Genomic DNA, 1,137,040 nt, shown 5'->3' with positions numbered 1-1,137,040 from the left:
TCTTAAGGGTTTCTTTCACCATTATCCTAGAAATTCCCTTTGCTCCCTTGTTTTTGATCCCCTGTGTCCCGTATCCATTGTCTTTCTCTTTCTTAGTGAGTCTCATTTTGGCGACTGGTACTATTATTTGGTGGAGGTACTAGTACCTAGTATCTCCCTGATAAAGGTTGCATGAGAAGTGTTTTGAGATCTTGCATATCTAAAAATGTCTTTATTCTGCCTACACACTTAATTACAGTTTGACTGTATAAAATTTTGGATTAGAAAACACTTTCTCTGCCTCATTACCTTCTAGTTTCCAATGTTGCTGCTAAGAAATTCAGTGTCTTTTCTGATTCGTTATACTTTTGTTGAAACTCTCTTCTCTCTCTTTCTCCTCTTTCTGAAAGCTTGTAGGATTTTCTCTTTAGTTGTCTAAAGTTTCACAGAGTATTTTTGTATTTTCATCTGTTGTGGTGAGAGTTCAGAGGGCCCTTTCAATCTGGAAACATATTTTCCATCCTGGGATATCTCAATTATTTCTTTGTCGATTTCTTCTTTTTCATGTAGAGAGTAGAGAACAACTCTATTGAAATTTTTTGTTTAGATATTGGACCTCCTGAACTGATCGTGTTTTTGTTTTCTTATTTTTTTTTCTCTATTTTCCATCTCTGCCTTTGGCTCTATTTCTGAGTGATTTCTTCCATTTTAACTTCTTGCCCTTGGGATATTCATCTTGTCAACGCCATTTTTGAGGTTCCTTTTTATATTTTCATAAGCTCTGTTTCCTCCAAGTTGCTGTTTTCTGCTTACTTATTTTGGCCTCTGTCTTTCATTGTAAAGGTTTTCCTCAAATGTCCCAATGAGTCTATGCCCTTTGTATTTGAGTGGTGTCTCCATGGAGTCCATTGGAAACTCTGAGCGTGTTGGGTGTGACGTCAAATGTGGGCTTTACTAGGCTGGACTGGCTGAAGAACTTCTTTGACAAATCTCTCTATGTCAATATCTCTAGGTCATTTGTTTTGGATCTGATTCTGCAAGGAAGGCTCTTCCAGTGTTCCATCTAGAGGGTAAAAGTCTGGCTGACAATGTCTAGGAACTGAGTGTACTATGGTTTAGATATTTGACCCCTACAAACCTCATGCTGAAATTTGATCACCAGTGCTGGAGGTGGAGTCTAATGGGAGATGTTTGGGTCATGAGGGTGGATCTCTCAGGAAGGGATTGGTGTTGTCCTCATGGTAACGAATGAGTTCTTGCTCTGTTAGTTCCTAAGAGAGCTGGTTGTTAAAAACAGCCTGGCACCTTTCCCCCACTCCCTCTTCCTTCCTCTCTGGCCACATGAGCTCTGCATAGACCAGCTCCCGTTTGCCATTTGCCATGATTGGAAGCAGCGTGAGGCTCTCACCAGATGTCCAGTCTTCCAGCCAGCAGAATTGTGAGTCAAATAAGACCCTCCTTTTTTTTTCTTTATACCCAGCCTCAGGTATTCCTTTCTAGCAACACAAACGGACTAAGACAGAGTAAATAAACATAAGCCTGGGGTGCGTGTTGCGGGGGAGTGTCTCAAAATCAGTCTGTAAATCTTCAACAGATTCCTTGCTCATGTTTTTAATATGCTATCCCTACCCTCAGCTGCGCCTAGAATCCTGACATTTTATCCCAATAAGAGAGTAAACATCTAGTCTTCAGCCAAGTGCTGAGGGAATGACGGGCTGGGAGGTATCTAACTGTATCTTAAATAGATTTGAGTCAGACCCCTTATATTTGGACCCCACTTTCATCCCTACTCCTAAAGGTACCTGGGCTGGTTTAGGATTCAGCCTTCTAAGTCAGTGATCCAGCCACTCATCCATCTGCTTTCCAGTTTTCCATTACCATTATAAACCAAAAAGTATCTGACACAGGCCTCCATCAATGTAGAGGTTTATTTTGCCAAGGTTGAAGACATGCCTGGGAAAAGGAGACATAAGCCACGGTAGGATCTGTAGCCTGTACTTTTTCTGAAGAGGATTTGGAGGGCTTCAATATTTAAAGGGGAAAAGTGGGCAAGAGGGGAAAGAACAAAGCAAAAAAAGAAGGTCGCATTCTTGTGAATCCATATGTTACACACGAAAGGAGGGATAGGCCAGATGCGGTGGCTCACGCCTGTAATCCCAGCACTTTGGGAGCCCAGGGTGGGTGAATCATGAGGTCAGGAGATCGAGACTATCCTGGCTAACATGGTGAACCCTGTCTCTACTAAAAATACAAAAATTAGCCGGGCATGGTAGCGCATGCCTATAGTCCTAGCTACTTGGGAGACTGAGGCAGGAGAATCACTTGAACCAGGGAGTCAGAGGTTGCAGTGGCCACAGCCTGATGACAGAGCGAGACTCTGTCTCAAAAAAAAAAAAAAAAAGGAGGGGTAGAGAGAACAGTTAGTTATGTATTCACCTTGTGCTTAATGAATCTGCACTTTACATAAGATAAACATGGAGTAGAGAAAGCAGTCAAATATGCATTCATCTTGGGGTAGGTGGGGACAATCTCTAGTCTCCTCTTGTCCCATACCATGAGGATAAGTTGTTAATTTACATTGTCAGGGTGAGGGAGGCCCCTGGTGGAGACATATGGCCTCTATCTGTGGCTATCAGTTTAGGAACAAAAGAAAATGCAATTGTTTTGTTTGTTTTTTGTGACTTGGCTTCCAAACTTAATTTTTCCTTTTGGCATAGTGAATTTGGGGTCCTGAAATTTTATTTGCCTTTCACACCATGTTGCTCTTGTCTTTGTCCTTTTCACTTTGTTCTGGGGATTTAGACTTTACCCAAGTCTTTTTGTGGTTTTGATGGTTTTTTTGAAGAGATTGAAGGCTGAGTGTGTTGTCTTCCATCTTTAACCAGAACCCTAACATTTCTTGAAGTAAAAAAGGCATCATTGGAGGGAAAGGACTGGAAATAATTGCTTAGTGATTCCTAATCAGTTCTTTTACTTCCTTCTGCCCTTTTGAAAACCTTTTCCTTTCCTGTTTCTTTTTCACAGGTTTCTACTACCTCCTGATTAATCTGATTGTATGTATTGACTAATTGAGTGGTGCAAATAATAATCAGACACATAACAAATTGCTCTGTGCTCTTGAGAATACAATATGAAGAGCCCAAAGCATAGTAGATACCTCCTCATGGGCTCCCTTTAAGAGGAGTAAATTGTGCTTCTTTTGAAAACAGTGCTATTGCATATAGTTGGCATCATGGGAGAAAAAAAAGAATTGTCATTCTTATGATCTCATTATTTTGTTATTGATTGGTTGGCTTTTTAAAGGTGACAGGCATCATTTTTCTTTTCTCGGAAGATGATTTGTTAAGGTAATATTTAGCTCATCTTCTTCGCCAAGGATCTTTGGGGATAACATTTAAGTCACTTATAAACCTAAACTTTGAGAGACAGACTCTTCATATCTAAATTACAGTGGGATAAGGAGGACTCTGGGAAGCCTGGAGAGGAGGTAGCTGCAGCTGCATATCCTGGATGCCTTTTCACATCTCTGGAATCAGACTGGGTGTGCGCGAGGTTGTGACGTTAAGCATTTATCTGTACAGGTGATGGGGGGTGGACATGCACAAAATAGGGGAAGAATCATGATAACAAAAATTGGACAGAGAGGGTGTGGGGAGGGCTGGGGAAGCTGCTGCTTCTTCCTGACAACCTTTGCATTTTCTTTCATAATGTTTACATACAATTCAGCTGTTTGGCTTTGACTTGCTGAGGGCCTGGGGTTCCCTTCATCCTTTCTTTGTGCCTCCTCCAGCTATTCCTGGGTTTATTTATTTCTTTTAACTGCTATTTATAATCCATAAGTAGCCACAAATGGCCAGGCCTTAAAGTGTGTTGGTGTATGAACAGAATTTTAGAGGTAAACATTTTCTTATTATGTGCAGAGACAGATGTGGCTGGGCTCGGCTTTTCTTTTGTAGGGTTGGTCCATGACAAGTATGTGACATAAAGATAGAAAAGAACAGAACGTGTTTTTTTTTTTTTTTTTTTCCTCCCTTATGTAGCTACCAGCTAATTTTTAATCTAAAATAATGGTGATGGATCTTGAAGTGCCTGGGGCGGTAGCCTGTGTGCAATACACCTGGATCAATCACCACAGAATTTCCTTCTTATGTGTACATGTAGTGAAATGGAAGACACTTTATTCACCCAAATTCCTCTTGGAGAGAAGGAGTATGAGTCTGGAAGAAATATTTTGAGAAGCCTGTTGAAATCAGGGTGGGGGACTCCAAGTGGCATATTCAGGAATCAGAAGGTGTTCCAAATGCCTTCTAAAGAGGCTGAGACCTGCCATCTGGAGGACTTTGTTTTTCTGATGGTCAGGTCTATAAGTTTGGAGATTTGGAGCTGCCATGTATCTAAATTGCACTTAATAATAGAGGGGAAAAACCATTTGACTTTGTTGATTCACTTATCTATTCATTATTTCAGATCTCTTTGTTGAGTCCTTTCTCTCCATGGTACTCGGCCATGTTGCTTGAGCGGATGTGTTGCTGGGGCACATAGCATGTGCCGGGGGTTTATAGAAGCTTCAGAATATACATGGACCATCTTCCTGGAGCATTAGTGGACTCCATAAATGGATTATGGAGATAAAACTTTCATGTCTGTTTGTAAAAACATTACATTTTAAAGAAGTTATTCTGGGTCCACTTGAGTCTGTGCTCTAAGATATTTCCTCCTCCTTCATGTTATGTACTTACAGTCCCCAGGCACATGCAAAGTGCTGTAAGAATTCACAGGATGGAGAGAACAGCGGCAATGGACAGAGTCGTGAGTGACCACAGAAAGCTTTCTGGAGGCAGGACTTGAAGTGAGTTTCGAAGGACTGGGAGTGTGTATTAGGGAGCAGTGTGTGAATGTGCGTTTGGAAGGGGGCCATGCCAGGTGAGGGAATGTCCTGAGTCCCAGCTCAATGAGGGAAATATCAACCAGAGTGGACCAGTTTGGCCAAACTATGTGAGAGTGAGGGATAAAATCTGAATTGCATATGGGGGTCAGTGGGTAAGAGGCACCTATCAACTCTCCTGTTCATTATTACGAATTTCTGATGATTTTGGACATCATCAAATAGATAGTTTAGGGAAGATAGCAAGAGGATGGTAAGCTATGGTGGAGGGTGAGTTTAGATACCAAGTTGTTTGGTTTAGTGATACCTAATCAGAGATGCACTTCAGACTTACCTGCAGAACATTTTAAACTAACAATGCTGGGGCCCCTACCATTGGAGACGCTGATTCAGTAGGTCTGTTGCAGAGCCTATGGAGTCTGTAGGTGGAAGAGCTCTTCAGCCAATTTTGTTATATTTGCTGGCTAAAAATCTGTGAAATAGGAGGTGATTGCAATGGCCTACTTTTAATGTAATGGAACTTGGATTTCAGGTGGTGGCAATGGAAATGGATAAGAAGAGCTGAATTTGAAAGACTTTGTAATACAAGAATAAGCAAGACATGAATTGATGTTAGACCAGTCCCTGCTCCAATGTATGTGGTGTTCTGTCCATACCCCTCTTCCTGTCGTATCTTCCAGATTAGCATAGCTAAGTTCTGCAACTCACTCACCACTGCATTAGCCTCACTTATAGCCCTTTCTTTGGAAATAATTTCGCTGACAGCATAGTTCTTTGAGAACTTAGTGGACAACTTTTAAAAAGGATATTTTTGCACATCATTATTGCTGACACTATTATTATTCATGTTTTAAAAGCTACTTATTATAAATCTCAGCTTGATTTTTGTTCAATTCTGCTCTTTAAAAGAAAGTTACAATACACAGAACAAAGGCATTAGAAAGGAGAAATTTTCAAGTTTCTATTGCATAGAGAAGTGTACAGTCCCCATAAACATTCCAGGTCTAATTTGTCCTTGCACATCCTTAGAATAATGAGAGACTTAGAGACAATATTATGCCTGGCAGTATTTAAGATAGCAAGGCACTTCTTGATTGAACAAACTGGATTTAAGTTTTGTTTGGGGACTAGAAAAATAAACAACCAGTTCTATCACAAATCCTTTATGCCAGAGTAGACAATATTTCATTAAAAGACAGAGAAAAAGTGCTGATGTAAATCCTTCCTTTTTGGGAAGCTGATTCTTTTTGTTATGGAGCTAAGACTGGTAAAAATATTCACACTTGGAGTCATCAGGATGACAAAACTTGAATTTGATGCAGAAATGCATTTATCATTTGATATATTTTTTTCTGGCTGCATGATTCAGCATTTTGATTTGCATTGACCATTTTGGAAAAATGAAACATTTCTTGGTTGTGAAATAATTTGTTTCTTTGGAATATTCCAGTTTGTGGCCTAGCTGACTATGTAGTGTTTTCTCCAGACTTAGTGTAAGATAAGAAAATGAGAATATCAGCAATGCCATAGTGGGTTGGCCAGCATTAAGTCTATGAGGATAGGACCAAGGGACATATTTAGGAATGCTCTTGAAGAGCATTCAGTTTTCAGCCTGCATCACCTCTCTCCATTTCCCTCCCATTGAAACCCCAGCTCTGCAGCACATCACTCAAGTCCTTCAGGGTTTGCTGCAACTTACTTTTCCTTACCATTCCTGAGATGTCATTCTTGTTCATGCCTCCACGCCTTTGCACTTGCCCTTTGTTCATAATGCCTGCCTTGCCTGTTTCCCTAGATCAAAATCCTACTCACTTATTTTTCGAGGCCTGTCTTAACGTCTCCTCTACCACAAAGCCCTCCAGACTCCCCAGTCACTCAACACACTTAATGAGCATCTGCCACCAGGCACTGTGCTGATGTTGTGGCTAAAGATGCATAGGACATAGTCTCTTCAAGGGACCACATGTGTGCTTCCGGAGGTATATCCTACATGTGCCCAGTAATATACTGGTGATATTAAACCAAAGCACAGTTTTTAAATTCTTCTTCTTATTTTTTTTTTATTTTTGAGACAGAGCTCTGCTCTATTGCCCAGGCTGGATCGCAGTGGTGCAATCATGGGTCACTGCAGTCTTGAACTCCTGGGCTCAAGCGGTCCTCCTGCCTCAACCTCCCAAGTAGCTAGGACGACAGGCACATCACCACACCTAGATAATTTTAAAACATTTTTTTTTGTAGAGATGGGGGTCTCACTATGTTACCCAGGCTGGTTTTGAACTCCTGGGCTCTAGTGATCCTCCCACTTTGGCCTTTCAAAGTGCTGAGATTACAAACCTAAATGAGCCACCCAGCCCATTCATTTTTTCTTAAAAGTCTCCAGTTCCTGCACATACACATGAATCTGTGGCTCAAAGGAGGATGTAGATAGCACAGGGGTCATGGTTTAGCTTTAAACTCCAAACTAGATTAGATTTTTAAAAATCCATAACCAGCATTAATCTTGAAAGCCAGACTTTATAGAAAGAGAAAAGGACTTTCTAGAGACACACATTTCCCCCTACATGGCAACAGCCATGAGTGAAGAGAGAACTCAGGACATCATGGAGGAAAAAGGAAATACTTCCTTCCCCTAGTACTGCAGAAACAAATGGGACAGAGAAGGGAGTTTTCATGTCAATGATCTGGTTCTTCCCATGAGATCTGAACCTTGAAAAGGGACCTGGTAACAACCAGATGATCTGGGGACTTTGGGAACTTTAGGGCCATGTATTAGCCCGTTTTCATGCTGCTGATAAAGAGATACCCCAGACTGGGCAATTTACAAAATAAAGAGTTTTAATAGACTTACGGTTCCATGTGGCTGGGGAGGCCTCACAGTCATGGTAGAAGGTGAAAGGCGTGTCACACACGGTGGCAGATAAGAGAACAAAGCTTGTCAAGAGAAACCTCCCTTTTTAAAACCATCAGATCAATGAGACTTATTCACTATAGTGAGAACAGCATGGGAAAGACCTGCCCCCATGATTCAATTACCTCCTGCTGGGACCTTCCCACAACATGTGGAAATTCAAGATGAGATTTGGGTGGGGACACAGCCAAACCATATCAGGCCAGTAGTTTGCTTCCCTGGGAGACTCTGAGCCTTAGAGAAAGTCTGGATTTGGCAGGACCATTGTCTCAGCATGATGTGTATAGTAGGTTGAACAGTGTCCCCCAAGTTTGTGTTCATCTGGAACCTCAGAATGTAACCTTATTTGGAAATAGGGTCTTTGCAGATGTAATTAGTTAAGAATCTTGAGATAAAATCATCCTGGATTCAGGGTATGCCCTAAATCCAATGACTGGTGTCCTTATAAGAAGAGGAGAGGACACTCAGAGACTCAGAAAAGAAGGCCATGGGCAGATGGAGGCAGAGATTGGAGTGATGCTGCCACAGGCTAAGGAAACTGGAGAGCTACTAGACATTGGAAGAGGTGAGGAAAGATTCTCTTCTAAAGACTTGGAGGGGAGCATGGCCCTGCTACACCTTGGTTTTAGACTTCCATCCTCCAGAACAATGGGAGGGAGAATAAAGTTCTGTTGTTTGGAGCCACCCAGTTAGTGGTAGTTTGTTGCAACAGCCCTAGCAAGTGAAAATCATGTGGAAGCAGCAGGGCAGTGCTGGAACTTTGGGTCATGTGCCTGGTTGCCCGTACCCATGCGCTCTGCCTTTGGGATTCAGAATTTACACAGGCCTGAGTGAGAATGCAGGTATGCTGAAGGAGCAGGCAATAGTGAAGAGTCAGGGTTCAGGAGGGGAACCAGAGATCCAGGACTTCAGAACTACAGCTTTTGGGGTCAACACAGCATCCCAGAACATCAAGACACCAAGACAGATCAGCTGGACCCTGCAGTAGGATATCAGTGTCCAGATGAGACCAGAAGCAACCCAGTAGAAGCCAGGGGACAGTGTGTGGACCACAGAATTCATGTTTGATGCCATCAAGGTAGAAAGTTGCCACCTGCACCCAGGTACCCTCTTGGGAAGGAAGCAGGTATCTGGCCAGAGTTTCTTTGGGAAGGGAAAGCACATCAGATAGAGAATTTGACCTTGGAAAATGAGTGCATGTTTACCTGAAAGAGGTATTTCTAACCTAGAAGAGCCTGGGCTACTTTTTATTGAAAAATTTAAGATCTATGTGGTGTGTGTATGTGTGTGTTGTCATTAAGGATTGATCACAGGCCAGGCATAGTGGATTACACTACATCTCTACAAAAAAAGTTTTAAAAAAATAGCCAGGCATGGTGGTGTGAGCCTGTAGTCCCAGCTACTCAGGAGGTCAAGGCGGGAGGATTGCTTGAGCCAGGAGGTCAAGGCCATAGTGAGCTGTGATCGCACCATTGCATTTCAGCCTGGGTGACAGCACGAGACCCTGTCTCAATAAAAAAAAAAAAAGAAAAGAAAAAAACACCTAAAAACTAACGAAGAATTCATTGCAAGATACCAGTCATGGAAATGCATTTCTAGTTTTTGCCATTTTAGTTACAGTATCTAAATGTCAACTCCCATCTCACCCCATTCCTAGATATTTGCTATATTCTGTTGTGTTTCCACCCCATCCCCATAGTTGTTCCCTCCCTTGAACTGTTAGCCTCTTGTGGGTAGAGATGACATCAACTATCTTTCAACACATATTTGGATATCTGTGCCTGCAAGACCTAATAGGACAATCCTAATACACAGTGTCATCTCACTGAATATTTGTTGAATGAATGAAAAAATTCAGAGTGTATAAATAATTTTTAAAATTTTCTGTCAATATCTTTCTTTTATACTTTAAAGGCTGTCTGGATTTTCTTAGGGCCTTTGCCTCAGACATGCATACAACAGGAGTGTGAGGTCGATGGAGTGGGCTCAGGTCATGGAGCAAGGAGGATGGCAGGGGCTCCAGTGATGATGTCTGGGTAAGAATTCCCATTTAGGATCTTCCCAAGCACAAGAGTCATGGCCAATGGCAGAGTGTCCTATGCCCACGAAGAAGTCAAGGAGGAAGAGGACGTTTTTGGAAACAGCATAGTTTCTGGTAGGATCTTTGCCACTACTTAAAAAACAAAACAAAACAAAACAAAACAAAAAAAACATTTAAGTTCCCACAGTGTAAATTAATTCAGATGTAAATAACCATTCAGACAACCAGGAATCTGACAAGCAGAGATGTCTGCCAACATGTCCTGAGTAATTAGCTGGATTTTTGCACTTTTTTCATTTTGCTGGCAGCACTAGGCAACACTTACTTATTTCTTAGCTCCGACTTGATGGTGCTGATTCTAGGAGTTAAAAAAAGACTTTGGATAATAAGGGCCAGCTTCTTAGGCTTTGGAACCTGCTGTGGGAGTAAAGGCTGGCCTTCAAAGTTTCTGTTCTTAAGTCTGGAGGTGATTAGCATTAAGCCGTGGTCCAAGCCCCTACCTTCTTCCTGGCTCCCCCCGCTTTTTCTGGGAGCCATTTTACTGAGAATCATGACATCTATCCACTTCCCAGATCCCTGTGAGAATGGATTGAGGAGTCTGAGCTCTGGAGATCAAAGTGGCTAAATGAGCACCGTTATTGCTGTTAAGAAAACCTGTAATGCATGAGTTGAAACTTTCTAAGTTTGGATCTGCTTTTGCCTGACCTCTGCCTGGATAGTAAGGCAGCTGAGTGATTCACAGGCACAGAAATGCACCACATTGCTATTCCCAGACCCTGCCACAAAAGACTGTTGAATTCCCAATGTCTCCATGCTCACTTCCTGTCCTTACCATGAATGTGAGGCACTTTGAAGATTTAACACATTATAGAAACACACAGCATCATTTTTATAATAAGTCTACATTCTGAATCAAAATAATGGTTTAGTCTTCTCAGATGAGAGGGAATGTGGGGCTAAATGAAGGTAAGTCATGCACTTTTCTATGTGCAGGCAAAATTGATTTTGTTCTGGGTGAGTTGCAGCCTGCAGCCTCTTTTCAAAGCTGACTCCTAGGGGTTTTGGCTGGGGCTGCTTTTTGCATGAATTGTTGACATTGGGACACCTTTATCTCTGAAGGCTGCTCTACAGCTTAATGTGATATTTCTGTCCACACTCAACTTTTGATGAGAAGAAAAGATTTCTAATCCAAAATATACACACAACTCCCCAGCCCCAGGGAAAGGACTTCTTTGACTTAGTGAGAGCACTTCTTTGAGTGCTCTTTGGGTCACTCAGTAGCTCACTTGCAGCATGGGATTGAGAAAGGAAAAGTGGAGCCCAGGGCATGCAGGGGGTTCTCCATCTCCTCTAAAGAGGAGGCTTACCAGTGGAATCTTACTGTTTTGCTTGGCGGTTTGAGAGTTACCAGTTCATGAGGATATCCACTTTTTTTTTTTTTTTTTTTTTTGAGATGGAGTTTCACTCTGTCACCCAGGCTGGAGTGCAGTGGCACAACCTTGGCTCACTGCAACCTCTGCCTCTGAGTTCAAGTGATTCTCCTGCCTCAGCCTCCCGAGTAGCTGGGATTACAGGCATTAGCCACCAGGCCTGGCTAATTTTTGTAATTTTAGTAGATACGGGGTTTCACTATGTTGGCCAGGCTGGTCTCAAACTCCTGACCTCATGATCCACCCACCTTGGCATCCCAAAGTGCTGGGATTACAGGTGTGAGCCATTGGACCTGGCTGATATCCACTTTTAAATGCCAGTGCTGTACTTTGCATAAAGTAGACCATGATTAAATGTTTGTTGAATAAGTGAATGAATGATCAAAGCCCAAATTCCACTACATGACCGTATGAGAGATTTTTGGCTTATTGGTTCCTTTGGGTTGTTTTATCTCTATAACTTCCTCCCTTTTTTGTGTAACTGCTCTCCATCTTAACCTGAGCATGGATGTGTATGTGTGCCAGAGAGTCTCCTTTTTCCATGTTATCTTAGTTTGTTTGTGCTGCTATATCAGAATACTTGAGACTGGGTAATTTATAAAGAACAGAAATTTATTATCTCATAGTTCTGGGGGCTAGGAAGTCCCAGAGCATAGCACCAGCATGTGGTGAGGGCCTTCTTGCTGTGTTATCACATGGCAGAAGGTGGACGCTCAAGAGAAGGCAAGTGACCAAACTTGCAGCCTCAAGCCCTTTTTATAATCGGCATTAATCTATTCATGAAGGTGGAGCCCTCGTGACCTAAACACCCCCGCTTAGGTCTCATCTTCCAACACTATTGCATTTGGGATTAAGTTCCTAATATGTGCTTTTTGGTGACACACATTCAAATCATAGCTAATGCCTTTGGTCCTTCTTCCCCACCCCACCCCCTGCCCAAGAGATAGGTCCTGGTTACATTTCTGACCTCTGTGTCCAGAGCTTGGTGGGACTTCTGGGGCTTCATTTATACATTACTTTTTCCTGTAAGACTTACAGGGTTCTTGCCTCAGAAACAGCTCCCACCCCTAAAGTAACATATATGGAAACATGATGTGGGAGGCAGTTGGAAAAGGTAGATCTAAGCTTCTCTTGAACTTGTTTTTATTTAATCCAGGTTAGCATTCAAGGCTACCTGATCTACCTTTCTAATTATATTTCCAGTTTCACTTATTATTCACTCTTGCTAAGCAGATCTGTTCAGTGATCAATGAAAACAACATGCACATTGCCACCCTGCACTGCTTCACATATCTAAATTCTACCTGTTCTTCTAGCTGTGGTTGAATGGTTAGGTCCTCTGTAACATTTCTCCTCTATTCCAGCCACCATTCTTTCAGTACTGGGAAGTCATTTATATTCTGCATTGGCTCCTTTGTGAAGTGCAAAGTTTGAGAACCAGCTCTTCAGTGGGACTCCCTGGGTTTGAATCCTAACCCCACTGTTTACTAGCTGTGTGTCTTTGGCAAAGTTATTCAACTTCTCTATGTACTTCTGGGTCTTACAACTGGCAGCTGAGAAGAGCTTGGTCTCACTGAAGAGATGAGTTTCTTGGAGGCCCATTTACATGATAAAGAGAGACCACAGACTGATCAGGCCCAGCTCTCTTGGCAACTGCTCCTTCCCTAAACACCAAGACACAAAAGTTGGAGAATGATGCCAACTGGAGGACTTGTGGTTTTATAGGTTTCAGATACTATACTGTAAAACAGCCCATTTTTATTCTCAGAGGCTTAAGCTGTCAGGTTCCTTTTACCTCTCTCCAGGACGCCAGCATCCCTAGGCCTCCACCTCTGGGGTACAGGGAGGGAGGTTTAGAACTCAGGCTTTAGAGGCAGATAGATTTGGGCATGACTGCTAGCTGACTCTGCTATTTATTGTATGACATTGGTGCCTGATCTGTCTGAGTTATCGTTTTCTCATTGGTAAAATAGGGATGATAATACCCATGTTGCAGAGTGTGAGAATTAAAAAAGAGTGCAAGGCAAGTGCTTGCACAAGGTCTGATACCAGGAAGCAATCAACATAGATTATTAATAGCCGCTATTTATAAACCGCTTTTGTGGGACACATAAAGAGTGGCTGTTGCTGTGGTAGGGTCATGTTGACATCTGATGCTCATTCAGATGACATAGCCAGGACTTTTTTTTGTCCTGATGTGAAAGCTTCTTCATTCCGTGTGTGTGTGTGTGTGTGTGTGTGTGTATGTGTGTGTGTATGTATGTGTGTGTATATATGTGTGCATATGGTGTGTGTATGTGTATATGTGTGTGTGTGCATACATATATGTGCACAGACAGATCTTTATAACTGTTTTAGGCATCCTTTACATGAACTGAGAAAAATGGAATAATTAAGCACCTCACAGCTTTTAAAAGCTGAGATTCTGGTCGAGCTTAGAGGAGTAAAAGTCAAGAGAGCAGAGCTCAATGAGCAGAGAGGGCACTCTCGGACATATTGAAGGCAGTGCCTAAGAGGTAGAAAAAGGAAGGGAATTCATGCTAAAAACGCTCAATAAATTCGGTATTGATGGAACGTACCTCAAAATAATAAGAGCTATTTATGACAAACCCACAGCCAGTATCATACTGAATGGGCAAAAACTGGAAAAATTCCCTTTGAAAACTGGCACAAGACAGGGATGCCCTCTCTCACCACTCCTATTCAACATAGTGTTGGAAGTTCTGGCTAGGGCAATCAGGCAAGAGAAAGAAATCAAGGGTATTCAGTTAGGAAAAGAAGAAGTCAAATTGTCCCTGTTTGCAGATGACATGATTGTATATTTAGAAAATTCCATTGTCTCAGCCCAAAATCTCCTTAAGCTGATAAGCAACTTCAGCAAAGTCTCAGGATACAAAATTAATGTGCAAAAATCACAAGCATTCGTATACACCAGTAACAGACAAACAGAGAGCCAAATCATGAATGAACTTCCATTCACAATTGCTTCAAAGAGAATAAAATACCTAGGAATCCAACTTACAAGGGATGTAAAGGACCTCTTCAAGGAGAACTACAAACCACTGCTCAGTGAAATAAAAGAGGACACAAACAAATGGAAGAACATACCATGCTCATGGATAGGAAGAATCAATATCGTGAAAATGGCCATACTGCCCAAGGTAATTTACAGATTCAATGCCATCCCCATCAAGCTACCAATGAGTTTCTTCACAGAATTGGAAAAAACTGCTTTAAAGTTCATATGGAACCAAAAAAGAGCCCGCATCTCCAAGACAATCCTAAGTCAAAAGAACAAAGCTGGAGGCATCACGCTACCTGACTTCAAACTATACTACAAGGCTACAGTAACCAAAACAGCATGGTACTGGTACCAAAACAGAGATATAGACCAATGGAACAGAACAGAGCCCTCAGAAATAATACCACACATCTACAGCCATCTGATCTTTGACAAACCTGAGAGAAACAAGAAATGGGGAAAGGATTCCCTATTTAATAAATGGTGCTGGGAAAATTGGCTAGCCATAAGTAGAAAGCTGAAACTGGATCCTTTCCTTACTCCTTATACGAAAATTAATTCAAGATGGATTAGAGACTTAAATGTTAGACCTAATACCATAAAAACCCTAGAGGAAAACCTAGGTAGTACCATTCAGGACATAGGCATGGGCAAAGACTTCACGTCTAAAACACCAAAAGCAATGGCAGCAAAAGCCAAAATTGACAAATGGGATCTCATTAAACTAAAGAGCTTCTGCACAGCAAAAGAAACTACCATCAGAGTGAACAGGCAACCTACAGAATGGGAGAAAATTTTTGCAATCTACTCATCTGACAAAGGGCTAATATCCAGAACCTACAAAGAACTCAAACAAATTTACAAGAAAAAAAACAAACAGCCCCATCAAAAAGTGGGCAAAGGATATGAACAGACATTTCTCAAAAGAAGACATTCATACAGCCAACAGACACATGAAAAAATGCTCATCATCACTGGCCATCAGAGAAATGCAAATCAAAACCACAATGAGATACCATCTCACACCAGTTAGAATGGCAATCATTAAAAAGTCAGGAAACAACAGGTGCTGGAGAGGATGTGGAGAAATAGGAACACTTTTACACTGTTGGTGGGATTGTAAACTAGTTCAACCATTATGGAAAACAGTATGGCAATTCCTCAAGGATCTAGAACTAGATGTACCATATGACCCAGCCATTCCATTACTGGGTATATACCCAAAGGATTATAAATCATGCTGCTATAAAGACACATGCACACGTATGTTTATTGCGGCACTATTCACAATAGCAAAGACTTGGAATCAACCCAAATGTCCATCAGTGACAGACTGGATTAAGAAAATGTGGCACATATACACCATGGAATACTATGCAGCCATAAAAAAGGATGAGTTTGTGTCCTTTGTAGGGACATGGATGCAGCTGGAAACCATCATTCTTAGCAAACTATCACAAGAACAGAAAACCAAACACTGCATGTTCTCACTCACAGGTGGGAACTGAACAATGAGATCACTTGGACTCGGGAAGGGGAACATCACACACCGGGGCCTATCATGGGCGGGGGAGGGGAGGGATTGCATTGGGAGTTATACCTGATGTAAATGACGAGTTGATGGATGCTGACGAGTTGATGGGTGCAGCACAGCAACATGGCACAAGTATACATATGTAACAAACCTGCACATTATGCACATGTACCCTAGAACTTAAAGTATAATAATAATAAAAAAAATTAAAATAAATAAATAAATAAATAAATTAGCTAACTGCCCAGCCACAAGGCAGGTAGCAATTTATGCCAAACAAATCATGAGGCAGGAGGTGCTGAGGAAAGACTGCTTATTTTCTCTTGTGAAGAGGGGAGAAGGTGACAAATGTTTGTGGGTTGGTAAACTGTACTAATTTACAAGCCTGCTGTTATCTTTCTAATGTAACACTCCCTAGAGGCACTCTGAGGAATGATCTAGCTGCAGCTTTCAGCTTCAATCAATAAACTTAGAAGATTATGAAACATGTGCACCTACGTAATACAGTAAAATCCTGCTTTTATACCACTGGGGGAACTACTAGAAGGATTCATGTTATAAGTGATTTTGATGTATATGTGGAAAGAAATTAAAACATGAATTAAAAAAAAAAAGAAAAAAGAAGGGAAATCACAGCAGTAATATGCAGACTGTAATATTAGATTTGACATCAATCTTGTGAGTTGTGTACTTGTTAGCTATAGGGTTCAACTTAGTAGCCTCAGCTTTTCTGCAGGATGCCTGAAACAGTAATGAAAAATGGTACACCCGCTCATGGCTGATGGAAGAGCAGGAATATATTTCATATCTGATGGGAAAGCTCAGGACTTTAACTTTCCTATTGGAATTAGCAAATCAGAAAAAAAAAATGGCATCACAAAGTTATCATGCTCAGCCCTGTCTATTGACTACCTATGCTTTAGAAGGGCAGAGGGCAGAACTGGGGATCTAGTTTTGACAGCTGAATTTGGGAGGATGTGGGCATTTGGCATGCACCAGGAAGCTCCCCTACTCAAGTTCCACAGGTTCTGAGGAGGACGATTCCCCTGAACGATACCTGCTTCTTAAGCAGTACTGTGAAAATAGATGATACATCTCTAGGTGTGGAAGGAGCCAGGGCCCAGAACTAAATGGGGAGTTTCTAACAAAGGCTTATTGTGATCTGTTTACTGTGCCTGTTTAGTGGTGCTAATAATAGGAAAATCACTTAATTTTCATTGGTGGGAAGATGATATTTAGATGAGTGGGAAATGCAAGCAGGAAGCTGCATCCCATTACTCTGTTTCCCTGGCCTGAGGACTCTCTGAAATGGTCAGTTCTGTGGCTAGAAGTTCTCCCCGATTCCCATCCCCAGATCAGCCATGTTACTTCTTCTTTTTTTTTTTAACTTTTTTTTTTTTTTTTTTTGAGACAGGGTCTCATTCTGTTGCCCAGGCTGGAGTGCAGTGGCATGATCTCAGCTCACTGAGATCTCAAGCTCCACCTCCCAGGCTCAAGCTATCCTCGGGGCTCAGCCTCCTGAATAGCTGGGACCACAGGCATGTGCCACCATGCCCAGCTATCCACTCTGTTACTTCTTAGGCAAAGACATGACTTGCTGATTTGCTGCGTCCAGTCCACACAGGCCAAGCTGGCCTATACCTGGTTTTTAGGTCATAACTGCTACACATCTGCAGAGCAAAGAGAAATTAAGTGGCTTGCCTAAAGTCACACAGCTTGAAAGTGGGAAGCTCAAAGCTTCCTAACTAGCTTGTCATCTAATTCAGTTCAGCTAAAAATACCTCCATTGATAATGAATGTTCCTAACACAAAGAAATGATAAATATTTGAGATAATATTTATACTAATTACCTGATCTGATCACTATACATTAGATGTATCAAAACAACATATGTACCCCACAAATGGGTACAATTGTTGTTAATTAAAAAAAAATAAAAATAAGACAATGTCATTACAGGAAGTGAGCAAATTTAGGGAAAAAGTACTTCCATTGAACACACACTCTATCCAGAGCCTTGTGCTGGGTGCATCCACAGACATTTGCTCTGCTCTGTTGCTGTTCTTATCAAGGTAATAGACGACTTCGTGCATCTGTGTTAGATTTCAAGCTCCTTATAGGCAATGATTATGTTCAGTTTATTGTGCCTGCTGAGTAATAAGTGCTCTAAAGTAAATAAATGAAAGGTAGGCACGGTCCCTGTCTACATGTTGCTTATCATCTGGGGAAGACTTGTTTAAAGTCATCTACAAAACCAGTTAGACCTTGATAATTGCATTCACTCATTTATGGAATATTTATTGGATACCTATTTTATGCCAGACACTAGGAGAGGTATTGGGAATTCCAAAGATGAATAAAAAAGTCTCCAATGTCAAGAACCTCCCAGCTTAGAGAGGGAGATAGACAGGTAGAGTTGAATTATATTATAGAGTGCTATTCCATTTACATGGTATCCTATCCATTGTAGTAAAATTCATAGAGATAGAAAGCAAAAGGTTACCAGGTTACCAACGGCTGGGAGAAGGGGGAAATGAGGAATTATTGTTTAGTGGGTACAAAGTTTTAGTCTGAGAAGCTGAAAAAGTTCTGGAGATGGATGATGGTGATGGTTGCACAACAATGTAAGTGTAATTAATGCAACAGAACTAAACACTTAAAATGGTAAATTTTATGTTATATTTATTTTGCCACAATAAAACAAAACAGAAAAGTGCTCTGCGGCCTGAGGACAAGTGAGCCCTAGAGCCCAAGCCTGGCCCAGGTGGCCTGGACACTGCACCTTGACCTGGTCTCCAGAGCCTTTGCACCCTGGCTTGTCTGGAAGGGGCTGGAGCAGATGTGGGAACTGGAGCAAATGGAGGTTTAGGATCTGGAGCAGATCTTAGCTAAGCCATAAGAGCTTCATGATACACATCCCCTTTCCAGAAGCCACGAGTCCTGTCTGTAGTGGGTACTGTTCTATGTTATTTTATGTGATGGTTGGTCAGGTGCAGCCACACGGGGCAGGCTGTGGAAAAGGAAGTTTATTACACTCACAGGTCCTGGAAGCAGGAGTTGTGGCACACAGGGCCACAAGGGAAAGCACCATTGTAGGTCAGGAGGCAGAAAGGGCCAGAGCGAGGGAAAATCTAGGCCATGGCCTTTACTGGGTTTTCCACCGGAAAGGTAAGGCAGAACAGCGTAAACAGTTTTGGATTGGCCAATTTGCATTATAAACGGCAGGCTTTGGGCTCTTTAGAGATGGTCTCTAGTTGCCTGGTACCTGGCTCTGGGATGACTAAGGCGGAGGAATATTGCTTCTTGTAGTGTACGGGTCCCATAGAGGAAATGTGACTAGATAGGCCAGCCGCTGCAGGGGCAGTCTCTCTCTGTCCAGAAAGAGTTTTAAGATAAACATCAAAATATACGGAAAATAAAAATATAAGCACACATTGTTTTACTGCACTTTGCTTCATTGTGCCTTGCAGATATTGTATTTTTTACAAATTGAAGGTTCATGACAACTTTGTGTTGAGAAGTCTGTCAGCACCATTTGTCCAACAGCGTGTGCTTGCCTCATGTCTCTGTGTCACATTTTGGTAATTCTCACAATATTTCAAACTTGCCCCGTTGTCAGGCTGGAGTGCAGGGATGTGATCACAGCTCTCACTGAAGCCTTGAACTCCTGGACTCAAGTGATCCTCCCACCTTAACCTTGCAATTAGCTGGGACTACAGGTGTGCACCACCATACCTGGCTAATTTACAAATTTTTGTAGAGTCGGAGTCTCACTGTGTCACCCAGGCTGGTCTCAAACTCATGGGCTCAAGTGATCCTCCCACCTCGGCCTCCCAGGGTGCTGGGAATACAGGTATGAGCCACCGTGCCTGGTCTATAATCAGTGATCTTTGATGTCACTGTTGTAATCGTTTTGGGGCACCACAAATTGTGCCTAACTAAGATGACAAAGTTGATCAATAAATGTTGTGTGTGTTCTCGCTGCTCCACCAACTAACCATTCTCCTATCTGTCTCCTTCTCCTCGGGCCTTTCTTTTCCCTGAAACACAATAATATTCAATTTAGGCAAATTAATAACCCTACACTAGCCCCTCAGTGGTCAAGTGAAAGAAGAGTCGCATGTCCCTCATTTTAAATCAAAAGCTGGCAATGATTTAGCTTGGTGAGGAAGGCATGTTGAAAGCTGAGATGGGCCAAATAGGCCTCTTGTCAGTTAGCCAAGTTGTGAATGCAAAGGTGAAGTTCTTGAAGGAAAATAAAAGCACTACTCCAGTGAACACACAAATGATAAGAGAAACAACCTTATTGCTGATGTGGAGAACATTAGATGGAAAATCAAACCAGTCACCACATTCCCTTAAGCTAAACCCTAACCCAGAGCAAGGTGCTAACTCTCTTCAATTCTGTGAGGGCTGAGAGAGGTGAGGAAGTTGCAAAAGAAAAGTTTGAAGCTAGCAGCGACTGGTTTACAAGGTTTAAGGAAAGAAGCCATCCCCATAACATACATGGGCAAGGTGAAGCAGCAAGTGCTGATGGAGAAGCTGCAGCAAGTTATCCAGAAGGTCTTGCTAAGATCATTGTTGAAGGTGGCTACACTAAACAACAGATTTTCAATGTAGATCAAATAGCCTTCTCTTGGGAGATGCCATCTAGGCATCTTTCATAGCTAGAGAGGATAAGTCAATGCCTGGCTTCAAAGTCAAGCTCACTCTCTCATTAGGGGCTAATGCAATTGTTGTCTTTAAGTTGAAGCCAATGCTCATTTACAATTCCAAAAAATCATAGAGCCCTTTATAATTATGCTAAATATACTCTGCCTGCGCTCTCTAAGTGGAACAACAAAGCCTGTGTGACAGACATTTGTTTATAGCATGGTTTACTAAGTATGTTAAGCCCACTGTTGAGACCTACTGCCCAGGAAAAAAGATTCCTTTCAAAATATTACTGCTCATTGACAATGTACCTAGTTATCCAAGAGTTCTGATGGAGATGTACCAGGATATGAATATTGTTTTTGTGCCTGCTTGCACACTTCCATTCTGTAGCCCACGGATGGAGGAGTATTTTCAGCTTTCCAGTCTTATTATGTATTACATACGTTTTATAAGGTAATGGCCGCCATAGATAGTGATCCCTCTGATGGATCTGGGCAATGTAAATTGAAAACTGTTTTGTGTATGTTTTTGTCTACGGTTCCTGGCTTATAACTCCTAGAACCCTTGTTATTTCCCAAATGACTAAAGTAAGAAGAATGTATTTTATTAAAGTATTTGGGCTTTTGTCCGTGGGTCCCAAAGCAGCTTTGGAACAGCTCGGAGTGATAAAGATGAGAGACGGTCTTTTGTTATAATGTTGGGGCACTTTAGGCCACAGAAGCAGGCATCAAAACACAGAATCTTCGCCGGGTGTGGTGGCTCACACCTGTAATCCCAGCACTTTGGGAGACCAAGGTGAGTGGATCACCTGAGGTTGGGAGTTCAAGACCGGCCTGGCCAACATGGTGAAACCCCATCTCTGCTAAAAATACAAAATTAGCCAGGTGTGGTGCTGCATGCCTGTAATCCCAGCTACTGGGGAGGCTGAAGCAGGAGAATTGCTTGAACCCAGAGGTGGAGGTTGCAGTGAGCCGAGATCACACCATTGCACTCCAGCCTGGGCGAAAAGGACGAAGCTCCGTCTGAAAAAAAAAAAACAAAAAAAAAAAAAAAAAAAAAAACCCAACCAAACCAAAAAAAACAGAATCTCTATCTGACCTTCTGCTCTCCTTTCACCTGCTCCTTTTTTTCTTCAAAGGAGAGATCTCCCCAACCTTTCTGTCTTGGAGCTGGCCATAAAGAAATTCTCTGACCTACCTTGTCTAATTGTGGATTACGAGACCTCCATTTCAGAAGGGATCCCAGACCCTGGAGGAAGGAATGTTGCTCAGAAAGATCAAGAAGAATCTGGACAGGCCTTGCTAGGTTTCCCTGTTCAGTCTATTAATATGAAATTATCCTCTTTTGCTCCAATCACATTTCTACATGGTTGTCCATGCTTCAGTCATGCCAACCCAAAGAAATCTTTATAAAAGGCCCAAGAGTATGGGAGCAGAGGGTACAGAAAGCTTCCAGACAGCTCAACCTGTGGAGGGTCCTAGAGGGTGATGTGTCCATGGAGGGCATGGAAGCTCCCCATCCCTTCCCCTAAACCTTCCCTGTGCATCTCTTCATCTGTATCCTTTGTCATATCCTTTATAATAAACTGGTAAATACAAATAAGTGTTTCCCTGAGTTCTGTGAGCTGCTCTAGCAAATTAATCTACTCCAAGGAAAGGAGTCATAGGAGCCCTGATTTTTAGCTGGTCAGTCAGAAACACAGGTAAAACGACCTGGGGTTTGTAATTGGCATCAGAAGCGGGGGGTGGGGACTGAGCCCTCAACCTGTGGGATCTGACGCCATATCAGGTACATAGTCTCAGAATTGAATTGAAGGACACCCAGCCAGAGTCCACTGAAGAACTGATTGCTTGCTTGGTATGTGGGGAACCCCCCACCCCCAACATCGTAGTGTGAGAGCAGAAGGAAAAATAGTTTGTTTTTGCCATGCAGAAACTTTCTGGAACGGATTCACCACTCTAAGATGCCATTAAGAACATATGTAATTCATGTGAGGAGGCCGAAATATCCACATTAACAGAAGTTTGGAAGAAGTTTATTGCATCCTTCATGGATGACTTTGAGGGGTTCAAGACTTCAGTGGAGGAATTGACTGCAGATGTGGTGGAAATAGCAAGAGAACTAGAATCAGAAGTGGAGCCTGGAGATGGGAGACAATTGCTGCAATCTCATGATCAAATTTGAATGTTTAAGGAGTTGCTTCTTATGGATGAGCAAAGAAAGTGGTTTCTTGAGATGAAATCTACTCCTGGTGAAGACGCTATGAACATCATTGAACTGACAACAAATATTTACAATATTATATAAACTTAGTTAATAAAGTAGTGGCAGGGTATGAAAGAATTGGCCCCAATTTTGAAAGAAGTTCTACTATGGGCAAAATGCTATCAAACAGCACTGCATGCTACCAAGAGATCTTTCATGAAAGGAAGAGTCAATTGAGGTGGCAAACTTCATTGTTGTCTTATTTTAGGAAACTGACACAGCCACCCCAACCTTCAGCAACCATCACATTGATCAGTCAACAGCCATCAACACGGAGGCAAGACCCACCACCAGCAAAAAGATTAAGACTTGCTGAAGTCTCAGATGACCGTTAGCATTTTTTAGCAATAAAGCATTTTCTTTTTTTTTTTTTTTTTTTTTTTTGAGACGGAGTCTTGCTCTGTAGCCCGGGCTGGAGTGCAGTGGCCGGATCTCAGCTCACTGCAAGCTCCGCCTCCCGGGTTTACGCCATTCTCCTGCCTCAGCCTCCCGAGTAGCTGGGACTACAGGCGCCCGCCACCTCGCCCGGCTAGTTTTTTGTATTTTTAGTAGAGACGGGGTTTCACGGTGTTAGCCAGGATGGTCTCGATCTCCTGACTTCGTGATCCGCCCGTCTCGGCCTCCCAAAGTGCTGGGATTACAGGCTTGAGCCACCGCGCCCGGCCGCAATAAAGCATTTTCAAATTAAGGTTTGTACATTATTATTTTAGACTGAATGCTATTGCACATTGAATGGACCACAGTATAGTATAAACATAACTTATATGCCCTGGGAAACCAAAAAATTTATGTGACTCCACTTTATTGCAGTGATCTGCAACCGATCTTACAGAACATCCTAGGTGTACCTGTATAAACAATACAGGTATCAGATAAAAGGTCACTTGGGGAATAAAGAACTTTTGCAGTTATCTTTTGCTGCACAATAATATTTATTATTAACAAGTGAGACCATAAATCTAGAATGCAATGTATGCTTAATATAGACATTGGTATTTTAATGGCTACTATGCAGCAGTAGATAACTGCAAAAGTTATTTTAGTTGCTCCAATTTTAGTTGTTTAAAACAACCGCCACCCTTTTTTGCTCATAATTCTGCACTATGAAATGGGCTCAGCTGGGCACTTGTCTCTGTTCCAAGTGGTGTTGGCTGCACTTACCTATGGGTTTGTAATCAGTTGGTAGGCTTACTGAGCCAAGATGGCCTTCCTCAAATATGTGGCATCTTGGAAGCAAGACTGGGACAGCTAGGGGCTGGATGGGCCTCTTGTTCCTTATGGAGTACCATATTTAATGAATTAGTTTTTATTAATTTTTGATTACCTTCAATCCATGGAGGTTTGTAAACAGCTTTTGGCAAAGTTGAAGCATTTAATAAATAGAAACAACTTAAAAACTCATTATGCCTTTTACATAATTTATTAGATAATTTAATAATTTGTCATTTAAATTATAATTATATTTATATTATATAGATTTATATAAATAAGTTCATAATTTATTTGATCATTTATTTTGCATGCTTTATTAGATAGTTTAATAACTTTATTAGAATTTATAATTTGCTTTGTTTCAAGTGGCATATTACATTTGTTTCTATAGTTTTTAAATTTATCCTTATATATTTAATAACTTTTATTGATTGTTGAATTAAATTACTGATTTAACAGAAACATTTCTTGTAAAGACAGAGAAAGTATAGCTATCACTATTGGAATATTGTTTCCTAAGGCTAGTTCTCTAAAATATGGTTTAATTTTCCAAATGTTTACTCCCATTTCACAAGTTATGTTAAAATGAATATAAAATTTCTAAACTCTCTTTGCATTACAGCATTACAGGTTTTCTATTGGGACTTCATAGAAAATTAATAAATGACATTTTACTGTGTTGATTCATAACTTCTCAAATAAGTTACTTTCTCATTTTAGTAATGTTTTCCAACAAGTGGGTCTGTAAATCTAGAATGCAATGTATGCTTATGTAGATGTTATTTCTTAATGCCTATTGAATATTTCATGTTTGAAAATGCTACTCTTTCAATATTTAATTTCAATTCCAAGATCATCAGATATGTTATTTAATTCTCATCCATTTTTTTTTTTTAAGACATAGTTTCACTCTTGTTGCCCAGGCTGGAGTGCAATGGCATGATCTTGGCTCACCGCAACTTCTACCTCCCAGGTTCAAGCGATTCTCCTGCCTCAGCCTCCCAAGTAGCTGGGATTATAGGCATGCACCACCATGCCTGGCTAATTTCTTTGTATTTTTTGTAGAGACGGGTTTCTCCATGTTGGTCAGCCTGATTTCCAACTCCTGACCTCAGGTGATTTGTGTACCTTGGCCTCCCAAAGTGCTGGGATTACAGGCGTGAGTCACTGTGCCCGGCCATCTATGGTATTTTTAAAAAGAGATGGAGTCTTGCTCTGTCATCCAGGCTGGAGTGCAGTGCAGTGGCTACTCACAGGCACAATCATAGTGCACTGTAGCCCGGAACTCCTGGCCTCAAGAGATCCCCCCACCTCAGCTTCCTGAGTAGCTGGGACTTGTACAGGTACCTGCCCCTCTGTGCCCCACCCTATTTATGGAAGTTTTTATGGGCTGAATTGTGTTCTCCCAAAATTCATATGTTGAATACCCAACCACCAATGTAACTGTATTTGGAGAAAGTCCCTATAACGAGGCAATAAAGGTTAAATGGGGTCATAAGGGTGCAACCTTAATCTGATAGAACTATCCTTATAGGAAAAGATACTAGAGATCTCTCTTTCTCTCCATGTATGCACAGAAGAAAGGTTATGTGAAGGCACAGAGGGAAGGTGGCCGTTCACCTGCTAGTGTTACAGGCAGCGAATCCAAACCGGTCTGCAGCAACCTCAATTCTTGCCTCCTCAGAAGAGAGAATTTGACTGAGAGGCATAAAGCAGAGTGCGAGATGGAGGCAAGTTTTAGAGCAGGAGTGAAAGTTTATCAAGAAAGTTTTAGGACAGGAACAAAAGTAAAGTACACTTGGAAGAGGGCCAAGCGGACAACTTGAGAGATTCAAGTGAGTTGTTTGACCTTTGGCTTGGGGTTCTATACGCTGGCATGCTTCTGGGGGGTTGTATCCCTTCTCCCCGGAAGCTTCCCTTGGGTTGGGCTCTCGGCATGCTCAGTGGCCTGCCGGCACTTGGAAGGAGCTGCATGCAGACTGTGTTTACTGGAGTTGTACACATGCTCACTAGAGGTGTTTTCTCCTTACCACTCCAGAGTTCCCAGAGGAAGGAACACTGTGTACCAGTGAACTCTCTGTTTTGCCTCTTAGTGCGCGTGCTTGAGCCTATTCACCCAGCTCCTGAGATCTTACTGGGAAGCTGTTGATTGTACCAGTTTCAGGTCTTTTCTATCTGTTGGGAGACTGCCTTTCCCTGGTGCTGGGTGCGACCAATGATTATTTCAGAGAGACAGTGTGACACCTGCCTGACCATCACCTATTGGTCGCCTGACATTCCTAGTGTAGGGGGGTCTCTCCTGCACTGGTCGTGTCTGCCTGACTACCTACCATAACACTAGGAGGAGAGCCCTCACGAGAGACTTAATTTCACATTACCTAGATAGTGGATTTCCAGCCTCTAGAACTATGAGAAAATACATGTCTGTTGTTTAAGCCACCCAGTCTGTTGAGCTTTGTAATGGCAGTGTGAGCAAAATAATATAGTAGTGAATATAATGCTCATGAAGAAAACATTAAAGAGATTTATTGGATTAACATCTTTCATTATATCATCCAGTGGTGATTGAATACACTGACTTAGTGCCAAATTAAAAATATGCAGAAATGTTTCTAAAACTTTGGCTGAAATGCCAGACTTTCTCTGTAGCATACAAGCACTAGCACTAGCTGAACAATGTGCTTCCATGAAAATATTTCTTGCTGGTTTTTCTCCAACATTGACAATATAGCTTGTATATTATTTTGGATATTATTCCTTCCACCTTCATAAGATCAACAAAGTTTTAAATGTCTCATTTAAAATACATTATTAAATGCTTTTATGTGAAACCGTTTCATAGAAAATGAATGACATTTTACTGTCTTGATTTATAATATCTCAAGTAAGTTGCTTTCTCATTTCAGTAATGTTTTCCAACAAGTGGGACCATAAATCTAAAATGCGATGTATGCTTGCATGGATATTATTTTTTAATGGCTATTGAATATTTCATGTTTGAAAATGCTTATGTTTAAGTACATGCTCTATAGCAACATTTCAAAGGTTACTTCTATAATATTTTAAATTGTTTTATCAATATTTTGTCAAATTTACATTTTTTCTTTCAAATGCATTTTTTCTGAAATTGATCTTTTGATTGTTTTTGTCATTGATATTTATAGTTTTAAAAATTAAACTGTGGGCTTTGATAGAACGTGATTGCCATTCTGAAGAATGTGTAAGTTGTCTGGGAAGAATAATAATTTTTCCTTCAACCCTCATAAGTCCTTACTTGGAAGTGACCCCTGTAACAAAAGACAGATTTATATGGGAGACACTGAGGGAATGAGTAGTTCTCAAAGAGGTGGCTTTGAATTTCAGCTTATATAACATCTTCCACAAAAACCAGTATATTTTTAGAGAAGTAACAAGAAAAAGGAAAAGGACTTTGAATCTCTAGAGGTGGCAACTTCGGGAAAGGCAAATTAATGGCAGATAAAAGCTGGTTAGTAAATCTTGTTCATGTAGCTTCCTCGGGTACCGTCTTGGACCAGTAAGGGTCTACAAACCAAAAAGTATCTCAGGCAGATCTCAATAAATTTAGAATTTATTTAGCCAAGGTTAAGGACATGCCTGTGGGGAAAAAAGCAACACACAACCAAAGAGACAATCTGTGATCTATGCTTTTTTCCAAAGAAGATTTTGAGGGCTTCAGTATTTAAAGGGGAAAAGCAGGCTGGAGGGGAAAGAGGGAGAGTGTGGTCACATTACTGAATCCATATGTTGCAAAAGAAAAGAAGGAGGTAGGCAGAGGAATAATCCTTTATGTATTTGTCTTGCATTCAGTAAATCAACATTTTACATGCGACGAACATAGAGTAGCTCCTGTGGAGATACCTGGCCTTTTATCTGCAGTTTATCTGCTTAGGAACAAGGAAAGGCAGTTTCTTGCATGACTCCGTCAGCTTCTGCTTAATTTTTCCCTTTGGCATCATGAATTGGGGTCCCAAGATTTTATTTTTCTTTCACAGGTCCAATGCTATCTTCAGTAATTAACGTTTGTTCTTCCTGGTAGAAGACGGGCCAGGATACCTCTTATCTTTATCGATCTTTGTCCCTCTTTTAGGCAAATAGAGGGAGGGCAGAGAGCTTTTCCTGGATCTGCTGCTTCTTGATCACCTTCAGCTTGGCAATCCATATTTTGGGGTGGCATATGTTGGTCTCCCACAAAGCTTTTAACAATGAACTCTGAGTGCCATTTGCATCTAATATTTACATCAGTAGCACCGGTGAGACACATTTTTTGTATGGTTTTTGTCAGTGTGCAAGAGACACTTGTATTTTTGTTAAAATAATAAAATTATTTTGTATTGAAGAAATAAAAAGCATTGTGCTATTTTGTACTGATGCTTGCACGGTGTAAAGGATGTCTGGGGTGGTTTGGATGATACTCTAGGCTGTGGTTCTTTATTACTATCACTGCTTGTACTCTGTACAATCAGAAGATTGAGGTATATGATCTTTAATGGAACATTAATACGTGTATCCACAGTTGGTTGTCTCTTTATTCTGATAGTTCATTTTTAATATTTTATTCGTAAACTCTTAAACGCATACATTTTGAAATACTGCCTTTACAACTTACACAAGAATTACAATGCACAGACAATATAAATAGTGTAACAACTATGTAGAACCAGTGGCAACCACATGATTTCAGTAGAGTGATAAAAATGTGATGTGTATACGCAATGCTTTGTGATTAATAAGCAGACGGGAGGCCCATTTATCAGTGGTTCTTGTGACATCCTATGACAATTAGCCTGAATTAATGAATTTAATTTTGAATTTAATTATTAATAAATTCTACTAATTACTGCAATAGCCATTATACTATTTGCCAATCAGAACAGAAATCTTTCAATAGTATAGGAATCACTGCTGTTATATTAATGAATATTGGCTGAATAAATCATGAGGTGGAAAGTAGAGCTTTAAAGACAAAGATTCTTTCTCGTTTGGCAAAAGGTTTAGCTTTTTGAAGAGATTCTGTCTCTGATGGGGAGGGGTGGGAGAGGACAGAGAATGCCTTTGCCAACAATCAGAGGGAAGGGTAAAGTAGCTTCCTGTGGACTGGACAGAGGCTGAGGCGGAGGCTCTGAAGAAGAGGGGACCCCTACGCTGGTTTGTGCCAGTGACTCGTGGAAGAGACAAGTCCTCAGAGATGTGGCTACATGGTGCCAGGGAGGCTGGAGCCAGGGATGGGGCTCCCAGACTGTTTAGCTAGAGGAGAGCAGAAGGCTAGAGGTGAAAGGAACAAGGACTAGTCCAGCTGGTGAAACTGGTGTAGGAATTTTCTTCTCGGTCACTTTGCAAGCCAGAGACCCTTTCCGGTGACACCTGGCCCCGGCCTCACTTGGCCAGGCTGGCATGCCCCAGCTCACCTGTGTTACAGCTTGTACCCACATTCGGTGGTTCCTGAGTTCCTATACTGTGGCCAGAAAGAATGAGGATACACTGGACATTGAACAGTAAGGAGGGTGGAGAAGAGTTTTATTGAGTGATGAAAATGGCTTTCAGAGGAGAGGGGACATGGGGTTGGTCCGCCTACCTGAAAGCAGGAAAGTTCCCTGTGTGGTTGGGTCCAGGGCCTTTTATGGATTCAGAATGGGGAGTGTGTGTGACCGGCTTGTGAGTATGCAAAAAAGGTTAAAGCAAAGACACCACTCAAAGGTGGGCATGACAGTGTAGAAAACCAATTAGGAAAAGGTAGGTATATGTAAAATAGGTGAAGGGTGGGGATCAATCAGAGGAAAGTGCAGCAAACAGGAAGACAAGTTCTAAATCTTGTCTGAGAATTTAACTTGCAGCTTGGCCTTCAGGCTTTAAATTGTCTTTGGCTTGGAGGTGGGGTTTCACCAGGGACCCAGCCCTATCTGCCTCAGTATTTGGCTGCCTCCTGTTGCTATCACAACTGCCTTTCCAAAAGTATGACAGTAAGAGAAATCTGACATGCCTGACTCCATCTTGCTTCTAGCCCCACAGGCTGGCTGTCTTTGCTCATTCCTGGGGTGGGCCAAGCTAACTTTGGGAGAAATGTAGTTTATAGTTTAAATAATAGCCCTTCCCCCAAACTAAACTGTCCTTATAAAACTAATGAAAGGCCATCAAGTTAGGAGGATGAGAGAGGCCTGAATTATACATAATTCCCAGCCATTATTCCAGAGGTCATAAGATTTGCAACTTCCCCAATTAATCTTGCAGATAATAGCATTACTACAGAACCTAAGATGGTCTTTTGAGTTTTTTTTTCAGGTTTTTGCATTTCTGACAACTAGATGGCCCCACTGGGACCTGTGACTCAACCAGTCCTGCAGCCTCCACTCAGAAGGGGACTCAGTGCACGAGGGCTGTTTTCCACATCCCCTATGATCGCCTCGCCTACCAATCAGCATTTTCCCTACCCTAGCCCCCTGCCCACCAAACTATCTTTGAAAAACCCCTAACCTCTAAGACTTCAGCGAGATTGATTTGAGTAATAACTCTGTCTCCTCTGTGGCTGGCTGGCCTTGCATCAATTAAATGCTTTCTTTACTGCAATGCCAATGAGACAGGATAGTTCCCTTGACTACTTTGCAGGACTCACAAAGGGGGTGACTCATTTACTCAGCCCCCAGCTCTCAAAGCCTCACAGAAAGGGGAACATGTAGGTGAGTGGGTGCTGGGGCTTCTGGGTGCTGGCAGGAGTAGAACACTGTGTGGCCTCAGGGCAGTGTCTGGGGATGGGTACTTGTGACCCGCCAGATCCCCACAGAGCATGTGTTACAGTGTGCTCTTGTAGTTTTTCCATCCATGAATGGCTTAAATGTTTAACAGCTCAGTGGAGGGTCAGGGTGACTGCCTTTGTACATGCCCTCTTGGTACCTGAGTTCTTGTCTGGCATCCAGGAAGAATCAGGGTGAATGAACTGAAGGGTAGCGAACGTGGAGGATTTTATTGAGTGGTGGAAGTGGCTCTTAGTGGGATGGGGATCTAGAAAGGGGATGGAGTGGGAAGATGGTCTTCCCCTGGAGTTTGGCTGCTCCCAGTCGAACTCCTCTCCAACCATAGTCTCCCATGTCCAGCTGCATCTTCTCCTCTTGACATTCAGACACTTCTTCTCTTCTCTCCTTCTCTGCTGCACCTCTACCAGTGGAGCTTGGAGTTTTTATAAATACAGGATGGGGGGAGGGTGGGCCAGGCTGGTTTTGGAAAAGGCAGCATTCAGGTGAGAAAACATAAGTACGTGTTCTCACTTTGGGCTACAGGTCCTGGCTTGAGGGTGTCGCCCTTGCTGGGGATTGCACTCTTCTTTTTTTTTTTTTTTTTGAGATGGAGTCTTGCTCTGTCACCCAGGCTGGATTGCAGTGGCGCAATCTCGGCTCACCACAACCTCCGCCTCCTGGGTTCACGCCATTCTCCTGCCTCAGCCTCCCGAGTAGCTGGGACTATAGGCGCTCGCCACTATGCCCGCCTAATTTTTTGTTTTCTTTAGTACAGATGGGGTTTCACTGTGTTAGCCAGGATGGTCTCTATCTCCTGACCTTGTAATCCACCCGCCTCGGCCTCCTAAAGTGCTGGGATTACAGATATGAGCCACTGTGCCCAGCCTGGACTGCACTCTTCTACCTGGTATTTCCTGTCCTCCTATCCATGGTGGCTCCATCCCACTAAGAGCCATTTCCATCACTAATAAAATCCTCCACATTCGCCACCCTTCAGTTCATTTACACAACCTGATTCTTCCTGGATGCCAGACAAGAACTCAGGTAACAAGAGGGTGCGTACAAAGGCTGTCACCCTGACCCTCCACTGAGCTGTTAAACACTTAAGCCATGGTCTCAGTGAGTTGATTTTGTTTGTGCAGTGGGCAGGAGGAACCTGTTGGGTGGTTACACTGGGATGTCTCAGGAGGAACCAGTGTGGACCCAGGACCAATGGCAGAGGGAGGTGCAGCCAGGTGCTTTGGTGCTATGAAAGCCTCCCAGAAGTTTTTCCCAATTTTGTGGGGAGCCCTAGTGAAGGCTGATACTGAATTTCCTGCCAGTCAAGCAGAAAGGGGGCTCAAAGTTAGATTTTAGTTATTTTAAAGAAAAAGGTGATTTAGCCAGTACACACAAATCTGCAATTCATAGCTTCCCACACATGTGAATGTGTGCCAAGCAAGTTAAATAAACACAATCCTAAGCCAGACAGTGCCAACTTAGGTATACAGGGGCATGCAGAGCAACAGACATTGGCTGGCAGTGAATTAAGTCCCTGTGCCTCCACACAGCTGGACTGGCCCTCGGTCCTTTCCAATGGTACGCACTATAATTAAAAGAAAATGGTGGGAGGAAAGTCTCAGCCATTTTTAGAAGTTGATTTTGCCAAGGTTAAGGACACACCCAGGAAAAAGGGACACATAACCACTGGAACATCTGTGGTCCTTGCTTTTCCCAGAGGGTCTGGGGGCTTCAATATTTAAAGGGAAAAGAGCAGGCAGCAGGGGGAAGAAGAAGAAGAAAAAAGGGAGGTAGATAAGAGGCAAGCGGTTGCATTCCTTTGAGCCTTTTGATTAGCTTTACTGAATCCACATTTTTCATTTGAAAGGAGTGGTAGGGAAAGAGTCAATTATGCATTCCTCTGGTGCTCAGTGGAATCTGCATTTTTACATAAGATAAAATAATCACAGAGTGCAGGAAGCAATCAGATATGCATTTGTCTCAGGCGAATGAAGGGATGACTTTTAGGTCTGTTCATGGTCCCTTACCTGTAAAAGTAAGTGGTTAATTTGCATTGTCAAGGTGAAATTTAACAGAACTGCTTTAGGGTAAAAGTCTTGGGGCCTACAAGGAGTTTCCTCTTGAGCAAAAGGTGAGGGAGGTATGTAGCTATCTATTCAGGAAGAAAATGGGAGATTGGTGTGTGTGACCCAGTTCCTAGCTTGCCCTTCATCCTTTGTGTGACCCAGTTCCCACTACGTCCTTCAGCTTAGTGAGTTTCTGGTCCTGAGATTTTATTTTCCTTTCACAGCACTCAAAAATTTTAAAAAGTTATTGTGCAAGATAATTGTGCAAATAAAATTTTATTGTGCAAATAAAAGTTATTGTGCATGATAATAAATTACATGCAAGAAAAGGGTTAACATGTCCTGGTGTTAGCAGTTAGGGAATGTATCCAAGTCAGGCGGCACCAAAGTATAGGTCTGCAGCAAGCTCAATTCTTGCCTCCTCAGAAGAAATAATTTAACCAAGGGGCATAAGGCAGAAGGAGATACTGAGGCAGGCTTCAGTGCAGGAGTGAACGTTCATTAAAAAGCTTTAGAGCAGAAAGAGGGCCAAGCTGACGACTTGAGCCAGTCAAGGGTACAGTTTGACCTTTGATTTGGGGTTTTGTATGTTGGCATATTTCTTGGGAGTTGCATCCCTTCTCCCCTTGTAGCAGGATAAGCCGCAGACAAAACCCCTCGGACACCGAGTTAAACAAGGAAGGGCTTTATTTGGCTGGGAGCGTCAGCAAGACTCATGTCTCAAAAACCGAGCTCCCAGAGTGAGCAATTCTTGTCCCTTTTAAGGGCTCACAACTCTAAGGGGGTCCACATGAGAGGGTCGTGATCAATTGAGCAAGCAGGGGGTACGTGACTGGGGGCTGCATGCACCTGTAATCAGAACGGAACAGAACAGGACAGGGATTTTCACAATGCTTTTCTATATAATGTCTGGAATCTACAGATAACATAACCAGTTAGGTCAGGGGTCGATCTTTAACCATGCCCAGGGTGCGGCACTGGGCTGTCTGCGTGTGGATTTCATTTCTGACTTTTAGTTTTTACTTCTTCTTTCTTTGGAAGCAGAAATTGGGCATAAGACAATATGAGGGGTGGTCTCTTCCCTTACCCTGATGCTTCCCTTGGGGTGGGCTGTCTGCATGCACAGTGACCTGCCAGCACTTGGGAGGGGCTGCATGCACAGTGTGTTTACTGTGTGCTCACTTGAGGAATTCTTCCTTTACCAAGTGTTCATACACCATTTAAACTCTGCCATTTTGCCTCTTAGTGCACATGTTTGAGCCTACTCGCCCAGCTCCTGAGATCTTATTGGGAAGCTGCTGATTACCAGTTTCAGGTGCTTCTATCTGTTGGGAGACTGCCTTTCTCTGGCACTGGGCCACAAAGAATTATTATTTTAGAGAGACAGTTAACAATCACCTGACCCTGACCTGTGGTTGCCTGGCATTGCCTGTTGTTGGGGGGAGGACCTCTCCTGCTCTGCTCATCTCTGCCTGCCTAGCTACTGTCACACTGGGGGGTGAGAAAATCTTTAGATCCTGGTTTGCACAAATCAGCTGTAAAATACAATTTTGAAACAACTCAAAGCACAAAAATGCTAACAGTTGCTGAATCCAGATAGGTAGATGAATGTTCACTGAACTCTCTATTCTTCTATGTCTTTTAAAATTTTATAATAAACACTCAAAGAACCCTAATTCTCAGGACATTCCAAACATCCAAACCCCACCAAGAGAGAAACAGTATTAGGGGTGGTTGCTTAGCCAGGGCAGAGTATCTTTGTGGTGGGGACTGCAGGGAGTGTTTGGACGGGGGTGTTGAGAGGTGGGAGTGAGAACTTGGTGAGCTGGATTTAAGCTGGAGGATGGGGAAAGCTTTCTGGGATTTCAACAGGGCTTGGCTGGGAAGCAAGAGAGTAACTTGATATATCATACCAGTTATTTATGGCACTGAAAAGTTTACAGAGTTCATTTATGGGGGAAGATACCGGTTAGGAGATACTCTCAAATTTTGTGCTAAATGAAGCATCTGGTCAGATTTTCCTGTGGGCAGAATGGGATGAGTGATGGGGCAGGAGGAGGCTCACAGCCCACTTAACTGAGCTTGCCATGAATCCAAAGGCATTCCTCTTTATGCTTTGACCATTTATCTGGTGGATGCTTGAGGGTAGGGTGGAGACAGGACTGTAAGGGGAGAGCAGATAGGAGATAGGGTTGGAAAAAGCTTCATGATAAACCAGGTCTTGAGTTGTGTGTGTACACTTTACAGATAGTCCCCGACTTATGACTGTTCATCTTAAGATTTTTCAACTTCAACTTCACAATGGTGCCAAAGCAATACACATTCAATAGATATTATATTTCAAATACCCATAAAATCATTCTGTTTTTCACTTTTGGTGCAGCATTTAATAAATGACATGAGATATTCAATACTTTGTTATAAAATAGGCTTTGTGTTAGATGATTTTGCCCAATTGTAGGCTAATGTAAGTGTTCGGAGCACATTTAAGGTAGGTTAGGCTAAGTTTTAACGTGTGATAGGTTCGATGTATTAAATGCATTTTGATGTACACTATTTTCAATTTACAAAGGGTTTATTGGGATGTAACCCTATCATTAGGAGCATCTGCGATACGGTTTGGTTCTGTGTTCCCACCCAGATCTCATCTTGAATTGTAATCTCCACATGTCGAGGGATGAATCTGGTGAGAGATGACTGGATCATGGGGGTGGTTCTCCCCCTGCTATTCTCCTTGTGAGTTCTCACAAGATCTGATGGTTTAAAAGTGTTCGGCAACTCCCCCCTCATTCTCTCTCTCTTTCTCTCTCCTGCTGCCATGCAAGATGTGCCTTGCTTCCCCGTTGCCTTCTGCTGTGATTGTAAGTTTCCTGAGGCCTCCCCAGCCATGCTGAACTGTGAGTCAATGAATTCTCTTTCCTTTATAAATAACCCAGTCTCAGGTAGTGTCTTTATAGCAGTGTGAAAACAGACTAATACAAACTGTATTTGCCTTCACCTTCAATAAACAGAGGTATTGCTATATATTAGGAAAAGGCAGAAAATCAAAACTAATTTATGTATAACAACTCAGGAGGAGCAGGAATAGGTTAAGAATAGGTCAGGAAAACATGGAACATTCAGGCTTACTTACAAGCAGAGAAAAAGTGTGATGTAATTTGCCTTAGGTTGCCACTTTGTCTATGAACTTTCCCTGATCATACTAACCCCAAAGCACTGTCTCTCTTATACACCAAGTTGTCAGCACAACTTGGGGCCCCTGGAAATTGTATTAGGCTGTTGGTAACAGAAAACCTGACTATAGCAATATAGGAAAAATGTGAACTGGCTGTTCAAAAGCTGCTCAAACCCCGCTTCCTTTGCCTTTCTATTTTATAAAGGCTGAAATGAGAAAACATTCACCTTTTCAGATTCACTTGCAACTAGGTAGTGGTGGCCAAATGTCAGAGTTCTGGCCGATGAGATGTAGCAGATCTCTGGAGAGGGCTTCCTTTACTCTTCCCCAAAAGTTATGCCTTCAGACTGGGAGAACAAAATCCACATACTGAGGCTAGCAAGTCAGGAAGGCAAAAGAGCTTGAGACATTAATAGTGTCTTGGCGCTGCTACACTGGCCATAAACTGATTATCTCAATTTCCTGTCACACCAGGATCCCTACCCCCATTAAACCATGGCATCAGTTAAGAATTGTGTTCACCCATAAGTAACAGAATGCCTTACTTCTATAGGTTAAAAAAAATGATAAGTTTTATTGTTTCTTTCAACAAGAAGTCAGGGAATAGGAAGGTAAGGCCTGGTAGAGTGGCTTGATCATGTTGTCAGTGACCCTTGCCCTCTGTATCTTCTTAGCTTTCCCTTCTTAATGTGCTGGTGTCCTCCTTATGGTCACAGGATGGCTCTGTACCTCCAGGTATCAGATCTGCGTTTCAGGCAAAAAGAAATATTATCTAAAGAGTTCAAACTGTGTCATATGGCCTCTCCTGGCTGCATGACGGGTGGGGAAAAAAATCAGGTAATTGGCTTTTCAATGTCTACAGTAGAGAAAACAATGTAGGTTGGTCACTCCACTCAACATCCATTCCCAATCACCTTCTCCCTTGCCTTCCTCTACTGTGTCACTAGTACTTTTTGATTTTTTAAACACTGCCTTGTGAAGGAATTACTGCCTCACCAATTAGACTAGAAACCTTGTGGATCCCTGACAGTGCCCAGAACTATGGACACTAAAATGTTTTGAAATAACGAGCAGTAACTGCCTGGGGTTCTTATTTTCTGAAGTTTTGCAGTCACCTTGGCCAATATATCGTTCTGTAACTAATAAAACAAGGCAAAGCAGGACCCGGTAAATGGCAAGAAAAGCAGTGGCTGAAAGTCACAGTAGTAGGATAATGGATTCCATTTTTAAATTTGAAATTTTATTTTGATGTAGAGACTCTCAGATGCTGCGCTACAGAATTCAGACCAGTTCTCCCACTGAGCACAACTTACAAAGCTGAATGAAATATAAAAACATCTTCTTGAAAGCATCAAAGACCTAATAAGAGAGTAAGGAATTATTGGGGTCAAAATCTGAGAGTGATTCAGAATCTAGAGGGGTTGGTTTAGCTCTTGGGGCCACTTTTTTTTCTCGGGGCATTTCTTACTCTTGAGGAGGTGGCTGAGAGACTGAGTTATGCCTTTAGTATTCTGTGGGGTTAGGGGCAAAAGTCAGAATCCAAGGACCATCAAGGGTTGGGACTTGATAAGCCCTGTGTTTTGACTTGAGATCCAGAAGGACTGTTCCATGTGAGTAAGGCTGAACCAGAAATAAAGCAGCCCTCACACAGACCACAGTTATCTTGGTCATCCTGGAAAATCTCAAATGCTGAATTTGGATTAAGGTAATCCTGGAGCACTAGGCTCCCCTAGACACCTGGCAAAAGAAGTTGAAAATCCCCCCTAGAGAAAGATAACATCATTTTAGGCCTCAAATGCCTGTAAGAAAATTTTTCAAAACAAGGTTGGCACAGTAAAAATCTAGTAGATGGATAAGAAGCGAGGACTTCATAAACAAGAACCAGCAGAAACAAAAGATCAGATCGGTCCCAAAGGGACTCAAAATTCTTGAATTCTTAAATTTTCCTTTGATATTATATCATTGTTTTCATGTCATGAAATTTTATACAGTATAGTTACAACAATGAAAAGAAATGAGCTATATAAAATAAAAAGCAAAAAAAAAAAAAAAAAAAAAAAAAAAAAAAAAAAAGCTAGAAAGAAATATACCAGGATCGTGTTGGTGGTATCTGACAGCAGCAAACTGTGGTGTTTATCTTTTTCATTTTTATATTTTCCAAATTATTTTATATTTTGGAGACAGGATCTTGCTTTGTCACCCAAGCTGGGGTGCAGTGGCATGATCACAGCTCACTGTGCCTCGACCTCTTGGGCTCAAGCAATCCTCTGGCCTCAGCCTCCCGAGTAGCTGAGACTACAGGTGTGCACCACCATGCCTGGCTAATTTTATTTTAATTTTTGTAGAGACAGGGTCTTAATTATGTTGCCCAAGCTGATCGTGAACTCCTGACCTCAAGGAATCCACCCGCCTCAGCCTCCCAAAGTGCTGAGATTACAGGTGTAAGCCACGGTGCCTGGCCTCCAAATTTTCTTTAATGACAATTTATACTAGAAGAAATACTTATGTAAAAGAGAAAGCAACATAGGGTATAACCCAGAGCAGGGCTAGATTTGTAGGCATTCAACTTCTACAGCTGTCCAGGGTCTTGTGCTCAGAAGGGCCTCATGCTTGGCTTAATGCTCTGCTGTTGCTGTCTTGAAATTCTTAATTTTTAAACAAGAAGCTTGATATAGTTTGGGTATTTGTCCCTGCCCAAATCTCATGTTGAAATGTAATCTCCAGTGTTGGAGGTGGGGCCTGGGGGGAGGTGTCTGGGTCATGGGGGTGGATCCCTCATGGTTTCCTGCTGTCCTTGCAATAAAGAGAGTGTTCTTGCAACATCTGGTTATTTAGATGTGTGTGGCACTTCCCCACAACCCTCTCTTGCTCTTGCTTTTGCCATGTGACATGCCTGCTCCTGCTTCACCTTCCACCATGAATATAAGCACCCCTGAGGCCTTCCCCAAAGCCGAGCAGATACTGGTGCCATGCAGAACCGTGAGCGAGTTCAACTTGTTTTCTTTATAAAGTACTCGGCCTCTGCTTTTTTTTTTTTTTTTTTAGACAGGATCTGACTCTGTTGCCTAGGCTGGAGTACAGTGGCATGAACACAGCTCACTGCACCCTTGACCTCCTGGGCTCAAGCAATACTCTCACTTCAGCCCTGCAAGAAGCTGGGACTACAGGTGCATGCCACCACACCTGGCTAATTTTTATATTTTTTGTAGAGATGGGGTTTCTGCCATGTTGCCCAGGCTGGTCTCAAATACCTAAGCTCAGGTGATCTGCCCATCTTGCCCTCCCCAAGTACTGGGATTACAGGCGTGAGCCACCACGCCTGGCCAGGTATTTCTTTACAGCAATGCGAGAATGGCCTAATACAAAGTCCCACATTTTCATTTGCACTTGGCCCTCCAAAGTATGTAGCCAGTCCTGACCCAGAGGCAATAAAATGTTGATCAATTCATTGATCTGGTCAACAGTCTCTGGATTTGCTCTAGTTTCTCCACTTCTCACTGAAAGGCATCTAGTTTCCAAACTGGAGGGAGATATGAGGCCAGGCACTGTGGTGCACACCTATAATCCCAGCGCTTTGGGAGGCCAAGGCTGGAGGATTGCTTGAGGTCAGGAGTTTGGGACCAGCCTGGCCATATATTGAGACCTATGTCTGCAAACAAAACAAAACAAAAATTATCTGGGTTTGGTGGTGCATGCCTGTAGTCCTAGCCAGGAGTTTGAGGCTGCAGTGAGCTATGATAGCACCACTGCACTCCAGCCTGAGCAACACAGCAAGACTCTGTCTTCAAAAAAATAAAATAAAATAAATTGAAGGGTGGGGCATGGTGGCTCACGCCTGTAATACCAGCACTTTGGGAGGCCGAGGTGGGTAGATCACGAGGTCAAGAGATCGAGACCATCCTGGCCAACATGGTGAAACCCTGTCTTTACTAAAAATACAAAGATTAGCTGGGCGTGGTGGTGAGCGCCTGTAGTCCCAGCTACTCGGGAGGCCGAGGCAGGAGAATCGCTTGAACCCGGGAGGCAGAGGTTGCAGTGAGCCGAGATCATGCCACTGCACTCCAGCCTGGCGACAAAGTGAAACTCCATCTCATAAATAAATAAATAAATAAATAAATAAATAAATTGAAGATGTGGCCAAACAGCTGCAGGAATGTTGGGGCACAGTAGAAAGAACCCAGGATTAGCAGTCTGCAGACAGGATTCCAGTTCTGTCACTAGAAAGCTGTATCTCTAGCTTGCTGGAATTCATCCCTTCCAGCTCTCAAGGCATCGGAATCACAGCTGTGAACAGGAAAGCTAGCACACCAGAGTCAGAATCAAGCAATAGTTATTTATCTAGTTCCCACCCTGTGCAAGGTACCGGGTGCTCTAAGATTCACTCCAATCCATGAGGTGCGTCTAGTCTTTCACCGAGATTTGCCAGTGGTCTTTCAGGGTATTTCTCCTTGCTTTCTGGATCTGATGACTTATCTGAAACTGAAGTTCTATCTGGAATGACTGGACCTCTGTCACTGCAGTGTCAGAAATCTCTTGCAAAGTAAGCATGGTGAACTTCAAGATGCTGGGCCACTAGGGGAAAGGGTGCAATTAATAATCCCTACCACTTATTGGATGTATACCAAGTGCCAGGCTGTGTGCTAGGTTTTTTGCTTGTGTTCCCTTTTAATCCTTTGAAATGGCTTGACTCTACTCTTATTTATGTTTTTCTGATAAGGAAACTAGGGATTAAAGAGGTTAGGTACCGAGGAGCCGGAAAACGGTCTACTTCCCAAAGCATCCTCTTGACAATTCCACTAGACTACCACCAATACCACCGAGCCCTCGTTGCTTCCTCTTCAGCTCAGAATAGTCCACCAAGTCCACGTTTCCCTAATCCCAAGGTCGGATGGCTGGGTAGGATAGAGAATGCAACGGAAGGACGCTAATGGAGAATTTTGCAGGGTCTGGGAGCAGAGCAGTAAACGCTGCCCTAAGCACTGAGTATGCTACAGTTTGGTAAAATCCACCCAAGCAGCTTTGGGATCCAAGGCTTGTACTGTATCCCCAACCAACACTAGGCAACGCCCCAAGTCCTCACACTTCCCACTCCGATAGGCGAAACTGCAAGAACCGGGAGGGGCGGCTGCCGCGTTTAGGCGCGAGGCACACACCATACCCTTCCGCAGCTTCCCACCTCCTCCAGACGCACGTGTTTAAAGAGTCCCTGCTCCAACCGGTCCCGCCCCACCTCCGCTCGGCCTCCAGCCCTGCCAGTACTGCTGGCTTCAAGTTTCCTCCAAGAGGCGGGCGCGCACAGCTGCAGTGGCGGCGGCAGCGGCCACCAAGCGTCCGGCCGCGCTTCGCCACCCACCTTTCCTTAGCTCCCGGCACTGCAGTCTCCGCCCGCCGAGGAGGGCGCGCTCAGTGGAGCAGGAGTCCAGGGTGGGGCGCCGAGAGGAGGGAATCCCGGGTCACACCGCTACAGTTCTCGCAGTGGCAGAGGCGGCGGTGGCGGCAGCGGCAGCAGCAGCAGCAGCAGGTGGAGCGAGCTACAGTGCTTGGCCTGAAACCCGCCGCTACAGCCACCCGGGCGGGAGCTGGCCCACTGAGTGGAGCCAGTGCTCACCCCGGCCCGACCCCCGGTTTCCGGGACACTTGGGTTGCCGAGGCCGGCTGGCCAGAGTCGCGGTTGGCGACTGGCGCGCCCGGGAGCGCACGGCTGAGCAGGAAGCCGCGTCTGGGGCGCAGGACCAACTGAGCCTACCTCCTCCCGGCTACCTAAAGACCCCTTCTCTCGGGAAAGAGCGCTGCCGGCGGTGGGATTTGGGAGGAGCTTGGAGGCCGCCCGGGCACCTCGCTGGACACTATCCGTTTGCGCCCCCGTGGCGCTGGAGGGTCCGGAGAGGAGCGCTCGTCTCTCTTCTGCGGTTTAGTGGCGGAAAGCAGAGAGCTCTTCCTGGGGCGGACGGGACCTCCTCCCTCGGTCCTCCGTGGAGTCCTTGCATCGCTTGTCGTATTGGTCTCGAGGGGCTTACAGCTTGACACTAATTTGCAGGTGTTCGCTGCTGATTTGGTTTCGTCTTCGATTTGGGGACAGTTCCCGCCAACGACACTCGACACACGTTTCCCTGTCTTCGTCGGAGGGCCGGGTCTGGGGTCGCCGGAGCCTGCGGGAATCCAGCGCCTATTCGCTGACCCTCGAGTCGCTCCGCTAGCTGTGCGCCCTCCTGGGCATTAGCCTGGAGAGGAGCGTGCAGACGCGGCCCCTTTGAGGCAGTGCGGTCCTCGAGGGAGGCATTGAGCTCCTAGGGGCTTCTTGGCGTGTGCAGTGGGATTGGGGTCAGCCGGCCATGGCCTTCACTTTCGCTGCGTTCTGCTACATGCTGTCTCTGGTGCTGTGCGCTGCGCTCATCTTCTTCGCCATCTGGCACGTGAGTAACCCGCTTTGGTCTCTCTTCTTTTGCCCCAATTTCGCTAAATTTCCCCTATTTCACCCCACTTTTTTCCACCTTGCGGGCGTGGGCGGACCGGGATGGTGGACTTTCTGCCGCTCCTCTGTCCCGGGGCAGGAGGCAGTTCGCTGCATCCCGCCGGGCGCGCCTTCGGTGCCCTCGCTGGAGTCGGGGGGCCGCTGGTGCCCGGGTGGGACACCCTCTGCAGGGCCCGACCGGGCGTCCCGGGTCCCGGGCCCCGGGGAGTGGCGGCTATAACCACATCTAACTCCTTCCTCTCCCGCTCCCTCCTCTCCTGCGGCAGGAGGCTAAGGAGAAGGGCCGCCGTCGGTCTCGGCAATTAGTCAAGTAGCTATAATAACTAAATATTTAAAATGTCAGCATCTGTGGTGGGTTGCATTTAGACATAATTGGAGACAAAGTGGAAACACGACGGGAGCGCCTTGTAAGAGGTAGGGAGAGGCCGAGCCCGCGGAAAGGAGGGAGACTGGGCGATGGGGGTCGAAGTGGAAGGCGGTGGGGGAAAGGCAAGGAAAAGAAGAGCAAGGAGACGAGGGAGACTGGGGAAGGGTAGGCATCATTAAGGCCGTGGAGGAAAGTCACAAAGAGAGACCGTGGAGAGCGACGACGGTGTCCTCCTCTGCCCTCTTGGCGTCTGAACGTCCGACTCCTGAAGACCCCCTGCAGGTGGCGAACCTCCGCTACGCCCCCAGAGTCCCCAGCCCGCACAAGCTTCATGTCACCCTTTCCGGGGCTATGCCAGGTGGAGGGCAGCCTTGGATCCCAGGTCTTTAGGTGTGGGTGGGAATAGAGGAGCGAAAGCTTCTGAATAGGGGAAGAGAAGTACTGAGAGCGCAAGAGTGCATACGCTGGTCCTCTCAAAGACAATACAGCATTTAGCGAGTGCAGGCAACTCTCAAGGCTTTCTTCACTGAAGTTGTTTAAGCCCCTTATCCTCACCCTCAGAGGGCTGGTGGGAAGAATGGCCAAGGCCAAATGTTTAGAAGGAGCATCCCAGTGCATAATTTCCCACCTTTAACAGCTTTGCCCTGCCCAGAGTCTAGGTGACAGGGAAGAACCCTGAGACGAATTCCTGGAGGCATGGTTCTGGTGAGCATCAGAGACTCTCATACAGTGGGGATGCCCCAAAATGAAGACGTGAAGAAAATTGCAGGGTGCATGAGATGCCCATGTTTTGTGTAAGTGGTTTGCGGAGTGAGAGTTTGTCTTAGAATAGAACTAAGCAGCTAGAGCAGCTCCGGCTACAGGGCTCTGACAGAGAGGAGAGGGGAAACTCGGGGAGGAAGGCGGCTTCCGACCGTGTAACCTTAGGAAAGACCCTTGCTGGCTTCCTTCCACAGCTCTAAAGTGAGAAAATTGACCTGGATGATCGCTAAGCTTTCCTCCATTTTTCAGATTGTGTAAAACCGTGCATCAGTAGACTTAGGAATCGGGGGGTGACAGGGAATTCAAACATAGATATTTGGAGGATGATTTAAAAAAATCTGCTGTTTATAAGTACTGGGATTTTAAACCCTCCCTTCTCTGCTCTGCCAGGCTGGGTCTAATCTGTGGTAGGAAATTGAGACTTGAAGTTGCTGACAGTTCTTAAGGGAAAAGGAAACTTACCTGATTGAGAATAGAAGGAGTACAGATTAGACCCTGCCCAAGCAGTGCAGCAAACCTCTGCTAATGTGCTTTAAAGGAACTTCCTCAGCTTCTTTGGATTTGGGGAGTTACTTGCATTCTAGAAGGCCAACTGCTCCCTTTTTTTCTGCAATACCTCATTTGCTGTTTTCTGTTTTTGCCTTGGCCAGAGGGTGTCAGGTACCAGAGAGCTCCCTCAAACTCAGTCTGGCTTGGAGTTCTCTGAACTGGTCCCTGAAGCAGAGCAAGTAACCAGAAAGAATAATTTCCTCTCGTTCAGGGGAAGATGATTAATAATTCAAGAACAGCTTAACTGAGTGGTTTGTGCAGCTAGTTGACATTTGAATGAAAATCAGGTGTTCCCTCATCCAGCATTGGTCTCTGCCCTCCAGTTTCTCAATGCTCACCCCCTTGTCTAGGGGTGGTTGAAATGCAGTCAAATCCCAACTCAGGTTTTATCCAGATTCCTCATGGAAGTGGCAAGATTCTTGTTTCTAATGATGAAAAGAATTTGTGCGTTTTGATTTCACATTACAGTAATAATTTTATAGTCTCAGTCCCTCCTTTCCTAGTCTTTTCCTTCTCTATCTCTTTCCCTCTCTCCAAATCAAACAACCCAAACCCCATCACACTGATTTGGTTCCTGAACATTGAACTGGGAAACCAGAGACACCCTGATTTCTGGGCACGGTTTGTATGTCTGGGTGTTAGTTACATGGTAGTAATTATTTCGACCAAAATTGAGGAGCCTTGGTTTTACGTTAGACTGTTTGCCTTCTTTCCAGCTTCTTACGTTCCTTATGTACTTCTTGATCGGACAAGGCATATTGATTGTGTGGTATGTATCAATACCCCCCAAAATGAATTGGGCACTTAACAACGTATAGCAGTGAAAATGCCTGCCACGCTGCCGTGTCTAGGCTGAAGATATGAAGATGGCATGCTTTTCTTATTGAATTGTACTTACCTACTTAGGGGTAAGGATGGTAGCTACTATGTGTTGGGTGTCTGCTGTAGGACAAATTTTAGGTACTTTACAGAGGATCTCTCAGTCCAGTCGTTTTCCTCCCCTTTCTTCCCACCGGCTGTCTGGGAGCAAGGATGGATGTGGCCAGCCTTTCTTTCAAGTCTTGTTTTTTACTTAGAAAATTTATCTGCATTTGTTTTCCATTGAAAATATTTCAAGTTACCCATTTATTTTATATCAACTACTATTTCTGAGTACATTTATCACATTTGGAAGAAGCAGAAGAAAACTGAGTTTTTCTGTGGCTTTGCATACCCTCAGGCACCTGGCCTCTTACTGCCCAGGCAGCCCTTTAGTCCTCATAACTGACATTTCCCAGATGAGGAAACTGGATCGGAGAGGTCACAAGGTTGCCTAGGGTTGCACAGCTGGTATGTATTGGAGCTGGTATTCATGGACTTGAGCTAGGTCTGTGAGACTCTTAAGCCTAAGCCCTTTCTCTAACTGTAGTCACTATTTTTGGATTCATAACTTAGATAATAATTTATATCCAAAGGATTACCTTTCTCTGTATAAATGAAATTTTAGAGTTGGAATTTCTGATTGTAGTTTTAACAGCAACAGCAACCAGACTCAAGACATACTATATATCCTTAAAGAGGAAGATTCTGTTTATTTGGACTTTCGCTTATAAAATGATACAGGTTCCTTGTCCAAAATTTTGAAAATACAATGATTTGTAATTAAATAAAATAATCACTAATCTTATCTAGAAAAGATTATCTCTTGTGTATTTTAAAAAATTGCATATGGCCTGGCTCAGTGGCTCATGCTTGTAATTCCAGCACTTTGGGAGGTTGAGGCAAGAGGATCATTGAGCCCAGGAGTTTGAGAGCAGCCTAGGCAACATAGTGAGACCCCGTTTCTAAGAAAAAGAATTGCATGTGGATGTTTAGAAGGAAAAAAAGTGTTCTAAAGGGTTTTTGATGTGAAGTGATGTGTATTTGCAGCCAGTATGAAATGAATGGTGTTTACTCACAAGAGCCTTCCCAGCTCTGCCTTGATTAAGCCTGTTTGCAGCATGTCTCATTTATATAAACCCAGACGAAGCTATTCTTTGAAAAAATCAAAGATTCACTACTGGATTTCAGGTTTTTAGCTTTTGAAGTTTTTATATTTGGAGTCACTGTAAGTTTTGACAATATACAAGTAAAATTAATTCCCAATAAAATTCCCTAGAAAGATCCGATGTACCATCTCATGTTGAAATTTCTTTGGATTCACAGCAGCATTTGCTGTGTGAGGGTTTAAATGGCCCCGGACAGGGATGACATACATATGTACTGAGAGGCAGTGTTTCTAGGGAAGATGTCTTCATGGTGGAGCCTTTTGCGGTTCTACCCTGTCACAGACTCAGCCTCTGGAAATCTAGTAAATATCTCAGTTTCTCAGAGTACCCATCGGGAAACAAAAAATGGGTTTATGTGAAATGGTAGGATGCTTGGGGTTGATAATAAATAGCCTATATTTTTATGACCCTGCCTTGGCCTACTTAGATGAGGGTACTGCACTCATTGCCAGGTCTTACGTGGTCTCCACTTTTTGTTCTACTTGTGATGCCCCTGTCCTTTCTGGCATCTCACTTTCAGGTGGGATGTCCACAGCTCCAGCCTGCTCCATCCCCCTCTTATCTCCTCCCTCCATCACTGCCCATTGCCCCACAGCCAGAGTGGAAGGAAGCTCCATGAGAGCAGGGACGTTTTCTCCTTTACCATTGTTTCTCCAGAGCCCAGAACAGTGCCTGACACACAGAGACTGTTTGGTATAAATACTCGTAGGACAAATTCTTGTTTCCTTCTGGCTTGACTCATTTCCAGTTGATATAGTGATATGTTTTGGCTGTGTTCACACCCAAATCTCATCTTGAATTGTAGCTCTCATAATTGCCACATGTTGTGGGAAGGATCTGGTGGAAAGTAATTGAATCATGGGGGATGGTTTTTTTCTATGCTGTTCTCATGATAGTGAATAAGTCTCATGAGATCTAATGGTTTTATAAAGGGCAGTTCTCCTGCACATGCTCTTTTGCCTGCCACCATGTAAGACATGCCTTTGCTCCTCCTTCACCTTCTGCCATCCTCTTGAGGCCTCCTCACAGCCATGCTGAACTGTGAGTCCATTAAACTTCTTTTCTTTGTAAATTACCCAGTCTCGGGTATGTCTTTATTAGCAGTGGGAGAACAGATTAATGGTAACTCCTTTCTGATTTGACTTCTGGCCGCTTCTTAAGGACTGCTTTCTAAGTAGTTTGGACAATGTGCATTTTCCCCCATGCCCTGGCACTTTGAAACTTTGGAAGCTAATTATTGCAAAGAAGACTGGCAATTGCCATGGGGTACGGGGCCCTTCTTGATAATAGTGGAGCTGGTTCTCTTTCAGAAGAGTAGGTTGGGAGAAGCACTGGCTGTCCCTGGGGAGAACACCTTCTGGAAAGTGTAATGTCTGGGTTGATGCATGGCACCTTATCCTTGTTTGCACTGCATGCTGCCTTATCCTTGTTTGCATTGCAATAACACCCCCGAAAAAGAAAGCTTACGTCATCATTGTATTTCCACTGCAGTCATGTTAGAGAGGAGACGAGAGGAGAGAAGTATGCAGAATTCGCAGGTCACCTAAAACAATCAGGCACCAGCTCCAATCCCAACTGTTTGGTGAGGTTTCAAGGCCTCACGGGTTGGATATTAGAGACACTAAAGTAACTTGTCTTTGACTTTAGAGTTACTGAACAAACATTAAAGGCAGTGAGTGTTGTGAGGCTCTTGCCAGGCAATTGGAGCTCCCACCTATAGTGGCCCTGAAGCTGTGCCCGGGCCCTTGCCTCACTCTAGCCCCTCTGGCTACCTGGTGCCCTTCCCTTCTGTATATCCACATGGCTCTGCGCTTTGCTCTCTGGACTTGTTTTCTGCTGTGGCTCTCTCTCCCAGTAAGTCTGCAAACAGGTTCCTCTGGGGCATCATTCTTCTGTAGCCATGCTATCTGGATAGTGCCCTTGCCACCTCCTTGTCACCGTCATCTGACTCACTCCTATGGGCCCCTCCACTGGGCACCATTGAGGACTTGGCTCCTGGCCAGTGTCCTGCCCTTGCTGTCCTGCAAGGCGCTGGGTACTGTTGGTTATCTGACCTCCCCTTTGGTGACCACTTCCGTCTTTGTGGTCCCTGGGCCCCCTGACCTGCCTTGGACCTGCCTCTGCAGTGTGAGCTCCCTGTTCTCTACTCCCGTACTCTGCTGCCCCAGGGGTTCTTGGGCCTCCTTTGAGTGTGGCTTTTCCTTCTTCTCTCAACGCATCGCTCCTCTAGGATTTCATTCCTCCTCTGTGTCATCACCCCTCATCATCTACCACTTAGCTCCTGCTGCTGCTCTCCACTGCTGCATCCTCTGTTTCCTGTCGCTCCTGTAGTGGATGCCTCAGTCTCCCAGGAATCCACTCTCTTCCCTCTCTTCTCTCACCCCAGGTACCCGGGAGCTGCTGGGACCCACGTGGATGCATGGTTTGACCTTAGCTGGTCTCAGTATTGCCTCCTAACTCTTCAGTGGGATGTGAGTCAGTTCCTTCAGCTTCCACAACACTGTTCTAGATTGTTGTCATTTTCTCAGAGCCCCCTGGAGCTCCCCAAACTGTCCCCCACCCCCGACCTCCTCTGAGCAGGTGACTTTACTTCCAGCTCACAGACAAGATAGAGATGATCAGACAGGGATGCCTCAGGACCCTGCCCCTCCCCAGACTTCTGATTAATGATTTATCTTTCCTTCTGGGACTCAGAACAGCAAAGTCTGTCCTCATCTGAGGCCACTTCCTCCCCTCCTAGTTATCTGTGGACATTGCTCCACCACTTTTCCCCACCTGTCTGTGTCTTCAGCCACTGCCCTTTGCAGGTCCACCCATCCCCACCCCTGGCAGATTCAAAGGCTGTGGTGCCTCTGAGCTGCAGACAAGCCTTTGGTCCCCAGGCCTTCTAGATGCTGCTCAACCTCTCTTCCTTTGCAGAGCGGTTTTGTCTCACCACATCCTGCCTGCCATCGCCTCTTTGGATTCTTACATCAGACACTCAGAAACCGCGGAGACTAATAAAACAAAGCCCTCTGCATCCACCACTCAGAATTGGCAAGTGTCAGCATTTTGCTATTTGTGTATCTTTTCTCTTTTCCAAAGACACTTGTTTCCTTTCTGGCTACCTGGCTTGTGCCCCCGCCCCTTCTCAGCCCAGCACTTGATGAGGACACCCGTGGTCTCCTGTGGCAATCTCTGGGCACCATTTAGTGCTTATCTTGGCCTCTCCATGGCTTTGAGACTGCTGTCCGCATCTTCTTTGCAACTGTTTTCAAATGTTGTTTTTCTGGGACCCTGTTTCTCCTCCATCTCCCCTGTGGGTTCTTCTTTCTGCACCTTCCTTTTCAAGTTGGTAGTTTCCTGCCCTCCCAGACCTGTCCCCTGACACTGACCCGGGTGTCCATGGGGCCACCTGCCCCATGCCCCACAGTTGGATCCCATCTGAACTTGTCTTCATGCCCTCCTCACTCCTCACAGACCCAGTGGGTTTAGTCTCCACCCAGGGACCCTCTCTATCCCATCTGCTCCTTCTGTAGTCACCAGCCATGTCTGTCCCCTCCCTTCCATGCCTCCCATCCTTGCCTTGGTTCAGGCCCCCATTTGCTGTTTCTCAGAGCATCGTGGTTCCTTCCAAGCTGGCCTCCTTGGTTATCATCTCCCCTGGACTAATTCTCCCTACACATGGCTACCAAGAGTGATCTAATACCTGAAAGGATCCTTCCATGTTATTCCCAGACTAAAGCTTTTACTGGTTTCTCTCGTTTTCAAAGTTTAGAGGGCTGGGAGGACCAGGTCCCAGTTAACTGTTTAGCCACATTTTGCATTTTCTGTGTTCCAGATATCCTCACCTTCTTGCAGTTCCCAAATGGGCTGTTCTGTCTCCCTGGAATGCTGTTGCCCACTTCATTCTTCACCTGACTGGCTCTGCTGCAGCCTTTGTCCTCTAGGAAGCCCCATTCTCCCTGGCGATCTGAGTCCACTTGTCCTTTGCACCTGTCCCCAGGTCTTGAGTTCCACTGTTGTATTTGTCTCTGTGCTTGGATTATAAGCTTCTAGGGGGCAGAAACTGCTGCCCTCACTTGTGGCCTCAGTGTCCAGCCTGGGGCAGTATGGTGGGAACTCAGTGATTTCCGTTAAATAAGTTAAGAATCTGGATAATTTATTACAGCCAGATTAAGCTTGACAGACTCTCCTTGACAGACAGAAAGAAATGAATACTTTCCCAGACTTACCTGGTTATGACAATCATCTGGATGCTTATTACAAATGCATATTTTTGGCTGTGCGTGGTGGCTCATGCCTGTAATCCCAGCACTTTGGGAGGCCAAGGCAGGTGGATCACGAGGTCAGGAGATAGACACTGTCATGGCTAATACGGTGAAACCCCGTCTCTACTAAAAATACAAAAAACAAAACAAAACAAAAAAATAAAATTAGCTGGGTGTGGTGGTGGGTACCTGTAGTCCCAGCTACTTGGGATGCTGAGGCAGGAGAATGGCGTGAACCCGGGAGATAGAGCTTGCAGTGAGCCAAGATTGCACCACTGCACTCCAGCCTGGGCTACAGAGCGAGACTCTCAAAAAAATAAAAAAGCACATTTTTGGGCTTTGCTGAAGGCCCATGGAATCCTAGGCTTGGTGGCTGTCTCTGTGTGAGGGAGGCTCACTGAGCTTCAGTCCAGAATTAGATGGAGGGGAGATGGTAGATGGCTCCCTTAACTTAAAAAAAATTTGTTGTAAAATACATGTATGACATTTACTTTTTTAAAACCATTTTTAAGTATACAGCTTAATGGCACTAAGTACATTCACATTGTTGTGTAACCATCACTACCGTCCATCTCCAGAACTTTTTCCCTTCCCAAACAGAAACTCGGTGCCCATTAAACAGTAACTCCCCATTCTCTCCTCCCCAAGCCCCTGGCCACCACCATTCTACCTTGTCTCTCTAAACTGATCTACTTCTAGATACCACGTATAAGTGGAATCATACAGTATTTGTCCTCCTGTGATTGGCTTATTTTACTCAGCATAATGTCTTCCAGGTTCATCATATTGTAGCCTGTGTCAGCATTTCTCTCCTTTTTAAGGTTAAGTAATATTCTGTAAACCAAAAATAAAACTCAAAGTCCCCCCTAACCATCTGAATGGGCTCCCTCCTTGGCCAGGGCACTCGAAAGTTAACCTGAAGTTTTAGGCCATGAGGGGACGGGAGGGTGGGACATGTGTCATTATGCCCTCCTCCCTTTTGGAATTCAGGGAACACCAACTAGCATTTAGCATCAACACAGACCTTAAGTCTGTTAAGCAATATTTACAGTCTGTTCTCTCTGAAGCCTGCTACCTGTCAATCAGAAAAAATTTAACTCTACCCAGAACCTGGAAATCGCCCCAATCACCTGCTGCCACCACTTTGAGTTGTCAAAGGCAACTTTGAGTTGCCTTTCTGGACTGAAGCAATGTGTATATATTTTTTTCTTTTCCTATCAAGACAGAGTCTTGCTCTATCACCCAGGCTGGAGTGCAGTGGCGTGATCTTGGCTCACTGTAACCTCTGCCTCCTGGGTTCAAGCAATTTTCCTGTCTCAGCCTCCTGAGTAGCTGGGATTACAGGTGCCTGCCACCACACCTGGCTAATTTTTTTGTATGTTTAATAGAGACGGGGTTTACCATGTTGGCCAGGGTGGTCTTGAACTCCTGAACCCATGATCTGCCTGCCTCAGCCTCCCAAAGTGCTGGGATTACACGCCTGTGCCACCACGCCCGGCTGCAATGTATGTCTTAAATGTATTTGATTGATACCTCATGTCTCCCTAAAATATGTAAAACCAAGTTGCACCCTGACCACCTTAGGCACGTGTTCTCAGGATCTCCTGAGGGCTGTGTCATGGGCCATGGCACTCATATTTGGCTCAGAATAAATCTCTTCAAATATTTTACAGAATTGGACTCTTTCTGTTGACAGTTCCGTTGTATGGATAGACTACATTTTGTTCACCCCTTTGTCGATAAACACCGGGTTGCTTCTGCCTTTTGGCTGTAGTGGATAATGCTTCTGTGAATGTGGGTGTACGAGTATCCAGGGGCTTGAGTCCCTGCCTCCAGTTCTTTTGTGTATGTATTCAGAGGTGCAATTGCTGGATTGAGTGCTCAATATTTAATTTTTTGTGGCTCCTGTGATCTCACAGGCAGAAACTCTTGGTCCTCAGTCTTTGCTGCACAGACTCTCTGCTCTTTCTTGACCCTCTGGCCTGTGATGGTTGCTGTCTCTTTGCTATCCTCTCTAGACTAGAGCAACACCCGGACCTAGGTTCATGCATTTGTTTAAATATCTGGTCTGTTTTACTACATTTCTTAGAACCTTCACGTCTTATAAGTAAAAACAAAATAGTTATAAAATCTCTATTTAAGTTTTTGCATTAAGCTGTAGTTGTGAGAAGTTATAAATGGTCCTTAAACAGAGATTTTGTTGAAGACAACTCTTGGTCTTTGCCAGGGAGCTTGCCTCATGATTACAGTTGTTTCTTCCAGAGGATTTCACCAGGAAGGGAGCAGCGGTGTTTCCCATGATTTTAGGGCTGTGAATGTTTTTGGCTTTGCGAGAACTGAGGAATGCACCTGCCATTAAGCACAAAGGGCATCTTGCCAAGAATTTTGTAGTACTTTATTAAAACCTTATTTGTATTTCTGCTCTCAAATCAGTGCAAAGGGTTAGCACTTCCATGGTTGAGGAGGAGAGAGTGTGGACCAGGCGGCCTTACCAGTGCTGCAGAGGAGCTGAAGTCTTACGCTTCCATATTTGCCCCTAACCTGGGGGCTGTTGGGGGTATGGAAATGAAGTAGGTTGTTAGCTCACTGGGAGACAATTTTGGGGGATGATTTATTTTTTAATGTTTTTCAGCTTCCTTGAGTCACAAAAGTGATTTAATAAACAACCAGATTTCTAAAAAGGTAGTTTCTCTCTCACACATGTACACAATTACCACCACAACAAAAAATTCCATAGCAATGCACATCCCACACTTACCTGGCCATATATTTTGTGGGGGATAGGATTTGCTTTTCTTTTTCCTCCTGGGGTAAGGGTGGGAGTTGGAGAATGCTTATGGGCTCATTTGCAGTTAGCACTCTTTGGGCTGAATGCCTTAATGGGAACAATTAATCACACATTTATTCAACCATCATTTGCTTCTGACCATCCCAAGCCTTCTGGCCAAGGGCTCCCAACTCTGTTTTCGTGGTTGCTTGGGAGTGTAATTAACACCCGAAATTGCCTTCAGGTGAGTGAGGTGGGTGGTTTCTGCCCTTGAGATATGCTGTCTGGCCAGAATGGAACTGTAATTTCTGATCCTTTGCGGTGTCTGTAAAAACCAAGGTGCAGGGCAGGCGCGGTGGCTCACACCTGTAATCCCAGCACTTTGGGAGGCTGAGGCGGGTGGATCATGAGGTCAAGAGATTGAGACCAGCCTGGCCAACATAGTGAATCCCCATCTCTACTAAAAATACAAAAATTAGCCAGTCATGGTGGTGGGTGCCCATAATCCCAGCTACTTGGGAGGCTGAGGCGGGAGAATCACTTGAACCCAGGAGGCGGAGGTTGGTTGCAGTGAGCCGAGATCGCGCCACTGCACTCTAGCCTGGGTGACAGAGCAACACTCTGTCTCAAAACAACAACAACAAAACCAAAGGTGCGTGCCCAGGACATGGGGATGACAGAATGACCCACTGATTCCCTTTTCACTGGATCCTTTCATCCTAGCAAGGGAGGAATGGCAGGCCATGCCACCGTGAATCCACCTAGTGTTCCTCTCCATTCATTAGCTTTCCCGTTCATATTCTTTCAAGGTTTTGGTTTCCCATTTGAACTCAGCTCCCACCACTGCTCAGTGGCTTCTCTGGGCTGTCTGGCTGGTTCAGAAGTCTGTGGTTGTTGGTGAGTCCCTGGCATTAGGGATTTCCCAGGCCTTGCTTATTCTTTCTTTCTTTTCTTTCATTTCCTTTTCCCTCTTCTTCATCTTCCCTTCTTTCTCCCTCTTTCTCTTTTGCCCTCCTTTTATTTCTTCTCTTGTGCATACATCTTAGATCTGTGGAGGCGACACAATATTACTTAGCCTAGCTGGTGGCCCTAGGACTGGGAAGTAAGCTGACACCACCTCCCACCTCCACAGCGTCTTGAACAGTGGGCTGACATTTCCAGAGCATCAGTCTTAGGTATATTTTCTGGTTTTGTGTTCGCATGGTCCATTTTGACTCTGGGATGCAGCTCTCCTGCTGGGGAAAAATGCAGGGGAGGAAAGCGGTGTCTTGGCACTAACTACTTTTTTTTTCTTATTGGCAACTGATTCATGAACTCTAAAAAAAGAGTTGATAGCAACATAGCCAGCTAACTGTAGCAGCCCAGATGGTCCCCTATATAATAGAGACATTTGTATCTTGGATTAAAAAAAATTTAACTGTGTTCTGTGAACCTTTTTAAGAAAAAGGAGTTAGTAACTGCATTCCAGAGTTGTGGCTGTGGAAATAGCCAAATGATTAGGTAGTTCCCTGGCATGCAAAGAGTAGGAAATAGGACTTGGGAGGTCCAGGGCCAGGAAATAAGGGGAGACATATTGCAAGGGCACTGCCCTGCATTGTCCATAGGTCTGAGATAACCCACTCGCGAGTGGGGCACAGGGAGAGAGGTCCTGTTTGAACACATGTGCATGTGGATGTGGATGAGGAGCTACATATCCGGGCTTCTGTGTGTCCCCACGGCTACTGCAAACTGGGAGCCTTTAGAGCAGGTATAGGCAGACCGGGGTGGAAGAGAACACATTGTGTCAATAGCTTCTAAATTCTACACTGAACAGATACATAGGTTATTCTGCTTCCTTTCTCTGTGGTCATTGGGAAATGGTGCAGGCCACATTCTGCTACAGTGAATCCCATATCTAGCAGAATCTCATTGTTATTGTCTTATGTCATCAGCACACCTTTGGTTGGAGCTCGGACGTCCTTGTCCGATGGGGTTCTAATTGCGGTGGTCATTTCACAAGAGGATTGAGTAGGAGGGTAGGTCTGGGAAGGGATTTAGAGGAGCCACTGGGTTGCAATGTGTGAGGGCGGGGTGGGGTGGTGATGAGAGGTGGTCTCCCAGATCGTGTGAAATCATCTGGAGCTGGGAACTGGACCAGATGCTATGGGATTTCAAGCCTCTCAGTCATTACGAGACCATGACTTATCCTGGAATAATTTTTTTGCAGGTTTTGGAGAGTGATGGGGAATTGAGCCGAGGCCAGCCAAGCATATGTGCTGACTGGAGGAAAATGTGTTCAGTTTTGACATCCTTTCCTCTTATTGGCTGGTAGTTTTAGTACCAAAAGTCATGCCCTAGAAAGGGGCTGGCAGCGAATGGGACTGGTGGTGCTGCTGAGGGGCACTCCTTAGCAAACCTCTCTGTCTTAGCAAATCTCCCTGCATCCCCCTGGACCTTTTGTTTCCTTGTGTGTGAAATGAAGGAGCTGGATGAAGTGATCTCTAAGATCCTACCAGTCCCCAACTGCTGTGGTTCTCTACTGCTTGCTCCCTGCCCCTTATTCTTTTGTCTTTCTCCTGTTGTAGTTTGTCTCTTGATAGGTTTCCTGGGTATGAGGTGTCAGGTTTCTCAGTAAGGAATATATCAGTTAAGATTCTTTTTTTTTTTTTTTTTTTTTTGAGAGAAGGTTTCGCTCTGTCGCCCAGGCTGGAATGCAGTGGCGTGATCTCTGTTCACTGCAACTTCTGCCTCCTGGGTTCAAGTGATTCTCCCATCTCAGCCTGCCAAGTAACTGGGACCACAGGTGCCCACCACCACGCCCAGCAAATTTTTGTATTTTTTGTAGAGATGGGGTTTTGCCATGTTGCCCAGGCTGATCTTGAATTCCTGGGCTCAAGAGATCTGCCTGCCTCAGCCTCCCAAAGTGCTCCCAAAGCCCTCCCAAAGGGCTTACAGGCATGAGCCACCAGGACTGGCAGTTAAGATTCTTAGAAATCAGTTCTGGTCATAGTAACCAAAAAGGGGATTTATGGGAAGGGAATTGGAGTCCTCATAAAATGGATGGAAAGTCCAGAAAACAAGGCTTGAAACAATAGAATAGCCAGATTTAGATCCCCGTCTTTGAATCACTCTGAACTTCTAAGGCTGAGCTGGGTGAGTGCTGCCTGTTGGCTGTACACAGTGGGAACTAGAAGTATGGCAGGGTGTCCAGGCATCCTTTTAATCTCTCCAGTGGAAGTACGGGCCCCTGGATTATCCCCTCATCAGGACTGCACTCAGTGGGAGAATTCTCCAGAGGAAGTCAGACTGGTGTAGAAGTGTGGCATAAATGTGGGTGACCAAAAAATGCCAGATAATCACTGCCTGGGTTCTTTGGTTTAATTTTTTTTAGCTTGTCACCTTGCCTGTATTCAGGGAAAGCAAGATTTTCTCTAAAGTCAAGATTAACTTCTTGGTACCACAGACTCTTTGATGTGTTATCCATGTGAGCTGCAGAAAAACATCTTATTTCTCGCCCTTCTCAGCTTGATGAGGAGCAGCTGTGGTCTGGCAGGGAGGATGGATTTACTGGATTTGTGGCCCTGAACATGTTTCCCTGCAAGGGGATGACTAGCCACCGCCCCTTAGGAAACTCTCCACTTCTCATGAAGACATCCCATGGCCGTGGAGGCAGAGCAACATGCTTCCATGCACGTGTTTGTCCTTCTGAGTCTGCAGCTTTCACAGAGTCCTCTTGGATGAGGGCTTCGCAGGACTTTAGCAGAGCATGTGCTCACTTGGAAGGAACAACGGTTGTGTGAATTAAGAATAAGGAAAAAGGGGCTGGGCGTGGTGGCTCACACCTGTAATCCCAGCACTTTGGGAGGTCAAGGCAGGTGGATCATGAGGTCAAGAGTTTGAGACCAGCCTGGCCAACATAGTGAAACCCTGTCTCTACTACAAATACAAAAATTAGCTGGGCGTGGTGGCACATACCTGTAGTCCCAGCTACTCGGGAGGCTGAGGCAGGAGAATTGCTTGAACCTGGGAGGCGGAAGTTGCAGTGAGCCGAGGTTGCGCCACTGCACTCCAGCCTGGGCAACAGATTGAGACTCTGTCTCAAAAGAAAAAAGATAAAAAAAGAATAAGAAAAAAAAAAAAGGTTTTTTTTTTTTTTTTTTTTTTTTTTTTTTTTGCTAGCTTGATGTCTCCCAGTCAGTGCAGGCCCAAATTCTAGAGGATAAATGGTAAAGTGAAACCTAGCTCTTCCTTTCCTTTTCTTCTTACTGTCCCCCATGGTGCATAAGCTCCCTGCCTCCCAAATCCCTCCTCTTCCTGAGAAATGCGCCCCTGCCCAGTTACCCTGCATCTAGTCTGTGTTGAGCCGAAGTGCTCAATTTCACATCCCCACTTCACACCAAGCCAGGGTGGAGGCCCCTCTTCGGCCTTACCTGCACCACTTAATGTGCCCTGCTGCATCCCCACCAGGAGATGCTCACTCATAATTAGCAAAGTTGGCAGCTTCCAGCACTCTTTGGAGAATAAGTTGTTTTGCTCCATAAATGGGAAGCAGCATCCATGGTCTCACGAGAGTTGTGTGAGTCCGTTTTCACACTGCTATAAAGAACTACCTGAGACTGGGTAATTTATAAAGAACAGGTTTAATTGGCTTACAGTTCCGCATGGCTGGAGAGGCCTCAGGAATCTTATAATCATGGCAGAAGGTGAAGGGGAAGCAAGGCACATCTTCCATGGTGGTAGGACGAAAGAGAGTGAGGAGGGGAACTGCCCTAAACACTTTTAAACCATGAGATCTTGTGAGAACTCACTCACTATCATGAGAACAGCGTGGGGGAATCTGAGCCCATGATCCAATCACCTCCCACCAGGCCCCTCCCACGACACGTGGGGATTACTATTTGAGATGAGATTTGGGTGGGGACACAGAGCCAAACCCTATCAAGGGGAGAGGTGATATGGCTCAGAGCTATGCTGTGTGCTGGCACCTCTGTTAAAATGAGTTTCTTAAAGGAGCCAAATAAAGTTTGGTGTGGTAAGATTATTAAAATCAACAGAGAAATGACTGTAGGAATAGCAAGCATTTTCAAGAAGTGAGTCCTGCTGAGCAACAGGGAGGAAAATAAAGTGCCGGGGGCTGTGCTGGGACAGGGATGCTGACTCAGACCTCACAGCACAGCTGAGCCGGCCTTGGCCTTGGACATGAGCAGTCAGCCCACAGTGTGAAGAAGTTTGGTTGTTTCTGAGACCTACTTCTTAGCTTAGTCCATATATTCGTTCAGTTTTTCCTTCCTTTCTTCCTTTGTTAGAGACAGGGTCTTGCTTTGTTGCCTGGGCTAGAGAGCAGTGGTGTAATCATAGCTCGCTGTCACCTTGAACTCCTGGGCTCAACTGGGCTCAAGCATTCCTCCTGCCTCAGCCTCCTGAGTAGCTGGGATTGAGGAGAGAAACCGTTTCTCTTACTGTCTCCTGTCTCTGAAGAGGAGAAGAAAGTAAAAGGTGACAAACAACAGGAATGAAGTCAGTAGCAAGACCAGCCGGTGCCACTGATGACCAGGTCTGAGGTGAAAAGATTAACCCCCGACTCTAACCACATGTGCTCTCAATCTATCACGACCCTTTCACGTGGAACCCCTTAGAGTTGTAAGCCCTTAAAAGGGCCAGGAACTCTGTCTTCGGGGAGCTCGGCTCTTAAGACGCAAGTCTGCCGATGCTCCCAGCCAAATAAAAACCTCTTCCTTCTTTAATCCGGTGTCTGAGAAGTTTTGTCTGTGGCTCATCCTGCTACAGGATTACAGGTATGTGCCACCACACCCAGCTAATTTTTTTTTCTTTCTTTCTAGAGATGGGGGGGCGGGTCTCACTCCATTGCCCAGGCTGGTCTTGAACTCCTGGCTTCAAGCAATCCTCCTGCCTTGGCCTCCCAAAGCACTGGGATTACGGGCATGAACCCTCTTTTTTATATCAAAATACCAAGTGGAATGTTTCATTCAAGAAAACAAAAATCAACAATACAATGAGCCAAAACCCAAGACAGTAAAACTACGTCTGGGGTCAAGGGCTTAACCAGGAGCAGCTGTGGCACCCCGTTGTTAGAAGCGTTGATTGCTCTGTGTTGCCACACCAGGTCTTAGCTGATGGCATCATCCTGGTAATGGGGTTGGGTTGGGGGGGTTCGGTTTACCATTTGCAGATTTATTTTCTTTTAATTTGACTACATTGATGAAACAGGATAGAGTCATATAATCACATAGTCCTAGAATCCTGACACCTAAAGGGACCTATGATCCCCTGGTTCTGTCGTCTCATTTGGAAATGAGGATACTTTAACACAGAGAGGTAAAGTGACTTGGCCGAGATCATGGCCTATTCAGGACGAAGCCCAGAGGGGAATTCTGTTTCCTAGTTACCAGACCGGTGTCCAATCCCAGGAGCTTTCATTAGACAAGCTAGTGTCCTTTATAGCAACATAAATAAACAAAAACTTGATCTTTTTGAGCTATGCTGTGTGCTGGCATCTCTGTTAAAATGAGTTCCTTAAAGGAGCCAAATAAAGTATGATGTGGCAAAATTGTTAAAGGAGTCAAATAAAGTTTGGTGTAGTTACTTGGTCTTTACAGCTGTGTGTACTTAGTGTTCCTACTTCCTCCACAACGCATAATTGGATTTTGTGGCATTGGTTGTTTTCTGGATGGGCTGAAGGAGAAAGACATTGATTGAATTAAAAAAAGGTACACATATAATATTCAGCCAATCTCCATGTTTAAGATATTGCTTAGCCCTGAGGAAGATGTGAATTAGAGGTTTGCTTTAAGATTTTTATTTATCTATTATCTATTTACAGTATCTAATATCTCTCATCTATCTGTTTTTGAGAGATGCATTCTTTTGCTTTTTCTTTTTTTGAGACGGAGTCTTGTGTGGTCGCCTGGGCTGGAGTGCAATGGTGTGATCTCGGCTCATTGCAACCTCGGCCTCCCGGGTTCAAGCGATTCTCCTGCCTCAGCCTCCCGACTAGCTGGGATTACAGGCACACGCTACTATGCCTGGCTAATTTGTTTTTTGTAGTTTTAGTAGAGACAGGGTTTTTACTACGTTGTCCAGGCTGGTCTCGAACTCCTGACCTCATGATCCACCCACCTCAGCCTCCCAAAGTGCTGGGATTACAGGCATGAACCACCACACCCAGCAAGAGATTCTTTACTTGTGAGCAGATGTTTCTGTCTGAGAGGTCCCCGCACACACATGCAGCCCTAATTCAGAGTTGTGAGACAGGCAATGTGCTGCACCTTGATGCCAGTCTCCAACCCCCCAACCCCACAGGTCAGTTCTCCTGTCTCTGGGTTGCATTCTTGAACTGTCAAACAAGGGGCAAAACAGTTGCTTCAGCCTCCCGATGTTCTGAGTTGGCAGGGTCACCCTCTCTCCTGCCTCAACATAGCAAGATGAAGGTCGTGCATTTTCTTTTTTTTTTTTTTTGAGACGGAGTCTCGCTCTGTCGCCCAGGCTGGAGTGCAGTGGCGCGATCTGGGCTCACTGCAAGCTCCGCCTCCCGGGTTCACGCCATTCTCCTGCCTCAGCCTCCCGAGTAGCTGGGACTACAGGCGCCCACAACCGCGCCCGGCTAATTTTTTGTATTTTTAGTAGAGACGGGGTTTCACCGTGGTCTCGATCTCCTGACCTTGTGATCCGCCCGCCTCGGCCTCCCAAAGTGCTGGGATTAGAGGCGTGAGCCACCGCGCCTGGCCAGGTCGTGCATTTTCAGGAGCTGTTTAGCACTGGCCTCCTGACTTGCCTTCAGAAGATCTTTGTTAACCAACAAAACCATACCCTTTCTCCCTTTGTCATAGTGTTGTCTGGCTCAGTACAGTCTCACAGGAATGGGTCATGAGCAAGGGAATGGCTGTCTTATTACTAAGTGGCCAGTTGAGGTCTTGTTGCTCACAGGGTTAGAATGTTACGAATATCACCAGCCACTCAGCTGGGTAGAGGCAGAGCACTGTGGTACTGTCTCTTTGGGTGACCTCTCGAGGCCCTTTCTATCCTCTCAGTGATCCCTTGGCCAGTCAACATCTTCTATCTGCACCTCACACCCCCAGACCCCCTGTCTGGCACTCCCTCTCTGCCAGTGGCACCTGTGACCCTTGCCTTGCGGAAGACAGATTTGCTGTGGCTTCAATACTTTTAAAATTGATGAATAAGAAAAGTAAAATTAAGCAAATGGGCATTTCCTGTTTATAATGTCTCCAATATAGAAAGCCTGCTTTTGAGTGTAACTGAAATATTTCCTGCCCTAACAACAAAAGAAAGAAAAGGCCCATGCAGCGAGATAGAAGAATGCCTTGTGGCCGTGCCTGTGAGCAGGTGCCAACATCCTAGAGGCTGGGCAGGGTTAGCCTGCATCTTCCACTCCAGATTCCTTAGTGGCTGACCCGGCCCTTGGATGGCTTTACAGCCTGCCCACCCAGGGAGAGGCCGGGCAGTGTCAACAGAGGATGCAGGTGAAGAGTTGAACACCATGGGGAGATTCCCAAGGGACAAGGGATGTTGACAGGGTTTTGGCCCAGCCCCTGCCTCCAGAATCAGCCTTTTTCAGGGGCCTCCAGAAGGCTCTGTGGATACCCCTGAGTCCGTCACACCAGGATGCGCATCCTGACAGGTGGATTCTCTTGTGGTTCATTCTTCCCCATGCCATGTCAGACCTGAGCTTCTGAATTTGGGCTCTAGAACTCTCCTCTGGTTTGCCTTTCCTGACTTTACCAGCAGTGCCATAACATTCTGGGCGCCAGTTTCCTGCTCTGTAAAAGGAAAGGTGGCAGGGTTAGTGGTTCCCATAGCTGGCACATCCCTGGATATTATCTCTCAGGAAGCCTTATGTGGGTTCAGGACTCTGAATTTTTAGCTCCCAAGTGATTAGAACATGCAGGTAGCATTAGGAAGCTTCAGGAAGCATTGGCCACGGGATCTCTCCAACATTGCATGATACTCTGTCTTATCCTCTCATGATCCTGCTCTAGGACCTCGCATTAAATGAAGTTCATCACCTTGTCAATACTTTATACTTGATGTCACCTCTGTACCTGTAACATGCCATTATTTATTTGCAGTTCTACTTTTTACCAATCCATATTTCCAATTTCCTTCCTCCTCCAGGAAGTTTCTCATGATTTGCTTCTTACCTGCCAGTTTCCCTTTTGTCTGGGGTCTCCTGTACATCCTCTAGGTAGTGTGTATCTCTCACTGTGGAAAATGAGCCTTACTGTTTTGCTCAGAAAGTGTATTCTTATGGTTGTTTGGTCTGCAAATTCTCTTTCCATGATAGGAAGGTAAATTCCTGAGTAGCCTTCTCCCCTCCCGGCAAGGAGCCCAGGGTCATGGGAGGCTCAGTGCATACTATTGACCTTTGAGCTCTCTCTTCCATAGGAAATCGACAGACACAGCCTAGCATTCTCTTCAAGTGGATTTTCAGATACAAGAAGCCCCATTACCTGATGATGATGTGATTCAGACCTGGATGGGGTCCTCATGTCCCTCTCCTCCTTCAGGCCTTAAAGGAGATATGGCTGAAAAGGAGCAACCCCGTGTCTGTCTTGTGAGCCCTCTTAGGGGCCTGCTGGCCCCACCCCCACAAGCTTGAAAATAATGGAAAATCTTGAGTTCCTTCAAGGAAAATTCCAAGTACCTAGCTAGCCTTGAAAAGTAAAGGAACAGCCTGATAAGCAAGAAGGTGATAATAACTTAAAACAATAGCCAAGGAAATTAGAGCCAGAACCTGTTTGGTTCCCTATAGAAACTAAAGATAACATCTTAACATATGTGCCTGAGTTGTTTTTCAGAAACCTGGACCCCTACCAGATGGAAAATGCCATCCGCTGGCAGGTAGACCTCAGATAAGGGGGAACTGAGGACTGAACTCTGTCATTCTGTGTTCTAAATTTCCTGAGGGCCTGGAGGGAAGTCCTGCCTACAGACCAGAGCTTAACATTCCTTTCTGCTGACCCCAAGATTATAGACAAAGCCTTGCTTCCTTAACCCGATTGTAGATCAGAGAATCTTTAAATCCACTCATGACCCATAAGGCTCCAAGATATCCCACCTTTTGAGGCTGAAATGATGTATCACCTCCATGTATTGAGTTATGATTTTGCCTGTAACTTCTGTTTTCCTGACATGTACCCCTGCCTTTAAAAACCCTTACCTGTAAACTATAGAGGAGACCAGGTCTTGAGCGTGAGCTGCCCAGTTTTCCTTGCTTGGTGCCTTGCAAATGAATGCCCTCCTTTCTCCCACTGCAAAACCTTGGTGTGGATGTGAGGTTTTACTGTGCTGGGCAAGTGGACCCCAGTTCAGTAACACCTTTCCATTTCCTCTCACTGTACATGTGTGTGTATGTGTAAACATGACAGGACACCCTCTGCTCTGTGACAGTGAGTGTGTGCTCCTTTGCCAGCCTCCCTTGCCTCTCTGAGCGGCACTTTTCTCATCTGGGTGGCTGGGCAGGTGACAGAACAGCCCCTTTCAGCTCTTGTGCTGTCGAGACACCAAGACACCGTGACTCCTTCGTCATTCCTCACTACTCCTAGCCCTTCAACAACAGTTGCCCTGAGAGGCAATTTGAAGCATGATGCTTAGAAAAGCCCTTTCTTGGCCGGGCGCGGTGGCTCAAGCCTGTAATCCCAGCACTTTGGGAGGCCGAGGCGGGCGGATCATGAGGTCAGGAGATCGAGACCATCCTGGCGAACACGGTGAAACCCCGTCTCTACTAAAAAATACAAAAAAAAAAAAACTAGCCGGGCGAGGTGGTGGGCGCCTGTAGTCCCAGCTACTCGGGAGGCCGAGGCAGGAGAATGGCGTAAACCCGGGAGGCAGAGCTTGCAGTGAGCTGAGATCCGGCCACTGCACTCCAGCCTGGGCGACAGAGCAAGACTCCGTCTCAAAAAAAAAAAAAAAAAAAAAAAAAAAAAGAAAAGCCCTTTCTTTGCAAAGGAGATTGGTGTCAAGTTTGGAGAACGCACATGCAATCTTGGGTGATTCAGAGCTTAGCAGACTCTCAGACCCCTTTGTGTCTCTCCTTTTCTGTGATCTGAATAATTTATTTACTCCTCAGCATCCCCACTTCCTCTTCTAGCTATTCTCTGCTCATTAGTGTCTGTGCCCAGAGCAGGCAGGGGCTGGAGGAGCAAGTGAAGTGAAGAGCCCTTCACTGGCTCCCTGCTGCTGTGTTGTGAATTGGTTGGGGGGTCGTGGCAGAGCTGAACCCAGAGATAAGATGTTTGGAGATAACAAGGGATCTCTGCCACCATCTGCCAAGATTCCCTTTGTGTGTCACCCCTGAGCCATGGCTGAGTGGTCGTTAAGGTGCAGGGGCTGTTTGGGGCAGGCTGCAAGCCAGCTGCTTGATGTGTTCTAAGCAGCAGATCTAAAGGTGAGGGAAGAAGGAGCACTTGATCTTGAGCAAGTGTGGAGGTGATATGTTTCCGGGAAAGAGTTGACATTCAGCAAAGATTACACCATATTCTTTTACTTTGCATGTGCTATATTTGTGTCTCTGATCAGGCAAGTGCAATTCCTCAGGGGCTCTGAGGTTCATTTTCAGTATAATTGGGATGTGAAGACGCTGTGATTGGAGTCTTTGCCATGGTAGTAGAGGGACCCAGGGGAGATGCCTGGGCTAAGCCTCCTCGGCATATATTGGCACTACCCTTCCACTACTCTAAGCTGCAACACCTGCTGTACAACAAGAGGTTTAGCCCCACCTGCAGGGGAGGTGAAGCGAAGTTTCCCCTCTGAGGGAATACTTCTCCTCGTCCACCAGTCAATTCCCGGGGAACAACGCCCAAGCTTGACATGTATGACTGGGCTGGGAACCCTTGCCTCCATCCTTCCCCACCTGGCCTCTTTGGATTCCCCACTTTTATTCATTGATGCCCTCTTCATCCCAGGTACCCAGGTGCAACACCCTGGGGTCATCTCCAGAGAACTCTTCTAGAGAATCAGGGTCTGGTCTGTACCTTCTGGCCATTGCTTCCCATTCCAGCCACCAGCCCAGCTCAGACCCTGAAGGAAGCCAGGAGCCACCAGCCCTGGAACAAATCAACATCCTGGTGTCTGATTGGAAAATGTTGCTGAGAGCACAAATGCTGCAGGTGTGGCCTCTGCTTAGGCAGCTCTAGCTGGATTCCAGGGTCTATTCTGGGCGCTGGTGCACTTCTTAAAGGAAGATTGGCTAACTCTTAGAGGATGCAGCCTCTACCCACAACACACTTCCTTTTTTCTTTGTCATGTTCTAATTCCTTAGCGACCATGTCTAAAATTTTCCTGATGCTCCCAGGCCCCCACCTTGGAAACTCGAGTTGTGTTTGTAAAACTAGTGAAAACCATTGGTTTGTTCCTCATGCATTCAGGGTATTCCTTGACCAGAAATTTGCATACATCAGCATGTGCATGTGAGTCACCAAAAAACATCTCCAAAATTCAGATTGTAATTCCTGCCCTTAGGATTCTGGTTTGGGAGGGCTGGTTATGCTCAGGTTGGACATAACAAGATTTGTTACATAGTATTTTACTTACATTGCTATTTTGTTTGAGGATGTTAAGGATGGGGCCACCGTAGTAACAACTGATACTGATTGCATATTTGCTGTGTCAGGCGCTGCTCTAACTGCAACAACTCCTTTAATTTCCCCACTGCTCTATTATGCAGATACTGTTTTTTTTTTTCCTTGAGGTAGGGTCTTGCTCTGTCTCCCAGGCTAGAATGCAGTGGTACAATTATGGCTCACTGCAGCCTCAAAGCCCTGGGCTCAAGTGATTCTTCTGCCTCGGCCTCCTGAATAGCTGGGACTATAGGCATATAGCCACCATATCCAGCTAATTTTTTGTTTTTTGTAAAGACAGGAATCTCCCTATGTTACCCAGGCTGTTCTCGATCTCCTGAGCTCAAACAGTCCACCTGCTTTGGCCTGTCGAAGTGCGGGGATTGTCGGTGTGAGCCACTGTACCTGGCTGTAGCTACTATGATGGTGTCTGTTTTTCAGATTAGGAAGTGGAGGGACAGGTAGTAAATGGCTGAGCCCGGACTGATTCCAGGCAGTCTGACTCCAGAGCATGGCTCCTTACCACTGTGCTCCTCCACCTTTCTGCTCTACATTCTGGGTGACTCTTTCATGCTCTCTGTGCTCCATAGGTAGAGATTTTATTTTATTTAAGAGAATGCTTTGCGTTTCTGATTCCTCATTGTCTTAGAACTGCACATGTATCAGAGAGGCTGTTATGAAAGAAAACCCAAAGATGTCTGGGTCTTGTGTCTCTGCTTTGAAAGCCTGGCCTTGTGAAGTAAGATGCTAGAGAGCTAGGCAGGGGGAACAGTTGGGACACTGTGAACCGTTGGTGCTCTGAGCTGTAAACTTTCCGGAGAGCTCTAAAGGAGAGCGCATTGTATCTGATCATGCAGGCCAAGGTGTGGTTCTCCTCTGAGATTCCTAAAGGGTCCTCCATTTCTGCCTGTGTCAACGAGCTAAGATCTGCAGCCTTTCTGTGGCCTCGTTGATGGTCAAGGTGTGTGTTTGGAATGTATGCACTTGTGTATTCACTTTGTATTCCTGTCCTCAAATGCATCTGCTTATTTCACAACTATCAAATACCTGCCAAGGATCCTGGGCCCTGAGAATAGAGGGAGAAACAAAACAAGGCCTGCACTGAAGGAGATGGTAGTCAACTAGAGAAAACAAATGTAGTATGAGAAATTACACTGCAGTATGGTGGTTTCTGTGTCTGCAGTGCATTTTATTTGCAGCATCTTTTGGACATTGGTTCCAGTCACATCTACATGAGGCTCAACTAGATTTAAGGAAACTAGGGAAAATGCAGTGAGGTGTTCAGTGTAACCACACTGGCCTGCTTTGGGCCCTGCAGGCCAGTCGACTTGGCTGGAGAGACCCAGGTGGGACAGTGAGTGAGTCATGAGGGCAAGGCCTGATGTGGTGGGTCTGGTGTGTGAGGAGAGAGCCTGCCTTAATGGAGGCTGGGCAGCCTCCCTCCCGTTGTGGGACTTTTCCTTAGTTCAGCTAAAGATGGAGTCCTTGTCACACAGCCACAAAAGATTATACTCGCAGACAATTTGAAGGGTGAGAATAATGGGATTTATTGGGTAAAAAGGAAAAAAAAAAAAGGGGGAATAGGGATTCAGCAGAACGAGAATCCTTCCAGTATAGGCTTCCTGCCTCATGGATTAAATCCCAGGTCCTACCCAGGAAGGGAGGGGGGCGGGCCCCTTCCTGCTGCAAATGGTGGGAACTTCTGAGGCTCCACCCCAGGGTGCATTACTCCCAGTGCGCAGGTCGGCTGGAGTTTCTCTGAGGACCCCTTCCTACCTGCCTGTCTCAGTGCTGTGGCTCAGACCAGTTGAGGCCATCCTGGTGTCTCTGAGACTGGAAGTTGGAGGTTGGCAGCAACCCTGGTAGATCTAGTGGGGTATTAGAATTGTAGTAGAGGCCAAGTGACCTTGGGGACCTCTTAGACCGAAAGCGTCATGAAGGCAGGGCCTGAGTGGGGCTTGTTTGTAGCCATTGCTCCAGCACCTTAGCAGGGCCTGCACATTCAGCGCGCGCTTGGTGACCGAATGTGTGGAAAGGGCTGTAAAGATCTCTAGTGGATGATTCCCCATACAAGGTGGCAGCTATGGAGCTAGACTACAGGATATCGGGGAGTGTGGGGTTGGACTGGACCAAGTGATGTCCGAGGCGATGTCTGGCTCTAGCATTCTGCCTGGCCTGCAGCAGGATGTATTTGTTGAATTAAACAAATTCTACAATTCAAGGGAACAAAGAAGCATCCCTATGACCCTTATACCTTTAGCTTTGTTTTCATCCATTTCTAAATTTCTCCTGCCTCAAGCAGATGACTGTCCTTGATCCCACAGATACCTGACCGCTGTATGCCAATTTTTTTCTTCCACCAAGCTGTAATGCTCAACCATTGCCACTAGAGGGCTGAGGTTTTGCACAGCGATGGCGCTGAGGACTCCTCTAAGTTCAAATGTCTTCTGAGAGATACCCAGAGAGGCTCAGGCAAATGCCAGTGCTGGAAACTTGCTTAAGCATAAGCAGCCAAGTGCATGCACCTCTGAGCTGGGGGCACTGGAGAAGGACAGAGGCTTTTGTACTGCTGACAGACCCCGTGCAGGTAGTGGCTGAGATCTCTGTGTGGCCAACTAGGGACAGTGGAAGCATTTCAGACCCTGGGTGAGGATGGTTGTGGAAGGCAATGGAGGCTGCCTCACCACTGGGAGCAGCAAACAGTGTGAAACTCTGCTCACTTTCTCTATGAGTGCTCGGCATCTTTTATTTCAGTTTTAAAGATGCAGAAATACACAGGAGGGAGTGAGGTCTCTACCAAGCAAAAACTGTATGCTTACCTTGTGCCTCTCCCCACCATGTTTGATCTGTTCTCTCTCCTCCCACTACCTCCCCACAGCCCTGCTCGGCCCCCTCTCTCCTATGTTACTTTCTTGGGTCTTGCCCTGTTTGATGTCTGGCCATTGCTTGGTGCTGCAGAGGAGACTCAGCCCCCAAGAGGTGGTACACTCACCTCTTGAAGGGCAATCCGCAAAGAAGTGGCAGAGAGACCTGGCTTGGCCTCCTTTCCCCTGGGCCTCTGTTCGGCGTTGTACTGGATTGCATGCCTGTTACAGAGCGTGCTGTGGAAGATGCTGAGCCAGCGGTGCCGAGCGTTTCCACGCTCTGAAGGCAGGGCTGCGCAGCTCCCGTCACGTGGTGACACTCCCTCTGTGCTCCTGATGTGCTTATTTCCAAAATATGGTGAGTGGTAAGTTTTAGGGCCTGGTCCAATTCGGGGTAATATGTAGAGCAGGCTCAGCCTGGGAGGCTGTGCTGTGGCAGCAGGTGCAGCACTCATTGTGACCAGTGGATGTTCACATCTGTTGGAGCCTAGAAACCTAAAGAAAAGCACATCCAAGCTCCGGTCATGTCCACCACTCCCTACTGCCACTCCCCACCCCACAACATGGAGGAATTTATGTTCTAGTACATTCTCTTTCTCTGGCCATCTTGCTCCAAGGGAATTAATAAGGACCAAAATGGCCAAAGGGCAGGAATCAGTGAGGAGATGCAGTAGAGAAGCATGGGCCATGTTTAATTTATAGATCGGATCATCTCTTCCCCTTGACAGTATGCAGGCTATTTTGGGCATTGTGCTAGGTAGCCCTTTAGGGAATCCAGTTGCTTTTAATTACATTCATACTCATTGAGCACCCATTGATCAGTCACAGCAAGCACATAATTATATGGGATATAAAGAGTTAGATAAAGGCCCAGTCCTCAGGGTCTCATGGTCTAAGATAGTAACTCTAACATAAGACAGCAGAGGTTTGCGGTGGAGGCTCAGTTCAAGGTCACGTTTGATTGGGGACATCACAGAGAAGTGGCACTTATATGGACCTAAGAGCATTTTGACAGATGAAGAGAAAGAGGGATTAGTTCTGCCAACCTAAAGAAAGAACTGAGGCAATGTTAATACAGTTTATCTGAGCCAAGGCTGAGGACAGCTGCCCGGGACACACTTCCAAGTTGCCTTGGGGAGTGCTCCTTTTGGCCTTTGTTACAAGCATGTTGTTTGTTTGTTTTTGTTTTCAGACGGTGTCTCACTCTGTCTTCCAGGCTGGAGTGCAGTAGCACAGTCATGGCTCACTGCAGCCTCGACCTCCTGGACTTCAGCAATCCTCCTACCTTAACCTCCCAAGCAGATGGGACTACAGGGCTGTGCCTCCACGCCCAGCTAATTTTTGTATTTTTTGTAGAGACAGGGTCTTGCTCTGTTACCCAGGCTGGTCTCCAGCTCCTGAACTCAAGCAACCCTCCTGCCTCGGCGTCCTAGAGTCCTGGGATTACAAGCATGAGCCACCATGTCCAGCCTATTACAAGCAGGGTTTTAAAGGCAAAAGGGGACAAGCCTGGGCCGATACGAAGTTGTTTGACAGGAGTTCTCACCGATTTACAGAAATAACATTTGTTAGTGATTGGCCCTTCACTGGTGAACTATAGAGTATGAGTGCTGGTGTCCAGTGTGTGACATTTTATGACAATCTGGTGTCAGTTAGCCTAGAACCCATATAGCATGTGGCCTCAAGAGGAAATGATTTAGCTCAAGAGGGGAATGAGACATGGCTGCTGTCACACATGGCCCCGTCACTTTTTTTTTTTTTTTTGAGACAGGATCTTACTCTGTCACGCAGGCCGGGGTGCAGTGGTGCAACCTCCACCTCCTGGGTTCAAGTGATTCTCCTGCTTCAGCCTACTGAGTGGCTGGGGTTACAGGTGCCCGTCACCACATCCAGCTCACTTCTGTATTTTTAGTAGAGACGGGGTTTTACGATGTTGGCCAGGCTGGTCTTGAACTCCTGGCCTCAAGTGATCTGTTTGCCTCGGCCTCCCAAAGTGCTGTAATTCTAGGCGTGAGCCACTGTGCCCATCCTACAGTCACATTTCAGTGCCTCTCTGGGCTTGATAGTTAAAGGGGGCTTGAATTCCTCCGATAAAAAATTTCTTCCTCAGACCAAATAGAGTATCTTGTGGAAAACCCTTAAGTAGTCTGGCTTGCTTGTCCATGGAGGTGGAACAAGAGTGTCTGACCACCCCCCTGCCTGGGCCTGTGTGTCAGGGTGGCGACTGGGCAGAAGCTGGGACAGCAGTCACTGCCAGGGACTGGGGTCTGTGTGGCCAAGGCTGTGGCAGGAGATTCTTACCTGAGACCAAATGTTCGTGATGAGAACCAAAGCTGTGAACTGGGTTAGGGCCCTGTGGAGAAAGTGAAGCCTGGAAACTTGGGAGAATGTGTTAACCCTGCTTCTGGAGAGGACAGAGGCTGGGACAGAGCCAAGGATGTGTGGCTGGGCAGCACAGGGGAGAAGAGAAGGTGGGCTTGGAGCTAGCAGGGCAGAGGGGAGGGAAGGACAGCAGCTGTGGTTCCCAAATCGGCGTAAGGAGCCTGTAGGCACAGGGGCTGGGTGGGCCAGGTGGCTGGACAGATAGTGGCAGGTGGGTGAGAACAGAGTTAAAACTCAGCCAGGCTTTGAAACTGTTCTACCTTAGAGTAGAGTTTGGGCAGGAATTTTTGGAGACGTATACTCATGAATTCTGTTTTGGGCATGTTGAGGTTCTGGAGGAACCTGGGATGGAAACTGGATCTGGAGCTGGGGAGAGGGTGGAGAACCAGCCGTGTCCAGGTAGGAGTGAAGCAGGCTAGAAAACGTAGTGGGCGGCTGGCGCAGTGGCTCACGCCTGTAATTCCAACACTTTGGGATTCTTACCAAGACCCTGAGGCAGGCGGATCACCTGAGGTCAGGAGTTTGAGACCAGCCTGGCCAACATGGTGAAACCCTGTCTCTATTAAAATACAAAAATTAGCTGGGTGTGGTGACAGGTGCCTGTAATCCCAGCTACTCAGGAGGCTGAGGCAGGAGAAACGCTAGAAGCTGGTAGGCAGAGGTTGCAGTGAGCCAAGATCATGCCACGGCACTCCAGCCTGGGTGACAGAGCCAGACTCCGTCTCAGAAAAGAAAAGAAAAAAAGAAAAAAAATGGTAATGGGACCTGTGGGAAGGGATGAGTTTACCAAAGAAAAGAGCACAAAAGGAGAATATTTTCCACTCATTTACTCATACATTAAATGTTTCGTATCAGGTACTGTAATAGGTAGTCTTCATTCTTCAGAGTCATTTAGGAGCAAACTACACTTTTTGGGCTTGGGGAGTTTGCATATTGAGGCGATATTAGAGAAGGATATTGGAATACTGATTTTGGCCCAATTACTTCCCCCAATGATGCTTCTGAAGATGGCTTAGACATAAGGAGCAGCCTGTAAGGCCTTATGAATATCTTGGTGCACAGTGACCCTGCCCATTTAGTAAGCAAGATCTAGTCTGGTTCTGCAGTCAGATTGTAGCTGTTCCTTCCTGTTGGGACAAGAGCAAGGAGGTTCTCAGCCCTGCTACAAGCATGAGCTCCAACTACCACTACAAAACCCCCTTTAGCAGTGAGGGAAATAGAAGACCCAGAAGGTATGATTTATCCTGAGTTGTGAAGAATCTACCACCATTTGTTCCTAGAATTTCTTCCTCTCTCAATCCCTGGCTTCTTCAGCCAGCCCATCAGTGGTGGCTCTTTCCTTATTTGTGAAGCTCACCAGTTGCACTAGGCAGACTGAGGGACCCCCAAAGATGTTCATGTCCTAATCCTTGGAACCTGTAACTATTACATCTGCGAAGTCCCTTCTGCCATATAAGGTGATTGAGTCAAGGGTCTCAGGATGGGGAGATTGTCCTGGATCATCTGGGTATGGCCGGTGTAATCACGGAGGTCTTTATAGGTGACAGAGGGAGGCAGGAAGACAGAGGAAGAGATGTGACATCAGAAGCAGAGGTCAGGAAGTGCCGGTGGTCTCTGAGAGCCGGAAAAGGCAAGGAAACAGCTCCTCCCCTAGGGCTTCCAGAAGGAAGTAAGCCCTGCTGACACCTTGATTTTAGCTCTCCAAGACCCATTTTGGACTTCTGGCCTCTAGAACTGTAGGATAATAAACCGTGTTGCTTTAAATTACTAAATTTGTCATAATTTATTGTAGCAGCAGTAGGAACTAATACACCTAATTTCCAGCACAGAGCCTGTTATGCAATAGGTGCTCAGTTTAATTTATTAGATGAATTATGAATCCCATATTTAACTCTAAGCCCCAAGTAGGGCTGTCTACAGTGATTTTTGAAATCTACTTGGCTTCATTTGGATAGCTAGAAACTTGGGGAAAACTTTGCCCAAGCAAAGAAATCCAGCGGTTCCTCCTCTGTACATTGCAAAATGATCCATTCTCCAGTCCAGTTCACCAAATGCAGAGTCTGCCTGGGCAAGTCCACCAAATGCAGGGTCTACCTGGGCAGTATTCACACCTGTGAGGGCTGACTTTATTGCTTTGTGTCTAGCTTGCCCTTCACTGCTTGTATAATCTCTCTATTGTAAATCCAAATCGAGGAGAATGCGTGCAGGCTTAAACAGCCAGGCAGAAAGACAACTGCACTAAATTGTTCTTAACAGAATCTTAGAGGTCTTTGAAATAGCAGGAATTTTGAAATAGCAAGCTGTGGTTTCTGCCTTCAAGGGTGGTAGGTGTTATGCACAATTATCTACAAAAATGCTCTTCCTCAGGTGCGAAGTGTTGTGTGTCAAGTGCAGGAGCTGAAGTTCTGCATTACACGCGGCCTAAGGGTGGTAACAGTGACTGATTCTCCAACAGCAGGCCTCTGGCCACACTGGCCACACCCTTAACTAGCTTTTGAGGCTGGGGAGCATCTTCAGGGTTGGCTTAGGAGACTGAATAACCTATTGCAGGCTGAGGATGGAATCTCCACTGTGAAGACTGAGGAGTATGGGGCCAGGCCACTCTGCCTAAGTAGCATTTTTCCCCGGGATAGAAGTTTCTCTGGACTCGATCAAGCAGGAGGGGTGAGTACATTCTTCCTGGAGGTTGCACAAATGAACCAATTTGATTTTAAATATTGATACTTGGAGTAAAGCTTATGGAGGCCAACATGCAAATTTATGTAAAAGAATGTGCAAATAAACACCAGAGCCAAGTGCCTGGCTCTGTTCCCTCACACAGGATAGCAGCCCCTGACCTGGCTGACCTTGTGTTTAGTTCTGTTCTTGGCTCTGGGACTTTGGGGCTGTTGTGTTGGCAAAACTTGGTGGGGGCGGAGGGGTGGGCAGTGGAGTGAAGGACTGCTCCAATTTAAATATCCGCAACAACAAAAGTTGTTTTAGCAAATTGGCATGCTGTTCATAAATGGCTTTCTGTGTGCATGAGGATTTAGAGGCTTTACAAACTCTCTTTCTGGGAGTAAAAATCAGGAAAGATTCATCAGAACCCAGCTCCTGAGAGGATGACAGGGGAGAAGGCTCCTTGGCTCTCTGTGAGCCCCTGTTGTTGCTGCTGGAATTCAGGCAAAGCTCCTCACAAGCCTGGTTAAGGGGAGGCTCAGTTTCCAGTAGATGGTGGGCTGGAGTGAAAGTCAGAGACGGAAAGAGGGACACGGACACGCACACACCCCCGAGCCCCAGTGAACATCCAGCCCAGTGCAGTGGGCAGCTGTTTCTATGATGTGGTTAATTTAGTGAGAAGTAGAGAGTTTGTAGTAACCATAGAGTTAGAAAAGCAGGGAAATGAAAAAGAAAACAATGGCAAAATAGTGTGGGGAGTATTTTCCTGATTATAGGGGAAAAAATCACTTGTGAAAATGCAAACAGTACAGGACTAAGGAAACTACGTAGTGGTAACCTCTGTTAGTGTTCTGGTAACTGTACTTTCATGTGTCTTTTTACGGGCGCACATGCGTAATTTTACATAATCAATATGGGATTACATCACACATTCTGGTTTTCTTTATCATCACTTTAAAAAAGTTGTAGTTTTTGTTGCTGTCATTGCTTAACTCTTTCCTCCAACCACCGTCCCCTTCATCCTCAGGGTTGCTGGTATTAGCAGCCTGGTGTATATCCCTCGTTTGTTTCTTTGTGTTCATGTAATCTTACATAAACACTAATGCTTTTTAGAGTGTGTCTTGATTTTGGTTTTGCACCTCTGCATCTTGCTTTTCTCACTGAATAACGGCTCAGGGAGTCCCTCTGGGTTAATTGGTAAAGGTCTAACTCAGAGCTGCGTAATATTCCAGATTTAGATGTGTCACTGTTTATTCAATCATGCTTTCATTGATTGGACTTTATGTGTTTCTAGTTTTTTGTGATCTCAGACAGTACCTGGGCATATGTTCTTACCTAGTGGTGTCTATTTCAATGGGGTAAATCCTCAGTGAATTGCCAAGTGAAGGATATATGTATTTTCATTAATAATATATATTATTAGATTACTTTCCAAAGACTTTATCAGTTCACATTTTCACCAGCCATGGCTGGGGGCTCCTTTTCCCCTGCTTCCTCAACAGTAACTTATCACAAAACTTTTTCCAATCTGTTAGGTATAAAAGGATATGTCCTTGTCACCCTTGTCACACATCCTAGCCAACAGTGAGGGTGAGAAACTTTCATAACATTATTGACCTGTTGGATATTCTTGCAAAGCAGGAATATTGGCCTGGGATTTTGACCTGGGATTTCTGGGTTTTAAGGGATGGCAGGTAACGGGCCTTGTGACCTCACCCAGACCCTTCTTCCCTGTGTGCTGCCTCTGGCCAGAGGCATGACCAGGTGGGAGCAAGCAGATCTATATGGTGGACTGGGGTAACTTTAACATTCCTGGACTGGGACTGGCCATAAGGTCGGGGAGTGTAACCTGGCTGCATTCCAAAGAGGCTACGGAGTGGTCTGTGCACAAGAGCTAACAGGTTTGATAAGTTTAGCAGGCAGGACTCAGACCTGGCAGTAGGGAAGTACTATTGAAAGTTTGGTTGGCAGAAGTGTCCGTTCCAAGCAGTCAGTCAGCTTGCTGTCAGCTGGACTCTAACCAGTTGATTAGTGTAGGAAGAAAGGGAGTGAGGTAAGAAGAGGGGACGTAAGGCCCCTCAAGAGGGGGGTAGGCAAGAGCTAAGTGGAGCGTTGGGCCCCCGATAGGTGTTCCAGATATGGCGAGCTAGTCCTCTACTGGGTGGGCGGCTGGGGATGGAGCCTGGCTGCACATACCACATAAACGTAGAAGGAGTAGGAAGGACAGCAAGGGGGCTCCACAGATGCCAGGGCTCATTTCTGGACTTCCAGAAACCAAGCCCACGGAAGCAAAACTAAATCCAGGTTGCACAGATTGGTGGGGCTCAGGCTGCTAATTTGTTTTCTGTCTCTGGTGAGGGTTGGCACAGCACACGTGGGCTGCCTCTCTCTGCCTAGGCCCACATGTGAGGGTCTCAGCAACTCTAGCTGCACAGGTGTTCAGAGGGTGAAGGTATTGGGAATGCGGCAGGAGCACAACTCACCGGAAATTCCCAGCTGGTGGAAGGCCACTGGAAGGCCAGCTGGAGGAAGGGGGCACATTTTGTGCCAGCCCAGGTGTGTCACTAGCTGAGGTTTGATAACTAAACTAAATTATTGATTAGGCTACATATTGCTTGTCAACCATTTTTTGGCTCTCATTTTTCAAACTGGGAGGACCTCATCATTAAAAGACTGTAGTGGCTCATGCCTGTAATCCCAGCACTTTGGGAGGCTGAGGCGGGCGGATCACTTGAGGTTAGGAGTTTGAGACCAGCCTAACCGACATGGTGAAACCCCGTCTCTACTAAAAATACAAAATTAGCCTGGTGTGGTGGCGCACGCCTGTAATCCCAGCTACTTGGGAGACTGAGGTAGGAGAATCACTTGAACCCAGGAGGCAAAGGTTGCAGTGAGCCAAGATCGCGCCATTGCACTCCAGCCTGGGCAACAAGAGGGAAACTCCGCCCCCCCCCCAAAAAAAAAGCAACTGTAGTTTATTAGACATTTCATCTAAATTTTATGTTTTTCTTCCTTAAATTTTGGAATCTGTGTTTCTCAGTCTGGTGTTTTAGATGAGGGGCAATGGGGTTTCAGGTATTTCTGTATTTTTATTGATCATTTTTTACATACTTCTCCTGTGAAGAAATCTATTAAGGAAAATACAAGACTTTGCAGTCTCTCTTTAGTATTCACTCTGTGAACTGGTGAAGCTGTACAAACTCAATATAAACTCTCAGTTATTATTGCTTTTTAAAACTACCTCAAGAGTCAGTATGGCCTCCTATATCCCTTTTGAACAAAGGAAGGCAGCTGGGCCTTAGCCTGTCTTCCTTTAAAGAGTTTAAGGCCAGGCATAGTGGTACATACCTGTAATCCTGGCACTTTGGTAGGCCAAAGCAGGCTGATTGCTTGAGCTGGGAGTTTGAGACCAGCCTGGGCAATATGGTGAAACCCCGTCTCTACTAAAAAATGAAAAAAATTAGGTGGGACTGCAGGCATGCACTACCACACCCAGCTACTTGGGAGGCTGAGGCAAGAGGATCACATGAGCCTGAGAGGTCGAGGTTGCATTGAGCTGTGATTGTGCCTCTGTGCTCCAGCCTGGATGACAGAGTGAGACCCTGTCTCAAAAAAAAAAAAAAAAAAAAAAAAAAAAGATTTGGCTGGATGCAGTGGCTTATGTCTGTAATCCCAACACTTTGGGAGGTCAAGGTGGGTGGATCACCTGAGGTCAGGAGTTCGAGACCAGTCTGGCCAACATGGCAAAACCCTGTCTCTACTAAAAATACAAAAATGAGCCAGTTGTGGTGGCGCACACCTGTAATCCCAGGTGCTTGGAAGGCTGAGGCAGGAGATCACTTGAACTCAGTGGGTGGAGGTTGCAGTGAGCCAAGATCACACCACTGCACTCCAGCCTATATGACAGAGCAAGACTCCATCTTAACAACAAAAAAAGATTTTAAGTTGCTTTTGAATAGCCCAGATGCATGCCTCCTTGCTGTAGAGTTGGGTTTTTTTTGTTTCTTTAATAAAGAAGATATTCTGTATGCTGATATACAACTTTTTCTTCCTTTCTTTGGTCATAAACTAGGTGTGACCTCAGTAGACACTGATTTTAGCCACCGTTGATGCCTATTTCTAAAGACTGAATCAGCAAATGCCTTGCAGAATTTAATTGGCTATACACAATAACTCCATACAGCAGGTCACTTCCTTTAGTTACTTAGGGACATACTTCGCAAATAATTCATTCTGGAGAATTCATTAAGAAGCTGTGTTGCTCAAAGCCAGATACTGTACAGGAGCATTACCGAGATTTTTAATAAAAAATACCTCTGCTTAATAACTAATAATGAGTAGTACCTGCTTTGAAACTTTTCTAGGCCAAACTAATTCCAATCCCTGTGGTGTAGAATGTTGAAAACTTTGATCGGCCATCCCTTTACATGCTGGAATATATCCAGAGTATTTAGGAAATGCAACTTGACCTAACCTTCAGGTCTCTCGTTGGCTCATGTATCTGTTAGGGTCCTGTTAGAAAATAGATCGCACATGCAAAGGGGGCAGTTGAGGAAAGTTTAATGAAGGGACTATTTAGAGAGGAGGTACAGGGTTAAGAAATCAACAGGGATGATGTGGCACCAGGATCTAGCAACCCTTGAAGCTGTTACCACTTCTAGGTGTGAAGGGGTGAGGGGAGGAGGCTGTTACTAGAACTTCTTGGGAGCTGCAGTGGGTGAGGCTGTCTTCTGAAGGAGCTAGGGCCTCATGTGGAGAGGTAGAGACACTGTGAAGCCACAGTAGCGGGAAGGGAACTGAGCAATAGGTGCCCTAATAAGATCCTTGTGTCTTCAGCTGATGCATCCTGTTGGCCTAATGTAATGGGAAGCAAGAGGGCAAGGAAGGCCAGATGATGCATTCTTCAGAGTCTACCAGGGCTGTAGGCAGGGTGGAGAAGGGTGAAGAGGGATTTGGAAAGGTAAATGGAGGCTTTTCAGCACAGTTAACTTTTGGGCTGAAGGAAAATGGACATGCAAGTAGGAGGGAGAATCCTAGTTAGACTCCTCGGTTTTCACAAGTCATTGTCAATGTCACTGTCAGTGTAGTGGGCCTTCAAGCTACAGGGAGCCACTCCTAATGAGCAATACAGAACACTATAGTCTAGGCCTTTTCTGGAGAACCTCACCTCCACTTGTTTGTTCTCCAACTTTCCAAACACCTAGTGTTAGCAAAACACCCAGGGGTCCATTGCTCGCTGCATGGAAAGCCAATTACTGAGACAATAAGTTATTGCCAAGGAAGAAGCCTTTTTATTAGGGTGACATCAATCAGAAAGATGAGAGATCAGTTCCAAACCCATCTGTCTCAGCTGACTAACATTGGAGGTTTGTATAGTGGGGAAGGAGTGTAGCTATGTATGGGAAAGCATGAATTAGGGAGGTATAGTATGGAAGCAAACATGAAGGACATGGGGACTGCCATCTCATTGGATGTGGTGATTTTTGTGAGTTTCAGCTTCTTGTCTGATGGTCAGCTTCCTAAGGAAGGAACTCAGATAAGACAAATGTAAATTTCACATTTTAAGACCCAGGAATGTCAATTTCCATGTTTATTAAAAAAACCAGAAGCCTCATTTCTATTGAACAGTTGGGGCAGTTTCAGCCCCTCCCCTTTCTATTGATCAATTCCTCAATCATGGGGAATCTGACCATCAATCCTGGATGCTTTCTGCTGAGGAAGGTGGTTGTGGGATCATGAGAAGGAATGAAAGCATTGCACTTATAATGGGAAATACTCAAAGTACCTGGTTGGCATCTGGCGCATTGGAAGACTATGATCTGTGTACTTTTATTTTGCTTTTTGACCAACATTTGAGGCCACATTGAACTAAAGTGATTAATAGCATAGATAAACCAAATTTTAAAATACCAGAGAATATGGAGTGGGTCCACTGCGGAATCCAAGAGAACAATCCTAAGCCTACCAAAAACGTCTTCCTGATTCATTATATCCCACATGCAAAAAGCTAGGCTCTGGGGGAGAACAATGACCTGAAAAGTGCATGTTCCCTTTATGATTTCTTATCTAGGATCTTTGGCTGGGTGTAAGGGTGGCGGGGGGTGGGGTAGGGTCGGGGGCTGTGTTCACAAGACCATGACTGTTTACTCCAGAGGGATCCCAGAGAGACTGACTGGTTTTACCCAATCTGTACTGGCTAACTTGACAGATGAGTGGGTGGTCAGCAGCGTTTCAAAAGGCCTGACTTATTGTGCTTGTGGCGGGTCTTCAGCCTAGTGAGATTTCCAGGTCTTCAACCGGACTTGATCCTCCAGTTTCAAAGAGTGGAGAGGCACATCTGTAGGGAACTGGAGCTTGTTGGAAGCAAGCTCAGATACAGTAGTTAATATATTTCTTAATTATTTTATATATGATCTAGAGTCCAGGAGTTGGAGAAATGGTCTTCCATACATTTCGAAGGGACTAAGAGCCAGCCCAGTTCTGGGAGCTACTTGTATCTTCAGCAGGGCAAGAGGCAAGACCTTTTCCTAGACAAGATTTGTCTCTTGGCAACTGGAGTCCCCTTGGTTACAAGTTGGTTCATTCAGTTGATGGGGGGCTTAGGACTTTGTTTTTACTTTGGTCTCTTTTGGTGTCGATATGCCAGAGGCAACATTGATGGCCAAGCTTTTATTTTGTCCCATATCATTGCCAGGGTGGTATGGCTACCGGCCCTGGGCCCATCCTGTCCTTCATTAGGACATCTATGGCCAAGACTTATAGCCAATTAAACGTTCTAGGCCAGACAGGAATGGAGGTGAGCACACACTCCTTAGACCTTAAATCAATGTAAGAGCCAAAACCCCAAAGCCAAAAAATAAGGTTAATATGCCTGTCATCATAAAGCCAGTCCCCTATGGTTTGCATACAAAGCATATATTAAGCCATAAAGTCAGAACACTACAAGTAGTTTTCAAATTCTGGAGAAATAGGGTAGAGAGAGAGAGAGAGAAATATGCTTCAAATTTTATTGATAAGAGTTCATTTTACTCAATTGTTAAAGGCTACAAATAGCTCAAAAGAAAAAGTGTTCTTGACTCTGAAAACCAAAACCAAAACAATCAGAAATATTTCAAATAAAAGACATAATAAAAAGTTATTTCAGTCCTCTACTAGTTCAGTCCATGCAATTAGTCCTGTTCTGCTTGATATTGGGCCAGTAATCCTCAAGAACTCATCGCCCTCCAACAAGAGTCCTGGAAGTTTTCTCTCTAATCCAGTGGCACAATCTCCAAAGTTATCAGAAATCTGCATTCAAGAGTCCTTTTCATGAACTCCCCTAAAGAAGCAAGTTTTTGACTGTAGCTGATTATAAACTGGTTTTTGAGAAGAATCAAAGTAAAACAATTGTGGACGACAAAAGTCTTAGGACAGTCATGGTTGAAGACACAATTGACAAGGAAGATTGGTTATTTCTGTGGCATGCAGCAGTTTAAGATAATCATAGTTATTACTGGTAACATATACTAAGATCAGAAATTTGGGAATCTCACATGATTTTGGAATATACAATAATAATACATTTATATAAATATAACCCAAAGAAAGTTAAACATTTAGTATATGACAATGCTTTGTATGTAATTTTAACATACCAAATAAGCCTAATATGTCTGTCTTGGAATTCAAGGGACCCTAATAGCTAAAAAATTAGTTTGTGGTCAAAAAGACTGAATTTATTTATTTATTTGTTTATTTTTGAGATCAGGTCTTGCCCTGTCGCCCAGGCTGGTGTGCAGTGGCACAGTCATGGCTCACTGCAACCTCAATCTCCCTGGCTCAAGCAGTCCTCCAACCTTAGCCTCTCAAGTAGCTGGGACTACAGGTGTGTGTCACCATGCCCAGCTAATTTTTGTATTTTTTTTGTGGAGGTGAGGTTTTGCCATGTTGCCCAGCTGGTCTTGAACTGGGCTCAAGCAATCAGCCTGCCTTTGCCTCCCAGAGTGCTGGAATTACAGGTGTGAGCCCCTGTGCCTGGCCAAAAAGACTGAATTTAAAACTTGAAATTTTGCTTTTGGAAAATTTGTCAAATATCAAAGGTTTAATATACCTGATTTCACAGAATAGGGTCACAGTCACTATAGAATAGTCATTCATTTAGCCAGAAGGATAGTTCAAATATTAAAAAAAAAACCCAAACCCTGACCTTTACTTTTTGATAGGAAATCCACTTTCCCAAATAATAAGACAACAAAGACAGTGCGGGGCCAACAAACCTGTCTCTCTCTCCTGTCTTTTTTTTTTTTTTCCTGCAGCTAACTCAAAAGGTAAACAGAAATCTTCTACTATCTCCTATTAATATTATGCATTTTGTTCAAAAGAGAAAATCGAATTTACCTCTATATAGTGTATTATTAATGTTAAAGCTAAGTTCAATAAAACCTTATAAACAATTTTATCTAATTTTAATCAATTTGACATTTACATAAACCTTTTATAACCTTTTATAATTTTCTATTAGAGCAGATCAATGCTTCAAGAAAATCTTTTTATTCTGACACAGAGGCCCAGATGCTGGTCTTGCATCAGTGTGCTTTTGATATTAATGTTTAGTTTTTAGAAAGACAACTAATTTTACTCCTCAAAATTGGCCTTGTCATCTCACGTGCCCACCTCTTCTGCTATAGTCCCTGGGCCTAGAGGGATTGAATAGTTTTAATTTCTGGCCCTGTGTCTCATGAAAGCAGTTTGTTTTGTCACCCTCTCCTGGGTCTGAAGACGAGGCTTTGACAGGTGTCAGTGTTTAGGATGTAGCAGAAGTTGGTGCCTTTTTCAGACCCAGGAGTCAATGCCCTGTAACTTAATAGCACAAGGACTTTAAAATCAATACGGAAAGTTACATGGATGTAAAAACCTTAATTCTTTTAAATTTTGATTTTCCTAATTAATCAAAAACTTAATAATGATGAGATAGAAATTCTCTTAGTAAAATGTAAAATCTGCTTCTCAGGTCAGTTACCAAAAGGCAAAGAAAGACCTTCTGCAGCGTGATTGCTTCTCCTTATGGGAAGCTCACTTAGATAACCTGAAAGCCAAACCTGATGAGAAAAGAGTACTTGAATTAATCAGACACGGGAAGAGTATGTCCAGGGTCATGAGTGAACCTTATAAAGGCAACAAGAAACCGGGAAACTAGTACTTTGAGCAGGGGAACAGCATGAGAAGTTTGCCAGTTACATGGAACAATTCAGACATAATCAAGAAAAGCCAAGAGTACAGAATCAAGTTATACTGGAAGAAAACATCGCTTTTCTAGACCTTACAGATAAACATTTCAGCATCGGGCCACTACAGTAGTTAGAACTAGAGGAAAAAAGTTAAAAGAGCTAGCAAAAAAGTTGAAGCAGAGAGTTAGCATCTCAGGCCTTTTCATGGGGAGAAAAAAGCTGAAAGCAGCAAGACACATTCTGAGACATGAACGTGAGAAGTTTTCAAAAAGAAACAGTATAGAATCAAAATCAAAACCTGTTGTGATTTTATTAAGAGCCAATTGATATTTTAAGGAAAATTTTTTCTAACTTAGCAGACCAATCTTAACTTTTTCACCTCTCTCCCCTACTGACTGGTTCCTTTCTACCTTGTTTCATAAATAACCTTTCCAAGTCCATAATTTAACCTTTAGATAATGTATTAACCTGTTTTCACACTGCTGATAAAGACATACCTGAGATCCGGCAATTTACAAAGGAAAGAGGTTTAACTGGACCTACAGTTCCACATGGCTGGGGAAGCCTTACAATCATGGTGGAAGACAAGGAGGAGCCAGTCACATCTTACATAGATGACAGCAGGCAAAGAGAGAATGAGGAAGACAAAAGGCAAAAGTGGAAACCACTAATTAGATCTCATGAGACTTATTCAATACCACGAGAACAATGTGGTGGAAATCACCCCCATAATTCAATGATCTCCCACTGGGTCCCTCCCACAACACATGGGAATTATGGGAGTATAATTCAAGATGAGATTTGGGTGGGGACACAGCCAAACCATATCAGATAACTTCCGAATTAAACAAAGTTATTATTTTTCTCAATAAGAATACATCTTCTTTGGCACATTTTACATACAATTTTTTTTTCAATAAAGAATGCACTGAACACACTTGCATTTCTTTGTTTTAAAGCAAATGACAAAGACCCAGCTTACCAACTTTACTTTTTTAAAACCCAGGCTTAACATTGCATGTTTAAACAATTGTCAAGACCTACTAAATTGCCAGCATTTATGCACAAGTAGAAAACATCTTTAATTTATATTAAGCCAGAAGTATATTACCATTAATGCATTAATATCTTTAACTACTAAACACTGAAAAAAAAAATGAAATTGTTCCTATAGAAGGCTTGTCCTGGCAATGTTAATGTCATAGCAGGCTGACACTGCTTGACTCACATTTCCAGACATGATGGAAAAGCAGATCCGTGCTGGTGTTAGTGTACACTCTTGTCTTACCACCTTGGAGTATGTTTAATAAGAAAGCAAAGTGCATACAGAGATTTACATCAATTTTTAAAACAAAAAGTCCTATTTTGTGGTCCCAACAATAAACTCAAAAGTCTATGACAAATAGGAGCTCTAAGAAGCTCTTTATAAATACTTTAGGTACAATTATACTGAAAGTTGAGTTCATTGGATATCTTCAAAAGCTGTTTTTGTTAATCCTTAAATGGTGCTTGTTATAGTTTAACATTTCTGTTAAGTGCGTGCATTGAATTCCTGGTTATCCAAGCGCAGCTGCTGCTCCTCACCGTGTATCGTTAAGGACTTTAACTGGCCCTCTTCTTCAACTTCTGCTCTTTCTTGACCGTTGTTGACAATCCTTTTTGAGTAATTTTTCTGCTGTTAATGATTTCAGTAGAAGTTGATACACATTTGAAGTTACCTATCCTACTACCATCAAATGATGTGGAAGAGAATGAAATAAGTCCCCCGTGACCTAGTGACCAGAATAAAGTAAATCCTGTATCAAAAGAAGAAAATCCACTTCCAAAATACGGAAATCTGAATGCTGAGAAAAACAACCCATCCCTCAGTTTCTGCTCTCTTGGGGACCCCTTTGATTGCCAAGAAAGTCCTCAAATAAGTTTTCAAAGTAGTTGAATGAAAATGGGTCCCTTCCACCAAAAAATTCCCTGAAGACATCATCTAGGTTATGAAATGTGATGCCAAACTCAAATGACTGTCAAAATGACTTCCGCCGCCTCTTCTACCATTTAATCCTCCTTCTGGTTTAATATAAATTAAACTGTCTTATTTTCTAGCGTCTGATACCACCTCACATGTCTCAGCTACTTGTTTGAATTTTTTCTCTGCTGCTGCTTTTTTTTTTTTTTTTTTGAGACAGAGTCTCGCTCTGTCACCCAGGCTGGAGTGCAGTGGCGCGATCTCAGCTCACTGCAAGCTCTGCCTCCCGGGTTCACGCCATTCTCCTGCCTCAGCCTCCTGATTAGCTGGGACTACAGGAGCCCACCACCTTGCCCGGCTAGTTTATTTTGTATTTTTAGTAGAGATGGGGTTTCACTGAGTTAGCCAGGATGATCTCGATCTCCTGACCTTGTGATCCGCCCGGCTCGGCCTCCCAAAGTGCTGGGATTACAGGCGTGAGCCATTGCGCCCGGCCTTCTCTGGTGCTGCTTTATTCTCAGGATTTTTATCTCGGTGCCACTTCAGTGCCAGTTTCCAATATGTCATTTTAATATCCTCCGGTAAGGCTTGTCTACACGTCTAGAACTTCATAGTAATCCACCACGTTTTATCAGATTGTTGGAACAGGTCAGAGGTCGTGGGCAACTGGCGGGAAGCAGGGTAGGTGGGGCAGCAGCATGGCTGTGTTGGTGGCTGTGGCCTAAAATTATATATTAGCTAGAATTCCTATTCTTGGTCACCTTAAATTTGGGTGACAATCTAGGAAGCAAGTAATTCTGAACTGTCTATCAGATGTTAGATTTTATAGGTAAGAACATTCCATAATTTTTTACAAAAACATGTTTTGCCTATATTATAACCCTTTCTTAATTGGAAATGACTCATACATCTAGTGAGCATCCAAAATAATTTCAAGATTTTAAATTACGTAGAAAGTTCACCTATAGCAATTATCCCATTTACATTTCACTCCTTTTTAGCAGTTTATCTAGATTACGTATGAGAGCTGAGATATTAGACAGAGCTAGTCATTATTTCCTTGTTAATTATTTTTATAACCTGTGCATATTAAGTGCTCACTCAAGAACCTTAAATACTTGGGCATTTTCACCAATAACTCAGAAGATTCAGCTCTTTCTATTAAACTAATGATATTAGTCTTACTTATCAAAAAATCACACAAAGGTCATTTTGTTTTGTCTGGGTTTATAGTTGTAAAACTCTGACACTTTAAAATATCTAGCAGAGACAAATATAAAACCCAGAAAAAAATATGTTGACAATGCTGAAGACATTTCTATTTTAATCTTACCAATAATTTTAAAGCCAGCTTATTTAGAATTTACTTAAGTCACCTGAACTTGAAAAAGTCTTAGACTTATTAGCTTAATTTATGAGTTCCTTTTTATTTATAAACCAATTTGGTACCATGTAAAGACAACACATGATAACCAGACACATATGTACACATATAAACAAAGATCCAGTAGCTTTTACCTTAGAATTCTAGCCATGAGATAGCAGTGCAAACTCACCGGTTTATGAACATGTTCATGTGGCTGAATTTTGCCCTGGTAGGTAATCCAGTGAAGGCTGTGAGCCAAAATTTTGGGTTAAGCAATTTCCATGGCAGTTTGATTTTTAAAGGCCAAACCTACCCAGACTCCAAAGAACACTGGGGCCAAACAGCACCACAGAAGAACATCATGTATGAGGTTGGCGCAAAAATAATTGTGCTTTCAGATGGCAAAAACCACAATTACTTTTGCACCAACTTAATACTAATGAGTCCTGACCGTTTTTAGATGAGCAACATACAAGCCTGGATACAAAGGAACTCTGACCCAGTTTCCCATTTAACAGTAAAATGAATCCAATTGTAAGACAGCCCTACGATTCAAAGACCTTCCAAGATGAGATGAGATCAGCAGGTTGGGGTGGTATGGGTATGGCTGTAGACTTTCCCTTGCTCTCTTGGCCCACAACTACATTCATACCAACCTAAAGAATGCATCCAAGCAGGCTGCATTGTGGGATTGAACCTCGACCTCCTACAGCTATGTCAACATGCACACAATCACCAATACACAATCCAACTGCAGCAGCACCCATCATGCCCCCAGAGTGTCCAAACCGAAATAATTGGGGTGCTTTCCTCTCTTGGTTGGGCTTGTTCAACCTGCAAATGGAAATTTCTTCAGAATTCCCAAAATTGAGAGAAGCAGTTGCCACTGTTTGGACCCACAAAACATACTTGTCCAGACACAGATGTTTATACACACCAACAATTACTAACAAGTCCCAAGAGTGTCCAAACAAATAGTTGGAGGGCTTGCCTCTCTGTTGGTTACACTTGTTCAACCTGCAAATGGAAATTTCTTTGGAATTCCCAAAATTGAGCCATTCCCCTCGTTTGGTACCCACAAAAGACACTCACTTATCCAGATGCAGATGGCAAATTTCAAAGGCTGTTCTTCGTAGGCAATCAGAAATGCAATAGAGGCCACAGTGACAGAGTCAAAAAGAGACTGAAATCCACCTCCAGCCAAAAAAGGGCCAGGCAGCTGCTTAGGAGGGCTTCTGAAACTCTCCTGGCCCACGGCTGCAGAGCCATGAACAAGGCCTTCTGGTCAAGGAACCAAAATCTGTTTCTGAAATGCCAGGGGTTTGATCTAGTTCTGTTGCTTGCTGCATAGAAAACCAATTACTGAGACAATGACTATTGCCAGAGATGAAAGCTTTATTTGGGTGATGTCAGCCAGAGTGATGGGAAATTGCCTTAAATCAATTCCTCTCAGCCAACTAAAATTGGGAGTTTATATAATGGGGAAGGAATGCAACCACGTGCAGGAAAATGGGAATTAGGGAGAGGTATGGAAGCAATCATGATGGGTGAGGGATCTGGCATCTCACTAGATGTGGTGGTCTAGTGAGTTTCAGTTCCTTCCTTGAGGATCAGTTTTCTGAGGAAGGAACTCAGATAACACAAATGTAAGTTTCCAGTTGTAAGACAAGGGAGGGTCATTTCCATGTGTATTCAAAAAGCCATCAGCATAAGTTCTATGGGCAGTTGGACTGGTTTCACTAGTTGTGAAATAGATTGATGGAAGATGACTGAAGCACATTCAAAATTTGGACCACATTGCCTTGTCTTGCCTCCTCCATCATATATTTTTGCTGGGTCATATTTTGTATTCAGTTCTTAGTCATTATTGAGGGATGCTACAACAAACAGTTTAATGCCTATTGCTGTGTGTGCTATGGGGGTGCAGTATTCTCCATTGTAGTTAAAATATGTACAGAAAATAAATAACTTTTAAATATGAGTTTGGGGAATAGTTTGTTTCCCCTGAGGAACTGGTATCCTTTTTCTTTATGGACATGGGCAGCTAAGTAACTGATTTCTCTTTCCACTTCAGCTTCTGGGAAACTTATTTTTAATTTTAATTTTGTTTTAGAGACAAGGTCTCACTCTGTCCCCCAAGCTGGAGTGCAGTGGTGCAATAATAGCTCACTGCAGCCTTGAACTCCTGGGATCAAGTGATCCTCCTGCCTCAGCCTCTTGAGTAGCTAGGACTACAGGTATGCACCACCACACCTGGATTCTGGGAAACTTAGATCCAAATTTTCAAGCCAATGAATTTGGCTCTTCGGGGGCCCTGTGGTCTTGGTATCTCTCTCTGTCCTACCTCTGTATCTTCCTGGGTCTAATTTTTATTTTCAATTATTTTTCCCTATTTTGTGTGTTTCTGATAAACCACCTGAAATAATTTTTTATAAGGTAGAGTATTACACACTCTTGAATATGTATGCATTCAGTTAGTTAATTAGTAGGTCTTGGACAGCATGGTCTGGATGGAGATTCTGAGTCCTGGGACCTGCTGTGTGATGGATAAACATGTGACTGGGCTTCAGAACTGCCCTCTTGTACACTGGATACTCCCAGGCTTTATCTTTAGTGAAGAGATAATTTGCCCTTAAGCACACTAGGAAGACAGTCTGGGGTAGAGAAGGAGCTAACCTACTTTATCTAAATGAAGAACTGGGTGAGTTGCTGTGATCAGCTAATGAAGGATTTATGAAAGCATTTTGAAAAGTTTAAAACATTTTATATTTGCTCATTTAACATTTATTGCAAGCACTGGGCCAAGGATATGAAGATGGGTAAACTCATTCATTCATTCTTTCAATAGATACTTATTGAGTAACCACTGTGTGCCTTGCCCTGATCCAGGTGCTTGGAATGCAGCAATGAGCAAAACAGTGTCTACTTACCTGGAGCAGTACCTCCTGCAATCCTTGAGGCACTTGTAACCTAGTGGGATTCTTTGTATGTGTTCTTTGCATTCTTTGCATCTACTCATATGTGGTGGGACTCACTTATGAGATCAAAGCTGTGTTTTATATTTAGGGCTTATGGACCTAAGTTATGGCATGGAAGATGTTTGTATTTGCAAAGAGATTTATAGTTCCTCCCTCCCCGCTCCCTTTTTCCCAGTACTGTGGAATGATATAGGTAGGAGTCAGTAGATTTAATGATAAGCCCAAGGATTCTGTCTGTAGGTTCCTGAGGAGCCTAGTGTGCTAGGGATGCTTCAGGTGATATGCAAACAATCCCCAAGCCACATGTAACCAGTCAGGTAGCTCTCAACTGGCCTGGGCAAGCCACCCTCTGGTTTTGGTTTAGCAGGTACTTTGTATTTTGGCAACTTTCCCAAGGAGTTCTGAAATGTTTCCCACCCCTGTTCCATGTTCAGACATACTGATGCAATGCAATGTGCTAATTTTGCACATGAGGACACTGAGACATAGGGGATAAAGGGATTGTTCAAAATCACACAGTTAAAAGCAAAGCCAGAACCCAAACTCAGGTTCCTGGCTTCCCCACGATGCCCTTTCCACCAGCCCAGGTGATGGACCTTTCTCTGAGCATGCAGACTGCTGGTACTGTGAGGTGTTGATGGGCTGTGAAATAATCCATCCTGCTTTCTGACTGACCTTGGCTCAGGTCTGGTAAGGGTTCCAGCAGGGTCATGTCCTGTATGCTCTGGTTGTACTCTGAGTTGATACTGTGGTTGCTATTTTTCCATTGAAGTATTTTAATAAATTTGTAATGTCTGGCTCTTAAAATTTCCCTAAGTGGATAGTGCTATTTAGAAGAATCTTAATTAAGTACATAGATATCCTCCTGGTTGGGGTGAGCTTTTCTGCAGGTGATCATTAGAGTGGGCATTTGTCTTAGGAGCCCATGGAGGTTTTTACAAAGAGCCATAGCTCAGCCCTCAATTGCCGGTTCTGGGTTTCTGCATGTTTGGAGGAAACGGCTGCCAAAAATTGTCTTTACACAGAAGGGGTCTGTCCGTTGGGTACAACATGGAGCCTGAGCCACTGCATTTTAGAAGTTTCTTCTTAGTAGTTGATTCCACATTTGGTTTTGAGAACTTTAGGCTTTATCATACAAGTCCTAGTATAATTCTTCTAGACTAGGAAAGGAATTCTAGATCCCCCAGCGATAGTCTTCTCCACTCTTGGGCTACCCCAGATGTTTGCATGGTTGCATGTCACGTGCATATAGTTGACATATGCCTGCTGAGATTGTGGTCTCTCCCTCCTGGGCAGTTTGCAAATTGAAATTTCATTCCTTCTGTAGCAGGACGAGCCGTGGACAAAACCCCGCAGACACCAAGATAGTGAAGGAAGTAGCTTTTAATCAACTGGAAGCATCGGCAGACTAGTGTCTTAAAATCCAAGCTTGTCGAGTGCACAATATCTGTCCCTTTTAAGGGCTCACAACACTAAAGATTTTACATGAAAGGGCCGTGATTGATTGAGCAATCTAGGGGGTATGTAATAGGGGCTGCATGCACCAGTAATCAGAATGAAACAGAATGAGAAGTTTCACAGTGTCCTTCCATACAATGTCTGGAATCTATGGACAACATCAATTGCGAGGTCATTGGTTGAATTTTAACTGTGAGGCTAAGGTCAGGCAGGCCTAGGCCTGGTTGTGGGTCTGGTTTTGGGTCTGGTGCCTGGTGCTGGGCTGCCTGCCTTTGGTTTCACTTCCTTGTTTCTTCTTAAAACTGGTACTGAGTATAAAACAATATAGAACAATATGGGGGGTCTCTTTCTCTCCTCTCTCATTTCCCCCCCCTTGAGACTCTCACTCATTTTATTAGTGGGAGTTCTCACTTTCATTCTCACTACTTATGTCTTCCTGTGCAATAGATTGATAGTGATTCATATAGTAGACTTGTGCTGAAGCATTCTGGTGAACTAAGGCAGCAATGAAGCTTTTTATCATTTGAAGAAGTACAGGTAGCAAACAAAGGAGTAGTAAGCAAGTTCCTATTACTATTATAACTCCTGTTATAAGAGTTTTAAATCCTCCTATTGCTGGGAACCAATTTCCAAACATGGCCCCAGGATCAAATCCGTGCCACACTTGCAGGGGTACATGTGCCAGTTTTGTTGTATCTTTAACTATGTCTTCAACTAGTTCATCTAGTTCATGATCCCTTGATCATCTATGTGTAGACAGCAATTAGTAAGGTTAAATTTTCCACAAACTCCTCCTTCAGCTGCTAGCAAGTAGTCGAGAGCTAGTCTGTTTTGGTAGTCTGTTTGGCATTCCTCATCTGAGTCTCTTGCCAGGCAAGAACAGTCAATGCTTGACCGGTTTTGTTAGTAATAATTTCTAAAACAGCTTGCAACCATATGATTCAGTTGAGCATGTAGATGGGGGTCCGATATCCCCATGAGCCATCTTGTGCCCAAGTAGCAGACCCATAGTATTGTTAATTCTTTCAGGGGGTCATTCATCATCTTTCCAGTTACCTATGGCTATGCTTTGTTTTTCACGGGAAGCATAGACAGGGAGTCCTAGGAGTTCACCTGTTTTTATGGGCAGTAGGAAGAAAGATGGTTTAATAGTGCCAATTACACAGCTACCTGTCCACTGATCAGGTAGCTTAGCATAGGCTCTATGTCCACATATCCTGTATAGCCCAGTGGGGGCCATCCAGTCCCGGTGGAATTCTGGGTGGGCCCAAACAGTCTGCAATTTTGGAAATGTACTGAATGGATTTTTTTGCTGTGTAATTGGAACTCCACCATGTAACTGTTTTGGTGGTACCATTGTACAGTTTTTGTCCAAGACAACTAAGTCATCCTACAGGATGAGTGAATTCTTTTCCTCCTCTAGCTATGCAATATTGTCCGATAATTGAGGCTTTTGGAACCCAGAAATTGTCAGGGTGGTTCTTTTGGGCCAGGAATTCATCAGGAACTGGGTCTGTAGGAACTAATTCTCGGGCTTCCATGGCCGTTGATCTCCTGTTACAGTTCCTCCACAAACATAACATGAAGTGACTTTTAGAGACTGGGCTACATGCTCGGCTAATTGCAAAAACAAATTTCTAGTTTTTCCTGGAATTTCAGGTACTGGCACATTTAGTTCATCATAGAAAGTCTGAAATACTGGCTCTGGAGAGTGTTTTCAAATCTCTCCTTTTATTAAAATGTTTACCTTAGGGTCTAGTCCTTTTCCATCAATGCCTAGAGATACATATTCTCCTTTTTTCCATTTTGCGTCTGAGGGGTTTGTGATTACTAATTCTAAAGGGTTGCAGCTTCCACTTGTACAGTAGGGGCTTCCTTTCCCTTTTTGGAACCAAACAGGATCTTTTTCATCCTTTTTCCAAGTAATGACGCAAGACCAGTACCCACATTCTTTTCCACACAATCCTAATTCCTGACAGATGTACTTATTTTTGGTCATGCAGCTTTTATCCCAATTAAAAGAGCCACATCCTGCTCCTAACTTATTGCTGTTAATGACAGCACAAGCATCAAATTTTAAGAGTATGCATTTGGGCACCCCTTTTTCTTCTGTTCTGGCTAATACTTTACTTGTATCATTTATAAGTCCCCACCAGTCTTCAGTCCTTAATCTTATTTCAAAAACTGGAAATGGGAGGTTCAGAGGGGTCATAGCACACATCGGGCTGGTCACTTCCTGGATTATAGACTTTGTAATGAGTGTTATTATACAGACATGTTCCTTTTGGAATTCCTAGGCACTCATAATAACTATAGAACAAAAAGATTGTCTTAACTTGTTGTCCTACCTCAGTGACCTGATGTGTGCACTGAAAGCAGTCCCCTGCGTGGGAAGAAGCAGTGGAAGCTTTTACCACACAAGTCCATGTTATAAGGAAAATAAGTCCCATAACGATTTTCCTCATGCTTTGGCCGTGTGTAGACCAGTCAGCTTCCGGGTGTGACTGGAGCAGGGCTTGTCGTCCCCCTCAGGGTTACTTTGCAGGGATTGTCTAGGCTTGGTTTGGCCTCCCAGGTTCCAGTGGCTGCGGGCTTTATGCGGCTGTGGTGAATCCAGGCCGGAATTCTTTCTCTCTTCACAGCCGTGGGAGTGGTCAAGATAACAGTCTGGAGTCCCTTCCACCATGGCCATAATAAGGGAGCTACGTTCCAGTCCTTGATCCACACATGGTCACCTGGAGAAAAAGGGTAAACTGGGGAGAATAAGCTGACTGGGCACCTCTCATTTACCTAAGTTAAGATTGTCTGGGTAATTTTTCCCCAAGGCCTGTAACTGTTGCTGCAATTCAGTTTCACCCAACTCTTGGGGAGTACCCGGAAGTCCTCACGGTATAGGAGGAGGCCTATGATATAATATTTCATAAGGGGAGTATCCTGTTTTCTTAGAGGGGGTGCACCTAATTTTGAACAATACCATAGGAAGGACACGTATCCATTTTAATCCTGTCTCTTGACATACTTTCCCTAAACTGTTTTTGACAGTCTGATTCACTCACTCCACCTTTCCAGAACTCTGAGGTCAGTAGGTGGCATGTAGCTTCCAAGTGATTCCCAATACCTTTGCCGTCCTCTGTACTAAGTCAGCCACAAATGCCGGCCCATTATCTGAGCCAATCCATAGAGGCAGTCCAAACCTAGGGATGAGATCTTGAAGAAGCACATGGGTTACTTCATAAGCTTTTTCAGTTTGTGTTGGATAAGCCTGTACCCACCTAGAGTAAATACACACTAGAACCAGTAAATACTTGTTACCTCCACATTTGAGCACCTCTGTGAAGTCCACTCGAAGATCTTCAAAGGGAGCTGCTCCACAGGCTTATATGCCGGGAGGAACAGAGGGGCCTTGCTTTGCATTGTGCTGTCGACAGGTAATGCATCGCTGCACTACTGTTTTAGCAAGAGCTTCACTAAGTTCTAGGGCCCGAGTTAAGGCAGTGAGCTTTGCTTTCTGGGCTGAAGTGCTCTGAGGCAATGGTCTGGCTTCAGTAACATCATCCAAGGTTACCACCGCATGTCCTGTGCATCTTTCTCCTCGTGGATTGATGAAGCTGCTCCTGTCCACATATAACTCCCAGTCCACTGATGCCCATGGCTGGTCTCAAAGATTGGGTCTGCTAGAATAGACTGAGTCCACACAGTTATGTTTGACAGGGTTGTCTGATACTGGGAGTAAGGTGGCAGGATTCAGAGTGTTACAGACTTCAATGATTATGCAGGGGTTTTCACATAACAAGCTTTGGTACTAGGTTAATCTAGCATTTGTTAGCCAATGGTGTCCTTTGGTATTCATTAAAGTTACCACCTCATGGGGGGCCTTTATGCTTAAGTTTTGCTCAAGGGTTAGCTTGTCTGCTTCTTGCGCTAACAGGGCTGTAGCTGCCAGGGCTCTTAGATATGGAGGCCAGCCTTTTGAAACTCCATCTATCTGTTTTGAGAGGTAGGCCACTGGTCTTGGCCAGGGCCCCACAGTTTGGGTTAAAACTCCAACTGCCATTTTTTCTTTTCTTTTTTTTTTTTTGAGACAGAGTCTCGCTCTGTCACCCAGCCTAGAGTGCAGTGGTGCCATCTTGGCTCACTGCCAGTTTCACCTCCCGGGTTCACACCATTCTCCTGCCTCAGCCTCCCAAGTAGCTGGGACCACAGGTGCCCGCCACCACGCCCAGCTAATTTTTTTTTTTTATTTTTTAGTAGAGACGGGGTTCACTGTGTTAGCCAGGATGGTCTCGATCTCCTGACCTCGTGATCCGCCCACCTTGGCCTCCCAAAGTGCTGGGATTACAGGCATGAGCCACTGCATGCGGCCCATTTTTTCTCTTTCTGACACATAGAGTGTAAAGGGCTTTGTCAAATCTGGTAGTCGAAAGGCTGGGGCTGACATAAGTTTTTCCTTTAACTTGCAAAGGCTTGCTGTTGCAGAGGTCCCCATTCAAAAGGCTCCCAGTCACCCGCCTTTGTAACCCCTACAATGGTTTGGCTAGCACCGCAAAGTTTGGAATCCATAATCTGCAGAACCCCACAGCTCCTAGAAATTCCCTTACTTGCCTTCTGGTTTTAGGTTCTGGTAAGCTGCAGATGACCTGCTTTCTTTCTGACCCCAGGCTGCGCTCCCCTTTCTGAATAGTGAATCCCAGGTAGTGTACCTGCTGTCTGCAGATCTGAGCTTTCTTTTTGGACACCTTATATCCACAGTCCTCCAGGTGTCGAAGCAGGGCATCCGTCCCTTTTGCACACCTGTCTGTTGTGGAATGTCCTGGCAGAAGATCGTCCACGTACTGGAGCAAGATGCAGCCTAGGTCTTTAGCAGGAAACTTCTGGAGGTCTCGAGCCAATGCCTCCCCGAAGATGGTGGGGGAATTTTTAAACCCTTGGGGAAGCCAAGTCCAAGTGTACTGAGTAGTGACACCTGACCCCAGATCTTCCCACTGAAAGGCAAACAGCTTTTGGCTCTAAGGAGCTAGTCTGATGGTAAAGAAGGCATGCTTCAAGTCCAGACAAGTGAACCAGCTGTCCTCAGCCGGCAGCAATCCTAACAGTGTGTAAGGCTTAGGAACTGTTGGGTGCAGAGTCACTGTAGCTTGGTTAGCCAAGCATAAGTCCTCTATGGGTCAATAGTCCCTGGTCCCTGGCTTGCAGACAGGTAGGAGGGGGTGTTCCATGGAGACTGGCAAGGAACTTTAATTACAAAAGCTTTCAAGCATTTAAGATGAACTTGTATTCCTTCAAGAACTTCTCTAGGAACAAGATACTGCTTTTGTCTAATTGGCTGGGCCCTAGGCTTAACTTCTGTGAGTACGGGGGCTTGATTGATCGCCAGCCCTGGAGGATTGTCCTTTGCCCATACTCAGGGCCATTGCTCAACTAGAACCGGTTTTATCTCCTGACCTGGCTTGGTTAGAAAAAGTCTCCATTCTTCTTCTCGGGGGACTGTAAAGGCCATGATAACTCCTGTTCTCGGTAACTTCAGCTTTAAAGATCCCTGTTTTGTAAAGGAAATGGTGGCTCTCAGCTTACTAAGCAAGGGGCAGTCAGGCCTATACAGAAATTGATGAGTCACTTTATGTCCTCCCACCAAGCAGGTCCATGGTAGGCAGAAAACCTGCTTGGTGGAGACTCCCGTTGCTCCGATTATATCAATGTTTTTCTTAGATAAGGGGGACACTGGGGTACCTTGCCCCCTATTGTCATCCTGACCATGGGCTCCTTGGGGGCATTTGAGCCCAGTCCCCTTCAGTCTAGTAGCTCTTCGGCCAGACTGAACAAAATCCCTTTGTCTTTATCTGTGGTCTTTTGCTCCGCATCACCTTGCTTCTCCTTTAGTTGGGGATACTTACCTTTCCAATGTTCTATTTCTTTATAGTAGGCACATTGGTTATGCTGCAGACATGAGCGATTGGACTGGGCATTCCTCCCGGAACCCCCCTTTCCCTGCCCTTTGCGGGGATCCCTCTAATTGCTGCAGCCAGAAAATCAGCATTCTGCCTGGCCTGGCGTTCACCTTCCTTATGGCTTTCTCGGTGGCTTGTTGCATCTCTATTTACAAATACTCTATTAGCTATCTCCAGTAACTGCAAGGTATTCATCCCTGCAAAACCAGCCTGTTTTTGCAATTTCCTCTGGATATCTTCTGCGCTTTGACTAACTAAGGCCATGTTAATCATACGCTGATTTTCAGGACTATCTGGATCGAAAGGAGTGTACATACGATAGGCCTCACACAATCTTTCATAGAATTGGGCTGGGCTTTCCTCCTTTCCTTGGATAACTTCAGAAACTTTATTTACACTTGTGGCCTTTTGAGCCCCTTTTTTCACCCCTTCAATTAATGCCTTCTGGTATCGTCTTAACCTCTCCATATTGGGTCCTTCATTCACATCCCATTGAGGGTCTGCTCCTGGCAGCTGAATTCTTATGTATTCCTGGGGATTTTGGTATTTGGCTGGGATGTGCTCCTCTAGCCATTTAGTTGCCGCCTGTAGCACCCTTCACCTTTCATCTGTGTTAAAGAGGTACATGAGTAACTGGTGGCAATCAGCCCAAGTAGGACTATGAGTCTGTATAATAGTTTGGAGCAAGTCAATTAGAGCTTGAGGCTTTTCAGTGTAAGATGGGGTATTATTTTTTCAATTGAGGAGCTCAGCAGAGGTGAAAGGGTGATATATGAAGGCATGCCTTTCCACCATGTGTCCATCCTCATCTACCCTAGTATGTCACTGCACTCTCAGGGGCATTTGGATTCCAGTCTTGGGCTGTAAATGGGCTGCCAAGGGAGGAGTTTCTCCTGCAGGTTCGCTTCCTTCCTTTCTACTCTGGGTGGTCTCGGGGCTGTGGGCTCAGAAGTAGGGGGCCTCTCCGCTTGGTAAGGAGCGGCACTGTTGGTGCCATCTCCTGCCATGAGTCTTTGGGCTCCGGGTCAGACAGAACTTTAAGGGCTGGCTTCCCTTGGCAGGTAGAGTGAGAACCTTCCTTAACTAACTGTCCCTTTGCTACTAGTACTGCTACTGCCTGTCCCCTTAACCACTGTGGGGGATCTAAAACTAGCTGTAACCAGAAATCTATATATGGGAACTGATCTGGGTGTCCTGGCTTGCCAGTTACTTTGTGCCATACCTTTGAAACAAGAGACCTGTCCAGGCTTCCTTCGGATGGCCAACCTACCTCTAATTCTGGCCAATCTATTTCACACAAAGTTCTCAGTTTTCCTGGAGTCATAGTGACTCCATAGTCTCCTTTGAATCCTTTCTTGAAATGCTTTAACATAGTTCCCAATGGGGTGGGCTTACTTTGTGCCTGGCCCATGTTTTCTCGAGACAAAATATCATGCTCACACCACACACTCACCACAAAACAAAGAATGGGTAAAGAGGGCACACACACACCTTTGTCATTTATATCAAACCAAAATCAGAGTACCAAGAAATTCAAGCCAAGTCAAAACCAAAGTATCAAGCAATTCAAGTCAAGTCAAAACCAGAACAAAAGTACTGATACAGGCGTGCTGTGGGTGATCAGGCCATGCTTCCACTCAAATGGAGTGGGCAAGTTTCAAAGATTAGTCTTACCAAGTTTCAGATGTCTGGACTCCAAGTGCCAGTTCCTTCCTGGTGTTCAGCCACTGCGTTGATCCTCCCCGGGGGCCTGCCATGCACTGCTCTGGTGAGGCGTTCCACTGGGGCAGTTGCCTACCTGGGAGCACTCTTTGGATTGCGTCACTCAGGCGGGCCGGAGTTCCCTGCAGGGATGCTCCACAGGGCAGGCTTAAGCTGCCTAAGGGGCTGCCTTGGCCATCCATCAGTCACCTCGATTCCCTGTCAGGGAACCAAGAAATGTAGCAGGACAAGCTGTGGACAAAACCCCATAGACACTGAGATGGTGAAGGAAGTAGCTTTTAATCAGCTGGAAGCATCGGCGGACTAGCATCTTAAAATCCGAGCTTGTTGCGTGCACAATGTCTGTCCCTTTTAAGGGCTCACAACACTAAAGATTTTACATGAAAGGGCCGTGATTGATTGAGCAATCTAGGGAGTATGTGACAAGGGCTGCGTGCACCGGTAATCAGAGTGAAACAGAACAGAACGAGAAGTTTCACAATGTCGTTCCATACAATGTCTGGAATCTATGGATAACATCGATTGCTAGGTCATGGGTTGAATATTAACTATCAGGCTAACGTCAGGCAGGCCCAGACCTGGTTTTGGGTCTGGTGCCTGGCGCCAGGTTGCCTGCCTTTGGTTTCACTTCCTTGTTTCTTCTTAAAGCAGGTACTGAATATAAAACAATATAGAACAATATGGGGGGTCTCTTTCTCTCTTCTGTCACTTCTACTTGAGGTTGCCCTTTCCTGACCCCTCTCTTCTGTCACATGGAGTTCCTAGTCCACTTCTGTCATCCCATCCAGGGGCTATGCCTTGTCTTCTGTCTGCAGCTCCCAGCACAGTGCCTCGTACACAGTAAGTGCTCATTAAATATTCAGTGAATGAAGTAACTCTGACTCTTGAGTTGACCTGGCACAGTCCCAGATACTGGCATCTGACGACAGAAGAGGACTAATTAGAATCCTTGAATTTCATAAGGAAAATATAAAATAATGTAAGAGTTTATCTTTGTGTCTTAGGGGCAAGGAAGAACTTCTTAAATAAAACTTGAGAAAGTATACAATATGAGGCAAAAATGAGTGAAACTGATTTTCATTCAGTGAAGGACACCATAGCCACAGTTAATTAATCAACAGGTGACTGATGAGAGAAGGTGTTTAAAGTGTCTAAAATTGAAAGAGGAGTCACATCTACAACATACCAGCAACCAGTACAAATCAAAAAGAGAAAAAGGCAGCAATCTTGTTGAAAAATGGTCAGAGCATCTAAGCAGACAGTGAACAGAAAGGAAACCCCAAAGGCTAACACTTTATATAAAGAGTTCCTCCAACTCATCTCTGGAGAGATGCAAATTAAAACGAGAGAGACTGCACTTTACCTATTAGACTGCAAACTCTAGAAAGCTGGGTTCAGCCAGGTGTCTGAGGGGATGTGGGACAGAGAATCTGTAGCTCTGCTGGGGGAATGTAACCACTTTGAAGGACAGTCAAGGAGGGCAGTCAGTCCAATTAAAAAAGAAACAAAAAACCCATGGCCCTACCGTTCCACTCCTAGGTATAAATCCCAAAGAAATTGGCATACCAATCCCTAAGGTGACATGCATTAGGGTTTTGTGACATTATTTGAGGTTACATGGTCAAGTCTGTGTTTCTCACTGGTAGCGTGGATAGACAAAGTATAGTGGCCGCTCCCATGGAGCCCTGGAGCTACATTCCTGAGGGCAAAAGGTAAGAAAGAATGGGATACAAGTTAGGTAAATTTAAAATCTATGCATACATACAGAATACACATTTTGTAAGAACACAAGGAACAGAAAGATACACATGAAACATAAACCAGTAATTGCCAAGAATGGAGCAAAAGGGCTAATGGGATAAAAGGAAATGAATGAAGGAATAAATGATCAATTATAAATGTAAGAGAGGGCCTTGCTCAGATCAATGATGATATCTCAAACTACAAGCAACCGGTCACCTACAACTTTTAAAAACTTAAGTTCTGACCTAGAGCTGGCATTACTGCATTCCTTTATACATATTCTGTCTTCAGTTTGATTAAAATAATCCATATTCAGGTGAGCAATTGATGCCTTGCTCAATAGGCTACCATGCCCAAAAGCCATTGCGTTTTCAGAGTCAACACAAAATGAATGGCAACTGGTAGAGGCCAGCTCCTGTCTGCCTTGCTTTTTGTTGTATCTCCAGCTCCTACCACAGTGCCTGGCAAATGGTAGATGCTTAGTAAGTATTTTTAGGAATGAGTAATGATGGATCTTCCTGGAAGATACTTTGGGGAACCTTTCTGATGCACATCCACACTCACTCTTGGGTGCATGCTCCCCCAGAGCTGGGCTAGGCTGGTCATGGACCCTTGAGGCCTAGGTGTTGGAGAAGCACCCAAGGAGTAGAGGACACTGGACCAGAAGAAGGAGGGAGGCTGAAAACAAGGATCCCAAAAGGGTGTGTGGAAGGTCACCAAACATTTGAGCCAGAAATTGCTCCTGCATTCTTTTGTTTGAGAACCAAGGATGCCGGAGGACACACAAGTTTGGTGAGAGGAGGGGGAACCTGGGGCTGGGGGCGGCTACCTCGGGTAGGCTCTGTGGCCCCAGTGTGCTTCATGTGCAGGGCCAGATGTAGTGCTGGTGGGCTGGCTGAGTTAGGGGGCTGGTGAAGTGGGGCGATTCTGGCCTGACTGCCCCAGGGAAGGTCCCAGCACACTGCAGGCTGCCCCCACTTCTTCCCAACCCCTCTCTTACTGCTTGAGCTATTCAGAGTGGCTGCCCGGCTTATGCCTATGACAAGTCAGCAGAAAAGGGCCTTCTCATTCCCTTCTCCTCTCTGGATTTCACCCTGACCCAGATGGCTGCTGGCTGGAGTTGAGGACGGCTGTGCTGTCAGCTGAAGCAAGTCAGCTGGGGCTAGGTCTGCCTGGTATCCTGCTCACTTGGCTTTAGTCCTAGAATTGCACAGCTCTGGGGTGTCTTTGTTTCCTGTTAACTAGACGGGGACCAGGGAAGCTATGTCAGAACCTGCTGTGTCTGCAGATTCTGGCACACCAATGGCAAATAAGCCAATGTGTCCTGTGTTTCCCAATCTGTACTCATCATTCAGGTCTAGGGACTCTTCCAGGGGCAGCCGATGCCTTCCTCCTCAGCTCACCTGCTGGTCTCCAGCTTCTGTCCTGGCAACCCCGAGCTCAGGTTTCCACCTGTAACAGGATGGAACATGCTGGCTTTATCACCCACCTGAGTCCTCAGAGGGGCTGTGCCATGGCTCTTACCTACACCCTCTACCCCAGCTGTCCCCTGCAGTGACTGGATTCTCCTGATTCAGAGGGTGTGTTGCTAATGATCATGCTCAAGGCCAGAAAGGGGAAGAGAGCCCTGAGACCAGAGGGTGGAGCCTGAACATCTGCATGGTAATAATTATGGAAATAAAATTATAATATTAATGTTTTAACTTTACATGCTGAGCATTGTGCCCACTGCTTCTTGTACATTATTTCCTTTAATCCTCAAAGTATCAATATGAAGTAGGAACCACTACTGTCTCTTTTTTGTACTTGAGGACACCGGGGCTTGGAGGGGTTAAACACTTTGCCCATCGTCACACAAACAAATGAGGTAGAATTTGGATTTGAACCGACTCTCTTGGTATGCGTAACAATGACACTGTTGTGCCTTTTACACAATGGCATTCCCCCTCACTGTCCCACCCCAGCATCCAACAGCCTTTATTTCTGTCTATCCTGGTGCTGTAGTCTGTATCACCCCATTTTGAACTGATAGCAGCCAGTTGAGGTAGAGATTATTCTCATCTTATGATATGGAAGCCATGGCCTGGAGGAGTGAAGTGACAAGCTCCGGGTCACAGAGCTGGGAACTGGCAGGGTCAGGATGCAAGTGAGACCTCTTTCAGATCAGGACTCTTCACTCTAAAGGAGGCAGCACCTGTTAAGGAGAGAGAGATGTGGAGTCAGGGGCAGTCCATTTTTGTGATGGTGTGAGGAAGGGATGTAGCTATGCAAGGACTTAGAAGATGGTGGCACAGGAAGATCTGGACACTCGGGGCTGCTGCCCAGGCATGGAGGGCATGGTGGCAGAAGGGCTGGGTCTCATTTTCCTGACCAGTGGCTTTCCTCCTACAGAGTAAGGGGCTCTTTATCCTTAAGGCTCAGCTTTGGAATTGGCCCAACCCCATCCTTTTGTGGAGCCTGTTATGGGTAGCCCACAGCACAGACAGTCCCCACTCATGATGAGGGTGGACACTGCTCTTGAGACAATGATAAGCTACCTTGTGCAGGCTCTGAGGGTGAGAGTGCCAGGACAGGTCCCCTTCTTCTCTGGTCCTGAGGCTCCTCATCCTTAAGTGGAGGAGGCTGGGTCACACACTTTTCCCTACTTATTGTAAGGCAGCTTCCTTCCTAAGATGAGTGTGTGCCAAGATGCTGGATGCCATGACGCATGATGATTTCTCACACATGAAAAGGACCCATTGGTCATCACTCTGCCATCTTCCAACCAAGCCCTACTGGCCAGGGCCCAGCACACTGCCTAGAGCCTGTGACAGTCCCTAGTATTGGGGGCTTGTGGTGGTTAACATTGTGTGTCAGTATGACTTGGCTATGATGTCTATATATGTGGCCAAACATTATTCTGGATGTTTCTGTGAGGGTGTTTTTGGATGAGATTAATATTTAAATTGGTAAAGCAGATTGCCCTCCCTAACGTAGGTGGGCCTCATCCAATCAGCTGAAGGTCCAGATAAAATGAAAGACTGACTTCGTCCGAGCAAGAAGGAATTCTGTCAGCAGACGGCCTTTGGACTTGAACCGCAGCACTGGCTCCTTCCTAGGTCTCCAGTCTGCTGGCTGACTCTGCAGAATTGGGACTTCTTAGCCTCCATCATTGCATAAGCCAATTCCTTAAAACAGATCTTTTTCTGTACATATATCTACATACATCTTGTTGATTATGTCTCTCTAGGGAACCCTGACCAATTCAGTGGTGAAATGGGGTAGAGTTAGGGCAAGCCTCTGACCCTCTCCAACCAGAGCCTCTGTGCTGGTTGGAAGTTTAACTTCCTCTCAGACTCTTGGTCATATGGGGATAAGCAGACCATTCATTTGATTGGGAGCCCTTAAAAGGCAGGACTCTAGTGCTAAACCTGCTGTGTCCTGCCCTGCATGGCACCCCATGTGAATGGAAGCATTAGTAAAGGTTCCTCACTCCCCCTTACAGAAGAGGGTGAGACTGCATGGCCCAATGGAGGAAGCACACGGAAGAGAAATGGGGAAGGTGAGGACTGGCCCCAGCTCTGCCCTCTTTAACCAGGTAGCCCTGGACATTCCTAAGGACCTCTCATTCTTCTTGATTCTTCATTCGCAAAGTGGATGTCATATCATTTGGGATATTATATACAAGAACATAAAATCAAGCAAAACATGTGAAAACACTTTGGAAAGCTTCAACTACCCCATGACATCTGGTATTGCACTTTTTAGAAAAGGGAGTGGGCAGTGGGTTGAGAGACCCTGAATCTTTTTCTAGACCACTTGGTGATGGGAGCTGAGCAAGGACTTGAACAGGTGGGTGGTACCCATGTAGAGTCCCCAAGAGGCCTTTGAGTTTGGAGCCAGTGCTGCTTGCGTCTTGGGGGCTCAGAGATGACTAAGCAAACACTTGCCTGTAGCAGTTTAGAATCAGTGCACAGAGAGACTTTAGGACTCAAGGCTGTACTAGTTTCAGGCATAAAACTAGGACTAGATATAAGATGTATGTTGTAACCAATAAAATCACTCTCATCTCTAATTTTTTTCCTCTCCAATGGAGCTCTTTGTGCTTTAACAGGACCCTTAGAAAGGGCCCCTAAAACTTGGGCTGTGGTTTGAAGACATTGTTCTTTTGGGGACAAGATAAAGGAAGTAAAAAGCAGAATTCACTCTAAATTAGAATTGTATTCTGAGCGTGGGTTTGGGGGACTTACAGGAAGGTTTGGGGTGAGTATAAAAGCCTGCTTCCCTGGGGAGGTGTATATTTTGGGTCAGAAATGCTCCTGTTTGCATCTTTCATGCTGACATTCTCAGGTAGCACCAAAAGCCATTCCTTCCAGATCTTTTTTTTTTTTTAAATTATACTTTAAGTTCTAGGGTACATGTGCACAACGTGCGGGTTTGTTACATATGTATACATATGTGCCATGTTGGTGTGCTGCACCCATCAACTCGTCAGCACCCATCAACTCGTCATTTACATCAGTTATAACTCCCAATGCCATCCCTCCCCCCTCCCCCCTCCCCATAATAGGCCCCGGTGTGTGATGTTCCCCTTCCCATGTCCAAGTGACCTCATTGTTCAATTCCCACCTATGAGTGAGAACATGCGGTGTTTGGTTTTCTGTTCTTGCGAAAGTTTGCTGAGAATGATGGTTTCCAAGGAGGAGCTGGTACCATTCCTTCCTTCCAGATCTTAGATGACAGCAGAAATAGTTTCAGGTATTTTGCAAATGGAGTGTATTTGTTTCCTAGGGCAGCCTTAACAAATTACCACCCAGGGGGTGGCTTAAAACAATAGGAATTTATTCTCTCAAAGTTCTGAAGGCTAGAAGTCGGAAGACAGATGGGCCATGTTCCCTCCAAAGGCTCTAAGGAAGAATCCTTACTCACCTCTTCCCAGCTAATGGTGGCTCCTGACAGCCCTTGATGTTCCTCGGCTGATAGCTGTGTCCCTCCAATTGCAGCCTCTGTTTTCACATGGCCTTCACTGTGTGACTTTTTTTTTAACTCATAAAGATGATGTCATCTTTTCTAATTACACCTGCAAAGACCCTATTTCTAAATAAGGTCACCTTCTGAGGTTTCAGGTGCATGTGAATTTTGGGGGTCACTATTCAACACACAACATGGAGAAATCAAGAGAGAAAGGTCTGTTCAAAGTGTCCCTAATGCAAATAGGAGTATGAGCACAGAACTGGGTGAGGGAGCTGTCCCTATTCACAGTTGGGCCTGTAGTCAGAGTTTTGGAAGGTTTGGGGCATGTGCCCATTCATTAGAAAACTGTGCAGCTTTTCCCAGTGCCCAGATGCTCTCTGAGATGGGTTAACCCAAATCTGTCCTCCGAGTCCCTGGGTATGACTTGCTAGGATTCATGATCTCTTTAAATATTGCCCCTGAACATTGAGTTTTCATTTGGGTGAATTTGCTACTGCTCAGAACGGACTTGAAAACTGCCAGGCCAATACCTGTTCCTCAGTCTGCCCAACTGACACTGGTTTCACACTGATCAACCTGTATCAGCAGTGGCCTCCTCGGTTACGTCCATGCAACTCCTTTTGTTAGAATGAGAGACCACAAGCAGCAAACACAGTCATGCAAGTCACATAAGGGCCACATCACCAATAGAGTAGATGGGCTAAATGGCTTCATGCCACACCATGTGTTTTGGGGAGTTGCAGTTGGATGAATCCCACACAGGTGGGATCCTGACCAGCCCTGAGCCTCGACCTCCCCTCCCCCTGCTGTCTGTCTGACTTTCTGGCTTCCCCTGTGCAGGCCTTTCCGTGCCTCACACCTGCCAAGCTTATTTCCTGCTTCTGGCATCTGCAGCATAATTTCCGTCTCTGGAAATTTCTTCCCAGACCTTTCCATATTTGGCTCCTGGTCATTCAGACCTCTCAGCTTAAAAGATACCTCGTCAGAGAGCCTTCCTTGATCACTTCCCTCTCTACTGCCAGTTCTGTTTCTTCCTATCAGCTGTTTTATTTTCTTCACACGGTCTGTCATTTTCTGATGCTTTTCTTACCTATTTGTTAATTATCTCTTCTGCCCTTACCCTTGATTTTAACTTCTGTGATGACAGGGACCTTCTTTTCTTTCTCAGTCCTGTACTAGAGAGGCAGACATGGTGCCAGGTACATCGTGGGTATCTAGTCAATATTTTTTGGGCCTCTTCAGCAACCCAACACTTTGTTTTCACCCGTTCAAGTCAGAGAGGGGCAGCACAGTGTGCTGGATGGAACACTAACCAGTCAAAGACTCCGAGACCTGGGTCCAGTGTGGGTTGTCCCTCACTCATCACGCAAGGTAAAGTACATCTTTCAAACACTGTGACTGGGTCTCGGTCTCCTGAACTGTATGCTAGGGGGAGATTCCTATCCAGTTCACAGAGTTCTTATGCAGATCAAGTTATGTCAATAAGATAGTGCAGTACACATGCAAGGTAGCGAGGTCTCAACCATTTAAGAGCTTTCAGAAATAAGAGGAGCAAATGCAGGGAAGAGAAAGTCCCAGAGAAAACCAGCCTCTCCTAATGCTAAGCTCTGATGGGGCAGTCCTGGGGACTCATTAGCTAATACATGTTGACATTTCAATCGTTTCTTCATCTTCCAGGAAGGTTTTTTTTTTTCAGGCCATAGTACAGCATGGTTATTTTTAGCAAAATAATGATTTCAGACAAGTGAGATAACTTTTAATCTCCTGATTATAAATTCTGTGGACCCAAAGAAGGAAGCATGAGATGCTTTATGGAGTGTTTCTATAGTTTCCCACCTCTTGAGGTGGGTCCACCCTGCTTTCCTGCTGGTGTTCAGGCTGCATGGAATCCCGGTGGTCTAGACTTAGGGCAGGCCCAAGCAGGACTGACCTTGCTGTGGTTCTTGGTGAGGCTCTGCACAGTGAGATTCCATGGATCATTGCTTCATGGTCCTGTGGTTGGGGGAACAGGGAGAGGCAATAGGGTGGAAGGTTGGGGCAGCGCCTTTTGGGCTGAACTTGCCTATGCCTAGTGGTGGTAGGATAGGGTTCAGTGTTCATAGGAACAGCTTCACTTCTAGCGTGTTCTCTGTTTGTAGCTGCCTTCCTTTCTGGACTTCTTGGTGGTTTCCTCTGGCTCTGCCTCTCCTGAAGCCTCCGTCCAAGCTAGTACTTCACTAAGTTCTGATGTCTGCCCATGTATATTGCATTATCTTACTGATATAACTAGATCCTTCTCTTTCCCTCTGGTGCTGCATCTCCTGCAAGACCTCCAATTTTCTACCCCAGAGCCTCACCCTTGCCCCACTTTTTCAGGCAGGGCCTGGCCCCAGGCAGCGTAGAGGCAGTCTGGCTTTCAAGGACCTCAGTTATGCGGCTTGGGGAAGAATGATAGCTCTTGCTTTGTTTCCACTGCTTTGCTGCCAACTTTTCTTACGTTTTCTGTGATCACTTAAACCTCCATCTCAAAAGACTGATGAGAAAAAAAGCAGGGGAGATGCCTGATGAGGGAGGATGAAATACAAAAATAGGGGTGGCTCTGAATATAAATCTGCGGATTTGACAACTTTGATGAAATGGGCCAATTCCTTGAAATCACAAACTGTCAAAGCTCATGTCATAGGAAATAGATAACTGGAATAGTCCTAAATCTATTAAATAAATTGAATTTGTAGTTTAAGCCTTCCTACAGAGAAAACTCAAGTTTTAGAAAAAAATTTAAGTGAAAACCTCTGTGATCTTAGAAGTTCTTAGATCCAAAGAGTTCATAGGTTGAATACCAAAATATGATCCATAAAAGAAAAACTGATAAATGGGATAAACTGCGTTAAAATAAAAAACTTTTGCTCTGAGAAGCATACTGTCAAAAATGAAATGACAAGTCACAGCATAGAAGACAATATTTGCAAATTACATATTTGACAAGGGACTCCTATCCAAAATATATAAAGAATGCTCAAAGATCATCAATAACAAAACAACCAGCTATTTTTGTTTTAAAAGAGAAAATGATTTGGACACACATTTCATCAAAAAAGATGTACAGATGACAGCTAAGCCCATGAAAAATGCTCAGCATCATTAGTCACTGGAGGAATGCAAATTACAGCTGCAGCGATGCCTCGACACACCTACTGAAATGACTCAAAACCAAAACCGGGCCAAAAGAAACCCAAAAACTAAACTGACAGTACTGAGTTCTGGCTAGGGTGTGGAGTAATTGGAACACTCATGTTGCAACTCATGTTGCAACTCATGTGGGAATGCAAACTAGTGCAGCCACTTTGGAAAACAGTTTTGTCAGTTTCTTAGAAATTAAATTGACACTTACCACATGGACCAGCAATCCCCTTATTTGTCCAAGGAAATCGAAGACTTATGTTTAGATACAAGCCCTTGTGTAGATGTTTATAGAAGCTTTATTCATAATTGTCAAAATCTGGAAACAACCCTAAGGTCCTTTAACAGGTAGATAAATAAACCGTAGTTGATTTATACAATGAAATACTACTGGGCAGTAAAAAGGAATAAACCATTGATATAGGCAACGTGTGGCTTAAACTGTTAAAACGTATGTAAACATATATATTTACATAGGCTTACAAAAGAAAGCAGACTCAGAAGCCTACATACTGCATGATTCCATTTTTGTGACTTTCTGGAGAAGGCAAAACTAGAGGGATGGAGAACAGATTAGTGGTTGCTGGGCGGGGGGACAGGGGTGAGACATGGCGGGGGCGTGTTGCAGGAGGGAATTTTGGGGGTGATAGAACTGTTCTGTGTCTTGATTTTGGAGATGATCGCATAACTGCATTTGTCGAAATTCACAGAACTTTTCACCAAAAAGAATGAATTTTACTGCATTAAATATAAAACTGATTTCTAAAACAGGGGTGAGATATGAAATGATCTTATCGTTGGATTAGCAGTTAAAGTTCACCTACAGTTCAGCAGTTAAACCTGTACTGTCAGTTGCTGGGCTGAAGGGTGCAATGGAGCCTTGTAGGACACACACAGAGGCTGGTCTGTGCATTCAGCTGAATTAAACTGTGCCGACCATTCATCTGCCCATCCTTACATCATTGTGCTTATCATACTTGCAGTCCATTGCTGATGCTAAGGCTTAGCTCTAGACAGAAGTCTGCCACATGCAAAGGATGATACTACACTGTAGGGCCCGTAACTTCTATCCTCAGACAAGTCAGGAGGCTGAGACTGGGAATCTGTTTATGAATTAGTACTAAGTGGGGGGTAGCCTAACCCCTGCTTCCTCAGGGAAGCTTTGCTTTGGTTCCATGGGGACAGCTGTTAATTCTTCTGTCTGTCTGCTGACTCCTTGTTTACTTTTCTCGGTATTTGGAGACAGAATAATGTAATGGTAACCCTCAGGTTTTAGTGTTAGGCCTTGGTTTGGATCCTGGCACCAAAGAGTGATGTTGGGCAAGTAACTTAACTACTTTGGGCCTCAGTTTCTTCTTCTCTGAAATGGGACCAGTAATAGTGAGGTATGTACTATTATTGGTCCCATTTAATCCTTTGGGTGGTCAAAGGATTACATGATAAAAGGCATGTGCAGCATATAGCCCAGCAGCTGACATGGTGAGCAGGCTATACATGAGAGCAGTTATTACAATCATCTTGATAGCCCTCATCACACTGTAGCACAGTGGCATGTCTACATGGGGGTCTCCTCCTCCAGACTAGGAACTTGGTGAAGACAGGCACTGATCTTGTTGATTTTTGTGTCTCCACTGGTTAGCCCATTGCCTGTACATAAAGGATGCTGGCTGAATGTTAGGTGAATGGATAGATACATTGGCAAGTAGATATTGGGGGCAGGGAGTCTGAAAGCCTTTGTCCTCATGGGTGCATTGTCATCACATCATCAGAAAGCACCCGTGAAGGACCTCTGATCTCATGGAGCTCAAAGGCATAAGCCACACTTCAGGCCTCCTTCCTCTGGACCATCCTGCAGGTGAGGCGCTGAGCTGGGCCGAGGTAGGGGTCGCCGGCTCTCAGCCTGGCTGAACTGCCCCAGATCCCCATTGGCTCCTCTCTCCTGCTTCAAGCTCCAGCTACCTTTGCTCTATTCAGTCTAGACCCACCTCCCTGCACTCAGACAGGGACATGGGCCCTAGAGCAAGACTGGGGATGAGGATTGTTCACAATGTGGGGGCTTGGCTCCCTTTCCTCCATGGGTGCCCATTCTCCTTGTGGGGCCCTATATGTGGAGCCCTAACAGTTGTGGAGTTCTGCAGCTATCCAGATACTTGCTTTCAGTGACTGGATCCAAATACAGTGAACCGTCTTTATAACTGGATAGATAATAGGTGTCAGGAAAACCGATGTCAGCCTCACAGGAGCTAGGAATGGTGCGCTCAGAGCTCTGGCCTTGGTCCTGCTCGGTTTACATTTATATCAGGGTGAATGTGGATGTGGGTATTGACGATACTGTGTTTATTAGGATTTATATAATAGTTGGGAGATAGGTCATGTCTCAAAAGATCAGACCAGCAGACCAGATTGAATAGGGAGGAATTAATCAGGATAAAGATTAGTTCCTGCTCTTAGGCCTCCAAATCCAACAATGCTTGTGCAGAATGAGGTGGACTGAGTTTAACTGAAGCACATGAAAAAGACCTAGGGCTTTTAGGTAATGCAAATTCAGTATAAAGCCAGGAAAGTGATATGGCCACAAAAAAACTAATGACATCAGGCTGCATTAAAAGAAGCATAGACTATAGAACAGAGAAGGTGAGTGACATCTCTACTGTCCGTGCCTGCCACCCTCACCTTGAATCTAGTGTTTAGTACTGACTGTCACACTTTAGAATGGACATTTACAACCTGAAACATCTGTGGTGGACAATCAGGATGATGAGGCAGCTTAGTGGTAGTTTGTGTAAACAATGGTTGGAGAGATTTAGCTTGAAGAAGAAAGATTTGCTGAGGTCCCTGTAGCTGACAGTACTTAAAGGGGTTCTTTGTGGAGGAGCTATTTGACCATCCTATGTGCCTCTAAAGCAGTGCTGTCTGATAGCACTTTCTGTGGTGATGGGGATGTTTTATATCTGTGCCGTGTAATAGCTACTAGATAGACAGGGTTGTTGAACAACTAAAATGTATCTATGAACTGAATTTTTAATTTAATTTTCATTAATTAAAAGTTTAAGCTTTAATAAGCTACATGTGGCTAGAGGCTACCGTATTGGAGAGGATAGCTCTAGAGGGCAAATAAAAGAATAGGCTGGGGTCAGCAGATCTTTTCTATAAAAGGCAAAAGAGTAAATATTTTGAGTTTTGTGAGCCTTACAGCCTGTAACTACTACTCAATCATCCTGTTGCGCAAAAGCAGTATAGATAAAAGAATAAATGCTACTATATTCCAGTAAACCTTTATGGATACTGAAATTTGAATTTTAATATAAGCTTCACATGCCACAAAATATTCTCCTTTTGGTTTCTTTCAATTATTTTTAAAAAGTGTTAAAAATGTGAAACCCCATCTCCACTAAAAATACAAAAATTAGCCAGGCATAGTGGCACACGCCTGTACCCAGCTACTCGGGAGGCTGAGGCAGGAGAATTGCTTGAGCCCGGGAGATGAAGGTTGCAGTGAGCCGAGATTGCACCACGGCATTCCAGCCTGGCCAACAGAGTGAGATTCTGTCTCAAACAAAAACAAAAATGCAAACTAAAAAACAAAAAAAATAAAACATTCTTAGCTGACAGGTTGAACAAAAATGGGTAGCAGGCTGGAATTTGGCCTTCAGGCTGTAGTTTGCTGACCCTGGCTTAGGCTATGGGTGGAGGCTTCAGGGAGTCATATATTAGTTTAATAAGGAAAGCAATGATTAATTAGAGGTAGCCAGAAATGGAATGAGCATCCTCAGTAAGTGGTGAGTTTCTTGTTCCTGAAGCGTTTAAGTACAGGCTAGATAATTATCTGGCAAGGGATGATATAGAAATGTGTTGGTTTAATACAAGTTATACTGGAATTTTCTTCAAATTCTGTAGGAGGATTGAAATCAGGATGACATATGACTGCTTTAAAATTCTACTTGCTTTGTAGAGGGAAGTTATTTTCTCTTACTTAGTGCTTACTCCCAGCCCCATGTTGCTGGATTGGGGACATATGGGGGTGGGAAGCTGGTTTCCTTGCTTCAGCAATTCTGCCAAGTGTTCAGGGACCCCTGGTATGTGCCTTCCTGGGGAGTTGATTATGTCTGTTTATTTTATTTTTTTCCTCCTGCCTCAGCTTCCCAAGTAGCTGAGATTACAGGTGTATGCCACTACACCCAGTTAATTTTTGTATTTTTAGTAGAGACAGGGTTTCACCATGTTGACCAGGTTGGTCTAAAATTCCTGACTTCAGGTGATCTGCCTGCCTCGGCCTCTGAAAGTGCTGGGATTACAGGTGACCATGTCTGTTTATTTTCAAAAGGAGAGATTTTATTGGGAGCACCCAAGTCTTCCACACCCTAAGAAAGGACACTCCCCTGGCCAGATCCCACCGTGTTCTATTATTTATTCCTTCTGTAGCAGACAAGGGAGCTGTGGTGAGGATGTGGGCTTGCAAACCTTCACCTGTCAGTTAGGTACTTCCATGGGGGGCCATGCCTCATTCTGTGACTGGAGAAGGTCCTCTCCAGCATTCTTTCCTCCAGGCATATCGGGAAACTGTTGTTCTCTGGGGAGTTCTGAGTCTTCGTCCAAAATGAACTGTAGGACCGGAGTCCAAAGGACTGTACTTTGAAATGCTGACTGCCCGGGAGCCAACCATCCAGGCTTGTGGACTTCTAGAGATTTGATTATTTCTATTACTGTCAACTCTACTGCCTTGTTTTTCTCTTTTGCCTCTCACCTGACTTCTGTCTGTTTCACTTCCAATCACCTTTTCTGCCCCAATACACACAAATAAAAAATAAATAGCCGCTTCCTGGAAGGAAGGGAGCTAAAAGTAGTGGTTTGAAGTTTTAAATTTTTTGTGCTTTCTTCTAAATCCCAACCTGCCGTCAGCACAGTAGACTTTCTCTGCATCTTTATAAAGCACAGAATACTTAAAAAAAACTTACTGGGGAAAATTTTAAGCATGCACAGTAGACAGAAGAACGTAAGCAACCCCATGTGCTTATTGCCAGCTTCAACAGTGGCCAGGTGCTGGCCCATCTCATGCCATCTACAGCCTCTTCCTTTATCTTGTGTTATTTGGATGCAAATCCACAGAAGCTTTGGACATGGTGTGTTGACTCAGGTGTGCACTAACACCTCAAATCTCTGTATTCTGTTTCAGATAATTGCCTTTGATGAGTTAAGGACGGATTTTAAGAGCCCCATAGACCAGTGCAACCCTGTTCATGCGGTAAGTAGCGGGTGCTGGTGAGAGGAAGGTGCTGTCACCCCAGGCTACCCAGGGCCTAGGAAGGAGGGTGAGAATGTGAATGATTTGTGTAAAGAACATGCTCGCCCTCACTGTGCCTCTCTACCTGGCTCAAGGTTGTGGAGGAGCCTTCTCATTCTTGAAGTGTGCTGAGGTCTTGAGATATGTTGCAAATCAGGTGTGACTGTCCCCGTAACCCAGGGGAATAGTCTACTGTGCTGTGGCCCTTGAGTCCTCAAAGCCTGGTGCTCATGTGTTTTGGTTACTCATCCTTAAACAAGGACAGAGGCTCCATGTTGGCCAACATGCTTGCAGGCACGTGAGCACCATGAGTGGATGTCCGTGCTGCACTCTCCACTTGGGCACCAGGTTTCTCAGGTGGAGATGTGGAGGGTGGGTTAATGCACAAAGTCCCTAGCACCATATCCATCACCCAGAAAGCATTCATCTCAGGTGGTTCTGTGGGTCTGTGGTCAGCTCACCTCTGCCTGGAGAATTTGGTGCAATCTGAGTGTCCTGGTCTGGGTTCGAGATGTGAAAGGCCGCCTGCCCCAGCATGCGTGGCTCCTGGCATCTTCCTGCTTGTCTGGCTTGGCAGGCCCTACATGCTGCCCTTCCCCTGTGCCCTGGCTGTGCCTCCGACTGGGAGCTTCTGCATGGATGCTGGGTGGCAATGGGTGTTTTGGCTGTTTGTTTCCCTGGTCAGTGCAGTCCATGTCCCAGAGCCAGGGACCAACCCTGTATGTGGACAGAGCCTTTTCCAAACTTACTCCAGACCTGCTCTTCTGAGTTCAAAGGGTGGTGCACACACAGTTCATTCGAGTGTGTTTCTCAATCCAAATTCACTGGTCCTCTGTTTAGTTGAAGTTCCTTCCAGGCCATGGTTTCCAGCACTAAGGCAACTTTTTGCCTCTTGGAGTAGCTTTGTTGACCTTTTCAGCCAGAAGTTGTAGAGAGAACAACAGGCTCTGCTAGCATGATACCATCTTAGCCTGGAATGTTTATGGCGTCATTCAGCAGGGACAAAGAGGTCTCTTATCCTTAGCTGCAGGCCCCATGAAGAAGGATATGCTTTTAGGGAGGTACCACAATACCATATGGAAGAACCAGGATTCAGTGTCCCCTTCTATAAAGTAGAGAGTTATTACTGGATTTGTTGTTGTATTTTGAGTTTTTACTTTGTGCTAGGAACTTTATATACATAATCTGTAATCCTCACAATAATGCTGCGAGACAAACATCATTAACCCAATTTATAAACCACTAAATGGACTCTTTTGTACAGGGATTTATAGGTCATGAGTGCTGGAGCTAGGACTTGAACCCAGGCTTACCTGTCTCCAAAGTCTGCCATCCTACCATCTACCGTGTGTTGCCTCTTTTAAGAGACCTGATTTTATAATATCTGAGGCCCACTTTGGCATCAAATTTTTTGATTCCATGAAATAGAGCCGAACTCTTTCAAAGCAAATTTTGATGCAAGTTTAAAGAACCTGCAAGATCCACTTTAAAACTTACTGTATTTCATGAACTTATAACTATTAAAATCCATTTTGTTTCCATCTGCCAGCCTCACCATGCATCTGGGATAATTTGGATCTGCCAGGCCTGAAAGGTTTCACTCTGGGTCTCATGTCTTTCTGGATGTTTTTGTGTTTGGCACCGACATTACATGCCTGGTCTGTCAGTATCTACCAGGTGCAGTGAGCGACTCTAGTCTGAGAGACCTTCATTTAGGAATGCCAGGGAAGACAAGAGCCTACTTTCCTTCCTTCTAATTGTTTGGGCTCAAATTAATAGGCAGCTCACTTAGAACACCCAAAGTTTTCTTGTCTGATTCCAGGGCAAATGCTAGGGAAGGAATTTGTCCTACCGCTCAGTTCCATCATGCAGATTCCATGCTGGGTTGCAGGTGATTGGTGAAACCACAAAATATTTTTGTGGAACCCTTTCCATCTCACCATGGCAAAGAATAAGGAAATTTAGACAGAATAAAGAAAATCAGGACTAGTATATGCTCTCCAGGGAGCTTCTGTGAAAGGCCAGTGCAGGAATATAGTTTGCACATAGTAGGTGCTCCATAGCTATTTGTCGATTAAACGGTGGATGAATATTGAAGTGGTGGCATAGAAGTTAAATCTCAATTCACTTTTTTTACTCCTATTATTAAAGGCACACTTCTAATTAGTTAACTGATTAATTAAGGAGCCTGGGCCCTATGAAGTTCATGAACAGAATAAGACTCTAGATGCCCCATGGGGAAAACTCTTGTCTCGGATTGAAAACAAAAACAAAAACAAATAAAAACCCTAAATGGAAGACTGCTAGACACATTTTCCCAGTTCTTATGTTGTTACTCCCTGGCAGGAAGTTAAATGCTTCAGATGCCTCTTTTAATTCTTCTGCGAGCTCTTAGACCTCTATAGAGCCCCCAAAGCAGCATTTCAGACTCAGGTGGCTTAAAAAAGCTACTTCACTGATTGGTGACTCCAGCCCTGGAAGGACTTGTGTGTCACAAATAATTGCTGATCCGTATGATGCGTCTCTCAATGAGGGCATGAGGCCCATTTGGATTTAAGATGCCCTGAAGCTCCCAATATTGTTGGGCCCTATGGGATGGAAAGGAGGAGGAATGCTCTGTTTTACTCCTCGTTTCTCATGTTTTCCCTTCCTTTTACCAGCAGGGCATTCATTACTTTAAAGTAATGGTAGATGTTGTCCTTCAGTGGCTCTGGCTTGCTGGAAAAGGAGCTAGTGTGTGTCTTGTAGCATTACATTTCATGCGTATGTGCACATAAGTGTGTGTGCTTGCATGTGCACATGTGTGAGGAGGATGCAGTGTGTCTTTCTAGCCATGTGGACACTAATTTGTCCAGATGTGGGCTCCTTCCTCTGGGCTTAAAGGATGCACAGGAATCACTATATTTACTATATTTATGATTTAATTAGGGAAATGAAGTGTCCCAGCCACCTGTCCTTTCCAGATCCACGAGGAATCTCATTACCATTCCATCTATGGCAACCAAATTGCCTCAGTAATGAAGCACCGGGAGACGCCACAGCTGTGTTCAGTGTGGCTTTGGAAATCATTAAAGTCATTGAAGGAAAAGGGAGGCAATAGCATTTAGTGCATGAAGTGGGCATCATCACCTGCTCAGCCACAGGCCATCATCTCATCTTCCCTTGGCAGTGAGCCAGGCCTTGATAGACTCGAACTTCTTAAAAAGCCTTAGCCTGGGGGCATCACTGGTGTCTAATTTAGTAGGGAGATTGCTTCCGCCAAGTAGACTCACTTTAGAAAAATGAAACCAGCAGGCAGAGAACTTGTCTACCTTAGATACTAATGAGGGCACATACACTCTTCGAGACCCAAGTGGGAAGGCCTCCTGGGAGGGCCGGCTGCAGGCTTTAGGATGTTCCGTGAGCACGAGGTACCATTCGGCAGTTTGACCACCTTATGTGTACATGGAGGCTGAGAGAGACTTTGTAGATAGAAGAACAGAAATCCATGCTGAACTGAGAGGGAAGGTGAGCCCATGCTGTTTGCTGGGAGAGTTCTGTTAAGAGCAAATGACCATGACAAGGTACAGGGAAGAAAGTCAGAAACTCTTAGAAAAAGCCATTGGGTGGGAGAATGCTGGCCATGTGCCCATGAGGGCTCTCTGGTGGGTTCTGCCTCCGCTTTTGGGGCTGATTGTAGGGCCTTCTCATGCTGTTTTAGCAGAACCCCTAACCTCCCCTCTCGTTTCTTTCTTGTGCATCTTGATAGAGGGAACGGCTGAGGAACATCGAGCGCATCTGCTTCCTTCTGCGAAAGGTCAGTGTGGCAGCTTCCTGCTGGAGGATGGAGGATCACACGGTGGTGGGTAGGCACACAGTGAAAGAGGCTGGTGAGGCCGAGTGCCTGCTCCAGTCCTGTCCACCAGGAAGGCAAATGGTGGCAGGGAAAGGGGGAGGTGGGAGCAAGTGATCAGTTCTTTGGAAACCTCCAGAGACAAGAGGAGCTAATTAAAGGAGGTGGCCATCAATCAAAGTGTCAGGACAGCACTGGATATTTGCGAGTGCCCTCTGATTGGAGTTAGAAGCTCTTTATCTTTGCATGATGATGGATGGCATTTCCAGCTGCTATTACCACAGAGCCTTTGTTCCTGTCTGGGGCTGGTCTCAGGAACACTCCCTGCCGACCTTGGGAAGTTTTTAACTAGATGCTGGGTTTCCTTTGAGGTTGCAGCCTGTCACTCAGCTTTGCAATTTGATTGTCAGCATCACTGGGAATGCTGAATGGGTGGGATGAGGGGGTGTTATTAAAGGCAGAGTCACGTGGTTCAGAGAGTTGCTCTGAATGGATGGGTAGTACATTACAGCTTCCCCAGACTCATTCAGGAAGCGCATGTGGGCACACACAGTTAAAGCTTGGTATTTAGCATAGCTCTGTGCCATAGCTGGGGGCCCCTGTGTCTCTTTCCCAGGCAAGTGTGCTTTTTGCAGCAAAATGTGGAGAACGGCAACTTGCCGGTAAAATAACCAAAGGACGTCCCTAACCTCTCTGTACAGAGTGGATGAACTACAGGCCATAAGAAAGCCACCTGTCAGCCCAAAAGGAGTTTTTGAGCCTTATATGAATAGGACAGAAATAAAATGTTATGCCAACGTTGATAGAAGGGGAAAATACTTTGCAAGGTTTTAAAGGTTTTTTTCTGTATTTTAGTAATGATACCTTTCATTGAGAGAGAGCTTAAAGAAGCAGCCAATTATTTTTCTAGCTAATTACTTGTCCTTTAGTATCTTCTAAGAGAGTCAGTGCATTAGAATCTCATATCTTGTATGATACAGCAGGGAAATGTGCTTGGATAAAGCCTATATATGAAAATATTTGTGATCCAAGGAATAAAGAATGATTAGGAAAATAACAATATGAATTCATAAATTTATAAATTATTTTTCCAGATAATATCTTGGATACCCATAACCTGCTCCAGCCGGTACTTCTATAGTCTCTGGTTTGTTCTTTAACACTTGACAGCTAAGTGACATAGAATGGATCAAGACAAAATCAAAGTTTTGCCTTTCAGACTCCAAGTTGCCACTTTCTCTCCCATCCTCAATATATTGTCCTGTATTCTCTGACAGAACAATGTTCCATATCCATCACCTTTTAGCCTTGCTTATTCTTTTATACTGCTTGACCCACTGACTCTGGCCAGGTAGCAGGCAATGGCCAAGGTCCTGTGGCCCACAGACTTGCAGCCCTGGACGTTTTAAAGGTCAGAGCCAAGGGTATGAAAGTAAGCACACTATGCAAGAATTAGTGTTACTTTTTGCAAATTTGCATATTGTTTGCATAAGTTTCTTTAAACAATAAACTGAGGCATTTTACTCCAAGAAACTCTGTACTCTACCTTTTCCTGCCTTTTGCCCCTTTCATTTGTACATGCTCCTTTCTTCCATGCCTCTGCCTCTGCTGCAGCTTCTGGGAGGTCAAGTGCAGTTGTTGTTCATGGTCATGCAAAATACTAGGGAGAAAAGGTAGACATCAGAGGACATGAGCCAGTGACTTCAAGACTTTAGGTGTTGTGACTGCGTGATCACACCTTCTGCAGCCTGACAGTTTTCTTGCTTCCACGGGGAGTGGCACTGGAGTGGCCAGCACCTCTGCACTAACTCAACACAGAAATAAGCCATGTACCTACAAGTTTATTTATTTATTTGAGACAGGGTCTTGCTCTGCCACCCAGGCTGGAGTGCAGGGGTGCAATCATAACTCACTGCAGCCTTGAATTCCTGGGCTCAAGTGACTTTCCCACCTCGGCCTCCTGAGTAGCTGGAACTGCAGGCATGCACCACCATACCTGGCCGACTTTTTTATTTTTTGTAGAGATTGGTTATTCCTTTGTTGTCCAGGCTGGTCTCAAACTCCTGGCTTCAAGTGATCCTCCCATCTTGGCCTCTCGAAATGACAGAATTACAGGGATGAGCCACCATGCCCAGCCCAGCTTGCTTGCTTTCTTTGTGGAATCTCCCTCCTCCTCCAGTCCTCTTGCCCTAAGCACATCTACTTTTAACAACTGGTTGTTAGTTCTTCTGTGTGCCCTGGATACCTGAGGTTGTTTTCAGTGATGTCATCATTGTTACAGGACCACCAGCTTCATACCAGGACCACCAGCTTTGCACCCTTGCACAGTAACAGACCAATACACTGAGACGATGGGAGTTGTAGCAGAGAAAGAGCTTAATAATTGTATGGCAGCCAAATGAGGCATGAGGGAGTCTCAAATCCCCCTCCTCCAGAAGTTTTGGGCTGGAATTTTAGAGGGAATTTTGGTGGATAGTGGGCTGAAGAACAGGGGGTTGCTGATTGATTAGGGCATGGGAGATGAAATCATAAGGAAGTAGAAACTTCATTCTTGTCCTAAGTCAGTTCCTTGGAGGGAGTCCACAGATGGCTGGTGTCAGTGGGCCTGATGGAATCAGGATCTAGAAAATATCTCAAATGGGAAACTTGAGGTTTTTGAGGACTTTAATGTTAAAGATGTTATGTATAGATGTTAGGACCTCGTGACAGAGGCGATGGGACTTTCAAGCAGTACGCGGCTATAAGGAGGTGGGCTGCAGGGCAAGCTGGTTAATGCTTAGTTATGCTTCTGTTTAAAGCTTATGCTTTTGTTAAAAGTTGAGCAATTTTGTTTTATTAATTTAATGAGGATCATTTCAACATAATTTCTTTCTGAATGTAATTTCAAATTATAGGTACTTCTGTCTGTCTGGCCCTTGAGGTCTGGCTGTGGCTCATGTGTTGTTTAGCTTAAGTTGGTAACACTATTCTCCCAAAGGCATTTAGGTCCTGGGCATGCAGGTCTGTCTTCTCTCACTGCAATGCCAGTTCTGGGTGGTCAGCAATTTTGTTTCATTCACCATCATAGGTTGTGACATAGAATGTAGAGCAACGCACAGCCCATTGAAGGTGCTTAGCGAGTATTGACTAAGTAAGTGAATGAATGAGTGCCAACTTTCTGGCACTTCTGTCATCTAAATCCTTCTTCTTGGAAACACTGGCTTAGTCAATAATCTTTCCATTTCTTCATTTTAGTACTGTCCATGACATAGTACAAAATTCACATATTTTACTACATTTATTCCTTATATAAGATTTATAGGCCAGGCATGGCGGCTCACACCTGTAATCCCAGCACTTTGGGAGGCCGAGGTGGGCAGATCACCTGAGGTCAGTGACCAGCCTGGCCAACATGGTGAAACCCCCACAAATTAGCTGGGCATGGTGGTGGGCGCCTATAATCCCAGCTACTCGGGAGGCTAAGGCAGGAGAATTACTTGAACCCGGGAGGTGGAGGTTGCAGTGAGCCGAGATCACGCCATTGCACTCCAGCCTGGGCAACAACAGCGAAACTGTCTCTCAAAAAAAAAATAAAAAAAGATTTGTATTTAAAAATTGAAATTAACTCAATATTACATTCATTATTGACACAGAAGATCTCTGACCTACAGTGTCTTCTGTCTGATTTTCTTCCATAATGCTTATACCCTCTGCCCCCTTGTAGTCTGTATTTCAACCATCCTAATATCTGCTCTCAGCCAATTCTGGGACCTTTATATCTGGAAGGTTTTGGTGAAGTGCGCAAACTTCTACTGCTTCCAAATCCTGCCTCTCTCCTTATTATCCTTGTAACTCACAGCGTGTGCCTCAGTGTGACTGTAAACTAGGGGTGAAAATAACAGGACCGTGCTCATACAGGTGTGTGAGAATTAAATGAGATAATATGGTACATCTGGCTCATAAGTGTACAATGCATATTAAATGTTATTATTATCATCCTGACCCTTAGATTCTACCTAAAACCCTTTATAACATCACTAAGCACACACTTGGCCAGCCGAGATAATCCTTGGCTGGTTGCACCGCCCCTTAGCATCCCCTCCCGTTTTCTTAGGTAAGTGCCATTTGGTGTTTGAGCAGCATCACAAGGTGGGCCGGCCTAGGTCTCCTCCCTCCTGTCTCTCTCATTTCGAATGGGCTTCTGAGTTCTGATTCCCAAGCTGTGAGCATGTGTTGGGGATGGCGGGGAGGGTTAATGGGTCTAGTTAGCAGCACCACCTTCTGGGAACTGCACCTTCCAAGAATTTCTTGGAACTAGCCTCCTAAACACCCTAGAATGTGATGCATCTCAGCAGCTGATTGTTGTTAAACCACCTCCTCAGCTTTCTTGGGAGAAAGGAAGGGATTTTCAAAGTGGATCCATTTTTAGCTCTGTAATTATCAGAAAATGTGTTCTTTGGGTAATTGTCTGAACTGCAGGATTCTTGTGTTGACTTGTGCTCATGATTCATTTTTCTTGTGGCAAGAGCCACTTGCCTCTTGAGCAACTCTCCCCACCAGGGCACATCATAAGCTCTGTGGGGCCCCTACAAAGTGCAGGTTTGGGAGCAGGAAGCATCCTGGAAGGCAGAGGTTGGTGTGATTGCTGCTTTCGGGCATATAAAGGATTCTCATGGGGAGGGGCTGACTCCTGTTGCATCTGCAAGTTTAGCTAGTGGTTCGAGGAAATTATCTTAAATGTGAGCTCAAATGATTGGTATGAGAATAAGGAGAAACGTGCTTCATCAGTGGTAGTCATCAAACTTTGGGACTGGTTGTGAAATGTTCACATCCCTTAGACCAAGTTACGTTTTTTTATTTTTATTTTTCATTTTTTGAGACAGAGTCTCACTTTGTCATCCAGGCTAAAGTACAGTGGCACGATCTCGGTTCACTGCAACCTCTGCCTCCCTGGTTCATGTGATTCTCCTGCCTCGGCCTCCTGAATACCTGGGACTACAGGCATGTGCCACGACGCCCGGCTGATTTTTGTATTTTTAGTAGAGGTGAGGTTACACCATGTTGGCCAGGCTGGTCTCAAACTCCTGACCTCAGGTGATCCACCCACCTTGGCCTCCCAAAGTGCTGGGATTACAGGAGTGAGCAACCGCACCCAGGCCCTTAGATCAAATTAGACAAGTTTGTACCTGAGATGATTTTGAGTTAGACTGAGCCTGCCCAATGTCAGGGGTATTTAGTTGTATAGTTTGGGATGGCCCTTCTGGCTTGACAATTCTGTGATTCTCCAGTTCATGTCCCAATTTCCCCAAGAATTTGTCTGTTCCCACTGCAGGTTTTCCCTGACATTTGTGGATGTAAAAAGCTGTCGTGGGGGGATTATTTTCATTCTCTCATTGGGCATTCTCATCACCACATGGAGGAGAAGGGCATGTGGGTAGGATTTGGGGATGAGTGGGCCGTTGAGTTCACTGGGGAGCCTGGTGGGAAGGGGCAGGTGCTCCAGGTTTAGTATTGGAAATGCAGTGGTGATATGACCATAGGTGTTCCCACTAACGGGCACCAGTGTCTGTTCCTTGTTAAAGCTTCCCAGAGCCACAGCTCTGTCTTACGGAGGAGTTATGATGTGAAGTGAGGCTGCCAGTAGCAGCCTGAACCCACTGCAGAAATTCCATGATGTGGTTCTGAAAGCAGGGGTTGGAGGAGATGGGGAGTGGATATGACACTTTCGCAGTGAAAAGTCAGTCTTGTTAAATGAGGAGATTGCATTATTATTAATGCTTCCTTACCTTCCCCTCTCTCCAGGACTGTCTACATAATTGGCAGGGCCTTGTGAAAAATGGCAATGTGAGGCTCCATGTCGGAAGCTGATGCCAAACATTCAACCAAAGGTGGGGCTCTTCCCAGCGCAGGGCCTTGTGCAGCTGCACAGGTCACAGGCCCCTGAAGCAACTGAGCCTGGTCTCCGTGACCTTTGCATTATGATTTTGCTGTTCTTCCTCCTATAAGCCGAGTATATTTCCTCTCCCCACTGATACTTGGCTCCGTCGGGTGACAGGATTTGTCCACTGCAAAGTGGGCAGGCGTGGGAGTGTGTGTCAAGGCTGTGAGAGTCATTGGACATTTCTGTCCTCCCTTCTGAAATTCTGTCATTGACAAGACCAATCCACTAGTTCAAGGAGGATGAGAGGCATGGGGAACCTACCTGAGCCCACCTGTATCTCAAGGCCAAGCCTGCTAGAGCCAGTGACTGCCAACCATCCTTTAGATGTGTGAGCGAGTATAAATGGTTATTGTTTTAAGGCACTGTATTTTGGAATGATTTGTTACATGACATTCTTATGGCAACATTCCTGACATGCGTGGATATAAAAAGCTGTAGTGGACGGATTATTTTCATTCTCTCATTGGGCAGAGTATCTTAGCTCCTGGTATCTCATTGATACCATAAGCATGTGGCACTTCTATAAGGGGAAAACTTTTTTCTTAAAGTGATGTTATTCTTTGCCAGAGTTCAGCCATTTGTTCACTCTACACATTTACACATAGATGGTTCAAGCTTTGTTCAAATTTCTTTGACCTAAGTGGGGGCTACTAAGTACATTTATAAACCAGAACTTAGGGAAAGACCCATGTTGCTTTGGTGCACAGTATTTGTCATGTGCTAACAACCAGGAAGGGCTGGGTGCAGTGGCTCTTGCCTGTAATCCCAGCGCTTTGGGAAGCAGGAGGATTGCTTGAGCCCAGGAGGTTGTGATCAGTGTGGGTAACATAGTGAGACCCCCATCTCTACAAAAAATAAATAAATAAAAATAAAATAAAATTTAGCCAGGCGTGGTGGTGCATACCTGTAGTCCCAGCTGCTCAGGAGTGGGAGGGGGAGGTGGGAGGATCACTTGAGTCCAGGAGGTTCAGACTGCAGTGAGCCAAGGTCGTGCCACTGCACTCCAGCCTGGGTCAGTGTGAGACCCTGTCTCTAAATAAACAACAACTGGGAGGAATGGAGAAGATGTTGCCTTTTTTTTTTTTTCCTAATTACTGGCACTCCTCGCCACAAGGGATTGATTGGATTTCAGTTCTTTTTAGCTGTCAATATGGTTCTTCCTACAGGGCTCTGGAGGGAATGGCATATTTTAATTGAGGGACATGATACGGTGAAAAGGGACACATAAACTCAGAGGCAGTTGTGTGGAGTGCCTTAGAGAGACCATCGTTGACGTAGAAGTTTTCCAGATCAGAATTCTCCGTTTCTTGGGGGGATTTCTAAAGCATGGAAATAGTGATGCCGACTACTCTATGCCTTTAAAAGTGTTAACTCCTTTAATCTCACAACAACCCTATGAAGTAGTCATTATTAAGAGCCACACTTAACAGAAAAGGAAATTGAGGCTTAGAGAGATTAAGTATATATCCGAGAGTCTCCTGTTTCTTAAGTGGTAGAGCTGGGATTTGAAGGCAAGCCCATGTGACCAGAGTCCACATTTCTAATCACCACATTATAGGGGAGATTGTTGCTTCTTTTCAAAACATGCCCCTTAAGGACCACCGCTACAGTAACATGGCTCAGCTATTTTAAAGGGAAGCTATGGATACTGAAACCACATAGTGCCTCAGAGAGCCTATAAGATGCTTGGCTCACTATCGATGGGTCCGAGTGGATTCTTTTAAGGCTCTTTTTCTAATTTCATTTAACTTCTTTGTAGGGTAGTTCACCCCTGGAGGGAATATTTGAAGAAAAGTAAAAATATCCTGGAACAAAAGTTGTAACTAGTTCAGAAACCCATGTCTCATGCATAATTTATATTCAGACACTTTCCGTGGCAAACTCCTTGTTAGTCAGAGGGAAAGAAGGAACATTTTCCTTGATGTGTAAACAGTGGTGCTATGCTGAACCAGAAGTTGGAGGGGACATGTCCTCACCTCACTCCTCCCGTAGGGCCGCAGCAGGCAAACTGAAGGACTTTACAAACAAATCCCTAACACATGGGCACTGGCTTTTCACTGGGGATCTGGGTAGCTGGTTGGCCCTATCCTTATTAGTTCTCTATTGTCCTGATAATAAGGTATCGAACCAGTTTACAGCAAACACCATTTATTTCTCATGAGTCCATGGGTCATGTGGTCAGTTCTGTTGATCCTGGCTGCACTTGGGCACAGGGGATGTTCTTCTGGTCTTGGCTGGACCTCATTCTTGTATCTGGTGGGCTGCAGGCCATTAGCTCATCTCAGTCAGCCTCAGCCACATCTCATCCTCCAGTGACCACCTGAGGCTTGTTCTCCTGGTGTCATAGAGAAGCAAGAGAAGTGGAAATGTGCAAGCACCTTTTCAAGCTTTGGTCAGCGTGGAGGCACTACAAAGTTAAGGGCAAAGGATGTGGATATTCTTCAGTGAGACCTTGCTGCCTTGATTGTGAAAATTCCTATGCTAGGATCATATCAGGTAGTAGCAAATGTTAGAGTCTGCTGGTCTCCAGTATTCGTCATTAATGGAACTGATGGTTTCTCATTTTTTTTTTTTGCTTATCAAGAGCACCTCTGGAGATGTTTCAACATATATCTGCTTAAGAATCACTTCTAGAAGTTCTGCTCTGGGAGTCCTTGGGAGGGTCCAGTCATCTGTATTTTGAAAATGCCCCGTGGAGGGGCCACGGTAGAGAAACACTGTGGGAAATATTTGGTGACTTGAGTATTTGGTAGATGTTCTGGTGATTCCTAAGCAGTGCCAGGATGGCTCCCCAGGGTCTGGAGAACTGGATCTGTGGAGGAGGAGAGGGGAGGGAGAAGAGCTTCCACGCAGAGAAGTTGACAGCAGACAGATGTTACAAGCTGCCAGCTCCTTTGCAAACAGCCCAGGATGAGCTGAGCCCTGGACTTGAGGAGCATTTCCACAACTTGCTATGTCCTGGCTGTGTGTGGAAAGAACACCTTCCTCGCCTGAGACACAACAGAAGGTTGCTTTTGAGATGAATGTGGAGCTGTCACAACCAGTTTCAAAAAGTAAAGAAGTCCAGCAGCTCTCATGGCAGCAGGAGGAGAAACCCTAAAATCATCAGGGACCTTAGGATGCGTCACTTGAGAGGGTCCCTAAACCTGGCTGTGCCTCACATTGAATCTGGATCGATGATTAAACATACGACTCTGAAAGGCAGGTTCCTATCCACCCAGGATAGTTAGTTTTATCTGTCACCTTGGCTAGGTCATGGTGCCCAGATATGTGATCTAACATTGTTCTGGTTGTTTCTGTGAGGGTGTATTTTTTGGATGAGATTAACATTTAAATCAGACTTTCATTATATGAAAAAGACACATGCACACACGTTTATAGCAGCATAATTTGTAATTACAGAATTATGGAACCAACCTAAATGCCCATCAGCCAATGAGTGGAAAGAAAATGTGGCATGTATGCACCATGGAATACTACTCAGCCATGAAACGGAATGAAATAATGGCCTTTGCGGCAACTTGGCTGGAACTGGAGGCCATTATTTTAAGTGAAGAAACTAAGGAATGGAAATCCAAATATCATATGTTCTCACTTATAAGTGAGAGCTAAGCTATGAGGATGCAAAGGCATAAAAATGATATAATGGGCTTTGGGGATTTGCAGGGAAGGATGGGAGGGGGCTGAGGAATAAAAGACTACACATTGGGTACAGTGTACACTGCTCAGGTGATGGGTGCACCAAAATCTCAGAAATCACCACTAAAGAACTTATCCATGTAACCAAGCACCACCTGTTCCCCAAAAACTATTGACATAAAATTAAAGAAATAAATTGGACTTTGAGTAAAGCACATTATCATCCCTTCTGTGGGTGGGCCTCACTCAATCAGTTGAAGGCCTTACTAGCGCAGAAAGACCCAGCTCTCCTGAGCAAGAGGGGATTTGGCCAGCAGTCGACTTTCAGACCTCAACGGCAACATTGACTGTTCCCTGGGTCTCCGGCCTGCCAGCCCACTCTACAGATTTTGAACTTACCAAATCTCTACAGTTGCATGAGCCTATTCCTTAAAATCTCTCTCTCTCTCTCTAAACACACACATACACACACACACACACGTGCACACACACATACATACACACACCCTGTTGGTTCTGTTTTCCTGGAGAGCCCTAACGAATGCACTCCCCTCAATTCTGGTAAGTTCAGGTTCAGTAGGTTTACAGAGAGGCCTGGAACTGCTGTGAACTGAACCTTCATAGCAACCTTGTGAGTTGGGTGAAATTATCTGTTCACCAGATGGTTAGTACCTTGTTCAAGGTCACCCAGCTCATAGGTCTGGTCCCCGAGTCCATGTTCACAGTCTTCGACCCTTGCTGCTTCCAATTCCTCACGTTCATAGGAGTCAGTTATTTTCCATAACTTTACAGAGCTTGTTACCACTACCCTAGAGGCCAGTCTCTGCAGGGCCAGCGAAAAGAATGATGATCGCTTAGGCTCTCCTGTAGTCTCCACAGACCATGTGGACCAGATGAAAGTAGGCTGGTCCCCTTACTGCATTCATCGGCAGAGGCAGAGCAGATTCTCACAGCCTGACCTTCTCAGCAATAAAGATTTATGGACTCTTGGGAGTTTTGCTATGAGAAGTCACCAAATCATTGATTGTTCTGACAGAAACAATTTGGGTTTTCATAATATCCTTCTCCTGTCATTAACGTAACAAGGAACTCTGGGATTTCTGGGATTGTAGGATGTGCGAGAGTCAGGAAAGCAAATTGGGATATGGGTTTGGGGCTGTGAGTAACAGAGACCCACTATAACGTGACTGAAACACGATGGGGCTCACTCGGCCTTGGGAGGCCTGTCCAGGCTGGCATGGGGTGGGTGGGACTCGGCCTCACAAAGCTGTCTAGAGACCCAGGCTCCTCCCGTCTTTGGAGCTCTGTCATTTTTAGGGAATTTCCTTGTCCATGTGGACCGTGAGGACGTCACATCATGACCTTCTTTCAAGTAGCAGAATGGAGGAGGCAAGAGGAAAAGGGTCATTTCCTTGAAGAAAGTGACCCAGAAGTCACACACACCACTCCCCCTTAACTCTTTGGCCCGATCTTAGGCAAATGGCATAATCTAGTCTTGATTCTGTGGGGCTATGTGCTCACCTCAGCATCAGGGATTTTATTCCAGAGAAATGGGAGTGAGGACATTGGAGGACAGCTGCAGATCTCTGTGTCACGAGGGATGTCAGTCAGTAGAGCAACCTGTGCAGGACATGCAGCCCTGATGTGCACTCTGGAAAACTAAGGGCAGGAATGTGAGGTGGGAGAGGAGCAAGAAGAGGTGTCACAGATTGAATGATATTAAACGGATCCTGGAGGAGGCTGGGCATGGTGTGGGTTGTGGGGAGCTGAGAAGTGCTGGGTGTTGGCTTTATGGAACAACCCAGTAGGTACCAATCTGAATTTATTCATTCATTCAACTGGAATTCATATAGCACCTACCATGTACGTAGTCGGTTGTTATGTGCTGAAGGGGATAAATTGTGGGTGTGTGTGTAGTGTGTCAGTTGTGAAGACATGCTCAGTACAGCTAAAAGAAATCTTGCTTTTTCTCTGCATTCCTGCCTGAGAGTCCCTCAAAGCCCTGATCACCTAAAACCTTATATGGTAGTTGCCTGTACATGTATCTTACACAGTTGTATTCTTGAAGACAAGGATCCTGTCCTTCTGGTTTCTGCAACTGCTACATTACTTAGCATGGGGTCAGATTCATGTTAGCTAGCAGCAAGGATTAGTTCACACGAGACTGGCAACCACAAATACCATGGGCTATGATTTTCATAATGTGTGAGCCGGAATTCTGCTGAGCATGGGATAAAGGCATGTGGAGAAGACCAGAGAAAGGCCGTGACAGGTGTGACGTGGTTGTCACGTCAGAGCACCCTCAGTGCCCAGTGGGTGAACATTGTAATGGACGTAGTTAGAGCGCTGGCTTTCGACCTTGGCTGTACACTGAAATTGCTTGTGGAGGTTAAAACATCCTGTTGCCTGGGTCTCACCCCCCAGACTTTCTGAAGTGCAGCTTGGCACTTGTTTTTTTAACAGCTCTCCAGATGATTCTAATGTGTAGCCAATCTGAGGATCACTGAGTGGGAGAATAGTGCAGGTGGGGAGGCATTTTCACTTTCCCTGTTCTTGAGGGTATGATTTAGAGAGCCATAATTTTCCAAATGGTTGCAGAGTAAAAGCAATGATTTGCCAACAGGTGCCCAAGTGGACTGAAGGAGTTACTTCGCAAATTCCAGGGAGATGGTCAGCCCAGCGGGATGACTCATTGCAAGTAATCCACGAGCCACGTGTTTTTCGTGGTGGGAACTCTGCTTCCAGATGCTTCATTTTCCAGAATGTGATGAGAAGTAAAGATTCTGGTTTTCAGCCCCCAGAATGCTCACCCTTCCAGCCACTCATTTTTGCCCTTTTCCAAATTGCTGAAGAAGCAAGAAACATTTCTGGGTCCTGTTTCTGGGCCACAAAATGGGCCAATCTTACAAATCCTAATAGCCTCTTATTCTCAGTAGCATCCAGTCTCTGCCTCTCACTCTTTCCAACTCCTACAGCCCCTCTCTAAAGGTAAAACCGCGCCAGCCTGTACCTAGGTGGGGACAATAAGAGAGAATTCCTCTGAGCTCCCAGCTTGTGCTGAATTAATTCGCATGCTCCAGACATATCTTCTCCCCACGGAAAAGCTGCGTTGCCAAGTTATCATGCTGGCTCCATTTGTAACTTCTATGGGACTTGTTATTCCTTAAGCAATTTGGGGCATTGGTCCTCCTCCAGAACTGAGTTTCACTGGCTCTGATTTCTAAGCTCTCTCTGTGGCACAGACAATTACACAACTCATGGAGTTTTGTTTCATTAGGATAAGACCCGGCAGTAGACAAGAAAATGCACTGAATAAGTTAAATGTGCTATACAAATGCAAAGTGCCATTATTATAAAGGGATAGAAAAGCCATCCTGTTTCCTTTCTGTATCAGCCAAATGGTCAAAGCAGTGATGAGATTCTGGAGGACAATGATCACCGATTATAGCACAAGGAGGTAGGCGGGGAACACGCAGCAAGAACAGCTCTGCTATTGTGGCCTTTCAGTGGTGACATCACTGCGGTTACCACTCAGCACACCAGCATAAGGTAGCACCAGTGCCACTGGTGTCCTGGTGGGAACCAAATAAAGGAGCCACTCAGGCAGGATGTACTGATAAATGACAAACTATATGTCTTCTGAGAGAAACTGTAGAATTCTCTGCATGAGCTAGACTTTAATACATGCTGTTGGGTACTTCGCATGTTTTTTGATAGTGGTGATACTAATTGCCAATGTTGGGTCATTCTGAGTTATTGATAATGTATTTCAAGCACACATATTCTGGACTTTAAAAGGAAGATAGGTGTAGGTGGAATTCAGAAGGTATAATAATTTGTAAAAAGCATGCTTTCCTTAGCAGACTAGAAGATGAGTAAGGGCACTAACTGTGAATCTTGTTCACTGTGCAGAACTCTGCCTACAGCCAGCGCAGCACATAGCCAGTAATGCTTTGCTGATGGAACGAATGAATGAGTGAATGAGTGGAACAAACTCCATGATGACTACTACATGCTTTCCATGTGCTACGTGCTTTACAAGTGTTTCACTTGTTCTTACCACACTGCTGTGATGTGGAGATGGGGAGATGAGACTTGGAGGGCTATGAGGTCACTTAGTAAGTGCAGGGTCTGGATTCACCCCAAATCCCTGCCCTTTCTAATAGTCCTTGTGTTTCCATGCTCTAGGGATTAAAGACGTTTCCCTACTTTTCCCAGAATATTTCCACGTCTTTGAGTTTTTCAGAGCAAGCTTGGCGCTATCCCTGGACATTCCCGGGCATATCCATTCCCAGGATCCACTGTTGTCCTCATGCGGACAGGCCCCATTCTCTTCTGTAGTCTGACTACCATCTCTTCTCCACTGATTCTCACCCTTCAAGTAAAAAATGGGCTAAGAGGTTTTGACCAAAGGCATTGTTTCAACCTCAAGAGACTGTTGAAACTGATGTCTTGAGAGAAAGAACCTTCAGAGGACACCCTTCTCCTGGCCCTTTGGCAGCTGAGTGTCAGCCAGGGCTGCCATAACACAGCAGCCGGGTGGCCTTAGCCACAGGCATTCATCTCACAGGTCTGGAGGCTGGAAGTACTAGATCAAGGTGTCGGCAGGGCTGGTTCCTTCTGAGAATTCTCCACTTGGCTTGTGGATGGCCACCTTCCCACTGTCTCCACATGATCATTCCTCTGTGTGTCTGTGTCCTGATTTCCTCTTCTTTTAGGACACTAGTCATGCCAGGTTAGGGTCTGTAGGATAAATCCATCTGACAGCAATAATTTAAGCATACCTTTAGAATGGCCCTATATGGCAGATGCATCTGAAGGTGTGTTCCAAGCTGGGGAATCTGTGTGTGGCCAACCTAGAGTTTCATACCTTATCTATGAGAAAAATCTGAGCCCCTCACCCCCTACCTGTCCCACTTGTCAGGGACATGAACTATGCAGAGGATTGGGGCCCTGAGCTTTGGGTTGAATGAAGGTTGCCGTGTGGGGATCATTAGGGGAGAGTGTTAAGTGAAAATGTTTTATAAGCTGCATGATGTTTACAGGAGGTTGTGGTTTTCTTGCCCACCCTGCTGCCACTGGGCCTTGTGGTTATCTTGTCTGGCCCACCACCTACTGGACTGTAGGAAGGTGGATGTGTTGTCCAGCTCATTGCCACTGCACTGTAGGAAGGCGGATATTTTGTCCAGCCCGTCGCCACTGGACCATTTCTGTATGTAAGGCGGTTCTCTTGTCCAGCTTGCCACCACTGGACTCTCTCCCCTGTATGGAGGGCCCCAATAAAACCCCATGTCTCCTTTGCTAGCTCTGGGTCTCTTCTTCAGACTCTTGAATCTGGCACCCTCCCTACTGAGGTTAATAGGGTTTTGGCATAATAGGACCCACCCTAATGACCACATTTAACCTAGTTGCCTCTCTAAAGACTCTGTCTCCAAATACTTACTGTCCCATTCTGAGGTACTGGGGGTTAGGGCTTCCACATATGAAATTTGGGAGGACATGTTTCAGTCTGCAATAGGATCTCTGCACCAGAGAAGAGTTTTCAGGGAAACAGCATCCCATTGGTTAGAAGAAATGATTTACCTGCCGTTGAATTCTGTTCTTTGGTGAATGGCAAATAGAGTGAATAGTGAGTTTCCAGGTTTTAATTTTCCTAGCACTTTCTCATTATCCCAGATGTGCTTCAGAGAAAGAAAGGGCAAGACTTGGATCCTGTTTCATTGGGTTTTATTGTTTATCAAGATCAAAAGCAAAGTTATCCTCAGTAAAGCCCATGAAGACTTTCCCCCATCCTTCTCCTGGAGAAAGGATCCAAACAGAAGGATCCTGCCTCTCCATGCTACCACACCCCTTGCAGGGAGCAGAGTGCAGAGCCTGTCCCCTGGACCTAGACGGTTGGCTCAACACATGTTGGACAGGGCATGGGTCATTCATCATTCTAATTAGCTCCAGTGCCTGTCTCCCCAGCAGGCACAGAGTCAGGACAAAATCCTCGTCTGCCATGTAAACTTCTGCAGAGGTGCCAATTGCTGAGTAGGGCCGAAGTCATGTAATTATTGTAACTATTTTTGTTTATGGGACATCCCTTCCCAGGAGATCCCAGGCACTTCATTGCCTGGAAGTTGTCACTTGAGAGCAGGACAGCATTGACCCATGTTGGGGCTGAAGGAAGTGATGAAGGGCCCTGACCACCCACAGTGCTGTGCTGGCTGCCTGGAAGCCATGGCATGCACAAGCTTCTGGAGAGCCACTGCGGGGTGTCACACTGCTATGCAGAGAGTGGAAGTCAGGCTCGGGTTCTTTTTTTTTTTTTTTGTGGGAGGAGGTAAGATTAGCTAGACATGGAAGATTGGTTCTCAGTGGCTATCTTTGTGCTGCTATAACAAAATACCATAGACTCAGTGGCTTAAACAACACAAATGTATCTCTCACAACTATGGAGGCTGGGAAGTCCAAGATTAAGGTGCCAGACAATTCAGCATCTGTAGAGGGCCACTTCCTGGTTCATAGACAGCTGTCTTCTGGCTGCAGCCTCACATGGTGGAGGGGCAAGCTCTCTCTGCACCCTTCATCAGGACACTAATCCCATTCATGAGGGCTCCACCTTCATGTTGTCATCTAATCCTAATAACCTTCCGGAGACCCCACTTCCTAACACCATCACATTAGGGGATAGGGTTTCAACATGTGAGTTTTTGGGGGAGATGTTCAGCTCGTAACAGAAGCTTAAGTTTTTTTTCTATAACAACATTTATTAAGGTATTCTATGTGGTATAATATGCCAGACATTGTACAAAGTGCTTGGTTGGATGATCTCACTCGCGACAGCCCTGGGATGTAGACATCATTATGGTCCCCTTTACAGTGAGGAGGAAATTGAGGGACAGAGAAGTTAAGCAACGTAAGCTAGTACATGAAAAGCTGGGATTTAAATCCGGGCAGTCTTTCCTTGGAGCATGCTATTTCATTTTCTATATTAATTGTTTTAGTTATAAAATTAATATATTCATATTTTCACTAGTAAAATGACGCAAAGTTGATATGAAGAAAATATTAATAAGTTGCCTCACCCTTCTCCTTCCTATCTGACATAAAAGCTGGGTTTGTATCCTCCCATTATGCTGTATCTCCATGAACGTTTAGATAGACAAATACATGTATGCACAGATATACACTCCAACTCGGTTTTTTTTGTTTCTCTTTCCTAATAATGGAAACATTGCTTTCCTATAACTAGTTTCTTCCCCACATACCATTACATCACCGATACCCTTGTAGGTCAATAGCTATAGGTTTCTCTTAAAAATAATTATGATTTTTGAAGGGGCGTGCCCAAGATGGCCAAGTAGGAACAGCTCCAGCCTCTAGCTCCCAGCGTGAGCGATACAGAAGACGGGTGATTTCTGCATTTTCAACTGAGGTACCGGGTTCATCTAACTGGGGCATGTCGGACAGTTGGTGCTGGTCTGCGGGTGCAGCCTGACCAGCGAGAGCTGAAGCAGGGCGAGGCATCACGTCACCTGGGAAGTGCAAGGGGGAAGGGAATTCCTTTTCCTAGCCAAAGGAAATTGAGACACACAACACCTGGAAAATCAGGTAACTCCCACCCTAATAGTGTGCTTTACCAAGGGTCTTAGCAAATGGCACACTAGGAGATTATATCCTACACCTGGCCCGGAGGGTCCCATGCCCACGGAGCCTCCCTCATTGCTAGCACGGCAGTCTGAGATCTAACTGCAAGGCCGCAGTGAGGCTGGCGGAGGGGCGCCCACCATTTCTGAGGCTTAAGTAGGTAAACAAAGCCTCTGGGAAGCTCGAATTGGGTGGAGCCCACCACAGCTCAAGGAGGCCTGCCTGCCTTTGTAGAGTCCACCTCTGAGGACAGGGCATAGCTAAACAAAAAGCAGCAGAAACCTCGGCAGAGCTAAACGTCCCTGTCTGACAGCTTTGAAGAGAGCAGTGGATCTCCCAGCACGGAGGTTGAGATCTGAGAACAGACAGACTGCCTGCTCAAGTGGGTCCCTGACCCCTGAGTAGCCTAACTGGGAGACATCCCCCACTAGGTGCAGACTGACACCTCACACCTCACACAGCTGGGTACACCCTTGAGAGGAAGCTTCCAGAGCAAGAATCAGACAGCAACACTTGCTGTTCAGCAATATTCTATCTTCTCTAGCCTCCGCTGCTGATACGCAGGCAAACAGGGTCTGGAGTGGACCTCAAGCAAACTCCAGCAGACCTGCAGCTGAGGGTCCTGACTGTTAGAAGGAAAACTATCAAACAGGAAGGACAGCTACACCAAAACCCCATCAGTACGTCACCATCATCATCAAAGACCAGAGGCAGATAAAACCACAAAGATGGGGAAAAAGCAGGGCAGAAAAGCTGGAAATTCAAAAAATCAGAGCACATCTCCCCCTCCAAAGGAACGCAGCTCATCGCCAGCAACGGAACAAAGCTGGACGGAGAATGACTTTGACAAGTTGAGAGAAGAAGGCTTCAGACGATCAAACTTCTCAGAGCTAAAGGAGGAACTATGTAACCAGTGCAAAGAAACTAAAAACCTTGAAAAAAGATTTGACGAATGGCTAACTAAAATAACCAATGTAGAGAAGACTTTAAAAGAACTGATAGAGATGAAAACCATAACACGAGAACAACGTGACAAATGCACAAGCTTCAGTAACTGACTCGATCAACTGGAAGAAAAAGCATCAGCGATTGAAGATCAAATGAATGAAATGAAGCAAGAAGAGAAGTGTAGAGAAAAAAGAGTAAGAAGAAATGAACAAAGCCTCCAAGAAATATGGGATTACATGAAAAGACCAAATCTACGTCTAATTGGTGTGCCTGAAAGTGAGGGGGAAAATGGAACCAAGTTGGAAAACACTCTGCAGGATATCCAGGAGAACTTCCCCAACCTAGTAAGGCAGGCCAACATTCAAATTCAGGAAATACAGAGAACACCACAAAGATACTCCTCGAGAAGAGTAACTCCAAGAAGCATAATTGTCAGATTCACCAAAGTTGAAATGAAGGAAAAAATGTTAAGGGCAGCCAGAGAGAAAGGTCGGGTTACCCACAAAGGGAAGCCCATCAGACTAACAGCAGATCTCTCGGCAGAAACTCTACAAGCCAGAAGAGAGTGGGGGCCAATATTCAACATTCTCAAAGAAAAGAATTTTAAACCCAGAATTTCATATCCAGCCAAACTAAGTTTCATAAGTGAAGGAGAAATAAAATCCTTTACAGACAAACAAATGCTTAGAGATTTTGTCACCACCAGGCCTGCCCTACAAGAGATCCTGAAGGAAGCATTAAACATGGAAAGGAACAACAGGTATCAGCCATTGCAAAAACATGCCAAAATGTAAAGTCCATCGATGCTAGGAAGAAACTACATCAACTAGTGAGCAAAATAACTAGCTAATATCATAATGACAGGATCAAGTTGACACATAACAATATTAACCTTAAATGTAAATGGACTAAATGGTCCAATTAAAAGACACAGACTGGCAAACTGGATAAAGAGTCAAGACCCATCAGTTTGCTGTATTCGGGAGACCCATCTCACATGCAGAGACACACATAGGCTCAAAATAAAGGGTTGGAGGAAGATTTACCAAGCAAATGAAAAACAAAAACAAAAAAAAGCAGGGGTTGCAATCCTAGTCTCTGATAAAACAGACTTTAGGCCATCCAAGATAAAAAGAGACAAGGCCATTACATAATGGTAAAGGGATCAATTCATCAGGAAGAGCTAACTATCCTAAATATATATGCACCCAATACAGGAGCACCCAGATTCATAAAGCATGTCCTTAGAGACTTACAAAGAGACTTAGACTCCCGTACAGTAATAATGGGAGACTTTAACACCTCACTGTCAACATTAGACAGATCAACGAGACAGAAAGTTAACAAGGATACCCAGGAATTGAACTCAACTCTGCACCAAGTGGACCTAATAGACATCTATAGAACTCTCCACTCCAAATCAACAGAATATACATTCTTCTCAGCACCATGTCACACTTATTCCAAAATTGACCACATAGTTGGAAGCAAAGCATTCCTCAGCAAATGTAAAAGAACAGAAATTATAACAAACTGTCTCCCTCAGACTACAGTGCAATCAAACTATAACTCAGTACTAAGAAACTCAATCAAAACTGCTCAACTACATGGAAACTGAATGACCTGCTCCTGAATGACTACTGGATACATAACAAAATGAAGGCAGAAATAAAGATGTTCTTTGAAACCAATGAGAACAAAGATACAACATACCAGAATCTCTGGGACACATTTAAAGCAGTGTGTAGAGGGAAATTTATAGCACTAAATGCCCACAAGAGAAAGCAGGGAAGATCTAAAATTGACACCCTAACATCATGATTAAAAGAACTAGAGAAGCAAGAGCAAACACATTCAAAAGCTAGCAGAAGGCAAGAAATAACTAAGATCAGGGCAGAACTGAAGGAGATAGAGACACAAAAAACCCTCCAAAAAATCAATGAATCCAGGAGCTGATTTTTTGAAAAGGTCAGCAAAATTAATTGACCACTAGCACGACTAATAAAGAAGAAAAGAGAGAAAAATCAAATAGATGCAATAAAAAATGATAAAGGGGATATTACCACTGACCCCACAGAAATACAAACTACCATCACAGAATACTGTAAACACCTCTGCGCAAATAAACTAGAAAACCTAGAAGAAATAGATAATTTCCTGGACACTTACACTCTCCCAAGACTAAACCAGGAAGAAGTTGAATCCCTGAATAGACCAATAGCAAGGTTTGAAATTGAGGCAATAATTACTAGCCTACCAACCAAAACAAGTCCAGGACCAGACGGACTCACAGCCAAACTCTACCAGAGGTACAAGGAGGAGTTGGTACCATTCCTTCTGAAACTATTCCAATCAATAGAAAAAGAGGGAATCCTCCCTAATTCATTTTACGAGGCCAACATCATCCTGATACCAAAGCCTGGCAGAGGTACAACAAAAAAGAGAATTTTAGACCAATATCCCTGATGAACATTGATGCAAAAATCCTCAATAAAATACTGGCAAACCAAATCCAGCAGCATATCAAAAAGCTTATCCACCATGATCAAGTGGGCTTCATCCCTGGGATGCAAGGCTGGTTCAACATACACAAAACAATAAACGTAATCCAGCATATAAACAGAACCAAAGACAAAAACCACATGATTATCTCAATAGATGCAGAAAAGGCCTTTGACAAAATTCAACAGCCCTTCATGCTAAAAACTCTCAATAAATTCGGTATTGAGGGAATGTATCTCAAAATAATAAGAGCTATTTATGACAAACCCACAGTCAATATCATACTGAATGGGCAAAAACTGGAAGCATTCCCTTTGAAAACTGGCACAAGACAGGGATGCCCTCTCTCCCCACTCCTATTCAACATAATGTTGGAAGTTCTGGCTAGGGCAATCAGGCAAGAGAAAGAAATCAAGGGTATTCAGTTAGGAAAAGAAGAAGTCAAATTGTCCCTGTTTGCAGATGACATGATTGTATATTTAGAAAACCCCGTTGTCTCAACCCCAAATCTCCTTAAGCTGATAAGCAACTTCAGCAAAGTCTCAGGATACAAAATCAATGTGCAAAAAATCACAGCATTCTTATACACCAATAACAGACAAACAGCCAAATCATGAATGAACTCCCATTCACAACAGCTTCAAAGAGAATAAAATACTTACGAATACAACTTACAAGGGATGTAAAGGACCTCTTCAAGGAGAACTACAAACCACTGCTTAGTGAAACAGAAGAGTACACAAACAAATGGAAGAACATACCATGCTCATGGATAGGAAGAATCAATATCGTGAAAATGGCCATACTGCCCAAGGTAATTTATAGATTCAATGTTGTCCCCATTAAGCTACCAATGACTTTTTTCACAGAATTGGAAAAAACTGCTTTAAAGTTCATATGGAACCAAAAAAGACCCTGCATTGCGAAGACAATCCTAAGCCAAAAGAACAAAGCTGGAGGCATCACGCTACCTGACTTCAAACTATACTACAAGGCTACAGTAACCAAAACAGCATGGTACTGGTACCAAAACAGAGATATAGACCAATGGAACAGAACAGAGCCCTCAGAAATAATACCACACATCTACAGCCATCTGATCTTTGACAAACCTGACAAACAAGAAATGGGGAAAGGATTCCCTATTTAATAAATGGTGCTGGGAAAATTGGCTAGCCATAAGTAGAAAGCTGAAACTGGATCCTTTCCTTACTCCTTATACGAAAATTAATTCAAGATGGATTAGAGACTTAAATGTTAGACCTAAAACCATAAAAACCCTAGAAGAAAACCTAGGTAATACCATTCAGGACATAGGCATGGGCAAGGACTTCATGTCTAAAACACCAAAAGCAATGGCAACAAAAGCCAAAATTGACAAATGGGATCTAATTAAACTAAAGAGCTTCTGCACAGCAAAAGAAATTACCATCAGAGTGAACAGGCAACCTACAGAATGGGAGAAAATTTTTGCAATCTACTCATCTGACAAAGGGCTAATATCCAGAACCTACAAAGAACTCAATCAAATTTACAAGAAAAAAACAACCCCATCAAAAAGTGGGCAAAGGATATGAACCGACACTTCTCAAAAGAAGACATTTATGCAGCCAACAGACACATGAAAAAATGCTCATCATCACCGGCCATCAGAGAAATGCAAATCAGAGCTACAATGAGATGCCATCTCACACCAGTTAGAATGGCAGTCATTAAAAAATCAGGAAACAACAGGTGCTGGGGAGGATGTGGAGAAATAGGAACACTTTTACACTGTTGGTGGGACTGTAAACTAGTTCAACCATTATGGAAAATAGTATGGTGATTCCTCAAGGATCTAGAACTAGAAATACCATATGACCCAGCCATCCCATTACTGGGTATATACCCAAAGGATTATAAATCATGCTGTTATAAAGACACATGCACACGTATGTTTGTTGCGGCACTATTCACAATAGCAAAGACTTGGAATCAACCCAAATGTCCATCAGTGACAACCTGGATTAAGAAAATGTGGCTCATATACACCATGGAGTACTATGCAGCCGTAAAGAAGGATGAGTTCATGTGCTTTGTAGGGACATGGATGCAGCTGGAAACCATCATTCACAGCAAACTATCCCAAGAACAGAAAACCAAATACTGCATGTTCTCACTCATAGGTGGGAATTGAACAATGAGATCACTTGGATACAGGAAGGGGAACATCACACACCGGGTCCTATTGTGGGGAGGGGGTAGGGGGGACGGGATAGCATTAGGAGATATACCTAATGTAAATGACAAGTTGATGGGTGCAGCACACCAACATGGCACATGGATACATATGTAACAAACCTGCATGTTTTGCACATGTACCTTAGAACTCAAAGTTTAATTAAAAAAAAATAATTACATAAGCTTTCATAATATTCCATAGTACACAGAATTTATTTAGTCATTTTCATATTGATGGACCTTATGCATGCTTTCAGTTCTGTTTGTCCCCAACCCTGCAACAAACACCTTTGTGAGGTTATATCCCAGGAGTGAGATTGTCAGGCAAAAGGGTATATGAATTTGTACTTTTCTAAAAATTGCCAGATTACTTTCTCGAAAAGGTCAAAGCAGATGTATTCCCACTGGTAGTATAAGAGGGTGTCTCTTTCCCCACACCAGTGTCACCATGACTAGATGTTCCAGGGTAGCCCATGGGCTGGCTGTCACCGAGGCGATCTTCTGTCCTCAGCCCCAGGCGCAGCCCCAGGTAGATGCAGAATTGAGCAGTCAGGAACTTCTTCTCAGAGACCCGCTTTCTCAATCTCAGCAGCACATTTCAATCCACTGGGGGACGTTTAAAACCCAAGGATCCAGATGTGGGACCACACCCCCAGAGTCCCACTTGATTGGTCAAGGGGGCACAGACAGTGGTGTATTCAAAAGCCCTCAGAGGATTCTGATGGCCTGCCAAGGTGGAGACTTCTACTACAGACTTTGCAGACACCAAGATCCTAACTTCCCTTTCCCCTCTCTTCCCTTCCCCCTCATTTCTTCCCCACTCCTTGGGCCCTCTCCTTGCCGGTCAGGGGAGACTCCACTGAGATAGCATCCTCTACCTTTACTGTCCTGGGCCTGCAGAAACACATTGGTTGTAAGGGCTAGCTTTTAATTTCCATGTCTGAACCTCATCATTGAATTGGAAACTCAGGAGGTGAGGTTAGGGCCTCAGCGTTTTATAAATGCTGCCAAGACAGCCCAGCGTGCAGGCAGGGTGAACCATTGCCCTGTTTCTTTCCAGAGCCGGAAACACTTCTGACGTCTCAAGGTCCATCTGTCCTGGCTGGTTAAAACCCTTTTTCTACCTGTTGGAGTGGCCGGGAGATTTTGAGGAGCCGGTGACCTAGTGTCTGTGCATCCCACATGGGCCTGTGCTCATGAGAGGAGAGGGCTGGCCAAGGTAGACATGACCACCAGAGCCGCTGAGCCGTGATGGGCAGCTTAAATGTGTTGATGAACATGAAGCCTGCTTAGCAGAGGGGCTCCAACTTTGCTGCACGTTAGAATCACCTGCGGGAAATTTAAAAAATCCTGATGCCCAGAATTCATCCCAAACCAATTAAGTCATAATCTCTGGGGATGAAACTCAGCATCGGTATTTTACAAAACTCCCCAAGTGACTCCATGTGCAGCTTAGTTGGAAAAATCAGTGCTCTAGAGAGCATTTTGCAATGTTAGTTATCATGGTTAGGGCACTGAGTTTCGTCAGCCTGGCTGTGCTGATGGGCACCTACTGCTTTCCTGTTAGCGTTGCTGCCTTTACCTGCCTGGTTGCCTCTTTCAAGCCTCCCTACCCAGTTCTTGAGCTAAGAATAGAGTTTCCAAAGCAATTTGTTTCCTAAAAGATAGAAGTTCATCTTTTTTCATGAGGCAAAAATATTCCTAGTATTTTTATACATGCGAACATTTCCTGGTTCTGCAGGATTCTGTTGACTCTGTTAGTCCCATCAGCCACTGCCAGCTCATTCAGCACGCAGCAGGTATTTAGGCAGAACAAGGTGAGCACCTGCATATTCTCCCTGCAGCACACCTGAGTCACTGCTGCCCTGCAGGCCTCCCACCTCAGCCCGCAACACGTTCCAACTCAAAGTGAGCAACGGTGTACCAATCCTGCCATGAATGAGGCCAGAGTTTCAGTGGATTGGATCCTGCAGTACACCTCTCAGAGGTGCGCCTTCAGTGGACTGAGAACACGAACTGCTGTTCAGGAGGTAGGGGCATGGGTCACACCAGTGCACACTGCAGGTATTAAGGTGCAGGGTGGCAGGTGGAAGGACGGTGTGTGTCCTGCCTGGTGTGAGCAGGCTGCATCACCTACAGAGCAGGACCTCCATGAGTCTCTGGTCATCAAAGAGGAATGGAGACACAGCCCTTTCTCTCCTGGAAGCAGCGGCATGGGAACGATGAGAAGGCTCTCTCCGGGACACTGTGGCCCTGCAGGGTCCTAATAGCTCTGAAAGCCAGCAGGGGCTTTCTGTGAAAGCTAAAGTCAGCAGCAGATAATATGATGCAGGATTATGCCATTCGAATCCCCTAGGGAGCTTTTAAAACCCAGGGATCCAGAGGCAGGGCACCATCCCCCGAGTCTCATTTAACATTTTATTTTGAAAAATGTCAAATATAAGGGGATGTTGGAAGAGCAGTATAATGAACACCTACGTAGCCTTCACCAAGATTCGCCGCTTGTTCACAGTTTGCCGCATTTGCTTTCTCAGCTCTTCCCCATCCCCCGTGTATGTACAGCACATACTTTTTTTTGCTGGACCATTTGATTGTATGCATCATGGATCTGTATCCCCAAATACACCCTCCAAGGTAACCATAATACCATTGTCACACCAAAGAACATGGTTACAATATTGTCACCTAACCATAGTCACATTTCCCCTAGTTTCCCTATAATGTTCTTTATAGTTGTTGTTGTTTTCTAAATCCAGGGTCCAATAGAAAATCACACATTGTGCCAGGCACAGTGGCTCATGCCTGTAATCCCAGCACTTTGGGAGACTGAGGGAGACTGAGGCGGGTGGATCACCTGAGGTCAGGAGTTCAAGACCAGCCTGACCAATGTGATGAAACCCTGTCTCTACTAAAAACACAAAAATTAGCCGGGCGTGGTGGCGGACTACAGTAGCCAGTATTCTCAGCTACTTGGGAGGCCAAGACAGAAGAATTGCTTGAACCTGGGAGGTGAAGGTGGGAAGGTGGCAGTGAGCTGAGATCGCACTGCTGCACTCCAGCCTGGGCAAGAGCGAGACTCCCTCTAAAAAAAAAAAAAATCACACATTGCATCTAGTTGTTGTGTTTTCCATAGTTCCCTTTAATCTAGAACCGTTTCTCCACCTTCTTCTTGGCACTGACCTCTTCTGAAGAGTGCCAAATGCAGATAGTTTTTAAAAGTTCCCCATGTATTTCTAATGAGCAGTAGGGTTAGGAAGCACTGCAGTCAAAGGCTGCATGGTTTGTTTTCCCCATATAAATATCTGGGAAAACGAACAGGAAGCAGGGCGCTGGCCTGGGGCCCCCTTCATTCTTGGGAAGAGCCACACGTGCCTTCCATGCCCAGCCCTGGCCCCTTTCCATGGTGGTGTTTAGTTTTAGTTATGCAGAGTCACGAGCCACTCTGATCAATACCTTTTCTGGCGCAGCACCTTGGCCTCTTCTTTTCCCCTCCCTCCTGGGATCCCCTGCTCCCATTCTGTGATTTTTGTGCTGGATGTTCGAGGTATTGAGCCTGTGATAGGAATCGCTTGAGCAACCTCACAGAGGAGGGAGAAAGGAGGGGACGTGGTGGTGTCTGCTCTCTCTGTAGCAGCAGCAGTGAGGGGTTGTTGTGAATGTTCTGCAGAGAGGGATGTCTCTCCCAGGCTGCCACAGTACCTGCTCCAGCCACACTGAAGTCAGCACCATTCACTTGCCCTTCATCTTCCTTCTTCCTCCACTTTTTTTTTTTTTTAAGCTGAACCTACCCATTCTTTAAGACTCAGCTCACATCATCACTTCGGGGAAGCCTTTTGCGTCCTTCCTCAGTTGGAGTCTGTGTGCTTCTGGGGGCTCCCCTAGCACCCCAGGCTGATGACTACCCTAGCACTTACTAGGCAGCGCTGCATTTTTCTTTCTGCAGCTAGACCAGGAGCTGCCAGAGGACAGGGACTGAGTCTGTTATGAGTCCGACACCAGTGCCCGCACATTGTAGGTGTCCAGTAAATGTTCAGTGAATGAAAGCAAAAGAGGTGTGTTCCGTTCTGAGAATTCTACAGTCACAGCTCTCCAGGTTACAATAATAGACTATTAGGGTTAGTGTGGGAACAAAATCCGCCATGTTCACTTCTGATTAGCCCTAGTCCCAGGAGTGGCTCTTGATTCCCACTTTACTTACTGTCCCCACAGTAAGAACATGTCAACCTCGATGTCATCAGACAAATTACAGGCAATGATGCACATAGCATCCTTGCCCGTTCTGGAGGGTCGCCTTTGATTGTCTTGCTAGAGCACATGTACCCTCTCCCTGTGGTCTATAAACCCTGGGTCTGAGGAGTAACAGTGCAGAGATCCACCTGTCTTGCAGCTACCCAAGACCACAGTTTTATCTGTACGTTCCCTCAATCAATGACCCAATACCAAAAAACTGGATTTGTTTCCCCCCTTCTTTGGTGTCTCAGCTCCTTCAGCATTTGGGGGCTTTGCATGTATGTGTCTTTAATGGAAAAGCTAGAAAGGACCTTAGTGAATCCTGGCCTGGCTCTTTCCTTGAAAGTAAACAGAAGTGCAGAGAGATAGACCCCATTCAGTGCCACAAAGTGGTAGAGTTAGGACTAAGGCTGTCTCCTATTTCCTTGAAACCAGGGTTTTTCCCCTATGATACCATTCACCTTTATTTCATTGAACTGTTTACTGATTTCATATGTCCAAATCCTATTGACTTTTCATTATTCACATGTGGATAATTTTTCATATTATTATGTACTTTAAAAATCCAGTCTCTAGTTGGCTGCCTTTCCTTTCCTTTTTTTTTTTTTTTTTTTTTTTTTTTTTGAGACAGAGTCTTGCTGTGTCACCCAGTCTGGAGTGCAGTGGCGTGATCTTTGCTCAGTGCAACCTCTATCTCACAAGTTCAAGCAATCCTCCCACCTCAGCCTCCTGAGTAGCTGGGACCACAGGTGTGTGCCACCACACCTAGCTAATTTTTGTATTTTTAGTAAAGATGAGGTTTCCCCATGTTGTCCAGGCTGGTCTCTAACTCCTGACCTCAAGTAATCCGCCTGCCTCAGCCTCCCAAAGTGCTGGGATTACAGGTGTCAGCTACTGGCTGCCTTTCCTTTCTGACCACAGGAAAGAAAAGTTCATTTTAGTCAAAGTTTAAGCACAATGTAGTCAGGAGAGCAAATCTACCGGATGAAAAACAACAAGCCCAAAACACACTTCAACCATCCCCAACTTCAAATAAGGAATTCTGTGCTGCTCGGAAACATCATGGAGAGACTCTCACATTGGTGTGGATGATTGAGAGTTAACCACAAAGTTCACAGAAGCAGCTTTTCTTCTCTCTCTACCCCATTGTGGGCTTGGCCAATGAGCAACGTGAGTCTTGGGACGGCCCGAGAATATTGCTATTCAAGTGGTCCAATACTTGAATAGTATAGTGAACCAGCAGCTTTGGCATCACCTGGGAGCTTGTTATAAACACATACTTTCATGCCCCACCCGGACCTGTGGGATCATAATCTGCATTTTAACAAGATCCTTGTATCCACATTATTTTGAGCAGCATGGCCGAGAATGCCGGCTGTCAAGTTCAGAGCTGGCAGGCTGTACCCGCTCTTCAGCAGTAAGTGCTGAATTCAACAAGTGCTGGATGCTTACTGGGCATCCACCTTGTGTGGCCTTTTTGGACGGCACCAAATAAATGAACATCCTGCTTTCATTGTTACCTCGTCCTTATTGACATACCTTTCCCACCTCATCAGTTTCACTTCTCTGGGTGAATCCCTGGTGCTACTGAGACCCTCTCTGTCCACTAGAATTCCCACCATCTCACTGTTGCAGGGTCCTCTTGCCATGCAGCTATCCTCTGACTTAACCCTATGCTGCTCCCTGTCTCTGGTCACGCTGCCTCCATGGGCAACTCCTGGTTTTCTCTACCTCCCTTAAGTTCTCCAGCGATCCTGCCATCCGTCAACCCCTTCTCTCTCAGCCATGGATGCTCTTGAGTAAGTGGAGGTTGTTGATGCTGAGTTCCCTATTTCCCCCTCCACTTCCTGTCCTCACTTCTCCAATCCTCCTCTCCCATCTCAGGGCCCCTCTCCTCTCAGGGCCCCCTTTTAATGCTGCCTCATGATTCAGTCCCCCTCTGACTCCCTCTGGAGCATATTCAGACCAGCTGCCTCTTTTGAGTACCTTCTCTCTCATTGTTATCCAGCTTTTTTCCCCCCATCTTAAAACACATTTCGTCTTCCTTGTTCTAAAAAATTGCATTGGCCTTGGTAACCCTTCACGCTACCAACCCACACATTTCTTTTTTCATATGTTGCCCAATTCTGGAAAGAGTCCTTTGCACTCCCCGCCTGCGCTTCCTGACTCCTACGCATCTCAGAATCCCTTGCAGTCCGGCAGATATGCCTCTCCTTCTATTGAAACTGTTGATTGTAGGTCACCAATGACGTCCCAATTGCCAAATCCAATAGACTGACTTGTTTGTTTTGTTCCCCTTTGACCTCTCTGTAGTATAACATGACTAGTCTCCTCCTCCTCTTGGCTTCCTGGTATGAGACCATCTTAGTTTTCCTCCTGTCTTGTTCACACTCATCTCTCTCCTTCTCCTTTCTCACACCCCAAATACAGGTGTTTATGCACCTTCTGCCCTCGTTTTCCTCTTACTCTGTACTAAGAATTGCTATTAGCAGCCTGTGGATCAGAGAGGTCCTGCAAATTTGTTTTCATTTGACCCATTTAATATTTTAGGAATCTGAAAACTCCACATAAAAATCTGGGTTTCAAGCTGATTTTGAAAAAACAAAACAACACAGAACACAGGACATGGCAATAGTGGATTCATATTCTTCAGGACAACAATCAGCTGGAGTGGGTAGCAGATGACCCCTTTAGATGGGTGTCTTCCCTCAGATCACTTCCACGGCCACCACGTGCGTCTGTCTAGCACCACATGCTTTTGAGTGTGAGCCACTTGTGCTGAGTAAGTGCAGGCCCTCCCCAGGGCTCATCTCCTCCAATGCCAAAGCATCTATCATCGTTCATTTTCTAGCAGCCTCAAATCTATGCCTCTTCTCCTGCTTTCTCCCTCTTGAATTCCAGGAATGTGCTTCTAACCATCTTGGATATCTTTACCTGGTTTTACTCGTTGTACCTCAAACTCAGTCTTGGGGTTAGGAGTGCTTATGAATCACACTTCTTCACCTCTTTGAGTTTCGAGTCAATTGAGAACAGACACAAGAGTCTAGGTGAGAGCTGAAGAACCATGTGGTATCCAACCAGCTGCATGGAAGGGCATGGCAGGACTCCAGCACCTTTAAGTGTAGGAGAAAGAGTGCGTATCGAAGAGGAGTGGGCTCCAGGCTTGTGTTGCCAAGGAGGCAGTCTCTGAACCTGACCACGTAAACCTACCACATGCTTGCGGAGGTAGAGAAAGAGGATGCCTGCAGTTTAAGGGCAGACAGGTCCAGGAGCAAGAGAAGCCAGGCCACAGGCTTCCTCCCTAATACTTCCCCAAGATGTGGAAAAGTTGGTGGAAGTTCCTATTTTATGGGTTGAAGCAGAAATGCAGAAAGAGGAAGAGAAGGGTTCAGGGTTCGCTCTTCCTTCAACCTGCCATCTACTTATTACAGTAGTACCCCCTTATCCATGGGGCATATGTTCTGAGATCCCTGGTGGGGATTCCTGAAGCTGCGGATAGTACCAAGCTGCAGTATATCCTATGTTTTTTCGTATTCATGCATATATATGATAAAGTTATACTTATAAATTAGGCATAGTAAGATATTAACTTTATTATCTTTATTATTAATAACTAATAAAATAGAACAATTATAGCAATATACTGTGAAAAAAGTTATATGAATGCAGTCTCTCTCAAAATATCTTATTGTACTGTTCTTACCTATTTTCGGATGTGGTTGATCACAGGTAATTTAAATAGTAGAAAGTGAAATTACAGATAAGGGATACTGCTGAATTGCTTTACAGCCGTGCTTATTTGCCCATTTTAATTAATTGAGACACTGTTTTCTATGGCACTCGGGATTTACACCACATCCCTTGTCTTTCTGTGGATTCTATTTCCCGAGTGCCTCATGAATTACAGCCCTCCTCCTCCAGGCCACTGCTTGAAGAGCTCAGACTCTCATTTCTTTGCCTGGACTATTACAAAGGCTTCCTAGTTTGTTTGCTTTTTGTTTTTCTTGGTCTTCGTTCAAGTCCCTAGGCCTCCTTCCCCATTCACCCTTCACATTGTTGGAATGATTTAAGCAAACCTTGATCGTATATAATTTTCATACCCAGAAATCTCTGGATCCCAGTTTTGGAGAGTAAGTGACCACTAAAGGACTTGGCATGGCTCCTAAGGTACTCTGTGACTTCCCTTAACATATCTTTTAAACTTATTGCAATCTGCTTTCTTTCAAACACCCATTTTCTCAGCCAGCATTTATCAAGTATTTGCTATGTGCCAAGGAGGGTGCCAGGTGCTGGGAGGAGAGATGCATAAGGCACAGTCACTGCTCTGTGATTCGAGATCCTCGTGCCATTACTGACACCACTTTATCACTTGGAATGTTCCCCTCTGTTGGCTAACATGTTATCTTTACATTTCAACTCAAGTGTCATCTCTTCTGTGAAGCCTTTTCTATTCCACTAAAAAAATAATCTCTGCCCTCTCTATTGTACTGGATTTTTAAAAGCATCTTCTTCCTGCATAATGATATCTTGTGTACGTGTTTTATGTCCCTCACCTGGCTGTAATCTTCCTGAGGGCCGAGGATAGATCTTTTTCAATCTTGAGTTCCCCACACAGCCTGTGCAGTCCTAGCGCATTTGGGGCACTCCATAGATGAGTGTCTTTAAAATTGCATCTCCTCTGAAGCAGAAAATGAAACAAACCCAGAGAAAAATGTTTTAACACACAAATAAATTAAACATGATCCTAGGTATTACTAAATATAGCCATACAGAGATGAATATGTCATAATTAATTAATAACACATTTGTGAGCCATCTACTATCCCTTTTGAAACAAAGTGGTATTTAACATATTTAAATAATGTTTCTTCATCTCTTCCTTTTCATTCCTACTGCAGCCAACTTAGGTTTTTAACCTCTCTCTCTCTCTTTTTTTTTTTTTTTTTTGACATAGGGTTTTTGCTCTGTTGCTCAAGCTGGAGTGTAGTCATGTGATTGTCGCTTACTGCAGTCTTGAGCTACTGGGCTCAAGTGATCCTCCCACTTCAGCCTCTTGAGTAGCTAGGATTGTAGGCATGAGCCACAATGCCTAGCTCTAATCATTTTACTTTTAAAAACCAGAGGGTGGGCACAGTGGCTCACATCTGTAATCTCAACACTTTGGGAGGCTGAGGTGGGTGGATTGCTTGAGTCTAGGAGTTTTAGACCAGCCTGGGCAACATGGCAAAACCTCATTTCTACAAAAAATACAAAAATTAGCCAGGCGTGGTGGTACCTGCCTGTAGTCCCACCTACTTAGGAGGCTGAGGTGGCAGGATTGCTTGAGCACAGGAGATCAAGGCTGCAGTGAGCCTTGATCATGCCACTGCACTCCAGCTTGGGTGACAGAGCTGGACCCTGTCTCAAAGAAAAAAAAAAAAAAAAAAAAGAACCAGGAAGTTTTCTTGTTGGCTTCTCTAAAGGCTGTTGCCAACTTTTGCCAATCTGTTTATCACAACTCCAATAATTATTTCTGCTAACACTGCTGTGCATGTCACCCTCATGCTTAGGGACCTTTGATGGTTCCTCACCACCTGTTGCATCAGGTCCCAACTCCTTAGCCTGACCTTCGTGGCTGTCTCCAAAGGCCCTTTCCCCAGGCTATTGTCCTGATTCTCCCCAGCTTCAAGCCCAGGCCAGGAACCTCCTCTCCATTCAGGTGCCATATATTCCCTAGATGATAAAGGCTTGCCCAAAGCCCACTCACTTTCACAACATTGTTAATGACCATTTCAGCTGGGAATAAGTTCTTCTCTCACCTTTAGCAGTTGTTCCCAAACTTGGATGTATATGCACAGCATTTAAAATACAAATCTCTGGGCCCCACCCTCTGAAAATTCTGAAGTAGAACTTGGGACTTTGCATTTTTATTAATATCTACGAAGGGATTCTGATGTGCAACAGTCTTGGGAGCCAGTAACTCTTGGGACCCTTCAATCTGAAGGTCTTGTCCTGCTGTGTGTTGTGGGTATTTACGTATGTTTTTGATCTCTCCTTCTGGATTGTACTCTTCCTAAAAGCAGGATTGCATATGGATCACCTGGCAGGATATCTGCCTCACAGTAATAGGATAAATTACTCAACAAGTATTTGTTCAATGAATGAATAAATACATGCATGAGAGACTCCTTTGAAGAGGTGAGACTTGAAGGATAGCAGGAACTTAGAATGTAGGCAGGAGTTGAGAGGAGGAAATTCAAGCAGAAAGAAGAGTGTCTAGTATCAATATTTTGTGCAAGATGCAGGTGATAATCAGACCTCTGGGGACTCACTTTGAAATCTCTTTGCTTCCAGGGTTTAAAATATTCCTCCTTGATTAAATTATTTCCAGTTTGGGAAGATGCTCATCATTATAAGAATTTTCAATATCTGCCTTATTATTTGGTAGTTTCATTCTGGCTCTCTGATAATCAACTGGGTATTTTTAAAATAGAATGTTTCAGCTCTTCCAGGATCTAGTCCCTGAGGTTGCTCTGGCAACCACCTTGAAAACTCCAGAGAGCATTATCCTAAGTTGCCAAACTTCTCAGATTTTCTGGCTGCCACAACATTTTTCAGTAGTGCCCTGACAAAAAGGTTAACGTTAAATAATCTCAATTAATTAGCTCAATCTCCTAAAATCCTTTCAAAAAACCCCAGCCTGCTTAACATCCTTATTGAATGTTCCTTTCTTGACTGTACTGTTAGTGAGCTCTGGATCTTCAGCAGCTGGTCAACCAGGTATCAAGCACACACTGCTCAGGAGACCTGCTGCAGTCCGATAGTTTACTGAAATCATAATCAGTGCATCTGTAGCTTCTGGAAAGTGTCTTTGGTTTTATTGAAAAGCCAACCAGAGAAAAATCATTTATCTGCTGAGAAGTGTATGTGACTTTGATTATCGTGGCGAAGTCTTTGCACAGTTCCAGGTATTGTTATTGACACCTCAGCTCTCACCTTGCTTTGATTATTCAGTGTGCACATGATGTGTGCAGGTTCAGGGGTTTATTTCTGTAAGTCCACATGTGCTGTTGGTACCAGAGGTCAGGGCTGCAGTCCTGTTTGGGTCACTAAAAGGCAATATGACTTCAGGAAAGTTACTTTGAGTTCTCTGAGCTTCACTTTCCTATCTGTAAAGTAGGGATTATAAAAGCACCTACTTCGTAGGTTGTTGCAAGGAATACATGTGATAATGTAATAAAACACCACAGTGGTTGGGGCTGAATAAACATTAGCCACTATTATTATCAAGCAGCTTATATACATATAGCCCAGTTTATTGGAAGAAAAGAGAAAAGTATAAGCTATTTTCTACCCAGATGAAATGTGTCTATTTTAGTATTAATACTTTAGCCTCACTAAGTTTTTCTCCTCTGGTTTCAATGCAACTTTTTAAAAATTAAAATTAAAATATTTATTTTTTGAGACAAGGTCTCATTCTGCCACCTAGGCTGGAGTGCAGTGGCATAATCACAGCTCCCTGTAGCCTCAACCTTTTGGGCACAAGTGATCCTCCCACCTCAGCCTCCCAAGTGGCTGGGACTGCAGGCATGCACCGCCCCACCCAGCTCATTTTTGCATTTTTTGTAGAGATGGGATTTCACCGTGTTGTCCAGGCTGGTTTTGAACTCCTGGGCTCAAGTGATCCACCCCACTCGGCTTCCCAAAGTGCTGGGATTACAGGCATGAGCCACCGTGCCTAGCCTCAATGCAGCTTTTAATTGGTGTATAACATAGAGCATCAATGTTGGCTATCTTCTAAGCAGCCTCTACAAGGCCTGCGCTCCCTGGAATTAAAGCAGCCTTTAGTTGGAAGGTCCCAGACAAGGTGACACTGTTAGCTCCTATTTTTCAGAGTTTTGTATCAGAACAGTGTCATAAAAACATATGCCTTTGTAAGACCCCACACCCACCACTTCTTCAACTCACTGAGAATCTGCTTGTTGGGACTAACTTCTCAGGTGGCACCAAGGGAAAATATGAAAGATAATGGGGAGTCGCCAGTGGTGGGAGCAGAGAGGAGATGTGTGCTGGCTGTTTCCTTTGCTCTCTTCAAGGGAGCAGATATGCATATGGAGCCTTGCTTTTCATGGAGTGTGGGGAGCAGCTTCCTTTGCACTTCCCAGTGTGTACAGAGGACATGTCCCAGTGTGTGCCTTGCACACATTCCCGGTGCCATGGTTTGAGGTGATATAAATTCTGCCAGGCCCAGGGCTGTGGTACTATTAGGCCCTGAATAATGTCTGTTGAGTGTGGATGGATGGAATGAGCTGCTTATGATTGAAATTCCAGGGAGGAGTGATTAATCACACCTCAGGGTCACTCCATCCATCCACCAGTTGATTAAGTTATTATTGAACACCTATGCTAGGACCCATGACAGCCACATCCCAGAGAGCTGTGGGGGCTCCAGGAGAGGCATGGACTGTCCCCCGCTTATAAATGGTTGTTTGCATTCCAGAAACTTACCTCTAGGTTGATGATTTCAAATGAAAACCTAACGTTCAGTCTTCAGACTAATCCAGATTTCACCTTACGTAGTAAGGAACAGGATCAGTATTTCTGCAGCTGTCCTATCTCCACATAAAGTTGTGCTCATCTAATATGCCTTCTTGAAAACAACCAACCAACAAAAATCCCCTTGTTCCCACACATCTGCCTAGTTCCTGCCTTCTTCCTGCCTGCTTTCCACAGCCACACTTTCCTAAGCGGTGTGCGAAGTGGCAGCAACTCAGCGTCACCAAATTCAGGGGGCATTTTTCATTCTGCATGATATTCATCTTCCTTAGCAGTGTCTGGCAGCCATGTCTCCATCTTTAAACATTCAGTCCCCCTGGCTTTCCTGACCCCACACCCTCTGGTTTTCCCCTGCCCTGTGTCTTTGCTGGTCTTCAGCCTCCTTTTTCTGTGCTGCTTTCGCTACTCATTCCTTGAAGGTTGGTGACCCTAAGGACTGTGTCCTCCATCTTGTCTCACTCTTCACTCTCCCACCTGCCCAGGGTTTCATTTACTATTGATGTTTCCAGAACCTTCAAATTCCTCTTCTGAGAACCAGTCCTCAACATCCAACTGCTCTGGATGTCCTATAGGGACTTTTCTTAGTCTGTTTTGTGTTGCTATCAAGGAATACCTGAAGTTGGATAATTTATAAAGAAAAAAGATTTATTTGGCTCATGGTTCATCTGGCCAAAAGGTTGGGTACCTGGTGAAAGCCTCAGGCTGCTTCCACTCGTGGCAGAAGGCAAATGGAAGCAGGTGTGTGCAGAGATCACACAGCAGGAGAGGAAATGAGAGGGTTGGGAAGTACTAGGCTCTTTACAACAACCAGCTCTCATCGGGCACTAATAGAGTGAGAATTCACTCATTATTGCAAGGACAGCATCGAGCCATTCATGAGGGATCCGCTCCCATGACCCAAACGCCTCCCATTAGGCCCCACTTCCCAGTACCACCACATTGAGGATCAAATTTCAACATGAGATTTGGAGAGGTCAAACCTAACTATAGCACACTTCAAATGGTGGCCCATGCTGAGTTCTTTTCTTTCACCCCTAAAAATATTTTTCCTCCCAATGCTGCTGCTCATTCCAGTAAATCATTCACACTGACGTTCAAGATTTCTAAGAGTAATGCTCATACCCTCTCATCCAATCAGTTACTAAGTTATGTACATGGTGCATCCTAAGTATTTTTGAAATCCATCAGTATGACTCCATCATATTCTGCCCCTAACTACCTGTCCTGACCACCACCATCTCTTGCCTGGGACACTACAAAGAAAGGTAGGGCCAAAGGATTACTCTTCTACTTCCGCTTTGATGATTATTCTTTAGGGCAGTCTTCCTGGAATCCCAGACCCCAAACTCTGACCATATGTTTCTTCATGCATAATATCAGCGTTCTCCTTCATAACAACATGTGTTTTCTGCACTAGCCTATAAGCTTCATGCAGGTGTCTTGCTTCTGTATACCCCACCAGCACTGCCACATGGGACCCAGTATATAATACGTGCTGAATGAGTGAGTAAACACATGTCCTGCATTTTGCTTGGGAATCACAGAAACTATCTGTCACCGTTGTAGCCTTGGCTTCTGCGGGGGCAAGTCGGTGTCATTTGCTCCAAGAATGGGGGTTGTGGGGGCTAAGGGAGATGCACGAAGGACAAGATTCTTGGGATTAGTAGCAGGAATGGAGATTTGGGGAAGGAATGGAGTACAGTATGGGGACCCTGGGGGCTTGGAAAGCAGGCTGATAACTTAGGGAATTTTGAGGCACCCAGGAGGGAACTGGGAGGCACTGTGTTGGAGAAGAGGGAACTGTGGGATGAGGAGGAAAGTTCCCAAGTAGGGTCTGTCTTCCCCTCCTCTCTTGCCCTTCTCTGCTATTGCTGTGGTCGCCTAGAGAGTGGGCGTAATGAGAAATGGAAATAAGAAAGGAGGGAAAGTGCTGTCTTCTGGCAGTGATGCCGTAAAGCTCCTCATCAGGCCCCCTCAGAGCACCCACTTCTGCCACTGGAGAGAGGGGAGCCCTGCTAGGGTTCTGGAGTGGGGACATCAGGAGTTGCAGAGGGTTCTTTGCAATACCTGGGGACAGGTGACCTTTCCTTCCCTTCTCATAACACTGGCCAGCCTTTTCCTGCAGCTTTTCCTTTACCCCTTGCACCGCGACAGTGGGAAACAGGAGGAGGAAGCTCCAGTGAGGCATTTTGTGTGTGTGTGTGTGCACATGTGTGCTTGTGCTGTTGCAACGAAAAGACCATAGACTGGTGGCTTAACAGAAATTTATCCTCACAGTTCTGGAGGTTAAAACCTCAAGATCAGGGTGCCAGCATGACTGGTTTCTGGTGAGGGCCCTCTTCCTGATCTGCAGATGGCCATCTTCTCACTGTATCCTCACATGGCAGAGAAGAGAAGCTTGCTCCTTAGTGTCTTTCCTTATGAGGGCACTGATTCCATTCATGAGAGCTTCACTCTGATGATCTAATTACCTCCCAAAGACACCACCTGCTAATGCCATCACAATGGGGATTAGGACTTTAATATGTGAATTTAGGGGAGGACACAAACATTCAATCCATAGCAGTGTGTATCCCAGCAAGGGCCAGTGTTGGCCAATCTACCTCCTTCCTCTTTGACCCTACTATGCTTACCCTTCTATTTTGCTTCTCCCTATATTCAGCCTTGGATTATATAGTCACTTAGGTGTTTCGGATTATCTCTCCCGATCTATTGTAAGGTCTTTGCTGGGCCTCCTGCCATGTTTAACTCAGGGCTTTGGTGCTCAGAGCTTGGAGAGTTGAGCTGAGTTTGAATTTGCACAGATTCTTCTTTGTCCATGCCCTTTGTGACCAACTGTACTCACCTGTAAGGGACCAGCTAGAGCTGGAGCTTCAGTCTGTGGATGTGCAACAGAGAGATACACTGGGACCAGACCTACTGAACCTGGGGCCTGCTAAATTAGTGTCGAGTCAACACCATTTCTTAGTTACTGGGATGGCTGTTATGGTTTTTCATATTCAGAAATCAGCTCAATGATGGTGATAGCTATGACTGTGTGGGGAATGACCAAAGGACCAGTTTGTTTTCTCACTCAGCAACAACAAAATTGCACCGTGTGCCAGCCACTGTTCTAGGAATTGGGGGTAAAGTCATGAAAAAGACAAGCTGCCCTATGGAACATTCAAGTGTGGGAAATAGACAATAAGCAAGTAAACAAACGCACAGTGGGCACATTTTCAGTTAATGATGCTAAGAGGCATGGAAAAATTAAGGTAAATAAGGAGAGAGACGATACTGGATCGGCAGGGAGGGCTCATCTGAGGCGGTGTCCTTGAGTAGATTCTTGAATGATGAAGGCACTGCCATGCAAATATCTGAGGAGGAGCTCCCCAGTCAGGGGCTACAGCACGTGCTAAGCCTCTGAGGTGGGAACAGACTTGCTGGGTTTGAGGAACAACAAAGGGTCAAGTGTGGCTGGAGTGGAGTGAGCAGGGGAGCGAGTGGCAGGTTGTGGGGCCCTGGGGCACAGAGACCAGATCATGTGGGGCCTTAGAGATCATCTGAAGGAGTTTGGGTTTCCTTCTAGGAGAGTGGGAAGATGTTGGAGGGTTAAGCCAAAAACTGACATGATCTAATTTATGTTTCAAAAAGATCACTTTGCCTACTGGTGAAAAATAGCTTAGGGTGGGGTGAAAGTGGGGGGACCAGTTAGGAGGAGATGGGTGGCTCTGGTGGGAGGAGGCAGGGACACGGGATGAGAGGAGGAGGAAGAGGTGACACTTCAGGGGAAAGGGGTAATTCCTTCCTCCTATGTGAAGCCTGTTCTTTGATGTGGGAGCAGAGGGTTTTCCTGGGACTCGTGGCAGTTTGTCACAGTGATTCTCAAGACCCAGAGATGGCCCCAGGTGTTTCCACCATTTTGCAGTGGGATCCCTCTCTCCATGTGTGCCTGCCAGGTTTCCCCACTACCTGTAGTTTATAGGCTGTGGCTTTTGACCCCTTTGCCTGCTCACCAGTGTGAGAGTGCTGGCTGCAGCACAGTCCAGTGTTCGGCTGTCGGTCTCTCCCATCAGCCTGGGGGTGCCCAGAACATTGTCACGAGGCTCGCTGAACTCATCCTGGCACCTCCAGTGCCTGCCATAGTGTTTGACACCTCATAGTAGGCTCTTGATGCGTATCTGTTAAGTGAATAAATGGAGAGTGTGCTCCATTGCACCAACTATGTGCTGGTCCCTGTGCAATGGAACAATTTTATGGAGAGATACCCACAGAGATACACACAGAAAAACCAATGGCACAGACACCTACAGCTGCACAGTACTAACTTGAGAAGTGAGGAAAATCCTTCAGGAGCATGGGAGCTTTTATTACTTAGGAGTGGTAATTGCTGACACGCAACATGGTCAGACTCCCCAGAACACATGGTGTTTCTGGGGATAAAAATTATTGGAGGAAGAGGATTTTTAACATTTGCAAGCACTGGAGAGTGAAAAGGAAGATCTGTTGGTTTAACTTTCAAGGGAGTTTAATTGCTGCTTTTTAAAACTATATGGAGTGTTTGAACTGAGAAGGACTGTAGAGATTGTGCAGGTCAAATGCCTCCTCTTACAGGTAATAGTTATTCTATATAAAGTGTTACTCTGTGCCAGAAACTATTTTAAGAGCTTCACATGTATTAACTCATTTAATACTCATAACAGTCCTATGAATTAGATACTATTATTATTATCATTTTCATTTTGTAGATGAACAAACTGAGCCTATTGAGGTTAAATGGTTTACTGAAGTTTCTGTAGTTTCTTAATAGTCCAGGCTACAGCCCAAGTTCCTTGTTCCTTAATCTACTACTATTTTTACTAAGACACTGGCACTCTATCCCTTGCTGGAAGCAAGTTACAATATTATTTTATCTTTTCTTCAAAATATTAGTTTGCTAAATCAGACTTGTGATAAAACTTGGCACAGTCCAGCTAACAGGAATTGTTGCCAGACTTTGGACAAACACATATGCATGTGCTCGAATTCAGACAACACCCCCTCTGCCTGGGCCGGTGGGGAGGACAACACCCTCTACCCGGGCAAGGGGGAGGGAGGGCTGTGTCCATTCGTCTTGTTCTTGCAGTTAGGGCTGTGGGTAAGGACATTCAGCAAATTGCCCATTCCCCTGTACGTGCACTCAATAAATATTAATTGATGATGATGATGATGATGATGATGACAGCTTGTGTTTCTTTTGTGAATGCCAGTACTACCCATTCTCATTCAATTCACCCTCTTTTGTTTGTTAGGGCAAAATTTTTCCAACCTGCTGAGAGTAACAGGTAATTAACACCACTTAATAGCTGTTAAGTAAGATAATCATCTGGGTTTTTTTTTTTTTTTTTCCTGAAAAAGGTTCTTTAGAAGTTGATGGTGCTGCTGAAGACGCAGGCTTACACCAGCTTCGCTCTGTTAAGGAGCATAGCGGTGCATGAGGTCAACTCCCTCCTCTGGAAACATCAGGCTCCTGTTGCATAAGAGGCCTGGCAGCAGAGCCTCACCTGGGAAACGCGGCTGTAGTGGGCAGTGAAAGTGGGAGGTGTGGCCCTGGGGACTTGGAACCCTCTTCTCTAAGCAGAGTTGGGCTTCCTTCCCTTCACTCTGGGCTGGGCGGGCACCGTGGGTGGGACAGGTTTGAGAGGAGGGCGGGGCTCTCCGCTGTGCTAAATTCCCAGCCAGCTCTAGGCAGGTGGGGCTGATGTCCAGGCTCATTATCATCTGCCCCATGCTGAGTAACTAAAGGCAGAAGATGACCTGTTTCTGCCCTTGTTCCCCTTCCTGTCACCATGCTCTTCCTTGTCAGGTAAAATCATTGTGACTCTTCTCTGGAAGTCTCCCAGGTTTAAAAAGAGACTGGCAGAAAGCATTTCCAGTTGCCATGTCGTTTGCCTGGAAGATGTATAAGGGATGGCCCACGTGATGGAATGGATGTTTTCTTCCCAGGACATAAAGGAAAAAGTGACTGTCTCAAGCCCCTGAATGAAAGGATGGCTGTGAGTGTCCCTTGGGAGCAACTTTGGCCACCACATTCTGCCTTCCATAGTATAACTCATCCTTTAAATCTCCACTTGAGAGGCGGTCATCTCCAAGGGTCCCTCCTTCATTTCCTCACTCAGAACAACGGTTTTTCTCCTTTCCTCCTGCATCGAGTGCTTATGTGCTGCCTCGGTTTGTCCTCTGGCTTCTGTGTTTGTTGTTCCTAGAACCTGTGTTACACCTGGTCATTTACATTGAGTCTCCCCAGCTGGATGGCTTTGCATTCACCACCTAGTAAGTGCTTCTAATAAATATTTGCTGAATGAGTGTGAAATTTGGGCTCTCCAGCACCGGAACAAGGCCTGTTGAACCCTTAACCCCACTGCCCTCCTCATTCTTGGAACATTCCTTTTGGTGAGTGCATCTCCTTTCAAACAGTCTGAGTCTTTGCCTGATCACTCCCTATAGTCTGGGCATGATTTCTACTCCCGTCATCTCTGGCTCAAAGAAGAAAAGGAGTGGGAAGCTACAAGTGTTAAGAAGCTCTGAATTGCCAGTAAATTGTAGGAGAATTTTGTCCCTTAAAAATGTGGTATTATTTGAGAGAGCGCTTTTATTCTCATCTCCTCCCTGAGTGAAATCTTAGGTAGTTCAGTAATTTAACAAGCGTGTGAGGAAACTGGCAGAGGCTTTTGAAATTCAAGTGTGTCTTGATGCTGTATGAAAACAATTATAAAAGGAAAGCTGGGAGGAGTGGGCAGAGCAAGGCTGGAATCCAAAGGTTTGGTCCTAAAAGGAAGCTGCCACCTTACAGATCTATCAAGTGTCCATTGAGATACCAGGAGGGCCAGAGACAGGTGGAAGGAGCTTGTGAGGCTGAATGAAGAAGTGGCCTGTGGAGGGTGGAAAGAATCCGGCCAGAACTGGAGGGGGGATTCTGGAGGTAGAAGGGTGCTGGAGAGCTCACCTCCATCCCAGGAAGATGCCAAAGCCAACCCTCCAAGACTAAAGACCACTGGCCGCAGGGCTGCAGGGCCCAGGGAGCCTCAGGGGTGCTCTCCCACGGGGTGGTGTGTGGGAGAGCCAGGAGCCAGAGACAACTGCTCTTGACTGCAAATGCCGGTTGCCCAGACTTGAGCCCCTGAAGCAGTAGTTGGTGAGCAGGGCTCGGTGAGCACAGGACCGTAATGTGGGAGAAGACCCACAGCCTCTGGGAGGGTTGGGTGGGAGGAGGCCTCATACCAGGGGTTTTAAAAAAGAAGCATCTGCCTCGTGTGCTCTTCAGATGGGATTGGGCATATTCCAGGTGTTATGGCCCGGTGACCCTTGTACGGTCTTCATACCTTGGGTCTGTGAATCTCAGCTCAAGTGTTTAACAAAATCACCTGGAATGCTCTGAAAAATGCAGATTCTTGACCCAGAGAGTCTATCTAAAGAGTCTGGAGTGGAACCTGGAAATCTGCATTTGTAACAAGTGCCCTAGGCAATTTGGATGCTGGTGGCTGGGAGACTCTATTTTGGGTATCAGTGCTGAGGAGCCACTTCTCAAACTTTAATGTACATGTAAATCACTGGGGATTTTGTTACACTGTAGGCTTTGATTCAGTAGGTCTGGGATGGGGCCAAAATTCTGCATTTCTAACAAGCTCCCAGGAGAAACTGGATGCTGGCACAGGGACCACACTTTGAGGAGCAGAGTTCTCAGTGACTTACATGGGACCTTGTTAGAAAGGGGGACTCTTAGGCCCCACTCAGACCCACTGCATCTGAAACTTAGCGGGGAGTGGGGTCAGCAATCTGGGTTTTAGCAAAAGCTCCAGGGGATTCCAAAGTATCATGAAGTTTGAGAACCACTGCTAAAAGATGGGGAAGCTTAAAGAAATGGGTGGGAGGCAGGGTGGGAGCAGCCGAGCTGTAGATCAGGGCACTAGGCCCAGTCAGTCACCTCCTGCCTTGGTTTCCTTCTCCTCCAGAAACAAAGCTGAGACCCGTGAATTCCGCTGGAAGAAGACTTCTTCCTCGTGGTGGTGTGCGTACATGCTTTTCCTCTTGGATCAAAGCGGGAGAATTTCCCCAGTCGACTGGCTGGGATCTGTAATTTATGCAGGATGGTTGGCCTGCATCCCCTGCACAGGGTACAGCTGGCGGTGAGGGCCCCAAGGGAAATGACAATGGGGCTAGAGGTGCCTGAGCCGGTCAGTGTCAGTCAGGCTGGAAGCTGGTCCCCAATGAGCAGTGAGGACAGGGAGGGTCAGGCAGCTCCTAGGGTGCCGGGCAGGGCAAGAGTGGAGCCCAGGGCAGTCCACGAAGGCAGTGTCTGGAGCATGTGTGGCCGGTTGCAGATGTGTCATGCACAGCTAAATCCCAGCAGGGGCCTCTGGGCCCTCACTCCCTGGGTAGTCAGGAGCAGTGGGCAGCAGGGGTGCTGGTTTTGACCCCCCTTCTCTCTGTGTGCCTTTTCCTCCCTGTGCTGCCTTCTCTCAGTGGAGAGGTGGAAATGAGTCCAAGTGGCTGCCAAGAAGCAACAGGAACATCCACAGTGTGGAGTAAATGTGCTCAGGGAGGGTAAGCCAAGAAAGGAGAAACCAGAGGCCCCATGGGATGGAAGAGTGGGAGGCCTGGAGAGAAGGCGCCTCGGGCTGGAAGTAGCCTATCACTCCTCTGCCCTTCATGCCCTCACTGACCACTGGGCCTCCCCAGGCCGGGAGGAAAATTATTCTGTCTTCAGGTCCTGGGTCACTCAGGCAGGCAACCTTCTCTTGCTTTCTCTAACTTATTTTCCTTCATGTTCCTGGTGCAGGCCCAGGGGGAAAATAATGTGCTACTGGTTTCCCTTGAATAGTGGCCCAGGCCCTGGCAGTCAGTCATGAGGGTCCAATTCTGGCCATGGAAGGCCAAGATCAAAGCAATACTTGGTCCAGGCATTTAGGAGAGCTGCTAGCAGTGAAGGGTTCTGAGTCACATCCACAGTTCCTGGTGTACATAAAATCAGTAGGTGTCATACTAATTTTATGGTGACTTTAAATTATTCTAGGACAAGACATGGTAGTTCACACCTGTAATCCCCACAATTTGGGAGGCTGAGGTAGGACGATCACTTGAGCCCAAGAGTTGAAGACTGGCCTGGGAAACATAGACCCCATCTCTTAACAAAAGAATTTAGAAAAATTTTAAATAAGATTATAATTCTAGACTAGGTGATTCTGTGTTAGGTTTCTTATGTAGCAGAGCCTTTGTCTTGTGGCTTAAAAATATGTAATAAACTTTGATGCAAATTCCAGGAGGTCAAAACATTTTAATATGCCAGCACCAACAAATAGGGAACACTCAAGTCGACCCAACCCAAGTCCCAGCTGGCAGAGTATTCCTACTGTATCATGCCATTTGAGGTTGGGTGCTAGTCCCTGACACAGCAGGGCCTATGGGGCTGGGCAGCCTTCATGGATGCCCAGCCTGGTGCAGTCTCTCCAAAGACAACCTTCATCCAGAGTGATTAAAGAGCACATGGCCTCCTGGGAGCAAAGGGACCCCGGAATGTGGTTTCCTGACAGTGCTTGGAGATGCTTTTCTCATAGTCTTGTGGTTTAGCAAAATCCTAGTTTTCCAAGCATGGCATCCATGTCCGCTCCTTCCTGCTGTCCCCTCACCCAGATGTAAATTGAGCAGGGGCCGACTGCACGCTCACGTGCATGATTATTCATCTGGGAACAAATGGAGAGTGATCTCCATGCTGGGAATATTGACTTCATCCTGGGCATCCCAGAGGGATCCTCTGTTTTAGGGCCAGTTTACTATGGGCTGAGGAGTCAAATAGAAGAGATATTATCTTTTTCTCCACACTCGTTGGCTCCTGGGGCAAATAAACCTTAGGGCAGACACACAGAACTGGATTATTGCTGTTGAAAACAGGCAAAGACTGAGTTTTTTATGATTTGAGAGTCAGGCTGTTGAAACAGCCCTTGGATTCTCTTCCCACTTAAGGAAGCTGGAACTTGGTTCAATCAAAGGGAGTCAGGAGACTGAATCGAAAAGTCAGGAAACCAACTTTGGTTCTGGGTCATTTCATTGACTTTAACGGTAAGAGCAACAAGTTATCCACCTGAGAATGGTCATCAGCTAGTATATGATTACTAAAAATAATGACTGGCCAGGCACGGTGGCTCACACCTGTAATCCCAGCACTTTGGGAGGACAAAGCGGGCGGATCATGAGGTCAGGAGTTCAAGACCAGCCTGGTCAACATAGTGAAATCTCATCTCTACTAAAAGTACAAAACTTAGCCAGGCATGGTGGCGCATGCCTGCAGTACCAGCTACTCGGGCGGCTGAGGCAAGAGAATCACTTGAACCTGGGAGGTGGAGGTTGCAGTGAGCCGAGATCGTGCTACTGCACTCCAGCTTGGGTGACAGAGCAAGACTCTATCTCAGAAAAGATAATAATGATAATAATGATCACAACACAATAGTGGTGTCTTCTTTTGTTGGAGGCTTCTTCACTTTTGAGAGCACCGTCATTCATAGTACATCCTGTGTCTCTGGCTGGTAGGTATGGCATTTTACAGATGGGGAAAATAAGACTCGGCATGGGTAGCTACTTTTCTAAAGATCACACAGTTGAGTATTATGTAACTGTAGGAATTTATATAATGCTTTGAGACACTGGGCTAATATATTGAGACTTATGGGATTACAGCTGTAAAGCTTGTTGTCTGAGTCGACAGGGGCATTCAGAGATGGGTGGAGACTCTGAGTCTCACAGCTTCCACTCTCTTCAAGATAAACTCAGCGCCAGGAGCTTCCCCGTGGCTTCCATAGCTGTGACTTTTAATGTGTTTGGTCCCAGGCATGCTGACACCAGCCCCACAGAAATCCTATGCCCTTGGGATGCATGAGGAGCAGACAGATCTCCAACAACAGGGGCGCTTGCTGCCTCTCCATCTTCCTCATCTTCTCCCTTCCCCTGGTCTTAGGGAATCCCTTTTCTTACCAGGAGCATTATTCCCTTGCTTCAACTCCAAGCAGCCTCTTTCTACTTCTTTTCCTTTGGGGGTAAGAACAATCTCTCCCACAACCCCTGATGCCCCTCTCCAGCTGCAGGTCATTGATGGGGTAAAACAGCAAACAAATGGATACATGAATGAATGAGAGGATGCATAACTAGAAATAAAATATTTAAAATGCAGACAAGTAAAATTCCTGGAAAAACAAGATTAAGGACAACAGCTTAGAGCTGAGCTGAGCATGGCATATACTGCTCTGTTGGATGGAGGGCACATGTGTGCAGGGATGGAAACCTGCTAGAAGTTTCTTGCACCAGCCTGGAGAGGAGGTCCAGGGGCAGGATAAATAAAAAGGAAGGAACAAATGCAAGTGGCTGTGAAGAAGCAAGATTTGGAAACAGACTCATATGGAGACTGATGAGAAGAAGGAGTCAGAGATGGTGTGGTTAGTAGAAGTCAGAAATTTAGGAGATAAAGTTTGCGGGAATTGGCAGGAACGTGAATTTCAGCACAAAGTGGTTGTGGGATATCCAGGGGGAAATGTTTGCCAGCAAATGAAAATTGACTGTTAGCATCTGGGCAGGAAGTCAGGACAGGTGGAATAAAGTTAGTTAGCATTTACACAGTCCTTACCTGATATCATTAATGTCCTTGAATAGGGGCCCTTTGCAGTGGCTTTGTTAAGGAGCCACCCCAGGTCAGTGACTTCCATCTCTCTATGCTTTTGCTTTCGTTGTTCCACTTCTAGGATGCCAACCTCCAGTTCCCACACGTGATTAGGTTTTACTCGCCCTTTCCAACTTCCCTTTGATCACAAACCTTCCATGATCCCCCCTGGTTGGAATGAATCCCACAATACTCATGTTGAGATTTAGAATTTGTGACTCTAGAAAGCAGGGTAATAATGTATATGACAATTCAATAGGCTGTGGCTTGCATGAAACAGTTTCTCCATTTGTTGAGTGAAAGAATGAGATTGGCACCATTCAACAGCTTCTCTTATCAAAAAAGAAAGTGTTTTCCAAAGCTAAGGGATGACTCATGGTCATGGGGCTGTGGTGAGTGCTTGCATCAGCATCTCTGTATTTTGCTTGGAAGCTTTAGGGGTGGTCTTTATATAACAGATACTCTCAGAGTTGGGAGGGAACACCTGGTCTGACTGCAAACACAAATAAATAAGCATTATACCTGCCTGGTCGCTATTCAGCCCCTGCCCGAGCATGTCCAGTGACAGGGAGCTGTGTCCTGCCAGCCTCGATGGCTTTTTAAGGGCTGGGTGGATGGTTGGGGGAGAATAAAGAGTGAAGAACACAACTTTGCTTTTCCCATTGATTACTCATTCTGGGGCTTGCTGATGGTATCATATGAGATAGGTTAAATCACGCTATGGTAAAAAAACAACAACACTTACCTTTTGGCAGCTTAAAGCAACACAAGTTTCTTTATTGCTCACACTCTAGCCCATCATGAGTTGCCTAGGGGCCTCTTTCCTTACTTGTGGCTTCAGGATGATGGAGTACCCACCATCTTAAATGCTTTTTGCTTTGTCAGAGGAAACGGAAAAGAGACTCTGGAGCATTTTGTATCAGCCGTTAAGTGGTCTGGCCCTTCTCTGCACATCAATTCTGCCCACAGCCCATCGGCACCCCCAACCCTCGAGAACTGGGAAATGCAACCTTACCACCTTCCAGAAGGTTGAGTGTTGGGTGTGAGTGGAGGCAGCCATAATGGCTATGGCGCAGGCCTCATGCAAATGGCCTGGCTGATTTCCATTTGGTCTAGAAGGAAGAGGTTTCCTACCTCTTTCACATAATTGTGACAAGGAGCAGCTGGGGAAGTAGGTAAGGACCAGTGTGTGTATCAAAAGGTCACTGTCACTCCTAAAACTCTCTGGATTAGTTGGAGGAGCCTCTTCTACTTGTAAGTAGTAGTGTTTTAGGTAGTAAGAGGTCAGTGGTCAGTGTTCTAGGTAGTAAGAGGTCATCTGGAGAAGCCACCTGAAATGGCAGAGTAAATTATTCAGTTTTTTTTCCAACCATCCAAAAGGCTGGAGACCTCTGTGACTAGCTGGCCTCCATTAAGCAGTTTTCTTCTGCATGGAGACAGTGATGAATCCTCCCTGCTTGGAAGGTTGCAGCCTCCACAATCAATCAAGCCCCAAGAGAGAAGAAGCGGTGGTGATTAAGAGTGGGACCTGAAATCCAAACTGTAATCAGTCAGAGATTTGTCATTGGAGTTGGAGATGGAGATGGAGAAATAATGGATGATTCAGGCCCATGGTGGCTGTCTCTAAACATGTTAATTACCTCAGCTTAAGTGGCTGAAACCAATGATTAGAAACTGTGGAGATGTGCACAGCAGAACTCACAGCCACTGCCTCCCGGGGCTGGTGCACCCGGCTCTGAGAAAGTGGGCTTTCTCTTTGAATGGAAGGGGGTAGGGTGATGCCTTGGCTGGGGGTAGATAGGGTTGGTTAGCACAGCTCTGAGGTCCTATGAGGAGATATACTAGGGACATGGCGTGCCCCCTCCTGCCAGGTGGTTGAGATTCACAGGGGCTGGCTGTACCCAGTTCACCCACCAAGGGTCACCACATCCGGAATGATGGCTCCTTTGTTCTGATTCTTCAGGTGACTGCCTGAGAAGTCTAAGGTGAGGGTTAATGCAATTCATCTGCACTGGACTTTGAGACTAAAGAAGGTGCCCCATAGTTACAAAATGTCTTACACGTGTGCTGTGCATGTCTTTATTTTTAATGTGTGCGTATGTGTTTCTCTCTCTGCGTCTGCCATCTGGGGTAGTTAGCTCATCTAACTAAATTGAGAGACCAAAGTCATGGTCCACACCCAGATGGGATGGTTTGAGGGAGTTTGTTCTCCACCCAAAGACATCTTAGTTTGTAACCACAGGCTGCATATCTAATGCCAGCCAGCCATGTTGTAAACACGTGCACTTGGTCAGTTCAATGCACTTTACCAAGTATTTGTTAAGTCTCTCCTAACTGCCGTGCATTGTACAAAGGCACTTTGTAAATGGAAATGAGAAAAGAATAGACGTTGGCTAAGATGGCTGGCAGAATGCTGGACAGAGGAGTCTGTCTGTATTGGGAGGTGGGAAGAGGATGATGACTCCACAATGGATAGATTAGGAAAGTACCCCTGGGAGGGGGTCAGAAAACATGCTGTGGGGCCCAGAGGTACAGGGGAGGGTGGGCAGAACTCCCAATAGAAAGTGGCATTTGAGGCCAGACACAGTAGCTCATGCCTGTAATCCCAGCACTTTGGGAGACTGAGGTGGGCAGATCACCTGAGGTCAGGAGTTCAAGACCGATCTAGCCAACATGGTGAAACCCCGTTTCTACTGAAAAATACAAAAATTAGCTGGGCGTGGTGGCAGACACCTGTAATCCTAGCTACTCGGTAGGCTAAGGCAGGAGAATTGCTTGAACCCAGGAGGCGGAGGTTAGAGTGAGCCGAGATCACATCACTGTACTCCAGCCTGGGTGACAGAGTGAGACTATGTCTCAAAAAAAAAAAAAAAAAAAAAAAAAAAAAAGAAAGTAAGTGGCATTTGAGATGGGCCTTGCAGGATATTTCAAAAGATTTTGATAGGAAGACCAAAGCATTCAGGATAGCCTAAGCAATACAAAGTATATTTATATATTATATAAATAAATATATTTGGTAATATATATGTCCCTACATAACTGGGTAAAATGGTACATTTATATATGTAACCTTCCCTACTGCTGGTCTAGGTGCCAAATTTCTTACAGTTACCCTTTAGCTTACAACTTTGATTTCTGATCAAATGTAAGCACCCTTAGGAGCAGCTTTTCAATGCTTTTAAGCTCCTTTTACCCATTTATACCTGTGTGGCTGGGTTGGAGGTGGACGAGCTTAGTCTTCCTGCTGGTTGCTTCCCACCATCAGGCCTTTCTTGGTCAGGATCAGTTTCTTCCCTCTTCCCGCAGAGGCTACACTGTCCCTCTTCATCATTGCTAATTGTTCTTTTTCTTGCATTCCTCTTGCTCCATCCACCATCAGGCAAAATGCCACTGCCTCCTGAGGCTGGCCATTTTTTCCTGACCCTCCTATATTTGTGATAAATGTACATATTCACTTTAGGTTTGTGAGTTACTGTAGGAGGACACACAGGGGCCAGAAAAATAAGAGCAGGGCAGTTATGGACTCATTAGAAACCCTTGCAGTATTTCTTCTAGTGGTCCTGCCTTGGGTCAGATGACACATGGACTGGACCAGCTCTTCCAGTCTTCCCAGTGGCCATCCATGGGTGACCCCTAGGAGCAAGCATGGTATTCTATTAATAGCAAGTAGTGCACTGAGGGCTTGTGTCATTTGGGTTTGGGTATAATGAAAAGAGGAGTGCCATAAAAAGAAGAACTTACCAGAAATGGATCTGTGTTGGGACAGTGGCTCTATGTTGCTCAAGGGAGGGCCTTTGTATCAACTGCCTGTGAGAGGCAGTGTCCAGGCAGAAGTCAGCTGCCATAGAAGCAGGAGTGGTGTTTTCCTCCTCTAACTCAGGGCTGTGTCTCTGCTCCCTCTTCAGCTGGTGCTGCCAGAATACTCCATCCATAGCCTCTTCTGCATCATGTTCCTGTGTGCGCAAGAGTGGCTTACGCTGGGGCTGAATGTCCCTCTACTTTTCTATCACTTCTGGAGGTAAGTCGGACTGGGACTGGTCTATCCTCTTTCTTTTCTGCCAGGGCAACCTGCTCTCCAGTGATGATGTCCCCCAAATAGACAGCTTCTAGTGCCTTCCGATCATCCCTTCCTTTCTGGGTCTCTGTCTTTAAAGCCCATTCCCAATGTGCTCTCAGGCAGCAGGTCCAATAAGAGAAGGCCCTTTTTGTTGGTTTCATTAACCACAATCCCATCCCTTGCAGGTCAGTGTTAAAAGCATCTATAGTAGCATTCACAACAGCCAAAGAGTGGAACCAACCCGAATGCCCATCAACTGATAAATGGAGAAACAAAATGTGGTATATCCATACAATGGAATATTATTTGTCAATAAAAAGAAATGAAGTACTGATATATGCTACAACATGGAGTCCTAAAGAAAGGATCAATGAAAAAAGCCAGACACTGAAGGCCACATATTTCATGATTCTATTTATATGAAATGTCCAGGATAGGCAAATCTATAGAGACAGAAAGTAAATTCATGGCTGCCAGGGACTGGGAGGGAATGAGATAGGGAATGACTGCTAGTGGGTCAAAGGTTTTCTTTTTAGGGTGATGAAAATGTTCTGAAATTAGATAGTCATGATGGTTGCACAACTCTATGAATATACTAAAAACCACTGAATTGTACAATTGTATACTTTAAAAGGGTGACTTTTATGGTATGTAAATTATATCTTAATAAAAAAAAAAGCACCTACCAGATGGGCTGCATTTTCTGGGACAGTTATAATTTCATATATTCTATTCCCTTCTAAGACCATGCGTCAGATCATGTGATTTTTGGCTTTTTGTAAAATAGAGTCACCATATGGACACAGGAGGCAGAGGTGGAGGAATATCAAAATAGTAGAGAGGGTATTTGTGCAGATAAGTTGCCTGCCCTTGACCCTTGGCTGCCAGAGCATTGGACCCCAAATTGTTTTATCATTGTTATTCTACCATAAAATCTGGCTTGAATTTAGCCACACCTAAGACATGCACTCCTTCATTTAGAAAACATGCAGAATACATTCTACACGCCAGGCATTGCGAGGGATTTCACGTTAAGTGTAAAGCAAAACCTTTACCCTTAAGGAACGTGCATCCTAGTGGTAGAGGGAAATATGTTCTTAACAGACATATGAGGAATACAGGTAGGAGCATAGAGAAAGAAGCACTTAAGTAGACTCAAGAGTGACTTTGGAAAAGCACATTCCAGAGAGAGGGACCAGCATGTGTAAAGGCCCAGAGTTAAGAGAGCACTTGGTGTGTTTGGGAAATAGTAGTTGTTCAGTGAGGTTGGATGTAGGGTTCTTCAAGGGAAATAAGAAGAGACAGGTTGGCAGACAGCTGAGAGTATGGTATGGAGGGCCTGAAATGATTTTATGGGGAAGGTGCAATTAATTTATTTTTTAGGTAATGGAAAATGATCAGAAACTTTAGAAGAAGACAATGGCATTACCTGATCTGATTTTTAGGAAGGTGGCCTGGGAAGTTGTGTAAAGGATGGGTTAGAGGGGGAAATATTGAGATTGAAATCCAACTGGGGGGTTATGGTGGGAACTCCAGGTGGAGAGATGAGAGAGCCTTGACCCATGTAGTGGGAGTCAGAATGATGAGAGAACAGAAGAACCCATGGAAGTGAACTGGACAGGCCTTGGCCCATAATTGGGTGCAGGTGAGGGAGAGGACGCCTCTAGGCTGGGTGGCCGGGAGGTTGATGGTGCCATTGACCAGGGCCAGCAGGGTAGAAGAAATCTCAGGTTTAGGGAGGAAGGAAAAAGATTCAGTTACATCGAGAAGCCTCACTTTAAGTAAAGGCAATCTGCTATCATCTGAATTAGAGAGAAGTCAAATAGGAGATCCAGGATTCACAATAACCAAGTGAGCTGGGTTTCATTTTCTGTGTTTGACAGATGGGGACACAGAGACTCACAAAGGTTAAGTCAGCTGTCCAGCGTTGCTCAGCTCGGACATGGCAGGGCTGAGGTTACGTCCCACCTCTGTACAAATCCCAGTCCGAGTCCCTGCTGCCTGACACACTGCCCCAGGGGCTGGCTCTTCTTCCCAGGAAAGGAGTTCGTCCCAAGGTCCTTCAAGTAGGGGGCTGTCAAGGCAGCGTGTCAGAAATGTGATTGACAAAACATCGATCAGGGCACTGCTTGTGGGGCTAGCACTTGTCCAAAAGGGAGGAAAAGGAGAGGCAGCCAGTGTCCATAGACTTGGAAAGTTCATCTCTATGGAGGAAAGGAGGGGCTATAATCTCCTTGCCAGTAGGCACTTTGTCTTACCTTTTTTTTTGAATCCCTGACAGGATCTAGTCTAGTTCCTGGCAATTAGTAAGTTCTCAGAACATGAAAGGAAAAAAGAATGAGGAGGAGAGGAGTCCTTTAAACATCAAAGGCCTTATACACCCTTTATCCCCCTTTCCATTCCCCCGCCTTTCCAACAGGTCCAGATCAGTGACATTTCTCATACAGAGAAGGTCCCCTCCTGCTCTGGCTCTTAGTTTGTGTAAAGGAAATAGGACTGTCTGCTGTTGACTCAGTACCTGTTCTTCCGAGGTTATTTGCATACATCACCTCATGTAATAGTCCACAACAGCCCTGTACGGAGGGTAATTCCGTCCCCATTTCACAGATGAGAAAGTTGAGACTCAGCTGGGTTAATGAGTGACCCAAGGAAAGTCAGTGTGGTGACCAGTGACTGGCAGGGCCTTTGCTCTTTCCACGGAGCCATATGGCCACTCTGCCCTTCTGTCTCCACTTAATGAGGTCACCTGGGAATAAAACTACAGTGACAGCAAATAGCTTTTGAGATCGCTCCCAGGAAGAGGAGAGGTGAGTGGCCTGGAGGGCTGTGAGCTGGCAGTTGTCATCGAATCTGGCTTGTGATTTCTTTTCAGCACAGTGTCAGTGACAGATAATGTCAGTGCAGTTCTCTGAAGGGGAAGGAGGAGGGAGCAGAGATGCTGGATCTGCGAGTTGCTATATTGCAGGATGTTCTTCAAAGCCAGTGTGATTAATCTCCCGGTTGGAGCCCTCTCCCCAGGCCCATGCTCACCATTGAGAACCACTGTCTGTCCCAGAGCCCAGGGAAGCCATTTATTTGCACTCCTGGCCTGTGGGTGGCTTTACCAGAATGACTGAAAAAGGAACTCGCTGAGAGATTCCAGCTGTACTTTGTTCTTGGGCTGAGCAGGAGGCTGTGGCCAGGTCCCTGGGGGCAGTGTCCTGGGGGCAGTGACCACTTCCTAAGGGACTCAGGAGGCTCAGACTCCTGCCCCAGGTCTCACCAAGCCTGATGGCTTCCCTCCTCAGGGGCTGTGGCCAGGTGAGCCTTGGGAATATGGTATTTTGGACTCCCCTCCTCAGGGGCTGTGGCCAGGTGAGCCTTGGGACTGTAGTATTTTGAAGTAGACACAGTTCATGTTAGCTGCTCCCCCTCCTCCTCTTTCCCACCCACGTTCTTTCGCTCACCCAGCTGCCGTCCGGGGCCCGCTCTCTCCCGACAGATGGCTGATGTTCTTTTTTAGTTCTAGGTCCCACTATCAAGAAGGAAAGCACCTGTAAACTGCTCTACACTCAAGTGGGAATAGGATGTCCTGAGGTACTCAGGATTTTCAAAAACGGTCTGTGTAAAGTAGTTTTTAGGGTAGAATGGAGGTACGGTGGTGCCCCAGCAGTGGCAGTAGAGCCCCGTACCTCTGCCTACACCTGTCCTGAGAGGCGGCTCTTCCTCAGACTCCCAGGCAATGCCAGGTGACACATTTCCCCTTCTGTTCGAGCAGCTGTGTATATGGGTGAAATTGCCATGATGCCAGTGGGTCGGAGTATTTGGGGATTTACTACCTGCTGGAAGATAGTGGCTGAGCCACTCTTCAGCGGTGCTTGAGCTGTGATTTGGGCAGAAGGCAGGCAATCGCTCGGCAGGGATTGCTCGACAGAAGCCCTACATCAGAAGGGCTTGCCCAGGTGCTGCCAGAAGTACCAGGACCTCGGAGACAGTGATGTCCTCTCTCCCTGCAGGTATTTCCACTGTCCGGCAGACAGCTCAGAGCTAGCCTACGACCCACCGGTGGTCATGAATGCCGACACTTTGAGTTACTGTCAGAAGGAGGCCTGGTGTAAGCTGGCCTTCTATCTCCTCTCCTTCTTCTACTACCTTTACTGGTGAGTAGCTGCCCCTCCTGGTGGTTTTGACTCCTGCAGCAAAAGGAAGAGAATTTCAGGCTGGCCTCTGGGAGGCAGCCTTTGGGAGATGGCCTGCGAGGGTGGGAGTCAAGGCCAGTCGGGTGTGGGCCTAGCTGTCTGACTCTGGCTCAGGAGCGAGGGCTTCTGTGTAGATAAGGAAAGGGGCAGGAGATCCTGCAGGAGGCCTTGCCTGCTGATGGGCACATCCTTAGGGCCATGCAGTGAAAACACCCTGTCAACATCCCTTTGGAGGTAACTGGTGAAGTGCGGTTGGTTACTCCTTCTTCCCTATAGGGCTTCCTGCCTCTCTCAACTCTGCAGCTCAGCCCACCAGGTTGCCTGTGGTCCCGGGGCTCAGGCTTACCCTCACTGTCCCTTGCCCCGTGGCCTGTTTGCAAGGATTCTTGGGAACCATAACGGACGCTCCAAACTCCCTGCCCCAGTCCCACAGTGGCTGTCATGGTTCATAAAGTGGCATTTTGGGTCACTAAATGCTTCATTTACCGTTTTTCCAATATTACATAACACCATTCCAATTAAGAAAAACCTGCCTACTTTGCAATCCTGTTTCAGGAATCTCCCCTCTTTGCACCTCTCCGCTCAGAACATCCTAACTAAGCAGATAGTTATAAACAGACTATCTTGTGGTTTGACAGCCCAGAGTGCCTTTTCCGCAAATGTCTCCTCCTCCTTCCTGCTCCTCTTTGGCTCATCTCTGGGGACTCTCACCTGTCACTTGCGATTCCATCGTTACCTGTGGCAGGGCCATGGTGATCTCCAAACCTCCCAGTGATGTCTCCAAAAGGGCATGGTTGACAGCAGCCAGGTGAAGAGGAGGAGAGGTTGGGATGTTGGACTCCACGCCACACCTAGGTTTGGATTGGGCTGTGGCAGGGCAGAATGTGGCTGCATTTGTCCAGCATTTTTTATTTATTTTTAAATTTTTATTTAAAGATGGGGTCTCACTGTTTCACCCAGGCTGGAGTGCAGTGGTGCCATCACTGCTCACTGCAGCCTTGAACTCCTGGGCTCAAGCGATTCTCCCACCTTAACCTTCTGAGTAGCTGGGACTACAGGTATGTGTCACCATGCCCAGCTAATTTTTTTTTTTTAATTTTTTGTAGAGATGGGGTTTCACTGTGTTACCCAGGCAGGTCTTGAACTCTTCAGCCCAAGTGACCCTCCTGCCTCAGCCTCCCAAAGTTCTGACATTTAGAAATGAGCCAGGCTTTGTGCTCAGAGCTTTGTACGTATTGCTCAACTTATGAGATAAATACTATCCTCACTCACATACGAAAAATGAACTGAATCTGAGAAGTTTATGTTCCTGAATTCACAGCTAATAGTGTCACAGCTATAAGTAATACATCTTGAGTCCGATTTCAAAGGCTGAACTCCTTTCTCATTTTCCTTTTTTTTTTTTTTTTTTTTTTTTTTTTGAGGGTATCACTCTGTCTCCCAGGCTGGAATACAATGGCAGGATCATAGCTTGCTGCAGCCTCAAACTCCAGGCTCAAGGGATCCTCCTGCCTTAGTCTCCTGAGTAGCTGGAATTATAGGCATGTACCACCATGCTCGGCTAATTTTTGTATTTTTCTGTAGAGACAGGGTTTTGCCATGTTGCCCAGGCTGGTCTTGAACTCCTGGGCTCATGTGTTCCACCCGCCTCGGCCTCCCAAAGTGCTGGGATTACAGGCGTAAGCCACTATGCCCAGTAGCTCTTAACTGCTGGCTATCTTAGAAAACCTCTAGAAAAGTCTTTATCAAAGTGAGGGGTAAGGAAGGGAGGAAGGTGTGCTTTTTAAAAATACAGATTCCTGGGCTTATAGCTACCTATTCAGACTTTCCAGGGCTGGGCTCCGCATTTTAAACAAGCTCTCTGGACAATCCTGATGCACACCTTGGTGGCTCTGGAGCATTCTACTTGGTTCTGCCTTCCCTTTACATCCCCTGCGTCTGCAGACTCTGTGGGGTGCTCTGGAATGTTTACTACTCCAGCTTGCGGGGAGCCTGACCGTCTTTGAAGCCTCCGGAGATTTCCACGGTGCCCAGTGGGTTCACCTAAGTCTTTCTGACTCCAAGTCTGAACTATCTGACAACCAAAGGCTTGTCAGATGGGTTCGTGTCTTGGGAAACATACAGAGCGTGGACAAAGCCGTTGTGGGCTTAGGGACTGGATACCTCGGAGGTTAGGTTTCTTCCCTGCAGCGTGCTCAACCCTGCTTTCTTTGTGGAGTCACAGGCTTCCCCTTCTGCAGAGTCATGGGCTGAGTGGCCTGTCCCTAGAGACAGCGCTGTCTCTCCTGTAAGCCAACAGAATGAGACCAGTGTTTTCATTAGCTCCTGCCCCTTTAGCCTGGGATCCACCTCAGTGTGGATGAAGACGGAGGCAAGATATTTCCCTCATTTCAGTTTTGTTGCAGCAGATGCTGGAGCCGAGGCGTCGCCAGGAAGAAGGCATATGAATTCACAGGGAGGGAAGCTGCTGTGCGTGCTCCGCTGTGGGGGGTGGGAGGGGGCGGGGTGGGGAGGGCTTGGCAGCTCCTCTGGGTTGGATGGGTGTGATCATTCTATAACTGAGTGTGTTCCAGACAGTCTGTTTGACTGTTTGTCCTCTAGTTCATTACTTCAATTTGGCCCTGCCTTCATGATACATGTGTTAATCACTTTGTTTCTAAAACAAAATTGGAAACAGTTCCTGCAGCCTCACTGGGACCCTGGGTGGCCCCCACGGTCTCCTGCATTCTTTGTTGAATCTGGCCCCTTCGGGCTCTGTGGGGCTCCATAAAAGACTCTGTTTCTCCCACCTTAGGAGCTGCCGGCCCCTCAGATCCAGAGCTGGTGGAGAGCACAGGAGCGCCAGCACAGGCCACCGTGGGAGGGAGAGAAGGGGACCCGTGTGTGTGCAGAGCCATGTCTGAACTGAGCTCAGGGCTAGAGACCCACACAACAGCGGGGAAGACGGGGTGGGTGGTTTATGGTTTCAGCTTCCTGAGGAGCTCCTGAGGACCTTGGTGAGGTTAAGAAATGCGTCTCAGGTCCCCGCTAATAATTCGCGACATCTGGCTTCAGAGCCTGTGCTCGCTCTTCTATCCTGTTTGAATCACATGGCACCCATCACCCCACTTCACAGTTTGCCTTGTGGACCAGGTGATAATTTGAGGGTTGTGTTAGAAGGGGACTAGCTAACGCAGATACTAATACTAGCTGGTGAGCCCAGTATGAACAGTATCCTAAAGTATTGGGCAATACTTTAGGTCACCTGAAGTAGTAGGACCACCCCCCTGCATGGTTATTCTGGATCATGCCTGTCCCTCCTCAGGTTTATTTCTCTCCCTCTATGTTATTTATGGTTTACTTGTTCCTTGACACCAAGACCATGTTGGTTTTAAATGAAAGAATGAATGAAAGTGAGTAAATAAAGATATCCACGTGAGGCTTAGTACTGTCATGCAAAAAGCATTGGCTTCGGAGTTAGGATGTGGCTTCTCCCCCTGCTGTCACTCCTCATCTGGCCCTCAGCTTCCCCAGGTGGAGTAAGTCCCTCTTGCTCCAGATCTGACCAGTGGTTCTCTGTGCACATGAGATGTGTGAGGTTCCTGAAGATGGAACTTCAGCTACTCAGAAGAGCCCATTGGGCCTCCACAGCTGCATAGGGTTAGAAGTAAAACCTTTTGACTTCTTTTCATTTCTTTTACTTCTTAGATGAATCTTTCTTCTCACTATAATGTGAAAGGCAGTTGGTTTCTTTTTCTGCCAAATAAAGAGGTATATTTTGATGCAGATCATTCCTCAGCCTTGCAAACTTAACCTGAAGTCCTTATTAAGAGCACAGGGATACATGTCCCCTTTACCCCCACTCTTAGTAGTATTGGGGCAATACTTTAGGTCACACGCTTTTAATGCATGTTTAATTCCTGGAGTCCATTAAAAATAGGAGGGCCAGGGAGTTACCCAATCAAGAGTTGACTGAGTTCTGGTGCCCAGAGGGCTTATGTTCCCATGCAGGACTTTGCAATAACGAGGATGATCTTTTTCCCAGCACTAGCGTATTATCCAGCATCATCTGGGAGCCCCTGGACACAGCCATCATGCAAGCACATGGCAGCTGCTGGCATAAAGAATCCACTGCACCCCCAGACCTGCCCTGCAATTGCATGAAAAGGAAAACAACCATAATAATCATCCTGATGAGAATAATAATAGGCACTTAGAGCAATCACATCTTTTATCCAAGGGATACAATATGCTCTCCCCAAAAATGTTTATTCCAGCGTTGTGGGAAGTAGAAGGGGCACAGTAGTGGAGTCGGCGAGATGCTATAGTGACAGGAATGAGGGAGAAGCCAAGGAGTCTGGCCTCTGGAAGGTCCCTCTCCTGAGGGGCAGCCTGAGTCCTCTGTGGGCTTCCACTAACGCCTTCTTTTCCTTTTCTTTTTGCATTCAGCATGATCTACACTTTAGTGAGCTCTTAACGCAAAGACCGTGCACGTCATCAGAGACTGAGATGGGAGAGACCTCAGACGGAGAGGTGCATTTCTGCTGGTGACTGGAGGAGGGACCAGAATGGGGATATGTGAGAAATAGACCCAGCAGGCAGTCTGACTGAACGGGAGCTGGGATCACGCAGCCAGCTGGGAGCCAAGTTAACCCTGCGTGTCTGTTGTTGCCCTGTGTGTCAATCTTTGGCATTCGAATTCCACATACAGGGTCCTAGAGCCCTTCTGAGCATCAGTGGTGTGGGGGAGTAGGTGACAAAACACTAGACCTCTCCTGAGAGAGAATTGCTGCTTCCTGAATCCACTTCATTGAACAGCACCTTGCAAGTTCACACTGAGTTCCTGGGCCATGGGAGCGGAGGCTGGAAGGCTGCAAGGTGCTTGCTAAGGATCAGAATGACCCAGAGTCAAGGCCAAGTCTGCAGGGACCTGTTGAAAGCCTCGAGAATGCCTTGGCTGCCCAAGACTCCTGTTGCCTTTCTTCCAAGCCATGGCCACACCCTTTTTCTCAAATGGGAGGGGCTGGAGGGTGTGTGGGATTTGCCTTCAGCTGTAACCAGCCTTGAGCTCGCGGGGCTGTTTTCAGCTGAGGAGGGGTGAATATAGGAAAAATGGATTTTTGAAACGTTTGCAACATGTTCAAGGTGTTAGTTCTCCACCACACAGGTTGTATTCTTCTTTTGCCACCTCAGACCATCAGAATCATTTAATGCAAATCAATTGGTCAATGCTAGTCAAAGCTATGTTCTTACAAAAACCCCAGACAGCTCAGAGCTCAGAAAATCCTGTGGAGTGGCTGCTCTGTACCATGGGCATCCGGCAGCCAGGAAGTGAGACAACATAATTATAACTTCGTTTTATGATGCTGCATCATTTGTACTGTTTAGGTCGACACGAGGACATCATCTTATTTAGAATTTTCCATTTGGCAATCTCTTTTGGGTGGGAGTTGTGCTGGGGGTTGTAAATAATGACAAGGCTGAGATTTTTATGATGTTTAAATTGGGCACAATGATTTTGACCTTATTCCCCAAACTTCTTTTCTACTGTTTAACATACACAGGCTATTTATACACATCCCCAGCTCCCATCTGAAACCTGTGACTCAGGTTTATGAATGGTGTTTGTGTAGCAACACATTGTGTGCTATGTTTATTAAAATGCAGCGACAACTTGAGTGTCTCACTTAACTGGCTCTCTCATTTCAACCATTACAGGCTGGATTTGTCTACATATGGTTGGAAAACTGATAGGAGGAAAAGGCAAATTTTCAAAAAGGCATCGTGCTGCTAAAAATTCTATGGAAAACAAAATGCAGACTTTTACTCCGAGGTTTATGGTGTAAAACTGGAGAATTTGAGGTGATGATTTTGGGAGAAGGCTTCCTCTTGGCCAATGCCTGCAGATTACCGACCAGGTAACTGTTGTTAGGGATAGAGTTACCTTTGGGGCTGCTTGGGCCTGGCTTTGGCTTCATTCCTGAGATGACTAGTGACCCTCATCCAGAGAGGCAAGTGTTGGATGGCAGACTGCAGATGCTAATCTAACTGCACAGCCGTCCTGCAAATGCAACCAGATGTGGAAGGTGAATGATCCGTGTTACTTCTCACCATGGAGCTGTTTTGTTTCTATACTCTGCCTCCTTTCAAAAAGATCTGAAGTGGCTCATAATAGGAGACACAAGTACACAAAGACCATTAAAATGGAAGTAGAGATGTCTTTTTTTTTTTTTTTTTGAGACAGGGTCTCACTCTGTCGCCCAGGCTGGAGTGTAAGTGGTACAGTCACGGCTCACTGCAGCCTTGACCTTCCCGGGCTCAGGTGATGCTCCCACCTCAGCCTCCCGAGTAGACCATAGGTACACACCACCACGCCTGGCTAATTTTTGTATTTTTTGTACAGATGGGGTTTTTCCATGTTGCCCAGGCTGGTCTCAAACTCTTGGGCTCAAGCAATCTGCTCACCTTCACCTCCCAAAGTGCTGGGATTATAGGCTGAGTCACTGCCACTGGCCTGACAGCTCTTATGTTTATGAAAAAGAAACATCCAGATATTTCCCTCCCACAAGTTGTGATTGGGAAATAATTCTCATGATCTGTTGTGAGTTTCAGTGAATTTCCAGTTCTTGGGAGAAGTTAATCATGATGATAAAGCTAAGAGTAAAGGGCACTGTGATGGGGCACGGGCTGTGCGCCAGGCACTGTGTTAAGTGCTCACACGGTGACCTCCCCCACCCCTCAGAGTGATCGTGCCCAGCAGGTTAGATGTTCTCATCCCCACTTCATCCATGAGGGAACTAGGGAGCCTCAGGGAAGGTGAGTCCTCCCTAGGTGATGTAGTGCAGAACAAGGGCTTGATGCTACGAAGAAGTGGCCAAATAATGATAGTTATAAACCAAGGCATCTGGCAGTGATCTGGACGCTTCATATGCTTTTCCTTGATCCTCATAACGATACCACGAGGCAGATATGATCTCTGTTTTATAGATGAGGAAACTGAGGAGAGGAGTCACTTGCAGAGATCCACAGCTAGCAACAGGTATGTCTAGCTGTAGCTGGGATTTAAACCCAAGTCTGCCTCTTCTCACATAATTTTGTTCTTGTTGCCCAGTCTCTTATTGTGTATCCCACAGAAGTGACCAAAGGGAAGAAGAGAGGAAAAGCAGGAAAAACTCCTCTGTTTTCCAATGCGCAAAGTGAATATTTTCCTTGAGAGATAAAGAGCTCACCTTTCCAAGCATGCGTCAAGGAGAGAGCTTCCTAGGGAGTAGAGTCATCTCCTGCAGGTGGTGTTGGTGAACTGGTTCCCATTGCCTTAGAGAGGTAGAGCTGTAGGCCTGGTGTGGCTATGCCTAAACGATCAGAGGGGAACTTGGAAGAGTCAAAGCTCACTCTTCACTTTGCTAAGGTGGAGGAATAATGGCACCTGCCACACTGGCTTTCTGTAAAGATTAGATGAGTTCATACCTGCAGATAACTTAGAACAGTACCCTGCATGTGGTCAGCACACCTCACTGTAGAGGGCGAGTCTTCCCTGCCTTCTGGGTCAGTCCATTGTTGTGTTGCTATAAAGGAATACCCAAGCCTGGGTAATTTTTGAAGAAAAGAGATTTACTTGGCTCACAGTTCTGCAGGCTGTACGAGCATGGCTCCTGCCTCTGGTGAGGGCCTCAGGAAGCTTCTAATCATGGTGGAGGACAAAGGGAGAGCACGCATGTCAAATGGTGAAGAGCAAGAGAGAGAAGGGAGAGGTTTCAGACGCCTAAGCAACCAGATCTCATGTGAACTGAGCGAGAATGCACTCATCCCCAAGGGGATGGCATTAAGCCATTCATGAGGGATCTGCCCCCATGATCCAGTCACCTCCTACCAGGACCCACCTCCAACACTGGTAGTCACATTTCAATATGAGGTTTGGAGGGGACAAACATCCAAACTGTATCACCATCCTTACTCTGCCCTGTGCCCATTCCGGGGCAAGGTCCCTCCCTTTGGGAGGACCAAGGAGCCAACTGGCCACGTGGAACAGGAGTGAAGATTGCTGGATGCTGCCACCCTCCTGAGGCCCGATCCTGTCTATAGTATCCTAAATGGAGGTCGGGCTGGGACCTGACCCCTCTTTTCAGTGCCATGTTCTCTGCCAATAATGATAACCACTGCCATAGAGTACTTGCCATGTGCTGGATGCTCTGCAAAGCACTTACCATATGTAGTCTCATTTAATCCCCCATCAATATTAGGGAATGGGAATGATTGTTGTCTTCAAGGGATAGTTGAAAATACTAAAGCTTATAGAGGTCTAGCAATTGAGCCAAGGTCACAATGGCTAATAAGTCATGGAGCCTAGACTTCCACCCAGGTCCTTTTGATTCCAAGGCTTTGACCATTTTCTCACTCCTGAAAGGGTGATAGAGTCCAGGAAGGACAATGGGGTGTGAGATAGAAGAGAAAAGGGGATGAACATGGGACAGCAGTGTGGCTCTGCTGAGCTCACATGTTTCACAGCAAGCAACTCTATGTGAATAACTTTATAATTGGAAGGACTTTGGCTACAGGATCTTGTGCAAACTTCTTAACCTTTAGAGACTCAACTTTTTTATTTGTAAAATGAGGCTAATAATACCTCCCTTTCAGTATTCTTGTGATAATTTAAGTAAACTATGTACAGAATGCTTGTTGAGCCTGTCTCACAATTCGTGTTCAACAAATCTTGGTCCTCAGTGCTCCACCCGACTGCCCTTCCCGTCAAAGAGGGGAAGGGAGGATTATGTAGATAAAAACGGGTAAAATACTTCTCCTAGTAACACCTGATGACAATCAATGAATCTGAGCTCCCTCCTTTCCCCTCTCCATCTTTGGGCGGACTGTCCCAGGCATGCAACATGGGTAGCAGAGCTCAGCCCTCTCAAGAAAATTTCCCCTTTGCATCCTATTTTTAGGTTTGGTAATTGCACCAATGTTGAATAAAGTTGTCATCATTATGACAGTTTTGTTCTCCTACATAAGAGATGAACGCAGCCAGCAAAATGCTTTGACAACAATTAATTGCACTCACGCTGTGTCGTTACACAGATCCATTTCCATAACCCTTTCTCTTCCTGGACTTGGGCTGTTCTGTTTTCAAGTGTGCTCTGGCAAATGACTCTTTAGGCAGAGCCTTCTCCAGGCCTCGGAGCTGCTGGTCCAAGCTGGACATCTTGGGGCTGCCTCTGTTCCTGAGGCTCAGGCAGAAGGCACTACTCACTGTGGGCGTTTGAGGGGGCATCCTGGGACATATCCTGTGACTTGGCTCATCCCAGGCAGAGGAGAAGAGGAGCTGACCAAGGGAGTAAGTCTTCAGGACACAAGCACACATTCTAGGGAAAGGTGGGGGCAAGTTTCAGCTTTTTTTTTTTTTTTTTTTTTTTTTAATAGACCAAGTCTCACTCTGTTGCCCAGGCTGGAGTGCAGGGGCACGATCTCAGCTCACTGCAACCTTCGCCTCCTGGGTTCAAGTGATTCTCCTGCCTCAGCCTCCTGAGTAGCTGGGATTACAGGTACCCGCCACCATCCCCAGCTAATTTTTGTATTTTTAGTAGAGATGGGGTTTCACTGTGTTTGCCAGGCTGGTCTCAAACTCCTGACCTCAGGTGATCCACCCGCCTCAGCCTCCAAAAGTGCTGGGATTACAGGCATGAGCCACCATGCCTGGCCAAGTTTTAGTCTGTCCAGTTTAGCAGGGAGCAGGCTTTCCTTGTGGGGAGCAGCACGTGATGGAAGCATTTCACACAGCTGCATTTGCAGAGGGAGACCTCAGTGCCCACACGTTGGATTGGGTTTCAGTTGCTGCCCATGATCCAGAAACAGAAATAGACACAGGGTCAAAACAGCCACAACAAAATAGGATTTTCCAGGCTTTGCTCCCACCCACCCACTCTGTGGTCATTTCTGCCCCTGTTAAATTCTGCCCAGATAGTTTTGGATACGCCAAGGGTGTTATGAACTTGACCTCTTAGCTACCACGTGATACCCACATTTCTTCCCAGCCAGTGGTATGCTAAAGCTGACTTGTACAGGCTTATGAGAGCCTGTACAAGTTTAGTTTAGTTTTTTAGGGATTTTACTAAATAGTTGTTAAACAGAGCCATTATTAAAACTAAAGTTATATAAACTTACAATTAAATAAATAATTTTAAAAACAAAGGTAATACCTAGTCAAACCACTTCCCAATTATTTTACTACATTTTACTTGAGGTTATGTCTATTGTATCTGTGGCAGAAATGCTATGTGACGGTATGCTGCTGTGAATCTCTTCCCATCTTTGCATTCAGTGATGTCCCATTGATTGCTCGAAATTGGCCATGGTGAGAGTATTTACACTCTGTGGATGTCCCCCTCCCTTGCCATTCTCAGGGCAATTCCTCTAACGCATGGCCTCCTCTAGGTGGGGCAGTCTCCTCACTGGACCCCAGAGTACCTCAAGGGGCAGACATATACCTTTTGGCTTAAAGAAGCAGCAGTCTGAAAAGGTGGTGTTATGTCCTGGAGTTTGACTGCCTGACAGCCAGCAGAGAGACTTAAATGCCACCACAGTGTTTCCGTTCAAACATCAAACAGGAGTCTCAGCAGTAAACCTTGTCCTTTTCAAAAATGCTTGACACATCAGAAAAACAAGATCACCTTTCTGGTGGTTTTATATTTCTGATCTTCTAGAGCAGAGGAGGTAGGGAAAATGAGAGCCCCGCTAAATACTAGTCCCCACATCAAATTATAATGAAACCCATCAATCAGGCCCCCATGCCTGGGACAGTCTGTTTTGATTGCTGCAATGAAAACAGCAGGGCAGCACTAGAGGCTTTGGGGGAAATTTTGTAAGTGGCTTCCTAGGACAGATCTTGCGATGCTGTTCTTATTTTCCCAGAGCTAAGTTGAAAATAAGCGTGATGTCGAGGTCGCTTTCTGGGCTATACAAGGTAGAGAGAGCCCTCTCAGTGAAATGGAGATGCCCAGCAGATAAGCCAGATCCCCAAAGGATGGTGAGGAACCCTGCACCCTAGTGGACCAGTCTTTAAAATCGGCAGTTCTGTGTTCTTCAGTAATATTTATGCTTGCATTCAAGACACCTGTGCCCCAAGATGTAGTGCATACCTAACAGTGTTACAGGTACAGAGGAAAAATTAGTCATAAGGACCCAATGGCAGCTCTAGCATAACCACTTCTAGGTTTTCACCTAGAAGATAAGAAAATGAGGCCAGATCACATTTTTCATTTAGATACATGCCCCCCAGGTCTGCGTAACTGGGAAACCCCAGCATAGGTTTCAGCCTCACAATTTGAGGAAGCCCAGCCCATGCCAGGTACGGACGTTCAGACCCAGTAGGATAATGATACTTTCTAGGGAGCTAACTAGTGGTAACCCAAGAGTGCCGGTTCACGGGAGGTGGAGGGCCGTCCTGAATGAGCATGGGGCTTTGCACTTGACCCTGTCCTCTTCACTGCTTATTATCAGTGACTTTCAGATGAAGGCAATTGATCGATTCTGGGCTAACACAAAACTGAAAAGAATTCAATTAGGACAGGAAGAAATTTTTAAAAAAATATCATAAGCTCAGACTCACTAGAGGAAATACAATAGGCATACATGAAAGGTCTTAAGATTGGGCTCAAAAAAGTCAGCAGCAAAATATATAAGGGGTGAAGGCAACCACATGCTTTAGGAGGGACATTGAGAAATCTGAGCCTGCCCACAGCAGGGCATCCAGAGTCGATTTCATAGGACTGGGGAGAGAAGTCTAGAAGACTGTCTTCAAAGACATGAAGGCTCCAAGAGGGCAGAAACCAGGACTTGGGTGAAAACAGCCCCTCCACCCCACCCCTTGCTCTTCAGATGGTGTTGGTTGAAGCAGTTGCTTCCCAATGAGGGTTCTGGAGAGGTGTTAGGTGAAAGGACCGTTCTGTGGTCAAATGTGTGTGGAACTGCTGGGCTAAACACAAGCAGCCCTTTTCAAATCTGTCTCAGTGGGAACCTTCAGTCAGAAGCACCAAGAGGGGCACTGTTTGCAAAGCACTTTTCTGTGGAAAGCAGCAGTGGAGACTCAGCAGAGAGAGGCATGAGGCAGAGCTTTCTGGGGTTGATGGAAGACTGAGGGATGAGTGTGTACCGTGGGATGGAACGGTTCCAAATATGGAACCAACTATCAGAAGTACTGTAAACAAATAGGACTTGCCCCACATTGAGCAAAACACAAATGACAAACCACATAATTCAAATGCAGAAAAAAATAGAAAGGGCTGAATTCGGGATACCATCAATTATAAGCCTTTTGAGGATAGGTATTTATTTATATAGCTCCAGAGCTGGCTTTGTCCTGACTAGGCCCACAGTAAATATATGTTGAATTAAATTGAAATTTTGATGATTAGAACCAGCAGAAGGCAGAGATAACCTCATAGTAAATAGGAATCAGTATCCCAGGGAGGAATGTTCAGGCAACATGGCAGCCCCATGCAGGCTGTGTCCTGGCAATATCCTGTAGGGTTCAGTAGCAGTAAAACAGGCAAGGGCATGCGAAGGACATCAGCAGATTGTCCTTTACCACTGCACAGACCACTGCAGACTAAGGTGGAGTGGTTTCTTCTTCTGAACTCTTCTCTTCTCTTCTCTGAATCACTAAAACATGACTCCTAGGCCTAAAGGAACAAAGACGACTGGCTCTCCGGAGTCGCAGAGTGACTATCGTTAAACTCCATCACTTTTTGTGCATATAACAATTTAGGAAACATTAACCAAAAACAAAAACCCAAACAAACAAAAAGGCCAGACCTTTGCATGTTGTTTATTGGCATGAGAGAGTCTGGCTCATGGCCAGGGGAGCAGCTGTTGGGGAGTAACACACAGGAAACCTGCCTGCAGGGCCCCAGGTGTCTGAGAGGTGGTCTGAAGTCCTTCATTGGCTCAGCTCTTGTCCAGTGTTTCTGGCAGAAATGGCTCAGTGTCTCCTACTCTTCCCACTAACCCTTGGAAGTTCTCCAAGCTACGGCTGTGAAACGGGAGGGAGGGGATGAGAGCAGAGTATATGGATAGCAAGAATGACTTTAAACTAATCACCTCTACAAGTTCCTTCTTTTTCAAATCCAACATTTCTGAGGGTTGGTCAGCCTGGCCCCAAGGGAAGCAGGGGAGAAGGCAGGATTGCACTGGGTGGGTAATGTCATCTGGCCCGGGCTCAGTCAGGACACTACATGCTCCCCTCCTCCTGTATCTGGAAGAGGCCAGTAAACTAATCACCTCTACAAGTTCCTTCTTTTTCAAATCCAACATTTCTGAGGGTTGGTCAGCCTGGCCCCAAGGGAAGCAGGGGAGAAGGCAGGATTGCGCTGGGTGGGTAATGTCATCTGGCCCGGGCTCAGTCAGGACACTACATGCTCCCCTCCTCCTGTATCTGGAAGAGGCCAGAAGCCTGGGAATGGGAGTGGTGGTGCTGAATGATGGGTGATCCCAGGGGCATAGAGTTGACTCCAGGGTCCATGCCTATTTGGCAACGATTGGGAACAATTGGAAACTCTGGGTTCATAATATGCTGCCTTCCTGAGCCTGGATTTCCAACTGGGGCTGTGATGTTAATAAGGTGATTAGTGAACCCTTAGCTCATCGAATGAGCTCTGCTCTTGGCATGAGAAGGACCTAAACTGGAATTCTGACTCTAGTTCTTGTCAGTTGGATGATGTTGGTCAAATTTCTCAACCTTCCTGAGTCCCAGTTTACTCAGCTACAATATGGGAGCACTAATGCATAATTCTGTGAGGATGATGTGAACACTAAATAAGCTTATTTACATGAAATCAATTTACAGTATAGAAAATGCAACACCGATATGAGGGGTTGTTACTATTACAGTCACAGAAGGAGTTGACTTTTCTTCTGCTTTAAGAGTATGCTTAAAATATGGCTGTATCTGAGAATATTGGATGAAAGTGCTTTAGGAGTTGGCCTTGGGACAAGAGGGAAAGAAATTGCTGCCCAGCTCTTGTTTTTTCTTTTCTTTTCTTTTTTTAATTTTATTTTAGAGGCCATTCTTGGCTTGTTAGAGGGTCCTAGACCTCTGTAAAGGTTGTTGTCTAGTTGGAGTACAGGGCGTCTTTGACACTACAATTTTGAACCCCCAGGTCAATTTTTTACTCTGTATCTAAGAATACAGATTTTAAAATGAGAACCTTAGCAGGCTTGATAGCTTTTCACTGAGAAAGATATTTCTAGAGTGAATGCCATTGGGCCAGTTTAATTCCTTGGATAATTTTTAATATAGAATTAATAAACTATTTCCAAATTTTTCCATTTTCATTTTTTCTAAAATTATTTTCCCTGATATCGATTATTTTCTGTGTAAATTTTATGACAAAGATTAAATATATTAGTTTTTGAAAGTTATAGCTTCTGCCATTGTGAGTTTTCTATGAAACCACCAATTTACCAAGTTCAAATCCCCCAAGTCAAATTTTGCAACACTACATTCTTTATCAATGTCTAGTCATGAACACATTTTATGATGGGATGTTTTAGCTACTGGAACTCTTATTTGAAAGTTTTACTAATTCTATTCTCTCCTCCATATCAAATTGTGCAGTTTCCATTGTCATCAATCAGAAGCAGTTCTTCAGTACATTCATCTGTCACACATTTTTGCATGGGCTACTTTAAACACTGTCAAATTTATTTTATTTTGATTATTTCTACCAGAAATATCATCAGATTCAGGAATGCTATTTCATTTTTACTTCTTAACTCATGTGTGTTACTGTTATTAGCCATTGTCTTTGGACATTTCTTGGCTGCTCCTTTGGCTGGGATTGGCTGTGTCTTTGTCCAATAATCCAGTTCTGTTGTGCCCTTTCCGGAAGAGAAAGCGGAGAGGTCAGATTCAATGTAAGGGAGGGTTGGAATGTCCAAATTTGATTGGAGCTTTAAAATAAGATGAGAAACATGGTCAGATTTGACTTTAGAAAGTCCATTTTGGCTTTTGAGTAGAGACTGAATTGGAGAAAACAAAAATGGTTGGGAGATGGTTAGAAACGACTGCAGAAACGCAGGTGAGAGACAAATTGCAAACATTTATATAGCACTTACTATGTGTAACAAGCATTAGTTTAAGCATTTTGTAAGTTTTAACTCATTCTATCTTGATGACAACTCTGAGGAGGTAAGCATTATAACTATTTCCATTTTACAAACGAAGAAACTGAAGTACAGAAAGATTCAATATATGTCCAAGATTACAAACTAGCAAGGGGGTAGGGGTGGATCTAGAATTCAAACCTGGGTAGAAGGACTTCAGGGACTGAGCCCTTGACCTCTCCAGTGGTTTTCTCATCCAAGAAAGAAAAGCGTGGCAAGGAGGAGGTTTTTGAGAAATGCTATGAGAAAATGGAAATTATGGGACTTGGTGAAAAGGGTATGTTTCTGGCTTTGTGTGTGGTAGGTGGTAGGGCTATTCTTTGAGAAAGGGAAGTTGTTTAGGGGAAAGATAATGTGTTCGGTTTTGAAGCTGAATAAGAGAATTCTAGCTATAGCGTACTAAAAAGCCTTACTCTGTTTTTGATGTTTGACTACTGATATCTTTCAAGCCCCATAGCTCCCCCTCTTCCTTCTGTCTCCCATGTGAGCAAACCAGTAAGAAAGTTTTATGCTCCCTCCCTTGACACCAAGGAAGTTCAAAACCTGGCCTACATTGGGAACCCTCACCTTGGACCCAACCCCTAGCAACACCAAAAGCCAGAGACAGTCACCCCTCCTTGCTCTGTCAAGCCATTTTTGGACATGCGTGGGAGCCTGCCCTGCTCTCCCTGAAAGCCTCATTATGTGAGTGATGAGACTATTCATCCCCTCTTGGTGCATGTGTGGCATTAGTCAGTTTTCAACATCCAAACCAAATTTTGGGTCAGAAGTTGGTACAACCTTCATCCCACACAGCGGATTGGGAAATGTGGTCTAGGTGGGTTTTGGTGAGCATGTAGCTGTCGCCACCACGGATATGCTGAGTTGCAGTGTCAGTTGGTCATTGAGATAAGATGTTTCGAAGATAGTAGAATAGAAGGGTCTGAGGAAAGAGTTTTGAGCTGGAGCTGTACATTTATAAATCACCTTCTAGTTGATGAAAGGAGAAAAAGGAAAGAAAAGGAAAAAGAATTATTCTGTTCCTAATGTCCTTTTGGTTTAATTTTCATGTTCAAAGATTGCTTTCCAGAACCTCACTAGCAGTAGTTGGTGTTGGGGGGTGGGCGGTGGGGATTGAGTAGGAAGATGTTGAAACCATTTCAGAATGAGCAGCATTTACACACACACACACACACACACACACACACACACACACACACAGAGGAACACACGCACGCACTTTAAAAAATGATTTGGCCCTTCCAGTTTCCTGCTCTTTTAAGCCTCCAGTGAGAAGAAAAAGGAAGTAGCAGGCTAATTGGAGAGAACTGTGAGGGAAAGGCAGAGTTGGTAAAAGAGAGAGGAAATCAGTTTGCTATTTTAAGGATATGAAAGTCTTCCCATAAGCCATTATGGTCTCCTTGCCAGTTAATTTCATTTCAAATGAAGTTGAAAGGTAATCTGATAGGTTTTGTTATTTCTGCAAATAATTCATAAAATCAGATGAACTCAGAACTCTGGCTTAGAATGTAGGAGGATTTCAAAGTCTGACAAGGTGATAATTACCAGGACTGCACTGGAACTGACAGCTAGTATTGGAATGATCTCCTTTTTATTGAAATCCTCAGTGTGATTAGGAAAAAAGACAGTTTAATTCAGTTAATCTGAAGCAGCCAGTAGACCTGAATTGCTTCAGTGCAGACAAGCAGAGCTGATGTGTGTGGAGATGGCAGTCTTTGTGGTTGATTTAGAACGTCATACACAGAAGACTCTCACATTTTACTGATGACAAGAGCAGTTCAGATATGCAGAGAAGAATGGCATATTCAGTTCCAGAATCCTGAAGCAGCCTTAGAAAGGGAATCCGAATACATTTTTTGCACCAGCAAGCTCATTTGTAGTAGGTCCCGCTTTGCTCAGGATGGAGACATATTGATGCATTAGTTGGTTACATTCATTCTGCAATCTCTCCCCTCTCCATCGCTCCCCTACGGATAGCAGAAAGTGAAGACAACATAAATATTTGTCTGATGGACCAGAGGAAAGATGGTCTTTTATAAACAATAAAGTATTGCTTTATGGTAAGGATACCTAAGCAGATAGAATATCTTCTACAACCTGAAATATGTGTAACCTTATGAAAAAAACACAGTTTATGTAAGTTTAAGTTTCAAGATGACCATACAGGTATTGGATAGAGTGCATATATTAGATAATTAGTACCTGCAAGTTATTCATCTGTTTATTCATTCATGTATTATTTATCCACTCATTCATTCATTCATTCATTTATTCCATACAAGTTTATAAAACCTCTGCCACGTCCAACATAAAATGCATAAAGATTAATAAGATGAGGCTTCTTCTGTCAGTCCTCCAGGAGTTCACACCTGTCCATTTCTCTACCTCTGTCTCCATCCATCCATTCATCCACCTAATATGCCCACTGGGAACTCAGTGGCCCTTAGTGATTTAACCAAACTTCAAATCCTCACTATCATAGCTCTGTGAAACTCCAAAGTCCGCCTTATGGTTTCTCTGTGTCCCTGAGGCTTACTCCTTTTCCTGCTCTCTGCCTTTGTGCTTTAGGGCTTCCTGGGTGGTCTTTATTCCAATACATCACCATGGACACAGAGGCTTGCCCCTTCACTAGTTTCCACTTCTCCAATTGTTGTGTCTCAACTATTTTGTGAGTTTAATAATTTTACTCAAGATGATAGGGAGGGGCAAAGGGAAGAGTCGTATCATGGAGCCTTTGCTTTTCACCCCTTTCTTCTCTGTTTATCTCATTCTTGTGTTTCTTCTCCAGATGCACCAATAAATATGACTTCCAAACCCCCTCCCTCTATATATCCTATAATCTTTTTTTCTTTTTTTTTTTTTGAGATGGAGTCTTGCTCTGTTGCCCACGCTGGAGTGCAGTGGCACGATCTTGGCTCACTGCAACCTCTGCCTGCCAGGTTCAAGCAATTCTCCTGCCTCAGCCTCCTGAGTAGCTGGGATTTCAGGCATGCACCACCACACCTGGCTAATTTTTGTATTTTTAGTAGAGACGGGGTTTCACCATGTTGGTCAGGCTGGTCTCAAACTCCTGACCTCGTGATCCAAGGCGTGAGCCACTGTGCCAGGTCTATATCCTACAATCTTATACCAAAGTAAATCATGCCCTGGAGGCTCAACTTTTACCCCAAGTCAGTTGATCAAAAAACCATTTTCTGAAGAACTTTTCCCTAAAAGGATTTCTAGAAAAGAAAATTTCTTGCCACCAGTACTGTATATTATTTATCTGTGTACTTCTGTCTTAAAACCCCAGTCTTAAGACATAGCATGGATAGATGAGTGAATGTGAAGGAAAATAGGTGATTGACAGGCAGGTGAACAAGCAGTAAGCTTTGAAACTAGTGTCAGCTTCTGCATATCTCAGAAAAAGACAATGAAAAACTTTAACAATTATAGTTGTGTTTGCATTTCTTATTAAACTAATGTTTTTAAAGTAAGTATCTTGGCCTGAAATCATAGACAGCAAAGTACAGAAATGCATTCAATTCTCTTTAAACAAAAGAGCATGTATTAGTTATCTATTTCTATGTAATAAATTACTACAAAACCTTGTTGCATAAAACAACAAGCATTCATTATCTCATAGTTTCTGAGGACCAAGAAACTGGGAGATGTGTTGCTGATGGTTCTGGCTCAGGATCCCTGTTGAGGGTGGAGTCCAGATGTTGGCCAGGGCTGCAGCCATCCAAAGGGTTGATCAGGGTGGAGGATTTGCTTCTCAAGTGGCTCCCTCATAGGGCTGTTAGCAGGAGGCCTCAGTTCCTCATAATGTTGGCCCCTTTTCACAACATGGTACGTGGCTTCTACCAGAGTGATTGGAGAGAGGGAGAAGTCAATGTGTTTTATGACCTAGCTTGGGAGGACACTGCACATGGGCATGGTGGCTAGGAAGTGAGGATCAAGGGCCATCTTGGATGCTGGCTACCACCGGGCATTTACTTACGTGCATCAGAATCAATTTTATGAACATCTGAGAGCACAAAACCAGTTTTATAGGTGGACTGGGAAGACCTAGTGCTCATAGCTTAATATGATCACTTCAGGATCCAACTTCATATACTTTTCAGTTCAGCATTAGCAACAACCATAATAACAATGTATTTTGCTATAATTGTTTTTTGAGACAGGGTCTCACTCTGTCACCCAGTACAGTGTTGCAGTCTTGACTCACTGTTGCCTCAACCTCCTGGGCTCAAGTAATCCTCCCACCTCAGGCCTGGTGGCAAATGCCTGTAGTCCCAGCTACTCAGGAGGCATGAGCCATTGTGCCTGGCTTCACTGATGTATTTTACAATTTTTATTTTTGCAATGGCTAACATTTCTTGAGTGGTTGTTTGTCTATGCAGTGTGTTAACTACATTGCCAAAGTGATTACATTTAATTCCAAAATCATATGCCTATATTACAAATGAGGAAACTGAGAATAAGTGATATGTCAAAGGTTACAGTGCTAAGGTTTCTGTGCCATTCATTTCAAGTTTTTTTACATAGAATATCACTGGTCATTGCGAATCCAGTTTCCGTATGTGGCCAGAAAGATGCATGTCATAGCAGAGAGGCTTCCCGATTCTGAGGCTGTGGGCACAACATACTAAGCTAGATGAGAAAATTGAGCATGGCAGGAAAGTTGATTAGCATATTTGCTTCAGTAAAAAATCACTTTGTGTTAAGCCTAGGACCTTGCCTTAATTGCCACCATTAGTAAATAGAAATCTGCTTGTAGAGTATGCAGATAGCAGCTAAAAGCATTAAAAGTACTCTGAAAGATTTTCTCTCAGAATATCAGCAGTTTAAATGTATGCTACCTTTTTTTCATGTTAATTTTTTGCCATGCTGTGGCTTGCTTTACAGCTACTGAAGAAGCAGGGGGTTTTGAAATGAGATACAAGCAAAAACTCTAGAGGATGGGTCTATGGTGGGTGTGTTTTTCAAATATACCTCTAGCTCCCCCACCAATAGAGCAGATAAGAAGCCAGGATATCCCCATAAGAAGTAAAGAAATAACTTAAATGCCAAGCACTTCATCCAACTCTACTATATTTTTGTCTCATTCCACCTTTTTATATTTTTATTTTGTTTTTCAGAAAACCAGGGTGGCGAATATCAGGAATGTGGATAAGTAGGAGACAGGAGTGTTCATTTCATTCATTCATTCATTCATTCATTCATTCAACAAACACATGTTGAGCTTTAGTGTTCAAGGTATTGTGCTGGGGGATGGTGTGTTCAGAATTCATTCACCATCTTCCGATAGTATTTATTGAGTACTTTTTAGCTCCCTGACACCCTGTTCCGTGCTGTGAAAGTTTAGGGAAAAAAAGTGAGTGAGTAAGTTAAGTGAGACAAGCTTCTTGTTCCAAAAATATCTTGAAACATCATTGGGACAAGAGAATCAACATGAACCAATTGAGGAATGAAACAAAGTAGTCATTAAGTGCAAATTTTTGTGGTACAATCTCTGGGAGTACCAGGAGTTTTTAGAGGAGGCTGATGAGGAAGACAGGAGAGCTGGGGAGAATTCTTGGTGGAGGTGTCACTGCAGTGGGGCTCTGATGACATGCAGACCATGCTGCTGTTCTCATAGGGGGCTGCTTCAAAGAGCCAGGAGAGAGAGGTGGGGTCATAAGTAAGGAAAGGGACATTCTGGAGAAAGTCCCACCACTCTGACTTGGTTTCACCCTAAGTCAGACATTTTCCTGTGTACATCTCCTCTTCCCACTCCCCTCTGAAAGTCCAGAGCTAAACTGGGTGCTTGTGATGAACACTCAAGTTCAGACTAGGCCAGGTTAGAACCTTGTGAGCCCTGACACTGCAGCCCACATTCCCCACTGGACTCCAAAGATGAGAATTCCACCCAGATGTAGGGACAATCCCCTGGAGCCTTTGGTCATTCTCTGGTTCTAACTGAGGGGCCAGGGGCCAGGATGGGGTGGGGTCAGAGGAGAGTAACCAGGGATGATGGCATGACAGCACAGCTAGAAGGGACTGGTATTATTCAATCCGGAGAACACAGGAAGATGAAATAAAAATGATTCTTAAGTACATCAAAGCTCTTATACTTTGATGTGTATCACCAGTGAGAGGCTGGTGAACTGTGCTGTTTTCTCTGAAGGCATTTGAAGAAATCAAAAGGGCCGTTATAAAACAGAAAGTTTGGGGTTAGCACTGTTGGGCTTCCCCCCCACCACCTTTGACATGACCTGACACCTTGGCACAATCCACCTACGAGGGGACCTTTAGGATTTTCCTAGGGTGGCCAACCATCCCAGTTTGCCCAGGACTTTCAGTGCTAAAACTGGGATGGTCCTGGGCAAACCAGGTACCGAGAACACCTCTCTTGTACTTACCTGCTCAGTTCTGCTTCTCCTCCTGGCCCTGGCTCAGGTGTGGTCCCCTCCAGCACTGCCCAAATAAGGGAATTGTGACCCCTCCAGATGGAAGAGGGTAGTCCCAAATTGAGCTGAGCGGGAATTTGCCCAAGAGCACATGATCTGATGGATCAGGACAGGTTCCTGGTCATAGCTGCAACCCACTGTGCCTTGCAGCAGACCTGGAGGGCACCGAGAGAATAAAACTGGAATCATGAGCAAGGTCTGACGCCAGGGGTGTCGGGCACAAGGAAGATGACACTGCAGAAAATGAATCTATTCTTTTTTGTTTGTTTTGGATTTTTTTTGTTTGTTTGTTGTTTTTGAGACGGAATCTCGCTCTGTCGCCAGACTAGTGCTGTGGCGCCATCTCGGCTCACTGCAACCTCCAACTCCCTGGTTCGAGGGATTCTCCTACCTCCGCCTCCCGAGTAGCTGGGATTACAGGCATGAGCCACCACACCTAGCTAATTTTTGTATTTTTAGTAGAGATGGGGTTTCACCATGTTGGCCAGGATGGTCTCAATCTCCTGACCTTGTGATCCACCCGCCTTGGCCTCCCAAAGTGCTGGGATTACAGGTGTGAGCCACCATGCTCCACTGAAAGTGAATCTATTCTTGTGCCCAGTTACCCCAGGGCGGGAAAACAGCCCCTGACAAAACGGGCAGATCCGCAGACTCCATCTTTCTCATTCTCGCACCAGTGAACTTAGTCACGAATCTCGCGGCTCCTGCGAGCCTTGTCAGGCACAGTTTCTGACAGTTAACAAGACTGACTTTCTGCTGACTGAACTTACTTTTCAAGGGACCACATTTCTTTGGAATAGTTTTAATTTTATCTTAAACAGAAATAAGTTTTTAAATTTTATTTACTTATTTATTTTTAGACAGAGTCTCACTCTGTCATCCAGGCTGGAGTGCAGTGGTGTGATCTCAGCTCACTGCAACCTCTGCCTCCCAGGGTTCAAACGTTTCTCCTGCCTCAGCCTCTGAGGCAGCTGTGATTATAAGCACCTGCCACCATATCTGGCTAATTTTCATATTTTCAGTTGAGATGGGGTTTCACCATATTGGCCAGGCTGGTCTCGAACTCCTGACCTCAAGTGATCCACCCGCCTTAGCCTCCCAAAGTGTTGGGATTACAGGTATGAGCCACTGCGCCCGGCCTGATTTTATTTTAATTGAGTAATTTTAATTACACTTAAGCATTTCTAAATGCTTGGCAACATGCTGAGTACTTCATTTGAATTATTTTACTAAACTCTCACAATAATCCTATGGGTAAAGTGCCTTTATATTCCCTGTATTTACAGGTGAAAAAACTGAGGTCAGGGAAGAGATCACAAGGCCAGCAAGCTGGGAATCAGCCAGTGAGTCTGGCTCCAGAGCCCATGTTTTGAACTGTGCCATGGGCCTGGGTTAACCTGTCGGCTGAAATGAGTTTTAGAGATTCTGGATTTTACTTTGCTGTCCAAGAGATACCCTCTATTTATAGTTGGCTTCAGTAATCAAGTTAATAACCAATAACACTTATATTTAGCTGATTTTATTAGAAACTATCAATAATCCTAAAAATAGTCTCTGTTGGTTATCATGTTGATTCTTTTTCTTCCCCCGCCCCCAAGGCAGAATCTCACTCTGTTGCCCAGAAGTGCAGTGGCGGAATCTTGGCTCACTGCAATCTCTGCCTCCTGGGTTCAAGCAATTCTCCTGCCTCAGTCTCCTGAGTAGCTAGGACTACAGGTGTGCACCACCATGCCCGGCTAAATTTTTTTTTTTTTTTAGTAGAGACAAGGTTTCACTGTATTGGTCAGGCTGGTCTTGAACTCTTGACCTCAAGTGATTCGCCTGCATCGGCCTCCCAAAGTGCTGGGATTACAGGGGTGAGCCACCATGCCTGGCTGTTGATTCTCATTTTTAAAGGGGCAAAGAGAGGCAAAGCTATGATTCTATTTAAAGGATCATTACTATTTATGCAAATCTCATCCCAAGACCACACTGGGGATGAGAGTTTACTAGTTTAAATGCTATTTTTCATGCATATAATTGAAAGGAACCAAGTTTAGGCAGTCAGAGGAGATGAAAGAGTGATTTGGGACCTGAGTGCTCACTTCAGGAAACTCACAGCTACATCCTCCATGCTTAGACTTCAAGTCCCCAGACAGGATGCAGGAGAAGGAATTCAGCCTGTGCAGGCCTTTAGTTTGAAAAATTTTCAGTGGTTTGAGCCAAACCAAGCACCCCAGGTTACATCCCAGTGATAAAACTTAACTGGATTGTCTAAAACAGTCTGGTCTCTGGGAAAGCGTAAAGTTTTAAGATTTGGCGTGACTATGCGTCAGGTCCTACACAAGGGACAAGGATATAAAGCCAAATAAGACATAGTCCCTGCTTCCAAGAACCATACAATAACTTGTTTCCTCTGAGGGTAGTATGCACATGAACACATGAAACAATGCAGCTGTGACCAAGATTTGGCCTGGCCCTAGGGGAGTAGATGGGAGGGCCTCCTAAACCAGCTCAGGGGTGAGAAGGCTTGGGATTAGGGAGAGTATTCTGGAGGAAGGGGGCCTGAGCTGAAATATGCACTTGGCCCATCTTGGAGCATCTGTAGCTACCCAGAGTTAAGAGTAGTGAAGAGCTTGGGCCCTGATGTCAGCTGGAACTGAGGCTGAATCTTGGCTCTGCCAGTTATTAGCTCTGTGACTTAGGTGAGTTACTTGTCCTCTCCAAGTCTCAGTTTTCTGATCTATAAAATAGGAAGATGATAACACCAACTTTCATGGGGGTATTGTGATGAATCAAATAATGTACGTGAAGCTCTTAGCTTCACAGTGCTCAATTGATGGCAATGTTATTGTTGTTATATGTTTGTCTAAGAGTCCCATTGTTATAGGACCAACAGGTTCATGTGCTCTCTGTGCAATAATAGACCAATACACTGAGACAGCAGGGTTTCCAGCAGACAAAGAGTTTAACAATTGCAAGGCAGCCAAGAAAGGAGATGGGAGTAGACCATCAAATTCATCTTCTGAAGGAGTTTTGGGCTGAGGTTTACAAGATAATTGCAGAGGGCAAGGGGCTGGAAAACTGGGGTTGTGGATTGGTTGCGGTGAGGAGGATGAAATTATCAGGATGTGGAAACTGCATTCTTTGCAAAGTCAGTTTCTCATGGGGCCCTTCAGACCAGCTGATGTCAGTAGTGTCACTGGTGTGCAGGACCTGAAAGAATATCTCAAATAGAAAAATTAACATTTCATAATGCTCAAGTTGTTATCTATAGAGCAGTTACGGGGAACTCTAATCTAGGGTCCATGTGACTCTGAGGCAATAGGCATCAAACAGCTCTGAGGAAGTGGGCTAGAGAGCAGGCTGGCCTCACAATGAATGCTGAGTGTGCTGCAAGCTGGATTTATTTTCATTTCTCTCCCCCTCTTCTTCCCTGATTAACTTTATAAAATTTATAGGGATGGTTTCACCATGTGATGGCTGCTGGGCAGGAGCTCAGTCTCTTGTGTGGGCAACCAGGGGTGTAATTTCAGAAGAGTCAGGGTCACCAGATCCCTCTGGAGCTGCTAAGCCCCTCCTTTATCCTCTCTTAATGTTAGAATGCTATTGACACAAGACAAAGCCTTCCATTTTGTAATCCCATGAGCATTAACCAGGAAGCCATCCAGGAGAAGGCAATTTCAGAGGATGAATCTGCTCCAGGCTTTTTTTTCTCAAAGTAGTTTCTGCACAAACCGTGTTACTACCACATGGGTCATGGTGGAAGGCAGAAAGACAGGAAAAGAATGAGGAGAAAGAAAGTTGGGGGACACAGAATCAAAATTCCCCTGGATTTGTCCAGGTATATGCTTGGTAGTAGCGTGCTTGGGAGGAAAACAGATGGGGAGCTGGCAGGGTCACTCCCTGCATGGTTTGGGTGGACTTGTGCTCCTGGCTATCAGTCAGGTCTCATTCTAGGATCCTGCAGCCTGAGCAAGTGGCCAGCTCAGTGGGGGCTGGGAGTCTGGGCTCCTTGGGATGCTCCATTGCTTATCTTGCTCCCCTTGGCCAGGCCCATTTCCTCATTTTTCCAAAGCTGGAGTCCAGCGATGTGGGGACAGACTGGTCAGATAGTGGCTCCTTCAACCAAAGATTCTGTTGCCAACAGAAGCCTGAAGAATATGATACCAAAGGGCTGGGCAGGGGTGTGGGTTTTTCCTGATGGCAGCCTTGGGCATCGATTTATCTGATTTCTTTGACATTTTCTTCCAGTATTTCCCCCTCTTGGGGTAAAACATTTCCCTGAATCACTGGCATTGCTTTCCTGCAATGGACTCTAGGGTATTGGCCAGTGACTCATGAATTGCAACTGCACCAAGAAGACCTCATTTCTAGGGTGGCAGTGTCCCAGTGAAGATCCTGGTCCTAGCCATGTCACTATCTCTGTCAATTCCCAGTCCTGACCTTCTGGTCTTTCCTTCTCACACAGCCTTGAGTTGTGTCGTAACACCTCTCTCCGCTTGGAGTTGATTGCTTTTCTGTCCTTTGAGGCCAAGTGGAGTTATATAAATCACCCATTGCAGGTGAGCAGGAACAATATTTTACCGGAAGGGCTGACCTGTATCCAAATAGCCATGTCTAAAATGCAAAAGTGGTGGATAAAAATAAGCCGTGCTCATTAGATGGCTCCCTGCCCTACATAGCTGCTCAAAAACCTACGTCTTGTTCTGCCCAAGTGTAAATAGTTTCCCTATTTAGAAATGGCACAGTGGGAGGTAAATGAATTGGCTAGGAGAAACCAGTCATAACTCATCACATTGAGAAGCTTAAAAACTCTTTATGTGAAATATACTAATGCTGTGAGTTGCTGAAAGCCAGGCAGTGTGCTAGGAGCTTTACATACATTATCTTATTTAATCCTTCCACCGACTCTGCAAGGTTCTCCTTATTCTATTTTACAGATGAGGAAAGTAGGCTCAGCAAAGTTAGGTTAAGCTTGCTCAGGGTCATACAGATAGTGATAGTGAAATTGGCAATCAAATATTGGTCACTCTTGTTGGGACAAAGCCCAGCGTTCTTCTCACTGAACCTCACTGCTAGGGGTTGGCCAGGATCATTAGGTTATCAGGTGCATTTAGAGACCTGGTCTCTTATTGTTGTCAAATGACTCTTGGTCTGAGCCTTGACTAAAAGGTGTTCTGCAGTGAGGCTGCTTATATGGAGAATAAAGCTTGAAATTAAATTCCCTCTTGCCATGGTCATGTCCATCCCTCGCTTCCCTGGATCTCAGCCCATTGGCAGGGCTCCTGTTCCCTAACTGATGACCCACGTGGTAATGACACTGTTGTACCCTACCTGCCTCTATGCACTGATCTTTCCTGGATTTCCTAATGAGAATGGCCATTCAGATTTTGAAGCAGTCTGGTAAATAGTGCCCGTGTTCCCTGTCCAGATTCTGAATCAGAAATGAGGCAAAGAGTAAGGAAGCTGTAGGCCAAATCTCATCTTAGTTATGAATAAGGGCTAGATTGGAGAATGTAGTTTACTACAGGAGAAAAATGAATTAATGTTGCAGGGGAGTAGGAAACAAAATCCAAGATGAAGGTTGGCTTGCGGAAGTTTATTAGTTCTTTTGGGATCTACACCCATAGGAGGGGAAGGAATGGAAGCAGGATTGGCAGAGGGAAAAGTCAAGCAGTACTGCAGTCTTATCAAAGGTCTCACCGATCCTGTGGAGCATGCTGGGTCTTTATACTTTTTTTTGGTTTTAATCTGGTCTTCATTTTTACTGAAGTTATCCATGATGAAAAACTCTCAATCGTTATCCTAGGGTTACTACAAACAGCAGATCCTGGCTATGACCACTGTACCAACTGCCAGCTACTATGAGGCAATGACTTACAACCCTTCTGGCTTTAAAAAAATTATTAACTAAAAAAAATGCTAATACTGCTATCTGTGAATATTTTAGTTTGAAATAATATCTGTTGATATTTTACTTTGGAAGATGAGTCTCTGAAACCCTCCCAAATTAGTTATATCCTCTTCTTTATTTGCAGCACTCATAGTTGTATTTATTACTTTTTTCATTGACAAATAAAAATTTTATACATTTCTTGTGTACATGATATTTTGAAATATGTATACATTGTGGAAGGGCTAAATTGAGCTATTTAACATATGCATTACCTCACGTACTTATAATTTTTTGTGGTAAGAACACTTAAAATCTACTTTCTTAGCAATTTTCAAGACTCTAATAGATTGTTATTAATGATAATCACTATGTTGTACAATTGTTCTCTTGAATCTGAACCTGGGGAGGCAGCAATCTTCAGTCAAAGGCAATTCCCAGAGAGGGCTATTCGCTGAGGGCTGTCAGCCAGCAGCGCTCACCATACAAGGAGAGAAGACCTTCAGTCCCCAAGATGGATCTTGGAGGCTCATGACAGCATTCACTGCATGGACCTATATTTCATACATTTCCGGAAGCAGTGTCTCCAGCATTCCCACAGCCTTGTTCCCTGGCAGGGGATTACAAAATAAAGATTAGTGGGACAAACTACAGCTTCCATCGCAACTGATATTCATTCTCTCTCATCCTCAGGAAATACCTCTGCTGGTTGAGTCACACTTCTTGCCAGTTGGTGTGACTTAGACCCTCATCTCTAATGACTCAAGTCCCTGGACACTATGCCTTCCTCAGGCTCTGGTTGATGAACTTGCACATTGATCATCAAAACTGGTCAGAGGAAGTGCCAAGAGGTGCACAGTGGATCATCTGGGTGCCAGATTTCCTTGTGTCCCTACTGGGCACAGCAGCTCTCTCTCCTCCTGCTGGTCAGGGCCAATTTCCTCTGCCACGGTGGTGACACCACTTCTTGTGAGGGTCCTTGGCACAGGCCCCAAGTGTCCTGGCAGCATGTGCTATATCCTTTGGTAGGAATGTTCCCCCTCTGGAACCTGGACCTCTAAACCTGAAAAGCCCAGAATAGAAGGGATAGGAAGCACAAAGTCCCCAGTGGGTTACAAGCAGTGACAGTAAATGGGGCCATGCCACTATAGTTTCCTACTACTGAACCCTGGAATTAGGTTCGGTAACTCACCCAATCACAGCCCAGTTGGGCCTGGGAATGGTGAAGCAGGGGGGATCAGAGTTACATCAGCTTCCTCCTCCTCCCTTACCCCTGACTTCGTTCTCATACAAGGACAGACTTGGCTCCTGTAAGAACAATGGAGGATGTATACTCTTTGGGGACAGTTCCATTTTTTTTATTTTTTTGAGATGGAATTTCGCTCTTGTTGCCCAGGCTGGAGTGCAATGGCACGATCTCAGCTCACTGCAGCCTCTGCCTCCCGGCTTCAAGCAATTCTCCTGCCTCAGCCTCCTGAGTAGCTGGGATTACAGGCATGCACCACCATGCTCAGCTAATTTTGTATTTTTAGTAGAGATGGAGTTTCTCCATGTTGGTCAGGCTGGTCTAGAACTCCCAACCTCAGGTGATCCTCCTGCCTCGACCTACCAAAGTGCTGGGATTACAGGCATGAGCCACTGCGCTGGCCAGCAGTTTTATTCTTAAGAGGAAAAGGGAGCAACTGAGCCAAGCATGTCCAATTTGCTCTTCCCAAGTTAATTGATGAGGTATCACGCGACTTCCCCCGTGGCAGAGTGAGTGCAGCGGTGGAGAGATGCTGACAGTGTTATGCCAATGGGGCTCCCTCCACTTGGAAGGAAACAGCAAGGACTGTGAAGAATTTTCTTTCTTCAAAAGCTCCAAAGTGTTGTTTATTGAGCACTTACTCTTTGCCAAGCTCCCTGCTCAGTACTTTTCTTCAGTTATTTTCACAACAATCCTTTGAAGTGGGGACTATCTTTGCCTCCAGTTTATTGATGATTAAATAAAGTACATCCCTGTAAATAAATTGACTGAGAGTCGAACCCAGTCAGGCCCCATGGCCCAGGCTCCGAACCACTAACTTAGTAGCTCTTTGGCTGGTTTGCTTAGGAATCATCTGGGGTAGTTTGTGACAACTCAGATCCTGGACCCACCTTCAAAGATTCTGATGGGCTTGAGGCAAGGTCCAGGAATCTGAATTTTTAAAATAATTTAATTTAATTTAATGTTAAGTTCTGGGATACATGTGCAGGACGTGCAGGTTTGTGTGCCATGGTGGTTTGCTGCATCTATCAACCCATCACCTAGGTATTAAGCCCCACGTGCATTAGCTATTTATCTTGATGCTCTCCCTTTCCTTGCACCCTCCATGACAGGTCCTAGTGTGTGTTGTTCCCCTCCCTGTGTCCATGTGTTCTCATTGTTCAGCTCCCACTTATAAGTGAGAACATGCGGTGTTTGGTTTTCTGTTCCTGTGTTAGTGTGCTGAGGATAATGGCTTCTAGCTTCATTCATGTCCCTGCAAAGGACATGATCTTGTTCCTTTTTATGGCTGCACAGTATTCCATGGTGTATATGTACCACATTTTCTTTATCCAGTCTATCATTGATGGGCATTTGAGTTGATTCTATGTCTTTGCTATCATGAACAGGGCTGGAATGAACATATGAATGCATGCATCTTTATAATAGGATTATTTATATTCCTTTGGGTATATACCCAGTAATGGGATTGCTGGGTCAAATGGTATTTCTGGTTCTAGGTCTTTGAGGAATCACCACACTGTCTTCCACAATGGTTGACCTAATTTACATTTCCACCAACAGTGTAAAAGCATTCCTATTTCTCCAGGAATCTGAATTTTTAACAGGTTCTTCTTTACCCCCCGCCAGGAGAATATGATTTAAGTGACATGACCCCCATCCTTTGAGAAATACTTCATGATACTATACTTTCTTCTCACGTGTAAGCCCAGGGCATGAAAATGAATAAATGCTACCCAATACTTGGGCATCTTTTCTGTTTCCACTGCTGGAGGGAGGGGCAGATGGGTTGGAGGAGCACAATGTGAGGATAGGCAGGTTCACCTTGCTTTTATGGAGCACGGATCACCAAAGATAATGCAGCACACCATAGGTGGAGGGGCTAAACCATGTGACTCAGACTGGAAACACGCTAAGAATTTAGAAAACAGAGCCTCCACTTTAGTGGGACCTGAGTGGTCAGCAAAGGAATTAGTAGGCAAGCTGGGCTGGTGAAGGAGATACAGCATGTGGGAGTAGGACAGGGAGGAGCTACTTGGAGAATACGTCTAAGGGAAGGAGGTTAGACGTGGGGAACTGTAAGAACAGATGTGATATGGGAAGAAGTAGAAGCAGAGACACATGAGATTATGTCGGCAGTAAGCAGGTGCACAGTAGCACGGGGATGTCAGCCTTCTCATTGTGGAAAGCATGAGCCTCAGCCCCAGAAGAACGTGAAACATCCACAGAGAGCCTGAGAAACCATGAAGACCAAAAAAGGGACAATGGAGCAGCAGCATCCAGTGCATGTTCGACAAGCGTGTATTGCGCGTCAGGCATCGAGTCAGTACTTACGATGCAGGGAGGACTAAGACTCTGTTCCCACTCTCCATAAGACACTACCAAAGTGTAGAGTTAGGGAAGACAACTTCGTTGTGTTCCTTTCTTTCATATATTTAAGTTTTTAAAAAAATTTTATTTTTGAAGCACATAAGGCAGACTTTGTTAGCTTTGAGGGGAATCTGTGCTGGGTAGGGAGGTGGTAAGAAAAGGATGAAAAGAGAAACAGTCTTTTCTCCTAACAAGTTAATGCTTGAATAGGGGGAATGAGACATAATAGGATGTAGAAGCTAAGACTGGATTCCAGTCTTCTGGGATTCCAAGTTCTTCTGCACGAGCTTAATGACAATAAGATTGCTTCTGACTTCACTTCTCGCCTTGACCACACAGATGCAAGGTTTCGGCTGTGTTAGGTCATTGCATGGGGAAAGGTGTCAGTCAGTGTTGGGCAAAAGCAGAGGCAGGATCTGAGGGCAGGACAAACTGGGGGCTCCTGCTTGATTGTCTCTCTTTGGGAGCAAGTTGTGTCCCTGGCCTTTCAGACTTAGGCAGAGGGGAGATTTCAAGTCAGATGGTGCCTGTACAGTCTATGGAATAGGCCCTGTCTTGAAGCTAACGAGGTCTGGAGTTGATGTTGCCTGCGTCTCCTTTCTCTGATCACTTTCATGTCACTCACCCATCCCAGATGCCATGATGTTCTCAATGCCCCAGTTCGGGGGTTTCCTGCCCCACTCCACCTTTCCCTTCCTGATCCTCAAGAAAACTGACTTCTTTTCCTAGGCCCCCTGTCTCCACTTTGTAAGGGGCATTCTGAGCATGGAGGCTAATCAAGATATTCTGTGTCCAATGGAAGCCTAACGTGCCACCCCTTCCAAGGGCAGTGCATTTTAACTCAGACCCAATGCCCCAACCAAATGAAAGATCTCTAATCTGGAATTTTCAACAATGGACCTGCTGGGTCAGGGTGCACCAGATCTCAGGAGGTTTTTCCAGAAGCCTTTCAAATGCCCCAAGAGGCTGAGTGGTCCACCAAGTGCCTGCGTGTGTGCAATCAGGAAGCTTGAGTCTGGGTTCTCTCCTGGGGCAAGTCGCTACAACTCCCAGACCCTCATTTCTGCTATTTGTAAAATGGAGAAGACACCTCCTATGATGTCAAGTGACCGACTTGTTCCCAGATAAAAATGAAATGGAAAGCTGCTTTGTGAACCAAAATGCATGCTTTTCTTACAGTGTGGGGATGCTGACTGGCAACGGCTGTGAAGCGGAGGCAAGAGGGTGCTGGTGGGAGGAGAGCTGCGGAAGCAGAGTAATCTGCAGAGTTAAAAGCAGGCTGTGTAAGGAAGGGGCAGGTGGCCTTTCCAGAAATCTGTACATGGCTGTCTAATTGCACACAGCATGGGATTTAATGCAACCTGCATGACAGTTCCCTGCCTCCAGCCCCTCCTTCCATCACCCCTGCAGCTGATGGAGAAGTTGAGTTTAGGCATTAAAAGGGCCATTTTGCAGCAGCAGAAATTATTTCTGCTACCTTGCCTCTTATCATTAAAAAAAGAATAGAAAAATTTCCAGAAACGTTATTTTGAGGAGAGGGGCTTGGTTCACCTGCTGACAATGAGGCAGTGAGAGGAAGACACTAGAGAAGGCAGCTCTACATGGAGGGATCCGGGTGGGTGCTGTAAGTCCCAAGGACCCCACAAGACTGCCCGCCTGGGCTGACCTTAGCAAAGACTGGACCAGCTTGGTAATTATTCAGAGACTATTAAGTGCGTGTTGCTTGTGGATTAATTAGTTTAGAAGAAGGAAGGAATTAAGTGGCATCTTAACATGATGGGAGGCTTTATGATATTATGAACCACATTTAATCTAGCATCTCTGGTAAATTTGTAAGCACACTTAGCAAATAATTGCATCCAATTATAATTGCAATTATGACTGGAGGTAGCTGCAAGTGGTCTTAACACAAGCAAGTCACAGTCTCAAGGATGTGTAATTCACATCAAATATACAGGGCATTTCAGACCCGGTGGGGTTGGGAGAAGGAGGAGGGAAAGAGCAGGAGGAATTGAACAAGGATGCAAGAGAAAAAAATGAAGAAATAGGGCATAACAATGTCCTTTCCTCTGCTGATTGAAATTCAGTAGAGAAGCAAAGAAACTGTGAAAACAGATGGAAATGCAGAGTAGACAATAAAGATTTAATCCCCAAATGAAATTAGTGAGTGGATCTTCCATCACAATGAACACAATGAACCTGTATTGACCTCTGAATTAATTTTCATCTCAGTTGAAAAAGCACTTGTTCTTTACCAGCTATCCGGAGACAACACACACAGTTGCCTTCATTTGGGTTGTGTTGATCCCAGGTTTCTGGAAAGCTTGTCCTTACTCACTTCAAAGGATTATAGTTTCTACTCTGACACTCGAAGAGTAATCCGTTCAGCAGGGTGAAGAGAAAGCCTCGCTGACTACAATCAGATAATGTTGTTAAAAGTCCTTCCAATAAGCCGTCTCATTTAAGGCTACATGAAACCTGAAGAAAAGGGCTGATAAAATTGGAACATATGGTCTTTACACTGTGTCCAGCATGGATAACAATGATGCCTTAGTAATACCTTAAATTATAAAGGGATTTAAAACATCTTCCTTAGGAAGATGTTTTAGAGCTAGTGGTTTCCACCATTAGAATCACCCAGAGAGCTAAAAAAAAAAAAAAAAAAAAAAAAAAAAAAAAGGCCAAATGCCCCCACAGCTCCACTCCTCAAGATTTTGATTTAATTGATGTAGGGTGGGTTGCGAGCTTGGGTATTTGTTAATCTGCCCAGGTGGTTTTTTATACAGCTAAAGTAGGGAAATGCTGACTTACAAAGTTCACCTGACTGCAGTTCCTTATTGCAGAGGCAGGGCCCACTCTTAGACGTTGATATTTAGTGGGTTTAGGGTGGGCCTGAGAATCTGCATTTCTAACAAGTTCCAGGGTTGTGGTGATGCTGCTGGACCTAAGGACTTCTCTTTGAGAACTACTGTCCTATAGTATTGTGTACGGACCCTGGCCCTTCAGCTTTCTGATGGTTAAACGTGGCCATGCCCAGTGACCTGCAAAGGTGAACTATGGCTATGGTTCCAGCACCATTTTGGATCCTCCCTGAGTTGCTCCAAATTGGCAATTGGCTTCTTTTCTCCTCTGAGTTCTACCTGGCTCCTGACCCATGGCATCCTTCCCCACTAACCAGCAGCATTTGGCTTTTGGCTTGGCTTCCCTGGCTCAGACTCTCTCAGCACTTCTTCAGGTCTTGCCTTGGTCTTTCCCCTCTGACTGTGCTCCTGGATGGCTAAGAAAGGATTCCTGGCCGGGCGCTGTGGCTCCTGCCTGTAATCCCAGCATTTCGGAAGCCTGAGGCAGGCAGATCACCTGAAGTCAGGAGATCGAGACCAACCTGAACAACATGGAGAAACTCCATCTCTGAGAAAAATACAAAATTAGCTGGTCGTGGTGGTGCATGCCTGTAATCCCAGCTACTTGGGAGGCTGAGACAGGAGAATCACTTGAACCCAGGAGGCGGAGGTTGCGGTGAGCTGAGATCACATCATTGCACTCCAGCCTGGGCAACAAGAGGGAAACTCCGTCTCAAAAAAAAAAAAAAAAAAAAAAAAAAAAAAAAAAAAGAATGGATTCCTATCCCAAGCTGCTGTCCCTGGGGCAACCCTCCAGCACTGGCTCAGTTGCCATGCCTCCTTTGCCCCTACAAGGGCTGAAAGGAAGATGGATGGTGGCAATGCAAACAGTGAGGATACCAGTGTGTTTCTCAACATTGTTCTCATGTTTCTGTCAGTTATCTTATATTCCTAATAACAATCGTAATAATACTGATAGCTAAAGCTCTTTGAATCCACACTATGTGCCAGGCATATGGTATGCTAAATACTTACATGGATAATTTCCCTTTCTGTTTTCTTGTTTGCCCAACTTTACTATAAGTCACCTGAGGCCAAGGATTATGTAATTCACAGGTTGCCGCTGTAATATAGTGGAGCTGATGGTCTTGTGTGTCATTTAGTTAGCCCCCTCACTTTATAATATGTAGTACTTCTCTGATTGACTTGAGAAGTTTAAAGAGAGAGGAAAATGTGAAGCTATGTAACAGGGCAGTCATTTGCCACTGGACATTGCTGTGAATGTTCATGCTAATCCCACCAGCTGGGAGCATGTTGTTGACTTCCTGTCTTCTTGTGTAGTGGATACACTGCTGAGGCTGCTGTGCTGAACACAGGGTTAGTTGCAAGGTGGACTGGAATACTTCCCTTCACACTCTATTAGGGATCCACTACCTTCTGCAGTAAACACTGACGGCATGCATAGAAGTGACATCTATAACTACATCTCTCTTCATCTTGGGACATCTGAAACATCAAGAAAGCCCATATTGATAGCAATTGTGTGGTTTAGCCAATAGGCAAAGACCCTCAGATTATTTGGTAGTCAAAGGTTCTGGAGTTGCTCCCATCAACTCTCAGGACAGCAAAGGCTTGTCCTAAGGCACGGGGTGAACGTCCAGTCTCCACTCTAAAGTTGTGTTTACATATTTGACATGTGACTCACCCTTGTAATGGATTCGGGCTATTTCTGAGAGTGATATCTGAAGTATCTGAAGGGCTTTCAAGGAGGGATAGTTTATAAAATTGGCTAAAGTGACATTAAGGAGAATAACTGCACATAAATTTCAAGTTAGTAGGTTTTAATTAAAATTTTAAAAATTATGTTGGGGGGCAACATTTGATTCCTCTGTTAGACTAACATAAAAATGACTTTCTTCTGGCTAGGGAGTACCAGTCTTAACATGTGTGGAAACAATTGTAGCTGATTCTATTTTCATTTTTATTCTATCACATCAGAGGGTACATGTAGGGGGATCCAGGGATGGAATTCCCCTACAGTGGGTCTCCTAATTAATCCAGAGTCCTAGAAAAAGATCACAGATCTTTTCTTCAGCTCATTCATTCAGTCTAACCAGCAAGACAGGCCACCTGCGCACTGGCCCAGCCCTCTGGTTCATAGGGCCAGACATCTGGACAGCAAGCTAATTTGAAACCCCAGTAGTGTGAGCACCTCAGGAGTTAAATTCTTAGGTAGGACTGATAATGGGTTAGAAAGGAGTGCCTTAGTCAAAATTTTTGTATTCAATTTGGGTTAGAGTAAGTGAATGGAATAGAATGGAAAAGATTCTGGAGAATGGCAACTAAAAACAGGTGTTTTTAAAAATCTTAGGGGACTTCTTCAACATTGTTACCTATTGTTCGTTATGCTTAGTCAATTTAAGGCTCGGTAAAGTTTAAAAAAATGTTTTAAGGCATGGAATTTTTTCAAGCTTTTAAGAAACAAATGACTTCCATGCTAATTTCATTTATAGAAGACGCAAAGCCCCCAATCTGTTCTACAAAGCAAAACAAAAGAAAACACAGAAAGCAAATGACCAGCTTCGCTTCTGAATATAGACGAAGACATTCTAAATAAAACGTTAGCAAATAGAATGCAGTCTTATTTCCCATAATGCAGTGGGGTGGATGCCAGGAATGATAGGAGTATTCGAATTCAGCGAATACATTCATAGAACTCATAAGAAGAACCTTACTGGTATTGAGGGCTGTCGGGACTACAAAGTGGGAGCCCTCGCAAGGTCTTGAGCACAGTGAGGTAATGTGATACGTGGTTTAAGTGGACCACTTTGGCTACCGTGTGAAGAAGTGATTTAAGGGAGGTAAGAAACTGGGAGTGAGTTAGGAGGTGTGGTGAGCAGAGTAACGGCCCACAAAGATGTCCACATCCAAATCCTTGGAACCTGTGAAAATGTTATTTTACATGACAAGGAGCAATTAAAGTTACAGATGGAGCTATGGTTGCTAATCAGCTGACCGTGAGGTGGGGAGACGATCTTGGATTATCCAGGTGCATAATGAAATCACAAGGGTCCTTATAAGTGACAGGAAGGCAGGAGAGAGGCAGGCAGGGTGATGCAGTGTGAGAAAGACTTGACCAACTATTGTTGGCTTTGAGATGGAAGGGGCCATGAGCTACACAATGCGAGTCATCTGTAGAAGCTCAATAAGCAAGAAAATGACTTCTGCTTGGAGTCTCCAGATGGAAAGCAGCCCTGCTGACACCTTGATTTTAGCCCAGTGAAATCCACTTCAGACTTCTGACCTCCAGAACTGTGAGAACATAAATCTGTGTTGCTTTAAGTCACTCAGTTTGAGGAGTTTGTTGCAGTGGCAATAGGCTACTAACACAGGTTGACTACTGCAATAACCCAAGTGGGAGTTGGCAGCAGCTTGGATTGGAATGGTGGCAGAGAAAGTGCCAGGAAGTGGTTGGATTCTGGACATGGTCTGAAGTGAAGTCAATGAGATTTACCAACAAACAAAGTATTTGATTGGGTTTGAGAGAACGAGAAGTCAATGTGAGTCTCAGCGGAGAGGAGACTTCGAGTTTCTGTAAAGAGGCAGTAGAATGTGAAAAAGTGCCCCTAAGAGACTGAGCACTTTCTTCTTCCCCCTTCCAGCCCTACCCCTCATCACACCCAAAGACCAGTGATCTAGACTGAAACCATGCCAAATGGGTTTTGTGGACCATTTTTCTAGACCTACCCCCAAAGGTTGGCCTTTAAGATATTGTCACCTTGATGAAAAGAATGATCAAGAAATAAGTTATTGAATTATGAGATTTATAGCATCTTTCCTATCCTCCTGACTGTGAAGGAAAGAGAATCCTTGAACTTCCCTCCTCCCTTTCTTTCCAAGGGAAACTTTGAATTTGTTAGCTCAATGCCTGGGCAGGAACATCTACTGGGAGAGGCCAGAACATTTCCATCAAAGAGGAGGCAAATATCTAGTGAGAGAAAAAAGTAGTTCCAAGACGGGGAGCTGGGGAGACCACTGGCTTTTGCCATGCCTCCTTTGCCCTACAAGGACTGAAAGGAAGATGGATGGTGACAATGCAAACAGTGAGGATACTGGTGTGTTTCTCAACATTGTTTTCATGTTTCTGACAGTAACCTTATATTCCCAATAACACTCATAATAATACTCATAGCTAAAGCTCTTTGAATCCACACCATGTGCCAGGCATATGGTATGTTAAATACTTACATGGATAATTTCTAGACTTGACTTGAGTTGAGGAGTTGAGAGCCACCTGGATGGTTTACTGGAGAAGTGTTGACAGCAAGCTGGAAATGAAATGGAGAGAGACTCTTTGATCCACAAGGTCTATGAGCAAGATTGAAAGGAAAGAAAGGGAGAGAGGGTTTTAAGCTACGTTGTCATGGATTGGAACTGTATCTTCTGTGACATTCTTTGAGAACGTTGGTAAACATTGGCATTGCTTTTAAGTATATAGATGAAAAACATCTTACGCCCTATAACTCATTTGTTAATCCTCCTGTGCTACCCTTCTTTTTTCGAAATTGTAAGTCCTCAGATTGTCAGTCTGTTCTGTTTTCTTAGGTGCTAAAAAATGAAATTACATTGCTTAGCCTTGAAACTGTGCAACCTTTCAACTGCTGATGAAAACAACCTCAGCAAGATGAAAATTTCTCCATTTTCCTGAAACTATCCTGCATCATAAAATTCATTGCGGGTGGTACCTCTAAAAATAAAAGACTTGTAAAAAATGGTTTTGCAATTCTTTTTTTTTTTTTTTTTTTTTTTTTGAGACGGAGTCTCGCTCTGCCGCCCAGGCTGGAGTGCAGTGGCCGGATCTCAGCTCACTGCAAGCTCCGCCTCCCGGGTTCACGCCATTCTCCTGCCTCAGCCTCCCGAGTAGTTGGGACTACAGGCACCCGCCACCGCGCCCGGCTAGTTTTTTGTATTTTTTTTTTTAGTAGAGACGGGGTTTCACCATGTTAGCCAGGATGGTCTCGATCTCCTGACCTCGTGATCCGCCCGTCTCGGCCTCCCAAAGTGCTGGGATTACAGGCTTGAGCCACCGCGCCCGGCCTTTGCAATTCTTAATGGTTGTCTTACTTAATAATTAGTTGTCCTGGTGAGGGAATAATGTTTAAGTCGGTATCTCTGTTTTCTGAAAGGTGTCAGTGTTGTAAGTTTTCATTGATACTTTCTTCTTCCACAGGAATGGACATAAAGATAGGTAAAACCTAAGACTTTGTTAGGTTTCTTATTTTAAACAAAATGTTTGGGTATCTGGGTCTCATTCTCTGTTATCAGACACTTGTATTTGCTGAACCATGTTTCCTGGAATATGATGCTGAGCAGAGACTGGCCTCTGTGATTAACTGATGGGCTCACAGAAAGAATAATTTTCATAAACCTGGGAGAGAATGGGACTGAGCTGATCTCTCCGTACATCCTGGGGAGGTAAAGAAGTCATCCTGAGCAGTAGATTTCCACCACCATTCCCATCCCAAGCTGCATAGGAAAGAAGGGTTGGAGGGGTCCCGAAGCCACTTGAAGAAGGGCCATTTGTCAAGAGAGTGCCTATACCATCCAGCCCTCTTCACCTGCTCCCACTAGAGGCTCCTCCTCCAGTCATAGCCCCTCAGCTCTGTCCTTGAAACTGTCTCTGGTTTTGACCCATTTCAGGGAAGAGTAAAATCAGGGAGCAAAAGCCTCACTTCTCCTGAGGTTAGTCAACTTTTCTCCCTATATTTGTTTCTTCTATTGACTCAAGGACTTCTTAATAGCCTGGACTGTTGATGCCACAGTTAAGAGAGATCAATGGAATATCAGGAAATTTTTTCCCAGTATTTTCATGAAACTCTTCCTCTGACCCTTCTCATGGCTTGTGGTATCACCTTTCTCATTGAAAGCTCTATGTATTAATCATGCATTTTAATCTTCTGTATTTTCTGATGTTTTGATATCGGTGGCTTTGCTGATCCCAAGGAGATGTTTACTCCCAGGGCTAACTAGTTCTTAGAGATAGAAAAGGATGGGTCTGCAAGTATACTTCTCATCTGGCCACTAACCAACCCCAGGCCCATATTCCCCAACCACTGCCTTTATCAGATGCTCACAGGGCTCTCACACTCTGGGCTGGAATTCCCCTGTCCTAACCGTCCCAGGACCAGGTCCCAGGCAACTCCGGACAGCTCCTAAACCTCACAGTGTGTCAGACTTATTCACAACTCCTAAACCTCACAGCGTGTCCACTTATGCTGCCCTTCCTGTTCCTTCCAACAGACACCACAGTAAAGGCCCTTCCACACTTCCTCCCTCACTCTGCCTGCTGACTGAGCCTGGTGCTTCCCCATGTGGCCCTGTGTGGTGTGGCATGCACCCTCCTCTGAGGAACTGTGGGTGATATACTATCTTTTCAGTGGCAGTCAACTCCTGATCCCAAATCATAATAAACTCACCATGCCCATATAATAATAAAGCTTGCATTTTGAAACACCCCAGTCTAATGCTGGACACATAAGTGGTGCTCAATACATGTTCATTGAATCAATGGCCAATGAGATAAGCAACTCGGCAAATCAAGGCTCTTGAATGTAGCTGTTAGGAGACTCTGAAAGTGATCAGGAAATTATTTCAAATAAGCTCTACTCCAAGTTGACTAAATACCAGACCCAAAACTTATGGCCAAGGTTTATTTCACATCTTAAATTACGTTCGGCCATGTCCTTCAACCAAGCTTACCAGACCAAACTATACAAAGGTACAGGTATGCATGGAAAGCTCCGGCACCCACAGCATGCCAGGAGCAAGACATGTCCAAAATTTGCTTATACTCAACAACACTGAAATACTCCTACCATTATCAAATCAATTCATTGTTCCCTTAGAGGAATAGAGATTCCCCCCTACCCCCAAAATTACAGAACATTTTGCCCTTGGATCTCTTCTTCAGGAGCTTCGGGCATCTTCTACTTGAATTCACAGGGCTGTTTCTGCACTTTCAAGGTGGGCTGACTCCAGGCCCAAGCCTCTTCCGAGGTTCCAGGGTGTTACCATGGTACTCAAGAATGTTGCAGCATTATTTAGAAAGAAAATCACCAAATATCTCAACCAAATGTGACTGATGCAGTAGCTAATAATCTGAAGAAATAATTATCTTACATAAGAGCTCATTAAGAAAAGACATCAAAATGGATATGATAAAATTGAACATCTGTTACTAATAAAACCTCTTAAAAATTAAGAATAGATGGACGTTTTTTTCAACTAATTAAAAAGTATGACATTTAATCATCAGCCAGCATCATATGAAACAGTGAAAGAGTGAAGAACTAGGCACAAAGTAAGGATGTTCATAACCACCATTGTTTATTTTTTGGGGTGTTCTGGCCAATTTGATATAAATAGAATAAAAAAGAAAGAGGCCTAAATATTGTTAAAGAGGAGAAAAAGGCTATTATTAATTGAAGGTAGAAATGCATCTATTGAAAATCCAAAGGAGTAAAACTGAGAAAAATATATGAGAATTAACGAGCTCAGTAAGGTGGCTGATTGTGTAATAAATACATAAAATCAATAGCTTGCTTCTACAGTATTAAAAACAAGTTATAAAATATAATAAAAACTGGGATCCTGATTATAATAGCAGAAAAAGTACAAAATGCCTGTAAGCAAACTTAATGATAAAATTGAATGATGTATTTGGAGAAAACTAAAAAATTACAAAATTTTATTGAGAATTGTAAAAGAAAACTTGGGTAGAATTTTGGAATATGTGAAATATGTCAATTCTTTAAAATTTAATTGCTGTATTTAATATATATTTAATTCAATAGTTCAATGTAATATTTTCATAAGTTGAAAAATATCATTCCTACTTTCACCTGACAGAATAAGCAAGCAAGAACAGCAGTGAGTTAGGAAGGGAATATTAAATTATTAGGTATTAAAATTCAGAAAACTTCAGAAATTGAAAGTGTGATATTTGTGCAAGAATAAATCAGGTACTCTTGCTATGAGCCACCATGGCATTCTTCATATATTTTCTTCAAAGCTATTAGAAATACTATAATTAAGTAATTATTGATTTGTTATTTGTTTAATAAGTCTGCTATCATCCTCCACTGTATCCAGACACTTAGACCAGTATCTGGCATGTGTAGGCACTGAATATTTACTAACTGAGTGAGTGGATAAATAGAAGAAAGCAAAGAAACATATTCTACTACATATAAGAATCTAGTATTTGTCAATGGGAAAGAGAATATCTGTAATAAATGAATTTAGGTTCTATGGTTAGAAAATCGAGAGATAAATTAGTTTGTTCTCATTCCACATACTAAATTCCATACCTTCCATACAGTAGACTGAATTCTTGATGGAATAAAAAGTTAAATATTAACAAATGCAAACTATAGAAAAAAATAGTGGATATTCACTAACCCTCCAAGCTTAGAATAGAGGGAAGATAATATAAATATAATATAAACTTTAAAAACTTTTCTAGGTCCAACAAGCCTGCACACAAACATAAACAAATGCCCCATATTTAAAAATCTCTAAATTGAGGAAAAGATGGCAAAAATAGTAGAACACAATGTATGTCAAGATCCTTAAAAAATATTTGCATCCTCTGATATAATAAAGTACCTGTATCATCTGGACCAAAGGGAAGGGATCTTGGAACAATAAAGTTCTGGGTTTAATTATTGCTTAGCTTTGCATCTTAAAGCAAATTAATGTCTGAGTTTCAGTTTCCTCATCTAGAAGATGGGGATATTATTATTTACCTTGAAAAGTTGTGAGTAGGGATAATGCAAGTTAAATTCCTATAGTAAATGCTCAAAAAGTGATCATTATCATTAGCTATATTACTATTTTGTATCTAAAACTCCATTTTAGAACAAAGCTAACTATGAGATTAGCTTTATGCAAAAAGAGTTGACATGAATTATTTTATAGCAAGAAATGCCCTAAATGTTCTCCTAAGGGGAATAGCTACAATAAATTAAGATTCATCTTCTCACTGGAATATCATCCAGCCATAAAAATGAATGTTTATGAGGGTTATGTAACATCATGGGAAAATGCTTATGGCTCTTTAGTGGGAAAAAGCTGAGTAAGAAACTGCATTTGTAGTAGGTTTACAATGCTGTAAAATATATATGTATACATAAATAAAAGCCTGGAAGGAAACATAATAAAATGTTAACAATGACTGTGTTTGTGAAGACTATGGATGGTTTATTTCTAATAGTATTTTCTGCATTTCCAGTTTAAAGACTGAGTACAGCATATTTTTTGAAATAAAAATATATACATTGAGAGAAGGAAAAACAAAGACACTAAAAAAAATTGCTTTGGTAATCTGGATATTATTTAAAGAGTCAGTCTTGAGCAGTATGACTGAGGCTCAATATGACACCTCTCACCATCTGAAACATTCTGAAAAGAGAGAAAAAATCTCTTAAGTTCTAAAACTGAAGACTTGTAAGTGACTTCATACATCATTAGAATATCTGAGAATTCAGATGGGAATTTGAATTCCTGGGGAATTCAGAAGGATTGGAAGCACTGGTCAGTAGGAGCCTATTTTCTAGGAGCCAAATTCAAGAAAATTGATTGGCATCTTTAAGGTGTGCTTGGGGAGGGACAAGCTTCCAGGATTCATAAAGAGTAACTCAATAGTGCTGTCTGCATTGCAAGTCTGTCTTTTCCCTGCTTCCTTTTTCTCACCTTCTTCCCACCCATCTCTCTATCATCTTCCACCCCTACATAGTCTAGGGGAGAATGTAAAATAGTACAGAATTTCCAGAGGGCAGCTCAGCAATATATATTTTTACCCTTTAATTTTTAAATTTTAATTTATGTATTTATAGTTATTGTAGAGATGGGGTCTCACTATGTTGCCCAGGCTGGTCTTGAACCCCTGGACTCAAGAGATATTCCCAAAGTGTTGAGATCATAGGTGTGATCCATTGTGCCCAGCCCCTACATCCTTTAATAATTTCACTGTTATCAATCAATCCCAGTGAAATAAACAGAGAGGTGTAGGGGAAAAGGTATAAAAAAAGATACTGTTCATCAAACTGTTTATCATAGCAGAAAGCAAAACACAAGATAAGGGCCAACATTGCTGGGGGAACATTGGTTAAATAAATTAATGTTTATATATTTGATGAACCAGTGTGTAACCATTAAAATGGTTTTTATATTATTTTATATGTTAAATGGGAAATGCAGTAAACTAAATTCCAGATACAATAGGACTCCAATTAAGTAAAAGAAAAACACACAAAATCCCTATAGATGTGTACCTATGTGAGTATAAGTTGACCAGAAGGAATACCCCAGAAAGTTAACAATAGTTCTGTCTAGGTGGCTTCATGATGAGAGATTATTAATTTCTTTATATTTTTTACATGTTTTCAAAAATTATTCTTACAGTAAGATACATTATTTTCACATGCACCAAAAAGGTATTATCTAACAAAGAAGCAAAGATAGTAATTATTGTGGAAATGGAAGAATATTTGTTTCTAAGATGATTTATATTCTAAGGAGAAAACCGTTGTCCATCTCCTTGTCTTTTCAGTCCTTTCTGCACCTGGATATCCTCAGCATTAACAGTAACACCATCAACTCACTCACTGGACTTCATGAACGTGTGGTGGAGCCTCCTGAGGATTTAACTTTCAATACCCTGACTTACTGATGAGACTTGTAAATCAACAATAAAACTGGAAGGCCCCCTAACCATCTGCATTAGTCCATTCCTGAGCTGCTATAAAGAACTACCTGAGACTGGGTAATTTATAAAGAAAAGAGGTTTAATTGACTCACGGTTCTGAGAGGTGTACAGGCCTCTGCTTCTGGGGTGGCCTCAGGAAACTTATAATCATAGTGGAAGGTGAAGGGGAAGCAAGCATGTCTTACATGGCAGGAGCAGGAGACAGAAGGTGGGGGAGGTGCTACACACTTTTAAACAACCAGATTTCATGAGAACTCTATCATGAGACAGCACTTGGGAGATGGTGCTAAGCCATTAGAAACCACACACATGAGCCAATCACCTCCCACCAGGCCCCACTTCCAACACTGGGGATTACAATTCAACTTGAGATTTGGATGGGGACTCAGAGTCAAACCATATTACCATCTGAATGGACCCTTCCTCTCGGCCAAGAGCAGTCCAGAATTAATCTGAAAAAGTAGTTCAGGCTGGATGAAGAGGGGATTGGGCATGATGACTCATTCCTCTGCAGCATTAACATCAATACGGACCTTAAGTCTGATAAGAAACATTTACAATCTATTGTCTCTGAAGCTTGCTACTTGGAGGCTTTATCGGCATGATAAAACCTTGGTCTCCATAACTCCAGACATTCCTTTCGACTGATGATAACTTTCTACTGATAATAACTCTTTCAACCAATTGCCAATCAGAAAATGTTTAAATCTACCAATGATCTGGAAGTCCCCCTCCTCGAGTTGTGTTGCCCTTCCAGATCAAACCAGTGTAAATCTTTCATGTATTGGTTGATGTATTATGTCTCCCTAAAATGTATAAAAGCAATCTGTACCCCAATCACCTTGGACACATGTCATCAGGACGTCCTGAGGCTGTGCCATGGGTGTGTCCTTAACCTTGGCAAAATAAACTTTCTAAATTGATTGAGACCTGTCTCAGATACTTTTGGGTTCACAGCCTAAGTATAGGCTCCTTTAATAGTTAAGCGACTCCCTGAAGAGATTTTGTGAATTGTTAAATTCTCCATTCCGGCTTTTAGAGGATGCACAGAAACAACTGGATTGTCTGGAGTCAGCCCCATTGCAGGTCGCTGAGAAAGACAGCTGCAGACTATCTGGAGCTAAAATCACAATGCTAGCTCCACCAAGGTAAGGACTGTGTTTGCCTAACTTATGGCTTTATGCACAGCAACCAGCACATCTACCTACACACATAGGGGTCACTTAATAATATGTGAATTGACTTTGAGTGAGTGAATAAAAGAGTAGATATTTGTTTAACAAAGGAACTAAAAAAAAAGGGTGGTCTATTAATATCTCATTACGTTGTTGGAATGGGAGGCAAGTTTCTATGAATCTCTCATATTTCTTCACATCTAGGCATTAACAGCCACTCTCCTCAGATTTATTTACTTTCCAGAACTGTAAAGATAGTGAGCATGTCTCCCTCCCTGGAGATGGTCTAGGATAATAACGATAAAGACCTCTCTGCTCTTCTTGAGAAAGATTTGTTTACATTGCAGGGTAGTAAGATAACATCTCTCCCTGAGGGAAGGATGGGCAGTTTTCCAGAAGCCCCATTGTGACACAGCCAGGGTTCCTAAGCTCAGGATTCCTCAGCTGTGACGCGGCCCTGCACTCCATGCGTGGTATTCACCAGTGCCAACCTTTGCATCACCCTTGTGAGATCTGGGGGGTAAAGAGAACTAATACAAACAGGAAGCTTCTACCATTGCTGTGCTGTGAGTAATAAAGTATCTAAATCCATCCACGTGGGCTCATTGTGTCCTCACTGGCAGAGACTATGGAGCTGTGATCAGGCAACCTATCAGTTCTCACTGTTCTGCTGCTCAGTGCCTACCTGACCATGGGACATGCCTATCATGTTTTTGCTTGGTATCATGATCCAAGTGAGCTATGGAATTACCTTTTCTATGGGCCTCATATTTAGATGAACTTCTACTATTTGATATTGGGGAAATGACTTTACATTTCTTAGCCTCAGTTTCTACACCTGTAAAATGACTTTCTTATGAGTTTGTTGTCAAGATTAACTATAAAGTGCCCAGCACAATGGCAGGCCCACATTAGTACAGCACCCTACAAAAGCTAATTTACCCTCTTTCCTATAAGTCCAGAAATCATAGATTACAATTTACTTAATTTGCTACTGTAGAATACTCTTTGATAACTTTTAATCCATAATTTCCATTTAAAATAAAATAATTATATTACATTTTTTCTTAAAATTCTTATTAAAAGCAATCACAGATATTTTACACAATGATATTAAAAATACTTCCATAAAGCAGTTGTAAATATGTAAAAGTATACAGAAATATACAAACTAGCTTATTGTACAAATAGGAATCTTATTTATCTTATTTTCCCAGAGGGAAGAGAAAGGGGAATATTTATGAAGCAGCAATTTTCCAGCCACTTTACATGCATTATGTTACTTAAAACTTTTAGGAATATTCTTTGTTATTATTTTGCAAATGAAGAAACAGAGGCTCAGACATATCAAGTAAAATTTGTATGAGATCACACAGTAGTGAAATCAAAACTTGAACCTTGAGTCTATTTGACTTTAAAACATGAACTCTCTCTTTTACAAGTACTTGGAACCCAACTGCAGAAAGTGTTTACTCTGAGTTTCTCATCCTCTGCCCCTAATTCCCTGCCCCCTTCCACACCTCTTGCTGCAATCATAAATGAATTAGCACTGAGTTCCCTGTGTCCTCAAAATGGCAGTGTTTCCTGGTATAACTAAAACTGGAACTTTGAGCCCTTTAGTATGGTGAATTCTACCTCCCTTCAAGTACAGAATCGCACAACTTAATATGCAAAAAGAAGCTTAATATTTATTTGTTTGCTTGTTTGTGCTAAAAGAGAAGAGAGGATCCAGCAAAAGAGCTGGGGGCAAGAGTGATAATGAGTGGGCCACATGGCATCCTGGTGGACATTTGCCATTGCTTTTTTTTCGACCACCCAACTCCTGAATCTACTTTGTATATTTGGGACTTTCCACTGTGTGAGCTGAGATCACTTTTGTGACCTCAAGAGAAGTCCAGACAACTGCTCCCTCAGCCCTCCTGCAGCCTGGGTATGGCAACTGACCAAGGCTTGGGCAATCAGGCAACCCCTGCAAGGACTCTGAATTGGGAAGTAGTGAGCAGGAGGAGGTTAGGGCCAGCGGCTGAAAGATAAGTGTTGCCGACAGACTTTGTCAGTGTCTAGGAACCATCTGCATCAATCTGAGGCTAAGAAACATAGTATCGCCCATAGATGGAGAGGGGACTGTCCCTCTACTCTGCTTCCCGAGCCCACTTGGCTATGGCCATGGTACCTCTGGTACCCTGAGGACCCTGGGTTCAGCAGCGAAAGAGGCCTGAGTTTTGGAGGGAGAGTGTCTTCATATCCTCCTGGAGGCCACCAGCAGTGGAGGGGCCAGGAGCTTTGATGAGGAAACTGGAGGAAGGGACATGGGCAGACTTGTTTCTGATTACATACAAGACACTCTGCCAGGGAGGTCCAGAAAGAACCAAGGGAGATCTCAAAGGGCTTGTTTCTGTGTAGGTGAGTGGGCTAAGGGCCATGTGCATTAGGACAAATGAGGTCTGGGATATTCAGGTGACCTGTACAATGAATAGATGTCTTCTAGCAATCCCATCAAAGAGTGTGGGCTTGAAGATGTAAACACTGATTTCACAGCCCACCTCCAACACAAATAAGGTGTGTTGGTGACACATCACAGAGTGAAGTCACAGTGTCTGAATCTGTGAAATGGACATAATAATGAATGTTTATCCAGTTGTTATCGAATGTTGTCGAAGGATTTAGTCTAGGTCCTGTTGCTTGCTGCATGGAAAGTTAATCACTGAGGCAATGATTATTGCCAGGGAGGCTTTATTTGGGTGATGTCAACTGAAGAGATGGAGACAAGCCTCAAGTCTATATCTCCTCCCATCTAAAATTATGGGTTGATACAGCTGGGAAGGAAAACAGAAGGGGCAAGGAAGAGGAGTTGGTCAGCAGGCAGCAGGTGGTCAAATGAGGGTTCTGGTGTCTCACTGTAATTGCATGTGGGAAAACAGGAATTAGGGAAGGGTAAGGAAGAGGAAGTGGTCAGCAGGCAGCAGGTGCGTTTCATTGTACAAAAGTAAGTTTCTCAAGCTTCAGTTCTATGGCCGTCTGGCTGGTTGGAAAATCGGGCTGGTTTTACAGTTTACAGAGCAATTATAAATAAATGAGAGTCTCTAAGTTAAAGAGCAAGACTTTGGGGGAGGAGGGTACCAGGTACCAATTATATCTATACCTTAGAAAACATTTCCTGCCTTAGCTAGTACTAGGAAAGTGAGAGGCATCACGTGGTAAAACTTTAATCTCCTTATATTTGCCTCTAAACGTGATCCACACATGTTTAGAGCATTTTAACCAGGAATCCTGTCCTTTTCCAATGAGAAGCCTTTGGTTGGAAACACAGTAGAGTGGACACCTGTTTTTGTTTTTGTTTTTTTTTCAATTGTTGTTTCTTTTTGAGGAGGCACAGCATCCCTTATTTAGGGAAACTGCCTCCACAAATCCATGTGGTTCTGATGAGGCTGACAACGTCAGTATTCCAGGGTCCCGACCACAACAAATGGCATTTAGCCTAAGCAGAGAATGTCACTTTCTCTGGAATCTAATCTGGAATAGAGACACTCAGAGCTAAAGGCCATTGGTGCCACATACAACGGCAATACCTCTGAGAAACAGAGACCAGAAACTCCTGCCCACTGCTGTCCACACTGTCGCCATCGTTTCTGCATTTCTGAAACCATTTGTTAGCTTTTCCTTTTTATGTAATACTTTGGATAACTCCCTCTTCCTGTTTATGTTAGAGTTTACTTGTGCTGCTCAAACCCAAAAATATCTTAACAGATAGATTGATTTTTACTTTACGTCATGGAGAAAGAAATGCTATTTAAAACTAAAACTATAAAGCAGCTTTTGAGTTTAAAGGGGAGGGTGGTTTCAAGATGATGGTAACATATTTCTAAGCTGTCCCTTTCCTCTGGCAGAGGCTGGTGGGAGGGTGAGAAAGGGAAGATGGTGCATCTCAGAGCACAGCCGTGCAAAAAGAGGTGTGGGGATGGGTTGAGATAAGGGCTTGATTGCTCTGCCTAACAGAGTGGGAAAAGTTGCTGGAAGACAGTAGGCCAAGCCATATGTCAGGAGACTAGAACTTAAGGAGAAAGTGGCCAAAGGAATTTTGAGAAGGAGGATAACATATTTAAAGTTAAGTAGTTTGAATTGTTTCAGTGTCAATCCAACATCCATTTCCTTCTGGGGAATGTCTGTTGCACACAACTTTGTGTATGATCAACTCTGTGTGTGTGTGCCTGTGTCATGTGTGTTTTGTATGTGTGCATTGGGGGAAAGGGGGCTAGAATCTATGTCTGGCATGATGTGTTGTGGAATGGGGATGGAAAAGTAGAGGAAGGCAAGATGATTCATAAACTAAACCACTTTAGCAGAATGGGTGACTTCATTCCCCCTGGAGAGACTGAGAAGCACACAAGCTTGCCTCTACATGTGGTTTCATTTTAATCTCATAGGGCACAGTACTGTAGCTAACATCTGGCTCACATGATTATATATTCACAATCAATACATATACACTTTGATGCTCTGGAGAAGAACTTGGAAAACAAGTAGGAAAGAATCTTATTCCTCTAGAGAAGGGGTTGGCAAACTACTGGCAATTGGTGTAAATAAAGTTTTTCTGGAACATAGCCTGCTCATTCCTTTGCATCGATTTGCCCCAGATACCTTATGGACCACAACACCTAAAATATTTACTCTCCAGTCCTTTAAGGAAAAATTTGCTTACTTCTGCTTTAGAGGCCAAATGAGGCCTTACAGGAAGGAATAGGTTAGCCTTGTTCTACAAGTTGGACAACTTAAACAATGTACCACTGGCTCAAGGTTTAAAGGTCCTACATATTTGGTCTATAAACCTGAGGTGAGATCCCACTGTTTATTTCAAGAGAAATCAGATAAAATCAGAAACCAAGTACAGAAACGCTTTTTACAAATTTTATTTTAACTTTTGTCTATGGATTTCTTAACTCTCTTCTTCCCTTTTCTGCTATTAAAAGCAGCACGGTAGAGAGTCAAGGGCATGGGTTGGGGATTAAATAGTTACACATATGCAAGCTAGCTTCTCCATGTATTGCTTGTGTGACCTTGAGCAACTTTCCTAATTGAAAGCTATACCTGTTTTCTCATCTGTGAAATGGGCAGCATAGTGCTCATTTCATAGGGCAGTTGTAAAGATGGTAAAGACAATGTTCATCGGGGGTCTAGAATTTTGAAGATTCTCAACTTATATTACTCACACCCCTCCCCACCCTACACCTGGTTCTTTGTTGTACTTTGCGCATGCAATGGAGGGCTTCGTACTCAGCTGGTGTCCTCATGGTCATCTTTTTGCTACTAAACACTCATAAGGTCAATTGTTTGGATTTGTGCCAGCAAGAAAATTGGGAGAGGCTGAGGGAATAATATTTACGCATTTGGAATCTTCATGTTATTCTAAGGAGGAATGAGAAATCAGACCTGCCTGGCTCTCTGGGAGTTCTTTAACCTACTAAGCCTGGATTTCCAACTTAGGGCCTCAGTGTGAACCTGGAGAGGAGGAGGTCACGGTCAAGAAGGGTTTGGGGCCAGGTCTGTAGAAGCATTAGTGTCCTGGCATCAGAAAAGTCCAGACAGAGTATTTAAGATTATTTAGGACAAAGAACTTCCCTCTCAATTTGTGGACCAGGTTTAAGATCCCGGAGACCCAAAATCAATGTAAGATTTCTGCTTGAGCAAGGCTGTACCCCAAATTATCCCCTACAGAGAAATAACCAGCCTAATGCTTGGAAAGCACTTCACAGATGAAAGTGAACAAATACCATAGATACTAATGTGGCTAAAAAGTCTGGCCTCTTGGAATTGACTATGTCATGAAACTTCCATGCCCTCCACTCTAACTCTGTGAGATAGGAAAGTGCTCTGCCACCTCAGGGCTCTTTTTTTTTTTTTTTTTTTTTTTTTTTTTTTTTTTTTTTTTTTTTGGTCAAACCAGCTCCCAATAGTGCTGAAGTTAAAGGAAATGCAATATCTTGTGTGAAATCTAAGTCTCTTCATTCCTGAATACAAATTAAGACCTCTTTGGCCTAATAAACATCATTGTCATGATTACAGTACCGATAGCTACCATTGGCTGAGCTCATGGTAGGTATGCACCAGGTATTTTACACAGCTATTATTTCCAGACTTCACCTAGCCTGAAAGTTTGGATTTGTTATCCCCATTTTAGAGAGGAAGAAATTGAGGCTCTAAGACATTAAATTTATTAAATTACTCACCTGAGTCAACAGGTAGTCAGATCTGTTTAACCTCAAAGCCACTCTCCCAGGCTTCCTTGCCTAAGCTGTTTTAGCTTTGCTCACAGAGGTCTAGCAATGCCCTAACTGCTCTGACCATTGTGGCAGGCACGGTTTCCCAGGTTCCTCTGCAGGAGAGTCTGATTGAGGGAATTTGGGGTGTAATAGGTGGTTCTTGTCATCGGGGAGCTTGAAAAACACTGATAGTCACCACTCCCCTCCTCCCACAGCTCCAAACTGTGACTCATCCTGAGACCAAAGTGTAGACCTGTGTTTGAGACATGAAGCAAACAGGCTTCCCAAGACACCATCTGATATGGTTTGGCTTTGTCCCCATCCAAATCTCATCTTGGATTATAATCCCCACTTGTCAAGGGAGGGACCCGGTGCGAGGTAATTGTGGTTTCCCCCATGCTGTTCTCATGATAGTGAATGAGTTCTCTCAGATCTGATGGTTTTATAAGTTTTTGACAGTTCCTCCCTCACAGGATCACACTTCCTCACTTGTCGCCATGTAAGATGTGTCTGCTTCCCCTTCCGCCCTGACTGTAACTTTCCTGAGGCCTCCCCAGCCATGGGGAACTGTGAGTCAATTAAACCTCTTTTCTTTATAAATTACCCAGTCTCAAGCAGCTCTTTATAGCAGTGTGAGAACAGACTAACACACCATCCCTATAAACTTTGAACATAAGGAGATAAAGAAGCCTATGTGTGATAACAGTTCCATTTCCTATGGGCTTGCCTTGATTTCTTGGGGATTTGAGATATAAGACATGGACTAATAACACAGGTGAGATAACTGTGCTAAATTAGTTGTTGTGGACTGGCTTTAGCAGATGCCAGCTGTGAAAACCAGCCAAAATAAACTGAGCAAAGCCTTCGAATGACTGAGACAAGCAGACTTCTCGGCTGTATGAACTTTGTGCACTCTGTGATTGGTTGTAGATTGCTGAGATGATGAAGCTGCAGAGAAGCTGACATTCTACAGGACGCTATTCCATCAATGGAGAGCACTGAGAGAATAGATTCAGAAATGCCTTTAAATCCAAACTTATGAGAAGTCTTTCATGTGGAGGCAATTATAAGGATTAAAACAAAATCACAGTGTTTATCTCCAGGCAGATACAGGCCTTTCAAAAATAAAATAGAAAAAAAGGGGGGGGTGGAACCAAGGGAAATTTTATCGCATGTTCTGAAGTGGTATGCAAAAATATAGATTTTTTTCTCCAATTATCCAGAATAAAAATGTTTGGTCCTACAACCATCCAGATAGTCTTCTCTATTGGTGTTTAATTCTTCCTGAGTTAGAAGATGTATCTGTTAGATTTAGGTACAAATGTGTATAATGAAAATAAATAGGTAAGCAAAACTGGCTTAAACAAGATAGTGTAGTTTTCTCTCTCATAAAAGAAGTTTGGAGGGAGAGTCCAGGGCTACAGTGACCATTTGTGGCCTCAAAAACTCGGGCTCCCAGGCTCGTTCTACTCAACTGTTCTTCCATTAGAATGTGGCTTCTACCCCAAGAAGGCTGCCTAAGACCCAACCATCATGTCCACATTCTAGTCCACAATAATGAGAGAGAGAAAGTGGCAAAGGACATAAGTTAGCTCTATTTATTTTTATTTTATTTTATTGAGAAAGGGTCTTGCTCTGTCACCCAGCGATATGGTTAGGCTTTGTGTCCCCACCCAAATCTCATCTTGCATTGTAATCCCCCCAGGTCAAGGGAGAGACCAGGAGGAGGTAATTGAATCATGGCGGCAGTTGTTTCTCCCATGCTGTTCTCATGATAGTGAGTGAGTTCTCACGAGATCGAATGGTTTTATAACGGGCTCTTCCCCCTTCACTGAGCACTTCTCCTTCCAGTTGCCTTATGAAGAAGGTGCTCTGTTTTCTCTTCGCCTTCTACCATGATTGTGAGTTTCCTGAGGCCGCCCTAGCCATGCTGAACTGTGAATCAACTAAACCTCTTTTCTTTATGAATTACCCAGTCTTGGGCAGTTCTTTATAGCAGTAGGAAAACAGACTAATACACTCAGGCTAGAGTACAGTGGTGACTGGTGTGATTATGGCTTATTGCAACCTCAACCTCTTTGGCTCAAGAGATCCTCCTACCTCAGCCTCCCAAGTAGTTGGGACTGCAGTCCTGGTTAATTTAAAAAAAACCTTTTTTTTTTTTTTTTTTTTTTTTTTTTTTTTAGACATGGCGGGGTGGGTGTGTGGTCTTGCTTTGTTGCCAGGCTGGTCTGGAACTTCTGGCCTCAAGTGATCCTTGCACCTCGGCCTCCCAGAGTGCTAGCATTGAACCACTGCACCCAGCTGTAAAGAATTTTCCTGGAACTTGCAACCTGGCACTTCTGATTTCATCTAATTGGCCAGCACTGAGCCACATGGCAAGGAAAATGGGAAATTGGTTTTTGGGCACTCATTTGCATAGCTGAAAATTAGGGATGCTATCACTAAGGCACAAGGGTTAATGGATAGTAAAGTAGGCAAATTGTAGTTTTTGCAACAAAATGTAATGTCCAAGCCACAAATAAACGGGTTTGAGGTGATCATGTTACTGTGGTGATCATGTTTGAAGTGATCATGTTATGGTGAGACTACGGGAGGTACAGGCCAGGCAACTACAGGGACCTGAGTATAAGCCTATCGCTACCTGTTGGTTTCACCTGTATCATATTAGCAAATTACTGATTCAGAAAGGAAAGTCTCACCTGTGCACTGCCAGGTGCATTCAGACAACAGGTGCTACTCTGGTGCACTGACGGGCAACCCCCTTGGTAATTATACCACTGGTTCTTCTCACTAGGATGCCTGCTGCCAACCCAGTTGGCCTGAGATCTGGAACTCACACTGCCTCTGTGGCAGACATTGGCCCACCTGTTTTCTCTGGCCCAGAGTGCAAGGATTGGTCACTTAGCTGCCCTCAATGGGGCTAAGAAGGTAATATGATGAAGCGGTTGTAGGAAGAGGGTTGCACAGCTCAAAGAGTTGAGTTTTCAGGTTAACAAAAACATCCAGTGAGCACTTACTCTATGCCAAGCATCACTCAGCATTTTCTATTTAGTTCTCATAATAATATTGGGGAGAAGATGAACTCACCACGCCCATTTTACAGATGAGAAAACGAGACTTAACGAAACTACTTGCTCAAAGTGAATAAGTGATGTAGTCAGATTTTAAGCCTCGTGTGCCTCTGACACCAGAGAGAGCCCTTCATCCTTACATTATGCCTTCCAGCATCCTAAGGGGCATCTCAGAAACTCATGAGGCAGGAAACAAACTTCCTGATGCTGTTGACAATTGGATGCAGCCACCGCGGAAAAACTGCATGGCTGTGAGTGTTGTGGTAGTGGCAGGCTTCATTCCGCATTGCCATATACGAGTCCATGTGGGGGATTTTTGAGCAAAACTGATGCTGGCTAATTGCTCTAAATAAGACTCTGCCCAATGTAAGCTTGAAAGCGGCAACTTTTTCCCCCCACTTTAGATTTCTACCTCTCTTGCTCTGCTGCTTTTGAGCAGTTGTCAGTGACACTAACAAGCTAGCAGGGGATGTCAAGAAAGGGATAATTTATTCCCCTTCTGCAGCAGTTGAGGACATCACCTCCCTGATGACAGACACTCTCTTTCTACAGGGAGAAAGAGCAAAATCTGGCATTCTAATGAGTGGTCAGCCAGGGTTTCCTGACTAATATTCATTGTGTCGAAAAGGGAAGGGAAGGTTTTATTCCAAGATACGTTTCCATGCTGTCTGAAAGATGTTGGCTTCTGAGGCCTAAGGGCTGGCTCCTGGGACCACCAGGAGCACAGACCCAACTGTCCAGTCAGATAGCTGAAGAGGTCTCTAGCCCAGCCAGCACTGAATTCTTCTCTGAAACCATTGAAAAAGCATTGGCTTGGAAAACAAGAGAATTTTTGTTTGTTTGTTTGCTTGCTTTTTTTTTAAAGTTTGATAACAGAATTTGTCTGTTCGGTTTAGGTAGCCATTTTCCTCATTGTCTATAGCCAGTCAGTACAACCAAATTTGTGGTGACTCTATCAGATTCAAACCAATGGGTAGACTTCATCAGAGTAACAACTTTTTGTTAAAAATTATCTTGTCCAGGTTGATTCCTCTACATGGCTCCTAGTGTTCACAAGGAAAAAAAAAGTGCATTAGTTGGCCGGGCGCGGTGGCTCACCCCTGTAATCCCAGTACTTTGGGAGGCTGAGGCAGGTGGATCACTTGAGGTCAGGAGTTTGAGACCAGCCTGGCCAACACAGTGAAGCCCTACCTCTACTAAAAATACAAAAATTAGCTGGGCATGGTGGCATACACCTGTAATCCCAGCTACTCAGAAGGCTGAAGCAGGAGAATGGCTTGAACCCGGGAGGTGGAGGTTGCAGTGAGCAGAGATCGCGCCACTGTACTCCAGCCTGGGTGACAGAGCGAGACTCCGTCTCAAGAAAAAAAGAAAGAAAGAAAGAAAGAAAAGGTGTATTAGCTGCTCAGGAGTTAACATTACTCTTTCTGGATCTGAGACTTTAAAGGAATTTATTCTACGGCTCTTTACAAAGTAGCCTCTGTAGAACAGAACAGTGAACAAGATATCTAGTGATATAGTATTCTCATGATTAGGTTTGCCAGATTTAGCAAATAAAGATACAAGACAGCAGTTAAATTTGAATTTCAGATAGGCAATAAATGACATTTTATTATAAGTATATCCCATGGAATACTTAGGACAAAATTGATACCAAAAATTATTTGATGTTTATCTGAAATTCAAATTTAACTGGGGTTTCTGTATTTTATCTAGCAACTCATGATAGAAAAACACTGAGGCTCATGAGGCTGCTTTTATTTTGTTTAACATTTTATTATCCATGCTATGTATATGCAAAGTTCAGGAAGTCATATAGTTCCATATGGCTTGCTGTAAAACCCCACTTCCTCCATTATTCCCTTCCTTCATTCCCCACAGTCCAAAACAACCTTTTCAGCTCCCCTAACTGATTTTTTTTTTTCTGGCAATGGAGTTTCAGCTCCATTTCTCTAAATGCCATGCTTGTATTGTGACATCTTGACTTCCTTCTATGAGAAATGAGAATTTAAACTCGTGCCACCCCCTCCTCAAGCTTACTTCCCTTCTCCACAACTTCCCGATATAGTTGGATGGTAATTTTAATCTGTTCAATATGCAGGGTTTACATTATTATGACCACATATGTCCTATTCATAGCTGAGCCATTTACATTTCCTTTGTGGCGTAACTTTTTCTTTTCTTTATCTTTTTTTTTTAGAGTCAATAATTACCTTGCTTTGCTGAGTTTTAAAGGTACTGATCACTAGCTTGGCCCCAAACCCTCTCCTAGTTGTATAAATCTCCTAATATATTCAAAGCACATTAGGTATCCTATCAATTTTATCTTCTTGAAGAAGTCCCACCCCCTGCTTACCTCCTCCAATTTGAATTGGTTGCTTTCTTGTTCAGCTGCATAGCCTCATCCTAGAATTATTCATTACCAATGGGGATATTCCCTTTGCTTCTTGTACTGGATCACCTATGCCCTGGAGGCAATCAGTGTCTCCTATTTCTTGAATCATTCCCGTATCTTGACATAGAACATCTTCTAATAAGTCCTCAATAACTACTTGAAGAAAGAGTGCATGAGTTAACGAAAACCATCAATGTGTGATGAGGACTGCAGTCCCTTAAAGGTTGCTATAGAGCCCTTCATCTTGCTTTGAACACATTGTAGTATCTAAGACATGCTCTAGATCCTACCTTTCTGCTCTCATCACCATCACCCTCATTCTTCCCCAGCAGGAAGTATCAAGTTAGGATGTCTTCATTTTCCATATGAAACATCAGGGCAAACAGTACTAATGAGTTAATTGATAAGAGGACCCCAAGTTGCAGGCAGGATGCCTGAATGCTTTGCTGAGTTGGGCACTGCTGAGGGATGTCCAGATTCTCAATTCTTCCTGAGCCTGAGTAGAATCTCACCCCTTCACTGCCCAAATCTTGATTGACTCCCACTATTTCAAACAAAACAGTCTGAACAAAGAGTCATTAAAATGTCATTAGAAGCAGTGGGCACTAGATGATGAAATTACACTAAGAGTGATGAATAATGGAGGTAGAAGGACACTTTCTATGTTTTTTTTTCCTTCTTCACTAGTAATTCACTAGTAATTGATTAAAGGCCTAGCAATTTAATGGCCTCTCTTAATGGTTTGCCTCTCTTCTAATTGAGTGTGGATTGTTGTAAAGGGGATAGATTAGTTTATCTCCAAATCGTAGCTTGACAATGTTTTTCTTTTCTGATTGAAACTCGATTTTCATTCATTCACCTTTCCTCCCCCAATAGAATAAACATCATGCAGAATGAGAATCTGAATACTTCCCTCTTTCAATATGCCAGAGTTGTGACCCCAACATCACCTGGTCTGACCAGCACTGTCGGCTACATTTGTCTAGCTAATAAAAATAATATGGCTTGGCTGCATGACTGCAGTGAAGATGTTTTATGGTCCATGCTATCTACATAGATCAAAATTTGATCTTGTTCATTTTTTTTTTTAAAAGAGTGGAAGGGACTTTCTTACCTGGAATTGACACATTGGTCATAAAAGACAATAGGAATCCAAACAAATTTTTATTCTGGACTCCCACAGTTGAGCAAGGGCTAGGCCAGCCAGTTTTGTGGATTGAACAGAAGCCAGTTTTGTGGATTGAAGAGACAGAGGCAGAGAATTCACATCTGCATTGAGAAGAAGCACAGAAAATTTCCTCTAGAACAACATAGTTAGAATGAAACATGGAGCCCTGCTGATGGCTGAGATTGTGCAACTTAGAAACCATGTTCAATGATGAACATTGTGAATTTCCATCTATTTAGGGGAAAATAGCTAATACACCTGCTTGTGTGGAATATTGTTCTTGGAGGAAAGTATCTGCATGAAATTACTTTTATTAAAAAAGCAGTCAGGAAAGTTCTAGTTGCCTTCGGTTGTTAATAATAAAGTCCCAAACATAAAGACAATAGTTTTTAGAAAAAGTACTTTTTAGTTCTGTAGCCAGTTAGAAATGCTGAGTCTTTCCCTAAGGCCAACTAGACAAAATGGCACAGATACTATCTGAGGAAAGAGGAAGGCAAGTTTTTAAAAGCAAAAGAAGGAAAAAGATAAAGAATGAAACATAGATGACAGCAAATGTTGAATGACAGAATATTTAGCCACAGTATTATTTAAAATGACAACAAATCCAATAAAGACCAGGAAATTGAGACTCATGGATGTAAGTAGAGATAGATAAGCCATCAAACCACCAGCAAATCTGGGACTAATCTGTCTAGATGGGCTTTTCCACTCTCTGTCTTTGCTCCCACTGTGTCTTTGGTCTGGTGCACCTTTCTTGCCTTGCTCCAGCTGGCAGGATGACACTCATTCTTAGAGGCCTATTTCAAATATTCTCTCAACTCCAGAATTTCTGCTTGACTCTTTGTACATCAATTTCTTTGTTAAATTTATCTGATAGGATTCTGAATTCCCTTTCTATGTTATCTTAATTTTCTTTGAGTTTCCTCAGAACAATGATTTTGAATTTTCTGTCTGAAAGGTCACATATCTCTGCCTCTCTGGGATGGGTCCCTGCTACCTTATTTAGTTTGTTTGGTGACATCTTCTTTTTCTGGATGGTCTTGATGCTTGTGGATGTTTGTTGGTGTCTGGGCATTAAAGAGTTAGGTACTTATTATAGTCTTTGCAGACTATAATAAGTATCAGTGCATTTATTATGCACTTTGCAGACTATAATAAATAGGACTTGTTTGTTCCTCTTCTTCTTGGGAAGGCTTTCCAAGTATTCAAAGGCATTTGGGTGTTGTGATCTAAGTTTTTGGTTACTGCAGCCATGTCTGCATTAAGGGGAACTCCAAGCCCAGTGTAACTGTGGTTCTTGCAGAGGCACTGCCTTGGTGGTCTTGGATAAGATCAGAAAGAAGTCCGGGCACAGTGGCTCACACATGTAATCCCATGTAATCTAGGCGGGAGGATCACCTGAGGTTGGGAGTTCAAGACTAGCCTGGCCAACATGGTGAAACCCCGTATCTACTAAAAATACAAAAAGTTAACTGGGTGCAGTGGCGCGTGCCTGTAATCCCAGGTACTCGGGAAGCTGAGGCAAGAGAATTGCTTGAACCTAGGAGGTGGAGGTTGCGGTGAGCCAAGATCATGCCACTGTACTCCAGCCTGGCCTACAGAGTGAGATTTCATCTCACAAAAAAAAAAAAAAAAAAAGATTTATCTGGATTACCAGGCAGAGAATTATTTTCTTCCCTTATATTTTCCTGAACAAATAGATCTCTCTCTCTTTCTATGTTGAGCTGCCTGGAGTTCGGAAAGAAGGGTGACACAAGCACCCCTGTGGCCACCATCACTGGGACTGCACTGGATGACTTAATGCCAGCAAAGCGCTGGGTCTTGCCCAAGGCCTGCTGTAATGACTGTCTAGCTACTATCTATGTCTGCTCAAGGCCCTAGGGCTCCTTAAGCAGCAGGTGGTGAAGCCAGCCAAGTTGTGTCCTCCCCTTAAGAACTACAAGTTCCTCCAGGCCCTGGACAGGTCTGGAGATGCTGCCCTGGAGCCAGGGCCTGGCATTAGAAAACTTAGGAATCGACCTGGTACTCTATTCTACTGTAGCTGAGCAGGCACCAAAACCACAAGAAAAACTTCTTCCCACTCTTTCCTGCCCTTTCCTTAGGCAGAGGAGTCTCTCCCCATGTCCACCACCACCACGGGCCCATGGGGAATACTGCAAGGGTACCATCAATGTTCACTTAAGTCCCAAGGGCTCTTTGTCAGCTTGTGGCAAGTGCTGCTACGCCTGGGACTCACCCTTCAGGGCAGTGGACTCCCCTCTGGCCCATGTTAGGTCCAGAGATGCCATCGGCCAACGTCTGAAATCAAGGACCCCAAGAGCATGCTTGGTGCTCTTCCCCATTGTGGCCAAGTTGGTACCTAAGCTGCAAGACAAAGTCCCCTTTACTGTTCCCTCTGCTTTTCTTAAGCAGAGGAGTTTCTCCTCTCAGCCGCCACAGCTGTGAATATGCTGGGTCACACCTGAAGCCAGCATGTCTCAGTCTCACCCAAGGCCCATGGCATGCACTACCTGGGTACCACTGCTGATTATTCAGGGCCCAAGTGCTGTTTAATCAGGAGGCGATAAATCCTATCAGAAATGGGTCCTTCCTTTCAAGGCAGTAGATTCCCTTCTGGCCAAGGTTGTGTCAAGAAATGTCTGGGAGCTAGGGCCTGGAATGGGGGCCTCATGACTCTGCTTGGTGCCCTATCCTACTGTGGCTGAGCTGATATTCAAGTTGCAAGACAAAGTCCTCTTTACTCTTCCCTCTCCTCTCAAGTGGAAGGAGGAGTCTTTTTCAGAGCTGCAAGCTGCACTGCCTGGGGTTAGGGGAAGTTGGTACCAGCACTCCCTTAGCCACTCCAGCTGGTGTCTCACTAGGTTTTATGCCCCCAACGTCTATTGTCTTCAAGCCCAGTACAGTACTAGGATTTGCCTAAGAGTTGCAGTCCTTGCCACCTAGACTGCCTTTCAAGTTTGTTTAGAGCCTCAGAGCACTTTAGCCCGTGGGAGTGAGGCTTGCCAAAACTCAAATTCTGACTGCTGGGATGGTTGATTCCCCTCTGGCTAGGGCAGAATCTAAATGCTCCCTCCATTGGCCTCAGCTGAGTTCTGTCCAGCGTCGGCAGCACTGAGTTCCAATGCAAAGTCCCACAATTGCCATGCTCTCCCTTCACCAACTGCACAAATTCTCTCTCCATGTCACATTGCCACTGCCTGGGAGGGTAGAGGAGGGGTGGTGTTGGCAATTCAAGACTGTCTTTCCTACCCTCTTCAGTGCATCTTTCAGTGATATGAAGTTAAAACCACGTACTGTGGTCACTCACCTGATTTTGGGGGTCTTATGAAGGTACTTTTTCTGTGTAGACATCAAATTTGGTGTTCCTGGGGACAGGACAATTGATGGCGGGTTCTATTTGGACCTCCTGCCCCACCTCCTCTCAAATGGCCTCTCTCCTGGAGAATGCTCATAAGGTGACTTGGGAGCTGCTGCCATGTCTGTACCCATCTCTGATCTCACTATGCTGTCACTGTTCATGTGTCTGCTTTCTGCTAGCAGTGTGCTACCTGTGAGATCATCTTATTCATTTTTATGGCCCTAGCAAATGCTATCATACTTGAAAAACAGTACCTACTTAGTAAATAATTATTGAATGATTTAATAAATGACTTGTTATTTAATAATAATAACTTGCTTTCTAATTGCACTTTATAATTTTCGAAGTACATTCACACACACTATCTCATTTGCTTTTTCGAGCCTACTGTGAAGTAGGCAAGGCAAGTGTTAGTATTAAATAGGAGAGAAAACAAATTCAATCACTCCCTCTTAAGCTTTTAGAGAAGAAATGTGATATAGCCCAACTTATATTGGTTATTGTACAATGAGAAAAAACTGGAAACACTATATGCTTGATCAGATTCCCTTTTGTGGGATTCTTGGAAAAAAGTCTAGGTCACGTCTATATTCCTTCTATCTTTAATTATGAGCATATGGCCCTGCTTCCTGAGTCACGATCTGTGAAGCCTAGGCACACACATATAGAGATTATAAAACCAGTAGTAATGGTTCAAGACTTAAAAAAAAAAAAAATCTGTGTTCTTATCTGGGGTGGGAGCTATGGAGAGCACTAGGTTATACTCCCATTTCTTCATTCATCCCTCTGGGCACACAAGAGTTTGTGGACCACACGTTATGTCCTACTTGACTCCAAAGAAAGCTACTATTACAGTGGAGGGATCCTTGGGATCGATGCTGAACTTTATTTTTATTTACTTATTTTTTGAGACGGAGTCTTACTGTGTCGCCCAGGCAGGGTAGAGTGCAATGACAGAATCTCGGCTCACTGCAACCTCTGCTTCCTGGGTTCAAGTGATTCTCCTGCCTCAACCTCCTGAGTAGCTAGAATTACAGGCGCATTCTACCATGCCCGGCTAATTTTTGTATTTTTAGTAGAGACAGGGTTTCACCATGTTGGCCAGGCTGGTCTTGAACTCCTGACCTCAAATGATCTGCCCACCTTGGCCTCCCAAAGTGCTGGGATTAGAGGTGTGAGCCATGACCTGGCCCAGTGGTGAACTTTAATATAGCTGTCTTTGCTCTGAGTTGTGAGAATATGCTATAAAATCAAGATTCCAAAGAGAGCATTGAGAAAAAAGAAAACGGCAATTAACTAAGGTAATGGACTTTCGTGCTTTTTTGTGCCTATTTTTCATTCCTTCTTCTGACACTAACTAATTTTCTTTGAAGAAACACTGTTCGCCTCGTACAGTTTTGGTGGGGCAGATTCCCTGGTAAGTGGGTAGTTGGGGTGGACTAGCTCCAGGAGCAACCATGTGACTTCAACCTGGCCCATGAGCGTCTTCTACCTCCCTAGCTAATGAGCGTCTTCCACCTCCCTAGCCACATTGATTGGCTCAGGGTTGTGCACATGGTTCAAGTTTCTCTACTGAGATTCAGTTCTGAGACTTTGTTGGAACTATTAGACCAGAGAGGCTCTCTTCCTGAAGATGCTAACTAAAAGGAGACTGTAAACCCAGAGCTGGCCGGGGGTCACTCTGGATAGGTCCTGACTAAGATGAAGACAACTGAGAGCTGAGAAGAGAGAGATGGGCATGGTCTCAATGACTTTTTTGAGCCCCTGAATGCAGTTATACCTAACTTTGGACTTTTCAGTTACATACGCTAATACTTTATAACTGATTTTTATATTTGTTTTGTTTGTGTACTTTTGCTATTCAGAATCCTGACCAGAGCATGCATCTTGCAGTGGTGTAGTGAGAGGGTCACATGAAACAGGAAGTTGTTCATCCTGGATTTCCTATCTCACAGCATCTAGGTAGAAAATAGGAAAGGAAGGGGGATTAGAATTCTTATGCATCTTAAGAGGATAGTGTGGGTGTGTATAAATGCAGAGGCAGAAGCGAGTGATACCGCTAAACAATCACATGGCAACGTTATTGGCTGGTGCTGCAGATGGGCACAATGCTAAAGGGGTGTATGGGAATGGTTTGTAAAGACAAGTGGTTGGCATTGTCAATTAGAAATTAGAGGCAATATAGAATTGCTGTTGCTGTGTCTGTATCCAAGGAGCCTTCTTTTATGATCGGGTTGTAAGAAGTGCCTCTGCAATTTGAATGTTTGCTTTGTGCAAATTATTTTCATGACTCACTTTCCTGCATCTGTCACATATGGGAGAGGTAGAGGAGGTGCATTATAACAATAAAACTCTCTTGACCGGGGATTCTTCATCTGGGGTTCATGGCTTTATGTTTATGCTTTAGAGGATCTATGAACCTCTTAAAAGTAGGTGTGAAAATTGCAAATATGTGCATTTTTCTGAGAGGGCCCAGTTCTCCAAAAGGTAGAAAAAAAGACAGTTGCTTGGACCTGGGATGAACACCTGACCACGTTGGCCAATTAGCCGCCTCTTCTTGTGCATTAAGACTTGAGAGTGAGCAACTTCCTGTCAGTTTCTGAGAGGCTGGAACTGAGGAGAGTAGACACGGGGTGTGAGCTGTTGTGATGGGGGAAAGCAGACACGACACTGCCCATCTGCGGGGGAGAAAGGCAGAACGGATGTCACAGAGTGAAGACATAAGGACATGTGGCCCCGGAGACAGATGGTGAGAGCTGCTCTCTGAGTTGAGACAGCTTGCCAGCTCTTGGTTCAGGTGCCACGCGATGCCCTGAAGTCTGACTCTGCCCCTGTCTTGCCATCTGTGTGTCGCCCCTGTGTCTTTCCAGTACCATTTGATTCTTTTTTTGAGAGGTTGGGGGTGGATTTGGTTATGCCATTTGCAAGTAAAAGAGTCCCCAGTAAAATGAGTTACAATAAAAAGACATGACAAGATCCTTGCTGGAAGAGAAAGGAGAGCAAGTGGGGGCTTTCCTGCACCCTTTCTCATTTAATCTTCACCAAATTCCTGCCATTTTACAACTGAGGAAATGGAGTCTCAGAATGGCTAAAAACCTTCTCAAGCTACATAGCTAAGAAGGAGAACATTATAGTGATGTTCTGATAAACTTTGATGAATACTATTTTTATTATAACAATAACTTTGTCGTGGCTCAGGTATTCATATTGCCTCCTTTTGGGCAATGTGAGTGCAAATCGACACTCCTGGAATCTCTGGCTCATCCCAAGAACTTTTCAACTCTTTTCTGTCAAAAATCACTTATCTTCTTTCCTTATTTTAAAATTAATGTTGCCTTTTATCTCTACTAACTTTAATAACTACTTATTTTGTATAAAAATATATTTATATGTTCATCATACAAAATTTGAAAAATGGGAAAATAGGAAGAAAAGCCACCATCCCATTATCCCAAATCAATCACTACTAACATTTAGATATATTTCCTTCTTAACAGATTTTACTGTGCATAGTTTAGGACATTTTGTATTTCATTTTATCTCTTGTCATCGGGACCATCCTGTAATTATAATTGTACTTTACCAAGTTCCTGAGTGCAATAGAACTTTGAGATTGTAGGAAGCATTGGCTATTACTGTTGCTACTATTTTTTCTACTGCTATTGCTACTAGTATTCTTACTACTACTACTACTGTCTCAATTTGGTAAGGTACCTTATATTTATAAGGCACATTTATTTATTTATGTTTTATTTGTTCTTATTTTTTACTTATTTTATGTATTCTTTATTTCCTTATATAAATGTATGGAAATGTGCCTTATATTTATAAAAAGCTTTCTTATATGATCTTAACTCATCTTCATCATTCCGTAAATAAGGTGAATCTTTTTTGTTCGCATTTTGAGAAGAAGAAACTGGTGCTTACAGAAACCAAATGACTTGCTCAAGTCCATGTGTATTGAGAGAGAGCTGGGACTAGACCCAGTCTGCTCACTTGGAGTGTAATGCTGTTTCCATAGAACTACCCACTGCTTCTTTGTCCCATCCTCTCCTACAGCCATGGGAGGAGCTGCTGAATGCCTAGTGCTCCTCAGAGGTGGATCACAAATACAAGATGAGGAGTGTAGTTTCAGATGTAAGGGCTACATAAAGCCTTTGACACTTGATATAGTTTGGATTTTTATCGTCTCCAAATCTCGTGTTGAAATGTGATCCCCAGTGTTGGAGGTAGGTCCTGGTGGGAGGTGTTTAAGTCATGGGGTCAGACCCTCATGAATACCTGGGTGCCCTTCCCATGATAATATGTTCATGCAAGACCTCGTTGTTAAAAAGAGCCTGGGACTTCCCCTGCTACTTGCCCCCTCCCTTGCTATGTGACACGCCTGCTGCCTTCACTCTCCACCATAAGTAAAAGGTCCTGACCAGAAGCAGATGCTGGCGCATGCTTGTACAGCCTACAGAATCATGAGCCAAATAAACTTTTTTTCTTTATAAATTACCCAACCTCAAGTGTTCCTTTATAGGAACACAAAACAGACTAATATAACACTTCAGACATCATTTTGTGTCTTCAGTCTCCTGTCTTAGTGGCTCCACGCTAAAAAGTTTGAGGGCAACATACTGAGTATATCACCGTGGTTTTGGCCCTCAAGAGATTAGGTGACATTACCTGTCCTTTTTCTTGTGCCATTAGCTGCCCTCTTGTTATTAAGCAATATCAAAAATTAAGTGATCTCCAACCTATCTTGTGGTTGCCATGGAGTTTGACTGTGTATCTCTTTAGGCTGGTAAAACCAATTGAGACAGTAGTTGGGCGAGGGGGAGCTGCCTGCGATTGCCAACAGAAAGAGCTCTCAGCAAGCCCACTAAATGATGCTTTCCAGTGGGAGGGAGCATGGGGCATAGCCACACTGCCTGAGCCTGGCAGCATATTCTAAAGCAGAATCAGGGCCAAACATGTTCAAGGAAGTTTCCAAAGAATCTTGAAATAATTTGGGAAATTTATTTTTTTGAGGAGACAGTATAGAAAATAGAAGAACAGATTGGGATTTGAACAAACCAGTGGCTTTCATATGTTTTCTGACATGACTCACAGTAAGAAATATATTGCAACGCTCTATATGTATATGTAAATCAAACAAGTTTCAGCAAATAATAATTTTATTACATGCTATGTATTCTGATCATTCCATTCCAAACCAATCCATTAAGATAAATGTCAGTTATGACTCACTAAATACATTTAGCACCCATTAATCCAATAATGGGTAGTGACCCACAAATCAAAACATATTGAGATAAACCCTAGTTCAAGTTCTGCTCCTCTACAACTTTTCCATCAGTAAAAGGGAAAAGATGATGCCCTCCTCTAGGTGGTTATGTTAATGAAATGCCACCCTGCATTGCATTAATGCAATAGCCGAGCTCTGTGCTTTTTTTCACAACAGTATCCTCTGCACTGAGTATAGAACCTAGTGAACAGAACGTGCTCAATATGTGGTAGCTATTTTCACTACAGTCCGGGCTGTTGGAAGCATGCAGACCACATTAGGGCATCTGTAGTGGGATACAGGGCAGGAGATTTGAGACTTACCATTCTGTGGGCCAATATGAGGAGCAGTATTACAGAGGTTGTTGTAATCAACCAGTTAGCTAAATCTGTATCTATCAAGTGTAAGACCTTGGAGCAGGACCAGGCAGGAATCAAAAGAAACCCTATTTTCTGTAGTCCCACTTACTAGGGGTTTACCTGGTTGAAGAAGTGACACAAAAAACACTAGGAGATGAGTAATGGCACCAGACAAGCTAATCAGTACTGTACACAGAGCACACAGGGATAAAGACTGGAGGACAGAGAATGCCAGCATTTTTGAGTTGATGCAATTTTAGTACACAATTGACTGCGAATATAATAAGAAAGCTCTAAGGAATATATTAATGATTAGATGAATCTATATGTTATTATTCTCTATAGAATGTGTATATATTTCATACTTAGTCCATAGACAATGGATTTGAGGACTCCTAACAATGCCAGGGAGACATCGAGGTCTCACTGCTAAGAGAAAGGGCTTTGGAATCATTCTGATATGGGTTTGTCCCAGTTCTAACACTTTCTAGGTCTGTGGCCTTTGGCAGATGACAACCTCGGAGTCTCCCAACCTGCTAAATGGGGCTGGTAACTGTACCTCCCAGCAGTGTCTTTGAGATGATTAAATAGACGAAGATGTGTAGAGCTCTCAGCAGGGCTTCCGGCACGGTGAATTTTCAAGAAAGTTAACTGGTGCTCTTGTTGCTGCCCTTCAAGGGCCAAGGCCCTTAGCAGTAGGAGATGAAAGAAGGGGAAAACACAGCCAGGTGGCTGGCTTCCTCTGGCCCCAAAAGCATGTGGTTCTCTCAAAAGTCCTGCAGCCCTGCACGGACATTAGTCATCCTGTAGCAGAGAAGGTAGGAGGCAGCAGAAATTGTTTTCAAGATGGAGGGAATCTGGCACAAAGAGGTTGCGCTGAAGTTTCACATCTTAAAGAAAGTGGAAAAATTGAGCCACACTGAAAAGAGAACAAAACAACAATGGGTTTAAGCTCTGATTTTTCCACTTCATGAACTCTGTGATCCTTGGCAAGTCACAGAAACCATTTTGAGGTCCAATTTCCTCATCGATAAAGGGAGGATAACAACGCCTTCCAGGAACTCTTGGAGGGTGACAGAGGTGAGGGAGATGCAAAGAGAGTACAGTGAACAATTTTATTTTTGGTGACACAAAGTGGGTATAGTCAGCTTGTACTTTTTCCCAGAATAATACTGTATGTGTAATGCCACCCTGGATATATCTGCTTTCAATGTCCTTGTATCCTCCTGCCCTGCACTACTCTGCTTGCCTCACTCTCTCTCCTAATGAACTAAACTCCCACCTCCACACCAGTACCTATCCCACCCTTGGGAATTGCTTCTTCCTGCCTCAGGTGCTTCTCCAGCCCTGCCTGTGAGCCTGGAAAACTGGCTCCATCCTTGCCTTTCTTAATTAAATCCCACCCAGCCCTACACAGGTATGAGTGCTACGTATTTAAAGCTCTTTTCCAGGGGATGAACTACTGAGGGGCCCAAAGGGGCTCTAATCTGTTTTGTGGGAGGATACATGTAAAGAAGAGGGACCCACAGAAGGAGAGCCACACATACCCCAAGCAAACTGCTGCCATCCATCGTAGGTGAGGTGGGGCTAAGGAGCTTGGTCTTGGGTGGCCACACTGATGCTGGTCTGGAGGCAGTCATGGGTTCTTCACATCCAGATACTCACTGCTAGGAAGATGGTTTTGGGGAGTGAGAGGCCTGCCCTGGGGAGACAGCTGTTGACCACCATCAGGAAACAGGGTGCTCTCTGAATGACATGGTAATCCAATGGATGACTTCTAGTTCATCAGCACCTCTAGTGACAACCTACAAAGCTAATTAGATTAAATATGGCCACACATTCTTTGCAACAATTCCCATCCAAAGGGGGAGTCTTATTTCTCTATTCCTTTGAGTCTGGTTTGACCTTGTAACTTGTTTTGACCATTAGAGTGTGTCAGATGTGGCATACTATAACGTATAAGGCTTGGCCTCGAGAGGCTTTGCAGTTTCTGTTCTTACTCACTTGTAATGTTGCCACCCTGAAATTGTCAAACTGTGAAGAGGACTGGGATTAAAGACCACATGGTCCAGCCACCCAATTCAGCCCAGCCCCATGCCATCCCATTGGTTTTATGTGGTAGCCTGAGCTAGTCCAGGCAAGACTGGCAGAAGAACCACCCAGTCAATTCACAGAATTGTGAAAAATAGTAAATCACTTAAGCCACTAAATCTGGGGCTAGTTTGTTATGTAGCAGTAGCTAACTGATAGGGGCACACCTGTAAATTAACAGAGAAATGTGATGTGTGGGCCTAGCTGGCAGCTAGTCCAAGAGATTTAGGGGTAGGACAGGCTCAGAACCCAGACTGAGTGGCTTAAGTGGCTCATTTCACATCACTGTAGTAAAGCATAGGTCATGCCACAGGCCCCAGGGCCGAGATCTCAGCAGCTGAGCTGGTTCTCCATCCTCACTTAGGGAATCCAGCTGTCAGTTGGGTTCTAGTCTTGTGCTCTAGCGTGCATTTCTTCTGCATGGGCTTGGGTCAACATCTATGGGTCTGCTTCTTTCACTGTTAAATTAGGATGATGGCAGTGATCTTTCAGTTCTGTTATGATCTTGGGCAAAGGACTTTCCTTCTTTGAGCTTCTGTTTCCTTGTTAAAGTGAGAGGTTGGACTAATTGTTCTTCTGCGTCACTTTCAGCAATGAGTTTGTTTCTTTGATTTCTTGACAGGAACACTTTGTGGTTTTTTTAACTTAATATATCAAATGGTAAGTGTTGGGGAGGAACTATATTATACCTCAGTTTTAAAACCATTTCATGTGCTGTTGTCAGTTTAAAACTTACATTCTAATCAATGTGAATTGTAATACCGCAAAAAGATGCATTTTTGGTAATGTGAGCAACTAGCATCTGTATTATATTTTTTAACTTTATTTTGAAATAATTTCAGGCTTAAAAAACACAGCACAAAGAATTCCCATATACCCTTCACTCAGATTTCTCCCAAATTAACATTTTACCACAGTTGCTCAATCATTTGTTCTCTGTCCACAGAAACACACACACACACACATACACACACAGTTATTTTTCTAAGATGTTTGAGAGTAAGCATTGACCTCTATATATTTGAGTGTATAGAGGTCAGTACTTCCCTAAAAACATGGACATTCTCTCACCGAACCACAGTGCAATTATAAAAATCACAGAATTAACATTGTCACAATTCTAATGGAGGACCTTGCTTAAGGTCTGCCAATTGTCCTACTAACATCCTTTCCTTGGTCCCTGATCACATGCTGCATTGACTTGTCTTGTCTTCTTAGTCTTCTTAATACAGAAGAGTTCCTTGGTCTGTCTTTGTCCTTCCTGACCTTGAAACTTTGAAACAGTACTGGCCAATAGTTATCTACAGCATAGCCCTCAAGTTGGATTTGTCTGATGTTTCTTTAGGCTTAGATTCATGTTATGCATTTTTGGCAAGAATACCAAAGAAGTGATGCTTTGTTCTTCTCAGTGCATGTCAGGAGTCATAGCCTGTCAATTATTTTGATTACCAGTGATGTTGACTTTGATCATGTGATTAAGGTGCTGTCAGCCAGATTTCTAAATTGTAAAGTTAATGTTTTTCCCTTTCCAATTAATAAGTAGTTTAGGGGTAAATACTTTGAAACTATTGAAAATCCTGTTTCTCATGCTTTCTCCCACTATACTTATTTGTGAATGAGTCTAGCCTGAAGCAATTATTACTGTGGTGGCTTACAGTGGTGATTGTCTAATTCTATTATTTCTGCTACATGTATTAGAAGAGCTGTTCCTTCTTTCCATCTATTTACACATTTATATCAATACAGATTTATGAATTCCTTTGTTTTATTGGATATAGTCCATTGTTGTTGGTGGTGGTGGTGTTCAAATTGCTCCATACTGGGCCAGTGGGAACCCCTTTAAGCTCCTCCCCTATTGTTTTGACAAGCCCTCATCCTGTTTTAAGCTTTCCTTAGCTTCTGACATTACAAGATGTTCCAGGCTTATCTTGTATTTTCAATTCCCCACCCCTGGAATTAGCTATTTCTCAAAGAAGCCCTGGTTCTTCTGAATGGAAAATGGTCTTAAGAAATCAAGTTCTAGGCTGGGGCGCAATGGCTCATGCCTATAATTCCAGCATTTTGGAAGGCCGACGCAGGTGGATCACTTGAGGTCAGGAGTTCAAGACCAGCCTGGCCAACACAGTGAAACCCTGTCTCTATTAAAAATACAAAAATTAGTTGGGTATTGTGGCACATACCTTTAATCTTAGCTACTGGGGAGGCTGAGGCATGAGAATTGCTTGAACCCAGGAGACGGAGGTTACAGTGAGCTGAGTTCACGCCACCAACAGAGCAAGACTGTCTCAAAAAAAAGAAAGAAAAAGAAAAAGAAAAAATCAAGTTCTAGACACTAAGTATGCTAATTGGTTTTCCCTTTCCTTGGTGTCATTGTTTCTAGGCCCCCTAAGCAATCAGAGCTAGAAAAATATTTCTTATGTATTTATCAATGTACACACACATATTCATTTCTACATTTGTGCATGTGTGTCTGTGTGTGGGGTGAGAAAGAGAGAATGAGCACTATGAGTCTAAGGTCATACTGATATCTCCCTAATTCCCCTTCCAAAGCCATAGGGTTCATTCTAGCTTCCTCACTGCATTTATTTGTAACTCTTTGCCAACAGTGAGAAAGGTGGTTCTCTCATTATCTGTACTATATTTAATTGCTGTTATTATTATTATTTTATTTATAATAATAATAAATAATATGTTATTATTTATAATTAAATAATTATTAAATAATATTATAATATTTAAATAATAATTAAATAATTAAATAAATTAAATAATAATTAAATAATAAATAATATAAATAATATATTATTTTTAATTATATAAATTAAATATATATTATATAAATTTATAAAATAAAATTATATAAATTTAATTATATAAATATAAGGCTGGAGTACAGTGGCTGGATCTTAGCTCACTGCAAGCTCCGCCTCCCAGGTTCATGACATTCTCCTGCCTCAGCCTCCCAAGTAACTGGGACTACAGGTGCCCGCCACCTTGCCCAGCTAGTTTTTTGTATTTTTAGTAGAGATGGGGTTTCACCGTGTTTGCCAGGATGGTCTTGATCTCCTGACCTCGTGATCCGCCCATCTCGGCCTCTCAAAGTGCTGGGATTATAGGCTTGAGCCACCGCGCCTGACTATATTTAATTATTTGCTCAGTCTTACAATACACTTAGGGGAGTTTTGGAATTGGTAACGTATACCACTCTGAAAACAAATCTAACTCGAGTACGTTACAGTTCTTCAAAATGTGTTCCTTATATTTGTTCTGCACCCTCAGATCCCCTTTCTAAGTTTGGTTATTTTACTCATTTGGAATGTAGTTGGAGTTGTTTGTTTCTGTTTGTATTCCATTTTGAATTCCCTCACCTTGCCCCAGTCCTTGATGATTTTGCTTATTTTTTTGAGTATGCAAAATATTATGAAAGTCAGAACTAGGCCAGGTGTGGCTCATCCCCATCATCCCAGCACTTTGGGAGGCCAATGCAGGTGGCCAGGTACTTGAGGCCAGGAGTTTGAGACCAGTCAGGCCAACATGGCAAAACCTCATCTCTACTAAAAATACAAAAGTCAGTCGGATGTGGTGGCATGCTCCTGTCGTCCCAGCTACTCAGGAGACTGAGGCATGAGAATTGCTTGAATCCTGGGAGGCAGAGGTTGCAGTGAGCTGAGATCGTGCCACTGTACTCAAGCCTGGACAACAGAGCGAGATCCTGTCTCCAAAATAAATAAACAAATTAATTAAATTAACTGAAAGTCAGAACTATACAAAATACTGAGAAAAGTGTTTACCCCTCACCCCCCAATCTTTTCTACCCCATTCCCATCCTCCCACCCTTTCCAATCTCTTCCTACCACTTCTGCGGTTAACCAATCTCATTTTTTTTCTGGTTATCCTCCCTGTGATTCTCTTTTGCCAAATTAGCAGACACACGTATAATTTCCAGTCCCTTCTTTCTTACACAAAAGACAGCATACTATGGATACTCTTTTGTGCTTTGCTTTTCTCACTTAGCACAGTGTCCTGGGAAGTGTTCCACTTCAGTTTGTACAGCTGCAGGCTACTCCATTGCACTTCTGCTCATTCAACAATTCTCCAACATATGGGCATTTAGATGGTTGCTGCTCTGCCACCTAGAACCCGCTGCTCACTGCCAGAGCTCCTGGCCTTCCTGCTGTCTACCCTTGAGTGTCACCTTCCCTGGATTCCTCACTGTCTGGTCCAGCCCTCCAAGGCCTCAGTAGAGGCCAGGAGTGAGGCCTTGCTCCACCAGAGCTGCCTATGGGCACCCCTTGACTTTGAGTGAGTCCAGGACTGGCAGCAGCAGGGTTCACTGGCTTGACAAAGTACCTGGCCAAGAGTGAGAAGTGCAAAACATAAACAGGACCTAAAGGAGGAAGGTTGAGAGTTGGGAGAGGTGAAAAAGCGAGTGGCCAAACTGGAAGGTAAAAGGATCAGAAACCAGAGAAACAAGTACTAGTTGAAATGAGTCAGGGAGAAATGAGTCTGGGTATTGAAGTTTTGATCAAGAACTATATTATGAGATTTTCTGGGCCGAAGCATCTGAACTCTACCAGATACCCACAGCTGTGCTCGGTGTAACTATAGGGACCCTGCAGTCCACTGGCTCCTGGTGACCATGACTTGCTGTGTCGCGTGTCTGTGCACATCAGCTTGGCCAGTCTGGACCCATTCTGGAATAAGAAGTGCCCTGCTGGCTTCTGTCCCACCCCAGAGAACTGGCCTATTTCCATAGCTGTTTCCCAGGTGAGGCCATAAGCACTAGGCTCTGCTTGGCGGAATTCTGAGCAGTGCAGTTCCCTTCCCTGATCAGTACCACTCTCTGTGGAACAGGCAAGCCAACTTTGCAGATAAGAAGATGGGAACTTGTAAAGGTCATTTGACTTGCTCAAGGTCACCCAGCTACTTTGTGACACAGAATCAACTTCTCCATTAGGTATAGTAGGTGCAGTGACTAAGACCCGTGACACTTTCAGAGGTCTACGAAAACGTTTTCATTTTCATTTTTTTTAAATCAAAAGGAAGAAAAGAATATAATTCTAATCATAAAGAATATGTGATAATGAATTCAGCCTGGATTATATTCATCTCTCTACCAACACAGTTGTAAAATACAATCATTAATACTTTTGAATGGAGGAAGAGAATTGCAAAGGCACAGAAGTGACTAGAGTCCCTGAAAGTCATAGCGTGGCCCTGTAGTGGCAGAGTGGGGACTAGAAAGTTCCCCGTTCTGCATGCAGTGTTCTTTGGCCTTAACCAGTGAGGGTCACTACTTCTTGGGTCTTTAAAAACAGGAATCTGAGGGCAGTGTCCATCAGAGTCACACAGGGATGAGGAGAGGAAACTTCCCCTCCCCTAGCAGAGGTCTTCATTCCCATCCCCTACGGTATTGCCAGGAGCCTCAGGCCCCAAGTCAGGAGTGCATGTGGGAGGGGAGGACAGGTTACCCCAGTGGCTATGTGGCCCCAGCATGTGTTTTGAGTATATATTGACCATATATTGAAATGTACATACATCCAGTTACTCTTACTTGCTATTAGCCTTTGGAAGATTTTTAATCTGTAAAACAGAGATAATAATAATTATATGGTTTGGCTGTGTTCTCACCCAAGTCTCATTTTGAATTGTAGCTCCCATAATTCCCAAGTGTTGTGGGAGGGACCCAGTGGGAGGTAATTGAATCATGGGAGTGGGTCTTTCCTGTGCTGTTCTCATGATAGTGAATTAAGTCTCACAAGATCTGATGGTTTTATAAAGAGTTTCCCTGCACAAGTTCTCTCTCTTTACCTGCTGCCATCCATGTAAGACACGACTTGTTCTTCCTTGCCTCCCACCATGATTGTGAGGCCTCCCAAGCCACATGGAACTATGAGTTTATTAAACCTCTTTTTCTTTATAAACTACCCAGTCTCAGGTATGTCTTTATCAGCAGCGTGGAAATGGACTAATACAATTTCCCTCACATAATAGTTCAGAAGATGAAATGGAGTAAAGTGGGCCAAGTCCTGAGCGCTCTTCTATGCAGCAGGTGAAGTTAGCTCTTTTCCTCCCTCCTGTGTGCTTGCCACAGACTGGGCACGGGGGTCAGTGTCTCTCTCCCTCGCTCTCCCCATTCTTCCCTCTCCCCATCCCGTCTTTGGCTGCCTGAAGCTATCTGTGCTGAAGTTCTTATTGCCTTCTGTTGTACCTGTGACAAGTGGAATGTGAGAACACTCCACTGGATTCATTTTAGATTATAAATAGAAGAATTATTTAAATTTTTTTCAAGTCACTTGCATTTACCCCAACAGTTTGTTACTGAAACATGCAGTCCTGAACACAACAGGACTTGACAATAGAAAATGTAACCTGAAGAATAAGTAATTATTTGCCGCAAAGAACCAAAATAACCACGTCAGGTAGATACCGGGGGATGTTTGTCAGGTTTCAATCAGCGCTGCTGGGTGGTGGAGGGGGAGAGATAATTATAAATGTGACTTCACGTGGCTTGATGCCGTTGCCCTCCATGTCCTTTGGTTGACTGTTGCCTCTTTGATTTCAGTGTATTTCATTTCCATGTGTTTCGCATTTCAGAAAGCGAACCTGAAATGAGACACAAACCTGGAGGGGGTCCATCTGTTTGCCCTCTTGCCCTCATGCCTGACTAGGGAGGATGTGGTAGCTGCCTTGGTCCGGCATACACAGGGACTCTGGCAATTCATCTTGTGGGTTTCTCCTGGGTCAACCTGAATGACAGGATGGTGATGTCTCAGATGCGTGGTAGCAGGAGAACAACTTCACATGGAGGCAAGACTGAGCAGCATTGTCATACGTGCTCTTTGAAAGAAGTGTGATGTCTTACCGGTCAGGAGCTACAAAACCCAACCTTGCATGAAGCAGGCGGGGCAGTTCTGATGCCTCACAGAGCTCCTCTCACCTAGGGAAACTCAGCCTTGATGAAAGAGGAACAAAAAGCAGGCAGGGGAGGCCCAGGCTGGGCCCTTGGCTCCCTTGCACCTCAGTAGTTGGCTCATCTTCCACCTTGGGCTGTTCGTCCCAGCAAAGTGCCGGGAACACATCAGGAAGATCTGAATGTCTCTGTTCTCTCCAAATTTAGCTTCTAAATTATAAGATGTCCTGACTTTCTACCTGTAAAATGGGAGTTTATTCAGGTTAGCTGAGAAATAGAAAATAACCCAGCCAGGTGCGGTGACTCATGCTTGTAATCCCAGCAATTTGGGAGGCCGAGACGGGTGGATCACTTGAGGTCAGGCATTTGAAACTAACCTAGCCAACGTGGTGAAATCCTGTCTCTACTAAAAATACAAAAATTAGCTGGGCATAGTGGTGCACACCTGTAATCCCAGCTACTCAGGAGGCTGAGGCAGGAGAATCGCTTGAACTTGGGTGGTGGAGGTTGCAGTGAGTGGAGATCGCACCACTGCACTGCAGCCTGGGTGACAGAGCAAGACTCTCTCCAAAAAAGGGGAAAAAAAAAAGTAACCAACAGGTCTCTGCAGCATCCCTGTCCCCCAACCCCAACTCTGCCCCGGCATTCTGTTCCAGGCCAGCTTTGCCCTTCATCAAAACAGATATAAACCTAGCTCCTTTACTGGTACAAAAAAAGCCACTCACTTCAAGCACTGGGTGAGTGCATTTACTTTCATGAAGATTCCAGGGCCCAGGATGAGGTGCCCCAGAGCACACACATCCCTCTTTCATGGCCTCCCATGGAGAAGGAAAGATCTATACCCCACACTGTAGGGCAGATTACCCATCTTCTCAGCATCTGGGCACCACCACTATCAATGCTGTTCAGAGCCTCTGCCCCTGCTAAGAGCTTATTTGTCAAGATTTTCCTTCCTAAGTACATGAAGCTGTTTCTCTCTACAGATATCAACTACTTTGAGCTTTATTGAAGCTTGTCTGTTTGGTTTTGTTCAATGTGAGGGGCCATTTATTCCTCAAGGTCAAGTCAAATATCACACGGCAGAAACAAAACCTAATTGAGGGAGTTATTCACTGTGCATTTCAAGTTCAAACACAGAGGGTTTGTAGCAATCCTGTGTCAAGATGGCTTACTGATTTTATTACGAAGAGTTGAGAAGAAACTAGAAATCATTTGTTTCTACGTTTTTTTCAGTTTGTGGTTTGCAAAAGCAACTAGTGGGTCAAGGACAACATTTTAAAAAGTGAAGTAAAATGGAACAAAAACAATACAAAATAACACTGTGCTATGTTCTGAATGTTTGTTCTCTTCCCACCCCCAAATTCATATGTCAAAATCTAATCATCACTGTGATGATAGTAGGAGGTCAGGCCTTTGGGGAGGTGATTAGGTCATCGTGGTGGAGCCCTCAGAAATGGGATCCGTGCCCTTGTAAAAGAGGACCGAGGGAGTTTGTTTTCTCCTCCACCATGTGAGGACACAGCAAATGAGAAAACTGCCCCTCCCCCAGATACCGTATCTACTAGCACCTTGATCTTGGGCTTTCTGGCCTCCAGAACTGTGAGAAATAGATTTCTGTTATTTATAAGCTACCCAGTTTATGGAGTTTTGTTATAGCATCTCAAACAGACTAAGACACTGAAAACTATAAAACATTGCTAGAAGAAATCAAAGAAGACACAACTAAATGGAAAGACATGCTGTGCTAATGGATTGGAAGACTTAATAATGTTAAAATGTCCATACTATGCAAAAGCAATCTACAGATTCAATGCAATCCCTGTAAAATTCTAATGGCATTAAAAAAATTTTTGTTTTAAGTTCTGGGATACATGTGCAGGATGGGCAGGTTTGTTACATAGGTAAACGTGTGCCATGGTGGTTTGCTGCACCTAAGTATTAAGCCCTGCATACATTAGCTGTCTATCCTGATGCTCTCCCTCCCCCCACCCCTACCAACAGGCCCCAGTGTGTGTTGTTCCCCTCCCTGTGTCCATATGTTCTCATTGTTCAGCTTCCACTTATAAGTGAGAACATGCAGTATTTGGTTTTCTGTTCCTGAGTTAGTTTGCTGAGAATAATGGATTCCAGTTTCATCCATGTCTCTGCAAAGGATGTAATCTCATTCCTTTTTATGGCTGCATAGTATTCCACGGTGTATATGTACCATATTTTTGTTATCCAGTCTATCATTGATGGGCATTTGGGTTGATTCTATGTCTTTGTTATTGTGAATAGTGCTGCAGTGAACATACATGTGCATGTATCTTTATAATAGAATGATTTATATTGCTTTGGGTATATACCCAGTAATGGGATTGCTGGGTCAAATGGTGTTTCTGGTTCTAGGTCTTTGAGGAATCACCACACTGTGTTCCACAATGGTTGACCTAATTTACATTCCCACCAACAGTGTAAAAGCTTTCCTGTTTCTCCACAGCCTCACCAGCATCTGATGTTTCTTGACTTTTAAATAATCACTCTAATGACATTTTTTATAGAATAAAAAAAAATCCTAAAACTTGTATGGAACCTCAAGGGACCCTGAATAGTCGAAACAATTTTGAAGAAAAACAAAGTTTGAGGCTTCACATTCTCTGGCTTTAAAACACACTACAAAGCAAAAATAATTAAGATGATGTGGTAGTGGTATTAAGATAGATATAGATGAATGAAACAGAATGAAGAATCCAGAAATAAACCTTTGCATATATCGTCAAATGATTTTTGACAAGGGTAGCAAAACTACACAATTGGAAAAATACAGTCTCTTCAACAAATGGTACTGGGAAAACTGAATATCCACATATAAAAGAATGAAGTTGGATTCTTACTTTATATAATATACACAAATTAACTCAAAATGGATTAAAAACCTAAATCTAAGGGCCAAAACTATTAAACTCCTAGGAGAAGACATAGGGGAAATCTTCAGGGCACTGGATTTGGCAGTTTCTTGGATATGACACCAAAAGCACAGACAACAAAACAATTACACAAATAGGACTAGATCAAGCTTGAAAACTTCTGCACATCAAAAGAAACAGCAGTGGCAAGGCAACCTATGGAATGGGAGAAAATAATTGCATATCGTATATCTTGATATCTAGACTACATAGGGAACTTCAACTCAACAACAAAAACAAAACAAGCTGATTAAGAAATGGGCAAAGGATTTGAATAGACAGTTCTTTAAAGAAAGTATCTGAATGGCCAATAAGTATATGCAAAGATGCTCAGTATCACTAATTATTAGGAAAGTGAAAATCAAAACCACAATGAGATACTTCTTACCCATAAGGATGATCCTTGTTAACAAGGATGTCGTGAAATTAGAACCCTTGTACACTGCTGGGAATATGAAATGGTGCAGCCATTATGGAAAACAATATGGTTTTTTTTTTGGAAAACAAACTGGAACTACCAATTGATCCAGCAATTCCACCTCTGGGCATATATTCAAAAAAACACAAAGGAGGACACCAAAGAGATTTTTGCATGGCAATGTTCATCATGGCATTATTCACAATAACCAACAGATAGAGCAACCCAAATACCCATCAACAGATGAACGGATAAACAAAATGTGGTACATAAATACATACAATGAAATATTATGCAGCCTTAAAGAAGAAAACCCTGTCACATGTTAGAATATAGACGAATCTTGAGGATATTACACTAAGTGAAATAAGCCAGTCTTAAGGACGAATACTATATGATTTCACTCATGAATTATCTGAAGTCATCAAACTCAGAAACAGAAACTAGAATGGTGATGTCTTAGTCAATTCAGGCTGCTATAACAGAATACCACAGACTGGTGGCTTAAACAACAGAAATGTATTACTCAGTTCTGGAGGCTGGGAAGTCTAAGATCAAGGCACTGGCAGGTTCGGTGTCTTGTGAGGGCTGGTCTCTGCTTCCAAGATGGTGCCTTGCTCTGTGTCCTCCAGAGGGGAGGGATGCTGTGTCTTCACATGGTAGAAGGCAGAAGGGCAAGATGCCTGAATGCTGCAAGAAGCTTTCTTTATAGGGGCCTTAATCTCACTCATGAGGGAGGAGCCCTTATGGTCTAATCACCCTTTAAAGGCCCCACCTCTTACTACTATCACATTGGCCATTAAGTTTCAACATCTGAATTTTGGAGGGAACACATCCAGACAAGAGCAGGTGGTTTCCAAGGGCTGTGGGGAGAGGAGGAGAAGTTAGTGTTTAACGGATATAGAGTTTCAGTTTTGCAAGAAGAAAAAGCTCTGGAGATCTGTGACACAACAATGTGGCTATATTTAACACCATTGAACTATACACTTAAAATGGTTAAGATGGCACATCTAATGTTATGTGTTTTTTACCATAAAAAAAAGTACAAAATAAATTGAATGCTTCATACAAGATGAACCCTATATATTGCTTTTAATATATCTGTTTTGATTGTTGTATGTGTGAATATCTTTATATATTTGATCATTGGATCATGGTATAAAATCAGTTTCTTACTGAGATCATCCTGAGAAACGTTTGAAACTCACTGATTCTATTTCATTATTTCTCAAACTGTTCTCTGGATTATTCAAAATTGCATTAGGGAAAGCTTGTTAAAAATGCAGATTCCAGGGTCTGCCTGCTTGGAGTCTGTGAGGTGAGCCTGGGAATATGCACATTTAATAAGTTTCCCCCACTTGAGTTTTATGTTTATGCACTTAAAATCTACTGGGCTCCTTACTCTGTGGCAGGAACAGGTCTTTGTGTTTCATGTGTATTACCAAGTTGTTAATATGAATGGGAAGGCAAGATGTGGAAGGCAAAGCAGTGGGCTGGTATACAGATCAGCCTGGTGCTCAGTGCCACTTCCCCATGTTTTGCTGCCTTTGTATGGTAATAACTGCACTCAAATTTGTGATCCTCTCATTTAAAAAATCATGGAGCAGAGATCCAGAGAATCCCGTGTAGCAATTGCCCAGAGTCACATTAATAGTTAATAGAAGAGCTAAGACCAGGACTCAGGCTCCAACTACAGGCCCACCCCTCTGCTCCCTGAGGATCTGTCTTTCCCCCATGACTGTCTGGCTCCCTGCCTGGGAGACTGTGGTCTTTGATAACTCAAGGGATATCAAGACGGACTTCCTGAGTATCCTGTCCACAAGTGGCATTCCCCCTTCCCTCTCATTCCAACCTCAGCTGCTCTCTTGAGTGACACACTCAATTTTCTGCTAGAAAAAAGGACTTCCCCAAGATCCTTCTACAGAATGGTCTCATTACCAGAGACATCAGTAGCCATTTGGAGTTCCTGGAAACTGGCAAGTGTCTGAACTCAAAGAAGGACAAAATGTATTTCCTTCCAACCCTTGAAATTGAGGTTAGGAATGGTTAGGAATTCGTTTTCATATCCATGATTTTTATTTAGATATGACTCCCTGGAAGGATGGATTGAGTCATGATAATTTTCAAAAATTGAAACCAAATGCTCTTCCACTCAGTACTTGTGATTTGCATTGCTTTGAAACAGTATGAATATGCAGAACTAACAGTGTGTCTTTAAATTTCCCCCAATATTGAATCCCTACATTGCATGCAAAGTTTGTCCTTGAATTCCATTAGCCCAGGGTCCCCATCCAGCTCCCTTCCCTTGCACTCTCCTGCCCATCAGGCACTATGTGCAGGTGCTATAGGTAAGTCTTCATCAGCTGAGTCTCTTGGGGTGATGGGTGACTTGGGATTCTTGAGAACAGGGATGTGATGATTAATGTATGTGTCAATTGGGCTGGGCCAAATCAAACATTATTTTGATCAAACATAAGTTTCCATGAGGGTGTTTTTGGATGAGATTAACATTAAAATTAACAGACTTTGAATAAAGAGGATTGCCTTCCCTAATGTGGGTGGGCCTCATTAATCAGTTGAAGACTTAAATAGAACAAAGTACTGACCTCCCTCGAGCAAGAGGAAACTCTAGCAGACAGCCTTCAGGTTTCATCTGTGGCATTAGCTCTTCCTGGTTCTATAACAGACTGCCTTTGGACTCAAACTGCAACTCCTTCCTGAGTCTCCAGTCTGCCAGACTCCTCCATCAGATTTTGGACTTGCAACCTCCACAACTGTGTGAGCCAACTTTTTATAATAAGTCTCTTTCTCTCTTTCTATATATATGCACACACATCCTATTGGTTCTGTTTCTCTGGAGAACTCTGCTTAAAACAAAGGACAAGTGTGTTGCCACTGCTGTAGTCTTCTCCCCCATTAGGGGAACGGGGAGGGTTCTTGTGTTTTCTGCCTTTTGTACATGTAGTCAGAAAAACATTGTTAAGCTCTCAGCTCTTCCCAAAGTAGCCCAGTATTCCCTAGACCTCATGCCCCATGAAGGAAATTAACAGGAATAATAACATTCCCCTGATTTGTGTCCCAAGCAGCACAAGGAAGGATCCTCAGGTCTAATTTAAAATCTTGCCAGTGATTCCTGGAGGTTCCTAGGACTTCTCTCATGAGAACCCTTGAAACTCATGTCATGTACCCCTTGTTAGCCCATGAGGCTCACAGCTGCCACTCCAGGAAGGACCCACCCACAGGGAGGACACACTGCCCATGAAGAGCAGCATCTCTGCTTCCCTGCAGTCTTCCCTGGGCTGAAGTTACCCAAGTCCCAAGCAGAAGAGAGGACATGCCCTTTCCACGTTCTGGTCAGTGCGCGTTCTCCTGTATTGCGCAGAAGCCTCCTGAAACTGCGCCCTTAGCTTCTCCATGCAGCAACTCTCCATGACTGGAGTCCATGAGACCCAGCTTCTTTCCATCCCTTTCTCTTCCCCAAGCCCTGTCCACAATCACGGGCCACGCAAGCTGTTTCCTCCCTTGCTAGATCACTCAGGCAAATAGATGCCTACAGATTCCCCCACTCTATACTCCTCAGATATACCCAGAAAGGTCTGGATCCCAGATGCAGGCACAGCGCAGACTGCGCCAGGATCCTCATTTAGCTGGGCATTGCATACATGTCCCAGTTGTCTCCCTAAGTAGTTTACAAGTGCAGCAAGGCACCTACCTCTCCTAAGTACCAAACAGAGTGCTAGCACAGACCCTCAGTTGTCCATTGTTGAGTGCAGGAAGCTCTACCTGTGCCTAGAGAGACAGAAAGTCATTGGCATGAGAAACAGGCAGTAAAGGGCAGCACCATCTTAGCATTTCTGTATGAGCTCCACTTCGGAATGCATGGAGCTTAACCTTTCAAAACCCAAATGCCTAACCAGCTTGTTGTATTCTTTTGCCTTTTGTACCTTGTGGAAGGGGCTGGATACAGCCAGAAGGAAGGAAACGACACATAATCAGAGCTTCCTCCTAGCAGCCTAGTTTACCATAGTTGTGGAGGTGGAAGGGGGTGGAGACAGGTGGTTCCATGGGAGGGGAAGTAGGAAGTTGATTTTTCTCCCCGAATGCATGTGCTGCCCTCAAAGACCAAAATTATCTTCTCAAAAGTACCATTCGAATTGTGTCCTTTCACTCTTCAATCACTTCCTGGGGCCTTAAGATAAAGACTCAAAACTTTAATGTGACCTACCAGGCCCTACGTGTCTGGCCCCTGCCTCTTTCTCCCTGGCCATGTCATCCTGGGTGTTCCCTCCCCCAGACTTTCCTTCAGCCCCTTGAGTACACTCTTGTGCCCTCTCCCCACAAGCCTCAGCCCAACACTCTCTCCTGCTTTCCTTGATTCCCAAACCATCTCCCTGGTATACACCCTCGCAGTACCATGTGCCCATTTTTGTTCTTATCACAGCGTTAATTAATGCAAAATTCAGTAATATCTGCCTGCCCGGTTAGCTGGCAAGTTCCATGAGACTGAGGACATGTCTGCTTAGCCTCATTGTTTTCAGTTCCTAACCCAGGGTGGAGCACAAGGAGGCCTTCCATGAGCATCTGCAGATTAACAACACTGGAAAAGTTATTTAATGTCTTGCAACCTCAATTATGTTATCTTACGTGTAAGATGGGGGTGATAATATTATCTACCACATAGGAGCATTGTGAGGATTCAGGCTAAGAATGTATAGAAAGTGCTCAGACCAGGGTCTGCCTCCTTAGAAAGCATGCTACAAATGGCAGCCAATATAATTCTATTTACTTGGGGGTAGAAGCTGTGGTAGCTCTGGAGATAGCATTATGATACAGCCCTTGCAATATTTTATATCAACCAAACAGCTTTCAAGAGAGTTGGTGTTCTGGTTATCTGCTTAACAGACCACCACAGAACAGTGATTTAAAATAATTAACATTTATTTTTGCTCATGTGTCTGGGGTTTGACTGGGCTCAGCTATGCAGATTTTGCAGACAGATGGTGGTGTCTGCATTCATGTGTCTGGGGTTCCTCAGGATCTCTGTCTCTCTGGTTTCCGCACGTGGTGGCTTTGGGGTAGTTGAACCTTCTCACATGCCAATTGAACTGAAGGTTCCCAGAGCAAATGTCTCAGAAGATCAGCTGAAGCTGCAAGGCCTTTCCTGAGCTAGCATTGGAAGTGACAGCATCACTCTGCTACCTTCTATTTGTCGAGGCAGTCACAGGTTCTGCCCTGACTCAAGGGAAGAGGACATAGACTCCAAAGCTTCATGACAAGATGGCCAAAGAACTTGCAGACACGTTTTGAAACTTCCATGGATGTGGCAAGTGTGTAATGGCCAGATAATGGAACCACAGGCTCTTGGCATTCCAATGATGTTTCTGGATTAAACCCCTAAACATGAATTTACAATTTTAACAGTCTTGTACGTGAGCTATAAAAATGAATCTTACCAGTCAATAATTCACAGTCTTCATTAGACTTTAAATTGGCAAGACTTCCACTGTCAAGACTTGGGCCTCAGTGGAACCATTTCCTTAGATACAAGAGAGAAACACAACTTGCCTTTTAGCACATTGCTGTGTCTGTGAAGTGGGTTACTTTCCATCACATGAAATTAGTTATGTTTTGTTGCTTTTTTCCTGAAATGAAAAGTATCCCAAAACATTCAAAACTACTGCACAAATAAGTGAGCTGGTAAACACAGGGCTGGTGACAGCTTTGGAAACACCTGTTAGGTGCGTGGTTGTAATGTTATGCTGAGAGCTGAGGATGGAGGCACCAGCAGGTGGTCTGTGGCTAGTTATCTCCTGGTGGCCTGATCTCAAGGAACTTGGCTCAGCCTGCTTTAGTCGTATTGCTCATCTGGCTTCTCAGAATCCAGGCCTGAGGTTCTATACAAGACACTCGGTAATGGTTAAAAACTACGCAGATGGAGGCAGTTTATTACTTTCCTTCTGCAGTTTTGATTCCAAAAGAAAGCCAAGCAAGGAATTATTTAGTCTACTCCTTCAAACCAAAAATAATAGGCCCTAGTTCATCCCACATCAGTCTCTGGCCACATGAGTAGGATTCCTGGAACAGGCATGAGCAAAAGTAGACACTGACTCCCTTACTAAACGTGCCACGGAGCAGATTATTAGATGGAAACCTGGAAAGAGGTTGAAGTCTTGATCAGGAGGGAAGGCCCATGAAAGATCTCCCATTTGAAACACAGAGAGCTCCCCTGATACAGATGTATCGGGTGTGTGGTTGAATGTGGCAAGGTCAGTGAGTGAGCTGCTTTAGTTTTGACCCTGACCCACAGTTGCTAACTAAATAATAATTTGAGCCATTATTGTATTTTTAGGATAAAATCCTGTATCACTTATTCCTATCTAACATACTTTTTTTTAAATTTTATTTTATTTTTGAGACACAGTCTCACTCTGCCGCCCAGGCAGGAGTGCGCTGGTGCAACTTCACCTCCCTGCAGCCTCCGCCTCCCAGGTTCAAGTGATTCTCATCCCTCAGCCTCCTGAGTAGTTGGGATTACAGGCATGCACCACCATGACTGGCTACTTTTTCTATTTTTAGTAGAGATGGGGTTTTGCCATGTCGGCCAGGCTGGTATCGATCTCCTGGCCTCAAGTGATCTGCCTGCCTCAGCCTCCCAAAGTGCTGGAATTACAGGTGTGAGCCACTGTGCCTGGCCCCTATCTAACATACTTTGAATGACATTGTTGAAATATGACACTGCTGAAATAGTTATTTCTTCTTCAGCACCACAGAGCTTTCTTTTAGGCGGCAAATCACTTCTTAGGGATGCTTTCTCTGTGTGCCTTTATTATATGATGTTCACCCAAGGTTTTTGACTTAGCCTCCCTGATTGATAGGTGGGGTTGATTTCAGGATTTTCTTGCCTCCTAGGATATTAAAGGAGTAGTGTTTTTTAAAAGAGCTTTTCCTTATTAAATTATGATTACAATGACTTTCAGGACTTAAGAGAAATGGTTAAATTGAAAACTCTACTTTTCTGTTTTCTTCTAAACTTTCTCCAGGTAAGACATGTCAGTTTGGAAACAGATAAGTTCAAAACTATTCATCTGTGTTCTGAGGTACAATAATGAATTTAAAGAAACTTATGGCCGGGCGCGGTGGCTCAAGCCTGTAATCCCAGCACTTTGGGAGGCCGAGACGGGCGGATCACGAGGTCGGGAGATCGAGACCATCCTGGTTAACACGGTGAAACCCCGTCTCTACTAAAAAATACAAAAAAAAAACTAGCCGGGCGAGGTGGCGGGCGCCTGTAGTCCCAGCTACTCGGGAGGCTGAGGCAGGAGAATGGTGTGAACCCGGGAGGCGGAGCTTGCAGTGAGCTGAGATCCGGCCACTGCACTCCAGCCTGGGTGACAGAGCGCGACTCCGTCTCAAAAAAAAAAAAAAAAAAAAAAAAAAGAAACTTATATCTTGGGATAGAGGAGAGTATTCCTAAGAAATCTACTAAACACTCTCTTGGGAATGCATGGAAGTGCTGATTAAATTCAATTAAACAAATGCTGTCTATTGTCTAAATTTATTGTGTATTATGCTAGGTCTTGTGAGGGCAACAAAAAAAATTAAATGGCCCTGTCTATTGGGTGCTTATGGTTTTCTTGGAGAGATCACCAAGGGAACACACAGCATTAAATGATCACCCAAGGCACCTTGAATGAGTCATTTAACCCACCTGACCGAAGCAGGTGCCTAGTGGTGCTCTAGGCAGTAGTTAAGGGTGCATATCGACTCACTCACCAATGGAGCCTTTGATAATACACATGCTCCATCTTAGAAGATTTTAAAAGCTTCTTATTTTAAATGAATTTTAGACTTACAAAAGATTGCAAACATAACATATAGAGTTTCTATATATTGTTCACTCAGTTTTCCCCAAATAACTTCCCATTGCACACTTATATATTTTTTTTATTTCAATAGATTTTTGGAGTATGAGTGGTTTTCGGTTACATGGATGAGTTCTTTAGTAGTGAATTCTGAGATTTTGGTGCACTTTTCACTAGAACAGTGTACACTGGATCCAATATGTTGTCTTTTATCCCTCATCTCTCTCCTGACCTCCCCCCACCAAGTCCCCACAGTCCATGACATCACTCTGTATAGTATATTTTTGCGTTCTCATAGCTTAGCTCCCACTTATACATGAGAACATATGGTATTTGGCTTTTTCATTCCTGAATTACTTAGAGTAATGGCCTCCAGTTCCATTCAAGTTGCTGCAAAAGACATCATTTCATTCCTTTTTATGGCTGAGTAGTATTCCATAGTGTATATACACATTTTCTTTATCCACTCATTTGGGTCAATGGGCACTTAGATTGGTTCCATATCCTTGCAATTGTGAATTGTGCTGCTTTAAACATGCACGTGCATGTGTCTTTTTAATATAATGACTCTTCCTTTGGGTAGATACCCAGTAATGGGATTGCTGGATTGAATGGTAGATCATTAGTCTTTAAGGAATCTCCACACTATTTTCCACACTGGTTGTACTAATTTACATTCCCAGCAGCAGTGTAAAAATATTTCCCCTTTTACCATATCCACAACATCTATTTTTTGACTTTTTAATTATGGCCATTCTTGCAGGAGTAAGTTAGTATTTCACTGTGGTTTTAATTTGCATTTCCCTGATGATTGGTGTTGTTGAGCATGTTTTCATATGTTTGTTGGCTGTTTGTGTATCTTCCTTCGAGAAATGCCTATTCATGTCCTTTGCCCACTTTTTGATGGGATTATTTGTTTTTTCTTGCTAACTTGTTTTAGTTCCTTATAGATTCTGGATACTAGTCCTTTGTTGGATACAAAGTTTGCGAATATTTTCTCCCAATCTCTGGATTGTCTGTTTACTCTGCTGATTATTTCTTTTGCTGTGCAGAAGCTTTTTAGTTTAATTAGGTCCCATTTATTTACTTTTGTTGAATTTGCTTTTGGGGTTTTAGTCATGAACTCCTTGCCTAAGCCAATGTCCAGAAGTTTTTCTGACATTATCTTCTAGAATGTTTATGGTTACAAGTCTCAGATTTAAGTCTTTGATCCATCTTGAGTTGATTTTTGTATAAGGCGAGAGATGGGGATTCAGTTTCATTCTTCTACATGTGTCTTGCCAGTTTTCCCAGGACTATTTATTGAATAGAGGGTCCATTCCCCAATTTGTGTTTTTCTATGCTTTGTTGAAGATCAGTTGGTAAGTATTTGGCTTTATTTCTGGGTTCTCTATTCTGCTCTGTTGGTCTAAGTGCCTATTTTTATACCAGTACTATGCTGTTTTGGTAACCATAGTCTTGCAGCATAGTTTGAAATCAGGTAATGGGATGCCTCCAGATTCGTTCTTTTTGCTTAGTATTGCTTTGGCTGTTGTTGCAGGTTGTTTTTGATCCATATGACTTTTCAGATTGTTTTTTCTAGTACTGTGAAAAATGATGATGGTGTTTTTATGGGAATTGCGTTAGATCTGTAGATTGCTTTGGGCAGTATGGTCAGTTTCACAATATCTGTTCTTCCTATCCATGAGCATGTTATGTTTGTTTTTCCATTTGTTTGTTTCATCTATGATTTCTTTCAGCAGTGGTTTGTAGTTTTCCTTGCAGATAACTTTCACCTGCTTGGTTAGTATATTCCTAGACATTTTATTTATTTATTTATTTGCAGTTGTTATAAAAGGGATGGAATTCTTGATTTGATTTTCAGCTTGGTCATTGTTGATGTATAGCTGTGCAACTGATTTGTGTACATTGATTTTGTAACCTGAGACTTTACTGAATTCATTTATCACATCTGGGAGACTTTGGGATGAGTGTTTAGAGTTTTCTAGGTGTATAATGTCATCAGCAAACAGCAAAGTTTGACTTGCTCTTTTCCAATTTGGATGCCCTTTATTTCTTTCTCTTGCCTGATTGCTCTGGCTAGGACTTTCGGTATCATGTTAAATAGAAGTGGTGAAAGTGGGCATCCTTGTCTTATTCCAGTTATCAGGGGAAATGCTTTTAACTTTTCCCCATTCAGTATTATGTTGGCCGTGGGTTTGTCATAGATGGCTGTTATTACTTTGAGATAAGTTCCTTCTGTGCCTATTTTGTTAAGGGCTTTTATCATAAAGGGTTGCTGGATTTTATCAAATGCTTTTTCTGCATCTATCAAGATGATCATATGGTTTTTGTTTTTAATTCTGTTTATTCTGTTTATTGCACATTTATTGAAACCAGGAGATTAACATTGACATAATACTATTAATATATAGACTTATTTAAATTTTTGCAAATTAGCCCATAAATATCCTTTTTTTTTTTTTTTGGTCTAAGAACTTATAATGCATTAAGTTATAATGTCTCCTTAGTTTCCTCTAATCGGTGTTGATATGGTTTGGCTCTGTGTCCCCACTCAAATCTTACCTTGAATTGTAATAACTCCCATGTGTCAAGGAAGGGTGGGACCAGGTGGAGATAACTGAATGATGGGGGCAGTTTCCCCCACACTGTTCTCTTGAGAGTGACTGAGTTCTCACAGATCTGGTGATTTTATAAGGGGCTTCCCCCTTAGCTTGGCACACATTCTCTCTTCTGCCCTGTGAAGAAGTGCATTCCACCATGATTGTAAATTTCCTGAGGCCTCTGTAGTCCTGCAGAACTGTGAGTCAATTAAACCTCCTTTCTTTATAAATTACCCAGTCTTGGGTATTTCTTCATAGCAACTGAGAATGGACTAATATATGTGTCCTAAGACATTCTTATTTGATAGGTTTGTGGTGAGTCCTAGGAAGGTCTATTTTTCAAAAGCTTCAAGAACGCATGCTCCCCAGTAGAAAATCTCTGCTCTGGCATATAAAGATAAATAATACTAATATTAATACTACTAACATTGCTACTTCTAATAATAGTTAATATTAAGTGATTTTTATGTGCCAGACACTGTTTAATTGTGTTGTATTTTCCACCCACTTAAATCTCACTACAACCCTTAATTAGGCACTATTATACAAGTCTTTCAGAAGAGGAAACAGAAAACTTTAAGTAACTTGTCCCAGGTTACATAGTTGCTTAGTGTTAGAGCTGGGACTTGAGCACAACCAATCTGGCTCAGAAGTCATACAAGATCTTAACTGCTGCAGTATATGCTTCCTCTGGTGGGAAGTGGTCTTTTCTAGAATGCAAACTTCAAAGTTCTGTAGTGTGGTAGACAAGATATGAACCATAAATAATTGTAGCCCTGCTGTGACAGAATTATATTTACAAAGGAGCTCATATCTCTGCCCTGGAGAAACTACAAATGCTCCTCAACTTATGATGGAGCTTACATTTCTTGACTTACAGTCCAATAAACCCATTATAAATGAAAAATACTATAAGTAAAACATATATTTAGTATACCTAGCCTACTGAACATCACAGTTTAACCTAGCCTACCTTAGATGTGATCAGAACACTTTTATTAACATATAGATGGGCAAAATCATCTAAAACAAAGCCTGTTTTATAATAGAGCATTGAATATCTAGTGTAATTTATTGAACACTATACTGAAAGTGAAAAACAGAATGATTATATGGGCACTGGAAGTATGGTTTCTACCAAATGTGTATTGCTTTTGCACCATCATATAACTGAAAAATGGCAAGTCAAACCATCATTAGTCAAGGACTGTCTATAGTAAAAGCTTCTCAGAACAGACAACTGAGCTCATTATCTTCAGATGAGGTGTTTGCCTCATAAGAGAATAAGGCAAAGGGAGAAGGACCTCCCACGAGGAGGAAACAGCACGAAAGTGTAGAAGGAAGGGAAAGCAATCATGTGCCCCACAAGGTTGGCCACAAGTAGGGCCCAGGGGTGGTGGAAAAGAAACAGGGGATGAGTCCAGAAAGGCAGGCATGACTGTTGGATAGATACGAAAGGGCCTTGAATGCCATGTGAAGAACTTGAACTGAACCCTGCAGGGGAGAGATCTGAAGCAGGGGAGTTTTATAAAGATCTCTCTGTCCACAGAATGGAAGACAGATCTGAGGGGTGGGCCTGAACAATCCTATTTGCCTGGATTACAAGCCTAAATGTGAGTGACTGATACATCATAGGACTAGAGGAGGCCAGAAATGAAAACCACTCAGTCTGAAATGGACACTTGTTATAGTTGTCTGCAGGGAGGAGGAGGAGGAGAGAGAAGGAACCAACTTCATATTAAGCCAGAACTCTGAATATAACGCCCTCACAGAAACCTGATGGGAAGTGCATTAGCTTTCTCATAAGGTAGCTGTTAGCTCTGTTACATGGTGTCCTGGTTTGGGTTCCCTCAGAAGTAGACCCAGAGACAAGGACTCCAAGGCAAATGGTTTATTTAAGAGGGTCAGGAGACACCAGGAGGAAAGAGTGGGTGGCACAGGGAAGAGAAGGCAGCCCAGAAATAGTACATTGTCAAGCCAGCTACCTTTGTGGGTGCCCGGAACTTAATCGCAAGAGAACATTGGATAATTATGTAAAACATATTCCTCAGATTTATCCCACCTAAGGGATGAGGGACTTGGGGTATGTATACACCAGCTCCTGTTGGTCATTGGTTGAGAGCTGCTCCAGGGAAATGGACTGCTCCTTCCCCAGGTCCCTTGGGCTACAGGGAAAGCCTTCAGGCAGAGAGATGCGCATGTCCACCCTTGGAAGTTGGCAGGAGTTCACCAAAATGGTAGATGCCCAAAGAAATATTCTAGATCTGCTAACTACAGGATGGCTAATCTAGCAAATATGCTGTGTTGAGTGAAATAAGATTTAAGAATATGGATCTAAAATATTTCAAAATTGCATATTAAAATGAACTATTTTAATAATTCTACCTGTAAAAGTTTAACTTGTTAGTCACAGATTGTAATACAAGGTGTAAAGGGCTGTCTTGCAGGGTAATCCCCATTTTGTATAAGACCTGAACAAAGGAGAAGACGGGCTCTGAGAGATGTAATGTGGTAAGAATCACCAGAATGGGGCAGTCTGGTATATCCAGAGAGAACTTTTAGATGAGAGGATCTGAGAAGGTCTCATGAAGGATGTGGAATTTGGCCCAGGATCTAGGACGGTTAGGATTCTAAGAGGCAAGGGTGGAATCCAGACTGCAACAGCCCAAATGATGGGAGTGAGGTCGAGTGGGGATGGAGTCTTCAGTTTGTTAGGGGAAAGGGTCTTGTGTAGGAAAACTGGGAGATAAAACTAGAAAGGTCAGGGTGAGACTAGGGAAGTGTGGGGAAAGAAAGAGAGATCAGCCTGTTATTGTGTCTATATAGAAAGAAGTAGACATAAGAGACTGCATTTGGTTCTGTATTTGAGATGCTGTTAATCTGTGACCCTACCCCCAACCTTGTCCTTGCAAGAGACATGTGCTGTGGTGACTCAAGGTTTAATGGATTTTGGACTGTGCAGGATGTGTCTTTGTTAAACAAGTGCCTGAAGGCAGCTTGCTGATTAAAAATCCTGCCCGTCCCTGGGCAATGGAACATCTCAGTGTAAAACCCGATTGTATGCTCTGTTTACTGAGATGGGAGAAAACTGACTTACGGCATAAGGTGGGACTTGCTGGTGGGACTTGCTGGCGCAATGCTGCTAAAAGGTTTATGGAGATGTTTGCATATGCGTATCAAGGCACAGCATTTTCCTTTGAACTTACTCATGTCACATAGATCTTTATCCATATGTCTTACTGCTAATTTTCTCCCTAAAATGATCCTATTGTCCTGCCACTCCCTTATCTTTAAGATGGTAAAGATAATTATCAATAAATACTAAGGGAACTCAGAGACCGGTGCCAGCGTGGGTCCTCTGTAAGCTGAGAGCTGGTCCCCCGGGCCCACTTTTTCTTTCTCTATACTTTGTCTCTGTGTCTCATTTCTTTTCTCAAGTCTCTCGTTCCACCTAACAAGAAACGCCCACAGGTGTGAAGGGGCAGGCCACCCCTTCAGGGAAGACTCTCAAATGCCAGATTAAGGCATTGGGACTTGTGTGGCAGGCAATCGGGAATAGCCTAAAGCTGAGAAAGAGAGGTACTCACTTGGAACAGTACTGTTGGAACACTAAGCTGGTAGCTTTTTATCAGATAAACTTGAGGGTAGAGATGAAGGCCAGAACACCTTATTAGGTTATTAAAAACGCTCAGGTCATAAGAAAGTAGAGTATGGAAGTAGCAGTCGAGGAGAATGCAATGAAAAATAAAACTCAGCAGGAAAGGGGTTTGGTTTTGTGGGGGAAGTGGTACTATCAGTGTGGAAAATGGACGGCATCATTAGCAGAATAAAGAAGTCATAAGAAGGGACAGATTTGGAGGGGAAGCAGATGAGTTTGGAGTGATAAACATTGTATTGAAGCCTCGTGTCAAATGCTTTGTTAGATGCTTTGGTAATTTCAAAGCTGAAACATAGACATACACTGTATCCAGAAGAAATGTCTAGTCTAATAAGAAAATTAATACCTGTTCTTAAATTACTATAACACAAGGTAGAAAAGGTAATTGTGAGTAACTAGACAGGTACAGATGATAAAGAGTCTACAGGAGGGAGGGAGACAGGGAGGCAGGCATCCCTTTCAGCTGCAGGGATTTGGGAAGGCTGCCTGGAAGCATTTTATAGGTAGGATTTGAACAGGTCAAGAGAATAGTGCTCTAGGCTGAGGGAACATCAGGAACCAAAGTATAATGATTTTTTTTTTTTTAAGTGGGCTCTGTTAGGAGATCTCAGTGGTTCATTTTGGAGGAGAGTGTGCATGAAAAGAAAAAACAGGAGATGAAGTTGGAACACAGTCTGGGGCCAGATGTCAAGGGCCTCTACTGCTGGATGAATGAATGCAAGTTTTAATTTATAGCTACTGAAGGCTCTTGAACCGGGGACCATCCCTGCCAGAGCATGGACTGGAGAGGGGACACGGAAAGCCCAGTCAGGTGATTGCATGAGGCATGAGATAATGAGATAACTCTAGCAGGATGGAGACAGTAGAAATTGGTAACAGGATCTATTTCAGGAAGATTAATGAGCAGGTGTGTTCAATAAGATGAGTTAGCAAGCCAGAGTATATCTGCATGAGATAAACAGCCCACTTCCAATTTCATGGTGTGCCTTTGAAGCACAGAGCAGAGCTTGCTTTACTTTTGAGGCAAATTCACTGGGGTTGGCCAATCTTGAATATGTCTTGTCGGTTAATTAGTTTAGGTTTCCTTGCTTTCCAAAGTTTTTATTTTTACACACATAGCCATGGACTATGCTGAATCACTGCCTCATTCTCAGTGGGAAGCTTTAGACAGATCCAAGAGCACCGTTGGTTGAAGTGCACTGACATGCATTCATCCGGTAATTCTGCAAGTAGTTTTATCAAGTGTTTACTGTGATGTAACAAAAGTTTGCTGCAAATGACCTTGAAGAGAATTGGAGCACTGCCCATTTCAACCGTGAACAGATGGAAATTTATGTGCAGACAGCAAGAGAAAAACTTGTTTTGAAAGCTCTTGAAAAATCATGTCACCTACAACGTCAGAACAAGCATCAATGTAAGATCATGCTCTGTGCTGGCATAAAAAATAAGAATCTTATTTTATTCCTGACAAACTGGTTTTTTAAGAAAGCATACAAATGTGTGTTAGTTTTCCTATAAATTATTGATAATTTTTATTTTAATTTTGAACATGTAATTCAAAGAGCAGGACATTTGAAGTTTGCAATTTGAGGTTGACCTAAATACCCTTATGATAATTAAAATGTAAAGAAATAAAATATCTTGATCAGGAGAGCATACAACATCATCACAAGAATCCCTATGGCTGACTGTATTTTCCCTAAATTGAACAGCAATATTTCTGCTTCCACATGTGCTCCCAGAAATTGCCACTCCTCCATGAAGAGATGGAATCTATTTTTCTTCTTCTTGAAGCTAGGGCTAGGGGAACATTGCAATTGCCTCAATCAGTAGAATGTAGTGGACGTGACACTCTGGGACTTCTAAAGCTAGGTCATAAAAGGTGATATGACTTCCATTTGGCTCTCTCTCTCTCTCTCTCATGACACTCACCTTTGAGACCCAGCCACCATGTGGTGAAGAAGCCCAGGCTGCACGGGGAAGCCACGGGTAGTTGTTTTAGCCAACAGCATTAGACAAGTTGACAGCCAGCCTCAACCACCAGACACATGAGTAAGTTAGCCTGCAGCCGATTCCAGTTCCCAGCTCCAAATCATCCCAGCTGAAGCCAAGTGGAACAGAGGCAAGCCTTCTCCACCCAGCCCTGCCAAAACTGCAGATTCATGAGCAAAATAAATGTTGCTATTTTAAGAAGCTGAGTTTTGGGGTAATTGTTACACAGAAATAGGAACTGGAAAAGTCCTTTAATGCCTAAGAGGAAGGGCATGCTAAAAGGGTGCCAGTAAGTGGTATGTGTTGGGCTGAAGTTCTTGATCATAAAGAGGCCAGGCAGCAGGTGAGAAACTTAGAATAGTTACAGAGAAGACACGTAGCATTCCAGGCCACAAGAAACCTATAGTCTGGTAAGAAAGGGATACTTATGGGCTTCAGGTGAAACCTCCTAACGGAAGCATGTTTATGAGCAAAAGAGAATGCAGGGCAGCAAGGGTCACAAATGCCTGAAAGGATAGAGGCACCTGGTGACAAATATCCATTTTCCAAGAGGCCTTAGTCATAGATCCTGAAAAGAACATTACCTAAAGGCTCCAGGGAGGATAAACAAAGTAGGAAAAGCAAAAGGAGTTTTTTCTGTTCTCCGTCTAAATTGCAAAGGATAGACACTTGATGGGAAAGATTAATCAGTAATCAATGAAAACATGACATCCACAAAGGCCCCTCTGGTGTGGAATGTGAATGTAATAGGTGACAAATGGTGGGACAAAACCATCACTTCGTGTTCACCTCCATTTCACACCCAGGACAGCTTAGGCAAGTTTAGATACTTCACCCCATCAGTAAAAAGATTTCAAACATATACCATCAATATATGTATTTTATTTGTAAATTATATTCATGTAAACTCTACTGATATGGTATGTACATTTAAAAATGTATACAAAATAAAGATATAAATATTAATAGAATTTTTTAGTTAACAATGTCTTCCTCAATATTGAGTTATCTTGTGTCCCACTTTGGAGACTAATGGATTAAGAGTTTAGATTTTAGACTTAGACCTTAGTAATAATCACGATCAGGACACCACATTTCTGTATGGTTTTGTGTTACTTAACCATTCTAGGTTACATCTCATTATAATAGGATAACTAAGCACTGTACAAATTGATGCCATTACATACTGACTGAAAAACTATAGACACTTACATTGTGCTCAGTTAACAGTCTAAGCAGCTGTTTGGCTAGGCTGGAGGCTTTCCTCCATGCTGTGACTCAGGGAACTGGTTCCTTTTCTTTTGGGTCTCTACTCTCCCCTAAAGGTCTTTACATTACATGCATCTAGTCAGTGGAAGAAGAAACAGAGGGTTGAGGATGCACCCTCTCTTAAAAGCTCTGCTTAGGAAGTGGCACCCATCACCTCTATTCTGCAGGAGAAAATTTAGTTATATGCCTAGCTGCAAGGGATGCTGGAAAATGTAGTCTAGCTTTCTATGCCTGGCCACAGGTCTATAATTATGGAAGGAGGGAAGGATAGATTTGACCTCCTCCTTATAAATTATTGTCTCCCTATAAATTATTATAATTTTACAAGGGAATAAATTGAATGTGATCTCCTCACATTGAATGTGAGGAGATTATAAAATTTTAAGTAATAATGCCTTATCCATGAGATTTATTTGCAGGATTAAAAGTAGAATATCTATGTAGACACTTGGCCCAGTCCTGGGACATTCAAGATGCTAAATAAGCCTCAGCCTCCTAGGGAGAGGGGAGAAGCAGGAATGCTGGGAAGGAGGTTGATGAAAGGAGGAATTGTCTTTAAGGTGGGAGGCCTGGATCTTCAGTGTGACTATGTCACCAGCCAGGGACCTTGGACAACGCACTCTCCCTCTGAGCCTCAGTTTTCTTACCTACGAAATAAGAATATTGAGCCTGTGATTTATGAGTTTCTATATCTTTCCACTTTCAGCTTTCCATTATTATCTCTTATGTTTCAGGGCCATCACTAGACTGACTCCTTTGAGGACAGAGACTGGATCTTTTATCCCTAGAACCGTGTGCTGGGCTGGCTTTCTGCAAACGTGACACCTTTTCTGTTCTCTCCATTTGCCCCACCCCCATCCTGATCCTCAAGCCTGTTATGCTATCCAAGGCCATCTATGATGCTGGAAATATCATTTGATGCCTACCTACCTATCTTATCTGCATGTTACAAGTCCTCATCCCATTGGGTTCCATTTGATCAAAAAGGCCTGAGGTTGGAACTTTGGGTACTTAATGACTGCAGGATCTTTTAGAGCTGGTGGCAGCGGGTGAGGAGTCTTCCTTCAAATTCTACTGCAGTGGCCTTCCCCCCAGAGGATCATAGCCTACAATGAGAAAAGACATTAACTTCATTTTTCTTTCTCTTCCAATTTATCTTTACAGTAAAAACGTTGTTTATTGATAATTTGGAAACTCAGGCCTCCCACCTTCCTCCTCCTGTGCCCCTGGCCAACACGCCCACGTACACACTCTAGTTATAGAGCAAGAAAACCATGGCCAAAGTGGGGACAAACCCAACACTGCTTATAGTGTCCAGATGGCTTACCTATCCCTTCCACATGGGATCCGAATCCACAGGCAGAATAGAAAAATTAACAGAAGGATAGAATGCAAACATTTCTATTATTAGCTGGCCGATGATTTCTGTCGGACTCATTTTCATAAGGGAAATGTCTTGTCTCCAGTTTATCTCATTGGCAGGGAGCAGGGCTGTAACAGGCAATAATAATTGCAGCATTCTGCCATTTACAGAGAGCACTTTCACACTGATTATCTTATTTGAGACTCATCCATGAAGACATGATGCCCAGAGAGGTTGTGACTTGCCCAGGGTCACAGAGCTCATACATGGCAAAGATAGGACTGGCATCCATGTCTTTGGGCTCTTGATCTAGTGTGCTTTCCTGGGCTCAAAGCTACTTTAAAATACAAAACTATTCAAATCAAACATTTTCCTTTCCAAAGGAAGAACCAATCAATGATGTAGAAAAATTGTTTAAGCTTGTTGGCAGAACTTTCCTCCCAAATTCTCATCCTAAACACAGTATTTATAGTCAATTGCCAGGCTGACAGTATTTCCTGCAAACTAGAAATGTTTCCACCTGCTTCCTAAGTGCACCTGTGAAATCTACAAGACACCACTGTCATGATTCAGTTACCAACCAATGTGATGCCTACTCCTGTCCAGCTCTTCTCTCCCTGTTTCCCCACCCCTCCTTTCCTTTTGTTTCATGTAGGAAACCGGAAATGTTCTTATTGGGTAAAGGAGGAGATGGGAATGCAACATTTGCTACTACATCTTTCATTAGACTCCAAAGTTAAAATAATTCATGTAGATGGCAAGGTCATCAGGGCTCTGCCAGTGTATTTTAGAAGAGTCATTTTCTACAATTTAGATGACAGGCTAAATGTCAACTCTAATAAGGCAGAAAATTCTTACAGTGGAAAACTCAGTGTGTGCGTGTTTCTGACTACAAACTCTGAGGGCCCACTGTGCATTGCCTTATTTAGAGATCATTTTTATTTTGTTCTTGCATAATGAAGAGGCTTGATTCCAATCTCAAAGGCAAATGCATATGAAGACATAAAGAATAAAAGGGGTGAGAGGGAGAAGCAATTTAAAACCCCACAGTATCTCTCTCAGCAAAATGAATAATTAAATTTCAGATTTGTCTTCTATCAAAAATGGTAATATGGGTAGAGATTGAGGGAAGTGTGGCCATGGCATGTTAATGATGGATGAAATGAAACATTATATCATTCTATTATTACTATGTGAAGCTAGGTGTGAGAGAAGAGGACCAGCTTACGGAAGCAGAGTGTCCCAGGAGATGAAGGTGCACTGTAGGTTTGTGATCTTACCTTGCCCTTGAGTTCCATTTGGACTAAGGAAAAATTTTATTCGGGTTTTATTATTATTGTTCCTTTCTCTCTCACTCTTTCCATAGCCCTTCACAGCCCTCTCTCTCGTGTGTGTGTGTCTCTGTGTGTGTGTGTGTGTGTATGTGTGTGTTTTGAGACAAAGTCTAGCTCTGTCAACCAGGATGGAGTGCAGTGGTGTGATCTCAGCTCACTGCAATCTCCCCTCCTGGGTTCAAGTGATTCTCTTGCCTCAGCCTCCAAGTAGCTGGGACTAGAGGCGCACGCCACTACACCCAGCCGATTTCTGTATTCCTAGTAGAGATGGGTTTCACCATGCCGGCCAGGATGGTCTCAATCTCTTGACCTCGTGATCTGCCCACCTTGGCCTCCCAAAGTGCTGGGATTACAGGTGTGAGCCACCGCGTCTGGCCCAGCCCTCTGTGTTTAAGATTAGATTGGCTAAATTCAGGCCTGGTTTAAAAACTTTGACCTAGGCCAGGTGCAGGGGCTCACACCTGTAATCCTACCACTTTGGGAGGCCACGGTGGGCGGATCACAAAGTCAGGAGTTCGAGACTAGTCCGACCAACATAATGAAACCCTGTCTCTACTAAAAGTACAAAAAATTAGTCGAGTATGATGGTGTGCACCTGTAATCCCAGCTACTCGGGAGACTGAGGCAGGAGAATTGCATGAGTCTGGAAGGCGGAGGTTGCAGTGAGCCAAGATCGTGCCATTGCACTCCAGACCGGGGTGACAGTATGAGACTCTGTCTCAAAAACAAACAAACACAACAAAACAAAACAAAACAAACTTTGACCTATTCCTTGATGCCAAATAAATTAATAGTTTAGGAAATAAGAAATGGTAGAACACTAGTTTTCATATTAACAGCTAACTGGATGTGTCATAGCAGTACTATTCACAGTAACTCCAAACTGGAAATGACCCAAATGCTCATCAAGAGAAGAATAGATAAATTCGAGTGTATTCATCCAATGGAATGCTATGTTCCAGTGAGAACAAATGATCTACAACTTCTTGCTACAATATGGATGAATGTCACATACCCAATGTTGAATTGAAGGAGCTGGGCCCCAAAGAGAATCCACCATGGGAGTCTGTTGATAGACATGGAAAACAAAAATGGGTGAACCGAACCTCTCCTGTTAGAAGCATGGGTTGTACTTATCCTTGCAGGTCAGCAGTGACCAAAAGAGCACAACAGGGGCTTCCTAGGTGCAGATAACATTTTATTTCTGGATTTGGGTGCTGGTTAGTCAGGTGTATTCAGTTTGTGAAAATTCATTGAACCGTTCACTTCAGTGTCCTTTTCTGTATCTATATTCCAATTAAAAACCAAAAGACTTCACTGGGTGGAACTTTAAATGGTGTCTTTCACAAAGAGATTTAGCAAATTATAACATGTGTTCATCCGGGACCCAGGATGGATCGATCTTGGTACAAACGTAGTGCCACCAACAAGTAAAGGTAAACAACTAAAAATAATTAAAATGCAATTCTGGTCTTTCCTCTCCTGCCCTCTCCTTTTCCCTCTCTCACTGCTCTGCTCTGGAGCCTCCTGTTCACTTAAGCCCGATCTCCTCTTCTCCCTGGCCCATCCTTGAGTTCTAAGCCATGTGGCCCTCACGGCTGCTCCTCTGCCTCTCTCCTGATTTTCCAGTCCTGTCTCTTTCAATGCATTCTCTCTCTTATTTGATATTCTTAACACTTCTCTATGCTGCTTCTTTATTAAAATAAGGTACACGAAACCATTACAATAAACCTCTGGAATAGAGCATTCTGAAAGTCTAAGGGACAAGTTAGCAAGGAAAGATATTTTAAAGGTCTCATCCAGGGAGATAACCATGAGGGATTAAAAGGCCTTACTGTGCAGAGATAGTTTGCATCTTGTTTGATATAGAGAAGAATTTGCTTATGAACTTTGGATGAAGGAAGTCAACTGCTAGTATAGTAAATATGATGGTTAAGTTTAGCTTAGAACTCAAGGACTCGATTAAGAAACACCTAGAGCACTGACAAAACATTCCTTCTGGGTGTGTCTGTTAGGGTTTCCAGAGGAGACTGATGTGAGAGACAGTGGACTGAGTGGGGAAGTCCTCCCTCAATGTGAGCAAGCACCATCCAATCAGCTGGGTATCCCAATAGAACAAAAAAGGCAGAGAAAAGGCAACTGTCTCCACCCCTAACTCTCTCTCTCCTGGAACTTGGACATCAGAACTCTAGGCTCTCTGGGCTTTGGATTCTAGGACTTACACCAGTGGTGCCCTGGATTGGGTTCTCAGGTCTCTGGCCTTGGACTGAGCATTACATCATTGGCTTCCCTAGTTCTCAGGCTTTCAGACTTAGGCTGAGCCACGATACCAACATCCCAAGTTCCCCAGCTTGCAGACAGCCTGTTATAGAACTTCTCCACTTCCATAATCATGTGAGCCAAATCCCCTAATAAATCCCCACTCATGTTCTCTCTATATATGCTATTGGTTCTGTCTCTGGAGAACCCTGACTAATATAGTAAGCACTTGCAAATTAACCAGGGGAAGAAATGGATGACTAGTAATAGGATGAAGCAAAAAAAAAAAAAAAAAAAAAAAAAAAAAAAAAAAAGAAAAATAAAAATAAAAAGGAAATACAACATTATAAGCATAAGGTAAGATGAAATAAAAAGTTCTTGCCTGGATGAGAGCAATTGCCTTCTAATTGCTCTCCCTGCCACAAGTCTAACCTGTCACATATCCTCCACACAAGACCATGGCAATCTGTGATCACAACCCGACTCCTCCTGTGCCCTTGTGCCCCCATCTTGTATGCTGAGTCATCCACTGGGCAAAGCCCAAATCTGCCACACAGCCTCCCTACCTTGCAGGCTTGCCTTTCGCCACTCTCGTCCATCTTGGAACCTATTGCCAGGACCTCCTTTCTTCTGGGAATTGCTACCCCACACACATCCACATGGTTACCATTCAAGCTGTGGTGTCTATGTAACCTTTGGCCACAGTTGGTTGGTTCTGGGATGGGCACTTGACCAAATAGGGACCAATTACAGTCCCTTCTCCACATCACATCTCCCCTACTACAGTTGGTTGGTCCAGAAGTCAGAACTTAGTTGAAGTAAGTGAATTACAGTGCTTCTCCAGGATGTTTTGGAACTAGAATGGAGAAGGAGAAATAAGTCTTTTTCAGAAGTTAAAGCTATCGTGTTAAAATTTTAAGAACCTTGGCAGTCATGTATCCTGACATCTGGAACAGGGACATCATTAGGAGAAAGAGAGGTTAGAAAGGAAAGAGAGAAAAAGGAGAGAGAAAGAGAGATATCAGAAGAAAGCCAAGCTGAAGGTCGAAAGGGCCTGAGAGTGTTCAAGTTCTTGGTTACATCCCTTTCTGAAGGCCTGTGGCTTCCTTGGAGTTCACAAGAAAGCCCAGTATCCTGAGTATAACCTTCTGTTACTTCTAACCAAGAGTGTTGTTACCTTTAACATTAAGAAATTGCTTTGGTTCCTTGCATATAGTGGGCTAGTAAATGAGCTCTTCGAAAAACAAAAACTAAGAGCCAGCACCAGCTGCTGCCACTGCACGGCCCCAAGGTTTCTGGCTTCCTTGTCTTGGGTCATCGGGTTCTCTCTCCTCCTACTGCCCTTCTCATCAGCTTTCTCCCTTGGCTTGGATACCTTTTCAAGGTGTATTTCCTCTACCAGATCTTCTGGGAAGGCTTTTCTAACTCCCTCCCTGTTCCCTTAGCTCCCTTTGTTTGCCACTATTGTAGTACTCAGCACATTGAACTGAATTTATATAAAGACTTATGTGCCCCTCCAGGCTACCAAGGCTATGTCAGTCGTCTCTGTAGCCCCCATGCCAGCCTACATACTTGCTGCCCAGGACTGACTGAGAGTAGCTCTGGGTGCTGATTGGCAGAAGATCCCTGGGTGAGACACTGCAGTAGAAGCCAAGCCCTTAGGAGACAGCCAGCAGAGTAAGTCTCAACTAGCCAGAGCCCTGTGTGATGCTTAGTTCAGGACAGCCCTACTGAAATTGCTGGGGGCACTAATGAATCCAGGAAATAAATTATTGTCAGATGGAGCTTAGCTGTTCTCCTTGGAAATTGGCCATGGTCACAATGCATGCAGTACCAGATGTGTCAGGGTGTCATACTCCAAGTATCAAAAAAATCAGTCTTTGTATTGCAAACCAAAAATAAAATCCTAAGCTCCCCCAACCACCTGAACAGACCCTCCCCCTCCTGGCCAAGGAGATCCCAGAGAAATCTGAAACACTAAATTACAGGTCACTGATGGAAGGGAAGTTGGACATGCCTTTCCCTTTTGGAGTTTAGGCACAAATGACCAGCATTGACATTAAAATAGAGACAGAAGACTGACAAAACAGGCTCTTTGTGGCAATAAGATACCAAATTCCAACCTGACTCTGGTATAGCTATCTGAGGGCTGCCAGCTGAGACTTCATCTATATAACAAGGGCCTTGGCTTCCACCACCCTCTTATCTTAGCTCAAATATTCCTTGCTATTGACTTAAGTCTTTAGACAAGCTCAACCATTTCAAATAATTGCCTGTCAGAAGATCTTTTTCTTCTTTTCTTTCTTTTTTTTTTTTTTTTTTGAGACGGAGTCTCACTCTGTCGCCCAGGCTGGAGTGCAGTGGCGTGATCTCGGCCCACCGCAAGCTCTGCCTCCTGGGTTCAGGCCATTCTCCTGCCTCAGCCTCCTGAGTAGCTGGGACTACAGTCGCCCACCACCATGCCCGGCTATTTTTTTGTATTTTTAGTAGAGACGGGGTTTCACCGTGTTAGCTGGGATAATCTGCCCGCCTCCATCTCCCAAAGTGCTGGGATTACAGGCGTGAGCCACCGCGCCCAGCCAACCAATCAGAAAATCTTTGAATCCACCAATGACCTGTCTACTTCCTCCCCCAAATGCCTGCTTACCCACCACCTTTGAGATGTCCTGCCTTTCGGGTAAACCAATGTATCCCTTACATGTACTGATTTATGTCTTTGCCTGTAACTTTTGTCTCCCTAAAATGTATAAAACCAAACTGTAACCTGACTGCCTCAGGCACATTTTCTCAGGACCTCTTGAGACTGTAACACAGGCTGTGGTCACTCATATTGGCTCACAGTAAGCCTCTTTAAATATTTTGCAGAGTTCAAGTTTTTTGTTAATAATATGTAGGATAAAAGATGTGATGCTGTTTAGTTCCCAAGCCTGTGCACCCTTAAGGGCTGAGAGGCCAAGCCAGCTAGTCTGATTTATAGTGACTCTGTTTGCTAACATCTAAGGACTTTTTATCTATAGCATTCAGTTGCTAATTAATCATTAATTGATAATTAGTATTTGGATAACTATATACATAACTATTTTACAAACAGAATTTGTTATTACAAAAATTATTATTATTATTTTTGATTCAGAGTTTTTGCTCTTGTTGCCCAGGTTGGAGTGCAATGGCAGAATCTCAGCTCACTGCAACCTCTGCCTCCTGGGTTCAAGCGATTCTCCTGCCTCAGCCTCCCAAGTAGCTGGGATTACAGGCATGTGTCACCATGCCTGGCTAATCTTTGTATTTTTAGTAGAGACGGGGTTTCTCCATGTTGGTCAGGCTGATCTCGAACTTCTGACCTTGGGTAATCTGCCCACCTCGGCCTCCCAAAGTGCTGGGATTACAGACGTGAGCCGCCGTGCTGGGCCGCAAAACTTAATTTTTTATGTAGTTCTCATGATGGTGCCCAGTTTTTAAAGATCGTGTGACCGTGGTTGCATCTTTCTTTATATAACATTCCTCAGTGTCTTTCAGCACACATTGTAATCGGTTTTCTCCTTGAGTGCTCACCTGGGATGATGTTGATGGGCCTCCTCTTGGTGCAGGGCGGACAGCTGGGGGTCTGGGGGCCAGGAAACTGGAGAAAGCATTCATCCAGGCTCATTCATGCTTCAGGGTGGCTGGAGTTTTCAAAATATGAGTTGGTCCTTTCTTCATATCTGAATTAAATGTTATGCAAGACCCCTAAACAGTGCCCAATGACTGATTAGATGGAATAATTAATTTTACATGAGAGTGGAATTTCCTTTAGCCTTCACACAGATGGCACATTATGATAATGTTGCTTAATGCCATGGTTCTAGTTCTGAAGATGGTTTCAGGGGAGAACTATCACAATCAGAGACTTTTACCTTAGGTGAGACCTTTGCACCTGTAGGCTTTTGTCACAATCTGCTTAACTGTCTTGCAAATGGGGTTTCAAAAAAAGAGAGTGTGTAAATTAGTACAGCTGTTATGGAAAACAGTATGGAGTTTCCTCCAAAGCTAAAAATAGAAGTACCCTATGATCCAGGAATCCCACTGCTGGATATATATATCCAAAGAAAATGAAGTCAGTATGTCAAAGAGATATTTGCACTGTCATGTTTATTGCAGCACTATTCACAATAGCCAAGATATGGGATCTACCTAAGTGCCCATCAACAGATGAATGGATAAAGAAAATTCAGTCTTAAAATAGAAGGAAATCTTGTCATTTGTGACAACATAGCTGAACCTGAAGGACATCGTGTTAAGTGAAATAAACCAGGCACAGAAAGACAAATACTACATGATCTCACTTTTATGTGGAACCTAAAAAAGTTGAACTCACGGAAGCAGAGAGTACAATGTTGATTACTAGGGGATGAGGCAGGGATTGGCAGAGATAGAGAAAGGGGAGATAATGGATGAAAAGGTACAAAGTTTCAGTTAGGGGGAATAAGTTCAAAAGATCAATCGTACATCATGGTGACCACAGTTAATAATAATATATTGGGTCAGATGTGGTGGCTCATGCCTGTAATCCCAGCAGTTTGAGAAGTTGAACCAGGAGGATCGCTTGAGCCTAGGAGTTCAAGACCAGCCTGAGCAACGTGGTAAAACACTGTCTCTACAAAAAAATACAAAAATGAGCCCGGCATGGTGGGATGCACTTGTAGACCTAGCTACCCAAGAGGCTGAGGTAACAGGATCACCTGAGCTTGGTGAGATTGAGGCCACAGTGAGTTGTGGTCATGCCACTGCACTCCAGCCTGGGCTACAAAGGGAGATCCTGTCACAATGATAATAATATATAATTGAAAATTGCTAAGAGAGTAGATTTTAAGTGTTCTCACCACAAGAAATGATAAGTATGTGAGGTGATACATATGTTAAATTCTTGATTTAGCCACTCCACATTGTATACATGTATCAGAACATCATGTTGTGTCAGAGGCTTTGAACCAGAGCTATTCCATCTTGAATAGGGGCTGGGTAAAATAAGGCGGAGACCTACTGGTTGCATTTACAGGTGGTTAGGCATTCTACATCATGAAATGAGATAGGAGGTCAGCACAAGATACAGGTCATACAGACCTTGCTGATAAAACAGTTTGTGGTGAAGAAATCGGCCAAAACCCACCAAAATCAAGACGGTGACAAAAGTGACCTCTGGTCGCCCTCACTGCTCATGATACACTAATTATAATGCATTAGCATGCTAAAAAGACACACCCACTAGCACCATGACAGTTTACAAGTGCAATGGCAATGTCAGGAAGTTACCCTATATGGTCTAAAAAGGGGAGGAACCCTGAGTTCTGGAAATTGCCCACTGTTTTCCTGGAAAACTTAGGAATAATCCACTTCTTGTTTAGCATATAATCAAGAAACAACCATAAAAATGGCCAACCAACAGCCCTTGGGGCTGCTCTGCCTATGGAGTAGCCATTCTTTATTCCTTTACTTTTTAAATAAACTTGTTTTCACTTTACTCTATGGATTCACCTCAAATTCCTTCTTTCACAGGATCCAAGAATCCTCTCTTGGGATTAGGACTCCTTCCCAGTAACAGTTGTACACCATAAATACATACAATTTTTACTTGTCAATTTAAAACATTTTTAGAAGAGAATGAGAGAATGAGTCAGTGATCATAATTCAAAAGCAGGCAGATCATGAGGTCAGGAGTTCGAGACCAGCCTGACCAACATGGTGAAACCCCGTCTCTACTAAAAATACAAAAATTAGCAGACGTGCGTGGTGGTGCGCACCTGTAATCCCAGCTACTCAGGAGGCTGAGGCAGGAGAATCACTTGAACCTGGCAGGTGGAGGTTACAGTGAGCTGAGATAGGGCCACTACACTCCAGCCTGAGTGACAGAGCGAGACTCCGTCTCAAAAAAAAAGCATATTCCTTGTTGACATCATCATTTTCCAAAATGAATCATACCATCTTTACACTTATCACCCGGTGCTAGATTGAAGGTGCTCTCCTCTGAAGCATTTATCTACAGATCTTACCTGATGGCTGCCTTTTTGAAGTCTGTGTCTGATGACTGAGGGGTCACCATGTTATTGCACCCACACACACGGCTGAGATGGGGCCCAGGTGATGAGGATCTTTGCCTACTGTATCACTGAAGCTCAAACGCACACATGGAGTTTCCATATTGTATTTGGATCACTTTGGTGAACTGGAAACAATAATCTGGCCATGAGGGTAGTAGGTTTTCCCAGTGGGGAAGACACCCCCCTAACCACAGGCGTCCCATTGGTGTGAAGGGAAATGAGCCAGGAGCTTTCATCATCATCGGACCATCAGACCACACACATCCACCCTCACACTCTGCTTCTAAATGCCCCGAGCGCCTTAAAGGTAGAGAAAACACATTTTCTTTGGTTATAAATCTGTGGTATGAATATGTTCTAGGCAGAGGGTGCTAACTCCTTTGCCTTGTTTTGATATTCATTTGTTCAGGGACCATTTATTGAGAGGTATCTACATGCAGGCACCGTGTTAAGCTGAGAGCAAATTTGGGGCAGAGCACAATAAATAGTGTTTCTGGCTTTTAGATTGGTGAGCAAATATTCACACAAATAAATGTTCAATTCATCGGGTTGTCACCCTTTTCCATCTCAGACTGAGCTGCAGAATGGGGACCAGGCCATTTCACCTCTGCACCCCAGCATGCAGCCCAGTGTTTGGAGGAGCGCGTGCTGAGAAGTTGACTGAAAGCACCATCCTGTGCTGTCTAATGTCAGCTCCTGCAAGGGAAGCTTTTGGGTCCCAGCACCAAGGGTAGAGGTCACTGTGGCTGTCCTGCCAAGATATGCTCTCCTGAGGTGGCTGTTGGAGGAACGGCCGAGTAGAGACATGGAGTGCATCTCAGAGCTCAGACCTTGGCCGCTCCTCTGGGATGGTTGCAGCATCTCTCTTCCTGACCGTACTACAAGAGTTGGTAACCAAAAGGAATGTTCTTTGAGCCTTCAGCAGTTACAGAAGTGAGGCCCTAAGCACTGCCCATCCAGTGCAGGCTTGGAATGGGGGTCGTTCCAAGGTGTCCACAGTCAGAGCATTTGCTCCAGGGTGGCTGAGAGCAAGAGAAAAAGTAACTTGCTCAGAGCGCTCAGTACTGACCCATGCTAGTCAGTGACAGCTGCCAATAAACAAGGGGGTGGGGGCTGCGCCTTCCAAGATAGGCCAGCCTAATTCTGTAAAACACTATTAGTTTAAATGTCCCAAAGTGAGCTGTGGACAAGAGCCTCAAAGTCCAGTGTTTTATAATGGGCATAAACACAAGGTGTCAGCTTGGAATGCTTTCTGCTGATGCCCTCAACAGAGCCAGCTCAGGTATAGTGCCCTCTGCTGGTAATGTGGATCCATATTCAGCAAGCCCGGGGAAAAAAGGCAGGTCAAGACACTTTTGAGACTCCTTCTCAGACCACTACATGGTGTTTAATGATTATTGTTATATTCTAAGTTGATAGAAGTGCACTCTGGCCCTCAGCTGGGGACCAAAGCAAAGGAGTGGAGAAGAGCTAGGGCAGTAGTGGCACGGGACACCCTCTGAGCAGCAGCTCAGCCCGCCTCTGCCCTGGCCTTTCAGCCCCTCCTCCTGAGTCCTCTCAGCTCACTGCCATGAGGTCTTGTATGTTTCCTCCACGGGGCTGGGGGATCCGAGGGCAGGCGCTACTTTGACTTTCTGCATCTGGAGGCCACAGTAGGTACTGAATACACCTTTGATGGAAGGGCTCATCACCTGTTCCGTTTCCACACTGTTTCCATGGCAAATGACTGAATGCAGACTGCTCTCCAGAGGCTCGCACAGCAGGGCCACTCCCACTGCTCTGTTGCCTAAACAGGAAACGGTCCAGCCTAGGGCACTGAAGGCAAAGGAGCAGAGGGGGTTTCTCTCAATTCAGTGAGGGGCACAGAAGGCAACCCACACCCAGCTCATCCCTGGGAGCCCAGAAGCCCATGAAGAAGGCTTTTTGCAGTGTCCCGGTTGCCCAGCATGGTACAGACAGACAGTGGGGCGAGTGAACAGTAGCACACTTTGGCTCCATTGGATCTGGGGTTGAATCCCTGTGCTTTCATATGCCAGCTCTGTGCCTGCTAACATCTCTGAGCTTCTGTTTTCTCATCTAAAAATAGAAACGATGATAATACAGACCTTTTCTGAGGATTACATGAATTTAGCTATGTAATGTGTCACCTAAAATGATGCTTAACACATAGTAGGGGCTCAAACCCGGTTGCCATGGCTGGTGATACGGCTATTCCTAGGAACGTTGTAGAGATGTGGGAGATTCAAATCAAAAATTTAAATTCCAGCCTGCTGTTGCCTACAGTTACCTGCAATACATCATAGACACCATGAAATGGAATAGAACAATTTCAAGATGACATTAATATTTTAGCTTTTACCCTTTGATAAATTGCTTCACATCTTTGGGTCTTGGTTTCTTCATGAGGAAAATGATGTAGTATATGATTCTGTAATCATATGCTACGTAGAGTAATCATGCTGGGATCCTGCACATGAGATCGCATAATACAAACCTAATCTAGGCGGTCCCAGTTTCTTGCAAAGTTGCATTTCACCTTCTCACCTACTCAATTATTCAGTTCTTAACACACACACACACACACACACACACACACACACACACACACACACACACACACACACACACACACACACACACACACACACACACACACACACACACATATATATATATAAAACTGCCTGCTGCCTTACTTGACTGGTTTAGAAACCAAGCTTCAGCCTGATTTGTTTCCTGATTTCTCTTGGACAACTGAGGCAGCATTTCATCTTATAAAGTCTCCATCTAGTGGTAGTAAAAGAAAATTGCAAGTCCGTAAGTCCCCTTTGCCTATCTGCATTCCTGGTCCTTAGGAAAAGTGGGACGGTATGAATGAATGAATGAATGAATGAATGAATGCTGAGAATAGGACAGATCAGGTAAAACCAACTCAAGATGTGAGCTCTGAGTTGGGTCTTGAAATAAAATAACATAGATTGCCAAAGAAGCATTGTGAACTTTCCTGGTTGGAGGTAAGTCACTCACTAAAGCTCTGCCTTGAGAAGAAGGGGAGTTTGGCATTCTTAGCCAAGAAAGCAACCGTTTGGGTGACAGTGGAGGGCCCATGTTGGTCAGTTGGGAATGACGAGAATGGTGTAACCAGGCAGAAGAGTTTAGACTTGATGTGAGAGTTTTCTAAGATGCCAAATTGGTCTGTTACAGAATCAGCAACCTGTCAGTGGGGTTCCAGATCACACTCTCAAAAGCAGTGTGGCCATGCCCTTCACTGTGGGTCTACAGCTCTCTTCTTAGTGGCACTTATAGAGCTGTTACTCTCCCTCTCATCTTCTGTTAAGTGTGTGGGTTTTGGACTCAGAAAGTCACCTTGTGTTCTTGAGAAAAGTATTAACTTCGTTTTTCTCATCTGTAAAACTGCAGGATGATACAGGTTGATGTGAGGATTAAGTGATGTAGTCTAGAGCATGGAACCTAATATATAGCCTGGCACAAAGTAGCAGGCCAATAAACAGCATTATTAATGCTTTTTTTCCCTCTTATGGATCACTTCATTTTCCCCTTCCTTTGAGTTGCTAATTTTTATAAAGGTCTCTTTTGTGTCATGTTTGTGTAACAGGATGTTAAACACAACTTTTTCTATTCTCTTAATGCTTTAGCAAAAGCACTGGGGGCCAAGAACAACAGGTGCTGCACTATAAATGCAACAACTATGAAACCAGCCTTGACCCCTATCCTATCAGCCACCTGGCAGATATGTAAGAAAAGGCAAAGGTTTCATCAAGGGGTTCAAGAGGCCAGGAGAGAGCTGCCAGTGTGCAGTGCACCACCCCCTGCCCCACTCATAGGGGCTGAGGAAGGAGGGCCTTTTCCTTCTGTGTAAGCCCAAGAGAAAGAAACCACCAAGAGAAAACTCACCTAGAGACACTGACATGGGTTCTCTGGCATTTGAGGGATCAACCTGAAAACAACTCTGTCCCAAAAGCCTTTCTGCCAGGGTCAGGCACCTACAGAAGAGAGAAGCTGGGGACACTGTTGGAAGCAGTGACTGGGTTGGGGTGGGGTACGAGAAGCTTGTACACTGTCAGCTGGAGGACCAGCTACACCAGGGAAGGGGGTCCCCAGGAAGAGGGTTCTCCAAAACCCATCAAAGCTCTCAGCCACACCCAGAAGGCCTTTTCTGTCCCTTGCCTCCCCTCCAAACCCCTGAACCACCCTAGAAAGGCCCCCAGGGAGGTAGAGAGCGAGAAAAAGAGGAGTCTAACCCCTGAGGGAGGTCCATGATGGAGCAGGAGGGAAAAATTTAGATTGAATGGGAGTCTAGGGTTTTGATAATAATAGCCGGAAATCTAATTTTATTAGATTACATTTTACTAACTGAAAATAGTCAGAAGAACTGTTATTACTAAAGAGTAATTAGAAAAGCTATGATACAAATCCAAGGTTCTATCCAAGGATGGAGTGGTAGGGATAATGAATTCTTCAGGAGGGGTGGGTTTAAAGGGTGATTGTAGCCTCAGAGTCCAACTTATTTAATAAACTGGTAACAGGTGTATTTATCCTATGATTGTTAGCTTTGCTGTAAGTTTAGGAGTTGGCTTTTATCCTGGGAGGACTATGTTGACATGACTGTATCATCATAACATAAATCTTCATGTCTCAGGGATTATTATGCATAATCCTGCCTGGAAACACAAAGATGAAGTAGACTTGATTATTCATTGATATTTATTGTTAACCTGCACTGTAATCAGACAATTAGTACAACAGAAGAAGGGCTTTGGGGCATATAGAGCTCGGCTCAAATCCAGCCCCATTACTTCCTATCTGTGTACTTACGTGCCCTCAGTTTCATCACCTGTACAATGGGTATTACCCATGGGATACCCTTGAAGACTTGCAAGGATTTGATGAAATAATGCATGTCAGAGACCCAGAATGATGGCTGAAACAAGTACAGTGCCTAATCTAGTCAGTGAATAAATGTGGCTGCTATTATTGTATAGGGCAGAGGGTCAAGCCCTATGGGTTACAGAATAATGTACAGTCTCTCTGTTCAAAGAGTTTACATTCTGGGGAAAGGTAAATGAAATGTGTACATGTATAACTTATGCTGTCAGTTTTTGATGTAGGCTATTATTTACCAAGGCTTTATTGATTTCTTTGTAGACAAAGTGGATAATTGGCTGGGTGTGGTGGCTCACACCTGTAATCCCAGCACTTTAAGAGGTCAAGGTGGGCGGGTCACGAGGTCAGGAGATGACTATCCTGGCTAACATGGGGAAACCCTGTCTCTACTAAAAATACAAAAAATTAGCTGGGCGTGGTGGCAAGCACCTGTAGTCTCAGCCACTTGGGACGCTGAGGCAGGAGAATCACTTGAACCCAGGAGGTGGAGGTTGCAGTGAGCTGAGATCGCACCACTGCACTCCAGCTTGGGTGACAGAGCAAGATTCCATCTCAAAAAAAAAAAAAAAAAAAAAAGTGGATAATTAGCAATGGGTGTCCATTTTCTCAGGCAAAAGACTAAACCCAAATAATCTTTAATTATTGGGTGTGACACAAGAGGCAGAATTAAACAAAAATGATCCTGGGAACTTACCCTAAGTTGTCTGAACAACAAGCCGCTGGGATTTGGGACATCCGTTTCTCTAGTAGGGTGTAACCATGGCATCCTCCCTGGAGCAGATAGGACTGCAGCATCCCATGGGCCTTAGGGTCTCCAGGCACTGGCAGTTTGCTTTCCCTAGGAAGTTCCTGAGATCAGCTGGCACCCAAATCCAGACTGCCCAATGCCCAATAAGTTTGTTCTCAGACTTACCCCAAAAGAATAGAAAGCAGCTGGGGGCCAGGTCCCTCTCCTGGAACAACCTCCATGGTGAGGTCAGCTGTAATGCCCTGGCCCCATCTACCTCTCATGATGACCATGAGAGACAGGGAGCCCTACCTTCCCTTTTCTTGTTGACTCTCATTTTGTAAGTTTGCTTCATTTTCTAATAAAGTCCATTTCTTCCCCAGTCGGTTATGTTGTAAAATTCAACCAAGCCTTAGTACATGACTCTGAAGGAATCTGCCTCAGATGAAAATGTGTTAGTTTTAACTGGAGAGGCAGTTTCTTACAGCCTACCCATCACAATTGTCCATCGCAATGCTCTGCTAAGTGATTCGGCTCGGATAAAGATTTGGAAGGCAAGCTGCTCAGATCTGTAGGCAATATGAAGCTAGGACAGTGTGAATAGAGAAAACCCTGGAGGACCAAGTCAAGATACTAAAAGACTTCAATAAGATCTTTTTAAAATGCTGGGCCCATACATTAAAGAGAAAATACCACAAGATCAAATGTAAATTAATTTGGGTTAAAAACATTATAAAGCACAGAATGGGTGGTATGATTTGGCTCTGTGTGCCCACCCAAATCTCACCTTGAATTGTAATAATCCCTATGTGTCAAGAGTGAGACCAGTGGAGACAATTGAATCATGGGGGCAATTCCCCCATATTGTTCTCATGCTAGTGAGTGAGTTCTCACAGGATTTGATGGTTTTATAAGGGGCTTCCCCCTTCACTTAGCTCTCAGGTCTCATCCGCTACCACGTAAGATGTGCCTGTTTTGTCTTTCGCCATGACTGTAGGTTTCCTGAGGCCTCCCTAGCCAAGCACAACTGTGAGTCAATTACACTTCTTTTCTTTATAAATTACCCAGTCTCAGTTATATCTTCAAAGCAGCAAGAAAATGGACTAATACAAGAACTTAATAGCAATTCTTGTGAAAAATATCTGAAAGTTTAGTAGAGCCAGGTTCCATATGAACCAATAATATTATGTGGTTGACAAAGAAACTATTTCAGCCTCCAGTGATGGAAAGAAGAGAGACAGAGTTAGTTCCCCCAAGTTCTCCACTGGCTGGGTCAGATCTGGAACCAGTGACAACCTCAACAACACTCCGTGGAGTGCAAGAAGAATGTTGTAGGGTTTTATGGGGAAAGATTTACAGAGCTGGAGAAATTTAGCTTGAAAAAGGCAAAACTTCACTATCACTGAACAGCTTTCTTAAAATATTTGAAGGGCTGTTATTCAATTGCTCAATAAAAAATCCACTGTCACATTGAAGGAAAAATGTAGATTTTTTCTCAGTATGGTTTCATGGAACAGAACAAGTACACATTGGTAAAAGTCATAGGAAAACAATCACCAGAGCCAAAACCAAAACAAAACAAAAGCTTGTAGACATTTGTTGCTCCAAAAATGTGACAAGCTGATTCACAGAGAAGTGCCCTCCATAGTGCTGAGCCTGGGGGATGGCCATCACAAGAGAGAGTCTGGAGAGGTCCCTGAGCTGTACCAAAAGGGAGAGTGTAAGTCACCAACCCAATGTACATTCTGCCCTTCTTCAGTATAGAATCCTCATTTTATGTAGGCATCAATGTGCCTGGCCAAAAACCAGTGCCTTATTGCTAGGTGTGGCCACATATCTAAGTTCAGGACAAACAGTTATCAATGAAAGGGTTTTGTGGGAAGGCTCATTAAAGAGGGATTAGCAGGGAAGTACACTTTTTTGCCCTTCCTCTTTTATAACATGCTTAGAGTATGGATGTAATGGCTGGTGTACCAGCAGCCATCTTGGACCATGATGTAACTGTGAGGATAGAAACCATGCTCAGGATGGTAGCCGCAAACTACCCATGAACAGAAAGATGAAAAGAAGCTGAGTATCTAATGATGATAGAGCTGCCATTCTGCACATATTTTGGGCGCTATTTACTGTTTTCCAAGAGGTGTTCTAGGCACTTGGTGAACAAAACAGTGTCTGCTTTCACAGACCTTACGCTTGTGAGGAAGGCAAGGCTCTTGCTGCATTATTCAAACTCTGGAGACAGGGAGCATTATCCTAGAATGGAATGATGGCCTCTGAAGTTATGCAAAGAGTGGTCCTGAGGGGAGCTTTCCTCATAGTTGTTTGTTTGTTTGTTTATTGAGACAGAATCTCACACTGTTGCCCAGGCTGGAGTGCAATGGCACGATATCGGCTCACTGCAACCTCCACCTCCCAGGTTCAAGCGATTTTCCTGCCTCGGCTTCCTGAGTGGCTGGGATTACAGGTGTCTGCCACCATGCCTGGCTAATTGTTTGTATTTTTAGTAGAGATGGGGTTTCACTATGTTGGCCAGGCTAGTCTTGAACTTCTGACCTCATGAGCCACCCTCCTTGGCTTCCCAAAGTGCTAGGATTACAGGTGTGAGCACTTACAATCTTGATTACATAGATAGAAACATTGAGATTTACAGATATTATTTCCCCAGGTTACTCAAAGAGTGATCAGACTGAGATTCAGACCCAAGTGTGTTGGCTCCAACCTCACTTTTGTAACCACTTCTCTCAACTTGTTCAAAGGCAGGAGATGGGAGAAAGACAGGAATACACTCAGAGAAATAGGAAGGAGAACCAGGAGAGTGCACACTTTAGAAGAAAAGGAGGAGAAGAATTACAAGAAAGAGAGAGGTGAAGAGAAGGAAAGTGAGGACCAATAACGGGTGATAGGATTTGGAGAGTGGACATTAGTGACCTTCAAGAAAATTTTAGTAGAGAATCTTCCTGGCTTACTTTAATTCTTTAAACCTGAGTCTTTTTTTTCTCTCTCTGTAACAGGCTTATAAAACCTTTCATTTTTATCTATTATTGAGATTTATGTTAAAAATAGATTTCAGCAACTGTTTGGTAGTATAATTATTCCTATGACATCATTAGTACATCCAGTACCAATTTTTTTTTTCAAGCTACCAAATGCCACCAAGAATTGCATATTGTACAGTGGCAGCAGCTGTTTTGCAGGCATTTAAGTATAGAACTGAGACGTTTTTCACAAAAAACTTCTTGTATCCACATCCATGGACCTGAAAGGTGTTTGCACACCATATGCTTCATTTTCTTCAACTGTAGAGTAATAAATAACATTGTCAAAATCACTACTGAAAAGTATGTGCTCATTTTCTTGGGGGTGGAGGGAAGTGGAGTTCATGTTTCTAAAACTATTTCCTCATTTGAATTTATCTTCATCGCTCAGGAGAAAACTGCCCTTCTAATTGTCAAAGAACTGTGGTAGGCTGTAAACATCCCTGGGAATTCCAGTTTTGAATGATATTTCCTATAATGTCTTAAGTCTGAAGGATGAAATGGAAGGAGAGGCAAGGTAAGCTGCAAACTACCCATGACTCTTTTCTCACCCTATCATCTCACCTCCTCCACTCTCATCACTGACTTCCTCCCCTCTACATGCCCACCCTAACCAATTAAAACAGCAAGTTTATTTTCATATTTACCATTGAGAATGAAGACTCTTTAGCATAACAGGTGTTAGTGCCACAAAATATTTCTTGGAAGACAAAAACCACACTTGTTCAGGGTTTGATGAATAAGATGTAGGGCATGTTAATAACATGCCTTGTGCCCAGACAGTAGCACATGAGTAACTGCAGAGGGAGATACTTGCTTTCCTCCTAAGACCTTGTGAAAGGGCTACGTAAATGTGCAGTGGGTGTGTGTAGCGGATATGCGTGGTAAGATAAACTCTATCCTGAGGAAGGGACACATGCCAGTCTCCTGCCATGCTGTGGTCACCTGCCATGATGGTGATTGATTTGGTGGGGTCTGGGTGGTTACAAATTAGTCAAACGCAGAGTGGAAAGTACTATTGAATTTAGGATGAAGTTGGTTTTTTCCTTTTAAATTTTGTTTATTTTTTGTCATTTTATCCCACATGAATTTCTCTTATTATATTAGGGTTCTTTAGAGGGACAGAACTAATAGGATAGATGTATATATAAAGCAGAACTTATTAAGGAGAATTGACTCACATGATCACAAGGTGAGGTCCCACAATAGGCTGTCTGCAAGCTGAGGAGCAAAGAAGCCAGTCTAAGTCCTGAAGCTGAAGAACTTGGAGTCTGATGTTTGAGGGCAGGAAGCATCCAGCACAGGAGAAAGACATGGGCCAGAAGACTAAACCAATCTAGTCTTTCCACATTCTTTTGCCTACTTTTATTCTGGCTGTGCTGGCAGCTGATTAGATTGTACCCACCCAGATTGAGGGTGGGTCTCCCTCTCCCAGCCCACTGATTCAAATGTTAATTTCCTTTGGCTGCACCCTCACAGACTCACCTAGGAACAATACTTGACATCCTTCAATCCAATCAAGTTGACACTCAGGATTCTGAGTGTCTGATTCAGGATAACCATCACACTTATACTAGCAAAGAGAAATTAAATTAGTAAAGTCCCTGTTGGTTAGCCCACTGACTGCTGCACTGGGAGTGGGGGATGGTTCCCTTGCTGTGAGGAGAGGTACAGTGAGAGGAAGAGGGAGGAATAAGTTTGCCTTCTTGAAGCTGGACACTTGATACTTTGATGCATTACCTCATTTAATCCTCATGCCTTTGAGGCAGACATTATCTTCTCCATTTTTAGATTAATGAACTGGAATATCAAAAAGGTTAATAAGGTTCTTGTGGTCACACTGTTAATAGACGTGAGCCAGAACTTAAATTTAGTATTTGTTCTCCTTGCTTTTAAACATATTCTTCTGCTAGACTACAACATCACCATGAAAGAAAAGAGTTTTAACAATGGGGAGGGTCTGCTAGGTAACACTCAGACCAGAATATATTCAACATCTCACTTTGTGTGGCAGAAAACTTCAAACCCTTTTCTATCACTGCAGTGGCTCAAAAGCTATGGGAATTTAATTCACAACTCCTGCAGTGCCAGCATGGCACTTTTTCAATAGCAATTTGGGGCAGAAATAAAAATAGCAAGGACAATGGCAATGCAGTTGCTGAACGCTCAGTAGTTGAAGTAGAATATCTGTTTAAGGAGAGGACATGGAAAAGTCACAGACAAGTTAGCATGGCGGATCAGCATGGAAGCCAAACGGAGATCCAGACAGAGGACCCCAATTGGAGAGCAGGTTAACAAACTAGGAGACTCCAGATGGATGACAGAAACACTGCTCCAGCCTCTTTTTTAAGGGCTTCATAAGTTCGTTTGCCAAATATATTGTGCTAACTCTTAGAACTGCGTATGGCTCATTTCCGAAGAGTAATTTTGATTTCGTCACAATTCATACTTTTGTTGCCTTTGAGAACAATGTCGTCACAATTCATACTTTTGTTGCCTTTGAGAACAATGTCCAGATATTCTTAGGAGATAAGTGAATTAGGTGGGCCCTAGTGACATTTATAACTACAATATCATCCTCACAGAACAGTGCCTGAGCAGTTACTACCATTCCCATTTAACCAAATTAACCCTTACTTGGACACAACTTTTAACGCAATTTGACTTAAGGGTTACGTGACCCATTAGGCATGTCTCAAACAGTTCCCTTTCATCTGTAATTCCATAATTAAGGTTTTTTTTTTTTTTTCCTTTTAAAACCTGAGTCATCTTTTAAGACCCAGCTAATCACTTACTCCTTCTAGTTCCATTCTATAGATCTTATTTTCCTTGAACTTGCTATTCTTTCCACACAATGAATACATAATCATATAGTGCAGGGGACCTCAGCTATCAAAGCCTTTCTGCAAAAATGGCCTTCAGCTTCCCTGGAAAGAAAAGCAGAGACACGCAGTTCAAGGATGCTTGTTGATTGGCTCTGCTTGTCCCTGCATGTGGAGATGGCCTGGTGGATGCTGAATTAGGTTCAAGAACCAGAGGAGTTCAGCATTTCCTTCAGTGGAAATGCATTCATTTGTATAACTTCCTCTTCACCAGTGATGTGAGCCCCCAGTTAAAAAAAAAGAAGGCCAGGTGTGGTGGCTCATGCCTGTAATCCCAGTACTTTTGGATGCTGAGGCGGGCGGATCACGAGGTCAGGAGATCGAGACCATCCTGGCTAACATGGTGAAACCCTATCTCTACTGAAAATACAAAAAATTAGCCAGGCGTGGTGGCGGGCGCCTGTAGTCCCAGCTACTTGGGAGGCTGAGGCAGGAGAATGGTGTGAACCCGGGAAGCGGAGCTTGCAGTGAGCCGAGATGGCGCCGCTGCACTCCAGCCTGGGCAACAGAGCAAGGCTCTGTCTCAAAAAAAAAAAAAAAAAAAAAAGAAAAAAGAAAAAAAAAGACATAGCTGGAGATAGGCTTCTCTGACCTAGCAAGACCTTCCTTGCGTGAGATGCAGCACAAACAGCTAGACACCTGTTAGGGACTTTGGGGACCCAGGGAAGTGTTATCAAGACAGGTTTCCTTTGCTTCTGTTGTGTGGGACCTCTGCATATCAGCTGCATTGTTATGTCCTTTTAAAAATACATTGAGAACTTGGTCTAATCTTTCTCTCCCTCTCTCTTTCCACTCCCTATTCATTTATAGGTCACTGAAATGTTGCAGTAACCAGCCAAATTAGCAACTTAATTTCTTTACCCAACATTACATTTTTGAGATCTATCCATGACATAGAATGATAGATATACATGTAGTCCGTTCCCTTTTAACTGCTCTATAATCATTGAATGACTCTACCAGATTTTATTTATTCATTTCTGTATGATGGACATTTAGATTGTTTCTAGTTTTTTTTCCTAATGCAAGCAATGTAGCTGTCCATATCCTCATACCAGTTTCCTGAGAATGGTTGTATGATTTATTCACAATTACTTATTTTCTCAGTCCTTGTCACTGAGCAATGGGTTTATTGTCCAATGAACATAGAAGCTAATACTATGGTACCAGCCTTCGGGGAAAAAAAGCTTTATTGCAAGGAGACAAGAGGCAATGTTAAAATGTGTCTCCCCAAGCAGGGGTCTTGTGGAAGATTTTATAGGGAGGCAGTAACTATGAGGAAGAAAGGAAAATGCAGAAAATTATGATTTGTTTGGGTTTTGCAGAGAGGTGGTGCCTGGCCCTTGGCTCTTAAGTTCACACTGCAACAAAACAGTGCTCCCCTTGCTTCTTAATTTGGTCTGTGCTCTGGAGTCCAGGTACTTAGGTTCTCTATGTGGTTAACCTTTTTGTTGCAGCCACCTCCAGGGTCACTAATCAGACACGCCTGGTTCGTGTGCACATGCTCAGGTTATATGACTTGCAGCCTAGGGGTCCATTGCAACTGAAAAACAACTTATTCTGTTATTGACAAAGTTGAATCAGTTGGAACTGGTTCTGCAGTTACACCCTCGCTAAACTTCTCTATGGGTGGAATATCCTTCCCTTCTGCATTGACTTTGGGCTTGGGTGTATGACCTGCTTTGGCCAATGGAGCTTATGCCGTGTCTAAGAAAAATATTTCCATGTATTTAGGGTGGTTTGGCTCTGCTTCCATCGAGGGTCTGTTCTCTGTTATAAGAACATCAAAACCCAAATACTAGCTGTGCCTTTAGCCTGAGAGGCAGTATGAGAGGATACATGCATCCATTTGTATAAGTTCTTCTTAACTAGTGATGTGAGCACCCAAAAAGAACACAGGTCAAGATTGGACTTCTCTGACAAAGACCTTCCTTGCATGGACCACATCCCAAATGGTTGCCAAAATGAGCCCAGCCTACCCTGGTCAAGCCCAGCTGAGCCCAGCAACGCCCAGGGGAACCACAACCAACCTGTAGCCTTCGTGCTACACAAGGAAGAGAGAAATGTTTGTTGTAATCCATTGGAATTTGAGGATTGTTAGTCGCTGCAGCAAAAGCTGATTGCTACAGAAATAGGTCCCTAAGAGAAAGCTGACATCATAATAAAACCTAAAATATGTGGCTTTGGCTTCAGGACACTACGATGCATAACAATCTATATTATGCAGTTCATATGGTAAAACCGTAAAAAATATACCTAATGAACTTCTGGGTTTGGGAAAGGAGATTTCAAGGTAGAAAGGTCAGAATTATGAGTTGGTCGTTATTAGCCATATTAGATAAGGTACTAAAAGAAAGGGATATTCATAAAATAACCAGCCTATTTGTTTTGGGTTTTAAATTTTTTATTTATTTTATTTTTATTTTTTTTTAGATAGAGTCTCACTCTGTCATCCAGGTTGGAGTGCAGTGGCACAATCTTGGTTCACTGCAATCTCCGCCTCCTGGGTTCAAATGATTCTCCTGCCTCAGCCTCCCGAGTAGCTGAGATTGCAGGCACGCACCACCATGCCTGGTAATTTTTGTATTTTCAGTAGAGACGGGGTTTTGCCACGTTAGCTAGGCTGGTCTCAAACTCCCGACCTCAGGTGATCCACTTCCCTCAGCCTCCCAAAGTGCTGGGATTACAGGCATGAGTCACCATGCCCAGCTGCCAGCCTATTTGTTTTCTTGTGTTTTTTTGTTTGTTTGTTTGCTTTTTGGTGACGGAGTTTCGCTCTTGTTGCCCAGGCTGGAGTGCAATGGCACGATCTTGGCTCACTGCAACCTCTCCCTCCTGGGTTCAAGCAATTCTCCTGCCTCAGCCTCCCAAGTAGCTGGGATTATAGGCATGCGCCACTATGCCTGGCTAATTTTATATATATATATATTTAGTAGAGATGGGGTTTCTCCATGTTGGTGTAGAATTTGTTACAGTAAAAGCCATCCTTTTTAGTGTACAGTCTGTGAGTTTCGACAAATGCATACAATCATGTGACTATCACCAAACTCAGGATACAGAACCATTCTATCATACTAAAGAATCCTCAGATTCCCTTTGGAGTCAGCCCCCTGGCCCAGCCCCAGCCCCTAGAACTACTAATTTGTTTTCTCTCTATAATTTTGAATTTTCCAGAATGTCCTATAAATGGAATCACACAGTATGTAGCCTTTGAGCCTGGACTCTTTCATTTAGCACAATGCATTTGAAATGCATCCATGTTGTTGCATGTATCAAGAATCTGGTCCTTTTTATTTCTGAGTATTATTTTATTGTATAGGTGTACCTTGATTTATTCACTTGTTGAAAGACATTTGAGTTCTTTCCAGTTTGAGGCTTTTAAAAATTAAGCCACCATAAATATTTTCATACTGATTTGTGTGTGTGTGTGTGTGAACTTAAGTTTTTATTTCCCTTTATAAATATATAAGAGTGAGATTGCTGGGTCATGCGATAAGTATATGTTTAACTTTATAAGAAACGGCCAAACTGTTTCCAAAGTGGTTGTACATTGTACATTACCATCAATAGTTGCTCTGCATTCTTGCCAACACTTGTTGTTATTAGTCTTTTCAATTTTAGCCATTCCAGTAGCTAAGTAGTTGTATCTCATTGTGATTTAAGTTTGCATTTCCCTAATGACCAATGTTCAAATCATGTTGAACATCTTTCCATGTGCTTATTTGTCAACCATATATCTTTTTGGTGAAGTGTGTGCTCATATCTTTGCCCATTGTCTTAGTTCATTTGTGCTATGATAACAAAATGCCAGAGACTGAGTATAAACAGTTTATAAACAGTAGTAATTTATTTCTCACAGTTCTGGAGGTGAAAGTCCAAGATCAAACTGCTAGTAGGTTCAGTGTCTGCTGCAAGACTCAGTCTCTGCTTCCAAGATGATGCCTTGTTGCTGTGTCCTCCAGAAGTAATAAACACTGTGTCCTCACATGATAGCAGAGCAACTATTGGTGGTAATTTTGTATTTTTTTCTTTTTTTTAGTAGAAGTGCCTCAGCCTCCCGAGTAGCTGGGACTACCCGCCACCACACCTGGCTAATTTTTGTATTTTTTTGGTGGAGACGGGGTTTCACCCTGTTAGGCAGGCTGGTCTCCAACTCCTAACCTTGTGATCCACCCATCTCGACCTCCCAAAGTGCTGGGATTACAGGCATGGTGGCTTATCCAGCACTCTCAACCCTGGGATGCCAGTGATAGATTTTGGGCCTGCCCCTCAGATGCAAAAGATGCACTGGCTTAGGTACACATTGTTTTCATCTAAACTTGTTTCTCACTTTTTCATGCCACAAGGTTATTGTGGATGAATGGTAGTGTCAAGAGAACCAGACCGGAAGTCAGAAGACCTAGGTGTAGGTCCCTATTGATAAGCTGTGTCTCTCAGCAAGTCAGCGATCTCTACAAAAATGAAGGGGTTGAACCGTTTGACTTCTAAGTTTCTTCCAAGCCATAAACAATGATTTTACTATTTAGTGAATCAATTTTTCTAGTCCATGATTTTGCTATGCTAGATCAGTAACCTGCAAATCTTCAGGGTCTAAAACACCCCAATCTTATTTCTTTTCACTTGTTTACCTTGCTGGATTACCCTGAATAAAAGGACAAGAAGGCATATCTTTTTAAAAGTCAGAGGTATATTTATCCAAGCAAAAGAATATGTTCACAAAAAGACTAATACAAAAATGCCTGCAGCTTCTTTATTTATAATGATTGGAAATGGACCAGGTGTCCATCAACAGGAGCCTGAATAAACACAGTGTGCTGTAATCTTATAATGGAATACTACTTAGCAATAACAAGGAATGAACTATTGATACATACAACATAGATGAATTTTAAAACATTGTGCTAAGTGAAAGAAGCCTTAAAAAAACAGTACATATTATATGATCCTGTTGTGATTATAGAGCAGTCCAAACAAATCTACTGTGGATGTAACACTTTTATAATCTGAAACAAACAACATTGAAATATTTGCTTTAAAAATAAAGTGATAAAGTGATGAGGTTCAAATGAAGGGAAGCCCACTCCGATGCCAGGTTGGTGATTGCATCTGAGAGGTGGGGCAGGGATTGACTGGCAAGGAGCATGAGGGAACTTTCTGGGGTTTATGGTAACCTCTGTATCTCAACAGAGGTTTGGGTTACAAAGGTACAAAGGTTAATGCATTGTTCCAAATGCAGTGAATGTACTCTTTCAATGTATATACATTTAATATCTGTAAAATTTACATAAAATACTGCAAAAAATCAAACTTTATTATGAACTATATTAATTATATGCACATTGAAGTATTTTAGAGGAAGTCTACTGATGTCTTCACTTTACTTTGAAATGCATCAAGCAACAAGATGGATTCATGCCTGAATAAAAGGATGACTAGACAGACATGTAATAAAGCAGGCATAGTAAATATTAATAATAGTATTTAAGTGGTGAGTATACCAACGTTTACTGTAACGTTCTTTTAACATTGTTATTTGCTTGTAATTTTTCATGATAAAATATTGAAAGAAATCAAGGTAGTTTTTGTGTTTGTAATTTTAAGAATTGCATTAGATGATGATTAAGAAGACATATATATGAGTATTATGAAATCAGATTAAGAATCACTATTGTCTTATTTCAAAGGTCCATTAAAATCTGTTATTAAAATTAACAGAAACTGATGAGAATGTGGAGAAAAGAGAACTCTTATACACTGTCGGTGGGAATGTAAATTAGTACAGCCACTATGGAAAACAGTATGGAGATTTCTCAAAAACTAAAAATAGAACTACCATACGATCTAGCAATCCCACTACTGGGTATTTATCCAAAGGAAGAAAAATCAACATTTCAAAGATATATCTGCACTCCCATATTTATTGCAGCAGTATTCACAATAGTGAAGATATGGAATCAACCTAAGTGTTCATCGATAGATGAACGGATAATGAAAATGTGGCATATATACACAGTGTAAACTATTCAGCCACAAAAAAAGAATGAAAAATCATGTTATTTGCAGCACCATGGATGGAACTGGAGGTTGTTATGTTAAGTGAAATAAGCCAGACACAGACAGATATTGCATGTTCTCACTCATATGTGAGAGCCAAAAAGTTGATCTCATTGAGATGGGGAGTAGAATGAGAGATACTGGAGGCTGGGAAAGATGTGTGGATGGGATGGGGGAATACAGAGGAGCTGGTTAATGGGTACAAACAGACAGTGAGATAGAAGGAATAAGTTCTCATGTTTGATAGCAAAGAAGAGTGACTATAGTTAGCAACAAAGTATTGTATATTTGAAAATAACTGAAAGAGAGCACTTGAAATGTTCCCAACACATAGGAATGATAAATACTCGAGGTAATGGATATCCCAAATACCCTGACTTGATTATTACTCATTCTTGCACATAACAAAATATTACCTGTACCCCATAAATATGTACAAAATTATGTATCGATAAAAAAATCACCCTTGCAGAGGCAGAATTATATATCTTTACATCTCCCAACAGTGAGCACTTTATTCCTGATTTGCCAGGGAGCTAGTTTGATGGACAGAAGGAAATGTGGTACACCTTATTCTCTAAGATGGTCCTCATCTCCTGGTATTCATGCACTGTGTCAGCAGTTCCCTTCTCTGCAGTGTGTCTGGACCTACCAATTCAGTTATAACGAATAAAACATGGCAAAAGTAATTGGATGTCATCACCAAGCTTAGGTTATAAAAAGATCGTAGTTCTCATCTTCGGCATTCTCTGGCTCTCTCTCTCTCTCTCTGTCTCTCTCTCTCTGTCTCTCATCAGCAGTTTCCATGTAGTGGGGACACTCAGGCAGCTTAGGGAGAGGCCCACATCCCAAGGAACACAGGCCTGTTAACAACCATGTGAGTGACCTTAGAAGCAAATCTTCTGAGGCCCCACAATAGCCATGCTAGGGAGTCTGGAAGGGACTCCTCCAGTCCTACTGAAGCCTTCACATGACTGCAGCCCTGGCTGATAGCCTGACTACAAACTCCTGAGCCACCTGGCTAAGCTGCTTCTAAATCCTGACCCACAGAAACGGCATAAGATATTAGTTTGTTGTTTTAAGTTGCTGAATTTGAAGTACTTTACATGTATTATTTTATTTAATCCATACGTGTGGTAGATCCCATAATTATTTTCCTTTCTTAGTTGAGAAAACTGAAGCACAGAGGGGTTAAAGCAGCATAGACAAAATTTCACATCTGGTAAGTGCCAGAGTCAGGCTTGAACCCAGACAACCTGAACTCACTCTTACAGTCTCATTAGAATATGTTACATTCAGTCAACTTTAGGAAGTCTATAGCTTTCCTATCTTTACTCTGCATGGGTAAGGTAAAAAATATCTATTTTAAATTACCTTACTTTTGACTTACTCCTGGGCTTTTACCTCAAAATATTCATTATGCATTATGGAGAAGGCATTTGTGAATGAAATATGTAAGTATCTTTATTTCATGGTATCATCCTGGGCATGCTACTTGAACTCTCTGAGTCTCAGTTTCTTTTTCTGTAAAATGGGGACAGTACCCATGCCTACCTCATAAAGTACTAAATAAGATAAAGCATATGAAGCACTTAGGAAGTGCCCGGCATAGAATAAATGTTCAAGCAATTCATTTATTCATTCAATGTAGACTTCTTGGGCATTTAGTAGTCAATAATACATGCCTGATGCCATTCTAGGCTCTGGGGATCCTGTAGTGAGTGAAAAAAGGCCTTGCTCAGATTGAGCTTTCAGTCTGGTGAGGGGAAACAGATATTATGATACGGGTAGCAATAAGGTTTGTGAAGAAAAAGTCCAGCAGGGGAAGGGGATGGAGTGTGTGAGTTTATAGAGGATGGTCACATTTGGGTGGAGACTGAAGGAATTGAGGGAGTGAACCTCTGCCTGCTTTGGGGAAAGGTGCTCTAGGCAGAGGCAACCACAACTGCGAAGGTCCTGGGGTGGGGTCTTGCTTAGTATGTTTAGAATAGGAAGGAGTTGGGGCCGGAGCAGAGATGAGGGCAGAGAAGTCATGGGAGCCAGATTCTGCAGGGCCTTGAAGACCATTGTTGAGAGTTCACATTTGACTCTGAGTGAGAGGAAGCTATTGGAAGGTTTAAGGTAGACCAGTGATATCGTCAGACTTATGTTTTAAAAGAATTACTTTGTCAGAGCAGGTGGATGGAATACAGGTTGATTGTTGTTTTTATTATTATTACTAGTATTTTTTGTATCTTTCTTCTCTGAGAGAACCAAGCTGTTCTCTCAGAACAGGCATAAAAATGTGAATAAATCCCCCAGAGGTGCTATCGTATGGTACAGAGCAGTATTTTGGGGCTGCCTTATTTTCTTACAAAGCTAACTTCTCTTCAGAGCCTATTATAATTTTTTAGATTCTGGTTGAGGAACTTGAAAACAATATGTTTAGATTATTTTCTCAAAGAGCGATTGGTACAGATTTTAAATAACAATCAGTGTGTTCAGTAAAATCACTCATGGCCTTATTAGTCAAGCAGCACTTGTGGATTGGTCCAGAAAGCAGAATTTAAAGGATGGGTACATATGTATATTGTGCATGCTTGTTTATGTGCATAAGTGTGCATGCATGTGCAGATGCACAGGTACGTGTATGTGTATTACAGTCCTGGTGTAGGTATGTGAGTGAATGTGTTTCTATGTGCACGTGTAGGGTACATGCATGTGGCATATATGTGTGTGCATATATACATGTGTGCATATGGAGGATGGCTGAGAGTGTATTCTGTGTGTGCACATATGTGTGCTTTATGTGCATTATATGGATGGCTGAGAGTGTATTCTGTATGTGTGTGCACATATGTGTGCTTTATGTGCATTGTTGAATATTTATAAGCATGTGCAGTGTTCATGGGCCTCTGTTTGATGCAAAACTAAGAAGTGGCTCGTCATCATCTCTGTCCTTGATATATTTTCAATCCAGTTGGGGAGATTCAATATAGAAGCAGCTGTGAAATAGCACTGCCATCAATAGGTCATCTTTTATTGGAAGTTTTCTACAAAGTGTGTCATTATTCATTAGAGTATGCTGCAATAAAATATGGTCTTTGTTTTCTTTATCCATAAAGTTAAAAGGTGGAATTGAATAAGTTTTGGGTTCCCTCCTGTCTAAAGCATAATTTAAACACTCATTTTCCAGTATTACAACCATCATTTAAAAGTCTTCGAGAAAAGCAGCAACTGTAAAAAATTTTGCAGTGTTGAGCACCCTGGCCAGGCTTCTGCAGTTTGGAACATTTTCTCTAGCCTCCAAAGGGCTGTGGGGCTGCAGAGCTGAGGCAGGGTGGTTCCACCTCCTTCTCCAGAGAAGTGGTTAGAGCACCTTGAAAGGCTAGGGAAAGGCTTGAGGCTTTAGGGACTCATCCAGCTATGGCTTCTGTCCAGGTCCACTTGTCACCAGGCTTGATGAGTGTGAGTAACCCATCACCTTCACTCATTGACCTCCTTGCATCACTCATTCATTACTCATTCATTCATTCTGTTTCCTTTCTCTTCTCCCTCCCTGTCTCCTCTCCTATTTTTCTCCCTCTCCACTCACCAATTCTCTCCTCTCCTTCACTGAGGAGGCAGGCAAGATCAGACACCCAGGTGTGGGCTGGGCATAAAGAAACATGCATCTGACCTTTTCTACATGACAACTGTAGAAGTCTGCTGCTAAATCTTTCAGATCGACAATTCCTTTTTCCCACCTACAGATTACTCCATGCTTCCTATCTCTTGTCATAAATCCACAGATGCCTCATTTCACAATGAGGAAAACTGAGCCAAGACGGGTTTTAGTGACTCATTTAAAATCTCACTGCTGCTTATGGCACCTCTGATTATCATCCCCAAATAAAGTTTAAAAGCCACCACATCATGGGCTATTTTAAAAGATAGGCACATTAAAATTTTAAAGAGTTTATTTGAGCAGACAGGAATTCATGAATCAATAACACTAGACCACTCACAGTTCAGCACTCCACCATGGGGCGCCTGGAAGGCAGAGAGAGGAAAATTTTATAAGGTGTTTGTGGAAGTAAGAGAAAAAAAATATTTGATTGGCTAAAGTGGAAAGTTCCTAGTTAGAGGTTAACTGGTGGTTTCTGATTGGTTAAGCTTAAGTTTCATTTTTCTGTTTATATTGAGCTTAGGTTTGCTTTTGCAGGAATCTGAGGCGCACGAGTCATCTCAGCCTAATGGACTCATAATTTTTTTTTTTTTTTTTAACAGCTACAGTCAATTTACAGGTTAATCTTTAGGCGAACTCCGGAGCTGAGTTCAAAGTCTTCCTTGTAATCCTGGGAAAGAAGAAATGAGAGGCCAGACCTGGTAATTTCTGAGCCATGGTCAGAGAGCAAAATGTGAGGATCATGTTGACTGTAGACCTAATGCATTTTTATTTTAAAATCCTTTTTCTTAACGAATCCAGACCATTGAAATCTATCTGTAATGGGTTTGCAATTCTACTGGATTTCCTACCTTTGCTCTTTTAAATATTGATTTGATATTGCCTTTAAAAGTTACATTTGGGGCTTGGAGGAGTTTAGACTTCTAATATAATAATATTCAGTAAAAATTGAAATACGGAGGAGATGTGATAATGAAATAGCTGGTGACAGCACTGTGTTCAGTTCATTTTAGAAACAATATGAATGATTATTAAATGAATATGTTGCTCTGTGTATATACATTTATATATAAAGTCCCATCAAAAGTGGTCAAATGGCATTTATAAATGGTAATATTAAATGTAACTATTAAATATAAAATATTGAGTCGAATTAACAACTAGTAGGGTTTTTCTTTTTCTTTTGTAGTGACTTTTGTTTTGACATGAATGCCTGAATGGTTTCTGCCCTAAGCTGAATAAAGGGCAAGGCTTCCCCTCTGGCTGCTGGCTGGGTGACCAGACTGCATACTTCAGTAGTATCACCTGTGAAAAGCAGGTTATGAGCCATGTTAGTCTTGTGGCATCTGTTCTGGACAAGGCTGTATTCGTCTTAAGGCCCCGAGAGGGCTGTGTTAGTATTAAGGCACCTGTTCGCTGTTGGGAGAGGAACAGCCTTTTGCTCAAAATGCTTGATTTATTGCAGGAACAAGCCAGCTTTCTGAACAAGTCTGTCTGGCTTCTAGGGTGAGTTAGAAAAATATTCTAAATGGATCTATTACAAGCATAGAGACTCAGGCATGTCAAACAAGACAGTAGAAACCTAGCACACCAGCAAGGGGCTATGGGCATTTGTTCTAAGTCTATAAAAAGAGTAATTACTTTGGAAAGTAGTTCATTTTCTGCCCCATAAAGACAGCGGTAGATGGGTTATAAATAAGTAATGGCTCATAATTCATTAAAAACAAGAGGATGGAAAAAGTTTTAAGGGAGCATGAGTTTTAAGGATAACCTTTAAAATGCAAGACAATGCACTGGGACAGCACAAGTACTTCCCCAAACATGCATCAGAATAACCAAAAGGAGACATTGACTTCCACATGGGGCAGTTTCTTCCAGCTCCCATCTGCAGTGGGCACATTCCTGGGTGTCGTCCTTCTTCCATAGGCACAGGCAGAACACCACACTTGGAATCAGAGGAATTAAATTCAAGTTACTCCCTGTAATCTTAGACAAATCACTTAATGTCCTTGAGCCTCAGTTCTTCAATCGCAAATGAGATAACAGCACCTGACTGACAAGGGGGTTTAATGCTGCTTGTTTTATTCACTCAACAAATACATGATTTGTAATTGAAGTCCTATTTTATTCCACGTCCTAGGGAAGGTGCTGAGGATGAATCCAGTGCCCCAGAATTCAAAATACTTCCCTCCAGGGCTCACCCTAGACCAGCAGGGTCTGAATCTTTGGGAGTAGGGCCCAAGCATTGGTTTTTTGGTTTTTGTTTTTGAGACAGTCTTGCTCTGTCGCTCAGGCTGGAGTTCAGTGGTGTGTTTGTGGCTCACTGTAGCTTTGACCTCCTGGACTCAAGCAATCCTCCTGTCTCAGCCTCTCAAGTAGCTGGGACCACAGACATGCACCACCATGCTCAGCTAATTTTTAAAATTTTTTAGAGACAGTTCTCACCATATGGCTTAGGCTGGCACTAGTGTTTTTTACAAGATCCCCAGGTGAGGTCAGGGCTAAAGATTACTGGTGTAGGCAATAGTGGTAAGTATCCCAATGGAGGTAACATTAAGTAAATGGAAGTCAAGAGAGGTTTCAGTGAGCTAAGTCTTGAAGAAGGTGTGACAGTTTGCCAGCAGAGGGAACCCAGTGAACAAAGGCAGCATGCATTTGATCTGGTAGTTCAGAGTGGCTGAAGCCTGGGATGCATTTACTCAGGCTTGGGAGATGAGTTTGAGGTATCAGTGAAGGCATAATGCTTGGGCAGCAAAGGAGTGCTGGGCTCTCACAAAGGCAATGGAAGTCCCTGCAAGTTTTAATATTGATATGCTAGGAAAGTGGGGAAATAGGATGCCCTATTCAATAAATGATGCTGGGGAAACTGGCAAGACACATGTAGAAGAAGGAAACTATATCCTCATCTCTCAGCTTATAAAAAAATCAAGATGGATCAAAGACTTAAGTCTAAGACCTGAGGCCATAAAAATTTCAGAAGAAAGCATTGGAAAAACTCTTCTAGACATTGGCTTAGGCAAAGAATTCATGACTAAGACCCCAAAAGCCAATGCGACAAAAACAAAAATAAATAGATGTGACCCAGTTAAACTAAAAAGCTTCTGCACAGCAAAAGAAATAATCAGTAGAGTAAACAGACAACCCACAGAGTGGGCAAAAATCTTCACAATCTATGCATCCAAAAAAGGACAAATACCCAGAATCTACAAGGAACTCAAATCAAGTAATCCCATCAAAAATTGGGCAAAGGATAAGAATAGATAATTCTCAAAAGAAGTTGTGCAAACAGGCAACAAACATGAAAAAGATGCTCAACATTACTAATAATAAATAAATTAAAAAAAAAAATGAAGAAAAAAAAAAAAAAAAAAAAAAAAAAAAAAGAATAGATAATTCTCAGAAGATGTGCAAACACAAAAACATTAAAACTAATCTTACAAATGAGATACCACCTTACTCCTGCAAGAATGGCCATAATAAAACAATCAAAAAACAGATATTGGCATAGATGTGGTGAAAAGGGAACACTTCTACACTGCTGGTGTGAATATAAACTAGTACAACCACTATGGAAAACAGTATGGAAGCCAGGCACGGTTGCTCATGTCTGTAATCCCAGCACTTTGGGAGGCTGAGGTGGGTGGATCACCTGAGGTCAGGAATTTGAGACCAGCCTGGCCAACATGGAGAAACCCCATCTCTGCTAAAAATACAAAAATTAGCCAGACATGGTGGCTTGTGCCTGTAGTCCCAGCTACTTGGGTGGCTGAGGCAGGAGAATCACTTGAACCTGGGAGGCAGAGGTTGCAGCGAGCCAAGATTCTGCCACTGCACTCTAGCCTGGGCGAGAGAGCGAGACCCCATCTCAAAAAAAGAAAAAAAAAAGTACGGAGATTCCTGAAAGAACTAACAGTAGAACTACCATTTGATCCAGCAATCCAACTACTGGGTATCTCCAAAAGAAAAAGAACTCATTTTATGAAAAAGACACATGCATATGCATGTTTATTGCACAATTCGCAATTGCAAAGATATGGAACCTACCTAAGTGCCTATCAACCAACCCAGTGTATAAAGAAAATGTAGTCTGTGTGTGTGTGTGTGTATATATATATATACACACACACCATGAAATACTACTCAGCCATGAAATGGAATGAAATAATGGCCTTTGCAGCAACTTGGATGGAGCTAGAGGCCATTATTCTAAGTGAAGTAACTCAGGAATGGAAAATCAAATATTGTATGTTCTCACTTGTAAGTGGGAGTTAAACTATGAGGATGCAAAAGCATAAGAATGATATAATGGACTTTGGGCACTCTGGGGGAAGGTAGAAGCAGGGTGAAGGATAAAAGACTACATATTGGGTACAGTAAACACTGCTTGAGTGTATAAGAACTTATCCATGTAACCAAACACCACTTGTACCCCTAAAACTACTGAAATAAAGAATTTTAAAAAGTTTATATTAAATATATATATTTATTTACATTATGTATATTTATTATATAATGTAATATATATACTATATATATTACATTATATATGCATTTACATTATATATACATTATATACATTGTATATTTATAGCAAATATATATTTATAGTAAATATATATTTATATTAAATACATATATATTTCTATTATATATATTTAGATTATATATATATATATATTTACATGCTAGGAAGCTTGTTCTGACTCTAGAAAGGGAGTGCAAACTGAAGGCAGAGCGCCCTGTTACAGTCTTCCAGGTGATATGGCATAGGAAAGAGGTACACAGACGGGAGGAATTATTATCCCCAGTTAGCAGTGCTCATACTCTTTCCCTGACGGGAGACACAAGGGGTGGAGAGGACTCCACACATTCTTCTTTTCAAAATCTGGAGCATCCCTAGGGAGCTGCCCCTGACCCACAGGCAGGCTTCTTCCCAATGCAGTTTCTCTTCCAGACCTGTCCCTCTTCCTCCTTATTCCCAAGGAAATGATAATCTGTGCCTCTTGCTTTCAGAGCCCATTTGTGTGCAGTGGGTTTGGAGAGGTGGCCATGGCCCAAAGAAATGATCCTGATAGCAGAAATTTTGAGTACCTTTGTTCATACTTTGTGAGATCGCAGTTTATTGTTTGTTTTGTTGTTTTATTTTGCCAAAGCAACCTGCTCCACCCAACACCGGAATGTGAATGACCCAACCACTACTCCTGTGACTCCAGGGGTTTTGTTCCCCCATATGCTCTAGCAGCAGCGTTCCCCAGTTTGAGGTTGAAGCAGGACCACAAGAATGGGGATGGACATCACTGTGCCTCCTGGTGGCCACACCCTTCCCAACCCTCGACACATATACAAACACTGGTCCAGTTCCCTGGAATGTCCTTCTTGCTTTCTCTGACTGGGCAGAGAAACTGACTCATTAGAGAAGAAGCTTAGGAGTTAAGGGCACACATTTGAGCTCCTGCTGCATGGATTCTATTTCTGGCTGGGTCACTTATTAGCTGTGTTAACTTTGGGCAAGTTTCTTAACTTCTCTGTGCCTCTGGTTTCTCACCTACAAATGTGATTTTTAAAAAACCCAACGATTGGTGGGGCACAGTGGCTCACTCCTGTAATCCCAGCACTTTGGGAGGCCAAGGTGGGCAGATCACTTGAGGTCAGGAGTTCGAGACCAGCCTGGCCAACACGGCCAAACGCTGTCTCTACTAAAAATACAAAAATTAGCCAGGCGTGGTGGCAGGCACCTGTAGTCCCAGCTACTCAGGAGACTGAGTGAGGAAAATCTCTTGAACCCAGGAGGCAGAGGTTGCAGTGAGCTGAGATCGCAAAACTGTATTCCAGCCTGGGTGACAGAGCAAGACTCCATCTCAAAAAACAAAAAACAAAAAACAAACCAACAATTTTTATCTCATGGCAGTGTGGTTAAGACAAACTGAGCTCCTAATCATAAAGCACTTAGGGTAATGCCCAATACAGAACTGGTAATATGTGTTTGTTATTGTCATTTCCAATCCCTCTCTGAAGCCCCTTCCTCTGTGAGGTTCATCAGTGCCCTGGGATGAATGGCCCTCTGTTATCTCTTACCATTTGTATAGAAATTATTTGTCTATAGTAGTTCCTCTATCCACAGCTTTGCTTTCTGCAGTTTCAGTTACCCGCAGTCAACCACAGTCTGAAAATATTAAGTGGAAAATTCCAGAAATGAACAATTCATAAATTTTAAATTGCACATCATTCTGAGCAGTATGATGAAATCTCATGCTGTCCTGCTCTGTCCTGGGCATCTCACTCCGTCCTGCCTGAGACATGAATCATTCCTTTGTCCAGTGTATCCAGCTGTCTCTACTCTCTACCGTTAATCACTTAGTAGCTGTCTCAGTTACCAGATTGACTGTCACAGTCTTGGGGTGTTTGTGGTCAAGTAACATTGTTAGCAATCAACAACAACTTTCCATTGTATTTTAAAGACTAAGATCTGATTCTTTCATACGTTGACAAAGGGCTTAGAAAGGCAAAGACATTTAACTACTTCATTTTTTTTCCATTAAAACTTTGGCCTTACTTGTGGCATTTTCTTGCTGCAAATCCTATAAAATATTTAGTTTCCTCAACACCTTGAAATTGAATCCTCATAAAGAAATTTCCATCTGGAAATGTCAGGCATAATTTATTAACTCCTGTTTTTTGCATGTTGATTGTGAAAGTACTGCACATTCTGCAGCTCTGATTGGGAGTGGACTGCAAATACAATACAGATACTGAAATAGACCAATTGCTTTCAAGGTAGAGGTAGAGGAAGTGGCTTGGAATCACTTGCAACTTTAGTGAATATGAGATCTGATGCACAGGATAATTTCAGCTCTCCAGGGCCTTAGCTGTTCCCTCTCTCTGGTGTCCACCTGGCTAATGCCTTCACTCCTTATAGGTCTTTGCTCAAATCTAACAGTATTTCATCCTCCTTAGGCACTCCTGACCACCCCCCTTATGCTTTCTACTTTTTCTTTTTTCCAAACCATTTTATTACCTTCTATAGTCCATATAATTTATTTCCTTATGTTTATTATCTGTCTCACCCCACTAGAATGTAAGCTCATGAGGGCTAGGACTTTTTGTTTTGTTTCAGGATGTAGCCCAAGTGCCTAGAGCATTTTCTGGTATACACTAGGTGCCCAATAAACATTGGTTGTATCAAAAGAAAAACTTATAACAAATTTAATTTAAAGATCAAATTGGCTTTTATTTACAATTTCAGAATCAGGCCACACCTCATTCTGAGACAGCCAGGTTAAAAGGGCTCCCCGGAGAATCTCCAACCAGTTTGCACACTGGGAAGATGGGGTGGAGCCTCGGGAAGTTTGTGCAGTTTGCAGGGTGAGGAGCCTGGCCTCTGCTGCTTCTGGGTGGTAACCAAGGATTCAATCTGTGAGGCAGGAAGTCTGCTAGCAGGATTCTTGCATTGCTGAGATTCCTTGTTTCCCTTTTTTTCCTTTTCACCCAATAAACCCTGCCCTTCTCACCCTTCAAAGTGTCTGCGAACCTAACCTTTCCTGGTCATGTGACAAGAACCCAGTTTTTCCTACAACAATTCTGTAAAATAGAGTGAATTTCCAATGAGCTGAGCAGAGGATGTTGGCTTTATAGAGAAGGGCTGAAGAAAGCAGATTGGTCATTTGAAAGTTACTTTCCATTTAGAATTAAAACAGAGGGGACTTTATTATACTGACACATATTGACCAGAATCTCCTGATTTTCTTTGGGAAACTGGCATGTTTCAAAGTTCAGTTTGATTAAATGACACAGCACAAGTGACTCCATTCTGGTTTGGTTTGGTCTGCCGGTGCCTAGTGCAGGAGGTAATCTAAATGGCCTACGGTATTAGTATGTTCTCACACTACTATAAAGACATACCTGAGACTGGGTAATTTATGGAGAAAAGAAGTTTAGCTGACTCACAGTTCTGCAGGCTGTGCAGTAGTCATAGCTGGGGAGGCCTCGGGAAACTTACAATAATGGTGGAAGGTGAAGGGGAAGCAGGCACAATCTTCACGTGGTGGAGCTGGAGAAAGAGAAGGGGGAAGTGCTACATACTCTTTTTTTCTTTTTTTTTTTTTTTTTTTTTTTGAGACAGGGTCTCACTCTGTTGTGCAGGCTGGAGTGTAGTGGCATGATCTTGGCTCACTGCAACCTCTGCTTCCTGGGTTCAAGCTATTCTCCAGCCTCACCCTCCCAAGTAGCTGAGACTACAGGTACGTGCTACCACACTCAGCTACTTTTTGTATTTTTTTTTGTAGGGACGAGGTTTTGCCATGTTGCCTAGGCTGGTCTCGAATTCCTGAGCTCAAAGTTATTTGCCTGCCTTGGTCTCCCAAAGTGTTGGGATCATGAGCATGAGCCACTGCACCTGGTCAGTGCTACACACGTTTAAACAACCAGATCTCATGAGAAGTCACTCACTACCATAAGAACAGCAAAGGGGAAATCCACTCCCATGATCCAGTCACCACCCACCAGGTCCCTGCCACAACACTGGGGATTCCAATTCAACACGAGATTTGGGTGGAGACACAGACACAAACCATATCACCTCCCATAAATTTTGTTTAACAATTCCCTTTTTTTGGTCACTCTCACCTAGACCATTAGTGCTATTCTCAGTTACCATCATTTTGGGTTTCTGGTCTGAAAACATTATTGTAGGTTATAGTGTCCTCATTAACATACTTTCTTGGAGTTTTCTCAGAGCAAAGATAAATATCTAAGAGGGAAAAGCCACAGGGTTGGGTAGTGTAATGTTTTCGCAATGTTTCTTTAATACACAAACATTTTCTTGAGGCTGGCATGTACCCTAGTGTCAGAACTAACCCTTGCTGTGACTCAGCTTATCCTAACACAGGAGACTTATTTTTAGGTGGCAAGTGTTCTAAGCAGTGTGTAGGTGCCTAACACTTGCCCAGCAGTCAAGTTGTGGCTTTGGCTCTGAGATCCCTTGAGCAACATAGCCAATGATTTCTTCCTACATGGGTAAACAAAAAAATTAATGAAGAGGAAAGAAGTGAAATCGCTCATAATTTCTGAGAGCCGGAGTTGCATACCTTCTGTAATAACAGATTCTTTCTGCAACTGCTGTCAGTTACCTTTAAAACTGCAGCACTTGCCAGTGACTCATCAGTCACCACAAATCCCAAAATGTCATGTGCTCTCTCAGTACAAACTAACCCTGGATTTGAAAGCCAAAAAGATTGGAGAATTTGTGGGGAGGGAGGCAATGCAAAAAAAAAAAAAAAAAAAAAAAAAAAAAAAAAGAAGAAGAAAGCAAGTCCAACCCTAGAAAAACTTATTTACAACCCTTGGGGCTCAGTGAGGAAGGCACAGGACCTGAAAGGGGTCAGCAGTGCCTCTCCTGCACTCCCCAAGGGGGCTCAGAAATCAGCAGCAGTCTCCCTTGGCTCCTTTTGTGGTTGCCCAAAACGGTCAAAAGACAATTATAACAAATTTAAAGATATAATTTACTTTTTAATTTTTTTTTTTTGAGATGGAGTCTCACTCTGTTGCCCAGGCTGAAATGCAGTGGCACAATCTCGGCTCACTGCGACCTCTGCCTCCCACGTTCAAGTGATTCTCCTGCATTAGCCTCCCTAGTAGCTGGGACTACAGGCATGCACCACCATGCCTGGCTAACTTTTGTGTTTTTAGTAGAGATGGGCTTTCACCATGTTGGTCAGGGCGATCTTGAACTCCTGACCTCAAGTGATTTACCTGCCTCGGCCTCCCAAAGTTCTGGGATTATAGTTGTGAGCCACTGCGCCTGGCTGGCTTTTATTTGTGATTCTAGAATTGGGCAACACCTCGTTTTAGAAAATAGAGTGAGTTCAAGGAGCTGAGCATATGAATGTGACTTTATAATAGACAGAAAAGGGCTGAAGAGAGCAGAAATATTGAACAAAGAGCAGATTGGTTATTTCAGAGTTACTTTCTTTAAAAGGTTAAAACAGAGGGGATTTATCACACTGCCTGGTGTTGACTGAAATCTCCTATATTTTTGGAAAACTGGTCCCTTTCAAAGTTTAGTTAGATTATATGACACTTAGCAAAAATGACTCCATTCTGATTTGGTCTGGTCTGCTGAGGCCTCATGTCAGAGGCTATGACAAAACAGTGACCTCCCATAAATTTGTTGAATAATTATATCAACTGCCAGGTCCCCAGCAATCGCCAATATTAGCTACTAATAAGGCAAAGCTGAGTTTATTGCCCACTGCACTGAGGGAGAGCACCTTGACTGAGCTTGCATAGGGTCTTGAAGGGAGAAAGAAAGACAAATGTATTGAGAACTTTAAGTTTGGTTTAAGGCAAGTCTTTCAATGGAGGGAGGAAAGCTGTCAATAAGGTTTTAATATCTTTATCTGTTTCTATTATCCTGCATGAAAACATAAGGATTCTGATATGGGAAAAAACAACTCGCCTAGGTTCTAAATTGGAATGGACCCCTGTTACAAAAGACAGATTAAATAAGAGGAAAACAAACAGAAGTGTATTAACATGTATATTTCATATATACATGGGAGACACCCAGAGAATGAGTCGTTCTCAAAGAGGTGAATTAGAATTCCAGTTCAAACAGTAAATTTTTAGCATGTGACAAGACAAAGGAAAAGGACTTTGAGTCTCTAAGGGCAGCAACTTGGAGGAAGGAAATAAGTGGCAATAAAGACCAGTAAGTAAAGCTTGTTAATGTAGATTCTTCTGGTACCATCTCTAGTTGTCTTTGGTAGTTAATATTTTTGTTCTTCCCAGTAGAAGGTGGGGCAGGATACCTTTTGTTTTTGCAAATCTATGTCCGCTTTTAGGCAAATAGAGGGAGGGCAGAGACCTTTCTTGCATCTGCTGCTTCTTAACTGCCTTCAGCTCAACAATCATATTTTCCTATGGCATATTTCTGGTCTCCCACACTGGATCAAGGAAAATTATTATTACTTATTGTAGCCATAACTGCCTCAGTTCCCCACACCCCAGTTCTTCCCTCTTCTGAGGTGATGTGAGGAGGGCCAGATGGCTGGGCTCTGTGTATAAAGGGGTCTTCTTGTACTACAAGAGAGGAACCCTGAAATTATCCATCTGGCAGTTTACATAGGACAGCTTGCCCAACAGCTTTTCTGAGAGAGAGAAAAAAAATCTCTGCTATAAAGAAACTCTCCTTGAAAAGAGAAGGGGAAGAGCCCTTTGGAATGTAAATAAATGTCTCTGGGGAAAGATAAGACAAGCTTGGCAGAGTTTACAACCTTGGAATGGTTCCATGTCTGGGTTTTACTCTCCTTTGAATCTGCTTCTTACTCTCCTTTGAAATGTAAACACATACCTCCATGGAAGTACCTCCAGGGAGATAAATCTTTCAGTTCTCTGGAGATCCAATGACCCTTTAACTTCCAAGATTCGTCCTTTAACCCAGATTCCGTAAAATTTACCCAGGAAGAAGCCCTAACAATGCAGAAACATGAAAATGTTTACTTCCTGACATGACCTTGATTAGGACTGGATAAAGATCATGATCTAACAGTTATGGAAATAAATGAAGACCACTCCAGGGAGAAGAGGCAAAGGCTATTTATTTGGAGCTTACTATAGCAAGGAAATCAGCCACCATCACTCGCAGTTGGCATTGACTCAAAGGAAGGCAGAGGAGTGGGAACGCTTTATACTGGGAAAGAGGGCATTCACGCATGCCCTGATTGGAGGTCGTTGGCAATGGGAGGTTAAAGGCAGATTGATCAAAATTGGGGCATTCTATTGATTGGTTAGGGCTGCATGTTTAGCTTTCTACAGTTGGTCCTACATTGAAAGCAGGGACAAAAATGAGGTAAGTTGGCAGTTATTAATAAGTCCTGGCTGTTTGGGGTCAATTGTGACAGGGTTATTTTTTGGCTCCTTGGACTGTTTGTAGAGATAGTGGTCTGATTTCTTATACATATGTATTAGTCTGTTCTCATACTGCTAATAAAGACACACCCGGGACTGGGTAATTTATAAAAGAGGTTTAATGGACTCACAATCATGGCAGAAGGTGAAAGAGGGGCAAAGGCATGTCTTACATGGTGGCAGGCAAGAGAGCGTGTGCAGGGTGTAAGGCCCTCTGAGCTGGCTGCACCATGGTCAAGCCATCGTGACATTCCCCCACCTTTGTGATAATGTACTTTGTGATGTTCCCAGTCCTTGTGAATGTCTTTCTAACATCTTCCCCACCCTTGTGACACACACCCTCCCCTGCCCTTGTGAATGTACTTTGTAACATCCTCCCCACCCTTGAGAATGTACTTTGTAACATTCATCACCTGCCTGCAAAAAATTGCTCCTAACTCCACCGTCTACCCCAAACCTATAAGAACCAATGATAATCCCACCACCCTTCACTGACTCCTTTCTCAGACTCAGCCCCCTTGCACCCAAATGAATAAACAGTCTTGTTGCTCACAGTAAGCCTGCTAGGTGGTCTCTTATACGGACGTGCATAACATTTGGTGCTGAAACCCGGGACAGGGGAACTCCTTCAGGAGAGTGGTCCCCTGTCCTCATGCTCCCTCCATGAAGAGATCCACCTACAACCTCTGGTCATCAGACCAAGGACCATCTCACCAATTTCAAATTGGTAAGCCGTTTTTCACACTCAGGTAAGCCGTTTTTTCACTCTCTGCCTGACCTCTCTCACTTCCCTTCAATCTCTCTCCTTTCAATTTCAGTTTCTCTCCCTTCCTGGTAGAGACAAAAAGCAGACACACTTTATCTATGCATTCAAACACTCCGATGTCAATCACGGACTTGGGAAGACAGTCTTCTCTTGGTGTCTGATCACTGTGGGGATGCCTGCCTTGATCATTCATCCATATTCCCTTAGTGGCAGGTCAACTGCAGGGATACCTGCTTTGGCTGCTCACCCACATTACAGCCCAGGACTCAGTCAGGGACCCCTACTGGAAGCCTGGTAGCTGCCCACCTCCATTTCTCTGTGTCTCTGCCTTCCTCTTTAAACTTAACTACTCCACTATGGGCAACCTTCTGCCATCCATTCCTCCCTCTTCCCCCTTAGCCTGCATTCTTAAAAACCTAAAACCCCTTCAACTAACACCTGACCTAAAACCTAAATGTCTTATTTTCTTCTGTAATACCGCTTGGTCCCAATACAAATTCGACAATAGTTCCAGGTGGCCAGAGAATGGCACTTTTGATTTGTCTATCCTAAAGAGCTAGATAATTTTTGTTGAAAATTGGGCAAATGGTCTGAGGTGCCTTACGTCCAGGCATTTTTTACACTTCACTCCCTCCCTAGTCTCTGCTCCCAATGCGAATTGTCCCAGATTTTCCTTCTTTCTCTCCCGTCTGCTCCTTCAGTCTCTACCTCAAGCTCAGAGTCCTCTGAATCCTCCTTTTCCACTGACCCCTCTGACCTCTCTCATCCTCCCCTGGCTGCTCCTCGCCAGGCTGAATTGGGCCCCAATTCTTCCACAGCCTCTGCTCCCCCACTTTATAACCCTTCTATTACCTCCCCTCTTCATACCTGGTCTGGCTTACAGTTTCGTTCCGTGACTGGCTCTCCCCCATGTGCCCAACAATTTCCTTTTAGAGAGGTGGCTGGAGCTGAAGGCATACTCCGGGTACATGTGCCTTTTTCTCTATCAGACCTTTCCCAAATCAGCCAGCGTTTAGGCTCTTTCTCATCAGACCCCACTAAATATATACAGGAATTGCGATATCTAACTCAGTCCTACAATTTAACCTGGAGTGACTTAAATGTTACCCTGACCTCTACCCTCTCCCCAGATGAATGAGAAAGAGCTTACTTTCTAGCCCAATCCTACGCAGACACCTGCTGGCTTCATGAGCCAGGCCTCCAAGAGGACTCCAGGGGCAGTTCCCTGAGAGGATCCCTATTGACACTACCAGACGGATTCCCCAGGTACAGCTAGGTAAGATTACATGGTCTCCTGCCTAGTCGAGGGGCTCAAAAAGGCAGCATACAAAGCTGTTAATTATGACAAGCTAAAGGAAAGTACCCAAGGTAAAGATGAAAACCCAGCCCAATTCATGTCCCCCTTAGCAGCAACCCTTAGACGCTTTACAGCCCTAGACCCACAGGGGCCAGAAGACCGCCTCATTCTTAATATGCATTTTATCACCCAATCCACTCTTGACATTAGAAAAAACTCCAAAAGTTAGATTCTGGCCCTTAAACCACACAACAGGATTTAATCAAACTTGCCTTCCAAGTGTTCGATAACAGAGAAGAAGCCGCCAAGTGGCAACATATCTCTGAGTTACAGCCACTTGCCTCTGCTGTAAGACAACCCACAACTACATCTCCAGCGTACAAAACCTTCAGAACATCCAAGCCATAGCTCCCAGGGGCTCTTTCAAAACCTCCTCATGGACCTTGCTTCAAATGCCAAAAGCCTGGCCACTGGGCCTCGGAATGCCTGTAGCCAGGGATTCCTCCTAAGCCATGCTCTGTCTGTGCAGGTCCCCACTGGAAGTTGGACATCTGACTCACATTGCTGCCACTCCTGAAGCTCTTGGAGCTCAAATCCAATGTTCCTTGGCCGACTCCTTCCCAGATCTCCTCAGCTTAGCGGATGAAGACTGAAACTGCCCGATCCCTTCAGAAGCCCCCTGGATCATCACAGATATTGAGCTTCAGGTAACTCTTACAGTGGAGGGTAAGTCCATCCCATGTTTAATCCATATGGGGGCTACCCACTCCACATTACCTTCTTTTCAAGGGCCTGTTTCCCTTGCCCCCGTAACTGTTGTGGGTATTGATGGCCAGGCTTCTAGACCTCTTAAAACTCCCCAACTCTGGTGCCAACTTGGACAACATTCTTTTTTTTTTTTTTTTTTTAATTTATTTATTATTATTATACTTTAAGTTGTAGGGTACATGTGCATAACGTGCAGGTTTGTTACATATGTATACTTGTGCCTTGTTGCTGTGCTGCACCCATCAACTCGTCATTTACATCAGGTATAACTCCCAATGCAATCCCTCCCCCCTCCCCCCCCCCCCCCTCCCCATGATAGGCCCCGGTGTGTGATGTTCCCCTTCCTGAGTCCGAGTGATCTCATTGTTCAGTTCCCACCTATGAGTGAGAACATGCGGTGTTTGGTTTTCTGTTCTTGTGATAGTTTGCTAAGAATGATGGTTTCCAGCTGCATCCATGTCCCTACAAAGGACACAAACTCATCCTTTTTGATGGCTGCATAGTATTCCATGGTGTATATGTGCCACATTTTCTTAATCCAATCTGTCACTGATGGACATTTGGGTTGATTCCAAGTCTTTGCTATTGTGAATAGTGCCGCAATAAACATACGTGTGCATGTGTCTTTATAGCAGCATAATTTATAATCCTTTGGGTATATACCCAGTAATGGGATGGCTGGGTCATATGGTACATCTAGTTCTAGATCCTTGAGGAATCGCCATACTGTTTTCCATAATGGTTGAACTAGTTTACAATCCCACCAACAGTGTAAAAGTGTTCCTATTTCTCCACATCCTCTCCAGCACCTGTTGTTTCCTGACTTTTTAATGATTGCCATTCTAACTGGTGTGAGATGGTATCTCATTGTGGTTTTGATTTGCATTTCTCTGATGGCCAGTGATGATGAGCATTTTTTCATGTGTCTGTTGGCTGTATGAATGTCTTCTTTTGAGAAATGTCTGTTCATATCCTTTGCCCACTTTTTGATGGGGTTGTTTGTTTTTTTCTTGTAAATTTGTTTGAGTTCTTTGTAGGTTCTGGATATTAGCCCTTTTGTCAGATGAGTAGATTGCAAAAATTTTCTCCCATTCTGTAGGTTGCCTGTTCACTCTGATGGTAGTTTCTTTTGCTGTGCAGAAGCTCTTTAGTTTAATGAGATCCCATTTGTCAATTTTGGCTTTTGCTGCCGTTGCTTTTGGTGTTTTAGACATGAAGTCTTTGCCCATGCCTATGTCCTGAATGGTACTACCTAGGTTTTCCTCTAGGATTTTTATGGTATTAGGTCTAACATTTAAGTCTCTAATCCATCTTGAATTAATTTTCGTATAAGGAGTAAGGAAAGGATCCAGTTTCAGCTTTCTACTTATGGCTAGCCAATTTTCCCAGCACCATTTATTAAATAGGGAATCCTTTCCCCATTTCTTGTTTCTCTCAGGTTTGTCAAAGATCAGATGGCTGTAGATGTGTGGTATTATTTCTGAGGACTCTGTTCTGTTCCATTGGTCTATATCTCTGTTTTGGTACCAGTACCATGCTGTTTTGGTTACTGTAGCTTTGTAGTATAGTTTGAAGTCAGGTAGTGTGATGCCTCCAGCTTTGTTCTTTTGACTTAGGATTGTCTTGGAGATGCGGGCTCTTTTTTGGTTCCATATGAACTTTAAAGCAGTTTTTTCCAATTCCGTGAAGAAACTCGTTGGTAGCTTGATGGGGATGGCATTGAATCTATAAATAACCTTGGGCAGTATGGCCATTTTCACGATATTGATTCTTCCTATCCATGAGCATGGTATGTTCTTCCATTTGTTTGTGTCCTCTTTTATTTCACTGAGCAGTGGTTTGTAGTTCTCCTTGAAGAGGTCCTTTACATCCCTTGTAAGTTGGATTCCTAGGTATTTTATTCTCTTTGAAGCAATTGTGAATGGAAGTTCATTCCTGATTTGGCTCTCTGTTTGTCTGTTACTGGTGTATAAGAATGCTTGTGATTTTTGCACATTAATTTTGTATCCTGAGACTTTGCTGAAATTGCTTATCAGCTTAAGGAGATTTTGGGCTGAGACAATGGGGTTTTCTAAATATACAATCATGTCATCTGCAAACAGGGACAATTTGACTTCTTCTTTTCCTAACTGAATACCCTTGATTTCTTTCTCTTGCCTAATTGCCCTAGCCAGAACTTCCAACACTATGTTGAATAGGAGTGGTGAGAGAGGGCATCCCTGTCTTGTGCCAGTTTTCAAAGGGAATTTTTCCAGTTTTTGCCCATTCAGTATGATATTGGCTGTGGGTTTGTCATAGATAGCTCTTATTATTTTGAGGTACGTTCCATCAATACCGAATTTATTGAGCGTTTTTAGCATGAAGAGCTGTTGAATTTTGTCAAAAGCCTTTTCTGCATCTATTGAGATAATCATGTGGTTCTTGTCTTTGGTTCTGTTTATATGCTGGATTATGTTTATTGATTTGCGAATGTTGAACCAGCCTTGCATCCCAGGGATGAAGCCCACTTGATCATGGTGGATAAGCTTTTTGATGTGTTGCTGAACCCGGTTTGCCAGTATTTTATTGAGGATTTTTGCATCGATGTTCATCAGGGATATTGGTCTAAAATTCTCTTTTTTTGTTGTGTCTCTGCCAGGCTTTGGTATCAGAATGATGTTGGCCTCATAAAATGAGTTAGGGAGGATTCCCTCTTTTTCTATTGATTGGAATAGTTTCAGAAGGAATGGTACCAACTCCTCCTTGTACCTCTGGTAGAATTCAGCTGTGAATCCATCTGGTCCTGGACTTTTTTGGTTGGTAGGCTATTAATTATTGCCTCAATTTCAGAGGCTACTATTGGTCTATTCAGGGATTCAACTTCTTCCTGGTTTAGTCTTGGAAGAGTGTAAGTGTCCAGGAAATTATCCATTTCTTCTAGATTTTCCAGTTTATTTGCGTAGAGGTGTTTATAGTATTCTCTGATGGTAGTTTGTATTTCTGTGGGGTCGGTGGTGATATCCCCTTTATCATTTTTAATTGCGTCGATTTGATTCTTCTCTCTTTTCTTCTTTATTAGTCTGGCTAGTGGTCTGTCAATTTTGTTGATCTTTTCAAAAAACCAACTCCTAGATTCATTGATTTTTTGGAGAGTTTTTTTGTGTCTCTATCTCCTTCAGTTCTCCTCTGATCTTAGTTATTTCTTGCCTTCTGCTAGCTTTCGAATGTGTTTGCTCTTGCTTCTCTAGCTCTTTTAATTGTGATGTTAGAGTGTCAATTTTAGATCTTTCCTGCTTTCTCTTGTGGGCATTTAGTGCTATAAATTTCCCTCTACACACTGCTTTAAATGTGTCCCAGAGATTCTGGTATGTTGTATCTTTGTTCTCATTGGTTTCAAAGAACATCTTTATTTCTGCCTTCATTTCGTTATGTACCCAGTAGTCATTCAGGAGCAGGTTGTTCAGTTTCCATGTAGTTGAGCGGTTTTGATTGAGTTTCTTAGTCCTGAGTTCTAGTTTGATTGCACTGTGGTCTGAGAGACAGTTTGTTATAATTTCTGTTCTTGTACATTTGCTGAGGAGTGCTTTACTTCCAATTACGTGGTCAATTTTGGAGTAAGTACGATGTGGTGCTGAGAAGAATGTATATTCTGTTGATTTGGGGTGGAGAGTTCTGTAGATGTCTATTAGGTCTGCTTGCTGCAGAGATGAGTTCAATTCCTGGATATCCTTGTTAACTTTCTGTCTCGTTGATCTGTCTAATGTTGACAGTGGAGTGTTGAAGTCTCCCATTATTATTGTATGGGAGTCTAAGTCTCTTTGTAAGTCTCTAAGGACTTGCTTTATGAATCTGGGTGCTCCTGTATTGGGTGCGTATATATTTAGGATAGTTAGCTCTTCCTGTTGAATTGATCCCTTTACCATTATGTAATGGCCTTCTTTGTCTCTTTTGATCTTTGATGGTTTAAAGTCTGTTTTATCAGAGACTAGTATAGCAACCCCCGCTTTTTTTTGTTCTCCATTTGCTTGGTAAATCTTCCTCCATCCCTTTATTTTGAGCCTATGTATGTCTCTGTGTGTGAGATGGGTCTCCTGAATACAGCAGACTGATGGGTCTTGACTCTTTATCCAGTTTGCCAGTCTGTGTCTTTTAATTGGAGCATTTAGTTGGACAACATTCTTTTATGCACTGCTTTTTAGTTATTCCCACCTGCCCAGTTCCCTTATTAGGCTGAGCCATTTTAACTAAATTATCTGCTCCCTGACTATTCCTGGACTATAGCCACACCTCATTGCTGCCTTTTTGCCCAATCCAAGGCCTCTTTTGAATCCTCCTCTTGTGTCTCCCTACCTTAATCCACAAGTATAGGACACCTTTACTCCCTCCTTGGTGACTGATGAGGCACCCCTTACCATCCCATTAAAACCTAATCACCCTTACCTTGCTCAACGCCAGTACCCCATCCCACAACAGGCTTTAAGAGGACTAAAGCCTTTTATCACTCACCTGTTACAGCATGGCCTTTTAAAGCCTACAAATTCTCCTTACAACTCCCCTATCCTACCTGTCCAGAAACTGGACAAATCTTACAGGTTGGTTCAGGATCTTTACTTTATTAACAAAATTGTCCTACCTATCCATCCTGTGCTGCCAAACCCATATGCTCTCCTATCCTCAATACCTCCCTCCACAACCCATTATTCCATCCTCGATCTCAAAGATGCTTTCTTCACTATTCCTTTGCACCCCTCATCCCAACCTCTTTTTGCTTTCACATGGACTGACCCTGACACTCACCAATCTCAGCAACTCACCTGGACTGTACTGCCGCAAGGCTTCAGAGACAGCCCCCATTACTTTAGTCAAGCTCTTTCTCATTATCTACTTTCTTTCCATCCGTTTCTTGCCTTATTCAGTATACGGACGACCTTCTCCTCTGCAGCCCCTCTTAAGAATTTTCCCAACAGGATACTCTCCTGCTCCTTCAACATCTATTCTCAAAGGGGTATCACGTATCCCCTTCTAAAATCCAAATTTCTTCCCCATCCATTACCTATCTTGGCATAGTCCTTCATCAAAACACACGTGCTCTCCCTGCTAACCATGTCCAGCTAATCTCCAAAACCCTAGCCCCTTCTACAAAGCAACAACTCCTTTCCTTCCTAGGCATGATTGGATACTTTCACCTTTGGATACTAGGTTTTGCCATCCTAACTAAACCACTATATAAACTCACAAAGGAAAACCTGACTGACCCCATATACCCTAAGTCCTTTCCCCACTCTTCTTTTTGTTCCTTAAAGACAGCCCTAGAAACAGCTCCCACATTAACACTCCCTAACTTGTCCCAATCCTTCTTCTTACATATGGCTGAAATACAAGGCTGTGCAGTCGGAGTTCTTACACAGGAACCAGGCCCACGACCTGTAGCCTTCCTACCCAAACAACTTAACTTTACAGTTCTAGGCTGGCCCTCATGTCTACGTGAGGTGACAGCCACCGCTTCAATACTTCTAGAGGCCCTCAAGATCACCAACCATGCCCCACTTACTCTCTATATCTCTCATAACTTTCAAAATCTATTTTCCTTCTCACACTTGGCGCATATACTTTCTGCCCCCCTGACTCCTCCAACTTTACTCACTATTCATTGAAACTCCCTACATCACCATGCTGTTATATGGGCAGAAAGAGCCTTGTCACTACGCAAGGCTCCTCCATCCTCAATGCTTCCTTAATAAAAATCCTCCTTAAGGCTGCTCTACTGCCGAAGGAAGCAGGAGTCATTCACTGCAAGGGGCATCAGAGGTCACCAAATCCCACTGCTCGAGGCAATGCTTATGCTGATAATACAGCAAAAGCAGCAGCTAGTATTCCCACATCTGTCCCTCACAGCCAGTTTTTTTCCTTCTCGTCTATCACTCCCACCTGTTCTCCCACTGAAACTATTATCTATCAGTCCTTTCCTACTCAAGGCAAATGGTTCTTGGATCCAGGAAAATTCCTCCTTCCTGCCTCACAGGCTCATTCTATCTTATCGTCCTTCCATAACCTCTTTCATGTGGGTTATAAGCCAATGGCCCATCTCTTAGAACCTTTCATTTCTGTTCCATCATGGAAATCCATCCTCAAGGAAATTACTTCTCAGTGTTCCATCTGCTACTCTACCACCCCTCAGGGATATCTCAGGCCCCCTCCCTTTCCTATACATCAAGCTCAAGGATTTGCCCCCACCCAAGACTGGCAGGTTGACTTTGCCCATATGCGCCGAGTCAAAAAACTAAGATACATTTTGGTCTGGGTAGATACATTCACTGGATGGGTAGAGGCCTTTCCCACAGGGTCTGAGAAGGCCACTGCAGTCATTTCTTCCCTTCTGTCAGACATAATTCCTCGGTTTGGCCTTCCCACCTATATACAGTGCAATAACAGACCGGCTTTCATTAGTCAGGTCACTCAAGCAGTCTCTCAGGCCCTTGGCATCCAGTGGAAACCTCATGCCCCTTACAGTCCTCGATCTTCAGGAAAGGTAGAAAGAACTAATGGTCTTTTAAAAAACACACCTCACCAAGCTCAGCCTTAAAAAAGACTGGATAGTACTTTTACCATTTGACCTCCTTAGAATTAAAGTCTGTCCTTGAGAAGCTACAAGGTATAGTCCATTTGAACTTTTATATGGACATACCTTCTTGTTGGGCCCCAACCTTGTGCCAGACACTAGCCCTCTAGGTGACTATCTGCCAGTCCTCCAGCAGGCTAGACAGGAAATTTGCCAGGCTGCTAATCTTCTCTTGCCTACTCCATATGAAGACACTCCAGCTGGACAATCAGTTCTTGTTAAGAATCTGACCCCTTAAACTCTACAACCTTGATGGACCAGACCGTACTTAGTCATCTATAGTACCCCAACTGCCGTCTGCCTGCAGGACCCTCCCCATTGGGCTCACTGTTCCAGAATAAAGTTGTGTCCGTTGGACAGCCAGCCTGATCTCTCCTCTTCCTCCTGGAAGTCGCAGGTACTCACCCCTACTTCCCTTAAACTCACTTGCATTTCTGAATGACAGTAATAACCCTTATGAGCCTAATACATCCCTTCGTTCTATTAGGTCTATTCGTCCTTACTCTTACTTTTTGCAATAGGGCTTTATGTAGTCACCTCCACTACTTGGACTGTGCCCCCTACTATCTTCTGTCTAGTCATACTCCTATTCACCATTCTCAACCACTTGTAAATGCCTTTCCCTTGTTTACACTGCTGGTTTACACTTTTCCTCCAGACCATCATAATTGATATCTCCTGGTTTTACCTCAAACCCCCACCCTTAACTCTCTCTTGGAGTGGATAGAAGATCTTCAGGGGCAAGGGGGCAAAGTACACTCCAATTCTTCTAACCTGATGAAGTACTTTTTTTCTTTTTTTTACTTTTCTACTCACTCTTATCCTTTGCCCCCATTCTCCAGTCACTCTCTACCTCTCCCTAGTTACCTCCAGCATACTGTCAGTCTCACCCACTCTCTCCTCACTGCCTCCAATCCTTCTCTAGCAAAGAATTGTTGGCTATGCATTTCCCTTTCTTCCTGCTCTTACACAGCCGTCCCTGCTGTACAGGCTGACTGGGCTACCTTTCCTTTCTCCCTGCACCTCCAAACCTCCTTTAATAGCCCTCATCTTTACCTGCCTGAGGAACTTCTTTACTTTCTAGACAGATTTGGTGAGAACTCCCCAGACATTTCACACCAACAAGCTGCCACACTTCTCTGTATCTACTTACAGCACCCTTCTCCTTATGTCAATTCCACACCCCCCCCCACCATATTTGGACCCCTCACCATAAAAACAACTATCCCTGTTGCCACTCCTTTATGTATCTCCCAACAACAGCCTACTGGAATCACTTTAGGCAACCTTCCACCATCCAAACCTTCCTTTACTCTTTATCTCCAGAACCCAGCCACACACATTACCAAACAGATGGGAGCATTCCAACCTCACATTACTGACAAACTAAAAAACATTGGCAGTCACTATTGTTTAGGAAGACACCTACCCTGCATCTCACTCCATCCTTGGCTACCCTCCGCCTGCTCGTCTGACTCTCCTCCTGGCCCCTCCTCTTGCTTGCTTATCCCCAGCCCCATGAATAGCAGTGAAAGGTTACCTGTAGACACTATGCACTTTCTCATACACCATGAGAACTGAACCTCTCCCTCTGCGCAGTTGCACCATCCATCCCCATTACAACCTCTAACGGCTGCTGCCCTTGCTGGAGCTCTAGGATTTTGAGTGCAGGACTCCTCTTTCAGTACACCCTCTCACCTTTTCACTTTACATTTCCAGTTCTGCCTGACACAAGGTCTCTTCTTTTTATGTAGCTCTTCCACCTACATGTGCCTACCTGCCAACTGGATGGGCACATGTAGTCTAGTCTTCCTTACCCCCAAAATCCAGTTTGCAGATGGGAATGAACAACTGCCTGTCCCCCTCATGACACCAACTTGACAAAAAAGAGTCATCCCACTAATCCCTTTACTTGTGGGTCTCGGACTTTCTGCCTCCACTATTGCACTTGGAACTGGAATAGCAGGTGTCTCAACCTCTGTCACAACATTCCGCAGCCTCTCTAATGACTTCTCTGCTAGCATTACAGATATATCACAAACTTTATCTGTCCTCCAAGCCCAGATTGACGCTTTAGCTGCAGTTGTCCTCCAGAACTGCCAAGGCCTCGATTTACTCACTGGTGAAAAAGGATGACTCTGTATACTTCTTAATGAAGACTGTTGTTTTTACTTAAATCAATCTGGCCTGGTATATGATAACATCAAAAAACTCAAAGACAGAGCTCAAAAACTCGCTAATCAGGCAACTAATTATACTGGACCCACCTGGCCACTCTCTAACTTGGTATCCTGGCTACTTTCAATCGTTAGTCCTCTAATACCTATCTTCCTCCTTCTCTTATTCGGGCCTTGTGTCTTCTGATTAATCTCTCAATTCCTACGAAATCGCATCCAGACTATCACTAATCACTCTATATGACAAATACTGCTTTTAACAACCCTACAATATCACCCCTTACCCCAAAATCTTACTTCAGTCTCATCTGTCCCACTTTAGGTTCCCACACCACTGCCCCCATCCTGCTTGAAACCGCTCTGAGAAACATCACCCTCACCCCTTCATGCCACCCCCAAAATTTTCACGCCGAGTTTTCACTACTCTTTCTCATTTTATTTCTTCATTATTAATATAAAAAGACAAGAATGTAAAGTTCTCTGAGCTGGCCATACCATGGTCAAGCCATCGTGACATTCCCCTACCCTTGTGATAATGTACTTTGTGATACTCCCCACCCTTGAGAATGTACTTTGTAACATCCATCCCTTGCCCACAAAAAATTGCTCCTAGCTCCATCACCTACCCCAAACCTATAAGAACGAATGATAATCCCACCACCCTCTCCTGACTCCTTTCTCAGACTCACCCCACTTGCACCCAAGTGAATAAACAGCCACGTTGGTTATACTAAGCCTGGTCAGGTGGTCTCTTGTACGGATGCACGTAACACAGGGGAACTACCCTTTTAAAACCATCAGATCTGGTGAGAATTATTCACTATCATGAGAACAGCATGGGAAAACCCACCTCCATGATTCAATTACCTCCCACCGGGTCCTTCCCATGACATGTGGAGATTATGGGAACTATAATTCAAAATGAGATATGAATTATAGCTCATTGGACACAGCCAAACCATGTCAACATCTAACTTGTAGATGGCAGGTTGGATTTCTAGGCTGCTTAATGTCATTAATAAGTTGGTTTCCTCAGCTGGCTGCTACAGATTGTAGATCAGAGTTCTATTTTTGTGTATAGTCTGGCCATTGTCTATTTTCCTATTCAGTCTCTCACAGTTTAGAGTTGGGGAAATAACAAGGCAAAGATTTTAAAGCAAGGAAGTTTTAGGACATAAGCTGTCTGCTGCTGTTCACTATTGAAGAATTGATGAATCCTTTGCAAAGTTCCTAGAATGAGCTTGAGTGAGACTATCCTGAAATGGTAAAGTTGTACTAGTAAGGATAATAAAATAGTAAAGTTATGTTAATGTAGATAGTATGGTAGGGGACAGAGGCAGAAAGGTAGGCAGTTTGGTTTTCAGTTGAGTGAATTGAAAGCATGGGAACAAGCATCTGTCTAGTTTAGCAGATATTCCTCAATGTTACTTCCTCTTCGCTTCCACTCAGCTGTGCATGATGCTGTAAGAAAGGTGGGAATATTCCTATGTTTTACGTAAATGAAGAGTCAGAGCTTAAATAAGTTGTCCAACATCACACTTGAATTGTAGTAAAGTCAGAATTCAAGCCCAATTCTGCAGGACTCCAAAGCCCCATGCTCTTTGCAGAATACCATCATGCTACCATACATAAATTTAAATATTACCCAAATCACCTTTTCATTGCTGTGCATGTGTGTGAATGTGTATATTAATATGTATGTTTTTTGGGGAAAGAAAAATAGTGAGATGGACCTTGGTGTGCCACAAAATAAATACTTTCTGAATTTAGGGATTTTTTTTCTGAGTTTTTTTGGGAGTGAACTCAATATTTAAACTTGTATTAGCCCTTCATTTCAAATATTCTCTGTTGTAATAGAAGGCCCTTTTAGCTACTGAACTGTAACATATATCTTCTTAATACATGCTTTCTATCTTTTATTTAATTAAGAGCAATTGGTAAAAGTAGCTAGATTTAACTTCAAATAATTAAAAGTATGTAATTCTTGGGAATCATTTCAGATTTTGCAAGTACTATGCAGTTTTTAAGAACTATGGAAATAAAACTTCAGGCTGCGCCTAGATTTACAGTCTTCACAGTTTGTAGTCTATGCTGCTGGCAATTTTACTTAGCTGGTATACTCTCCACAGAACATCATTTTATCTTTTAAAAACAATTACAATTATAATTAGTATTGTTATTACTTTCTCAGCCGTGGCAGGAGAATGCAATGATCCAGTCTTCAGTTCATCAACATGAAATGCTGGGAATGCAGCCATGTTAGGCTGCCAGAGTGGACTCCATGTTGCCTTCAGCTGAGCTAAACTCTGAAACGTTGGGTAGGAAAAACCTCAGGAAGAATATCACATTTGAGGAAGTTAGAGGGAGTCCCCCTAGAGACCACACTTGTAATTTTCTTTTCGTCTTCACTGAGAGGTTATCAACTTTCTCAGTTGCACCCAAACCTGGCCGTACATTGGGATCACCTACGGAGATTTGAAAATTTCTGATTCCCAGGCTGTACTCCAGACCAATTAAATCAGAAGCTCTGTGGGTGGGGGCCGGGTGCGCTGGCTCATGCCTGTAATCCCAGCACTTTGGGAGGCCAAGGTGGACCGATCACCTGAGGTCAGGAATTCGAGACCAGCCTGACCAACATGGAGAAACCCTGTCTCTACTAAAAATACAAAATTAGCCAGGTGTGGTGGTACATGCCTGTAATCCCTGCTACTTGGGAGGCTGAGGCAGGAGAATTGCTTGAACCCAGGAGGCAGAGGTTGCAGTGAGCCGAGATCGTGCGCCACTGCACTCCAGCCTGGGCAACAAGAGTGAAATTCCATCTTAAAAAAAAAAAAAAGAAGCTCTGTGGGTGGGGCAGGCATTAGTAGCTTCTAAAGCTCCTGTTAAAGAAAATGTTATTCAATGATATTTGTTTAAGTATTCTAAAGAAGACCTCATTCAGGACCATCATGACAGGTGTAAGGACCAGTGCAATTGAATTTTGCAGTATGGAAGAGAGATTGGGCTCAACTTTGAATACAGCATGGACAAGTGGAAATTTAAAGCCAAGGAGCAGGGTGGGGCTCATGGATACAAAGTTACTAAGAGGAAATATCAGGAATAAAGGAGATTCTAGCTAAACCAGCCTAACAGGATTCTTGCTGAAGACAGGCCTGGATGTCTTCAACCAGTGGGATGGTGGAGGATGAGGAACCCAATCCAATATTGAGGTTTGATCAGACATCAAGGGTGAAGGGATGACCTAGCAGGGATCTTTGCTAAAGCTGAATTGTATAAGAAAGTGCACAGATAGGCTTAGGAAGAGGTTCAGGAGTCTGACTACAGTTTGATCAGGCAAAGAATCTTTGTCAGTTCCTAGATGATTCCAACTTGCAGTCAAGTTGAAGAACCAGTGAATGATAGCACATTGCAGGTGGGTTTCAGAAACTCTCTGACGGTAGCTCCAGATGATATCCTGGACAGAGGTGGGTAACGGGTAGGCAATCATAGTGGATCTGGGCTATGAGGTGTCAGATGCTGGTACCAGTCTTAAGTCTGCACATAGGGCTGGCTCGTGCTCTGGGATGTGACTGCATGTGTACATTGGACAAACTGACACTACAGTTCTTGACAGACACTGGATCCAAGCCTGCAGGACCTAAGGACTAGTGGGGATTGGCCTTCTTTGGAATAACTGCTTCTGTAGTAGCTGGCAGAGCTGCAGGTTACTGCTTTATAAGAGTGAGCACTACCTTGCATCTCTATAACCCACATGTCAGGTTGGAGAGACCTGACTTCCAAGTTGGCCTTGGGTACTACCATCCACATACCCAGCACTTCTGAGCAGCCCCAGCCAGCCTCTGCAGCCAGATGTCCTCAGCTTCTGTGACCATGTTCAGGGAAGGAACCAAACAGGCAGCTTACAGCTGAAGGTTTGCATTTGTCTACTTAGGAGCAAGGACACATAGCCACATGGCATGCAAGGCAGCTTTTTAATAGAAGCAGTACACCTCTTCAGTAGACATAAATCCAGATGGGGCCACACCATACAGGTTCCACTAATGACTTAAATGGACTAGGCATACCAGGCACATCAGGGAGAGAGGTGTGAGAGTCTTGTTAGGGTAGCCTGGATTTTTAGATTTCCCTTCTTACTATGGTTGATGAGAAAGATCAAGTATTTACACACTGCAGACCAGTGGAGCATATTTGTTGTATCCAAATGGAATAGAACAATTGTTTTCAATCTTTACTATTCCACAATATTAAGACTTTTTTCTGTTTTCTCAAAGTTTCAGCAGAAGTGTTACAAAAGAGGCCCCAGAGAGCTGCCTTGCCCTTTCCACAATGTGAAGATACAGCAAGAAGATGCAGTTTCTATGAACCAGGAAACAGGCCCTCACCAGACATCCAATCTGTGGTGGCTTGATGTTGCACTTCCCAGCTCTAGGACTGTGAGAAATAAATTTCTCCTGTTTATATGCTACCCATTTTATGGTCTTCTGTTATAGCAACCTGAACAGACTAAGACAACCCTCATGACCAAATTACTTCCCAAAGGCTCCACTTCCTAATATCATCATATTGCGCGGTAGGATTTAAACATATGAATTTGGAGGGGACACAAACATTCAGTCCATAACAGATGAGAATGAGGTTAGAAGGTTAGAGGAGGCAGTTGATCACAAATTATTTGAAACCATTTCTAGTATTCTGTGATTAAGAAACAGAAGCTATTTTAGAGATATAGTTTATGCCTCCACTATTCCCACTTTATAACTAGAGAAACCTAGGTCTCCAGAAGTCACATGTCCAGAGTCACAAAGTGATTAGCAGTGTGCTGGGACCACAATAATCATCTCTTAGCTCCAAGCCTCATGCACTTTTCATGCCACAGGACTGACTCATAGTAACCTGACTGTCATAGGAATCCTACTTCTTTCAATTGGATTCAGCAAATAGTTAAGCAGATTCTAAATCAGGCTACAATATTAAATCCAAACAGCCTGTGTAGAATTAAAGACCAACTACGTGAGAACAGGGAGTAGATATGCATTCAGAGATTACTATAGTGAGGGAGTCATCCCTTGCATTTTGGCAGAGATTCAAAGGCAGGCAGAGGAGTGGGAAAGCTTTATATTAGGAAAAAAGAGAATTCATGTGTACTCTGATTGGAAGCTGTTGGCATGGGGAAGTTGCAGACAGACTAACTATAAATGAGGCATCCTATGTAATGTTTAGGGGTGCATATTTGACTTTTTCTGGTAGTTCCTAGATTGGAAGTAGGAAATTTAAAGAAGCTGTCAATTATTGAAGCAAGTGCTGGCCATTTGAGGCCAATTGTTACAGGAGTTATTGTTTGGGTTCCTGGACTGTTTCTTAGAGATAGTAGTCAAATCTCCTGCAAGTCTGACTTGTGGATCATAGACTGGCTTCCTGGGCTGGTTGTTGTAGATAATAGGGTTGTTTCTTGGCCTGATTGCTGCAGGTTGCAGATCAGAGTTCTATTTTTATATAAGTTCTGTCCATTGTCCATTTGTCTATTCAGTCTCTCACTTGTCTCAATCCACTTACCATTCCCATTCTCTCATAATCCAGAATTTTTGTCATGCACTACATTTTCTGATTTATGTACTTGTGGTTTGCAAAGTTGCAGTGGGTGGGAGATTGTTTGGATTTTCTTATTCACAATGCAATGAATGTTTTAATGGGCAAGCAAAGATTGAATCACAAAAATTTCCAGCTCTGAAAAGCTTCACTGTCTGAGAACTGCTGCTTGCTGTTCTCATGAGAACAGTTGCTAAGATAAAATACAGCTTTTCTTTGGACTATTATTACTTTATTCATTATGTCTTTGTAAAATACCTACATCACACAAGAACTATTGCAACAGGGACTATAGGGTTATAAATATGTGTGCCCTTCACAGGGCATACATATGTGAAACACCTGGATAAAAATAATGATAGTGGATTGTTCTGATTTTTAAGTAAATTGGAAAGCATGAAAACTGTTTTATTGGGAAAAAAAGCTTATTGGAAGAAACATCCTAAACAAATAAGAGATGGTTGATTATCCAGAAAAATTCATTTCCTCTCAATTTTATCAGACAAAAGATTATGCATTCCTTAGCCATCAGGGAAATGCAAATCAAAATCACAATGGCATACCACTTTACACCCACTAGGATGGCTGTAATAAAAAGAGAGATAGTAACAAGTGCTGAAGAAATCAGAACCTTCATATACTCCTGGTGGGAAAGTACAATGATGCAGCTACTTTGGAAAAAGAGTTTGGCAACTCAAAAGATGAAGCATAGAGTCAGTTACCATAAAACCCAGCAATTCCACTCCTAGGTATCTACCCAAGAGAAATAAAAACATACATCCATACCATAACTTGTACATGAATGTTCATAACAGCATTATTTGTAATAGCCCCAAAGTAGAAATCACCCAAACATCTATCAACAGATGAATAGATAAACAGAATGGTGTATCCATACAATGTTATGTAATTCACACATGAAAAGAAATGAAGTACTAATACACACTACAACATGGATAAATCTTGAATATATCAGGCTAAGTAAATAAGTCAGTCATAAAAGACCACATATTTTATGATTCCATTGATATGAAATGTCCAGAATGGGTAGATCTACAGAAATAGAAAGTACATTAGTAGTTGCTTCATGACTGTGGGCTGGGAAGAAATTGAGAATGACTGCCAAATAGTATGGGATTTCTTTTATGTATGATAAAAGTATTTTAATATTGATTATGGTGATGGTTGTACAATTTGGTGCCTATATGAGTACTAAAAACAACTGACTAGCACATTTTAAATGAATACATTATATGGTATGTGAATTATATCTCAATAAAACTTATTTTTAAAAAGACAACATATTGTAGCACTATCTTATGTAGTGAACATAAGTAGTGAACAACACTTCTGTTAAGGAACATTACACAAAACTTTAGAGCTTTAAGAAGAACATGCGTCTTACTTCACCATTATCATAGTCATATGCACAAAGGAGCACAGTACTAACAGATTTGGTGAAAACAAAGTATATGAGGGAGATTTACATGGAATAAGAGTTGATTGAACTACATACATATTTCCTGTAAAGTTCTTGTGTGTGTCCATCATTTTATTAACGGAGTCAGAATGTTCAGATCATCAGTTATCTATCAGATACTATGTTTGGTGCTGGGGAATAAGTAAGCAAATGGAAAAAATTATAAGTTTAAAAATATGCACTTTGGAAGGCCTAGGTGGGAGGATTGCTTGAAGCCAGGAATTCGAGAACAGCCTGGGCAGCAAAGTGAGACCCTGTCTCTAGAAAAAGTAAAAAAAAAAAAAACAACAAAAAAAAAAACTTAGCTGGGTGTGGTGGCATGCACCTGTGGTCCCAGGTACTTGGGAGGCTGAGGTGGGAGGATAGCTTGAGCCCAGCAGTTGGAGGCTGCAGTGAGCTATGATTGCAATATTGCACTCCATTCTGGGTGACACAGATACCTTGTCTTATAAATAAATTAAATAAATAAATAAATAAATAAATAAAGTGAGTCAATGCTATAGGACATGTGAAAGTAAAAGCTACTTGCTCTCAAAGAGAGTTTCCCATTTGAGAAAAAAACACAGTCGCATGACCCTACTGGTTGAGCACCTGTACTAATTAGGATTATTTAGTAGCAGGTTGCATAAATTGATCTGAGCAATTGTAAGCCAAAGGGTTTTTCTAAGGGCAGGAATGCAGCTGGGTCTCAGGAAGAAATGGAACTGGAAACCAGAAAACCTTCATCACCACCCCTGCCACTGCCCATAGTGTTTTCTTCCTGCTCGTGGTTCGGTATCTCTCTTCCTGCTGCTGCTCTTTCTCTACAGGCTTCTGCTAATTTATCCACAAGAAAGAGTATGGTCTCTCAGTTTATATGTCCAGCCACAGAGACAATCTATTTTCTCTTTTTCCTCTCTCTCAGCATCTTCAATTTTAAATTCCTTCTATAACCGAAATCAAATTAAGTGACATTCTTTCCACTGTAACTAACAGAAAACCCAGGAAAGAGTGACTTTAGTCTTTGCTACTCCAAGTCTGTGGACCAGCATCATCAGCATCATCAATGGGCTTGCAAGAAAAGCAGAATCTGAGGTACTACTCCAGACCTATGAAATCAGGCTCTCTGCTTTCACAGGACCTCCAAGGGATTTGAATGAACATTAAAGTTTAAGAGCTGGGTTAATCAATTTAAAAGATTTATTATCTCATTTAACGGGAAGGCCCAAGAATGGTGGTTCCAGGCTGGTTGACTCAGAGGCTCAACTGTGTCATCAGGACCAGTGACGACCAACAGCATCCTTCTACTCTGTTGTTTTCCTCTCAGTTCTTAAGAAGTTTGCAGCCTTTCCAAGCTTCCCATCCATGCATAACAACGTCCTATAGCTGGAGGAAAAGGTATTTATTCTTTGGATACCTTTTTAAGTGGGAGAAGAATCTTCCCAGTGTCCCCTCAGCAGATTTCCCATCACATATCACGGACCATATTGTGTTACACACCTGTTCCTAATGTAGCCACTAGTAAAGGAATTGAATTCTCGTGATTGACAGACTGATCAAGACTCACCCCCTGGATCTGGGGAGGGGCTTAACTTCCCTAGAAGCACCTGGCCTCCTATTCTCTTAACAGAACTGGGCTCTATGAGCAAGGAATGAGGGGAGAATGGGAGTTGGGTAGGCACTCAACAGTGTCTGCCACACCACTCCAGCAATAAGCACCTATGTGTGAAGCATAGCGTAGGAGGTATGAAGCAGAAAGCGCCTACGTGTGAAGCATTAGTAGTAGAAGAGTTGCTGTAACAAATGGGGACCGCACAGAAGGGTTCTTTGATCATTTCACACAAATTCCTCAGCAATCCCTATGTTCATATACTTGCCCGGCAGCCTTTGCTTCCCAACTTGAAAGCGATTTCTTCAAAGACAACCAGATTGAAAGCTCATTGCAACTATATTTTGAAGAGCTGGGAGAGGAATGAGTGAAACTGACATGGATATTTTCTGACATGTAAGTTCTCACAATGGGAGGTGGAATGTTTTAGTTTCTCCATAACATCTTAATAAGCTGAACATTGGATTGATATATAACATAATGGAAATTAAAATTTATTTAACATTCATTAGGCACTTGGCAGTATTATAAACACTATACATAAATTAGGTAATTTAATCCTCCTAACAATCCTATAAAGTATATACTATTATTATCTCCAATTTATAGAGGAAATGCTGAGGTGGAGAAAAAAATAGCTTGCCCAGTTACATACTGTGTAAGACACAGAGGCAGGATATTGGAAAAATGAGAAGCTGTAGGCAGGCTAACTGGAAGTGGGGCATCCTATGTCATTGCTTAGGGGTGTGTATTTGGATTTCTCTGGCTGGTCCTAATTAGGGAAGCTGTCAGCTATTAAGTACTGGTTATTTTGCAGGGGTTGCAGGAGTTATTGTTTGGCTTCCTGGATTGTTTCTTAGAGATGATAGTCTGGATTTAAACCCAGAAGGTCTAACGCCAGGGCTTGTGCTCACAGTCTTTGCAGCAAATGAGCATTCAGTGGTTTTTATGCACATCTCCTTCTGAAACTGGAAAAATCACTGGCTAAAAAGATCTCAGGTACCATTATAAGAATCTGGGATTAACAGCCAAGGAAGATGTCTTTCTCTTAAGCAAATATTAAACCACACAAAAATTCATTGCAAAGTTATAAGCTTAAAGGAGCTTGCTGCTGATTTTGTTTTACTTCATCTGCCTATCTAGTGATGTTATACTTTATTGAATCAACTCAAGGGAAAGAAATGTGCTTGTTATCTAATAATGCTACCTACCATTTTGAACACTTGATAGCCTCTAAAAACCTACATTTGTATATCCCAATTACAGGATAATAACGTGGGGGAAAATGTATTACAGCTAAAACAGCCAAGGGTTAGTATCCCCAGTTTTTCTCTCTCTTGGCTGCTGGTTTTTAGTAGCTACATTTGGATGTGATTTAATAAAATCTGAAGCTAATTTAATGTGTACTCTATATGATAACTATAATTTCATTATTCTTAGGTTGTTTTTGTAAGAAAAAAATTAATAACCTTGTTGTTTTTCAATAAGAATGAAAACCCTTGCTATCTAGACTCAATAAACTAATTAGTTTTTTGTTTTTTGTTTTTTTTTTTGCTTATAGTACTTAGAGTTATCTAAAGTAATAATATATAATTCTTGGATCTTAGTTAGAAATTTTATTCTGTTAATCACATCCCTTGTCTCTGTGGTGAATTCAAATGGGCAAATATAATTTGAGTTATAAAATTTATGAGTTTTAAAAAATACTAGAGGATCTATTGGTTCACATATAGGAAATTGTTAAGGTATTGGCTAATCAATTATTCATAGAACTAATGAGGAGAAAATTTTATTGACGTCAAATTAAAAGAAAAAAGAAGATAAAGAAGGAAAAATGTGGTATGTTTTGTACCTGAGTTATTTATTAAGTAATGGTCTACCTAATAAAGAATATTTGGTAGAATTGCACATGTAAATTATCTCATTTAAATTATAATGACTAAATTTTTATTTGAGTACAGTTTTTTTTTTGTTTTTTTTTTTTTTTTTTTTTTGCCTTTAGAGCATCTCTAGCATCAATTAATTTAGCAAGGTAAAAACTAACCAAATAGTTTCTAATCACTCAGAGGTTCATTCAACTTGCCAAAGACTCCTGGTTTTATCTTTCCCTATCATTATCTGGTTCATTAAGCACTCACTGGAACTTTCTTTTGCAGAAACTGTGGAAATGTGATACAATATAAGGAAAGGTCAGGTGTGGGCAAGTGCTCATAATCTAAGCGATAAACTGAAAAACCACATATTAAAATTAGCTTATGACTATAAAAACAGGGTTCCTTTCCTAAGTACATTGTTTTGTTTTATTTATTTATTTTTAGAGTTCAGCCTAGGGTGGTCCTGGCCTCAAGTGATTTTCCTGCTTCAGCCTCCCGAATAGCCAGGATTACAGGTGAGAGCCACTAAAAGCCACCGCACCTGGCCACACTTACTTTATTTAATTCAATCTTAATGGATTGATCAAATAGAATGTAGCATATTAATTTTTTCATGGAACCTGAAAGCTTAATGTGAGACATTGTTGACAGTGAAATATCTTTACATGCTGGTTGGCCCCCCTGTGATGAGGCTGATATCATCTTGTATTATCAAACACTTGATTTTCAACCTCTTTTCCATCACTCAGTTTACTCAATGCATTTGCTTTACTCCTTGCAGAGCTTAGACTCAGACAGTAGCCTTTGGGGTTCACAGATAGTACACCTGTGGCTCCTATGTGGTCACCTTTCCCTTTTCTCAGCCCCTGGCAACCCTGCAGACTTAGCCTAAGAATTCTCCAAGTGTGCTCTGGGTCACCATGACCAATCTGTCAGTGTTAAAATGAAACTTAGCACTGATTGCCCTTACTGCCCTAGAGCCTCTCCCAAGTTTCCCTTTCTGCTGAGCATGGTCTCAGCTAAGAATCTTCAATCTTGTCTACTTTTTCTTTCTCATTCTGGGTAGCAGAATAGCTCAGAAAAAAAAAAAAAAAAAATCAACTAACTGCCAATGCACCCAAGCCTCTGCTCGGAAATTCTCTCATTGGTTTCTGGTTTATTTTATAGCATTTCCCTTTTTCTTTTATTTATTTTCCATCAAAACATCCATGATTCCTCTCCATTGCCTTTTTTTTTTTTTTTTTTTGAGACAGAGTTTCACTCTTGTTGCCCAGGCTGGAGTGTAATGGCGCGATCTCGGCTCACTGCAACCTCTGCCTCTCGGGTTCAAGAGATTTTCTTGCCTCAGCCTCCTGAGTAGCTGGGATTACAGGCATGCGCCACCACGCCTGGATAATTTTGTATTTTTATTAGAGACAAGGTTTCTCCATGTTGGCCAGGCTGGTGTTGAACTCCTGACCTCAGGTGATCCACCTGCCTTGGCCTCCCAAAGTGCTGGGATTTCAGGTGTGAGCAACTGTGCCCGGCTTTCTCCATTGCATTTTTTAACTTTCTCCTACATGTATCATATTTTGTTCTATGTTAACTTTTTGGTCTACCTATCTATTCTCAATGGTAAAGACTTTGAAGAAATGTAATTGGTCTCACTCCTCATTGTTTGTTTCACAGTCCCTAGCATAGGCAGTGTTCAATAAATATTTGACACCTATACTGTTGAATGTGAGGGCAGGACCAATTTGGGAATATCAGGGAGGGGGGTTCTGTGCAGCATGCATGCATTCATTCACTCATTCATTTATTCATTTAATAATGATGCCCCAGGTGCTGCAGTGTGTGATGGCTCTTACGGAGTTTCATGATTTACAGAAGTTCCACAAATGGGAAGATGGAGAACTCTTAGAAACAAACTGTTCCCACCACAGCACTTTGTCCAGACATTGCTGAGTGTGGAAGGACTGATGGAAACTGAGTAGGCTCACAGATTTAATTGCAAGTGTCTTATGGCATTAGAAAGTTTAATATATTCTTCACAGTGTGATGAAGGGTTGTAAAATCTCATCTCTAACGATTTCATGAAACAGATACCATGTAAGAAGAATTTTTTTGCACCTACTTTCTAGATACACAGTTTCACAAGATTTTTTGGTTGGTTTATATCTGCTCTTCAATGCTGTGTTGAAAATACACTTAAAAGAACCCCATTTTAACCTTGCAGAATGAGTTGCAGGTGTTTTTCCTTATTTCCTTGCCCAAATATCAAGTTGGGAATCACAGCCTTGTAATTATATACCAATACTACATGAGCTGCTGATTATCTGCATGCGATTCACTAATTGTATTGTCTCCCCTCTTTCCTTACCTAAAGGTTACATTTACATAAAGGATATTCAAGGATAACACTTTATCATCAAAGTGGTTTCTGCCCTTAACATTTAAATTACCAAGTGTAATGAGAAGGACTAATCTGACAGACATCTCAGTCATCCTCGATACAGGCTTTTTGACACTGTCATGAAATTATCTTCATTGAATAGCTATAAAATCCTAATGTCTCAATTACAAGCCTCCCTTCCCACACTTTCTGTCTTTCTACTCTGTCTTTTGTAATCCTCCACTCAATTAAGAGCACAAAAGTGGAGGAATTACAACAAACTTTTGTGCAGTTCCCAAAGTGAGCTGTGCATCAGAATCACCTGAGGGGTTTACACACACACACACACACACACACACACACAGAGAGAGAGAGAGAGAGAGACAGACAGACAGACAGACAGACAGAGAGACAGAATAATTCTGTAAATCTAAGTTGTGGCCCAGGAATTGTATTTTAGAAAGCTTCTCAGGTGCTTTTGAGGCAAGCCAGGAGTGTAAAATAATGGCTTAGTTAACAGTGAAGCAAATTATATAAACGTTGCACCAAAGCAGGGGTTTAATAGTGATACACAAATAGTGTTCCAGCATCTAAGGACTTCTAAAAAAAATAAGGTAGCCATTTTTTTTTTCAGTTGGGCTCATGCTACAAGCAAATGATTTCTCTCTAAGTCATTTTGGGGTATAAGTATCTCTCTACATCTTCCCTGCCCCTAACTACCACTGACTATAGCACCAGAGGATAATAGAGGCAGCTGTACACAATGTAAAAGACATCATTTCCTTAGTAAAAGAGGCAACCTCCATTTCAGAAAGATTTTGTGTTTGATTTTACATTTTTCTTAGCTCAGGTTCCCTCAGACCCCAAGACAAGGACTTAGATGCAAGCGAGAGAGTAGGGAAAGTGAGACAGGGAAGGGAGAAAAGCCAATAAAGGGTGCATCATTGAGCAGGCTGCCTCTGTAGGTAACAGGGGCTCAGTCACCCTGGCTGGGGGATCTCCAGGGAACACTCTTGCCACACCCCATGAGTTCCTCATCAGAAACTGAAAAAGCTAGAATATTTATCCAACAGCAGCAGTCTCAGGCTGATTGATGATGGCCCCTGGTGGCATTAAATCCCAGTCCCCTATTCTTGGGGGATGCCCTGTCATGAACTAGGCATGTATCTACAGTGCCCAAAGAAGCCCTGAGCAGAGAAGCAGAGGTGTGGGTCCTTGAGTGTGGAAATTGTGCATGTACATAAACTGTCCTCCACTGCTGCAGGTGACTTCAGAGTGGGCTGGGGGAATATGGGGCAGGGTGTCTAACATCTGTGACAACATCTAAAGCCTTCATTTTGAGACATTTCCAACTGGATATGGTGTATGGTGTTTAATCTCAAAGGCCCACGTGTACAGAAGTGATTCTGCCAGTACAGACTGATTTGGAACATGGTCAGCAGAAAAGAGAAGACAGGGGAGAACCAAGACAGAGACAGTTCCCTTCACTACAGCCATAGAAAGTGTCACTTAGTCCTAGGTAGGAGATAATGGATGGTGTTCTATTATTGGACTGTCTGCTCTCAGATCCTGTCTTTCCTATGTACTGTATGTCAAGGAATACATTTTCCAGGCACATTTGCTTTCTGGCTTTCTAGATAGGTTTCGTGTTGCCAAAGATTGAAGGGCAGGAGGAAGGGAATGTCAGAGCATTTTTTCCCATTTTTCCCTTCTTTGAGGGCTGTCTCCAGCAGTTCCTCTATTTTCTCTGCTATTCCTGTTCCCACAGGACAGCCTCATTCTCCTGGTCTTAGCTCCCACCAGGCAGCCCTGGCCAGAAATCTAGCTCCTGCTGGAAAGCCCCACACTCTGGGACCCCATTCTCTACCTTACTTTATAGTTCTGGAGCTCAGAATGCCAAAGTGACTCTCACTGGGCTGAAATTGAGAGGTTGGTAGGGCTACATTTCTTTCTAGAAGCTCTAGGAGAGAATGTGTTTTCTTGCCTTTTCTAGCTTCTAAAGGCTGTCCTCATTGCTCCTTACATTTTCAAAGCCAGCAATGGCTGGTTGAGTCTTCATTACATGACACCTTTCTGATCTATTTTTCTGCTTCCCTCTTCCACATTTAAAGACCCTTTGATTTCTTTAGTCCCACCAAGATAGTCCAGAATTATCTCCATATTTTAAGGTCAGCTGATTAGCAAACTTAATTCCATTTACTACCTTAATTCCCCTTTGCCATATAATGTAACACACAGTCATAGTTTCTAGGAATTTAGACACGAACATCTTTGGGAAGCCATTATTTGGCCTGCCATACCACATTTCTCATATATCAGCATCTCTGTTTCTTCTAAAAAAACAATGCCTTCATGTCCTGGAAGTGTGCATAGTTATATCCAAGGAAAAAGAAGAGGCAGCTATGAGGAGCACAATGCAATAGTATTAAGAAGTGGGGCGTTTAGGGGGTGATTAGGTTATCAGGGTATAACCCTTATGAATAGGATTAGTGTTCTCGTAATAGGGCCTAAGGGAGATTATTCACCCCTTCCACCATTAAGGACACAGCAAGAAGGCACTGTCTTTGAAGCAGAAAACCCTTGTCAGATACTACATTTGCTGGTGGCTTGATCTTCGACTTTCCAGCTTCCAGAACTGTGAGAAATAAATTTCTGTTATTTATAGATTACCAGTCTCAGGCATTTTGTTTGTAGCAGCACAAATGCACTAACACAACTAGTGATTCATGTATTTTCTTTTAGCTTAAAAGGAAGATGAGTTCTCATTATATGTTTGTCAAATATTTAGTTCACATGAACATGATGTTATGTATAAAACATCCTTCCAGTATAACATGGAGTATATGAAGTTGGATCTGAAATGCTTTTACACTCAAGAAAACTTTAAATCTACCACAGACTTAAACATGTACACAATATAGAAAACTGAATGGAGGGAATGAGAAGAGGTGAGTGAAATTCTGTGTGTTATCACAGAATTGCTAAATCAGTTTCAAACTTCTAAATTCAGACCCTGGTGATGCGTCGATAACCTTAGAAATGTCTTTTAAATATCGTCTTGGGAAGTGGGTAAGGGAAACAAAAGCTCCTGGGAGATTTGGTCACAGGAGGTGAAATATATTACGCTATCTGAATTTCAAATTAAATGTGGGTTTTATTTTCTAATCATTTGGAGTAAATAGGATGCTCCCTTTTCCTATCTTTTTTTACTCCTTATGAATTCGTCTAACAAATAGTTATCATGTGACAGCCATATGGATTTCTCTGTATTGTTTTTTCCTACTCTTTCAGGTCAGTCTCCTGCTTCTCAGTAACTTGCCTTTTTCTATTCCCTGTTTTAAATCCTATTAGATACCTCTCCTTTTCCCCTTTTTGATAGCTATCTGTCCTTCATTTCTGAATAAAGTATTCTACTTTTGAGAAAGAAAAGAAACTTGCTATCTGAAGAATGAAAGCCACCTTTAATGATTAGGCCCAAAGAGGCATTGGCATCTCACTTCTCCCCTTGAGTGTGCTCTAGGTTAACTGACACCAAGTAGTCATAGAATGCCATATGCTGGACACCATAACTCATACCTTATAGTTCAGCAATGCATAACTAGTCACTAACTGTATTGGTCCATTCTCGTACTGCTATAAAAATACTACCTGAGATTGGGTAATTCAGAAAGAAAGGAGTTTTAATTGACTCACAGTTCTGCATGGCTGGGGAGGCCTCAGGAAACTCACAATCACAGCAGAAGGTGAAGGGAAACTCAGGTACGTCTTACATGGTGGCGGGGGTGGGGGGCGGGGAGGACACTGCCAAACACTTTTGTTTTTTGGAGATGGAGTCTCACTCTGTCACCCAGGCTGGAGTGCAGTGACACAATCTTGGCTCACTGCAACTTCCACCACCTCCTGGATTCAAGCGATTCTTCTGCCCCAGCCTCCCAAGTAACTGGGATTACAGGTGTCACCATGTCCAGCTATTTTTTTGTATTTTTAGTAGAGATGCAGTTTCACCATGTTGGCCAGGCTGGTCTGGAACTCCTGACCTCAAGTGATCCACCTGCCTCAGCCTCCCAAAGTACTGAGATTACAGTTGTCAGCCACTGTCCCTGGCTGCCAAACACTTTTAAACCATCGGATTTCATGAGAACTCACTCCCTGTCATGAGAACAGCATGGGGGAAACCACCCCCATGATCTGATCACTTTCCACTGGCTCCCTCCCTGCACACATGGGAATTAAAATTTGAGATGAGATTTGAATGGGGATATAGAGCCAAACCACATCATTCTGCCCCTGACCCCTCCCAAATCTCATGCCCTTTCCACATTTCAGAACCAACCATGCCTTCTCAACAGTCTCCCAAAGTCTTAACTCATTCTAACATTAACTAAAAAGTCCAAGTCCAAAGTTTTTTCTGAGACAAGGCAAGTCCCTTCTGCCTATAGCCTGTAAAATCAAAAGCAAGTTAGCTACTTCCAAGATACAATGGGGTTACAGGCATTGGGTAAATGATTCCATTCCAAATGGGAGACAGCGTCTAAAACAAAGGGACCACCGACCCCATGCAAGTCTGAAATCCAAAAGGGCAGTCATTAAATCTTAAAAGCTTCAAAATGATTTCCTTTGACTCCATCTCTCACATCCAGGGCACGGTGATGCAAGAGGTGGGCTCCCAAGCCCTTGGGAAGCTCTGCCCTTGCAGTGATGCAGGGCATAGCCCCTTTGGCTGGTTTCATAGGCTGGTGTTGAGTGCCTGTGGCTTTTCTAGGCTCATGGTGCAAGCTGGTTTTGGATCTACCATTCAGGGATTTGGAGGATGGTGGCCCTCTTCTCACAGCTCCACTAGGCAGTGCCCCAGTGGGGACTCTGTGTGGGGGCTGCAATCCCACATTTCCCTTCTCCACTGCCCTAGCAGAGGTTCTCTATGAGGGCTCACCCCTGTAGCAGACTTTTGCCTGGGCATCCTGGCATTTTCTTACATCCTCTGAAATTCTGGCAGAGGTTCCCAAACTCAACTATTGTCTTTTGCTCATTTGCAAACCCAACACCATGTGGAGGCCACCAAAGTATGGGCTTGCATCCTCTGAAGCAATGGCCCGAGCTATACATTGGCCACTTTTAGCCACAGCTAGAGCTGAGCAGCCAGGACGCAGGGCACCATGTCTCAAGGATGCAAGGAGCAGTGGGGCCTCTGGCCCAGCCCATGAAATAATTTTTCCCTCCTAGCCCTCCAGACTGTGATGGAAGGGGCTGTTGCCAAGATCTCTGACATGCCCTGGAGTTATTTTCCCCTTTGTCCTGGTGATTAACAGTCGGCTCCTTGTTACTTATGCAAATTTCTGCAGCCAGCTTTAATTCCTCCTCAGAAAATGAGTTTTTCTTTTTTACCACATGGTCAGGCTGCAAATTTTCCAAACCTTTATGCTCTGCTACCATTGTAATCATAAGTTCTAATTTCAAATCATCTCTCTCAAGTTCAAAGTTCCACAAATCTTTAGGGCAGGGGTAAAATGCCGTCAGTCTCTTCGCTAAAGCATAGCAAGAGTGACCTTTGCTCCAGTTCCCAATAAGTTCCTAATCTCCATCTGAGACCACCTCAGCCTGGACTTCATGGTCCATATCACTATCAGCATTTTGTTCAAAACTATTCAACAAGTCTCTAGGAAGTTTCAAACTTTCCAATAGCTTCCTGTCTTCAGAGCCTTCCAAACGGTTTCAACTTCTGCCTGTTATTCAGTTCTAAAGTTATTTCCACATTTTCAGGTTACCTTTATAGCAATACCCCACTCCTGGTACCAATTTTTTGTATTAGTCCATTCCCACACTGCTATAAAGATACAACCTGAGACTGGGTCATTTATAAAGAAAGGGGGTTTAATTGACTCACAGTTCTGTGTGACTGGGGAGGTCTTAGGAAACTTACAATCATGGCAGAAGGTGAAGGGGAAGTCAGGCATGTCTTACATGGCAGCAGGAGGACACGGGGGACACTGCCAAACACTTTTAAAACCATCAGATCTCATGAGAACTCACTCATTATCATGAGAACAGCATGGGGAAACCACCCCCATGATCCAATCACTTCCTACCAGGTCTCTTCCTTCGCATGTGGGGATTACAATTTGAGATGAGATTTGAGTGGGGACACAGAAACAAATCATATCACTAACCAATGTTATTTCTATAAATCAGTGAGGATTTCTGTGAAACAATGTTGTACAAGCCCATTCTTTGTCCCCTTTGCCTTTAAAATCCTATTTGTTGTATCAAAGGCCAAAGGGAGAACTCACTCCCTACAGCAATTTGCAAGTGTATCCCAGTCCTCAACCTTGGCTCACATAAATTTTCCATATTAATTTTGCCTCAGTTTCTTTCTTTAGGTTGACACATCTGTTGTAAGTCAGCAGGATTCAGTGATCCTTCCACTCATGACCACTCAGCATTTCCTGTTGGACTTGGGAGCTTGGCACCAGCATGAACCCATTGTGTTCCTCTAATTCCAGAGGATTATTGGGTGAAAAGGGTGAGACCTCCTGATTCTGGAACCTCCCTTTCTTTTCAGGTGAAGTCTAGACTTTATTTGGGTTGTCCTTTCTAATCCTCCCTTTCTAGAATGAAGGTTCCATCTTTGTCTTGTGGACAAAAGATTAGGATTTCAGGGAAAACAAAAAGGAAAATTGCCTTTTCCACTTCTGCCTTAGTGCCCGAAGGTCTGGATGAAAAGGTACTGGAAGTTTAGCATAGATTTTTTTTCCTTTGCATGGCACACTTTTAAAATTGAAGCTGTTTCCTGTTATTTAAAATATAGACTTGGATATTCATTTATGACCAATCCCTTAGTTCTAAACTGAAAGGTGAATAAAGATGAGTTCTTTTGCACTGACGTTAAGGAATTTGAAAAATACTTTTTTAGAGAGCTCTCCTTTAACTCCCCAGAAAAACCCTTTAAATTCCCAAACTGCCTGCAGGCTTTTCTCAGTCCGTTGGAGACGTAAATCTCGCCACGTCATTGAAGTATTAACATCCAGAGAATAAGCTAAGCAGTGTTCCAGCTGAGATCAGATTTGAAACAAAGTTAAAGTTCTTAAAACCCATCATGAAATTCCTTTTCCTAAAGGATATCTTTAGTTCAGGAGAGAAACGTGTATAAAAATTAGTTTGTTTTAATTTGCTTGTATGAATCTTGACCTTTTAAGATACGTGTTTGTAATCCTTTCTACTGAAGGAAACTAGAATATTTCTTTCTAAAGTACTGAGGATTGTTGGGCTGCGAAAAGTTAAAATGCTGGGAGACACGCTATTTCTTACTCTGCTTGTCTGATGGCAGGACAGCAATTTACAAAGAGAAAGGGTTTCCTGCCTGCTTATTCCCGCATAAAGATGGGTCCCTTTACAATGCTTGCTCATCAGCTAGGAGACAGCAATACCAGGGAATCTAGGAGCAGACTTAACTCTTCCCACAAATGTACCATCCTATATTTTCCTGCCTTTTGGCACTACCCCACAGGCACCATTTTCCCCCTAGTTTACCAACTCTCTCTAAATATTCCAACTGGACTTTGTGTGTAGACGGTTACCTGAGAAGCTGAGACTCCAGAGAGTATAGTCAGACAGCTGTGGGTTGTACCTCACTTGCAACTAGGGAAACTTTCTTTTCTTTGAGCTGTGTTTGGGGTGGTTCTGGATATTTTGAGGATTGTGTTGCACATCTTTGGAGATGCCTGGTGAGTCCTTAATTAAGTCATAACCTCAGTTAAGGCGTATTGGTTTGGATGACTCACTTGAAAAGATATCTTTGGTTTAAAAAGGAGAAAAAAAGAAGCAGGAATAAGGCTGTTTGTTCTGGCTGAAATCTGATAAGAGTTTTGAAATTTTTTTTAAAGAGCTCTATAGTCAAAAGATGATTTAGGCTAGGTGCAGTGGCTCATGCCCATAATCCCAGCACTTTGGGAAGCTGAGGCTGGAGGATCACTTCAGGCCAGGAGTTTGAGACCAGCCTGGGCAACATAGTGAGACCCCGTCTCTACAAAAAAAAATTTTTTTTAATTAGGTGGTTGTGGTGGTGCATGCCTGTAGTCCCAGCTGCTTGGGAGGCTGAGGTAAGAGGATTGCTTGAGCCTGGGAAGTTGGGGCTGATCCATGATCACACCACTGCACTCCAGCCTGGGTGATAGAGTAAGACCCTGACTCAAAAAAAAAGTTGATAAAAGCTGGCATTTAGTAGATATATGTGTGTGTGTGTGTGTGTGTGTATGTAGACTTCTGTTGTCTCTATAGAAGCTCATCAGTCAACTGAATTCATTTCTTCTTTAACCTTTAATTATAGGCACTCCTTTGTTCTACTTCTCTTTTGATGACATAATTTTTGCCAAAGATAATGTAAAACTTCCTTGACCTTTTGGAAAGCTTAAATTCTCCCTCTACTTTGAAATGTAAATTTTCTATACTGTTTTCTCTCAATTTCAGTAAGAGCTTTGGACATAACTTGTTCCACTTACAGAGGTACAATTTAATCCAAGTGTTCTTTTAAATTAGTGAGTTTTACTTGTCTTATGGCAGAAATTATAAAATGTATACCACAAAATATTTATATTTGTATTTTTACTATACATATATGCACATCTGTGTTTCTACATTGCCTACCTGGTACCAAATTGACTTGTAAATAAATGAGTACTCATAAAGAATAAGTGCAAAAGCTTTTCAAGTTCACATGACTTTAGTAATCTTTGATAAATAAAGCTAGTTTTAAAATTGCTGATAAAATAAAACTTGAATGTCTTCAGAACAGTCAGTATTAAATACAATTCAGACATTTTGCCTGGGACTACTGGTCAGAAAGGTTTAGACTGTCACTAATAGAAGTTTTCAGGTCATAAAACTCTTGTTTTCTGTGATATTTTTGATAGTTGTTTGGTTTATCTATGATCTTATGTGTTTGGTTTTGAGCCTTCAGATTGTAAGGTCTAGACAAGTGCCCATAATGAGGTCTGGTGACTTAGGCCACCCCAGCTTTGGTGCTGAGCCAAACCCAGGATATCCTCCCTGACTCAGTTGTGTCTCCTAGCCAAGATGGGAGGAATCAGATCCTCCAGGACTTGTCTTCATGGCCTTCTCTGTCCTGGGTTCTACACCTGGTACATAACAATTAAAATTGCTTACTTCCTTGGTTTTTCACTAAGAATTAGGGTTACTAAGAGTTAACATTGTAATTAATATTTGTGATTAAAACTACTGTAAGAGAAACAATTCTGTATATAAAGTGTAAAAGAAAAATAGGATGTGTTTTGGTAAAGAAAGTTTTTTAAAAAGGTATTAAAATGTTTAATAGATAAGTAAGTTTGCCTGGCTTAAAGGTGATTTAAAGGTTATTTAAATTAAAAAAGATAAACTAAGTAGATATAAAAAATTGGGGAAAAAGAAAATGGGAAAAATTGTAATATGTATAAAAGGCTTATGAAAATCTTATGCTGTGTGATCAAAGCTGATCAAGATTGGATGTATCTGTATATAAGGTTTTATTAAAATTAGATTTAATAAGAATACATTGATACAAGGGTTACATTTGTTTTTTTCTTCTGAACAATATTTTCATATAGTATTAATAAGATACAGTAAAATATTTTTGTTCACCTTTTCAGTAAATTGCAAAATTTTTAAAAGAAGAGGAGAGTGGGAGAGATAATCTGATGCTGCCTTTATTAGGTCTTTTGATTGGAAACTGAGTTGCTGCTCTATTGAGTAAAAGTTTTTGCTTTCTGAAATCTTTGAATTGTCACTTTAGCTAAATAGATGACTATTATTTTAGAGTGACCTGTGATTTATTTTAGTATCAAGTGTCTTAAACCTTTGGTATTTGACATACCTCCCAAAAACAAATTTCAAATTCTAAAATTCAGTCTTTTTGCCCTCAAACTAACTCTTGGACATTCAAAAACATGGAGGGCTCTTGAAAATCCAAGAAGGACATATTAGGCTTATTGGGATGTTAAAGGGATGTTAAAATCATATGGGAAGTATTATCAAATAAGAAATGGTGTTTGACTTTCTTTGAATTATCTTTGTGTGGATGTTATTAATGTATGCTCCAAAATTGTATGAGGTTTTTAAAAAATCTGATATCTCTTGATATATGCAGTAAATCACTTTTTATCCTAAAACCTTTTTTGCAAATTCTAAAGCATTGTGTCTTCAAGGAAATTAATGGAAAGGACTATGACAAGTACTCTTGAATACAGGTTTCTGATAACTTTGGAGATTATACCATTGGACTAGGTAAAAACATTCAGAACTCTAATAAAAAACTGATGGGTTTATAAAAATTGCTAACCCAACTTCAAACAGAGCAAAAGTTAATTATATAGGACTGAACTGATAGAGGACTGAAATAATTTGTTATGACTTCATTTTGTTTGAAATATTGCTGATTGCCTTTATATTTTGCTTTCTAGAGTCAATATATTTTTTTCTTTTAAGCTATTTATAGTTTACAGCAATTGAGTAAAGCATACTTTTGTGAGAAAAATTGAAACATTTACCTTTCTCTCTACCTGATTTCTCTAGAATTTGAAAACTGTATTCTCATTTTATTGCAATGTAGCTATTTGTGTAAGTTCAATAAGAATCTCTTTTCCTTTTGCAACAGGACACAGTGGAAACACTGGTTATTTTACAAAGGCTTTGACTGGAATGTCATATTTTCAAGTTTTAGCAGACTGCTTTGAGGGATTAATATTGACTTTATAAAACCAAGACTTGGAAAAAATAACTTGGTACCTTGTCTATATGGTTCCTTTGCAGGATCCTGACCTTGGGGTAAGTAAGGTCACTTTCTGATAGGCACAGAAACCTCAAGATATTGGGGGACCATTGGAAGATAGGATATTTTGGGACCTTTGGAAGATAGGAATTCAACCAACTTATGAGCTATCCTCAACCTTGACCCAAATAAACTCTCCATATCAACATTGCCTCAGTTTTTTTTTTCTTTTGGTCAACACTTTAAAGTCATCTTATCCTTAGAAACTCTTGCCTTTCTAGAGTAATTATTTTATATACTAAAAATTGATCTACATCAAAAATATTACTGCTCCAAAAGTCCTTTTCATAGTGTATGTCATGGCCAGACTGAGATGACCATAGACAGAATAGGAGAGGGGGAGCTAGTTCCAAGAATTAGACTAGAATGAAGGGGAACTATCAGGTGTCAGATAGGACATTTGTGTATAAGTAAAAAAAGCAATTCAAGCTATCAAGTAGCATCTGGAATTCATAAAGGAACTGGAAAATAAGAACTGGAAAGACATCTGCTTCTGTGTGTCTGTTTTATTCTTCTTTATCTGCAGACTGGCTTTCTTGTCAATTCAGTCTCCATTGTAGCATATGGCCCCACACAGAGATTGGCTGTCTCTCAATCCCAATTCCAAATTCTGCAGGAGGTGGGGGAGAATCTGAATGGCCAGTTTGGGTCAAGCATCCAGCCAACTATGGTTAGGAATGCAAGAGCATGACATATGAGTCAGCCATTCCTAAAGAAAGAATAATCCCTGAGAGATTTAAAAGGGCAACAACACTAAATCTGGGCATGTTCAAGTTCAAGTCCAGAAAAGGCAGCTAACTGAAGTTAGCCAAATTTGAGTTTGAAGGCAGAGTCCTCCAGGCTGCCAAGTCTATCCAAAACTTCTGACACAAACTTCAAGTTCACAGGTTTCCCCAGAGTACCCTCAGGTTTGATAATTCACTAGAAAGACTCACAGAACTCACTGAAAGATACTATACTCATAGTCACATTTATTACAGGGAAAGGGCATGACTTAGAATTAGCCAAAGGATGACATAGGGCAGAATCTAGGGAAGGTTCCAAATGGAAAACTTTCATCATCCTTACAGGTTACCTTCTTGACATGAGTGAGTGTCAATACACATAGAATATTGCCAAGCTGAGAAGCTCACTCCAGTTTCCGTGTCCACAGATTTCACTGAAGTTTCATTATCTAGGTATGTCTAATTGATTGCTCACATGTTTGAACTCAATCTCCAGCTCCCTTCCCCCAAGGCCAGACTAGTATCAGTGGCCCCAAACCCCAACCTTCTAAGCACAAACAGTTGGTTTTTCTGGCATGGCACCCTAAAACTATTGGGTGTAACCCACCCCACCCTCAGTCATCTTGCTAGCATAAACTATTCGCTGTAGGCAGAGGGACCCACCATCAATAAAAAAAGACACTCTTATGAGGAAATTCCAAGTATTTAGAGATTTCCTCTAAGGAGCTGAAGACAAAGGCCAGATCTCTCTGTACGTGGCCAAATTTCTTACTACACAGCAGCAAATACAGCCGCTATTCTGTTTTCATGATCTTAACAAGAAAAGCATGGTAAGGTTGGCTCTAATCTTAATGTAAAGCTACATGTTTTCTGCTCTGTGATGATCATTAAGAATAGAGTCAGAGGCTTGGTGGTGGACACCATCTTTAACTGACATAGGAGAGAGATTCTAGCAGCAGCTCGCAGACGGATTTATGGTAGTCAGCAGTCCATGATGGCTGAACAGGGGGGTAGTACTTGGCACGCTAAAGGTATACAGGACAATAGATGGTTCTGAAAGGTATAAAGGGCAATAGATGGTTCTGTTGACTGGGACAGGTTCCAAATCCTTTGGAGTAAGTGAATTTAACCTTCTAGATTCTCCCACATTCCTTTTCTATATTATTTTCTTTATTCACATATTATCTTAGGACCTCACAGCTACCTTCCCAAGGCAGTAGCCCAAACCCCAGGAAGATTGCCCTTCATTTTCTACAACCTGCTCCATTCACATGAACCCAAACCCATAATCAAAATCACTTAGTTTCCAGGGAGAATTGTAATCAGATAAACTAACGCATAATTCAAGTTAAATTGTATATGTTCTTTGAAATCCACTTCTGTTCTATCCATAGGAAAAGAGAGTCAAAGTAAGAATTTAAAATTACAGTCAGGGACCAAGCTGTGAAAGTTATAGAAAGCAAGAAGATTAATCTGTTGTTTTAAACATTTGATGCAAATGAACAATGCTGGGTTTAAAGAACAGAAAATTAAGTAGCATAAATGAATCAGATGGAGAGGAAATTCTCTCTAATTGGAAATAGATTGCTGTAGGGTTTTTCACAAACTCAAGTCATATAGATTCCTGCCTACCTTTTTCTAGTGGGATGGTAAACTGATTATTTCAGCTGAAACATAAAGAATAGATGAGAGAGAGAGAAACCATTCAAATCAATGATTCTGTAAGGTAAGTTTGGTGTAATGAGTCTCTGAGAAGGGACTTGTTCAAACTCTATGGCTTTTCCTGGCTTCTTCTGATTTTCGAGTATACTTCCTACTTGTGTACTGTCAAGAGTTTAGTTCCCAATGAAACTAAACTGTGTAAGTGAATTGTATGGAAGTAGAGAAAGAACTAATCTAGATGGATTTGAGCACTGCAAGAGTTTTAACATTTAATCCTGTGTAAAAACAATACAGAAGTTGCAAAACTGGATAGAGATCAGCTTTCTCCTGCACTATGAGATGCAAACCCCAGGAGGGATCTCAGGGTGTGGTTTGCCAAAAGGCTTTTCCTGACATAATCTGCAAGTCTGTAGGATTCATGTTTGAGTAGGTTAATCTGGGAACTGTCCATCAATTCAATAGGAAATCCAATAGTTTCCAAAAGACTGCCATATCTAAGACACTAATATTAAATAGCATAGTAGACTCTATCTAGTGAATTGAGAGAGATACCCTCTCTCCATATATGTTACCGGTAAAGGGTCTTGACTGCAAGTTGTCCAGGTTCTTGGTGTTTTGAACAAAGAATTGGACAAAACGTGCAATAAAGGAAAGAATGAAGCAACGAAAGCAGAGATTTATTGAAAAAGAAAGTACACTTCACAGGGTGGGAGTGACCAGAGCAGCGGCTCAAGGGCCCTGGTTACACAATCTTCCGGGGTCCAAATACCCCCTCTAGAGGTTTCCTATTGGTCACTTGATGTACACCCCATGCAAATGAAGCAGTGGCCCACAATCAGAGGCCAAAGTGAAGTTACAAAGTTATACTCCTATACAAATGTCTGCTTGGTTGCTTTCTGCAACCAATCAGAGGTACTTTCAATTTTCCATCTGCCATGTAGAAAGTGTGGGGAGCGGGGGTGTTGCAAAGGGAGTAGCCTTTGGTCCTTTTGTTACTTAGGTATGGAAAGCTAGGGTTTGCCTTTTGATTTAGTTCTAGGAAGTCAGTGTGAACTGGCCTTAGGTTCCTTGCCTCCACACCCTATTCTTCTGCCTCAAATTCACTAGATAATAGGATATCTCTACACAGGTATTCTCTCTCTCAATTCTCAAAGATAGTAGGATAGAGGATATCTCCACACAGTGGCTTGAATTAGCCCCTACTTGTGTAGAGATATCCTCTATCCTACACTATCCTTGGGAAGTATTCTGGACTTGGGCAAATGCTCTTACTGTGGCCTCTGTTACCAACATCAACAACATGTTACCACAGAGGAATCTGCGAAAACTCTTTATTTGGATAACACTGATTTTTAACATGGCTCAAACCTATTATTTCCATAGCTGGCATAGGGAAATCATTAGGTTTCTCTCCAGATGGATAATGATTTTTGTAACTTGATTTACATTTAGGAATTTAAGGTTCTTAATGAAGGTTGACACATTTGTGAATCCAAATTATTGCATAGTTCTACTGATGATAGTAGTCATCTTATATGCTTAGAAAATATTCCTTTGGATAGCTATGTTAATTGCTATAATTTTCTTCTGTCATTTTAAATCAATTTCTTCTTTGTGAAAACAAAATGTTACAAATCACCATTTTGTACTATTAAGTTGTAAATTACAGTGTATTGAACTAAAATGTTTCAGTTGTAACAAAGAATGGAGAAAATTATCAAAATTTACGTCTATACTAAAATAGCTCAATGCTCATTGTCTTTTGTAAACACTGAAATTAAAACAAATAGCTGGGCGTGGTGGCTCACACCTGTAATCCCCGCACTTTGGAAGGCCGAGGTGGGCGGACCACTTGAGGTCGGGAGTTCAAGACCAGCCCGACCAGCATGGAGAAACCCCGCCTCTACTAAAAATACAAAATTAACCAGGTGTGTTGGTGCATGCCTGTAATCCCAGTTCCCTGGGAGGCTGAGGTAGGAGAATTGCTTGAACCCAGGAGGCAGAGGTTGCAGTGGGCTGAGATCGTGCCACTACACTCCAGCCTGGGCAACAGAGTGAGACTCCATCTCAAAAAAAACAAAAATAGAAACAAAACCACCCCAAAACAAATAGCAATATTTATGAATTTATATTTGTTTATAAACACAATTAATTCTATTGATCTATACTTTTCTGGTCTTTATGAAACCCATTGTTCCTTTTGTAATAGTGGGATAGGTTTAGACTATTATGCTCATTTTTATCTTAAATTAAACACGCTTGATAAATATTTATACAGTGCCTACAGTTGCTAGGTACTGCAGGGGACATAAAGGAAATAGACCTGCTTTTTTGTCCTTAAATATTGAGACTCACATAGACATAAAGATTCAGGTTCAGAAACTATTATCTAGGGATTTCCATATATCTTCATTTGTGTCACCAGACAACCTCTCAAGGTAGATAAACTACTTTAGGTAGATATACATTATAAGGTAGATAGAAAACTAAGGCCTAAGAGTTGACTTGTTAATGTCACATAGTACATGAAAAGACCCGGATCTGAAATATGTTCTTTTCAGTGCTAGTCTTACACTTTCAGCAAAATTCAAGGCAGAACAGGGTGAGTGACACAGTGCAAAGAAAATGCTATGGGAGTTTGGGGGAGGTCACACAGAAACTTCTAAAAATTTCCCCATAAGGGATAATAATTTCCCCATGTGGGCTTTACTTTCCTCTTAATAGCCTCTCGGCTGAGGACTTCTGACCCCATTATTCTAGTTATTTCTCTTAGAAGAGATAACTTTGGTAGGTATGCCTTCACTTCTTTGACCTGCTTCTCTCTTATGGTCTCTCATTCTTTTTGCCTCTTTTTCCTTCGTATTCTGGGAGAGCTGTTGTGGTTAAACTGCCACATCACTTACTCGCTTTTCTGCAGTAATAGTTTTCCTCTGTACTGCCTCTAGTACAGATTCAAATTCTTCCACAACATTTTTGGTTTCTCTTAAATTTTATTTTGCTAGCTTCTTTTTAAAATTCTGCCTGCATCCAAGTCTATTCTCTTCTTATGTCTCTGTTCCTACAGGAAGGCTGTATTTTCTCGGTTCCTTGGGAAAACCAAGCAGATGTTTTCTAAAATTTTCTTCTACATCTTACAAAAAAAATTTGTTTAGAGGATGTTTTTCTACTGAGTCTTTAGATGAAAAAATTTTCCAAATAAAGACAAGGTGCTGTGAGTTACCTAGCCTCACACAACTTCTTAACTAGAAAAATGATGTCAGTAATGGTACTCACCTCATACAATTAGCATGGGAAGTAAATGAATTAATACATGTAAAGTACTTGCAGTAGTCTGGGTCCAGTAAGGATACAGAAACCAGAGAGTAGGCTAAACTGGGAACGGTTGATGTATAAATGTATCAACAAAAGGGTAATATAGAATATAAGGAAACTCTACATGGTACCCTATGGTTGAGGGAGGCAGGGAAAAAAAACTTGGAAGGGGCTCAGACCTTGTTGGAGAAGATGTGATTCGGCCCATTGGATAACAGTGAATTTTGTTGGTTTGGCCAGGCTGGAGCTGACCTGGGGCTGCTGGGCAAACAATAGGCCACCCTCTGGATGGCAGGCTTGCAACCAGCAGCCAGGGGTGTGGTCCTGCAGTGAGAGCCGGGTCATCTTCAGGGATAGGAGCCCTTCAGAGTACATGGGCTGTGTGGGTCTGTGTCCTGAGGGCTGCAGAAAGGCTATTGTCAGGCCAAGTCTTCAGGGTCACAGAGAGACCAGTTTGAGGTGTGTACCCGGGGCAGGCTCTGCCAAAATGGCCTCACTCCTATACTGCTAACTCCAGGTCATGCTGGAAAGGGCAGGAGAGTCTCTTCCTTTAACAATGTTCCTCTACTACCATCTACTGGAAAAAACATAACATTGCATTCACCTTAAAGCGCTTGGGAGTTTCATTATCACAGAGCTATAAACTGAAATGTGGGCCGGGCTCACGCCTGTAATCCCAGCACTTTGGGAGGCCGAGGCGGGCGGATCACAAGGTCAGGAGATCGAGACCACGGTGAAACCCCGTCTCTACTAAAAATACAAAAAAAATTAGCCGGGCGCGGTTGTGGGCGCCTGTAGTCCCAGCTACTCGGGAGGCTGAGGCAGGAGAATGGCGTGAACCCGGGAGGCGGAGCTTGCAGTGAGCCGAGATCGCGCCACTGCACTCCAGCCTGGGCTGGGCGACAGAGCGAGACTCCGTCTCAAAAAAAAAAAAAAAAAAAAAAAAAAAAAAAAAAAAAAAAAACTGAAATGTGTATTCAGAGCTGAACAATCCTATATCGATAACTGACACAGAACTTAAAATCATGCCTGGCACACGGTAAATATCACATTGCTAGAGATAACATTTTGCTATTATTATTGCATTCTTTTCTTTGTTTAATAATCTTTGAACAAAGAGACATCTATCCAGCTTGGTGTGGGCCAAGAGGCCAGGTATACTGAGTGCCTTTAGTTCTTCTCGGTACTAATTTGAGAGCTAGTAGCTTCTCTCTCTCATATCTAGAATGAGCCTCAAGGTTGATGTAAACAACCCTTAGTCACTCTTATAGGCATTGATTTGATGAGCTGTCCCTTGCCCTTCTAGCTGATTTTCCTGATTATCAGAGGCTAATGTAGTTTGTAATTTTTCTTTGTACAAATATAAGTCAAAGATACAACTCCTTCACATGCCCCGCTCCCAGGGCCTGTTTTTTGGCCCTGCCCACAGTGCTTCCAAGATAGAATGCCTCATAACATGTAATGCACCCTTTCCTCTGCTGGATGCTGTTGGTTCTGTGGCATCACAGGAGTTGCAGTCTCTGACTGGGTATGTGGGAACAGGGAAGGAGGTCATCAGTCTGCCTGAAGTATTAAATTATTCTGGTGCAGTAAAGACAAAACCCTACGATTTTCTAGTTAGGCCATTCTAAAGACCAAACCTTTACCTACCTTCTTTGTGGCATTATATTTGCTCTTCTGTTTTAGAAGGTGGGTAGCAGAGTTCAGGAACATATATCTCAGCCAACTGCCATACATTCCACTATTGGTAGACCATCCCAATGGACTCTGGTTTCCAGAGTTGCAGCCACTGTTTGCCATTTTATGTATCATTTCAAATATTTTTTTGAGAAGGTGAGAAAAAGGATATTAGGGAACATTAGCATGCCTTTTTTTCTTTTCTTTTAGAGATGAGGTCTCACTCACTACATTGCTCAGGCTGGCCTTGAACTCCTGGGCTCAAGTGATTGTCCTGCTGCAGCCTCCCATGCCATTTTGTCAGAGGAGTTTGAACCAGAGCAACTCCAACTTAAATAGGGGTTGAGTAAAATAAGGCTAAGACTTACTGGGCTGCATTCCCAGACGGTTAGGCATTCTAGGTCACAGAATGAGACAGGAGGTCAGCACAAGATACAGGTCATAAAGACCTTGCTGATAAAACAGTTGCAGTAAAGAAGCTGGCCAAAACCCACCAAAAACAAGATGGTGGCAAGAGTGACCTCTGGTCATCCTCCCTGCTACACTCCCACCAGCTCCATGACTGTTTACAAATGTCATGGAAATGTCAGGAAGTTACTCTATATGGTCTAAAAAAGGGGAGGTTTGAATAATCCATCCTTTGTTTAGCATATAATCAATAAACAACCACAAAAATGGGCAACCAGCAGTCTTTGGGGCTGCTTTGTCTATGGAGTAGCCATTCTTTAATTCCCCTATTTTCTTAACAAACTTGCTTTTGCTTTGCACTGTGAACTTGCCCTGAATTCTTTCTTGCACGAAACCCAAGACCCCTTTCTTGGAGTCTGGATCGGGACCCATTTCCAATAACATCTTCTGTTAAATAATGAATTTTTCAAAGTATAAATAGTAATAATAGCTACCATTTATTAAGTGCTTGCCATGTAGCAGCTGCCACCTTTTCTCATTTACCTTTAACGTGATACCATGCTGGAACTCAAATTCAGGTTACTGTAACTACAAAGTCCATGTTCTATGTTAGGCTGTACAGCTATACTATTTTACATTTTCTTTTCTTTTTTTTTTGGAGACAGAGTCTTGCTCAGTCGCCCAGGCTGGAGTGCAGCCACTCCATCCTGGCTTACTGCAACCTCTGCCCCCGGGTGCAAGGGATTCTCCTGCCTCAGCCTCCTGCACAGCTGGAATTACAGGTGCACACCACCGCGCCCAGATAATTTTTGTATTTTTAGTAGAGATGGGGTTTCACCATGTTGGCCAAGCTGGTCTCAAACTCCTGGCCCCAAGCGATCCACCCACCTCAGCCTCCCAAAGTGCTGGGATTACATAGGTGTGAGCCATCACCTATAATCTATTATAGGCCCAACCTCTATTTTACATTTTCATTCCATACATTTTTACTTTATTTTTTCCTAGGAAAAGTGTATAGGCTTTGTGATAGGCAGAATAATCACCACCCCAAAAGATAAACATAATCCCTGAAACCTGTGACTGTTACTTTACATGACCAAACAAAAACAAAAACAAAAACAAAAACAAAAACCCAACAAAAAACTGGGGGGTGGCAGCTTTGTAGGTGTGATTGAGTTAAGGTTCTTGAATTAGGGGATTATCCTAGATTGTCTGGATGACATTGTAATCACACTTCCTTATAAGAGGGAGGCTGGAAGAGACCTGGCATATAGGGGAGGATAAGGTAACGTGACTACAGACGTAGGGACTAGAGTGAAACAGCCACACTGGAGTGAAACAGCCACAAGCCAAAGAATGCCAGCAGCCACCAAAAGCTGGAAGAGGCAAGCGTGGAGCCTCTGCAGACAGCACAGTCCTGCAGGTGCCTGATTTCAGCTTAGTGGAATTAGTTTTAGACTTCTGGTCTACAGAACTGCAAGCATAACATTTTCTTGTTTTAAGAACAAATCTGTGGCCAGGTGCCATGGCTCACACCTGTAATCCCAGCACTTTGGGAGGCTGAGGCAGGCGGATCACCAGAAGTCAGGAATTTGAAACCAGTCTGGCCAACAGGGTGAAACCCTGTCTCTACTAAAAATGCAAAAATTAGCTGGGTGTGGTGGTGGCCACCTGCAATCCCAGTTACTCGAGAGGGTGAGGCAGGAGAATCGCTTGAACCTGGGAGGCGGAGGTTGCAGTGAGCCAAGATCACACCATTGCATTCCAGCCCAGGCAAGAAGAGTGAAACTCCATCTCAAAACAAAACAAAACAAAACAAAAGAACACATTTATTACAACAGCCACAGAGAATGCTAGCTGGTTTCTAGAGTGTCAACTCCAAACTGTTGGTGATTTCCACAGTATACACACTAGCTCAGTGGTAGAGGAGGTGGTGGAGTATCTGCTGTGGGCATGGTTCATTAGCTCCACAGTATTCCATCCATTAATACTTGTCAGTTAGAAGGGATATTATAACTCATTGACTGTATCTCATCCAATATATCAACTTCCCCTTCAACATTATATTCACATGATTGTCAGGTCTCTGCTTAAACAACTTAGACAAGTCCCCCCACTCTGCTTCAAACAAGTCCTCCCACTGGCAGAGATTTCGCTACTTTTCAAGGTGTGGGATCTATACTTAGAGAGCTTGACTAATCAGACATTTTCCCCCTGATATTTAACGTCAATCTGCCCTCTTATAGTTTTCATGCATGGGCTCTGGTTATATACCCTGGAGCATCAAAGAATATGTCTATTCCCACTTCCTCAGGATAGTTGATGAACTTTACCTTCACCCAAATCATAATGTGAACTCAAGAAATTCACAATCAACTAAAACCGTTAAGATTTTGTTCATGATTACTATTGTTAAACCACATCTACCCCCATACGTTTTGGCAAAATTAGCTTTTTGGACCCAACTATATTCTACCCCTATGAAACTAGACCATGTTAGACTTGGTACATTGTTCCAGTTTGTAAAGATTCTCTTTGATCCTGGCTCAGTCATTTATGTACCCATCCTAGTTTCATGTGTGCACCTAAACCAGCATGCCATGATGTCAATATCAAACTCTTTAATAAAAACTTTGAATGGAATTAGGGCAAGGAGAGCCTAGCAATATAGCATTAGAAACCTTTTCCCATGAATTACAAAATTCCTAAGCACAAAATCACTTTTGTATCCATAAGGATATCATGAGAATCTTTACCAAATGTCTTGCTAAAAATCCAAATAATACCATATCAATGTCATACTCTTTATCCATTTATGCAGTTCATACTTGAAAGTGCTATTTGAATTTGCTCATATATAAAGTTGTTTTATAAAATTTAAGTCCCTTTATACTTATTCAAGGAATCCAGTGGCCTAATGAGCTTGTCAGAAAAAGAAAATGAGTGAATAAATTCTCAGAAGTTCACTTTTTATTATAGAATTAAAATATCTGTTAGTTTTCTTGAAGTAGAAAAAAGGGTAATATTTTTCAGTGATATTTATGACTATAAAAGGGCTACACAAGGCTCATAGAAAAAAGCCCCATTAACACTGAAGCATTAGGTAGAAAATAAGCTAATATCCTGAGTATAATGAAGGTGAGTGTTTGAGAGGTTCAACAATTCCAGTCTTCGCTGCAACACTGTCCCCAGTCAGCCAAACCACAATGAGATACCACCTCATGCCAGTCAGAATGGTGATTATTAAAAAGTCAAGAAACAACAGATGCTGGTGAGGCTGTGGAGAAATAGGAACACGTTAACACTATGGGTAAGAATGTGAATTAGTTCAACCATTGTGGAAGACAGTGTGGTGATTCCTCAAGGATCTAGAGCCAGAAATACCATTTGACCCAGCAATGACATTACTGGGTAATTATATACCCAAAGGAATATAAATCATTCTACTATAAAGACGCATGCACACATATGTTTACTGCAGCACTATTTACAATAGCGAAGACATGGAACCAACCCAAATGCCCATCAATGATAGACTGGATAAAGATAATGTAGTATGTATACACCATGGAATACTATGCAGCCATAAAAAGGAACAAGATCATGTCCTTTGCAGGGATATGGATGAAGCTGGAAGACATCATCATCAGCAAACTAACACAGGAACAGAAAGCCAAACATTTTATGTTCTCACTCATAAGTGGGAGTTGAACAATGAGAACACATGGACATGGGAATGGGAACAACACACACCAGGGCCAGTCAAGGATTGGGGAGTAAGGAGAGGGAGAACATTAGGACAAACAGCTAATGCATGTGAGACTTAAAACCCAGATGATGGGTTGATGGGTGCAGCAAACCACCACGGCACATGTATGCCTATGAAACAAACCTACACGTTCTGCACTTGTATCCCAGAACTTAAAGTAAAATTTTAGAAAACAGTTTAGTACACTTTTGCCAATACAATTTTAAAGACAATATTTTCTTTTTTTTTTGTCAAAACTGTGAATCTGTGGATTTAGCTCATTTAATTTATGGAAAATGTCTGCTGTATAATTAGCATTGTCAAATCAATTAGCCAAATCAGGCTGGCTTTTTATCATAAAATCTGACTTCATTTTTCCATTGAAATAATTTCATTAACAAACATTTCAAAAATGATTACAGAAAGCACTGGGAAAGAACTTATAAATGCATTTAAAAAATAGATTACTAAAACCAATCAAGTTAAGATTAAATACTATATATATACTTTATTCACTTTTATAGTAAGTTATAAAAAAAAGAATAAGCTTATATAACATTTCTCATTACTTAAATTATAATAATGCAATGCAATATAAAATATAAATTATAAAGGCAGGGGTGTGATTAAAAATATGGTATTTCTTTGGTAAATATGGGTGTCAGGTGATCATTGGCCCTTGTTATAAAGTGAGAATCATAGTGACCACCTCAGAAACACTCCATGAATGTCATATGCATCATGATGAAAATATGCATATGCACTTACTGAAAAAGAAAAGTATATGAAGGCAAAAAACCCCCATTTGATACAGCACAGGAAATAAATTTTGTTAACAGTAGATGGAAAATATAACACAATGTATGAAATGAAATAAGATGAACGTTGAATGTAAGGGGGATATACAGTTGATAATATAATTAGATAAATATATTTTAACTAACTTCATATTTATGTAACACATGAATTTTAAAGAAATCACATAACATTTTAGTCCTTCAGGTCTTATCCAGTGTGTTTTCAAGAACCTGGTGGTTTGGTTACATTTAAAATACTTAGTGTCACTAACCAGTACTGCTCTACTGTTTGAAGGTGCTTTGATTTCTAGCTAATGAAATCTGGTAGAAATGAGTATTATGAACAGCTGAAAAACATCGCTTGCATTTTAAGGCATGAAAGAAGCTTTATTTAGTGATTAATATTTCTTACTGATCTTCTCTGTTTTGCATTCATTAAACACTCCATTAAGAGCAAATAATTTTTTGACACTAGTCAGGGTACAGAAGAGACAAGCCCATTAAAAGAAAGTCCTCATTAACTCCACTGCCCACACTGTACAATATATCTGATTCCATGACATTTCAATAGCTGCTTTTTCTAGCACCACTCTTCACTCTTCACAGAAATAAAGACAAAGATGGAGCCCTACAATGTGCTATAGATGCTTTAATTAATTATTATAAGAGGTGCCTTATATCCTGGTTATAATTATTTTTGCATTGGCTCTTTGGCATTCTTGCAGGTTTTTATACCCGGGCAAAGCACAATGGTAGGATTCCAGAGGGGTGAGAGCTTGTCTTTCTCTTGTAAAGTGAGTGAAGGAAGATTTTGAAATGGGGGTGAGGAAAGGCAAATCTTCATGATGTTAGGAAAGAATATATATGAAGACCTGGATCTGTAATTGGATTCTGATTCCTTTAAAACCATCAGTACCCTCAAATCCATGAAAGTCTGGGCTCTCTCCAGAGGTACTGAGTACTGCACCCTGGTTGGAAGACCACTGCTTTGCCTACAGTGGAAACAGTAGAAATGGAACAAAGTGGCAGACTAAACATATAGTTTGTGGATGGAATCCACAGGACCTGGCAACAGATTGAATTGGGGTAGGTAAGACAGCGGGAAATATCAAGGATGATGCCAGCGATTTTTGGTTTAAGCAAGTAGAACTGCTATTTGCTGAGATGAAGAACACTGGATATGAAGGTGGCTTTGGCGGCCCTTCATAGTCTGTCTTTTTTGTTGATCTTATTTTGTTTTAGACAGTCTATTGACTGATATTTTATTAAGTTACGACTCTCAACTTTTTGGCCAATTTTATTCAAATGCAAATGATTATTGGCATAAAAACATTATTTCCAAAAGGATTTTCCTTTTAAAAGTGACATATTTCCTTACCCACCCCAACACCTAAACCCTCTTACCAAACAGCTTCTCAAAGATTCAAATTCATACATAGATTTTATTGTAATATGAGGAATGGTTACACTTTCAAACTTATTAAATATTATAATAAAAATGGGAAGCTGATTTTTAAAATATTAATCACAGCGTTAGATATAATAGGCCCCAACAAATCTCTACACTGTTTTTTTTTTTCCTGTGGATCCCACCAAGAAATATGAAGTCACCCAGGTGTTTTTTGTGCCTAGCTCAGTGCCTGACACATAGTAAGCGCTCAATAAATATTGTAGCTGTTGAGTGAGTGAAATATAGAACATTAACTTATTAAATTTTTATAAGACGTTTAAAAAGAAATGGGGTATTTTTATATGTAATTATTTTTATCTTAGAATACCTCTTAGACCTGTTTTATTGCATATATATGATCCTTCACTAGTAAGTGAGGCTTTTTAATGAAAGTTCACGCCCACGAGTTGTGAAAATCTTAAGTGTGAGTCACCTCTTTCAGAGGTCTCAGAGCCACCTGTTCTGTAAAGGCACACGTTTCTCCCGCCTTTAGGCCATACTCAGGTAGGTATGCAGGTCAGACTAGAGTCTTTAACTTGGGCACCATATCTGATCTGCCTTCAGCGCACACTTCTGGGCCACTCTCTGCACTCTCAACAACCCCCTTGCCCCCAGCACCGTCGGTTTCACGTCGGGAGCCGCCGCGTAACCGCGGTGGAATCTCGCAAGAGCCGGGGCGCCCCCTCACCTGCCCGCACCCAGGATCCGTTGCGCCGCGTTCGGGACCCCACCCCCATTCTGGCCTCTTCGCCGGGGCTCAGGCGGGGCGCTCGGTCAGGCGGTTACGACCAGGAGGCGTCGGAACCTGGCGTCGTAGGGCTGTGCTGCGCGGTCAGTCCCATTCACCCTCGCCTGGGGCTCTCCGGCGTGGGCGGGCCGGACCTCCGCCGCTTCCAGGAAGGGCCACAACGGCCGTGGGACCCCAGCGAGGCGGGTAAGGTCGTCCGCGTCTTCCTGCCGGCGGTCGGCGGAGGCTCGGCGGGCGGGCGGCGCGTGGGGCCGCCGGTGTCGTACTGCGAGGGCTGCGTGGGCGCGGAGGGCCTGGGCGCTCCCCAGCTGCTGTGGGAGCGCCTCCGGGTCCCCGCGCGGAACCCTCACCAGGCAGAGGCTGGCCCATCCACCCAGCGCCTGGCGCCGGCCACGCAGGGGGTCCCGACCGCAGGAGCTCTCAACGCGAGGGTCTTCTGAGTTGCTCTTAACGCGAGGGTCTCCTTAGTTGCTCTCCCTCAGGCGGGCCGCATTCTCTTCTATTCCTGTATTTCTGAGGTTTTTTTTTTCTTTTCCATTTATAAACGAATAATGAGCTCGTTGAAAAACCTTGCCATCACTTACTGTATAATGTGTATATATACACACTCAACACAAATATATACGGATGATTATAAGTGATTTTTTATGTAGAGAGATAACTTTTCTAAGAAGTTGATGAATTACATTAAGGACACTAATGGATATTTTACTTGCATTTGTGGGATAGACTAGGCTAGGAAATATGTGTACATATACAGTCATGTGCCTCATAACAGCGGTAGTCCTGTAAGATTATAATGGAGTTGAAAAATTCCTGTTGCCTAGTGATGTCATAGTCAAGGCATTATGTGTTTGTGGTGATGCTGTTGTAAACTGTGCTGCCAGTCATAAAAGTTAGCACATACAATTACGTACAGTATATAGTACTTGATAATAATAGATGAGTATGTTACTTGCTTATGTATTTACTATACCATACTTTTTTTTTTTTTTTTTTTTGAGATGGAGTCTCGCTCTGTCACCCAGGCTGGAGTGCAGTGTGGCAGGATCTGGGCTCACTGCAAGCTCCGCCTCTCGGTTTCACGCCATTCTCCTGCCTCAGCCTCCAGAGTGGCTGGGACTACAGGCGTCCGCCACGACGCCCGGTTAATTTTTTGTAGTTTTAGTAGAGACGGGGTTTCACCGTATTAGCCGGGATGATCTCGGTCTCCTGACCTCGTGACCTGCCTTCCTTGGCCTCCCAAAGTGCTGGATTGCATATTCCAGAAGAAGGCATTGTTATCATAGGAGATGACAGTTCCAGGTGTTATTACCCCAGAGACCTAGTGGGACAAGATGCGGAGTTGAAAGACAGTGATATTGGTGATACTGATCCTGTCTAGGCCTAGGCTAATGTGTGTGTTTGTATCTTAGTTTATAATTAAAAAGTTTAAAAAGTAAAATAAAATTTTAAAATAGAACAATGCCTATACTAGTAGAATAAGGATATAAAGAAAAGAAATATTTCTGTACAGCTTATTGTACAGCTAAGTATTATTACAAAAGAGTAAGAAATAAAGTTTATAAAGTAAAAATGTTACAAGAAGTTATGATTTATTATTAAAAAATATTTTTGCATTTAAATGTTTTTATTTGTACCAAATTATGAGGTACATGAGAAATGTTGGTACATGTATCTAATGTGTAGTGACCAAATTACTGTACTTAGGTTGTCCATGACCTGAGTACAATATATTTGTATTAAGTATAGTCATTTTACTCCACTATCAAACACTGAATTTATTCCTTATATCTTACTGAGTCTTTGTATACTTAAGCCCACTTCCGTTCATCCTCCCCTTTCTTGCCATTCACTCTTTTTAGTCTCCGTTATCTATTTTTCCACTCTCTACCTTCATATATTATTCAAATTTTAAACTTAAATTTTATTCAAATTTTGTAGCTCCCACATATAAATGAGAACATGGCATTTGTCTTTTTGTGTCTGACTTAATTCACTTAATAACTTCCAGTTCCATCTATGTTACTGCAAATGATATGATTTCATTCTTTTTTATGGCTGAATAGTATTTCATTTTGTATATATGTACCACATTTTTTATCCATTCATCCATCAATGGACACTTAGGTTAATTCTGTATCTTTGCTTTTGTGAATACTGCTGCAATAAATGTGTGAATGCAGGTATTCCTTTTATATATTAATTTCTTTTACTTTGGGTAGATACTCAGTAGTGAATTGCTGAATTGAATGGTAATTGTATTTTTAGTTTTTTGAGAACTCTCCCTACTGCTTTCCATAGTGGCTGTACTAGTTTACATACCCAGTAACAGTGTATAAGAGTTCCCTTTTCTCCACATCCTTACCAACATCTGTTATTTTTTGACTTTGACTTTTTATTAATAGCCATTCTGACTGGGATAGGATGGTATCTCATTCTGGTTTTTGATTTGCATTTCTCTGATTAGTGGTGTTGAGCATTTTTTTCATATACCTATTGGCTGGTTACATGGCTTATTTTGAGAAATGTCTATGCATGTCCTTTGCATACTTTTTAATGGGATTGTTTGTGCTTTTCCTGTTGAATTGTTTCAGTTCCTTGTATATTATGGATCTTAGTTCCCTGTCAAATGAATAGTTTGCAATTTTTTTCTCCCATTCAACAGGCTGTTTTTTCAGTCTGTTGATTATTTGTTTTGCTGTGTAGAAACTTTCTAGTTTAAGTCCCATTTATCTATTTTTATTTTTATTGCCTGTGCTTTTGAGATCTTAGTCACAAATTATTTGCCTAGACCAATGCCCAGGAGAGTTTTCCCTAGTTTTGGATCTTACATTTAAGTCCTTAATCCATTTTGAGATGATATTTGTATGTAATAAGAGATAGTGGTCCACTTTCATTCTTCTGCATGTGGCTGTCCAGTTTTCCAGGCATCATTTATTGAAAAGGGTATGCTTTTTCCAATGTAGGTTCTTGTCAGTTTTGTTGCAAGTCAGTTGGCTATAAATATGTGGCTTTAATTCTTGGTTCTTTATTTGGTACAATTGGTCTGTGTGTCTCTTTTTATACCAATGCCATACAGTTTGGGTTATTATAGCTTTGCAGTATATTTTGGAGTCAGGTAATGTGATGCCTCCAGCTTTGTTCTTTTTACTCAGGATTTCGTTGACTGTTCAGGCTCTTTTTTGATTCCATATGAATTTGGGGGATTTTTTTTTTCTAATTCTGTTAAGAATGATATTGGTATTTTGATGGGAATTGCATTGAATCTGTAAATTGCTTTTGGCAATATGGTCATTTAAATGATATTAATTCTTCCTATCCATCAGCATGGGATGCTTTTTCATTAGTTTGTGTCATATTCAATTTCTTTCGTTAGTGTTTTATAGTTTTTTATGTAGAGATCTTTTACCTCTTTGGTTAAATTTATTTTTAGGTATTTTTCTTTTGTGGCTATTGAAAATTAGATTGCCGTCTTGATTTATTTCTTGGCTAGGTCATTATTAGTGTATAGAAATGCTACTGATTTTTGTACATTGATTTTGTATCCTGCAACTTTACTGAATTCATCTCTAAAATCTAAGCATTGTTTGGTGGAGTTTTTAGGTATTTCTAGATATAAAATCATATGATCAACAGAGAGGAACCATTTGATTTTCTTTTTTACCAATTTGGATGCCTTTTATATCTTGCTCTGGCCTGAATGTTCTAGCTAGGACTTCCAGTATGAGGTTGAATGAGAGTGGTGAAAGGGGACATCCTTATCTTGTTTCAGTTGTTATAGGAAAGGTTTTCAACTTTAATCCATTCAGTATGATGTTAGCTATGGGTCTATCCTATGTGCCTTTGTTTTTTTGAGGTATGTTCCTTTTATGCCTGGTTTGTTGAGAGTTTTTATCATGAAACGATGAATTTTGTCAAATGCTTGTTCTGCATTTATTGAGATTATCAAATGACTTTTGTCCTTCATTCTGTTGATGTGATGTATCATGTTTATTGATTTGCGTATATTAAACCATCCTTGCTCTCCTGACATAAATCCCACTTGATCATGGTGTATTTTTTTTTTTTTTTGATGTGCTGTTGGATTTGGTTTCCTAGTATTTTGCTGAGGAGTTTTGCATCTGTGTTCATCAGGGATATTGACCTCTTGTTTTCTTTTTTGTTGTTGTTGTGTTCTTGTGTATTACAGATACCACTAACATTGTTTACAGCCAAAGAAATCATGCAGAGACTACACTAATACCCACACGCAGACTCAAAGCCAAAGTACCATACCAGCCAGTACCATAGATACATCTTCAGGAAAAAGTCCTTCCCTATGAAAGTAAATTCAAAAATAGGAAGAAGTGACTGTTATACCAGATGCACAGATATTAGCATAAAAACATAAAAAACATGCAAAAACAAGGACATATGACACCTCTGAAGGAACACAGTAATCCTCCATCAGTAGATCTTAATAAAAAAATTGTCAAAATCTCAGACATGGAACTCAATATTGATTTTAAAGAATCTCAGTGACATACAAGAGGATTGTTAAAAAAAATACAAATAAATCAGAAGAATAATTTAGGGCATGAATGAGAAATTTCTTAAAGAGATAAGATTCTTTTGAAAAGAAACAAATAAAAATTCTGGAACTGAAGAATTTACTGAAGGAAATACAAAATACATTTGAAAGCTTCAACAATTGATTAAATCAGGTAGAAAAAAGAATCTCAGAACTTAAAGATAAGTGTTTTGAAATAATTCAGTCAGAAAAAAATAAAGAAGTATAAAAAAGAATAAGCAAAGCCTTCATAACGTTTGGGACAACATAAAGTGACAAAAGTTATGAATTATTGATATCCCCAAGGGCAAAGAGAAAAAGGATTAGAAAACCTGTTTTGCAAAATACTAGATAAAAATTTCCCAAGTCTAGCAAGAGATTTAGACATTCAGACACTAGAGGCTCTGTGATCCTCAGGCAGAAACAATGTGGAAAGATCCCTACGGCACATTATGATCAGACCATCTAAAGTCAAAGATAAAGAAAGAATCTTAAAAACACCAGGAGAAAAGAGCCTTGTCACCTATAAAGGAAACCCCATTAGATTACTATAGATTTCTCTGCAGAAACCTTACAGGCTAGAAAAGAATGAATGATATATTCAAAGTGCTAAAAGAAAAAATAATGCCAACTGAGAATATTATATCAGCTAAAGTGAAGTGAAGGAGAAATGGGAGTCATTCCTAGATAAATGCTGAAGGAATTCAGGATCACAAAATTGGTCCCCTAAGAAGTGCTCAAGGGAGTCTTAAACCTGAAAGTAAAAGGATGACATTTATCATCATGAACACACATGAAAGTATAAAACTCAGTGGTAAAGCAATCACACAAAGGAGGAAGGGAAAGGACTCAAATGATACCACGGCAGAAATCCGCCAAACCACAACAACAAAAAGAGAAAAATAAAGGAACAAAGAATATATAAAACAACCAAAAAACAATTCACAATATGACAGGAACAAAGCCTCACATGTCAATAATAACCTTCAACATAAGTGGATTAAATTATTCACTTAAAAGATACAGAATAGCTGAATGGATTTTTAAAAGGATTCAGCTATATGCTGCTTACAAGAAACTCACCTTATCAGTAACGACACATATAGATTGAAAGTAAAGGGATAGAAAAGGATATTCCATGCAAATGGAAACCAAAAGGGAGTAGGAGTAGCCATACTTAGATAAAACAGACTTTAAGTCAAGAATAGTAGAAAAGACAAGGTCATTATATAATGATAAAGGAATTAATCCAGCAGGAAGATACAACAGTTCTAAATATATGCAACCAACACTGGAACACCCATATTAATAAAGCAAATATTACTAGCTATAAAGACTGCCATACAATAATAGTAGGGGACTTCAATACCCCACTCTCAGTATTAGACAGATTATCTAGACAGAAAATCAAAAAAGAAACATTAGATTTGAACTGGACTTGAGACCAAATGAACTTAACAAACATTTACAGAACATTCTGTCCAACAACTGCAGAATATATATTCTCATTAGCACATGGAATATTCTCTAGGACAGACTAGATTATTAGGCCACAAAACAAGTCTCAACACATTTTTAAAAATAAAAATCAAGTATCTTTTTTTGACCACATTGGAATAAAACTAGAAAGTAATAAGAACAACTATGGAAACTATAAAAATACATGGAAATTTAACAACTTGCTCCTGAATGACCAGTGAGTCAATGAAGAAATTAAGACAGAAACAAAAAAAATTTTTGAAACAAATGAAAATGGAAACATAATATGCCAAAACCTGTGGAATATATCAAAATAAGTGCTAATGGGGTATTTTATAGCAATGAATACCTACATGAGAAAAAGTAGAAAGATTACTAATTAACAATCTACCGATGTACCTCAAGGAATTAGAAAAGCAAAGACAAATCAAACCCTAAATTAGTAGAAGAAAAGAAATAATGAAGATCAGATCTAAATGAAATAGTGACTAAAAAACATAAAGAGGATCAATGAAATGAAAAGTTGATCATTTGAAAAGAAATAAAATTGATAATTGATAAACCACAACCACCAGCAAGACAAACCAGAAAAGGAGAGAGAAAAGACCTAAATAAACAAAATGAGAAATGAAAAGGAGACACTACAACTGATACCAAAGAAACAAAGAATCATTAGAGATTATTATGAACAACTGCATGCCAAAAAAAAAAAAAAAAAAGGAAAACCTAGAAGAAACGGATAAATCCCTGGACATATACAACCTATTAAGATTGAACCATGAAGAAAGAGAGAACATCAATGAACTAATAGTAACAAGTTCAAAGCTGTAATAAAAAGTCCCCCATCAAAGAAAAGCCTGGGACCTGATGCCTTCACTGCTGAATTCTACCAAACATTTAAAGAATAACTAATACTAATCCTACTCCAATCCTTCAAGAAAAGTGAAGAGGAGGGAATACTTCCAACCTCATTCTACAAGGCTGGCATTACCCTGAAGCCCAAACCAGAGAAGGACACACAAAAAAGGAACTCTGTACACAAGTATCACTGATGAAGATAAATGCAGAAATTCTCAACAAAATTCTAGCAAAACGAATTCAACAACACATAAAAAAAATTATTCACCATGTTCAACTGAGATTCTTGCCAGGGATGTAAAGATGGTTCAACATACACAAATCAGTAAATGTGATACATCACATTAACAGAACCAGGAACAAAAATCACATGATTATTTGATTAGTTGTCAAAAAGCATTTTATAAAATTAAACATCCTTTTATGATAAACATCCTCATCAAAATGGGTATAGAAGGAACATACCACACTTACACTCTCCCAAGACTAAACCAGGAAGAAGTTGAATCCCTGAATAGACCAATAGCAGGCCCTGAAATTGAGGCAATAATTAATAGCCTACCAACCAAAAAAGTCCAGGACCAGACAGATTCGCAGCCGAATTCTACCAGAGATACAAGGAGGAATTGGTACCATTCCTTCTGAAACTATTCCAATCAATAGAAAAAGAGGGAATCCTCCCTAACTCATTTGATGAGGCCAACATCATCCTGATACGAAAGCCTTGCAGAGACACAACAAAGAAAGAGAATTTTAGACCAATATCCCTGATGAACATTGACGCAAAAATCTTCAATAAAATACTGGCAAACCGGATTCAGCAGCACATCAAAAAGCTTATCCACCATGATCAAGTGGGCTTCATCCCTGGGATGCAAGGCTGGTTCAACATTCGCAAATCAATAAACGTAATCCAGCACATAAACAGAACCAAAGACAAGAACCACACGATTATCTCAATAGATGCAGAAAAGGCTTTTGACAAAATTCAACAGCCCTTCATGCTAAAAACGCTCAATACATTCGGTATTGATGGAACGTACCTCAAAATAATAAGAGCTATTTATGACAAACCCACAGCCAATATCATACTGAATGGGCAAAAACTGGAAAAATTCCCTTTGAAAACTGGCACAAGACAGGGATGCCCTCTCTCACTACTCCTATTCAACATAGTGTTGAAAGTTCTGGCTAGGGCAATCAGGCAAGAGAAAGAAATAAAGGGTATTCAGTTAGGAAAAGGAGAAGTCAAATTGTCCGTGTTTGCAAATAACATGATTATATATTTAGAAAACCCCATTGTCTTAGCCCAATATCTCCTTAAGCTAAGCAACTTCAGCATAGTCTCAGGATACAAAATCAATGTGCAAAAATCATAAGTATTCTTATACACCAGTAACAGACAAACAACCAAATCATGAATGAATTCCCATTCACAATAGCTTCAAAGAGAATAAAATACCTAGGAATCCAACTTACAAGGGATGTAAAGGACCTCTTCAAGGAGAACTACAAACCACTGCTCAGTGAAATAAAAGAGGACACAAACAAATGGAAGAACATACCATGCTCATGGATAGGAAGAATCAATATTGTGAAAATGGCCATACTGCCCAAGGTAATTTATAGATTCAATGCCATCCCCATTAAGCTACCAACGACTTTCATCACAGAATTGGAAAAAACTGCTTTAAAGTTCATATGGAACCACAAAAGAGCCTGCATTGCCAAGACAATCCTAAAGTCAAAAGAACAAAGCTGGAGGCATCACGCTACTTGACTTCAAACTATACTACAAGGCCACAGTAACCAAAACAGCATGGTACTGGTACCAAAACAGAGATATAGACCAATGGAACAGAACAGAGCCCTCAGAAATAATACCACACATCTACAGCCATCTGATCTTTGAAAAACCTGAGAAAAACAAAAAATGGGGAAAGGATTCCCTATTTAATAAATGGTGCTGGGAAAATTGGCTAGCCATAAGTAGAAAGCTGAAACTGGATCCTTTCCTTACTCCTTATACGAAAATTAATTCAAGATGGATTAGAGACTTAAATGTTAGACATAAAACCATAAAAACCCTAGAAGAAACCCTAGGTAATACCATTCAGGACATAGGCATGGGCAAGGACTTCATGTCTAAAACACCAAAAGCAATGGCAACAAAAGCCAAAACTGACAAATGGGATCTAATTAAACTAAAGAGCTTCTGCACAGCAAAAGAAACTACCATCACAGTGAACAGGCAACCTATAGAATGGGAGAAAATTTTTGCAATCTACTCATCTGACAAAGGGCTGATATCCAGAACCTATAAAGAACTCAATCAAATTTACAAGAAGAAAACAAACAACCCCATCAAAAAGTGGGCAAATGATGTGAACAGATACTTCTCAAAAGAAGACATTCATACAGCCAACAGACACATGAAAAAATGCTCATCATCACTGGCCATCAGAGAAATGTAAATCAAAACCACAATGAGATACCATCTCATACCAGTTAGAATGGCAATCATTAAAAAATCAGGAAATAACAGGTGCTGGAGAGGATGTGGAGAAATAGGAACACTTTTACACTGTTGGTGGGACTGTAAACTAATTCAACCATTGTGGAAAACAGTGTGGCGATTCCTCAAGGATCTAGAACTAGAAATACCATTTGACCCAGCCATCTCATTACTGAGGATATACCCAAAGGATTATAAATCATGCTGTTATAAAGACACATGCACATATATGTTTATTGTGGCACTATTCACAATAGCAAAGACTTGGAATCAACCCAAATATCCATCAGTGACAGACTGGATTAAGAAAATGTGGCATGTATACTCCATGGAATACTATGCAGCCATAAGAAAGGATGAATTCATGTCCTTTGTAGGGACATGGATGCAGCTGGAAACCATCATTCTCAGCAAATGCTCGCAAGAATAGAAAACCAAACACCACATGTTCTCACTCATAGGTGGGAAATGAACAATGAGATCACTTGGACACAGGAAGGGGATCATCACACACCAGGTCCTATTGTGGGGGGGTGGGAAGGGATAGCATTAGGAGATATACCTAATGTAAATGACAAGTTAATGGGTGCAACACACCAACATGGCACATGTATACATATGTAACAAACCTACACATTGTGCACATGTACCCTAGAACTTAAAGTATAATATTAAAAAAAAAAAAGGAAAATGTGGTATGTATACAAAATGGAATACTATTCAGCCATTAAAAAGAACCCTGTTGTTTACAGCAATGTGAATGGAACTAGTGGCTATTATGCTAAGAGAAATAAGCCAAGCACAGAAAGATGGATATCACATGTTCTCACTCATATGTGGGAGCAAAAAAAATGACTCTCATGCAAATAGAGTAGAATGGTAGTTACCAGAGGCCAGGAAGGGGAGGGGGATAAATTGAAAAAGAGGAATAAATATATTTATTACCACTGAACTATACGTGTAAAAATGCTAAAGATGGTAAATTATATATGTATATTTTACCTCGTTAAAAAAGAAATAACAATTTTAAAAATAAAATACTTGACTGACAGTTATTTTCTTCTCAGCATTTTGAGGATATTAATTTATTGTCTTCTGGCATCTGTTGTCTCACAAGCCAGTTAAACAATACACTTTTAGTCTTTTTATTTTGACAGAGTAAGTAGAACCCTCAGATTCACTGGATTATACTCTAATCCTTTTCCCCTATACCTTGTCATCATAAATCTTGGCATGGCCCTTTTAAACTAATCAAAAAACAGCCAAGCGTGGTGGTTCATGCCTGTAATTCCAGCACTTTGGGAGGCCCAGGCGGGTGGATCACAAGGTCAGGAGATTGAGACCATCCTGGCTAACATGGTGAAACCCCGTCTCAACTAAAAATACACACACAAAAAAAATTAGCTGGGTTTGGTGGCGGGCGCCTGTTGTCCCAGCTGCTCGGGAGGCTGAGGCAGGACAATGGCGTGAACCTGGGAGGTGGAGCTTGTAGTGAGCTGAGATCGCGCCACTGCACTCCAGCCTGGGTGACAGAGCAAGACTCCATCTCAAAAAAAAAAAAAAAAAAAAAAAAAAAAACAGAACTAATCAGAAAACATGTTGAAGTAATAAACATCTGCAAACCCACTGTATAACACAAGACAGAATATTGAACAATATTTTTTATCTATGAACTTCTTTTATATGGTTTGGCTCAGTGTCCCCACCCACATCTCTTGTTGTATTGTATTTCTTTGTGTTGGAGGAGGGGCCTGGTGGGAGGTGACTAAATCATGGAGGCAGATGAATCCTTTGTCAAATAAATGTTAAATGTTATTTCAGTTGTCTGTTACTGTGTGACAAACCACCTTAAACTCTTGTAGCTTCAATTAACAACAGTTTCTCTTGATTCTAGACTGAGCTGAGTAGTTTTGCTGCTCCATATGGCATTGCACTCATTCAGCTGGCTGCATTCATTTGATGGCTGATCTGGGCTGAAGTGAAGAAAGCTTCACTTACATGGTGCTTTAGTGCTTTCTCACATACTATTCCATGTGGCTGACTTGGGTGGTCATGGTCATCTCAGGGTAGTCAGACTTCCCACATAGTGGATAGCTTTAAAAGGGAAAGTGAAAGCTGGCAGGTTTCTTAAGGGCTGGGCCTAGAACTGGCTAATATTATTTTCACAGTATTCTGTTGGTCAAAGGAATTCACTAAGACGAGCCCAGATTCAAAAAGAGGAGAAATAGACCCCACTTTTTGATTAGTGGAGTAGCATCCATGTATATCAATCAATTAATGGTGGTTATCTTTGGAGACTGTGTGTTACATATCTTTTGTAAATATCCCACAGTGTGCAGCTTGTCTTTTTATTTTCTTTAGAGTGAGGTTTAATAAATAAATTCCTAATTTTAATACAATTTAGTTTTTGGAATTTTATATTATATTCTTGTTTGTAAGTTATTCACTATCCCTAGATCAGAAAATTGTTCAGTTTTCAAGTTTTACTTCTCACATTTCAGTCACTCTGAAAAACCTTTTTTGTCCTTGTTTTGTTTGTATATTTGGTGTGAGTCAGGAAACGAATCTAATTTCATTTTTTTCCCCTTATGGCTTTTTTTTTCCTAGCTGGATTATTTTTCCACCTTATTTGATATGTCACTTGTTATATATCAATGTTTCATCTACTTTTTTTTTTTTGAGACAGAGTCTTGCTCTGTTGCCCAGGCTGGAGTGTAGTGGCACGATCTCGACTCACTGAACCCTCCGCCTCCCGGGTACAAGTGATTGTCCTGCCTCAGCCTCCTGAGTGACTGGGATTACAGGCATGCACCGCCACACCTGACTAATTTTTGTATTTTGAGTAGAGATGGGATTTTACCATGTTAGTCAGGCTGGTCTTGAACTCCCGACCTCAGGTGATCTGTTCTCTTTGGCTTCCCAAAGTGCTGGGATTACAGGCGTGAGCCACTGCTCCCAGCCTCATCTACATTTGGTACTGTTTCTGTGATTTCCATAATGTTATCTGTAAATTTCTGTGTTCCAGTACTATGCTGCCTCAGTTACTAAAGCTTTATTATTGTTCTACTATTAGACTCTCCTTCATGTTATTTTTTTCCCAGAAATGTCTTGGCTATTCCTGAGCTTTTATTCTTCTATATACATTTAATCATCTTGACAAGGTCTATCAAACAAACAAAAAAACTGTTGAGATTCTGATTGGAGTTATATTGACTGTAAAGAATTGATGTCTTTGTAAGTTTTTCTACTCAGTAATTTGCTCTTTTGATCCTCTCGATTGTAGGTTTATTTTCTATTTTTAAACATTTCTGCTCTAATCTTTAGTATTATTCTACTTTGGATTTATAAAGTTTTACTTTTTCTAACTTCTTAATTTGGATACTTAATTTAGATAGTATTTCTTGTTTTCTAGTGTAAGCATTTTATGGCTGTATATTTACCTATGAGTACCTCTTTAGCTGCATCTTACAAGTATTAATTTTAATATTGTAGCATTTGTTTCTTAATATTTTAAATTTTCTATCATTTCTTTTTTTGAAATGTGAGTTATTTAGACATGTGTTTCTTAATTTCCACATTTATGGGGTTTCATGATTCATCTATTTCTACTCTAATTGTATCGTGGTCATAGAATTTGGGCTATATGATGATAAATCATTTCAAATGTGTTGACTTACATTATGATCCAGTAGGTGGTTGATTTTCAAACTATGCCATATGTGCTTAAAATTATATGTATTCTCCACTTCTTGAGTTTTATATAATATATATGTTAAATCAAACTTTTAAATTGGGTTGTTAAAATCTGTATCCTTAATGTTTTTGTTTGTTTGTTAGTTTTGGCAGGAAAATGTTGGCCTGATTAACTGAAATAAGTTTGTTAAAATGTCTCATTATCATACTAGATTTATTTTTTCTCCCTATGGTTCTTTCAGTTTTTGCAATATGTATTATATGTTTACACATTTGCATTTCATATTTAGAAGCCATGTTGTTAAGTCCAAGTTCCAAACTCTTCTGTTTTATTTTCCGGGCGAAATGAAAATTTAGTCACTATGTAGTGATCCTCTTTCTATCTAGTGACTCTTTCTGCTTGAATATCTTTTTTTCTGATATAAATATAGCTATAATATTTTTATTTTCTTTAATAGTTGCCTGGTATATCTCTTTCCTGTACTTGCATCCTTGTTGTATCCTTATGTTTCAGAAATTTGTCTTTTGAATAGGGTATAACTGAACTTTCTTCTCAATTTTGATATTGTCCTTTTAGATAATTTAGTTCATTTATATTGATTATAATTAGTAATATGTTTCTATTTATTTCTGCCACTTTATTTTGTAGTTTCTCTTTTGTTCTGACTTTTCTGTTTATCTTTCTGTCTCCTCTTAGACTGGTTGCTTATATATTTATTTTTATTTCACCTCCCACCCCCAACTGTTAGCTTGAAATTTATGCATTCTATATATCCTTTAGTCATTACCATAAAAATTTTAAGATGCATCCTTATCAAAGCATAAGTTTAATCCATCTGTTTTTCTTCCCCCAGAAAATGCAAGTATCTGAAAACATTTTAGTTCTGATCATTCCCCCTCCTGACCTCTGCACTGTTATTGTTGGATAATTTAGTTCTATCTCACTTTTAATCCCATAATAATTATTGTTTTATGCAGTATTTGTTTAGCTTTACTCATGTATTACTTTTTTTGCTCATAATTTTTTCTTTCATCTGAGTCCTTCCACTTGGGATCATAGTACTTCTTTTTTGAAGTCCTTTAGGATAATTTTTATGTATGTTTATTTTATTTGCCTAGAAATGTCTTTATCTTGCCTTTATTCTTGAAACATATTTTTACCAGTTATAGAATTCCAAGTTGATGGTTATTTTTCCTTAGCACATTGAAAATATTGTATCATTTTCTTGGTTTAGATTTTACCGTCAAGAAGCCCATTCTTAGTCCAGTGATTTTCCAGCTTAAGTAATCTATCTCTAGTACCATTAGGATCTCCTCCTTGTCTTTGGCATTCTGCAGTTTCACTATGTTGGGGGAGTGTGTGTGTGTGTGTGTGTGTGTGTGTGTGTGTATGTATCCACATGTGGGTGCTCATGTGTATATATGTATGAACATATGTTCATTCTGCTTAGAATTTGTTGGACTTTGTGAAACTGAAGATTTATGTCTGGAAGATTATTCTCAGTCATTATGGTCCCCATTTCTCTCTCCTTCCAGACTCTTGATTCGTTTTGTCTGATTTATTACTTTATTCTCTGTAATAGTTAACCTGTCTTTTATTTTTTTAGATCTACTTGAACAAAATTAAGATTACTGTTTGGGAAAGTGAAGGAGGAAATGAATATTGTATGGGCAACCTATTAAAGTCAACCACAACTATCCTTTATTTTAAACTTTTTCTCATGTTTTTAATCCCTCTCTTATATAAACACATAGTTTGTTTTGCCTCTGATACTTTGGAAGGTTCATGCATTATTATTTTTCTTCAAGACTTGTAATATAATACATTATATTTCAACCTGTATTTTGTGAGCTATGTATTTTAGATAGCATCTATTGACTGCCCACTGCAAAATGAAGATATTAGAATGTAATTCATGAATTTACCTTTTATCCAATGTCTCCTACTCCCACATTTCCATTGTTTATGTTATAATTTTTGTTCTTCTTATGGATAATTTTACACTTTTTAATAACATATTTAAACTTCCGTTATTTTATTTATCAGCCTTAACCAGTCAGTGTCTGTTGACCTCTGTATCTGAAAGATGAGGAAAACAAATCACTTATGCTACCTACATTCCATCTACCTCCCTTTCCTCCCATCTTGATTTTGTTTTACTTGTACTATTACTTCAATACTCATATTTAGATTTTATTTACTATCTAAATATAAGTATAGAAATAAAATTTTGTTCTGTGTTCATAAGTCCCTTCATTGTTTTGACTTAGTTCTGTATTTAAATGAGTTTAATGCTGTTATTATTATTTTCTTTATTTACAAGTTGTCCTTTTTTAATGTCTGTGTTGGTGGGATCTAGTGTCATGTGCCTTTTACAAGAAAGTATTATGAGTGATATTTTTATTGAATTTTTCATGTTTTGAAATGGTTGTTATCTTCATGCTTAAATGAAAACTTGGCTCTGTGTAAAATTCTTAAGCTATTCTTTTTATTTCCCTTAGGAAATATTCTGGCATTTGAATGTTGCTGTGGAGAAGTGTGAGGTTAACTTGATGTTTTTTACTTGTCTGATATGAAAAAAGTAGCTCATTTAATTTTTTTTACAGTTTGGTTAGTAATGAGTTTGAGCAACCTTTCTTGTTTGTTGGATATTTGTTGGTAATGATGAGAGCATGAATATGTAAGTCACTCCAAAGTCAATGCTGAGGTTGGGGTTAGCATATACTCTCTTAAAGGAGTTGGCAAATGATGGCCTGTCAGCCACATCTGGCCTGCCACCTGTTTTTGTATGTTTACAAGCTAAGAATGGTTTTTACACATGAAAATTCACAACCACTTTAGTGATAGGTAACACTAACTTCGAATCCTAGTTAAGTGAGATGTTATCTTCCCCCAAAGAACACTATTTTTCTTACAGGCCTGTATTACAAAAAAAATACATAATTATTGTTATCACTTATTGAATTTCATCAATAAAACATTTGTGGCAATTTGTTTTCTCTTTTGTTATATGGTACCTATGTAATAGCCTCAATTTTGCCTTTTCACTCACAAAGTCTAAAATATTTATTCTTTGGCCCTTTTTATTTTATTTTTTTAAAACAGTCTCACTCAGTTGCCCAGGCTGGAGTGCAATGGTGTGATCTCAGCTCATGGCAACCTCTGCCTCCCAGGTTCCAGCGATTTGCCTGCCTCAGCCTCTCAAGTAGCTGGGATTACAGGCATGCACCACCACTCCTGGCTAATTTTTGTATTTTTAGTAGAGGCGGGGTTTTGCCATGTTGCCCAAGCTGGTCTCGAACTCCTGGCATCATATGATCCGCCCACCTTGGCCTCCCAAAGTGCTGGGATTACAGACCTTAGCCACTGCACCTGGCCACTTTGGTTCTTTTTCAAAAAAAGTTTACTGACTCTTGCTTTATTGCAAGTTCAGAATGGATTTGATTTAGGGATTTTTTTTTTTTTTTTTTAAATCCAGTGCAATCTACTTCCCTTAGGATCTGTTTCTTCGTCTTATCTCCAGTTATGGTCACAGTTGTATCCTTCAGTTGTTGGCTGCAGTGAATGATCCTTCTGTGGCCTTTCTTGGTATTCTTTGGGTCATGAGTAGGACTCTTTGTGCACCTTGAGTCTTGTCAATAGGTAGACTGTCCTACATTGATGTTATAGTTGTCAGCTTCATACCTACTGTGTAGATTTTTTTTTTTTATGAGACAGAGTCTCCCTCTGTCACCCAGGCTGGAGTGCATTGGCGCAATCTTGGCTCACTGCAAGCTCCGCCTCCCATGTTCACGCCATTCTCCTGCCTCAGCCTCCCGAGTAGCTGGGACTACGGGTGCCTGCCACCACGCCCGGCTAATTTTTTGTATTTTTAGTAGAGACGGGGTTTCACCGTGGGCTCAATCTCCTGACTTGTGATCCACCTGCCTCGGCCTCCCAAACTGCTGGGATTACAGGCGTGAGCCACTGCACCCCGCCGGCATTTCTATTCTAGTAAGAACTACTCTTTTTTTTTTTTTTTTTTTTTTTTTTTTTTTTTTTTTTTTTACGACGGAGTCTCGCTCTGCCGCCCAGGATGGAGTACAGTGGCCAGATCTCAATTCACTGCAAGCTCCGCCTCCCGGGTTCACGCCATTCTCCTGCCTCAGCCTCCCGAGTAGCTGGGACTACAGGCGCCTGCCACCTCGCCCGGCTAGTTTTCTGTATTTTTAGTAGAGAAGGGGTTTCACCGTGTTAGCCAGGATGGTCTCGATTTCCTGACCTCGTGATCCGCCCGTCTCGGCCTCCCAAAGTGCTGTGATTACAGGCTTGAGCCACCGCGCCCGGCTAGTAAGAACTACTCTTACCCCTGGCTTATTTCAGTCTTAGTTGATTTATCTGAAGCATATTCATTTGCCAGCTAAAACTTTTTCTATTCTCCATTGATTACAGTCTTTTTTTTTTTTATGTCAGTTCTTTATTATTACTTTACTATACATTTTTTTTTATTATTATACTTTAAGATCTAGGGTACATGTGCATAACGTGCAGGTTTGTTACATATGTATACTTGTGCCATGTTGGTGTGCTGCACCCATCAACTCGTCATTTACATCAGGTATAACTCCCAATGCAATCCCTCCCGCCGCCCCCCTCCCCGTGATAGGCCCTGGTGTGTGATGTTCCCCTTCCTGAGTCCAAGTGATCTGGTTGTTCAGTTCCCACCTATGAGTGAGAACATGCGGTGTTTGGTTTTCTGTTCTTGCCATAGTTTGCTGAGAATGATGGTTTCCAGCTGCATCCATGTCCCTACAAAGGACACAAACTCATCCTTTTTTATGGCTGCATAGTATTCCATGGTGTATATGTGCCACATTTTCTTAATCCAGTCTGTCACTGATGGACATTTGAGTTGATTCCAAGTCTTTGTTATTGTGAATAGTGCCGCAATAAACATACATGTGCATGTGTCTTTATAGCAGCATGATTTATAATCCTTTGGGTATATCCCCAGTAATGGGATGGCTGGGTCATATGGTACTTCTAGTTCTAGATCCTTGAGGAATCGCCATACTGTTTTCCATAATGGTTGAACTAGTTTACAATCCCACCAACAGTGTAAAAGTGTTCCTATTTCTCCACATCCTCTCCAGCACCTGTTGTTTCCTGACTTTTTAATGATTGCCATTCTAACTGGTGTGAGATGGTATCTCATTGTGGTTTTGATTTACATTTCTCTGACGGCCAGTGATGATGAGCATTTTTTCATGTGTTGTTGGCTGTATGAATGTCCTCTTTTGAGAAATGTCTGTTCATATCCTTTGCCCACTTTTTGATGGGGTTGTTTGTTTTTTTCTTGTAAATTTGTTTGAGTTCTTTGTAGGTTCTGGATATTAGCCCTTTGTCAGATGAGTAGATTGCAAAATTTTCTCCCATTCTATAGGTTGCCTGTTCACTGTGATGGTAGTTTCTTTTGCTGTGCAGAAGCTCTTTAGTTTAATTAGATCCCATTTGTCAATTTTGGCTTTTGTTGCCATTGCTTTTGGTGTTTTAGACATGAAGTCCTTGCCCTTGCCTATGCCCTGAATGGTATTACCTAGGTTTTCTTCTAGGGTTTTTATGGTATTAGGTCTAACATTTAAGTCTCTAATCCATCTTGAATTAATTTTCGTATAAGGAGTAAGGAAAGGATCCAGTTTCAGCTTTCTAGTTATGGCTAGCCAATTTTCCCAGCACCATTTATTAAATAGGGAATCCTTTCCCCATTTCTTGTTTTTGTCAGGTTTGTCAAAGATCAGATGGCTGTAGATGTGTGGTATTATTTCTGAGGACTGTGTTCTGTTCCATTGGTCTATATCTCTGTTTTGGTACCAGTACCATGCTGTTTTGGTTACTGTAGCCTTGTAGTATAGTTTGAAGTCAGGTAGCGTGATGCCTCCAGCTTTGTTCTTTTGACTTAGGATTGTCTTGGAGATGCGGGCTCTTTTTTGGTTCCATATGAACTTTAAAGCAGTTTTTTCCAATTCTGTGAAGAAACTCGTTGGTAGCTTGATGGGGATGGCATTGAATCTATAAATTACCTTGGGCAGTATGACCATTTTTCGCGATATTGATTCTTCCTATCCATGAGCATGGTATGTTCTTCCATTTGTTTATGTCCTCTTTTATTTCACTGAGCAGTGGTTTGTAGTTCTCCTTGAAGAGGTCCTTTACATCCCTTGTAAGTTGGATTCCTAGGTATTTTATTCTCTTTGAAGCAATTGTGAATTGAAGTTCATTCATGATTTGGCTCTCTGTTTGTCTGTTACTGGTGTATAAGAATGCTTGTGATTTTTGCACATCAATTTTGTATCCTGAGACTTTGCTGAAGTTTCTTGTCAGCTTAAGGAGATTTTGGGCTGAGACAATGGGTTTTTCTAAATATACAATCATGTCATCTGCAAACAGGGACAATTTGACTTCTTCTTTTCCTAACTGAATACCCTTGATTTCTTTCTCTTGCCTGATTGCCCTAGCCAGAACTTCCAACACTATGTTGAATAGGAGTGGTGAGAGAGGGCATCCCTGTCTTGTGCCAGTTTTCAAAGGGAATTTTTCCAGTTTTTGCCCATTCAGTATGATATTGGCTGTGGGTTTGTCATAAATAGCTCTTATGATTTTGAGATACGTTCCATCAATACCAAATTTATTGAGAGTTTTTAGCATGAAGGGCTGTTGAATTTTTTTCCAGTCTTAAATTTTTACCTTTAATTCTTCAGTTATGGCGCATGGCCATGTAGCACATCAACTTTATTTAAAGACTTTCTGTATCTTGTTAGATTTCCCTCAGTAATCAGAAAGAAACTCACCTTTTTATATTTCATTACCAACTCCCTTTTGTTCTATTCTATCTGAAGAATGCTGGTAATATATGGATGTGGCCTTTTAGTGCTTAGTGAATGGTGAAATTAGTTCATCAACTTCAGCTACCACTTCTGATGACTTTCGTAAGTTCTTTTTGATAATTTCCCCTAAGAAAATAATCTTAAAACTTACCATTATCTTTAGCATGCTATTTAATGTAAACTAAAATTGTATGTACATAAACCAATGCATGTAAGATGGAAAAAAATTGCCATAGAAAGGAAGTTAGACAATATAGAGATTGCCCTGAGAAAGCTAACTAGCTTTGTGAAGGGTTTGGAAATTATACTGTATATAAGAAACAAAGGCAGTCAGGATATTATATTAAGCCTATTGAGAAGCTGGGAACTATATATGCCATTTTGAATACCAATAGTCATAGTTGTCAGATTGTATTGTATATTAAAGATAATAATGTGAATTTTTTTTACAGCCAGTTACTTTGTAGTTTCACTCAGAAAAACATATGGAGACATTTATACCCATTGATTTGACAACTGAAAATCAAGAGATGGACAAGGAGGAAACCAACACAAAACCAAGGTAAAAATAAGATAAAATATAATGAGAGTTTTTTCTAAAGTAAGATTTCAGCAGTGTATGGCTGGTGGTAAGCCATTCTGACAGTGAAATACTTAAAATATATCAGAATTTACTGATGATTCTAGAGTTTAGAAAAACCTTAGTTTCTCAGGGAGTATTTTCTAACAAGATAGGCAAGTTAACACTGGTTGTTGGCTCCTTCCCCCAGACCAACCTTGGATATGCCAAAACAGTGAGAAGGAGGTTGTTGGATATGAGAAATTAACCAACAACTGAGAAATCCTAGGAAAGCAAAAGGCATCATTTGTAATAGTATTGAAAAATAGGTACATTAGATACATAAATACTTTTTTGTTTTTTGAGACAGAGTCTCGCTCTGTCACCTAGACTGGAATACAGTGGCATGATCTTGGCTCACAGTAACCTCTGCCTCCCAGGTTCAAGTGATTCTCCAACCTCAGCCTCCCTAGTAGCTAGGATTACAGGCACCCACCACCACACCTGGCTAATTTTTTTTGTAGTTTTAGTAGAGAAGGGGTTTCACTATTTTGGCCAGGCTGGTCTTGAACTCCTGACCTCATGATCCACCCACCTCGGCCTCCCAAATAAATACTATTTTTTTAAATGATGTAATTATGCCCTTTATGAAAAAATTATAAAGTTTAATTCAGAATTCAACAAAATTTATATAGAAAAGCAAAGGGTCAAGAATATGTAAAACACTCCTTAAAAAGAAAATCTGATAATCTTGACCTACAACTCTTAAAACTTATTATGAAGCTATCATAATTAAGGAGTGTGCTGTAGAAACAAGGATACACAAATAAAGAATAAAGAACCCAAGAACAGACCATTGTATTCATTTTAAGTGAACATAGACTTGGCGTTATAGGTTAGTGAAGATTAAGTGGGCATGTTCAATAATGGTGCTGTGACAATTGTATATCCTTATTGGCTGGGGGCAGGGGAAGAAATGGAGCCTGTCTCTTATAATATACCCAAAAGTCAAGGATTTAAGGACTTAATGTATTAATTAAAAGACTTGTAAAAGGTAGAACTTTATGTTAGGAAAACATATAAGCTCATTTTGTCATTACCTTGGACTGAGGAAAGATTTCTTAAGAAGTCATAAACAATACAAACCATAAAGGAAAATGCAGATAAATTATATTAAAATTAGTAACTTCTGTTTATAAAGACATCAAGAAAGTGAAAAGATAATTCCAAATGAGAGATATAAAGTGACAAAAGATTGCTGCTCAAAATGTGTAAATAACTACTACACATTGTTTACAAAATGGCAAAAAATTCAGTACCAAAAAAAAAAAAAAAAAGGTGGGGAGGACAACAGATATAGATAGACATTTTAATGAAGAGGAAAATTTTCAAGATGTTTATAAACAAAGTGGGAACTCAAAACGCTCAAAGGAAAAGGATTTAAGAATAATACCTAATAAGCGATCTATCAATAAGTTCAAAGACATTGTGCTTTCTTTGTCATAGAAAAGAAATATTACCTTCTTAATGATTTGATTAAGTATTTTTCTTTAATATACCAATAGATAAAGTACTTTTTTTCCCTTAACAGTACATATAAGACTTTACAGAACCTAGAATTTTCTCTGCTTTATAAAACTGTGATCTATAATATAAGTCGATTGTAGGCAGTAATTTTGGATTCTGTTCTTATGAAAAAGTTTTTCCAACAGTAGAGAGTTGGCCAATGTCCTGTGAAAAAAAAGGAAGGCAATATATGGGTATGAAATTTCAGAAAATTGTGTTCTAACTTCACTCTGTTTAATTGGGTAACAGTTCTTATCTTCTAAAATGAGAGCAAGATTCACAAGGCCCTAACACCAGTTAGACCTATTTAAAATCTAACTAGACTCTCCATGTAAATGTTGCAGATCTTTTTCAAAGTGCCTATCAAAAATATTTGAGTGAATAGATATTATATTGTATTGTAAAGTCAGAATAAATATTTAATCTTTCAGTTATGGAGAATGTTAATCATAGTATTTATTAAACCTAAGAAGCTGTTTTAATTATAAATGTGAAATTGTAGGTAATATGCTAATAGCTCAGTATTTTGTTGGTGTGATTTTTCCATTTATTTTCTTAGAATTGTTTTCTTTGTCATTTAGACTTTTAAAATATGAAGAGAAAAAACATGAATATATAAAACCATTAGAGACTCAACCAACTGAAATAGCAGAAAAGGAATTGGAATATAAAACAGTTAAAGCGTTCACTGAATCTTTGAAGTCAGAGAAAACAGAAGGTATTTTTCAAGATTACTATTTAGGCATGTTGGTTTATATTTTAGTTTATGGAAATTGAAATAAATTTTTCATAGCATTAAATTAAGGAAACAAGTGAAACATATTGAAATATTAGTGTCTACTTTCAAAATATAAAGTTGGGTATTTTACTCACTTCATTAGTCATAGCAGTTAGCAGTGTCTTCAAATACAAAGCTTGCTCTTCAACGGGAACATAATCTAACTATTCATAATAATAATAAAAGTAACAGGAATATTACTAATACCAGTGAAATGTCAGAATATCTGATATGTCTATAGCACTTTACAGTTTCCATCACTTTTTCATGCATATCATGTCATTTTTTTGAGGTACAGACCTTACAGGAGGGTCACGGTTCTCCTAAGTCCCCAGTGCCTCTGACTGTGTTGTGACCTCCTTTATTGCTCTTACCTACTAGTATCTAATTACTCCCTCACATATTTCCATTTTTTAAGTCTTCTTTCCTTCCTCACTCAAATTCTACCATTTCCAGGATTTTATTTTATTTTATTTTATTTTATTTATTTATTTATTTATTTTTTGAGACGGAGTCTCGCTCTGTCGCCCAGGCTGGAGTGCAGTGGCCGGATCTCAGCTCACTGCAAGCTCCGCCTCCCGGGTTCACGCCATTCTCCTGCCTCAGCCTCCCAAGTAGCTGGGACTACAGGCACCCGCCGCCTTGCCCGGCTAGTTTTTTGTATTTTTTTAGTAGAGACGGGGTTTCACCGTGTTAGCCAGGATGGTCTCGATCTCCTGACCTCGTGATCCGCCCGTCTCGGCCTCCCAAAGTGCTGGGATTACAGGCTTGAGCCACCGCGCCCAGCCTTGATTTTATTTTTTACCACAACTTCCTTTCTCATCCAACACTTTTATGTCCTCACTTTTATAAGCTTTCAGCCCCATTTATGGTGCTTGTGTGGGGAAAACTGTACCTCCTCTCCCTTGAAGTAAATCCTACCAGCTCATTTTGGAGCTCTGCTTCTGCCATTTCCTCAGGAAATTGGGGTCCATCAGATATGTTCTCTGATGTCTTTTTTTCTCCTGGCTCTTTTTCTGTCAGCACATAAACAAGCTACATGCTTAAACACCTTAAACAAAACAACCCAGAAACATCTTTGGTTCTGTATTGCCTTCTCACAGTTATCAGGATTCTTGAAAGAGTAGCCTAGACTTCCTTACCTCTAATTCATTCCTCAACCTGGATTCTACCTCTTTCCTTCTATTGGTAAGACTCTTTCAAGGTCACCAGATACCTCCTCGTCGCTAATCTTTATAAAATAATTAATTTGTAAATAAAATAATTTGCATTTCACTGCATCATTCTGCAATATTTTATTATTTGACCACTTATTTCCATTTTTTCCCCCTTGACTTTTAAGGAAATACTCACCTGGCTTTCTTTATACTTGTCTATCTGCTCATTTTCAGTCTCTTTTATGGGTTTTTTACTTCTCTGTGTTGCCTTTAAATGTTATTGTTTCTCAGGTGTTTTAGGGTCTGCCAAAATTAGTGTTTCCTCTTCTCTATGGACTAGACCATACTTTGTTTTTAGTAATAATATATAGTCATGTTCTGCATATGGCATTTTGTTCAATGATGGACTGAATATATGATGATGGTCCCATAAGATAATAATACTGTATTTTCACTGTACCTTTTCAACATTGAGATGTGTTTAGATACACAAATACATAGTATAGTGTTACAGTTGCCAACAGTATTCAGTACAGAAATGTGCTGTACAGATTTGTAGCCTAGGAGTAATAGTTTATTCCATATAGCCTTGGTGTGTACTAGGCTGTACCACCTAGGTTTGCGTAAGTGCACCCTGTGATGTTTGTGTGACAAAATTGCCGAATGATGCATTTTTCAGAATGTATCCCTGTCATTCAGCAATACATGACTGTATTTCTTCCTATTTTACCTAATAAATGCATACTGCAAACAATATTTAGGTATACCTTTAGTTTTCTTCATCCTCTGCCTGAAGATGGGTGTATTTGATTTCTGGAAGGGGCCTGAGCTTCCAGAATTCTGGCCTTCATTGGGCCAGAATGTTTTAATCTGTGGAGTGCCTAGACCTTACAGATAGCTGTGTTTGCAGGCTTATCAAAGCTTTCCCTCCAATAGAGTGAAAAGTAGAAGGAGTACTCTGAGACTTTTGCTCGTTTTCTTAGGAAAGAGGAAAGAAATATAAGGCTAGATAGGGATACAAATGTTGGGTAAAGCAAGGATTTGCCCACGTTAAGGAATTTTGTCATTATGCTTTGAAGATAAGAGCCATGGAAAGGTTTTAAGCAAGGAGTTAATATGAGGATTTCTGTTTTGCAAAGATCACTCTGGCTGTATATTGAAGAACAGATTGACAGAGAACAAGAATCGATACAGGGGGACCATTTAGGAGGCTGTAGATATTCTGAAGGTACAGTTATCAGTTATGGTGATGGGTTGGTGAGAGAGAAGGAGGTGTCAAAGATGATACCTACACCTTGGGCTTGCTTAAAATAACCAATAGTGGTCCCATTCACTAAGACTGGAAGTCCTTAAAAAAAGGTCAGGAGTTTAGAGGAAGGATCATGAGTTCAATTTTGGACATGTTGAATTTGGAGTACCTTTGACACATGCCAGGGATGTCTAGGAGGCAGTTGAATATATGTGTCAGGAGCTCAGAGAAGTTAGGGGTGAGGTGATGTATTTGGGAGTAATCATGTGTGTGGATGTTTAAGCCATAGCCATTGATGAGATTGACCAGGGACAATGTATAAAGTGAGACTAAAACAGGACCAAGGAAATGTAGCAGTTATGAGCCAGGTAAAGGACAGTGGCAAAGAACATGGGATTGGTCAGAGTTAAGCTGAATAGGATGACAAGAAAGAGAGAGTGGGAAGTGTCACAGCACTCAAAGGAAACAATTGTATCCAAAAGGAGAAGTGGTCTAAAGTATCAAATAACACTGGTAAGTAAAATGAGGACTAGAAAATGTCCATTGAATTTACTGACCTCGAGAATATGGGACTCGAGTGCTGTTTTTGTGACGTTCCAAAGCCAGACCAGATTGGATTAAGAAATGGATAGTAAATGAGAAAATAGAGTTAGTGACTATATGCAACTCTTCAGAGAAGTTTAGCTGTGAAGAAAGGCAGAATATAGACTGATAATCTGAGGGAGCTGTGATTTTATTTGAGATAGGAGCTGCTTGGATATGCAAAAGAAAAAAGGAGTAGTTAATAATGTAGGCATGAAGAGACAGGATCTAAACAAAATGTGGAAAGGATTGGTCTTGGATGAGAGGAAAACCAGATACCTTTTTACTAAGTCAGGAGGACAGGAAGGAAAGATGGGTGCACAAGTGGGTTGCTTCATTTGCTTGAAAATGGCAAGTTGAAGGAATTCCCACTGATGCTTTTTTGTTCCCTGGGAAGTAGGCATTGAGATCATTTGGAGGAGAAAGACTGAAAGGTAAAGGTTTAGAGATTTGAGGAGCATGGAGAAAATCTGAAATAGTCATTGAAAAGGAAGAAGAGCAAGTTAGACAATAGGATTTTTGGTTTGCATTCAGGGTCCATTTGTGATTAATTAAAATGAATTTTGGGGGTTACCAATCCACATAGGACCTCTTTCTAATAGCACTGGAATGTGCAAATGTATGCAAAGAACACATAGAGTTGTTTTTTTTTCTTTACTATTATTATACTTTAAGTTCTAGGGTATATGTGCATAACGTGCAGGTTTGTTACATATATATACTTGTGCCATGTTGGTGTGCTGCACCCATCAACTCGTCAGCACCCATCAACTCATCATTTACATCAGGTATAACTCCCAATGCAATCCCTCCCCCCCCCGCCATGATAGGCCCGGATGTATGATGTTCCCCTTCCCGAGTCCAAGTGATCTCATTGTTCAGTTCCCACCTATGAGTGAGAACATGTGGTCTTTGGTTTTCTGTTCTTGCGATGGTTTGCTGAGAATGATGGTTTCTAGCTGCATCCATGTCCCTACAAAGGACACAAACTCATCCTTTTTTATGGCTGCATAGTATTCCATAGTGTATCTGTGCCACATTTTCTTAATCCAGTTCTGTCACTGATGGACATTTGAGTTGATTCCAAGTCTTTGCTATTGTGAATAGTGCTGCAATAAACATACGTGTGCATGTGTCTTTATAGCAGCATGATTTATAATCCTTTGGGTATATCCCCAGTAATGGGATGGCTGGGTCATATGGTACTTCTAGTTCTAGATCCTTGAGGAATTGCCATACTGTTTTCCATAATGGTTGAACTAGTTTACAATCCCAACAGCACTGTTAAAGGGTTCCTATTTCTCCACATCCTCTCCAGCACCTGTTGTTTCCTGACTTTTTAATGATTGCCATTCTAACTGGTGTGAGATGGTATCTCATTGTGGTTTTGATTTGCATTTCTCTGACGGCCAGTGATGATGAGCATTTTTTCATGTGTCTATTGGCTGTATGAATGTCTTCTTTTGAGAAATGTCTGTTCATATCCTTTGCCCACTTTTTGATGGGGTTGTTTGTTTTTTTCTTGTAAATTTGTTTGAGTTCTTTGTAGGTTCTGGATATTAGCCCTTTGTCAGATGAGTAGATTGCAAAAATTTTCTCCCATTCTATAGGTTGCCTGTTCACTCTGATGGTAGTTTCTTTTGCTGTGCAGAAGCTCTTTAGTTTAATGAGATCCCATTTATCAATTTTGGCTTTTGTTGCCGTTGCTTCTGGTGTTTTAGACATGAAGTCCTTGCCTATGCCTATGTCCTGAATGGTATTACCTAAGTTTTCTTCTAGGGTTTTTATGGTATTAGGTCTAACATTTAAGTCTCTAATCCATCTTGAATTAATTTTCGTGTAAGGAGTAAGGAAAGGATCCAGTTTCAGCTTTCTAGTTATGGCTAGCCAATTTTCCCAGCACCATTTATTAAATAGGGAATCCTTTCCCCATTTCTTGTTTTTGTCTCAGGTTTGTCAAAGATCAGATGGCTGTAGATGTGTGGTATTATTTCTGAGGACTGTGTTCTGTTCCATTGGTCTATATCTGTTTTGGTACCAGTACCATGCTGTTTTGGTTACTGTAGCCTTGTAGTATAGTTTGAAGTCAGGTAGCGTGATGCCTCCAGCTTTGTTCTTTTGACTTAGGATTGTCTTGGCAATGTGGGCTCTTTTTTGGTTGCATATGAACTTTAAAGTAGTTTTTTCCAATTCTGTGAAGAAATTCATTGGTAGCTTGATGGGGATGGCATTGAATCTATAAATTACCTTGGGCAGTATGGCCATTTTCACGATATTGATTCTTCCTATCCATGAGCATGGTATGTTCTTCCATTTGTTTGTGTCCTCTTTTATTTCACTGAGCAGTGGTTTGTAGTTCTCCTTGAAGAGGTCCTTTACATCCCTTGTCAGTTGGATTCCTAGGTATTTTATTCTCTTTGAAGCAATTGTGAATGGAAGTTCATTCATGATTTGGCTCTCTGTTTGTCTGTTACTGGTGTATAAGAATGCTTGTGATTTTTGCACATCAATTTTGTATCCTGAGACTTTGCTGAAGTTTCTTATCAGCTTAAGGAGATTTTGGGCTGAGACGATGGGGTTTTCTAAATATACAATCATGTCATCTGCAAACAGGGACAATTTGACTTCTTCTTTTCCTAACTGAATACGCTTTATCTCTTTCTCTTGCCTGATTGCCCTAGCCAGAACTTCCAACACTATGTTGAAGAGGAGTGGTGAGAGAGGGCATCCCTGTCTTGTGCCAGTTTTCAAAGGGAATTTTTCCAGTTTTTGCCCATTCAGTATGATATTGGCTGTGGGTTTGTCAGTTTGTCATAAATAGGTCTTATGATTTTGAGATACATTCCATCAATACCAAATTTATTGAGAGTTTTTAGCATGAAGGGCTGTTGAATTTTGTCGAAGGCCGTTTCTGCATCTATTGAAATAATCATGTGAGTTTTTGTCTTTGGTTCTGTTTATATGCTGGATTACGTTTATTGATTTGTGTATGTTGAACCAGCTTTGCATCGCAGGGATGAAGCCCACTTGATCATGGTGGATAAGCTTTTTGATGTGCTGCTGGATCCGGTTTGCCAGTATTTTATTGAGGATTTTTGCATCGATGTTCATCAGGGATATTGGTCTAAAATTCTCTTTTTTTATTGTGTCTCTGCCAGGCTTTGGTATCAGGATGATATTGGCCTCATAAAATGAGTTAGGGAGGATTCCCTCTTTTTCTATTGATTGGAATAGTTTCAGAAGGAATGGTACCAGCTCCTCCTTGTACCTCCGGTAGAATTCAGCTGTGAATCCATCTAGTCCTGGACTTTTTGGTTGGTAGGCTAGTAATTATTGCCTCAGTTTCAGAGCCTGCTATTGGTCTATTCAGGGATTCAGCTTCTTCCTGGTTTAATCTTGGGAGAGTGTAAGTGTCCATGAAATTATCCATTTCTTCTAGATTTTCTAGTTTATTTGTGTAGAGGTGTTTATAGTATTCTCTGATGGTAGTTTGTATTTCTGTGGGGTCGGTGGTAATATCCCCTTTATCATTTTTTATTGCGTCTATTTGATTCTTCTCTCTTTTCTTCTTTATTGGTCTTGCTAGTGGTCTATCAATTTTGTTGATCTTTTCAAAAAACCAACTCCTGGATTCATTGATTTTTTGGAGGGTTTTTTGTGTCTCTATCTCCTTCAGTTCTACTCTGATCTTAGTTATTTCTTGCCTTCTGCTAGCTTTTGAATGTGTTTGCTCTTGCTTCTCTAGTTCTTTTAATTTTGATGTTAGAGTGTCAATTTTAGATCTTTCCAGCTTTCTCTTGTGAGCATTTAGTGCTATAAATTTCCCTCTACACACTGCTTTAAACATGTCCCAGAGATTCTGGTATGTTGTATCTTTGTTCTCATTGGTTTCAAAGAACATCTTTATTTCTACCTTCATTTCGTTATGTACCCAGTAGTCATTCAGGAGCAGGTTATTCAGTTTCCATGTAGTTGAGCAGTTTTGATTGAGTTTCTTAGTCTTGAGTTCTAGTTTGATTGCACTGTCGTCTGAAAGACAGTTTGTTATAATTTCTGTTCTTGTCCATTTGCTGAGGAGTGCTTTACTTCCAATTATGTGGTCAATTTTGGAATAAGTGCGATGTGGTGCTGAGAAGAATGTATATTCTGTTGATTTGGGGTGGAGAGTTCTATAGATGTCTATTAGGTTCTCCATTTGCTTGGTAGATCTTCCTCCATCCCTTTATTTTGAGCCTATGTGTGTCTCTGCATGTGAGATGGGTCTCCTGAATACAGCAGACTGATGGGTCTTGACTCTTTATCCAGTTTGCCAGTCTGTGTCTTTTAATTGGAGCATTTAGTCCATTTACACTTAGGGTTAATATTGTTATGTGTGAACTTGATCCTGCCATTACGATATTAACTGGTTATTTTGCTCGTTAGTTGATGCAGTTTCTTCCTAGCATCGATGGTCTTTACATTTTGGCATGTTTTTGCAATGGCTGGTACCGGTTGTTCCTTGCCATGTTTAGTGCTTCCTTCAGGGTCTCTTGTAAGGCAGGCCTGGTGGTGACAAAATCTCTAAGCATTTGCTTATCTGTAAAGTATCTTATTTCTCCTTCACTTATGAAACTTAGTTTGGCTGGATATGAAATTCTGGGTTGAAAATTCTTTTCTTTAAGAATGTTGAATATTGGCCCCCACTCTCTTCTGGCTTGTAGAGTTTCTGCCGAGAGATCTGCTGTTAGTCTGGTGGGCTTCCCTTTGTGGGTAACCCGACCTTTCTCTCTGGCTGCCCTTAACATTTTTTCCTTCATTTCAACTTTGGTGAATCTGGCAATTATGTGTCTTGGAGTTGCTCTTCTCGAGGAGTATCTTTGTGGCATTCTCTGTATTTCCTGAATTTGAATGTTGGCCTGCCCTACTAGGTTGGGGAAGTTCTCCTGGATGATATCCTGAAGAGTGTTTTCCAACTTGGTTCCATTTTCCCCCTCACTTTCAGCCACCCCAATCAGACGTAGATTTTATCTTTTTACATAATCCCATACTTCTTGAAGGCTTTGTTCATTTCTTTTTCTTCTTTTTTCTTTAGATTTCTCTTCTTGCTTCATTTCATTCGTTTGATCCTCAATTGCTGATACTCTTTCTTCAGTTGATCAAGTTGGTTACTGAAGCTTGTGCATTTGTCATTTATTTCTCGTGTCATGGTTTCATCTCTGTCAGTTCGTTTATGGCCTTCTCTGCATTAATTATTCTAGTTATCAATTCTTCCACTCTTTTTTCAAGATTTTTAGTTTCTTTGCGCTGGATACGTAATTCCTCCTTTAGCTCTGAGAAGTTTGATGGTCTGAAGCCTTCTTCTCTCATCTTGTCAAAGTAATTGTCCGTCCAGCTTTGATCCGTTGCTGGCGATGAGCTGCGTTCCTTTGCAGGGGGAGATGCGCTCTTATTTTTTGAATTTCCAGCTTTTCTGCCCTGCTTTTTCCCCATCTTTGTGGTTTTATCTGCCTCTGGTCTTTGATGATGGTGACATACTGATGGGGTTTTGGTGTGGGTATCCTTACTGTTTGTTAGTTTTCCTTCTAACAGTCAGGACCCTCAGCTCTAGGTCTGTTGGAGATTGCTTGAGGTCCACTCCAGACCCTGTTTGCCTGGGTATCAGCAGCAGAGGCTGCAGAAGATAGAATATTGCTGAACAGCGAGTGTACCTGTCTGATTCTTGCTTTGGAAGCTTCCTCTCAGGGGTGTACTCCACCGTGTGAGGTGTGGGGTGTCGGTCTGCCCCTAGTGGGGGATGTCTCCCAGTTAGGCTACTCAGGGGTCAGGGACCCACTTGAGCAGGCAGTCTGTCTGTTCTCAGATCTCAGCCTCTGTGTTGGGAGATCCACTGCTCTCTTCAAAGCTGTCAGACAGAGTTGTTTGCATCTGCAGAGGTTTCTGCTGGTTTTGTTGTTGTTGTTGTTGTTTAGCTGTACCCTGTCCCCAGAGGTGTAGTCTACAGAGACAGGCAGGCCTCCTTGAGCTGCTGTGAGCTCCACCCAGTTCGAGCTTCCCAGGGGCTTTGTTTACCTACTTAAGCCTCAGCAATGGCGGGCGCCCCTCCCCCAGTCTCGCTGCTGCCTTGCAGTTAGATGGCAGACTGCTGTACTGGCAATGAGGGAGGCTCCCTGGGCCTGGGACCCTCTCAGCCAGGTGTGGGATACAATCTCCTGATGTGCCCGTTTGCTAAGACCTTGGTAAAGCGCAGTATTGGGGTGGGAGTTACCCGATTTTCCAGGTGTTGTGTGTTTCAGTTCCCCTGGCTAGGAAAAGGGATTCCCTTCCCCCTTGTGCTTCCCAGGTGAGGCGATGCCTCGCCCTGCTTCAGCTCTCGCTGGTCGGGCTGTAGCAGCTGACCAGCACTGATTGTCCGGCAATCCCTAGTGAGATGAACCCAGTACCTCAGTTGAAAATGCAGAAATCACCTGTCTTCTGTGTTGCTCATGCTGGGAGCTGGAGACTGGAGCTGTTCCTATTCGGCCATCTTGCTCCGCCCCGTAGAGTTGGTTTTATCCAGGGTCAGTGTTTTGCCATACAGGTGAGGCCAACAGATAGAGGGAGTTTTAGGATATTGGCAAGAGTGCTGCGGAAAGACGTAATCTAAGCTGGATAAAGAGAAAGATGAAATAAAATAGAGGGATGATGGATTGTAAGAAAGCAATAGAGCAGTGGACTGGAGTTCCTGATGAGCTTAAAGAATGGTCATGTTGGGAGAATTAAACAAGCTGAGAGGATGGAGGGCAAGTGATGACAAGCACTATTATGTAATTGGGAATGTGGTTGGTTGATGTAGAGTTAGTGATGGGAGGACATCCAGAAAAGAGGGGAGGAGAGCACAGCTTTAGACAGGTCTTAATTCATGAACACTGAAGTCATCCACGTGATGGCAGATTTAGTATGGTGAAAGTTGGCTCTCCCTTTAGCCAGAGTTCCAGATTGAGTGACCAGGCAATTGGTACTTATCAATAAAGAGTGGAAGAATATAGTGTAATCAAAAAGCATGAGCTTCAAAGGAATAGATTTTTATGTTATTTATTAAAGAAAGAGGGCAAGTTGTAATGATTTGGAAGTGGTGAATGGAGAGTGAGGAGTGTTAAAACAAGCTCACTTTCCAATCTTGAGGTAAATGGAGTGTGGGAATATACAGCCACTAACCAGAGGGTTGCATGTCAGTAGTGCCATAGGGAATAACTAGATTTCAACTAAGGTAGAGAGGAATAGAGTTTAAAGATAGAAGAAAGTTTTCACAACTACCTCACAAATCTTTCCACTAATGCCACATTTTTTTTTCATTGTGATCTCCTGAACAATTCTCTTGTTTTCTTATCTTTCTCTCATCCCCAGCTACCCTTCTCCTCACTACTCCACAATTGAAAGCCTTACCACCATTCAACATTTGGTCTTTGGAACAGGAGAGGTCTGTGGTTTCCTCTGATTATACAAGTGGGAAATTGTCTCTCTCTCCTCTGAATTAGGACTATTTGTTGAAATAAAACTTATTATTTATTTCATTTGTACCCCTTTGTTTTGTTTGTAATTATCCTGTCTTTTGCCTTCCTAAATTGTAGCACAGTGCCTTGCACTACAGAAGTATTTGTTAAATGAATGAGAACAAGACAATGTATTTCTTTCTTCAAAGCTCTGTTTTTACTATTTTCCCCATTCTTCTATGTGTTAAGTCTACCAATTAGGCAAGCCATAGACAAAATAAGAAATAGACCTTTTGTTACTTTTCTATATTTATATCTAAATATTTTCTCTGCTCAGTTATCAAATTACAGTTAATAAAAAGGGTCATTTCTGTATTTATTTCATGTGAGGATTCACACTTTAAAGATTTAGTATAATATTCAAAAATCACAATTACTTTTGTATCAACCTAATAATAAAGTTAACTAACATTTACCTTAGTAAGCACTTACTGTGTGCTTTAAATATATTAACTAATTTAATTCTTGTAACAACCTATGAGGTTCTTACTATGACAATTCTCATTTCAAAGGTGAGGAAAGCAAGGCAGATAGGTAACTTACAAAGTAAATCACATGACTATGAGTGTTAAAGCTTGTATATGAGCTTGGAACCCAGGCAGCCTGTGCTCTTAACTACTATGCTATACTGTCTTATATAATCATTAACTGTATTGCTGGGTATGTGGAATTACTATGGTATTATTTATATCTCACACTAGTTATTCAGTTAATAATGGTTTTATTTTCATATTACCTTAAAGAAAATATAACTCAACAACATATGGTTTCTCCAGAACCAGCTTCGCTTAGGGAGAAAGGGAAGTCATGGAGAAAAAAGGATCAAACTCATGCTTGTCCAAAAGTTAGGAAAGCGAGGCCTGTGTCATATGATAGAACAGGTATGTGGTGTCATTGAACCAGATTGCTTAGAAATCACTATACTTTTTCAAATTATTCTGTGGTTTGTTTGCTTATATTGGACACTGACTTTAGAAAAAACAGTATTACCGAATTTTATGTGTTTGGTTGCTTAAAGGATTATTAAAATGCTTTTTAAGTTCTTTTTGAAAATCTAAAATATTACATTGAATAATTGACAGAGATTGTTTAATCACTGTTCTTAATTAAGAACAATCTCTGAAGGCTATGATTTTAGAACTATAATATAAACTGTATAGTGTTTTACATATAACTGTAGTAAAATTTGATGATTTCATTTTATTTAACAATTTTATACCTTTGTCTGATAGTTTAAATCTCCAAATAAATAGTTTATTTAAATAGATTTTCTTCCACTAACATCTTCTAGTTTGTGTTTTCTCTATGCCTGAAATTCTTCTTAGTATTAATATTTTAAATTTTATAAGAGAAAGAAAACTTTTCTATTTTCATTGAAACACCATGATACAGAGGTGGATTTATCATAAAGCTATTGAAGCCTAAGCTTCAGGGCCCCTGACTCACACAGGCTTCGCCCTTTCTTTAAATAAATATCCTCAAAATTATAAGTACCTCATACAGCACAAAACTTGCACAGACGTGGTGTTGTTCATGCCCTCGTATAATTCTCTCCCCTTAAATGTGGAAAGGACCTGTGAATGCTTCTAACTAATAGGTGCTGGGCTGTCAATGCTGTGATTATATTACATTATCCAAGACTCCACCTTGCTGGTGGACTTGTTCTAGAGTCTCTCCCCTTTGCTGGCTTTGAAGAAGCAAGCTACTATGACTCAAATCACAAGGAAACGAGTTCTTACAACCTCAGGGAGCTTGGAAGCAGATCTTTTCCCAATAGAGCCTCCAAATGAGAATCCATTACCAACCAACACCATGATTACAGCCTTTGAGACTTTAAGCAGAGGATGCAGTTAAGCTGTATCTAGACTCCTGACCCACAGAAACTGTGAGATAGTAAATACATGTTGTTTGAAGCCACTAAATTTGCAGTAATTTGTTATGCATTGTTTTAGTCCATTCTCACACTGCTATGCAGAAATACCTGAGACAGGGTATTTTATAAAGGGAAGGGGTTTAATTCACTCACAGTTCTGCATTCCTGGGGAGGCCTCAGAAAACTTATAATCATAGTGGAAGGTAAAGGAGAAGCAGGCACCTTTTTCATAGTGTGGCAGGATGGAGTGAGTGCAAACAGGGGAAATGCCACATGCTTATAAAACAATCAGATCTCATGAAACTCACTCATTATCATGAGAACAACATGGGGGAAACCACCCCCATGATCCACTTACTCCACCTGGTCCCACGCTTGACACATGGGGATTATGGGGATTACAATTCAAGGTGAGAGATTTGGGTGAGGACACAGAGCCACACCATATCATGCATCCAGGAAACTGATACAGTGGCTTTATTGCAACAAATGTTGCTGTACATTAAGAATTCTTAGTATTTAGTTGCATTGTCCTTTAGTGTTTTGAAACTGGTATCTAGTGTAAGAAAGGCCAGTAATTTAGGTTTAATGGTTGCCAGATAAATAAAATTCTAATTCTTTACTGATTGCATTTCTTTAATTTGCTTCCCTCATTTAGCTTCTATAAATTCATGAATACGTAAACTGGTAAAGACCTAAGTAGCATTTTGTTTAGATTTTAAAACAATTATTAAACATTTCAAATATACAATATAGAGAAAATAATTTAGTATTCATGTACTCATTACCAGGGTTTAACAACATTTAGTCATTTTTTTAAAAAAGGAAGTTGTAGACAGAATTCTAATATGCCCTCCAGTATTCCTACCCTCTGGTGTACATGCTTTGTGTAATTGCTTACTCCTAAGTGGAAATAGAACCTGTGAATAAGATAGACTGTCACTCCCATGCTTTTATATTATTTATATGGCAAAGGGATTTTCAGATGTATTTAAGACCCTTAATCAGTTGACTTTAAATTTATCAAAGGAGACTATTAGAGGCAAGCCTGACCTAATCAGATAAACCCTTAAGAGACCGCAAGTAGTAGCAGAGGCCCTGCCACTGCCTTTGAAGGAGCAAACTGCCGTGTTGTAGAGAGGGCCACATGGCAAGAACCCTAAAGTTCGCTGAGAACTGTACCCAGCCAACTACCAAGAAAATGGGGACCTCAGTAATACAGCCATAAGGAAACGAATTCCACCTCAAACCTGAGGAGCTTAGAGGCAAGTCTTTCGCTAGCCCAGCCTCCAGATAAGGGCATGGTCAGCTGACACTTTGGTTTCAGTCCTGTAAGACCTGAGCAGAGGACCCAGCCAAAATTTGCCAGACTCCTGACCTTGTTTCTTTTTAGTAAGCATTCTTGATTCTGTCATGAACTAACCTAACTCTTTTTTAGAAAGATGTTTTCTTTCCAGCTTTTTGAAAGTTATGCCTTCCTTATATTTTACTATTTATTCTAAAAAAGGGTTCTTTATTTGCTGAAATTGCCTCCATTTTTGAACAGTCTTTGTCAGATCTGTTGAATCTGCCAAATCACACTCAAAAATGAAAGTGCTAATTTATGATACTTTCATGATATTACACAAGGGGAATACCCTTGCCAATAGCTGATATTTTCCAATTTTAAATTTTTTGCCAGTCTGAGTGAGATATGTGTTTTAATTTTTATTTTATTTGCAATTCCCTGATTACTAATGAGGTTGAATACTTTTCCATATGTTTATGGGCCGTTTATCTTTTCCTGTAAATTTTTTGTTCATCTTTTTATCAAAATGTTTATTTTTTAATCGTTAAGAATTCTTGAGATATTTGGTATAGTAATCTCTAGCCTGTTATATAGGTTATAAACATCTTTTTAAAATGTGTTAATTACATTTTAACTTTGTGTATGGTGGTTTTTCTTGTATATAAGTTGCTAAGTTTGAGCAAGTCAAATGTATCATTGTTTTCCTTTTAACATGCTTTGATTCTTTTTCAAGAAGCCTTCACTACCCCAGTTTTATAAACATATTCTGCCATATTTTCTTCTAGTATTTCTATAATTTGTTTTTCCACATTTACAGCTCTAATCCATCTATAATTTATGCTTGCATATAACTGCATATTTATTTCAAATGGCTAACCACTTTTGCATTATGATTTATTGAATAGTTAATCGTTCTTCTGTTGATTTGAATTATCTTTTTCACTTATTAGATTGGCTTGTATACGTAGTTATATTTCAAAACTCTAATTTGTTCTACTTCTTTGCTTTTCTATGTCAATATCACACTATTTTGATTTCTAGAAGGTATATATTTTTATATCTGGGTCTATAATGTTACTTATCCTCTTGTCAGACATACACAGTTGTACCATATCCTTAATACTAATTTTCAATACCTCACCTAGGGCACAAAATGTAAAGAGGACTCACTCTTAGAGTCATGCAAGTGCCTCATCCTAGTTATCATACTGTCTTATACAAGAGCTCAAGTCTCATTTAATCCTTAGAAAAGAAGTTGTTTTAGTCCAATGTTGTTTGTAATTTCTAGAGGGCCAGAAATATAACTTCTTAGCATGGCTTTCTGTATGCTTCTCTTTCCAAGATTTGTTCTATCAAGAAAATAAGTTTAAGGGCCAACAGGACAACCTGTATAGCATAGTGAATAAAAGCCAAGAAAAGAGACTCTTTCAAGAACGAGAGGATTGTCAACTGTTGGCTAAGAGATTGAGAGATGATCTGAAAGGTGTCTGTGGGATGAGTATCCTTAGGAAAAATATTTCCATCCCACCCTGTCATCCCTGCTTTTCTGATCCAACTGCCCCTCCCCCAGCTTAGGCATTTATTAAGAAAAGCCTTATAACCAGTTCCTGTTCCTAGTCTCTTCTCTTATTACTACCTGTGTAATTATGAATTAGGTCTTTCGTGACGTCTTTCTTAAATTGATAAATATTATTCCCTCTTTCCAACTTCTGTTAAAACTGGATTTTAAGCTATATTTTCTCCTCTAATAATATAATCGTTTAAGTTACCATTTAGATTTTTTTCTCTATATAGAAATATTTGGAATATTTTGCATTATCCTTAAGTGATGCCCACATTTGCACTTATATTGGATTTTTAAATTGTTCTATACCAGAACCAAAAGATGATGATGTGATAAGAAATATTATTAGGCTACGAGAAAAGCTTGGTTGGCAAACTGTATTACCGCAGCACAGTTTGAAATATGGAAGTTCCAAAATTGCAGTTCAGAAGATTACTTTAAAGGTATTGTTCTATTTTATTTAATTTTGATCTTTAAAAATCAATGTTGAAATTATATTTTTATTTTTATTTCCTTTCAGATATTATGTCAAAGTCAAACATTACATTAATATCAAGTTACAATTATTTCATGGTAAATGCAAAAGTATTTGACATCATTTCATTTTACTTATTTAAGAAATGGAGAATAGATCAAGCATATAAACTTTAAGTCTATGACACATCAAAATGTATGTGTTTGTCCCCTCTTATCACTTTCTTTGAGTGAGTCCCCAGGAAAGGTGTATCATCTGCCTGAAACTTGAATCTACTGTTTGGTTTCTGGATATCACTTTTTCTGTGATTTAAGAAGAAATTGTTAGGTAATGTAACATTCTATTCTTCTCACACTCTAACTCCCTGGTACTTGATTTTCTATCTCATCTGGTCTGTGTTTCCTTATGCTATTCATTTTTTTCTTACCCATTAGCCTCTGTCTTCAGAGAAATTTTAGCTTGTCCAAGGTCACATGACCAGAGGGTAGAAGCTGTGGTAAGAACTAAGGTTTGTGTCCTGAGACCTCATTTATTACAGGTGCTCTAAGATTGAACAGGATCATCTCTCCCTACTGTTAGAAAGGGGACTCTCAAAATGTGGTCCCCAGACAAGCAACACTGGAATCACCTTAGAACTTACTAGACATACATATTCTTATCTGCACCCTAGACCCACTGAATCAGAAACCTTTGGAGGCAGAGCCTTGCAATCTGTATTTTATTCAGTTCTCCACGATTCTAATACACAATTAAGAACCACTGCTCCCAACCAAGGATCAGCAGATTTTTTTCTGAAGAGGACCAGGTAATAAATACTTTAGATTTTGCAACTACTCAACTCTGTCACTGTAGTACCAAAGCATTGATAGATAATACATACATAAATGGATGTGACTGTGTTCCAATAAAACTTTATTTACAAAAACAGGCACCTTGCCCTGCTCTACACTGTTACCATGAAGATAAATCATCTTTTGATCATTTTTCAGAGGCAACAATGTGAAGGAAAGTACATGTATAATTGAATCAGATTTACCTAGTTTTGAACCTGTACACTCACCATGTTATCAAGTTCCTAACCTCTTGAGCTTTAGTTATTTGACCTTGAAATGGAGATAATAATAGTTACCATGGAGGACTGTGAAAATTAAATATATGCCATGGTGCCTGGCAGGTGGTGGGCACAGTAGTTTAAAAACAAAACAAAACCATAGCTGTACATGGGTTCCTTGGACTCTCAAATAAAGTGAATTTCATTTGTGTGTGAAGAAAGGATTGAGAATATGATTAAACACTTGTTTTTAAATGAAAAAATAATTTAATTGGAACATATTTTTATGCTTTTATGATTTGATTTTTTAATTATATATATGATCCATTTGGAAGATTTGTATCTATCTTGTTTCTTAGTAATGTTTTGAAACCTAATTTAGAACATAAATGACTCAAAAAAACAAATAACAATTAAAAAGGTCATACATTATACAAGTCATCATTTAGAGCTCATTTATTTCCTGTTATTTGCAGTTTTTAAACTTGTTTTTGAGGGTTTAATATTGATTATATTAGAAGCTGAAGTAAGAAAGTGAAACAGCTAAAATAATTGAGAAGAAACAAGTAATCTTCAAGGAAGACAGAATTTTAAAAAGTGTAAAACTGGATCCAAAATTTAAAACTACAATGATTGGAAACCGTTTAGTTACACAATTAAATAGCTTCTGAGGACATCACTAAATACTAAATGCTTTTTTATGGTAAAATTTATCCAGAAAAGACTAAAGTTTTCTTATGATTTTAGAATTTTTTATCCATAAAAGTTAAAAGTTTCAGGAAACTTTTATTTTAAAGCTAAAATAAATACATTTTACTTAAAATTTTCCTTAATGTGTAATGGCTGATTTTTCAATGCCAAGTATGGGAGAGGCATTATAATTTATTGCAATAGCTTAGAATATGGGTTTAGAGTCAGACTTGGATTCACATCCCTAGTTCACCATTTCCTGAATTTGTGACTTTTCTCAAATTATCTAACTTATCAAAATATTCATTTTTTTAAATTTGAAAAACAGGGTCTTTCTCTGTCACCTAGGCTGAAGCCACAATGGTGTGAGTAAAGCTCCCTGCAGCTTCAAACTCTTGGGCTCAAGTGATCTCACCTCAGCCTCCTGAGTAGCTGGGATTACAGACGTGAGCCACCTCACTCAGTTCCCTCAAAGTATTAATTTCTGCAATTGTTTAGTGAGATTAAAAATATCAAGCCTTAGTTTCTTTAAATTTGAGAGGTGAATGTTAATAGATTAAACTCTTATGGTTGTAAAGATAATGTATATGAAAGAGTTATTACTCATTATTTATTACTTAACAAATAATAGCTATTTTTATCTTATACTAAACCGCCATCATTATCAAAATAAATGACAATTTAATGTGCCCAAAGATTTCTGGTGTTGGCAGACAAATACTGGAAGATGGCATATTATGTAAAAGGTATGTCGTCGAGTTCTTTGGATTAGTAAGCATGTATTATTAAGTGTATAGATATTTTTTTCTGAATTAAGGATCCTTTTTTAAGGATGAAAATTAAATATGTTAAATCTTTCATAAGATTGGTCTTTGTTGAACATTGTTTAGGCACAATTTGATGTTAGCTTTCTCCAAATATAGTATTCTTATTTTTAATCTGTGTTTAAATTGTTTCAATTTAGTGGATAATCAGTTCAGCCATTGTATTAATTTTGTTAATTTAGTCAAATTAATTAAATTTCTTTATTTTTATTTTTTTAAATCTCAGAAACCTTTGGAAGATGATGGAGAATTTGTATATTGCCTTCCTCGGAAAAGTCCTAAAGCCCTTTACAATCCGTATGATCTTCAGGTAGTATCGGCTCATACCGCTAAACATTGCAAAGAATTTTGGGTTATTACTGCTTCATTTATCTCAAAGGTAATGTTTAATGGATGTTTTAAGCTTTCGGAATTACAATACAAAAATATTATCCAATGTAGAATTTAATTGCATACATTTATCTTTCTGTTTCAGAGATACTTGGTCATTTGTGGAGCAGTTTGTATATAAGAATCTGCTTGGGAGAATGTTATTTAATAGTGAAGTTTTTCCTTTTGTGTAGAGATTTAGGTTTGGAGATTCAACTTTAATAAATTTTTTCATCTATCAAATACTTTGTTAATACTTGGAGTAAATTTTTAAAGGAAGAACTACAAAACAAGCATTTGCTAACATAATGGGAACTATAATATAATAATAAAGAAAAGAATATTCTTTATTGGCACATTTGTCAGAAACTTTATTGCCAGATGTAGAAATCCCCCTTTTACACTCTTATATAGCATTTTGATATTTATCACAAGTTGAAAATATACAATTACTTGTTTTAATGATTTGTTTAATGTCTGTCTGCCTTTTTCTGCCCTCCCAGCCTCCCAACTAAAATGAACTTTATGCATGGGCAAGACCACATCTTTGTATGAGGTAGATCTGTATGTGCAGATACAGAAATACCTCTAATAGTATCAAGTGAGAATGGAGGAAAAACTTCTATATATATATGAATATACACATAGATACATATGTGCTGATAAAAATATGCATACTTTTATCTCTGGAATAAAATTTTTTTTTAAAATGGTGACATTCAGATAGGGGAGGGCCACTCATGGGAAGAGAGAGAACTCCTTGATGAAGGGCATGTAGTTTTTGAATGTCAATATAGGATATGTGGGTAGTGAGATTATAAACCACTTTGGACTACCGCATCTCTGTAGCTAAAATTAAGTTCATAAATACTACTTTTATAGAAAATGTAAAAATTGTGAGACTCAAATTTGAACAGCTATTTGTGAAAAGTATCTCAGGGTGAGGAGGAAGTTTCTCTCTGTCAGAGCACAAGAAATAGTGTTAGAAAATAGCAAGTGGCACAAGTATACATATGTAACAAACCTGCACGTTATGCACATGTACCCTAGAACTTAAAGTATAATAATAATAATAAATAAATAAATAAAAATAAAAAAATAAAAAAAAGAATACAAAAAAAAAGAAAATAGCAAGTGTAGAAGCAGTGTGTTGAGGGAAATCAAATTTGGGTATAGATAAAATAGCTGAGGATTCATACATGGAAAAAACTTAGTTATAAAGTCAAGAAGTTATCAGCCAAATACAGGCTTTCTTAATTTCTTGAAAATGATACATATTTTTAAAATAAATAAAATAATGCTTTTGTGCCTTATTTTGTAGGTCACTAATATCGTTGATAGTATAGAGGAAGTAGAACTCATACCTACTTTGGAATGGCTATCAGAAAGAAGACATTACTATTTATTACGTCAATTCAAGATATTTTCTGATTTCCGGTGAGGTGAAAAAAAATGAAACCAGTTCTTTGTAGTTTGATCCTGTTGAAGGAGCAGTTGCCCGATTGACATCTGGGTTCTACTACAGTAATACCAGTAGAAAATAGTACTAATTCCTTTATCTAAAAAATTTTTATGGAACACCCCATTTCCTCTGTAACTTATGAAGAAATGCCAATAATTTTGGCATTTAAGAAGCATTTTTCCTTTCAGAATTAATAAAGCATTTGTTACCGGTAACTTATGAGGAAATGCCATAAGTTACAGAGGAATGGGATGTTCCATAAAAATTTTTTAGGTGAAGGAAGTTTGCCCTTTTCAGTATTACAACTCTTAATTTTAGTCTTTTTGGATAAATATTGTAAAAATATTTTATAGTCAAGCAAACTTAAATACACCCTACAGTTGACTCTGCCACAATGCAAGGGTTAGCGGCCCTGACCCCCTACACAGTTCAAAATTTGAGTATAACTTTTGACTCTACCCAAACTTTGCTATTAATACTAATAGTCTACTGTTGACAAGAAGCTTTATCAGTAACATAAACAATCATTAACATATTTTGTCTGGTACATGTATACTGTATTCTTACAATAAAGTAAGTTAGAAGAAAGAAAAAGGAAAATCATAAGGGAGAGAAAATAAATTTACTACTCATTAAATGGAAGTAAATCATAATAAAGTTCTTCATCCTTGTCATTGTCACATTGAGTAGGCTGAGGAGGAGGAGGAAAAGTAGAGATTGGTTCTGCTGTCTCAGGGGTGGCAGATGTGGAAGAAAATGTACATGTAAATGGACTTGTGCCATTCAAACCCATGTTGTTCAAGAGTCAGCTATGTTGGCTTGGGTTTGCCTTTTTTTCCGTGCATATATTTATTTATATGAATATTTATTGAGAGTCTGTTAAGAACCAGGCATATTCTAGATGCCAGGGATATTGTATTGAACAAACCAAGCAATTGTCCTGCACTCAAATATGTATATCATAGTGGGTGAGAGATAATGAAAAACATGCAAATATGTGAAATATTGAGTGGAGACTAAATGTGGTTGAAGGAAAATAAAACAGAGTAAGGGAGCTGGAGGCAGCTTGTTGATTCAAGTTCATGATTAAAAATTTATCTAGTTTTAAGGTACATTATGTTACATTATGTTATATCACATCACATTAGGATTCCCAAGACTGATTCTTCACAGAGTAGTTCCAGGTTATTGTTCTTTTAGTGTTTGTATCTAGTTCTATAATTTTCTTGTTTCTTCTCTAATGTCTGCTTTTTCTTGTGATATGTTCTTGTCTGCTGGGGACTAGGAAAACAGATAAATAATATTTTAAATTGTTTATTTAATATGTAAATAGCTTGAATAACTAAGGACCTGAGAATTTTTTTTTTTTTTTTTTTTGGTAAGAGAAGAAGGATTTTGTGACAGAGAAATTAATTATTGAATAAATGTTATTGTGTACCTGTTTTGTTTCACCTGTGTTAAGAACTGGAGACAGAACTACGAAAAAATATACAAGGTTTCTGTTCATATAGAACTTATATTCTAATGGAAGGAGATAGATAATAATAGGTAAATAAATAATTTCAGATCGTGATGAGGCCTAGAAATATAATAAAACAGAGAATTAGAGATGTGTGTGTGCATTGGTTCTTTAGATAGGATGGTCAGAGATGTGGCATTGAAGCAGAGACCTAAATGATGAAAACTAGGCAGCCCTGTGGGAGCTCCAGAAGATGCAAGTTTCAAAGTTGTGAAGCAGGAACTAGTTTAGTATGGATTTGACAGTAGAAGTGGTGTTCCTGGAATGAAGTTGGTAGGAAATGAAGCTGGTTCTGTTATTTTCTGGGACCTGTCACATGTAGCGTAGGTGACTGAGTAACAGTTCTAAGTTTCTCGTCAAAGAGAGGTGATAGTTGCATCCCTGTAATTTAGGAGCTAGAATTGGGGCTAGATAGGTTTTTGATTCTGGGTTATCAATTTAAGATAGTATCCAAAGTAATATTTTCTGTATCTTTTTATTTGAGACTCTGTCAGTGTCAGACTTTCCACTATTATGCTTGCCTTTTGATACATCCTCAGGGTCTGCTGTGCTCTAAATAGTTATCATTTATTAAACTTTTAAAATTCAGCTGCAACTGGGACAAGAATCATCTTTTTACATGACATTTGGTATCAAAGTCTAGAGTCAAAATGATTCACTTTCTTTATTCATGTTAAGAAAAAAATAAATTAAATTTTATATTTACTTAATTTGTACTTAATTTTATATATACTTAATATACTTACTTAATTTTAAATTTTATTTTTAATATTTTCATAGTTTTTCTTAGATCACGATATTGTAAAAGGTAATATTTCAAATAGAAAAATGAGATAAAGATGAAGTGTTAACAACTTAAGCTGGTGATGCCAGTACAGGGGTGATTAGACCATCAGCATCATTGTTTTACCTCATGAAACTTTTCTGGTATATTAGTTTTTGTGACCTGGTGCAGATACGCCTTACACCGTTGGGTTCCCCTCTGATTCTTAAGGATTTTCAGGGATCTTCTAGGGTTCTGAGATACCATGACTCTATGGATTTGGATTAAAGTGAAATAGTAACTTATGTGGAGTGCTTCTTTGGAACTGGATTTAAGGTCAAGGTACTAGATTTTGATTGAGGCAGTCCTGATTTTCAAGGCCTCGGGTGAGCCTGTTTGAAGGATATCATGGGATTCTCTTTGAACTGCTTGGATGGCTCCAGGCCCCTTTCAGCCTTCTTTGATTCAAAATTAGCCAACGTCATCACTAAGATTGGCTGTTTGGCTTCTCAGACACACCCCTATCCCCACGATTTTCAGCTACCCACTAGCTCTCACCAGCTACATAAGTAATCTCAGGTTGGCAAACAAGTATCACATCTCAGTGTTTATTTAAAGGTGGTTGTTTTCCTCTAGATGCAAAGGCTACCAAGGAAGCAATTGTGATACTGCATTAGACTAGTCCCACACGTGCATAATGTAGGTGGCAATATTCATTTACAGTTGAGAGAGATTTGCAGAAACAGTTGGCATGTCTTTTTCAGAATGCATGACAATTATTGATGATGAATCATAACCAGGGAAACTTTCCAATTCCTTCTCATGTAGGTTCTTTGAGTTTTAAAAATTACAAGTGCATTTTTTACATAAGTATTAAATAATATCAAAATGACATACATTACCTTAATTTTCTACTTACCACTATAGAGACTTTTTATCAATGTACCTTTTCATTATTACTGAAAACTGAATCTTGACTTTTCTTGAAGTATGAAGTCTCTTTTCAAAGTAAGCCAATAAACATATAAAGGAAAACAATATTTTAAAAATCATTTTTAATATTTATTGGAATGCTGCAGCTAAGTGAATCCTGCATCTGTGAGAATTATAAGGACTTTCATTTACCTTTACCTTTTGCTCTATATTCTGCTGATAGTTTGGGAGAAAATTTATATGGTTTAGCATTTACTTTAGGTAACTCAGGATGAATGAAACATGTTCTAGAGAATATTCTGATATTACTAAGCTTTTACTAAATTTATTCCATATAAATGGTTTGTGGATATGGAATATAAGAAGCATTTTTCCTTTCAGAATGAATAAAGCATTTGTCACCTGGAAATTGAATGTTAAAAGAATTAAGACAGAGAAGAGCAGGTAAGTTTTGATATGCAATATATTTATAAAAATTTCAAAAGGAAGCTATATGTTTTACATGTAGTGTGGAAGCAGATATAATTTCATTTTCATTCAGTGATTAGAAAGTCACATTCCATTGCTTTATGATGAAACTTAACCCATTTTTATTTTTTAAAGACTATTAAACACTGTATTTTGCAGTATACCATTCTATGGTCATAGAGCTATGGAAAACCTTGATGAGTTCCCTTGGTCACTTTATCTAACTTCTTGCTTCCAGGAAGAAGAATAATTAAGTCATTTAAAGTAGACAACAGTAATCTTATTTTGTGAGATCTCCAACAGCCAAATGTTTTTTAAAATTGTTTTTATTAAACTTTTTATTTTGAGATAGTTGTGGATTGAGATGCAGTTATAAGAAATAATAGAGATATCCCATGTACCTTTTACCCAGTTTCCCTCCCAAATGTTGCAAAACTACAGTCTGTTTTGACAGCCAGGGCATTGACAATGATATATAATCAATATATAGAACACTTCTATCACCACAGGATCCCCTGTGTTGGCCTTTTATAGCTATACCCCCCTCCCTCCTATTCCTGCTCCCTCCTTGACCTGTGGCAACCACTAATCTGTTAGCTATTTCTGTAATTTTATCTTTTCAAGAATGTTCTTATGATAAATAACAATAAATCAAGAGGAGGGAAGGAAACTTTTGGAGGTGACAGTTTATGGCATAGATTGTTCACAGATGTATACTTATCTCCACATGCACCAATTGTATACATTAAATAGGTACAGCTTTTTGCATGTCAATCATACCTCAATTAAATGGTTTTCAAGAAAAGAATGCTGTATCTGCACAGCAAAGGAAATAATCCACAGGGTGAAGAGACAGCCTGCAGAATGGGCGAACATATTTGGCAACTGTTCATTCTCTAAGGGATTAATATGCAGAATATACAGGGAACTCAACAGTAAAAAATAAATAATCTGATTTAAAAATGGGCAAAGGATCAGAATAGACATTTCTCAAAAGAAGGAATACAAATGGCCAATAGGTATATGAAAAGATGCTCAACATCCCCAATCATCAGGGCAATGCAAATCAAAACCACAATGAGATATCACCTCACCCCAGATAGAATGACTGTCATCAAAAAGACAAAAAATAAATGCTGATGAGGATATGGAGAAAAGTTAGCTCTTATACACTATTGGTGGGAATGTAAATTAGCCCAACTAAATGAAAAAACAGTATGGAGGTTTCTCAGAAAACTGAAAATAGAACTACCATACAAGCCAACAATCCCACTACTGGGTATTTACGTGAAGGAGGGAAATCCGTACATATATTGAAGAGACACCTGCATCCCCATGTTTACTGCAGCACTGTTCACAACAGCCAAGATAGGAATCAATCTAAAAGTCCATCAACAGATGAATGAAGACAATGTATATATACACAAAATAGAAAACCAGCCAGAAAAAAAAGAATAAAATTCTGTCGTTTATGTCATTTATGGCAACATGGATGAGCTTGGAGGACATTATGTTAAGTTAAATAAGTCAGGCATGGAAGGATAAGTATCTCTTGTTCTCACTCACATGTGGGAGCTAAAATATTTGAGCTCATAGAAGTAGAGAGTAGAATTGTGGTTATTAGATGATGAGAAGGGTGTTGTGAAGGGGAGGATAGAGAGAGGTTGGTTAACAGCTAGATGGGAAGAATAAGTTCTAGTGTTCTATAGCTTTGTAGGGTAACTGTGGTAAACAATAATTCATTAAATTTTTTCAAATAGTTAGAAGATTTTGCATTTTATTGTTATTTCCTTTTTTTTAGAGACAGAGTCTCAACTCTTGCCCAGGCTGCAGTACAGTCATGTGATCATAGCTCACTACAGCCTCAAACTCCTGGGCTCAAGCAGTCCTCTCACCTCAGCCTCCCAAATACCTGGGGCTACAGGCATGCACCACCATGCCCAGCTATTTTTTATTTTTATTTTGTAGAGATGGGGACTCACTATGTTGCCCAGGCTGGTCACCAACTCCTGGCTTCAAGTAGTCCTCCCACTTTGACCTCCCGAAGTACTGGGATTACAGGCATTAGTCACTGTGGCTGGCCCTTAAAAAAGAGGATATTGAATGTTATCAAGTCAAAGAAATGATAAAGGTTTGAGGTGATGAATATGCTAATTATCCTGATTTACTAACACATTGTGTATATTTATTAAAATATCACAATTATTTAGATTAAGGGTGGGGCAAGATGGCAGAATAGAATCCTCCACTGATTATATCTCATGCAGGAACACCAAATGTGACGGCTATCTACACAAAAAAACCATCTTCATAACCAAAACTCAGGTGAGCAACCACAATACCTGGTTTTAACTTCATATTGCTGAAAGAGGCACTCAAGAGGGAAGGGAACAGTCTTGAATCACTGATCGCATCCTTCCCCCAACCCATGGCAGTGGCTGTGTGGTGGGGAGAGATAATCTGAGCACTTAGAGGAAGGAGAGTGCAATGCTTGTGGGACTGTTAATTGAACTCATTGCTGCCCTGTCACAGCAGAAATCAAAACCTAGCTGAACTCAACTGACAGCCACCCACAGAGGGAGAATTTAGACCAGTTCTAGCCAGATTGGAATCGCCCATCCCAGTGGTTGGAACTTGAGTTCCACCAAGCCTCGCCATTGCAGACTAAAGTGCTATGTGGTCCTCAATAAACTTGAAAGGCAGTGTAGGCCACAAGGACCACAATTCTTGAACAAGTCCTACTGCTGTTTTGGACTTTGAGCCAATGGATGTGGGGGGCCCCAACCTAGTGAGACATCAGCTGGAAAGGCTAAGGAGTGCTTGCACCTACCTCCCCTAACCCCAGGCAGCACACCTCACAGCAAAGAAAGTCACTCCTTTCTTTTGTTGAGGAGAGGAGAGGTAAGACTAAAGAGGACTTTGATTTTTCTTGCATCTTGGAGACCAGCTCAGCCACAGTAGGAGAGGGTACCAGGCAGTCATCAGGTCCCCATTCCAGGTCCTAGATCCCACACATTTATAGACATACCCTGGGCTAGAAGTGAACCCACTGCTGTGAAGGGAAGAACCCAGTTCTGGCAAGATTCATAATCTGCTGACTAAAGAGCCCTTGGGCCCTGAATGACCAGCAGTGTTAACCAGGTAGTACACAGTGGCCTTGGGAGAGACTCTGTGGCATGCTGGCTTCAGGTGAGACCTAGCACATTCACAGCTGTGGTGGCTATAGTGAGACTCTTTCTTAAGAAAAGCAGAGGGAAAAGTAAAGGGGATTTTGTCTTGTACCTTAAGTACTATCTTGGCCACAGTGGGATGGAATACCAAGTGGACTCTTGGTGTCCCCGATTCCAGGCCTTGATTCTTGGATGACATTTCTGGACCTGCAGTGGGGCAGAGGAGAGCACACTGCCCTGAAGGGTGAGTCCCAAGCCTGGCACATTCACCACAAGCTGACTGAGAAGCCCTTGAGAAACATGAGTGGTAGCCTGGAAGTACTCCCTATGGGCCTATGGTGGTGGTGGCCACGGGGATTTCCTCTGCTTGTGGAAAGAGGAGGGAAGAATAGGAAGGACTTTGTCTTGTGGTTTGAGAGCCAGCTCAGTTGCGGTAGTATAGAGCATCACGTCAATTTCTAAGGGTTTGGACTCCAGTCCTTGGCTCCCAGACAGCATCTCTGGACCTATCCAGGGCTTGGGGGAACTCACTGCCATTAAGGGAAGGACGCCAGCCTGGTGGTCTTTGCCACCTGCTGATTGTAGAGCCCTAGGTTCTTGTGTAAACATAGACAGTAGCCAGGTAGTGGTTACAAGGCTTTGGGGAGACCCAGGACTGTTGGCTTCAGGTTTAACCAGAAGGACACAAGCCTGGCTGGATTTGCCAGCTACTGATTGAAGAGTCTTAGGTCCTTGAGTGAACATACATCTGACCCAGTGCAATCCCAGTGGTGGTGGCCACAGTGGGGCTTGTGTCACCCCACCCCCAGCTCCATGTGGAGGGCTAGGGGAGGGATAGCATTAGGAGAAATGCCTCATGTAGATGACAGGTTAATGGGTGCAGCAAACCACCATGGCACGTGTATACCTATGTAACAAACCTACATGTTCTTCACATGTATCCCAGAACTTAAAAGTATAAATTAAAAAATAAAATAGCTGTATTGGATATTGTTGAATGCTTTTTCTGCATCTATTGAGATGATCATGTGATTTTTGTTTTTAATTCCGTTTATGTGGTGAATCGCATTTATTGACTTGTGTATGTTAAACTTTCCTTGCATCCCTAGTATGAAACCCACTTGATCATGGTGGATCATCTGTTTGATATGTTGTTGGATTCAGTTAGCTAGTATATTGTTAAGGATGTTAGCATCTATGTTCATCAAGGATATCTGTCTGTAGTTTTCTCTTTTGGTTGTGTCTTTTCTTGGTTTTGGAATTAGGGTGATGCTGGCTTCATAGCATGAATTAGGGAGGGTTCCTTCTTTCCCTATCTTGTGGAATAGTGTCAAAAGGATGGGTATCAATTCTTCTTTGAATGTCTGGTAGCATTCTGCTGTGAATCTCTCTAGTCCTGGACTTTTTTTGGTTGGTAATTTTTAAATTACCGTTTCAGTCTCGCTGCTTGTTATTGGCCTGTTTAGGGTATCTAATTCTTCCTGATTTAAGCTAGGAGGGTTGTATTTTTCCAGGAATTTACCCATCTCTTCTAGGTTTTCTAGATTATATGGATAAAGGATTTTCTCTCTTCTTTTCTTGGTTAAACTTGCTAATGGTCTATCAATCTTATTTATCTTTTCGAAGAACCAGCTTTTTGTTTCATTTATCTTTTGTATTTTTGGTTTGTTTGTTTCAGTGTCATTTAGTTCTGCTCTGATCTTGGTTTTTCCTTTCTTCTGCTGGTGTTGGGATTCACGCAGGATTGTGGCAGAAATATTAAAGGGAAATATTAGGGAAAGTTATAGGAAATAGTCACAAACCTTTTGGAAGGCTGAAAGCTTACATAGCTTGTAATTACTGAACAGGCTGAAGGCAGCCAGTTTTTACCTTAGAGCATTAGGTCATAGGGTAAATACTAGGGACAATAGAGGCCTCCCCAGTTAAGTCTGTTTACCCTACCTCCATTAACTAACCTTTGAGCAAAATGGCCCTCTCATGAGGGAGGTCAACTAGGGGTATTGCCCCCTAATGGTATTTACTTTAGACTGCCAGTACCTGAGCTTTAATCATTTGTAGAACTACTCTCTTAATCATGTTAATTATTCACAAGTGTGTTGACTCAGTGCTTCTATTGTTCATTGTATACTAAATAAATGCCTGGAGTGCAAGCTGCTTAGTGATAAACCTCTCTTGGTGTGCAGGTGGTCGGACACTCAACTGGACTGGCAAAGCAGAATATCTGTGTGTCAGTGTACGTTTTATCCATCTGGCATTTGGGTCAGGGTCTGCTAATGCACTCTTGTGAGGAACAATACCCAACTGGTGCCCCGTGTAAGGAAAAATACAACATCTGGGGTTTGGGTTTGGTTTGTTCTTGTTTCTCTAGTTCTTTGTGGCGTGACCTTAGATGGTCTATTTGTGCTCTTTCAGACTTTTTCATGTAGTCGTTTAGAGCTACAAATGTTCCTCTTAGCACCACCTTAGCTATATCCCAGAGGTTTTGATAGGTTGTGTTATTATTGTCATTCAGTTTGAAGAATTTTTAAATTTCCATTTTGATTTCATTTTTGACCCAATGCTCATTCAAGACCAGGTTATTTAATTTCCATGTATTTGCATGATTTTGAGGGTTCCTTTTGGAGTTGACTTCCAGTTTTATTCCACCGTGGTCTGAGAAAGTGGTTGATAGAATTTCAGTTTTCCTAAATGTATTGAGGCTTGTTTTATGGCCTATCATGTGGTCTATCTTGGAGAAAGTTCCATGGGCTGTTGAATAGAATGTGTTTTCTGTGGTTGTTGAATGAAATATTCTGTATATATCTGTTAAGTCTGTTTGTTCCAAGGTATAGTTTAAATCCATTATTTCTTTGTTGACTTTCTGTTTTGATTACCTGTCTAGTGCTGTGAGTGGGATATTGAAGTCCTCCACTATTATTGTGTTGCTGTCTATCTCATTTCTTAGGTCTATTAGTAATTGTTTTATAAACTTGCAAGCTCTAGTGTTAGGTACATGTATGTTTAGGATTGTGTTTTCCTGTTAGATGAGGCCTTTTACCATTATATAATGTCCCTTTTTGTCTCTTTTAACTGCTGTTGCTTTTAAGTTTGTTTTGTCTGGTATAAGAATAACTACCCCTGCTCACTTTTGGTGACAATTTGCATGAAATGCCTTTTTCCACCCCTTTAAGTTTATGTGATTCCTTATGTGTTAGGTGAGGTTATGATGAAAACCGTCAGCAAAATTGGCATACAGGGATATACCTTAGTGTAATAAAAGCCATCTATGACAAACTTGCAGCCAACATAATACTGAATGGGGAAAAGTTGAAAGCATTCCCCCTGAGAACGAGAACAAGACAAGGATGCCCACTCTCATCACTTCTCTCCAACTTAGTACTGGAGGTCTTAGCCAGAGCAGTCCAACAAGAGAAAGAGATAAAGCGCATCCAAATTGGTAAAGAGGAAGTCAAACTGTCCCTATTTGCTGACAGTATGACTGTTTACCTTGAAAACCCTGAGTACTCCTCCAGAAAGCTCCTAGAACTGATAAAAGTATTCCGCAAAGTTTCCAGATACAATATTAATATACACAAATCAGTAGCTCTTCTGTACACTAGCAGTGACCAAGCAAAGAATCAAATCGAGATCTCAACCCCTTTTACAATAGCTGAAAAAAAGAAAACGTATGAATATACCTAACAAAGGAGTAGAAAGACCCCTACAAGGAAAACTACAAAACACTGCTAAAAGAAGTCACAGATGACACAAACAATTGGAAACACATCCCTTGCTTATGGATGGGTAGAATCAATATTGTGAAAATGACCATACTGCCAAAAGCAATCTACAAATTCAACACAATACCCATCAAAATATCACCACCATCATTCTTCACAGAGTTAGGAAAAACAATTCTAAAATTCATATGGAACCAAAAAAGAGCCTGCATAGCCAAAGCAAGACTAAGCAAAAAGAACAGATCTGGAGGCATCACACTACCTGATTTCAAACTATACCATAAGGCCAAAACAGCATGGTACTGGTAAAAAAAAAAAATAGGCACATAGACCAATGAAACAGAAAAGAGAACCTAGAAATAAACCCAAATACTTACACCAACTGATCTTTGACAGAGCAAACAAAAACATAAAGTGGGGAAAGGACTCCCTTTTCAACAAATGGTGCTGGGATAATTGGCTAGCCACATGTAGGAGAATGAAACTGGTTCCTCATCTCTTACCTTATACAAAAATTGGCTCAAGATGGATTAAGGACTTAAACCTAATACCTGAAACTATAAAAATTCTAGAAGATAACATTGGAAAAACCTTTCTAGCTACTGGCTTAGGCAAGGATTTCATGACCAAAAACACAAAAGCAACTGCAATAAAAACAAAGATAAATAGGTGGGACTTAATTAAACTAAAGAGCTTTTGCACAGCAAAAGGAATAGTCAGCAAACAGACAATCCACAGAGTGGGAGAAAATCTTTACAATATATACATCTGACAAAGAACTAATATCCAGAATCTACAATGAACTTAAACTAATCAGTAAGAAAAAAACAGTCCCATCAAAAAGTGGGCTGACAAAGGACTAATATCCAGAATCTACAATGAATTCCAACAAATCAGTAAGAGAAAAAATAATCCCATCAAAAAGTGGGCTAAGGACATACATAGGAAATTCTCAAAATAAGATATACAAATGGCTAACAAATATATGAAAAAATGCTCAAGATCACTAATGATCAGGGAAATGCAAATCAAAACCACAATGCAATACCACCTTACTCCTGTAAGAATGGCCACAATCAAAAATTCAAAAAATAATAGATGTTGGCATGGATGCACCAATCAGGGAACACTTCTACACTGCTGGTGGGAATGTAAACTAGTACGGCTGCTATAGAAAGCAGTGTGGAGATTCCTTAAAGAACTAAAAGTAGAACTATCAATTTGATCCAGCAATCCCACTATTGGGTATCTACCCAGAGGAGAAGTTATTGTTCAAAAAAGATACTTGCACATGCACATTTATAGCAGCACAATTCACAATAGCAAAATCGTGGAACCAACCCAAATGCCCATCAAACAGTAAGTATATAAAGAAACTCTGGTATATATATGATGGAATACTACTCAGCCATAAAAAGGAATGAATTAACAGCATTTGCAATGACCTGGATGAGATTAGAGACTATTATTCTAAGTGAAGTAACTCAGGAATGGAAAACTAAACATGGTATGTTCTCACTGATATGTGGAAGCTAAGCTATGAGGACGCAAAAGCATAAGAATGATACAGTGGACTTTGGGGACTTGGGGGGAACAGCTGGGTGGGGGCGAGGGGTAAAAGACAACAAATATGGTGCAGTGTATACTGCTTAGGCAATGGGTGCACCAGGTTCTCACAGATCTCCACTAAATAATTTACTCGTGGAACTAGATACCACCTGTACCCCAATAACATCAAAAAATAGAATTAAAAAAAATAGCTGTATTGAGTAAGCTCAAAGAAATTCAAGATAACACAGAGAAGGAATTAAGCAATCAGATAAACTTAACAACAAATTGAAATAATCAAAAAGAAGCAGAAATTCTGGAGATGAAAAATGCAGTTGATCTACTGAAGAATGCATGAGTCTCTTAATAGCAGAATTAATCAGGCAGAAGAAAGAATTGGTGAGCTTGAAGACAATTGAAAATATACAGAGAAGATAAAAAAGAATGAAGCTTGCCTACAAAATCTAGAAAATAGCCTCAAAAGGGTGAATCTGAGAGTTATTGACCTTAAAAAAGAGGTTAAAAAAGAGTTAGGGGTAGAAAGTTTATTCAAAGGAATAATAACAGAGAACTTCCCAAACCTAGGGAAGGATATTAATATTCAAGTACAAGAAGGTTATAGAACACCAAGGAGATATAACCCAAAGCACACCTGAAAATACCAGTAACAAGTAACAAGATCAAAGCTGTAACAAAAAAAGTCTTCCGGCAAAGAAAACCTTAGGACCTGGTGGCTTCTTCTGAATTTTGCAAACATTTAAAGAAAACTATAGCAATCCTACTCAAACTGTTCTGAAAAATAGAGTAGTTGGGAATATTTCCAGACTCATTGTATGAGGACAGTATTACCCTAATACCAAAACCAGACAAAGACTTATTAAAAAAAAAAAAAAAAGAGAAAACTACAGGCCAATATCCCTAGAAAAAAGATGCAAAAATCCTCAACAAAGTACTAGCAAACTAAATTCAACAGCATGTTAAAAACTTTGTTCATCATGACCAAATGGAATTTATCCCAGGGATGCAAGGATAGTTGAACATATCAACATTTGCATTTGCAACATTTGCATATTGATTGATATGCAATCAATGTGAAACATTATATCAGCAGAATGAAGGACAAAAACCATATGATCATTTCAATTGATGCTGAAAAAGCATTTGATAAAATCCAACATCCTTTCATGACAAAAATTCCTAAAAACTGGCTATAGAAGGGAACGTACCTCAACATAATAAAAGCCATATATGACAGATTCACAGCTAGCATTGTTGTACTGAATGTGGAAAAATTGGAATTCTTTCCTCTAAGATATGGAGTACAACAAAGATGCCCATCAAACTAGTACTGGAAGTCCTAGCTGGAGTACTCAGACAAGAGAAAGAAATAAAGGCCATCCAAATTGGAAAGTAAAAAATCAAATGATCCTTGTTTGCAGATGATAGGATCTTGTATTTGGAAAAACCTAAGGACTCCACTAAAAATCTATTTGAATTGATAAACAAATTCAGTAATGTTACGGGATACAAAATGAACATACAAAAATCAGTAGTATTTCTATATGCCAACGGCGAATAATCTGAAAAAGAAATCAAGAAAGTAGTCCCATTTACAATAGCTACAAATATATGAGGAGAGAGAGAGAGAGAAAAGGCGGGGTGGGGGGTGGGGAGAGAGTGAGAGAGAGAGAGAGAGACACAGAGAGAGAGAGAGAGAGAGAGAGAGAGAGAGAGAGAGAGAGAGAGAGAGACCTGAGACCTGTAGTTGGTAAACTAGAGTCCCAGGAGATCTGATGGTATAGTATAATTCCCCTTCTAGTCTGACTCCAAAGGCCTAAAAACCAACAGAGACAGTGATTTAAGTTCCAGTCCAGGTTCAAATCCAACAACAGGAGAAAGCCATTGTGTCAGCTTGAGGACAGGAAGAGAGAGACAGAATTGTCTCTTACTCAGTATTTTTGTTTTATTCAGGCCTCAATGAATTGGATGAGGCCTGTCTCAGTTCATTTTGTATTGCTATAGCAAATACTACAGACTGGATCATTTGTGGAGAAAAGGAAGCGTATTTGTCTTATGGGTCTGGAGGGCTGGGAAGTTCAAGAACTTGACAACTGGCATCTGGTTAGGGCCTTTGTACTGGGTCGTTCCATGGAAGAAGGTGGAAGGCAGAAGGGCAAGCAAGCAAGCTTGTGAGACAGAGGAAATCATGTTGAATTATTTTATTTTATTTTAGTTATTTAAATTTTTTTTTTTTTTAGATGGAGTCTTGCTCTGTCACCCAGGCTGGTATGTAGTGGTGCAATCTTGGCTCGCTGCAACCCCCGCCTCCTGGGATTAAGCGATTCTCCTGCCTCAGCTTCCTGAATAGCTAGGATTACAGGCGTCTACCACCACAACCAGCTAATTTTTTGTATTTTTAGTAGAGATGGGGTTTCACTATGTTGGCCAGGCTCGTCTTGAACTCCCGACCTTGTGATCCACCTCCCTCAGCTTCCCAAAGTGGTAGGATTACAGGTGTGAGCTAAGTTCTGGGGTACATGTGCAGGATGTGCAGGTTTGTTACATAGGTAAATGTGTGCCATGGTGGTTTGCTGCACCTATGAACCCACCACCTAGGTATTAAGCCCAGCATGCATTAGCTATTTCTCCTAATGCTCTCCCTCCCCCAACTCCACCTCTAAGCAGGCCCCAGTGTGTGTTGTTTCCCTCTCTGTGTCCATGTGTTCTCATTGTTCAACTCCCACTTATAAGTGAGGACATGCGGTGTTTGGTTGTTTTTCCTGCGTTGGTTTGCTGAGGATAATGGTTTCCAGCTCCATCTATATCCCTGCAAAAGATATGATCTTGTTCCTTTTAATGGCTGCAAAGTATTCCATGGTATATATGTACCACATTTCCTTTATCCAGTCTATCATTAAGGGATATTTGGGTTGATTCCATGTCTTTGCTATTGTGAATAGTGCTGCAGTGAACATACACGAAAAAGCTCAACATCACTGAACATTAGAGAAATGCAAATCAAAACCACATCTCACGCCAGTTAGAATGGCGATTATTAAAAAGTCAAGAAACGATGGATGCTGGAAAGGCTGTGGGGAAATAAGAACACTTTTGTACTGTTGGTGGGAATGTGAATTAGTTCAACCATTGTGGGAGATGGTGTGGTGAGTCCTCAAAGCTCTAGAACCAGAAATACCATTTGACCCAGCAATTCCATTATTGGGTATATACCCAAAGGAATATAAATCATTCTATTACAAATATATATTTTTAGGAGGATCTCTGTCAGCCAGGCTGGAGTGCAGTGTTGTGATCATAGCTCACTGTAGCCTCAAGCTCCTGTACACAAGCCCTCCTCCCACCTCAGCTTCCCAAGTAGCTGGGACTACAGGCATGTACCACCATACCTGGCTGATTTTTAAAAACATTTTTAGAGATACAGTCTCACTATGTTTCACAGGCTGGTCTGAAATTCCTTATCCTTCTGCCTCAGTCTTCCATTACTGGGATTAGAGGTGTGATCCACTGTGCCCAGCCTGAACTCTTCTTTTTTATCAGGAGCCTACTCCAGCAGTAATAATGCATTCCCTCAATAATGGCATTAATCCATTCATGAGTGCAGAGCCCTAATGACCTTATCACTCTTAATAGTCCTACCTTTTAATATCATCACAGTGGTAATTAAATTACAACATGAATTTTAGAGGGAACATTCAAACCATAGCAAGACCCAACCCTTCTGGAGAGGGCAATCTGTTTTACTGAGTTTACCTACTCAGATACTAATCTCATCCAGAAATACCTCAGAGAAAGACCCAAAATAATGTTTAAATAAAAATCTGGGCAACTGCTGGCTCACTCAAGTTCACACATAAATTTAATCACCAGAAATGTTTTGTTAGATTTGTAACTATTTCATTTTATGTCAAGTAATTATAAATGGGATTGAGTATTTAATTTACATGTTCATGCATTCATTGCTAGTATATAGAAACAAATTGATTTTCATATATTGATCTTATATGCTATAACCTTGTTGAAGTCACTTAATAGTTCTAGGAGTTTTTTGTATATTTTTTGGGATATTCTATATAGAATATTGGTTATCTGTAAATAGGGACAATTTATTTCTTCATTTCTGATCTATACGGCTTTATTTTCTCTTCTTGCCTTATATAATGGATGGAACTTCCAGCATTATGTCGAATAAGAGTGGTGAAGAATAGACATTGTTGACTTTTTCCCTATCTTAAAGGAAAGGATTGAGTCTTTCACTATTAAAATGTTAGCTATAGATTTTTAATAAATGCTCTTTGTCAAGTTGAGGCAGTTTCTCTCTATTCCTATTTTTCTGAGAGTTTTTATCCTAAAAGTGTGCTAAATTTTGTCACATGCTTTTTTCTGTATAAATTTATTTGATCATGTGATTTTTTTCTTCTTTTGTCTATTAATATGGTAAAGTACATTGATAGATTTTTGGATACAAAACCAACTTTGCATCCCTGGAATAAATCCCTATTGGTCATGATGCATAATTCTTTTTACATATTTTAGAGAATTTTCTTGGATAATATTTTGCTACGGATCTTTGCATGAGGAATGATGGTCTGTAGTGTTTTTTTTTTGTTTTTAACTTTGCCTGGTTTTGATATCAGGATGTTACTAGCTTCATAAAATGAACTAGGAAGTGTTTCTTCTTCCTCCTGTTTTCCAGGAGAGATTGTGCAGAATTGGTATTAATTTTTCTTTTTTTCTGTCTTAAAAGATATTATATATTTATTTACTTTTATTTTACATTGACAGATTATAGTTATATATATTTAGGGTACAAAATGATGTTAAAGTTTATGAATACAATGTGGAATAATTAAATCAAGCTAGTTAACATATTTATCACCTCAAACACTTATATTTTTGTGGTGAAAACATTTGAAATTTACTCTTAGCACTTTCAAAATATACAGTACACACCATTATTAACTATATTCACCACACCGTGCTATAGATCTCAAAACAACAACTTATTCTTCCCATCTGAGGCTTTGTATCTTTTGACCATAATCTCCCCCATTTCCCCTACCCTCAGCCTGTGGTAAACACCATCCTACTCCCTGCTTTTTTCAGTTTGATTGCCTGAGATTCTGCTTATGAGAACATGTGTCATTTGTTTTTTTGTGCCTGGCTTATTTAACTTAACAATGTTCTTCGATTCTATCCATGTTGTGTCATATGACAGAATTTCTTTCTGAATAGTATTCCGTTGCATATAGATACCACATTTTCTTTATCTGTCCATCTGTTAATGGGCACTTGGGTTGATTCCATAACCTGGCTGCTGTGAATAGTGCTGCAGTGAATGTGGAAGTGCAGATATCTCTTTGACATACTTATTTCAAATCTTTTGGGTAAATATTTAGAAGTAGGATTGTTGAATAGTATGGTGACTTTATTTTTAGTTTTTTGAGGAACCTCCATACAGTTTTCCATATGGCTGTACTAATTTATATTGTCACAACATTGTATTAACCTTCCCTTTTCTCCAAATCCTTGCCAACACTCGTTTATGTCTCATTTTTTTGATAGTAGCCTTTCGGAGGTGATATTTCATTGTGTTTTTTAATAGGCTGGACTTTGGCTAGATCATTATGGTTTTAATTTGCATTACCCTAATGATTAGTGATGTTGAGCATTTTGTTTTGTTTTGTTTTTTGAGACGGAGTCTTCCTCTGTTGCCCAGGCTGGAGTGCACTGGCGTGATTTCAGCTCCCTGCGACCTCTGCCTCTCGGGTTCAAGCAGTTCTCCTGCCTCAGCCTCCCGAGTAGCAGGGACTACAGGCATGTGCCACCACACCCGGCTGAGCTGCTGTCTTTGATTAGGGTAGGGAAGCTGGCTGGACTCTACTCTCTGGTGAGACCCCGACTGAGCTCTGCAATCAAGCAGAACTGCTGGCTGGACACTGCAATTGTCTTTTATCTGGCTGAGCCACAACATATATTCCCTGGCCTAATGGTACCACCACTGCAATTGGGTGGGGTTGTGAGAGGAGCTGCAAGGTTAGGTGGAGTCACTGCTTAGGATGGAGGGGACCAGCTGCTATGCCTAGTACATAATACACAGACAAGGTTTGCCTTCCTGCTTATGCAGGGCCTTGGGGTGGGCTTTGAGCCTGAACTGAGTGTTATTTAACCTTCTGGGTGTGGAAGAACTAGCTTCTGTGCTTCGTTACATTGCAGTGTGGTGGGTATTTCTCTCCCTGTATGGGGCGTTGGGGCAGGGTCTGAGGCTGGACTGGAGGCTGAGCCATCTAGGGATATAAGCCAGGTAGAATTTTCCAACACTTCTGAGAGTGACTAGCTAGGATTTGTGAGGGAGCTATGCTGTTAGCTGGTACCTCAGATTGCGTGCTACCTCTGGCAGGTACACAGAGCTGCCATCAAGATCTGCAGGCTAATTGCCATGGGCTCTGTCTCCTTGCTTTATCTCTACCTGACCCCAGGTGGTCTAGCCATGCTGTTACCCTCTGTGTTCCTTAAGAAGTGAGACTGAAGTAGACTTCTTGGGAAGCATATCAGAATGCCAGGGAAATGGGATGTCTGCTTTCTATTCTATTTTCCTGCTGTAGAAACTGTGGGCCCTGGGAAATTTTTTCTTTGTTGCAGTGAGCCATCTTGGGGAAAGGAAGGGCAGTGGGATCAAAGTGAGATAAGTTCTCTTATCCTTCAAAGGCAGTTCTTTTTCTTTTTTTTTTTTTTTTTTTGGTTCTGTGTTCTGTGGTCCATGCAGCTTTCTCAGGCCTTCCCAAGTTTTGGGAACACAAAGGTGTTCTTGTTTGTGAATAGTTGCTAGTTTAACTTTCTGTGGGAGGTAATAAAGTCCTGAGACCCTGTATTTTGACCCTTTACTGATATCTGTGTTAATTCTTCTTTAAGCATTTGGTAGAAATGTCCAGTGAAGTAATCTGGGCCTGGAGATTGCTTCTTTGGAAGTTTTTAAATTATGAATTCAGTTTTCTTGGTAGGTATAGGGCTACTGAGATTATCTGTTTCACATTGGGTGAGTTGTTGTAGTTTGTGTTTTTTGAGGAATTGGTACATTTCATCTAAGTTGTCAGTTTTATGTATAGAATTATTCATAATATTCCCTTATGATACCTTTGATGTCTACAGAATCAATCTTGATATCCTGTTTCATTCCTGTTCCTGATACTTTGTGTCCTTTCACTTTTTTTCAATTTTATTTGAAGTTTGCTTTATTGATGTTTTCAAAGAATCAGCTCTTTGTTTCATTAATTTTTCTCGATTGTTTTTCTTTTCTCCATTTCATTGATTTCTGCTCCTATCAATGAAATAATTTCTTTCCTCTGTTTGCTTTGGGTTTCATTTGTTCTTTGTTTTCTAAGTTCTTAAAGTGAAAGCCTAGATTATTGATTTTGTAATACCTCTTTAATGTAAGCATTCAGTGCTATAAATTTCTGTCAGCACTGGTTTAGCTGTATACCACGTATTTTGATATGTTGTATTTTCATTCAGTTCACTGAATTTTTAATTTTCCTCGAGTCTTTCTCTTTGACCCATTTAGCAGTGTTTTGTTCAATTTCCAGTGTTTAGAGATTTTGTTTTTTTCCTGTTACTAATTTCTAGTTTGATTTCATTGTGGTGAGAAATCAGTCTGTATGATTTTTTAAAAATTTGTTGAGTTGTTGTTGTTGTTTCCAGGATATGGTCTTTATATGATATATGTTCCATGGGAACTTGAAAAGATTGTGTATTCTTCTGTTGTTGGGTGGAGTATTCTGTAGAACACTGCTTAGACCCACTTGGTTGATAAAGTTGTTTAGCTTTCTAGATCTTTGCTGATCTTCTGCCTAGTTGTTCTGTCAGTTGTTGAGAGAGTGCTGAAGTCTCCAGCTATAAGTGTGGATTTGTCTCCTTTTCCTTTCAGTTCAGTTTTTGTTGGACATTTTGCAACCCTATTGTTTGATGCATACACGCTTAGAATTACTCTATCTTCTTGGTGGATTGATGCTTTTAACATTGTATAGTGTCCCTCAGTATTTCTGGTAGTTTTATTTGTTCTTTGTACTGGTAGTTTTCTTTATTTGGTTTTAATATAGCCACTATGTTTTCTTTTGATTAGTGTTTACACAATATATCTTTTCCATCCTTTTACTTTTGATATGCCTATATTTGAAGTGAGTTTCTTATGGACAGCATACAGTTGTGCCATACATTTTTTTTTTTTTCGAGATGGAGTTTCACTCTTGTTGCCCAGGCTAGAGTGCAATGGCAAGATCTCAACTCACCACAACTTTGGTCTCCCGGGTTCAAGCCATTCTCCTGCCTCAGCTTCCCAAGTAGCTGGCATCACAGGCACCCACCATCACACCCAGCTAATTTTGTATTTGTAGTAGAGACAGGGTTTCTCCATGTTGGTCAGGCTGGTCTCGAACTCCCAACCTCAGGTGATCTGCCCGCCTCGACCTCCCAGAATGCTGAGATTACAGGTGTGAGCCACTGTGCCTAACCTATGCCATATTTTAAAACCCATTCTACCAATCTCTGTCTTTTAATTGCCATATTTAGACTATTTAAATTTAATCTGATTATTTATATGGGCTTTAAGTTATAAGCCATTTTTTTTATTCTGTTAGTTCTCTCTGCTGTTTGTTTCTATGTTTTATGTTTCCTGCCTTGAACATTTTTAAGAATTCTATTTCGATTTATCTGTAGTATTTTTCAATGTATCTCTTTGTGTAGCTTTTTTAATGGCTGCTGTAGTATAAGATTATATATACATTACAGTCTACTGGTGTTATAATTTTATCAGTTTGAACATGTAGCAACCTTCATGTTTCTTTACCTTCCTGTTTGTAATATATTGTCTTAGCTTTTATGCATACATTTGAAACTTTATCAATGTTATTATTTTTGTTTCTATCATCAAATAGAATTTAGAGAACTCATGAGAGGAATATTCTGTTTGCTTATATTTTTGTTTATCATGTTTTTTCTTCCTTTTTAATGTAGTGTTCCTTCTTTTATTGTTTGGTTGTTTGATTTCTGTTTAAAGAACTTTCTCTAGACATATTTTTTGTGTAGGTCTGTTAGTACACAAGTTCTTTTACTTTTCCTCTGTCTTAGAATGTCTTAATTTCCTCTTAATTCATGAACATTTTTGCTAGATATAGGATTCTGGGTTGACAGTTCCTTTCTTTCAGCACTTGAAAAACATTGTGTCACTTCTAACCTCCATGGTCATTTGAATTGTTTTTCTCCTATAGATAAAGTGTTTTTCCTCTTGCTGATTTCAAGGTTTTTTTTCTTTGTGTTTAGTTTTCAGAAGTTTGACTTTGATGTGTCTTGGTTGTGGATTTCTTTGTCTTTATCCTGTTTTGAGTTCCCTTAGCTTCTTGAATCTCTAGGTTTGTGTTTCTTTTGACAAATTTAGAATGTTTCAGCCATTATTTCTTCAAGTATTTTTTATTTTTTTTAAGCCCTGTCTTCTTTAACCTCTCCTTCTGGGACTTCAGACACAAATGCTAGATCAGTTTTGTAATTCCACAGGTGAATGTAGATTTGTTCTTTTTTTTTTTTTTTTTTTTTTTTTTTTTTTCTGAGATGGTCACTCTGTTGCCCAGGCTGGATGGAGTGCAGTGGCATGATCTCAGCTCACTACAACCTCTACCTCCTGGGTTCAAGCGATTCACTTCCCTCATTTTTTTTTTTGCTGTTGTTTGAATTGGATAATTTCTGTTTTTCTGTCAGTTCACTGATTTGTTTCTCTGTCTACTTCGTTCTATCATTGAGTTAATCCATTGAGTTTTTTGTATTTCTGTCATTGTATTTTTTAATTCTAAAATTTCCATTTGGTTCTTCTTTATGTCTTCTATTTCTTTACATATTACCACCCACTGGGGACAAGTGTCCAAGCTCCCTACTTCGCTTTCCCTGAAAACCCTCCGTGGAGGCATTAAGGGTGCTTTATAACAATTCTCCAAGAGTGGAACTCTAGGCTTCCCACTCACCCTTTTTTCCCTATGGTATTTGGCTGGAATAGAATAGTTACTGAATAAAAGTTTCTGTCATGGTAGGCTGCCCCTGTCCTGGTCCTTTACCTAGACAATGGACTTTTTTTTTCTTAATCTGCACCCATTGGCATTTCTAGGTTACTGGTTTCTTCAGCTTCAAGTCTGGGATATATTGGGCAAAAAGAAAACACAGGGAACTTACCACCATGTCATTTCTAGACACCTTTGCCTTTTCTTCCCCACCCTTCAATGTTTTGTTATGTCGGCTTTAATGTAATATCCAGAGTTTTTAGTTGTGCTGAGCAGGAAGAACAGTGAAAAGTATGTCTATTTCATTTTTCCTGGAGTCCAGTACCTGAGTAGTAATAGTCTTTTGTGGTATGTTCCCTAATACCACGCAGTTCTAGTGTGTGTGTGAGTTATGTTGTGTAGAATGTATTTTGTTTTCTTTGGTAATAAAATAGAAATTTGTGGTGAGTTCCTTATAATACTTATGCTTGAAGACAGTCATTAGTCGATGTGTTATTTTTCTCCTGTCAGATAATGCATTACAGCTATAAATTTTTTCATGTTTTCCATTCTTATAATTACTTTTATGTGCACCTTCCCCACTTTCATATCTATGTCGAAATATGCAAACCAAAATTTAGTACATTTTTAAAGGAAAAAAAGAAAACTTTAAACAAACACTGAATAATGTGAGTCTATTATTACCTAAATTTTGATAGTCAACCTCTTGTTAATAAATACTGAGATTGTATTTGCTTTTTGTGATATTTTACTTTCCGTGATGTGCCACATGTCTTTAGCATAATCTCCTTTTCTGTATCAGATACTTAAAGGGATGTCATCAAATTCTTCTGTGTCTAGGAGTAGTTTTATGTTATGTGAGGCTTATATAATTGGGAGGGTTCTTTAAGATAAATAGTACAGGACTTTAGAATAGGCAGTGTAAATGATGAACCCATGAAGCTTAAAATTCACTAGCTTTATAATATATAAAGCCCTCAACTATAAAATAGAAAGAGGGAAGAGATAATTTCTGATTATTATATTTTCTGTATATTTATGAGCTTGATAACCCTTAAAAATCAGCCACTCCAAAGGGATGATTCAGGGCAGAAGGCCCTCTCTTCTCTACATACTGGTGCACAGGGAAGTTTGCTTTACTTGATCCAATTTTTAAGGAACCTCATCTCTTCTACTCTGCCCTTTTCTCCCCAAGTTCTGTCTTTCTATTATTTCCAGTGTAGTTAGTAGTGATTTGTCTCACCTTTGTGATCATTATTTAGACTAGTAGAAAAAGACAGGAAAGAAAAGGGCCCATCTTCTTTATTTTAGGATATAAGTAGTTGGAAATTTTAAGAAACATTCTCCCAATGGTCTGTAATCCAGTTAGTATTTTTTCCTATAATTGGGAAAAAAGTACATTGAAGGAATTTATTTTGATTTAGTGAATTAAATACATTGAGGACATATAATTCATTTTAGATAATACTTCCTCATATTTCAAAATTAGAACTCAGTGGCATAATAGAATGTCATTACTTGTTCCCCCTCCTCTTTTGTTCTTATTCAACACACCTAGTCCCCAAAGCCTTGCCTACAACATTATCATCCAAACACAACCCCTAATGCTTACTAATCATTATCATTTAAAATGGGGTAGATGTAAAACATTTTGACTATAAGGATATTACCTAAACCATACTACTTACCTCTAAATTAATTTTATTCATTTTGAATGAGAGATAAATCTGTAGAAATTTTTTAACTTTCAGATCATTTTTGTACCACCATCTTTTTTTGGCTGATGACTTATTTCAAGCCTGTTTGCTTTATATAAGAGGACTTTGTGAAGATGCAATTAATCTCAAAAATGATAATGACCATGAAAATAATCTATCTGCCATATGCCTTGTAAAGGTGAGTAGAAGTATACTACTATAAGCTAATATTGGTATATAGAAACTAGGAAGAACATATAGCATTTGAATTAAAAAATATACAGATTTCTAAATTCATAAATAAACCATCTCTTTCGATTACTACTGTTCTAAAATATCTGCAAAGGACATGAGTTCCTTGCAATACATTTTAATAGTTAACATTTCTTGTAGTTTCTTCCTTATGAGTAACCTAAGTCCATAAGACCCTTTATTTTCAAATGTATTTCCAAATGTGTAATATTATTTAAAATAATCAGTTACTTCTTATACATAATTGATAGTTATCAACTATTCTTCCTCCTGTATAGCTGTCAAGATATTATCATAAGCTTCAACTCAGAAGTTTTGGTTAAATTTATGAATTCTCCTATCTCAAGATTCTAGAAAAAGTGAGCCTCTTAATGGAATAATTTAATTTCTATAAGATAGCTCTTTTGAGTGGTTAAGTACCTACAACTAGTCTACAATTGAACAAGATTCTAGCAGTTTTTACTTCACTCACTCAATGTATGAGGGAGAAAAGCAAAATTGGTAGAGTTATCTAGACTAAGAAAGAGGAATTCTTAAGGGGCTTGGACAAGTTAAATATTTGATAATTAGCTCGAAAATCAGTTGTGTTGACTACATGTAACAAGATTAATACTTGTAAATCAACATCTGATGTTTAGAATTGATTATGTGTAGTGATTGATACATAGTAGGTGCTCAACACTAGTCTTTGAATAAAAGAATAAATTAATGAAGGAAGAGGAATTATTACATAGATGTATTTTTTATACCTGTATTGTTTTATTTTTTATACCTATATTGAGAATGTTTATGTTTCAAAAGGATTAAATTCACCTTAAGTGGGAGACGTTTCACAGAGGAATCTTTTTGATTTGGTTTTTATGTAGAAGGAAATAGGATATGGTTTTCATGTAGAAGGAAATAAAATACTCTGTGATATTAGATTGTTTTGTAAATGGCTGAGTGACAAAATTTATTAATTTTTAATGATGGGTGGGAAGGCATAAAACACTTTAAAATACCTTTGAAGTCTGCACCTTAAATGCTAACAAATGATAGAGAACATGACCAGTGATAGAGAAGAAATGTTAGGACTCTTTCCTAGAGACCTTAGGCCATGTCAGCTTTAATATGGAACATCAGGAGGAAGAGAACAAACTTTTCCAGACAATAGGTAAGTATTTATTATCTATTATATGCAAAGTGCTGTGCAAAGGAGATGAATACAAAGTGAAAAGCAAAGCTTTGCTGTTTTCAATCTGCTTACAGTTCATGGGAAGAAATAATTCTTTACATATAAAAATGAAAACTAATTTGAGAGATAGTTTCTTTGTTGTGCTAATCATTCTACCTAATCATTAGCAAAGTATAAGGTAAGAAATGTTTACGTGCAAACAATACTTGTAAAACAGTCATGTTACAGAAATCCAGAGAAGGCAGAGATTAGCCTTATTTGGAATTAAAGTTAGGTCATGCCTCATATTTTGAGCTAGGCTGTACTGGATTTGAATAGCCATAGGGGAGGAGATGAGGCTTTTAAATAAAGAATATTAATGTGAGTAAGGCATTCAGTATATATTTGATTTGAAAATTAGATTGGCTCATGAATGTCAGGCCAAGAATAACACAGTAAGGGAAAAGTAGGATTTCAACCTGCCCATAGGGCAGGGGAACTCCTAGTGGTGATTGTTATGAGGGCAATTTACAAGAATGGGAATTTCTGATACTGTATGTGGAAAAGCCAGGTTTCGATGGAGGAAGAGCAGAGATTCATATCCTGGAGAACCAAGCTGGGGTCAGGAGTCAAAGGTGGCCAGTTGTGCATTAGAATCGGAAGGCTATGCATAGCCCAGGGATGCAGACACCAATGAAGACTGACAATGAGGATGTAAGGAGTATGAAGCAAGGTTATGAATGTGAGGAATGGGATTGTTCAGAAGTTAATGCCATTAATGGTGGTCATATGTGTACTCTGCTGGGATGAAAGCATACCTTTAAAGAGGGCGGAATTTCTTGAACTGGAAGGTAAAGAACATATGTTGTTTGTTCAAATCTTTACTTTCAAATGGATGGAACATTATGTTTTTGTATTACCAGAGATGAATTCTTAGCTTAGTTGATGGAGATTTCTCCTGGCTAGATTCTGAATGAATTTTGAATAAAATTCACCTATTTGAACAAAACTTAGTTCTAGAGAGATTGTCACTTATCCAAGTTGACAGAATCGTGTAGAGTTGAGACTTTGGATTATGTTTCACATTCGAGTGAAATTTGTTTTATTGTGCTGTATTTGGGTGCTTAATAAAAATGTAAATATTTGTGTCCCATTCCTTTTGCAAGAGAGGGCAGTGAGTGGTACTGGTAATCTACATTTTAAATAGGTTCCTCAGTTAACTCTTATGCAGGATAAATTTTGAGAACTACTCTTAAAGAACAACTATTCAAAGTTTTTGAACATAGTATTTTAGGAAATTATTGTAATACTGGTCTTTGGGAAAAATTGGAAGTGGAGAGATACTTGGGTGTAGAGATCAGTTATTATGGTACTGGATAAATGCAGGTATAAGCAATAAAGACTTTAATTAGGATGTTGTCAGTAAGACCAGAATGGCAGGGAGGTTTTGACAAATTCAGACCTGGTAGTCAGATATGGAACCAGGAGAATGGAAACTTAAAGAGGAAATCCAAAATTTTAAGCAAGAGCAGTACTTTTCAATCTTTTTTGTTGTGGGAAGATACATTTATTAATTTTTATAGTATAACTATATGATAAAAAATAAAGATATCTGCATATTTACTAATGAAAATATATTTTGTTCAGAGAATTAACACAGTAGTGGAAAAATAATACTGAAAGAAGGAAGAATGATGGAATATACATGCATGGATGGAACATTATGTTTTTGTATTACCAGAGATTAATTCATAGCATAGTTGATGGAGATTTCCTCCATATAGAGTCTGACTGAATTGTGAATAAAATTAACTTTGTTTGAATCATGTAATTTTACCCTCTTTTTGCTGTGTTGTGGGAAGTCAGGGACCCCGAATGAAGGGACCAGTTGAAGCCACGGCAGAAAAACATGAATTGTGAAGATTTCATGGACATTTATTAGTTCCCCAAATTAATACTTTTATAATTTCTTATGCCTGTCTTTACTGCAGTCTCTGAACATAAATTGTGAAGCTTTCATGGGCATTTATCACTTCCCCAATCAATACTCTTATAATTTCCTATGCCTGTCTTTACTTTAATCTCTTAATCCTATCATCTGCGTAAGCTGAGGATGTATGTCGCCTCAGGACCCTGTGGTGATTGCATTATCTGCACAAATTGTTTGTTAAAACATGTGTGTTTGAACAATATGAAATCTGGTCACCTTGAAAAAGCACAAGATAACAGCAGTTTTCAGGGAACAAGGGAGATAACCATAAGGTCCGACTGCCTGTGGGGCCTGGCAGAATAGGGTCATATTTCTCTTCTTGCAGAAAGCAAATAGGATAAATATTACTGAATTCTTTTCCCAGCAAGGAATAATCCTGGGAAGGGAATGCATTTCTAGGGGGAGGTCTCTAAAATGGCCGCTCTGGGAGTGTCTGTCTTATGCAGTTGAAGATAAGGGATGAAATATGCCCTGGTCTCCTGCAGCGCCCTCAGGCTTGCTAGGATTAGGAAATTCCAGCCTGGCGAATTCTAGTCAGACCGGTTGTCTGCTTTCAAACCCTGTTTCCTGTTAAGATGTTTATCAATGAGAATGCATGTCCAGCGGGACATGGAACCTCATCAGTAATTCTAATTTCGCCCTGGCCTTGTGATCTTGCTCTGCCATTTGTCTTGTGATATTTTATTGCCTTTTGAAGCATGTGATGTCTGTGACCAACTTCCTATTCATACACTCCTTCCCCTTTTGAAATCCCTAATAAAAACTTGCTGGTTTTGCAGCTCAGGGGGCATCATGGAACCTGCCAATATGTGATGTCACCCGCAGAGGCCCAGCTATAAAATTTCTCTATTTGTACTCTTTCTCTTTATTTCTCAGACTGACCAACACTTAGGGAAAATAGAAAAGAACCTACGTTGAAATATTGGGGACTGGTTCCCCTGATAATGCTGTATTTTATCTTTGTGTTTTAAATTGTTACAGATAATTGTGGCTTCAAAAGGAAAAGTAGTTTCTGGGATTGGTGGATTTTCTGCATGCATAAATGTTTCAAAAACACATCAACTCTTGAATTTTCTGCTTCGGTTTAATCTTAGTTATTATTTAAAACAATAATATATTTTTCTGTATTTTAATCAAGATTTAGTTAGATTTAACAAGTGTTTAAATTTGAGAAACGTGTAAATCATATGGGATATACAGAACAAAATGTAAAATATGGGGTCTTCCTTATGACATGAAAAGACCAAATGTTTTATCTTTTTTAAATATGAATTTTGACTTTCTAACACTGAACATATACTATCATCTAATTAGCTGGATAGTTCTCGAACATATTCTCTAGATGAATTTTGTGAAGAGCAGTTACAGCAAGCTACCCAGGCATTGAAACAACTTGAGGACATCAGGGATAAGGCAATTTCAGAGATGAAAAGTACTTTTCTAAAGGTAATTCTTTAATTATATCATATTTATCAAAGTTGCAATTTACTGGCTATAGCAATTGATCCAAATTGCATCCCTGGAAAAAGTATCTGAAATGGGAAGGTAAGGAACAAAGGTGTTTAATTAACAACTAACTGGTACTGTGTATTTACTATATACCATAATTTTTCCAGGTATGATGTAAAATGCAAAGAAATATATATTTTTATATATATGAATGCATATATGTGTATATCTATATACAACTTATGAAATTTAATATATTTAAATGAAAAGGAAGATGATTCTCAAACTTAGAGTGGCCAAGAGAATCACCTCGAAGGCTTCATAAAACAAGAGATTTCTGTTTCGGTAGGCACAGTCTGAGGATATACATTTCTTTTCTTTCTTTCTTTCTTTTTTTTTTATTTTGATACTTTAAGTTCTGGGATACATGTGCAGAATGTGCAGATTTGTTACATAGGTATACGTGTGCCATGGTGGTTTGCTGCACCCATCAACCTATCATCTACATTAGTTATTTCTCCTAAAGCTATCCCTCCCCTTACCCCCTACTCCCCGACAGCCCCAGTGTATGATGTTCCCCTCCCTGTGCCTATATGTTCTCATTGTTCAACTCCAACTTATGGTGAGAACATGCAGTGTTTGTTTTTCTGTTCCTGTGTTAGTTTACTGAGAATGATGGTTTCCAGCTTCATCGGCATCCCTGCAAAGGACGTGAACTCATTCTTTTTTATGGTTGTGTAGTTTTCCATGGTGTATATGTGCCATATTTTCCTTTATCCAGGCTAACATTGATGGGCATTTGGATTGCTTCCAAGTCTTTGCTATTGTGAGTAGTGCTGCAGTAAACATACGTGTGCATGTGTCTAGAATAGAATGATTTATAATCCTTTGGGTATATACATAGTAATGAGATTGTTGGGTCAAATGGTATTTCTAGTTCTAGATCCTTGAGGAATCACTGTCTTCCACAATGGTCAAACTAACTTACACCCCCACCAACAGTGTAGAAGCATTCCTATTTCTCCACAGCATCTGTTGTTTCCTGACTTTTTAATGATTGCCATTCTAACTGGCATGAGATGGTATCTTGTTTTTATTTGCATTTCTTTAATGACCAGTGATGATGAGCTTTTTTTTTCATATGTTTGTTTGCTGCATGAATGTCTTCTTTTGAAAAGTGTCTGTTCATATCCTTTGTCCACCTTTTAATGGGGTTATTTTTTTCTTGTATATTTGTTTAAGTTCTTCGTAGATTCTGGATATTAGCCCTTTGTCAGATGGATAGATTGCAAAAGTTTTCTCCCATTCTGTAGGTTGTCTGTTCACTCTGATGATAGTTTCTTTTGCTCTACAGAAGCTCTTTAGTTTAATTAGATCCCATTTGTCAATTTTGGCTTTTGTTGCAATTGCTTTTGGTGTTTTAGTCATGAAGTCTTTGCCCATGCCTCTATTCTGAATGGTATTGCCTAGGTTTTCTTCTAGGGTTTTTATGGTTTTAGGTCTTACATTTAAGTCTTTAATCTGTCTTGAGTTAATTTTTGTATAAGGTATAAAGAAGGGGTCCAGTTTCAGTTTTCTGCATATGGCTAGCCAATTTTCCCAACACTTTTAATTAAATAGGGAATCCTTTGCCCATTGCTTGTTTTGTCAGGTTTTTCAAAGATCAGATGGTTGTAGATGTGTGGTGTTATTTCTGAGGCCTCTGTTCTGTTCCATTGGTCTATATCTCTTGTTTTGGTACCAGTACCATGCTGTTTTGGTTACTGTAGCCTTGTAATATATTGAAGTCAGGTAGCATGATGCCTCCAGCTTTGTTCTTTTTGCTTAGGATTGTCTTGGCTATAAAGGCTCTTGTTTGGTTCCATATTAAATTTAAAGTAGTTTTTTCTAATTATGTGAAGAAAGTCAATGGTAGCTTGATGGGAATAGCATTGAATCTGTACATTACTTTGAGAAATATGACCATTTTCACAATATTGATTCTTCCCATCCATGAGCATGGAATGTTTTTCCATTTGTTCGTGTCCTCTCTTATTTCCTTGAACAGTTGTTTGTAGTTCTCCTTGAAGAGGTCCTTCACATCTCTTGTAAGTTGTATTTTATTTTCTTTGAAGCAATTGTGAATGGGAATTTGCTCATGATTAGGCTCTCTGTTTGTCTATTATTGGTGTATAGGAATGCTTGTGATTTTTGCACATTGATTTTGTATCCTGAGGCTTTGCTGAAGTTTCTTATCAGCGTAAGGAGTTTTTGGGCTGAGACGATGGGGTTTTCTTAATATACGATCATATCATCTGCAAAGAGAGATACTTTGACTTCCTCTCTTCCTGTTTGAATACCCTTTCTTTCTTTCTCTTGCCTGATTGCCCTGGCCAGAATTTCCAATATTATGTTGAATAGGAGTGGTGAGAGAAGGCAACCTTGTCTTGTGCCAGTTTTCAAAGGAAATGCTTCCAGCTTTTGCCTGTTCGTATACTATTGGCTGTGGGTATGTTCCATCAATACCTAGTTTATTGAGACTTTTTAGCTTGAAGGGTGTTGAATTTTATTGAAGGCCTTTTCTGCATCTATTGAGATAATCACGTGGATTTTGTCATTGGTTCTGTTTACGTGATGGACTATGTGTATTGATTTGTGTATGCTGAACCAGCCTTGCATCCTAGGGATGAACCTGACTTAATCGTGGTGGATAAGCTTTTTGATGTGCTGCTGGATTTGGTTTGCCAATATTTTGTTGAGGATTTTTGCATCCATGTTGATCAGGGATGTTGGCCTGAAATTTTATTTTTTTGCGGTTTCTCTGCCAGGCTTTGGTATTAGGATGATACTGGCCTCAGAAAATGAGTTAGGGAGGAGTCCCTCCTTTTCTGTTGTTTGGAATAGTTTCAGATGGAATGGTACCTCTGGTAGAATTCAGCTGTGAATCCATCTGGTCCTGGACTTTTTTTGGTTGGTAGGCTATTAATTACTGCCTCCATTTCAGAACTTGTTATTGGTCTATTCAGGGATTCATCTTCCTCCTGGTTTAGTCTTGGGAGGTTGTATGTGTCCAGGAATTTGTCCATTTCCTCTAGATTTTCTATTTTATTTTTATAGAGGTATTTACAGTATTCTCTGATGGTAGTTTGTATTTCTGTGGGATCAGTAGTTGTCTCCCCTTTATCATTTTTTATTGTGTCTACTAAATTCTTCTCTCTTTTCTTCTTTATTAGTCTGGCTAGTGGTCTATCCATTTTGTTAATCTTTTGAGAAAAAACCAACTCCTGAATTCATTGATTTTTTGAAGATCTTTTTGTCTCTATCTCCTTCAGTTTTGCTCTGATCTTAGTTATTTCTTGTCTTCTGCTAACTTTTGAATTTATTTGCTCTTGCTTCTCTAGTTCTTTTAATTTTGATGTTAGGGTGTCGATTTTAGATATTTCCTGCTTTCTCCTGTGGGCATTGATTGCTATAAGTTTCCCTCTAAACACTGCTTTAGCTGTGTCTCAGTGATTCTGGTACGTTATGTGTTTGTTCTCTGTCTTTGTTCTTACTGGTTTCAAAGAACTTAATCATTTCTGCCTTAACTTTGTCATTTACCCAGTAGTCATTCAGAAGCAAGTACTATATGGTGGTGAGAAGAATGTGTATTTTGTTGATTTGGGGTGGAGTGTTGTGTAGATGTCTATTAGGTTTGCTTGGTCCAGAGCTGAGTTCAAGTCCTTAATATCCTTGTTAATTTTCTGTCTCATTGATCTATCTAATATTGACAGTGGGATGTTAAAGTCTCCCACTATTATTGTGTGTGAGTCTAAGCCTCTTTGTAGGTCTCTAAGAACTTGCTTTATGAATCTGGGTGCTCCTGTATTAGGTGCATGTATATTTAGGATAGTTAGCCCTTCTTGTTGCATTGATCCCTTTACCATTATGTAATACCCTTCTTTGTCTTTTTTTAATCTTTGTTGGTTTAAGATCTGTTTTATCAGATGCTAGGAATGCAACCTCTGCTTTTTTTTTTTTTTTTTTTTTTTTTTTTTTTTTTTTTGGCTTTCCATTTGCTTGGTAAATCTTCCTGCATCTCTTTATTTTGAGCCTATGTGTGTCTTTCCACATGAGATGTGTCTCCTGAATACAGCACTTGATGGATCTTGACTCTTTATCCAATTTGCCAGTCTGTGTCTTTTAATTGGGGCATTTAGCCTGTGTACATTTAAGGTTAACATTGTTACATGTGAATTTGATCCTGTCATTATGATGCTAGCTGGTTATTTTGCCCATTAGTTGATGCAGTTTCTTCATAGTATCGATGGTCTTTACAATTTGGCATGTTTTTGCGGTGGCTGGTACCAGTTTTTCCTTTCCATATTTAGTGGTTCTTTCAGGAGCTCTTGTAAGGCTGGCCTGGTGGTGACAAAATCCCTCAGCATTTGCTTGTCTTTAAAGGATATTATTTCTCCTTCACTTGTGAAGCTTAATTTGGCTGGATATGAAATTCTTGGTTGAAAATTCTTTTCTTTAAGAATGTTGAATATTGGCCCCCAGTCTATCCTGTCATGTAGAGTTTCTGCAGTGAGATCTGCTGTTAGTCTGATGGACTTCCCTTTGTAGGTAACTTGACCTTTCTCTCTGCCTGACCTTTACATTTTTTCTTTCATTTCAGCCTTAGTGAATCTGATGATTATATGTCTTGCAGTTGGTATCTTTGTGGTATTCTCTGTATTTCCTGAATTTGAATATTGGCCTGTCTTGCTAGGTTGGGGAAGTTCTCCTAGATAATATCCTGAAGAGTGTTTTCCCACTGGGTTCCGTTCTCCCCATCACTTTCAGGTACACCAGTCAAACGTAGCTTTGGTCTTTTCACATAGTCTCATATTTCTTTGAGGCTTTGTTCATTCCTTTTCATTGTTTTTTCTCTAGGCTTGTCTTCACGCTTTATTTCATTAAGTTGATCTTCAATCTCTGATATCCTTTTTCCACTTGATTGCTTTGGCTATTGATGCTTGTGTATGCTTCACAAAGTTGTTGTGCTGAGTTTTTCAGCTCCATCAGGTCATTTATGTTCTTCTGTAAACTGGTTATTCTCGTTAGCAGTTCTTCTAACCTTTTATCAAGGTTCTGACCTTCCTTGCATTGGGTTAGAACATGCTCCTTTAGCTTGGAGGAGTTTGTTATTACCCACTTTCTGAAGCCTACTTCTGTCAGTTCGTCAAACTCATTCTTCATCCAGTTTTGTTCCATTGCTGGTGTGGAGTTGTGATCCTTTGGAGGAGAGGCATTCTGGTTTTTGGAGTTTTCAGCTTTGGTGCACTGGCTTTTCCTCATCTTCGTGGATTTATCTACCTTTGGTCTTTGCTGTTGGTGACCTTCAGATGGAGTTTCTGCATAATCATTTTTTTTGTTGTTGATGTTGATGCTATTGCTTTCTGTTTGTTAGTTTTTCTTCTACCAGTCAGGCCCCTCATCTGTAGGTCTGCTGGAGTTTGCTGGGGGTCCACTCCAGACCCTGTTTGCCTGGGTGTCACCAATGGAGGCTGCAGAACAGCAAAGATTGCTTCCTCCTTCTTCCTCTGGAAGCTTTGTCTCAGGGGGCACCCACCAGATACCAGCTGGAGCTCTCCTGTATGAGGTGTCTTTCAACCCCTGCTGGGAAATGTATCCCAGTCAGGAGGCACGGGGATCAGGGACCCACTTGAGGAGGCAGTCTGTCCCTTAGCAGAGCTTGAGCACTATGCTGGAATATCCATTGCTCTCTTCAAACCTGGCGGGCAGGAACATTTAAGTCTGCTGAAGCTTGCCCACAGCCACCCCGTCCCCCAGATGCTCTGTGCCAGGGAGATGGGAGTTTTATCTATAAGCCCCTGACTGGGGTTGCTGCCTTTCTTTCAGAGATGCCATACCCAGAGAGGAGGAATCTAGAGAGGCAGTCTAGCTACAGTGGCTTTCAGGTGCTGTGGTGGGCTCTGCCCAGTCCAAACTTCCCAGGGGCTTTGTTTACACTGTGAGGGGAAAATTGCCTACTCAAGCCTCAGTAATGGCAGATACCCCTTCCCCCACCAAGCTTGAGCATCCCAGATCGACTTCAGACTGTCGTGCTGGTAGTGAGAATTTCAAGCCGGTGGATCTTAGCTTGCTGGGCTCCTTGGGGGTAGGATCTGTTGAGCAAGACCACTTGGCTCCTTGGCTTCATCCACCTTTCTAGGGGAGTGAATGGTTCTGTCTCGCTGGTGTTCCAGGTGCCACTGAAGTATGAAAAAAACTCCTGCAGCTACCTTGGTGTTTGCTGTACCAGCCATCCGGTTTTGTGTTTGAAACCCACAGCCCTTGTGGTGTAGGCATCTGAGAGAATTTCCTGGTCTGTGCGTTGCCAAGACCGTGGGAAAAATGTAGTATCTGGGCTGGATAGCCTTGTCCTTCATGGCACAGTCTCTCATGGCTTCCCTTGGCTAGGGGAGTGGGTTCTTTGACCCCTTGCACTTCCTGGGTGAGACAACGCCTCACCCTGCTTTGGCTTGCCCTCTGTGGGCTGCATCCACTGTCTAACCAGTCCCAGTGAGATGAACCAGGTACCTCAGTTGGAAGTGCAGAAATCACTCACTTCCTGCGTTGGTCTCACTGGGAGCTGCAGACTGGAGCTGTTTCTATTTGGCCATCTTGTCTCCCTAGTTTTTTGTTGTTTGTTTTTAAGTAGGCACTTATTGCTATAAATTTGCCTGTTAGTATTGCTTTTGCTGTGTCTTATAGGTTTTGATATATTATGTTTCAATTTTCATTTGGTGAAATAATTTTAAAATTTCATTCTTAGTTTCTTCACCCATTTGTTGTTCAGGAACTGTTTAATTTTCATGTATTTGCATAGCTTTAACTGTTTCTCTTGTTATTGATGTCTAGCTCCATTCCCTTGTGCTCAGGTAAGACACTTGATATGATTTTAATTTCTGAAATGTGTTGAGATTTGTGTTCTAAAATATGATCAATCATGGAGAATGTTCCATGTGCTGGTGAAAACAATGTGTGTTCTGCAGCTGTTGGGCAAAATGTTTTGTAAATGTTTGTGAGGTCCATTTAGCCTATTGTTCAGTTCAAATCTGATGTTTCTTTGTTGGTTTTCTATCAAGATTATCTATTTGATGCTGAGAGTGGAATGTTGAAGTCCCAAAGTATTATTATATTAGGATCTATCTCTTACTTTAGATCTGACAATATTTGCTTTTTAATATCTGGATATTAAAAGATTTAATATCTGGATAGTCCAGTGCTGGGTGCATATATATTTATAATTGTAATATTCTCTTGCTGAGCTGATTCCTTTATTATTATATAATGTCCTCCATTGTCTATTATTATAGGTTTTCACTTTAAATCTGTTTTGTTGATATAACCATAGAGACTTCTGCTTGATTTTGGTTTTCGTTTGCATGGAATATCTTTTTTATCCCTTCACTTTCAGTCTATGCATATCTTTACAGGTGTGGTAGGTTTCCTGTAGGCAGCATATAGTTGAGTCTGGTTTTTTAATCACTCAACCAGTCCATATCTTTTAAATGAGAAATGTAATCCATTTACTTGCAAGGTTATTCTTGATAGATGAGGACTTACTCCTGTAATTTTAGATTGTTTTCTGGTTGTTTTTTAATATCCTTTGTTTCTTCCCCTCTTACTGCTATTTTTGCAGTTAGGTGGTTTTCTGTAGTGATAAGGTTTGATTCATTTGCCTCTCTCCTTTGTGTATCAGCTCTACTAGTGAGTTTTATAGTTTCGCATGTCTGCACAATGGTGGTTATAATCTTTTCACTTCTACTTTTAAGACTCTCCTGAGCATTTCTTGTAAGTCCATTTTAGAGACGAAGAATTTATTCTGTTTGGGAAATGTGTGAGGGGAGAACAAAAGACACACACACAATACCTTTAAGGGTAAACAACCTTTACCCCATGTAAATGGCAATGTAGATGTAATAAACAAATTATATAATAATTTGCAAATGATATAATAAGCAAATGATATAATAAGCAGATTGATATAATAAGCAAATTGCAATGGGAAAAGGAGAAGGAAAAGATATTTACACTCACCAGACTATGGAGGATTTACCACCAGACTGGGAAGCAACAACCTGGGCTCCAGAGTTGGATACCGTACTCACCATACAATGGAGGATTTACCACCAGAGTGGGAAGCAACAGCCTGGGCTCTAGAGTTGGCTACTCATCTGTGCACAGACAAGGAGAGGTCTCATGTAGCTTTGGTGCAGTCTGGGACTGTAGCTCTTATTGTAACAAGTTTTTTGGCATGAGGTCCAGTCAGGAGAGCTTTTCATGACTGGGCTCAAGGAACACAAAAAGGTCCACTTTTTTTTGTGATTGTCTATTGTTTTTCAATAACTAATTTGTAGGCTCTGAAACAATACTGGATGAACACCTCAAGCAGCTCACACAACCTCTTCTGGGACTTGGTGACCATTGTCCCTTGGTGTCCATGTTCAATTGAGTTCAAATTTAATATTTAACTTTTCCTCCGCAGAATTCCCTCAGTTTTTGCTTGTCTGTAAAAGATTCTATTTATTCTTCATTTCAGAAGAATTTCTCTACTGGGAGTAATATTCTTGGCTGATAGTTTATTTCTTTCAATATTTTGTATATATCATTCCATTATCTCCTGGCCTATAAACTTTCTGCTGAGAAATCTGCTTATCTAATGGAAATTCCCTTATATGTGACTTGACATTCTTGATGCTTTTAAAATTCTTTCTTTCTCTTTGACTTTGTCAATTTGACTATAATGTGCCCCAGAGAGGACATGTTTAAGTTTAATCTCTTTGGGTTTGTTTAGCTTTTTAGACCTGTATGTTCATTTGTCTTCCAAGACATGGGAAATGTTCAGCTATTATTTCATTAAACATATTTTCCTTGCTTTTCTCCTCTCTTCTCTTTCTGCAACAACCATAATCTGAATATTTGTCACTTAATGGTGTTCCCTAAATCCTGTGAGTTTTCTTCATTCTTTTTTCTTTTTCTTTTCTTTTTTGTCTGCCTGTGTTATTTCAAACACCTGGTCTTCAGGTTCAGAAATTTTCTTCTGCTTGGTCTAGTTTGTTGCTGAAGGTTTCAGTTGCATTTTTAAATTTCCTTCATTAAATTCTTCAGCTCTAGGATTTCTGTTTGGTTCTTCTCTATGATGTCTTTATTCAATTTTTCATTCAATTTATGAATTGTTTTCCTGTTCTCATTGAATTGTCTATCTATATTCTTATATATTTCACTGAATTTTCCTAAGATTATTATTTTGAATTATTTTTCTGGCAAATTATACATTTCTTTATGACTGGGGCCTGTTACTAGAGTATTATTATTTTTTTTAATTTATTTTTTATTATTATTATACTTTAAGTTCTAGGGTACATGTGCATAACGTGCAGGTTTGTTACATATGTATACTTGTGCCATGTTGCTATGCTGCACCCATCAACTCGTCAGCACCCACCAACTCGTCATTTACATCAGGTATAACTCCCAATGCAATCCCTCCTCCCTCCCACCTCCCCATGATAGGCCCCGGTGTGTGATGTTCCCCTTCTCGAGTCCAAGTGATATCATTGTTCAGTTCCCACCTATGAGTGAGAACATGCGGTGTTTGGTTTTCTGTTCTTGTGATAGTTTGCTAAGAATGATGGTTTCCAGCTGCATCCATGTCCCTACAAAGGACACAAACTCATCCTTTTTTATGGCTGCATAGTATTCCATGGTGTATATGTGCCACATTTTCTTAATCCAGTCTGTCACTGATGGACATATGGGTTGATTCCAAGTCTTTGTTATTGTGAATAGTGCCGCAATAAACATACGTGTGCATGTGTCTTTATAGCAGCATGATTTATAATCCTTTGGATATATCCCCAGTAATGGGATGGCTGGGTCATATGGTACATCTAGTTCTAGATCCTTGAGGAATCGCCATACTGTTTTCCATAATGGTTGAACTAGTTTACAATCCCACCAATAGTGTAAAAGTGTTCCTATTTCTCCACATCCTCTCCAGAACCTGTTGTTTCCTGACTTTTTAATGATCGCCATTCTAACTGGTGTGAGATGGTATCTCATTGTGGTTTTGATTTGCATTTCTCTGATGGCCAGTGATGATGAGCATTTTTTCATGTGTGTGTTGGTTGTATGAATGTCTTCTTTTGAGAAATGTCTGTTCATATCCTTTGCCCACTTTGTGATGGGGTTGTTTGTTTTTTTCTTGTAAATTTGTTTGAGTTCTTTGTAGGTTCTGGATATTAGCCCTTTGTCAGATGAGTAGATTGCAAAAATTTTCTCCCATTCTGTAGGTTGCCTGTTCACTCTGATGGTAGTTTCTTTTGCTGTGCAGAAGCTCTTTAGTTTAATGAGATCGCATTTGTCAATTTTGGCTTTTGCTGCCGTTGCTTTTGGTGTTTTAGACGTGAAGTCTTTGCCCATGCCTATGTCCTGAATGGTACTACCTAGGTTTTCCTCTAGAGTTTTTATGGTATTAGGTCTAACATTTAAGTCTCTAATCCATCTTGAATTAATTTTCGTATAAGGAGTAAGGAAAGGATCCAGTTTCAGCTTTCTACTTATGGCTAGCCAATTTTCCCAGCACCATTTATTAAATAGGGAATCCTTTCCCCATTTCTTGTTTTTGTCAGGTTTGTCAAAGATCAGATGGCTGTAGATGTGTGGTATTATTTCTGAGGACTCTGTTCTGTTCCATTGGTCTATATCTCTGTTTTGGTACCAGTACCATGCTGTTTTGGTTACTGTAGCCTTGTAGTATAGTTTGAAGTCAGGTAGCGTGATGCCTCCAGCTTTGTCTTTTGACTTAGGATTGTCTTGGAGATGCGGGCTCTTTTTTGGTTCCATATGAACTTTAAAGCAGTTTTTTCCAATTCTGTGAAGAAACTCATTGGTAGCTTGATGGGGATGGCATTGAATCTATAAATAACCTTGGGCAGTATGGCCATTTTCACGATATTGATTCTTCCTATCCATGAGCATGGTATGTTCTTCCATTTGTTTGTGTCCTCTTTTATTTCACTGAGCAGTGGATTGTAGTTCTCCTTGAAGAGGTCCTTTACATCCCTTGTCAGTTGGATTCCTAGGTATTTAATTCTCTTTGAAGCAATTGTAAATGGAAGTTCATTCATGATTTGGCTCTCTGTTTGTCTGTTACTGGTGTATACGAATGCTTATGATTTTTGCACATTAATTTTGTATCCTGAGACTTTGCTGAAGTTGCTTATCAGCTTAAGGAGATTTTGGGCTGAGACAATGGGATTTTCTAAATATACAATCATGTCATCTGCAGACAGGGACAATTTGACTTCTTCTTTTCCTAACTGAATACCCTTGATTTCTTTCTCTTGCCTGATTGCCCTAGCCAGAACTTCCAACACTATGTTGAATAGGAGTGGTGAGAGAGGGCATCCCTGTCTTGTGCCAGTTTTCAAAGGGAATTTTTCCAGTTTTTGCCCATTCAGTATGATATTGGCTGTGGGTTTGTCATAAATAGCTCTTATGATTTTGAGGTACGTTCCATCAATACCGAATTTATTGAGTGTTTTTAGCATGAAGGGCTGTTGAATTTTGTCAAAAGCCTTTTCTGCATCTATTGAGATAATCATGTGGTTCTTGTCTTTGGTGCTGTTTATATGCTGGATTATGTTTATTGATTTGCGTATGTTGAACCAGCCTTGCATCCCAGGGATGAAGCCCAGTTGATCATGGTGGATAAGCTTTTTGATGTGCTGCTGAATCCAGTTTGCCGGTATTTTATTGAGGATTTTTGCATCGATGTTCATCAGGGATATTGGTCTAAAATTCTCTTTTTTTGTTGTGTCTCTGCCAGGCTTTGGTATCAGGATGATGTTGGCCTCATAAAATGAGTTAGGGAAGATTCCCTCTTTTTCTATTGATTGGAATAGTTTCAGAAGGAATGGTACCAGCTCCTCCTTGTACCTTTGGTAGAATTCAGCTGTGAATCCATCTGGTCCTGGACTTTTTTTCGTTAGTAGGCTATTAATTATTGCCTCAATTTCAGAGCCTGCTATTGGTCCATTCAGGGATTCAACTTCTTCCTGGTTTAGTCTTGGAAGAGTGTAAGTGTCCAGGAAATTATCCATTTCTTCTAGATTTTCTAGTTTATTTGCGTAGAGGTGTTTATAGTATTCTCTGATGGTAGTTTGTATTTCTATGGGGTCGATGGTGATATCACCTTTATCATTTTTTATTGCGTCTATTTGATTCTTCTCTCTTTTCTTCTTTATTAGTCTTGCTAGCGGTCTGTCAATTTTGTTGATCTTTTCAAAAAACCAACTCCTGGATTCATTGATTTTTTGGAGGGTTTTTTGTATCTCTATCTCCTTCAGTTCTGCTCTGATCTTAGTTATTTCTTGCCTTCTGCTAGCTTTTGAATGTGTTTGCTCTTGCTTCTCTAGTTCTTTTAATTGTGATGTTAGAGTGTCAATTTTAGATCTTTCCAGCTTTCTCTTGTGGGCATTTAGTGCTATAAATTTCCCTCTACACACTGCTTTAAATGTGTCCCAGAGATTCTGGTATGTTGTATCTTTGTTCTCATTGGTTTCAAAGAACATCTTTATTTCTGCTTTCATTTCATTATGTACCCAGTAGTCATTCAGGAGCAGGTTGTTCAGGTTCCATGTAGTTGAGCGGTTGTGATTGAGTTTCTTAGTCCTGAGTTCTAGTTTGATTTCACTGTGGTCTGAGAGACAGTTTGTTACCATTTCTGTTCTTGTACATTTGCAGAGGAGTGCTTTACTTCCAATTATGTGGTCAATTTTGGAATAAGTGCAATGTGGTTCTGAGAAGAATGTATATTCTGTTGATTTGGGGTGGAGAGTTCTATAGATGTCTATTAGGTCTACTTGCTGCAGAGATGAGTTCAATTCCTGGATATCCTTGTTAACTTTCTGTCTCGTTGATCTGTCTAATGTTGACAGTGGAGTGTTGAAGTCTCCCATTATTATTGTATGGGAGTCTAAGTCTCTTTGTAAGTCTCTAAGGACTTGCTTTATGGATCTGGGTGCTCCTGTATTGGGTGCATATATATTAAGATAGGTAGCTCTTCCTGTTGAATTGATCCTTTTACCATTATGTAATGGCCTTCTTTGTCTCTTTTGATCTTTGATGGTTTAAAGTCTGTTTTATCAGAGACTAGTATTGCAACCCCTGCTTTTTTTTGTTCTCCATTTGCTTGGTAAATCTTCCTCCATCCCTTTATTTTGAGCCTATGTATGTCTCTGCGTGTGAGATGGGTCTCCTGAATACAGCAGACTGATGGGTCTTGACTCTTGATCCAGTTTGCCAGTCTGTGTCTTTTAATTGGAGCATTTAGTCCATTTACATTTAAGGTTAATATTGTTATGTATGAACTTGATCCTGTCATTATGATATTAACTGGTTATTTTGCTCGTTAGTTGATGCAGTTTCTTCCTAACCTAAATGGTCTTTACATTTTGGCGTGTTTTTGCAATGGCTGGTACCGGTTGTTCCTTTCCATGTTGAGTGCTTCCTTCAGGGTCTCTTGTAAGGCAGGCCTAGTGGTGACAAAATCTCTAAGCATTTGCTTATCTGTAAAGGATTTTATTTCTCCTTCACTTATGAAACTTAGTTTGGCTGGATATGAAATTCTGGGTTGAAAATTCTTTTCTTTAAGAATGTTGAATATTGGCCCCCACTCTCTTCTGGCTTGTAGAGTTTCTGCAGAGAGATCTGCTGTTAGTCTGATGGACTTCCCTTTGTGGGTAACCCGACCTTTCTCTCTGCCTGCCCTTAAGATTTTTTCCTTCATTTCAACTGTGGTGAATCTGGCAATTATGTCTCTTGGAGTTGCTCTTCTCGAGGAGTATCTTTGTGGCGTTCTCTGTATTTCCTGGATTTGAATGTTGGCCTGCCCTACTAGGTTGGGGAAGTTCTCCTGGATGATATCCTGAAGAGTGTTTTCCAACTTGGTTCCATTTTCTCCCTCACTTTCAGGCACCCCAATCAGACGTAGATTTGGTCTTTTTACATAATCCCATACTTCTTGCAGGCTTTGTTCATTTCTCTTTCTTCTTTTTTCTTTTGGTTTCTCTTCTCGCTTCATTTCGTTCATTTGATCCTCAATCGCTGATACTCTTTCTTCCAGTTGATCGAGTCGGTTACTGAAGCTTGTGCATTTGTCACGTATTTCTCGTGTAATGGTTTTCATCTCTTTCATTTCGTTTATGACCTTCTCTGCATTAATTACTCTAGCCACCAATTCTTCCACTTTTTTTTTCAAGATTTTTAGTTTCTTTGTGCTGGGTACATAATTCCTCTTTTAGGTCTGAGAAGTTTGATGGACTGAAGCCTTCTTCTCTCATCTCGTCAAACTCATTCTCCGTCAAGCTTTGATCCGTTGCTGGCGATGAGCTGCGCTCCTTTGCCGGGGGAGATGCACTCTTATTTTTTGAATTTCCAGCTTTTCTGCCCTGCTTTTTCCCCATCTTTGTGGTTTTATCTGCCTCCGGTCTTTGATGATGATGGTGACGTACTGATGGGGTTTTGGTGTAGGTGTCCTTCCTGTTTGATAGTTTTCCTTCTAACAGTCAGGACCCTCAGCTGTAGGTCTGTTGGAGATTGCTTGAGGTCCACTCCAGACCCTGTTTGCCTGGGTGTCAGCAGCAGAGGCTGCAGAAGATAGAATATTGCTGAACAGCGAGTGTCTCTGTCTGATTCTTGCTTTGGAGGCTTCCTCTCAGGGGTGTACTCCACCCTATGAGGTGTGGGGTGTCAGACTGCCCCTAGTGGGAGATGTCTCCCAGTTAGGCTACTCAGGGGTCAGGGACCCACTTGAGCAGGCAGTCTGTCCGTTCTCAGATCTCGGCCTCCATGTTGGGAGATCCACTGCTCTCTTCAAAGCTGTCAGACAGAGTCGTTTGCGTCTGCAGAGGTTTCTGCTGCTTTTGTGGTTGTTTACTATGCCCTGTCCCCAGAGGTGGAGTCTACAGAGACAGGCAGGTTTCCTTGAGCTGCTGTGAGCTCCACCCAGTTCGAGCTTCTCAGAGGCCTTGTTTACCTACTTAAGCCTCAGCAATGGCGAGCGCCCCTCTCTCAGCCTCGCTGCTGACTTGCAGCGAGATCGCAGACTGCTGTGCTAGCAATGAGGGAGGCTCCGTGGGTGTGGGACCCTCCCGGTCAGGTGTGGGATATAATCTCCTGGTGTGCCTGTTTGCTTAAAGCGCAGTATTGGGGTGGGAGTTACCCAATTTTCCAGGTGTTGTGTGTCTCAGTTCCCCTGGCTAGGAAAAGGGATTCCCTTTCCCCTTGCGCTTCCCAGGCGAGGTGATGCCTCGCCCTGCTTCAGCTCTCGCTGGTTGGGCTGCAGCAGCTGACCAGCACCGATTGTCTGGCACTCCCTAGTGAGATGAACCCAGTACCTCAGTTGAAAATGCAGAAATCACCAGTCTTCTGTGTCGCTCGCGCTGGGAGTTGGAGACTGGAGCTGTTCCTATTCGGCCATCTTGCTCCGCCCCCCAATAGCGTTCTCACTAGAGTATTATTGTTTTCATTTTGAAGTGACATAGTTTCTTGTTTTTCAAGATGACATTCACTATGTTGGAGGATGATCCTTTTATGGAGGAACACACAGATATTTATTAGTATATACTTCCTTGTTTGATTTCCAAAACTTAAGTCATGTGCTTATAAGTGAGACACCAAACTTTATAGGCTTCAGCACATGTAAATAGTCTTATTTTTGTCTAATGTTTAAATACAGTGTGAGCATGTAGTAAAAGTTGTAATGAAAGTTGTTAATGAAGTTAAATTCCAATATATGTTAATCAGGCTAATAAAAATACTGTAGACTTTGCTGGGCTGCTGTTGCCAGCAGCCACTGCCATTGTGCTCTCTCATGAGGTCCCTGCTACCCCACTGGAGCACTTTTGCTGGCAGCCTCCTGCCAGAATGTGTTCACTCATGGCACCCCTGGTGCCCCTACCAGAGAACTTCCCACCTGGGTTGCCCATCCTTCCCCCACTGGAACACTTTTGCTGACTGCCTCCCACCAGAGCATGGTTACTAATGACTCCACCACTGCCACATTGGAGTGTTTCCCACCCATGGCTACCCTGCAACCTCTAGTGTAGTGCTGTTGCCTGCAGTCTGGGAGCACCTTGGCCTCTCCAGCCCAGCTGGGGCTTGCCCTTGAGTGATCAGAGCACAAAGCCATGGGCCCAGTCCCAGCCACCCAGGGTTAAAGTGTGCTGCCCAGGAGTGTCGAAATGAGAGTTGGCCTGCTGAACACATTCAGAAACAAAGCCTTTCAACTTTACCCAACTTGCACCACAGCCAAATCCTTGAGAGCAATAAAGAACACAAAAACAAAGCCCAGTCCAAAGAACAACTTCAAAGGAAAAAGGAATATCAGCCTTCACAGATCAGAAACAGACAGTGTAAAGACTCTGCAACTCTAAAAGCCAGAGTGTCTTCTTACCTCCAAACAATCACACTGGCTCTCCAGGAAAGGTTCTTAAACACGCTGAAATTGCTGAAATGTCACGTGTTTAATTCAGAATCTGGATGGCAAGGAAGCTCATCGAGGTACAAGAGAAGGTCAAAACCACATCCAAGGAAAACAGTAAAACAATCCAAGAGTTGAAGGACAACCTAACCATTTTAAGAAAGAACCAAACTGAACTTAGGGATATGAAAAATTCATTACAAGAATTTCAAAATATAATTGGAGGCATTAGACCAAGCTGAGGAAAGAATCTCAGAACTGGAAGATTGCTCACTTGAAGCAATGAAAAATAAAGAAAAAAGAAGTTTAAAAATGAACAAAACATTTGAGAAATATGGGATTCTGTAAAGATCTCAAACAGCAAAGGTTCTTAACCAGATTGACTTTCCTGAAAGAGGAGAGCAAGCCACTTGGAAAACATATTTGAGGATATAGTCCATGACAATTTGGAAATCTTGCTAGAGAGGTCAAGATGCAAATTCAAGAAATTCGGAGAACTACTGTATGAAGGAGTTGATCATCCCCAAGTTCATCATCCCCAAGACACATAATCATTAGATTCCCCAAAGTCAGCATGAAAGAAAAAATCTTAAAGGCAGTTAGAGAGAAGGGGCAGATCACTTGCAAAGTGAACCCCTTCAGGCTAACAGCAGTCCTTTTAGCAGAAACCTTACAAGTCTACAGAGATTGGAGGCCTATTTTCAACATCCTTAAAGAAAAGAAATTCCAACCAAAAATGTCATATCCCACGAAACTAAGCTTCATAAGCAAAGGAGAAGTGAAATCCTTGTCAGAGAAGCAAATGGTAAGGAAATTTGTTGCCACTAGACCTACCTTACAAGAGGTCCTAAAGGGAGTGCTAAACATGGAAATGAAAGAACGTTCCCTGCGACCACAAAAACACACTTAAGTACATAGGCCATTGACATTATAACACAACTGTATAATTAGGTCTGCATAACAACCAGCTAATAATACAGTAACAAGATCAAATCCTCACATGTTAATATTGACCTTGAATGTAAATGGGCTAAATGCCCCACTTTAAAGGCCAACTGTGGCAAATTGGATGAAGAAGCAAGACCCAACTGTCTGCTGTCTTCAAAAGACCCATCTCACAAGTAACGACACCCATAGACTCAAAGTAGAGGGTTAGAGAAAGACCTATCAGGCAAATGGAAAACAAAAAAAGAGCAGAGGTTGCTATTGTTATATCAGCTAAAACAGACTTTAAACAAACAATGATCAAGAAAGACAAAGAAGGCCATTACATAACAATAAAAAGTTCAGTACTAAAAGACCTAACTATTCTAAATATATGCACACCCAATATTGGAGCACCTAGATTCATTAAACAAGTACTGAGAGTCCTACGAAGAGTTTTAGACAACCACATAATAATAGTGGAGGACTTCGACACCCCAATGACAGCAGTAGACAGATTGTTGAGGCAGCAAACTACAAAACTATTCAGGACTTAATCTTGGTACTTGACCAATTGGATCTAACAGGCACCTACAGAACACTACGCCTAACAACAGAATATACATTCTTCTCATCAGCACATGGCACATACTCTAAGACTGACCACATATTTGTCCATAAAGCAAGTCACAACAAAATCACAAAAATCAAAACCATAACAACCACACTGTTGGACCACAGCTCAAGCACAAGCTTCTGTGTGACTTTTGGTTAAAGAATGAAATTAAGGAAGAAATTTAAAAAAATTCTTTGAAACTAAAAACAGACACAACATACCAGAATACTCAGGAAACAACTAAAGAAGGATTAAGAGGAAACTGTATAGTGCTGTACACCTACATCAAGAAGTTAGAAAGATCTCAAATTAAGACTCTAATGATTGCACTTCAAGGAACCAGAAAAACAAGAGAAAACCAACCCCAAAGCTAGCAGAAGAAAATAAATTACAAAAATCAGAGCAGAACTGAACAAAATTGATGCATGAAAATCCATACAAAAGATCAACAAAACCGAAAGTTGGTTCTTCAGAAGATTAAACAAGTTTGATAGCCTGGTGGCTAGATTTATAAAGAAAAAAATAGAGAAGACCCAAATACACCCAATCAGAAATGACAAAGGTGGCATCATAACTGACCCCAGAGAAATACAAAAAAAATTTCAGCTGGGCAAGTTGGCTCATGCCTGTAATCCCAACACTTTGGGAGGGCGAGGCAGGCAGATCACCTGAGGTCAGGTGAGACCAGACTGGCCAACATGGTGAAACCTCATCTCTAGTAAAAATACAAAAATTAGCCAGGTGTGGTGGCACGTGTCTGTAGTTTCAGCTACTTAGGAGGCTGAGGCAGGAGAATCGCTTGAAACCAGGAGGTGGAGATTGCCGTGAGCCAAGATTGCACCACTGGAATCCAGCCTGGGTGAGCAAGGCTCTGTCTCAAAAAAAAAAAAAAAAAAAAAAAAAAAAAAAAAAAAAAAAATTCTCAAAGACTGCTATGAACACCTCTCTATATACAAACTAGAAAACCTAGAAGAAATGAGTAAATTCCTGGAAACACATAGTCTCCTGAGGTTAAACCAGGAAGAAATTGAAATCCTGAACAGACCAATAAAGAGTAATAACAGACCAATTGAATCAGTAATAAAACACCTAAAAACCGTAACAGCCCTGGACCAGATGGATTTGATTCTACCAAAGGTGCAAATAAGAGCTAGTACCAATCCTACTGAAATTATTTCCAAAAATCAAGGAGGAAGGACTCCTCTGTAACTTATTTTATAAGGCCGGCATCATTCTGATACCAAAACCTGGCAGAGACACAACAAGAAAAGAAAAATTCAGGCCAATATCCCTAATGAACATAGATGCACAAATTATCAACTTAGTACAGCAAACTGAATTGAGCGAGCAGCACCTCAAAAAGTTAATTCACCATGGAGAAGTAGGCTTTATTCCTGGAATGCAAGGTTGGTTTAACATATGCAAATCAATAAGTGTGATTTATTATGTAATCAGAATTAAAAACAAATGCCACATGATCATCTCAACAGATGCAGGAAATACTTTTGATAAAATTCAACATCCCTGCATGTTAAAAACTCTCCACAAGCTAGGCATTGAAGCCACAAACCTCAGAATAATCAGAGCCATATATGGCAAGCACACAGTGAACATCATAGTGAACAGGCAAAAACTGGAACCATTCCCACTGATAACTGGAACAAGAGAAGGATGCCAATTCTTACCACTCCTGTTAAACACAGTATTGGAAATTCTAGCCAGAGCAATTATGCAAGAGAAAGAAACATAACACATTCAGATAGGAAGAGGTCAAACTATCTGTTTGTAGACTGTATGATTATCTAGGAAACCTTACATAGTTTCTGTCCAAGAGCTCCTACATCTGATAAAACAACTTTAGGAAAGTTTCAGGATATAAAATCAATGTACAAAAATCAGTAGCATTTCTATACACCAAAAACATCCAAACTGAGAGCCAAATCAATGCCATTCACAATAGCTACAATAAGAATAAAATATCTAACATTTAACCAAGGTGATGATAGATATCTACAATGAGAATTACAAAGCACTGTTGATAGAAATTAGAGATGACACAAACAAATGGAAAAACATTCCATGCTCGTGAATAGGAAGAATCAATATTGTTAGAATGGCCATACTGCCCAAAACAATTTACAGATTTAATCCTATTCCTATCAAATTACCAACATCATTTTTCACAATTCAAAAAAAAAACTATTCTAAAATTCATGTTGAACCGAAGAACCTGAATTGCTAAAGCAATCCAAAGCAAAAAGAGCAAAGCTGGAGGCATCACGCTACCCAACTTCAAACTATACAAGGCTACGGTAACCAAACAGCATGGTAAGGGTACAAAAACAGACAGGTAGACCAATGGAACAAAGTAGAGAACCCAGAAATAAAGCCACACTGTCTACAGTGACAACAATGGGGAAAGAACTCCCTTTTCAGTAAATGGTTCTGGGATAACTGGCTATCCATATTCAGAAGATTGAAACTGGACCCCCTTCTGTCACTATATACAAAAATTAACACCAGATGGATTAAATACTTAAATGTAAGACCTAAAATAGTAGAAACCCTAGAAGAAAACCTAGGAAATACCATTCTGGACATCAGCCTTGACAAAGAATTTATGACCTAGTCCCTAAATGCAATTGCAACAAAAACGAAAGTGACAAGTGGGACCTAATGAAACTAAAGAGCTTCTGCATAGCAAGCGAAATTATCAACAGAGTAAACAGACAACTTACAGAATGAGAGAAAATATTCACAATCTGTGCATCTGACAAAGTTCTAACATCCAGAGTCTATAAGGATCTTAAACACCCCAACAAACAAAAAACCAAGTAACTCCACTAAAACGTGGGCAAAGGATATGAACAGATACTTCTCAAAAGAAGACATACATGTAACCAACAAATATATTAAAAATATACTCATGATCGCCGATCACTAGAGAAATCCAAATTAAAACCACAATGAGATAACATCTTACACCAATCAGAATGGCTATTATTAAAAAGTCAAAAAACAATAGCTGCTGGTGAGAATGTGGCAAAAAGGAAACACCCTGCTGGTAGCAGTGTTAATTAGTTCAGCCCCTGTGGAAAGCAGTGTGGAGATTTCTTAAAGAACTTAAGAGAGAACTACCATTCAACCCAGCAATCCCTCTACTGGGTGTATACCCAATGGAAAATAAATCGTTCTACCAATAAGACACATGCATGCTTATGTTTGTTGCAGCACTATTCACAATAGCAAAGACATGGAATTAACCTAGACGCCCGTCATTGGTGGACTGGATAAAGAAAATGTGGTACATATACACTATGGAATACCACCCAGCCGTGAAAAGAATGATATCATGTCCTTTGCAGCAGCATGGTACAGCTGGAGGATATTATTTTAAGCAAACTGACACAGGAACAGAAACCAAATACCATATATCTTCACGTATTAGTGGGAGATACACTTTGTTACACATGGGCAGGAAGATGGGAACAATAGACACTGGTGACTGCTTGAGGGAGGAGGGTGAGGGGAAGGTATGGGTTAGAAGGCAAACTATTGTTGACTGTGCTCACTACCCATGTGATGGGATAATTCATACCCCAAGCCTCAGCGATACACAATTTAACCATGTAACAAACATACATATGTACCCTCAGAACCTAAAATAAAAGTAGAAGAAAAAACAAAGAAACAAATAAAAACAAAACAAACAAGTAAAAACACGATGTGATTTTCATGTTGTTAAATTTAGATTTGCTATTTTATTATTTGTTTTTGGTTAATCTCCTCTGTCTTTTTTTTTTTTTTTTTTTTTTTTTTCCCCGCTGTCCTTCCTCTTTTGGCTTCTTTAGTATTATTTAAAGAACTTTTAGAATTCTATTTTAATTCATATGTTGCTTTTTGGGCCTACCCATTAAATCATTTTTTGCTTGAGGTATTAAACTATCAATGCTTAACATTTACATCTAATTAAAGTTAATATTGGTAAAAATTGTTGTAAACTAGAAATCATATAAACAAAGAAAATCAATACTTGTTTCTCAATTGTTTTTTTAATTGTAGGTTGCAGAAAAGAATGAAATCAAAAGGTATTTTGAGTCAAAACTCTCTGAAGATGACACAACACATTTCAAGCTGCCTAAATGTAGACGTTTATTAGAAACATTTTTCAAGTTTGTAATGCTGATTGACTACATATTTCAGGAACTCATTCGTCAACTTATGAACACTGCAGTCACACTACTTTTGGAATTATTTAATGGTTCTGCTGGAATGCCATTTTCAGTGGAAAAAAAGAATGAAAATCTCATCAGGTAAATTATTTTTTTTAAACTCAAAAAGTAACTTACAATTATAATATTTTAACATATTGCCACATATGGAGGAAATATTCAATAATTTAAGCTAGAGTTTGAAAATTCTCCTGGTGGCAGAGTACATGTACTCATTTTTGCTATTAACAGAAATTATTATTTAGTAATACCTTACTTAATATTGGTGCTATAGGATGCCCAGTAGAATTTTAATTTCACATAAACGATACATAATTTTTAGTATACTTTAAGTATTACCTATGTTAAAAATTATTGTTTATCTGAAATTCAGATTTCTCTGATAATTTAGCAAATATATATTTTATTTGTTATATCTGGCAATTCTGCGCCTAGGTATACTCTGTCTTCCAAGGTCAGAGTTAGTTTTTAAAGATAATGTGAGAATTCTGGAAGGAGCTACAAAGTCCAATTGGAATTTGAGTCAATTCCAAGAAATATCTGTTGAATATTTTCCCAATGAGAAAACTATCTGAAAAACATTTTTACCTTCTAAACACTACTGTTAAAAACAAAGCATTTTTCTTATTTTCAACAACTAGATATATCTACCATAACTAGTGAAACAGGAATATTAATTGAAATGATGGCATACTTTGTAGCTGGTGAAACAGGACTATGAATTGAAATGATGGCATGCTTTAATTTTTATTTATCAAAATTTAATAATGTCATTTTAGGCTAATTACAGTTGTATAACTAGATAGCTGAAAATATATCAATTCAAAAAATTTTAAAGATTATTCAAGATAATATTTTGTTTTTCTAATTATTACTGAATCTACAGAGCTAACATCACTTATCTAAGGACTTCTAACTGGTTTGAGTCAGTGCCAGGATTTTAACTTATGTAAGAACACAACTATTTAGTGCATTATAATTTTATTTCCTTTAAAACAATGTGTGTATGTGTTTAGGAGAGGTCTTTATATTCTTAACATAGTTTTTGAAAGATATTATTATAATTAATCATATTATAGCAAATTTAGAAAACAAGTATCACCCTTCATTCTATCACTTAATTACAACATCTTATCATTTTATATTATTTTTATAGTCTTTTCCTATATGGTTTTCCATTGTTGTAATCCTAGTGTACTGTTTTATAGCTCGTTTTTCAAACACAGTGTCTCCTGTATGCATTTTTTATGTTACAGGAAGAATATATATAGGTCAGGCCCAGTGGCTCACGCCTATAATCACAACACTTTGGGAGACCAATGAGGATGAATTACTTGAGTTCAGGAGTTCAAGATCAGCCTAGGCAACATGGCGAGACCCTGTCTCCACAAAAAATACAAAAATTAGCTGTGCACAGTGGCACTGGCACACACCTGTGGTCCCAGCTACTTGGGAGGCTGTTGTGGGAGGATCACTTCAGCCTGGGAGGTTGAGACTTCAGTGAGCTGTAATCATGCCACTCCACTCCAGCCTGGGCAACAGAGTGAGATCTTATCTCAAAAAAAAAAAAAAAATATATATATATATATATATATAAATATAGGTTTAAGCACATCTTTTTGTGGAGTCAGACCACCTCGGTTTTAATCTCTGATTTGACTCTTGCTAGTTTTACTTAGTTGAGCTATTAACCCAACAGAGGTTGAATAAATTTGGCTAGGCATGGTGGTTCACACCTGTAATCCCAACACTTTGGGAGGCTGAGGTGAGAGGATCACTTGAGTCCAGGAGTTCAAGACCAGTCTGGGCAACAAAGTGAAACCCTGTCTCTACAAAAAAACAAAAACAACAACAACAACAAAAAAACTAAGAAAATTAGCCAGGCGTGATACTGCATGCCTGTAGTCCCAGCTACTCGGGAGACTGAGGTGGGAGGATCGCTTGAGCCCAGGAGGTTGAGACTGCAGTGAGCCATGATCACTAAATAAATAAATAAATAAATAAATAAATAAATAAATAATTTAGACTTCAATTTTCTAATCTATAAAATGAAGGTAACAGTAATACCTATGCCATATGTTGTTTGAGAATAAACACAGTAAATGTCTGATAAAAAGCATCAATCATTGTTGAATCTGTTTCCATTGACCTCTTCACAATATTGGTTGGTATAGTAGTTCCATAATGACTAATGATGTTGAACATCTTTGCATGTGCTTTTTGGCCATTTATATACATTCTTTGAGGAAATATCTGTTCAAAATCTTTGTTCATTTTAAAATTGTGTTAGTTAATTAATTTATTTATTTAGATGGGGGTCTTGTGTTTCTCAGACTTGTCTTGAACTCCTGGGCTCAAGTGATACTCTCACCTCAGCCTCCCTCATAGCCGGGACTACAGGTTCATGCCATCATGCCCAGCTAAGTTATTTGTCTTTTGATTGCTGAGTTCTAAGAGTTCTTTCTTTCTTAGATTCTGCAGGTCATCTTTTCTTTTCTTAATAGTATCCTTTGGAGTAAAAAAGTTTTTAATTTTTAATTTTTATTTAATTTTTAATTTTATTTTTATTTAATTTAACTTTTATTTGATTGATTGTGCTTTAAGTGTATCTAAGAAATCATTGCGTAATCCAAAGTCTTGAAGATTTACTCTTGTTTTTATCTAAGATCTTATAAATTTAGCTCTTGCATTTAGGCTTTGATGCATTTTGAGTTAATTTTTGTATATGGTTTGAGATGGGGTCCAAATTTATTCTTTTGTATATGAATATCCAGTTGTCCCAGTACTATTTGTTGAAAAGAATAACACTATTTCTTTCTCTATTGAATTGTCTTGGCACCCTAGTTGACAATCGGCTGACTAAAATGTATGGGTTTATTTTCAGACACTCTATTTCATTTCATTGCTCCATGTCTGTCCTTATGCCAGTACCATACTGTCTTGATTACTATAGCTTTGTAGTAAGTTTTGAAATTGGGAATTGGGAATTTTCTAACATTGCTCTTCTTTTTCAACATTGTTTTGGCTGTTCTGGGTCTCTTGCATTTTCATATGAATTTTAGAATCACCTTGACAATTTCTGCAAATATTCAGCTAGAATTTTGATAGAGACAGCATCAAAACTGGAGATAAATATGGGGAGTATTTTCATTCTAATAGTATAGTCTTCTAATCCATGAACATGGGCTGTCTTTCCATTTATGTAGGCATTCTTTAATTTCTTTCAATATTTTGTGGTTTTCAGTGTATAAGTCATGCATTTTTTTGTTAAAATTATTTGTAAATATTTTATCATTTTGTATGCTGTTGTGAATAGAGTTATTTTTAAATTTTATTTTTTGGTTGTTCATTGCCAGCATATTGAAATACAAATGATTTTTGTATATCGATCTCATATCCTGCTACTTTGTTGAACTTTTTTTATTATCCCTGACAGGTTTTTAAAATTAATTGTTTAGGGTTTTCTATATGCAAAATCATGTCATCTGCAAATAGAGATAATTTTACTTCTTTACCGATCTGATACCTTTTATTTCTTTTTATTGCCTAATTCCCCTGTCTAGTAAGTACTTTAGAGTGTTGAATAGAAATGGTGAAAGCGAACATCCCTATCTTGTTCCAGAGCTCAGGAGGAAAACATACAGTCTTTCATCATTAAATATGATGTGCCTGGGGGTTTTTCACAGATGCTTCCTATCAGGTTGAGGAATTTCTCATCTGTATTAGTTTGTTGTCACATTGTTATAAAAAACTACCTGAGACTAGGTAATTTATAATTACAAGAAGTCTAATTGGCTCATGGTTCCACAGTCTGTACAGAAAACATGTCTGGGAGGCCTCAGGAAACTTATAATCATGGCAGAAGGTGAAGGGGGAAGCAGGCATGTTTTACATGGCTGGATCAGGAGGAAGAGATGTAGGGGGAAGTGCTACACACTCCTTAAAACAACCAGGTCTCATGAGAACTTATTATCATGAAAACAACACAGAGGAAATCTTTCCCCTTAATCCAGTCACCTTCCACCAGACCCTTCCTTCAACACTGGGGATTACAATTTGGCATGAGATTTGGTTGAGGACACAATCCAAACCATATCACCACCTGTCTTACTTGAATGTTTTTGTCATGAAATAGTGTTGGATTTTGTCAAATGCTTTTTGTTTTCTGTGTCTGTTGAGATGACCATGTGTCTTTTACTTTATTCTATTAATATAGCATATTATATTACATACATACATTTTCATAAATGGAACCAATCTTGCATTCTTGGGATAAATCCCACTTAATTTTAGTTTATTATCCTTCGTATATGCTGCTGGATTCAGTTTCGTATTATTTTGTTGAAAATGTTCACATCTATATTCGTAAAGGACATTGGTCGGTAATTTTCTTGTGATGTGTTTGTCTGGTTTTGGATTCAGGATAAGACTCACCTCATAGAGTGAATTGGGTAGCGTTATTACCACCTGTCTTCTGAAAATTTATGAAGGATTGGTGTTAATTCTTCCTGAAATATTTAAAAGATTCATCTGTGAAGTCTGGGCCTCAGCTTTTGTGTGTGTGGGATGTATTAAAATTACTAATTAAATCTCTTTACTTGTTATAGATTTGTTTAGATTTTCTATTTATTCTTGATAAAATTTTGGTAATTTATGTCTTTCTAGGATTTTGTCCATTTTATCTAACTTATTTAAACTGTTGGTATACAGTTGTTTATAGTATTCACTTATAATTGTTTTGATTTCTGTAAGGTCAATAGTGATATCTTCTCTTTCATTACAGATTTTAGTAATTTGAGGCTTTTCTCTTATTTTCTTAATCAGTCTAGTTAAACGTTTGTTTATTTTGTTGATCTTTTTAAAAACCAACTTTTGGTTTTATTGATTTTCTTGTCAATTAAAAAAAAATCCCAAACAAGTTAATTTTAAAATGGGTGAAAGATGTAAGCAGACATTTCATCTAAGAAGAAACAGATTGCAAATTTTTTGTGTTTTAAAGATGCTGTAAATCATTAGACATTAGAGAAATGCAAATTAAAATCACAATGAGACACTTTTACATACCTGCTAGAATGGCTAAAACAATACCAACAATACAAAGTGCTTATGAGGATGAGGAGCAACTGGAACTCTAATACATGGCTGCTGGGAATGCAAAAGGATACAGATGCTCTGGAAAACAGTTGGGCAATTTCTTATAAACATAAACTTACCCTATAATCTAGCAAACCTCCTCCTAGCCATTTACCCTAAAAAACAGAAAACACTTTTCTGTGGAAAAAAAAACATATGTAAATATTTATAATGGCTTTATTCATAATTGTTCAAATCTGGAAATAATCTAAATATCTGTAAGTGGATAGCCATGAAGTGGAGTACTTCTCAGCAATAAACATGAGTGAAATATTATACTTATGCAACACGAATGAATCTCTAATGTTAAGTGAAGGAAGCCAGACTCAAAACACTATATATTAGATGATTCCATTTATATAAAATTTTGACAAACCAAAACTGGAAGGGCAGAAATCAAATCAGTGATTGCCATGGGCTAGGTGGGGGTGAGAGGTACCTTCTATAAGGGTGCCTGATACAACTTTTTAGATGACAGAAATGTACTACATTTAGTCATTGTGCTTATAGTGGTTAACTGTGTGTGACTGACAAAATTCATTAGAACTGCATATCTGAGAAGCATGAATTTTACTGGATGTAAATTATACCTCAATAAACCTGACATTAAAAATAAAGTATTATTTATTTAGCACATATCACTTGTCAGATACTTTGTTAGATCCTGGACATACAATGCTGAGCAAAATAGACAGTTTTTGCTCTAATGTAGTTTACAGTCTAGAGGAAGGGAGAGAGATTAATCTACTGACAACACAAATATATTTAACATTACAATAAATGCCACAAAGAAGATGTTTGGAGTATTGTGAGACTGAATCTGGTCTGGGAGAAGATTCATTGATAGGAGTTAATGAGGAAATCAAGAAGAAAGGGTGGTCAAGTGATCCCTAAAAAGTATATCATATACCCTACGAACAAGAAACATATTTGAAAAGGTGAGAAGAAGAGAGTATGACAACAGTAAAATGATAAGAAAATAGCATAAGACATAATGTGATTGATCAAACCTATAAATAATAAATGTCTTTTCTACCATCCTAAAAGTTTCTGAAGAATTTGTTATAAAATCAACTAATCCTAAATCATCATTGCAACCCGTGGATACCAAGTGGAGAGTGTTTCAAAAAGTAAAAGTCTTCATATGTTAGGTGATAAAACAAAATAAACTTAAAATGATTAAAATCATACAAAGTATGTTCTCTGACCAACATAAATTAGAACATAAATTAGAATTAGAAATCAATAACAGAAGAAAGTTTGAGAAAGGTCACAAATACATGGAAATTAAATAACATACTCCTAAATAACCAGTGAGTCAAAGCAGAAATCACAAGGGAAATTAGAATAAAATCCGGTTTTATAAATGAATGAAAATGAAAGCACAACATACCAAACCTTACTATAGGCAGCAAAGGCAGTGCTTAGAGGGAATTTATACATGTAAAAACTACATGATATCTGTGTTCTACAAATGTTTTATCCCAGTTCATAAATTGTCTTAATTTTCTTAAGTGTCTTTTGATAAACAAGAGTTTTTAATTTTTATGAAGTCCAGTTTAACTATTTTTTCTTTCAAAGGTTTGGCCTTTTGATTTCTGATCTAAAGCATTGTTTCCTAATGCAACAGCAGGATGAATTTTTCCAATATTTTCTTTTAGAAATTTTATACTTCTGAATATTATATTGTATCTGTGATCCTTTTTTGGTTAATTTTTGCAAATAGTGTCAGGTGTGGTTTGAGGTATATATTGTTATGTGTAGGTATTTAATCCCTCCAGTAGTTTGTTGAAAAGACAAACTTCCTCCAGACAATTACCTTAACATACTGTAGAAAATTGATTAATTAAATATATTCGTGAGTCTATTTCTGAATGCTTTTTTCTAGTCCAGTGATCTGTGAATCTGTCCTTTCACCAATATCTCATAGTCTTCATAACTATAATTTTATATTAAGTCTTGAAATCAGGTAGTATGTATTCTTCAGCTTTGTTCTTCTTTTTCAAAATTGTTTTAACTATTTAATTCATTGACTTTTTCATGTGTCTTATAATTAACTAGCAGATTTATTCAAAAGGCCTACTGAGATTTTGATTGAGATTGCATTGAATATATAGATCAATTTGGGGAGAATCGACAATATTCAGTCTTTTAAGCCCTGAATATGGTATACTTTTTCCTTTATTTAGATATTCTTTGATTAATCTCATCAGTGTTCTATAGAACTCAGTGTGCAAATATTGCACATTTTTGTTTTAAACTACCTATTTCATATTTTGATAGTATTAAAAATGGTACTCTATTTTAAATACGGTTTCTAATTATTCATGGCTAGTATAAAGAAATACAATTGATTTTGCATATTGACCTTATATCTGTAACCTTACTAAACTCACTTATCGGTTGTAATAACTTTTCTTTGGTAGACAATTTAAGAATTTCTACTTAGACCAAGTGTCAACAAAATATAGCCCATAGGCCAAATCCTGTGGCAGTCAGTTTTTATAAATTAGTTTTGTTGGACTATAGCCACGCCCGTTTGTTTACCCATTGTCTGCAGCTACTTTTGCACTACAAAGGCAAAATTCAGTTGTTGTGACAGACCACCACATATGGTCCACAAAACGTAAAATATTTTCTATCTTGTCCCTTACAGAAAAGCTTTGCTGACCCATGCTCTCGAGTAACCGCTAAAAGATAGTGATAGGATGTCTAAAAAACTAAGAGAAGGAAAAATATTAAAAGAATAAAAAAACTGATTAAAAGCAGCTCTTCTTACAGGCTAATACAAATTATTTTTGTTACTTTTATCACTTCCATGATACTGCTAAAACTTTAGAACTCTTCAACTCCATTTATTTTCCTCTTGCCTTTTACAGCATTCTTTTACTATATTATAAATACATTTTTAGTTGTTCATATATTTTAACTCCAGAAGACATTAAAAGTATTGTTTTGAATGGTCAATATCCATTTATGTTTATCCATGTAATTACCATTTCTTGTGTTTTTTCCTTTTGCTTGTTTCTGTTTGTGTGGGGTCATTTTCCTTCTTCCTGAAAAACAATCTAGTGTTTCTTCCAGTGCGGTAATGCTGGGAAAGAGTTCCCTTGGTTTTTAAATGTTGAAAAAGAACTTTATGTCACCATCATTTATAAAGGATATTTTCACTGGGTGTAGAGTTCTAGGTAATGTGAGACTCTTTTGAAAGACTTCTCAGTTTAATTTTAATTTTTATTTTAGGTTCGGGGGTACATGTGAAGGTTTTTACATAAATAAACATGTGTCGTGGGGGTTTGTTGTACATATTATTACATTACTCAGATATTAAGCTCAATACCCAATAATGATCTTTTCTGCCCCTCTCCCTCCTTCCACCTTCCTGGCTCAAGTAGACCCTAGTGTCTGCTGTGTTTCCTTCTTTGTGTTCATAAGTTCTTACCATTTAGCTCCCCCTTATAAGTGAGAACATACAGTATTTGGTTGTATTCTTGCGTTAGTTTGCTAAGGATGATCACCTCTAGCTCCATCCATGTTCCTGTAAAACACATGATCTCGTTCTTTTATATGGCTGCATCATATTCCATGGTGTATATATACCACATTTTCTTTATCCAGTGTGTCATTGATAGGCATATAGGTTGATTCCATTTCTTTGCTATTGTGAACAGTGCTGCAGTGAACATTGGTGTTCATGTGTCTTTATGGTAGAATGCTTTGTATACCTTTGGGTATGTACCCACTAATGGGACTGCTGGGTCGAATGGTAATTTTCCTTTTAGCTCTTTGAGTAATCGCCATACTGTTTTCCACAATGGTTGAACTAATTTACACTCCCACCAGCAGCATATAAGGGTTCCTTTTCTCCGCAACCTCACCAGTATCCGTTATTTTTTTACTTTTTAATAATAACCATTCTGACTGGTGTGAGATGGTATCTTATTGTGGTTTTGATTTGCATTTTTCTAATGATAAGTGATATTGTGCTCTTTTTCATATGCTTATTGGCTGCTGTACGTATTCTTTTGAGAAGTGTTTGTTCGTGTCCTTTGCCCACTTTTTAGTAGGGTTGTGTTTTTCTTATAAATTTAAGTTCCTTATAGATGCTGGATATTAGACCTTTGTCAGATACAAAGTTTGCAAATATTTTCCCCTATTATGTAGGTTGTCTGTTTACTCTGTTGATAGTTTCTTTTCCTGTGCAGATGCTCTTAAGTTTAATTAGATCCTGTTTGTCAATTTTTGCTTTTGTTGCAATGGATTTTTGTGTCTTCATCATTAAATCTTTGTCCATTCCTATGTCCAAAATGGTACTGCTTAGGTTTTCTTCCAGGGTTTTTATAGTTTTGGGTTTTACATTTAAGTCTTTAATCCATCTTGAATTGATGTTTATATACGGTGTAAAGGAGTCCAGCTTCAATCTTCTGCATATGGCTAGCCAGTTATCTCAGCACCGTTTATTGAATAGGGAGTGTTTCCTTCATTGCTTGTTTTTGTCAGCTTTGTCAAAGATCAGATGCTCATAGATATGGGGCCTTATTTCTGGGCTCTCTATTCTGTTGCATCGGTCTATGTGCCTGTTTTTGCAGCAGTACCATTCTCTTTTGGTCACTGTAGCCTTGTAGTGTAGTTTGAAGTTGGGTAATGTGATTCTTCCAGCTTTGTTCTTTTTGCTTAGGATTGCATTGGCTATTTGGGCTCTTTTTTGGATCCACATAAATTTTAAAATAATTTTTTCTAATTCTGTGAAGAATGTCATTGATAGTTTGATAGGAATAGCATTGAATCTGTGAATTGCTTTGGTCAGTATAGCCATTTTAATCATATTGATTCTACCTATGAACATGGGATGTTTTTCTATTTCTGTGTCTTCTCTGATTTTTTGAGCAGTGTTTTGTAATTCTCATTGTAGAGATCTTTCACCTCCCTGGTTAGCTGTATTTCCAAGTATTTTATTCTTTTTGTGGCAATTGTGAATGCGAATTCATTCACAATTTGGCTCTTGGCTTGATTGTTGTTAGTATATAGGAATGCTAGCAATTTTTGTATGCTGATTTTGTATCCTTTGCTGAAGCTGTTTATCAGCTGAAGGAGCAGCTTTGGGGCTGAAACTATAGATAAAGAATCAAGTTGTATGCAAACAGATAGTTTGACTTCTGTTTTCCTATTTTGATGCACTTTATTTCTTTCTCTTGCCTGATTGCTCTGGCCAGGACTTCCAGCACTATGTTGAATAGGAGTGGTGAGAGAGGGCATCAGGTCCTGGGCTTTTTTGCTTGGTAGGCTGTTATTACTGATTCAATTTTAGAGCTCATTAATGGTCTGTTCAGGGAATCAGTTTCTTCCCAGCTCAGTCTTGTGAGGGTGTATGTGTCCAAGAATTTATCCATCTCTTCTAGATTTTCTAGTTTGCGTACAGAGGTGTTTCTAGTAGTTTGTGATTTTTTTTTTTTTTTTAATTTCTGTGGGGTCAGTAGTAACATTCCCTTCATTGTTTCTAATTGTGTTTTTTTGCATCTTCTCTCTTTTCTTCTTAATTAGTGTAGCTAGTGGCCTCTCTTTTATTAATTTTTTCAAAAACAGCTCCTGGATTCTTTGATCTTTTAAATGTTTTTTTGTGTGTGTGTGTCTCAATTTCCTTCTGTTTGGCTCTGATTTTGGTTATTTCTTGTCTTCTGCTAGCTTAGTGGCAGGTAGGTTGTATGTGTCTAACAATTGATCCCTTTTTTCTAGGGTTTCCAATTTGTGGCATGTAGTTGCTCATAGTAGCCTCTAGTGATCCTTTGAATTTCTGCAGTATCAGTTGTAATGTCTCCTTTTTAATCTCTGATTTTATTTATTTGGGTCTTTGTTCTCTTTGTTTTTTTAGTTAGTGTGACTAAAGGTTTGTCAGTTTCCTTTATCTTTTCAAAAACCAGCTTTTTGTTTCATTGATCTTTTCTGTAGTTTTCTTGCTTTGATCTTTATTGTTTCTTTTCTTCTACTAACTTTGGATTTGGTTTCCTCTTGCTTTTCTCATTCTTTAAAATGTATCATTAGGTTGTTTATTTGAAAGTTTTTTTGTTTTGTTTTTTTGAGGTAGAAACTTATGCCTATATACTTCCCTCTTAGTACTGCTTTTGCAGTATCCCATAGGTTTGGGTATGTTATGTTGGTTAAATTCCATGTGTTTGTGTGGTTCCCAGAATTCCTCCTCTGATTGATTTGTAGGGTTTTTGTTTTGTTTTGTTTTGTTTGTGGTCAGAGAAGATGCTTGATATTATTTTGATGTTATTGAATGTTTTAAGACTTGTGTTTTGACCTGACATATGGTCTATCCTTGAGAATTATCTGTGTGCTGAGAAGAATGTGTATTCTGTAGTCATTGGATGAAATGTTCTGTAAATATTTATTAGGTCCATTTGGTTTTTCCTGCATTTTAAGTCTGATGTTTCTTTGTTGATTTTCTGTCTGGATGATCTGTCCAAGGATGAAAGTGTGGTGTTGAAGTCTCTAGCTATTATTGTATTGGGTTTATCTTTCCCTTTAGATCTAATAATTGTAAGAATTAAAGAAAGAGGAAAGAAACACGAAAGGTGGCTTGCCAGTCAAGACAGATTTATTTTAAGGAAAACGAACCTGAGAGGAGCCTTCTGGCTGAGTTAGGTCAGAGACCCACTCTCTTACAGACTAAGAGGTTTTTTTGTTTTTTTGAGACAGAGTCCTACACTGCCACCCGGGCTGGAGTGCAGTGTCGAGATCTTGGCTTACTGCAACCTCTGCCTCCCAGGTTCATGCGATTCTCCTGCCTCAGTCTCCCAAATAGCTGGGATTACAGGTGCACACCACCACACCCAGCTAATTTTTTGTATTTTTAGTAGGCACAGGGTTTCACTTTGTTGGCCAGACTGGTCTCAAACTCCGGACCTTATGATCCACCCACCTCAGCCTCCCAAAGTGCTGGATTATAGGCCTGAGCCACCGTGCCCCGCCCAGACTAAGAGTTTTTAAGGATTCAGGGTGGGAGAGTTTATCAGAGGCTTCGACTGCTTCTGTGTCTCTTTGTTGTGCTTATCTGGGAGAGAGAGTCATTTGTCTGTTCCCATACATCTTTCAGAAGCTGCAAGCATACCCCCCGAGTCTGCTTTTATCTTCCCTATCTTAGTGCGCATGAAGGGAAAGGAATATGCTTATTAAGGCCTACTGTTTTACTGGGGTCCAGTGTATGAGGGTGAAGTTTGGCAGTTACCCAAGAGGCCTTCCCCTCACCTCCCTCTGTGCCTGAGCTGTCTTATCTGTGTTTTACTATCTGCTCTTTCTGGCTGCATGTAATTAGAAGAGAAGTGATTTCCTTGAAATGCGTAAGGCTAGAAAGGGAGCTGGAACTTAAAGTGGCAGTGTTTGTCGAAGATGACAGTGCTCCTGCTCTGTCAATAATACTTGCTTTTTGTATCTGTGTGCTCCAGTGTTGGGTACATGTATATTTACAAGTGTTCTATCTTCTTGCTGAATTGACCACTTTATCATTATATAATGACCCTCTTTGTGTCTTTTTACACTTTTTGTTGTATAATCTATGTTGTCTGATGAAAGTATAACTACTCCTCTTTTATGGTTTCCATTTGTGTGGAATATCTTTTTTCATAGCTTTATTTTCAGTCTGTTTCTCAAGGTGAAGAGTGTTTCTTGTAGGCAGCAGAAGGTTGATTCTTGGTTTTTCATTCATTCTGCCACTCTATATCTTTTGATTAGAGAATTGAGTCCATTTACATCCATTCTTATTATTAAGTAAGGACTTACTCCTGCCAGTTTGTTTTTTTTTTTTTTTTTTTTTTTTTGAGACAGAGTCTCGCTCTGCCGCCCAGGCTGGAGTGCAGTGGCCGGATCTCAGCTCACTGCAAGCTCCGCCTCCCGGGTTCACGCCATTCTCCTGCCTCAGCCTCCCGAGTAGCTGGGACTACAGGCGCCCGCCACCTCGCCTGGCTAGTTTTTTGTATTTTTAAAGTAGAAATGGGGTTTCATGGTGTCAGCCAGGATGGTCTCGATCTCCTGACCTCGTGATCCGCCCGTCTTGGCCTCCCAAAGTGCTGGGATTACAGGCTTGAGCCACCGTGCCCGGCCGACTCCTGCCAGTTTGTTATTTGTTTTTTTGGTTCTTTTGTGGTGTCCCCTTCCTTCTTTTCTTCCTTCCTGCCTTCCTTTTAGTGAAGGTGATTTTCCCTGGTGATATGTTTTAATTTCTTGCTTCTTTTTTGTGTATCTGTTGTATGTTTATAGATTTTAGGTTACCATGAATCTTGCAATTAATATAACCCATTATTTTAACCTCATGACAACTTAATGTTGATTGTATAAATGAACATACAAACAAGATAAGGAGAGTTATAAAATCTCTATATGTAATCTCCTTGCTTCTTAACTTTTATTGTTTCTTTTTATATCTTATTGTATAATCTGTGTCTTGAAAACTTATTTTGATCAGTTCTTTATCTTTGTACTTAAAATATGAGTAGTTTACACATCACAGTTACAGTGTTATAATATTCTGTGTTTGTTTGTTTTTTGAGACAGAGTTTCGCTCTTATTGCCCAGGCTGGAGTGCAATGACATAATCTTGGCTCACCACAACCTCCGCCTCCTGGGTTCAGGCAATTCTCCTGCCTCAGCCTCCCGAGTAGCTGAGATTACAGGCATGTGTCACCATGCCTGGCTGATTTTGTATTTTTAGTAGAGACAGGGTTTCTCTATGTTGGTCAGGCTGGTCATGAACTCCCAACCTCAGGTGATCTGCCTGCCTCGGCCTCCCAGAGTGCTGGGATTACAGGCATGAGCCACCGTGCCAGGCCAATATTCTGTGTTTTTATGTGTACTTACTGTTACCAGTGAGTTTTGTGCCTTCAGATGATTTCTTATTGCTCATTAGTGTCCTTTTCTTTCAGATTGAAGCACTTCCTTTAGCATTTCTTATAGGATAGATCTGGTATTGATTATAAGTGTCTGGCAAAACCCTTAGGTTTTGTTTGGGAAGATTTTTATTTTTCCTTTGTGTTTGAAAGATATTTTTGCCAGGTGTACCATTCTAGGGTTGAATGTTTTTTTGTTTTTGTTTTTGTTTTTGTTTCCTCTGTACTTTATTTATTTATGTATTTGAGACAGGGTATCACTCTGTCTTGATATTTGGGAGTTTGATTATTAAATGCTTTGGGGTAGTCTTCTTTAGGTTAAATCTTCTTGGTGGTCTATACTCTCCTTGTACTTCCAAGCCTAGCCAATATTTATTATTTTCTGTTTTTTTTTTTAAATAGCCATCCTAATGGGTATGAGGTGATATAATATCTCAGTGTGTTATGGATTGCATTTCCCTAATGATTAGTAATATTAAGCATCTTTTCTTGTGCTTATTGTCCATTTGGGTATCTTCTTTGGAGAAAGGTCTAGTCAGGTCCTTTGCCTGTTTTTTAATTGGGTTGCTTTTTGTTGTTGAGTTGTACGTGTTCTTTATATATGTAGATATAAATGATTTTTAAATGATTTTTTTCTTCCCATTTCTTAATCCAGAACATTCAAGGACAACTCTTTTCCTACTGGAAAGACAACAAATGATGGTGAAGAACTTGTTGATAATTCAAAGACACATGCTATTTCTGTTCAAAAGTCAGAAGTAAAAACAGACTCTGATATTAGTGAGGTAAAATGATCTTTGAAAAATATAAACATAGATTTTTTGCTATAAAATGAATACATTTTGAAATTTAAAATGTGATTTATGGTTAATACCCAGAACCCCTTGCCCAACATACCCTCCCCAACACACATACACACTCTTACCTGTTCCCACTGTAAAAAGCCATAATGGCACTTATCTCATTTAGTTCATTCGTTCATTCATTCACCATGTGGTTTATTGAGTACTTACTAAGTTCCAGGCACTGAACTAGGTAGGCACTGAAATAACAGCAGTGGGCATAACAAATTCTCTGACCTCTTGGAGCTTATATTTTACCAGAGGAGACAGATAAATGAAGTGATGAGTACTGTGAAGAAAAACGATGGAAAAGAAGGGAATGCAGGAGTGATGTTGTATGCTATTTTACATAGGAATGATAAGGGAAGGCCACCCTATCTAAAGTAGCATCTACCCCCTCCTCCCACTACTACACTACTCTGTCTTTGCTTTTGTTCAATGGATTTTTGTTGTGTTCTTATCTTAAAAATGGGAGAAGCAAAATAGCAAACCTTGAAAGAATACTAGATAAACTTTCATTAAGAAATCTTTTCTTGCCAGAATTGTTTTTCTCTCCATTGTTATTACTTTGTTGAGATTTAAATTTTATATGTTACGTGCTTATCCTATTTGGTAAAAGTAGCCTTGTATAATATGGCCTTTATATATATTTTTTCTTTTTAAACTATTTAGGTAGATTTGATGACAAGGGAAAATATTCACATGTATTAGTAAAACAAACATACACACATACACACTATGTAGTTTGAAGTCTGAAAATATTTGCATCGAAATATTAACAATAGTTATCTGTGGGTGGTAGGAACCTTGAATAATTTTACATATATATATATATATTTCTAGGTAGTCTAAATTTTGTACAATGCATATGTATTATGTTTATAATGTTTTGTATTAAGTGTACGATACCTGCAAATACAAGCAAACACTCATGTAGGCTTCACCCAACTTAAAAGTATTTAGTGTCTCCTATTCATCCTTTACTGATGAAACAGTTCACTTACCATTCTACTGTTGATAGGCATCTGGGTTATATTCAGTTTTTGTTTTTGCTATTACATATAATTCTACCTTGCACATTCTTGTATATTTCTCCTTTGGTATACATGAACAAGAGTTACTATTTCTTTCTTTATTGCTAAGGTGTGAAATTTCTGGGTAAAAACATGTTATTTTCAACTGTGTTGAGTGACATAAAATTGTTTTTCTAAAATGCTTATACCAGTTTCAGTGACCTTTAGCAATTCATAAATTTTTATTGCTCCATAAGCTTACTAATCCTCATCAATATTTATTGTCAATCAGATAGGTGTGAAATGGCATTTTGCCAAAGTTTTAATTTGAATTTACCTTATTACTGGTTTGGTTGAGCATTTTTTCATGTAACTTGTATTAGTCAGGGTTCTCCTGAGGGACAGAACCAATAAGATTCACACATCTATTTTATATATATATATATACACACACACGTATGTGTTCAATGCAGGCTGACAGAGTGGAGATTTGGACACAGGCTGCATGAACGAGCAGACTGCCACTAAGGTGGCCAAAATTTATGTCCACTTTTGTCCCATCGCCCAAGTTTGGGCATCTTGCACCTACTTTGCCCTCTAGTATCTGACCTTGGTTTGCTCCTCTTTTTTTCTGTACAGAGCTCAAAATGTTGAAAACATAGGTGTGAATCTCAAGCGAGAGATAAGAGCTAAAGTTGTGGATCTGATAATCATTGGTGCTGTCTCCTCCTTCCTTTCCTAATCCCCATTGTAATCTGTAAAATTTGTAGTTTGATTTAGCTGTGGCTACTCCTCTCTTGTAGTTTACAATCTAGAGGAATAAAACTATTTATTGGTTGATTCTTCTTGGCGCAAAAAGTGTAACAGCTAAGAGATTTCTTCACTACAAAAATATTTTCAGGCCCCAGGTGGTTCATATTATAATGATCGCACAGACCCATGAGTGAACTTCAGCCTTACCACATGCTAGCAATATAGCCTTTGACAAATTAAGCTTCCAGAATTTTTGGTATGTGCAATGAAATTAATAATTTCTGTCTCTCGGGGTTTTTATGAGGATTAGGTGAAGGTAGTAACTTGTTTACTATAGTGATTCACTGTAACCATAATTACACTTAAAGAATGATTTAATGCACAATATTTATATGCAGTAGTATTAGAAGGTGTATATAGCTTAAGGTCCAGTATTCCCAGAGTTAATTAGAGGTTATTTTCCAGAATAAGCTAAGCAGCACATTATATATTTATTAAGAATTGTCTGGGTAGACTTTCTTTTATTGCGATAAAACATACATAACATAAAATTTTCCATTTAACCATTTTTAGGTGTACAGTTTGGTGGTATTAGGTACATTCAGTGTTAGTCAACCATCACCACTTTCCATTTCTACAGCTTTTTCATCATCCTGAACAAACACTATACCCATTTGTGTGAACATTTAAGATTTACAAGTCACCTTCAATATCTACTCATGCTCTTTCCCTGGCAGCTTAGCAAGGTGCTATGAGGTTTATTTATAATGTTAACTGCCTTAATTTGTTAATGACTGGAATCAGAGGTTAAGGTTTCAGCAGATTATTCAAGTGATCACCCTGAGAAACACAGAGGAGTCATATGCACTAGGTAACTTAAGCATAACTGATTATTTATAAGGTAGGAAGGAGCAGTAGATTGAGAACCCAAGCCTAGACAGAGCCTAAGAACAATTATGTTACATAAATGAGATATTTATCCCCTAGTGTTTTTCACTGGAGCTGTCCATATTAGTATATGTATATTAAAGTGAAGAGCTAGGACTTACTGTAGTGAGTTTAAAGTGTGTTTTCTTGATTTGTAGTTCTTAAACCCAGGTGCACAATAGAGTCACCTGTTCAGCTTGTAGATGATTAAGAGTCCTGGGCCCTGCCTCTGACTTTTTAACTCAAAATCTCTGGGGATAGGACCTAAGAATTTGTATTTTAAATAAGCGCTCAGTGACTAGGACTATGATATACTAACTCTGTCATCAATTTACAGTATTTTGGGGGGAACTCCTTCATTACAATGTCATTTGTTTCGCATGTAATTGACTTATTCTAACATGCAAGTTTCAGGTATTTGATAATACAGTGTTACTCGGTTATACTGGAGTTATGATTTCTCATTTAAAATTTTGGTCTGTATTAGTCTAAATTAAATGTTCTGTAATTTATATGTTGTCACTGGCACCCTCACATTATCTGTTAAATTAGATTTTGAATAGTGTTGAAGTGGGGAAGGATTTGAGAAAAACATATGCACCAATATTTGAAGTAAATCTATGCTTGAGAATTCCTGCTGAGAGTGATTCTTCAGAAAATCCTAAAGAGAACTTTCACGAATCTGACCTGTGCCCTGAAGAGTGTGTAATGTTTGAAGATGAAATGTCAGAAAATAAAGACAAATGTGTCAAAAAACACTCAAGTGAAGAATTGCTCCCAAAAGCCAAGAAACCAAAAGAAATTAGTTACAATCTTGAAGATATTCTTTCAGGTAAGACAATTGAGACTATAAAGAATGAAGGGTTGCCAGGTGTGGTGGCTCATGCCTGCAATCCTGGCACTCTGGGAGGCTAAGGTGGGAGGATCACTTGAGGCCAGAAGTTTGAGACCAGCCTGGGCAACACAGTGAGTCCTTGTGTCTTGGAGGAAAAAAAAAAGGAATGAAGGGAAATATCTTATCTTAACAACTGGAAAAAAACAAATGAGAGATCATTTTACTAGTCTGTGTATTATAATTTGTAGATTATGATTTTATAAATCTTAAGGTAAATACTGCTAAAAGTAAGGATAAACTTACAGATCATTATTGTGCATGTAAGTAATGACACCATTATTCATTTTCATCTCAAAACCCAAACAGTTTCTCACTGAAGCAGAGCTGAGGGCCCCGTTCATCAAGAGGAACAACATCTAGGATGTTTGTTCTCAGATCTCTTTAATCAGAGCCTTGGGATGGGGTGTATTGCTTCAGTATTGCCTTTCAAATGACCTCTTGACTTTATTCTTAGGATATGTGTAAAGCACTGGCATATATTAATTTGTCATTTACCTGACATAAATATCAATCAATTTTGTATTCTCTCTTTCTTTCAATGGATTCTAATAGACACAGAAAGTGAGACTGAGTTTGAGAATAAATACATGTATTATGAGTAAGTATTAGACATTTTAAAAATTACAAGTCATTATATTTTATATAGTAGTTACTATATTTCTCTGAAACATGCTTTTATTGTTTTCTCTGTTAGATTTCCAGAATTTCCTACAAATCTCTTTATAGATCCCAACAGATTGGAGTTTTCAGTAAAAATTCAAAATATGTTGACTAATATGGAAAAATGTATAAGTAAGTGTTTTTAAAGCTTAGTGAAGTGCATTGTCTTCTTTGGCAATATTTTCTTGAATTTAGGCATCTGATGCTTTTACCCAGGGATGTGACAGATGTTACAGAATGTTAGTCTATCATAAATTCACAGTCCTTGGGATCAGGCACTGTGAATTTGGAATTATTTGATGATGTGTGAATTTTACACATAGCCTTAGAGAGCATAAAAGATGGGAATTAGGAAAATATTCAAGGTTTGGATTTTTTCGTTATGTTCTATAGAATGTTATGACACTTAATACAAATGAGCAAGATCTTTTATGTCATAGTGTAACAAAGATACTGTTTCTACCTTAAAGAGATTTTAATTATTTTGCAGCTGTGTGTACACAATCTGAAATTGCAGGCAATTACTAGCCTGACCAAAGAATTTATTCTTTTCTCACAGTAAGTTTTACAAAGATCTTAAAACAGCAGGACTTTTGGCAACTTCTTAAATGTTGCATCATTCTCCAGTCATGTCACCATAGTTTGCTGAGTTCAGAGGGCTCCTATTTCCAAGCTAAGCTGGTATCTCATGCATTGTTTGATTTTGTTTATGCAAGTCCCAATAATTCAGTCTTTTTCACTATGCTTTGTAACTACCACCACATATTAAGTTACTCCATTTCCCCAAACTGGCCAAAATGTAGTCAGTATGTCCCTTGACATCTCATATTTATTTTAAAGTTTGCATTGTATTATGAAGATGAAATGTGCATAAGAACATGGGCTTGTTTTAAAATCAAGAATTATCACAAAGTTATAATTTTTTACCCAGTCCATTTTGAATCAGCTTGGTAAGGATTTCTTGCTGAGTAAAATCCAGAGATATTAGTATTTTGCAACATTATACACTTATGGACATTATAAACAACTGTGCTGTCTTGATAGGATGACCCCTCCCGTACTCATTTTCTTCAGTAGCCCAAAATTTGTTTTACTGCCTTCTAGCTTTTAATAATGTAAATAAGAAGTCTGATGCTACTGTGATTTTCCTTCCTTTGTATACTTGTGATTTCTGTCTAGTAATTTATCATTTGAAGTAGGAACTTTTCTATAATAAAGTCATATATATAATTCTATGTTAAGCTTTCTTAAAATTCAGTGAGGCTCTTCAGTCTGAAGAACTAAGTTTTTATCGGTCTTTCCATATGTTCCTTTTTTCCGTTTGGATTTTTTGTTTTTCATCTTTAGATTTCCTGGGTCTAAACATCCGATTATTTCTATTTCTTTTTTCTTTGTTATGAAATATTTCTACTATTTTATTTGTTTCTATTATGAGATAATTTGAGACTTCTGTAAGTTGCAAACATACTACAGAGCTTCTGTATACTCTTTATATGTTTTAATCTAACCACAGTATAGTTATGAAAATGAAGAAATTACTATTAGTATAATAGTATTAATGAAATGATAGATTTTATTTGGATTTTCCCAGTTGTTTCCTTAATGTTCATTTTCTGTGCCAGGATCTAATCCCAGATCACATGTTGCATATATTAATAGTTGTTATGTCTGTTAAATCTTTCCAATCTGTACCAGTTGCTCAGTCTTTCCTTGTCTTTTATGACTTTGAGATCTTTGAAGAGTACTGGTAACTTACTCTACAGATTGTCCATCAATTTTGGATTGTCTGATGTTGTCTCATGATGAGTTTGAGATACACATCTTGGGGGACAATACCATACTGAGTGTGTGCCCTTTTAAGTATATATCAACCTGGTAGTACATGACATTGACGAACCTTTTTACTGGTGATGCTCACCCTGACGACTTGGTTAAAGTCACGTCTGCCAGGTTTCTCCATGATGAAGTTACCACATTTCCTCCTGTAATTAGTAAACTTGGGATGGGAGGAAAAGTTTTGAGATTATACACATATCTTATTTCTCCTGAAAATTTTACCTACTAATTCTAACATTTATCAGTGGACCTTGCCTTGCCTGTGACAGTTATTACTGTGGTGTTCTTAATGGTGATTTTCTGTTGATTTTATCCCATATACATTCATAAATTAGAATTCTTCTGTAAGGAGTAGCTGTTCCTTTTCCATTTATTTAATTTTTCAGTCATTTATTTATATGAATATGGACTCACTAATATTTGCATATATACATACATATATGATAATTGCATATACATACATATATACATATGATAATATGTATATATGTATATACATGTATATATGTATGTATATATGTGTGTATATATATTTACCTTAGAAATAATCATTTAAATCACCCCATTTCAACTACCCATATATGACAACTATTTCTTTTTGCAATTTACATTTATATTCATACATTAGTCAAATGTATATTTTAAATGTTATATGATCACTTAGTGTTATATCACAGATATTACAAAGGCATTTAGAACCTCTTCTAGAAGGCTTCAGTGTATGGTATCATAGTTAGAGAGGCCTTCAAAATGATCATATTATAAAATCATTCTCTCACTTATTTTCTAATTCTATTATGATTTCATTTTTATATTTAAATATTTGTTCACTCTGAGATTTATTTGGCATATGTTGTGAAGTAGGACTTTACTTTTAATTTTTTCTCGGATGACTAATCTGCCTGTCCCAACATCATGTATTGACTAATCCATTCCTTATCCCCACTGATTTGAAATGCCACATTTATAATTTTTTATATTCCAGAATGTTTTTCCATTTTATTTCTGGGCTATGCAGATGACATGTCTGTAACTTATGTACCAATATTATACTGTTTTAGTTATTATGTAGCGTTGTACTATTTCTAGCATCTATTAGCCGTCTCCTTTTTCACTTTTTTCGCCCTGGAAATTTCCTGGGTTCATTGATATTTATTTTAGTCTTTAGACTATAATACAGTATTACTGTTATCTATTTTCTTGCTCAAGTTGTTCTGGCTTAGTTTTGAAAGAGTGATTCTCCCCAGTTGGCTCCTATGCCCTTCAGTGTACCTCCATCCTTTTCTTGTGACTACTTCCTTAGCTTCTGTCACCAAGATGCTTCAGGCTCATCTTGTGTTTTCTCTGCCCAGCCCTGGAATCAACTGTTTCTCCCAGGAACCCTGGATTAAAGAAGGAAATTTAGGAATTAAGAACTACACACTAGATGTGCTCATTGCTACAGGAGTGTCACTACTTCCTAGCCTATCAGAGAAAATACCTAGAAAATACATGTGTGTATACTAGCTCATGCATACACACACAACTATGCTTATTCCTAGATCTTTTTGTTTGTCCATTTTAAACTATGTATTCATACTGATACCTCAGACCCCAGTCCAACTCCTCAGGATTCATTCTAGCCTTTTCCTTATATGTAACTTTTTTCTCTGGCTATGAGAAATCCGGGTGACATAATCAACTAATCAACTAATAACTTGTTTGTTATGCAGTCATGCACTGCATAAAGATGGTTCAATCAATGACAGACCACATGGTAGTCCCATAAGATTATAATAACATGCTTTTGCTGTGTCTTTTCTATGTTTCAATATTTAATCCTTACTACTCTTTTACAATTGCCTACAATATTCTGTATAGTAATATGCGGTACAAGTTTGTAGCTAGGGCAACAGGGTATGCCATATAGCCTAGGTGTGCAGTAGGTTTGTGTAAGTACTCTGTGATAGTCACACAATGATGAAATTGCCTAAGGACACACTTCTCAGAATGTATCCCTGTCATTAATTGCATGGCTGTACATGTAATTTCAGAATTGCTACTCCATACTTCTGTGAAAAATGTATCAACTAAAATGCAGTGTGTTTATGTACAGTTTTAAAAAAATATAACCTTAGAGTTTCCAGTCCAAACTTGTTTTCTGAAGTTGCTCATGTTAACTCCTTTCTTTCCCACCCTTTTCAGTGAGGTTATGTAGTTTGTTTGTAATACAGTTAGATTAATTTGTTACAGGCTGCATTCCAACTTGGATTCTCTCAGTAACCTGGTTAACTTTTTATAACTTATATAAAGTACAGTTTTCTCTTCGTGGGTGGTGTTAAGGGTTTTGACAAGTGCATAGGTACATGTCCACCATCACAGATCCATATAAAACAGTTTCATCATCCCCCAGTTCCCTTGTGCAGCCCTTTTGTAGTCACACTCTCCCCATTCCCTTATCTGTGGCAACCACTTATCTGTTTTCTGTCCCTATTGTTATGTCATTTCCAGAACGTCATATAAATGCATATGTAGCTTTTTGGATCTGGCTTCTTTCACATAGAAAAAGACATTTAAAATTCAGCTTTGTTGGCCGTGTACAGTGGTTCACACCTGTAAACCCAGCACTTTGGGAGGCCCAGGTGGGTGCATCACTTGAGCCCAGGAGTTCAAGACCAGCCGAGGCAAGATGGTGAAACCCTGTCTCTACAAAATATACAAAAAATTAGCCAGGCATTGTGACACGCACCTGTAATCCCAGCTACTTGGGAGGCTGAGGCAGGAGGATGGCCTGAGCCCAGGAGGTCAAGGTGCAGTGAGCCAAAATTGTACCACTGTACTCCAGCCTGAGTGACAGTGCAAGACCCTATCTCAAAAAATAAAAAATAAAAAAAGTATCCATGTTGTTACATGATTCAATAGTCTTTTTTTAAATTGCTGTGCTGTATTCAATTGTCTGGATGTATCACAGATTGCTTGTCCATTCACATCTGGGTTGTCTCCAGTTTGGGGAAATTATAAGCAAAATTGCTATACACATTCACATATAGGCTTTTGGATTAATACAAGCTTTCCTTTTTCTTGGACAAATGTCTAGGGGTAGGATTGCTGGGTCATATGGTAGTTATATATTTAACTTTATGAGAATGGCCAAACTGTTTTGCAAAGTGGTTGTATGAGTTACAGTTGCTCCATATCTTTGTCAGCACTTGGTATTGCCAGAGTAAAAACAAAAACAAAAAACTTTTAGCCTTCTAATACCTGTGTAGTGATATCTCTTTGTGCTAATTTTCATCACTAGTAACAAATGATATTGTTCATCTTTTATTATGCTAGTTTTCCATCTGCATATCTTGTTTTGCCATATGTCTTTTTAGATCTTTTGCCTATTTTTTTATTATACTTTAAGTTCTAGGGTACATGTGCACAACGCGCAGGTTTGTTACATACATATACATGTGCCATGTTGGGTGCTGCACCCATTAACTCCGCATTTACATTGGGTACATCTCCTAATGCTGTCCCTCCCCTCTCCCCCCACCCCATGACAGGCCCCAGTGTGTGATGTTCCCCACCCTGTGTCCAAGTGTTCTCATTGTTCAATTCCCACCTATGAGTGAGAACATGTGGTGTTTGGTTTTCTGTCCTTCTGATAGTTTGCTCAGAATGATGGTTTCCAGCTGCATCCGTGTCCCTACAAAGGACACAAACTCATCCTTTTTTATGGCTGCATAGTATTCCATGGTGTATATGTGCCACATTTTCTTAATCCAGTCTGTCATTGATGGACATTTGGGTTGGTTCCAAGTCTTTGCTATTGTGAATAGTGCCGCAATAAACTTACGTGTGCATGTGTCTTTATAGCAGCATGATTTATAATCCTTTGGGTATATACCCAGTAATGAGATGGCTGGGTCATATGGTATTTCCAGTTCTAGATCCTTGAGGAATCGCCACACTGTGTTCCACAATGGTTGAACTAGTTTACAGTCACACCAACAGTGTAAAAGTGTTCCTATTTCTCCACATCCTCTGCAGCACCTGCTGTTTCCTGACTTTTTAATGATCACCATTCTAACTGGCATGAGATGGTATCTCATTGTGGTTTTGATTTGCTTTTCTCTGATGGCCAGTGACAATGAGCAGTTTTTCATGTGTCTGTTGGCTCATAAATGTCTTCTTTTGAGAAGTGTCTGTTCATATCCTTTGCCCACTTTTTGATGGGGTGGTTTGATTTTTTCTTCTAAATTTGTTTAAGTTCTTTATAGATTCTGGATATTAGCCCTTTGTCAGATGGGTAGATTGTAAAAATTTTCTCCCATTCTGTAGGTTGGCTATTCATTCTGATGGTAGTTTCTTTTGCTGTGCAGAAGCTCTTTAGTTTAATTAAATCCCCTTTGTCAATTTTGGCTTTTGTTGCCATTGCTTTTGGTGTTTTAGTCATGAAGTCCTTGACCATGCCTATATCCTGAATGGTATTGCTTAGGTTTTCTTCTAGGGTTTTTATGGTTGTAGGTCTAACATTTAAGTCTTTAATCCATCTTGAATTAATTTTTGTATAAGGAGTAAGGAAAGGATCCAGCTTCGGCTTTCTACATATGGCTATCCAGTTTTCCCAGCACCATTTATTAAATAGGGAATGCTTGCCCCATTTCTTGTTTTTGTCAGGTTTGTCAAAGATCAGATGGCTGTAGATGTGTGGTATTATTTCTGAGGGCTCTGTTCTGTTCCATTGGTCTAGATCTCTGTTTTGGTACCAGTACCGTGCTATTTTGGTTACAGTAGCCTGGTAGTATAGTTTGAAGTCAGGTAGCATGATGCCTCCAGCTTTGTTTTTTTGGCTTACGATTGTCTTGGCAATGCAGGCTCTTTTTTGGTTCCATATGAACTTTAAAGTAGTTTTTTCCAATTCTGTGAAGAATGTCATTGGTAGCTTAATGGGGATGGCGTTGAATCTGTAAATTACCTTGGGCAGTATGGCCATTTTCACAATATTGATTCTTACTATCCATAAGCATGAAATGTTCTTCCATTTGTTTGCATCCTCTTTTATTTCGCTGAGCAGTGGTTTGTAGTTCTCCTTGAAGAGTTTCCTCACATCCCTTGTAAGTTTGATTCCTAGGTATTTTATTCTGTTTGAAGCAATTTGAATGGGAGTTCACTCATGATTTGGCTCTCTCTTTGTCTGTTATTGGTGTATAGGAATGCTTGTGATTTTTGCACTTTGATATTGTATCCTGAGACTTTACTGAAGTTTCTTATCAGCTTAAGGAGATTTGGGGCTGAGACGATGGGATTTTCTAAATATACAATCATGTCATCTGCAAACAGGGACAATTTGACTTCTTCTTTTCCTAACTGAATACCCTTGATTTCTTTCTCTTGCCTGATTGCCCTAGCCAGAACTTCCAACACTATGTTGAATAGGAGTGGTGAGAGAGGGCATCCCTGTCTTGTGCCAGTTTTCAAAGGGAATGCTTCCAGTTTTTGCCCATTCAGTATGATGCTGACTGTGGGTTTGTCATAAATAGCTCTTATTATTTTGAGATACGTTCCATCAATACCGAGTTTATTGAGTGTTTTTAGCATGAAGGGCTGTTGAATTTTTTTGAAGGACTTTTCCGCATATATTGAGATAATCATGTGGTTTTTGTCTTTGGTTCTGTTTATATGCTGGATTACATTTATTGATTTGCATATGTTGAACCAGCCTTGCATCCCAGGGATGAAGCCCAGTTGATCATGGTGGATAAGCTTTTTGATGTGCTATTGGATTTGGTTTGCCAGTATTTTATTGAGAATTTTTGCATCGATGTTCATCAGGGATATTGGTCTAAAATTCTCTTTTTTTGTTGTATCTCTGCCAGGCTTTGGTATCAGGATGATGTTGGCCTCATAAAATGAGTTAGGGAAGATTCCCTCTTTTTCTATTGATTGGAAAATTTCAGAAGGAATGGTACCAGCTCCTCTTTGTACCTCTGGTAGAATTCGGCTGTGAATCTGTCTGGTCCTGAACTTTTTTTGGTTGGTAGGCTATTAATTATTGCCTCAATTTCAGAAACTGTTATTGGTCTATTCAGGGATTCAACTTCTTCCTGGTTTAGTCTTGGGAGGGTGTATGTGTCCAGGAATTTATCCATTTCTTCTAGATTTTCTAGTTTATTTGCGTAGAGGTGTTTATAGTTTTCTCTGATGGTAGTTTGTATTTCTGTGGTATTGGTGGTGATATCCCCTTTACCAATTTTTATTGCATCTATTTGATTCTTCTCTCTTTTCTTCTTTATTAGTCTTGCTAGCAGTCTATCAATTTTGTTGATCTTTTCAAAAAACCAACTCCTGGATTCATTGATTTTTTGACGGGTTTTTTGTGTCTCTATCTCCTTCAGTTCTGCTCTGATCTTAGTTACTTCTTGCTTTCTGCTAGGTTTTGAATGTGTTTGCTCTTGATTCTCTAGTTCTTTAATTGTGATGTTAGGGTGTCAATTTTAGATCTTTCCTGCTTTCTCTTGTGGGCATTAAGTGCTATAAATTTCCCTCTACCTACTGCTTTAAATGTGTCCCAGAGATTCTGGTATGTTGTGTCTTTGTTCTCACTGGTTTCCAAGGACATATTTATTTCTGCCTTCTTTTCTTATGTACCCCATAGTCTTTTAGGAGCAGGTTGTTCAATTTCCATGTAGTTGAGCGGTTTTGAGTGAGTTTCTTAATCCTGAGTTCTAGTTTGATTGCACTGTGGTCTGAGAGACAGTTTGTTATAATTTCTATTCTTTTACATTTGCTGAAGAGTGCTTTACTTCCAACTATGTGGTCAATTTTGGAAAAAGTGTGATGTGCTGCTGAGAAGAATATATATTCTGTTGATTTGGGGTGCAGAGTTCTGTAGATGTCTATTAGGTCTGCTTGGTGCAGAGTTGAGTTCAATTCCTGGATATCATTGTTAACTTTCTATCTCGTTGATCTGTCTAATATTGACAGTGGGGTGTTGAGTCTCCCATTATTATTGTGTGGAAGTCTTAAGTCTCTTTGTAGGTCTCTCAGGACTTGCTTTATGAATCTGCGTGCTCCTGTGTTGGGTTCATATATATTTAAGATAGTTAGCTCTCCTTGTTGAATTGATCCCTTTATCATTATGTAATGGCCTTCTTTGTCTCTTTTGATCTTTGATGGTTTAAAGTCTGTTTTATCAGGGACTAGGAGTGCAACCCCTGCATTTTTTGTTTTCCATTTGTTTGGTAGATCTTCCTCCATCCCTTTATTTTGAGCCTATGTGTGTCTCTGCATGTGAGATGGGTCTCCTGAATACAGCACACTGATGGGTCTTGACTTTTTATCCAATTTGCCAGTCTGTGTCTTTTAATTGGAGCATTTAGCCCATTTACGTTTAAGGTTAATATTGGTATGTATGAATTTGATCCTGTCATTATGATGTTAGCTGGTTATTTTGCTTGTTAGTTGATGCAGTTTCTTCCTAGCATCAATGGTCTTTACAATTTGGCATGCTTTTGCAATGGCTGGTACCGGTTGTTCCTTTCCATGTTTAGTGCTTCCTTCAGCAGCTCTCGTAAGGCAGGCCTGGTGGTGACAAAATGTCTCAGCATTTACTTGTCTGTAGCTTTTATTTCTCCTTCACTTAGGAAGCTTAGTTTGGCTGAATATGAAATTCTGGGTTTAAAATTCTTTTCTTTAAGAATGTTGAATATTGGTCCCCACTCTCTTTTGGCTTATAGAGTTTCCGCCAGGAGATCCGCTGTTAGTCTGATGGGCTTCCCTTTGTGGGTAACCCGACCTTTCTCTCTGGCTGCCCTTAACAATTTTTCCTTCGTTTCAACTTTGGTGAATCTGACAATTATGTGTCTTGGAGTTGCTCTTTTCGAGGAGTATCTTTGTGGCATTCTCCGTATTTCCTGAATTTGAATGTTGGCCTGCCTTGCTAGGTTGGGGAAGTTCTGCTGGATAATATCCTGAAGAGTGTTTTCCAACTTGGTTCCATTCTCCCCGTCACTTTTAGGTACACCAATCAGACGTAGATTTGGTCTTTCTTTTGTTGTTTTTTCTCTAAACTTCTCTTCTCATTTCATTTCATTCATTTGATCTGCAATCACTGATATCCTTTCTTCCACTTGATTGAATCGGCTTCTGAAGTTTGTTCGTGTGTCACGTGGTTCTCATGCCATGGTTTTCAGCTCCATTAGGTCATTTAAGGTCTTCTCTATGCTGTTTATTCCAGTTAGCCATTCGTCTAATCTTTTGTCAAGGTTTTTAGCTTCTTTGTGATGGGTTCGAACATCTTCCCTTTGTTCGGAGAAGTTTGTTATTACCAATTGTCTGAAGCCTTCTTCTATCAACTCGTCAAAGTCATTCTCTGTCCAGGTTTGTTCCACTGCTGGCGAGCTGTGTTCCTTTGGAGGAGAAGAGGCGCTGTGACTTTTAGAATTTTCAGCTTTTCTGCTCTGGTTTTTCCCCATCTTTGTGGTTTTATCTACCTTTGGTCTTTGATGATGGTGATATACAGATGGGATTTTGGTGTGGATGTCCTTTCTCTTTGTTAGTTTTCCTTCTAACAGTTAGGACGCTCAGCTGCAGGTCTGTTGGAGTTTGTTGGAGGTCCACTTTAGACCCTGTTTGCCTGGGTATCACCAGCAAAAGCTGCAGAACAGCAAATAAGGCAGAATGGCAAATGTTGCTACCTGATCCTTCCTCTGGAAGCTTCATCTCAGAGAGTCACCTGGCCGTATGAGGTGTCAGTCAGCCACTACTGGGAGATGCCTCCCTGTTAGGCTACTTGGGGGTCAGGGACCCACTTGAGGAGGCAGTCTGTCCGTTCTCAGATCTCAGACTCCTTGGGAGAACCACTACTGTCTTCAAAGTTGTCAGACAGGGACGTTTAAGTCTGCAGAAGTTTCTACTGCCTTTTGTTCAGCTATGCCCTGCCCCCAGAGGTGAAGTCTACAGAGACAGTCAGGCCTCCTTGAGCTGTCGTGGGCTCTACCCACTTTGAGTCTCCCGACTGCTTTGTTTACCTACTCAAGCCTCAGCAAGGGCGGAGAGCCCTCCCCTAGCCTCGCTGCCACCTTGCAGTTCGATTTCAGACTGCTGTGCTAGCAGTGAGCAAGGCTTTGTGGGCATGGGACCCTCTGAGCCAGGAGCGGGATATAGTCTTCTGGTGTTCCATTTGCTAAGACCATTGAAAAAGCGCAGTATTAGGGTAGGAGTGTCCTGATTTTCTGGGTACCATCTGTTACAGCTTCCCTTGGCTAGGAAAGGGAATTCCCTTACCCCTTGCGCTTCCCAGGTGAGACAATGCCCCACCCTGCTTCAGCTCATGCTCCATGGGCTGCACCCAGTGTCCAACAAGCCCCAGTGAGATGAACCCAGTACCTCAGTTGGAAATGCAGAAATCACCCATCTTCTGCATCACTCACGCTGGGAACTGTAAACTGGAGCTGTTCCTATTTGGCCATCTTGGAACCTCCCCTGCTTTTTTTTTTTTCCCTTTTGAGATGGAGTCTTGCTCTGTCACCCAGGCTGGAGTGCAGTGGCACAATCTCAGCTCACTGCAACCTCCACCTCCCAGGTTCAAACAATTCTCTGCCTCAACCTCTTGAGCAGCTGAGATTACAGGTGCCTACCATCATGCCCAGCTAATTTATTTTTGTATTTTTAGTAGAGACAGGATTTCACCATCTTGGCCAGGTTGGTCTTAAACTCCTGACCTTGTGATCTACCCGCCTCAGCCTCCCAAAGTGCTGGGATTACAGGCATGAGCCACCACACTCAGCACCTATTTTTTTTAAATTGAGATTTTTGTTTTCTTATTGTTGGTTTGTGAGAGGTCTTTATACATACTCTGAATATAATTCTTTTATCATATATATGACTTGCAAACAATCTGTGTGAGATTTTCTCCCAATCTGTGTCTTATTATTTCATTATCTTTCACAGAGCTTAACTACTTACTTTTGATAAAGTACAGCTCACCGGTTTTTTTCTTTTATGGGTTATACTTTTGGTTTTGTTTCTAAAAACTTTTTGCCTTGCTCAAATCACACAGATTTTCTTTCCTATATTTTCTCCTTGATGATTTATGGATTTGTGTTTTATATTTAGGTATATGACTCATCTTGAGTTGAAATTGTTTATAAAGTGTGAGGTATAGGTTGAGGTTTGTTTATCTATCTATCTGTCTGTCTGTCTGTCTATCTAGGCCTGTGGACATCCCATTGTTCATCTAGACTGTGAACTCTTGAGGCCGTGTCTCCTGATTTTTGTATCCTTGTAATGGTATAATACTCTCCACATAATAGATACATGTCAAATATTTGTAAACTGAATGACTTATTTTCAGTTTATGTTTCAATCATGCCTCCCATCACCTCAACTCAGTTATGTGTGAGTGGCTCTTTTGTTTCTATAATATTAAATCTAAATCTTTACACCTGTTTTTAAATTCCAGTTATAAGTATAGAATGTTGTCTAGCCCTCATAATAAATCAGCCCCCAATTTCAATAGTTCTAGATGTCGTGGATAATTTTGAAGTGTTGCTTTCAATGGCATATCTGAAGTACTGACGTTTAAATTATGTATTTTAGCCACAATTACTCCTCTTTGCCAAGATCCTCACCTGTCTATCTTCATTGATTTGGTTTCAACAATGGATTTACCTAATAAGATAGGAAGCATAATACATTATACAGAGCAGACCAGATGGCCAGATTGTCACATCCTTTTTGAAATGGATCCTGCCTACCAAAATATAGTAAGTTTTAAAACAGTTCATTTTAGGGAATATTTACTTTAAGGAGCAGAGACCCACTGAATTCTTACATGAAATGAATTTATTGAAAAATTAGGGTATCCTATTCATAGCAATTGGAAAATCATTCCCAGCTTATCTTCCCATTTGTTTCCCCATGATCTGTCATCACTGCTCACCTCTGTGTGATTTTTCCAACTTCTGTGAAAATAAGCTTTCTCTTTTATGGCTCCCTCATAATGTAGACTCATCAGTTGTTGACTTGCCATGCCTTAACTCTTTCCATTAGCATCAACTGGGTATTTTTGTCCAAATTTACAAGAGAATCTAATTGGCTTAGCTTGATTTAGGATTCTACCCTATCTAAATAGTTATGTCTTTGGTGAATTGGGTGAGGTCACATACTATATACCAGCTGCCCTTAACCTTTTTGGCACCAGGGGCTGGTTTTGTGGAATACAGTTTGTCCATGGACAGCAGCTGAGGGGTGGTTTCAGGATGAAACTGTTCCACCTCAGATCATCAGGCATTAGTTAGATTGTCATAAAGGACACACAACCTAGATCCCTCACATGTGCAGTTCACAATAGGGTTCGAGCTCCTATGAGAATCTAATGCCACGGCTGATCTGGCAGGAGGTGGGCCTGAGGCAGTAGTGCTCGCTCACCCACTGCTCACCTCCTGCTGTGTGGCATAGTTCCTAACGGATCATGGACTGGCACTGCTCTCCGGCCTGGGGGTTGGGGCCTGGCCTTTTCTCGGGCTAAGCATAGTGTACTCTAAAACGGGGTAACAAGCAAGGGGATAAATGATTGGTGTCTCCAGTACATGGCTCAAAATAACATGTTAATTATAAAGTTAAATAGCCTAATAAGCCTTTAGGTAAAAGCCATATATTAGAAAGCCATCTAAATTTCTTAAAGTCTTATGTTTCCAATATATTTAGATTTTTAATAGCAGTTCTTAAACTCCACATGGCACTATTATTTTATTTTCTCAGAAACTATTAGCATGTCAAACCATTTTTCACTCTAAAAATAAAAATTCTAACATCTTAACATTCTTATTTACAGATTGTGAATCTCCTGACTATTGTTGGTAATTCAATGGGCCTAGTTAATGCTTACAGCTGCAAGTTTATAAAGTATTGTACCATGGTAGAAAAGGCCAAAATCATGAGTATGAAAATATCATCTATGGGAGAATTAACTTCAAAAGAATTTGAAGCTATTCTAAATAGATTCAGAAATTATTTTAGACATATTGTGAATATGGCCATTGAGAAGCGTATTGGTATTTTCAAGGTTGTAAGTCTTGATTATCAATCAGAATGCTTACCGTATATTGACAACGTCATACATATGAGTCACACCCTCATGCGATCTGTAATTGAAAAAAAGAACAAAAATTTATTGGAAGTAAGTATTTTGAAAATTCTTATTGTGTAATAATGTTTCAGATTAGTAAATTTTAAATTTAAAATATATACTTAGAGAATATATGATATCAGATGTCACATGCAGAGTATGATAAAATAGAAAAAATGAAGATATGCATGATAAATATTATCCTCAGAAAATTTTAATGTGTATTACATTTGTTTGTGTCTTTGATAAAATATCACTTCCTCAAAAAACCTCTGATCACGACTTCTATTGCATTCCATATCACTTTCCTGCTTCTTTCCCTGTTTTATCTTTATGACATACATTACTACCTGATTATGTTATGTATTTGTTTGTTTGTTGGTTGTCTATTCCATTAGAATATAAGCTTCATCATACTATGGAGTATCTAAGATAAATCTTTGAATACAGATGAATATTGGAGTTTCACTGTATATTAGGGCTGACCTCTTTAAGGAAGTATTCTGGGTGGGCAGATCTCCTGTGGGACCACAGTGGTTTGGAGACTCTATGGAGATTCCCAAGCTGAGAAAGTATGAAGATCTGGGAGCAAAATAACCTGCCCCTTCATTAATTATTCCTACCTATCATCCATATAAGTTTGTAGGACAGCTTAGATCCTAATAGATCGGCCATTGTCCATACGAGCCACCACAGCTGTACCTCAGACCTGTTTAAGGATATGAATTTATAATAATACCTACTATTTGTTCATTTGTTAAGTCAGACCACAAATATTTGTTGAGCATTGATCGTGTGCCAGGCATTGTGCTAAGCCCCTGAAATATAATGGTGAGAGGGATAGATTCAATAGAGTCTAATCTAGAAGAATATGCTAGCTGAAATACCTAACATAACCCAGGTGAACAATCACAGACAATTTGCTAGAAAAAGTCTTACCATCTAAAGGAGGAGTGGGAGTTGCCTAGTCAATGGGAGATGGTGTGGAAACACTGGAAAGAAAGGTCAGAATATTGCAGGAGTAGGTTGATTTAATTTAGATTCAGTTGCATATGACAGAAAACAAAAGATAACAGTGGGTTACACAAGTATGAAACTAATTTATCTCTCAGGTAAAATTAGTGGAGAAACAGACCACATAGGGCTAGTATGGCTGGCTTCACGAAGCCATCAGGGACATAGGATGCTTCTAGCTTACCAGTCTGCCTTCCCTAGAGCATGATATTCATGCACTGGTTGTCATATCCTCATTCCAGGCAGCAGGATGGAAGAAGGCAGCAAAGAAAATCTCTCAATTCCACTTGATATTTCCCAGAGGTTCCCCCACACTTTTACTTTTATTTTATTTACTAGAACTTAGTTATGTGCCCTCGCCTAGCTGCAGGACTGACTGAGAATGGTAGTCTTTTAACTGGGAGCATGGTACCCCAAACAAACTCAGGATTTGTTACTAAAGTGGTGAAGGAAAATGAAGTTTGGGGTAGGCGTCAAGCAGAAACTGACATCAGAAAATGGGGACAGCAAGTGAAATGTCAAAAGAGAACAAGACATACCTAAAGAAGACCTGAATGAAGCCAGTTAGGTGGGAATATATTCTGTGAAAAGGGACTGGCAAGAGGTGCAGCTAAGAAATGGAGAAGAGGACCTTGTAAGCCATGTCAGGCACTTGGAACATTATTCTTAAGACTATGGGAATTACTGAGAGGTTTTAAGCCGAGAAGTGACATGATGTAATTTGCATTTTTGTGTGGACCCTCTGGCTGCAGTGTGAAGAATAGATTGAAGTTGGGCAAAACAGGAGGAAAGCTGTTTCCATAATCTAGGGGAGAGGTGACGATAGCCTGATTCAGTGTAGTAACAATGAGAACTCTGAGCAATATATAGATATGAGATACATCTAGGAGATGAATCAAGAGGATATGGTATTGACTGAATATAAGGAATAAGATAAAGTTAATTATGTTTTCAGGTTTTGGGTTGGGCAACAGGGTGGGCAGTGATGCAAATTATTGGGAGGAGGAACATAGTACTTGTTAAATTGCATAATAATATTCAAGTAGGGATAACCAGATATACATATCTGGGTATCAAGAAAGTATCTACACTGGAAATATATATATTTAAATGATCAGAAACAAGTGGTTGTTGAAATCAACAGAGTGAATGACAATGCCCTTGTTTATGTGTATAGGGAGACTAGAAGAGAACCTACAACAGAAACCTAAAGAACCAGGAAATTACAGTTGTGGGGTTCCCAGTGGAGAATCACTGAGGAATCTGTGAGTGCTCCCCATGAGACAGAGTCAGCTCTAAACATGTGCCCAGCTCAGAGACGTGAATGCCAGGTCAGACAGTGGCAGGCAGTAAAGACATTTTCTGCCTCTTCTCTCTCCTCCTGTCTCCTACTATACCCCTGGAGGGGTCAGAAGATGTGGCTAGGAACTGGAAGTAATTGAATAAATAAAAGGCATAGAAATACAAAAGCAGCTAATTACACACCCACCTTCTCTACTGCAGACATTAATTTTAAATAAATTTTGGAGCCTTGACTATTATTAATACATAGGGACTTGATTTTTAATTTATGAATTTTTAAAATTAAAAGTGACCAGAGGACTTTATTATCTCTTTGTGACCAGAAAAGTCTTGGGTATTGATGTATATTTTATCCAAAGGTCTTTTCTTCATTTAAACCCCAAAAGGTGGGAGGAAAAATTAAGTTATGTCATTATAATACTGTCTACTCTTACAAATTAATAGTTTTAGGATATTACATATTTCTTCTATATCCTTATTTATTTTTTGTGTATCAGACATATACAAATCCTGAAAATCTGTTTAAAACTTTTCATTATAATTATGCTTTAAATAAATTTCTTCTTGCATTTCTGGTGATTTTTCCTATATATAGTAGCTTCTATACTGTATGGTTTATGACTGTTTATTTATTTGTTTGTTTATTTATTTATTTATTTTTGAGACAGAGTCTCACTCTGTCACCTAGGCTGGAGTGCAGTGGCGCGATCTCGGCTCACTGCAACCTCCGCCCCTCCAGGTTTAAGCAATTCTCTACCTCAGCCTCCAGAGTAGCTGGGATTACAGGCGCGTGCCACCGGCCTGGCTAATTTTTTTGTATTTTTAGTAGAGACGGGGTTTTACCATCTTGGCCAGGCTGGTCTTGAACTCCTGACCTCGTGATCCACCCACCTCTGCCTCCCAAAGTGCTGAGATTACAGGCGTGAGTCCCCACGCCCAGCCAGTTTATGACTGTTAAATCATCTTCACAAAGCATGTCGTTTATCAAAACGTTATAAAAATCTTTAAAGTACTTTTAACTTGCCTGATAAAAACTACTTCTGTTTCTTTTGTGTATGTATATTTGCCAAGTTAATTTTTGCCCATTGCTTTATTTTTTATATTCTCTTCAAGTGTGCTTCTTATAAATAGCGTAATTCTGAATTTTGTTTTATAACTCAGTTAATAATTATCTTTTAAAAAGAAAAATGTTTGTTAACTTATAACAATTAATGCACTTTTTTTCCATTTCACCTTATATTTTACTTTTTCCTTAAAGTTTTTGTCCTTATTTTTGCTCTATTGATTGGCTGATCTTCAGTGACCTCCCTCTTTTTTTTTTTTCACTATGTTGATTTTGGGAGTTTTATTCTACTCTTAAATTTCTTTAATGATAATCTTCCCTCTCCTGATTCTCACAATAAAATGTATTTATCTGCTATTAAGAGAAAACAAAATGTTTATCCTCTAAGATGCCATATTCCTCCATAGCATTTCCTCAGGCCAATAAAATGAGATCTCAAGAATGGTGTTGCTTTCTAATTCTCCCCTTCTCCAGAAATGAGATGTTGGAACAACTGAACTCCCACTCCCTACTCAACAGTTAGTCTTCACTGAGATGGCTTAGTACTTTCAGTTCTAGACTATTACTGAAATAGAAGTATGTCTTTTCTTTATTTTCAGTGTTGGGGGCTATAGTGCAATGGTGATCATAGCTTACTGCAACCTCAAACTCAAGTGATCCTCCCACCTGGGCCTCCAGAGTAGCTGGGACTATGGGCATGTGCCACTATAGCTAGATTTTTTTTTTTTTTTAAGATGGGATCTTGTTACGTTGCCCAGGCTGATCTCTAACTCCTGGCCTCAAGTGATCCTTTCAGCCTCCTGAATAGGTGGGATTATAGGCATAAGCCACCACACCTGGTTGTATTTTCTGTTTTAAAAGTCATTATATAGCACATAAATTACATACTCCCAGAAAGTTCATCTTCATCCATTTAACTATGTAGACAGGAATGAGAATATAATGTTTACAACATTGATTATGATGTGAGACTGCCTAAGCTCAAAATCTGTGATCTAGCCATGCTGGAGAAACAAAGACTGAACTTAACCTCCTTCCATAAACAACTAAATAAAATAAAGGAAAGAAATACTGGTGGGGTACATTGGTTCATGCCTCTGTAATGCCAGCAATTTGGGAGGCCAAGGCGGGTGGAGTGCTTGAGCTGAAGAGTTCAAGACTAGCCTGGACAATGTAGTGAAAACCTATCTCTACAAAAAGTGCAAGAAAACTAGTCAGGCATGGTGGTGCACACCTGTGGTCCCAGCTACTCAGGAGGCTGAGGTGGGAGGATGGCTTGATCCCAGGAAGTTGAGGCTGCAGTGAGTTGATCATGCCACTGCACTCTAGCATGGTCAACAGAGTAAGACTATTTCTCAAAAAGAGAGAGAGAGAGAGAGAGAGAAAGAGAAATAAATAAATACCTTCAGGTACTGATTAACAGGTAGTACAGGATTATGATTCTGGAAATAAGGGAAACAAGTGAGAGAGAGGATTTCTGCCTGGGGATAGTTTTTGGACTACAAATATGTACAGGGAGGGGGAACTGGCCTCAATAAGTTGAGGAAATGGCTGAAATTTTTAGGGCAGAGTCCTATAAAGAAGGAAGCTATGAAGAAAATAAAAAGCCCCAGAAATCTGCCCTGGGGTCCTGTGACTCTGCTTAGTAGGCAGAATGTTCATAGGGTGAAAGTTCACAAAGATGAATTGGAACCAGTACTTGTAAGCAGAACAATCTTTAGAAATCACCAAGTTCTGACTGCCCAGAGTGGAGGATCTCAGTGATTGTACAAGGCATTCAGTGTGGACCCCGAATGGGTAAACCTTAGCAATAGAGCCAACTATCCCTAAAGGAAAGTCTGTTTTATACCTACCCTTCCAAAGATTAAAGATAGACCTCAAAGAGATCAAACTGATCTGCATTTAATTACCTGAAGAAATGAAAGACAACACTCTTTAAATGAAAACAGCAAAAATCAGATATATAACATGCAACATTGACAATGCCTGATTTTCAACCAGAAATTGTTAAACATGCCCAGAAACAGTAAAATGTGACCTACAACTAAGAGAAAAAAAATCAATGGAAACAGAAATGGCAAAATGGGGCTATCAGAAAAGGACACTAAAACAGATTATATATTTATGTACAAGTATTTAAATGAAAACATGAACATAACAAATAGACAAATGAAAGATATTTAAAAAGAGCAAAATAGCAAAACTTAAAGAGATGAAAAAAACAATACAGTCAGCCCTTTGTATTTGTGGAGGATTGGTTTCAGGGCTCCAAGATACCAAAACCCACAGATACTCAAGTCCCTTATGTAAATCATGTATTTACATATAACCTACCCACATCCTCCTGTATACTTTAAATCACCTCTAGATTACTTTTAATGCCAAATACAATGTAAATGCTATGTAATTTTTATATGGTATTGTATATTTTTTATTGTTTTAATTTTTTAATTGTTTTTTAAAAACACTTTCCATTTGTGGTTGGTTGAATCCATGGGTGCGAAACCCACAGACATGGATGGCTGACTGTATCCTAAATGAAAATTTAACTTGATGAGATTAATAGGAGATTAGACACTGCAGAAAAAAATCTGAACTTGAAAAAATAGAAATAGAATCAATTACAAAGGAAGCACAGAGAGGAAAGAAGACTAAGAAATCAAACAAAAGCAGAGCCTCAGTTGCCTGTGGGATAATACCAAGTGATCTATCATATGTGTAATTATAGTTCCATGGGAAAAAAGAAGGTGGACGGACAAAAGATATCTGAAAAATGATGAAATAGTTTCCAAATTTGATGAAAAGTATAAACCAATAGATTTGAGGAGCTCAATGAAATTCAATGAAAACAAAAAAGAAAACAATGCCCAAAACATAATAAAATTACTGAAAACCAGTGAAAAGGAGAAAATTGTAAATGCGGCAAGACCTCCTCCCCCAAAAAAGATAAAGAATGAGAAACAGAAAAATAAGAAATTTCACAGACTTCTGGTGAGAAATTATGTAAGAAAGAAGGCAATGGAGTAACATTTTTAAAGAGAGAAAAATCTCTTTGGATTTTGTGTATCTAACAAAGGACTTGTATCCATCATACATAAGGAAGACCTCTTACAAGACAAAGTACCAATAAAAATACAAGACAACCCAATAAAAAGTGTGCAAAGTATTTGATCAGACATTTAATGAAAGAAGATGACAAATAGATACAATCTGTGCTAAACATCACAGTCTTCAGGGAAATGTACATTAAAACTCCAATGACAATTCACTGTATAGCCATTGGAATGGCTAAAATTAAAATACTGACAATATCAGATGTTAAAAAAGGTATGGAGAAACTAGAAGTTTCATACATTGCAGGTGATAATGCAAAATGGTACAGTCACTTTGGAAAACTGGCAACTACTTTTAAAGTTAAATACTCACCGGGCCGGGCGCAGTGGCTCACGCCTGTAATCCCAGCACTTTGGGAGGCCGAGGCGGGCGGATCACAAGGTCACGAGATCGAGACCACGGTGAAAACCCGTCTCTACCTAAAAATACAAAAAATTAGCGGGGCGCAGTGGTGGGTGCCTGTAGTCCCAGCTACTCGGGAGGCTGAGGCAGGAGAATGGCGTGAACCCGGGAGGCGGAGCTTGCAGTGAGCCGAGATTGCACCACTGCACTCCAGCCTGGGCGACAGAGCAAGACTCTGTCTCAAAAAAAAAAAAAAAAAAAAAAAAAGTTAAATACTCACCATTTAATCCATCAGTTCCATTCCACATTATTCACCCATGAAAAATGAAAACAAGTCCACACAAAGACTTGCACCCAAGTGGTCAGAGAAGCTTTATTTGCAATTGCCAAAACCTGAAAACAATCCAAGTGTATATAAATAGGTGAACAGATATATATTTTGATATATTCATGTATTAGAATAGCATGCAGCAGTAAAAAACAAACAAACAAACAAACAAAACCAAAAAAAAACCCACTACTACATGCAACAATTGGGATAAATATCAAAAACATGTTGAACAAAAGAAGCCAGACACAAAGGAGTACCTACTATGTGATTCCATGTACTCATATGAAACTTGACAAGACAAATTTGATCTATAGCAACAATAACTAGACAGATTGTTTTCTGAAGCCAGGGATGGGAGGAGATTAGGATGGGTCACAAGGCATCTTTCTAGGACGGTGAAGTTTTCTATATTTTGTTTATGGAGGTAGTTACAAATATATATGAGTGTTTAAAACTCATCAAAATGAACAATTAGCATTTTCTATATAAAAATTATGTTTCAATGCAAATGATTTTTTAAAAAAACTAGCTGTTCTGTTTACTATTTGAAGGAAGGTATTAATAGAGATATCCTGTCTGTACCATAGTTTCCTCAAAAGTAAGTTAGGGATAATATTATTACCCTACCTAGAATGGTTGTGGAATTAAGTTAATCATTGCAAAGCTGTTTCTTAATTTTATTTTTTGTCTTTTTGAAAAGTTTTATTGCAAATGAACAAATGCATCATGAAATCTTTGCCCATGCCTATGTCCTGAATGGTATTGCCTAGGTTATCTTCCAGAGTTTTTACAGTTTAGGGTTTTACATTGTTGTGTATATTTATATTGTTGTATATATTTGTAGGGTACAAAGTGATATAATGATTTATGAACATAAGGAATAATTAAGCTAATTAACATAACCATCATATCAAATACTTATCATTTTTATGATAAAGACATTTGAAATTTATTCTCTTGGTGATTTTGAAATGTGCAATACACTATTATTAAATATATTCACCATGCTGTGCAATGCATCTCAAAAAAAAAACACACACACACACACACAAATCTTACTCCTTCCATCTGAGGCTTTGTACCCTTTGACCATCATTCCATTTCCCCCACTCATAGCCTTTAGTAAACACCATTCTCCTCTCTTCTTTTATGAGTTCCACTGTTTGAGATTCCACATATAATTGAGAACATGTGATATTTGTCTTTCAGTGCCTTGCTGTGCCTAGCTTATTTTATTTAGTGTGTCTTCCAGTTCCATCCATATTGACACAAATGACAGATTGAATTTCTTCTTTAAAGCTGAATAGTATTTTATTGTGTACATATAATACCTTTTGTTTGTCCATTCATCTCTTGATAGACAGGTAGTGTCCATAAGTGTCCATAAGTGAATAGTGCTGAAAGGAACATGCAAGTGCAGACATCTCTGAAGTACTTGTTTCAGATCTTTTGGGTAAATACCCAGAAGTGAGATTGTTGGATCATGTGGTAATTCTATTTTTAGTTTTTTGAGGAACCTCCATACAGTTTTCCAAAAGGGCAGTATGAAATTATATTCCAAACAACAGTGTTCAACTGTCCTCTTTTCTCCAAATCCTTGCCACATGCACTTTCATCATTTTGATAATAGCTATTCTGATAGGTGTAAGGTGATGACTCATTGTGATTTTAACTTGAATTTCCCTAGTGATTAGTGGTATTGAGCATTTTTTTTTCATATATCTGTTGGCCATTTGTATGTCTTCTCTTGAGACATATCTACTTTTTATTGGATTGTTTATTTTCTTTCTGTAAAGGTATTTGAGTTGCTTATAAATTATCCCCTTATCAGATGTATAGCTTGCAAAATATTTTCTCCAAATTCATAGGCTGTCCCTTCAGTCTATGAATTGTTTCCTTTGGTTTGCAGAAGATTTTTAGTTTGATGTAATCCTATTCATCTCATTTTGCTTTTGTTGCTTGTGCTTTCAGGGTCATATCCAAGAAATCATTGCTTAGACCAACATCATGGAGCTTTGCCCCTGTCTTCTTCTAGAAGTTTTACAGTTTTCAGTCTTCATTTTTTAATTTTTAATTTAATTTTATTATATATTTTTATTTCAATAGTTTTGGGGTACAAGTGATTATTGGTTACATGGATAAGTTCTTTAGTGGTGATTTCTGAAATTTTGGTGCACCTATCAACTGAGCAATATACACTGTACCCAATATGTAGTCTTTTATCTCACACCGCCCTCCTACCCTTCCCACCTGAGTCCCCAAAGTTTATTATATTGTTCTTATGCCTTTGCATCCTTATAGCTTAGCTCCCACGTATAAGTGAGAACATATGATACTTGGTTTTCCATTCCTGGGTTACTTCACTTAGAATAATGTACTCCAGCTCCATCCAAGTTTCTGCAAAAGACATTGTTTTGTTCCTTTTTTATAGTTGAGTGGTATTCCATGATGTGTATATACCGCATTTAATTTACCCACTTATTGGTTGATGGGCACTTAGATTGTTTCCATATTTCTGCAATTGTAAAATGTGGTGCTATAAACGTGTGTACATGTGTCTTTTTTTAACTTTTAAGTTCAGGGGAACGTGCAGAACGTGCAGATTTGTTACATAGGTAAACGTGTCAAAGGAGTTTGTTATACAGATTATTTAATCAGCCTTGTATTAATCCATTACTTATTTTTCCTTACTCTCTCCCTCCTCCCACTTTCCACCCTCCAAAAGGCCCCAGTGTGTGTTGTTCCCCTCTATGTGTCCATGTGCTGTCATCATTTAGCTCCTACTTACAAGTGAGAACATGTGGTATTTGGTTTTCTATTACTGCATTAGTTTGCTAAGGATAATGGCCTCCAGTTTCATCCATGTCCCTGCACAGAATATGATCTCATTCTTTTTATGGCTGCATAATATTCCATAGTATATACATACCATGTTTTCTTCAGCTAGTCTATCACTGATGGGCATTTAGGTTGATTCCATGTCTTTACTATCGTGAACAGTGCTGCAGTGGATATATGCATGCATGTGTCTTTATAATAGAATGATTTATATTCCTTTGCATATATACCCAGTAATGGCATTGCTGGGTCAAATGGTAGTTCCATCTTTAGGTCTTTGAGGAATCGCCACACTGTCTTCCACAATGGCTGAACTAATTTACACTCTCATCAACAGTGTATAAGTATTCCTTTTTCTCCACAACCTCACAGGCATCGGTTATTTTTTGACTTTTTAGTAATCGCCATCCTGACTGGTATTAGATGGTAGCTCATCTTTGAAATCTTTGCCCGTGCCTATGTCGTGAATGTTATTGCCTAGGTCATCTTCCAGGGTTTTTATAGTTTGGGGTTTTACATTTAAGTCTTTAATTCATCTTGAGTTAAATTTTGTATATGGCATAAGGAAGGGGTTCAATTTCAATCTTCAGCATGTGGCTAACCAGTTATCCCAGCACCATTTATTGAAGAGGGAATCCTTTCCCCATTGCTTCTCTTTGTCAGGTTTGTCGAAGATCAGATAGTTGTAGGTGTGTGGTCCTATTTCCTGGTTTTCCATTCTGTTCCCTTGGTCTACGTGCCTTTTCTTGTACCAGTACCAGAAGGTTGTTTCTGAGCTATTTTTCAAAGAATCTGTTCTGAAAGTTCTGTTTATTCATCCTCTTTCTGGCTGCTGCTTATCCTGGGTGTATTTATATTTCCTGAGGGTTTTGGTAGCTTCCCTTTATGTGGTTAAATAAAATACTTTTTTTTTATTATTATGCTTTAAGTTCTAGGGTACTTGTGCACAACGTGCAGGTTTGATACATAGGTATACATGTGTCATGTTGGTTTGCTGTACCCATCAACTCATCACTTACATTGAGTATTTTTCCTAATGCTATCCCTCCCCCAGCCCCTCACCCCCACAAAAGCCCCAGTGTGTGATGTTCCCTGCCCTGTGTCCAAGTTGGAAATCATCATTCTCAGCAAACTGTCACAAGGACCGAAAACCAAACACCACATGTTCTCACTCATAGGTGGGAATTGAACAATAAGAAAGTACTTTCTATTTTTAGCTTGTAAGAGTTTTTTATTGTAATTGAATTTTATCAAATGCTTATTCGTTACATCTATTGAGATAATCTTGCAGTTTTCCTTTAACCTTTTTCTGTGGGGAGTTATATTAATTGACTTTCTAAGGGTAATCTCACATCCAAATTGATACATTTACCTTACCAGCATGTGCATACACATGCATACATATTATTTTTAAGGTTTTTGTATTTATGTTCATAAGTGAAAGTTATCTATAATTTTCTTTTACCATCCTTATCTGGTTTTGGTATCAATATGTTGCTAGTGTCATAAATGAAGTTTGGGTATATTTTACCTTTTTATATTCTCTTGGTTTATATGAGATTGGAATTATTTCGTTGTTTGTGATATAAATATGTATTTTAAAATTTGGGGGGCATTTGATTAGTATCTGTATTGCAGTCTAAATAGTTATGTTTACTCAGTCTACTGACATGATCATTCTTGGTGCACCTTCCATGTGCCAGGTACATTATAAGTCCATTACTAAATTATTTTATTTGATCTCCAAAGTACAGATGAGGACAATAAGTTTATTAGAATAAAGCTATTTGCTGAGGTTCATGCAGTTAGTAAATACTGAGGCTGGGATCAAAAATAAGTTTCTCTGATTTTAAGGCCTCCAATATAAACTCTGTGGCAAAGAGACACACACATACCCCATAATAAGATTTCTGATGGATTAACAATGGTAATCTCTCGGTAATGGAATAATAGTTGACCATCTGATAAACTTTTCCATCTTATAAACTTTTGTGTATTGTAATTTTTGCATGAACATTTACTTTAATATCACATTAGACACACACATATATGAAATTAATTCAAGGCTGTGAAGATTAAAAATTGAACTGACTTTCATACCAAAATTACATAAAATTATGCAGGCATACTCCTTAAGAGCTCTTGAAACATGAAAAAATATGACAAAATTGTAATTCCAGCACAGAAATGCAATTACTTCAAGCATTTTATGGAGTAATTTATATACACCTTTGAAAAGTATGGAGGTTATAAATATAATAGATATAAGTATGGTGGAAAATAATGAGATCTGGAATCAATTTGGGTTTGAATCACAGTTCTGTAACTTACTACATTTCTGATCTTGGTACAATAAATCCCTCTAAGACTGAGTTTCCTCCTGTGCAAATTAGAAAAAAATACTTAATTAGGAAATATGCTATCTGAATAAAGTATGATCATGTACCTAAAGAACCTATCACATACATGCTCAAAAAGTTGTAGCAATTATTATGCACCGTTCACATTTCAGTCATAATTTGCCATTTATATTACATTTCTTAAAAATTGTTATTCACAATTTACTTATTTTATGTCTTAATAGCATTTATTTTATATGTGGGATACATTCAAGTGCCTTTTGTTAACAGTAGAAGGATTTGGTCATGTTAATGCCCCAGTACTTAAATAATACTTAGAATTATGTCTAGATTATGTGATATGGTTTGGCTCTGTGTCCCCAGCCAAATCTCATGTCAAATTGTAATCCCCACATGTTGAAATGGGGGCACTGGTGAGAGGTGGTTGAATCATAGGGGTGGACTTCCCCCTTGCTGTTCTCGCAATGGAGTTCTCAGGAGGTCTGGTTGTTTGCTGTTCTTGCAATGGAGCTCTCAGGAGGTCTGGTTGTTTGAGAGTGTGTAGCACTCCCACATTCATTCTCTCTCTCTCTCTCTCTCTCTCTCTCTCTCTCTCTCTGTCTCTCTCTTTCTCTCCTCTTTTCTTCCTTGGTAAGATGTGCTTGCTTCCCCTTCACCTTCTGCCATGATTGTAGATTTCCTGAGGCCTCCCAGCCATGCTTCTTGTACAGCCTATGGAACTGTGAGTCAATTAAACCTCTTTTCTTCACAAATTACCCAGTCTCAAGCAGTTCTTTATAGCCGTGTGAGAACAGACTAATATATGATGTTTTTATTATTGTTTGAAATTAGACTTATATAAGTAAGAGAAATTAAAAAGAATAATTAGTCTTCCAAAATGGTGAAAAGTCATTACACAATTATAATTGACATGTTGATTTCAGGTTGTGGAATCATCATTGCAGCAGCTGGAATGTGATCCCACTGAAATAGAAGAATTCGTGGAGCATTTTATTTTTTTGAATACAATTTCCTCAAAAATATCTAAATTAGAAAAAGAGTACTTAACAATTTCTCAGCTATATTCTGTTGTAACCCATCACCAGATCCATATTTCAGAAGAGCAAATTGCAATATTCCAAGTTCTTCATATTAAGTTTAGTCAACTAAAATCATCTATGAAGTTAAGTATAGTAAATAAAGACACTGCTTTAACTAAATTCAGAGATAACTTGGAAGCATGTATCAGTGGTCTACGTGTTGATGTTAGCAATTTAAAAGCCAAGGTAAGTTTTTAGGTTTTTTCGGATTTTTAAAATTAAAAACTTGACCTTAGTCTCATAAGTCCAGGCATTTGGGTATTTGCTTTCAGTGGAATTTTGGCTAAACAATTTAATACAAGTATTCTTAAAGTGGGATTCACAGACAGAATTTTGGTGATTTGTGAATTTGAATGGGAAGTAAAATTACATCTCCATTTTCACTAGTTTCTAACTGGAACTTAGCATTTTCTCAACTATGAGTGAATGTAGGGAACAAACAGCAGCATGGCTGGTGACTTTTACCATAGGCTTCAAGAGACTGCCAAATGGGCTCATGGCATAAAAAGGACTAAAACCCCCTGAAATCTTTCTGGGCCAGTCTTTATCTTTGTCTGGGCAAAATGGTAATGATAGTTCCAATTTCACTCACTTATCAGGTAAAAGCCTAGATTATGTACAAAAATGCTTTCACTGCCAGTAAAACAGGTATGTTCTAGACATACTGATTTCTCTTAGAAAGTCCTACTCTTATTTTTTAGATAAGAGCTCCTCTTTTGTTATGTGCTGCTACTCAAGTGTCAACGGCAATGGAAATGATCCAGACTCTCTCAGGGGAAGCTGCAAGTTTAACTAACAAAGCTAAAGCATATTCAAGCTATCAGGATTGTTTCAGTGATTGTCAATCTCATATGCATTCTATTAATGTGGAAGAAATTACACAGATTGTGCTTTCAGAGATCTCTGACATTGAATGTGACTTGACTTTGAGGAAACAATTATGGGAAGCACAAGAGGAGTGGAGGCAAGCCTCTTCGGAATGGAGGAATTGTTCTCTTCAAAGTATTGATGTTGAATCAGTACAAAAAAATGTTTCAAAACTGATGCACATAATCTCGGTATTAGAAAAAGGTAAAAATGTGTTTCTCAACTTTTCCCACCTAGATCTATGTACCAAATGGCCTTTGGACATCAAGAGCATTGTCCTTGGCTTGTTTCTTTACCTGTTCTCAGGAGGTTGACCATTATGGCTAGAGCTACAGTACAGGAGTATAGGTAGGAATTTTATTGAAGCAAAAAAGAGATTAAGTCCTTGTCAAAAAAGTTTTATTAAGTAATTAACAATTTTTATGTCCTTTAAAAGTTGGTTCCCTGCATAGAACCCCAGCTACCTCACCCTGAGTATGGCCCTTCTTAGGGCACTAGTCGGAGATGTTTTGATGATAAAGGACCATCTGCATAATCATTATCTTTAGGGCAGTGGGTAAACAGTGTAATTTTTAGAGGTTTATTTTATTTTAATTATCAAATTTGAAATCTTGCCAATGCAAAGATACTGCTTTTTGTGAGAGCATTTCTGTAAGATCATATCCCTTTCCAAAAGGGAGATGTTGTTTCACCTGGCCAAGAGAATATCTTTGTATTTTTTTTAAAGACTTCTCCCCTATCACTCAGCTATACCTTAAACTAAAATTTCTTCTCCAGAAAAGCCAGAAAAACACTTTATTTCAGTTGTTTTAAAATTATGTAAGAAATATAACAATAGCACAGAAGTTTAGAAAAGAGAACAATTGGGGGCAAATTGCAGTCTCTTTAACATAACACTCATTGTGTGCATCCCCTCTTAATATTTTGTTATATACATGCTTCGGAGAACAGTAAAGTAACAACTAGATGATACCTTCTTTTACCCATGGTTCCCCAGATAAAATCTTGCTGTTTGCCAAAGTCTAGACTGGCAAAACTAAAGTTACACTCTTGATCTTCTATTTTATCAGGTCTTAAAAACATATTACTATTTAATATGGCTTTATAAAAGAAGCCCCATGTATACAAATTGGTTTTTTGAGTGTATGGGTGAAGTTTTCAGTTCTCCTGAGTCTCTAACTTTGGCCCCCTCCTCTTTCTTTTACAAGTTGAGTAAAAAGGTTGTAAGAGTTGAATCTTCCACTCCATAGGTTTTGAATCCTGTACTTCAGTGGTTTGTCAGTGGCAGAGGACAGACTAGTGCTGGTCTGTGGCAAAGCTGTCACCTACATTTCCTACATTTTGGTGTTAAAGTATTTTTTAATGAAATCGTAGTGATGGTATATTTTTTCCCTTGATGTTCTTCCCTACTTACCAAAACTTTAAAAAACCCAAACCAGCTGAGTACAGTGGCCCATGCCTGTAATCACAGCACTTGGGGAGGCTGAGGTGGGCGGATCATTCAAGGCCAGTAGTTTGAGACCAGTCTGGGCAACACAGCAAGACCTCATCTTGCTATGTTAAGATGTTATTTAAATAAATAAATACCCAGAATCTATGACAGTCTTCTGAATGTTTGTGCTGTGTGTGTGTGTTTGTGTGTGTGTGCTCACGTGTGTGTGCATGTGCATGTGTACCCATTTGTCTGTATATTTATCATGTCAGGGAAAATCTGGGAAACCTGTGGTAGCTGGCCACTCCTGGTATCAAATTTTCTAAGATAATTTGGTTGTGATAGTTGGGCTTTAGTCACCAGTCCTTATAACTATTTCTCTTTATTTTAATGCATAGTTGATTCTCATGGAAGGGTGATGTTGATAAAGCTCACTGCTTCATGTTATTTTAATGTAGTTTAATAATTGATAAAGTAGTGTTTAACAAATTTGAAAGAAAAAAATCTTTTCTCAATTTTTTTGTTTAAAAAATATAATGAACATATTGTAAGCCTACTGACCCATTGTCATTTATAGGTTTACCTAAAAGCGATATGCTGACACATCTTAAGCAAGTGGTAACAGAGTTTAAACAAGAGCTGCCTATCATTATAGCTCTGGGAAATCCCTGTCTCAAGCCAAGGCATTGGGAGGCTCTCCAGGAGACTATTGGGAAGTCAGTTACCCTTGATAAAAACTGTAAAGTAGAGAATCTTCTAGCTCTCAAGGTAAATAAAAATGGTTTTTTAAAAAAAGAGGTTGAAATACCAGATGGGCCAATTTTAAATAGGCAAGTAAATATACAATGAATAGGAATTAGGAAAGGAAGTTTATGAGTGCCTGGGAAAATAATAGTACGTTTGTAGAATAATAGGTGATAGGAAATTATTTAATTGGAGATATTGGGTAAGCTATTAATTATTCCATTATTATTTAGGTGATTAAAAAACAGTAATACTGGTTTTCAAGTATGACAAATGAACTTAGTGCTTCATCATTTAACAGTACTACTAATACAGAACACATTTTATAGGAATGGAAATATCAAAACCACTGTATTCATTATATGTAAAATGAAAATATGTTAAGACATGTAAGAATTGCCCTACCTTAACATATATATAACTTGACATTATATTTAAAATGCATAATAAACAACTATTTGACTTTCCATGTAAGTTTTATAATAAAAAATACTTTTTTCAATTTTTCCATGATTAAAAATTTTCTATTTTCATGCCTAACTTGCAATAAGCTTCATTTATGTTTAATGTTTCATGGCTGACAACATATAATGTAATCAAAACACGTATTTTATTCCTGTAATTCTCTACTAAATAGTCTGTTGCAATGAGGAACATGGGCACTTTTTTTTTAAGAATTTCAAAAGAAGATTTTTTTAAAAAACAACTTTCATTTTTAAAAATTAGGTTATTTTTTATCACCAGCCCTAATCTCGACTTTCTCCTGAACTCCAAATTCACATATGCAATTTCCTATGTCAAAAATGTATCAAAACATGTCAAAAACATTCACCTTTCATTCTCCATCTCCAAATTCTACTCTTCCTCTGTGTTTCTTATCTCAGTTGATGGTAGCTCCATTCTTCCAATTGTTTACACTAAAAATCATGAAATAATTCTGAATCTTCTTCATAATATTCATCGTATCTAAATATCTCATTTTAGAGCCTCCTAACTGATATACATGCCCAACTGATATACATGCCAAGGGGAATTCAGCAAGGTAGCTAGATGATATCAGAGCATAAGAGCAAATACCAACAGATGAATTTATTTCAAATCAGCATGCATAAAATCTAGCACAATTTTAGTTGTATTTTTATTTCCAGTCTTGGGTTATTGGAACTATTCTTGGGTAAAGTTAGATAAAGGGTGAGAATTTTTCAGACTAAATGTAGCAGCAAGCTATAAAAGTTAGGGTAGATAGGTACATATGATAGCAGCTGGTGGCCTACATGGGGATGGTGGCCTGTAATAACTCAAAGGGTTCCAATCAGCTATTACATGTCTAACATTAATAGATAGTTTACAAAGGAAGTCCTATGCATTTTTTTGAGGGCCCCAATTAGGACAGTTTGACATGTGAACAAAAGTGAGCAAGGTCTTCAGCCTTTGAAATACTGCAGTGAGGAGTTAGAGGAACTCCTTCTTCTTCTTGAAGATAATTGTAATAATAGAAGGGATAAGAAGGCAATCAGCTGGTAATTTCAAGTGAACTCTAAGAGTTCCTGGATGATTTTGGTCATCCTGTAGAAATTTGACAATGTATCCAGTATAATGTAGATGCCAAAATGGACAGGATTTGGCCCAGAAACTCAGTCTTCATTTATTAAAACTTGCATTTTGGAGGATTGATCCAGAGGTGATGGTCATGCTGCAAGACTTTCCAAGATAGGTCATATTAGAAGTTTTATTAAATGAATAAAGTATGATGGCTTGCAGTTATATGACAACCATTTTGTCCAAGATGTTGTGCAGGCTCTGAAAAACCTACCACATGAAAAGCATTTCATGAAGTAAATTAAGAGCAAGAGCTCAATGGTATGCATGTGATGAACACTTATCAATCATTTTATGGTTGATAATTTTCACTTTGGAAAGCCATATGCTTTATAATGAAGTTAGATAATTAATTACAACCGTCAAGATTCAGCTGAAACCACCCAGCTATTATCAAGTCAGTTGGAAGATCTGACTATTTGTCAGTCAGGTCCCATACTTTGACCATAAAGACTTGACAAGGCTAGATTCACTTCACTGAAATTTTGCTTTACACATTATCAGTGTCTGGATTTAGTTTTTAGCAATCTCAGAATGTTAGCATTAGGCACGAACTTTGATGGTTCTATAGTTCTTTGTCTGCCTTTGACTGAATAATCTATGTCAAAAGGTAGGCTTCTTTTCCAAAACTGTTACTTAAGGCCATAAGAAGTAACTGATCCCACCATCCTTATAATTCATCTTTGGCAAGCATATAAGAGAAATGATGAAAACTAGTCATATCTATTCATAATCCCCACTGAGTTGCGTTACTAAAACATAGGGATTGGGCATTATTCTTTAACACCATAGAGATGACATACAGGAATGGTGGCAGAGTCTTACCTACCAGCTATAAAACAATAAGCCCAACTAGTTAATTCTAAGATGTGTAGATGAGAAGGTCTCTGAGTATCTCTATTATAGTGAGTGACTCTGGAGATCTTATATCAGGATCTTGTCCTATAGGAATTGCAGGGTAGTGCACATGGTAAGAAGGTCTGTATATACTCCACTAATGTATTTTAAGAAACACGTATCCTGAAAGAAATGAGGCAAAGAAATGGAAGCCATGGAAATTGGGATCCATCAGAATTGCATTCTCTTACATGAATATATCCCAAGAATATTGTAGAGAGTAAAAGCATGTCACAAAGTAATTCAGCAGTTGGCATTAGGGCAGAGGAAAGAATGCTGAAGGAAATAATACCACCTACACGTATACAGAAGGTATATACTCTTTATAACTGGCTAGAATCAGAGGAAAGTTGGAAATTTTCACTGATTATGAAAAACATGAAATAGGATGATTTTAAAGTGCAAAGGGATATGTCATGAAGGTTAGACCATAAAGTTGCTGGTAAGGATGTAAACCTAACTGGAATTAGATCTTCAATATTTTTGATGTGCCTTTCAAAACATGCATTTAAAATTTCCATTTTAGACATATCAGGAATTATTTGCTATACTGGATACTAAAGAATAATTTGTTCATTTTAGATGTTTCAGTATGAAAATGAAATAAATGATATGTCAACTTCAGCAACTAATGAAGCTGCTCTTGAAAAAATGCTATTTAAGATTATTGATTTTTGGAACATTACTCCTTTGCATTTAGTTCTTCACCACACAGAGATTTACTCTATCTTCATAATACCATCTATAGATGACATATCAGCTCAGTTAGAAGAGTCTCAAGTCATACTTGCAACAATTAAAGGATCTCCCCACATTGGGCCCATTAAGGTAAGTATTATGGCAAAGGAAAAATGTTTTCTTTTTCCAGAGTTTTATTATTTTAATCTTTTGCAGTCTACAGTTTGCCTTTGAATTGTATAAATCATTCATGTACTTATATAAAAATTACATTGAATATTTACTAGTTTGAATACCAAAAATAACTTTTTGTGGAAGCCTTAATTGTTCATGAGGAAATGTCAAAATTTAATTTTGGCAGAAAAGATAAATTTAGATCATAGAAAAATACGACCTTATTACCGTGACTTTTATCACCAGTGTACAGTGTTCCCTGATAGTCCCTCACTGTGCAACCCCACATCTGGTAATATACCTAATAATTATTTTCAGATGTAAAGAAACTCAGCATGACATGTAATAAAATAGAGATAGTAAGTAGCAAAATTAACATAATCATATACACACATATATGTACGTGCATCTATATAAATAGATGGGGAGAGAGAGAAAGTATATACACAACAAAGGGAACTCACATTATTTGTAGGATTTAGGGAAAATGTCAGTTAACTGAAACTTTGAGGGAAAAAACTCAATAAATTACAGAATAAAGTAAACCCAATACACTTTATTCTTTAATCACATGCAGTACAAAAGAAATGAACAGCAGAAAAACAGCAAAAACGGCAGACAAAACAAAACACCCAAAACAATAGAAATTTAAAAGCAACCATCAGAATATACAGAAAATGTAATCTAATTTTTTTAAATTTAAAAGTAAGGAACAGGAGAAAATCACGTTTCAAACCTGTCACAATTGGCTAGAGCCCTACAAAAATGAATGTTTAAGCATTAAATGCCTCCATTATAAATGAAAAGTGAATTTAAAACATGATAAATAAGCACATTCAAGAAACTGAAAAGAACAACAACAACAACAACACACACACACACACACACACACACACACACACACACACACTTCTACTTCTAAGCAAGATGGAGTATAGGGACCAGATTTACCATCTGTCTTAGTCTACTTAGTGTTGCCTTAACAATACCACACACTAGATGATTTATAACAAAAAGAAATTTATTTGGCTTACGGTTCTGGAGGCTGGGAAGTCCAAGATCATGGGGCTGGCATCTTGCCAGGGCCTTTGTGCTGCATTATTATCTTATGGTGGAGGCAGAAGAGCAAGTGAAAGCACAAGATGGAGAGAGAAAGGGGGCTGAATTCCCACAATAACTAATCCATCCCTGTGATAATGGCAGTAATCTATTCATTAGGGCAGAGCCCTCATTATCTAATAACCTCTTAAAGACCCCAGATGTCACCACTGTTACAATGGCAATTGAATTTCAATATGGGTTTTGGAGGGGACATTCAAACCATAGCACCAGCTTGCCTGAAATAGCCGAATCAGACTAGACAAAATATATGGAACAATGGTTTTTGGGACACTGGACATCAGGCAATGAAGGACAAGGATCCCTGAGAGATGAGAAACACACAAGGTAAGCCCTACGATTCTACCAACTTATCTTCTTGAGTTTCCAGACCTTGGAGAGGGGAGATAGGGAGGAATACAGGCAGAGCCTGGCAGACTTCTGATATGAGGAGATGCTGTTGAAGGTCTGGAGAACCAATGTAGGCTACAGTATTTAGGATAAACTACCAGGGAAGATAAAGCTGCAGAGACAGAGATCTTCATAGATTTGTGGCGGGTCCCTACACAAGCATTCAGTAGACCCAATCAATGACACGTGAAACTGCCAGAGGTCAGGGAAGCAACTACTTGAGAAAATTAGAGGGAACAATGCCTGGTGCTCACATGGGGCTGGGAATAGTGCCTGCATGCACAGTCGGAACAGAAAACCTCATAATTCATAAGCACTCAAAGAGTCTTGCCACAGTAATATGGAATAACTAGTCCTGAATTAAATGTTGCTCTTGTCCTCCCTAATAGATCTTAAAAGCAAGACCTAAAATGATGAAACTGTAAGTAATTTAACTGCACCCAGATCAAAGCTCAAGACTATAGAAATATAATAATATCCAGTACCCAATAAGATAAAATGTACAATTTCTAGAATGCCATCAAAGATTAGTAGACATGCAAAAAAGAACCAAAAATAGAACTCATGATGAAAATTTAACCAATGTAAATTGAATCTGAACTGACACAGTTATTAAAATTAGAGAAAAGGACATTAAAATGATTATATATTTATTCCATATATTAAAAAAGTTTAGAGAGAGGTACAAATATAAAAAATACCAAAATTAAACCTCTAGAGATGAAAACATTTACAATGTCTGAAGTGAAAAATACATTGGAGGAAATTAACACAGATTAAACAGTGCAGAAGAAAAGATTGGTGAATTTAAAAATATAACATTGGAAATGATTCCACGTGAAACATAGGGAGAAAGAGAAATGTTAAAAATGAAAAGAGCATCAGTGAGCTGTGGGAAAGCTTCAGGCAACCTACTAGATAAATAGTTGGCGTTCCGCAAGAGGAGGAGTGAGACGGAGAAACAGAAAAAATTACTGAGAAAATAATGACCAGAAATTTTCCAAGTGTATTGAAAACCATAAAGCCATAGATTTACACTCATTACATTCTTAAGCACAAGAAACATCATAATTTCTCAAAACCAGTGGGGAAAATAGACAAATGACCAATACTAGGAATAGAAGAGGTGATATTACTACAGATTCTGTAGATATTAAAAGATAAACTGAAATATTAAAAACAACTTTAAGTTAATAAATTTAAGTACTTAAATGGGCAAATTCCTTAAAATACGCAAATTAATAAAGCTTGTTCAAGAAGAAATGGATAACTGGAATAACTATAATATGTACTAAAGATATAGAATTGATAGTTAAAAACGGTTTAAAACTTTCCTACAAGGAATAGTCTTGACCCAGATGGCTTGTGCAAAACTTTTATGAAAAAAATAATATCAGTTATGCACCAACTTTTTCAGAAAAGTGTGGAGAAAGGAATCCTCCGTAACACATTCTGTGAGGCCAGTATTACCCTGACACCAAAGCAAGACCAAGATATTATAAGAAAACAGGCTGGGTGCGGTGACTCACGCCTATAATCCCAGCACTTTGGGAGGCCGAGGCAGGTGGATCACCTGAGGTCAGGAGTTTGAGACCAACCTGGCCAACATGGTGAAACCTCGTCTCTACTAAAAATACAAAAATTAGCTGGGTGTGGTGGGGGGTGCCTGTAATCCCAGCTGCTAGGGAGGCTGAGGCAGGAGAATCGCTTGAACCTGGAAGGCAGAGGTTGCAGTGAGCTAAGATCGTGTATTTGCACTCCAGCCTGGGCAACAAGAGCGAATCAAAAAAAAAAAGAAAAGAAGAAAAAAGAAAGAAAACAACAGATTTAGAAAGGAGATATTAATAAAATAAAAAAAACCTAGAAATCAATAGCCCTCTTAAATATAGATGCAAACATTGTAAAGAAAAATGTCCAAATCAAGTCCATCAATATATAGAGAATGTTGTATTATTACCAAGAGAGATTAACTTGAGAAATGCAAGGTTGGTTTAACATTCAAAAATCAATCTATAATTTGCCATATTAAACATAAAAAGAAAAACCAGATGATATTCTCAGTACATGTTAAAAAAATTTTACAGAATTTCAACATTCATTCCTGATTAAAATATCTCTCAACAAATTAAGAATAGAAGATAACATTCTGAATAAAGAACATCTATGAAAAACATATTGTCCTTAATGGTGAAAGACTGAACACTTTTCCCCTAAGATCAAGAATAAGGATGTTCTCCCTTACCAATTCTATTCAGTGTTTTACTGGAGTTTCCAGCCAGTATACTGAAGTAAGAAAGAGAAATAAAAGATGTCCGGATTGAAAAAGAAGAAGTAAAATATTATTTATATTCAGATGCCATGATTACCTATGTCCGGATTGAAAAAGAAGAAGTAAAATATTATTTATATTCAGATGCCATGATTACCTATGTAACAAAATCAAACAAAATTTACAAACAAACTAAACTTATTTTAGCAAGTTTGCAGGATACATGATTAGTATACAAAGTCAACTTCATTATATATACTGACATTGAGAAATAGCATAAAAATAAGATATATAAACCCGAGAAAAATATATAAGATCTGTACACAAAAAACTTCAAAACCCTGCAGAGAGAAATTAAAGAAGGCTTAAAAAAATGGAAGATACATTGTGTTCATCCATTGAAAGACCTAATAAACATGTCAAATATCACCAAATGGATCTCTAGATTCAATACAATCCTAATCAGAATCCTAGTAGATTACTTGTAGAAATTGACAAGCTGATTATACAATTCTTATGGAAATGTAAAGGTCCTAAAATAGTGTAAACAATTTTACAAAAGAAGAACAAAGTTGGAGTATTAAAACTACTTATTCAGAGGCTCATTATAAGGCCAGCATTATCCAAACAGGTTTTTTTTTTGGTTTAAAAAAAGACAAGAAAGACAGAGTACAGAAATAGACCCACATACATATGGACAACTGATTTTCAACAAATATGCAAAGATAATTCAGAGAAAAACCCAGCCAATTTTTAAAGAAATGGGGCTAACATAATTGAACAATCATATGCAAAACAAACAAAAAACCCTTAAGCCACATCTTACAACATACACAACATTTAACACAAAAAAAGGATTATGGACTTAAATGCAAAACCTAAAACTATAAAACTATGAGAAAAAAACATAAGAGATATTTTTGTGACCTTGCTTTATGCAGATTTCTTCAATATGGCACCAAAAGCACTATCCATAGAAGGAAAATTTATGTATTAGATTTCATCAAAATTAAAAATGTGTGCCCCTAGAAAGACACTTTTAAGTGAACAAAAATACAAACCAGAGACTGGGAGAAAATATTTGTAAAGCATACATCTGATAAAGGACTTGTATCCAGAATATATAAAGAACTATCAAAATTCAATGATAAGAAAACAAAATAATCCTGTAAAGAAATGGGCAAAATATTAAAATAGAGACTTTACCAAAGTGGATATATGAATGGAAAAGAACACATTAAAAGATGTTTAACTACATTAGGGAGATGGTACTATCATGAGATACCACTACACACCTTAAGAAATGACTAATAAAAGATCATCCCAAGTGTTGGTGTGGATATTCAGGAATTAGAACTCTCACACACTGCTGTGCAGAATGTAAAATGTTACAAGCACTTAAAAAGTTAAAAATACATCTATCATATGATCCAGCTATTTCACTCCTAGGTATTTACCCAAGAGAAAGGAAAGCTAGGTTTATATAAAGACTTGTAAATGCAATGTTCATAGCAGTTTTATTTGTAACAGTAAAAACTGGAAACAGCCCAAGTGTACAACAGGTAAGTGATAAGCATTATCATACATGTATACATATACTTTGGAATACTACTTGGCATTAAAAAGGAAATTAAAAATAAAGGAAAAAGATTAAGAGTGAACAAAACCTTCAAGAAATATAGGATTATGTAAAGAGATCAAATCTATGACTCATTGGTGTTCCTGAAAGAGAGGCAAAGAAAGAAAACAACTTAGAAAACATATTTCAGGATATTGTTTATGAAAATTTCTTCAGCTTTACTAGAGGCCAACACTCAAATTCAGGAAACACAGAGAACCCCTGTGAGATACAGTACAAGATGACCATCCCCAAGACACATAGTCGTCAGATTCTCCAAGTTGGAAATAAGAGAAAAAATGTTAAAGTCAGCTAGAGAGAAGGGGCAGCTCTACAAAGAAAACCCTATCAGGTTAAGAGCAGACGTCTCCGTAGAAACCCTACAAACCAAAAGAGATTGGGGCCTACATTCAGAATTCTTACAAAATAGAAATTCCGACCAAGATTTTCATATCCAGCCAAATTAGATTTCATAAGCAAAGGAGAAATAAGATCCTTTTCGGACAAGCAAATGCTGAGGGAATTTGTTACCACCAAACCTGCCTTAAAAGAGGTCCTGAAGGGAGCACTAAATAAGAAAAGGAAAGACTACTACTGGTCATTAAAATACACACTTAAATACATAGACCATTGACACTATAAAGCAACTACACAATCAAGTCTGAATAATACCCAGCGAACAACACAGTGACAGAATAAAATATACACATATCACTACTAACCTTGAATGTAAACAGTGTACCCCTATTAAAAGGCAAAGAGTGGCAAGTTGGATAAATAAGACCCAATAACGTACTGTCTTCAAGAGACCCATCTTAACTGCAATGACATCATAGGGTCAAAGAAAAGCATGGAGAAAAATCTACCAAGAAAACAGTAAACAGAAAAAAGCAGGAGTTGCTATTCTAATTTCAGACAAAAGCGACTTTAGAAACCAACAAAGATCAAAAAAGACAAAGAAGGGCTTTACATAATGGTAAAGGGTTCAATTCAACAAGAAGACCTAATTCTTCTAAATATATATGCACCCAACACAGGAGCACACAGATATATAAAGCAAGTTCTTAAAGACCTAGGAAGAAACTTAGACAATGACACAATAATAGTGAGATAATTCAATACTCTGCTAACAGTATTAGACAGATTATTGAGGCAGAAAATTAACAAAGATATTCAGGACCTGAACTTTGCACTTGATCAAATGGACCTAATAGAAATCTACAGAACTCTTCACCCCAAAACAACAGAATGTACATTCTTCTCCTATGTACATGGCACAGAAAACAATTCTCAGCAAACTTAAAATAGTTAAATCGTACCAACCACACTCTCAGTCCACAGTGCAATAAAAATAGAAATCAATACTAAGAAAATTTCTCAAAACCATACAATTACATGGAAATTGAATGACCTGATCCTGAATGACTATTGGGTAAATAATGAAATTCAGAGAGAAATTAAGAAATTCTTTGAAACTAATGAGAACAAATATACAACATACCAGATATCTGGGATACAGCTAATGCAATGTTAACAGGGAAATTTATAGCACTAAACTCCCACATGAAAAAGAAAGAGCTCAAATTAACAATCTAAAACTCCCACATGAAAAAGAAAGAGCTCAAATTAACAACCTAACAATACAACCAGAGGAATTAGAGAAACAAGAGCAAACCAACCCCAAAGCTAGGAGAAGATAATAAATAACCCAAATCAGAGCTGAACTGAAGGAAACTGAGATGTGGAAAGCCATCCAAAAGACTGAGTTGAGGAGTTGGTAATTTGGAAAAATGAAGATACACAGACTTCTAGCTACAATCATAAGAAAAAAATAGAGAAGATCCAAATAAACGCAATTATAAATGACAAAGGGGACATTACCACTGATCTGACAGAAATACAAGAAACCTTCAGTGACTACTATGAACACCACTATGCACACAAACTAGAAACACCAGAAGAAAGAGATGAATTTCTGGGCGCATACAACCTCCAAAGACTGAACCAGGAAGAAATTGAATCATTGAACAGACCAGTAATGAGTTCAAAAATTGAATATGTAATAAAAAGCTCAAGAATAGATCACAGCCAAATTCCACCAGATGTATAAAGGAGCTGGTACCATTCCTACTGAAATGATTCCAAAAAGTTCAGGAGGAGGGACTCCTCCGTGACTCATTCTGTGATGCCAGAATCATCCTGATACCAAAACCTGGCAGAACACAATGAAAAAAAACTTCAGGCCAATATCCTTGACGAACATGGACATACAAATACTAGCAAACTGAATCCAGCAGCACATCAAAAAATCTAAGCCACTCTGATGAAGCAGACTTTATCCTAGGATGCAAAGCTGGCTCAACATACACAAATGGATAAATGTGATTTATCACATAGACAGAACTAAAAACAAAAATCACATGATTATTTCAATAGATGCAGAAAAAGCTTTTGATAAAATTCAACATTCCTTTATGTTAAAAACCCTCAACAAACTAGGCTTTCAAGGAACATACTTCAAAATAATAAAAGCCATATATGACAAACCCACAGCCAACATCATACTGTATAAACAAAAGCTGGAAGCATTCCCCTTGAAGATCAGAAGAAGACAAGGATGCTATCTCTCATCACTCCTATTCACCATAGTGCTAGAAGTTCTAGCCAGAGCAATTAGGGAAGAGAAAGAAATGAAAGGCATCCAAATAGGAAGAAAGGAAGTCAAACTGTCTCAGTTTGTAGACCATATGATTCTCTACCTAGAAAATGCCACGTATTTCTGCACAAAAGCTCCTAGATCTGATAAACAACTTCAGCAAAGTTTCAGGATACAAAGTTAATGTACAAAAATCAGTAGCATTTCTGTACACCAACAACATCCAGCCTGAGAGCCAAATCAAGAATCAGTCCCATTCACAATAGGCACAAAAAGAATATGATACTAGGAATACAGCAAACCAGGAAAGTGAAACATCTTTACAAGAATTACAAAGCTTGCTCAAAGAAATCAGAGATGACACAAACAAAAGAGAAAACCATCCCACGCTCATGGATAGGAAGAATCAATATTACTAAAATGGCCATACTGCCCAAAGCATTTTACAGATTCAGTGCTGTTCTTTTTTTTTTTTTTTTTTTTTTTTGAGACGGAGTCTCGCTCTGCCGCCCAGGCTGGAGTGCAGTGGCATGGAGTGCGGATCTCAGCTCACTGCAAGCTCCGCCTCCCGGGTTCACGCCATTCTCCTGCCTCAGCCTCCCGAGTAGTTGGGACTACAGGCGCCCGCCACCGCGCCCGGCTAGTTTTTCACACGTGTTAGCCAGATGGTCTCGATCTCCTGACCTCGTGATCCGCCCGTCTCGGCCTCCCAAAGTGCTGGGATTACAGGCTTGAGCCACCGCGCCCGGCCTCAGTGCTGTTCTTATCATGCTACCAATGACATTCTTCACAGAATTAGAAAAATGTTTTAAAATTCATATGAAACCAAAAAGAGCCCAAATAGCCAAGTCAATACTAAGCAAAAGAACAAAGCTGGAGGCATTACATCACCTAACTTCAAACTATACTTCAAGGCTACAGTAACCAAAACAGCATGGTACTGGTACAAAAACAGACACATAGAACAGTGGAACAGAATAGAGAACCCAGAAATAAAGCCACACACCTATGACCATCTGATCTTTGACAGAGTTGATGAAAACAAGACACAGGGAAAGAATTTTATATTCTATGGAATAACTGGCTAGCCATATGCAGAAGATTGAAACTGGAACCCTTCCTTTCAACATATACAAAAATCAATTAAACATGGATTAAAGACTTAACTGTAAAACCTATTTCTGTAAAAGCCCTGGAAAATAACCTAGGAAATACCATTCTAGGAGCCAAGGCAAAGATTTCATAACAAAGTCACCAAAAGCCATTGCAATACAAACAAAAATTGACAAATGGGACCTAATTAAACTAGAGAACTTCTGCACAGGGAAAAAAAAAAAAACAAAAAACAAAAAACAAACAGACAAAAACCTATCAACAGAGTAAACAGACAACCTATAGCATGGGAAAAAATTTTTGCAAACTATGCATCTGATGAAGGTATAATATCCGGAATCTATAAGGAACTTAAACACATTTACAGGTAAAAAACAAACAACTCCATTAAAAAGTGAGTAAAGGACATGAACAGACACTTTTCAAAAGAAGACATACACATGTCCAACAAGCATGTGAAACATTTCTCATCACTAATCATGAGAGAAATACCAATCAAAACCACAATAAGATACCATCTCACACCAGTCAGAATGGCTATTATTAAAAGGTCAAAAAATAACAGATGCTGGTGAGGTTGCAGAGAAAAGGGAATGCTTATACATTGCTGGTGGGAATGTAAATTAGTGTGGTGATTTCTCAAAGTACCTAAAACAGAACTACCATTCAACCTAGCAATCCCATTATTGGCTATATACCCAAAGGAATATAAAATTGTTCTATCATAAAGACACATGCATGCTTATGTTCATCACAGTACTATTCACAATAGCAAAGATGTGGAATCAACCTAAATGCCCATCAACAGTAGACTGGATAAAGAAAATGTGGTACATATACCCCAAGGGATACTATACAGCCAGAAGAATGAGATCATGTTCTTTGTAGCATCTTGGATGGAGATGGAGGTCATTTTCCTAAGCAAACTAAGACAGGAACAGTAAACCAAATACTGCATGTTCTCACTCATAAATGGGAGCTAAACATTGAGTACACATGGACACAAAGAATGGAACAACAGAGATTGGGGCCTACTTGAGGGTGGAGGGTTGGAGAGGGTGAGGATAAAAAAGCTACCTATTGTGTGCTATGTTATTACCTGGGCAACAAAATAACCTGTATACCAAATCCCTGTGACATGCAATTTACTTGTATAATCTGCACATGTACTCGTGAACCTAAAAGTTATACAGAAAAAGGGAATGAACTATTGATATAAGTAACAATATGGATCAGTCTCAAAATAATTATGCTAAGTGAAAGAAGTCAGAGCAAAGGGAATACATGTTGTATGATTCTGTTTATATAAAATTCTGGAAAATACAAACTATAGTTTCAGAAAGTAGATCAGTGGTTGCCTAGTGGTAGGGGTAGGAAGGGATAGGAGGAAGGAATTCCAACAGGACACAAAGAACGCTTTCAGGGTAATGGATATGTTTGTTATCTTGATTGTAGTGGTCATTTGACAGGTAGAAGAACATGTTAAAATTCATAGAATTGTATACTTTAATTAATGTATTTATTTTTGATATGGAGTCTTGTTTTGTCACCCAGGCTGGAGTGCAGTGGCACCGTCTCTGCCCACTGAGTATCTGGGATTACCGGCATCTGCCACCATGCCTGGCTAATTTGTTGTTGTTGTTGTTGTTATTGTTGTTGTATTTTTAGTGGAGATGGGGTTTCACCATGTTGGCCAGGCTGGTCTGAAACTCCTGACCTCAAGTGATCTGCGTGCCTCATCTTCCCAAAGTGCTGGGATTACAGGTGTGAGCCACCGTGCACGGACAAAATTGTATACTTTAAGTATGTGCAGTTTCTTGTGTATCAGTGATACCTTAATAAAGCTATTGAAATATAAAATAAAGTTAAAAAGTAAGAAATATGGAGGTAAGTACCAGAAGTCAAATATAAATGAGTTATAAATGGTTCCCCATGAGGAGCCAGAGAGTTAGGCGATGGGCAAGTCCACTGGTTTCCAAATAAGCCTTTTAGTATTAATTTATTTTTAACCATTTTCCTATTATTTTAATAAACATAGCAGTTGGAAAAAGACACTATAGCCATACAATGGAATTTTCTGAAATCATTAAAATAGTGAAGAAAACGTGTAAGTACTGACATAAAACCTCTCTAGAAGACATTATTTGTTATGAAATGCAAGTTATAAAACAACGTATATAATATGGTTGTATTTATATTTATATAATACATTAGGGATATTGTATGTGTATCTATATGTGAAATTATGCTTAAAGAAAGGACTGAAATAATATGCATATCACATTTCTGGTTGTTTCCTCTGTGATAAGAAGTAGGAAATAAGTGTTGAATGCTAGACATACATGTTAATTTCTACATGTATATGTGTGTTACTCAAATCTTTTACAAAAATATTTGCTTGTTGTATAATAAATATGACAGCAAATGGATGAACAGGACATCTTAAACCTCTCCTACAACTAAATATAATTAGATCTGTATTCATTTATGTGACCTTCTATTAATTATTTCTGTATGTCAATGACTGATAATCACCTTTGATCTGTTTCTGTTATGTAACTCTTAAAGAAGAATTTTATATATTTAGATTTGTTTGTATATCTGTTTCTATCATTGTAGGATCTTGTGAATGAATGGGATCAAAACTTGACTCTCTTCTCTTACACCCTTGAGGAATGGATGAATTGTCAAAGAAATTGGCTTTATCTTGAACCAATCTTTCATTCTTCAGAAATAAGAAGGTAAAATACCATATACGGGTTAAAAATGCATTGTGAGTAATTTATTTTCTTTAATTCTTGAGAAATCATTTCTTCAATGAACAGTCAAGCTATCCTATCCTACTTATAGACACAGGAGTATAATTTGCTGAATCATTATTATTTTTCTTTCATAAAAGATTATAAGCACATTTTTGTAAACCTTATTACTTGACTATTGGTATAAAAATATAAAGAGCTAAGAAAGAAGTGTTAATACATCATTATTGGCTGGGCACATTCACTAACGCCTGTAATCTCAGCACTTTGGGAGGCTGAGGCAGGTGGATCACTTGAGGTCAGGAGTTCAAGACCAGCCTGGCCAACATGGTGAAACCCTGTCTCTATTAAACATACAAAAATTAGGTGGGCATGGTGGTGGGCACCTGCAATCCCAGCTACTCGGGGGGCTGAGGCAGGAGAATCACTTGAATCTGGGAAGTGGAGGTTGCAGTGAGCCAAGATTGTGCCACTGCTCCAGCCTGGGCGACAGAGCATTGCTCTATATTTTTAAAAAAGTATCAGATACATCATTATAATCCAAAAACTACAATATTATGTGTCTTTTCGTTCTGGAATACTAGTGTGGTTTTGATGTGAATCATAAACATGTTTTTAGTAGCATTCATACATTAGTAAGAATTTCTTAGGCTGAGTGTGATGGCTCATGCCTGTAATCCCAACACTTTGAGAGGCCAAGATCACCTGAGCACAGGAGTTTGAGACCATCCTGGGCAACATAGGGAAACCACATGTCTAAAAAAAAAAACCAAAAAAACCCAGCCAGGGTTGGTATCACATGCCTGTGGTCCCACCCAGCAACTTGGGAGGTTGAGGTGAGAGGATGGCTTGGACCCAGAAGGCCATGGCTGCAATGAGCTGTGACTGCACGATGGCACCCCAGCCTGATCCATACCACAGAGAGACACTGTTTCAAGAAAAAAAAAAATAAATAAATAAATTTATTACTATTACTTTGCGCCAGATGGAAGAATAGAAGGCCTGGGCAATTGTTAAAAATTCCACCTTTAAAAAACACCATACCATTCCAATTAATTGACCTCTGACTTTTTAAAGTGATTGGTCTTAAGGGTGCTAAAGTTGAGACAAATAAATTAGGCAGAATTTAAACTATTGATAGCAAATCATACAAGCTAGTTTAGCAGCCATTCTGAAATAAGGTAGGAAAACATTGGGTGTGTATTTGAAAGGCCTATTATAGCAATGGAAAATCTGGAAAATCTTATGTCATAATATTGAGGCCATCCTGGGCAACGTAGGGAAACCCCATATCTTAAAAAAAATACAGCCAGGGTTGCTACATAAATACACAAGTGTAAAATATTATATCATTTTAGCTGGGATTGCAGGTGCCCACCACCATGACCACCTAATTTTTGTATGTTTAGTAGAGACAGGGTTTCAAAATGTTGGCCAGGCTGGTCTTGAACTCCTGACCTCAAGTGATCCACCTGCCTCGGCCTCCCAAAGTGCTGGGATTACAGGCGTGAGTGAATGTGCCCAGCCAATAATGATGTATTAGCAATTCTTTCTTAGCTCTTTATATTTTTATACCAATAGTCAAGTAATAAGGCTTAGAAAATAAGTCAAGTAATAAGGCTTACATAAATGCAAAATATTATGTCAAGTATTTTGTATTTTATTTTGGAGGCAAAGGGAAGCCATTAGATTACAAAAGGGAACAGTTTAAATATAAGTATTGCTTTGTGGGGAACAATATCCATTTGTATTACACATGTATATTTCTTATATGTGTTACACATGTATATTTCTTATACGAATGCTTGGGATTCTTTTATTTGATTGATCTGTAGTTGTTCTGAAAGTTCTCAAAGGTGAAACCACATATCTAAGGTGTATGTCCTTATGGATGCAACAACGTTGAGCCTTAAGTTTAAACTTTAATACTACCTTTTACTAAAGATCAGAATCCTTGGCAAGAGCGTTCAAAGTGTCACTAAATGGTTCCTTTATAGGATTTTCTGAAGTTGAAAAAGATGTTTTCAACTATAGGATTCTTAAGGCATCTATATAATAGATCTAAAGAAACGAAAAAGTGGGTCTATAATGGATCTGCCTTTGAGTAATGGAGCAGGATGATGAGCCCTGATACCAGGGAAAAAGCATGAAGAAGAAGAATGGGACAAGAGATGCATTACAGGGGCAGACTATCTAAAGGGAATATATGAGAGTATAGAATGCAGTGCTGTTTACCAGAGCTCCAAACTAACTATGAGGGCTGTGCTAGGACATCCCAGAGACATTGGAAGGATACTTAAGAGAAGGTGAGACTGAAGTCTCCTCCTTGATAGGATTTTTGCTGAGCTACAGAAAACTTCTAGGTCCATCATGCAAGATAGGGAATGGGATAATAGTGGAAGGGTTCTTGGGAGATTTTGACATGTATTTCCCTAGAGTGTAGGGACATTAGAAACTAGCGCTTGCCTCTTCTCTGGAGAATTTTAAAGCAGCCTTTAATAACAGGGCAAGGAAGAAGTACAAGAATACATGGTTATCTTAGACCAGTGGTTTTCAACCAGAGGTGATTTTTTGACCTCTGGGGGACATTTCACAGTCTGGAAACATTTTTACTTGTCACAAGTGAGGGGATACTACTGGCATCTCATGGGTATAGGTCAGGATATTGTTGAACATTCTACAATGCACCAGAACCTCTCCCTACCCACAACCCCCCACACCAAACAAAGAATTATGTAGTCCAAAATGTCAACAGTGCAGAAACTGAGAAATCCTGACAGACATAGTAGGAGTTTCCAAGCTAGAGCCACCTTGGAAGATCTCCACCCCAAAATGGCAGAACAAGGGAGTCCCAGAAGTGTATTACTTAGAGCAGGAGCTTGAGGAATGGTTGTAAGAGGTCAGCTGGCAAGCGCCAAGAGGTTGTGATATAGAGGTTCCTGTTGGGGTGCTCTGAAATCTCCAGCAATGTAGCTTATGGATATCTGCCATGACAGAGGGCATGCAAGAGGCAAAAGAGGATTCAAAGTAACACTAGCTGAGTTAAGAAAAAAAAGTCCCTCTAAATTCCTCCCCTCTTCAACTTCAGAGCCAAGAGGAGTTTGAATCAGGTTGAGGCTAGGGTGGGAGAGAGGTAGGAAATATAGGTGAAGAGAAAAAAAGTGAAAGAATGCAACTATATAATTGTAGAAAATATCTCCCTCATTCAATTCCAATAACAGCAGAAACAAAACTAAATATATTAATGGTTTATCACCTCACATGTGGGTTTTGCTTCCCTTTTCCAAAGGGAGAAAATAATGATAGTATTCTGTAAAGGAAAATTTATATACCAAGGCTGACATGGCCCTTACATTTTCTTATCCTCTAAGATGAGATAACCATTAATAGAACTTCAGTGTTTTTATACATACCTCTATACTCTTGCTTCTAAGCTGAATGCCGTCTGTGTCTTCTATTCACATCAAAGCTCTATTCCTTTAAAACACAGATTAAATAGTGTCTTCTCCAAGAAGCTCTTGGCAGATACCATTTCTGCTCCAGAATGTCAGTAACCCTTTGTTTTATTACATTTCTTAGGACACAAATTATTTCTACTTACCTTACGTAGAATTTCTATATATCTGTCTTCCACTGTATACTAAGTATAATCTTGTTAAATGATGGTTGTTGTGTCTAATTTATCCATTTCTTACTATGTACATCACTTGTACATAATAGGCACTTAAAACCTATCTTTGATGATTTATCAATAAAATTTAACATCAAATGTTTTGTAACTCAAACAGTATTCCATGGCAATGCATTACATTATAGATTTTAATTATAGTGCCTTCAAAAAAATAAAATGACATCTAATTTTGTTTCTAAAGGCAACTCCCAGCAGAAACAGAACTTTTCTCTCAAGTGATTTCCATGTGGAAAAAGATAATGTCAAAAATACAAAACAAACAGAATGCTTTGCAAATAACCACTTCTGCAGGAGTCCTTGAAATTCTGCAAAATTGTAATATACATCTTGAACATATAAAGAAAAGCCTTGAGGTAAAACTATAGCAATTCTAAAGCAGTGAATCATTTAACAAAAGTAAAGTAAAAGTTATATAATGTAATCTACTGCAGAAGCTAATTCCAGTGCAGATTTTCTTTATTTTAGCTGCCAACAATTTTTTAAACTCTTAGTACCTATTAGAGTTAATAAAAATATTATCAAAAGGAAAAGTGTATGGACTAATCTAAATGACCATTGGCAAATTATCAAACTTTTGAATGCCCAGGTTCCCTTACCTTTTATTTTTATTTTATTTATTTATTTATTTATTTTTGACACGGAGTCTTGCTCTGTCGCCCAGGCTGGAGTACAGTGGCGCGATCTTGGCTCACTGCAAGCTTCGCCTGCCAGGTTCACACCATTCTCCTGCCTCAGCCTCCTGAGCAGCTGGAACTACAGGCACCCGCCACCACACCCGGCTAATTTTTTGTATTTTTAGTAGAGACAGGGTTTCACCGTGTTGGCCCGGATGGTCTCGGTCTCCTGACCTCGTGATCCGCCTGTCTCGGCCTCCCAAAGTGTTGGGATTACAGGCGTGAGCCACCACGCCCGGCCTTACGTTTTATTTTTCAAGAGAGATATCCTATCTTTTTTTTTAATATAAGACATGACTTCCTTCAGAAGGTTAATACTTTTTAAAAATATTGTTAGTTTTTAATTTTTGTAGATACATAGTAGGTGTATATATTTATGGGGTACATGAGATATTTTAATGCAGGCATACAATATAAAATAATCACATCAAGGTAAAAGGGGTATCCATAGCCTCAAGCACTTATCCTTTGTGTTAAAAATAATCCAATGATAATCTTTTAGTTATTTTTAAATGTAAAATTAAATTATTGGTGAGTATGGTCACCCCATTCAACTATCAAATACTAGACCTTATTCATTCTGTTTTTTGTACCCATTAACTATTTCTTCTTCTCTCTCTCCCATTCTCTCCACTACTCCTCCTATCCTCTGGTAATTATCCTTCTACTGTCTGTCTCCATGATTTCAGTTGCTTCAAATTTCAGTTTGAAATTTATTTGTGGGAATTTCAGTTCCCACAAATAAATGAGAACATATGAAGTTTGTGTTTTTGTGCCTGGCTTTTTTTTGCTTAACATAATGACCTCCAGTTCCATCCATGTTGTTGCAGATGACAAGATCTCATTCTTTTTTATGGCCGAATAATACTCCATTTTGTATATATACCACATTTTCTTTATCCATTCATCTGTTGACAGACACTTGGGTTGCTTCCAAATTTTGGTTATTGTGAATAGTGCTGCAATAAACACAGAGTGCAGATACATCTTCAATATACTGATTTCCTTCCTTTTGGGTATATACCTAACAGTGGAGTTGCTGAATCTTATGGTAGCTCTATTTTTGGTTTTTTGAGGAACCTCCAAACTGTTCTCCATAGTGGTTGTACTAATTTACATTCCCACAGTGTACAAGGGTTCCCTTTTCTCCGTATCCTTGCCAACATTTGTTATTGCCTGTCTTTTAGATAAAAGCCATTTTAACTGAAGTGAGATAATATCTCATTGTCACTTTGATTTGCATTTCCCTGATGATCAGTGATAATAAACACTTTTTCATATACCTGTGTGATGGTTAGTTTTGTGTCAACTTTACTGTATTAAAGGATGCAAAGTATTGTTCCTGGGTGTGTCTGTGAGGGTGTTGTCAAAGGAGATTAACATTTGAGTCAGTGGACTGGGAGAGCCAGATCCACTCTCAGTCTGGGTGGACACCATCTAATCAGCTGCCAGTGCAGCTAGGATAAAAACAGGGAGAGGAATGTGGAAGGACTAGACTGGCTGAGTCTTCTGGCCTTTATCTTTTTCCCTTGCTGGATGCTTCCTGCCCTTGAACATCAGACTCCAAGTTCTTCAGCTTTTGGACTATTGGACTTACACCAGTGGTTTGCCAGGGGCTCTCAGGCCTTCAGCCACAGACTGAAGGCTACACTGTTGGCTTCCCTACCTTTGAGGTTTTGGGACTCTAACTGACTTTCTTGTTTCTCAGCTTGCAGACGACCTATTGTGGGACTTCACCTTGTGATTTGTGTTAGTCAATACTCCTTAATAAACTCCCTTTCATATATACTTCTACCCAATTAGTCCCTTCCCTCTAGAGAACCCTAATACAACCTGGTAGGCATTTGTATGTCTTCTTTTGAGAAATGTCTGTTCAGATATTTTGCCCATTTTAAAATCAGATTATTAAATTACTATTACTTTTTTTCCTATAGAGCTGTTTGAACTCCATGTATATTCTATTAATAGTTATTAATCCCTTGTCAGATGGATAGTTTAAAAGTATTTTCTCCCATTCTGTGGATTGCCTCTTCATTATTTTGTTGATTGTTTCCTTTGTTGTGCAAAAGCTTTTTAACTTGATATGATCCCATTTGTCCATTTTTCCTGTGGTTGTCTGTGCTCATGAGGTACTACTCAAGAAATCTTTGCCCAGTCTAATATCCTGCAGAATTTCCACAGCATTTTCTTTTAGTAGTTTAATAATTTGAGGTCTCAGTGGTAAATCCATTTTAATTTGATTTTTGTATATGACAAAAGACAGGAGTCTAGTTTTATTCTTCTGCATATGGATATCCAATTTTTCCTGCACCTTTTGTTGAGGAAACTGCCCTTTTTCCAATGTATGTTCTTGGCACCTTGGTCAAAAATGAGTTCACTGTAGACGTTATGGATTTGTTTCTGGATTTCTCATTCTGTTCCACTGGTCTGTGTGTCTTTTTTTATGTGACTACTGTGCTATTTTGGTTACTGTAGTTCTGTGATACAGTTTAAAGTCAGGTAATGTGATTCTTCCAGCTTTGTTCTTTTTGCCCAGGATAGCTTTGGATATTCTGGGTCTTTTGTGGCTCAATATACATTTTACGATAGTTTTTCTATTTCTGTGAAGAATGTAATTGGTACTCTGATAGGGAGTGCATTGAATCTGTACATTGCTTTGAGTAGTGGGGACATTTTAACAATATTGGTTCTTGCAATTCATGAATATAGAATATCTTTCCATTTTTTGGTGTCCTCATCAATTTCTTGCATCAATGTTTTATATTTTTTACTATAGAGATCTTTCACTTCTTAGGTTGATTCCTAGGTACTTAATTTTATGTGTAGCTATTGTAAATGAGATTACTTTCTTGATTTTTTTTTCAAATTATTCACTCTTGGCATATAGAAAAGGTACTGATTTTTGTATGTTGATTTTTGTATCCTGTAACTTTACTTGTTTATCAGTTCTAATAGTTTTTTGGTGGAGTCTTTAGGTTTTTCCTAATATAAGATCATATCATCTGCAAACAAGGAGAGTTTGACTTCTTTTCCAACTTGGATGCCCTTTGTTTCTTTCTTTTTTCTGATTGCTCTAGCTAGGACTTCCAGTATTACGTTGAATAACAGTGGGGAAACTGGGCACCCTCTATGACCTTCCAGATTTAGAGAAAAGGCTTTCATTTTCTCCCCATTTAGTGTGATACTAGCTGTGAGTCTGTCATATGTGGCTTTTATTATGTTGGATATGTTTCTTCTATATTCAATGTTGAATTTAATCAAATGCTTTTTCAGCATCAATTGAAATGATCATATGGTTTTTGTTCTTTATTCTGTTCATATGATGTTTCACACTGATTTATTTGCATATTTTGAACCATCATTGCATAACTGGGATGAATCCCACTTGGTCATGATAAATGACCTTTTAAATGTGTTGTTGACTTTGGTTTGCATGCATTTTGTTGAGGATTTTTGCATCAATTTCCACCAGGGATGTGGGCCTGTAGTTTTCTTTTTTAATGTGTCTTTGTCTGCTTTTAGTATCAGGGTAATACTGACATCACAGAATGAGTTTGGAAGTATTCCCTTCTCTATTTTTGGAAGACATTTTGAGGATTGGTATTAGTTCTTCTCTAAATATTTGGCAAAATTCAGCAGTGAAGCATCAGGTCCTGGGCTTTTCTTTGCTGGGAGACTTTTTATTATAGCTTTAATTTCATTACTTGTTATTAGTCTGTTCAGGTTTTATATTTCTTCATGATTCAATCTTGGTAGGTCGTATGTGTTTAGGAATTTATCCATTCCTCCTAGATCTTCCAATTTGTTGGCATATAGTTGCTCATAGTAGTCTCTAGTGGTCCTTTGAATTTCTGTGGTAGTGGTTGTCATGTCTCCTTTTTTTTTTTTTATCTCTGATTGTATTTATTTGGGTCTTCTTTCTTTTTTTTTTCTTAGTCTGGCTAAAGGTTTGTCAGTTTTCTTTATTTTTTTTTTAAAAAACAACTTTTCATTTTATTCATCTTTTCTATAGTTTAATTTCATTTATTTCAGTTCTGATATTTATTTTCTTCTACTAATTTTGAGTTTAGTTTACTCTTTTCTAATTCTTTAAGATGCGTTGTCAGGTTATTTGAAGTTTTTCTACTTTTTTGACATAAACACATCTATAAACTCCCCTTTTGGTATATCCCATAGGTTTTGGTATGTTGTGTTTCTGTTATTATTTGTTTCAATAAATTTTCCAATTTTCTACTTAATGTCTTCATTGACACTGACATAGTCATTCAGGAGCATATGGTTTAAATTCCATGTGTTTGTAAAATTTCCGTAATTCTTCTTGTAATTGAATTCTAGTTTTATTCCATTGTGGTCAGAAAAGATACTTGGTATTATTTCAATGTTTTTGAATGTTTTAAGACTTATTTTATGGCTTAACATACCATTCCTTGAAAATGATCCATGGACTGAGTAGAATGTGCCTCCTGCAACCATTGGATGAAATGTTCTGTAAATATCTATTAGGTCCATTTGGTCTCTTGTGCAGATTAATTCCAATGTTTCTTTGTTGATTTTCTGTCTGGATGATCTGTCCAATGCTGAAAATAGAGTACTGAAGTCTCCAGCTAATGGAATGTGGTGTATCTCTCTCTTTAGCTCGAATAATATTTGCTTTATATATCTGGACCCTTCAGGGTTGGGTGCATTTGTATTTATAATTGTTATATCCTCTTGCTGAATTGACCCTTTTATCACTATATAATGACTTTCTTTGTCTTTTTATGGTTTTGTCATGAAATCTAATTTGTGTGATATAAATAAAGCTATTATTGCTCTTTTTTGGTTTCCATTTGCATGGACTATCTTTTTCCACCCTTTTCAGTCTATGTGTGCCTTTATAGGTGAAGTGTGTTTCTTATAGGAAGGAGATTATTGAGTCTTTTTTAAAATCTATTCCGCCACTCTATGTCCTATTGGAGAGTTTGGTCCACTTACATTCAATGTTATCATTGATAAGTAAGAACTTAGGCTTGTCATTTTTAAAATTTGTTTTCTGGTTGTTTTGTGGTCTTCTCTTCTTTCTTTCCTTCCCTCTTGTCTTCTTTTTAGTGAAGGTGATTTTCTTTGGTGACGTTTTGTAATTTATTGCTTTTTCTTTTTTATGTATCCATTTTATCTTTTTGGATTTGAGGTTACCACGAGGATTGCAAATAATATCATTTAACTGTTATTTTAAATTGGTGACAACATAACACTGATTGCATAAACAAACAAATGAGCAAAAACAAAGCTAATAAAAACTCTACACTTTAACTTTGTCCCCCTTTTTAACTTTTTGTTTCTTTCCATTTATACCATATTGTATGATCTATGTCTTGAAAGGTTGTTCTAGTTATTTTTTATTACTTTGTCTTTTAGCCTTTCTACTTAAGATATAGTAGTTTACACACCACAATTACAGCATTACAATATTTTATGTTTTTCTGATTGATGGACTGTCTTCAACATTTCTTGTATAACAGGTGTCATCTTGTTGAAATCCCTCAGCTTTTGTTTGTTTTGAAAATGTCCCCTTCCTGTTTGAAGGATATTTTGGACAGATATACTATACTAGGGTAAAAGCTTTTTTTCCTTCTGCAGTTCAAATAATTCATGCCACTCTCTCTTGGCCTGTAAGGTTTCCACTGAAAAGTCTACTGCAGGATATATTGGAGTTCCATTGTGTTTTATTTGTTTCTTTCCTCTTGCTGCTTTTAGGGTCCTTTCTTTATCCTTGAATTTTGGAAGTTTGAATATCAAATGCCTTGAGAAGAACCCCTCTTCTTTGGGTTACATCTGTTTGGTATTCTATAACCTTCTTGTACTTCAATACTGATATCTTTCTCTAGGTTTGAGAAGTTTTCTGTTATTATCCATTTCAACCCCTATCTTCATCTCTACCTTCTCTTTAAGGCCAGTAACTGTTAGCTTTCCTATTTTTAGGCTATGTTTTATTTTTCTAGCTGCTATTTTCTAGATCTTGTAGGCATGCTTTATTCTTTTTTATTCTTTTTTTCTGATGCCTCATCTGTATTTTTCAAATAGCCTGTCTTCAAGCTCATTAATTCTCTTCTGCTTGATCAATTCTGCTGCTAAGAGACTCTGATGCAGTCTTCAGTATGTCAGTTGCATTTTTCAAATCCAGAATTTCTGCTTTATTCTTTTCAGTTATATCAACTTCTTTGTTAAATTTATCTGGAAGGATTCTGAATTCCTTTTCTTTGTTATCTTTAATTTCTTTGAGTTTCCTTAACATAGGTATTTTGAATTCTCTACCTGAAAAGTCACATATCTCTGTCACTTTGGGGTTGGTCCCTGGAGCCTTATTTAGTTTATTTGGTAAGATTTTGTTTTCCTGGGTGGTCTTGTGGCTTTGTCGGTGTTGGCATTGAAGAGTTATGTATTTATTGTAGTTTTACAGTCTGGGCTTGTTTGAACTTACCATTCTTGGGCAGGCCTTCCAGGTATTTTAAGAAACTTGGTTGTTACTTTCTATGTTATTGCTCACTGCAGCTGTATTTTCATTAGGGGGTACCCAAAGCTCAGTAATGCTGTGATTCTTGCAGACATATAGAGGCGCCACCTTGGTGGTCTTGGATAAGATTCAGAAGAATTCTCCGGATTACCAAGCAGAGATTCTTATTCTCTTCCCTTACTTTTTCCCAAACAATGGAGTCACTCTGTGTGCTGAACTGCCTAGAACTGGTGGAGGGGTGACACAGGCATGCACGTGGCCACCATCACTGGAGCTGTGGTGGGTCAGACCTGAAGCCAGCACTGCACTTAGTCTTATGCAAGGCCCACTGTAATCACTGCTTGGCTACTGCCTATGTTTGCTCAAGGCCCTAGAGCTCTATAATCAGCAGGTAGTGAAGCCAGCCAAGCTTGTGTTGTTCCCTTAAGAGTAATGAGTTCCCCCTGGGCCCTGGGCAGTCCAGAGATGCCATCTGGGAACCAGTACCTATAGTCAGAAACCTTAGAAATATACTTCTCTATTCTACTACACCTGAGCTGGCACTCAAACCACAAGACACAGTCCTTCCCACTGTTCCTTTCCCTTTCCACAGGCAGAGGAGTCTTTCTCCATGGCCGTCACCACCACAGGTCCATAGGGAGTACTGCAAGGTACAGCTGATGTTCAGTTAAGCCCAAGGACTCTTTAGGTAACTTATAGTAAATGCTGCCAGGCTTTGGACTCACCCTTCAGGGTAGTGGACTCCATTCTAGCCCAGGGCAGGTCCAGAAATGCCATCCAAGAGGCAAGGCCTAAAATCAGAGACCCCAAGCGCCTGCTTGTAGCCGAGCTGGTACAAGCTGTAAGGCAAAGTCCACTTTACTCTTTCCTGTGCTTTTCTCAAGCAGAAGTCTTCCCTCCTAGCCAAAACAGCTGGGAACATGTTGGGTCACATGTGAAGCCAAGACTCTCAGAGTCTCACCCAAGGCCCATGGCATGTACCACCTGGCTACTGTTGCTGATTATTCAGAGCCCAAGAGCTGTTTAGTTAGCAGGTGATGAATCCTGCTAGGACTGGATCCTTCTGTTCAAGGCAGCAGGTTCCCTTCTGACCCAGAGTGTGTCTAGAAATGTCATCCAGGATCTAGGGCCTAGAATGGGGGACTCATGACTCTGCCAGGTGCCCTATCCTACTATGGCTGAGCCAGTATCCAAGTTGTAAGAAAAGTCCTCTTTAGTCTTCCCTCTCCTGTCCTAAAGTGGAGGTAAGGAGTCTCTTTTGGAGCTGGGAGCTGTGTTGCCTGGGGTTGGAGGAGAGGTGATGCAAGCTCTCCTTTAGCTGCTTCAGCTGGAGTCTCAATAGGTCATGTGTCCCCCTAGTCCACTGGCTCTGAGCCCAACATGGCACTAGGACTTGCCTAGGACTTGCAGTCTTTATGGCCTCTGCTGCCTTTCAAGTTTGTTTAGAACCCCAGAGCACTTTAGCCCACAGAAGCAAGGCTTACCAAAACTCAAGTGCTGACTGCCAGAATGGGTGATTACCCTCTGGCTAGGGCTGGTCTGAATGTTCCCTCTGTGGGCTTCAGCTGAGTTATGTGCAGTGTTGGCAGCACTGAGTTTCAATGCAAAATTCAACAGTCACTGTGCTCTCTCTCCCCCAAGCACACACATTCTCTCTCTCTGCTACATGTCCACCACAGGGAGTGGGGGAAGGGTGGCTTCGGCAATTCAAGACTGTTTTTCCTACTCTCTTAAGTGTCTCTTTCAGCAATATAAAGTTAAAACCAGGAACTATGAATGCTCACCTTTTTATGAAGATGCTTTTTTCATAGAGATAGTTGTTAAATGTGGTGTATCTGTGGGGAGCACAATCAGTGGAGGAGTCTATTCTGCCGTCTTGCCTTCCTTATCTTTAAGTGGGGAATAATGATAGTGCTACCTTGAAGGGTTTTGTGCTCACTGAGATGATGCATTTAAAGCATAAGTGCTGGCAAAAATAATTGCTTTTTCCCTAACAACGGAGTCTCTCTCTGTGTGCTAAGCTGCCTAGCGCTGGCGGAGGGGTGACACAAGCCCACTGTGGCCACCATCGCTGGAACTGTGGTGGGTCAGACCTGAAGCCAGCACAGCACTGAGTCTTGTGTAGGTTAACTATTTTTATTAGCACTATTAAGTTGATAAATTCTGCAAAAGTTGAAACAGAATGTTTTTATGAGTCTATAAATTAAATTACTGATTCCATATATTTATACATTGTCAGAACATTAAAGTATAAGCTAGACATGTATCCTAAAATACTAGATTTTAATTTTTGAGATTTGTGGTGTGCATATTCACTTTACTTCATGAGCCAAGATTTTTATTCAGGCATTAATTGGTTTTGCTTACTGAACACAAGTAACAGTGGTTGTGATGAGCCCTCTTAAACAACTATAGGCAATCACAGCCTATACAAAATTTTCTGCCCATATAGGCCCTCTTTTATTGAAATCTGCACTCTGGAACAAGCATAAGGGGCTGCAGCCAGATTGATTCTGGTTAATAAAAGCCGGTTTACCAAATCATCATTGAGATAAGCCTTCCAGATATTTCTAGCACATCTTTAGACTATTACTGAGGATCATGACAAACCAATAGCTTTCCATTTATTCATGTATTGAGCACCATTTTGTATCAGGCACTGCTGCTATGTGCTGGTACTACAAAGATGAAAGAAGTATTCCCTACTATTACAGAACTCAAAATCTATTTTAGGAGACAAAAAAAGTAAGGAGATATTACAATGTGATGTATGCTATGATGGGTTGGATAGTATGGCCATATCAAAGAGTACAAATTAACCCAGCCTGGGAGCAATGATAACTGGCCTTGGTCTTGAAAGAAATATAGGTGTTAGATAGGTAAAAGAGTTAGATTAGAGGAGGATGGGTAGCTGGGAAGAGTATTTTAGGCAAAGGTAAAAAGTACAAAGACATGGAGCCATGAGCGGGTATGGCACATTCTGGATTTGTAAGCAGAATGGTACAGATAAAACAGGTTGCAAATGGGAAAGTGGTGAAAGATGAGATTCTCCAGTCAAGCAGAGGACAGAGGGTGAAGGGCCTTGAATATCACAATGAGTTTTTACTTTTATGATAGCCACTGAAGAATTTTAAATAAGAGAGTGAAATAATTAAATCAGAAATATATCTCTGGAAAGAAGCATAGAGGGGATTGGGGACAATGAGAATAGATGCTTAAAAATCAGTTAAAAGACTAGAAATACTGGAGGCTAAAGTAAGGCCATGAGGAAGATGAAAGAAGGTAGAGCTTGGAGCATCAGATAGGCAGTAGAGAATAAAAGAAAGAGGTCCCGGGTTATGCCTAGATATGTTTGGTTCATATTGAAAATCTAATACTTATGGGACATTCAAGTGAACATCTTCAATTAGCAATTGGGTATGTAGATCCAGGGCAGAGAGAAGTAATCTGAGCTGAAGAGCAAGTATGTCTGTATCAAATAGCTCAAGAAGAGCATAATGAGTAGGAAAAGTGATGGGGTTGAACTCAACAGATGTCAGCATTAAGATGTATGGGTCAAAGAGGGACTTTTGATGGAAAATAATAAGATGTAGCTGAGGGGTGAAAGAGAGTGAAATTTCAGAAGTCAAAATGAAGGACAGAGTCAACAGAATCAAATGCTATGGAAATACCACGTAACACAAGGACTGAAAAGCTCCCAGTAAATTTGTAATAGTCAGAGCCAGGTGGCAGAACACAAGGCGACTGAGAGATACAAACAATCTGACTTCACAAGTTCTTTTCAAGAACTTCGTGGAGAGAAGACAAGCAAGTAGACAGTAGCTATAGGAGAACAAAAGGAGATGGAGGGTTTCTTATATTGTTATAATGAGAGAAATTTAGGGGGAGGCCTATTGCAAGGGAGAGATTGAAGTTACAAGAGAGTAATAAATAAATCAAGAGTATCTTAGTCTGGCATAAGTTAATGGGTATCTCTTCCTCTGAAAAGAAGGGAAGGATTGAGACTGGTGTTAATGCCTCTGAGTTGTAGAAAGGAGTGAGAAATGTAGAAATTCTCTGTACAGTGAATGTAATCTGTGATATGGTAACTTAGTCTATAAAGTGGTAACTCCACCTATAGGGAAATAAGAGCAGAAAGTCAGAAGTATGGGAAAGCAATGTTGATAAAACCAAAATACAATACTTTATTATTGATCAAGAATAAAATGGTATATGTGTGTCTAAGGGTGAGATTTTCTTGTTTATTTGGGTTGTAGCTTCATTTGTTTTAGTTTAGCTTTATTAAACTTTTTTTTTTTTTTTTTTTAGCAATTTAAGTATCAGTTTCGTTAAGCATGGAATGTTATTTTGACTGATACTACCATATATACTATAACTAATATTGTGACTTTTGTTTATAAGTATAGGTCAAAATGAGGATGTAATTCATATCATGATTAAATATATATTCTGAATTGCATTTCTTTTGATTCTGGACAGGATTACCTTGAAGTTAAAAGATTAATTTTCCCAAGATTTTACTTTCTTAGCAATGCTGAACTTCTTGATATTCTAGCTGATAGCAGAAATCCTGAGTCTGTACAGGTAATAACATATTTCTCTGCTCAGCAATATTATATTAGCAATAGTCAGATCACAATTCAATAATATTACTGACATTTGTTTCTGGTTCACAGCCTCATCTTGTGAAATGTTTTGGAAATGTAAAACAATTATTGATATGGAAACAAGACATTGGCCCTCCTGCTGTAAAAATGCTAATATCTGCTGAAGGGGAAGGTCTCGTGCTGCCAAAGTATGATAAATGTTACAAACTGTTTAGATCCTATACAACCTCATTATTTAAAATCTCTGCTTTGAAATTTTTGATATATTATAAAAGTGCGCTAAGCAAACTATTTCTTCAAAGATTATATCCTTATGTAAATATACTTTTGCCTTTCCATATTCCCTACAATACATAATCTCACCTTTGCTCTAATTAAAGGTTGAGAAAGTAGTCTTCAAACTCCCGGGTGCATTCTAATTTGTGCTTACGTTTGATTCTGTCATTAAATTCTGCCTTAAGTTTCCTACTCTCTTTTTAGTGCTTTCCCCCTTTTTGGTTTTATTATATGAATATAGATAAGAAGAAAATTTGCTATTTGGAGTTGTTGATGCAACTCCCACTACTGCTTCTGCTGATCTCTGGTTTCATTATGGTCTGCTCCCAGGCAATAAAGACAAACTAGGTCCTTCCATTACACTAATTCAATTTGCCAGCCCCAGCAAGGGCTCTCTAACCTTTGGCAAGTGGTCCTGATGTAAGTTGATTTTTTTAAAAAATGCTGTGCCCAACCCTTCTTATCTACCAAAATCCCTATTCCAACCCTGCTGTTTAAAAGATCCAGTGAGGAAGGCTGGGTGCAGTGGCTCACTCCTGTAATCCCAACACTTTGGGAGGCTGAGGCAGGTGAATTACCTGAGGTCAGGAATTTGAGACCAGCCTGACTAACATGGTGAAACCCCATCTCTACTAAAAATACAAAAATTAGCTGAGCATGGTGGCAGGAGCCTGTAATCCCAGCTACTTGGGGCGCTGAGGCAGGAGAATCATTTGAACCCAGGAGGTGGAGGTTACAGTGACCCAAGATGGCACCATTGCACTCCAGCCTGGGCGACAGAACAAGACTCTCTCTCTCAAAAAAAAAAAAAAAAAAAAAAAAAAAAAATTCCAGTGAGGAATCCAAAACTGTTTTATAACACAATTTGTTTATCTTGTAAATACCATTTTACATGAAACTTATTTATTGTGTAAATTCATGATTTTGATATCAGAATTTCCTAAAGCATGTTCATATGTTTTCTGCATAGTTTTCTAAATTAAGATCTAGAAAACCCAAAAGGCAGTAGTAGTCCTTTGGCCCATGAATATTATTAAAGTATATAGAAAATTTAGTCTACAGGCTTGTCAAAGGACTGAAACATGAATTAAAAAATAATTCTTCATGATATTACTTTTGAAACTAATTTTAGGAAAATTCGTGTAAGAAGCGCTGTAGAACAGTGGCTGGTAAATGTAGAAAAAAGCATGTTCGATGTGCTAAAAAAGTAAGTACAATTTTCAAATCCTAAAATTATATATTATATATATCTATATAATGATGATGGCACATGATGACTAAATGGAAAATAATCGCTTTTACAGTGTAACTGTCAGTTTGAGAGTGTTTACATGGACATCCTTCAGATGGCTGTTGTGTACATTGTGATTCAGCTGTATCAGGAAACTGTTCAGGATCTGAACTCTGCTCAGTAGGGCTCCCATTTCAGCACACCTCTCCACTTTGCATTTTGGTTCTACTTTTACTTCCTAGGATTGTTTACTTGGTTTAGTCTTTCTAACATTCTCCTTTTCATATTTAAGTCTATCATTGCATCTGTTTAGAATGAAGGAAAAAACCTCAGAGTGTGAACTTTTAAAACTAACTTGACTAGAACTGTTATATTGTATTTCTAATTATTCATTGTTGGTTGTAGAAAGGCTATTGACTTTTAGGTTTTCATATCTATAGTTGTTAATATTATTCTGAAGGCCAATACAAGGTTTCTAGAGCAGAGAAGATTATTATTTACTTACATAAATAACCATTCTGGCTCTCCTTTTCCTCAACTCTTGTAACCACCCAGTGGGTTCACCTTGCTTGCTGCCTGGACGGAGCCAATTTATCAAGACAGGGGAATTGCAATGGAGAAAGAGTAATTCACACAGAGCCAGCTGTGTAGGAGACCGGAGTCTTATTATTAATCAAATCAGTCTTCCAGAGAATTCAGGGATCAGAGTTTTTAAGGATAATTTGGCAGGTAGGGGCTCCGGAAGTGGGGAGTGCTGATTGGTCAGGTTGAAGATGGAGTCCTAGGGGGGTCAAAGTGAGCTTTTCTTGCTGTCTTCTGTTCCTGGATGGGAGCCCAGAACTGGTTGAGCCAGATTACTGGACTGGGTAGTATCAGCTGATCCATCAAGTGCAAGGTCTGCAAAATATCTCAAGCACTGATCTTAGGTTTTACAATAGTGATATTATTCTCGGGAACAATTTTGGGAGGTTCAGACTCTTGCAGCACGAGGCTGCATGACCCCTAAACCATAATTTCTAATCTTGTAGATAATTTGTTAGTCCTACGAAGGCAGACTGGTCCCTAGGCAAGACAGGAGTCTTCAGGAAAGGGCTATTGCCGGTTTTGTTTGAGTCAAATTATCAACTAAATTCCTTCCCAAGATTGGTTCGGCCTACACCCAGGAATGAACAAGGACAGTTTAAGGGTTAGAAGCAAGATGAAGTTAGTTGCGTCTGATCTCTTTCACTGTCATAATTTCCTAAGTTACAATTTTTGTAAATGCAGTTTCAAACTTATCCCTGGGGTGATGTGATAACAACCAGAGTTATCTTGTATGTAAAGAGAGACTTCTGTAGGCAAGAAACCCTGAAAAAATGAATCTAGGCATTTAAGTAAAAAAGACAAGCAGTTTTTCAATTGTCCTGGGATTTTTCTGGTTAGGCAATTACATCATTTCCTGATAATGATAGTCCTATCTCTTCCTTTGCAATTCTTTTTAAAATGCCATTTTTCATGTTGTTTTAGATGCAAATTTTATTTAACATTGAAAAGTACAACTGACATATTCCTTTTTTTTTCTTAATTTATTGGAAAAGCTTCTAGTGTTTGACCATAATGCATAGGTTTCTGGAATATACACCTCATCAAACTAAAGATATTTCATTCTATTCGTAGTTTGCGGAGTTTTAAAGAGATTTAATGTACTTTTAATTTGTAATTGAGAAATAACAATTGTATCTATTATGGCATACATTGTGCTGTTTTGATACATGTTGTTTTGATACATATATACAATGTAAAATGATTGATTCAAGCTAATTAATATACTCATCACCTCACATCCTTATTTTTTGTGATGAAAACATTTCAAGTTTACTTTTAGCTATTGCAAAACATACAATACATTATTATTAACTATAGTGACCTGCTGTGCAGTAGATCACTAAAATTTATTCCTAGTCTAACTGAAACTTTGTATCCTTAGACTAACTTCTCCCCTTTCTTCACCCCTCCCCACTTTAACCCTCTGATTAACACCATTCTACTCTCTGCTTCTGTGAATAGAGAATGTTTTTTAGATTCTACATGTAAAAGAGATCATACAATATTCATCTTTCTTGGCCTGGCTTATTTCACTTAGCATGCATAATGTCCTCCAGGGTTATCTATGTTGTCACAAGTGATAGAATTTAGCTCTTTCTTTGGGAGGCCGAGGTGGGTGGATCCCCTGAGGTCAGGAGTTTGAGATGAGTCTGGCCAACATGGTGAAACCCTGTCTCTACTAAAAATACAAAATTTAGCCTGGCACAGTGATGGACACCTGTAGTCCCAGCTACTTAGGAGGCTGAGGCAGGAGAATCCCTAAAACCCAGGAGGCGGAGGTTGCAGTGAGCTGAGATTGTGCCACTGCACTCCAGCCTGGGTGACAGAGCAAGACTCCATCTCAGTAAATTGAGAATGTACAGGTACATTCATCAAATGTAACAGATCACTGGCAGTACTTTATCTTACCAGAAAACATCAATAGAAGATTTTTATACTCCTAAGTCATAGTTCTCACCTGGCTGAGTGATTGTCAGACATTAACTGTAAGATGTTTTCTGATTTCATAAAGATTAAAATGTAGAAAAAAATTTCTGTCTTAGAATTGATGAAGTAATTATTTTAAAGTTTTCTTCCCTCTCCTTTTATTTTAAAGTTAGTACTGCTTTACTTTAGTTTGGGGCTAGGGACTTGTGTTCTTTTTGATGGTACTAGTTTTTCTAAAATATCTGGTCATTCTTAGTTATCTTTTCATATTTGTACTGGTGTGTCCCTCTTCTAAAAGCAAATACTAGTTTCTGACTACAACAACCTATATGCTGTGGTTGCAGATGACAAGCAGGGCATGTGGAAGGACCTAGTCTGTGAGTAACTTGCCTTTCAGTGCATGAAGTTCCTTCCCATTTCTCCTCGAGGTCACAAACTACTTGTGACACTGTACTGTGCCTCTAGGTCAGCACGTTTTAAATATTCCATATACTTATATCAGTGCAAGTGTGCAGTAAGATCTTCATTAAAATATTTTGTCAAAAGAGAAATGTAACTATATGTTGTTTGAGATATGTATAACAATGTGACAAAAAAAGTTATGAATAAAAGTCATAAGGATTTTTCATGGAACTGCCAACAAAAAGTGTTTAAAAATAAAATTAAGTGTCAAAGGTATTAAATAAAATAAAAAATCATTTGTAATTGATGGAAGAGACATTTCCCACTGACACTGCTTTGAAATGTATAAAAAGTTATAGACATATTTCTCCTCATCAGTAATGATAAATAAGAAAACAAAAATAGCATTTGCAAGCATAACAAAAATTAAAAGGTTCAGTACCTCATTTCAAATATTCATATATATTCTAAATGAATTTTAGAGTGATACATAAAAAAGAAAGCCAAATTAGAAGAAAATAAAATGAAATTTAGTGTTGAGAATTTCTAAGAGATACAGTGTCAATGATTTAAAAATATATATATCATTGACCGATTTGACTATAAGGAAACTTAAAACTCCACATGGAAAAAAAATGACAACATTGAAACCTATATACTGTTGGTGCATATACTGTTGTCTTAAATAAAATTGTCTGGATATTTTTCATGAATCCTATTCTGTCCATTATAATTAATTTTAAAAACTAAATACAGGGCTTTACTGTTAAAACTCATCTGGTAGTTTCAGCCAAGTATTCCATTTTGTAGAAATTATTTCAAATATAGATTTTGTCATAAATACTACTAGCAATTCAGAGCTAATATGTGTCATCTCTTTGTGTACATTTTTACCATCTCAGAAACTCAGTGGCCTTATTAGAAAAGTGCAGATAAACTCAAAAAGGAATTTAAGGAATATGGATTATGCTTGAATTAAGGCTCTGTTACCTTTATTTGGTCTGATTTCTACATTAGAACAAAGAAATCAAAGATCTTAAAGGAAAACTCCCCTGTGACCTTGTTATGCTTGGTCATTAAATGGCCACGATCAATGATTAGGTATAAATAACATAAATAAATTGTTTAATTTATAGATTTTTAAGTCAAGGGATTGAAGACTGGAACTGCCGGACGTTTTCCCAATGGGTGTTATCTCATCCAGGACAAGTGGTACTTACTGTGGTAAGTTAATGCTGCCTTGATGTATGTATACAGGGACACCTTGGAGATATTGCAGGTTCAATTTCAGACCATTGTAATAAAGAGGCTATTCCAATAAAGTGAGTCACATGAATTTTTTTCCCTAGGGCATATAAAAGTTATGTTTACACTATCCTGTAGTCTGTGTTTTTTTTTTTTTTTTTTTTTTTCCTGTCACCCAGGCTGGAATGCAGTGGTACAATCTCAGCTCACTGCAACCTCCGCCTCCCAGGTTCAAGTGATTCTGCTGCCTCAGCCTCCTGATTAGCTGGGACTACAGGTGTGCACCACCATGCCTGGCTAATTTTTGTATTTTTAGTAGAGATGGGGTTTTACAATGGTGGCCAGGCTGGTCTTGAACTCCTGACCTCAGATGACTTGCCCACCTCAGCCTCCCAAAGTGCTAGGATTACAGGAGTGAGCCACCATGCCTGGCCTCCTGTAGTCTGTTAACTGTACAATAACGTTATGTCTAAAAAATGTGCATGCCTTAATTAAAAATGCTTTGTTACTGAAAAATGCTAACAATCATCTGAGCCTTCAACAATTCATAATTTTTTTGCTGTTGGAGGGTATTACCTAGATTTTGATGGTTGCTGACTGATCAGGGTGGTGGTTGCTAAAGGTTAGGATGACTGTGGCAATTTCTTAAAATTAGATAATAATGAAATTTGCCACATGGCTTGACTCTTCCTTTCCCAAAAGATTTCTTTGTAGCGTGTGATATTTTCTGCTAGCACTTTACCCACAATGGAAATTCTTTCAAAATTGGAGTCAGTTCTCTCAGACTCTGCCACTGCTTTATCAACTAAGTTTACATACTATACTAAATCCTGTTTTGTCATTTCAATAATGTTCACAGCAACTTCATTAGGAGTAGATTCTGTCTCAAGAAACAACTTTCTTTGCTTATCCATAAGAGGCAACTTGTCTTCCATTCAAGTTTTGTCATGAGATTGCAGCAATTCCGTCATTATCTTCAGGCTCCACTTTTAATTCTAGTTCTCTTGCTATTTCCACCACATCTACAGTTACTTCCAGTGAAGTGTTGAACCCCTTAAAGTCATCCATGAGAGTTGGAATCAACTTCTTTCAAAGTCCCACTAATGTGGCTATTTTGACCTTCTTCTATGAATCATGAATGTTCTTAATGGCATCTAGGATGGTGAATGCTTTCCAGAAGGTTTTCTATTTACTTTGCCTAGACCCATCAGAGGAATCACTATCTATGGAAGCTATAGCCTTATGAAATGTATTTCTTAAATAATGACTTGGAAGTCAAAAGTACTACTTGACCCATGGGCTACAGAATGGATATTTTGTTATCAGGCATGAAAACAACATTAATCTCCTTGTACATCTCCATCAGAACTCTTGGGCGACTGGATGTGTTGTTAGTGAGCAGTAATATTTTGAAAGAAATCTTTTTTTCTGAAAAGTAGGTCCCAACAGTGGGCTTAAAATATTCAGTAAACCATGCTGAAAACAGATATGCCGTCATACAGGCCTTGCTGTTCCATTTATAGAGCACGGGCAGAGTAGATTAAGCATAATTCTTAAGGGTCCTAGGATTTTCAAAACAGTAAGTGAGCATTGGCTTCAATTTAGAGTCACAGGCTGCATTAGCCTCTAACAAGAGAATCAGCCTGTCATTTGAAGCTTTGAAGCCAGGTATAGACTGCTCTCCAACTACAAAAGTCTTGGATGGCCTCTTCTTCCAACAGAAGGGTATCTCATCTACCTTGAAAATCTGTTGTTCAGTGTATCCACTTTCATCAGTTATGTTAACCTAGGTCTTCTGGATAACTTACTGCAGCTTCCACATCAGCACTTGCTACTTACCTTTGCACTTTTATGTTACTGAGACAGCTTCTTTCTGTAAACCTCATGAGCCAACTTCTGCTAGCTTCAAACTTTTCTTCTGCAGTGTTCCTTATGTCTCTCGGTCTTCACAGAATTCAAAAGAGTTAGAGCCTTGCTCTGGATTAGGCTTTGTCTTAAGGATATTATGGCTGGTTTGATCTTCTATTCAGACCACTAAAATTTTCTCCATATCAGCAATAAGGCTGTTTTGCTTTCTTACCATTAGTGTGTTCACAGGAGTAGCACTTTTAATTTTCTTCAAGAATTTTTTTCCTTTGCATCCACAACTTGACTGTTTGACAGAAGAGGTCTAGCTTTCAGCCTGTTTTGGCTTTTGGCATGCCTTCCTCATTAAGCTTAATCATCTCTAACTTTTAATTTTAAGAGAAGAGAAGGATGTGCGACACTTCTTTTTACTTGAACACTTAGAGGCCGTTGTAAGGTTATTAGTTGGCCTAAATTCAATATTATTGTGTCTCAGGGATTAGGGAAACCCAAGAAGAAGGAGAGAGATGGGGGAATGGCTATTTGGTTGAAGAAGATAAGACACAAAGAGCATTTATCGATTAAGTTTGCTGTCTTATATGGGCATCATCTGTGGTCCTTCCAAACAATTACAATAGTAACATCCAAGATCATTAATCACAGATCACCATAACAGATATAATAATGAAAAGGTTGGAAATATTCTGAGAATTACCAAAATGTGATGCAGAGACATGAAGTGAACACATACTATTGGAAAAATGACACTGATAGACTTGCTCAATGCAGTGTTGCCAGAAATCTTCAATTTGAAAAAAAAATGCAGTATGTGTAAAGTGCAATAAAATGAAGCACAATACAAAAAGGTATGCCTGTATAAGTATTTAGTTTGTGGCTACATTGCCAAGAAAGCAACGATTTGGAAAATAAATCATTATGAAGCGTACTGGTATCTGTAGCTTACTTTGAAATGCATAAGATGAGTAGATTCATGACAAATATAGCAAAAAGTTAATTGTAGAATGTAGGTGGTGAATATATAATTATTCATTGTATAATTCCTTCAACTTCACTATAGTTTTGAAAATCTTTATAATTTTAAATGAAAGTAGAACTGTTTTCTTAAGCATGTCACTATATTGTATTGCATTAGTTTTCTACTGTTGTTATTAAAAAGTTACAAAAAACTTGGTGGCTTAAAACAACACAGCTTTATTATCTTATAGTTCAGTAGGTTAGAAGGCCAACTGACAGGTCTCCGTGGGCTAAGATCAAGGTGTCAGCAAAGCTGTGTTCCTTTCTAGAGGCTCTTGGGGAAAATCTGTTTCTTTGCCTTTTCAGCTTCCAGAGGCCATTTGGCATTCCTTGGCTCACAGCCCATTCCTCCATTTTCAAAGTCAGCAATGTGCATCTCTTTGACTTTTCTTCAGTAGTCCTAGCTCCCTCTGTTCACAGGTAGAAAAAGTTACCCAGTTTTATGATTACATGTGTTTTATGGATACACATTTGACCCACCCAGATAATCCAGGATAATCTCTCTAGCTCAATTTTCTTAATTCAATTCTATCTGAAAAGTCCCTTTTGCCATTTAAGGTGACATATTCACAGGTTCTGGGAATTAGGAAATGACTTTGTAGAGAACCATTATTCTGCCTACTACATGTATATTTGCTAGAGCTAATTATTGTTTTTCTGGGTCTCATAAGAGAGAGGGAAAACTAGGAAGTTGTGATGTCAATAAAACAAAAATTGGCAGTTATTTTGAGAAGTGTGGTTGGAGCCAGGGGAGTGATAAAATTTCCCCTATCAGCATGTGTAGAATAAGAGAAGAGGGACAAGGAAAGACCTCAAGCAACATGAACAGCTAAGGAATAGGCAAAAGAAAAGGACTGAAAAAGAGTGGCCAAAAAAGAAAAAAAAATTAGAGTTGTCATGGAAGCTAAAGAGGAAGAAAGGTGTGTTTTTGTTTGTTTCTTTGATTTTTCTCTAGAAAAACTGAGTAATCATTTTTAAAAGTGAGTGGCCATCATTTTAAAAGATCTGTAAACTATATTATATCTGTCAACAGTCATTTTCTGGAGTGATGAAGATAGAAGTCATATTGCCAGGAGGTACCATTATCAAGTTTTTTTTTTTTCATCAGCTTTTATTTTAAGTTCAAGGGTACATGTGAAGGATGTGCAGGTTTGTTACATGGGTATTACATAGGTAAAGGTGTGCCATGCTGCTTTGCTGCACAGATCATCCCATCACCTAGGTATTAAGCCCAGCACCCATTAGCTATTCTTCCTGATGCTCTCCCTGCCTCCACCCATGCAACAGGCCCCAGTGTGTGTTGTTCCTGCCACCCTTCCATCCCATGTGTCTGTGTGTTCTCATCATTCAGCTCCCATTTATAAGTGAGAACATATGGTGTTTGTTTTTTTGTTTCTGCATTAGTTTGCTGAGGGTAACGGCTTCCAGATCCATCTGTGTCCCTGCAAAGGACATGATCTCATTCTTTTTATGGCTTCATAGTATTCCATGATGTATGCATACCACATTTTCTTTATCCACTCTATTATTGATGGGCATTTGTGTTGATTTCATGTCTTTGCTATTGTGAATAGTACTGCAATGAATATACATGTGTGCATGTATCTTTATAATAGAATGATTTATATTTTTTGAGTATGTACCCAGCAATGGGATTGCTGGATCAAATGGTATTTCTGCCTCTAGGTCTTTGAGGAATCACCACACTATCTTCCACAATGTTAAACTGATTTACACTCCCACCAGCAGTGTAGCAGTACATAAATGTTCCCTTTTCTCCACAACCTCACCAGCATCTATTTTTTGACTTTTTAACAATAGCCATTCTGATTAGTGTGAGATGGTATCTCATTGTAGTTTTGATTTGCGTTTCTCTAATGATTAGTAATGTTGAGGTTTTTTTCAAATGTTTGTTGGGCACACGTATGTCTTTTTTTTTAGAAGTATCTGTTCATGTCCTTTGCCCACTTTTTAATGGAGTTTTCTTTCTCTGGTAAATGTGTTTAAGTTCCTTGTGAATTCTGGAGATTAGCCCTTTGTCAGATGGAGAGATTGCAAAAATTTTCTCCCATTCTGTAGGTTGTCTGTTCACTCTGATGATAGTTTCTTTTGCTGTCCTGTGCAGAAGCTCTTTAGGTGAGTTCAATCTCATTTGTCAGTTTTCGCTTTTGTTGCAATTGCTTTTGGAATTTTTGTCATGAAGTCTTTGCCTATGCCTATATCCTGACTGGCATTGCCTAGATTTTTTTCTAGGATTTTGATAGTTTTGGTTTTTAGATTTAAGCCTTTATTCCACCTTGAGTTAATTTTTGTATATGGTGTAAGGAAGGGTTCCACTTTCAGTTTTCTACATATGGCTAGCCATTCTCCCAGCACCATTTATTAAATAGGAAATCCTTTCCTCATTGCTTGTTTTGATCATGTTTGTGGAAGATCAAATGGCTGTAGGTGTGAGGTTCTATTTCTGGATTCTCTATTCTGTTACATTGGTCTATGTGTCTGTTTTTGTACCAGTATCATGCTGTTTTGGTCACTGTCACCTTGTAGTACAGTTTGAAGTCAGGTAGTGTAATGCCCCCAGATGTGTTCTTTTTGCTTAGTATTGACTTGGCTATTTGGGCTCTTTTTTGGTTCCATATGAATTTTAAAATAGTTTTTCTAATTCTATGAAGAATGTCAGTGGTAGTTTAATGGGAATAGCATTGAATCTATAAATTACTTTGGGTAGTATGGCTATTTTTATGATACTGATTCTTCCTATCCATGAGCATGGAATGGTTCTCCATTTGTTTGAATCCTCTCTGATTTCCCTGAGCAGTGGTTTGTAGTTCTTCTTGAAGAGGTACTTCATTTCCCTTGTTAGTTGTAATTCCTAGGCATTTTATTCTTTTTGTAGCAATTGTGAATGGGAGTTTATTCATGATTTGGCTCTCTGCTTGCTTGGTGGTATATATAGGAATGCTAGCAATTTTGGCACATTGATTTTATGTCCTGAGACTTTGCTGAAGTTGCTTATCAGCTTAAGAAGCTTTTGGGCTGAGATGATGGGGTTTTCTAGATACAGGATCATGTTATCTGCAAACAAAGATAATTTAACCTCCTCTCTTCCTATTTGAATACCCTTTATTTCTTCCTCTTGCCTGATTGCCCTGGCTGGAACTTCCAATACAATGTTGAATAGGAATGGTGAGAGAGGGCATCCTTGTTTTGTGCCAGTTTTCAAAGAGAATGCTTCCAGCTTTTGCCCATTTAGTATGATATTGGCTGTGGGTTTGTCATATATAGCTCTTATTATTTTGAGGAATGTTCCTCCAATACCTAGTTTATTGAGAGTTTTTAACATGAAGAGATGTTGAATTTTTTCAAAGGCCTTTTCTGTATCTATTGAGATAATCATGTGGTTTTTGTCTTTAGTTCTCCTTATGTAATGAATGACATTTATTGATTTGCATATGTTGAACCAACCTTGCATTCTGGGTATAAAGCCAACTTGTTCTTGGTGAATAAGCTTTTTGATGTGCTGCTGGATTTGGATTTGCCAATATTTTATTGAGGATTTTTGCATCAATGTTCATCAGGGATTTTGACCTGAAGTTTTCTTTTTTTGTTGTATCTCTGCCAGATTTTGGTATCAGGGTGATGCTAGTATCATAGAATGAGTTAGGAAAGAGTCCTTCCTCTTCAATTTTTTGGAATAGTTTCAGTAGAAGTAGTACCAGCTTCTCTTCATACCTCTGATAGTATTCAGATGTGAATCCATCTGGTCTTGGGATTTTTTTGGTTGGCAGCCTATTTATTACTGCTTCAATTTCACAACTCGTTATTGGTCTATTCAGGGACTTGATTTTTTCCTGGTTCAGTCTTGGGAGGGTGTATTTGTCCAGGAAATTGTCTATTTCCTGTTTTATTTCTGTCGGATCAGTGACGATATCCCCCAATCATTTCTTATTGTGTTTATTTGATTCTTCTCTTTTTTCATCTTTATTAGCCTAGTGAACGGTGTATCTATTTCTTTTTTTAAAAGCTCCTGGATTTGTTAATTTTTTAAAAGGTTTCCCGTGTCTCTATCTCCTTCAACTCAACTCTGATCTTGGTTATTTCTTGTCTTCTGCTAGGTTTGGGGTTTGTTTGCTCTTGGTTCTCTAGTCCTTTTAGTTGAGATGTTAGGCTGTTAACTTGAGGTCTTTCTAGCTTTTTGATATGGGCATTTAGTGCTATAAATTTCCCTCTTAACACTGCTTTAGCTGTGTCCCAGAGATTCTGGTATGTTGTCTCTTCGTTCTCATTAGTTTCAAAGAACTTCTTAATGTTTGCCTTTATTTTATTTACCAAGAGTCATTCAGGAGCAGGTTGTTCAATTTCTATGTAGTTGTATGGTTTTGAGTGGATTTCTTAATCTTGAGTTCTAATTTGATTGTACTGTGGTCTGAGAGACCATTATGATTTCAGGTCTTCTGCATTTGCAGAGGAGTGTGATCACTTTCTACTATGTGATCCTATGATGTGACCAATTTTAAAGTAAGTGTTGTGTGGCTGTGAGAAGAGTCTATATTCTGTTGTTTTGGGGTAAAGAGTTCTGTATATGTCTATTAGGTCCATTTGGTCAAGTTCAGGTTCTAAACATCTTTGTTTATTTTCTGTCTCAATGATCTGTCTAATATTGTCAGAGGGGTGTTAAAGTCTCCCACTATTATTGTGCGGGTGACTAAATCTCTTTGTAGGTCTGTAAGAACTTGCTTTCTGAAGCTGGGTGCTCCTGTATTGGGTGCATATATATTTAGGGTAGTTATCACTTGTTGAATTGAGCCCTTCACCATTATGTAATGCTCTTCTTTGTCTTTTTTTTTATCTTTGTTGGTTTAAAGTCTGCTTTTTAGAAACTAGGGTTGCTACTCCTGCTTTTTACTGTTTTCCATTTCCTTGGTAAATTTTCCCTTATCCCTTTATTTTGAGCCTATGTGTGTCTTTGCACGTGAGATGGGGCTCTTGAAGACAGTATACTGATGAGGCTTGACTCTTTATCCAGCTTGTCATTCTGTGTCTTTTAATTCGGGCATTTAGCCCGTTTATATTTAAGGTTAGTATTGTTATATGTAAATTGTATCCTGACATCATGATGCTAGCTAGTTATTTTGCAGACTTGTTTTTGTGGTTGCTTCATAGTGTCACTAGTCTGTGTACATCAGTGTGTTTTGTAGTGGCTGATGATGGTTTCTTCTTTTAATATTTAGTGCTTCCTTCAGGAGCTCTTGCAAGGCAGATCTGGTGAGGATGAATTCCCTGAGCATTTGCTTTTCTGAAAAGGATCTTCTTTCTCCTTTGCTTATGATAAGCTTAGTTTGGCCAGATATGAAATTCTGGACTGGAAATTCTTTTCTTTAAGAAGTTGAATATTGGCCCCCAATCTCTTCTGGCTTGCAGGGTTTCCAATGAGAGGTTCACTATTAGTCTGATGGGTTTTACCTTGTAGGTGACCTAGCTTTTCTCTCTGGTTGCCTTTAACATTTTTTCTTTCATTTTGATCATGGAGAATCTCATGATTATGTATCTCAGAGTTGATCTTCTCATGGAATATCTTACTGGGGTTCTCTGCGTTTTCTGAATTTGAATGTTAGCCTGTCTTGCTAGGTTGGGGAAGTTCTCCGGGATGATATACTGAAGTACGTTTTCCAACTTGGTTCCGTTCTTCCCATCTGTTTCAGGTACCGCATTCAGTCGTAGGTTTGTTCTCTTTCCATAATCCCATAATTCTCAGAGGTTTTGTTCATTCCTTATTCTTTTTTCATTATTATTTTCTACCTCTCTTATTTCAGAAAGATAGTCTTCAGGCTCTGAGATTCTTTCCTCCCCTTGGTCTATTCTGCTGTTGATACTTGTGATTGCATTGTGAATTTCTCTTGTTGTATTTTTCAGCTCCATTAGGTCAGTTATGTTCCTCTCTAAATTGGTTATTCTGGCTATCAGCTCCTGCATTGTGTTATTATTATTTTAGCTTCTTTATATTGGGTTAGCACATACTCCTTTAACTCAGCAAAGTTAGTTATTACCCACCTTCTGAAGCCTTATTTCTGCCAATTCATCCATCTCAGCCTCAGCCTAGTTCTGTTGAAATCGTTTGAAGGAGAGGCATGCTGGGTTTTTGAGTTTTCAGTGTTTTTGCATTTATTCCTTCTCATCTTTGTGGGTTTATCTACCTTTGATCTTTGAGGTTGCTGACCTTTGAGTGGGGTTTTTCTGGGGTCTTTTTTTGTTGATGTTGTTGTTGTCTGTTTGTTTTTTGTTTGTTTTGTTTTGTTTTAAGACAGAGTCTTCCTCTGACACCCAGGCTGGAGTGCAGTGGCACAATCTCAGCTCACTGCAACCTTCATCTCTCAGGTGGAAGTCATTCTCCTGCCTCAGCCTCCTGAGTAGCTGAGGTTACAGGCATGCACCACTACACCCAGCTAATTTTTACATTTTTAGTAGAGACAGCATTTCACCATGTTGGCCAGGCTGGTCTTGAACTCCTGACCTCAGGCGATCCACCCACCTCAGCCTCCCAGAGTGCTGGGATTACAGGCATGAGCCACTGCCTAGCCTCTGTTTGTCTTTCTTTTAACAGGCCATTCTACCATAGGGCTGCTGTGGAGGCTAGGGCCCCCCAGTGGAAGATGTCACCCAGTCAGGAGAAAGAGGATCAGGAACCCATCCAGTGAAGCAGTCTGGTTGCTTCTTGGTAGAGCAGGCATGTTTCACTGAGGGGTGACCCTTCTTTGTAGACCGTCTGTATTTTCCGCAGCCAGCCGGGTAGAATGGCTGAGTTTAGGGAACCTCAGAGATAGCGCTGCCCCTCACCCAGGGATTTCCCTCCCAGGAAGAGATCTCTGTCCACAGAACTGAAGACCCCCCCTAGTGAGGAGGAGTGAGTCGGTCCCCAGTTAAAGATGCAGTCTGGCCATAATCTGGCAAGGCAGCTGCACTGCACTGTGGGAGGGCCCCTCTTCATCTCCACAGCTGAGACTAGCGAACTGCGGATACGGCAGCCGCCCCTCCCCTGGGAGTTCTCTACTAGGGAGAGATCAGAGCTCTGTCCGTGGACCCAAGGACCTGCCCATTGAGGAGTAGTATGTCAGGGCCCTGGTTAAAGAAGCAGTCTGGCCCCAATCTGGCAAGGCCACAGCATTGCACTGTGGGGGGCCCCTCCTTGTCTGGACCATCTGCACTCTTCACAGCCTGCAAACTGAAACAGCTGTTTCCCCCAAACCGCAGAGATGGCAGCCGCTCTCCCCAACGGATCTCTGTCCTGTCCCTGGTGGACTTCAGCCCTCTGCCATTGGCTGACTGGGATTCCAAGCCAGTGGGTCTTAACCTGTGAGATGCTGTGGAAGTGAGGCCTACAGAAGGACGCTGCTTGGTGCCCTATATTCAGCCCACTTCCTATGGATGTGTATGGGCAGATTTTCCACCTTGGTGGGGATCCTGGGGCTGGAGCATGCAAAACTCCTGGGTCTCTGTGTGCACCTGAGTGGCTGTTTTGCAGACTCCACACAGCTCTGTGTGCTGGACCCACAGCCCTGGTGGCGTGGGCTTAGGAGGGGATCTCCTGCTCCACAGGTTGCAAAGATTCGTGGGAGAAGCATGGTTTCCCAGGTGGGGTTTCACAATCATTCACTGCCTTCCCTGGCTGGGGCTGGGGGATTCCTTTGGCTCCATGCTGTTTACTGTTGGGCTGTTGTCCCCCCCTCCCCAACCCCACTGTTTCTCGTCACTCTCCTTGAATCCGAGCTGCTTGCCTATTCATTCCCAATGCGAGAACCCGGATATTTCAGTTAAAGGTGTTGAATTCACTCGCCCCTTTTCATTCTTCTCCAGGAGTGTTGTGGACTGCAGCTACTTCTAATCGATCATCTTAGCCCTCCATAATCAAGTATTTTTAAAGCGTACTTGACTTGTAGTTCTCTGTTCAATTTAAAATTAACATCATATCCTCTTACTTTGCCTTGACTCACAATTTTCAAGTCTTTGTTAAAATAACTTTGGATTGTGTACGCAAGTTATTATTATCAAATCTTCTTTGTCCCTTTTGTTCTCCACTTGACTGAATATTGAAAATATTCACAGATCTTAAGCTGAGGAACTTACCTAAACTGTTCTTTACAAAGGTGACAAAATTATAATGAATCAATCTGCACACTTCTGTAGTTTAACAGAAATTCAAATAATCAAATCTGCTCTCCTAAGAAAAGATGTTTCTTGGATCCCTCGTCTTCCAAACATGCTTAACATTGATAAGCAGCCTGTATCCTATTTCTAGAAATACTTTATGATAGACTTCAACTTCAATCATTGAATGTTCTTTTGCCAAATTTTTTTCCATGTCTGCCTTACCTACTGCTCCTTTTCCATTCCAGGATGCAATTTACAACTCCCCTTTCTCTTGCACTTCTACATATGTCACATGACTAGGAGTTGCCTCTGAATGGATGTAAAAAGACACCTATGGGGGAATGGGAATAATTAGATGTCTGCATGCACTGGCCACTGAGAGAATTTGAAGATATAGTAATTAAAATTCCTTTATTAATAAATAACAAACAAGATACAGTAATTAAAATTCCTTTATAAATAAATAACAAACAAGAATTAAAAACTGGTTCACAATCTCCCTCACCGGAACCAAGTCCTCCTTTACCCTACACTGATACAGCCTAGGGAAGGGTCTCCACCTGTTGGATGTTCTCTCCTGAGGCTACAAATCTTGAATAAATGTCTCAAGGACAGCAGTACTGGCATCTGACCAGACTCTGCCATGACATGGCCTTGACTGTGATTCCTCTTGTCTTCCCAGACTCTTGGTCCTGCCCACTTTCTAACCCTCAGTCTCTAGCCTCCTTTTGATCTGCTCATTATGAGCTTGCAACATCCTTTAAGAAAGCCAGTTCATTTCTGTTGCATGTAACCAATAATGCTGTTGATATAACAAGTTTCTCATCCTGAATGCTGCTATCTCAATCTGGAAAAATCTCACTCTATTAACTTTATGCTAATTATTCCCATACTCATATCTTGATAGCTCTTCTTATGTTTCTTGAACACTTCAAATTTAATATATCCATGAATGAATTCACTGTGCCACTTGCCTGCAGCATACTTTTCCTGCAATAGGTACTGTTGTAGTGAGTTATTGGAATCACAATTTACCCAATGTAAAGCCCAGAAACCTATAAGCTGTCCTGATGTATCCCCCTCTTTTAACTTCCAGAGTCAATCTGACCTTAATCCAGTAGACTTCTTAAAACAGCTCCATTATGTATGACAAGAGTGAGTGTCAAAAGATGGGCTGAATAAGAGAGGTCTATAAACTTTCTGAAAACTATGACTACAAGCTTACTGTGTTCTAGGTATATTACTTCTGAGTTCAACAGAGAAAAGGAGCACTAATTTCATCTCGGAGTTTTCTACCATTTTTACTGTCCCCACATTATTACTTAAGGTTGCTGGTATAAGATTTAGGAAGATTTCAGAATATAAGATTTAGGAAGTACAAATTGAAAAGGCCCCCATAAGCATCAATCAGAATTCAATCTTTAGCCCTCAAATACATACAAATGTGTAAGGTCTCTTACACAAACACTCACATACACACCACATGACTTTATGAAAACATCCATTTTAATTTCAAATAAAATGTATGCTTCAATTATATATACACATATAATAACATTATCTTACTTTTTCAGAGCCAGATCATGTTTTATAATGATTGTATTAAAAGTTTTGTGAGTTCTTATTCAAGAGAAAAATTGGAAGAAGTCCACGCTGGTCTGATATGTCATCTAGAAGAGGTTGCAGAGCTGGTAGTGCTGGATACTAGTAACTCTCGAACAAAAGCTGTACTAGGGGCACTGCTTACCCTTTATGTTCACTGCAGAGATATAGTGATAAATTTACTACTTAAAAATATCTTCAATGCAGAGGATTTTGAGTGGACAAGGTAGGTGGATCTAAATTATAACTACATACAATAACTTCTCACAAATATATCTTTAGGTAAATTGATTCTCTACCTCACACTTTGTCAAACTCGAGTTTTAATTTTGGGGGCTTTACCAAAATTCTAAGCAAACCAATCTGAGTACATTAGTCCCCCTTTATCTGCAGTTTCACTTTCCAGTTTCAGTTACTGTGGTCAATTGTGGCCCAAAAATAAGTGAGTATTTTACAATAAGATATTTAGAGAGGCAGATCACATTCACATGACATGTGAATGTGAGTATATTTTTCTACTGTTCTATTTTATTATGTCATCGTTGTTCATCTCTTACTGTGCCTCATTTATAAATTAAGCTTTATTGTAGTTATTTATGTATAGGAAAAGTCATAGTATGGTATATAGAGGGTCTGGAACTATATGTGGTTTGAACTATAGGTATCCTCTGTTTGGGCAGCAGCAGGAGGGGGGTCCTGAAATGTATCCCATGCAGATAAGGGGAGATTACTATACCCTACTACTGCTTTTCCTTCTTTCTCTTTTCTGCTGTCCCTCCACCTAATTTTTACTTCTTTCTTCTTTGTCTTCCCGACCTGATTAGGCCCTTTTGATAGTTACATTCTCCCATTTCCATCTAGACAGAGGGCAGTATCTTTCCATGGGCAGTCAGAGCTCTACCTCAAGCCTCTTCTTTCCACTGTGCTGTTAATTCTGGAACAGACTGAGGGGAAACAAACTGAAGAACATTTTCAGCCAGCTCCCTAACTCAAAACTGCCTTCTTCCTACCTGGAGTCAATTAGTAAAATATGAAAGTATAGAAAAGTAGAGTCATTCTCACCTTTGGTGGGAAGAGATTGAGCATCAAGCTCCGATAATAAATGTACGGTTAGCATAAATTCTGCAGTTAGCATAAAAGTCCTGATTTTAGGTATGACAGTTTCGTTTAAACTCTAGAAAAAGAAGTAGACAGAGGCTTAAGTATATAACTGAGGCCACTGTTGACTATATTTTATCTGAATACTTTATATCTGATATATATTTACATGTTCATTAAAGCATAAATGTATACTTTCTTAATTGCCAAAGAGGATATACTGTGTTAATGAACCATTACTCTGGAAAAAAGTCTAGTGTGTCATTATTACTTTTTATTAACTCTTTTTAAAAATGGAAATGAAAAAGAGGAAGAGCATATATAGAAAGGTAAACTGGAAAAGAGAAGATCCTGATAAGACTTTGTAAGTGTCTGAGTTTAGGGCTACAGTTCCCAAACTGTGTGTCAAGGTATCCCAAGCCACCATAGACAATTCACAAGGGCACTGCAAGATATTTTAACCTTTTGAGGGAATCACAGCAATGTACAACATCTATCTGACACCAAACATGCTAGCAGCTCAAAATAGTTCTGTTTTAACATCAGATCATGCTACATACCTTTCAGTGACTTCTTATCCCTGCAAAGCTAGGTTTTGGCAGTTGCTCTCATAAAAAAGCAAGTATCCCATGAAAATCAGTGTAGCAAACGAGATTGGCAGTATCCAGTCTGATCCCAAGGTTTGATAAGTGGTGCAGTACACAATAGGCATATCTAAGTAACTGGTTATTTAAAAATGAAATAAGGCCAGGCATGGTGGCTCACACTTGTAATCCCAGCACTTTGGGAGGCTGAGGCCGGTGGATCACTTGAAGTCCAGAGTTGGAGACCAGTCTGGCCAACATGGTGAAACCCTGTCTCTACTAAAAATAAAAATTAGCTGAGCGTAATGGTGCACACCTGTAATCCCAGCTACTCAAAGGCTAAGGCAGGAGAATCACTTGAACCCAGGAGGTGGAGATTCCAGTGAGCTGAGATCGTGCCACTGCACTCCAACCTGGGTGACAGAGCGAGACTCCATCTCAAATAAATAAATTAATTTAATTTTTAAAACATTTAATGAAATAATTTTTTTTGTCAATTCATTTGTGTACCTTGTTTCAAGCAACCTACTAAATCATTAAGACAAAAATACTTATTAAACTGTTTTGGACCTAAAATTAAGAAAAGAAACTGTTAGATATTCCTTTTGGTCTAGGGTCATCATGAAAATATTACTGGGTTACTAAGAGTGCAGTGAACTGAGAAAGTTTGAGAAGCTCTGTTCTAAGGGAATACTAATAGAAAGGCAAAGGCTCTGGAAATTGATTTGCTATCAGAATAATGATTTAGCACTTTAGTTGAATCATAAAACAAATACTCGTCCTTAGGATAACAGAATTTCTTCTTTAAAAAACATTTTCTTCCACAAGTATTATACTTTTCTCTTTCTTATGGATATATGCTCTCCCATCTGAGACTTTGCAAGGTAGTTGCTTATAATTTTAAATTTTTCTTTTCTTTTTAATTTAAATTTATTTTTAAAATTTACTCACTTTTCCAGATTTCTTTATAATATTCCCTGTTGTTCCAGAAAAGATTTAAAAGGGCTTACAAGGATATGCACACTACTACGTGATAGCATACGTTGAGAGTGAGTGGAATGAGTGAAGAAAGGCAAACAAAGGCAAAAACTAGTGCCTGTGTAAGAGCTTTAATGAATAAATTCTGTGAAGATATTGTACCTGCCTCCACTTGTAATTCAAAATCAAAACAGCACTAAACAATTAAAAATGTGTAGGAATGAGTTTTTGCTGACAATGTTTTAATATTTAAAAAAGTAAAATTATTTACAAAATATTGTTTGATAGTTTTTCATTGATAGTGAAAATTTTTTCACTATCACAAAGGTTTTGTAACTCAAAACCTTCTAGAGGTGAACATTTATGGTTAGCTACACAATTCACAATTCACAGTGCTCATGATATAAATGCAAATCATTTTCTACAAAGTTCAATTTGTTTTGATATGTAGAACAAATAGCATTTCTCTTAAGTACCCTCATAATAAGGATCCAGATTATGATAAACATCATCTTCAATCACAGTCTTATTGAAAACCATAAACTTCAGAGGGATGATTCTTATATAAATCCCCCATTTGGGTTGACATCACACCAAAGCAGCATAATCAGCAAGGCCATTAGCCTCAGAGGGAAGTGTGTTCACATGTTTGTATTCTTCAGTTCTATTTCATACCTAATATGATCAGTCATTGATGAGTTTTATATCACACTTCTCATTTGATTTTAATTTTTTTACTTCTATTTGTTTTTTTAATCAATGCTCCATTTTAAATCCTGATTCTGTTTCTGCATGTGAAAAAAATAAAAATAATTTAACCAAATAATATGAACATTTAAAATTTTGTTTTCAGACATTTGCAATATAAATGGAATGAAAAACAAAAATTGTGCTATGTATCTCAAGGAAATGCCAGCTTTACTTATGGCTATGAGTACTTGGGCTGTACCTCAAGATTGGTTATTACACCTCTCACAGACCGATGCTGGCTAACTCTCATGGAAGCACTACACTTGAATCTAGGAGGCTGTCCTGCTGGTCCAGCTGGTACAGGAAAAACTGAGACTGTCAAAGATCTGGCAAAAGTAAATGGTTTCTCTATCCAGAATAAAAACTTCTTTTTTTCTTTTTCTGTCACACAAATTTTGATGGTATCTTAAATTTACACCATTCCTGCTATTAAGATGTTCATTGCATTAACAAGCACATTCATTAATTCACATATAATTAATTCATCAATGACGTTTTGAATGCCTGTTGTGTGCTGCAGCTTAGAATCTCAATAAGCCAACATATGCTTTTTATTTAGCTGGAAAACTACTTGTGAATGATTAATATTGTTGTGTGTGTGTGTGTGTGTGTGAGAGAGAGAGAGAGAGAGAGAGAGACAGAAAGTGAGACTGAGAGGGACAGAGACAGAAAGAGAGAGAGAGAGACAGACAGACAGACAGAGAGATAAAAGCAGTAGTAGTTACTGATGAAAGCAAAGGATATAGTTTGTAACCTAGAATTTTTTCATAGTTTTTTATTCATAGATTTATGTAAAAACGTGACCTTAATGCTCTATAAACTAATCAACTGAACTGTAACAGTATATGTACATTTATACTATTATATTGAGTTTTGTGAATCTCTAAATTTGATTTTTAATTCATCTCCATCTTGCAAAAGTTTTCTCAAAAACATAGACATTTTATTACTCTCGCAGTTTTAACATTAGTATTTTGTGTCATAATTCAAGAAAGATATTAAAATATTTTTGTTTCCCAGTCCTTAGGCAAACATTGTGTGGTCTTCAACTGTTTTGAGAATCTGGATTATAAGGTAAAGCTTAAACATGTGTCAGGAAGAAATATTGTACACATAAAACGTAAAACAATTCATTGAAGAATAAAAGAACAAGAAAAAATATTTATCTGAGACAAACATCAAGTATTAACAGAACTTTAAATGCTATTATTTCTTTTAAACTAATGGACTAGAAACCTAGAATATAATAGAAATTTAAAACATTATATACGTTGCTTTTATTCAGGTGAACTACTCCTTAAGACAGTGGTTTTCAAACTTTTCAACAGTTGGATTCTTTTCAATAAAAAAATCTTACATGGAACATGAATATATAAAACAACTAAGAATACTGCTTTATTAACATACATTTATTTTAAGTCCTAACCCCATACATTTATTTACTGAAAAGGTAATTAAGACAAGATTATGATTAACACAAATATTTGAGAGTTTATATAGATGATGATTACAAGTTCCTGTCAGTCTTGTTTTGTTTGCACATTATCTGACATATCTCATAACATTCTGAAATATGTCTCTTACAAATCTACTCAAAGTTTCAAAATACTGCAATTTGTTTTGCATGTTAAGTTCAAACATTATACATTTTATTGCTGTCATTTTGTTTGTGTTCGAAGCACGTTACCTCTGAGATCCTGCATTTCCAATTTGTGCTCATTTAGTACATGAAAAATATCAACATAAATAAGCTGATCAATTATTATTTTTAAGATACTTACCAAATAGACTCTTGCCTCCTTCCTGGAAACTAGCAGTGGGGCCTATGAGGGCTCCACATGAGTGAGGCCAAAAAGCCTGCTAATTAAGATAAATAATATTTAATGCAATATTTTAAAAGTCAGAATTAATGCCCCCAAACGTCCCATGAACAAAATACCAAAATTTTAAATTAAGACAAGATCTGATTCCTGCTGCTCAGTGGAAGGAACCATCTTCTATATCCTTCTCGGTATGAGGCTCTCTCTTACTCGTTCCCATTCCCACTTCCTTTCCTCTTTGCCATACCTAGCATTAGAGTTCAGGCATTCCTCAACTTGCATTCAGCCCACAGAAGTTAGACCTGTCAATATTTTTGTGTGTTTTGTTGCTTTGTTTTAGTTGCTAACATTTACAAACCAGTAGATTTCAATCCCAGACTTTCAGCCTCTCACAGAGCACTGGGTGCACCTGGTCAGCCTGGGCCTGCACTCTGGCAAGTGGCAGAAGCCCAGCAGCAGCTGCGTGCTTTAGCTGGGCCCCCTGCAGTCTTGCCTTATCTGGGCCTGTGGTTCAGTGTTTTGCATTGCCCACCAGCTGCCTGCCACTAAGCCATAAAGCATCTTTGCCTGATCCAGAAAAGGCAGCCCCAGATTCACACACTTTACACCCATCTGCCAGAAAGTTGTTCTGAAGACTCTGCCCCAGGGTGCAGCTCTGTGAGGGAAATGGCTGTCCAGGGGAGGGGTCTGATGCATCTCTGTACAATCTGTAAGAAGCTGTGGCCCTATCTTCACGGTCCCTGTGAGCATCAGAGTTTGCTCTGCTGAGTGTTTGGGCTTTTAGAAGGGAAAAGCAGAGTAGTTGACTTGTCTAGCATCTAAGCAGCTGCTGCTTTCAACCCCATAAAAATGCCTAGAAGGGGGAAACGCAAAAGGCCTTTACTTGGTTTGGATAGCATGGGGAGAACATGTACAAATTAACATCTCAGTAAATTTTCTCACCATTATAATAATTTTACTAATCAATCTTTTTTTTTTTTTTTTTAAAGATAGTGAGAAAATTCTTCTTTGGACTAGTTCAGTCAGGAGCTTGGAGTTGTTTCGATGAATTCAATCTAATTGATTTGGAAGTTCTCTCTGTCATTGCTTCACAGATCCTAACAATTAAGGCTGCAAAAGACAACTATTCTGCCAGGTACTTGTTGAATGTGTTTATGCCTTTTGAATTGAAATCTGATGCACACTTACTGTTTAGTTAATTATTGTTAAATATTTTTCCCCAATAAGTGTTTAGGTCTTTCAGGGGTGTGTGTGTGTGTGTGTGTGTTTTTTAAAGCACACATCAAAGGGAATGGCAGTTATCTTGAATGTTTCCATTACTTGGCAAATAATGTGAATATATTTATAACTCTAATTTTCAGGCCAACTTAGAGGTATCCGAATTCTTGCCCAAGCTTTGGAACAGTCTACTGAGCTACCAGGACACTGATGCAACTATATTTTAATTATTTTTTCAGCTTAAATTCTCATATTATCTTTTTATCTTAGAATATTGCATTTGAAGAACCCAAACAAATGCTGCTTTTTTTAATTTCCACATTTTTTAAACCTTTATTTTAAGTTCAGGGCCACATGTGCAGATTTGTTATATAGGTAAACTGGTATCATGGGGATTTGTTATACAGATTATTTCATCACCCAGGTATGAACTAGTACCCACTAGTAAAGTTTTCTGATTGTCTCCCTCCTCCTACCTTCCACCCTCCAGTAGGCCCCAGTATCAGTTGTTGCTCACTGTAAGTCCATGTGTTCTCATCACTTAGCTCCCACATACAAGTGAGAACATGAGGTATTTGGTTTTCTCCTCCTGCATTAATTTGCTTTTGATAATGGCCTCCAGTTCCATCCATGTTCCTGCAAAGGACATGATCTCATTCTTTTTTATGGCTGCATAGTATTCCATGGTATATATATACCACATTTTCTTTATCCAGTCTACCATGGATGGGCATTTGTGTTGAATCCATGTCTTTGCTATTGTGAATAATGCTGCAATGAACATACTCGGGCATGTGTCATTATGATGGAACAATTTGTATTCCTTTGGGTATATAGCCAGTAATGGGATTGCTGGGTCAAATGGTAGTTCTGTTTTTAGGTCTTTGAGGAATTGCGCCACTGTCTCTCACAATAATTGAACTAATTTATACTCCCACCAACAGTGTATAAGTGTTCCTTTTTCTCCACAACCTTGCGAGCACCTGTTATTTTTTGACTTTTTAGTGATAGCCATTCTGACTCGTGTGAGATGTTGTCTCATTTTGGTTTTGGTTTGCTTTTCTCTAATGATCAGTGACATTGAGCTTTTTTTTTTTTTTTTTAAAGACGGAGTCTCACTCTGTTGCCCAGGCTGGAGTGCAATGGCACAATCTCAACTCACTGCAGCATCCGCCTCCCGGGTTCAAGCAATTCTCCTGCCTCAGCCTCCTGAGTAGCTGGGATTATAGGCATGCGCCACCATGCCTGGCTAATTTTTGTATTTTTAGTAGAGATGGGGTTTCACCACGTTGGTCAGGCTGGTCTCAAACTCCTGACCTTGTGATCCACCCTCCTTGGCCTCCCAAAGTGCTGGGATTACAGGCGTGAGCCACTGCGCCCAGCCTGAGCTTTCTTTTCGTATGTTTGTTGCCTGCATATATGTCTTCTTTTGAAAAGTCTCCCTTCATGTCCTTTGCCCACTTTTTAATAGAGTTGTTTGTTTTTTGCTTGTAAATTAGTTAAAGTTGCTTATAGATTCTAGATATTAGGCCTTTGTCAGATGCATAGTTTGCAAAAATTTTCTTCCATTCTATGGGTTATCTGTTTACTCTGTTGATAGTTTCTTTTGCTTTGCAGAAGCTCCTTAGTTTAACTGGATCCCATTTGTCAATCTTTGCTTTTGTTGCAATTGCTTTTGTCAATTGAAAGAGTTCATCATGAAATCTTTGCCTGTTCTTATGTCCAAAATGGTACTGCCTAGGTTGTCTTCCAGGGTTTTTATAGTTTTGGGTTTTACATTTAAGTCTTTAATCCATCTTGAGTTGATTTTTGTATATGGTGAAAGGAAGGGGCCCAGTTTCAATCTTCTGCATCATTTGTTGAATAGGGAGTCTTTTCTCCATTGCTTTTGTCATGTTTGTCAAAGATCAGATGGTTGTATGTGTGCAGCCTTATTTTGGGGCTCTCAACTCTGTTCCATTGGTCTATGTGCCTGTTTTTTGTACCAGTACCATGCTGTTTTGGTAACTGTAGCCTTGTAATATAGTTTGAAGTTGGGTAATGTGATGCTTCCAGCCTTATTCTTTTTGGTTAGGATTGCCTTGGCTTTTCAGACTCATTTTGGTTTCATATGAATTGTAAAATAGTTTTTTCTAATTCTATGAATTAAAATGTCATTGGTAGTTTGATAGGAATAGCATTGAATCTATAAATTACACCGGACAGTATGGTCATTTTAGCAATATTGATTCTTCTTGTCCATAAGAATGGAATGTTTTTCCATTTTCCATTTGATCAGTGTTTTGTAGTTTTCCTTGGAAGAGATCTTTCACCTCCCTGGTTAGCTGTATTCCTACGTATTTTATTGTTTTTGTGGCAACAGTGAATGGGATTGTGTTCCTGATTTGGTTCTTGGCATGGCTGTTGTTGGTGTGTAGGAATGCTAGTGATTTTTGTGCATTGATTTTGTATCCTGAGACTTCACTGAAAGAAGCTTTTGGGCCATGACGATGGGTTTTTCTAGATATAGAATCATGGCATCTGCAAACAGGGATAGCTTGACTTCCTGTCTTCCTATTTGGATGCCCTTTCTTTCTCTTGCTTGATTGCTGTGGCCAGGACTTCCAAGACTATGTTGAATAGGAGTGGTGAGAGAGGGCATACTTGTCTTGTGTCAGTTTTCAAGGGAAATGCTTCCAGTTTTTGCCCATTCAGTATGGTGTTGGCTGTGAGTTTGTCATAAATGACTCATTATTGGTGTTGGCTATGAGTTTGTCATAAATGACTCATTATTTTGAGGTATGTTCCTTCAATACCTAGTTTATTGAGAGTTTTTAACATGAAGCATGTTGGATTATATCAAAAGCCTTTTCTGCATCTATTGAGATTATCATGTGGTTTTTTTGTCTTTAGTTTTGTTTATGTAATGAATATATTTATTGATTTGCATATATTGAACCAACCTTGCACCCCAGGCATAAAGCCTAGTTAATAGTGGTGGATAAGCTTTTTGATATGCTGCTGGATTCGATTTGCCAGTATTTTGTTGAAGATTCTTTCATTGGTGTTCATGAAGGATATTGGCCTGAAGTTTTTTGTTGTTGTTGTGTCTTTGCCAGGTTTTAGTGTTAGGGTGATGCTGTTCCCATAGAATGAGTTACAGAGGAGTCCCTCCTCCTCGATTTTTTAGAATATTTTCAGTAGGAATGGTACCAGTCAGCTCTTCTTTGTATATCTGATAGAATTTGGCTGTGAATGTGTTCGGTCCTAGGCTTTTTTTGGTTGGTAGGCTATTTATTACTGATTACATTTTGGAGGTCATTATTGGTCTGTTCAGGGCTTCAACTTCTTTCTGGTTCAGCCTTGGGAGAGTATGTATGTTTAGGAACATATCCATTTCTTCCAGATTTTCTAGTTTGTGTGCCTAGAGGTGTTCCTAATATTACCTGATGGTTATTTGTATTTGTTTCCACATACATTTTTTTTTTTTAAGGCAGACGTCTCACTCTGTTGCCCAAGCTGGAGTCCAGTGGCATGATCTCGGCTTACTGCAACCTCTGCCTCCCAGGTTCAAACAATTCTTATGCTGGTATTACAGGTGGCACCACCATGCCTGGCTAATTTTTGTATTTTTAGTAGAGGTGGGGTTTTACCATGTTGGCCAGGCTGGTCTCGAACTCTTGACCTCAGTGTGATCTACCCACTTCGGCCTCCCGAAGTGCTGGAATTACAGGCATGAGCCACCATGCCCAGCGAGATAAAAAGCAAAGTGGGTATACTGGCCACACACCTGAAGAGCCCTCTTGTCTTATTACTCTGAATTAATGTGCTTTTATTGAAAAGCTCTGTAATAACAGTATTTGTTAGTAATGCTAATGTTCAGTAATAAAAGCAAAAAATTTTTCTCTTTAGGTAATTTTAGTACTCATATGATTTATGAACATATAAAATTGTATTATAATCTAATATTTCTAATACAAGCTAATGGATACTAACTTGTGGCTTTTCTCTCATGGATTTTGTTCAAACTGTTAAAGCTAGTATTACAGGACTCATAAACCTGTGGATACAGTTGCGGGGGGGCAGTCACAGTAACATTTCACAGACTCTTTGCTACACCTCAGCCTCTGGAAAGTTTTCCCCATTTATGTCCAGTGAGTTCCCCTCTGTTTTGTCCCAATTGTTTTCCTGTTTTGACCACCCTCTTTGGTATCAGCTGACCAAGAAATCACTATAGGATTTCTCCTATTGTCTCTACCACTGGTGCTGATTGTAGGACACTGATGTTCATGCCAAGCATTCTATCTCATAGTGGTCCCAGAGTTTTTAAACAGGCTAGGGACACTTGGGAGACAGGCTGTGTTCCATGCTGAAGCAGGATGTCTGTGCTGTGCCCCATTCTGTGTTCTACTATATCTTCCAGGCAGAGCTCTTTTCTTCCCCAAGAGTCTCCCCAGGTTCCTTTTACTATGTAAGTCAACTCATTCAGCTAGATATTTTCCAGCCTCAGGTCCCAGAAACATCTTTGGACATGATCAAATACATCTGAATCCCAGCAGGGGTGACAATTTTGGCTCAGCATGAGCCTCCTATTTCTTCTTTTTTCTCTCACCATTGTTTTTTCCAGTGTGCTCTGTTTGCATTTAAATGTAACACAGCCTTAATAAAGTTTCCAAACTCACTTATAGTTTTAACATACTTTGGGGGGACGGAGCAAGATGGCCGAATAGGAACAGCTCCAGTCTCCAACTCCCAGTGAGAGCGACACAGAAGACCGGTGATTTCTGCATTTTCAACTGAGGTACTGGGTTCATCTCACTAGGGAGTGCCGGACAATCGGTGCTGGTCAGCTGCTGCAGCCCGACCAGCGAGAGCTGAAGCAGGACGAGGCATCGCCTCACCTGGGAAGCGCAAGGGGGAAGGGAATCCCTTTTCCTAGCCAGGGGAACTGAGACACACAACACCTGGAAAATCAGGTAACTCCCACCCCAATACTGCGCTTTAAGCAAACGGGCACACCAGGAGATTGTATCCCACACCTGGCCGGGAGGGTCCCATGCCCACGGAGCCTCCCTCATTGCTAGCACAGCAGTCTGAGATCTAACCACAAGGCAGCAGCGAGGCTGGGGGAGGGGCACCTGCCATTGCTGAGGCTTAAGTAGGTAAACAAAGCCCCTGGGAAGCTCGAACTGGGTGGAGCTCACAGCAGCTCAAGGAAACCTGCCTGTCTCTGTAGACTCCACCTCTGGGGACAGGGCACAACTAAACAACAACAAAAGCAGCAGAAACCTCTGCAGACACAAACGACTCTGACAGCTTTGAAGAATCTCCCAACACGGAGGTTGAGATCTGAGAAGGGACAGACTGCCTGCTCAAGTGGGTCCCTGACCCCTGAGTAGCCTAACTGGGAGACATCCCCCACTAGGGGCAGACCGACACCCCACACCTCACACGGTGGAGTACACCCCTGAGAGGAAGCTTCCAAAGCAAGAATCAGACAGGTACACTCGCTGCTCAGCAATATTCTATCTTCTGCAGCCCCTGCTGCTGATACCCAGGCAAACAGGGTCTGGAGTGGACCTCAAGCAATCTCCAACAGACCTACAGCTGAGGGTCCTGACTGTTAGAAGGAAAACTATCAAACAGGAGGGACACCTACACCAAAACCCCATCAGTACGTCACCATCATCAAAGACCAGAGGCAGATAAAACCACAAAGATGGGGAAAAAGCAGGCAGAAAAGCTGGAAATTCAAAAAATAAGAGCGCATCTCCCCCGGCAAAAGGGCGCAGCTCATCGCCAGTAACAGATCAAAGCTGGACGGAGAATGACTTTGACGAGATGAGAGAAGAAGGCCTCAGTCCATCAAACTTCTCAGAGCTAAAGGAGGAATTACGTACCCAGCGCAAAGAAACTAAAAATCTTGGAAAAAAAGTGGAAGAATTGATGGCTAGAGTAATTAATGCAGAGAAGGTCATAAACGAAATGAAAGACATGAAAACCATGACACGAGAAATACGTGACAAATGCACAAGCTTCAGTAACCGACTCGATCAACTGGAAGAGAGAGTATCAGCGATTGAGGATCAAATGAATGAAATGAAGCAAGAAGAGAAACCAAAAGAAAAAAGAAGAAAAAGAAATGAACAAAGCCTGCAAGAAGTATGGGATTATGTAAAAAGACCAAATCTACGTCTGATTGGGGTGGCTGAAAGTGAGGGGGAAAATGGAACCAAGTTGGAAAACACTCTTCAGGATATCATCCAGGAGAACTTCCCCAACCTAGTAGGGCAGGCCAACATTGAAACCCAGGAAATACAGAGAACGCCAGAAAGATACTCCTCGAGAAGAGCAACTCCAAGACACATAATTGCCAGATTCACCAAAGTTGAAATGAAGGAAAAAATCTTAAGGGCAGCCAGAGAGAAAGGTCGGGTTACCCACAAAGGGAAGCCCATCAGACTAACAGCAGATCTCTGGGCAGAAAGTCTACAAGCCAGAAGAGAGTGGAGGCCAATATTCAACATTCTTAAAGAAAAGAATTTTAAACCCAGAATTTCATATCCAGCCAACTAAGTTTCATAAGTGAAGGAGAAATAAAATCCTTTACAGATAAGCAAATGCTTAGAGATTTTGCCAACACTAGGCCTGCCTTACAAGAGACCCCGAAGGAAGCACTCAACATGGAAAGGAACAACCGGTACCAGCCATTGGAGAAACATGCCAAAATGTAAAGACCATCGAGGCTAGGAAGAAACTGAATCAACTAACGAGCAAAATAACCAGTTAATATCATAATGGCAGGATCAAGTTCACACATAACAATATTAACCTTAAAGGTAAATGGACTAAATGCTCCAATTAAAAGACACAGACTGGCAAACTGGATCAAGAGTCAAGACCCATCAGTCTGCTGTATTCAGGAGACCCATCTCACACGCAGAGACAAACATAGGCTCAAAATAAAGGGATGGAGGAAGATTTACCAAGCAAATGGAGAACAAAAAAAAGCAGGGGTTGCAATACTAGTCTCTGATAAAATAGACTTTAAACCATCAAAGATCAAAAGAGACAAAGAAGGCCATTACATAATGGTAAAGGGATCAATTCAACAGGAAGAGCTAACTATCCTAAATATATATGCCCCCAATACAGGAGCACCCAGATTCATAAAGCAAGTCCTTAGAGACTTACAAAGAGACTTAGACTCCCATACAATAATAATGGGAGACTTTAACACTCCACTGTCAACATTAGACAGATCAACGAGACAGAAAGTTAACAAGGATATCCAGGAATTGAACTCATCTCTGCAGCAAGCAGACCTAATAGACATCTATAGAACTCTCCACCCCAAATCAACAGAATATACATTCTTCTCAGCACCACATCGCACTTATTCCAAAATTGACCACATAATTGGAAGTAAAGCACTCCTCAGCAAATATACAAGAACAGAAATTATAACAAACTGTCTCTCAGACCACAGTGCAATCAAACTAGAACTCAGGACTAAGAAACTCAATCAAAACCGCTCAACTACATGGAAACTGAACAACCTGCTCCTGAATGACTACTGGGTACATAACGAAATGAAGGCAGAAATAAAGATGTTCTTTGAAACCAATGAGAACAAAGATACAACATACCAGAATCTCTGGGACACATTTAAAGCAGTGTGCAGAGGGAAATTTATAGCACTAAATGCCCACAAGAGAAAGCAGGAAAGATCTAAAACTGACACTCTAACATCACAATTAAAAGAACTAGAGACGCAAGAGCAAACACATTCGAAAGCTAGCAGAAGGCAAGAAATAACTAAGATCAGAGCAGAACTGAAGGAGATAGAGACACAAAAAACCCTCCAAAAAATCAATGAATCCAGGAGCTGATTTTTTGAAAATATCAACAAAATTGACAGACTGCTAGCAAGACCAATAAAGAAGAAAAGAGAGAAGAATCAAATAGACGCAATAAAAAATGATGAAGGGGATATCACCACTGACCCCACAGAAATACGAACTACCATCAGAGAATACTATAAACACCTCTACGCAAATAAACTAGAAAATCTAGAAGAAATGGATAATTTCCTGGACACTTACACTCTTCCAAGACTAAACCAGGAAGAAGTTGAATCCCTGAATAAACCAATAGCAGGCTCTGAAATTGAGGCAATAATTAATAGCCTACCAACCAAAAAAAGTCCAGGACCAGATGGATTCACAGCTGAATTCTACCAGAGGTACAAGGAGGAGCTGGTACCATTCCTTCTGAAACTATTCCAATCAATAGAAAAAGAGGGAATCCTCCCTAACTCATTTTATGAGGCCAACATCATCCTGATACCAAAGCCTGGCAGAGACACAACAAAAAAAGAGAATTTTAGACCAATATCCCTGATGAACATCAATGCAAAAATCCTCAATAAAATACTGGCAAACCGGATTCAGCAGCACATCAAAAAGCTTATCCACCATGATCAAGTGGGCTTCATCCCTGGGATGCAAGGCTGCTTCAACATATGCAAATCAATAAACATAATCCAGCATATAAACAGAACCAAAGACAAGAACCACATGGTTATCTCAATAGATGCAGAAAAGGCTTTTGACAAAATTCAACAGCCCTTCATGCTAAAAACTCTCAATAAATTCGGTATTGTTGTAATGTACCTCAAAATCGTAAGAGCTATTTATGACAAACCCACAGCCAATATCATACTGAATGGGCAAAAACTGGAAAAATTCCCTTTGAAAACTGGCACAAGACAGGGATGCCCTCTTTCACCACTCCTATTCAACATAGTGTTGGAAGTTCTGGCTAGGGCCATCAGGCAAGAGAAAGAAATCAAGAGTATTCAGTTAGGAAAAGAAGAAGTCAAATTGTCCCTGTTTGCAGATGACATGATTGTATATTTAGAAAACCCCATCGTCTCAGCCCAAAATCTCCTTAAGCTGATAAGCAACTTCAGCAAAGTCTCAGGATACAAAATTAATGTGCAAAAATCACAAGCATTCGTCTACACCAATAACAGACAAACAGAGAGCCAAATCATAAATGAACTTCCATTCACAATTGCTTCAAAGAGAATAAAATACCTAGGAATCCAATTTACAAGAGATGTAAAGGACCTCTTCAAGGAGAACTATAAGCCACTGCTCAGTGAAATAAAAGAGGACACAAACAAATGGAAGAACATACCATGCTCATGGATGGGAAGAATCAATATCGTGTAAATGGCCATACTACCCAAGGTTATTTATAGATTCAATGCCATCCCCATCAAGCTACCAACGAGTTTCTTCACAGAATTGGAAAAAACTGCTTTAAAGTTCATATGGAACCAAAAAAGAGCCCGCATCTAAAAGACAATCCTAAGTCAAAAGAACAAAGCTGGAGGCATCACGCTACCTGACTTCAAACTATACTACAAGGCTACAGTAACCAAAACAGCATGGTACTGGTACCAAAACAGAGATATAGACCAATGGAACAGAACACAGTCCTCAGAAATAATACCACACATCTACAGCCATCTGATCTTTGACAAACCTGAGAGAAACAAGAAATGGGGAAAGGATTCCCTATTTAATAAATGGTGCTGGGAAAATGGCTAGCCATAAGTAGAAAGCTGAAACTGGATCCTTTCCTTACTCCTTATACGAAAATTAATTCAAGATGGATTAGATACTTAAATGTTAGACCTAATACCATAAAAATCCTAGAGGAAAACCTAGGTAGTACCATTCAGGACACAGGCATGGGCAAAGACTTCATGTCTAAAACACCAAAAGCAACGGCAGCAAAAGCCAAAATTGACAAATGGGATCTCATTAAACTAAAGAGCTTCTGCACAGCAAAAGAAACTACCATCAGAGTGAACAGGCAACCTACAGAATGGGAGAAAATTTTTGCAATCTACTCATCTGACAAAGGGCTAATATCCAGAACCTACAAAGAACTCAAACAAATTTACAAGAAAAAAACAAACAACCCCATCAAAAAGTGGGCAAAGGATATGAACAGACATTTCTCAAAAGAAGACATTAATACAGGCAACAGACATAAAAAAATGCTCATCATCACTGGCCATCAGGGAAATGCAAATCAAAACCACAATGAGATACCATCTCACACCAGTTAGAATGGCGATCATTAAAAAGTCAGGAAACAACAGGTGCTGAAGAGGATGTGGAGGAATAGGAACACTTTTACACTGTTGGTGGGATTGTAAACTAGTTCAACCATTATGGAAAACAGTATGGCAATTCCTCAAGGATCTAGAACTAGATGTACCATATGACCCAGCCATCCCATTACTGGGGATATACCCAAAGGATTATAAATCATGCTGCTATAAAGACACATGTACACGTATGTTTATTGCGGCACTATTCACAATAGCAAAGACTTGGAATCAACCCAGATGTCCATCAGTGACAGACTGGATTAAGAAAATGTGGCACATATACACCATGGAATACTATGCAGCCATAAAAAAGGATGAGTTTGTGTCCTTTGTAGGGACATGGATGCAGCTGGAAACCATCATTCTTAGCAAACTATCACAAGAACAGAAAACCAAACACCGCATGTTCTCACTCATAGGTGGGAACTGAACAATGATATCACTTGGACTCGAGAAGGGGAACATCACACACCGGGGCCTATCATGGGGAGGGGCAGGCGGGAGGGATTGCATTGGGAGTTATACCTGATGTAAATGACGAGTTGATGGGTGCTGACGAGTTGATGGGTGCAGCACAGCAACATGGCACAAGTATACATATGTAACAAACCTGCACGTTATGCACATGTACCCTAGAACTTAAAGTAGAATAATAATAATAAAATAAATTAATTTAAAAAAAACATACTTTGGACTAGAGAAAACAGTGCTAGTGATGAATACTATAATGTCTTTTAGATTTGTACTGGAAGGAAAAGAAATTCGTATCAATATGTCTTGTGCAGTATTTATCACCATGAATCCCAGGTGAGTATCATTGAATATAGTGGGAACAGACACAGACAAAAATCATTTTCTTAAATCTTATCTACAGATGGAGTTGCTTGACATTTGCATCTGTCCATGCATCTGCCTCCATCATCCTCTGAACACTTCCATTCCCCACACCATTTATGAACAGCTGTACTCTGCACCTGTTCATATGGATAAGGATAATCTCACATTCATTAAGCTACTGATGAAGACATATTTTTACTTCATGAATACCCAGAGAGAAAGGAAAAAGGGTCAGCAGTTTTTCACAAAGAAGACACAGGCAGAAAAACTGATGAGAGTGGCAGGAGGAATAAGACAATAGTGGTTGCAGGGAGTGGAGGTTGGGCAGATTCAGTAAATATCTGATTGAATGCTGTAATAGTCCAGAGAATCAGAGGGAACTAATATGAGGTAAATTGTGGGAGGAGGAACAGCAAGAAAATATGATAAACCAAGAAGCTCTGTAAGATGAAAGGTTACAATAAAAACTATCTTATAAACTAATTTTCAGATAAAGGTCACATAGAACACCAATATGATTATTTTGGGGAAAAGTATGTGATTCCTTATTTGAAAAATTGAAAAGTGGTGTTTTTATTGTTTGTTTTTCTTTTCCTCTTCAGATACAAAGGTGGAGTAGAGCTCCCAGATAACTTAAAATCTCTGTTTCGCCCAGTGGCAATGATGGTGCCCCATTATCAAATGATTGCTGAAATAATATTGTTTTCATTTGGTTTCAAATCTGCAAAGTCACTCTCTGAAAAGTTAACTAACCTTTATGAATTAGCATGCAAACAGCTCTCACAACAGGTAAATAGCTACTTTTCTCAAAATATTTAAAGGTGATTATGTAAAAATAACTTTAAGTAATACTTTTCTGGTATTGGTCCAGGGATGACCTGGGACTATACCAAAGAAGGGAGCTAGAATTCCTATCAACACATCAAAATAATGGAACTAGAATTTCCATCAACATGTAAAGTCCATGTATGAGCTTCATATAAGGCAAACTGTAAAATCATTCAAGATTCTAAGTCTTTCCTCCAAGATCCGGAAAGAGTAATTGAGCATTTGTTATTTTTAAATTACGGACTATTTTTTTCCATACAAGGAAGTTAATATCTAGAGCAATTATTCTCAAACTTTATTCTATACCAGAATCATTTGGAGGATTTGTTAAAACACAAAATGCTGGGCCTTACTCCTGAGTTTCTAATTCTGTACATCTGGTGTGGGGTTCAAGAATTTGTATTTCAGACAAGTTCTAAACTGTTACTGATGCTGCTGATCTAGGTTCTACACTTTGACAATTATTGTTCTAGCATATGCCAGAGTATTTGTTGCTAATGCAAAATGGTTTGGACAGCTAACCACATTTTCTCCAAAAGTCCTCCTCTTTTAATTTTCTTTCAATTTATCTCATTCTAGTTCAAAGAAAACTTAATTCAGATACTGATATTTCTTAACACCTTTAATATTTGTTAGTCTTTAAGAGTGAGACTTTAGGAGCATCACTCTGGGAGATAAATGAGAGCATTAGCAGTATAACCAAGGGTTTTTTGGATTCATATCACTGTTTCCCTGCATAGCATAGATTACCTGTAATTTACCTATATACTGTATGCATTTGTTTTCACATTTTTTCTTTAGAAACTTTAATAATTCAAATATTTTAATGTTTGATAGGATCATTATAATTTTGGCTTGAGATCTCTGAAGATAGTTTTAATAATGGCTGGAACGAAGAAACGGGAGTTTAAATGGTCAGTTGAATTTTGAATTGTTAGGTCAAAGGGCAGTTATATATTGCTGGGAAAATAATTTGTAGAATTACAGGTGATGATGCCAAGTTAAAACAAGGAGCCCCCTAGACTGTCATAGTAAAGTAAGGCAGAGATTATTTAAGAATATGAAGGAAGAGTAAGAAAAAATGCACAAAATCGAGTACTTTTTCCCAATAGAGAGCCTATTCTTTAAAAAAAAAAAAGTGTTTTACATAATAAAAGATACACTAGAACAAAAGACCTCATTTAGAAGAACAATAACTCAATGAGAAATGTAAAGCCTATATGAATATACCTATGTGACAAATGTGTAAAACCCAAATGAGGAAAACTTTAAAACAGGATTGAAAAAAATGAAAATGTATTTAAATGAAATAATATACCACATTAATAAAATCATAACATCTTAAAGGACTTAACATCATAATGATTTAAATACTCTAAACATTAATTTACAAATGGAAATGCAATCTCAGTAAAATATTAAAAGGATATTTAGTTTGTTAATTTGCTTGTTTTTAGGCAAGCTGGTCCTAAAGTTCACATGGAAAAATGAGACTAGCTAGAAAAATATTAAAAAGCAAGAGCAATGAAGGGGAGATATCCCTTTATGTATTAAGACATATAACAAAGCTTCAATAATTAAAACACTGTGGTACTGGCTCATGAGTAGAAAAGCAAACCATTGGAACAGTATAGAAGGTCCAAAAATAGAACTATTATGCTTTGGGCATTTATTATATCATAAATCCATGGGGAAGAATAGACTTTTTAATGAATGCTTTTGGGAAAACTAAACAGCCATCAGGATAAAGATCAAGTTGGAACCATTGTCCACATCATTTACTAGGATAAACTCTAAAAGGATAAAATAATTTAAATGTAAAAAATTTAAATGTATTTGAAGAAACAAATGTCCTTTGTTCTTGGAGTATGGAAGATCTTTAAAACTAAGACTCTAAATCTAGAATCCACAACAGAAAAGATTTATAAATGGTCAAAAGTACGTTTTTTGAAGTCAAAAGACAATTGATAAACTAGTGAAAAAATTGTAACTCATATTACACATAGCTTATCCTCTTAATATATGAAGATTTTCTAAACATTTGGGGAAAAAATCAATAGGAAAATGGGCAAAGGACATCAACAGATAGTTCTTGGAAAAATAAATATAAAAGTGCCTTAAGTATATGAAAGTACACTCAACCCCACTCATAATGAAAGAATGCAAATTAAAATGACACTGAAATTCTGTTTTTCCCTTAACAGATGGGCAAAAATACAAAGTTGGGCAAAACCTTGGTGAAACTATAGGGAAGCGGACATGCTTTTTCCTTTCTGGGTAGAAAGGGACAAGATATACCTTTTCATATTGGTATGATTGGGGCTATATTCTTGTACTGCCTATTTAAAATGAAATAAAAAGATAAATATGTTGCAAAAGGATATATCAACATGTTAACTATTTCCCTTTTAAAACATAATAATATGGATTGCTTACAGATACATACACATACAATAAAAAAAAGAGAGCAAAGGATAGGGGATAAAGCTGTAATAATTTATTTCTTAAAAATAAAAGAACTGAGGCATATACTGCAAAATGGCCTGTATAATATTGATGGCATGTAAATAGGTGTCTGTTGTTAAATGTTTTATGATTTTTTAATAAAGATAAATAGCACTCATATATGAAACTCAAGTATAGCTCCCTGATGTCCTCAAGTCCTCTGGATTTTATAGTCCTATAGTCACCTAGTTCTTTACATAAGTATTCCAGTGAAAGTAGTACTGCTCTCCATTCAAAGCACTTGATTGTCTTCAAATGACAGGAAATCTAAAGTTCTCATGGGCACCCTTCAATTAGAGTTTCCATTTCCAGTATACAGGAAACTGTCTCCTGCCACTGAAAGCAGCTCCCTTCTCTCTAGTCTGTGGTGCCCTAAATGTGACAGCTCCATTTCTTTGATTCCTTTAAAGCACCACAGAAGCCATGTGATTGTATGAAGATGACTATATTTTAAGAGGGTTGATGAATTTTTTGTTATCAGAGTAAAGCACAGTGAACAACCAAAAAAATAATATTAGACAATTTTACTTTTTGAAAGTTTCTTCACCCTTCTTGACACCAAAATAATAAGTATTGTTCTTACCTGTTTCCTCTTCCCTTCCCTGTCCCTTCCTTTCCTTCTGTCCCACCCTATTCTTCCTAAGGCCTCTGACCATATTTCTTAGCCACCCAAGAATACTACAAATTTGTCTCATTTCCCTAGCATAGTAATTCATCCCTCCCTTTTATTTCTACTTTTTCTTTCTAGATCATGTTGGAAGAACTTAATGTTAATTCTCAAATATACTTTCAGGGTATTTAAATTAAAACAGAAAGCAGTGTATTAATATCCTTGGGCTGCCTTATAAAATTATGACAAAGTTGTGTCTTAAAATAACAGAAAAGTATTTCCTCACAAGACCTGCGGCCAGAAGTCTGACATCCAGGTTGTGGGTAGGGCTGCTTTCTCTCCAGAGACTCTTGGGCAGATTCCATTTCTTGCCTCTTCCAGCTTCTGGTGGTTGCCTGCATTTCCTGGCTTATGACCACAGCACTCTAATCTGTTATTGTTCCTTCAAATTACAGGAAACCTAACGTTTTAAATAGTCACTAAAGTTACATAACCTTAGCTCTAGTCAATCAGTGTATGGCAGTTACTTGGACACAGTGATTCAAAGGTAAACACATCGTCACATCACCCACTCCTCTGTGTGTCCCTGCATCTCTTTGTCTCTTGTTAGGATACGTGTGATTTTATTTACATCTGGATACTCTAGGATAAGCTCCTCTTAAAATTCTCAATCACCTCTTTTGCCATATTAAATAATATTCAGATTCTGGGGATTAAAAAGTGAATGTGCCTTTGTAGGGGGCATTTTTTTTCTTTTAAGGGAAAGAAGCAGTTTTCTCCCTCTTTCCTTTAAAATAATTTTCCAAATCTTTTTGTTTAGAAAACAAACTAATTATACAACAGCTTAAGTCCAAGACCCTTGTGGTAGGAAAGATTTTCTTGGCAACATCTAGAGAATTAACATCTCTTCAAGTATCCACTTAAAAGATTTATGGTCCTTACCACAATGTTGGGCCACAAAGTGGGTCTCAACTAATTCCAAAAAAGTGGTATCATGAAGACAATCATAATGGGTGCAACAAAGTTACATTAGGTATCTTATTCTTAAATTTTAGTTAGATGTTGACATTAATCTAAAGCTTTCATTATTTATTCTTAAGCTATGACAGATAGACCCATTGGTAATTTCACATGCCGTTTCCAAAATTACTCTTTTTTGTAATATTTTAATGAGGTGCTACCTTTGTACAGTAACAGCATATTGTAACAATATTATAATATTTTATTTAAGCTATTTTCTCTCCATATGTATATTTAACACTTGCCCTACTACCAGACATATTGGTCTTCCCTGATTTTTTTCATTTTCCTTTAAGATAAAGCAAGATCTGTCTTGAAAACAAATATTAAAAGGCCATTGTCATTCCCTAGGACCCCAGCAATAAAGTCTGGAACCCTTTTCCATTCTGATGTGGCCCCCTCCCTTTGACTTCAAGTGGACTCTTGCCCTCTCTTTGCCAAAATACATTCAGAAGACTCAACGAGGTATTCTCAGGGAAATGTAAATGACTAAAGTCAATTCCAACCCAGTATAACTCTCCCATTGTAATAATGGAGTGGTTATAGGAATACAATGAGTACAAAATTACAGATAGGAGGAATGTTTTCAGTTCTATTGCAGTGTAAGGTGACTATATGTAGTTAACAGTATTATATATTTCAAAATAACCTGAAAAGAAGATTTTGAATGTTCTCACAAAGAAATGATAAACGTTTGGACACCTTTGCAGGGAATGGTTTCTATCTCTTCCTTTCTATCTCTAATATGGTATCATAGCATGTATAGTTATTTTTCTTCTGATTACATGTTTATACAATATATGCTGAAGTGTTTAGTATGTGAAATATTGTTATTATAGAGTAACATATGTAGTATAACTTAGTAAGCTTTTGTTATGATTAACAGAAAACTCAATTTGGCTTAAATAGTAGAGGGAACTGTTGTTTTTATCCAATCAGAAAATCCAGAGATGGAGCAGGGTATGATCACTTTGACTAAGGTTTCAGTTTAATTTGTCTGAGATATTCTCAGTACTGCAGTCCTCCATACACTGGCTTGCTTTCAGGCTGGCTTCGTTTTTGGTGGCATGATACCTTCTAATAATAACTGGGGCTGTCCATATTACTGAACTAAAGGCCTGAATTTTACTCTGAGTGGACTCGTCACTTGTCTACCCTTGAGTCACTGTGTCCAAGTGACTGCGATAGACTGATTGACTAGAGCTGAGGTTATGTTACTTTAGTGAATATTTGTTATGCCATATACTTGATTTTCCAAACTTTCTTGTAACTGTGGCTTTGACATACAACCTTGGCAAGTCAGACACAGCTGCATTAGAATCTGAACCTGAAGCTAGTGAAAAAAGAAATGGATACACACAGAGACCATTCTGCTGAGGGTGACAGCAGTGGCAGTAGCTATAGCCATTTACCAGAAATAGCAGAGGCAATGAACAGTTCTAGTGCCAGCATCAGTCATGTATTGGTATGACAGTCACTGCTATCGGGATCCATTGATGATGACAGACATGTTTTCATAAGACCAGTTCTGTAGATGATTTTGGCCATTGTTCTCAGCTGGATAGCTTGCAAGCCTAGTTCTGGCCCTCCTAGAGATTTTTAAATAAATCAGTGTATTATTTTTTTATTTTACATTAGCCTAAATTCATTTCTGTTATTTGCAACTAAAAACCCTTACTGATACAGTAACTTTCCCTGATTCGGTGTCTGGGGATTGGTGTTGCTCTTATTGTTCTAGACCAGTCAGAGCCTATTTCTGGAGCTGGGGATCTTATTAATTCCACCCAAACCATATGGCTGCTATCCAGTGAGAGAGAGGAGGGAAGGACGTTGGAATAGCCACCCCTAAAAAAGAATGTTAGTGGTCTTTAATGTCTGCAAAGCAGACTCGCTAATTTGTTCTCTATGTTTGTTTTCTTCTGCCATTAAAGTGATACCAGTGACAATCTTTCTGAAGCAGATGAAACCTTGATTGTTATCGAGGCTATAAGAGAAGCTAGTTTGCCAAAATGTCCTCCTGAAGATGTCCCACTTTTTGAAAATATTATAGGAGATATTTTTCCAGAAGTGACAGTTTTAAAAGTAAATCAACTTGCCTTGGAGGTAAAAAGACCTTTGAAAATCATCACCGCTTATTTGGATGTGGAATATCAATTACGAAACTAGATGTGGATTAAAAATATTACAGTTCTTCCTACATTACGTATTCATGTGGTAATTGAGGGGATAAAAACACTTGGAGATATATAGTGCCCCTTGGGGAAAAAAAGAGCTTTCAGTATATTATGTCCTAATGGAAATAAGAATGAACTGTGTACCTTTAGGCAAGGATGATCATTATATATTTTGTTTCTCAATTTTTTCATCTTTTGAAATAAGGATAATAGTTTCTGTTCTTCCCACTTTGAAAGGGTGCCTAGAGAATCAAATTAGATCAGCGTTATGAAAAAACTTAAATTGTAAATATTTTGTAATTATTAAAATTACATATTATAATGATAAAGACCTTTGTTGTTTCTTTTATGTCTATAGCCTCACAGTCATTGCCTTAGTTTAGGTAAGAACTCAATGTCTCTTGTTAATATTTTTACATAGCTTCCTGCCACACCCTGCATTCCAATATTTTCCCATATGGCCACCAGAGTTGTTTTCCTAAAATATACATTTGATCACGTTAGCAAAGCAACTGTTGGATTAATGTTGCCTGCAGTACAAAATTGAAATTAAGTATTTTGGCATATAATGCCCTTCACAATCTGCTGGACCAGGTTGTCTTTTCAGTATATCCTGTTCTTCCTTCCTCCATCTCTTCCTTTCTTCCCTGTTCTTTCTACCTTGAGCTTCTGTTCTCTAACTTTTCCAGGATTTTATCAGGTCTCAGGCCATTAAACATGTTGATTCCTTTCCCTGAAACCCAACCTGTCTTCAAAAAAATATTTTTAAAATTTATTTAGAAAACAAACCACTTCATAATTATTTGTTCTTTAAATATAACTAATAGGGCATGTACGTAACTTTATACACAACAAGCACAGAATTCATATTATTTCTGAGCACACATGAGAAACTTACACACACAGAAAGACCATTCATTAGGTGATGTAGGAAAGTTTGAAAGACTCCCTTGAAAACCATCTGGACCAGGAGTTATGAGAGAAAAGCTCTTTCATGGTTCTAATCTGTAAAATTAAATCTAAAATTTATGAATTCAAAATTTATGTCTCTTCTAGTATCAATTTTGTTAAATAAGACAGATACTCCCGTTTCATTCAAGTTTTAAAATATGAATATAGAGTTGAACAAACCACTATCTTAAGATTCTTTCAGTTTCATGTTTCTGAGATTATTTGCTCAATCATTTCTTATTTTCCTAATTTGTGTTTCCTTCCTTGATTACATCATCTAACAGTTTATCTGATATATTATTTTTTCTCAAAAAACTAGCCTTCTTTCTATTCATTTAATATATCTTTTTTCTGTTTCCAAATTCTTTGGTATCTGTGTTAAACTTTTAAAATATCCTTATTCTTCTGGGTTTTGTGTTTTTATTCTGTTTCCAGCTTTTTTAGTAAGAAGTCTAATTCATTTGTTTTCTTCTTCTTTTTACTAATATAAGCTTGTAAGATTTTCAAATTCCCTCTAAGTGCTGCTTTAGTTATATATACCATAAGTTCAGATATGTAGGAATTTCATAGTCATTTTTCATATTCATATTCATCCTGTTGTGATATCAAATACTAGGTCTTATTCTTTCTATTTTTTTTTTTTGTGCACATTAACCATCCCCACTTTCCTCCCACTTCCCCACTACCCTGCCCAGCCTCTGGTAACCATCCTTCTACTCTGTATCTCCATAAGTTTAATTGTTTTTATTTTTAAGTTGCACAGGTAAGTGAGAACATGCAATGTTTGTCTTTCTGTGCCTGGCTTATTTCACTTAACATAATGACCAATTCCATCCATGTTGTTGCAAATGACAGGATCTCATTGTTTTGTGTGGGTGAATAGTGTTTTTGTGTGTAAGTACCACATTTTCTTTATCCAGTCATTTGTTGATGAACACTTAGGTTGCCCCCAAATCTTGCTTATTGTGAACAGTACTGCAAAAAACATGGAATGCAGATATGTCTTCGATATCTGATTTTCTTTCTTTGGGGTATATACCCAGCAGTGGGATTGCTGGATAATATGGTAGCCTTATTTTTAGTTTTTTTGACCAACCTCCAAACTGTTCTCCGTAGTGGTTGTATTAATTTACATTTCCAACCACAATGTATGAGGGTTCCCTTTTCTCCACGTCCTCACTAGCATTTGTTATTGCCTCTCTTTTGGATATAAGCCGTCTTAACTGGGGTGAGAGGATATCTCATTGTAGTTTGATTTGTATTTCTCTGATGATCAATAATTTTGAGCATCTTTTCATTACCCATTTGCTATTTCTAAGTCTTCTGTCTTCTTTTGAGGAATGTCTATTCAAATCTTTTATCCACTTTTTATTGGATTATTAGATTTGCTCCTATAGAGTTGTTTGAGCTCCTTATATATTCTGGTTACCAATTCCATGTCAGATCGGTAGTTTGTAAATATTTTCTCCCATTCTGTGGGTTGTCTCTTCACTTTGTTGATTGCATCCTTTGCTGTGCAGAAGCTTTTTAACTTGATGTGTTTCCATTTACCCATTTTTGCTTTGGTTGCCTGTGCTTGTGGGGTATTACTCAATAAATTTTTGCCCAGACCAATGTCCTAGATATTTTCCCCAATGTTTTCTTGTTAATAGTTTCATAATTTGAGGTCTTAGATTTAAGACTTTAATCCATTTTTATTTGATTTTTATATATGACAAGGGATAGGGATCCAGTTTCATTCTTCTGCATATGGATATCCAGTTTTCCCAGCACCATTTATTGAAGTACGTTCCTGACACCTTTGTTGAAAATGAGTTCACCACAGGTGTGTGTATTTGTTCCTGGGTTTTCTGTTTTGTTCCATTGGTCTATGTGGATATTGGTCTTTGTGTCTATTTTCTGGTCTTTTCCATTGGTCTGTGTGTCTCTTTCTCTGCCAAGACCATGCTATTTGGGCTGCTATAGCTCTGAGGTATAATTTGAAGTCAGGTAATGTGATTCCTCCAGTTTGTTCTTTTTGTTCAGGATAGCTTTGGCTATTCTGGGTTGTTTGTGATTCCATGTAAATTTTAGAATTGTTTTTTCTATTTCTGTGAAGAATGTCATTGGTATTTTGATAGGACTGCATTGAATCTGTAGATTGTTTTGGGTAGTATGAACATTTTAACAATATTGATTCTTGCAATCCATGAACATGGAATATCTTTCCATTTTTTGTTGTCTTCTTCAATTTCACTGTTTTATAGTTTTCGTTATAGAGATGTTTCACTTCTTGAGTTAATTCCTAGGTATTTAATTTTATGTGTAGCTACTATAAATGGGATTACTTTTATTTCTTTTTCAGGTTATTCTCTGTTTGCATATAAAATGCTACTGATTGGCCAGGTGCAGTGGCTCATGCCTGTAATCCCAGCACTTTGGGAGGCCGAGCCTAATGGATCACTTGAGGTCAGGAGTTTGAGACAAGCCTGGTCAACATGGTGAAACCTTATCTATACTAAAAATACAAAAAATTAGTGGGGCATGGTGGCACATGCCTGTAATCCCAGCTACTGGGGAGGATGAGGCAGGAGAATCACTTGAACCCGGGGTCAGAGGTTGCAGTGAGATGAGATTGCGCCACTGCACTCCAGCCTGGGAGACAGAATGAGACCCTATCTCAAAAAAAAAAAAAAAAAAGGAAAAGAAATGCTACTGATTTTTTATTTATTTGTGTTGCTTTTGTATCCTGCAACTTTACTGACTTTATCAGTTCCAATTGTTTTTTGGTAGAATCTTTAGGTTTTTCCAAATATAAGGTCATATCATCTGCAAACAATGATAATTTGATTTCTTCCTTTCCAGTTTGGATGCTGTTTATTTCTTTCTCTTGTCTGCTTTGCTCCAGCTAGGACTTCCAATGCTATGTTGAATAACAGTGCTGAAAATGGGCACACTTGTTGTGTGCCAGATCTCAGAGAAAAGGCTTTCTGTTTTTCCCAATTTAGTGTGATACTAGCTGTGGGTCTGTCATGTGTGGTTTTATTGTTTTGAGGTATGTTCCTTCTATACACAGTTATTTGAGAGTTTTTATCCAGAAGGATGTTGGATTTTATCAAGTGCATTTTCAGCATCGATTGAAATCATTACATGGTTTTTGTCCTTCATTCTTTTGACATGATGTATCCCATTGATTGATTTGTAATATGTTGAACCATTTTTGTATCCCTGGGATAAATCTGACTTGGTCGTAATGAATGATTTTTAAATGTGTTGTTGAATTTGGTTTGCTAGTATTTCATTGAGAATTTTCATGTCAATGCCCATCTGGGATATTGGCCTATAGTCTTCTTTTTTTGATGTGTCTTTGTCTGGTTTAGGTATCAGGGTAACACTGGCCTTGTGGAATTAGTTTGGAAGTATTACCTCCTCCTCTATATCCTGCAGTTTATATATTTAGCCTTTTGCATGTATCAGGGTTTCCTACATTATCTAATAAATGATCTTTTTTTAGTGCTTATGCTAGAAAATAATATGTTCTGTGCCTATGGGCTATAAAGTTATAAACAAGTATATATAGCCTATTAATTGTATTTTTCAGAGTTTTGATGTCTCTAATTCTTTATTTATCCATCTGTTTCTGCAGGAGGTATATTAAGATTTTAAATCACTGAGATAGCTATTTCTTTTGCACATCTGTCAATTGTTGTTGTATATACTTTAAAGTTGTAAGTTGTATATGTATTCCTATATTCTCTTTTACCAGCATCCTATATCCCTCTTTGGCCCACTGGTGATTTCTTGCTTTAATATATATTCAGTCAGATATTAAAATTTTATCCAACTTTTTGATGCAAGGTTTATCTTTAGAAGTTCTTTTTCCATCCTTTTGTTTTTCAAACTTTCTATATCTTTGAACTGTCTGTCTTATAGGACATATATTGGTGGCCTTTGTTTTCTTATAATCAAATCTGTGATTATCTGTCCTGTATTTACTGATTTTTAACTTTTTCTGTACAATATATCCTGTTGTCTTAAGATACATTACTGTTATTATTGAATTTATTTTTGCTTCAGTATTTTCTCTCTTTTCCTGCTCACTATGGGGTAGATCGAGTTTTCTTCTTTGTTTGTTATGTTTATTCTCTTTTAGCTGAAGACTGACATTCATGCCTCTTTTAGCTGATGCCTCTTTTAGCTAAAGACTGACATTCGTCATTATTTTCCCCTATGATCAAAATGTTTTCATATCTATATTTGTCCCTTTCAAGATAAGTACTTTAGTACACTCTTTGGTCTTCCCCACACTTCCACTCTCGTTATGTTAATGCTATGTAGAATTATAATTTCTGGTTGTTATAGAAATATTTTCTCTTTCTTTTTTCCTTGGACTTCTGCATACTCATGCTTGTGCTCTCTCTCTTTTAGAAAATAACAAACTAATAAGAAATTGTTTCAAACTTACTTTTTATATCTATTATAGGCTTATGTTCAATTTATTCCTCTTTTCGAGTACTTCTTCCAAGAGAGTTTTCAGAGTAGGTTTTTGTGTAGCAAACCTTCTGAGAACTTTAATATTCAAGACTGTTTTCAATATGCCCTCATATCTGAATGGCAAATTCATTATAAAAGTCTAACTTCAAAGTTATTTTCCTTTAATATATTAAAATCTCTAATTCCTTAAAAATATTATTCCATTTTCCTGTTGCTCCAGGGTCACTCTGAAGAAGGTCAATGTCACTTCAATATTTATTCTTTTATAGTGTATCTACTTTTTCTCTTCGTATGCTCTTAAAATTTTCACTTTACCTTTATGTTCATAATATCACTATAAATTCTCTAGTTGTGAGTTTTGGTACTCTTATTAGCCCTTTTAATATATACTCTTTTTATTTTTAGTTCTCTAAATTAACAGGAGTCTTAAACTGTGAGATTCTTTGTTTCACATGATTGAATGAGTTGGACTTTTCTGGTTCAAGAGTTTGCAGCATCCAAGCTCTAATAAAACTGAGCTATTTTCTTAGTACTTACATGTGTTCTGGATTTTATAGATTTCCTTTGATTTTTTTAATGTTTGTTTGTTTGGTTGGTTTTTGAGACAGGGTTTCAGTCTGTCACCTAGACTTGAGTGCAGTGTCCTGATCTCAGCTCACTGCAGCCTCGACCTCTTAGGCTAAAGCAATCCTCCTGCCTCAGCCCCCCAAGTAGCTAGGACTACAGGCACCCACCACCATGCCAGCTAATTTTTTATATTTTTTGTAGAAACACGGTTTTGCCATGTTGCTCAGGCTGGTCTTGAACTCCTGGGCTCAAGCCGTCCATTTGCCTCAGCCTCCCAAAGTGCTGGGGTTATGGTAGTGAGACACTACGCATGGCCTCGTTTTTTTTTATTTTAATGAAAATGCAATTTGATATTTTTTTCCTTGTTGCTCTGTGAGATTTTCAGAAGTACAATAGATACCTGTCTTTAAACTGGTGCCAAGATTTTGAAGATTTTGATTTATATTTATATTTTGAGAATTTTCATTTGTTTTTTTTTTTAAGAAAATAAAAATATCAGTTGGCAGGTTTTGCTCTCTCTCCCTTTTATAAGCATTCTTTCATCTCCCTCTAGCAGGGCCTACAAACTTTCTACTCTTCTCCAGTTATAAGTTTTGGGTGCCTCTTGTGTTAGTTTTAACATTTTTCAAGAATTTCCACATGCGGGCCGGGCGCGGTGGCTCAAGCCTGTAATCCCAGCACTTTGGGAGGCCGAGACGGGTGGATCACAAGGTCAGGAGATCAAGACCATCCTGGCTAACACGGTGAAACCCCGTCTCTACTAAAAAATACAAAAAACTAGCCGGGCGAGGTGGCGGGCGCCTGTAGTCCCAGCTACTCGGGAGGCTGAGGCAGGAGAATGGCGTGAACCCGGGAGGCGGAGCTTGCAGTGAGCCGAGATCCGGCCACTGCACTCCAGCCTGGGCGACAGAGCAAGACTCCGTCTCAAAAAAAAAAAAAAAAAAAATTTCCACATGCACATCAATGGTTTTACTTTTGAGCCTTATTACATATTCATCTTTTCATCAGCTTTACAGGTCAGTATATGTGGCAGTCTGAGCTTATGGAAAAGTTTTCTATATAAACACACCAGTTTATTCAGCTACCCCATTTGTATTATACCCACATTTGTATAATTTTTACATTAATAACTATGCAAGCTGTCAACTGTTTAATAAATTGTTACTCACCAAATTATGTGATTCATAGAAATATAGAAATGTCACAAAGATCAAAATTTAAAATTATAATGATTTTAATATTAAATTTGGAGTAATTCAGTTTTTTATTTAATGTTGTATTTTTGATGGCTTACACAGTGACCAGCTATGTGTAACACACCCACATAGTAATATATCTTATTTAAAAATATTCTGTAGTTGTGCTCTTTATACTATTTGCTCACTTGAGGTACAAGAATCTGAATCACATTTAATAGGTAATTGTGATCTGTCTGACTTATTTACATATCTGTCTCTTACATATCCAAAGTGAGTCATTATCTCCAAGTAACTAAAAGATTCACTGGAATTATTGAAACCGCATCATTGAATAAGAACTACATATAGTTTGCCATCCAGCTGATTCTAAGGAACATCATATATAGTCATGAATCTTTTATAGTAGGATTATGATTTTATTTCAAAACATTCCAAAGTAAGAAATTTGTGAAACTCATTAGCCAGGTGGGATAACCTATCTGAGTATCTCTTTAATCATCCCCACCCTATGATCTGTGCATACAATGCTATTCTTATTCTATACCTGTGTGACTTCTTGCTTATATTCAGGTAGGTGTCTAGGCTTATGTTATTAACTGCAGAGGATTCATAAGTTCCGGCCTGAAGTGGGCAGTCTCATAAATTCCACTTAAGAGATCAATTCCATTTAATCTTTTAAAAAATTCTGCCAGCTGATTGCCTACCTGCAGTTCTTGCCATAGAAGCTGCCTTTTTCTCCATTGTACAGTCCTACTGGGTATTTCCTTCACCTGCTTTGTCTCATTGTAGGGATGCAAGGAATGAAAACTGGAATGGAAGAGATCAGTGCAAAAGAAAAGATAAATCCCACTTTTTTCTGTAGACATAGTTACCATTCTATCTACAGTGAAATAAACCCTCCTTTAGAAGGGTTTCCCTTATAATACCTTAGTTAAAATATTAAGTATCTTTCCAAGCTGCAGCTGCTCTTTGGAATATTTTAATTTATAACATCATGTCTTTAATCTTGTAAATTTTATTTACTGTCTTAAAATATTCTTAACATTGAAACACTAAAATAATCATTACAAAATTGAAAACCTCTCTTAATAGTGATTAGAATTACAAAAAGGTCTAGAACCTTTTATGTTTTCTTTAGTGTAGGATAATTAGTTGGTTATACACTGGTAACCTCTGGTTTTTCAATGTTAAACAATGGATTCTTAATCTGGGAGAGGATCTATGAATTTGCTATCAGGTGTCTGTGAACATAAAATTTTGTGTTCCCTGTATTTTTCTGGAGACAGTAGTAATAGTTTTCATTATTCTCAGAGACAGAGGTTGGTGAACTAAAAAATCAAGAACTACTATCTTAAAGAGCAGTAATTGGTACCTAGTTAAGAGAGATTTTGGAAGACAAAAATTTAAGGGTTCAATTTGCAATGCATTTTAAATTTATGTATTTATTTCCTTTTAGAAAGTAGTATGTATTGCAACTCAGCAATTGGGTTTACAAAACTGGTCATCTCAGAAAGAGAAGATTATACAGTTTTATAATCAACTTCGGGTAAGTATAAAATGACATGTTAGCAATCTTTTGCCTGTGTTTCAATAGGAATTAACAAAATAAAGGGCAAAAATAATAATAATAAAAGAGAGATGTTACAGGTATAATATTTTTTGAATTCAGTGATTTATTAATTGTTAGTCAAGACTTTATTATTTGACTTTCACATAACTCAACAAATGGATCTTTTCACCTTCATCTCCTTAATACATATACATAAAAACTCTGCAAATGTAATGTAAAATATCCTGCATTCCATTGCTATACCTTCTTTGAATTTCCTATTTTCCATGAATGAACCATTTGGATAAACATCAGAATATGCATTTCCCTGATTGCTAGTAAGATTGTATATCCTTTTTTATACTTATTAGTCATTTGAGTTTTCTGTGAATTGCCAGATTATGTTATGTACTCATTTTTTAATTGGATTGTTTGTCTTTTTCTTAGCAAACGTATAGATTTTTCATTGTGCATTTATATATCATAATTTTTCTTTTTTTTCTTTTCCTCCTCCTCCTTTCTCCTTTCTTCTTCTTCTCTTTCTCCCTCCTCCTCCTCCTCTTGTTCTTCTTCTTCTTTTTCTTCTTCTTCTTTCTTCTTTCTTTTTTCTTCTTTCTTCTTTCTTCTCCTTCAATAGCGTCTCACTCTGTCACCCAGTCTGGAGTGGAGTGATACAATCATAGCTCACTGCAGCCTCCAACTCCTGGGCTCAAGTGATCTGAATATATAGGGATGCAGGCACATGACACTATGCACGACTAATTCCTTTAGTTTTTGTAGAGGCAGGGTCTTGCTGTGTTGCCCAGGCTGGTCTCAAATTCCTGGCCTTAAGCAACCTTCCTGCCTCGACTTCTCAAAGTACTGGGATCACAGGCATGAACCACCATGTCCAGCCTATATCATAATTATTTATTGGTTTCGTGCATTGCAAGTAAATTCTCTGTGTCTTTGCTTTTTAGAAATGTCTATGGTGCTCAGTTTTACAGAAGACTTTTTTTTTATTATACTTTAAGTTCTAGGGTACATGTGCACAACGTGCAGGTTTGTTACATATGTATACATGTGCCAAGTTGGTTTGCTGCACCCATTAACTCGTCATTTACATTAGGTATATTTCCTAATGCTATCCCTCCCCGCCCCGCTCCCCACAGTAGGACCCAGTGTGTGATGTTCCCCTTCCTGTGTCCAAGTGATCTCATTGTTCAATTCCCACCTATGAGTATTATACCACATGTGGTATTTGGTTTTCTGTTCTTGCAATAGTTTGCTGAGAATGATGGTTTCCAGCTGCATCCACGTCCCTGCAAAGGACACGAACTCATCCTTTGTTAAGGCTGCATAGTATTCCATTCCAGTGTATATGTGCCACATTTTCTTAATCCAGTCTGTCACTGATGGACATTTGGGTTGATTCCAAGACTTTGCTATTGTGAGTAGTGCCGCAGTAAACATACATGTGCATGTGTCTTTATAGCCGCATGACTTATAATCCTTTGGGTGTATACCCAGTAATGGGATGCCTGGCTCAAATGGTACTTCTAGTTGTAGAGCCTTGAGGAATCGCCACACTGTTTTCTACAATGGTTGAACTAGTTTACAGTCCAAGCAACAGTGTAAAAGTGTTCCTATTTCTCCACATCCTCTCCTGCACCTGTTGTTTCCTGATTTTTTAATGATTGCCATTCTAACTGGTGTGAAGATGGTATCTCATTGTGGTTTTGATTAGCATTTCTCTGATGGCGAGTGATGATGAGCGTTTTTTCATGTGTCTGTTGGCCGTATGAATGTCTTCTTTTGAGAAGTGTCTGTTCATATCCTTTGCCCACTTTTTGATGGGGTTGTTTGTTTTTTTCTTGTAAATTTGATTGAGTCTTTTATAGGTCATGGATATTAGCCCTTTGTCAGATGAGTAGATTGCAAAAATTTTCTCCCATTCTGTAGGTTGCCTGTTCACTCTGATGGTAGTTTCTTTTGCTGTGCAGAAGCCCGTTAGTTTAATTAGATCCCATTTGTCAATTTTGGCTCCTGTTGCCGTTGCTTTTGGTGTTTTAGACGTGAAGTCCTTGCCCATGCCTATGTCCTGAATGATATTACCTAGGTTTTCTTGTAGGGATTTTATGGTTTTAGGTCTAACACTTAAGTCTCTAATCCATCTTGAATTAATTTTCGTATAAGGAATATGGAAAGGATCCAGTTTCAGCTTTCTACTTATGGCTAGCCAATTTTCCCAGCACCATTTATTAAATAGGGAATCCTTTCCCCATTTCTTGTTTTTGTCAGGTTTGTCAAAGGTCAGATGGCTGTAGATGTGTGGTATTATTTCTGAGGGCTCTGTTCTGTTCCATTGGTCTATATCTCTGTTTTGGTACCAGTACCATGCTGTTTTGGTTACTGTAGCCTTGTAGTATAGTTTGAAGTCAGATAGGATGATGCCACAAGCTTTGTTCTTTTGGCTTAGGATTGTCTTGACAATGCGGGGTCTTTTTTGGTTCTGTATGAACTTTAAAGCAGTTTTTTCCAATTCTGTGAAGAAAGTCATTGGTAGCTTAATGGGGATGGCATTGAATCTATAAATTACCTTGGGCAGTGTGGCCATTTTCACAATATTGATTCGTCCTATCCATGAGCATGGAATGTTCTTCCATTTGTTTGTGTCGTCTTTTATTTCACTGAGCAGTAGTTTGTAGTTCTCCTTGAAGAAGTCCTTTACATCCCTTGTAAGTTGGATTCCTAGGTATTTTATTCTCTTGGAAGCTATTGTGAATGGAAGTTCATTCATGATTTGACTGTCTGTTTGTCTGTTATTGGTGTATAGGAATGCTTGTGATTTTTGCACATTGATTTTGTATCCTGAGACTTTGCTGAAGTTGCGTATCAGCTTAAGTAGATTTTGGGCTGAGACAATGGGGTTTTCTATATATATAATCATGTCATCTGCAAAGAGGGACAATTTGACTTCTTCTTTTCCTAACTGAATACTCTTGATTTCTTTCTCTTGCCTGATTGCCCTAGCCAGAACTTCCAACACTGTGTTGAATAGGAGTGGTGAGAGAGGGCATCCCTGTCTTGTGCCAGTTTTCAAAGAGAATGCTTCCAGTTTTTGCCCATTCAGTATGATATTGGCTGTGCGTTTGTCATAAATAGCTCTTATTATTTTGAGATATGTTCCATCAATACCGAATTTATTGAGAGTTTTTAGCATGAAGGGCTGTTGAATTTTGTGAAAGGCCTTTTCTGCATCTATTGAGATAATCATGTGGTTTTTGTCTTTGATTCTGTTTATATGCTGGATTACGTTTATTGATTTGCGTATGTTGAACGAGCCTTGCATCCCAGGGATGAAGCCCACTTGATCATGGTGGATAAGCTTTTTGATGTGCTGCTGGATTTGGTTTCCCAGTATTTTATTGAGGATTTTTACATCAATGTTCATCAGGGATATTGATCTAAAATTCTCTTTTTTTGTTGTATCTCTGTCAGGCTTTGGTATCAGGATGATGTTGGCCTCATAAAATGAGTTAGGGAGGATTCCCTCTTTTTCTATTGATTGGAATAGTTTCAGAAGGAATGGTACCAACTCCTCCTTGTACCTCTGGTAGAATTCGGCTGTGAATCCATCTGGTCCTGGACTTGTTTTGGTTGGTAGGCTATTAATTATTGCCTCAATTTCAGAGCCTGCTATTGGTCTATTCAGGGATTCAACTTCTCCTGGTTTAGTCTTGGAAGAGTGTAAGTGTCCAGGAAATTATCCATTTCTTCTAGATTTTCTAGTTTATTTGCATAGACGTGTTTATAGTATTCTCTGATGGTAGATTGCATTTCTGTGGGGTCGGTGGTGATATCCCCTTTATCATTTTTTATTGCGTCTATTTGATTCTTCTGTCTTTTCTTCTTTATTAGTCTTGCTAGCAGTCTATCAATTTTGTTGATCTTTTCAAAAAACCAACTCCTGGATTCATTGATTTTTTGGAGGGTTTTTTGTGTCTCTATCTCCTTCAGTTCTGCTCTGATCTTAGTTATTTCTTGCCTTCTGCTAGCTTTCGAATGTGTTTGCTCTTGCTTCTCTAGTTCTTTTAATTGTGATGTTAGGGTGTCAGTTTTAGATCTTTCCAGCTTTCTCTTGTGGGCATTTAGTGCTATAAATTTCCCTCTACACACTGCTTTAAATGTGTCCCAGAGATTCTGGTATATTGTATCTTTGTTCTCATTGGTTTTGAAGAACATCTTTATTTCTGCCTTCATTTCGTTATGTACCCAATAGTCATTCAGGAGCAGGTTGTTCAGTTTCCATGTAGTTGAGCGGTTTTGATTGAGTTTCTTAGTCCTGAGTTCTAGTTTAATTGCACTGTGGTCTGAGAGACAGTTTGTTTTCATTTCTGTTCTTTTACATTTGCTGAGGAGTGCTTTACTTCCAACTATGTGGTCAATTTTGGAATAAGTGTGATGTGGTCCTGAGAAGAATGTATATTCTGTTGATTTGGGGTGGAGAGTTCTGTAGATGTCTATTAGGTCCACTTGGTGCAGAGTTGAGTTCAACTCCTGGATATCATTGTTAACTTTCTGTCTCGTTGATCTGTCTAATGTTGACAGTGGGGTGTTAAAGTCTCCCATTATTATTGTATGGGAGTCTAAGTCTCTTTGTAAGTCTCTAAGGACTTGCTTTATGAATCTGGGTGCTCCTGTATTGGGTGCATATATATTTAGGATAGTTAGCTCTTCCTGATGAATTGATCCCTTTACCATTATGGCCTTCTTTGTCTCTTTTGATCTTTGATAGTTTAAAGTCTGTTTTATCAGAGACTAGGATTGCAACCCTGCTTTTGTTTTTGTTTTCCATTTGCTTGGTAGATCTTCCTCCATCCCTTTATTTTGAGCCTGTGTGTGTCTCTGCATGTGAGATGGGTCTTGTGAATACAGCAAACTGATAGGTCTTGACTCTTTATCCAGTTTGCCAGTCTGTCTTTTAATTGGATCATTTTGTCCATTTACATTTAAGGTTAATATTGTTATGTGTGAACTTGATCCTGTCATTATGATATTAGCTGGTTATTTTGCTCGCTAGTTGATACAGTTTCTTCCTAGCATCAATGGACTTTAAGAAGACAGTTTTAATGCAGAAGACATTTTTAATGCAGTAAGAACTATCAGTTTTTTACTTTATGATTTGTATTTTTAGTCCTATTTTTAGAAATATTTTAACTCTATCTTTGAAAAGATATTTCCCATATATTTTTTCTAAAAGTTTTTTTTAGTTTTTCATTTATAATTGATATATAATAATTTTACATATTTACGGGGTACAGTATAATGTCTCAATGCATGCATACTTTGTATAATGGTTAAATCAGGGTAATTACCCATATCGATTGCTTTAAATGCTTATTATCTATTTGTGGTGACAACATCCAAAATCTTATCTTCTAGCTATTGTGAAATATACACTACTTTGTTGTTTTCTGTAGTCATCTTACTGTGTGATAAAACACCAGAACATATTCTTCCCAAATATGTGCATATTGACAAATGTCTCCTGGTACCCAACCCCAACCCTCCTCTGCCTCTAATAACCACTATTCTTTCTTCTTCTATGAAATGAACTTTATAAGATTCTACATACGATGAGATCATGCAGTGTTTGTTTTTCTGTGCCTGGCTGATTTCACTTAAAATAATCATCCATGTTGCTGCAGATGTCAGGATTTCATTTTTATGGCTAAATAATATTCCTGTGTGTGTATTTATGTATGTATATGTTACATATATGTACACATATATATGTGTATATGTTTGTGTGTATATATATATTTTCTTTATTCATCTGTAGAAGAACATTTAGGCTGATTCCATATCTTGTCTATTATAAATAGTGTTGCAGTAAACATGGGAATGCAGATGTCTCTTCAACATACTGATCCCATTTCTTTTGGATATATACCCAGTAATAGGACTGCTGGATCATATGGTAGTTCTATTTTTGCTTTTGTGAGGAACCTTCATACTGTTTTTCATAATGATTGTACTAATTTACATTTTCACCAACATTGTATAAGAGTTCCCTTTTCTCCACATCTTCACCAACATGTTATTTTTTGTTTTTCTGATAGTAGTCATTCTACTAGAGTGAGGTGATATCTCATTGTGGTTTTGATTTGCATTTCCCTGATGATTAGTGTTGTGAATATTTTTTCATATATCTGTTGATCATTTGTGTGGCTTCCTTTGAGAAATGTCTATTCAGGTTTTTTGCCCATTTTAAAATCAGATTAGTTTTTTTGCTACTGAGTTGAGTTCCTTATATATTATGGATATTAACCCTTTATAAGATACATAGTTTGCAAATACTCTTTTCCATTCAGTAACTTGTCTCTTCAATTCATTGTTTTCTTAGCTGTGCATAAGCTTTTTGGTTTCATGTAATCCCATTTGTCTATTTTCGCTTTTGTTGCATGTGCTTCTGAGGCCTTATTTTTAAAATTCTTGCCCACTCCAATTTCAGGAAGCATTTCTCCTATGTTTTCATCTAGTAGTTGCACTACTAGAAGTCTTCAGTCTGTTTAGAGTTGTAAGTCTTCAATCTGTTTAGAGTTGATTTTTGTTTAATATGGTGAGAGATAGGGGTCTAGTTTTTTTCTTTTCTTTGTGGCTATCCAATTTTCCCAGAATTGCTTATTCAATGCACTTATAGATGCAGATGTCTGTTTTTCTGCCCATACCTTGCCATTTGTGTTAGTATAGCTTAGTATTATATTTTGAAGTCAGGTGATGTGATGCTTTCAGCCATGTTCTTTTTGTTCAAGATTGCATGAGTTTGGGGTATTTTGCACTTATAGATGAATTTTAAGATTTTTTTCTATTTCTGTGAATAAAGTTATTGTTATTTTGACAGGGATTGATTGCACTGAACCTAAAGATCACTTTGGGCAATGTGGATGTGGACACTTTAACAATATTAATTCTTCCAATCCATGAACACAGGATACCTTTCCATTTATTTGTGTCGTCTTTACTTTCTTTAATAAGTGTTTTATAGATGATGATAGATGTTTTGTAGAGATCTTTCATGTTGTAGGTATTGCATATTTTTGTAGCTATTATAAATAGTATGCTCTCTTGGTTTCTTTCTCAGTCAGTGTAGCTACTGGCATATAGAAATGCTACTGATTTTTGTATGTTGATTTTGTATTCTGCAACCTTATTAAATTCATTTATTAGTTTTAAACGCTTTTTGGTGGAGTCTTTAGTACTTTCTGTATAGATGATCATGTCGTCTGTAAATAGGACAGCTTAAATTCCTCCTTTCTAATTTGGATCCTTTTTATCCTTTCTCATGCCTAATTGCTCTGGCTAGAACTTCAGGTAATATTTTGAGGAAAAGCAGTGAAAGTGAGCATCCTCATCTTGTCCCAGATCTTAGAAGAAAGGCTTTCAACGTTTCCCTGTTCAGTATGATGTTAGCTGTGGGTTTGTCATATATTGGCTTTATTGTGTTGATGTATGTCCCTTCTATGCCCAGTTTGTTTAAGGTTTTTTTTTTTTATTATAAAGGTATGCTGATTTTTACAAATGCTTTTTAAGCATCTGTAGTAATGATAATGTGGTATTTGTCCCTGATTTTGTTAATGAGATATATCATGTTTACTGTTTTGCATATGTTGAACAATCCTTGCATTGCTGGGATGAATCCCACTTGATCATGGTGAATGATCTTTTTAATGTCTTGTTAAATTCAGTTTGCTAGTATTACATTCCGAATTTTTGCAACTATGTTCATCGAGGATATTAGTCAGTGGTTTCCTTTTTTGTTGTGTTCTTGTCTGGTGTTGATATCAGAGTAATGCCAGCTTCATAGAACACATTGGGAATCATTTTCTTGAAGAGTCTGAGTAGAATTGGTATTAGTTCTTCTTTAAATGATTGGTAGAATTCAGCAGTGAAGCCATCACATCCTGGGCTTTTCTTTGATGGAAAACTCTTTATTACTCATTATTGACCTGCGTAGGTTTTCTTTTCTTCATAATTCAATCTTGATAAGTTATATGTGTCCAGGAATATATCCATTTCTTCTAGGTTTTCTAATTTGTTGGGATGTAGTTGTTCATAGTAGTCTTTTATGATCCTTTGTATTTCTGTGTTATCAGCTATAATGTCTCCTTTTTCTTCTCTGATTTTATTTATTTGAGTCTTTTATTGTTAGTCTAGTGAAAGATTTGTTGATTTTTAAAAATCTTTTCAGTAAAGAAGGTGTTTGTTTTATTGATCTTTTGTATTTTTTCCTCCCTATTCTCTCATCTTTATTTTTTTTTCTTCTCATTTGGGTTTTGATTGTTCTTATTTTTCTAGTTTCTTGAGGTGTAAGTGTTGATTTTGGATCTTTTTACTTTTTTGATGTAGATGTTTATTGCTATAAACTTCCTTCTTTTTTTTTTTTTTTTTTTTTTTTTGAGATGAAGTCTTGCTCTGTCCCCCAAGCTAGAGTGCAGTGGTGCAATCTCAGCTCACTTCTGAGACTTAGTTAGTAAGACTCACAGGATCTGATGGTTATTATTTTCCTGCACAAGCTGTGTACCTCCAGGGTTCAAGCGATTCTCCTGCCTCAGCCTCCTGAGTAGCTGGAACTACAGGCACCCACTGTGCCCAGCTAATTTTTGTATTTTTAGTACAGACAGGGCTTTACTATGTTGCCTAGACTGGTCTTGAACTCCTGACCTCGTGATCCACCCACCTCAGACTCCTGAAGTGCTGGGATTACAGGCGTGAGCCACCACACCCAGCCAAACTTCCTTCTTAAAGGAAGGGATGCACTATGTTTATCCAACTTCCTTCCTTCCCTGCTTTTGCTATATCCTCTTGGTTTGGGTATGTGGTGTTTCCATTTTCATTTGTCTCAAGGAATTTTTAAAATTATTTTTTAATTTTTTTCATTGACCCATTGGTCGTACATGAGCACGTTAATTTCCACATATTTGTAGTTTCCAAAGTTCGTCCTGTTACTGATTGTTAGTTTTAATTCATTGTTCTCAGAAAAGATACTTGATAGGATCTCCATTTTTAAAAAATTGTGAAGACTTGTTTTGTGGCTTAATATATGGTTTGTCTTTGAAAATGTTCCATGTGCTGTTAAAAATAATGTCTATGTTATATCTGTTGGGTGAAATATTCTGTTAGGTTCATTTGATCTAGAGTGCAGTTTAACTCCTATGTTTATTTATTTTCTGTCTATATGAATTATCCATTGATGACAGTTGCGTGTTGAAATCTCCTACTATTATTGTATAATATGGTTTGGCTGTGTCCCAACCCAAATCTCATCTTGAATTCCCACATGTTGTGGGAGGTAAATGAATTATGGGGGCAGGTCTTTCCTGTGCTGTTCTCATGATAGTTAGTAAGTCTCATGGGATCTGATGGTTATTATAATGGGGAGTTTTCTTGCACAAGCTCTTTTTGCTTACTGCCATCCCATGTAAGAGGTAACTTGCTCTTTCTTGCCATCTGCCATTGTTGTGAGGCTTCCCCAGCCATGTGGAACTGTAAGTTCAATTAAACCTCTTTCTTTTATAAATTGCCCAGTCTTGGGTGTGTCTTTATCAGCAGCATGAAAACAGCTAATGCAGTAAGTTGGTACCAGTAGAGTGGGGTGTTGTTGAAAAGATACCTGAAAATGTGGAAGCGACTTTGGAACTGGGTAACAGGCAGAGATTGGAACAGTTTGGAGGGCTCAGAAGAAGACAGGAAAATGTGGGAAAGTTTGGAACTTCCTAGAGACTTGTTGAATGGCTTTGACCAAAAGCCTGATAGCAATATGAAAAATAAGGTCCAAACTGAGGTGGTTTCAAATAGAGATGAGGAACTTGTTGGGAACTGGAGTAAAGATGACTCTTGTTATGTTTTAACAAAGAGACTGGAAGCATTTTGCCCCTGCCCTTGAGATTTGTGGAACTTTGAACTTGAGAAAAATGATTTAGGGTATCTGGCGGAAGAAATTTCTAAGCAGCAAAGCATTCAAGAGCTGATTTGGGTGCTGTTTAAAGGCATTCCATTTCATAAGGGAAGCAGAGCATAAAAGTTTGGAAAATTTGCAGCCTGACAATACAATAGAAAAGAAAATCTCATTTTCTGAGGAGAAATCCAAGCCAGCTGCAGAAATTTGCGTAAGTATGGGGATCCACATGTTAATCCCCAAGACACTGGGGAAAATGTCTCCAGGGCATGTCAGAGGTCTTCATGGCAGCACTTCCCATCACAGGCCTGGAGGCCTAGGAAGAAGAAATGGTTTCATGGGCCAGACCCAGGGTCCCTGTGCTGTGTGCAGCCTGAAAGAGGACAACATAGAGCTCCAGCCATGGCTTCAGAGGGTGCAAGCCTCAAGCCTTAGCAGCTTCCATGTGGTGTTGTACCTACAAGTGCACAGAAGTCCGGAACTGGGGTTTGGGAACCTCTGCTTAGATTTCAGAGGATGTATGGAAATGCCTGGATGTCCAGGCAGAAGTTTTCTGCAGTGGTGGGGCTCTCATGGAGAACCTCTGCTAGGGTGGTACAGAAGGGAAATGTGGGGTCAAAGCCCCCACACAGAGTCTTCTGGGGCACCATCTAGTGGAGCTGTTAGAAAAGGGCCACCATCTTCCAGAACCCAGAATGATAGATCCACTGACAGCTTGCACTGTGCACCTGGAAAAGCCATAGACGCTCAATGTTAGCCAATGAAAACAGCCAGGAAAGAGGCTGTACCCTGCAAAGCCACAGGGGCAGAGCTGTCTAAGACGAGCAGAACCCACCTCTTGCATCAACATGATCTGGACGTGAGATGTGAAGTCAAAGGAGATCATTTTGGAGCTTTAAGATTTGACTGCCCTGCTGCATTTTGTACTTACATGAGGCCTGTAGCTCCTTTGTTTTGGCCAATGTCTCCCATTTGGAATGGCTGTGTATTAGTCTGTTTTCATGCTGCTGATAAAGACAGACCCAAGACTGGGAAGAAAAAGAGGTTTCATTGGATTTACAGTTCCACATGGCTGGGGTGGCCTCAGAACCATGGAGGGAGGCAAAAGGCACTTCTTATATGGTGGTGGCAAGAGCAAAATGAGGAAGAAAAAGTGGAAACACCTGATAAACCCATCAGATCTCATGAGACTTAATTCACTATCACAGGAATAGCAGGGGAAAGACCAGCCCCCATGATTCAATTGCCTCTTCTGGGTCCCTCCCACAACACATGGGATTTCTGGGAGATATAATTCAAGTTGAGATTTGGGTGGGACACAGCCAAATTATATCAGGCTATGTTTATCCAATGCCTGTACCCCCGTTTGTATCTAGGGAGTAACTAACTTGCTTTTGATTTTACAAGCCCATAGGAAGAAGAGACTTGCCTTGTCTCAGATGAGACTTTGGACTGTGAACTTTTGAGTTAATGCTGAAATGAGTTAAGACTTTGGGGGACCTTTGGGAAGGCATGACTGGTTTTGAAATTTGAGGACATGAGATTTGGGAGGGACCAGGGGTGGAATGATGTGGTTTGGCTGTGTCCCCACCCATATCTCATCTTGAATTCCCATGTGTTGTGGGAGGGACCCAGTAGGAGGTAATTGAATTATGGATCAAGTCTTTCCCATGCTGTTCTTATGATAGTAAGTCTCGTGAGATCTGATGGTTATTACAAGGGGAAGTTTTCCTGCTCAAGCTCTTTTTGCCTGCTGCCATCCATATAAGGTGTGACTTGCTTCTCCTTGCCTTCTGCCATGATTGTGAGGCTTCCCCAGCCACATGGAACTGTAAAGTCCAATTGAACCTCTTCCTTTTGTAAATTATCCAGTCTTGGATATGTCCTAATTAACAGTGTGATAACAGACTAATACATCATATTGCAGTCAATCTCTCCCTTTAGATCTGTTAATATTTGCTTTATATAATTAGATGATCCAGTGTTGAGTGCATAGATATTTACAATTATTATATTATCTTGTTGTGTTGACACTTTTATCATTATATAATGTCCTTTTTCTCTTTTTACAGTTTTTGACTTAAAATCTATTTTATCTGTATAAGTATTGCTATTCCTGCTGTTTTTGGTTTCCATTTGCATGGAATATCTTTTTCTATGCATTGACTTTCAGTCTATATGTGTCTTTATAGGGGACATGAGTTTCCTGCAGGCAGCTTATAGTTGAGTCTTGTTTTATTTAATCTATTTAGCCCCTCTGTCTTTTAATTGGAGAATTTAGTTCATTTACATTCAGGGTTATTATTGATGTGTAAGAACTTGCTACTGCCATTTTGTTACTTATTTTCTGGTTGTTTTTGTAACTCCTCTTTTCCTTTCTTCTTTTCTTACAATGAAAAGAAACAAACTAAACTATAAATCTCCATATTATAATTCCATCTTCCCCACCTTTCAACTTGTGGATATCTCCATTTACATCTTTTTATACTGTCTATCTCACAATAAATTGTTTTAGTTATTGTTTTTGACATTTTTCTCTTTTAGTCTTCATATTAAAGACATGAATATTTTACACACCACAATTACAGTATTAGGTAATGTGAATTTTGGTATACCTGCTTTTATCAGTGAGCTTTACACCTTCAAATTTCTCTTGTTACATGTTATCATAATTTTCCTTCAGATTGAAGAGCTCCTTTTAGCATTTCTTGTAAGACAGGTCTTATGGTGATGAATCCCCTCAGCTGTTGCATGTCTGAGTAAGTTTTCTAACTCTCCTTCATGTTAGAAGAATGGGTTTTCTGGCTAAAGTATTCTCAGTTGGCAGTTTTTTTCTGTCAGGACTTCAAATATATGATCCCACTGTCTCTGGCCTCTAAGGTTTCCAATGAAAAGTCTGCTGCCAGATGTATCAGGACCCCTTTAAGTGTTACTTGCTTCTTTCTCTTTCTGCTTTTGGGATCCTCTCCTGTCCTTGATCTTTCAGAGTTTATTATATGCCTTGGAGTAGTCTTATTTGAGTTAAATCTGCTTGGTGATCTTTGATCTTTCTGTATCTGGATATTTATATCATTCTCTACATTTGTAAAGTTTTCTGTTATTATTTCTTGATATAAGCATTCTACCCCTTTTTCTTTCTCACTCTCTCTCTTGAAGGCTAGTGACTTTTATATATGCTCTTTTGATGCTATTCCACAGATGTCATGAGCATCCTTCAATTTCATTCTTGTCTGTTACTCTACTCTCACTGTGTGTCTTAGTCTGTTTTGTGTTGCTGTAAAGAAATATCTGAGGCTGAGTAAATTATAAAGAAAAGAGGTTTATTTGGTTCATAATTCTGATGACTGAAAAGTTCAAGATTTGGCACCTGGTGAGGGCCTCTGGCTGCTTCCACGCATGACAGAAAGTGAAAGGGAGCTGCCATGTGTAGATATAACATGGCAAGACAGGAAACAAGAGAGAGATGGGCAAGATGCCAGGCTTTTTTTAATAACCAACTCTTGAAGGAACTGTAATAGGGAAGGCATTAATCTATTCATAAAGGATCCTCTACAAGATATAAATACTTCTTATTAGGCCCCATCTCCATCAGACATCAAATTTCAACATGAGTTATGAAGGTGACAAATATTCAAACTGTACCACTGAATACTTTCAAATCGCCTGTCTTTGAGCTCACTTTTGTTCTGATGGATCTGCTCTACTGTTAAGACCCTCTAATGCATTATTTTAAAGTAAGTTTTTATTCTAGACCTACAGGGTACATATACAGGTTTGTTACATGGTTATATTGTGTGATGCTAAGGTTTGGGCTTCTATTTATTCCATTATCCAGATAGTGAACATAGCACACAATAGGAATTTTTTCAACCCTTGCTCCCTTCCCTTCCTCCCTCCTTCTGGAGTCCCTAATGTCTGTTGTTACCAACTTTCTGCCCATGTGTACTTAAGATTTACCTGTTACTTATATGTGAGAACTTGTGATATTTGGTTTTCCGTTTCAGTGCTAATTTGTATAAGATAATAGCCTCCAACTGCATCCATGTTGCTACAAAGGACTTGATTTCATTCTTTTTTATGGATGCATAGTATTTTATGGTGTATATTTGTGACATTTTCTTGATCCAATCCACTGTTAATGGGCACCTAGGTTGATTTCGTGTCTTTGCTACTATGAATAGTGCTGCAGTGAACATATGAATGTAGATACCTTTTTGGAATAATGATTAATTTTTCTTTGGGTACATACCCTGTAATAAGATTGCTGGGGCAAATGGTAGTTCTATTTTTAGTTCTTTGAGACATCGCCAAACTGCTTTCCACAGTGACTGAACTAATTTACATTCTCACCAACAGTGTATAAGTATGCCCTTTTCTCTACAGCATCACCAGCGTATGTTTTTATTTTGCTTTTTAGTAGCAGTAGCAGCCATTCTAATTAATGTGAAACCAATTCATTGTGGTTTTGATTTCCTTTCTCTGATAATTAGTGATATGAGCATTTTTTCATATGTTTATTGGCCTCTTATATGTCTTCTTTTGAGAAGTGTCTGTTCATCTCCTTTGCCCACTTTCTAAAGGAGTTATTTATTTATTTATTTGTTTGTTTGCTTGCTGAATTCTTTAAGTTGCTTATAGATTTTGGATACTGGACCTTTGTCAGATGCATAGTTTACAGTTATCTCCTCCCACTGCTTATTTTTGTCAGTTTTGTTGAAGATCAGATGGTTGTAGATACGTGGCTTTATTTCTCGATTTTCTATTCTGTCCTGTCATTCAGATAAATAAACCAAAAGAACAAAATATAGAAGAAATCGCTGGGTGTGGTGGCGCATGCCTGAAACTCCAGCACTTTGGGAGGCCGAGGCAGGTGGATCACTTGAGGTCAGTGGTTTGAGACCACCCTGGCCAACATGGTGAAACCCTGTCTCTACTAAAAAAATAAAAACACAAAAAGAATTAGCTAGGAATGACAGCATATGCCTGTAATCCCAGCTATCTGAGAGCTGAGGTAGGAGAATTGCTTGAACCCTGGAGGCAGAGGTTGCAGTGAACCAAGATCGCACCATTGCACTCTAGCCTGGGCAACAGGGTGAGATTTCATCTCATAAAATAAAATAAAAAGAAATTAATTAAGAAATTAACCTTATTAAATGTGGACACTTCATACATGATAGAAGTAGCAAACCAGTAAGGAATAGTCTTGGAAAAATGGTTATTCACATAGGGAAATATAGATCATCAACTGGCATCTTAAAAAAAATCCAGACAATTTAAAAATGGGAAATGTGAATATCTAAAACTTTTAGGGAGGATAAGATAGAGCCAGATGGTGGAATAGAACCTTCAAGGACTCATACCCTTGAAATAACATCAAATTGGACAACTATCCACACAAGAAAATGGCTTCACAAGAGCTAAGTAATTAGGTAAGAGATCAGAGTACCTAATTTTACCATAAAAACAGAAAAGACACATTGAAAAAAGTAGAAAGAACAGTCTCACACTGCCTACACTAGCCCTACCCCAACCCCAGACAGCACAGAGCCCAGGGAAAGATTCTGTCCACTTGAGAGAGAGAGAGAGAGGAAAGTGTGTGAGACTTTGCATTTAGTACTGGCCCTGCCACAATAAAAGACAACACTAGGCATAACACCATGGCCCCTGATTCCAGGCTGGTGACCATGAAGAGAGTATTTAGACTCACTGTGGACCAGAAAGGAATCTGTCATCCCAGTGGGAGAAACTCAAGTCCTGACGCAATTCACCCTTGGCTGACTGAAGTGGGCTCAGGTCCCGAATAAAATTCTGTCGTAGGCAGTCCATAGTACAACAGTCCTTGGGTGATGTCAATGCTGTACTGATCTGTGAGGCTGGGAGCTTTGGGTGTGGCCCTGCATGATATCAACTGCAGCAGCTATGCAGAGCCCATGTCTCTCTTTTCCCAGCTCCAGGCAGTGCAGTGTGAAGGGAGACTCCTTCCACTTAGAAGGAGAGGAAAGGATGCAGGGGACTTTGCCTTGGAACCTAGTACTAGCTCTGCCACTGTAAACTAGAGTACCAGAAGAGCCTTGTGGACCCTGATTCCAGGCAGATACTCCTGAACAGTATTTCTAGACCCAATCTAGGCCAGAAGGGAATCACCTGCCTTGGTAGGATGGATCAGAGTCCTGGCCAGCATCATTACTGGCTAACTAAAGTGGCCTCAGGCAATGAATAAATATCAATGGCAGGTAGGCAGTGGTGGCTGCAGTCCTTGGGCAAGCCCCAGTGCTGCAAAGGTCTAGAAGCCACGGGTAGTGTGGTACCAGCTCTAGGATGTGACAAAAAAGGTATTAAGAGGAAAGTTTACAGCGCTGAATGCCTACATTAAGAAGTTAGAAAGATCTCAAATTAGCAATCTAGCATTGCATCCAATTGAACTATAAAAACAAGAACAAACTAATCCCAAAGCTAGTAGAAGAAAAGAAATAACTAAAATCAGAGCAGAACTGAAGAAAATTGAGAGATTGAGACCCAAACATCTACACAAAGGATCAATGAAACCAAAAGTTGGTTTTTTGAAAGGACAAACAAGATCAATAGACCACTAGCTAGATTAACAAAAAAAAAAAGGAAGATCCAAGTAAGTACAATCAGAAATAACAAAAGTGATGTTATAAGCTACCCTACAGAAATACAAAAGATCCTCAAAGACTATTATGAACACTTCTATTTACACAAAATAGAAAATCTAGAGGAAATGGTTGAATTTCTAGAAACAAACAACCTCCCAAGATTCAATCAGGAAGAAACTGAAACCTGAAAAGGTCAACAACACGTTCCAAAATTGAGTCTGTAACAAATAACCTACTAACCAAAAAAAGCCCTGGACCAGAAAGATTCACAGTCAAATTCTACCAGATGTACAAAGAAGAGCTAATACCAATCTTAATGAAATTATTCAAATAAAAAATCAAGTAGGGATTACTCCCAAAGTCATTATATAAAATCAGTATAATATGACAATGACAAAAGAAAACTACAGACCAATATCTTTGATGAACATAGATGCAAAAATCCTCAACAAAATACTAGCAAACTAAATCCAGCAGGACATCAAAAAACATGAATTCACCATGATCAAGAAGCCTTGATTCCTGGGATGCAAAGTTGGTTCAACATATGCAAATCAATGAATGTGATTCACCACATAAACAGAATTAAAAACCATATGATTGGCTGGGCACAGTGGCTCACACCTGCAATTCCAAGACTTTGGGAGGCAGAGTTGAGTGGATCGCTGGAGCCTAGGAGTTCAAGACTAACCTGGCCAACGTGGGAAACCCCATCTCTACTAAAAATACAATAATTAGCCAGCTGTGGTGGCATGCACCTGTAGTTCCACATACTCAGGAGGCTGAGGCATGAGAATCGCTTGAACCTGGAAAGCAGAGGTTGCAGGGAACCCAGATTGTACCACTGCACACCATCCTGGGCAGCAGAGCAAGACTCTGTCTCAAAGAAAAAAAAAAAAAAGCAAAACATATGATTGTCTCAGTAGATGCAGAAAAAGCATTTGATAAAATCCAACATCCCTTTTTTGATAAAAACTCTCGACAAACTAGTCATCAAAGGAACATACCTTAAAAAAAATTAAAAAAGAGCCATATTGAATAGGTGGAAACTAAAAGCATTCCCCTTAAGAATTAGAATACGACAAGAATGCCCACTCACACCACTCTTAGGCAACACAGTACGGGAAGTCCTAGGCGGAACAACCAGATAAAAGAAAGAAATAAAAAACACCCAAATAGGAAAAGAGGAAGTTAAATTATGCCTCTTCGCTGATGGTATGACTCTGTACCTATTATTAAAATAAAATAAAAATAAAAATAAACATAGCCAAGAGACTCCTAAATCTGGTGAACAACTTCAGCAAAGTTTCAGGACACAAAATCAATGTAAAAGTAGCATTTCTATACACAAATAACATTCATGTTGAGAGCCAAATAAAGAATACAGATTCATTTATTATAGCCACAAAAAAATAAAATAGTTATTGGATGTAGAGATATATTTGTAAATAAACTTAAAATCATTAATGAATGAATAAATCTGTAAATTTTGTTTTAGGTTTGTGTTGGTGTGATGTTAGTGGGCCCAACAGGTGGAGGAAAGACAACAGTCAGAAAAATTTTGGAAAAAGCATTAACACTATTACCAATTGCAGACTTATCAGTTGCAGAAAGAAAATCTGCTTCAAAGGTAAATGTTCTGTTAAATAAAATGTTTCTGTATTTGTTCATATCTTATTTTACCTTTAATTAATATTTTATGTTCTCTTTATATTGGTATTTTCATTACTTATTAAACTTATTGCTAGGAATTTTGTAGTTAAGAATCATAGTGAGTGGGGTTTTAACTTAAATCTCAAACTGATTGTTACTAGTTTAAAGAAACTGTTGTATATTTATTTTGTATCTAGGCACCTTAATAAATGAAGTTTTAATTTCTTATTGTGTTTAGGTATCAATTGAATTATCTCCAAATGAAAATAATTTTGTCTCTTCTTGAATATTTATATAACTTCTATTCTCATCTTAATGAATTAACTTTCCAAGACAATGTTAACTATAATATTTGTTCCTTACTTTATCTGGAATGTATTTAATATTTATGCATTTAATATGATATTTGACCTTGGTCGCTGATAAATATTCCTTTTCACACTTGGGAACTTTCTTTTCCCATTACACTTTGGTTTATTTGGCTGTTACAATTTATTAAATTATTTTCAGCATCTATTTCTTAAATCTTTTAACTGATTAATGTAATAAACTATGTTGATTTATTAATGTTAACTTGTCTTTGAATTCCTTGCATAGTGCCTACTTAGTCATGATATATTTTTATTCAATATAAAGTCAGACTCCACTAAATAGTATGTACTTCAATTACTTAGTTAGTGATTTATTGTTGGTAACATATTCCAAAAATTTAGAAATTCAGATTATTGGTTATGTGGATTTTTTTTCAGTTAGTGGGAAATACCCTGCTTCAAGATGATACACGTAGTAGTTTATACTCTTTTCTCTTTTCCCTTCATGCAAATTTTCCTTCCTGAAAGATCTCAATTAGTTCTTACACAGTTATAACTAATAAGAGGCGAATTATCACAGCAATAATAATAATAACTAATACGTATGGACTACCTAAAAAGGTCCAAGCAGAGTGCTAAAACACTTTTGCTTGAATTATCTTTAATTCTCACAACAACAGTGAAGACAGTAATTCGCTTTATTTAAAACGGTTTTTTAATTCCAAAAATAGTATGTATTATTGTGAGAAATTTGGAATATAAAATGTGAAGGAATAATCACCTAGAATAATAATACAGTAAAATGTGAAAACGGTAACATGTGAAAACATATTACTGTATTAGCTTTGATTATTTATTCTACACTAAATGTATTTTGAAATAACTGAGATAGTACCATGTATAATAAATCTTAGTTTTTCCAACCTTGGAATTTTCACCTAATGTTATATGCTGAGAATTAACCTCATGACATTAAACATTTCTGACAAGTATCCCAGTTACTGTATTCTGTATATATGACTATACTATAATTTATTTAATGATTCTCACATGTTTAATAGTTTTAAATTTTTGTTTTTTAAAGATATAATTGTAATAAACATACTTAAGAATGGTGGTAGGACCTGAGGTAATGGAATTATTTTGGTCATCCTTAGTTTATGACTTTCTTCTTATTGGTCTGTTCAAGACCTTCTCTTTATTTTAGAGTAGTTTTGTTTAATTTATTTACCTTATTTCCTTATCTTTCTTTTTCCTCCTTATCATAGGAACCCTCCTCGCTATATGCCTTTAGATATGTGTGTGTACTTAAAAATTTGATACCCAGTAATGTAATTGCTGGTTGGCAGGGTATAACTTCACCATGTACTGCCAGGTAAAATTCACACACATTAGATAAACCATTTTAAAGTGTACATTTTGGTGACATTTAATGCATTCACAGTGTTATGCAATTACTACCTCTCTCTAATTTCCAAATATTTTTATCACCCCAGGAAAACACCCCTTTCTCATTAAGAAATCACCCCCTATTCTCCTATCTTCCCATTCCCTGGAAGCCACTAATTGGTTTTCTGTTTCTATAGGTTTGCCTATTTTGGCAGAGATGTATGTATAGATATATATATCTAGGTTGTTTCTGCCTTTTGATTGTAATGAATATTACTGTTGTAAACATTTGTGTACAAGTTGAGTAGACGTATGCTTTCATTTCCTTTGGATGTATACCTTGGAGTAGAATTGTTGGGTCATATGGTAATTCTGTGTTTAGCTTTTTGAGGAACCACCAAAGTGTTTTCCACGGTAACTACATCATTTTAAATTGCCATTAGCAATGTGTGAGGCTTTTTATTTCTCCATATCCTCACCAACATTTATTATTTCCCATGTTATTTTCCATTCTAGTGGATGTGAAGCAATATCTCATTGTAGTTTTGGTGTTGAATACCTTTTCATATGCTTATTGGCCATTTGTATATCTTCTCTGGAGACATGTCTGTTCATGTCTTTGTCCATTTTTAGATTATATTGTTGTCTTTTTGTTGTTCAGTTGTGAGAGTTCTTTATATGTTCTGGACACAAAACTCTTATCAGATTGTGATCTGCAAATATTTTTTTCCTGTTTTGTGAGATATCTTTTCCCTTTCTTGATGTGAAGTGTAGGGGTCCAACTTCATTCTTTTACGTAGGGATATCCAGCTCTTCCTGTACCATTTGTTAAAGTCTATTATTTTCCCCCACTAAATGGTCTTGGCATTTTTTTTTTTGAAAATCAGTTGGCCACAGATGTTTGGGTTTGTTTCTGGTCTCACAGTTCTATTACATTTTTCTGTATGTCTTTCCTTATACCTGAATATATATGTTGTGATTGCTATATGGTTTTATATAGTAGTCTCCCTGTATCCATGGTTTTACTTTGCACAGTTTCAGTTACTCATGGTCAACTGTGGTCCAAAAGCATTAAATGGAAAATTTCAGAAATAAACAATTAATAAGCTTTAAACACTACATTAAAATGCCCACATCATTCACCTTAGTTCATCGCTTTATATTGGCATTTTATCATATCATTATCACAGGAAGAGTGAGTACACTACAATAAGACATTTTGAGGGAAACAGAGATGACATTCATATCAGTTTTAAGTTATTACATATTGTTTTAATTGTTCTATTAATTATTGTTAACATCTTACTGTGCCTAATTTATAAAACTTTATCACAAGTATGTATCTATAGGGAAAAACATAATATATAAATGGTTCTGTAATATCTGTGGTTTCAGGCATCCACTAGGTGCCTTGGAATGTATCCCCTGTGGATAAAGAGGGATTACTGTAGTAAGTTTTGAAACTGAGAAGTGCAAGTTCTCCAGCTTTGTTTTTTGTTTTTTGGCTATTGGTTATTTGGGGCTCTATGCAATTCCATATGAATTTAAGGATTGGCTTTTCCATTTCTGCAGAAAAGGCCGTTGGAATTTTGATACGAATTGCGTTGATCCTGCAGATCATTTTGGTGAACACTACCATCTTAACAATAAAGTTTTCCAATTGATGAACACAGATGTCTTTCCATTTTTGTATCTTTGATTTCTTCTGCAAAGTTTTCTAGTTTTCAGTATATGAATCTTTCTCCTATCATTAAGTTTATTCCTAGGCATTTTATTCTTTGGAATCCTTGTCTTATTCCTGATTTCAGTCTTTCACCAATTGAGTACAGTGCTAACTGTTGAGTTTCATAAATACCCCTTATCATGTTAAGGAAGTTTACTTCTCTTCCCAGTTTTCTGAGTGTTTTTTTACCATGAAAAGGTGTGAAATTTTGTCAAATGCATTTTCTTTGCCTTTTGATATGATCATGTGGTTTCTTTCCTTCGTTTTACTATGATAGTGGGTTACATTGATTGATTTTCTTATGTTGAACTACCCTTGCATTCCTGGGATGAATCCCACTTGGTCAAGGTGCATAATCCTTTAAATGTGCTGTTGGATTCAGTTTGCTAGCATCTTTTTGAGGATTTTTGCATATATATTCTTAAGGGCTATTGGTCTGTAGTTTCCTTTTCTTGTGCCGTCTTTGGATATGGTATCATAGTAATGCTGACCTCATAGAATGTATTAGTGTTTCCTAGTTTTCTTTTCTTTTTGCAAGAGTTTGAGTAGGATTGGTGTTAATTCTTCTTTAAGTGTTTGGTGGAATTTACCTACCATTTGTAGTTGGACTGTTCTTTGTTGGAAGCTTTCGATTATTGAATCAAACTATTTGTTATGGATCTTTTGAGATTTTCTATTTCTTCAGTCAGTTTTGGTAATTTGTGTGTTTTTAGGAATTTGTCCATTTCATCTTGCTTGAAAAAATTTTGTTTTACTTTCGAACTGTGTATTTGAACTATTGTCTTTGGGTCTAAAGTCAGTCTCTTGTATGCAACATACATTTGGATCATGTTTTTGTTTCTTCATTATGCCAATTTCTTCTTTTAATTGGCAAACTTAATCTATCATTATGCCAATTTCTTCTTTTAATTGGCAAACTTAATCTATTTTATTTTGATTATTGATGATGGACTTTTGCCTTTTTGTGATTTTGTTCTATGTCTTGTATCTTTTTTGTTTCTCAATTCCTCCAAAATTGCCTTTTGTGTTTGATTTTTTTCTAATGTAACATTTGGATTCCTTCTTAATTTCCTTTTCATTTTTTACTCATTTTTAAATAGTTACCTGGGATATTGTAGTTAACATCTGTTAGGGTCTGAATTGTGTCCCCCTACCCAAAATTCATGTGTTAAATCTCCAACCCACAGCACCTCAGTTTGTGTCTCCCTTATTCATGGGGAATACATTTCATGACCCCCAGTGGATGCCTGGGACCACAGATAGTACTGAACCCTATATATACTTTGTTTTTTCCCATAAATATCTATGATGAAGTTTAATTTATAAATTTGACACAGTAAAAGATGAACAATGAATACTAATAATAGAAGAATTTTAAAAAATATGATGTAATAAAAATTATGTGAATGTGGTCTCTATCTCTCAAAATATCTTGTTGTACTGTACTCACCCTTCTTGTGTTCTGTCAATCTGATAACTGAGTTGTTACTGAGTGACTAATTAGCAGGTAGATTTAAGTCCCAGGTGGAACAGAGCAAGATGATGCAAGATTTCATGAAACTACTCAAAATAGCATGAAATTTAAAACTTACAAATTGTTTATTTCTAGAATTTTGCATTTAATATTTTTGGACTGCAGTTAACCACAGGTAAATGCAACTGCAGAATGTGAAACTATAGAAAAGGGAGGATTACAGTATATTTGGAGATACAATCTTTAAAGAGGTGATTAAGTTAAAATGAGGCTATTACAGCAGGCCCTAATCCAATTTGACTTGTGTACTTATAAGAAAAGGAAATTTACAAACACAAAGAGACATCAGAGGTGTGTGTATGCACAGAGAAAAGACCACATGAAGACACAGTGAGAAGGCAGTTATCGGCAAGTCAAGGAGTGAGGCCTTTGAAGAAATCAAACCTGCTATCAACTTGATCTTAGACTTTTACTCTTCAGAATTGTGAGAAAATAAATTTGTTGTTTAAGTTACCCAGGCTGTGGTATTTTGTTGTGGCAGCCCTAGCAAACACTTAACTACCAATCTGGTAGAACTGATACCAACTTAACTTCAATAGCAGACATTAATTCTGCTCCTTCCCAGCTCTGTTCCCTGCTTTATGTTGTTACAAACTGTATCTTTATATATTGTGTACCCATTAATATAGATTCATCATTATTGTTTATGCATTTTTTAATTATATAGATAAAAAGAGGAGTTACAAATTAAAAATTAAATAATAGTGGCTTTTATATTTACCTTAACTGTAGATCTTTATTTCTTCCTGTGAGTCTGAGTTTTTGTTTATTGTTTTTTTCATTTGAGCCTGAAGCATTTATCCCTTTATCCATTCCTTCAGCATTTTCAGTAGGGCAGGTTTCCCAGGGATGATTTATTTAGCTTCTGTTTATCTGAGAATGCCTTAGTTTGTCCCTCACTTTCATAGGATGGTTTAGCTGCATACAGAATTCTTGGTTGACAGTTTTGGTTTTTGGTTTGTTTGTTTTAGCACTTTGTATCATCCCATGCCTTCTGGCCTTTGTACTTTCTGATGAGAATTGACTTTTAATTTTGCTGAGGATCCCTTGTATTGCCTCTCTCCTGCTACTTTAAAGATTTTGCCTTTGGACATTAATAGTTTGATTATAATGTGTGGATATCTTTGTGTTTATTTTTTTTGGTGTTTCATGAGTTCTTGGATTTGTATTTTATATCTTTCATTAATTGAAAAATTTTGGGCCAGTATTTCTACCAACATTTTTTCTACTTTTTCTCTCTTTTCTTCTTCTGGAATTCCCATAATGTATAGATTGATATGTTTTATGGTTTTCCATAGGTCTCTTGGACTCTATTTTATTTATTTTTCTTCTCTTGAAATGGGTAATTTCAGCTTCCTTATCTTCAGGTTTGCTCATTCTTTTTTCTATCTGCTCAAATCTGCTATTGAATGCCACTGTTGATTTTTTATTTCAACTATTTTATTTTTCAGCTCTATAAACTCTATTTAGTTCCCTTTTATTATTTCTATCTCCTTAATGGTAGTTACTACTTGTTCTTACACTGCTTTCCAGTTTCCTCACACTTGCTCTGTGCTGGGGTAGTTTTTGACTGATTAGCTGTGCCTGCTCTGAGCCTAGTGATCAAGCTAAGATGAAAATTTCAATTCATCTCAGGTCTTTCTGCATACATCTTGATGCATATGGCTTTCAGAATTCCCCTATATGAATATCTAAATTTCCCAAAGATTTTACCCAGGCTTCTCCCTGAGGCCTTATGTGGTCTGTCATATGTTTCTAGCTGTCATCTCTTGCCCTAGGCTTCCACAGGTGTGTAATCTCTCTGAAGAAGTGCCTGCCAATTTTTCTGCCTGACATCTGAGATACATAAAACGAGACCAGATATTCTGGCAAGACAGGTTAAAATATTGCAAATAAGGTTTATTTCAGGGCCAATTCTGACCTTAAGCTTAAAAGTGTTTTCTACTGTCTTTCACTTCTATACTCAACCCAGTCCCCAGACATGTTACATGCCAGTTTATATACTGTGTTCCTGGATTAGACACAGATTTTTTCCCATTTTTTCTGGGGGTACTGTTTGTAGTATTACAGTTTTTTTTAAAGAATGATTTGTATATTATGGCTAATTTTAACAAGTCAATATTTACTGTTCCTTGCAAATTGCTACCTTTATATAAAGTTTTTTTTTTTTTTTTTTTTTTTTTTTTTTTGGTGTGAAGGATTTCTCCTGTAACCTTTTAATTCTTATTAGAATGCAAATAAACTAAATAATTGTTCTATAGTTAGTGTCTTTAAAAACTACACTGGATTTTTCTCAGATTTCAGGAAGAAAAGGAAAAGTAGACATTTGTGTTTTAAATCCAAAGTGTATCACTCTCAGTGAACTATATGGACAACTGGATCCTAATACTATGGAATGGACTGATGGATTATTATCAGCAACAATTCGAAGTTATGTATATTTTAACACACCAAAGAACTCAAAGAAAGACATTGATCTCAGACTAAAGTCAAGAATCTCAGATTTATCCAATGTAAGTTTAGTGTTGAATTAATATTTTTATTTAACTAATGTGGATTATTTAATTGCTTATCCAAAGACTGATGTTAAAACATTAGATATCTAGTAGTGTAAAAGTAAATTTTAAAATGTTATGAATAGTTTTTATAAACAGAAAAATTGTAAGTTATTAAAAAATGGAAAATCTCCCATTGAATTTTAAAATGGTCAGTAAATGAAAGAATGAAGTTAAAGAAATTTGCTTTTAAAGGAGCACAAAGTGAATTAAGTTTGAATGGAAAATGATCTAGTGATTCCAGCACCTCCAAAATACCTTACAAACTAACGAGACTAAAAAACCCTTTGTTAGAAAAGCGAATGAAGTATTTGATAGAAAATTCATCACAGAATAAATACAAATGGCAAAAAGGAAAATTTTTATTCTTATTAACATTAACTAGAGATTACTGGTCAATTTCATTAGATAAAACACATTAACAAAGAGATGATGTTTAAAACCAAACAGAGAAGCCACGTGTGGTGGCATAAACCTGTAATCCCAGTTCCTCTGGGGGCTGAGGCAGTAGGGTCACTTAAGCCTGGCAGTTCAAGACCAGCCTGGTCGATATCACAAGACTCCATCTCAAAGAATAAGAATAAATATTAAAACTAAATAGATTAATAAAGATTTTTAAAATGGGAAAACAATATTTCACATTTACTAGATTGTGAAGTAGAAATTCATATGTGTCTGGAGATAATATTGGGAATATGTATTGAGATTTAAAAACAGACATTCCTTAATATGAAGGAAATAAAATTGTATTGGGTTGTTGCTATTTTTATATTGGTATGAGAATCCTTTCTACATTAAAAAGTGATCATTTATCTGTCATATGTGCTACACATATTTTCTCCAATCTATGAAAATGTTTATCAGTATATTCTTTGATAGATTATAACTTTTCAATCACACCCTGAAAAGGTTATTCTTAGTCTAAGATTATTATGGTAAATTGATAGTTGCATAATAACAAACATATAGTAAACCTATTTAAACCTTTGATCTGTGTGTAATTTATTTTAGTGTAAGTGATTTTTTCCCAAATGGAAAATTTTTCTGACACAATTGAGTAACTGATCTTTTTCCCACTAACATAAAATGATACTAGATACTTATATTTGGGTCTGTTTCTGCATTCTTTACTCTACCTGCCTGTGGCCAGCAAGAAAAAACAATTTTAATTATACTGACTTTATTATAGGTTTTACTATCTAGAATAATAGTCTGTCTTTATCAGTCTTCTTTTTCAAGATTTATTTCATAGTTGTTCTGCAACTTATGTTTGTTTCCCCTTTGCAAGAAATGCTTGAGTTTTTTTTAAGTTCTCAGGTAGTGGAATCTTTATGTTGTTGCTGATTTTATTATTTTATTGTCTTTTATTGCATTGTAATTAGAGAATATTGTCTCTGATGTTTGTCTTATTTTTAGGATAGTTTAGCATTTGCTTAATAATATGAAATAATATTTGCATTTTTATAGGCAGGTTTATTCCATTTACATTATTGGTTGTAACATATGTTTGGGCTTATTGTTGTCATTTGTTTTATATTATGATTCTTTTTAATTATCCAGTGTGTATTTTCTTTGCTTTGATTTCTTTATTCCCTCTGATAATTTGGAAGATCCATAGTCTATTTTATTCTCCTTGGTGTTACTTTTATAGCTATGGTTTTATATAATACCATTAATTTTCCATTTAGATGGTGTCTGTGACACTTTTATCATGTCTGTAATCATGAAATTAGTATAGTTTTCCTTGTTCCCACTTCCTTTTTGATTTTTCTACCACCTGATTTGGGCAAATTATATTGTTATTACTTTATTCTTACTTTTGCTCATTGTTTTAACTATAAATTGGCTTATGATTATATTATTTCACTTTTCAGTTTTAAATAATTACTTGGAATCACCAGCACCCTGCTTTTAGATGAAAATATTGACATAAGCAAATGACTTCTCACCTTTTTTTCACATCTGACTTTTACTAGTTACACCGTTGTATCATTGTGACAGATTATATCTGCATTCTTCACAATAGCCATGTTTTTGGAAATAAAGACTCATTAATATAGAAATGATAATTCTTCGTGTATTGAGCTATAAATACAATGCAGTTTTAATCAAAATTTTCAGATTTTGTCAAAACAGCCTTGTTAAGACACAATTCACATGTTACAAAATTCACACATTCAAAATATACAGTTCAACAGATTTTTAGTATATTCCCAGGGCTGAACAACCATCACCATGACCTAATTTTAGAACATTCTCATTAACTCAAAAGTAAACATTCTAATCACTGACATTCACTGCCCATTCCCAAATCACCATCTTCTCCCGCCTCCCCAACACCAGCCTTAGGAAACCATTAATCTACTTTCTATCTGTATAGATTTTTTATTCTGGACATTTCATATAAATTAAGTTATATAATATGTAGTCTTTGCGATTAGCTTCTTTGACATAGCATAGTGTTTTCAGGGTGGGCCTATGGTACATCATATAACAGTGCTTCATTCCTTTTTATTGCCGAATAATATTCCATTGTGCTGATAAAACTAACATTTTGTTTATCCTTCAGTTGATGGACACATGGGTGGTTTCTATTTTTTGCCATTATAAATAGTGTTGTTATGATCATTTGCATACCAGTTCTTGTATGAATGTAGGCTTTCATTTCTTATATATATACAGATTAGAGTAGAATTACTGGGTCACATGGTCACTTTATGCTTAACATTTTGAGGAATTGCCAAACTATTTTTTATAGAGGCTGCCTTCTCCCATTTCTCTACAGCCTCAAAACAATTGTGACTGTCTATTTTTTAATTATACCAGTTAGTGGTTGTGCAGTGGTAAGTCATATCCTTTAGTGTGTGTTTGATTTGCATTTTCCTGATGGCTAATGATGTTGAGTGTATTTTTATGTCGCTGTTGGCCATTTGTATATTTCCTTTGGAGAATGTCTGTTCAGAGCCTTGCCTATTTTCAATTGCTTACTTACCCTTTAATTATTGAGTTTTAAGAGTTATTTTTCAATACACATCCCTATTCAGATATATGATTTGCAAATATTTTCTCTCATTCTGTAGGTCATCATTACTTTCTTTGATGGAATTTTTTACAGGACAAAAGTCTTTAACTTTTTTCTTTTTTTATCATTTGTCTTAATATCATATTAAAAAGCTTGCATAACTGACAGTCACAAAAATTTATTTCTATGTTTTATTTTAGGAGTTTTATTGTTTCAACTAATATGTAGGTCTTTGGTCCATTTTGAGTCAATTTTTCTGTGGGGTGTAAATCAGGGACCCCCTCATTCTTTTGTATGTGGATATCCAGGTGTTCCAGCAATATTTGTTGAAAAGACTGTTCTTTCCCTCCATCAAATTATCTTGACACCCTTGTAAAAAAAATCAGTTGATCATAAATGTAAGGATTTATTTCTGGATTTTCTGTTCTGTACCATTGATCTATGTCTGTGTTTCTGCAAATACTACGCTTGATTGCTATAGCTTTGTGGTAAGTTTTGAAATAGGGAAGTGAGGTGATTTTTTTTAAGACCTTGACAAACTGTTTCCAAAATTTATGTGGAACATACATGGTCCATGACACTCCTGAATAAGAGAAAGGATTAGGGTGCTAAGACATACCACATATCAAAAAGTATTATAAAATTAGAATAAAGCAATGTGATATTGTTGCAGAAAAAGATGGCAATTATAAAATAATATGTGCCTATGACATAATGTGAAAATATGCAGAGAAAAAGTTGACAGAATTTAATGGAGAAATTGACAGCTGTGCAATCATAGATTTTATTACATCTTTCTCAGCAACTGAGAAGCAATATGGCACAGTGGCTGTGATAAAATTCTTCGCACTAATAATTTTGAGTTAGAAATTGAAGTAGAAAAAATTATACTAGAAGTGGTACAAATCTATAAAATACAGTTCGATAAATGTAGAAGAAAGGAGCTTGTCCTATGGAGAGTGGGGCAGGGAAACCTATATAATTGAGAAAACTTGAATAAATGAAAGATGCACCACATTCCCATATGGAAGACTTCCATCATAAAAATACCAATCCCTACCAAATTAATGTATACAATAATATCTTTCTAACCAAAATCCCAGTGTTTTTTTTTTAAAAAAACTGACAAATAAGGGAGGCAGAGCAGCATGGCCAAATAGAAGCCTCCATAGATCATCCCCACTTGCCCACAGGAACACAAAATTTAAGAAATATCTACACAAAAATTCACCTTCATAAGAACCAAAAATGAGGTATGTGATTGTAGTACCTGGCTTTAATTTCGTATCACTGAAAAAGGCACTGAAGAGGGTAAGAGAGACAGTCTTGAATTGCCAGTGTCATTGGTCTGCCATTCCCTGGCAGCAGCCGTGTGGTATGGAGAAAAAAATCTGTGCACTTGGGAGAGGGAGAGCATAGTGACTATGGGATTTTGCATTGGAACTCAGTGCTGCCAGCACCTGACAGAATTCAGCCAATGCCCATGAAAGGAGTACTGAGACTTGCCCTAGCCAGAAGGGAATAGGTCAGGACTTGAATTTCAGCAAGCCTTGTCACTGTAGGCTAAAGGACTCTGATGTCCTAAATTAACTCGACAGGCAGTGTAGGCCATAAAGTACTGCAACTCCTAGGCAAGACCTAGTGCTATGATGGGCTTAGAGCCAGTGGACTTGGGGGGCACGAAACCTAGTGAGACACCAACTGGGGTGGCAAACCACACCTTCCCCAACCCCAGGCTGTGCAGCTCACAGCTCCAAATGTGATTCCTTCATCGCCCCTACTTGAGAAGAGTGGGAAGAGTAAGGAGAACTTGGTCTTGCAACTTGAATACCAGCTCAGTCACAGTAGGATAAGGCACCAGGCAGAGTTGTGAGGCCCTAACTCCTGGATGACATATGTAGACACACCCTGGGACAGAAGAGAACCCACTGCCTTGAAGGCAAGACCCAGTCCTGGCAGGATTCATTACTTACTGACTAAAGATCCCTTGGACCCTAAATAAAGAACAGCAGTAGAAAAAAGAAGCTAAAAAATTTTAAAAATATATAAAAATACCAAATAAATAACCTAGTGATACATCTTAAAGAACTAGAAAGGCAAGAGTGAACCAAACCCAAAATTGATAGAAGTAATAAAGATCAGAGCAGAAATAAATAAAATTGGACTGAAGGAAACTATAAAAAAAGATCAACAAAATGAAAAGTTGATTTTTTGAAAAGAGAATGGACATTTACTCTAAGAAAAAAAGAGGACCCAAATATTTAAAATCAGAGATGAAAAAGAAGACACAACAATCAATACTGCAGAAATTCAAAGGATCATTAGAGGCTACCATGTGCAACTATATGCCAGTCAGTTGGAAACCCTAGAAGAAATGGATAAATTCCTATACACAATCTACCAAAACTGGATCATGACAAAACCTGAACAGACCAAAAACAAGTAAAATTATCAACGCCATAATATAAAGTCTCCTAGCAAAGAGAACCCCAAGAACTGATTACTTCACTGCTGAGTTTTATCAAACATTTAAAGAACTAATACCAGTCCTACTCAAACTATTCCAAAAAATATAGGAAGAAGGAATGCTTCCAAACTCTAAGGCCAGTATCACCCTAATACTAAAAGCAGACAAAGACACATCAAAAAAGAAGAGTTCAGGCCCATATCCCTGGTGAAAATTGATGCAAAAACCCTCAATAAAATATTTGCAAAACTAACTCAACAACACATAAAGAAGATCACTCATCATGACCAAGTGGAATTTATCCCAGGGATGCAAGAATGGTTCTACATATGCAAATCAATCAGTGTGATACTGATTGATTCTGATACATCACATCAACAGAATGAAAGACAAAAAACATATGATCATTTCAATTGATGCTGAAAAAGGATTTGATACCATTCAATATCACTTTATCATAAAAACTGTCTAAATACTGGAACATACTCCAACACAATAAAAGCCACATATGACAGACCCACAGCTAGTATCACACTGAATGGGGAAAAACTGAAAGCTTTTTCTCTAAGATCTGGAATAAGAAAAAGATGCCCTTTTCTACCACTGTTATTCAACCACTGTTATTCACTGTTATTCAGCTCCTATCTAGAGCAATCAGACAAGTGAAGGAAATAAAGCCCCTCCAACTTGGAAAGAAAGAAGTTAAGTTATTTTTGTTTGTAGATGATATTATCTTATGCTTGGAAAAACTTAAAGACTCCATCAAAAACTATGAAAACTGATAAACAATATCACTAAAGTTGTGGGATAAGATCAGTACACTAAAATCAGTAGCATCTCTACATGCCAACAGTGAATAATCTGAAAAAAAATTCAAAAGTTAATATCATTTGTAATAGCCACACATGAAATTAAATACCGAGGAATTAATTTAACCAAAGGAGTGAAAGATTTTTACAATGAAGCCTATGAAACATTGATGAAAGAATCAAATAGGACACAAAAATGGAAAGATATTCCATGTTTATGGATTGCAGGAACCAATATTGTTACAATGTCAGTACTACCCAAAGCAATCTACACATTCATTACAGTCTCTATTAAAATAGCAATGACATTATATACAGAAATAGAAAAAATAATTCTAAAATTTATATGGAGCTACAAAAGACCCAGAATAGCCAAAGCTATCCTGAGCAAAAAGAACAAAACTGGAAGAATCACATTACCTGACTTAAATTATACCACAGAGCTATAGTAGCCGAAACAGCATGGTACTGGCATAGAAACAGACATTGACTAGTGCAATAGAATAGAAAACCTAAAAACAAATTCATGTAGAACTATAGTGAACTCATTTTGATAAAGGCACCAACAGCATACTTGGGAAAAGACATTCACTTCCATAAATTTTGCTGAGAAAACTAGATATCTATATGCAGAAAAATGAAACTATACATTTGTATACTTGCCATACACAGAAATCAAATAAAAAGGGATTAAAGACTTAAATCTAAGTTCTCAACCTATGAAACTAGTAAAAGAAAACATTGGGAAACTCTCCAGAACATTGGACTGGCAAAGATTTCTTGAATATTCCACAAGCACAGAAAACCAAAGAAAAAAAATTAGATCACATCAAGTTAAAAAGCTTTTGCACAGCAAAGGAAACAATTAACAAAGTAAAGAAACAACCCACTGAATGGGAGAAAATATTTGCAAACTATCCATCTGACATGGAATTAGTAACCAAGATATATAAGGAGCTCAAACAACTCTGTAGGAAAAAAATCTAATTATCTAATTTTAAAATGGGCAAACGATCTGAATAGACATTTCTCAAAAGAAGACATACAAACGGCAAACAGGTATTTTAAAAGGTGCTCAACATCGTTGATCATCAGAGAAATACAAATCAAAACTACAATGAGAGATGATCTCACCGCAGTTAAAATGGTGTTTATCTAAAGAGAGGCAATAACAAATGCTGGTGAGGATGTGGAGAAAAAGGAATGCTTGTATATTGGTGCTGGGAATGTAAATTAGTACAACCACTATGGAAAACATTGTGGAGGTTCCCTAAAAAACTACAAATAGAGCTACAATATGACCCAGCAATCCCACTGCTGGGTATATACACAAAAGAAAGGAAATCAGTATAATCAAGAGATATCTGAACTTTTATGTTTATTGCAGCGCTATTCACAATAGCCATGAATTGAAACAACCTAAGTATCCATCAACAGATGAATGGATAAAGACAATATGGTACTCATACGCCAGGGCATACCAACCAGCCAAAATAGAAATGAGATCCTGTCCTTTCCAACGACATGGATGGAACTGGAGGTCATTACGTTAGGTGAAATAAGCCAGGCACAGAAAGACAAACTTTATATATTCTCAATTATTTGTAGGAACTAAAAATCAAGAAATTGAATTCATGGAGATAGGGAGTAGAATGAGGGTTACCTCAGGCTGGGAAGGGTAGTGTGGTGGGCTGGGGAATTGGCTAGTGCATACAAAAATATAGTGGCATACAATGAATAAGACCCACTATTTACTAGCATGATAGGGTTACTATAGTTGATAATAATTAATTGTACATTTTTAGTAACTAAAAGTATAATTGCATTGTTTGTAACACAAGGGATGAATCCATGAGGTGATGGAAGTCCCATTTACCTTGATGTGATTATTACACATTGTATACCTGTATCCAAATATCTCATGCATCTGATAAATATATACACCTACTACTATCAGACTAACACCAGATCTCTTGGCAGAAACTCTACAAGTCAAAAGAGAGTGGGGGCCAATATTCAACATTCTTAAAGAATTTTCAACCCAGAATTTCATATCCAGCCAAACTAAGTTTCATAAGTGAAGGAGAAATAAAATCCTTTACAGACAAGCATATGCTGAGAGATTTGGTCACCATCAGGCCTGCCTTACAAGAGCTGCTGAAAGAAGCATTAAACATGGAAAGGAACAACTGGTACCAGCCACTGCAAAAACATGCCAAATTGTAAAGACCGTCAATGCTAGGAAGAAACTACATCAACTAAGTAGCAAAATAACCAGCTAAATTCATAATGACAGGATCAAATTCACACATAACAATACTAACCTTAAATGTAAATGGGCTAAATGCTCCAATTAAAAGACACAACTGGCAAATTGGATAAAGAGTCAAGACCCATCAGTGTGCTGTATTCAGGAGACCCATCTCACATGCAGAGACACACAAAGGCTCAAAATAGAGGGATGGAGGAAGATCTACCAAGCAAATGGAAAACAAAAAAAGGCAGGGGTTGCAATCCTAGTCTCTGATAAAACAGACTTTAAACAAACAAAGATCAAAAGAGACAAGGACATTACATAATGATGAAGGGATCAATTCAACCAGAAGAGCTAACTATCCTAAATATATATGCACCCATTACAGCAGAGCCCAGATTCATCAAGCAAGTCCTTAGAGACCTACAAAGAGACTTAGACTCCCACACAATAATAATGGGAGACTTTAACACCCCACTGTCAACATTAGACAGATCACTGAGACAGAAAGTGAACAACGATATCCAGGAATTGAACTCAGCTCTGCATCAAGCAGACCTGACAGACATCTACAGAACTCTCCACCCCAAATCAACAGAATATACATTCTTCTCAACACCACATTGCACACATTCCAAAATTGACCACATAGTTGGAAGTAAAGCACTCCTCAGCAAATATAAAAGAATAGAAATGATAACAAACTGTCTCTCAGACCACAGTGCAATCAAACTAGAACTCAGGATTAAGAAACTCACTCAAAACCGCTCAACTACATGGAAACTGAACAACCTGCTCCTGAATGACTACTGGGTACATAACGAAATGAAGGCAGAAATGAAGACATTGTTTGAAACCAGAAAGACACAACACACCAGAATCTCTGGGACACATTTAAAGCAGTGTGTAGAGGGAAATTTATAGCACTAAATGCCCACAAGAGAAAGCAGGAAAGATCTAAAACTGACACCCTAACATCACAATTAAAAGAACTAGAGAAGCAAGAGCAAACACATTCAAAAGCTAGCAGAAGGCAAGAAATAACTAAGATCAGAGCAGAACTGAAGGAAATAGAGACACAAAAAACCCTTCAAAAAATCAATGAATCCAGGAGCTGGGTTTTTTTTTAAAAGATCAACAAAATTGATAGACCGCTAGCAAGACTAATAAAGAAGAAAAGAGAGAAGGATCAAATGGATGCAATAAAAAATGATAAAGGGGATATCACCACCGACCTCACAGAAATACAAACTACCATCAGAGAATACTATAAACACCTCTGTGCAAATAAACTAGAAAACCTAGAAAAAATGGATGATTTCCTGGACACATACACTCTCCCAAGACTAAACCAGGAAGAAGTTGAATCCCTGAATAGACCAATAACAGGCTCTGAAATTAAGGCAATAATTAATAGCCTTCCAACCAAAAAAAAGTCCAGGACCAGACTGTTTCACAGCTGAATTCTACCAGAGGTACAAGGAGGAGCTGGTACCATTCCTTCTGAAACTTTTCCAATCAATAGAAAAAGAGGGAATCCTCCCTAACTCATTTTATGAGGCCACCATCATCCTGATACCAAAGCCTGACAGAGACACAACAAAAAAAGAGATTTTTAGACCAATATCCCTGATGAACATCGATGCAAAAATCCTCAATAAAATACTGGGAAACCAAATCCAGCAGCACATCAAAAACCTTATCCACCATGATCATCCCTGAGATGCAAGGCTGGTTCAACGTATGCAAATCAATAAACATAATCCAGCATATAAACAGAACCAAAGACAAAAACCACACGATTATCTCAGTAGATGCAGAAAAGGCCTTTGACAAAATTCAACAGCCCTTCATGCTAAAAACTCTCAATAAATTCGGTATTGATGGAATGTATCTCAAAATAATAAGAGCTATTTATGACAAACTCACAGCCAATATCATACTGAATGGGCAAAAACTGGAAGTGTTCCCCCTTGAAAACTGGCACAAGAGAGGGATGCCCTCTCTCACCACTCCTATTCAACATAGTATTGGAAGTTCTGGCCAGGGCAATCGGGCAAGAGAAAGAAATAAAGGATATTCAATTAGGAAAAGAGAAAGTCAAATTGTTCCTGTTTGCAGATGACATGATTGTATATTTAGAAAACCCTATCATCTCAGCCCAAAATCTCCTTAAGCTGATAAGCAACTTCAGCAAAGTCTCAGGATACAAAATCAGTGTGCAAAAATCACAAGCATTCTTATACACCAATAACAGACAGAGAGCCAAATCATGAATGAACTCCCATTCACAATTGCTTCAAAGAGAATAAAATACCTAGGAATCCAACTTACAAGGGATGTGAAGGACCTCTTCAAGGAGAACTACAAACCACTGCTCAATGAAATAAAAGAGGACACAAACAAATGGAAGAACATTCCATGCTCATGGATAGGAAGAATCAATATCATGACAATGGCCATACTGCCCAAGGTAATTTATAGATTCAGTGCCATCCCCATTAAGCTACCAATGAGTTTCTTCACAGAATTGGAAAAAACTGCTTTAAAGTTCATATGGAACAAAAAAAGACCCCACACTTGTGAAGACAATCCTAAGCCAAAAGAACAAAACTGGAGGCATCACGCTACCTGACTTCAAACTATACTACAAGGCTACAGTAACCAAAACAGCATGGTACTGGTACCAAAACAGTGATCTAGACCAATGGAACAGAACAGAGCCCTCAGAAATAATACCACACGCATCTACAACCATCTGATCTTTGACAAACCTGACAAAAACAAGAAATGGAGAAAGGAGTCCCTATTTAATAAATGGTGCTGGGAAAATTGGCTAGCCATAAGTAGAAAGCTGAAACTGGATCCCTTCCTTACACCTTATACAAAAATTAATTCAAGATGGATTAGAGACTTGAATGTTAGACCTAAAACCATAATAACCCTAGAAGAAAACCTAGGCAAATACCATTCAGGACATAGGCATGGGTAAAGACTTCATGTCTAAAACACCAAAAGCAATGGCAACAAAAGCCAAAATTGATGAATGGGATCTAATTAAACTAAAGAGCTTCTGCACAGCAAAAGAAACTACCATCAGAGTGAACAGGCAACCTATAGAATGGGAGAAAATTTTTGCAATCTACTCATCTGACAAAGAGCTAATATCCAGAACCTACAAAGAACTCAAACAAATTTACAAGAAAAAAAAAAAAAACCATCAAAAAGTGGGCAAAGGATATGAACAGACGCTTCTCAAAAGAAGACATTTATGCAGCCAACAGGCACATGAAAAAATGCTCATCATCACTAGCCATCAGAGAAATGCAAATCAAAACCACAATGAGATACCATCTCACACCAGTTAGAATGGCAATCATTAAAAAGTCAGGAAACAACAGGTGCTGGAGAGGATGTGGAGAAGCAGGAACACTTCTAGACTGTTTGTGGGACTTTAAACTCGTTCAACCATTGTGGAAGACAGTGTGACGATTCCTCAAGGATCTAGAACTAGAAATACCATTTGACCCATCCATCCCATTACTGGGTATATACCCCAAGGATTATAAATCATGCTGCTGTAAAGACACATGCACACGTATGTTTATTGCGGCACTATTCACAATAGCAAAGACTTGGAACCAACCCAAATGTCAGTCAATGACAGACTGGATTAAGAAAGTGTGGCACATATACACCATGGAATACTATGCAGCCATAAAGAAGGATGAGTTCATGTCCTTTGTAGGGACGTGGATGCAGCTGGAAACCATCATTCTGAGCAAACTATCCCAAGAACAGAAAACCAAACACTGCATGTTCTCACTCATAGGTGGGAATTGAACAGTGAGAACACTTGGACACAGGAAGGGGAACATCACACACTGGGGCCTGTTGTGGGGTGGGGGTAGTGGGAGGGATAGCATTAGAAGATATACCTAATGTAAATGACGAGTTAATGGGTGCAGCATACCAATATGGCACATATATACATATGTAACAAACCTGTATGTTGTGCACATGTACCCTAGAACATAAAGTATAATAAAGTATATATTTACAGTATACAACATGATGTTTTGATAGATGTTTACATTGTGATTACCACATTTGCAAAATTAACATATCCATCCCCTTACATAGTTACCTTTTTTAGTGAGAATATTATGCACATGTACCCTAGAACTTAAAGTATAATAATAAAAAAAATTAAAAAAAAAGATCTACTCTTAGCAATTTTCAAGTATGTAATACTTTATTGTTAACTGTAGTCACTATGCTCTAGATTTCCAGAACTTATTTAAGCTGTCTAAATGAAAATTTATATTCTTTGACCAACATCCCCCATTTCCTCTCACCTCACCCCCAGCTCCTGGCAACCACCATTCTACTGTCTGCTTCAATTAATTCAATTTTCTTAGATTCCACATATAAGCAAAATTATGCACTGTTTGTCTTTCTGTGCTTGGCTTATTTCACTTAACGTAATGACCTCCAGGTTCATCCATGCTGTCACAATTCACAGGATTTTCATATATATATGCCACATTTCCTATCCATTCATCCACTGATGGACATGTAGGTTGATTCCACATCTTGGCTATTGTGAAAAGTGCTTCAATGAACATGGGAGTATAGAGTTTTCTTTGACGTACTATTTTTATTCCTTTGGGTATATAGCCAGTAAATGGATTACCAGGTAATTTGGCATTTCTATTTTTAATTTCTCATGGAACCTCCAAATTGTTTTTTATAACATCTAATTTACATTCCCACCAACATCATAACAAACGTTCCCTGTCGCCACATTCTCACCAACATTTGTTATCTTTTGTCTTTTTGATAATAGCCATTCTGAAAGCTGTGAGATGGTAGCTCATTGTAGTTTTAATTTAGTTTCCTTAATGAGCATTTTATCATATACCTGTTGGCTATCTATATGTCTTCTATGAGAAATATTTATTCAGATCTTTTGTCCAAAATTTTTTTTTTTTTCGAGACGGAGTCTGGCTCTGTCAACCAGGCTGGTGTGCAGTGGCACGATCTCAGCTCACTACAAGCTCCACCTCCCGGGTTCATGCCATTCTCCTGCCTCAGCCTCCCAAGTAGCTGGGACCACAGACGCCCGCCACCACGCCTGGCTAATTTTTTGTCTTTTTAGTAGAGATGGGGATTCACTGTGTTAGCCAGGATGGTCTCGATTTCCTGACCTTGGATCCACCCGCTTCAGCCTCCCAAAGTGCTGGGATTACAGGCATGAGCCACTGCACCCGGCCCCTTTGTCCAATTTTTAATTGGGTTATTTGTTTTCTTGCTGTCAAGTTGTTTGAGTTCCTTATAGATTTTGAATACTAACTCCTTATTAGACATATGGTTTGGAAATACTTTTTCCCATTTCATGGGTTGCCTCTTCACTCTGATGTTTGCTATGCAGAAGCTTTTTAATTATGTATCCCATTTGTCTATTTTTGCTTTTGTTGCTTATGCTTTTGAGGTCACATCCAAAAAATTGCCCAGACAAATGTCATGGAGCTTTTCCTGTATGTTTTCTTCTGGCAGTTTTATAGAGTCAGGAATTACATTTAAGTCTTTAATCTCTTTTCAGATGGTTTTTGTGTAGATGCAAATTGAATTCAATTTCATTATTCTGCATGTATACAGTTTTCCCATGTCATTTATTGAAGATGCTATCCTTTCCCCATTGAGTATTCTTGGCACCTTTGTTGAAGACCAATTGACTATTAATATGTGGGGTTTTTTTTTCTTTTTAATTGGGTGATTTTATTTTAAGATTTATTTGTAAGTGTAAGTGTCCAAGGGTTTGAGAGAATCTGGGCAGAAAATCATAGTGCTTTAGAGTTCTAAAATATTGTAAGTAAACTTTAGAACAAATCTAAATTGTAATCATAACAAGCACTGACACAGAATAGAGTCCAGAAACATATGCAAATATAAAAAGAAATTTGATAATACACCTAAAGTAATATTTCTAATCAGTAAGGAAAGCTTTGCATATTTAATCCTCTCTAAAGTTTGCTATTTTCCTATGTGAAAACATAGACTCCTATCTCTTCCTTAGGCAGAAATAAAATTCCAGATTAGTGGACAATCTAAATGTACAAATAAAATTATAGACATACCATAATATTTAAGGGCATGTTCTCAGGAAGTCCTTATCTAAGACTGGACACCCAGAAATCATAAATAAAAAATAAAAGTATTTGACTATAAATATATATGAAATTTTTTGCAATAGTTACAACAAACAAAGTTAAAGCAAACCACAATCAAGAAAAAAATATTTACAAAACTGGCAGACCATGAGTTAATGTCCCTAACATGAAAAAAGAACTTCAAAAATGAATAAGGGGGAGAGAGCCAAGAAGGATGACTAGATGCAGCAAGGAAGAACGTCTCCCACTGAGAGAAGAGAACATAGAGTACACTCTGAGCAGCTCTTCAGAGAGAAGACATTGAGGGTGGACAGGGGAAGGGCACAGACTCTGGGCTGAAGTGAGAGGAAGCTGGAAACCCTGCATGGGGCAGCTGAGCACTGAGACTGGCCTTAGTGTCCACTGTGTAAGGGGTGAGTTGAACAGGCCGTCTTCAAGAGACCCATCTCACAAGCAATGACACGCATATGCCAAAAGTAAAGAGGTAGAGAGAAGTCTACCAAGAAATGGAAAACAAGAAAAACCAGGGATTGCTATTCTAATTTCAGACAAAACCAACTTTAAAACAACAATGATCAAAAAAAGAAAGAAAAATATTACATAATAGTAAAGGGTTCAATTCAACAAGAAGACTTAAGTATCCTAAATATATATGCCCCTAACACAGGAGCACCCAGATTTCTAAAACAAGTTCTTAGAGACCTATGAGGAGAGTTAGATAACCACACAATAATAGTGGGAGACTTCAACAACGCACTGACAGTATTAGATTATTCATGCAGAAAACTAACAAAGATATTTGGAGCTGGAACTTGACACTTGACCAAATACATCTAATGGATATCTGCAGAACTCTCCACTCAGAACAGAGTGTACATTATTCTCATATGCTTGTGCCACAAAAAGCTAAAATCAACCACAAAATCAACCATAAAATTATTCTCTGCAAATTCAACAAAACTGAAATAATAACCACCCTCTTGGACCACAGCACAATAAAAACAGAAACCAATACTAAGAAGATTCCTCCAAACTATACAATTACATGGAAATTAAACAACCTGCTCCAGAATGACAATTAAACTAAGGCAGAAATCAATACATTTTTTAAACTAATGAGAACAAAGATAAGACATACCAAAATCTCTGAAACACAGATAAAGCGTGTTAAGAGGAAAGTTTATAGCACTGAACACCAACATTAAAAAGTCAGAAAGCTCTCAAATTAACAAACTAACATCATTCCTAGAGGAACTAGAAACACAAGAGCAAACCAACCCCAAGGCCAGCAGAAGAAAAGAGATAACCAACATCAGAGCTGAGCTGAAGGAAATAGAGATGAGGGAAAAAAAAAAAAAAAAGCAATAAAACCAGGAGCTGATTCTTTGAAACAATAAATAAGATTGATAGACCACTAGCTAGACTAATAAAGAAGAAAGAGAGAAGATCCAAGTAAACACAATCAGAAATGACAACAGAGACATTATACCTCACCGCTCAGAAATACAAAAAACCATCAGAGACTATTATGAACACTTCTATGCACACAAACTAGAAAACCTAGAAGAAATGAATACATCCTGGAAACATACAACCTCCCAAGATTGACCCAGGAAGAAACTGAATCCCTCAAGAGACCAATAATGAGTTCCAAAATTGAATCATTAATAAAAAGCCTACCAACCAGAAAAGGCTGTGGACCAGATGGATTCACAGTTGAATTCTATCAGCTGTATGAAGATGAGCTGGTACCAATACTACTGAAACTATTTCAGAAATTTGAGGAAGAGAGACTCCTTCCTAACTCATTCCGTGAGGCCAGCATCATTCCGATATCAAAATCTGGCAGAAGCACAGAAGATGGAAAACTTAAGGCCAATATTCTTGATGATCATAGATGCAGAAATTATCAATAAAATAATAGCAAATTAAATTCAGCAGCACATCAAAAAGCTAATCCACCTTGATCAAGTAGGCTTTATCCCTGGCATGCAAGGCTTGTTCAAAATACACAAATTAATAAATGTGATTTATCGCATAAACCAAATTTAAAACAAACACCACATGATTATTTCAATAAATGCAGAAAAGGCTTTTGACAAAATTCAACATCCCTTCATGCTAAACACCTTTAACAAGCTAGGCACTGAAGGAACATACCTTAAAATAATAAGAGCCATCTATGACATACCCACAGCCAACATCATACTGAATGGGGAAAAGCTGGAAGCATTCCACTTCGGAACCAGAACAACACAAGGATGCCCACTATCACCATGCCTATTCAGCATAGTATTGCAATTCCTATCCAGAGCAATCAGGCAATAGAAGGAAATAAATGACATCCAGATAAAAGAGAGGAAGTTAAACTATCTCTATTTGCAGATAGTATGATTCTATACCTAGAAAACCCCATAGTCTCTGCCCAAATCTCCTAAATCTCATAAACAACTTCAGCAAAGTTTCAGGGTATAAAATCAAGGCACAAAAATTAGTAGCATTTGTATACACCAATAATGTCCAAGCTGAGAGCCAAATCAAGAACACAATCTCATTCACTATAGCCACAAAAAAGTAAAATACCCAGGAATACATCTAACCAAGGAGGTGAAAGATGTCTATAATGAGAATAACAAAACAGTACTGAAAGATATCAGAGATGACACAAACAAATGGAAAAACATTCCATGGTCATGGATTGGAAGATTCGATATTGTTAAAATGGCCATACTGCCCAAAGCAATTACAGACTTAATGCTATTCCTATCAGTTACCAGTGACATTTTCCACAGAATTAGAAAAACTTATTATAAAACTCTTAGGAAACAAAAAAGAGCTGAATAGCCATAGCAATCCTAAGCAAAAAGAATGAAGCTGAAGGCATCATGGTACCCAATTTCAAACTATACTACAAGGCTACAGTAACTAAAACAACATGATACTTATACAAATGCAGACACATAGACAAATAGAGCAGAATAGCTCAGAAATAATGCTGCACACCTACAATCTCTGATCTTTGACAAGTTGACAAAAAGTTGCCAATGTTTGAAAAAATAAGTAGTGGGGTAAGGACTTCCTGTTCAATACATGATGTTGGAATACCTGGCTAGACGTTTGCAGAAGATTGAAACTGGACCCCTTCCTTTCACGATATACAAAAATCAACTCAAGATAGATTAATGATTTACATGTAAAACCTGAAACTATAGAAGAAACCTAGGAAAACCATTCTGTGCATGTGCCTGGGCAAAGATTTCATGATGAAGACACCAAAAGCAATTGCAGTGAAACAAAAATTGACAAATGCAACCTAATTAAAGAGCTTCTGCACAGAAAGAAAAGGGCTATCAATAGAATAAACAGATAACCTATAGAATGGGAGAAAATATTTGCAAACTGTGTATCTGATAAAGGTCTAATATCTGGAATCCATAAGAAACTTAAACAAATTGGCAAGAAAAAAACATCCCCACTAATAAGTGGGCAAAGGATATGAACAGACACTTCTCCAAAGAAGATATACATTGAGCCAATAAGCATATGAAAAAATGCTCATCATCACTAATGATTAGAAAAATGCAAATGAAAATCACAATGAGATACCATCTCACAACAGTCAGAATGGCTATTACAAGAAGTTAAAAAATAACAGATGCTAGCGAGGTCATGGAGAAAAGGGAACATTTATACACTGCTGGTGGGAATGTAAATTAGTTCAGCCACTGTGGAAAGCACAGTGATTTGGTGATTTCTCAAAGAACTTAGAACTACCATTCAACCCAGCAATCCCATTTTTGGGCATATATACCCAAATTAACATAAATTATTCTACCATAAAGACACGTGCATACATATGTTCATTACAGCACTATACAGAATAGCAAAGACATGGAATTAACCTAGATGCCCATCAATGGTAGACTGGATAAAGAAAATGTGGTACATATACAGCATAGAATACTATAAAGTTGTAAGAATGAGATCATGATCTTTGCAGCTATATGGATGGAGCTGGAGGCCATTATCCTAAGCGAACTAACTGAGGAACAGAAAATCAAATACTACATGTTATTGCTAATAAGTGAAAGTTAAACATTGACTACACACGGACACAAAGATGGGAACAATAGACACTGGGGCTTACTTGAGGGTGGAGGATGGCAGGATGGAGAGGATCAAAAAACTACCTATTGGATACTATGCTTATTACCTGGGTAAAAATCTGTATACCAAACCCCCGAGGCACACAATTTATCTATATAACGAACCTGCACATGTACCCCTGAATCTAAAATAAAAGTTAGGAAAAATCAATAAGGAGCTATCAACTAAGTAAATAAGGAAAAGCTATAAATAGAAAATTGATAGAAAAATTACAGTTGTCATTAAATATGTGAATATGTGAAAAGATGCTCAATCCAGCTATTATTCAAAAAAAAGTTACAACAATGATAGGCACTTTTTCTTCTCATCAGGTTTTCAAGCCTTAATAATATTAATAATGAATACTTTCAGTGTTAGCAAGGATATGGAGAATGATGCATTCTTACACCTTGTTGGTGGGAGTGTTATTGCCACACACTTTTGTAAAGTAATCTAATGGAATTTATTAAAAAATAAAATATGTATAACTTTGGACCCACAGTCTAACATTGTTTAAAAACTTATTTATTTATTTATTTATTTATTTATTTTTATTTCCATAGGTTATTGGGGAACAGGTGGTGTTTGGTTTCATGAGTAAGTTCCTTAGTGGTGATTTGTGAGATTTTGCTGAACCCATCACCTGAGCAGTATACACTGCACACAATTTGTAGTCTTTTGCCCCTCACCCCCTTCCTACCCTTTCCCCCGGGTCCCCAAAGTCCATTGTGTCACTCTTATACCTTTGCATCCTCATAGCTTAGCTCCCCCTTATAAGTGAGAGCATATGATGTTTGGTTTTCCATTACTGAGTTACTTCACTTAGAATAATAGTCTCCAATCTCATGCAGACCTCTGCAAACACCATTAATTCATTTTTATGGCTGTAGTATTCCATAGTATACATGTATATACAACAGTTTAGTTATCCACTCGTTGATTGATGGGTATTTGGGTTGGTTTCATGTTTTTGCAATTGTGAATTGGGCTGCCATGAATATATGTGTGCAAGTACCTTTTTCATGTAATGACTTCTCTTCCTCTGGGTAAATACCCAGTAGTGGGATTGCTGGATCAAATGGTAGTTCTACTTTTAGTTCTCTAAGAAATCTCCACAGTGCTTTCCATAGTGGTTGTACTAGTTTACATTCCCACCAGCGGTGTAGAAATGTTCCCTGTTCACCACATCCACACCAACGTCTATTTTTTGATTTTTTGATTTTTTGATTATGGCCATTCTTGCAGGAGTACAGTGATATTGTATTGTGATTTTTATTTGCATTTCCCTGATAATTAGTGATGTTCAGCATTTTTTCATGTTTGTTGGCTGTTTGTATATCTTCTTTTGAGAATTGTCTATTCATGTCTTTAGCCCACTTTTTGATGGGATTGTTTGTTTTCTTCTTGCTAATTTAATAGTATTGTTTGTTTGTTTTTTCTTGCTAATTCACTTGAATTTGTTGTAGATTCTGGATATTAGTCCTTCATCAAATGTATAGAGCATGAAGATTTTCTCCCACTCTGTGTGTTGTCTGTTTAATCTGCTGACCGTTCTTTTGCTGTGCAAAGTTCTTCAGTTTAATTAAATCCCAGCTATTTATCTTTGTTTTTGTTGCATTTGTTTTGGGGTTCTTGGTCATGAAATCCTTGCCTAAGCCAATGTCTAGAAGGGTTTTTCCAATGATATTTTCTAGAATTTTTATAGTTTCAGGTCTTAGATTTAAGTCCTTGATTCATCTTGAGTTGATTTTTATATAGGGTGAGAGATGAGAATCCAGTTTCATTCTCCTACATGTGGCTTGCCAATTATCCCAGCACCATTTGTTGAGTAAGGTTTCCCACTTTATGTTTCTATTTGTTTTGTCAAATATCAGTTGACTCTAAGTATTTGGCTTTATTTCTGGGTTCTCTATTCTTTTCTATTGGTCTATGTGCATATTTTTATACCAGTACCATGCTGTTTTGGTGACTATGGCCTTATAGTATAGTCTGAAATCAAGTAATATGATGCCTCCAGATTTGTTCTTTTTGCTTAGTCTTGCTTTGGCTATGCAGGCTCTTTTTTGGTTCCTTATGAATTTGAGGATTGTTCTTTCTAGTTCTGTGAAGAATGATGGTGGTATTTTGATGGAAATGGTGTTGAATTTGTAGAATGCTTTTTTTGGCAGTATGGTCATTTTTACAATATTGATTCTTCCCATCCATGAGCATGGAATGTGTTTCCATTTGTTTGTGTTGTCTGTGATTTCTTTCTGCAGTGTTTTGTAGTTTTTCTTGTCTTTCACCTCCTTGGTTAGGTATATTCCTAAGTATTTTATTTTTTTTGCAGCTATTGTAAAAGGTGTTGAGTTCTTGATTTGAGTCTCAGCTTGGTCACTGTTGGTGTATAGAAGATCTACTGATTTGTGTGCATTAATTCTGTATTTAGAAACTTTGCTGAATACTTTTATCATTTCTAGGAGCATTCTGGAGGAGTCTTTAGGGTTTTCTAGGTAAACAATCCTGTCATCAGCAAACAGTGACAGTTTGACTTACTCTTTACTGATTTGGATGCCTTCTATTTCTTTGTCTTGTCTGATTGCTCTGGCTAGGATTTTCAGTACTATATTGAAGAGAAGTGGTGACAGTGGGCATCCTTGTCTAGTTCCAGTTCTCAGAAGGAATGCTTTCAACTTTTTCCCGTTCAGTATTATATTGGCTGTGGGTTTTTCTTAGATGGCTTTTATTACATTGAGATATGTCCCTTGTGTGCCTTTTTTTTTTTTTTTTTTTTTTTTTTTTTTTTGAGATGGAGTCTCACTCTGTTGCCCAGGCTGGAGTGCAGTGGTGCGATCTTGGCTCACTGCAAGCTCCACCTCCCAGGTTCACACCATTCTCCTGCCTCAGCCTCCTGAGTAGCTAGGACTACAGGCACCCACCACCATGCCTGGCTAATTTTTTGTATTTTTTAATAGTGACAAGTTTTCACCATGTTAGCCAGGATGGTCTCAATCTCCTGACCTCATGATCCGCCCACCTCAGCCTCCCAAAGTGCTGGGATTACAGACATGAGCCACTGTGGCCGGCCCTTTGTATGCCAATTTTGCTGAGAGTTTTAATCATAAAGCAATGCTGGATTTTGTTTAATGCTTTTTCTTCATCTATTGAGATGATCGTGTGATTTTTTTTAATTCTGTTTATGTGGTGTATCACATTTATCGACTTGCATATGTTAAATCATCCCTGCATCCCTGAAACCCACTGATCGTGGTAGATTACCTTTTGGATATGTTTGGATTCAGTTAGCTAGTATTTTGTTAAGGATTTTTGCATCTATGTTCATCAGGGATATTGGTCTGTAGTTTTCTTTTTTGGTTATGTCCTTTCCTGGTTTTGGTATTAGGATGATACTGGCTTCATAGAATGATTTAGGGAGGATTCCCTTTTTCTCTATCTTGTGGAATAGTGTCAATAAGGTTGGTACCAACTCTTCTTTGAACGTCTGGTAGAATTCTGCCGTGAATCTGTCTGGTCCTGGACTTTTTTTGTTGGTTATTTTTTCTATTACCATTTTATTCTCACTGTTTGTTATTGGTCTGTACAGGGTATCTAATTCTTCCTTATTTAGGCTAAGAGGGTTGTATCTTTCCAGGAATTTATCCATCTCCTCTAGGTTTTCTAGTTTATGCACATAAAAGTGTTCATAGTGATCTTTTGTGTTTCTGTGGTGTCAGTTTTAATATCCACTGTTTCATTTCCAATTGAGCTTATTTGGATTTGGATTTTCTGTCTTCTTTTCTTGGTTAATCTTTCTAATGGTCTATCAATTTTATTTTTTCAGAGAGCCAGCTTTTTGTTTTACTTATCTTTTGTATATGTTTTTGTTTCAATTTCATTTGGTTCTGCTCTGATCTTGGTTATTTTCTTTCTTCTGCTAGGTTTGGGTTTGGTTTGTTCTTGTTTCTCTAGTTTTTGAAGTGTGACCTTAGAATGTCAGTTTGTGCTCTTTCAGTCTTTATGATGTAAGTGTTTAGGGCATGAACTTTCCTCTTAGCACTGCCTTTGCTGTATCCCAGAGGTTCTGATAGGTTGTGTCACTATTGTCGTTCAGTTCAAAGAATTTTTAAATTTCCATCTTGATTTCATTTTGACCCAGTTATCATTCAGGAACAGGTTAGTTTCCATATATTTGCATAGTTTTAGAGGTTCCTTTTGAAGTTGATTTCCAGTTTTATTCCACTGTGGTCTGAGAGAGTGCTTGATATAATTTCATTTTCTTAAATTTGTTGAGACTTGTTTTGTGGCCTATCATATTGCCTATCTTGCAGAAATTTCCATGCACTGATGAATAGAATGTATATTCTGTGGTTGTTGAGTAGAATGTGCTGTAAATATCTGTTAAGTCCATTTATTACAGGGTATAGTTTAAGTTCATTGTTTCTTTGTTGACTTTCTGTCTGATGACCTCTCTAGTGCTGTCAGTGGAGTATTGAAGTCCCCCACTATCATTGTGTTGTTGTCTATCTGATTTCTTAGGTCTATTATTAATTATTTTATAAATTTGGGAGCTCCACTTTTAGGCACATATATACTTAAGATTGTGATATTTTCCTGTTGGACAAGGCCTTTTATCATTATATAATGTCTCTCTGTCTTTTTTAACTGCTGTTGCTTTAAAGTTTGTTTTGTCTGATATAAGAATAGCTACTCCTGCTCATTTTGTGGGTCCATTTGCATGGAATGTCTTTTTCCACCTCTTTACCTTAAGTTTATGTGAGTCATTGTGTGTTAGGTGAGTCTCTGGAAGGCAGCAGATTGTTGGTGAATTCTTACCCATTCTGCAATTCTGTATCTTTTAAGTGGAGCATTTAGGCCATTTACATTCAATGTTAGTATTGAGTTATGAGGTACCATTCCAGTCATCATGCTATTTGTTGCCTGTATACTTGGTTTTTCATTTTTTTGGTTTTTTCAATTGTATTTTTTTATAGGTTCTGTGAGATTTATGCTTTAAAGAGGTTCTGTTTTGATGTGTTTCCAGGATTTGTTTCAAGATTTAGAGCTCCTTTTAGCAGTTCTTGTAGTGCTGGCTTGGTAGTGGTGAATTCTCTCAGCATTTGTTTGTCTGAAAAAGACTGTATCTTTCCTTCATTTATGAAGCTTAGTTTCACTGGATACAAAATTCTTGGCTGATAATTGTTTTGTTTAAGGAGGCTGAAAATAGGGCCCCAATTCCTTCTAGCTTGCAGGGTTTCTGCTGAGAAATCTGCTGTTAATCTGATAGGTTTTCCTTTATAGGTTACCTGATTCTTTTGCCTCACAGCTCTTAAGATCCTTTCCTTTGTCTTAACTTTAGATATCCTGATGACAGTGTGCCTAGGCGATGATCTTTTTGCAATGAATTTCCCAGGTGTTCATTGAGCTTCTTGTATTTAGATGTCTAGGTCTCTAGCAACGCTGGTGAAGTTTTCCTCAGTTATTCCCCCAAATATCCAAACTTTTAGATTTCTCTTCTTCCTCAAGAATGCCAATTATTCTTAGGTTTGGTCATTTAACATAATCCCAGACTTCTTGCAGTCTTTGTTTATATTTTCTTATTATTATTATAATTTTGTCTTTGTTGGATTGGGTTAATTTGAAAACCTTGTCTTCAAAGTCTGAAGTTCTCCCTTCTGCTTGTTCAATTCTGTTGCTGAGACTTTTCAGAGAATTTTGCATTTCTATAAGGGCATCCACTGTTTCCTGAAGTTTTGATTGTTTTTTATTTATGCTATCTATTTCATTAAAAATGTATCCCCTCATTTCTTATATTATTATTTGACTTCCTTAAATTGGGCTTCACCTTTCTCTGATGCCTCCCTGATTAGCTTAACAACTAACCTGCTGAATTCTTTTTCAGGTAAATCAGGGATTTCTTCTTGGTTTAGATTCATTGCTGGTGAGCTAGTGTGGTTTTTGGGGGCTGCTAAAGAACCTTGTTTTCTCATACTAACAGAGTTGGTTTTGTGGTTCCTTCTCATTTGGGTAGCCTCTGTCAGAGGGAAGGTCTAGGACTCAAGGCTGTTATTCATATTCTTTTGTTCCACAGGGTGTTCCCTTGATGTAGGACTCTCCCCCTTTTCCTAGGGATGTGGCTTGCTGAGAGCCGAGCTGTAGAGATTGTTATCTCTTTTCTGAGTCTAGACACCCAGAAAGTCTACCAGGCTCCAGGCTGGTACTGGGGGTTGTCTGCATAGAGTCCTGTGATGTGAACCATCTATGGGTCTCTCAGCCATGGATACCAGCACCTGCTTCAGTGGAAGTGGCAGGGGGATAAAATGGACTCTATTTAATGCATTATTTTTGTGCTTGTTGGCCTCCTGCCAGGAGGTGGCCCGCCCTTCCTTCCTTCCTTCCTTTCTTTCTCTTTCTTTCTTTTCTTTTCTTTCTTTCTCTATCTCTTTCTTTCTTTCTTTCTTTCTTTCTTTCTTTCTTTCTCTTCCTTCCTTCCTTCCTTCCTTCTTTCCTTTTCTTTTCTTTCTTGTTTTTCAGACTAAGTCTTGCTCTCGTCCCCCAGGCTGGAGTGCAATGGTGCAATCTTGGCTCACTGCAACCTCCGCCTCCCAGGTTCAAGCGATTCTCCTGCCTCGGCCTCCCGAGTAGCTGGATTACAGGTGCCTGCCACGACGCTTGGCTAATTTTTGTATTTTTAGTAGAGATGGGGTTTCACCATGTTGGCCAGGCTGGTCTCAAACTCCTGGCCTCAGGTGATCCACCTGCCTCAGCCTCCCAAAGTGCTGGGATTATAGGTGTGAGCCACTGTGCCTGGCCTAGGGGGTGGCACTTTCAAGAAAGCATCAATTGTGGTAGTATGGGGAGGAACAGGCAGTGGGCAGGCCCTAGAACTCCCAAGAGTATATGCCCTTCATCTTCAGCTACCAGGGTGGGTAGGGAAGGACCATTAGGTGGGGACAAGGCTAGGCATGTCTGAGCTCAGACTCTCCTTGGGCAGGTCTTGCTGTGGCTTCTGTGGGGGATAGGGGTATGGTTCCCAGGTCAATGGAGTTATGTTCCTAGGAGGATTGTGGCTGCCTCTACTGTGTCATGCAGGTTGTCAGGGAAGTAGGGGAAAGCCAGCAGTCACAGGCCTCACCCAGCTCCCACACAACCCAAAAGGCTAGTCTCACTCCCACTGTGTCCCCCCAGTAGCACCGGGTCTGTTTCCAGGCAGTGGGTGAGCAGGACTGAGAACTTGTCCCGGCTGCCCATCTCCCAGCTGCAAAGGCAAGTAGGGTTTTCGCGCTTCCTCCGCCTATGGAGTCTGCACACTGGATTCACGCCTTTCCCTGAGTTCTGACCCAGAGACTTCTCGATCAGTTCAAATTGTTACAGAGTTCAGCTAGAGGTGTTCTTCTCCCTGTGGCCTTTTCCCAATGCCTCTGTCAGCCCCCCCACAAGGACCCCTGTGAGGCAAGGCAGAAATTGCTTGCTAGGGAACCCAGTGAGCCCACAGGGCTTTTCCTGCTGCTTCCTCTACCCCTGTATTTCGCTCAGCTCTCTAAGTTGACTAAGTTCCAGGTAAGGTTCACACAACTCATGCAGATCTTTTTTCATGATCTAGACCTTCAGGTTCCCTAGTGAGGGTGTGTGTTTGGGGGCGGACGATCCCCCTTTGCAACACTTCCACAGTTTGGGCACTCTCAGTATTTCGGCTGTCTCCCCAGTCCTGCAGGAGCAATCCACTTTCTTTTGAAGGTCTGTGGGTTCTCTCGGCTTTCCTGATTTATTCTTGCAGTCATTCTGGAGCAAAAGTTCATAATGTGAGCCTCCACATACTTCTGCAATCTAGTCCTGCCTCCATCTGCCATGATCTCTGCAAGTCAAAACAATCTATTTAGAGAAAGAAATGCACTAGAGCATAATGATGTATATCCAAGCATAATAATTACTTTTGAAATAGGAATAATAATTGGAAATAGCCTAGGACTTGCTTACTTTGTGATGAGTCTGGAAATTAGTAGGAACTGATTACTATTTGCTGTATTCCTAGGACCGGGTTGAAACACGAGCACCTTTGTCTCTCATTAGAACCTACACTGTGCCCCCAGCATAGCTCTATTGTTTGGTTTTCTCTCCGACTACTGTTGATGGTTAAGGAAACCAGTGCCAATAATTTAGATGCTGATGATATATTACTCAGCTCTTTTAGAGAGATGAATAATTAAACCTCCCCATCTCAACATAAAAAGGAGTTAATATGTTAATATACATACATCAGAATGTATCAAAGGTTGGTGTAAAAATAACGTGTATTAGAATAACTCGAGATCATTTAATGTTCATTAAAAGTGAAAAATTCTGGGCTTCATCCCAAAACTATTCAATTAGAATCTCCAAGGATGAGGTGTTACAATCTGTAATTTAACAAACTGCAGGTAATTCTACGTATTCTAAAACTTGAGAACTGATACGACGGAAAGTCTAGAAAAAAAATACACCAAAATATATATGGTGATTGTCTGTGGGTAATGGAAATTCAAAGAACTTTTGCTTTCTTCTTTGTGTTTTTCTGTTTTAGTTGACATCCTACAATAAGCATGTACTGTCTTTGCAGGGGGAAAAAAGAAACCAAAGTAAAATAGTTTTCCAAAATAAATAAGCTATAGTCACAAGTCAGTTACATTAGGCTATGCTGGTTATATGTTGGTCTTTACAGTTACAGAACTCTCTGCCTTTTATATTTTTATCACTCAAGAAAGCATATTGACATATAAATCCATTGTGTTTGAAAAGTGTTATTAAATAAAAATTTAAACATTATTGATTACACATTTTAGGTTTTCAAACTTGATGCCTCTGATATGACAGATACTGATGATAATATTTTTGAGGAGATAGAGAAAGTTGTTAAAATTCCAGAAAATCACAGTAAGTGTTACTAAATTCAAGAAAGATGGTTAACTGACATAGAAGACAAACTCTGAACCAATATGAGCTATATTTATATGTTTAAATATGTTTTTGACTGGTAATATTTTGTTCCTGTACCATTTATTTGTTCATATGTTTATTTAAAATTTGTGTAGTATTAACACATATTTTATTACTCTGTGTGTGTGTGTGTAATTACATTATATAAGCACTATGGCTTCAATAGTCCTTCAGTTTACAAAAGAACCAAGTAGATATTAAAGGTAGAAATAAATTATTATGTGAAAAGCAGCAGCAGCAATCTACAATTTGCCACTGGTATTGCCTCTGAAATGAGACTCCAAATAATTTGTACATTTCCAGGCCAAAGCATACAACCCAAGTAGATTTATCTAAAATGAACTACACACCTGTAATATGCCAGACACTTTACTATGTGCCAGTGGGACAAAATATGTATATGACCTTGTCAGTCTACTGGAGGAGCACTGACCATTGCTTTCCCCACCCAGGTTGAACTTCTTATCAACACATCCACCATTAGTACATATATAATCCGGACTTTAAAAGAGATTTCTGCTTCTGCTTCTATTTTACTGAATTTTTGTGTGTTATTTTTGGGAGAGTACAGTGATTAGGCACCATTAGTTTCCTTCATGGGACTTTAAGGCAGTTCCTAGGGCAGGTATTAGAGCCCCTCTTAGCAGTAGTGGCTATATGGATCCTAGCTCTGCTCTTGGATTCTCCTGGGATATTTTAATATCTTTTTGGTGGTTATCTGTTTTCTGTCTGCATAGCGACCTATTCATACCTCCCCTATCCTGACCAATGGATTTTCTAAAACTGTGGAGGACAGTGGTTGGTATAGCATGTGTGCTATGGTCTAAAGGTTTGTGTCCCTCCAAAATCCATGTGTTGAAATTCTAACTCCCAAGGTGATGGTATTAGAAGGCAGGGGCCGTGGGCAGTTGATTAGATCATGAGAGTAGAGCCCTCATTAAGGCATTAGTGCCCTGAAAAAGGAGCTCAAGAGAAATTCCTCACCCCTTCCACCATCTGAGGACAAAGAATGTGCCCTTCTGTAAACCATTAAGATAGCCCCCCCAGATAAGGAATCTGCTAGTGTCGTGATCTTGGACTTCCAAATCTCCAGAACTGTGAGAAATAAATGTCTATAGTTTATAAGCTATCCAGTCTAAGGCTTTTTGTTACAGCAGCCCAAATGGACTAACACCCTGTGGAAAGAGGAGTAAATGGGTTCCAAGTGTGGTATACTTTAAACTCTGTTTGATTCTTTCTTCAAAGAACATCTAGTTCCCTTTGCTATTCCCCAGGCGCAACATATCTAAAAAATATTCTGGGGTAGGAGGGCAAACTTACAAATCATATTGTTATGCAGAAGGTAAAATTATAGCTGTTTCTCCTAAGCAAATTGTAAGGTTTAATTATCTAATATTTTCTAAGTAAAATAGAAAATTTGCAAGATTGTAATGAAAGAAGACTGACATTATTCTCAGTTACATTAAAAATATTTTTCTCTCCAGATTTTGATTGGCAGTGGATTATCTTAGATGGCCCAGTGGACACCTTTTGGGTAGAAAATCTGAACTCTGTGCTAGATGATACTAGAACATTATGCCTAGCAAACAGTGAGAGAATAGCTTTAACTAATAAAATAAGAGTGATTTTTGAAGTGGACAGTCTCTCTCAGGCCAGTCCTGCTACTGTCAGCCGATGTGCCATGGTCTATATGGTAAGCTTTCAAAAACAAATGTTTTAACAAAGCAAAAATGTTGTTTATGATAGTAACTATTTATTATTTACAGCATTTTATGTTTATTTTATTTTTGCCTTTGTATCCAGCAGCATGAACCCAATAGTTCCAAATCTTTGTGTCTCCCAAAGCCTCATAATCCAGAATTGAATGTGAATTTAATTATTACTGTTCTAATACTACTCTTAGTAATTGGAGTGTCAGTATTTTCCACAACTGGAGTAAACAAATAGACAAATTAGGCTGCTGATATGAATTATTTTTTCAATAGAGGAAGATGTTCCTGGGACCTTTTCATACCCACTCTGACTCTAAGAACTTGGAAAACACATTATGAAGACAGTGGGAAGAAGTACAAAATATAACATGAAGTTATTAGCTATATTCTCTCTTCTCTATACATGAAGTTATTAGCTATAATTAGCCCTATGCTCTAATCTACTTAACTGAATGTTATAAATAAATCTAAATATAGGGCTGACTTCTGGGTAAGCAGTTCCCCTCACCACATACACAGAGCCTCAATACACCTTCCTATACATAATCCCCCAATTGCTTGTTTTCTTGTAAGACCATAGTTAGAAATCACAAATCATTCCAGAGGATGTACCATATTTTTATTTATTTACATAAGATTATATTTTACTTTTTATTATTAGGATCCTGTTGATCTGGGATGGGAGCCTTATGTTAAGTCATGGCTTCTGAAAACTTCTAAAATTATAAGTCAATCAGGAGTGGATTGTCTTGAATTCATGATTAAAAATAGTGTCACAGACGGACTACAATTTATAAAGAATCGTCAGAAATTTCAGCCATATCCTATGGAGGACATAACAATCATCATAACCCTCTGCAGAATTCTTGATGCTTTCTTTGACTTCATGGGTAAAAATGGAGGATTTGAACAAAGTGAGTTTTTCTCTCTAAGTCATGTCAATGATACATCTTAACTAGTCAATGCCAATTTATCACCTTATATTAGATTTTAGAAAATTTCTCAAAGAGCAAGCATTTTTAGTCTATTTGGACCAACAGCAGATATGCACATGGAACAAACTAAAAACCATTTATGGAGGAACATATCAAAAGTAAATTAGTATCATACAAGTGTTGAAGGATCACAGGAAAAATGATTGTAAAGAACCACTAGAGGGTCTCTATTAAAGGAGAATGTTTTCACTGGATTTTAAAGATTTTTAGAGTTAGAAATAGTGAAAAAAACCTGTTCAGAATTCCAGATGTAAGTTGTAATCACACAAAGGCATAATCATGAAAAGTAGTAAAACATATGTAAGGAAGGATAAACAGATTCAGAAAATCATATAGTATTATAGATAAGGTATTGGTATTGTCTTTGAAGTCAGAATCCCTAAATCTAAATGCTGGTTTTATGCAGTTTTTGGTAAGATGGCAGATTAGCACAGGCTCCCAATTCTTTCTCTCAAACCAATTTTGGATTCATCAAACCAATATAGAAATCGTTATAAATCCCTGAGGTCATGTAATATGGTTAGATCCCAACAAGAGGAAGTGGCAACCCTGAACAACTATGGATGCCATGAATAGGAGATAAAGTGGAAGAAAATATTTAGGTGTGTACTTTCCCCATCAACTCAACTCTGAATGGGCTATTGTCCATTGTTTGCCAGTTAGCATACCACAGCACAGCCAGGGGCAGCAACAAAATATCCCATTGGCAGGGAAGCCTATCTAGGTTTAGGGAGTAGGTAAAAACATATTTTCTCCTACTGCCACCCCTCTTCAAATCTTAAAGCCAAGATGATTAAAAAAGAGAGACCACACTTAGAAAAAGAACAGTGCCAGAGTAGATACAGATTGTTAACACAAAAGTGACCTGCTTTGAAGAGTGACCACTCCCTCCCTAGATTCACACTTCTAAATTCATCAGAAGTACAACCCAGGAAAGTTACAGTACTGGAAACAAAGCAAAAAGAATCAGTTAAAAAAAACAGCAACTGGAGGATGTGTATTAGTTAAAATAACATAATAAATGGGTTGAATGCTGGATTGGTTAGCTGTATAGCAGATTAGTGAGGGCTATAACAACAGCCAAGGAACTCTCAGAATGCATCAGGAAGAGCTAAAGAGGTTAAATATTATGTATTTTAAATATACAACAAATATGTTTCTATAATACAGAAATAATGTGTATATAGTTGAAAGATTAATAAAAATTGAAAGGTTATTCTGTTATATTATTCATATAACAGAACCTCCAGAAAGATATAGTAAAATAAATAGAGGGGAAGAAATGTTTCAGGGAATAATTGCCTAGGAGTTCAGAGAATTAGAGAAAATGTGAGACCTAAGATTGAATAGGATCCTGGAGCATTAAACATGACAAAATATAAAATCCCACACCTAGAAATGTTATATAGATATATTTTCCTACACCTCTTGGATGTTCTGTTCTTTTTTGTTTGTTTTCTTTTTTCTCTTTGTGTTTGTGTTTGGTTGATTTCTATTGACTTGTCTTCCAGTTTACTGATTCCTTGCTCTGCTGCATGGAGTCTGCTATAAGCCCGTTGAAACAATTCTCATATTTGATATTGTGGATTTTATTTCCAGCATTTCCCTTGACCTTTTCCATAGTTTTCATCTCTCTGCTGGAATTCCCTCTCTATTCATGAATGATTTCTTCCTTCAACATTAGATCTTTTACATTTTAAGCATAGTTTTTTAAAAATAATTCCTGCCTGATAATTTCAACATCTGGGCCATCTCTGGGTCTGTTCCCTTGACTGCTTTTTCTCTTGGCAACATGACTTTTCTTAATCTTGCTTATTTTTATGTCTCATAATTTTTAATTGAATACCAGATATTGTGTATAAAAGAAATTAGAGACTGAGGTATACAGTAGTTATACCTGGAAATGGACATACGTTTTCTTCTGCCACATTGTTCAGGTAGTGGCATGGTGGATTGAGTCAATACTGACCTAGCTTTGGCTTTTAGTGTTACTATAGTTACCTTCAGTGCAACACAGACTTTAAATTTTCCATGCTCCTGTACCTTTCCTGGCAATAGATTGCTGTTTGTTACTTTGTTCAAGGCTCATGGTGGGAACAGGGGAGATTTACAGATTCTCATGTTATAGCCTCATTTTAAGGCAGGGTCTGTGCACCTGAGCCTCAGGCGTGGCATTTCTCAGCAAAGAAACAATTTATTGTGAATATCTAAGTTCAATATCAATTTATGAATAATACCTAAGATTAAAGAAAAATTCTCAGAAATTTCAGAGTGAGAAAGACAATAACAAGAGGAGATGAACACAAGATTTGTTAATATCAATATGGTTCAAGAAGAAATGAAGTAGTGTTTTTAAAGTGTTTTATGTTTAGCTAACATATGATTTAAGCAATGAAAAGTGCCAGTCTGCAGGTCCCAGTGAGATCAACACAGAAGGTGGGTGATTTCTGCATTTCCAACTGAGGTACCCAGCTCATCTCATTGGGACTGGTTAGACAGTGAGTACAGCCCACAAAGGGTGAGCAGAAGCAGGGTGGGGCATCACCTCACAAGGGAAGTACAAGGGGTCAGGGAACTTCCTCCCCTAGCCAAGGAAAGTTGTGAGGGACAGTGCCATGAGGAACAGTGCATTCTGGCCCAGATGCACTTTTCCCATGGTCTTTGCAACCTGCAGACCAGGAGATTCCCTTGGGTGCCTACACCACAAGGGCCTTGGGTTTCAAGCACGAAACTGGGTGGCTGTTACAGGAGACACCGAGCTAGCTGCAGTTTTTCTTCATACCCCAGTAGGGTACTTACTAGCCTGGAACGCCAGTAAGACAGAATCATTCACTCCCCTGGAAAGGAGGCTGAAACCAGAAAGCCACGTGATCTAGTTCAGCAGATCCCACCCCCAAGGAGCCCAGCAAACTAAGATTCACTGACTTGAAATTCTCGCTGCCAGCACATCAGTCTGAAGTTGACCTGGGACTCTCGAGCTTGGTATGGGAAGGGGCATCCACCATTACAGAGGCTTGAATAGGTGGTTTTCCCCTTGCTGTGTAAACAAAGGAACTGGGAAGTTCAAACTAGGTGGAGCCCACCACAGCACCACAAAGCCGCTGTAGCCAGACTGCCTCTCAAGATTCCTCCTCTCTGGGCAGTGCATTTCTGAAAGAAAGACAGCACCCCAAGTGAGGGGCTTATAGATAAAACTCCCATCTGCCTGGGACAGAGCAGCTGGGGCAAGGGGTGGCTGCTGCTTCAGCAGACTTAAACATTCCTTCCTCCTGGCTCAGAAGAGAGCAGTAGATCTCCCAGCACAATGCTCGAGCTCTACTAAAGGACAGACTGCCTCCTCAAGTGGGTGCCTGACCCCCAAGCCTCCTGACTGGGATAAATTTCCCAGCAGGGGCCAACAAACACCTTATAGAGGAGAGCCCCGGCTGGCATCTGGTGGGTGCCCCTCTGGGATGAAGCTTACAGAGGAAGCAGCAGGCAGCAATCTTTGCTGTTTGCAACCTCCGCTGCTGATACCCTGGCAAACAGGGTCTGGAGTGGACCTCCAGCAAACTCTAACAGACCTGCAGCCAAGAGTCCTGACTGTTAGATGGAAAACTAACAAACAGAAAGGAAGAGCCTCAACATCAACAAAAAGGAAGTCCACACAGAAACCTCGTCTGAAGGTCACCAGCATCAAAGACCAAAGGTAGATAAGTCCATGAAGATGAGGAAAAACCAGCACACCAAGGCTGAAAATTCCAAAAACCAGAATACCTCTTCTCCTCCAAAGGATTACAATTCCTTGCCAGGAAGGCAACAAAACTGGAAGGAGAATGAGTTTGATGAACTGACAGAAGTAGGCTTCAGAAGGTGGGTAATAACAAACTCCTCTGAGCTAAAGGAGCATGTTCCAACCCAATGAAAGTAAGCTAAGAACCTTGAAAAATGGTTAGAGGAATTGATAAGTAGACTAACCAGTTTAGAGAAGGACATAAATGACCTCATGGGCTAAAAAACACAGCAAGAGAACTTCATGAAGCATACACAAGTTTCAATAACTGAATAGATCAAGCGGAAGAAAGGATATCAGAGATTAAAGAACAATTTGATGAAATAATGCATTAAGATTAGAGAAAAAAGAATGAAAAGGAACAAACAAAGCCTCCAAGAAATATGGAACTATGTGAAAAGACCAAACCTAGGTTTGATTGGTGTACCTGAAAGTGGGGGGGAGAATGGAACCAAGTTGGAAAACAGTCTTCAAGATATTATCCAGAAGAACTTCCCCAACTAGCAACACAGGCCAAAATTCAAATTCAGGAAATGCAGAGAACAATAAAAAGATACTCCTCGAGAAGAGAAACCCCAAGACACATAATTGTCAGATTCACCAAGGTTGAAATGAAGAAAAAAATCTTACGGGCAACCAGAGAGAAAGGTTGGGTTATCCACAAAGGGAAGCCCATCAGACTAACAGTGGATCTCTCTGCAGAAACCCTACAAGCCAGAAGAGAGTGGGGGCCAATATTCAACCTTCTTAAAGAAAAGAATTTTCAACCCAGAATTTATTTATTTATTTATTTATTTATTTATTTATTTATTTATTTTTATTATACTTTAAGTTCCAGGGTACATGTGCACAACGTGCAGGTTTGTTACATATGTATACCTGTGCCGTGTTGGTGTGCTGCACCCATTAACTCGTCATTTACATTAGGTATATCTCCTAATGCTATCCCTCCTCCCTCCCCCCAACCCCACGACAGGCCCCAGTGTGTGATGTTCCCCTTCCTGTGTCCAAGTGTTCTCATTGTTCAATTCCCACCTATAAGTGAGAACGTGTAGTGTTTAGTTTACTGTCCTTGCAATAGTTTGCTCAGAATGATGGTTTCCAACTTCATCCATGTCCCTACAAAGAATGAACTCATCCTTTTTTATGGCTGCATAGTATTCCACGGTGTATATGTGCCACATTTTCTTAATCAAGTCTGTCATTGATGGACATTTGGGTTGGTTCCAAATCTTTGCTATTGTGAATACTGCCCCAATAAACATACGTGTGGATGTGTCTTTATAGCAACATGATTTATAATCCTTTGGGTATATGCCCAGTAATGGGATGGCTGGGTCAAATGATATTTCTAGCTATAGATCCTTGAGGAATCACCATACTGTCTTCCACAATGGTTGAACTAGTTTAAAGTCCCACCAACAGTGTAAAAGTGTTCCTATTTCTCCACATCCTCTGCAGCAACTGTGGTTTCCTGACTTTTTAATGAATATCCTTCTAACTGGTGTGAGATAGTATCTCATTGTGGGTTTGATTTGCATTTCTCTGATGGCCAGTGATGATGAGCATTTTTTCATGTGTCTGTTGGCTGCATAAATGTCTTCTTTTGAGAAGTGTTTCTTCATATCCTTCGCCCACTTTTTGACGGGATTGTTTGCTTTTTTTCTTGTAAATTTGTTTAAGTTATTTGTAGATTCTGGATATTACACCTTTGTCAGATGGGTAGATTGCAAAAATTTTCTCCCATTCTGTAGGTTGCCTGTTCACTCTGATGGTAGTTTCTTTTGCTGTGCAGAAGCTCTTTACTTTAATTAGATCCCATTTGTCAATTTTGGCTTCTGTTGCCATTGCTTTAGGTGTTTTAGTCATGAAGTCCTTGCCCATGCCTATGTCCTGAATGGTATTTGCCTAGGTTTTCTTCTAGGGTTTTTATGGTTTTAGGTCTAACATTTAAGTATTTAATGCATCTTGAATTAGTTTTTGTATAAGATGTAAGGAAGGGATCCAGTTTCAGCTTCCTACATATGGCTAGCCAGTTTTCCCAGCACCATTTATTAAATAGGGAATCCTTTCCCCATATCTTATTTTTGTCAGGTTTCTCAAAGATCAGATGGTTGTAGATGTGTGGTATTATTTCCAGGCTCTATTCTGTTCCATTTGCCCATATCTCTGTTTCGGTACCAGTACCATGCTGTTTGGGTTACTGTAGCCTTGTAGTGTAGTTTGAGGTCAGATTGCCTGATGCCTCCAGCTTTGTTCTTTTGGCTTAGGATTGTCTTCGCAATACGGGCCCTTTTTTGGTTTCATATGAACCTTAAAGTAGTTTTTTCCAATTCTGTGAAGAAAGTCACTGGTAGCTTGATGAGGATGGCATTGAATCTGTAAATTACCTTGAGTAGTATGGCCATTTTCACAATATTGATTCTTCCTATCCATGAGCATGGAATGTTCTTCCATTTGTTTATGTCCTCTTTTATTTCATTGAGCAGTGGTTTGTAGTTCTCCTTGAAGAGGTCCTTCACATCCCTTGTAGGTTGGATTCCTAGGTATTTTATTCTCTTTGAAGAAATTGTGAATGGGAGTTCATTCATGACTTGGCTCTCTGTTTGTCTGTTATCGGTGTATAAGAATGCTTGTGATTTTTGCACACTGATTTTGTTTCCTGATACATTGCTGAAGTTGCTTATCAGCTTAAGGAGATTTTGGACTGAGATGATGGGGTTTTCTAAACATACAGTCATGTCATCTGCAGACAAGAACAATTTGACTTCCTCTTTTCCTAATTGAGTACCCTTTATTTCTTTCTCTTGCCTGATTGCCCTGGCCAGAACTTCCAACACTATGTTGAATAGGAGTGGTGAGAGAGGGCATTCCTGTCTTGTGCCAGTTTTCAAAGGGAATGCTTCCAGTTTTTGCCCATTCAGTATGATATTGACTGAGTTTGTCATAAATTGCTCTTACTATTTTGAGTTGTGTCCCATCAATACCTAGTTTATTGAGAGTTTTTAGCATGAAGTACTGCTGAATTTTGTCAAAGGCCTTTTCCGCATCTATTGAGATAATCATGTTGCTTTTGTCTTTGGTTCTGTTTATATGATGGATTATATTCATTGATTTGCATATGTTGAACGAACCTTGCATCCCGGGGATGAAACCAACCTGATCATAGTGAATAAGTTTTTTGATGTGCTGCTGGATTTGGTTTGCCAGTATTTTATTGAGGATTTTTGCATCGATGTTCATCAGGGATATTGGTCTAAAATTCTCTTTTTTTGTTGTGTCTCTGCCAGGCTTTGGTATCAGGATGATGTTGGCCTCATAAAATGAATTGGGGAGAACTCCCTCTTTTTCTATTGATTGGAATAGTTTCAGAAGGAACGGTACCAGATCCTCTGTATATCTCTGGTAGAATTCAGCTGTTTTTCCATCTGGTCCTGGACTTTTTTTGGTTGGTAGACTATTAATTATTGCCTCAATTTCAGAACCTGTTATTGGTCTATTCAGGGATTCAACTTCTTCCTGGTTTAGTCTTGGAGGGTGTATGTGTCCAGGAATTTATCCATTTCTTCTAGATTTTCTAGTTCATTTGCATAGGGGTGTTTATAGTATTCTCTGATTGTAGTTTTATTTCTACAGGATTGGTGGTGATATCCCCTTTATCATTTTTTATTGCATCTACTTGATTGTCTTCTCTTTTCTTCTTTATAAGTATTGCTAGCAGTCTATCAATTTTGTTGACGTTTTCAATAAACCAGCTCCTGGATTCATTTTTTGAAGAGTTCTTTGTGTCTTTATCTCCTTCAGTTCTGCTCTGATCTTAGTTATTTCTTGCCTTCTGCTAGCTTTTGAATGTGTTTGCTCTTGCTTCTCTAGTTCTTTTAATTGTGATGTTAGGGTGTCAATTTTAGATCTTTCCAGCTTTCTCTTGTGGGCATTTAGTGCTATAAATTTCCCTCTACACACTGCTTTAAATGTGTCCCAGAGATTCTGGTGTGTTGTATCTTTCTGGTTTCAAACAATGTCTTCATTTCTGCCTTCATTTTGTTATGTACCCAGTAGTCATTCAGGAGCAGATTGTTCAGTTTCCATGTAGTTGAGCGGTTTTGAGTGAGTTTCTTAATCCTGAGTTCTAGTTTGATTGCACTGTGGTCTGAGAGACAGTCTGTTATAATTTCTGTTCTTTTATATTTGCTGAGGAGTGCTTTACTTCCAACTATGTGGTCAATTTTGGAATGAGTGCAATGTGGTGTTGAGAAGAATGTATATTCTGTTGATTTGGGGTGGAGAGTTCTGTAGATGTCTGTCAGGTCTGCTTGGTGTGGAGCTGAGTTCAATTCCTGAATATTGTTGTTCACTTTCTGTCTCAGTGATCTGTCTAATGTTGACAGTGGGGTGTTAAAGTCTCCCATTATTATTGTGTGGGAGTCTAAGTCTCTTTGTAGGTCTCTAAGGACTTGCTTGATGAATCTGGGCTCTGCTGTAATGGGTGCATATATATTTAGGATAGTTAGCTCTTCTGGTTGAATTGATCCCTTCATCATTATGTAATGTCCTTTGGTGTCTCTTTTGATCTTTGTTTGTTTAAAGTCTGTTTTATCAGAGACTAGGATTGCAACCCCTGCCTTTTTTTGTTTTCCATTTGCTTGGTAGATCTTCCTCCATCCCTCTATTTTGAGCCTATGTATGTCTCTGCATGTGAGATGGGTCTCCTGAATACAGCACACTGATGGGTCTTGACTCTTTATCCAATTTGCCAGTTGTGTCTTTTAATTGGAGCATTTAGCCCATTTACATTTAAGGTTAGTATTGTTATATGTGAATTTGATCATGTCATTATGAATTTAGCTGGTTATTTTGCTACTTAGTTGATGTAGTTTCTTCCTAGCATTGACGGTCTTTACAATTTGGCATGTTTTTGCAGTGGCTGGTACCAGTTGTTCCTTTCCATGTTTAATGCTTCTTTCAGCAGCTCTTGTAAGGCAGGCCTGATGGTGACCAAATCTCTCAGCATATGCTTGTCTGTAAAGGATTTTATTTCTCCTTCACTTATGAAACTTAGTTTGGCTGGATGTGAAATTCTGGGTTGAAAATTCTTTAAGAATGTTGAATATTGGCCCCCACTCTCTTCTTGCTTGTAGAGTTTCTGCCAAGAGGTCCACTGTTAGTCTGATGGGCTTCCCTTTGTGTGTAACCTGACCTTTCTCTCTGGCTGCCCTTTACAATTTTTCCTTCATTTCAACTTTGGCGAATTTGACAATTATGTGTCTTGGAGTTGCTCTTCTCGAGGAGTATCTTTGTGATGTTCTCTGTATTTTCTTAATTTGAATGTTGGCCTGCTTCACTAGGTTGGGGAAGTTCTCCTGGATAATATCCCAAAGAGTGTTTTCCGACTTGGTTCCATTCTCCCTGTCACTTTCAGGTGCACCAATCAGATGTAGATTTGGTCTTTTCACATAGTCCCATATTTCTTGGAGGCTTTATTCATTTCTTTTTACTCTTTTCTCTAAACTTCTCGCCTTCATTTCATTCATTTGATCTTCAGTCACTGATACCCTTTCTTCCACTTGATCAAATTGGCTACTGAAGCTTGTGCATGCATCACATAGTTATTGTGCCATTGTTTTCAGTTCCTTCAGGTCATTTAAGGACTTCTCTACACTATTTATTCTAGTTAGCCATTTGTCTAATCTTTTTTCAAGGTTTTTAGCTTCTTTGCGATGGGTTCAAACATCCTCCTTTAGCTCGGAGAAGTTTGTTATGACCAATCTTCTGAAGCCTTCTTCTATCAACTCATCAAAGTCATTCTCTGTCCAGCTTTGTTCCATTGTTGGCGAGGAGCTACTTTCCTTTGAAGGAGAAGAGACACTCTCATTTTTAGAATTTTCAGCTTTTCTGCTCTGGTTTCTCCCCATCTTTGTGGTTTTATCTACCTTTGGTCTTTGATGATGGTGACTTACAGATGGGATTTTGGTGTGGATGTCCTTTCTGTTTGTTAGTTTTCCTTTGAACAGTCAGGACCCTCAGCTGCAGGTCTGTTGAAATTTGCTAGAGGTCCACTGCAGACCCTGTTTGCTTGGATATAACCAGTGGAGGCTGCAGAACAGCAAATAATGCACAACAGAAAATGTTGCTGTCTGATCCTTCTTCTGGAAGCTTTGTCTCAGAGGGGCTCCTGGCCCTATGAAGTGTCAGTCGGCCCCTACTGGGAAGTGTCTCCCAGTTAGGCTTCTCAGGGGTCAGGGACTCAGTTGAGGAGGCAGTCTGTCCATTCTCAGATCTCAAACTCCATGCTGGGATAAACACTAGTCTCTTCAAAGCTGTCAGACAGGGACGTTTAAGTCTGCAGAAGTTTCTGCTGCCTTTTTTTCAGCTATGCCCTGCTGACAGAGGTGGAGTCTACAGAGGCAGGCAGGCCTCCTTGAACTGCGTTGGGCTCCACCCATTCGAGCTTCCTGGCTGCTTTATTTACCTACTCAAGCCTCAGCAATGGTGGACACCCCTCTCCCAGCCTTGCTGTTACCTTGCAGTTCAATCTCAGACTGCTGTGCTAGCAGTGAGTGAGTCCCATGGGTGTGGGACCCTCCGAGCCAGGCACAGGATATAATCTCCTGGTGTGCCGTTTGCTAAGGCCATTGGAAAAGTGCAGTATTAGGGTGGGAGTGTCCCGATTTTCCAGCTACCGTCTCTCAAGGCCTCCCTTTGCTAGGAAAGGGAATTCCCTGACCCCTTGTGCTTCGTGGGTGAGGCAATGCCCCATCCTGCTCCTTGGGCTGCACCCACTGTCTGACAAGCCCCAGTGAGATGAACCCGGTACCTCAGTTGGATATGCAGAAATCACCCGTCTTCTGCATTGCTTATGCTAGGAGCTGCAGACTGGAGCTGTTCCTATTCGGCCATCTTGGAACCTCCTAGTCCCAACCCAGAATTTAATATCCAGCCAAACTAAGCTTCATAAGCGAAGGAGAAATAAAATCCTTTACAGATAAGCATATACTGAGAGATTTGGTCACCACCAGGCCTGCCTTACAAGAGCTCCTGAAGGAAGCGCTAAATGTGGAAAGGGAAAACTAGTACTAGCCGCTCTGAAAACATACCAAATTGTAAAGACCATCAACACTATGAAGAAACTACACCAACTAGTGGGCAAAATAACCAGCTAGCATTATATTGATATGGTCAAATTCACACATAACAATATTAATCTTAAATGTAAATGGGCTAAATGCCCCAATTAAAAGACACAGACTGGAACATTGGATAAAGAGTCAAGACCCATTGGTGTGCTGTATTCAGGAGACCCATCTCATGTGCAAAGACACACATAGGCTCAAAATAAAGGAATGGAGGGAGATCTACAAAGCAAATGGAAAAAAAAAAAAAAAAAAGAAAAGCGGTGGTTTTAACCCTCATCTCTGATAAAACAGACTTTAAACCAACAAAGATCAAAAGAGACAAAAAAGGGCATTACATCATGGTAAAGGGATCAGTGCAACAAGAAGAGCTAACTATCCTAAATATATATGCATCCAATACAGGAGCACGCAGATTCATAAAGCAAGTTCTTAGAGACCTACAAAGAGACTTAGACTCCCACACAATAATAGTGGGTGACTTTAACACCCCACAGTCCATATTAGATCAACAAGACAGAAAATTCACAAGGATATTCAGGACTTGAACTCAGCTCTGGACCAAGTGGGCCTAGTACACATCTGCAGAACTCTCCATCCCAAATCAACAAACTATGCATTCTTCTCAGCACCACATCACACTTATTCTAAAATTGACCACATAATTGGAAGTAAAACACTCCTCAGCAAATGCAAAATAATGGAAATTGTAACAGTCTCTCAGACCACAGTGCAATCAAGGTAGAACTCAGGATTAACAAACTGACTCAAATCCACACAACTACATGGAAACTGACCAACCTGCCTCTGAATGACTACTGGGTAAATAATGAAATTGTTAGCTGGGTAAATACAGAAATGACTACGTTTTTTAAAATGAATGAGAACAAAGACACAACCTTCCAGAATCACTGGGACACAGCTAAAGCAGTGTTTAGAGGGAAATGTGTAGCACTAAATGCTCAAGACAGAAAGCAGAAAAGATCTAAAATCAACACCCTAACATCACAATTAAAAGAACTAGAGAAGCAAGAGCAAACAAACACATTCAAAAGCTAGCAGAAAGCAAGAAATAACTAAAATCAGAGCCGAACTGAAGGAAATAGAGACATGAAAACCCTTCAAAAAATCAGTGAATCCAGGAGCTGGTCTTTCAAAAAAAAAAAAAAAGAAAGCAAAATAGATAGACAGCTATATTCTGATAGAAGAAAAAAGAGAAGAATCAAATAGATGCAACAAAAAAATAATAAAGGGGATATCATCACTGATCCCACAGGAATACAAACTACCATCAGAGAACACCATAAACACCTCTATGAAAATAAACTAGAAAATCTAAAAGAAATGAATACATTCCTGGAGACATACACTCTCCCAAGACTAAACCAGGAAGAAGTTGAATCCCTGAATAGACCAATAAATGTTCTGAAATTGAGACAGTAATCAATAACCTATTAACCAAAAAAAGCCCAGGACCAGACAGATTGACATCTGAATTCTACCAGAGGTACAAAGAGGAGCTGGTACCACTTTTTCTGAAATTATTCCAAACAATAGAAAATAGGGACTCTTCTTTAACTCATTTTATGAAGCCAGCATCATCCTGATACCAAAATCTGGCAGAGATGCAACAAAAAAGAAAGTTTCAGGCCAATATCCCTGATGAACATCAATGCAAAAATCCTCAATAAAATACTGGCAAACTGAATCCAGCAGCACACCAGAAAGCTTATCCACAATGATTAAGTCAGCTTCATCCCTACAATGCAAGGCTGGTCCAACATATGCAAATGAATAAACATAATCCATCACATAAACAGAATCAATGTCAAAAATCATGTGATTATCTCAATAGATGCAGAAAAGGCCTTCAGTATAATTCAACACATCTTCATGCTAAAAACACTCAATAAACGAGGTATTGATGGGACATATCTCAAAATAATAAGAGCTATGTATGACAAACCCACAACCAATGTCATACTGAATGAGCAAAAGCTGGAAGTATTCCCCTTGAAAACTGGCACAAGACAAGAATGCCCTCTCTCACCACTCCTATTCAACATAGTATTGGAAGTTCTGGCCAGGGCAGTCAAGAGAAAGAAATAAACTCTATTCAAATAGGAAGAGAGGATGTCGAATTGCCTCTGTTTGCAAATGACAGGATTGTACACTTAGAAAACCCATTGTCTCAGCTCTAAAACTCCTTAAGCTGATAAGGAACTTCAGCAAAGTCTCAGGATACAAAATCAATGTGCAAAAATCACAAACATTCTTATACACCAATAATAGACAAACAGCCAAATCATGAGTGAACTCTCATTGACAACTGCTACAAAGAAAATTAAATACCTAGGAATACAACTTACATGGGATGTGATGGACCTCTTCAAGGAAAACTACAAACCACTGTTCAAGGAAATAAGAGAGGACATAAACAAATGGAAAAATATTCCCTGCTCGTGGATAGGAAGAATCAATATCTTGAAAGTGACCATACTGCCCAAAGTAATTTATAGATTCAATGCTATTCCTATCAAGCTACCATTGACTTTCTTCACAGAATTAGAAAAAAACTACTTCTTAAATTTCATATGAAACCAAAAAAGAACCTTTATAGCTAAGACAGTCCTAAGCAAAAAGAAAAAGCTGGAGGCATCACACTACCTGACTTCAAACTGTACTACAAGGCTTACAGTAACCAAAACAGCATGGTACTGGTACCGAAACAGATATATAGACCAGTGGAACAGAACAGAAGCCTCAGAAATAACACCATACATCTACAACCAACAGATCTTTGGCAAACCTGACAAAAACAAGCAATTGGGAAAGGATTCTCTATTTAATAAATGATGTCACAAAAACTGGCTACCCATATGCAGAAAACAGAAACTGGACTCCTTCCTTACACTGTATACAAAAATTAACTCAAGGTGGATTAAAAACTTAAATGTCAGACCTAAAAACCATAAAAACCCTAGAAGAAAACCTAGACAATACCGTTCAGGACACAGGCATGGGCAAAGACTTCACAACTAAGACACCAAAAGCAGTGGCAACAAAAGCCAAAATTGACAAGTAGTATCTAATTAAACCAAAGAGTTTCTGCACAGCAAAAGAAGCTATCATCAGAGTGAACAGACAACCTACAGATTGGGAGAAAAAATTTGCAATCTGTGCCTCTGACAAAGGGCTAATATCCAGAATCCACAAGGAACTTAAATTTACAAGAACAAAAAACCCCATCAAAAAGTGGGTAAAAGATATGAACAGACACTTCTTAAAAGAAGACATTTATGCAGCCATCAAACATGAAAAAAAGCTCATCATCACTGGTCATCAGAGAAATGCAAATCAAAGCCACAAAGAGATACCTACCATCTCATGCCAGTTAGAATGGTTACCATTAAAAAGTCAGGAAACAACAGGTACTGTGTTTCTAACCTTCTTGGAAGGCCAGGAGGTTTTGCAAAGCTTCGGGGAAGAATGAACTGAAGGCAGCTTTTCTTACCCAGGGTCAAAGGGCATAGGTACAAAGGAACGTAGAGGGGTTTATCTAAATATCTTGTTTACTCATGTTGTCCTAAAACAGACCTTTGATCATTCACACACAGGACTGCTCTCGATTCAGGGGGTCAACAACGTTCATTACCCACAAATTGTGTTTGTTCCAAGCCTTTGTCATTAAATCTGTACTAAATAAATGCGATTATTGCCAGCTTATCAGGGCTGCACTCTCTCGGCTACTGGACTCCTGTTGGTGGTGCTGAGCTGTGTGGTCCCCTAGCCACGCTGTCAGGCAACCTGTGTCAGCATACTTCTTTCATCTGTCAGTCAGCCAGAGTCTGCAGGACAGACTCAGTGGGTGGTGCCTTGTGCGAGGAGTGCTGCAATGGATCACGTTGGAACCCTCAAAAATGAACGTAAAGAGACTGTGCTGTCAGTAAGTCAGTGAGTCATTGCTGCCTGCTCGGGATTTCCAAGTTTGAGGGAATTGTTCAGGCTAGGGTTTCATCATGGGGCAACAGTTACCAGCTCAACAGCAAAAGTATATAAAAGTATTGAAACAGCTGTGCCTGGAGTTGGTTCCTTCTGGTGGGTTCGTGGTCTTGCTGACTTCAAGAATGAAGCCACGGTCCTTCGCAGTGAGTGTTACAGCCCTTAAAGGTGGCACGGACCCAAAGAGTGAACAGCACCAAGATTTATTGTGAAGAGTGAAAGAACAAAGCTTCCACAACATGGAAGGGGACCCAAGCGGGTTGCCGCTGCTGGCTGGGGTGGCCAGCTTTTGTTCCCTTATTTGTCCCTGCCCATGTCCTGCGGATTGATCCATTTTACAGAGTGCTGATTGGTCCATTTTACAGAGCACTGATTGGTCCATTTTACAGTATGCTGATTGGTCCATTTTACAAACCTCTAGCTAGCCACAGAGCACTGATTGGTGCATTTTTACAGAGTGCTGGTTGGTCCATTTTACATACCTGTAGCTGACCACAGAGCACTGATGGGTGTATTTTTACAGAACACTGGTGCATTTTACAAACCTCTAGCTAGCCACAGAAAAGTTCTTCAAGTCCCCACCCGACCCAGAAGTCCAGCTGGCTTTGCCTCTCACAGCTGCTTAAAGCTGGCAGAGCCTCGGTTTCACAGGCTCAATTTAGGAACCTAATGCAAACTGTTGTGTCCCATAACCCATGGTTCCTGGAAGAGGGTAAGCTAGACATAGAGCTCTGGGAACAAGTGGGGAGAAATTTTAAACAACATCATGCACAAGGGCAGTGGATCCCAGTAACGTCTCTAATATTACGGGCTTTAGTTAGGGCTGCTTTGGTCCACTCTACACAGAAGAGCCTAAAAAGGGAAGGGGGAAGGAACCATCACCTACCTTACCACCTCCTCCTTCTCATTCAGCCCAGCCATTACCAGGCAAAAATAACAAAGAGAAAGCAGAGGTTTTGCCTGAGCCCCCTCCTGTAAATTGGAAAAAAAGACAAGGGATACACTACAGCTTTGGTACCCTGTCTTAGGCAAGCAGCATTAGAAGGGGAGCTCTTAGCCTGCCTGGTAATGCAAGATTGACAAGACAATCAGGTATATGAACCCATTTCTTTTGACACTTATAAAGAGATAAGAAAAAGCATTTAAGAAAATGGAACCACTAGTCCATTTACAAAAGGGTTAATTGAGATCACTTAAGCAGACCTCTTTCTAGTAATGGCCATTGTTATTCCTCCTCTATCCCTGATGTAGCTCTCTCAAAATCCTATTTGGGTAGAACAGTGACCTTTAAAGGAAGAGAAGTTACAAAGAGCCCATGGATTAGTTGAGGAGCAATTAAAAGTTGGCCATATAGAACCATCAAACACCCCTTGGAATTCACCCATTTTCATCATTCCCAAAAGATCTGGCAAATGGAGACTTTTGCATGATTTACAGGATATCAATGCTAATTTGCAACCTATGGGGCCTCTTCAACAGGGCCTCCCTTCCCCCGTGGCAATTCCTGAAGATTGGCCTCTAGTTGTTACTGACTTAAAGGACGACTTCTATACTATCCCCCTTGCAGAACAGGACAGAGAAAAATTTGCCTTTACCATACCAGCTATCAATAATGAAAGACCAGCTCACCAACTTCATTGGAAAGTGCTCCTCAAGGGATATTGAACAGTCCTACTATGTGTCAGTATCATGTAAATCAGGCTTTGCTCCCCAGTAGAAAAGAATTTCCTAATTGCAAGATTATTCATTTTATGGATGATATTTTACTAGCAGCCCCAACAGAGCCAATAGTTTTAAGTTTATATGCCTCCATCATAAAGAATACACAGTTAAGAGGTTTAATCATAGCACCTGAAAAAGTACAATTTTCCTCTCCTTGGAAATATCTTGGATACATACTAACTTCCTGGTCAGTGAGACCTCAAAAGGTTAAATTAAATACTAGCAATTTACACATGTTAAATGATTATAAAAAATTACTGGGTGATATTAATTGGCTTTACCCCACCTTGGGCATAACTACTGATAAGTTACAAATCCTATTTCCTATCCTAAAGGGCAATACAGCCCTAGACTCTCCCACGTATTTAACTCCTGCAGCAAAAAGAGAAATTGAGGAAATAGAGCAAGCTATTTCTCAGAGGCAACTAGATTGCATAGACCCACAATATTCAATTCAATTGCTTGTTTTCCCTACTAAGCATTCCCCAACAGGATTAGTAGGACAGATAGCCCCAGGGCTGCACTTTCTAGAATGGATTTTTTAACTCACATACCATGACTAAAACATTATCCCCCTATATCCAGCTAGTTAGTAAAGTCATCTATACAGGCCACAGATGATGCAATCAGTTGCTAGGTTATAACCCTGATGTCATCAGAATTCCTTTGAGTAAAAGGCAATTCAAAGCTTATTTCCTCTGTCTCTAGATCTTTAGATAGCACTCTCTGATTATGTAGGCCATATAGGACATGCCTTTCCTGCTGAGAAACTAATTCAGTTCTTATCTCATACTCCTTTAGTTGTGCCTACAAAAGTAGTTCACTCCCCCATACCTAATGCTTTAAGGCTTTTTACTTATGGCTCTGGTAAAAATAGAAAAGGAGCTATTTGGTGGAGATTGCATGATTTCCTCATTCATCCTGGATTTACTGGCACTCAGAAAGCGGAGGTTGGAGCCTTAATATCGTCCCTGGAGACCTAGTCTGCTTAGCCCATCAGTGTTGTTAGTGACTCTGCTTACTCTATTTATTGCAGAACCTTGAAACAGCCCTCATTAAGTCCACACTCAAGCCCACCCTGTATGCACTTTTTCTTCGACTTCAGCAATTGCTGGATCAACGTACACATCCTATTTTTATCACACATATTCGACCCCACAGCTCACTGCTTGCCCCATTGGCTTATGGCAATGATCAAGGAGACCTGCAAGTTATGACGTCACTGCTTGACCAAACCACCCAATTGCATCTATTTTTCCACCAAAATTGGAGAAACTTATCTAAATTTCAACTTACCCAGAGACTCACTAACCAAATTATCCTGCAATTCCCAGTTTGCCAGCTCACAGACATGTCCTCTCCTTCAACAGGTGTTAACCCTAGAGGAATACAACCTAATCAGTTATGGCAAACAGATGTTAAACACATCCCTGAATTTGGAAAACTAAGATATGTACATGTATCTGTTCATACCAATTCTCAATGAGTGCTCATGCTCTTCCTGGAGAGTCCACCCAATGTTATTAAACATCTTCTTTTAACTTTTGTGTTTATGGGGTGTCCCACAAAAATTAAAACTGATAATGGTCCAGCTTATGCCAGCTCACAATTTCAACAATTCTGTCCCACATAGAACATCCAACATTCCACATGCATCCCATATAATCCCCAAGGACAGGCCATAGTAGAACATGTCCATTCCACTCCTAAAAATATGCTCAGAAAAAAAAGGGGGGGGGTATGAGTAAAAACCCTTCAATACTGCTAGCACAAACCTTATTTATCCTTAATTTTTAAAATTTAGATGATAAATTTCGATCAGCCATAAAAAAGCACTTTACTAAAGCCCCTCAAAACATTAAAACTTGTGGTTTTGTGGAAAGATGTAAATATCAATGTATGGTGTGGTCCAAATGAATTGCTAACATGGGGAAGAGGTTATGCTTGTGTTCACACCCCCTCAGGTCCTCTTTGGATTCCAGCACAATGCATCAAACCATACCATGGCGTGCTAGGACCCAACCCAGTACCAGAAATGGAGGAAATGTCCCTGCAGGACCCGCAATCCCAGATGATGTGGCTTCCTTGGACAACACAAGCCCCAGACATTACCTGGGGGATGCTGAAGAAGACAACTCAGGAGGCTGAGTGAATCCTGCTCTAGACACAGACACAATTCACTCCAGATAATTTATTCCTTGATATGCTTTCTATTGTACCTTGCAACTCTCATAGGGTATTAACCTTTCTTGTTCTCTCACTCTGCCTGCAATCCGCACCTGCTACTCTCTATTGGGCTCATCTCTTAGATCCACCTTTCTTCTGCTCTGTTACTTGGGCAGACACCTCCTTCCCAGTCTCTAATAACATAACTGCTTGGCTAGGAGGGATTGACTTACCTCCAGTGGGGTCTCTTATTAATGGCACACATTGGACTAAGGTGCCAGTTAACACTATATATCACTCCACTATCCTTCCACTGTGTGTAAGTTATAAAAGTTCTAACCCTTACTGTGTACCTGCCCAAACACAATTATGACTACATCATGGCAAAGGAAATGCCTTAACATTGTTGGTTGCAGGTAATCTCAAACCATGCAACACAACCAATGCCACCTTCCCAAACATTCCTCCCTGTGCTGAAGAACAAAGCCGGAAAAGTAATGGATTCCACTTTAGCTGGAAGGTCTGTCACAGGGGTCAAGCCCGTAGCTTCCAGTTAGGCAATTATAACATCTTAGACTGGAGCTCCCATGGCCATTTTGAAGGGGGCCTGCCCCTCCACACCTGTGGGTATTTCTCACAAGGTGGAGACGAGAGACTGAGAAAAGAAATAAGACAGAGAGACAAAGTATAGAGGAAGAAAAGTGGGCCCAGGGGACTGGCGCTCAGAAAGTGAGGACCTGCACCGGCACTGGTCTCTGAGTTCCCTCAGTATTTATTGATCTCTATCTCTACTATTCTGGCAAGGGGGATGTGGCAGAACTATAGGGTATTGGTGGGGAGAGGGTCAGCAAGAAAACATATGAACAAAGGACCCTGTGTCATAAATAAGTTTAAGGAAATGTGCTGTCCCTCGTGCATGTAGGCCAGATTTATGTTTGACTTTACACAAACATCTCAATGCAGTAAAGAGCAGTATTGCTCCCAGCATGTCTCACCTCCAGCCATAAGGCAATTTTGTCCTATCTCAGTAAACAGAATGTATGATCAGGTTTTACACTGAGACATTCCATTCCCAGGGACGAGCAGGAGACAGATGCCTTCCTCTTATCTCAACTGCAAAGCGGCCTTTCACTTTCACTAATCCTCCTCAGCACCGACCCTTTACGGGTGTTGGGCTGGGGTATGGTCAGGTCTTTCCCTTCTCACAAGGCCATATATCAGGCTGTCTCAGTAGGGGGAAGCCTTGGACAATACCCAGGCTTTCTTGAGCAAAGGTCCCTGCGGCCTTCCACAGTGCATTGTGTCCCTGGGTACTCGAGAATGGAGAATGGCGATGACTTTTTCCAAGCATACTGCCTGCAAACATGATTTTGACAAAGCATATCCTGCACAGCCGTAAATCCGTTAAACCTTGAGTCAATACAGCACATGTTTCTGCAAGCACAGGGTTGGGGCTAGGGTTACAGATTAACAGCATCCCAAGGCAGAATTTTTCTTAGTACAGGTCAAAATGGAGTTTCTTATGTCTTCCTTTTTCTATATAGACACAGTAACAGTCTGATCTCTCTTTCCCCCACATATTTGCAGGGTGACCATACTGATGTCCACATCCATTGTGGCATCAATCACAGTTTTGTAGTCACATCCCGTTCCCCTATGATTTGGGCCAATGAGGAGATGAGATATCCCAGACCCCAAGTAAAGTAGATGCCACCCCAAGACACTTTATGGCACTTGGGACATCTTAGCACCTCCCTTAATATCTGGCATGGGACATATCATAATTCCAGTAACAATTATACTATGACTGTTATTCATAATCACACAGATCAGTGCCTGATTTGCACTACCCATCCATATGTTTTCCTTATGGGAACTAATATTTCCATTACACCCCAAAACTCCAAGTTTGTGACCTGAGTGCAGGGACAGGTTTGGTTCACCTCATGTATCACTAATTACAATATATCTAACTAAAATATTACTAGTGTCATGGTATTAAGGAGAAAATCTGAGGCATTCCTACCAGTCAATTTGACACGTGATGGACAAGGTTCCTCTGCCCTTGCCACCTTAGAACATGCCCTGTCCCAGGTCAGACCCAAAAGACTCATAGGCACACTTATAGCCTTTAAAATCTCAGCTATAGTCATCTTGGCAACTGCTATTGTTGTTGTGGCCTCTATTACTGAATCAGTACAAACAGCTACCTCTGTAGACAACTTGGCAAAAAATGTGTCTAATGAACTTCTCTTACAGCAGGGTATAGATCAAAAGATTCTTGCACGCCTGCAAGCCTTGAGGCTGCCTTGGAATATGTAGAGGAGCGACAAGATGCACTGGCATTCTGACAGCAATTAAACTGTGACTGGGAGCATTAGCATATCTGTGTCACCTCTCTATCTTGGAATCAATCAATAAATAGTTGGGATGAGGTGAAACAACACCTCTGGGGAAACTTACATGATAATTTAATAGCAGACATAAGGCAATTTAAAATTCTAGAATCCCTAAATGCCATAGATCTACATGCCCAACAAACAGCCATATGGAAGGATGTGCAAGGACATCTCTTCTGGATAGACCCCCACTCCTAGGGGTCACTCCTTGATTGGAAAAGAATGATACTGATTATATTCATTTTTGTCTTATGTTATTTACTAATTCTAGGATGCAAAGCCGGAATGCAAATTATAACTGCTGTGCCTGACGAACCTGTTTCTGCACAAAACCTGATGCAAAAAACAGAAAAGGGGGAGATGTGGGAGATTGGTCATGGTGATGGGAGAAATTATAGGGAAAGATTCAAACCTTCTTGGAAGGTCGGGGGGTTTTGCAAAGCTTCAGGGAAGAATGAGCCGAAGGCAGCTGTTCTTACCCAGGGGCAGAGGGCGTAGGTACAAAGGAATGTAGAGGAGTTTATCTAAATAGCATTTTAATCACGTTGTCCTAAAACCAGCCTTTAATCATTCGCATGCAGGGACTTCTGTCTACTCAGGGGGTTGACAAAGTTTATTACCACAAACCATGTTTGCTCCAAGCCTTTGTCATTGAATCTGTACTAAATAAATGTGAGCATTGCTAGCTTATTGGGGCTGCACTCTCTTGGCTGCTGGACTCTGGTCAGCAGTGCTGAGCCATGTGGTTCCCTAGCTGTGCAGTCAGGCAAAATACCTGTGTCCACATACTTCTTTCATCCGTTGCTCAGTCAGAGTCTGTGGGACAGACTCAGCAATGCTGGAGAGGATGTGGAGAGGATGTGGAGAAATAGGAATGCTTTTACACTGTTGGTGGGAGTGTAAATCAGTTCAACCATTGTGGAAGACAGTGTGGTGATTCCTCAAGGATCTGAAACCAGAAATACCATTTGACTCAGCAATCCCATTACTGGGTATATACCCAAAGGATTATAAACCATTCTACTATAAATAAACATGCACATGTATGTTTATTGTAGCACTAATCACAATAGCAAAGACTTGTAACCAACCCAAATGCCCATCAATGATAGACTGGATAAGGAAAATGTGGCACATATACACCATGGAATACTATGCGGCCATAAAAAAGAATGAGTTCATGTCCTTTGCAGTGACATGGATGAAGCTGGAAACCATTCTCAGCAAACTAACACAAGAACAGAAAACCAAATACCACATATTCTCACTCATAAGTTGGAGTTGAACAATGAGAACATATAGGCACAAGCAGGGAACGTCATACACTGGGGCCTGTCGGGGGTGGGGGACAAGGGGAGAGATAGCATTAGGAGGAATACCTGTCAATGATGGGTTGATTAATGCAGCAAACCACCATGGCACATGTATGCCTGTGTAACAAACCTGCACGTTCTGCACATGTATCCCAGAACTTAAAGTATAATAAATATATATATATATTCATCTTTGGTAGTAGCAGAAGGGGAAGAACACTTAAAGGATCTGTGGAATAAGGGATGCTGAAGTGGGTGATAAAAAATTGATTGAACTTTTCTTGGTGAACTATTTGACACTATATGCTAAAAATATCCATATACTCCGCTCTACTATCTTTTATTCTAGGAAATTATTATAAATAAATAATCAGAGAAGCATAGAAAGATTTATGCACAAGGAGGTTTATTCATAGCAGAATTATTTATAATCATAAAACAATTATTTGAATTCCAACAATGGATGAATGACTTAATAAATTATGATGCAACAAAATCAAGACAGGTCTAAAAAGCAGGATAAGCACCCAACTCTGTTTTTAGTTTTCTATTTAGGTTTACATTTTAAAATGTTATGTTTTTATATAATTTATGTCTTTATATAAAAGCCCATAAAGAAATACATCAATATATTACTAGTTGTTATCTTTAGGTGGTGGAATTATGGGTGATTGTTTCCTTCTGTACACTTTTGTGTATTTTGTAAATGTCCTAAAAGAAGCATTTTTTAATATTAAGAAAACAAATATTATAAAATAAAAATAAGTTACAAGGAAGAATGAATAATTGCTCTTTGTGTTTCTCTGTGGAATGGATTAGTTGGCCAAAAAGGTGGGTAATGGGAATGAGAGGGGGATGACTACAATCTGCCTAACATGCCCCAGTTGAATGTTTGTTTTAATAAATTTGTTACTTGAAAATATGCAGCTTCTTTTTTTATTGCCCTACTTTATGAGGGCCCATTTATTGTTTAGCTTGTATTGTGTACCATATTTGGTCGTAGTCACTTCATTGTTTCAAAGTTTACATTTTGCAACAATCAATCTTATAAAAAAAGGATAGAATAGAATAAAGAACAAATGTATGCAGCTTTATGCTTCAAATAAATAAAAATCAGTTCTGACAATGAAAAGAACATTCTCTGCTCTTGTAATTCCCACTTTGTTCTGATAAGTTAATTCTCAGATACCGTATGTGAAATAAAGATGTTCTTCTATGATAATTCACAAATTAAACAATGTTAAAAGTTAAACCTCATTAGTTTACCAGATAAATTTTACATCAGTTGTTAATTATGGAAAAATACTCTTTTCTTTTTAAGGTAATGATTTGAGTGACATGTCATCTAAGGAGGCAAATTCTCGAACAGATTCTGTCACATTCAAGGATATAGAAAAGAGGTCAGTTACATTCCTTCAGAAAACATGTTTTAATAACTATTAGGTGCCAAACCCTCAAATATGCACAGGATTACTTCTTGATAAACCAATACTTCTGTGTTTTCATAGTATCAGAATCCACTTAAATTCATTTTATTCCAACTTAAAGTTCTTTGTATAGCTAATATAAGATACCAGATTTTATGCTACATTTTGAAGTAATATGCCTTATAGGAATGCATTTGTCCAGCCTCTATACATATTTGAGAAAGGAATAAAATTGACATGAATTTATTTCATGAATCTGCCATTTATGAGCTGTGAAATGTTGAATTAGTTGCTAAATGTTTTTAAGCTTTAATTTTTTTTCATTTATTAAACTGGAATAATAATGTGATATGTTATGTATCCAGAATAGAACCTAGTACATAGTAAGAGCTCAATAAATTATAGCAATGTAAATTATTAGTTCTACATTTCTTCAGCCATTTTGTAGGATAGAAGAGTCACTGTTGGGCATCTTATTATGAGTCCTTAAGACATTCATGTCACATTTGCTTTTGAATGATAAAACATTCACTTGTGATTTCTACTCTGCCTGTCAGTTCTGCCTTAAAATCCACTCACTTATCTACATCTTGATTATGGCATTCTAACCCAAACCTCCATCATTTCTTGCCTATACTGTTTGCAATAGCTTCCCAATTGGTTTCCCCAATTTTTCCTGCTCATTCTCAGTGTAACAACAAGGAATTAAATTTTTATTAAATAATGAGTAGCCAAAAAGGGCATTTATAAAACATATATAAGATATTGGCCGGGCGCGGTGGCTCAAGCCTGTAATCCCAGCACTTTGGGAGGCCGAGGCGGGCGGATCACGGGGTCAGGAGATTTCGAGACCATCCTGGCTAACACAATGAAACCCCGTCTCCACTAAAAATACAAAAAAAATTAGCCGGGCGTGGTGGCGGCGCCTGTAGTCCCAGCTACTCGGGAGGCTGAGGCAGGAGAATGGCGGGAACCCGGGAGGCGGAGCTTGCAGTGAGCCGAGATCGCGCCACTGCACTCCAGCCTGGGTGACAGAGCGAGACTCCGCCTCAAAAAAAAAAAAAAAAAAAAAAAAAACATATATAAGATATAAATAACAATACCATAATCACCCATATATATACCACTCGGCCATAGAAAAAGCATATTATTTTATTTTTGAAGTCCTCTGTATTCTCTCCTAGATCTCAGGGTATCCCATCATCTGAGATAACTACTATTCTGGATTTTGTACTTATTAATATATTTCAAAATAGTATATTTTAGCTTTGTGTGTTTTTAACTTTAAATAGATGAAATCATCCTGTATGATCTTCTGTCACTTGCATCTTTTGTTCAACATTACATCTGTTTAGTCCATTGTGCATATAGCTATTCTTATTTCTTTTCACTGCTACCAACTAGTCCATTGTCATTATATATATAAACTATGATATACATATATGTATACACACACACACATATGTATCACAGGTTATTTATCCATTGGTAAGCATTTGGATTTTCAATTTTTGTTATTAACAATAGTATTATGATTAATACATTTGTACATGTCTGTTATAGAAGAAGAGTCTTATGCCTCATATAAGAGTACATGTCTCTTATATGGAAGAGTCGATCTTTTTAAAACATAATTTAAAATATTTCTTTTCTCTTTTGTAGGGATTTAAGATTTCCCATTACTTTCAAAGTGGAAGAAAAAAAATCTTGGCACAGCCTAAAAAGGTTCTGCCTACCTTTCCAGATTCATCTCCTAATCTCTTGCTCTGATTGTGCTTCAGTGACACTTGCTTTTTCTTCAGTTTGTCAAGCCATGATCCTTTGACCTTACGGTCTTGGCACATGTATTCCTTCTGTCCAAGATGTTCTTCCTCCTCTATTTTGCCAAATATCACCCATTCTTTGGTCTCAATTGAATAGTTACTTCTTCAAAGAGACCTTCCCTGACTCCCACATCTAAACTAGTTATCCCTACTATTATTATTCATGCAGTGCTTGACTCTTATTTTAAGTTCAGGGGTACATGTCCAGGACATGCAGGTTTGTTACATAGGTAAATGTGTGCCATGGTGGTTTGCTGCACAAATCATACCATCACCTAGGTATTAAGCCCAGCATTCATTAGCTATTTTTCCTGATGCCCTTCCTCCCCTGACCACCATCCCAACAGGCCCCAGTGTGTGTTGTTCCCCTGCCTATGTGTCCATGTGTTCTCATCCTTCAGCTCCAACTTATACATGAGAGCATATAGTGTTTGGTTTTCTGTTCCTGCATTAGTTTGCTGAGGATAATGGCATCCAGCTCCAACCATGTCCCTGCAAAGGACATGATCTCATTCCTTTTTATGGCTGCATAGTCTTCCATGGTGTATATGTACCACATTTTCTCTATCCAGTCTATCATTGATGGGCATTTAGTTTGATTCCATATCTTTGCTACTGTGAATTATGCTGCAATGAACATATGTGTGCATGTATCTTTATAATAGAATGATTTATATTCCTTTGGGTATATACCCAGTAATGGGATTTCTGGGTCAAATGGTATTTCTGCCTCTAGGTCTTTGAGGAATCACTATACTGTCTTCCACAATGGTTGAACTCATTTACACTCCCACCAACAAGTGTAAAAGCATTCCTTTTTCTTTGCAACCTTGCCAGCATCTGTTGTTTTTGACTTTTTAATTATCACCATTCTGACTGGCATGAGATGGTATCTCATTGTGGTTTTGATTTGTATTTCCCTAATGATCAGTGATGTTGAGCTTTCATGTTTGTTGGCCACATGTATGTCTCTTTCCTAGAACTTAAGGTATAATAATAATAATAAATAAATAAATAAATAAATAAATAAATAAATAAATAAAAGAAGTATCTGTCCATGTCTTTTGCCCCTTTTTTAATGGTCTATTTTTCTCATAAATCAACCTAACTTCCTTATAGATTCTGGATATTAGACCTTTTTCTGGATATTAGACCTCTGGATGGATAGACTGCAGAAATTGTCTCCCATTCTGTAAGTTGTCTGTTCACTCTGATGATAGTTTCTTTTGCTGTGCAGATGCTCTTTAGTTTGATTAGATCCCATTTGTCAATTTTTGCTTTTGTTGCAATTGCTTTTCAAAGTTTTGTCATAAAATTTTTGCCAGTGCCTATATTCTAAATGATATTTGCCTAGATTTTCTTCTAGGGTTTTTGGAGTTTTGGGTTTTACATTTAAGTCTTTAATCTATCTTGTGTTAAGTTTTGTATAAGGTTTAAGGAAGGGGTCCAGTTTCGGTTTTCTGTATATGGCTAGCCAATTCTCCCAGCACCATTTATTAAATAGGGAATCCTTTCCCCATTGCTTGTTTTTGTCACATTTATCAAAGATCAGATGGTTGTAGATGTACAGTCCTGTTTCTGAGTTCTCTATTCTATTCCATTGTTCTCTGTGTCTGTTTTTGTACCAGTACCGTGTTGTTTTGGTTACTGTAGCCTTGTAGTATAGTTTGAAGTTGGGTAGTGTGATGCCTCCAGCTTTGTTCTTTTTGCATAGGATTGGTTTGGCTATTCAGGCTCTTTTTTGGTTCCATATGAATTTTAAAGTAATTTTTTTCTAGTTCTGTGAAGAATGTCAATGGTAGTTTAATAGGAATAGTATTGAATCTATAAATTGCTTTGGGCAATATGGTCATTTTCATGATATTGATTCTTCTTATCCATGAGCGTAGAATGCTTTTCCATTTGTTTGTACCCTCTCTGATTTCCTTGAGCAGAGGTTTGTAGTTCCCTTTGAAGAGGTCCTTCGCTTCCCTTGTTAGCTGTATTCCTAGGTATTTTGTTCTTTTTGTAGCTATTGTGAATGGGAGTTTATTCATGATTTGGCTCTCTGCTTGCCTGTTGTTGGTGTACAAGAATGCTAGTGACTTTTGCACATTGATTTTGTATTCTCAGACTTTGCTGAAGTTACTTATCAGCTTAAGAAGCTTTGGGGCTGAGATGATGGGGTTTTCTAGATACAGGATCATGTCATCTACAAAAAAGATAATTTGGCTTCTTCTCTTCCTATATTAATACACTTTATTTCTTTCTCTTGCCTAATTGCCCTGGCCTGAATTTCCAATACTATGTTGAATAGGAGTGGTGAAAGAGGGCATCCTTGTCTTGTGCCAGTTTTCAAGAAGAATCCCTCCAGCTTTTGACCATTCAGTATGATATCGGCTGTGGCTATGTTATATATGGCTCTTATTATTTTTGAGGTATGCTCCTTCAATACCTAATTTATTGAGAGTTTTAAACATGAAAGGATGTTGAATTATATCAAAAGCCTTTTCTGCATCTATTGAGATAATCATGTGGTTTTTGTCTTTAGTTCTGTTTATGTGATGAATTACATTTATTGATTTGCATATTTTGAACCAACCTTACATCCCGGGGATGTAGCCAACTTGATTGTGGTGGATAAGCTTTTTGAAGTACTGCTGGATTTCGTTTGCCAGTACTTTTTTTTTTTTTTTTTTTTTTTTTTTTTTTTTTTTTTTTTTTTTTTTTTAGGATTTTTGCACTGATGTTCATTAGGAATGGCCTGAAGTTTTCTTTTTTGTTGTATCTTTGCCAAGTTTTGGTATCAGGATAATGATGGCCTCGGGAAAGGAGTTAGGGAGGAATCCCTCGTTTTCAATTATTTGTAATAGTTTCATTAGACATGATCTTCTTTGTACCTCTAGTAGAATTCAGCTGTGAATCCACCTGATCCTGGGCTTTTTTTGGTTGGTAGATTATTTATTAATGCCTCAATTTCAGAACTCATTATTGGCCTATTCAAGGATTTGATTTCTTCCTGGTTCAGTCTTGGGAGGCTGTATGTGTCCAGGAATCTCTCCATTTCTTTTAGATTTTCTAGTTTATATTCATAGAGGTGTTTATAGTATTCTCCAATGGTTGGTTGTATTTCTATGGAGTCATTGGTGATACTCCCCTTATCATTTCTGATTGTGGTTATTTGATTCTTATCTTTTCTTCTTTATTAGTCTAAGCAGTCTATTTTATTAATTTTTTCAAAAAATCAGTTACTGCATTCATTGATTTTTGAAGGATTTTTCATGTCTCTATCTCCTTCAGTTCAGGTCTGATCTTGGTTATTTCTTTTCTTCTAGCTTTGGAGTTTGTTTGCTCTTGATTCTCCAGTTCTTTTAGTAGTGATGGTAGCGTGTTGAGATCTTTCTAGCTTTTTGATGTGGGCATTTAGTGCTATAAACATCCCTCAACACCACTTTAGCTGCATCCCAGAGATTCTGTACATTATCTGTTTGTTCGCATTAGTTTCAAAGACCTTCTTGATTTCTACCTTAATTTCGTTATTTACCCAAGAGTCATTCAGGAGCAGGTTGTTCAATTTACAGGTAGTTGTGTGGTTTTGAATGAATTTCTTAATCTTGAGCTCTAATTTGATTGTGCTGTCGTCTGAGAGATGATTTCAGTTCTCTCACATTTGCTGAGGAGTGTTTTACTTCTGATTATGTGATCAATTTTAGAGTAAGCACCATGTGGCAATGAGAAGAATGTATATTGTGTTGTTTTTGGGTGAAGAGTTCTGTAGATATCTACCAGGTCGACTTAATCCAGAGCTGAGTTCAGGTCCTGAATATCTGCGTTAATTTTCTGTCTCAATGATCTGTCTAATATTGTCAGTGGGGTTGTTATCTGGGTGCTCCTGTATTGGGTGCACATATATTTAGGATAGTTAGTTCTTCTTGTCAAATTGAACCCTATACCTGTGAAGAATGTCAATGGTAGTTTAATAGGAATAGCATTGAATCTATAAATTGCTTTGGGCAGCATGGTCATTTTCACGATATTGATTCTTCTTATCCATGAGCATAGAATGTTTTTTCATTTGTTTGTGTCCTCTCTGATTTCCTTGAGCAAGGTTTTGTAGTTCCTGTTGAAGAGGTCCTTCACTTCCCTTTTGTGATTTCATACTCATAAGTAATCATATACATAATTATATGTAATGCCCTTGTCTTTCTTTATCTTTGTTGGTTTAAAATCTGTTTTGTCAGAAACTAGGATTGCTACCCTGCTTTTTGTGTTTGTTTGCTTTCCATTTGGTTGGTAAATTTTCCCCCATCCCTTTATTTTCTGCCCATGTATGTCTTTGCACATGAGATGAGTTTCTTGAAGATAGCATACCAATGGGTCTTGTGTGAAATTAATCCTGTCATCATGATGCTATCTGGTTATTTTGCAGACTTCTTTATGTGGTTGCTTCATAGTGTCACTGGTCTGTGTACTTCAGTGCATTTTTATGGTGGCTCAAAACGGATTTTTTCCCCATATTTAGTGCTTCCTTCAGGAGTTCTTGCAAGGCAGGCCTGGTGGTGATGAATACCCTCAGCATTTGTGTATCTGAAAAGGATATTATTTCTCCTTTGCCTATGAAGCTTAGTTTGACTGGATATGAAAGTCTAGGTTGTAAAGTCTAGGAATGTTGGATATTGGCCACCCAATGTCTTCTGGCTTATAGGGCTTTCTCTGAGAAGTCCACTGTTAGTCTGATGCGCTTCACTTTGTAGGTGACCTGGCCTTTCTTTCTGGCTGCCCTTAACATTTTTTCTTTCATTTCAACCTTGGAGAATCTGATGTTTATATGTCTTGGGGTTGATTTTTTTTCATGGAGCACCTTACTGGGTTTCTCTGAATTTCTTGAATTTGAAGGTTGGCCTGTCTTGCTAGGTTGGGGAACTTCTCCTGGATGATATCCTGAAGTATATTTTCCAATTTGGTTCCGTTCTCCCCATCTCTTTCAAGAACCCCAATCAGTCATAGCTTCGGTATCTTTACATAATCCCATAAATCTCAGTGGTTTTTGTTCATTTCATTTCATTTCTTTTTATTGTTTTTTCTCTATTCTTGTCTGCCTGTCTTATTTCAGAAAGATAGTCTTCAAGCTCTGAGATTCTCTCCTCCACTTGGTCTATTCTGCTATTGATACTTGTAATTTTATTGTGAAATTCTAGTATTGTGTTTTCTGGCTTTATCAGGTCAGTTATGTTCCTCTCTAAACTGGCTATTCTGGTTATCAGCTCCTGTATTGTTTTATCACGATTCTTAGCTTCTTTGCATTGGGTTACAACATGCTTCTTTAAGTCATTATTACCCACATTCTGAAGCTTACTTCTGTTAATTCAGCCATCTCATCCTCAGCCTAGTTTTGCGCCTTTGCTGGAGAGATGTTTCAGTCATTTGGAGAATAGGCACTCTGGCTTTTTGAGTTTTCAGCATTTTTGCATTGATTCTTTCTCATCTTTGTGGGCTTATCTACCTTAAATCTTTGATCTTGCTGACCTTCAAGTGGGGTTTTTGTGAGGTATTTTTGTTGATGTTGTTATTGTCATTTTTTGTCTGTTTTTCTTGGAGTCAGATCACTTTTCCATAGGGCAGCTACAGCTTATTGGAGGTCCACTTCAGCCCCTACTTGCCTCAGGTTTTTCCTTACCTGGAGGTATTACCAGTGAAGGCTTTGAAACAGCAAAGATGGTAGCCTATTCCTTCCTCTGGAAACTGTGTCCCAAGGGGTGCTGACCTGTTTCTGGACTGAACGCTCCTATAGGAAGTGTCTGGAGATCCCTTGTTGGGAGGTCTCACCCAGTCAAGAGGAACAGGATCAGGAACTCCCTTAAAGAAGCAGTCTGGCTGCTTCTTGGTAGAGCAGGTGTGCTGCGTGGGGGGTGGTCCCTCCTTGCCCAGACCACCCAGACTCTCCATAGCTGGAAGGCTGAAACAGCTGAGTCAACCAAACCACCGAGACAGCAGCCAACCCTACCTCCAGGAGCTCCATCCCAGGGAAAGATCAGAGTTCTGTCCATATAACCCGGGTGGAGTGGCTGAAACCTCTGCAGGGAGGCCCCACCCAGTGAGGAGGAATAGATTGGGGTCCCTCCTAAAGAAGCAGTCTGGCCACAATTTGGCAAAGTAGCTGTACTGTGTTGTGGGGAGCCCCTTCTTCTCCTGACCACCTGGACTCTCCAGAGCCATCAGGCTGGAACAGCTGAGTCAACCAAGAGATGGCAGCTTCCCTGCCCCCCTGGGAATTTGGTCCCATCTCACTCAGCCTCCAGCCTATTGCCATTGGGTGGCTGGAATTCCAAGTCAGTGGGTCTTAATTCGTGAGGTGCCTTGGAAGTGGGGCCCAGAGAATGATGCTGGTTGACTCCCTGGATCCAGCCCTTTTCCCTATCAGGAATTATGGATAGATTTCCTGCCTTTCTGGGATTCCTGGGGCCAGAGTACATAAAACTCTTAGGTCTCTGTGTGTACCTGAGTGGCTGCTCTGCCAAGATTCCCCACAGCTCTGTGTATGGGACCTAAGCCCCTGGTGGCATTGGCTCACAGGGGATCTCCTGATCTGTGGGTTGCGAAGATCCATGGGAGAAGCATGGTTTCCTTGGTGGTGTTGCACACTCCCTCACTGCTTCCCTTGGCTGGGGGTAGAAGGGGATTCCTTTGGCTATGTGACGCTCACAGGTGGACCATTACCCCACTCTGCTTTTCTTCATTCTCCATGGGTTGAGTTGTTTGCCTAGTCAGTACCAGTGAGAGAACCTGGGTATTTCAGTTGAAGGTGCTGAATTCTCTCGCTACTTTCATTCCTCCTCATGAGTGCCAAGGGCAGCCGCTGCTTCTAATCGGCCATCTTGGCTCCTTGACCAACTTTTTTCTTTACACTTATCATGGTTTAGCATTAATTCTCCTGTTCTGTAAAAAAGGGATTGTATCTGTTTTGTTCAGAAAAACCAACACATAATAACTACTCAAATATTTGCTAAGTGAACTATTACATATGGCTAGAAATTTCAGATGGAATTGTACAAATGACCTGTACATTAATGATTGCTAATAAATTCGTTTAGTGACATATTTTAGGTTTTTCACAATTTATAAATAGTTTTATGATAGTGCTAAATTCTGAACTATATGAAATGTCTTTAAATCAGGCTCAAATGTCATGTTCAGCCCCATCACCATCACCGTAGAATTTCATGATCCCACCAACCATGGATGATCTGGGTTAATCCAGAGTGGAGAAGATTCTCTCCAGATTCAGACTGCCTGGCTTTAGCCAGGTTGAACTAAATCAGCCTCTAGGACTTGGCTGAGAGGAATATAGGGTGAATGACTATTCACTTATGTCTTTCCACATAAAATTAAGAATTATAATTTCCTCTTCCAAAATACAGATAAACAGTAATAAACTGACCTAAAATAAAAATGAAACATTTTTACATAAATTAAAATATATACATATATTAAACATATGTATATTAAATAACATACTAAAGGTATATTAAATAAAGTATATTATAAATAAAAGTATATATACATATGTTAAATAAAAACATATTAAATGTATATTTGAAATAAAGTTTGACTATACAAGTTTTATACATATGGTACTTTAAAAATAAAAATAGTAATTGTATAATTTACATGACAGTTATCAAAGGAAACTGAAACTTTTATATTAACACCTAACTGCATTACAATTTTTAATAATGAAACTTTAACATTATATTAAAATAAATTTCTATTCCTAAACTGCTTTCTAAAAATGTTAACCTTCATCCTTCCATACCTGTCTACCCCAGGGATGAAAATACATGGTATCCAGAGAAACATCCTGATAAATTAACAAAAATTATTCAAAAGCTTTTTGTGTTTGCCTTTACTTGGGCATTTGGAGGAGCTTTAAACCGTGAAGATGAACACAGAGAAAATATGCCATTTTGTCCCAGTTTTGAACCTGATTCTCTTGCAAAAGTAACATACGATTTTGACAAACTTATTCATGAATTATTTGGAAGCAATTCACAAGTAGGTAAGTTCTGGGGGGATAATCATAACTATACTTATTTTAAAATATTAATTTAAAGCAATGCTTGGTTTATAATGATTAGGTTCATCTTTTAAAATGTTAAGATTAAAGGAAAAAGAAGGTTTATAATACACCCAATACCCTCCTTGTAGTGAAATAAGCTGAAGAAAATTACATTCCTGTTTGATTTTAGGTGCTACAAAAACCTATAATGCTAGTAAGGCAGAAGATAAAGCTGTAAAACTATGAACTCAGTTACTCTGAGCTCATCTGCTGTGTATCTGGATCTGTATTATCCATACCACCATGTAGCAAGAAATTCTGTAGGATCATAATATTATAGTCTTATATTTCTTTTTTTAAAAAAAAGCAAGTTATTTTATAAAGCCTTAGATTTCTTTAGTACTTGTGTTTTTGAATCAGTTCTAAAAAATGGAATCTATCCTATTACTTTGAAACAGTAAACCTTTGCAATTAGCTGTTGTTGACTAAAGGAACTTTGAGTAGATAAAGTGATTGTTGATGCAGGTACCAAAAAGAGACAAAATGTTAAGCATAAATATATTTAGAAGAACTTTGTTAAAGATGAATGCTAACAACATTATACCAAAAATACAAATCCTACTGATTTGTCTGATGTATCTGTTTGAGGTTACAGTCATACATTGCTGAACAACTGTGATATGTTCTGAGAAATGTGCTGTTGGGGGACTTTTTTCATTGTGTGAATGTCAAAGAGTGAACTTACACAAACCTAGATAGTGTAGCCTACTACACACCTAGGCTATATGGCATAACCTATTGCTCTAAGGCTACAAATATGTACAGCATATTACTGTACATATTTAAATACTGTAGGCAATTGTAACAACCTAGTATTTGTGCATCTAAACATATCTAACCATAGAAAAGGTACAGTAAATACTTAGTATAAAAAATTTAAAATATGGTACACCATTCACTTACCATGGATGGAACTTGTGGGACTGGAAGTTGTTCTGAGTTAGTGAGTGACTGGTGAGTGACTGTGAAGGCCTCAGACATTACTGTACACTACTATAGACGTTATAAACTCTGTACACTTAGGCTACACTGAATTTATTTGTAAATTTTTTCTTTCTTCAGGCTGGGTGCAGTAGCCCATGCCTGTAATCCCAGCATTTTGGGAGGCCAAGGCAGGAGGATTGCTTGAGCCAGGAGTTCAAGACTAGCTTGGGCAACATAGTAAGACCCACCCATCTCTAAAAGCAAATAAGTGAATAAATAAAAAGCCAGACATAGTGGTATTCTCCCATAGTTTCAGCTACTTGGAAGGCTGAGGTGAGAGGATCGCTTGAGCCCAAGAGTTGGAGGCTGCAGTGAGCCATGATCATGCTCCTGTACTCCAGCCTGGGCAACAGATTAAGACAGCCTCAAAAAAAAAACAAAAACAAACACAAAAAAGAACTTGCTTCAATAATAACCTTAGCTTACTATAATTTTTTTCACTCCATAAGATTTTAACTTTTTTTCACTTTTGACTCCTTTGAAACAACACTTAGCTTAAAGCAAAAACACATTGTGTAAAAATATTTTCTTGATATCTTTATTCTGTTTTTATGTTTCATTTTATTTCTTTACTTTTTGAACTTTTTTGTTAAAAGCTAAGACACAAACATACACATTAGCCTAGTCCTATGTGGGGTCAAGTTCATCAATATCGCTGTCTTCCACCTCCATATATTGTCCCACTGGAAGGTCTTCAGGGCAATAATACACACAGAGCTGTCATCTCCTATGATAACAATGCCTTCTTCTGGAATGCTGCATGAAGGACCTGCCTGAAGCTGTTTTACAGTTAACTTTATATATAAATAAAAGGAGTGCACTCTAAAATAATGATAAAAAGTGTATTATAAATACATAAACCAGTAACATAGTCATTTATAATCATTATCACATGTTATGTACTGTAGATAATTGTATATGCAACTGGCACCAGAATCACCACAAACATAATTAGTGCATTGTGCTATGACGTTATGACAGCTATAATGTTATGATGACTATGCTGTCACTAGGTGATAGGAATTTTTCAGCTCCATTGTAATCTTGTGGTAACATCATTATATATCCAGTCCACGATTGACTAAAACATGTGACACATTACTGTATTTGTTAAAAGTTCTATTTAAGACATCTGGAAGGCAAAGATTCTATGTTATTTCCTGTGGAAATTAACCTTTAATCCAAAAGCATTGCGTGTTAACTTGTTGAAATGAATGATTCAACTTCATGCCTCTAACTCCTATAGATAAATAAATTGCCTTAATTTATTTGTTAGGCAGAAAGACCTAAAACTCTGTTTGCTTTCCCTGTAAACTAAAAGGCAACTTAATAAATTATTCATTATATTTGAATGCTTATCTTAAAACAATGAATATGAAATTTTGCTTTATCATCTGAAACATCAGTATAAAACTGGGTTAGAATAGGAGGGTAAAAAGGGAAGGAAAGACAAGTAGAAGCAATTATAGAACTATAAAACCACCAAAGTAGAAATAAGGAAAAAGAAAAAAAGGAGGGAGAGCAAAAAAAAATTATAATTACATTGCAAGAAAAAATTGTAAAACACATAAAGAAAACCTAATCTATTAAGGAAGTATACCACCAAAATGGCCCCTCATATTAATTCATCTCGGGGAAAATTATTATGACATAACACAGATTTTAATGTAAGTGTTTAGGGTTCTAAAAAGATAAATGAATGGCATCCATTTTTAATAAATGAGGAATTATGGAACAACAAGTAGAAATTTTAAAAGAACATATAGCTATGAAAAAGAATGAAATAGACATCTGGAAATGAAAAATTTAGTTATTTACAAAGAGAGAGTCTTATCAGCTTAAGGAGTTTTGGGGCTGAGACAATGGGGTTTTCTAAATATACAATCATGTCATCTGCAAACAGAGACAATTTGACATCCTCTCTTCCTATCTGCATACCCTTTATTTCTTTCTCTTGCCTGATTGCCCTGGCCAGAACTTCCAATACTATGTTAAATAGGAGTGGTGAAGAGGGTATTCTTGCCTTGTGCTGGTTTTCAAAGGGAATGTTTCCAGCTTTTGCCCATTCAGTATGATATTGGCTATGGGTTTGTCATAAATAGCTCTTACTATTTCGAGATGTGTTCAATCAATACCTAGTTTATTGAGTGTTTTTTAGCATGAAGGAGTGTTGAATTCATCAAAGGCCTTTTCTGCATCTATTGAGATAATCATATGGTTTTTGTTACTGGTTCTGTTTATGTGATGGATCACGTTTATTGATTTGCGTATGTTGAACCAGCCTTGCATCCCAGGGATGAAGCCAACTTGATTGTCGTGGATAAGCTTTTTAATGTGCTGCTGGATTCATTTTGCCAGTATTTTATTGAGGATTTTTCATCGATGTTCATCAGGGATACTGGCCTGAAATTTTCTTTTTTTGTTGTGTCTCTGCCAGGTTTTGGCATTAGGATGATGCTGGCTTCATAAAATGAGCTAGGGAGGAGTCCCTCTTTTTCTAGTGTTTGGAATAGTTTCAGAAGGAATAGTACCATCTCCTCTTTGTACCTCTGGTAGAATTCAGATGTGAATCTGTCTAGTCCTAGGCTTTTTTTGGTTGGTAGGTTATTAATTACTGCCTCCATTTCAGAACTTGTTACTGGTCTATTCAGGGATTCATCTTCTTCCTGGTTTAGTCTTGGGAGAGTGTATGTGTCTAGGAATTTATCCATTTCCTATAGGTTTTCTAGTTTATTTGCATAGAGGTTTTTATAGTAATCTCTGATGGTAGTTTGTATTTCTGTGGGACCAGTGATGATATCCCCTTTATCATTTTTTATTGTATCTATTTGATTCATTTATTTTCTTCTTTATTAGTCTGGCTAGTGGTCTATCTATTTTGTTAATCTTTTCCAAAAACCAGCTCCTGGATGGTTGATCTTATGAAGGGTTTTTCGTGTCTCTATCTCCTTCAGTTCTCCTCTGATCTTAGTTATTTCTTGTCTTCTGCTAGCTTTTGAATTCATTTGCTCTTGCTTCTCTAGTTCTTTTAATTGTGATGTTAGGGTGTCGATTTTAGATATTTCCCGCTTTCTGATGTGGGCATTTAGTGCTATAAATTTCCCTCTTAACACTGCTTTAGCTCTGACCCAGAGATTCTGGTACATGTGCCTTTGTTCTCATTGGTTTCAAAAAATGTATTTATTTCTGCCTTAATTTTATTATTTACCCAGTAGTCATTCCAGAGCAGGTTGTTCAGTTTCCATGTAGTTGTGTGGTTTTGAGTGAGTTTCTTAATCTTGAGTTCTAATTTGATGGCACTGTGGTCTGTAATTACGCACCTGGGTGTGTAATCAGAATAGATATACTTAGCACTGGCAAACAGCTTCACCTTAATTTCATGACCTGTGGAATAAGATTTATAATGACATGAGAAGCCAAATGAAAGCCCTTCCCACAGTCAATTCTCAGTCCACAGACCTCAAACCAATACTTCATCCTGGAAGAAATGGCAGATATCAATGACATCCTCAGGTCTTCAAAGATGCAGGTGTGAGTTATCCATTATATTCCTACTTAATTCACTAACCTGATCTTTTGAAATAAAAAAAGATGGATCAAGGTGGGTGATGGTGGACTATAATAATCTTAAACAAATAGTAATCCCAGTCACGTTGGCAACTATTTTTACCAGAGTAGGTCATCTCAATTTCTGGCATTTGGTATGTGTTCTTGACCTGGTGAATATGTTTTCAGTCCCTATCAAGAAGGAAAACAAGAAGTATCCTCATTTATTTGGGATGGACAGTAATAAATCATGGCCTTGCCCCAGGTAGTAAATGAAATGAGCCCTATGATTGCCCCAGCTGTCTACCTGGAGGAGCATTCCAGATGATGGCCCAGGGAAGGGAACCTAAGCAGAGCATAACGGCCTTACTGAACTGAGAAGACAGAGCTTGATTGAGGTATATTTTACATACCATCAAATTCACCCACTTCAAGTATATATATCAGTGATTTTTTAGTAAGTTTACTGAATAATGCACCCACCACCATACATCAGTTTTAGAATATTTTTATCTTTCCATTATGATCTCCATGCCCATTTACAGTTAATCCTTATTCCCATCCCCAACTGTAGGCAATGAATTTGCTGTCTTAGTAAATTAAGCCTTAATAAGCATTTTAAGAAATCAACTCCTACAATATATGGTCTCTTGGGTCTGGTTTATTTCATATATCCTAATGTTTTTGAGGCTCATCCATGATGTATCATCTATCAGTAGTTAATTTGCTGAATAGTATTCCATTCTGTGAATATATCACATCTTGTCTATCCATTTACGAGTTGATGGACATTTAGATTGTTTAAAGTTTTGAGCTATTATGGATAATGCTTTTATGCATCATATGCAAGTCTTTCTATGGACATATGTTTTCATTTCTCTTGGATAGATGCCTAAGACAAGAATTGCTGGGTCATATTGTGGTAGTTTTAGGTTTAATTTTTTAAACAAACTTCTTTCCAAAATGACAGCACTAGTCTACATTCCCACCAACAATATGTTAGGGTTCCTGTTCTCCAAATCCTCCCCAACATTTGGAGGCAATTTGTCATTGTCTTTCTCATTTAGTATAGCCGTTCCAGTGGGTATGAAGTGTATCTCACTGTGTTTTTAATCTGCATTTCTCTAATGACTAATGATATATAATAAAGGCATGGACACTTAGTTAAACCAGGGATTAGCATACTACAGCCTGTAAGGCAATTCCAGCTTGTAGCCTACTTCTGTACAGCCTGTAAGCTAAGAATGATTTTTATATTTTTAAGGGATTTGTAAAGGAAAATAAAGGAGAATGTACAACAGAGATTGTATGTGGCATGCTGTTTTTACCATATTCCTTTGGGTGAGGTATGGTGAGGCCAGACTCAGTTCAAGAAAAGGGAACTGGAAAGGGTTTTACAGTTTTGTTATACTCACAGGTTCTTGAAGAGAAAGAACATGACACATTGGGCAACTCAGGAGGGAAGCACTGGGGTCAGTCCCAAGGCAGAGGGAGAAAGAGGAACTGTGGGGAAGTACCTTTATTGTGATTTCTGCAGGAAGCAATGAGGCAGTGTAAATGGGCTTGGGATTGGCTAGTTTGAATAATTTCAGCAAGTTCTGGGGAACAGGGCCATCCCTGGCTATCTGATACCTTGCCTTGGGGTGATATATTTCTGTTGTTCAAGCCACCCAGTCTATGGTATTTTGTTATGGCAGGCCAGGCTAACTAATAGAATAGTCTTTTCAGTAAATAGTACTGGACCAACCGAACATTTATATGTTTAAAAAAAGGAATTTGACAGACTAATATTATACACTAAAATGGACGATAGGCCTAAATATAAATTGTAAAAATATAAACTTTTTTTTTGAAGTGGAGTCTTGCTCTTGTCGCATAGGCTATAGTGATCTCAGCTCACTGCAACTTCCATCTCCCAGGTTCAAGTGATTTTCCTGCCTCAGCTTCCCAAGTAGCTGGGATTACAGGCAGCTGTTACCACACCCGGCTAAGTTTTGTATTTTCAGTAGAGACGGGGTTCCACTATGTTGGCCAGGCTGGTCTCAAACTCCTGACCTCAAGTGATCTGCCCACCTTGGCCTACCAAAGGGCAGGGATTACAGGCATAAGCCACCACGCCTGGTCTAAATTATAAAATTCTTAAGAAGGACAAGAAAAAATCCTTTGTGTCCTTCAGGTAGACAAGGAGTTCTTATGCACAACACTGAAAGCATAATCCATAAGAGAAAAAAATTTAATTAAAACGTTTGCTCTGAAGAACATACCATTAAGAGAATAACAATAAGTAATAGAAAGATAAGCCACAGATTCACAGAACATATATAAATTACATATCAAACAAAGATATATCCAGAATAGATAAAGAACTCTTAAAGCACAATAATAAGAAAACACAATTTATTTTTAGAATGGTAAAAAAATTTACAGACACACTTTTTCAAAGATTTATTTATCATTCAAGTGGTAAGTAAGAATATGTGAAATATTAATATTGTTATTACCTTATGGTGAATCCATGGCTAAATTAGTTTACTTTTATTATTCTATATTTTAAGAATTTTCTAAGAAAATGTATTACTTTTATAATAGAAAGATAAGTGTGATTTACAAATAACAAAGTTCTCTGATATATTGGTTTGACCACAATCAGTATGTTACTGGCATTTAACTGCATCCAAACACATGATAATAATCAAAACTTTGGGGTAAGATTTCAAGGAATGTCAGATCATATTTCACCTTGCTTTCTGGGTATAAAGAGGACAAGAAGTTAATAAAACTTCACTTTTATACATTGAAGATTGGGGGAAAACAGGCCTATTTTATATAGTTGGATATAACCTTTGTGAATGATTATTATTTCTGGTTCAATAATCAAATCTTTCACAGAGAGTTTTCATGGTTAGTGAAACATTCCATAACTGAACCCCTTTCTTAGTTGAATTTTCATTTTCGGTTGTAGGCATCAACCTACCAACTGGTGAATGTTCTATCTTTGGATATTTTGTGGATATAGAGCAATGTGAATTCATACCTTGGTCAGAGTTAGTTCCTAATGATCAGACACTAATTCAAAGAGGTAAGAATAATTATAAGAATCATACTTGTAACTTTAGAAAATTGGGTATACTCTATTTATAAAAGTAATTATACCAGCAACCTTGAGGATTAATATAAGTTTGTGTAGAGACTAGTTTAGATCTATGTTTATAAAATACATCTTTAAAAACATAACCTTTGAATATTACTTTCTGAGAAATTTAGAATATATTTTATTGAATCAAATGCACATTGCAAAACTGTAGCACACTGAAAGTCTTCCTAGGAGCACTATTTTTCAATTAGCTGTAATTATTGAGACAAGAAAATGGAAAGGACTACTTGTAAAATGTGAAAAACATTTATGTGAAAACTTACACTTCATTATAAATGAAAATGCTAATTAGAAAAGAATAGTCATAGTTTCACAAATATACATATATGCTAAATTGTTTTTATTCCCAATCTTCTGCATCTACAGATGTCAGAAAAAAAGAAACTTGTTGCACTTTTACAGCTTGGTAGACATTTGAAGCAGAGGCAGGAATCTAATAATCAAGCCTCTTTAGAGTTCTTGCAAATATTAGAAATTTAATAAATACAAATAGAATTTCTTTGAAGTAGATTTCTCTCATAAAAGAATTTCAGAGTTGGTTATAAGAACTTTTGACAGCAAACAACCAGAGCTATCAGAATGCTAAAGCATCCAGAGAGTTTTAACTCTACATTTATTTTCGTTGGAAATGCCAAGACTATTTTATTCAATATTTTGTTACAATAAATATTCATGGGCAATCATATTTGTTTACAAGCTGTGAATTGTATTTCATATGTTAGTGCTGATACTGACTCAGAGCCTTAGCTTTTTACCACTATATAGAAAAGTATAACTGAATATCATTAGCATGTGACTCCACATCTTTGTATACCACTCACATGGGAAACCAGAGCTGTTTTCTCCAAATCTAAAACATTACTTCCTCTGGTTGCCACTTACTTTAATTGCAGGCAAAGAGCTTAAAAGTAGCCAAAACATTCCCTGGCTTTCAAACCCAAACGTGTAACAAGAATTTAAATGTCACCATGTAATTTTTTTAATGGTAAACCGCAATATGATAAATTGTTTGCACATCCTTGATGTGCTTCAAAAGTCTCCTTTTCTGGTTGAGTAGGATTTTTTTTCTTATACTTCTTTACTTATAAAGAGTAATCCTAATGTATTATTATCAGAAGATGTGTTTTGAAGGTCACCCAACATTCATTAATTTCTTTATTCATTCCAGACATATTAATCAATCTATTTTCTAATGTGCTTACCTAACTGTTTGTTGTGTGGGATTATAGAGAAACATGTAAGTGGTTCTTTCTTTAATAGCAAGGTAGGAAAATATAAAGGAAAATGATGAAAAAGTTAAATATTAATGTTACCTCTTGCATCAATACCCTGTGTGGCATTCACTGCTGCTTGTCACTCCCATCTCTATTCTTTCCTGTTTCTCTATCATTGGAAGATTCATCTAGCCACTTCATCATTCGGCTAAACCTCCCTTGTAGAGAGGTGTGGTTATGTGACCAGGTTGTAGACAGCAGGATGTGACTAGAGGTAAATCATGCAAATTCCAGATTGTACAATCAAAAGAAAGGAATGTACACATATTATCCAATTTTTTCTCCCCCTTCTTGCTCCTGAGATGTGGTGGTGAGACCTAAAGCAACCACCAAGAACCTAGATATGGAAAGTGCAGGTTAAGGATGGCAGGAAAAAAAGATAAAAGAATCCTGGATTCCTAACACTGTGGAGCTGACATATAGACCATGGGCTGTTACGTAAGAGAAGAATCAAATTCCACCTTTAAAAGCTAAGGTTATATTTGGATATTTGTTAAAGCAGACAGAACTTGTATCATAATTAATATACATTTCAGCTCTGGGGACAGGGCATACCTAAACAAAAAGCAGCAGAAATCTCGGTAGAGGTAAATGCTCCTGTCTGACAGCTTTGAAGAGAGCAGTGGATCTCCCAGCACCGAGGTTGAGATCTGAGAACGGACAGACTGCCTGCTCAAGTGAGTCCCTGACCCCTGAGTAGCCTAACTGGGAGACATCCCCCACTAGGTGCAGACCGACACCTCACACCTCACACAGTGGGGTACACCCCTGAGACGAAGCTTCCAGAGCAAGAATCAGACAACAACACTCACCGTGCAGCAATATTCTATATTCTGCAGCCTCCACTGCTGATACCCAGGCAAACAGGGTCTGGAGTGGACCTCTAGCAAACTCCAACAGACCTACAGCTGAGGGTTCTGACTGTTAGAAGGAAAACTAACAAATAGAAAGGACACCCACACCAAAACCCCATCAGTACATCACCATCATCAAAAACCAAAGGCAGATAAAACCAAAAAGATGAGGAAAAAGCAGTGCAGAAAAGCTGGAAATACAAAAAATCAGAGTGCATCTCCCCCTCCAAAGGAACGCAGCTCATCACCAGCAACGGATCAAAGCTGGACAGAGAATGACTTTGACGAGTTGAGAGGAGAAGGCTTCAATCGATCAAACTTCTCAGAGCTAAAGAGGAACTATGTAACCAGCACAAAGAAACTAAAAACCTTGAAAAAAGAATGGATGGAAGGATAACTAGAATAATCAATGCAGAGAAGACCTCAAAAGAACTGATAGAGATAAAAACCATAACACGAGAAATATGTGACAAATGCACAGGCTTCAGTAACCAACTCAATCAACTGGAAGAAAGAGTGTCAATGAAGATCAAATGAATGAAATGAAGCGAGAAGACAAGTGTAGAGAAAAGAGAGTAAAAAGAAATGAACAAAGCCTCCAAGAAGTATGGAACTATGTGAAAAAATCCAAATCTACGTCTGATTTGGTGTGCCTGAAAGTGATGGGGAAAATGGAACCAAGTTGGAAAACACTCTGCAGGATATCATCCAGAAGAACTTCTCCAACCTAATAAGGCAGGCCAACATTCAAATTCAGGAAATACAGAGAACACCACAAAGATACTCCTCGAGAAGAGCAACTCCAAGACACATAATTGTCATATTCACCAAAGTTGAAATGAAGGAAAAAATGTTAAGGGCAGCCAGAGAGAAAGGTCAGGTTACCCACAAAGGGAAGCCCATCAGACTAACAGCAGATCTCTTGGCAGAAACTCTACAAGCAAGAAGAGAGTGGGGCCCAATATTCAACATTCTTTAAGAAAAGAATTTTCAACCCAGAATTTCATATCCAGACAAACTAAGTTTCATCAGTGAAGGAGAAATGAAATCCTTTACAGACAAGCATATGCTTAGAGATTTTGTCACCACCAGGCCTGCCCTAAAAGAGATCCTGAAGGAAGCACTAAACATGGAAAGGAACAACGAGTACCAGCCATTGCAAAAACATGTCAAATGTAAAGTCTACTGTTGCTAGAAAGAAACTGCATCAACTAGTGAGCAAAATAACCAGCTAATATCACAATGACAGGATCAAGTTCACACATAACAATATTAACCTTAAATGTAAATGGACTAAATGGTCCAATTAAAAGACACAGACTGGCAAATTGGATAAAGAGTTAAGACCCATCAGTTTGCTGTATTCAGGAGACTCATCTCACATGCAGAGACACACATAGGCTCAAAATAAAGGGATGGAGGAAGATCTACCAAGCAAATGGAAAACAAAAAAAAGCAGGGGTTGCAATCCTAGTATCTGATAAAACAGACTTTAAACCATCAAAGATCAAAAGAGACAAAGAAGGCCATTACACAATGGTAAAGGGATCAATTCATCAGCAAGAGTTAACTATCCTAAATATATATGCACCCAATACAGGAGCACCCAGATTCACAAAGCAAGTCCTTAGAGGCTTACAAAGAGACTTAGACTCCCATACAATAATAATGGGAGACTTGAACACCCCACTGTCAACATTAGACAGATCAGTGAGACAGAAAGTTGGCAAGGATATCCAGGAATTGAACTCAACTCTGCCCCAAGTGAACCTAATAGACATCTCTATTAGGTTCTAATAGAGAACTATTAGAACTCTCCACCCCAAATCAACAGAATATACATTCTTCTCAGCACCACATCACACGTATTCCAAAATTGACCACATAGTTGGAAGTAAAGCACTCCTCAGCAAATGTAAAAGAACAGAAATTATAACAAACTGTCTCTCAGACCACAGTGCAATTAAACTACAACTCAGGACTAAGAAACTCAATCAAAACCGCTCAACTACATGGAAACTGAACAACCTGCTCCTTAATGAGTACTGGGTACATAATGAAATGAAGGCAGAAATAAAGATGTTCTTTGAAACCAATGAGAACAAAGATACAACATACCAGAATCTCTGGGACACATTTAAAGCAGTGTGTAGAGGGAAATTTATAGCACTAAATGCCCACATTGGAAAGATCTAAAATTGACACCCTAACATCACAATTAAAAGAACTAGAGAAGCAAGAGCAAACACATTCAAAAGCTAGCAGAAGGCAAGAAATAACTAAGATCAGAGCAAAACTGAAGGAGATAGAGACACAAAAAAACCCTCCAAAAAATCAATGAATCCAGGAGCTGGTTTTTTTTAAAAGATCAACAAAATTGATAGACTGCTAGCAAGACTAATAAAGAAGAAAAGAGAGAAGAATCAAATAGATGCAATAAAAAATGATAAAGGGGATATCATCACCAACCCCACAGAACTACAAACTACCATCAGAGAATACTATAAACACCTCTACCCAAATAAACTAGAAAACCTAGAAGAAATGGATAATTTCCTGGACACTTACACTCTCTCAAGACTAAACCAGGAAGAAGCTGAATCCCTGAATAGACCAATAGCAGGCTCTGAAATTGAGGCAATAATTAATAGCCTACCAACCAAAAAAAGTCCAGGACCAGACGGATTCACAGCCAAACTCTACCGGAGGTACAAGGAGGAGTTGGTACCATTCCTTCTGAAACTATTCCAATCAATAGAAAAAGAGGGAATCCTCCCTAACTCATTTTACGAGGCCAACATCATCCTGATACCAAAGCCTGACAAGGATACAACCATAAAAGAGAATTTTAGACCAATATCCCTGATGAACATCGATGCAAAAATCCTCAATAAAATACTGGCAAACTGATTCCAGCAGCACATCAAAAAGCTTATCCACCATGATCAAGTGGGCTTCATCCCTGGGATGCAAGGCTGCTTCAACATACGCAAATCAATAAACATAACCCAGCATATAAACAGAACCAAAGACAAAAAACCACATGATTATCTCAATAGATGCAGAAAAGGCCTTTGACAAAATTCAACAGCCCTTCATGCTAAAAACGCTCAATAAATTCGGTATTGATGGAACATATCTCAAAATAATAAGGGCTATTTATGACAAACCCACAGCCAATATCATACTGAATGGGCAAAAACTGGAAGCATTCCCTTTGAAAACTGGCACAAGCCGGGGTGCCCTCTCTCACCACTCCTGTTCAATATAGTGTTGGAAGTTCTGGGTAGGGCAATCAGGCAAGAGAAAGAAATAAAGGGTATTCAGTTAGGAAAAGAAGAAGTCAAATTGTCCCTGTTTACAGATTACATGATTGTATGTTTAGAAAACCCCATTGTCTCAGCCCCGAATCTCCTTAAGCTGATAAGCAACTTCAGCAAAGTCTCAGGATACAAAAATCAATGTGCGAATATCACAAGCATTCTTATACACCAGTAACAGACAAACAGAGAGACAATCACGAATGAACTGCCATTCACAATAGCTCCAAAGAGAATAAAATACCTAGGAATCCAACTTACAAGGGATGTAAAGGACCTCTTCAAGGGGAACTACAAACCACTGCTCAGTGAAATAAAAGAGGACACGATCAAATGGAAGAACATTCCATGCTCATGTATAGGAAGAATCAATATTGTGAAAATGGCTATACTGCCCAAGGTAATTTATAGATTCAATGCCATCCCCATTAAGCTACCAATGACTATCTTCACAGAATTGGAAAAAAACTGCTTTAAAGTTCATATGGAACCAAAAAGACCCCACATTGCCAGGAAAATCCTAAGCCAAAAGAACAAAGCTGGAGGCATCACGCTACCTGACTTCAAACTACACTACAAGGCTACAGTAACCAAAACAGCATGGTACTGGTACCAAAACTGAGATACAGACCAATGGAACAGAACAGAGCCCTCAGAAATAATACCACACATCTACAGCCATCTGATCTTTGACAAACCTGACAAAAACAAGAAATGGGGAAAGGATTCCCTATTTAATAAATGGTGCTGGGAAAATGGCTAGCCATAAGTAGAAAGCTGAAACTGGATCCTTTCCTTACTCCTTATAAGAAAATTAGTTCAAGATGGATTAGAGACTTAAATATTAGACCTAAAACCACAAAAACCCTAGAAGAAAACCTAGGTAATACCATGCAGGACATAGGCATGGGCAAGGACTTCATGTCTAAAACACCAAAAGCAACGGCAACAAAAGCCAAAATTGATAAATGGGATCTAATTAAACTAACGAGCTTCTGCACAGCAAAAGAAACTACCATCAGAGTGAACAGGCAACCTACGGAATGGGAGAAAATTTTTGCAATCTACTCATCTGACAAAGGGCTAATATCCAGAACCTACAAAGAACTCAAACAAATTTACAAGAAAAAAACAAACAACCCCATCAAAAAGTGGGCAAAGAATATGAACAGACATTTCTCAAAAGAAGACATTCATACAGCCAACAGATACATGAAAAAATGCTCATCATCACTAGCCATCAGAGAAATGCAAATCAAAACCACAATGAGATACCATCTCACACCAGTAAGAATGGCAATCATTAAAAAATCAGGAAACAACAGGTGCTGGAGAGGATGTGGAGAAATAGGAACAGTTTTACACTGTTGGTGGAACTGTAAACTAGGTCAACCATTGTGGAAAACAGTGTGGCGATTCCTCAAGGATCTAGAACTAGAAATACCATTTGACTCAGCCATCCCATTACTGGGTATATACCCAAAGGATTATAAGTCATGCCGCTATAAAGACACATGCACACATATGTTTATTGCGGCACTAGTCACAATAGCAAAGACTTGGAATCAACCCAAATGTCCATCAGTAACAGACTGGATTAAGAAAATGTGGCACATAAACACCATGGAATACTATGCAGCCATAAAAAAGGATGAGTTCATGTTCTTTGTAGGGACATAGATGCAGCTGGAAACTATCCTTCTCAGGAAACTATCGCAAGAACAGAAAACCGAATACTGCATGTTCTCACTCATAGGTGCGAATTGAACAATGAGATCACTTGGATACAGGAAGGGGAGCATCACACACTGGGTCCTATTGTGGGGAGGGGGTAGGGGGGAAGGATAGCATTAGGAGATATACCTAATGCAAATGATGAGTTAATGGGTGCAGCACACCAACATGGCACATGTATACATATGTAACAAACCTGCATGTTGTTCACATGTACCCTAGAACTTAAAGTATAATAAAATATATATATATATATATATACACATTTCAGTAGCTATAAATGACACAATCACATAAAAAATCCTGAAATACCTGACATTGACTTAAAAGTCAGATGCTGGGCAATGAAGACACAGTGTTGCAGATGAATACAGGTAATCCTTTATCTGCCATGGCCAAAAAATTGGCAACATTGTTAGCTGTGATATCTGGGAGACAGACCATGTGCTTTAACTCTAGGGAAAATGGCTGGAAGATCAAAACGTTGGTGTGAATTGGCTACTTTTTGTCACTTTTACTGAATTTCAATAAGAGAGGGATGAATTTAGATAAAAGCTAACTCGTTTTTAAGCAAAAATGAAAGATAATAGAGCTCCGGCAAGGGAGACTCTCTCTACCTGAAGCCTACAATCTAAAACTGAGAGTCCGGCATACTGGGCTCTCATAGTTTCAAAAATGTTAACTGTTTCTATCCCCCAAACATCAAAAGGAAGACTGTGGACCTGTTTTTCTCCAGAGCCTCACATTGGATGCTGTCTACTAGGTAGCCAACTTAACAACAAAGGGCAAATTGAGGTATTGCCTACCCACCCAAACCTATCAATTCAAATGGCCTCGTGGTAACGACTACTGAGTATAGAAAACACAGAATAAAGTGGTCAGAACTATGTTTAGACAAGATCTTTTGGTGTAGTTGTTTGCACTGGGAACTAACTGAAAGGGGAAAAAATTCAGACTCTCTCTTCTGGAATCTGTACTCTAAGGGTTTATAAGATGTTGATATATAAATACCAGTATTGAGTACTGACGTGACAGACCATGACACAGAATTCTCTTTCTTGCTATCATGGGGTGGTAGTTATTGGAAGGAAACATTTGCTTGCAGATTAAGATTTGTGTGTTTTATTTTGATTTCTACTAATGTTTGAGGAGTTTAAATGTGAATTTTGTAGTAATGTTCAATCCACAACTAGGAGTGCTGAAAATTGTCCTTTATAGAAATTATTGAGGCTACAATATCCATTTAAAGAATTACATGAGATTTTGATTGAATCAATCAAGTCATTGTGCCATTAGGTTTGCTATTCAAGGATTAAGGATGACAGAAATCAAAGCTTCCTTCCTTCCACTCTTTCTCACATACACATACACATATAATTTAATCTGGGTTAATGAAGAGCTAGACTCTCTATGTGAAGGTGAACTGGATTAAACCAGCCCTTACATATCCAGGTACCCATAATCGGAGGCCAGATATGTTATCCTACATCTAAGGAACCTCCAGTCTTGAATTGGGATTAAGGGAATCCCTGAGTAGTCTCCCAGCATCCAGTTAGAAGCCAATGAACATACTTTCTATAGAGTGGAACTATTATACTACAATTTATATTATTCCTACAAATAATATTTTCAAATGTAATGCCCCTTTAAAGATAATTAGCAGAAACAAGATTGCAGCCACAAATTAATGAGACTTGGATGACTAGAATAAAGGTATATATTCTCAGACAGCCACGCTTGCCATTTTTAAAGAATTAAAAAGAAAGATAGAAAATACCAGAAATGCATGAGAAACTATTAAAAACTGACACAATTTGAAAAAGAACCAAGGAGACCTTCTAGAAATGAAAAATACAACAGAAGTTAAAAGTTTGATAACAACAGCAGAGTCTACTTAAGGGGAAATACTTGAAGCATTACCATTAAAATCCAATTTTTAACTCAATGTTGTTTTGTATATACGAGCCAATGCAATGAAAAAGAGGAATTAGAGATAGAAATTTGGAAAATAAGTGGTTAAATTTTAATTATTTGCAGAAGTTATAATAAAATATCTGGAAAACCAAAGGATCAACTTAAAACTACTATAAGCAATGAGAGAATTTAGTTTTAGTCTAATTACAAAACAATATATAAAAATAATGATTCCACATATATACAAACAACAACCAGTTACAAGGTAAACAATTAAAGAAAAGATCTTATTTAAAGTGTCAAAAACAGAGGGAATTAGTGCGCATGTGTTGGTCATCCAGAAGTTACCGCAGTGGCTGCTGGAGTAAGGTAGACAGCCTGAAGTGAACATTACAAGATTGGCATTGCTTCTGTGGGATGGATTTGGGCTCAACTGCAGCAAGATTGGGTAAGAAAATAAATAAATAAATAAATAAAATAAATAAGAAAATTTTAAAAGCATAAAAAAAAATAAAATGGCAAAAGCAAAATTTTTTAGAAGATGAAATACAGAAAACTAAGTTTAATGAGAAAAATGCAAAATCGATATGAAGTAAACTTGGAAACATTCCTGAGACATAGAAATAAAAAAGCATGCCATGTTCTTGGACAAAAGTTATCATCCTAAACGGGTTAATTCTTCCTAAATTAATCCATGAAGTAAAGATAATTCCAATAAACATACCACACTATAGGTGTGGTGAGGACTAAAGAAGCTGATTCCAAATTCCATACAGAAATGTTAAGTAAGAGAGTAACAGTAGCCAGGAAATAATGAGGACAGAATAGCTCAGTCAAATATAATAGAGTACTTACATAAAACACCAAGCAAAGTACAAGAGCTAATTTCCTTAATATATAAAGGGCCTTTACAAATCAAAGTAAAGGAGCCCATTTGCTATTAAAAAAAAAAAAAATAGGTAGAGACAGAATCTCTGGGACACAACTAATGCATTTTCAGAGGAAAGTTGATAGCAATAACTGTCCACATCAAAAAGTCAGAAAGAGTATGAGTGAGGGATAATTTATGAGATCAGCAGAGATCCCCAGGCACTTGTAAAATTTTGGCTTATTTGTGTATGTTTAAATTGTTTTGTAATGTGCAGACTTTTCCAGAAATTATTATGTTTTGAGGACCTGAAAGATTAGGTGAATATATCCAGTCCACCATAGACTGTGTCACTGCTTTGACCTCTCCAGGGTTAGGGCATCCACCACTGGAAAACTGCCATAATGTGGAAATCCATGAATTTCTGTCGAGCAGCTAAAATTGCCTCTAGTGTCCTCTGTGGTGATGAAAGTGGTGATGAAAGTGACTTGCAGAATGACTTTAACTTAGTGGAAATGACTGTTTCTTCAATACATATGATATTTTGGAACTCCTGGACATAATCAATGGAGTTTTCTCAGAATAAGAAGACTTTTAAGAGTAATGAACTAATGAATTTTTATGATTGACTATATTGTGACATGATTACATTTTCCTGAAACAAATCTTAACATATTTTATTTCTGCATAGCCATGTACTTTTCTTTCTTCCTTTCTTTCTTTCTCTTTTTTTTTTTTTTTTTTTGAGACAGAGTCTCACTCTGTCGCCCAGGCTGGAGTGCAGTGGCACAATCTCGGCTCACTGCAAGCTCCGCCTCCTGGGCTCAGGCCATTCACCTGCCTCAGCCTCCCGAGTAGCTGGGACTACAGGCACCCGCCACCTCGCCCGTCTAATTTTTTGTATTTTTAGTAGAGACGGGGTTTCACCTGACCCCCGGGGTTTCTCCTGACCTCGTGATCCGCCCGCCTTGGCCTCCCAAAGTGTTGGGATTACAGGCGTGAGCCACCGCATCCAGCCAGCCATGTACTTTTCATATGTACAATTAATGAAAATAAAAATAATTCTAACGATTTTTTAAAAAAAAGATTAGGTGAATAGTGCTTTCTAGGTCATTTGAAACTTTTTTTAAAATTTTAACTTAGGAACTTCATTACTAACTAATCTTCAAAGATCTGGCGAAAACTTCTTGAAGATAACAGAATGTGGAGAATGCATTAATTATACTGCTACCAGAGACACAACATGCCTTTCTTTTCTCATGAGCCTTCTTTTAAAGAATTCCTGCCCTGTACTTCTCACAGGTATTACAAATATTTAATAGAAGGAGAATTTCAGAGTTAGAAAAAGGTTTACAGATATTTGGTCTAACTATCTTATTTTGTAAGTGGGAAAAATATATACCCTGAAAAGTTCTGGTTACTATATTAATTTATATTCTTACCAGCAGTGTATGAGCACCCATTTTTCCACATATTTTCCAAAATAGGACATTATAAATCTTTTTCATCTTTTCATTACCTGCAGGAGAAATGCCAGAAGTAGAGCTATTGTATTAATAATATATGTTTGGCCTCTGTAGCCTGTGGGCTGAGGTTCTTATTGGTAACATTGATTGGTATACTTACATGTACACACTCAATGGGATTCCCCAATCCAATATGAAGATTTTTCTATCTTTTACCATTATCAAAAGAGTAATTCAATACAGCTCCTACTCTCTTTTAATGCATATGCCAACCCATCAATTACCTTTTCCAATTCTCTAATTCTCTAACTTGTGTTGCATAGCACCAGAGGCAATAGTATCATTTTCCCAGTTCCGTATTCAAAGAATTCAGGCAATGTAACTCTCAGATAACACATACCTTGCCTCTAATTTTGTCTAAGAAAATACTTATCTTTACTTTAATACTTAATGAATTGTAAAATCTTTACAGTCCCTACTCTGATTCAACAAAAAGTTTATCATCAAATTTCTTCCTCAAATTGTGTTGGCAGAAATTTTTAATGAATTATGTTTCATGTTGTAGTTCTGTACAAAAGGATTAGTGTGAACATTAGATAAAAATAATAATTAACTCAGTCTATTCTTTTGCAAGAAATGTAAATAATTCAAACAATTTGAGAAGGTTTTATATTAGCTTCCTCATTTAACCACTCAACCACATTTTTTTAAAAAGCAAGAACAAAAACACACTTTTTATGTAATTTTCAATTGAGGGAGAATGTTATTGGTTCATTTTAATGTGTTAACATGTATCATTTTCTTGCATATATATCTAACCTTATGTATTTTTTCCCTTAGGAGAATCTGGTGTTGGGAAAACTGCTGCCATTAATCAAATGCTTGAAAAGTTAGAGGGTCCAGGAGCATTTGACATAAAACATGGTTCAATTTTAGGAGATACCCTATTGTATAGTGAAACTAAAAAATCAAGGTTGTATATATTAACTTCTAAATTTGATCTGTCTGATTTTTAAAAGTGTGCTTTAATATATAAAGGTGCCTATTTTTACAAAAAAAAGCAAATCTGTTATGTAACAATGTGGAATAATTCAAAAGAGGAGATAAGAAGACAATCCTTTTTTTCCTGATTTATCTTTTATTTTTTCGGTTTAAACTTTTATTTTTAATTGACAAATGATAATTGTATGTATTTATGGAGTACAATGTGATGTTTTGATGTGTATACATATTGAGGAATGATTATATCATGTAATTAGCATACCATTACCTCACATACTTAAGGTTTTTTAGTGAGAACAATTAAAATCTATTTTTTTAGGAATTTTGAAATATCCAACACATTATTAACTATGGTCACCATGTTGTGCAATAAATGTCAAATTCTTATTCCGCCTGTCTAACTGAAATTTTGTACCCTTTGACCAACATCTCCCCATTCCTTCCCACCTCACCTGTAGCCCCTGGCAACCACTAGTCTACTCTCTGCTTCTATGAGTTAGACTTGTTTAGAATCCACATATAAGGTAGTATTTGTCTTTCTGTGCCTGGCTTATTTCACTAGCATAATGTCCTTCAGGTTCATCCATGTTGTTACAAATGACAGAATTTCCTTCTTTTTAGACACTGAATAGTATTTCATTGTATATATAATGGAATATGTATATATATGCACCACATTTTTAAAAATCCACTTAAATGACAGGATTTCCTTCTTGGAAAAGACTGAATAGTATTCCATTCTATATATATATATATACACACACACACACACACACACACACACACACACCCCACATTTTAAAAATCCATTCAGGCTGGGCACAGTGTTTCACGCCTGTAATCCCAGCACTTTAGGAGGCAGAGGCAGGTGGATCACCTGAGGTCAGGAGTTTGAGACCAGCCTGGCCAACATGGCTAAACCCTGTCTCCACTAAAAATACAAAAGATTAACTGGGCGTGGTGGCGGGCACCTGTAATCCCAGCTACTAGGGAGGCTGAGGCAGGAGAATCACTTGAACCCAGGAGGTGGAGGTTGCAGTGAGCCAAGATTGCACCATTGCACTCCAGCCTGGGCAACAGAGCAAGACTCCATCTCAAAAAAAAAAAAAAATCCATTCAGTCACTGAACACAGGGTGAGCCCATATCTTGTCTGTCGTGAATAATCCTGCAATGAACACAGGACTGCAGAATAGCCAAAGCAATTGATTGTAAGTGTATGGGTTTATTTCTGGGACCTCTATCCAGTTTCATTGGTCAGTGTGTTGGTTATTATGCCAATGCCATGTTGTTTTGATTACTATAGCTTTGTAGTATATTTTGAAATCAGGTAGTGTGATGCCAAAAGCTTCTTTTATTTTTTATTTTTTCCCCTCAAGATTGCTTTAGCTATTCAGGATCTTTTGTTGTTCCACTGGCAAAATGAAAAATATGTTGGAATTTTGGTAGAGATTGCATTGAATCTGGAGCTCACTTTGGGAAGTATGGACATTTTAACAATACTAATTCTTTCAATCCATGAACACAGGATATCTTTCCACTTATTTGTGTTTTGTTAAATTTATTTCCTCAATTTTTTTTTTACTATAAGTTCTAGGGTACATGTGCATAACGTGCAGGTTTGTTACATATGTATACTTGTGCCATGTTGCTGTGCTGCACACATCAACTCGCCAGCACCCATCAACTCATCATTTACATCAGGTATAACTCCCAATGCAATCCCTTGCCCATCCCCCCTCCCCATGATAGGCCCCGGTGTGTGATGTTCCCCTTCCCGAGTCCAAGTGATCTCATTGTTCAGTTCCCACCTATGAGTGAGAACATGGGGCGTTTGGTTTTCTGTTCTTGTGATAGTTTACTAAGAATGATGGTTTCCAGCTGCATCCATGTCCCTACAAAGGACACAAACTCATCCTTTTTTATGGCTGCATAGTATTCCATGGTGTATATGTGCCACATTTTCTTAATCCAGTCTGTCACTGATGGACATTTGGGTTGATTCCAAGTCTTTGCTATTGTGACTAGTGCCGCAATAAACATACGTGTGCATGTGACTTTATAGCAGCATGATTTATAATCCTTTGGGTATATACCCAGTAATGGGATGGCTGGGTCATATGGTACATCTAGTTCTAGATCCTTGAGGAATCGCCATACTGTTTTCCATAATGGTTGAACTAGTTTACAATCCCACCAACAGTGTAAAAGTGTTCCTATTTCTCCACATCCTCTCCAGCACCTGTTGTTTCCTGACTTTTTAATGATTGCCATTCTAACTGGTATGAGATGGTATCTCATTGTGGTTTTGATTTGCATTTCTCTGATGGCCAGTGATGATGAGCATTTTTTCATATGTCTGTTGGCTGTATGCATTGCTTCTTTTGAGAAATGTCTGTTCATATCCTTTGCCCACTTTTTGATGGGGTTGTTTGTTTTTTTCTTGTAAATTTGTTTGAGTTCTTTGTAGGTTCTGGATATTAGCCCTTTGTCAGATGAGTAGATTGCAAAAATTTTCTCCCATTCTCTAGGTTACCTGTTCACTCTGATGGTAGTTTGTTTTGCTGTGCAGAAGCTCTTTAGTTTAATTAGATCCCATTTGTCAATTTTGGCTTTTGCTGCTGTTGCTTTTGGTGTTTTAGACATGAAGTCTTTGCCCATGCCTATGTCCTGAATGGTACTACCTAGGTTTTCCTCTAGGGTTTTTATGGTATTAGGTCTAACATTTAAGTCTCTAACCCATCTTGAATTAATTTTCGTATTAGGAGTAGGGAAAGGATCCAGTTTCAGCTTTCTACTTATGGCTAGCCAATTTTCCCAGCACCATTTATTAAATAGGGAATCCTTTCCCCATTTCTTGTTTTTGTCAGGTTTGTCAAAGACCAGATGGCTATAGATGTGTGGTATTATTTCTGAGGACTCTGTTCTGTTCCATTGGTCTAGATCTCTGTTTTGGTACCAGTACCGTGCTGTTTTGGTTACTGTAGCCTTGTAGTATAGTTTGAAGTCAGGTAGCATGATGCCTCCAGCTTTGTTCTTTTGACTTAGGATTGTCTTGGAGATGCGGGCTCTTTTTTGGTTCCATATGAACTTTAAAGCAGTTTTTTCCAATTCTGTGAAGAAACTCACTGGTAGCTTGATGGGGATGCCATTGAATCTATAAATAACCTTGGGCAGTATGACCATTTTCACAATATTGATTCTTCCTATCCATGAGCATGGTATGTTCTTCCATTTGTTTGTGTCCTCTTTTATTTCACTGAGCAGTGGTTTGTAGTTCTCCTTGAAGAGGTCCTTTACATCCCTTGTCAGTTGGATTCCTAGGTATTTTATTCTCTTTGAAGCAATTGTGAATGGAAGTTCATTCATGATTTCGCTCTCTATTTGTCTGTTATTGGTGTAGACGAATGCTTGTGATTTTTGCACATTAATTTTGTATCCTGAGACTTTGCTGAAGTTTCCTGTCAGCTTAAGGAGATTTTGGGCTGAGACAATGGGGTTTTCTAAATATACAATCATGTCATCTGCAAACGGACAATTTGACTTCTTCTTTTCCTAACTGAATACCCTTGATTTCTTTCTCTTGCCTGATTGCCCTAGCCAGAACTTCCAACACTATGTTGAATAGGAGTGGTGAGAGAGGGCATCCCTGTCTTGTGCCAGTTTTCAAAGGGAATTTTTCCAGTTTTTGCCCATTCAGTATGATATTGGCTGTGGGTTTGTCATAAATAGCTCTTATGATTTTGAGGTACGTTCCATCAATACCGAATTTATTGAGAGTTTTTAGCATGAAGGGCTGTTGAATTTTGTCAAAAGCCTTTTCTGCATCTATTGAGATAATCATGTGGTTCTTGTCTTTGGTTCTGTTTATATGCTGGATTATGTTTATTGATTTGCGAATGTTGAAGCAGCCTTGCATCCCAGGGATGAAGCCCACTTGATCATGGTGGATAAGATTTTTGATGTGCTGCTGAATCCGGTTTGCCAGTATTTTATTGAGGATTTTTGCATCGATGTTCATCAGGGATATTGGTCTAAATTCTCTTTTTTTGTTGTGTCTCTGCCAGGCTTTGGTATCAGGATGATGTTGGCCTCATAAAATGAGTTAGGGAGGATTCCCTCTTTTTCTATTGATTGGAATAGTTTCAGAAGGAATGGTACCAGCTCCTCCTTGTACCTCTGGTAGAATTCGGCTGTGAATCCATCTGGTCCTGGACTTTTTTTGGTTGGTAGGCTAGTAATTATTGTCTCAATTTCAGAGCCTGTTATTGGTCTATTCAGGGATTCAATTTCTTCCTGGTTTAGTCTTGGAAGAGTGTAAGTGTCCAGGAAATTATCCATTTCTTCTAGATTTTCTAGTTTATTTGCGTAGAGGTGTTTATAGTATTCTCTGATGGTAGTTTGTATTTCTGTGGGGTCGGTGGTGATATCCCCTTCATCATTTTTTATTGCGTCTATTTGATTCTTCTCTCTTTTCTTCTTTATTAGTCTTGCTAGCGGTCTGTCAATTTTGTTGATCTTTTCAAAAAACCAACTCCTGGATTCATTGATTTTTTGGAGGGTTTTTTGTGTCTCTATCTCCTTCAGTTCTGCCCTGATCTTAGTTATTTCTTGCCTTCTGCTAGCTTTTGAATGTGTTTGCTCTTGCTTCTCTAGTTCTTTTAATTGTGATGTTAGAGTGTCAGTTTTAGATCTTTCCAGCTTTCTCTTGTGGGCATTTAGTGCTATAAATTTCCCTCTACACACTGCTTTAAATGTGTCCCAGAGATTCTGGTAAGTTGTATCTTTGTTCTCATTGGTTTCAAAGAACATCTTTATTTCTGCCTTCATTTCATTATGTACCCAGTACTCATTAAGGAGCAGGTTGTTCAGTTTCCATGTAGTTGAGCGGTTTTGATTGAGTTTCTTAGTCCTGAGTTCTAGTTTGATTGCACTGTGGTCTGAGAGACAGTTTGTTATAATTTCTGTTCTTGTACATTTGCTGAGGAGTGCTTTACTTCCAATTATGTGGTCAATTTTGGAATAAGTGCGATGTGGTGCTGAGAAGAATGTATATTCTGTTGATTTGGGGTGGAGAGTCTATAGATGTCTATTAGGTCTGCTTGCTGCAGAGATGAGTTCAATTCCTGGATATCCTTGTTAACTTTCTGTCTCATTGATCTGTCTAATGTTGACAGTGGGGTGTTCAAGTCTCCCATTATTTTTGTATGGGAGTCTAAGTCTCTTTGTAAGTCTCTAAGGACGTGCTTTATGAATCTGGGTGCTCCTGTAATGGGTGCATATATATTTAGGATAGTTAGCTCTTCCTGTTGAATTGATCCTTTTACCATTATGTAATGGCCTTCTTTGTCTCTTTTGATCTTTGATGGTTTAAAGTGTGATTTATCAGAGACTAGTATTGCAACCCCTGCTTTTTTTTGTTCTCCATTTGCTTGGTAAATCTTCCTCCATCCCTTTATTTTGAGCCTATGTATGTCTCTGCGTGTGAGATGGGTCTCCTGAATACAGCAGACTGATGGGTCTTGACTCTTTATCCAGTTTACCAGTCTGTGTCTTTTAATTGGAGCATTTAGTCCATTTACATTTAAGGTTAATATTGTTATGTGTGAACTTGATCCTGCCATTATGATATTAACTGGTTATTTTGCTCATTAGTTGATGCAGTTTCTTCCTAGCCTAAATGGTCTTTACATTTTGACATGTTTTTGCAATGGCTGGTACCGGTTGTTCCTTTCCATGTTGAGTGCTTTCTTCAGGGTCTCTTGTAAGGCAGGCCTGGTGGTGATAAAATCTCTAAGCATTTGCTTATCTGTAAAGGATTTTATTTCTCCTTCACTAATGAAACTTAGTTTGGCTGGATATGAAATTCTGGGTTTAAAATTCTTTTCTTTAAGAATGTTGAATATTGGCCCCCACTGTCTTCTGGCTTGTAGACTTTCTGCCGAGAGATCTGCTGTTAGTCTGATGGGCTTCCCTTTGTGGGTAACCTGACCTTTCTCTCTGGCTGCCCTTAAGATTTTTTCCTTCATTTCAACTTTGGTGAATCTGGCAATTATGTCTCTTGGAGTTGCTCTTCTCGAGGAGTATCTTTGTGGCATTCTCTGTATTTCCTGGATTTGAATGTTGGCCTGCCCTACTAGGTTGGGGAAGTTCTCCTGGATGATATCCTGCAGCGTGTTTTCCAACTTGGTTCCATTTTCCCCCTCACTTTCAGCCACCCCAATCAGACGTAGATTTTGTCTTTTTACATAATCCCATACTTCTTGTAGGCTTTGTTCATTTCTTTTTCTTCTTTTTTCTTTTGGTTTCTCTTCTCACTTCATTTCGTTCATTTGATCCTCAATCGCTGATACTCTTTCTTCCAGTTGATCGAGTCAGTTACTGAAGCCTGTGCATTTGTCACGTATTTCTCGTGTCATGGTTTTCATCTCTTTCATTTCATTTATGACCTTCTCTGCATTAATTACTCTAGCCATCAATTCTTCCACTTTTTTTTCAAGATTTTTAGTTTCTTTGCGCTGGGTACATAATTCCTCCTTTAGCTCTGAGAAGTTTGATGGACTGAAGCCTTCTTCTCTCATCTCGTCAAACTCATTCTCCGTCAAGCTTTGATCCGTTGCTGGCGATGAGCTGCGCTCCTTTGCCGGGGGAGATGTGCTCTTATTTTTTGAATTTCCAGCTTTTCTGCCCTGCTTTTTCCCCATCTTTGTGGTTTTATCTGTCTCTGGTCTTTGATGATGATGGTGATGTACTGATGGGGTTTTGGTGTAGGTGTCCTTCCTGTTTGATAGTTTTCCTTCTAACAGTCAGGACCCTCAGCTGTAGGTCTGCTGGAGATTGCTTGAGGTCCACTCCAGACCCTGTTTGCCTGGGTGTCAGCAGCAGAGGCTGCAGAAGATAGAATATTGCTGAACAGCGAGTGTACCTGTCTGATTCTTGTTTTGGAGGCTTCCTCTCAGGGGTGTACTCCACCCTGTGAGGTGTGGGGTGTCAGACTGCCCCTAGTGGGGGATGTCTCCCAGTTAGGCTACTCAGGGGTCAGGGACCCACATGAGCAGGCAGTCTGTCCCTTCTCAGATCTCAACCTCCGTGTTGGGAGATCCACTGCTCTCTTCAAAGCTGTCAGACAGAGTCGTTTGCATCTGCAGAGGTTTCGCTGCTTTTGTTGTTGTTTACTTTGCCCTGTCCCCAGAGGTGGAGTCTACAGAGACAGGCAGGTTTTCTTGAGCTGCTGTGAGCTCCACCCACTTCAAGCTTCCCAGTGGCTTTGTTTACCTACTTAAGCCTCAGCAATGGCGGGTGCCCCTCCCCCAGCCTCACTGCTGCCTTGCCGCGAGATCGCAGACTGCTGTGCTAGCAATGAGGGAGGCTCCGTGGGCGTGGGACCCTCTCGGCCAGGTGTGGGATATAATCTCCTCGTGTGCCTGTTTGCTTAAAGTGCAGTATTGGGGTGGGAGTTACCCGATTTTCCAGGTGTTGTGTGTCTCAGTTCCCCTGCCTAGGAAAAGGGATTCCCTTTCCCCTTGCGCTTCCCAGGTGAGGCGATGCCTCGCCCTGCTTCAGCTCTCGCTGGTCGGGATGCAGCAGCTGACCAGCACCAATTGTCCGGCACTCCCTAGTGAGATGAACCCAGTACCTCAGTTGAAAATGCAGAACTCACCAGTCTTCTCTGTCGCTCACGCTCGGAGTTGGAGACTGGAGCTGTTCCTATTCAGCCATCTTGCTCCGCCCCCTCCTCAATGTTTTATAGTTTTCAATATACAGAATTTTCACCTTTTGGTTATATTTCATCTTAAGTACTCTTTTAATGGTCTTTTTTAGCAGTATTGTAAATGGAATTGTTTTCTTTCTTTCTTTTTCAGGTAGTTCATTGTTGGCTTATAGAAATGTGACTAATTTTTGTATATTGAGTTTGTATCTTACAACTTTATTGCATTCATTGATCAGTTCTAACAGTCTTTTGGTGGCATCTTTAGGGTCTCTATTAATAAGATCATGTCATCAGCAAATAGACAATTTCAATTCTTCTTTTCCTATTCTGATGCCTTTTCTTTCTTTCCTTGCCTAATTGCTTTGGCTAGGACTTCCAGTTCTATGTTGAAAAGAAGTAGTGAGAGTGGGTATCCTTGTCTGGTTCCTGATCATAGAGGAATAGCTTTCAGCTTTGGACCACTGAGTATGATGTTAGCTGTGATGTATCATACTTGGCCCTTTATTGTGTTGAAGTACCTTCCTTCTATACCTACCTAAGCTGTTGAGAATTTTTTATGAAAAGGTATTCAATTTTTGTCAAATGCTTCATCTGTATTTATTAAGATCACCTTATAGTTTTTGTCTTTCATTCTGTTAATATGGAATATCACATTTATTGATTTGTGCATGTTGAATCATACATGAAATTATCTTAGGGATAAATCCCCCCTTGATCATGATGAATAATCCCTTCTTTTTTTAAATTATACTTTAAGTTCCAGGGTACATGTGCACAATGTGCAGGTTTGTTACATATGTATACTTGTGTCATGTTGGTATGCTGCACCCATCAACTCATCAGCACCCATCAACTCGTCATTTACATCAGGTATAACTCCCAATGCCATCCCTACCCCCCTCCCCCCTCCCCATAATAGTCTGTGATGTTACCCTTCCAGAGTCCAACTAATCTCATTGTTCAATTCCCACCTATGAGTGAGAACGTGTGGTATTTGGTTTTCTCTTCTTGCAATAGTTTCCTGAGAATGATGGTTTCCAGCTGCAACCATGTCCCTACAAAGGACACAAACTCATCCTTTTTTATGGCTGCATAGTATTCCATGGTGTATATGTGCCACATTTTCTTAATCCAGTCTGTCACTGATGTACATTTGGGTTGATTCCAAGTCTTTGCTATTGTGAGTAGTGCCGCAACAAACATACGTGTGCATGTGTCTTTATAGCAGCATGATTTATAATCCTTTGGGTATATTCCCAGTAATGGGATGGCTGAGTCAAATGGTATTTCTAGTTCTAGATCCTTGAGGAATCACCACACTGTTTTCCACAATGGTTGAACCAGTTTACCATCCCACCAACAGTGTAAAAGTGTTCCTATTTCTCCACATCCTCTCCAGCACCTGTTGTTTCCTGACTTTTTAATGATTGCCATTCTAACTGGTGTGAGATGGTATCTCATTGTGGTTTTGATTTGCATTTCTCTGATGGCCAGTGATGACGAGCATTTTTTCATGTATCTGTTGGCTGTATGCATGTCTTCTTTTGAGAAATGTCTGTTCATATTCTTTGCCCACTTTTTGATGGGGTAGTTTGTATTTCTCTCATAAATTTGTTTGAGTACTTTGTAGGTTCTGGATATTAGCCCTTTGTCAGATGAGTAGATTGCAAAAATTTTCTCCCATTCTGTAGGTTGCCTGTTCACTCTGATGGTAGTTTCTTTTGCTGTGCAGAAGCTCTTTAGTTTAATGAGATCCCATTTGTCAATTTTGGCTTTTGTTGCCATTGCTTTTGGTGTTTTAGTCATGAAGTCCTTGCCCATGCCTATGTCCTGCATGGTATTACCTAGGTTTTTTCTAGGGTTTTTATGGTATTAGGTCTAACATTTAAGTCTCTAATCCATCTTGAATTAATTTTCATATAAGGAGTAAGGAAAGGATCCGGTTTCAGCTTTCTACTTATGGCTAGCCAATTTTCCCAGCACCATTTATTAAATAGGAAATCCTTTCCCCATTTCTTGTTTTTGTCAGGTTTGTCAAAGATCAGATGGCTGTGGATGTGTGGTATTATTTCTGAGGGCTCTGTTCTGTTCCATTGGCCTATCTCTGTTTTGGTAACAATACCATGCTGTTTTGGTTACTGTAGCCTTGTAGTATAGTTTGAAGTCAGGTAGCATGATGCCACCAGCTTTGTTCTTTTGGCTTAGGATTGTCTTGACAATGTGGGTCCTTTTTTGGTTCCATATGAACTTTAAAGCAGTTTTTTCCAATTCTGTGAAGAAAGTCATTGGTAACTTAATGGGGATGGCATTGAATCTATAAATTACCTTGGGCAGTATGACCATTTTCACGATATTGATTCTTCCTATCCATGAGCATGGTATGTTCTTGCATTTGATTGTGTCCTCTTTTATTTCACTGTGCAGCGGTTTGTAGTTCTCCTTGAAGAGGTCCTTTACATCCCTTGTAAGTTGGATTCCTAGGTATTTTATTCTCTTTGAAGCAATTATGAATGGAATTTCATTCATGATTTGGCTCTCTGTTTGTCTCTTACTGGTGTATAAGAATGCTTGTGATTTTTGCACATTAATTTTGTATCCTGAGACTTTGTGAAGTTGCTTATCAGCTTAAGGAGATTTTGGGGCTGAGATGATGGGGTTTTCTAAATATACAATCATGTCATCTGCAAACAGGGACAATTGACTTCTTCTTTTCCTAACTGAATACCCTTGATTTCTTTCTCTTGCCTGATTGCCCTAGCCAGAACTTCCAACACTATGTTGAATACAAGTGGTGAGAGAGGGCATCCGTGTCCTGTGCCAGTTTTCAAAGGGAATGCTTCCAGTTTTTGCCCATTCAGTATGATATTGGCTGTGGGTTTGTCATAAATAGCTCTTATGATTTTGAGATATGTTCCATCAATACCGAATTTATTGAGAGTTTTTAGCATGAAGGGCTGTTGAATTTTGTCAAAGGCCTTTTCTGCATCTATTGAGATAATCATGTGGTTTTTGTCTTTGGTTCTGTTTATATGCTGGATTATATTTATTGATTTGCATATGTTGAACCAGCCTTGCATCCCAGGGATGAAGCCCACTTGATCATGGTGGATAAGCTTTTTGATGTGCTGCTGGATTCGGTTTGCCTGTATTTTATTGAGGATTTTTGCATCGATGTTCATCAGGGATATTGGTCTAAAATTCTCTTTTTTTGTTGTGTCTCTGCCAGGCTTTGGTATCAGGATGATGTTGGCCTCATAAAATGAGTTAAGGAGGATTCCCTCTTTTTCCATTGATTGGAATAGTTTCAGAAGGAATGGTACCAGCTCCTCCTTGTACCTCCGGTAGAATTCGGCTGTTTGTCCATCTGGTCCTGGACTTTTTTTGGTTGGTAGGCTATTAATTATTGCCTCAATTTCAAAGCCTGCTATTGGTCTACTCAGGGATTCAACTTCTTCCTGGTTTAGTCTTGGAGGGTGTATGTGTCCAGGAAATTATCCATTTCTTCTAAGTTTTCTAGTTTATTTGCGTAGAGCCATTTATAGTATTCTCTGATGGTAGTTTGTATTTCTGTGGGGTCAGTGGTGATATCCCCTTTATCATTGTTTATTATGTCTATTTGATTCTTCTCTCTTTTCTTCTTTATTAGTCTTGCTAGCGGTCTATCAATTTTGTTGATCTTTTCAAAAAAACAGCTCCTGGATTCATTGATTTTTTGGAGGGTTTTTTGTGTCTCTTAACTCCTTCAGGTCTGCTCTGATCTTAGTTATTTCTTGCCTTCTGCTAGCTTTTGAACATGTTTGCTCTTGCTTCTCTAGTTCTTTTAATTGTGATGTTAGGGTGTCAATTTTAGATCTTTCCAGCTTTCTCTTGTGGGCATTTAATGCTATAAATTTCCCTCTACACACTGCTTTAAATGTGTCCCAGAGATTCTGGTATGTTGTGTCTTTGTTCTCTTTGGTTTCAAAGAACATCTTTATTTCTGCCTTCATTTCATTATGTACCCAGTAGTCATTCAGGAGCAGGTTTTTCAATTTCCATGTAGTTGAGCGGTTTTGATTGATTTTCTTAGTCCTGAGTTCTAGTTTGATTGCACTGTGGTCTGAGAGACAGTTTGTTATAATTTCTGTTCTTGTACATTTGCTGAGGAGTGCTTTACTTCCAACTATGTGGTCAATTTTGGAATAAGTGTGATGTGGTGCTGAGAAGAATGTATATTCTGTTGATTTGGGGTGGAGAGTTCTGTAGATGTCTATTAGGTTCGCTTGGTACAGAGTTGAGTTCAATTCCTGGATATCATTGTTAACTTTCTGTCTCGTTGATCTGTCTAATGTTGACAGTGGGGTGTTAAAGTCTCCCATTATTATTGTGTGGGAGTCTAAGTCTCTTTGTAAGTCTCTAAGGACATGCTTTATGAATCTGGGTGCTCCTGTATTGGGTGCATAAATATTTAGGATAGTTAGCTCTTCCTGTTGAATTGATCCCTTTATCATTATGTAATGGCCTTGTCTCTTTTGATCTTTGATGGTTTAAAGTCTGTTTTTTCAGATACTAGGATTGCAACCCCTGCTTTTTTGTTTTGTTTTGTTTTCCGTTTGCTTGGTAGATCTTCCTCCATCCCTTTATTTTGAGCCTATGTGTGTCTCTGCATGTGAGATGGGTCTTCTGAATACAGCAAACTGATGGGTCTTGACTCTTTATCCAATTTGCCAGTCTGTGTCTTTTAATTGGACCATTTAGTCCATTTACATTTAAGGTTAATATTGTTATGTGTGAACTTGATCCTGTCATTGTGATATTAGCTGGTTATTTTGCTCATTAGTTAATGCAGTTTCTTCCTAGCATTGATGGTCTTTACATTTTGGCATGTTTTTGCAATGGCTGGTACCGATTGTTCCTTTCCATGTTTAGTGCTTCCTTCAGGATCTCTTGTAGGGCAGGCCTGGTGGTGACAAAATCTCTAAGCATATGCTTGTCTGCAAAGGGTTTTATTTCTCCTTAACTGATGAAACTTAGTTTGGCTGGATATGAAATTCTGGGTTTAAAATTCTTTTCTTTAAGAATGTTGAATATTGGCCCCCACTGTCTTCTGGCTTGTAGAGTTTCTGCCGAGAAATCTGCTGTTAGTCTGATGGGCTTCCCTTTGTGGGTAACCTGACCTTTCTCTCTGGCTGCCCTTAACATTTTTTCCTTCATTTCAACTTTGGTGAATCTGGCAATTATGTGTCTTGGAGTTGCTCTTCCCGAGTAGTATCTTTGTGGTGTATGTATTTCCTGAATTTGAATGTTGGCCTGCCTTACTTGGTTGGGGAAGTTCTCCTGGATGATATCCTGCAGAGTGTTTTCCAACTTGGTTCCATTTTCCCCCTCACTTTCAGGCACACCAATCAGACTTAGATTTGGTCTTTTCACATAATCTCATATTTCTTAGAGGCTTTGTTCATTTCTTTTTCCTTTTTTTTCTCTACACTTCTCTTCTCACTTCATTTCATTCATTTGATCTTCAATCATTGATACTCTTCCAGCTGATTGAGTCGGTTACTGAAGCTTGTGCATTTGTCATGTATTTCTCGTGTCATGATTTTTATCTCTGTCAGGTCGTTTATGGCCTTCTCTGCATTGATTATTCTAGTTATCCATTCTTCCATTCTTTTTTCAAGATTTTTAGTTTCTTTGCACTGGTTACGTAGTTCCTTCTTTAGCTCTGAGAAGTTTGATCGACTGAAGCCTTCTCCTCTCAACTTGTCAAAGTCATTCTCTGTCCAGCTTTGATCCGTTGCTGGCGATGAGCTGCGTTCCTTTGGAGGGGGAGATGCACTCTGATTTTTTGAATTTCCCGCTTTTCTGCACTGCTTTTTCCCCATTTTTGTGGTTTTATCTGCCTTTAGTCTTTGATGCTGGTGATGTGCTGATGGGGTTTTGGTGTGGGTGTCCTTTCTGTTAGTTTTCCTTCTAACAGTCAGGACTCTCAGCTGTAGGTCTGTTGGAGATTGCTTGAGGTCCACTCCAGACCCTGTTTGCCTGGGTATCAGCAGCAGAGGCTGCAGAAGATAAATATTGCTGAACAGCGAGTGCTGCTGTCTGATACTTGCTCCGGAAGCTTCCTCTCAGGGGTGTACCCTGCCATGTGAGGTGTGTGGTGTCCGTCTGCACCTAGTGGGGGATGTCTCCCAGTTAGGCTACTCAGGGGTCAGGGACTCACTTGAGCAGGCAGTCTGTCCGTTCTCAGATCTCAACCTCGGTGCTGGGAGATCCACTGCTCTCTTCAAAGCTGTCAGACAGCTGTCAGACTCCACCCGGAGGTAGAGTCTACAGAGTCAGGCAGGCCTCCTTGAGCTGTGGTGGTCTCCACCAAGTTCGAGCTTCTATGAGGTTTTGTTTACCTATTTAAGCCTCAGCAATGGCGGATGCCCCTCCCCCAGCCTCACTGCCACCTTCAGTTAGATCTCAGACTGCTGTGCTAGCAATGAGGGAGGCTCCGTGGGTATGGGACCCTCCGGGCCAGGTGTGGGATGTAATCTCCTGGTATGCCGTTTGCTAAGACCCTTGGTAAAGCACAGTAGTAGGGTGGGAGTTCCCCGATTTTCCAGGTGTTGTGTGTCTCAGTTTCCCTTGGCTAGGAAAAGGGATTCCCTTCCCCCTTGCACTTCCCAGGTGAAGCAGTGCCTCACCCTGCTTCAGCTCTTGCTGGTCGGGCTGCACCAGCTGACCAGCACCGATTGTCTGGCACTCCCCAGTGAGATGAACCCGGTACCTCAGTTGAAAATGCAGAAATCACCCGTCTTCTGTGTCGCTTGCTCTGGGAGCTGGAGGCTGGAGCTGTTCCTATTCGGCCATCTTGCTCCCGACATGGATAATCCTTTTAATGTACTACTGAATTTGGTTTTATTAGTCTTTTGAGGATTTTTGCATCTATGTTCATCATGGATATTGGTCTGTAATTGTCTGTTCTTGTAATGTTCTTTTCTGGCTTTGGTATTAGGATAATGCTGGCCTTGTGAAATGAGTTTGGCAGTATTCCCTCCATTTCAATGTTTTGGAAGAGTTTGAGAAGGAGTGGCGTTAGTTCTCTTTTAAATGATTGGTAGAATTCAGCATAAACCTTCCAATTTTGGGCTTTTCTTTAATGGGACATTTTATTACTGATTCAGTCTCTTTACTATGATCGGCCATTCCTATTTTCTATTTAGAAGAAAATATTTACTTTTCAAAAGTATTGACAACTAGATTCATTTTTTTAAATGAGAAATTCTGCCCACGGCCATACCACCCTGAAAGTGCCCAATCTTGTCTAAATGAGAAATTATTATATTTATTTTTAAAATAACCAAATTTTAAGTCTTTTCTTGATATAAAGGGCAGCTATAAACTATTTTCCTTCTTGAAAAATGCACCTAAAACATACAAATAAAGCTTTGCATAATATTGGTTTTTATTGCCTTAGAAATATATGTCCTTATCAAATGTAAAAATACTCTATTCTTCTTTTGTGAAGTGGCTGTTGATGTCATTTGCCCACCTTTTAATGTTTTGGTTTTGGTTTTTTCTTGCTAATTTATTTGAGTTCCTTGTAGATTATGGATATTAGTCCTTTGTCAGATGCATAGTTTGCAAATGTTTTCTCCCATTCTGTTTTCACAGGTTGTCTGTGTACTCTGTTTATTATTTCTTTGGTGGTGCAGAAGCTTCTTAGTTTAATTAGGTTTCATTTATTTATTTTAGTTTTTGTTGCATTTGCCTTTAGTGTCTTAGTCATAAATTCTTTGTGTAGACCAATGTCCAGAAGAGTTTTTGCTAGGTGTTTTTCTAGAATTCTATGGTTTCAGGTCTTACATTCAAGTCTTTAATCCATCTTGAGATAATTTTTGCACACAGTAAGAGACAGGAATCCAGTTTCATTCTTCTATATGTGGCTATCCAATTTTCCCAGCACCATTTTTGAATAGAATGTATTTCCGCAGTGTATGTTTTTGTCTGGTTTGTCAAAGGTCAGTTGGTTGTAAGTATTTGGCTTTATTTCTGGGTTCTCTGTTTTGTTCCATCAATCTATGTGTCTACTTTTATACCAGTACATCCTGTTTTGATTACTATAGCCTTGTAGATAATCTGAAGTTGGGTAATGTGATGCCTCTAAGTTTGTTCTTTTTGCTTAGGATTGCTTTTGCTATTCAGTGTGTCTTTGATTCCATATAAATTTTAGTATTTTTTTAATCCTGTGAAAAATGACATTGATCTTTTTGTAAGAATTGCATTAAATCTGTAGATTGCTTTGGGCAGTATGGTCATCAAATGTTAAAATGCTCTTGACAAATAACTTTGTCTCTGTCATTCTATTTGTTTCTTCCTGAAGAAAAAAAAGAACAAAAAATAAATCTACCTTATGCAAATAAAACGAAAAAATTTTTGAGTTCCTAAGTCTGTTAAAATATTAGAGAAGCCTAGTATTGTTTGAATTACATAAGAAGATGGAATTGTGGAGATACACATATCAGACTTTTCCTCTAATCATTAGATGCATATATCCTACTATGCAAGATATATGTATATATAAACATGTCACCGTTAACATAACCAAAACATAACCATTGATTTCTCTTCCAAACCTATCCTTCCTCTAGTACTTCTTATCTCAATAAATGGGACCCAGTTATTCAACCCTGAGACCTGGGAATCATCTTTTAATTTCCCCCTTTCCTCTCACCAACCTATCTCTTATAGCCCATCTGATTATCCCTAGGTCCCCATTTTTGCCCTGCACTACATCTAATATTCTACTAGTAATGTCTGTTCTATCTTCACATATATCTTGATTTCCTCTATTTTTTTTTCCAATGCCTCTTTTAGTCCAAGCCACCATCATCTATGTCTTACACTAATGATTTTGGAATAGAATCCTACTACACTTAAGGCCTTAAACATCTGAGAAATAATTTTGAAATATTTAATACCATAACAATCATTCTTTAAGTATCATAAATAATGGAGACTGGAAAAAAGTAAGTTTTACTGTATACTCAATATTTAAGCTGAAGTGAGTTTTAACAATAAAGAAAGACAACTATTTTCTATCAAACATAAGAAAAACAAACACATAGAAACAAGACCAGAATAAGATGAATGGGTCTTTGCTGAGTGATCCATAAGTCAAAACACATTTATAAAGGGACACGAGAGGTAATGGCTTACTATTCAGAGAACATATCCAACCATCTGGCATCCTAGGAATTTGCCCAGTTTGTTTTATAAAGTTAGCTTATTTTTTGTTCAGTTTGGTATAAGTTCTAATGGTGACACTAATTTCATCTGTAAAAGTGGAAACAGAAATTTCTTGTGAGAGAAGTAAAATTCACAATATGCTGTTACTTTTTTGTTGTTGTTTAATACACCTATTATGGTAAACAAACTAATTTTGAATCCTTAAAATATTTCATTCCAGTAGCCTGAAACGGAATATCAGCATCTTGATTCCTGAAGCTCATAAGACAGCAACTGGAAGTTCAAGTGTGTATTGTAGTACAGTTTCAAAGCTATTCTATGTTTCAAAACTTCACAACCATGTGTATATTATTTCTTACATTCATGAATCTTGGAATAATAGTTTCAATTGGTAATTTAAAATAAAAAGTCTCAAAAAATATCCCACACCCTCTCAAACTGTTCTGTCCTACTCAAAAGTTAGAATGGTTCTGGTAGAGGAGTATTACATCTGCTGATATAATAGATATATTACCTGATACCTGGTGGATATATCAGTGGAACAGTAGACTAAGTCTAGAAGTAACTAAAGGCAATATCTGTCTATTCTACTCTTTGATGCTTTTACATACACTGCAATAGAAAAGGTATGATTCTGTAGGACTTCTCAAGTCAGGCCATGCAATAAATGCATGTGGAGTTTCAGGAGCCTCATCCTTGAAAATTCTGACTCAGTAGTTTTGGGAACAGCAACTCCACTTCTCAAGTGGAAAAGATGGGATGGCCTAGAGATAACTGTAGAAAGGGGAAGGATACCAGACCACCAAATCTTGCCAGAAGAGGTTTTGGTTTTGTTTTCACTTTTAAGTTGCTATAGCTATAGCCTACCCTCTGGATGATCCTCACTCAGGGAATATACCCTAATTTTAATGCCATTGGTGCAGACAACTGCATGCTGCTTTTAGATCTTAAAAAGTTATATGTGTCTATCATGCATAAAAGTATGGAGGACTCTTTGAGCTTTTGTACTGTTGCATTTGGTTGCAAAGAGACACTATTTACCATAAAACAGCAAAGAAATATTCCAAAGTTCTATTGGAGTAATTTCTTGAAAATGACAACAAAATAGTAAAATTATGTAATTTTCAAATTTCATGACACATTAAAATAAAGCAAAAATATTCTTAAAGTGTCCTGAATTTGTTTTCTTTCCATAGTTGGCATCACAGATAATCCCACTAAAAAGCCAGAAGTTAGAACTGATAAAAAGTTACTTAAAAATCATGGTCATAAAGGAGTTGTAGTCTCTACAATAAATTTTAGCACCAATATGACAGCTGCCAAAACCAAAGAGATGATTCTTAAGAAGTTAATAAGAAGAACTAAAGATACTCTTGGAGCACCAAAAAACAACAGGGTAAAATATGTCTCATACCTGTTCAATAATCTGCTTAGGCTATTCAAGTGATAGTTTATTTTAATTAATACTAATCAGAAGGAAAATATTTGTATAACACACACTTTTGAACATCTTAGAAGATGCAATGTATAACAGAAACTTTGATTTTCAAATCAATATTATTTGATTTCCAGTATGTTGAATTACACTGATTTAGAATTATTAAGGCCAAAAGAAGCTACTGAAATCTTGCTAAAGATAAGTAGACTGGAAAATGTGTTAGTTGCCAACTGCTTTGTTACTATATATTCTACCACACTTTCTTCCTGTGACCATGGGTTGGGACTCTAAGAGTTTCAATTCAATTTCAGGAGCTTAAGGATTTGCTTCAGATTTCCTTGATTTTAAATGAAGATACAGATAAACTTGGTCTTTGCCTACATGGGTAAACTTTAGGGATTTTGAAAAGGTGAATAACTGAGCAACCTAATCTCACCAATAGAAAATGCAAGCAAGAGAAATTTCAGTCAGTTTGTGATACAAAAGGGGAAAAACTGAGTGTCTTACTAAAAAATATATTTTTTATATATAAAATTATATTTTACAGTTACAAATTAGGTAATTAGGTAATTCCAATCTTATATTTTACAGTTACAAATTAGGTAATTAGATAATTCCAATCATATGTCTATTTGTGGGTTTTTTACCTTGCTTGTTTTGCAAAAATAAATAGTCTAAAGGAATTAGTGCACACAGAGATTACAATCAGTACACCTCAGTGCACAATATTTTCAAAGGTGGACATTAACACAGGTTTAAAATTTGGAAATGTATCTGAATTTTCTGCTTATTGTTCATGACAACAGCACTTACAGTGGAATTTTTTAAGTCTGGTTCCAGATGATAGCCTTATTCCTCCTAAACCAGGGTGCATATGGAATAAATAGCTAAATACTACAATAGTGCCTGGCCAATAGTAGGCATTCAGTAAGTAAATCTTGAATGAATAATAGTCATGTTCCTGTGTAATAGCCATAATTACATTGCTTTATCCAGCATCAAATATATTTATAACTATTGTCAGATATAATTTTTATAGATCTATAGAAGGTGAATAAAATGTTTGCTATTTTGAAAACTTATTGTTTTTAAAAATCATATCTTCTAAATAGAATTCGGTCTGCTGTTTCTAAATAGAAAATTAGACATGTTATTACACCTGATTTTGTGCTTACTCTATAGCATAATATTCCTAATTTGTGCTTACCCCAACCATAATATTCCAAATTCATAATTTAAAGAAAGGTATACTAATGTATATTTTAAAACTTTTTGTCTTTCTTAAGATTATAGTATTTATTGATGATATGAATATGCCAGTATCGGATACGTATGGAGCACAACCACCCCTGGAATTGATAAGACAATTGTTAGATTTGGGAGGGGTTTATGATACTGCAAAAAATACATGGAAGGTATAGTATATACTAAGATTTTGTTCACATTAAATATTGTTTCTTACACTAAATTAAATGTTTATAACAATGTTGAGTGAATTACTTGAGAAAGTTAGAAATTCTGGCCATATAGACATGTTAAGCAAAGTTGAGACCCTAAACTAACTATATTAATCATATATTTGCAATTAGGTCCATGGGTTTATAGAAATCTTAATTTTAATAGGTTGAAATCTTAATTTTAATAGGTTTAAATCTTAGTAAAAATTGCATGTATGTCCTCGAGATTTGGTTTCTGAGTCAAATAATGCTCATTATTGTTAACTGTATCAGTAGTTAATCAAATTTTTCAAGGCATCAAATTTTAGTTAGTTGTGAGAAAAGCCAGTAAAAATGTGGCCCACCATATACATCCGTAATGTCTGTATAAGACTAGTCTATATCTTTATCTTAAGACCACAGATACAGCATTTTCAGAAATATCACAGTCAAAAAAAAATTCCCAACGAGATATTTCTGTGCAATTGTTTTTGTTACATTCAACCTAAATCAGAATGGCTCTTTTTCTTTTTTCCCCCCCGAGATGATGTCTTGCTCTGTCACCAGGTTGGAGTGCAGTGGCGCTATCTCCGCTCACTGCAAACTCCATCTCCCAGGTTCATGCCATTCTCCTGCCTCAGCCTCCCAAGTAGCTGGGACTACGGGCGCCCGCCACCACGCCCAGCTAATTTTTTGTATTTTTAGTGGAGAGGGGGTTTCACCGTGTTAGCCAGCATGGTCTCGATCTCCTGACCTAGTGATCCACCTGCCTTGGCCTCCCAAAATGCTGGGATTATAGGCGTGAGCCACCGTGCCTGGCCAGAGTGGCTTACTTTTTAATGAGATCACTTGGACTCGGGAAGGGGAACATCACACACCGGGGCCTATCATGGGGAGGGGGGAGGGGGGAGGGATTGCATTGGGAGTTATACCTGATGTAAATGACGAGTTGATGGGTGCTGACGAGTTGATGGGTGCAGCACAGCAACATGGCACAAGTATACATATGTAACAAACCTGCACATTATGCACATGTACCCTAGAACTTAAAGTATAATAATAATAAATAAATAAATAAATAGAAAAAAAATAAAAATAAAAAAATTTAAAAATATAGAAATTCAAATGCACTTTTCTCTCTGTTTGGGTCTTTATCTGGAAATCATAAGCCCTATATTTCAGACCTCTTTAACTTTACTTAAACTTTCTAGGGCTCAGATTCCTCATCTATAAAATACAGCGGTTGCATTACAAATGGTTTCATGTCTCAGACAAACTTGGGCCCAGGATCCTGAATAAGGCAAACTGGCATGTGAGGGCTATCAGGTCAGATGTCAGTCAGACTGAAACAACCCACAAGCCAAGGCAGAGGGGAAGAATCCAGGTGCAGCCCACCAGGGAGAATCCAGGAGACTAGAAAAAAGAGAAGGCAAGAAATAGGGTCTGGAATGCCCAGCCAGAACAAGTTCCCTGAACTGACCAGAAAATAGTCACAGCAGGCCTTTTATGGGATTGCTGTGGCCTTGAGCCTGGATATAAGCAGGAAAAAGCCTGGCCATTCTAGAGGCACACTCAATTGGCTCTTCTGATTTCTCACTTATCACCAGAAGCCTCTTTGCTAACCTCAATAACATATTGCTATTTTTGTGTTTTGTTTTGTTTTAAATCAATAAACGAAATCCATGATATAAACAAAACCAAAGACAAAAACCACATGATTATCTCAATATATGCAGAAAAGGCCTTTGACAAAATTCAACAGCCCTTCATGCTAAAAACTCTCAATAAATTAGGTATTGATGGGACATATCTCAAAATAATAAGAGTTATTTATGACAGACCCACAGCCAATATCATACTAAATGGGCAAAAACTGGAAGCATTCCCCTTGAAACCTGGCACAAGACAGGGATGCCCTCTCTCACCACTCCTATTCAACATAGTGTTGGAAGTTCCGGCTAGGGCAATCAGGCAAGAGAAAGAAATCAAGGGTATTCAGTTAGGAAAAGAAGAAGTCAATTTGTCCCTGTTTGCAGATGACATGATTGTATACTTAGAAAACCCCATCGTCTCAGCCCAAAATCTCCTTAAGCTGATAAGCAACTTCAACAAAGTCTCAGGATACAAAATCAATGTGCAAAAATCACAAGCATTCCTATACACCAATAACAGACAAACAGAGAGCCAAGTCATGACTGAACTCCCATTCACAATTGCTTCAAAGAGAATAAAATACCTAGGAATCCAACTTACAAGGGATGTGAAGGACCTCTTCAAGGAGAACTACAAACCACAGCTCAATGAAATAAAAGAGGACACAAACAAATGGAAGAACATTCCATGCTCATGGATAGGAAGAATCAATATTGTGAAAATGGCCACACTGCCCAAGGTAATTTATAGATTCAATGCCATCCCCATTAAGCTACTAATTACTTTCTTCACAGAATTGGAAAAAACTACTTTAAAGTTCATATGGAACCAAAAAAGGACCCACATTGGCAAGACAATCCTAAGCCAAAAGAACAAAGCTGGAGGCATCATGCTACCTGACTTCAAACTATACTACAAGGCTACAGTAACCAAAACAGCATGGCACTGGTACCAAAACAGAGATATAGACCAATGGAACAGAACAGAGCCCTCAGAAATAATACCACACATCTACAGCCATCTGATCTTTGACAAACCTGACAAAAACAAGAAATGGGGAAAGGAGTTCCTATATAATAAATGGTGCTGGGAAAACTGGGTAGCCATAAGTAGAAAGTTGAAACTGGATCCCTTCCTTACTCCTTATACAAAAATTAATTCAAGATGGATTAGAGACTTAAATGTTAGACCTAAAGCCATAAAAACCCAGAAGAAAACCTAGGCAATACCATTCAGGACATAGGCATGGACAGGGACTTCATGTCTAAAACACCAAAAGCCATGGCAACAAAAGCCAAAATTGACAAATAGGATCTAATTAAACTAAAGAGCTTCTACACAGCAAAAGAAACTACCATCAGAGTGAACAGGCAACCTACAGAATGGGAGAAAATTTTTGCAATCTACTCATCTGACAAAGGGCTAATATCCAGAACCTACAAATAACTTAAACAAATTTATGAGAAAAAAAACAACCCCATCAAAAAGCGGGCAAAGGATATGAACAGACGCTTCTCAAAAGAAGACATTTATGCAGCCAATAGAAACATGAAGAAATGCTCATCATCACTAGCCATCAGAGAAATGCAAATCAAAACCACAATGAGATACCATCTCACACCAGTTATAATGGCGATCATTTAATGTGGAGAAATAGGAACACTTTTACACTGTTGGTGGGATTGTAAACTTGTTCAACCATTGTGGAAGACAGTGTGGCAATTCTTCAAGGATCTAGAACTAGAAATACCATTTGACCCAGTCATCCCATTACTGGGGATATACCCAAAGGATTATAAATCATGCTGCTATAAAGACACAGGCACATGTATGTTTATTGTGGCACTATTCACAATAGTAAAGACTTGGAACCAACCCAAATGTCCATCAAAGACTGGATTAAGAAAATGTGGCACATATACACCATGGAATACTATGCAGCCATAAAAAAGGATGAGTTCATGTCCTTTGTAGGGACATGGATGCAGCTGGAAACCATCATTCTGAGCAAACTTATCGCAAGATCAGAAAACCAAACACCGCATGTTCTCACTCATAGGTGGGAATTGAACAATGAGATCACTTGGACACAGGAAGGGGATCATCACACACTGGGGCCTGTTGTTGAGTAGGCGTAGGGGGGAGGGATAGCATTAGGAGATATACCTAATGCAAATCACGAGTTAATGGGTGCAGCACACCAACACGGCACATGTATACATATGTACCAAACCTGCACGTTGTGCACATGTACCCTAGAACATAAAGTATAATTTTAAACAATAAGAAAAAGTATAATTTACAAGAGGAAAAAAAAAAAGAAAACCCCATTGTCTCAGGCCAAAATCTCCTTAAACTGATAAGTAACTTCAGCAAAGTCTCAGGACACAAAATCAATGTGCAAAAATCACAAGCATTCCTATACACCAATAACAAACAGAGAGCCAAATCATGAGTGAAATCCCATTCACAATTGCTTCAAAGAGAATAAAATACCTAGAAATCCAGCTTACAAGGGATGTGAAGGACCTCTTCAAGGAGAATTACAAACCACTGCTCTGTAAAATAAAAGAGGACATAAACAAATGGAAGGACATTCCATGCTCATGGTTAGAAAGAATCAACGTCATGAAAATCGCCATACTGCCCAAGGTAATTTATAGATTCAATGCCATCCCCATCAAGCTACCAATGACTTTCTTCATAGAATTGGAAAAAACTACTTTAAAGTTTATATGGAGCCAAAAAAGAGCCCGCATTGCCAAGAGAATCCTAAGCCAAAAGAACAAAGCTGGAGGCATCACGCTACCTGACTTCAAAATATACTACAAAGCTACAGTAACCGTGGGTGCAGCACACCAACATGGCACATGTATACATAGGTAACAAACCTGCACCTTGTGCACATGTACCCTAGAACTTAAAGTATAATAATTTTTTTAGAAAGGACCATTTCCTGGTGACATTTAGAAAGCCTTCAAGAAATAACATATCTTGAGATTATATTTTAGGTTGTGTTATTTCTAAGATAGATTTCTATTACCACTGTAATCTTTGTTTTTGCAATAAATAGTAATTAAATATTTTTGTCTAAATGTTTTTAAATGTTTTGTTTAATTTGGAACAGTGACGTAGGTACATACTTCACTTCCTACAGATGCATTCAGTTACTCTTCCTTGTTATCCTTATCACAGAATATTCAAGATCTGTCTATAGTTGCAGCTTGTGTTCCAGTTGTGAATGATATCAGCCCACGTCTCCTCAAACACTTTTCCATGCTGGTATTACCTCATCCTTCACAAGACATCTTATGTACTATTTTCCAGGTAACACATCTAGTTCATTTTCTACTGAAAAAAATTAATTTCCCAGAATAAGGAAAAATATGAGAACTTAAATCCACTAATATTGAAAGAAAATTACTTTAAGGGGATAGATTTTATTTCCCCCTATGTTTTCTGGACTATTATAATTTGGTTCTACATATCAAAAGCATAAATTATTATGTGTAAAATAAACACTTGTGGTGTATGTGCAATGCACGTTAAAATGTAGATTTTAGGACTTTATCCTCAGAGATTCTGATCCAGTATATCTGGCATGGCATGCAGAAATCTGCATTTTTAACACACATACCCTGGTTTTTGCCAGAATTGATTTGCTCTTTTCATTTTCTTATGGAATTAAAAAAAAATGCTACACAAACTATTACCTCGGTCTGAATTGGCATACAGGTAGACTTTCTTCTAAAACAGGATGTTTTTCAGGTGTGAACTATTTACCAACTGTATCAGAATTACCAAGTGCTTTTTGAAAACTTGAATTTAAAAATGAATCTTTAAATTTTATATTAAAGAAGAAAGATTCGTGTTGAAGAGTTTCATAATCTTGCTTAAAATTTTTTTTCTAGTTACACTAGATTTCAAGTTGAGTCATCTTTCCAGTAAGATATTTCAGAATTTTTCAAAGAATATATACCTGTATAATCAATCCAGACTAAGGTAATAGTTTTGTCAGTTTACACTTCCTGTAACATCTCATGGAGAGCAAGGAGATGGAAGAATTCCCAGCACACCTGGTGTATATGGAGGGGAAACATAAATTGTCCCCAAAGAAAACGTATCACATCCCTTCAGAGCATTCAACATACTAGAACCAATTGGAATTTTCTCCAGTTGGCAACCCCTAGAGTGTTTTGTTTTGTTTTCACTAATCTACTATCCTATGTTAAATGGATTTTAATTTTAACATTTAATGAAATTAATCCTCCATTATAGTACACAAGTCTGCTTTTTAGTGGAAGTAGTCAATACCTAAAATTTTTGGCAAACTAAATTATAACATTTCTTTTTAAAGGCTCATTTGGGAATTTATTTCTCCATCAATAACTTCATACCTGAAGTTCAGAAAAGTAAGGATCAGATAATATCTTGTTCCCTAGCTATATACCATCAAGTACGTCAGAATATGTTACCAACTCCAACAAAATGTCACTACATGTTTAATCTTCGAGATATGTTTAAGGTTTGTTTTAATGTTCATTCTCTAGTTTATTTTTTAAAATAAGTTGCTCTCTCTCATACTGTCAACATTAGATTGTTAGAAGGGTAAAAGGGGAAATGAATGTTGGTTAGTTTTGCTATTTATTAGCAGCTTATCCCATGAATTTGTTGAAGAAAATTGTTAAAACAATTCCGAGCAAATAATTCAATGATGAAATCCCTAAGAGTGTTAGAATATTGGCTAAGATCCTCAGCAGAGAAAGAAGTGACAAGGTTATAACACAGATTTGGGGTTTGCTTTATTTCTGAGATTTTTTTGTGGCTGTCAGAAAATGAAAGCATGTATGCATTTCATAAACATGCTTGAATTTTCACAGATTTTGCCAACAGTGCTGACTTAGTTATCAGCCATGGCCAAAGAATTTTCAAAATTGAAATGTTAAGAAAATCAATTCTTGAATTTGATATCTTTCTCCCCTGACTGTGGGACTTTAGCCCTAAATAGCACACGTAATCTGTCAAATGGGCTGTAACATTTTTAATCCACATTTAGAATGCTAAAACATATTAACATTAGGAAGTACCTCGATATCACCTGCAACACCCTGCCTCCATGTCAGCACTGTAGTCGAGACTCCCATCCTAGCAAGGCCCCCATTAGATGTGACTGAGGAGTCCCCAAGTCCCCCTCCCTCTAAGAGTGATTCCAAACCAATTTTCCCTATCTTATCACTTTCCCATCTCATCAAAACTTCAGATTATCACTTGTAGAAATTCACAATTCTTACCTTGGATAATTGCTTCTATTTTTATGGATCATAAACCTGCAAAAATTGAGCCTTCGCTTCACATACTACCCTGCTAATTTTTTTTTAATGTTATTTTTAAATCCCTAACAGCTTCTCCTGGGATTGCTGCAAGCTGACAGGACTGTTATTAACTCCAAAGAGATGGCTGCTCTGCTCTTTGTTCATGAAGTCACCCGAGTATTTCATGATCGCTTAATTGATTTCACTGATAAAAGCCTTTTCTATCGGTTGCTTTCAAAGGAACTTGAGAACTATTTTCAGGTAAATTTACATTTTAAAAATTATTGGCCGGGCGAAGTGGCTCATGCCTGTAATCCCAGCACTTTGGGAGGCCGAGGCGGGCAGATCATGAAGGCAGGAGATCGAGACCATCCTGGCTAACACGTGAAACCCCGTCTCTACTAAAAACACAAAAAATCAGCCGGGCATGGTGGCGGGCATCTGTAGTCCCAGCTACTCGGGAGGCTGAGGCAGAATGGCATGAATCCAGGAGGAGGAGCTTGCAGTGAGCCAACATGGGGCACTGCACTCCATCCTGGGCAACAGAGCGAGACTCCGTCTCAAAACAACAACAACAACAAAAATTGTTTTAAGTGGATTATTGGGCAAAATATGTTGCTTCGTGAAAGTCCTCAAAAATTTATATAATACTGAAAGAAATGTAATTGTATTAACAATTCCATTTCCACTTGAAAATGTCTAAAACTATAGATATGCTGGAGAGGATAAAATCATTGATGCCTTTGCGCATGCTTTTGGCCCCTTAGCAACCTCAAAACTGTTCATTTTTCTCCAGGACTCGCAGAACTCTCCACTCTCTTGATACTTCAGCAAGATTCCTCATCCTCCTCCATCCCTTTGAACTTTAGTTTTCTTACTGCCTGTCTTTTAATCTAGGTCACAAAGGAATGTGTTTCAATAAACTGATCACACTAAAAGAATGTGACTAAATGGATCAGTGATCTAGGCTCCATTACTAGAATTTTTTGCCATCTCCTTTCAAGAGAATTAAGGAGAACATTTCCTTCTCAAAGGTGGACTCTTTTCTTTTTCTGTCTTCTCTGGTGGTGCCAGCTTCATTCTTCTCATTAACAAAGCCCAGGAAATATGAACATATGTGTGAGTGTGTCTTTATGATAAAACGATTTATATTCCTTTGGAGATATGCCCACTAATGGGATTGCTGGGTCAGATGGTAGTTCTGTTTCTAGAACTTTTAGGAATCACCACACTGTCTTCCACAACGGTTAAACTAATTTCAGTTCCCACCAACAGTGTATAAGTGTTCCTTTTTCTCTGCATCCTCACCAGCATCTGTTATTTTTTGACTGTTTAGTATTAGCCATTCTGACTGGTGTTCAATGGTATCTAATTGTAGTTTTGATTTGCATTTCTTAAAGACAGCTTATTACTATCTTGGGAGAAGTTCCTAAACTCCCTATAAATGCCAACCATAATTCGGTTTTGAGACTTTACCAGACTAAGGAATAGATACAGAGGCAGTAGAAAATGAGCAAGCAAATAGTTAGGGAATTGGATCCTGCCCTAGCAGGGGTCAGTCCTGTGGACAGCAAAAGCGACTACAGTACCCCAAATTCAAGATTATATTGACCAAATCTTTCTTAAGGATGTAAGGATGTAAATTATTCCTGTGAGAATTTCAGTTTATACAGTATCACTTAATTGGTCAGTTAGTTGACTTAAAAAAAAAAATAAAACTCTAATAATTAATACAATGTGCCAAGCACAGTGTTAAGAGCTTTACATATCATTACTCACTTTAATCTTAATTCATAACACCCTATGATATAGGTCCTGTTATTATCCTCATTTTACAGATCAAGAAACTGAGCAGAGTAAGATTAAGATCTCACCTAAGGTTACCCTGCTAGTTAAGTGGCGGAGTCATTATTCAAACCTAGGATATCTAATGACATATATTTTCAAATTATCATACCATACCACCCCTCAATCTTCAGTTAGCCATTTGCCAAACAAACATCTTCTGAATGCCTATCAAGAATTCTCAGTGCCAGATAGCAAGTGGGATAAGTGCTGAGGACTACCTAGGACTAGCACGGACCCTGCCTCCACGCACATTACAACCTAAAAAGTGCAATACATTTCTGTAAGTGCTATGACAGACCTATGCACACAATATAGTGGTGGAACAAAGGAGGAAACAGTAATTTATTCCACCTGATTTTAGGAGAGAGGGAGATGGTCAGACTTCAAATAAGAAGTAACCCATGACCTTGGTGTGAAAGATAAGCAAGAATTTGCCAAGTAAACAAGGAAAGCACATGTAGAAACTTGCAGAACGGTAGTGGTAAACTAAGGGAAGATTCTTTTACTCAGATTGTTGCTGGAACTACAAGATATTTCTAGCAACAGGAGTTCTTAACCTGGGATCCACAGACCCTCAAAGGGTTCTTAAATAAAACTATATTCTAATATATTTGGGGATTTTTATAACCCTTATATTTTGCTATATACATTTTAAAATATTATTCTGAGAAAGGATCCGCAGGCTTCACTGTCAAAAGGAGTTTATAGCACACAAAAAAGTTAAGAACAGGTTAGTCCTAGATCCACTGTGCCAGGAGCTTCTCCAACACAGATATATACTATTAGTGTTGATAACAAATAGAATTGTGCTATTGATGATAGTGTTAAATTCTTATCTTGCAATAGATTCAGTGGACCCAAGAAAACCTGATGAATCACTCAACTGTATTTTTGGACTTCTTGGATATAAACAAGACTCATAGAAGAAAGAGCTATCAGAATACCAATGACTATAATAAACTTGCCAGTGTACTTAATGAATTCCAAATGAAGTTGGGTTCAATTTCTTCGGAGGTAAACACATATACTATATAAAAATCTGAGGCGTACTATATATGTATATATTTATTTATTTTTATATACAAACAGATACGTATATCAAATCAGTATTTTTAAGAGGGATGTATGTGTGAGAGAGAGAGCGAGAGAGAAAAAGAGAGAGAGAGGGGAAGAGATCAGAGAAAAACGTTTACCTTTGTATTTTAAAGCAGACCATTAGAAGTACAGTTTTATGTTATTTCATCTTATTTTGTCTCATTTGATAGGGTATAATTTTAAAGACAAGGTACACAACTGAGGCTATAGGATGTTGAATGAATAGAGTTCATGAAGATAAATGCAAACCAGAGTGTGGCAACAGGGTCCAAAGTAGCAACAAAGGACAGCAAAGTGGTTGTGGCTCTTTACATCTTTCCCATTGTTGTAGGCAATGATGTGTTGGAACAGAGATACCAACAAAATCACACACACTGTAAACCAACTTTCTGCATCTCTTCCTCCTACCACTTATCCTACTTGCCAAGACAGAACAATAGAAAAGCAGCCTAGGCCAGGTGTGGTGGCTTGTGCCTGTAATCCTAGCACTTTGGGAGGCTGAGGCAGGAGGATCAATTGAACCCCGGAGTTTGAGACCAGCCTGGTCAACATAATGAAACCCTGTCTCCACACACACACACACACACACACACACACACATTTAATTAATCTGGCATTGTGGTGCCAGTGCCTGCTTGTAAGTCCCAGCTACACAGGGCTGATGCAAGAGGATCACTTGAGCCCAGGAGGTCGAGGCTGCAGTAAGCTATGATTGTGCCACTGCACTGCACCTGGATGACAGAGCAAGACCCTGTCTAAAAAAAAAAAAAGAAAGAAAGAAAAGAAAAAGGAAGGGAAAGGAGAGGAGAGGAGAGGAGGAAGGAAGGAAGGAAGGAAGGAAGGAAGGAAGGAAGGAAGGAAGGAAGGAAGGAAGGAAGGAAGGAAGGAAGGAAGGAAGGAAGGAAGGAAGGGGAAGGGAAGGAAAGGGAAGGGAAGGGTACGGAGGAAGGAAAGGAAGGAAAGAAGGAAGCGAAGGGGGAAGGGAAAGGAAGTAGGGGGAAGGGAGAAGGGGGCAGGGGAATGGGAAGGGGTAGGGAATGGGGGTAGGAAGTCTAAGTACTATTGTTCACCTCTTCATTATCTTCTCTCAATTCTACCACCACCCTTCTAATCCACTCACAAGAATATTCGCATAGGGACAATCCTTATTGCACAAATTTACCTTCCCTAAATGTTAATGAAAACCAGCTTACTGATCTAGATCTCTGGATTACTAGTTATTCTCCTTTCTGTAAATAAATTGTATGTAAAACCACAGTGCACATTTGATTTTTCTGTACCTATAATCCGTTTATTTGTCACATTTCCTCTGCTAGCTTTCTCATTCCATGGTGTTCTTCAGGGAAGCCATAGAACACATCACAAGAGCAACAAGGGTTCTTCGACAACCAGGGAGCCACATGTTACTGGTAGGAATTTAAAGTTTTCAAGTGGTTTTAAGTTTGCAAAATAAAATAAATCCCAATAAAATCTACTCTACTTACAGAAGTTTTATTTAGTCACACTTTGTGAAAAATCACAATAACTGAGTCATGGGACAGGACTCTTGTCCTCTCTACCGTTTGTATATGAAATTTGTCAGCAAATAAAAATGGTATTTGTTTTTGGAAGGCATTTGATGTGAATAAAACTGCACCATTTCTAGTGTTTGCAGCATTAATACAGTAGCTGTGCAGGTGGATCCTAACTTCAAAAATAGTGCACTTACTTGATTGTTGATTTAGAAATGTGAGTTTTTGCACAATGTTTTGCTTCTCATGAGAACAAGTGGGAGTTAAAATCTTGAAAAATTCCCAAATATCCTTTGAATAGAGAAAATCTTTTGGAAAACTAACTAAAATTTAACATACTTAGCCAATTACATAAAGCATATTAATTACTTTTATTTAATTTATTATTTATGACTAGTTGTTTATTTTATACTTTATAACTGTTTGGTTATTTAATTTGTGCCCTTTTCTCAAAAATAACTTTTTTATATCCAGAACAGCTAGAGCTTTATTTAAACACTCTTTTATTTAAACAGACATCTGCAACAAGATTAATTAAAAGGAATTAAAAATTGGAAAATAGAATTAAGAAAAAATTATGAAGCAAATCTTTCTACCACCAAAACTATTCTTTTACTAACCTGTCTAACTCATAAACGGTATCACCATATATCCACTGGTCTAGCCAGAACCTCCGAGTCACTCAGTTTTGTCACTTTTTCATCACTTGTCACATTCAATTCATCAAGAAGTCCCAGTGATACAACTTGCAAAATGTATTTCAAACCTGCATACTTCTCTGCATCTACACAGCCACCACCCTATTTAAGCCACTGTTATCTTCACCTGGACCACTGTGGTTTTCTGTGTTCCCTAATGCACCTCTTTTCTTCCCCTCAGTCCCTATTACTCTGTCTCCTTATTCTGCTTTACTTTTCTTCCTGGTCCTTAGCATTATCTTATATCATATTACACATTAATTTTTCATTTATAATCATCTGTCTCCACATTTAGAACATAAGCTGTACAAGGGCTATAATTTTTGTCTTATTTCAATTATTAACAGATTATTTTTATATTCCTAAAGTGTATATGCTCTCAGTTTAATTATTTTATCACAAAGTGACTCTTTTCTTTAGCATGTTTTTTCTAGCAATAGGTACATTTACAAGTTCTCAATTCTAAAATACCTGAGAATGTATTCAGAGCAGTTTTCAAAAGCCCACACTCAATTGGAACCTGGCCTTAATAGTTTCTCTATAGATGTGTTCTCATGAACCTATCTTCCCTTTCAGAGCCCCTATTAAAAATACAAGGTAAAACATGGCAAATTCCTGATTTCTCTGGTCCTATTACTGTTGGTTTTTTGGTGTTTGTTGTTGTTGTTGTTTGTTTGTTTGTTTGTTTTTTGAGATGAAGTTTCACTCTTGTTACTCAGGCTAGAGTACAATGGCACCACCTCAGCTCACTGCAACCTCCACCTCCCGGGTTCAAGCAATTCTCCTACCTCAGCCTCCTGAGTAGCCTCCTGAGTAAGGATTACAGGTGCCTGCCACCACGCACAACTAATAATTTGTATTTTTAGTAGAGACGGGGTTTCACCATGTTGGGCAGGCTGGTCTTGAATTCCTGACCTCAGGTGATCCTCCCATGTTGGCCTCCCAAAGTGCTGGAATTACAGGCATGAGCCACCACACCCGGCCCCCTATTACTATGTTTGCCCAATTAAACATTATAAATAGATCTTCTTCATGGGTCAAGCTGACACTAGGGTTCAATTTTGCAAAACAGTAATTTAACTGAATGCTAGTCTAGCATGTGGAGCTTCTGCAGGGAGAAGCAACTGGAGGGAGTGTAACGACTTAGTTAAGAATATTTAAGACAGAGAATAAATAATAAAATAATGGTTACCTAGATTGGACAGTTCAAATGAGATCAGTTTAATTTGGTAAACAAGTAAAAGAAGAAATCATACATGAATTTTAAAAGTAAATATTACATAGTTCAACTGGATTACATTGTTGAACTACCAGAACTACCAAAGGAAAACAAGAAAACTAATATTAATTAGTATTTCAATTTAAGGCATTGGTTTAAAAGGTTATTGCATACAATCTATCACATAAATGTTCAGTTTTCAACAAAAATTAAAAGACATGAAACAGATAGGAAAGTGTGAGCTATGCATGGAGAGAAAAAATAGGTAATAGGAACTGTCTTGAAGAGGATCCAGATGTTGGACTTGACAGATATCTGAAATACAGCTCTTGTAAATATACTCAAAAAGCCTAAAGGAAAATATATTTTTTTTTTAAATTAAAGGAAAGCATACAAAAATGACTCTTCAAATAGATAATACCGATAAAGGGATATAAATTATTTTACAAATTGGAATGTCATGTCTGGGGTTGAAAATTAAAATAAGTGACATGAAAACTGCACTAGAGAGACTCAACAGCAGATTTAACATGACAGAAAAGAGAATCTATAAACTTAAAAATAGATCTATAAAATGTATCCACACTGAAGAAGAGAAAGAAAAAAAATGAAGAAAAAAACAGAACATCAAAGACCTAAGAGACACTATCAAGTGTATCAAAATATGCTTAACGGGACTCCCAGAAAGAGAAGAAATAGAAGGGGCAGAAAAGATTTCATAGAAATAATGCCCCAATACATTAATCTTCACATCTAAGTTCAATCACGGCCAGGCGTGGTGGCTTACCCCTGTAATCTCAGCACTTTGGGAGGCTGAGGCAGGTGGATCATGAGGTCAGGAAATCAAGACCATCCTGGCTAACATGGTGAAACCCCATCTCTACTAAAAATATAAAAAATTAGCCAGGCGTGGTGGCGGGTGCCTGTAGTCCCAGTTACTCGGGAGGCTGAGTCAGGAGAATGGCGTGAACCTGGGAGGCGGAGCTTGCAGTGAACCAAGATCGCACCATAGCACTCCAGCCTGGGTGACAGATTGAGACTCCATCTCAAAAAAAAAAAAAAAAAGTTCAATCACAGCTCAGGAAAGTCTAAGAAGAGTAAGCACAAGTAGATTAAAATAGATTAACACCTAGACACATCATAGTCTACCATTCAAAGACAAAGAGAAAATCATGAAGGCAGCAAGAGAAAAACAACTTCTTGTGTACTAGGAATTCTCAATAAGATTTACAGCTGACTTCTTATCAGACACAATGGAGACCAGAAGGCATTGGAGCAGCATATTCAAAGATAAAAGGAGGAAAAACCTCAAAAATTTTATGTTAATAAAACTATTTTAAAAATGAAATAAAGACATTTCCAGATAAACAGCTCTGATAATTTGTTACAGAAAATACTAAAGTAAATTTTTAGGGTGATGGTGAAAGACACCAAATGGTAACTTAAATCCATGTGAAGAATAATGAGCACCAGTAAGAGCAATTACATAGGTAAATATAGGGCCGTGTGTTCGTTTTTTACTGACTATGAAACACATTACAGCAAATTTGGCAGCTTAAACAAATTTATTATCTTACAGTTTTGCAGGTCAGAAGTATGACATGGAACCCACTGGGCCAAAATTAAGGTATAGGTATGACTGCATTACTTTCCAGAAGCTCTAAGGGAGAATCTGTTCCTTTTCTTTTACTAGCTTCCAGAGGCTTTCTGGATCCCTTGGCTCATAACTGCCTTTATCCATCTGTAAAACCAGCAACATTACATCTCTTTGACCCTTCATCAGTCATAACATCTCTCTCTCTCTCTGATCAAAGCCAGGAAGGGTTCTCTGCTTTCAAGGACTCATGTGATTTAGACTGGGCCCAGCCAGATAATCTAGGATGATCTCACCATTTTAAGGTCTTTAATCTTAATCATGTCTGCAAAGTCTCTTGCCATGTAATATAACATATTCATAGGTTCCAGAGATCATGATGGGGACATATTTGTGGAAAATAGGGGTGGCAAATGCATTTTTCTGCCTACCACAGACTATGTAAATATATTTTTCTTCTTTACTCTTAACTACTTTAAAAGATAATCAGATGGAATGATAATTCTAAAACTATTGTCAGGTTTATAATATATAAAGATGTAATATATGTAACAATGAATAGCACAGAAGAGGAGGGGGAAATGGGGTTATGTTGAAGAAAACTGTCTATATTTTACTGGAATTATTAGTATTAATCTAAAATAGATTATGATTAAAAATAAAAATAAAATAGATTGTGATAAGATACATAATGTAATTCAGTTATGCAAGATGAACAAGTTCTGGAGAACTAATGTACAGTATGGTAATGATAGTTAACAACACTGTATTACATACTTGAAATTTGTTAAGAGGGTAGGTCTTAATATTCATACACACACACAATGGTAACTATGTAGAGGTAGTGGATATTTTAAATAGTGTGATTGTGATGATCATTTAACAATGTACACATATATCAAAACATCAAGTTGTACACCCTAAATATATGTATAGTTTTTATGTCACTATCATCTCAATAAAATTGCTAAAAATGCTCAAGGAAAAGGGATAGTTTAACTGTGAACCCAAGCAGGTCAGGGCCAAACACACCGATGGCAGACAAGTTTCAAAAAGAACAGAAGGAAAGCAGACCTGCAGGAGGTCCATGAGCCAGAGTTCCAGGCTTGGGACAGCTATGAAGTTTTGTGCCAGGCCCCCAGCCATCAGGCCTGATTCAAAGCCATCGGACCCCTTCTCCTATATGCATTTTAAGGGAATCTTTAGCTTCTTTTCTGTGTAAAGTTCCCATAGAGTTGTCAGAGCTTAGAACCTGTCCAGTGCTGGCAAGGAAGCTTGAAAATTTTATCTTAGTTTAAGTTCCCCCAGAAGAAAACCCTGAGGCAAGTATTCAATGTTAACTTGAGACAAGGTCCCAGAAATCAGGTAGAGGAGTGAGAAAGTGAGACACAAAAGAGACGGTAATCAATACAGTATACATTATCGGCCAGTTATTGTTAGCAACTGGAAGTTAATTACATAAGGGAATCTCTAGGAAATGCTGTAGGAAATGTGCCTCAGAAAGGTGAGAGGGCTGAAGTATTTGGCATATCTATGCAGCAATTTCAGTCAGTCATTATTGAGGGTTGCTAAGGGACAGTGATAGTTACTGCAGGGGCAAACATAGAGATGCAGATACTGGTTGATCAACTTTTCATTTGTTTATTGGTCATTCGGGTCTTCAGTGAATCGTCCATTCATGTGCTTTGCCCATTTTTCTATTAGGTTATCTTTTTCTTATTGATTTGTAGGAGTAATATATTCAGATACTAATATTTTCTTCATTATATGTGTGGCAAATATAATTTTCCAGATTATGGTTCATCTTTTTACCTTATGGTATCATTCAATAAATAGTTATTTTTAATGTAAAAAAAGAAGAGAACTAAAAATATATATAATAAAAAAGCCAAGAAAACGATGATAGAGCTCTGGAAAATATTTAACACAAAAGAATGGAGAAACAAAGGGAAAAAGTACATGAGACATATGGAAAATAACAGTGTGGCAGACAAGCCCCACACTGATCATAACATAAATATAAATGCATTAAAAACTCCAATAAAAATACAGAGATTATAAAACTAGATTTTTTTAAAGAACAAAATCCAACTATATGCTATCAACAAAAGTCACACTTTAGATTCAAAGATCCAAAATGGCTGAAAATGAAAGGATGGAGAAAAATAATCCATGCAAACAATTACCACAAGAAAGTTGGAGTGGGTATACTAATATCTGACGAAGTAGACTTTCAGGAAAAAATTAAGTGTTCTGAGACCAAAAAAAAAAAAAAAAACATGCTATAATGATGAAAGGATCATAAGAGTTGTAAACATATACACACCTAAAAACTTAGTGCCAAATACCTGGAACCAAACCTGACAGAATTTAGGGGAGAAATAATCGATTTAACAATAATAGTTGGATACTTCAATACCTTCACTCTTAATAATTGATAGAGAAACTAGGCATAAAATCAGCAAGGATACAAAGACTTCAACAGTATTGTAAAACAACTTGAACTAATCGACGTGATAGAAGACTTCATCCAACAACAGCAAAATACATATTCTTTTGAAGCAAACATATAACATTCTTGAGGAGAGACCAAATGCCAAGCCATAAAACAAGCCTCAGTAAATTTCAGAGGATTGAAATCATACGAAGTATGTTCTTTGACCACAGTAGAACTAAACTAGAAAGTTTCCAACAAAAGGAAAGTTTGGATATTAACAACTATGTGGAACTTTTACAACATACTCCTAAATGGGTGAAAGAAGAAATTGCAGAGAAATTAGAAAATACTTTGAGATACATGAAAACAAACAAAAACATAATATAAAGCTGTTCTTTAAGAGAAATCTATAGCTATAAATACATATATTTAGAAAGAACAACCTCAAATCAATAGCCTAACCTTCCACCTTAGGAAAATACCAAAAGGAAAGAAAACCAAACCCAAAGCAAGCAGATGGAAGAAAATAATAAAGATTAGAGAAGAAAGTAGAGAATATAAAACCAGTAGGAAATATCAATAAAACCAAAAGTTGGTTCTTTGAAAAGATCAACAAAATTGACAAGTTTTTTGCTAGACTGACCAAGAAAAACGGAAGAAAAAACTCAAATTATTAAAATCAGGAATTAAAGAGGGAATATTAAATATATTAAAATCAGGAATTAAAGAGGGAATATCAGTATTACAGAAATAAAAAAAGATTATCAGAGAATACTATGAACAATTGTATGCCAATATATTAGATCACTTGGATAAAATATCTTTCCTAGAAATACATAAATTACTGAAACTGAAGAATTAGAAAATCTAATGGACCAATAGCAAATAAGGAGATTTAATTAGGAATTTTAAAACTTCCCACCAGAAAAGCCCAGAGCCAAATGGATTCACCAGAGATTTCTACCAAACATCTGAGGAAGAATTAACACCATTCCTTCCCAAACTCTTCCAGAAAATAGAAGAGGGAATACTTCCCAATTCATCTATAAGGTCAGTAACATCCTAATACCTAAACTAGACAAAGTCATCATGAGAAAAGTACAGACTAATATCCCCTATGAATATAGTGGAAAAAAATCTGAACAAAATCTTAACAAACAAAAACCAGCAACATATAACAAGTAGTATGCACCATAAGCAAGTGAGATTTATTGCAGGAATGCATATTTGGTTTCATATTTTCTAAAAATCATTAATGCAATATACCTATTAATGGAATTAAAAGTAAAAACCACACAATAATCTCAGGAGATGCAGAAAAGCACAACAAAATCCAACACCATTTTTTTACTCTCAGCCAAAAGGAAAAGAAGGACGCTTCATCAACCCAATAAAGAGCTTCTATGAAAAACTTACAGCTAGCCTTATGCTTAACAGTGAAAGACGAAATGCTTTTCCCCTAAGATCGAGAGCAAAGAAAGAATGTTTTGCCTTAAAAACTGGAAGCATTCCCTTTGAAAACTGACACAAGACGGTGATGCCCTCTCTCACCACTCATATTCAACATAGTGTTGGAAGTTCCGGCTAGGGCAATCAGGCAAGAGAAAGAAATCAAGGGTATTCAGTTAGGAAAAGAAGAAGTCAATTTGTCCCTGTTTGCAGATGACATGATTGTATACTTAGAAAACCCCATCGTCTCAGCCCAAAATCTCCTTAAGCTGATAAGCAACTTCAACAAAGTCTCAGGATACAAAATCAATGTGCAAAAATCACAAGCATTCCTATACACCAATAACAGACAAACAGAGAGCCAAGTCATAACTGAACTCCCATTCACAATTGCTTCAAAGAGAATAAAATACCTAGGAATCCAACTTACAAGGGATGTGAAGGACCTCTTCAAGGAGAACTACAAACCACTGCGCAGTGAAATAAAAGAGGACACAAACAAATGGAAGAACATTCCATGCTCGTGGATAGGAAGAATCAATATTGTGAAAATGGCCATACTACCCAACGTAATTTATAGATTCAATGCCATCTCCATTAAGCTACTAATGACTTTCTTCACAGAATTGGAAAAAACTGCTTTAAAGTTCATATGGAACCAAAAAAGAGCCCGCATTGCCAAGGCAATCCTAAGCCAAAAGAACAAAGCTGGAGGCATCATGCTACCTGACTTCAAACTATACTATAAGCCTATAGTAACCAAAACAGCATGATACTGGTACCAAAACAGAGATATAGACCAATGGAACAGAATAGAGCCCTCAGAAATAATACCACACATCTACAGCCATCTGATCTTTGACAAACCTGACAAAAACAAGAAATGGGGAAAGGATTCCCTATTTAATAAATGGTGATGGGAAAATTGACTAGCCATAAGTAGAAAGCTGAAACTAGATCCTTTCCTTACTCTTTATATGAAAATTAATTCAAGATGGATTAGAGACTTAAATGTTAGACCTAAAACCATAAAAATCCTAGAAGAAAACCTAGGTAATACCATTCAGGACATAGGCATGGGCAAGGACTTCATGTCTAAAACACCAAAAGCAATGGCCACAAAAGCCAAAATTGACAAATGGAATCTAATTAAACTAACGAGCTTCTGCACAGAAATGAAACTACCATCAGAGTGAACAGGCAACCTACAGAATGGGAGAAAATTTTTGCAATCTACTCATCTGACAAAGAGCTAATATCCAGAACCTACAAAGAACTCAAACGAATTTACAAGAAAAAAACAAACAACCCCATCAAAAAGTGGGCAAAGAATATGAACAGTCATTTCTCAAAAGAAGACATTTATGCAGCCAACAGGCACATGAAAAAAATGCTCATCATCACTCACCATCAGAGAAATGCAAATCAAAACCACAATGAGATACCATCTCACACCACTTAGAATGGCAATCATTAAAAAGTCAGGAAACAACAGGTGCTGGAGAGGATGTGGAGAAATAGGAACACTTTTACACTGTTGGTGGGACTGTAAACTAGTTCAACCATTGTGGAAAACAGTGCGGTGATTCCTCAAGGATCTAGAACTAGAAATACCATTTGACCCAGCCATCCCATTACTGGGGATATACCCAAAGGATTATAAATCATGCTGCTATGAAGACACATGTGCACATATGTTTATTGCAGCACTATTCACAATAGCAAAGACTTGGAATCAACCCAAATGACCATCAGTGACAGAATGGATTAAGAAAATGTGGCACATACACACCATGGAATACTATGCAGCCATAAAAAAGGATGAGTTCGTGTCCTTTGTAGGGACATGGATGCAGCTGGAAACCATCATTCTCAGCAAACTGTCGCAAGAACAGAAAACCAAACACTGCATATTCTCACTCATAGGTGGGAACTGAACAATGAGATCACTTGGACACAGGAAGGGGAACATCACACACCGGGTCCTATTGTGAGGAGGGGGGCGGGGGGAGAGATAGCATTAGGAGATATACCTAATGTAAATGACGAGTTAATGGGTGCAGCACACCAACACAGCACATGTATACATATGTAACAAACCTGCACATTGTGCACATGTACCCTAGAACTTAAAGTATAAAAAAAGAAAAAACAAAAAATACCTCACTGTTAAAAAAAGAAAAAAAAATGTTTTGCCTTACAATTTCTATTCAACACTATACTATAGGTCTAGCTAGTGCAATTAAATAAGAAAAAGTGGGGAAGGGGCATCCAGATTGGAAAAAACAAAGGGAGCAAACCCATCCTTATTCACATTCCACATGATCCTGTTTGTGGAAAATCCTAAGGACATACAACCCAATTAAAAATAAACAGGCCAGGTGCAGTGGCTCACACCTGTAATCCCAGAAGTTTTGGAGCCCTAGGTGGGTGGATCACTTGAGGCCAGGAGTTTGAGACCAGCCTGGCCAACAGGGTAAGACTCCATCTCTACAAAAATACAAAAATTAGCTGGGCATGGTGGTGCACCTCTTATCTCAGCTACTCAGGAGGGTGACACAGGAGAATCGCTTGAACCCAGGAGGCAGAGGTTACAGTGAGCCAAGATCGTGCCACTGCACTCCAGCCTGGGTGATAGAGCGAGACTCTGTCTCAAAAAATAAAAATAAAAATAAACAGATGCTGGCCCAATGTTGTGGCTCATGCTTATAATCCCAGCACTTTGGAAGGGCAACACAGGAGTATTGCTTGAGGTTAGGAGTTCAAGACCAGCCTGGGCCAAATAATGAGACCCCTTCTTACAAAAAAAAATAAATAAAAATAAAAAGTTAGCCAGATATGGTGGCATGTACCTGTAGTCCCAGCTACTCAGGAGGCTGGGGCAGGGGGATACTTAAGCCCAGGAGTTCAAGGCTTCTGTAAGCTGTGATCGCACCACTGCACTCTAGCCTGGGTGACAAAGTGAGACCCTATCTCAAAAAAATAAATTAAGTAAATAAATGAAGAAACAGATACCTTGTTATGGCTGAATGGCATTTTATTGTACATGTATACCACATTTTGTCTATCCATTCTTCTGCTGATGGACATTTGGCTTATTAGCTCTTGTGAATAGTGCTGCAAAAAGTGGCAACATGGGAGAGCCTGGAAGGCCTCATGTTAAGCAAAATAAGTTAGGCAAAGAAAGAGAACTACTGCATGTTCTCACTCGTGTGAAAACTGAGAAAAAAAATTTCAAACTCGTAGAAGTAGAGAGTAGAATTATGGGCATTAGAGGCCAGGAAGGGGACAAGAGGGGAGAATGGGAGAGTTTAGTTAATTAATACAAAATTATTACTACATAGGAGGAATGAGTTCCGGTGTTTTGCAGCAGTGTAGGCTGAATATGGTTTACTATAATTTATTGAATGTTTTCAAAATGCTAGAGGAGAGGATTTTGAATATTCACAACACAAAGGACAATGTTTGAGGTGATGAATGTATTTTCTCCAATTTGATCATTATACATTATATGTTCATACGGAACTATCACTCTGTATCCCATAAATATGTACAATTATCACATGTCAACTAAAAAATAAAAGGAAAAAATAAATACCTTACAAAAGCATATGAAAAGGTGCTCAATATCAATTGTCATTAGGGGAAACAATAATGAGATACCACAACATCCCTATTAAAATGACCAAAATCCAAAGAACTGATAATAGCGATTACTGACAAGAATACAGAGCAATAGGAACTCTCATTCATTGCTGATGGGAAATGAAAATAGCACAGCTACTTTGGAAGACAGTTTAGCAGTTTCCTACAAAGCTAAACATAGTCTTCCCATTTGAGCCAGTAACCATGCTCCTACCTAACTGATTTGAAAACTTACGCCCACATAAAAACCTGCACAGGAATGATTATAGCAACTTTATTCATAATCACCAAAAACTGGAAGCAACCAAGATTCCTTCAATAAAGCAAATGAATAAACACACTGTAGTAGTACATTGATACAATGGAATACTATTCAGAGATAAAAAGAAATGAGCTCTCAAGCCACAAAAAGACATGAGTGAATTTCAAAGGTATATTGCTAAGTGAAAGAAGTCAGTCTGGAAAGGCAACATATTATAGATTCCAATTATATGACATTCTGGAAAAGGCGAAACTATGGAAATGGTAAAAATATTTGTTGCCTAAGGGTTTAGTGGAAAGAAAGGAAAGTGAAACACAAGATTTTTTAGGATGGTAAAAGTTCTGTATACTATAATGGTGAACACATGACACTATATATTTGTCAAAGCCCATAGAACTTGACAACACAAAGAATGAGCCTTATATACAAATTTAGAAAAAAATCACTTTGGAATTCTGGTAATCCCAGGATGGCATTCAGAATGTGAAAGAACAATCAAACCCTGTAGCAAGTGTGTGACACAAACTCACTGAAGAGAATTAGGGGAAAAGGAGCCAATATAAAAAGTGGTTTGGGGGTAAAGTTAACCATTCTAATACCACAATATACATATACTGGAATTGAATAATGAAGTAAATGGATGGCAGATGTTGGAAACCAGTTTTCTCACTATTGGAGGGCAGAGCTAAACAAGGGAAAGAGGCTAGAATGAACATGTAGTAACAGAGTTGGAGACATAAGTTGAACTTATGTTTAGCTTAATATAGGTGATTGGATATAGAAATTTTATAGGAATGTGTGTCTATAAGGATTAATATACAAATATTTGTTTATTTGCTGTGTCAGCTGGGAGGGCTTACGGGCAGTGATCTCCAGTAGCAATGAGTACACCTAGCTCCCAGATCTTGGTTTCTAATACCATTCTCCAATAAAGGGAACCAGGACTCCTTGGGAAAATTGTTGATTATAGGACTGGGACAGGAAATAAACAATATGAGCCTGGAGAATCCTGCAGTGCCACAAGTGAAGTGCTACAATAATCATGGGGTTATGTCAGAGGGACACGAGAGCCGACTAAAAGAGTTCACAGTACCCAAAGCTGGAGCAAGAAAACAAAGAAATAAAGTGGTATTAAATTAAAATCCAAATTGTATAATAAATATCCATGGGCCCATACTTATATAAATAAATGACTAAATAAATAAGTAAATAAGGGAGCATAGACAAATCTGCCATTCAGAAGAAATCCACGTAATGTACGTAGGTAGTCTACCCTCAAGAAACTGGAGCATAACTCCTCACTCATTCACTAAGGACTGCATATATTGACTTTCTCCCAAAGAGTACAGTACGGAAAGGGGGAGAAAAGAGTAACTTCACAGTGGAGAAACCTGACAAACACCGTCTTATCTAGGTGATCAAGTTCACCATCAAGATAAATCACGGTGAGTATAATCATGAGAAAAACGCAGGAAAATCCCAGTTGAGTGACATTCCATAAAATACCTGATCAGAACTCCTTGAAACTCTTTATGGCCATCAAAAATAAGGAAAGTGTGAAAAACTGTCACAGCCAAGAGTAGCTTAAGGAGATTTGGCTACTAAATGCAATATAGTATCCTGGAGGAAATTCCGAAGGAGGAAAAAAAAAAAAACATTAGGTTAAAAACTAAGGAGATCTGAAAAAAGTATGGACTTCAGTTAATAATAACATATCAATATTGGTTCATTAATGGTAGCAAATGTAATATACTAATGTTAGATGCTAATAGGGGAAATTGGATGTGGGATATATGACAGTTCCCCATACTATCTTGGCAATTTTTCTGTAAGTCTAAAACTCTTCTAAAATAAGTTTATTTTTTAAAATAGACACAAGATTTGAATAGGTGTTTCACCAAAGACGACACATGAATGGTTAATCAGCCCATAAAAGATGTTCAGCTTCATTAGTCATTAGGGAAATACAAATTAAAGCCACAATAACACTAAACACCCACTTGACTGTCTATAATCAAAAAGATAGCTAATAACAAGCATTGACAAGACTGTGTATAAACTGAACTTTCATACACGGCTTGTGGGAATGTAAAATAGTACAACTACTTTGGAAAATGGTTTGGCTATTTCTTATAAAGTTTAACATAGATTTACCATATAGTTGAGCAATTCCATTTCTCTATCTCTACACAAGGGAAAATAAAACCAGTGTCCACTCAAAGACTTGTATGGAAATGTTCATAGCAGCATTATTCATAATCAAGAAGCAGAAACAATCCAAATGTTCATCAATGGATAAATAAAATGTGATATGTCCATACAATAGAATACCATTCAGCAATAAAAAGGAACAAACTACTGATACACATACAACACGAAGGAACTTATTCTGCTAAGTAAAATAAATCGAATACATTAAACTTCATGGTATATAATTTCACTTATATGAAATGCCAAAAATAGGCAAATCAATAGAGATGAAAACATATTAGTGATTGGGCCTGAGAATTGGATGGGGATTGACTGCCAGTGGGCTTGAAAGATCTTTTTGGGTTGAAGGAAATTGTTCCAAAACTGAATTGTGACAAGGGTTGCATAAGTCTGTAAATGTACTACAAAACATTGAATTATACACTTAAAACTGGTATAATCTGTAAATTACACCTAAATAAAGCTGTTTTAAAAACAATACTTTGCCATTATTCCCCAAAAGGATTTATTAAGTACCTATTGCTCAAAATAAAAAGGAAAAGATCTATCTAGTTACTTATAAATGAAGAATCAAATATTGACAGTGATATAAAGATGGTTTATAAGCCTGTCTGTGCTATTTTTCAAGATCATATTCTCTTTCCAGTGAAATTTTCTCGTATATTCAAGAGGCTATGGAAAGATGAAAATATTGAATGTGGATGAGTGCATTATAAAAATTTTGATAAAATATTTAAATTACATTTAATATGCCTTCCAAAAGGTTATAAATAAAAATATTCTGGGGTATTTTTACGGTCAAAATTTCTAGCACAAATAATAAACAGAAAACTATACATTGAAAGGTTCCCAGAAAATATATGTCATATGTTGGATTTCTTTTCTCCCAAAGATTGGAATAGATGGATGTGGGAAAAAAACATGTGCAACCTTGGCCTGTTATCTGACAGATAACAAACTATACCGAGTGCCTATATCTCACAAATGTGCCTACATCGAATTCAAAGAAGTTTTTAAAAAGGTGTTTATTCACGCAGGATTAAAAGGGAAACCCACTGTTCTGATGGTTCCCAATTTAAACATAGAGCAAGTAAGTACTTTTTGTCTTTGTTATTTGCTGAAGTTTGATATCTTCGTGGCTACCCCCTCCCCAGAAATTTAATATTTGAAAAGAAAACAAGAAAATATTTATCAATGGTTCTATTAGCCTACAATATCAGTTTGCTTGCAGTATTCTCTGTTCTTATCCAGTTATTATTTATTTGTAATGATGCCACAGGTAGTTATGAATTAACCCACAGAGTTTATATATTTGTAATGATGCCACAGGTAGTTATGAATTAACATTTCAATAAAGGTATTTTCTATGTCATTATCTTGTTCATTTTAATTGACAGATTGGAAGTAATTTATCTATGTAGCTGAAGTCATCTGTCTTATATCAGAACTAGCTTTATGATCTGTATTTTAAAAACCCTTTCATCTATATCCAGTATCTGTAATCTACAGTTAGGTATGTAATCTACAATCTGCTCTTACAGCATCCAAGCTTCTGTTTCTCTCCATTACTCTTTTTCTGCTCTAATTTCACTGTCAGATATAGGACTTTCCTTACAGAATATGTTATTTTTGGCATGTATATATATATTTCCTCCAAGTCTGTGGCTCGTCTGTTTATTTTCTTTTCAAATTAAATTCAATTAAATGTTTTAAATTGGCATGATAATTGTACATGTGTTTATGGGGTATAGTGATGTTTCAATACATGTAAGAGCAGATTACCATAATTAGCATATTCATCTCAAACGTTTATCATTTTTGTGTTAGGAGCATTCAATATCCTCCTTCTAGCCCTTTGACACTATATAATATATTATCGTTATGTATAGTCATCCTACAATGCTGTAGGATAGTAGAACTTATTCCTCCTCTCTAGCTGTAATTTTGTATCCCTTAAAAAAAATCCCTCACTATCCTTCTCTCCCTTTCCCCTGCCTTTCTCAGCCTCTAGTATCTTCTGTTCCACTTTTCACTCCCGTGAGATCCACTTGTTTTTAACTTTTATATATGAGTGAGAGGATGTGGTGTTTAACTTTCTGTTCCTGGCTTACTACACTTAACATAATCATGTTGCCAAAGTGACAGGATTTCATTCTCTTTTATGGCTGAATCATATTCTATGAATTTTATGTACCATCTTTTCTTTAGTCATTCATTAATTGGTGGACACTTAGGTAGATTCTGTATCTTGGCTATTGTGAAAAGGGCTGTTATAAACATGAAGGTACAGATGTTTCCTCGATACACTGATTTCCTTTTCTTTGGATAAATGCCCAGAAGTGGGATTGCTGGATCTTATGATCATTTTATTTGTATCATCATCATCATCATCATCATCATCATCATTTTTGTTTTGTTTTGTTTTGTTTTGTTTTGAGACAGGGTCTTCCTCTGTCACCCAGGCTGGAGTGCAGTGGTGCGATCATGGTTCACTGAAGCCCCAACCTCCAAGGCTCAAGTGCTCCTCCCACCTTAGCCTCCCAAGTAGCTGAGACTACAAGACTGCACCACCACACCCAGCTAATTTTTTTTATTGAGGTGGGGTCTCACTGTGTTGCCCAGACTCATGTGTAGTTTTTTGAGGACCCTCCATACTATTTGCGATAATGGCTGTACTAGATTACATTCCCACCAACAGTGTATAAGAGTTCCCTTTCTCCACATCTTTACCATCATTTGCTATTTTTTGTCTATTTGATGATAGCCATCCTGACTGGGGAGAGATGATAACTCATTGTGGTTCTGATTTGCATTTCCCTAACAATTAGTGATATTGAGCATTTATTCATTTTTTTGGCCATTTGTATGTCTTCTTTTGAGAAATATCTGTTCATATCATTTGCCCATTTTTTAATCATGTTTTGTTTGTTTTTTGTTCTTTATTTTTTGTTTTTGCTGTTAAGTTTGAGTTCTGGATATGAATCCTCTATTGGATGAATCATTTGCAAATATTTTCTCCTATTCTGTAGTTTGTCTTTTCATTCTATTGTTTCCTTTGCTATACAGAAGGAAATTTACCATCCTTTTGAGTATGATATAATTCCATTTGTTTATTTTTGCTTTTGTTGCCTGCGCTTTTGAGGTCTTATTTATAAATTCTTTTCCAAGACCAATGTCCTGAAGCATTTCCCTTGTTTTCTTCCAGTAGTTTTAGTTTCAGGTCTTACATTTAGCTGTTTAATTAATTTTGAGTTGATTCTTGTATAGGGTGAGAGGTGGGGGTCTACTTTCATTCTTCTGTATATGGATATTCAACTTTCCCAGCACCATTTATTGAAGACTGACTTTTTTCCGTTGTATGTTCTCAGTGCATTTGTCAAAAATGAGTTGGCCATTGATACATGAATTAATTTCTGGGTTCTCTATTCTATTCCATTGGTCTATGTGTCTGTTTTTTTTCCCATACCATGCTGTTTTGGTTACTATAGCTTTATAATGTGTTTTGAAGTCTGGTAGTGTGATGCCTCCAACTTTGTTCTTTTTGCTCAGAAAGACCTTTGGATCCTTTGGTTCTTTTTGCTCAGAAAGAATAGCTTTGGATTTCTGAGATATTTTGTGGTTCCATTTGAATTTTAGGAATTTTTCCTATTTCTGTGAAGAATATCATTGGCATTTTTTCAGAGATTGCAACAAATCTGTAGATTGCTTTGGGTAGTATGGTCATCTTAACAATATTAGTTTTTTTGATTCATGAACATGGGGTGTCTTTCCATTTGTTTGTACTCTTTTCAGTTTCTTCTATCAGTGTTTTGCAGCTTTCCTTGTAGAGTTCTTTCATCTCCTTGGTTCAAATTTATTTCCAGGTATTTGATTTTATTTATTGTAACTATTCTAAATGGGATTGCCTTTTTAATTTCTTTTTCACCTAGTTTGCTGTTTGTATATAGAAACATTACTGATTTTTGTATCCTGCAACTTTGCTGAATTCATTTATCAGTTCTAAGAGATTTTTGTCAACCCCATAAAAAAGTGGGCAAAGGACATGAACAGACACTTTTCAAAAGAAGACATTTGGCCAGGTGCAGTGTTTAACCCCTATAATCCCAGCACTTTGGGAAGCCAAGGCAGGAGGATCTCTTGAGCCCAGGAGTTCCAGACCAGCCTGGGCAACATAGTGAGACCTTGTCTCTATTTTTAAGAAAAGATATAGACTGGCTGAATGGATGAAAAACAAGACCCAACTATATGCTGCCTACAAGAAATTCAACACACTTGTAAAGACAGACATAGAGTGACAGTGAAGGGATAGAAAAAGATATTCCATGCAAACAGAAACCAAACACAAGCAGGAGTAGCTATATTTCTATCAGATAAAACAGATTTCTAGTCAAACTGTAAAAAGAGACAAAGGACGTTATATAATAATAAAGTAATCAATTCAGCAAGAGAATATAACTATTGTAAATATATATGTACCCAACACTGGAGCACCCAGATATATAAATCAAATATTATATCTAAAGGAAGAGATGGACCCCAATACAATAATAGTTGGGGATTTCAACACCCCACTCTCAGCATTAAATAGTTCATCTAGACAGAAAATCAGCAAGCATCAGATTTAAACTGCACCATAGACCAAGTGGACCTAACAGACACTTAACGAACATTTCACTCAACAGCCACAGAATACACATTCTTTTCATTAGCACATGGAACATTCTGCACGACTGATTATATGTTAGAACACAAACAAGTCTCAACAAATTTTTAAAAATCAAAATCATATCAAGTATCTTATCTGAATACAATAGAATATGACTAGAAATCAATAACAAGAGCAACATTCAAAACTGTAACATTCATGGACATTAGACAGTATGCTCCTGAATAACAAATGGATGAAGGAAGAAATTAAGAATGAAATTTAAGAATTCCTCAAAACAAATGATAATGGAAACACAACATAACAAAACCTAGGGGTCCAGGAAAAGCAGTATTAAGAGGCAAGTTTATAATAATAAATGCCTACATAAAAAAAGAAAGATTTCAAATAAATAACCCAACAATGCATCTCAGGGAACTAGAAAAAGCAAGAACAAATGAACCCAAAATTAGTAGAGGGAAATAAATAATAAAAATCACAGCAAAAATAAATGAAATTGATAATAAAAAACAATACCAAAGATCAACACAACCAAAAGGTTTTTTTGTAAAGAAAAACAAAACCAAACAACTATTAGTTAGACAAACTAACAACAGAAAAGATCCAAATAAATAAAAACAGAAGTGAGAAAGAATACATTACAATGGATACCATAGAAATACACAGGATTATTAGAGACTATTATGAATAGCTACACATCAATAAATTAAAAAACCTAGAGGGAATGAATAAATTCATATATAATCTATCAAGATTGAGCCAAGAAGAAATAGAAAACCTGAGCAGACTTATAATAAGTAACAAGATTGATCAGTAATAAAAGCTCTCCCAAAAACAAACAAACAAACAACAACAAAAATTCCACTACTGGATGGCCTCACTGCTAAATTCTACCAACTATTTTTTTTTAAGATGGAGTCAGGCTGGAGTGCAGTGGTGCCATCTCAGCTCATGGCAACCTCTGACTCCTGAGTTCAAGCAATTCTCCTGCCTCAGTATCCTAAGTAGCTGGGATTACAGGCACCTGCTACCACACCTGGCTAATTTTTTTTGTACTTTTAGTAGAGATTGGGTTTCACTATGTTGGCCAGGCTGGTCTTGAACTTTTGACCTCAGGTAATCTGGCTGCCTTGGCCTCCCAAAGTGCTGGGATTACAGGCATGAGCCACTGCTCCCAGTCTCTACCAAACTATTAAAGACAAATTAATATTAATTATTCTCAAGCTATTCCAGAATATTAAGGAGGAAATTATTCCTTACTCATTCTATGAGGTCAACTTAACACTGTTACCAAAACCAGACAAGGACATGATGAAAAAGGAAAACTACTGGCCAATATTCCTGATGAATCTAGATACAAAAATCCTCAACAAAATACTAGCAAACTGAATCAAACAACACATCAAAAAGATAATACACCATTATCAACTGGGATTTATGTCAGGAATGCAAGGATGGTTCAACATATGCAAATCAATAAACATGATACACTGCATAAACAGAATATAGAGAAAAAACTACGATCATCTCAATAGATGCTGAAAAGGCATTAAATAAAATCCAACATCCCTTCATGATAAAAAAAAAAAAAAAAAAAAAAAAAACTCTCAATAACTTAGCTATAGAAGGAAAGTACCTCAACACAATAAAGGCCATATGTGACAAACCCACAGCTAACATCATAGTGAATAGGGAAAAGCTCAAAGCTTTTCCTCTGTGAGCTAAAACAAGAAAAGAGTGCCCATTCTCACCACTCTTATTCAACATAGCACTGGAAATTCTAGCCAGAGCAATTAGATAAAGGAAAGAAATTAAGGGCATCCAAGTTAAAAAGGAGGAAGTAAAATTGCCCATTTCCAGATGACATGGTCTTATAAATATGTAAAGATTCTACCAAAACCTCTTTTTAAAAAAAAACTTTTATTTTAAGTTCAGAAGTACAAGTGCAAATTTTTTACATAGGTAAACGTGTCATGGGGGTTTGTTGTACAGATTACTTCATCAGCCAGGTATAAAGCCTAGTACTCATTAGTTTTTTTCCTGATTCTCTCCCTCCTCCCACCCTTCACACTCTGAAAGGCCCCAGTGTGTATAGTTCTCCTCTGTGTCCATATGTTCTCATCATTTAACTCCCACTTATAAGTGAAAACATGCAGTATGTGGTTTTCTGTTCCTGTGCTAGTTTGCTAAGGATAATGACTTCGGCTCCATCCATGTCCCAGCAAAAGATATGGTCTTGTTTTCTTTTTTTTTTTTTTTTTTTTATAGCTGCATAGTATTCTATGGTGTATATGTCCATGTATTCTTTATCCAGCCTATCACTGATGAACATTTAGGTTGATTTCATGTATTTGCTATTGTGAATAGTGCTGCAATGACATACACATGCATGTGTCTTTATAATAGAATGATTTATATTCCTCTTGGTATATACCCACTAATGGGATTGCTGGGTTGAATGGTATTTCTGTCTTTAGGTCTTTCAGGAACTGACACACTGTCTTCCACAATGGCTGAACCAATTTACACACCCACCAACCGTGTATAAGCATTCCTTTTTCTCCACAACCTCATCAGCATTTGCTATTTTTTGACTTTTTAATAGTAGCCATTCTGACTGGTGTTAGATGGTATCTCATTGTGGTTTTGATTTGCATTTCTCTAACTATCAGTGATGTTGAGCATTTTAAAATATAATTGTTGGCTACATGTATATCTAGTACATGGGAATGTAATCTAGTACAGCCATTATGGCAAATAGTATGGAGGTTCTAATAGTATGGGGAATTTAATCCATTTAAATTCAAGGTTATAATAGATTGATGAGGACCTATTTATCTCATTTTGTTGATTGTTTTCTGGTTGTTTTGTATATCCTTCCTTTCTTATCATTGATTTTTGTGGTGGGTGGTTTTGTTGTTGTTGTTGTTGTTGTTTTTTGTTTTTTGTTTGTTTGTTTGTTTGTTTTTTGGAGTGATAGGGTTCGATTCCTTTCTTTTTTCCCCTTTGTGTATTGGCTCTACCAGTGAGTGTTATAGTTTTGCATGTTTTCATAATGGTGGTTATCATCTTTTCACTTCCACTTGTAAGACTCCCTTGAGCATTTCTTGTAAGGCTATGCTAGGCATGATGAATTCCCTCAGGTTTTTGCTTGTCTTGGGAAGATTTTATTTCTCATTCATTTCTGAAGGATAGCATTTGGATATACTTTTCTTGGCTGGCAGTTTCTTTCCTTCAGTTCTTTGAATATCTCATCCTGTTCTCTCCTGTCCTGTAAGGTTTCTGCTGAGAATTCTGCTGTTCTTCTGCTGGGGTTTCCCATTTATATGATGACATTTTTCTCTTGCCATTTTTGGAAATTTCTCTTAGTCTTTGAATTTTGACAGTTTGACTGTAATGTTCCTCAGATAGACTTTTTTGGGGTTGAATCTATTTGGGGATATTGGAGCTTTCTGGATCTGTATGACTAACTCTCTCTGAAGACTTGGGATTGTTTTCAGTTATTATTTAATTAAATGCTTTCTACACCTTTCCCCTTCTCTTCTTCTGGAATGCCCTTAAGTTCAGAAATTCTTTCTTCTGCTTGGTCTTATCTGTCATAGAAGCTCTCAATTATAATATTTTTCATTGAAATCTGTAGCTCTGGGATGTGTTTTTGATCCTTTTTTATGATATATATCTCCCTATTGAATTTCTCATTCAAACCATGAACTGTCTTCCTGATTTTGTTGAATTGTCAATCTTTATCTTGTATCTTATTGCATTTCTTTAAGATTATTATTTTACATTCTTTTTCTGGCATTTTGTATATTTTCTTATGATTGCGACCTGTTACTGGTGAGTTACTGTGTTCCTTTGGAGGTTTCATGTTTGCTTGCTTTTTCATGTTTGATGTGTCCCTTCATTGATTTCTATGCATCTCGAAAAACAATCACCTTTCCAACTTTATGGAGTAGCTTTCATAAGGAAAGACTTATTCATAGGTATGGGTTTTACAGTGTCAGTCATTGGGTGCATGGACTTGATTCTAGATGGATACAGTAGTGTAGTCTCCATGTAGTTTCTTCAGTTGTAATCCGTGCTGGTGACATTTGCAAATGTCTCAGCAGCCTAGGCTGTGAGAGTTTGTGAAGGCAATGGGGCAACTTTGCTGAAGGTGGGCTCACCAGGCTGTTTCTCATGTCAGGGGCATGTGCATGCATGCAGTGAATCAGCCAACTCGGGATCTGGCTCACTTGATTTGGAGCCATAGGACTACTACTCTAGCTGGGGGCATAGGCATACAGTTACTTGGCTGGCCTGGTTGTGTGTCTGCCAGGGTTGCCCATGGGATTGTTTCTTAGGCCCTTAGCACAGGCACAGAGTCATTAGGCAGGCCTGGGGCATGTCTGCAGCATGGGGGATGCACCACAGGGCGGTTTCTTAGGTCCATGAGGTAAGCACAATGCTTCTTGGCCAGCCTGGGAGTGTGCCCACCAGCGGTGACCCATAAGGCTGTTTCTCAAGCCTGAGATATGGGTGCATGGCTATTCAGCTGGCCTGAAGGGGTTGTGTCTGCCAGGGGCAACCCACGGAGCTATTTTTCAGGCTTAGGATGCAGGCAAAGGTTTGCTTGGCTAGCCTGGGGGTATGTGTTTCAGGGGTAACCTGTAAGGCTGTTTCTCAGGACCTGATTGTGGGCACAGAGCTGTTGGGCAGGCCAGGGGCATGTCCTTAGTGGAGGCACTTGTGGGGCTATTTCTCAGGTCCTGGGCATGGGCATGTAGCACTCTGCCAGCCCAAGAATGTGTCAGCTGTTCAGTGGCTCTGGGACCCCTCCTACTTCAAGAAGAGTACACAGCAGTTTGGCCAGCTCAAGGGTAGGGTCACCCTAAATGGGACTGCCAGATTGTTCCTCTGGCTAAAAGTGCAGGCATTGGGGATTGGTTTCTCTGCTGGCAGGACCACAATCAAAGCCAATCCTGGGCCCAGGCTCTGCACACCTCGGGTTGTGGCATAGAGCCACCCATGGGGACTTGGTGGAAGAATGAAGATGAAGTCCCAGTGCTAGAGAGTTGCATGGCTACTGGCCCCTAGAGCAGGGCCCACTCCAGAGGTAGCTCTGGTCTCAAGATGGTGCGATGCTGCTGTAGCTTGGCTCACAGGGGGAGTGAGGGTGGGTGGGAAGTACACACCTTGTGCTCCCGATCCAGAGCAATGCAGCTGCAAGAATTTCCAGCAGCTCCCTAAAATGGGCCCAGGACTAGAAAGTACTCTGAGATTGTCCTGTATAATGACTGTAGGTGTTTCAATGGCAATGGGGCTGGTGGGGTTCTTCTGCTTACCTTGTCTTCACCAGGAGAAGTCCCTCTTGACTCCCAGCTGATCTGGACAGGGGAGACAGGGCTGCAGAGGCAGGATGCCTCCACATTGTCCTCCTGGGCTTCCAGTCACCACAGGTACCTCTCCATCCTCTCACTGTACTCATGCACTCTCCCACTGACATTCTAGTCAAATCTTAACTGTTTATTTGTTACACTGGTCCTTTCTTATGGGGAAGACTACTTCCAAGTACTTCTAGCCAGCCATCTGGCCAGTCGCCAGGCCCAGAATATACTATATTTATGTACAAGCAAAAATTGCTAATCACTCACTTTTTTTCAGTTCTGTTATTTTTCACAAACTATACTCTTCCATGTCCAAGACAAAATTAGGAATGTCACCTCAGATTGTATTTACTCTTGTGACAAAATTTCAAGGGAACATTGTTTATTGTTTTTGATCCAGACATATGTAGTTATTGAGTATTGTTTCAACCCCTCATCCTGTTTTTTCTCTTAGTGCTGGGCCTTTCTCCATTGAGTTATTTTTTTCATGTCATATTTTTGAGAGCAAATCCAAATGCCATATCATATCTACTATACTCCTCCAGGATTTCTGCTATATCTATATAGTCTCCCTTCACCAAACTTAAATATCCAGCTCTGTTGATCCAGTTGAGGTTTCTGCCACAAAATTTCTTTCTGGATTTTAGATGTAGTTTCTCCCATGCCAGGAGCCCATTGTTCTAATTTAATAAATCAGTTTCAGAAAATCATTTCAGGCTAAAGCTGAAATGAACATGGCTCCTCTACTCTCATGTTACTCAGGACTTCGAGATCATTGGATCTGTTTCCCACACTTTCTAGGCTTCTTCTGGCCATATCATTGCTTTTCATGTGACCCAAAAAGAGTGCGTAACTATCAGTGTGTAACAAGCTTTGGCAGTTCTCCATCACATATGAGGTGAGACAGGAAATAAGTTAGCCCTGTGTTACCTCTGTTGGCCTCTACTGGAGAGCTCCCCACAAGCTCTCTGCCCTTCCCCACCTGAACTGAAATACCATGAACCTATGAGTGTCTCAGTCTCCTGAAGAGAGTCACTAATGCTACCTACTTTTTTAAATGCTTTTTTTTTTTAAAGAAATCTTGGATTTATTCTCAAAAGCAAAATGTCCTTATGTTTATAATAACTCTTCTGGCAGAGTTTGTTTTCCTACTTTTTCTCATCTGTTACCTTTTCCATTGAATTTGAGGTCCTATATAGATATGAATTCAGTTAAATTAAAATAATCCTTCAGCAATGTTATTTCTAGTTTGTCTACTACTATTCAATCGCAAATGTAGATGTATTGAGGGCTTCTGTGAACTGCCTGAACTGGGTTCCTGCCTAATTCATTATTGTACCCACTCCTCCATACCTCTTTTCTCAGTGCCTGTCGCAGCTATTTGGCATACTCTCCATACCAAGTATATGTTTCTCTAATGTTTGAATGAATGAATGGATGAATGAAGCTTATTTTGACTCAGAAAAAAATATTCTGATGGGTTTGAATGAAAACGTTAGTCTTAGGACAGGCACAGTGGCTGATGCCTATAATCCCAGCACTTTGGGAGGCCAAGGTGGGAAGATGGACCAGCCTGGACATCATAGAGAGACCGAGTCACTACAAGAATATTTTAAAAATTAGCCAAGCATGGTGGCATGCACCTTTCATTCTACCTATTTGGGAGGCTGAGGTGGGAGGATGGCTTAAGCCCAGTAGTTCAAGGCTGCAGTGAGCCATGACTATGCCACTGTACTCCAGACTGAGCAACAGGGTAAGACTTTTGTCTCAAAAAAAAAAAAAAAAAAAAAAAAAAAAAAGGTGGCAGGTGGGGGATATTAGCTTTAAAAAAAAAAAAAACACTTAGCCTCAGTTCTCCTTAATCGCTATTGCTTTCTTGCTTTCTCAAATTGATGTGGTTAGGGTAGAATATATGAATAATTTACTCATTCCTGATTAAATATGTGTTTTGCCTAAGGATTTATTTTTAGAAGATTTGAACTACATCATCAATTCAGGAAGAATACCTGACCTGTTTGAAAATGTTGAGCTGGATTCTATTGCAATGAAAATCAGATCTCTTACTGAACAGTCTGGTCATATGGATAATAGGCAATCTTTACTTTCACTCTTTCAAAAGGTACTTTTTTGTGACTTGGCTTTATCAAATTGTCATGTTAAAAGTAGACCATGTTTATAATTCTGTACATGATTTTTAAGTTGGATATAATTTCTTTAGATCTTTATATGAGTTTTTAAGGTAAAATAATGAGTACCCTACCCACAGACAAACCATATCCTTAGGTAGGTCAAAAACTTACATGAATCTGAGCCTGTCTGGCTATCAACGATTTTAAAAAATAATACCAGCAGGAGGCAATAAAATGAAAAATAAAATCCCAAGAGTATTTCTTACACAAAGATTCTTTCTCAGATAATGATGTTCTTATTTCATCTTTTTGGTAACAAGTCTGGAAAGGCAAGAAACAAGAAACATTTCATCCTTTAGAATAGTCCTGGAATTGACCAGGAGGTGATGGATACAAAAAGAAATTGACTGGATACAGCAGGTGCTATTCAGAATGAACTCAGCAGCAGAGGAGCTGTGAACAAACTGGTTTGACGAGAGATATAGATTAGTCAAAATGAACTCAACTTTCTGTGTCTTTGAGACGTGATGACTGACCAGTGGCTTAGCGAATATATGGACATGATTACTCAAACTAGAATACTCACTGGGGAAGGACCACAGGTGGATTTATTTCTGGTGCTAGTTTTTGTCTATCATAGGGCAATTTAAAAATTGAATCTGGCCATCCACCATTTCTCACCTTAGTAACAACATTGCTAAGTATCAAACAGATACTTAGTAACCTGTCACAAGAAGATGTTTTAAAAATTCCAAAAATGACTCCACAGTTGATAGAGAACAAGGTAATATGAGTGGATATCCTTAGATTTAGTTAGATTTTTTAATAACATCGTAGAAAGAAGGATAGCATTTATCCTGACAATTGTGGCACTCTTGTGCCTTGTTACTATATTTGGTTTATTCATTAGATTTAAATAATAAGGAAGAAAAAAGAAATTTCAGTTTGGAGTGCAGAGAAGTACTCCAGAAAATGAATAAATAAACCAAGAATCTCAGTTAGAAATCAATTTTAATTATATACATGATATATGTATAATATATATAATACTATGCTTCCAAAACTAATTTGACATGTCGTACAATAATAACAAATAATAAAGGCACACTTTAAACTGCTAACATTTGATATCTCTAGGTAGAAGTTTTGGGAATGTGTAAGAGAGGTATTTTCATTTTTACTTTAAACATTTCCACATTGCATGAATTTTGCACTGAGAAGTTTTATTTGCCTTTATAAATTTGTTAAAGACAAAAAAGAGGAAAAACACTTACCTTTTAGTCTTCTTTCAGCTTTACCATATTTATTTGACAAAATAAGTTGCTTGATACTTAATATTTTGTACAGTTAGACTCTGAGTTAAAAGGAACACTAACTCACTGAGGCTGTTTTCAGTAATGCGGACTTATTGCAAAGTGATATCTGGAAATAAGGAAGAAGGAATCTGTGCCCTGTTGCCAGTCTTGCCAAGAATTCAGCAACAGCAGCAGCACAGCCAGGTCTTATAAGGAAAAGGGCTGAAGGCAAATTGCAAAGAAACTAGCACTTAGCCTAGGGCCTGTAAAACTGTGTAGGTCTCATATTGCTTAGCTGTAATCCTTTAGCTATAGGAGTTTTATTACTACCTCTGGTGCTCTACTCTTATTGTCAGGTTGTTTCTTTCAGCTCTAATTCATCTGACCATTTTCTCACTTTGAGTTTCTGTGGGTCTTAAATGCACACCATCCCAGAGCAAAGAGTTAAATAGTCAGACCCAGCACCATCTGATATAAAGTCCCCTACTGAACAGAACTCTAGCACCAGCCCCCGTCATAAGAGTTGGTTTATGCAAGGGGTGTTCTGGGTCCAGTGCCTCCCCTACTGTTAGTTTCCCTGGGAAGGGCTCTGTTTATGGCAGGCAGTCCATGCACAAATGATCAATCTCTGGTCTACCCACGAAGGAAAGATCTGAAATATGTTTTCCATGAAATTTTTAATGTAATATTTTTTCAAAACAGTGTATTACATTTTAACAATTTATATTTTCATTAATTTTCAGAGAATATATAAAAATCTTCATATTTTTGTGATCATGAGTCCTGAAGGACCTAGCTTCCGCCAAAATTGTAGAGTATATCCTTCTATGATTAGCTCCTGCACGATCGATTGGTACGAGAGGTGGCCAGAAGAAGCTCTCCTTATTGTAGCTAACTCATTCTTAAAAGAAAAAGTCAATTTTGAGAACAGAGAGGTAAATATTTAATACAAGTGAAGGTTTCAGTTTATTGACAGCATCTGATGGTATTATGCCTCTGAAGAGCAAGGAACCCTAGATGGACAAAAACAGGCATTTCTAAGCCAGTTTATAATAAAATGGATCAAGTGTTTACATTGATTCCCTATTAATTCCCCATCTCTTGTACCCCTGAATTCACCCTATTTCAAAGATGCCCAGATTCAGATTCTGCAATGCCTGGGTCTCTTCACTATGCTGTCCACATGGTGGAACAGCAGATTTCTATGAAGGAAAACAGTCTCCATTCTGCATACCAGATTCTATGGTAAGGATGCTGCAACCTTCTGTGTATTCCTTGTAAATTGTTCTGGCTTGGCTACAACAGCAAGTCAGCAAAGCAGTGACAGCACAAGCCACAACACAAAATTAACTCAGAATTTATGAGCCAACAGTAAGAAAGAACCTATTCTGGAGTGACTAAACTGAAGATCCCATAAGACCTAGCTGACAGCAAAGGGGGTAAGAAGTGTTGACCAAAGGAGCTGTAAATGCATAGAGAACTGAAATTCAATGTAGGACATTTCTAGGTCCTATGGGACCAATGGGATTGCATCCTTACTTGTCTAAGTGATCAAGGAAAGCAAAGGCCAAGGAGGACAGAGACGGGGTAGAACCAGAAGAAAAAAAAATGCAGCTGAGTTAAAAGTGACCAGTGACTGGTTAGACTTGGACTGGAGATGAGTCATCAGGACTAGCTTATGTCTAAATCAGAATTATCTCCCAATCCAGGCAAAGAGAATATTCTTCGCAGTCTGGTTTTGCTCATCTGCACATCCTTTGGGTCCTTGCATTTTTGTAGCTTTATTTTAAGGAAATTTCCTTGAGTATCCTGCTATTGATAACCACTTTAAGAAAGAAATATAAAAGATAAAGAAGGCTGGGCATGGTGACTCACACCTATAATCCCAGCATTTTGGGAGGCAAGGCAGGAGGATTGGTTGAGGTCAGGAGTTCAAGACCAGCCTGGGCAACATGGTGAAACTCTGTTTCTACAAAAAATTTAGAAAATTAGCCAGTTGTGGTGGCACACATCTGTAGTCCCAGTTACATGGGAGGATGAGGCAGGAGGATCTCTTGAGCCCAAGAGTTTGAGGCTATAGTGAACTATTATTACAACACTGTACTTTGGCCTGGGCAAAAAAGCAAGACCTAGTCTCAAAATAAAAAATAAATAAAAAATGTTAAGACAAATAAAACATTATAACCCTTGGCCATTGATACCAATGCCCTAAATCTTTGGATGACTATAGTAAAAGTGAGAGTAACATAGGGGTAAAGCCTAGAAGGATGAGTGTGGCATGCCATTCATAGTTAGCTCTACTGTTGCCCCACCACCATCCCAACAATTAAAACTCATATTTTTGGCCAGGCACGGTGGCTCAAGCCTGTAATCCCAGCACTTTGGGAGGCCAAGATGGGAGGATCATGAGGTCAGGAGATCGAGACCATCCTGGCTAACACGGTGAAACCCTGTCTCTACTAAAAAAAAAAATACAAAAACCTAGCCGGGGGAGGTGGCGGGCGCCTGTAGTCCCAGCTACTCGGGAGGCTGAGGCAGGAGAATGGCGTAAACCCGGGAGGCGGAGCTTGCAGTGAGCTGAGATCCGGCCACTGCACTCCAGCCTGGGTGACAAAGCGAGACTCTGTCTCAACAACAAAAAAAAAAACTCATATTTTCTTTGTCCTGCTCATCCAGGAGCTCTCTCTACATCTCCAGATCTCAGAAATAATAAGCTATTTTAATTAATTCCAAGTGTTCAACTTTCTCTTTTTATGTATATTTGGATTGCTTTCTCTTAATTCTTAAAAATTATTATTCTTCAGAACTTGAAAGAAAAACTTGCCCCAACCTGTGTCCAAATCCACAAAAGCATGAAAGACTTGACCAGAAAATACTTTGAAGAAACTGGAAGATTTTATTATACCACTCCCAGTAGCTACTTGCAATTTATGGAAACATTTGCACACATTTTGAGGGCACGAGAAGAAGAGATGCAAACAAAGAGGTAAGACTTTGAGAACAAATCAGAAATATATTTTATATTGGTGTTTTTGTTTGCGAAAAGAGACACAAATGCAAAATGGTGAGCCAAATCTGCCTTTTTGGTGGGACAAAAAGCCAGAAGCTGCAGAAGATCTTAAAGGAGATAAGGTTGATATCCCCCCTGTGTGCCCTGTGTGCCTTCAAAGGCTGCCCCTGTCAAGGCAAGGCTGACAGACTTGGCCAGTAAATAAACAATTAGTCCCTGTTGCATTCCGACAGTTTATTTCTTACATGGGTAATGAAAGCAAGAGTAACTAACAGTACCAGTCCCCATGTCCTTTGTCTCATGGGATGACAGCAAAATAAAAGGCTTCAGATGACTACAACATCGATAGTGGAATACCTGCTAAGCAGTTTTATAGCCAGCATTGGTACCTGAGGAGGCATGGGAAGAAACATGAAGCAGCAGACCTCACTGCTAATGAGAATACAGGAGACATTGGAAAACTGTCTTATGACAATCTTCCAGGAAGATGGGAAAATTAGTAGGAAATGGCCTTGTACCATCTACTCACAAGCGCCCCACATTTTTGTGTTCCAGAAAGATCAGGGGTGTCCTGCCAACACTTAGATCAACTGCAGCCAAGCCTTGTCTATATAACCTATATGGAGACATGAAAGGCTGCCGAGGCACCATGGTGGAACTATTCCCCTCCAAGTCCATCTCCTAAACCTTTCATGTATCTAGCTAATAATTCTTTTTTTAAAATAGCCCACTCCGTCAGATACCCTAACTAATTACTCTGATTGGGGCCTGGGCCAGATTCATTCCATTTGCCATAGGGAACACTGTATGAGAGTGATCATGACTGTGACTCCCACTTGGAGGATAGACCACAACCAAGCTCCCTGTCTGGAGCTAAGCCAGTTAAAAATGTTATTAATCCAAGTGCATCAAGAGGTATTGGCCATTGCACATTCTCTGTCTCAACTAGCCAGCAGGAAGTCCAGTGCAATGTGATTTTTCATCAGCGCTCGTGCTGGAGAGTGTGAACTAATTTGTGTGCCGCAGGTAAGTATAGGCCTGACATTTACATAAGAAGTAGCAACCTCAATAGCAGCTTTTTGCTAATGTGGGGTCGGGGTCTAATTTTATTAAGTTTTTGTTAACAAGGTCAGGTAGGGCATGATAAATCCAACAACAGTTCATTTTAGAGCAGTTGAAGTAGTCTGAATATAATAATGAGGCTAAAGAGAATCACATCAGTGCTCAGAAAGCTAATCTTGTTCCGTTTCAAGGAAAAGTTGTTCACTCCTGGGATCAGCAGATCCTAAGAGGTTTCTGAGAGTCCTTAGATTAAGATTTTTGTTGGTCAGCAGTTAAATTAAGGATAATGTCAACGGTCTGAGAAAATTGGCCAGATGCCTTACAGGTGAGAGTCAAGAGAGTTTAATGAACCTTCCTCTCACTCCTAACCTCCTGGGATCTAAGGTGTCCCCTCCCCATCACCCAGGGTTGTAGCTCTCCATTCACAGCTGTGTAATCAGTATGACCAGTCCCTATCACAGTCATTCACCCCTTTTCCAGTCCTCCTCATGTCTTACCCACAACACAACTCTAGATCACTCAGCAGTTTCTTCCGTACGTACCTTGTACTATCGTAGGACATCTTCCACCCCCAATGCGTGGGCCATGCAAGGACAGTCTTAAGAGCTATATCACCTTATATGCATAATCATTATTATCAACATCCATAACTGGTTATATCCAGCAAGCATATCTCGGTGGCAAAAGACAGGTTATAGTCTCCCACTGCTCAACTCTTCTTTGCTACTTGGAAATTTCAGTAGTCCAGTTTCCCAGGGGTAGATGTTGGGGGAGAAAAAGCGAGAAGAGTTAATTATATGGTTTGGGTCTCTTACAGCCTATCTGGTCCTCTTTCCCACCCCAAAACTTACAATTAAATATTCTGTTTAAATGAAAGGTACCCTTATGGAGAATTAGTACATTTAAAGCCCAATTTGCCTGTCTTAAGTGTGCTCCAGTGGGAGCTGAGCCTCAAATGCCCATTTCTCATTATTAGTTTTTCCTTTGAGTCCATTTTATTTTTAACAGCATCTGTTCTTCACCAAGTTGAGAAATTTCCCCCTCTTCCTAGTCATCATTAATTTTATCAAATTTTTTTTCTGCATCAATGGATGCTGATGCAGCAGTGAATTTTCTTCTTTATAGCTTGTTACTATAGTGGATTATATTGATTGACTTTCAAATAGTGAGCCAGTCCTGCATCTCTAGAATAAACTCCATTTGGCCATAATTTGAGTAATTCTTTTTATATATTATCAAATTGTATTTGCCAAATTGTGTTATATCTTACACCTTCTTAATACTTTTTCTTCTTCAGGGATCGCTTCCATATGGGTCTATCCACAATCCTGGAAGCAACCACACTAGTTACAGAAATGCAAGAAGAGCTCTTGATTCTTGGCCCTCAAGTAGAACAAAAAACAAAGGTATGTTTGCTTTGAAATCTCTTTTAAAGATTTTATAGTCTAATATAGAACAGTGTTTGAAAGCAAAGGCTCCGATACCTGACAAAGATAGGCTAGAACTCCAGCTTTGTTACCCTATAGTTGTAGACATATGAAAGAAATAACTTGTTTTTTTGTCTCAGTTTATCTGTAAAATGAGAACAAAAAAGCAATAACAGCAAAATAGTAACATTATTACATTTTGATAATTAAGGGTAATAGGTATATAGCTAACTGTAGAAGCTTATGTAGAAAGATTCCCTAGTCAGTTAGTTAAATCCATCTGAAATATGCTGTGATAACTTGCAGTCTATCAACTATTCTAAAAACCATCATTCATCATCACTCTTTGTGTGTAATGCATGAAATATTTACTGTAGTCATCCTAGGCAATATCCCAATGGCAGACCAATGGAAGAGAGCACCAATGGCAGAGAGCTACCATCAAGCATGGTGGATGACAGAGCTTCTAAGAGGGGGCGCAGCTGAGAGCTGGCCAAATGGTGAGAGCTCTTGCTCTCTCCATTTTATTTGTCTCTTGCTCTCTCTCTCATTTTATGCATCTATTAAATATATTTCAGGCTGATTTTAATAAACTTAACCATAGTGAAATGAGATATTTGAATTACTCTTTTAGAAAAGAGATCACGTCTCTTAAAATTCATTCTAAGAACAATTATGTGCTTCATTAGGAAACAGAAACTCTAATGGAAAAACTACGGAAAGATTCACAAGTAGTTGAGAAAGTTCAGATGCTTGTTAAACAGGATGAAGAAATTGTGGCAGAAGAAGTAAGAATTGTGGAAGATTATGCTCAGGTAAAATTAAAATATAGTCAATACAAATAATTTGGAGATTTGAAAAAGTATTCCCTAACCTTCAAGTTTAAAAGTCAGACTGACTGGTCTTAAATATATAGTGCCTCAACTGTGGTTACTTTTCACTGTAATTCCAACAACTATTTACCGAGTCCCTACTACACACAGGATAACATTAAATGAAAATATGAAGTCCAAACATGCGTGTTCCCTGTCCTTGAGGAACCCACAATCTCAGGACGCTTTTCTGATTACAATGAACAGAAACTCATGCAGGCCATACCAAAAGTACATTTGGCCTTCAAGTGTAACATCTGCAAGAAACAAGGCAGCTCAAGAGACTGGGTATTTGGTGTGTGTCACTTCTGTTGCTGACTGAATAATTCTCTCTTTTTAAATTGATCATTCTCCTCCATACACTCCAGTCGGGATCTCAGCAGGAGCCAGTGTGGTTTAGCAAATCACTGAATGCTCAAATCTGGTCTGATCAGTAGCTGTTCCTGCTCCTGATCAAGAGTAGAGCTTGTCGAGAGTAGAGCTTGTCTTCCGTGTACAAAGGTTTTTAATCAAGCAATTCCATCAATTAAAATACATATGTGAGCCTATACTCTAGTATGTGTGTGAATTATTTATAGATAAATTATATCCATGGGCTACCACCATTAGCTAATAGCCCAAAGCTCAACAAATATCTAGGGCAAGGTTTATTATGAATAACAGTGAATATACATACAGATTGCAAATAGTCCTTTCGGTCATTTCAAAATGTTCTTGTCGGTCTCTTGTCATACCTGATTAGCTCATCATTGCTTTTTACCTTGTAACGTGGTTGAAGAAAAATTTATATCAAGAATAAAAGAAGTGTCAGCCTGCCTTTTGCTTGTTGTTCACTTGTGCTTCCACTGTTAGCATTGCCTTCAATCCAGTGTTTCTTTCAGACATCTTTTTAAGCTACCTGCCCATGTTTTAGGAGCTAGGTTACAGAATAGGCAAACTAGATTACAGAATAGACAAATCCCTCACTTGGACACAAGTAAGCTGCAAGGCTTCCTAGCATCCTGAGTATTAAGCAAATAGGGGAGGCCCCACTCCTGAGCCTTCTCAGATGGGGAGCTTCCCCTCTTCCATTAAGATGCCACCTGTCTCACTGAGTGATCCAGAACTTCTGTGATGCCAACCACCTGAAGGTGCCACTGTTGATCAATATATTAAATATGAGTACGGGGCCAAGCTGGGTGGCTCATGCCTGTAATCTCAGCACTTTGGGAGGCCGAGGCAGGCAGATCACGAGGTCAGGAGATCAAGACCATCCTGGCCAACATGGTGAAACCCTGTCTCTACTAAAAATACAAAAATTAGCTGAGTGTGGTGGTGCACGCCTGTAATCCCAGCTACTCGGAAGGCTGAGGCAGGAGAATCGCTTGAACCTAGAAGCAGAGATTGCAGTAAGCCAAGATCACACCACTGCACTCCAGCCTGGTGAGAGCAAGACTCTGTCTAAATAAATAAATAAATAAATAAACAAGAGTATGGCTTAATTTCAGTATTTAATATTTTATGCCAAATAAAAATTAGTATAGAGAAATTCATGGGGTTCGTTGTTGGTTTTTGTTTTGCTTTGTTTTGTTTTGTTTTTTGCCATACCACAAAGGGTAATCTTTTTTTCTCCCTGGCTTCGGCACAAAGCCAGATACATTAGGGCCTGGGGCCATATTTTTAAAAAGAATACAAAATTACTAGTACACAATTAGGTATGAAAGTAAATATGTACTTAGAATAAGTAAAGAAATTACAAGAAGATATAAAATTTTTTAAGCTGACAATTATCACAAACATCACAAAATCTAGAAAATTACCTCACACACTCCTATAATACTTTGTTTAAATTTTTTATTATACTTTTAAGTTCTGGGATACATGTGCAGAATGTGCAAGTTTGTTACCTAGGTATATATGTGCCATGGTTTGCTGCACCCATTAACATGTCATCCATATTAGGCATTTCTCCTAATGCTATCCCTCCCCTCGCCCCTCACCCCGCAACAGGCCCCAGTGTGTGATGTCTCCTCCCTGTGCCCATATGTTCTCATTGTTCAGCTCCCACTTATGAGTAAGAATATGTGGTGTTTGGTTTTCTGTTCTTGTGTTAGTTTGCAGAGAGTGATGGTTTCCAGCTTTATCCATGTCCCTGCAAAGGACATGAACTCATCCTTTTTATGGCTGCATGGTATTCCATGGTGTACATGTGCCACATTTTCTTTATCCAGTCTATCACTGATGGGCATTTGGGTTGGTTCCAAGTCTTTGCTATTGTGAATACTCCTGCAATAAATATACGTGTGCATGTGTCTTTATAGTAGAATGATTTATAATCCTTTGGGTATATATCCAGTAATGGGATTGCTGAGTCAAATGGTATTTCTGGTTCTAGATCTTTGAGAAATCGCCACACTGTCTTCCACAGTGGTTGAACTAATTTACATTCCCACCAACAGTGTAAAAGTGTTCCTATTTCTCCACATCCTCTCCAGCATCTATTATTTCCTGACTTATTAATGATCACCATTCTAACTGGTGTGAGATGGTATCTCATTGTGGTTTTGATTTGCATTTCTCTAATGACCAGTGATGATGAGCTTTTTTTTCATATGTTTGTTGACCACATAAATGTCTTCTTTTGAAAAGTGTCTGTTCATATCCTTTGCCCACTTTTTGATGAGGTCGTTTGTTTTTTTCTTGTACATTTCTTTAAGTTCCTTCCAGATTCTGGATATTAGCTCTTTGTCAAATGGATAGACTGCAAAAATTTTCCCCATTCTGTAGGTTGCCTGTTCACTCTGATGATTGTTTCTTTTGCTGTGCAGAAGCTCTTTAATTAGATCCCATTTGTCAATTTTGGCTTTTGTTACAATCGCTTTTGGTGTTTTAGTCATGAAGTCTTTGCCCATACCTATGTCCTGAATGGTATTGCCTAGGTTTTCTTCTAGGGTTTTTATGGTTTTGGGTCTTATATTTAAATCTTTAATCCATCTTGAGTTAATTTTTGTATAAAGTGTAAGGAAGGGATCCAGTTTCAGTTTTCTGCATATAGCTAGCCAATTTTCCCAACATTATTAAATAGGGAAACCTTTCCCCATTGCTGGTTTTGTCCAGTTTGTCAAAGATCAGATAGTTGTAGACGTGCAGGGTTATTTCTGAGACCTCTGTTCTGTTCCATTGGTCTGTATATCTGTTTTTGTACCAGTATCATGCTGTTTTGGTTACTGTAGCCTTGTAGTATACTTTGAAGTCAGGTAGCATGATGCCTCTAGCTTTGTTCTTTTTGCTTAGGATTGTCTTGTATATACAGGCTCTTTTTGGTTCCATATGAAATTTAAAGTAGTTTTTTCTAATTCTGTGAAAAAAAAGTCAATGGTAACTTAATGGGAATAGCATTGAATCTATAAATTACTTTGAGCAGTATGGCCATTTTCATGACCGTGATTCTTCCTATCCATGAGCATGGAATGTTTTTCCATTTGTTTGTGTCCTCTCTTATTTCCTTCAGCTGTGGTTAGTAGTGCTCCTTGAAGAGGTCCTTCACATCCCTTGTAAGTTGTATTCCTAGGTATTTTATTCTCTTTGTAGCAATTGTGAATGGGAATTTGCTCATGATTTGGCTCTCTGTTTGTCTATTATTGGTATATACGAATGCTTGTGATTTTTACACATCAATTTTGTATCCTGAGACTTTGCTGAAATTGCTTATCAGCTTAAGGAGTTTTGGGGCTGAGACGATGGGGTATTCTAAATGTCATCTGCAAACAGATACAATTTGACTTCCTCTCTTCCTATTTGAATACTTTTTATTTATTTCTCTCGCCTGATTACGCTGGGCAGAACTTCCAATATTATATCGAATAGGAGTGGTGAGCGAGGGCATCCTTGTCTTGTGCTGGTTTTCAAAGGGAATGCTTCCAGCTTTTGCCCATTCAGTATGATATTGGCTGTAGATTTGTCATAAATATCTCTTATTATTTTGAGGTATGTTCCATCAATACCTAGTTTATTCAGTGTTTTTAACATGAATGGGTGTTGAATTTTATCAAAGGCCTTTTCTGCATATAATGAGATAATCATATGGTTTTTGTTATTGGTTCTGTTAATGTGATGGATTACATTTATTGATTTGCATGTGTTCAACCAACCTTGCATCCAGGGATGAAGCCGACTTCATCATGGTGGATAAGCTTTTTAATGTGCTGCTGGATTTGGTTTGCCAGTATTTTTTTGAGGATTTTCACATCAATATTCATCAGGGATATTGGCCTGAGATTTTCTTTTTTTGTGGTGTCTTTGCCAGGTTTTGGTATCAGGATGATGCTGGCCTCATAAAATGAGTTAGGGAGGAATCCCTCTTTTTCTATTGTTTGAAGTAGTTTCAGAAGGAATGGTACCAGCTCCTCTTTGTACCTCTGTAGAATTCGGCTGTTAATCTGTCTGGTCCTGGGCTATTTTTTTTTGGTTGGTAAGCTATTAATTACTCCCTCAATTTCAGAACTTGCTATTGGTCTATTCAGGGATTCAACTTCTTCCTGGTTTAGTCTTGGGAAGATGTACGTGTCCAGGAATTTATCCATTTCTTCTAGATTTTCTAGTTTATTTGCATAGAGGTGTTTATAGTATTCTCTGATGGTAGTTTGTATTTCTGTGGGATGAATGGTGGTCTCCCCTTTATCATTTTTTATTGTGTCTCTTTGATTCTTCTGTCTTTTCTTCTTTATTAGTCTGGTTAGTGGTCTATTTTGTTAATCTTTTCAATAACCCAGCTCATGGATTCATAGATGTTTTGAAGGGTTTTTCCTGTCTCTGTATCCTTCAGTTCTGCTCTGATCCTTGTTATTTCTTGCCTTCTGCTAGCTTTTGAATGTGTTTGCTCTTGCTTCTCTAGTTCTTTTAATTGTGATGTCAAGGTGTCAATTTTAGATCTTTCTTGCTTTCTCCTGTGGGCATTCAGTGCCATAAATTTCCCTCTAAACACTGCTATAGCTGTGTCCCAGAGATTCTGGTACGTTGTGTCTTTGTTCTCATTGGTTTCAAATAACTTATTTTTTTCTGCCTTAATTTCATTATTTACCCAGTAGTCATTCAGGAGCAGGTTGTTCAGTTTCCATGTAGTTGTGTGGTTTTGAGTGAGTTTCTTAATCTTGAGTTCTAATTTGATGGCACTGTGGTCTGAGAGACTGTTTGTTATGATTTCCATTCTTTTGCATTTGGTGACAAGTGTTTTACTTCCAATTATGTGATCAATTTTAGAATAAGTGCTATGTGTTGCTGAGAAGAATGTATTTTCTGTTGATTTGAGGTGGAGAGTTCTGTAGATGTCTATTAGGTCTGCTTGGTCCTGAGCTGAGTTCAGGTCCTGAGCTGAGGTCATGTCCTGAATATTCTTGTTAATTTTCTGTCCCATTGATCTGTCTAATATTGACAGTGGGATGTTAAAATCTTCCACTATTATTGTGTGGGAGTCTAAGTCTCTTTGTAGATCTCTAAGAACTTGCTTTATGAATCTGGGTGCTCCTGTATTGGGTGCATATGTATTTAGGATAGTTAACTCTTCTTGTTGCATTGATTCCTTTGCCATTATGTAATGCCCTTCTTTATCTCTTTTGATCTTTGTTGGTTTAAAGTCTGTTTTATCAGAGACTAGGATTGCAATCCTTGCTTTTTTGCTTTCCATTTGCTTGGTAAATCTTCCTCCAGCCCTTTATCTTGACCCTGTGTGTGTCTTTGCACATGAGATGGGTCTCTTGAATACAGCACACTGATGGATCTTGACTCTTTATCCAATTTGCCAGTCTGTGTCTTTTAATTGGGGCATTTAGCCCATTTACATTTAAGGTTAATATAGTTATGTGTGAATTTGATCCTGTCATTACAATGCTAGCTGGTTATTTTGCCCATTAGTTGATGCAGTTTTTTCATAGTGTTGATGATCTTTACATTTTGGTATGTTTTTGCAGTGGCTGGTACCAGTTTTTCCTTTCCATATTTAGTGCTTCCTTCAGGAGCTCTTATAAGGTAGGCCTGATGGTGACAGAATCCTTCAGCATTTGCTTGTCTGTAAAGGATTTTATTTCTCTTTAAGTTATGAAGATTAGTTAGGCTGGATATGAAATTCTTGGTTGAAAATACTTTTCTTTAAGAAGGTTGAATATTGGCCCCTACTCTCTTCTAGTTTGTAGGGTTTCTGCAGAGAGATCCACTGTTAGTCTGATGGGCTTCCCTTTGTGGGTAACCCGACCTTTCTCTCTGGCTGCCTTTAACATTTTTTCCTTCATTTCAACCTTGGTGAATCTGAGGATTATGTGTCTTGGGGTTGCTCTTCTTGAGGAGTATCTTTATGGTTTGCTCTGTATTTCCTGAATTTGAATGTTGGCCTGTCTTGCTAGGTTGGGTGAGTTCTCCTGGATGATATCCTGAAGTGCGTTTTCCAGCTGGTTCCATTCTCACCATCATTTTCAACTACGCCAATCAAATGTTGGTTTAGTCTTTTCACATAGTGCCATATTTCTTGGAGGCTTTGTTCATTCTTTTTCATTCTTTTTTCTCTTAAATTGCCTTCATGCTTTATTTCATTAAGCTGATTTTCAATATCTAATAGCCTTTCTTCCGCTTGATTGATGCAGCTATTGATACTTGGGTATGCTTCACGAAGTTCTCATGCTGTGTTTTTCAGCTCCATCAGGTCATTTATGTTCTTCTCTAAACTAGTTATTTTAGTTAGCAATTACTCTAATCATTTATCAAGGTTCTTAGCTTCCTTGCATTGGGTTAGAACGTGCTCCTTTAGCTCAGAGGAGTTTGTTATTGCCCACCTTCAGAGGCCTATTTTTGTCAATTTGTCAAACTCATTCTCCATCCAGTTTTGTTCCCTTGCTGGCAAGGAGTTGTGATCCTTCAGAGGAGAAGAGGCATTCTGGGTTTTGGAATTTTCAGCATTTTTGTGCTGGTTTTTCCTCATCTTTTTTTTTTTTTTTTTTTTTTTTATACTTTAAGTTCTAGGGTACATGTGCATAACGTGCAGGTTTGTTACATATGTATACTTGTGCAATGTTGGTGTGCTGCACCCATCAACTCGTCAGCACCCATCAACTCGTCATTTACATCAGGTATAACTCCCAATGCAATCCCTCCCCCTTCCCCCCTCCCCATGATAGGCCCTGGTGTGTGATGTTCCCCTTCCCGAGTCCAAGTGATCTCATTGTTCAGTTCCCACCTATGAGTGAGAATATGTGGTGTTTGGTTTTCTGTTCTTGTGATAGTTTGCTGAGAATGATGGTTTCCAGCTGCATCCATGTCCCTACAAAGGACACAAACTCATCCTTTTTTATGGCTGCATATTATTCCATGGTGTATATGTGCCACATTTTCTTAATCCAGCCTGTCACTGATGGACATTTGGGTTGATTCCAAGTCTTTGCTATTGTGAATAGTGCCTCAATAAACATACGTGTGCATGTGTCTTTATAGCAGCATGATTTTATAATCCTTTGGGTATATACCCAGTAATTGGATGGCTGGGTCATATGGTACATCTAGTTCTAGATCCTTGAGGAATCGCCATACTGTTTTCCATAATGGTTGAACTAGTTTACAATCCCACCAACAGTGTAAAAGTGTTCCTATTTCTCCACATCCTCTCCAGCACCTGTTGTTTCCTGACTTTTTAATGATCTCCAATCTAATTGGTGTGAGATGGTATCTCATTGTGGTTTTGATTTGCATTTCTCTGATGGCCAGTGATGATGAGCATTTTTCATGTGTCTTTTGGCTGTGTGAATGTCTTCTTTTGAGAAATGTCTGTTCATATCCTTTGCCCACTTTTTGATGGGGCTGTTTGTTTTTTTCTTGTAAATTTGTTTGAGTTCTTTGTAGGTTCTGGATATTAGCCCTTTGTCAGATGAGTAGATTGCAAAAATTTTCTCCCATTCTGTAGGTTGCCTGTTCACTCTGATGGTAGTTTCTTTTGCTGTGCAGAAGCTCTTTAGTTTAATGAGATCCCATTTGTCAATTTTGGCTTTTGCTGCCGTTGCTTTTGGTGTTTTAGACATGAAGTCTTTGCCCATGCCTATGTCCTGAATGGTACTACCTAGGTTTTCCTCTCGGGTTTTTATGGTATTAGGTCTAACATTTAAGTCTCTAATCCACCTTGAATTAATTTTCGTATAAGGAGTAAGGAAAGGATCCAGTTTCAGCTTTCTACTTATGGCTAGCCAATTTTCCCAGCACCATTTATTAAATAGGGAATCCTTTCCCCATTTCTTGTTTCTCTCAGGTTTGTCAAAGATCAGATGGCTGTAGATGTGTGGTATTATTTCTGAGGACTCTGTTCTGTTCCATTGGTCTAGATCTCTGTTTTGGTACCAGTACCATGCTGTTTTGGTTACTGTAGCCTGGTAGTATAGTTTGAAGTCAGGTAGCGTGATGCCTCCAGCTTTGTTCTTTTGACTTAGGATTGTCTTGGAGATGCGGGCTCTTTTTTGGTTCCATATGAACTTTAAAGCAGTTTTTTCCAATTCTGTGAAGAAACTCATTGGTAGCTTGATGGGGATGGCATTGAATCTATAAATAACCTCGGGCAGTATGATTTTCACGATATTGATTCTTCCTATCCATGAGCATGGTATGTTCTTCCATTTGTTTGTGTCCTCTTTTATTTCACTGAGCAGTGGTTTGTAGTTCTCCTTGAAGAGGTCCTTTACATACCTTGTAAGTTGGATTCCTAGGTATTTTATTCTCTTTGAAGCAATTATGAATGGAAGTTCATTCATGATTTGGCTCTCTGTTTGTCTGTTACTGGTGTATAAGAATGCTTGTCATTTTTGCACATTAATTTTGTATCCTGAAACTTGCTGAAGTTGCTTATCAGCTTAAGGAGATTTTGGACTGAGACAATGGGGTTTTCTAAATATACAATCATGTCATCTGCAAAGAGGGACAATTTGACTTCTTCTTTTCCTAATTGCATACCCTTTATTTCTTTCTCTTGCCTGATTGCCCTAGCCAGAACTTCCAACACTATGTTGAATAGGAGTGGTGAGAGAGGGTATCCCTGTCTTGTGCCAGGTTTCAAAGGGAATTTTTCCAGTTTTTGCTCATTCAGTATGATATTGGCTGTGGGTTTGTCAAAATAGCTCTTATTATTTTGAGGTACATTCCATCAATACCGAATTTATTGAGCATTTTTAGCATGAAGGGCTGTTGAATTTTGTCAAAAGCCTTTTCTGCATCTGTTGAGATAATCATGTGGTTCTTGTCTTTCGTTCTGTTTATATGCTGGATTATGTTTATTGATTTGCGAATGTTGAACCAGCCTTGCATCCCAGGGATGAAGCCCACTTGATCATGGTGGATAAGCTTTTTGATGTGCTGCTGAATCCGGTTTGCCAGTATTTTGTTGAGGATTTTTGCATCGATGTTCATCAGGGATATTGGTCTAAAATTCTCTTTTTTTGTTGTGTCTCTGCCAGGCTTTGGTATCAGGATGATGTTGGCCTCATAAAATGAGTTAGGGAGGATTCCCTCTTTTTCTATTGATCGGAATAGTTTCAGAAGGAATGGTATCAGCTCCTCCGTGTACCTCTGGTAGAATCCAGCTGTGAATCCATCTGGTCCTGGACTTTTTTTGGTTGGTAGGCTATTAATTATTGCCTCAATTTCAGAGCCTGCTATTGGTCTATTCAGGGATTCAACTTCTTCCTGGTTTAGTCTTGGAAGAGTGTAAGTGTCCAGGAAATTATCCATTTCTTCTAGATTTTCTAGTTTATTTGCTGAGACGTGTTTATAGTATTCTCTGATAGTAGTTTGTATTTCTGTGGGGTCAGTGGTGATATCCCCTGTATCATTTTTATTGCGTCTATTTGATTCTTCTCTCTCTTCTTCTTTATTAGTCTTGCTAGCAGTCTGTCAATTTTGTTGATCTTTTCAAAAAACCAACTCCTGGATTCATTGATTTTTTGGAGGATTTTTTTGTGTCTCTATCTCCTTCAGTTCTGCTCTGATCTTAGTTATTTCTTGCCTTCTGCTAGCTTTCGAATGTGTTTGCTCTTGCTTCTCTAGTTCTTTTAATTGTGATGTTAGAGTGTCAATTTTAGATCTTTCCTGCTTTCTCTTGTGGGCATTTAGTGCTATAAATTTCCCTCTACACACTGCTTTAAATGTGTCCCAGAGATTCTGGTATGTTGTATCTTTGTTCTCATTGGTTTCAAAGAACATCTTTATTTCTGCCTTCATTTCATTATGTACCCAGTAGTCATTCAGGAGCAGGTTGTTCAGTTTCCATGTAGTTGAGCAGTTTTGATTGAGTTTCTTAGTCCTGAGTTCTAGTTTGATTGCACTGTGGTCTGAGAGACAGTTTGTTATAATTTCTGTTCTTGTCCATTTGCTGAGGAGTGCTTTACTTCCAAGTATGTGGTCAATTTTGGAATAAGTACGATGTGGTGCTGAGAAGAATGTATATTTTGTTGATTTGGGGTGGAGAGTTCTATAGATGTCTATTAGGTCTGCTTGCTGCAGAGATGAGTTCAATTCCTGGTTATCCTTGTTAACTTTCTGTCTCGTTGATCTGTCTAATGTTGACAGTGGAGTGTTGAAGTCTCCCATTATTATTGTATGGGAGTCTAAGTCTCTTTGTAAGTCTCTAAGGACTTGCTTGATGAATCTGGGTGCTCCTGCATTGGGTGCATATATATTTAGGATAGTTAGCTCTTCCTGTTGAATTGATCCCTTTACCAGTATGTAATGGCCTTCTTTGTCTCTGTTGATCTTTGATGGTTTAAAGTCTGTTTTATCAGAGACTAGTATTGCAACCCCTGCTTTTTTTTGTTCTCCATTTGCTTGGTAAATCTTCCTCCATCCCTTTATTTTGAGCCTATGTGTGTCTCTGCATGTGAGATGGGTCTCCTGAATACAGCAGACTGATGGGTCTTGACTTGTTATCCATTTTGCCAGTCTGTGTCTTTTACTTGGAGTATTTAGTCCATTTACATTTAAGATTAATATTGTTATGTGTGAACTTGATCCTGCCATTATGATATTAACTGGTTATTTTGCTCGTTAGTTGATGCAGTTTCTTCCTACCCTAAATGGTCTTTACATTTTGGCATGTTTTTGCAATGGCTGGTACCGGTTGTTCCTTTCCATGTTTGGTGCTTCCTTCAGCATCTCTTGTAAGGCAGGCCTAGTGGTGACAAAATCTCTAAGCATTTGCTTATCTGTAAAGGATTTTATTTCTCCTTCACTGATCAAACTTAGTTTGGCTGGATATGAAATTCTGGGTTGAAAATTCTTTTCTTAAAGAATGTTGAATATTGGCCCCCACTCTCTTCTGGCTTGTAGAGTTTCTGCCGAGAGATCTGCTGTTAGTCTGATGGGCTTCCCTTTGTGGGTAACCCGACCTTTCTCTCTGCCTGCCCTTAAGATTTTTTCCTTCATTTCAACTTTGGTGAATCTGGCAATTATGTGTCTTGGAGTTGCTCTTCTCGAGGAGTATCTTTGTGGCATTCTCTGTATTTCCTGGATTTGAATGTTGGCCTGCCCTACTAGGTTGGGGAAGTTCTCCTGGATGATATCCTGAAGAGTGTTTTCCAACTTGGTTCCATTTTCCCCCTCACTTTCAGTCACCCCAATCAGACGTAGATTTGGTCTTTTTACATAATCCCATACTTCTTGCAGGCTTTGTTCATTTCTTTTTCTTCTTTTTTCTTTTGGTTTCTCTTCTCGCTTCATTTCATTCATTTGATCCTCAATCGCTGATACTCTTTCTTCCAGTTGATCGAGTCGGTTACTGAAGCTTGTGCATTTGTCATGTATTTCTCGTGTCATGGTTTTCATCTCTGTCAGTTCGTTTATGACCTTCTCTGCATTAATTACCCTAGCTATCAATTCTTCCACTTTTTTTTCAAGATTTTTAGTTTCTTTGCACTGGGTACGTAATTCCTCCTTTAGCTCTGAGAAGTTTGATGGACTGAAGCCTTCTTCTCTCATCTCGTCAAAGTCATTCTCCGTCCAGCTTTGATCCGTTGCTGGCGATGAGCTGCGCTCCTTTGCCAGGGGACATGAGCTCTTATTTTTTGAATTTCCAGCTTTTCTGCCCTGATTTTTCCCCATCTTTGTGATTTTATCTGCCTCTGGTCTTTGATGATGGTGATGTACTGATGGGATTTTGGTGTAGGTGTCCTTCCTGTTTGGTAGTTTTCCTTCTAACAGTCAGGACCCTCAGCTGTAGGTCTGCTGGAGATTGCTTGAGGTCCACTCCAGACCCTGTTTGCCTGGGTATCAGCAGCAGAGGCTGCAGAAGATAGAATATTGCTGAGCAGCGAGTGTACCTGTCTGATTCTTGCTTTGGAAGCTTCCTCTCAGGGGAGTACTCCACCATGTGAGGTGTGGGGTGTCGGTCTGCCCCTAGTGGGGGATGTCTCCCAGTTAGGCTACTCAGGGGTCAGGGACCCACTTGAGCAGGCAGTCTGTCCCTTCTCAGATCTCAACCTCTGTGTTCGGAGATCCACTGATCTCTTCAAAGCTGTCAGACGGAGTCGTTTGCATCTGCAGAGGTTTCTACTGCTTTTGTTGTTGTTTAGGTGTGCCCTGTCCCCAGAGGTGGAGTCTACAGAGATAGGCAGGTTTCCTTGAGCTGCTGTGAGCTCCACCCAGTTCAAGCTTCCCAGTGGCTTTGTTTACCTACTTAAGCCTCAGCAATGGCGGGCGCCCCTCCCCCAGCCTCGCTGCTGCCTGCGGTTAGATCACAGACTGCTGTGCTAGCAATGAGGGAGGCTCCGTGGGCATGGGACCCTCCCGGACAGGTGTGGGATATAATCTCCTGGTGTGCCTGTTTGCTTAAAGCGCAGTATTGGGGTGGGAGTTACCCGATTTTCCAGGTGTTGTGTGTCTCAGTTCCCCTGGCTAGGAAAAGGGATTCCCTTCCCCCTTGCACTTCCCAGGTGAGGCGATGCCTCGCCCTGCTTCAGCTCTTGCTGATCGGGCTGCAGCAGCTGACCAGCACCGATTGTCCGGCACTCCCTAGTGAGATGAACCCAGTACCTCAGTTGAAAATGCAGAAATCACCAGTCTTCTGTGTCGCTGGCACTGGGAGCTGGAGACTGGAGCTGTTTCTATTCGGCCATCTTGCTCCACCCCTGCATTTTTCCTCATCTTTATGGATTTATCTACCTATGGTCTTTGTTCTTGATGACCTTCAGATGGAGTTTTTGTGTGGTTGTCCTTTTTGTTGATGTTGATGCTATTGCTTTCTGTTTGTTGGTTTTTCTTTTAACAGTCAGGCCCCTCTTCTGCAGGTCTGCTGGAATTTGCTGGGGGTCCACTCCAGACCCTGTTTGCCTGGGTATCACCAATGGAGGCTGCAGAACAGCAAAGATTGCTGCATGCTCCTTCCTCTGGAAGCTTCATCCCAGAGGGGCACCCACCAGATGACAGCTGGAGCTCTCCTGTCTGTCGACCCCTGCTGGGAAGTGTCTCTCCATCAGGAGGCATGCAGCTCAGGGACCCACTTGAGGCAGCCTGTCTCTTAGCAGAGCTCGAATGCTGTGCTGGGAGATCCACTGCTCTCTTCAGAGCTGGTAGGCAGGAACATTCAAGTCTGCTGAAGCTATGGCCACAGCCACCCCTTCCTTCAAGTGCTCTGTCCCAGGGAGATGGGAGTTTTATCTACAAGCCCCTGATGGGGCTGCTGCCTTTCTTTCAGAGACGTCCTGCTCAGACAGGAGGTATCTGGAGAGAGAGTCTGGCCATAGCGGCTTTGCAGCACTGAGGTTGGCTCTGCCCAATCCAAAATTCAGGGCAGCTTTGTTTACACTGTGAGGGGAAAACTGCCTACTCAAGCCTCAGTAATGGTGGATGCCCCTCCCCCCACCAAGCTTGAGTCCCAGGTCATCTTCAGACTGCTGTGCTGGCAGCGAGAATTTCAAGCCAGTGGATCTTAGCTTGCTGGGCTCCATTGGGGTGGGATCCACTGAGCAAGACCACTTGGATTTCTGGCTTCAGTTCCATTTCCAGGGGATTGAATGGTTCTGTCTTGCTGGCATTCCAGGCACCACTGGGGTATGAAAAAAAACTCCTGCAGCTAGCTTGGTGTCTGCCCAAACAGCTACCCAGTTTTGTGCTTGAAACTGGGGCCCTTGTGGTGTAGGCACCCAAAGGAATCTCCTGGTCTGTGGGTTGTGAAGACTGGGAAAAGTATAGTATCTGGGCCAGAATGCACTGTCCTTCATGGCACAGTCCCTCATGGCTTCCCTTGGCTATGGGAGGGAGTTCCCTGACCCCTTGTGCTTCCCGGGTGAGGTGATGCCCCACCCTGCTTCAGTTCTCCCTCAGTGGGCTGCACCCACTGTCTAACCAGTCCCAGTGAGATGAACTGGGTACCTCAGTTGGAAACGCAGAAATCACCCACCTTCTGCGTTGGTCTCACTGGAGCTGCAGACCGGAGCTGTTCCTATTTGGCCATCTTGGCCTAATCATGCCATACTCCTATAATACTTTTTTGTACATTTTCTCACCACATACTCTGTGATCATTTCTTCATATTATAGTGATTTTGTAATATCATTTCCTAAAAAATCTTTAGCATAATTGATCAAATGTATTTTTCATTTTTGATAGTTTAGAAGTTTCTTCCAACTTTATAAGTTATTATTGACGATGACATGAATATTTATAGGACTGCTATTGCATTTGGTATAAGTAGCAATGGCTTTTCAAGAGTTCTTGTGCAGTGATTAATTTCAAATACTGTTTGAATCAATGACATTCATTAACCAGTTTTCCATCAATGCTCCCATTATAGCAGTGTTTTCTGATATTTATGTCAATAAATATCATTAATGTCAATATTTCTTGAAAACGCAGCAAGAACTTTAAATTCTTCCAATGTGATCATATGATTCATTCTTCTTCATTACTTGGATAATTAGACAAAACAAGAGCCACTTCATTACTTACATTCTAAATTTATTTTTTCATTTTAATAAATTTTTGCTTTTGGTATGACCTGAAATTTTTCATTATGATTTGCTCCTCAATATCAGAATAACCTCTACTGATTTTACCACTCACCTTTATTTCATATTTCACACATTTTTATCTTAATTATATACATGTAAATAAAATTTTTTAATTTTAAAATAAGGCACCTCTCACATATCTATATAAGAAATCTGTAATTTCTCACTTACTTCATTGAAACACTCCAAAACATCTTGCCAAATGCAGTATTTCTTCAAAACCCAGGAATTCTGATGAATTTGATATTATACAATTCCCACTAAAAAAGGGAAAAAATAGTACAGCAGATTTAGAATAGTATATACTGCTTATCAAGTACACTCAAAATGAAGCTTCATTTTGCAAAGGTGTCAATGAAAATCTAACCCTCCACTTACAATTTTATACATCTAATAAGTGGAAATATTTCCACAGAGTAGCTTCTAGACCCATACATTGTAAATCTCATCTCTCCTATACTAACCTGTGGGTTACTTCTGGTGCCAGACCCTATAGGACAAGTTTCTATTACAATATGACCTCTGGACTTAATGTCACCCCACTGGGAAAGTTAGACCAGCAGAAAACAGAAGTATTTCTGGAAGTCATTTCTATTTCAGACGGCTTACATAGCTTTATTATATAGGGAAGTAACTGTGCGCAATATAAATATAATTCCCAACTCAACTTTTTAGCCAGATCCAAAATGTCCACAGCCACTCCAGCACCTGATGTGACAGGAAACCTAACTAAGAGTGAGACAAATTCAAAGAGAAATTGTTCCTAATTGATTGCAGTTCAAATGTCTTACCTTTGCAAAATGAAAACATATGACCCTGCAAATATAATAGCAGGGCAGCTTGCACAACCTTGGAAGGAATGTGTGCAAGTGAGAGGCTGAAGTTTAAGCTTCGTAGCTTCACACTAATTCTACTCTTAACCGGACCATTCCTCAAAAGGGCATTGTTAATTCTACACTGAGTCTAAGAGGTAAGGCAGAAATCACTGTATTTTTGCTTCCCATGTATACCTTTTCATCAAGGACTGAATCATATACATTTTAGGACAATGATACACCTTTCCAACAGTACAAGCATGTGTGTGTATATCTAAGTCATACAAGATGCATAACTTATGGGCATTGTAAAAATTTCAAATTATATTTTCCAAGTTCAGCATATAAAAATTTTAAATATGCAACTATATTGATTCATATATATTTGGGGACCTATATTTTTATTGCAGAAAACTGCCAATGAACTAAAAAGTGTGCTGCCAGCCTTAGACAAGGCAATTGTGGCTCTGAATGCCCTGGATAAAGCTGATGTCGCTGAATTAAGGTAACTCTCCTAAGTTTCTTTTGAATTGGAAAAGCTCAGAAAAAAAAAAACATAAATTCATGTTTACTAAGCCTATATTCCATTTTTAGCTTCTATGCTAAGCCTATATTCCATTTTTTAACCTTGGCTTAAGATTTTTTACCCATCTTGGTTAAGTGTTCATTCTGTATGGTATATACTGTATCTTGTCAATTTTATGATGCCTTCAATTGTAAGGTTTATCAGTATTTTTTGTATCCTTAAGAAAAAATGCTGCCAGTTAAACTATGACGTGCTGTTTGTTATAAACTGAATCTCAATCTCTTTGATGTAAAAATGTGCATCTTAAAATTGACAAAATACAATATACAGTGAGCAAGAGGGAGTATCAGGAGATGACATCAGAGAAGTAACAGGGGCCAGTTCTTCCGCAGCACAGCCCCTCATGTACCTCATGACTTTGTTCCAGAAAGTTCTATTCTTTTAGCTTTTTTTTCTAGCAGATATTCCATAGAGAGTGATCAGTTCAAATTCCCTTTAGCCTAATTTCTGAGGGCCAGTGTGTCGTAGTGGTTAAGCACATGGGCTCTGATACCAAGCTTCCTGGCTTGGAATCCTGGCACTGCCACTTTCTAGCTATATAAGCTCTCTGTGCCTGAGCTTTCCTTTTGTGCAAGAGTGATTGCAGATGTTGAAAGGACTGAATGAGTTAATACAGGTAAAGTACTTGTAACAGAGGCTGGAATAAGACAACTGCTCAATAAAGGTTACTTTCATGATAAGAGGTTTCCTCTGATCAAGTAGGCCCTTTTCCCTGCCCTAGTAGTACTACAAAAGCTAAGAAAACCAGCCTTGTCTTTGAACTCCTTGAGTATGTCTTGTTTGTTTGTTGTTTGTTTTTAAAGATCCTCCTTTGTTATATTGCTAATGTGTATTTTACTTTGCTCACTCCAAAATGCCACACGAATAAGGATGCCTTATAACCTGATCTCCATTGCTATTCTTGGACATGCAGCAGAGGCATCTAGCAGATGCACAGCTTAGTCCATTCTCTTTCCAAGCTGCTATTTCTATCATCAAAATGCCAATGATTGCCCCATGATAGTTTCATCCTTTGCCACTTTGCAACATGAACCACTAGAAGCAGGAAGTAGACAGTAGAAAATGCAGATTGGAGAAAATCAAGAAAGATCCAAGACAGACTACTTCTGTGAAGTAATAAAGAATTTCAAAGCAAATTTCCAGTAGACAAGTCTCACTTTGAATCAAATATTTATTCCTGGAAAGTGGCACAAAGATTGAACTACAGTCAATTTAAGCCTGTTTCCCCTTTAATTCAAATTAAATTTCCTAGGTAATACATTTTATCCTAGTATTATATTCACATCGTATTTGTTTTAAATAGCGTCAAACCTGGGTAAAATTGAGGAAAGGTTCCTTATTGGAGCGCTCACTTCTCCTTTGTGGACCTTTTCTCTTTTCCTAGTTCCTTGGTTATCTTTCTCATTATTTCAAAAAGGCCAAGCTGATAATCTCAGAAAAGCAACCTGAAAAATTATTTCAGAATAAGGTGCTAATGACTGAGTTATTCAATCCATTTGAAAATGATCTTCATTTTAAAATTAGACTGTTAAAGAGACTAAACATTAAATCAAATGAACACATAGGTTAGAATTTCTAGTTGTACAGACACTGGGACCTACCTAAGGCTGAAGGATGGAAGGAGGGAGACAGTCAGAAAATGTAACTGTTACGTACTGGGCTTAGTACCAGGGTGATGAAATAACCTGTACAACAAACTCCCATGACACAAGTTTACCTGTATAACAAACCTGCACATGTACTCCTGAAACTAAAATAAAAGTTGAAAAAAAATTCTAGTTGTGAAATTCAAGGCAGGGGACCTTCTTGGTAAGCCCTTTGGATAATGTCATGCATGTAAAGTTGGCTTGGTTTCCTTCCTTCTTTGGGAAGTCTGTGTGATTTTCACTTGGGGAGGCTCATTACCCTGTGTGGACCTACCCTGCCTCGTTCCAAGTTCCAAATGCTGGTGCACAGCAACCATCACCCCCTTGTGATTTCTCTTTGAAACTTGCTTCTTATAAATGTTATTCTGACCCTGACTTTCCAAAGCATCAACTTCTTACCTAACAGTCCAGTGGCCTGTCAACTGATTAAGACATAGTGAAGAGGCAGCTTCCAATGTTCCAATAATAAATACATTATTAATGACTTAAAGGACAAATTCGCATCCACCCTTCCTCCCCTGACTGTTTTATCTGTGATTTTTGCGGTGGGAATTTTAGATCAGGAAGAAGAAATGACGGCATGTGTTTAAGGGGAGTTGGCTGTTACATTACTTCTTAAGTCACGAGAATAGGGCTGACTCCGAGCGCATACACGTGTACGGTGTCTCTGTGAAGCAGTCATCAGTAAATCAACCCTGGACTGAAATAAGAGAGGGGTTTCTATTTTTAAATAACTCTGCATTGAAGACTTTTCTTTTTTTTTTTTTTTTTTTTTTTTTGAGACAGTGTGTCTAGCTTTGTCGCCCAGGCTGGAGAACAGTGGCGTGATCTTGGCTCACTCCAGCCTCCGCTTCCTGGGTTCCAGCGATTCTCCTGCTTCAGTCACCAAGTAGCTGGGACTATAGGCACCCGCCACCATACCCAGCTAATTTTTTTATTTTTGTAGAGACAGGGTTTCGCAAAGTTGGCCAGGCTGGTCTCAAACTCCTGACCTCAAGTGATCTGCCCACCTCAGCCTCCCAAAGTGCAGGGATTACAGGCATGAGCCACCATGCCCAGCCCAAGACTTTTTATAATAAAATTAGCCTCTAACTCAGATGTAGTACTTATTTAAGTTTTATGCATTTCATCTTCCTAAAACTATGATATCCTTATATTTAAGACACCCAATCTTTAAAAAATACCTAAATAATTAAATAGCTATATGTTGACAAATAGTTTTCCTTGTCCAAATGTGTGTTAAAAAATCTGTGTATATTGTCTTCTGAGATATTTACAGGGTGCATTTCATTTTTAATTGTGAAGTTGATGAGATTTTCATCATCTATTACAGAGTATACACACGGCCTCCCTTCCTCGTACTGACTGTCATGAATGCAGTGTGTATACTTCTGCAAAAGAAACCTAACTGGGCAACGGCAAAGTTACTTCTTTCAGAAACTGGTTTCCTGAAAAAATTGATTAACCTTGACAAGGACAGCATACCTGATAAGGTAAAAAGTTGATCTGTAATTGATGCATCTCATATTTACACTCTGTAGGATCAAACAGACCACCTGCCATCTAAATTGTTCTATTCTTAGATGGAGAAACTATTCTCTAGGAAAATAGCTCTATTCTTCCAGGCAAGAGAGGAGATGCCTAGTTGGATAGGGAAAAGAAATCCCAGTCTGAGAAAAATTTCATTCTGATTATGGCTCCCAAAAGTAGATGAGAAATACAGTATATCTAACTCCAAACTGTGTGTGATACCATTTAGAAATAGAGGTGGACCTGTGGGTATGTGACACAGCTAAGGTAGAGAACATCCTCAGAGAGCCCCAGTGTGCCCCAGGTCACATCACCATTACTGACCAGACAGACCTTTGAATAGGGACTGTGCCTTGCCAATATGCCGCCTAGGGGACAGAAGGAAGAGGATGGTATTCCTAGTCACCTCACACCTGAAGTGCACAAGGAGACTTCAGAATTTTTAGACATCAAATTTCTAAAGCTGGAGAAAGTTAATCTGTATTGTTTTTGTTTTAAAAGTTTCTTTTTAAAAAGTATAGCAAAGCTACTGCAACAACAGTAGCAATAGCAGGATGTTTATAACAAAGACTTTTTCTCTCCTGGTACTAGGTTTTGCTGTTGTCATTTTGTTTTGTTTTTTGTTTGTTTTTTGTTTTGAGACGGAGTCTCGCTATGTTGCCCAGGCTGGAGATCTCAGCTCACTGTAACCTCCACCCGCCGGGGTTCAAGCGATTCTCCTGCCTTAGCCTCCTGAGTAGCTGAGACTACAGGTGCCCGCCACTATGCCCAGCTAATTTTGTATTTTTGGTGGAGACAGGGTTTCACCACGTTGGGCAGGCTGGTCTTGAACTCCTGAGCTTGTGATCTGCTCCCCTTGGCCTCCCAAAGTGCTGGGATTACAGGCGGGAACCACCTTGCCCAACCACTAGGGTCATTTTTGTAGCCAGGCATGTGTCTTTGATTCTACTATTAAAGATAAGTTATTTATTTATTTTTTTTTTTAGACAGAGTCTCACTCTATGCACTTGCTGGAGTACAGTGGTGTGATCTCGGCTCACTGCAACCTCTGCCTCCCGGGTTCAAGTGATTCTCGTGCCTCAGGTTCCCCAGTAGCTAGGATTACAGGCGTGTGCCATCATGCCCAGCTAATTTTTGTATTTTTAGTAGAGACAGGATTTCACCATGTTGGCCAGACTGGTCTCAAACTCCTGACCTCTGGTGACCCACCCACCTTGGCCTCCCAAAGGGCTCGGTTTACAGGCATGAGCCACCATGCCCCACCTGAATATTTTAATATGAAATAAAATTTCAATCTAGTGTAGACTGGGGAAAACTTCAGGTGAATAATATTTCTTTCTAATGTAATACATTAACTGTGTACTCTCTAGGTTTTCATGAAGCTAAAAAAAATTTTAACCTTACCTGATTTCAACCCAAACAAGATTGCGCTGGTTTCTGTTGCTTGTTGCTCCCTGTGCCAGTGGGTTATAGCTTTGAATAACTACCATGAAGTACAGAAGGTATGCTTTTCCTCCTAAACATCTGTCATGATTTGAAAGTGGCATGTCAATGTCCCAGAAATAATTTTTATTTAACAATACTCAAGTGAACTTGAGTGGAAAGGATACCTAAGGAGAAACACTTTAATCAAATATATTATTCTAACTCACACAGATGTCAAGTGCTCCCATTAAATTTGTTATTTATTGACAACTATGCTAGTATTTGTTTATTTCATTTTATTGTTTCACCATAATAGGCTACTTTGTACATAGTTCTAGGAAAGTTTAATTGTAACAATGGACATCTGTAAATGTCTTTCAAATATAAATGACATTTTTAACAGTACACCTGACTTTTTTTTGACACTTAAATGTTCTGACATTCTCTTTAAGGTTGTGGGCCCTAAACAAATCCAAGTAGCTGAAGCTCAAAACGTCCTTAAAATTGCGCGACAAAGACTGGCTGAGAAACAAAGAGGTTTACAGCTGGTAAGAAATACTTTTACTTGTTCAGTTCTCACAATAAGACAAAACACCAGGACAATGTAATTATCTCAAGAGAGCTTATCAGTTTCAGATAAAATGGAAATAATAATATAGGTAGTGAAAAGATTAATTGTGAGGATTAAGTAAATAATATTATTGGTAATAATATTAATAATATATATAAAACTTTTAGTGCCTACCACATAATAAAACACTCTATAGAGTTCATTATTATTGTCTTTATAATATTTTAATTTACCATTTCACCAAATTTCTCTCAGGAGATCTCTACAACTTCAGTTTACCAAAGCCTTAAAGAGTATCAATCTGTGGGGTTTTTTTCTTTTCAATCTGTGTTCTTTTTTTTTTTTTTTTAAATGTTTTATTTATTTATTTATTTTTTTTATTATTATACTTTGAGTTCTAGGGTACATGTGCATAACGTGCAGGTTTGTTACATATGTATACTTGTGCCATGTTGGTGTGCTGCAACCCTCAACTCGTCAGCACCCATCAACTCGTCATTTATATCAGGTATAACTCCCAATGCAATCCCTCCCCCCTCCCCCCTCCCCATGATAGGCCCCGGTGTGTGATGTTCCCCTTCCCGAGTCCAAGTGATCTCATTGTTCAGTTCCCACCTATGAGTGAGAACATGCGGTGTTTGGTTTTCTGTTCTTGTGATAGTTTGCTAACAATGATGGTTTCCAGCTGCTTCCATGTCCCTACAAAGGACACAAACTCATCCTTTTTTATGGCTGCATAGTATTCCATGGTGTATATGTGCCACATTTTCTTAATCCAGTCTGTCACTGATGGACATTTGGGTTGATTCCAAGTCTTTGCTATTGTGAATAGTGCTGCAAAAAACATACCTGTGCATGTGTCTTTATAGCAGCATGATTTATAATCCTTTGGGTATATACCCAGTAATGGGATGGCTGGGTCATATGGTACATCTAGTTCTAGATCCTTGAGGAATCGCCATACTGTTTTCCATAATGGTTGAACTAGTTTATAATCCCACCAACAGTGTAAAAGTGTTCCTATTTCTCCACATCCTCTCCAGCACCTGTTGTTTCCTGACTTTTTAATGATCGCCATTCTAACTGGTGTGAGGTGGTATCTCATTGTGGTTTTGATTTGCATTTCTCTGATGGCCAGTGATGATGAGCATTTTTTCATGTGCCTGTTGGCTGTATGAATGTCTTCTTTTGAGAAATGTCTGTTCATATCCTTTGCCCACTTTTTGATGGGGTTGTTTGTTTTTTTCTTGTAAATTTGTTTGAGTTCTTTGTAGGTTCTGGATATTAGCCCTTTGTCAGATGAGTAGATTGCAAAAATTTTCTCCCATTCTGTAGGTTGCCTGTTCACTCTGATGGTAGTTTCTTTTGCTGTGCAGAAGCTCTTTAGTTTAATGAGATCCCATTTGTCAATTTTGGCTTTTGCTGCCGTTGCTTTTGGTGTTTTAGACATGAAGTCTTTGCCCATGCCTATGTCCTGAATGGTACTACCTAGGTTTTCCTCTCGGGTTTTTATGGTATTAGGTCTAACATTTAAGTCTCTAATCCATCTTGAATTAATTTTCGTATAAGGAGTAAGGAAAGGATCCAGTTTCAGCTTTCTACTTATGGCTAGCCAATTTTCCCAACACCATTTATTAAATAGGGAATCTTTTCCCCATTTCTTGTTTCTCTCAGGTTTGTCAAAGATCAGATGGCTGTAGATGTGTGGTATTATTTCTGAGGACTCTGTTCTGTTTGGTACCTCTGTTTTGGTACCAGTACCATGCTGTTTTGGTTACTGTAGCCTGGTAGTATAGTTTGAAGTCAGGTAGCGTGATGCCTCCAGCTTTGTTCTTTTGACTTAGGATTGTCTTGGAGATGCGGGCTCTTTTTTGGTTCCATATGAACTTTAAAGCAGTTTTTTCCAATTCTGTGAAGAAATTCATTGGTAGCTTGATGGGGATGGCATTGAATCTATAAATTACCTTGGGCAGTATGGTCATTTTCACGATATTGATTCTTCCTATCCATGAGCATGGTATGTTCTTCCATTTGTTTGTGTACTCTTTTATTTCACTGAGCAGTGGTTTGTAGTTCTCCTTGAAGAGGTCCTTTACATCCCTTGTAAGTTGGATTCCTAGGTATTTTATTCTCTTTGAAGCAATTGTGAATGGAAGTTCATTCATGATTTGGCTCTCCGTTTGTCTGTTACTGGTGTATAAGAATGCTTGTGATTTTTGCACATTAATTTTGTATCCTGAGACTTTGCTGAAGTTGCTTATCAGCTTAAGGAGATTTTGGACTGAGACAATGGGGTTTTCTAAATATACAATCATGTCATCTGCAAAGAGGGACAATTTGACTTCTTCTTTTCCTAACTGAATACCCTTGATTTCTTTCTCTTGCCTGATTGCCCTAGCCAGAACTTCCAACACTATGTTGAATAGGAGTGGTGAGAGAGGGCATCCCTGTCTTGTGCCAGTTTTCAAAGGGAATATTTCCAGTTTTTGCCCATTCAGTATGATATTGGCTGTGGGTTTGTCATAAATAGCTCTTATTATTTTGAGGTACGTTCCATCAATACCGAATTTATTGAGCGTTTTTAGCGTGAAGGGCTGTTGAATTTTGTCAAAAGCCTTTTCTGCATCTATTGAGATAATCATGTGTTCTTTAAAAAACTGTACTTTGGGGGGCGCTGGGGCTCATGCCTGTAATCCCAGCACTTTGGGAGGCTGAGGCAGGTGGATCACCTGAGGTCAGGAGTTCAAACCAGCCTGGCCAATATGGTGAAACCCCATCTCTACTAAAAATACAAAAATTAGCCAGGCGTGGTGACAGGCGCCTGAAATCCCAGCTACTTCAGAGGCCGAGGCAGGAGAATCTCTTGAACCCGGGAGAAGGAGGTTGCAGTGAGCCAAGACTGCACCATTACACTCCAGCTTGGGCAACAAGAGCAAAATTCCATCTCAAAAAAAAAAAAAATCCAGCTGTGCTCAACCTGTTTATATCATTACCCTGTTGCTTTGTAAAGGCATGATTATTCCTTAAATGTCTTGATTTTAAATTAAAATACAGTATCATTATCATTATGAGAACTGGAACTAGAATTGCTATCCCTGTTACCTATTTAGCTCACATACATTTTGAGAGTAGGCAAAGTAATACATTTCAGAGATGGCAAACAGGCAAATTCAGTCCATTGACATCTTTTGACCTATTACAGTCTTCCCACCCCTCACCTCATTTTGATATAATCCACATTTTGAAATCTGGGAATTTTACTTAATATCTGATTTTCTGTCTTTTCCTGAAAACTCAGATAGCTGGCAACTCTGGGCTAGCATTCCCACTTGGCTGTAGGCAGCCCCCACTCACTTCAAGCATTTCTGCTACCTGCTTGGCCCCATAGGCATTTCGGGCAAACTGAGATATATTAAAAAGGATTGGCTTAGGATTGTCTTGGAAATGCGGGCTCCTTTTTGGTTCCATATGAACTTTAAAGCAGTTTTTTCCAATTCTGTGAAGAAACTCATTGGTAGCTTGATGGGGATGGCATTGAATCTATAAATTACCTTGGGCAGTATGGCTGTTTTCACGATATTGATTCTTCCTATCCATGAGCATGGTATGTTCTTCCATTTGTTTGCGTCCTCTTTTATTTCACTGAGCAGTGGTTTGTAGTTCTCCTTAAAGAGGTCACTTGGACTGGGGAAGGGGAACATCACACACCGGGGCCTATCACGGGGAGGGGGGAGGGGGGAGGGATTGCATTGGGAGTTATACCTGATGTAAATGACGCATTGATGGGTGCTGATGAGTGATGGGTGCAGCACACCAACATGGCACAAGTATATATATGTAACAAACCTGCACGTTATGCACATGTACCCTAGAACTTAAAGTATAATAATAAAATAATTAATTAATTAATTATTTACAAAAAAAAGGATTGGATATTTTTGAAGGAAATAAACAAATTTGAACTGAATTTACTTTATATAGATATATCATTTCTTGCTAATATTTTGTTGTAGCTTATAGTCTATAGAGTTTTGTTTTGATGGGTGCTAATAATAGTTAATGTTTATTTAGCACTTACTGTGTTCCAAGCACTGTGCTCATTTAATCCTCATTTAATCCTCACCACAACATTTCAAAGTAGATGTTTATAAATGATAAAACTAAATTTTAAAGATTTAGTAAATTTGTTCAAGATCTTAAGCTAATAAGTGATGGTGCCCACGTTCTAACCTAGGTCTCTCTAACTCTAAAGCCCATGCACTTATTGGCCTTTTAAACTGCTACATTTTAAAATATTTATATCCAGAAGTGATATCCAAAATATTTAGCAACCAGTGTGGCATAGGCACCACCTGATCAGAATGGACATTTGTCGTGCAGGTAGAAGCAGAGTCTTGGAGCCTACAGCTGAGTTTGAAGAGAAGGTATGGGGCCAGGATAGGCAATGTGTGGCCATAGAGGTGCTCCCTGGGATATGGAGCAGGACCCGTTAGCAATCACTACAGAAATATGTCAACATTTTCGCAGTTGTTGGTGCCTGTGTAGTTTATACCACTGAATATCAGCCCTATTTCTGTCTCAGAACAGAAGAAACCCAAGAAAGGAAAAAAATTTTTCTTCAAAACTTTAAGAATAATATATTTAAACATTATACAATTTGGAAAAAAGAGCATTCAAGAAGAAATAATTTTTAGTTTAATGAAAGTATTTGTTCCTTTTTTGCAACAATTACTAGAAACTCTATGTAAATAGATTTAAAAACCTGAATGATCTGCCCTGTTTTCTGGGACATTTTTAGTCACTGAGAGTCCATTAAAAAAAAAAAAAAAAACTTGAAAGCTTAAACAATCCAAAAAGCATGGATTATAAAAGAAATCATAGATAGAACAACCAGAATGAAGACAAGGAAATAGAGAACCTGAACAACTCAGTAAACCAACTAGACCTAACAGACATTTTCAGAATACTCCACCCAACAACAACAGAATACACATACTTCTCGATTGCACCTGAGATATTCTCCAGGGTAGACCATATGTTAGGCCACAAAATAAGTCTCAATAGATTTTAAAAGACATATGCCACAAAAGCACCTTGTCTGGCAATAATAACATGAAGGTTGAAATTAGTAACAGAGGAAAAATGGAAAATTTACAAGTAGTTGACTAACTCATTTTTAAACAACCAGTGACTCACAGAAGAAATCACAAGGGAAATTAGAAAATACTTGGAGACAAATCAAATGCAACAACCAAAACAAATGGGATACAGCAAAAGAAATGCTCAGAGAGAAATTTATAGTTGTAAATGCCTGCATTTAAAAAGAAAAATATAAAATCAGTAACCTAACTTCACACCGGAAGGAACTAAACAAAGAAGAACGAACCAAACCCAAAGCTAGCAGAAGAAAAGAAATAATAAAGATTAGAGTAGAGATAAACAAAATAGAGAATAGAAAAAAAATAGCAAAAATCAATGAAACCAAAAGTTGGTTCTTTGAAAAGATCATCAAGTGAACAAATCTCTAGGAGAAACAAAAAGAGAGAGAAAGAAAGAAGAAAGAATTTCTAGACTTCAAGACAGGTCTTTTTAAATGACCCAGTCAGATAAAAAAGAGAAAGAAGAAATAATTTAAAAGAACGAAAAAAGCCTTCCTCACATATGGGGCACTATCAAGTGAAAAAATATTCAGATTTTGGGAGTTCCAAGAGAAGAGATGAGAAACGGCATCGAAACCTATTTAATAAAATAATTTCTGAAAACTTCCCAAGTCTTCAGAGAGATATAGACATTCAGATCAGGAAGCTCGTGAATCCCCAAAGAGATTTAGCCCAAACAGTTTCTCTCTGAGATACATTATAGTCAAACTGTCAAAAGTCAAAGGCAAAGAGAAAATTCCAAAAACAGCAAAAGCATCATGTTACACGTAAGGGAACCTCCATGAGAACAAGAGCAGATTTCTTAGCAGAAACAAAAGGCCAGTGGAGAATGTGTATTTATAACACTGTCATTTGTTTTTAATTACAATATTTTTAAATGGTAGGGAGAAAAAGACAAACTGTACATTCCAGCCAGAGCCACATTACTTTCCGTCTCTCAACCACAGCCTTCATGAGAAGTTTCTAGTATTTGAACTCATTAAAATCCAATCAATATACTTAAAATGTATATTTTTTACACTTAATATTTTTAAATTTAGCTTAGTAGTTACCTCCATCAGTTTTAAGCCCTTCATGGAAATTTTCTCCTCACTCAGGTACATACTTCCTTCCACTTAAAAATAGGTCTTTTGTTTGCCTGGATCCTAATATTAAAAAAATATTTCAGGAAAATCTAAGGAACTTTGGGGAAAAAAACAATGCCAGAACTTATTAAATCACATGAGCATTCATCAAAAACATTACCTTTGGGGACTGCAATGCTCATCATATAATAGAACATTTCATATGTTTAAGTTAATCAATAGGCCCCATACGTTAATATTTAAATAACTCATTGGGTTGTAAGTAACATGAGAGGAGTTTTCTCAAAGGAATCGAAATGGGTGATTGAGCAAGCAGACAAAAACAACATAACATATGAAAGTGCAAACAACCCATAATTGTTATGGGTGAGCCAGAAATAAATTCTAAATCATTAAACATGCCAAAAGTAGCATATATATATATGTGTGTGTGTGTGTGTGTGTGTATATATATATAAAAAATATATATACACACACACACACACACACATAAATTAGGTATATATTTTCACCAGGATAGCATCTTAAAGAGAAATTACAAATCATAATAAGCACAATTTTGTCTTTATAATTGTGTTGTACATACATACCATGTTCAAGTCTCCATGCTAAACCCTCAACATAAAGGTAAGACTGTAAGACCACAATCCAAGAGATGGTATCAGGAAACTTAAAATTACTTCTCAAACAACTGTTATAAACAAACATCAGTGTAGATTTGACAAGGTTGAGACTTCATGACAGCTGGAAGTTGATCAGGATATTACAGAATATTTGCCTAGGATTTATACCCCTTTAAGGGAAGGGCCAAGGTATAAAGGATGTGAGCCAAATCCCAGAGACAAGAAGCTTAAGGAATGTTGGGGAGATAAGGAATAAACCAATTTGGATAAAGAGTAATATAATTGGAAAGGAGTAATAAAGGAAATGAAATCGGGAAGGAAGGTTGGGGTCAGGTTGTGGAGGCATTGGTTGACAGCCAAAACTCTGGACTATATCCTTAATCCATTATTTCCATAAGAATTCACCAGACGCTTTTGAGCAGTGTTGTAATCAAGGTAAGTGATAATTTAAAATTATTTTGGGGAAAAGACCATCTCTTCACTAAATGGTGCTGGATATCTATATCCAGAAGAATGAAACTAGACCCCTATCTCTCACCATACACAAAAATTATATCAAAATGAATTACAGATTTAACTCTAATACTTCAAACTATGAAACTTCTATGATAAAACGTTGGGGAAAATCTCCAGGACATTGGTCTGGGCAAAAATTTCTTGAGTAACACCCCACAAGCACAGGTAACCAAAGCAAACATGGGCTAATGGGATCACATTGAGTTAAAAAGCTTTTGCACAGTAAAGGAAACACTCAACAAAGTGAAGAGACAGCCCACAGAATAGGAGAAATTATTTGCAAACTACCCATCTGACAAGGGATAAAAAAACAGAATATATAAGGAGCTCAAACATCTCTATAGAAAAAAATCAAATAATCCAATTTGAAAATGAGTAAAAGGCTTGAATGGATACTTCTCTTTTTTTTTTTTTCATTATACTTTAAGTTCTAGGGTATATGTGCATAACGTGCAGGTTTGTTACATATGTATACTTGTGCCATGTTGGTGTGCTGCACCCATCAACTCATCAGCACCCATCAACTCGTCATTTACATCAGGTATAACTCCCAATGCAATCCCTCCCCCCTCCCCCCTCCCCGTGATAGGCCCCGGTGTGTGATGTTCCCCTTCCCGAGTCCAAGTGATCTCATTGTTCAGTTCCCACCTATGAGTGAGAACATGCGGTGTTTGGTTTTCTGTTCTTGTGATAGTTTGCTGAGAATGATGGTTTCCAGCTGCATCCATGTCCCTACAAAGGACACAAACTCATCCTTTTTTATGGCTGCATATTATTCCATGGTGTATACGTGCCACATTTTCTTAATCCAGTCTGTCACTGATGGACATTTGGGTTGATTCAAGACATACCAATGGCAAACAGGCATATAAAAAGGTGCTCATATCACTGATCATCAGAGAAATGCAAATAAAAACTACAACGAGATATCATCTCACCCTAATTAAAATGGCTTTTATCCAAAAGACAGGCAATAACCAAATGCTGATAAGGATGTGGAGAAAAGGGAACCCTTATACACTGCTGGTGGGAACGTAAATTAGGACAACCACTATGGAGAAGTTTGGAGGTTCCTCAAAAAACTAAAAATAGAGCTACCATATGATCCAGCAATTCCGCTGCTAGGTATATACCCAAAAGAAAGGAACTCAGTATATTGAAGAGATAACTGCACTTCCACTTCCATGTTTGTTGCAGCACTGTTCACAGTAGTAAAAATTTGGAAGTAACCCAAGTGTCCATCAACAGATGAATGGATAATGAAAATATTGTGCTTATACACAATGGAGTATTATTCAACCATTAAAAAGAATGAGATCCTGTCATTTGCAACAACATTGGTGGAACTGGAGGTCATTATGCAAGTGAAATAAGCCAGGCGCAGAAAGACAAACATGGCATGTTCTCACTTACTTGTGAGATCTAAAAATCAAAACAATTGAACTCATGGAGATAGAGGGCAGAAAGATGATTACCAGAGGCTGGGAAGGTATGAGGGAGGTAAGGATGGTTAATGGATACGAAAAATAGAAAGAATGAATAAGACCTAGTATGTGATAGAGCAACAGGGTGGTTGTAGTCAATAATAATTTAATTGTACACTTAAAATAACTTAAAGAGTATAATTGGATTGTTTGTAACACAAAGGATAAATGCTCAAGGGGATAGGTACCCCCTTCTCCATGATGTGATGATTACACATTGCATGCCTGTATCAAAACATCTCATGTACCCCCCTAAATATATATATATACATACTATGTACCCACAAATAAAAATAAAAAATTATTTTGTCAGCTATTCATGAAAATATGTTTTCCACTAACACTGTAAGGATGGTTTAACAGTTGATTCATCATATAGCTTAAATTAAAAAATTCATTCGGTCCCCTGGTCTGTTCAGTACATCTGAGGTGAAAAAAAGTTCAACCATTTTCTTAGAAAAAGAATCTAAATACGATATAAAATTTTATTCGCGAAAAATAAATCAGAGATTGATGAATCTACAAATGCTAGGATTGTAAAAAAAAAAAAAAAAAAAGCCTATTAAAGAAGCAAGATGGCATTTAAAAATATACAAATTTCAATATCAATGAATCATTTCATTTCTACAATGTCCATTTTCATTGGTAATATAATCCCTCCAGAAAGATTTTCCACGATGTGAAAATGAAATGGTAACACTATATTTATATAAATGACAGATAAAGTCTTGAAGCAAAATGAGAGTAAGATATTTTTCTCAATAATGAATTAATTATCTTTCAGGTTGAAGAACATTTGCTGTTTTTACAGGCAGCTTACAAAGATACCGTTGCTGAAAAACAACTATTAGCAAATCGGAAAAAAATGGCCAGCAGGCGCTTTCAGTGCGCGTCAGTCTTACTAACTGTCCTGGAAGATGAGAAGGCAGGACTTTCTTTGGTCTTATATCTCCTCCATAATTTCTACTGGGCCCAACAACCCCCAAGATGTTATTTTCACTGCAGGCTGTATCATATACCTTCTAAAGCTATCTTACTATCCAGTTTCTCATTGGGATCAGTAGACACCCTATTCACATAAAGAAATCCTGTTTGAGTCGTCTCAAAACAGAAGTAACAGACTACAAGTATCTGACATTATTTCCTGATCTGAAGACATCAGCACACTTTTGTCTGATGAGGCCCAAAGTAAACCTTTCAATGAAAATGTCATTAGTTTTCCTTTTCTAGCACTGGGACAACCCAAGCTGAACATATAAAACATGGTGGAACCACAAAGGAGAAGATGTCATTAGGAAAGAAAAAGAAAATTCTCTCTTTTTTTTTTAAGTGAAAGTAGGTTTATTAAGAAAGTAAAGGAACAAAGAATGGTTACTCCATAGGCAGAGCAGCCAAAAAAGAAAATTTTCTTTTGTTCTGTCAGCCTTCTGAACCCTTTTAGCTCATCTTTTTACTTCTCCTCTGGCTCATCTGGCTTCTCTATGGTTGAATCTCTAGTAAGCCAATTAGAATCTCAGTTTAGTTACACCTCAGCTATCTTAAGGGATGGATGCTATAAAATTCTCAAGATAATTTTAATTTAGTTTAATTTTTTAAATAAATACATATCATAGAAGGTCAAGAGGAAGGATTTTATGAAAACAGACCAATCAAAGGGAGATGATAGCTCTCAGAAGCAGTTGGATGTCCCTGAGAGTCAAGTGTATAGATTGAGAGGCAGTGGAACATCAGCATGTCCCAGATGGTGAGCACCAGAAAAGAGGGCTCTTGCTTAACATGCTTTATTTATCGACCAGTCAAGCACATGCATGATCAAAGAAGCCATATACAGCCAGAGAATATGGGTTCAGAGCCCAGCTGCACCCCTTAGAAGCTTAGTGATCTTGACCGAGTAGTTTAACTTCTCTAAACTCAACTTCAAATGCGGTATCAAATGAAGTTTTCAAAGTAAAATGCCTGGTAGATAAGTAAAGATTCAGTAAATATGGGTGGTTGTTGTTATTATTGTTGTTGTTGAATACTATTAATAGTATATTATAATAAATTGATACTTTATAAACTGTCCTGCTTTGGCTGGGCATGGTGGCTCATGTCTGTAATCCCAGCTCTTTGGGAGGCCAAGGCTGGAGGATTGCTTGAGATCAAGAGTTTAAGACCAACCTGGGCAATGTAGCAAGACCCTGTCTCTAAAAATAAATAAATAAATAACTGAGCCTGGTGGCACATGCCTGTCATCCTAAGCCACTTGGAAGGCTGAGGTGGGAGGAGGATCACATGAGCCCAAGAGATCAAGGCTGTCCAGCCTAGGCTACTAAGAGAAGACCTTGTCTCTAAAAGAAAAAAAAAAAAATTGTCCTGTTTTATTACACAAAGGATTTTAAATGGCTGTGTATCTATCTTAGCAAATATGACACTATTAGCAAACTCAAGAATAAGACTAATTTTTCCCTCAGGAAACAGTTTATTTTTCAATATTATCCATTGTTAACTTTGATACAGCCACAGCTTGAGAACAGCAGTAGTAATTGCAATGATAGATCCAACTTGGAGATTAATTTTAAAATACCTTATGATAATATATTTTATATAGAATAACTCATTTCTATTTTAACATTTAGACTCGATGGCAAGAAACAATCAATCAAATAGATAACAAATTAGAAGGGATTTTGGGTGACATACTTCTTTCAGCAGCATGCATTGTATACAGTGGAATTTTAACACCAGAATTTCGCCAGTTGATTGTGAATAAATGGGAGACTTTCTGCACTGAAAATGGCATTTCTTTGTCTTCCAACTTCTCTTTAATTAAAGTTATGGCACAAAAATATGAGGTAATAACATATTTCTATTATCCAGTTAAGTGGCTATTATTGTTGATTTGGGTTTTAGCTGTATGTGTAGTTTTGGGCTTGGATGTTGTCCCAGAATTATTTTGATAAATGAAAATATTTTGTTAATAGTTTGTTTCAGGTCTTAATTTTTTTTATTTATAGCCCTAATGCCTCAATAAGTTGTATCTCTCCTGTTTCTCATACTGAGCAAAAGTCACAAAATATCTCTTTTCCCACCGTAATCCTATTACCCTGTCTCAGTGAATATAGGCAATTTCTCTCTCTGAAACCTCTTTCATTTAATACAATTGAACTTATTGAACCACAGGGAGTGTTCTTAGACACAGCCAAAAATGTAGAACTACATTTATTAGCTTAGATACTTATTGTCTGTTTATGTAAATCCTATGCGGATGTTTAAAGGATAAAAGAGAAATGCACCTAGCTTTTGTTAATCCTCCAAGAGTAATTTTAGATTGGATCCCCACTGATAATTTCCCTTAAATTGACCATGCAACCTACAAAATCTTAGAAACAAATACTGTCTTCACATTTTCATAATGCTAATAACCAATTTAAACTCAAATATAACAGTTATTACATTAGGTGTAAATGGACTAAATGTTCCAGTAACAAGTCTAAGATTGTGGCCAGGTGCGGTGGCTCATGCCTGTTATGCCAGAACTTTGGGACGCCCAGATAGGAGGAACTCTTGAGTGTAGGAATTCAAGACCAGCCTGTCTCTACAAAAAAATAAAAAAATAGCCAACCTGGGCAATGTAGCAAGACCCTGTCTAAAAAAAAAAAAATTACAGAGCATGGTGCCACATGCCTGTCATCCTAAGCCTAAGCCACTTGGAAGGCTGAGGTGGGAGGATCACATGAGCCCAAGAGATCAAGGCTGCAGTGAGCTATGATGGTGCCCTTGCATTCCAGCCTAGGCTACTGAGAGAAGACCCTGTCTCTAAAAGAAAAAACAATTGTCTTGCTTTGTTACACAAAGGATTTTATCTATCTTAGCAAATATGACACTATTAGCAAACCCAAGAATAAGATTAATTTTCCTCTCAGGAAACAGTTTATTTTTCAATATTATCCATTATTAACTTTTGTACAATCACAGCTTGAGAACAGCAGTAGTAATTATAATGATAGATCACAATCATTGCAATGATTGCACGTGCACAATGGTGGCACATGCCTATAGTCCTAACTACTTAGGAGGCTGAGGTGGAAGGATCACTTGAGTCCAGGAGGTCAAGGCTGCAGTGAGGCATGATCATGCCATTGCACTCCAGCATGGGAGACAGGCCAAGTCTCTGTCTCTCTCTCTCTACATATATATGTGTGTGTGTGTATATATATTTTATATATATGTATACATATAGCATATGTGTATACTACATATGTAGAGAGACCTCAAGAAATCCTCATAAAGTTATGACTATACATATATACTATATATACACATATATACTTATATATATACACACATATACTTGCATGTATATATACACTTATATGTATATACACATATATACATATGTACATACATAATGTATATACATATATACACATATATACATATGTACATGCATGTATGTTATGTGTGTACATACATATATACGTATACCTATATGTATACATATATACATACATATATTCATACTTATACATATATGTATATGACTATATATGTATATATGTAGAGAGACCTCAAGCAATCCTCATATATAAAGTTATAAGACTATATAACAGTATAAACCAAAGCACAAAATAGAAAACATACATTATTTATAAAATAAAACCTACATTATTTATAAAAGACACATCTAAAACATAAAGAAAAGTTGAGAGTCAGAAATGGGAGAGTGTTTACCATAGATCACAAAAACAAAAGGACAAAATAGATGTTAAGGCATAAAAGGATTACTAGACTTAAGCTCACTTTACAATAGGAATTGGTTTAATTCTCCAAGCAAATGTGAACAATTCTAAATTGTTAACCTAATAGCATGATCTCAAATAATATAAAGCAAATATTAAAAGAACTATAGGAAAAAAATAGACAAATCTACAATCATAGTGAAGGATTTTAATACCCTTCTTTCTGTAACTCAGAACAAGCACACAAAATCGGTAAGAATAGAGAAGCTTTGAACAACATGATCAGCAAATGGACTGAATGGGAATAGAGCACCGTAGCCTATACCTGCAGCTGACACATTATATGCAAACACATATAGAACTGCCAAATTGACCATATAACAGGCCACAAATCAAGTTTGACCAAATGTCAGAGGACTGAACTCCTACAGAATATGGCATCTGATCAAAGTGCAGTTAAGCTAAAAGTCAATAATTAAAAGATACTTTGAAAATCCCCATATTTTTGAAATTAGGAAATATACTCCTAAGATAACCGCAGAACAAGATTGAAGTCAGAAACTTTAAAATGATACACTGGTGAAAGATTTTCTTTTGAGATTGGGAAGATGACAAAGGGATGTTCACTATCTCCACTTGTGTTTACTGGAGAGTCTGGGCAGTGAAGTAAGGCAAGGGGAGAAAAGATATTAGCATTGAATAAAAACATAAATTTTTGGAGGTGATATATTATGTATTTATAAAATCCAAGAGAACCTATAGATATATCATGAGAATTAATAAACATTTAGCAAACTTTCTGAAATTAACAAAGTCAAATTGCGTTTCTCTTCAGCAGCAGTAGTGTACAATGTTTTTAGATACCAATGACCTAAAATGGTATCTAAAACACATCTTTTGCACATCAGAATGAATCTCAAAAATGTGAAAAATTTATAGAAAGAAAACTATAAAATACTAAGATGCATTTTAAGAAACTTAAATAAATGAAGAGTTATACCAAGTTCATGAATTGGAAAACTCAATATTCTAAAGTTACTAGACTGACCTATAGATTCAGTGTAATCCCATATATATACACACATATATACATATATATACACACATATACATATATGTATAAGACTACACATATATATGTATATATGTAGAGAGACCTCAAGCAACACAACAACATGAATTAAAGCCAGACACAGAAAAAGATGGAAGATTTCACTTATCTACAGTTCAAAAATAAGCAAAACTAAACTATCATGTTTAATAAAGAAAAGCATAAAAGTCTGGAGAATGATTCATTTTTGAAAATAGAAACTCTTCTTTGCTATTGGGCTCAGGGCATGTTTCTCTCACCACAATCATGTTTACTCCTGTCTTCTTTGCCTGTATTCAGATGCAAGCTACACTCCAATCAATAGCAATACTTGTATTTTTCAGGATTCTTCATCATCTGTCCTATTTCCTTTTACATAGAATTTGAGAGCATGCAGTTCTTCACAGGCATAAATGAAAAAACTTTCCTCTGTTCTCAAACTAAAAAGTATGTTTGGCTCCTCCTGGGGAGACCCCTGCTACCTTTTGCTGGAGGGTTTCCTTGGTGTCCTGTTTCTACTCTTACCTCCATAGGCTTCTTGGCCTTTTTCTCCCAACCTGCTGATACTGCCATGAAATTGGAGTGGCAGAAAAAGAGAGGCCATGTAAAGAGTCAAAGCTTACCAGGCTTGAAGTCAGCTTCTGAGTCAAATGGTAGCTCTGCTTCTTATTCTGACCTTAGACAAGTATCTAACGTCTTTTAGCCTCAGTTCCTCCATCTTAGAAATAAGGGTTATTATAGTAATTTCACTACCTAGTATATATGTATGTGTGGTTGGCAGTTGGTAGGGGCAAAATAAAGTAGCTGTTATTATATTTGTATACTTCTGTATTATTGCATATTTCATATATGCATTAGAGTCTAAGAGCCTTAGAAGCAGGTGCTGTATCTTATTTCCTTTGTGTCCCCCTTGGCATCTTTGTTGTGATGGGCATTATAATGTCCTTATTGTTGAACACAAAAATGTAATTTAGTGCATAATTACTCAGCTTCCCAAAAATTTCATATCTGTTTCTTTAAACTGTTCATTTCCATAGCATTTTAAAACAGTATTTCTTTTTCTAAAGGCAGTGATTCTGTAGGATCTTTTAGTACCCTGTAGGATACTAAAGATGTGAAGACATTTACAAAATAGTGAAAGTACTAATGATTTCGTTGCAGATCAGCCGATGGCATAATCAGGGACTACCTCATGGTCAGTATTCAGTAGAGAATGCCATCTTGATCAAGAATGGCCAGCAGTGGCCACTGCTGATTGACCCACATAGGCAAGCTCACAACTGGATCCGTCAGATGGAAGGATCCAGGCTGCAGAAGCTCTCCATTGAAGACAGCAATTACACCAAAAAAATTGAAAATGCTATGAAGACAGGAGGGAGTGTCCTCCTGCAGGTAAGTGGGCAGTATGGCCTAATTTCCCTTGCAGCTGATACATATGTTGTATGCACTGAGCATAAAGGCTAAAAGTTTTCAGTGACACATAACTGTCAGGGAAAAAATAATAACAGACATACACACATATATACTTAGAGACAGAGAGTGAGTTTTCAATGCTCAGTTCTCTTACAGCTGTCTTTCACTGGAGTCCAGATATTTAATAAAACTTAAATTTTTTAATTTTAATTTTTGTGGGTACATAGTAGGTGTATATAGTTATGGGGTATATGAGATGTTTTTGAAACAGGCATACAATGTGTAATCACATCATGCAGAACGGAGTATCCATTCCCTTGAGCATTATCTTTTGTTACAAACAATCCAATTATACTCTTAGTTATTTTTAAATGTACAATTAAATTATTATTGACTATAGTCACCCTGTTGTGCTATGAAATACTAGGTCTTATTCATTCTTTCTAACTCAACATTTAAATGTTTTAATGCTGCTTTTTTTTTCCAACCAATTTGTTTTAAGATGATTTTTCTTATTTTTGTCTATTGGGTTTTTCAGAATCTCCTTGAGACAATAGCTCCAGGCTTAAAGGCAATTCTGAAAAAGGATATCTATCAGAAAAAAGGACACTATTTCATAAGGGTTGGTGACGCTGAGATCGAATACAATTCAAATTTTAGGTAATGTGCCACAGCTAAATTGAGTCAAATGTGTATGCTTTTTAAGATAAATAATATTGAATGCCTTGCATTCAGTCCTGTTAAGCTTCTACATGGAGGAAAAAGTAAGATTGTCTTTGGAATATTCTTTTTGTTTTTGTGTTGGCAGAAGTATTCATCAGTATACAGAAAAGATAACCGAATTGTATCAAGTCACTCCAAACCAACACTTTTCAAACTGTGCATGATGAAACCTGTGGGTTTTATGAGGAGTCTTCAGAAGCTATGCAGAGAGGAGCAAGCGAGAAGCCTGGCTCTGCTTCATCTGGAGAAGCTCTGTTTGTTCTGTTTGCCTAACATTTTATTTGGGCGACAAAAGTTTCTGCCTTTTTAAAACACACACACACACACACACACACACAAAATCTATATTTAATATCTAGAGCAAAAAGAGATTTTTGCCTAGGAAGATAAAAAGCATTATATCCATGTTCCCAGCAGTAAAGGGACTCCAGGAAATGGACTCGCACTAGCCAATTTCACACAGCACTGTTACATAGATTTGATTACCATAAAAATGTGACTCCCAAGAAGTAAGATGTTTGAATTGTTCATGGGCATTCTCTCCTTGTAGGCAAAGCCACAGGAAAGGCCATTTATAATAAGAGCCTTGCTGGGTAAGCAAGTAATTGGCAAAGGAAACTAGAAGACTTTAGCCATCATCAGCCTGGTGCTTTTAACTTATTCCCAGGAATTCTGACGTACTGACTCCTTACCAAGCGGTGCTGACTCAAACCTGTTGGTCAGTGTGTCCTCTCCCTTGTGCAGGGCTGCAATCTCTCATGAAATTATTACTCCTTAGAATTCTCTCTTCTGTGGCCAGGCGTGGTGGTGCACGCCTGTAATCCCAGCACTTTGGGAAGCTGAGGCAGGTGGATCACCTGAGGTCAGGAGTTCAAGACCAGCCTGACCAACATGGTGAAACCCCTGTCTCTACTAAATACAAAAAAAAAAAAAAAAAATTACTCAGGTGTGGTGGCGCATGCCTGTAATCCCAGCTACTTGGGAGGCTGAGGCAGGAGAATCGCTTGAACCTGGGAGGCGAAGGTTGCACCTGGGAGCCAAGATCGCACCATTGCACTCCAGCCTGGGCAACAAGAGCAAAACTCTGTCTGAAATAATAATAAAGATAATAATAATTCTCTCTTCTGTTAATAAAACAGTTTCCAAAGTACGTTCGTCAAAACATTTCCATGCTGTAATAGGTGTCACTCAAAAAAGAGATCCCAAGGCTTCTTAAAGTGGGCTAAAGGTAACAGTCCTACAGGACTTAAAACCCCTTTATTCACCAAACCCTCTCCAGAAAATAGTGTTGTATAGACTACACTTTGGAAAACACTGCATTAACCCATTCTTTTTTCTTACTGGATATAATTTGTTTGATTAAGTAACAGCGCTAAAAATGCTAATGAAGTAACAGTGCTAAAAATGCTAATTTTCCTGAGTAGATAACCCGGTCCCCATGTTAGGAATGTGTGTTGAGAAGGTGCTGGAGGGCACTGTTGTAGAGGGCAGGCTTCAGTGATGGACCTCACTCTGTCACTTTCTGGCCATGTGATATGGGCAATTTATTTAATATCATTAAGCTTCAATTTCACTCTTCATAAAGTGGAATGAAGAATTGTCTCTGCTTTATTAATCTGCCCACTCTTCAGTATGACTGCCACTGACACCACCCTGCTCCACGCCACCATCATTTCTCACATGTTACCCAGTCTCCCAGCTTCCCTCTTGCTCCTCTGCCTCTCCTCCCAGGCTATTCTCAAGATGGCTGCTACATCTTGGGTACAAGGTACACTGCTCAGGTGATGGATGCACCAAAATTTCAGACTTCACCACCATACAATTCATCCATGTAGCTTTACCCCTAAAGCTATTGAAATTTTTTTTTAAAAAAAGACAGCTGCTAGAGAAGTCTGATTTAAAAAGACCTTGTCACTCCTCCAATCCCTCCATTGGCTTCTCAACTCACTAAGGGTGAAAACCATGGTTTTCACAATGATCTAGTGGCAAGTCAAAACTTCTACTGTTTAACATTTTCTATACTCTGTCCTTATGTGTAAACTAAACATAGCATGTACACAGTCTGTGGTTGTATTTTTTTAAGACTTCAATGCAAATGTATTCACATAGTATACATTGAAAGTGTACTTTGTATACAAAACTGAAAAACACTAAAAATCTTGTGTACTTCCAGGAAAAATGCTTTATGTATTTTTAAATAAATTGTTCATTTTTTTCTTCTATATGTTCTTTGAATAACTGGTGCCTTTCTCATGTTTAGGTTATACTTATCTACAGAAATAGACAACCCCCATTTTCTTCCATCAGTTTATAACTTTGTTACTATGATCAACTTCACTGTAACATTCCAAGGTTTGCAAGATCAACTCTTGTCTACTGTGGTAACTCATGAAGTTCCTCATTTAGAAGATCAACGTTCCAAGTTACTGGAGAGTATTTCCCTTGATGCCGTAACTCTTGAAGAACTAGAGGAAAAAACATTAAATTTACTGCAGAAAGCACAAGGTAAGTCAAGATATTTAGTGATAGTAAGAGATCTTTGCAACGGATAGAATAAAAAGTTATGAGAACCAAATTTTGAATTTGAGCCAAAAATAGCAAATCTCCATTTCCACCAGATAACTGATAAAGGTAGGTGAATCACCCCATTTCTAAACTTAAACATTGTGAATTTTGGTGTCCCTCAGTTCCACTTTTGCTTTAGCTCATTGTGTTGTAGAACATTTGCCACCCTGTAACTGGTATAAGTTGTAAGACAAATTTTACAGAGTCTAGTTAGTTCCCCCCATGTCTGTACTTCAGGTACAGACATCTGTTATAGGTCTCAAGTTAGATTACAGAGACTGAATGATTGGGCTTTCCCCAAGTATTAATAACGAAAAGATATTTTATTTTTTATTTATTTATTTATTTTTTTTTTAGACAGTCTCACTCCATCACCCAGGCTGGAGTGCAGTGGCGCAATCTCGGTTCACTGCAACCTCCGCCTCCTGGGTTCCAGTGATTCTCCTGCCTCAACTTCCTGAGTACCTGGGATTACCAGCGCATGCCACCACACCCGACTTAATAACTAAAAGATATTTTAAAAGCAAATAATCCAGTGACTTTTATATATCCCATTAAAACATGCTGTTGGCCAGGCACGGTGGCTCACGCCTGTAATCCCAACACTTTGGGAGGCTGAAGCAGGCGGATCACCTGAGGTCAGGAGTTGGAGACCAGCCTGACCAACATGGAGAAACCCCGTCTCTACTAAAAATACAAAATTAGCCGGGCTTGGTGGTGCATGCCTGTAATCCCAGCTACTCAGGAGGCTGAGACAGGAGAATCGCTTGAACCCAGGAGGTGGAGGCTGTGGTGAGTCAAGATGGCGCCAATGCATTCCAGCCTGAGTTAAGAAGAACGAAACTCCGTCTAAAAAAAAAAAAAGAAAAAAAGAAAAAGAAAAAAAAAAAAAGACTGTTAATTAAAGTAGCAGTAGAAATTATTTTCCTCTCCAGCACAAAAAAATCTTTACTGCATCTAAACTTCAAGAAACATAAATTCCTAAGTCACACCGATGTAGGCCCCTAACTCAACTGTGATAAAATACAGTTTATCTAACAATGGACTGCCTTTCTGTTTTAACTTGTGACTCATTGGAACCTGAAGGTTTCTCAAACACTTTAGTCCTCAAGAGTATGTATAGAAATCATCTGTAGAATTTATTACTTTTCTTTCTTTTTGAAAAATACAAATGCCCAGTGGCTACCGCCACAGACTTACTGAATCTGAACTTCCACACATTGGGCCCTGGCTTATGTTTATTTTTGAAGCTCTCTACACAATTATTATGTCCGCTTCTGATTACATATTATTTGTCTAATCTAAAGCCCATGGTCTGAAATGCAAGTCCATTGTTACCAGATACTGTACTAAAACAAATTAAAAGCTAGTTTTTTTTTTAAGGCAAAATTTTACCAATAGTAATAATTAAGAATGTAATTTTTGAAAGATGAGGAAACCAAGTTTGATAGGGCATGAAGCACCCATACCTTGGGAGCAATATTGACTATTTCAAACATAAAAGAACCCAGGGAATTAAAAAAAAAAAAAAAAAAACTACTTGATGATGAAGTCTCACCGACTGAGCAATCAGAATCAGAAAGTGGAAGGAAACCTGAGTGCAGTAACCTCACAGTTCCTGCAGAGAAGCCAATCCATCCTGTTTGAAATTCAAAATGTATTTTTATTTTTTTAAATAGAGATTGAATTCTTTCATTGCTTTCATCATCTTTTCTTATAATCTTAGAATAATGTTTTAGAAACTAATATATATTATATTCAAGAAATGTTTACCTGAGATTCAGCAATTCTGTTTATTCTTTTTCTTAATTCCAGTAAAGGTAAATTTACTAGTTACTTAAAACACAGTATTTATAGTAGGATCCATTTCTCATAAACACACACACACACACATATTCTGTCTGTTTATCAATCCATTTACTTACCCTTCTATCTGCACATATGTATAGAGAGAGATACTTTGGATGATGTTACCTATGTGTTAACACTGGAACTTTTGGGGCAGTGATGCCATGGGTCCCACCCCCACCCCTCACAGCCTGGGTCCACATTTGCCCGCTTGCCCCTCCTCTCAGCCAGCGCTCACAGGTGCTACTACGTGGTAGCCCGTTCTTTATCATCCAGAGCTGGAACCACATTCACCGTGCTGCCTTGGACTTCCCGGAAGCAAGACAGATCTGTCTGTCTTGTATCAGTGCAATGCCTTGTATCAGTGCAGTGATGAATTTGAGCCGTTCCCACATTGTGGTTACAAACCTTTCTCCACCGAAAGGATATGGCTCCCCGCTATTAGACATTTACCTTAATATTGACATTTCTTCCCTAACAAATTGCTGCAAGTAACAGCACCTTGCTGCGACGTGTGGCCGAAACAAGAATAACTTTGATGAGGAGTTCCAGTGTTGCCTCTGTAAGGTCTGCTAAGATGTGCAGAAAACACTGACTTGTTCAGCATGTTCTTAACCTTTAACAAAGAACTTACATTTTTATGGCATACAACTGCCTTAGTTTGGGGAAATGATTAAGACCTTAGGAGACTTTACATTTTGTTTAAAACCTCAAACAAACAAAAGCTTCAGTAGGGAGAGTAGTGGGGAGGGCATGCCTTTCCTCCTAGGATCCTCCTGAGTGTTGCTGCCTTAGCATGCCATTGTCTTAACCCAATTCCAAAAAGAGATATGTGTTAAACAGAGAATTTTTAAGACAAATAAAGTCTATAACTCAATTTTTACAACCACGTTTACAAAAAAAAGAGCTCAAATTTAATTATATCTTATATTAGAAATACAGGCAAATCCTCATTTGGAAGCATATTTTTATTATGAAATGTTAAATACACATTTATGCCTGGAGGACCTGACTTTATTCCTTTCCAATGTTAATTATACCTAATAAGATGTTTCTTTATAACACATGAATAAATTGTGCTTCTAGTAATAAGGCTAACTACATAGACAAGGCTTCTGTATCTGTTTTTTTTTGTTTGTTTTGTTTTTTGTTTTTTGGTTTTTGGTTTTCTTGTAAGACTGGAGCCATTGGCTGGTAACTCCTTAGGGAGCAAAACATCTAAGTATTATATAATATACATAGAAGGTGACCATCAAGATTCAGAAGCACAGCCACTCCCATTTTATGAACCACTCATATAACAAGTCATATTTTGCTATAAACTTCACCTGAATTGAACAAAAGATGGATTTCATGAGCTAAGTGAAAAGGTGTTTAAGATAACACTCATTAGGGCACTATATGCTTTTATTGTGCCTTTGCTGTTTATTCTCTACCATTTGTTCCTTGTGGTAGAGTCTGGGTATTTTTTAAAGACTGTGATCTTTGAGTAATAGTGGTTTCAGTAAAAATTGTTCTGGAAAAAAACTAAATTAAGAGACACCTTGATTATATGCATAATTTTTCCTCCTCCTTTCTAGGATTTAGTAAAACTAGGCTTTTTGTTTGTTTGTTTTTTAACTTTTAAGTTCAGGGCTACAAGTGCAGGTTTGTTACATAGGTAAACTTGTGTCATGGGGGTTTGTTGTACAGATTATTTCATCACCCAGGTATTAAGCCTAGGACCCATTAGTTATTTTTCCTGATTCTCTCCCTCCTACTACTCATCACCATCTAATAGGTTCCTGTATATGTTGTTCCCCTGTATGTGTCCATGTGTTCTCATCATTTAGCTCCCACTTACAAGTGAAAACATGGAGTGTTTAGTTTTCTGTTTCTGTGTTAGTTTGCTGAGGGTAATGGCCTCCAGTTCCATCCATGTCCCTGCCAAGGACATGATCTTGTTCTTTTTTATGGCTGCGTCGTATGTACCACATTTTCTTCATCCAGTCTATCACTGATGGGCATTTAGGTTGATTACATGCCTTTGCTATTGTGAATAGTGAAAACTAGCCATTCTTATGTTTATTTATTTATTTATTGAGACAGTGTTTCGCTCCATTGCCAGGCTGGAGTACAGTGGCACAATCTCGGCTCACTGCAACCTCCACCTCCCAGGTTCCAGCGATTCTCCTGCCTCAGCCTCCCAAGTAGCTGGGACTACAGGCACGCACCACCACACCCAGCTAATTTTTGTATTTTTAGTAGAGAAGCAGTTTCACCATGTTGGCCAGGATGGTCTCGATCTCTTCACCTCGTGATCCGCCCTTCTCGGCTTCCCAAAGTGCTGAGATTACAGTTGTAAGCTACCCACTGCGCCTGGCCGAAAACTAGCCATTCTTATTGCCTCTTATTTTCTCTTTGGTGTGACTGCCCAACCTCTGTGGGAAATGGTGTGATAGGGTGAGTACTGTGAGAGGTGGTCCATGACTTAGGTCCAGACATTCCTGTAAAAGCTTCACCTGCATCAATAAGAATATGGTACACAGATTGTGGAATATACTAATTTCATTATTCCCAGCAATAGTCATATCAAGCTGAAATACTGTGTTTAGTTCTGGATGCCACATTTTTAAAAGGCTCGTTTCAAACTAAAATGTGTCCAAGGGCAAGAATCAAAGAGGGCTCTAAAAATCATATCATAAGAAAAAAGCAGTTGAGGAAAATGTGGATGTTTAGCCCATAAAACAGAAGAGTTTATAATGGAAACCTGAGAGCTCCCTTAAATAGGTGAAGGGAGTAGATTTATTATTTGTACTTTCTAGAGAAGTGCTTTTTCAAAAGGTGAGTTGCAATCTGTTAGTGGGTTGAGAAATAAATGTCATTGGCCATGATCAGTTTCATATGTTTAATAAAATAGAATACAAAATATCAGAACACATCACGTGAAATAATGGCATACTTGTTATTTTTTGAAAATTGATTTTAATATTCTGTGTGTATAGTGGGTCATACTGTAAATGTATTCCTTATCATGGAATGGTTACTTATTATATGCCTGTAATAAAAATAGGATCCACCAATACTAAAGTAATATAAAGAAGAGATGAGGGAGTGGGAAGTGAGGTGTACATACTATTAATCAAAATCTTTTTTTTTTTTTTTTTTTTTTTTTTGAGACGGAGTCTCACACTGTCGCCCAGGCTGGAGTGCAGTGGCCGGATCTCAGCTCACTACTGCAAGCTCCGCCTCCCGGGTTCACGCCATTCTCCAGCCTCAGCCTCCCGAGTAGCTGGGACTACAGGCGCCCGCCACCACGCCCGGCTAGTTTTTTGTATTTTTTTAGTAGAAACGGGGTTTCACCGTGTTAGCCAGGATGGTCCCGATCTCCTGACCTCGTGATCCGCCTGTCTCGGCCTCCCAAAGTGCTGGGATTACAGGCTTGAGCCACCGCGCCCCGCCTCAAATTCTTATTAGAAATATTACCTAACTTCATTTAAGAGCCCATGTCGGACATAAAGCCAATAAGAAGCCAACAGTAAAAACCCTTACACAAAGAGTGCAGAGTGAGGAAATAGCCATTTACTGTTACAGTAGTCTTTATTTAACTTCACTTTTTGTTTATCTTTAGGATACGCGTTAGATGATGAAGAAATTATAGATACCTTAAGAAAATCCAAAATGACATCAAATGAAATTTCAAAGCGCATTGAAGCAACAAAAAAAGCTGAAAGTGAAATCCAAGCAATACGTAAAAACTATCTCCCCATTGCAACCCGAGGTGCCCTGCTCTACTTTCTAGTAGCTGGTCTCACGCAAATCAACTACATGTACCAGTTCTCCCTAGACTGGTTTCATCAGGTTTTTGTTTTGTCAGTAGTTTCCAAAAGCAAAGAACAAGAACATAGTTTTAAAAGGGAGAAAGTGTCTCCAAAAGAAGTTCATGAGATTATAAATATTTCAAAAGAACCCAACTTGGAAAATGAGAAAAATCTCTTAGATAAGCATATTAAAAGTGCAATAGATGTGTTGACAAAAAGTATTTTTAAGGTGAGACATTCTTTAGTGTGGATTTTACTTGTTTATTTAATCTCACTGGATTAATATGTTATATTTTCCCTATAGGTGGTTTCTTCAGCTCTATTTAATGAAGATAAACTTTGCTTCTCTTTTCGGCTTTGTACTGCAATCATGCAAAATAATGCTAATGGAAATCTAATACAGGATGACATTGGATTCCTACCAGAAGAAGAATGGAACATCTTTTTATATTCTGGCATATTGATAAATATTAAAAGTGCATTATCCCAGTCTAGACTTACTAGTAAGTAAAAGTTATTATTCTGGATTCCGTAAAAGTCCATTAAAAGTGTGTTTCCTTCCACTAAGGTGCTCCAAGTCAATGCCTCTATAATTGATTAAAGTAAAAGTATCTTGAGGTCAAGCACCTCCACTGTTACTCAATAATTTTTTAATGAATGAATGAATACATAAATGATAATTGCTATGATTATTATAATCCTAATCTACAAAGCAGAATATCTAATGGTAGTCAACAGGAGCACACCCAAACATAAACACTGATTGGATACCTTCAGGAGTTAAAAGTTCCCCCACCCCTAATTACAGTTGCCCTCATTTTCTTATGAAAACTTGGTTGAAAATTTGAAATGCAAAAGTCATGTTTATCCAAAAAGGTTAGACACAATTATTTAATTATTGAATCTTTTAAATGTTTCTATGTTGTATTTTTATTATGTTTATTATCTAAGCTGTGGTCAAATACATATAACATAGAATTTATCATCTCAATTTTTAAGTGATATTAAATACATTCACGTTGTTATGCTGTAATTTGTAAATTTTAAGTCTGCAAAATGGCAGAGTAGGATGCTATAGGCTCCCTTCCTTCACAGAGATACCAAGGTAACAACAATATACAGATCAGAATACCTCTGTGAGAACTCTAGAGATCAGTTGAGAAGCTACAGCATCCAGGCTATTGTAAAACCAAGAAGAGACTCCAGTGAAAGGGGTAGGAAATTTTCCATCATTTGACACATGCCTATTCATGCCCCTCCCTCTTTGTGGTATAATGTGGAACAACTGACAGGAAATACCCCATATCAGAGCTCTTCCCTCAGATAGAAACAAAAGAGTAGACAGTGCATCCAGTGTTCTGGCTTGTCTAGGGGCCTCCCAAAGGACTGGTTTTTGTCTTGCCTGACTCAGAATATTGGCAAGACTGGCACTGGAGCTTGGAAGCCACTAAAATCCAGATGCAAGCAGCACATTAGACCTACAGTTTCACAGGGAGAAATTAGGGGGAGCAAGGGATTAGAAAAGGTTAAAAAGGTCTTAGAACCTCCAACTAGGCTGGTTGGTGAGGGTTTTCCCCTGCACAAAGCCAGTACCAAAGACTGGGAAAGGTGGTTGTTTTTTCAGATGCCAACCCCGGAAAAAAAGATATTAAGGCAAACAAAGAAACAAGGGGAAATGGTCCAATCAAAGGAACAAAACGAAGCTCCAGAAACCAGTCCCACAGAAATGCAGATCTATGAGCTGCCTGACAAGGAATTTAAAATAACTGTCATAAAGTTGCTCAGTGAGCTAAAATAAATAAATAAATAACAGAGAACTAAATAAAGTCAGTTAAATGATGCATGAACAAAATGAGAATATCAGCAAAGACATAAAAACTATAAAAAAGAAGGAAACAAATTCTGAAGGTGAAAAATGCAAAATCTGAACTGAAAAATTATTACAGGGGTTCAACAGCAGACTTAATCAGACAGAACAAAGAATCAACAAACTTGAAGACAGATCATTTGAAATTATCAAGTCAGAAAAGCAAAGCAAAAAAAAAAAAAAGCTAAAAATTTAAAAAGCAAAAAGAGCCTAAGGGACCTATAGGATGCTATTAAGTTGACCAATATATGCATTATGGCACTCCCAGAAGAAGAAAAAAAGAGAGAAAGGGGTAGAGAAATTCTCTGAAGAAACAGTCGCTAAAAACTTCCCAAATCTAAGGAAAGAAAAAAACATACAGGTTCAAAAAATTCAAAGAACTCCACTAGGATGAATCCAAAAAGAAACACAGCAGACACATTATTATCAAACTGTCCAAAGTCAAAGACAATGACAGAATCTTGAAAGCAGCAAGAGAAAAAGTTATTTGTACATACAAGGGAGCTTCTATATGATTACCAGTGATTTCTCAGGAAAACCTTTGCAAACTAGAGGGAGTGAGATATATATTCAAAGTGCTAAAAGAAAAAAACTCTCAACCAATAATACTATATGTGTCAAAACTGCCCTTCAAAAATGAAAGAAAAATTAAGATTTCTCAGATAAACAAACATTGAGGGAGTTTATTACCACTAGAAATGCTCTCCAAGAAATGCTACAGAAACTCCTTTAAGTTGAAGCAAAAGGATAATACACAGCAACATGAAACTATATGAAAAATATAAGGTTCTTCAGTAAAGGTAAATATGTGGAGAAAGATAGTAACCTGTACTATTGTAATTTTGGTAAATGTAACTTAAGTTACAAAAACATTTTTTACTCTATAATTATGTTAATGGGTATGCAATATATAAAAATGTAACTTGTGATATCAATAACATAAGGGGGGGTGCTAAAGCCCTAAATTAGTAGATTTTGGTTTTTTTGAAGGCATAGTTTCACTGTCACCCAGGCTAGAATACAGTGATGGGATCATAGCTCACTGTAGCCTCCAACTTCTGGGCTCAAGTGATCCTCTCGCCTCACCTCCCAAGTAGCTGGGACTGCAGGCACATGCCACCATACCCAGCTAATTTTTAAAAATTTTTTGTAGAGATGAGATCTCATTATGTTGCCAGGATGGGAGTAGAATTTTTGTATGAGACTGAAGTTAAGTTGTTGTCAGTTTAAAATAGAATGCTATAAAATTAAGATTAAACTATGTAATTGCAATAGTAACCACAAAGAAAATATCTATAGAATATGCACAAAACAAAATGAGAAGGGAATCAAAGTATATCACTATGAAAATCAACAAAATACCGAAAAAGGCAATAAAAGAGGACAGGAAGGAAGAAAGTTACAAGACATACAGAAAACAACAAATGGCAATAGTAATTCCTTCCCTATGAGTAATTACTTTAAATTTAAATGGATTAAACTCTTCAATAAAAAGGCACAGATTGGCCGAATTAATTTAAAAAACAGTATCTAACTATATGCTGTCTACAGGAGACTCATATCTAAAGGAACACATAGGCTGAAAATGAAAGAATGGAGAAAAATATTCCATGCAAATGGTAACCAAAGAGAGTAGGAGTGGTTATACTAATATCAGATGAAGTAGACTTGAAATCAAAACTGTTACAAAAGACAAAGACAGGTGTGAGATAATGATAAAAGGGTCAATTCACCAAGAAGATATGTAGTAATAAATGCTTATGCACTAAACCTCAGAGCTCCCAAATACATGAAGCAAACTTTGACAAATTAAAGGGAGAAATAAGACAGCGACCCAATAATAGTAGGAGACTTCAGTACTCCATTTTCAGTACTGAATAAAACAATGAAACAGAAGCCGTAAGAAAATTGAACAACATAGTAGATCAACTGGATCAAACAGACATACACAGAGCTGTCTTCCCAATAACAGCAGGATGTACATTCTTCTTAAGTGCACATAAACATTCCCCAGGAGAGACCACATGTTAGACCATAAAACAAATCTTAACAAATTCAAGAAGTCATACCAAGTGTATTTGTCAAACACAATGAAATGATACTAGAAATCAACAGAATGAAAACTGAAAAATCCACAAAGATGTAGAAATTAACACACTCTTAAACACCCAGTAGGTCAAAGACTAAATCACATGGGAAATTAGAAAATACTTAGGGACAAATGAAAATGCAACCTATTAAAACTTAGGGGATACATTGAAAGCAGTGCTAAGATGAAAGTTTATAACTGTAAATACCTACATTAAAAAAGAAGAAAGTGTACATAACTTTTACCTCAAGAAACTAGAAAAACAACATATTAAACCCAAAGCTAGCAAAAGGAATGAAATAATAAAGACTAAAGCAGTGATAAACAAAATAGAGAATAGAAAAAGAATAAACAAAACTAACGGTTGGTGTTTTGAAAAGATCAACAAAATTTGCAAACCTTGAGCTCAGTTAACTAAGAAAAAAAGAGAGAAGATGCAAATAATAAAAATCAGGAAAGAAAGGGACAACATTAAAGTAGATTCAGAGAAATAAAAAGATTTCTAAGAGACTACCGTGAACAATTGTATGCCAATGAATTGGATAACCTAGAAGTAATGGATAAATTCCTTGTAGTCTACTGAGACTGAATCATGAAGAAATAGAAAATCTGAACACACCAATAACAAGGAGATTGAACAGGTAATCAAAAACCGCCAAAAAAAAAAGCAAATTTTAGGACCAGTTGGCTTCATTGAATTCTACCAAACATTTAAAAATTAACATAAATTTTCCTGAAGCTCTTTCAAAAATTGAAGAGACAGAAACACTTTCTAACTCATTCTGTGAGGCCAGTATTATTCTGATACCAAAGCCAGACAAACATACTACAAGTAAACTACAGACCAATATTTCTGAATAACATTGATGCAAAAATCCTCAGCAAAATACTAACAAACCAAATTCAACAGCACATTAAGAAGATTGTACACCATAACCAACTGGGATTTATTCTCAGTTCCACAACAGTATTAATATCTTTAACACTACCAAAGTGTACACTTAAGAATGGTTAAGATGGACTGGGTGTAGTGGCTCATGCCTGTAGTCCCAACACTTTGGGAGGTCAAGGTGGGAGGCAGATCACTTTAGGCCAGGAGTTTGAGATCAGCCTGGCCAACATGGCAAAAAATACAAAAATTAGCCGGGCATTGTGGCACACACCTGTAATCCCAGCTACTTGTGAGGCTGAGGCACAATAATCGCTTGAAACCAGGAAGCAAAGGTTGCAGTGAGCAGAGATCGCACCACTGCACTCCAGCCTGGGTGAGAATGAGACTCTGTCTCAAAAAACAAAAACAAAAAAAGGTTTAGAATGATAAATTTAGTTATATTTTTACCACAATAAAAACAATTACCTCTTATGTAATTTTTATATAAAGTAGCTTTCTGTTTTATTTATGTAAAATATATTTTTATTTCTATAAAATAGTTTTTATATGAAATAGCCTAGCAGCACATCTTTGTCAAGTATCTACTTTGTAATAAATAACTAAAAGGTAAAGGGCTTATCTCTTCTAATGTGATCATTTTTCTTTTTTTATTAGGCACATTTGAAATAGATGAAAGTCAGCATCTTCAGTGGCTGTCAGATTCTAGGTGGAGGCAGTGCCAATATGTCAGCGCTCACCTGGAACCATTTTCACTTCTGTGCAAATCCCTTTTATCAAATGTATCACAATGGGATACTTTTAAGAACAGTAAAGCAGTTTATTCTCTGATCAGCACACCTTTCTCTTCAGAAAATGCTTCATTGGAGGAAAATACAAAACCACCAGAGGAGAGTAAGAAAGCATTCAATGTTTTAACCTAACTTAAGTATGTGTGTATGTGTATGGATTTTCAATTTGTAAATGTCGCACAATATCTTACATTATGAAAAAATTGAAGGGAGGAATATAACTACATTTTAAGCATGCACATGTTATTCAATATAATCCTCATAACAATCCATGAAAGGATTATAAAGAACTTCATGAGAAAATCTGATTAGAAATCAGAATTTCAGAGAGATTAAATATACCACACTAGTTTCATTACACCATGCTAGTTTGGAATCTTGGATCTGAACAAACCTACATATATTGTTCATTTTAACAAATGTGTATTTTTAAAATTACATGGGAAAGGATCTTACCTTAAATTCAAATGTCTTACTATTTTTAGCACATCTTTTTCTTTTTCTTTTTCCACTTCGAACTCTCCGTTTTTCCCTACTACCTTCACTCATAACACCCCCACTCAGATTACAACCTAATTTGTTTCCTTCCACATTTTTCTCTACTTCACTTCCTGATTTTTGCCAAAATAAACAATTATATTATGCAATAACATGAACATCCTTATACATTTTTCCTTTGCTTTTATTTCTATAAGATAAATAATCAGAAGTGGAATTGCTGGAACAAAAGGAAATTATTTTTATGTTAACAGTTGCTGCCAAGTTGCTTTCTTTAAAAGTCTATGATAATTTATATTTCCACCAGCAATATGAATGCCCATTTTCCATAGGAGTATTGATTTTTTTTTAATTTTGCCCATCTGAAAAGCTTAAACTCCCATTAGTGTTATAGATAATTCGCTTTTGTCTTATTATATGTATTAACATCTATATTCAAATATTTTTCTGAATTTTTTATTGTCTATTGAATTTGTTTTTATAGTACCTATGCTATATGTGTTTAAATGTTTGTATAGTCAATTATGTCTATTTTTTTCTTTTATACATTCTTGATTTCAGGTTCTTATTAAGGTCTCCTCCTCCTGTAGAGTTTTCTCTTTAAGTTGTTATCATTTTATTTTGTTGCATTTATCTCTAATATATGTGGGACCCATAATTTATTATACTGTAAGAGTCAGCAACTTTTATTTAAAAGAATTCTTTATTGACCCTTTTTGTAAAGTGAAGATCTTTTTATTTTGCAAATAACCCCAAATTATCCATTTATAACTATACCTTCATGTATCATGAACTTTTCTTAAGATCAACACATCAATATTATCTGCATTCAAAAAAGCCATTTCTATAACCTAATTTGTATTTAAAGTTAGACATTGGGAAAATACCACAGAAATAAGAGGTAAGTAGAAATGATAACCGTATCCAGGACAGCTGGAAATGAAGACTAGAAGACCTCCCACCTTGCAAAAAATTGTAATCCAGTAGGACTCTATTGTGGTGGTAGGAGGGGTCAGTATTAAATATATGTAGATAGATATAATATTTAATTTTTCAAAAATTTGATAATCTGGTTGCATTTCCATTTGGTTCTCATTTCCCATATCTGTTATAGCTGGATGAATAGAAATCTCCAACCTCTACTCTTATTAGTTTATATTCATCAGAAAGACACCACATATACAGGAACAGGTTATAATGTGTTGACTGGCTGTGCCTTTGGCTTCTCATTTTATTTCTTCATCTGTCCATCATCTTCTTATATTACTATTCATTCACCACTTCAGTCGGTCCAAGTTGAAACTTAAATCTGTCTTAATGTCTCCGTCTTTCGAGGTGTGAAGTGCAGCTAGTGATGCCGTAAAGCTTACGGAAATAAAGCTCACTTTAAAAGTCAGCCATGTTGAGAAAAAAAAAAAACTTCATAATTTTATAACAGAAATGTTCATTGTGATATCTTTTAATGATAAAAAGTATTTGACTGTTAATCCCAGTTTCTTTCTCTAAATTACATCTAGCTGAACTTTTGAATGAAAATAAAGAAACATGTAATCCTATAAATTTTCCCTGGGAGAAACTCACTTCATTTCAAAGACTTATTTTGGTAAGATATCTTATGAGGAAATATTAATATTCTAAATATTTTGAGTGCTTTATTAGTAACTTAAGCCCTTCAAAATTAAAATTTTACAAGTCAAATGTATTTTTAAAGTACCTTTTGTGAACGTTAATGTGAGAGGGAAACACACCTCCCCTTAATGCTTCTTTCATATGGAGAGTCCAATGTGAGGAACATTCCTGGAGTCCCTCTGTCCCCTCATTTGTTCTTCCCTAGAGAGGAGGACTCATAGCCCTGTCCCTTTTGGGATTTGTCTGCCTATAACGAGCATACTTTCTGGCTGCTTCTCCATGCCATAAACCATACAGGAACAGACCTTGGTCCTGTAGGGAGAGGCCAGTGGCTGACCAGCACTACTTGTGACAGGTAAGTCTGTCTAATTCTAGATTCTGTATCAGGAAGCACATTGTTGCCTCATACCTAAGCCACATCCACCAGCATGACCTTTATTATTAATAAAATGATATTTTTGCCCAACACCTCTATTTCTCAATTGTTTCGGAACCTGGCTGAGGGTAGAGGTGGGTGGATTATGGGTATGCATGGGTGTCATTTATTAGCACCCCTAACACATGAAGAATTTAGTATGTGTTAAGCACTTTACATATATTATTCCAGTTAATACTTATAATAGTCTTGGAAGGTAGGCACAATTATTTCCCTCATTTTACAGATTAGGAAACCAAGGTTTATAAATTGCCTAATAGAGCCAGGTTGAATCTCAGACAGCTTGGCTCTCATATCTGTGTTCTTGGCAGTCATACTATATTATACTTTCCAGGGTAGATTATCCTAAATTCATCCTTATTGCCTTAAAAAAATCTTTATTTTGACATTTATTCCCTAATTTAGTGAAGGGAAAATCTCTCACCTCATTTAAATTCCTTAAATCCTTAATTTCCTGAAATTCTTGAAAATGCTAACCTGGACAACCAGTAATCCTTTTGATGTCTGCCTTAAACTTTATTTTTGCAACACTTTAAAAATTTGCTCTATGTAAAGATTGCAAAATATGACTGCATCTGGCTTATAAACATGTTTTATTTGGCCTGAAGTTTTGTTTGATTTTTTGCAACTTTTCAGGTGCAATTTATTACTAATCAAATGGATTTGAACCTGTGATCTTGCTTAGAAGATTTCTGTCTTAATTCATTTGGGTTGCTGTAACAAAATAGATTGCTAAAACCCAATAGATTGGGTAATTTATAAACAACGGAAATGTAGTGCTCACCACGCTGGAGGCTGGGAGTCCAACATCAAGGACCCAGCAGATTCAGTGTCTGGTGAGGGCTTGCTTCATGGGTGGCATCATCTTGCTGTGTCCTCACAACAAGAAAGTCTTTTTCTTTTCTTTTCTTTTTTTAAATTAGGTCTCACTCTGTCATCCAGGCTGTAGGGCTGTAGTGCAGTGGTGTGATCATAGCTCACTGCAGCCTGAAACTCCTGCCTCAGCCACCTGAGTAGCTGAGACTACAGGTGTGCATCACCATGACAGGCTAATTTTTTAAGAGATGAGATCTCACTATGTTGCCCAGGTTCCTCAAGACTTATTTATAAGGGAGCTATCTTTATAAGGGAACTAATCTCACCCTCATGACCTAATCCTCTCCTAAGTTTCCACCTCTTAATACTGACACATTGGAGATTAGGTTTCACCATACAAATTTGGAGGAGACACCAGCATTCAGACCATAGCAACTTCTAAGTTTTTAAGCAAAAATAACTAAAATAAATATCATATATTTTTTTAAAATTATATGTATACATATCTTGAAGTGAGTTGTTTTCTGGGTTTATTGTGATAAAATATAGATACATTATTTCATTTAATCTTCATAATAATCCGTTTTAACCCTTTAAGCATGCAATTCGGTGACACTTAGTATATCTACAATGTTGCATAACTATCATCCTCATACCTTTCCAAAACTTTGTCATTGTCTTAAATAGAAATTCTGTACCTGTTAAATAATAACTCCCCAGTCTCTCCTCCTGACAGTTGCTGGCAACCACCATTCTGCCTTCTGCCTCCCATCATGCTTATGTCTGGCTTATTTCACATAGCATGATGTTTTCAGAGTTCATCCATGTTGTACCATGTGTCAGAATTTCCTCCCATTTTAAGGCTGAGTAATATCCCATTGTGTGTACATATCATGTTTCATTTAGCCATTAATCCATTGATAGACAACAAAGGTTTGTTTCTGCCTTTTGGCTATTGTGAACAATGCTGCTAGGAACATTGATACACACATTTGTTTTTTGTTTTGGTTTGAGTTTGGATTTTTTTTATTTTTGAGCCAAAATTTGAAAATTGAGAGATTTCAAATAAAAATCCAGATTTCTGGCCTTAGGCAACACTGAGCCCACATCCCTCAATGGCAGCAATAGCTAGAGCTGAGTAGTGTCTGTCCCTTTGGCCCAGTGCACTACAGTCTTCACTGCTCCCTGCTACTTCCTGACACTGCAGTTGAATGTTAGTTGCCATTTGCAAATATGATGATATTTGCATCTTTATTTTTCTTTTAGAAGAGGATTTTCTTCTTCTATCCAACCCACTTCTCTAATTTTTGTTATCTACCTGACTACTTTAGACAGACTGATACCTCTACTCTACATGTGGATTATTGACATAGTCGTGACATGAAAATATATTTAAGCTATATTAATTGACAAATACAAAATATTGAACAATCTGTACAGAATAACTTCATTTGTGGAGAAAGGGAGGGAGGGGGAGAGATGCCTGTATATGTGTTGAAAATATCTAGGAGGAGCCATAAGAAACAACATATCTGGGGATATATCTGGGGAGTAACAATACAAGAAACAATGTATCTGGGGAGTAAGACCTTCACTTTTTCATTTTTACCTTTTTGCATTGCTTGAATTTTATGTAGCAAGGATGAATTACCTGAACAACAAAAATAACTAGATTTTAAACCTGTGCCACATTATCTTCTCCCAGTAAGTTCCCAGTGATTTTAGTTTATGAACTAGAAATTTTATGAGTATAGTGATCCTATCTTCCAAACCAGAAGTTAGAAGTCATGGTCTGATCAAGTGTTGAGTGTATGCATAGGAAAACTAAGTTAGATATTTAAAACTGAGCCTGACCTGTAAGAGTTAGAAATTGAGATTGTCACATAAAAGATTAAGTTAAAATATATTAGAAAGAAGCTTGCCCTGGAGAAGGAGAATTTCTCAGAGTTCCATGAAGACAAGGACTTTGCCTAGCTTTTCACCCCTCGCCACTGCTATAGCCTATTGGACTGAAAAGAGGGTGTGAATGAGGACAATGAGGGGATATAGACATGCAGAAAATTTTCAGAATGATTTGTGGTTGCTTAGGAGCTAGTGAAATTGAATTCAACAGAACTCTGTTTATTCTACCTTCCGTTTCTCACCTACCTCTAAAAAAAAAAAAAAAAAGCCTCAAGGTTTAAATTTACAACAGTGGAGAAATGTAACAAAATCTTGATTAATCAATTGAATAAAAAGAGGAGCTAGTGGCACGTTGGTGACAAAAAATTATGATGACCATTTGGGAGCATAGATTCTCGACAGTGATGGTATCGGGGAAACACCTAATCATTTGTTTCACTCAACGATTCTAACACGGTCTCACTAACTGGATATTCTGAGTGAACTCTGCTATTAGACCTAAAGTCTTTGTGTGCTGCCTATTTTCATTTTTAAAAAATATGATACATATAATTAAAAGAAAATTTTAAGAATAATTTTTCCAAAACATAACAGAAAAGAGCAGAATTCAGCATAATGATTAAATGTGCTGTGTTAAATATATAAAATTGCCAATATTTGACAGTTATTGAAAGGTAAAAATGGCAACTTCCCATGGTCCAACCTGGTACATCACACAGACACACAGACATGTGTAGCTTCAGTTTTGCTTTAAATGATGGAGTCCCAGATGTTGAACATGTTCAGGACATATTTTATGGTCATTAGGTAGAGAAATATCATGTAAGTGATTTGTGTAAAACAGTTTTTATGAGAAAGGTCTTTCCTCTGAAGTTTGCAATGATTTCCAGTATACCCTGAACCTCTGTTTACTACACATTTGCACTGTTTCCAAAATCTTTTAGTCCATCTAGCATTCTTTTCAGATTTGTATTCTAATTGCTTAAACATATAAAGATTGTGCTATTTGTTTTCATTTTATTAATGGAAGAATTCATACTCTTCCAGTTGTGTTATCCTGGATTTTCTTCCCTCCAACACCATGGGGTTTTCTTGCTCTAGACATGTATAGCAGAGCAGGAAGAAAACCGAGGGGAAAAAAATTTCTTTTTGCAGAATTAGGGAGTATAACTTGGATCTTTACAAACAAAGCAAGAGCTCACTCAGAGTGTGAAAGAGATAGAGACACAACGACACAAGGTAGCCATGGTATCTAAGAAGGGCCGCATTATGGCCACAGGAACATGGTGTCAGCTTCCCCTCCATGCATAGACTCTCCCATTAAGCTTCCCCAACATGAAAACTCTAGCTGTAAAGCTAAAAAATGAATACTTCTTATTTTTATTTCATTTTACCATAGGGAATATCTCCCTGGGCGGTTTTTAATTTTACCTTATCTTCCATATTTTCTCTTTTAGATAAAAATTCTTAGACCAGAAAGTTTAAATAATTCAGTGAGAAAGTTTATAACTGAAAAAATGGGAAATGAATATCTTCAAAGAACTGGAGTTAATTTGAAAGATGCATATAAAGAATCCAATGCCAGAACTCCGCTGATACTTATTCAGTCTCATGGTAAGCTATTTGTGAATAGTTAAGATGATCGATATGGTTTGGCTGTGTGTCCTCACCCAAATCTCACCTTTAATTGTAATCCCCATAATCCTCATGTGTCAAGGGCAAGAGCAGGTGGAGGTAATTGGATCATGGGGGTGGTTCCCCCCATGCTGTTCTCGTGATAGTGAGTGAGTCTCTTGAGATCCGATGGTTTTATAAGAACCTGGTATTTCCCCTCCTGGCACTCATTCCGTCTGGCCACCCTGTGAAGAAGGTGCCTGCTTCTGCTTTGCCTTCTGCCATGATTGTAAGTTTCCTGAGGCCTCCCCAGCCATGCAGAACTGTGAGTGAATTAAACCTACTTACTTTATAAATTACTCAGTCTCAGGTATTTCTTCATAGCAGTGTCAGAACAGACTAATACAATGATGATACAATATCACCCAAGAGATATGGAGAAGTAGGTTCTGTGTCAGATTATTCTGTGTTTCCAATATTTTCCTAGCCCTATTTAAAATTTTTGGGAAAGGAGTTAATTACAAGTTTTTACTAAGAATAAATCTCTCTAAAAATATAACAGAGGAATAAAACCTCTCAGATTCACAAATATGGAAAAATTTATCAATGGTGATTTTCTGCACAGAAAATACCTTACTTGTCACCAAGATGGCCAAATAGGAACAGCTCCAGCCTCCAGCTCCCAGCGTGAGCGACACAGAAGACAGGTGATTTCTGCATTTCCAACTGAGCCTCCGCTGCTGATACCCAGGCAAACAGGGTCTGGAGTGGACCTCAAGCAAACTCCAACAGACTTGCAGCTGAGGGTCCTGACTGTTAGAAGGAAAACTAACAAAGAGAAAGGACGTCCACACCAAAACTCCATCTGTACGTCACCATCATCAAAGACCAAAGGTAGATAAAACCACAAAGATGGGGAAAAGCAGCGCAGAAAAGCTGAAAATTCAAAAATCAGAGCGCATCTCCCCCTCCAAAGGAACACAGCTCCTCGCCAGCAAGAGAACAAAGCTGGATGGAGAATGACTTTGACAAGTTGAGAGAAGAAGGCTTCAGGTGATCAAACTTCTTAGAACTAAAGGGGGAACTACGAACCCAGTGCAAAGAAACTAAAAACCTTGAAAAAAGATTTGACAAATGGATAACTAGAATAACCAGTGCAGAGAAGTCCATAAATGACCTGATAGAGGTGAAAACCATGACACGAGAACTATGTGACAAATGCACAAGTTTCAGTAACAAACTCAATCAACTGGAAGAAAGAGTATCAGTGACTGAATATCAAATGAATGAAATGAAGTGAGAAGAGAAGTTTAGAGAAAAAAGAGTAAAAAAAAATGAACAAAGCCTCCAAGAAATATGGGATTATGTGAAAAAACCAAATCTACATCTGATTGGTGTACCTGAAAGTGACAGGGAAAATGGAACCAAGTTGGAAAACACTCTGCAGGATATTATCCAGGAGAACTTCCCCAACCTAGCAAGGTAGGCCAACATTCAAATTCAGGAAATACAGAGAACACCACAAAGATACTCCTCGAGAAGAGCAACTCCAAGACACATAATTGTCAGATTCACCAAAGATGAAATGAAGGAAAAAATGTTAAGGGCAGCCAGAGAGAAAGGTCGGGTTACCCACAAAGGGAAGCCCATCAGACTAACAGCAGATCTCTCGGCAGAAACTCTACAAGCAAGAAGAGAGTGGGACCCAATATTCAACATTCTTTAAGAAAAGAATTTTCAACCCAGAATTTCATATCCAGCCAAACTAAGTTTCATAAGTGAAGGAGAAATAAAATCCTTTACAGACAAGCAAATGCTGAGAGATTTTGTCACCATCAGGCCTTCCCTACAAGAGCTCCTGAAGGAAGCACTAAACATGGAAAGGAACAACTGGTACCAGCCATTGCAAAAACATGCCAAAATATAAAGACCATCGATGCTAGGAAGAAATTGCATCAACTAACGAGCAAAATAACCAGCTAACATCATAATGACAGGATCAAGCACACACATAACAATATTAATCTTAAATGTAAATTGACAAATGGTCCAATTAAAAGACATAGACTGGCAAATTGGATAAAGAGTCAAGACCTATCAGTTTGCTGTATTCAGGAGACCCATCTCACGTGTAGAGACACACATAGGCTCAAAATAAAGGGATGGAGGAAGATCTAGCAAGCAAATGGAAAACAAAAAAAAGGCAGGGGTTGCAATCCCAGTCTCTGATAAAACAGACTTTAAACCAACAAAGATCAAAAGAGACAAGGCCATTACATAATGTTAAAGGGATCAATTCAACAAGAAGAGCTAACTATCTTAAATCTATATGCACCCAATACAGGAGCACCCAGATTCCTAAAGCATGTCCTTAGAGACTTACAAAGAGACTTAGACTCCCACACAATAATAATGAACTTTAACAAGGATATCCAGGAATTGAACTCAACTCTGCACCAAGCGAACCTAATAGACATCTACAGAAATCTCCACCCCAAATCAACAGAATATACATTCTTCTCAGCACCACATCGCACTTATTCCAAAATTGACCACATACTTGGAAGTAAAGCACTCCTCAACAAATGTAAAAGAACAGAAATTATAACAAACTGTCTCTCAGACCACAGTGCAATCAAACTAGAACTCAGGACTAAGACACTCAATCAAAACTGCTCAACTACATGGAAACTGAACAACCTGCTCCTGAATGACTACTGGGAACATAACAAAATGAAGGCAGAAATAAAGATGTTCTTTGAAACCAATGAGAACAAAGATACAACATACCAGAATCTCTGGGACACATTTAAAGCAGTGTGTAGAGGAAAATTTATAGCACTAAATGCCCACAAGAGAAAACAGGAAAGATCTAAAACTGACACCCTTACATAACAATTAAAAGAACTAGAGAAGCAAGAGCAAACACATTCAAAAGCTAGCAGAAGGCAAGAAATAACTAAGATCAGGGCAGAACTGAAGGAGATAGAGACACAAAAACCCTTCAAAAAATCAATGATTCCAGGAGCTGGTTTTTTGAAAAGATCAACAAAATTAATAGACTGTTAGCAAGACTAATAAAGAAGAAAAGAGAGAAGAATCAAATAGATGCAATAAAAAATGATAAAGGGGATATCACCACCAACCCCACAGAAATACAAACTACCATCAGAGAATACACAAACTCCGCTACACAAATAAACTAGAAAACCTAGATGAAATGGACAAATTCCTGGACACATACACTCTCCCAAAACTAAACCAGGAAGAAGTTGAATCCCTGAATAGACCAATAGCAGGCTCTGAAATTGAGGCAATAATTAATAGCCTACCAACCAAAACAAGTCCACGACCAGACGGATTCACAGCCGAATTCTACCGGAGGTACAAGGAGGAGCTGGTACCATTCCTTCTGAAACTATTTCAATCAATAGAAAAAGAGGGAATCCTCCCTAAGTCATTTTATGAGGCCAACATCATCCTGATACTAAAGCCTGGCAGAGACACAACAAAAAAAAAATAATTTTAGACCAATATCCCTGATGAACATCGATGCAAAAATCCTCAATAAAATACTGGCAAACCAAATCCAGCAGCACATCAAAAAGCTTATCCACCATGATCAAGTGGACTTCATCCCTGGGATGCAAGACTGGTTCAACATATGCAAATCAATAAATGTAATCCAGCATATAAACAGAATCAAAGACAAAAACCACATGATTATCTCAATCGATGCAGAAAAGGCCTTCAACAAAATTCAACAGCCCTTCATGCTAAAAACTCTCAATAAAGTCGGTATTGAGGGAACGTATCTCAAAATAAAAAAGCTATTTATGACAAACCCACAGCCAGTATCATACTGAATGGGCAAAAACTGGAAGCATTCCCCTTAAAAACTGGCACAAGATAGGGATGCCCTCTCACCACTCCTATTTAACACAGTGTTGGAAGTTCTGGCCAGGGCGATCAGGCAAGATAAAGAAATAAAGGGTATTCAATTAGGAAAAGAGCAAGTCAAATTGTCCCTGTTTGTAGATGACATGATTGTATATTTAGAAAACCCCATCGTCTCAGCTCAAAATCTCCTTAAGCTGATAAGCAACCTCAGCAAAGTCTCAGGATAAAAAATCAATGTGCAAAAATCACAAGCATTCTTATACATAGCAATAACAGACAAACAGAGAGCCAAATCATGAATGAACTCCCATTTACAATTGCTTCAAAGAGAATAAAATACCTAGGAATCCAACTTACAAGGGATGTGGAGGACCTCTTCAAGGAGAACTACAAACCACTGCTCAATGGAATAAAAGAGGACACAAACAAATGGAAGAACATTCCATGCTCATGGATAGGAAGAATCAATATCATGAAAATGGCCATACTGCCCAAGGTAATTTATAGATTCAATGCCATCCTCATTAAGCTACCAATGACTTTCTTCACAGGATTGGAAAAAACTGCTTTAAAGTTCATATGGAACCAAAAAAGAGCCCTCATTGCCAAGACAATCCCAAGTCAAAAGAACAAAGCTGGAGGCATCACGCTACCTGACTTCAAACTATACTACCAGGCTACAGTAACCAAAACAGCATGGTACTGGTACCAAAACAGAGATCTAGACCAATGGAACAGAACAGAGCCCTCAGAAATAGTACCACACATCTACAACCATCTGATCTTTGACAAACCTGACAAAAACAAGAAATGGGGAAAGGATTCCCTATTTAATAAATGGTGCTGGGAAAATTGGCTAGCCATAAGTAGAAAGCTGAAACTGGATCCCTTCCTTACTCCTTATATAAAAATTAATTCAAGATGGATTAGAGACTTAAACATTACATCTAAAAACCATAAAAACCCTAGAAGAAAACCTAGGCAATACCATTCAGGACATAGGCATGGGCAAGGACTTCATGTCCAAAACCCAAAAACAATGGCAACAAAAGCTAAAATTGACAAATGGGATCTAATTAAACTAAAGAGCTTCTGCACAGCAAAAGAAGCTATCATCAGAGTGAACAGGCAACCTACAGAACGGGAGAAAATTTTTGCAATCTACTTATCTGACAAAGGGCTAATATCCAGAATCTACAAAGAACTCAAACAAATTTACAAGAAAAAAACAAACAACCCCATCAAAAAGTGGGAAAAGGATATGAACAGACACTTCTCAAAAGAAGACATTTATGCAGCCAATAGACACATGAAAAAATGCTCATCATCACTAGCCATCAGTGAAATGCAAATCAAAACCACAATGAGATACCATCTCACACCAGTTAGAATGGCAATCATTAAAAAGTCAGGAAACAACAGGTGCTGGAGAGGATGTGGAGAAGTAGGAACACTTCTACACTGTTGGTGGGACTGTATACTAGTTCAACCATTGTGGAAGACAGTATGGTGATTCCTCAAGGATCTACAACTAGAAGTACCATTTGACCCAGCCATCCCATTACTGGGTATATACCCCAAGGATTATAAATCATGCTGCTATAAAGACTCATGCACACGTATGTTTATTGCAGCACTATTCACAATAGCAAAGACTTGGAATCAACCCAAATGTCTATCAGTGACAGACTGGATTAAGAAAATGTGGCACATATACACCATGGAATACTATGCAGCCATAAAAAAGGACAAGTTCGTGTCCTTTGTAGGGACATGGATGCAGCTGGAAACCATCATTCTCAGCAAACTATCACAAGAACAGAAAACCAAACACCGCATGTTCTCACTCATAGGTGGGAATTGAACATTGAGATCACTTGGACATGGGAAGGGGAACATCACACACCGGGGGGGGGGTGGGGGCAGGGGGGAGGGATAGCATTAGGAGATATACCTAATGTAAATGATGAGTTGATGGGTACAGCACACCAACATGGCACATGTATACATATGTAACAAACCTGCATGTTGTTCACATGTACCCTAGAACATAAAGTATAATAAAAAAAAAAAGAAAAGAATGAAATAAAGCATTACAAATTGAAAAAAGAAGCAACTGTTGATCAGCATCTCAAATATTACATTTAATCATTTAATTACCTCCTTTTATATAAATGTAATAAAACATTTAAATGATATATTGCAAAAAAGAAAAAGAAAATACCTTGCAAACACATACTGTTGCTCTGGAGGTTGGAATTGCCCTTATGTCTATGCATGTGTTTAATAAATATTGACATGTGCAAAAATATATGTTACAAAATAAACTATGAGAAATAAACTAGCAAAATATTTTCTTCATTTATCTTCTGTTCCAAAAATTAAATGTGTCTTTAGAATTCATCATTTCAAACTTTGCTTTTATTACATAAAACCTTGTCTGGAGTGCCTCCACCATTCCAGGTTCTCACCTGGAACGTTTCCATGTAAAGCACTTGGCTAGATGCTTGACACACTCATAGTAGGTACTATCCGTTTCTTAAAGACTTAGCCCATGATGGTGGCTAGGGCTCTAGACACCTGATATTCATGTTCCAAACAACAGAATGGAAGCAAGGAAGAAAGGCACACATCCTCCCTTTAAGGAGATACCCAAAGTATTACACAACACTTTTATTTTAATTTAATTTTGTTTCATTTTAAGTTCCGGGATACATGTGCAGGACATGCAGGTTTGTTACATAGGTAAACGTGTGTCATGGTGATTCGCTGCACCTATCCACCCATCACCTAGGTATTAAGCCCCCCATACCTTAGCATTTATCCTGATGTTCTCCCTCCCTACAACCTCCAACAGGTCGTAGTATGTGTTGTTCCCCCCACATTTGTCCATGTGTTCTCATTGCTCAGTTCCCACTTATGGGTGAGAACACGTAGTGTTTGGTTTTCTGTTCCTGTGTTTGTTAGTTTGCTGAGATAATGGCTTCCATCTCCATCCATGTCTCTGCAAAGGAAATTATCTTGTTCCTTTCTATGACTGCATAGTGTTCAATGGTATATATGCACCATATTTTCTTTATCCAGTCTATCATTGATGGGCATTTGGGTTGATTCCATGTCTTTGCTAATGAGTATTACACGACACTTTTGCTAACAAAATTTCCTGCCAAAATATATCACAAAACCTAGATGCCCACAGAAGTTAAAAATGTAGTATTTTAGCTGGGCACACGGCCATCTCGAACAACACTGGGGTACAGCTACCGAGGAGGAAAGGACAGGTAAATGCTGGAGAAGACAACCAGCAGGTGCTGCTGTCGTTAGATATTATTATCATCCTCGTGTGTTAGGCTAGTAAGTGGCAGGGCCAAAATTTAAACTCTGGGCTCTAATTTCAAAACCTGTAGTCTTTCCGCTATGGCTATACCTTTTCCCACCACTACTCAATAAATGCTGGATTGTGATTTTTAAGAGGGAATTAAATGAGCTTACAGTTGTATATACCTCTCCAGTTCGTTATACAGGGATCGACCTTACCAATATCCTCCTGAGATTTGCACAAGAGTTAAAAGGAACAACACATCATGTGACCATAATTTCTCTGGGCCGTGACCAGGCAGTGAAAGCCGAAGACCTCATTTTAAAGGCACTAACGAAAACACAACAATGGGTCTTCCTCCAGAACTGCCATCTTGCAGCCTCATTTATGCCAAGGCTTTGCACAATTGTAGAATCGTAAGAATTTTACATTTATTTGTAAGGGATCAGATTGGTTACCAAAACTACAAAGTAAAACTGGAAATGGCAATGTATACTGTGTGTAAACAGTAACAAAATGTGTTGAGCCACTCAGATGAAACTTAAGCTATTGGTTTTCTTTTCTCCAGGAACTTGAAAACTACACTAAGAATACATCAGTTTTTATATTTTTTTAAGGCCTCTTTAGTTTTTGTTCTCTGTCTTGTATATCAGTTTCTTTCCTCAAATTCTTACTCTCAATAGATACACAAGCCTACACACACATTATATGTACTGATGGATACATAGTTTTTAATATTCTATGTGATGTTCCAAATAGCAGAGCATAATACCTCGTATCTATCCTTTCGGTGATGATTCATTTTTATGGCCTTTACTTAGTATCTATTCTGACTTTCTCTAGCTCAAAATACTTTTCTAGGCTGTACCTCCCAAAGCACTTAGTCACTCATACAGAAATTTTTATACGTTCAGCCTTCTTGTTTGCAGTGGAAGTATTTGAAAGTTTATTGCTATAACTTTGAGTGAAGAATTAGCAATGTTTTGAATCAATAATATTTCAACTAATTACATTCTATAGTTTTTATCCAGCCTTGGTTTTCTTTCCCCTTTTTTTGCATGGTAAATATCCTATTGTTATTTTTATTTTTATGCTTTGAGCATGCACGAGGAAACTATAAAACCAAAATGCAACTGCATGACTTAAATTTCTAAAAACTTTCCTAATATCATTCATGAGTTACCAGATTGTTAATTCTTTTAGCAGTTTCAAAACTGTATCAGTGGGGCACGGTGGCTCACGCCTATAGTTCCAATGCTTTGGGAAGCCGAGGCAAGATCATTGTTTGGGGCCAGGAGTTCAAGACCAGCCTGGGCAACATAGCGAACCCCACCTGTACAACAATAAATAGATAAATAAATAAATAAATACTACTAAATAATTTCTCTTTTTCACATTTATTTCATGACTTAAGAGAATCAGAAGGCAAAGATTGCTTAGTTACATGACTTTAATAGATATAAACTTTGAAATTACTTTCTACAATGTCTTTCATTCATTATTCATCCAAAAATGATTTATAGGGCATCTGCTATTTGTCAAGTATTGTGCTAGGCACAAGGACACAGCATGGACCAGGCAAACACTGTAGCAGCTTTCCAGAGGATACTAAGGTGCAAAGAGACAATAGTACAATAGTATGGCAGGTAGCACTGTGCTAATAAAAAAAAAAAAAAGAACTTAGAGAAACATTCCTCAGAACAGAATTTCCATCTTAATAAGAGTAATTAATGATACATTAAACATATTCAACATAATCAGAGTATTATTAAAAGAAATTCATACTTCCGGGCCAGGCATGATGGCTCATGCCTGTAATCCCAGTACTTTGGGAGGCCGAGGTAGGCAGATCACCTGAAGTCAAGAGTCTGAAACCAGCCTAGCCAACATGGTGAAACCCCATCTCTACTAAAAATACAAAAATTAGCCGGCTGTGGTGGCACAAGCCTGTAGTCCCAGCTACTCGGGAGGCTGAGGCAGGAGAATCACTTGAGCCCAGGGGGCAGAGGTTGCAGTGAGCTGAGATCACGCCACTGCACTCCAGCCTGGGCAACAGAGTGAGACTCCATCTCAAAAAAAAAAGAAAAAAAAGAAAAAGAAATTCATACTTCTTTATTAAATCAAGCCTTTAGATATTTAAGATGATCACTCTACCAGCCCACAGTAGGAGAGGAAAAATGTGAAGAAAAAAATATTTCTTAAATTTCAGAGTTAGAGAAATATGTTGACAACATATTGCTAGGAGAAAAAATAAAAAGCTACAAACAAAATATGCACTATTACTATTTTTAAAATGAGAGACAGAGAGAGGCAAAAGGAGGAAAAAAAAAGAGAAAAGTGTACCTAAACTCATTTAGTGGGATTACAGGCCATATTTGTTTTCTGTTTCATTTTGTGTTGTGTGTTTTTTTTTTTTCCTTGTAATGATTTGGTTTGCTTTGCAAATTTTTTAAAAATAATTTCACACTTGCAGGGAAGTGGCAAGAATAATACAAAAACTCCCTTATACCCTTCATCTCTATTTCCAAATTCTTAAAATTTACCCTATCATTTCTCTCATATATATATGTAATGTTTTTCTGAATCATTTGGAAGTAAATTGCAGACATGTTGCCACTTGACCTCTAAATAGTTCAGTGTGCATTGTTCATTATTTACTCATGTTTAGTTTATTGTCCCAATAATATCTTTTATTGCAAAATAGAATATAAGTTTTGGTCAAAATTTCAATTCATGATTTCTCATTGTATTAAGTTTTCATGTCTCTTAAGTCTCCTAATAAGTATTTTATTTGTTTGTTTGTCTGTTTATTTAGAGGTGAGGTCTCGCTATGTTGCCCCAGCTGAACTTGAATTCCTGGGCTCAAGTGATCCCCTTGCCCTAACCACCCAGGTAGCTGGAACTATGGGTGCGTGCCACCATACCCTATATCTCCTTTAATCTATAATAGTTCCTCAGTCTGCCTTTGTCTTTCATAACTTTGATGTTTTTGAAAAGTACAAGTACAAGCTAGTTACAGTGGTCACTGACTATCCACAGGGAATTGGTTTCAGGACCCCCTGTGGATACTGGGATTCTTGGATATTCAAGTCCCTTATATCAAATGATGTAGTATTTGCCTATAATCTACACACATCCTGCTGTATAATTTAAATCATGTCTAGATTACTTATAGTACCTAATACACAGTAAATGCTGTATAAATAGTTATTAATCTGTATTGTTTAGGAAATAATGACAAGGAAAAAAAGTCTGTATAGTTTCAGTACAGATGCAGACATTGTAGGCCTAACTACATGGTACAGGTCAGCAATACCTTAACATTTTCTGAAATTTTTTTTCCTGAATATTTTCAATGTGAATCTGGTTGAATCCATGGATGTGGAACCCATGGATATAGAGAGCTGACTGTATTTTGTAAAGTGTCCCTCAGTTGGGATTTAGCTGATATTTTCTTATGGTTAGATTAAGGCCATGCAGTATTGTAGTAGTATCACAGAAGTAATGTTACATCATTCTTGGTACATCATATCAAGAGGCCTGTGATATCAATCTGTCTCATTCGTGGTGATATTAACTTTGGTCACTTGGTTAAAGTGGTTTCTGCCACTTGTGGGAACTTTCAGACCATATACATACATTAAACTTTCACCTACTGGTTTCTAAAGTTCATTGATAATTTTTGACTGAATTACTACGATATTGTTTACCAAAAGGTAGCTTACTAACTCCACAACTTCTTCTAAATTTATTTAATGATGTTATCCTATACAGGAAGAGCTTTTCTTTCTCTTCCCTTTGTTTATTTATATCAGTTATGCCTCATGGATTTCTATTTTATTCAAGGATTATAATTGGTTACCATCATCATTTATTTTGACATTCAGTTGTCCCAAATTAGATCAGTGGAACTCTTCATTGTGTTCTTAATTTGTAATTGTTTCCAGATTTTTGGCAATGAGTATATGATCACTTTTTGTACTTAGGAGAAAGAAAGCTACTCTTTTAAAATGTTAACTGATGAGTCGTGTGCAAATTCTTGCACAACATGGAAGCTCTTTGGGTAATATAGTAAGATCTTCGGTATTAAAATGATTCATAAGGCCACTTCAAACAATGAAATGCTAGGATTCTAAAAACATGTTGGTTTACATTTTTCACATTAAATATTTATAATTTTTTATTTTGCAGCTTTAATAGTCCAGACATGACAATAGACCCTGAGTTTCGGCTATGGTTAAGCTCAAAATCATACAGTTCTTTTCCAATTCCTATTCTTAAAAAGGGTTTAAAGGTAAGAACAAAGTATAACAGATTTAATATTGACTGAGGAGCCCTGTTTGAATGTAAGTTATCTTACATTCAGAACTCTGAGTTTAAAAGAGAGAGCTAATTATGATAAATTCTGAAATGCTAAATTTCTGCTTTGTGCTCAGCCCCATACTGGGGATCAGGAAGAACACTAAAGTAGATTCCTACTTGCAAGGAATTCACAATTTGTATGTTATTTTCTCAAACAAGGATGTTAGACCTCCAATTACTATAAAGCGAAATTTACAATTTGTGTTGCCTTCCTGCCCTTCACTTCTCTAGCATTTCTTATTTCTGCCCTCCTTAACCATATTATCATTAATTCTCTAGAAAGGGTCTGACAGAAAGCAGGCTAAAACTGTTTACTAAAAAGTCCTTATTAAAGATTATCTGGGACTTCTCACATCCACTACTGAGGTTGAATAAATAGTAAGAAAGTCATTTCTGTTAGACCGGGGTCCAGTTGACCAACAGGCGGAGTCCTAAAAGCAGAGAAAACTGACTGATGGCATAGGCAGAAGGGGATACCCAGACTCCCAGGCACGTGCACACTACCAGCTTTCACAGAAGTGGGTAGGCATGGAGAAAGTCCGGTGGATGAGGCACTTTCCAGATAGAGCCCCAATCCAGCCTAAGAAACTTCCTGCCACATTGCTTCCCAGCTCTGCCCATCTCCTGTATGTACCTACCCAAACTGACAGTACTGAACCACTTCCCAACAACCCAGCTCCTGGGGCAGACAGAACAGGGACTGGAGAAACCCACAGCTCTTAGTCTGAGACTCAAAAGATTCCACTTATCTCCCAGAGACCAGCAGACCAAGCTCTCAGACAGCCTTGTATCTTTGGTCAGGAGACGGGAATTGGGGGGTGGAGGTAGGGGAATGAAGGGTGTCAGAGAGGAACAGAGATAGCGCTTCAGGGAATATTTCATCCCAAGTAGTCCATCGCTCCACTTCCACTTTAAGTCTCCATCACCATTTCAAATGTTGCTATAATTAGTGCATACATAAAACTTTATGGGAGTTTTTCATATGCCATTATTTATACGAGATGATAATTTTCTTGATATATTAAAAGAGCACCTACAAATAAGTCAGAAAAACATTAACATTCCATACAAAATGGGCAAAGGACACAAAAGGTCAATAAACATATTTTAAAAATAAAAGTTCAGCCCCTAGGTATCAGAAAAATACAAATCAAAAATTGCATTAAATTGGCTAAGATTATAACTATGATATAGTTAGTGTTATTAAGGATATGATGAAATAACTACTCTCACATAATGCTGACAAGGTAATATCTGGGAGATATTAATCCAGAAAGGAAGGTAATTTCACAGTATATAGATAGTGCTTATAAATTTCATACAATTTAATCATAGCCCACTTCTAGGAAAAGGCCAAATAAATTATGATGCATTTGTGTGATAAAATAGTATGCTGTCACTAAAAATCAAAACTAACTCTCGTTCTCTCTCTCTCTCTCTCTCTCTCTCTGCTCTCTCTCTCTGCCCTCCTTCCACTCACTTTCCCCTTCAGATATAGTTCCTTAAGGGAGTGGACAGACACCTACTTTTAGATATATGGGAATGAGTTCTTTAAAGAATCAATCATAGCAATCGGGAAACAGTGCTCTATAAATATTTTCTCATTTCTGCACAATTAGGGCTTTCTAAGCAACAATTGCTGGCAACCTGAATTAAAGGATGTTTGAAAGGCAGACATGCCTTGGAAAATAGAGAATATCTCCTCTACTGTGCACAGAGCCATTTGCTCTCATTCTAAGGGTGACAGAGTCAGAGAAGCTTGTCTTCTGCCTCCTGGAGCCACTTACCTTCTCAGGGTGATAAAACAGAGCCATTTGCTTACACTCCAGGGGGTATAAAAACCTAGAGACCTCCTCTTTCCCGGAGAAGATTTGTTTACATTCCAAAGCAAAAGTCTGTCTCTCTTTCTCTATCTCTGAGAAGAGGAAAGGCTGCTTTGCCAGCCATTCTGTAAGCTCCAAGTTTCATAATTTGAGTCCCCCTCTTATGGTACAAATCCCACTATGCACACACAGGACATGGGAATCTGATCCCTGATCCAGAAATCTCATGTTCACACACACACACACACACACACACACACACACAGCTCTATGCCATATATACATACATTTATATATCATATATAGATATCCATACAACTTATGTGTGTATGTGTGTGTTTATATATAAACTGTGCAAGGAGGGTAACATTTCAGACCCTTCACAATTTCAGACTTAACAGCCACACTCTCAAAAAAGCCCTCCAATTGATTCCCTCCCCACCTCACCCTCAGTCTCGCATCATTTCCATTATTCTAGTTAAGAAGTCAACCAAATGGACTTTCAATGCAACCAAAGAAATTAGTAACATACCCAGTTAATTGTTCTCCTGATGGTTCAGTTAGTGCTGATGCTGCTGTTGATTCAGTTCGTGTTGTTTCCCATGATTTGGGACCCCCTGTATCTGCTGCCTTGCATAGGCCATGCAGCCTGCGTCCTGTTACAGCCTCATAACTGCCATTGACACATAAGTTTAGGCTCCCATAACTCTTCATTTTCAAAGTTCCTAAAATCCCAAGCCCTATACTCTGAGCAAATAAGAGTGCTTTTAATCACAACATTATACTTCCCATTTCAAAATACGAATTGGAGCAATAGAAAATCTGGGACAATCCTTTTAGAGACATTTTTACATGGCAAAAGAATAACACAAGATTTTAGATTTGCCAGTGAGTCTTGAAAATAGTTACATTCTTGCCTAGTTCTTTTACCAGTATTGTAGAAAGACAAGTGCCCTATAGACCAGTGCCTGCATCTGTCCTCACATGCCATTTTACTCACATTTGTTTTCAAGATTGCCATGGAATCTCCCCAGGGATTGAAAAGTAATTTACTTCAGACATTTGGATGTACTGGGAGTGGAGAGGTAACAGAAGAGATATTTGAAAATCCTGACTGTGGACAATGGTGGAAAAAACTTTTATTTAGCCTATGTTTTTTCAATGCTGTGATCAATGAAAGAAAAAGTTATGGAATATTGGGCTGGAATATTGCTTATAAATTTAATTCTTCAGACTTGGGGGTAAGTGTAGTCTCTTCAAAACAAACAACAAATAAATAACAATAAGATACAAATTTAGAGCCTACTACGTGCCTACACAAATACTAAGTGTTTTACATGGTGGTAAGAAAATGAACTCTATAACTAGGCAATAAGGGCTAACGTTTAGAAACATGGTCTGTGGGCCGGGCGCGGTGACTCACGCCTGTAATCCCAGCACTTTGGGAGGCCGAGGCGGGCGGATCACGAGGTCAGGAGATCGAGACCATCCCGGCTAACATGGTGAAACCCCGTTTCTACTAAAAATACAAAAAATTAGCCAGATGTGGTGGCGGGCACCTGTAGTCCCAGCTACTCGGGAGGCTGAGGCAGGAGAATGGCCTGAACCTGGGAGGCGGAGCTTGCAGTGAGCTGAGATCGCGCCACTGCACTCCAGCCTGGGCGACAGAGCAAGACTCCACCTCAAAAAAAAAAAAAAAAGAAACACGGTCTTTGATGCCAGTTTTTCTGAATTAAATTGCAGCTCCACAACTTACAGCTGTACAAGTATGTAATCTATTGGGCAAACTAACCTCTCAGAGTCTTAGTTTCCTTGGCCAAAGAAAGCAAACTGGGGGAGACCAAATGTCAGTACTGACTCCAGAGGATCATTATATAATTATAGGCAAACTTGTTAATGTAAGTACAAAGCTCAATCAAAAGGCAAATAATATATTAGGGGGAAACATTTGAACCATATATTAGACATGTCAGGCACATAGAAGAGTGCCTGACAGACATAATTTACTATAAAAATGTTTGTTTGTTAGTATGACTTACTCATTTAAAGCAAGAGACATTCCATTGACCCATTGTTTGGGGAAAAATTTAGCTCAATCGTCTTTCTTTACTATTCTCTATATAGAACCTTCTGTTTGTTGTTTATTGCAGGGTGTTTTCTTTATTGCTAAAATAAACACGTGGTAGCATCTGCTTAAATTTTTCCCAGGTTAACTTTCTTGCAATTGTGCTTCCAGTGTACAACATTACACCCTTGATTACCTATTCATTTATATATATGACAGCAATTTAAAAAAAAAAAAAAACTTTCTGAGGAAAATCTTGATTCTGCCTCTGGATATTTATAACCTAAACCCACTCTAGATGGGTAGCCTTCTTTGTCTTCTATATGTTTCTATTAGGCTTTTTTCAGTTTTGAAAAGAGGCTTTCATATTTACTGCAAGTTCAACTGCCTGTCAGACATAATACTTCTGTACCTAACCAGGAATACAACATAAAACACTGCATTTGGGATATTGATTTAAAAGTATAAGCTCAAGCACCCTTCTGTCAAGGCCTTATTCAAAGCTCAATCAAAAGGCAAATAATATATTAGGGGGAAATATTTGAACCATATATTAGACATGTTGGTGTCTACTGTAAATAATTGATATTTTTATTTAAATAAGAAAATGAATTCAAAGAAAAGAAAAGTCACCTTTAATAGAAACAGTATAATGTCTAAATTAACAAAGAAAAAAGGAAAATAAATAACAATTTGATCAAGATATCAAAATAAAAGGGAGAGAAAAAACAAAGCAAAATAATAACATAAAGCAATATGGAAGGAATGTTATCAGTCATTATATTGAGTGTAAATGGACTGCATTCTCTCAATAAAAGGCAAGACTATTAAATCGGGTTACAAAACAAAACCCAGGAATATGCAATTTATAAGAAAAAGTGAAATTAATGAAGAAATTTTGAAACTATCAAGAAAATAACAGAAGAAAGCAGAAATGGCAATATTAATATCAGTCAGAATGTAATGACTGAGAGTGCTATATTCTTCAGACAACAGCATATTGTAGCATATATATATACACATACATATACATACACAGGTATACATGTACATATATATGTATATATGTATATGCAATTATTGTGGGAAATTTCAAAAAACCACCATCAGGATTGTACAGCTCTAATAAACAAAAATAAGACAAAGAATAGAATAATGTAGTCAATAAATTTGATTAACAGATGGATCAAGAGACTACCATCCCTCTAATAAAGAGTACATATTTTTTCAGGTATCCAAGGAACTGTTACACAACTCAATCATGAGCATGGCCACGAAGAAAAACCTTTAATGATTTTATGGGCCACATTATCTGAACACAATTTAATATAATAAAAATTTGACCCCTAAAAATCTTAACAACTTAGATATTAAGAAACATAACTCCAGATAACCTTTTATCAAATAGGATATTAAAAGAGAAATCAGTCAGGCTCAGTGGCTCACAGCTGTAATCTCAGCACTTTGGGAGGGTAAGGTGGGTGGATCACCTGAGGTCAGGAGTTCAAGACCAGCCTGGTCAACATGATGAAACCCGCGCGGTGGCTCATGCCTGTAATCCGAGAGCTTTGGGAGGCCAAGGCGGTTGGATCACCTAAGGTCGGGAGTTCGAAACCAGCCTGACCAACATAGAGTAACCCCATCTCTACTAAAAATAAAAATTAGCCGGGCATGGTGGCACATGCCTGTAATCCCAGCTACTCAGGAGGCAGGAGAATTGCTTGAACCCAGGAGGTGGAGGTTGCGGTGAGCTGAGATCGCAGCACTGCACTCCAGCCTGGGCAACAGAATGAAACTCTGTCTCAAAAACAAAAAACAAACAAACAAACAAACAAAAACAGGGGAAATCACAGGCTGTGCAACATAGAAAGCCCCGTCTGGAAAAAAAAAAAAAAAAAAAAAAAAAAGCCAGGTGGCACGCCTGTACTCCCAGGCACTTGGGAGGCTGAGGCAGGAGGACCACTTGAGCCCAGGAGGTTGAGGCTGCAGTAAGCCGTGTTTGGGCCACTGCACTCCAGCCTGGGTGACAGAGTGACACCCTGTCTCAAAAAATAAAAATAAATAAAATCACAAATATCTCAAACACAATGGAAATGAGACTACTTCAGACCAAAAATTACATGACAGAACAAAAGCTGTAGTTAGGAAAAAAAAATGTTTGACCTTAAATGTCTCCACTATTAAAGAAAACATACGGGAAATAAATATCCATCTTAAGAAATTAGAAAACAAAAGAAAATAAAAGCTAATAAAGAAATTCTTTATAAATTTTGAAATTGGATTTTTAAAATTCTTTTCATATATTTTTTAAAGCTTACAGCTATAAAAAAATGGATTTTGATAAGACATAAAATTTGAAAATCTAGATGAAGCCAATGATTTCCTAGAAAATACGAATTATCAAAATTGACTCAAAGAGAAACTGAAATTTTGGTTAGGCCAATTGCCACAAAAGACATTGCAAATGACACCAGAATGAGATGGTTTTACAGCTTAATTCACTCTGAACGTTAAGAAATAGATAGTATTAATATTATATATTCTAGACCTTAGTAAAAGATCACAATCTCCCCAGTTTATTTTATGAAGCAACATAATGTTAATATGAATACCTGATAAAGATATTAATAATATACATAAGAACTGTAGATTAATTTCACTCAGGACTTGAGATGTAAAGATTCTACATAAAACATAAGTTGATTTCAGCAATGAAACAAAAGAGTAATACACTGTAACCAAGTTGGTTTTATTCCACTAATGCAAGAATGACCCAGTAACTGGAAATTTATAATCCTAATTTATATGATCATCTCAATAGATGTAGAAGAGGCATTTGTTATGAATTTTGGAGCCATTTCTAGTAAAAACCTAAAGTAATAGGATTAAAAGAAACCACTTAAATATGAAAAAGACTACCTAAAAACAACAATGTCCACATGTTCCACATAGTCAAACACTGAAATTGTTTCAAATAAAATCAAGAATTAGATAAGGATGCCCATTATTACCACTGTAATTCAACAGTGTCTTAGAATTTCTAGTAAATGCAATGAGATAAGAAAATTATAATAATTCATATTAACATTGTAAAAAGAGAAAAAACTATCTTTTTATTGATTATATAATTGTACATTTAGAAAACCTAAGATACTAGTAAAACAAAATCTAGTAATCAGAGAATTTTGTAAAGTAACTGGATAAAAATGTAAAGATGTAAAGATCAATAAAGCCTCCCTGGTAATAAACACCCAGGAATGGAAGTAGCAAAACGTTACTTTCACAGCAGTGATGAAAATATTTAAATACTGAGGAATAAATTTAACATGAAACGTATGGGTCCTAAATAAGGAATAGCATAAATTAAAGAGAAAAGAGAGGCATAACATTTGTTGAGAGCTTAAAATATTTGGATTGCTTTATCCGAATTATTTAATTCCCACAACAACATTATGAGGTAAGAACACTAATTATCCTCATTTTACAGATAGGGATATAGAGGCACAGGCCACCTAAGAAACCTGCCCAAGTTACATAGGTAATAACTGGAAGTCTGATTCCACAGTTCATTTTTTAATCCTGCCTCCCCTAAATAAATGCATCAATGTTCTTTATGGGAAGACTTCCCATATCCTAACTATCAATTCTTCCAAAATTAATAATCGAATATACTGCAGTTCCAATTAAAATCCTATTAGAGAAGTTTTGGAATTAATAAAATTCATATGGAAGAACAGATGCTGAAGAATAAGCTAGAAACGTACAAAAAAGAAAAATCCTGAAGGGGTTTTCCTTCACCAGATATGAAAACATGGTAAAAATCCACTATACTAAAATCAAGATTGTTTGGCAGAGAAGTAGACAATAAATCGATGAGACATAGTTGAGAGTGCAGAAATCTAAGTTTTTATGAGATTTTAACATTTGACACAGGTAATATTTCAACTCAGGAAAAAGGAATTTTCAAAAAGTAAATGATACTGGCATGACTGGCCATCTAGTTGGAAGAAAATTACTGGTTCCTTTATCTTACATCCTATATAAAAATAAATTCCAGAATGGAATAAAATTTAAATGTATAACAATATAAATAACCAAAATAAATCTAGGAGATTACATATACAATCTTGGAGTTGGGAACAAGTAACCCTAATTGAAAACCCAGAACCATAAAAGAAGAGATAGGCATATTTAATTACAAAAAACTTTTATATGGCAAATGGTGGCAAAATAAAGTCAATGGACAAACGCCAGATTTAGGATAACGAAAATGACTGACAGAGAGTTAATATCTGTGATATACAAAGAGCTCTTATCTATTAACAAGAAAAAGACAAACAAGCCAAAGGAAAAATAGGTGGTGTACAGAGAATTGTATTTAAATGACCAACGGACATAAGAAAAGATGCTCAAAATAACCAGTACTAGGTGAAATACAAATTAAACTAACAGCAAATGTACCGCCCATGAGACTGGCAAAAATTAAATAAACCAACATTTCCTGTTAGTGGCAGGGATGAGAGAACAGTGACAAAGAAATTCCTTCACACACTGTTAGTGTAAATATGAATTGTTACAGCCACTGAACATTGATAACCGAAATATATTGTCCAATTGCGGCACAGTGTGTATGCTAAACTAGTATTTGTGGCGGGGAAAAGACAGGAAAACAGAAAGGAAGGGGAAGAGGAGGGCCGGGCGCAGTGGCTCACGCCTGTAATCCCAGCACTTTGGGAGGCCAAGGCCGCCGGATCACAAGTTCAGGAGATCGAGACCATCCTGGCTAACACGGCGAAACCCCGTCCGGGCGAGGTGGCGGGCGCCTGTAGTCCCAGCTACTCGGGAGGCTGAGGCAGGAGAACGCTTGAACCCGGGAGGTGGAGGTTGCAGTGAACTGAGATCGCGCCACTGTACTCCAGCCTGGGCACAGAGCGAGACTCCCTCAAGAAAGAAAAGAAAGAAGGGAGGAAGGGAGGAAGGGAGGGAGGAAGGGAAAAAGGAAGGGAGGAAGGAAGGGAGGAAGGGAGGGAGGAACGGAGGGAAGGAAGGAAAGGGGAGAGGAAAGGGAGGCGGAGATGAGAAATAGTTGAAGAGCACAAGGAGGATAGAAAGAAGGGAGAGGGGAAGCGAAGGACGGAGAGAGAAGAGAAGAAGTCAACCTATGTGCAACTAGAACGTCTCTGTAAGAATACACAAGAATTCTGTCAATGGTGCCCTCAAGGGAGAGGATCTGACGGCTAAAGTCGGGAGTGGAAGAAATCTTACTTTATCTTGTTTACCTTTTTGCGCTTTTTGAATTCAGTACCACGTGCCTGCTTTGCCTATTCAAACAAATAACAGCAATTAAATAGCTCAATGCCTATTCAACAATAACCAAAAAGAACTAGTGGATAAATGTGAATGTACCAGCGCAGGCACGTGCCTCACGCCTGTAATCTCAGCACTTTGGGAGGCCAAGGCAGACGGATCGCTTGAGCCCAGGAGTTCAAGACCAGCCTGGGCAACATGGCGAAAGCCCATCTCTACAAAAAAATACAAAAATTAGCCAGGCAGGGAGGCTGAGGAAAAAAGCTGAGGTGGGAGGTTCGCTTTAGCTGGAGAGGTCAAGGATGCAGTGAGCCAAGATCAGGCCACTGCACTCCAGCCTGGGCAACAAAGTGAGACCCTGTCTCAAAAAAAAGGTGTGTGTCTCAATATTTGTGTCTTACTATATATATATATAGTATATATGTCTTACTATATATATATACACACACACATACATACACACACATATAGTATATGTCTTACTATATATATAGTATATATGTCTTATTATATATATATACACACATACATACACACACACACACAATTCTAGTAAATATAAACTATTCTAGTAAGACAAATGAAATATATATAATAAAATATATTTGTCTATATATATATATATTTTTTTTTTCTTCTTCTTCTTCTTCTTTTGAGACGGAGTCTCGCTCTGTCACCCAGGCTGGAGTGCAGTAGCGTGATCTCAGCTGACTGTGACCCCCTATGTCCTGGGTTCAAGTTATTCTCCTGCCTCAGCCTCCCAAGTAGCTAGGATTACAGGCACCCGCCACCACGCCCAGCTAATTTTTGTATTTTTAGTAGAGATGGGGTTTCACCATGTTGGTCAGGCTGGTCTCAAACTCCTGACCTCAAATGATGCGCCTGCCTTGGCCTCCCAAAGTGCTGGGATTACAGGCATGAGCCACTGTGCCTAGCCTATTTCTATAAATTTTTTAAAAAGAAAATATATGTAGCTGTTTGAGAGTTGATTTTATGTTAAAAAGTCAGAGTGAGTAAGCTGGAAACACATATCGAAATAATAAAGACTCATGGGTTTTCTAAAGGTTGCCATTAAGGTGTTGGAAAATTCCCTGAGAGGACAGCCCAGTATTTCATGGCAAGCACTGCGCTACCTGATTGGAGAAGTGATTTACGGTGGCCGGGTAATTGATAACTGGGACAAGCGATGCTTGAAGACCCTGCTCTACAAATTTTGTAATCCTGAAGTGCTGAAAGATGACTTCAGTTTCTCCAGTGATGGGGTAGGAAAAGAATTAATCTTCTTGCATTTCTCAATAATTTTAAAGTAAACATTGTTGCATTATTTAAAATACATATTTAAATGAATTTTGATGTTCATTTTTAAAGGTTTTTATTAGCTTTCAGTATTATAAAAGTAATTTACCCATGACTGTATTAAATATAACATTGTGCAGGGCAGTAAACAAAAAGAATGATTTAAAAATAGTTCATGTCCTCTGAGAACCCAAAGTGTAAGATACAAAGCACAAGAGAGCTAACATTTATAAATCAACGATTCCATGCCAGTCACTTGATATATGTTTCTCATTTAATGCTCAAAATAACCATAGGGAAGAGATGCTGTTGTCAGTTTACAGAAATCCCACATCTCTTGTTCTTTATCCCCTCTTCTCCCCCTCAGTTTTTATCCTCTATCCAAACCTTCACATTTGTGGAGCAGAAAACTCCATATTAGACACCAGCAACTGTGTGTGCCTGTTGAGTGGCTGCTAGCAGAGGAAAGAATCCTACAGACCTCTGACCTTAGACTGTGGAGGGTTGGACTTGACGTAAACTTTGATGGGTGGGAATTTGGATAAGAGAGGTGAATGGAAGATGAAAAGGAAGACGACAGCTGTGGGTGATCATTGTGAGCTGGTATAATCAAGAGAAAGAGAGGTCATATCCAGGTTGTCTGTCTGGGGTCTTGAGGATATGGATAGATAAAGAAAATAGTAAAAATATTTTAGGGAGATTCATTCGTAAGGCATCTATAGAATGGATAGCAATGGTCTATGTTGATGACCCTGAGTCAACAAGAAGGCATTAAATTACGTCGTTTATGCACTATTTGCTAAGGAAGAAAAATCTATGAGAGCTTTTTTTTTTTTTTAAGATTTCCATCTAAACAAACAAACAAACAAACGTCTTAAGGCCGGGTGCAGTGGCTCATGCCTGTAATCCCAGCACTTTGGGAAGCTGAGGCAGGTGGACCACTTGAAGCCAAGAGTTCGAGAGCAGCCTGGACAACATGGTGAAACCCTCATCTCTACTAAAAATACAAAAATTAGCCAGGTGTGATGGTGTGCACCTGTAGTCCCAGCTACTTAAGAGACTGAGGCCTGAGAATCATCTGAACCCGGGAGGTGGAGATTGCAGTGAGCCATGATCACACCACTGCATTCCATCCTGGGCAACAGAGCAAGATCCTGTCTGAAAAAAAAGAAAAAAAAACTGTTTCAAATAACATTTTAGTTAAATTTAGGGTTCTTTGGCCAAGTGTGGTGGCTCATACCTATAATCCTAGCACTTTGGGAGGCCGAGGAGAGTAAATCACTTGAAGTCAGGAGTTCGAGACCAGCCTGGCCAACATGGTGAGACCCCATCTATACTAAAAATACAAAAATTAGCCAGGCATGGTGACTCATGCCTGTAATCCCAGCTACTTGGGAGGCTGAGGCATGAGAATCACTTGGATTTGTGAAGCAGAGGTTGAAGTGAACCGAGATCATGCCACTGCACTCCAGCCTGGGTGATAGAGTAAGACTCCATCTCAAAAAAAAAAAAAAAAAAAGTTTAGGGTTCTTTAAATTGCCCAAAGAATACAATGTGCATGGTTTCGTACACACTATTACATTAAGTATGCACTAAGAGAATAAGGTATACTGTAACATACAGTATACAATTGCATTGGCAGAATTATATCACATGACAGAAATGTATTCTGAAATTTATATTTCAACTGTTCAGTTGCTTTAAAACACTGGGAATTTTATGACAGTTTCAGCTTGCCAACTCTTCCTGTTTTTTGCCATAATCTTGCTTCTTCTGCAGGTAATTTTTTTTATCAGTGACTGTTATTTGATTTTTCCCTCTGACCTTTATTAATTCTTCAACATTTTACTTAATGATATCAAGAAAGCCACCATTACCCACTTTCCTGACTATATGAACAATGCATTTCTCTTCTTGGTCAGTGATCAGTTATTCTTAAGATCATTCTCACATTCCTTCTATAGGTTTTACTAAAGTAAAGTGATTTGTTCAAGCCTTAATTGCATTCATTATCTATGGGTGGTCAGAATCACCCTCACCTTTAAAGTGTTTTTTTTTTTTCTTTCTCTCTTTTCCCAACAAGAAAGTTATACATGCATATCATATGCACATTACAATACAGTAGTCCCAGATGTTGCTTTCTACAGTGTCTAGAATATACAACATGCAATAAAAAAGCCTTCGGTATAAAATTTCATGGGAAAATATTGTCTTCAAGCATTACTGAAAGTAGATATCTTATTCTGGCAAAAACTAACAAAGTGTTCAGAAGTAGCAGGATTGAAGAAAAAAGCTAACAAAATGGTTAAATTTTCAGATATGTCAGCCAGTTCCAGGATCTGCAAGCATAAAGGACTACATACACATTATCCAGTCCTTACCTGATGACGACCCTCCCGAGGTCTTAGGAATACACCCAGAGGCCATCAGGAGCTGCTGGGAGACCCAAGGCGAAGAGTTTATTGAAAATCTGATTGCCATGCAACCAAAAACTACCACTGCCAACCTCAGGATCAGGTAAGAACTCGCTAAGAAAAACTGTTGGTCAAAAATTATAACTAGCCGGGCGAGGTGGCGGGCGCCTGTAGTCCCAGCTACTCGGGAGGCTGAGGCAGGAGAATGGCGTAAACCCGGGAGGCGGAGCTTGCAGTGAGCCGAGATCGCGCCACTGCACTCCAGCCTGGGTGACAGAGCCAGACTCCGTCTCAAAAAAAAAAAAAAAAAAAAAAAAAATTATCAGGCTGGGTCTGGCAGTTCACGCCTATATCCCAGCACCTTGGGAGGCTGAGGGGGAAAGATTGCTTGAGCTCAGGAGTTCCAGACCAGCCTGAGCAACATGGTGAAACCCCGTCTCTACAAATAATACAAAAATTAGCCGAGTGTAGTGGTGAGCACCTGTAGTCCCAGAACTTGGGAGGCTGAGACCCTGTCTCAAAAAAAAAAATTCATTTGAAGAGATATGTAGAAAAGTATAGTCTACATGGTAAAGAAACTAAATTCTACTTCAATTAGTTCCTTACGTATTTAAGTTCTAATTTTTCAATTTGTACGTCTAACAAATTTTAACACTTTTAAAAGATATTTGAATGTTTGCTCCCATTTATAAACTTAATCAAACATTTTCAAATATATTAATGTTCATTATAAAGTTAATGTACTTCAATTTGTCTGCCAGACCTTCTCAAATCTTTGAGTAACTTTTATAAATCTAATAATCAAATAAATGTGGTGAATCTTAAATTCTCTTATTCCCTAATATTATATATCAATCTAATGAGATTTCAACCTAAAATCATAAATCAGTTTCTCAATTATCTCTTTTAATCGGGGTCACAAGACTGACCCCAATCTAACACAAGGTATTACGAGGCCCAATTCTCTTAAACATTACAAATATTTAAGATATCAACATATTATAAGGAAATGCTTTTAATAAACATACTAGATATGTTTATTAATGTCCCTTTGGTCACTTTGAGAGGCTATAATTATCCCAATCTTGCTGCCTTTGCTTATTAGAGACTTGTCTGTGGGACTTAATTCAAAAATCTATCATATTCAATGTCATTTCCTTAGTGGTAGCAAATCTTTGCCTTCTGAAGGTAAGTTTGATTTTTGACACCTTTTGACCTTTTGAATTATTTGAAGCCACCTGGATTGAATTCTATGGAGAAAATCAACTTTAAAGTCAAAACAGTATGATGACAAAGTAAGGAGCCATGTGACCTCAGGTGTTCTGTAAACTGGTACCAAAGCAGCACTGTTAGACTAAATACTTCATGGCAGCTTTAAGGTTATTGCTTATCTTGAAGGATGACATTCATTTGACTGTGAAACCTGGAGTGTTTGTTAAAAAATTAGTCCTGGCCGGGCACGGTAGCTCACACCTGTAATCCCAGCACTTTGCGAGGCCGAGACAGGTGGATCATGAGGTTAGGAGTTCAAGATAAGCCTGGCCAAGATGGTAAAACCCCGTCTCTACTAAAAATACAAAAAAATTAGCCGGCATGGTGGTGGGCACCTATAATCCCAGCTACTCGGGGGCTGAGGCAGAGAATTGCTTGAACCCGGGAGGCAGAGGTTGCTGTGAGCCGAGATTGAACCACTGCACTCCAGCCAGGGCGATAGAGCAAAACTCCGTCTCAAAAAAGAAGAAAAGAAAAAGAAAAATCAGTCCCTACTAGTAAACAGAACAACAGAGAGAGGGAACTCAAAAGAGATGTGCCCCGTTTCCTACTCATCCACTAACTAAGGAGGTCTTCCCTCTTTCCTGGGCCCTGGTTTCATCATCTTTAAAAGGATTCCAAAGAGCTCTTCCAGCTGTAGTGTTTAGTGGTTTTGTGTAGTATTGCAGCCTCACCTAGGCCTGGACACACACTCCCCCTGTCACCACCCACGGACTGTGTGATTAAGAAGCCCTTCATGTCAACACAGGAATGGGGCAAGCAGTGGGATCCTCCATGCAGCTGCTTCAGCATGCTCTGTTTAGTTGCCTCCTCTTTTTCATTGTCTTGCAGATGCATTCAGATGATTATTTTACAAAGAAATCCTAACAAAGCTTTTATAATACATATTTCCTTGCAAATGTCTAAAATACATTGGACAGTTTCTCATCTGTAAAATGAATTCCATGGTCTCTGTAACTATACCATAGTATAGTTTTGCGGTTCTGTGAAGATACGTTTATCTTCAGATGGAATTTAAGCAGAGGGCCCTCTAACATTAGATAGATCTGTAGCTTGTCATTCCCTTGATTTCTTTTATTTTCCTTTCCTTTCCTTTTTTTTTTTTTTTTTTTTCTGAGATAGAGTCTTGCTCTGTCACGCAGGCTGGAGTGCAGTGGCACGACCTTGGCTCATTGCAACCTCCACCTCCCGAGTTCAAGTGATTCTTACGCCTCAGCATCCTGAGTAGCTCGGACTACAGGTGCCCACCATGCCTGGCTAATTTTTGTATTTTTAGTACAGACAGGGTTTTACCACGTTGGCCAGGCTGGTCTCAAACTCCTGACCTCAAGTGATCTGCCTACCTCGGCCTCCCAAAATGCAGGTATTACAGGCATGAGCCACTGCACCCGGCCAATTTTTATTTTTTTAATTGACATAATAATTGTACATATTTCTGGGGTACATAGTGATGTTTCAATACATACAATGTATAGTGATCAGATCAGGGCAATTCACATGTCCATCATCTCAAACATTTATCCTTTGTGTTGGGAACTTTCAGTATCCTCTCTTCTAGCTAGTTGAAGATGTATAATCTATTTTTGTTAACTATAGTCATCCTACAGTGGTATAGAACACTAAACTTATCCCTCCTGTCTACCAGTAATCTTGAATCCTTTAACAAATCTCTCCCCATCTCCCCCTTCCTGTTCTGTGTCTCATTCTTTTCTTGGTTTCTTTTGCAGACCTGAGCAGAGTAAGGATGAACTGGTGATGGAAATTCTATCCGACTTGCTAAAGCGGCTGCCACTGACAGTGGAGAAAGAAGAAAGTGCTGTTGGAACTCCAAGCACATTGAAGAGCATGATGTCAAGCTCCATTTGGGAGTCTCTTTCTAAAAATCTCGAAGGTGAGCATGGGACAGGAGTAAGGCATCAGGAGTAAGGTAAACTTACTCTGGCATCAGGAGTAAGGTAAAGATAGGACAAAAATTCCATAGAAATGAAAAGACTGAGATAAGATGGAAAATTCAGTCTCTGCCTCCTCTCTCCAAGTTGAAAAGCAGAGAGCACAGAAGAAAATCATGCTTTATTTGGGGGTGGGTAGCGTGTGGCACTGAAATCAAAAGTGAAGAAATAATAAGTGTAGCAAACCAGAAAGCAGCAACTCTGCTTGGGAGATTCTCAAGAGCTCTTAGGTGCCTGGTCTCTCTGCCTGTCTGCCTTCTGGAACAGCAGAGGTTTAGATGGACCTTCTGCTGAAAGACCACTTGACTCAGAAGCTAAGGGGAATCAGGGCAGGCCCAGGAAGACAGAGGAAGCCTGGTTGCTCAGAGATGGCTCCAAACCCAGCTCTAAGGGGCTAAATTGCTGGACTATGATAATTTTCCCAGTTAAATTTTAATACCCATATTTTATCCCTTTGCAGAAGTTTATTTGGGAACCAAATATTGAGCAATAGTCTATCAAAACAGTATTATTGTTGAGTCTCAATCAAAGGTCGGCAAATTAGGACTCACAGGCCAAGTCCAGCCCAGCATTTGTTTTTGTACAGCCTGTGAACTAAAATGGCTTTTGCATTTTTTTAATGGTTGAAAAAAATCAAAAGAAGAAATATAGTTTGTGACACAAAAATGTTATGTGAAATTCAAATTTGAGTGCCCATAAATAAAACTTACTGGAACTCAGCCACACTTACTCATGACATATTGTCTATGCATCCACACATAGTAGATAGTGTGGTTATACCAGTATATAGTGTGGCTGCACCCACACCGCAAGGGGAGAGTCGAGTAGCTTTCAGAGGTGGCATGGTCCCCATACCCTAAAATGTTTGCTATCTGACCTTCTACAGAAAACGTTTATCAACCCCTGGTCAAGATACATGAAATTCCCTTAACTTTCAAAGCCTAAGTCTCTCCATGTAAAGCCTCTTTTTAATCTATAAAATATCAAAATTTTATCTCTTTTTAAAATCCAGATCATGACCCCCTTATCCATTGTGTCTTGCTAACCTTTTTGAAGCAAGAAATTAAACGATTTGATAAGTTATTATTTGTCATACATAAATCCTTAAAAGATCTTCAACTTGCTATAAAAGGAGAGATCATCCTCACCCAAGAATTGGAGGAAATACTTAATTCTTTTCTTAATATGAGAGTGCCTACATTGTGGCAGGTAAGCAATTATTATTATTTCCTATTTTCTTGCTTGCTTGAAATAAATGTCCAAGCTCAAGGGAATGGTGAAGGTAAATGGTGCATCTATGTGATGAAATATGTAACTCTTAAAAGATGCTGACATACTTTTTCATATTTTCACATCTCTGAAGTTGGAGTGCCTCTTAACAGTCACCGTTAGCCACAGGCGGCACCGTCATGTAGTTCTCACTCTCTGTGTGTGTGAACTATGTATCATGGCAGTTCATGTCGAAGTAGGTGCACTCTTGGTGTTACTTTAAGTGTTAGGTTTCATTGCTTTTAAAATAGAAACAAAGCTAAACAAAATGATGAAGAAATTGCTGGGTTGTGGTCTTAAACAGAAGACCAGATTGTAAAAACACAAAATTTATTAGACCAGGAATGATAAGCCATAGAAGATCTGGCAGCACAGAGTAGGAAATTAACAAGCTTGATGTTGGACACAAACACTATTTCTCCAGAAATGAACTTCTCCCCTTAGGTTTAGCACTGGCCTTTTCCAGAACCCTGAATCCCATACCAGATTAAAAACCTGATTAAAAACCTGTGGAGACATGTGAAAAGATGTTCAACATCATTTGCTTTTGGGGAAATGCAAGTCAAAGCCGCAATGAGATACGAGTTCACACCTACTAAGATGGAGATAATTAAAAATACACAAAAACAAGCATTGAGAGAAATTGGAACCCTCATGCATCACTCATGGGAATGAAAAATGGTGCAGCTACTTTGGAAATAGTCCAGTAGTTCCTCAAAAAGTTAAACAGATTTACCATTTAGCCCAGCAATTTCACTCCTAGGAATATACTCAAGAGAAATTAAAATATAAATCCAGGTCGGGCATGGGGCCTCATGCTTGTAATCCCAGCACTCTGGAAGGCCAAGGCAGTGGATCACCTGAGGTCAAGAGTTCGAGACCAGCCTGGCCAACATGGTGAAACCCATCTCTACTAAAAATAATAATAATAATAATAATAATAATAAATGGCCAGGCATGGTGGTGGGTGCCTGTAATCTCAGCTACTTCTGAGGCTAAGGGAGGAGAATTGCTTGAACCCAGAAGGCAGAGGTTGGAGTGAACCAACCTCTCCAGGTTGCACTCCAGCCTGGGCAACAGAGGGAGACTCCGTCTCAAAAAATAAATAAATAAATAAATAAATAAATAAAGTCCACACAAAAACTTGCACATGAATGTTCATGGCAGCATTATTTATAATACCCAAAAGGTGAAGACAATTCAAATGTCCATTGTCTGATGAATGGATAAAATATGATATGTCCCTATAATGAAATATTATTCAGCCAGCAAAACGAATGAAGTACTGACACAGGCTACCATATGGATAAACCTTGAAAACAGTAGTTCTTCTGTGCTAAGTGTAAGAAGACCATCACAAAAGACCATATATTATATCATTTCATTTACAGGAAATGTCCAGAATAGACAAATCCATAGTGACAGAAAGTAGATTATTGGTTGCCTCGGTTTGCGGGTGACAGAGAATTGGAGAATGGATGCTGAGAGGGTTTTCTTTTGGAGTCATGAAAACGTTCTACAATTGACTACAGTGGTAGTTGCACAACTCAGTGACTATACGAAAAACCATTAACTTGTACACTGTTGTACCCTTTAAATAAGTAAGTTGTATGGCATATGAGTTACGTCTCAATGAAGTTATTTTAAAACCTATGAGAAAACATGAAGACAGACAAGAGTAAATAATAACAATTATAACTCCTTAAAACTGAATATAAGCTGTGATGAAAAATTGAGATGTAGAAACACATCCAGAATCATAGGACTTCAGAGCTTGAAAGGCTCTTAGGGAACGCCCACTCCAATGACCTTATTTTACAGATATGGAAACTAAAAAGCAGAGAGGCCTTATTACATTCTTAGCAAGCCCCGTGGTGAAACAGCTAGGACTCTACAAGTGCAAAGTAAGGCTGAAAGAACACGGCTGAGTTGGTACACTCTAAGTACAGTCACATGTGGCTGAGACCATTGCTCACTTGACAGAGTGACAAGAGGTAAGATGAGTCAGGTAGAAATGTCCGGCTTGGACAAATGGGTAGGAACTAGTGCATTCAGAGACAGGGTGAGCAGAAAGACATGCTGTGTAAGGAACAGATGAAGAAATCCTATTTTGGACATGGAAAGTGTGAGGAGCTAGAGGGGCTCTCAAGTGGAGCTATTGAAAAGCAACGGGACTGATCTTAGTTATTTCTTGCCTTCTGCTAGCTTTTAAATGTGTTTGCTCTTGCTTCTCTAGTTCTTTTAATTGTGATGTTAGGGTGCCAATTTTAGATCTTTCCTGCTTTCTCTTGTGGACATTTGGTGCTATAAATTTCCCTCTACACACTGCTTTAAATGTGTCCCAGAGATTCTGGTATGTTGTGTCTTTGTTCTCATTGGTTTCGAAGAACATCTTTATTTCTGCCTTCATTTCGTTATGTACCCAGTAGTCATTCAGGAGCAGGTTGTTCAGTTTCCATATAGTTGAGCTGTTTTGAGTGAGTTTCTTAATCCTGAGTTCTAGTTTGATTGCACTGTGGTCTGAGAGACAGTTTGTTATAATTTCTGTTCTTTTACATTTGCTGAGGAGTGCTTTACTTCCAACTATGTGGTCAATTTTGGAATAAGTGCGATGTGGTGCCGAGAAGAATGTATATTCTGTTGATTTGGGGTGGAGAGTTCTGTAGATGTCTATTAGGTCTGCTTGGTGCAGTGCTGAGGTCAACTCCTGGGTGTCCTTGTTAACTTTCTATCTCATTGATCTGTCTAATGTTGACAGTGGGGTGTTAAAGTCTCCCATTACTATTGTGTGGGAACTAAGATCAGAGCAGAACTGAAGGAGATAGAGACACAAAAAACCCTTCAAAAAATCAATGAATCCAGGAGCTGGTTTTTTGAAAAGATCAACAAAATCGATAGACTACTAGCAAGACTAATAAAGAAGAAAAGAGAGAAGAATCAAATACACACAATAAAAAATAATAAAGGGGACATCACCACTGATCCCACAGAAATACAAACTACCATCAGAGAATACTATAAACACCTCTATGCAAATAAACTAGAAAATCTAGAAGAAATGGATAAATTCCTGGACACATATACCCTCCCAAGACTAAACCAAGAAGAAGTTGAATCCCTGAATAGACCAATAACTGGTTCTGAAATTGAGTCAATAATTAATAGCCTTCCAACGAAAAAAAGTCCAGGACCAGACAGATTCACAGCCGAATCCTACCAGAGGTACAAGGAGGAGCTGGTACCATTCCTTCTGAAACTATTCCAATCAATAGAAAAAGAGGAAATGCTCCCGAATTCATTTTATGAGGCCAACATCATCCTAATACTGAAGCCTGGCAGAGACACAATGAAAAAAGAGAATTTTAGACCAATATCCCCGATGAACATCGATGCAAAAATCCTCAGTAAAATACTGGCAAACCGAATCCAGTAGCACATCAAAAAGCTTACCTACCATGATCAAGTTGGCTTCATCCCTGGAATGCAAGACTGGTTCAACATACACAAATCAATAAATGTAATCCATCATGTAAACAGAACCAAAGACAAAAACCACATGATTATTTCAATATATGCAGAAAAGTCCTTCAAAAAAATTCAACAGCCTTCATGCTAAAAACACTCAATAAACTTGGTATTGATGGGACGTCTCTCAAAATAATAAGAGTTATTTATGACAAACCCACTGAATGGGCAAAAACTGGAAGCATTCCCTTTGAAAACTGGCACAATACAGGGATGCCCTCTCTCACCACTACTATCCAACATAGTCTTGGAAGTTCTGGCCAGGGCAATCAAGCAAGAGAAAGAAATAAAGGGTATTCAGTTAGGAAAAGAGCAAGTCAAACTGTCCCTGTTTGCAGATGACACAATTGTATATTTAGAAAACCCCATCATCTCAGCCCAAAATTTTCTTAAGCTCGTAAGCAAATTCAGCAAAATCTCAGGATACAAAATCAATGTGCAAAAATCACAAGCATTCTTATACACCAATAACAGACAAACAGAGAGCCAAGTCATGACTGAACTCCCATTCACAATTGCTTCAAAGAGAATAAAATACCTAGGAATCCAACTTACAAGGAATGCGAAGGACCTCTTCAAGGAGAACTACAAACCACTGCTCAATGAAATAAAAGAGGACACAAATGGAAGAACATTCCATGCTCATGGATAGAAAGAAACAATATTGTGAAAATGGCCATACTGCCCAAGGTAATTTATAGATTCAATGCCATCCCCATCAAGCTACCAATGACTTTCTTCACAGAACTGGAAAAAACTACTTTAAAGTTCATATGGAACCAAAAAAGAACATGCATTGCCAAGACAATCATAGCCAAAACAACAAAGCTGGAAGCATTATGCTACCTAACTTCAAAGTATACTACAAGGCTACAGTAACCAAAACAGCATGGTACAGGAACCAAAACAGAGATATAGACCAATGGAACAGAACAGAGCCCCCAGAAGTAATACCACACATCCACAACCATCTTATCTTTGACAAACCTGACAAAAACAAGAAATGGGGAAAGGATTCCCTATTTAATAAATGGTGCTGGGAAAACTGGCTAGCCATATGTAGAAAGCTGAAACTGGATCCCTTCCTTACTCCTTATATAAAAATTAATTCAAGATCGATTAAAGACTTAAATGTTAGACCTAAAACCATAAAAACCCTAGAAGAAAACCTATGCAATACCCCCTTCAGGACATAGGCATGGGCAAGGACTTCATGACTAAAACACCAAATGCAATGGCAACAGAAGCCAAAATTGACGAATGGGATCTAATTAAACTAAAGAGCTTCTGCACAGCAAAAGAAACTACCATCAGATTGAACAGGCAACCTACAGAGTGGGAGAAAATTTTTACAATCTACCCATCTGACAAAGGGCTAATATCCAGAATCTACAAAGAACTTAAACAAATTTACAAGAAAAAATCAAAAACCCCATCAAACAGTGGGCAAAGGATATGAACAGATGCTTCTCAAAAGAAGACATTTATGCAGCCAACAGACACATGAAAAAATGCTCATCATCACTGGCCATCAGAGAAATGCAAATCAAAACCACAATGAGATACCATCTCACACCAGTTAGAATGGCAATCATTAAAAAGTCAGGAAACAGCAGGTGCTGGAGAGGATGTGGAGAAACAGGAATGCTTTTACACTGTTGGTGGGACTGTAAACTAGTTCAACCATTGTGGAAGATAGTGTGGCGATTCCTCAAGGATCTAGAACTAGAAATACCATTTGACCCAGCCATCCCATTACTGGGCATATACCCAAAGGATTATAAAGCATGCTGCTGTAATACAAAGACACATGCACACAAATGTTTATTGTGGCACTATTCACAATAGCAAAGTCTTAGAACCAACCCAAATGTCCATCAGTGATAGACTGGATTAAAAAATGTGGCACAGGCCGGGCGCGGTGGCTCAAGCCTGTAATCCCAGCACTTTGGGAGGCCGAGACGGGCGGATCACGAGGTCAGGAGATCGAGACCATCCTGGCTAACACGGTGAAACCCCGTCTCTACTAAAAAATACAAAAATCTAGCCGGGCAAGGTGGCGGGCGCCTGTAGTCCCAGCTGCTCGGGAGGCTGAGGCAGGAGAATGGCGTAAACCCGGGAGGCGGAGCTTGCAGTGAGCTGAGATCCGGCCACTGCAGTCCAGCCTGGGCAACAGAGCAAGACTCCGTCTCAAAAAAAAAAAAAAAAAAAGTGGCACATATTCACCATGGAATACTATGCAGCCATAAAAAAAGGATGAGTTCATGTCCTTTGTAGGGACATGGATGAAGCTGGAAACCATCATTCTGAGCAAACTATCACAAGGACAGAAAACCAAACACCGCATGTTCTCACTCATAGGCAGGAATTGAGCAATGAGAACACTTGGACACAGGAAGGGGAACCTCACACACCGGGGCCTATTGTGGGGAGACCGGAGCAGGGAGGGATAGCATTAGAAAACATACCTAATGTAAATGACGAGTTAACGGGTGCAGCACACCAATATGGCACATGTATACATATGTAACAAACCTGCACGTTGTGCACATGTACCCTAGAACTTAAAGTATAATAATAAATAAATAAATAAGAAAAGCAATGGGACAAGAGCACGGGCTGCAAAGCGAGTGCTTGGTGTCGCCAACCTAGACAGAGCCATGGATTCAATCTGGGAGAGGGAATATAAAGTAGCAAGAGAAGAGGGCTGAAAGGATTCCAGGCAACACCAGCCTCGAGGGAGGGAAGAAGAGGTGCCAATGAATGGGACCTAAAAAGAAGTAGTTGGAGAATTCAAGAGAAAGCCAGGATGGAGTCTAGTCACAGAAGCCTAGGGGAGAGAGCAGGAGGAAGCAATGAGGTCCGTCAAAAGCTGCAGAGGATATAGTGCGGGGAGTGAGGCTTGAAGATGGAAAATGAAGGTCGCTTGTGATTTCTAATGAAGACTCCAGAAGAGGGGACAGTAAACAAAAGGAGAAATAGGCTAGAGGGCTGCAAGGGTCTCCTCCTCCCCACTTGCAACAAACAGGTAGGATTGAGTGTTGGGTGGTTTGTGTAGTTAAGATGGAAGGGAGCGTTAATAAACAGGGCTAGAGAATGGAAAGCTGAATCCACAGGGGCAAGGGCAGGGGCAGCTAGGCTCAGAACTGGAAGGCAAAGGTAGGTAAGGGAGTAGACAGTGGGTGGGATTTATAGAACTTTGTATAGGGGAAGGCCAGGAAGCTGAAATTGCTCATACCTAATAGCATGTGAAGGTAATCTCCCCAGAGAGGAGGAAAGAAGGTGAGAAAATGAAAAGATTTGAGAAGAGTGATAAAAGCCTTCAGCCAGGATGGAAGCCTCCAAGCGTTTTATCCAAAACACTGTTAAGATAATGTTGTTTTGCCCTGGTAATAAGGTTTAGACTTTTCATTATGTGCTTTCAGTTGGAAAATGACATTCTCCTGGGAAGTTATTTCTGCCTGGCACTTGAGTCTATTACCAAGGTTTGCAGAAATGTTCCTAATGACCCCAAAGACAAGGGGAAAAAATGATGTGACTGTCTTTACATCCCAACAGAAACACGCCTACAGATCATGTAAGCCACTGAGTTCCTGGATTGATGATCTCATCCAGCGACTGAATTTCTTCAATACTTGGGCCAAAGTGGCTTATACTGCAATACAGCGTCGGTATGGATGAAAGCTGCTTTACATTTCTTCCTCATTTTTGCTTAAAGCCCAAAGGTTTATGACATCATTTCCCATGCCTGGTCTCCTTGGGTTGTCACAGTTACATGTGAATTAAGCAAGGGCAGGATTCTTGTCTTCTGTTTGAGCTGAGAAAGTGGGGACCTAATAATGTTGAGTCTTGAGTAAACTCCCTCCACTCCAAGAGACAGAGTTATGACTACAACATAGTACATTTCTCTTTCCTAAGAAATGCACAGGGTGAAATGTGAAAGGAAATAATTAGTTACATGTAATTTTTTTTTTTTTTTTTTTTTGAGACAAGAGTCTCGCTCTATCACCCAGGCTGGAATGCAGTGGCACAATCTCGGCTCACTGCAACCTCCGCCTCCTGGGTTCAAACGATTCTCCTACCTCAGCCTCCCTAGTAGCTGGGATTACAGGCACCTGCCGCCATGCCCAGCTCATTTTTTGTATTTTTAGTAGTGACGGGGTTTCACCATGTTGGCCAGGCTGGTTTTGAACTCCTGACCTCAAGTGATCCATCTGCCTTGGCCTCCCAAAGTGCAGGGATTACGGGCATGAGCCACCGCACCTAGCCACATGTAATTTTTAAATGTGTTTGTAGTTACAATAAAAATAGCTGGAGAAGCATTAGAGTAGCGACATCTAGCAAGTGCCTCACAGGATATGGTGCATTTCTCTAGGAGCTTTACTCACAGCAGTCCACTCAGTTCTCACAGCAGCCCTGTGATGTGAAGTAGGTGCTATCATTATCATCATCCCCATTTTAGAGATGAGGAAACTGAGTCCAAGGACATGAAATGCCCAAGGCTTCACAACTAGAACATGAAAGTATTGAGATTCAAACCCAGAACTGGTTCCAAAGTCTGTGCCAGGCTGCCTCCTACACCGTTTAACTATAAGTGTAGCAGCAGCACTGCAGACATCTGACCCACATTTCTTTATATCCTTTGGGAGAAGTCTGTGCCTCAAAAACAACAAATGAGATTCCACAAGGCGCAGGCAGGATTCTCACTATAATAATGACATCTCTTGTTACCCAAATCTGTGGCCTTGCAGCCTTTGTGGTCCCCCTTTTCCCTCATGAGCTTAAAATCATAGCTGGCTTCCATTCAAGGACCTGATAAAAGTCCTGCATTGGGGGAGTTGAAATGAAAAGTAAAAGAAGTGCCCTGGGAGGGGAGGGACTGGAGGAAATGGCCCACATCACCCAAAGCTGTGCAATTATTATGACCTTAACCCCTCAACCTGTGGTCTGCCTTCCACTAGGTATATGAGATTTGTCACAATTTGGAAGCAGTCTATTCCATCATCTAGCCAAAAACGCAAACACCCTGAGGAGTCAGAGAACAATTTCCTTGAGGGATTTCCTTCAAGATACTGGCTCCCAGCTTTCTTCTTTCCACAAGGTGAGCATTAGAACCAAGGTCAGCTCCACACCTGGCCCAGACAAGTCTGCACTCAGCCCGTCTGTCACTCACCCTTTCACCCTCCCCTTTAGGATGACAACACCTGCGCCTCCACAGGTGTCTGGGTCTCTAGTGTGGATTAGAGCAGTCTCTTCTCCCTCCCCACCCACTTCCTTCCCTCACCCCAACCTCCTCACATGCCAAATCCACCCACCCCTATCAGATTTCACCTGCGCCTTGACAGGTCACTGTCTCATCTCTTGGCCACTGCTCCTGTGATGTCAAAAGTCAACACTAGCACCCAGCCCCTCCAAAGGCCATGACAAAGGGGCGGAGATGGGCAGCTTCACAAGATTGACTCTGAGCTTCAGCCATTCATTCATTTATTTCTGTAACAAGATTTGATGACTGAATGTTTGCTGGGACCTAGGCCCGACCTGCTCAGCACAAATGTCCAGCAGGGAAGGCAGACATGAACCGGAGTGCATTCCAACGATGTGTGGTTGGGGGATGGAAAGAGAGTTGTAAAGGGGTGACACTGGGCTGTGAGCTCCATGAAGGCAAGAACCAGGTCTGTTTTCAGTTCTGTGGTGTCCCTAGCACCTGATACAGTCCCCAGCGCACACACACACGCACAAAGCTCTCAATAAATATTTGAAGAATGAATGAATGGCATTCTGAATAGAATATATGAATGGATCAGTACTTATGGAGCATAAAACAGAGGAACCTTCACTAAGAACCAGGGAAGCCCACTAAGGAAATAACGTCTAGGATGAGTCTTGAATCTTGCTACCAATTAAGTATTATCCAGGTGCGAACAGAGGAAGAAGAGAATAATTCGTGGAGCTTACTTGGTATTTACTGGGTGCCATGCACTGTTCTGAGGATTTTGTATAAAAGGGATAAGACATTTAATTCTCATGGCAATCTTATGAGGTTGTTACTGTAACTATCCCTGTTTTCAGAGAGAAAACCTTAGCACAGAGAAGTTAAGAAATTTGCCCCAAGTCATATCACTAGCAAAAAGTTGAGAGTCTCATCCAAGGTCACTCCACTACTGAGTGAAATGATTCTGGAGGGGAGTGGGGGAAACTAATAGGTGACTGAGTCAAGATTTGAACTCAGCCTGACTTAAAAAGTTGAGTGTTTCAATGACTGGACTAAGCAGGGACAGCATTCTTACTAGAGAAAACACCATTTGCACTAGGAGAAACCAAATGTTCATTATGGCCAAAACAAAAGACCACAAAAGGGAGAATGGTGCAGCTGCAGAGTTGGGCACGGTTGGTCCCCAGGGCTGTGTAAGACACACTGAGAGAGTTGACTCCATCCACAGGATGGCCTGAAGTGTTTCAGGCCAGAGAGGTTATGATCCAGCAGCTACAGGAAGGAAGAAGGGCAGGGGTACATTGGAGAAGAACAAGACTGGGTCCTGGTCATTTAAGGAGTCTGCAAATTAGCCAGGTGTGGTGGTGCACACCTGTAATCTCGGCTACTCAGGAGGCTGAGACAGGAGGATTGCTTGAGCCCAGGAGGTCGAGGCTGCAGTGAGCCATGATCGCGCCACTGTACTCCAGACTGGGCAACAGTGCAAGACCCTGTCTCGTCAAAAAATAAATAAAATAAGGAGTCTGCTTTATTCTCCAGGCAAGAGCTGGTGGTGATCAGAGTAGGGTAGTGGTAGTGAGCAGAAGCGGGGAGTAGGGGGCATTTAGGAAGCAGAACCAACTGGACTCTGTGTTTGGAAGGACAGGGGTAGAGGGGAGAAGGAGATTAAGCATGACTCGTAAGTCTCTGGCTTGGAAAGCTGGGTGGCTGCTGGCATCATTCACTGAAATACAGAGCACAGGGAGAGGAGCAGGCTGATGGGGATTGTAGTGACAGGCATGGTGAGTTCAAGATGTTCTCATTTTTTTCCTACTGCAGGTAGCCTTTCTCCATGCACCCAGGGGGAATCATGGCCACAAGCACCTCAGCAACCCTAGAGGCAATAGAACCTCCCTTTTCCCAGTGTTCGTATGTCATTTCTTGAGGAAGACTCTGACACACTTGGTCTTGTAGTTGCCCCGGGTCCCATCTTTGTTGCTGAGAGGATGAGGTATGATCATCAGCCAAGATTGGCTCAGAAATGGACAGGGTCTCAGAATTTACAGCCTGTCTATCCCCACAATGAATACAGGAGGGGTGCTGGCCTTGAAAAACAGCCCCCATTCACCAGGAGGCTCCTGCAGCTGGCCAGACCAAAGTCAACAAGGCCTAAGAGGGTGGGTGAACTGGCCCTCTGCTCCCGCCCAGCCCATCTCTTTTGTTCTCTCTTTTTCTTCCGCTCTTCCCTTCCTTCGCCATGAGACATCATTGTTGCTAACCCCAGCAGGAGGCCCTGAGACTCACAAGGAACTTGATGGTGTGTGTTCTTCTCCAAAGCCTTTCTTGCTGCTGTGCTTCAAGACTATGGGAGGTCCCGAGGAATCTCTGTGGATACCCTCACCTTCACCCACCATGTGATTTCCGACACCACTGACAAGGATGAGAAGTTCTCCGTATTTATGCCAAAGAAACTCAATATAGTCAGGAGAGCATTTAAGGTACTGGAATATTCAAAGATTAGAAAGGGTAATCATTCATTCATTCATTTATTCAATCAATTATGCCCTCTACAAACCTTTATTCAGCACTTACCATGTTCCAGGCACAAGAGAGGCAGATCTGCTTCAAGTCCAAATGCCCTCAGACTTCATGTCTCCCACTCTCTTCCTTGAGGCGGGAGGAAAAAAAGATTATAAATCGTGAATAAAAGATTTAAGTTAATATAATCAACAGACTTTCTAAGTGTCTCCTATTATAAATGAAGACAGAATGCTGCTGAGGTCAGGATTAAAAGGTGATATTTTAAATCAGGGGGCAAACCTGTCCTAGCTGCTCTTGGCTGAAATGCCTGCCCCCACCAACTGGCTTATTTCAGAGCTCAGGCAGGTGCCAAGTGAAAACCTGCACCTACCCGGCCCTCAGCAGTGCAGCAAGTGGGACCCATGGAGGCAGCTTGGGCTGGAGCAGAGTACACAGCACCAGTGAGCCAGATGCACCACACACCCCAGCCCTGCCACTCACGCCACTGTCCCCACTGATTTGAAGGGCCACGGTTGTCATTTTCTAAATTCCAATTTGTTCTGGGAATCTATTTTTCTGCTCCAGGACTAATGCTGGAGAGGAAGAGGGGACAGGGTTGGGAGAGGTTGGTTTAAAGATTTAAAAAAAAAAAAAAAGAATGTGAAAGGATGCTCAATATTTTTAGTCAGAGAAATGCAAATCAAAATAATAATGAAATACCATTTTACACCCAGTAGGTTGGCTATAACCAAAAGAATTGAAAAAAAATAATAATAAATAAATAAATACAATCATGTACCACTTAACAATGGGGATATGTTCTGAGAAATGCATTGTTAAGAATGTATTTCCACAAACCTACATGGCATAGCCTACTGCTTACCTAGGCTAGATGGGATAGCCTGTTGCTGCCAGGCTACAGACCTGTACAGCATGTTACTGTATTGAACACTGCAGGCAGTGTAACACAATGGTAAGTAATTTGTGTACCCAAACACTTCTACACATGGAAATTCATAGATGCATTGCTCTACATCATCACTAGGCAATAGGAATTTTTCAGCTCCATCATAATCTTATAGGACCAGCCTGGTATATGTGGTCTGTCACTGACACAAATGTTGTTATGGAGCTCATGATTAAATAAATTGAGGGTCATACATAGCCATATATTTATGTTTAGCTTTGGTGTAGATACTGCCAAATGGTTTTTCAACGTGGTTGTACCAATCCACAAGCCCACCAGTAATGTAGAAGATTGCTCCATAGCCCTGCCAACATTTACTTGGTATTTTTAGTGGACGTGCGGTGATATATCTTTTTTTTTTTTTTTTTGAGATGGAGTCTTGCTCTGTTGCCCAGGCTGGCAAGCTCCACCTCCTGGGTTCATGCCATTCTCCTGCCTCAGCCTCCTGAGTAGCTGGTACTACAGGTGCCTGCCACCAAACCCGGCTAATTTTTTTGTATTTTTAGTGGAAACGGGGTTTCACCGTGTTAGCCAGGATGGTCTCGATCTCCTGACCTCATGATCCGCCCGCCTCAGCCTCCCAAAGTGCTGGGATCACAGGCGTGAGTGACCGCGCCCAGCTGCAGTGATGTATCTTTATGATTTTAATTTGCATTTCCTTGATGATTAATGAAGTTGGGCACCTTTTAAAATGACTATTGATATTTGGATCTCCTCTTTTGTGAAGTTTCTGTTCAAGACTGTGAACTGCTTTTGTCTTATTGATTTATAGAAATTCTTGTATATTCTGAACATATGCTATCAGATACATGTGTTGAATGTGTTGAAAGCATCTTCTCCCACTGTCCAAATCACTTTCTTAATGGTGTCTTTTGATTAACAAAAACTTTTTTGTTGTAACGAAGTCCAGTGTCTCCATCTTTTATTTAGGGTTAATGCTTTTTTATGTTCTGTTTAAGAAATCTTTGCCTACCCTAAACTAAGTTCATGAAAATATTCTCCTGTTACCTTCTAGAAACTATATTGCTTTACCTCTCATTTTCTATGATCTATATATAATTGAAGGCCAGGCATGGTGGCTCACTCCTGTAATCCCAGCACTTTGGGAGGTCGAGGCAGGCAGATCACCTGAGGTCAGGAGTTCGAGACCAGCCTGGCCAACATGGCGAAACCTCATCTCTACTAAAAATACAAAACATTAGCCGGGTTTGGTGGTGTGCACGTGTAATCCCAGCTACTTGGGAGGCTGAGGCAGGAGTATCACTTGAACTTGGGAGGCGGATGTTGCAGTGAGCCAAGATTGTGCCACTGTACTCCAGCCTGGGCGACAGAGTGAGACTCTGTCTCAAAAAAAAAAAGTAGAATTGAGTTGTGTATGGTGTGAGGTGAGATCAAAGTTCTTTTGGTTCCATATGGGTACCCAACTGACTCAGCACCATTTATTTTTCATTGAAATGGCCCTTTCCCTACTTCAACTTTGTCATAGATCAAATAATTCTATATGCCTGGGCCTGTTTCTATTGAAATAATCAGATCATTTTTATCCTTTATCTCATTAACATAGTGGATTACATAGAACTATCTGGAGTGTACTTTGTTATAAGGTATGATTCCTATATTAGGAATTTTTTTAATGAAGAATGGAAGCTAAATGTGATGAGAGAGCTTTTCAGGGTTTATGGAGATTATCACATAATTTATCACTTTTATCAATATGATTTATTAAAAGATCCTAAGGTTGAATCATCTTAATTGTAACATTTTTTCAAGATTTTTGTATCCATATTTTATGTGATATTATTCTATAGGATTGGGGTGGGGGGGCTTGAAGAGGGTGATGTTTTTAGTTTTTATTGTGCATATTATTAATGGTGGTTTCCTTATTCTAATCCTGTCTGCCTTCTGTCTTTAGGGATCTCACAGTTTCTGGTCCACTGGGGATACTTCTTGTTTTCCAGTGCTTTTATAGATGCATTCTGGGATTTGGGGTGGGAGGAGGTGGTGGACACTCATGCTCTTTGGCCTCTTGGTCCAGTCCTGGTCTTCCTCTCCTCAGCACTCATCAGACTGCACTGAAGATGATTCCGAGACTACCCAGAATTAGTGAATGTTAGAAACATGTCAGAAGAAGGATGGAACTGGGAGAGTTTGTCCTACAAGGCAAAAGACTGAGGAGAAAAAGAAATATTGAAAAGGGTGATACATGAAGAACTAGACTGTTAATTCTGCTAGAACTCCAACCAGGGGGAGCCCCAAGGAGAAGACACATGCAGTTGATCTAAATTGATGATGATGGTGGAGTGTCCTTTTATAGACAGGGAGTGGCCTGTCACTGGAGCTTTAGGAGAAATCAGGTGACCGCTTGGCAAGAGTACTGACTTGGAAGAAAGCTCAGGTTCAGATGTGTTTTCGACTTGAGGTTTACCCAACTGTTTATTAATTCACTCACTTGGAAGTATGGGTCCAAAACTGCTCTGACTGTTGGAAATACTGAGATGAACAAAAGAAAGCTCCTGCCCTCCAGAAGATCCCAATCTGCCTGATAATGATGGCACTGATGCTTACTAGCCCACAATGACTGAGTACTATGTGCTAAGCTCTTTACCTGCATTATTTAATCCTCACAAATTATCCTCATTCTGTAGGTCAGGAAACTAAGGTTCCAAGAGGCAGATCGTAAGCTTTGAACCCAAGTCTAGCTGACTCTACACCCATAGCCTAACCTCTTCCTACATAACCCATTAGACATGAAAAGGCTACAAGAGGCAGATGTGCACCAGGGCCTTTACTTATGACTCACAGGGGGAGTGCAGGAGTATGGACTGCCCGCCTAACTTTACTTTTTGCCTCTATCCATCTAATCAGATGTTCTCAGTTATCTCTGCTTTATACAAAGAACCAGCTTCCACTGAGTTGAAGTAAGATTACTTTCATGTATTCTGAGTGGCTCTTTGAAGAGTTAAATCACTCCAAAAGGGGCTGTTTACAAATTACCTACAGTTTAGGTTTTTCAGAGGAAAAACCCATGTAAGCTATGACCAAGTTACGCCAAGTATAAATGGAAGTGATGTTGTCAAATGCGTTAGATTAACTTCTTCCAAGATGGTTAGGAAAGGACAACACTAGAACAAATGCAGCACAGGAAAATCTGCATTTATATAAGTTAAGGGGAAGAGAAGTAAAAATCATTATACAAAGCAATTCCCAGTAAAATTCTTTTTTTTTTTTCTTTGAGATGGAGTCTCACTCTGTCGCCCAGGCTGGACTGCAGTGGCGTGATCTCAGCTCACTGCAACCTCCACCTCCCGCGTTCATGCCATTCTCCTGCTTCAGCCTCCCGAGTAGCTGGGACTACAGGTGCCCACCACCACGCCTGGCCAATTTTTTGTATTTTTAGTAGAGACGGTGTTTCACCGTGTTAGCCAGGATGGTCGCAATCTCCTGACCTCGTGATCTGCCCGCCTCAGCCTTCCAAAGTGCTGGGATTACAGGCATGAGCCACCGCGCCCAGCCAAAATTCTTTTATAGAATAAGCCAAAATAGGAAGTGCTTAATATGAGTTCAGCCTGCACCTCCAGGTAGTCACATTCCAGAGTGGACAACACAGAAGGCGTCACCAGGCACAGCACAGGCTCTTCCACACTGCCGCCCCTGTGTCAACAAGCTGGCCCAGGCTGCATCAAGGGGGAGCTCAGGACAGCGGTGCCCACCCCTTCTCTTCGGAGACCTGCCCCATCAGAGAAGATGGCAGAGCCCTCCAGGGTGGCCAGGTACTTGGCCGCCAGCTCCTCCAGGCTGGGCATCCCTCCAGCACACCTGTAGGAGAGCATGTGGCTTCACAGGCCCACCTTAGGCACACCTGGAGTCACCTGGAATTAGAGCTGCAGGCAACTAAATTTTCTACTTCACAGACCTCATCAGAAACTCATTTTACTTAACCCTTTATCATTAAAATGTAATCATCTATTTAACCTGTATCATTCAAAAATATATGGAACCTGGCCAGGCGTGGTGGCTCACACCTGTAATCCCAGCACTTTGGGAGGCCAAGGGGGACGGATCACTTGAGGTCAGGAGTTCGAGACCAGCCTGGCCAACATGGTGAAACCCATCTCTACTAAAAATACAAAAAATTAGGTGGGTTTGGTGGTGTGCTCCTGTAATCCCAGCTACTCGGGAGGCTGAGGAGAACCACCAAAACCAGGGAGGCGGAGGTTGCAGTGAGCCAAGATCGCACCATTGCACTCCCGCCTGGGTAACAGAGCGAGACTCCGTATCAAAAAAAAAAAAAAAAAAAAAAAAAAAAACCCTCTTCTACCTTTTTTACATTTCTAGAGCCTTGACAGTAGTTGTGGCCACTATGGTAAAGGTAAGTGACGTTTGAACACAGTGTACTCTGTCACCTTTTGTAACTGTTCTTGCTCTCTCCTAAAAAGCTAGGCTACACAATTACAGTTGTAGAAATTTGCATCTTTATTGTGTTTGAAGGTATTTGTCTTCATGCTGAGGAAGGGCGTCATGGAAAAAATACATATATTTCAGTTCAGGATGATTATATAGATACACCTAAGCCTATAACGTTTTTAAAGCACTCAGAATAGGAAAAAAAAAATGAAGCATTCACCTTAGAACTTGGGGCAACATGCCTTAGGCAGGACGAGCCCCTCTGGATGCATCGGCTCAGTTCCGGACGGAGCCTCTGGTTGGTCGCTGCTTCTCCTGGGGACCCCTGACACCACCTCTCTTCCATCTTAGGGCTTGGATTCCTCTCCCACTGGAGTTTACATTTTTGGTTTATTCATCGAGGGGGCAAGATGGAATCGCGAACAAAAGATACTGGAAGACTCGCTGCCTCTGGAGATGTGCTGTGATTTTCCCGACATACACTTTTTGCCAACAAAGGTAACCACCCTGCTATTATCCTGAAATCCTAAACCTCTGGGCATTCCTTCAGTAATATACAAACTACTCTTATTCCCATTCCCTACAATTTCACAAGGGAGATGTGATAATATACTCAGACAACAAAGATTTTAAATCCCCCAAAATGTTACTAAAATCTAAAGTAGATGCTATACTTACATCCCATGTTCTCAATAATATGTACTATAAAGTCATAATACTCTTTAAATTCTCCAGGTATAATTTCCACAGGCTGTTACATTAACCATTTAACCTTAAATGTATCTAATTCATAACAAATCCCCCAAGCCTATAGCATACAAAAATGTGAGCTACTGATTCACTTGAACTACTCAATTTGACTACTGGATTTTTTTTTTTTTTTTTAAGATTTCTACCGAAACACCAAATGCTTCCAACCAGACAGATTCAGAATGCTATACTTTTGAATGCCCAGTTTACCAGACACCTGAGAGGTCAAGAATTTTAGCAACTACTGGTTTACCAATAAACTTTTTAACATCAGTGTATTTATCAACGAAGAAACCTCCTAGTCACTGGATCACAATGCGGGTTGCATTGCTTTGTGAGAAGAATGAAAAATAAATGTCCATACCAAACCATTTTAATTTTTGACTCTAACCAGACTTACATGTTTCAAGACATTCACGTGTAGTCAACACCCTTTATAAAGTATTTGTGTGTTTAGCCAGACTGAACAGGTGCAGTCTTTATTTCATTTGTACATGAAAACTTCAACCCAGAGGGGAATCTTGCAGCTGCGTTTTATCCTAAGTACCTAAGACCTGACCGTGCAATGTCCCTGTGGTTGGGCTCTAGTACAGGTCAGCACAACCCGCAATACAGCAAATTTGACTCTCCTAACAGTAAAAAGCACGGCACCTGACAGGATATCAGGGCATGCCTTTATGAACTTTTTGGTAAAAATGATTTATAAAATTATATACAATAAAATAAATACACACATGTAGAATAGATCTTTGGAATGCTTCCCCTGGCTTCTCTAAGTAAACACAGAATACTCCACTGCTGACCTAGCTGCAGACTTCTGAAACTAAAGAGAAGGGCCTTCTTCTTTAAAGAAATGCAGTCTGGGCCAGGCATGGTGACTCACGCCTGTAATCCCAGCACTTTGGGAGGCCAAGGCGGGTGGATCACCTGAGGTCAGTACTTCGAAACCAGCCTACACCACCACGACGAAACCCATCTCTACTAAAGATACACAAATTGGCCGGACGTGGTGGTGCAGGTCTGCAATCCCAGCTCAGGAGGCTGAGGCATGAGAATCACTTGAGCCTGGGAGGCAGAGGTTGCTGTGAGCTGAGACTGTGCACTCCAGCCTAGGTGACAGAGCAAGACTCTTGTCTCAAAGAAAAAAGGAAAAAAAAATTGCAGTCTGGCTGGGTACAGTGGCTCGTGTCTGTAATCCCAGCACTTTGGGAGGCCAAGGCAAGATGATCACTTAAGGCCAGGAATTCAAGACCAGCCTTGACAACATAATGAGACCCTCTTTACAAAAACTGTTTAAAAAATTAGCCAGGCATGATGAGGCACCTTTAGTCCCAGCTACTCAGAGTCTGAGGTAGGAGGATGGCTTGAGCCCAGGAGGTTGAGGCTGCATTGAGCTATGATCATGCCACTGTACTCCAGCCTGGGAAACAGAGCCAGACCCCACCTCTTTTTTAAAAAAAAAAAAAAAGTGCAATATGGTTCTGACTTCACTAGACCTCTTTGCCTACTAAAAGCCAAATCCTGAGAATTTGGTAAGTTCAATGTTTCTATAGGAAGAATGTTACTCTACTAATAATGGCTATCATAACTGAGCACTATCTTGAGCACTAATAATTCCTGTACCATCCTCAGGCCCCTCTATACTATGTGGACGTATCAGCCAGATTTTATACATGAGGAAACCAGTGCTCAGAGATTAATTGCCCACACACACATTGCTAAGAGGGAGCAGAACTAGCATTTGAAGCCACATCTCACTGTCACTTTATCATGGCAATGGTCCATGGGCAGAAAGCATAACCCACATGTACACAAATGAAGATCCTTCTCTCCATAGTAAGGGGGGTAGAAAAGGTGGGACTTGTCCCCAGCACTAGACTCTTTAACAGCCATGAACAAAACATGTATTTAATTGTGTCCAGGAAACTGTACCATCTACCTTTAAGTAAATTGCACCTAGAAACACTCCACCTTGTATCTTTTGTTAATATCCTGTACTTCATCATTTGCTCCAAACAGTGCAAAACTAAAGACCAAAATATATATCATATGCTTGGTATTGGTGCATATTCTGACATACCTACATTTTGCAATGTAATGTGGCAATGTAATGTCCCAGCAGGAAGAACTGAGACACGAAGCTGTCTGATCTCATCTCACAATTCAGGATTAGAGTCAACTGGAAATCCAAACGAGCACTAAAGCATGGTCAGCAGGCATAGTACATGTGTGTGTCTCTCACACATGTACTGTCTTTCAGATGCACAGATGCTTCTGTGATTCCTACAAATGCATTCGAAAGTATGACTGAATCTACAATAGTTTTAGCATTTCTGTATTTTCTCAAACAGCAAATACTAAATACATGACCATTTTCTGGGAGTTAGGACTCCCAACTAACCCCTTTGAGTTCCAACATTCTGAGTCTTAAAATAAACAGCAGTTGGCCAGGCTCCCAAACAGATGATCCTAGGAAAACAGGAGGCTGGGTGGGGGTGGGAATCTAAGGGCTCCTATCTTGGTCCCAAAAATCCCAGAGTTTCAAGCAAGAAGGAGGGGGTGAAAAAAAGGCTCCAAAGTGATCAAAATGTTGCTACATTTTATTTTCAACTTAAAACTTCATTATAAAATTTGCCAAATAAACATGTTAAAAACAAAATTAAAGACAAATTGTAGCTGATATCCAGAAATTGCAGCACTGTATTGATAACGCGCTCTTTTCATTACCAGGGAAAGAATTTAATGTCCTTCCTTCCTCCCCAAAAGCTTCCTTGGTGCAATCTAGTACAGAAAACGCTGGGACACCACTTTCTGATGCCAGGATAAAAGCAAAATAAAAAAACTACTTGCACACATTAGCACTGATAAAACAATGACAATTTCGCTAAAAGAATGTTTAAAGACTACAGGATGCTAGAGCAAACCAACTTCATGATTGCATTAACATAAGCTAAGTTACATACACTTCATGCAGTGTAGAATTAACACTGCATATCTAAATGGCTCATATATAAAATGTGTAATTAAAACCCAAACATACACACTATGTTTATTACATTCCCCTACATTTAAAGTCCTAAGAACAATTTAACTTTGAACACAAAAGTTTAGTGAATTTGCTACTGTTCCATTATAGGACAATTAAAAATGAGACTATATCAACTTCACTAGAATTTAATTGCTAAAGCTACCTTATGCACATCTATTAAACTAAAAGAAACGACTTTAACCCCTTAAGTTGTTTTTAAGATAGCACTCCTTTACAGGGAGTAAAGTTTTGTAAATATAAAGGATATATAAAAAATACAGTATAAACTGCATGAGCTTAACAGTAGCAAAAACACTGATGAACTTTTAAAAAGTCAAAAATATATAAAAATACTAGCCTGACATGGCAAATTTTCAAACACCAATCTGTGTAAAAATGTTTAAATATTGATGTTACTCCAAAAATATATACTTATTCTATTTTTTTTCTATTTGCAACAGTTTATAAAGGCAAACAAACACCTGCAATTGAGGTAGCAAAGCCAAATTCACAAACTTTGGATCAAGAAAAATACCCTTCCTATGTTTTAACAGCATCTTCTATACAATAGTGAATGAATTCTAATTGTTCCAAAATTTTTAATTCACATTACTTTACAAAACTTTATTTAAAATACTGAAAATGTTTTGTTAAAAAGACAGTCCTGACAATCATCTCACATTCAAAATACTGTACAAAAAAATCTGAAGTCACCATATATTACATAAAACTAAGCTATGTATTTACATTTTCAAATGTAGTTTTAGAAGCTGAGGTTAAGCCAACTGCTACAAATGGTCTCCCTTAAACAGTGTCTGCTAATAATCTCATCGCTCTGCACTTTCAGCATTTAATATAGGCCCTTCTTTTTGCTTTCAAATTATATAACTAGTAAAAGATTTAAAGAAAAACAAATGAAAATTCTATTTTCTTACTGAATAAAACATAAATGTACTTTAAATGGAACAGTGTTTTCATTTAAGAAAAGCCGACTGGCCAAAAAACATCAAAATTTGAAAAGTAATCAGAAACCATAAACATCAATAGTATTCTTCACAGTACATTTATATTAAGACTGTCTTCTGTTTTCAGATTTTTAAGGGTTGAAAATTTCCCATTAAAATGCAAATTCTCACATCCTTACTTGTATTTTTCCTATGTTAATTATAATTTAATAAAAGTAAACACAGCTATATTAAAAGATCAACTACTTGGCTCTATAGTCCTGGTTCAAAAAGAAAAAAAAATTTACAGATCCTGTCAGTGCAACAAAAGAAAGTTTGGGATTTTTTCCTCGTTTTTGCAAATGGCAGCTGGAATTGCAGGAGTATTTTGTAGATAAGCCAGAAGAGCATTAGTAGATGTATGGAAATATACGGTAGGGCACACGCTGACAGTACTTTTCCCAAGCCACGCCATATTTCTTTTTACAGTGGTACTCGTCACGAGCTTCTCGGTGGACAAGCAACATGGTGAAATAAATCACATAGAAATAAGGCAGAATGTGGTTAAAACCTGTGGATAATAACGGTACATAGTATTAGATATTTTTATTATCACTACAACGTATTTTTTCCTGCTTTTCCCCAAATTCTCTAAAAATGAACCATAAGGTACTTCATTTTCTCTAATAATGAGGAGAACAATTAAACCAGTCTGTAAAATCCCACTGGGAAGTGGCAGAAGGTCGTATCTAAATTAGAAGCTACTCAAAGACTGGTGAATCCATTCTAACAATCCATCACAATCAAAACATCTATCCTCATAGTTAATACAAATCTCTCCATTTATCACCCTTCTTCCCCCAGCGAAGAGAAAAACTGCTGTCCTCCACTACAGGCCAGGCCACCAAACAGGTAGCAGACATGGGCCAGCTCCCCAACCTCCACCAGCTCCCCTGGATCCCCCTGCTCCCCCAGCTCCACCAACTCCCCGAGGTCCCCCAGCTTCCCAAGATCCCCCTGTTCCCTCAGTTCCCCCAAATCCCCCAGCTCCACCAGTACCTCCAGCTCCCCCTGATACCCCAGCTCCCCAAGCACCTCCAGCTCCCACAGCTCCCCCTGCTCCCCTGCTTCCCCAGCTCCCCATGAGGCCAGACACACAAAAAGAAAAACAGAATCTCCTCTTCTTAAAAACCAGTTTTTCCCAATCTATGTACACCGAATCATGAACTAAGAAGCTGAATTAATTTCTATATATTCTACTTAGAAAAAAGCTATCAGGCACAACTGAAAACTTAAAATTTTGCTTTTAGGCTTAAAGTAAAACTTCAGGCTCTGTGAATTCCCAATTCCCCTCAGAAGCCAGAAGAGCTTCTACAGAGGCCAACCTCACAGTAGAAAAGGGTGACAAAAAGACTCACACCCACCTTGGCCACACTGGCCCACACAAAGGACACACACACACATCTTTCCAGTGGCTAAAAGGGTCAAACTAGCACTCTTCTGAAATGCTTACCACATGGAAGGGACCACGCCAAGGCCATGATGAGATCACCCAAGTAATTGGGGTGGCGAACAAAGCCCCACCATCCAGAAACTAGAAGATTTTTTCCCGTTGAAGTATGAATGGTTTTTAAATCTATATAAAAATAAAAGTACATTTTTAATGATGTCGAGACAAAAAGAAAACCTTCACGTAATATATATAATATAAACATAAATCAATACTTACGTGCAAGCTTTGGATCACTGGGATTTTTCCGGAATGCATTTTTCTGAGAATTTGCACCACGGAAGATTACATAACCACAAACTGCAATTTTAAAATATTTTCCTATGTTAATAACTTAGTTATACTCTAATGCTTAATAGCATCTGTAATTTCTCTTAAAAATTATCTCTATGCTCTGAGGAAATTTCCAAAGCAGACTCCTAGGCTCAAGAGATCCTCCTGCTTCAGCCTTCCAAAATGCTGGGATTACAGGCATGAGCCACCACACCTGGCCTGATTCTTAAGAACAACTCAAAAACTCTAAATCTCACTATGTAAAAAGATGGTAACCCTTCCAAAATCTATCACACTACTTTAATCATCCACCTAGGGAACACTCTGAAGTCAAAACAAATATAGTTACATCCATGAAAGAGATAAAATCTAAGACAGCCTACATTACAATAAAATCAATACTAGAGTTCGGTATAATCAAAATTACAGGCTATATCATCTGTTAGTTATGATACCTACTGGCCATGGCACAAACATTTTATTAATCAACCACTAGCTTAGAATCAGCACCAGAACATCCTGAACTTTAAATACATGCTGAATCCCATTGTAAGTCTACAAGTTCCTAATTTTATCCAAATTTCAGAATGTCAAAAATCAATGTATCAATGACATTTAACTATTATCTAGTCGATCCTCAATAAACTAGTAAGAGAATAACCTCACTTCCTGCTTTGGTTTGAATGTGTCCTCCAAAGTACACGTGTTGGAAACTTAATCCTCAATGCAACAGAGTTGACAGTAGCACCTTCAAGAGATGGTTAGGTCATGAGGGTTCTGCCCTTATGGACAGATTAATGTCGCTATCACAGGAGTGGGCTCAGTATCTCGAGTGGGTTTGTTATAAAAGTATGTTCAGCCTCTCTTGCTCTTCCTCACTCTCTCCTGCCCTCCCTCCCTCTCTCTTGTCCTTCCACCTTCCACCCCGGGAAGCTGCAGCAGAAGGGGTCTTGCCAGATTCCAGCACCATGCTCTCTGACTTCTGGCCTCCAGAACCATGAGCCAAATAAATTTCATGACAAATTACCCAGTCTCAGCTATTCTGTTTGAGCAGCACAAAACAGACTAAGACATCCCCCATTTTTAGCTGAACTATAAAATATACTGTCTTGAATCATAAAATGGACATAGACAACCAAATCACTGGTGAAAATAAATCTTAATTTTAACCAATGGTTTGAATTTCTTCTTCTACCACAGATACTAACTAGTGTAGCAAAACTATCTATATTTGAAGTTCACTGCTAATTTTCCCTGCCCAACCTCCAGTACAAGTGTTTAAGGGTTTAATGAACAGGGTAAGGACAAAGAAAATTCATCCTGAAGTAAAATACATGACTGACCCTGGTGAACTGCAGCTGCAGCCAAACTGGACTTCTCCGTCTTTCCCAACCTCATCTCACACTTCCCCACCATACACCCTTGCTGAGCTGTTCCAGTGCCTGACTTTTGGATCTCTCCATCCCATTTTACCCTCTAAAACTCAAATCAAACACCATATCCTCCAATAAGTTCACACTAAAGCTCCCCAGAGAGAAGTCTCTACCTTAAACACCCGTCATCTAAGCCCCTCTCGGTGCTCACTCATGTCTTATTTCTCCTGCTAGAACGCGAGCTCTATGAAGGCAAAATCAATCTTCTTTATAAGATGCCTACCAGAAAAAGCAGGCACTCAAGAGAAAAAACGTAAGGTTACTAAAAACAAATTTAACCAACTTAAATTTATTAAATTTAAAAGCAAGGTGGTTCATTTAAAATAATCTGTTTCAAGTACTACTGAGAACCCAGGTACGAACGAACCATCCATTCTCTTTGCAAAATGCAGACTTTTTATTACTCATCATAAATGGCTTCGAATTGAGCTAATGCTGACCATTCAAAATGGCATGTTTCAAATATGTAGACATCAGAGCATAAAAGCCTCAGTACATAATATTTAATAAATTAAACTGAGACTAAAATTAATACTCACGTTTCAGAACAATAATTAGAGATGCCATTGGCCAAGACACTTCATTTGGATGACTGACTAAGTAAAAGGCTTGGAAGCTGTAAATAAACGGAACCCACACCAAATCTCCAAAAGCCAGCATGAATCCAAATCCATCATGGATGATGTCCATGGTCGTCAACAACGCTTCCTATAAGGATACAGACAGGGGAAAGGGAGAAAGAGCTTCTATGTTTAAAGTATTCAAATAAAGTACTAGTTTACAGGCAAATGTATAAAGTGCTATGGGCAGGTCCACAACCAACATTTTTTTGTTAAAGGGGAGAGAGATTTGGTTCCCCTGGCCTGCTAGGTCTTTCTGCCATCACATTCTCCTGTCACGCTAGCCTCTCGCTCATGTTCCCGAGATAACAGATCTCTAAAGCATTTCCCATGCCCAGGCCCTCCCCTCTGCTGGCAACCCCTCCTCCAACCTGGGCACTTCTCAGATGTCACCACCCACCAGTAGGGCTCAGACCTGGGCACTTCTCAGATGTCACCACCCACCAGTAGGCTACAGCAATTGGGTTACTGTACTTGTCTAGTCACTCTCCACTATACTAAAAGCCTCTAAAAGACAGAGGTTGTGTGTTTTTACCTTTGCGACCCCAGTAACTAGCACAGTGTCCGCCATGGAGAGAAGTGTTCAAAATATGTTTGCTGAAGGAATATGATCACCAACTCTTTTTGTTTCAGTTCCACATGCACCAATCTAATTTCTGATCATAATCTGGCTTTTCATGTAGATTTTCCACAGAAGAAATTAAGCTGCCTGGCAACATGGTGAACTGACAGCTTCACTTCTCATGCAAATTAATAAAAGTGCATTACTCCCTGGTGATTTGCTTAGCGTGAGCCAGTTCGCCTCTGGACCAGGATAAGGGGCAGGCCAGACTCTAGAATACAGACATACCGCCAAGGTCAACACTCTGAAGGTCTGGCCTGAGGGAATCTCCAAACTACCTGGAACCTCACTACAGACCACTGATGTTGAAAAATTAGCCAGTATAGGCCGGGCGCGGTGGCTCACACCTGTAATCCCAGCACTTTGGGAGGCTGAGGCGGGTGGATCACAAGGTCAAGAGTTCGAGACCAAACTGGCCAACATAGTGAAACCCTGTCTCTACTAAAAATACAAAAAAAAAAAAAAAAATTAGCCAAGCATGGTGGCGGGCGCATGTAGTCCCAGCTACTCAGGAGGCTGAGGCAGGAGAATCACTTGAACCCCGGAGGCGGAGGTTGTGGTGAGCTGAGACTGCATCACTGCACTTCAGCCTGGACAACAGAGTAAGACTCTGTCTCCAAAAAAAAAACAAAAAAAGAAAGAAAGAAAGAAAAGAAAAAAATTAGCCAGTATAAGCTCTGTTGGAGAATCAAAGTTCTAGGTTAAAGAAAAAGAGTGGTACCTCCAAATAGGATTTTTTCCAGAAAAGAAAGCAAATAGGCCATGGAACAGAAAAACAGATGTCATATGGAACAGAAAAACCAATCCCACAAAATCTACCTCCTTAGGCTTATACTCTTTAGTTACCAGAGTTCTTTATTCTCTTTAAAAAAAATTGACATGTAATAATTGTACATATTTATGGGGTACACAGTGATGCTGCCATACATGTAATATATAGTAATCCAATCCGGATAATTAGCATATCCATCATCTCAAACACACTATTTCTTTGTGTTAGGAATATTCAATATCCTTCTAGCTATTTGCAACTATGTATCACTGTTAACTATAGTCATCCTACAGCAGTACAGAATACTAGAACTTAGAACTTACTCCTCTTATCAAGTGGTAATTTTATATCCTTTAGCAAACCTCTCCCTCCCTATCTTTCCCTTCTCCCTACCCTTCCCACCTTCCCACATCCTCTGTTCTACTTTGTACTTCTATGACATCAACTTTTTTAGCTCTCACATGTAAGTGAGGATACATGGTGTTTTAACTTTCTGTCCCCAAGAGTGTCTTCTTATTCTTCTCTCTCAAGGCCTGTGATCTGATTCCTGGTCCAAAAGAGGATAAAGGTGACAAAACGGAGGGAGCAGATAAAAGCAGGTGTGGTGAGTAGCAGTGAGAGGGCAAAGGGTAAGCACCCAGTGCCAGGTCAGGGGGAGGACCTTAGCCCCACCAGCTCCTGAGCCCCAAGGTTTTCACAGGCTGGACTCAGAGAAAGGGTCATACATATTTAAACTGGTAGTCTCCATTTTCTTAAGGTATAGCACATTCGTGAATACGAGGAATTTCTATCAAGTGACCTAACAAAAAAGTTATTAAGCATCTGCTAATTGCCCAGTGGTATGCCAGAATGCTACAGAAATCATAAAATACAATACTTCCTCAAGAAGATTATCATCATCTGGCTGAGATACTGAGAACAGACAGAAAACAATTTCCTAACTCTAGTTTTCTACCCCTGGGCTGTGTTAATTTTGCCTTAAAATGCAAAAAAATTTTCTTTTAACAGAGGTCAGTGTTTGGCTAAATCTATAGAAAATATGAACTTCTAAGCCAATTAAAAAGTGAAGACCACAACATGGCAGAAAGCTATTAACAGATGAAACCAGACGAAATGATCACTTATCAATGGAAAACTACTAGAAAGGAAGTTTTAAAGAAGCCTGAGGTGAGCAAAACAGTGAAATATCATTTGATTTGCAAACTGTTACCTATACGCTCTTTTGGCGATTCATTCTATAACAGCAAACAAAGCTACACTGGTAATAGTAAGTGCATTTACAAAAGAGTTGTTTTTTAATTTCAAAAACATGTTTAATTTTGGATCGACTTGGAATTTTTAAAGTCAATTTGAAGTGCTATCACCACCTTCCCAGCTTCCCAGGCTCTGAGCCAGGGTCTGTGAAGTGGTAGGAGGGCAACAGGAACCCGTAATTAGCGGATAGCACTAATCCCACCACTTGTAATTGAGGTTTACCTCAAAGTGGCCCTAATCTTCCTAAATAACAAGAAGATCATCAAACACCAATATCAAACTTGCGAAGTTGTTCTGACTCAATATTCTCTGCAATTTTGCATAGAAGGCCACAATTAAAGACCAGCCGGCAGGGGTGGGGGAGATATATAGTAATGATGGCCAAATAATACACTTTTTTTTTTAATGTTCCAGGCTCAAAGAGAAAAGGTCTTCTCTCAAAATGTCAGCAGACTGTCTCAACACACTGTCATTAAAACTTGTTTTGGAACTTTATGATGTACAGCTGCCAGATTTGTTTTTAATATGGAAAGAAAACTAGATGTGGAATTTGGAGATGATTACAAAGATAACAGTAAATATGATAAAATACTTGTAAAATAAGCCTGAGGAAGAAAAAATTTTTTAAAGGAATATGCTGGTTGAGACACAGAAAACAAACAAAACATATACCAGTCTTCAACTAACAGAAAGACTAATCAATGTACAAAAAAAGACACGAGATGAAAACTTAGCCTTATTTCAACTGGCTGCCTCAATGCATCTTGATTTCTGATTTTACGTTCATCTAATTAGAGCTAGTCTTTGTATTTTAAAATACTAACAATAAAACACCTCCCCCATTATTTAAAAACCAGGTGACTCTTGACAATCCAAGAAACACCATACTAATTTGGTAATAATCCATCCATTTTCATGTGATACCATAATTACCACCGCCCACAAAAACAAACCCAAGATCCACCAATCTTATATTGAGAATATTAAACACAAGATCAGCTGATAAACACCAAAGCACTCCCAAATGCCTAGAAACTTCCCACCTGTCAGCGCTCCCTCCTCAGCTTCGCATGGATGGCCTCATCGTCCTCACAAGCAGCCCTGGAGGCAGGCCGTGCTCCCCTCACTTTGTGTGCAAGAAGCCGACGCTCTGACAGGTCACTCACCCACTCAAAGCCATCTGACTCCAAGGCCTCGGCTCTTAAAAGTAATTACCTCATTCCAGAGAGCGTCCACCACATAGAGAAGCTGGAAACTATTAACCAAAATCATGGCCAAGGATGGAATAGCACGGTCTTGTATTTTCATTTCAGCCAAAAGCATCACCAAGTTAATAACCACCTGAAATAAAAGGGGAAAGTATATAGCCTCAAAGCACCTCCCCAGGGATCTTAGCACTACAAAGGCATGAGTGAGCTTCACAGCTGAGACACCTGGCAGATGCCACCTTAACACCTACCCGCCACCTGGAATAAGACATCTCAGCACCATGGGCCCCTGGACCCAATGCACTGAGGACACAGTTATCATTTCTGTGTTCCTGTCACAGTGCATAACTTCACCCCAATCAAAGAGAACACTGGAATGACCCAAACTGAGGGACACTCTTACAAAATAACCAACCAGTACTTTCCAAAAAGTATCAAGGTCATGAGAGACAAGGAAAGCCTAAACAACTATTAGACTAGAGAAGACTCAGAAGAAATAACAACCAAATGCATCGTAGAGTCCTGTCGAGGTTCCTGGAACAGAAAAAGGACAACAGCGGAAAGACTGGTGAACTCGACTGAGGCCTGCAGACTCGGTAACTAATGCTGTCGCTATGTTAATCTGCAGTTCTTCATCATTACACACTGGTTTCCTCCGAGGTTAACGTTGTGAGAAATAGAGTGAAGGGTGGAAGGGAACTCTTTGCTATATATCTGCAACTCCAAGCCTAAAACTAGGTAAAAATAAGGTTTTAAAAAAGAGGAAAATGCATCCACACTATCACTTTCCTATATAAATATAAACTAATAAAGCAAAGAAAAGATACTTAATTTGTCATATCTTAAACCTCTGGAAAATATTTACAAGAAAATATTTTGATAGATTTATGGAAAGCCATAATTATCCCTAAAAATATACCACCCACTGCTTATTTTTAAATGGTCTACATTTCTTTCTAGCAATTAATTAGACCTATTGAATTGAAATTTAGAAAGAAAAAAAAAAAAGACATACCCATCCAATCAATCCGGGGCGCAATTCACAAAAGTATTTGAGATCAAAAGTACCAATTCGAGGGTTTAATTCACGGCCAATGAAGAAATCATAGACAGCATTTCCTGAGAAGGGAAAAGTGTTTACCCAAACAGTGTTCCAAACCCAGTCAGGAGGCTTTAAAACTGCACTGCTGCCCACTATCCAGGCTCACAATTCAACTGCCTGCAAGTGCCTGAGCAGAGCTCTGGTGATGAGAGGTAGACAGGACGGCATAGACTAGGGGAGACGCCTGCCCAACTGAAAGGGCAGTTACTACAGCCTTTGGGAAGCCGGGGACCCAGATACCCCAGGTTTCTTAAAAAACAACCAAAATCATGGGGGCCCCCCAAAGGACTTTACACTCACAATTTTTTTAGATAGGCGACATTTTTTTAAATACTTTAGCTCAGCATCAACCAATTTGTAACCTCTCGTTTCTTTTGTCTTTTGTTTTGAGATGGAGCCTCGCTCTGTGGCCCAGGCTAGAGTGCAGTGCCACAGTCTCAGCTCACTGCAACGTCCGCCTCCCATGCTCAAGTGATTCTCCTGCCTAAGCCTCCCGAGTAGCTGGCATTACAGGCATGTGCCACCACGCCCAGCTGATTTTTGTATTTTTAGTAGAGACGCGGTTTCACCATATTGGCCAGGCTGGTCTCAAACTCCTGATCTCAAGTGATCTGCCTGCCTTGGCCTCCCAAAGTGCTGGGATTACAGGTGTGAGCCACCTCGCCCAGCCAGCAACCTCTGTTGTTTTGTTTTTGCTTTTTAAAGAGTATTTACTATTTTGGACAAAGAAATAATATTTGTCATAAGTCAAAAACGCCTGTAAGTTTACTAAACGTCTTACTGTCATCAAGCAACTGCAAAAAAAAGAAATGAATAAGAAAGTATGAAGGAAAAAGAAAAACATTTTCTTCTTTTAAATTCATATCTCTTTAACTTTTTTCTTCATCTTTTCATTTTTTCTTCTCTTCATTTCCCAAAAAATGAAGTTAGGAAAAAAGCAATCTACTCAAATCTGGAAATGGCTGCTGGAGGGCTCTGGGACGCATTCATCCAACACGCGATTCATCACTGCTCACCAGAGCTGGCAGGCGACAGGTCATTCCGGGGTGCTTTCAAAGAGCGCATGTAGAGATACACACTCAAGACCACACAAAAAACAGTGGCCCCAAGTGCAAACTGAAGAAAATGACTGTACACATAATGAAACTCTACGCCCTGGAAGAGAGATGCTCCGATGACTGCAGATGTCAGGATAAAAGCATAGAATCCTTTAAAAAAAAAAAAAAAAAAGGGAAGGGGAAAATTTATGTTAACCCAAGGCTCACAGGAGATGTACGCCATTATGAAACAATACAATGTTCATTTTTAAAGTCTTAATATCATTATTCAGACTAAATACACACAAATATGCCAATAAGCAATGTCCTGAGGTATAATCTTCAATATACATACCATTATCTCTTGTAGAACTTTCCAAATAGTTTAACATATTGATTCTTCTTCAGTTCAAATGGTCATTATTTGCTTTTAATTAAGGGAAAACTGACAAGAAGTGCAACCTGAAAATTCCCACAATCCAAACTCTCAGGCACAAAGTCAAATGGCTAATTATTAACAGAGCTGAGCCAAACACACATTTTAAAGTCTAATGCCATTACCTAAAGGGAGGGTATTATGCACTCACCAGGGGCCAGGCACTGAGCTAGGTTAGTAGTTACAAAATTATAAATATTTATACTTAACCAACTTGTCAATAATGGTTTCAAAAGATTCTAGTTAAACTCTATCATCCAGAACAGAGTTCTTAAGATGCCACCCGCAGAGAAGACGCCACAACACAAATGCTGGAGGCCAGGCAGGGGACTGTGAGTACCCATGGGGTAGGGACAGCAGGTGGGCACATTCACGGGCAATGCCAAGTTAAAAAGCACCCACCCTGTGAGGTTCCAAAGAACTCTCGTTCCAGGCTAGTCCTGCTGCCACACAGAAAGGCTCACTGGGAGATTCAATTTTTCCTTTTGGCTAAAAAAATAGTTTTGTGGCTGGGCGCGGTGGCTCACGCCTGTAATCCCAGCACTTTGGGAGGCCGAGGCGGGCGGATCACGAGGTCAGGAGATCGAGACCATCCTGGCTAACACAGTCAAACCCTGTCTTTACTAAAAATACAAAAAAAATTAGCCAGGCATGGTGGCAGGCGCCTGTAGTCCCAGCTACTCGGGAGGCTGAGCATGAGAATGGCATGAACCCAGGAGGAAGAGGTTGCAGTAAGCCAAGATCACGCCACTGCACTCCAGCCTGGGCAACAGAGCAAGACTCTGTCTCAAAAAAAAAAAAAAAAAAAGAAAAAAAAAGAAAGAAATAGTTTTGCTTTCAAGGGAGCTGAGTGCCTGAAAGAGCTGTGCTCCTAAAAAGTCATCAAATCACATTAGGATAAATGGTCAAACGCAAAAAAGAAGTAGCTGTTATTTATTTGAGAATTCTAAAACCAAACCTTTTGTAAAATAAAATAGTTGTCTCAACTGATCTGAATCCACATTTTCCACAAATACTCCAAATAATAACTTCTAATTTTAAATTCTGACTTTTAAAGATATTCATTTACCTTTCATAAAATGTATATTTTAAAAAAGAATGGTTAGATGAAGCAGTCTTTTGCTCTCTAGTCCACGTGAATTAAAAATAATCATCCAAAATGTCTTAGGAATCTCCTTAGTTAATAATGGTAAAATTCATGAAAAGAAACCTCAATACTTGAACCCGAGTAATTAGATGAGGACATTTTTAAAAAGGATCAAGCAACTTGGCCAGCCACTCCCCCACTGGCTACAAGAGCTCCATGTCCAAGCACTGTGCTCAGTCTCTGTATGTACCACACCCCTCAGAGGGAAGTGAAAATGTAACACAAGACTACTTAGAAAAGAATCGGTGCCTGCAGAGAAACACACAAAACACTGAAATCAAAGGACCTGGCAGCAAAGTCAACAACCCACCTCGCCCCAGACTCACATTCCCTGGTGTGGCAAGTGAACCACCAGAGGGAGGGAGGGTGCCAAAGGTTCTAAAACTTGCTCCATCAGCAAAGAATTTGGTAAAAGCAACAAAAAGTCTAACAATACCAACGACAAGTATTAAGCATCCACCAGGGGTCAGATGCTGGAGCTAGGTCAGATGCCTTGTCACGTGACTGGCACTAAAAGGCAGAAGGTGTCTAAACTATCTTTGGCTTCCCTTTTAGAACCCAGGAGAGTGATTGCAGACAGAGTAGATGCTGGGTAAGTCTCTAAACAAAGATCCAAAGTTAGAAAATGAAGAATTGAAAGGATAAAAAGTTCAACCATTAAAATATATAATGTAATTCTCAAGAAAAGGAAAACACTCTACTCCATCTCGTCAAATGGAAAATCATTCAAGGATGACTACAAAATAGATCTGTACTTTGCCAAAGTCTTCAAACGGCAAAGCTGGACTGATGCACTCAGCATATGCTCTTATAGTGCCAGGTGCTGGACCCAGAGGGAGCAAGGTCTACCCATTTATTGAGCTGCTCAGTGAGCTCACAACTCATCCATCCAGCCCTCACATATGAATGAGCACCCACTACGTGCCCATTTTCCTGGCACGAAGCACGTCACAATGAACACAGCCAAGTCCTAGCCCATAAAGCCACATTCTAGTGGAGAGATCCTAATGAAGAGACAAATACACTGATATGTGGAGGCATAAATGTCAGACAGAAAAATAAAACAGAGAAGGGGAGAGAAAAGGACCTGAAGGTTTCTCTCAGCAGAGACGAGATGGAGGTGAAGATGCAGGTGTCAGACATTTGGGGGTAAGTTTTCCAGGCAAAGGCCCAGGAAGAGTGTGTGACGAATATTCAAGGGACAGCCCAGAGGACATGAGCAAGGGCAAGAGCAGCTCACACAGCAGGAGTGGCCTGGATGCCCGCATCCGTGTAACACCTCAGGGTGATAAAATCCTAGACAAGTGCAATGATTTCTAACAGTGATGAACACTACTAAGAAAATAAAACTGGAGAGTGGACAAGAGTGACTAAGAGGCTATGTTACTTTACATGGCATAATTTATACATGTTGGCTACAGGTATAAACAGTTGCCCTTCCGACTACCAAGAGATAATTTACCACTTACTACTCTGGTCTAATCAGCTTTAACAGTTTAACACTTAGAAGTTTAAGCTATCAAATCATCAATTTGAGTCTTAAAAAAAGACAATCACCATTTAATCTATACTTGAGTCTTCTTCCATCAATAAGAGGCGTTCCTTCTACAACCTTAAAAGAAAAAAAAATTTACAAATTTACAAAGCACATCACCATCATATATACATATATATACACACACATATATATCTTCTAATATCACTTAATTTTCAACACGCCCAAGAAGGAAGATATCTTGTAATAGGGAAATTTTGTAATATATTTCAAAAACCCTAGTGGCAAGCCTTTTAATGATGCAATTCCACCTTCAGGAATTTATCTTAAATACAAATTCAGTAATGACTTCCTAGTGTAGGACCCAGCAACTGCAACAGCCACGCTCCCGGCAACACTCCTGTGTACCACCTCAAGACTAAATGGGCTTAAATACCTTTGTATCTAGTGGACCCCTAGCTCAAACACCTACCAATGGCTGCCCAACACTTACAAAGTAACAGTATGATTCCACTGTCTTCCATTTGTGGGGTCCTTTTCAACTGGGCTCTACCCTGTTGACCCACTCTACTCTGACCCAAGTGCTATTTGATGGCGCGTACTCATATGCTTACTTGCTCTGCTATATATTATACATATATTGCCCAGCCAGTTATTTAACCATTTCATGTGATTCTTTTATCTGCAATAAGAGATTGTGAGAGGCCAGGTGTGGTGACTCGTGCCTGTAATCCCAGCACTTTGAGAGGTCAAGGTGGGAGGATCACTTGAGTCCAGGAGTTGAAGACAAGCCTGGGCAACATGGTGAAATCCCCTCTCTACCAAAATACAAAATACAAAAATTAGCCACGCCTGGTGGCATGCGCCTGTGGTCCCAGCTACTCGGGAGTCTGAGGTGGGAAGATGACTTCAGCCCAGGAGGAGGAGGTTGCAGATTGTGCCACTGCATGCCAGCCTGGGCGACAGAGCAAGACACTGTCTCAAGAAAAAAAAAAGAGAGAGACTGTGAGCATGCATCATGCATCAGAACCATCTCCTCTCTTCATTCGGCATCACCCACAGCATTCAGCATGGTACCCAACTGAACTGGCTGAGTAAAAAGTCCACTTGCTCAATGTAGTCACATTTTACCCCACAAAATAACTATTTAGAAATGTAGCAATTCATTTCAAACTGTAAAATATAAATATAGTATCATTTGCTCTTGGCTAACCTACTTTATCCTATCATTAGCTACAGATTTCACTAGCCAGTATTCCTCCTCTCCCAGGAGAAATGTAAAAGCTGTTTGAGATCGCAGGATTAGTAAAATCCCACATGCTAATTTCAGATGATCCTTATCTATTAAAGGTGTCTAGTAAATGCTGTGTTGGGCTTTAATCTGTGAATATACAGATCCAAATGTACAGTCAGCCCTCCATATCCGTGAGATCCACATCGACGGATTCAACCAACCACAGATCCAAAATATTTGGGAAAAAATTGCATCTGCACTGAATATGTACAGACTTCTTTTTCTTGTCATTATTCCCTAATACAGTATAGTAACTATTTACATGGCACCTACGTTGTATTAGCTATTGTAAGTAACCTAGAGGTAACAAAGTATACAAGGAGGATGTACACAGGTTATATGCAAATACTACACCATTTCTTATCAGGGACTTGAGCATCCTCAGATTTTGGTATGTACAGGAGGTCCTGGAACCACTCCCCAAAGATATCAAGGGATGACAGTATAATATTAATATATTTTAATATATACGCTTTTAGTCACTTTAGTCTATGAGTATATACATATATGACTTTAAACACAAAACTGCTTTCCTTGATACTCTGAAATCACCTTACCCTGAATGAATCTGAATTTAACTGTAGAGCCTTAACGTAAAAATGACTGAAGGTCTTTATCACAAAAATCCTTGCTAGGGCCACTAAAGTTATGGTCTCACTCCACAGTATTAAGCCTGCAGCTCTACCCTCCTATTACTGGCATTCACCAGTAAAAGTGATCCTTTGGTTTACAGACAACTGGCAAACTTGCAAAGCCCTAAGAATAAGATCTTTAAATAAATGATTTATTACTTAGGTAATCTCATGTTTCTTTAAATATATCCAAGTAAAGGATTCTACTGAAAGAAGAAAAAACTACACTTAGCAATGGAGAGACAAATTTTAAAGATATTGCAGGAATCTGAAAACAACATAAAATGTTCTTGACAACAAGAACATCTGAAACCATTTGACAACATTTGAAACCGTTTGAAACATTTGACAACAAGAGATGAAAATTAGAAACTTTTCATACTTTTTTAAAGTAAAAGATGTAGACTAAAGTCCATCGAGCCCAGCAGCCTATCAATTAATCATTTAAAAGGCTGCATCTGAAATAACGCATACTGAGAGTGAATTTTTTTTCCACAGCAATCTCCACTGAGAGTCAGGCTGCTTTGCAAAACAGCCTATTCTTTTCTATTTGGTTTGAAAAGTTACACAAGACATCTCAATCAGATTTTTTTAAGCTCCTCTTAATAAGCAAGTGTTATATAGACAGCACAAGAGAAATGGCTTCATGAACTAAGTTTTGGGAGTTTTGACCAACAACAGCCTCTAACCTCTGAACTACTGTAAGGCTGGGCAGCATGGCACACGCCTGTGGTCCCAGTGACTCAGGAGGCTGTGGCAAGAGGATCACTTGAGCCCAGAAGTTGGAGACCCACCTGGGCAATATAGCGAGACCTCATCCTATTAAAACAAAACAGAATTACCATAAACGTACCTTTCCAATTGGCAGTAGGTAGAACAGGACTTGAATCAAAAACCACAGGAGGTAGACCCCAAATACTCTGGTTTCCCATAACTCATACAAAGCTGGCAAAGGAGGAGGGAAATTCAGAAGACTGGGATCTTTCTGTTTACATATCAACAGCAACAGGAAGAGGAACACAGGCAGGCCAAACATGATGAGAAACACACCTGCAAACAATTCATGAACATTTGAGGCTCAAATTTCAATCTGGTTTATTCATTTAAGAATCATGTTAGTTTTTTGGGGTTTTTTTTTTTTTTTTTTTTTTGAGACAGAGTCTCGCTCTGTCGCCCAGGCTGGAGTGCAGTGGCCGGATCTCAGCTCACTGCAAGCTCTGCCTCCCGGGTTTACGACATTCTCCTGCCTCAGCCTCCCGAGTAGCTGGGACTACAGGTGCCTGCCACCTCGCTCAGCTAGTTTTTTGTATTTTTTTTTAGTAGAGACAGGGTTTCACCGTGTTAGCCAGGATGGTCTCAATCTCCTGACCTCATGATCCGCCCATCTTGGCCTCCCAAAGTGCTGTCATGTTAGTTTTTTTAAGATCAGAACTCATATATGGCTAGCTGTCTGAAACCAATTTCTAATGTACCATCAAAAACTCCCATCTCTACCTGTCAGCTCTGGTGGCCAGGCAACCATGGGCATCAAAGTAGTTTAAAAAAAAAAAAGAAAAGAACAAACAAACAAACAAACAGGGGTCCAACACTGAATAGCTACACCCACCTCAGAAACCAAACTCTAAAACATTTGACCTCCAACCACTAAGGAGCAAATGTGTTGAAACTCCAGCAAACTGAAGATCAGAATATCTAAAAATTATCAGCCTAATCGTAACAAAAAGCTTTATATTCCTAAGTTTCTAACAATTAAAATAGTGTCACGTTCATGTAATGTGTGCAGATTTTAAGTGATGCTGGACAGTAACTGTAATAGACCAGCTAGCCAAAGGTTATAACAAAATACAAAGCAATTAAGCCATGCAGGATTTTGAGCCATTCAGACAAGAAGTCTTTTCTTTTACTAGCTCATAAAATTTCATCAGTTCCACCCACTTAATAACTCCAAAACTCGGCACACTTCAGATCTTTGACCCTTACAATCAACCTGCCTAGCAGGTAGGGCAGCCTTGGGATCCCATTTTATGCAGGCAGCTGACTTCCAGGCTGCTAGGCCCTGCCGCCTCAGGTCTGATTATCAGCAGAGCTCTCTGTCCCTGATAGGTAACCATCTATGCTATACAAACTCCCAGATCAACCTTCATCACTTCTTTGTACTTCTGTGCCCATCACTTCTTTGTACTTCTGTGCCCAAATCCTCTGAACAGACTGCTAAAACTTTTTTTTTTTTTTTTGAGACGGAGTCTCGCTCTGTCGCCGGGGCTGGAGCGCAGTGGCCGGATCTCAGCTCACTGCAAGCTCCGCCTCCCGGGTTTACACCATTCTCCTGCCTCAGCCTCCTGTGTAGCTGGGACTACAGGCGCCCGCCACCTCGCCCGGCTAGTTTTTTGTATTTTTTTAGTAGAGACGGGGTTTCACCGTGTTCGCCAGGATGGTCTCGATCTCCTGACCTCGTGATCCGCCCGTCTCGGCCTCCCAAAGTGCTGGGATTACAGGCTTGAGCCACCGCGCCCGGCCCAGACTGCTAAAACTTTTAAACACAGCTACAATGGCATCCTTTCTACTCCATAATCCCCCCAAAATACCCCCACCTCAGGCCTTTGCACCCACTGCTCCTTCTCTGGAAGACTCTTCCACAAATTCCCACCTTGCCTGCCTCAGATGTCTTCAGAGAGGCCTTTCCAATTCACCTTGTGGCAACCACCCCTAGCCCACCCCACCTGCCCTCTCTGGGCCCAGCTCTGAGGCCTACCAGGTACTCCTCCAAACTCCAAATCCTTTGCCCGGATGGGAGTCACTTCAAAAGTTCTCACTGCCAGTTCTTTTGCAATGAATTTTTCTTCCTTAGAATCTATTTCTTTTAATTTGACTTCTTCTCTTCTTGGACGAAGGCTATACTGTGTAGATATGTAACTGCTTTCTTGTGACAAACTGAATTTTTCCTAAATGAAAAATTTAAAAATTAAATATCTGTAGTGAACAATTACCACTAATGCTACTGCATTAACTATTTCAGCATCTCAGTACAGCTGTATGCTAATTAGAATAAATTTGTGAAATTATATTCAGTCTTAAGGACAGAATTTTAGGACAGGTTATAAAATATTATAATTTTCAATGTGCTTCTCGAGGGAGAGTCACTTTTAACCCAAAAAAAAATCAACCAAGATGAAAGTGAACACTTTCCCACCTGTGTATTTTTATGAGGTACGTCATTTCTTTCAGTGTGCTCGGGCTCCCCGTTATATCTGCTGATACTATTTCCAAATGGCTTCTAAATTGAAGAATATAAACATTTAATCAAAAGAACTGTAACTTATTAAAAAGAAACATGATGGTAAAAACTTACTATTTTGAAATCAAGCAATAAAACCGATTTTTCACAGCCTTAATTCTGAAGAATTTAACACTCATTTTGTTAAAAATGAAGAGGAATAAAACTGCCTAGAATTCCCCAGTCTCTGAAATACTGGATCTTATAATGTAGATTTCTACATAAAATATTTTATCTGGCCGGCACAGTGGCTCACACCTGTAATCCCAAGCACTTTGGGAGGCCCAGGCGGGTAGATCACCTGAGGTCAGGAGTTCAAGACCAACCTGGCCAACATGGTGAAACCGTCTCTAATAAAAATATAAAAACATTAGCCACGCATGGTGGCAGGCACCTGTAATTCCAGCTACTAGGGAGGCTGAGGCAGGAAAATCTCTGGAACCCAGAGACAGAGGTTGCAGTGAGCCAAGACTGCACCATTGCACTCCAGCCTGGGCAACAAGAATGAAACTTTGCCTCAAAAAAATAAAAAAATCTTTCATCTTTCATGTAATTAGACTGAATGTTATAATTTCATTGATAGACTATATGGGTATTTGCTACGAAAGGCAGATAAAGTAAAAATTGGTAAATTAGTTCATTAACTGGATAAAAAACAAAAGACATTCAAAAAGACATTCACTGCTCCGAAACAGCCAACAATGGAAAATTAAGAAATAGTGGGTACTTGTGCAATACACAGTAGGCTCAAGGCTCTACTAGTAAGAAGCAAAGCCAGTCTGTTGTTCTTGTGACACCAGGACCATAAGATTACACTATAAAAATACAGCAGTCATTTTAATATTTTAAATATTAACAGCATCTGTTCCTGGAGTCCCTGGGTAGTAAAGAGAGCCACTAATAGTTAAAATGTTCAAATTCAAAATGTAAGTTAGAACAGTACGTTGAAAATGTCTGACAGCCACATTCGCCCAAAAAAAAAAAAATTATAATACTCAGAATGAGAAACTGGGCATTCATACACTGATACTACTATAAACGTTCTTGACGCAATCTGGCAATATGTATTAAAAGCCTCACATCTGCACCATATAGCTGACCTAGCAGTTCCACTTGCACCTAAGGAAATAATCAGATATTATATAAAAATACTTGTTTGTAATAGTGAAAATATGGAAGGAAAAACACTAAATGTCTATCAATGAGGGAGCTGACTTTAACGATTAAGTTACATCTATACAATTTACCATATATCCATAACTATAGAATACAAAAATGATGTAGAAAAATATGCTCTGAAAGGTTATCCCCAATATTTTAAAATCTCTTAAAGTTGACTACAGAACAGTATGTACATAATCCAGCTTTTAAAGTTTATTAAAAGTCTGTGTGCATTCTATCCAGGAAAGGGGTTAACATTAAGTGAATAGAAGATTACTTTTATTCTTTTTACTTAAAATATTTTCTCTTTCGTCTACTATCTAAATACTCTTTGGACAAGATTTACAGGCTCCATGCACCCTGATATTTCAAAGCTTACACCTTAAAAGTAATTCCACTAAAATCATCATCTTTGACTAGGTAAAGTGATCAAGTATAATGATGCTAAGAGTAAGAATGTTTCTGTAATACGGGTTTTGTCTTACCATTTCATACATGATATGAACTTTCATACATTGTAAAAACCTTACTCAGTTCAATCTACAAGCTCCATCTATTTCAAATTTGAACACTGCTTTTTTAAAAACTAAAATATTAAACAGCATTTCTGGTAACTCAAGGACATTCTTTTCCATTGATATTTAAAACTTTCTATTCCAAACATTTGTTTTTTATGAAATCTTCCAAAGTCATCGCCTTAGATTTGATACTTCACTGACATTTTAATATTATTAACTGCAAGTAATTCGAGTAAATACATACATAAAGGGGAAGACAAAAGGCTGTATAAGGATAAACACAAGTACCAGAATCAGCGGAGTCAATTTAACTTCCACTTCCCTCCTTGCTTCCTTAATGTTGGCCTGGTGGGAAGCAGAAGCAGATCGGCGGGCACTTTTAGGTGGTCGACCAGGGGATCTGGAGCGTGACCTTGATCGACTCCCTCGGCGTCTGGAAGGGGAACTGGAAGTTGAGCCACCTTTCCTTTGCCTAAAGGAAGTTAAAGGCTAGAAAGGGAGAAGAAGGCAAAGAGCTTTACCACAAATCATAACACATACAGACAGACCCAAACTAGAAGAGGATAACAAAGGCAAGAACTGCTACCATTAACTCTAAAATCATCATGGGAAATCTTAGGATCTAAGAATGGATCAGATGAAGCCAGAAGAAAATGCTTTCATAATGATCCACCTTTCATGAGACAAATGCAGCCTTTCCATTCTTGTTCTTTGAAGGTATTTCCATGAAATGAATGAATCTAAACCAATTAGCTGTACTTATTTCCAACACCATATGCAAGAAGGGTAATAATTAACATGGATTAAAACTAAGAGGATAAGACAAAAGAAATTAGCACACAGACAAAAAAATAATAATACCACAGTTTCACTCTGAACAAAACACATAAGCAGATCTTGAAAATAAAACATGGGCTTGGATGACTGGGAACTGTTCCACCGTGTCCCCACCTACTCCAAATCTCCTTATGTTGCTTCTAGGGATGTAGACAAATTATGCCCCAGGCCAAGTCCCTCACCCCAATTTTTGTGTGGCCTTCCTACTAAGAATGGCTTTTACATCCTTAAATAATTACAAACAAAATCAAAAGAATAGTATTTCCTGACGTGAAAATTATCCAAAATTCTAATTTCAGTATCCATAGTTGTATTGGAACACTGCAATGTCTGCTCCCTTCCATACTGCCTGGAGTTGCTCCCATAAAGCCTAAAATATTTACTATCTGTCGCTTTATTCCTGGTCTAGAGCACTCAAAGTGTCGTCCTCGGCCATGGGTCCTAGAAATGCTTGTTACTAATCTGCGCAAGTACCAAAATCAAGAAATAGGCATATAGAAATGTTTATAGCATTTTGACAAAGTAATCTCACATCTATCGAATCTGACAGTAAAACTGTGAGGCTTTTATTTTGCATGTCTTTATTTTTCTAGTAATTCATTTTTATGGCATTTTACATAAATGCTTGTATACTATGGATCAGATATCTTAAAACCCAGACACTCACCTGACAGGTTGAAAAGCCCTGGGCTAGACTCGAATCTAATTAATGTCACTCTCCTGATTAAATCCTTGGTGTTCAGGATGAAGCCCAAACCCTTGGGCATGGAATATAAAAGCCCCTCCAGCCTGGCTCCTGCTTAGCCCTCGCCTACCACTCCCTTCCAGCACTTAGCTGACCGTGTCCCCAGACCCCCAACTTTGGCATACTGCACTCTCTGCAGAAGCAGCCCCATTATCAGCTGAGTTTTTCCTATTTGTTCTCAGCACTTGGCTCAGGTGTCACTGCCTCTGAAAGCCTCCCCTGAAGGCCAGGGATCTTCTCTAACCCTTGATATACTCAACACCACCCACAACAAACTCCAGGCACAGAAAGCAGTAAACCCAGGGGACCAACAGATGCAAATGGCTGTCTTTCCCAGTAAGTGTGAGCTTCTTGAGAACAAGGCACTATGCCTCATTCATACATTCCAAGAGTCAAAAACAGTATGTGACCCAAAGCAAGAGCTCAACCCTCTGCCTCCAAATCAAGCTGAACTGACTATCCTAAGCTTAGAAACTGTACTTAAGAGTTATTTCCCACTTATGGTAAACATACTCTGACAAGCCAAAGGAACACTTACCTTAATATCATTCTCTTTCAATTCAAGCTCTGTTCCATCTTTGTACTTTACAGTGTAAAGCTGGGAGGTGCTGTCGTGGCTCAGAATTTCTACTTCATAATAAAGTGAACTCCCAGGCCATCGACCTCTTACCACTTCACCATCGGCAAATTTCCTACTTGGCATTTTCTATAATTAGCCTGAATGGTTTTAAAGAAAAAAAAATTTGAGTCAATACATATACATTTATGTATTTGTCTTTTTCCACAGGCTGATCACTAAAATGCAACTTTCCAGAATTGACTGGTCAGGATTTAGGGCCAGAAAGGCTACATTCAATCTCATTTGGAATCATTTTAGAAGATGATTTAGCCACCGTGGTATCTATGTAAGTGACACTAAAGATTAATTATAACAATGTATATAGGCGCCATAAGTTTGCACTACGTAAAATGTTACCCACCTACATGATCATAGTTCTTGTTAATCAAAAAATGAGGCACAATCTCACAAAGGACACATTTTCTCATTTGCAAATTTGCATCACAACTTACAATGGCTTTAAAAATGCATTTAATTGTATTTTTAACAAATTAACTTTATTAAAAACAGTAAACTATAAAACAGACTGGGAAAATCAAGGATGTACAATTAACATGACTATAACCCACCAACAGTAAGAAAAATAATTCCAAGTCTGTAATGAATAAATTTGGGGGTTATTTAGCTTTCAACTCTTGCAGCTAAAGTACAAATGCATACCAAGTAACTCTGCCAACCACCCACCTAAGTCAGGGTGTACCTTGCCTTCATCCAAGCTCACCTCTCTCAAGTCTACAGCAGACATCAACCCCCCAATTATAAGATTCTTTTCCTCTGTTTCAAAACATGGCCCACAAAGTCCCACAATACTCCAAGAATCCACAATCTATCTGCAAGAACTGCCACTTACGTGAGGCCTGTCTGCCACCCTTTTTGAAATATCAATTGATAGCTGGGTACTCCCAGCTGCCAGACAGTAATGCCACTCCATCCGCTGACCAGCGGATTCATATTTCCACACAACAAAACCAGGGCTGCCAACCTTCCTCAGTACCGCATAAACTAGCTGGGGCCAAGTTCAAGGGGCAGCCAGTAGCACAGATAGGAGCTCTCCCCCAAAGCACCTTCATTTCACCAACTAAGCACTTCCTGATGTATTGTCCAAGCATATCAACGTACATCCCTCACTAGCTCTTGTTAAGAGCTGATGATACAATAAAAGCAACATTTATGAACCTTTGAAGACTCTGGAATTAAGGAGAAAGTTGAATTACCTACTCCAAGGGAGTAGTGGGAGGGTCAGGGGGGAGGCAGGGTGGGGAAGGCCTTTCCTAAGCATCACCTTTTTTCACTGTTAATCGTCTGAGAAAAAACTTAACAAGCTCTACTAGTTTACAGAGATGGCAGCTAGGTTGGTAGATGAAAGAAAACACAAGTAGTTACCTGGTGATTAGAGGATGTCAGTCAATTAACACCTCAGGTAAGAGAGCCAGCTTTCTTCCCTACACCTACCTGAGATGGCATCACTGGGGTAATAAATGGGTTTGGGCTTGGAGTAGTGGGGAGGAGCCCACAAGTTTTCTGGATGAAGTCAGGCCTGGCTGAGTCACCTGAGGGGCACTTAGGGAGCAGGGGGGTAGTGAACACCTCTGCATGAGGAGGGGCATAAAAACGGAAGGTGACAACATCCAACTTTGCCTATTTCAACATTTAACTCAGAGCCTCCAAGTACAAAGAAAGAGGAAGGAAATGTACCCTCCCTCTCTCTTCTCTTGAGCCCCTTCCCCTCCCTAGACCCCCCAAAATCAAACCACTCTTACTACTACCTCTCCTACACTGGTCAGCCAGGGTTAAAAGAAGGCAATTATGTCTTCCTACAGGAAGATGCACAAGTTGCAAACAACGCTTTATAAACTTTTGAAATACAAGCCCTTCAGGACGCAGGGGCTACTTGAGGTTTTAAAAGACCCTTGAACAGTTTTTGCGTGTTCTTAAAAACTTATTTACGGGCATCTTTCCATTGCACTTACACACCACATACACAGTGTCTGTGTAATATAAACGCAGGCCAGTGCCAAAAAGATTCTTGTTATCAATTAAATATTTTGGGTTAAACAAATTAACGCATATGGTGGATACCTGTTAGGTCTCTAAAGCTTAATTTTTTAAAAGAAGAATTAGGATTTGCTTGAAAAACAAAATGAACCAGCATTCTTCTTAGAAGATCATTATCTTAAACGTAAATGTTCCAAAAGATGAAGCCAGCAATATGATGTGCACCCCCACTTTACACAAGATCCACACACCATTGTCAAACATGAGGATACAGTGCAATCACATCCTAATATACTCCCCCACAGGAGTGAAATAGCCAGGATGGCACAAAAAAGTCCCACATTTGTGCATGTCACTATGCACTCACCTACAGGAGTCAAGATACAAACAGGCTTTTCTTACAAGAGATGTTTTAGACAAGTGTGTTTGTAAAGAAAAATTTTGTTCACTGAACACAATGTCCTCATTGCGATAAACAGGAAAATCACGGAGACCCTCAGGCTTTACTGTATTAAACCAGATGCCCGCTAACTTCAGAGTCAACTGGCACTGCAATCCTCACATATTCTAGCTCCAATATGTTACTGTTTATGAACACAACCATTTTTTGCTGCTGTTCTCTACTCATTAGCATTACAGGGGTCTCCGGCTATCTTTCCTTCACTTCTCCAAATTCATATAAACGAGGCATAGAGCAAGACGCTTGAATGAAGTTTGACAGCTTCCTTTTCACACCTGAGCCCCGGTAGCCCTACTAGGCAAAAGGCAAACAGGAACCCTGGGCCTTGTTCCACGCCCTTTGCTTCATGAAGCAATAGAAAGGCCACCTTCCTGGCTGTAAAGGCAGAAGCGCCTTCTTCCCTATAAACACCCCTGGGCAGCTCATCATTCCCCTCCTGCTCGTTGTTCTCCCTCTTCCCAGGCAGCCCTGAGAAACTAAACTTAAACTGGACTTGTTGCCTAGTCTAAATTAGAATCCCTCTGCTCTTCTCCGTAGCTCCATCTTCTCCTACACAGCAGTTACTACAATGCATAACTACAGATCTACACGTGTTTATGTGCAAGGTCCCCGGGGGCCTGTCCACCCTGGCACTGCCCAGGCGCCGCGCCTCTCGCTGCAGGTGTCCACGCGCGCCCCACGGTATCTACCGCGCCCTCGTCCGAACACCCGACCGGGCCCCGTAATCACTCGGGAAAAGCGCCTGCAACAAAGCCCTCCGCAAGCAAGTGCTTACTAAGTGCCCCTTGAGGCTGCTGGCAGTGCGAGGCTGGCTGTCATTAGGAGAACATTTTTCTGAATCTTCAAAAAGGTGAAAAAGCAGGACCGTGCTTTAGCAGGAGCACGCACACCCGCCTAAATACCCGTTTTTCTGAGACTGTCCGGGCGAAAGAATTCAACGCATCGGAGCGAGCAGCCCTGCAGTGCGCCCGAAGAACCACCAAACCGCGAAGACCACGACCCTCAAAGCCAGTGACAAGCAGCGCGAATCTAAGCCCACCTCGGCCGCTGCCCCTTCCCCGTCCTGCCAGGCCGCCGTGCCCCGTCAGCCTCGCTACTGCAGGACCGCGGGGCCGCCGGCTCATCTGTCAGACCGGCGCTCGGAGGGGCCGGGAACCAGGCTGCGGCGGGGCGGGACAAAGGCGCCCACGAACCCTCCCCACCGCCGCAGCGCCGCGCCGCCAACATGGAGGGAAACGTCCGCAGTTTAAAACCCGCAGCTGCATTTCCGCAGCGCGCCCGGCTTGGGCGAGTTCCAGCCTTGCCCGCCGCCGCCCTGACCACCCGACTGGGCCAGGAGAGGCGAGGGGGCGAGGAGGGGAGGAGACGAGGAGGCGAGGAGAGGAGGGGAAGGCCGCCGCGCCAGGCCCCGCGCCCAGGGACCCCGGCCCTGCCGCTGCGCCCACCTCAGGCCTCCTCCCGCAGGGGCCCCTCGAAGGCCGTGCAGCGGGGAGCTGGGAGCAGGACGGGGGTGGAAGCGCTCACCTGCGCCAGGCTCCGGCGGCAACACGAACGGCTCCGGGAGAACAGTCGCACAGCAACCCCGCGGCAGTTCCGCGCGCGCGACGCTGCCCGGCCGCGCTCTCGCGCCCGGCGGTCCCGCAAGCCGGGCGCGCGCTTCACCAGCCCCGCCTCGCCTCGCTTCTCCCCTCCCCTCGCCGTCCCTTCCCTCCGGCGAGGCCGCCCGGGGCTCCCATTGGCTCCTCGGCCTTTTGAATCATCCCCGGCGCTGTCGATTGGTCGCGCGCAGTGGCGCGTCCGCCCCGCCCCGCCCCGCGCGGAGGCCTGCAAGCCGGGAAACAGCCTTGTTGGGCGGTACGGAGCCTGGCGTTTGCTGCTGCCTTATCTAGGCTGCCCAGGCGCCTTCGCAGCCCACGGAGCCTGCGCGCTCCCGCCCTTTCCCTCCCGGCGCTCGCAGCAGAGTGTTTGGGGTGCCAGGTGGCTTGGCGAACGAGATTTTTTCTTTTTAAGCTACGAAGAAAACTAATACGTTCTTAAAGTGATCACCAAAGATCCGAGCTCGAAAGCGTTTCTCGGTAAAACACTGTGAGTGTCCTCCTCAGCGTTTTAAAATCCCACAGAAGCCCCTGGACCAAGCAGCGGCACCGAAGACGAGCAGGGGCGCTTTTGTCTCCGCGGCCGCTGAACCTGCGTAGAAGCGGACCCGGACGGATGCTGGGGCCGGCGGCGGGAGGGAGGAGGAAGAATGGCCGAGGACTCCTACGACCCACGCTGCGAGGAGGAGGGGCTCGGTTGTTACCCGAGGTGCTGTCGAGATGCAGTAGAAAATCCCCAACACCGCGGAGCGTGTAACAAGTTTTATGCGTTACACACTGAAACACAACTTGACCGGCAACCCACAAGCCTGGTTTTAATTGAACCCCAAAATGCTGAATCATGTCATTGTTGACTCCGAATCTGTTACGGATCCTAAACTTTTTTTTTTCCTGCTAGTTTTCATTATCAGTTAGTTGATTTCCTTCCTCTGAGGTCGAGAGTTGAAAGCAGTCCATTGAAGTTCCCTATTTTGCAGTGTGGTTTTAATCAAAGTATTTCTTAACACCCTAACTAGGTATATTTAGGTGAATTGCTATTTTGGAAGCACTGTCTGTTAAATTGGAATAATGAATAGAAGTTTTCATCTATAGCCAAGCTTCAGCTTTCGTTCTCTCATACTCAGAACCACAAAACACCCAGGTTTACTTCTTTAAATTAAAAAAAAAAAAAAAGTGAATACATCGAGTTTTCTCAGTCATTCACATGCAGTGTGAATGAGTTCATAAGAGCCTTTCCTGAGAACAAGTTCTGACATCGAATTGTCATTGTCATCGAATTTGCCCTGGGTGGAGATCTGTGCAACAGAAATGCACATTGCACTCCAAAGTCAGAAAATCTTTTATTTTTGACAAATCCTCAAGTCTCAGTTGTCTTAACCCTTAACGTAAGATAATATTAGTCCTACCTCATAGAGTTTTGCAGTAAATTACAGAGAAATAAAAGCGCTTATGGGGACCTAAGACAGATCCTATCCCAAATAGCCAAGCAGTGCTACACTATTCGTTTCTCATATGTTCTACCCAGAATCAAGATGTCACTGGATTTCCCTTGAGGTAGACATTTCCTGGAAGATTTCCACTTGTGAAATAAAAGAAGATTCGTTTCCAAAAAACAAAAAAAAAACACCTGGCCAGGCGTGGTGGCTCATGCCTATAGTCCCAGAACTTTGGGAGGCCGAGGTGGTTGGATCACCTGAGGTCAGGAGTTCGAGACCAACTTGGCCAACATGGTGAAATCCCGTCTCTACTAAAAATACAAAAATTAGCTGGGCATGGTGGCGAGCACCTGTAGTCCCAGCTACTCGGGAGGCTGAAGCAGAAGAATTGCTTGAACCAGGGAGGCGAAGGTTGCAATGAGCTGAGATCATGCCACTTCCGCCCAGCCTGGGCAAGAAGAGTGAAACTGTCTCAAAAACTAAATTTTTAAAAATTGTAAAAGGCTTATTTTAAAGATCAGGTTTATAAAGTCTCATCATAACAAAATGAAGTCAAAACTTTGTAAATTAACTAAAGTCAGCTTAGCTAACATTTTACCTAATTACTAAAGACATTTTTAGAACAAAACTGATTTGACATCAGGCAAACTAAGCAATAATTTTTGTTCATTTCTACTTCGTGGACTCAAACATACCATGAAAAATCAGATCTATATGTAGGCTGCTTTCTCAACAAAGGAACTGTTCGGTATTTTTCTCTTCTTTTTTTAAGACTACAAAAGGCTGTGTAAACTTGGAAGTGGGGAATTCTCAGAAAGTTCTCAGAAAGATGCTTGTCACTCACAACTAGCAAGTTGTGGGTTTTCAGAATCTATAAACTAAACGTCACTTAAAGGTCCACATCTTGGCACCATGGTTGTTAATGAGGCCATGAGTGGCGAAGTCCCTTTCCCTTTCGTCATTTACATGACGAAAGCAAAGCAAAACCCTTCAGTACTGCGACTAAAGCCAACCAAAACACCCATGCGGCCAGGAAGCTTTCATATATGAAATACAGGAACCCCCAGTGGAATGCATTCCAATGTGGCAGTTATTTGGCCCTGGTCTCCAGAGGATCTTGGCTCCCAGGATTAAAACATCTCTTTCAGGAAAGAGGTGTAGGTAAAATTTCACATGGCATGAGATCCAGCTGGATTCCTTTGGTACTGTTACATAAGGAACAAACTTCTGTATGCTGCAAACTGCAGAAAGCCTTTATTCACAAGGTAGAGGTACCTCAAAAGTTGTCTGATAAAAACACATTTCGATTGATGGTGTTTGGTATGGTTTCTATTCACACAGAAATGGAGCTCGCAATTAACATGATGCATTAATTATGTCCATCTCAATAGCGAATTTAACATTATTTGAAACTTCTGCATACTGTATGTATATTTGCAGCACTTATCCTCTCTTCTTATTTTCTTTTTCTTTCTTTTTTTTTTTTTCTTGAGATGGTGTCTCCCTCTGTCACCCAGGCTGGTGCACAATGGCACGATCTTGGCTCACTACAGCCTCCACCTCCGGGATTCAAGTAATCCTCTCACCTCAGCCGCAAGTAGCTGGGATTACAGGCATGCACCACCACATCCAGCCTAGTTAAACATTTTCAATATTAAATATTTATTTATTTAATACATAAATTAGAAGGGGAAACTATTTGAATAGATGAAGCTAAGTATACTGCTTCAGCGGAGGAACTTAGAAGACGTGGGATATGTGTGCTTTAATGACGACGATAGAGGGAAAAAAGCAGCAGTAGGATACGATGTAATAACAATGATAAATAACCTTTATTTATTCAGTTTTTACCTCACCCAGTTGCTGCTCAAAGTGCTCCCTGTGTTCTAACTGATTTACCCTCATAAAAACTGTCCCAGGTAGGTGATCTTCTAGTTGAAGAAACTGAGGAGGTTAATACTTCCCCAGAGTTACCCAAGGCAGTCTGGTTCCATTGCCTCCCAAACCAATTAGCAAAGTGCAGGAGTTCTCAAGGTATGGTCCTTGCTCAGCAGCACGGCTTCCCCTGGGAGCTTCTTAGAAATGCAGCTTCTGGCTGGGCACAGTGGCTCACGCCTGTAATCCCAGTACTTTGGGAGGCCAAGGCGGGCAGATCACTTAAGGTCAGGAGTTCGAGACCAGCCTGGCCAACATGACAAAACCCTATCTCTAATAAAAATACAAAAATTAGCCGGGCATGGTAGTGCACACCTGTAATCCCAACTACTCAGGAGGCTGAGGCAGAAGAATCGCTTAAACCTAGGAGGCAGAGGTTGCAGTGAGCCGAGATTGTCCCACTGTACTCCAGCCTGGGCGATAGAGCAAAACTCCACCAAAACAAAAGAAAGAAAGAGAGAAAGAGAGAGAGAAAGAAATGAATGCAGCTTCTCAGGTCCGCTCCTGAAGCTTGAAGCTTGGAGTGGGCTCAGCCATCCAGCTATCCAGAGGATTCTGATAGAAGCAGGCTCCAGTCGGAGAACCTCTGGCAAAAAGACAGGTCATGGTGACCTTAATGATTTCTTTTCCTTCACGGTTTCCTATCTGAGGCTTTAAACCACTTACTTGATTTATAGAGAGAAATACTAGAAAGCTGTTTTGAAGCTTGTGCAGCACCCGAGTGTCTTCCCAAAGGACCGACAATACGTTGAGCCTTAGATTAACGGTTCATACCTGCTGGCCAGGCTGAAGATACTTGCCAAGAGGTAGGAGGGTAGAGAAAGGGGGCTGTCAGGCATGGGAGTGGCTGCTACCATGCAGCCCTCTCCTCCACTCTGGCCAGAGCATCATGAGATTAACTGTTTTCTTGCTTTGGAAAACTATTCCTTTACTGGCTGTAGAATTAATGTATTCTGAAAACTTCTAAGGAAATTTACTTTTTAAAACATAATAATAAAGAAAACTAAAGGTAAAGGACATTTAAACTGAATGAGGACACTGAGAATCAGAAAGGTTACACAGTGTGTGGCAAGCTGTGCTTCAAACCAAGTTCTTCTGGACTCCAAAGCATATGTTCCCATCATAGGTTCTAGAGCAGGCACCTGCATTAGCAAGGTCAGATGCATAAGCACATGCAACCTTGATTTACATTACTTATTGCCAGCCGGAAAGAGGAACAGAATTCAGTACCAGAATTTACTAGGTTATAATTCTAGCAAAACCAGGTCTATGTTGCTTTTGTTGATAGTTCTTGGCACATAACAGGTGATTATTTGTTGAATTAATTGATTGATTTGGTGATTGATTGATTAGGTGGAGAGAGGGAGGGAGACAATTCTAAGATTGTTCCAACACTCAGTAAAAGGAGAAATTAGTGAGAAGACCAGCCTGGCTGGGGTGGAGTAACAGCTCATAATAGGAAAAAACTATCAGAATGGTGTTAATATCATTTGATCTATCAAAAGATCCTCCTGCTTTAACTAAAGGGCATAAAGTGACCATGGAAGTGACAATGGGCCAGGAATGCAGTGTCTAAAGCTCCAGTGCTGCCACTCAGCCCTTATCCAGCAAGTTCTCTAGATCCTGATTTCCTCATCTGTAAAATGGGGATAAAAAGTACCCATTCTGGCCAGGCGCGGTGGCTCACACCTGTAATCCCAGCACTTTGGGAGGCCAAAGCAGGCAGATCACTTGAGGTCAGGAGTTTGGCCAGCCTGGCTAACATGGCGAAACCCATCTCTACTAAAAATACAAAAATCAGCCAGGCATGGTGGCATGTGCGTGTAATCCCAGCTACTCGGGAGACTGAGGCAGAAGAATGGCTTGAACCCGGGAAGCAGAGGTTGCAGTGAACCAAGATCCTGCCACTGCACTCTAGCCTGGGCAACAAGAGTGAAACTCTGTCTCAAAAAAAAAAAAAAAAAAAAAAGTGTACCCATTCCGCACAAGGTACATTAATTAATTGTGAGGATTAAATACGTGTTAGAACATATCAGGCAATCATAACCCTTAGTGTAATCATTTTATTTCAAGTTCATTAAGTCACCATTTTTAGTCAACTATAAATAGATGAAAGAGTATTTTCAGTAGTAGATGTGTCAATAATTTTTTAATGCATTTGTTGTTTTTTCTCTAACCACCTAAATCCTTTGAATCATCCTATAGTGCACATTTAAACATAAAAGACATATCTCCGTCTTTTCATCCATGCTATTCTAACTGAAAAATCTAACCTGCTGGATTAACCCTAAAACTTAAAGGTCCTTGGACTATTCAGGACGTGATTATTATTCACATTTATTTTAATGTTTACTAATGAATAACTGTCTTTAAAAATTAGCCTAAAATGCGTTTGGATATGTAGGGAGTCCTGAAATATTTATCTACAGGAAAAAAACCAAACTTCGTAACATGTCACAGACAAGGCCTTCAAAAACTCACCCTAAGGGATTTCTGGTAGGCTCAACGCCCTTTTCTCTTTCCTACACCTGCCTTCTCTTTCCCACCCCCTCCACCCTCAGTTCTACTAAATTTCTGATGAGTCCTCAGATAAGCCTTTTCCTCTCTTGTTGCTTGGAATGCCTCCCCCTTCTTTTGAGAGTGGCCTGTTCTTGCTCATCCCCAGCAAAACTTCCTAGGGCAGTCCCCACATACATCTGTCATTGCGTTCCCATGTTATGGGCATCTGCACTCCTGAAGGCAGGAAGTGTATTTAACTTCTCCTTGTATCTCTCCCCATTAAGTAAATGAATGTGTTAATCATGAAACTGTGTCGTATATATTCTCCTAAAGGTCAGAAGGTAGTAAACTCTCGTTCCAGTTACTGAATTGCCACAGGCCGGACTGAGGCAAGACGAGATAAAGCCTCTGCTGGCACTGACTGCTCCCATCGGCTGGAGGGGTGCGGAAGCCTATCTTCCCTGTCTCTCTTGCTGTCTGCCACAGGCTCACAGCCCCATGGTGGGGACTCTGCTGTGCTTAAATACCCTTCTCTCCACCTGGGTTGCCACCATCTCTCTTAATTCAGAATATGTAACTAAATGTTTCTTTTTAAAGCCTGCAGGGAACACAGGTGCATGGCTTGTTTTGGCATGGTTGCTAAAACTGCCAGTCCCAGAGGGCAGCCTTCTTCCCCACCTCCCACCCAAAGTCTACACTCAGAGGCAGACAGGGGGCTCAATTGTGGAACAGAAAGTACCATCTAGGTAATATGTAATTACCATGTTGCTTCTCTTCTGGATAAGACAAGGCTCAGCCCATCAGTGTTAATGTTTAGCACTTCATGTCTGTCCAGCAATTGCTCCCACTCTATCAACAAAACTACACCCTACCCTTTAGGAAAAGTGTGTAGCAACTACAGTTGGCATCACAGAGGTGGAGAAGAAGAAGGAGAGGGCAGGGGACTCATTTCTAATGAGGCCCTGTTATATGTCACTTACCAGTCCTTACCTTATTTATGGTTCAAATCAACTCAACAAAATAGGCATCACCCCCTCTTTCAGGATGAGGAAACTGAGACTTGTGTCAGCAAACTTGCAGTACGACACACCCACCAAACAGGGGCTGGAACAGAAATTCTAACCCAGGTCTCTGGATTCCAAAGCATATGTTCTTTCCACCCTCCAAACCCATTAGGGTCCCCAAGCAGCCTCTTGGTTCTCTTAGCCATTGACTTCTGGTCACCACACACAATTCATATTATGTAATCCCACTGTCATTGTCAGCTGGAGACATCCCAGGCTAATGAGAATATAGCTTGTGGAAGTTTTGTCTACATTTCTGGGGCAAAGAACACCCATCCCTGCTCTCTCTAAAAGCACCATGCATGTGAACTTACCATTGTCTCTCACCCTTTGATTCTTTCTTCCATGGCTGGTCTATTTTAATCCTGATACCTATTCTGGATTCTGTAGGACTGTCTATGTGTCTTCCTTTCCAGGGACTGTCTTAGAATATTCACTTGTAGGTATTATATCAAGGGAGGATCACTGTAATCCTTGTGCTACACTTAGCACAGTACCCAATGCAATTAAATCTGTTTAAAACACATTTAAGGGGGATAAAACATAAAATATTTGAGATGAATATTTAAAACCAAATTTGCATAATTGTTTTAATTTTTTTTCATTTTACTTGAGCAAGAGGATCCTAATTGATGGTACAACATAAAACCTATTTGGAGCACAGTAGTGTATTGAATCATTTTAGTCATAACACACACCTACATAAATGACTAAAAATATCAATATTATATCCTTTTAAACAGATGACATATAATTGCAATGTAGATTTATTTGAAAGTTGTACAGAGTTGGCTTGATAGTTATTCAACAACTCTAAGTATTAACTGGCTTGAGTATTTCAGCAGGAAAAAACTATATATTCATACTAAGTTGCTGAAGATATTTTGCTTGCTTACTTTAAATACAAAAGGCTAGGATCCCAGAAATTTCACTGCTATCGCAAAGCAAGTCATGTTAGTCTGAATTGGCAGTTCCCATTCTCCAGGGTAAGTCATATTGCCAAACACAATGCCATTTTTAGGTCTACTTTAATCCTATTTGACTCTACAGGTCTGTTTTTTATATACTTAGTCCTATGGTTTGAATGTTTGTCTTCACCAAAATTCATTTGAAATTTAGTTGGCATCGTAACAGTGTTGAGAGGTGGGACCTTAAAGATGTGATCGGGCCACGAGGGCTGCACCCTCATGGGTGGGATTACTGCCATTATAAAAGCACAAGGTCAGCCCCCTTTCATCTCTTGGTCCTTCCACTTTCTGGCCATGGAGTGACACAGCAAGAAGGCCCTCACCGGAGGCAGGCACCTAGATATTGAACTTCCCAGCCTCCAGAACTGTGAGCCAGTTTAGTGCTGTTCATTATAAATTACCTGGTCTGTGTTAGTCTGTTATTCAAAAATGTCATTTCTGCAAATATATAATTCCTCCCCTTTTAAAAAAAAAAAGTTCTACTTTTTTCTATTTTACTTTTTCTGATGTTTTGTGTGTTCATCTTCTTCATCCTATAGAGAACTCCTATTGCTCCATAAGTCAAGGCCGGAACTCCCATCCTGACCAGAAGGAAAGATGCCCAGTTCCCACATCTCCTTTTGCTAGGCCTGCCAGAAGGGGGCTCCTCTCCCTGGCCAAGGCAGGCTACTCAGATCCATTTGTGTTCATTTTTAAAAAGAAGTGCCATATCCTTAAACACACTTCGGCTGTCCTTGTGCCTGCTGGATAATGTATGAGCTTCTGGAAAAAAAATCTGCAGCACTGACCATGAATTTAACAGGATATCGCTCCCTTCTTAAGGTTTTCAAATCATAAAGTCAGATTAGGGATTCCCATTAACAATTAGTCGTCTTTATTACATTCAAAAGGACAACATAAATTCCTGTCAGTTACTTTGAAAATACTTTGCTCATTAATATCTACTCAACCCAATGATAACTACTACTGACAAAAATTCTCTCCTTAACCAAACTCCACCCAGCCTCCTCTCAGCCCTCTTCTCAACTAAGTGTTATCCTTGGTCTATAAAGACTTGATCAGGCCGAGTGCAGTGGCTCACGCCTATAATTCCCAGTACTTTGGGAGGCTGAGGTAGGTGGATCACCTGAAGTCAGGAGTTCGAGACCAGCCTGGTCAACATGGTGAAATATCGTCTCTACTAAAAATACAAAAATGAGCCAGGCATTGTGGAGCATGCCTGTATTCCCGGCTACTTGGATGCTAAGGCAGGAGAATTGCTTGAACCTGGGAGGCAGAGGTTGTAGTGAGCTGAGATCATGCCACTGCACTCGAGCCTGGATGACTGCCACAGTGAGACTCTGTCTCAAAAAAAGGACTTGATTGAATGTTAGCATAGTTTCTAACAGCTCAAGGACCCTTCCTTAGGATGGCCCTAGCCCCTCTTAGAGTGCCTGCTTGAGAAAACTTGAGGCTGCCCAGGGAATTTACTGTTGGTTCCAGCCAACACCTAAAGACAAGGCCCCCATCTCCCTGCTTCTGTGGGAGGGTAGGAGCCTAACTTCCATAAGCACCAGTAAGTAAACACAGATGGGTTGCACATGGACCAACCCCCACTTCCTGCATTTTGTAATTTTTTTCACAGACCCTCTTGAGCCCTTGCTCACCCACTCCCTATTCCCTCATTCTCCCTTTTTTTTTTTTTTTTTTTCTGAGACAGAATCTTACTCTGTCACCCAGGCTGGGGTGCAATAGCGCCATCTCAGCTCACTGCAACTTCTGCCTCCAGGGTTCAAGCAATTCTCCTGCCTCAGCCTCCCAAGTAGCTAGGACTACAGGTGCATGCCACCACACCCAGCTAATTTTTGTATTTTTAGTAGAGACAGGGTTTCACTATGTTGGCCATAGTGACCTCATGACCTCATGATCTGCCTGCCTCGTCCTCCCAAAGTGCTGAGATTACAGGTGTGAGCCACTGCACCTGGCCCATCCTCCCTTTAAAATGCCATCACCTCTGTACACATTGAAGTTGAGTTTGGACTTTTTTCCCTATTGCAATAGCAATAGTATATTACTGATTAAAGTCTGTCCTTCCACTTTACTGAGTATCCAGCCTTGTTTATCTTTGATACTACCAATCTTCTTTTACCAAAATAAATACTATGATTTCTAAATTTTTTAATCAACTGAGTTATATCAGATATGCTTAGCCAAAGCATGTAGAACCCCACTGAAATTTTGATTTAGCATGTGTCCATTAGATTAAGAATTATTGCTCTAGGAGTCTAAGTGGTATTTGCATCATGCATTTTTTTCAGTACAACATAAAATGGCTTCATATATAATATAGTTCAAAATGTTGTTAATTTCTTCAGGCCAAGAAACATGCAAGCAAATGAAGAACTCTTGCGATTTCCTAGGGAAAATATGGCTTGAGGATGGCTTAAACATAAAATATTAATGGGAGTTAATTAACATAGAAGCAAGCTGTTCCCTCAAGTTGCTTTCATCTCAGCATAATTTTAAGGTGGAAGAGAATTGAACTTCAGAATCTTTTCTCTTACGTGGATTGTCCCTTGCAAAGCAAGAAAACATTTTTCCAATGGTGAACGTGTTAGTAAATGCCAGTGAAGCTATAGTTAAGTGATCTGGGTTTCCAAGAAGGAAAGTGAAGTTTCAAACCATGTTTACTGTACACAGCTTTTCAGGGCAAGTATTTTGGACACATAAGCTTTTTTTTTTTTTAAAGGGTCTTGCTCTGTTACTCAGGCTGGAGTGCAGTGGCAGTTATAGCTCACTGCAGCCTTGAACTCCTGGGCTCAGGGGATGGTCCCGCCTCAGCCTCTGGAGTAACTGGAACTGCATTTTTAAAAGTATAATGCTACATCTGCCAGGAAAATAACTCAGGTGGAGGATGGCTGTTTTCCAATTCGGAGAGCCCATGATTGAAAGAGTTGGAGGAATCCTAACCAGCAGAACTGAGTAACAGAAAGCACGTGGACTTTGGAGTCAGAAACGCCTGTCTTTGAATCCTGGCTTCTGCGCCTGCACTTGAAATCTTAGGCAAGGTACTTACATTTTATTTTCAGACTGTTTCCTTATCTGTAAAATGAGAAAACTAATAATACCTGCCTTTCACAGGGCTATTGTGGGACTTAAATTTAACAATAAGCAATCAATAAATAGCTCTGATTCATTGCTTTAACCATTCATTCATTCAGCAAACATGTGTGTCAAACTCTTACAGTGGAAGAAATGTAAAACAAATTCCAGGAGTGCCTGGGATTTTGATGTCTATCAAATGGCATTCAGGTTAATGAGGGAGAGTGAAGAAATGAAGTGCACTGCTTTTGAGGAATTACTTAAAAGGCTTTTCCAAGAGGATTCATGTGGCCGTAGGACATTTAGATGCCTGGAAAGGCCAGTCCAGTAAGCCAGCTGAGTGTTGCTCAGAACACGGCCTCCCACAGCAGGAGACCATTTCCCTGTTCTCTGAATTGGTACTTTGGCTGGAAAATCACCACACTATGCCGGATCCCTGGAGCAATGGACTGAGTATATAGTCATAACTAGATGAGTTCTTTGACATCCCTAAATTGGAAAAATGTCTTTGCTAGAGTTCGGAAATAGCTCAAAACCAAAACCACCATTTTCCCTGAATCTATTTGTAGTGCTGGAGCCACATGTTACTGTAAAATACAAGGGACCAGTTGGCAGGAAGTCTCTTAGACTACTTGAACATGCTCTTTGCCCCTCCATGAACACACCCTGGCCTCCTCTCTGTCCCAGCTTTTAAATACAGTTTGCAGTAAGAACTCACCGAATTCATACCAGGGCCTCTAAGACCTCACCCGCAGGTCAGTAACAACTAAGGATGGATCCGAGGCTGTGGGAAGAAAGTGCTCACCTCAGATGGTGAGGGAATGGGAGATGGGTGCATCCAGGTTCAGCAATTGGACTTATGGCTCCTCAGGGTCACATTGCCACCCATGCCCATGTTGAAATCATCTTGCTTTGTCAGGCCATTGGCTCAGGCATGTTTCATGACAATTTCGCTCCCTGTTAGTAAGACCTGGGTCGTTTTTAAACGTTTGCAAACGTTAGAAACTCTGAATACCGTGAATTAATAATTGATGATGTCCCTGAGCTCCCTCTACTGGCTCTGCCTCAGCCAGCTACAGCAGGGGGTATTTCTGTTTACATTTCTTTCAAGAAAAGAGTGATTTATAATCCACAAGCAGGGATGATAAGGCAAAGACATAAAGAATGGAGGATTTGTTTAAGTAGCTGGAAGTTGGTGGACACTCCCAGACAGGATTTACACTTCCGAGGCAGAAATCTGGGTTGTGTGTCCTGCTCTTGGCCTGGGCAGATGGTGCACAGCTCAGGAACCCTTCTAAAATGTCATTACTGTGTGCAGATAAAACCGAAAGCAAAGGGGCTGGAACCCTTTCCGTTTGTTCTGCACCTGAAGGAGTTCAGAGAGAATAAAACAATATCTGGGCCATTTTTTTTTTCTGTTTCAAATTTCTAAACAGAAAGAACAGCAACAACAAAAATACTGATTTGTATGGGAATCACTCCAGGCATGACAGGATCAGGAGGCACTTTATCCTGACGTTCCTCTGAGCCATTCATCGCCATTCTGCAGGTGAAGAAACTGAAAGAATGGTTGAATGACCTGCTCCGGTTGACACAGGGAGTGAGTGGCTGAGCTGGGAAGAGAGATCAAAGGGCATGTAACTGCGAGCCCACGGTGTGTGATGTATGAAGGACTAAGAGAGACCAGCCAGGAGCAGCTGGAATCCCATCTGGAGCCCAAAGAGTTGTCTTTGGTGTGGAAAGTATCTACCCCATCCCTAATTATATACCCAGTGATGGTGGTTGCTTAACATGGCTGTTGGCTCATAAACTGTAAGCACTATGAGAGCAAGTCTTGTCATCTGTGACCTGGATGTCCACCTTGGCGCCATGGGCTATGCCCATGTGCGCTAAATACACATATTGCTGTTTGGCCAGCTGTCTTTTGTTTGTTTGTTTGTTTGAGACAGAGTTTCGCTCTTGTTGACCAGGTTGGAGTGCCATGGCATGATCTCAGCTCACTGCAACCTCCGCCTCCTGGGTTCAAATGATTCTCCTGCCTCAGCCTCCCAAGTAGCTGGGATTACAGGCATGCACCACCATGCCAGGCTAATTTTATATTTTTAGTAGAGATTGGGTTTCACCATGTTGGCCAGACTGGTCTCGAACTCCTGACCTCAGGTGATCCACCCGCCTCTGCCTCCCAAAGTGCTGGGATTACAGGTGTGAGGCACCATGCCCAGCCACCCAGCTGTCCTTTTAGGACACTTTCTGTACTCTCTGTAATAACAGAAGTTCCACTCCAGGGCTGACTTTATAGAATCCTAGTTCCAAACTCTCTTAGTTCTATCAGGAAAGCAATTGCTTTTTTTTCTTTTTTTTTTCCCCCTAATTACAGGGTCTTGCTCTGTCACCCATGCTGGAGTGCAATGGTGTGATCTCAGCTCACCGCAGCCTCAAACTTCACAGCTCAAGCAATCCTTCCACCTCAGCCTCCCAAGTAGCTGAGACTACAGGCATAAGCCACCATACCCAGCCAGAAAAGCTTTTTTTTTCTTTCTTTCTTTCTTTCTTTCTTTCTTTCTTTTTTTTTTTTTTTTTTTTTTTTTTTTTTTTTTTTTTTGAGACAGAGTCTTGCTCTGTCACCCAGTCCAGAGTGCAGTGGCACAATCTTGGCTCACTGTAACCTCCGCCTCTCAGATTCAAGCAATTCTCCTGCCTTACCCTCCCAAGTAGCTGGGATTACAGGCATGCACCATCATGCCCGACTAATCTTTGTATTTTTAGTAGAGATGGGGTTTCACCATGTTGGCCAGGCTGGTCTCAAACTCCTCAGGTGATCTACCAGCCTTGGCCTCCCAAAGTGCTGGGATTACAGGCGTGAGCCACTGCACCTGGGCCAGAAAAGCTTTTTCTTAATAGCTCCCCTGGGAACCTCCGTTCTGCCACCAAAGGAATATAGTAACTCCAATAGATAAAAAATTGACACTGTCGTGTAGAAATGTAGAGTTGATTCATATTTCATGTCAAAGCCCTGGACTGTGTGCAATTGGCTGGTATTTGTTCCAGAAGCACTTGTTCGTGTTGAAGATGGGGCAATTCTGAGCGGGTAAGCAGGCCGGCGAGCTTGGCTCTGGGAGCCACTTCACTATTGTTTGGGCTCTGCTGTTGACTTCATATCCTGAAGTAAATGGTCGTTGCAGACTAGGCACGTGAGCAGGAAGTGGGCAGGGCTTGCTGCACCGCCTGGTGGTTCATGAAAGAAGAAACACAGAAAAGTCATAACCTCTGCGGTTTGGTTTATGTTGTAATATGAAAACCAGGAAGCTTATCTTGCAGGAGGCTGATGTGTAAAAGTTCAGAACAGAGTGGAGCCCTCCCTCTTGGCACCCAGGGCAGGGAGTCAACCTTTGTCTGCCACAGGAAGCACCCAGGTCCTGGCAGCTAGAAAACTATAACATCTTGGAAATACTTCCCAAAATGTCATCATGCCATCAAAGTGAGACAGCCAATTTCTTGCAAAATTGTTTGCAAGAATACAATTTGATCAAAAGTAGACTTAGACTTTTTTTTTTTTTTGAGACGGAGTTTCGATTTTGTTACCCAAGCTAGAGTACAACGGTGATCTCTGCTCACTGCAACCTCCGCCTGCCAGGTTCAAGCGATTCTCTGCCTCAGCGTCCCGAAGAGCTGGGACTACAGGTGTGCGCCACCATGCCCGGCTAATTTTTGTATTTTTAGTAGGGACCGGGTTTCACCATGTTGGCCAGGCTGGTCTCAAACTCCTGACCTCAAAGTCTGCTGCACAGAGTGTGTAGTGGCCATCTGAATCAGTGCTAACACAGGTGACCTGCCTGCCTCGGCCTCCCAAAGTGCTGGGATTACAAGCGTGAGCCACCATGCCCAGCCGAGTTAGACTTTCTCTAAGAACAGCCCCTCTATGTGTTTTAACCTGAGTGAGGAACAACATGGGTGAGTCAGTGGTTGAAGGCAAGAGAGACACGGGAGAGATACTGATGCCCTGTCCATCCTTTCTCTGGACCTCAGGGCATTCCAGCAGGTAGAGAGCTCTGCTCTCCTGCCTGCCTATCAGTCCGCTTGTTCTTGAAAGTCTGCTGCACAGAGTGTGTAGTGGCCATCTGAATCAGTGCTAACACAAAAGCTAGACAGCAATGCTTACAGGTTAGCCAGGAAAATGTTTTTACCAGAAAATTGCTTGAGAAGAGAACACAGAGTTTCAGTAGGGACATGGCAGTTGAGGATAGAAATGCTTGGTGAAGCAGAACATCCTGGCATAGCCACAAGAAGACACAATAATAACCTTAAGACAGTCACATCGAAGGCGTCCTGGGGCCCCAGGCAGGGAGAATTTACTCAAGGCATCTGGGGCCATCAAGTGGGAGAAAAAAACTGAAGCCTAAAGCTCCTGCTACAGCTCTCTGAGCTCCCAGATCCCTGCCACCTGCCACAGCTGGCTCAGCAGGTAACTAAGACTGGGAAGAACAAGATGAGGAGTGACTCTGCCACACTTATTTGAGAGAATGTCTGAGAAGTATCTCAGCTAGGTCCTCCTGAGTTTCTCATGGCTCTTAAAGATTAGACATCATTAACTGAGTTTCCCAGCAGCACACCTGCCCGAGGTAGATTACAATGTGGGTTATTCCCTGTGAGAAGTTTCCTGCAGCCTAGCGCCAGGGAAGGGCTAACCAAGATTGTCTTTGCAAAACACCTTTTCAGATTGCAGCACCCCCAGGGTGAACTTCAGAGTCACTTTGATCTCAATTAGCATTCTTGGGATTTTAAAAATAAACACCTAGACTCCCAGGGCAGGGGAAATGAGTACCCCAGGAAAAATCACAGGAGATGGAGTTCTGAGGGCTTTATCACAGGCTGACCATCGAAGGCCACAGGGAGCCCTTAGGCTAGCCAGGGTCACATCTCACCTCTGCCCAGCCACCCCAGGTGTTTCCTAGAACGCCCCTTTCCCCACTTTGGCCTGCCTGGCTCTTTTTGGCTTCTGAAAACAAAGAGAGGAGCTGTATGCAGTCAGCCTGAGACACGTGGGAAGGCAGTTGCTGCCCCTGCTGCCCTTAAAGCTCCGGGAAGACAATGCCACCATGTATTGCGGTAGAGAGCATATTCTGATATGGGAGGAGAGGAAGGCGTCTGCAGACCCTTAGTTCCTAACTCTGGGTCATGGCCAAGGGACCTCCTAGGGAAAAGTGCATGCTAGAGAGCCAGTGAGCCTATCATTAAGTTAGGCCCAAAGGGGACTGGGCGGGTTTCTTCCTCCAGCACCCCTGCTCTTCCCAAGAGGGGCCCCCCTTCCTTCCCTGAGCTCCCCCTTCCCAGGCTCCTGTTTTGACAGGATGCTTGAGTCTGATCACAGCCACAGGCCCGTTTTGGGCTGTGTTCCCCCTGGAGCATATCTGGCCAAGGAATTCTTGGAGCATTTGAGGAAAGGCCCCTTCCCAGCGGCAGTATTCTTCCTGTAATTAAAAGGTTGCGTTTCAAAAACACTTTTAATGACCCCAAATGTTGTTGCCAGAAAGAAAATGCTACAGGAGACGTGACTGAGGGATTGCAGGGGGAGGTTCAGCCCAGTGCTGGTGCAGATCCCCATGAGGACGCAGGAGCAGGGGGTTTTGTCATCTCGAGGACCCAGAGCTGACTGACGTTCATGCATTCAGGAGCATGTGTGCCAGGCACTGGTCTAGTGGGAGAGTCAGAGGAGGTTGCAGCGGGCACAGAGTGGGCGTGCTGTGACGGAGGCCAGGGTCTGCAGGGGAGGACGTCCTTTTCTATGGGACCGGCAGGTAGAGGGGAAGGCACTCCCTAGGGAAGGGCCAGAACAGACCTTAGAAGGATATATACTTGGGATTTAGACGAGGAAGAAACCTCCTTTCCTCTCACTTCCCTCTCTCCTTGTTCTTCCCTCCCCGAGGGTCCCTCCTAACCCACTCCACTGCACTGCCTTCAGCTTGGCCAGAGTTCCTTCCCTCCCAGGACTCACTGTCTCACTGGAGCCTTGAACCCTCTCCCTCCCCAAATTAGGTGCTGGTCTGGAACTGAGCACACACCACAGTGGCCACTTATGGTCAGTCTGTCCCTCTGTTCCTTCTCATCCGAGGACTCGGAAAGCATTCACTGTCACCGGGCTGCGATCCCAGAACAGCAGCTATTCAAAACATCTTTATAAGGTCTGATTCTGCCTCTGCCTCACCCCAGCCCCACAGAATTCGACTTGGCTCTGGAAATATGATGGATTTTTACTCACTGTTTTATTGGCCAAACACATATCTTCGGGATAAGATCTTCGGAAATCCACAGGGTTTGATGGAAATGCTCACAGCCTTCTTCCACACACATCTCTGTCATCGCTGGCTTCTGGACTTTTCATTACTTTAGCCTGGGATAATATTCATCCTTCGCTTCATCTGACCGACATACAAGGAAAGTTTATGCCTCAAACTACGCACGAAGCAGAGGAAGCTAAGCTTCAGGGCTCTTTGTGAGGTTGTCCTGGATAAGGACCTGTGAATCTCTCAGAATTTTGTCCCCCCAGAGTAAATTCAACCCGGGGACTTGTCATCATTCTGTGGCCTCAGAAGCCTCTCATTCCCAGGCACTGTGACGGGAACACTAGGCTATTGTCTGACAGGGCTAGCTAGCATGTGCACAGCTCTCGGCCGGGATCAGAGAGAAGTTTGCAGGCAGACCCAAGGTTTTAGAATCACAGAAATCTGTAATCCCAGCACTTTGGGAGGCCGAGACGGGAGGATCACGAGGTCAGGAGATCGAGACCATCCTGGCTAACACGGTGAAACCCCGTCTCTACTAAAAAATACAAAAAAACTAGCCAGGCGAGGTGGCGGGCGCCTGTAGTCCCAGCTACTCGGGAGGCTCAGGCAGGAGAATGGCGTAAACCCGGGAGGCGGAGCTTGCAGTGAGCTGAGATCCAGCCACTGCACTCGGACAGAGCGAGACTCTGTCTCAAAAAAAAAAAAAAAAAAAATCACAGAAATCTCATCTCTTCCCTTCCCAGGACCCTCCATCCTGGCTTCTGGCTGAGATTTTAGGAGAAGGATGCTCAGTCCAGTTGGTTTTCAAGTTGTGTCCACTCTGGTGAGAAAAGAGTCAGGCTTGGTGGGGGTGGGCAAGGGTTAACCCTCTCAGGGTCTGAACCTGGGATGGCGTCTTGGTTCCAGCGCCTCCCTCTAATTGAGTCCCAGGCTGCTGACCCCCCTGTCTGGATATCCTCATGGTGCCTGGGGCATCCTGCCTTGGGTGCCCACTCTTTCTGTACCCCAAGGGCAAATTCTGTCTTACTTGGTGACCCAGGTGCCACCTTCAGAGTGGGAATTCTGTAAAGACTTTCCCATAAAGCTGAATGAGGGAAGGACCCAGCAAAGGGTGGAAAGCTGAGATTGAGGAGCTGTGCTTGGGGAAAACTCCACATAACTTTGTTCTTTTCAGCCTCTCTGTTTGCTTGGATCTCAGCTTAACTCAACATAACTTTTTGGAGTTTTTGTTTGTTTGTTTGTTTGTTTCTGAGATGGAGTCTTACTCTGCTGCCCAGGCTGAAGGGCAGTGGTGCCATCTCGGCTCACTGCAACCTCCGCCTTCGGAGTTCAAGCGATTCTCCTGCCTCAGCCTCCCAAGTAGCTGGGACTACAGACGTGCACCACCACACCTGGCTACTTTTTGTATTTTTAGTAGAGATGGGGTTTTGCCATGTTGGTCAGGCTGGTCTCAAACTCCTGACCTCAAGTGATCCGCCCACCTCAGCCTCCCAAAGTTCTGGTATTACAGGCATGAGCCACCACACCCAGCCACAATTTGTTATTTAAAAAAAAAAAAAAAAAACCCACTCTTCACTACCTCAATTCAATCATAGGGCCACCTGTATCCTATATGCCACCTCCTAGGCTGGGCATTCACCCGTTGAGCTTAAGGATGAGTCAGAACTCATCCTTGCTCTCTTGGAGCCTGAACTCTAGAGTGGGTTGGGAACAAGGAAAGGCGGGCGCCGACCACCAACCATAGGGGTGCATATCTCAGTGCACAGGCACACCCTTCTCGCCCAGACCTGCCTCCGCCCTGTCCTCCTGGCCCCTGAGGAGCACCTGGGGCAGAGGAGGAGCCCCTAGAAACTTTCCATGACACAGCACAGGAGTCTGCAAGCGGTTGATTTGGTCTATTCTACCCGGCCCCTGCTTCTTTCTGAACCCTGCAACGTCAAGGTAGAGAGTGTTATTCCCATTTTACAGATGAGGACAATCAGATTCAAATAGGTTAGGTGACATGCCCATAGTCACACAGTGGGAAGGTGGCAGAGCTAGGTCTCTGTCGCCTGGAAGGGAAGACTGTGCTCTGCTCACTGGGCAGCACTGCCTCCCTCAACCACTGCCAAGCTCTTATGGCAAAGGAGCAATAGAGTTCACATGTCGGGGACTAGCAAGCAAGGGTGACAGGAGGAGGTGGCATTCCAGAAGGGCCTTGGAGTGTGGGCAGGATTTTAGAAGACAGTAGAAAAGATGGGAAGGTTGACCTGGCAGGGGGCACAGAGAGAACCAAGTCGGGGAGGCAGGACAGTGCAGGCCATGCCCCGCAGAAGCTGATGATCCAGGTTACTCAGGGGCAGCCCCTATGCCTCACACCTCCAGGGCCCCTCCAAGGCAGAACAAGCTCCTGACACATTTCTCATGATTCTCCAGAATTCCAGGGGGCGTCTTTTCCAGTTATCTAGGGCTATGACATTGTACCACACTGTGAGATAAATAAAATATGTACGAGCATAAGCCACTGTTTCTTCTTTTTTTTTTTTTTTTTTTTTTTTTTGAGACGGAGTCTCACTCTTTCGCCCAGGCTGGAGTGCAATTGTGCAATCTCAGCTCACTGCAACCTCCGCCTCCCAGGTTCAAGCAATCCTCCTGCCTTGGCCTCCCAAGTAGCTGGGACTACAGGCGAGCACCACCACACCCAGCTAATTTTTTTGTATTGTTAGTAAAGATGGGGTTTCACCATGTTGGCCAGGCTGGTCTTGAAGTCCTGACCTTAAGTGATCTGCCCACCTCAGCCTCCCAAAGGGTTGGGATTACAGGCATGAGCCACCGCGTCCGGCTGCAACTGTTTCTTCTGATGAACGTAGCTGTGCCGGTTTCCAGACAGCCTGTGCAAAGCCTGTGCTCACAGCTGTGAGCAGGGGCACTCTCCGAACTGCAATGTATATAACAATCAGTAAACTGCAAAGAGAAAAAGGAAAAAAGGAAACTGCTTTATTGGCACGTAACCAAAAAGTCTAGGGAGAGAGCTGGTGCTTCCGGCTCAGCTTGACCCAGGGACTCATATGGTATCACTGGAGCCAGAGTCTCCCAGCCCTTGCCTCTACTTCTGCTGGAAGATTGGTTTCATTGTCAGGCCGCAGCAGCTTGAGACACCCTGCATCCTTCCTGCTGCCAGGCCCGGGGAAATCCTCAGACTCAGAGACCCTTCAGAGTCTCATCTCACTGTGCTACTCTGGCTAGGACATTTGCCCCTTGTCCCAGCCAGGAACAAAGGATAAGAGAGAAGCCCATGACTCGTGCGCCAGACTGTTGCTGAGCTGGATTCGACCCCATCAGAGGTAGGGGTGAGGGAGGGGTGATTCCCTGCTTCCCTGGTGGGTAAAGTGGAGGGTTTCACAGATGTGAGAGGGCAACAAACGGGCTCGTACCACACCAAACTCAGGGCTGAACCCACTGTACCAAAGCTGGCTGCTACCTGGCTCAGGAACAGGGGGGAGAGACGGTGACTTTGGAAACGTGCAGCCCCCTCACTGTAGTTTGAGGCCAGTGAGGGTGGCCTGTGGCCAGAACCAGGTTACCAGGCCCACCTGCCGGCCTCTGACCAAGCCAGGGGGTGGGCACAGACCACACACCACCACTGAAGGAGAGTCAGGGGACAAGTGAAACCATAGGCACCACCCAAGATGTATGGAGTCAGGAGATGAAAGGTCAAAGGGACAGGAAGGAGCCGGGCAACGGAGGAAGAAGGCAGGAGTTCAGGCCAAGGTGGAAGCCAGTCCTCAGCCCTCTCCTGGGTGGAACCCAGGGTGACAGCTCAGCCCAAAACGCCTCTCCCTGAAGTGCTGCCGCTTCCAAAGGGGCTGGGGGAGGAGCCCATGGCTGCCCCTTCTCTGGCATCAAATGGTCCTGGAGCCCCAACTTTACATTTCCCACCCTCATCCATCCAGGTTGAAAAGATTTCTCCTGAGAATTTTTTTCCCTGTCAAACTATGGCTAAAGCAAACACTCAAGGGAGAGAGATGTGGTCACTACATCATTCCCTACCTACATCTTTCCTTCTCTGCCCAAACGACTGGGGCTGCCTAAGCCTCTGTCTTATGCAAATTAGGGAGAAAAACAAAATCAAACAAAACCAAACCCTTCCTGGGGCAGAAGCAGCCCACACCGGGGCACATGGCCTGAAGCGGGGCACGAGGCTGAATCTCAGCATCCCATGGCCTCTCACCCAGGCGCCCTGCGTGGGCATAACCGGCACAGTCATTCCTGGCGCCTCTGGCAGGACTATGGGGAAGCAAGAGGCGAGTCCCCACCCCAGCACACCAGCACCCCATAGGGCAGGCAGAAAGAAAGGGGCCAATACCCCCGGCAACTCCTCCCCAAGGTTTTCGCCCACTGGTGGGCAAAAATACAATTGTCGCTGAACCAAATCATCTGATTTCTTTCTTTTCTTTTTTTTTTTCTTTTGAGATGGAATCTTACTCTGTTGGCCAGGCTGGCGTGCAGTGGCACAGTCTTGGCTCACTGCAACCTCCACCTCCCGGGTTCTAACAATTCTCCTGTCTCAGCCTCCCAAGTAGCTGGGATTACAGGTGCCTACTACCACACCCAGCACATTTTTGTATTTTCAGTGGAGACAGGGTTGCACCATGTTGGCCAGGCTGGTCTTGAACTCCTGACCTCAAGTGATCCACCTGCCTCGGCCTCCCAAAGTGCTGGGATTACAAGTATGAGCCACCGTTCCCAGCCTCATCTGGTTTCTTTATTTGATGAAAGCTCAGCTGTGGGTGAATGGATAATCCCTGTTTTCACAGTACTCTGTGGCTTTCAATGAACATTCACCAGCAGTTTCTCCTTTGATCCTCACAAACTACCTAAGGAATAAAGGGGCAGATAATTTTCACCTCCTTTTTACAAATAAGGAAAACGGGCTCTGAGAGGTTGATTTGCTTATTCATGTCTCAGGGCTAGTAGGAGGCAGAGCCAGAGTCAGAGCGAGACTTGCTGACACCTGGTCCAGTTTTTATTCTTCCACACTCTGTGTTAGAAAAGAAATATCTAACTATCAGGAAATTGTGTTGGCTGTACCTCCAAAATGCTACATATGAAGAACGTGACCACTTCTCAATCCCACGGCCACCATCCCTTGCCTGAATTATTGCAACAGCTCTCTACTGGTCCCCTGCTCTGCTCTTGCCCTGCGAGGTAAAGCCCACCAAATGGGGTCTTGAACTCCTGGTTTCAAGTGATCCTCCCACCTCCACCTCCCAAATTCCTAGGATTACAGGTGTGAGCCACCATGCCAGCCTGGGATTCTTTTTCTTAACAGATTCTTTCTCTTGTTAAAGGTCAGGACATTTGTCCACTTAAAATCTTCCAGTGGCTTCCTGTCTGTATTAGCCTGTTCTCACATTGCTAATAAAGACATACCTGAGACTGGGTAATTTGTAAAGGAAAGAATTTTAATTGACTCACAGTTCCACATGGCTGGGGAAGCCTCACAATCATGGCGGAAGACAAGGAGCAGCAAGTAACATCTTAAATGGCAGCAGGCAAGAGAGAGCTTGTGCAGGGGAACCCCCATTTATAAAACCATCAGATCTCGTGAGACTTATTCACTACAAAGGAAACAGTATGGGGGAAACTGCCCCTATGATTCAATTAGCTCCACCTGGCCCCGCTCTTGACACATGGGGATTATTACAATTCAAGGTGAGATTTGGGTGGGGACACAGCCAAACTATATCACCATCTTTTACCAACGTGCACACAGCCCTTCAGAATCCTCCTTCCCTTCTCTGGCCTCCTCCTCTGACGCTCTTCCTTCTGCTCACTCAGCTCTAGTCACAGTGGCCTCTGTGCTGTTGGATTCCACCTCAGGGCCTTTGCACATGCTGCCCTCGTGACTGGAACACTTCCCCAACACTCCTGAGGCTCTCTCCCTCTCTTCTTCAGGTCTTACCTTTTCAGTGAGGCCTTTCCTGACCACTCTGCTGAAAACTGCAACCCATTACCAGACCCAGTCCCCTTCCTTCCCCGCAGAGCACTTTCCACCACACACATATGTCACTCCTTGTACGCCCATCAGTCTGGGCTGGAAGAACAGCTCCTGCAGGACAGGGGTTTGTATCTGTTTTGTTCGCAACTGCATGCCCAGTCCTAGAACAAAGCTTGTGGGGCCTAGCAGGTTCTCACTAAGTGCTCATGGACTGGCCGAGAGCAGAGTTGACTCATAGGCTATGCCACAGAGTGGCCCTGGGCAGCTTGCTGTCCTTCCTCCACACAGACAGAGGCGGTTGTGGTTTGGTAAGATACCCTCTGAACAGCAAATGTGGGTAAAGAAGCATCCCCCTGGGTGCGGTGATAGCCATCCGCAAGCCCCTGTGGTTCAGCTCCCTGCTCTGGAGGACTGAGTCATTGACCTGGTGGCCTTTTGGAGACACACCTTGAGAGACTCCTTTGTTAGGACAGAACAGGATCTCCTGGAACCTTTATTTAAATTTTAAAAAAAAAAAGGTTTCGAAGAACCAGGCCTTCCGAAACCTTCAGACTGATCCTCACTTTGTCCCCACGTGTCAGAGATGGTTTGGGAAGAAAACAAAGAAAGACGCTGGGAAAGGAAACAAGGTCAGGCTGCGGGGGCAGCGCGGGGGCCTACCTGGATTCCTGCGTGTCAGCGCCATAGCGCCTTCTGAGACTGGCACCCAGCTGGGTTAGGGACGCTCAGTCCAGCCATTCTGGTGTCCAAGAGCAGCAGCGCCCCCTAAAGCAGACTGGGAGTGGGTGCTTCCCAGTGCCAAGCGGGCTGCAAGCGTCTGCCGGCTGCCCATGCCCGCGCGCACCTCCGGGTCCCCGCTTCAGGGTGCTCTCCCCAAATCTTGGCGCTATGTACCTGTGCTGGGCTCCGTTCGGCAGTGGTGCGGCGGCCCCTCTCCTGCCGAACTCGTGCACCACAGGAACTGGAGCTTGCAGGGGCCAGCAGCGGGGGCGGTGAATAACAAAAAAAACCCCAGTCTGTCCTCGGGGCCTCACCGTCTGATGGGAAAGGCAGCGGTGTAACTATGGCTAAGGGCGGTGGTGGGTGAGGAGAGCGCAGGACATGAAAATTATGGCACCTTCTCCCCACCAGCTCGGGGAGACACGTCACCCTCAGGACCCCAACTGCCCTTCGAGCCCCAGGACACATTCTGGGTGAGGCTTTGATTTCCTTAATCAGTACATAGAACATGCTTCTTACAACCATGTTCATAGCAGCGTTATTGGCAATAGCCAAAAGGGGGAAGCCACCCACGCGTCCCTCAGTGGATGAATGGATGAATAAAACGTTGTATTTTCATGCAATGTAATATCACTCAGCCATTAAAGAAAGACCATGCCCCCACCTGCCACAACATGCACGAACTTCGAGAGCATAATTAAGTATAAGAAATCAGGCACAAAAGACAAATATTGTAGAATTCCACTTAAACGAGGTTCCTAGACTGGTCAAAATCATCAAGACAGAAAGTAAAATGGGAGTTGCCAGGGCCTAGGGGAAGGGAATGGGGCATTATTATTTAACAGATATAGAGTTTCTGTTTGTGAAGATGAAAATGTTCTGGAGAAGGATGGTGGTGATGGTTACACAACGATGTGAAGGTACTTAATGCCACTGAACTGTACACTTAAAAATTGTTAAAATGATCAATTTTGTGTATGTTTACCACAATAAACATGAAAAAAACTAATTTCAGGTGCTTAGGAAAATATGTGTTTGGGTGCATCTCATCTGCAGAATAATCCTTTGGGCTGGACACTTCTAGATATTCATTTGGAGGAAGGGGCATAGCATCATGGTCAAAAGCATCAGTTTTGGAGACTGTATGAATCTGTTCTCATGCTGCTAATAAAGACATACCCGAGACTGGATAATTTATAAAGGAGGGGGTTTAATTGACTCACAGTTCCACATGGCAGGGGAGGCCTCACAATCACGGTGGAAGGTGAATGAGGAGCAAAGTCACGTCTTACATGGTGGCAGGCAAGAGAGAGCTTGTGTAGGGGAATTCCCATTTATAAAACCATCAGATCTCATAAGCCTTGTTCACTACCATGAGAACAGCATGGGGGAAATTGCCCCTATGATTCGATTATCTCCACCTGGCCCTGCCCTTGACACGTGGGGATTACTACAATTCAAGGTGAGATTCGGGTAGGGACACAGCCAAACCATATCAGAGACGTATTTCCTGGATTGAGACTCCCAGATTCTCATCTGGCAGCAGTGCAACTTTGGGCAAGTGAGTGCTTCTAGCTGCCACAGTGTCCTCATCCATAAAATGAGAATAATGATAGCACCTTCATGAATATGACTTGTTACAGGTAAATAGGAATAATGCATTAAGCACTGGGCATGACTTCTGACATGTAGCAAATCTCTCAGCATATTTTAATGCTAACTAACTATTATATATTATGCACAAAAGAACACAGCACTCTACAGGAAGAGCAGTTACTAAAACCTGCACTCTTGCAAATGTGCCTCACAGTCTAACATTTGGATTAAACAGAACATCCATCAGAAGCTGGCAATGCTCCATCACACACAGTCATGTTTATTTGTTATAACAGGTGCCAGGAATCAGTCAGTAGCTAAATTTGGTAGCAGTTGATGCTGTGCCATTAGTTGATTCAACATATATTTACTGAGAACCTGTGCTGGGTATGAGAACACAGATGGAAAAAGACAGAGCACCCCTGCCCTCCAGGAACGTGTGTTCTTGTGGGAGAGAACAGAGATCAAACAAAAAGTGAACAACTTCTCACCCCCTTCCATTAGTGAGTAATAAGAAAACAAGGTTGCATCACAAAAATATCCACAAACAGGAGAGAATGTGACAAGAACACAACTAAAACATAAAGATGGTCATTCCTGGAAGAGAATGTGGCTCAAGTCAGCTTAGCACAGATACCTTTGCTGCAGGCCATCCCGAGGTTGGCCGGGCAGGGAACTCTCATGGCCACAAAAGCCTTCTCAGTGGAAGCTGCCTCTGGTCATTCAGATCTGAGCTGAAATGTTATCTCCTAAGAGGTCTTCCCTTGGCACCTGACCTGAAGTAGCCCTCCTGGTACTCTCTGGACATTACCGTTGTTTTCCGCTATTAACATTGATATCTGACGTTTGTTTGTTTATTAATGGCCTTTTCCCCACTAGAGTGAAAACTCTACAGAGAGAGGACTTAGCCTCTCATAGGAGCTCAAGGTGCCTGAATGATGAGCTCCAGGAATCTGCATTTAATAAGTGTGCACAGAGATTCAGACAGGCGCTTGCATTCAGGTTCCATTGCCTTCAAAGACCAGTCAACTACCTGACATTTCTCCACTTGTGATTCACACACTGGTGACTCAGCCGCCCATTCTGTCAGGGTGATGGAGAAGTCAGAGAAATGCCAGGACTGTTGTTCAACACAGGCTGGCTGCTCCTGTCACCTCTCCCACGCCACCCACCCCTTACGTCTAGTCTCAGAAAACCAGAACCAGGGTGACAATTGCCCCCAGAGTCCACAGGGAATCAGAATAGCTCTTTAAACAAAAGAATGACTCAGAATGATTGTTAATTTTGAGTGTTGTTCTAAAACACAAGAAAGGGAAGATGTATGTTTCCCATTAAAGGTAATCAATCCATTTGTAGATAGATTGATGACAGGGGAAGGGAAGAGGAGTTAAAGTATCTTAAAAGGGTCAGGAGCAGTGGCTCACACCTGTAATCCCAGCACTTTGGAGGCTGGGTACGGTGGCTCACGCCTGTAATCCAAGCATTTTGGGAGGCTGAGGCACGCAGATCACCTGAGGTCGGGAGTTCAAGACCAGCCTGACCAACATGGAGAAACCCCGTCTCTACTAAAAATACAAAATTAGCCAGGCATCATGGTGCATGCCTATAATCCCAGCTACTTGGGAGGCTGAGGCAGGAGAATCACTTGAACCCAGGAGACAGAGGTGGTGAGCTGAGATTGCACCATTGCACTCCAGCCTAGGCAACAAGAGTGAGACTCCGTCTCAAAAAAAAAAAAACCATAAATCCCAGCACTTTGGGAGGCTAAGACGGGAGGATGGCTTAAGCCTAGGAGTTCAAGGCCAGCCTAGGTAACATAGTGAGACCTCGTATGTACAAAAAAATAGAAAAATAAAAATTAGCACATCTAGAGTCCTAGCTACTCAGGAGGCTGAGGTGGGAGGAACACTTGAGCCTGGAAGGTTGAGGCTGCAGGGAGTCATGGTCACATCACTGCACTCCAGCCTAGGAGACAGAGCAAGACTCTATCTTAAATAAATAAATAAATAATAAATAAATAAATAAAGCATCTTAAAAGGAATTGCCCATTCATGTAGATGTTCAAGGGAGCAGGATAGCCAGAACAATCCTGAAAAAGAACGAAGTTGGAGAACTCACACTTTCTGATTTCAAAACTTACTACAAAGCCACAGTAATCAAGACTGTGTGATACTAGCATTAGGATAGAGATATAGATCAATGGAATGGAACTGAGAGTTCAGTTCCATTCTCACATTCACATTCTCACATTTACAGCCAATTAATTCTTGACAAGGATGCCAAGACAATTTTCAATAAATGGCGCTGGGACAACTTAGACATCCACATGTAAAAGAATGAAGTTGGAACACTGCCTCACCTTACACACAAAAATTAGCCTAAAATGGATCAAAGACTTAAATATAAGAAGTAAAATTATACACTTCTGTGATGGTTAATACTGATTGTCAACTTGATTGGATTAAAGGATGCAAAGTATTGCTCCTGGGTGTGTCTGTGAGGGTGTTGCCAAAGGAGATTAACATTTGAGTCAGTGGACTGGGAGAGGCAGACCCACCCTTAATCTGAGTGGGCACCATCTAGTCAGCTGCCAGTGTGGCTAGGATAAAAAGGAGGCAGAAAAACGTGAAAAGACTAGACAGGCCTAGCCTCCCAGCCTACATCTTTCTCCCATGCTGGATGCTTCCTGCCCTTGAACATCGAACTCCAAGTTCTTCACTTTTGGGACATGGACCAGTTCTCCTTGCTCCTCAGCTTGCAGATGGCCTATTGTGGGAGCTTGTGATCATGTGAATTAATACTTAATAAACTCCCATATATATATATATACACACACACACGCACGTACACACACACACACACACATATCCTGTTAGTTCTGTCCCTCTAGAGAACTCTGACGAATACAACTTCTTTGCAGAAAATATAGTCATACATTTTTTACTGACACATAATAATTGTACATATTTATGGAGTACAAGTGATATTTTCACACATGCCTACAATGTGTAATGATCAAATCACAGTAACTGGAATATCCATCACCTCAAAGGTTCATCGATTCTTTGTGTTGGGAACTTTTCACATATCCCTGTCTGTTTTGAAATGTACAATAAATTATTAACTATAGTCACCCTGCTGTGCTATAGAACACTAGAACTTATTCCTTCTGTCTAACTGTACGTTTGTACCCAGTAGTTCAACCTCTCTTCATCCCACTCCCTTTCCCAGCCTCTGGTAACTATCATTCTACTCTCTACCTCCATGAGACATGAGATCAACTTCTTTAGCTCCCACATGAGTGAGAGGACATTTGTGGTTCTGTGTCTGGTTTATTTCACCAACATAATGACCTCTTGGTCCCTCTATGTTGCTGCAAATAACAGAATTTTATTCTTTTTTATGGCTAAATAGTATTCCATTGTGTATATCTACCACAGTTTTTAATTCATTCATCTGTTGATGGACATTTAGTTTGATTCCGTATCTTGGCTATTGTGAGTAGACAAGGGTGGTGCAGGTATTCCTGTAATATATTGATTTCCTTTCCTTTGAAAATACCCATTAGTGAGATTGCTGGATTGTACAGTAATTCTATTTTTAGTTGTTGAGAAACTCCCATACTGTTTTCCGGAATGGCTAAAATAATTTATTTTCCCACCAATAACATCTAAGAGTTCCCCTTTCTCCACATTATAGACATAAATTTTGACACCAAAGTAGGCAATGGTTTTTAAAATATGACACCAAAAATACAAGCAACCAAAGGAAAAACATGGATAAACTGGGCTTCATTCAAATTTAAAAATTTTGTGTTTTAAAAGACACTATCAAGCCAGTGAAAAAACAACCTACAGAATGGAGAAAAGTTTTGCAAATTTATATGCCTAAGAGACTTGTCTCTAGCATATATGAAGAATTCTCACAAACCAATAATAAAAAGATAAACATTCTAATTTAAAATGAGCAAAGGATCTGAATAGACATTTCTCAAGGAAGATATACAAATGGTCAATGAGTACATGAAAAGCTGCTGAACACCATTAGCCATCAGGCAAATGCAAATCAAAACCATGAGATACCACTTCACAGGCATTAGGATGGCCACAGTCAAAAAGACAGATAGTAATGAGTGTGGGTGAGGATGTGGAGAAGTGGAACCCTCATACTTTACAGAGGGGACTGTAAAATAGCACAGCCACTTTGTAAAACAGTTTGCCAGTTCCTCCAAAAGTGACATAGAGTTACCATATGACTAATATGACTGCTAGGTATATACAGCAACAAAAACATATGTCCACACAGAAACCTGTATAGGAATTTCATAGCAGCATTTTGTATGGACTGTGTGTAATAGTCAAGAGATGAAAACAACCCATGTATTATTCGGTTGACCAGCTGGTGAATGGATACACAAAATGTGGTCTAGTATATCCACACAATGGAATATTAGCTGGCCATAAGAAGGAATGCTACTTGTTACAACAAGGATTAGCCTTGAAACATGCTAAGTGAAAGAAGCTAGTCACAAAAGACTGCATAGAATAGGGTTCCGTTAGTATGAAATGTCCAGAATAGGCAAATCTATAGAGGCAGACAGTAGATTAGTGGCTGCCTAGGGCTGGGAGGGGGTCAGGAGGCAGGAATAAGGAGTGAGTGGTAATGCACACAGGGTTTCTTTGTGGAGTGATGAAAATGTGCTATAAAATTGGTTGTAAGGTGGTGGCTCACACCTGTAATCCCAGCACTTTGGGAGGTCGAAGCGGGTGGATCACGAGGTCAAGAGATTGAGACCATCCTGGCCAACATGGTGAAACCCCATCTCTACTAAAAACACAAAAATTAGCTGGGCATGGTGGTGCGCACCTGTCATCCCAACTACTCAGGAGGCTGAGGCAGGAGAATCGCTTGAACCCAGAAGGCGGAGGTTGCAGTGAGCCAAGATTGCGCCACTGCACTCCAGCCTGGGAACAGAGTGAGACTCTGTCTCAAGAAAAAATAAATAAAAAGTCGGTTGTGGAGGTGGTCACATAACTCAATGAATGCACTAAAAGCCATTGAATTCTACACTTTAAATCAGTGACTTGTATGGTATGTGAATTACATCTCAATAAAGCTTTTTTTGTTATTGTTATAAAGGAATTATTTACCGAGATGGGAATAGGAAGACCATGGAGGAAGAAAGACCAGTAAGGCAGTAAGGAGGCAACTACAGCTGCTGAGGGTGGGAATGGGGAATGTCAGAGCCACCACTGTGGCAGTGAATGGGACCTGGATCTGGAGATGAGGCAGAGCCCACAGGACTGAGTCACTGGCTGAGTGTGTGTGTGTGTGTGTGTGTGTGTGTGTGTGTGTGGGGGGAAGGGGATTAATAGCTCATTTTTACTGAGCACTATCTGTATGGCTACTTCTAATGGAATATCTCATTGTTTCCTTACTAGAAGTCTATAAGAGGAGCACTGATGCTATCTGGGAAACTGAGGCACAGAAAGGCTCAGGAACTTGGTAGGATCACACAGGAGGTGGTAGAGCCAGGATTTGAGTATGGTGGTTGACTCCAAAGCCTGCATTCCTCTGACCCCAGGGCTTCTGGGCTGGGTATTTAGGAGGTGACATTACTCTCCGAGTAGAGGATACTGAAGGAGGGGCAAGGATGTGGGGGAAAGGGGACCAGTTCAGTTTGGGACACAATGGAGTTGAGATGCCTCTGGATGTCCAGTCGCAATTCCTACAATGAGTTATCTGAATCAGGAACTTTACAGAGAGGAAGCCTAGAAACAACAGATTTCCAAAGCCTGGGCACATGTCTGTTCTCCTCCGGAGTGGACAAGCTCAGGTACAGGGGTATGGTTGGGAGAGAAGAGGCTCAAGGATGAGGACCTAAGGTTCTTGCTACTGAAGAAGGGAGCCGAGGAGAGGACCCAGCCGTGGAGGCGGACAGCAGTCCCGGGGTAAAGGCAAGGCGGGAGGGAGCCCCGGAGCTGAGCATGGCCAAGGGAAGGGTGCAGGACCTCGGCGATCCGTAAGATGAAGACTGACAGGAACCACTCTGTTTAGCCACAGAGCTAAACAGGCACAGTCAAATTATCCCGGGGGAGGAATGAATGAGGGTAAAGAAGAGGCGACAGGGAGGCCGATCTGGATTTTCCCACGGAAGGAAATCGCTTTTCAGGCCCCTGGTGGTGAAAGGAGGAACAGAGGGAGCATCTCCAAGAGTCCTTTGCAGCTGCCTCTGGTAGTACCGCCCCCCCCCCCCCCCACTCCCGGCCTGTCTGTGTCTGTGGTCTGGGGGCTCCCAGGGCTATTCTCCCTGCAGCCTAGGGTACGGACAGCCACCACCTGCCACCCAGAGCAGCAGCCGTGTCGACGGCTTCTGTTGAACTGGTTTAGGAGCATAAACTATAGTTGGCTGAGGTATGGGGATGTTTTAAGCTACAGAGTATTTTACAGAGTTTTGCCAAAGGTTGCATTCTGCTCAGAAACCTAGCCTGTTCCAATTATTCTTTCTTGCCATGCTTCAGGAAAAATCTAATCTACCGTAAAATCAGCAACCACAGCTATGAGAGCTAAGCCAGGTGCCACCTGGGGTTAAGGTCCCTCAGCTGCCTTAACCCCTGCAAGCTCCTCTCCTTTGCAGCCACCTCCTGACACCTCATATGACACTGCCCACCCCACAGGGCCTTTGCCACCATTTCCTCAAGATAAACAATTGCTGAATGAATGAATCATCCACCAGCCAGCTCCCCCTGCCAAGAGCAAGGAAGCAGCAAAGCCCCTCCCCTCTGTCACCCACACCTCTCACTGTTACCCCAACAAGGGTGCCACCCAAGGTTTCTAGTTCAAGAAACAAAACCTCCCAGACCCGCATTGCTAATCACACCTACTGAGTATAAGTTAAAAGCGAGCGAGGCTCTCCCTGACCAGTGGGGCGGGGCGGGGCGGGGCGGGGCGGGGCGGGGAGTGCCTTTCCTGCACAGCTGACATACAGGCACCCCTGGCTGCTGCCTTGCCTGGACTGTGGAGGTGATTTCACTTCTGCAGCCTCTTCTCTCTGCGTCCAGCTATCCTTGCCTGTTTGATGCGGGACAGCACAGGGAGCTTGCTGCTCTTGCCTGGAGCTAGCTAGAAGGATGAGGTGGCTTTGGAAGGACTTGGAGGACCTACTCCCCACTTCATCATCATCAAAGGTTCCTCTCCATCCAGGTTTGCTGATGTTTACCGGAGTCTGGAGGGCAGGCAAGGGGCAGAGCGGCAGCCGGCCAAGGCCCAAAGGGGTTGCAAGGTCACATAGAGGACCTTGGGCTTCGCTGCACAGCTCCAAACACATTAAAACCCTGAAGGTTCGAAGATGTATGAAACAATCCCCTAAAAATGAAACTGCCCAGGGGAGCCCTCTTTGTAGCTCACCTGCCCCTGCCGCCTTTCTCATATTTCTTGAGGCTGTGTGCTCTGCTCTCTGGGACCAGATGGCCTGTTGGAGACTTCTGGCAAACGCCCCAGCGCCTCTGCCCAGAAAATGCAGCAATCTCTACTCCCTGCCTGCCCACAGCCAGGCCAGGTTGCAGTGTCTCGAGCCTGCTGGGTTCTCAGACCAGGCTAGAAGAACCTACCCAGTAAATTGTTTTGTCCCAAAGCCAGAGATGTCAGGAGGAGTCTGTGCCCCCTCTGCCCCACCCCATCGCCTGAAGGAGCAACACAGCTTCATTTTATAAAACCAGGATACAGAATGGCCTGGCCCCAAGCCACCCTGGACCCAGCAGGCCAGCCCTGCCCCTCTCCCCTCAGCCCCTTTGTCAGGACTGGTGCGGGCCACGAAGGTGGGTGGTAACTCTTCAGGAGCAGTCAAGGAGCACAGCTGCTGGGATGTAGGGGTCCAGTCACCCAAAGCATGACAGAATATCTGGTGATTTGGTGACCCACCTACTTGTCGGGAGCAGCAGCTCAAGGGCACGAGAAGGTGTTGAGGGAAGGAGGGTCAAGGTGGCTGGGGCTGGAGATCCTGGATGGCTGGCCATGGAGCCACATCACTCGTCTCCCAGGACCTCCTTCAGCATCCGCACAGCAGGAGCACTGCCCTGCCCTGCCGCCCATGGCCCGCCTCAGCGGAACTGGAGCCAGGGGCCACCTCTCTTCTGACCCTGCCTGCACAGCTCACCTTCCCCGCTCTCTCCAACCCACAGCCAATGCTGCCCCAGGCCCCGTGGCGGTAGGAATGGCCTCTCCCATATCCCCCTGATGCAATAAAAGCCCAGTTACCTGCAGACCAGCTCAATCCAGCTCCAGATTCCCAGGGAAGAGACTGAACAGCCCACCCTGGCTGGGCTCATGCTCAGGCTGGAGGGTGTCACTGAACCTGCAGCAGTGACAGAGACCAGTGAGGGAGGGTCTCGTTGGGCAAGGGTGGAGGACCGCTCTGGCTAAGGGGTTTGCTGTGGACTAGAAAGATGCTCTCAAAATGTGTTCACCTCAGATGCTGCAACCATCCCTATAAGCTTTATGAAATGAACCTGGGAAGTAGGGAAGGGGAAAAGGAGAATAAACCCAGCTGGCAGCACATCCAGCATTGAGCACGAGGCCAGCCCACTGCCAGACCCGCTTTCTCAGAGGTGCTTGCCTATTGCCCCAGAATCACGTAGACCCTGTGACAAGAGTAAAGTTCCCCGTCACTGTTCTATAGATAACAACTTGAACACTATAAAATGGTAAGTTTTCCATTTGAGATATTCTTTCAGGTCCTTGCATATCAGTGACACTACTGATGTCAGCTAGTCTCAAGGACCCCATGGAAACAAACTTACAAAGAATGGAGTTTCCACCTCCTGGTGGCTTCATTCCCCTCACTCCAACCAATTAAAGACCCCAATCTCCCAAACCCTCACCCTCCATGATCCCCTTAAAAATCCCAGCCCAGAACTCCTCAGGGAGATGAATTTCAGGACTTTCTCCCGTCTCCTGGCTTGGTGCCCTGCTATCATTTCCCTGCTGTCTCGAGGTAATTGACCTGTTACTGCACAGTGGGAGTGCAAACCTGTCGGTCCTAGAGCAATGCCATCTTATGGAGGGGGATTTCGGGAGGAGGCGCAGGCGTGGGGAGAAAAGTGGTGAGTCTGAACAGCCCCTACCGCGTGGAGAGTCTGGTGGGATCATGCTCTGCAGAGGCCCACTTGGAGGCATGGATCTGGGAGCCTCCAGTAACCAGGTGGGGAGTGAGGTCATGGGGGTGCAGGAAGAGAGATGAAGGGGCTGAGGAAGAGGCAGAAAGAAGCATCAGCAGCTGAGAACACAGTGGAAGGGGGCAGAGCAGGAGCAGTTAGGGAGGCGGGAGGAAAACAGGCAAAACAGTCTCCCAGGGAAGAGGAGGGAGGGGAGGGAAGAGGTGCACAGGGCCTGGTGCTGCTCAGAGGCCAGGCAGGATAAAGCCTGTGAGGGGACAAGGCTGGAGGAGCGGTTCTCGGAAAGGCCCCTGAGAGGGGTGGGCTGAATCTGGAGAAGCGAGTGGGAGATTCTCAGGTGGAGAATCAGGCAGCCAAGTCTGAAGGATGAGAATACATCCTGTGGAAAGACCCCGAGGAAGCAGAATGCCTCTGGGCAACTTCCAGGGACAAGGAGTTGACACAGGGTGTGGCAGTGGGGAGTGGTAGTGGGTGTGGGAGGTGAGACACTGAACAGACGTAGAAAAGAACCACACGCAAAATGCTCACTGCACTGCTGAAGCCAAGCACGCCTTATTCTGTAGAACGGAACTGCAGCCCTGGGGCCAAATCTGGCTTGATACCTGTTTTTGTGAATAAAGTTTTATCAGAACACACACAGACCTGCCTGTTCATTTGCATACTGCCTGTGGCTCTTTTCACCCCACAAGACCTTACAGCCTGAAAACATTTATAAGTGGCCCTTTAAAGAGAAGGTTTGCCTGCCCCTGCTGTAGACAACGTTTCCCCACTGAGCCACTCTGAGAGATGATCAAGAGGATCAGGCCTCACTGGCTGCAGTGGAGGCAGCGCTGGAGGGCAGGAGGCTGGAGGCAGGGGGCCAGGGACCTGGCATGGCTTCATCCTGGTGACAGCTGATGCCGATCTCAATTCACGGAGTCAGGATTGAGGGCACTTGACGTTCCAGGGAGGGCAAATAAAATCCTTTGTTTAGGCCAGGTGTGGAGGCTGATGCCTGTAATCCCAGCACTTTGGGAGGCCGAGGCGGGCGGATCACCTGAGGTCAGGAGTTCGAGACCAGCCTGGCCAACATGGTGAAACCCTGTCTCTACTAAAAATACGAAAATCAGCCAGGCGAGGTGGCGGACACCTGTAATTCCAGCGACTCAGGAGGCTGAGGCAGGAGAACAGCTTCAACCCAGGAGGCAGAGGTTACAGTAAGCCAAGATCACGCCACTACACTCCAGCCTAGGCGACAAGAGCAAGACTCTGTCTCAATAAATAACTAACTAACTAAATAAATAAGCAAACTTTGGTTAGCGCTGGCCACCTGAAGTGCTGGGTTGAGAAAAACCCCAAGCATGCAGGTTGGCTCAGCGAGAGTTCACAGCATTGTTAACATCACAGGAAAAGGGACCGGGACGGGGTAGCACAGGACCACATAATTTTTCCCCAGTTTAAAATATCTATTTCCGTTGTGTTGAAAACTAAAGCTTGGCCACTGGGATTTCTCCTCTGCTGAAAGATACTTTAAAAATTCATCTTGGGATGTGCTCACGTTTGAAATCTCTAGAATTCCCTGAGACTCTTAATGGCAGAACCTGGGAGGCTTGTCTGGGCTTATACGCAGACCAAAGCCTCTGCCTGCAAGTCAGTCCTGCATTCCAAAGAAGGAAATGAGGGGTGCCGGGGTCTGACCTCACCCAAGGGCTGCAGCGTTCAGCTGCAGAAGGAGGATGGGGTTTTGAGGCCACTTGTGCTGCTACAGACTCCAGGAGCCAGGCCTGGGCTTTGACTGGTAGAGTCGGAGCAGTGGAAGCTTGCCAGACCCCAGGAGAGCTGCCGCCTGGGTAGAGCAGGCCAGAGGCCTGTGCATGGGCCACAGGGAAAGAAGGCACAAGCCCAAGGAACCTGGCGAGTGCCTGCGTCTGCTCTGGACGTGCTTACCCAGAGAAGCAGGATCATGGCTCCCAGGGGCGATCTGGGTGTTTGGTGACACTTCCATCTGAGAGCAGGGCCCAGGTAGAAGAGGCAGCCGGATGCAGTTTAGTGGGGCTGGTTCCATGGACATTTGGGGTTGGGTGGGACAGGAAGCGGGATCTGAAAAAACAGTGTGACCATGCCCAGTTAGCTAGGGAAGGAAATACAAAGCCTTTTACAAAGTTTTTTCTGGGTGAGCAAAATGGGCACAGCAATGTGCTCCTGTCCCATTGAGAGCCTGGAGATGCAGGCAGGGCCGTGGGCTGAGGCCTGGGGCTATGAACCACGCAGGACTCCAGCATCAGATATCTTTTCCTGAACCACAGTGCCATGAGACGTCTTTGGTTGAGCACCTGCCAGATGGCTATGAAATGAGCTGTATGTGCACAAGAAACGAGGTGACAGGAATGCACCTTCGCCCACCCTGGAAGGACAAACAGGACTTCGTGCCCCTCCTCCAGGCTCCCAGAGTGGGAAGGAAGGATGGGCTTGGGAGCTGATTATCTGTGCTTCAGGGGCTGCCCAGGCAAGAAGGAACCCACCTCCCATAGCCAGACCAGAGAGGAATCACTTGAGTTGCCTGAGGCCCAGCAGGAAGGGGGCCTTGGGCTTGGGGTCCTCTGGTAGGAAAGGCCTGCTGCCTCCTGCCCAGGCGGCCAGACTGTCCATGGGCTGTGGCATGGGCCCTGGAAGAGCCACAGAGCTCCCCAGTCTCAAGAGCCCTGAAGGGGTCCCTGGGCACCCAGGGAGGACCCCATGGGGACATCTCTGAGCCCCTGGAGGTAGGGAGACTGTTCAGGGAACAGAGGAGCCGCAGTGGGAGTGCAGCAGTGAGGATGACCAGAAGTCATGGCGCCGGTGGGAGTGTAGCAGCGAGCACGACTAGAGGTCACTCTCATGGCCATCCTGGTTTTGGAGGGCTTTGGCTGGTTTCTTTACTGCAACCTGTTTTATCAGCAAGGTCTTTATGACCTGTATCTTGTGCTGACCTCCTATCTCATCCTGTAACTTCCTTAACCACCTGGGAATGCAGCCCAGTAGTTCTCAGCCTCATTTTCCCCGGCCCCTACACAAGATGGAGTTGCTCTGGTTCACACGCCTCTGACACATGCAGTGAGGACCCCTCCCCGGCCAGGAACCCAGTCCAGTGGATGATTCCTCTCAGGAGGTGCGGCTGGGATTTAATTTAATTTAGGGAAATGATGTTTGTTTCATGTTCAAGTGTGATGGGGTGGTTACACCAGTGACAGAGGCCCTTTGAACTTACACACACAAAAGGCAACTCATTCGCAGGAAGATGAGAAAGCAGAAAGAGCCTCAAGACAGGAAGCTCAGCTTCGTGTCACCCAAACGTGTCTCCCCTTGACAAGTCACCTCCCATGATCTGCCCGTCCCCAGGGAGGACAGGCAAGAGGCGGTGATGGGCTGTCGACGTGCATGTGGGTGTGTGGCAGTTGACAGGGCACCTTCGTAGGTTTCTTCTCTTCAACTTGACTGCCACCCCCTCAGAAACTGAGAACCACCAGCGGCCGGCCTGAGGCACCCGTAGCTGCAGGGAGCCGGGCACATCCAGGGCGTTGGGTGTGTCTCTCCTCCACTGTGGTAGAGGCTCCCCTCCACTGTGCCAAGCCCAGGGGGAGCTGGCAGGCCCCATGGGTGTGGCCCAGAAAGACTGGCAGTGTCTGTCCCAGACCTCAGGGCCGCAGACACCAGATAAGTACCCACTGCACTCAAGGCCTGTCTGATAAAGTCCTGTGCCCAGGCTCTCCAAGTCCTGACACTGAGGAGACCCCCAACAGAGGAGGATGGAGCAGCGGGCAAGGCTCTCAGCTCCGGGGACTCACACCCAGCTGCAGAGGCAGGGGGAGCCGCCCTTTCTGTGGCCGGGGAAATTGAGGTAACTTCCTGTCTCGCTTCCGTCTCTCTGTACCGGGTGCATCCTTCAGAAGCGGGGTGGGCGGCTGCAGGGCAGCGCCAGGCAAGGCTGCGAAGAAGCCGGCGCTCCCCGGGTCTAGGACAAAGAACACAGCAGGGGACTCCTCGGCAGTGTCCCTTCACCTCTCTTCCTGCTCCTTGATTGATTCTCCCCACCCCCACCACTGGCCCAGGTGGAGACTCTCGGTGATGAAGGTGCCAGCAGTGAGGGACTTGCAGAGTCCGCATCTCTCCGCAGCTCAAGGGGCTCTCGGAGGCCACTGGGAGCTGGAGAGCGAGGAGGTCAGAGGCCTACAATTGGTTTTGCTGCTTGGAGAAGGAACAGAGGAGGACTTTTCTAGGGCTGTGGCTCCATAAATAGCTCTAACTGTTCCTTCTCTCTCTTTCATGTTCTTTCAAACATAAAGAAAGAAACAAGCTCTAGCAAGGGACTCAAATTAGACCTGCAGGTATTTGCCAAAAGTTAAGGGGCCAGAAAGCCAGAAGGTGGACACAATCTTAGGGACCCTGGGCCATGAGCTGTGAGACCTCTAGGATCAGCAGGGCCTGACAGGGCCACGCAGGAAGCCCTAACTTCAAAGCCACAGGCACCAGGGAGTGAGTGGGGCTCCCCAAAAACCACACACTGCTCCCCAAACTCCTTTTAGAAGTGCCCCAGAAGACCAGGACCTGGCTGTACACAAAAGCACCATGCTGTCCTCAGACCAGATCCCTTGGATGAGGTCCTTAAAGACCCCCTGGAGCTCAGTTTCCTCATCAGTAACTGGAGAGGTTTGCACCAGGTGGTCCTTGAGGGGCTCCCCAGCTCTGAGCCCATGATGGTGCATTTCACCCCTGGACTGTGTGCGAAAACTTGAGAAGGAGTAGGGAATAGGACAGATGTGAAATGTCCTATTCTTGACGGGGTCCCGTACCTGCCCCATAGCTACTGCACTAGAAGCAGGGCCCGGAATCCACACTTCAACAAGCTCACGCTAAAATGCGAGACCATGCCACGCTGGCCTTTGTGGGGCTCCTCAGCCATGTTTTTGCATCTGCTGTTCTCTCTGTCTCCATTATTTCCCCTAGATCTGCACTACTGTGTCCCTGATTTCACTCAGATCACTGCCCACTGTCCTCTTCAGAGAGGTCTTTCTTGACTGCCTCCTCTAACAAATAAACAAGTAATTGTTTAACGTAGGTATGTCCCATACAATGTTTGGAAAATACCGATACTAAAAAAATTATTTGTGATTGATCTGAAATTGAAATGTAACTGGACATCTGGTATTTTTATTTCCTACATCCAAATAAAAGGACTCTGCACCCCAGCCCCCAGACTATAGGCCATTTGTGAGCTTGAGTCTCCAGGGGCAGCAGACAGGGCTGCAGCTGCTCCCCCTGCCCAGCCCTTCCCCTCTGCTCCCCTCCAAGAAAGATGCATAAATGTCCAGGGTGGCCTAGGCAATTAAGGCAAATTGTCTTCTGGGCAGTCCTGCATACCTGCAGAGGAGTGTACCTGCAGAGGAGTGTACCTGCAGAGGTGTGTACCTGCAGAGGAGTGTACCTGCAGAGGCGTGTACCTGCAGAGGAGTGTACCTGCAGAGGAGTGTGCCTGCAGAGGAGTGTGCCTGCAGAGGAGTGTACCTGCAGAGGCGTGTACCTGCAGAGGAGTGTACCTGCAGAGGAGTGTGCCTGCAGAGGAGTGTGCCTGCAGAGGCGTGTACCTGCAGAGGCGTGTACCTGAAGAGGAGTGTACCTGCAGAGGAGTGTACCTGCCTGCAGAGCAGAGGCGTGTGCCTGCAGAGGAGTGTACCTGCAGAGGCGTGTACCTGTGTACCTGCAGAGGGAGTGTACCTGCAGAGGTGTACCTGCAGAGGCGTGTACGTGTACCTGCAGAGGCGTGTACCTGTGTACCTGCAGAGGCGTGTACCTGCAGAGGCGTGTACCTGCAGAGGCGTGTACCTGCAGAGGAGTGTACCTGCAGAGAGGAGTGTAGAGGAGTGTGCCTGCAGAGGAGTGTATCTGCAGAGGAGTGTACCTGCAGAGGGAGTGTATCTGGAGAGGCGTGTACCTGCAGAGGAGTGTACCTGCAGAGGCGTGTATCTGCAGAGGCGTGTACCTGCAGAGGCGTGTACCTGCAGAGGAGTGTACCTGCAGAGGAGTGTACCTGCAGAGGAGTGTACCTGCAGAGGAGTGTACCTGCAGAGGAGTGTACCTGCAGAGGCGTGTACCTGCAGAGGAGTGTACCTGCAGAGGCGTGTACCTGCAGAGGCGTGTACCTGCAGAGGTGTACCTGCAGAGGAGTGTACCTGCAGAGGAGTGTACCTGCAGTGTGTACCTGCAGAGGAGTGTACCTGCAGAGGAGTGTACCGTGTACCTGCAGAGGAGTGTATCTGCAGAGGAGTGTATCTGCAGAGGCGTGTACCTGCAGAGGAGTGTACCTGCAGAGGACCTGTGTACCTGCAGAGGCGTGTACCTGCAGAGGCGTGTACCTGCAGAGGCGTGTACCTGCAGAGGCGTGTACCTGCAGAGGCGTGTACCTGCAGAGGCGTGTACCTGCAGAGGAGTGTACCTGCAGAGGAGTGTACCTGCAGAGGAGTGTACCTGCAGAGGAGTGTGCCTGCAGAGGAGTGTACCTGCAGAGGAGTGTACCTGCAGTGTACCTGCAGAGGCGTGTACCTGCAGAGGAGTGTACCTGCAGAGGAGTGTACCTGCAGAGGAGTGTGTGCAGAGGCGTGTACCTGCAGAGGCGTGTACCTGCAGAGGAGTGTACCTGCCTGCAGAGGCCTGCAGAGGAGTGTGCCTGCAGAGGCGTGTGTGCCTGCAGAGGAGTGTGCAGAGGAGTGTACCTGCAGAGGTGTGTACCTGCAGAGGTGTGTACCTGCAGAGGAGTGTACCTGCAGAGGAGTGTACCTGCAGAGGAGTGTACCTGCAGAGGCGTGTACCTGCAGAGGCGTGTACCTGCAGAGGAGTGTACCTGCAGAGGCGTGTACCTGCAGAGGCGTGTACCTGCAGAGGCGTGTACCTGCAGAGGCGTGTACCTGCAGAGGAGTGTATCCTGCAGAGGCGTGTACCTGCAGAGGCACCTGCAGAGGAGTGTACGTGTACCTGCAGAGGCGTGTACCTGCAGAGGCGTGTACCTGCAGAGGCGTGTACCTGTGCCCTGCAGAGGAGTGTGCCTGCAGAGGAGTGTGCCTGCCTGCAGAGGTGTGTACCTGCAGAGGAGTGTGCCTGCAGAGGAGTGTGCCTGCAGAGGAGTGTGCCTGCAGAGGAGTGTGCCTGCAGAGGTGTGTGCCTGCAGAGGCGTGTGCCTGCAGAGGAGTGCTGCAGAGGAGTGTACCTGCAGAGGTGTGCACAGGAGTTTCTGGGCCAAGAACAAGACCTAAGGGCTTTCTCCTTCCGTTCTCCCCTCCCTGCCTCCTACCCCACATGTTTAAGGTGCCTTGAGTCCCCAGACGATCACACACTCTAGCCAGCTGTACATATCAGTACAGACACACTACAATTAGGCAACTGCTGCATGTGAGAGCCCCTGCCATAGGCAACAGGCACCATGGGCCAGACATAGAAATAGAAGGTGAGGCTCCTGCCAGTAAGCATGACAACCTGGAATTGGGGTGTGTTATAGGTTAAATGGTGTGTTCCCCCAAAATTCATATGCTGAAGTCCTAACCCCCAGGACCTCACAATGTAACCCTGTTGGGAGATAGGGTCTTCACAAAGGTAAATCAAGAGGACATGAGGTCATTAGAGTGGGCCCTAATCCAATATGACTGGTGTTCTTTTACAAAAAGAAACCTGGGGCCAGGCACGGTGGCTCACACCTGTAATCCCAGCACTTTGGGAGGCCAAGTGGGTGGATCACCTGAGGTCAGGAGTTCAAGACCAGTCTGACCAATATGGCGAAACCCCATCTCCACTAAATACAAAAAATTCACCAGGCGTGGTGGCGGGCACTTGTAATCCCAGCTACTCGGGAGGCTGAGGCAGGAGAATCGCTTGAACCCAGGAGGTGGAGCTTGCAGCGAGCTGAGATTGTGCCACTGCACTCCAGCCTGGGCAACAAAGCGAGACTCCATCTCAAAAAAAAAAAAAAAAAAAAAAAAAAAAAAAGGAAAGGAAAAGAAGAGAAAAGAAAAAAGAAAGGAACTTGGACACAAATGCATGCTGTTGGAAGACCGTGGGAAGACACAGGCAGAAGGTGGCCATCTCCAAGCCAGACAGGGGTCTCAGAAGGAGGCCACCCTGCCAACGCCTTGGTTTTGGACTCCAGCGTCCAGAATTTCGAGATCATAAATGGGGGTTGTTGAAGCTGCCCAGTTTGGGGAACTTTGTGACAGCTGCCCTAGAAATCTGATTCACTGTACTTAGCCTCCGTGCTCGGGCTGGCTCCACCCTCCCTCTCCCGGCACCTCCCATCGGGTGGGGACCTGCAGCCATTCCCAGGTGGGGGTCTCCACAAGGACAAGTTTGGGATGAAGCCTCAGGTCACCTGGCTTCCTGGATCTATAAACTCTCATCTAAGCAACAGGCTTGGCTCAGGAAAGCCACTCGGTGCCAACCAGCTTGAGAGCCTAGCTCCCGGAGGCGGACCACCCCGCAGAGAACACACACACTTTCGTAACAGCCTTGCTGGGGAAATTTGGCCCCCACTGGCTGCCAAAACCTCACTGGAAGTCAAAAATAGGATTGTCAGATCTTGTGGCTGAATGAAAGAAACTCAGACCAGCAAGGTAAGGAAGACAGAGTTTCTGCTCTCCAGAGCCTGCCTGTGCTCTCAGGACAGGCCTTGGTGGGGCAGCATGTGAACCAGTGGGGCAGTGTTTTTCTTTCTTTTCATGTTCCCAGCACCTGGCACATGGTAGGTGCTCAGACAGTGCTAAGGACTTCTTAAATTCAAACATACACATCCTAACCCATGCAGCAGGGAACGGAGATCATTGGGCACTCGTGAGCTGTCCACTGGTGGTGGGAAATTTGAGCCGCTGTCTTCAGGACCCAGATCAGGCATCAGGGACCCAGATTCTGGAGCAGACAACCATGCCGGCTGACCTCGGACGACGTCTCATCCCGTACTCTGTGTCTCTTGTCCTCTGTGAAATGCAAGAGCCTCCATCCCTAAGGGGGCAGAGTCCTTCCTGGTTTCGAGCTTGGTGCGAAGCTAGAAGGAAGCCCCTTGGCTCCCACCTGCCAGTCACTGCGGGGCACTCCCCCAAGACCTTCTAGCCATCTCCGTTGCTCAGAGCCCCACTGTGGGAGGTCCGAGCTCTCAGAGGCTGCACGGAAGAGTGACAAGGATGACGCCCCCACCAACCCCATCAGGGTTCCTGCGGGTGCAGATCACACGTGGACCGCCCAGGCTTGTCTTTAGTGTTAAGGGGAGATGAATAGATTGAGTGACTGCCTTGCACCTGCCTCAGGACACAGTAGTGAGCGGTAGGAGGAAGGTGTGGAGGCAAAAGGGGGCTCCAGGGTAACCCCTGACTGAACTGAGAGTGCACAGGTGGTCATCCCGCACCCAGTCCTCCTGTCAACACCAGTAAGTGGGCGGGCCCCTCCCTGGGCAGGGCAAGACCCCTGGGCCTGAGGGAGATGGGAATGAGAGCAGGTGGCAGGGGTGAACATCTCCACAGGAGGCAGAGCCTGGGAGCCAGCGCCTCCAGTTGGCCCCTACTGCTGGGTGTCATGGGTGTGAAGGGAGACGTGTGGACCGCCACCAGAAGGGGAAGGGACCTTCCAACCCACAGGCGACCAGCACGCTGGGCCCAGGTGGGGGCCAAGAACCCGGTCTGGAGGTGAGCAAGAAGCTCAGGTCTGACACTGTCACCCAGAAAGACGCAGGTGGCCTTGTTCCAGCCACTTCCACTCGGAGCTTTGCCTGCTGATCACACCAAACTGCAAGGGGAACCCCTGCCCCGCACTGCCACCGCCTGAGGCCCTCTCCAAACCATCCCTGATAGAGCTGAGCCTTGAGGGGCAGGACTCCCCTAAAAACATCCCCTGTCTTCAGCAGGGGTCCAGGGGCCCAGACAGTTGGGGGACCACCCCTTGTTATGGAGTCACTGGGAGGGCCACCCTAAGACAGTCAAGCAGGGGACCACCCCTCCCAGCATGGGCAGACCTAGCAGGGCAGCCCCGGGACTTGGAGCATGAGATCCAGCTTCCTGAGGCTCCACTCCGGGTGGAGGCAGACCAGGCCACCGCTGGCTTTCCAAGGAAGGCACATTGCCCAGCTGTGAGGAGGGTGGTTGGCCTCCAGCTGTTGGCTTCCTCAGGGTCGGCATCTTCTCAGCTCTCGAGGAGTCTGAGCTAGGTGAGGATACAAGGGCCTGACTATTCCGCGCCTGAAGGGCTCCTCTGATGGGCAGCACTGGCTCTGCGTGCCCACTGGGCTGCCAGAAGTGAGTGTGACAGATCCACACTGCAGCCTACCGACCCTCCTGCACACTCTCTCTTTTCTTCATGGGTGTTGCTCCCTCATAAATCTCTCTCTCTCTCTCTCTTTTTTTTTTTTTTGAGCCTGGGTCTTGCTCTGTCACCCAGGCTGGAGTTCAGTGGCACAATCACATCTCGCTGCAGCCTCCACCTCCCGGGCTCATGTGATTCTCCTACTCCAGCCTCCTGAGTAACTGGGACAACGGGCATGTGCCACCACGCCTGGCTAATTTTTGTCTTTTTTGTAGAGACAAGGTCTTGCCACATTGCCCAGTCTGGTCTCAAACTCCTGGTCTTAAGCAATCCACTCACCTTGGCCTCCCCAGGTGTTGGGATTACAGGTGTGAGCCACTGTGCCCGGCTCCTAATAAATCTTTTGCTCCCCTAACTCTGACTCAGGGTTGGCCTCCTGGAGAATCCCACCTGTGGCACCCTCTTCTATACTCCTGTGCCTCCGTTTCCACCTCACAGGTGGTATCCATGCCTCTAACCCAACACTGCAGCAGGACTGAGCCAGAACCCTGTGCTGTGCCCACCTTCCCGAAGCACTCTGACCTCATGATTCCCCTCCTGCCCAGTGAAGAGACGAGACAGCCTCGTGCCCACCCCACAGCACTGGCCATGCCTCCTGCATCGTTCCTAATGATTAGTACCTGTGTCTCCTAAAGATGCTATGAGCACCTTAAAGGGCCTTCCCATATTTATTCTAATTCTTCCAGACCAGTCAGCAAATGGCCAGCCCGGCACTCTCTAGGCCCCCGGTGAGTGGGATGTCCACTTCATGAGGATTCTCCCTCCTCCGGAGGACAGCCCTGGCCAGTGGAATGTTCTGGATTGTAGAAACCTACCACCCCATTCTTCCCATTATTCCTCACACGACTGGATTTCCAAATCCAGTCCCCCACCACTGTGCCCACGCAACCTGAACATGTTGTAGTTTGCTGATGAACTTCAAAAGTGGGGTACCCAGGGCTCAACACAGCTCCCTGGAACGAGCCGATTGGCTGAGCGGAGAAAAAAGGCTCTGTGGATACATTTGTTGACATAACCAAAGGTCATATTCGTTACCTTGGACTTCATGCAGACTCTTCAGTCCGAATACCTGCGTTCATATATCTTCTCAGTCAGCTTCGCCTCGGATGCATTACTTCATGTCTGTGCCTCCGTCTCTCAGCTGTGAAGTCGGAGATCCTACCAGTACCCTCCAATCGCAAACCGAGAGGCTGGGAAAAGGCAACGACACCTATCGGCCAGCAGAGGGCGCTGCGCACCCGTGTTGGACGGGGCTCGCTGCAGAGCATGACCGCCAGGGGTCGCCCGAGCGCTGCCGTCCAGGCCCCGGGCTCCGGCAGAGTCTGGCTGGCCTTCCGTGCCCAGCGGACCTGCACCCCTGGGGCCTTGGTACGTGCCGCCCTTCCCTGCTCCTCACTCTCCCCGCTCGCCTGGTAGGCTCCTCGTGGTTCCCTGCAAATCCCCACACCAGCCCGGCTGCGGTGGCCGAGGGCAGATGGGCAGGCTGGGTGAGATTGGCGGGATGGTGTAGGCAGTGATGCCAGCCTTGGAAAGGATGGAAGTGACACCGCACAGAGTACAGCAGACCCATCACCTCCAAGGACTCGATGAGGTCGAGGCCAGCTCCTCTCCCTAGCAGTGTCTTTTCGTCACCTGCTCCTGAGGCCTGTCCTGGCCCAGGACCTCCTGTGCTCCTCCTGGCCAGGTGCCTGTACCATCCACCCTTGCCCGGGGTGCCCTCTGCTCCATTAAATGCCCCGCCTGAGAGCCTGCGAACTCCCAGGACTGCTCCTCCGTGGAGGTCCCCAGGGCCAAGGAAGCAGGCTGGCTTTAGCGGGTACTGCAGAACAACAGACGGGATCCAGAGCTGATGTTAGAATTCTCCTTCCCGGCCGGGCACAGTGGCTCACGCCTGTAATCCCAGCACTTGGGGAGGCCAAGGCGGGAGAATCACTTGGGGTCAGGAGTTCGAGACCAGTCTGGCCAACATGACGAAACCTCATCTCTACTAAATATACAAAAATTAGCCAGGCATGGTGGTGCACACCTGTAATCCCAGCTATTCAGGAGATGAGGTAGGAGAATCGCTTGAACTCTGGAGGCAGAGGTTGCAGTGAACCGAGATCGGGTCATTGCACTCATTGTCAGCCTGGGTGACAAGAGCAAAACTCCATCTCAAAAAATAAAAACAAAAATAATTCTCCTTCCACTTGGTGAGGAAATGGAGATGACACCTCTTTCTGGCCAGATGGGAAATGGCAGTGAATGGTCACAGTTCCCCTTCCTCCTGGTGGCCAAGGAAGCATTTTAATTGGGCCTAAAGTCGAGGAAACTCCTGTTTCCAAAGTGCCTGCTGGGTCCTTGTCAGCCAAGGGAAGACCATCACATATCCAAGAAGATTCATTTTCAGTGTCGACTTGACCATGGGATGCCCAGGCATTTGGTCAGACATGATTCTGGTGTGGCTGTGAGGGTGTTTCTGGATGCAATTTGCATTTTAATGGGCAGACGGAGTACAGCAGATCCTCCTCCCTAGTGTGGGTGGGCCTCATCCAATCAGTTGAAGGCTTGCTAGAGCAAAAAGGCTGACGCTCCCACAGGTAAAAGGACATTACCTGCCTGACTACTTGCGCTGGGACATCATTTTTTTCTTGCCTTCAGACTTGCACTGAGACCTCAGCTCGTCTTACATCTTGAGCCTGCTCGGTTTTGGAATGGAGCTACACCATTGGCTGTCCAGGTCTCCAGCTTGGCAACTCGCACTGCAGCCTCCATCATCAAGTGAGTCAATTCCTTTTCACGAGAGAGAGAGAGAGAGAGAGAGAGAGAGAGAGAGAGAGTGTGTGTGTGTGTGTGTGTGTGTGTGTGTGTGTGTGTGTGTGTGTGTGAGAATATACTTGTATGTATATGTCTGAATGTTTATTTTCCCCCAAAGTTCACATGTTGAAATCCTAACTCCCAAGGTGATGGTATCCGGAAGTGGGGCCTCTAGGAGGTGAGGTGGTGAGGGTAAAGCTCACATGAATGGGATTAGTGCTGTTACAAAAGACATATGCACACCACATCCTCTTCGTTCTGCTTCTCTGGAAAGCCCGGACTAAACATCCAAACCAAAAGAGCAACACGAGGGTCAGGTGCGGTGGCTCACGCCTATAATCCCAGCACCTCTGGAGGCTGAGCCAGGTGGATTGCTTGAGCCTGGGAGTTGAAGACCAGCCTGGGCAACATAATGAAACCCTGTTTCCACCAAAATACAAAAAATTAACTGGGCATGGTGGCATGCACCTGTAATCCCAGCTACTCTGGAGGCTGAGGCACAAGAATTGCTTGAACCCGAGAGGCAGAGGTTGCAGTGAGCTGAGATTGCACCAGTGCACTCCAGCCTAGGTGACAGAGTGAGACCCTGAAAAAAAGAAAAAGAAAGAAAGAGAAAGAGGGAGGGAGGGAGGGACGGACGGAAGGGAAGGAAGGAAGGAAGGAAGAAAGGAAGGAAGGCAGGCAGGCAGGCAGGCTACTTAAAATTATCCCTGAGGTTGAAATGACTGTGTCGAAGTGTTTATGGCAAAATGTCTTGTATTGTTCTCTATCCCTCCTATGTTCCAACTAAACGGGAATTTTCCATTCCCATTCCCTAATTTCTGTACTCCTATAGCACTCTCTGCCTGGGGCACCCTTCACCGTTCACCCCCAAGGTTGCACTCTGATGCCACCTCCCGCATGAAGTCTTCCTCTGCACTCCCACACACCCTGCTTGTGTCTATTAGGAATCCTTTCGGCTGCAAGCAACAGATCCTCTGACTAGCAGTGACTTAAACAAAGAGTGGTTTATTTTTCCTTAAATAAGTATAGGGGTAGGTGGTTGCCGACATGAGTGTGGTGGGTCAGAGATGCCCAGTCTGGCTCTCTGAGATTCTTGACCTTCCCCTCATGATTACAAGATGGCTGCAGTTGCCCAGAGCATCATACACTCCCATCAAGTTCAAGGAAGAGAAGTGAGGGGGTAGAGCAGGGGAGAGCTTTTTCATTTGCCTTCCTTTTATCTGGGAGAAAAAAAAAACCTTCCCAGGAGCTTCCAACAGATGTGTCCAGAACTAGGCCACAAGGCCCCCTTCATAGACTGAGGATGGACCTGCATTCCTGAGATCAAGGGAGCTCCACTGAGGCCTACACGAAACGGGGTTCTGGCAGCAGGGAAAAAAGGACGGGGAGGCTTTTGAGGAGGCAGCTTCTCCCACATTGCCAGCTGTCCCTTTCCTACCTCCCGCTGTAGATCACAGGGCTGACCATAAAAGGCACTTAAAACATTCCGACTTCATTTTGATTACAGTCAGGGAGCCTCAAAAGGCCTTGAGCAGGAAGAGGCGTGTTCTGACATGCGGTTCATACGGCTCCCTCCAGCCACAGTGGGCTGTGTGCAGGGCGAGAGAGGAGGAAGCGGGAGACTGCCGTGGAGGTCCAGTGAGAGGTGGAGGGAGGTTGACAGGACTTGGCAGCAAGGCTGGAAACAAGTGGAGCTCCAGGAGGATCATGCGGGAGCCAGATCCATGGGGCCCACTCACTTATGGGCAGGGGAGCCCAGGAGAAAGTAAAAATTGCTTGGGGATCAGAATGGAGGAGGAGTGTGAAGAGTTTGGTTTGGGTCATCTTGGATTTGAGATGCTGCAGGGCTGTCCTGGGGTCTTGTCCCCAGTGGGTAGGACAGTGGCTCTGGTCCTCAAGAGACAGGACAGGGCTGAGACACTCCTTGGAGTTACTGGTGTGTTGATGGAGAAAAGGCAAGAGAAGACACGGGAGAGAATGGGCTCTTCTCCGGAGGCTGAGAGGTGGGTAAGGAACAAAGCCTTCAAAAGCACCAATAGCAGCTGGGCGCAGTGGCTCACGCCTGTAATCCCAGCACTTTGGGAGGCCAAGGCAGGTGGATCATTGAGGTCAGGAGTTCGAGACCAGTCTGGCCAACATGGTGAAACCCCGTATCTACTAAAAATACAAAAATTATTTGGGCATGGCGGCGGGCACCTGTAATCCCAGCTACTCGGGTGGCTGAGGCAAGAGAATCACTTAAACCCAGGAGGTGGAGGCTGCAGTGAGCTGAGATCGTGCCACTGCACTCCAGCCTGGGCGACAGAGTGAGACTCCATCTCAAAAAAAAAAAAAAAGGGAGGCACCAATAGGAGACTGAGAAGGAGGCCCCCCAAAAAAGAGAGGAGACGGCAGGACAGGGCAGGACAGCTCCCAGGAAAAAGGCTGACACAGCGACACAGCTTGGACTTTATAACTCATAGGGTTCTCATTCCTCTAATTCTGGTCTCCAAGAACCCAGAGTAAATCCAAAATTTACTGAACTTCACTGTAAGTTCAGCCCTATGGATAGAACTTAGATCTAAAAGGATATATTTCAGCTGCTTCTCTGCTGAACCACAGTAGTCAGTGTGGTGCACGCTTGAAACTTTTAAACAAACTGTCACTGTCTTTGGAGAGAAGCAACTAATCTCGATATCTACCTTCTTTCAGTGTTGCAAGAACCATCCTCAGTTCCTTAGGTTCCTCACCTGAGACTATTTCACAAATCTTTTATATACACAAGCCAACAGACACAGATAATCAGTTTTTGTATTAAAACATTTTGATTTGTGGTACACGCAAATATTAATATATTCTGCCAGCCAGGCATGTTGGCTCACGCCTGTAATCCCAGCACTCTGGGAGGCTAAGACGAGGATCACTTGAGGCCAGGAGTTTGAGACTAGCTGGGACAACAGAGTGAGAACCCATTTCTACAAAGTAAAGATAAATTAGCCAGGCATGGTGGCATGCACCTGGAGTCCCAGGTATTCAAAAGGCTAAGGCAGGAGGATCGCTTGAGCCTGGGAGGTTGAGGCTGCAGTGATCTGAGACTGCACCACTGTACGCCAGCCTGGGAGACAGAGCAAGACCCTGTCTCAAAAGTATAAATGTATAGCTGGGCGTGATGGTTCACGCCTATAATCCCAGCACTTTGGGAGGCTGAGGAGGGCAGATCACTTGAGGTCAAGAGTTCAAGACCAGCCTGGCCAACATGGTGAAACCCTGTCTCTACACATACAAAAATTAACTGAGTGTGGTGTTGTGTGCCTATAATCCCAGCTACTCAGGAGGGTGAGGCAGGAGAATCGCTTGAACCTGGGAGGTGGGGGTTGCAGTGAGCCAGGATTGTGCCACTGCACTCCAGCCTGGGTGACAGAGTGAGACTCTGTCTCAAAAAAAAAAAAAAAAAAAAAAAATGGTGGCCGGGTGTGGTGGCTCATGCCTGTAATCCCAGCACTTTGGGAGGCTGAGGCAGGCGGATCACCTGAGGTCGGGAGTTCAAGACCAGCCTGGCCAACGTGGAGAAACCACATCTCTACTAAAAATACAAAATTAGCTGGACATGGTAGCGCATGCCTGTAATCCCAGCTACTCGGGAGGCTGAGGCGGGAGAATCACTTGAACCTGGGAGGCGGAGGTTGTGGTGAGCTGAGATTGCTCCATTGCACTCCAGCCTGGGCAACAAGAGCAAAACTCCTCCGTCAAAAAAAAAGAGGGGGCATAAATATATATTATATGATATTTAATTATATATAAATATAAATCATATAATATGTTAGATATATTATATAAATATAAATCATATATTAGATTTATATTAATATATCTATATAATAGATATATTACTGCCTACCAGACCATGGATCCAATTTTTAGCACAGAGGTGTGACACACATCAGTGTGACTTTCCAGAACTCCACTTTCCCTAGGCTTGCTTTGGGGTGAAGATGAGGCCCTGGGGTGCCTGTCTGATGGCCACGTCCACTGCTCCTTGCTGGGCAGCGAGGAGCTCAGGAAAGCAGGTTGGGTCCTGAGAGATGCATGGTAATTCATCTGAACGGATTAAGGGGATCTCTCCTCTCTGCAGATGGAGAGTAGTGGGATGGGACCAGCTCTGCCTGAGATCTGAAAGTCACAGGGGCCACAGAAAAGTTTCCTGCCTGAGAAAAATGGAAGGGATGCACAAGGAGGAAACCACCTGCTGGGGGCTGAGGCAGCGACAGTGGCACTGAGGAAAGGCAGGAACCTAGCCGTGGCATCCAAAGCTGTGGAATTAAGCCCTCCTACCTCAGGGTTGAGTGTCACGTGTGCTAATAAACCTGTAGGGTAAGACCTAAAATTGAAACCCAACACTATGTGCTACCTTGATCTCTGCTCCAATTGGAAGGGCCCGGTGTGACCGAGCTGCAAGTTCCCCTCCTCACGCTGTTCTCGAAGATGAGGCCCCCCAGCAAACATCCCTCCTTACCCAGGAGACCAGGCAGGGCTCCTGCTCACCCACGAGTTGTGGGTTTCACTTCCTTACCAGCCTGTGGAATTACATAAACAAGTCAATCATATTCTCAGGTGGGAACCAGGGGTCACCACACCCTCTTGCTACCACAAAGCCTGCCTCCCACAGCCCCGGCTGGTTCCCTCTGTTCCTGAGTGCAGTTCCCATGGAGCCCTGTGTGGGGCAGTGTCCTCCTCCCCTGAGCTGTGAGTTCAGGTTACTAATAACCTGCTGTCAAGCTTACCTGTCCAGTATCAGGTGCTGTGTGTTTGGCCATTGCTACAATCCCAGGGCAGGAATCCCTCCCTCATTAACAGGTGAAAAGGAGGAAATTAAAACTGTTATTTACATAAGCTGCTTTAAGTCAGGTGTTATTTATAGCTGGACGCAACCTGTCATCTAAGCCCAGATGCTCCCATAATACCAATTACTCCTACTCTGAATGTCTCCCACTTGCCCTTGCTTGACACGGACTCAGGAAAGCATCAAGCCAGTGGGTTTATTTCCTCTGCCCATAGCGTGACAGATCACAGAACCTGATCACCGTGTGGCACATCCATGAATCCAGGTAGCACTGGCATGGCTGCTGTCAACCACTGTCCAGGAAATGAGAGGCCGTTCTGTTTCCTAAAGGGGCCAATATATTATTTTTATTTTCCCTCTGGAATACTTGAAGACAATTTGTATTTGTGAGTTTTTAAAGAGTTATATTTTCTACATACATTCTAAATGTGCAGAAGAACGTGCTTTCTGGCAGACAGGGAGTATGTCACACATTTTTATATCTTCTGTGCCAGAACCTTAAAATTGTTTTCTTTTTAAAATCAGACTAAAATGCTCATTAGGACCTCTGAAGCTCCCTAGAAACCATGCAATCTAATGTGGCATGTGTCGGGATTTCAGAGGACAGAGCAAAATGTTTCCAATTCTTTCCCAACCTCTCCAGCTCACCTCCAGCCTTGCCTCCACCCCACAGCTTATCTCCAACCTCGCCCATTTACAGGGCCTGTTGCAGACCAGCCCATGCACTCTCACACCTGCAAACACTGCTGGTTGCTCTGCCAGAAATACCCTTGCCCCTTTGATGCCCAAGGACACCTGCTCATTCTTAACAGTTCATCTGTTAATTCCAGATGAATTGACTTCTCCACCAAGCAGCTGACATTATTTCTCCATCTGTTTCTATATCATTCTGTATAATTGATTACGCTCACATTGTAATTTTTGTTTTGTAAACCAATTTAAGCCAAATTGTTCACTGATCTCCTTGTCTGCCTCCCCCTAAATACACATGGACTTAGGGACCAGGGCTATATTTTAGAGGCAAGTAAATGCTTCTCCCTCTCCCTTGCCTTACAATTCTAGGGAAGGAAGTGTATCATTCCATTCGTATTTGGGTGTTGAGGCCCTTGTGTATTTGTGATGGGGGTTATTATGGGAAGAGAACATTAAGCTGAGCTACCATCTTGGATAAAATCATCTTTTCAAGCTCATTCACATACTTTACATATCACTTGGAACTGGCTCCTGTCTGAATTCCAATTACCCTCCCTCCTCCCCACACTTAGAGCTTCCTCTAAGTGAGATTTGGCAGGGCGGGGGCACTGGCGGGGGACTGAGGCACCAACTTTGACAAGCTGCCTCTTTGAGCCATCGCTGTCTAGCAGGGCTGGAGCTAACGATTTCTATGGTTACCCCAAATTAGGAACTCTGATCGTTCTCCAATCCTTGGCCCTTTGACATGCCCCTTTTATAACCATGCTTTTTGCATTTACAGTTCCAGCCCCATCCTTGCTGTTCAGTACCCACTCCTGCTACGTTAATCCACGAGGACTCCGGAAAGCAGCTCTGAAATTTGGAATTCCAACAATGCCTGCATTTGCTCATTTGGAGGCATTTCAAGCAGCTATTTTTATTCTTTGTTCACATCACCAGGTTTCAAGAAAGCACCCGCGACACTGTGCCATTAAGTGTTGAGTCAGGACAGGAGATCCGCAAGGCATCCGGTTCCACCCGCTGTGCACTCACAGCTTCTGGACCCTTCCTGACCAACACGTCTCAGTGTTCACAAGAGAATCTGACACATGGGATTGACATTATGTGGAAAAAGTCTTTTCCCTTTTTTTGAAAACTTAGGAGAGCTAGAGGGCTTTGGAACTTGACCAGCTCCCAGTAAAGTAATAATAGTAATGAATAATCTTTGGCAGTGGCTCATGCCTGTAATCCCAACACTTTGGGAAGCCAGAACAAGAGGATTGCTTGAGACCAGCCTGGACAACATAGCAAGACTACGTCTCTAATTACATTTTTAAAAAGAAAAGCACCTTTTTTTTTTTTTTTTTTTTTTGAGATGGAATCTCGCTCTGTTGACCAGGTTGCAGTGCAGTGGCGTGATCTCAGCTCATTGGAACCTCTGCCTCCCAGGCTCAAGTGATTCTCCTGCCTCAGCCTCCTGAGTAGCTGGGATTACAGGTGCCCATCACCACGCCCTGCTAATTTTTGTATTTTTAGCAGAGACGGGGTTTCACCATGTTGGCCAGGCTGGTCTCAAACTCCTGAGCTCAGGTGATCCATCCACCTCGGCCTCCCAAAGTGCTGGGATTATAGGTGTGAGCCACTGTACCCGGCCACTTTTTCATACTGCCAAAAATTATTGGCACTTAACACTGGAGATTTGTATCTAACCATCCACTTCATGCCCTAGATTACTAGAAAGAAAGTGGAATCATCTCCTTAAATCAAGCAAATTCCCATCTCATAATAGGGCTGTGGGAATTTCTCTAGAGGACATCTTTTAAGGAAAAACAAAAAAGGCAGCCACTTCCTTGGCCTTTGGGTACGTGCTCTTGCTTCTTGTGCCCTGAGAGTGAGACCATTTTATAATCTGCAGGTCAGGAAGAAATAAATCCATAAATCTGCAACTTGTTAGGTAGCAATTTTAAATGAACTAAAAAAATTAATTTCATTGAGTATAAACTCACCTTCTTGGAGGAAAATAGGCCTTATCTTCTAAGTAAATGCTTACAATAAATGTAGACATGAATAGTATTGTTGTTAAGAGGGAAAGAACGTTGTATTAGAAACTTAATTCCATGTTTCAGGGAAACAGAATGAGACCACAGTTAGTTAGCCGTCCAAGGCAGGTTCGGTTCTTTCACTGGATTGTTCCCTGTGCTGCCGGCGGGGCCATTCACAGAAGCGAGCTACGATGGAGGGAGGCTCGCAGCCCTGCCAGCTGACATGCCCATAAATGGCTCCAGCACTGCTAGGCACGTTTAGAAGTGGGTCAGGATCTACTGAAGCTGAACACAGGCATACGCTGTGACCCACCAACGCTATTCCTAGTCACACACCCAGAAGAAACACGTCCATATGTTCACCAAAGACACATGCTAGAATATTCATAGCAGGACTACCCATAATAGCCCTAAGCTGGGAACTACAATATCACGAGGACAGACGATCCACCACTATACACACTACGGATGATCTCACATGCAATGTTGGGAGAAAGGAACCAAGCACAAAAGAGCAGGATTCCTTTACATCAAGCACAGACACAGCAACCTTGGGGGTCAGAAGTCAGGAGAGGGGTGATGCTGGGAGGGAATGTCTGGAAGGAAACACGAGGGGGCTTCTGGGGTCCTGACAATGTTGTTTCTCACTTTGGGTGCTGTGCAAATGGGTGTAGTTTGTTAAGACAGTGAGCTGTATGCACACATACACTTTTCTGTCCATATGTTTTACTTTAATAAAGTTTTTTTCTTAAGGCCGAGCATGGTGGCTCATACCTGTAATCCCTGCATTTTGGGAGGCTGAGGTGGGAGGACTGAGCCCAAGAGTTTGAGATCAGCCTGGGGAACATGGCCAGACTCCATCTCTAAAATTAAAAAAAGGTTTTTTTTTTAAAAAAAAGCCAAAACATGGGGGGCAATCCCAGCTGTGGAGGCCCCTGACAGTGCCCTTTTGTGGGTCTGAGTGGCCTCATCATTGGGGCTCCATCTGTCCCAGGAGGTCTGCTCACCTCGGCTTCCCAGCTGGCTGCGACAGGACCTGTATGCAGGGTTCCAACACTTCCCCCGGCGGCAGGAACTGCGGCAGGAAAGGCCCAACTCAATGCAACACATTGCAAACCAGCTTCCTGGTTTCTCAGGCTCGTTTTTGTCTTGGGGGTTGGGAGTGATGATTTAGAGCTATAATCATCCAAGAAGGATAGACATCACTGTCCTATCCCAGGTGACTTTTAAAAATGCTTTGAAGCATACACCTTCAATGCCTTTATCCACAGGAGTGGCTTTACAATATTAAAATCGGTTCAATGCTGTGTTACTCCTCAGCAAGAGGCCTTTGCCATGATAGCCTGTGGCCAAGGAGAAATGACAAATGAGTGGTTCTTTTTAGCTTGTTCACAGAGAGAAGCCTTGAACTTCACCCACATAACCCCTCCATACTGGTGTCTGCAGCTGGCAGTGCGGTGACAGAGGCTATCTTGCACTCTATGACACTGTCACTGTCAGCCAGGCCACCTGGGTGGGGAGCCTCAGCCAGGTACCCCCAGCATATTGAAACCACAGAAGCTGGAGCTGAAATGACTTTTGAAGACCCAAACACCTCACTCTACAGCTGAGAGGAGAGAAGGCTAAAATACAACTCCCGGACTCAGTGCCCTGGCGCTACGGTGTCCTTGCCCACACTGCCCAGGGCTAGGGTAGGAATCTCATGACAATAAGCTCTAAAAGTCACTGGGAACTGAGGGGCTTCACAAATCTTTTCAGCACATAGTCTCTTAGGGTCTGGCCTGTTTGCTATAACACAATGGGATTCAGCCTAGAATGAAAACATCCAAGAATACAGAAGGCTGGGTCAGCTCATGACTGCAGTGGCAAAACGCATTCCCACACAGCCCCTTTCCGCTGTACGCCAAGGGCTTCTCAGTTGAAAAGGAGAGGAAACAGACATTCAGTCTATTTAGAAATGAGGCTAGCAAAAAAGGAGGTGACAAGTTACTCTGGTTCAGTTGATAAAAGTGCCTGAGCCTTCTTTTCACCTCCCTGACATCAGAGAATGAAAACAAAGACATTATACCGAAAAGTATGGCCATTAAAAATATCACACCCTTTACATTAATGTGCCAGCAAGCTCCTCACAAACCACGGACTCCCAGATGTTCTTAGCTGAAAGGCACCTGCCTCTAGGGACCTCCAGTGGGGAGCAGGATGGTCACAAAGTGAGAACACCAAGTCCTTTTTTTTGTTTTGTTTTGTAGAGACAGGATTTCATCATGTCACCCAGGCTGGTCTTGAACTCCTGGACTCAAGCAATCCAACCACCCCTCTCAAAATGCTGGGATTACAGACGTAAGCCACCGTGCCCGGCCTGAGAACACTAAATCTTATGTATGCCTTCAGCTCTTCAAAACCCCAAAGCACTCGCATCATTGTGTAATTTGGCAGTGGTACCAGTACTGGTCCCTGCAGTAAGTATGCTTAATATTAAAATGCACAGGGCATTTGGTCCTGAAGGAAAATAGCATGTGCATACAGCTTGTTCATTTACCAATAGGCTGTTTTTTTCACTGGCCTTGGATGCGTCCAGTGAAGAGGTCACCAAGCTTTCCGTCATAGAGCAGCAGCAGCATTCAGGGAAAGGATGGCGGATTGCGAAACACTCCCCTTGGTGACAGGTTGAAATGCAGAAGGACCAGTATAGAATGCTCCTCAAGCTTTTAGAACTGAGCATATTTTAAGGTCAGAATCACAACCAAGGCAACGGAATGCAACTCTTTTCATGTCGTATACCTTTAGTAAATTAAGAGCAACTGGTAAAATAAATACAAGTCTTCTTTGAATTAAGTATTTCATCTTTTTATTTCAAAAGAATAAAGGATACCAAGAAGCAGAAGAATGCAGTTAAAACCAGCAAAGCTGCAAAGTAGGAAAGAAAGCTGAGGGAGAGATGGATCCAATTTCAACGATATGGCCACTTAATGCGAACACAGGGGTCTGATGCTGCAAACCTAAGTCACATGACTCCAGTGACTTCAGCAGGTCCACTGATCCACCACAGTGACAGGGCTAGGCCCCTTCCTGCTGAATCCTAACTTTACACATTCTAGACACATGTCATGCACATACAGGTTACACTTTATGGTTACATGAAATTGCATGCAATTCACACAGAGAATCATTTTGAAGGCACTGTATTTTGCAGCAGGAGCTGCTACTTTCTGGCAAGTCCTTCCTAGGTTGGCTCACAAGTGGTCCTCCTTTTTATTTATTCCTATATGAAACTTTGGTGCAAAAATCAGGTGCAGTCTGATCCTACCCTGCCAGTTATTTTAGTTTCATGTCTCACCCTCTCTTCCATGTTCCCTTCTTAAATGTAGACGTCAAGCTTAGAAGATGTTTCCTGACAGTGAGATCCTGTTTAATTCAGATTTTCAAACAACTTTAGTCAAGCAAGCAGGAACTTATGTTGATTTAAAACAAGTTGTTACCAGTTTCCCTTACCCTTGAATTCAGCAAGGCCCATAATTCACAAATTCCATGATAAGATACTTGAGGTTCTGTATGCATATTAAATGATTTCTAGTTACAATTAAAATACAGCCTTGTATATGCTTAAGTCAACCTTAACTTTTAAAACATGATTTCAGTATATGCAACCTTAGGCTCATTTCCAGATTATAAAGTCCCATTCATGGAGTGCAAATGTTTACATCATTAGCAAAGAAAATAGCTCTGCATAATCTTTTGACATACATGCACACTTCTAGTTCTAAAATTCAGAGCAAAGCAAGAGATTCCAATTCCAGCGTACACTACGAAAGGTTATGGACTGTGACTATCCATCCTTTTGGACCATAAGAAATTCACCTTTAAATTTTTTCTACTGTGCTGTTCTACTATATACTTTTGGTCTATCAACTTAGTAGGCCTGAAAAAAAATGTATTTAACCTTCTAAATCTCATAATAGAAATTATGTGTTGTTCTTTAGCCAGAAAGGTTCACTGCTGACTCCCCCACCCCTCAAAACACAAAGAAAGAAACAAAAAACCACCACCAAAGCTTTCCGCCATTCATGCACATGCTTATTCTGACCCCACCCCATCCCTACAAAGCGGCAGCAGAAAGCACAATGGTCAAGGAAAAGGGTATTTATTTATTTATTTATTTATTTATTTAAAGGAGACAGGCCTAGCTATGTTGCCCAGGCTGGTCTCCAACTTTGGGCTCAAGTGATCCTCCTGCCTCAGCCCCGCGAGTCAGTGTCTACGAGCACACGCCCCCACACCTGGCTTAAGCAGAAGATTTTGAAATCTGCCAGAGGCTGAGCAACAGAAAGCTTCCAATGAGAACTCAGAAGGGGTTCACTCTGCCTGAAGTTGTGCTCTGCTCACAGGATGGGAGTGGCTGTCTCTCTCTCTCCCACCAGCTACATAGTAGGGGCTTTCAGGATGCTCCTGTAAATACAGACTCCAGAGAGGCTTCCTCAAAAATTAAAAAAAATTCTGTGCAAATATGTAAGTACTGTAATTGAGGATTACAGAAATACTTCGCATCAACTACAGATGTCTCAAAATAGAATTCTTTCTAGTTCATTCAGTTTTGTTAGAAACACTTCATGTTCTCCAAAAAAGAAAAGCACCTAACAAAAAGCATGTGCTATTCATGCTAACAAGAAATGAATCCCAAAAGACACGCACCAAGAACCAGAGTAAAAGAATGTCAGCAAAACAGGACCCATCTTTTATCATCCCAAACCTTCTATTTCCATCTCTGACTTTCTGCCAAATTATCTTTATCTTCCTAAGATGAAGCAAAGACTCAGAGCCCTCAAATGGCACGGAAGTGGTACCCGGTCTGCCAAGACATTGCTGTTAACGGAGTCTTTTGGATTAAAACCGGGGAACTCGGAAGGAATGACTACATGGATATAGATGGGTAAGATGGAAGATATAAAATAAGAAGGGCAGGAGGGTAAGATTATTCCTTTTTTCCTTTCAAGGATGACAGTGATAGAATAAACAGCAGCACAGCAGGTTCAGATGATATGAAAACCACTGAATTCTGCCCAGGAATTGAAAGAAGGGCTTCTTCACTTCGTCGAGCTCTGGAAAGTCTGTTTACTTAGAAACAGCTCTTGAATGAGAAGAGTTAAATGGATTTTCTGTTATTCATGTAATTTGAGCATGGATCTCATGTGGTCCCATTACATGATTGGAATCGGTCTTTCTGAATGGCAGAATGTGCTTCCAGGTTGAAGCACAGTGGAGAATGCACTGAAGCCACCACACAGATGCCTGAAATTCAAACTGTGAAAGCACGTGACGCAGAGGAAACTGGCACAGAACAGCATAGCGCTGGTGCTTTATGCAACACCACTGACCTCAAAATGGTCACTCCATTGATTTTTCCACATTGTTTACATCCAGGATGCATGCTGTCCAGTGCAATAGCGTCTATGACTATAAAACAACTAAAAGCTGCACTTAAGATGGGAGAGCCAAACTCAGATCTTTTTTCTCCTTCTCTTCAAAAATCAAAAGAATAAACCAAAAAAGATTAAAAAAGAATAAACCAACCAGTAGCTGCTGAGGATACACTGAAACAGGAAATTCAGAACTAAGCTTTATAGGGGACGGGCACGGTGGTTCACGCCTGTAATCCCAACACTTTGGGAGGCCAAGGTGGGTGGATCACCTGACGTCAGGAGTTCGAGACCAGCCTGGCCAACATGGTGAAAACCTGTCTCTACTAAAAATACAAAAATTAGCCGGGTATGGTGGCGCATGCCTGTAGTCCCAGCTACTAAGGAGGCTGAGGTAGAAGAATCGCTTGAACTCAGGAGGCAGAGGTTGCAGTGAGCTGAAATCATGCCACTGCACTCTAGCCTGGACGACAGAGCGAGATTGTCTCAAAATAATAATAACAATAATAATAATACCAAGCTTTATCTACCCTCGCTTGTATAGTGGTGAGGAAAAATTAAAACAAAAGAAAAAGAATTTTTAAAAAGAACTAAACTTTAGAGGTAGAAGGTTCAGAGAGAATGACTGATTAGCCCCGCAGCCTCAAAACTGGTAAAGTCAGTCCCAGTCCAATGACCTGCCCACAACTCCACACGCAAAAAGGACAGAATGAGAGAGACTGAGGGCAGGAGGAACACAGAGAAAGGGAAATCAAGTCCAACAAGGTAGCAAAGACATGGACTCAATGACAATCTTTCTACCATGTTTTCTTTCAGAAACAAGGACATTTTATGTGAGGATCAAATATTCTCCCTTCAAAAATTTCTGCAATTGAAGGCCGGGTGCTGTGGCTCATGCCTGTAATCCCAGCACTTTGGGAGGCCGAGGCAGGCAGATCACCTGAGCTCAGGAGTTCAAGAACAGCCTGGCCAACATGGTGAAATCCCGTCTCTACTAAAAATAAGAAAACTAGTCAGACGTGGTAGCACGTGCCTGTAGTCCCAGCTACTCGGGAGGCTGAGGCAAGAAAATCCCTTTGAAGTCAACGGGCGGAGGTTGCAGTGAGCCGAGATTGCACCACTGCACTCCGACCTGAGTGACAGAGCCAGACTCCATCAAAAAATTTTTTTTGTAATTGAAAAAATGATGAGGCCTAAAGTACCTCTGGGAAGGACACCAAATTGTAAAGTCCTGACTCAGGCCTGAACCTCCCATCCCTCTAGTAATAAATAAGTAAAAAGGAAATGCTACCTAGATTTTAACAGGGCTTTCTTCTCAGTATCTAAGCCTTCCCAATTACTTTCCTCAGATAAATTATAAGCTATTCTTCTCCCTGGAAATTTAAGTGGCAAAGTCAATGGCTATTACCCCATCCATGGGCTGTTGCTGAGGTGCAGAACTAGCCTACAGCTAACTCAAATTCATCACCTCAGACTCACTGTGATGCCCAACCACTGGCACTGGGGTGGCCTCATGACTTACGACATCAAATGAAGTTTGTGAATCCATACTTAAGTTAGCCCACTGCCAAGGATGGACAAACTTCAGACTTGATCAAAGGGTGGAGGGAAACTCCGTATTTAAAATGCCCAGTGCCACGGTCAGCAGAACCACCTGAGTGACACCTGAGATAAACTGGTGGTAACAATGAAAAGCTGGTATTTCTCACATAAAACAAGTTGAAAAACATTTATTTATTTAGAGATGGAATCTCACTCTGTCACCTTGGCTGTAGTACGGTGGCGTGGTCTCAGCTCACTGCAACCTCCACCTCCCAGATTCAAGTGACTCTTCTGCCTCAGTCTCCCGAATAGCTGGGATTACAGGTGCCCGCCACTATGCCCGGCCAATTTTTTTTGTATTTTTAGTAGAGATGGGGTTTCATGTTGGCCAGGCTGGTCTCGAACTCCTGACCTCAGGTGATCTGCCCACCTTAGCCTCCCAAAGTGCTGGGATTACAGGTGTGAGCCACCACGCCCGGCTGTAAAACATTTATTTTTAAAATGCCTTTAATCTTAAAAAAAGAGGTTTCACAGATGTGACTAAAGCATGGAATGTTAGGCGCTTCAAGACCAAATTTTTAAAAGCTTTCTATAATGTATTTCGCTTGTATGGTTACAACAATGCATATTTTAAGTGTAAGCCAAGACGCTTTCTGTTTCTGTAGACTTGGATGGAAACTTTTGGACTTGATGGGAAAATTAAATCTCTCTCAATCTAAACACCAGTGAATGTAGACTTTCTTTTCTTCTGAGTGCTTTTTCCTATCGAATTCAAAGTACCAACTATTCAATTTTCCCTATTTTCTAAGCCTTCATAGAACAACTATTTACTAAAACCCAACCAACCTATAACATCATCCATCTCCTTTATTAGTTATTTCTTTATAATATGCTCTCAGAATTGTCATCTACTGCTGAAGAAATCTTTATTGGAATTGAAGGGAAAGTTAAATCAGATTTACAACATGATAAACTATGAGGTTGTCATTTTTATATAGATCTTTTACAGAATAAATGTAGTCTAACTGGGCTCTAATGAAATATGTAAGCTTTTCTAATAATTTCTATTAAAATGAAAAGCTATATTCTCTTAGAATTTTTTTTTTTTTGAGAGGTTCTCGCTCTGTCACCCAGACTGGAGTACAGTGGCATGATCACAGCTCACTGCAGCCTTGTCCTCCCTGGGCTCAGGTGATCCTCCTGCCTCAGTCTCCTGAGTAGCTGGGATTACAGGTGTGCACCACCACTCCTGGCCCAAATTTTTAAATTTTTTTTTTTGTAGAGACAAGTCTTCGTTACCCAGGTTGATCTCAAAACTTGTGGCCTCAAGCGATCCTTCCGCCTCTGACCAGTTTACTGAGCTATTTAGATGTCCTAACTACTAGGAATTATATACCTTTAAATAAAGTGAGGAAAAAGAACAGCACTATTCAAATGGTGTATTCTTTTTACTCTCAGCCACCAATCAGGGCCCTTTTCTCCCACTGCCTAGAATTCCTGTGCCCTGCACTAGAAGCGTCTACGGGCCCTGCTCTCTGCTCTTTTGAGTATTTAACATGCTTTATGGAACTGGGGTGCAGCCCAGTGACTGTGATTCTTTGGTTCAAACACTTAACTGGTGCTTCACCCTTAATTTTTTTCTGTATGTTAAACTAGTCAGCAAATACTCAAGGTCTACTATGTGCTTTAAATGATACTAACATTTCCGTTTAGAAGGTTCTGTGCATTACAGAATATCTGTAACGGAGACAGTCCTTTTCCCCTTTCTCAATCTTCACATGTATTGATTCCTTCAGATTTCAACAGAAATAACCAATAAATGTGGCAGACATTCTCACAACACCCTAAGTCATTATGACGGTCATTTATTTACCCTTTTACAATGCTTCTGTTACTTTATAAAGAAAACTATTTAGAAAGACAAATTTACATAGTTAATTCTTTAGTTTTCAAATGTCTCTTCACCAGAAGATTTAATTTTCCTCTTATGTGACTTGACCATTAGCATTCCACAAAGAATTTATCCTGGAACTCATTTATGTTGATGGTGAATATCTGTAACCATCCTAAATTTACTGCATTAATATTTTACTTTCTAATCACTTTTAGGCTTTAATTTGAAGGTTTCATCTTTCCAGTATTGATATTTTAAAAAGTTTTGATGTCTCAAAAATTACCTAGACATAACATAAAGGGGAACACATAATAATCCACAGCTTTTGATGTTGGGAACAGAAGAACCTGCATCACAGACTTCCAGCAGTTCTTGGCTCCTATAAACGGCCTTTCTTGAGGGATTACTGACTTCAGCTGCTTAGTTAAATCTACACATCCTCAGAAGAAAACTCTTCTTAAATGTCCTCTACCATGTCTTTACGTAGCCAAAGCTATCTACGTCAATTTCATTCTTTCAGCGTCGTGGAGGTTCCTTATAAATACCTGTATGTCAAGTTTTGACTTTAAAAAGCATCTAACTTATAAATATTAAATGGCTTTCAGTGAAAAGACAGAGGTATTAAACATCAGTCATTTCAATATACTAGGATGCTTTTCTCATTCCTTAGAGCTTTGGAGAGATGTACAGATATGAACTCACCTTTCTATTAAAAACAAAAGTGGTGCTACCAGAAAAATGTTTGGAGTTTGGAAGTGAATTTTATGATAGCTACATAGAGGAATTAAGAGCTCCTACAGAGTTCCTTTGCGACGTTTGCTTTACACAGTTACTTTTACGCTGCTTATAATCGGTAGAATTTAAAGGGTAATGGTGTTAAAAAGTTACAATGGCTACACAGGAACTAAAGAGACCCTGTAGCATACCTTTGCACACTGTGCTTCATAGGGTAACACTTCTTAGAATTAAAGGGCCAATTCTTCATAATGGCACTGAAAGTATATATAAATTTACAAGAGACATAAAAGTTGTAGCTAGGCAAATTTAAAAGGTTAGCATGTTACTTAACTCATTTTTGAATGAGAAGTGACTTTTAATTTGTAGACAAAAATTCTGACTTACATATGAAGAGAAGCAAGAACATGAGACAGGATAGAGCAAAAAAGAAAAAAAAATCAGCTGAAAATTTAACAACTGTCAACTCTGTAATGGCTGCAAAAGTTAATGAATGTTGGGAACATGTGGTCCATGATAAGTGGAGAAGAGAATGGAGGCGGTTGAAAGGGGGAAAATTTGGGTCTGGTCAAAGAAAATAATACAAGGACTGTAATTTTGTATTTCTAAAGAAGACATCAGAATTATAAAATGGAACTCAAAATTAATACTTTATAATAGAGAAAAAGTACTACTGCTTATATGTAGGTTTTAAGAAATCAGCATCATGTATAAACACCATACACATTTTGCTATAAAGTTCAATACTCGATAATGCCCTTTACCACACAATGTCCTTTACCATGCAAACTATATAAAGGAAAATTCTAACTGTATGAATGAGTTTTAAGTATCTGAATGTGTTGCAGAACAAAATGGAATAAAAATTAAACACTTACTATCAACTTGACTGTAAGAAGAAGTTACTGTGTCAAGGTGGGCAAAGAGAAAATAAGAACAGGGAATACCCAACAGTTATTTCACACAAAAAGTAGACACATCATCACGTATTTCTTTTGTATACATTACTTAGTATTCACGACTTCTATGAAATCTTTAAAGAGTAGTAACGTGACATGTAAACTTTTAAGTAGTAAAGTCTTGGACTTTAAAAGGTGTTTTTCACATCCAATGTAACTTACTTTAAAACAAATTATTTCAGAAGATTATCTAAGTGTCACAAACAAGCAACACATATATACTGCAATTTTATTTCAATCGCACAAACGAAGTTAGCGTGTAGGAAATTGAAGTGAAACAAATTTAAACGAAATAGTTACGGTAAAAATAGAAAACTGAAAATTCTAAGAAGGAAGTACACCTAAAAAGCATGAGAATTCAACATTCATTAGTGTTTCATCTTCAGTTTTGATTGACACTTGATGCTTGCAAATTTTTAAACAAACTTTTAAATCATGATGACTATTCCGAAGAGATTTCAGCACCAGCACTAAGATTTGTACATTCAGTTTGTTTGCAATTGACTTGTGAGCCATTTACATAGTGGATAGTACAGATTTGTCACAGGTCAGATCACAGTGTTGAGGAAAGCAGTACCTTCCTGTCATGAGAAAGGATCCCCTAAACTGTACTCAGCTTAAGACATCCAATGTACAAGAGCACAAAAACCATCATAATAATGTGGTTCCAGGAACATAGTTTTGATAAGGTAAAGAACTTAGGCTTCTGTTTCCCACTGTAATTACTGAAATCTCTAATAATGACACAACTGTCATGTATGTGACAGCAAATGTATATAATAATTCATTCAGACTTCTTGGAAAGAACACATTTAGCAATCTGGGATGATGGAAAATATAGTGTGATTCAACACTGGTTTTTTTTTTTTTTGTCATTTTACACAGACATCATGTTAATATTAGACCAAGGCACAAAACGTTTAGTGCATAAACCCAGTTTCTTTTAAGATTTAGCATTTTATTTTAGTCTCTTATCTTAGTTTGGACCACTTGTACCCAGTACTCTACCTACTATAGACTATTTAACTTACCCAACAAAATCAAAAGAGGTTTCTGACCAGATTTATAGGGGACATAACTGATTATATTATCAAAGTGTTTGCATAACCAAAAGTACAATAATAAAGATGAAAATGCCTCCTATTTCTTTTAGAAAATACGTCATAAGCTTGCTGCATCTTTGATGTTTTTACTACTACTGCATGACAATGAATATCTGATAGAAAAAAGAAATGTATACTTGAATTATGATAGCTCATCCATCACAGTTTAATCTAAAAGTGAAATTTCTACAGAAATAGGAACTATTTTAACAAAGAAAAAAAAAACCCTCATCCAAACTTCTTTGTAGTGGTAAATGCTGCAAATTTGCAGCATTTAGAAAACTACACTATCAACAAGCTCTGCTTTATGGACAGAGATGTACAAAATCTAGAAAGCAGATGAAAGTGAATTATTTCAAAATTTTAGTAAAACTTCTGATAATCAGAGTTCAAAGCAAATATGGCACATAACAACTCAAGCATAAATCAAGATGGAGAGCCTGGAGAGTTTGATTTCTTAAATTTTCCAAAAAGCTATCATTGCAACATACAGGATTTCTCCCTTATTTTAACCTTGCCAGTTTCAAAGGAAAGAAAAGTGGCTTCCATATAGACAGCATGTGCGCGAGGGCACACACACACAGGGTGGCAGGCAGAGAGTCTAATTCCTTCTTCCCACCACCCTCAAGTCTCACTTTACTTATTAAAAGAAAACTGCAAAACTCCTTGTTGGTTTTCCTTTACCTAATGATTTCTGTGACCTTAATTGCTGCCATCATTGTTATTTCTTGCATTTCAACATAACAAAATTCAAAAGCAGCTTCATTCAGGAGCATGTATCTAAACACCTGTGTAACAGCAGGGGACCTAGGTAATAATAACTGCCAAATTCAGTGATCAAACTTTTGAGTTCCACAGTAAGATATTATGTGAAGCTCTGAATCATGTTTCAGACCATTGAAATTACTGGTTAAAATACAAATAGCTGAAGACATGATGTAAAAGATTAAGTACTTGGTTTTGTAACATATTTACCAATTAAAGTCACAAAATATTCCTCATTATTATTCATGCAGGTAACTGAGAAAAAGATAGTGCAGAAATCAAGTTCAAATAAAAAAATTATTCCTCCCCTTCCTCCCACTCCCCTATACTCTACAAAATGTTTTCCCTGGGACTAGGCCTTGAAAAGGCCACTACATATTAGTGTGACATGCATTACTGTCTGCAATTAAAAAAGCTAACTTTGTGGTGATTGTAATTACATTATAAAAATGTCCACATGCATAAATCTAAAAAAGGTTGAAAACCTACAGTAAATCTACAATATAGTGTTTACATTTGACCACTGGTTTGTGTTATGTAGAAGTCATAGATTTGGTAAAGCATTGTAACAATTTAGGAAGGCATCTAAATCTTTAAATTCTGGACAAATTTTATGTTTTAATCTACAAAATTGCATGAAGGCTAACTTGAGAGACTTCCTATCATTCTAAAATTCCTCAAGCTGAAGATATCATTTTTCGGACACTTTCTTATAAATATTACCCTTTGAAAGCACTTACAATTCCATTTGTTCCACTTATTATGATCTTAACTTACATAGGCCTGATCTCAATTATTCATGGAATATCAAACATGATAGGAAGAACAAACCTGAGAGAAACATTACAATACAATAGCAAACTTGCTCAATTCTTTACCAGCACTCTCTACAAAAAAACTTCCTAAGCCTTTCTCCTCTTTATTTTAGCAATGTATTGTGGAAAATGTGCAATTTTATCTTGACATGAAAATATTTCAATGCACGGTGATTTTGCCTGATGGGTTTTAGTATTTTCTGCATAACTGTTACAGGAACTCTTATATGATTCTCTTCCATTCTGTTGTAAAGGCCAGAAAAAAGCAGCAAACGGAGAGGGAAAAGAGCTTATCGCCAGAGTCATAATGTTTGAAGGCTTTCAGAGTAGGTTGGTTTTTCCCTCCTTCTGTTTGTCTCCATTTTCTTCTTACAGCTCATAAAATGTAGGGATTTGCTGTTGTGAACAGTTGTTGTTTGTAGGATTTTTTTTCCTTCAGATTAAAGTCCTATCTCTCCTTAGTCTGTTCCTCTATGCAGTATTTGACTTGCTCAGTTCCTGCCTGATTGCTGGATGGAAAAGAACAAGTATTGAAAATAAATATAATGGTAAAGTAAGATAAATGAGTGGCTCATTCTTAAGAAACTTTAAGGATTGTGCTCAAACTCACAGTAATAAAAAAATTAACTTTGCATCTTTCATTGCACACATCTTTAATACTAGAAAGATGATACTAATTTCTATATATTTTCTCCTTTTGTATACAAAATGAAAACACTGAGTATGTGGGCTCAAAAAGAAGAGGGCACTGGGATAGGTGAGCAGGAGTAACCTAGAGAAAGATCTGTTCATGTGGATTTCCATCTAAGACAAGACAACATCTGAATTGAGGGATTTTGTTTAATCCCTATTTATAAAAATAATTTCCATTATATGAAGGAGAAACCTCCTCCCCAAAACCCTAATCCTAAAAGGGCAGGACTATGGAAGTCATTGCCCTCAAGTAATCAACTGGGCATTTCCTTATTTGCATTTTCTTAAAAATGGTGAATCTTAAACATTGTTTATAGGAATAGGAATAGTAAATTTGTCCAGATACTTACCATCAATGAGCTCTTCTTTTAGCTTTGTTAACTCCTTTCTCATTTCATCTAAAATGTCCTAAAATATTAGAGAAAAATATCAGAAATACAGAAAAAAAAATACTGCTAAAAAGATTCTTACTCATATAAAATTTTAAGAATGTCATGAAGTATGATGTGTAGTTTTCTTTTTGTTTCCAGAGCCACAATTCTATTTCTTGGAAGACTAGCCTTGGTAAATTTTGTTTTAATATTCTTCCCTTCCCAATCCTGGCTTATTCTAGCCTAGCAATATGTGAAATAGAATGCTTCCTAAAATTAAGATAATTACTCTGTCATCCAGTGAAAGGTATGATTCAGATAGTTTCTAGAAATGATAACAGCTGTGCTTTCAATCGAGTCCTCTGGGAACAATCTCAGAGGTGATGCAAAGGAAGTTTAGAGGATGAAGATATCACAATAAACTGGACAATCGGCTCTTGGCAAATCTGTTCTTTTGTTTGAAGTATGGAGATTTCTTAGGAATCACCATAGCTGCCAAACCATATTTCAAGGAGTCTAGGATTTCCCTGAAGGGACCTCAGAGATTGCCCTAATGGGTAGGCAGGAAGGTGGGCGAGGCCCTGGTTGACCCATGCTGTCCAATACGGCAGGCACCAGCCATATGCAGCTGCTGAAATGAGGCTAATCTGAAATGAGATGTGCTGTAAGTGTAAAGCACACACCAGAGTTCTCAGATTTAATATGATGAAAACAATGTAAAATAACTCGTTAGTAATTTATAAAAATTGACTACATATTAAAACATACTTTAAATACATTATTAAGTTTCTAAATTAATGTTGTCCTTTTGTTTTGTATTTTTAAAATGCGGCTACTAGAAAAAATTTAAAATATATACATAGCCCACATTATACTTCTATTAACTGTGGTGCTCTGGGCCCTCCTTCAAGAACTGCAGATTTGGCCGGGTGCGGTGGCTCACGCCTGTAATCCCAGCACTTTGGGAGGCTGAGGCAGACGGATCACTTGAGGCTGGGAAATTTGAGACCAGCCTGGCCAACATGGTGAAACCCCGTCTCTACAAAAACTACAAAAGTTAGCCGGGCGTGGTAGTGTACACCTGTAATCCCAGCTACTTGGGAGGCTGAGGCAGGAGAATCGCTTGAACCTGGGAGGCAGAGGCTGCAGTGAGCCAAGATCGCACCACTGCACTTCAGCCTGGGTGGTAGAGTGAGACTCTGTCTCAAAAACAAAAAACAAACAAAAAACCCCCCTGCAGATTCAAGATTGGAGGTCCTATGACAAAGTGACACAATTTTAGTGTGTGAAAAGTAACAGCTGTCCTTTGGAAGGATTAGTTTTGAATTGTGTGACTTTAACACTGAATCCCCCAGGAAAAATTAAATTGCTCTGTTAAAGTTTACCTTTTGAAAAGCTTCTCATGTTTAAAATAAAACTATCAATTAAAGTCTTCATTTTAACAATGGAAAAGACTGAGACACAGAAGTTATTAAATAAACTCACAGATATCCTGATCCAAATTACTCTTTACATCTCATCCCCCAAATCAAATCTATTCCTCTGTTATCCTCCAATTCTTTAGGAAACCAAGAATTGACCATGTTTTGAAGTGTGTGGAAGTGCTCTATTTTAAAATATTTTTCAAGAAAGCCACATTCAATACAGAGCAAAACAAGGGCTTGATTTTCAATGACCACATGTTCCCCTTTAAGATCATGTAACTGAATTTAACTTTTCAAATAGCTTTGCAGTATGAAAATTCAGTTTATCTAAAAAATGTATTTCATCTCTTCTGTGAATAAGGTATTTTAAATCACAATCCTATCACTTACTACTTCTTCCTGAGTACACAGGTATTAAATATAATGCATATGTACCCAAATGTGGACAGTATCTTTTTTTATATAAAATTGAGATAACTGTACACATCTGTTTTGTTACCTAACACAGGCAAGTATTCACAATTTACTATTAAGCATACTAAATTATGATCCCTTGAAGCCTACAGAGCCTCTACTCTACCCACTATAGCTTTGTATACTTCCACAATATTTTCTTTGAATAAATTCCTGGAATTCATATCACTGAGTTCAAGGTAAGACATTTATTTTTCAGGCTTTTGATTTTGTTTTTCCAAACTGCTTTTTAGAAAGCCGACGTATAGAAGAGTGCCTATTTCCTCGCACTCTTGCCAAAATCAGATTTGTTGCGTTCGATTTTGCCAATACAGTAACTGAAAAGCAAAAGCCCCATTGTTTTCTTTACAACTGCATACCATGCACTTACATTTAAACCTTATGCTGTTATCACTGAACCACAGCCCCACCCTCCACTACCTCTGGAACTTCATGCAAACTCAATGAACTGAAGTGTAGATTTGAAAAAATACAGTACTACTAATGCCACTGTTTAATTTGTATAACAATAGCTCTATGGTTTATCTAAGTACATTCAGGATCCATGTCAAAGATATGCATATAAGATATTTTTTTAAAAGAAACAAGTACAAATAAAGCTGCCACTGAGCGCCCACCTGCTTCAGCCTGTCATAGTCAAGTCCTTCCGTCTGGACTCCATTGGCACTGGGCTGTGATAAGGGTGTGGATTTTGGTCTGCATAAATGAAATTTCCAGGACAGGTAAACAACATTCTTAACACTTAATGAGTTCATAAATAATTGCAAATTTGCCAACCCAACACCAGATTTAAATACATTTCTTTAAAATAGCCATTTTGTTAAAAATTATCAAAATTGTAGGGCTGATTAGGACATAAAACAAAATTTTTTCACTTTTCTCAGTATTTCTTATTTATAAAAGAACTAGAAAAAGGTGACAAGATGGTAAGACTTCTTCAGAAAAGAGTAGACGATGGTATTCTTTGGGCATGAGGTAACCAGATAACGTGGCATGTTGACCAAGACAGTGATGAAGAGGCCAGCTGGAACATCTGAGGCTCAAATAACACAATCTTGTTTTGTCTTTCTTTTGAACTTTTACATTATCTACTTAAATACCTGGGCAAACCAGTGAAAGGAGAAACATAAAGACTTGAATGTTTTACACTAACATAAATCAGCTTACAAAGTTGATGCCTTGGATTGCAGGAAGAAAACATTTTTAGTGAGCATGATTTGCTTTATACATATTATTCCATTTCAAGCATCAAAATAAAAAATGTTTTAAAAATGTTTATTAGATTAGACTATGTGACTATTTCCTTGTGAAAATTTTATGGAGACGTCATTTGAATGCTGTGTTTCAGGCTAACTACTTCCACACATTTATTTTATTAAATAAAAAGGAAATGCCAAACAGAAGCAGATTGTCAATTATTATTGCACTTTCAAAAGTTTAGTTTCTATTATAATTCTTAATAAGTCAATGATTAGGTATATTTTAAACAAGTTTCAGCACCAAATAAACCAGTCATGGTGCCCTCTCCAATTGTGGCAATAAAAGAATCCTCAGCGGAAAACCTAGAGTTTTAATTGGGCACGCCTCTGGGTTCTGGTTTAGTCTAGTACGAGCCACGAATAAATGCAACTTAAAACCATCAGGCAAATCATATATTCCCAATTTTGCAGAGTACCAATGTTAGCAATCTGAAGCAAGACCCAAAAGGCGTAATAAATTTTTCCAAGTTATAATTTTATAACTCTTATAAGACATAAAATACTTTAAACCCATAGGCATGGTTCCTGAAGATTAAACACTGAGTTAATCTTTTTGTTGTTGTTGCTGCTGTTTATGAGATGCAGTCTTGCTCTGTCTCCCAGGCTGGAGTGCAGTTGGTGTGATCTCGGCTCACTGCAGCCTCTGCCTCCTGGGTTCAAGTGATTCTCCTGCCTCAGCCTCCGGAGTAGCTGGGATTACAGGTGCGCCACAAGGACTGGCTAATTTTTTTTTGTATTTTGAGTAGAGACGGGGTTTCACCATGTTGGCCAGGCTGGTCTCGAACTCCTGACTTCATAATTTGTCTGCTTCAGCCTCCCAAATTGCTGGGTGTAGGTGTGAGCCACCATGCCCGGCCTGTTAATCTGCTTTACTATCAAAATGTATTACTGCTTAAAAGACTGTTAGGAAGCAAGTCGTCCAATTTTACCTTATTAGGTATCTGCTTATATGAGTGGGGGAAATAATAACTTTCAGAAAACTTCATTCAATACGCACTGAGCTAGGCACTGTAGGGAATAAGATTTATATGAAATATTTCCTTTCCTCTTGTGAGGCTACACCTTCTTACTTTGCTAGGGAAGACTACTAAATTCCAAGGTCACTTAAGATTTACTGAGATCCATAAAATGCAAGTCATGGTGCCCTATGCAGAGCCACGTCTGGCAAATAGTCTTACAGTTTAGGACACCATCATTTCATATACTCACTCATGCTACCTATTCCTGTTCTCTAGAATTAAACTATAATTCATACTCTGCTTTTCTTTTACATTTCTCATTTAAGTGGTCCATTTAGCTAGTTATTTTCTCAAGTTATACAATGAATACCTCTGAAATTCACATGAACAACTACAGTCTGCTATTTAATTGGGCAAGTATGTTACGAATATATCCATATTTACTAGGCAATGTAAAATATTATTGTCATGTAATAAAAACAATTGTGGAGACATGCAAATTTTTAAAAATTTAATTCATGCTAACATGCAATCCATCACCACCACCACCATGATAATTAACTAAAGGGGGGAACTTTTCATACTGAAGGAAAGATGTAATCACCACTTTTTTTCTTAACTTTTACCAAAAAAGTTTATCAGTAACATTATCCCAGGGGGTACTATGTGTGAAAGCGGCAAGATAACTGAGCAGATTTACTACATTAAAAAATATATATATATTTTTGAACACAGGGTCTCATTCTGTCACGCAGGCTGCAGGGCAGTGGCATGATCTCAGCTCACTGCAGCCTTGACCTCCTGGGCTCAAGCCTTCTTCCCACCTCAGCCTCCCACAGGCACATGCAACCATGCCCAGCTAATTTTTGTATGTTTTATAGAGACAGGGTTTAACCACGTTGCCTAGGCTAGTCTCAAGCTCCTGGACTCAAGTGATCCTCCTGCCTAGGCCTCCCAAAGAGCTGGGATTATAGGCATGAGCTATGGTACCCAGCCTTAAAAATTTCATTGTTAAATGCTATTTTTCTATGTACTAGCAAATTTTCTAAAGAAATCTTTTGGCCAAAACAAACCACCTCAAAAAAAAAAAAAAAAAAAAAAAGCAGAAAAAACTATTTCACTAGTGGAATATAAACATTTTGTGAAGATTTAACTGGCTGACAAAATTAACTTGTTAAGTAGTTTGATCATTAATAGCATAAAAATAATTTTAGCAAGTAAGAATTTGGCCAGAGTCTGCTTACTGAACTCCCAACTCACTGTGATACACATCCACTATGAACAGCATTTAATTCATATTCCCAGTGGACCTGATGTATATTTAAAAAAAAAAAAAAAAAAAAAGATGTATAAAATAACATAAATATATTTCAGTTATTTCTAACCTATGGGTTTTCATCATAATTGATCACAAAATGAGGGTTTCTCAGGTTTTTATTTTACTTTTTTTTTTTTTTTTAAAAGAGAGTGTCTCATTTTGTCACCCAGGCTAGGGTGCAGTGGTGTGATCATGCCTCACTGCAGCCTCTTAACTCCTATGCACAAGATATCTTCCTGTCTTAGCCTCCTGAGTAGCTGGGACTACAGGCACAAGCCACCAGGCCCAGCTAGTTTTTTCATTTTTTGTAAAGATGGGGTCTCGCTAAGTTTCCCAGGCTGGTCTTGAACTCCTGGCCCCAAATGATCATCCAGCCTTGGCTTCCCAAGGTGCCAAAACTATAGGTGTGAACCACCGTGCTGGGCCAGTTTTTATTATTTTATGATGAGAGTGTTGCCTTTTAAACATCTGCCTATAAAATGTACTACTATATTTAAGTCCCTATTCTGCCACATTAATTGTGTAAGTAACTGAAAAGCATTTGAGGATTTTTTTTTAGCTGTCAATTTTTTTAATTAAGAAAAAACTAGTTCATATCTTAAGTGTTCTTAATTAAAAAATGGTATAATAGCGCTCATCTAGAAAACAATCTACTCAGGGTGTTAGATGTTAAATTGTCCAAGATAATTTACTACAAAGTATCTAGGAAACAGAGATTTTCCTCAAAGAAACCACAACCGTGGCTTTAATATTAGCCCATGTTCCAGTAACAGATGGAAAAGGATCTTCTATCTACTTTTTTGAAACCTTGTCTTATAATCATAAGGCAAACAGCCTTTAAAAGAAAATGCTTAAGCTACAAATGGCCTAGATAATATATGTGGCCTTAGATTCCCAGTCTAGTATTTCGAATATGTTTACCATTTGTATTTATCCTAATCCAACTGTGAAGTGATGGCAGAATTTTTAAAAGGTATTCAAAATAAAGAAAAAAAAATCTCCCTTGTGGTGATTACCAATCCAGGTAGAAAAAGCTCAGCCCTATCCTGAACATGTTATTTAAAAGTCTCAAATCACAACGTCACAGCAGGATGATACCTGTGTAATGAATCATAGGACCTGTTGTCAAAAACAATCTGATTTTTCCTTGGAGAATCCCGTCTATGAAGGGGAAAACCATTGAAAGGGATACACAATAGAACTTTAAAAAATAATTCTCATTATGTTACTGTTTTATAGGTTGTTAATAGCAAACCAAACAATAATTGAGTCTATTAACCTTAAAATAACCAATTTTTCCCCAATAAAAAAGATATTTTAAAACTACTTTTAGTTATGTGAAGATACCAGTTACAGAAAATTTTAAAAATCATTACACAATGGCTACTTTTTATAGGTTGTTAGGCACAGTAAGTATATAAAAGTATAAAAAATTAACTCTTCTCAGGAGGCATGTAAAGGACTAGTTTTCCCATCTTGAATACAAGATCTGTCAGGTCTTAATAATCACAGATGAATGCACCAACCTTCCAAATGTTATAATCCAGTCATAGTTTAAAGCATTTTTAACCAAACATTCTTGCTTTTACTCTTAACAAATACAGCAATATGCAATATCTCATGTATATTATGGGATATTAATCCATCTTACCACTAACATAATTTTGACAAAGTTATTCCAAAGATAAATGGGCACCTTCACTACAATGCAAGGATGAGACATACTTAAAGCAGCTAATATACCTGCTTTCTGAAGGAACGGGGAGATAACTTAGGAAGAAAAGCAATATAGTTCTTACTCTTTTCAACGTATTTTTAAAATCCTTTATGGTTTAAAACAGCTTTTGTGAAATTTTAAAACCTACATACCAGTAGTTGGATCAAATCTATCAAAAGATATATGAGTGGTCAGGAAATAATCAGGGTTTCAGAATTTCTATTTTGGGAAATGGGAGGAAAACCACCTAACAGAATTGGAACATGATTATGGTGCACTATTAGATACTAAGAATCAAGATTCAACTCATTTATATAAAATTATTTTCAAAATGGTGACCTTTAGAGCACTTACTAAATTTCCAAGTCTGGGGAAAAAAAAAAAAAAAAAGTCTTTTTTCTCCCTACTCTGGAATTAGGAAAAATAAAAAAATCTTTCGAAGAACAACTTTTCCTTTACTAAATGGACCAAATACATCAAAGAACGTATTCCATTTGGAGAACCTCATCCATGTCCATTCTAAGACATGACTTCTGCCATCAACATAGGCTTAGCTTTATTTCACTATGGAATGCAGATCAACGAAGCAGGATGAAGAGAAAGGACAAATGACACGTGACAGGTCTGCAGACTGGAGTGCAATAGCGCGATATCAGCTCACTGCAACCTCCGTCTCCCAGGTTCAAGTGATTCTCGTGTCTCAGCCTCCCAAGTAGCTGGGATTGCAGGCGTGTGCCACCATGCCCAGTTAATTTTGGTATTTTTAGTAGAGATGGGGTTTCATCATGTTAGCCAAGCTGGTCTCTAATTCGTGACCTCAAGTGATCCCCCCACCTCAGCCTCCCAAAGTGCTGGGATTACAGGCATGAGCCACCACGCCTGGCCAGCCCCTTGTTATGGGCTTGATAAATCAGCACTTCATAATGTGGTACTGAAGAAAATCCATAACTGGTAGAGATATGTTAGAAGGCCATCTCAGTTAGGAGTCTGAGAAACACAAATGTGCAATTTTTCTACTCTACTGAAAACACATGTACACCAAAAGCAATTCCCCTCTTTCTTCTAAAGTAAAATATGATCATCTTTCAATCACTTAGAAACTAAAAGCTTTTATACATTCCAAAAGGTCTAGTTTCTTTGTGGAGCTTAAACAATTGTGTCATTACCAAATCTTCTTTCCAACTAGCAGAAAGCACCACATAGAAAGCCAAATCCAAATTCAGACTTAGACTAACACAGAACAGGTCTACAAGTCTATCCTTGTACTTCTCTTTATTAGGTTTCTATAATTAGAGTCAAGTTGCTTTTTACAAGACAAAAATAAGGCAAATAGCTCAGAAAGAAAAGACAAAATACTTTTTAGTTTCTAAATACATACTTTTTTTTTTTTTTCTGGGAAAAATACAAGTCCTTTAAACTTTATACAAGTCTCATAAACCAAGAAAAGGTTTCATCTGTGTTCAGGAGCTGTGATATAAATTTAGTCATGAAAATAAAGTATGCCTAGCTAAAGGAAGAACAAATTTGCCTAAACATGCCCACATGTACTTGTAGAAACAAGTATTAGCTAGCCTTGTTTCTGGATACTATCTTTTCTAACTTGATTACACTTACACATTTCAAATGAGATAGGGAAATACATGTTTCTACTTTATAAATTCAAAGATGTAGGTTTCATTTTGCTCTTCTCTCCAGCTGATTTTCAGGTTTAAAAAAGGCTCCAAAATACACACACACACACACACACACACACACACACACACACACACTATGTCATTGGGACTAATGGGGAAATGTGACTATATACTATATTAGATAATATTATTGTTCAATGTTAAATTTCTTGAGAGTAATAATGGTGTTCTGGTTACAAAGCAGATGTCCTGGTTCTTCCAAAAAACACTAAAGTATTTAGGGTGAAACACTTCTTATTTGTGAACTGCTTTCAAACTAATCAGAGGGGAAAAAAGTGTAGATATGTAGATAGTTAAGACAAGTGGGGCAAAATGTTGACAACTATTAAACCTAGGAAATGGGTATACACATATTCACTGTACTATCCTTTTAATTTTTCTGTAGTTTTGAATTTTTTAAAATACAAATTGGGAAAGACAAAGCTATCTTAAAATCTCAGATCATCTGGTTAATAAATGTAGGGTAGAATTTATCAATCACTAGTAATGTAGATGAGTAATATATAATGAGGCTTGGTGGTTGTCCAATACTAGGAGGATCATGAGAGTTTTATGGACTCCTTGTATAATTTCTTACCATTCAATTTTTTTCTACACTAAGAATGCACTAATTTCTTTTTTTATACAAATAAAATATAAAACTTAAGAGAAAAAAGTTGATACCTGGAGATAACAGGTGACTTGCTGCCATTCATTGTATTTGTTCTTTCCCAAGGTTTTCTTGTTGGTTCTTTAAAAACAAAGAACAGAAGTTATTAAATATACGCTTCCAGAGTTATTATAAAACAAAAAACAAAATACTAAATCTCATTATACCTGTTTACATAGCAGTAATATAAATAAAAATTTAAATTCTAAACTTTAGTTGAAATCTGTAAGGATTCTAATTTGCACAACGCCAGACCTCAAAATGAGAAGAAATTATAAACCAGTACGGGAAGTTTCCAAGGAAAAACTTACATTGTTAAGTCTAAAATATTATAATTCTATAAACTGGATGGTAAGGAGTTTCTCTAATAAAGAAAGGATAGTAAGAATAAAGTAGGATAATTTTAAAATTAGGATAGTTCAATTAATTAAAATGGAGTAGTATTACTGACATTGTCTTAAATTACTTTTAGCGCCAATGATAAAAACAATAAGTATAACTTATAATATGTTCATGTATTTCAACAATTAATCTAAATCCAAATAGTCCCTCTTAGGAAAAAAAAATAGGAGCAACTCAAATTAAATTTCAGAATCCTGAAATTCTACTATACTTCCTTGATTCTTAAACAATGAATTATTGGGACTTAGCCAATAATTCCAGTTAAATATAAACAAGTTCGCTCTAAGCTCTTATTACAAAAGACACTATGTAGTCAGTGACTCACTAGCTGGCTGTCTATTGTGCTTGAATTGTTTTTCTAATCTGGGCTGACTCACTGATACTGTCACTGGCCTCACTACATGACTGGGTAAAATCAGAAGTGGAATCTTGTCATGGAGGAAAGAATTTGGGCCACATGAGAATGAAGTCTATTCATGAGTTGTGATCTCATTGTGTAGTTTTAACTAAAACTGCTCTGAGTTCCAATTCAGCTCAACTGGCTTCTGCACATTCTCAGGTAGCTTATGGTCTCTTCAAAGTGCACTTACGCAAAAATAAACTCACACTCTTCCATGAAGCCCTGCTTTTGGTTCTGGATTTCTGTTGCATGCAGGCATTAGGTGTGAAACCTTGAAGTCATTATTGATCTTGCTTTACTCCTCATCAACCAAATTCCTTCTTTTTTATATTCCTTCTTTTGTATTCTAACAGCTAACACAGTCTCTCAATGACCGCCACAGTGGTGGCAAGTTCCACACATGACCAGGAAGATCAAATTGGATGGGGTTTGGGACAGGCAGAATCAGAAACATATCCAATTGACACCAGTCCAAGCAGGTGAAAAGAGGGAAGTCCTGAATGAAACTGAGGGACACCTGGACAGGGAGGGGAACGGTCATCGGACACTGTCACTAAAGAGGTGGCAGGTGGAAGGATGAGGGAGTAATTCCAAAGTGGATAAGATGTAGCAAGTGCTACCTTTTAACAGCTGGCTGAGGTCCTTTCCCAGTCAGCCAAACCAGAACCATCTTTTAGTCTTAAAGGTCATCTGGTTGTGAGAAAGAGCTGTTCAGCTGGCTCTGTGGAAGCTGAGAAGCAAGGGCCTCTTCTCTCTAAGGAGCTCAGCTGTGTTTCAGGAGGGGCAAGGGCTGGGTTCCCTTCAGAGGATCTTTACTGGCATGCATATAGAGCTTCCTAATTGGTCTGCCTATCTCAATCCTCCCTAGTTTTAATGGGAAAACCACAAGTGCCATTTTAATGTGCCTCAGTTTCAGTGGACTAAATGTCCACTGAACTCAGTACTTGCAGGATAAAGTCTAAACTCTTGATAATTTTATAAAAGGCTCTCAACATTTTTGTTTCTAACTCATATTTCCAAACTTTCCCCCACAATACTCCTCAAAAAGAATTCCCTGTTCTAGTCTATTTCCTATTTCTTAATCTCTTCTTGCTCATCTCCAACTCCATACCTTTGCTCAAGCTATACTTACATTCTGAAATATCACACCTTCCCTCACTTTCAGCCAAACTAAATACTCTTCAAGGCATACTAAGATATCACTTTTCTCTACAAAGGTGACTCAGGTGACTCGTATGTGTCATCTCCTCCCTCTTTGACACACATTACTTAATATTCAACATGTGGTTGTAAAAGGTTAACTTTACACCTGTGTGTCTCATCTTCCCAGCTGGACCAAGAGTTTTTTCGTGCTTAGAACCTGTACCTTTCACTTCAGGTGCCTGACACAATGTCAATTTAAAAACGGAATGAAACAAGTGACAAAAGAGGCCCTGCCCTTTTTGCTTTTATATATGTGTATATATATATATATATATATAATATAATATATATATATATATGAGACACACACACAAAACCTGCATATTTTTTCATATTTTTGTTGTTGTTGTTGTTGTTGAGACAGTCTCGCTTTGTCGCCCAGACTGGAGTGCAGTGGCGGATCTCAGCTCACTGCAAGCTCTGCCTCCCGGGTTCATGCCATTCTCCTGCCTCAGCCTCCCGAGTAGCTGGGACTACAGGCGCCTGCCACCTCGCCCAGCTAGGTTTTTGTATTTTTTAGTAGAGACGGGGTTTCACCGTGTTAGCCAGGATGGTCTCGATCTCCTGACCTTGTGATCCGCCCGTCTCGGCCTCCCAAAGTGCTGGGATTACAGGCTTGAGCCACCGTGCCCGGCCTATTTTTTCATATTTTATATAAGGGGTTATACATTATAAGGAATTTTTAACTTGGAGTCCACGGATAACCTTCAAGAAATTCATGAACATTCTGAAATTATGAACAAATCTGAATAAAAATACAATTTTCCCCCCTGGAAAAAGGATCTATAGCTCTCATCATATTCTAAAGGTTCTGTGACCCTGAAGTATGGTTCAGATTTACAACATCTATGCGGTACTAATGACAGCATATATAATTACTTTTGGCTTACAGAAAGAAGGATAAAGCTAAAATAAGTGGGTCACAAAGCACTGAATTTTTAATTAAAGTAACATAAATTGAGTCCTATTCAGAGGGAAAACAAAGCCATGATGTTAATTATGGTACAGCAATCAGTCTACTGAAGAGTCACTATTTAATAATGAGAATGAGGAATGGGGGGTGGGGGTGTGAAAAGATGGATTACAATCACAAAAAACAAAAACAGAAGTACTTTAAAAAAAAAAAACAAAGGGAGGTGGCACATTGTGGCTCATGCCTGTAATCCCAGCACTTTGGGAGACTGAAACAGCTGGATCACTTGAGTTCAGGAGTTTGAGACCAGCCTGGGCAACATGGTGAAACCCTGTCTCTACCAAAAATGCAAACAATTAGCCAGGAGTGGTGCTATGCACCTGGGGCCTCAGCTACTTGGGGGGTTGGGGGGCTAAGGTGGGAGGATCACTTGAGCCTAGGAGGTAGAGGATGCAGTGAGCCAAGATCGCACCATTGCACTCCAGCCTGGGCAACAGAGTGAGACCCCATCTCAAAAAAATAAAACAATGAAAATTAAAAAGGTAACTGTAGATGCAGTTGGTTGTCTTTAAATCAAAACTGTAGGAATATAAGCATTTCTCTATACTGGTTTCCTATGGACCACTCTAGATATTAACTCATCAAGTTTATTTATGTTGTTTCATTCCAGAATAGATAAGGAGTTGGATAGTCCAGCCCTTAGTCTTTAATCAAATATGAAGAAATAACTTGTGAATATGTAATGAGTTCATATTCTCATCTTGGATACAGCACTCATCAAGTACCTCTAGTGAAATATACTTTGTTAATAATCTAGGTGATTTACTGGATGCTCAAGAATTCTCAATGTCAGAAATTTCACTGAATTCAAGAACACTTCCCCAAAATTTTAAGGAGACTTTTTAAATTTACAAATCAGAAACTTTATTCCCTTAATTATCAATATCACCCAAATGAACGGCTAGGATACCCTTCTCAATTTGAGAATGTTCTGAGGGAGACTGCAGTACTAACTAACATGCTCACTTTATTTTTACCTTTAGGAAAACAATTATGAAAAATACTTCTCGTCATCTAATAGTACATTAATATTTTCCTTGTTTTAGTAAGTAACCTCAAGAAAGTAACAGCAGCTTCCAGGAGGAAAAAAGTTAATTAATGCTTTCAGGTGTGAACAAAGAACTCTGGCATTTTGGTGTCTAGTCACTTGGTCCAAACATGGGGAAAGGAGGAATTTTTAACTGGGGAGTATTAATACTTTCAGAGGAAGTTTATAAAGGTTAAAATATTTATCTTGAACTTACCAGGTGTACTTGTTGAAGAGGCCTTAGAAGTTACAGGCTCTGAATCTTCCTAAATGTACAGATACATATTAATATCACATCTACCAGTCCCCTGCTGCTATATACATTTAGTGTTTTACACGTGCACTTCTAATATTCTTTCTGCCACTCCCCACTTTCTCTTTCATCGGTCTTCTCTCCCTTTCATTTCAGCTTAGACTTCTTTCTTCTCCTGTTTTCAATCACCTCCCCTTCAACACTCCCCACAGTTCCTTTCCTCATGTGTTCTCCCTGAGAACTTTCACTAGCCAATGCTACAAAGCCAGACACAAGAGACAGATTTGAGGAATGGTATCAAAGGCAGCCAAATGGAGCAAGGGAAACATATTATTTGTTGCACACCAATATATAGCACAGACAAAGCAGAGTGTGCCCAGCTGAATCAGGGAGGAGGGCATGAAGGATACACTCTTAAGGGGCACAGCCAATAACCATCGAGCTCCTAGGGGAAATATATGAATTTAGGCTAATTCCTTCCTTTTAAATTAATGCAAGGGAAATGAAATGTCATTCACTCATTTAAGGAACAGAATTAAACTCCACAGGTTTGAACTTCAATGCTTTTCCCACAACTCCAAATACTCAACTCATTTTACTAAGACTGCCATTTAAAATTTATAAATAACAGTCAAAACAAGCCACTTCACATGCATAAATAGTTAAAAATTAGCAAATATAAGTTCAAGCTAATTAAGTTCAAATTAAATAAATGCTGACACTATTTCCTGAATGGGCTGTGCTTGAATACCATATTTTAAGATAGACTATCTTTATTAACTTACACCTTTGTCCTCTTTCTGTTCTGTTTCTACTGTTGATCCCTTTTCAGCAATTCTTCTCCTACAAAGAAGGAAAATCCAATTTTTAAAAATATTATCTGATTCAGTATAAAAACCACTTCTCTATGAGGAAAGAAGTGCATCTAGTTAGTTGTATTCGGAATAAAATTAAAATCCTCTCAATTCTGGGCATGTCCATTATAATGAAATTCCTTACCTCCTGGCCAGCAGGGCACTCATTTCTTCCATTAAACCACTACCCCCTAAAGGAAGGGGTCCATTTCCACGGCCTGTATCTGCTTTAGATGAGGCCGAGTTCACACCAATAGCATTCCCTCCACTTGGGAAAGAGGCATCCTCCATCTTAATGAGAATACACAGACATAATCAACTCCTATGTTAGACAACCGTATTTTTATTAATATATTACATCTAAAACAGAAGGAAACATCAGCATTAATTTTTAAAAACCTAAATATTATTTGTAAGCTTTAAGAACCAATAGATTCTTAGCATTGATTTTATATACCAACAAGAGTTTATCAAAACTACTATCAACAAGAATGCAATGAAACAGTATCATGTGTCTCTTCCTGTGTTGCCCTGAAAAGGGCATAACTTTGCTTTGATAATATTCCTGCTAAAACAACCCCTGCATAACTTGAATCTAACCTTGAGGAAAAATCAGATAAGCCAAACTGAAGGATACCAGGCAAAATAACTGCCTACAGTCTTCAAAAATGCTAGTATTGTGAAAGATTGAGGAATTATCATAAAGTAGATCAAAGAGACATTAGAACTAAATGCAATAATGATCTTGCACTATGAAAAAAACTGTCACTAAAGACGTCATTGGACTATAGATGAAATTTGAATATTAATACATTTGTAGATTACAGTATTCTATCAATGTTAACTTTCCTGATTTTGATAATTACATTACTGGTTATGCAGGTAAATGTCCTTGTTCTTATAAAATTCACACTGAGGTACTTAGGAAAATAGAAGCTTGTGTCTCTGAGTTACTCTCAAATCATTCAAACAAAAGTGCATGTGTAGGCCAGGTGCGATGGCTCACAACTGTAATCCCAGCATTTTGGGAGGCTGAGGCGGGTGGATCACCTGAGGTCAGGATTTCAAGACCAGCCTGGTCAACATCACGAAACCCTATCTCTACTAAAAATACAAAAATTAGCTGGGCATGGTGGTTGGCGCCTGTGATCCCAGCTACTCAGGAGGCTGAGGCAGAATCGCTTGAACCTGGGAGGTGGAGATTGCAGTGAGCTGAGATCGCGCCACTGCACTCCAGTCTGGATAACAAGAGTGAAACTCCGTCTCAAAAGAAAAAAAAAAAATGCATGTGTAAAGAAGGAAACATACCCGAAGAAGGAATAAAAAAGCAAATACTGGTAAAATGTTAATGGGTGAACCTACGTGATTAATTTATAGAAATTATTTATACTATTTTTACAACTTTACTATAAAAATTTTAATTATATCAATTCTTAATTTTTTATTTATTTTATGTTTTGAAACTAAGTCTCACTCTGTCACCCAGGCTGGAGTGCAGTGGCACGATCTCGGTTCACTGCAACCTCTACCTCCCGGGTTCCAGTGATTCTCCTGCCTCCGCCTCCTGAACAGCTGGGATTATAGGCACGTGTCACACACCTGGCTAAGTTTTGTACTTTTAGTGAGATAGGGTTTCACCATGTTGGCCAGCCTGGTCTCTAACTCCTGACCTCAGGTGATCCGCCCACCTCAGCCTCTCAAAGTGCAGGGATTATACAGGTGTAAGCCATTGCGCCCAGTTAAATTATTTCAATTTGTTAAATAAATGAAGTTCCTAACAGTTCATAAAATTAGAATACAATAAATTCAACATTTTAGATATTTAGGAAGAATAAGACATATTAAAAAAAAAATTTCAGAAAGCTACTTACCCGTGACACTTTCCTAAGTTTTGCTCCGGCAATTGCAGCTGCAAGTCCAGTTAAAGGGCGATTGTCTTCTGACACAGATGCCAAAAAGAATCCAGATGCAGGGAGGGGTGGGGCAGGAGGTGGTGGAGGAGGAGGGGGTACTTGATTAGGGAGAGGAGGGGGAGGAGGGGGCGGTGGAGGCCCAGTGGATGGCAGTGGAGGAGGTGGAGGGGGCCCTGGGGGAGGAGGGAGTGCTACTGAAGCCTGTGCAGGCCCTGGTGGGAGTGGTGGAGGAGGTGGAGGTGCAAGTGGTCCCAAGACAATGCCTGAGAGAGAGAAATGTTAAGTAAGACCATCAACAATAGAGCTGAGTGATATTATTTTATGTGGGAAGGTACGCAGAATGCCATGCTAAATTACACTGACTCATGTATTTACTTAATGAGTTCAATTTATCATACTTGTAAAATTCCAGTCAGTTTTGAAAGATACTGAAATGTAAGGTCCAAGTATATATAACTACTTACTTTATGTTAGAGCTTTAGTAATAGAACTATGCAACAGATCATCTAATTAAGATTTTTCGTTCATGGGGATTTGGTAAATAAGCAAAATAAATACTTATAAAATTTGGAAGAGAGGTAAGCATCCCTGAAAACACAAACTAGTATATACAAAGGCAGTTAGCACTACTTGAAATAACAGACCCAAAATAATCCACATTAACCTTAAGTGTCGAGACAGTAAATTCAGTAACAGTGAACACATATATTTAGTTGTTTACAGTCAAAGTGGCTGGATTAAAAACATGAAGGAGGAGTAAGTCCCAGGCTTCAGTATTTTAAAAATACTTAACATTTAAATTCAATGGATAGCCAAGGTTAAGATTTACTGAAGTAAAGGAATTTACTAGTACAAAGTAAAACCTCAAAATAATGCTCAGAAATAAATACCATAGGATTTGAAGCAGAGTTGTTTTATCCCACAAAATGGGAGCCAAGAAGAGAAATATTCAAATGTTATAAAATCACAAAAGGAGTGAACAAAAATTTATTTAATAACAGAATACTGAAATAGTAGATGCTTCTTTAGTTAAGGTTTAAGAGGGGTGTTTTCAGAATGAATAAAATGCTATTTTGCACACTGGGTGATAATTGCTAACTTTTTCAGCTTGAGCCGTTACACAAGCAGAAAACATAAATTGTTGAAAGAAGCATCTAGAAATAGTCTGTGCCTTCTGCAGGGGTTGTTAAGAGTTCTGAGGGTACAGCAGGTCACTTTGTCAGGCTGGCTGTGCCCATTTTTTGTCACGGTGAAACCAAACTGAATATCTTAGAATTCTGACTAACCTTGTAAACAAATGTGATAAGTCAACAATTACCCCTTCAAGCCACTACTTATTGTAATTTTGGACCTTGGAACTCTTTAGGGCATATGCCAAGCCTGCCATCCTCTCTACTCCTCCTGCAAAGTCATAATGCTGCAAGGGTTAGGGTGACACCTATCCTGAAAGTCCAACATGGAGCATCTAATATAGGAAAGGCAAGAAGGAAACAGGGCCCAAGATCAGAATTGCTCCAAAGGAAACTCTGGGATGATGTACCTAATGACTACAGTTGGGCACTAAATATATCTAAGTGTCCCAGAAAATAAAGGAAAAAAATTTTGATCATGTATTTATTGTGTGGTAGATCAATGTGTCAAGCAAAGTTTTCCCAGTGAAAGAATGTATTGTCTGGGTGCGGTGGCTCACACCCATAATGCCAGCAACTTTGGGAGGCCAAAGGGGGCATATCACATGAGGTCAGGAGTTCAAGACCAGCCTGGCCAACATGACAAAACCCCGTCTCTACTAAAAATACAAAAATCACCTGGGCGTGGTGGCATGTGCCTGTAACCCCAGCTACTCAGTTGGCTGAGGCAGGAGAATTGCTGCAACCCAGGAGGCAGAGGTTGCAGTGAGCTGAGATCATGCCACTATACTCCAGCCTGGGCAACACAAGACTGTGTCTCAAAAAAAAAAAAAAAAAAAAGAATAGGAAAAAGAAAAAAATAAAGAAATGTATTATGAGGGCTCTTAAATACTAGAAAACATCTTTAACTGTGATACTATAAAAGATATCAAAACCTAATTCAATATGGAAGTTCATCCAAATGCAATTAATCCAACAGGAAAAACATTTTTCTACTTTAATTTTTTTAATTAAAAAAAAACAAAACATGGCATTGGCATATAAATGTTCAAGGATCAAAACCATCCTACCCATCCATTCAGGTAATTAAAGTTGCTGCTATATAACATTTTCAAGTGATTAGCTGTTAGTAGCAATAACGAAAGCCTTACCCTGTTGGGCTGGAATCTCGGCCGGCTGAGAGGCTGCCTGCAAGCCTGGCTCAGAAGCAGAAGAGTCTCCCAGCACAGAGTTTAGAGGAGTCTCAACAGAGGCAGGGGCAGCTGCAGAGGGAGAAGGGAGAACACTAGGCTTGGATGAGGGAGTTGAGGCAATAGGGGTGCTTGGAGGAGGAGAAGCTTGAGATCCACAGTGTGAGAGTGAAGCGAGGGAAGGCAGTGGAGGCGGCGGCGGAGGAGCTGCTGGCCCTGAGGTAGGCGGTGGAGACACTGGATATGTTACAGAGTCAACCAGCCCATTGGGTGCTGTCGGTGATGGAGGCATTTGGGGCACAGGAGAAGAAACACAAACAGGGAGGACAGGCCTTGGACCAGTAGCTTTGCCTGGGGGGCTGCTAATCATTATTGGAGGAGATGGAGGGAGGGGCGAAAAATTGGAAGTAGACCAGGCACAGGGCTTCGTAGCTGGAGGCTGAGAAGAGGGTGTGTTCACAGGAGAAGAAGGTCGAGAGTTTTTGTTCAGAGGACGAGGAACTGTAGCGTAATGGGGAAGAACAGGGTGGAAGGCTGAACCTAAAGATGTTGCAAAACGTGTCGCTGAGTGTCGCAGTGGTGGTGTAGGGGGTGTGGAAGTAGGTGGCAAAGCAGTCACTACAGCATAATCAGGAGTGGCATCTGACACTGGAGCTGAGATGACTTTAGCGTATGATGGAGGAGGTGCTGAAGGAGGCTGGCAACTGGAATACTCAGGAAGTGGAGCGTTATACAGGGAGCTGTCTGAAGATGGAGCTGGACAGAAGGTGGAAAGCAGCAGCAAAAGACAGGATAAAAAAGGAGAGAGAAAAAGGGAGCTAGTGAAGCCACAAAACCAGCATTCAGACACAATGTATAAATGTAGACTACAGTTAGTATCAGAGAATTAGGCACAAATGCAAATAACTATTTTCACCCAAGAATATTTTAACTTGTAAATACATTTTGAGATTCAGAAGGGGATGAAATAAGTTTCCTTTTTATCTAATAAGTGGATTAACAAATTTAATTGACTAATTTCTTTTACAAGAAAAAGCTAGTATTAGTCTTAATTTTTATTTAGACAAGAAAAAGGACATTAAAATCACAATAGGACCATAAACAGAAGAATAAATTTAGTGTTTTTTTAAAAAACAACAAATAGCAAAACTAGTAAAGTTGGTAAAACATTTAATATGAAGGGTGAGAAACCTCCTACTCAATGTTTACTTGTGGAAAAGTTTTGTTTTGTTGGTCATAACTCCAGAAAATAATTAGGTAGCTAAAAATACATAAATTAACTTAATAAACCAACCAACCAACCACTATTTAATCAAACCACATTGAGACTTTTTATATAGGCCATAAGGAGTATTCTTAAATCCTATAATGAATGTTAATTTTAATAAATGTTAAAATATCTCAAACTTTCAGCCATATATTAACCCTTATGTCTTTCAGTAAATTCCATCAGATTTCATAATTTTCACTAATTTTTCGTAATACTAGAAAGAATATTTAAATAACTAGTCAGTTTTAGAGAATATTTCTCTAAAATAATTCTTCCTCCAAAATCTTTAGAATGTAATCAAGCAAATTTCTTGCTGAATGGTACTATAGTACTATAGTATTTGAGACAATTTAAGTGATCTCATGAGGGAAATATATTTGAAGTTCATCCAGTATAAAAAATTTCCCATAAAAACACACTTACACTTTATAGCCAATTTATAGGGAGTCAGAAGAATTAGAATGGCAGAATAAAAATTTCCAAGAGCTTTCTTTAAGTCTCCAAGCAATAAAAGCAATACAGAGAGAAATAAAAAGAAAATGTTAAAGTAGTAATTGCTACATATTTTTCATAATTTCAAATTGTATGGCTTAATCCCAAACATCTCAAATGTGAAATATTTTAACACATGACTGCACAAGAGACATCATCCAAGCTCAGATACAAGAACACAGAAGAGTTTGTAAACTTCTTACCAGCACTTGATATTCTGCGCTCTCTCTCCCATTCCAGCTGTTCCCTTTCTAACTGTTCTTGTCGCTCCCTTTCTTGCCGCTCCCGTTCCAGTCTCTCCAGCCTCTCTCGTTCTTGTCTTTCTTGCCTCTCCCGATCTAGGCGTTCCTGCCGCTCCAGGCGTTCCTGCCGTTCCCGTTCTTGTCTCTCTCTCTCCAGCTGTTCTTGTTCCAGTCGCTCCCTCTCCAGCCTTTCCCTTTCTAACCTCTCTCTCTCCAACCTTTCTCTTTCCATTCTTTCTCGCTCCAGCCTTTCCCGCTCCAGCTCCTTTTGCCGTTGCTGTTCTTGCAGTTGTCTGGGGAAAAAAAAAAAGGTAAAAACATGCATCTACGGCTACTCATCATGAAAAAGTGATTCTTTTCACCTATGTAAACTTTATTTCTGAGTCAAATAAAAGCAATGTAGAGCATGGAAACATCTCTCCTCCCACATGAAGACTACCTTGGATAGAGACTGTTGCATACAAATAAAAATCATTTCTCCTGTTAGCATCATACTGGCTGAATGCTTCAGCACATTACACTAACATTTCATTTTATTCTGTACTTTTCATGAGTACTGTTGCAAGTAAATGAATTTTCCAAATAACATACCACTTTAATAACCAAGTCATTATTTTAATCATTTAATGAAAAACTTTGTAAAATTGTAATATCCTTCTTAACATCAAATTTAACTGTACAAATAATAATTATCATTTCAGAAAATACAATGGTTGGCCACAGCAGTAGCTCAATAAATATTTACTGAATGGGTCGGGTGCGGTGACTCACACCTCTAATCCCAGCACTTTGGGAGGCCGAGACGGGTGGATGACCTGAGGTCAGGAGTTCAAGATCAGGATGTCCTGGCCAATATGGGGAAACCCCATCTCTACCAAAAATATAAAAAATTAGCCAGGCGTGGTGGCGTGCGCCTATAATTCCAGCTACTTGGGAGGCTGAGGTAGAAGAATCGCTTGAACCTAGGAGGCAGAGGCTGCAGTGAGCTGAGATTGTGCCACTGCACTCCCGCCTGGGTGACAGAGTGAGACTCCATCTCAAAAAAAAAAAAAAAAGTTTACTGAATGAAAAAGAGTCAAGAAAGAAGAAATAAACTTTAAATGATTAAAATCTCATATCCAGAGGCAACTATCATCAACATATGTATATAAAGATACACAGGTCTACGTATACACATATACATACACACACACACACACACCCTCCCCCGATAGACTTTCCCTCGTGTAAAAATACACACATAAACTTTAAAAATGTAATAAAATGTGATCATTTCCCGCTACTGTGAAATCTGCTTTCCTTTCTCTCACTTAATATATTGTGAAAGTTGGTCTGGGTGAAGTGGCTCAGGCCAGTAATCCTAGCACTTTGGGAGGCTGAGGTGGGAGGACTGTTTGAGGCCAAGAGTTCAAGATGGGCCTGGGCAATGAAGCAAGACCCATCTCTACAAAAAAATTTAAAATCAGCCAGGCATGGTGGCATGCACCTGTGTTCCCAGCTACTTGGGAGGCTGAGGGAGAAGGATTGCTTGGGCCTAGGAGTCTGAGGCTATAGTAAGCTAAGATTGCATCACCACTCATCAGCCCCAGGCAACAGAACGAGACCTTGTCTCAAAAAACAATGAAAGAAAAGGAGGAAGGGAAGAAGGAAAAAAAGAAGGGAAGGAAGGAAGGAGACATAAGCTAGTAAAATTGAGGCTATCTAGGATGAGGACGTGCCTGTGTGTACAACTCTTGACTGGAATCACACACACACGCGCACACACACACACACACAGAGAGAGAGAGAGAGAGAGAGAGAGAGAGAGAGAGAGAGAGAGTGAGTTATCCTAAGGCACTTAGTTCAGCATCTTTATTTGCCATGAGTGCATAATAATATTCTATTGTTCAGCTGTCCAGAGTCTAAGCAATCTCCTATAGTAGGATATTAAGTTATCCTAACACTATTGGCAATACTGCAACAACATTTGTCTTCATCTTTGAATCTTTTTCTGTTTCTATAGGATCAATAAGGACACAAATTTTGCTAGGTGAAAAGGTATGAATTTAAGATTTTTGACACATGGTTCCAAATTGTCTTTAGGAAAAGTGTCAATTAACTTTCCCTAAAAAAAAGTTATCTTTGCCAGGCATGGTGGCTCATGCCTATAATCCCAGCACTTTGGGAGGCCGAGGCCAGTGGATCACCTGAGGTCAGGAGTTCGAGACTAGCCTGGCCAACATGGTGGAACCCTGTCTCTACTAAAATTACAAAAATTAGCCGGGCCTGGTGGTATGTGCCTGTAATCCCAGCTACTCGGGAGGCTGAGGCAGGAGGATCACTTGAACCCTGGGGATGGAGGTGGCTGTGACATTGTCACATTGTCCTCCTGGGGATGGAGGTGGCTGTGACATTGTCAAGAGCTAACAATGTGCCCCTGTACCCCAGCCTGGGTGACAGAGTAAGACCCTGTCTCCCCCCGCCCCCAAAAAGGTATCTTTATCTTACACATATATATTTCATAGCACTGTGGGGAAGATTAAATGAAGTAATACCTAAAAAGCTCTTTAAGTACTTGGAACATAAGAACGCTCAATGTGGGTTACAACAATAATTATTATTTGGAAATTTCGAATTGGAACTTTCTGGACTGGCTAAGAAACTGTGTGGGTTCTAGTTAGAGACAGAGCTAAATGACAGCACATGCATGCTATCCTTTGTTCCTTCCAGAGGTACCAACACACCAGTAAGATCTTTCCAAAAAGCTCTCTCCTTCATGTTTCCTAAGCTGGCTACAGAACAAAAGAAAAGGCCCATTTGACAAATGCATCAACCCCACTGCTCTCACAAAACACACAGCCTCTCCTGGACATACCACCACACTTAACAATGACTGCAAGAGAAAAACACAGGAAACTGAGTTTATGAGTAGTTATTTATTTATGAGTAGTTGTTTGAGATATTGGCTACCAATAAAATGAGATTTTCAGGATCTAGTACTGACTTCATTATGCTATTTGATAAATCACTAGCTGCCAAAGTTTTTGAGGGATAACAATATTCCTGCAGGGACGAGGGGAAGAAATCAGATGTATTCAAAAGAACGTTTTTAATAATAAACAGAGAAAAGTCAGGGTTGGTTGTTGTTGTTTTTCCAGTAACCTGCAGCTAATAAACTCAGCTGGAGCTTGTATTAAATTTCAAACATTTGACACGTATCAAAAACTATTGGCCATTTTAAATATAATGCTCTAAGCAATCTGTTGGGTCCAAAGGGCAAAAGATACACACATATTATTCTAATTAGAACAAATTTAAATAAAGAAGCTAAAGAAAAATAAGAGCACAGTAGCTGTCCCAAGAAATCTATGATGAAAAAATCTAAGATTTAGATCTTTGAACATTTGTTACTTCTTCTATTTTATCAAAATAACACAAATACATAGTTTTTAAAATTTATAACAAAAATCAGTAGTTCACTGCCCCAACCCTCCCACCCATTTCCTACTTTTGTAGCTGTTTCTTACATTTTAGCTTTCGCTATCTACTTTCTAACAGGAAGAGGCCTTCTACAACTCCCTCACTACACTCATGCTTCTCCCAGTATGGAAAATCAATATTCAAGGCTTATTAACATGATAATGTAAATACTGCTCCCAGCTGAACCAAACAGTAGTCTATGACTACATTTCATTTCTCATTCAAGTTCTTAGTTGTAGGTTTTAACTACCAAGTTAATGGCTGTTTCTCTAAGCAACACAATGCTTTCAATACATACAAAAAGTAAGCTTAAGTCACAGGCAGAAGGCCAGGCATGAGTGAGATGAATCTGAAAGAATTATTGAATAACAGTGTTTACAGCTAGGGTGTATTGACTTAAGAAGTTTGTTCCACATGTCATCATATTCCAGGGTTTTCAGGCTATAAAAGATAAGGAGTGTCTACTGATACAGGAAAAGGGCACAATGCTGGAGAATATTTCTAAGTTCACAGACAGATGATTCAAGCAGGCAATTCATATAGCTGCAGGAGATTCTTACTATTTTCTTGTTCTGAAGGTAAGAAAAGAAAGTGTTGAACACTTTAAGCTAATTTTTAGCCTGCTTGCTGAAAAGATGCCCATCTAAATGGATTTCCCAAAATAGTGATTCAAGCAGAGTATCTCTGGCTTCCGAATCTTGTGTGGCATGAATAATTCCCACCTAAATTGGATGGTTTATAAATTTGACTCTCATGTTTTGACCTCTAACGCAAGACATTTGTGTAGCTTTCTAGGAGGAGTTTCCAAATTTATAAACTTTGCTTTTCCTCAGAATTATTGCTGCCAATTCACACACTGGAAATGCTCATGGCTCCTCTTCCTAGAGTTCTCTCTCCAACTGTTTTCTTCAGTCATTAATAGAATCGTCTGAGGACTTTTTTCAAAGAACGAGTGCCTTAATTCTGAACCAAGGAAAAATCCTGACAGACTACTTTAATTTTCCTTTTAAGCTAGGCCTGTATATTCTACAATAATTTGAAAGTTTCTGAGAATACAAATTTTATTCAGAAACAATTATAGTGCAAATGACCAGTATTATTTTTAAGCATTTAAAAAAATCACAGTTCCTCCCACCACCCAAATACCTATTTCTCTCCAAAACAGCTATCCCCAAATGTAAATAGATGCACAAAGCACCAGCCCACACTGAGATTTAAATATATATTCATTATTTCGTTTATGTTGACTCAAAGACATTTCTTGAAATAAGTAAAATGTAAGTAACATCAGTTCAAAATACATTTCACCCAGCTTTACCTGTAATGAATAATGTATTTACTAGGTAAATAAGAGTGATTTCAATTTTAACAAAATGAAGTAGGAACAGTCTAGGAAAAATGTTCTGAGTTGTTAACATTTAGTAACACTGTTATTATTGACATTTCTCAGAAAATAAAATTACACAGATATGGTTTGATTGTATAACATGGGCATTTCACTTCACTATCAGTAAACAAACAAAAAATGGATAAAATGTAATCAGATAGCTAAGTTTTAATATTACAAAGCTGCTGAGGCAAGAGCTGATACTCACAAGAGAAGGCGGTCAACTTTCGGTCCATCCTGCCTCTGAAGGCCAATAGGAGGGCTATACACTCTCATTGCTCCAACTGCTCAGTTCTGTGCCACAATTATTATTCCCCTTTTATAACTTTCAGGTAGTACTGGTGATTTGTGAACTATTTATAGATATTAACTATATTAAGGTTCTATGTGGAGACTAACATAGGACTGACTCATGTTTCTTAGAATATGTTTTCTCATCATGGCCAAGTCAAATATTAATTATATGAGCAGGAACCAAAAACTATTTAATAATGATATAATAATAAAGGGTATTGGACTAAAAAGAATTAACACTTAGACATTTACTCTACTGACTCTATTAAAAATAAAACTTAAACATAACAGTAGTAATATATAACTTATAAAGCCAAATTATAAGACTTATAACAAAACAGTAATCTTACTAACGCTCACCACTTCTGATTTTGCTCCCCAGAAGCAATTATTTTCAATACTCTGGTACTTACCTCGTTTCTAAATACAGTAATTCATTTAGAACTATTACTTTCAGATTTTTCATATTTAGATGTTATCTACTGACTTCCTACTATACAAATGATTTAATTCCTACATCCCTAGCCCCCCAAAACTTTTTCTTCTCCATTTTTCCAATAAACTCATAACACCACTTTGGATACACCAATATTCACGTATCACATAATTCGCTGCTGATCACACTTACTTTCTAGAACAATTTCTTTCTTACTCTAGTGCTACAAAGTAGTACTTTTTTTATTTGATTCTTTTTCTATATACCTATCCCTACTTCACCCCAGACTCTCCATTAGAACTGTAATCCCAATCAACATAGTCCAACATAGCAGAACCATAGTCAGGTTTTTCTATTCTTTTGTTTTGCTTTCCCTCAGAAACACCCCGTCCGGAGCCTTCAGCCCTCCTGGCACCAACTGGCAACTGCTCCCTAGGTTTTGATTTCACCTTAGTCGAGCTGGGAATTGCCCATCTCTTTCCTAAGGTGGATTTCTTATCTCCTCGACGCTGTCATGGGTTCATCATTCTTGCTTCACTCTTTCATCTTAACGGAACACATCTTCCAATAGCTTCTTAGGAAGTTGTGCAGAAGAGATCTCCTCTCAGGACAGAGATTCTCTCAGGATTTTGAAGCTCCCCCACACCTTAGTCGCTCCCACCACCCCTTACCAAGCATTTGAAATCTTACTTATTCCAGGACATTCTAAAATTCCACAGTGAGAGGCCTTGGTGGGAGGTCTTTGTATTTTTCCCAGTTACTGGGCTGGATTTTTGGCAGGCTTTTTTGACCTAGATCAGAAGCTAGCAAACTGTATACAGCCCTAGGGTCAAATCTGGCTACACCCATTTATTTCCATGTTGTCTATGGTGAGCTACAAAGGAAGGGTCTAGCAAATGACACAGATGGGCCACAAAGCCTAAAATGTTTACTACCTGGCCCTTCCCAGAAAAAGTTTGCGGACCTTTGATCTAGATGATCAATGAGTTCCAGCAAATTTTCTTGTTATTTATTTGCAAATTCAATTTCTTCATGTTTTTGTTCTCCTCCCCACTCCCCAAATAAGAACAGAACTTCTATTATTTGGATGCTGAACCTTCTAATCTGTTCTTCTTACTTTACTTTCTTTCTCATATGCCACCTCTTAGTTTTAGAACTATTTTCAGAGAATAAATTCCTCAACCTTAGTTCTCAAAACTTACATTTCTTTCCTCCTTCCTTCCTTCCTTCCTTCCTTCTTTCTTTCCTTTCCTTCCTTCCTTCCTTCCTTCCTTCCTTCCTTCCTTCCTTCCTTCCCTCTTTCCCTCTTTCCCTCTTTCTTTCTTTCTTTCTTTCTCTCTCTCTCTCTCTCTCTCTCTCTCTTTCTTTCTTTCTTTCTTTCTTTCTTATGGAATTTCACTCTGTCGCCAGGCTAAGGTGCAATGGCACGAACTCAGCTAAATGCAACTTCCACCTCCCAGGTTCAAGCAATTCTTCTGTCTCAGCCTCTCAAATGGCTGGAACTATAGGTGCGTGCCACCAGGCCTGGCTAATTTTTGCATTTTTAGTAGAGACCGGGTTTGACCATATTGGCCAGGTTGGTCTTTGGAACTCCTGACCTCATGATCTGCCTGCCTCAGCCTCCCAAAGTGCTGGGATTATAGGCGTGAGCCACAGTGCGCTGGCTCTTCTATTTCTCAAAAAAAAAAAAAAAAAAAGGTAAGGTAGTTTTTTAAAAAAGTTTCCAAGTTTACTTTCTTGTTCTCTGAGTGATCCATTTAAAATAACTATCAATTTTTATTTCATCAATGAAATATACTCTCCTGGTTCTCTGAAGCTATTGCATGCAGTATATTTTTAGGTTTTCTTCTGCTCCCTGCATTGCATCTGTTTCATACAATTTCATACAATTTCAACTCTTTGTTTTGGTCTTTCTTTTATAGAAGTTGGCCTGAAAGGTTTGATGATCCTTGGCTGTCTGTTCATATTTATAAGTAGCACCAAAATTATCAGAGGCCCTTAAGTAAATGAGCTTCACTGGCAAGGATGAGTGTCAACATCTCTGTCTTCTCTTGGCCATGGCAATTTTCCCAAAGAGGAATCTTAGTTTCTTGCTGGGCTCTACAAGTCTGGCTACCAGTATCTAGGAGCTGAGCAAGGGAAAGAAACCAAGTTGGCCAACTTTCACCTAATTCCTCTTTTCATTTGGCACCTCACCCACATCCTCACAGCTGTGAATTTATAATGCAAACTGATGTTTCTCATTACACATTCCAGTAATAGTATAGAAAAAGGCCAGTTAAACAGCCGAAGTTAACGGACAATTTCACTCAGTTTATGAAGTATAAAGTTGGCCTGAGGGTATTTTATTGTGCCTCTGAAGATTAAATCAAGTTTTAAAAAATGATTTTTATATAAATAACCACATGAAATAAATTTTGGAAATATAATTTCTACTGGGAACCAAACTTCACACTAGATTGTGCTATACATCCTTCCCATTTGCTAGTCTGCACAACCGGATCCAGTCATGCACTACTATCAGCTGAAAGAAAGTGAAAACCAGTACTAAGCGTCTATATAAATATTTAGTATATATTTTAGAGTTTTGTAGTATCTTTTTCCAAGTATAGTTTAACCACAGGCAAAAACAGATTGTATGGGATATATGTCAAAGGAAAATGACAAATACCTTTCTTATCATTTGAAATTTACTAAAGTGATAGAAAGCAAGATGCTTTTTTAGTATATCACAAATTCAGGAAAAGAGTTTTAAAAAGCAATTTCTTAGCACAGTATAGAAGGCCCTTACAAGGTGGACACAACCTCATCTAACCATACCATTGGTCCTGGAAGGGAAAGGAGGAAGCGTACTCACATTGCATGTGTGTTTGCATCTCCTTGCCTTTACACGCCTACTCTTTCTTCCTGGAATGCTTTTCCCTTCTATGACTGGAAACTCCTACTTTATTGCCTCTTTAGGCACAGCTCAAAGAGCACCTCCTCCATGAACCTCCCACCAACTCCCAAAAAACACAGAAAATCCTAGGCAGCAAGAAAAGAGTATGTTATCTTAATCAACTCAACAACCTTCCTAGGTAATGCCTTCCCTAGCACCTGGGAAGTCTCTAAAAGGCCGTTTACCAGCTAAACGTCAATAATTTCTCCTCCAAACCGTGGTTTAGAGTGGGGGAAAAATTAGGCAAAAGTGAAGAAAATTACTACATTAAAGGTCAAACATATATTTTCTGTCTTATACCCCAAAACCTGCATATGAATTAATTCAGTACCAGAAATTTCTTGACTTTTTATTAGAAATTTTATTGAGATTTCTACTCTCAAATTAGCCCATAATGTTCACTGCAGAGGTAATACTCAAATGTAAAATAAACAATTAGGAAGAAAATACAAAATATTGTGTGATTAAGTTACAGGAATTCAGAAAAGAAGAACATCAGTGTGCCTGGAAAAGAGTTTACAGAAAATGACAATGTAGAAAGGATATGAGAAGAACATATCAGAAGAGGTGAATGCCACACACAAATACAGAGGGAAAGATGAGTATGGTGTACACAGAGACAGTCATGAGGGGTGAAACACAAACACGGGGTGAGTTCCTAAATGCCAGGCCAAAGAAGTAAACTGGATGCGAGGAGAGGCAGCCATAAGGAATGCTGAGCAGGGAGATGAGAAGACAGGAGTGTCTGGACTCTTATTCAGGTTGGTAGATTGAGCAGTCCTGTAATCTTCCCCAAAATTCTACTAAAATTCCAGAAACATCATTAAAATGCATTTAAATAAATCCATGACCAAGTAGAAAACTGAAGGTGGTGGTCATTAGTAGGACAAATTTATCATGAGATTTCTGGAAGACAGAAAGGGTAGGAAAGAGTTACATGTTTAGAATTCTTCCCTAGTCTCCTAGAGATTAATATTCAACATCTCTACTTAGATGTCCAGTAAAAACCTGAACCTAACATCCTCAAAATTCATCTCTGACATCCCCCAACAAGGCGTGCTCCACAGTCTTTCTCAACTATTAATGGCAACTCCATCCTTCCCACTAGCTTAGCCTAAAAACCTCAACCCCTCTCCTTCCCTCATACCCCACCATACAATCCACCAAGACATATAAGGATCTGACTTCTCAACACCCACTTCTATTACCTGGTGGAAGCCACCATTATCTCCTGCCTAGTTCACTGCAAAAGTCTCTTAACTGGCTTTCTTGTTGAGCTGCTGTCACAACCCTGTACCTGCCTCAAGTCGTCTCTCAATAGTGTAGGCTCAACAGAGCAGCCTGACTGATTCTGCTAAAATTTTAAGTCAGATCATGCCTATGTTCAAAACTGTACGGTGATTCTCCTTTCTCTCAGAGTAAAGGTTAAATTCTTCACAGTAGCCTGCAAGGTCCTGCATGATCTGACCTCTATTACGCCTTTGACCTCATCTCCTAATACTCTCTTCTGCTCCAGCCTCCACGGCCTCCTTGTTTTCCCTTGTACACACAAGCACCATCCTTCCTTAAGGCCTCTGCATAGAATGCATTTACATAGATATCTGCTTGGTTAATTCCTTCTTTTCATCTCAATGAGATCTACTACCCTGACCAATCTATTTAAACTCACAAGTACTGAGACTAATAAGTAATGGATAGAAAAATAAAATAAAATTACAACCAGCACTTCCCTCTGCCCCTCCACAACATAAAATCCTCTTTACTCTGTTCCATTTTTCCCCATAGCATTTACCATCTTCTAGCATATCATGTCATGTTTATTGTCTGATGAGTTTAAGGCTTTTTGTTCCCTCCACTCCCTCTCCCTTCCCAATATAACTTAAGCACTTAGAACAAACAATGCCTGTGACATAAATAAATGGAGCAGTGGAGGCATCCATAACCCAGAACACATACTGAAGACGGTCAAAGCAGACATGGGAAGAGGAACCTGGGGAAGATCTAACTTGAGATTAACAAGTAGAGAGAACGGGAATGAGAAGTGCCACAATAATCAAGCTGATTAATAAGTATATACACTGTCCGCAGAACAGCTGTATGTACCAGCTCCTCCCCTGTCCTCCCCACCCCAGCTCAATGGATGGAATGGCATTTACCACGGAAGACTATTCTTTAAAGAAACTGAAGAAGGTGCCTCAGATGAATTGGGGCTTCCGGTGGAGCTTTAAGTAGCTCAGCATTTGTGCGGTTCTGAGGCCTGCCTGCTCCCCATCCTGGTACTCCAAAGGTTAGCCTGTCAGCCTACTTACTCTGTCCACTTTCAGAGAACTCCCAGTCATGGAAGAATGCTGCCCAGCAGAGAATGATTTTGTATTCTACTACAAAACCCTATAGTAATATCTGAAGATAAATGTGTTACAGAAACAGCCAACACTATTTTCAACTTTTTAGTTAAATTCGTCACATGAAAACCACAGTAGTCACAGATCACTTTATAATTACAAAAGTAAGACTTCTTGAACCATAAAACATTTTGAATTCTGTTAAGTGTATTTACAATATTTTCAACGTACCTTGAGTAGAATTTTTACAAAAAAAAAAAAAACAAAACAGGTATGAAATTTTATAACATCTCATGTCCAGCATAACAAGTATCTGGTAACTTATTAATGATAGTTGCAAAACTTACTAATATAAGAATAAAAGTTGTGACTCTTAAACAGCTGACAAGACTTAAACACAGGATATTCAGTTTTGTCTTCTGAAGCATGAAGAAAAAGCACAAACAATAACTTGCAAATTTACCTTCTTTGAATTTCCAATTCTTCTTGGGATGGGCCATTTTGAACTTGAGCAGGTAGTTGTGAGTTTTGTCTAGGCAATGTTGGCCCTACAGAGGGAAAAAACATTACAGATGAACATTATCTTCATATCTAGCTGGATAGAGGAGATAAAATCATAAGAATAACATAAAATCATCACATATTTACAAACGTGTCTTCTTTTTGTCTAGCAAAATAAAATATAAGCTTTACATAACACAGAGCAAATGAAAGACTGCAACATAATACTGTCATCATCTCCAGAAGGCTTACTTGAAACAAATGGAAAACATCAACAATAAGGAAAAAGAAACATTTATATATGAAGAGCTTGAGTAAAACAAGTGTTCGATGAGCATCTGAAGAGGCACCTAAGCTTGACATTTTCTAAGACAATGAGACATTCTCTTTGGGGTAATTATTCATGAAGTGGAGAGGGAAAACTTAAATGAAAAATCAGAATTCAAAAACTCACCTAAATAGAACACTGGAAATGAAAAACAGGAGAGAGAGAGAGCATGAGAACCTTATTACTAGACTCCAGTATGCTAAAGCATTTATCAAATTTGCCCAATTTAAGCTGCCATTTTTGTCTAATGGCCTAGCATTTCCAGCACTGGTGAAAACAAACATTTGCTAAACTTCCATATAGTAATTAACCTACTGAACTGAATTTTTTAATGTAACAGGTAATTTTAAGTTTTCTTTTAGGGTAAGAAGGAAAAAAAAAAAACTTGCATTCATACAACATGGTTCTGTCATGAGACACTAATGACCATCCATTCCCACATACCATGTACAATGCAGACCTGCTTTTTGCATCTTAGATAGAATGCCACTGAATTATGGGACATCTTAATGTCATTGGATATAAAAATTAAATCTGTCACAAAATGAGATAAATACTGGAGCTAATATATAATACCTAGGGTTAAAATAGAACAATCTTAAAGTCTAATCCAGTAAACAAGAAAGTAAAGAAACAGTAGTTATCTTCCACTCTTGGAGAAGAATATATGAGTAATGCCATACTACATGTATTTGTGAATTCTAGTGTACCAGCAAATGCTCCTAACAGATATTTTGAAAGATTTGTAGACAACTGGTATTTAAAAGTTACGAAATAAATGCTTCTGTGTACTAAATTCTTGTAATCTATGGGCTAATCATGCAAAGTATTTTATACTAGTGGAGTAGATTTCACAACCGGAAGATTTACTAGGATGTAATGCAGTACTGGTGTATCACAAGTGTGGAAAAACAGAATCAACTTGATCTGAACTTACCTAACTTTTTTTCTCACCTCTTTACAAATGTTTTTAGATTAATCATTTCATTTGTCCTCTAAAGACAAACTGATGACAACTGCAGTGATATATTAGATTTCCTAAGACTCTGCTATTTTGAGAACCAAATAAAGGAAATACAAAAAAAATTAATCCTATGTAATCAATAACCAAAAAAAAAAAAAAAAATCCAAAACTTTTGAAATTAAATACACACGTAAATGTTTGTATAAATGAAAATACATGATTGCTGTCTAGCAAACAGACTAGAGTTCTTTTCTTGGGAAATTAAAATAATGATGTAAAAACAGACTCTCCCATTAGGCTATACACGAATGTTTAATACTTTACAGGGAAAAGACCTCTCTTCTGGGGACATACAAAGTGCAGGAGGTGGGGGGTAAATCTGAGGTAGCATGAAATTATTTGGGGAATGTACTTTATATATCCAAAGTACTAAATGTGAGCATTTAGCATGGGCAACACACATGACTATTATGTTTTAACTATTTTTAAAAATAATGTTTACTTGAGTATTTAAGTTGAAAGCCTCAGGCTGCTTAAATAATGAAACAGCTGAATGTGAGTAGGTTAGACTTGTTTAGCATCTACCTCAAAGAAGAATGCAATTGTACTATTCACATCTAGGACAGGTGTTATATATCAAAAGTAATATTAATGAATTAAATTTGCCAATTAAAATCTCAGCTTTAATTCAAACTTATAGATTCAAAAAACATCAAAATTTCAACTCAATCCTATTTATTTTATTTAACAGGTTTTTAAAAAACTAACACAAGTTTAATGTAACTCACAAAAGCTGAGAAAAGAAAATCTTTTAGCAATTTACAGAACCTGCTTTGGAATATTTCTTTTTAAGCTTTTTAAAAGGTTACTAAGCAAATCTGTTCAGAAAGGAGATATTTTAGATGTGGGTAGTATTTTGTGGCTGTTATCATATAAAAAAAATTTACTACAGTTTATTACTGCAGCTGCGATGAAAAGCATCAAGGAAGATCCTTTTAAAGTGGGGAGAATTCTGATCCTAGAACAACTCTTAACAATTCTTTTCTACATGGTTCTTTGTGATGATAATGGATTTTTGGGCTTTTTGTCTTTCCAGATATCCTTTAAATGGGGTGTGTGTGTGTGTGTGTGTGTGCACGGAATCACTCCCCTTGGCACCTTTTCACATGTACATTTAATCTGGTTGTTCTGTTTGTTTCTTCTTCAAATTGTCAGGTTGCAGTAACTAGCACATTGAAATTTATGTGCATTTAAAAATTAATACAAACATACTATAAACATTAAAAGTTCCAGGTAAATATAAACTTAAGGTACACAATTACATTTTTCCTTCTTGTCAAACATTCTAATGGGCTATAAAATTGTTAAGTAATACCAAAGGCACCCCACATGACATGAAGCAGCAACTAGGATAAGGCAGTCTGTCAGCTGCTGCTGTATGTTCAGGAATATAAACATTACTTTACACAGGTCACATTCCTAAATAAGTATCTGTGTTCTCATAAAATGCAAAATAGGTACTTTCATAACCATTTCAGTGGGCAAATGACAATATTTTATGAGCATCATGTGGTGGTTAACAGCCCTTTGGGGAGGGGAAAAAGAGGGAAGAACAACCAAGGTTAAGAAATCAGTGAACCTGCTTTGCTCTTTTCTATGTTATCATAAAGAATAGCAGCTGTTTGAGAGTTGTTCTCTCCCTCACAGCCAAAGATAGTGGCTGATCTTAATTTGTCCTGACTACAAGAAGAAGATATATAGCAAAGTTTGTGAGTTACTGTTTGTAACAGAGAAATGTGGCAATGTCACTGATACAGTATCCTATAAATGATGAAAATCAGATCAGGAGACTCTGTAATAGGAGCTACATGTCAGTCTTGCCTTCAATATTGAGTTTTGGTTAAAACACATTTCACTTAATGTCACATTTTAATTTTCACAATTAGCCACAGACTATTTAAAAACACAGGACTAAAAGACAAATCGGTGTTATTATATACACAATACAATCAAGTTTAAACTTAGCAACGTGGTAATTATATTGTTTGCACACAGTTAAATTAAAGGTAATAATGGGGGGAAATCTGCTTTTTAACACATTATTTTACAACTTTAAAGATTCACCTTCACTTAGGTCAAATCAATACTTTCTCTGCAATTGGGTAAAGTATCCATTATTCTGCGTATGGACCTCAACATATTAAGCAGAAAGGTATACAACACTGGGTGGGTTTTCAAAATGAGCTAAAGAGAGTTCTAATAACACAAATATCAATAATCACTCATGGCTAGTTCAAAAGATAGCCCAGAAAAACCCCCAGGAGGAGGCAGAAAAATGAGGAGAAAAAGTTACTGATTACATACTTAATCTGCAGTGTTTAATTGTGGGATCTCGGAGAGAGAGGAGGAATTTACGAACAGCCACACAATAGGTTCACTACTGTAACTGTGACCTCTGGAACAATCCTAAAATATAACTTTAAGTGACTAACAAATACATTAGCCTTTTCTTTTCTTTCCTTTTTTTTTTTTTAAAGAAATTTGCAACACGTACTTCTTTGCCTAAACCAGAAAGTACATACATTTTAAAATAATTCTCTTCATAGGTTAAAAAAAACAGTATCATTAGTATTGAGGAGTCACATTAAAAATTCTGAGTCACATAAAGTACATACACAGAGCTGAACACTTTATGTAAAATTGGAGCAATACTGTATATCATTTAATAACTATCTCTCATAAAATAATCTGGCTAGCAAGGTACACATGAGTCAGAAAGGTATATATGAGGTTTCTTTTCAAAGCTCAAGTAATTAAAGATAACTCTTTGGAACTTGGGTTTTTAAAACAGAAAGTTTCAGAAACAAATGGAAATAAAAAGAATTTAGACAAGGATATGTATCTATCTGTGTATACACAGATAGATATGTATCCTTAGGTATATATCTTATTATCTCTAATTTGGGGTGGCTAAGTGACATACCTGGTTTGTCCATGCAAACAATACAAATATGTGCACATATGTGCATGAGAGTGAGAGTGAAAGAAAACAATCAATAAGCCTAAATTCACTCTTAAGTCACAGATCTCTAACCTACTGAATAAAGGAGGCTGTCAATCAGAAATCAACCTATTAAAGTAATAGCTTACATCTGCCTCACAACATGCATATCTAAAATTAATTCAAGTTAAGCAAAAGTTCCCTTTGCTAAGGCACATTTACATTCCTCAAAACATATTAAGATGGACATAAATTTTTTCTTTAAACTCTAAATCAAAAATTTGCTCCCAAACAAAATAACTAAAAACAAAAATGTACAAACAAAAACCCCTCTCATTTGTGTTGGAAAAGGTGGACGAGAATAGTTTTAAGAACCTAATTCTAACTAATTCTAATCCTCACTAACAAGCCAACTCAGAGCTGACCAAATCACCTACATGAACCACAACAAATATCACAACATAAAAACAATAGCTTGCTATATATCCCAAATGTCACAAACCAGACTATGGCCTAAAAAAACAAAAGTTATGGAAATGCGCAAGTAGCATGTACCACAGCTTGAAAAAGTAATGTAAACATAATGTTGCTTACCACAGAAAATACATCGCAAATTAGTGCTGTCCTGGGTAGCAGTAACCTTGCTCTGGGCTGCAACAGACACCTTGGTGTTAGAAGCTTCGAAGGACAACGGGGCCATCTGAAGAACTTCACATAAACTAAAAGGTGCTTTGAAATGTTCAAAATGTATTTATACATACGTCCTATCTAGATCCTCATCCTGGAAGCTCTGTAATTTAATAAAAACGCATCCTCTTTAACATAGGCTCTTAAAAAAAATTTATGCAATCTTTTTTTTGTGGAAAAACCCTATAAGCAGCCATAGATCAAATGATGCACGTACAACTTAGTTATTTCCTAAGTTATATGGTTAAAGAGCACAACCAGCATTTTAGGGTTATATATTTTTTAAGTCAATGAAGATAAGGTAGGGGAAGTCAAGATCTATGGCCATTAGTGTTAATTTCACAAGATCTATCCTCTCATTTAGGAGAACTGAATCCGAAAAAAATTTAGGCTTGGAAGTGCTTAAGATTAACTCATTCCTACTAGTTGGAAAAAGACCAAAGCCATTATAAACGGCCCACTGCAATAAAGAGTTTTATATTCATTGATACAAAATAAGAGTATCTTTGGTTTGCTAAAAATCAGCTATTCATTTTTTACCAAGCCACAATTTACTATTTTTTTCTCAATATATATACATACTTGACAAAATGTCTTATTAAAAAAGTATGGCCGGATCAAACAGCCATTTATTTAGGCTATTTACATTAAATTTTAGCTTAAGTGTCAATGAAGTATATTCTTTTTAGGAGAAAAAACTCAATGAGAAGGTGATAATCTATGAAAAGGGCAAGGATTTATCTGAAATCAAAGTGACACTCAAAATTGGGATGAGAAAAACAAAACTTTTTTTTAACTATTACTTTAGTGACATCCAAAACTTTACATAAATAATTTTCTGTAAAATCTTAAAGAAATTCTTTTCAGCATGAGCAAGATTTTCTTTTTCCATTGGTATTCACCAAGAAACAATTAGTGGTTAAAATGCACTGGGGCTTAAGAAAGCCCACATAAAGGCAAACAAGACAGTGCTTTAGATCTCCTCTAAGACTGTATTATTTAAAACATACAACTCGTGCTAACTAAAAGTTTTAGAAAAATCAGAACCAAACCAATATAATTTAAATAACACACATCTAAAAATTGTAATGTCTTAAATAAGATAATTTTTCATCATTTTTAGAAATTAGATTTAACATAATCCAATTAAGTCTTGCTTTGAAAATATGACATATACTGTATATTTTTTTTGCAAACACAAAATAAGATTGATAAATGTCACCTTTGCTAAGTACTTCCAACCACCCAATCTATTATTAAAGTTGCATGCACAATATTTATTTACAGTAATGACATAAGATATAGAAAGACCACAGGCGTACATATAAAATGTCTACCAAGCTAATGAGATCATTCCACAGGAGATAAACAATTTAGAATATTTTCAATCACTATATTTTAAGTTTAAACTGTTTTTTAAAGATCTGTCTTACCAATGTTTGCAAATGGCTACTTCTATAAAACCTTTATTAAAGAAACATGCCTAGTCTTCAGGTTTTACCCTTCAGTTCCTTTATTCCATATTTAAAGAGGAAAAAAAGCCCCATAAGGACAATTTTAAAAACTTACAAGAAAAACCTGAGAAATTATCTCTTCTTTGACAGCAAAGAAGCTGCCACATCCCATTACCAATCATGTTGGCAAAAAGTCATCTGACAAGTGTCAGAATGCAGGTAAATCATTATTGTTGCGTAAGACAAAATATTTCCAACCAAGAATTCCCAGTCTTTCTCACAGTTTAAACTATTAACATTCTTGCACTTCGTTATCTTTAAGCATCTTCTTTCCAGACTTTAACTTCATACTATCATGTAAAATATTGATCTAAATTCTGGTAGGTTGCTTAAATTCTACTGCAGTTTGCATTTCCTGAAGATACTAAATTATTCATTCCATTATATGCATAAGCCTAACAGAACTTCCTGCTTAATACTGATGCCATTAACTCTTCATTCAGTCAGGGGAGCAGAGCAGAATAAGGGAAAGAACACTTATTGTCCAGGTTGAGTAAATTCAGTAATACGATGTTTCCAACATAGTTTTTAACACTAGCACTGATGTTACATAGACCTTATATTTTACCTATGAAAGGACATTTCTCTTTAAGTTAGCCATATTAACTTTTTTTTTTTTTTTTTTTTTTTTTTGCATGGCTGTCCCTTTATCGCTAATGCAGTTTTCAAACAGCCATCCTTCAGGCTTACCCCTGACTTTAACATACTTTACCATTAGGTGTTTTGTATGAGCCGGGAAATGCAGAAATGGTTGGGTGAGTACCAGTAGTGGAAAATGACAGGCTGTTTAGATTTGATTGGCATGACTGTATTTTGTTACTATATATAATTACTATAGTAAACTCTGCATTCATGATTTTTACAACCAGCAGTTTCTCCTATTAGCAATTAGTCCCAAGGCAATTGGTAATGGGGATATGACCCATCCTAGCATTGTTTCTTACGATTAACTGAGATAATGTTTGCTTAAAGACTGGCTTGAATCTGACTTGCATTCTCTGGAAGGCTGGTCAGTTGAGTGGGTGAGTGAGCACAACATCAGCATCTAAATTAGTGGTGTTCACACTTCAGACCATCAATAATGCCCCCAGGTATTTCTCACATGATTACAAAGTTCTATGCAATACATTTTTTAGACAGTGAAAGCAAATGTGTTTATGTTTGCTCAAAGGTATCTAGAATAGAAGGGAGGCAGATACTGCTGTGGTACAGTTGCTGCATTAAAAAAAAAAGTTACCACATTGCAGGGCACTGTGCTAGGAGGCATAAGGATTACCAACAGTAAATTTTATTCAAAGCAATGCATTTTTAAAGTGGCATTTTGAAACATTTTCAAAAATATTATTTCAAGTTTTAAAATTTGATAAACTTTTATATATATCAGGAAATGGAGTGCATATATGGCTATACATGAAAATGTACCATCATAAACATCTTCCCCCCCCCCTTTTTTTTTTAAACTCAACCTTAAGGCAAAACTGTATATATGATTGGGTTTTTTCCCATTCTTTATTTCTTGTAATCCTCTCTCAAATTATGACTCAAATGCATTTTATTCCCTTCTAAGCCAATATGAAAATGACTGCTAACAGTTGATAACTTGCTGACAAATTATTCATCTGCACTGGCAATAGCCTTAATATGTTCCTCAGTCCACCATGTTTCGTAAGCCATTTATTTTTAGTTGTGAAATGAATGGCCCTGCCTCTAGCTAAAGACACTTGAAGAGGCAACAAGAAGTTGAGGGGCCTATCATTTACCAATCCTGTCATATCCTAATGCCTCCAAAGGCAAGAGTAACCTGTGTCCTCAGGTTCACTGCTCTGCTTCCTCTTCCTGAACACAGATCAAGACTTGCCCATCAAATGCCCTCCTACCATTTGTTACTAAGGGCATTATTAAGCATATGCTCAGAAAAACCACCACATTCTGGTAGAATGCTACTTTAACACAATTAGCTTCTATCAGTGTTTGTTGACTCTTTAATCAGTGCTCTTATCTATTCACTTACACAAACCAGAAATCCACTACCTTTTCTTTTACTCCTATTTAACCAATTTTCAAGTCCTGTTAATGCAACCTCGTAATTTCTCTCTCCAAATTATCTCCATTGCCACTGTTCTTGTTTGACGATCCCTTGCTTAGTCATGTTCAGGGTGGGGCAACTTGTATCCCAGAAGCTTAACATACATCAGTTGGGGCAGGGAAGAAAATAGTAGCACTTCATTAATTTTTCTCATCCATTTTACTGTTTTTGAAAGTCTTATAATGTACTCAACATGTCAACAACAAAGCACATACATATAAATGATAAACACACATTTACCAGGGGATAAGCTCAAAAACTGAGAGACCACCGACCTAGACAATTACATTAGCATCATCTAATTAAGTTGCCCATTCCAATCTTGGTATCTGTCCCCCTCCCCACAGCAGCCAGTGATGCTTTAATAATTAACCAGATCAAATCATTGCTTAGTAAAAACTCTTCAACTGCTGCCCACTGCTCTTAAGATAAATACCAAAATCCAGTGCTTGTCCCCCATGTGATTGCCACATATCTCATTCAATTCCTACTCTATTGCTCTCTAGGCTCTAGGTACACTGTCTCTCAATTTCTCAAACATGCTGTATCACCTTTCTTCTGCAGAGCCTTTCTGACATATGCTGTGCCTTCTACTTCTGATATTCTTTTCTTGGTCAACTGGTATGCCTCTTTTTGTACCAACTAGAACTTTCTGGCAGTCAACACTCAGAGTTACTATTAGCCCTCAGAAAACTAAAATAATTAGTTCTTCTTTCACTAGGAATCTCACTTCCTACTTCAGGTTTTACTGTACATGTTTTTTTCTGATTAGCCACTTCAAGAGATTTGAAAGGAGAGAAGCATAAATATAAAATTAGATAATATCCAATTTCCTAAGAAATATGAGGAATCTGTCTAAAGACGCTCAGGAGAAAAATTTTAGAATGATATTAAAATTATGCAAAAAGCTTCAAACTTATATTTGGGTACAAAAGAAAGAGGGTTTGTTTTGGTTTCTTTCACTCTGGATGCGAGTGGGCAACAGAGAGAAAATAAACCTGGAATAGCCTAAAAGGCTGAAGTTTCAGGGGAAAATGATAAAGGCGCCCAATTCCATAGGTAAAGGTGGGGACATTCAAGGTAAGAGAATACCTCACATCATTTTAAGGAAACATAATTTCACTCTCTTATCCACATGTAAAAAACTGAATCTCCTTTAACCAAGATAGGGGTTTTTATTCTTTAAAAGTATTTTAAAAGACTTTCAAAGACCATGTCTGTTTTCTCCCACTTTTATAGGAGAAAAAAAGAATTAAGAGAAATACCAAGGCACGAGGTTTCTGATAACTAAACTAACATACTTAGGGGTGGGAAAAAATGAAGGCAGTGGAGGTAGGGCAATTTTGGGCAAGAAAACTGAGCCTGGACCAAGAGAATAAACCTCAGACATTTCCACAATTTGGTCAAGAATTCATCCCTGTTTACATTCAATCTGGTACTGAAAATGCTACACAATTCTCCTTTACATAATTTACCAAGTTTTAAAATGTTTATTAAAAAGAAAACAACTAAAGAATCTGAGGAAGGCTTCTTGCTTTGATTTTAATCACTTTAAAAATTCTTAAGATTTAGCCGTTACTTTTCACTATACACCACACTCACACAATTAAAATGAGCCAATAACTAAAACTAAGAAAGCATGCCTAGATACATGAATACATGCTTTTTAACTAAGATTTGCTTTTCAAAATGCCATGCATGATAAATGCTACAAGATGTATGAGTCCTGAAAACAGTACACTAATTGAAAGCCAGTCACAAAAAAACTCACATATTTTATGATTCCATTTATATCAAACATCCAGAGCTGGCGAATCTTCAGTGACAGAAATTATATTAGTAGTTGCCAGATGCTGGGAGGTATGGAGGAATTGGGGGTAAAGGGACAATGACTTAAGGGTAGAGGGTTTCTTTCTGCTGTGATTAAAAACGTTCTAAAATTGGCCAGGCACAGTGGCTCAGGCCTATAATCCCAGTACTTTGGGAGGCCAACGTGTGCAGATCACGAGGTCAGGAGATCGAGAGCATCCTGGCTAACATGGTGAAACCCCATCTCCACTAAAAATACAAAAAGTAGCCAGGTGTGGTGGCGGGCACCTGTAGTCCCAGCTACTGGAGGCTGAGGCAGGAGAATTGCTTGAACCCGGGAGCCAGAGGTTGCAGTGAGCCAAGATAGCGCCACTGCACTCCAGCCTGGGCGACAGAGTGAGACTCTGTCTCAGAAAAACACAAAATGTTCTAAAATTGTGGCAAAGGTTGCACAACCCTGTGAATATACTAAAACCACTGAATGGTACCCTTTAAATGGGTAAACCGTATGGTATGTGAAGTAAAGCTCAATAAAGCTGTTACGGAAAATAACAAGTGCCATGCTGTGCATCTGTTCTTCATCTCACAATTGTTTATAACACAAAGTTTAAAAATATCCCAATGCCTACTGCTTTTTCCATTTTGAAAAATATTAAGAGGTGATTGGTGGAATTTTCGGTATTTTTATTTTCTTCTTCATGCTTTTCTATACTGCTTAAATTTTTATAAATAGCACATGACTTTATCATCAGAAAAAAAGAACTTATTCTCATTTGAAAAACAAAATGCTATGGAAATTACAGTTCTGTTAACAAGAGTGGTTCTAGATGGACGGAGCTCTAACTGGCTCTACTTTGTTTTTTGTTTTGTTTTGAGGCAGGGTCTTACTTCAATTGCCCAGACTGAAGTGAAGTGGTGAGTTCCAGTGCAGTGGAACCTCAAACTCCCAGGCTTAAATGACCCTCCCACCTCAATCTCTTGAGTAGTTGGGACTATAGGTGCATGCCACCACAACCAGCTAATTTTTTAATTTTTTTGAAGAGACAAGGCCTCACTATGTTGCCCAAGCTGGTCTTAAAATCTTGGCCTCAAGTGATCCTTTCACCTTGGCCTCCCGAACTGCTGGGATTACAGGCATGAGTCACTGCGCCTGGCCTAGCTCTAGTTTCTAACAAGAGAACTGGACATAAAGAATGAAGTGACTCTATGAATAACGCCAACATGACCCCAAATGTTTAGAAAGACTGCAAAGCCAGGACCTGAATACCCTTTCCAAACACCAGAGCTGGTTGAGAGAAGGCATACAGTGGCTGTTCTGCCACAACACTACTTTCCAGGAGGAATTAAACCCAAAGGCATTTTTTAGGTCATGACTCTCTCAGTACATATCCATTCACGATGGTTCATCAAAAACCAGGACTGTCCTAGTTAAACAAAGACAGCTGTCTCCTTTTCCATGGAATCATATTGCCCTTGCCCTTCTCTATCTCTCTGCACAATAATTTCTGGTATTTCAACAAGCTGCTTACCAAGAAGCAATCTCTATCTAAAACAACACAGGACAGCTAATATTTAAATGACAAAATTGTCCACATTTACTTTTTGAAATTCAAAAATATGTAAAATTCTATTAAAATAGTTTGGTTGAATACATAAAAATCAAATAAACTGGGTTTGTCTCACATGGGATTTACTAAATAGAATTAAAGATGGCCAGGAGCAGTGGCTCATGTCTGTAATCCTAACACTTTGGGAGACTGAGGCAGGACATTGAGGCCAGGAGTTCAAGCGCAGCCTGAGCAACGTAGCGAGGCCTCATCTCTACAAAAAAATTAAAAATTAGCTGGGTGCAGTGGCATGCACCTGTAGTCCCAGCTACTTAGGAGGTTGAGGCAGAAGGATCCTTTAAGCCCAGGAATTCGAGGTTACAGTGAGTTATGATCGCACCACTGCACTCCAGATTGGGCAACAAAGCAAGACTCTCTCTTAAAAAAAAAATATTCTGTACTTCATTCAAGATTGACAGGAAGCCATGGCAGGGTTATCAGAGCATACTACAATAGTTCTGCAAAAACTCACTCTACCATCTTCCTAGCAATATAAGGCCAATTAAATTAGTTACCTGCAAAAGAGACTGGAAAGGCTTGAGGAAAACTTTAAATCAATAGGAAACCAGAGACTATTTCTGAATAAGAAAAAGTAATTCTCTGTTACAATATTACCACAGCAAAGAGCAGGATAGTGTTTGCAAAATAAACTCCTTCATAAAAAATGTATTTCTTCCTACATGAATGACAATGTCATAACCAAATACTCTTGAAATTTTCCAGAAAACAGAAGTCATTTGTTTCTCATGTGAATCATTTCAGAAATTACAAAAGCTCACAGAAATATCAGGTCTACCTTGTAAGAATTATTTTTGGTACCTTTACATGAGTAGCATTCTATATTTGTTTCCTAACTACCATTCTGCACCATTCATAGTACTTACACTGCCTTGTGGATATTTTTGACCATGACTTATCCTCTCTACACAATTAACAGCCCCATTAAGACCAAAACTTTTCAATTATTTGTTTCTCTCATATCACGTAACATAGTACCTTAACAGGAGTACAAATAATTCCAGTTAACTATAGCATTTCTTCTCTTAGATTAGAACAGCATCCACTTCTTAGAAATTCATGTATTAATGAAATAATGCCACAATATTTTTCATATATGAAATACCAACTGACTTCAAAGATACTGCTATTTAACACCATCTTCAAAAGTCTCCTTAGAATTTTTCTACCTTGCCTAGATTATGAAAGCAGGAATGCCCAATGTTAACTGAGAGGCAATGCCCCAAAATATGTACATGGGCAGCCTGACAGGGCACTATCACGCTTCCAAATGCAGAAAAGCACAGCCAAGATTAAGCTGTAAAAATCGTGGAACAGGTTTGGCTGCTGCTGTGTGTTGTGAATGGTCTCATCAGACTGGAAGTGGTTCCTGCAATTCATCTCTTATCATCAATGGAAAACAAGACAGACTATTAAAGCCTCTCTTTATTTTTGTTTTAGGAGGAAAATGTTCCACACAGAGGTATCAAAATTTTTGACTATTTAACATCCAGCAAATGCTTCTTCAATTTATGAGCAATAAAGGATAAAAATTCATGAATAAAGATAAAGTAATTACATGCAAATTACTATCCTCATGTAGGAAAGCATGCAAATAACCAGAGATGACATCCTCAGGTCATTGTAGCACCACTGAATAAAGATCAAGCCTATTGTAAAATAAGCCTGGAAGAACTGAAGTCACTAGCTGGACATGCATCAGACAATAGATTATAAGGTGCCTAATTGCCAGAGACACAAGGATGCAAAGAAAAGGGAATGAAAGGCAGACAGAATATAGTGTCTGTATGACAACAAACTCCAGGCTAAAATAACTTTCTATAAGACATGAAACCCATATTTATCACAGAAATAGTATCTGCCTCTTTTTAGCCATTTAATCATTCCCACCTTGAAGCAGGACACGGTATCTTAAGTTCCACAGCGTAAGACTAAATGCTGTGCTCATGAAAAATGAGGCTTCAGGTATGATTACGCTAAAGCAGCTTTCCCAGACAGTTAGTGAACAAGAACTTAAAGGTCACAGAAGTTAATATATTAAAATGTATTTATTATAATTTAGTATAAACAATTTACAAATCCACATATATGAATATGTAATTCATATATAATTATGAAAAATCACCAAAAAATCACAAAAATAAAAATCACAAATGTACTAAGAGCTAGAAACAGCTAGTAACAACAGTTAGTGCTATTAAATAGATGGTGGTTACAAAGCTAATTGCTGGGCAATTTTTACATATTAAGCATCAAAAAGGCCATCAGACCTACATTTTCCCTTTCGTTGACAGATGATGAGAGCAATTAGGAATAATTTTTGCCACTTCTGTGACTTGTAAAGTCCCACTTCTGGCCAGCCCTCCATGATGTCTTCGTGGGGGAGGAGAGAAGATGAAATACAGAAAGGAAAAAGACAGGAAGAAAGACTTCTCTGTTACAGTCAAAGCTAGGCATGTCCACCGACACTGAAGGGACAAAAAATATGGAATAGTCAAGCCCATCTGACAGACAACCTCTAAGATTTCTTTGCTTTGCTAGGCTGTTTGGAAAAGATAAAAAGACTATAAAAATTCCATTCTTAGTCAATAGCTGTCCCTGCTAAGTTGTGACAGTAGTTTTCAAAGGTCTTATTCCTAGGATCCACTTATACTCCTAACAATTATTAAAGACACTAAAGAGCTTTTGCTTATGTGGGTTGTATCTATCATTATTTACTACATTAAATAACTAAATTACATGTTTCAACTTTTAGGAATTCAGTTTTAAAATAACTAAAAAGCAGTTACATAAAAAAATAACATTTTAATGAAAAATAACTATTTCCCAGAACAAAAAATATTAAGTGATTAGAATGCCATGGTTTTACAAATCTCTTTAGCATTTAATACTAAATATTAAATAATAATCCAGACAGCTAGATTTTTTCATTTGCTTTTGTATTCAGTATGCTGTGGCATGCTGTTCTGGCTGAAGTACAATGAAGAAGATCTCTTGAAAGGGTCCAGAGGGGGACCCTCAAGAGTTGCCATGGACCACACTTTTTGAATCCCTGAGTTAGAGGTTTAAATTCAAGATTCCCAATTTTACACCTGATTTAACCCAAAGGAATTTAAAACATGGAGAACCACCAAGAACTAAATAATCTAGGCCTTATTAGTTCTAATGATTAGGACATCTGTAAACTGTCTTTTTTTTTTTTTTTTTTAAAGACACAGGGCCTCACTGTAGCCCAGGCTGGAGTGCAGTGGCACAATCATAGCTCGCTGTAACCTCAAACTCCCAGGCTCAAGTGATCCTCCTGCCTCAGCCTCCCAAGAAGCTAGGGCTATAAGTGTACGCCATCATGCCCACCTATTTTTATTTATTTATTTATTTTTTTGATGGAGTCTCGCTCTGTCACCCAGGCTGGAGTGCAGTGGCGTAATCTTGGCTCACTGCAAGCTCTGCCTCCTGGGTTCACCCATTCTCCTACCTCAGCCTCCCAAGTAGCTGGGACCACCACGCCCGGCCACCACACCCGGCTAATTTTTTTTATTTTTTTATTTTTTTATTTTTTAGTAGAGACGGAGTTTCACCATGTTAGCCAGGATGGTCTCGATCTTCTGACCTCATGATCCACCCGCCTCGGCTTCCCAAAGTGCTGGGATTACAGGAGTGAGACACTGCACCCAGCCATAATTTTTAATATATATATATATTTAAAGACAGGATCTCACTGTGTTGCCCAGGTTGGTCTGAAACTCCTGGCCTCAAGAGATCTTTCCAAAAACACTGAGGTTACAGGCCTGAGCCACCATGCCTGACCCTAGTGAGAAGAGAATCAGCCTGGCCTGAGGTCTGTAAACTTTAAGAGGATAAGCTACTATCAAATATTCACTCAAACTTTCCTTTTAGTGACTATGAATTATTAGATATAATTTCAAGCATTAATCAACACAAATATTAGAAGATAAAGCTATAGTCATTTTCTGGTCCCAATTCCAACCCAGAACTTCAAGGTTGTTCTTGTATGTAAATGCAGGATCAGAAAACAGAAGCATAAGGGGAGGGCAACGAAAGAGAACAGAAGAGAAACAGCCTTCCAAGAGAGTCTGGCCCTAACACATCCACGGTAGGTAAAGAATACCTAAATACAGTCCTTGGGAGAACTGATATTAGTTACTTAAACAATTTTCCTTAGAGTTTAACTGTTTCACAACCCTGGTTGAGAAAGGCTAAGGAAGGGGCTGAAAATTGAGGCTTTGAGGTGTAACAGGTAGGCTACAGGATCTGGAGGCCTAATTCAGTAGCTCCCAACCTTTCAACAGCTAGAAACCCTTTTATACTGTAATTAACCCCCTTGAACTCAATATTTTGAGTGAATCTGCCCAAATAAAGTATATTTACCATTAATCTTAAGAAATTAATGAAGTTTCTTTTGTCACATTGTGAACTATTTAAAGCCAGAATTGTGTCTATGTACCTTTCTTTCTAAAACCCGGACTAAGGCTCACAGAAAAACTCAAGCTGAATTACATTTTCATTTTTACCTGTTTCTCCCAAAGTACTGATTTTCTTCATATAGTAGAAATAATTTTAGGTGTCACACACATTACATTCAAACATACATGATACTCTCCTGGAGGCCTCTTTTTTTTTTTTTTTTAAGATGGACTCTCGCTCTGCCGCCCAGGCTAGAGTGCAGTGGCACGATCTCGGCTCACTGTAACCTCCACCTCCTGGGTTCAAGTGATTCTCCTGCCTCAGCCTCCTGAGTAGCTGGGATTACAGGCATTCACCACCATGCCCAGCTAATTTTCTTATTTTTAGTAGAGACAGGGTTTCACCATGTTGGTCAGGCTGGTCTCGAACTCCTGACCTCATGATCCAACCGCCTCAGCCTCCCAAAATGCTGGGATTACAGACGTGAGCCATTGCACCTGGCCGAGACCTCTATTATTAACATGTGAGAATGGGTGGCCAGAATTCTTTCTTAATGAAAAAGTTACGAAGTACAATCAGAACCACATTGGTTTTCTGTTTAAATTCACCTCATTCTACCATTGTTTGAATTTTCTTCTCTATTTCTGCCTCTACTCAGGAACTGAATGCTTAACTTACAGCCTTCAGCAGCTCCCTTTTCAAACCACAGCTAGCTTTCTGGAGTACAGCTTTGCTCACATTATCACTCTTGCTTGACAACTTACACTGAATCTCTATCACCCAAAGGCCCTCCTTGATCACCTACCTTTCTGAATTTATTCCCACCAGGCCAAATAATTCCCTGTTCTACAAACACAGCTTATTCTTCCCACTCTTTGTACATGTATGCTATTCCTCAGGCCTGATATGGCTTTCCCCTTTGTCTTCCCATGCCTACAGTATGCCCAACTTTCAAAATCCAAACCTGAAAGTCAGCTCGTCACTAACATGTTCCCAGCTGCTCCAGTGAAAAGAAGGCTCATCCCCTTCACACACCCAATACAGTATGTTATCTGTCCTCAGACTGGGTTTCTCTTGTATGTTACGGTTGTGTCTTATCTCCCCTGTGAGAGGAGAAAGAAGATCCATGAGGACAAGACTTGTGTCTAGTTTGCCCTGGTATACAGATGCACTCAAATGATGGATGAATTAATTTTTCTATAGGAAAAAAAAAAAAACACCCAAAAGATATGTCTTTACTGGACAGTTAAGACAAAGCAGATGTTGGAGAAAATTTGTAAGTCTACCTTTTTTTTCCCCCTCTAAGTTAATCCACATAGAATTTTCATTTTTTTTTTTTGGACATTAGCATTCAAAATAACATTTTATAGTTCAATACTATGCCATTGCCTTGTTTAATTCCCATGATACCCTGACATAAATATTCTCATGATTCACATTTTATAAATTAGGAAATAGCTTTAGAGAAGGCAACCTGCCACCGGAGGAAGAGACAGAACTAGAGTCTTTTGACTCTAAACTCAAGTTCTTTCTACTAAATCACAATAAAGTAACATTTTACTTAAAAACACAAAACTAAATGTAAATTCAAGTTTTCTCTTTCCTAATTTCTCATTCTAACTAACTTCCCTCAAAGGCATTTTTAAAAATGCTTCAAAGAAGGATTGAATTGAAGGCCAAACTCAATAAAAAGAAATGGCCTAAAGGCTCAAAAACCCAATCCTCTTTGTGCCTCCCTAGAGGTATGGACAACCTGGGGAAATCCCATCTCTCCAGGTCAATCCTCCTAATTGGAAATTGGGAGTAACAACAGACATATTAACCTCATATTACTGTGATTCACAAAAGGGGACAACTGTGAGAGGTAAGTATGAGAATAAAGGAGAGCAGGCAGACATACAAAAAGACTGTCTCCATCTACCCAATCCCCAAACCTGTTAGTCATTTAATACTTAATGAACAGATTTTTTTTTTTTTTTTTTTTTTTTTTTTTTTTTTTTTTTTTGAGACAGAGTTTTTGCTCTTGTCACCCAGGCTGGAGTGCAGTGGTGCCATCTCAGCTCACTGCAACCTCCACCTCCCGGGTTCAAGCAATTCTCCTGCCTCAGCCTCCCGAGTAACTGGGACTACAGGCGCCCGCCACCACACCCAGCTAATTTTTGTATTTTTAGTAGAGATGGGGTTTCACCATATTGGCCAGGCTGGTCTCGAACTCCTGGTCTCAGGTGATCCGCCTGCCTTGGCCTCCGATAGTGCTGGGATTACAGGCGTGAGCCTGCCGAACCCAGCCGAACAGATAGATTTTATAGGGTTCAAAATGTTATACCCGGTCATACAGATAGGTTTTATAGGGTTCAAAATGTTAATCCTCCAATAAGATTAGTTGTTTCGCAAAGCTAAACTAAAAAACTTTGTCCAAGATTATCTTTGGGATTCTTTTCAGGTCCAAATTTTTAAGGTTTCATGAAAGCATTAATAAAGAACCCCAAATGCAGTATATCCAGAACCAAATGTGTTATCTACAGCACAGTATTTCCTCTTCTACCCTCTTCCACTCTGTCTCTGGTTAACAGTACCATCTTTATCGGGGTCCCAAACTGACACACCTGGTCATCATTTTAAAACACTGTTCTCTCCTTCCTGGCCTGCCCATTACATCTTACTGACAAAGAGAAAAGAGGTTGAGTTCTAAGATCTCGGTACAAAAGCCACTAATGCCACTATCTAGCTGTGGGTCCTTGCACCACTACAGTGACCTTCTGTAAGTGCCAATCTCATTTCTAAAACAAGGATAATACCACCAACCTTGTAGGGTTGTTATAAAGATGATTTTTATGTATATGCCAAATTAAGACCAGGCACATAGAAGGTGACCAATAAATAGATCACTATTCCTGCCTCAGAATGGCTTTAATTTCTATATGAGGACAAAGGTAGAAAGCTAGAACACTGCCATGGCAGGTATAGCCAGCACTAAATGAAAGCTGGTCACCTCCTCTTCATTCTGCTCCTCTCCTCTACTTTGTCAGTTCAGGCCTCATCTTTCTCACCGGTATTATCACAACAGTGTCCTGAATTGATCTTCATGCATGTAACTTGCATGCTCACCACACTTGTCCTAAAGCACAAACTTGATCATATCAATCCTTTATTTAGCATCCTTCGATGACTCTTCACCACCTCCATGATAAAATGCATACTCATCAGCACCAGGCCCTTCCCAACCTTATCTCTTGGGATGCCCTACTCCTGACCCCCACCACATAAATTCTCATGTCCAAGCCACATCATAGTGTATTTGTTATTTCCCGATTGCTCCATGCTCTCATGCTTCCAAACCTATCTAGAATGTTCTATCACTGATGAGCCCTCTCCATTCTTAAAAACATAGCTGAAACATCACCTTCTCTTCAAAGCTTTCCCTGACCCTAGAATTTTCTTTGGTATTCCGAAGGCCTTTCTTCATACTACATTTGCAAGCCGTATCCTAATTTTGCTGGCCTTGTTTCTGGCAGCTGTAGCCCAACTGTGACATCAGGCAAGGGACAGGATTTATCTATCATTTTCGTATTATTCCCAGTGCCTAACACAGTTTGTAAAAAATACATTTTATTGAAAATATTTTTGTGATAAGTTTAATACTGTTTGCATTAATATCAACAATCTGAAAGACTAAAAAACAAAACTGTCACTATAAAGTATTTCTAGAAACTATTGAGATTTTTTTTAATCCTATTAATTCCAAATATAAAGAGATTTTTAAATGCTGTGATAAAACTCATACAAATGCACATATTGGAAGGTACGTCAGGCCAAATTATCATTAAAAAATGAAATCTCAGTATTATAAAACCTGAAGAAAATTTCAACCATAAGGAAGGTATGACTTTTGACTATGTTCTCACGTTCAATAGATTAAAAAATAAAACCCAGCAAAAGTAGTCTTTTAGATAATGGTAAAATACTTATTTTGGGGTGTTCTTTTTGAAAAGGCATGTTTCATCTTGGCTGAGAACAAAAGCAGTGGGATTATCTTACGGGTTATGCATATAATTTTCTTTTTTTTTGGATTTAAAAAATTATTTCCTATTTTCAAATGATTTAAACCTTTTACAAAAATATAACAGTTGGGCAAATTTGCCTCCACCAACTATCACAAAAATTAACTTTGTAGTTTATATAATCCATAACTATTACCTACAAAAATCTATAAATACTGAATAATAGAGAAATCAAAAATATCACTTTAGGTAATACACCCATTTAAAATTGAATCCATTTCCATGGAGAAAGGAAAAAATACACAGTAGCATTTGGTATAAAAGGAAGAGCACTAATTCAGCTCTTTTTCAAAAATGTTAGAACATGTGATTTGTGTTTTTTTAACTTCCAAATATAACTCACTGTATTTAGCACCTTCTGTACTTTCCAGTATATTAGATAATTGCATACCAAGTTAAAAACAAAATAAAGGAAAACATTTCTGCCACCCACCATTTTCATTAAAAAAATGGAAGTATTACACAAACACACAGAGCACCTCGTAAAGGTTGGTATGACTAGCCCCCCAGAAAACTGTTTTTTATAAATTTTAAAAATTTGAGGATTTAGGGGACATGGGAGAAGAGGAAATGAGAATTATGTGATTATTGGTTTTAACACAAAACGTGAGCTAGTAATTTTCAAATTCAGTTCTAGAGAACCATGGAGGTGTCTCAGAGGTTGCAGATCCTGAACCCCACATCAATTAGAGAAGCTCCATATTTTTTGTCCATTTATAGACTGAACTACCAAATATCTCATTTGCACAAAAATCTCCATAACTTTTAAAAGTCTGAAAAATCACTGAGAAGGATTAGCCGATGACAACCGTGGATAATATTGATATTAGCACCTAATAAATAAAAATACAAACAGAAATGTTTTATATGGAAAAATGTTTTACAAAGAGCTAAAAACATTAAGAAACAGGCAAGACTAGTATTTGTAGTTACTTTATCAATAAGTTTATTCTGCTTCTCATCAGTTTTATCAGGCTACAGTTTGTAAAGGGAAGGGACATGTAAGTTAAGCTTTTTCAACTTGCTTTTGGAAGAAAGACAGTAGATGATTTCAGCAGCGAACTGGCTGTGAACCCAAAGCAAAGATTTTTGGCAGGGTATGACCAAGCTGAGAGGCGACATTAGTGGGTATGTTTGTTTAGATAAAGGGGAGGTGGCCCATATAATGTTGGGGTAGGGTACACAGCTTTTCTACATTGGAGAATCTGCGTAAGAAATGATATCTATTCCCAAGAACACTCCTGATTCTTAACATCTTACTCTCTCCTATGCTTCTACTTCCACACTAATTAAGGCCATCAAAAATAAGAAATAGTACTTAACTACAGTAATTTATGAAAAGTCATTTTCTAAGTAAATCAGACTATTTAGAACTCAGCCATTCTATATGCTTTGTTTTCCATGATGAAAAAACTACAGAACTAAAAGCTTCCTTGCCAGTGACCTGATCCACAATACCAGGAGGAAGCTGTGACGGACTCATTTCTTCCATTATCTCTCTTTCCTCAGCCCCTAGTATGAGTGGTTGAGATTGTGACTGAGAAAAGAATAAAGTACCAAAATCATCTAACAAGAATCCTATTTTTTTCCCACACTAAAATGCTTGTGTAGCTTATGAAATGATGGTCGATTTTCCTATTTGCCAAACTTTCTATAATGTGGAACATTGTTTCTTAAAGCTTATTACTTTACAATAGAGAATGTAATTGCGTCTCTCCACATTGATTCATTAATTTGAAAAGATCAAGATAAAAAAAAAAAAAAAAAAAAAGGCTGTGCACGGTGGCTCACGCCTGTAATCCCAGCACTTGGGGAGGCCAAGGTGGGCAGATCACTTGAGGTCGTAAGTTTGAAACCAGCCTGGCCAATATGGTGAAACGCCATCTCTATTAAAAATACAAAAATTAGCTGGGCATGGTGGTGAGTGCCTGCAATCCCAGCTACTTAGGAGGTTAAGGAGGGAGAATCACTTGAACCCGGGAGGCAGAGGTTGCAGTGAGCCAAGATCACGCCACTGCACTCCAGCCTAGGCAACAGAGCTAGGCTCTTGTCCCAAAAAAAAAAAAAAAAAAAAAAAAAAAAAAAAAAAAACTACATTAACTGGCATTTGCATTTTGAAATCAAACCATATGACTACTCATTGATAGAAACAATCCTTTCCATTTGGCTAAAAACTAAAAATCAAAAGTCAATGACAATAATAATAATGTTAACTACTTTTAAAAAAGGAACATTTAGTTCTTAACATAAGTTCCTAATATCAATAACATTTAGTTCCTAATATCAATGGATACTCTTTTGAAAGTTCAGAAATAAAAACAATGCTAGTTTGTTCTAAAACATGGGAAATTCAAATGTCATACATCTACTCTCCAAACTTTGGTACCTTAATTATTTATCATGTAACTGACCCATCCAACAAGATATTAAGAATCACAATTCTAGTTTCTTCTCTATGGTAAATGAAAAGCAATTCTATAACTATGATAGTATGCCAATAAAATACTGACACCTGCAAGAGAAGTACAGAGACTCAGAGAAATGACCTACATACAAGACCGTACAGACTTTCCTATGCTATTTTCTGGACTTAGAGACAAACCAGGCCAAGTTCTACTGGTTTATTTTCTCAAACTAGACACAATATGCAAACTATGTATAAGTTATGTATTGATATTAATTTCCTCAAAAGAAGATCTGATACAAAACATCTAAAGCCATAACAACTTTTAAGTTTTTGCAAGATCCCAAAATGTCTTCTTGCTCTGAAACTAGTATTTGACAGACTAACACATGAGCTAGATGCTTGAATCCTTTTTAGTATAAGGCAACATATAAATTTTTAATGTATTTATAACAGATTTTGATATTCTATACTTTCAACAAAGTATCAAATTTTCATCTGACTGCAACTCCTTCCTCTTAAAATATATATTGATTACAGTACATTTATATCATTAAAATCATTACTAAATATACAATATAGGCAAGAGTAATCATATTTGTTTTTATACGTAACAATTATTTTCTGATTATAAAATCTATCTCTTCAAAGAAATAACCACACACTGGTACATTTTTCTATTTTTTTAAACCAAGACAAAACTAAGCTTATCCTTGACATATATATAGTTTTTAAAAACTGGGATTTTTTAAAAAAGTGATTTCTACATATCTTTCTAACCAATATGCATTATCAGAGGAGATGCAATTCATGACTTGTACCACCTGAGGGCACTCCTAAAATCTTTAAAAAACCAAGAATCACATTTTTACCTACTAGGAAAAAGACCTAGTCCTACTTCAAGTTCATGGTTTGAAAAACAACTTTCAGAAAACATGTGTTTCTTTACACAAAGATGATAAATAAGCATAATTCCTATCCACTGCATAGTCTCTGGGCTTCATGTACTCTCAACAAAAGTGTTTCTAAAGCAGGATGAAACACATCTAAATACTTCAAATAAAAGGGTTACAAATTAAAGAGAACTAAACTCACAGGACTGTCTTTCTAGATTATACATTTATCATCAGTAAAAAGTTGATATTTCTATAGAAAATAAAAATTCAAGAACTACTTCAAATATATACAAGATCTAAAAGTTAACAAAAAGATTTGCTCTTTAACACATACACGGCACTTCAGATCAAGAATACAAGTAAACCTTCAGTTTTGCTTTGTCTCTGGAAAAAGAAAGAAAATACAAGTAAACCATGGGCACCTTACCTGTTTCCTGTGAATTTAACACTTCTAAGGCATGCATCATGGCACTTGCGAAGACATTGGCATCCTCTTTGCTGCCAAAGTTGAGACCATACACCTGTCTAGCATCTCGCCACTGGTGGAAGGTCTGTGTAGCTTGATTGTACTTCAATCCTTTAGGAATGGCACAATTTATCACGACCTAAAAAATAGTAAGTCTTTATAAAGTCAAACCAATAATTGGCAAAGTCAAGGATGTCAACAAATGCTGACTATATATTCATTCAAATGTGTTCCTAATAGACCTTGACAAAAATGGTTTAAACAATTATCTAGGGTAAAATCTACAGAAATATCAGTCTGATAGAAGTTAAGCTTTTTGCTGATTACAAAGGTCTGCCATAAAACAGTAAATCAGCAAAACAAAACAAAACAAAATCTATTTTCCTCATTAAATATATTTTAACTTGTTTGCTGAAGTTTTACAAATACAAAAAAGTATATACAACATAAAAGTGTATCTGTGAATGTTCACATGAAGTCAGTACCCTAATTAAGAAATCAAACAGCAACACCAGAAGCCCATCTTCTTAATTCCTCCCACCTCCCAAAAGGTACTAGCCACACTTCTAACATCATAAATTACTACATTTATATGAAATCCAAAACCAACGTATCAATCTGAGGAGGGTCTTGAGTATCTATAGGGGTCTTAAGTATCTTTCATTAGATTTATTTTCTATTATTAATCAAGTTTTGTAGGTTTTTAGATTTTATAAAAGTGGAGTTATACAACATGTATTATAACGTATCTGCTCTCTTATCCTCAAAATTGTTTGTAAGAGCCATCCACTTGTTGCATGCAGCTGTGGTTTGTTCATTTTCATTGCTGTATGGTAGTCCTTTGTATAAATCATGCTTATTTAAGCATTCTCCCATTAATGAACATTTAGATTATTTGCAGTTTAGGTTATTAAAAATTGTGATGTTATGAACTTTCTACTGCATGTCTTTTGGTACAAACAAGCATTCATTTTTGTTGGGCATATACCCAGGAGTGGAAATATCACAGGACATGTGTATGTTCAGCTTTAGTAGAAAATTCCAAGTAGCTTTCCAAATTGGTTCTAGTAATTTACACTTCCACAAGAGTATACAAGAGCTTGTGCTACTTCCACATAACTATGCAACATTACAACTGGTACTATCAGTCTTTATTTTAGCAATTCTGGTGGGTATGAATGCTTTATCACTGCAGTTTTAGTTTGCATTTCCCTGATTTTTATTAGCTATCTAGATGTCTCTTTTTGTGAATATCTGCTTGAATTAAGTCTCTTGCCCATTTTTCTCCCGAGTTGTCAATTTTTTTCTTATTTGATTTCTAAGCCCTTTATATATTCTAGATATGATATCATTGTTGGTTATCTATGTTGCATATATCTTATGCTATTCTATGAATCACCTTTTCACTCTTAACGGTTTCTTGATGGATTTAAGTTCTTCACTTTGATTCTGTTCAAATTAGCAATCTTTTTCTTTATAGTTACTGCTTTAGTGCTGTTTAAGAAATGTTTCTCAATCACAAGGTCATGAAAATATTGTCCTATATTATCTTGCAAAAGCTTTATTATTTTACTTTTCACATTTCTATCCCCAATCCAGCTGGAATTGGTCTGTGCCTATGGTGTGAGGTAGGGATCAAGTTTGCTATTTGTTTCAATATGGCTGTAAAAATGATCCAGCACTATCAATGTGCTACAAGTTTGCCTGCAGCACATAAATTAAGTGTCTATGTGGCTCTATTTTCTCCTACAGATCAATATGCCTTTTTGCCAACTCTACAATGTCTTAATTGTTGTAGCTTTATACGAAATCTAGATGACCATTAGAGTGTGTCTTCCTGTTTCATTCTTCAAAATTGCTTTGGCTCTTCTTAGTCCTTTGTGTGTAGCTAGTTTTACATTCTGATTATCAGTTTCTATCAAAGAAATTTTGGGGACGTTGAGGTTGCATGAAAGCTAACATATCAATCTGAGGAGGTTCTTAAGTATCTTTATGGGGGTCTTGAGTATCCTTCATTAGATTTATTATTTTCTATTATTAATTGAGTTCTAAGTATTAGAATCTTCTATTATTCCTAATAATTTACATTAAGGTTTTTTCCTCTAAATACACAACCATGTAATCTGCAACTGACAGCTTTATTTCTTCCTTTCCAATCCATGCATGATGTATTTAACTTCATACACCTACTAGAAATCACACTACAATGCTGAAAAAAAGTGTTCATAACAAGTATCTTTATTTCCTGATTTTAGAAAGAAACCTTTCTCAATTAAACCGTTAAAAGTATGATCTTTCACACCAGGCGAGGTGAATCACGCCTGTAATTCCAGCATTTTGGGAGGCCGAGGCAGGTGGATCACTTGACGTCAAGAATTCAAGACCGGCCTGGCCAACATGGTGAAACTCCAGTCTCTACTAAAAATACAAAAATTAGCCAGGTGTGGTGGCATGTGCCTGTAATCCCAGCTACTTGGGAGGCTGAGGCAGAAGAATCACTTGAACCTGGGAAGAAGAGGTTGCAGTGAGCTGAGAGTCTGCCACTGCACTCCAATCTGGGCAACAGAGTGACACTCTGTCTCAAAAAATAAATAAATACATAAATAAATGACCTTTCATGTAATAATCTTATTGATACCTTTTATCTGGGGAGAAACCCTCCTATTACTTGACAGCTAAGGGTTTCCATCATGATTGAATACTGCATTTTATCGAGTGCTCCCCAACATACCTTGAGGTGACTGGCTCTTCTGTTTTTTTATGCAGTTAATTACACTGATTATTTTCTAGTATTCAACCAACCAACCTTACATTCCTAGGATAAACAACATTGATCCCCACATATCAATTTTTATAAATCTCTAGATTTGTTTGATAGTCCTCTGTTTGAAATTTTTATATCTACTTTTATGAATGAGATTAACCTCACTATTGTATTCATGTATTCATTGTATTAATGCCAGGTTTTGACAGCAAAGTAATGCTGGACTTAAAATGAACTGGCACTGTAGACTTGGCAAAAAGATAGGCATCCTCTTTGTGTATTCTCTGGAAAAAAGTATGTAATATTGGTGTTCTTTAGTTGTTAAAGGTTTGGTTGAAAAGGACACCACCAGTAGAGCCAGCTAAACGAAGTTTTTCTTCCTTTTACTTCTTTTCATCATAGTCTTAATTTCTTTAAAGTGTTTTCCTAAGAACTTCTACATCTACATTTTCAAAATTACTAAAATAAAGTTGCTCAAAATACCCCCCTTAATCACTTAAATGTCTCTAAGATTCATAGTGATGTCGCTTCTTTCTTCATAATGGCTATTTAAACCATTCCCTTTTTTTTTCCAAGAGCTGTCCCTCACAAGGACTTTAGAGACAAACCTCTCCTTAGTGTGTTTCCTTTCTACTGCATTAATTTTGGCTCTTATCTTTATTGTTATGCTCTTTCTATTAATATTTTATATGGCTTTAATGGTCTATTCTTTAATTTCTTGAGATGCATCCTGAGTCTGGCTGAAAAGTCAACAATACTTATTTTCCAAGATAACATTTCAGCCTCTAAATTTCACTTTAATCAGAAGTTTAGTAGCATTCTAGCATGTTCATCATTATTTAGCTCAACTAATTTTTCTTATTTCGTTGTGATTTCTTCTCTGACTCATGGACTATTCAGAAAGGTATTTCTTAACACCTACACCTATGGGATTCTCTATTATCTTACTTCCAGATTAATTCTGCCGTGACCACACACTTTGTATGATTTTAATCCTTTGAAATTTGTTGACACTTTCTTTAGGGCCAAGCATACATACAATTTTGAAATTGTGACATGTACATTTGAAAGGTATGTGGTATATATGCCAATTAGGGTAGGGAAGTAATTGTATTGTTCAAACCTTCTATATATTCTTACAGGCCTTTTTTTCTGACTGCCTGTTTCATCAGTTACTAACAGAGGTAAGTTAAAGTCTCCTGCTGTGATTCGTACATTTGTAACCAGAACAAGAGAAACTTTGACACCTCTGGTTCCAAAATGGCAGCGCAGAAGCAAGCTATGGCAAAAATCGCAATTACTTTTGCATCAACCTAACAGTTCTCTACTCTCCCCGCGCCCCCCAACAAAACAAAATCAAGTACACAGCACCAAAATTATCACCAGCAATATCCCACAACTTAAATAGGAGTAGGACACAGTTCCTGGAGACACAAAGAAATAAAAAAGCTCTCAGCAGACAGTAAGATAATCAGACCTCCATATCCACAATGGCCCTCCACACAGCCTGCTGGCACCAAGCATGCAGAAATCTTCCCCCAACTCACGCCTTCTACACTGGAAAAAGTGAGATCAAGATAAACAACAAACTTTTCCACCATCTTGGGTTCATGGCAAAAGACCATCTGTCATCTCAAACCATGGGAAGCACTGGGAGTTCCAGAAGGGAGAAATATCCCTAAGAACAGCCAGAGACAAAGTGGGGAAGCAGGACTAGCCCAGAAAGTCTGCTCTGTAACTTGGCCAAAGGAGACACTGAGTCCAAGTGGCTGTTCAGCAGCACCATGCTGTTGGAGGTTTGTTCCACAGGTCTCCTGGGCATGAACCCCTAGCCAGCCTTCCCACACTACCAGGACATCCCCATTGGGACCTCCTCAATTTGGGATGGGTAGCACTCTGATTGTTTACTAGAACCTAGGCAAATCTGAACTTTTTTTTTTTTTTTTTTTTTTGAGATAGGAGCTACCCCAAGGCTGGAGGTAGCTCATGCCTGTAATTCCAGCACTTTGGGAGGCCAAGGCAGGTGGATCACTTGAGGTCAGGAGTTCAAGACCAGCTTAGCCAACATGGCAAAACCCTGTCTCTACTAAAAGTATAAAAATTAGCCAGGCGTGGTGGCACACGCCTGTAATCCAGCTACTTGGGAGATTGAGGCAGGAGAATCACTTGAAACGGGGAGGCAAAGGTTGCAGTGAGCTGAGATCAAGCCATTGCACTGCAGCCTGGGTGACAGAGTGAGACTCTGACTCAAAAAAAAAAGATTAAAACGTTATGCACATTTTACTATAACGTAAGGCTGGAGTGAAGTGGCTATTCACAGGCACAATCATAGGACATGACAGTCTTGAACTCCTGGTCCTAGGCAGTTCTCCTGCCTCAGCCTCCCGAATAGCTGGGACTATAGGCACAAGCCACTGTGCCCACCCTCCTGATGTGGTTTTTATAAATATTGGGGTAAGGGTGTCACGATTCTTTAGGAGATACTAGAAACCCAAAGCTACTAAAATTTAACATTATCAGAAAATTGGAAGACCCTTTTAAGGCAAATCAATATCCCTGCTTGGCAAATAGCTTAAAATGGCAGACAAGAGAAAAGATGTGTTACATCTACTTTTTCAATTGTTCACAACAGAATGTTAGAAAAAGTTGTGGAAAATATTACCAGGATCAAAATTATATAAACTACTGTTTCATTTTCCCAATATAAAAATTTTAAATCTGGGGCCAGGCGTGGTGGCTTACACCTGTAATCCCAGCACTTTGGGAGGCCAAGGTGGGCAGATCATGATGTCAAGAGATTGAGACCATCCTGGCCAATATAGTGAAACCCTGTCTCTACTAAATATACAAAAATTAGCTGGGCTTGGTGGCACGTGCCTGTAATCCCTGCTACTCGGGAGGCTGAGGCAGAAGAATAGCTTGAGGAGGTTGCAGTGAGCACAGATCACACTCCAGCCTGGCGACAGAGCAAGACTCTGTCTCAAAAACAGAAACAAAAAAAAATTTTTTTAATCTGAATTAATTCTTTCACTCATCTAACCATTGAGGATAGACAGTACTACAAATAATCTTTAAAAGTATTAAAATTAAATATTTTCAGGCTGGGCGCAAGGGCTTACACCTGTAACCCCAGCACTCTGGGAGGCGGAGGCGAGTGGATCGTGAGGTCAGGAGATCAAAACCAACCCGGCCAACATGGTGAAACCCTGTCTCTACTAAAAATATAAAAATTAGCCAGGCGTGGTGGCACATTCCTGTAATCCCAGCTGCTCGGGAGGCTGAGGCAGGAGAATCGCTTGAACCAGGAAGGTGGAGGTTGCAGTGAGCTGAGATGGCGCCACTGCACTCCAGCCTGGCGACAGAGTGAGATTCCGTCTCAAAAAAAAAAATTAAATAAGTAAGTATTTTCACTTAATAACTACTTATTGGCTGTCCACTGAGCATACTGTCAGGTTTGGACTACATCATAATCCTAAATTCTGTGCTTCAGATCCAGTGAGCTTGAGTCTAGCCTGGAGGTGATATTCCATCTTACACATGCCTATCCATTTTTAGCCTGACCATAACAGAGTAAACACTGCAGTAAACACCTACACTTCCTTGTGACCTGGCTCAACATCTTATCCTGTCTATGAGGTCATCCATGACCCTTTCTCCTATCTTCTCAACAAACTGATGATGATGATGCTTTTATGCCCTCACTGTGTTCTATTCTATACTTATCACAACTGAAACATTTAACTGGGGTTCTTTGCTTATGTGCTTAACATCCCCATCCTGCCTCAGCCTCCTGAGTAGCTGGGATTACAGGCGCGCGCCACCATGCCTGGCTAATTTTTGTATTTTTAGTAGAGACAGGGTTTCACCTTGTTGGTCAGGCTCTTCTCAAACTACTGACCTCGTGATCCGCTCGCCTTGGCCTCCCAAAGTGCTGGGATTATAGGCATAAGCCACTGCACCCAGACAACATCCCCATTCTTTACTGCATCTTTCATTCAAGGTCAGGAACGATATTCTAATATAAAACCCAAGCATAGTACCCATAAGCACTTAATAAATGTTAGGTTGGAAAATGAAGTATTTTAATATGCTTATATAATATATTTATATAATTGCACATATTCAATTTTACAAGTAAATGGTGGGTGATTTTAACAGCTCTTACTATAGAAAGTTTAGATGTTTAGTAAATTATAACAACATGTGCCCACTTACAACAGACTGATAACCATTAAGATATGTAAGAATGATGGCCAGCCACAGTGGCTCATGCCTATAATCCCAGCTACTCGGGAGACTGAGGCAGAAGGATCACTTGATCCCAGGAGGTCAAGGCTGCAGTGAGCTATGGTCAAACCACTGCACTCCAGCCTTGGCAACAGAGCAAGACTCTGTCTCAAAAGAGGCCGGGCGCGGTGGCTCACACCTGTAATTCCAGCACTTTGGGAGCCCAAGGCGAGTGAATCACAAGGTCAGGAGATCAAGACCATCCTGGCTAACACGGTGAAACCCCATCTCTACTAAAAATACACACAAAATTAGCTGGGTGTGGTGGTGGGCACCTGTAGTCCCAGCTACTCAGGAGGCTGAGGCAGGACAATGGTGTGAACCTGGGAGGTGGAACTTGCAGTGAGCCGAGATTGCGCCACTGCACTCCGTCTGGGTGACTGGGCAAGACTCTGTCTCAAAAAAAAAAAAAAAAAAAAAAAGAAATGCAAGAATGGAAGAAAGAAAACCAATTATCTATCAGATTTATTCTTAGGGATGGTGTTTTTTTAATTATCATTATATTAATAAAATTATATTTTCTAATTATTTACTACTTATACAAAAATGGGAGTGTTTTTTATATACTGATCATGTAACCAGCAACCTCACTGAACAATCTTGTTGGTTCTAATAGTTTATCTGCAGATACTCCTGGGAGATTTTTATGCAGACAATTACATCATTGGTGAGTAACCAGCTGCTTCTTTCTTATCAATTCTTACAGCTTCTATTTCTTAAACTTTGTATGGCTAGGTTATCTAGTACCTCATCTTTAACACTAAATGAAAACGGTTAGAGCGGAAATGCTCAATTTATTCACAAGTTTAATGGAAAGGCTCTCAACACTGTACGATCCTGTAAGATACCTGATGTATGCTTCTATTGTCCACCCATATCAGCTTAAGAACATTAATTTTATGCCTAATGTGATGAGAACTGTTATGTATTGATTCAAATTTTATCAAATGCTTTTTCCAGAACCTCTTGCTTTTGTAGGTTTTCTCCTGGGAAATAATATTAGTAAGTTATCTAATGTTAACCATCCTTACATTACTGAGGCAAACAGCGATAAGCCCTATTTGATCAAGAAGTGGTTTTGTTTTGTTTTTTACTCATTACTACATTTGGTCTGCTAATATCTTATTGAGGACTATTATATCTAGGTATACATTCACAACTGAAGACTGGCTCCTCTCCCAAACTTGTTCTATGTTTTGGATATCAAAATTATCCAAGCCTTATAAAATATCATTCTCTACAATGGTTACATAAAACAGAAAACACAGTGACATTTTAGATCTCATTTGTAAATGCTCTGTACTCTCCTGCAGCTTTTTTAAATTTGGGGGGCAGATTATTTACTATTGATTTATTTCATGATTGTAGGTCTATCATGTTTTCCTACTCTTCAGTTTTAGAAAGTTACGTTTTTCTACAAAATGGCCCATTTATTGGCATAAAGTTTTTCATAATATTTTATTTCCTTAGGTAACTATAGTGGTATTCTTTATTTCATTCCTAAAATTGGTTATTTGTACTGTTCCTTTTTTTCGTTTGATTCTGCAAGTTTTTTTTTGTTTGTTTTGTTTTTTTTTGACATGGTCTTGTTCTGTCTCCCAGGTTGGAGTGCAGTGGCACAATCACACTCACTACAGTCTCCACCTTCCAGGCTTAAGTGATTCTTCCACGTCAGCCTCTCAAGTAGCTGGGTCTACAGGCACACACATTGCACCTGGCTAGTTGTTTGGGTTTTTTGTTTGTTTGTTTTTTGATTTTGTTTTTTCTTTGAGATGGAGTTTCACTCTTGTTGCCCAGGCTGGAGTGCAATGGCACAATCTCAGCTCATTGCAACCTCTGCCTCCCAGGTACACGCGATTCTCCTATCTCAGCCTCCCAAGTAGCTCAAATTACAGGCATGCGCCACCACACCCAGCTAATTTTTTTTTTTCTAGTAGAGACAGGGTTTCACCATGTTAGTCAGGCTGGTTGCAAACTCCTGACCTCAGGTGATCCACCCGCCTTGGTCTCCTGAAGTGCTGGGATTACAGACATGCGCCACCGCGCCTGGCCTGTTTAGGTTTTAAAAAATAGTTTTGTAGAGACAGAGTCTCATTATGTTGACCAGGCTGGTCCTGAACTCTTGGGCAGGCAATCTTCCTGCCTTGGCCTCTCAAACAGCTGGGATTATAGGTGTGAGCCACCATACCAGCTAGTTTGTCTTTTCAATGAAGCAGCTTTTGTATTAACAAATACTATTTATTTCTATTTAATTAATATCTTTCTAATATTTTCTTCTGCTTTCTTTGGGTTAAGCTCATCGTTTTTTAGTTTCCCTTTTTTTCCTACTACATACAATTAAGACTTGCGCATCTAAGGACACAATTAGATGTCCTACAGGTTTCTATATGTAATATCACTCAGGCCTCAGTGTTTTCTTATTTTCTAATATTCATAATAATTTCCTCTTAATGTCACAATTTAGCACAGTTTTAATTTTTTTTTTTTTTTTTTTTTGAGACGGAGTCTCGCTGTGTCTCCCAGGCTGGAGTGCAGTGGCGTGATCTCGGCTCACTGCAAGCTCCGCCTCCCGGGTTCACGCCATTCTCCCGCCTCAGCCTCCCAAGTAGCTGAGACTACAGGCGCCCACCACCACGCCCGGCTAGTTTTTTGTATTTTTAGTATTTTGTAATGTTTTAAGAAACATTCTACTTGCCAATATCTAAGAGTCATAAGACAGTTTACTTCTCCTAGAAATAAAAATTTTAGTATTTCATATGCAAATTTCCTAGCTTAATCTTCTTTCCAGGCCGGGCGCAGTGGCTCACACCTGTAATTCCAGCACTTTGGGAGGCTGAGGCAGGCGGATCACCTGAGGCTGGGAGTTCGAGATGAGCCTGACCAACATGGAGAAATCCCATCTCTACTAAAAATACAAAATTAGCCAGGCGTGGTGGTACATGCCTGTAATCCCAGCTATTCAGAAGGCTGAGGCAGGAGACTCACTTGAACCCGGGAGATGGAGGTTGCAGTGAGCCAAGATCACGCCGTTGTACGCCAGCCTGGGCAACAACAGCAAAACTCCGTCTCAGAAAAAAAAAAAATTTCTTTCTGATTATCTTCAAATATTCTTTCTCGTTTTTGTAAATATAGGATTATTCATCAGTACTTTTCAAATAACCAATTCACTAAATTTACCAAAAATGTAGTTACTTTACAGCTATTAGTTTGCAATGCTGTATTAAGAAGGTTCAACTATTTCTACAAAATCTTAATTGTCCAGTTTTCTTTTTTTCCCCCCATAATTAATATCTTGGGGCATATTTGATTTCTCTCTGGCCTAAGTCGCTGCTGGAACAAAGACAAAGATGAGAGAGTGCTCAGCAGAACCTGGACTACAAATGGGACAGAGGGGGCTCTTGGTAAAAAGCCTGAGAGACCAGAAAAAGGCTGTGCAACACAACAAGGAAACTGGAGCCCAGAGGAAAAGGCAGGAAGACTAAGGAGGGGAAAGAAGAGAGTAAGAGGGCGAGGCACAGGGGAGAGATAGGGAGAAGGCAGCCAGAGAGGGCAGAAAGAGGGGCAGGCCGAAACTGTTTGTATAAATGGATAAATGTGGTAAATTCAGTGAATTGCTCTTTCTACAGACTGACTCAGAACTGTGAAAGTTCATCTCCACGCCGGCACTGCATTTGTTTTTACCACATGCCCGAACAGTTTCAGTGCTCTACAACCAGTGTTTTCCTAGTTTCTTGGCTGAAGTTGCTTAAGTGAAGGAGTTTCTCATTTCTCGGGGGAGCTTCTAAGTCAGCTAAGAAAGCAACAAACTCCTTTGCTTCCCTGTGCTGATAGGAGGATTTCTCTTAGCCCTCTTTCTATGGGGTGTAGTCCCTCTAAGACTGCCAGTTTTTTGTTTGTTTATATGTTTGTTTTTGCCAAAATACCAGTTTCACAGCCCAAACTCTTATAGGCCCACAGTCCCTATATGCATACATGACAAATCTTACCAATCCATAATCACCATCCTAAAACCCAAGGCTAATGCAGCATCTGTTTACACCATGCTACCACGCAATGTAGGGGAAACCTAGGAACCTACCTTTCGTTATAAGAGCTCAGCTGGGCAATGAAGAAGAAAATTTGTTACATTCTTTCTGCATGTGTAGCAGGATGATTTTTAAAGTCAGTTGATTCCAACTTCTTTGGTAAATATTTTTTCCCAAAGTGTTTTGTAAATCTACTCTTTACAAAAGTTCTTACTATTAGTATATAGTTAATGCTAGTAAGACCTTATCTGCCTTTTCCTCTATCTACTGCTCTTGATCTGTTAAGGCCCAAGAAATCAAGTAATCAGATAATCCAGCTACTTTCTAGGAAATCCGAAGCAAGGAATTAGTAAAAGCTTAGCTGTCGCCCCAGACATGAACTGCAAAAGTCGAACTATTCCAGCAACCTCAATACCTACTATTTTTCTATCATATGTGAATTTAACAGTATTTTCTGAAACTATTTATACTTTCAACTCCCTCCTCTAACCCCATACCCCAAACTTTGCAGGAAACGAATTCCATAAACATACAATCTGCCACTTAAGTAGGGTTTTGTTTCTGTTTGTCCTTATTTTGCTTTAGATTTCAAAAACTAACTAATTGAAGGCCAGAAAATCTAATGAAAATTCATCATAAAAGAACTTATACTTCTACTTTTGTACAATTTTTTCTAAATCGTTGTTTAAGTTCAGGCTTCATAAAAGGTAGAAAGGGTGGAGAGACAATTTTATATTCAGTTTTTCCCAGAGAGACTATTTTGCTTAGAGTTTTAAAACTACTTTATTTTACGGAATATACCAAGTCCTTCTGTAATACTAAATCATTTTTAACAAGAATTGTAGTAAAGCCTTACCTGATGGTCCTGAATCTTCCTGCCCACCACTCTGAATGTGTTGTTGCCTGTATGGTGATAGATATGAACTCTGCTGAACCCAGTTGAGCCACCAGCTGGCACCCACTTCTTATTGGCATCATCATAAACCATCACAGCAGCTCTTGCCTGACAGATACTCTGTTCACTGTAAAAATAAAATAAAATATTCAAACTTACAATATTAAATATGCTAAGTGTTCCACAGAGCCACATAAACCTAGAAGTCAGTCAACAATCCGTGCTGTTACTGGGTGCTGGAAACAACAATGGACAAGACAGAGGCTTCCTACCTTTATGCGTAGAGTCTAATGGTGAAGACAAACCAAAAAAAAATAAAGTATGATTAAAAGACCAAAAGGAGAGCAGGATCCATGAAGAACACTTAGATAAGCAACACAACAAATGGTTTCTTCTAAATTTGAGTATCTAATTCATTCACTAAACTGAATACAACTATTATGTTGGTTCAAAAATAATTGCACTTTTTGCTATTTTAATGGCAAAAACTGCAATTACTTTTGCACCAACCTAATACAAGTGTAAATTAATCATCTGCTTAATTGCATACATGTTTAGTATATTGATGACCTGTCTGTGATAACACCTTCTTTATTAAGAAAATTATTTTTATTCCGGGCTTGCTTTAAAGTCTGTAACAAAAAGTCTGATAATCAACCATCTGCCCCTTGAGACATAGAGTGGCCGTTAACAACCAATGGATGGCAGTGTAACTAAATTCCTCATTCCCCTTGGGCAAGATAACATCCTATGCTTCCAATTTCTTCATTTAAAAATGAAAATGTAAAATGAGATAATTTCTAAAGACCCCACTATATTTTAAATTCTAGCCTCCACGGATAAATATTAAAGGGGAAAAGGCCAATTCTTAAACATTAGCTTCATCTATCTCAATTATTTGTTGCCAAGTGAGACTGAGATACACAAATAAATAAAACAGAGACGCCGGGCACGGTGGCTCAATGCCTGTAATCCCAGCACTTTGGGAAGTCAAGGTGGGAGAATAACCTGAGGCCAGGAGTTCAAAACCAGCCTGGGCAATATATCAAGACCCCATATCTATATTTAAAATAAAATATAAAGATAATCTCAATTTGATCTTAGGCAATGGGTTCATCTTTCAAATATTCTAGGGTATTAGAATAGGTACATCAACTCTGTGCTATTAACCCAATTAAAATAACTCAACCTCAATACAGACAAACCTTCTGATAACTCCTGATGACTTAACAGTCGTTAATGGAAATCCTCTGAAGCAGCTCATGTAACCATATCCTTCACAAAAGCACTGCTTATTCTACCAATTTTATCTCAAAAATTTTAAACAATAAATCATGTGGGTTCTTTCCTAAAAATTCTCAGAAACAGAAAGTCTTCCTCACACTCTCCCCTCTTACTCGTGCATCTGCCCCACCTCTTAACCCATCCAAGAGAGATAATGAAATGCAACTTTGCAGGAGATAGCGTTTTATTCTTGCCCTTGGTGACAGAAGATCACTGAAGGCCTAAAGAGGTCACAGCACCGAGTAATAAAATTGCTTCAGAACAACAGGGTTATAATTACTTGTAATTTTCCATTAGAAAAATGTTTACAAAAACTAACTTGTAACAGTATTTGTGCAGCAAACCCACGGTAATGTCTAAATTTTTATGCTGCACTGACATTTTTGGTAAAATACTTATGGGAATAAAAACAAGCCAATGACTAAAACTTGAATTTTTTTTTTTTTTTTGAGACGGAGTCTCGCTCTGTTGCCCAGCCTGGAGTGCAGTGGCCAGATCTCAGCTCACTGCAAGCTCCGCCTCCCGGGTTCCCGCCATTCTCCTGCCTCAGCCTCCCGAGTAGCTGGGACCACAGGCGCCGCCACCTCGCCCGGCTAATTTTTTGTGTTTTTAGTAGAGACGGGGTTTCGCCGTGTTAGCCAGGATGGTCTCGATCTCCTGACCTTGTGATCCGCCCGTCTCGGCCTCCCAAAGTGCTGGGATTACAGGCTTGAGCCACCGCGCCCGGCGAATTATTTTTAAAAGATGGATTAAAGGGCATTTGTCAGTAGCAGTTGAAAAATCTCTCCCATCATTCACAACAGAAATATTTTTTATGTGATGACATTTACATAATCCTATGGAAAGATTACATGAAACAAGCTAAGGCAAAGTGCCTCTTATACCTTACAATTCAAGCAACAAATTTACTGCTAAATGTAAATAACAATTCAATAAACAAATCTAGAATAATACAGGATAGTATTTTCCAGTTTTCAAATAATATTTTTGCAGTTACATTGTTTCCAAGATTCCCAAGATTCCCAAGAAATAATGTCTTGGGGTGTGGGGGCTGGGGAGGGACAGCATTAGGAGAAATACCTAATGTAAATGACGAGCTGATGGGTGCAGCAAACCAACATGGCACATGTATACTTATGTAACAAACCTGCACGTTGTGCACATGTACCCTAGAACTTAAAGTTTAATAATAAAAAAAAGTAAAATAAAATAATGTCTCTTTAAGAAGTGTCATTAAGATCACATAAGCTAAAGGAATACCTCGTTTTGTAAATAGGTCACTTCATGCTTCAAAAAACATTTTTAAGTATAAGAAATCTAAAACAAGAAAAGTTAGCTTTAATGGCCCAAAGTTTTCCTCTACTTTTTTTCTCCAAATGAACCTATCCAAGTAGCAAAGAAAAGTCAAAACTGCAAAAAAGTAATTGGTTTTCTGATGAAGATGAAAAGAAGTCTTCAAAATGAAATGTTAAACATTTCCAATTCTGAACAAAGCTGAGAATAAGAGAAGAAAAAATAAGCTATGGGTAAGAGCCGAGGTGTTACTGGAGAGGTAGTAATAGCCATGTGGGTATGTGGCACACTGTGAAGGGATTGGCTAAACCCAAATAACCGTGTAGTCCTAGAAGATATCAGGCACTGGCGGGGCACAGTGGCTCACACCTGTAATCCCAGCACTCTGGGAGGCCAAGGCAGGTGGATCATCTGAGTTCAGGAATTTGAGACCAGCCTGGCCAAGATGGGGAAACCCCATCTCTACTAAAAATACAAAAATTAGCTGGGTGTGGTGGCAGGCACCTGTAATCCCAGTTACTTGGGAGGCTGAAGCAGGAGAATCATGATCACACCACTGCACTCTAGCCTGGGCAACAGAGCAAGCCTCCATTTCAAAAAAAAAGACATTAGGCACTCAGAGAAGCCACATCAAGGCCCAGCCAGGAAGAGATGGCACTGCCTGCTGGGGTTTAGTGACAAATGCAACTCAATCCTCTTATTCCTTTCCACAACATCTGAGGACCTCTTCTCACTAGAGACATCCTGTCGTGTAATAAAAATACAGCTGACCATTGAACAACATGGGAACTGCACAGGTCCACTTATACACAGACTTTTTTTTCCAGTGTGTTTTTCAGTATTTTTTCCAGTGTTACACTGGAAAAACTGTTCCTGCCTTCCCTTCCACCTCCTTCACCTCCCCAAGACAGCAAGGCCAAGCCCTCCTCTTCCTGCCCCTCCTCAGCCTGCTCAACATGAAGACAAGGATGAAGATCTCTATAATGATTCATGTCCACCTCATGAAAAGTAAATATATTTTCTCCTTCTTGTGATTTTTTAATCTTTTTTTAAATAAGATGTTCTTTTCTCTAGATTACTAGAGAAAAGTAATCTAGAGATTACTTTACAGGCTCACGCCTGTAATCCTAGCACTTTGGGAGGCCGAGGCGGGCAGATCACCTGAAGTGAGGAGTTGGAGACCAGCCTGACCAACATGGAGAAACCCCGTCTCTACTAAAAATGCAAAAAAAAAAATTAGTCAGGTGTGGTGGCAGGAGCCTGTAACCCCAGCTACTCGGGAGGCTGAGGCAGGAGAATCGCTTGAACCTGGGAGGCAGAGGTTACGGTGAGCTAAGATCGCGCCATTGCACTCCAGCCTAGGCAACAAGAGTGAAACTCTGTCTCAAAAAGAATATGGTATAAAACACATATAACATAACAAAATATGTGTTGATCAACTGTTTATGGATATCTATAAAGCTTCTACTCAACAGTAAGCTATTGGTAGTTAAGTTTTTGAGGATTCAAAAGTTGCACTTGGGCTGGGCACAGTGGCTCATGCCTGTAATCCCAGCACTTTGGGAGGCCAAGGCGGGCAGATCATTTGAAGTCAGGAGACCAGCCTGGCCAACATGGTGAAACTGCATCTCTACTAAAAATACAAAAATTAGCCTGGCATGGTGGCATGCACCTGTGGTCCCAGCTACTCGGGTGGCTGAAGCATAAGAATCGCTTGAACCTGGGAGGAGGAGGTTGCAATGAGCCAAGATAGCGCTGCTAAACTCCAGCCTGGGTGACAGAGTGACACTCTGTTTCAAAAAAAAAAAAAAAGTTGCACTTGGGTGCCAGAGTCCCTAACCTCCTCCACCCCTCTACTTGCCTTTTTTAACTTTTACAGTTCAAGGGTCAACTGTATTTGGTCTGGGGTCCTCAGTTCCTAGTACAGGGCTCCTTAAAGTGTCTTTGGTATACTAATGAGATGATTCTTGGCTGAGGGGCTTCTAGGTGGCCTCAGATGGGGCCAAGTAGCCAGAAATATCATGGCATGATTGGAAAGCTGGAACTCAGGCCCACACTTCCCACCCCATTACCTCCCCCTGCCAACAACTGGGGAAGGGAGATGGACTAGAGATGGAGTTCAATCACAATGGACAATGATTTCATCGATCATGTCTATGTAATGAAACTTCCATAAAAACCCTGAATGACAGGGTCAGAGGGCTTCCGGGTTGATCAACATATGAAGGTGCTGTGAGAGTCACACTTGGAAAGGGAAGGAAAAGACTCAACCCCCACACCCTCACACCTTGCCCTATGCCTCTCTTCCATTTGGCTATTCCTAAATTATATCCTTTATAATAAATGGTAATAGTGAAGTGCTTTCCTGAGTTCTGGGAATCATTCTAGCAAATTACCAAATGTGGGTTGGGTGGTTTCAGGAACCTCAGTATTTGCAGTTGGCTAAGCAGATGTGGGTAGCCTGGGCACTCCATTTGCAGCTGGTATCTGAAGCAGGAGCAGCCTTATGGAACTAAGCCCTTAACCTGTGGGGTCTATGTTAACTCTGCATAGTGTCAGAGTGAACTGAATTGTTGGACACCCAGCTGGTGAAGGAGAAGAGACTGCTGAAGTAAGGAAAAAAGCCACTCACATACTAACTCCGATTATAGGTGTGATGCACAAAATAAATTAGCGGTAAGCAGTTTTAGACTTCATGGAGCCATGAACATTAAAAGCAGAGTAGATAAATCAATACAGAACTGGCTGCCAATATTTTGCCCTACTTGCCAGGTATGTGATGGGGCAGTGGTGGGGACCAACATAACTTATTTAAAATGATATTTTTGGAATCTAAAAATAGGAATATTTCAAAACAAAGACAAATCATTAAATGCAATAACATGAGCTTTCTAGACAATTCCCTCTATTATCTGTAGATTTTTTTCCCATCTCTCCCTGGACCAGTGAAATGCTTAGCCAAGGGCCTGCTTTAAAATATGGCTGGCCTTAGCCACAAGGGACAGTATTGCTGCATGGACACTGGTGAACAAATAATAGAGCAATGCATCATTTTACTACCATTCTATCTGCATCATGACAAGCCTCAAAATGAATACCCGGTCAAAGTCTTCAAGATTCTGAGTCAGTGAAGCAACTACGCAAAAGATTAAATTAGTAAATTACCAAGCAGTACTTTTGTGAAGATTAGGCACTAAATTAGTTATAAACAAAAATTTCACTTTTGTGACCCAATGCAATTGGTATATATAGTTAATTATACTTCATCTTCTGATGTTAATTTTGGTATTTTAAAATAAAATATGGCATTAAGGCTAGAAACAGCTCGTTTAACAGAGGGGAAAAAAAGGTCTAAAAACCAAGACACCAAATTACAATTTTGTGATTTTGTCAGCTGGTTCATTTCTGAATATAGTTAAGTTGACTGAGCAGGTATATGTGATGAGAATGCTTGCCAAGTTCTATTCTCATAGGTACCAGTGAATGAAGCAGTTCCTGGTACTTAAGCAGACTAAGGATTGCTAGGCTAGTCTTGTATATACTATTTACTGAGATCACAGTAAAACCAAGTTGTTAACAAATATCAATTTTCAAAGATATCACTTATTAATCATTACTTGTCAAAGAAAGCATGAATATGACAATACGTAGCACATAGTAGGCACTCTTCAAATGCTTTTTCAGCACATACTGTAATCTAACAAAATCCGACTCATCAAGACCTGGATCAAATACTATTCCTCTTATTAATTCTTTCTGGGGTTCCCAAAGCCAGAACTAATTGCTCCTTCCTCTGAGTTATCAGAATATTCATTAATCTCTCAACAACCAAGAACTCTCTGAGGAGGCAATATTTAAGCCATGGAAAGGACTTGAGTTTTACTCCAAGTGTACACTGGGAAGCCACTGAAGGGCTTTAAGCAGAACATGACCTACATTTTAAAGATAACTGTACCTACTACGTAGAGAAAGAATTCAAGAAAGTGGCAGCAAAATCAAAACAGAAGCACAAATACCAGACTAGAAAAAAAGGAGGAACAGGAAAGCACCGGGGATGTATGTTGTAAGTACAACAGAAAGGATCTGTAGATAGATAGGATGCAAAGGAGGAGGCAATCAAAAGGAGGAAAAAAATTATGGATGCACCTAGTATTTGAATGATACTCCCAGTTAGTATGTGATAAGCTGTAAAGTATTAAAATGTACCACCACTGAAAGTCATGACCCAACTCATTTATTTAGAAACATGTCTTCATCACCTTTGAAAATGGAAAATATGTCATTCCTTCTTGAATCCCCTATGTGCAGCACAGAGTCTAGTCTGTAGTGAGTTATCAACATGTGCACAATAAGCTACTATACTATCAGCCTCTTAAAAGAATGTATCCTAAAGAAAGAGAATTAGCATCACGTCTGTTATGATACTGAGTCATTCTATGAACTAAGATGTCATTTATTCAGAAGATAAAATACTAAGAAATGACACTAAAAACTTTGGAATTTTAAAGACAGGATTTCCATCTTATTATCTGATGTCAATTTATTGGGTTAAGTCTACAATATTAGGACATTTCAAACATTAAAGAGGCTCAGAGTAAACACAACTGTGTTAGGTTTCAACTCAATTCCACAAATATTGTTCACATTTTTAACACAGGTCCTGGCATATAGGAAAAGTGAGTAAGACCATCTCAGTTAGAAAAGATTGTGGGCCAGGTGCGGTGGCTCACACCTGTAATCCCAGCACATTGGGACGTGGATCACCTGAGGTCAGGATTTCGAGACCAGCCTGGCCAACATGGCAAAACCCCGTCTCTACTAAAAACATAAAAAATTAGCCAGGCGTGGTGCCTTGTGCCTGCAGTCCCAGCTACTTGGGAGGCTGAGACATGAGATTTGCTTGAACCCGGGAGGCAGAGGCTGCAGTGAGCCGACAGTGCGCCACTGCACTCCAGCCTGGGTGACAGAGTGAGACTCTGTCTCCAAAAAAAATAAAAAATAAAAAAATAAAGATTGTGCATTCAGATAGGAATAAAAAACAGTTTCCCCAAATAGGAAAGTGAACAATAAATAGCATGTGCTATATATTGTGTTAAGCACTAGATTAGCCTTTTCCTAGTCCATAGCACCAACACCACCACTCTGAAATCACCATCTTACAAATAAATGGAGGGATCACTCCAGAATCCTCCATGACCCTCACTGCTCCACACACACAGTCACCAAGGCCTGTCAATTATATTTCCAAAAGACTCCTACGATGCATCAGTATCCTTTGTTCACAATGCTCAAAAGCTTTAATTTGGGCCCTCCCTAGTTCCTCAACTGGATTATTTCAGTAATCTCCTTACCTGTATCTCTCATTGCAATCTTATTCTCCCCTCCCAATGCTTCTAGAGGGAAACTTTTACAAATAAAATCTGATCATGCCACTCTTCTGGTTAAGATACCTCAAAGATTCATTTCAGGATAAACTCTGGCTTCACAGCATCACATACAGGGTCCACTATAATTGGGCCTCTGTCTTCCTCAACATTTATTCTTTCTTTAAAATACTTATTAAGCATGTAATGTGTGCCAGACATTATTCTACCATCCTAGTGCTGGGAGCACATTGGTGTTCAAAATAGTTCAACACTACAGCAATAACACGCCTTCCCCTCTTCCTGACCTATCTGCCCCATTTTCATCTTCCCAGATACCTTCTAATTCTGACCTGTCCTTGAGAATTCAGAAAATCACCTCTTCTTGAAAGCTTTTACACTCCCCCAAAACAAGAACTTATTTCCTGTGCTCTCACAATATATTGTGCACATCATCTCTACCAGTATCAGATGTTAAACCCATGAAGGACTAGCACTGTATTTCTCCTAATTAAAGATTTGTGAGAAAAGTGGCCTGAAAAGTGGTGAGAGATACTAAGTATAAAAAGCAAAAATCTGGGCCGGGCGCGGTGGCTCAAGCCTGTAATCCCAGCACTTTGGGAGGCCGAGGCGGGTGGATCACGAGGTCAGGAGATCGAGACTATCCTGGCTAACATGGTGAAACCCCGTCTCTACTAAAAATACAAAAAACTAGCCGGGCATGGTGGTGGGCGCCTGTAGTCTCAGCTACTTGGGAGGCTGAGGCGGGAGAATGGCGTGAACCCGGGAGGCGGAGCTTGCAGTGAGCCGAGATCACGCCACTGCACTCCAGCCTGGGAGACACAGTGAGACTCCGTCTCAAAAAAAAAAAAAAAAAAGCAAAAATCTGTAAACTTGGAGTAAGAGCCCTGAAATACGACAGTGAAAGCTTCCTTTTCTGACCTCCAATGCCCAAATGGACAATCTCTCCACTCCTCCCCTTCCCATCCACAAACCATACCACTAGCACTCTAAATGCTCAGAGCTCAACTCATCACTCTGCACTGTTCTGCTCCCAGAGGTTAGACTGTACTTGAGAATCAGCTGTGCAGCCTGGGCAACATAGCAAGACTCCCACCTCTACAGAAATGAAAAATTTAAAACATCAGCTGGGCACAGGGGCACATGCCTGTAGTCTTAGCTACTTGGGAGGTTGAGGTGGGAAGATCACTTGAGCCAGGAGTTCAAGACCACAGTGAGTCATGATCATGTCACTGCACTCTAGCCTGGGTGACAGAGCGAGACTGTCTCAAAACAAAACAAAACAAAACAAAAAAACCCAAAAAAAACAAACAAAAAGAATCAGCTGTGTTTGTGACCAAATGTATTCATTGTAATTGTACTTGTAAGTCTGCAATCTAAATATTATATAAATTGATATGATGTGAGTATACAGAAATACTATAAAAATTAAGTTAAATGTTTTGAAAAGTCTTTATCAAGGTAGGTCACTAAAAGGATCATACAAGTCTAGCAGAATTCTGTATTCAGAATGCTTTGCATATGTCTAAGTTCTCTCTCCACTTCAAAGAAACCAAAGCTGAAACATCATTATCTGCTGGGACATGTTTTAGGAAGAAAAACAATATAGAGTTCTCATCACCAGACTAACACTAAAGAAAAAGCTTTACAGCAAAAGACTAAAGAATTAATTAATGTATACGATATAACAGAGACTAGAGTATTTAAAAAATGAGAGACACAACAGGAGCAAGCACACAGAGGGACAGCCATATGAAGAGGCAGCAAGAAGGCGGCCATCTGCAAGCCAAGGAGAGAGGCCTCAGAGGAAATCAGCCATACCAGCACATCAATCTCAGACTTCCAGCCTTCAGAGTTGTGAGAAAATAAATTGCTGGGCCAGGCGCAGTGCCTCATGCCTGTAATCCCAGCACTCTGGGAGGCTGAGGCAGGTGGACTGCTTAAGCCCAGGAGTTCAAGACCAGGCTGGGCAACATAGCAAAACCCCATTCTCTACAAAAAATACAAAACTTAGCCGAGCAGGGTGGCAGGCACCTGTGGTCCCAGCTATGGAGGCTGAGGTGGGAGGATCACTGAAGCCTTGAGCCAAGATTGTGCCACTGCACTCCAACGTGGATGACAGCATTAAGACACTATCTCAAAAAAATTTTTTTTTAAATTTAAAAATCTGCTTAAGCTTCCAAAAATAAATGAAAAATAAATATTTAAAGTTATATGTCATTTTTAAGGATACCAAACTTTATTTCAATTAACCAACCACTATCACTATTAGACCAAATTAGAGACTTATCTCCTTTGCCATTCCATTAAAAAAAGAAAGAAAAAAAATCTTGCTAAGAATCAGGGGAAAAAATCTGCTTGCTAGTTACAATTAGGTTCTGCCACAATGGCTGAGAGATTGAGGAATACAACAAAAACACTGTGAATGCCACTGACAATCAGCAGATGCAAATAACAGCAGCATACAAAGTTATTTTCTGCAAGGCAAGAAAACCATCTGGAATGCAGCAGTACCAAATATGCAGAAAGGCAAAACTTCCTTAAAGACCACATTAATATTTCACTCATCTTTCTGAGAAACAGAATAATAAATAAAAGGTAAAAATATCAATATGGCACTATTAAACTCTTTGTCCTACAACATGTGCAAAGTACAAATGCAGTCTAGTATGATGGATCCAGATTCACCAAAGAAAATGATCAGTCTAAATGATCATCGAAAGCAAGATGGCGTGATTTAAAAGAAAACATTTCAGCAAATCTATTGGATCATTCTGCAGGATGAAAAAAATCTCTTAAAGTTGGGGAAAATGTTAAGGTTAAATACAATAATATGTAGAAAAAGTACTTTAGAGAATGTACCTACCACATGTAGTCATGTGTGCTTAGGAGTAATCTTTTTTCAATAGGGAGTAATCTTTCAGGGAGTAATCTTTTCTCAATAATTCTTATGGTACTATTTGACTTCAATCATGAGTTCCTCTTACTTAAGTGACTCGGGCGATAAAAAGAACCTGTCCCTATCTGCAACATACCTGGAGACAGAGAATAATAAAGACAATGAGAATGCACAATTTCCATATTCTTAGAACCACAAGAGAGACAGAGAAACTTGTAAAACTTATAAAAGCTCTGGAGACAGAAAAAAATAAAAAGAAACATTAACAGGCTGGGTACAGTGGCTCAGGCCTATAATCCCAGCACTCTGAGAAGCCAAGGCAGGAAGATCACTTCAGCCCAGGAGTTAGCGAACAGCCTGGACAAAATAAAGTGAGACTCTGTCTCCACAAGAAATAAAAAATAAAATAAATTAGCCAGGCACAATGGTGTGCACCTGTAGTCCCAGCTACTTGGGAGGCTGAGGTAGAAGGATCACTTCAGCCCAGGAGTTCAAGGTTACAGTGAGCTATTATTGAGCCACTGAATTTTAGCCTGGACAACCGAGTGAGACACTATCTCCTAAAAAAAGAAGAAAAGAAAGAAATATTAACAAACTAGTAAGATTAAGTATCTAGGATGGGAACCTGCTTTGTGTGTGCAACTCTAGCTGCACATCTACATAATGATGAAGACTTGGCCTGCTGCTAAGCAGCACAGAAAAAATTCAAACAATCCTCTCTTTCTTGTAATATGAAAGACTAATTAACAATGATAAAGCAAATGTAAAAATTAAAACCAGCTGGGCGCGGTGGCTCATGTCTGTAATCCTAGCACTTTGGGAGGCCGAGGCGGACGGATCACGAGGTCAGGAGATCAAGACCATCCTGGCTAACACGGTGAAACCCCGTCTCTACTAAAAAATACAAAAAATTAGCCGGGTGTGGTGGCAGGCGCCTGTAGTCCCAGCTACTCAGGAGGCTGAGGCAGGAGAATGGCGTGAACCTGGGAGGCAGAGCTTGCAGTAAGCTGAGATCCGGCCACTGCACTCCAGCCTGGGCGACAGAGCGAGACACCGTCTCAAAACAAAACAAAATAAAATAAAACCAACTGTTTCAGAAGAATGCATTCTACAACTGTCTATAAATATTTCAGAGGCTATATTTCAGAGTACTAACTGTAGGCACAAAAAATCCTATCAATTAAGAAAAATGTATCAGTTAATTACTGTCTAACAGAGACTAACTGCTCCCCAGTTAGTCAGTTCTAAAGAATCTAAATCTCTTGGTTTACATTATGAAAGACCTAAACCCCAGAGACAATTAAGTGACACAAATAATTACTGAGCCAGTGTTGATACTAATACTACTAATAATAATAGTAAAAAAAAAAGGATATGTATATAGTACTTACTAAGTGCCATATATGGTTCTATGTGCTTTGCCTTTATTAATTCACTTATCTTTTCAACAACCTTATTTGGTAGGTACCGTTAATATCCCCATTTTACAGATAGGAAATTGAGACCCAAGAAGTGAATTAACTTGACTAAAGACATACTGTAGGGAGAGGCAGAAATGGGACTCAAAGCAGCCAGTCTGCTTCCAGGACTGGACTTGCAACCACTCTACTAAAAAAAGAAAGATTCTGGCCGGGTGCGGTGGCTCAGGCCTGTAACCCCAGCACTTTGGGAGGCTGAGGCGGGCAGATCATGAGGTCAGGAGATCGAGACCATTCTGGTGAACACAGTGAAACCCCGTCTCTACTGAAAATACAAAAAATTAGCCGGGCGTGGTGGCAGGCGCCTATAGTCCCAGCTTCCAGGGAGGCTGAGGCAGGAGAATGGCGTGAATCCGGGAGGCAGCGGAGCTTGCAGTGAGCTGAGATTGCACCACTGCACTCCAGCCTGGGCGACAGAGCGAGACTCCGTCCCAAAAAAAAAAAAAAAAAGAAAGAAAGATTCTATCAACTATATTAGTTCCACAAAATTACTTCTTCGTATATTTTCTATTATTTCCACATTGTACTTCACGTTATATTAAATTTGAAGCTAAGAGGAAAGAATTTATTTGCTGAAATTTATGTTCTTTTCAGAAATAACCCAGGTTTATTTTAAAAGATTTCATTACTGAAGATATAATATTAACCTATAACAAAAACATGTCTAGAATATCAGATTTTTTTAAGGTAAAAAGAAGAAACTTATTTATAAAATTAATACTCCAGGGAAAGTTTCCTTCAAATAGAATCTCAACTTTCTTCAAAGAATTACATGAAAGACAAAATCTGTGGGAAACATTTTAGACATCAAACTATAGATACAGACAGAGATTCACACAGACATGCACACAGAAACATGAAGAATAAAATAGCAGCTACTGTTCCATGATTTTAAACTACTCCAATTTTGTTACTACACAATGTATCAGTTTAGCACATTACAGGAAGCACATGAACTTTGAAATCTATTAGACAATTAGAAGAATATTTCTTTCCATCTTTCAAACAGAACAGGTAAAAAGAAATAATATACTTTCAGTTATAAATATTTTCATCCAAGTCAGTGTAGAAAAATATTGACTAGAAAATTAAGATAAAACTTCAACCTAAAACTACAGAAAAAGACCCTTTCAATGTTTAAAGTTTTGTTATGTTCCTTTGAGATGCTTTGCTGTTCTTATGTAAGACATCACAGAGCTTCCTAATGATAAACTTTGCTTTTAAAATTTCTCACCCTGCTGTGTGATTCTGGCTCCTACTCTAAGTATACACTGTAAGAAATAAAAATTTATACCTGCTTCTTCTTCCACACACCCTCAACTCACCAACAAAAAAAAACAGCTATTAATGATCTGCACACCTCCTGGTATTCATGCCCAGAGACTTGCCCCTACTGAACAGAGTATGGCAAAAATAATAATAATAAATAATAATAATAATAATACATACACATACACATATGGAATAATGAAGGAATTATCAGGAATAAAATGAAGCCCTCAGTCTAACAGCTGGCATGCAACTAAATCCAACCCATTAATGTGAATGAGCTTAGAAGCAGATCCTCCTCCCCCCGTGATGACTTCAGTTGAGACTGCAGCCCTCGCCAACATCTTGACTGCATTTGTGAAAGACCCTGAGTTAGAGGATCTACCTAAGCCAAACCCAGAATCCTGACCCTCAGAAACCGTGTAATACATATGTGATGTTTTCAGCCACTAAAACTTTTGGTGTAATTTATTGTGTAGCTATAAATAATACACCATCCCTTCACTCCCTCTTGCCTGACCCCAAGACCTTAAACTACTTAAAAGCCAAGGTTGGGCCGGGTGCGGTTCACTCCTGTAATCCCAGCACTTTGGGAGGCCAAGGTGGGCGGATCATTTGAGGTCAGGACTTCGAGACCAGCCTGGTCAACATGGTGAAACCCTGTCTCTACTAAAAATACAAAAATTAGCCAGGCATGGTGTCTTGTGCCTGTAATCCCAGCTACTTGGGAGGCTGAAGCAGGAGAACTGCTTAAGCCTGGGAGGTGGAAGTTGCAGTGAGCCAAGATGGCATCACTGTACTCCAGCCTAGGCAACAGAGAGAGACTCCTTCTCAAAAAAAAAAAAAAAAAAAAAAAAAAAAAAGCCAAGACTACCTGAGATTTCATAAGCTCCATGACTTTTAGCACACATATAGGCACACAGGGCTCAGATTCTTTGTCTGGCCACCCATCTTTTTTTAATTGGACTTGTAATTTTCAAAGATCAATTCCCAGTGCATCAGCAAACCTAAACCATCATTCACAGCATTAGAGTTCACAAAAAGTATAGACACCTAGAAATGGTCACAGGAAAAAAAAAAAAAAATGTGGGAAAACACTTCACTTGGCAACACATACTTCCCTATCTTAGTAAATTCTCCCATTAACAAGAAACTTTTCTCAGTAACTGAATAGATTATTTCACCTGTTTCCTGTAGTTCTTCTTTTCCTCACATTATTTTCATGAAGTTATATGGCAAAGCCTCTCAAAATACTTTCCAAGCACCATAGAGTTAAAAATACCAAGTGTGGCTAATTTTAGCTATAATAAAGGCACCAGACAGAGCCAACTTAGGACAGATGTGGAAATAAAAATGGGGGATGAAAGATGGGGTGGGGGTGGAGGGTGGAGGGTGAGCCACACTGTTTTTATATTTTCACTTTGCAAAGTTATTACTTTCAATGAATGGTGTCAGCAAAAAACAAGTACCATATGAGACCAAGAAAGAAAACCTGAAGCAGAATACTATAGAATCTCAATCTGTTTTTCTCAAAGTGTAAGCAGGGAGGGTTCTGCTTCTGGCCAAGTAATGGCCACCTTTCCAAATGACCCTCCCATAGATAAAACTATAAACTCTGGATTAAAATTTAATAACAATTTTTTTTTGAGACACGGTTTCACTCTGTCACCCAGGCTAGAGTGCAGTGGCGCTCACTGCAGCCTCTACCTCCCAGGCCCAAGCAATCCTCCCACCTCAGCCTCCCAAGCAGCTGGGACCACAGGCACGCACCACCACACCCAGTTATTTTTCTTTTTTTTAATTTTTAGTAGAGATGGGATCTCCCTATCTTGCCCAGGCTGGTCTCAAACTCCTGAGCTCAAGCAATCCTCACCTCTGCATAAAATTTATAGAACAACTATATGAAATGATATAGTTTGGATCTGTGTCCCTGCCCAAATGTCATGTCATTGTAATCCCCAATGTTAGAGATGGGGCCTGGTGTGAAGTGACAGGATAATGAGGGTGGTCCTTTCATGAATGGTTTAGCAACATCCCCTTGGTGCTATTCCTCTGATAGTAAGTTCTCATGAGATCTGGTTGTCTTCCTCCTCTCTCTCTTGCTCCTGTTCCAGCCACGGGACGTGCCAGCTCCCCCTTTGCCTTCCGCCATGATTGTAAGTTTCCTGAGGCCTCCTCAGAAGCCAGCATCATGATTCCTGTAAAGCATCATGATTCCTGTAAAACCGTAAGCCAATTAAACATCTGTTCTTTATAAATTACCCAGGCTCAGGTATTTATTTATAGCAGTGAAAGAATACACTAATGCAGGAAAGCACTGGAGAACGAGAAGAAGGGAGTCAACTCTTTTCAGAAAGGAATAATATGGGGAGAGTTCTCTGATGTTTACAGCTTTTAGCCTGACAACTGGTCCTGGTCTGTGCTACATGGGAGAGCTAAAACTCCAACAGAAACCCCCACAGACTTTCTAGCTTAAAGATAAAAGGATAGAGTTCAGGGCAATCTATAGCTGCTGCAAAATGAGAGGATATTCCTGGGTGGAAAATGACCTAGTGGGCAGGAAGGAACCCCAAATTCTGTATATAAACTCTGCCTAAATTTCTGGACGATCCCTGATCTACTCATGTGTGGGCCGTTTCCAAGTAACTCAAAGAGCTGAACCAAAATATGACCCACTGCCTAAAAGACAGAATTTGCTGTTTGAGCCCCAACCAAGTTATACAGATCTGTGGGACAGTATCATCGGGGCTAACATATTAATATGTGCAAGAATCTAGGACAACTCCCCACTCTCCGCAAAAAAGAGCAAACCATCTAAAACATCTAAAAAGCATCTAAAAACAACCACAAGTAGGTATATCACAGTTGAAGACGAAGATACTTGAAATGGCTAGAGAAAAATGAAACTTTACATACAAAAGAACAATAAATTGGATGACCACAGACATCTTCATATTGTACTGCAGAAACAAAAGAGAGTGGACACAGTAAAACGACGTCTTTAAAGAGCTCAAATACGGCCGGGCGCGGTGGCTCAAGCCTGTAATCCCAGCACTTTGGGAGGCCGAGACGGGCGGATCATGAGGTCAGAAGATCGAGACCATCCTGGCTAACACGGTGAAACCCCGTCTCTACTAAAAAAATCCAAAAAACTAGCCGGGCGAGGTGGCGGGCGCCTGTAGTCCCAGCTACTCGGGAGGCTGAGGCAGGAGGATGGCGTAAACCCGGGAGGCGGAGCTTGCAGTGAGCTGAGATCCGGCCACAGCACCCCAGCCTGGGCGACAGAGTGAGACTCCGTCTCAAAAAAAAAAATAAATAAAAATAAAGAGCTCAAATACAAAGCTGCCAATCCAGAATTCCACATCCAGAGAAAATATTCTTTAAAAATGAAGGCAAATAAAGATATATTAAGAAAAAAAGAGGCCAGGCGAGGTGGCTCACACCTGTAATCTCAGCACTCTGGGAGGCCACAGCGGGCAGATCACCTGAGGTCAGGAATTCAAGACTAGCCTGGCCAACATGGTGAAACCTCGTCTCTACAAAAATACAAAAATTCGCCTGGCATGATGGTGGGTGCCTGTAATCCCAGCTACTCGGGAGGCTGAGGTGGGTATATCGCTTGAACCCAGGAGGTGGAGTTGCAGTGAGCCAAGATCGTGCCATTGTACTCCAGCCTGGGCAACAGAGCAAGACCCTGTCTCAAAAATAAAAAAGAAAGAAAGAAAAGAAAAATAAAAGAGAAAAAAGAAAAGAGAATTATTCAAGTTGAAAGAAAATGGTATCAGACAGACACTCGAATAATCTGTAAGAAATGAAGAGCATTAGTCTGGGTGCGGTGGCACACACCTGTAATCCCAGCACTTTGGGAGGCAGAGGCAGGCGGATTACCTGAGGTCAGGAGTTCATGACCAGCTTTACATGGTGAAACCCTGTCTCTACTAAATACAAAAAAATTAGCCAGGCATGGTGGTGCATGCCTGTAATCTGAGCTACCTGGGAGGCTGAGACAGGAGAAACACTTGTACCTGGGAGGTGGAGGCTGCAGTGAGCTGAGATTGCGCCATTGCACTCCAGCCTGGGCAACAAGAGTGAAACTCCATCTCAAAAAAAAAAAAAAAAAAGACAAGAAATGAAGAGCATCAAAAATGGTAAATATAGGCCGGGCACAGTGGCTCACACCTGTAATCCCAGCACTTTGGGAGGCTGAGGCAGGCAGAGATCACTTTAGGCCAGACCAGCCTGGCAAACAAGGCAAAACCCCATCTCTACTAAAAATACAAAAATTAGTGAGGCATGGTGGTGCACACCTATAATCCCAGCTATCTGGGAGGCTGAGACACAAGCATCGCTTGAACCCGGGAGGTGGGGGTTGCAGTGAGCCAAGATTGTGCCACTGCACACAAGCCTGGGCGACAGGGCAAGACTGTGTTTCAAAAACAAAAAAAGGTAAATACAGGGTAAATATAAATTAGATTGTGTTCTTTTAAGGCAAAACTTGTAACGTTATCTTAAGAAGTTTCAAATTATGCAGACGGGATATATCAGACAAATACAGCAAAATAAACGGGGGGGAACAAACCTAGAGAGTTGCAAGGTTTCTACGTTTTATGTGAAGTGCTACAACATTAACTCTAAGTAAATGGTAAAAGTGAAAGCAATAGCTAATAGGGGAAAGAAAATGCAAAGTGGTATAGCAAAAAAGTCAGTAGAAAAATTAAAATAGAATTCTAAAGGTTTTCAATTTATCCCCCAAAAAGGCAGAAAAGGAGTAACAAAGTAGTGAAAACAGAAGGGACAAACAGAATACAAATATTAAAATGGTAGACCGAAGTCCAACCTCTTCATAATTACATTAAATATTAATGACTAAACACTCTCATTAAAAGGCAGACATTAGATAATAAAGAATCAATTACATGCTGCCCACAGAGATGTATTTTAAATATACAGAAAGCAGGTAGGTTCAAAGTAAATAAACACTGGTAAGCAACAGAATCTTCAAAGTAACATTAAAAAAAGGAAAAAAGTAAATAAAACATTATATGCCATGAAAACAGTATGCATATAGTAATATCAGAATTGATACATGAGTATCAGATAAAGTAGACTTTTAAGCAGAGGAACTTTTCAAAATTATAAAACAGTCAATTCATCAGAAATAAGTAACAATCCTGAATGTGCAGCCACCTAATCACCGACTCTAAATACATAAAGCAAAAATTGACAGCATTAAAGGGAAAAATCTCAGTACTTTGAGAGGCTGAGGCGGAGTTCCTGACATCTGAGGTCAGGAGTTCAAGACCATCCCGGCCAACATGGTGAAACCATACCTCTACTAAAAATACAAAAACTATCCAGGCAGTAGTGGCATGCGCCTATAATCCCAGCTACTTGGGAGGCTGAGGCAGTAAAATCACTTGAGCCTGAGAGGCAGAGGTTGCAGTGAGCTGAGACCACGCCACTGCACTCCAGTCTGGGCGACAGAGTGATACCCTGTCACCAAAAAAAAAAAAAAAAAAAAAAAAGGGAGAGAAAGAGAAAAAGACATTTTCACAGTATTAGTTGCAAATTTTAACACCCCCTTAAACTGATGAACTAGACAACAGAAGTACACAAAAAAATTTGCAAGCACATAAATGAAGGTTATTAATCACTTTGACTCATTTGATATTTTAAAGACACTATACATAACAACTACAGAACACACAATCATTTCAAGTACACCTATAATCACCAAGATAGATGATATGCTGGGCCATAAAAAAATATTCAATAAATTGGCCAGGTGCAGGGGCTCATGCCTATAATCCCAGCACTTTGGGAGGCCGAGGCGGTGAATCACCTGAGGTCGGGAGTTCGAGACCAACCTGACCAACATGGAGAAATCCCATCTCTACTAAAAAAATACAAAATTAGTCGGGTGTGGTGGCAGGTGCCTGTAATCCCAGCTACTCGGGAGGCCGAGGCAGGAGAATTGCTTGAACCTGGGAGGCAGAGGTTGCAGTGAGCCAGGATCACGCCACTGCACTCCAGCCTGGGCAACAAGAGTGAAACTCTGTCTAAAAAAAAAAAAAAAAATCAACAAATTTTAAGTAACTGCAAGCATAGAGAGTATGCTCTCTGACCAAATAGGAATTAAATTCAAAATCAAAATTAACCATAAGATACCTCAGAATACATGTATGATATTTGGAAAATTTTAAGTGCATGCATAAGAAATCCATGGGTGAAAGAAGAAAACAAAGAAAATTAGGACCAAGCATAGTGGTTCATGCCTGTAGTCTCAGCACTTTGAGAGGCCAAGGTGGATCACTTGAGCTGGGGAGTTCAAGACCAGCCTGAGTATCATATGAGAGCCTATCAGCACCAAAAAAAAGTAAAAATTAGCCAGGCATGGTGATGCATGCCTGCTGTCCCAACAACTTAGGAGGCTGAGGTGGGGGAATCATTTGAACCCAGGAGATGGAGGCTGCAGTGAGCTATGAGCACTTCAGCCTGGGTGACAGAGTGAGACCCTGTCATTCATTCATTCACTTATACATACATAAATTGGGAAATTAGGAAATATTTCTAACTAAATCATTATGAAAATTTGGCAAATAAAAATCATGAGCTACATCCAGGTGCAGTGGCTCATGCCTGTAATCCCAATACTTTGGGAGGACAAGGTGTGAGCATCACTTGAGGCCAAGAGTTCAAGACCAGCCTGGGCAACACAGTGAGATGCCGTCTCTACAAAAAAATTTAAAAACTAGCTGGGTATGGTGGCGTGCACCTGTAGTCCCTGCTACCCAGAAAGCTGAGGTGGGAGAATTGCTTGAGCCCAGGAGGCTGAGGCTGTAGTGAGGCATGTCTGTACCACTGCACTCCAGCCTGGGAGACAGAGTGAGACCCTGTGTAAGAAATAATAATAAATAAATAAGAAAAAAAATCATGAGATGCAGCTAAAGCAGTGACGAATGGGAAATTTATAGTTGTAAATGCATATATGAGAAAAGAAAGGCCTAAAGGCAAAGATTTAAGCTTCGTTCTTAAGTTAGAAAAGAATGGGCATGGTGGCTCATGCCTGCAAATCTCAGCACCTTGGGAGGTCAAGGGAGGTCAAGGTGGAAGAACTGAGCCCAGGAGCTTGAGACCAGCCCGGGCAACAAGGTCAGACTCTATCTCTATTAAAAAAATTAAAAATTGTCCAGGCATGGTTGTGTGCACCTGCAGTCCCAGCTACTTGGGAGGATGAGGCGGGAGGATCACCTGAGCCAAGGAACTCAAGGCTGAGGCATAAGAATTGCTTGAACCCGGAAGGCAGAGGCTGCAGTGAGCCGAGGTCGCACCACTGCACTCCAGCCTGGGAGACAGAGTGAGACCATCTCAAAAGACAGACAGACGAAAGAAAGACAGAAAGAAAGACAGATGAAAGAAAGGAAGAAGGAAAGAAGAAGGAAGGAAGGAAGGAAGGAAGGAAGGAAGGAAGGAAGGAAGGAAGGAAGGAAGGAAGGAAGGAAGGAAGGAAAGAAGGAAAGAAGGAAAGAAGGAAAGAAAGAAAGACAGGAAGGAAGGAAAGAAGGAAGGAAGGAAGGAAGGAAGGAAGGAAGGAAGGAAGGAAGGAAGGAAGGAAGGAAGGAAGGAAGGAAGGAAGGAAAGAAGGAAAGAAGGAAAGAAGGAAAGAAGGAAAGAAGGAAAGAAGGAAAGAAGGAAAGAAGGAAAGAAAGACAGACAGGAAGGAAGGAAGGAAGGAAGGAAGGAAGGAAGGAAGGAAGGAAGGAAGAAGGAAAGAAGGAAAGAAGGAAAGAAGGAAAGAAGGAAAGAAGGAAAGAAGGAAAGAAGGACAGAAAGACAGACAGGAAGGAAGGAAGGAAGGAAGGAAGGAAGGAAGGAAGGAAGGAAGGAAGGAAGAAAGAAAGACAGACAGAAAGAAGACAGACAGACAGAAAGAAAGACAGACAGGAAGGAAGGAAGGAAGGAAGGAAGGCAGGCAGGCAGGCAGGCAGGCAGGCAGAAAGAAAGAAAGAAAGAAAGAAAAAGAAAGACAGAAAGAAAGACAGACAAAGACAGAAAGAAAGACAGAAAGAAAGAAAGACAGAAAAAGAGAAAGAGAGAGAAAGAAAGAAGAAAGACAAAGACAGAAAGAAAAGAAGGAAGGACGGAAGGAAGGAAGGAAGGAGGGAGGGAGGGAGGGAGGGAGGGAGGGTGGGAGGGAGAAGAAAAGAAGGAAGAGGAGGGGGAAGGAAAAGGGAAAAGTAGAGGGAAAAGGAAGAAATAAATTGATATATTGAGCTCCTCACAAACAAAACTCCAGGCACATGGTTTCACTACTGAATTGTGTGAAATAGCTCAGGAAAAAACAGCCCTGATATTACATAAACTCTCAAAAAAATAAAGAAAATATTTCCAGCTTGATTTATGAGACCAGTGTGATCCCAACATCAAAGCCACACAGATATTACAAATAAAGAAAATTATATTATCCTTCAATAATATATGAAATTTCTTAACAAAATAGTATCAAAGTTGGCAATATTAAAATACTAACACATCATGACAATGTAGGGTTTATTCCAGGAAGGCAAGATTGGTTTAACATCTGAAAATCAAGGTAATTCACCATAACAGAATAAAGGAGAAAAACAACGTAATGCAAAAGAGGCAGAAAAAGGCCAGGCCCGGTGGCTCACCCGTTATCCCAGCACTTTGGGAAGTCGAGGCAGGCGGACCGCTTGAGGTCAGGAGTTCAAGACCAGCCTGGCCAACATGGTGAAACCCTGTCTCTACTAAAAATACAAAAATTAGCCGGGCGTGGTGGCACATGCCTGTAGACCCAGCTACTCAGGAGGCTGAAAATCTCAAAAAAAAAAAAAAAAAAAAAAGGGGGGGGGTGCAGAAAAAGCAGGATAAAATGCAACGTCTGTCTTGACAAAAACTCTCAGAAAAGTAGGAAGAGAAGTGATTTTCCCTAATGTGATAAAGATCATATGCAAAAATATCTAGAACATCATACTTAATTTTGAAATACTGAACTCCTTTCCCCCTAAGGTCAGGTAGAAGGCAAGGATGTTCTTTCTAACCACTTCTGTTCAACATTGTATTGGTGGTCCTAGCCTTTGCACTAAAGCAAAGAAAAAAAAAAAAAAGAAAGGACAGAAAGACAGAAAGGGAAAATAGCCTCCACTTGCAGATGACGAATTGTTGGTTATAGAAAATCCTAAGGAATCTACAAAGCAGCAAATTAGTAAGTGAATTTAGCAAGGTCACAAGATTCAAGTTTAATTTAAAAAATCAGTTGCATTTTTTATATAGTAGCAACAACAAACTAGAAAAATAAAGTTTTAAAAACTACATTTGCAATAGCACCCAAAAAAGAAAATCTTAATAATATCATGTGTAAAATCTCTATGCTAAAAACTAAAACACACTGGTAAGAGAAATTTTTAAAAACTTAAATATAAACATAACACAATGTTCATGGATTGGAAGGCTCAATGTTGTTAAGATGTCAAGTCTCTCCTAAATTAATCTATAGGTTGAATGCAATCACAATGAAAAATCCCATCAAGACATTTTTGTAGAAACTAATTATAAAATTCATATGGAAATGAATATCTAAAACAACTTTAAAAAAAGAATAATGATAGAAGTCTATCTAATAATGATAGAAGTCAAGATTACAAAGCTACAGCAATTAAGAGGGTATGGTAGTGGCCTCAAAAATAGACAAATATATCAATGAAGCAGGACAGAGTCCAGAAATCAACACATATAGAGACAACTAATTTTTTAAAAAGACATCAGTGGAGAAAAGATAGTCTTTTCAGTAAGTGATGCTGGAACAAGTGGATATATATGCAGAAAAAAAACTCAATGCATACATCACACCATACAAAAAAAATTATTCAAGATATATCGATTTAAACCTAAAAGCTAGACCAATAAACTTGGAGAAGGAAACCTAGGAGAAAAATCATCGTGCGTAGGCAAAAGTTCTTCTCAATCATCATAGGAAAAAAAGGCAAATTAAAATTTTCTCCCATAAAAAGACACCTTTAAGAAAATGCATAGAGTATAAAAATTTTCTCTCAATAAAGTTGTTACAGGAAGAAAGAGAGGGAAGAGGGAAAAAGGGAGAGAATGCATACCTAGGCAAGGCACAGATGAGGAAAAAATCTAAAAAACATAAATCTGATATGAATCCAACATTTCTGAAACACCAACAACCAATAAAACATTGGGCAAATAAGTCGAACAGATATCACAAAACATGATATATAAATGCTCAGTAAATTTGTGTTAAATCATTAATCATCAGAGACACGCCAGTTAAAGTCATAATAAGATGCCACTACATAACCAGCAGGATGGCTAAAACATGGTTTAACCTTAACTCCCACACAGCAATGGTGAGAGTATAAAATGGTTCAACAAACTTTGAAAGAAAAGTTGGGGCCAGACATAGTGGCTCACGCCTATAATCCCAACACTTTGGGAGGCCAAGGTGGGCAAATCATGAAGTCAGGAGACTGAGACCATCCTGACCAACATGCTGAAACCCTGTCTCTACTAAAAATAGAAAAATTAGCTGGGCTTGGCAGTGCATGCCTGTAGTCCCAGCTACTCAGGAGGCTGAGGCAGAATCGCCTGAACATGGGAGGCAGAGATTGCAGTGAGCCGAGATCGCGACACTGCACTCCAGCCTGGCGACAGAGCAAGAGTCCATATGAAAAAAAAAAAAAGTTGGCAGTTTCTTACAGAATTAAACAAACACCTACCCTCTGACAAGTCAATTTCAATGTTAAGTATTGCCCAAAACTGGAAACAGCCCAGGTATCCATCAACAAGATCCTGATGGATAAATTGTGGTGTATTCACACAAAGATTCATCAGAAAACAAGAAAAACAAACAACTGATATATGACATGATAAACTGCAAAAACATCACACTGTAAAGAAAGCCTTACACAAGAGTATATATTTTACGGTTCCTAGATGAAATTCTGGAACAGGATAAAAAAGCTAATCTATAGTAGACTAAAACTCTACGGGCAGCAGGGGAGGCAAAGCAAGGAGTGACACGGGAAGGGGCTTCAGTGAATTTTGGCATCACCCCCAGAACATTCTGTAATCTTGAAAGGAGTTTGAGTTACACATGTTTGCATCTGTCAAAACTTGCTCAATAATCTTGCATTCCGCTATATATATATATTTATTACAAAAGGAAAAAAAATAAGCATTATTGAACCCTAGGTAATGATATAAATACTGACATACTTAGACAATAGTGTGCTGATGACTACAACTTACTTTTTATTTAGAAATGCATCTAAATAAATAAATAAATTACAGTCAGCCCTCAGTATCCTCGGAGGAATTGGCTGCAGGACTCCCACAGATACTAAAATCTGCAAATATTCAAGTCCCTTATATAAAATGGTATAGTATTTACATATAACCTATACACATCCTCTGGTATACTTTAAATCTCTGGATTACTTATAATACTTAATACACTGTAAATAGTTGTTATACTGCATTGTATTTTTATGTGTATTACTGTTGCATTGTTTTTTAATATTTTTGATCCGTGGATATGAAACCCATAGAGGGCCAACTGTATAGGGAAAAGGATGGAGAGACACATGTGTGATAAAGCAAATATAGTAAAATGTTAATATTAACAGTAGGCTGTAGATTGTGGGTATACATATGTTAACAGAAAAATTCAACCATTCTGTATTCTTGAAATTTTTCATAATAAAATGTTGAGGGGAAAATTAACCATGTGTGCGCTCCCCGTGCAGCTTTTTCTAATGAAAGAACTCATTATGCACAGACTTCATTAGAGAGGAAAAGAGTGGCATGTTTTATTTCTCCATATTCATTCAACTAAGTACTCTAAGAATTTTATATCAAATGGGTTGAGAAACAACATATAAATGAAAATAAAATTTGGTAGATGATGTGGTGACTAATCTCCCCTCATCACTCAACACACACACACAAACACACACACACACAGTGCCAAGGTTTAAACAGAGTCCATATTCACCATTTCAACTAATACCTGTTAAAAAGTGCCAAACAGGGGCCAGGCGTGGTGGCTCACACCTGTAATCCCAGCACTTTAGAATGCCGAATCACTTGAGGCCAGGAGTTCGAGACCTCCTTCGCCAACATGGTGAGACACTGTCTCAACTAAAAAATACAAAAATTACCCGGGTATGGTGGCGCACACCTACTCGGGAGGCTGAGGCTCAAGAATCACTTGAGCCTGGGAGGTGGAGTTCCAGTGAGCTGAGATCTCACCACTGTACTGTAGCCTGAAAAGGGAAGGGGAAGGGGAAGGGCAAGGGGAGGGGAAGGGGAAGGGAATCTAAACTTCCCATTCTGCCAGTCTGATATGTGGGGAGTGAACGTGACCAATTCCCTATGCAGCAAGTGAGCTTGGTGAACTTCCTATGAAGTGCATCCCAATGAGGCTCTCTTCATTTTCACTCTTCCCTGGACGCTCATTTTATGTGGTGGGTATTCTAAGCTACAGTGGTTATCTGTCAATATGGGAATTTACGATGTTTAGCACATCTCTATGGACTGAAATACAATTCTAACTTCTTGTTTCAGTTTAAGTTAACTGCTACTGCATGTGACTTAAGGTTTATGTACTTTTCAAGTCCTAAGAAATTGTCTTTTTTTGTGTTTTAGTATTTGGATTAAAAGTCAACTTGAAATAAAACATAAATGAATACAACTAAATCAATTATGAACTGCTGCTTCTTATGCTTAAATATAATCACTTGAGGAAAGCCTGGTTTTACTATTATCCTAAGGAAATCCTTAATTTTCCAAGAGCCTTTCTTGGACATTTGTGGCCGCAGACTAGATATTTATAGTTTGGCAAATACATACAACATTTGCCAGCTGCCAACTCTTGCTCACAACTACTTTATAAAAGTTGTAAAATTCCGTCCTGAAAAACAGCCTGTCCACTACAGCTGGGGAAGGGTATCTCTTGCTCTCTCCACATCTAGTTCTTCCACATAGACAAGGAATACAGCCCCTAAACATGACATGCCAGATCACCCCAGCACAAATTTGCAAACAAACGAAGTTCAAAATACTTTAGTTCCAAGGACTAGACTAGCTGTAACTACCATATAACAAAAATGCCAGAAAAGATTATTTGATAAGAGATGGCACATAGTAGAACTTCCACACACACACAGACTAAAGATGTCTAGCCAGCCTGAAGAGCAAACAGATTTCTCAGGAGTTTCGTAGTTCATATTAAAATTGAATGAGTATTTTATAATTCACCCCATTACACTGCCTATTTCAATATAATGTTCTCTCCATAAATCTTTCAGTAGAATTGATCTTCCAGGTAGATATGTCACTTTTGTCATCTACAGTGTGCTCCATATGCTTGCACACCGCAGCATGCCCCTGTGGGGCAGGTGCAAGTGCCCTAGTATGAGAACCCAGAAGTACCAAAGAATGTTTGTGACAAGAGGAAGACTGAATGTTAAGGCAAATACCAAAACTTTATGCATGCTTTGAGAGGTGGAAGAGTAAGTATAGAATGCAGTGTCACGCGGTTGACACTACCAACAGAACAAATATGAAAGCTAAGAGTGATTTGGGAATCACTAGCGTATGATGTTTTGTTCACACACTTTGGCAGTGTGTTCAGAAAGTAATTTTAGCACAGGCATAATCAAAGAGAATTACTGGCCATAATCCGAAAAACAGCAGCCCACTTTTATCATTCGTCTTCAGCTCATTACGAACTGCATGACATTCAAATCTGGAATTTCTTGTTCTGTGCTTCCACAAAAGGTTAAAACAAGGTAGAATAGTAATTATTACAATTTTTTTAAGCTGCTTGACTAGAAGAAGGCCTTAATGTTGTGCTTTTCTGATAATATCAATAAGGTGTAGTTATTAACAATCAACAGTTGCTTGCAAAGACTACTGGAACCTACTGAAGAAGTCACCAAATCGATGTGCCTTGAGATTACACTTAGTATTCTTGCATGGTTTTCAGTTATAAAAATTCCCTTTTCAATCTCCTTAGGCAGAAGGTAAAATGAGTGAGCCTGCCATAAATATTGGCGTGAAGCTAGAAATTCAGAGATGATCTTGTTATCTTGAGAACCAATCACATTGCTTCTCTGGCATACTGCTAGATTCAAAGTTTAAGGACAAACTGTTCTTAAATGGATGTGAAAGTGACAGGCACATGCAATATATTTTACTTCTAACTGGAGTGAGGACATCTTCAAACACTGCTCAAAGTCTCCGTTTAGGGGAAATTTCAATGAAATTACATCATTACAACAATCTATTAAATCCTATCATTCCCACTGGGACAACAGTCTCACTTCTCTCCACTCGTTCAATCATGCTATTCCTGATTGTCAAATAAGAAAATCCTTCCTTTCCTCCACCACCTTCTTAATTGTTACTACTCAATTGTATCTCCCAGTTCACATCCAAGTAGTCTACTCAGACTGCCCTCTTCCAAAAACATCCCTCTGGGAGGCAGGTCTCCAAGCACCACAGAACTGCAGGGATACTCCTATCACAGCATGATCCTCACTCTATTATGATGATTTGTTGATTATACACTTCCCAGTGGAGAGAACTGCATCACCTCTATCTACAATATTAATATCGGAAGCATATTCAAGCATTTGCTGAATGTCAAATTAATAAATGGAACACAATGCCCAGCAGGAACCATGGATAACCACTATTTTAATCTTTTTAAGCTTTATTAGAGATCACTTTCAATGAAAATAATACGCAATTCTGTATTTGAAGTTTCTCTTTATAGACATCTTTGCTATAAGCACAAAATTATTTCATAGACAGCTTTGCTAAGAGCACAATCAATGAAGGTTAGAAACTACATATGCTCTCAATAAACAGAGAATTAATATAGTCAAGAAAAAATAGGTATACAGAAAACACATACAGTATCAGAGCTATTTAATTGTAGCTTGGGAGCAACTCAATCTTAAAACTACTAAATCAACCATAGCACAAAGAATCAAACTAAGTATTTAGGTAAATTTTAATCAGGCCAGGCACGGTGGCTCAAGTCTGTAATCCCAGCACTTTGGGAGGCCAAGGCAGGTGGATCACGAGGTTAGGAGTTTGAGACCAGCCTGACCAACATGGTGAAACTTCGTCTCTACTAAAAATACAAAAATTAGCCAGGCGTGGTGGCACACACCTGTAATCCCAGCTACTCAGGAGGCTGAGGCCAGAGAACGCGGGAGGCGGAGGTTGCAGTGAGCTAAGATCATGCCATTGCACTCTAGCCTGGGCAACAGAGCAAGACTCCGTCTCAAAAAAAAAAATTATCAAATGAAATACAAAAGCTGAAGTTGGTAATGCAATTTATCTTGACAGGAGTAGCTGGTCACAGTTACTCTAATTGCTATCAAAATGAGGGGAGAATACTCTCAGCTCTCCAACAGAAAACCTAAAGTCAGTCTCCTAATCATGAAATGTGGTATGTCATGACAAATAGGTGCCTAAAACAAGGGCAGGCACTACCCAGAACATTTTAAAATATGATATTCATACCCTTTAAGAATTTTTATTCCCATGTGTTAGGATCTCTTCATTTGTATCAGCTGGCATAGGACCCAAATCATGATCCTACTGCTCCAAGTAATTCACATACATCTCCAAGCAACAGCTGTGTAATCTTTATAGTACAGCTAAAAATACAAAGTTCAAAACATTAAATGAATTTCATCTAACATTTAGGAATATGACTGAAAAAGAATACAGTTAATTCATGCTAAAGGAGTAATTTAGCAGAAGGCAACATTCAAAATGATGAGTAATCCAATTCATAAAAAATAAAAATGTTATGGGCTATATTTTAATTTTAGAAGTGTCCTCTTTTTTCCTCAAGATACGCAATGTCTGCAACTGAACTTAAGCATTTTTTCTCATTATTATTTCCCTACTACTAAAGAGGATACCCTTTTGGTTAAAAATTTAGAAACTATAGTTTTCTCAGCATCTTGACATAATTCTACGCCCTCCCACAATTTTTCTTATAAGAAAGACTCTTCTGAAGCTAGCTTACTTTTTTGTTCCTTGACTGACCTCATAAGCCGCTTAGCTGCAAAAGACTCATGATATCTTTTAATACTCTACCCTGGAAATCCCATTGCTAGTGAGACAGACAGCTATGTCTAACAGAAAGTACTCTTCATTGAAAAACCCAATTTTCAGATATTTTCCCCCCTTAGTGATAACCAGGAACTTATATTTTACTTAGGGTACGCCTGCCAGGCAAACCCACCTGACTGATCCTTCTACAAGTCAGAACTAACACTTAATCAGCAAAGAGTCAGGACTCAAGTTGAGTTTAGCCCTCTCTGGTTTTTAATATCCTGATCTCTAAAACAAAAGGTTCCTGAAATCACACCGGCCTTATTACAAAACCAGGAGGACCATATATAGCCATAGTAAAACTAAACAGCTTCAGATTAAGGAGAAGGAAGCGAAAAAAACTGGCTTCCAAAGTACTCTTGTTCAACAAGTTTAACTATACTCCTCAAATTATGCAACAACAATAAAAGACTAGAAAATGCTGAGAAAACTATAGTTTCTCAATTTTTAACCAAAGGGTATCCTCTTTAATAGTAGGGAAATAATAATAAGAAAAAATGCTCAAGTTCAGATTTATATACATTGCTCTAAATCCGTTGTAATGTTTCTATGAAGTTTCATTTATTCTAGAAATACACTTTGAAAACTTGATTTTACAGATAGTCACAAAATAAAAACATCATAATCAGGTGATACAGGTACAACTTGGGCAGTGAAGGGTTAAAAATTACTGTTTATCTGCAGTTGGACAGTCTACTCCTTACACACAACTGACATCTTAAGACTTCAACCTTTCTTTAAATATTCAAATGAAAACTAAAACATCTGACCGGTGGGATAAAAATGGCAAATAAATTGAACATGTGGCCACAGCTGTGAGGTGTACTGTTTCTGTCATTCTGATGAGATCTTGAAGACTTCTAAATCCCCTTCCCACCTCTCCCCTTCTTAATAAAAGCCTTCAATTCAAATACTGAACATCAATCCTATATGTAGGATGTATACCCAAAATAGCCGATTATTTATGTTTCCATTCCGCCATGAACCAAGTATTCTACCCATGGTAAAATACAAGAATTTAAACATTAACACCATATTAAATCATGAGTCTCCATGTTTCATAATAGTAGTGCCTTGGAACAAGGTCAATACTGAAATAAAATATAACCCAAAGTGGGAGATGTTAGACAAAATAAATAGTTGTTATTCATCAAAAATATCTATGTTAAGAAAGACTGAGGAACTGTTCTATATCAAAAGACACTAAAGAAGGCCAGGCACGGTGGCTCACACCTATAATCTCAACACCTTGAAAGGCCGAGGCAAGAGGATCTCTTGAGCCCAGGAGTTCAAGACCAGCTTGGGTAATATAGAAAGACCCTGTTTCTACAAATTTAAAAGTTAGCTGGGCATGATGGTGCACACCTGTAGTCCCAGCTACTCAGGAGCCCGAGACAGGAGGATCACTTGACCCCTGGGAGGTACAGGCTGCAGTGAGCCATGACTGCGCCACTGCCCTCCAGCCTGGGCGATAGTGCGAGAGCATCTCAAAAAAAAAAAAAAAGGCACTAAAGAGATGTGACGGTGAAACCCAATGTGCCATGTGAATTGAATCCTGGGCCAGAAAAACAAAAAAGAGTATTTTTCTTCTTTTGCTACACTGAAACTGAACAAAAATATTAACAGATGATGCATAAGGCCTATCGAAGGTCCATTTTAAGATCATATTCTACTGAGAGCTAGATCTGAAATCAACCTGTTTAACTTTTTATTTAAATCCTTACTTTCTAATCAATGACATTTTAAGAGTTTCTCTCTGCTTAACTTTTTTTGCAAATATTAATATTCTTTTCTAGTTCCATGCTTCTATGCTACCTGAATCCTCACAAAACCTCTGCAAGGTCAGTATTCTTCACTCCTTTCGTAAGATAAGGAGACAGTTAATGTAAAGAACTGAAGAAACCTACCTTCTTCAGAGCACCCGGCTGGACCTAAAGCCACTTCCCAGTGTTTAACACACTAATGACTCATGCATGTGGTAGAGTTCTTCTACTTACAAGAGGATTCCTATCCTTGCATACATACATATCAAAAATTTTTAATTATTCTCATTTGGAAAGAGAATATAAAGTAAATTATATAATATCCTGCTGTTTTCTAAAAGAGAATCTACACAAGAGTGAAAAATAGAACAGGACAGTGAGAAAGAAGGGAAAGAGAGTAAAGGGGGGAGGCACAAATACAGAGAGAGTGAAAGAAAAGGGAAAAGACAAAAAGTATATCCATAATTTAAAAAACTAAAAATTCTAGATTAACATCAACTTGGCTGGGTGAGGAGAGACCTTGCCCAAGAACACAGAATGAAATAAAGTACCTATCTTATTAAAGAAAAGATAGTAACATTATTAAATTTTTTAAATCAACAGCAATAAACATGTCTATGTTTTAAGGGCAAAACTTGATTTCCCAATAATGGGAAAACTGCCATCAGGGGCCTCCAGATGATGGACTGAAAAGAACACATCACTAGGTAATACAATAAATAGTCCTGCCCAACAATGTTTAGCCTGAATCCATTCATGAAAAAAATAACGAAACAAATCCAAAATGAAACATATCAAAGAGAATACATCTTTACAAAACAACTGGCCTGGCCTCCTAAAAGTGGCAACATCAAGAAAGAAAAACAAAGCTAAAGAGAGACTGAAGAGACATGAAAATGAAATGTCATAGTAGAATCCTGAATGGAGAAGGAAGAAGGCTAAAGGGAGAAGGGCAGTAAGAAATATCATTGGGAAATCCAAGAAAATCTGGGTATGGAAGGTATATTAGATGATATTAAATTTCCAGAGTATGATAACTGTATTGTGATTATGTAGGAGAATGCCTGTGTTATTTACACTGCAGAGTAAAGTGCTGTAAGTGACTTAAATGGTTTGGATGTTTGTACCCTCCAACTTTCAAGTTAAAATGTGATTCCTGGCTGGGCTCGGTGGCTCACGCCCCGAATCCTTGCACTTTGGGAGGCCGCAGCAGTGAGATCACCTGAGGTCGGGAGTTTGAGACCAGCCTGACCAACATGGTGAAACCCCGCCTCTACTAAAAACACAAAAAAATTAGCCACGCACCTGTAATCCCAGCTACTCGGAAGGCTGAGGCAAGAGAATCGTTTGAACCCCGGAGGCAGAGGTTGCGGTGAGCCCAGATTGCACCACTACACTCTAATCTGGGCGCCAGGGCCGAGACTCCGTCTCAAAAACAAAAAACAAAAAACAAAAAAAACAGTGACACCCGTTATTGGAGGTGGGGCGTGGAGGAAGCTGTCTGGATCATGGGGGAGGATCCCTAGGAATGGCTTGGTGCCCTCCTTGTAGTAATAAAGTAAGTTCTTGTTCTGTCAGCTCACTTGAGAGCTGGGAATGCTGTTTTTTGTTTTTGTTTTTTGTTGAGACAGAGTCTTGCTTTGCCCCCCAGGCAGGCTGGAGTGCAGTGGCGCGATATCGGCTCACTGCAAGCTCTGCCTCCCAGGCTCATGCCATTCTCCTGCCTCAGCCTCCTGAGTAGCTGGGACTACAGGCGCCCGCCACTACGCCCGGCTTATTTTTTGTAGTTTTTGGTAGAGACGGGGTTTCACTGTATTAGCCCAGGATGATCTCAATCTCCTGACCTCGTGATCCGGCCACCTCGGCCTCCCAGAGTGCTGGGATTACAGGTGTGAGCCACCGCGCCCAGCGGGAATGCTGGTTATTTAACAGAGTCTGGGTTCTCCTCTTCTCTCTCCCCATGTGACATGCCTACTCCCACTTCACTTTCTGCCCTGAGTAAAAGCTCCCTGAGGCCTCACAAGAAACCAACCAGATACAGGCACCACACTTCCTGTAAAGCCTGCAGAACCATGAGCCAATTAAACCTCTTCTCTTTATAAATTACCCAGTCTCAGCTATTTCTTTAGAGCAACACAAAATGGACTAACACGGTGACTAACTCTCAAATGGTGCAGTCAACACACACGTAGAAAATGAGTAAGACCGCTATTCAGGAGACTGAGGCGGGAGGATCACTTCAGCCCAGGAGGTCAAGGCTGCAGTGAGCCATGTTGGTGCCACTGCACTCTAGCCTGGGTGACAGACCCTGTCTACAAAATAATAAATAAGAAAAAAAAATTAGATGCAAGTACAGTAGTGTTTAATGGGAAATTTATAGTTTTAAATCCTTATGTTAGGTTGGTGCAAAAGTAATTGTGCGTTTTGCCATTAAAAGTGGCAAAACCGCAATTACTTTTGCACCAACCTAACAGGCCTAAAAGCAACGACCTGAGTAAGCGTCCTTCTTAAGTTAGAAAAGGCTGAGCATAGTAGCTCATGCCTGTGATCTGAGCGCTTTGAGAAGCTGACGTGGGAGGGCTGCTTGAGCCCAAGGGTTCAAGACCAGCCTGGGCAACAAGGTAAGACTCTCTTTCTACAAAAAAATTTAAAAATTAGCCAGGCATGTGGTGTGTGCCTGTAGTCCCAGCTACTGGGGGGAATGAGGTGGGAGGATCATTTGGGCTCAAGACTGCAGTAAGCTATGATCACAACACTGCACTGCAACCTGGGAGACTTAAGAGGAAAATAAATAGCTTTAAACATTTACCAGGAAATAAAAAAGGCTAAAAAACAAAAAAAAAGAAAAAGAAAGAATATTAATTGGTAAATCTCTATGATGAGCAAAATAATTTTCTTTGTAACATTCTTACAACATTCTTTTTAAAAGTCTGAAATTTCACCCCAAAAACAGCAAATTAAAAGGGATTTAAAAATACATAAAGAAGAGGCTATATACTGGTGAAAATGACAAGAGAATATATCTACCCACCATAAACAAACTCACTTCAAACAACAAGCCTTAAAATATATTCAACAATTAACAGAACTGTCAGAGAAAAATCAACAATTACTCTTAATCAACTCTGTTCAGAACTACTGACAGATTAAGCAGACAAAATATAAGCAAAAAAATTCAAGTCCTCAACAGTACTAACAGAAGGTTCCAATTATGGCCAGGCGCGGTGGCTCATTACTGCAATCCCAGCACTTTGGGAGGCCGAAGTGGGCAGATCACGGAGGTCAGGAGATTGGGACCATCCTGGCTAACATGATCAAGACCATCCTGGCTAACACAGTGAAACCCCGTCTCTACTGAAATTACAAAAAATTAGCCGGGCGTGGTGGCGGACGCCTGTAGTCCCAGCTACTTGGGAGGCTGAGGCAGGAGAATGGCATGAACCTGGGAGGCAGAGCTTGCTGTGAGCCAAGATCCTGCCACTGCACTCCAGCCAGAGCGACAGAGCGAGACTCCGTCTCCTTTAAAAAAAAAAAAAAAAAAAAAAAAAAGTTCCAATTACAAAATACTTATATTAAAAAAGGAAGGCCTACTAGCAATTACCTACGCTTCCTTAGGTCAAAGAAATATTACATTCCAATGGGCAGGGGATACATTCTTTTTCTCACATACCCTAAACATTTATATTACTAAACCATGTAGAAGGCATAAGGGCATACAGATTATGTTCTAATATAATACAATGAACTCAGGAATCAGTAATTTTTTAAAATCTTCAAATTTGGAAACTAAAAAAATATAACTTAATAACCTTTATGTTAAAAAGGAAATCAATAAAAATCAGGAAACATTTAGAAAATATATGTTAGAGCCAACGAAGAACTTAAGAGGAAAACATATAGCTTTAAACATTTACCAGAAATAAAAAGATGAAAAAAAAAAGAAAAGAAAAACCTAACAGAGAAAAGCCAAAGAAATAAAAAGGAAAGAAATAATAAAGGACAGAAATCAATGAAAATCTAGTCCAAATGAACAATTAAGAAGATAACAAAACCAAAAGCTGTATCTTGGTAAATAAATAGCCTAGATAAAATTCTAGTAAGATTCATCAAGAAAAAGACAAAGAAGATCCAAAAGAAGAGGAATAACAAAATTATCACAAGAAATGAAGAGGATTTGAATGGATTGAAAGAAAATAGGTTAAAAATAGATCAAAAGATTAAAGGAACTGAAATGGCAATGCACCTCTCCAAACAAAGTAAAACAAAACCAACTCCGCGATGAGACTTTTTTTAATAGGTGGATTCTACTAAGCTTTTAAGAAACATTCTATTCTTATCTTATACAAGTTTTTTCAGAAAGTTAAAAAGAACAAAAACTACCTAGGTCGTTTTTATCAGGCTAGTAAATTGAATCTAAAATCAAATAACAACACTATAAAGTTAGAGCCTAAATAAAATACTGACTAATCAAATCCAACAGTGTTTTTTTGTTGTTAATTATTAAAGGCTCAAAGAAAAAACTCACGTGGTTATCTTGATAGAAGCAGGAAAATAACTGGACAAAATAAGCACCTAATTAATAAGTTTTTTAATCTATGCAAACCTGGAATAGAAAGGAGTTTCCTTAATTTAGCAAAGGATATATATATACATACACACACACACACACACACACACACATATATATAAAAACCTGTAACAAATATAAAATAACACAGAAACTTCAGAAGCCTTTCCCTAAGTCGACAACTATGACCATGCTGTCTAGCACAGTGCCAGACTGGCCAACGCTGTAAAAAATAAAGAGTGTAACATTTGAAAAGAAAGAGAGAAAACTGTCACTGCTGCCAATGACATCATCATCTATGTAGAAGTACCAAAACAATCCACAAATAGAATAACATTTCTCCACCAAAATCAATCTATAAATGTAATGGAATCTCAAATTGCCAGTTTGATTCTTTAAGGAATTCAATAAGCAGCCTAAAATGTTCATGCTAAAATAAAGGTTAACCAACAGCTAAATCAACCTCAAAAAATAATAATAATAATAAACTTGCTTGACCAGATATTAAAACATACTATGAAGTATAGCCAACAGTGAGAGATACGAGCACAAAAACAAATGCCCAAATAGAACCAAATAAAAACTAACTCTGGGACACAAAGAACTAAATGATAATAAAAGATTAAAAGGTACCCACAAATCAATGGCAAAAACAACAGAAATTAGTTAATGGTTCTTGGCTATCCAAAAAGTGAAGACTCAACCTTTAAACAGTCATTCTCCCTAAGTAAAAATAAATAATTAAGCAAATATTTAGAATTATAACTTCTTAAAAGCTCAAAAGTTTAACTACACAGATGGTTCTTTATTATATAGAATCTGAGATACATATTTTAAAGCTCCTAAATTATTAAAGGAATAACCCCGAAATACATTGAAATATGGTAATTTGCAGCTTCTATAAAATTACTTTTATTAATAATTACACATTAACACTCAAAAATAGTCAATGAAAGTTAGAAAAAAATGTACCTGCAAATATAACCGTGCTTTTCCCTTTCTCCAAACCTACAGCTCTGTTCGTCTTTAAATTCAGCACTAGTATCAAACTTCCATTTCAAAAGGAAAGGAACTGCTATGTTTATTCTACCACAGCCTCAAAATGTACAAAAGGCATTTATTACAGGCATGCTCTGGCTACCCAAGTGCTATGAGTCATGTTTATTTTCAAAGACAACACTTTGAAATCAATCAGAAGGACTGTGAAAAAGTACATTAAGAAAAACATTGGTATTTACCAAATGTAAAGTTTTCAAAATTACAGCATCGGCCAAGATACAAACTTGTAAAACTGAAATCACTACACAGAATTTCACAAATTTAAGTAGCTAATAGCTATGGGTTTAAATGGTCAAAATAAAAACTGCTGATCACTTAGAATCAACCATAAGGAACAAAAAGAGTATGGTGAAATCACACGTGTGTTATATAAAATTAATGAAATTATTACCCAGTAGCCTTTTGCATACCGGGTTTTCAGGGGGTCACTCATTCTAAATCTTACTTATTCAAAACTTTTTGTGAGTGCTATAATTTCGACTAGAAACTTCTAATAAGCAAAAACTTGCATGTATGCCAAAGAATCTTTAATAACAGTACACACTATGAGTAATAACCCTGTCATTCTACTAATTAAACTCAAATTTAAACAAGCTACTTTCAGTGGCAGACATAAAAACCAAAATTCCACATTGATTTTGAAAATAACACTCTTAGGAGGTATTCTGGGCATAATTAAAGTCCAGGCTCTCTCACCATTTTTATTCAGTGAAGTTATTACTGTTCTCTTAACTTTGGAAAATGTCAAAGACTTGCTGAGGGAGAACAGGCAGGCAGAGCTAAAGGAGGAAAATAAGGGTTTAATATAAATGGGGGGGTAAATAGGTGGGAAAATATGCCCCAGACAGCTATTATAAAAAGGGAGACTACATATTGTGTGCCTTATCCACTACAAAAACAGTATTTTAAAATTGTACAAGGGTGGCCAGGCACAGTGGCTCACACCTATAATCCCAGCACTTTGGGAGGCCGAGGCAGGCAGATCACTTGAGGTCAGGAGTTCGAGACCAGCCTGGCCAACATGGTAAAACCCCGTCTCTACTAAAAATACAAAAAAAAAAAAATTAGCCAGGCATGGTGTTGGGCGCCTGTAGTCCCATCTACTTGAGAGGCTGAGGCGGAGAATCGCTTAAGCAGTAAGCCGAGATTGCACCACTGCACTCCAGCCTGGGCAATACAGCAAGACCCTGTGTTGGGTCTTGCTCAACAAAAACAAAAACAAACAAACAAAAAAAGGACAATTGATAAAAGATTTAGAGAGGGCTGATAAAGATGAAAAACATTAATGTTGGCTAGTAAAGAAATGCAAGTTAAATAAAACAAGATATCCTTTTAGACTTTGATAATTAGGAGAAAACAGTAGAGTGGGAAAAAGGCATCCTCATATATTGCTGATAAAAAAGCAAAGGCTGTTGTCCTTATGCATCAAGAGCCTTTGAAATGTAAATATCCACTGACTCAGCAGATTACACTTCTGTAGGTTTCACTAAAGTATGTAAAATGTTAAACTGAACTATATGATGGTTGGAAATTCTGACAAGCCACTGGGTAAATACATTTGTAGATTGAATCTTAAGAAACTGCTGATACTCAACCACTTGTGAATAGAAAGACTAAGCAATTTTAAAATGATACATATGTACATTTGAAATTGACACCTTCTGATATTAAATAAGGGTGAAAGACACAAAACACTACTTTGGGGAGTGGAGGAGAGAAAAGACAAGTAAGAACGTAATATTTAGAAGTCAACTCGATGTCAGGCACTTTTAACATACATTGTCCTTAGATTTCTTACCATCACTCTGTGATGTACAGTTACTCCCAGTTCATAGATTCGGAAGCAAGTCTCAGAGAAGTTACAAAAATTTAGGGAACTATTAAGAGGCAAGGCTGGAGTTCAAACCAGGCCTACCTATCTGACTACAATGTCCGAGCTATTTCCACTTCATCACACTAATACATTCCTTTCTGAAGTGTATCGGAAATGATACTCCTTTAAATGCATGAGATAATAAAAATATTTGTTATGTGCTGAACTGTGCCCCTCCAACATCCACCAAATTCACATGTTAAAATCCTAACCCCCATTACCTCAGAATGTGACTGTATTTGAAGACAGGGCCTTAAAGAGATAACTGAGGCAAACTGAGTATAACAGGTGGGCCCTAATCCAATACGAATGGTGCCCTTATAAGAAGACAAGATTAGGACAGATCACTGGACACAGAGAGGAGAGCCATCTGCAAGCCAAGAAAGAGGCCTCAGAAGGAACCAACCCTGCCAACACCTTGACGTTCTAGCCTCCAGAATTGTGAGGAAAGTATTGTTTAAGCCACCTGGTCTGTGGTATTTTGTTATGGTAGCCCTAACAAACTACTACAACACTCTTACCTAAAAATACTGAACATCTTAAAAACCTAAACCTCACATTCCCCTTTTATTATTATTTTTTAATGTTCCTTTTGGATAGATTATGCTTAAAATACCAAAATGGAATTTTTCACAAATACTTTTAATGTTATATTAGACCATTTAAAAAATATACCTGAATGTGACCTATTAGAATTATCATATTTTGGCCAGGTGCAGTGGCTCATGCTTGTAATCCCAGCACTTTGGAAGGCCAAGGCAGGTGGATCATCTGGGTTCAGGAGTTCGAGACCAGTATGGCGAACACAACAAAACCCCATCTCTACTAAAAATACAAAAATTAGCTATGAGTGGTGGCAGGCACCTGTAAACCCAGGTACTCGGGACGCTGAGGCAGGAGAACTGCTTGAACCCAGGAGGCAGAGGTTGCAGCGAGCTGAGAACGCACCACTGCACTCCAGCCTGGGCAACCCAGAGCAAGACTCCATCTCAAAAAAAAAAAAAAAGAATTACCATATTTTAATGTATTAGTTGATAAGCACTCGTAGTAAGCTATAATGTAGCCTATTCAAAGTCAGTCAACTTTTGACCAGATGCAGTGGTTCACGCCTGTAATTCTAACACTTTGGGAGGCCAAGGCAGGCGAATTAGTTGAGGCCAGGAGACCAGCCTAGCCAACATGGCAAAACCTCGTCTCTACTAAAAATACAAAAACTAGATGGGCGTGGTGGTGCGCACCTGTAGTCCCAGCTACTAGGGAGGCTGAAGCAGCAGAATCCCTTCAACCCAGGAGGCAGGGATTGCAGTGAGCCACCATAGCACCACTGCACTCCATCCTGGGCGACAGAACAAGACTCTGTCTCAAAAAAAAACAAGGCCAATTTTCAATAAACTTAACCAATCACAAAACTAGCCCCTCTCACATAAATCCAATAAAATAACTACCCACACCCCAAGGTCCTAAATAATGTAGCTGAGAGTGCCAGGCACACAGACCTGGGAAGGCCTCACCATAACAGCTCACCCTTTCCTTGGCAGAGTGGAGTAGAGTGTTTCTTACAAGTCCAACACTAAATAATAAATAATTTATAAATGCAGAGACCACAAACAAAAAAAAAAGAGGACACTACAGCAGACTCTAGATCAGGAGTGTGCCATCTTTTGCCTTCCCTAGACCACACTGGAAGAAGTGTCTTGGGCCACACATAAAATACACTAACACCAACGACAGCTGATGAGCTTAAAAAAAAAAAAAAAAATCGTTCAACAAAAATCTCATGTTTTAAGAAAGTTTATGAATTTGTGCTGGGCCACATTCAAAGCCATCCTGGGTCACATGTGGCCCAGAGGCCGTGGGTTGGACAAGCTTGCTCTAGATATAAGCGTAATTTTGAAAGCCGGAAAGCAGTTAGATTAGAGGTAACTGACTTAGACTGAAGAAAACAGAAACTGTCTAGCAGAATTACTGAGGGAATGCACCAAGAATAAAGCCTAGAAAAGTTCAGGAATCCAGAGCAGGGCTGGGTGGGGCCGTGGCGGGGTTGAGGGGAACTGGTTGAAACTCTAGATAAGGAGCCATTCATCAAAACCCCAGATACCACAACCCAAACAATGCCATCAGACACTCAGCCCATTACTCTGGGAAGTTTACACAGGAGAGACTCTAAACAAAGGCATTCTGAGGGAGGTATGACGGGAATTAAATGCACGTCTAAATACTGAATGATAACTAACCACCCACCCACCACCCTCCTTTTCCCCAATTCACCACAGAATTCTGGCAGTCAAGCTTAGACAGGAAAACAAAACAGCCTAAAAAACAGAGGCCTGGAGACACTGACAGCTGAGGGTCCCACGGAAAGCCAGACTCACCAGTTCATCCCTCAGAGAGGAAGATCATGTCACAGGCCCATGCCATGGAAAGACTTCCCAATTTGCTTTAAAAATAAAAAAAATTTTTCAAAGCCTCATGCTTAAGTCTGAACAGACAGGCAAGGAACATCGACCATTTAAGAAAACCTTTAATTTGAAAGGTAGGAATCAAAACAGAGCAAGAAAAAAAAAAAAAACGCAAAGAACAGAATCATAATATCCTCAAAGGGTCAAAAAAAAAAGACACGTATCCGTGAAATAAGAATGATTAAAAGAAACATTCATGAAAGAAAAGCTTTTGAAATTAAAGACAGTAGAAACTTTAAATCCAATAAAGGAGTTGGAATATAAAGAACAGCAAAAAAAAAAAGAGACAAAATCAGACAGCAAAGAGAAGATAAAAGAATTCAGAAGACCCAAAAACCCCCTAATAAGGAGTTCTCCCTTTTCAGAGTCCATTACCAAAGAAACAACTTTCTAAGCATTGAAGGGCATATAAAAAGATCCATCAAGGGCACAGCACAATGCACTTTTTTTTTTTTAAACAAGGACTCACATTAAGAAATATCACTGTAAAATTTCAGAACACCAGGAATAAGAGAAGATCCTAAAGGTTTCCAGAAAGAAAAAAACAGGTTTCTTATAAAGGTCTTGCAGGCCGGGCGCCCTGGCTCACGCCTGTAATCCCAGCACTTTGGGAGGCAGAGGCGGATGGATTACCTGAGGTCAGGAGCTCGAGAACAGACTGACCAACATGGCGAAACTCTGTCTCTACTAAAAATACAAAAATTAGCCGGGTGTGGTGGCAGGCGCCTGTAATCCCAACTACTCCGGAGGCTGAGGCAGGAAAATTGCTTGAACCCGGGAGGTGGAGGTTGCAGTGAACTGAGATCATGCCATTGCACTCCAGCCTGGATGTCAGAGACTCCGTCTCAAAAAAAAAAAAAAAAAAAAAAGTCAGGCGCGGCGAGTCTTGGAATCAAAATGACATCAGACTTTTCAGACTTTTCAGAGCAACTCTAGAAACAAGTCACTTGAGTTATGCCTTCAAAATTTTGAAGAAAAATAATTTCCAACCTTGACTTGTAAATATAGCCAAGTTATCTATCAAGAGTAGGCTCTAATAGATATTCTCAAATATTCTAGGTCTCAAAGAATTTGCTTCCCATGCTTCATTTCTAAGGGAGCTACAACGAAAAGCAACAGAATAAGGCTGGAAGAATTCCCATGAAGATGGTAAAAATCTCACTACAGGAAGCAAGCCAAGAAGGCAATCAGTTCAACTGGAACAGAAAGTTAGAAGTATCCAAAATAAAAAATAAAAAGAAACTGAAAGATTACCTGATGTGTTTATTGTACTAAAAGGAGAGTTAAACTTTAGTAGGACAGTCTGAGCTGAGTAAGTGATGAACGCACGGAAAACAAATAAACACAAAGATTCATTAAATCCAGCTAAAACAAAAAGCTGTTTCAAAAAAAAAAAAAAAGTAACCATATTAAAATAGTACACAGCATGGCTCCAATGTGAATAGTTATATAAACTTTTATTAACCAAAATTGGTTATACAACCATATATAGAAGACGGAAAGTACGCATCGTGGGGAGAAGAAAATGTAAAACAGCTAAACCACTATCTTCCATCATGGCAAGTCAAAAGATAAACCTAAAATTGAAAGAGTCAAAAAAGGTTAAACATGTTATCTGGAAATAAAAAACTACCAAAGAAACAAGTCAATGTTGATAGTGTTTCCTCTTGAGAGCTGGATTCTAGCAGGAACGGGAATGGACTTTTTTTTTTTTCTTTTGAGATGGAGTCTCTCTGTCGCCGAGGCTGGAGTGCAGTGGCGCGATCTCGGCTCACTGCAACCTCCACCTCCCAGGTTCAAGCGATCCTCCTGCCTCAGCCTCCCGAGTATCTGGGAGTATAGACATGCGCCACCAGGCCCAGCTAATTTTTTTATATTTTTAGTAGAGACAAGGTTCTGCTGTGTTGGCCAGGCTGGTCTTGAACTCCTGGCCTCAAGTGATCTGCCTGCCTCGGCCTCCCAAAGTGCTGGGATTACAGGCATGAGCCACCTCGCCCAGCCTACTTTTATTATTATTAGCCTTATAAAACTACATGACTTTATAAATTATTAATATGTACATGTACACCATTTTGATAAAAATTAAATTTTTAAATCATGCTCAAATTTTTTAAAACCATGCTTTGGAATAATATTTAATTACAGAGGAAAGTATTCACAGTATATTTAGGGGAAATCACATTAAAGAACATTATGTTCAATTAAAAAAAACTAGTATTGCCTAAAAACAAACAGGAAGTGTACATACTAAAGTGGTTTTCTCTCAAGTAGTGGCATTTTTTTGATTTTCTTATGTAATTTTCAAATTTTTTATAATGTATATGCATTATTTTGTAATTTTAAAAGAAAGTAAGAAAAGATATAGAAGGTTACTAGAGCTCAAAAACCAAACAATTAAAACAATATTGCTTTCTGTTCCAATTAGTCTCCAGGACCTACTGTGGGGTTATAATAAATTTGTGATTTTATAATTACTATAAAAATATTGGGGGATACTCAACATTTGGTAAAAAAAGAAAAGAATAATAGGTCCCCAGTAAGAAAATACTCTCTTTTTTTCAAGTATGCTTGCATTTCATTCATCTTAAACTTCATACCAAGATTATGTGACTCAGAGAGCTGACTTCCAATTTTAAAACTCTGGATGAAGAGGTTACAATCCAAACTTAAAACTAACCAAATAAATGAACAAAAGAAAACCACTTACAACTTCTCCATGCCTAAACAGAACTAAAATTAAAAGAAAAAAAAAAAGAAACAGCCAACAAAGTAGAGGAATTATTTATACCAATGGCGACATTTTAACGCTAGTACAACCACTCCAAAAGCTGTATTTGGCCCACACACACGCTCAAGAAAAAACAAATAGTAGAAATAGCTCAAGAAAAAACAAATGCAGAATATAACAATAAATTATAATGTCTTATAATTTAGACATTATAAGATCCAAAAACTGCAACCAATCCAAATGTCCATCAGCCTTAGAATGAATAAACTAGTATTTCACACAATGCAATAAAATGTAAAAGCCAGATACAGAATATGTACCATGTGATTCTATTCACATGAGTACAAAAGCAGGCAAAACTAATCTACGCTGTTCTGGGTCAGATGGGGTTACTCTTTGGTGAAAGAGTAACTGTAACTGGAAGAGGGCATAAAGTGATAGTTACACGGGTGTATTGAATTGGTGCTATGTGCCCTTTTTTGTACATCTTATACTTCAATAAAAATTTCAAGTTGAAAAAAGATAATAGTCCCTGTAATCCCAGCACTTTGGGAGCCAAAGGTGGAAGGACTGCATGAGCCTAGGAGTTCTAGACCAGCCTAAGCAACCTTGTCTCTATTAAAAAAAAAAAAATTGTATTTATTTATTTACATATTTATTTATTTATTTATTGAGACAGAGTCTTGCTCTGTTGCCCAGGCTGGGGTGCAGTGGCGTAATCTCGGGTCACTGCAACCTCTGCCTCCCAGATTCAAGTGTCTCCTCCCTCAGCCTCCCGAGTAGCTGGGACTACAAGCACGTGTCATTTTTATATATTTTGTAGAGATGGGGTTTCACTATGTTGGCCAGGCTGGTCTTGAACTCCTGACCTTGGGTGATCCACCTGCCTCGAGCCTCCCAAAGTGCTGGGATTATAGGCATGAGCTACCATGCCCAGACAAAAAAAAAATGTTTTAATTAGCCAGGTGTGGTGGCACATACCTTTGGTCCTAGCTACTCAGGAGGCTGAGGTAGGAGGATCAGTTGAGCTCAGGAGGTCAAGGCTGCAGTGAGCTATGTTCACACCACTGCACTCCAGCACAGGTGACAGAGTGACAAAAAGATAGTACTCAATGGCCAACAAGCACATGAAGGGATGCTGAATATTTTTAGTCATTAGGGAAATGAAAATCAAAAACCACAATGAGGTACTACTTCACAGTCACTAGGATGGCCATGATAAAAAACAAAACACACAAAAAATTAAAAATAACGTTATCATGAGGATATGGAGAAATGAGAACCCTCATACACTGCTGGTGAGAATGTAAAATCAGGCAGCCAAGGGGGAAACCAGTTTGGCCAGTCCTCAATGAGCTAAATGGAAAATTACCTGTCATGTGACCCGGCCAATTCCATTCCTAGATATATGTCCAAAAAAACTGAAAACAGGTATTCAAATACCTGTACATAAATCTTCATAGCAGCTCTATTCACAATAGCCAAATGGTGGAAATGGCCCAATGTCCATCAAGAGATGAATGATCAAAATGTGGTATATCCAAACAATGGAATATTAGTCATAAAAAGGGAAGATGTACTGACACTGCTATGACATGGATGAACCCTGAAAACTTTATGCTTAGTCACAGAAGGCAGCAGACACAAAAGGCCATGTACTATATAATTCCATTTACATGGAATGTCCAGAATAGGCAAAGGAGACAGAAAGCAGATTCATGGCTGCCAGGGGTTGGTGGGGAACAGGGATTGGGAAATGACTGCTTAATGGGTACAGGATTTTCCACTTAGGGTGATGAAAAAGTTCTGGAAGTAGACAGTGGCAATGGTTGCACAACACTGTGGATTTATTTAATGCCACAGAATTGTACACTTTAAATGGTTACCATGGTAAATTTTATGTTATCTGTATTTTTCCACAGCAAAAAAAAAAAAAAAATTCAAAACAAAAATAATACTTAATGCTGGCCAGGATACAGTAAACACTCTACACTTTGGTAATTGGAACATAAACTAAAGCTTTTGCCAAATATTCTGGTAATAAATACTAAATAATTCATATCTTTGCCCCAGTTTATATTTTGCCTTCTGAGGACCAACCATAAGAAGCAAAAAAGTTTTATATCCAAAGTGCTCACTGTAACACTTATAATAATACACAAAAGGGGGAGGGATCTAAATGCCAAACTATTGGGGAATGGATAAGTCAACCACGATACATTTACAAAATTAATTGTGTTGACACTAAAGATGTTTACTAAGGTATGAAATGAAGAATATTCATATTATGAAGCAAATATTAAAACAGAATACAAATTCTATAAATACAAGCCAAAGTATGCATCTACAAAGACTCAAAAAGTATGTTCCCTATGGACACTATTTTCTTCCTACTTTCTGTCCCTTGAACAAAGCAAGCTCATTTTCAATGCAAGGCCTTTGGACCTCTTCTGCTTTAGAGTACTGTCCTCCTGCTCTCCAATGACTGCCTCCTCATCTTTCAGATCAACTCAAATGTCCCTCCCTAAGAAGCCTTCCATGACCACCCCAACCAAGTTAGGCCTTGCCTTCACCACCCATCTTTTCTCACTACACATTTTATCTTCTTCACACTTATTGAGAATAACTGACTTATTGGTACATCCTTCTCCATTCAGCTACCAGAATGTAAGCCCCCTGGGTACATGACTTAACTCCATTTCCCCAGGGCAGAGAACAGTGCCTGGCGGTAATAATAAATATCTGTCAAGATAATAAATATTTGTTGATTAACTTGTTCCTTCTACTTTTTCAGTCTGTCAATTCTGTGTGTAATAAACACGTTTTCTTTTTTAATACTATTTTTTAAATATACAACTAGGTCAACAAACAACACTTACTGAACCAAAGAAAATGTGTAACTTTGCTAGATATTTTCTAAGAACAAAGCAAAGGTCTGGTTCAGTCATAACAACAAAAATAACTAATTATAAACCCTTCCTAATAAGGGATAATGCTCTACTACACCTTATAGCGTATTTTATTATAAAGATAGGTGAAAAAAAACTGTTTTTTCTACCCTCACACAACATACTTCTGACACCAGATTATCTGGCAGACACCAAGTGACTTATGATTTAACTCAATTCTGACACTATGTGGAAATAGCATCACATCCCATAGGTTAAGGGATCAGTTCCAGAAGACCACGCCAACTTCTAATGCCAATCTCATGCCCCGGGTTGTGTCCTGTGCTTCTGGCGCAATAGCTGTAAATCAGGGTTCCCATAAGTTCTCCCCAGAGTTTAATTCGCTAGCGCAGCTCACAGAACTCAGGAAAACACTTTACTTATGTTTATGCATTTATTACAAAGATTTTTTTTTTTTTTTTTTTTTGAGACAGAGTCTCATTCTGTCGCCCAGGATGGAGTGCAATGGCGCGATCTCTGCTCACTGGAACCTCCACCTCCTGGGTTCAAGCAATTCTCCTGCCTCAGCCTCCTAAGTAGCTGGGATTACAGGCGCCCACCACCATGCATGGCTAATTTTTGTATTTTTAGTAGAGATGGGGTTTCACCATGTTGGGGAGGATGATCTCGAACTCCTAACTTCAGGTGATCCACCCACCTCGGCCTCCCAAAGTGCTGGGATTACAGGTGTGAGCCACTGTGCCCAGCCAATACTAATTATTTTAAAGGATACAAATGAATAGCCAGACGCAGAGATACATGGGGTAAGGTCTGGAAGGGTCCTAAGAGCAAGAACTTCTGACCTCCTGTAGCTGGGATGTACCCCCAATCCCTGCACTTGGATGTGTTCTTGCTCATCCATCTGGAAGCTCTCCAGACTCTATCCTTTGGGTTTGTATAGAGGCTTCATTAGGTAGACATCACTTGCCACTGGTTATCAACTCATCCTTCAGGCTCCTCCTCTTTCCCCTCCCATGAGATTGGTTGGTTGGTTTCCCTAGCAACCAGCTCCCCTACCCTGAAGCTATTCAGGAGCCACAGCCACCAGTCATCTCATTAGCATACAAAAAGCCATTTATTACAGTACTTTGGTCAGTCCGAGGGTTTTAAGAGCTGTGTGCCAGGAACCAGGAACAGAAACCAAATATATATTTCTTATTATATTACAATTCCACATTTACCTATTTTCAGCACTCAGAAACCTGTCTCAAATTTCCTATTCCATAAGGTACTTAGTAACCCTTCTTCCAACACCAATCCTATTTCTATTCCACAACCCCAATACCCTTCCCCCTACACAAATAAATCCTTAAGAGTAATACTTTAAAATAGTCACACTTAAGGCATGAGAATTATTTCAGACTCATTGGTGACAATATGCCAATATTAAATAATGTCGAGAAAAAAATTTTAATGAATTTGAGTTTATTCATACAAGTAAATTTCAAATTAAAATACATTTTAAAAGGAGCCTAACTACAACTAATCTTCTATGTTGATGTATGGTTGAAATGCGGATTCACAAGTACATGCTATATATAGTATTTATAATTATATATTGCATCTATATATAAAAATTGAAGAGAAAATATCCTTCTATGAAAAGATAAGCTAATTGAGATGCTCAAAAATCAAAAGTGATACCACCAATCAGAACTCCAAAGTCAATCTAAGTATCTCTGGAGGTGGTAATTCCAGACTCCAATAAAATACAAGCATTCAAAATTTATGGTTACTGAGTTTCTACTAGTGATTGGAAAACTGACTCCATCCATCAAATTAAGATTTGAAGCCAGGCATGGTGGCTCAGGCCTGTAATCCCAACACTTCAGGAGGCCGAGGCAGGCAGATCACCTGGAGTCAGGAGTTCAAGACCAGCCTAGCCAAGTGGAGAAATCCCATCTCTACTAAAAATACAAAAATTAGCCAGACATGGTGGCAGGCACCTATAATTCCAGCTACTTGGGAGGCTGAGGCAGGAGAATTGCTTGAACCCGGGAGGCAGAGGTTGCAGTGAGCCGAGATCGTGTCACTGCACTCCAGCCTGGGCAACAGAGCAGGGCTCCATCTCAATAATAAAAATAAAAATAAAAAAAAGATTTGAAGATGTCCAACTTAAGTGCTGACCTCAGACCAACAAATGCAAATGCATTATCAGACATGAAAAAGAAAGGAACATTTCCATCTGTCATTCTTGTAGTTAGTTGAAATACACATGTCCACTGACAACTATGACATCATTTCTAAAAGTGAATTTAAATTCTACTCACAAAGTAACAACCAAACAAGCAAATATGTAAATGTACTTCCAGGCCCTGTACGTTATCCTTCCATACCACAAAAGATGTTCTAGTACTGAATGACAGCTTTTAAAAGGTTATGCTTAGATAGAGATTGGGGTTATTAGGATCCTGGCTCAGGATTTTAGATACATTATCCGATATATAAAGGTCAGCGTAGACCCAAATTAAAAGCACCCATTGAAAGTTCTTATATCTGTGGTATTAAAAAAGTATTTTTTTAAAAACTTACAACTTAAAAAATGAAAGGATCTTAGCTGTACAGTGCTAAGTGGACAGTGTGGTCACAGGATGGCAATTAATTTAGTCGCTTCCTTAAACTCGACTTAATTTGTATCATCACAGTAGGTCAGAGGTATGATTCACACATGCAACTCCAACCCACTAGTAAGCTTACGAACAGCCAGCTAAGTAAATTTTACTACTAATGCTTCCAAAGGTTATTAGAATTTACATTCCAACATACAATATGAATAAATCTCGTGTGATACTGCCATCTAAATGATCAGAAAGCACCTTAAGTCTCTCCCATTACCAAAATGGTTAGATAATATACAGTTAATTTTGAACTGAAACGTTCTGTTACCACCAACCTATGATTAAATCCTGAGCAAAATCTTAAGGGAAGGCATAACATTTTTAATTGCTCATCGTAGCTATCAATTATTCTTTCAAGGAAGCTCTCTTAAAAGAGAAAGGTTTTATCAGTTAGAAGCATTACCAGCCAAAGCTAAGTGAATGTAACTGGAATGAGCAGAAAAACATTTATCCTTGAGGCAAAGGAACATAATTTCAGGAACCAGAAGGCAGATTTCCACTACATACCAACTTGCACCTAATCCCAAACAGATTGTTCAGCAGCTGTTGCCCTTGCCAAAGTGGTCTCCATTCTCATCCAAACATCTCCCTGGAGGAAAATGACAATTCCCTGAAAGCAATCAGCCTTACTAGCAATCAACTTTTCCAATAACTGGGGAGAAAGAAAAAGTGAACCATGGGCCAATATCCCTAAAACCTAATAAAACAATATCCTGCCAGCAGCTCTTTATATGAAAGGCTTATCCATGTCTCTTAAAAAAGAATGGTCATCCAGATACAAAATTGGCCACAGGGACTTCTTTCAATCATCCAGCGGCCAATTTGGAACCTTTTTCTCCTCACCTCTCCAAGACAGCACAGCACAGAAAAAAAAAGGGGGGGAAGATAATCACCTCTCGGTTCCTACTATCACTTCTGCTTCATCATTCACTAATAAGTAGTTCACTGACCCTAGACAGGTGCTCAGGACTGTCTCCACCCACTCCACAAATCTATCAAGTGCCTACCTACCAGGAATTAGTCTTTCTTGTTTTCCCCTGAAATACAGATGAATTCTCAGTGATCACTCTACAAAAACTTATAAAGTTTCACGTTCTACTTACAAAGTGAAATGAGAACACTATCTCTGTGCTTTAGGTTTTCTGTTTTTAACCACCTATACCAGCAACTACCAGGAATCACCTTTAAAAAAATTCCAAAGGATTCTACTCTATACTAAACTACATTACATTACATGCAAGTAGTAAAGGAAAGACATGAGGCAGAGTTCAGAGGAGTTTGATGGCACCAGTGGACAGAGAGAAGGTCTACTTTCTGGCCCACGATAGGAAGGTCCCAGGACCCCTACAATGGCTTACCTTCAATCCCCAAGATGCCCAACCTACATCAATTCATCTCCCAAATCAGTATTACTCAAATTTTTAAGGCCTGTGATAAATACACTGCATATACAACCCAGTACAAACACACACACACACACAAATGCACAGAGACTAAATGTTTCATAAAACAACACTTGCCATTACCATGTGCAATGTTTCTTGAATATTTTCTATTCTCATTTGTGATAACTCCTGCTAATAACCTACAGTTAGAAAAACACCATCCTTGCCAGGCGCAGTGGCTGACGCCTGTAATCCCAGCACTTTGAGAGGCCAAGGTGCGCAGATCACTTGAGATCAGGAGTTCGAGACCAGCCTGGCCAACATGGTAAAACCCTGTTTCTACTAAAAAATACTAAAATTAGCTGGGCATGGTGGCAAGCGCCTGTAGTCCCAGCTACTCAGGAGGCTGAGGCAGGAGAATCACTTGAACCCGTGAGGCAGAGGTTGCAGTGAGCCGAGATCCTGCCACTGCACTCCTGCCTGGGCAACAGAGTGAGACCCCATCTCAAAAAAAGAGAAAAAGAAAAACACCACCCTAAAATACTCCCACCTCCCTAGTCTTATTTTGGGGATGGGGGAAAGGAGGATGACTGTAGAGAAAAAACCCATCAGAACCTTGGGATTAAGGAGGATCCCTGGGGCAGAAGGGCCTTCAATCTCAGACATCCCAATGTAAAACCCTGAATGGTCTCAGAGAAATGCTTTTAAAACACAGCTATCAGGTCAATTCTGCAGTCTCAGTGTTTTGTCAAATAAACGAATTATAGACATCAAATGTCTGGTGATACCAAAAACTACTTGTACCCTAAAAGTACTGAAATAAAAAGTACATAAATGATAATAAATTTAAAAAATTCACTAAGCTAAAAAAATGTCTGGTGATAATTAAATGTACTGCATTGAACCATATGAAATTGCCAACATCTGGTGATTTCTGAATTCCAAAAACAGTAATTTCTTATAGTTTAGCCTAATAGTGTAACACATACTTCAAAGATACAATGCATTAAATGGTCTTGTGTGTACCACCTGAGAACCTATATTATATAGGTTCATTATATTATAACCTCATTATAACATAGTTCCCACAGAAAGATACGTGCTAAGCTCCTACCAAAAATCTGATTTGAAAGCTGGAACTATCTGCAATTAAGACGTAATATGATCTAGTATCTCTGAATGCTTTTCAGTGTGACCACTACTGGTTTCAACACTTGATCACCAGAAGAGTCCCAGTCCTTGCACAGTGGTTCACACCTGTAATCCCAGCACTGTCGGAGGCTGAGGCAGGTAGATCACGAGGTCAGGAGATCAAGACCAGCCTGGACAACATGGTGAAACCCCGTCTCTACCAAAAATACAAAAATTAGCTGGGCGTGGTGCCACGTGCCTGCAGTCCCAGCTACTTAGGAAGCTGAGGCAGGAGAATTGCTTGTACCGGGGGCCAGAAGTTGCAGTGAGCCAAGATCAGTCACCGCACTCCAGCCTAGGTGGGTGACAAGAGTGAAACTCTGTCTCAAAAAGAAAAAAAAAGAAAAAAAAAGTCCCAGGCCTCTAATATAAACCCACTACTTTTCCATGAAACTTGGGATACTTGATTCATTCTTGTTTTCACACAATTACCAAATCTGGAGCCTCAATCTCAGCCTGCTACTTTCTATCAGATCTATCTTATTTTCTGAAAGTATGTTCACTTCAATCAGATCATAAGCTCCTTAATGTGGAGATAGGGCCAGGCGCAGTGGCTCACACTTGTAATCTCAGCACTTTGGGATGCCAAGGTGGGCGGATCACCTGAGGTCAAGAGTTCAAGACCAGCCTGGCCAACATGGTGAAACCCCGTCTCTACTAAAAACACAAAAATTAGCCGGGCGTGGTGGCGGGTACCTGTAGTCCTAGCTACTCAGGAGGCTGAGGCAGGAGAATTGCTCGAACCTGGGAGGCAGAGATTGCAGTGAGCTGTCATCTCGTCACTGCACTCCAGCCTGGGTGACACAGCAAGACTCCATCTCAAAAAAAAAAAAAAAAAAAAATTGTGGAGATAGTCCTTTGAAAGCCTCCTTCCATAGTGATATATTATCGTTTGATAAAATGTGTCCTGAATTAAAATAAATCTGGGGAAAATCCTTGCCCATGTCCACTTGCCTAAAATCATCTTTTTAGGAGTCACAATGCTATCATCCTATTACCAAATTCCAGAACCCTGGTGTGACCTTTCACACCAACCATTCTCATTATACTTATCACCCTTTTGACTCAGTATGGCCATGGGAATTACTTCCTTAAACCTATCTGTTAATCAACCACAAAGATTATTTTACACATACACCATAAGGGCCCAGTCACTCAATCTTCCAAATCCTTAACTGGCTTTTCTTTAACTGCATACATCATCAAATATAAACATTTCCCACATGCTACATGGACCTCTAACTGAATAAATCCCAAGCAGTCACTCTTAAATTTACCATTTACCTTAGCACGCAGCTTCAGTTTCACCTAATCAGAAATTAGCTGCTCTCTGTGACATACCTATCCTCCTTCTCAAAGCTCTACTCAGTCCTTGGAGACAGGAGTATTTGCCTTGGAAGAGGGGAGACCATTCAGAACTACCTGTGCTCTCTTTGATTCTCTCATAGCCTCCCTCTTCGTATCTCTCACTTTAAAAGAAGCTAAAAATGTTTCTACTTATAACATGAAGCAATCTATGTACTATCATCTTAGATGTGTAAAGAACGTGTTTTTAACATGCCATTGCTCAACTCTTTAAAAAGTCATACTATTAAGATCATGTAACGACATGGAAAAGTGTTCATGGTCATGTTCACTGAAAAAGGACACCAAAGGTTATTATACATATTGAGTGTTAGAGCTTATGGGGTGATGTCCCTTCAAATTTGTGTTCATATGGTTACATATTAGGAGTGGATATGTTTGCTATCTTGATTGTACACCTTAAATATGTAACATTTATTGTATGTCAATTATACCTCAATAAAGCTGTTGGCCAGGTACTGTGACTCAAGCCTATAATCCAGCACTTTGGGAGGCTGAGGCAGGAGGATCCCTTGAGTGCAGGAGTTCGAGACCAGTCTGGGCAACATGACAAGACCCCATCTCTATTTTATTAAAGCTGTTAAATGTTATAAATTGTATTAAATATTTGATAAGCCATGTGTCTTAGTTGTTCCTGCTGCTACAACAAAATACCTTAGACTGAGTAATTTATAAACAATATCAATGTATTGCTCACAGCTCTGGAGGCTGGGGAAGTCCAAGATCAAATTGCCAACAGATATGGTGTTTGGTGAGGGCACGCTGTTCAGGGATGGCACCTTCTATTTGTCCTCACATGGCAGAAGGGCAAAAGGGGCCAGCTCCCCCGACCTAATCACCTCCCAAAGTCCCCACCCTCTTAATACCATCACCTTGGGGTTTAGGTTTCAACCTAAGAATCTTGGGAGGATACACATATTCAGACCATAGCACTATGGCAGAATGACATAACCACAAGCCTTAAGCATGTAAGGGCAGCTTATAAGAGCTGGGGGATAGAGGATCACAGAGAGTAATTTGCTCCAGAAAGTAACTCAAAGGATGGATTTCAAAAGGAAAAAACTAGCAACAGTGAGGGGCACAGGGTAAGACATAAAGAGAAATCCTCCACCCCACCACCCCCACCGTGGCCCAGTTTACAGAACCTTCTCAACTTGAAGCACAAAAACTTGCAAGTTAAGATTTTAAAAGTAGGGGAACATTTTTATTACAGAAAAGGTTCTGGATTATGCTAAAATGCAAAAGAAAGGCAGCTAGAATTTTTCAAGACACTAGAGTTCTTACCATGGATTTAAGAGATCTCTGAAAAAATAAGCTTGAGAAAAATAAAACAAAGGTGGTTTTAATTTTGTCTATAATTAGCAAAGTAAATTCATTTCTTTGTTTTTCTAAATTACATTTCCCAATTTTTCTGTTTGGCTTAATATTGGTAAAAATGCTTCCCCTAAGGCTGTTAGATTATAGGTTACCTCATTTATGTTGTTGAGCTCATCAGTATTAACCTGGAGACTGAGAAAAGAAAAAAGGAAATTAAGTCTTTACCAGCAAAGACTCATAATTTCATCTGAATATTCAAAAATACGATAATAACTTCCATTAACAAATATTTCTTTTTTTTTAGATTCAGGGGTATGCAGGTTTGTTACACAGGTACACTGCATGATGCTGAGGTTTGGGTTTCCTGCCCCCCAAGTTGTGAACATAGTACCCGATAAGTAGTTTTTCACTCTTGACTTCCTCCCCTGCTTTTGGAATCCCCAGTGTTTATTGTTCCCATCTTTGTGTCTGTGTGTACCCAGTGTTTAGCTCCTACTTATAAGTGAGAACATGCGGTATTTGGTTTTTTGTTTCTATATTAATTTGCTTAGGCTAATGGCCTCCAGCTGCAAAGAACATGATTTTGTTCTTTTTTATGGCTGCAACAAATCTCTTGAAAAACATAAAAACTTTAAATACTAAAAGCTTCATAGGCTGAGCACTGTGGCTCATACCTATAATTCCACCACTTTGGGAGGCCAAGAGAGGAGGATTGCTTAAGTCCAGGAGTTCGAGACCAGCCTGGGCAACACAGCAAGACCCTGTCTTTAGAAAAAAAAAAATTAAGATTAGCTGGTAGAGGAAGAAAAGGACAAAGAAATATTTAAAAAATAAATATGGCCAGGCGTGGTGCCTCACACCTGTAATCCCAGCATTTTGGGAGGCTGAGGCAGGCAGATCACTTGAGGTCAGAAGTTTGAGACCAGCCTGGCCAACATGGTGAAACCCCGTCTCTAATAAAAATACAAAAATTAGCTGGGCAGGTGGTGGGCGCCTGTAATACCAGCTACTTGGGAGGCTGAGGAAGGAGAATCGCTTGAACCTGGGAGGTAGAAGTTGCAGTGAGCCGAGATCACACCACTGCACTCCAGCCTGGGCGACAGAGTAAGACCCTGCCACTAAATCAATTAACAAATAAATAAATCAATATTTTAAAAATAAATAAAAATTCCCCGAGTGTGGTGGCACAGGTCTGTAATCTTAGCTACAACCTGTCCTAGACAATGAAAAGATGCTCTGATCTCAACACTGGACTCTATCTACCATGGATGAAGAAGCCGAGATTAAGGTCCCCTAAAAGGAAAATACCCCAGGATTTGGCTTGTGTTATTTGTCACAGGGTTGATTCTTCCCAGGTCACAATCTAACATGGTTTCTACATCACTGCATCACCAAATAAGTGGGAAAGCTAAGGAACTAAGTGCTCATCTAATCTGGTGGGATGTGAAATGACTCACCCCTCAATGTGACTCATAGCTGATGGTGGAGAACTGTGGTCAACAATGGGGATGTTGGATGTTCGGAATTCCAGTGTCCCTATTCTCACACATAACCCGTTCCTGAAAAGCGTGTGAAAGCAGAAGAGCTGAGCGATAGGCTAAATTTCAAAATGGGTTTTCATTCCAGGAGTCAAAAGATATGAAAAATCCTTAGTTAGGCTATGAATGTTTAGTTTTAAAAGGGTATAAGCAATCACTTAAAACAAGATAAAGTAAATATGAAATGCAGATAAAATTAATTTTCTTAAATTCTTAGCTCAAATTCTAGTCTTCTTGGCACACCTAAAGCAATATTTAGTAGACAAAAGTAATTTTTAAAAAAACTGCTCAGAGACTTTGCAAGAAATGAGATGTCTTACCAATTTTCTTTAAAAAATATCTTAAGACACAGTTGAACTCCTGCCTTTTCTTCTTTTTTTAAAAAAGAAGTCTTGCAAGTTACATTCCTCCACAAATTCTATGGTCCTGTCAATATAACAGATTACTAAAACAATCAACACGTTTCCTGTATTTTTGTTTATTTTTTGAGACGGAATTTCGCTATTGTTGCCCAGGCTGCAGTGTAATGGCATGATCTTAGCTCACCCCAACCTCCACCTCCTGGGTTCAAGCAATTCTCAGCCTCCCAATTAGCTAGGATTATAGGCATGTGCCAACATGCCCGGCTAATTGTTTGTATTTTTAGTAGAGACAGGGTTTCACCATGTTGGTCAGGCTAGTCTCAAACTCCTGACCCCAGGTGATCCACCCACCTCAGCCTCCCAAAGTGCTGGGATTACAGGCATGAGCCACCACACCTAGCCTCCTGTATTTTTTAAATATAACTTAATTTTGCTATTGTCCTCTTTAGTTGAATATCATAGTAGATATCCATTGCCAGCATTCCTTCTTCCATTTTAGAACTCTGTTCCTTCTACCTACTAGTGCCCACCACAGTACCTCATCCCCCAATAAAAAAGGGACAAAGATCCAAGTCGGACTTTACCAGTCTTTTTCAGGATTTTCCTCCCTGAAGATTACAGGAAACATCCTTTGACTCTCCGTTTATGAAAGCTGGAAGAATGGGAATCTAGAAAAACCATGAAGAAAGACTTCAGGGAAAAAAAACAAAGCTAAGCAAATATAAGAGAGTAACTCCCATTTAACCAAAATGGTCAGCTCTGTTCTCATCCTTGAGGTCCTCAAGCTGCCCCCAGCTCCAGCAACTCTCACTTTGACTCTACCAGGAGAGCTAACTTGAGTTTCTATCAGTGCCAACAAAAAAATCTTGTCTGATAAACAGTCAGCTTAAGCACAAACTGGGTTATCGTTCTACTGAGGTTAAATGCTATGGTTTGAATGTATGTGTCTCTCCAAAATCCCTACATTGAAACTAATCACCAAGGTGATGACATTACAAGGTGGGGCCTTTGGGAGGTGAATAGGTCACAAGGCCTCCAATCTCGTGAATGGCATTTATGCCCTTAAAAAAGAGCTAGGCCCTCCTGCCTAAGCGCCTTCTACCATGTGAGAATGCAGCAACAAGGCGCCATCTATGAAGCAGAGAGCAGCATTCAACCAAACACCGAATCTCCTGGCACCTTAATATTGGGCTTCCCAGGCTCCAAAACTGTGAGAAATAAATTTGTGTTTATAAATTACCCAGTCTAAGATGTTTTGTTACAGCAGCAAGAACAGACTAAACCACCAAAGAATTACCACTTTTGGAAAACCAAGTGACTTCCATCTTTATCTCAACTGTGTTAGCATTAACATTTCCTTTCTTCTATTCTCTACTCATTTTTATAAAGGCAAAACCACAATAACGTTCAAATAAATACACTACAAAGGCATTGATACTAGTGAAAATGAGCTGAGTGGGCAAGTTGTATCACCATCACCATGCAATACAGTTCAAATCATTGTCAGCTGACATATGAAATGCTGAACTGAGAAAGAGGAATGGTTTTTCATAACACAAGTACATATCATATGAAAAACCACAAAAATAAAATCCTCTACTGAGAATTTTTGTTCTTAGTCATTGGGAAGGAAATAGGTAAACTTTCTTCTGGCCTATCAGAAGGAAAATTATGGGCTCTACAGTTTATAAAATGAGAAAGACGGTTTTAATACAATATGTCTTAAATTGATATTATTTATAATGTAGCCCCCTACGTTACTTTTACGGTTGAAACTTTGGGAAAAACGTTACCGAAACACCTAAGTATAAACTTGTATGAAAATATCACAACACTCTGATTTGGACACATGGTATTTAAGGTGCCTATTAGTTACACAAAGAGAATTAAGGTGCCAGCAGGGCTCAGGAGCAAGAGCTAGGTAAAAAATAAATCTGGGAATCAGCAGCACACAGGTTGTAAAAGCCCAGGGAGTGAGTAACATTGTGGAGGAGGGGAAGTCTGATGAGAAGAAAATGAAAAAGGAGGAAAGGAACAAGAGATACAGCCAATGAGATAAGGAGAGAACCAAGGGAGCTTAAAATCACTGCAAAGTGGCTCGAGGCCAGAATGGTCAACTATGCTGAATGTTGTTATGAGGCCAGAGGAGACCAGATAAGACCTCCCTGTTATCAACTTTCAGTAGGAATGGTGTCCCCTGATCCTCCTTCTATTCAGGGAGAAAAATTTCCATCCATACTTAACACTAAATTATCTAACAAGTTCTTAGGGAAAAGCTACTTTACCTCCAGAGTTGTTAATGATTTTCTAGCTAAAGAAGTAGCAGTGACTCAGGCTACATCTAAGTAGCACTCCTGGACAAGGTGGCTACCGAATGTGACTTTTAGATGCCTCCATACACACCAAGTCCAGTGGTGGAGTGGAGAAGAGAGCCAAACCTATCCCAGCTCTCAAGGGAAATGTCATGTGAAACATACACTGTTTTGTCCCCTATCAACTTATAAACATACACTGTTTTGTCCCCTACCAACTTTTCAAAATAATTAACGGGGCTGAAAAGCAGAAAAAGGCAGTTACTTCATGTTTCCAAAAGGATGCACCTTAACTGGGCAAAACAGAATATAAGCAGCTGAAGGAGGAGAAACTGGTAAACCTGGCTTTCCTTCTTTCTAATCCAATCTCAACCACGATTATAATTCTGGGTGTAATTCAGGATAGAAGCCTAGCAGAGCTGTAAATCAATTCTTCTTAGATTTAAAGGTCAGCATCAAAACATTCCCTCCTATTGCTGGCTGAGGTGAAATGGACACTCCATATATTTGCTGGCTGGCATGAAAACTGGTACAACACTTTTGGAAAGCATTTTGGCAACAGGATTCAAGAGCTTTTAAAACTGTTTCTATTCCTTCAGGGATCTAATACTATTTCTGGAAATCCATCTTAAGAAATTAGTCTGCAATTAGGAGGGGGAAAAAAAAACCTTTGGGTTTATGAAAGCATTATTCATTATACAAAATCACTGTAAACCACATAAATAGCCGTTTTAAAGGAAATAGGTAAATTACAGTGAAATATGTAACTAATAGAATCCTAAGTTTTTAAAAAACATAGAAAATGCAAAACATATCAAATGAACAAGGCAAAAAAATGTATCAAGTATAATCACACATATATAAATGCACAAAAATAAAAGAAGAAAAATTTTTTAAAAGATGGTGCAACTGTGAACAGATATGAAAAAGCAAACTGACTATAGAGTAAGTCTGGTTGAGCAAGACAGAAATATGGGCCAGGCGCAGTGGCTCACCACTGTAATCCCAAGACTTTGGGAAGCCAAGGTGGGCAGATAACGAGGTCAAGAGTTCGAGACCAGCCTGGTCAACATGGTGAAACCCCATCTCTACTAAGAATACAAAAATTAGACAGGCATGGTGGACCGTGCCTGTAATACCACCTACTCAGGAGGCTGAGGCAGGAGAATCACTTGAATCCAGGAGGCAGAGGTTGCAGTGAGCCGAGACCATGCCACTGCACTTCAGCCTGGGTGACAGAGCGAGACTCCGTCTCGGAAGAAAAAAAAAGAAGGCAGGGAAAGGCCGGGCACTGTGGCTCACGCCTGTAATCCCAGTACTTTGGGAGGCCGAGGCAGGTGAATCATTTGAGGTTGGGAATTTGTGACCAGCCTGGCCAACATGGTGAAACCCCGTCTCTACTAAAAAAGCAAAAATTAGCCAGGTGGTAGTGGAGTGTGCCTGTAATCTCAGCTACTCGGGAGGCTGAGCCAGGAGAATCACTTGAATCCGGAAAGCGGAGGTTGCGGTGAGCCGAGATCACGCCACTGCACTCCAGTCTGGGCAACAGAGTGAGACCCTGTTCCAAAAAAAAGTAGAAGGTGGGGAAAAAAAATCAAAGAAGGAAAGGTAAGCTCCTTAAAGAATGGTAGTAGAGATATTACATGGCAGAAAAAAAAGCAGACTGCAAAAACTCATCCCTATTCATCAGCTGGAAGTTAAATGACTCCTTGCAATGCTTTTCTCCCTTTTTACTCCTCCCTATTGCTCTTTATTCTAAACTGCCAATACTACAATTAACTCCAGATTATTCATGAAAAAAAAAGATCATAAATTTAGAGAATACTAAGTGGATGATCCAATGCCAACTGGCTTTAGTCTTTGGATGGCATCATATTAAAATTCTCTAACAACAGTATACCTTCCTATTTATATTAAATGACCAGAAAATAATTTGCATTCTATATTGGAAGGAATGGCATAGAAAAATAGTCCAGAAACAAAGTGAAAAAGGAAAGTATATCCTTTCTATATAATTAACCATAATATGTATAATTTCATATACAAATAACATAATATATAATAACATAAACTGCATCCTTTTGAAGTATTTAGAAAAAAAGTCTAGAAGATTGCAGGGATTTATAGCCAAACTAAATTCATTAACAGTCCAAAATGCTGTTAAACTGCATTAACTTTACTTGGAAAAGCTACAGAAAGTATTTTTTTTTTAAATCAAAGATCTTACCACTAAACAAAAAAGAAAGTAATTCCAAAAGAGGGTAACATAGCATAATAGTTGAGAGCACAGAAGAGTTGGACTGTTGGTGACTGAATTCCGGCTCCACTAATTACTACTTTTGTGTTCCTTTTTGGGCCTCACTTTTCTCATTTGGAACAAAAGTACTTATCATACAGGGCTCTTATGAAGATTAAATGAATTAAAGGATTTAGAAGACAGCCTGGACTAAGTTACTAAATGGGATGCAAAAGGTTGTTCCAGGAGATGAAGAGGTGATGTTTGCACAACTATGTGAAACACTCAAAATGGTTAAAACGGTAAATTTTGTGTTATATATATTTTATCGCAATTTTTAAAAGGCTATTAGCCATCACCCATTTGCTATAAAGGCATTTTAATTTCTCCTGGCAGAAAATAAATTATCATACATGAGACTCCATACAAGTTTAGGGCTCGTATTTAAAAAATTTTATCAATAAAAGGGTTTTTTTGGGTTGTTTTTCAAAACTAAATTTAAAAATAATATGATGTGCTTACAACAAACTTCTGATGTTCAAATTACACAACTTGAATTCTGAAGCTAAAATTTACTCTTTGGAAGTTGGCAATATTACCCCTGTTACAGTAACAAAACAAAAATACATTGCTCTAACCTGAAACAACTTGGAAACAGATCTATAAACCCTTTGAACACTAGCATTTTATTGTATCTTCTAATAAGTACAGAGAGGCTTCACAGACCTTAAATATAACCAATTACAAATAGCAACAAAAATTTTTAAGTGCTTGTTTTAAAATAAAACCTTGCAAACTAGCCCCAAACCACTTCTCTCAGATTACAAAATGAGCATGTGGTGAAAAGGGACAGAGAATACCAATTTACTATACCCTATACTGACTGACAATTTTTGTTGCATAGCAACAAGATTCTGCAGTCTGAAAACAGCACAGAACTCCTTTTCTTGATTTGCCAAGCCACAATTAACCCCATCAAGGCTGAGAAGTATTCAAAACAAATTTGTATAAGGGCCAGGCACTGTGGCTCATGCCTGTAATCCCAGCACTTTGGGAGGCGTGTGGATCACCTGAGGTCAGGAGTTTGAGACCAGCCTGACCAACAACACATAGTGAAACTCTGTCTCTACTAAAAAAAAAAAAAAAAAAAAAAAGTAGCTGGGCGTAGTGGCACACGCCTGTAGTCCCAGCTACTTGGGAAGCTGAGGCAGGAGAATCACTTGAACTCGGGAGACGGAGGTTGCAGTGAGTCGAGATTGTACCACTACACTCCAATCTGGGTGACAGAGCAAGACGCCGTCTCTCAAAAAAAAAAAAAAAAATTTGCATAAACTACTACCAATATTAAAAGTCTAATGATATAAATTCTAAAACTATAAAATTACAAGCCCAAATTCCAGCCTATTTACAACTTGAAAGTACTAATATGCCTTCACTCTGAAAGTTTCTCCATGTACCAGCAAAAAGTGCCAATGCTCATTTTTGGACTACATTTCTTTTGAAAGCATCATCTGCAAGAGTTAGCAGTTTTGTTTTTTTAATCCTAGGTAACACCATACCCAGAGATTTAGTTTCATAATTTTAAAGACATCATTTGACCCTTTCAGTTTATTTTCTAAAAATTATAATTTATAAAAAAGGACTATAATGTCCTAACAGTTTAAGTTTTTCTCCTACTCATAATTTGTTTGTACTATTTTTATGGATTGCCTTTGTACGTAACCAGTAACAATCGACAAAAAGTTGTGTTTTTTCCCCAAAATTCTACTTCACCTAGACAACAAAAAACAAGATTGCATTTATTCTTGCCGTAGCTTTAAATACTTTCATTGTTTAGAGTTTCCTCCTCTATTTTGAGAATGTTAAATGGCTGCCAATCAAGAGACAGATTAAATATAGAAAAAATCTATGTAAAACAGTGGTTCTCAGCTGGGTGCAGTGAGTGGCTCACACCTGTAATCCCAGCACTTTGGGAGGCCGAAGTGGACAGATCACCTGAGGTCAGGAATTCAAGACCAGCCTGGCCAAGTGGAGAAACCCCATCTCTACTGAAAATACAAAAATTAGTTGGGCGTGGTGGCGGGCATCTATAATCCCAGCTACTCGGGAGATTGAGGCAGGAGAATCGCTTGAACCCAAGAGGCAGAGGCAGCAGAGGGCCGAGATTGCGCCACTGCACTCCAACCTGGGTGACAGAGCAAGACTCCGTTTCAAAAAAAAAAAGTAGTTCTCAACATTTCCAAAGATGAAAAGACCCTTTAACTTCATGAATAATTGTTCTACTTTTAATACTGCGTATGTTGACTGAAAAAATGTTTTAAAAGCACATTAAATTTGCAAGATTTTAAATGAATCAGAACATTATCAGAAAAGCACATATACTTGAAATACAATGGCTGGCATCTTTGGATTACAGACAAATCTTGCTATACCTAGGGGTTCAACTATTCTTTAAAGGAATGGCACAGATGCCCCCCAGCGCTCACAAACTGGAAGTCATTAATCCACTGGAAAAGTTCAAATTATTTTGAATAAAACACTTAGGGTAAGAAGCATATAAGCTTGGAAATGAGACAAAGGTGGGTTCAGGTCTCGGTGCCACTACTTACTACCCATGCAGGTTTGGCATTAATGAAATGTTCCCTCCATGGTGGCTTATGGACTGGAAGACATAATGTACAGGAAGTACGTGGCATGTTAGTTTTGTTCCTTAAACTGTCATTCAAAGTCTTTTTTTAGACAGAGTCTCTCTCTGTCACCCAGCGCCCAGGCTGGAGTGCTGTGGCGCAATCTCGGCTCACTGCAAGCTCCGCCTCTCGGGTTCACGCCATTCTCCTGCCTCAGTCTCCCGAGTAGCTGGGACTACAGGTACCCGCCACCATGCTGAGCTAATTTTTTTTTTTCATGTATTTTTAGTAGAGACGGGGTTTCACCGTGTTAGCCAGGATGGTCTTGATCTCCTGACCTCGTGATCCGCCCGCCTCGGCCTCCCAAAGTGCTGGGATTACAGGCCCGAGCCACCGCACCCGGCCAACTATCACTCAAAAGTCTTAAACAACCCAGCCCAACAGCCATATTTTCTACTGCTTCCAACACAAACTCCAACATGAGACTTGAGACAGCATTGGATGTAATCTTAAAGATGAAAAATGAAATCTGAGAAACAGCATTGAAAGGTAAAATAATAAGAGGCTATAGAAAGTATTAAGAGCAAGGGCTTTGGAGTTATGCAGGACTTAGATCTGAATTTCAGCTGTCATTTATCTACTGTATGACTTCAGCCAAGTCAGTTAAGTACACTAAGCCTTGGTTTCCTACACTGTAAAACAGCAATGAAGACATGAATCTCGTGGCTTATTTGAATCCATTGAATGAAATTATCTATGTGAAGTTGCCTGGCCTATCTTTAAATATTCAACAAATAATACCTATTAATATTACTTATCAAAGTTATCATATGTAATTGGTTAGACCACTTAATTTGCACCAGAGGTGAACAAACATTATCCAAAGGTTAGCCTCAGAGATGCTCTGGCCTGTGGCGAAGGACTTATACCCTGTGGCAGGCATGTTTTGGATATTCAGCTATCAGGCCTCTGGATCAGTAAGGACATTTAATATCAGGTCTTTGGAACTCAAAAGCTAATCTTTAAAAATAAGTTTAAGTATTTGCAATAAATTAACAATGAAGTACCTAAACTTCTTTGAAAGTGTTTTATTTTTTCCATTTCACTTACGTTAAAATTCAAAAGCTGATTTTTTTTCTTCAGGCAGTTCCAATTTATAAATGAGCTTCTGATTTTTAGGATACAAACTTGAAACTGCTTATAATTGTGGCTGGGGTACTAAGACAGCCTATTAAAGTTGAGGCAACCAAACAGGTATGTCCATTTTGTAATGAAAGTAAGAAACGGCATGAATGCCCCCTCATTTCACTTAAACATAAAGCATTTAAGAGTTTAAAATAGGGCCGGGCGCGGTGGCTCAAGCCTGTAATCCCAACACTTTGGGAGGCCGAGACGGGCGGATCACGAGGTCAGGAGATCGAGAGCATCCTGGCTAACACGGTGAAACCCCGTCTCTACTAAAAATACAAAAAACTAGCCGGGCGAGGTGGCGGGCACCTGTAGTCCCAGCTACTCAGGAGGCTGAGGCAGGAGAATGGCGTAAACCTGGGAGGTGGAGCTTGCAGTGAGCTGAGATTCCGGCCACTGCACTCCAACCTGGGCGACAGAGCGAGACTCCGTCTCAAAAAAAAAAAAAAAAAAAAAAAGAGTTTAAAATATGTTGAACATATTTTTTAAATGTGTAACTTATACAGTAGTTGCTGACATTTTACAGAATTTAAAGAGGTTCTCCAAGAGTGATTTTAGCCCTCATAAACATTTGGCAGTGTGTAGAGACATTCTGGTTGTCTCTTCTCGGGGGAAAAAGGTTAAGGGGTGTGTGCTACTGGTATATGGTGGGTACAAACTAGGGATACTGCTAAACATCCCACAATTCACAGTACAACCCTGTAACAGGGAATTATCTGGCCCCAAACATCAATAGTGTTGAGGTTGAGAAACTGTGAAAGTAGGCACTGATGTTTTAGGGAAAAAAACACCAAACTCTCTTTGAAAAGACCTGGGAATATAATTTCCCTAGCATCATTTGAAAAGATTATCCTTTCTCCCCGGAGAAAGTTCTTGTCACAGTCATCAAAAATCTATCGAATGTGAGGGTTTATTGGGTTATTCTATTCACTGGTCTATAGATCTGTCCTTACTATACCTTTACCTGTTTTGATTACTGTTAACTACAAAGTTAAGTTTTGAAATCGGGAAGTGTCTCCTCCAACTTTGTTCTTTCTCAAAACTATTTTGGCTATTCGGGGTCCCTTGAAATTCTGTATGAATTATTTTTGCAAAAAAACGCCATTGGGATTTTGATAGGGATTACATTGTGTCTGCATATCAATTTGGGTAGTACTGTCACCTTAACAATATCAAGTCTTTAAATTCATGAAGACAAAGTCTTTTCATTTATTGAAGTATTTCTTTCAGTAATATTTTATAGTTTCGGTGTACAAGTCTTTTACTTTCTTTTTTTTTTTTTTTTTTTTGAGACGGAGTCTCACGCTGTTGCCCAGGCTGGAGTGCAGTGGCGCGATCTCGGCTCACTGCAAGCTCCGCCTCCCGGGTTCCCGCCATTCTCCTGCCTCAGCCTCCTGAGTAGCTGGGACTACAGGCGCCCGCCACCGCGCCCGGCTAGTTTTTTGTATTTTTAGTAGAGACGGGGTTTCACTGTGGTCTCGATCTCCTGACCTTGTGATCCGCCCGCCTCGGCCTCCCAAAGTGCTGGGATTACAGGCTTGAGCCACCGCACCCGGCCAAGTCTTTTACTTTCTTGGTTAAATTTATTCCTAGGTGTTTATTTCTTTAGATGCTACTGTAAATGAAATTGTTTTTATATAAAACTTATTTTTAAAGAGACAGTCTATGTTGCCCAGGCTGGTCTCAAATTCCTGGCCTCAAGTGATCCTCCCATCATAGCCTCCCAAAGTGCTGGGAATTACAGACACAAGCCTGAAATTGTTTTTTTTCAATTGTTCATTGCAGGTGTATAGAAATAACTGATTTTTGTGTAACAATTTTGTACCCTTCCACTTTGCTGAATTTGTTCATTAGCTCTAGCTGCTTTACTGTGGAATCTTTGCATAGATTTTTAATGTGTGCATGCATGTCTCCCTCTGTATCTGTCATCTGAGACAATTAGTTCATCTGACTAATGAGAGAGATGAATGAGATCATTGTGGTCCATACCCAAAGAGGAAACTCAGACAAGAGGTTGATGTTGAAGTCCTAAACCTCAGTACATCACAATGTGACCTCATTTACAAGCAGGGTCTTTGTGTAATTAGTTAAGATGAGGTCATACCAGAGTAGAGTGGACCTCTTAATCCAATATGGCTGGTGCCTTTATAAGAGGAGGAAAACATCAACTGAAGACAGACACGGAAAAGACAGCCATGTGACTGTAGAAGCATGAGACTGAAGTGATGGACCTACAAGCCCAGGAATGCCAAAGACTGCCAGCAAACTCAAGCCAGAGAAAGCAATTCTGCCTCAAAACTAACACAGAAATCCTCCTGTTTCAGTTTCCAGTTACTGACCTGCTCTGCAAATTTCAGACTCAAGATGCAACGTCATTTATCTTGCCTGAGTTTCCAGCCTACCTGTTGGCCTTACAAATTTCAGGCTCCCATAATCATGTAAGCCAATTCCTTTAAATAAACAAATACTGGTTCTGTTTCTCTGGAGAACTCTGGCTGATAATGATGGGAGCATTTATGGAAACAGGGGAAGAGTAGATGTGGAGGTCACAAAAATAAACTGCCACCTCGGAAGTGTACCCAAGATCTGCATAAATTTATGTACTTATAAAGTTTTTATAAAGCCCTTACTTTATTAGTTTTTAATTTTAGTAACTTTTTACAGACTCAGAAAAAACTAACAGTCAATATGCTAAAGGGAAACAATTGCTGATTGGGTGACAAGATTCTTATTTTGTATAACATTTCCAGGCAGGAAAAATAAAACCAAATATATTTGATGTCTTGTCTTTACATTTTCAAGTGCATATTAAAAATTTTTGTTAAAATGTTATACCATGACATCTTCACTTTGTCACTTACCAAAACATACTATGTACAATATAAAATTGTTTAAAGGACTGTCCCAATACCTTTATTAAAAATCAGATGATTTAGCTAAAGAATAAAATGAGGGTTCAGTGGCTCACAGCCATAATTCCAGCACTTTGGAAGACTGAGGTGGGAGGATCACTAGAAGTCAGGAATTTGAGACCAACCTGGGCAACAAAGCAAGACTCTCATCTCTACAAGAAATAAAGAACAGGCCGGGCGCAGTGGCTCACGCCTGTAATCGCAGCACTTTGGGAGGCCGAGACGGGTGGATCACGAAGTCAGGAGATGGAGATCATCCTGGCTAACACGGTGAAACCCTGTCTCTACTAAAAATACAAAAAAAATTAGCCAGGCATGGTGGCGGGCGCCTGTAGTCCCAGCTACTCAGGAGGCTGAGGCAGAAGAATGGCATGAACCTGGGAGGCGGAGCTTGCAGTGAGCCGAGATTGTGCCACTGCACTCCAGCCTGGGCGACAGAGCGAGACTCCATCTCAAAAAAAAAAAAAAGAACAAAATGAGAAGGCCTAAAACAATCAATAGTCATGAGTTTAGTTTTTTAATTTGTTCAAAAAGGTTATTAAAAGTATCTCAATGAACCCAGCATGATATAAAGTGTTCAGAGAAATGTGTCATGAGCTCTTGCTCCATTTTTTTAAGGGAAAAATGTATGTATGACATATGAAAAGAGCTAGTCAACAGAAACTATGAAAAGAGACTCAGCCTGTAACAATCACTAAAGACAAACCAGAAGAGGAAACTAAAGCAAGAATGAGATTGAGGTGAGCACAGAGAAGGCAGCTTTCCAGAAGACAGAGAGAATAAAAGTAATGAAACCAAGACTTCACTGGTACCTTTGGAAAACAATAAACGACCGTTAGGAAGTGAATTCACATAGGGAGTTCTGAAAGGCACCACTGAACTGTTTTTCGAGGGCCCTGAAGGCCAGGTTAAGACATCTCTTCCATGTGCCCCAGCGTGCAGGGGAAGGTTTTTTCAGTAAATTGTTGTTTTTTGTTTTCTGTTGTTGTTGTAGTTTTGTTGTGAAACAGGATCTCATTCTGTCACCCAGGCCGGAGTGAAGTGGTGCAGTCTCTGCTCACTGCAACCTCTGTCTCCCGGGTTCCAACTATTCTCATGCCTCAGCCTCCCGAGTAGCTGGGATTATAGGCATGCGCCATCACGCCCAGCTAATTTTTGTATTTTTAGTAGAGACGGGGTTTCACCAGTTAGCCAGGCTGGTCTAGAACTCCTGGCCTCAAATGATCCACCCACCTCAGCCTCCCAAAGTGCTGGGATTACAGACATGAGTCACCGTGCATGGCCTTTTTTTCAGAGGAAAGTTTAAATAGGATGGCTGACCACACGGGAACCACACATTATGAAGGGAAGGGAAGGTGACAGATCTAGGGGAAGAACTTGTTCTAAGTAATGCAAATAACCATTCCATGTCTGGGTGCTGGTTTTTAATTTAAATACTCATCTTAAATTATAAACATCATTTTAAAATACAGGAACTCTAAGAATTTAACTGGCCATTTGCTTTCAGAGTGCCTAAAAAACAGAAACTTTCATATTAAAAGTTAAAAAAGGCACACTGGGTGTGGTAGCAGGTGCCTATAGTCCCAGCTCCTCAGGAAGCCGAGATGCAAGGATGGCTTGAGCCCAGGAGTTACAGGTTGCAGTGAGCTATGATCGCGCCACTGCATTCCAGCCTGTGTAACAAAGTGAGGCCCTGTCTCAAAACAAGAAAAAGAAAGCAAGCAAGAAAGAAAAAAGGCAAAACAACATTCAGAAGCTTGAACTTTATTTTTTGTTTTAATCTCATGGTACAACACAAAGAAAACAATAAATAGAATATGCCCAATCCATAAAACCTCTAACTACATTATGGCAAATCTTAAAACAAGGCAATGAATTATTAATTCCATTTTACAGAAAAAGAAATTAAGGTTTGGGAAAGTCAAGGTCTCACAGCCAGTAAATAGCAGAATGGCTTTGAAGTCAATGCTGATTCTATTAAACTTGACTAACCCCAAAATGCAAAAACCTTGAAAAAAAAACTGCCTCAACCTTCCGGGCTCAAGTGATTCTCCTACCTCAACCTCCTGCATAGCTGGGACTACAGGTGTGTGCCACCACACCCAGCTAATACTATTTTTCGTAGAGATAGGGTTTTGCCATGTTGCCTAAGCTGGTCTTGAACTCTTGGGCTCAACTGATCCACCCACCTCGGCCTCCCAGACTGCTGGGATTATGGGCATTAGACACTGTGCTCTGCCAGCTCTTGAAAATTAATGCCTCCTCCCCCACTAAACTGTAAGCCTAAGGCAATGGGTCATACCTATGCACACTTTTACTTTTTTGTAAGTTATTGTTGAGGATTTTTCTTATTGAGTCATTTTACTTACTTCGGAATCACTGAGAAAGGAAAATCATGCAGGACTTAAGCCACAATGAGGAGGAGCCTGGTGGAGCTTGGTCTTAATTCCAAGAGCAATGGGAAGGCACTGAAGTAGTTCAGACTCAAGGTTGAGCTGATCAAATCTAAATTTCATAAAGATCTAACAGCTCACAGCTAACAGACTGCATGGGAGTAATAGACCAATGCAATAAATTAGAGAATCTAGAACAACATATATGTAAAAATGTAATACAGAACAAAATAGGTACAAGGGTCTTACAATGAAAGTTCATTATCAGATTCACAGAAGTTGCCAGGGAAGCAAAAGCAGTCTTAACACAAAAATATCCACTAATGAACTAAACATTTATAATATCAGTCCCCATTAAACATCCCTCCCAAAGCAGCATTAGCCTCTATGTCAGGCCATTTCACCTTTGCCCTGTCAGGCTCTCAATGACTGACAGGTTATTTCAATTACAAAGCAACACAATGCATATCATCTACAAAGTGAAACTGCAAACATTCCAAAATATGTAGGCCTTTATGAAGTCACTGAAAATGATGAAAACTCTTTACAAAGCAACTGAAAAAAATGAGTATTTGGAAAGATACTGACTGGGAAGGGGCATTAGGGAACTTAATGGCCTAAGTGTCTTCTGTATCCAGACCTGGTTGGTGGCTACACAGGTATGTATACATAGTAAGAATGTACCAAGCTATATGTATACATGATTTATGCATTTAGCTGTATATAAATGATACCTTAGAGTTGCTATGGTTTGAATCTTGAAACATGTTGAAATTTAACTGTAACAGTACTAAGAAATGATTCAGCCATGGGCATCCACACCCATCAATCGATTAATACCATTATGATGGGAGTGGGTTAGTTACCACAGGAATTCAACCCTTTTCTTCTGTTTTGAGCATATACCATCTCACTGTGTGATGCCTTCCACCATGTTGAGACAGCAAGAAGGCCCTCACCAGATGCAGCCCCTTGATCTTGGACTTCTCAGCCTCCAGAACTGTGAACCACATAAATCTCTTTCCTTCATAAATTACCCAGTCTGTGATTATCTGTTATAGCAGCATAAAATGGACTATGGCAGGACTAAAAGACACACAAGAAGGATGGTCCTACTTCCTCCAAGAATTACTGGGTCTGAATTTGAATCCTGGAAGCCCTATGGTCTACTTGTTACCAATATAAAGATGAGTGAATACCAAAGATGGCAAAATGTACCTGTGTCCTCAAAGACATCAGTGACCCACTGACTGTAGTATGTGTGGAGCCTACCCTGCCTCTGGACCTCAATTATATGAGATAAATTTTCTCAATATTTAAGCACTTTAAGTCGTAAACAGTTACTTGCAGCTGAAAGCATTTTAACAGATTGTAGTTAATAACTGGAGAACTAACAAAGATGAGATTACCAAGAGGTCAAAAGAAAATCTGAAAATCAAAGTCAAGTCAGGAAAACTAATGAAGCCCTTGAATATTTTGGCAAAAAGGACTGTCTTTATGATCATACAGCAAAAGTCCATCATAACATGGATGGTTTCACGTGATCTTGCAATTTTCTCAGAAAAATTATGTAAAACTTTTTAAGCAACCAACACTTGATCCATTCTTCTTTCATTTTAAGAATTTAACACATAATTGCAACCGTAACATGAATGTTTTCATAATTTTGTTTCATTTTTCAAGATTAAACCCAAATAAAGGCTTTTCTCCCCACCCCAACTATGTACTATTATCTCTGAAATGTTCTAGGTCAATTCATCCTACAAGATCTTGTTCTTATGCCAATTATTTTCAGAGAATAAAGACCCCCTAAACAATGAAATCACAAGGAGAAATAAATTACTCACACATTAACATTTGGAAAATTCAAATATATGCTTCAGTTCAAAAGTTAACCATTACAAAGAGTTATGTGGTTAAAAAGAGCTTACTGGTTAAAAACCATGGGCTCTGGAACCAGACTGCCTGAGATGGAATCCCAGTTCCACTGTCTACTAACTGGGTGACCCTGGGCAAGTCACTTAACTCTCTGTGGCTCGATTTCCTCATCTATAAAATGGAGACAACAGTTCCATCAGTGTTAAATGAGTTAATACATAAAGGTTTCAAACAGTAAGCACTCAATAACAGTTAGCTATTACATTTTTTTAAACTCTAAGAAAACTGAAGAATATAAATGCCAACAATGAAATTAAGTTAATTAGCAAAGGAAAAACATTTTTTAAAAACATAAGCTTTACGGTTTAAATACAAGTACATACTTTTTTTTTTTTTTGAGACAGTCTCTCGCTCTGTCGCCCAGGCTGGAGTGCAATGGCACCATCTGGGCTCACTGCAAGCTCCGCCTCCCGGGTTCACACCATTCTCCTGCCTCAGCCTCCCGAGTAGCTGGGACTATAGGCACCGGCCACCACGCCTGACTAATTTTTTGTATTTTTAGTAGAGACGGAGTTTCACCATGTTAGCCAGGATGGACTCGATCTCCTGACCTCGTGATCCGCCTGCCTCAGCCTCCCAAAGTGCTGGGATTACAGGCATGAGCCACCGCGCCCGGCCAAATACAAGTACATACATTTTAGATAAAATTAAGACAAAAATGAGAACAAATGTACTTCTAAAAAAAAAAAATAGCTAAAAGTATATCATATATGCTTTTATGTCTATATAGTAAAAAATTATGCATTTTACTACTAAACATGTAAGAATTGTTTTTAAAGGTACCATGTTAAACCTATTAAACTAGAAACTAAGCCAAGCACTGTGGTTCAGTAATTCCAGCACTTTCAGAGGTGAAGGCAAGCAGATCACTCTAGGCCAAGAGTTGAAGACTAACTTGAGCAACACAGCAAGACCCCATCTTTAATTAAAAAAAAGAAACAAATGAGTTGCTGTACACTTAAGACAAAATTTTAAATCTTAATATATGGAGGAAAAAAAGAATGGAAAACTTGGGATTACAGAAGATACAAGGCTGAGTGCAGTGGCTCACATTTGTAATCCCAGCACTTCGGGAGGCCGAGGCAGGCAGATCACGTGAGGTCAGGAGTTTGAAACCAACCTGGCCAACGTGAAACCCAGTTTGTACTAAAAACACAAAAAAAGCTGGGCGGCGTGGCTCACACCTGTAATCCCAGCACTTTGGGAGGCCGAGGCAGGCAGATCACTTAAGGTCAGGAGTTCAAGACCAGCCTGGCCAACATGGTGAAACCCTGTCTCTACTAAAAATACGAAAATCACCTGGGCGTGATCTCGTACATCTACTCGGAGGCTGAGGCAGGAGAATCACTTGAACCTGGGAAGCAGAGGTTGCAGTAAGCTGAGACTGCAGCACTGCACTCCGGCCTGGGCGACACAGCGAGACTCCATCTCAAAAATAAAAATAAAAATAAATACAAAAAAAATTAGCCAGGCATGGTGATGCACGCCTGTAATCCTACTCAGGAGACTGAGGTAGTAGGACTGTTTGAACCCAGGAGGCAGAGGTTGCAGTGAGCTGTGATTGCACGACTGCACACACTCCAGCCTGGGTGACAGACAGCGAGACTTCATCTCAAAAAAAAAAAAAAAAAAAAAAAGAAGATACATATAGTAAATTTTATATTATGACCACCAACGAATCACACCTCTTGATCTGTCCCCTTGTGTAATCGCCTCCCCCACTGACTTTGGGCTTGACCATATGACTTGTTTTGGCCAAAGAAACATAAGGAAACAGGATGCAAGCTGAAGTTTGATAAGAGCTTTCATACTAGGGCATGCTGTCATGAGGAGGCTGCTACTGTTAAGTGAGCGATGAGGCAGAGGGATGGGACACACACACCAGATGAACCTAAGTGAATGAAAACACACGAATGAGTCCAGGTAAGAAGAGCTGCCCAGCCAACCCTTATAGCACATCTGTAGTCTCAGCTACTCAGGAGGTTGAGGTGGGAGGATCACTTGCGCCCAGGAGTTCAAGGCTGCAGTAAGCTATGACTGAACCACTGCGATCCAGCCTGGGTGACAGTTTTACTAGGATTTGAGATGCTTTGTTAAACAGCAGTAGATATCGGATACGATATATGTATATGCACTATGAAGAGTTAATATGCTCATTATTATAAATCATTAGAAGAAAAACTAAACATCTCATTGGGAAAATAGAAAAAGCACATGAACAGACATCCACACAAAAATAAAGATGTCCAATAAACAAAGAGACCCTACAAGTAATCAAAGAAATACAAATTAAAACGATAACACCTTTTGCCTATCACATTGGCAAAGATTAAAAGACTGATAATGGCCTGAGCTGGCCAGAATGTGGGATAACCAGAACTCTCATCTACTCTTGCATATTTGGTATTGTGTATCAAAAACTGATACAACTCCTTTCAGTCATTTTATTATTCACTCAAATACTTACTGCATACTCACACAGGCCTGTGTGGGGAACTTGGAATGCAGAGCCAGGTCATGCAAGACCTTAATAATTTTGGTTTTATGACTAATTTGGGTTTTAGTCTAAGATGCCACTGAAGGCTTTAGGTGGGAAATAACAATATCTGATTTCCACTTTAAGAGTATTCTGAGTGATGCATGGAGAATAGGGGACATGAATGGAAATGAGGAAACACTAATAGTTTAGGTAAGAGACAACAGTGGCCTGAACTTGAGGCAGTGAGATGGACAGAAGCAAGTGAAGGTAACCTGGTAGGACAATGATAGACTGGATACAGAAAAGTAGAGCAATAAAAAATTTAAAAAAAAAAGCACTACTTCTTGATTTTAATTCTAGGAATGTATCCTAAAACCAAATCAGATATGTACCCAAAGACATATAACCAAAGATGTTCATAGCAGTGTTTTTTATAATAATAAAAACAATGGAACAAATCTAAAAGTCCATCTTTAAGATTTAAGTAGACAAAGTCATCCATCCAAAGCAATGGAATATTATGCGGTCACTTAAAGTTATGTAGCTATATAGTTAGGAACAAGAATTACTAGCTGGGCACAGCAGCTCATGCCTGTAATCCTAGTGCTTTGGGAGGCTGAAATGGGAGGATGACTTGAGGCCAGGAGTTCAAGACCAGCCTGGGCAACATAGCAAGACCTTGTCTCTACAAAAAAAAAACTAAAAATTAGAGTGCGTGGTGGCACACATCTGTAGTCTCAGCTACTCAGGAGGCTGAGATGGGAGGATGGCTTGAGCCCAGGAGTTCAAGGCTGCAGTAAGCTATGATTGCACCACTGCACTCCAGCCTGGGTGATGGTTCAAGACCCTATTTAAAAAATAAAAATAATAAAATGTAAAGAAATATAGATATTATATATATGGAAAGGGACCAGCTACAGAATACACAATACAAATATAGTATAAGTCCATTTTCAAATAGTATCTTACTTTTATATATAATCATATGCACACGCACAATGATGGCTGCAAATGCACTACAAAAAGTTTAGAAATCTACACATTAAAATATTAAAATTCTAGATGGCTTGGATTTAACATTTCATAAATGTTTTATACTTCCCATGCCTTCTAACATCTGTACTACTTTATAATAGAAGGGAAAACGTAATTAAAAAAAATACCAGACATATGGACAATAGTCACTGATTTATTTTTCTAAAAATACTGCAAAGACCACAATTAAGTAGACTGTAAGTAAAAGTTTTAAATGAAAACTCAAGACACATAACTCTTAAATTGTTAAAAACTGAACAGTCACAATTTTGCTTGCAATATCAGTCTAACATGAGAATTCGGGGAAGGAGAAGAAAGACTGCAGAACAAAGCAGATATTCAAATAACCAGTATTTAATAATTATTAAACCTGCATAGAAAGATCCCTTCACTGAACTGTAAAGGAACAATTTGGACTCCCTTGAGATCTGACCTAAAGAGCCACTCATTTTATTTTACTTATGTTCTTGGTTCTTTATAAAGTTCCCCTCCTGCCAAATTGCAAATATAACAGATACCAAAAAGGACAGAAGACTGGGGACCTCTAAAGCACAAAGGTAGTCATTTGATTTCATATCATCAGATGTATTCTTACCAAGACCAGATGTTCCTTAAGGCCTTTACCACTGGAAAAGGGCTCAGTTTATTTAAAAATATCATGATTACCTCATTCCCCAAAGACAAAACTTTTGGTATTTGAGACTACTGTAAACAAACCCCAGAAAATCACCACCCAGATTTAAGTTTGCTGAAGATTCTGATGGATTTGCTTCATCACATTTTACTGGTGACCTTAGTCATCCTTACTTACAACAGGCCTACCAAAGAGATGGCTGTCTCCTCAGCACGAATATACAGCTCCAAAATTTGTTCAGGCCTTTCAATGGCGCCACTATCAAGGTTTCCACCTCAGCACTCCCACCTGCTTGTTTCCCTACAGAGAAATGTCCAGTGGTTCTATCTTCAATCTCTCTTCTTTAAAAAGGATGAAGATGACAATTTAAAATATTAATCCAAAGTAATAAATATGTCAGAAACAACTTAATGAGATATTCTTCTCGTGTTATTATATAGATCTGCCTATTCTGGACATTTCATATAAATGGAATCACGGCATATATCGCCTTTTGTGTCTGGCTTCTTTCACTTAGCATAATGCTTCCATCTATGCTGTGGCATGTATCAGAACTCCATTCCTTTTGATGGCCAAATATTATTCTGTTGTATGGACATACCACATTTTGATGATCTATTCATGAACTGAGACACATCTGGATTATTTCTGCTTTTTGGCTATTACAAATAATGATACTATAAACATTTGTGTACAAGTTTTCCTGTGGACAAATGTTTTCATTTCTAGGAATGGAATTGCTGGGTCATATGACAACTCTATGTTTAACTTTTTGAGGAACTGCCAAACTGTTTTCTAAAGCAGCTGCACCATTTTACATGGTTTTTCACATTCTTAACATAAACTTAAGAGATGTCAGACTTTCATAGAAATAGGGGATTTACTCTTATCAAGCTCATTTTGTGTGCCAAGTGTTATGCCAGAATTTTATTTAATTTTCCCAACAACTCTATAATTCACAAAGTATCTCTATTTTACATAAGAAATTCAATCCCAAAAAATGTTTATAACCCACTCAAAAATAAATTATTTAGTAAATGTCAAACTAGAGTCAAACCCAGAGTTGACTTCAAAGCCTGTCCGCTTTATCCTACACCATTCAATCTCTACACTTAGATATATGTACAGTGCCTCATACCCAAAGTAGTCTTTGGAAAAGTTGCCTGTTAATAAAACTTACTTAAATAATTGTAAAATAGAAGGTTCCCAATGTAAAGATATTTCTAGAAAATTTAACAGATAACCTTGTATAAATCAATTAACCCCCCCAATTTATCTTCTTTAGCAAACAATTTCTGGTTACTTAAAACAAAACTTATCTAAAATTCATCTAAACATTAAACAAATTATTTTCTTCCAAAGTTGTATGCGCTGACAAAAAAAAAAAAAATGTAGTTATCTTCTGCTATAGAATGAACTGTGTTCCCCTAAAATTTATATGTTAATACCCTAACCCTCAATATTTGGAAAAAGGGCTTTTAGGAGGTAACTAATGTTAAATTAAGTTATAAGGGTAGGGCCCTAATTCAGTAGGATTAGTGGCCTTATGAAATGAGGAGAAGAGAAATTCCCCCCCATCTCCCTGACCCCAGGATTCCCATACCCGCCCTACCAAGCGAGGACACAGAGAGGAGGATATCCTCTGCAAGCCAGGAAGAGAACCCTCACCAAAACCCATCCACACTGGCAATCTGTTCTCTGACCTCCAGCCTCCAGAACCATAAAATAAATTTCTAGGCCGGGCGCCGTGGCTCCCGCCTCTAATCCCACGAGGTCAGGAAATCGAGACCATCCTGGCTAACACAGCGAAACCCCGTCTCTACTAAAAAGTACAAAAAAATGGCCGGGCGTGGTGGCTCACGCCTGTAATCCCAGCACTTTGGGAGGTCAAGGCGAGCGGATCACAAGGTCAGGAGATCGAGACCGTCCTGGCTAACACCGTGAAACCCCGTCTCTACTAAAAAAATACAAAAAATTAACTGGACGTGGCAGCGGGCGCCTGTAGTACCAGCTACTAGGGAGGCTGAGGCAGGAGAATGGCGTGAACCCAGGAGGTGGAGCTTGCAGTGAGCCGAGATCGCGCCATTGCACTTCAGCCTGGGAGACAGAGAGAGACTCATCTCAAAAAAAAAAAAAAAAAATTAGCCGGGCATGCCGGCAGATGCCTGTGGTCTCAGCTGCTCAGAAGGCTGAGGCAGGAGAATGGCGTGAACCCGGGAGGCAGAGCTTACAATGAGCCGAGATCACCCAGGCGACAGAGAGAGAGACTGTCTCAAAAAATATATAAAAATAAAAATAAAAAATAAATTTCTGTTGTTTAAGCCACCTGGCCTATGGTATTTTGTTATGGCAGCCCACACTAATACTTCAAGAGTATCATGCACTACCCAATGATTAGTATTTGAAGCACTGATAAGAATCAAAACAAAGCAAGCACTAAATGGGGTAAAAATAAGAGATGCATATGCTTGTAACTCGAAAATACAAGTTCTTTGGTCAATGAGACTTAAAAACAGATTTGATGGCCCTTTTAGTAATTGAGAATTTAATCATGAAGTCAAGGAAATATGGTATCCTCCAAAGGGCTTAGGATTTAGACAATCCTGACACTTGTAGCCACTTCTGAGCTCTATGTTAAGAGTAAGAAATAAATTCTGGCCAGGTGAATTCAAAACCTGCCTGGTCAACACGGCAAGACCTCGTCTCTACAAAATAAAAATTAAATTAAAATTTAAAAAAGAAAGAAAGAAAACCAAATTCTACACCTATTCCTGCAGTCAGGATGCGAGTTTTTGCTTGCTTAATTAAATATTATTAACATTTAGTATCCACCAAATACTACACTACACCCTACAATATCCAGTATAGCTTCTAGAACACTACAGGTATTCCAAAAACGGGATTGTTAGTGAATAGATTCTATACAAGGACAACGAAGTCAAAGTCAAACACTTACACAGGCCACCCACTATTTGCCAAGTATTTTGCTAGTACCATAAATATAAAAATGCAGTCCCTGTCTTCAAGGAACTTAAAAGGAAGAGGGACAAAACAAACCACATAATTATAAAACAACAGAATAAATGCAATAGGAAAAAACATGGAAAGTGCACTGGAACACACAGGAATAGTGGGGGACAAGGGGGTTGGGAGAGCATGTTAGGAGCAAGTCAAGGACTATACTCCAAGTCTGACAAGGAATCCCCTTCTTGTTTCTAGTCGGGATAATTTCATAAACCCTCATCTGAAGAAGTATCCACTGAAGTACAGCCTCAGCTCATATTCTCTAACTTTTACTTCCATTCAATTCCATTCATCAATTTCAAACAAGGGTGAGAAAAGAGAGGAAAAGACAACTTTAAGTTGGCACAAGTAGGGTTTAAGTACCCTTTTACTCCCTGACAACCAGGTAAAAATTGAAATCACATTTTTTCAAATCTTTCTTACACTCATGATAAAGACTAGATGTTTTACAAGTTATACAATCACCCGTTTTAAGCCTTCTGTAAGATAAATCACCAAAACCTATTCAGTATGTAATTTCTTCTATACAAGCCAAATGGTGCCTCCATAGTTATTTTGCTTAATCCAACTGGGCCAACAAGGTATCCAACACCTTGAATACTGAATAAACTTCAGTGAATTTTCTCCATTAATCCACACCCTTATTCAAGATTTATTCAATTAGTAAATTCCTACAATACAATACTGACATTCAAAAAATGAAGATTTGGCTCTTGCTCCTAAAATAAACCTCTGTGGGAAAGTCACACATCCAACAGCTACGAGTATAAATGAAGACCCATGGGAACAAAGAGACTACTATTTGTATCCTTTCATGGATATCTCACTTGACACTTCACAAAACAATCCTGTGAAATATAAGATTATCTTCTTTTTTTTTTTTTAAACCAGTTTGCTCAATTAACAGGTCAGCATATAAAACCTGGATCTTCTGACCCTTGATTGTACCACACTCTAAAATGTATATAAAATTTATCGTTACCACAAATGAAGATACTTCAAAAACCCTAAGGAAGGAAACACACAAGAAGGAAACAGCTTCCTCACCTATAATTAAGCAAAATGTGGCCTTTTTGACATCTTTGAGCTAAATAAGGTCGCAAGGTGGAGCCCACTGCCCAGAAGTTTTACCCAACTAGTCTAACATAGAAACAGGCCTGGAAACTGGAGGAGTAACATAAATTTAAGGTTTACCAGTATATAAAGCATCTTCTATTATCATTTGATCCTCACTACTCAGTTAAGAATTATCTCTATTTTTACATATTTTTTAAAAATGCATCAGTGGAATAATGTAATTAGTTCAAGGTCACCCAGTTAGTAAATGGCTTGGACAAATCCTCATAACCCTATTACACCTTTTTATATGAGAAAGTCAGAGTAGCTAGTGGAAGCCTGGACTATTTAATACGGATCCAAGAATGTAAATACAAAATCTTCTGAGCTCTCCTTAGCCACTAGGCTACATGCAACTATTTTAGATGAGACAAGCTCCTCTTTCAGTAAAAAAAAAAATATATATATATCTTAAGTAACGAACCAACTAATTTTTAAAATGCACTTAAAAGGCACACAATGTACATGCATACACACGCATTCACATACATACACACACTTCAATCACAAAGCATCTTACACTTTTAAAACATTGCATAAATGAAAAATAAGAATAGAACTAAACAGTCAGATAGGACACTAAAAGTACCAGCTTTTTGGTCTCAACCTATGCACTGTCCTGTACAAGTAATATGCTTTTTCATTTTTTAAATATTCATCTTTAAACAAATTATTAACAAGTAAATCTACACTGCATTTTACTAATGTAAAATGCCTATGACTGTTTCAGGAACATAAACTATTATTCAGTTCTCTTCTGTGTAAGATTACATTATACACAGTGAGCATGCTATTCCTAAAATTAAAGTCATCTGAGAGATATCACTAATATTTATACCATAATGTATTTATCATATCCTCTGTTCAAGATTCTGACCGACTTAATTGGAATTCCTGTTCACGCATTCCTATTTCTAGGTGGCCTTTGAAACATCAGAAATACTTAATATAACCAAAAAGGACTCAACTTAAAAGACTAACATTTATGTCCCACAGGCCTTGAAAACATGAAGACTAAGCATATATTAATACAACCTGAAAAGCACTTTCTTAAGCACCAAAATATTCCAAAGAATATTTCAAAGACTTTTTTGCAAGCAGCACAAGAACGTTCTATCTCATACCAATCTCACTTTTACAGGTATCTAAGCATTCTAAGCACTACCTAACCACCTACCAAATAATCCAGTTCCTTCCAAAGTGAAAAGCTGACCCTCTTTCCTGCTCTTATTCAAAATTAGTGTATAAAGAATTACGGTAGACTGCTTAAATAAACTTTTCAGACCTGTGTACCAAGTTCTATATTTACGTTACTGGAAAACATCAGTGTGGTTCCTCTCTCTCTACACTTCACAAGGAACAGAGCAAGAAAAGAGCTTAAAAAACAGAAGTTACTTTTTATTAGAAAAGGAATTTTCAAGTGAAGACATAATTTACCTGTGACAGACTGACATCTATACATGACAGTGATTAAACTTTACTGAATACCCAAAACGGCAACTTTTTTTAGTTCACAATCTTTGAATTACACAACTATACCTGTTTTTATTTAAAAATAACCCACTTTTGGCCAGGCACGGTGGCTCACGCCTGTAATCCCAGCACTTTGGGAGGCCGAAGCGGGTGGATCACAAGGTCCAGAGATGGAGACCATCCTGGCTAACAAGGTGAAACCCTGTCTCTACTAGAAATACAAAAAATCAGCCGGGCATGGTGACACGCGCCTGTAATCCCAGCTACTTGGGAGGCTGAGGCAGGAGAATCGCTTGAACCCGGAGGCGGAGGTTGCAGTGAGCCAAGATCGCACCACTGCACTCCATGGGCGACAGAGCAAGACTATATCTTTAAAAAAAAAAAAAAAAAAAAACCTTTCACTGTTTTATATTTCTCAATGTTAAGCTAAGTTTACCCAAAGTTTGAAACAACTGATAACTTCTGGTCTGTAAGATCCCTACGGCATTAGATCTCTAAAACAGAAACCAACAACATATAATATTACAAGATACAACAATATGTATATTATAGTTCCTGAGTTTTCAAGGACATCAGTAAAAAAAGTCATGCTCAAACATATGACTGAAAGTTTTCAAGCCATATTTTACAAAGACTGTTTTTTGGTTTGTATGCTATAACTACTATTTAAACTGATCGCTTACATTTGAAAATAACTTGTGCGAAATCATCAAGGGAAAAGGGGTCAGTCACCTAGAGACACAACATTAAACTCACTCTTTAAGGCCATCATAAATACAGGTAACTTGGAATCAGAGAAAAAATTTCAAATTCACAGTAAGCGAAAGTGAAAATTCAACACAGATATATCACAAAATATATACATACAAAAGCCAAATGGAAACACGCTCAACCTTGATAGAAAAAAAATGAAAAGCAAAGTTTAAAATGGAAACCACCGAAATTGAGAAAGAATTCCAATGACATGACATTTTCTTGCCAAAGCGAAGGAATTTGTAGATTATATCATTCAAATCTCATTGTATTACATTATAAAGGTCTTGGCAACGGTTGACCATTAATCTTTAACACAAAGGAGATTCAAATCCAAATGAACTGTAAGACTATCTCTTCCAGGAGAGAGAAATGGAGTAATTTACTTTATCCACAATTGTTTAACCCAAAAGGAAGGCCTTTAAGGATGATAACGCAGAATGGATCAGCCTTCAGTCTACCAAGTCCCATTTCTCACGAAGTCTTGCACCAATCCGAAAAGAGAAGGTTATGGACACAAAACAGGCTTAGGAAAGGCTGGAAGAAAAAAATCTCCAATGAATGACACACCACATCATGGTTTATTCTCCTACACGATTTGAGAAACAATAAAGAAAAATATCACACCATATGTTTCAACGTATCAATTAAAAAAATATTTTACGACAGTACATTCAATTCTCTTCTTCGGGGCCGCAAAAATAATTTAGCTCCTGTTTTACTGATTACAGAGCAAAGGGCAAAAGCAGCTGCTGCAATGCAACACAGGCTGCTACAGAGGAAGGGGAGAAAAGGCTTTTCCAAACAAATCCGTTCCCCGCCCCCGCTTACACACCCCTACCAACTTATCCCAGTCTTTTACTGCCCCCACCACGTGAACCTAATCAATTCTTTCCCTTCCCCCACCATCGTGAAATTTCACCTTTTACAGCTCCTTTACCTACCCCTACCAGAGGCACTTTATTACCCGCAGAGATTTCAGACCTTTCAAACTTTTCCTCCTTTTTTAATTAAACACGAGAGTTCGGAGGCAAAAGTGCATGAAATTTTTACATATATACGAAAAAATACCTGTTTCCCAGCAACATGCACGCTTCGATTCTCGAACCCCTCCCCATCTCCCGGGTTTCGCTTGCAAAGGCTGGGGGGAGGGAGCCAGGCGCAAATTAAATTTAGGAAGGGAAATCCTGGGTGAAAGAAGAGCATTTGAGGAAAAATGAGAGAACGATGAAGGGAGACCCCCAAACCACAGGGGTTGGGGAGGTTTCCAAGAAAGAAAGAGAAATTGGAAGGGACAAAAGGGGGAGGGGGGAGAAACAGACCGGAGACCTGGGAGACGCGCCGGGCCGGGAGAGGGAAGGCGGGGTCCAAGGAGAACGAGGGTCGCGGCTCCCGCGGCACAATGGCCCGCCCGGCCCCCGCCCCGCGCGCCCCTCACCTCATGGTGCCGGCGGCGTAGAGGCTTCCCCACCAGCTGGGAGACGCGGAAGGCGCCGAGCCGAGGGGGTCTCTCCTCCAGGGGTGGGGAGCAGCTCGGAGACTGGAGACAAGTGTTCGGCTCCTCCTTCGGCGGCCAGGGGGCTACACCATCTCCTCGCACAAAGCCGAGGCGCCGGCCCGGAGTGTGGGAGAAGAGGGTGAGAGAAAGGCTGGGGAGGGGGCGGAGAGGACGAGGCGCGGAGCGGGTCCCCAGGCGGCCGCCGCCTCCCACCTCCTCGTGGTCCTGCTCCTCCTCCCGGAGCTTCCTCGGCCGCCCTCGGAGGGGTGCCCGCCGGGGCCGCGCGCCCGGCCGCCGCTCCACAGGCCCGCGCCCGCCGCGCCGCCGCCGAGGCCGTGTGCAACCGGCAGCTGCTGCAGCCGCGGGAGGAGAGTCGGGATCGCCGCGAGGAGCCCGGGAGGAGGCGGGGCGCACGGCGGAGGAACACGCAGGCGCCGCCCTCCTCGCCTCCTTCCCCCGGGGGCGAGGGGGCGGTGCGGGGGGAGGGGAGGGGAGGGGAGGAAAGGGGAGGCGGGGGGCCGGGCGCGCTCCCCCGCGCCGGCGGCCGGGCCCCCGCCGGACTGCGGAGAGCTGACTGGGCGGGAGCGAGCGCGGCGGCGGCGACGACGACGAAGAGAGGCTCTTTGTTGCCTCCCTACCCCGCCCCCTGCAACCCCCTGGGATTCGGGCCGCCCCCCCCCCCCCCCCCCAAAACGTCCCGTCCGCTGTCGGCCGGGGTTCCTCGCCGGGGGGTTCCTTGCCCGGGGTTGTCCTTGACTGTCGGCCCCCTCCCCGTCGCCTCCCGCTCCCCAGAGGCTTGGGGGAACTCCGGGGCCTCCCCCACAGCCGCGGTGCGGAGACCTAGGCGCCGAGACCTCCTGGGCGCCGGACCCGCAGGCACCGGCGTGGGGAGCTGGGACGCGTGACTGACTGGGTACAGGGCCGGGCCAGGATACTCCGGGTCGGCTCGCGGCCGAGTGCCTCGCGCGGGGCGAGTGCTCAGCCCGCCCTGTTGCGGTCTCAGGACTGGGACGAGGGAATCGGGGGGCATCCCGGTCAGCCCAACCGCCCGACCCCGCCGCGGCTGCGCCCAGCGATTCCTGCGGAGTTGAGGAGGGGCATATAAATGGAAAATATGGTCATCATTGTTCCCTTCGCTCCTTCCCGAGGAATCCCAGCGTGCTGCGCCGATGGAACAAGCTGATGTGCACACTAGGTATAGGGATGACTTCATCCCCAAACGAACGCAGCCGACTCTGGGGGAAACGCAGTCGCCGGAGACGCGCGCGGAACCGTGTGTTGCCGTAAGAGTGGAAGAAGAGAAACGCAGCCAGTGGAACCGCTTTCCAGCGTCATTAGCAGAGGGAATCCCGGGCAGGGGCGGGGAGAAAGAGGAACTAATGATAATTTTAAATCTTCCGTCATTCCCAATGGTCTTGAAGTCACCTCCCTTAAAAAGTAGATATAAAATACTGGCAAGGCAATTTCAAGTCAAGTCGGGGAGGAGGGCATCCAGGAAGCCAGAATTGATAGTTGTTGTTGAGGTTTTGTTTTTGGTTTTTTTTTTTTTAATCTAAAAACAAATCCAATAATAAAAATTTTAACTGTACGAATTACAGCCCCCTTTTAGTCCCGAAGACAGGGATGTACTTTCTGTATAAAAGATGAGGATGAGAAAGGATTGTTGCTACAGGGATCCTGTTGCTGAAGGATCTCATCCAAAATGGAGGACCTGCCATGACTCCAGGAATCCGTTCAAAAGTTTCGGTGTTTTGTTTTAAGATGCAGGTACCATTCAAAAGATAGTTATAAAGGTTGGGATAATGTACACTTCCAAATGAAAAGACAAGTTATAGTGATCCACGGTCAATGCCTGACTTGCCTGTAATAGAACTGTGTAGCCCATTTTTAACCATAAAAAAGCTTCCTGGTTTCAGTCGGGTGCGGTGGCTCACACCTGTAATCCCAGCACTTTGGGAGGCTGAGGCGGGTGAATCATCTGAGGTCAGGAGTTCCAGACCACCCTGGCGAACATGGCAAAACCCTGTCTCTACTAAAAATACACAAAAAAAAAAAAAAAGAAAAGAAATAGCCGAGTGTGGTGGTGCACGCCTTTGTAATCCCAGCTACTGGGGAGGCTGAGTCAAGAGAATCACTTGAACCCGGGAAAAGGAGGTTGTAGTGAGCTCAGATCATACCACTGCACTGCAGCCTAGGTGACAGAGCAAGACTCCATCTCAAAAATAAAAAATAAAAAAAGCTTCCTGGTTTCAGAGCTAAATACCGAGTTATTTTCTTTTTTTAACTGGCAGCCTTAGACCAACAGCCCTATAGAAGCAGTGACCTAGAGCTATGGCACAGGATCAAGGTGGCCTCAGGTAGCAGAAAGCATGATGCCTCTGCCTTAAACATGGTGTACTTGAAGAACGCTAATTTCCACCCACGTATCTAATTACAGCTTACCATTACAGAGGACATTTTATTCAAGGATCTCCAAGCACTGGAGAGAAAACAAACTTGCCAGTCAAATGTCCTAGTTGCCATATTGCAAGTAGAGACAGGGAAACAGAGCTCAAGTAACTGAATCAATCAGTGCAACAGGCATGATTAAAAATCATAGCTACCAACTATGAGGGTCATTGTCTTACAAAAGTTTCTCCCTGTAGTTTGAAACACATACCTCAAGTATTTGAACATGTGCTGTAGAGACTTTTTTCTTGGAAAAATTAAGATATATTGAACCATCTTGGAAAAGTATTAATAAAACATAATTGACCAAAAAGAAGTCACACCAATTTGCCTTAGTCCATTCATAGCAATACAGTAAATCCGACAGAGCTTATGTTTCAGGGAAAACTTACAAAGGGCCAAAAGGGGTGGAGAGAGTGCTGTAATGACTCAAGCTATCTCCTGCCAGACACAAGAAACAAGGATAAAAATTCCTTACAGATGACTCCATAACCTACTTCTCATCTGTGAAAGTTAATCCATCCTGCGCTAAATAAGTGATATATCACATCATCTTTATTCTAACAGCAAATGTTCCAATGGTATGGGCACCAAATTAAGCAATCCAAGTGGAAAATGCTGTTCTTATTTTCTATGTTTATTAAAAATGTACCAGCCAAGAATTTTGGCTGCCTACAACCATTTCCATCCTTTTGGATGGCAGCCTGCCAGTTCACAAATTGGTCATAGCATTGCCTTTTGGATTTAGATATTGCAATGGGTGGCCTGACCTCCAAAGGTCATTCTGTGGAAGGGCAATTTGTTGGCTGTGACAAAATGTTATTGCTTCTTGTTCATATTTGGTTTAACATTCAAAGAGGGCAAAAGGGATACTTGAGGTAGGAAGTCACAGACTAATTCTGGTCACAAAGGAAATGCTGTGGAATGTGTTACCATATAGAATAAAAGAATTTTAGAGATGGAAGGAATCTTCAGTCCAGCCCACTCATTTTTCAGAAAAGAAATGTGAGACCCAGAGAGGTTAAGTAACTTGCCCACAACTTAAATTCAGAATTTCCAATTCTTGGTCCATTGTTCCTTCTACTGTATCAAACTACCTTCCTATGGGATGAGCGTGCATTAAGGCAATAAAAATTAAAGCTAATTCTCTTCTCATAAACTCTGGTTAAAAATTAGGTCTGGGCCTGGCATGATGGCTCATGGTGGTAAACCCAGAACTTTGGGAGGCTGAGGCAGGCAGATCACAGGAGTTTGACACCAGCCTGGTCAACATGGCAAGACACCGTTTCTACAAAATTTTTTACAGATAAGCCAGGTAGCTGGGCACGGTGGCTCATACCTGTAATCCCAGCACTTTGGGAGGCCGAGGCGGGTGGATCACTAGGTCAGGAGTTGGAGACCAGCCTAGCCAACATGGTGAAACCCAGTCTCTATTAAAAATACAAAAAATTAGCCAAGTATGGTGGTGGGAGCCTGTAATCCCAGCTACTGGGGAGGCTGAGGCAGGAGAATCACTTGAACCCGGGAGGCAGAGGTGGCAGTGAGCCAAGATTGTGCCACTGTACTCCAGCCTGGGCGACAGAGCAAGACTCCATCTCAGAAAAAAAAAAGAGCCAAAGAACCAGGTATCATAGCACACTCCTATGGTCCCAGCTACTCAGGAGGCTGAGGCAAGAAGATTGTTTGAGCCAGGGATTCGAGGCTTCGAGGCTGCAGTGAGCTATGATCTGGCCACTGCACTCCAGCCTGAGAGACAGACTCTGTCTCTAAACAATTAAAATCAAAAACCAAAAATTAGCTGAGGTTGTGTTGGCTTGGCTGAATTGTGGAAATCATTTGAACTCTTCTCTCATAAGGGTTGCCAGCCCAAGGCCCAGTGGCTGGCCCATCATGTAGGCACCTAAGTATTTAAAAGGTGAATGAATAAATGAGTGAATGACTTCTCTAATTAAAGAGAAAACTATTCATCAAAAGAAATATACTCTGTTCTTAACATCAAGTATATAGACCTCAACTTTCCCTCAGATAAACTTTCACCCATGCTTTTTTTTTTTTTTTTTTTTAGACGGACTTTTGCTCTGTTGCCCAGGCTGGAGGGCAGTAGTGAGAGCTCTGCTCACTGTAGCCTCTGCCTCCCAGGTTCGAGCGAATCTCCTGCCTCAGCCTCCCCAGTAGCTGGGATTACAGGCGCCTGCCACCACACCCAGCTAATTTTCATATTTTTAGTAGAGACAGGTTTTACCATGTTGGCCAGGCAGGTCTCTAACTCCTTACCTCAGGTGATCTACCCACTACAGCCTCCCCAAAGTGCTGGAATTGGGAGAATTCCAGCACTCCCAAAGTGCTGGAATTACAGGCATGGGCCACCGCGCCCAGCCACCCCTGCCTAATGTCACAGTAGGAGGCCTGCTCCAAGCCCTAGGTGTACAGTACAGAGCCATCACATTGGCCTATATATTTGTTAGCAGTGTGTACTCAGAAAAGGAAATAAAACTTGCTTCTGTTGAAGATGAGTTTGCTGCAGGAGTGTTGTCAGTCTGGCTCTGAGGGTTCACTTGGAACATGCCTTGTTTAAATTCATCTGATAGCATCAGTGTAGGCTTGTCCTCCATGTATGGGCATGAGGAGGATGCATGACTAATGCTACTCAGCAGTCAGGAAATCAATGCTAAGGATTGTAGGCACAGTCTCCCCCATCATCCAAAAAAAAAGGCTCTCCCTCGAAAAATTAAGAGTTACTTTACGGATGGGTGAGGAAGAGAAGGTAGTTTGGAGTGAATTTGATTGTACACTTTCTGCTTACACCTAACAGTATTGTGTTTTCTTTTGTGGCAGTTAGTTCACAGTGTAATTTTTGTTTGTGTCCCCAAGAATGGAAAAAAAAATAAGGTAGAACATGATATTCTGGTAGGATTCAAGATATTTTTATTTCTCATCTTTCAGCTTTAGCTGCCCATATATAATCTTGGCTCTAAAATATTATCAGGAGACACAGACATTAGAGGAAACTATTTGCCTCTCTGCCTTTTGCATTTTTCTTCCATTTGTCATTTTTCTCCCTTCCAAATTAGGATTTATTCAGTTACTTTCATTTCATCTTCCCCAGAGTCTCTTTCTTTTCTTAGCTCTACAGTGTTTAGATTTGGCAGAAGATTCCCATAGTCTGAATGGTTTTGGAGTAACATTAGTCTATAGAGGCCATATTCTATAAAATGCAATGCGTTTTTTCCCCCACAAAATTCAGCTATGGCTGCAATTTAAAGAATATGGCAAGTGGGCCCCATATCTAGATAACAGTCAAATCATAGTGCGTTAGAAATTGGATTGATGGCCGGGCGTGGTGGCTCAAGCCTGTAATCCCAGCACTTTGGGAGGCCAAGATGGGTGGATCACAAGGTCAGGAGATGGAGACCATCCTGGCTAACACGGTGAAACCCTGTCTCTACTAAAAAATACAAAAAACTAGCCAGGTGAGGTGGCAGCCGCCTGTAGTCCCAGCTACTAGGGAGGCTGAGGCAGGAGAATGGCGTAAACCCAGGAGGCGGAGCTTGCAGTGAGCTGAGATCCAGCCACTGCACTCCAGCCCGGGCGACAGAGCAAGACTCTGTATCAAAAAAAAAAAAAAAAAAAAGAAAGAAATTGGATTGAAAATAAGTATTGAGCCTGGTGCAGTGCCTCATGCTTGTAATCTTGACCCTTTGGAAGGGTGAGGCAGGAGAATCACTTGAGCCCAGAAGTTCGAGACCAGGCTGGGTAATATAGTGAGACTCCATCTCTATAAAAAATAAAATTCGGCCGGGCGCGGTGGCTCAAGCCTGTAATCCCAGCACTTTGGGAGGCCGAGGCGGGCGGATCACAAGGTCAGGAGATCGAGACCACAGTGAAACCCCGTCTCTACTAAAAATACAAAAAAAAAAATTAGCTGGGCGCGGTGGCGGGCGCCTGTAGTCCTAGCTACTCAGGAGGCTGAGGCAGGAGAATGGCGTGAACCCAGGAGGCGGAGCTTGCAGTGAGCCGAGATCGCGCCACTGCACTCCAACCTGGGCAACAGCGTGAGACTCCGTCTCAAAAAATAAAATAAAATAAAATAAAATAAAATTCTAGCTAGGCATGGTGACATGCACCTGTAGACCCAACTACATAGGAGGCTGAGGGTAGAGGATGGCTCAAGCCAGGAGGTTAAGGCTGCAGTGAGCCATAATCACACCACTGCACTCCAGCCTGGGTGACAGAGCAAGACCCTGTCCTAAAAAATAAAAAGAAAATAGAAAAGAACTATCATCAGCCAGACGTGGTAGCTCACGCCTATAATCCCAGCACTTTAGGAGGCCGAGGCAGTCGGACCACCTGACGTCAGGAGTTCGAGACCAGCCTGACCAACATGGAGAAACCCCATATCTACTAAAAATACAAAAATATTAGCTGGGAGTGGTGGCGCATGCCTGTAATCCCAGCTACTCAGGAGGCTGAGGCAGGAGAATCTCTTTAACCCAGGAGGTGGAGGTTGCGGTGAGCCAAGATCGTGCCATTGCAATCCAGCCTGGGCAACAAGAGCAAAAGTCCATCAAGAAAGAAAGACAGAAAGAGAGGGAGAAATGAACTATCATCATAATATAATTCTGAACTCTTAGCTCCTATGTTATAAAATCTAGCTGGTAGCTAGGAAAAAAAAAAAGATTAGTACCCTCTTTCTTGCATTGAAGTGATTTATTGTAACAAAACTAGAGAATACCACTTAATTTTCACAGACAATACGATCAGGTGACAACTGACCTTAGAGTATTTCCTCAAAGGAGATCAGAAAAAAAGTTATTAAAGATTATTTTCTGACTAATCACAGTACAGAAGAAAGATATTACCACTAGGATGTGTCCTAAGCAAGCTGTCTAAAATTAATTCACAGGCTGGGCGCTGTGGCTCACACCTGTAATCCCAGGACTTTGGGAGGCTGAGGTGGGCAGATCACGAGGTCAGGAGATCGAGACCATCCTGGCCAACGTGGTGAAACCCCGTCTCTACTAAAAATACAAAAATTAGCTGAGCATAGTGGTGTGCGCCTGTAGTCCCAGCTACTCGGGAGGCTGAGGCAGGAGAATCACTTAAACGTGGGTGGCAGAGGTTGCAGTGAGCCGAGATTGTGCCATTGCACTCCAGCCTGGGCAACAGAGTGAGACTCTGCCTCAAAAAAAAAAAAAAAAAAAAAAATTAATTCACACTGCTTAACACCACACTTTTATCCCACCTTTCAGGTAAGTTTCAAAGCTTATTAAAAATCTCAATTCTCTTTCTCTTTGAAACTATTGCTAAGCATGGTGACCTAGCCAAATTCTACTTTGAGAAATTATCTTCAAATGTTCATTTTCTTGGGTTTAATGTCCAAATTCAACCTCTAGTCAAGTCTTTCTAAAATTGAAAGGAAGGAAATATTCAAAAAAATAATGTCATTATGTGTCATTAGTTATAATACTTTCATTTGGCCTCCAAACATTCTAATACCCTTAACTCATTTATCATGAGTACCAACTTTTAATGAAGTAAAATGTTGATATTGTACTCATTTTGTATATGAAGCTGTTGGGTTCTTTGATCAAAGTAGGCAGTGATTGAATACTCTATTTGGTAGTAAATGAATTGAACTGCAAATCAAAAATTAAAGCCATTGAGGGAAGAATTTAAATTTAACCTCTTATTTCAGGGCCCTCTGTACCTCTCTGTGGGAATACCTACCTTAGATGGAATCTGACACGAACAAGCTTTCTATTTGAGAAAAATAATGTTATTTGAGTGGCAGGAATGTAAGAGATGAATGTAGCTAAGTGATTGGTTGACCAATAGTGATATTTACTCACCTGCTAGGCACTTACTTATGTTAACTCCATTAATCATCACAATATTCCTGTGAAGTAGATATCATTATAGTCATGCCTGCTATACAACTCATGAAAGTGAGGCACAGAAAGGTTAAGAGATTCGCCCAAAGTCACACAGCTAGTAAATGAGAAAGAAAGGCCAGTTTCACAGCCCACACTCCTAACCTCTGCACCACAGGATCTCTTCTATTTCACTTTACTTCCTCTGATTAAAAAAAGAGAGAAAAAAAAAAAAAAAAAAAAAAGCCTCAAGTCCCACTTAGGAAATGGAAGGTAAAAATAAAACAAACAAAATTCTCTCAATTCCTTAACTTCCTCATTCTGCTGCTAGAAACTACAGAGATATCCCATCTGGCAAATCATGACACTTCTATCTCCCAAGCAATAAATAAGGTCTTCCCTTAAACACAGATTTGATTCCCAGTGCCTAGGCTTGTGGCTTTGTGCACTTTAGGGGCTCAATAAATGAGTTAAATGAGCCTCCAAATTAACGTTAGGACTTCATTTCCAAAACAGTAATGCTACTGAGAAGTAGCCCATAGCCATTCATTCATTCAGCACTCCTTCAACTTGGATACTTCAGGCATACAACTAGTGGAGGTTTTATAAAGCTTATAGGGGTAGAGTTACTTAAACCAACTCAGTATACAAAAAACTCATAGAAATGCTAACATTTTTTGTTGAACACAGAGTGATAAACAAAGCCAAGCCAGTGAATGCGTGTGTGTTATCTCTTGTGTTTTTGTAGTTTTTTAAAAAAAATGACTGCCCATATTTAATGTATAGAATTTGCTGAGTTTGGATATATGCATATACCTGTAAGCCAGTGTGTTTTTAAAGGTGTTCTGAGAATGTCTAACATTCTCTTTATTAACGTTCTAATTAGAATCAGAGAGTAACTAAGGGATACTGAACCCCAAAAGTAACCTCACGCTATATTTAGCTTTGGTTGTCTGCAAAGCAATTTGGCATAAAAGTCTTACTCTAGGATGAGATGTACCAAAATCTTTCACAATAACTCATCTATTTCTTCATTTATATTCTTGTGAAAAACTTTTTTTTAGGACTTCCTCATTTAAAATTTATCACCAGTGAGGGTGCTTATATTTCAGGGAAAGGTCCTGAATAGAAAACTGCTATCCTAGCTTCCCATTGAGGTTTTCTTGTCTAACTCAGGTGGCATTTTATATCTGTCAACATCTCACAATTAGTCTTTGAATAGCTCCTGTTTTGTGCGGTTTTTTGTAATGTTCACTGAGCATCTCATTGTACTTGATTTTTTCAGTGTGTCTCACTTGCAAATAATACTTCCCTTCAAAAGTTCACAGTCTGGTCTTTTCCTTCTAATTTTTCATTTTATTTTCTCTCCTCCTACTAGTGAGATGGTGATTCTTGATTTGCTTTATTTGAGTTATTTATATCTTCTGGCCTCTGTTTAATATCAAGTCTGGCTTGGCATTCTTTTCCTACTGAATGATGCCCAAATTAAGTTAAGAACCAATTCCTAAGAAAGCTGGCCTGTGATTCTTCATGGTCTTCTGGTATCCCAAGCACTGGACAGTCTGTTTAATTTTGAAAGTTGATGTAACTAGCTAAGTTAATAGTTTATGTCAGGTTTGATTCAAAAGTTGCTTTCCAGAGTAACTCTGTTCCAAAACTAGATGAGGAGATAGAGTAGGGAAGAAAGAATTAAAGCAGTCTAGGTAGAGGTGGCTCACACCTGTAATCCCAGCACTTTGGGAGGCCAAGGCGGGCAATTGCTTGAGTCCAAGAGTTCAAGACCAGCCTGGGCAACATGGAAAAACTTTGCCTCTACCAAAAATACAAAAATTAGCCGGGCTTGGTGCATGCCTTGTAGATCCAGCTACTTGGGAGGCTGAGGTGGGAGGATGGCTTGAGCCCAGGAGGCAGAGGTTTCAGTGAGCTGATATCATGCCACTGTACTCCAACCTGAGCCACAGAGCCAGATCCTGTCTCAATAAATAAATAAATAAAGTTAGTGAGGCAGTTTGCTCTCTTTGTTAAGTCCTACTCACTTGGCATCAACCAATAGAATATAAGGCCCTTCGTGGTAGCAGGTACCTGTAATCCCAGCTACCCAGGAGGCTGAGGCAGGAGAATTGCTTGAACCCGGGAGGCAGAGGTTGCAGTGAGCCGAGATCAGCCGCTACACTCCAGCCTGGGTGACAGAGCTAGACTCTGTCTCAAAAAAAAAAAAAAAAAAAAGAATATAAGGCCCTTAACTGGCTCTCAATGATGGGGCTCCAAGAGAGAACAGTCAATGGAGTATAATAACGAGGGGTCCTGATGCCCTTAACTACTCCCACCATTACCATCACCCCCATTAAAGAAAAGGAGCTTTTCTGCTTTTACCTTCTATCTGGTCTTTTTGTTAGGATTCTGGTTGCCGGTGATAGAAATCCAATTCAAAGTAGCTTAATGTTACTGCATATTTTCAGTATGCTCTTCCGGCTAGCTAGATCAGGGGCTCAAACAATGGCATCCTCTCCATCTTTTAGTTCTGCCTATCTTTGCCTTTCTTTGTGTTTTGACCTATTTTCTCCTCCTATATATAGTCCCAACCGCACTTTCTACCAGTTCTGTGATCCCAAAGCTAGATAATCTGTCCAAGTAACAAGGTCTCTCTGATTGGACCAGCAGGAGTCACATGGTCATCCTGAACCACTGGCTGCAACCAGGGTGAAGAGGTTCTCTTATTGGCCAGAACCAAATCATGGGCCCACCCTTGGTCAGAAAGACAGCTCTCTTACCGGAAGGGATGGATCATAAAATAATATACTGGGCAACCAAATCCAAAACTACTCAAAGGGCCTCCAGCTAGGGAGCGTGGGTTTAACTAAACAAGAACAACATTCTTGAATGAGGTAGGAGGAATGGGTAAGGGAATAATTTTTCTTTGGTGGTGGGAGTCAATTTACAAAGAACAGACGAGGTGGCTCACGCCTGTGTAATCCCAACTTTTTGGGAGGCCAAGGCGGGCAGATCTCCTGAGGTCAGGAGTGCGAGACCAGCGTAGCCAACATGGTGAAACCCCATCTCTACTAAAAATACTAAAATTAGCCGGGTGTAGTGGCACATGCCTATAGTCCCACCTACTCGGGAGGCTGAGGCAGGAGAATGGTGTGGGCCCGGGAGGCAGAGCTTGCAGTGAGCCGAGATCGTGACACTGCACTCCAGCCTGGGCAACAGAGCGAGACTCCGTCTCAAAAAAATAAAATAAAATAAAATAAAAGCTAACTGATAGATCTATTCTTTTCTTCAACAACTTCCCATAAGTCCTTGAATAGAATAATGACTCCTGCACCGAGAGGAGTATTTGTGGTTGAAGCTCTTGCTCCAGCTGAAAGATGTTCACTTTCAGCCGGGCACAGTGGCTCACACCTGTAATCCCAGCACTTTGGGAGGCTAAGGCAGGCAGATCACCTGAGGTCAGGAGTTCGAGACTAGCCTGACCAACATGAAGAAACACCGTCTCTACAAAAATACAAAATTAGCTGGGTGTGGTGGCGCATGCCTGTAATCCCAGCTACTTGGGAGGCTGAGGCAGGAGAATCGTTTGAACCTGGGAGGTGGAGGTTGCAGTGAGCCAAGATCGCTCCATTGCACTCCAGCCTGGGCAACAGGAACGAAACTCTGTCTCAAAAAGAAAAGAAAAAAAGAAAGATGTTCACTTTTGCCCAAGATCTCATATCCAGGCATATTCTTAAGACTTTGCAGAGACCATGAGCCTTGATGTACCACAACTACTCACCACTGGTTCGTTGACTGATATTCTTTGGAGTTCTTCCTCCAGAAGGGAGCAGAAAATCCAAGATGGGAAGGATGAGAATAATAAAAAGGTGGAAACTCTGAGGGCACCAGATTACATACAGTTAAGGCAGGAGTTATTATTTATTTATTTATTTTATGTATTTACGTATTTATTTATTTATTTATTTATTTAATTTTTTTTGACACAGAGTCTTGCTCTGTTGCCCAGGCTGGAGTGCAGTGGTGCGATCTCGGCTCACTGCAAGCTCCGCCTCCCGGGTTCACACCATTCTCCTGCCTCAGCCTCCCCAGTAGCTGGGACTATAGGCGCCCGCCACCACACCCGGCTAATTTTTTGTATTTTTAGTAGAGACGGGGTTTCACCGTGTTAGTCAGGATGGTCTCGATCTCCTGACCTCGTGATCCGCCCGCCTCGGCCTCCCAAAGTGCTGGGATTACAGGCATGAGTCACCATGCCCGAAATTTTATTTATTTTGAGACAGAATCTCGCTCTGTCACCTGGGCATCATTCAGTGGTGCGATCTCAGGCCACTGCAACCTCTGCCTCCTGGGTTCAAGTGATTCTCCTGCTTCAGCCTCCTGAGTTGCTGGGACTACAGGCATGCGCCACCACGCCCAGCTAATTTTTGTACTTTCAGTAGAGACAGGGTTTCACCACGTTGGCCAGAATGGTCTCAAACGCCTGACCTCAGGTGATCCACCCTCTCCGCCTCCCAAATTGCTGGGATTACAGGCGGGAGCCACTGTGCCTGGCCCTATTTATTTATTTATTATTTTATTTTTGTCGAGACAGAGTCCCACTCAGTCACCCAGGCTGGAGTGCAGTGGTGCGATCTCAGCTCAACACAACCTCCATCTCCCTGGTTCAAGAGATTCTCATGCCTTAGCCTCCCAAGTAGCTGAAATTACAGGTGCTCTACCATGCCCAGCTAGTTTTTGCATTTTCAGTAGAGACAGGGTTTCACCACGTTGGCCAGGCTGGTCTTGAATTCCTGACCTCGTGATCCGCCCACCTCAGCCTCCCAAAATGCTGGGATTACAGGACTGAGCCACCACGCCTGGCCCTATTTATTTATTTTTGAGACAGGGTCTCACTCTGTTGCCCAGGTTGAAGGTAGGCGTTCTTGAGGCCATGACAAGAGCTGTAACTTGATGTCAGATGATCTAGATTCTTATTTCCCCCTCTGCTTATTTTCCTTTTGTTTTCCAGAAATCTTTGGTAAAGTTTTGTTGGAATGTTCCAAATTGCTCTCAGCTGATCCACAAGTTAGTAAAGGAAGAGTCTTTGTCCATGCTGAAGTTCAAGTTTCTAAGGAGAACAGCACCCCTCTCATGCTATCAGGTTGATGGCAGAGGAAGATACTCTCTTTAGTCCACCTAATAAATTCCTTAGGAATAAACACTTAGGAATCAGCTTCTACTCAGATACGCTTGGCAGAGTTCTCAGTGAGAGGCCATTGTCCATATGTCATGGCTAAGGAGGTGGGCATGAGTTGGGATAAAACTCATGTTTCTTTCCAATTTGAAAAAGACACTGAGGTCATCCCTCAGAAGAGTTCAGTGAGGCCATTTCTCTCGAACGGGGGAAGAAGGAAGGAAGCTGATATTCCTGGAGGTCTCACAACAGTATTTTAGATCGTGGCCTCCAGACTTACTAGGCAGCAGTCCAGTGGAGTAACTGCAGTGAAGTTAGATTATATGAGGTCCAAGAAGGCTGTAATAAGGGAACGGAGAGCTCAAGACACTTAGATCTCAATAGAAGCTGACATCTGGGTCAGGAAGAGGAAAGAATCAAGGCTAATAGGAGGGGGAGGGAAATTCTTTACAAATACCTGCAATGTAGCCGTCTGGAAGGGGTCCTGGGAACCAACTATATTGCATATCAATATAAAGCCGACCTCACAGGAGGAACCC

General features: G+C 40.2%; 4 protein-coding genes, 1 long non-coding RNA gene and 1 pseudogene across 35 annotated transcripts; 2 read left to right on the top strand and 4 right to left on the bottom strand.

Annotated features, from left to right (window-relative positions):
• Positions 1-1,200: 1,200 nt before the first annotated feature.
• Positions 1,201-178,926, top strand: CNIH3 (cornichon family AMPA receptor auxiliary protein 3). 3 transcript variants are annotated; one of them, XR_007719722.1, is made up of 7 exons: positions 42,167-42,333; positions 113,254-113,322; positions 117,110-117,157; positions 168,387-168,499; positions 172,534-172,677; positions 177,145-177,228; positions 178,414-178,926. XR_007719722.1 is itself a non-coding variant. In XM_050760856.1 (6 exons), exons 1-6 carry the CDS (start codon positions 1,391-1,393, stop codon positions 177,170-177,172), a joined length of 429 nt encoding a protein of 142 aa, XP_050616813.1. In that variant the 5' UTR covers positions 1,201-1,390; the 3' UTR covers positions 177,173-178,368. The 3 variants fall into 3 exon arrangements, 2 of the variants coding, with proteins under 2 accessions (XP_050616813.1, XP_050616801.1); XM_050760856.1 differs by lacking the exons at positions 42,167-42,333; positions 178,414-178,926 and adding an exon at positions 1,201-1,417 and having other exon boundaries at positions 177,145-178,368; XM_050760844.1 differs by lacking the exon at positions 178,414-178,926 and having other exon boundaries at positions 177,145-178,368.
• LOC126937505 (uncharacterized) lies at positions 35,910-41,273 on the bottom strand. Its single transcript, XR_007719761.1, has 4 exons — positions 41,151-41,273; positions 40,689-40,812; positions 40,284-40,492; positions 35,910-36,664 (listed from the first exon to the last, which is right to left on the bottom strand). It is a non-coding gene; the product is annotated as an uncharacterized LOC126937505 (long non-coding RNA).
• Positions 84,263-89,812, bottom strand: LOC126951392 (dnaJ homolog subfamily B member 6-like; annotated as a pseudogene).
• A 185,278-nt stretch (positions 178,927-364,204) lies between the features above and the next one.
• DNAH14 (dynein axonemal heavy chain 14) lies at positions 364,205-870,662 on the top strand. 15 transcript variants are annotated; one of them, XM_050760305.1, is made up of 86 exons: positions 365,257-365,614; positions 384,632-384,741; positions 386,886-387,022; positions 398,322-398,459; positions 402,616-402,746; positions 405,570-405,722; positions 407,034-407,149; positions 410,771-410,833; positions 431,104-431,248; positions 435,759-435,890; positions 457,994-458,244; positions 472,834-472,963; positions 476,266-476,545; positions 477,161-477,206; positions 477,303-477,400; positions 489,674-489,840; positions 490,911-491,255; positions 504,492-504,833; positions 505,349-505,718; positions 507,524-507,714; positions 510,769-511,014; positions 522,823-522,944; positions 526,835-527,006; positions 538,300-538,404; positions 538,497-538,615; positions 539,836-539,910; positions 543,984-544,071; positions 556,692-556,945; positions 560,233-560,464; positions 561,150-561,203; positions 562,939-563,084; positions 574,077-574,145; positions 574,778-574,964; positions 575,841-575,917; positions 581,070-581,241; positions 589,959-590,048; positions 608,107-608,238; positions 615,516-615,731; positions 643,440-643,530; positions 645,078-645,286; positions 645,967-646,219; positions 670,126-670,204; positions 679,860-680,089; positions 687,642-687,758; positions 698,941-699,099; positions 700,104-700,236; positions 717,408-717,472; positions 718,384-718,583; positions 719,912-720,040; positions 724,910-725,041; positions 726,072-726,239; positions 727,117-727,287; positions 729,721-729,888; positions 731,286-731,378; positions 745,888-746,085; positions 756,985-757,146; positions 759,195-759,386; positions 761,256-761,437; positions 763,821-763,929; positions 764,640-764,765; positions 781,047-781,141; positions 784,202-784,361; positions 785,769-785,900; positions 786,276-786,371; positions 796,046-796,186; positions 797,880-798,095; positions 802,234-802,464; positions 803,024-803,145; positions 805,469-805,713; positions 811,232-811,650; positions 811,726-811,924; positions 816,924-817,160; positions 819,073-819,158; positions 823,796-823,952; positions 831,365-831,587; positions 835,363-835,465; positions 838,370-838,597; positions 845,793-845,990; positions 848,342-848,541; positions 851,438-851,601; positions 852,672-852,868; positions 860,012-860,124; positions 861,415-861,554; positions 863,982-864,142; positions 869,887-870,033; positions 870,424-870,662. In XM_050760305.1, the coding sequence occupies exons 2-86, from the start codon at positions 384,665-384,667 to the stop codon at positions 870,637-870,639; spliced, it is 13,860 nt and encodes a 4,619-aa protein (XP_050616262.1). In that variant the 5' UTR covers positions 365,257-365,614; positions 384,632-384,664; the 3' UTR covers positions 870,640-870,662. The 15 variants fall into 15 exon arrangements, with proteins under 15 accessions (XP_050616135.1, XP_050616144.1, XP_050616155.1 ...); XM_050760178.1 differs by lacking the exons at positions 365,257-365,614; positions 797,880-798,095; positions 802,234-802,464; ... (17 more) ...; positions 869,887-870,033; positions 870,424-870,662 and adding an exon at positions 364,205-364,404 and having other exon boundaries at positions 796,046-796,511; XM_050760187.1 differs by lacking the exons at positions 365,257-365,614; positions 797,880-798,095; positions 802,234-802,464; ... (17 more) ...; positions 869,887-870,033; positions 870,424-870,662 and adding an exon at positions 364,205-364,404 and having other exon boundaries at positions 398,355-398,459; positions 796,046-796,510.
• Positions 870,663-872,864: 2,202 nt separating this feature from the next.
• On the bottom strand, positions 872,865-900,385 carry LBR (lamin B receptor). Of its 2 annotated transcripts, none has more exons than XM_050760496.1 (14): positions 900,226-900,385; positions 896,166-896,344; positions 894,334-894,534; positions 892,283-892,366; positions 891,845-892,034; positions 889,946-890,142; positions 887,229-887,283; positions 884,068-884,259; positions 882,965-883,068; positions 881,957-882,082; positions 878,013-878,181; positions 875,987-876,067; positions 875,771-875,893; positions 872,865-874,828 (listed from the first exon to the last, which is right to left on the bottom strand). In XM_050760496.1, exons 2-14 carry the CDS (start codon positions 896,328-896,330, stop codon positions 874,668-874,670), a joined length of 1,848 nt encoding a protein of 615 aa, XP_050616453.1. In that variant the 5' UTR covers positions 896,331-896,344; positions 900,226-900,385; the 3' UTR covers positions 872,865-874,667. The 2 variants fall into 2 exon arrangements, with proteins under 2 accessions (XP_050616453.1, XP_050616461.1); XM_050760504.1 differs by lacking the exon at positions 900,226-900,385 and adding an exon at positions 897,630-897,793.
• A 66,078-nt stretch (positions 900,386-966,463) lies between these two features.
• Positions 966,464-1,123,414, bottom strand: LOC126937073 (protein enabled homolog). 14 transcript variants are annotated; one of them, XM_050760324.1, is made up of 16 exons: positions 1,122,957-1,123,414; positions 1,038,395-1,038,560; positions 1,026,424-1,026,601; positions 1,007,084-1,007,140; positions 1,002,159-1,002,243; positions 990,801-991,132; positions 988,797-989,591; positions 986,474-986,778; positions 984,748-984,893; positions 984,534-984,591; positions 983,713-983,761; positions 979,505-979,571; positions 976,529-976,591; positions 972,512-972,590; positions 969,976-970,033; positions 966,464-969,441 (listed from the first exon to the last, which is right to left on the bottom strand). In XM_050760324.1, the coding sequence occupies exons 1-16, from the start codon at positions 1,122,959-1,122,961 to the stop codon at positions 969,404-969,406; spliced, it is 2,481 nt and encodes an 826-aa protein (XP_050616281.1). In that variant the 5' UTR covers positions 1,122,962-1,123,414; the 3' UTR covers positions 966,464-969,403. The 14 variants fall into 14 exon arrangements, with proteins under 14 accessions (XP_050616281.1, XP_050616272.1, XP_050616329.1 ...); XM_050760315.1 differs by lacking the exon at positions 1,122,957-1,123,414 and adding an exon at positions 1,094,956-1,098,497; XM_050760372.1 differs by lacking the exon at positions 1,122,957-1,123,414 and adding an exon at positions 1,094,956-1,098,486 and having other exon boundaries at positions 988,797-988,907.
• Positions 1,123,415-1,137,040: the final 13,626 nt, after the last annotated feature.

Source organism: Macaca thibetana, chromosome 1 (genome assembly GCF_024542745.1).
Source record: "Macaca thibetana thibetana isolate TM-01 chromosome 1, ASM2454274v1, whole genome shotgun sequence".
NCBI classification, from domain to species: Eukaryota; Metazoa; Chordata; class Mammalia; order Primates; family Cercopithecidae; genus Macaca; species Macaca thibetana.
This window is presented reverse-complemented; position numbering and strand designations above follow the sequence as displayed.

Bases quoted from the DNA above. Each gene is read 5' to 3' on its own strand.
- LOC126937073 (XM_050760315.1), bottom strand. The intron at 1,002,244-1,007,083 runs GTAAGCAACATT...TTCCCTCTGTAG, and splicing joins TTTGCGATGTATTTTCTGTG to GGCCAACATTGCCTAGACAA. The intron at 989,592-990,800 runs GTAAGAAGTTTA...CCTTCTGTCCAG, and splicing joins GCGCAGAATATCAAGTGCTG to CTCCATCTTCAGACAGCTCC.
- LBR (XM_050760496.1), bottom strand. From the start codon at position 896,330: ATGCCAAGTAGGAAATTTGCCGATGGTGAAGTGGTAAGAGGTCGATGG. The intron at 890,143-891,844 runs GTAGGCCTCAGA...AATTGTTTGCAG, and splicing joins GGAGTTTGGAGGAGTACCTG to GTGTGTTTCTCATCATGTTT. The intron at 883,069-884,067 runs GTGAGCAGTGAT...TTCCCTTCTCAG, and splicing joins CCTGTCGCCTGCCAGCTCTG to GAAATGCTGTCTATGATTTC.
- DNAH14 (XM_050760305.1), top strand. From the start codon at position 384,665: ATGGAGACATTTATACCCATTGATTTGACAACTGAAAATCAAGAGATG. The intron at 539,911-543,983 runs GTAAGTACAATT...TTTAATTTATAG, and splicing joins ATGTTCGATGTGCTAAAAAA to ATTTTTAAGTCAAGGGATTG. The intron at 561,204-562,938 runs GTAAAGCTTAAA...TTTTTTTTAAAG, and splicing joins TTGAGAATCTGGATTATAAG to ATAGTGAGAAAATTCTTCTT.
- CNIH3 (XM_050760844.1), top strand. From the start codon at position 42,253: ATGGCCTTCACTTTCGCTGCGTTCTGCTACATGCTGTCTCTGGTGCTG. The intron at 117,158-168,386 runs GTCAGTGTGGCA...CTCCCTCTTCAG, and splicing joins TCTGCTTCCTTCTGCGAAAG to CTGGTGCTGCCAGAATACTC. The intron at 172,678-177,144 runs GTGAGTAGCTGC...TTTTGCATTCAG, and splicing joins TTCTTCTACTACCTTTACTG to CATGATCTACACTTTAGTGA.